General features: G+C 56.2%; 9 protein-coding genes across 53 annotated transcripts in view; 5 read left to right on the top strand and 4 right to left on the bottom strand.

The window, feature by feature from the left end:
* KIAA0232 (KIAA0232 ortholog) overlaps positions 1–71,814 on the top strand; it is an 84,444-nt gene extending 12,630 nt beyond the window's left edge. For 3 of the 14 annotated variants that reach the window (XM_044379411.3, XM_048211781.2, XM_026485828.4), the window contains exons 2-10: positions 22,316–22,815; positions 38,426–38,563; positions 49,873–49,939; positions 51,051–51,132; positions 53,175–56,469; positions 57,856–57,927; positions 62,439–62,547; positions 67,110–67,207; positions 69,324–71,814. In XM_044379411.3, coding sequence (XP_044235346.1) covers positions 22,585–22,815; positions 38,426–38,563; positions 49,873–49,939; positions 51,051–51,132; positions 53,175–56,469; positions 57,856–57,927; positions 62,439–62,547; positions 67,110–67,207; positions 69,324–69,503 — 4,272 coding nt within the window. In that variant the 5' untranslated portion in view covers positions 22,316–22,584 and the 3' untranslated portion in view covers positions 69,504–71,814. Of the gene's footprint in view, positions 1–9,872; positions 12,998–22,315; positions 22,816–38,425; positions 38,564–46,738; positions 48,634–49,872; positions 49,940–51,050; positions 51,133–53,174; positions 57,763–57,855; positions 57,928–62,438; positions 62,548–67,109; positions 67,208–69,323 lie in introns of those variants that run through there. The other 11 variants (XM_048211782.2, XM_044379412.3, XM_048211784.2 and 8 more) reach the window with 9 other exon arrangements.
* A 13,335-nt stretch (positions 71,815–85,149) lies between these two features.
* Positions 85,150–184,365, top strand: TBC1D14 (TBC1 domain family member 14). 6 transcript variants are annotated; one of them, XM_026486037.4, is made up of 14 exons: positions 85,150–85,240; positions 94,911–95,649; positions 128,334–128,454; positions 153,768–153,886; positions 155,844–155,926; positions 157,130–157,247; positions 159,203–159,309; positions 162,590–162,670; positions 163,531–163,625; positions 166,400–166,471; positions 167,126–167,254; positions 170,327–170,436; positions 178,329–178,587; positions 181,951–184,365. In XM_026486037.4, the coding sequence occupies exons 2-14, from the start codon at positions 94,928–94,930 to the stop codon at positions 182,014–182,016; spliced, it is 2,082 nt and encodes a 693-aa protein (XP_026341822.1). In that variant the 5' UTR covers positions 85,150–85,240; positions 94,911–94,927; the 3' UTR covers positions 182,017–184,365. The 6 variants fall into 6 exon arrangements, with proteins under 6 accessions (XP_026341822.1, XP_048067797.1, XP_026341827.1 ...); XM_026486042.4 differs by lacking the exon at positions 85,150–85,240 and adding an exon at positions 85,607–85,756; XM_048211840.2 differs by lacking the exon at positions 166,400–166,471.
* Positions 184,366–189,343: 4,978 nt separating this feature from the next.
* CCDC96 (coiled-coil domain containing 96) lies at positions 189,344–191,861 on the bottom strand. The gene is made up of 2 exons (XM_048211926.2): positions 191,467–191,861; positions 189,344–191,415 (listed from the first exon to the last, which is right to left on the bottom strand). The coding sequence occupies exons 1-2, from the start codon at positions 191,739–191,741 to the stop codon at positions 190,041–190,043; spliced, it is 1,650 nt and encodes a 549-aa protein (XP_048067883.1). The 5' UTR covers positions 191,742–191,861; the 3' UTR covers positions 189,344–190,040.
* A 427-nt stretch (positions 191,862–192,288) lies between these two features.
* On the top strand, positions 192,289–206,660 carry TADA2B (transcriptional adaptor 2B). Its single transcript, XM_026485946.4, has 2 exons — positions 192,289–192,595; positions 204,196–206,660. Exons 1-2 carry the CDS (start codon positions 192,326–192,328, stop codon positions 205,186–205,188), a joined length of 1,263 nt encoding a protein of 420 aa, XP_026341731.1. The 5' UTR covers positions 192,289–192,325; the 3' UTR covers positions 205,189–206,660.
* Positions 206,661–208,031: 1,371 nt separating this feature from the next.
* GRPEL1 (GrpE like 1, mitochondrial) lies at positions 208,032–216,508 on the bottom strand. The gene is made up of 4 exons (XM_026485948.4): positions 216,365–216,508; positions 213,623–213,785; positions 212,346–212,427; positions 208,032–209,716 (listed from the first exon to the last, which is right to left on the bottom strand). The coding sequence occupies exons 1-4, from the start codon at positions 216,463–216,465 to the stop codon at positions 209,370–209,372; spliced, it is 693 nt and encodes a 230-aa protein (XP_026341733.2). The 5' UTR covers positions 216,466–216,508; the 3' UTR covers positions 208,032–209,369.
* Positions 216,509–298,409: 81,901 nt separating this feature from the next.
* Positions 298,410–748,087, top strand: SORCS2 (sortilin related VPS10 domain containing receptor 2). Its single transcript, XM_048212026.2, has 27 exons — positions 298,410–298,880; positions 481,105–481,172; positions 574,300–574,399; positions 673,942–674,106; positions 683,838–683,911; positions 688,441–688,505; positions 690,678–690,796; positions 693,285–693,374; positions 701,219–701,398; positions 705,916–706,062; positions 711,560–711,662; positions 715,042–715,118; positions 719,027–719,118; positions 719,857–719,964; positions 724,087–724,207; positions 724,979–725,112; positions 725,777–725,905; positions 727,678–727,849; positions 732,899–733,085; positions 733,284–733,417; positions 734,322–734,445; positions 735,733–735,845; positions 736,824–736,949; positions 739,618–739,717; positions 740,320–740,422; positions 742,766–742,869; positions 745,571–748,087. The coding sequence occupies exons 1-27, from the start codon at positions 298,410–298,412 to the stop codon at positions 745,633–745,635; spliced, it is 3,471 nt and encodes a 1,156-aa protein (XP_048067983.1). The 3' UTR covers positions 745,636–748,087.
* Positions 748,088–757,584: 9,497 nt separating this feature from the next.
* AFAP1 (actin filament associated protein 1) lies at positions 757,585–907,107 on the bottom strand. Of its 6 annotated transcripts, XM_026485916.4 has the most exons (20): positions 906,888–907,094; positions 875,138–875,186; positions 845,989–846,176; positions 840,152–840,280; positions 838,636–838,733; positions 826,539–826,647; positions 817,786–817,997; positions 814,083–814,262; positions 801,443–801,538; positions 797,646–797,727; positions 793,075–793,224; positions 785,088–785,299; positions 782,562–782,707; positions 777,826–777,943; positions 774,033–774,287; positions 771,856–771,970; positions 768,291–768,455; positions 766,452–766,642; positions 763,357–763,518; positions 757,585–761,842 (listed from the first exon to the last, which is right to left on the bottom strand). In XM_026485916.4, the coding sequence occupies exons 4-20, from the start codon at positions 840,276–840,278 to the stop codon at positions 761,816–761,818; spliced, it is 2,445 nt and encodes an 814-aa protein (XP_026341701.1). In that variant the 5' UTR covers positions 840,279–840,280; positions 845,989–846,176; positions 875,138–875,186; positions 906,888–907,094; the 3' UTR covers positions 757,585–761,815. The 6 variants fall into 6 exon arrangements, with proteins under 6 accessions (XP_026341701.1, XP_026341698.1, XP_026341699.1 ...); XM_026485913.4 differs by lacking the exon at positions 774,033–774,287 and having other exon boundaries at positions 906,888–907,107; XM_026485914.4 differs by lacking the exons at positions 774,033–774,287; positions 875,138–875,186 and having other exon boundaries at positions 906,888–907,103.
* Positions 907,108–916,038: 8,931 nt separating this feature from the next.
* Positions 916,039–1,059,891, bottom strand: ABLIM2 (actin binding LIM protein family member 2). 20 transcript variants are annotated; one of them, XR_008958419.1, is made up of 23 exons: positions 1,059,759–1,059,891; positions 1,017,181–1,017,324; positions 1,009,744–1,009,927; positions 1,002,776–1,002,891; positions 997,156–997,282; positions 994,082–994,175; positions 983,931–984,018; positions 980,870–980,928; positions 976,824–976,883; positions 973,323–973,400; positions 966,349–966,495; positions 963,842–963,874; positions 962,117–962,237; positions 960,194–960,292; positions 953,527–953,628; positions 953,038–953,091; positions 947,786–947,905; positions 946,699–946,751; positions 945,877–946,015; positions 935,699–935,760; positions 930,347–930,401; positions 928,700–928,780; positions 917,777–917,882 (listed from the first exon to the last, which is right to left on the bottom strand). XR_008958419.1 is itself a non-coding variant. In XM_044379362.3 (22 exons), the coding sequence occupies exons 1-22, from the start codon at positions 1,033,999–1,034,001 to the stop codon at positions 917,769–917,771; spliced, it is 1,983 nt and encodes a 660-aa protein (XP_044235297.2). In that variant the 5' UTR covers positions 1,034,002–1,034,094; the 3' UTR covers positions 916,039–917,768. The 20 variants fall into 20 exon arrangements, 3 of the variants coding, with proteins under 3 accessions (XP_044235297.2, XP_057165693.1, XP_057165694.1); XR_008958418.1 differs by lacking the exon at positions 1,059,759–1,059,891 and adding an exon at positions 1,033,977–1,034,094; XM_044379362.3 differs by lacking the exons at positions 947,786–947,905; positions 976,824–976,883; positions 1,059,759–1,059,891 and adding exons at positions 928,990–928,997; positions 1,033,977–1,034,094 and having other exon boundaries at positions 916,039–917,882.
* An 18,716-nt stretch (positions 1,059,892–1,078,607) lies between these two features.
* Positions 1,078,608–1,127,012, top strand: SH3TC1 (SH3 domain and tetratricopeptide repeats 1). 3 transcript variants are annotated; one of them, XM_026485872.4, is made up of 18 exons: positions 1,078,608–1,078,677; positions 1,098,329–1,098,553; positions 1,100,272–1,100,346; positions 1,102,231–1,102,358; positions 1,103,563–1,103,668; positions 1,104,435–1,104,581; positions 1,105,189–1,105,399; positions 1,106,304–1,106,380; positions 1,107,069–1,107,264; positions 1,110,117–1,110,250; positions 1,112,686–1,112,727; positions 1,114,716–1,116,389; positions 1,118,447–1,118,627; positions 1,119,574–1,119,724; positions 1,120,870–1,120,992; positions 1,121,665–1,121,815; positions 1,122,696–1,122,892; positions 1,125,903–1,127,012. In XM_026485872.4, the coding sequence occupies exons 2-18, from the start codon at positions 1,098,376–1,098,378 to the stop codon at positions 1,126,158–1,126,160; spliced, it is 4,029 nt and encodes a 1,342-aa protein (XP_026341657.2). In that variant the 5' UTR covers positions 1,078,608–1,078,677; positions 1,098,329–1,098,375; the 3' UTR covers positions 1,126,161–1,127,012. The 3 variants fall into 3 exon arrangements, with proteins under 3 accessions (XP_026341657.2, XP_044235321.2, XP_026341658.2); XM_026485873.4 differs by lacking the exon at positions 1,078,608–1,078,677 and adding an exon at positions 1,093,133–1,093,360; XM_044379386.3 differs by lacking the exons at positions 1,078,608–1,078,677; positions 1,118,447–1,118,627; positions 1,122,696–1,122,892; positions 1,125,903–1,127,012 and adding an exon at positions 1,093,126–1,093,360 and having other exon boundaries at positions 1,121,665–1,121,798.
* The last annotated feature ends 1,297 nt before the right edge of the window (positions 1,127,013–1,128,309 follow it).

The following is a 1,128,309-nucleotide window of genomic DNA, read 5'->3' as shown; positions in this document are numbered from 1 at the left end:
CTGTTCAGTTAGCTAGCCACGAGCTACACGTGGCTTTTGAGCAATTGAATTGTGGCTAGTTTGACTTGAGATGTGCTGTAAGTGTTAAACATACACCAGATTTCCAAGACTCAGTGTGGGGAAAAAAGAATGTAAATTGTCAATGATCTTTTTACTTGATTATGTTTGGAGTGATAATATTTCGGATCTATTGAGTTAAATACAGTATATTACTAAAATTAATTTTACCCATTTTCTTTTGAATCTGGCTATGGGAAAATTTGAAATTGCATACTGGTGACTTGCATCTTGCTATTGGATGGTGCTAATGGAGGAAGCAGGTGTTGGTGGAGAAGTCTGAGGACGGCCTGGAGAGCCGGCAGAGGAGGGGAGCTGGAGAACAGAGAGGGGTGATAATAGTTGTGGCCTATGGGCAAGTGAGCCTCACTAAAATTTCTCTAGAACTTGTGGAAAAGAATCAGAGAGCAGCTAGGTCTGGCCACTGTGCAGTAGATGGGCTTGGCTCTTTAGACAGGAATGGATCTTGGAGACCGTCTGGAGGATCAGGATCTTTCCCTATAATTTCTTTTGTTTTTGGTTTTATTTTAAAGTGAGTTTCAGGGGCACCTGGGTGGCTCAGTCGTGTTAAGCGTCTGCCTTCGGCTCAGGGTGTGATCCCACGGTCCTGAGATTGAACCCCGCATCGGGCTCCCTGCTCTGGTGGGAGCCTGCTTCTTCCTCTCCCACTCCCCCTGCTTGTGTTCCCTCTCTCGCTGGCTGTCTCTCTCTCTGTGAAATAAATAAATAAAATCTTTAAAAAAAATAGAGTTTCATCAGGATGCGATGCAGCCTGCTGAGTGAGAGCTTTGATGTAACGTGGCCTTTGCAGAAGAACGGCAGTCGGAGAAAGAGCACACATAGGAGCTTTGACGCAATTAATGCAGGCAGCTAACTCTAGTGACCGCAAAACCTTGGTCTCAGGCTCTTTCCCGCCTTGCAACCTTTGCTTGATGCAACTTCCATAAGAACGTCTTACCTTCCTTCTAATTCTGAGCTCCGCAGAGGACTTCTTAACACTCCCTTAGGCCCCGGGAGTGGACTCAGCCACCCTGAGGGAGGGCTTTGTTGCCATCGGTCTTGTCATTCAGTTCCCTTAGCCCTCAGGACCTTGTGCCCAGGTCGCCCCTGCCCTGAGCGTCTCCCAGAGACCTGGAGCTGGGGCCGGGTGTAGGCCCTCCGCTGACCCCAGCTGGTCCGAGGACCTTGCAGGCGCCGCTGGCGGGCTGCTGCTTCCTGCACTGTGGCCATATTGCTCCAGTATCAGGCAAAGATTTCTTCCCTTACACGGAATACTTTTTCCCCTGCGTTTCATTCTCCCATTTCCAAACACACACATGCACATTTAGGAACAGTGTCTATAACCATTTTTCCCCTAGTCGTGGGGTAGAGACTGTCACGGAAATTGCAGCTCCTCGAGTAGACTTACCCGGGTGTTGCCAGGGCAGGCAAAGGAGTACCTTGAAAAGGATCGGGTAGCACCCTGCAGTCCGCCGTTGGCTAAAGTGGGGTCGGAGCTGCTCTCACTTTCCCTCTGGCTCAGGGTTCAGGTGTGTCAGCTTCTCAAAGCGTCTCTAGGTCTCTGCAGATGGTGAACAGTCATGGCCAAACCAAAAGCTTTGATGAAGAAGGATATGCTGAATGCAAAGTAAAAGGCTTTGCTTTGATCTTCAAAATTGGATGACAGCAAGGCTGCAAGTTGGATGAGGGGCGGACGGTGTGGTGGAAGCAGCCGCAGCTTCGCAGCTGGACCGCGGTGGCCCTGGTCTGCTCCCGCCGCAGGACCCTGGCGACGTTAAGTGTCTTAATCCGTAAAATGCAGAGGTTTGCTTTAGCTCGTGTTTTCCATGCTGCGAAAGCCGCATCGAACACAGAGCAGGTGCTCAAAGGGTTATTGACTGACAAATGAGTGAAAGAGTTCAGGCATGAGGCCGGGTGGGTGGGGAGATGGGAGTTGGGCAGTTCCCACGCTCCTCACCTGTGCCACCGTAACCTGTTTCAGGCGTAGTATTGGGGTTTGCCTCTGAGAAATGTTGGAACAGCCCTAGATTAGGGCATGTGTCTGAGTATAAAATCAGCACGCTCCTGACGCTGACACCTGCCCGTTCCTTTCTCCTCACGGTCACGTACCATATGCTTCTCAGGAGGTGGAAGCCGCAGAAGCGGAGGGGTGCCTTGGGCCGGGTGTGAGGTCGGAAGAGCTGCAGGAGCTTCCCAGGGCTGCTGTAAGGAAATGCCTCGGCCTGGGCGGAGGGCAGATTTATCCTTACAGGTCTGGAGGCTGCAAGTCTGAAAGGCAGGTGTCAGGAGGCTGGGTTCCATTTGGAGCTTCTGTCGAAGGACCTGTTCTGTGCCTCTCTCTCAGCTTCTGGGGTTCCTCAGCTTGTGTACACCTCACTCCCATCTCTGCCTCTGTCTGCGTGTGGCCTCCTCTGTGGGTCTCTGTCCCTGTTTCCCTCATCTTGTAAGGGCATCAGTCATTGGGCTGAGGGCTGAACAGAGCTGGATTGACCAGTGGTTATGAGAGGGTGGAAAGGAGCTACTAATTGGAAGTGACTGTGGTTCCTAGGACTTTGATTAGCGTATACATGTTCCTAAACCTGGAACATAGTGTTTCTACGGCGGGGAAATGTGACTTCTGGTTTATCTGCAGAGCAAATGGATGGCGTGGGCCATTGAGGATGATTTTTTCGAGCATGCGTTGAAATCACATTCTCCTAGCTTTAAAATTACTAGAGAACATGCCACCATTGCCCCCCAGATTAAGCTGCTTTGTCACCCCCACTGTGTCTTGTATATTCACCAAATGGTGGTGGTTTCTGATATTTAAATACAATTAAGGGTCACTTGAATCTGATGGGGCAGTCAGTTCCTCAGTGAGTGTCACAAGTTGGGGTCTTTGGGAAGTGGTTTCTCTGGAAAGCAGCTGAAGACAGTTCAGCATGCCGATGTTGATTAAGAAGTACCCATGGGGGCGGTGCCTGGGTGGTGCTGTCGGTAAGTGTCTGACTCTTGGTTTTGGCTGGGGTTGTGAGATTGAGCTCCATGTCGGGCTCTGTGCTTAAGACTCTCTCTCCTTCTGCCCCCCCCCCCCCCCATATTGTCTCTCTCTCTCAAAAAAGGTCCCTGGAACAATAGCTTGGTATTAAAATTTTGGGACCTATTTCATGTGAATTTAAAATTCTTGGTTCATTTAATCCTACCTTCTTTCCCCCTCTGTTTGAATTTGTCCTGCTTTGATGATTTGAAGGATCCTAAGGGGGAACCGTGGTCGAATGGGACTACCTGAGCAGAATGTAACTCCTGGACAGCTGGAGTTAGGTACAGACATTGCTGCTCAAGTCCCCCCCTTTCGGGCCAGAAGGACCCTTTGGGTAGGGGCAAGTTGTTACCAGACAGTCTGTAGCGGTGAGGAGCTTCACTCTGGAGTTAGCTTAGCCTGCTTTCAGATCCCCACTCTTCTCTTTTTTTGCTGTTTGGAGAAATGAAGTTTCTGTTCTGAGTTTCTGTGTCATCATCTGTACAAGGAATAATAATGGTGTCGGCCTCACGGGGTGTTGGAATGCAGTGAGCACGCATGTACAACCACTTTGGTGGTAAATTCCATCAACACAAGCTGCTTCTGCTGTCGCTGGAGGACAACCACATTTACGTTATAAGAAAGGAAGTACCTTCGTTCACTAGCTCTAGACATAGGTGACTGAGCCCCTATAGCTATGATCTTAGCAAACTGCAAGTAGAAGGAAATGTTTGTAGCCAGTAAAGGATGTCTACAGAAAACCTACAGAGAACATCAGTTTTAGTGAGGAAGTGTGGAAACATTTCCTGTATAGTCGGGTACAGGACAAAGGACCCCCTGCTGATGCCACTTCTCTTCATTGTCCTGCCAAAGGCCGCACACCCAGAGAACAGCATTGACCTGCTGAAGGATTGCAGTGCTAGAAACAGAAAATTGTCATCTGCAGATGATGATTCTGTATAAAACCTGGGAGAGTCTGTGACCTAGTATCTAGGAATAAATGTGTGTGCTGAGCATGAAAACTTATTTGAAAGATCTAGCCGGAGACCTAAATAAATGGAGAAATGGTCCTTGTTCATAAATGGGAAGACTGTATGGTGTAAAGTAGACTGTTTTCCTCAAATTGATCAATATATTTAATGCATCTCCCATTAAAATCCCAGCAGGGTTTCACACAGATGTGGTGGCTGATCCTAAAATTGTGAGAACGAACAAAAGGCCAAGCACAGGGAAGACCCTCCTGAGGAAAAATCTTGATACTTCGTGTGAAAGTCTGGTAGTTCAGCCAGCGTGGTGTTGGCGTGGGGATGAGTATGTTGAGCATGGAAAAGAGCCCCAGACAGACGTGTGGTTATGTGGAGCTTGGGTCCGGGAGAGAAGTGCAGTTACAGGTGGGGATAGAGGGCTGATCCATTCATGACACTGGCACAGCTAGTTTTCCGTGTAGAAAAACATGCAGTTAGGTGCCTGCTTCACTAATTCTAGATAGAGGTAACTCGTAAATGGATTAAGAACTTGAATGTTTTATTAGATTTTACAGGGTTGCACTGTAGTGACCAAACCCCTGAGTCTCAGTGGCTTAAGCACCAAACATTTCTTCGTGGCTCACATCAATACATTGGCGGCCACGAGTTTGTTGCTATGGTGCCCTTCCAGATGTCTTCTCATCCTGAGACCCATGCTGAGGAAGCGGTCCCATCTGGAACACGTTCTTCCTGTGATAGCAGAAGAGGTCTAATCACATGATCACTTTTAAAGCTGGTTGGACATGCGTAGGTCATGTCCACTGCGGTTCAGTGGCCACACCAGTCACAGGGGGCAGTGCAGGGACATGTCCTCAGCCTACAGGGAGGCACTGCCAGTCCGTCCCATGGTGACGACGGTGGGGACTTGCTGTGTAACGGGTTGTTTGAGGGGAAATGAAGGGCTGGATGGAAACTAACTCAGTTTGCTACAGTATGAGAAGAAAAACTTGAATACTTTTAGAAGAACAGACAAGCCTCTTTCTGACCTTAAGATAGGGAAAGAGGTCTAAGGACTGTGTTCTCAAACTTTAAAGTACATTTGGGGGCACCTGCCTGTCTCAGTCTGTACAGCATGTGACTCTTGTCGTCAGGGTGGTGAGTTCAAGCCCCGCTTTGGGCCTAGAGTTACTTAAAAAGGAAAAAAAAGTACGTTTGTCACCTGCGGAACTTGGTAAAATGGAGATTCTGCTTCAGTGGGTCTGAGTAAGCTCTGACATAAAAGCTGCCACCACAGCGACCATCTTCCCTCTTAAGCCCTCTCCTCACTTGCTCTTGTAGTAAAGGTCTCAGAGCCGGGGGGGGGGGGGGGAGAATTGGTTTGTAGGTAGTGACTTCTGCATAAATTACACAGGTCTTCGACCTTGTTTGTGAGGGGTTGAAACATGAATGTTCAGGGATCTATAACACAACTCGGGGCCCAAATCACTCCTGTAGTTCTGGTTACTGGCCGTTAGGTAACCCCTGAAAGAAGCATCTGGATAAGATTACCCTTATTTATCAAAGATTTCTAGGGATTATTATCTTTTTTTCCAGAGTTGTCTGATTTCATATTCATGGGAGTAGAATACTTATTACTAACCCCCAAATTAAATATTTCATGTGATGGAGAACTTGACCAGAATCTATAAGAAAAGCATAATCAACTTTATATTTAACAGGAGTCATTTAAAAGCTGGCTTTTATGTTCAGTGTTTGGATACTTAACTGATTTGTTAATATCCTTTTCCCAGTTATGTATGTATATTTTTGTTGTGTATGTGAGTGCCTATGTCTGCTACTTTTTACGTTTACCTTTGTAATATTTATCATTTGAGCATAGAAGTGAAATTTTAAAGAGTTTTGACCTCTATAGAGCTCTACAGATGGTCATGCCAGTCTATTTTTTGAGGAGAAGGTTTTTGTTTTTGTTTTTAAGATTTTAAAATTTTGGGGCGCCTGGGTGGCTCAGTTGGTTGAGGGTCTGCCTTCAGCTTGGGTCATAGTCCCAGGTCCTGGGATTGAACCCTGCTTCGGGCTTCCTGCTCAGTGAAGAGCCTGCTTCTCCCTCTCCCTCTGCTGCTCCCCCTGCTTGCGCTTTCTCTTGCTCCCTGTCAAATAAATGAATACAATCTAAAAAAAAAGATTTTAAAATTTTATTTATTTGGGGGAGGTTTGTGGAGAGAGACCAGCAGACTCCTCACTGAGCATGGAGCCCAGCATGGGGCTCAATCTCATGACCCTGAGATCATGACCTGAGCTGAAACCTTGAGTTGGATGCTTAACCGAATGAGCCACCCAGGTGCCCTCAGAAGAGTTTTTTTTTTTAAAGATTTATTTATTTCATCTGTGAGAAGGAGCGAGTGAACATGAGCCAGCACGAGTGGGAGGGGCAGAGGGAGAGGAGAGAATCCCAAGCGCACTCCCCACCGAGCGTGGAGCCTGAGGCTGGGCTTGATTCCACACCCCTGAGATCATCACCTGAGCTGAAAGCAAGAGTCAGACTTAACCGACTGCGCCACCCAGGCGCCCTGAGAAGGCTTTTATTTATTTATTTAATTTTTTATAAAGATTTTATTTATTTGAAAGAAAGAGAACACAAGCAGGCGGAGGGGCAGAGGGAGAGGGAGAAGCAGACTCACCACTGAGCAAGGAACCTGACTCGGGACTCAATCCCAGGACCCTGGGATCATGACCTGAGCCACCCAGGTGCCCTTGAGAAGGGTTTTAATTAGTGTAAAATTCCAATCCAAAATCTTTCACCTTTGTGTCATACTTTGCTGGGTATTTTATTTTATTTCATTTTTTGAAACTGTTTATTTTATTGTTAAGGAATCCATTTATATGACTGTCCTGAAGCCCAGACTGGGTTAACAGTCATGAGTCCTGGAGGTAACTACACCCGACTCTGAACTTTCTGGTTGTAAGCACTGTCTTCTCTAATTCATCTGAAACCCAGACTCATGAGGCCTCAATCCCTGCCTCCCTGTTCCTGGAAGATGCTAAAGCCAACTGTGTAGGAGTCTTTTTCGGAGAAGACAAACCCTCTCCTTGACTTTATGAGGCAGATAACAACCCCAAACCACGGGCAGGTTGGGACCTGTGCAGGCCGCTGGGTATTTTAAAGATTTTATTTGTTTATTTTTAGAGAGCTCGAGAGTGTGTGGGCATGGGGGAGGTGGGGAGGGACAGAGGGAGAGAGGGTCCCAAGCAGACTCTGCGCTGAGTCTGGGGTTCGATTTCACGGCCTCAAGATCATGACCTGAGTAGAAATCAAGATGTGGATACCTAACCAACTGTGCCCCCTGGGTATCCCGGCCTCTGGCTATTTTAAATACATTTTTGATAATATTGCTTTGTTAATATTGCATTGTCTTTAAAGTATTTATATTTCGGGTCTTGAGAGATACCACTGAGGTAGGGAGAATTCCATAGATAAACAGTCCTATTAATGCCACTCTACTTGGCCTCTAAGAGTAGTGGGGCTTCTCAGCATGTTTCCCAGATTCAGGGAAGCCTCAAAGTACACTTAAAATTGGTAGCATTTCTAAATCTTTTAGCAGCTGTACTATGACCCCAGCAAATGTTTATGAACTGCAGGCACTTGTCAGTTAGCTTGCCCTTCCAGCAGCCCCTGGATCATGCCCTCTGAGCGCCATACTTGGCCTTCCAGTGTTGTAGAGCTACTGGCCAGTTGAGTTCCCTCCTTGTGGCTCTGCCATTAGCATCCTATTAGATCTTTGTTTTTGGAGCCACTAAAAAACAGCTTGGTGGTATTGTGCAGTGAACATAAACCCAGGATCGCTTCAATGGCTGTAAGCACCTGCGTTGCTGCTGTGCCTGTAATGTGAGCTGGCAGGTAAGTGGTGCACGTTGAACGCAGGCACAGCTCCTGAAGTGTATGTGTTCCAAGATCATAAATGAGGCCTGAAGCATGCCTAGGGGAAAGGGGGAGATCTGGGAGTTTCTGACCCCATGTCAAAAGGAATTGTGATTGATTTACTGTATAGCACCATATGATTTATGCAGATTTTTCAAAGGAAAATAAAGGAGATGGTATCATCAGTTTAACCTTTCAACCCTTGGAAATTGAGGATATAAGGACCCTAGATGATCTAGGTCTTCGTTATAACTTGGCCCGTAGGGAAAATGTTAAGTCTTTCTTAAAAGGTTATATTTCGCAATGTTCTCAGGAACTTAAAAAGAGGTCTATAATTAAATAAGTATGGAAAATGCTATCTACTTTGTTTCCTTCCTGGAGGTTCCAGATGCACATTACCATATTAAAAGTTTTAAGATGTCCTAAAATAAATAAGCCTACTTTTGTTTCAGCTCTGGTATTTCCCTAATTTATGCAAGAGGAAGAATTTCTACAGCAAAAATAATAATTTTTTTTTTTTTAAAGATTTTATTTATCGACAGAGAGAGAGACAGCCAGCGAGAGAGGGAACACAAGCAAGGGGAGTGGGAGAGGAAGAAGCAGGCTCATAGTGGAAGAGCCTGATGTGGGACTGGATCCCACAACGCCGGGATCACACCCTGAGCCGAAGGCAGACGCTCAACTGTTGTGCCACCCAGGCGCCCCAAAAAATAATAAATTTTTATATCACCTGGAATAAATACACTTTAGGGGAACTGTAACAGGTTATACTTTAAATGATGATACCATTCATTTAAATAGCTTCCTAGGGACTCTTAACTACGTAGTTATCCTAAGAGTCACAGCTAAAGACTTGATTTGATCTTTGAAGCATATAATTAATGGATGAAAAATACACATACTTTGAACCTATTCTGAGTTCTCAAATGTTTATCTTTTTGCAAAGTCAAAAAGAGAATTTTATTCTGATCCTTTAAAGTTTCTAACTAGTAGGATATGTATCAGATAATCATATAAAATTTTTATATTGAATTAGGTATCTCTTATTGAGAGATACCAAATCTTATCAAAATCTCGCTCACTACCCAGTTTCATTTTGGAGAACTGTAATACGTAGCTTATGGCTTTATATTAGTGTTTTTAAAAATGGCACTGTTTTACCAATGAGCCTCAGAATTTCAGGCCATTTTTCCCCCACCTAGTGTAACTCAGAGGACAGATCACTTGGTAATTTTAAGGTCAGTAGTTGAAAGCTGTAGAATTTTTAAGAAATTTTTTTAGAGGGGCTCCTGGGTGGCTCGGCCTTAAGCATCTGCCTTCAGCTCAGGTCATGATCCCAGCGTTCTGGGCCTATATCGGGCTCCCTGCTCGGCGGGAAGCCTGCTTCTCCCTCTCCCACTCCACTCCCTCTGCTTGTGTTCCCTCTCTCACTCCCTCCCTCTCTGTCAAATAAATAAATAAAATCTTAAAAAAAAAATTTTTTTTTAGAGAGGGAGTGAGGAACCCGATGACACAGGGCTTGATCTCATGACTCTTGACATCAAGACTTGAAAGCTTAATTGACTGAGCCACCCAGGCACCCCGGAAGCTGTAGAACTTTTATGCACAGACATTGGACAAGCGACAGTATCACTTTGAAAAACTATTTTTATACACCATGATCTAGTATCTTATTTGATAAATGCTTTATCCATGATTAAATGGGTTTCATCATGTTAGAGGCTTTGCATTTTGAAAATTCTAAACATCTTCTTGTTTAAATTTTTTTTTTTCTAAATAAACTTGGTTAGTGTTTTTGAAAATTTTTCTTAGAGTTGAAGGTCCGTTTTGTTTCTCCTGGTAGAAGTTTTTAAATTTCTGAAATCTAGTTTCATCACTTTACAACAATTTTTCTAAAAGCTTTTAGGATTTCATAATAATAAACTTTGTTTTAATGTTTGGATTTTGTTTGGTAGCTGTTTCATTGTTTGCAGGAGGACTCTCTCAGATGTCAGTGTATACATTTAATGCCTTCCCTCTGACCCAGAGGGCTTTCCACATGGTTTTTCATCCTGTAAATGGCCTGACATGTGGTTTGCCCCTTCCAGGGAGAAAGGACATTTTTGTAAGTCTCCAATAAGGACTTTTTTGAAGGCATAAAAACTGACATTTTGTAGCCCTGCTAATGAATTCTGATGTCTAATAGCTCTAGGTGAATGATAAACACTGATTATTGTAATGTGATAACCTGCAAAGAGATTTCAGTCTGGGAAAATCAGCCTGGCTTTTTAAATCAGAAATATTAACAGATGAGAATGAATCATCAAATAACTGGCAATGGAGTAAAAGTTAGAAATACAACAATGTTACTTCGCATAAGCAGTTTATCTCCCTCTGGTTAGGCCCGTTACAGCTCTGAGAACTTAGAGGCTGACCTAGACTTTCGGTTCTGTAAGCACTCGCCCCCAGCACCCAGCAGGGGAGAATTTATCCAGGCCGGACTGAAAGCTCTTCCCTTTTGTTTAGTCTCATTACACACTTGATCTCGTTCCCATTTGTTTTTGCTCTAGGGGAGGTCTCTCCTGTACTTCTGATTCTCCGTAGAACCAGGTCCTTTCACCTGTCATCATGGTCTAGTTGGTTCTTCCTTTTCCTTGTCTTTTCAACTTAGAGATTAACCGGGTCTGTTATGTGTCTTCAGTTTAGTAAGACCTTAGCTAGTTCCTGTTACTGTCAAGTAATAACTCTTAAATCTATAAGAACGACCCTACACTCATGAAAAGAATTCATTTTAAGTGTTACTGGAGAATATACAGTAATCAGTTCATACAGTAAAAATGGAATTTAATCCTTAACGCAGTTCTTCTATTTTGGTGGAAGGCAGTCATGTCCATGCTAGTCTTACTGATTATATTGTCTTAAACAGAAGCCTTATTCATTTCCTAGGACTTCGCACGTTTCTAGATGGGGAAGCGACTGTAGGTCTGACTCTCCGTATCTAGATGGTTTTTCAGATACAGAGGTTAAACGGGTTTATGGGACCAGCTTTTAGCCTGCCGTTTCTTGAGTGATAAGAGTTCTCGTTTAGGCTGTAGATTCTCTATGGATTTTCTCTCCTGGCCTTAGATTCGCCCCGAAGGCATGCTGCCTACCACAGAACATGAGCCCTCCCTTACGTTCCAAATGCACTGAGATGATGTGTATGTGTGTAACTAGCTCGTTGGAAATGTGCACCCTCGGATTTGCCAGGCAGATATTTAGGATCTTTGTGAAAAGTAGTAGAATCTAAAAGCTAGAGTCTTAGTAGGTCAAACATTACCTTCTTTATTGTTTTTTTTTTTTTTCTATTTATATTTTGTATATCCTTTACCCTTCCCCTTCAAAGGCTTTTGTGTGTGTGTGAAAATTGTATTGATACTGAAATTGAGGAATTATGAAAAGACAGTTTCAGGTAATTCAGGCCTTGAATATTGAGGACTTGGTCATATTTATTGTGAAATTTGTAGTGAGGAAGACCAGGTAAAAATATGTAGTCATTGTGAAGGCATAAATTGCAAAAGTACCACACTAGAACAAAGGGAAGGTGAAAGCCAATGGGTTTGAGTAGGAAGAAGAAGTTGATTACCTAAGGGTGAAGCCCAAAGCCCATTAACGTAGGATGGTAAATACAGAAGGAACAAACCTGAAGGTCATTGAGTTTATATCGCTAACAGCATGCCCGGTGCCTGGCACACAGGAAGCCTCCAGCACGTGTGTGGGTGGTGGAAGAATGAGCTGGGGCTCCTAGGCTAGAGTTGTTCCCCACCTGGCGGCTGAGAACTTGACCGGGGCTCAGTGTTTTCCCACACACGCTAGTGTTATGAATATTGTATTTCCCAAGGCTGATTTTCAGAATTTCTTCCCCCATTTAGATTTGGAAAGTGTTAATTTGACACAGTTTTGCTCACCTGCCAAAGCCTAAGCATGGGGCTAATTAGCATGTGGAATATGTCACAGTTTGGCCTTGGAGAACTTTCAGCCTTGCTTGTGAAGGAGCCCACATGCAGGGGGCAGTTGGGAGAATAGTATGGATGCGTATCATTGAAAGCAGAGAGCGGGGAGGACAGTGAGTGCCCTCAGTGGTACAGGAAGAGAGCAGTGTGGCTGTAGGTAGTTAGGGATGGCTTCTTAGAGGAGCTGGAGGCATTGGCTCGTTGCTATTCAGGTGTTAATGTTTCAGCAGTGAAGCCTTCCTCAGCAAGTTACTTTAGTCTCTTTTTGTGGGTTTTTTGTTTTGTTTTGTGTTTGCAGTGTTTTAATTCATCTGCCTCGAATAGTCCACTCTAGTTGACCAGAATGCTGGTTTCAATAGTGTTAGACGTTAAGAGTTGTTTCCTATCAAGAGTCCCACATTTTGCCCCTTAGAGTAGTCCTTAGGGCTCTTGACACCTGTTCCTGCTCCTCCGTCTTCCTGGCATGGGAGAGGAGTGTTCCCCCCACCCCTACTTGGAGTGAGGCCATGAAACTTGCTTTGACTGGGGAGATGTGGGGCCACTTCCAGGAGGAAGTTTCTGAAGCGCTGGTGCATGCCTTGATGCAGATTTTCTTTGCCCCTGGTTCCTGGGCTAGTAGGGTTTAAGGTTGGCGACCATGCTGTCATGCTGTGTGCTGAGTCCCAGAGCGGTTGTGTGTGACTATGCTGAGCACTTCTGCCAGTCCGGGAGGGACATGGCTACTGGGATTTGGGGATTGTTGGTTTTTAAGCATAATCCACCCTATTTTGACTTAATAACTTTTCGTCCTGAATTTTGAACCTTGAAATTTGGCCCCCGTCCTGGTTATTCTGTTTTCTTTTTTGCTTTGTCAGTGAGCTTCAGGGTTCTCGCTGTTCTGTATACAGTTTGACGTTGTCACCGAACCTTCCATGATTACTTTCTACTGTAATGACATTTGACCTGATGAAATTTGAGACCTATCAAACACAAAGGCAGATGTTTTCCACTTCCCTCAGACCGGTCCTCTGGCACATTGTGCTGTCTCAGAATGGCTGTGCTTAGCATCCCATCTTCGGGTATGAGGAGGATTGTCTCGTATAGTCCACAGGTACGTGGAGGAGGGTACATGGATTCTATTGAGCCAGGGACTCTTTGTTTGGTCTAACATAGGAGAGAATCAAGCTGGTATTGTTCAGTAGAACTTCTGCAGTGACAGAAATGTCCTATATTTGTACAATAGCCACTAGCTGTATGTGGCTTTGAGCTCTTGAAATGTGGCTGGTGTGGCAGATTTTTAATTAAAATGTAAATAGCCACATTTGACTGGTGGCTGCCATATTGGACCCTAGCACAGCACTGGGAAGATATAATGTTAGGTGAAAAACAGAGTATGTATTATTTAACCTGTTGAAATAAAACATTTTAAGTTCTATACAAAAGGGAAAAAACACTGAAAATGACCACATAGAAATACTGTGAATTATATTAGGGTGGAGAAATTGTGTGTGGGTGTCCTTCTGTTTTCATATTTAGAAAAATACGTTAACAAGCTTTTGTAATGCAAGTAGATGTGGTCCAGTTGAGCAGAAAAGCAGAAGTGCTTGGAGAGTAAAAGAGTGGGTCTATGGCTTGAGCAGATTTCCCTCCACAAGATCCGCACTTTGCATTTTGCCCAGAGAAGTGCGCTTTGGAACTGTTGACCGTGCTCTTCATGATCAGTTGGGCTGTCGCACAAGACATCGAGAACATTCCACACATGAGAGCTATCTGTGCACCATGTCAGAAAGAGATGATGATTTTGAAATAATTTTTAGGTGTTTTCAGCAAATCTAAACATATATGCACTGTATTAAGAAGAAGGGAAACACTTGAACATTTAAATTCAGCTGGTCACTTGTCTGCTCTGCTTGAGCTCTAAAGAAACTGGACTGCAGAATGTCTGTTTCTTAGAGCTTACAGGAATCAGTGCTGCGTGCACCCTAGATGACTCTCTAGACACACAGACGGGGCCGTAATCGGACTGACTTCTAGGAATGTGTGTGGTGTTACAAAGAGTACAGAAAGACAGCATTATATTTCTTGGAACATTGTTACACAACGGGAGAAATTTTGGAAGATCAGTGAACCTCCTTCAAAGTGCCCCTTTATCCCACCGCAGAAAGAGTCTTCATTATTAAATTACTCATTTGAAACTTGTGGCCTTACCATTTCTCAATTACTTGTTGAAAAAGTACTCTTGTAATAACTTAAGTACTAGATCTGTTTTCTTTTTTCTTAGTGGACAGATCATTCGGGACTACTTATATGACTCTGAAAGCATATAGACTAGATAAATAATTAAATGCTTTTATTTTTGTTTTATTTTTAAATTAATATATAATGTATTATTTGTTTCAGGGGTACAAGTCTGTGATTCATCAGTCTTACACAACACCCAGTGCTCACCACAGCACATACCCTCCCAATGTCCATCACCCAGTCACCTATCCCCCCACCTTCTCCCCTCAATGCTTTTATTTTTATAATTTATTTTAAAATTTAAAATTTGTTATCCTAGTCCCACGTCTAATCCTAAATGTCCCAGGCCCCAGGGCCCTGACTCCTGGAGACCCAGGGTGGTATGAGACCTGGGGGTATCTTGAGAGTGAGCAGGGCATTAGGGGTATTCCCCCCAGCACTTTCACTTCCAGGCTTAGATTAATATTAGACCCTGGAGGCTTTGATCGATCCCCAGGCCTACACAGAGTTGCCCCAATCTTGGGGGAAGATTTTCATTTACCACCAGGGCTATTTTTAATCCTTGATTAGAAATAGAAATTTCTAGAAATTGTACCCGGGCCGCAGAAAAAGCCCAGGGTGTGCTGAGCTCCTCTGGGTGTGTGCTGTTTGGGGATAGTGTGGCTTCTCTGTGCAGAGACCACTCTGCAGGTGTGTACATTTCAAAACAAATAGAATACTGGGCAGCAAAGGGGACCATTGTATTTTTGTGTTCATCCTCTGCACCTTAACCATTTTGAGTTCTTTGCAGTGTCACATTTGAATTTGTAGCAGAGAACGAACATGTTAACAAGAGGAAAGGCTTTGATGTGACTAGAAACTAGGTTCTTATAAATGAAGGAAATTTCATAGCTTTTTGTTTTAAGGACAGTAAGGAAATAGAGTATTTTTTGTTCTGAAGGAGCAGTATATTTTACACAAATACTACTCTTCACGTTATCTGAATCAGTGAAGGCACGTGTGAGATGAAGCCGGTATAAACAATTTGAGGGGGTAATTTGTAACAGTACCTTCCATTGTGTGACAGTTTATGAAATGCAAAGGCCACAGAAACACAGATATACTTCTCCTTTGTTCATTGCAATAACCTTGTGAGAGATTGAGGTGTAGAGAGAGCGTGTATTTATTATTCTGTTTTACAGATGAGAAAACAAAGACCCCAAGCAGTTATGGGCACAAAACCAGCTATTAAGTAGCAGAGGTGATATTGAGTACAAAAACCTAGATGTTATGACTGCTAGGCTCATGTACTTTCCACTCTTCTGTGCTACCTTCAAGAATTAAAGAAGACATAAGTGGTACAGAAACTTCCATGGGCATTTAATTATAGCTATGTGTATTTTTTGCATCCATAAGGAAACCATTTAAAGTTTGATGTAAAAAAGACAAAAAGTCTAAAATAAGTATATTATTGTGGGACCTTTTTTTTTTCCCCCAAGATTTTATTAGAGAGTGAGTGCGTGAGTTGGGGGGGGCGGGCAGAGGAAGAGGGAGAAACCACCCCCACTGAGCAGGGAGCCTAACGTGGGCCTGGGTCCCACGACTCTGGGATCATGACCTAAGCCGAAGGCAGATGCTTAACCAACGGAGCCATCCAGGCACCCCTATTGTGGGACCTTTAAATGATCATTTATGCAGCCCAGTCTTTAGTAGCATGATTTGGGTTAGTTCTGCTTTGGAGAAAGATACTCAAGATGATCTGAAGGTCCTCTTTTCTCTGTAAACCTCTGGAGAATCAGATGTTGAAAAAATGAAGTGAAGCAAAACAAAAAGCCTTTGAGTTTATGCAGTGGTGCTTTGTCTTTAAAACGCTTTTGGAGGCATACCTGGGTGACCCAGTGAGTTAAGCATCTGACTTGGACTCAGGTCATGATCTCAGGGTGCTGAGATCGAGCCCCTCATCAGGCTCCCTGCCCACTGGGGAGCCTGCTTCTCCCTCTGCCCCTCTTCCCGCTTGTTGTCGTGTCTCTCTCTCTCTCAAATAAAAATTTAAAAATCTTAAACTTTTGGAGAACCTGGGTTTTTGGGGCACCTGGGTGGCTCAGTCAGTTAAACATCTGCCTTAAGTGTCTGCTTTCAGCTCAGGTCTTGATCCCAGAGTCCTGGGATCGAGCCCCACGTTGGGCTCCCCGCTTAGCAGGGAGCCTGCTTCTCCCTCTCCCCTTGCTGGCGCGCGCTGTCTCTCTCTTAAATAAAATAAATAAAACCTTTAAAAAAAAAAACTTTTGGAGAATTTAGTTAAACTGAAATGAAATCTAACTTGATACTGACGAAATTTCACATTTGGAATGAGCATAACAGTTTGAAATTCGGGGTGCTTGCCAGCTGTGTCCTTGAACTTGTCAGGTAGACATTAAATGGCTTTTGCCTAGGTTTGTCAGACTCTTCCACTGTTCTGACCATGTGATAGATCGTACCCAAAATAAGTTTTAATTAAAAATTGTGAACCAGCATACCTAAGAGACTCCTTTCGGTTCAGAACTGTAAATAGAGTCTCTCACCCGGTCAAATGTTCACCCCTCTATCGAAGTCTTGCTGCTTAGGGAGAAGCAGCTTAGTTATGGCCCAGTACTCCGTACCTGGGTCATCTGCTGACAGTTTGACATTCAAAATATGGAGACTGGACACTGGCTCCGAGAACATTTAGACCTGCCGTTACGGTACAGGAAGAGCCATCTTGTACTGTTCCTGTCTCAGACCCTGTTACTAGGATCCACTCAGTTACCGCACGGACAACTGCCAAGTAGTCTGAGGGTACCAGACTTCCCAGCCTCTGCTCTTTTCTGTGGTCCTCTGCAGTCTGAACTATAGAGTAAAAAAAAAGATCGTAACCGCTAGTGACTTCAGGGATATGGCCCGTTGTTTAAAAATGATAGGGCGTCAGCTCTTAAACAAGTTCGAGGAAGAGTTCTGTTAGGGGTAAAAATGCAAGGGCTGGTTTTAACCGCTTTGATGAGATCTTGGGAGTTCAGTATACTTTTGCTTTCTGGCTTTGTATGCTGATTTTTTTTCTCACCCACTTCTTGAATCCTCACACTTGGCTAAAGAAATGTGAATTCTCTTAATGACAACAGAGAATCCTATGGTTGGGTTGAAACTTTTTTTTTTTTTTTTTTTTTTTTTTTAAGAGAGAGAGAGATGGGGAGATGCAAGGGACAGAGGGAGAGAGAGAATCTCAAGCATGTTCCATGCCTATCATGGAGCCTGACACGGGGCTCGATCTCACAACCCTGAGATCATGACCTGAACCGAAATCAAGAGTTGGACGCTCAACTGACTGAGCCACCCAAGCGCCCCTGATTAGTTTATAATTTAGTTCCATGTGGTCAGAGAATATATTTTGTATGATTTGAATCCTTTTAAGTTTGTTGCAAACTTCTTTATAGCCCAGAATACAGTCTTCTGTCCGATTGATGATAATGTTGCTCTGGTTTTTAAATCCTTATTGATTTTCCGTTTACATCTTTCAGTGATTGAGAGAGAAATTTTGAAATCTAGTACAATCATGGATTTGTTTATTTCTCCTTGAAATTCTATCAGTTTCCACGTATTTGGAATCTCTGCTACCAGGTGTATGATAAATAGGACTGTCACATCCTCTTGGTAATGGACCCCTTTTTCATTATGAAATGACTTTTATCTCTGTTAACACCTTGTTCTGAAATCTGTCAGATATTAATGTAGACATTCCACCTTGTACTTTAAAAATTTTATTTATTTTAGAGAGAGGGATTGAGAGAGGGCGAGCAAGAGGAGGGGAGAGGAAGAGAGAATCCTCAAGCAGACACCCTCCTGAGTGTGTAGCCCATCACGGAGCCCAATCCCAGGACCCCAAGATCACAACCTGAGCCAAAATCAAGAGTCAGCTGCCCAACCGACTGAGCCACCCGGGGCCCCTCCATCTTGCTTTATGTTGGTGTTGGCATGGTGTATTGTTTCCCATTTTTTTGCTTTGAATCTATCTGTGCCTTTATATTTAATGTGGGTATTTTTCAATGGAATATTATTCAGCCATCAGAACGATTACCCAACATTTGCAGCAACATGGATGGGACTGGAGGAGATTATGCTAAGTGAAATAAGTCAAGCAGAGAAAGACAACTATCATATGGTTTCACTCATTTGTGGAACATAAGAAATAGCAGGGAGATCGGTAGGAGAAGGAAGGGAAGAATGAACCGGGGGGTAAACAGAAGGGGGAATTAACCACGAGAGACTAGGGACTATGGACAAACTGAGGGTTTCAGAGGGGAGGAGAGTGGGGGATTGGGCTAGGCTGGTGATTGGTATTAAGGAGGGCACGAATTGCATGGAGCACTTTGTGTTATAGGCAAACAATGAATCATGGAACACTACATCAAAAACTAATGATGTACTGTATGGTGACTAACATAATAAAAAATTAAAAAAAAAATAATGTGGGTATTTTTATAAGCAGCATGTATCTGGGTCTTGCAGTTTTAAAATCCAGTCTGACCATCTCTATTTTTTAATTGGTTGGTTTGATCGTTTACATTTATTATGATTATTAACAGCTGTCATATCACAGTCTGTGTCCAAATGGCATTCTACCATTGCAGGTAATATGGAAGGAGCACGTAGTAGTATTATATTTTCCCCCTCTGGCCTTGACTCTTTGTTGCCCTCCATTTTGCTTCTACGGATGTTGCCAACCTCACAATAAATTGTTACTGTTTTTGTTTCAGTAGTGGAATTATCTTTGAAAGATACTGAAATAATAAGAAAAATGTGGTTATACTGTTTCTGGTGCTCTTTGTTCCTTTGAGTGGATGGACCTTTTATTCTGGTGTCATTTTCCTTCTGCCTGGAAGAATTTGCTGTAATGTTTCTGACCGCCGTCTTCTGCTGGTGCTGGAATCTTCCAGCTTTTGCATTTCTGAAAAAGTCTTTGTTTCACTTTTGTTTTGAAAGAGTTTGTGATGAGTATAGAATTCTGCATTGATGGGTTTTTCTTCCAGTCCTTAAACGTTTTTGCCTGGTTATCTTATCCTTTGCATGTTTCGGACAAGAAACTTGGTGTTCTTATTCATCCTTTTCTCTGTTCTGCCTAATGTTCCTTTTCTCCCTGGTGGCTTTGAGCTTCCTCTCTTTGGATGGTTTTGTTGCAGGAAGCCTAGGTGTCAATTTCTTCCTATTTCTTGTGTTTAGAGTTCAGTGAACTTCTTGGATCTGTGCGTTTAGCTCTCATCAATTTTGGGAAAATGTTGGTCATTATTTCTTTGTCCCTTTCTCTTTCTCCTCCAACTAAACATATGTTAGATTTCTTAAAATTGTCACACGGCTTGCTGAAGCTGTGTCAATGTATTCCTTTCTCTCTGTGTTTCATTTTGTATGGTTTCTTTTGCAGTTTAAGACTCTGGAATCTTGGGGCGCCTGGGTAGCGCAGTCGTTAAAGCGTCTGCCTTCGGCTCAGGGCGTGATCCCGGTGTTCTGGGATCGAGTCCCACATCGGGCTCCTCCACTGGGAGCCTGCTTCTTCCCCTCTCACTCGCCTGCTGTGTTCCCTCTCTCGCTGGCTGTCTCTCTGTCACATAAATAAATAAAATCTTTAAAAAAAAAAAAAAAGACTCTGGAATCTTTCCTTCTGAGGTGGCCGACCTGCCATTATCCCATGCTGCCAGCTTTTCCTCTCTGACGTAGTTTTCATCTGTAGATGTTTGACTTTCAATCTTTATATTTTCTGTTCTCTACTCATCACATACATGGCCTTTCGTCATAATAACTGCTTCAGAGTCCTTTCTGCTAAATCTCACTTTTATATCAATTCTGAGTTGGTTTCAGTGAATTTATTTTTCTCTTAATTTTCTACTTCCTTTTTGCCTGCTTCTTTGCATGTTTGCTAATTTCTTATTAGGTGCCAACCATTGTAAATTTTACTTTTTTTAAAAAAAGATGTTGTTTATTTGAGAGAGAGAGCACGAGCAGGGAAAGGAGTAGAGGGGGAAGGAGAAGGAGGGGGAAAAAATCTCCGGTAGACTCCACGCTGAGCATGGAGCCCGATGTGGGGCTTGATCCCATAACCCTGATATCGGGACCTGAGCCAAAACCAAGAGGAGGATGCTCAACTGACTGAGCCATCCAGGCGCCCCTAAATTTTACTTTGTTAGGTGCTAGGTATTTTTTGTGTTCCTGTACATTTCTTGAGGTTTGTTCTGGGACCACAGTGAAATTAGAAATAGTTTGGTCCTTTCCTGTCTTCCTTTTAGGATGTGTTCTGTCTAGGGCTCGTTGCTTCCCCATACTAAGTCAGGAGCCTTCTCAGTACCCAGTGTCCCTGAATTAGGAGGTTTTCAGGTCTGGCTGGTGGGAAACAGCCCTGTTCCTGGCCCTGCTGAGCATCAGGTCCTGTTTCCTCCTGGTCTTCATGATGGTCCTTCCCTGCACTCCGGAGTTCCTCACATGCATGCCTGTTAATACTCTGCTGAATTCTTGAGGGCTACGTCTGCCCGTCTCTGATGCTGTTTGTTCTGAGCTCAGGCTGCCTTAGATCTTTTATCCAGCTCCTTCAGCTGTTGCTTTATCTGCTCTCTGTCTTGGTTGGTCTTCGTGGAATGAGCACCAGCTTGTCACCTTGCTTTAGCGGATATCCCCAGAATTCATTGTATTGTTTAATTGCTGATCTGTCTGGCATTCTAAGATCCAAACATACTAAAGAATTAATGAAAAATGTTTTAATTTTGAGAGTTAGCCGGAAAGTTTCATCAGGTTAAAATTATAGAAAAATGTTTGCTTTATCTGTTTTCCATGACTCAAACTTTTTTTTTTCCCCAAGGTTTTATTTATTTATAGGACAGAGCAAGCACAAGCAGGGGGAGTGACAGGCAAGGGAGAGGGAGAAACAGATTCCCCACTAAGCAAGGAGCCTGATGCAGGACATGATCCCAGGACCCTGTGATCATGACCTGAGCCAAAGGCAGACGCTTAATCGGCTGAGCCACCCAAGGTGTCTCCAAAATCACTTTTCAAAAAAAAGATAATTTATTTTTTTAGAGAGTGCATGAGCAGGGTGAGCAGCAGAGGGAAAGGGTAGGGATCTCAAGCAGACTCCCTGCTGAGCGGGGACCTGACATGGGGCTGAATCTCATGACCTTGAGACCATGACCTGAGCCCAAATCAGGAGTTGGATGCTTAACCGACTGAGCCACCCAGGCACCCCTAAAGTCACTTTTGGTAACCCTCTTATTGTCTGCTAAAATTCATTCAAAAGCTGAGCCGATACGATTTACCTGTTAATGTGGTAGATTTCATCTTCTGGTGGCATGAGTGATTTAATAAGGCCGTTAGATTAGTTTGACATATTGAAAGTAGGTTAACTTAAGGGAAAAAGCTATGAAGAGCATGGCATCTTTGACCCAAATAAGCAAACTGTCAACTGAGATGTAGGAGAATAAACCAGGTCTAACCCTCAGCCTGGCATAGCTATGAACCAAATCCATGTTTTACCTTAACTTTATGAAATAAGTATCGAGCGGCCATGCAAATCTTTTAGCCATACGAGATGATTGATTACCTTTATGAAACCTTCAATTTAAAGGACTGATTTTTTTTTTTAAGATTGTATTTATTTGACAGAGAGAGACAGCCAGCGAGAGAGGGAACAAAAGCAGGGGGAGTGGGAGAGGAGGAAGCAGGCTCCCCGCAGAGGAGCCTGATGGGAGACTCGATCCCAGAACACTGGGATCACGCCCTGAGCCGAAGGCAGATGCTTAACGACCGAGCCACCCAGGCGCCCCCTAAAGGACTGATTTTTAACCATTGTTTAATTGAAATTACTATTCAGCTGCTTCTGTTACACTCAAAAATGAACTAGTGATTTGTTACCACACAAATTCTTTCAGCGTTATGGATGGACAGAATTTTATTAGTCCAGTCTCTTGAGATAGCAAAATAAACATTGCTATGATTGAACACAAGCACAACAATGTAAATTTTGGAGTTTTCCTTTCTTTTAAATGATATTAAACTTAAAATTTTGAAATGTCACTTGTTTTAAAATGTCAAACATTACAGCAAAAAATCTGTGTTCTAAGACACCAAAGTTCAATAAACAGTTCATTTGGATTTTTTTTTTTTCAAAAGATCAGTAATTTATATAATGCGTACCTTTTTCTCTCTCTCATTTTTGTAGGTTCTGCCGGAGACTTCCATTTGGCCTCAATGTGAAAGTAAAGTAGAAAAATCACATCTACATGTGTGTTGCTATCAGGATGTTGATTCATTGGTCCTGCCTGAAGAGGGAAATTCTGTTCTAATGGCTGACTGCCAGCGAAAATAGATGCTTATCCTAGATGTCAAGCATCTCTCCTTTTTACTGGAGTGAAAATCCCCTCCAGATACCAACAGAACATCAAGTGCAGAAAATGCTTCGCATTTTAAGGATGTCAGCGACCTGAATTCATGCGCCCTGTCTGTACAGTTGCTGTGGGTGGTTTACCATCTGAAAGCTCCTCAGGCTCTTCTCCAGGCCCCATATCTGTTTCTGAAATGTCTCTGCTTCATGCTCTGGGCCCAGTGCAGACCTGGCTGGGGCAGGAGCTGGAGAAATGTGGCATCGATGCCATGATTTATACCCGCTACGTCCTCAGTCTTCTGCTGCACGACAGCTACGACTACGACCTGCAGGAACAGGTACCTCCCTCTTGTCATGTTTTGTGACAATTCCTGGTCGTGTCTGCGTGTTTGCATTTCTCTTCCTAGAGCGCCTTCTTGCTCCAGGATGGGCTTGTCGGTGCACCGGCCACACACTCCTAACCTGCTGGGCGGGGGTGGGTGAGGGAGCCGTCCCAGCACGGCGATTATTTCCGCTGCTTTCTCCATGCGGAGACTTTCTCCATGTGGACCGCACCCTGGCTCAGATCTGGGTGCTGTCGGGGAGGGTCTGGTGACTGCCGCCCTGAAGGAGCACTGCTTTCTGCCGTTGGGAGCCTCACACGTGACCGCCGGGCCTTATAATCATCGTGTCTGTGATGCTTCTTAACATCCCAGGGTTGAGTGTTTCATTTTCATGTTAAATTGCTGGTTAACCATAGTGTGTGTTGTTGTGCAAACCAGTGGGCTTAGAAACTGAGTAAAGCATGTAACGTTGCTATAAGTCATTGAAGGTCACCCCGTGTAAGCTGGCCGTTACACGTTTTTTTTGTTTTGGTGCTGAGTTGGAAGTGAGAAAGTAAGCAAATCTAGGTTCTTGAGGGAAAAGCCCCAGTTCTAGTCCCACCCTCCAAGAGGTGCTCCTGGAAGTGAGGCCTGCCAGAAGGGCAGCGCGGTCGCCACCAGGGACCACAGGGCTCTGGGGGACTTGTGTGCAGAGTTCACTTGAAACCGAGTGTTTGCGGCTGTTGTTGTTTTAAACCTTTGTCACTAACACGAAAGCAGGAATAAGGTTTCACTGACAGAACAAAGTGGCTTCACCCTTCTAAGCCACAGAAAAGCCTCCAAGTACTATAAATACCGCATTTCCCCACTGTGTTTAACGTTGGTCGCTCATCAGCTGTAGAGCGTGTGTTTTCTTACTGCTGGTGTTCCTTATCCTTTCTAGCCGGACACAGCTGTATTTGCCTTGCTTCCAGGTTGCTGACTGCCTTGGCTTCTGAGAATTAGGTTAGCATTTTCAGGGGGTTGAGTTAGAACCTAATAGTCAGAAAATGTGTCATGTTTAATCACTATTTTGTATCATTTCCTTACTAAGGCTGTGTTATTTTCTGTCATCTTCCCAGCAAATGTAAAATACATGTTTTTAGGGGCAAATAAAATGTTAAATCTACAAACATGGAAGAATTTTTATTTCCAGGAATGAGGAAGATACTTCTCTTAACTCAAAAATCGTGTACTCTTAGGATTGTGTGTTAACAGTGTCCACCCCGAATATTTTATCAACACAGGTAAGTTTATTAGCACCGGGTATTTATGTCCTGCGTGCTGTAGGGCACTGAGGAGGGGACAAAACACAGGCCTCCTCTCTGGATTGGAGTTGACACCTGTCTCATGAGACATGTCTGTGATTCTTCTGGTTCCTTTCTTAGGAGGGCCTAGGGGTCAGGGGCAAGGCAGCTCTCCGTGCCCAACTGCCCAGCTGGGTCCTCCTTCCAGAGTGCCACTTCATCTTTAGGAAGCAGCACAGAGAAAGGTTAGCGAAAGCAGAACATGTCTGGAGTTGCGAGGAGAATCCAAAGGGAAATAAAGGCTCCTAAAATACCCTTCCCCTCAGCCCAGTGCCAAGTCCCATGCCGATGGGGAAGGTCAAATCGAAAATAATACTTGTTTTAGTAAGAGGTGGCCTAGGAGGTCAGTTAGCCCCAGTGTTACTTTCCCATGACTCCGGGGGAGGATGCGCTCACTGTATCCCTGGAATGAGAGTTTGGGCGCAGAGCCGAGGGCAGTCTCCCTAGCAGGAGGAAGGGGAGTGAGGGCCCTTGCCCACCTTCTGTGATTCAGACGCTGGCTCACGGTCCTGCTTGCGGGTCAGTTGTAGTTCTTGATCCGTGGGTCAGATTGTGGTGGCCTAGCTCCTCAGCTGGAGGCCAGATGACTCCACTTTTGGGGGTCTGTTTCCTTGAGTCTTTGCGCACCCTCCGTCTGGGAGTAAGTGTGATCTTGAATTGAACGTCGCCAGGTTTAAGGCTATTGCTGCAGCTACGAGCCTTATCTGCCTCGTTTAATCCCTCATTTTTCCTAATCTTGGTTAAAATAAACCCACCAAGAGCTCCTGAGTTCTAAAAAACAGATTCTGCACAGGACTTTCATCTTGGCTGCCCAGGATGATTGGGTAGGAAGAAAGGCTGACCCGCCGCGGCCCCATGAGGCGGAATAACCAGCAGAGTTGAGCGCAGGCCTCTGCTTTGAGCAGGGTTATAAATGCAGCGGTGGCACTGCCGGGTTCCTGAGCGGCCCTGGAGAGCAGCAGCTCTGACGCATGGACGCTGGGGATGCCCCACAGTCACTGTGTCCGCGAATTCTTCTTTCTCTTTTGCCTTCCTCATGATTACCATGCTCAGGTAAGGACACTCTCAGCTACTCAGGAGCTCGCTACCTGTCACTCTCAGATGTTGGTGAACACCCTGGTTCTAACCTGCCCTGCAGAGCCCTGGTGGCTCCACCCTGCGAGTCCTCCTCAGTCGCCCCCCATGGACCCGCAGTGTCTGCTTACAAACTAGATGTTTCTGCTGGAGAGCTTTTCTTCACCATTATCGGAAGATATTATCCTTCCCAGTAGATGATAAGGTCTTTGAGCACAGAAATCAGATTTTCACCTTTTTTTTTTTTTTTTTCAAGATTCTATTTATTTGAGATAGAGAGCGGGGGAGGAGGGAGAGGGGCCTAGGGAGAGGGAGAAGCAGACTCCCTGCTGAGCAGAGAGCCTGGTGCGTGCAGGGCTGGATCCCAGGACCCTGAGATCATGATCTGAGCCGAAGCCAGGCGCTTCACCGACTGAGCCCCCCAGGTGCCCCCAGATACTCATCATCTTAAACATTTTTGACTTCTTGTGAAATAATTCCAAACATCAGAATGACAAGAACAGGATGAGGAACTCTTGTGTACTCTTTACTCAGTTACCTGTTGTTCGTATTTTCCTGCTTTTGCTTTATTTCTCTCCTCTTGTTTTGATCCTTACCCTAAGTAAATTGGCATGCTTCTTAAGATTGGACTTTCTCTTAGATAGCCGTGATAGTTATAAAATTCAGGAAAATTAACACTAGCGCATTAGTATGTAACATACATCAGTGTTCCTGTTTTGTCCACTGTCCCAGTAATATCCTGCATCACAGCTTTCCCTTTGTCCAGCATCCTGGTGGAGACCACGCACGGACTTCACTGGTTGCTCCTCTTGACTCCTTTAGTCTGGAATAGTTCCGTGCCTTTCCTTTGTGGCTCATGACGTTGACATTTTTGAAGATTACAGGCCAGCTGTTTTGCGGCATATCCTTTGACTTCCGGTTCTTCTGATGTTTGCTCCATTTAGAGTCAGCTTATGTGTGGATGGCAGTGACGTTCCCTTCTTTCCCCTGCACCACAGCAGACACCCACGACGTCAGTCTGCTTCATGGTGGCAGTGCTGGCTTTGGTGATGTCTGCCGGGTTCCTCCGGTGCAAAGCTGAGCACTCGTCTCTGTGTAATCATCAGGTGACCCATGCGGAGAGATTGGCACTTCTGCTGTGCCTAGATGATTCTGCCAGAATCACCTGTAACTCTGCTGGCTGCAAAGTGGGGATTTTTCTAGCTCCATTGTCCTTTCTGCATGTAGGAGTTGGCATTCTACTGTAATGCCTTTATCTTTTTTAGAATCAGTAGCCCAGTCATGTAGAGAGCACCACAGCACGCCCAGGGCCGCGCCAGGCCTGTGCGGTAGGGACTGAGTCAGCCTTCATACCGTACCTTGAAGGGGAGTATTGTTCTGTTTCCCTCATGTGGAAATGGACTTTCAGAGGTTTGGTGATCTGTGGAAGGCCACACAGTAACGAGTCAGGACGGAAACGGGTGTCTGTCAGACCCAAATCATGTGACCATTTTTATATTAGAGAGTTTTGTTGTTTCTGTTTGTTTTCATACATAACAAACTATAATTGAATGAAAACACTTTATTGTAAAGGCAAGCTTTAGAAACTGGGTGGAATTGGTTTAATGTTTTTTAATGTACTCGTGGTTTGTAGAGGTAGGGAAAAATTCATTTGTTTTAGTTCACATTTGAATTATGAGTTGAGTCCCTGCAAAATCAGAGTGAGTGCCGTGGCAGCAGGCATTGCCAGGAAACTCAGAGCATCAAGTCTCTAACTGTTAAAATAGATTTGAGTTAAGTTGTTTCCAATAAATAAATAAATAAATAAATAAATAAATAAATAAATAATAAAAAAATAAAAATAAATAAATAAATAAAAAAAAGTAGGCTCTACGCCCAGTGCGGAGCCCAATGCGAGCTTGAAGCCGTGACCCTTAGTTGAGGACCTGAGCTGAAACCCAGAGTTGCACGTCTAGCTGACTGAGCCATGCAGTTGGCCCTCAAAAATATTTTATAGTCTTACTTAAAATTGGCTAAAAGGGAAGCTTACAGTAAAACTGTAATTTAAATGTGGGAGTTTACTTTTCTTGCCATGAGGTTGTGCTAGGTTGATGGTCAACAGCAAGTTCCCCATAATCTTTCATGAATAGGAAGAGTTATTTTTGGAAGATAGGACTCCCTTTCACTACCCCATTCTTAGAACCCCACATGTTCTTAATTTTCTTCTATAAATTAGTAAATTCAAACTACCATGCAAGAGTTTATTAAAACATTTTTAATGTCTTTATATGTTAATGTTCTCAGCATCATGAAATCTGTATCAGCAGCGTGTGATGGTGGCGGAAAGCCCAGCTTGGTCTCGCTTACGCGAAGTGGTGGTAAAGTCAAGCACTCGCACACCACGCAGAGGGGGCCAGCCGCAGGTGCGCACTCACGCTCCCGGCCCCGTGCCTCGCCGGCAGCCTCGTGCTCCCCACCGCGTGGGTGAGGTTCACACACACACGGTGGCGAAGGTGCTTGCTTGGGATCGCACAGCCAGTTTGGGAGCCTTTATTGATTTAAAAGCTTGAAATGTCCCGGGGCGCCCAGCCGGCTCAGTCAGTGGAGCCTGCGACCCTTGATCTCAGGGTTGTAGGTTTGAGTCCCATGGTGGCTGTAGAGATTACTTAAAAAAACAAACAAACAAACAAACAAAAAAACCCCACAAAAACCTTGAAATATCCAGAGGCTAGGGGTGGCCTCAGTGGCAGCTTAACCCAGGGCCTTCCATAGAATCTTTGCCCCCCCCCCCAAGCTTGCCTTATCTATTGCCTTTACTCTCAAGCACATCCCTGCCCCCCCTAGCCCCGGACTCCACTCTCATTTGTACCAGTCCAGCAGTGAGAGCAGGGGCTCCTGGTTAGGGCAGCTTGGTCATGGCACGATTCCGACCCAACTCCTAGGATGAGGGGACTTTGGCTGCGCTACAAGCACCTGGAGCCATAGGAACTAAGAATTGGAGAAGATGGCGCCCACAGGTAGTCTGGGGTGATTAGGGTGCTGAGCTGTCAAAAAGCAGTCCTCCGGGTGCCTGGGTGGCACAGTCAGTTAAGTGTCCAGTTCTTGATTTCAGCTCAGGTCTTGATCTCAGGATTGTGAGTACCAAGCAGTACCTTTGTTAGCAAACCTGCACTGATACATAATCACCCGAAGTCCATAGCTTATGTTAGGATTCACTCTCTGTGTTGAGCATTCTCTGGATTTGGGCAGATGCAGGGGAATGACATGTATCCATCATCACGTTATCCTACAGAGTAGTTTCCCTACCCCAGACATCCTCCGTGCTCCACCTGTTCATCCCTCTCTCCTCCAAGCCCTGGCAGCCATTGATCTCGTTACTGCCTCCATAGCTTCGCCTTTTCCAGACTGTTACAGAATTGGGATCACACAGTATGTGGCTTTCTCAGACTGGCTTTTTTCACCTACTAATCTGCATTTAAGTTTCCTTCAGGTCTTTTTGTGGCTGGGTAGCTCATTGCTTTGTGACACTGAGTAATACTCCATCATCTGGATAAGTCACGGTTTGTGTACTGAAAGACATCGTTCATGTCGTAGCCTATGTCAGAATTTCCTCCCTTTGAAAGGCTGTATAATATTCCATTGTAGGAAAATGCCGCACATTTTGTGTATCCACCTGTCAGTGGACGCTTGGGTTTTTTCCATGTTGTAGCTATTGTGAATGACACTGCCATGAATATGAAACAGTATTTCTTTGAGACCCTGCTTTCAATTTTGGGGTGGGAGGGTGGTATGTACTCAGAAGTGGAATTGCTGGGTCATATGGTAACTGTGTAAACAACATTTTTTTTAAAGATTTAATTTATTTGAGAGAGAGAGAGAGCATGAGAGGGGGTAGGGGCAGAGGGAAAGGATGAAGTGCGCTCCTGCTGAGCAGGGAGCCTGACATGAGATCGTGACCTGAGCTGAAGGCAGACGCTTAACTGACTAAGCCACCCAAGTGCCCTCCTTTTTTAAATTTTTGGAGGAACCTCCAGCAGCTACACCATTTTACATTCCCACCAACCGTGCACAGGGGTCCAATTTCTCTGTAGAATCACTCACACTTTTGTTATTTTCTGGTTTTTGATAGTAGCTATCCTGATGGGTGTGAGGTGGTATCTCATTGTGGTTTGATTCACATTTTCCCTGACTGATGATCAGTGATGTTGAACATCTTTTCTTGTGCTCACTGGCCATCAGGGGGTCTTCTCTGGAAGACCGTCTGTTCTTGTCCTTTGCCCTTTTTTTTTTTTTTAAAGATTTTATTTATTTATTCGACAGGATAGAGACAGCCAGCAAGAGAGGGAACACAAGCAGGGGGAGTGGGAGAGGAAAAAGCAGGCTCATAGCGGAGGAGCCTGATGTGGAGCTTGATCCCATAACGCCGGGATCACGCCCTGAGCCGAAGGCAGACGCTTAACCGCTGTGCCACCCAGGCGCCCCGTCCTTTGCCCATTTTTGAATCAGGCTATTTCTTGGTGCTATTGAATGTTGGGAGTTCTCCATATGTTTTAGTGTTAACCCCCCATCAGAGACATGGTTGGAAATATTTTCTCCCATCCTGTGGGCTCTCTTTTTACTCTGTAGAGAGTGTCTTTGATGTACAAAATTTGAAAATTTTCATTAAGTCCAATTTGTCCATTTTTCTTCTGTTGCCTGTGCCTTTGGTGTGTCCAAGATATCACTGCCAAAACTAATGTTGTGAAGATTTACCCTATGTTTCTTCTCAGAGTTTTACATATCAGCCTTTGATCCACTTCCGGTTAAATTTTGTATATGGTGTGAGGTATGGATCTAATGTCATTCTTTTGCAGGTGGATATCCAGTCTTCCCAGCACCATTTGTTGAAAAGACTGTCCTTTTCCCGTGAGTGGTCGTGGCACCCTTGTTGAAAATCATTGGACCACATGCGCGAGGGTCTATTTCTGGTCTCTCTGTTCTATTCATTTGGACTAGTGTCTGTCTTTCTGCGAGTAGTGCACTGTTTTGATTAGTGTAGCTTTTGTTGCAGTTTCTTTAAATCTTGTAATTGAGTTGTATTTTCTAGCTCAGAGTCCATCATTCTAGAAGTGTAGTTGCATTATTGTATTATTTGTATTGCTGGAGGCTATGTAAGAATAATCCCAGTGCTGATTGCTGAGTGGGTCTGATGACTTCTGCACTGGGCACAGCTCATTTACTCCTGGAACTACTTGGTAACATGCTCTTGCAGTCTGTCACCATTTTTGAGTGTATCTCTACCTGGGGAAGCTGGCATCTGCAGGGTTCGCCTGTAAGATCATTGTCCTCTTTAACAATAACTACCACAAAATCTGACCTGTCCTGGGTTCCTCAGGTGTCTCACTGCATTTGCTGTATTTCAACATATATTTACTCAGTAGACCCTGATTAAGTAAACCTTACACATGGGGAATATGACAATACAGTCAGAGAAGGAGTTAGCACTGTGGATGGGCACACAAATTCATGTCCATAGACTCCCTAAGATACCATAATAAAAATGTGGGTTTTTTGGGAGGGGATAGAATCTTTAAATGGGATAGAGAAAAGGTTTTTAATCTAAATAATTGCATTTTTTAAAATAATTGCATTTTTTAAATGCTCATGTCTGCTTTTTTACTCACTACGTGGATGCCTATGACATGCCAGATGCTGTGACAGGCACCAGGAATACAGGTCCTCAAGAGACAGCCGCTAGTTTCAGGGTCTGTGAAACACTCCCACTGTAGAGCTGGGGACACTGTGGATGGGGGACAGTGGCAGTGGGAATGACAGAGGAGAGACCAGTTGAGCAGTTGGAGGAGGAAGGGAGAGTGCATGCGAGGTCACAGAGACAGGAAGGCCCTGTGTTGTGAGGCAGAGAAGAGCAGGGCAGTGGGTGGGAGTGGGGGGTGAGGCTGGGAGGGTGAGCAGACCGATTCTGACCCTGATGAACCTGGTGTGCTGTGTTGGGGGTTGCGCTTCAGCCCCGGGGACAGACCCGCTGCACTGCAGGATGGCATCTGTGCTGCTAGGTAGACGCAGTGGGCAGCTGAGGGCAGGGAGGCCCGTGAGGAATTGTCACTGTTGACTAACAGCCTAGCTGGAATTCACCTGAAACTGTGCTTGAGTTTTAGAGGCAAGACGCCATTCTTTTGAGCAATGAGAAGTGGATTTATTACTTAGGCCCTTCCTCAAATTGTGGCTATATCTTTTATTCACAGGCAACCAAAAATTTAGCCTAAATTGGCTTACGGGGGAAAAAGTCTCCCATAACTGAATTTCCAGAAGTAGGGCTGCCCCGAACCTGGTTCACTTCAGAGCTTTCCTGGTGTCATTAGAGTTTCTGCCCTGCCTCTCTGCCTGCCTCGCTTTGGCAGCTTGGTTTTGTAGCCAGTTCCCAGGGACATGGAGGGCCAATAAAAATGTGCACGGTTCTGGCAGCCAGAGGATGTGTCCCCCCCCCCCTTTCTTTTTTTGCTCATTTTCAAGTGCCCATGTCTGATTGGTCCCATGCCTGTGTGAGCCAATCTTTGTGACCGAAAGGGTAAAACACACTGATTTGTATTCAGCTAGTTAGGGTCTAAAGATGGGGTGGCACTAGTCCCATTCAGACACTTGATGGCTTTGGTTTTTCAGGGCGCTGTTAACAGGAAGGTGTGGGAGGCAGGGGTGGGTGCCGAGCAGCTAACAGCAGACGTCATTATCCCAGCTGTATTTCAGAATGGCGTGTTCTTCTTCTTCCTCCAGTTCCTAGCGTTTCCTTTTTGACAGAAGGCAGCAAGAGAAAGTCAATCAAAACTCTAGCCTTATGTCACCTCACAGTAGTGTCTGGAAAAGTACTTGGTAATAGATTTTCATGCTGAGAATGTTCTTTCGCCATATCTTCTTTTGGTACTTGGTAATTTTTTCTGTATTTAAGATTACGACTCTGAGAAATCATCCTTGATTTTACTGAGTTTATGGAGTAGATACTTGGCACATGGCCAGTATTTTTTGTTTGTGCCTAAGTGGACTTGTACTGAGTATAGCATAGGGGACTAAAAACATTATAAAAGAGAAGTCTCTTGAACCGTCTTTTTGTGCTGTGTTCTTTTAAAAGCTGATTATTAGCTCAGTGCTATTGTTTAAATAAGTCCTAATACATTCACACACTACATGAAACCAGACGAAAAAAAAGGGACCTCTCAAATACAGTAAGTGGAGAAACCAGAATGCACAGAAATGTATCTGCTATGGTTTGTTCATGTAGCTTTTGCTACACACTTGATAACGTTGCTGAATGAAGTCAGCCTAAAATTACAAGGCAAAACAGCACGTATCTGCAAAATTTATAAAGTCACCCTAACAGCTAACATTGTTTGACTGACAAATAATGGCAGGCTGCTTTGTACATTCTCATTCTGTCAGAAGTGAAAACAAGGGGCACTCTCCCTGCTCCGGCCCAGCTTGGTGGTGGGATGTTGTCCAGGGTCCCACTGTGGTGCCAGCTGTGGTTTCCCACTTGACACAGTGCAGAGCGATCGTCTGTATCTTCACATCTGTGTAACTGTTCAACTGAGAAGCTTCTACGTAACTTTCACTTGGGGGTGACTACTCTGCACAATAATGACATGTGAAAAGGCACACACTGAGAGAAGAATCTAACAGTTTTATAAATGTCCTCTAGACAAATAGCATGTTTAATTAAACTCATGCCTGTGGGTTAATACCAGTATTCGGCAGATCTGTTTGTGTGAAAAGACATTTTCAAAGACGAAATACACCAAGTCTTACTATAGATCAGCATTAACAGGCAGCTAGGTAAGGAAAAGAAAAGCCCTTCAACTTGGAAAGGAAGAACTACAGTATCTCTGGTTCGCAGATGACACAGTCTTGTATATAGAAAATCTTAGGAATGAAATTAAGGAAATTCCATTTACAACAGTATCAAAAAGGATAAAATACTTCGGAATAAATTTAATAATAAAAGAAGCGCAGAGGGCGCCTGGGTAGCGCAGTCGTTAAAGCGTCTGCCTTCGGCTCAGGGCGTGATCCCGGCGTTCCGGGATCGAGTCCCACATTGGGCTCCTCCGCTGGGAGCCTGCTTCTTCCTCTCTCACTCGCCTGCTGTGTTCCCTCTTTCGCTGGCTGTCTCTCTGTCACATAAATAAATAAAATCTTTAAAAAAAAAAAATAAATAAAAGAAGCGCAGGACTTGCACACTGAAAACGTCACCGAGAGAAATGAATGTAGACCTCATAAATGGAACGGCCTCCTATGTTCATGATCAGAAGACTCTGTGTCAGTAAGACAGCAGTGCCCTGCCCACTGATGTGCACACAGCGCGGCCCTGTCAGAGGCCCCACTGCCCGCGTTGGCAAGAAATTGGCAAGCTGATCCTAAAATCCATAGAGACCTTTAAAGGGGCTCAGAATAGCCGGAAAAAAAAAAAAAAAAGAAAGAAAAAGAAAAAAAATCTTGAAAGAAGAACAAAGTTGGAGGACTCACACTTCTCAATTTTGGGACTTACTACAAGGCTCCGGTAATCAAGACTGCTTGATACTGGCATACATATGCTATAGGAAATGAAACTGAGCGTTCAGAAATGAACCTGTATATTTATGGTGAGGACCCTGCTTCTCCCTCTGCCTGCTGCTCCCCCCAACTAGTGCTCTCTCTCTCTCTCTCTCTCTGACAACAAATATTTTAAAAATATAAATAGATAAAAAAACAAAACAAAATAAAATAAAACCTATTCATCACTCCCATTCAAGGGGGAGACCATTCAAGGGGGAAAGAATAGTCTTTTCAACAAAAGGTGCAGAGACAACAGAGTAGCCACCTGTAAAGGAAGTTGGACTCCTACTTCATGGCACAGGCAAATGTTAACTCCAGCTGGTTTCTAGACCTAAATGAAAGGAGCTAAACTATAAAGCTCTTGGAAGAAAATGTAGGAGTGAATCTTCATAGCTTGGAGGAGGCAGTGATTTCTTAGGACACCAAAAACAAGCAGCCAAAGACCTCAATAGATGAGACTTTATCACAATGAAAAACTTCGTCTCAGAGGACATCAGGAAAGTGAAAAAAACCTATAGAATTGGAGAAAATGTTTGCGAATCCTGTATTTAATGAGAGACGTGTGTTCAGAATAAATCATTTTAAAATGGGCCAAGTGTTCGAATAGGCCGTTCGTGTATCTTCTCTAGACAAACGACAGTGAGCACACGAAAGGATGCTACCCTTCGTTAGTCGTTAGGGAGATGAAGGGCGTGATGAGACTGCTCCTTGCGCTGGGATGGCTAAGATAAAACCCCGGCGAGGACGAGTGTCAGTGAGGACGTGGAGCCCTGCGACGTCGCTGGTGTGCTGGTGAGATACAGCTGCCCTGAAAGTAGCCTGTCAGCTCTTCAGAAGGTCGAACACGGAGATGCCGTGTGACCCAGCAGTTCTAATTCTAGGTGTATAATCGGGAGAACAGAAGATACACGACCATACCAAAGCTTGTATGTGAGTGTTCGTGACAGCCAACAGGTAAAACAGTCCAAATGCCCACTAACGCGTTCACAGAGGAAATGCGGTGGGATATTATTCAGTCAGAAAAGGGAGTGGAGCATGAAGACGGGCCATAACCTGTATGAAGGATGAGCCTTCAAAACCTCGCACTGAGGGTAAGAAGCCAGACACAAAAGGAAGTCTGTCATATCATTCCAGTTATATGAAGTTTCCAGAATAGGCAGATCCATAGAGACAGCAAGTCAGTGGTTTCCAGTGGCTTAGGAGAGAGCAAAGTAGTAATGGGAAGGGACTGCTAACGGTACAAGGTTTCATTTGGGAGTGATGAATAGGTTTTATTTTATTTTGTTTTGTTTTTGTATTTATTTATATTTTTAAAATATTTGTTGTCAGAGAGAGAGAGCACTAGTTGGGGGGAGCAGCAGGCAGAGGGGGAAGCAGGGTCCTCACTGAGCAGGGAGCACAATGCAGGACTCAATCCCAGGACCCTGAGATCATGACCTAAACCGAAGGCAGATGCCCAACTAACCGAGCCACCCAGGCACCCCTCTTCACTCTTTAAGACTCCACTTCAGTGACCCTTCCTTCTGTAGGAAGCCTTTGCTTACCAGCCAGGCCAAGAAAAGAATGTGCACCTTTTTAGGCTTCCTCAGTGCTTTCTATAGACCTTTCTAGTAGCAACAACCGTTCCCAGTTGTCTGCCTTCGTGCCTGTGTTTTGCATCACACTGTGCGCCTCTGGCAGGCGGGCCTCTGCTGCGCTCATTCTTAGTGCCCCGGAGAGGACACTCAGTCATTGCTGGAGGAATGGGTGAGTCTGCATTCACAGGTAAACCTAGGATGCCAAGTAGGAGGCGAGAAACCCCTGCCAGATACCTGTCCTGCGTGAAGAGCAGCAGGGGCTCTTTCGAGTTTCTCCGCTCTTGACAATTTTCCATCAAAAAACCGTAACAACAGCAACTTTTTTTTTTAAGATTTTATTTATTTGAGAGAGCAAGAGTGAGCGAGAGAGCACAAGCAGTGGGGTGGCAGAGGGAGAGGGAAGAGCAGACTGCCCACTGAGCAGGGAGCCTGATGCAGAGCCCAGTCCCAGGTTACTGGGATCATGTCCTGAGCCGAAGGCAGACGCTTCACCCACTGAGCCACCCAGGCGTCCCAGCAACTTTTGACTATTAAAGAATATGACCTGATTATAAGAAAAATCAGAAAATAAACTTAGTGTCCTTCTCCTGCTCACCAAGAGATAAGCTCCTCAGTGACCTCTTAGTTCATTTCTATGAGACCTTTTAGTGCATATTAATGTGTGTATGTGTGCGTGTGCACACGTGTTCACACAAAATGAGATTGTTCTGTTGGATAGACTGTTTCTCTTACGAATACTGTGGATGGCTTGCTTTGTCAATAAATATGCTTCATAATCTCCTCAATGGCTACAGTATCTCATGGCTTGGATGAAGTATACCTTATTTAGCCAAGTCTTCCTTACGTGGCGTTTAAGTTGTTCCTGCACGTTTGCCTTGGTTGACAGCACTGTGATCAACATCACAGTAGCGAAGTCTGTGCACACAGTGGTGATTATTTTGTTAGGATAAATTCTCAGAAATAGAATTATTAAATGGAAAGTATATGTCCATGGGGTGCCTGGGTGGCTCCGTCGTTAAGTGTCTGCCTTCAGCTCAGGGCGTGATCCCAGAGTTCTGGGATCGAGCCCCGCATCAGGCTCCTCCGCTGGGAGCCTGCTTCTTCCTCTCCCACTCCCCCTGCTTGTGTTCCCTCTCTCGCTGGCTGTCTCTCTGTCAAATAAATAAATAAAATCTAAAAAAAAAAAAAGTATATGCCCATGCTACTAGAAAGGTCTATAGAAAGCACTGAGGAAGCCTAAAAAGGTGCACATTCTTTTCTTGGCCTGGCTGGTAAGCAAAGGCTTCCTACAGAAGGAAGGGTCACTGAAGTGGAGTCTTAAAGAGTGAAGAGGGGTGCCTGGGTGGCTCGGTTGATATGTATTGTCACACTGCCTCCAGAAAGAGCACCTGTCCATGTGAACTGAGTTTTGAAAGTCCCTTCTGTCTGTATAGTAAAACTTCATTAGGACCTTTGAATGCGTGTTACCTCTGGTGAGCTATAATGTAGCTTCGGTGGAGAAACATGTTTCTAATCTCTGATGGGAGGGAGAGCCAGTCTCAGCAGCTCAAACAAAAAAGAGTCTTGTGTTCCATCATTACACAAATAACCTTTCTACTTCCTTTTATATACTATGAACAATAGAATTACAGCATTTCTTTCTGCCTTTGGAAGCTTCGGGTCTATGTTGTTATGGTTCTGTCCGCTGCTCCTGTTAGAGGACAAACCCTATCTCCAGAAGATATCACTGATAAGGAATGTCAGGTTTCAGGTGTAGTCCAGCCAAAACCGTCAGATAAGTGGAAATATACTGATAGTACTTACTTGGCCATTAAGTACATTTTCCCTTGGAAAATTGGAATTGGTACCATGTAGCCAGAAAATATGTTTTTCAGGTTCATGAGATCTGCAAACATGCCCAAGAAATTAAGAAAAAGTATCCTAATTATGATGGGTGTAGAGGGAGGGACTGTTCTCCCACTCTTGTCTGGTAGCGTAAAAGTAATTTTTATGTATTGGATCAAAGTAAAAATTGGGTTAGACAGTTGATGGTGTATGATTTGATCTTTTAAAATCTTTTGAGTTTCTTATTATGCTTTTCCTTCTTTATCTCTTCTTATTCATATATTCTTAACCATGTCCTGAGGGCCTGCCGTAGGCCACATCATCTTCTAGGTCATTTTTAAAATTTTGCCATTGTCTGTCTTTCTGATCTTTTTTTTTCTTATTGTCTGTCCACTGGTTTTAGTCATAATTTGTCAAATGGAAGACTTTTTATTTATTTTTAAGTGGTGGGCTTTTTAAAAGGAAAACAAAGTAGCAAAGCGATTAAAAATATTAAAGTCCAAGTTTAGGGAAATAGTATAAACTTGCATCTTAGAATATTCTATAACCAAAGAATTTATGGTAATGTCGAGGTGATGCTTACAATTTAGTAAGTTAAGTCAAATACAGTATTCTATAACTAGCATGAATTCAAATCTGTGAGTTTTAAAGCATACAGAAAAGACCACATGAAGCAGAACAAATTATTCTAGTTTTCACTGGGTGGTAGGATCATGGATGATTTTGCTTTCTTCCCACTTTTCACATTTTCTTCAGATTTTTATTATGGGCCCATGTAACCAAGGGGAAAAATAAACTTATAATGCCAACATAAAATATTTTATATCTGTTGTTTTTTAGATTACAAGGTAAAGAAATAGGGATTGAACCATTTAACTGTTAAATGTTAAAATCTGATAGTAATATAAACACTCATTATCCAAGAGTGAGAAGCACAGAAGACATTTGATTGTGTATGTAGTTTAGAATTTGCTTATTTATGAAGTTTTTGCATTTACATACAAATGTCTGAGTTTATTAGCATTTACTGAATGTCAGTGGATCATATTCCTTAAGGTCATAAATAAATCATAAATAATATAATGAGAATCTGGGTAATAGATACCTAACGAATGACTATTCCAAAGTGCTCAGGGTGACCATGTTCTGTGGTCTCTGAACTTATAGCGATGAATGTACTTGGGAATGTGTGTGAGCGTGTGGGAAGTAACAGTGTTGAAAACTTGCTGTTTAGTCTTGTTCACCGAACTCTGTCTAATCTTATTTTAGGAGAATGACATCTTCCTGGGCTGGGAAAAAGGAGCTTACAAGAAATGGGGAAAGAGTAAGAAAAAGTGCTCAGATCTGACTCTAGAAGAAATGAAAAAACAGGCTGCTGTCCAGTGTCTTCGCTCTGCTTCTGATGAAGTAGGTTCACATTTGATTTCTAATACTTAAGAGACGAAGAAAGAGGTGGGTTTTTTTTAAAAGTACACAAATAGAGCATCTTGACTGAAGAAACTTAGAAAAATAGCACTGTAATGTGAACAGTATCACTTTTTCCTCTAGGGCATCTTAATGCATAAATGAAGTTGTATTAAAAGATATTCCTTTAAAGTACTATTACAATTAGAGTACACACCAAATTATATATCCTTTCTTCCCCGTTAAACATGTTCCATCTTTTTATTACGTTATCTGTTCTTTGTAGCAGCTAAGTTCTGTTTCATCAGATAATATTCCAACAGCAATATAACACACTCTTTATTGCTGGATATTTACTTAGCTTTTTTTTTTTTTTTTTTAAATAGTAATGTCTGTGCTCAGACTCATGACTCCTGAGATCCAGAGTCACGTGCTCTACTGACTGAGCCGGCCAGGCCCCCCGTTCAGCTGGCTCTTTATTGTCTGTTACCCTCTCCAGTATGTTTGCATGTGTGGCTTTTCCATATTCTAGATTATTTCTTTTGGATCCATTCCTAGAAGTGGGATGATAGCGGTTTAGTATTTTAAGGCCACTACATTTGCTTATGATTCATAATTTTTTGTTTGTTTTTAGAATATAAGATATTTTTTTTAAAGTAAGTTCTTCACCCAACATGGGGCTTGAACTCATGACCCTGAAATCAAGAGTCGCATGCTGTACGGACTGAGCCAGCCAGGCACCCTGTATAAGATTATTTTATTATATTAATGTTTTAATACTTCATAAAAAAAGTATTTGTCATGTCCTTTAGTATCCTGAAAGAACAAAATGGTTTTAGAATATAATCATCCATTTAAATTAACACTATGCAATTCTTTTTTCTTTAAAGATTTTATTTATTTATTTGACAGCGAGAGAGCACAAGCAGGGGGTAGTGGCAGAGGCAGAGGGAGAAGCAGGCTCTCTGCTGAGCAGGGAGCCTGATGTGGGGTTGGGATCGTGACCTGAGCTGAAGGCAGATGCTTAACTGCCTGAGCCACCCAGGTGCCCCAATACTATGCAGTTCTTATTACTTACTGTAAGATATATGCTTGGAGATCCTGCTACTTAGAAAAAAAAATTTTTTTTGCTTTCACCAGTTATTTGAGATGATATGGTTTAAGTACCTTTTATAAAGCAGAGTTGAATTGAAAGAGATCTGTCCTCCAGAAACTTCTTAATTTAAATGGGTGATTATATTCTAAAACCATTTTCTTTCAGAATGCTAAGGGACATGACATATTTTATGTGAGTATGAGAAGATGAATAAACCAATCCTAGGAGTGTCTACTGGCTGATGTTGGGATAACCAGGTTTGCCACACTGGGTAATCTGTAGAGGTGTCTTCTTCATGACTCTCGCCGAGCACACCCGCCTCCTGAGGCTTGTGCAGTGCGCCCCGCTCAGCTCGGTCTTGTTCTGCTCCTGCATGCCTCACATCCTCCATTGCAGTTGTTCGTTTCTGTCTTCCCTCCGTGCCTGTGCTCCTTGGGGACCAAGACTGGGAGCTCCCTGTGTGCTCGTCTCCTGGTGCCTGACAGCATGAGTGCTGTCTTGGGGGAGGCGCCGACTTTCTCTTGAATGGAATTGTGCACTCAGGTGTCCAGGAGTCTTCCCTTGTCGCCCCGACCCTTCCTGTTCTCCCCCACTGGGTTCCTCTCCCCATCCCTTTGATTTTTGACTTTTGATCTCACAAAATTGCTGCATCCTAGACTGTGGGATAGGGATTTGGAAGTTAACGTTCATGTGGCTGTCTTCAGAACTGTTTCATTGCGAGTGGGAACATCAGGAACCTAGTTTAAGAAACAGTGGGAATAGACGTAGGGCTATCTCACTGAAACCAGGTCTGGAAATGCAGGGCGTGAAGAGTGGCCTCAACCGGGAACAAAGTGATTGGCAGCCAAAGTCGTTTTCTCCTATGATGCACAATCTCTCATTTGCTTCTGGGTCATTCTGCCTCTCTCTGAAGTCTGACTTTCTCTGCGTCAGCCAGCAGCCACCGTGGTGAGAAAACCACCCTGCCAGCCCCTGCCCAGCACCACTGCTGAAGGCTAGTATCCAGCACCCTTCAGCTAGGGAGAAATGTAGTTGGCTGGGCTTGGGCAGAAGTCCCCCTGATTGGGTGAGCTGCAAGGAGGGGCCCACGTTGCCTGGGGGTTCGCTCCTGGAGCAGGGGCGGTGCTGAGAGGAAGGGGGTGGTTGGATAGTTCGCAAAAGGTATTTTCTACCTGACATTGAAGGGAAAGTAATTTGGAGTTGAAAATGGCGGGTGGTTTTTTAAAGGAGAGGTCAGTTCAGGTAAATTCTTTGAGTAAAATCCAAAGAAGCTGCTGAGTCATGCTTGGAAGGAAAATGTAAGTCAGGAGTTTCAGCCTGGGAGAGGATCTTATTTCTGCTTTGGACCAAAGTTGCTGAGAAATGACTCTTGCCTTCGACTTAACGGTGAAGGGAAGTCGAATGGAAAATCAGGGCGCCCGACATGAGCCATGGAAGTGAGGTGTACAGGCACCTTCTCCTGACCTAACACAAGACCCTGCTCCCCTGCCTTGGGGTGCTCACGTCTGGGTCATCGTAGCTGAGCGTGATGGTGCCGGAAAGGACTTGGTGTGAAGGAGGGACAGTGCAGGTGAAGGAGAGTGGTTCTTTCCATTGTTGCTTTGGAAGAAATGCTTTCCTTTGCCGGGAAGTCAAAGGTGGGATTTTTGTTTTTAAGCCCAGTGAAGTCTTCTTGTCCAATTTATTCTTCTCATTTTACAAAAAAGTGTTGCATTTCTTTTTCTTAATGATGGCTTTTAATATTACCAAATGAAAATGAGCTGAGTAAGTGAATGAGCGAGGCACGTACCAGGAGCTGGGTTGCACTTGGGGAATGAAGGAAGAGGAAGTAGGAAGTGCTCAAGCCCCATTGCCTTTTTCAGAGCGCCTGCGGCTGCGTGCGCATCCACACACGGACTCCTGAAGCCGGCTCTCCAGATCTTGGGGAGTCAATGGAAAGAACTTGAAAAAAATCCCTCTTTCCTATGGCCTGTAACAATAGAAAGGAATCACCGTGGATGTTCATAAACTGTAGGCTGTATGTCCCCAGGCTTTTCTTTTTAGATTCTGTCTGGCAGCTTCAGTGCAAATACAGGTATGAAGAGGGTCTACATAGGAAATTAGAATGCAAAAGTTTTGTTTTCTGTATTGGCCACAGTGAACGTTCGCATATGGGTATGATGTTCATTTCCTAAATATTACGGATAGTAACATACGTGGTACTGTGCTTTGCTTTCCCACCCGGTCACTGGCAACTGACCAGAATCGACAGCCACGAACAAGTTTACAGTCCATTGAAAATGTTAATGACGTAACTGCAAGATAGCAACATAAATGAGGCTGTCATTACATTAGGTAGGTAGCTAGGGGTGATGTTACGCACTGCCCACAAATTCTTCCCTCGCGACTCTCGTGTGTGCGTGTGCGTGACTGTTACAGGCTCCGCGTTAGGTGTTCCTGTAAAAGCATCCATAGCGCCACTCTTCACTGCGTCGTGCTTTCAGGAGGATGGCAGACTTCCCCGACTCCACTTTTATATGCTTGTGAGGTGACGCTAGGTCTCCTCCCGCCCTGTTCCTGCAGCAAGTTGTACCCCACATTACAGCACATCTCTTTGACCTGCTTAGCCCAGTATTTTTCCTAAGAGACGTCACCAAAACAGTAGGAAACTCCGTTATGTCAGATTTAATTTTAGACATTGAAGGAAGTTTGGCAGCACCTGCAAAGACTTGGGGCAGTTGGTATTGATTCCCCCAGGTGGTCATGACCTTCGTGGGCTTTGCTGCTGGTGAAGTCCCGCTGAAGCTGCCGCTGCTGATTCCCTTCCTTTGCACCTGCAAGTGACTAGCGCTTCTCTGGGCTCTTTCTCTAGCATGTTTGCATCTGCTTTGGTTGCCGTCCTACCAGGGCCTGTAAAGGAGATGGTGCCCCTCATGCTGCCCCCAGATGGCTGGTTTCATTAAGGGACGCTCTCCTGAGCTATTTCTGTCATCAGCGGACATGGCATGTGCCTGATGTCAACTATATCCAGACCTCTTGCCCCATTTTAAAAACCATGAAACGGTGTTGGAGTTTGCCGGCTCTTATTTTTTGGAATCCTCGAGTTTCCTTGGTTCTGTTTTCTCAGTCCCCAGTGATGGAGCTTTTTATATTGTTTGTTTTTGTTTTCATGTTAATAATGAGTTATGTTTCTGTTTCTTTCCGTGGAGCTCCTGAACGGCATCAGAGCTAGTATTTTGCCACCCATTTTGGGCATCACTGGAAGATGAACCGCAGCGGGCCCTGTTTGGGGAGTAAGTCAGGCTCACAGTGATGACTCAGTGAGGTTTTGGAAGTAGTACTGCTGCTCACCCTGGGCAGCTGCTCGGCCTGAGCCCGTCGCGGGGCCTCACAGAGGGATTGGTGCCCCGGGTACTGCGGGGGCTTTTTGCAGTCACTCCTATTCCCACAGTGACCGAAGCCCGCCAGTAAAAGCACGTAGTGTGCATCTTCGTATTTGCGTATGTGTTGTTTATATGCTGTGCGGGGCTGCACGTACAAAAACTGTGTTTCGTGGCAGTCTGTTGTTGAAGTTAATTGTGACAATATATATCGCGTCTTTGCCCACTGACTTTTGAACGTATCTCATTCTGGATGATAATAAGAGCATCAAAACAATGAGAAGTAACATTTGTGGAACGCTTAAAATGTATGAGATTCTGAACATTGCAAGAGGTGAGGCTGTGCTCCTCCTGTAGGCCAGACCCCTGAGAAGCAAGTCAGTGGTCGCTAAAGCTGAGGAGGCTCACAGTGGCTGTGCAGCCAGCCCGGCCTCGGCCTCATCTCAGTGTCGATGGAGGGGAGGCAGTCAACGACATCTGTAGGCCTTTGGGGGGATTTTGGCTTTTCTTCTGGGAAGCAGTGAAGTGTTGCTAGTGTAACCTGACTTCAGTGGTGATAGGACCCTGCGGGCCACCGCTGCACTAAGATGGGACAGGATGGGGCAGGGGCAGGCTCTGAGAAAGTGGTGGTCCAGAAGGTAGAGTACAGTGAGAACTAGTGGGATTCAAATACATTTTGAGGGTAGAGCTGCTGACAGGACTCGATTTGGGGTGGAGAGAAGGGAGGAGATGGGGAGGACAGCTATGGTTTTTGATCTGAACAACTGCAACAATGCAGTTTTCGGGACGTCTGGGTGGGGTGGCTTTGTTGGTTGAGCATCTGACTCTTGATTTTGGCTCAGGTCATGATCTGAGGGTTATAACATCAAGCCCCGCCTCCGGCTCCACGCTTAGCGCAGAGTCTGCTTGGGATCCTCTCCCTGTGCTGCTCCCCCTGCTCACACTCTCTCTCGCAAATCCCTTTTTTTTTTTTTTTTTTAAGAGATTGAATTTATTTGTCAGAGAGTAAGCACACAAGCAGGGAGAGGGCAGTGGGAGAGGGAGAAGCTGAGCAGGGAGCCTGACACGGGGCTTGATCCCAGGACTCCGAGATCATGACCTGAGCCAAAGGCAGGCTCTTAACTGACTGAGCCACCCAGGTGCCCTTCAAATCTTTTTTAAAAAAAAATGCAGTTTTCATTTCTGAGGAAAGGAAATTAAGGAAGAAGCACTAATCTGTGGGTGGAGGTATGAATAGAGCTTTGAACGTGAGCCGCTGGGAAGAGGGCCACGTGGAGACTAGGAAAGGATGTCTGGGTGTGTCTGGGGGCTGTGTGGTTCTGGGACGAGGTGGGATAATAGACCATTGGCTTGTTTGTATATCTTGCCAAGACCCGGAGATCTCAGGTCTCCAGGGCCAGGGAGGAAGCTGACTAAGTACGATGGTAGGGAGCGGTGAGGCCTGCCAGGCACAGGCCCATCTCAGCGCTAGCTGGTCGTGGCCATGGCAGGTGCAGGCCTGGTTGGGGCCAGATCTTCTGATCTCTCTTTAGAAAAGGTGGGAAATTGTGGTTTTTACAAGAAATTCCTGAATATCAAATGTCGAGAAGTGAGGATACGAGAAAGGACAGAAACGGGAGCTGCTACTATGAAATCTGCAGTTGTGGGCGCAGGAGGGTGAACCAGCGGCCCGCGGGCGGGGGCTGTGCTGGGGGGTGGTGCGCCTCACCCCCTGCCACAGACCAGGCAGAGCACAGTTACCTTTTTCTAAGCCTTCGTTAATCACGTTATTTGATCATTACTTGTAATAGACGCTGACATCCTCTACTGTTTATGACAAATTATAATTGTTTTCTGTCCATCATTCTAAGAAGACATGGATCTTGTCTTCCCTGGCAAGTAGTAGGCATCCGATGGTATTTATCCAGTGGATATTTCTCTCCTCCTCTCTACCTTATTCTAGAGAGCAGGTATAAATAAGAGCTGAAGGCAGCCAGTGGGTAGATTTTTGTAGATCTTCCTGTGGTCGAGGATGGGAATCACGACCCTCATGCAGGCGCCTTGGCAGAAACTGCTTTTTGTTTGGATTTTTAATATTTTTTTTAATCTTTGAATGGCTGTAGGCCAGAGATATTTTGTTCTTTCTGCAGATCACGTGCTTCATCCTCCACTTCCTGTTGCATTGTAGCTGACCACATCACATATTTCTATTACTTCCCTGGCCACTGAAGGCATGAGCTTATGAACCCTGTTTTAGATTCTCAGTTGTCTCACTTGGTGCTCTTTTGTTTATTGGCTTAATGTTAACTTAGTTCTAAATTTTAAAAAGGCTTTTAAAATGGAAGTGATCCTTTATAGTTTATTGTCACCAGTAATCGCCCTCAGTATTTAGTTGGGCTACTTCCCACTAATTTTCCAACTCTGCTTTAGAAATTCAAGTCTGAGGGGTGCCTGGGTGGCTCAGTCAGTTAAGCGTCTAACTCCTGATTTCAGCTCAGGTCAAGATCTCTGGACCGTGAGACTGAGCTCTGCATCCGTCTCTGCTCTGGGCTCTGCTCTGGGTGTGGAGCCTCTTTAAAATTCTCCCTCTCCCTCTGCCCCCCCCCCCCCCAGCTTGTGAGTGCACTCTGTCACTGTCTCTCTAAAAAAATAAATAAATAAAAATAAAGATCTGAGATCTGAAAAATTGTAAAAGAGCTCCATCCGTTGCAGGGTAGGAGTATTTGGAAGTGTGTACCGTGCTTATTGCTGCATGACAAAGTACCCCCCAACTTCATCACTGACACCAGTAGCTGTTTTCATTTGCTCACAGTTGTGTGGGTCATGTAGGGCTCAGCTGGGAGGTTCTGCTGCTGGTCTTGTGTGGGGTCTCATGCTCTTGCAATCAGATGGCAACCAGGACTGGGAGATCCAGGATCGCTCTCCTCATTTGTCTCGTGTCTCTGCGGGGATTACTAGCTGTGACCTCCTCATGGCTAGTACAGGCCTCTGTACAGGCAGGTGGAGCCCGGAGGTAGCTTTCCAAGAGCACGTGCATCACATTTGCTGGTGTCTCTCTGTGGGTGGGGCCTATGCTGGGCTGAGTGCCAGGTGACATGGCTCGTCGGGGGCCCCAAAGTGCTTAGGCTTTCCCCATCCTGGTGGGTACTTCTGGAGCGATGGAACCAGGCAGGACACCAAGCACCCGAGATGGTATGGGATGCCTTAATGGAAATTGCAGGCGAAAAGTCAACAGATTGGTGAATGAATCCCTGTCCCTTTCTTCTGTCCTGCTGCCGTGGTGCTGAAGGTCAGGGCTGCCCTGAAGAAGAGACGTTCAGGGGACAAAATGATCTCTTCAGTTCTAAAGTAGTAGAAATGAAAAAGCTCAGCAGAAGGGTTGGAAGGAGGAGCGGAGGGACTCCCCCAGGAAGTAGAACAGGAGCACTGCAGGAGAGAAGTTGGGGGGCTGGTGTAGGAAGTGCAGCAGCCACCCGCAGGAGACACATCAGCCCTGGTGTCACCATTTTCGGGTGTGGAAAGCCAGGCGGTGATCCGTGAATGATTTAGGTTAGGTCACGTGGTAAGCCCTGGAATGACGTTCAAACCCAGGTCTTTTTGAATCCCGCATTGCTGCCTGTGAATGGAACGGGCAGTTTGGGGTCCTTGAATGTCCTATTGGTTAGTGACCACAGGGTTGGGGTGGGAGGGCAATCCAGCGGTTGGGGAGTGTCCAGTTCAAATGATCTCTGCATAGAAGATGAACCTTTGAGGTGGATAGAATAGCAACAGGAACCTTAGAACGTGGAGAGGAGAGTTGACGGGGGACTGAGTGCGATTGCCTTTGTTTCCCTTCCATTGAGAAGGATGGGCACTGTGGAGAGGGTGGAGGAGGACTAAACGTGTTGTGGGAAGGGAGCACATAAAACATTTCCTGAAAGCAGTGGGACAGAAGCTGCCGCATCTGCCGGAGGCTCGGGCTCCATGGGCACGTCTGTGTTTTCAGCTCCACCCGCAGCCTCGGCGAGAGAGCATGGCTGTGCCACGGACTCCAGGCAGAACCCAGGGGACTTGGGGTGATCTGGGTCAGGTTAATTATCTTTCTTACTCCTGCAACCTCTGACTCAAAGCAGAGCAGAATTTAAATGCATTTTAGAAGAGGTGAATCTATTAATGAGATTCTGGAAAATGGAAAACATACACAAAATCTAGAAACGGCACCAACATTTAGGTGACTGATGTGACAGGCACTCCGATGGCGCCTCACATGTGCGTCATCCTAGTTTGCCCTTGTGAATCTTGATGGGAAGTGTTCTCAGCGTCCTGCAGCCCGCTGTCCAGTGAGTATGTGGCAGGGTGGGGATTCAGATACATGCCCCTCGGCCATTTCCTCTGAGCAGCAGGCATTGTTACAGTGTCTACTGCAGGAGGACAGGGCCCTGTCTCTCCATGGGTCACGCCTGGCCCAGGGGTGCTCATGACCATTTGTTGACCGAGTGAGTGCTACACCAGTGAATGCTCATGCATTCAGAAACTGGCCAGTCTCCACGTGTGCTTCCCCAGTTTCCGGATTTGGAGGCAGTTGCTTGAATTGTACCGTGCTCTTACTATTTGGGGGGGCTGGCGGCATTTTTACATGTTATTTGACGCTGGGCAGTGACTGTAGGTGATACCGTTCAAAAAAGCAATTCATGAGTTCAGTTGTAAAATGGTAGCAAAATGTTAGCAGTATTTTCACCTATAGCATCTTCTCCCTTACAGTTGTCACTGTTACTGTATTCCTTTTTTATTTAAAAAATTTTATTTATGAGAGAGAGGAGCAGAGGGAGAGGGACAAGCAGACGCAGTGCTTGATCTCACGACCCTGAGATTACAATCCGAGCTGAAACCGAGAGTCAAATGCTTAACCGACGGAGCCGCCCAGATGCCCCTAATTTATTTTTTAAGATATGGTAGGCTCTCAGTATTCTTGAGTGTCCTCGGGATATGATATACTATGGAAATATGAAGCTAATAGTTTATATCATAATTGGGAAAGTCAATGGAATTTCTCATTAACAGCACCAAATTAACAGTGCAGAATGCCTGCTGGGAGATGACCGGGTACAGTGCTGCTTTGGGTACCCCTTTTTGTGTCTCAGTTTACAGTTACCACCCTGCAGTCTAATGATTATGTGTAATCTAAGTAGGATGCTGTGCGAGTCAGGGAAGGAAGATGGAAGCCTAGTGGGGAGAGCCTGCCCTTAGGTACAGAGCTAAGGAGTAAGCTCGCTGTTTCGTTGCCCTTTATATACGAGAGCAAATATGTATACTTCTCAGCTGCGTTACTGCCGAGAACAGCTCCACTGTACAGATGTGTGGACATAATATCCGAGGCAGAGCGTGAAACACAATACCTCATCCCTCGGTTCTCAGGCTTGTTCCCCGTAGACTGTGAAGTGGCCAGCCGCCGTAGGGTCCTGGCCGGAGTTGGACAGGCGAGCCCGAGAGGCTCGGGTTTGTGCACTGGAGCCTGGCACCGGGTTTAGAAGCACAGTGACATAGGCTTGCTGTACAGAACAGCACGCAGCAGGCAGTGTGTCAGCTGATACCAGTGTTAGGTTCGTGGTCTGGAGGAAATGCAATAAAACAGCCCCACCGAGCACCCCTTGAACGTTATGGTAAGCGGAGGCTTTCTGATGGGATTGTGGCGGCCGAGCAGTGTCTATGACTAACATTTGCTACAGGTTTTCCGAGTGGTTTCAAGGGAAGGACAGCTCTTTTGTGGCCTGTCTCCCTGTCGCCCTCGGGCCTGTCTGCCCACTAAAAGCTGTGATCTGCCGTGGATAGCGGGTGGATAGCGGGTAACTGTTGGTGTCTGCAGTTAACCATTTTCACTGTGCTCTGTTTCTTGCTGTTCAAACTGGAGCTGTGCGGTTTCTTGTTTAGGATATCTATAATACTTGTGCTGAGTCATTTTGAGTTCAGTGAATGGGGAAAAGTTCTATTTTTAGCCCCTCAAGGCCCCATGAGGGCAGCGGGTTGGGCAGAGTCACGCGCACCTGTCCGGGTCGGCCCCCCCAAGAGAGACTCACTTCTAACTTAAACAGGACTTTTGAGCACTGAATAAAGGTCCTCAGAAGTACGTTTGCTCTTCTCGTACCCTGTGAAGGATTTTTCTTTCTTCCCTGAGAAAGAGAAAATTGTTAAAGTTGAAAAGTCTACATGATGAAGGATTATTTGTGCCTGTTTCTAGCATTCTCCTTTAAACTTTGGCTCTTCTGGTTATCCTCCCTGTTTCAGGCTCCTGCATGTGCTGTCCTTAGCTGCCCCCCTCTGTGTGGAGCCTAATGCCCTGCTCGTGACCTTTCAGAAAAAACAAAGCTTCTGCACTCGCTCTCGGCCGGGGTGCCATGCACTGCTCTTTCTGTTGCCGTCATCAGTGTTCACTTCAAAAAAGAAAACACTGGCCTTCTTTTTTCTAGACTGTGAGCTCCTAGAGGAGCCACATGAGATTGTTGCGATTTTTTTTTCGCCCTCTGTTCTGAGTCTGGTACAAGACCTTGCTCACGTAGATATCAAATACTGTTTTCAATGGCGACTGACTTTTAGCCGCATGATGGGCTTGTAGGTGTGTCGGCTGCACCGCGAGTGAGATGCTACCCCCCTGGGAGGACTGGCCATCCTGGGAGGAGCATTAATATTTTCACATTTATCAGTGAGTGCCATTGACGGTACTGGATCGTAAATATGTGTGCTAGGTCAGGTCGGCAGACCTGCAGTGTTTCAGCTCTTGTGTGGTGTAAATATTGCTAACAAATTGCATTTGGAACATGGGAAATTGGTAAAAACCTTTATATTAAAATAAGAGTGTACAGGGGCCTGGCAGTAAACTAATGTGTATTTTTGTTCTTTCACAGAGCTCTGGGATCGAGACTTTAGTGGAGGAGCTCTGCTCCAGACTCAAAGACCTTCAGAGTAAGCAAGGTGTGTGCACAGCCTCCGGAAGACGGTCTGCGCACAGTGGGCTATGGGCGCCAAGGGATTTGACTCAGGAGACGCTAGACTTGGCCAGAGACAGACAACAAGAAGCAAGTCTTTGTGTTCAGTGTGTCGCCATGCCAGTATCATGCTGTGTCTTCAGCTGTTAGTGGCTTCTGGGTCACCCCTAGCAGTCACTTGTAGATAGATCCCTGCTCTTAAAGGAATAACTTAATTCACAGGTGCCCTCATGGGGGGGAGGGGTATGTTTTGTTTTCTCTTCACATCGAAGCACAGGGATCAGGAGCAATATTTTCTCTTTCCCATCCTTGCCCCCCCTGTCGGAATCTGCCTGTTGACACCAAGGCCTCCAAAAGTGTCAGCTCTATTTCAGGTTCGAAAGGGACTTCTGCCTTGACTCTCAGGTTTTTTGGAAAGGCAGTCTTGGGGTTCATTAACGTCCTTTTGACTCCTGAAGCCTCCCAGCTTTCTTGTGGTAACTTTTCTGCAAGCCCTTGCAGTGGAAGCTACATAGTAAGGTCAAGGGTCTTGGTTTCCTTGTCATCTTCATGGCCATTTTTGCTGCCCACCAAGCCTTGAGCCTTCCCGAAGAGTTTGTTTTTAACCGAACGCAGTCCCATGAGCTAAGCTGAGACTTCAGCCCTTCGCTTCTGTCTAGTTGACACCCAGCCCTTGCTCACCTGGATGTTGTAACAGAGAGCTGGTTGTAATGGGTTTTCTTTACAGATAGTATCCATCAAGATGGGTCAGGACAGAGTCCATCGGTGCAGGATTTTGTGAGGATCTCAACAGATGTTCTCTGCTGGTGAAATTAATAGAGGATTCCAGTCAATCAGGTGCCTCTACAGCACTTGATCAGAGATGAGGCAAACAGCGCTCCCCTCCCAGTCCACCGTTAGTGTGGTTAAGCTAGAGAATTCCCTCCGGGGCTGTGAAGAAAGAGATTGTTATTAAAAAGACAGATGGGTATAGAGTTCCTTTTAAGCCATAAAGCCTATATAAGTTCTGATTAAAGTAACTTGAGAAACTTTAAAAAACAGGAGCATTTATTAAGTAGATATAAGACCTATCTTTCTGAATTTTTGTTTCGTAACAGAAGAGAAGATTCACAAAAAGTTAGAGGGGTCTCCCTCTCCAGAGGCAGAATTATCCCCTACAGCAAAGGATCAAGTGGAAATGTATGTAAGATTGTATTCAGTAATGAAGTGTGCATTTGTTAAAATCAGACTAATTACTGCTATGTGGTTTACAGTTTTTGTTCATTGTATTTAGTTTCATATTTTATAATTCAGGAAACACTTGTTGAGCACTTACTGTGGAGTTTGACACAGAATTCAGACATGAATAAGATGGTCCTATCCTTATCCTACATACTGACTCAGTATTCGTGAAATGAATGAATGGAGCACGCAGGGTTATTATTTACAGTCTGTTCGCGTGCCGTCACACCGGTCCTTGGAGACAGCTGTGAGAAAGTATGCTCATCCTTGTTTTACTTCCAAGGAGACGAAGTTTCTCCTGCTGATTACAAAGAAATATGGACAAGTCATTGACCTTGGCAAGCTTGTTTCCTGAAGATGCTCTTTGTTCTTTCTTTGTAAATGGTTAGTAAAATCGGCTGCACCATAAGCGGAACTTTCTTATTATACATTTTATTTGAATCTTCTGAACTTCTTGAACTTAAGGTGAAAATAGCCTTCATTTGCTGGTGCGGACCTATGCCAGCCAGTGCGGTCTCCGTGAGCCGTGGGTGTGGCTCTCGAGCACTCGGCATGTGGCTACTTGAGATGTGCTGTAAACGTAAAGTTCTCACCAGATTTCAAAGACTTGGTATAAAAATATAAAATACTGCATTAATATTTTTAAATATCAATTACATGCTGAAATGATAATGTTATGGATGTATTTGGTTAAGTAAAATATATTATTGAATTCAGTTTCACTTTTTCTTCTTACACTTTTAATGTGACTCCTGGGACATTAAAAATTACCTGTGAGGCTCACCATGTGTTTCTGTTAGCTCTGGTAGAGGCTGAAAAGGAGAATCAAGGATAGGCCCTTTGAAAACATGGCCTTTTATACTTCATGTGTGACCTTGACTGTTGCCTCCAGAGGGACAGTCCCCTTGATAGGCAACCTGACTCGAGGTTCTTGCTTTGGCAATCTGTCTTGCTCTGAAATCTGCAATGGCTACCAGCTTCTGGGCAGATTGGAAACAACTTCTTGTTTTCAAGCCTTTTAAAGGCAGCCTCCCCGACTTTTCCTACCCTGCATTTCCCGCAGTCGCTGGTCTCGTCGGGTCTTGTGTCCGCGCACAGGTGCCCGTGCCTCACAAGTAGTGGTCCCTAAACTGCTCCGTTTCGAGAGCATCAAGGCTCTGCTGTGGTCCACTTGTTCTCATGGTTCTCGGCTGCACCAGCGTCCTCTTTTTTTGACCGCTCGAGCACCCTGCATAATCCCCGGTTTCCGAGGGCCTGCGTGGTGCCGGGCATTTCTCCTGAGAACGCGTGGTGACAACAACCACGTTGTGTCCTGACTCCTCTTGTACATTAATTCCTGTACTCCTCATAGCTCTGTGAGGCGGATAGTAGTATTCCCTGCATCTCGCAGGCCATGGAGAGGTCATGTCATGGGCCTGAGGTCACACAGCTGGTCAGGGCCAAGTCAGGGTTCACAGTCGGGGAGTGCTGCTTCAGAGCTCACGCTCTCTGCCTCTCAGCTCCCTGTTTCCCATTCCCCCGACGGCCTTGCGAGGTAAGTCCTGTCCTCACCAGCTTACAGCTGAGAGTGTGGACCAAGACATCAGATAATGAGCTGAAAGTCACATGCATAGTGACGTGAGCTGAGGTTCAAATGCAGATTTCTTCTCAAGATGATGTTCTTTCCACCATATTGTATTTGTCCTTTGTAACTCCTTAATTAAAATGACAACTTTAAAGATAAAAACCGTCCTCTTGCCTATTTGCTAAATATTTCTAAATGAGTGTTCACCTCAGTGCTGAACATAAAGATGCTTGATACATGGGACTAAACACAAAGCGTATTTCACTGTAGTATTCTTTTTTTTCTTTTTCTTTTTTTTTAAGTTTTAGTTCGTGGATGACGTAAATGTTGACCATTAAAGTGAGATACCCTGTCGCTCCACCTGGGGGGGAATGTCGTTTTGCTGTATCTCGCACATCTCAGTGCCTGCTTTTGAACTCTGTCCTCTGTTTTTCAGGTACTATGAAGCATTTCCCCCACTGTCTGAGAAACCAGTTTGCCTGCAGGAGATCATGACCGTGTGGAACAAGTCTAAAGTCTGTTCTTACTCTAGCTCTTCTTCGTCATCCACAGCCCCGCCAGCTAGCACAGACACATCCTCCCCCAAGGACTGCAACAGCGAAGGCGAAGTCATCAAGGAAAGAAGCAGCCAGGCGCCCACCACTGTACATGCGAAAACCCAGAGCAGAAGTAAAAGTGAGAAGGAGAACAAATTCAGTAACGGCACAATGGAAGAAAAGCCTGCTTCGTACAAAAAGCTGATCCGACATAAACCTGAAGGAAAGACTCGCCCTCGCTCGTGGTCTTCCGGCTCGAGTGAGGCAGGCTCCAGTTCAAGCGGTCATCAGGGAGAATTAAAAGCATCCGTGAAGTGTGTGAAAGTCAGACACAAGACAAGAGAAATTCGAAACAAGAAAGGGCGGAACGGGCCAAGCAGGCTCTCGCTGAAGCCCGGCGACAAGGCCGAGAGGGGTGTGCACGCGGGGGGCGGCAGCAGCAGCAGCAGCAGCGGGGGTGGGGGCGCCATCAAGCCACTGTGCCGGCGCGGGAAGAGGCCCTTGAAGGACCCGGGGAGAAGAGACGCTGGGAGCGCCGAGGGAAGAGACCTGTCCCTGGAGAGCAGAAACGACAGAGAATATAAAGAGGAACCACTGTGGTACACTGAACCGATTGCTGAGTATTTCGTTCCCTTGAGCAGAAAAAGTAAACTAGAGACCACATACCGAAACCAACAGGATACGAGCGATCTGACGTCAGAGGCAGTGGAAGAGTTGTCAGAATCCGTGCACGGTCTTTGTATCAGCAACAATAATATTCATAAAACATACCTCGCAGCAGGTACTTTCATTGATGGTCATTTTGTAGAAATGCCTGCGGTTATCAATGAGGATATTGACCTCACTGGGACCTCATTCTGTTCTCTCCCGGAGGACAAGTATCTGGATGATATTCATCTGTCAGAATTAACACACTTCTATGAAGTAGATATTGATCAATCCATGTTGGATCCTGGTGCCTCAGAAACAATGCAAGGAGAAAGTCGGATTTTGAATATGATTCGACAAAAAAGCAAAGAGAAAACAGATTTTGAGGCAGAATGTTGCATAGTGTTAGATGGAATGGAGTTGCAAGGGGAACGTGCAATATGGACAGAGTCCACCAGCTCTGTGGGTGCCGAGGGCTTCTTCCTGCAAGACCTGGGCAATCTGGCTCAGTTCTGGGAGTGCTGTTCATCCAGCTCGGGCGATGCCGACGGGGAGAGTTTCGGAGGAGATTCTCCAATTAGACTCTCTCCGATCTTGGACAGCACAGCGCTCAGTCCGCATTTGCTTGCTGGCAATCAGGAGCTCTTTTCAGATATTAATGAAGGATCTGGCATAAACTCGTGTTTTTCAGTGTTTGAAGTGCAATGCAGTAATTCTGTTCTACCATTTTCGTTTGAAACTCTCAACTTGGGAAATGAAAATACAGATTCTAGTGCTAATATGCTTGGGAAAACCCAGTCTAGATTGCTAATATGGACCAAAAATAGTGCCTTTGAAGAAAATGAACACTGTTCTAATCTTTCAACAAGAACTTGTAGCCCATGGTCCCATTCAGAAGAAACACGTTCAGACAATGAGACATTAAATATTCAGTTTGAAGAGTCCACGCAGTTTAATGCAGAAGATATTAATTATGTAGTTCCTAGAGTCTCGTCAAATTATGTAGATGAAGAACTTCTAGATTTTTTGCAAGATGAAACTTGCCAGCAAAACAGTAGAACGTTAGGAGAAATTCCCACCTTAGTTTTCAAAAAAAAATCAAAACTAGAATCTGTCTGTGGTATTCAGCTCGAACAAAAGACGGAACACAAAACCTTGGAAACTGCACGAGGGTGTGGCGACAACGGTGCACGTGGTGGCGGCTACAGCTCAGGGGTTATTAAAGACATTTGGACAAAGATGGCAGACGGGGGATCGGTAGCGACCGCAGACATCGAAAGAATCGATGAGGAGTTGTTCCCGACGGACGTCAGTAACTACTGCTGCTGCCTGGAGGCCGAGGCTGAGGCCGAGAGCCTCCGGGAGCCCCACAAGGCCGTGCAGAGGTCCGAGTACCGTCTGTGGGAGGGGCAGAAGGAGAGCCTGGAGAAGAGAACCTTCGTTTCTGGGGAGCTGTCGAAAGTGGACGGCGGCGACTATACTACGCCCTCCAAACCTTGGGATGTGGCCCAAGACAAAGAGAACACATTCATTCTCGGGGGAGTTTACGGAGAGCTCAAAACCTTCAGTAGCGACGGGGAGTGGGCAGTGGTGCCGCCCAGTCACACCAAGGGAAGTCTGCTACAGTGTGCGGCTTCCGACGTCGTGACCATAGCTGGTACGGACGTCTTCATGACCCCAGGAAACAGTTTCGCTCCCGGTCACAGGCAGTTATGGAAGCCCTTCATGTCATTCGAGCAGAACGATCAGCCGAGGAGTGGGGAAAATGGATTAAATAAGGGATTTTCTTTTATCTTCCATGAAGACTTACTAGGAGCTTGTGGTAACTTTCAGGTTGAAGATCCTGGGCTTGAATATTCCTTCTCTTCCTTTGACTTAAGCAATCCGTTCTCACAAGTTCTCCATGTAGAGTGTTCATTTGAACCCGAAGGGATTGCCTCTTTCAGTCCTAGTTTTAAACCGAAATCAATCCTCTGCTCTGATTCAGACAGCGAAGTTTTTCACCCCAGGATATGTGGTGTCGACCGAACACAATACCGGGCTATTCGGATCTCTCCTAGGACTCACTTCCGCCCAATTTCTGCATCCGAGCTGTCCCCAGGAGGGGGAAGTGAGTCGGAATTTGAGTCTGAGAAAGATGAAGCAAATATTCCCATTCCTTCTCAAGTTGATGCATTTGAAGACCCACAGGCAGATCTCCAACCACTGGAAGAAGATGCTGAGAAAGAAGGCCATTACTATGGAAAATCAGAGCTTGAGTCTGGAAAATTCCTTCCCAGATTAAAAAAATCTGGCATGGAAAAGAGTGCGCAGACATCGCTGGATTCTCAGGAGGAATCGGCTGGGGTTCTGCCAGTGGGGACACAGAGTCAGTGTTTAGAATGTAGCATGAATGAATCTCTGGAAATTGCTTTAGAAAGCTCAGAAGCAAATTGTAAAATAATGGCACAATGCGAGGAAGAGATTAATAATTTTTGCAGTTGCAAAGCAGGTTGTCAGTTCCCTGCTTACGAAGATAATCCAGTTTCTTCGGGACAGCTGGAAGAGGTAGGTGGTTGTCTGTGCGAGCTGGTGCTTGATAGAAGTTGTTGGTCGGACTTGAACACAGGAGCAGCTGAATCAGGCAGTGAAAGAGTGGGTGAAATTATTGGGAAATTAGCTTCAGCGTCTTGAAACTTACATCCTTATGATTTTACATAAGGACCTAAAATGGGTTTGATATTTATAAATTGGAAGTAGACCTAGACCTCTTCTGCAGAGAAAAGACATTTTAAAACCATGAGATAGACGGTTTTGTCTTAATACGCACGTACTGTGCTGCGAACCGGATACGCGGGCATTGTGGCCTTCGAAGCTGCTGGATCATGAAGTGGCTGTTCAATCCGCGGAAGGCCCCATGCTCTTTGGAAGCAGAAGCAGCGGGTCTCTTGAGGTAGCAAGGCAATCTCATGGTCCCCGAAACACTGATTGGTTTACAACGTAGGTTTTCCGTGTAGAGTTCTCTAAAACAGATGGTGGTACGTGTAAAAACCCACAATCCCAATGCAACAAAAGAGCTGCTACACAGCCTGCGTAGATGGACCTTGCTTTATACCAAGTGCGTATTCCTAAAGCTGTGTGACGTACACGCTAGAGTGAGGCTAATAGTAGTTTTGTGATTGGGAGTCATCGTACCCTTGGACTATTTCTAAGAAGTGCTTTGAGGTTAAATTGAGTGTGCAAGAAGTATCACTGAAGGTAATAACCTGTTTCACAGAAAAGCCCAGCGATCTGCCTATTTCTCAGCTGTCACTTGATCAGTGGTGCCTGGCCTTTGTCCAGAAGCAGCTTAGTAAAAAGACGGTTGGAGGTGCTCAGAAGTCATGCCACTTGTGGCCGGAGAACGGCTGAATGTCCTCCCTCCCCTCTGGCCCGGTGCACGCTGCACCCACCTCTGCTACCGCTAAATCCTGCCTAGACGGCGAGGCTCTCTTCAGACCCCCCGCCCTTTCTGACCCGTGTCCTAATTCCTCCTCTCTCCCTTTCCCCACCCCACCCACATCAGAACGAATGCCTCCCTTCTCTTTTCATGCACTGTGCCTCTTTTCCTGTTGCCGTTTCCACGTTTCATGAGTCATTATGTACTTTCTCTCGTTAGGTTATAAGCTCCTAATGGAAGTGGACTGTGCCTTCCTCGCTTACGGGGCCAGTGCCTGGAGGGATCTGAGTGCGTGTGGTGGGAGGAGGCCCCACTGCCCGCTCGAGGGTCACTTCTCTGAGTAGCCCGCCCAGAGACCCCACAGGAGGCATGCATTGAGTCCCACTGAAACACTGAAACCGAGCTGCCAAGAATGAAAGCCAGTAATGTTGTTAGCCTCTTTACCTGTTTGTTTATTGCCACACTTTTTGTCCTTGAATATTCCTTTATGTACTTCGTATTTCACCTGGTTCCAGATTGGGAAGAAAGAAAAAGAGGGAAGAAGCGAGATTCTGCGTCATACCACTGCCATGTTGCTTCGCTTTCTAGTATGTTGATGGATTTATGTGTTACCAGAATTCTGGGTTGTCTCAGAAGGTCTCAGCCACGAGTAGAGTCCTCAGGGACATTGTGGGGTTGTCTGCTAGCATCGGCATGGCCGCTCCGATCAGCCCCGATCAGCCCCAATGTCTGGGCGGCGGTGCTACGGTAGAGAGCCAGGGTGGAGCCCACGTCCTAGATGGATCTGAGGTATGGAAAGGTTGAGAGAGTGACCTGAAGGGACAGTGTGGGGGCCAGTCTGGGACTAGAGTATATGCCTTTCTACTCTCATGCTGCCTGGGCAGTCTAGGGGAACTCCTACAAGGGTCGTCTTCCCCCTTTTCCTGAGAGAGGGCAGTCTGGGAGCCCTGTTGTAAGGGCCACTATTGACAGGCCACCTGGTTCAGAGCAAGTGGACTAAACGGTGGGAATTCTAGGGGCACCTGGTGGGTTCAGTCTCCAGAGCATTGACTCTTGATTTCTGGGTTGTGAGTTCACAAGCCCCATGTTAGGCATAGAGTTTACTTGAAAAGAAAAGAAAACACTTAAAGTGTAGGGATTTTAGTAGAATTGGTGTCCAGAAGCATGGATTCTTTTCAAAAGCTTAGTCAGTTCAGCAGACATTTTTTGAATACCCATTACATGCCTATCACGAAGGTAGGTGTCCTGTATGAACAGGTCACCATCCTGGCACTGGAAGAAATCAGTCTAGTTACAAAGACCACTTTGGAAGTAGATAAGTTACTTTAACTGAAATAACGTCATTTATTCACATGGCTCAAATTCAGAAGTTACGAACGGGTGTGTTTATACAGCGAACGGGTGCTCCCAGCAGCAGCTGCGAACCTGCATCCTGCCGTGCCTTTCCAGGGTGTTCGTGCACGTAGAAGCGAGGACATGTTCACATGCGTTTCCTCTTCATTTTTCTCTTTTCACAGAAGTGGCACTTTATTATCATCACCCTTCCTTTTTGATTTCCTGCATCCTATTCCATTGTACGGACAGATGTACTATGATTTAGCTAGCCAGTTCCTTACGTTTTAGGGCATCCGGGCAAATATAATTGTAGGGAACGGGAGGTGGCGTGGTGGAGGTGAGTCCAGAGGAAGCCTTCCCTGCAGTGAGTTGAGGGAGTCTTTTTGCACACCTGAGCATCCCAAGGCGGAAGGGAGAGGAGGCGGAAGGGAGAGGAGGCGGGGCACTCGAGACAGAAGGAACAGCATCAGCAAAGGCGAGGAGGCAGCGGCCAGCAGTTAGTTCCTGGCTTCTGAAATATAAAATGGAAGGTGAGGAGCAGCAGAGCGTGCCTCGGGTGTCCATTTGTTGCATTAGTTTGTGGCGTAGGTGTTCTCCTCATCATTGACTTACTGCTGACCTAGTGTCGCGTGTCTGGAGCACAGAAGAGCAGCAGAGGCTTGGGCTGCCTTCAGGAGTTTGCGGTCCAGTCTGGAGAGGAGGCCGTTTTGCCCACAGTCGGTGTGCGGTGGCATCAGAATGCTCTGATGAGTGGAATGGGGGTGGGGGGCATCCTTGAGGTGTGGCACCTGCCCCCCCCCCCGTGCCAGGCGCTGTTCCCACTCTGCTGTGTCACTGTTATTCCACTGAATGCCCACAGTGACCTTCCGAGATGGATTTCCCTCCCCCTCCCCGTGACTGCGAAGGCCACATAGGCCCAGAGGGCTGGAGTCCCTGTTCCTGAGAGCCCAGCATCAGGGACAGAGCCTGAGTTCTTTCCGCTGCCGTGCCACGCAGGGTCTCTTGGTCTCAGTAGGCTCTGCAGCTTTTCATCTACACGGGCTTTCTTTTCCTTTTGTGACCCAGTTGGGTGGGAACTGACCATGGCTGAGGGCCACTTTTCTGCGCTCTTCCCAGAATACAACTCAAAGAGGAACACCAGTGACCTTTGTCTTCCCAAACCCGGGAGCACTTAGTAAGAGTTCGCGGAGGTGCCTCTACCCCAGCTTCTGGCTTCTAAAGACTTTCTGAGTATTCTATCTTTTGCTAAAAACACTTCTGGTCAGGCTTTCTGGCTTAAATTTATGTCTTCTCTGTTTTTTCACGGTTTCATTCGTTCTTCAAATATTGTTTGGGAGCCCGCTCTGTCTGGGCGCTGGTCTGGGTGCAGGGGACAGGCACAGAGCCCCGCCCCGGCCGGGTCACATTCACCAACGGCATGCGATCCATTATTCGGTATGCTGGTGTCCCGGCGCCATGGAGGGGGCGAAGAGCTGGCTCAGGGCTGCAGCACAACGGGGTGCTTGGAGGACTTGCTGCAAGAAGCAGGGGCTCGGTCAGGCTTCTCAGCGAAGGTGCCATCTGAAGACAGGCTTGCAGGTGAGAAAGCAAGCTGAACACCTGGGGGGTGGAGAGGGAGAGCCACGCTGTGGCAGAGGTGTCTGGCTCACCCACCATTGTGCCCTCGTTGGGTTTCCCACCCTCTGTTCTCCGTCAGCCAGAAGTTGAATCCGAGCATCCCACAGAGGTCACGTAAGCAAAGCTTGGTCATCTTTGCTGTGCAGCCTAGAAGTTGGAGATTGCGGAATGGAATGATGTCATGAGATAACGCAGGTTCATCCAGTGTGTAGCTTAGAACAGGACAAAGAATTCTCTGCCTGTGGACTGGACTTTCAAGGGGAGGATGCAGAAGAAATGCTAAAACCGTAGCAGAATCTGGCATGACTTCAGCGGTGTTAATTAAGCCTGAGGTGGGGGCGACGGGGTAGAGGATGGTAGGCCAGATAATCCTGGGACCTGTGCCGGAGCCTTCAGGCCAGCAGACAGCACGCATCCGCTTTGTGCAGGCCCTGTGCCCGGAGGTGCACAGATAAAGAAGACCTGGTTCCCGCCTGTAAGAAGCTTACTGCCTCTCCTGCTCCAGTCTCATCTAGACTCCTCTCTGTCCATGCCGACTCCTCCAGCCTGCTCTCCTGGCTGTTTCCCACCCTCCGTGCTGAGTTCTCTCTCCCTTCCTTTCTTACCCTTGCCCCACTTCCACGGTCTCGGGACAGGGTCACACAAATAAATGCTGATCGCTCACAACTGCCCAGGACGTTTTCTTTTGCAGGTAGAAACTTGCTGCCTCCAAATCCATCTGCCTTCAGTCGTGCCTTGGGGACAAGGGCAACTGTTCTGTCCAGGGAGCCTTCTTGTTCCTCCCAAATAGCACTAAATTGTCATCTCACAGTGTAGGTGCGCCTTGGAGAGAAGGAAAGGCCTTTCTGGAAAGGTCTAGGGGTTCTGTGAATTATGTGCCAGATGCAATTAATTCCCTTGAACTAGCTGTGGACCTTGGCTGTTGTGGCTTCATTTGCATGAAGCCGAGCCTTGTCCTGCTTATGTAACAGTGGGGTGCTGACTACTGTTGTTGGAGTAAGCTGGGGGAGAACATGGTGAAGGGTAACTGGCCACTCTGGGTACACAGTACAGTTTTCCTTCGTGTCTAATTTAAGAGTATTTCTTTCTGCAAAGTTATGTCAAGTGAAAAATGAAGGTTTGAGGTGTTTCCCATTAGTTAAATCATAAAAAACACATTATTGAATCAAACAGTCCTTGACCCATAAGAAATTTACATGTAGGAGAAGAACAAAGTCTGTCAGAGGATTGGCGGCTGCTGGTTGCCAAGACCGCTCAGGTTTGAAGCTTGAACACATGGTGAAATGTCTTCTGAAGCGGTGGGCGATGCAGTGTCCACAGGCCATATTTGGATTGAGTCCCAACGTCCCCTGGTTCTCAGCAAAGCACGTAGTTGAGTTAAAAAGACATGTAGGTTGGTAACCCTGCCTACACAGTTTTCCTTAGTCCCGTGCCATCGTTTTTCACTCCCTCGTGCCCGAGTGTGTGAAGGGGAAGAGGGTCCTCTCTCTTCTCTGGAGCGTCTCACACCCGTGGAGACTTAGGGCAACCCCGTTATTTCTCTGCACTTCCCGAATCTAGAAATTTGCCTTGCCTGGGCATATGAATGGGGGATATTTTGCCTTGTAAGGGTTTTGTTGTGTTTTTTAAAAACATCTTCATTCCACTTTAAATATAAGTCCTTTTTAAGAAAAACTTACTTTATATGTTATGAACACTTTGGCTTCTTTTTTCTTGTTAAGATTTTATTTGAGAGAGCGAGCGAGCAGGAGAGTGGGGTAGGGGCAGAGGGATAAGCAGACTCCCCACTGAGCAGGGACCCAGATGCAGGGCTCAATCCTAGGACTCTGGGATAGTGACCTGAGCCACCCAGGCATCCCAACACATTGGCTTTTTAAATTCACCTTGTTGGGGTGCCTGGCTGGCTCAGTGGAGCATGCGACTCTTGATCTCAGGGTTGTGAGTTTGAGCCCCACATTGGGATGTGGAGATTACTTAAAAGTAGCATCTTAAAAAAACAAAATAAATTCACCTGTCTAGAACAGTATTAAAAACAAAAAGTCATCAATTTAAAAATCCTGGATTTGTAGTTCCTAGTTAATAATGTTTGAATTTTCTTTATTCCGAAAGTTTGTAAACTTTTTCTGTATTTGTTTAACCTAAACAGTTTCCCATATTGAACACTGATGTTCAAGGAATGAACAGGAGTCAAGAAAAGCAGACCTGGTGGGAAAAAGCCTTGTACTCTCCTCTCTTTCCTGCGTCAGAGTGTGAAGGTAAGGAGCCTGTGTTAGGTCATTGGTTCATCCACTCATTCGGATTTCTGTTGCATTAGGAGCGGTACATTCTTTCACTATGAACAGCAGTCCAGAAAAGCATTTACCAAGAGGCTTTTGTGTAGCCAGCATTTGTCAGGCACTGGGGACACAGAGATGAGGGAGAACTGGAGCCCGCCCTGGAGGTGGGAGGAGGCATGGACATGCATAAAAGCAGGACCGGCCTTTGCCGAGACCTGTTCAGGGTCACGGGGGGTTGTGAGGGGAGTGGGGCTGCGCGTAATCGGCTGTGAGGGGGGATCTTCAGGAAGCTGCCTAGGCAGGGAAGGTGGGGAAGGGCAGACCCCGTGAAAGAAACTGCTTGCACAAGGGCAAGAGGGTCTCTGGCAAGTGGGCCCAGCTGGGTCGTAGCTAAGGCCAGAAAGGCAGACAGGGAAGAAGCCTAGCGGGAGGTTTGGAGCGCCACTGAGATAGGTCGAGTTTAACACACAGGAAGGGAAGGCCATTGAGAAGATGGAGAATTGGAGGGTGTCAGGTCCTGCGTGTGTTGTAGAACAGTTCTAGCAGCAGAGTGGAGAAGGGGTCGAATAGCTTGAGGGTACCAGCTGGGGTTCTGGGCCCCTGCTGCGGACTGTCTGGGAGACCCAGGGTCAAGGTCTGGCCTCAGGCCCTGCGGGGGGAGTACAGGAGAGAGCAGCACACAGAGGTCTCATAGAGGACGCTGGGGCCTCAGGAGTGGCTTTCCGTGAGGCAGCAGGAGGGGTTGAGGGGAACTGGCAGGGCGTAGACGGAGCAGTAGCACATTTGGTGATGGTGATTCAGGTCTGTGAGCCTCCCGGGAGGACATGCCCATCAGCTATAAAATCTCTGGAAGTCTGGGGAGGAGTGAGGGCTGCAGAAGACGTGGCGCCGGCTCCTGGGCTGCCGTGGGCTGTGGCATCTGACAGTCTCCGCCATTAGAGCCGGAAGGGGCACGTACACCACACGTTCACGTGTCTGTCTGTCTCCGGTTCGTTTGTAATGAACGTGGAGCCAGGGGTGCCGCTCGCCTCCCACCGCGCCTGGCACGCTCCAGTGCTCAGGACACCGGCCTCCCTCCGCAGCCCGGCCTTCACCGACTGGGGGGGACAGCGGGGCTGTTCGCTTCTCTCTCTGCCGTGAGCCTGAGAGCTCGCCTTCCTCCCTCCCAGAGGTTCGCTGGGTCAGAGAGAGCATAGAGCGGAGTCTCCACTTTTAGCGTCTTGGCTTAGTTCACCGCGTTTATTAAAGAGCTGTCATTCCACCGTTAGCTGATGTCTGGGTCGCCTTTTATTGTTACAGAGTGCTCCCAGTCTTTCCTCTTACATAGGCCCCATCGTAGCCTTATGAGATGTCAGCCTTAGTTTTCAGGTGAGGAAGCTCTAAGACTCAGGTTTGACAGTTTGTCCAGAGTCATGCATTAGCCATCAAGCTCAGGCTTGCGTCCAGGCTGTCTTCCTGGCTATCTTCCTGTGGTCCAGAAGCTTCACTCTCTACAGTAGCTGTCTGCACTTGGTGCCCAGGGAGGCACTGGGGTGAAGGGAGCACAAATCTGGCCTTGACATAGACCCATTCTGTGCACCGGTGAGTGTCCAGTCACCGGTGAGCTCACAGGAGTACCAGTAAGGGAGGCCGGGTGCTCCAGAGGGGTGCAGCCAGAGGGAGAGGAGGGATGTGGCAGCAGGCAGCACCGGGGGGTCAAGAAGATGGGTTTAGAATGATTTTCACATACTGAGTTCACGCTGCGTTAGTGTGTCAAGCGCCGTGTCGGCAGCCTTAGTCTAGTTTTCTACCATTAGTTAGTAAGGAGTCAGTCCCAACTCTTAGCTTGGGTCCTTGGTTATCTGTGCAGTCCCGGGTCGGTGCTATAAGGGATGGTTAGTGCGCGGTGCTTTGTTCTATTGTGAAGTGGCAGATAGAGAAATTCTCAGTGGGTAGATAATGGTAAACCGGGCTTTGGAATGACCGTCAACTCACAAGTGTGCATTAAATCCCTGCACGGTTGCCTTGTGATGGGGATGTGACGAGTGGGGGCGTGCAGTCTCAGGAGCAGGTTGGCCGGGAAAGTGGGTAGCCTCTTGCCCCCTCAGCAGGAGTGGCTGGAGTCTCCGGTCTCCACCGCGGAAACTCCCAGTGTGGCTGATGGTTAATAACACGCCATGCTGCTCCGAGTCAGGGGCTGACCTGGAAGCTTTTGGCCTCCCTGGGAAGGAGGAGGGCCGTCCCTTTTTGCAGTAAGGCAGGAGACGGAGGCTCAGAGTGAGGCGGCTTGGCCGGGCGCCCTGCAGCAGGGGAGCCCATCGGCCCGGAAGCCCCAGCCCCGCACTCTGCCACCTGCCGGCCTTGCTGTGCCTACGTAGACGCGGCTGCGAGCCAGGTGTTGCTTACGTTCCTGCCATGTGCCAGGCCCTCGGAACAGTCCTGATCAGCTGGTGTCCCAGCACAACCGGAGGGAGTGAAGACACAATCCCTGGGACAGCTGGGGCTACCTGCAGTGGGAGGTGCCCAAGCAGCAGCCCTGGCTGGTACGGGAGCAGGATGTGTTTGGTGTACCCCAGTGTGTTCGGCGAAGGGGAGCGGTGCGAGCCTGCGGTGGGGGCGAGGTCCGCCGGAAGCAAGCCGGAGCGCGAGGGCCTTGCACACCCCGTGCCACGACAGGTCTGTCCTGAGTGGCGGTCTCAGAGCTCACGAGCTGGATTCCGGACGTTTGGAAGGCTCATTCCTTCTAAGTGCGCGGGTGTTATTTTAGTCTTACGGAGAAAGCCCTGCAGGGAAACCGTAGAGATAACAGTTAAGGGCTCGGGACATAAAATGGAGCTGGAGTCTCGGGCCTCCGTTGCCAGCTGGTAGACCTGGGGCAGTGACCAGACCTCCTGTGTCTCCATTGTATTTGTAACAAGAGGCTGAGGTAGTGCCTCCCCGAGGGGTACTTACGACGAGCAGGTACGCAGGAGCTGCCCACGGGCGGATCACAGAGACTGTCGTCAGCAGTCACCCCTGCCTTCTCCTAATGCCTGTGGTGTCACAGACCCCTTTTGGACACAGAGACTCCTGAAAGCAGAACGGGAAAGTGCGGGAGTCAGGAGGAGGGCTGGATCCGGCTCCACACCGGGCCATGTCCTGATCCAGGAAGCAGTTACCGTGCCGTGGTATCTAGCTGGGGGGCGAGTGGGGCCCTGCGAGCTTGCTCAGGCCAGCTGAGCCGGAGGTGGCCGCCCCGAGTGGGGGAGTAGCAAGCGTGCCAGCGCTGTACTTGGGGCTGCCCGCACGGCAGCTCTTTTAACTTGCACGTGAGGGCAGATGGTGACCCTGTTTTCGAGATGGGGGAGCTGGGGCTCAGAGAGGGTCAGTCATCGGCCGAGTTACGTCACAGGTGAGTGGCAGAACCAGGGATCCACTCACATCCTTTCTTGAACCTGAGCTGGTAACTTCGAGGTCCTGGGACAGGCAGAGAGAGCTAAAGGTCCTGGAGAATATGGTGTGGCCAGCACCTGATGGTAAGAGGGCACAGCGGTCACTGAGCATCGGTCCTGTCCTCCCCGGTGTCGCACATGGGTAGTGTGTCATCTCACTGAACACCGCGTGTAACTGGACCGCAGGTGACGGGATACACATGCTCCGTTGGGGGCACACAGTGATTCAAAGCCCGGGTCCACATCGGGCCTCCTGGCCGTCTCCTCTCTGGGCGCTGTGTCCCCGCCGCTGCGTGGGGGCTGCTCTAGGAAGGCGGGTGGGGGCGGCCGTGGCTGTGCAGCAGGAGCCCCGGGGCGCTTTTCCGAGCGGCTGGCACCTGGACCCTGGCCCAGACCGGCTCAGGCGGGATCTCGCGTGGGGGCCTGGGCTCGCAGCCTTGGCTACAAGCTCCCAGGGCTGAGAACCTTTGCACTAAATGGTTTATTTGATTCCTTCTAATTCCAGCTTCCAGTTCCATCCCCCTCTGTGGGCTGCTTACCTACTCAAACCACTAGCCTCCTTTCTCTTCCCTGTTCTGCAGATGTGGGGAAAGATGTACTTTAGTGTGGTGCTGACTTGAGAGGGGACAAACAAGGTTGTTACCCTGTTTTGTCTTCCCCACTGCACTTCCTCCTGTCTGGAATCCCTTTGTCCATTTGTGAGATGAGCACACACACGGTGCGTCGTCTGTCTCCGTACTCCGTGTGCTCCTGAGAGCTTGGGCCTTTTTGGTCTCTGTCCTGTGTTCCCGGGGCTTACCCCACTACAGGCGTGAATATGTGTGTTGAATGAATGTCTCACGCTGGGATGACAGGCACGTCTGGTTCTGCCAGCCCGTTGTTTTAAAAACTCGATAAACAGTTTGTTAGAAGAATCTTTAAATTGGCGTAGCATTTTGCTCGTGCGTACCTGGCTGGCTGGTGGTGACCGTGTCTGCTTTTAGTGACTACTAAAACTCTCCAAAGGGTTGGTAGACCTAACTGATCTGACTTCAGCAAAAAAATGAAACAAAAATGTATGTTTCATAACCGTGTCTTAATGAAATTTCCCCCCCTTTCCCTCTTTTCCCTTCTCCATTCAAAATGATTAAGAATGTTATACAAATGCCAAGGGAGAGAATGGTATAGAAGAGTGTCCAGATGGTAAAGACATACCCAGTAACGAAGAGCGTCTGTTAGATTTTAATAGGGTAAGTGGACTGTCCTCCTCCTTACTAACTTACTAACAGCCACACACCCCCTTGCCACTCAGGCTGGAGCCTGGGAGCCCTGGGAGCTCCCCCCACCCACCATCCCAGGTCACCCAGCTCCGTGGCCTTCAGTCCCTGCCTGCATCACCTCCCACCTCGTCCGCTTACTACCAAAGCTGCCCTCACCCCCACCCTCGCTCCCCCCAAACTGTCCTTCCCAGTGCTGCCACAGGGAATTTCTGCATACCACTTGGACATCGTCACTCCCCCAGAAGCCCCTGGGTAGGCACCCCCAGGGAGCCCTTCCGGTGTGCTGCACGGACGGACCCCACCTTCCTGTGTCCTCACCACGCCCAGTGTGGCCCTCTGCTCCCAGCCCTGGTCCGCGGCTGCTTTCGGTTTCTGCACCACCGCCTCCCCACCAGGCCTGTGAGCTCCCATTAGGCAGGAAGGTGGATGAATCCAAGGAAACGTGTCTCTCTTCTCTGTGTCAGCTCAGGTCCTATGAGGACTTATCCTCCCGGAGCACCCTGGGGTGTTGGCACCCACGGTCCTGTGTTTCCCACCTCGGTGAATGTGCCCCCCGACAACCCCTGCTGCCATACCCACGCTTGGGAGCTGCTGTCTGGCCCCTGTCCCCTTCACACGCAGTCTGTCTGCCGGCCCTGACCGCCCCGCCTGTCAGCTGTCGTCCCTCCTCCCTCCTCCCGCACCTTGTCCAGGCTGAGCCTCCCCTCGCTGGTCCTCATAACGCCTGAGGGGTGCCATCACTGTCCAGTCTGCACAGACTCAGGACCTCCTGTCTGAGGCCGTATAGCCCCGCCGCAAAGTGCAGACCTGAGCCGTGAGCCTCAGCTGGGACTCAGCGACTCACGCTCCTAACCGTGACGGCCTTCTGTCACTATGCCTCGCCCGGAGGGGCCTGTGTGCTCTGCCCTCGCGTGCCTCTGGCCTCACATGCTGTCTTCTCCCCTCCTTCCTTGTGGCTGTCTTCTGCTTCTGACTCAGGGGTCCCAGCCAGGGACGGTGCTGCCATTTGGAAATGGGGGGTGGTGTTACTATGACCGGGGGGTGCTGGTTCCTCTGAGGATGGGGGGGTGTTCCTAGTTTCTATGATGGGGGTGTTGCAAGCTCCTGTGACTGGGGGGTGGGAGTGCTGCTAGTTACTATGACGGGGGGGGGGCGTTGCTAGTTACTGTGACTGGGGGTGTGCTGGTTACTATGGGGGGTGGGGACGTTGCTCATTACTGTGGCTGGGGGGGTGGGGAATGTCGCTGGTTACTATAACTGGCCGGTGGGGGTGGCATGTTTCTGGTCACTGTGAGGGAAGGGGGCTTTGCTGATCACTTCAGGGGCGGAGGGAGCATTATAGTTGCTATGGAGGGGGGAGGGTGGTGGTGCTACTCTGACTGGGTTCGGGGAGCAGGGATAGTTACTGTGACTAGGGAGGGGCTACCATTTGCATTCAGTGTCCTGGGGGACAGAGATGCTGACCATCTGGTGTGTGGGGGACAATCCCACACAATGAAGAGTTTTTAGAACTCCGGCTCCGAAGCCCGGCCCCCAGGCTCCCAGGCAAGCTCTGGCTGTTACTTGCCCAAGGCTTGCTTTTCAGCTTCAGGTGAGGACACTTCCCAGAACTGCCCTTGCCGCCGCAGCCATCTGAAGTGCGTGTCCCGTCTGCGTCTCCCCCGTCGGCCACATGGCCTGGTTTCCACCGCTGCGTGCAGCTGTGGGTCGGCCTGGTGTGGGCTCTCCCAGAAGGTGAGCCTGGGGACGACGTGGCCTTGCCGGCCTCCCGGTGGGTTCCCGGTGCTCATCCTGGTCCACAGCCGTGGCCGGCCGGCCCTCAGACATGGGTTTGGGGCCGCCCTCACACGTGGAACGTTTTGTCCCAGGGACTCAACATATGGAATGAGGGTTCTGGACCCTTTATGGATCATGGAGGAGAGGTTGTTGGTTTTACTTTGAAGCACTGCAGCTCTTCGTATCTTTCGCTCTCCCCGGAAAGCCAGCGATTTGCTGTCTGACCTCTGTATATCAGGAGTGTTTCACGTAGCCCTTTCGGAAAAAAGGGTGGCTTTTGATCTGTTGAAAACTGTTCCTTTAATCCCAGGTGTCTTCTGTTTATGAAGCAAGGTGTGCAGGAGAGAGAGATGCCGGCGCCAAATCCAGCAGCTTCCGCAGAAAGATCTACTCCAGCGCCAGCTCCGGCTCGGAGGGCTCCGGCTCGGAGGGCGGAGGCGAGTGGGCGGACCCTGGCGAAGAAGAGCTCTTTTCTCGAACTCATCTCTAATCCTGCAGAGTAGTACAGATTATTTTTTGAGAGCGATATGTGATGGCAAATTACCCTTTTGTGAGGCCTGTTAATCTAACGCAACAACTTAGGTTTCTTCTTCAATCAACTGATTCAGATCAGCGATTCTCTTTCTCTTCTTGCTTATTTTAGAGTTGAGGACAGCTATCCTGTTGAAGATTTTTTGTTTTCCAAGCTGTTGAATTCTTGGCTATTTGAAATAGACTAGATTGTGTTGTCGAATCAAGAATGGGTGTGCATGTGCTTGTCTAGAAGCATCCCTGCTTTCCGCATCTTGACTGCAGTTGCTGTCTGTCCTTCCAGCTGCAGCCCGGTCACTGTCACCTTAGCACCGCGGTGTCCGCAACCACTTCCGCTCTCCAGAGACTTGAGCTTTGGAGCCTTTAGGCTTTGTGCTCTCAGGACTGGGATATAAATATCTACCCCTGCAATGGACCGGGGCCTTTCTCAAGGCAGGAGGGAAGCATGGGTGACTCATCCACGGTCTTCATTCAGTCAGATCTCATGTACATTTGACGTAGGAACCACAAGGGTGTGCTTTTAGAGACTTACAAAATACTGTGTTTTCTCTCTTAGGATTCTCCCCCCTCAAGTATCATGGAAGATACTATGGTTTGTGACTTTCTTGCTAACTGGAGGAGCCAAGGCTTTGGGGTGTGGGGTAGCAGAGGAGGCAGAGTGGGGCCAGAGCGTACCCCCAGCCTGTTCTTACGTGTGGTTACTTTTCCGCCAGAACACCCGTTCAGGGTTAGTCGTTTGCAAATTAGGATTTTCTGGTGACCTCCATTGACTCGAAGCCTCCAGAACTCAAAATTACAAACATTTGCCATGCAGGAAAGGCCAGCTCGTCACCCCAAAGACGCCCTGGCCGCTGCAGCTGGCTGCTGTCGTGGCCGTGATCTAGTGGGGCTTAGATCTCAGTTTGTGTTTGAGAGAATGTTCTGGGCAAGTTCCGTGTGGTGGGTTGGGGGCGGGCAGAGACGTCATTTCTCCCAGACCTTTGTGATGGCTTCACGGGACTCGCTTCCCGCTTTCCGTGGGGGCCCAGCAGTCAGTCCGTCTCCTGCAAGTCCTGTCTGCTCAGGATGGCCGCCTCCTCGAGTTTTCACACCAGCGGGCAGCAGGTGAAGCTACGAGGAGCAGAGTTTGTAAAACCAAATTGTTTTTCTATTTAAAAACAAACAAAACCTAATATGTAAAAATCAGCGTAGCGTGTCTGTAACACCAGGAACGGCAGAGAAGTCTGACGTGGACGAGACGGCTTCACCAGGAAGCCTGGCAGGCAGTGTGCACGTACAGTTCGCTAGCTGGGAGCTGGAGTGGCTGAGAAATCTCTGGTTTGCTTCGAGCCCCGGGTGTGGTTGCCTGTCTCGTAACTGAGAACACAGACAACTCCAAGGCTGTGGAGTCGCCCCGGGTTCTGTGTGTCCTCACTGTGAGAAACCTGGTGGACGGCTGGCTTGGATCTCAGCCCATGTCAGGGTTGGTTCTTACACAGCACATCTGATGACACTTTAAAGTGTGTGTGTGTGTGCGCGTGTGTGTGTGTGCGTGTGTGCGTGCGTGTGTGGGCGCGTGTGTGCAGGTGAGTGTGTGTGTAGGGTTTTTGTTGCTGTTATTTATTTACAGACTTTATAAGGTTTTATGTATTTTTCTTTCTTCCGGAGCTTCCTAAAAAGTGATTAGCATCTGCACTGAAATATAATTTAACAGCAAAGGCAAAAAAGAATTGGAAGTTGTAAATTCCTAAAATCACTACAGTGACGATCATTCTAGAAATCGTTGCTTATGTAGCAGAGACCAAATAAATATATTTCAGATACAACTTTTAGCTCAGTTGATTTTGGACAGCTGCTTTTTATCAAGACAGGGCTCCAGGTGGCACAGGTGCCGACTTCCTCACGCACAGGCAGGAAGACATTGCACCTTCCACGGGGGAATGGGGATGGATTATAAATGGGCAAGGGGATTAACAGATTATGTATTTATTTGTTTTCATAGCTAAGTGGCTGAAGCCCAGAGGCTTTCAGCAACAGAGTTGAAAGTGTGGTTTTTAGTTTTGTGAATGGATGATCACAAAGAAAAAGCATTTTTTAAAAAGTTGGCAAAACGCTGAAACGCACTGTGGTATGAAGCGCATTGCATATCCATAGCACTGAAGTATCTGTTTTCCATTCCTGGGCTGAGATTTTTTTCCCCGTGGTTGTATTGTTCTGATTTCACGTACACCAGAGTAACTGATTTTTTGTTTTCTTGTGGAGTTAACACCAAATAAAAATTTTGAAAAGCAGTTGGTTGTCTTTGTTTATCATAGCAAAGAATCTCTTAGAAAGATCCCCAGCTTTGTCTTAATGACCTGGGTCAGGAGAAGATAGAAAGTGCCCAGGTCACATCATTCCAGAGGAAGGGGATTCAGGTTAAAATGCTGATGTGCTGCTTTGCTGGAAAAGGAGGAGGGGGGCCTCCTGGTAAACGAGTCACTCTCCCACCCCACTCCCACTCTTGTCCCAGCTCCTGCCTGAATCCCACGAAGAACACAGCATTTTCGTCCATAGGTGTAGTCAAAACTTCATCTTTTTGTTCTGGGGGGAAAAAGTTTCCATGTTAACACAATCACTGTTCATTGTAGAAGAAATCGGTGTGTTTTCTTAAAGTGTAGGGGAAAAGCCGGTAGCTGCTCCGTTGGCCGTGCTGGACGGTGGGGCGTCTGACTGGCAGGGTGCGTGCTGCGGCGCGCGGGGCTGTGCCTGCTCCGGGCTGTGCGGGGTGGCGGAAGCGGCTTCACGTGGCTGTGGTCGTAGGCGTACCTCAGGCTTTTTGTTTTGTTTTTAAGATCTATTTATTAGAGAGAGCACAAGTGGGGGTTAGAGGCAGACTCCTCGCTGAGCAGGGAGCCCGACGTGGGGCTCGAACCCAGAACGCTGGGATCGTGACCTGAGCGGAAGGCAGACGCTTCACTGACTGAGCCCCCCAGGCGCCCGTATTGCTCTGTTCTAGAGATTTAGTGGCTTCCTCACTGATGAGCATGTAGAATGTTCCTTTCCTGTGTACGCAGTATTCTGGTTGGCACCTCTGCGGACCCCTGTAAACATGGGAGTCCCTGTACAGTCGCTCCTGAGAGACTCTGGCCTGTGGGACGCCTGCTGCACCCGATGTCCCAGCATCACACGGACCAGGAGGTCCTTCGGGGCCTCCGCTGGAAGCCGGGCGGCCTTTCTCTCCCCGTCTGTACGCTGTGCCTCAGCTTGGGTTATTTGAGGCGAGTACTTTTTCTGGTTAGCTTTGTCTTTCTTTTTTTTTTTTTTTTTTTAAGATTTTTGTTTATTTGACAGAGATAGAGACAGCGAGAGAGGGAACACAAGCAGGGGGAGTGGGAGAGGAAGAAGCAGGCTCATAGCAGAAGAGCCTGACGTGGGGCTCGATCCCACAACGCCGGGATCACGCCCTGAGCCGAAGGCGGACGCTTAACCGCTGTGCCACCCAGGCGCCCCAGCTTTGTCTTTCATCTGGGGCAGAGGACAAGTGGATTCCATACAGAAGCATTTCAGTGTTGCTTTATTCTTTTTTTTTTTTTTTAATGCTTTCTGGGGTGTGTGGGCATGTTTTTAAATGCTTTCTTCACTTTAAAAGAATATAAAGCTATATTTCGTGTTTTTCTAGAACCCGTATGCTTTACGTAGAGTTGATTTTTTTTTTTTTTTTTAAGTAAGCTCTACACCAGTGTGGGCCTCGAACTCACGGCCCTGAGATCAAGAGTCCCCTGCTCGTCAGACTGAGCCAGCCAGATGCCCCTGTCGAGGTGGTCTTTGAAGCATGATATTATATACACGGAGTGAAGCTTAAGCATTCGGCCTCCCTTTTTACCAGCTAGGAGACCAGCTACCCCAACTCCGTTTGTTAAATCCCTGACTAGGTGTGGCCTGGTCCTCCTGGGTGCGGCGGCCGTGCCCGGTTGGACGGGAGGCTCCCCTCCCGCAAGCACCTGAGGCAGGTCTGGAGGGTGTTCGTACAGCGAGGTGGTCCTCCGTCCCAGTGCGATAGGTCATCCACGGGAGGTGTGCCCTGTGGCCACCTTTGACCGTGGTCAGCCTGCTTCCGCCGTGCCCACACCCCCAAGAACAGGGTGCGTGTCCGGGGCTAGACCGTTGCTCTGTTCACATGGTCACCTGGAGACTGGGCTCTGTCCCCAGGAATTGTGACTTCACAGGTAAGTGCTTCTCAACCAAAGGGGTATAAAGCCCTCCATTTTTTTTTTTTTTTAAGATTTCATTTCTTTATCTTGGGGAGGGGAAAACCAGAGGGGCACAATCTCCAGCAGACCCCCCTCCGAGCACAAAGCCCGACGTGGGGCTCCGTGTCCAACCTGAGATCGTGACCTGAGCCGGATGCTCAGCCCGCTGAGCCACCCAGATGCCCCTAAAGCCCTCTCTCTAAGTGAGAGTGTCCAGCCACTGCTGTCGTCAGGCTGCCCGGGGGCTGTGTCTGCACAGCCGTCCGGGAGCCGAAGGGAGGGCCCAGCCCCGGGTTTCTCTGGAAAGCAGCCGGTGGCCGGTTGGCATCACAGGTGGGGCACTGTTGCGAGCATGGAGGCCACGAAAGGCGCTCCTGCTTGAGAGCCCGCCACTGGCCTTGCGTCACTGGTGTGGGGAAAGAGGATCGCCGGGAACCGTTGCCTCACTTGACTGAACTAGCAGTGACTGGCAGTGACCTCACCACCTAACACTGGGGATGGCGTCCACGTGTCTGCTAGTAACAGGAACAGTGGACACGCTTCCAGGCATTAGGTCGTGTTAACGGACAACCCTGTGAGGTGGGTGCGTTTGCCCCATTTTACAGGTGAGAAGACTGAGGCACCTGAGGTCCCGCACCTGCTCCAAGGGGGAGCGAAGATGGGAAGTCCACGTAAGCGGGGATCCTAACACTACCTCCCGTAGGGTAGGTTTGTACAGACAAAATAGCACAGTCATGCGGCCAGAATGCAGAGTTAGACGTGGTCCCGTTCTGGGGGTGTCCTGGGGGTGTGACCAGGAAAAAAGCAAAGCGGAAGTGCAAAGGGGAAGCTGCTGCACCCCAGTCGGTAACTCTCAGAAGAAAATCACGTCTGCAGGCTGCCCCTTCCTTCCCTCTTCTCCCCCCACGGTGGGGGGTGCTAAAGGTGGGAGGGTAGCAAAGCCCTTCAAGGCCCTCGCTTCAGAGTCAGGCCCTGCAGAGGCCAGTGCTGCTGGGTGCTGACCACGGCCATGTGGCTGGCTCAGTCCTACCCTCACCTTGACGGGAGGTCACACTCTCCTCCTTCAGACCAGAAACCAGCTCCCCTGGCCGGCTCCAGCTCCAGCTCCAGGTGGTGTCTGAGCCGAGTCTGGGGTAAGGGGCACAGGCACGTGGCCTGCTGCAGCTCGGACACCGGGCCTGCCACTTCGTGTCACAGTCCAGGGGACCTCTCGGGCCCTGTTTGGGAGGTGGCCTGCCACCTGGCAGGTCCTGGCCTCCCCCAAACCCAGCCTGCAGTCACACATGGGGACGACAGCCCTCCGCTTCCAGACGAGGGGGGTTAGGTGAGCTGGTCATCAGGGATCCCACAGCCCTGTGACCCTGGGTGTGCATTTCAGGCCAGGAGGCTGGCAACAGGCAGGTAAAGCTTTCTCCTCACTGGCCCACGGACAAGCTCCAGAGCCCCCCTCCGGCTCCTCTCCCCCGGGCACGTGCTGCTCTCTGTCCCCAAACACCCCTGGTCCTGGGCCAGTCCTGGAGGCCAGGGCCAGACCCTGACGGGCTCCTGCTCTGACCCTGCTGCTGCCTCAGCCACGGCCCGCCATCTCAGGGCCCTTCCAAGCCATCCGGTCTTGTCCGTTGCCCCGGCTTGTGCCGAAGGTCCCAGGCCCCAGGCCAAGTCTGCTGCTGACTTGTCACTCCCAGGTCTGGGGCCCACCTTCCCACGATTGTGGCTTCTGCTCCCTCCTTCAGACCCCCAGCAGGGGGAAGAGCCCGCACAGGAACCTTGGCCCCGCTGTGGGTCTGGCCTGCTGCGAGAGGCCGCTGGCCCAGCCTGGCGCTAGCTTCATGGCATGTTCTCCCTTTGCTCAAGAGGACACAGCATTGAAGGAGCCCCAGCCTGAGAGCCCTAAACCCCAGGGCTCCCGGGGTCACTGAGGGCCTTGAGCAAGTCCTGGCTGCCTTCTGGGCTTGACTGTAGCTCTCCTCCCCGGCCTGGGGCCCCAATTCCTGCTGGTCACAAATGTCAAACATGCCCACGGCATCCTCCCACAAACCGCAAGCTGCAAGCCAGCGATAACGGACAGCCCAGCCCCCAGCCCAGCCCCGTGGCTCCCCTGCTAGGCCGCCTGCCATGCCTGAGCTCTCAGGCCTCACTCCAGCCCAGTGATCACCGACCTGGGAACCACTTGGAGACGTTAGGGGCCCCCAGCTGCCAGAGCTCAGCGGTGGCAGACCTGACCTGGCCCTTACCTCCGCTCGCTCTGCGCTCGTGCTACTGCTCCGTCCCCGACGCCCGTGCCTGTCTGGCCCCACCCTTGGAAGCTACATTTGCCCGGCAGGCAGCTCCCCCACCGCATAAGGCCCTAGCCAAGGCCCTAGCCAGGATGCCCAGCGAGCCTCTTCCCACTGGGCTCCTCCCTCCCCACCTCTCCAATGTGCCCAGACTCCCACCCCCCACCTGCGCTTCCCCTTCCTGAGTGGGGGAGGAAATGAGAGACCCGGGCCTCTGGGTGACTTCCTCATGCTGAACCTGGGTCCCCCACTCGCACATGCTTCCCCAGGCTTAACGCCACCTCGTGTGACACGGTTATCGGTTATCTGGACGAGGCTGGCTGGCAGGCAGCGGGGCCTCCCTGCCTCCTGATCTGCGATGCCTCGACCTTCCTGGGTCCTCACAGCGGAAATGGCGACTGCGAGTTGAGGTCTTTTTGGGGCTGGGGTATCTTCATGTTGGCATTAAGCTGCTAATAAGGAGGAAAAGACGTCTCTGGGCCTTGGTCATAAATAAGATTTGGAAACATTCATTCAACAGACAGGTGTCCACATGCTGCTGTGTGCAAGGCCCTAACCCTGAGGCTGGTAATAAGTTTTACTTTTCTAAATCAGCAAACCCGCAGCCCTGGCTCTCTGGTAAGAAAGCTCTCACGACGTCCTCTTTCATCTCCTAGATAAACTGAGAGGGTCTCCAGCCCGCCTGAGCCACGACCATTCTCGAGGGGTCTGAAGGAAGGCGTGAGGACGCCTCCACGTCCAGGCAGCCCTCTATGTCAGACACTGGGGCTACCGGAAGACCGAAGGCTAGGGGGGCAGGGTGACGCGGGTGAGGCCCTGCTCTGCCCTGACCAGCTGGGCGGCCTGGCCAAGGTCACGTGGCATCTGGGCAGGGCACGAAGAGGAGGGAGGCAGGGCACGGGGAGGAGGGAGGCACTGCCCTTGATTCCGCACACTCAGAGGGGGCGTGGCCCTTCCTGCAGAACAAGAAACACATTTCATCCCAGGGAGACCTCAGGACCTCCGTCTCCAGCCATCACTCTGCTCACAACAACGTGCTCCCTGGCTTTCCGGCCTGGCCGCAGATCCCAGGAAGCTGGGGAAGCCGCTGCCTGGGCACAGCCTCCCTGGGGCTGGGAACCGGTGGGAGTGTGCAGTGGGGAGGGTCGGCCTCCCAGCTCTAGGGAGGGAGGCTGCGTGGGGCGGCTGGGGGAGCCCAGGGCTGGGGCCGGGCCACCTGGCTCTGCAGGAGTCACGACTTCTGCCATGTGGCCTTCTGCCAGCCATTCACCCTCTCGAGCCTCCGTTTCCTCCTCTGAACAACTGGCAAAGTGAGGCCGACCGCCAGGCTGAGCAGGAATAATGTGCCCGCACGTATGGGGTGGTGGATAGGGGCTGATTCCCTCCGTGGTGGCCACCCAAGTCAACGGGTCAGACCGTCCCAGACTCTCGGCTTAGTTTGTCAGCATCTGACCGGCAGCGTCCTAGTGGGTATGGCCTGAGTGGGGACTGTCATTCCGGAAGAGAGGGAAGTAGGGAGGTGGGAGGCGTCAGCTTGTGAGGGCCTTGAAGGGCTCTCGAAACAGGTTCACCCTGGAGGTAGCAGGGAGCGTGGAGGGGTGTGAACAGGGGCACCACTTGTGTCGAGGGCACAGCAGTGGTCTCTGAGTTTGGGAAGGAATTTCAGAATCAGCTGACGCACCCTCTACTCTTCTAGAACTTTATAGCTTTTCAAAGAGGCTCGCCGTGGCATTTCCTCCCTTCCCTGGAGTTGGATGAGCTCAGCGTACTTCTGTGAATGGAGCTCCGGGCAGGTGGCCATGCCTGAGCTCGGCCAGGTGCTAATGCTGAGCTTGGGGTCTCAGGCATCCGACCCGTCTCCTCGTCTGGAGAAAGTCAGAGATCATGCAACCCTCCTCCCGCATGGCGGTGAATTTGGCTCGTCCACTCTGGGTGGAAGAGCCCTTTGTGAACCGTGTGTGGGGAAGAGTTAAAGTGATAACTGCATTACGCTAAACGTCACGGGTCTCACCGTCCTGCGGCCCCGACGGCGATACCGAGCCAGCAAGGTGACCCCGCTCAAGGTGAGGCGAGCTGTCCCCTCCTGATGGAACACGGAGGAAGTACACATTCGGACTCCGGGAGCCACACCGAGATGGGTCCCTGCCTCTAACCCCAACTCAGAGCTTCCTAAGGGACCCACTTCAGAGCACTTGGCCACGTGTCCCCTGGGGGCAAAATTGTCCTTGGCTGAGAACCACTGCTTGAGTTTACAGGGAATGGGGGGCAGGGAGGGGGGAGCTCGAGCAAGTGTGTGGCCTTTGGAACTTGGTTTGAACACGAGAAAAAGACGTTTTATTTTTTTTATTTTTTAAAGATTTTATCTTATTTTTGTTTGAGAGAGAGAGAGCGAGAGAGCAAGCGGTAGGGAGGGGCAGAGGGAGAGAGAGAGAGAGAAGCAGACTCCCCACGGAGCAGGGAGCCTGACATGGGCCTCCATCCCAGGACCCTGAGATCAGAACCTGAGCCAAAAGCAGACGCTTCACCGACTGAGCCGCCCAGGGGCCCCCGAAAGACATTTGTAAAGGTAATTGGGAAATACTGAGGAATTCTTGTTAACCGTGTCAGGTACGCCCACAGTATGGTACTTACGCTTCAGAAAAGATAGCGCGGTGACCCAGACAGGCCCAGCACGGCCCCCGAAGTGCTCCCTGTCCCTTCACTGGCCTCCCCCATTGTCTACGTAGGGACTGAAACAGAAAGCCCGGACGACTGCCGGAGATGGGCATGGGGCAGGCTGCGATGCGAGCTGCACTTGAAAGAATGCAGGACAAACGGACACAGCGGTGCGTGCGGGGAGCAGCAGGACCCTGGCCCCCGCCTCTCCCCTGTGCTCTACTTTGTGTAGATTTGACATTTTCCATCACTAAAATTGTTTGAAAGATGAGAGCCGATAAGCCAGAAGTGGGAAAAGTGAGGTTTTCGCTCAGCAGTGGAGCCTAATTCTGAAGAGCCCAGGTGGGGTCAGAAGGGACAGAGGCGGCAGACGGTGAGGCGCGCCTGCACCCCCCACCCCTGCCTGCACGGCCTGGCCCCTCGCCCTCCGCTGGGAGCGGCCCCCCTCTCCTAGCCGCAGACCCCGCGGACAGCCATCTGCCCTGGGGAGGGGCACCCGCAGCGTTCTCATCCCGCTGCTTCGGGCCATATGAAATCTCCGTCCCTCCGAGCTCTAGAACTCTACGCAGGTCGCCCCAGGCCTTGCTGAGCTTCGCTGCCCAGGGCAGGCAGATGCGGTGGAGACAGGGGTCTTCCCACCCCCTCAGACCTGGGACTTCCCACCAGACATGTTAAACGCACTGCCCCCATCACCACTCAGGTGCCGTGAGCTGCACACCTGGGATGGGGCCCAGGCCTTGGTCTCGGTCTCCTGGCTCCAAGCCCGGGCCCCTTTCGTCACCCTGTGTGGTCTCCCTGCATGAGCCCCGGCGGGGCTGGACGGGGCCTCTTGGGCTTCTTCTATGTTTTCGGTTCAGACATCCATTTGGAGCCCTGCTGGGGAGCTGAGGAAGCTGGGTGGCCTCTGTGTCCCCCAGAATACCGGCCTAAGTGCCTGCGCCCTGGAACCACCCACTCACCTCCTCTGAGTGATGCTGATGTGTCCCCTCCTACACGCACGCCCCCACCTGCTCCTTCCTGATCCCACTCAGCCCCCCTCTCTCCACGGGCCGCATCTCCCCAAGTCCTCCCAAGAGCCCAAGGACCTGGCGATCGATAGGCATCTCCATTTTACAGGTGAGCAAACTAAGGCTCAGAGGGGGGTGAGTCGTGTGGGTGGGGCCTCCCCCCCAGGGACAGGAGGGGACTCCACCATATGGTACAGTGGCCCAGAGCAGGGCTCTGGCACTAGAGGGCCTGGGTTCAAATCCTGCCTGTGTACTTAGCGGCAGTGGGGCCTTGGGCGGAAGGTCCCCCTCTCTGAGCCTCAGTTTCCTCTCTGCGACACCGACAGGTGCCAGGATGAAGGGAGTGGCCACATTGCAGGAGTCAGTAAGGCTTTGCTGTTTGCCCTCCTTGCTGTGGGTCCTGGGCTGCCTGCTAGGAACCCGAGGACTGTACAGAGACCCTACAAGGCAAAAGGGTATGTGGGAGGGTGGCCCAGGGATCAACGCAGGCATAAACGGGGTGGGGATGGTGTGGGTCGGGCAGCACCTGGGGTAATGTTGGGAGCCACTCGATGGAGGGACCAGGAATCCGAGCAAGAAGGGAGTCTGGGGGTTCCAGCTAGAGGGCAGAGCAGGGCAAAGGCTCATCTGTGAGGACAACCCCAGGTAGTCCTGTGGCCCAGGGACAGAGCCTCACATGTGGCCAGGAGGGTCCTCGTATGTGGGCAGGAGCTGCCCCTCTCCACCCCCCTCTGCCCTCTGCCCCTTCCTTGTGCAGCCGCCACGTGGGACCTGACCCCACAGCTTCTAAACCAGGCTTTGCTTTCCGATGGTGACAGCACAGGCAACTGGGTGATGCCTTTACAAAACAAGGCTATTTGGAAAATGGCACTGTGGTGTGCAGGGACGTGGAGCCCTGCCCCCAGGCACTCTGTTTCCTTCATACCTAGAGCCTTCAAGGCCTCCGGCCCCTCTTAAGATTCAGTAAGCCAGAGGCCACAGTCCCCTGGGTCTCCCCTCTCTGCCGGCAAGGCCATGCCTTCCCTAATTCGGAGGGTCTGTTGGTTTCATTATAACTCACTTTTTCCAGCCAGGGACTTGGCATGCTGTGGGAATGAATGACCTTTGATTTGGGGCCAGATCCACCTGGGTTCCAGTGTTCCCAGTGAAACGGGGCAACGGTAGAGCCTCCTAGGGTCACTAGGGCAGCTAGAGACGCTGTGACAGAGGGTGGGCCGCACAGACCGAAGTCACGTGGCTCTGTTGTGCGGCCTGGCTGTGCACGGACTCCCTAATGTCTTGGAGCACGAGCACGGAACGGTGCTTGCTTTGCTTAAAGGCTTTGGTAAGAGGGACGCCAGGCACGGAGCCCTCATCTGACAGTTTACCGTGCTTCTCGAAGTCTGCCGGTTACCCATCAGTGAGCATCCTAGCCCATCTGTATTATAAACGGAGCATATACTTGTCATGGGGAAATCCGAAAGTTTCAAAATATATAGGGACAGAAGACAATCAAGCATGTTCCGAGACTCATTTCAGCATTTCTACCTGTTCATGCCTGTGGATGGTGCATATTCCATATTCTTTGCTTACATTTTATTTAAAATTCTGAAGCATTTTTTCTGTGCTATAATAAACATTTCTTAATGTCTGCGTATAAGTCTCTCTGTTTAATGTCTCCTATGATCAGCCATCTACAGTATGTCCATTTCATTATTGCAAGTAACACCATGAACATCTTTTTACAATAGTCATTGCCTGAATTCTGGGGTAACATTCTAAGGATAGCTCCTTCCAAGGGTCTTGATAGACCGAAAAGATTCTGCGTGTTACACTTTTTTCTTTGGCTTCCTCCTCTGCTGGGGCCCCGCCTTCTCCCGTTCAGGAAAGTGTTCTCCTAGGAGATCTGCCTCCCTGCATTCAGCAAGTTCAACTGAGTGCAGGTAGGAAACAGGTAAGTGCACCTGTTAAAACTGGGAGTAGAATGCCAGCTGAGAGCTGCATCTTGCAGCCAAGTGCAGGGGCTTCTGAGGCTTCCTGGTTGTCCTGACCCTCTTCCATCTCTGTGTCTCTGGCTAGCTTCTCTGTGCTGAGGCTGTGGGAAGGCTGACCTCCAGCTCCCCCAGCTATCGCTGCCTGTGTTTGTATTTTCTTATTTTTTATTTTTATCATATCGCTCAATTTCCAGAAGCAACTAGAGAACCCGAATTCCAGGCATTGTTTCCAAAAAGTGAGCGCTCCCATGTCAGCGGTGAAGGGGTAAGCCTCCGAGGAGTGAAGGCAGAAAGGATAAGTTTTCTGATGGGTTTCTGAAAACGCTTGGGCTGATGGGACGCGCTTTTGAAATAAACGGGGGATGTGTGATCTGCCTCTGCCTTGCGGGGATGGTCTGGCCCTGGTGGGCTCTGAACAGAGGCTGCGGGCGAGGAGGGCGGGAGGGAGGATGGCGAGCGGAGAACACGCCATGAGCCCTGGACCGGGCAGCCTCGCTGCCCAGCGCCTGTCCCCTCACCTGCAAAATGTGAGTCACTGTGCAAGTGGGACAGCTTGTGGGGCTCGACTGTCGTCACGGGGTGTAGGAGCCAGGACGGCACAGGGCGCCTGGGACGGCTCCAGGTACAGGTGCAGCTATGAGCAAACTTGATTCATCCATTCAACAGACGTTCATGGGGAGCTCACACTGGGGGGCTGGGAATGAGTTGGGGGGCAAACCGTGTGTTTGGGAGACTAGATCCCCATATCTCCTGAGAGGAGATGCAAAGGGGTTTTGCAGGGCAAGCGGCCTCTGGCCTCATCCTGTGCCCACCTCCTCCCCCACCTGCCCTTTGGGCCTCAGTTTCCCCTCTGAGGGAGGGTGGGCTTGAGGATCTGTAAGGGTCCTGATGCTTGCTTATGACCCTTCTGGGGTCTGCATCGGGTCAGTGAATCATTTTCCTTGCAAGGAGGTGGGGCTGAATTTGTGAGGTGACATGTCCATCTGCCCCTCGAGACTGGGGATCTGCAAGGGTGGGACTCGTGGGCCGTCAGTCACTCGGTGTGGCCAGGGTCCAGCACGGGCTGGCATGGTTTCCATGGGCATCAGGCACCTGCTCCAGCTTAGTTAAGCCCAGGGAGGCTCGGAGGTCAGGCCCGAAGTCTGCGGGGGCCCACACCCCCTCACCTCGGCGGGTTGACCAACAAACACTCTCTTCGTCATATTGCTGGGGCGGTGCCAAGAGCTCCCCAAACACGCCAGACCCGGACCAAGCCAGACCGTTTTTGATATTTCACCGTCACTGCCACTCACTTTGTCTCTAATCCTCGCATAACGTGGGAGGGGGAGGCGCTAGGAGTCTTGTAGACGCGGAAAGGCTCCTGGACACGGCCAAGGACGGTCAGCCAGTCCTGGGCCCGGAACTGAGCCGAGGGAGCTGACGGCTCGTGCTTGTCTACCTCAAGCAACAGCTTTGCAGCCCTCGAAGGAACAACCGGGCTCAGAATCATTCTGGGGATCTCAGGGTTCGGTCTGCATGAGGCTGGATGGCTTTCCCACAGCATGCGACAGAGCTGGGGCCGGGCACGCACCGCCCTAACACGGTTGTCTCCATGTTACAGAGGGGCGCTGGGAGGCGCCGAGGGTCTCACAGGTGACAGGCGTGCAGACGCCCACATAGCTTTTCTCCGTCCTTGCATATTTAACTGTTAGGCTCACTGAGGGTGTAAGTGACTGATGGGCCCCAGGGAGGGGCTCTGGGCTGGGGCAGGGAGCTGGGGGGGGGGGGTGGCAGGATGGGGAGAGGGTGTGGAGAAGGCAGAGAGGGCGCCACTTGTACATCTGCGGGCCAGACTTTTTTTTTTTTTTTTTTTGGTTCTGGATTCAGAACAATGGTTCCTAGTCATTGTGGGGTTTTATTTTATTTTATTTATTTATTTTTAAAGATTTTATTTATTTATTCGACAGAGATAGAGACAGCCAGCGAGAGAGGGAACACAAGCAGGGGGAGTGGGAGAGGAAGAAGCAGGCTCATAGTGGAAGAGCCTGATGTGGGGCTCGATCCCATAATGCCGGGATCACACCCTGAGCCGAAGGCAGACGCTTAACCGCTGCGCCACCCAGGCGCCCCCATTGTGGGGTTTTAAAACCCTAAGCCTCAGAATGAGGGCGGGAGGGGATTTGGGGGAGTTGCAAGAAACACTGTAAAGGCGGACTTATTAATCCTATTTATTACATTGCTAATTAAGTCTGGCCCGAAGCAAGTCTGTACTTTTAGTGTTTTCTTAAAATAAGCAGGGGAAGGCGGGTTGGGGTTTGAAGGAGACCCAGCATTTTTCCTTAAAACCACCCAGAAATGGAAGCATTTGTAAAACTTCTGTTATGCACCAAGCACTGTAAGGGGTGTTAAAGTATTCTCATAAGAGATTGCCTTTTAAAAATTTCTCACCCCTCCTGCCGTCATAACTAATAGGTGCTAAGAGGTTTGGTGTTTTTTTTTTTTTAACATTTTATTTATTAATTTTTAAAGATTTTATTTATTTATTTAACAGACAGCACAAGTAGGGGGAGCAGGAGAAGGAGAAGCAGGCTCCCCACTGAGCACGGAGCCCAATGCAGAACTCCATCCCAGGACCCTGGGCAGACGTTTAAGGGACTGAACCACCCAGGCGCCCATGAGAGTTTTTAGACCTAGGACGCAGGCAGGAGAAACAAGCCAGGGGTTCCTTGCCCCAACACTAACGACCGTGGCTCGGGCAAATGCATCTTCCACTGCATGCTTCCAGATACTCCGTGAAGGAGACATTACCCTTCCGTCCCTGCCTGCTTTGCCAGTTCAAATCCTCCTTCAGATTCAGCTGATGTTTCCCTTCTGGTAATTCTGCCAGCGACAGCCCTGAGGGCGGACTCCAGGCCTCCTGGGTCCCAGCCACTGAAGTCTTCCCTCTGTTCTTGATAGCTCCAGAATTTAACAATTTCAGCAAATATGTAAGTGCCAACTACGTGCCAGGCCCAGGGAACACAGTAGTGCACAAGATAAACCCACTTTGGTCCCAGGAGCCTAGATCCTCGAAGGAGGGCTTCGCCTGGTCTTGGAGAGCGGTTCCAGGCGAAGCACCCGGCTTCCGACCCCTCTCTGCTCCGGTCCCGTGATGGGACCCGGGGCCAGCGACCTCATCTGCCACTCTGCATGACGGCTTTTACCACAGACCCGGCTCAAACTGTATCCCCCTCCAGAGGCCGGGATTTAATAGGCCTGGGAGTGGCAAGGGCGTCGGAATTTTCAAAATCCTCAGGGACACTAAAGCGCAGCCAAGTGTGGGAACTACGGCGCTCGGCACCGTGTAACAGCTCGACTAAGAAGAACTATCAGAATTGCCCGTTTTACAGATCAAGAGACTAAGGCCGGCCCGGGATGACGCCGAACCCATGTTCCCCGTGCACGCCCGTCCGCGCCGCACACCTGCCCAGGGCCAGGGGCGCCCATCGATGCGCTCCGCCGCTCGGCTCCCCAGGCCTGGTCCCTGCCCGCTTGTGCCCCTTCCCCCTCCCGGCCGCTTCCCACTTCCAAGATGGCCGCGGGTGGAGCCGACCAGGTACGGAGGCCACTGGCGGGTGTCCACGGGGGCTGGGCGGACTCGAAGATCCCCTCAGCCCGCCCCTCGCGGCTCCACTGGGCCCTCGGGAGAGAAAAGGGCCAGCGACGCCGCTCCGGGGCCCGAGCCCGGCGGGCGAGCGGCCGAGGAGTGGCAGCGGGGCGAGCGTCGAGCTCGAGGAGCCGCGGCGGCGCGGCGGGGGGCGGCAGCCGGGCGGAAGAGCGGCGGCGGCCGGCAGGGGGCGGGGCAAGGGCGCGCGGGGCGGGGCGGGCAGGGGGCGGGACAGGGGCGCGCGGGGCGGGGGCGGGGGCAGGGCGCGCGGGGCGGGGCGAGGGCGCGCGGGGCGGGGCGAGGGCGCGCGCCGCTGTTGGCCGCGGGCAGCTCGCGCGCACCTGCCTGCCCGGCCCACCGCCTGCGGCGCGCCCAGCGTCCTCGCCGCGCAAGTTGCGGGTCCCGGGGGGCCTGGGCTGCGGGCCCGCGGGCCCCGGGGATGGCGTCGGAGCCACGCTGACTCCGGTACTGAGGGCCTCCGGCGGGGGTCGGGCCGCGAGGAAGGGAGGGGGGTAGGGGCGCGCCGGGCCGCTGCCACCTGCTGCTGCGTCGGCGGGAGAAGGAGGCGGGCCGGGCCGGGGCGAGCGGGTTCGGCGCCGGCCTGGGCGCCCCCTCGCCGCGCGGCCGCCGCTTCCCCCCACACGGGGGGAGCGCGCGGGGCCCGGGTGACATCGCGGGGCCCGGCGGCGCCCGGCTCGTTCGCCCCTGAGAAAGACGCGCGCGCTGACACGCTTCTTTTCCGGAACTTGACGAAAAGTTTTGTCCCTCAGGAGCGCGGGGCTCCCCAGCCCGAGAGGAACTGGCTCGGCGGGCGCAGCTGGCCCTCCGGGGTCTCTGACCCACCTCCCCCGGGAGACCCCTCCGCTTTGGGGTCCCGGCCACCGGGACCCTCTCCACCCCGGGATCACCTCCATCTTGGCACCCCCCCCAAAGATTCCTGTCTATGTCGGGGCCTCTGACCCCTGGCCCCTCCTACCTCGGGAACCATGGAAACCCAGGACCCACCCTGTTGGGGGCCACCAGCGTTTGGGATCCCCGACTCCTGGGACTTCCCTCCACCGTGGAGCTCCACTGTCGCTAGACCGCAGGACCCCACATTCTCAGACCTCCTGTCTCGGGGCCAGGGACTCCGCTGGCCTCAGAGACTCCCTTTCCGGGGCCACAGACCGCCCTCTGTGCAGGAGAGACCGGGCCTGGGGATCCTTCTCGCTGGGCAGGCTGAGAGGCCGGAGCTGGTGTGTGTGTGGGGGCGTGCTCCACAGGCGGCCCTCCCTGGGCACGGAGCTGCCAGGAGGAAGCTTCGAGGGTGAGGCCGTGATGTGGAAGCCTCAGGAAACAGCAGGACTGGCCCCTCAGATTCCAGGCCTCGGCTGGAGTAGTGGGCATTTAGTGGCCAGAGCCCTACCGGGCCAAAAAACCGCCCCTTTTTTTGTTTTGAAATTGCACAGCACCGTGTTCTCTGGTTCAAAATTGGAAGCTTTGCTTTGGAAAGTTCTATGTGCAGGAGGCTCCTGGGCATCCACTTACTTTATTTCCTGAGGAGGAAATAAAGTTGAGGGTGGCATCTTTGGAACCCTATCAGTAGGATGTTAGCACTTCCTTGTTGTCTTGACATCTTTTATTTTCTAATTTTTTAAGATTTATTTATTTATTTATTTATTTGGAAGAGAGACAGAGGGAGATGGAGAGTGCGGGACAGAGCATGCTCATGGACCTGAGCAGGGGCTGGGCAGAGGGAGAGAGAGAATCTCAAGCGGACTCGCCACTGAGTGCGGAGCCAGGTGGGGCTCGATACCGGGACCCTGAGATCATGACCTGATCCGAAACTAAGAGTCAGGTGCTCAACCAGCTGAGCCACCCAGGCACCCCCCCCCCCCATCCCTCCCTTGGCTTCCTTTACAGATGGGTTGCGTCTGCACACTCTTAGGTGCTTTGCCTGGACCCAGCTAGTCTTACAGCAGTCTTGGAACACTGCCTCTTGCCCAGTTTATCTGGCCAGTACCAACCCATTCCCCAAGTGTGGGAATGACTTCTTCCTGACTTCTTAACCCCAAACCACCCAGGCTGTCTTCGTTGTCGTATATATTTGGTCCCTGTAGTTTGTGGGCACCACCTGATCCCCAGCCCTAATGAGAACGTGGCTCAGGGTTATTGAGTGAATATACCCTTTGGGAAACATTAAAGGAGGTAATGTAATTGGTCCAGGGTCACCCAGCTGGCAAGACGCACATGTGAGATTCAGACTGTGCCAGGTCACTAGGCCAGGTTCAGCTCACCTTAGTGTCCAACACGGTCCCGACAGGTCCTGCTCAGCCCTTTGCTTTGTGCTGAGCTGAGCTCACTTCCTCCTTGTGAAACAGTTTTCACAGTGTGCCCCCAGCCCACCCCCACATTCAGCCTCAGTGCTGCCTTGCCTGGCCTCTGTTGATTTCGCCATTCCTCTCCATTGCTTCGCCAGCCCTGCGGCCCACTGCCCCACTCCCCTCTGTCCAGTGGGCGAAATTCTGTCTTTTCGTGCCTGCACTTCCTCTCCTCTGTGCTCTGTTGAAGTCCTCTCTAACAGTGAGGACCTGCTTATCAGAGCAGCTTGTTTTAGAATCTGTCTCCCCTGTGGGTCAAAGCTTCTGACCATCACGTCCCCAGCCTCCACACAGGGGATGCCTGCCCAGCATATGTGGGTGCTCGTGGAGCTTGGGGACCTTGGGGAAGATTTGCCATCAAAATAGACATTTATACATAACATGTAGGGAAGATTTTAGGAAAATGAGTGGGTGTCATCTGTTAATGTTTGTTTTAGGACGGTTATGAAATTTCTAGGGCCTGAATTGTTAAAGAGTTCTAGATTGCCAAGCTGGAAGGACCTCAGGTAGATCGGCTGGGCTCATCACCTCATTTTACAGATGGGAAGTTGAGGCCCAGAGCTTAGGGCCACGGAGCAGGTGTGAGGAGAGATGTTAGTGACAGGGAGAAACCATACGGTGAGGCTTGCAGGCACAAAGTGGCTGAGTCTGGGCTTTGTTTATGCAAATGAATTGCTAAAATAGTGGGCCTGAGCCGGCTGGCCCTATCTAGTGCCCAGGAAGAAGTAACACCAGCCAACATCTTCTGAGGTTTAACTCGTGCCAGGCATGATTCTGAAGGCTTTATTTGCCTAAGAAGATAGGGTCTATTATTGTTCCCCTTTTACTACATGGAAATGTGGTCACAGGGGAGTTAAACTACTGCAAGGTCACACAGCTTGCACGTGGAGGAGTCAGGATTTGAACTCCAGGCAGTCTTCCTCCAGATCCTGCATTCTTTTTCCCCCTTGTGCATTTCATTTTTAAAAACCTTTCCCCTGACTTCTAACTACAGAGACGTGTAAAAATTGTTAAGCATTTAGTTTATTGATTATTACAAAGCTTAGGGTCTGTTTTCTTAAGCATTCCAGCAAGCTGGTGTGGGCTTTGATGTCAGACCTGGTTTGAATCCAGTTTCTGCTGCTCTGTGACCTTAGATGACTTAGCCTCTGTTTCTTCACTGAGCTCGGCAGGCTTGTGGTGAGTAGAGCATGGGATGGTACCTAGCAGGTTTGGTTCCTGGTGAATGTTTAATAAATGGTTTTCTCTTATTAATAATTAAGATTATAAGTTGTGCTGGTTTTGGTAAGCAGTCTGAATGTCCTCCTCAGCTGTCAGTTGCCTGTCAGTCACTTTATAGGTACTTATGATGAGTCACTTTGGTAAGTCACTATATGTAGCCGAAACATTTTGGGGTAGTGGGTCCCACCCCCACTGCCTGTGCATTGAAAGTCCTTAATTTAAAATGTCCCACCTGTGCCTTTTTTTTTTTTTTTATTTAACATAACCCCTTTTGGGCAGTGAAAGTTACATGTCTTTTCCTTAGGGTTGTGAATGAGCCTTTGGGGATCTTCACCAGCTTAAGCCTAATTTCTGCCTGGCTTGCTGATGGGCCAAAACTCATTTAAACAATATTCTGTTATGTTCAAGTCACCTGAAAGTTGCTGTTCATCTTTCAAAGGAGTATATTAGAACTTCTAAGAAATTCTTTTTTGGGATTGTTTTTATCCTGAAGAATAACCCATTTAAAAATCAAATTACTTTTATGGTTGACCTTTCATTCTTCATAATGCAAATTGACCCATTATTTTCTGCAGTGGGAAGAGTAAGCACGCGGGAGTCCTCCCCAGGCCGGCCCCACCTCTGGAGCCTCGTCTCCCTGTCTGTGAGGTGGTAATGAGGGCACCGGGAGCTCCGGGGGTTGTTGTGAAGGTTACGAAGATGGTGGGTGTGAACTTGGAACACCGGGCCCAACATAACGCACGCCTGGTGAGCAGAGGCAGCTGCTCACGTTAATTGTCAATGCCGAGGCCCCGAGTTCCGGAACACCCTGTGCCTTTCTTTCCAGGGTCCTTTTTGTCTAAGCCATGGCATTAAAAAGAGAAAGCAACTCAGAGTGGTTGGTGCTTGTGGAGCCCTCTACAAAGCAAGCTAACTCACGTGGGAGAAGCTATGTGGATCGGGGGTGGGGGGGTCTCCTGGGTGGTAGACCTCATTTCAGAGGCTTAACTAGCCTGTTTCTCCTGACTGGTCCTGCCCTTCAGGGTCAAGGTGAAGGCCTGGGGGGGGGGGGGGCACCAGTCCTACCAGAAGGCTGGTGTTTCACCAGAATTCTCCTCAGGAAGCATGAAGGACCCCAAGGGGCCTAGTGTGGAATGACGTGGGTGTTGGAGAGAGAAGAACAAGTGGGGCCTTGCCTGTACGATCACGGGCAGGTCACTGCATCTGGCTCAGCCCAGCTTTGTTCCCATCTGGGAAATGGCAGAAGACAGTCTGCTTTTTCACAGGAGGGATGAGGATTTAGGGAGGTTCTCAATGTCTGTGTTAGGGCTGCTTGAGTAGCAAAGCTCACCGAGGGGCCTTGGAGTCACGGACTTGGGTTCAAACCCCCACCGCTGCCACATAAAAGTGGAGCCATTGGGTAAGCCATGGGTCTCAGTGTCCTCCTCTGTGCAATGGGGATAACACCTAGTACATAGGGCTGTGCGGGCTGTAAAGCAGAATGGCATGTTAGGAGCTTAGAGCAGGGCCTGGTACTCATTAAATTGTAGTTTTATGGTGATTCAGCCTGGTGTTGGTGTTGCAGACCTGGTCCCGCCCTCTTGAAACTTTGGCTTTGTAACAGATGGGTTCTGAGGCCGTGGCTGACAGAAAGGAGCAGTGTCTGTCTTCTCTTAAGATTAAGGGTACGGGGAGCGGGGAGGGCACCTGGAGGCTCAGTTGTTGAAGCATCTGACTCTTGGTTTCAGTTCAGGTCGTGATCTCAGGGTCGTGGGATCAAGCCCCGCGTTGGGCTCCGTGCTCAGCCTGGAGTCGGCTTGAGAGTCTCTCCCTGCGTTTGCATGCATGCTCTCTCTGTCTCTGTCTCTAAAATAAATAAATCCGTGAAAAATGAAAACATGAGAAGATTAAGTGTACAGAAATCAGTGGTGGAGCCCGGCTGATGGGACCCTTGGCAGCAAAGGCAAGTATACCCTCCTTGGAGGATCCGGGAGAGCCGCGGTGTCCCTGGCGCTGATGGGGATGTGTGAGGAAGCAGCCCCTGCAGCATCCAGAGAGGAGCCCAGACGGGGAGGAAGTGCCCGTGGACAGGAAGCAGCCACAGGAAGATGAGGGCCAGAGGATGTCTGCATGGGTGGGCAGCAGCATTGCTCCCTGAAGCCGCCCATGAGTTTAGGTTTTCCTGCCGGGGACATAACTAAATCATTCGGGTTTGGCCTCATAAGCTGCTTGTTGATGAAACTTGGTCAAGACCTTGTCCCACTGCTTTTGAAAGAGAAGAAAATTAAACTGTTGTTCAAGATGGACTCGTTTTCCACAGGCTCATTCAGAGTCCCTAGCAGAGCTGCTGTGGGCTTTCTGACTTGTCTTGGAGGCCTAGCCCTGGCGGGGTGAGGGGTGTGCCGGTCTCTCGGGGCGCTTACCCTCTCCCCTCGCTGCAGAACACGGTTTCGTGACTGGTAAATGAAATGCAGATTGTCTTGCTTCCTGGAGTGAAAACAGCCGTCCTCTGATCTGTATTGACGTCTCGTGTTTTTCCCTTGTCTGGGAGGTGATGACTGGTCATCCTCAAACTTGTATGCATGCCTCGCATGGCTGACCATGTGGGCCTGGAGGAGGTGGAGGGCCTGTGAGGGCTGCCGTGGCCACTGCTGGGGGCGGGGGGTGGTTGTCTCAAGCTTCGGGAAGCAAGCGTAGAGGGGGGATGTCTCTTACTTTCCTGGACCCTCACGCATTGACCATTCCTCCCCAAGTAGTGCGGTGGCCGATGGGGCACAGGATGGTCAGCCCGGACTTGTTGCCGGGAACTCGAGGGGAGGGAGTTTCTTCCTCATCTCGTTATGTCCACGGCTCACCTTGTTCTTGAAGCAGAACCCACTCGCCGCACGTGTTTCTTGGTTGGACTGTCCCCGAAACCTGCCCTCTTAGAACCTAGTTGTTAGTAATAATTAACTCAACAAATAGATTTTTGAGTCTTTAATCCATGCCAGGCATTTGGCCAGGCAGGGGTATCTGGAACCTGTTAGCCCGTTGCCGTCCCATAGCTTAGGAACCAGCAGAGGGACGGGGGCAGCTGCGCAGACAGTTGTCTTAGAGGCGCGGCCAAAAGGAGCCTCAGAGGAAGGAGGACCTGCAGCTTCCCAGGAGAGTAGGGGAAGGCTTCTCAGAGGAGGTGGCCTTGGGACTGTGCTGTGTCTCCTTGTGGCACCTGCTGCCTGATCCCTAGGGGCTCTGGGTGCCCTGCTGGGGAGGACACCCAGGCCGTGGGGTTTGGAGAGAGGCGAGGGTGACAGCACGAGGCTGCTGAGGCCAGTAAGGCCGGGTCGGGAGGGCCCTGTGCCAGATCAGGGAATTTAAGCTGATCCTGTCTTTAGAAAACGTGTGACTTGGAGGCAGGCCATCTGCAGCTGGCCTCCTGGCCGGCTTCCAGCGTCCACCCTGCAGCCTCTTTCAGAAGCGAGCGCGTTGTGCCTGCAGCCTCCCCCTCCAGGGCACCGTCGGAAGGCAGGTGCTCTGGCGTGTGGCTTCTGGTTTCATGGGGCTGGTGGCCCCAGGCGGAAGGGTTTGAGGACAGGTGGCCTTGGCCCGTGTGGGGTTGGTGTGAGAGCATGTTGCAAGCAGAAGGACATTTTTGCTTTTAGGTTTATTTCCCCAAAGGCTGACAACCTTGTGTGTGAGGTTTAAGGAACTTCACTTGGACTCGGAGCCAGCAGAGGCATCAAAGGTCATTCGGCTCCCTAGAAGAGGCCCTTGTCCTGCTGGCCCGGCCCCCTCACAGAGGAAGGAGGCGTGGGGAAGAGGCCACGGCCAGGCGGCTTTGGACCCTGTCGGACCTGCTTCGCCGCCCTTGTGCTGTGACGGTGGCGATTCTGAGAAGGGTCCTTGTGTCCACTCGGTGCAGCCTTTGTGCTCTGTGTGTTTGAGTGTCAGCTGCAGTGCGAAGGCATTTTTTGCAGGTACTCAGCTCTTCGTGTGGCTGAAGTAGAGGAAGTTCACGTTGACTGGGCACGCACTGTGGTCAGACGGGGGGTGTGCCGGCACTCTCAGCGAGCCTTCTCCTTTCACGTATCCCCCGACCAGCCGTGACTTTGGTGGTGTGGCCCACTTTCCTGCTGGCCAGGGGGGAAGTTGAGGCTCAGGAAGGTTACACTTCTTCCCATGGTAAGCGGCGGAACCCGAATGTCAGCCGGGCAGGTCACTGGCTTTCAGCTCTGTTTGCCGTGAGGATGTCCTCTTGTATTTCTGGCTTTTTGCCAGTTTGACCTGTCAGACTATTGATGGTGTTTTGATAATTCTAATAACTCTTGACATTGCGAGAGATTAGCTCTTCACTATGTGCTAGAAATGTTTCTTGCTGTATTTTCCTTTTAATTAAAATAAATGTAGAAGTCTCAAGTTTATGTACATTGGAATCTCCGTGTGTCTTCCTGTTGTGAATCCTGTTGTTTCACGGCATGGCTGAGTTCAGGGATGTCCTGGGCAGGGGCTTTGACATAGTTGGCGGTGGCCTTGCCTGGAGGAGCTCAGGGCTGAGGACTCGGGGTGGGGGCTCCAGCCCAGGAAATCGAGGGCAGGATGGACTGTGGCCTGAAAGTGTGTTCATGGGGGCTGAGGTGCTGCCCACGTTGTTTGGAGGGTGAGCTGAGGTTTTGCTCAGTAGGTTAGAGAAGCACTTGATGGAATAGGTTTATAATTTTGTTTTTGTATTAGATCCTTATTTTGTGTTTTTGTTTTGGTGTAGTACAGTGTGGTTCCGCCTTCTAAGAAAAATCGTAAAACATCATGGTTGAATCAGTTAGTACAATATCATGATTAAATAATCCTTCCTCACTGGGTCGTATTCAAGTTTTTATATACAGTTCTGTCTATTTCTGAATTCTGCATTTTGATTCATTCCTTCATTTTTTTATTTTTTATTTTATTTATTTTATTTTATTTTTATTATTTATTTTTAAAAGATTTTATTTATGTATTTGTGAGAGAGAGAGGCCGAGAGAGGGCACAAGCAGGGGGAATGACAAGCAGAGGGAGAAGCAGGCTCCCTTCTGATCATGGAGCCCAGTGTGGAACTCGATCCCAGAACCCTGGGATCATGACCTGAGCAGAAGGCAGACGCCTAACCAACTGAGCCACCCAGGTGCCCCTTTATTTTTCCTTTATTGACTATCTGTTTTCCCTGACCCAGCCTTCTACCTGGGTCTTTATAACTGCACACCAAGCTATTCATCCACTAGGTATGGCCTATATTTTGGGGTCGGTCCCATAGATCCCAGCTGTACTGCCAAATAACGTTACGATCTTGGACCCATTTCTTAACCTGTCTACGCCTTGGTTTCCTCCATGGTAATGGGGATAACACGTCCTACCTTGTGGACATGTGGAGGGCCGTGGCTGACTTGGATGTACTGGAGTCCTCTCAAGGTGCACGGCATACACAGTGTAACTTGTTTCCTGTCTTGATGATGACATCTTGATTTTAAAGCTCTCTGGGAACAAGTAGAACTCCACTTATGTATGGGTTATGAATTCACGTACTTTTGACGGAGGTGTTCTGTTCATTTATTTTATTTTTTAAGTAGTCTCCACGCCCAGCACGGAGCCCAGTGTGGGACTCGAATTCACGACCATGAGATCAAGACCTGAGCTGAGATCAAGAGTTGGCCGCTCAACCGACTGGGCCACTCCGGCGCCCCTTCTGTTTATTATTTTTCAAAAAACATGAAAAACAAACAACCCTCTCTCTGCCTGGCCCTGTCCTCACACCTCTGAGCTGGCCTGAGGGTCAGACCTGTGACTGGTGGGGTGCCGGTGATGATGAGCAGGGGGATTGTTTAAGTAATTTTACCCCTGCTGTAACCTTTGTTCGGCTTATTTTATGTCGTGGTAATATGTGCTAAAACTCTAGCTTCTGCTTCTGAAGTAAAACTTGGATATATGGGACTTTTTTCAAGGATTTGTTCCTAAAAAGGGCATCAGAACATTTGAGCCGTACAGCAGAGGAGTGTGTCTTAGGCTTTTATAGCCACTGTCTTAATTTCCATTTTTGTGTTTTTTTCTAGTTTCTCCTTGGACCAAGATGACTGATGGAAACCTCTCCACCTCTACAAATGGCGTAGCCTTGATGGGCATTCTGGATGGTCGGCCGGGAAACCACATTCAGAACCTGCAGCACTTGAGTCTCAAGACACCCAGATCCCTCTCGTTGCAAGAGTATGGGCCCAAGCTGAAACTTGGTCCTTTAGAAGATCGGCACAGCCTTAAGTCCGTGGACTCGGGCATTCCTACCCTTGAGATCAGTAACCCGGAACCTGTCCCCTGCAGCGTGGTCCACGTGAAGAGGAAGCCGTCGGAGTCGGAGATCGTCCCCGAGCGAGCTTGCCAGAGCGCGTGCCCACTGCCGTCCTACACGCCCCCAGCTCCCAGCAGCGCCGAGTGGGAGCAGAGCGTGCGGAAGTCGTCCACATTCCCCAGGACGGGCTATGACTCGGTGAAGCTCTATAGCCCCACCTCCAAAGCCCTGAACCGCAGCGACGATGTCTCCGTTTGCAGCGTGTCCAGTCTCGGCACAGAGCTGTCAACCACACTGTCCGTCAGCAATGAGGACATCTTGGACCTCGTGGTCACGAGCAGCTCCAGTGCAATCGTGACCCTGGAGAGTGACGATGACCCACAGTTTACTGATGTCACCCTGAGCTCTGTCAAGGAGACTCGTGAGCTGCGCCAGCAGGACTGTGTGGATGGAACTGAGGACGGGAGTAAACTGAAAATTTGGGGACCACTTAGTAGCTTCGTCACCAGGTAACACCGTCTCTGTCTCTACGAGAGTTAGGTTATCTGGACCGGCTGCCCTATTCTCCTCCGAAATGTGCTTGTGCTTCCTGCCTTTCTAAGCAGGCCCTGAGTCATACAGGTGACTGTATCTTCTCCCCGTAGCCCGGAGTCCTGTGCAGTTGTGGGTAGGCCTGGTCCGGAGGTGATTCTGCTGTTCGAGCCCTCACCGCTCGCTGTCACCTCTGTGTCCTTCCCTGGCTCGCTCGCACACTTTGTTGTCATTTCCTGGCCTCCAGCCTGCTGTGGCAGACCCACAAGTGGCCACTGCTAACAGATCGGCAGCCTTACTTGGTCAGCTTTGTCCTCTGAAGGGCCCTTTATGCTCATCACTTGAGCTGCTTGGGCCAAGCAGAGGGTTAGGAACCCACGTTCCATCCCCGGCCCCCACTGGCATAATGCAGGGCTGGTGTTGCCAGGCAGCCCTGGCCCTGTGTTTCCGCAGGGCTGTGCACTGGACGCATGTTCCGACGCTGGCCCTGCGGCCGCTGCTTCCCCCTTAGGCTGGGACCAGGCCACTTGGTTGCCAAACCAGGGCCTGCGGGGCCCGTGTGTCTTCCCTCGAGCCCTGGAGGTACAGCTCCCACAGGACCTGCCTCTTACCTGTGCTCTAACGTTTTCATTCAGCAAGTGTGTGTGTCCCTGGCTCTGCTCTTGGCAGGGAGTACGGGAGTAGTATGACCATCAGAGTGTTACAGGTAATGACTTGGGTTGGGCTCACAGGCCGGGGGTGGTAGGTGGGGACAGATCAGTCAGTCATATAAGCAGTTGTGGACCTCTGGGCCGTGCAGTGCTGCGAGAAGCAGCACAAGGGCCGTGAGAGGGTGTGCAAGGGAATGGTGACCTGTCCCTAGCTGCTCGTCGGGGGACTCATTGCTGTGGTCGACTCAGTTTTCCCCTCATGTGTGTTGTAGCAAAGCCCATGTAAGGCACTTTGTGGTACTGGTGTCCCCTTCTTTCTTTTTACAGATTTATTTATTTGAGAGAGAGAGAGAGAGCAGAGGGGAGGGGAGGGGAGGGGCAGAGGGACGAGGAGAATCTCCAGCAGACTCCCTGTTGAGCGTGGAGCCAGGCCCGGGGTTCGAGCCCACAACCCTGAGCTGAAATCAAGAGTCAGACACGTAGCTGACTGAGCCAGCCAGACACCCCTGGGTGTCCCTTTGAGGTGGTGTGCCGTGCTGGCTAGGGTCAGCTGGAGACCTCTGTGGCTGTGGGCACGAAGGTTAACTCACCGCAGCCCCAGCTGCTTTGTCATCTGAATGTGGAGCTCGTCTCGAGTGAGCCCAAGACAGTTTTGAGTGAAAAGATGTGCGGTGCAGGCTGTGGCTTGTGGGCACCCCTCCTCTCTGATGTGCCGACAGCCAGGCGGCAAGCTGCTCTCGTCCCAGAACTCCCTAACCCAGGACCGCCGTCCACGGGAGGAGCCCAGGAGCTCTGGGGGAGACAGTCACTGTCCCTTCTGAGGCCATAGCCCCAAAATAGGTTGTTGCGGTTCCGATTTGTGTGGCCGAACTGTTCTCTTAGATCAGTGTTTTCAGCATTTCTTATGTGTACCTGTTACACACGGGGTCCTCAGGATCCATCCCGGAACCCCAGAATCATAATCTCAGGGTAAGGGCTTGGGAGCCAGGCTTTGGGAACCATGTGGGGGTTCTGGGCAAATTAGGAAATGTGATTCGGAATGGGGGAAGCAGCCTAGAGGAAAGAGCTGAGCTTTGAATTGAACAGACCTACACCTGCATCCTGGCTGTGTGACCTTGAAGAAGTTACTTCACCTCTCTGAGTTCATTTTCTCATCTCTGAAATTGCATTGAGTAAGTGCCCACCCAGCACAAGGTGCCTGTTATGTTGTTGATATACACGGTCCTCTTACAAGACCTACTTCGTGTGGTGGTCTCGGGGATGAAATGGGGTCACGTGTGTAAATCAGGATCGGCCCAGACAGAACAAGCTGTCAGGTCTCAGTCACTGTGACCATCATGGCAGCACCTTGCTCTGTCTGCTGCCTTGTCTCACCATGGGGGAGCCTCTTCCCCCTTTGAAAGGAAACACCACCAATTACTGTGCATCATTGCTAAAGCCACTGTTTTTTTAATTGAAGTGTAGTTGATGTACGCTCTTTTGGTAGTTTTCAGGTGTAAGACGGAGTGATTGAACTCTCAGGTCTGTGAGTAAACGATCTTCGAGGTGGATCTCAGCACCACCTGTCACCGTACAAAGTTGTTACCTGTTGTTGACTACTTTACATTCTCTGTGTTGTACGCCGTGATTTTTTGTCTTATTTATTTTATAACTGGAAGTTTGTACCTTTTAGTCCCCCTCTCCTACTTGGCCCAGGCTTCTCTTCCTTCCCACCAGGTTGCTCTTCATATCTCAGTCTGTTACTGTGTTGTTTTGTCTTTTAGAGTCTGCACATAAGTGAAATAGTAAAGCTGCTGTTTCTTGATAATCTTTCATAGCTTTGTGCCACAGAAATTAAATGTTTCCTCTTTGTTTTATTCTCTGGTTCTTGTCTCCTTACCCCTTTTATAAAACATTAAAATTAAAAAAAAATTTTTATGTATTTAAATAATCTCGGTACCCAACATGGGGCTCAAACTCCCGACCCTGAGGCTGACAGTCGCATGCTCCACTGACTGAGCCAGTGAGACACCCCCTCCCTTGCCTTCTAATGACAGCGACTTTATTGTGAGCCGTCATTAAGCAGTTTTGGAAAGCAGGTGGAATGTTAATGACAAACAGGTCAAAATATATGATCTCATGGGCTGAGTGTAGTGAGCTTTTTGTCCTAGAGTCTTAAAGTGTTAGAGGAGAGTTTCAGTCTAGCATTCCTTTGAGGGGGAAAAGGGTTCTGTGGCAAGAATGTTTGGAACCCACTACACATTTTACAGGTGAGTTACACAGCGGGCCTAGCTCACAGTAAGGCCTATATGAGTTTTGTCAAGGGCAGGGCTGGGGCTGGAGCTGGGCCTCTGGGGTTTCCAGCCCAGGCTTCTGAGTCCTCCTGTTTCTCTACTTTATCCCCTGCGCCCAGGTGTCTTCCTTTACCCTAGTGCCCATCTGTTCTCCTTGTCCTCACTGAGTCAATTTCTAGGAAATTGTAGGAGGAAGTGGGGGCAGTAGTGGAAGGCTGGTCTCGGAGAATGGGCCTCAGAGAAGGGGTTGGACACGGTCATGGACCTAACTTGTGGCCCGAGGGGGTGGACCGGTTGGTGGCCCTGACTGCTTGATGAGTGTAGCCTGGGTGAGACAGGAGCAGAGAAGTGAGAGGATGGCTGGCTGGGCCCGACCACTGCCCCCTGGAAGCTGCGGACCCAGCTCCTCTATCCCTTTGACCTGCTCTTCATCCGGGCTCTCAGAAGCCCTGTGGTGCGGATTCTACCCTGAGCCGAGAGGTAGTCCTGGTCCTTAAGGAGCTCACAGCTGGTGGGGGAGACAGAGCAGGCGTGGCACGGGTGGGGGGCATGAGTGCTGTCAGAGTGTGAGTGTGTGAGGGTGCTGATGCCAGGGCTGGGTTCAGTGTGAGCTCTCCTATTTAAAAGCTGTGTGACCTTGGGCAAGTTCTTTTGCTCTTCTCTAAGTGTTAAATGGGGCATAAAACTGCGTAAGGTTAGAGAGCAAATAGGTAAGCACACAAGTAGTAAGTAGTAGCTATATGTGATGCTAATATTAATGTTACCGCTTCTAAGAAATACATTGTTCTGAAGTTTTCTCTAGTTCTTGTCCTAATGCGGTGCTTACTCCGATCAAAAGTTATTACTGAAAAAGTTAATCAGGATTTCTGCACTATTGACATTTTGGGACGGATAAATGTTTGTGGTGGGGCTGTCCTGTGCCTTGAAGGCTGTCCAGCAGCCTCCCTGGCCTGTCCCCCCCAGATGGCGGGAGCCCTTCCCAGTGACAGTGCCAGGCATCACCTTCTGTCCTGGGCAGGGAGGGCTGGGCGGGCTAGGCAGAATCACCCAGCTTTTGAGAACCACCCTGCTGGCAGAGTGTAAATGTTGGTGTCTGTTCCCTGAAGGAAATTTACTAATGTAATGTAATTTGAGCAGGATCCTCCTGGTGTTTGGAGACAGGGACTGTGTTAAGGGATTCTGTTCCAGCCGTGTAGTTGAACAGTGTTCATGTAAACACTTGGGCAGCAAAGATGAGAGGAATCCAGTAACACACATGTTTTCCACAGGAGACGGCTTGTTTCTGTGATGCCAAGGGTTTCAGGCTGCTAATCTGCACGGGCCTGGAAGGTAATGATCAGCTTTGACCACCTACGGCTTCTTTTAGCGCCCGTCATGCTGCTCTCAGCAGAGATGGTCTGGGTGTCCCTGCCGAGGGGCGAGGCTTGAGCTGCAGTGGAAGCAGGGAAGGGCCTTGCGAAGGGGAGCTGCGGGGCGGCTGGGAGGCCTCTGGCTGTCTGCTGTGCTGATGCATTTCTCTGGTCTGCTTCCCCACCCGGCTGAGAGCCCCTGGGGCACAGTCTGTGTGGAGCTCACCCCAGCGGCCATGAGCTGTCACACAGCGAGGAGCGTGCCGGGGGAACTGGAGCTGCTCGGACCCAGGTTCGAACCTCGGCTCTGCCATTTTTGACCTGTGTGACCTCAAGAACCCTCCTTTCTGTCTGCGGTCCCCTGTGTGTACTGGGTGGCGGGGGTTCATTGCACCTCTTGGGAGGAGTGGATAGTCTTAAGGGAGACGGTGTGGAGGAGTTGTGGGCAGAGCACATCCCCAGTGGGCAGCTTGGCTTTCTGGCCCTGCTGTCTGCTTTTGTTGGGGATTCCCATAAGATTCCACAGTTTTTACGGGTCTCTATAAGGAAAAGTGTGAAACCACTGCTTTGAGAAAAACAGATCTTTAAGGCATTTGACTTGGTGTGGATGTGCTCAACTGCGGCTCGTAGGCTCTGGGGAGTCGGTAGCTTGGAAGGCGCCGTGAGCAGCGTGGAGGAAGGAGTGGGCTCCTTTCTTTCTCCTTTTCTCTTTTATTTATTATTTATTTATTTATTTATTTATTTTTTAAAAAGATTTTATTTATTTATTTGACAGAGACAGCCAGCGAGAGAGGGAACACAGCAGGGGGAGTGGGAGAGGAAGAAGCAGGCTCCCAGCAGAGGAGCCCGATGTGGGGCTCGATCCCAGAACGCTGGGATCACGCCCCGAGCCGAAGACAGACGCTTAAAGACTGCGCCACCCAGGCACCCCTCCTTTTCTCTTTTTTTAAGAAACTATTTTTTTTTAAGGGAGGGGGAGGGAGGGGGTGGGAGAAGGGGCAGAAGGAGGGAGAATCTTAAGCAGGCTCCATGCCCAGCAGATCCCGACCGAGCCAGCCGGGCGCCCCTGCACTGCCTCTGGGAACACGCGTGCTGTGATCGGATGGTGGGGGGGTGGGACCGGGAGAGCAAGAGGAGACGCGCCGTGGTCAGGGCAGGGTCTGCAGGCTGGAGCAGACGGGGGCACTGCGCACGGCTCTCCCTTGGGGCGCGGAAGTTCCTCAGTGGGCAGAGGGCATCGTGTGTGAGCAGCTGGAGAATGCTCTCCCCTCACACTGTTGGAGTTAGCCAAGCGCTCCCATGTGCGGGGTGAGGCTGCGGTCAGCTCGAGTCCGAGCCCATCCTGGGGTGGGGTAGGCGGAGCAGAATCAGCGGCAGGCCTGGGCGTCCAGGAGCGTGAGAGGCAGAGAAGAGTTTAGCCAGGAGCCTAGGAGGGCGGTTGCCGTTACGGTGACTGCACATCTGTGAGGTGTCTCAATTATTTAGGGTACTGTCCTTTGTGCGTGGAGGGTTTTCACTGGCACACAGTTAGCCTCGGTCCTCTGACCCTGTTTGGATCAGCCCGCTCCTGGGGTTTCCGTGCCTCTGTGGACTTCTCGTGCCAGGTAGGTCTTCGGCAGCTCAGCCCTGCGGCATGGAATGCCTACCTTTCTTTTCCGACCGCTGACAACGCTAAGCTGCTACCAACTCTTGTTTCAGCACCTGCAAGGTCCTCAGTGTCCTGACTCCAGCCGAATTCATTTCGAGGGGGTTCTTCCAGTGTGGGGAGGGTGCGGCGCATGGCGCGGGAGCCACAGGCGGCCGGTGTCTGTGCGGGGCCCGCGCTGCTGCAGGAACCGATCGGAGAGCCAGGCGGGCAGCGGCACAGCGTGCTCACCGAGAGCCGCCGAGCTTAGGGTGTGCTGCCTGCCCGTGCTTTGTTTGCTGTGCCTGGTTTGTTTCCTTCGGGCAGCAGACCACACACGCAGTTTCTTGAGTATCGGCACTGTGCTGTGCATTGTGCTAGGCCCTTAAATATGCTTCTCATCATGCATTTTATCAAGAAGCATTTACTGAGGGGCACCTGGGCGGCTCAGTTGGTGAAGCGTCTGCCTTTGGCTCGGGTCATGATCCCAGGGTGCTGGGATTGAGTCCTGCATTGGGCTCCCTGCTCAGTGGGGAGTCTGCTTCTCCCTCTGCCGGCTGCTCCCCCTGCTTGTGCACTTGCTCGCTCTCTCTTTCACAAATGAATAAATAATATTTTAAGAAAGGAAATATTTACCGAGCATCTGCCATTTGCCAAGGCACTGTGCTAGGTGCTTGAGATTCGTTTGTGGACGAGACAAAGACCCTTGTCCTTGAGGAGCTTCTATTCTAGTGGGAGGAGGCAGATGATACCCACAGTAAGTAAGTGGAGCACAGATGTCGGCGGTGATCGGTGCCGTGGGGAAAACGAGGCAGCAGAGGCAGGAGGAGAGACTGGCCAGGGCGGGCTGTAAAACAGGCTGGTCAGCGGGGCCCCCCAGGTGTACTTAAGCAGAGACGAAGGAGGTGGGAAAGTTGACCCCGCAGACAGCTGGCAGAGCAGAGACAGGCAGGGAAGGGCTGGGGTAGGCCTGGTGACTAGAGAAGAGGACAGAGGCCTGGGACGGACCGAGTGAGCCATGGGGGGGGTGGAGATGAGGTCAGTGGGACCAGGTCCTGTGGGGCCTGCGGGCCCTTGTAGGGCTGCTTTGAGCCACAATGGGGGGAGCAGCTGCAGAACTTAGAGCAGAGGAGTCGTACTAGTTGTCTACTAGTTTGCTACATGGCAGATGACGAGTAACCAAATAGCGGATTAAAACATCAGTGGCCCATCATCACATGGCTGGGTTCTCTCTCGGGGTCTTACGAGGATGAAACCCAGGTGCTGACCGGCTGAGAGGAAGGAGCTGTCGGCTTCCTGGCTCGGTCAGGTCATTGGCAGAGTTCAGTTCCCTGTGGTTTTAGGACTGAGTCTTTGGTTCCTTGATGGCCGTCTGCTGGGGGTGGCTTCTTGTTGCTAGATGCTTCTCCTGTTCCTTGCCATGTGTCCCCGCAGTGTTCAAAGCCAGCAGCAGAAAATCCGCCTTGTGTATAGTCCTTCTCACGCTTTGAATCTCTTTTGCCAGGGAGAGCCCCAGCTGGCTTTAAGGGCTCACTGATGAGGTTAGGCCAACCAAGAATAACCTGCCTTGAAACGATCTGTGCCATACGACACAACCTGAGCATGGGGACGACTGTCCCCACATAGTCATAGTTTATACCCACACTCAAGGGGCGCTGGGGAGGTGGGGGCAGTGTGGAGTGAGTTTGAGAAAGAGCAAGAGGAGGGAAGTTGCTATCAGCAAAGGCAGTTGGGAGCAAACAAATGGGGTGACAGCTGGAGGAAGAAGTGGTATGAGGTTTCTTTTTCCTAAGACTGGAGAAATAGGTGTTTTTGTTTACTGTTAAGAACAACCTAGTAAAAGAGCAAAAGCAGACATAACCAGAGAGAGGAGGACTTGCAGAGCCATGGCCTTCAGCGGCATCTGAAGGCGTGGGATCTGGGGCCCACGCGGACAAACCGGCTTTGGCTGCGTGGAATCCTCTAGATTGAGAAGCAGTAAAGCAGAGGATGTGGGCGCAGAGGCTGGAGGACAGACGTGGCCGTGGGGGTCTGTGGGAGTCCTCACTGTCTTTATTTAGTGTGAGTGGATTACTCTGTTGTTTTCAGTGCTGCGTCATTGTTTTTCTGTGTGTGAATATAGATTTTTAATTTCAGTATATTTCCTTTTTTAATAGACTTTTTTGGAGCAGTTTTATATGACAGCAAAATCACACAGAAAGTGCAGAGTTGGGGTGTGTTGCTGGCTCAGGCAGTGGGGCATGCAATTCTTGATCTCAGGGTCGAGAGTTCAAGCGCCAGGTTGGGCATGGAGCCTACTTAAGAAAAAGAGTGTGCAGAGTTCTTCCCATAGAATCCCCAGCTGCCAGTGGAGGCACAGCCTCCCGCGTATCAACATCCTGACCAGAGAGGTACCTCGTGTCAGTCAGTGGACCTGCGCGGACACATCGTCATCACCCTGAGTCCACAGTTTGCGGCAAGGTCATTGTCACTGTGCGTTCCGTGCAGAGTGACCCTATCCGTCGTTCTGCTGTCACACAAGGAGCTGCACTGCCCTACACAGCCTCCTCCACGCTCCACCTGCTCTCCTCCCTCCCCACACACCCCTGGCAAGCACCCATCTTCTTCCTCCATGGTTTTGTCTTTTCCAGACTGTCATGTAGCTAGAATCCTAACAGTGCGGCCTTTTCACACTGGCTTCTTGGCTTAGTAATGTGCATTTGAGGTTCCTCCCTGTCTTTTCATGCCTTGATGAAGCGCATTTCTTTTTAGCACTCAATAATATCTCATTGTCTGGAACGGACCATTTATTTTTTCATTCATCTACGGAAGGACATCTTGGTTGCGTCCAAGATTTAGCAGTTATGGATGAAGTGGCTGTAAAAATCTGTGCGGGTTTTTGTGTCGACATGAGTTTTCAACTCCTTTGGGTAAACACCAGGGAGCCTGATGCTGGATCGAATGTCAGAGTATGTTTAATTTCAGAAGAAGCTGCCAAACTGCCTTGTAGAGCAGCCATCCAGTTTTGCATGCCCACCCGCAGTGAGTGAGAGCCCCTGCAGGCTCTGGGACTGTGGTTTTCTTGTGAAGTAGGAAGCAGGGTCCTCTGCTGACAGCGAGACCCGGGGATGGGCCCCTGAGTGGAGGAGGTGGTGTGATGAAGGAAGAAGGTGCGAAAGTCATAATGGGGAGTGTGATTGCGGGCGGGGGGGTGCAGGATCTGGCTCTGTGGTTGGAGAGCAGGCAGTGTGCCTGTTGGGCGTACATGTGCTGGGCACAGGCGTGTGTGTGCGCGCATGTATGTGTGTGCGCACGCGTGCGTGCCATGGTTGTAACTGTGCTGAGTGAGTAGGGTGAAAGGAGAGACAGGCAGGATGGTGTAAGCTGGGTAAGGGCTGGGGAGGTCAGGAGGGTGAGCGGCTGCAGAAGGAGGAAGGACCAGTGGGGACCTTGGTGGGTGGAGGAATTGGAGGAGCCAGGCAGGACGATCCAGGCCTGAGGGTAGTGGGGGTACCTTCATGGTGTGGATAAACGGGCTTCGGTCGCACAGCTAGTTGGCCGTGGAGCTTGGAGGGGTCAGCCCCCACCTCGACCCCTGCCCTGGTCTGTCTGATGGTAAAGCTCTACCCTGAGCAATCACATGGTATTCCAGCCGCATCTGGTGAATCCTCCAGGGAGGGTTGAAGAAAGGAGGCAAAGCGCCTTCATTTGACCCCTTTCTGGTACTGGGTCGGGGGAGGGAGGCGGCAGTTCCATCCCAGGGGCATTGTCATTTCTGGGGCTGCTTCGGTGGGCTGGCCACGGGTACGAGAAACTCCCGTTGATGAACAGCACCTCGTCCTGAGGGAGAGGTTGGCATGGGGTGCCCTGCTCTGGGCACTGTGCCTTGGCGTGGACGCAACCTCATGTGATCCTCTGGAGTGGCCCAGGCCAGGATGGCAAGTGGGGAAGGAAATGCCAAGGGGAAATGTCCAGGAGGAACGTGGACCATCATCATGCAGGGCGTGGGCCGTCACTTCCTCTTCTTCAGTCCTTGGCCTTCTCCGGGGGACCCCATCCTCCTTCCAGCTGGCTGCTCGCGGCCCATGTTCCTTTGGCATTCCCCACCAGGCACCAGCCTGGACAGCCTCCCTGCCTGGGGCCACGGCTGCACACAGTGGGGCTCTCTCACTCAGGAACACCTTCTCCATGCTTCTCTGAGGATCTGCATCCTTGCATCGTTTCTGCAAATGCTTACGCACTGTCAGAAGGGTTCCCTACAGCCTCACGCGCCTCTGTGTGTCCCAGAGTGCCCTTGTTCCCACCAGAGGGGGCACAGAGAAGATGTTGGGTGTGGGTTTATGTGTGTCCCAGAAGCTGCCCAGGTGCTGTGGCTTTGGCTGCCGTCCTTCTGATGGGCCCGATTTCCCGGGTGTTCAGGTCCTTGGTCCCTCCTGCATCTGCACTCCCAGAGCGTTTGTTGGGACCAGAGCCCCTTGAGCCCCAGTGTGGGGTGCATGCAGGTGAAGACCTGGGTGCTCAGGGAGGTCCCAGCAGCTGCCGTTGCCCGGGCTGTCGTGGGCTGCAGCCCTGTGTGGGAAGGGCCGTGGAGGCCGCAGTGAAGCCTCCCAGATGTCACAGGGATGGATATCATCCCAGCTCTGCCACTTAACTCCCCCCGCACTGGCAGCAAGTTACTGTGTCCCACATGTCAAACGGAGAATGGGGCAGGTGGTCTTCTCCAGCAGGAGGAACCTTCCCGAATCAGCGGCTCATCTGCTTGCAGCACTCCTTTCCTCTTCCCCCAGGCTCGGCGACCCCCTTCTGGAGCAGGTTGCACTTCTGCCCCTCACTGCTGCCCACACTGCATGAGAGGAGCCCACTGAAGATTGCCCCAAGAGTGGAGTCCCTGGCTCCCAGCCCAAGCAGCCACCATTGTTCGGTGCCATCGGTGGGTCCCCTCCCAGCCTGGGTGCCCCTTGAGGGCCTGAGTTTTACCCATCCCGTGCGGGCACCTCGTTGGAACTCAGTAAACATTTGTCAGATGGTTGAGTTGAGATATCTTCCGTGTCCTCAGCAAACACCTCCCCAGGCTGCCGACAACCCCATTCCCCAAATGAAAGTAACAGGTGCCATTTGTAGTCCACTGCGGGTGCACGGTTACAAAGATGCTCCATGTCAGGTGTTAGGTGCCAGGGAGAAATAAGCCGCAGGGTGTCAGGAGAGGAACGAGGGATGGGGGCCCCAAGCTCGTTGAGAAGCAGAAACCAGCAGACTCAGGTCCCACGGTGCCTTTGCCTTGCGTGCCCTTCGGCCTCGCCTCTTTTGTCCTCTGGGGTCTTACGTTAGAGGCGGGTGCTGCCTGAGCTGTCCGGTATGTCAGCCACTAGGCACACGCAGCAGTTTAGACGATGAAAGTCAGCAGTCTGACTCCTCAGCTGCACAAGCCACATTCTGGGGCTCGGTGGACAGCCCACATTTGTGCTTTTCCGTCCCTGTGGGAAGCTCCATTGTTGGGCGCTAGTCTGGATGGTCTAGGTGCCGATCTGGGACTTCACCTTTAGCCTTTGTTCTCGTCGACGCAAAGAAAGCAGCACACGATGCGGTTGGGAAGGAAGCGAATCCGAATGGAGCTGAGGGAAGCCTGCAGAAAGCACCATTGGCTAGGACCCCCGGGGGAGGGCAGGAGGCTGAGGCAAGGTGGCCTGTTCTCTCCTCTGGCTGGGGGCAGCAGCTGCCTTGCACGGTGTTGAGAATCTCACTCGAGGTCCTGTCTTGACAGTGCCTCTGAGCTCTAGGGCACATTTTAGCATCCGGGGCGCTGCACACAGTGGAAGTGGAAAGGCTTGCACCCCTGAGGCGTCCCGTGGTGCCTCCATCCCGGAGACCAAGACCCCGCAGGGCATTCAGAGAGTGCAGTCGTAGAGCCGGAGGCGTGAGTTTCTGTTCTGCCCATCTGGTGGGTAGCTGGGCACCTGGCTCCGTTTCCCTGGACCTCGGTTTCTTATCTCCAAAATGGCAGTACCAAGGCCGAGCGTACAGAGTGCTTGGCACAGTGATCGCTGTGTTTGCGCCTCACCAGAATTTGTTAGGGATCTGTCTGCCTTATTACTTGAATGAATGAGTGAGTGAATGCTAGTAAGTGCCAACCTGCCCAGGAGAGGAGCAGCAGAAGAGGAGACGCGAGAAACAAAGGATTGAATCAGTCCTGAAGGCTGAACGGGATTGACTTCCTTTGCGTGTTTGATGACTTGGGTAAGAGCTGGCCACCAGCCCGGCTTTCCCGTGATCCCGCCAGTTCGCTGCTAGATGTTGAACTTAAGGGAACGAGAACATGTTCTGTGTCCCAGTGGGTCTGATGATCTGTTGTCCTTCCCTTGGGTGGGTTAGGAAACTTCTGTTTGAGGAAAGAAACCTTTAAAGTTCAGCCACTTTTCGTTGGGTGTGGACCTGGAAATTCCCATTTGTCTCCGGTGGGGCGGGCAGGCACCTGCTGTGGAGCGTTGGAGGCAGTCAGGAGGGGCGTGAGCCGAACCGAGAAGGAACTTCTTTGTCCTCCACGTCTGCTTACAAACGTCCCGTTCAGGAGCCAGATCGTGTTCCTGATAAACCTCGCAGGCTACACTGATTTCTCTGTAGTGTTTCTGCCCTGGCTTCTGGGAGCTGCGGATGTCCTTAGAAATCCCACACCCGTGAGGGGCCTGAATGGCGCCTTCGGTTAAGCGTCCGACTCAGGTCATGATCTCGGGGCTGTGAGTTCGAGCCTCATGTCAGGCTCTGTGCTTAGCACAGTCTGCTTGTCACTCACTCTCTCTCTCTCAAGTAAAATCTTTTTAAAAAAAGGAATTTCACACCTGTAAGCAAGATAGTTTTGGGGAGTGGGGGAAAGGAGAATGTATTTGTTTGGTGCAAGATTCATTCGGCCTTCTGAGTGTATGCACTCCGTGCACTGGCACTCTTGGGAAATCGTACACTGGGTCTTTATGGGAACTCCCAGATTTCTGTGTCTAGATACTTTGCCAGTCTGCCTTCTATCTGTCCCTGGTGAGGTTATGGCCAGCCTGGGAGGGGTGATGCAGTAGGAAGTTTAGGACACCGTGGGAGATTAGCAGTCTGTGAGGTTTGGAGAAACCCACAGGCCTCCCCATTCCTACAAAGCAGGTCTCTCGCCACTGGCTGCTTCCTGCACGCGCGTTGACCTCCCTTTGCCCAGTGGGTGTGGAATCTGTTCTACTTAGAAAACGTTCACTGAGTAACAGAACAATTAAAGCTATCTTGTTCTGTTTTCTACCTATCAGCGCCTGTTCTAAAGTGTTTATGGATATATTTTATTTGTAGGACACTGAATATTTGGCAGTGGGAACATGAAATTCTCCTGTGCCTTCTGTATTTTTCGTGTGCACACACAGATTGCCACATCAAATCCGCTCGTTCCTGTTGATGTGAAGTGAGCTGCGTTTGTAACCGAGAGTTGTTGTGATTTCAGTTTTGCTGATTCTTTGTTGTGAGTAGTTGTGGTTTATCTCAGGATTCCTGTAAGGTTCTGTAAATGGAAGAGTGATGAGTCATCCAGATTTGCCTAATAGCCGTTTGGGGCCTGCAACGGTCCAGTTTTCCTGTTAAGTCCCCTTTGCTTCCAGCCAGAGGCTTTTCCAGTCCAGGCTCTGTGTATACGGTGTTACGGGAATAGCACATGTCTGCAGGACTTGGGAAACTAGGTTTGGATCTCAGTCCTCATTTCTTTTAGGTTTCAGATTTGGGTGTGAGACCTATTTCCCACCAGGAGGGGAGATACGGGGAAAGTGGTGCAGAGGTGGAGGGGGCCTGGCCTGGGGAGGGAGAAGCGGCCGAGAGGCCCAGTGTACAGGGACACTGGCTGCTGGGTCAGCCCTCGTCCTAGCACCTGAGGAGTCTTTACCCCAGAATAAGCAGGTTTTATTCGTTTTAGAAGTTCCTTTGAAAACAGGTATTTTTATTTTTAAAGCAGAAGAAATTGAGTGGTGGTCAGAGTCCGTGGGGACGACACGAACGTGTGTTTACTTGTGCCGGTGTTAGCTGCGGTAACACACTTGAAGTCTCCGCGGCGGCACAGGCGCGATGCAAGTGTGTGTGCAGCTCCCACTCTCCCAAAGTCTTGCTGTCTCGTGGCTCTGGCGATTGCGCCCTGAGTTCCGCGGCTCCTCTGTATCAAGACACGAAGGGGAGCGCTCCGGTAGGGGTTGGGGGGGCGGATTCGGGGCCCAGCTGGCAGTTGGAACTTGGTCCCATGGCCAAGTCCACCTGGAAGGGAGGTTGGGAAATGGGACCAGTGCCCAGCACAGTGAGGAAGTGGGTTTGGCAACAGCTGGGAGCCTGGGCCACTTTCAGGATCTTTTTTTTTTTTCACCCCTGTTTACCTCTCTCCTTTTTCATGAGGATTAAATGCCTGGACTTGATGAGTTGAATGCATTGTTATTCTCTTGCCTAAACGGTAGTTCCCACCACTTGTGGGAGAAATTCCAAAGTACTTGGTGTGGCATAAGGACCACTCTGGACCCACCCCTGCCCACCTCTCAGACCTCTAGCTCCCATTTTGTGCTGTAGCCATACCTAGAGTTCTCTGAACCAGCTGTGTCTTGTCTCTGCACCCTGGCCCATTCTGTTCCCTCTGCCTGGCAAACTCCTGTTTGTCCTTTAGGATTCCACTTAAGTGACACCTCCTCTAGGAGGCCTTCTCTGATCGCCGCAACCCCTGCCAGGGCCTTCATTAGGATCCCACAGCCTCCGGACTTCTGCGACAGCATTGACACCCTTCCTACCCCCTCAGCCGTGAGCTTCTTGGAGGCAAGGGCCATCTTATTCCTTGTTTTCCTAGCCAGTGCAGACAGTAGATGTTCAGTAAATAATCTGAAGTGAATGATAGGGAGACAATACATTTAAGAAGTAGTAAATCTGGTATACTTCTTAAACCGAAATATCTTCCTTTTTGGTTTTATTATTGTTCTAGATACAGGGAGAAGAATCTCCCCAGCCATTTGGTCTCCCATGTCAAGTCAACGGCTTGTGTAGGTTGGATTAGCTCGCAGCATCCATACCTGTGGCATCTGCAAAGCTGGAAGGTTCTTCTGAGAGATTTTTGGTGTTTTGTTTTCTGGGTTTTTTTTTTTAAGGACTATAAACTTTTTTTTTTTTAGCATGTTTTCTTTTTCTTTTTTTTTTTTTTTTTAAAGATTTTCTTTATTTATTTGACAGAGAGAGAGACAGCCAGCGAGAGAGGGAACACAGGCAGGGGGAGTGGGAGAGGAAAAAGCAGGCTCTCAGCGGAACAGGGAGCCCGATGAGGGGCTCGATCTCAGGACCTTGGGATCAGGCCTGGAGCCGAAGGCAGACGCTTAAGGACTGAGCCACCCAGGCGCCCCTTAAGATGTTTTCTTAAAGCTTCTCTTTGTTTAGAAATACACAATACACAGGAAAATTCTGGTTTATGTTCATCATTCTATTTTTGCCCTTTCTACTTTTATACCTATTACCAATTTTTCCCTCCTAATGTATTTTCTTCTTTTTTTTTTTTTTTTAAAGATTTTATTTATTTATTTGACAGATACAGAGACAGCCAGCGAGAGAGGGAACACAAGCAGGGGGAGTGGGAGAGGAAGAAACAGGCTCATAGTGGAGGAGCCTGATGTGGGGCTCGATCCCATAACGCCAGGATCACGCCCTGAGCCGAAGGCAGACGCTTTAACCGCTGTGCCACCCAGGCACCCCCCTAATGTATTTTCTTAAAGACTTTTTATGAATCTTGAACCTAAAAATGTGTGCTGTTCTACAGTTTGGTTTCCTCCTTTTTAATTCTAGAAGACATTTCCCCATGTAATTAGAAATTGTTCACACATTTATTAATGTTTTTGTGGTATTGTGTCCTGTGAATCATTTACTGGTCCAACAATAAGGAAATGGATTTTGTTCCTGCTTTTGGATGATAAAATTACCTGTGTGCATGTCAGCGTGTGTTATCTGCTATTTCCATGATTTCCTGGGACAGAATCCCAGAAGTGCTCCCTGTTTCCATGACCACCGTCCCGACCCCTGGTCTGCCCTCTCCTGTGGTCATGGATGGTGAACCCCCTGGAGCTCTCTGACCATGGTGCAATTTTACTGGCAATGAAAATCCAGCCTCTGTTTTATGAATGAGGATGGTCTCAAAGAGGGCTGAGGGATGGTTAGAATCTGTCATGGCTCTGGCTGCAGGTCAATGTGAATTGGTGTTGGGGAAGATTTGTCCTCCTGGGGACTCCGGTCTACAGAATAAAGAGATGCCTATGGTTTTCTCCTCTCCTCCTCCTGCACCCTTGCTTGGGCTCATGAGACTGACCCTGAGCCCAGCACTGCTGGCCCACACTTACCTGCCTTTGCCTGAGATGCCTCCCTCCCCTCTGCCTCATGTTGTCTTGGCCCATTTCTGCACATGTTAAACGTCCGGTCTCACTGACGTCTCTTCTCTGAAGCCTTCCTGGCATCTCCAGGACAGAGGGCACCTCCTTCAGGGGCACGCTCTCTGGGCCTACTCTCCTGTGGCTCTGCTGTAGTCTAGTTTTGTATGTCTTGGGGTGACCGTGAGCCCCTCAAGGACAGAGTCTGAGTGTGAGTCATCCCTGATCCCCAGCTCATGCCCCGCTCGTGTTCCTGATCGGCACTGGAACATTAGCAGAACGTGGCATGGCTCTGTGCACTTGTGCGGTATGCACTCTTATTCTTGGACCCGCATGTAAGAGTCCACACGGGGAGGGCCTGCTTTGTGCCGTGCTCTGGGCTAGGCATTTTCCATATTTGAGGAGACAGGGATCTGCTGGCTTCTGGGAGCACGGCCTAGATTTGCTGCAGTGGAGGGAGAGGGCACACTCCTGGGTTAGGAATTTCCCCACTGCCTGGATCAGTGGAAAGAGGAGACTGGAAGATACTAGAAGAGCTCACACGGTGAGGCAGGTGCTCACAGTGTGGTTTTGCTTTAGTGAGTACGTACAATTGTTGGAGTAGTTTAAAGCAAAATCTAAAAGGTAGTAATTCACTGTTCACGGAAGCTGCCGGAAAGGAGTTAATCTCAAATTCGTACAGATTAAAGTAGCAACTAAAGAAACAAGGAAGGGAAACATTTATTAGTTAAAGAGCAAAGTTCTTGGCACTTTTTCTGCACAATATAATTGTCCTGAAAACTGAAAAAAGAAATTAGTGTCCAGGCCCCACCCTTGGAGATGAGTTTTAGTTTATTTGGGGGAAGACTTGGGCGTTAGGAATTTTTTAAAAGCTCCCCAGGTCGTTCTAGCGTGCAGCAGGGTTGAGAACCACCAGCGAAAGGTACAGATCTAAGGCCAAATCCGAGCCGTTTGATTTACCTTGTGATAGCTCTGAATTTCCCTGTCTTTAAGATAAGGAAAATCCTGTGTGAGCCCCTCGAGGACGAGGGCCTGTGTCTGGTCATCAGGGACAGCATTCCGTGTACTTGGTGCCCAGGACATAGTTGGTGCTCAATATGTATTTGTTGAATGAAAAAAATAGTGTGTATGAATGGGATTAGGATGAAATGAGGTGAGACACTTGGCTCTGTGCGGTGAATAAACTCCCCTTAGTGCATTAGTAAGTGCGCTGTCCGGTCCCAAACCCGGTAACCGAGGGGGGACCACTGAGCGGTGGTTCCTTTCTTACCCAAAGTCAGACAGCTTGCCATGGAGCTGCCCTTTGAGCCCTGGTCTGCCTGACACTAAATCCCACGAGTATCACCTGCACCTTAGGTCAGATCTTACTCCTTAAGGTTCCTAAAATGGAAAGGACGCAGCCGTTCATCCCATCTCTCAACCGTCTCAAGGTCCCAGGCGGCTCCTGTTTCGTGAGCTAACAGGCTGTCGTTAACTCGCAACTCTTTTTTCCTTCTTAAAACTAAATTTGTATTTTTCTCCCTATAGGCATTTTCACCCTGCCTTTTCTCTCCTAAGCTGATGTTAGAGAACACGTCCCCGTGTAACCGCGGCTTCTGTGTTTGACTGTCGGAGAGCCGTTGAAGGAGGTCTCAAGGAGGTCGCGGTGGCGCAGGAGAGCACCCGGTGTTGGTTTGGCCTCGGTGACTTAGCAGTGAGAGGCACACACTCGGGTGGCGGCCAGGATTAGTTAATGAGTTACCGGTGGGGCCTGCTATCCAGATTTTATGCCAGGCCCTGGGGATACAAAGGCCAAGGAGGCCGTGCCTTCCCCGCCACCCAGCCCAGTGGGAGGTGAATGACTAAAATAGGGTTCCCCAGTCCTCTGGCCAAGATGAGTGTAAGGGTGCTCTGGGAGCACAGAGGAGGGCTGCGGTGGGGAGGGGTGCGTCAGCCCACGAGGCCGGGAGGAGTGGTTGAGCGGAGCTGGTGGTGACCAAAGTGTACAAAGGAAGCACACTCACGCGCTGGTCCCTAGAGGGTCAAGCCACACCCCAGAAGTCTCTGTCCGGGCCTTCCCTGTCAGGACCTCACTCCCCAAGAGCGACCACTGTTCAAACTTCTGTCACCGTAGGTCAGTGTTTGTGTGTTTTAACTTGAGGTAGCTGGAGTCATACAGCATGTACTTTTGTGTCTGGCTGGCTTTGCTCACCTTCCGGGGACATTCACCTGGCTGGTCCTCGATGGCAGTGCTCATTTACTTTCATTGTACGTGTTTCGGGGGTACACATGCACCAGTCTATGTTCTCCACTGGGACACGTGACTTGTCTTGGTTCTGATGGCTCGGGAGAGCGCTGATCACACTACTCTTGCACGCGCGTTGTGGTGCACAGACCCCAGAGGGGGAGCGTTGCTTAGCCGGCTCTAGTCGACGCTGCCGGGTGGTTTCCGGGGCGCTCGGGCGACACAGGGGTTGTGCAGGGATTCTGCGTGCGGTTCGTCCTCTCCAAAATTCGTTAGCTTTTGTTTTTCTTTCTGCCATTCCGGTGATAGATAGGGTAAAGGGTATTTGGTTTTCGTTTGCATTTCCCTGATGACTAATGATTTGGTGCATTTTTTAAAAATTTTTTTGACCATTTGGAATCTGGTGGAGTATCCACGGTGGCCTCACTGACTCGTAGGCACACTTTGTTCAGGAGAAGAGACCTTTGTGAGGTGGACGTGTTGCAAATAGAGTCGCCACTGAGGCTTATCTTTTCATTGTCTTAATATTTTTGTTTCCTTACCGAACAGAAGTTCTTAATTGTAATGAATATTAGTTTTTTAGAATCTTTTCCTTTTTGTGGTTAGTGCCTTTTGTGTCCTGTTTAAGAAATTCTTCGTTCTCTTTTTCGGAACTTTGTTTTGCCAACTATATCCGTGATCCATCGGAATTAATTTTCTGTATAGTGTGAGGTAGTGGTTAATATTTATTTACTGTAAAGATCAGCCTGCTCACTGCATCTTTGAAATAAATCAGGTGACCATATATGTTCTATTTTTCACGAATCATAGTTTATATAATAGGTTTTGATATCTCATAGAGTAAGCCCTTCTACTTCTTTGTTCTTTAGGATTATTTTGACTATTCTAGGTACTTTTCATGTCCATATAAATTTTCAAATCAGCTTGGCAGTTACCACAAGAAAATCTGTGGTTTTTTGCAATTACATTGGCTCTGTTGATCATTTTTTATTATATGAAGACTTCTGATCTCTGAATATGGTATTTTCTTCCATTTATTTAGGTTTTCTTTAATTTCTCCCCAATACTTTATAGTTTCTTTATGTAAAGGTCTTCTGTGTTTTTCATTAAATTTATTCCAAGGTAATTGTTAATTTCTGATGGTTTTACAGATGCCATTCTATAAATGTTTGCTGGAAATGCAGTTAATTTTGTGTATAGAACTTGAATCCTGTGATCTTGCTAAATTCAGTTGTTCTAATTATCTGTGGATTCTTTTGGATTTTCTTTATAGAAGATATGTTGTCTGTGGATGAGCTTTACTTCTTCCAGTTCTTACACCTTTCATTTCGTTTTCTCGCCTTATTGCGTAGCCGGAAACTCCCAGACAAGGCTGCACTGAAGTGGTGTTGGCAGAAATCCTTGTCTGGGTCCCAGTCTCTGGGAGAGCTTGTACCGTTTCCTCATTGAGTGTGGTGTTTGCTGTGGGATCCCTCTTATGAGACACCTTACTTTTTATTAGATATCTTTTATCAGATTAAGAAATTTCCCTTTGATTCCTGGTTTTATGATTTAAAAATAATCATGACTGTGTTGCATTTTATCAAATGCTTTTTTTCCTGCATCTATTGATGATTATATGTGTTTTCTCTTTTATTTTGTGTAGTAAATAACACCGTATTTTTCTAATGTTAAGTAAGCAACTTTGTATTCTTGGAAAAACTCCCAACTCATTTGTGATATATCATCCTTTTAGACCTATTATTGGATTTGGTTTGTTAATATTTTATGAATTTTCTATCTGTATTCATAAGTGTGTGGCCTGTAATTTTCCTTCCTTTTAATGTCTTCATCAGGTTTTGGTATCAGGATTATGCTGGCTTTCTAAAATGGGTTGAGTGTTCTGCTTTCTGTTTCTCAAAGTTTCTATAAGATTTTTCTCTGGTGGTTGAATGAACCTACCAATATGTTACAACTTATAGAACTGTACACCAAATAACTCAATTTTATTGTATATGAATTTTATTTATTTATGTTTGTATTTTAAAAATTTTTTAAATTTTAAATCCATGCTGGGCATGGAGCCTAATGTGGGGCTCGAAATCACAACCCTGAGATCAAGACCTGAGCTGAGATCAAGAGTCAGACGCTTAACTGACTGAGCCACTCAGACTCCCCTATTGTGCATGAACCTTAAAAAATTATAAAAAAGGCTTCACAGGGGAATTTTTAAAATACAGACACACACACGCACACAATGTCAAATGATCCTTGTAGGGGCATCAAAAAGTCCTAGTTGAATACATATTTTCTTGGTGAATAATGCCTGTAAATGTTTTTATCAAATGACCTAATACATTTCCTTGGTTTGTTCTCTGAAAGTTTGTCTATTTCTTCCTTAAAGATTTGGAAGAATTCACCAGTGAGGCCATTTGGACCTGAGTATTCTTTGTGGGTTTTTAAAATATATTTTTGGATTTTTTTTGCTGAGGTATAATGGATAAAACCTGAATACTGCAGGTTGAGGAAGAATTTGGAGGGACGCAGGCACGTGAAGCTGCAAGTGGCCAGCACAGCGTGTCTGAGAGGGTGATGGTGAGGGGGGCGAGGGGTGGGACGGCCTGCCTGCTGCATCCCTGCAGCCGCTGCCTGCTGCCTGCGTGCTCAGGAACTCCGAGCCCCACTCCCCCGCTCGGAGCGCTGCTGTGTCAGATCAGGACTCTTCGGGCAGGAGGAACCGACAAGAAGTTTTAAGCCGGATAGCAGGAATTTAGAGTGCATACATCGGGTCGGTACAGGCCTTCTCTAAGCCGAGTGAACATCAGAGCCACCTGGAGGGCTCATTCAGAGCCTGCTGGCCTTACCCCTAGTTTGATTCAGTTGGTCTGGCCAGGGCTCAAGAATTTGTGTTTCTTGCCCCTTCCCAGGTGATGCAGCCTCTAGTCCAGATACCCCACTTTGGGATCCGTGGTGCCAGAGGACATTCATTAGTCAGCACCTGTCCGCCAGCAGCTGCGCTGGGGCCGGCCTGCTGTTCACCAGTCCCAGAGCCCGTTCCTGTGCTGTCTCTCATGTTTGTCTTTTTTTTCTTTTGGATTGCAGAAGTAATACATGCTCATTTGCTTTATTTTGTTTTGTTTTTTAGCAGTATGGAAATTTGTAAAGTAAAAGTAGAATTTCTCTCTTCGGCCCTCACCATCTCCTCCTGCCAGAGATGGCCACCTACTGACTTTCCGCACTCGGACGTTTCCTGTGCCGTTGTGAACACACAAACACACAGAGCACCCTGGCTTGGGCGTGTGGAGGATTGTTTTACCACAGGCTGATTGTTGACATGACTGAATGGTGCCCTAGTGACGCCCTAGGGAGAGCCGACCTAGAGGAATTTCTTGTGGGTTTACGTTAGGTCATTTTTGTTGAACTTGAAGTTGTTAGTTAGATCTTGTCCTTTTTTAATACTTAACGGTACTTGAAGTCATAAAGGTGGGAGAATCCTCGAGTGATGGTTCTAATGCAAGTTTTTGCCAGGGATTTATGTGACAGTGTTTGGGACTCACCTACATACCCGATTGCTTCTTCACACAGTGCGATGTCTGGCACACAGGAGGCGTGTGCCAGCTGGGATTTTCATTTATTCCTCAGTCAGGAGTGCCTGTAGGTTTCGTGGCTAGGTAGCCCACCCTGGCTGCCAAGGCATGGCTCAGGGTCCCTGCAGAGATGTGAGGGAAGAGCTGTGCTGGGAACCCGGGAACCCGGTCACACAGGTTTTGCCTCCCAGACTGCCCGCCCTCCTCCCTGCCTGTGACTAGTTAGGAGTCGGAACCCTGCCCGCCCCACCCCCTGCCTTTCCAGCTGGTCCGCCCTGTCCCGTGTGCCTTCACCTTCCAGACTGTGGAGCAGGGCCCCGAAGGGTGCCCATGGTGCCTCCCCGGGACTGTGGTCCCGGCTCCAGGAATGTGGCCCAGGGAGGGTCCGTGCTTCTGCGGCTGGCCTTTCAGAGCTGCGTGGCTGTGGTAGACACCATGGCGGTCTCCCCGGCGCTCCTGTTCATGGACAGGTTGGTGGTTGCAGTCTTGCCTTTGTTGCTTTAGTAATTGGAGGCCTACCTGGAGCTTGGTTTTTGCCGTGTGTGTAGGTTTTCGTATGATGTAGCCATCCCCCGTCCCCCTGGGGCAGAGTTGTTTCTTTGGGTACTGCTCAGTTTAAACGGGGTGTGGTCCCTTGTCTCCAGCGCGGGTCCTTGCGTGCCAGAGCATTCGGGGCCTGCGTGCGGTTACAGGTGGTGTCTGACGCTCACTGCACTCCCTTGTGCTGACTGTTACCTCTATTTTTAGGGATCGGGTTTTAAGCATCAGCTACTACTTGGGTAACATTTTCTGAAGGAAGAGAGACGCCAAGTGTTTCTAGCTCTTGGGTACTTTTAATTGTGTGTGGAGCTAGGAATTTTGAGCCCACTGTTTGTTCACAGCAGTAACACCTCAGTGTGTCTTACCTCCTGTTTCCTGCAGGGGAGGGGGTTTTGTCGCGCAGGAGGCTGGCTTTGTAGAATGCGGTTTTGTGTTTTGTGTTTCTGTGCCAGTTGAGTGGGCTGGCCTCTTCCCCTGGGGTTTTCAGAGCAGAGTCAGAGGCCCCGTGTATCGTATGTGGCAGTGGAGTGTGCCAGTTTTTGAGGGGTGGAGATCTGGAAGAAATACCTAAGAAATAGACCTTAGAGGAATCATTCAAGATTTTTGCCTTCTCTCCTCCCCAGAGGAGGGCCAGGATTTATATGTCCCTTCAGAGCAAATTCCTGGACCTTACCGAGACTCCGTTTCCCATCTCTGCCTTGTCGACTCTAATACCTCTCTGGCAGGGCTCACCCCTGGGTGTGCTTCCCTGTGACATGCCAGCAAGGGCTTCAGTGCTAAGTTCCACCTCTCACGTGGAGTACATGTGACGTGCCTGGTGTAGTACGAGGCCCCTGACAGTTGCTCTGTGAAAGGTCAGTGTGGCTCAGAAAATGGTGGAGAAGATGCCCATCTGTTCTCCTGGGAACTGAATGCTACATGTGTTAGAGTATTTCTGATGACTTTGAAATGGGTTTAGGAATGTCTCATTCGTCAGTGAGACAAAGGAGGGAAAGAACCAGAAGCCCCAGGGATTATTACTGAATTATAAGCAAGAGTTCAAATGTACAGTCTTGAAGGAGGAGGACGTTGGAGGTTTATTTTCCAAGATTCTGAGAGGAGTTTTGAGAAATCCGACGAGTGTCTGTGGCTTGTGGAACCTGCTCTGCTGGGTCAGGGAGGGCGGCGTCCTTCCACCCCAGCTCCCTCTGCCTTCTCGGCCGGTGCCGCCAGCTGCCAGGTAGCCTCGCATCCTCGGGTCCACATCTTGGTTCTGCGTTGCTTAGCTGTGTGTCTCTGGGCGGGACTCCCCAACCTCTCTGAATCCTGGCTTCCTCTATTTTAAATGGACAGGAATAATTCTTATGTGATAGTTCTGGAAATTCCTCCAAAAAACATGCATTCAATACATGTGTTTTCCTATATGCCAGGAACTGTTCTAGACCCTCGAGGTACTACAGTAAATAGAAGAGACAGAATTCACACGTCATGGGCTTTACATTCTGGTGATGAAGGCACAGAAAGTAACAAGTTGGTCATTTTCAACTTGAGTGCACTGGAGCGCGTGTGCTCTGTAGGGCGCTTGCTCTAAGTGCTTACCCTTGACATACACTGGTGCAGGGACCCAGACCCAGCACCTGATCATTTGTTGTCAGCGAGCATTTTAGATTGCGCCTGGAATCACCCTATTTTGACTTCAGTCATGTCTGGAAGTGAAGTTAGTGGGAGCGGGGCTGAAAGTAACAACCTCAACCCCACAGTGTCTAAGAAGAAAGGGGGCCCATCCTTGGACTCTACTGTCTCTTGTCGAAAGACGGAGAGATAGAACTTTGGGTGGAAGTCCTTGCTGGAGTGTCCTCACATGGAAGCACGTGGTTTGGTTTCAAAAGTCAAAACACGACTGTGTTGGAATTGTGATGTTAGTGATGCTTAGCCTTCAGGACTCCTTACTTGTGCTTAATTTTGTGTTCATAATTAAACGTTATTTTCTACTTTAAGAGGATTCCCCGGGGCGCCTGGGGGCTCAGTTGGTGAAGCGGCTGCCTTCGGCTCAGGTCATGATTTCGGGATCCTGGGATGGAGCCCCTCATCTGGCTCCCTGTTCAGCAGGAGCCTGCTTCTCCCTCTCCCTCTGCCTGCTGCTCACCCAGCTTGTGCTCTCTCGCTTGTGCTCTCAGTTGCAAATAAATAAATAAAGTCTTAAAAAAAAAAAAAGAGGATTCCCCAAAGTGAATAAGCTTCAAGGCCCCCTAAAACTCGGATCTGGCCGTGCAGCCAGCTGGGGGGCACGCTGCAGTGGCAGCTACACTGAAGCGGGGGCAGCGGAGGGACCAGGTGGAGCGTGGCCCACCCGGGAGCTGCGGCTTAGCTCCAGCTCGTGGTCGTGCAGGAGCACATGCCCATGGGGCCAGGTCTTGCCGCCCTTCAGGAGAAGCCAGAGAGCCAGGTTTCTCTGTGATTTCTGGATCAACACAAAATGTTGACAAATATTTCAAACTGGAAAACACTGTGTAGGCAGAAAACACAGGCTACCGGCGTGTCCTCTCTCCTGGTGGTTTTTGTGCCCTTTCGCGTCAGCCTCGCAGTAGCCCCAGGAAGATTGTCCTCTCCGTTGACAGATGAAGAACAGGAGGCCCAGGGCCGCGGCTGCTTCCGTGGGGGTGGGGGTGGGATGGGAAGCCCTGATCGGAACGCTGCAGGTTCAGATCGAGGGGCCGCTCACTAGGAAGACCGCCCTTCTGTCCTGCGTGAAGCTGCATGTGGCTATGGCACTGTGAGGGGACTGCAAGGAGCCTGGGGCCACTTGGTCATCGTTGCCTTTTTACCATTCTTTCATGCCCCCCCCCCCCCCCCCCCCGGTCCTTGCAGCCCTGCTCATAGGTGGTTTGGGAGGGGGCGGGAACATGTGTGCGCTGCCCGGTCAACCACAGTGCTGGCTCTTCTGGAGGCTGGCGGCCCACCGATCTCATCTGTCCAGGAGGAGGGGGCACTGCTGGGGAGGCCTGCAGGGGCCTGGGGTTGAGCCCCTGGTGGGCGATCTTGGGAACTTGCATAGCTTGTAGGCAATTTTCCTTGGCGCGCTGTCCCGGGTCTCACGCTCCTGCTGCCAGTTCAGTGGCCTGAAGCACCCTGTGGGTGGCCCTCTCCGCAGCAGAGCTGTTGTGGAAGCCACAGGGGGCTGAGCACCCGGATGCCTTCACAGGTGCGGCTTTCCATAGCTTTTCACTTCCTCTCTCCCAAGAGGTTTTATTTTTTTATACCAGTAGAGCTGAACATTTTCATTTTCTCTTCAGCTTTTTGCTTGTATAAGGCACTTTCCACCTGACACAGCAGAGATTCCTGGAGCTCGCCACCTAGCGTTGTTAGGGGCATCTAGAAAAGTCGGGCATTGTTTTGGGGTTTGATGAAGTCTTACACTGATTTGAAAGATGAGGGTGGGAGTGGTGCAGAAGCACTTTATTTATTTACTTGTAATTTATTTGAGAGAGCGGGAGCAGGGGAGGGACAGACAGGGAGAGAGACTCTGAAGCAGACTCTGCACTGAGCACGGACCCTGACGCAGGGCTCAGTCTCTCGATCCCGAGCTCATGACCTGAGCCAAAACCAAGAGTCAGATGCTCAACTGACTGTACCTCCCAGGCGTCCCAATTTATTTATTTTTTTAAGTAATCTCTACACCCAGAGTGGGACTCACACTCACAACCCTGAGATCAAAAGTCACACGCTCCACTGACTGAGCCTTCCGGGCACCCCTCACTTCATTTCTTATTGGCAGAAATTCCTAATTTAGCAATGGCTTTTTTGTTTATTAACTTTTTTCACTAGGTGATACAGTTGCATGGTACAAAATCCATAAAGTCCGATAGAGCATGTGGTGAGAAATTTCCTGTGCCCTGTGTCCCCTGGTAGCCTGTTGCGGAAGCAGTGCACACCGTTTCTGCCTTCTCCCAGGGGTAGTCTGTGCTTTATACTCTACGCGCCTCGCTTTTCTCCTTTAACAACAGGTAGCTCATAGTCTTTTGAGAAAGTGCCCGACCCGTCTTAATGCTACATATGGAGGTGTCATGAACCCTTGCATTGTTTTCAGTCTTTTTGTGACATTTTTTTAATTTTAATTTATATATTTCTTTTTTAAAGATGTATTTATTTATTTGAGAGAGAGTGAGAAAGAGAATATGAGTAGGGTGAGGGACAGAGGGAAAAGACTCCTACTGAGCAGGGAGCCTGACATGGGGCTTGATCCCAGGACCCTGAGTTCATGACCTGAGCCGAAGGCAGATGGCTAACCGACTGAGCCACCCAGGCGCCCCCTTTTGTGACATTTTGTTCCGGCTGGCATATTTGGGCAGGATGACGTGCACGTGTTTCGTGCGTTCAGCAGCACATGTGGCTGGTGGCCCCGTCCTGGGTGGCGCAGGCCTGACCCTTTTGTCCGAGGTGAGGGGTGTTGAGGTCTCCGGGTTGTATGTTTCCTCACTCCCTCAGCCCCACTTGGCCCCTTGTCAGCCTTCTCTGTATTTCCTGCCTATGGGGGTGCACTGGACAAGCCTGTGGCTTACAGTGTGGAGGAGGTGGGGGAAAGGGAGGTGGGGGAAAGGGAGCTGTGGTCAGGGTCGCAAACCCGTGCTCGACTATTCTTGGTGAGGACTGGGTCCTGAGGGCCATTTAGTCCGGTTAAATGTGTCCGTGCCTGATCTTGCTGCTGATTGTGATGAGGCACTTTACTTGTGGCCTGGCGCCCCACAGCTCGCGGGAGAGCTGGTGGGCAGAAATGAACATGCCATTATTTTTAGCATTACTTTGTCACTGGTGTCCCATATCTCTTCCTCTAAGTTGTTACCTATTGAAATGAAGAGAATTATTTTGCAAGCCAGGGGTAAGGGCCCCAGTGAAACCCTGACTCCCTTTTCCTGCCCGAGGGTCTTTGGCCCCCACAGGATGTGAGGATTATTCTTTATCCTTGTAGTTGGGTGTGGCTTAGTTCTCAGCCACCCCAAAGTGTATTTCCGGGGGCCTCTTCAGCATTGTTGTAAAATTCACCCAGATAGGCCTTATCAACAGATCCCTGATGGGGGCCAGCGCCTGCTGGGTCACCTTCCTTCAGCCCACCATTCCCATAAGCCTGACCTCTGCCCCCTAGGTCCCTCTGATGCCTTCAGGGTGCAGAGCGCCGGCTCAGCTGAAGGGGATTGAGTGGAGGACAGGGCTGTCAGTCCCCTAGTGGAGAAGCCCTCACATGGTGATGGGGACAACAGCGACTGTTCCGTGAACAGAGTGCGCACGTGAGGCAGCAGGGCAGGCCTGCGAGGTCCATCGCCTCCTTTGCTCCTCGAAACGTGCCTGTGATCAGGAGCACATTGTGGGTGGGGGACGGCACGTGTGGTGGTACCACAAACGGGGAAGCCATTGAAGGGATTTGGGGGACAGGGCTGGTGGGCTCCATCTGTGCTTTCAGAAGACGGTCCTGCCCGCTGTGTGGAGGAGATTTCTGGGGTGTCGTGGCAGATGCAGGGGAGTTCTGCAGGGGTCCAGGGCTTGATGGGTCATGGTCCTGTGCCTGAGGGACTCCTGAAGAAAGGTGGGGTAGGCACATGTGGGGTGGGACAAGCTGTCTGCAGGCCCGATGTGCGTAGGTCCCAAAAAGACACAAGGAAGAGGGCTGGGGAGTGAGGCCAGACCCTTGCCAAATCAGGTGAGAGCTTTGGAGCCAACCTGAGGAGAGATGGAAGGTTTCTGAGCAAATAAGACAGCCTCTTTTGTTGTTCCATATAGTCAAGGCCCTCAGAACAATTCCCTGGATGAATGTGACCTGGTGGGTTGTCGAGAGAGCCTCCTGCCTGTGGGGTGCTCCTGGGGGAAGGCTCATGAAGGATTGTAACGCCATCGTCCGCCTCTTAGGGGACGTCTTTGGAAGAGTCCTTAGGAGCTTCCCTTCATTACTAGCCCTGCCAGCTGCGGGAGGGTGGATCTGAGTGGGCATCACGGAAGGAGGGGGATAGGCAGGAGGAAAGCCATGCCCACTCCCAGGTGAGGTGCGTGTAGATCAGAGGTGCCAGGTGGCTTTGCTTGCTGGTGTGGCTGGGTGGGGCTGAAGTCCCGTACCGCCGCCTCATAGCTCTGCACCTGCGTCCCCTGCGAACACATGTGGTGGCTACTCCATTTGCCAGCAAACAGGTATGGAGCACCTGCTGCATGCTGGGTAGGATTCTGGGGATGCAGAGGGGACTCTGCTCTGCCCTCCTGGCAACCCCACCCCAAGGGAGAGGTGTACGGAGAGGAGAGGGGACAGTGTCCCTCCAACAAGCACAAACTAACACGGTGGGTGTTGTGGAAATAGCTGCTGTGGGAGCTGAGGCCCAGGGGTCGGCTGATGGCAGTCCGTCAGGGAAGGCTTTGCAGAACCAGGGCAGATGTGAGGACTTCCCGAAGCTGGTGGTGGGACAGGTGGATTTGAAATAGTTGATGAAGGGGCGCCTGGGTGGCTCAGTCGTTAAGCATCTGCCTTCGGCTCAGGGCATGATCTGGGATCGAGCCCCACATCGGGCTCCCTGCTCCGCTAGGAGTCTGCTTCTTCCTCTCCCACTCCCCCTGCTTGTGTTCCCTCTCTAGCGGGCTGTGGCTGTCTCTCTCTGTCAAATAAATAAATGAAATCTTAAAAAAAAAAAAAAAGTTGATGAAACAGGAAGCTTGAATCAAGCAATCCCCCTCTTCTGCCCCCTGGTGAAGTGTCACAGATGGTGGCGATGGCAGGGGTGTGCTAACTCGCTGGGGCCCAGGGCTCGTGAAGGGACATCCCGAGGGATCCATGGCTGTGTCTTCCCTCTGGGCTCTCCCGGACTGGGGAGAGCAGAACCACTGTGTGACTCTCATCCAGGATGACCCCAAGGGTGCCTCCTGGTCGGGAAGACAGCACAGGGGTTAAAGGGAGCAGTCAGGGCTCCTGGGCTCTCCCTGCCCCATCTATGCGCCTGGCCCGGGAATGGGGTTTGGGCACGTGACGGGCGGAGGCAGGTGCTTGGCTCCACCTGGCCTCCTGGGCTCAGCGGCCAGCTCCATGCCAGGCTTCCAATGACCCACCGACCTGAAAGGGAAGCCAGAGGCTGGAACCTTCTTCTGGCCGTCTCCATGTTCCCTGTGCTGATGACACAAAGAACTGAAGCTCAGGAGGGATTTCCTGCCCATTCAGAGCTCCTCGGCCTCTCATTCACAAGAAATAATACAACCAAGGAGACCTTTCATGAACCTTTCAGAAGTTGTGGCCTATCCGCCTGGGTGGCTCAGTGGTTAAGCGTCTGCCTGCGGCTCAGGGCGTGATCCCAGAGTTCTGGGATTGAGCCCCACATCAGGCTCCTCCGTTGGGAGCCTGCTTCTTCCTCTCCCGTTGTCCCTGCCTGTGTTCCCTCTCTCGCTGACTGTTTCTCTCTCTGTCAAATAAATAAATAAAATCCTTAAAAAAAAAAAAGTTGTGGCCTATCATGTATCATGATTTTTGATAAGTTCTCTCTGTACTACATTTGTACAGACTTACAGAGCCTTAGCAGGGGATGGAGAAAGCAAAGTTTCTGTTCCTCCTGCTGCTTCTCCTGCTGACCGTCTCTGCGACTAGCACCACAGTTCCAGTCCGTCTCCTGGATCACCCATCACCCAGTCGCTTCTGTGCAGTTCTCTACTCTGGTCCTTACTCCTCTAGACCCTCAGCGGCCCACCAGCATCTCTCCAGAATAGGGTCGGGGTGGATGCCTCACTCCTGGCCCCTCCCCTTCCAGGTGCATTTGGGTTCCTCACCTTTTGTCCCTTGTGCCTCGGTCTCTTCTCCAGAGGCAATGCCTCTTTAGCGAAATGCAGACCGTTAGTGAACCAAGTTCTGGCTGCTCAAGCTCTTAGTGCCCTTCTGGGCGCCTGGGGTTTTAGTTCGGTTTGAATTGCATGTCTTCCACCAATGGCTAAGCGTTAGATGTTAAACAGGTTGGGCCTGGGGACAACTCGGAGTTTATTTCTTACAAAGGTTAGTAAAGAATTGCCTTGGCCTGTGAAGTGCTTTCTGAAATAGGTTCTATCATAACCACAACAGAAAAGCAAGAAAGAGTACGTGAAACCGTTTGTTTCCTTTTTGGGAAGTTTTTATAACTTTATTTTGATATGATTTCAAATTTATTGAAAAGTTGCAAGAAAAACACAAGGAACTTCCATGTATCCTTTACCAAGATTCACTGTTCCTGTCTTACTTCATGTGTTGTTGTTGTTTTTCCTCAAGATTTTATTTATTTATTTGAGGGAGAGAGAGCATAAGCAGGGGGAGAGGGAGAAGCAGACTCCCCGCTGAGTAGGGAGCCCGACCCAGGGCTCGATCCCAGGACCCAGAGATCATAACCTGAGCCAAAGGCAGTTGCTTAACCAACCGAGCCACCCAGGTGTCGCTCATTTCCGGTGTTTTATCTGTTCTGTGACTGTGGTATATACGCCATATAAGCAGGTAAGTATTTTTTGGAAGCATTAGCAGAACCAGTTGGAGGTTCTAGTACATTCCTTAAGAACAAGGGCATTGTCTTATATAACCACTCTGCAGTTACCAAGATGAGGAAATTGAACATTAATCTTGGGCTGTTTCCTAGTCCATGGTCTGTATTCACATTTTGTCAGTTGTTTCAGGAATCTTCTCTGATCGTCCGTCCGTCGCCAACACTGGCAAGGTGGGCCGTTGTCAGCGCCCCAGGGCAGGAGGCACGTGCCGGCTTCTCTGTGCTGGGAACGTGGGCTCTGAGCACCTGCCCAAGGAGTTGCCTTTGTATGAACAAGGGATTTGCGGGAGATGCTTTCAAACTGGGTGGAAGCCCTCTTGCTCGTGCTGCTTTCGGCTGCCAGGCTGAGCGCCCACGGGTCCTTTCCCATCAGCGTGAGTCTCCCCATGTTTGTTAGGCTGCATTCTGAAGCTTTCCCTCCTCCTCCGCTTCTTGCTGTTTGCTCGAATCTATATGGGCTCCTGGATTTTTGTTTTATTCAGTGGATTATAATCCCTTGCCCTCATTTTTTATTTCAATGGTGAGATTGTTCCAGATTCAGCCAGTGGGAGTCCTTGTTTCAAGCTGGCTGCTGTTGGCTTTAGACGTGTCCCCGTATTTCTTGAGCACTTTCTTACTTTCTAGCACAGGAGGTGCTGCAAGCTCATGTTACACTTTCCCGTGAGCCCTGGAAACCACTGGTTTTTAGTGAAAGCACCAGCACGTGCATTCCAAAACGGAGTCTGTCGTGTATTACCGTCCGGAATTTGTGTTCTTTGGGACTTTTGTTCACATGTTGTTGGGAGGGAAGACCTCATGACTATGGCCTGAGTGGCTTTCTTTTCATGATACCTGGAGACTCTTTATAAACAGGTAATGCAGATTTACCTTAGAGATAACTGAGCTAGAGGTTGATTATTAAAGCAACTCTTATTTTTTTTTAAAAAAATTTATGTATTTATGTATTTATTTAAAGAGCACATGAGAGTGGGGAGAGGGGGAAAGGGAGAGAATCTCGAGCAGGCTCTACACTGTGCGCAAAGCCTGACGCGGGACTCGATCTCCCGACCCTGAGATCATGACCAGAGCCAGAACCAAGAGTCGGACGCTCAGCCAACAGAGCCCCTGGCGCCCAGCAGCTGTTATTTTTTAAGCACTGACTGTACCTGTCATTTTAATTCCTGCAAAGATCCTTGTTAAACACAAGGAAATGGAGGCTCAGAGAGGTGAATATACTGGTCAGAGTCACACAGCTAGTGAGTAGTTGGGTCAAGGTTTCAATTCAGTTCGGTCTGACTTTAAAGCTCACTTTTTCTGAAATATTTTGTTGTGATATAAGGTATTTCCTTACTCTGAATTGTAGAATTTATATATGTCACAGTTGAACAACAAAAAGCTTATTAGTGGTTTTAGGGGCTTTTTCCCTGCTGCATAATTCTGTGGCTGTGATGACAAGTCTGCAGAACTCAGCTTGTGGCTCGTCACGCTGTTCTCTCAGAGGAGCGTCGGCGTGCTTTCGTTAGACTGACTCGGCAGTCCTGGTGTTTCTGAATACCCAGAAGTTCCCTAACCCTCTTATTTTCTTCCTATAGGAATTTGCTTGCTAGAAAACAGAATGCAAGACTTGACAAACAAAATGACTTGGGATGGAAGTTATTTGGAAAAGTACCACTTCGAGAGAATGCTCAGAAAGATTCAAAGAAAATACAAAAGGTATACGAGATACAAAAACCCACACATATGCTGTGCAGCACATATCCATGAACCTTGCAGAAATGACCTTTCTGGAGGCTTTGAAACTGGAAAACTTTGTGTCGATCTGCGTTCCTCAAATTTAAGTCTGTCTTCAGAAAGGTGATGCCTCGAACCTTTTCCATTCCTTGTAGCTTACCGCATGCGTGCAGGAGAGAGCTGGCTTTCGCTCTTCATAACGTCACTTAATCGGTTTGGCCGGTAATAGTTGCAAATGTGTTTATTGTCAGATTTTATTAATTGTGTTCCTTATTAAAGCACTCGCCCTCTCCGGTCCCATGGGTTTCTTGGAGCTTAATCCTTCCAGTGCTGATTTGGCCAGGAATGCAGGGCCATTGTTCACCCCGACTATAGTCTGACCCCCTTCCCCTTGCTGGCTCGGGAGCTGCCCCCCTTGTCCGAGCAGGGGGGGAGGGCGTGGGGTTCCGGGGCCTGGCCAGGCCCGTGGTATCTCATCACCGGAATGCCAGCAGCCGGAGGCATGTGCTCATCTTTTCAAAGACGGCTCACGCACAGACTCCGTGAAGCCAGGGGTATCTGTGGCCGTGGAAGCCCTGCCTGTTGCCGTCTGCATCCTCCCCTGGGCTCTGAGTCCCAGCCATCCCCACAGACTACTGTTTGCCCAGTGCCGTGACACTGCCCCCCAGCAGGCTGACTCTTCCAACCTTAGTTTTGTATTCATTGACAATTGCTCAGTGAATACTTTTGAGGACCTGCTAAGCGCCAGGCCTCGTGTGTGGCGCTGGGCTTAGAGAACTGACCACAGCACCTTGCTCCAGAGTGCCCCTCTGGTAAGGAGAGGACTGCAGGGCAGGTGGGGAAAGGAGCACTACAGGTGTGTGTGTGGGCGGGGCATGGCCTGCTGGGCCAGGCTGCACACAGGGTTGTGTTCAAAGGTGTGGCAGGGTTAATAACATGGGGGATCCTGAAGCGAGTGATTACTCTGCGCTGGTTTCAGATGAGTCAGCACTTGGGTTTCTAGTTCATTTAAAGCTTGTACCAGCCTTCTGAAGAAGGTACTATTATTGTCCTTATTTATGAAAGAAGTACTTAAGACACAGGCTGAGGGACTTGTGCAGAGCTGGACCCTACCCCAAGGCCCTCACTGCCGGTCTGCAAGGAGAGGGCGGGAGAAAGTGGGGGCAGCCTGTACTGAGGGGCTTTGTGCGGCATGAGCCCAGGGAGCAGTGAGCGGGGCTGTCCCTGCGGCCTGTGCGATGTGCTGGGCCTGGAACCTGTCTCTGACCCGAAGGCTCGGGGGAGCCCCTGGAGGGTTTTACTTACCTAAGGAGTGATAGGTCCCCCTGGCAGGAATGTGGCTCTTGGACTAGTCCAGAGGAGTAAAGTGGGGTCTGGCCCGGTGCTGTGGGTGTTGCGGGTTGCAGGGGTGGCCCCTCTGAGTACCAAACATGTTGGGTAGAGGGGCGCAGCATGTGCGGGGAGGCGGTGAGCACATGCTGGGGCTCTGGCTTGAGCAGCATGGGGGATCTCCACGCATTTCCTGTGTTTCTGCCTCTGCAAACTGAAGGCATTCCGAACGTTGTCTGACACTCCCTGTAGCAGTTGTCTGGGGCCAGGACACTCACAAAGTGTGTTGGTGTTGGGATTCATTTTTATAGATTGTTATATTTTGAATTGGAATCGCTTATTGTGTGGGCTTAGTACGATAGCATACAATTAAAAGGTGATGCGTTTGTATGCAAAGCTCAGCTATAAATTTCTTAGAAACTAAATAGCCAAGCTGAATTTTTAAAGAAATCCACACTTTGAAAAAAGTAACCATTATACTTAAACAGATTTTCCCATGACTCTTAATAGCACTTGCATCGTGCTTGACTTTCTTTGTTATCTTTGTTGTACGTTTTTTTTTTTAAGGTGAATATGGATTATGTTCTTGAACCTGAAGGATTTTTGTGAACTGAGACGACTAGGTCCACTAATTATGTGGTAGCACAATACTGCAGAGAAGAGGACCATCTGGCTTCAACCATTAATAATAAAGCATGTAATTGTACCTGCCTGAGTCATACGATCCTGCCCACGTCCTGTTCGCTCATGCTTTGTGTCTCTGGCCCTCCATCCCATGCCTCCCTCCCTGGGCTGGCAAGGCCTCTGAGGGATCCAGGGCCAGGGACCTGACACTGTGAGGAAGCTCCTGGGCATCAGGCCGGAGCTGGCTGCGGCCACAGATCTCAGCTCACCCCCTTTAGAGAGCCCAGAGCCAGGGCTGACTGTCGGGGCCCGTGATCCAAATGGTGCCAACCACTCCAGCTACAGCTGAAGCATAAGGAAGGGTTTAGGAAACTAGTTCCTTTTCCCGTTCTCTTCGGAATTTTTTTTTTTTTATCACATAGTGATGTAAAAGCGTGGACTTTGGAGTCAGACTGCCAGAGTTTGTATCCCAGCTCTTCTGTAGCTCGGCTGTGTGGGCAAGTCACATGACCTTCCTGAGCTTCGTTTCCCTCCTCTCTAGAATTTTGAGAATCGAAGTACCAGCCTTGGAAGAGTGGGGATTAAATGTGCGAATGTACGTCATGTGCTCGGAACAGTGCTGAATGCCATAAGTGCCGGAAAGTGCTGTTATTATTGTCCCTTTCTTGTGACACAGAAGAAACAGAACGCAGTATGAGAGAATGAGCCTGAGGCCTCCACAAATCCCTTCCCTTGCATGTTCAACACACACCGCACCATGCTGAGGCCAGGCCTTGTGGTTGGGTCGGTACGCCTCAAGGAGCCCGTGGCGGAGCCCAGGGGACAGGTGCGCACCCCAGCCAAGGTCTTTGGACTTGCAGACTTGTATTTGATTTCCAGCTTCACCTTTCCTTATCTGTATAACCTTGGGCCAGTTACTCCTTGGCAAAAAGGGCATTATGAGTCCGACTTACTGGATTGTTATACATTAAGAGATCACTTATGTGAAATTTTTTTTTTTTTTTAAGATTTTATTTATTTATTCGACAGAGAGAGAGACAGCCAGTGAGAGAGGGAACACAAGCAGGGGGAGTGGGAGAGGAAGAAGCAAGCTCATAGCGGAGGAGCCTGATGTGGGGCTCGATCCCAGAACGCCGGGATCACGCCCTGAGCCGAAGGCAGACGCTTAACCGCTGTGCCACCCAGGCGCCCCTATGTGAAATATTTTTGTCCTGAGTTTAGCACAGCCTGTGGCCCAGAGTTAGTATTCAAGAAGGGGCAGTCATGACTTTTAATTAAGAAATAGCTTCAGCACGTGGCAGGTGCTACCTCTGGTTTGCCCAGGGCACCTTGGGCCCCATATGACATCCTTATAACTGGGCAGATTTTCTTCATTTGAGCCTTACGTGTACGTGGCCACCATTTTTAGGAAATGTTGCAATGTTACTTTCAGTTATCTTTTCAAATTTCATAAAAGCTTTGAAAAGTAATTTTCTCTTAGCTTACATTATTTCAGAGATTTTCTAAAGAGGGGAAACAAAAATGACTGAGGAGAGCTATGAGAATGACACTAAAGCAGTGGTTCTCAAAGTAGGGTCCCTGGACTAATCCTGTCGCCATCTGGGTGTTTGTTAGAAACACAGGTTCTCAGGCCTCACCTCAGGCCCACTGAAGAAGCTGTGGGGCTGGGGGCACCACAAGTTGTGTCCTAGCAAATGCTCCCGGTACCGGTCATGTGCGTTCACATTGCAGAAACACTGCTGTTGGAGAAGGGGGTGCTGGATATCGGGAGGCAAATAGCTGACTTTGCCCACAGCAGATTAAATAAGTGGTCCCAAGTACACCAGATACACGTTGTGGCAGTTGCTGGTGAACTGGAGAGGCCCCTGAGAATAAAGATGGAGAGAGCGTATGGGAAGACCTCTGTCTTCGGGGCTCTGTCATTGAGTTTGTACGGGGCGGGGCTCTGGCCGGATTGGGGGGTCAAGGCCGTGCCCCCTTTGCCTTGTGAAGAAAGAGGAACCTTCCTTCTTGGATTCCACTGTCCTTTGTTCCCACATTTGAGCCACTGTGGGGGTCCGTCCTGGTATTACAGTGAAGGACAAGACGTACATGGCCCCTGCCTTCGTTGGACCTTACCGTAGATCGGAGACAGACAGATTTAAGCACAGTAACTCTACCGGTAATCGCAGCTGTGATAAGCCTGGTGAAGGGAAGTGGCGTGCGGCCATCGTAGAGTCTCTGCACCACTGGTTTTTCAAGTGACCTCCGGTCCCAGGTCCAAGGGTCATTCCTCGGCCGTGTCTTATCAACCTCTCCTCTGCTCCTTGCGAGCCTTTCTGACCTTGACTTCCAGGTCACCACACTCTCCTCTGTGGGGTGCCCTCTAGATTTTAGAGTGCCCCTCAGGTGCTTCTCTGTTTGAGGTCACCCCCTAGGAGAACCTCAGCTGGACTTGAGGCTCCACTGGCCGCCCCCACATTGGTTCCTAGCCAGGACCTCATCCCTGAACCGTAGACTTCGGCTGGGGGCTCCCCTGGGTGTCCGCCAGCCACTTCCTGTCTGACTCTTACTTTCTTTTTTTCCGTACATTGGGCCTGTTCCCTTTGCCTCTTTCCCCATTTTGGAAAGCGCTAGACTTAGCCTTCTTTTTCAGGTCTGAAACTTGAAAGTTGTTCTTGACTTCTCACATCCGCCTTGCAGGCCGGCTGGCGTCTTGTTTATGTTTGCGGCTGTCCCTGACTTTGATATGCAGCCAGGTTTGAGAAGCAGTGACTCGCTGGGGAATTTCGATGCTCTGGTGGAGCTGTGTGGACGAAATCTTAGGAAAAGATCTCACTGCCGTCGCCTGGCGTGAGGCAGTTGTGGTTTACTGTCCCTCAGGTGCTCGGACTATTGGAAGCGGGGAGTGGATTTGTAAAGATAAATTAGCAGTACTTACTACCCCGGTTATATTAATTGGTAGGAGACGTACAAGACGTTAGCAAATTAAGAAAAAGAAAATGCCTGGTGTCTTACTGCCCCCAGATAACCGCTGTTTGCATTTTGGTATTGTTCCTTTCAATAATTTTCTCTTGCAGTGTCTTTTTATTTTTATTTTTTGAAGAAAAGACCACTTAAAAAGTAAGAGTTGATCTTTGTAATTTGAGGAGATGTCGGAGGAGCTCAGGGCTGCAGACATTCGGGGATGCTTCAGAGCAGTTTGTGACTCTTTTAGACATAACTCTGGGTGCATAGACTTGAGGGATTCAGGCAGCATCCTGTTTGAGCTCCAGGGCAGCTACTGATGAGCAGGGACCACCATAGGGAGTACGGGCTTGCGGGCTTCCGTGTCCAGGATAAAGCATGCCACGTGGGCAAAGAAGCTTTTGGGTTTGTATAACCTGGAACGTCTTGGACGGCCTTCTGGAATTTCCAGTCAGCTCTTAGATGTGAAAGAGAGAATCCCCGAAGAAGGCAAATCCAGAACAGCTTACAGTGGTATTTATCCTCCTCACCTCTGGGTTCTGTGAAGTCTGGGTAGTCCGAACAGCATAAATCATCGCAAACTGCCGAAAAGACAAGCCTGGATGGTCAGTGCACATGACTGGTGACGGGCCTGCAGGTAATTCTAAAACAACAATGAGAAAGTCTCCTTCATCTTCATCCCTTATGCCTTTGGAAAATAGGTGTGATCCAGTTTACAGAACAGAGCAGGTCCCCGTTCTGGGTAGGGGATAAGCATACCTGTCTCTCCTGATGAATACAGCTATAAAACGGAAACAGAATACATAGAGTAGCTTTTTGAGCATTCTGAAAAGGATACAATAGCAGGTGCACTGGGGGAAAAGATCACAATTCAAAATACCACTGAGTTGATGGACTTTACCATTTTTCCCCTCTGATATTCCCCAGGCCAAACTCAAGGTATCCTAAACCCCAGAGATGGGTGTTAGAGAGCACTAGGAAAGCCTTTCTAGTTCTGGATGAGGAGTGGTACTCATATTCAGAGAGAATGCAGAAACTCTCCTTTTCATTTTTTCTTGCCTCTGTTTTCTCACACCCCAGCCCCCATGCAGTCTCCCGGCAGTAGAAACAGGCTGGCAGGAGCCTGAAACTCTCAGGAAGGGGAACTGCTTGGGGAGGGGGGGTTGTTCCCAAGAAAGTGGGGCAGACCCCTGATGCCCTATTCTCTCTCCTCCTACCACTTGGCCCAAGGTTGTGGGAGGTGTGTGTCTGGCTAGAGAACCAGAAAAGGGATAACCCAGGGAATCTACAAGTTCTGGAGACATTGTGGAGGGGAGGAGCTCAGGAAAGTGACCTTTAAGGTTATTATGAACTCCTGGGCTACCTCTCAAGTTGTGGATACATGGATCTGACCTTAACTAGCAATGGTAGACTTGAGAACTGGACTCCGGACATAGCCCAGCACCCAGATCCTATGCTGGCCTCTGGGCGGCGCACATGGGGGTATAGTCAACAGGTGCTGGGAAGGCTTTGAAAAGTCAACTGACTTTGGAGCCATAACCCTCAGAAGGCTAGTTGGAATATGGGGCTGGAATCCAACCAAGTCAATTGCCTATTAAAATGAAAATACCAACATTCTCCAAAGGGTTTGGACAAGACCCTGAGTCTTGTAACACAACAGTCAAGATGTCTAGGATGCCATTCAGACATACTAGGAAAATCTCAACTCCCATGGGAAAAGGCAGTTAACAGACACCAATACCAAGATAACACAGGTGTTAGAATTATCCAGCAAAGACTCTAAAGCAGCCATCATAAAAATGCTCCAATAACTAAGGGAAACGTTCTTGAAATAGGAAGGTAGAAAGTATCAGTAAAGAATTAGAAAATATAAAGAGGAACTACATGACTACATGGAACTTTCTTTTTTCTTTTCTTTTTTTTTGAGAGGGAGAGAGAGAATCTTAAGCAGGCTCCACGCCCAGCCCAGAGCCCGATGCAGGACTTGATCTCACAACCCGGAGATCATGACCTGAGTTGAAATCAGGAGTCAGACACTTAACCAACTGAGCCACCCAGGTGCCCCTACACAGAACTTTTTAATGAAAAAAAGCAGTAACAATAAAAAGCTAACTGGATAGGCTCAGTAGCAAAATGAAGATGATAGCAGGAAAAGTATGTAAACTTTGACATAGGTCCGTAGAAACCATTCCATCTGAACAGTGCAGAGAAAAAAGATTGGAGAAAAAAATGAACAGAGCCTTAGGGACATGTGGGGCAGTACTAACAGGTTGAATATTTGTACTCTTGGGTTTTCAGAAGGAGAGGAGAAAGATGGGGTGCAGAAGAAAATACTGGACTAAATAACATCTGACTGCATCCTAAATCTTACAAAAGATCTAAACCTACAGATTTGGGGAGAGGGGGCTCAGTGAGCTCCAGATGGAGGAAGCCACAGAGGCCCATGCCCAGACACCTCATAATCCAACTGCTGAAAATAAAGACAAAAAGTATCTTACAAGCAGCCGGAGAAAACGCATTATCTATTGGGGGACAACAATTTGAATGACTGATTTTTCGCATCAGAAACCTATTTATAAAGTACTGGAAGAAAAGAACCATCAGTCCCAAATTCTGTGTCGGGCGCAAATACCCTGCAGGGGTGAAGGCGAAATACTGCGCCCTCGGATGAAGGAGAAGTCGGGGAGTTTGTTGCCGGCAGATCTAACTAAGTGAGTTGCTAAAGGAAGTTTTTCAGATGGAAGGGTCATTACACCTGAAGGAGACTTGGAACGTTTGGAAGGAAGAGGAGAACCGTGAGGGTCTAGTTAGGTACAATAGACCCCTATTCTCTTAGTGAGCTCTTTAAAACATGTTCAATTGATAGCAAAGACTGGAACGTCGTCTGGGTTTTCAGTGTCTGTAGATGTCACATAAAGGGATGGTGGTAAGAGTGTAAAAAAATTAAATATGCATTATAATCCCTAGACCAACTGCCAAATTATATAAAGAGAGAGTAAAACACAGCAAATCAAAACGAAATTCTAAGTTCAAAAAATGAAATCAAGGAAAGAAATAGAGGAAGGAAAAACATAAAACAGACAAGATAATAAACTGAAACATATCAGTAATTATATTAATATAAATGGTCTGAACACACCAGTTGTGTGTCTGAGTGTCTAATCCTGACAGATCATCAGAATGGGTGAAAAAATTAAAAAGACCCAAATATTTGTCATCTAAAAGAAGCTCACTTCATATGAAAATGTGTAGGTTGAAATGAAAGGATGGGAAAAGATATACCATGAAAACACTAATCAGAACAAAGATGGAGTAGATAGAGTAGCATAAGAAAAAGATTTCGGACCAAGGGACGTTCCCAGGAGTGAGGAGGGACGTTACCAATGAAGACAGAATGACTCTGAACGTGTGTGCACCCCCACACCCACAGGAGCTGCAGCATGCATGAGGCAGAGACAGGCAGAAACAGGTGTACGTACAGTTATTACCGGAATGTCGACTGTAGACAGTGAGCCATAGACCACTGACAGAATCAGCCAGGACACAGAAGGACTGACCATCGGCCGGCTGGACTGACTGGCGTTTGGAGAACACTCCGGGCTCCCATGAGAGCACAGCACGCATTCTTGACAACGTGCATGCCACATTTACCAAGATAGACCATAACCTGTGTTATAAAAGAAACCGTGAAGTTGAAAGGATTAAAATGCTACAAAATAGGTTCTCTGACCACAGTGGAATTAGATCATAAAGCCGTGACACAAAGATAGCAAGAACTTTCCCCAGAACTTGGAAATGAAATAAGTAACACACTTCTGAATAAATCATGGGACAATGAGGAGGTCACAAAGAAAGTTAGAAAATATTTTGGACTGAACGAAAATAGAACATACCGAAATTTGTGGGCTATAATGCTTAGAAGGAAATTTATAGCATTAAAATGCTTCTATTAGAAAAGAACAAAGGTCTCCAATCAATAATCTGATTTTCTACTTTACCATAAAAGAAGCAAATAAACCCAAAGCAAACCAAATGGGGGAAATAATAAACATAAGGGCAGAAATCAATGAAACTAAAAATGAAAAAATAATAGTGAAACCAAAAGCTAGTTCTTTGAAATGATGAAGAAAATTGATCAAACTCTAGCAAAACTGACAAAAAGAGAGACGAACCAAGTTATCAATAAGACGAGTGAAAAAGGGGTTACCACCACAGACCCTGCAGAAATTAAAATGATAATGAGGATGTCATGAATAACTCCACATTCATAAGTTTGATAATTTAGATGAAATGCTCCATTTCTTTGAAAATTACAAATCACCAAAACTCATCCAAGATGAATAGATGACCTGAATTATCCCCTAATTATTAAAGAAATGGAAATCTCCAAGCCCAGGGAGTGTCATTGGTGAGTTCTGCCAGTATTTAAAGAAAAATAACAGCAATTTTAGAGGAGACACTACCCCCTGACGCATTTTATGAGGCTTGTATTACCTCAATACCAAAACCAGACAAGTGCAGTACAAAAAAAAGCCAATCGCAGACCACTATCCCTTATGAAGACACACGTAATCCCCAATAGAGTATTAGCAAGTCGAATCCACTAGTACTTAAAAGAAAAAACAAGGCGATACACCACAACTAAGTGGCATTTTGGCCAGGAATGCAAGGCTGGTTTAGCATTTGAAAATCAGTTGGTGTAACCCCCCATGTTGAAAATCTTGGGTGAGTCTCAGGTATTATCTGAGTGTAGGAATCTAGTCTCAAAAAGTTGACAGGCTATACGATTCCATATATGTGACGCGCCGGAAAAGACAGAGCTGTAGTGCCAGGGATGGCGTAGGGTGTGAGGGGCAGGGAGGAGGTTTGGGGGGTGGGAGAACGGCTCTGCACCTTGGTTGTGATGGTGGTGGCTGGAAGAAGGTCGTAGAACTTTCTGTTCTGTGGTGAAGGTGGCTGTTAAAAGTCGTAGAACTATGTACATCAAAAAAGCTATTTTAATGTAAAAAAATAACAATGAATCCATCAGGGCACCTTTGACCCATGTTTCCATTTCTAGGGATTCATCCTAGAGATGAATCAGCATGTAAGTAAAATGATGGCTGCTAAGGGTATTGATTGCAGCACCGAAGGGTGGAAGCAAGCTAAATGCCTGGCAGTAGGGAGTTGGTTAAATCCCTAAGTGCAATAAAGTGCAGATCTTAAAAAAGCCAAGTGAATAACCATTCTGTGAGTGTGCTCTACACGTATAAAGATACATGCATATCTTTGTAGATGCAGAGACTCTATCTGGAAAGTCACTTACACAACTGATCATGATAGAATTGCTTGGGAGAGGGGGATGAACTGGGTATGTGGGAGATAGGGAGGAGGGCGACCTACTGTCCCTGTATACCCTTCCATACCTTTTAAATTTTGTTCTGTGTGCATGTCTACTCTAAAAAAGATATTTTTTGAAGATTTTATTTATTTATTTATTTATTTATTTATTTATTTATTTATGAGAGAGAGCACGCATGTGCACAGAAGCAGAGGGAGAAGCAGGCTCCCCACCGAGCAAGAGCCCGATGCGGGGCTCGATCCCAGGACCCCGGGATCATGACCCGAGCTGAAGGCAGATGCTCAACCAACTGAGCCACCCAGGCGTCCCAGTCTAAAAAATATTTAAAAAAATTTTTTTAAAAGATTTTATTTATTTATGTGACAGAGAGACAGCCAGCGAGAGAGGGAACACAGCAGGGGGAGTGGGAGAGGAAGAAGCAGGCTCCCAGCGGAGGAGCCTGATGTGGGACTCGATCCTGGAACGCCGGGATCACGCCCTGAGCTGAAGGCAGACGCTTAACGACTGCGCTACCCAGGCGCCCCCCAGTCTAAAAAATATTTTTAAAAACTGTGCACAGGGGCACCTGCCTGACTGGCTCTGTTGGTGGAGCAGGCAACTCTTGATCTTGAGGTTGTACGTTCGAGCCCTATGTTGGGTGTAGAGATTACTTAAAAATTTAAAAATCTTTTTAAAAAAAGAAACAGTTAAAACAATATAAAAAATGTGTGTGGAATGATAGAGAAACAATTTGAGGAGTTTGGGGCACAGGATAGCAAGATGAAGCCAAAGGTGAACGGATGTCCCAAAATACGACCCAGGAGGTCTCATGTAACTCCAGAGGCACACTACAGATTTGACACTGAGCTTCCCAGTGGCCAGAGCAAAGAGGGATACGTTAAACAGCTGTGGCAATCCCTTGTCGGAAGCTGAACCTGTTCTAGAAGTTTGGGCTTGTCGAAGTGCTAGGTGGCATGTTTGTACGCAACAGGGACCTTTTGGTGGAGTCTCAGGAGATGATCACACAGAGTGTCCAGTTCCCCTTAATTTGGGCTTTTGGAGAAGTGGTAGGTTAATTATTTGTCAAACTTGTACATGATGCCTTTCTGGACAAGAAGGGAGAGAGGAAGTGATGGGAAGTTTCTGTAGGGGAAATGGCAAGGTCATTGAATATGACCTCTGTGTTTATTCTTTGGGTAGATTGTCTCCCACTGTTGTGGTAATGGTTAATTTATTCTGAGAAGTATAGCTCTTGTACTTCAAGTGCCTTTCAATGATATAAACTGAAATTCCAGCACATAGTGCCTCTTATGGTTTGCTTATTTTTCCTAATGTGAAAGTGATAAATTCCCCGTCAGTCTGCCCATGTGGCTCCCAGGAAGAGAGAGGGATTTGGGAACAGGAGCCCATGTGTTAGTTCTCCTGCAGATCTTCCCGGGGGCCTCTCACAGGGCAGGGGTCAGAGGTCTGGGGTTTGGGAAGGCAGGGAGACCACGAGAGGACTCTGACTCAGGGGCCGAGTCTGGTCTTGGTTCTGCCGTCCACAGTCAGTTGTGTGGCCCTGGGCCAGCGACTGCCTGCCCGAACTTGTTCCCCACTCTGCAAAGATCACGTGCAGCTTGCCCGTGCTTGAGGGGCCAAGTAGGATGAAAGCACTCCCGGGGCAGTAGATGGTGTCCAGTGGGAGCTCAGTAAAGGTCAGTGGCTCCTCCTGTTCTGGTCTAAGCTCATGGCTACACCTTCGTTCTCATGGGTGGATTAAAAACAAACAAACAAAAAAACCCAGCTTTGCTGCAGGAATGTTCAGTGTGGTTTGGAAATTGCAGTTCACTAAATCGGCCTTGGATTCCATCTGAAATGGCTTAAAAGAAATTTTTTTTTTCCAAATTATAAAAATAACTCATGAAAAAAGACCCAAATGATCCATGTAGGTAGGGTAAGTCAGGAATGCCCTCTTCACCCCGGGACTTCCCAGCCCCTCCTGGTGGGAGTCTCTGACAGGTTAGTACCCACCCTCCCAGAGTACGTACATGCGCGTTTCATCCACGTAAGTACAGTTGTTACAGAATCACAGGCCGTGTGAGTTGTGCACGTTCTCTGTGGTATGCACACGCCAGGTCCTCAGGAAACTGGAACGAATAAACAGCAAAGTTGCGGTAGGCTGTGCTGAGCCAGAGAGCGCCGCCCGTGTTCTGAAGCCGGTTTCCCACCGACCGTGGGCTCTGGCAGTGGCGTCTGCCGTCTGGGGGCCCATCCTGTCCCTGGAACCAGGAAGATGCATTTCATGGTACCAGCTGAACAGAGGAGGCTTCCTAGGAAGACCCAGACGGATGGCCCTTGGGAGCTTTCAAGTGCTTTTGCCTTTCTCTGGACAGTTAGTGTGCCGACACGAAAACAGTGACAGCTGAAGAACATCGCTCTTCTGTTGATCTAATTCCCAGTGGAAGACAGATTTTCAAGTATTTTGTAATCTCTCAAACACTGTTGGAGCAGCTGGGGAGACACTTCCTTTGACTTCTTCCGGTGGCCTTGGGGCCCAGGTCTGGCTGGCTTGTCTTATGCGTCCAGGGTAGGGTGCAGGGCCCAGTGCACAGTAGGCCGCCCCAGGAGGCCTCAACCGCAGGCGCAGGGGCGGGAGGTTTTCCTTTGGCCCCTTCTAGGTTCTTTGGCCCGTCTAACAATGAAACAGACAGAAGACAGATTAACAGGAGAAAAACTGATTTTGTATGTATGGGAGACTCGAAGTGACCAAGCAGGCAGCTTCTATACCTTTTAGACAAAGAAACGGTAAAATTGTGAAGAATCGACAAGGTGAGGGGGTCTGGACTTGGGGGAGTAAATCAGTGACGACGTAGTAAGGTTTGCTTACACAGCCTTCTTGGCCCTGAATTCCCTGTGTCTGGTGGCAAGGACGCCTCTGTCCCTCCTGGTGCGGGAAGGGTACCTTTCACACGGGAGACTTATTCCTGCTTTCAGGGGGCAGAGGACGGTCACTGTGTCCTCGCACTTGCTGTCTGTCGAGAAACTCTAATTCAGAACGGTCCGTGTGCCAAAGTGGCGTGTTTGGGGCGGCGTATTCTGCGCTCCTTCATGGACGGCTGCGTAGGACTCTGAGAAACCTCAGATCGGAGGAGAGTGAGGCACCTTCCACACCTCCCTGTAAGTTACTGTCTGACTGGAACTCAGAGTGTTACTTTTAAAAAACATCTCGTCAGCGATGACGTGGAAGCACTTTGGATGGGGCCTTTGCATCGGCACTAGAACCTGCCAGTGGCGTTCCCGGAAGTAATCGGCAGGTGCCGCGCTTGTGCCGGGTCTCACGCCTGGGTCTGACTGTGACTGTGGCTTTAGGCCCGTGAAGGGAGTGCCGGTGAAGGGAACCGAATTCTTAGTTCAGAGGCAGCCCATCAGAGAAGTTGGCAGTTAAGAGGCTCTGGAGTCAGACGGCCTGGGTTCAGATCCTGCCCTGCCACCTACCATCTGCTGTTTATCCGAGGAGGCCACTCAGAGCCTCAGGTGCTGTGTTTGGGGACAAAGAAGTAGGGGAGGGGGCCTCAGGCATTGCCTGTGTTAGCGTCCCAGGGCCGCTGTAACAGCGCAACAAACTTGGGGGCTGAGAACAGCAGACATTTATTCTCCTGCAGCTTTGGAGGTCAGAAGTCCAAAATGCATCTTCCAGGCTACGATTGAGGTGTTGGCCAGGCTGGTCTTTCTAGAGGCTCTAGGGGGAAACTCTTCTTTCCCTTCCAGCTTCTGGAGGCCAGTGGCATTCTGTGGTGTGTGGCCGCCTTACTCCAACCTCTGTCTCCGTGGGCTTTCCCTTCCGTCCTCACATCCTCCTCTGTGTCCCCCTTTCAAGGATACCTGTGGTTATTTTGGGCCCACACGGATAATCCGGGACAGTCTCGCCATCTCAAGGTCCATAACCTTAATCATACCCGCAGAGCCCGTTCTGCCATAGCAGGTAGTGTTCAGAGGTGCTGGGGAGTCCAGCCCTGCTTTATGTGGGGGCCATAGCTCAGCCTAACACCGTCCCTACCTCGTTGATTGTTAGGACTGAAGGAGACTCACTGGGTCTCAGCTCAGTGCTCCCTCTGAGATGGTGTTCGGAGAGCTCTTCCCTGCCCTCCCTGTCTGAATGACCTCCCAGCACAACCCCTTCGGTCATCGCAGTCACAGGACTCTGCTGTGTCCCATCTTAAGTTCTTGCCCAGTTGTTCTTTGCTGCCTGCCTCTCAACCCCGGCTGGACTGCACACTCTGAGAGCAAGGTCTACTGCTCGTTTGCTCAACCCTTGCTTCGTCTCCAGGGCCTGGAGCAGTGCCAAGATTTAGTGGGTAGTTAATACATATCTGTTAAGTGGATGAATGAGTGTCAGAATTCAAAACATACCACTTTGTAGGCATTTTTCTTCCTATTTTTATGACAACATAGGCATTTTCCCATATCCTTAAATATTCTTCCACGATCTCATTTTTACTCACTAAGTAGTGGCCTCCTGCGTAAGGTGATTTACTTAACCAATCCCCAGGCCTGGGAAGTTGTTCCTTCGGTAACCTTTGATCCTTGCGAGATCCAGCAGTCTTGAGCAAGGTTGGGTTTGTCAGCGTCTCTGCTGCGATGCTGCATTGAACATAGGATCAGTCTTACCTCCTTGACCTCAAAGGGTGAAGTCAACGATGTTTTAGATTAATTAAATAAGCCAAGCCGCTGTGCTGGTGGAGATCCAGGAAGCCTGGGAATGAGCTCTGGTTAGCGCCGAAAACGTCGGGAGGAAGAGTTCTTGAGGTGGATGAAGGTGAATATGAGATCTGAAGCCACACTGAGATGGGGAAAAGGCTCTGTTAACCACAGATTTTTGCTTTAAGTTTCAAAATTTAGTAAAAGTTAACCTTTAAGTTAACCTAATCACATGGTATGATATATAGTTAAAACTTTGTAAGTGGTCCTCAATTCTAAAATAATGCACTAGAAACCTGTTAAAGTAACTTGCCGGCTCCAATCTGCCAGAAGAGATGTGTTTTGGTAAGCATATCTTAATGCATATTTAACACATGCTTAACACGTATCTCGCTCATCTTTAAATTTGGTGAGACTGTGGGCTGAGGTTGGCTGATTTCTAAAGTGTATGCGGCCCTAGGTGTTGTACAAGGCATGGAGAGCTGAGAACCCCCTCGTCTGTGAGAAAGGAGCTATACAGGTTTAGCCCCCTCTGGCTCCAGGAACTGCTTCCAGAAAGCCAGCAGTAAGTCTGCAGGCTGGTCAGCTGCCTCCTGGGGCTCTGGAAATCTGGGAGGTTTCTCGGGCGCCGCTGTAGTAGAGCAGTTGTCTGCTTGCTGGGCTCTGAGTGAGGCAGGGCAGGGACTGTGTCTGTCTTTGCTCCTCCTGCTGAGCACCAGAAGTGCATGGGTGGAGGGATGGATGACGGGAGGGAGGGAAGGGAAACGACTGATGACACAGGTGCTCCGTGTCTCCTCTGTACCATGTATTTTGTTTGCTTTCAGTGGTGAAGAGACCACCAGAGCCCCCGCTCTTAGAAGTTTTGTGGTCCCCTGAGGGAAATACATTATTTTTTTAAGGTTTTATTTATTTGAGACAGAGAGCACAAGCAGTGGGAGAGGCAGAGGCAGAGGGAGAGGGAGAAGCAGGCTCCTGCTGAGCTGGGACCGTGACATGGGGCTCGATCCCAGGACCTGGAGATCGTAACCTGAGCTGAAGGCAGATGCTTAACCATCTGAGGGACCCCGGCGCCCCTAGGGAAATACATCTGCAATAAACCTGTAATTACAAGTTTGATTAGTGCTGTGAGCACACGGAAGCTGATGCTGGAGAGGATGACGGGGCCTTGTTCTGGCTCCGGCAGGCAGGCAGGGGATGCTTCTGTGCCGGTGGCTGTTTATGACGAGATCTGAAGGATGTCACCAGCCATCACAGAGTCGCTGTCACTTGTGAAGACAAACTCAAGACCTACAGAAGGGTTCCAGGAATAATTCAGTAAGCACACCGTATATGCTGTGCTGAGATGGAACAATTGTTGACATTAAGATTGATTTTATCGTGCCTCTATTTTTTAAAAATGGAATCCTTTGAAAGTAAATTGCAGGTATCGTGACATCTTATCCCTAAATACGTCAGCATACAGGTCTTCAGAGTGGGCATTCTCGTACATCAGTGTGAGGCAGTTATCCCACCCCGGGGGAATGAATACCATTTGACCATGACCATGTTCACGATCAGACCACGTTCTGTTTCTCCCCAGTGGCACCAGACTGTTCTTTATGAACCAGAATGCAGTCAGGCTTGTGTATTGTCCTTAGTTATTTGTCCCTTTATTCTCTTGGTATAAAACAGTTATTCTGCCAGTTTTTTGTGACATTTACCTTTCCTTCCTTCCTCCCTTCCTCCCTTCCTTCCTTTCTCTCTTTCTTTCTCGGACCATGGGTCAAAGATTCATTTAACATATTGAGAAGTTGAGTGGGATGGTAAAATTGATTGTAAGGGCATTTGAGGAACTGGATAGGTATTTATTGGCATAAAAACAAGAAAAGAATTAGAATAAGATTGTTAGGTTAGATTTAAACCAACAGACTGGTGGGGACAAGAAAATACAACCTCTGGAGTTGTTTTTTTCCATTGGACATCAATGTACAAACTAGTGTGTCTATCACATTTTCTGGCCTCTAATAAAGTAATAAATAGCACGGACACATCCTCCTGGAGGACTGAATAAACTTCTGGTGGATGTGTTAAAAGGTATGAATTGAAAGGACACCCCACCCCTCAATGTTTTGTCTCCCAAATTCTGAGTAATTTCTCTAAAGGCTTTCCCTAGCCCTTCCATCCAGAATCAACCTCTCCTCCTTTATCCTTCTATTACTTTTTGAAACAGCTTTATTGAAGTATAATTACCATAAAATTCCTAATTTTCCATGTTCAGTGATTTTTAGGAAATTTATGCAGTTGTGCAACTATCAGCACACTCAAGTATTAGGATGCTTTCCTCACCCCAGAAAGTTCCCTAGGCCTGTTGGCAGTGGGTCTCCACTTCCTCCTCAAGCTCCAGGCAAACACTAATTTGCTTTCTCTCTAGAGATTTGCCTTTTAAATAAATTTCATGGAAACGGAGTCTTGCAGATTCTCTTTGGTGGGGGTCTTTCACTTCCGGTCATGTTTTGGGGTTCGCCTGCATAGTAGCTTGTGTCCACAGTGCCTTTCTATCCATCCGGTGTCTGCAGTTAATGTGCATTCACGTTATGAATATTTGCATCAAGTCTCTGCGGACAAACGTTTTATTTTTCTTGGGCAGGTTCCCAGGGTGTGGTCGGTTTAGTGACCTGTGTGTCGCACTGCCTTCAGAGCTGGCCGCACCTGCCAGAGGCCGATGGCAACTCCAGCTTCTGCACACACTCCCCCTTCCTCCTCCTCCTCCTCTGTCTTGGAGTACGGTCGGGTGGCTGGCATAGGCTTCTTCCAAGGGAAGAAGTTTCTGGAGGCGATTTGGGAATGCTGTTCTCCAGAAAATCAGCTGGGGAAAGCCTGGTCCTCCTGGTCCTCCTAGTCCTCCTATTCCGGGGACTTGGAATTTACATCCCGGGGGAGCCTTGCGTTGTCTCAGACTGAGTTTGCTCGGCCCTTGGACGTTGGACCCACGGGCTGCCCGGAGAGAATTTTGTCCCTGCGCAGATGTTAACGATTGGTGTAAATCGAGGTATACTTTACAAACAGTGGAATGCTCTCATCTGAAACGCACTGCGCGGTTGGCTTCGAGGAGGGCGTGCGGAGATGTCCGCGGTGTCACCGCACCCGCATTCTAGCGCCCCTTCCAGCCAGCCCCCCGGGAGCAGTCGTTAGGCCTCTGTCAGGGTGGGTTTGGGTGGAACGCATCTCACTGCCGAAGAAAGATGAGCAACCGTGTAGAGCATAAACATTGCTCACAGCCCGTGTCCCAGAGCTCAGTCGTGTGAACACTCTGTGTAGCTCCTTTGGTCATACGTGGTTCTCACTTAAAGAGCGCTACGGAGCAGAGCTTTGCCGCGAGTTGGGTGTCCCGCCGCTTGCTCTGTGGAGCGTGCATTTCCCAGCGCTGCTGCTGAGCCGGGGACGCGGCAGAAGCCGTTCCTCCGAGCGAGCCTCCCGGCGTGGGGCGTGCACCCGGTGGGGGGCGGAGGGAGCCGGGAGCCCGCCCCGCCCCTCCGCCCGCGAGCCAGGCCTGACGCGCCGACACGGAGCGCGCGATCGAATCGGCGGCGCGACATCTGCGCGCCACTGAGCGGTCTGCCGCCCCCGCCCCCGCCCGCCGAGCCGCCGCCGAGCCGCCGCCCGAGGTCCCCGGAGCCGCCCGCCGGAGCCCGCCCGGGCATGGAGCCGCCGGCCGCGCGCCCCTGAGCCCGGCGGCGTTCATGGTGAGTGCGGCCGGCCCGGGCGCCTGCATGGGTGCGTGTGTGTGTTGCACACGACTGCTCCAGTGAGCCAAAGCTTGCACGCGGCCGCTGTGCTCCCCGTGCGCCTCCCTGCAGGCTTTGTGTGTGCGGTTCGGCGAGATTTTCTCCCGGGAGTCGGCATCAGTGGGGGCAAGCCGTCGCGACCTCATTGTTGTCATCCCGCAGGGGACTGCAGTTCTGATCCGGGCCAGGCCCGGCACCCCTCTCCCGGGCCAGGGGGGCCTGGCCGGTGATCTGGGGGAGGCCTTTGTGCAGGGAGCAGGGGGGTGGGCCACCTGCACCCCGTTTGGTCAGATGGCAGCAGTGGTCAGGCTTGGTAGAACCCACAGTTCATCTTCAGCACATTGCATTCCCCAGACCGCCTATTAACTTCTGTGTTCTGCGTGTTTTGTGAGGAGCACCACAATTAGAAGAGGTTCCCGGCAGTTGCTTTCCCAAATGCCATTTCCGGTAAGGTGGAGAATGCTCTCTGGGAACAGCCCTGCCGGGGAGCAGCCTGGGAGGTTCTCAGGGGGCCTTCTTACTGTGAGGTCAGGCCGCGGTGACCACCAGGATGGTCTCCTGGAAGGCTGAGCACTTGGGAGACCTGGACAGGCCATTCTTCCCAGCCGAAAATGTCCAAACACACCAGAGCCCCTCTGCCCCAGAACTGCGTGTTACCGATGGTAAAGTGTGAAACCAGCTGTGGCCTTCCAGGCACTTCACTGTTGTGTGGTTTTCCCCATGGCCCTGTTGAGTACCCCTCCTAGTGGGAAATACTGAGAAGGGTAATTTTTTAGTAACATGACAATGGAAGTAATTCCCAGCCATTTTCTGGGTACCTGCAGTGGCTGCCTTACAGTCATCCATTCTCACTCACAGGAAGGGCGAGGGAATGCTGTCAAGGTCACGCTGCTGCTGGTCCTTGAGGAGGTTTGAGGTTGAGACCCAGGCCTGCTGCCGCCCTGGCGCTTCCCTGCAGGCTGCCTGGGCCTCTGCCTGTGCAGGTGTGGTGCAGTGCACAGTGGCTCAGGTGGGTCGTCTGGGGGCCACGTGTGATGACGCACCATGCTTTGTTGCCCACGTACCTCCGGCACTAGCTGTCTTGTCGGGAAAGGCTCATCTTGCCACTGTATACAGTTGAGTCAAGGACTGAAGCACAGGTCTTGGCTGATGGCCTATTCTCTGTTGACTGAGTCGTCCAGGAGTCTTCCAGGCATTTCCGGCCGCACTCTGCCAGCGCTGTGGCTAGCGTTGACGACCCCTCCTGCCATCCTGCCAGGAATGCTGTCTTTCCATTGTTTGAGAAGCTTGATCTTTTCTTTGGCCTTTTAAATGTCTGTCGAGGCCATCTTTTGTTTTTCCTTTTTAGTGGCAAGTTAGACACTTACTTCAGGAGTCTGTCACCCTTATCCTCGCCCTCAGCGCTGTTCACATCAGACACAGGATGTGGATCCTGCCATGGGGTGCATTTCACGGGCTCGCCATGCATCTCACAGTGTACTTTCCAGCTCTGCTCCAGGTTCAGCTCCGCTGTCTCGGGGCTTGTTCCAGCAGCTCAAGGCAGCTTGCTGTTGGGACTTTGATTCAGCGTCATTCCCCACGTAGCGCGCTCACCCTGACCCACACATGAGCCTGCTCGCGTGTGTCTCTTGGCTGCTGCTTGTGCCATCAGGATGCCACTCCTGCATCCTGCCCAGATCTTGCCTGTCCTCTGTCCACTGTTGGGGAACATTTTATGAGATGCTGTAGACATCCGGTCCTCAAGGCTTGCTCTCTTGTGGCATGTTTCATGATCTGCTCTCATGGGCTCTGCTGGCATCTTACTGCCCCTCCCAGAGCCCTTCAAGTCTCAGGTCTGGATCTCCTCAAGTGCCCTGTGTGGTCCCTTCACAGATGAGGTCCCTTGTCCTTTTTCTCCTGCCTGCTAAATGTGTTTTGCTCACGGTCCCTACGTGGAGTTGGGACCCTGCTCCGCTGTCCTGGCTTTTTCCCTGACCCTTTGCTGGGTCATCAGATCACCCCTCAGCTCAGCCCCTGGTTCGGTGGGGCAGGCTTGTTTGCTGCTCTTGCGGGTGTTGGTCTGGTTTTCCCAGCAGGATACGTGGTCAAGTCCTCAGGCCAGGGACTGTGAGCTACTATGCTGACAAATGAGTGGCCTGTAAACTTTTTTGACCCCCACCCCACCTTAGACAATTTAAGTTGAGACTCTGGTCGCAGATGTGACTAGGTATAGAACTGAAGGAAACTGTCCTTACTATGTGGACTCTGCATTTTCTAAAATTGTTTGATTTTGAAGAAAACGTTGCCATGACTGCTTAAACTGATTTATCGCTGGGACTTTGAGGAGCCCTTTTGTCCATCCCCTCTGGGGCTGGGCGGGATGGTTTGTACTGAGCGGCCTGCAGGCTTGTCGACACTTGACCCCGTAAGGGTCCCAAGAAGAGAAGAAACTCTGTGAGGATAGATTGGCCTGAGGCTGATCGTGGCACACAGAAGGGGCTTAGGTTTTGGTGGCAGCCCTGGAACGTGCCTCGCCTCACCTCCTCCCAGGAGGCTTCACAGTTGATGCCTTTCCAGAGATGAGGAAGCAGGCCGAGTGAGGAGCGAGAGGCCTTGCCCCCAGTCAGAGCCAGGCTTACAGCTCACTGTTTGCTTCCAGAGACCTGGCTCTTACCCCATCACATGTCACCCCTAACGCAGATAAGTCACGGCAGAAAGTCGTTTCTCCAGGGATGTTTTATTTGCAGCCCTCCCCCCTCATCCCCTCAAAGGATCCTTAGAGTGAACAGTTGTCTTTTTCTTCTTCTTCTTCTTTTTTTTTTCTGATTGAACATGATCTTATTGCTTGAGTGCGTAGACAAATTCATGCAACCAGGGCAGAGACTGTGGGTGACTCGTATTTCCAGCTGAGGGGAGGGGACTCGCTTGGTCTTATGAATATCGAGCCAACCAGTAAACAGGGTTCTGGGTCAGAATGAGCTGGAATTAGCATCCTTACCCTTTCTGTTCCTCTCAGGATGCTTTCAAACAGCAACAGCTTTCTTAATTAAATGGTAGGGATCCTCAGGAAGATGGGGGGCAAGTCCTTTGGACTTCAGAGTTCTCCCGGTTCTCTTTGCCTGTCACAGAACGCACTTGGGCAAGGCCACGTGAGCCCCCGGAATCACACCAGATCCTGAGGGAGTCAGGCCCTCCTCGGCCAGTGTGTACCTGTTCCTTCGTATCCTCAGCCAGGTGGGGACGCTGGGCAGTGAGGCAGGGCCGACGGGGTCGGGCCCTTCTCGTGAGCGGGCGTGCGGCCTGTGGTGGTGATGGTGGAAGAGGGAAGAGGGCTGTGAGTCCTTTATGGTTTCTAAAGTCGTTTTGTCTCATTGGGAAAATGAACTGTTGACACCTCCGTGTGAACGTCTGGAAGAACTAGGTGTGGAGCCAGGCCTGTGACTGTTTCCAAGGCCGTTTATACCTGCAGTGCTGTTGGAGTTCTGGAAAGGCTTTCCCTGCGATTTCAAGTTTGGGCAGGACAGGCCGCCTCTTTTTTTTCTTTTTAAATCATGCAGTGCTCTGTGTGATTAAAACAGGAGTATTTGCCTTACATCTGCCCTTAATTCAGTATTACAGGTTTCTGTCATGGTTGAAAGCTTTCTTTAGACAGAATGTGAATGAATTACTTCTGCATCCCATCTGTGAGCGGCTCTCATGCATTCTGGAGAGTGCTGGGAAGTGTGGCTGCAGAGCCCAGTGCTTGGCTTCTGATCCCCACTCCTGCGCTCCCCGCTGGGCCAGTCCCTGCCCTCTCTGGGCCTGTGACCTGTGACATGGGGACAGAGGCAGCTCCTGGCACAGAGGGCTGGCGGGAAGGGGAAGTTAGGCTGACTCGTGTGTGTCAAGTCCCCCGCCAGGCGTCGGGCTCGTTCGCGGCACTGTTTGCGCTTGTCGCAGACCTTCTGAGTGTTCACTGGAGAGATCTGATGTTTTTTGGTTATGAATCAAGGCATTTGGTTAATTTTACTCCTTTTTGTATTTGTGCTGTTTGCAGACTTTGCAGAGCTCCTTGATTATTTGGCCCTAGAGCTTGCATGCTTGCTTGCCTTTTTTCTTTATACGCTTGTTTCAGGTCTGACGGTAATGGCATTCGGCAACCAGGGCTACGCTTTATCAAGAACTTCCTGTGCACCGAGCCTCTCCCTGTTCCTTGGATGGTCCCCTCTGGTTGGTACGGCTTCCATTCCCCTTCTGCACATGTGGACATGAAGCTCAGGGATTCTAAGTACGTGTTTTGCTCGAGGTCACAGTTGGTTCTTGGTGGATCTGAATTTGCTCCCATACCCATCTGGCTCCAGGGGCCACACTTCACCCGTGTGGGACTGGGCCTCTTTTCCCTCTAAAACTGCACACCTGTTTGAGTGTATTCACAAAGAGATTGGCTGGTGCTGAGTGGCGGAGTGGCCAACCCCAGCCCCTTGCTGGCTGCGTACTTGGGGGTAAGTCACTTCACCCTGAGCTGCCCTATCTGTAAAATGGGGTGAGACTTGCCATGGAGATTGTTACGGAGATAGAAGGAGACGGTGTGTGTAAAGCACACGAAAGCAAATGGAAATGGGTGTCTGCATTCTGGGACATTTAGCTTGGGGCTCGTCCTCTCTGGCCTTGGCGTCTAGTTCCCTAGGCCAAGGGCAGCAGACGAGCAGCCCCTTACGGGGCATATTCATCCCTAATTCTTGTTCAAATGCAACATGCCTCAGAATCTTTCTCAACACACAGCTTTTGGCAGATTGTTTATAAAATCCAACACTTAGACATCCTGGTGCTAGATGTGAAGCTTCCGGTGGCTTGATGCCGTGTTAAGTCACAGCTGAGTGCCCAAAACAGTGTGTGCTCAGATGTTGACTCGATGACAAACAGAGGCTGTTTTCTCAGTTTAGGGTAAGTAGAAGTCATTTTAGTATTTTAATGGAACCGTTTTAAGTCCGCGTAGACCGCGACGGCGTCTAATCTCATACATCCAGATGCACAGAAACTGCCCCCCCCCACCTGCTTCTTGTGCACCCCTTCTCACAGCCTGTGTGAGGAAATAAATACGCCTTTCTTTTTAGAAGCTTCTATAGGCTCTTCTGGCTGAGAGAATAACTGCTGGCCAAATAATGTTACTAGTAACACTCCCCTGGCAGCGAGTGTCCACTAATTCATTTAGCAATTAATTGCTTTCCACTCATGGTATTGCTTCTGTTGTTATCTGGAATGGTTATTTAAATCTTGGGTTAACTATTCATTTGCTTGACCTGTCTCGCCAATTAGATTGTCTTCTCTTAAGCGGGAGGGTCCTGAGAGCCTCGTCTATAATAGGCAATAAGAAAGTATTGGTTCTTTTTTTCTTTTTGGCAGAGGGCTAACCGTGTGTACACACACACACACGCACACACACACGCACACACATGCTGTTTCAGAAGCTAGGCTCTTTGGTGCCAACTTGCTTGACTCTCCTGAACTCTTCTGGTCGGGCATTTGGAATGTGGGTCACCAGGTGTGACCAGGCTTTTGTGGCTGCAGTCCATGGGACACATTAGTTACCCAGTGCTAGTGAGGAGGCTCGGGGCACAAATATTTATGTAACAACTTGCAGTGATGGCTTCATACAAAGGTGTTAAAAAATTTTTTTTATGCTTCTCCTTTTAAGAATGAAATGGCATTTGCAACAAGTGGATGGACCTGGAGCCTGGAGTGTGTTCTGCTAAGTGAAATAAATCAGACCGAGAAAGGCAAATACCATCTGATTTCACATATATGTGGAATGTAAAAAACAAAGCAAAAGAATAAACAAAAAGCAGAATCAGACCCACAAATACAGAGAACACACTGATGGTTGCCAGAGGAGAGCTGGGGGCGAAGGGACTAAATGGGTGAAGGGTAGAGGGAGACACAGGCTTCCAGGTACAGACTAAGTCGTGGGAACAAAAGGCCTGGCACAGGGAACACCGTCAGTGATGGTGTAAGAGCGTTCACGGTGCCGGGTGGCAGCCACACTCGTGGTGGGCACAGGTCACACAGAGAAGCTGAGTCACTGTGTCCACACCTCAAACTAAGGTAACGTCGTGCCATCTGTACTTCAATAAAAAAAATATATCTATGAAAAGAAACTTTTAATCATCTCTGCAAAAACTGTTTAAACTTTTCCTCATTTCAGAAACTATTTGAAGGGCTAACAAAAATACATAAAATGCCATGACATAAAAGGAATAGAGTTTGAAATTTTGGTTGGAGGTGGGTATATGAGATGAAGCCCACTGGGTCAGATGAACGCTAGAGTGAGCCTCCCAGTGGCCCCTGCAATAACGAGTACAAGCCGACATTGTCCAGAAGCCAGAAAACACCTCTTATATAACTGGAGAACCACAGAAAGCCTGAGGTGGGGCTGCTGGGATGGTGGTCCTCAGTGACCCCCCTCCCCCGCCCCAGCAGCAGGGGAGGCCGCAGTCTTCACTGCAGAGCTCTGCAACCCCTTTAGTTGGCAGTGTTTCCTTCTGAAAAGGAAATAGTTTCAATGTGCTATCCTGACTTAAAAGACTTCATTACAAAACAGCTTTCTTGCACTCAGAGGGGCTTCATGATATCAGAACTGGGCAGGCCCAGAGTTATCCCTTGTTTCTTTGTCCCAGGAATATGAAGACAAGGCTGGACGACCTAGCAAGCCACCCTCTCCTAAGCAGAATGTGAGGAAGAATCTCGATTTCGAGCCACTGTCCACCACCGCACTCATCCTGGAAGACAGACCAGCGTGAGTCTTAAAAAGAATCTCTGGAAAGTTTGCTCAAGTAGATAAGTTCAATTTGCTGATGACCTTTGTGTTAGAAAAGAGCTCGGGTCACCAGAGGGAAGAAGAGTAAATCCTAGCACATGTTAAAATCCTCAGTTCCTCTTTATTCCCTATGTTAACATGTGTTCAATAATAGTAAAATAATAGTAATAATAAACTGATTTGCAAAACCATCCTTTAACACAGAAGTTTTGACCAAGGTTTTCCATTCAGGTGGTTTTTCATTTTAATTTAGCATTTAGAAATACTTAAGTAGCCACTGTAAATTATGGGCTGGTTCCTAACGGCAAGAAACACAGGCAAGTGTCCTGCAAAGGGGGTGTTGCGGGGGCATCACAGCCTCTTAGGGGACTGTCGGTGCGTGGGCTGAGTGATCTTACCAGGCCCGCCTCTCCCCGGACCCCTAGTGTCCATCGGTGGAGGAGATGGGCTTTGATGACTGGTTTACACATCATGTTTGGAGGCATCAGTGGGGTAAAGGGACTGCTGTGTTGTCCCAGGCCACGCATTGTTTCTCTCTGAGTATGGAGCTTCCATGAGCACTGTGTTTGAATAGAAAGATCCCACAGCTTTGAAAAGAGGGACAAAGAGAGCTTGTTAAAACAGTGGTTCCTTAGGTCCCTGCCCACCCTGAAATTTAAAACTGATGAAATGTAAAGAAGAGGGGCGCCTGGTTGGCTCAGTCATTAAGCGTCTGCCTTCAGCTTAGGTCATGATCCCAGCGTTCTGGGATCGAGCCCCTCATCGGGCTCCCTGCTAGGCGGGAAGCCAGCTTCTCTCTCTCCCACTCCCCCTGTTTGTGTTCCCTCTCTCGCTGCCTCTCTCTCTGTCACATAAATAAATTAAAAAAAAAAAAAATCTAAAGAAGAAATGGGTTGTCTTCCCTTTTTTTTTTTTTTAAGATTTTATTTCTTTATTTAGAGAGCGCACACATGTGAGTGGGGGAAGAGAAGGGGAGAGAGAATCCCAAGCAGACTCCATGCCAAGCGTGGAGCCCGATGTGGGGCTCGTTCTCATGACCCCAAGATCATGACCTTGAGCTGAAATCAAGAGTCGGACACCTAACTAACAGAGCCACCCAGAAATGGGTCTTCTGATGTGAATTCTTGGTCCTTGGGAATTGCGGGTGTGTGGTGAATGGGGAGAGAGTCCCTGCAGTGCAGGATTAAGAAGGTGGGTAGGGACTCCGAAAGAGCCCACTGGGGACCACCCTCCCAGCGCTGTCAGAAACAGGGCCTGTGGGAGGAGGCGCCGTGCCCTCCGGCAGAAAGGCAGGCGGTCATTCAGAAGATGCCAGAAGGGGGGCTGCGCCGTGTGAGGAGCTCAGCGGCCTGGCCTGCCGCCTCCCGGTTGTCGAGTGCCCGCAGACTCACCAGCACGCTTCGGAAAGAGCCTGTGCGTTTGAGGTTTTTACCCAGGGTTGAAGTTGCATACTCCATTTGGGGGCTCAGAGCTGTGATGCACATTTGTATATAAGAGAAACAAAACAGGTGAGCCGGTAGCTGAGACATGAAGCTCACGCCCTTGAGAAGCCGGCCGGGGAGCGGACGCTTGTCCTTGGGGTCCCTGCCCCACCGTAACTGGGACAGCTGTGCGTGTGCTGCGTCCGCTCCCCGTCGCTCTGGAGACTGAGGTGAGAGATACCAGAAGACGAAGTGTTTATGGAACTATGGGCAGTCGTTCCGTTCTTTCTACTAATCTTTGTACTTCAGATTTTTTTAAATAAGGAGCTTGTTTTACTTCTGTAGGCAAATATTTTTAGTTTATGAAATTGCTGTGTCTTGGGTCATCTTAACAAATGCAGTTTTTTGATATTTTGAGTTTTTCATTTTTTTTAGTAAATAATTCTTCAAGTTTTGTTTTTCAAAGACTTTTATTTGACGTTTATAATGGTGAAAATCCTCTATTTTCTATCAAGAAATCTCCCAGCGAAGCCAGCCGAAGAAGCCCAGAAGCACAGGCAGCAGTACGAAGAAATGGTGGTCCAGGCCAAGAAACGAGGTAACGCGGTGCGCACGTGTTGCGTCTGTAGGCCACCGCGGGATGCCGTGTCTTCCTGGAGATTTTCTTTGTACCTCTTTGGAGCCTTAGAACCTGAACTTGGCGAATGCCTAAATATTGTGAAATTTATAATTTTCCATCAAAAGCGTATGTTCCTACTATCTGTTGTTCCTGGTAGCTTTCTTCAAGGTGGTAACACTTCGAATTTACCCAAGAAAAGAGACCACTTAGGACAGAAGTGCTAGGCTGGGGAAATTGTCAGCCCGTGGTGATGGGCAAACTTCCTCCCCTCTCTGGGCCCCGCTTTCCTCATCTACAAGAAGATGTGACTGGATTTGAATTTGGTAAAATCTGTGCAGCACTTAAAATCCCTAGGACGCCAGCGTGTTTAGGAAGCATACGTAATAAACCCAGCGTGGCCCATCCCACTGTTAACTCCGCGTAAACAGGCAGGGCATTCTGACACCTGCTACAGCGTGGACAGACCTTGAGGGCATTTCGCTCAGCGAAATAAGCTACCCAGAGGACACACACCGTGTGATTTTACTGACATGAAGCCCCCAGAACAGTGAGGACTGTAGAGCTGGAGAGTAGGGTGGCGAGCCCCTTCAGTCGGGGAAGGTGAGAACGTTCTGGGTGGTGCTGACGGCTGCACAACTGTGTGAACACGTACTCGGTGCCACTGGTTGTGCCCTTAGAATGGTTAGCATGCCACGTTTTGTTTTAGGTGTCTTACCCCAGTGAAAAAGTACTGAAGGCCTGTGTAGATGAAGATGTGTGGTATTTCTCAGAGTTGCTCCTCACACGCTGGGACTTGTGCCTGAGCTGTGGGCGGTGAGGCTAGAGGTTCAGTTGGGAAGGGGACGGGCAGGGGGCACAGGGGGTGTCTGGTGGTTGGCAGTGTTCTGGGTTTGGCTGGGGGGTGGTTTCGTGGGTTTCTGTCTTGTGCTAGTTGAACCGTGTTCTTAACTGTGTACTCTGCTGTGCGTTCTGCTGAAAAGCTTGCCGAGAGGAGGACAAGGCCTAAGCATTCTGCGCCCCGTGAGGCCTGAAACGGGTGTTGGGAGGGAAGCTTCACGGCCCCACTTCGGTGGAGTTCTCTGGGTGGTTTTGCAGCATGACTCTGAGCAGAGTCACCCCACGTGAGAGCAGCGGGCGTCCGTTAACAGGCGCTCTCTCCTTGCTTGTGATCGTGGTGTGCAGAGCTGAAGGAGGCCCAGCGGAGGAGAAGGCAGCTGGAGGAGAGGTGCCGACTGGAGGAGAGCATTGGCAATGCCGTCCTTACCTGGAACAACGAGATTTTGCCTAACTGGGAAACAATGTAAGCTGTGGTGTGGTGGGCACTGCTGACAGCCAGGCGTTTCCCTCTAGAATCTACCGCTAGCAGTGGTGTTAACTGCAGCTCCCATCACAGCCTTGGGTGAATTTACCCCCTACGTTTACGTGGCGTGGGGTCTCCCTCCCCACCTCGGTTCAGCCCTGCCATTCCTTAACTGGACGCCGTGACAGCCCGCTTCAGACCCCCAGATTGTCTTTGCTCAGTAGCCTGAGGGATCTTCTAAAGCCCAGGTCTGTGTTCCCCCCAGTGTAGGATGCCCGTGGCTTCCTGCTACTCTGTATACGATTTGAATTACTTTGCTTAGCTGATGGGATCTTTTGTGAGATAACCCACCCCTTCCTCTCTGGGCTCACCTTCCAGCTCTCCTTCCTCGATGACCCCTCTCCTTATGGAGCCTCAGGACCTTTGCATGTTCCATCCCCTCTGCTTAGAAGTCTCTTGCCCTATAACCCCTCATCCAGCTAACTCTTCGTCCTTTAAAGCTCAGACTTCCTGGCGGAAGACTTTCCTGCCCAGGTGACTGTGGTACCCAGAGCCCTGGGTACACCCCACGCATCTGCTCCAGTGTATGTTGTTCTCTGTCTGAGGATGGGGATCAGGTCTTGGATAACACCCCCAATGGCCGGTACCCAGCAGAGTCTGGCAGCTGCTGTCGTCTTACAGCCAAGAGGCAGCTGTAGATCTTTTCTTCCTGTACGTTCAGATGGGGAAGGGAAGCGTGTGGACAGCTGTCCCAGTCCCAGGGCCACGCGCAGAGGCGGGTTGCTCCTTCTGGGCCTCAGCCTGTTCGCGGGCACTGCCAGGGAGCGTGGTTGCGAGTCTCCCTTCAGGCTTATCCCTTTCCACTTGAACCGGATGTCAGGATGTTGGGGACTTGCTTCTGGCACTTGCCTGGGTGTTACTCGCTCTCGCTCAGCCCTGCTGAGGCTGCCTGCTAGGAAAACAAGCTATTCCCCGAGCCCACTTTTCTAGGCAGTGTCTTTAATAGGCTGAACACTCTCAGGAAATACTTTTCTCAAAGGGGACCCAGTAACAGGATGGAGATGATGCTCAACCCCTGGGCTGTCTCCCTGTGTGGCTGCGGAACCCCCCCCCCCAGTGCCTCCTGCCCTTACTGGTGCTTGATAAGATCTCAACGCGTGCACTCACACAGCAGCCCCCATTTAGCGCACCTGCCGGGCGCCTCTCTGCTCTGTCCCACTTGACCTTCACAGTGCCCTTCCAGGGGAGGGTTTCAGCAGCTGGATGGCAGAGAGGAGAAGTAATCTGCCCTGGGTTCCGCGGGCAAGGGTGGAATCGGGATGCAGACCTGGTTTCTGTCGCAGCAGCCCACGGTCTACCCCCTGCGCTGCGTTGAGAAGCACCAGGGGACCCCTGGCACCTTTACGTTTGTCCCGGGTGTTGGCGGTGCGTGTGCATCGTGGCCCGCAGACCTCCACAACTGCGTGGTTCAGCATTCTGAGTTAGCCGCGTCTCCTCTGCCGCTGGGGCTGGGCAGCTCACTACCCGAGTGACTGGCCTGTGTGCGTAGTGCGGTGGCCGGCTGCTGGGCTCTCGGGGCTCACCGCAGCTCCGCAGCACTGCCCCCCTGGCACCCTGCGCCATGCCCAGCTGTCTGCGGTTCCTGCAGCGGCCCGGCTACTTCTTGTTCCGTGCCTTCTGCTCAGAAAGGCCTTCCCGTCCTTTACCTGCTTCAGCTGCTGCCGGTCACTCGGGATTCAGCTCCAGAACAGCGCCCTCCCTGCTCACGCATTGTCCCTGTCACAGTCGTTGTTGACCTCCTGGCCTCTGGAACGCTGGGCTGCAGCTCCCTGAGGGGAGGGGCTGTGCATGCGACTCTGTACCCCCGCTCTTCTGGTCCGGGGCTGGGCACCCAGGTGGCCGATGTTTCTTCATTGAGAACAAACTCGTAAATCCATGCTTCCGTTTTTGTCCAGGTGGTGCTCTAGAAAAGTTCGAGATCTGTGGTGGCAGGGAATCCCTCCCAGTGTGAGAGGCAAAGTCTGGAGCTTAGCCATCGGCAACGAGTTAAACATCACCCATGGTGAGTAACTTGCCTGATCCTAGGCCTGGAGAGCGTACCCTCTGCCCCGGCCACCTTCCACCCCCAGTCCTCTGGCTTCTCCTGTCCCCTTTGCCCCAAGAGGAAGAAAGGCAGCCATCGCCATGTCTTCTGAGAGGCCCGGTGACTGTGTCCTCCAGGAGGGAGAGACGGCAGGGAGGCCGGGTCACTCCTACGTGCTTCAGTGAGCTGGTGGTTCCGAGCAGATGCCTACCTTCTTCCTGATAACTGTCCTCTTCCCTGGCTAGACAAGGTGGCACGTACAGGTTTCAAAGCAGCGGCGGGCTGGGTTCTCTGAGTGCTGTGGGAAGCAAGCGTCGATGGGGGCGTGACAGTGGAAGGGAGGCGCGTGTTCTGTCCGCGGAGGCGCCCTGGGTGGGGTACTGTTGGGGTGTTTTTGCAGCATTTTGTCCCAGGCAGCTTATATATGAGTACCTTAGAAGGACAGCTGCCGTGCCAGGCCTGGGGTCCCTGAGTCCTGGTAGCCGAAGGCCAGAGGGGAGGTAGAGACGTGCACTCCGCTTTCTTCGGGCTCTTTGTCTCGCCGGATGCCCCTTGCGGCGTGCGGATGATCGTCCCCCAGCAGCCTGCGCCCCGAACTGGCTTCCTGCTCCGTGCCCAGCACCCCACGAGGCTGCGCGTCCAGAGGGAGGTGGACACTTTCCTCCCTGGCTGCAGGCTCGGCTCTGAGGCAGGAGCCTCTCCTGCTGTCCTTTGTGTTCGTGCCCAGCGAGTGCTTGTGCGGTTGATGGTGGCACTTTTCACCCCGTGGAGACATTCGAGTGGAAAACAAATTGATTTATATCTTCTCTATGTAGCTAGGGTTCATATTTTTTTTTATCTTAGAAGATTTGGATCGTATCCCACGGAGATAGCCTTGTCCAGGCAGGCGTTCTCCGTCTTGAGTGAGGTCAGCGGGCCGTGTGGATGGTTACTGGTTTCTGTTTCTAGTGACCTCCTCCAGGCTCCATTTCTGGCTCATTTTAGCTTTTTTACCTGAGAGGATCGTATGTAACGTTTAACTTGTAGGAATTGTTTGTAGAGGTTTGGAGAAATTGCTGAGTATTTACCTCAGTCCTTGTTCTTGAAAATTTTCTAAACTCTATCAACAGCTGAACATAGTGCAGAGTCCTCGTGTGTGTGTGTGTGTGTGTGTGTGTCTGTGTGTGTGTCTGTGTGTGTGTGTAACTGTGTGTGAGTGTGTGTGTGGTTCTCATTGATGCCTGGGTTGATTTTAGGGAAGTTAGAATCTTCTGTGGACCTTATCAGAGTAGATGGGGCTAAACAGCTAGTTAATCAATTATGTATCTTGAAAGTTTGTCTAAATGCTGATACTGGTTCATTTTGTTTCATTGCATCTTTCTCGCGATTGGCTGCCTGGTGTCCATTGCTGCCCCCAAACCACGTGCCCTGGATGCTGCGGTCCCACCTGTCCTGCTCTCCGCTCTGTCACCTGGGCCTGGCCCAGCTCTCTGCACATGGCAGGCTCTCAAGGAGTATTCGTTGAATGAATGCGTGCCACCTTCTTGGGTTCTCCTTAATCTCAGTGTTACTGAGTAGTTAAGCCAATTTAAGAACGCAGATAATCGTGAATTCTGGTTGTTGAGGCCTGGCATTGCACTCGGTTCTTTACTCACATATCTTCTCTAACATCGACAACCCTCCTGAGAAGGTTAGGGACCGTGTGGTGCGTGCTGGAGTCAGGATTCTCTTCTACCCCTGGCTGAGTCGGAACCCTGCGTTCCAACTTGGAAAGCCCTGGACATGTGCTCTTTAAAGTTGTGCTTGTGAGATTGGAAACTTCTAGGAAGTCAGTGTCGTACTATTATTAAACCTTCACTCTTAGGGAAGTCGGCTTTGGGCTTTGAACCTGGGTCTGGGAGGAAGGTGTGTTGCTGTCCCCCTCATCGCTGCAGACACGGCGGTAAAGCCACAGATGTACTTTTAGGGCTCCGACACTGACTCATTCTGCCCTGAGGCTGTGGGCGTCTGTGCTTGAACCGTCACATACCTCTTCTGGCACGTGGTTCCCAGGGGTCAGGGGCCATGCAGTGGTTTCCTTCCGTCTTCTGCTAAAATGATTAAAGCCAAGCCCACCTCCTGGAAAACCGCGAGCAGGCAGGTTCCCCAGACCCTCCCATCTGGGGATAATAGTGTGAAGTTACATTTCATAGTTGTACCCTCTTCTGCCCTGACCGACCAGCATGCAGTGAGTCAGATCGTTAACAAGGCCGGATACAGGTTATTAGTCAAGGTTTCACTTGCTGGGTCACAATACTGTTAATACAACTTGGCTTATATTTTAATAAACAGCACACACTGGAAGACAGAGGTGCTCTGCTTTGTTTTCCAAAACTAATGGTGGGAAAAATAAAGTGACAGAAATTCTCTGGGGAGCTGCAGTTAAAGTCTCAGTGATCCCCGGATGTGGATGAGGGACCCGGGGCTGGGGTGAGCGGCCCGGGGAGCCTGCGAGGCCTCTGCGGGTAGAGCCCTCACTTTGGTTCCTTCAGGAACGGGGCGTGGATATACCTGCAGAGGGCTGTCTGTGATAGCAAAATCTGTGAGCCCGAGATACTATTTCACTGTTCCTAAGCTGCTCAAAGAGCAGATTTACTGAAAAAGAAAGTTGTAAGGATGGGAAGATTTGGAGCCTGCCGTATGGGGGCTCATTCTGGGAATCGGCTGCCAGCAAGAGTCCTGGTGTCGCCAAGCCTCTGGCCATCGTGCTCGGCCCCTCCCCGCTTCCGCAGCGCGACGAGGAAGGCGGGGCCGTGGCGGTGGCAGCCACGTCTGGTCTTCAGCCGAAACCACATGGGTTTCTGCTGGTCTCTGCTTCCCTCCGTCGGTCAGATGTTCGTGGATTGTATTGATGGGTGTCAGTCCAGAGCCATGTGCTCTGGGCGCATAAGTGAGTGAGAGACCTTTGTGGTCTCACCCCTGACGAGCTCTCAGTCCAGTAGAGGCAGTAAACTCAGAAACAAGTCCGAACAGAAGCGTCGTAGGGGCGGGTTGTGTAATTTAAGTACATACCCAGCATTGTGGTAATATTTTGTGAATTCTTCCTTAATACCTGGTGATGTCTTTAGGCAGCAGGAGGACCTTCAGGCCGCGCTGGGGGGAATTGTGTGTGTGGGCCCCTAAGTGCGCGGTCTGAGGTTGAACTGTAAGTATTGGGATGAGGCGATCGTGTGCTCTCTGCGTCTTTTGAGGACACATACTCCCATGTGCCGTGATACTTACCCTGAGACTTTTCTTCCAGAGCTCTTTGACATCTGTCTTGCCCGAGCCAAGGAGAGGTGGCGGTCCTTTAGCACGGGAGGCTCTGAAGCAGAGAACGAAGGTATACACCGTGTGAAACGCGGGGGGCTGCTTGGGTCCGTCGTGTCGTTATTAACTACACAACCGACTTTCCTTAGCTGAAGTAGTGGTTAGTGCAAATTTATGAAAAGCCTCATGGGTAAAGGGATTTGGGCGGGGGTTAGAGCAAGCGAGTTGAAGAACACCAGTTCCTGAGACACGTTTGTGTGGAGACAGGAGGGCCGATCGTAACCGGTGTGGTTTCACTAGTCCCGGGATTGTAGCAGCCTGGCTCCCGGGACAGGTCGAGTGCTGGCTCAGACAGGAGTTTGGGAACGACTCCAGAGGGACAGGAACACCGCACATTTGCTAGATGATGCTTTTAGAATGCCCCACGGTGCGCAAGAATGATTCCTGCTGGTGCTCAAGGAGCGTCTCGTTTACCGATCTTTGTTTATCCTGTCTGTGTGGTATCGGAATTCAGAAATACAAAACCTGTTATTCGTAAATAGTTGTCAGAAGTAGTGCGCAGGAGTGGCCCCTGCAGTCAGGGCCACACATCCTGAGTTCACACCAGTGATGTTCTGGAGCCAAGGCGGGTGCGTTTTGGGTATATTCCCTTCCTTGTCCTTCCTTCCACTGACTGTTGTTGCCGTCAGGAAATATCAGGTGAAATATCAGGTGAGATTCTGATTCCGGACTCTGGGAAATCCCTAATGAGATCCAGCCTCAGCTGGTGCTGCGAGCTGTTGCTCGCCAGATGCTCACGGTGGACCGTGTTGGCTCCCGCCATAATCAGGCCCGAGAACAACGTCCCGTGTCCATCCCTGCCACCCTTCAGAGCCTGTGGTGATTGCACATGTCTGCCTCTGACACGTGTCATGATTCTTCGTCTTTTGATAGATGCCGGGTTTTCAGCCGCAGACAGAGAAGCCAGCTTGGAGCTGATTAAACTGGACATTTCTAGAACGTTTCCTAATCTCTGCATTTTCCAGCAAGTAGGTGGTGGTAATTTGTTGCTTTAAGTATGTTTTGTCTAAACGTCATAGATGCCAAACTGCACGTATTTGTAATCAAGTTTGAAAAGCACTAGGGGTTTGGGGGTAGGGTGGGGGAGGGCAGGCTATGTCATCACATTTAGACCTTTACAGATGAGGGTAACTCATCCTTCTGCTTTCAAAGGCAGCCCTGGCTCCTTTTATGATGCATGGACACAAGCCTTGGTAGGTCTGGCCCAGGAAGGGCCTCGTGTGCTGCTCCACCTGACAGAGCTTCCCTGGCCGTGGCTCGGTTTTCAGGGCTGCACGCACAGCACTCCCTCAGAAGACGGGCTGGGGAGCCTGGGGTGCCGGTGGGGGCGTGCGGAAGGCCTCGGCAGCTGTAGCTGTGGCGAGCGTGGGCTTCTAAGCAGATGGCCCAGGAGAGAACGGGGACTCCCCTGGGGGCAGAACCAGCCACGGAAGATGGGATGGAGTAGCCACTTTTGGATGGCAGTAAAGAGAAACGTGGCCTCTCCTGTGGGCCTCTGAGCTAGCCCAGGCCGGCAGTGGGTTTGGGAGTCATCGGGATGGAGGGGTGTGAAGAGCTCTTCTACTGACAGCAGACGTTTCCCTGGGGGTCTTGTTTGACCCCTCCCATATCCAGTATGTAATGGTTTTTGGCAGTTCCTGTTTCTCAGATGTCCTTGAATCTGTCCTTGCCTTGTTTCCGTCTTCTTGTGGATCGCTGTGCCAGCCTCCACACATGTCCCCAGCCTCCTCTTTGTGCTCACCTTGGCGCTTGCCAAGCAGCCTTGGAATCCCCGACCTTGGAATCAGGCCCGTGTTTCTGGTATCACGCCATGCACACATTGGATAACCAGTAAAGGGTAGTGGAATGAACCGGAACACAGAGTTCACCAGCCACGTGGAAGGAGCCAGGCATGCAGATGCACATGTTAGACACACATGGGCTCTGCGGAAATGCCGGTGTGCCCCAGCACAGAGGAGCTGCGGCCATTCTGCTGGGAGTCCCGCATGGGGGCAGGGGATGTCTGGAATGGGGTTGCGGAGGAAGGGGCCCTCAGGCTGCGCTTGGACTAGGTTTGAATGACAGTCTGAGCAGATGATGGGAAAGACATTCCAGGTGGAAGGACTAGAACAGAAGCATCAGAGGGTGGGGGGTGCAGGGGATCCCCGCCTTCCCTCTGGAGGAACGAACAGAGAGCGTGGAGTTTAGTGCAGTGGCCCCCCCTTACCAACTCACCACCATGGCCGCACCAGGAACCTGTGCGGTTTAGCCGTGCTCTGGAGGAAGGAGAGTGTCAGGGCCGTGTTGCCGACAAAGGGAGTCGGGGAACCAAAACGGGGCCCAAGAGGGTGCTGGCATCCTTCCGACGCTGAGGACCAACGTTCCTAGACCGGGGACCCAGAGTGATCTCTGTGCAGTATCTCATGGGGACTCCGCCTCGGTGACTTTGAGATTCACCGGGCAGTTATCCTGGTGCAGGGGGGTGTGTTCAGAAGAAGACGAGGGGCTTTTGGGGTCTCTTTTGGGTGCGGTTGGGGGTAGATGGCAGAGAACTTGGCTTTTCTCTCTTGCTCTGGGTTCCTTTGGGTGCGTCCTTCAGTCTGTGGCGCCCTGAGCTCTGAATTCGTAAGTGGGTATTACCAAAAAACAAAGTGCAGTGGGAAGGGAGAGTGTGGGGAGATGTCCAAAGCAAGGGCATGTGGAATGGGGGCTGCCATCCGCCAGCACTGTCTTTTCCTCAGAGAAAGGAGGGTGGCGGCTGTTCTTCAGAGAATAGCAGGGTGGAGAATCTTTTAAGTTAAAAGCATTTACCTTTAAGAGAAGTTCAGCATAGCTCTCTTGTCTTTCTCATTCGGTGACGGTCCACAGCAGTGTCCAGGTGGGCATTTGGCACTCTGCCCCTGAGCTCCCTGCCCGTCCCCCCTTCTCCTCCCCTCTTGGCACTGGATGCCGTCCGTTTTTACCTTCCCATTGTGGGCTTTCCTTCTTTGGTCCCTCTGATTTAGGAGTGTCCCTTCTTTGACCTAACTTCTCGTATATGCCAGAATGTGATGATCTGGGCCCTGGCGTCCTTTTGTCACCTGTGGAGTGACGTTCTCGTCACACACCCTGTACACTTTTTATTCCTGAAGTTGATGGTCGCTGCGTGGGAGCTGTGGACGGCCACTGTGGGATCTGGACCCAGCTGGTCCTTTCACAGTGTCTTCAGACACACTGACATTGCGGGAGGCACCTGTGTTTTCTTAGAAAACCGGAAATTCCAGCACAGGTCTCAGGGACGGCAGGCCTGGAGAATGTTAATCAAATGGTCGCTCTCAGGACTCGACGTTTGCAGGGTAGTTCTTAAACCTGCCATTGCTGAAACACACAAAAGAAACAGACGATGATTGTCGGGAGGGGAGGCAGGCGGGTCACCTGCTCTGAAGAGCCCTGGGGTAGTGGGCTTGCCTGTCGAGCTAGGGAGGGGAGACACAGTTACGCAACCAGAGCCAGACTAAGGATGCTTTCCTTCTGAGCGAGGTGTTCATGCCTGACCCATCAGCTTTTTTCCAAGCAGCTTTGTCAGTTGAGCTGCAGGCTGGTTAACCGTCCATTGGTCGCTAACTCGTTGAATCATGCAGGACGCATAGAGCTGCGAGCATAATGCTTGGCGACTAGTTCGTCCTCCGAGAGCAGCTGGTGTGACTGGCGGCGGCGGCAGATGGCATTCTGAGTACTAACCAGACTTACGCACGTGTTGTTTTTGGTGTGTTGATCCTTTTAGGGTGGTCCATATCATGACATGTTGCACAGTATTTTGGGCGCTTATACTTGTTACCGACCGGATGTGGGTTATGTAAGTGAACCTTTTCAATATTTTATAATGTTATCGTCTAAAAAGAAAGTCAGACTATTGCCCAGCACCACTTAGCTGCAGATGTCAGGTTGAGTGCCTTCAATTTTTTTTTTTGCCGTCGGGGGGGATGGAGAGCTTCGTGGTCAGTGAATTGCCTCCGCTTTCTTGTAAAGGGATTGAGCTGACACGGCCTCTCTGTGGCACTAATTACATAATTGGATTTGATTTTCATTTTTTGCATGTGATTTTTTTTTCTTAGCATTAAATCAGAAAAGCCGTTAAGCAGTAACCATTGACACACGGTGCTGCTCTTTCCGCGGCTCAGCAGCTGTGTGTGTGTGTGACGAGCTCTCAGGCAGTCAGACCCCCATTTCCACCGCACCGGACACTGTCCGTTCTGGAGGGCAGGCCGTCAAAGGCCAGATGCGTTTATGGTTTTCCACTGGCCGGAGGCGGAGGCTGAGGGAGCGCAGGCCGGGGCGGGGCGGGGGGGGGGCAGGTGGGAGCCGTGGAGGCGCTCGGTTCAGCGGTGGGGGGTGGGTGGCCATGTGGGACCTCCTAGCTCGAGGGCGTTTGGGCTCCTCTTTCTCCGCGAGAGAGCAGTTGCGACCGTGGTGGCCACCGTGAGTTTAATACCCTTCTGTCCTTCCTCAGGTACAGGGCATGTCCTTCATAGCGGCCGTGCTCATCCTGAACCTGGACTCTGCAGACGCCTTCATTGCTTTCTCTAATCTTTTGAATAAACCCTGTCAAATGGCGTTTTTCCGAGTGGACCATGGCCTTGTGAGTACCCCCAGTCCGTGTGTCCGCACACAGCCAGGACTGCTGATCATTCTGTCTTTTCAGAGGGAAAGAAATTTGTTTTCCAGACACACGGCTAATAGCCCTTTGTATGTATTTCTGAAAATACCTTCTCTAACTGAGAGAGGCGGGGCGGCTCCTGCCCGAATGTGCACACTTCGTGTCGCAGCTGCAGCTCAGGGGCGCACTCCTCATTTGGGTCCTTCAAGGAGAGCGTGGCATCGCTCGCCTCCATTGCTGCTTGCTGCCAGCCCGGGGCTCTGCTTCCTGCGGTGCGCCCCCCCACGGGACAGGGGACGCGGTGACGACCAGCGCCTTCACTGACGAAGGTAGTGGTGTGTTCAGTACGTGGTATAGACACAGAGCGGGTGGAAGGAGCTGACGGGTGCCCCGGGGAGGCCCCTCACGTGCTCCCGGAGGTGGGTCTTCTGCGGGGCGCAGATGAAGAGCCAAGGCCCAGAAATGACGTGACCCATCGAGGTACGCAGCTGGTGAGTGGAAGAGCTGGGAGCTGGACCGCTCTGCTTCCTAAGCCGGTGGGCTCTCTACAGCCCAGGAGAGCCACCCACGCAGGGCACCCGTTGGCTGGATTTGCTGATGATTTGCTGATAAGTGGCAGCAGTACTTTAAGACAATCTCGGGCATATTTCTTCTGGAATATCTCAAGGACTCTGGAGTATTTCGTGCTCAGGCAGTACTTAACATTTTGTAAAAAAGTAGTATTTCAACACTGCTGTGAAAGTGGAGGCTGTTAGGGGAGTTACAGATTGGCAGAGGCCTTTTGGAGGACAATCTGGTTTTAACTCTCAGTAGTGGTACATGGCACAGCTTTGTGATTCTGCTCATGCGAACCCACCGTACATTATGCAGAGAGATGGTGGTTACACAGTTATTCATAACTAATGATTTAAAATGGTTTTTCATCGTGAAAATGAAAACATTTTAAAATGCAGGTTTAGGGGGAGGCAGATGGTCACTAAAGATCTGGGAGTAGAAACAACAGATGTTGGCAGGATGCGGAGAAAGGGGACCCCTCTTACACTGCTGGTGGGAATGCGAGCTGGTGCGGCCGCTCTGGAAGACAGTGTGGAGGTGCCTCAAGGTACTGAAAGTAGAGCTACCCCGTGACCCAGGGATCGCACTACTGGGTGTCTACCCAGAGAATGCGACCGCACTGATTCCAAAGGATGTTCATGGCATCACCGTTTACAACCGCCGGATTGTGGAAGCAGCCCAAGTGTCCGTCCACTGATGAATGGATAAAGAAGATAACAGGGTGTATGTGTGTGTGTGTGTGTGTATGCGTGTACACACACACACGTACACACACACGTGCATACACACATGTACACACATACAGTGGAGTACTACTCAGCCATAATAAAGAGCGAAATCTTGCCATTTGCAACAACATGGACGGAGCTAAGGAGTGTTACGCTAAGTGAAATAAGTCAGTCAGAGAAAGACAAAGACCATATGATTTTTCTCCTGTGTGGACTTTAAGAGACGAACAAAGGGGGAAAAAGAGACAAATCAAAACACAGACTCCTAATTCTAGAGAATGAACCGGTGATTGCCCCGGGGGAGGTGGGCAGGGGGCTGGGGGAGCGGGTGGCGGGTTAGGAGCACACAACACTGAGCCATGTGTGGGACCGTCGAGTCACTCGCGGTATTGTACGTCTGAAAATCAGGTATCGCTGTATGTTAACATACTGCAGTTGAAATAAGAAAAAATAAGACCTGGCAGCATATCCGGTGCAGTATCGAGGTTTGCAGAGCATTTATTATGGAAAAGTAAGATTAAAATGATTTTTTTTCAAAAGCATCTGAGACACCATGAGCCATAATAGCTGCCATATTTAACGGTAGAAGGAAATGAACAGTATTTACGGACAATCTTTTGTTTCCGTACTTAAGTTTTCTACAGGGAACATTTACAGACTTGCAGTCAGGAAAATACTTGTATATAATAAAATGATTTGTATCTCAGTGTCTCTTAATTGTGAAGATAAGGCCCCACGTTTCTCTTTAGACACATATGATAAACTGTGCTTATGAATTCCCACGTATATTTTTAAGGAAGGATCATAGAATCGTAGTGTGGAACAGGACCTTCTTGACAGCAGGGACTCCCAGCGGTAGTGCTGAGGATGTGGGGGGCCGATAGCCGCAGAGGCGGCCAGCACCATCCCCGGCCTCTGTCCGTTGCATGCCAGGAGCACCTCCCCGCTAGCGTGTCAGTCAGAAATGTCCTCCGACATTGTCAGGTGTACCCCCGGGAGGCAGAGTCCTCCCCGCACTCTTGTCGGGACCCACTGGTTTATAGTACATCCCTTCGTTGAGTCAGAGAGTTGCCATTTGCCCACATGCATCCAGGTGGTGAATGGCCCAGAAGTGGGGCGCCGCTCAGACGCAGGTCATTGCCAGCCCCGCCCTAGCTGTTCTTCTGTTCCAGCAGCGCTCCCCTTCTCAGTGTGTGCTGTTTTCTTACAAACCCTCTAGGAGTTGAAAAGCATGTGCCAGTAAAATACAGGCTCTGACTGCTTGCTTTTCCTTAACGTTTTCTCCCTTTGCTGCATTAAAAGGGCTGTGTTGTTAAGCCAGAGTGGTTTTACCTGTGCCACACACGTCAATATTATGCTCCCTCGGGACGTGCCAGGGCTGGGCGCGAGGAGGCCATGCTTCCTCGGGTTCCTTTAGGCAGTTCATCCTTCCCGGTTCTTGGAGAAGAGCCAGCCCACAAACACCCAGCCTTTGCAGCGGGCCAGGCATGGTTCACGTCCAGCCTTGCCGCACACCAGCGGGCCTCTGCCGACTTCCGTGTGAGTTCAGGAAATACGGCAGTGGAGCTGGTGACGTTGTTGTGAAGAGTAGAAAAGGGGCTTAAGTAGAAACTGCCTGAGCCCAGCGAGGAGTGCCGGTCTAGACGTGTTAGCAACCGCGGAAGACGACCATTGTCCTGTCCTGAAAGTGTCCCTCTGTGGCCTTTCTTCTGTACAATGGAAACCTGTGCTGATAATTGGTTTATTGGTATATCTCACATTATCTCCCCAGATGTTGACCTATTTTGCTGCATTTGAGGTATTCTTTGAAGAAAATTTGCCGAAATTATTTGCTCATTTCAAGAAAAACAACTTAACTCCAGACATCTACCTAATTGATTGGTAAGACTGAATTTTCTATGTGTTTTCTCCTCTCCCTGCCTGTTTCTCGCCATCCTCACTGCTGGCTTCTTTCTGGGCTCGGCCGAACTCCCTCCCACGTGTGTTTTATCGTCTCGCCGCTGCCCTGCGTTTGAGGTGCCCTTGCCTTTCAGGCACCTGCATCTGCCGGGCTCTGTGAGGTCTGCCTTATTCCTGTCTGTGACTCTCCTGTCCTCGATTCCCTCAAGGACAGAAACGGTGTTGTGGACCTATTTGTTTTCGGCATGCCGTCTGTCCGTTCACTAAGCGCGATGTCACTGAGCACCAGGTCGGTGCTGGGCTGTCTGCCGAGAGCTCGTGATGAGCGGGGAGCAGGGCACGGTGCGTGCGTGTCCGGAGCTCTGTCCAGAGGGAAGAGCCGCGTCCACGGACAGCTCCGCAGCGTGTTGCACGTGTTGTCTCTTAGGAAGGGAAGATGGACAGAGCTCTGGACCCCGGTTCATGGGTCAGAGGACACAGAGGTGACCCGTGAGTTTGAGCCGAGGCATGACGTGAGCCTGTGGTGGCCCAGAATTAGCAGGGCTGTAGCGGTCGGTTGGGCAATGCTGGAGCCTAAGTGAAGGGGTGAGGGGTCGTGTGGGACTCAGGTCCCATGCCAGGGAGCTTGGGCAGGACTGCAGGGGCCAGAGGGAACAGTGCAGGCTTCTGCTCGGGGTGAGGAGGGAGGCGGGTTATCTCCAGAAGTGAGCTCTAGGTTCCTGGGGAGCCAGCGGAGCCTGGAGGCAGGGATGCATGGAGGCCACCGGACCAGGACTCGAACCGAGGCCCGGGGGCTGGTGGACAGCAGGAAGCTGAGAGGCCGAGGGAGAGGAAAGCTGCAGGTGTCTGAGGGAGTCTGCGGGTGTGTGAGGGAGTCCGAGAGTCGTCTGCACGCGTGTCCAGCTAGTGGGGCGCGCAGGGACCCCCAGCTGGGTCAGGTTTGGCAGCGTGCTTGATAGAGTTGGTTTCGGACGCTGATTTGGAGGCTCCTGCTGGACGTCTAAGTAGACCTACAGATAAGGGGCTCTAGAGAGTTCTGGGTGCAGCAGTAGGCCCTGCAAATCGTCGTGCAGAAGCGGATGTGGTCGCCTGAGGAAGGGGTGGGATGTCACCCCCGAGAACACCCGTGTTTGGGGGCAGATGTGTGGAACAATGGTGGGAGGACTGTGGTTCTGGAACCCTCAGGCCTGGTCCTGTCTCTCCTGCTACTTGCTTCGTGGCCTCGGTGATGGGCATTAACCCTCTCTAAGCACGTTTTCTCCTCTGTCACCTGCAGTGATGAACCTTGTAGGGCCTTACAAGGTGATGCCCCGGTCCCCGCCACCTGGCTTACAGAGGGGCTCTGCAGGAAAAAAGGTGTCACTGGGCTGGAAGGCCCGTTTGGGCTTCAACACAGTGCTGGCCGTGACTGCGCGGAGGGAGGGTGTTTGGAGAGGGTCAGACTGCACCAGTGTCTTCAGCTCCTGCCTCACCTGTGTTAGGCCTCCAACTCCGATTCTTAGGATTTCGGCCTAAAAATGAAGTTGGAAAACCCTATCTGGAATAGCATCTTTCAAACTCTTTCACCCCGACTCGAAAAAGGAAAGGAATTTTATGTCGTGATGTGATGTATGACCACATGTACAGAACCTTCCTCTGTGTACTGGACCGAAGCAAGCTTCAGACCATACCCAGCCCCTGCTTTGTGGTGAAGCATTCCAAAATTTCCCGTTCTGTTTACTTAAGAAAAACCGCTGGTGGTCATCGACCCTGATTTCACAGGGCAGTAACCTTGACTGGGTCACGAGGGGCAGCACCAACAGCACCATCCTCGAGGACCTGCACCAACAGCACCATCCTCGAGCACCTGCGCCAACAGCACCATCCTCGAGGACCTGCACCAACAGCACCATCCTCGAGGACCTGCGCCAACAGCACCATCCTCGAGGACCTGCGCCAACAGCACCATCCTCGAGGACCTGCGCCAACAGCACCATCCTCGAGGACCTGCGCCAACAGCACCATCCTCGAGCACCTGCGCCAACAGCACCATCCTCGAGCACCTGCGCCAACAGCACCATCCTCGAGCACCTGCGCCAACAGCACCATCCTCGAGGACCTGCTCGTCTTGTTCTCGTCTGGAGGCCATTACCATCCAGACAGGGGCAGAGGCCAAGAGCACCTGTGTTCACTGACTACAGTGCTGCTAACACAGGATCTCCCGTAACCTCAGAACACCGCCTGGAGTGAACTGTGACTCCTCTGTCTCATAGATGGGGAAACTGAGGCTCAGAGAGGCAGAGTGGCTTGCCCGAGGTCATGTGGCTAGCTGGATCTCACGTTCATGTTGGCTGCTTTAGACCTAGTGTGCTTTCCCACGGAGCCCTCCTGAGGGATTTGGTGGTGAGGCAGCATAACCTGAGAGCTGGGTCCCAGAGCTCGGGCTCTAGGGATCGCGTCTACACGCTGCTGATGCTCCTGGGAGTGGGAACCCCAGACCAGATTCGTCCATGTGAAAACCGAAGGAGAATCTGGGGTGTCTGCGTGAGAAGGAAGCTCCATGGTTTGTGATGGGTTGTGGCTGGCGCCTGCTGCCTCATCAGTGCTGCCCACCCTGCTTTGGGGAGGCCTGTGCTCTGCTGGTCTCTGGAGTGAGGACCGAGGAGAACGTTGTCTCTGTTTGCAGTTGCAGCGGAGGGCCGGCGAAGAGGTGGAGTCGGGCCCAGCAAAGCCGCGTGCCCTGACGCACTCCTTGCAGCCCATGTCTCTGAATGCTGTGGTTCTTGGGGGGTGCGCCCAAGGAACAGCTCCGGTGGGAAGCAGGATAGGCGGCGAGGAGGAAGCCAGGGAAAGAACAGGCCATGCTCAGGACTTGCCCCGGAAGCTGACCTCTCAGAGACACTCACAGCTGGTTTTGTCTTCACAGAGGAGGCCACCGAGGGCCCTGCGCAGTCACAGCCGGGGCGAGCAGCCTGGGCTGATCGGACACCAGAGCCTTTGCTTTATCACGGCGCGGCACCGGCTTCCCCGAAGCCACATCCACACCCTGAGCAGGGCTCCGCCTCGGAATGGCTGGCAGTGGGCGGGCCTGCACGGGCACGTGTTCAAGAGACACAGGAGATCCTAGGCTTCCGGTTACTAGCTGCCTGAGGACGAGACCTCTCACTCCTACCCCTGTCTGAGGGTTGACGGGCCCCTGTGGCTTGGCTGGCAGAGTGGCCCGGGTGAGCTGCGTGGGCACAAACACAATGATCTCTCCTTTCCTGCCATGCAGTCCACCCACTGAAGGCCGGCTGGGGATTGCTCCTGCTTCCTCCCAGCACAGTTCCTCTGCCCTGTGGAGTATGACAGGATAGCTTTATCGGCCCTTACCTAGCACCGCTGGGGAATGATTCCTGCAGAACACTCTCGGCCCTCCCCTCCACCCCTGCAGTGTATGTGTCCCTCCGTCACAGCACTGTGCCGCTCCGAGGGCATCTCTGTTTCTTGCGTTCCGCTCACAGACTGAGCTTTGTCAGGCACCTCTGTGTCCCTGGTGTCCCGCCCCGTGTGCGGCTCCGAGTCCTAGATCAGGGAACGTGTCTGTTCCCGAGGGGCCCCTTCCAGAACCCAGCCCGGGGCCTGCTCGGGTGCTTGGTCCTCTGTGCGGGCTGGGAACGTTGGTACAGAGACTTCACAGCAGAGAATCAGATTGACCTGCTGGTGCTGCCTTTCTGGAAACGGGGTCTTCCCTGGTGTGGCGTGTCACTCTTCCCTGTGCACGTGGAGACACGAGGGTCAGAGCATGGTCTCGCCAGTGGTGTACGTCTCCCTGCAGAGTTTCGAGGGTTCAGTCAGGTATGGTGTTTTGTGGGAGGATTGACACATAGTCATTGAACTGCTCGAACTTTTTCCGGCTGCTTCGAATGGTAGAATTATCTGGAGGTGTGAACGGGTTCTGTAGTAAATGGTCTTGGGTTAGTAAAAGAACCCAGCAGTACGTTCCGTCACAAAGAGTGTTTGTTGAAGTGATGTCTGGGGGTCCTTGGCCATCCCACGTTACGCTGAATCTCTGCCCTGAAGGAGAGGTTCGGGGTGAAGTTGTGGTTGGCAGCTTTCAGTTTCTGTTGCATCTGGATTGCTCTCATTTCATTTGTAGGTTTTAACGTTGGGGTGACAGGTCTGCCTGTGAGCTCCTCAGGAGCTCGGCCCGTCTTGCCGAGCTCCCAAGCGCCCGGGCTAGCGGCTGGTGTGCCCTGGGGCCGTCATCATGGTGGGGGGGGGGGGGGCGTTGCAGGCTCGCAGTGGAAACCCGCTCGCAGGAAGGGTCTGCTCGTTCGCCTGGCTGCACACGGCATCTACACGGCTGTGCCGGGACCCCGGCGCCGAACCTCCTGCAGGCTGGCCTGGCGAGAGGGTGCTCTGCGGGCAGGGGGGTCCGGCTGCTTCCAGGACTGGGGCAGGGGCTGGACTCGGTATCGGAGTCTTCAGTAACTACCTCCCAGTCTTTTTTGTTTGTTTGTTTAAAGATTTTATTTGAAGAGAGCGAGCAGGCACAAGTTGGGGACGGGGGCAGAGGCAGAGGGAGAAGCAGGCTGCCCGTGGAACAGGGAGCCCGACATGGGGCTCGGTCCCAGCACCTGAGATCAGGAGCTGAGCCGAAGGCAGACGCTTCACCGACCGAGCCCCCGGGCGCCCCACCACCTCCCGGTCTTCGGTGAACGCAGCTCGCGTTTGGCATTAATGTTCTCTGCAGGCCTCACGCAATCTAATCCTCTTACTTAGCGTCTGTTCTGACTGCTTGTCTCCGTTTGTTAGGAGCACGGGGAGCACGTGGTGAGGTGGGGGCCTCGGGGGCACTTCCTAAGCCAGCTCTGGGTGGGGGGGGCAGAGGCTCACAACCCTGGGACAATGTGGGCACGGCTGGGAGTCGATGGTGTCAGGCCTGAAAGGCCCAGTCTCTTTTCTGGCTTCTCCACGGGGGGCTGCAGGATGGTGCCCCCGCCTCAGGCTCGCACCCACTTCCGGCAGCCTCCCTTTGTCTGCAGTTTCCTGTCTGTAAAGTGGAGATGATTGGACGTCCTGTGGAGCTGCGGCGGGGAGAACTTGCGAGCCAGGTAGATGGTATAAAGCCGTGCTCAGCACGAAGCCAGCACTCCCCGTCAGCTCTGATACCTGCTCAGGGAGGGGATCAGGGAAGGGCTGGATTCTGAGAATGAGCCTTTGCCTCCGTGAAGACTTTGGGAGCCGTGGAACCCCCTTCTCCCCCTTCCTGTACCCTCTCACTTTCCCGCAAGCTCAGACAAGCAGTCGGAACAGACATTGCGGATCAGGATGCTTTCTGGCAGTTGGGAGGGCTTGGCAGGAGGAATCCAACCTGTTCCTGCCACACACGTCGTGGGGGAAGCTGCCTACAGGCGTGTTGGATGTCTTCTGTAAGCCCACAGCCACTTCTCACTTCTGCAACACAGAAATACAGTATTTGCATTCGTTGAATTTGTACCTGAAGTTACCATTTTTGACATAAAGTGCAATAACATGCAGCGGTCCAGGGAAGAAGCAGCTTTGAATTCTCTCTTGCTGCCACGGGGAGAAGCCTGCAGCATCCTGGGCACGCCTCGGACCCCTGCCTCTCCTGCACTCATGGGTCCGAGCCCGAGGAAGCCGAGTGCTCGGGGTGCGGTGGGGGCACTTGAAGGGCTGGAGTTGGGAGGGGCCAGGGGGCTGTGAGCAGACAGCTCCTCTCTTGCTGCTCTGGCGGGACTGTCCCCATCCCCGTCCCAGGGCTGCCACGGGGCCAGGGCAGAGCCCGGTGGCCGGGGAGCTGGTGCGCTCTTCAGCTGCGTGAGTGGTGCCCGAGTGAGCTCCTCCTGGGAGGAAATCCGGGCAAGAGAGGTTCAGTGTCCTCTTCAGAGTGGGGCTTTGACTCTAAGTGGGGTTTAAAACGCAGGCAAGCATCTGAAAGTGTGGACTCAGAAGTGGACTCCAGTGACGGGGGACGTGAGGAGGGGCACGAGGTCCCTCTCGGTGCGGTGCTGCTTGCAGGAGGGGTGGGAGGAGGGGGAGCGGACCCAGATGTCTGCCCCAGAGCAGGAGGGGACACAGCGATGTGACCCTTGGGGGGTGAGGGGCTGTGCCCCGGTTGCTGGAAGCCTGCGGAATCTACAGGCTCAGAGGGGACAGCGAGGAGGTGGAGGGCAGGGCCCCGGGCGGCCATCCCAGGGCTAAGTGTGCTGGACGGGCTGCCTTGTGCCGCGACTGTGCTATCTCAGGGACACCGCCTCCCACGGCGGTCCTGGCTGTGGAATCCGGTGTGCTCCCGGCGTGCCCGGAGGGTGGGGGGCGCAGAGCACATAGTAGGCCCTTAGTCAAAGCTCAGCTGTTTCTGTGACATAGGGGCTTCCTTGTGATGCTCGTCTCCCTATTTCATCGTCCGAATTGATCCGTGTGCCCTCCTGAAGTCTCTCATTAGACTTTGAAAGCCTTGTGTGGCTTGGGGTCTTAATTAGCACGCGTGTTCGGTCTGTGCCCTTGGCTGCATGACATGTCCCTCTGGGTCCCAGAGGCAAGCCTGTTGCTGGGGCAGAGATGCTGCCAGGTGAGAGTTTGGAGTTCAGGAAAGCCTGTGCGCGGAGCCTCAGGAGCACGTTGGCCAGGATGGCGTGGGCTCTCTGGCGGCATCTCCCCCAGGAGGCTGGGAGGCCTGCTGTTGAAGGCTAGATGACATTCCCCCTGACCAGGCCAGCCCCATAGTCGGGGTGCGGCACCTGAGTCCGGTGCCCGCACAGGGTCTCTGGAGCTGGGGCGGGCACGAAGGCAGTCGTGAAACTGTGAACTGTGAACTGTGAACTGTGATTTTCCAAGAGGGAGGGGGGTGTCCCCCGGCACCTGAGAGTCCCCACTTCTAGTGAGCACTGCCGCTGGTGAGGAGGTGGGAACCACCCACGTCTAGGACCCTGGAGCAGATGGGCAGTGCAGCCACCCGTGGGCTTTCTCAGCAGAGATGGCCAGGTGCTGTGCGGGGTGCTGAGGTGGAGGCCGTTGGTCAGGGTCCCTGCTCCTGGGCATCTCCGTGGGGAGAACCGAAGCAGACATGTGTTCCGATAAGCACCAGGGTCAGAGGGGGCATCTGGCCAGTCCTCGGGGTCAGCGGACACCCTGGGGATGGCACCCGGGCTGTGTCTCCGAGCCGAGGAAGGAGGCTGGGTTCGCAGAGAATCCGTTTGGCCTACGTCCCAACCCGGCTTCACCTCGCTTTATGACACAGGCACCTTCCAGAGTGCAAATGCTCACACTTGATAAGACAGCTGGTCACCCAAGACGGTGTGTGTTTGGTGCTTTGGATGGTGATCGTCACAGTAGTTTAAGATCGTGCGTGTCTGTGTTTTACTTGCCGTCTGGTTGTTGGCTTTAAGCAGAAGATCAGTTTTTTATCGTCTACACTCTGCTTCATTTGGAAAGCTTTGCTTTGTTCCTTGCAGACCCCGAGTGGGAGAAAAGTATACAGTGTTCTTCGGAAGTGGGGAGACATGTGTACATACACTGATTGTATTCTCTTGACTGTTTCTGCTCCCCTCAGACTCTAAGCTCGTCCACCTTATTAACCCTGTGTCCAGCCCTCCGACAGAGCAGGCGCGTACTGGATCGTCGGAAATATCTGTCGCGTGGGGATGCAATCGGCATCCGCGATCCAGAAATTGTACGGTGTTTGGGATTCTGCGTGAAAGCCGAGAATGCTTTCTTACGAAATTGTCCTTCAGAATGAATGCAGGCCTCGTGCCGCTCCCCGCCCCCCACCATGTGTCTTAAGTATGAAAGCGACTAACTCAGGGAGCATTTTTAGTGGATTAGACCTGAATTCAGAGCTGTTTCTTTGTGCCGTCCAAAACCTGAAAAACTCAAAACTTTTTCCCCAGGATCTTTACCTTGTATAGTAAATCTTTGCCCCTGGACCTGGCCTGTCGTATCTGGGATGTGTTCTGTCGTGACGGGGAAGGGTTCCTGTTCCGGACGGCCCTGGGCATCCTGAAGCTGTTCGAGGACATCCTGACGAAGATGGACTTCATTCACATAGCCCAGTTCCTGACGAGGCTCCCAGACGACCTGCCCTCGGAGGAAGTGTTTGCCTCCATAGCTACGATTCAGATGCAGAGTCGAAACAGGAAGTGGGCTCAGGTAAATGGTCTTTTGTTCTCTTTTTTCCTGCAGAGTAGCCTGGCTCAGTAGCCTGAGCGAAGAAGTCCTTGCTCCCAAGTGCCTGTCGAGCAAACGGCCCTCTCTAAATACAGTCCTTCTTGGACTGGACACCAGGAGCCTGGGTTTGCGGCTCGGCTCTGCCACGCGGGGTCTTGGACAGTCCTTCTGAGCGTCTGTTAGAGGGAGGGTGGGTAACAGAAGCCCCCCACCCATCCGGCGGTGACATCGGGAGGTCAGCATTTCTCGCCAGCACTGTGCTGACCACACCTTAGAAGGCATTTTGTAAACCAAGCACCCCTCCGCCGCGTGTGCCCCCGGGCAGGGTGGTGGGATTGTCCCCCATCACTGGTAAACAGAGGAGACCCACAGAGCTCACTGGAGGACAGGAGGGCTGAGGGATGGCTCCTCTGGGATGGGTCACGCTGGCCCCCTGGTGGCTGAGTCTTGGGAGCAGCTGATTGACGGTGTGGGAGCAAGTCCAGCCTGGGCCTCCTCCATCTACATTTCTCTCACCCCTTCTGGGTGTCCTGCCTGGGGCTTGGCCCCTGTGGGATTGGCCGGTGTTAGCTGGCTTCAAGTTTGTATGGTATGAGAAAGGAAAAATAAAGCCTTGCTTCTTGACCCTATATCGGCTCAAAGCTTGTCCGGGCAGCATGTCGTGGCTGGAGACTCTCTGTGGAGGCTTGTACTCTCCTGTGACCTTTGCTATTAGGGGGAGATTTCAAATACGTACTAAAATAGAGTCAGCTAGATAACGGGCCCCGTGTCCTTGTCAGCTCTCCGGGCGTTTTCCGGTTTCATACGGTCTCAGGTGTCAGCGGCTTCGTAGTCTGGGTAGGGTGACGCTGCCGCTAGTCGAAAGATCTTTTTAGTCCTTTTTTAATATATAGGTTACCCCACCTCTCCTCTTATCCCTTGTCCTCTGTTTACTGAAGAAATGAGCTCGTGTGTCCTGCAGCGTCTCCCAGAGTCTGGGTCTTGCTGGTTACGTCCTGGTGGTGGTGTTCAGCGTGGTCCCCAAACCCTGTGTTTCCTGTAAGGTGTCTGTTCGGTCTGAAGATTACTTCATGGGCCATCAGGCTGTATCTCTCTAGCAGCATGTTTATTTTTATAACAGTGACAGCTTTGTGGAGATGTAATTCACGTGCCATAAAATTCTCCCTTTTGAAAATGTACAGTTCAGTGCATTTATTAACCAGACAGAAGTTCCCTCTCACCTGGGCCCTTCATCCTGGCCCTTCCTGTCCCTCCTGTCCTGTTACATGCTGCCGTCGTTGGCTGGCGGGCTCCCTCTCTGTGCGGGTCTCTGGGGAAGAAGCACGGCTGCAGTGTGGGACCTTGGGTGATACTGGGAGGGAGGGCAGGGGCACTGTTTTGTGCTTGGGTGATATGATCTGCATTTCTGAAATATTAAATACGTTTTGTTGTAAAAAGGAATGACGTCCTTGCACACACAACAACACGCATGAACATCCCGTGAGAACATCCCGTGAAGGGACAGAGCTGGACACTAGAGACCACACGCTGTGTGATTCCGTTTGTAGGCAAGTGCAGAACAGCGTCCTCTGTGGAGACAGGAAGTCCGCGAGTAGTCGCCCGGCAGGGGCGGGGCGGGCAGGGTGGGAGCCGGAGGATGCGGGGTTCTTTGAAACGGACCGTGGTAATGTCGCACACATCGATGAATACACTAAAACTCTTGAACTGTACGCTCTAAATGGACACGTTATATGGTAAGGAATCACATCTCAGTAAAACTTAGCACGCTCCGCTCGTGTGTGCAGGACTGGCTGTATAGTTATCAGGGATCTGACGAGAGGGAGAAAGAGCCTTTCTCTGGTTAAGAAGTCAGTGGAAACCTGGGACCACTGGTCAGCATTGCTAAGAGTTTCAAGAAGGTGACCGCAGAGCGTGCAGCTGCGTAGGCCCCCGTGGGTAGAGACCCTGTGCGACGGCCTGGGTGGCGTGCCTGTGAAGCCGGCCTGTGCGGGACGGCGTGCTGTGGTCTCCGTGGTTCACTTGCTTGCACGGTTTCTGAAGTCGCTGCAGAAAACCAAGGCCTTTCCTGATGGCCTTTGTCCCACACGTAGCTCGGTCACTACCTGACTTTGCACATGCAGTCGCGGGTCTGCCGATCTGCTGCTCCTTGTCGCTGGTCTTCACGCCATGCGCGTCCCCCACGCAGGCACGCAGAGGGCAGGGGTAAACCCAGGTCTGTTTCCCTTTTCGTGTTTCAGGGACAAGGTAAAATGTTTGCTTAAAACTAGGTCAGCGGTTGTCAGATAGTAGGGCATTTTATAATCCCGGGATCACGATGGGAGTCAGCCTGGTGGTGGGGGTGGGGGGACATCATGGGATTTATTTCGTGTTAGGCTCCATGGGAATTGTGGTCTATACACATTCCACTTACATGCTCCGCTTTAGGTCAGGACCCTGGAGAGCTTTACAGACAAGTGAATGAGTGTGTGTGCCTGGCAGTCCCATCAACTTAGAGGTAGAGAGGGGGACTTCCTTCTGTGCAATTCATCTGAAACTACATAAAGTGTTTCTGCTTCACCCCTGGTCATTTGTGATTCGGTTAAACTGACATAGCGCCTGACCCGAGTCGATTAGCCCCTGGTTTTGAATTCCCGGCAATCTAGGTCCGATTGCATACGAGCTGTTTGAAGAGCCGCTCCTGCTCCTGTGAGTGTCTGTTGCTCAGGTGCCTGACCATGGGGCTTCAACTTTCCTGCCCTTGTTGTCTGACTAACAGCTGCTGCGCATGAGGTCCCCGGAGAGGTGCCCCACGTGGGCGGTCAGTAAACGGAGCCTCTGTTGGCGGCACTGCTGGTACTGAGTGGGCAGAGTGGGATGTAGTCTTTAAAAATGACGGTGGTAGGTAGGAGCCGGGCGAGCGCAGAGCTGGGAGTGCGGTCACTTTGGGAAAGCCCAGGAGGGCGTTAGCCTTGCAGGGGCACCTGGTTCGCTGGGGAAGAGGGAGGCAGGCAACAGAGGGGCTGCACGGAAAGGCTCAGGGGCACTTGTTAGCGTCCAGGACTGGAGAGCCTGGCTTGGGTGGTGGCGAGCGCCGGGCTCGAGCCACAGTTTAGCCGAGTCCTGACGGTGGTGCTGTGGCTGGGGGGACGTGGTTGGAGGACTTCAGGCCAGAGACGGCACAGTTGAGTTCTGCGTTAGGAGGAGGGCTCTGGCTGCGGGTGCAGGGGGTAGAACGGGAGTGGTGGAGGTGGGGGCAGGGGGCAGAGATACCAGCCGGGAGGCCGCGAGGCCTGTCGCCACACCTGGCAGGGCCTGTGTTCAGTGTGTTTGCAGATCACCCACGGACGTCTCCCCTGTGATTCCCAGGTGCTGACTGCCTTGCAGAAGGACAGCCGCGACACGGAGAAAGGAAGCCCGTCTCTCAGACACTGAGCGGCCGGCAGAATCGCGCTCGGCCCCCGAGCAGATCTCCCGGCGGCACCCGCGTTGTTTCAGACGGGCTCACTGACAGCCGAGAAGAACGGGCTCTTTCCGTGTTTGATCCTAACACTGACGTTGGCCTTAAAACAAACAACTTTTAAAGAACTAAACCGAGGCTTCGCCTTGAGTGGCGCAGTGGAGCGATGAGCTAGTGTCGGCCGCGGCCGGGACTGCGTGTTCCGCATGGCGTAACAATAAGGCAGGGGCCGACCCCCCACCTCATTTCACAAGAGTTCATTAAATTGGCATGCTTTTATGTCAGCTGATGAAAAGTACATCACGGTCTTCCTTAGCCAAGGCGCGTGACAAATGCTACTTAGGAGGCCTTGAGGCGTTACTGGCTCATTGACCTGCTTGAGCGAGGAAGGAGTTGTTGGTTCAGTTCACCACGAGAACCGTTCCAGGGCCGGGGTCCTGTTTTAAAGCCCACCTACCACAGATAGCATGAAAGGAAAGCTCGCCCAGCGTGCCCGTGGGCTCCCTGGGATTTGACCTGACGTTCAGGTTGGCCTTTCTCCACTGTCGGCTTGACAGAATCAGAGCGCGAGAGCTGAAAACGGCGGCTTGGGTTCCAGGGAACCCCTGCTGTCCCGAGATTGCTCCCCCCATCTCCTGAGCAGGAGGAGCTGCTCACACAGGAGGCCCGAGACGGGAGACAGGCTTCAGCCCCCCACACCTTCTGCGCGCAGAGGCTGGGGTGGCGGGGGGAGCCTGCGCCTTGCTCTCCCAGAATGCCGCTCTTTCGTCTGTCACCCGAGCGGCAGGATCGGTCCTGAGTAGCAGCGGTTCCCTCCTCGCGCCTTTGGTTTAAAGAGAGACCGTTGAGCGGGCGGAGGAGTGGCCGCACGCGGACGGCCTTGTCGGGGCTCCCAGCGTTTGTCCCGTCGGCCTCTCCCCGTTTAGCTGGGTTTCCCCCAAGTTCATCAGCAACTTTCTTGTTCAGACTTTTCCTTGACTGACTTTAAGCATTTTGTTACAAGCGCTGTGGTCATGCACATTCGAAGCCGTGAGCGGTTTTCACGCAGAGGAGCCCGGACGACGGGCAGGCCTGTGGAGACCGGTCCCCACGCGCTGATCCGGCCGATGTGCTCGGGCGACCCGGTCGGAGGGCGCTCTGCTGCCCCCTCAGCCACACTCCCCAGGGGGACGTCCCCCGGCTGCCCTCGGTGCTGACTTGGGGAGCGCCCCAGGCTCCGAGAGAGCCGGCTTTCCACGAGGCGGGGCAGGGGCGGTGGCCTCCCTGCGGCCTCGCTTTCCTGGGCCTTCTGCGGCGGCACAGGCAGGGGCAGGGGGCCACGCCGAGGCCGTGTGTCCCATTTCCTGGACTTGCTTTGTCCCCCTGTCTTCTTAACTGAATTCTCCGGGGAGGTTGGGGAGCATCTCGGACCCACTCTCTGCCTCAGCCTGGAAGTGCTGACCCGGCTGCCCTCTCGGAGGAGGCGTCCCATCTTCGCGAGGGCTCGCGCTTCCAGACGCAGCCAGCCCGCTGACCCCCGGGGCCCGGCCCTCTGCCCACACGTGCCGAGTGTCATTCCTGGACATGGGCTTTCTGTTCTGAAAGGTGTATGTATTTTCTTACTGCACATACAGATGTTCCTCAGCCGGGACGGGAAGGGCCGCTGCTGCAGGACGCGTCCGCGGCTCGTCCCGCGCGTTCGAACCCCAGCCCTTAACACTTCGTCGGGCAGTCTGACATCCGTCTCTTGGGACTTCCATCACCACGTATGCATTAAGTTTTTTAACGGGATTCCGTGCCGATCCGGAATACTTACCAAATCTCTAGCTCACAGGAGGTTTCCATGACCTGTTCAGGGACCGCCCGGGGTCTTGCCGGTTGGCTGTGTCCACCCCAGAGGCTGGGAGCTCGGGCCGCGTGGCCGCTTTCCGTGGGGTCGGGCTGCTCTGTCGGACCCCATCGTTTAGAAAAACGGGGGAGCCGATTGAAAGGCCACGCCCCTGCAAGTCTGCACTTTCGGGCCCCAAGCCGTGGGTTGTCCGGGTCTAAGACTTGGGCTTCGGGACCTTGTGCATCTGGCACTTTAGAGTCGAGAGCCGCATCCCCAGCAGTCCCTGAAAGCCCATCTAGAAACAATGTTCACTTTAAAAGGTACTTTTTAACTGCTCAGTTTTTGACTATTTTGAATAGTTTGCTGATAGAAATTTCCTGATAATACTTGCTACATATCATGTTTTAATTGCTTGTACAGTTAACCTTTAATTTTATTTAGTAAAGTCTATTGAATTAGGACTTTTCGAATTGTAAATATGTGGTTTTATTAAATAAAGTCATTAAAATTGTTACTTAGTTCACTGCAGTTGGTTTAAAATTGAAGCTCTCACCTCCAAGTACGGCGAAATTTGACCTTGAGCTTTGCATCATTGATTCTTTTTAAGATTTTTTTGCGAGAGAGCGCGTGCGAGAGAACACAAAGGGGGTGACAGGCGGAGCCCGATGCGGGGTGCGACCCCAGGACCCTGGGACCCTGGCCTGAGCCGAGGGCCGCCGCCTCACCGACCGAGCCGGCCCGGCGCCCGGCGTCGCGTTCGTTTAAAACCCACTTACTGTGCTCGGTTAGATAAAGGTGGTGGTTATGTTAATTTGGTCCAGGGGTGTGGGAGTTTAGTGTGCCCCTCTCAAGCCAAAGGGGCCCCTCAGACTCGCTGACCCTTTCCTGCCCCCGATCCCACAGCGAGCACGTGCTCACCCTGCGCCAGCGGCGGGGCTGCACACCCACCTGGGCTCCTGCTCAGAGCCTGGTCGGCCAGGTGCCGCCGTGCAACCCCCCACCAGCCCGCGGGTGACCGCGGTGCGCCTCCGTTCCCAGCTCCAGGGCGGAGGTCAGCCCTGCCGCCCCACCATGGGGCAGTGAGCGTGACACGGTCCGAGAGGTCACTTGGTGCCAGTCAGAGCAAGTGCTTACGTGTGCGCTCACGTATGTCACCCGTGCTTGTGGTGCCAGCTGTTCGGCCGAGGGCAGGAGGCCCAGCCAGAAGGTGGGGAACCCTCCCGGTCCCCCAGGAGAGTCCCTACGTGCCCTGCACAGCACGCCTGAGCAGACAGTGCTGCCCCTCCTGTGTCAGCGAGGCCGACGGCCCGTGCTGGGCCACTCCGTACCCTCCGCCCCGTCACTGGTCTCCCCACTTCTCTTCCGCAGAAACCGCACGGCTCCGGTCAGGGCGTTCGCTCCCGTGTCTTCGGCCCCCAGCACGAGGCTCCCATCTTTCTCACCAGAGGATCCGTGGCTGCTGTGGTCCACTGTTAACCTTTCCTGCCCCTGGCACAGGCCAGGGGCGGGGGGGTATTGTGGCCGAGGGTGGCCGTGCTGGACGGCAGTCGTGTCCCAGGGCTTGCTGTCTGCCGCACCTGCCCCGGGCCCCAGGCTGAGTTCTGTGAATGGCCTCGTTTCTCCGCAGCAGCTCTGTCACTGTCCCCATTCCAAAGGTGTGACGCAGAAAGCCGATCTGCTTGGGCTCCTGCAGCCAGTTAGCGGGGCTGGGGTTTAGACTCCGTCTCTGAGGCTCCTGAGCCCTTGCTTAACCTCCTCCCCAGCGAACAGGTTTGCGCTGGGGCCTTTGGAAGCCTTCCTCCTCTCGCTCTGGCCTCGACTCCAAGTGCGGGGTTTGGGGTGAGGCCTGGATTCACTCACCCGAATGCCTCCCGTGCGCAAGGAACCAGCCTGCTGGCAATGAGACAGCAACGCCTGACGGCCGGCTCGGGAACGACCTTGGGGATCCACCAGCCTTGGGGGTGAAAGTTGTGGACTGCTTTCCCAAGAGAAGCCGGGGGGCCGACCGTTTAAAAACCACCACCCAAAATGTGGAGCCTGCCACCAAGGCCCAGAGAGGGAGTGAGGTTCTGCACCAGTACAAAGATTGAGCTGGACCTTGAGAAGAGCCACTGGTTATCGGGAGGGGCGTGGCCAGCAGAGGGAAGCCTCAGAGCCAAGGCGAGTCCTTAGCCCCCCACGCAGGAGCTCACCGTCCCCGGGTACTTCTGAGAGGCCTGGAGCTCCGGGCTGGCTCGGGAGCTCAGGCTTCTCTGTGAGCCCCGCATCACCTGCAGCCAGCTGGCTCTAGAAGGTTCCTGCTCCATGGGACACGGCCATGCCAAGGCCCCTGCTCCCAGAATGCCTAAGCCTGTGGGAGGGGCAGTGGCCTTCTCCCCGGACAGCACAAGTTACCCCCGCTCCGGCCTGACCCCGGTCTCTCGGTTCCTAGACATTGTTCCTGCAGCTTCTTGACCCCACTCCCGAGCTCCTGGTAGAAGCTGATCCAGCCAAAAACAGCTCCCGTGTCAGGTGTTATTTAAGAGGTCAGAACAGGAGTATTTAGAGTCTCTGAGCCTCATGTTTCTTTTCTGTACCCAGAGCTTAAAAAGGGTGCCAGTATCCATCCGCTGGCTTGTGAGGGTGAAAATAGGATGCTGGATTAATTGTGTCATTTAAAGAAACATCACCAGAGAGAGCTCGAATCGTGCTCCTGACACACAAACTTTTAGTATCTGAACTCCTGGGGGAATTTAGGGATTTTAAAAATCAGTATTTTCCCCTTACTTATTAAAACTGCATGTTCATTGTACACAATTTGGAAATACAAGAAATAAAAATCCTAATTTCAGTACCTGGGGAGAGATACTTTTTTCATATAACGACTTATGTAATTTTACCCCGTTTTACAAGGGAGAGCGCTGAGGGTTAGAGAGGTGGAGTGTCTGTCCCAGGTCACGACCAGAAATCAGAATTCAGGCCAGCCTGAGTCCAAAGCCCTTATCTGCGCGTGTCCCTATTTGACCGTCTTCCTCCTAGACGCACTTTGTGCTCAGCCCTGGCGTCCTTTCGGTGAAATGTTAGAAGCTTGCATCAGGTAAAAAGCTGGGGCACGTGTAACTGTATTCATTCAAACCCCCACCTGTGTAGACAGGGTTCCGGCAGGCACGCGGACAAGCTAGAGGCGCGGACCAGGAGCGGTGCTCTGCCCGCGGCCCCTGCTCTCGCCAGCGGCTCAGCTCAGCCACAGGCCCCGGAGCCCTTCCCAGTCACGCCCCTTGCATGGCTCGTCCTTCTCACATGAACGTGGCCTCCACGTTATAACCCAAGTTGCAGATCGGGGTGCATTAACTCTGCTGCGGTTTTATCAGACAGGAATACCCGGCCAAGTGCAGAAGTCTACATTATGGCTGCAGACCCGCCTCCGAAGAAAAGAAAGCACGTCTCTCCATTACGTCATTTTAAAATCTCAAAAGCCGTAAGCCCCAGGAACGCCGCGCACCTCCCAATGAAGTGTTTCCTTTCCGATGCCTTGGGCTCTAGCAGGGAGTGCCCGAGCCCTCCTGCCCACCGCGCAAGCCGCCTGTGACACCGAAGGGGACACTTCCAACTCGGACCCATTTCAAAAGAAGTTGTGTTGTGTAACACCTCAGACTGTATTGTGCCTGCATTTTGCAGGCCCTCCTTTTTGCCAAGATCTTTGAAAAGCCTTTGATGTCAGACGTCTCTAGTCCAGCCGCCCTCCCTTCCCTTTATCTTCCTAGAGGGAGGCAGCCTCCCCGGAGGCGGTCCCTGCGGGAATGGGCCGTCATTTTCCTCATCGGTTCTACTTCTGGAAACCTCCTCTTGCTGCCTGTGCTTCTTTTCGAGTCTGATACAGGACTCAGCGCGTCTGCCTATCCTAGGCATTTGAGCAACACTTCTTGCCAGAAAACGAGAATGCCATGATGGTGACGTGTTAGTAACCCAACAACCCATAGAGCCTCGGTTATGGGCTAGGTGGGCATCGTGCTGTTTCCGAGGATGACGGTCCTTACCTCCCGGGCCTCTGTCTCCCTGGGGTCCAGAGAGCTAAGCACACAGTCACAGAGCAGGGGGTCAGAGGCTGGGATGGGGCCCGTCAGTGAGACTGGGGGGTCTGTGGCATTCTTCCTCAGAGGTGAGCTGAAGAAACACTTCGTGAATGGGTTGCTATTTCATGATCAAGAGCTCTCCCGTAATTGAATTAGAAGGAACCTCATTGTGAAGTAATCAACAGATTATTTCTCTTCTAATGAATTGTAACATCTCTAGCAGGAGAGAATGTAATTTGGTAACTTTGCAGCTGAAAGCAATGCCAGCTGCCTGTCTCTGTATCCCGCGCCCTCAAGAGGCCGGTCTGCCCGGTTCGGGGCTGATGGGGGAGTGCTCGGTGCGGCCAGCGGGTCCAAGTCCGCTGAAAATACCTCCTCAGCCGCTAGTGAGCCGGAGGGACAGACACTCTGGCAAGGACAGCTGCCTGCTTGGGGGAGGCACGGAGCATGGTGCCAGTTCACTCTGAACCACCAAAGACCCCAGTGGGCCTGTGCAGCTCTCAGCACGAGGCACAAAGAAAACCAGGTTCTGCTTGCTGCCATTTACTGCTTCTCTGTGGCCTCGGTGAGCGGGGTGGAGGGAAGATAGGTGTAGAGGCTAGAACGGAAGAGGAAACAGGAAGTCAATGCTTTTTACTCCCCTCATTGTTACCTTTGTGTGGTTTGAAACGTATGTTCCTATAAAAGAGTGTATCCAAGCTGTAAAAGTTAGAAAAGGAATTGTCATCAACCTTTATTGGCTTCAAAGGGAACACACCTTAGAAAACAATCGCACCCCCAAAAGTAAAGGTCATTGGGATCTTCTCACCACGAATGGAGTCATCTGCCTGGAGGGGGTTTCTACCTTTCTTTACAGGCATTCGGCACCCAAAACTAGCTCATCCTCACGACCTCCTTCAGTCTAGGGATGGGAGAGTACCCTGACCCCAAATCTGCACATCTCAAAATTCAATTTAAAAGGAAGAGGAGGTAAAACCAGGCCCCTAGCTCCAGAAGTGCCAAAAACTGGAAATGGAGTCACTGGTTCTGGATGAAAGAGCTAGACCCACCAGGCGTTTCTTACATCAGCACAAGGACTACTAGACACTTTAGTATGTGGTGCAGAGTAAAATCAGGTGCATGGTGACTGTCCTCTTGCCAAGATCCAAAAATATCTTGCTGAGAACAAAAGGCCACTCGCATATTTTGCACCTGGCCAAACAGCACTGTACAATCATTTTGTCTTCGCTGGAAAACAAAATTTCATGGTTTTGTATAGATAAATGCGGTTTTAAAAAAAGATTTTATTTATTCATTTGCGAGAGAGACACAGCACAAGCAGTGGGAGAGGCAAGAGCAGACTCCCTGCTGAGCCGGGAGCCGGATGTGGGGCTCGATCCCAGAACCCTGTGGGTCGTGACCCGGCCGGAAGGCAGATGCTTCACCATCTGAGCCGCCAGGCGCCCCAGTGCGTTTCTTTAGAGGGTCCCAGAAAATGTTTCGTTAGAATGTCAGACTGTTGAGCCAGAAGCAAACGTTAACGGTCTGACCGAGCCTTCTCTCATGGAAAAAGGAAAGAGGACAGAACCTCAGCCCCTTTTCCTCCTTATCATTTCTCCCGTTGCCCTCGGCTTGTTTACCGGCCAGACGGCAGTGCTACTTACTGACAAAACAAGTTTGGACTCACTGAAGGAAATGGGTGAGCTTTGAGTTGAGGATGTGACTCAGAACCACACAGTTGAATACGTTCAAAGGGGATTTAATAATGAGCTGAATGCACAGGACATTTCTTGGTCCCCCGCCCGTTTGTTGAACCCTCTGAGGTATGAAGAGGCTCAGTGTTCCTCAGGGTCGGGTCACTGAAATTATGGAATCGCTCAGATGCAACAAGGCTTCTGACGCCTCTAATCTATTAACCCGCCAGGGCTGTTTCTCTGGACCTATTTTACTTCGCCCCCTGTAGAACTGATGGCGAACCCAGTTCTGCTCAGGACTAATTCAGGAGCTGAAAATGATGAGGTTAATACAGAATATAGCTTCATCCCCGATATCGCAGGCCTTTTAAAGAACGGCCGCAAGTGGAGAATAAAAGTTAACGAAGGACACAAGTGGCTGAGGTTGAAGACGTTCCACTGCCCCTTCCCGTCGTGGGTGTTTGTTAGGACGGGAGGAAGGCTTTGGCTTCCCTGATCTTCTGCTTCACGCCTCTGCAGGACACGGTAAGCCCGGCGTGGTGGCGCCTCAGGGACTCTATGTGCTGCTTGAGCGCTTCCGTCCTGTCCACCTTCTCTTCCATGTCCCGAAGGAGTAGCTCCTTGCCTAGAAGCCCAGACCTCTGATTCAGCTTGACGTTGTCAGCCCGCAGTCTGTCCCGGGCCTGCTTAGTCCTGGTCAAGATGTCCCTCCTCAGGGCCACCTGAGCCTCAATTTCCAAAAGCCGGGTCTTTTTGCACACGTTTTCTATGTCCACAAAGTGTAACTTCTCCTTCACGTGGGTTATTATTTGCACGTTGTTGGTCACCTTGTTGTGCAGTTTTAAGAGTTTCTCGTTTCGCTCCTCCACTTTTTCATTGAAGGTCTGGTTCTCAATCTTCAGCTGTTCAAAGTCGATGAGCAGCAGCCCCTCCGTCAGGTCCTCCTGGGCCCTCATCCGAGTTTCAAAATGCACCAGGCTCTGCTTTAGTTGCACGTTCTCTAGCCTCACGGCGCTCATCTCCTTCTCCTTCTTATCCTCCAGCGCCTGGATCTGCTCCACCTCTCGCAGAGCGGCCTGGCGACCGCCGCGCATCCAACAGCTGCCCATGGCCTGCATCACCACCTGCTTCTTGAGTGCCTGGAAGTCTGCCCATTCCTTCTCCACCCGGGAGAGTACCTGCCGGCACTGCTTCTTGAGCTGCGCCAGCTCCTGGTGATACCAGTGCAGGTCGTCCGCCTCTTGCTTCCTCAGCTCCTCCAGCAAGGCCAGATGCTGGAGGTAGGCCTGCTCTTTCTCCGGGGCCTCGGGCTCCATGCCCCTGTCGGGCACGTCGGCGGCATCCAGGCCCTTCTTCTTGCGCAGCGCCTCTGAGATCTGGTGCTGCAGGTAGACGTTGTAGCGCTGGTAGGTACCGCGTTCTGCCACCAGTGCCCGGTGCTGTTCCAGGAGCTCAGCGCGCAGCTGCTGCTCCTGCAGCCTCTGCATCTCCTCGGTCCATTCGTCGTCCTCCTCGTCCAGTCTCTGACCTTCCTCCTTTTCCTTGCCTTTCACCGGGCTTCCTTGCACACCTCTCTCCTTGATTTCCTCGCTCTCCTTCTCCTCCTCCCCCTTCTCTTTCCCCTCTTCCCGCTCAGCTTCCCGGGCTGGCGCAGCCTCTTCCTGGCCGGTGGTGGACAGCCGCGCAGAGACCGCCGAGGGGGCTTCCTTCCTCCTCCGCTTGACCGCCGCTGCCGCGGCCTCCTCCTCCACCCTCTCCTCTTCCTCCCTCTCCTCCTCCTCCCTCTCCTCCTCCTCCTCCTCCCTCTCCTCCTCCGCCTCCTGCTCCTCCGCCTCCTTCCTCTCCTCCTCCGCCCTCTCCTCGGGTTCCGCGGACCCGCCTTCGGGCCACGGCTGGGCTGTCTCCTCAGGCGCGGCGTCGGCCGGCTCCCCGGGTCCCGCCTTGTCCACAGCCTCCGTGGCCGCCGGCGCTTCCGGGGGCTCGGCGGGCTCGTCCTCGGCGGAGCCTGCCTCCGAAGCCTCTACGGTCCCCGGCTCCGGCTCCGGCGGTTCGGCCGGGGAGTGGGGGCCAGAGATGGCCTTGATCCCAGACAGCTTGGAGGACAGGTTCGCCACATCTCCGTCTTCCCCCTCGGGGTCCCCACGGTGCTCGGAGCTGCCGTCCATCTCCCCCCACTCTGTGGGCGCGGCGGATCCCAGACGCTGGCTGTTGGGTTTCCAGGGGCAACCAGGGGCGCGCGCGGTGGGCCCGGCGATTGGCCAAGAGGCAGGCAGACGCCCGGCCCCTTCTCCCCGCCTCCGGAGAGAGAAGGCCAATGGGGAGCCGCGAGCGGGAGACGGGCGGCATTGATTGGACGGGGCCGCAGGCTCTCGCCGCGCGGCCTTCCCGCCCATTTCCCGGCGCCCGGCCTGGGGCGGGGTGGCGGGGAGGCGCTAGGAGGGGCGGGCGGCCGGCGCGAGGGACGCGCAGGCGCAGCGCGGCGGGCCGGGCCCCCGCGAGGTGGCGCGCGCGGAGCGCCTGCGCGGTGCGGCCGGCTGCGGCGGCGGCGGCGGCGGCAGCGGCGGCGGCCGGGCCGGGCCCGAGGGCGCCTGCGTGCTGAGGCGGGACGCGGCCCGGCTGGCCGGCTCCGGCGGCGCCTGGGCGGGGCGGCGCGGTGGCGGCGGGCGCGGGCGGCGGTTGCTCGAGCGCGGCGGCCGGCGCGGGCGGCGGCGCGCTGACGGCGGCGGGCGCGGGCGGCGGGCGGGGGAAGATGGCGGAGCTCGGTAAGAAGTACTGCGTGTACTGCCTGGCCGAGGTGAGCCCGCTGCGCTTCCGCTGCACCGAGTGCCAGGACATCGAGCTGTGCCCCGAGTGCTTCTCGGCGGGAGCCGAGATCGGCCACCACCGCCGCTACCACGGCTACCAGCTGGTGGACGGCGGGCGCTTCACGCTGTGGGGGCCCGAGGCCGAGGGCGGCTGGACCAGCCGCGAGGAGCAGCTGCTGCTGGATGCCATCGAGCAGTTCGGCTTCGGAAACTGGGTGAGCGGCCGGCACGACGCGCACCTGCTCGTTCCGTGCCCGCGCCGGCGGGGAGGCGGGCGCGGTCGGCGCGCCGGTTGGGCTCAGAGAGGTGGAGCGACATGCCCAAGGGCACACAGCCAGGAAGTAGTACCAAGGTGGGGGTTTGGGCTGTGGCTTTGCGACCGCAGGGCCCTGTTCCCGACCTTAGGACAGTTGCATGGGTGTTTGCCGAGTGCAGGCGCTTTGGGCAAGACCGCGCTGTACGGAGTCGCGTTGCTGGACGGGGAGAAGGTCCGCAGACTTGACAGAGCGGGAGGCGCCCTGAGGAAGGACTTGGTTCTGCCAGGAGCACAGTGGTGGTTGCAGGCCCCGCAGGCTTCACACACGCCCTCCGGCTGCTCTCCCGTCTCCGTGCACTTGCTTTGTACGCGGCCCGGTTGGCGCTGAGCTGTTGTCAGGGCGTGTGCCCTGGGTCCCCTGGCAGGGGCTTGTTTATCCTGGGGTCCCCGCAAGGCCCAGGACGCTGTGTGAGGAGTGCTCGGTAGGTACTGAACAAAGGAGCACAGACCCAGAGGCGTTTGTCCTGGGCTTTTGCTCTTATCAGAAGGGTTGTGTGGAGACTGCTGAGTGGAGCAGGTGGGAGCCGGGCTCCTTTCGGCGAGGGGGATATTGTCCTGGGCTGCTGCAGGGAGACATGGGTGCCCTTTTCTGGGCAGGCTCTGGGGCGCTCTCTTTCCAGTCAGGAACAGGAAGCTTTCATCTGTGTTAGGAAGGGAACATCTCTGGCTGGATTCCTGGCTGTTGCTGCCAAGAGCTTGTGTCCACCTGCAGGCATTATGAAAAGCAGGGGGGGGCATGACCCCAGCTCCCCCATCTTTCCAGACCCTTCCGCATGAGGTCCTCCTACTTCCCTGAACCAGTATTTCATCTTGCTGCCATTTCTCCATCAGTGCACCCCTCCTCCTGGGCTTCTCCCCTCATTCCCAAACCTGGCCTGCTTTCCTTCCCATGAAGTGGGCCAGCCTTCAGGGACTAACACCCATGCCGCATCCTGGGGAATCCTTATGTTTAGAGATGCACAGCTCCGCAGGGTCTCACCTAAGCGCCCACGTGGCGATCACCGTCGTCTGAAAATCTCATTTTGTTTTGAAGTGCATCGATGCGCACCGAGCCTCAGCTCTGCGCACCTTGTACGATGCTGAAGGACTCTGCAGGAAAGGAGGGCCTCGTCTCTGTCTTCAAGGGGCTTAAAGTATTCTCATCGTTTGAGCCCAGGCCAGGACCTCTTTCTTCCCTAAGTTCTAGCCTTCGACGGTGAGCTGCTGGTGGACCTCCTCGCTGCTTATCTCATGGACATCCTGAGCCTCTATGACCCAGATCTCTTACCACCTCACGCGGTTACAGCCCTCCTCAGGTCCTTCTGGTAGGCCCCGTCCGGCAGGAGCGCCGTCGCCAGCCTACTTTCAGAATCTCACCACTGGTCACAACCGTAGTCCAGGCTGGTGTTTATCTCTTGCCTTGACCGCTTCTGGGGCCTTCCAGCTGGTCTTCCCACTTCATTCTTGTGCCCTCCAGCCCATTCCCTGTGCCACAGAGTGATCTTTGAAGACATGCCGCGTCCCATCAGCCTTCGGTGGCTTCCAGGCCTACTTAGATTAAATTTCATGGCCCACAGGGATCTCAGCTGCTACCCCCTTCATCGTTTTTTATTTCTACTGTTTAGAGCGGTCTTCCTCCAGGTCATGGCTCGTGACTGGCCTTTCTGCTCCATATCAGTGCCTCCATGAGACTCCCCCCTCTCCACTCCATTCTCAGTCGCTTATCGCCACAGCCGTTGCTAAAAATAGCTGAGGTGGGCCCAGAGCTTTGCTGAGTGCCAGGCACTGTGCTGGGCAGTTTGTTTCTTGTGACCTCTTCCCAGCAGCCCTGTGCAGCAGGCTTTGAACTGAATAGTTTGGCGTCAGAATCTGTGCTTCCAGCTGCACTGCTCACCAGTCTCCACTGCCTTCTCTGCGACACTGTGGGGAACACACGAGGACTAGGCCACTTAGAGTGTATCGCAGGAAGCACGAGGCAGGAAGGGGGCCTTCTCTAAAGCAGTGCTTTTGGAACTGAGTGTGCCCAGGAATCACCTGGGGAGCTTGTTCAAATGCAGCCAGCAATCTCAGCTGTTAGAGGAGACAGAGCTGGAGGAGGAGGGGCTTGGGCCTGGGTGCTGAGGGTCCTCTTCCTGCTGAACCCGTGGGGGGTGCTGGGGGGGAGGGCAGAGACCAGAGATTCTGCATGCCAACCACGCCTGGAGCGCTGCCAGGCTGTGGGCGTTAGTAGCTCTCTAGCTGTGCGCTCTTGGGCCACCTGCTCTATCCACTAGACTTCCCCGTGCTTCACCCGAGGCTCTCGGCAGCCCTGAGACGTGCGGGTCCCTTCTCAGTGGATTTCCAGCTGCGTGCACGGAAGCGGTCTGCCCCACGCATGCCCCGTTTAGCCTGTGCCAGTTCTGAGTGGGGCTCCTTCCTACGTACCTCGTCTCGCGCTCTTCAGCACAGCGCTGGGGCTGGGTCTGTAGTTTACAGCTGCAGCACGGTGTGTCGGAGAAGTTAAAATGCTTGTCCAGGATGCCTTGGACTGATTCTAGCGTCTCGGTGTAAGAGCATTAACTGCTGCGGGTCAGAGGCTGGGAGCTTACTGCCGCAGCTAAAGGTGTGGCTGGCCTGGAAGGGCTTTTCAGGGGGCAGAGTCTTGACCTGCTTTAGGGGGAGTTCGGTCCGTGCCTGGGACAGGAAGGGGGGAGATGACCAGGGGAGGCGAGAGCTAGGTTTCGTGGGCTGGGGTGCAGTGTGGAGGAGGCCTCGCTCGAATCGATGGCAGTGACGTAGACGAAGGTGAGCCCGTTTGCTCTCATTTTTGAGATGACACACGTAACCTGTCACCCCTGGGTGGCACTGCTTTGTGTAGGATTCATGGGGTGGGTCGATTTCGGCAGACCTGGGCGAGAGGCTGCTGCTGAGGTCCGGCGCCATTTGCTCCCATTCGTCCTGGGGCTGAGGCCCAGGGACCGACGGGGCCGGGCATGGCTGAGGGATGCTCGCTGTGAGACCGGGAGGGTGTGGGGGCGAGCTGTGTAGCTAGGCTCTGACACCGTGCCCCTGCCTTTGAGGGTGGCTGGGGAGATGCCTGGGAGTAGGACAGCGGGGAAGGGTTGGCAGGTGGGCAGTGAGCCGGAGTCACGTCACCATGGGTATCGAGAGCCTCGAAGCAGCGGGTTTTGTGGTGGGTGCTACTCGTGTTTGGAGTTAGAAGATACAGATCTTGCTGGAAAGCGCTGTGGTTGGTGAAGGGACGTGGCAGAGCGGGAAGTTGACCCAGGTCCTCTGACTCCATGTCCAGAACCATCTGTCTCACTGGTTCACTGAGTGCAGGCAGAATCCCCGTCGCGGTCCTGGATTCCCAGGGGCCACCCGGATCTGCTGAGCTGGCATCTGTATGGGTGAGGTCTGGAAACAGGTGTTGATAGAGTTCCGGTACGGCCCATGGAACCATGTTTGGGAACCATGGGCATGTTCACTTCTCACCGAGGCAGAAGGCCCTTCTGTGTGTTGGTAGGAACGAGTAAGCCCATCCTTTGAGCATCCTGACAGGGGTTAATTGCCATTAAGGATGGGGGCCTGGGTGGAGAAAGCAGCTAGAAGTAGTAGGGTTCTGCAGGGCAGTGGTTTTCAAAGTGCGGCTGATTCAGAACACCCTGGAGGGCTTGTTAGAACACGCATCGTGCCCATCCCCCCGCCCGGCTCTGCATCAGTAAATCTGGTCTGGCTCTGCATGAGAATTTGCATTTCCAGGGACCCTACTTTCCGACCATCGATGTAGAGTAAGCCATGCCACTTTTTATCATAGTAAAATACACATAACATTTATCATTTTAACCATTTTTTTAAGTGAGCTCAGTGCCCAATGTGGGGCTTGAATTGATGACCCCGAGATCAAGAGTCACATGCTTTACCAACTGAGCCAGCCGGGCGCCCCCTGTTTTAGCCATTTTTAAGTGTCCAGCTCAGTGACATTAAGTATGTCCATACTGTTGGGCCACCGTCACCACCGTCCATCTCTAGAACTTTCTCATCATCACAGACAGACGCTGTACCTGTTACACAGCGTCTCCCCACTTCCCCGTCCCCAGCCCTGGGCACCCGCCATCCTGCTTTCTGTCTCTGTGAATCTGACTACTCTTGGGAGCTCCTGTAGAGAAATCCTCAATGTTTGCACTTTGGTGATGAGTTCATTTCACTCCGCTTAGCGCCCTCAAGGTTCATTCATGTAGTGGTGTCAGTGTCCTGCCTGTCAGGCTGAATACCGTCCCGCCGTTCGTCCGTCAGGCCGCTCCCACCTTTGGCTGTTGGCCTGCCGCAGCGAACTTCACTGTGCGAACGTGTGTTGGAGTCCGCGCTTGCTGGCCTTCTAGATCGATACCTAGAGGTGGCAGGGCAGGGTCACCTGGTTACTGTTCAGAGGCCGTGTCCTGCTGTTACGCATTTTGTGAAGCGCGCTCTCGGGTTTATTTGACCCGAAAGGCTTCCGTTCCCTTGGGCCAGTCACAGCTGTGTGAGCTGGTGAGTTCTACTGAGTTTAGAGAGGAGGACAGAGAACCTGGAACTGAGGCTTGCAGAACTTTCCATGTAAACAAATCCAATGAACAGGAGCAGTGGCCGAGGGAAATAGGGTTCCTGGAATGGCTGGTGACCTGTAAGGACAGATGACAAGCTGCTGTTAGTCCTCGGCCTGTGATGTGGGAGGTGGCACCCACCACCAGTGTGTCTGTGGAATAGGCTCTTGTGGGCTGGGGGCTGCACGGGGAGGGCAGGGTTCGCCCCAGACCAGCGGGGGCCCGGTCCTTCCACGAGGCAGGCGGCTGTTCCGTTCCCGCTGAGGATGACTGAACGAGGCTAGAGCGGGCAGGCCCGAGCCACATCTGAAGCCTTGTGGGGTCAGCTGGGAGAGGGGGCCCAGGTGACCAGGCCGGCGATTGGTCAGGCAACACTGGGCCCCGTGGGGGCATGTCCCCAGCTCAGGAGGGACTGGCAGGCGTCCCGCTGTGCTCCCCGCACAGACAGGCATGAGCGTGCTTCCCAGCCCAGAGTGTGGGAGTGCGGGAGGCCAGCCACCGGGCTCTGGGGCCGTTGCTGGATCTCCTGCTGCCATCGTCCCTCCTCTTTTCTCTGGGCCTGAGGTCACAGCACATTCCTCGGCTCTTTGTTCTTTCCTGGCCCGTGCAGCCCTTTGCTCTCTCCTGCTGCCTTGGGCGGGGTGTGTGTGTGTGTGTGTGTGTGTGTGTCTGCCCCCTTGTCCCCAGCTGCTCCCCGGGTCTCTGCTTCCAAGGCGGCTCTGCCCGGAGAACGTGCTCCCCTGGGGTGCCGCAGGTTTGCATGCTAGGCCTTCTGGCTGCTTCTGTCCCTTTGAAGCTCCTTGCCTTGAAGAAGAAGGAAGCCCCGCCTCCAAGTCTGGCTCCCAGGCACTGGGGAGGGAAGGCCGCCCCAGCCTCTGCCTGCCGCCTCCAGGGCAGGTGCTGCTGGTGGAGGAGGGGCCCAGGGGCCTCCGTGCTCTCCGGGAAGCTGAAGGTGGCCGGAGTTCTGGGGAAGGAGCTGGTTTGTACGTGAAGACTGAATGTCACTCTGCTCCAGAGGAGACGGCTAGCACAGCACCCCGTGTGCCCCAGAGGTTAGAGGTGGAGTGGCTGAGCGCCAGGCGTGGTGGTTCTGGGAGCGCGCAGGCCCCGTGGTCTGGCCTTGCTCTACATTTTTAAAGGACCAGGAAGCATTTGATTGCAGAGGTCTCCCTGCGGTGTGCACCGTGTCACTGCCCCCGAGGGCGCCGTGGTGACAGGCCCCCAGGTCCCCCTGCTCCGGAGCGAGACTGTCTGCTACGGAAGCCCTGGGGGGAGTGTCACCTGAGTTTTCGGACTGCTCACCCGAGCAGCGGGGGCGGGGACCACCGGCCCAGCCCGTGGGGCTCCTGGGGGACCAGGCCAGATGCTACATGCAGAAGCACGTACTGTCACTGCGATGAGTTTTATTTCATCCTGACAAAGCCCTGGAAGGCGAGGGATTACAGGCCCAGAAGCAGAAGGTGAGAGGTTAAGGATCACAGACCATAGGTGTTTGAGCCAGAACCTGCCCCCAGCCCCCCCAGGGGGGGTTACCACAGGCTTCGGGGGGCGGGGGTGACCTGGGCGTGGGGGGTGAAGAACGTGCCGTGGGAGTGACGCTCACAGCTTTCCCACAGTGGCGATCATGGGCGCGTGTCGCCTCTTCTGCTGTGACCGGTCACGGTGTAGGGAGTAGTAGCGCCTGCGTGGTTCAGATGAGCCGGAGGCACAGAGAGGTGAAGTCATTTGTCCGGGGTCCTCAGCCGCTAGGGGTAGAGCCGCGACTGGAGCCTAAGCCTGTGTGCACAGAGAAACGGCGTGTCCGGCAGGGGTTCTGGGGTGCCGGCCGGGGTTCTGGGGTGCCAGCCAGGTTCTGGGGCAACCCCGGGACGGGTCATGTGGGGCCCGGCGGGGATCTGAGAGGGCCGCAGAAAGCACACAGCGTCATGGACCCCGCAGGTTAGTTTCTCCCACACGCTCAGACTTCGGAGACTAGTGCTATTGAAAACAGTATTTCAAAGGCTCACACAGAGTTGCTAACTTGAGTCTGCCAAATGAGGATATTAAAAAAACAAAAGATCCAATTAATGATCTCTCACCATTTCACAGAAGGATTATCTCAGTACTGCCCAAGTAACAATGACGTCATCTGGGAATGAAGGGCTGTCCTTTAAGTGGAAAAGTTTAGCTCTGAGGGAAACCCTTACGTCGTCACTAGGTTTTAAGTTTCCCCTCGATGACGGGCCAGTCCAGTGTGAGCGGAAGTGGACTCGCTGATAGGCGCCTCCGACAGTTTATTGTCGGTGGTTGTGACCCCAAGGGGTTTGCACTTGTTGGGAGGACATGCGGGTAGAGCAGGGGGTGCGCAGACACTGCGGGGAAGGGGGAGGCAGCTGTGGGTGTGCGCACAGGCCCTGGCACCGAGGGTGGAGCTAGCCTACACATATGGCGGGCGACTTCTCTGGACTGTCCTCTCCTTTCTGTCCCTGCTCAGGTGCTGGAGGCCGCTCCAGTGAGCCATGAACAGGCCGGAAGGAGACCAGACCGGCTAGAGAAGCCCAGGGAGTCCTGACTCACGGGGATGCTTACTTCCTGTCCCGGAGAGCCAGCATCCTGGCGGGAGTCTAGCGACGTTGGCCAGTAGACCTGCCGCCCGTTCAGGGTCCTAGAGGCATGTTTGCCTTCATCTCTCAGAGGACTCTAAGGAAGCAGCATACCTATCCTTATCTTTTTCCAAGGGTGGGTGCTTTTTTTTTTTTTTTTTTTTTTTTTAGTGAGGATAAAGGACAGAACTTGGAATTCTGTTTCCGCAGACTGTGGTCTACTCACCCATGTGCTGCTCTGTGTTGGGGAAGACTAGCTGCGGGCTACAATTGTGTTCCTTGTTTAATTGTAGTTGTGCTTGAGTTGTCCTTGTCTCTCCAGATCTGTCCCCCCAAACCCACTTTTGTTGCTTCTGCCTGCCCACCCGTCTATCTGCCCATCCATGTGTCCGTCCATCCATCCATCATCTAGATTAAGCAGAAACTTTGCCCTTGAACACGTGCTGTGCTGCTGTTGTATGTGACACCGGGGCTGTGACAGGACACTTGTGCCCCTCGCGGGCGGTCGGCAGGTCTCGCGTGACTGCTGACGCGTGCAGATGGGAGAAGACAGTGGCAGGCAGGACGCAGGCGTGTGGTGGGGCACTGCAGCTCTCGCTATTTTTAATCATCTTTTAAAATCTGTTCCTCACTGTCATTTAGCGCCATTGAACCTGTCTGTTTTCTGAGCTGTGTTGTTGCTTTCGTTCACACCATTCCATGTGATCTTCCTCTTATTTCGAAGTCTGAAAAATTAGAATTTTGTGTGTTTTCCTGGGCCTTTCTCAATGGTCCTGAAACGAAGATGGTGGCCTGGGGGCAATTCTCTTTCCGCGGCAGCTGCCAGCCAGTGTCTGTCCTGGCTGTGGCCTTTCAGCCGTCACTGGGCAGCGGGTAGGGTTGATGGGTGACAGAGATTCCTGGGTTCCTGGCGATGAGGTGCTAGCCACTCTGATTTGATTTGTGGCTTCATAGATACTCATAAACTGGGTCCATTCAGAGCCAGAGTCCCCCTCTTTACGTGAAGAGGGTCTGGGCCACCAAAGTGCCAGCACACGCGCACGGCTGGCCTGCTCCCTGGCTGGGCGGGGGGCCCGGGCTGTGGGCATGCGGCGGGAGAGACGTCTCGGGGGCCAAGCCACGGTCACCAGTCAGCCTGCCTCCATGTGGCCCTGGAAGGGGGGATGTTTGCAGAGCAGGACATTGCCCTTGTCCCCTGCCTGTGACCCAGAGCTACACTGTACCCACCGTGGCCAGGGAGCTTTCCCATGGGGCGGAGGAGTCCTCTCGTGAGTACTCTGTATTTTCTTTTCCAGTATTTGAATGTAAATCTTAGACTCTAAGCAAAGCATTATGAGGCAGAATTTAACTTTACTTTTTAGGAGCGCCTAAGCGGGCTGTCGGTGAACTGTCCAGCTTTTGATTCCGGCTCAGGTTGTCGTTATCTCAGGGTCGTGAGATTGAGCCCCAGGTCGGGCTCTATACTCAGCGTGAAGTTATCTTGAGATTCTCTCTCTCTCCCCCTCTGCCCCTCCCCCACACCTGTCTCAAAAAAGAAGAATTTAACTTTAAAAAAAAAAAATAACTTTCATTTACCCAAAAAAGTGAAAAAATAGCATGCAGATTCCCATATATATTCATCTCACAAGCCTCCCGAAATGTTAGCATCTTGCATAGGTACAGTTGGTTCCAGAAAGCGGGATGTTGACATTGATTCAGAGCCATTCACTCATGCACAGACCGGCCTGGGGTCCCACCCAGGAAACCCCAGAGATGATGCTGACGCGTCTCTCCCAGTCACGGTTCTTTCCTTGTCTTGTGGCTGTGACGCGCTGGAGGGATGCTGGCTGGAGCTTCGTAGAATGTTCTGTAATTCAGGTTTGGCTGCCGTGCTCTGGTGCTGAGGCTGAGGCGCCCGGTCCTGGGCCCGCAGCCGTGAGCAGCATGGGACGGGGTCACTTTTCTGACACTTCCTCCCATTGCGGGATTCCTCCTCACGACTTAGAGTTGGACACGACATTCACGAGGATGTAAGCAGGTGTGCAGTGGAGCGGCCCCTCCCCGCTCAGCGCTGCCGCCCTGGGTGGCCTCTAGTGTCCTGATGTGGCACAAGCAGACCGTGTCTGCCTTCCGGCCCTTTGCACAACAGCAGCAGCGTGGACACACTCTTCTGTGGCGCTTCCAGCTTCCTGGGGTCCCGTGTGGCCCTGCTCTGGCCCAGGGCTGAGGCTCGCTGCGGTTTCCGTGCCCTGCTCTCGCTCCCACAGTATCAAAGTTGATGGCAAGAACCTCCAGCAAATGACACACCTTGGTTTGGTCAGATATGACTTGACTTTACTACTCAGAATCCTTCTGGTTTTCAGGATCTAAGTTTTCCCCAAAACGTGCTGCTCTGAGCATCCAGTAATTTCTGAAAGGCAGATTGCTGAGGTTCGGGTGAGCGGACTTGCCGGGGGCAGCTGGCGCTCCTGCACACTGGCTGGGTGCCGTGCTCTGCAGGTCTTCTCGTGGGGCTGGGGCCGGGGCGAGCCTGGACGTGCAGCCCAGCCCCCCGAGCCTCTGGTGAAGGGACACCCCAGGTCCCTCACCCGGGAGGCTCCTTGGATGCTTGACCTGACTCTGGTGGCTGCAGGCTTGTGCAGAAGCTGCGGTGAGGCGGGGAGAAGCCGCCGGGCAGGGCTTGGCCGTGCCTCTGGCTGCACGGCCGGGCCCTGGAAGCTCTGACCGGGCGCGTGTGGGTATTTCCGCTGACTGGACACCCTTGTGAGGATGTCCACTGCTCCTGGACGGGCACGTGTCAGGGGTGGTATTTTTCCAGGCTCGCTCATCAGGGTGAAGAATGCCCCCGGCCTGCTGGCCCCTCACGTGTGCGCCAAGCCTGTGCACGCTCTGTCAGTAGAGCTCGCAGCAAGCGTGGGCTGGGCGGCGGGCTGACTCCTGTCTCCTTACTGGTAAGAACCCGAGGCCCACAGATGGGAAGTGACCAGCTTGGGTCACACAGTGGCCGTAGATGCTGGGGATGGTTGTGACTTGGTTTTTTTGTTTTTTTGGGGGGTGGGGGGAGGTAAATGCTCCCTGGGAAAATATAATAGATTTGATGCAAATGGTAATGTTTTAAAGAAGTTAATCACCTACACAGTTCTTTCCCATACAACCAGAATCTGGTGTTTGCTCTAATCTTCCCTTTTGTCTTTGGTTCTCAGAGAGGGTCCTCCCCTGTTAGGCCCCTGCACTGCCCCGTCCCCTTGCACTGGAGCCCTGCCCTCAGCACTCAGTACCCCCTGGCAGGAGTGCCTGAGGCCAGGCCCCATGTAGGGTCTGTCCCCTCCCAGGAGCCTCGCTCCCATGGCCCCAGATGTGTCCTCAGTCCTCAGTCCTCGTGGATTGGCTGGTTTCTTGGAGTCCAGTTTGGCCTTGGGGGGTGCAGAAACCAACGCGATCTTGGGGGGGGGGGTGAGCGTATGAGAGCGCAGAGCGGCTGGTGTGGGGCCCTGGCGGCTGCCAGAGCCGCAGAGCTGAGCGCAGGGTGAGTGGGGGCTGGAGGCAGGGGCTGAGCGCTGCCGGTGAATGAGTGCGCACTTTGGGCAGCTACTTTGTGAAGTGGCTTTAGCGGTTGACTGAGGAAGAGGCCTCTTGGCAGAAGGAAAAGATTGGGGGAGTTGTATAATTTCCTCCCGTTAATAACCCTTGTGTTCATGGGTCACGTTCTGTAGGAGTGAGTGCTCGCAGCCGGTGGCAGACTTTGGCGACTTAACCATGGAGGCTGTCCTCAGTGACGGCCCCCACCCCTTTACAAGCCACACCTGGCCCCTGCACCATCACCTGGGAAGGGGACAAGCTGCCACCCCCTATGCCCCCAGGGCTCTGCCCCTTTCTGTTCCTAGAGGCAGGCAGCACCGTAGAACAGGGTCCCTTCTGTGTCAGGAGCCTAGATGGGGAGCCCTGGTAACCCTGGGAAGAGGCCGGGCAGCTGGGGTGCACCGTGGCCCCAGTCCCCCCCTCCCCCGCCCCCAGAGTGCAGGGTTTGTGCTGGGGCCACGCGGCCAGTACAGGTGGGCTCTGCCAGTCCTTTGTAAGGACCCAGGAGAGCAGAGTCCAGATGCGAAACGTGGGTTCGGGTGTCAGCGCCCCTTCTGACCCCGGCTGTGGGCCGGGGCAGGCGGTGCCTCCCGGGATCATCTCGGTGCACCTGTCGTCCCCGACAGCTCCCGTCTAGTGTCCACAACCGCATGGTGAGCCCAGCTCCAAAGAACACGCCGTCCAGCGCCCTTTGGGAGGGGGGATGACGTGCACTGGAAGCAGTCCAGGCAGACCTCGGCGAAATGGGCAGCGAGCCTCGCGCGCGCCCCGAGCGCGCCGCTGACTTTCGGAGTAACCTGTGACCCCTGTCGTTGTAGGAAGACATGGCCGCTCACGTGGGAGCTTCCCGCACGCCGCAGGAGGTGATGGAGCATTACGTAAGCATGTACATCCACGGAAACCTGGGGAGAGCCTGCATCCCCGACACCATCCCCAACCGGGTGACCGACCACACGTGCCCCGGCGGAGGGCCCCTGTCCCCCAGCCTCACCACCCCCTTGCCTCCCTTAGACATCTCGGTGGCCGAGCAGCAGCAGCTGGGCTACATGCCGCTGCGCGACGACTACGAGATCGAGTACGACCAGGACGCCGAGACGCTCATCAGCGGGCTCTCGGTCAACTACGACGACGAGGACGTGGAGATCGAGCTGAAGCGCGCGCACGTGGACATGTACGTGCGCAAGCTCAGGGAGAGGCAGCGGCGCAAGAACATCGCGCGCGACTACAACCTGGTGCCCGCCTTCCTGGGCAAGGACAGGAAGGACAAGGAGCGGCCAGCCAAGCGCAAGGTCACCAAGGAGGAGAAGGAGCTGCGGCTGAAGCTGCGGCCGCTCTACCAGTTCATGTCGTGCAAGGAGTTCGACGACCTGTTCGAGGGCATGCACAAGGAGAAGATGCTGCGGGCCAAGATCCGCGAGCTGCAGCGCTACCGGCGCAACGGCATCACCAAGCTGGAGGAGTCGGCCGAGTACGAGGCGGCGCGGCACAAGCGCGAGAAGCGGAAGGAGAACAAGAGCGCGGCCGGCGCCAAGAGGGGCAAGGAGGACGGCAAGGACGGCGAGTTCGCGGCCATCGAGCACCTGCCGGGCTTCGAGCTGCTGTCGGACCGCGAGAAGGTGCTCTGCAGCTCCTTGAACCTGAGCCCCGCGCGCTACGTGACCGTGAAGACCATCATCATCAAAGACCACCTCCAGAAACGGCAGGGCATCCCCTCCAAAAGTCGCCTTCCTAGTTACTTGGACAAAGTCCTAAAGAAAAGGATTTTAAATTTCCTCACGGAGAGTGGGTGGATATCCAGGGATGCGTCCTGAAGGCGCGGCTGTGCGCGGGCGGTGCTCACGGCGCTGGCGAGCCCGAAGGACCTGGGGTGAGGGCGGGGAGGAGCTCCTCCCCCTCCCCCCTCCGTTGTTGCTCTTTTTTAAGCAAATTGAGTTCCTTTCTTTTAGGCTATAAATTCTTTTCATGGTCCTCTGAAAGAAGCAATAGTAACGATTTTATGTCGGATCATGGGGGAAGCCGATCTGTGTATATTTTAACTTCGTCCTAAAGTCATACTTACGATGACGATTTGCCTTTACATGTTCAGTTTGGGGACTATTATGAGATTGGGTCATTTCCTTTTGTGTCTTCCCTTTGGTACGCAACTCTTGGGCTGTGGGTAAAAGGAGCAGCTTTCTGCTGGGCCCGCCAGCCGCCAGCCTGACCCTGTGACGTGACCTCTGGCTGGCTGCCGGGGAGCCCTTTGGGGGGGGCCCACTGCCACCCCCGCGGACACCCCAGCACAGCCCCAGCACGCGGCACTTTAGGTGGGGGCCAGGGTGGGGCAGGTGGGAGGGGAGGCGGGGGAACCCCAGGATGTTTTGTTGGGGGCTTCAGAGGAAGAGTCGGGTGGAACAGTGTCCAAATGAGCTTCCTCTGGACTCCTGGCAGTGCGGAGTCAGAGCTTGTGTTCCCGAGCCCGGGCACCTGCCCCTTGCCTCAGTTACCGGGGGACGGACGACCGCTGGGCGGGCTCCCTGGTGTGCGGAGGGGGCTCCCAGGGAGCTGGGAGGAACAGCATGGGTGCCAGAACTCAGCTTTCCAGGGGGCTGCTGCTTGCTGCTCGTCGTACTTGCAGCGCTAAGCACCCCATTTACTTGGAAGAACTTGTTTTAGAAAGTGGAGGGCTCTGAGTTCTGGACTCCACTTCCTCCAGGATTTTCATGGTGGTTGCAATAACCTTTTTACTGAAACTCTGACCTTGACCTTGCTAGCCTGGCTAAGCATCTTACTTCAGGTGGTGTCCAGTGCTCTGCATACCAGGCTGGACAGGGCTACTCCCACAGCAGGCTCCGGCAGAGCAGAGGGAGCCTTCGGGGTGAGGCCCTTCGTGGCTTCTCTGGGTCCCGGTCTTGGACCACTCCGCTCCTGCCCAGCCCTGCTGTCTCTGCAGGGGCCCCTCTCCCGTGGATGCACACGGTACCTTCCTTCTGGAACTTGAGTCATTTGTCTTCCTGCTGCTCAGGGTTGGTTCTCCTGTCTAAGGCCCTGCTTTAGAGTCCAGCACTCCATTCTTCCTGGAGCTTATCCTGCCCCTCCTGCCCCCATAGCTACCAAGAGACTGTTTACCTCCCAGAATGTTTGGGCTTGAAGTTACATTAAAGTGAAGTTATTTGAAAGACAAAAGAAAAAAAAGACCCTCATCATTTCCAAGGACTTAATTACGGTGCCTTCTCCTTTCTTTTTACATCCTTCTGTCCCCCAGGGTGAATTTTTCAGCATTAAATAAAACATTTCAAATACATTGTACGTGGCTTTGTCAAGTACGGTGCATGCTGGCAGAGCACGCTCCGTGAGCCAAGCCCAGGACTTTTGTGACCGCAGGAGGAGACAGGGAGCCGAGCAGGGCTGGTACTCACGAGGCCCCCTCCACATTGTCCCCCCTGCAGGCTCACTGCATGGGTCTGGTCTTCCACTGAGCAGGGATGGGGACGGTGCCTCTCACCTGCACTTCCTGGACCAGCAGCTTCTCTGCCCAGGGAACCATGTGGAACTGCAGACCTCAGGAGTGGGGCGCTGCAGCCATTAGCTGGGCCTCCCAAGTGGCCCGGCAGGACACAAGCTGGTTAGGCAGCGCTGGCTGCGGCGTCTCCCGTCTTTGGCATTCACTCATTTTCTGCATCTTCCTGGTTTGGTGAGGTTCTAGATTTGGTATTATTTTTATATGAAATGGTTGCCGACTGAAGCTGGAGAAGCAAAAGATCCCTGTCCATGTGTGGCCCAGGCCAACTGAGGGCTGTCCAATGAAAAATTCTGCGCTTAAGCACGTTTTCAGTATGTGTATCTTTTTTGGTGGTACGAAGAATTTATTTAAGGCTTGGCTGTTTTAAAACCGTGACTGTGTAACTTATGTTAAAGCAGTAGCAGGCTGTCCCACGGAAGAGGTCACTTTATTGTCGGTTGCCTCCTACCCCATCCCCGCCAGCTGTGCCGCCAGCTCAGGGCCCTTAAGCTTCTAGATGTAAAATTCGTCCCCCTCATCCCATGAAATCAGGGTTTTTCCAAATTTAAACCCACTTTGAGTTCAAAAGGTTAATTCAGCCATTCAAAATAACAGCGTGAGCATCCTTGCATGGTGAGGACGGGGACAGCAAGCCCGGGACACATTATCTGAGCTCAGCACTTCGGCGTCAAACCAGTTTTTCCTCCAAAGTAAAGGAGGAGTTAAACTGGCTGTTAAGCAGAAGCCCCCTCACACCTGCCCTCCTTCCCCGCCAGCGGCAGATCACCTGGGAAAGTGTGTTTTACACAAATCCCGGCCACGAAGGCCCCTTGTAAGCAGACAGCGTCGGGCCCACAGTCCCGCACACCCTCGGCCCTGGATGGGAACACTCAGCAGGTCAGTCACAGCCTGTCCCCGTGCCCCCCACCCCCCCCCCTACAGCCTCCCGGCGGCCCTGCCCCAGCTGATGAGGGAGGAGGGGCTGCACACGCATAGAAATTCCTTTGAAAATTACTTATGCAGCTTTTGGCTTAGGAGTTCCAGGAAGGTGAAGCGAGATCCTCGCAGAGCTCTGACCCCAGTGGGTTTTCTCAGGGCACTACACTGCCTGCGGTTCTGGGGCAAGTTTTTGACCAAGGAACTTAACATGCTTAATGGAAAAGAGGAAAATACTTTGAAATAGTATAAATTTTTAATTATGGGAATACTACCTACATCTTTCAAAATTACAAGCGAAGTAAACTGCCCCACCTTATGCGACAGATGAATTTAACAGCGTTGACCTTCAATCCTAGAAACACCTCTCCACAGCAGACCGCAAGGCTGGATGTCCTCTGGTTTGTAACAGATGCTCTCTTGACTCTGAATGAGGACTGGAGGGGCCTACGGTGCGGTGCAGACTGTGGGTGATCTTACTGCGGCTCTGAGTGCGTGCAGGCCCCTCCCTAGGGCTGTGGGCAGGGACATCTGTCCCCAGCAGAGGCGCGGTTCCTCCTCTCCCCTCCCACGGGGAAGCTGACATGTGTGCGCATGTGTAAGCGTGTAAGCGTCAAGCACACGGCTTCAGGATTTGAGCCGAGAACGGGAAAGCTAAGTCATGCTTAGTGTAGGTGGACCTCCTCCACCAAAGTACACAAAATAGTTTCCAGAAAGTAGGAAAATAAACATATTAGGGCTTTAATCCTCTTAAATAAAATTTAAAAATTAAACATTAACATTTAAAATGTACGAAGCATGCAATCCTTGGATTTTGAGCAAGTCCATCTTACTAGGAAAAATACCTTCAGGCCATCATCAGTAACTAGCTATTAGTGAGCTGAGCATTTCTACAAATAGATGAACAGGGCAAAAGTGATTGGTTTTTTGTCAAATTCAGTAACAGGGAAAACGAGGTGGTGAGACCTGGCCAGATGCATGTGCTCACTTCCCATCTCTGGAAGAAAGCCGGAAGTTGGGCGCTTTCGCAGCCAGATGGTAACGAATTATAAATGGACTCATGTATGCTCTTCAGCAAGGGCGCGGTGAAACCTACTCTGAGCAGGAGGGACACGCGTAAGCCCTCGCCCTCCCTTCACTGGACGAAGGGACGGGCTGAGCACGCAGGACCCCGTGTGCCACAGTGGGCCGCAGGACCCGGCGAGCCCGGGTGGCAGCCAGCCCAACAGTGGGGTTCCCGAAGACACCGGACTCATCTGTGGTACTTGGGCGTCGCCAGGCTTTGAGCACCTAGAGTGTGATTCGAGACTCTCTAGGGTCCAGTCGTGTCCCGCCGGCCTGTTCTCTAAGCGTGTGGAGCGATTAAGGTATATTAAAAATCAACGAACAGACTCCCGAATTAAAGTTCATTCACGCGTCAGCGCAACCGGCTTAATTTTCTGTTTAGCCACTGGTTACTAAAGCTTTCCAACAAGGACTGGGAAGGGTCAGAAGTAGTCAGAGAGCGGACGAACCAGCCTTTCAAGAGTTACAGCGAGTGATTACAGAGAACCCAGCGAAGCCCTTGCGAGGCCGCTAAGCCTCCTTCACCACCCCCACCAGGGCGGGCCTCAGGGTGCGCCCGTGCAGCTTGTACCCCACTTTGCTGACCAGCGCCACCGTGCCAGGCTCCTTCCCCTCCACTGGCGTGTGGAACAAGGCCTCATGCTCGTAGGGGTCGAACCTGGCCCCCACGGGGTTCAGCCGCAGCAAGCCGTGCTTCGTGAACACCTTCTGGATCTGGACCTCAGTCATTACGAGCCCCTCGTAGAGGTTCTTCAGGTGAGGGTTGTCATCTTTAACCTCCTCCTTTGGGACGCTCTGCGTCGCCTTCTCCAAGATGTCCGCGACCTCCAGCAAGTCCTTACAGAAGCCCTGGATGCCTGAACGGAGCGAAGGACACCATCATGTGCACCCCCAGCGCCGGCGGGACACCCGAGAGCTGTAACCCCGCCAGCCTCATGCACAGACTCCCGAACGAGAACCCTTCAAACCGTTCACGTGTCCTCAAGTTTCCATGGCGTGGTAAAAAAATGAAAAAAAAACCCCACAAAATCCAAAAAAACAACTTCTGGGTTTAGACAAGAGCCGGTTTGCTCCCAAGGTGCAGAACCACCTCCCCCTCGTTCCTGCCGCAGGCTAAGGAACCGTGCCGTCGCCACAGAACAGAACGCCTCACCCCCCAGAACGTTCTGCTGAGGGAGGGGCTGCCCCGCCAGCACGGTGGGGTCAAAGATGCCAAGACACACCCAAGCCTTAACCCTAATCTAACAAAATCACGTAGGAGAAAAGTCACTCTAAATTCGAGGCAGTATATTACATCAAATTGTGGTTTCAAGAAAATGCCTCAGATGCTGAATGGAAGTCAGGGGTGACTGGAGCACCCAGGTGGGCATCTGCTTCCACCCAGGCCCTGGACACAAAGGCACCAGCCCCACCCCCACCCCCTGCCGCCCCCGCCTTTGTAGGAGGTAGCGTCTGTGGGCGACTTTTGTCACAATACTTCTCCCTCCTGCTGGAAAAATGAAATGGAAAACTTTCTACCTTTCTGATAAAAACATGGGTGTCTATGACGGATAAAGCTTGTGCCAATTCCTGGGGGACAGTCTGCCCTCATGGAGAGTATGGTCTGAGACAGGCATCAAACAATCACCCGAGTGCAAACACGATTACAATCCCGCCTCCAGGAAGGCGCGCTCCTCAGAGCTGAGGAGAGATCACACTAAGGGACTGCATTTAGACAGGATAGTCAGAGGACAGGTCTGTGAACCACGGCCTGAAGAATCACCCAAACATTCGAGGACTGAAGGGCGGCCGATGCACAGGGAAGAGGCAGACCCAGAGAAGCTGAAGGTTCCAGATGGGGCAGCCCAACAGGCGGATGGCGTGGGCACACTGTGCGGGGCGCGGGGCGGAGACGCTGCGCTTCTAGCTGCAGACCACCCCGACAAGGCAAAGAGCTCAGTAAAGGGAGTCAAAGGAGTTTCTTGTTTTCTCAGTGCATATAAAAATTATGTTTGCACTGTAGTACGAAGCGTGCAGTAATATTATGTATAAAAAAAATATACCTTAAAAAAATACATTTTGCTAAAAAATGCTAACCATCCTTTGAGCTTTCAGCGAGGTGTGATCACAGCCCATAGCAAATACATTAATAATGAAGCGTTGGAACTACTGTGAAAATTGCCGAAATGTGACAGAGACACGAAGTGAGCAGATGCTGGTGAAAAAATATTTGCTCAATGCAGGATTTGCCAAACCTTCAATCAGTGAAAACTGCATCATCCGTGAAGCACAGTAAAGTGAGGAATGGCTGTATTTTAAAATCGCTTTGGCCTGGGGTGTGGCGGTGCGAGCGCCAAAGCTGGCTGGGATCAGGGGGAAGTGGACAGACGGGAGGCCAGCCGCTCAGCGCTCGCGAGACGGGGGCATGTGGGACAAGCGACAGGAAAAGAGAACTTCAGATTCCTGCCCCAAATAAGCACCGGGAAAGATCACAGTGTTAAGTTTTAAAATGAGGACGAACAGCACAGATAAAAGGGAAAATGTAAAACACCCGTGAGACATCCGGTGAAAAGGCTGGGTGAGCGACAGGACACATGGGACTGGACTCAGAAGAACTGAGCCACAAAGAACGTGTGTGCAGGCCCGCCGGAGGGCAAGTCTCCGGGGAGCATGTCGAGAGGAGGCCTAACCCCAATCCCTGAAGGACCCTGGAGACATCTGGAGGCCAGGCAGATCAGAAGCCAACCAAGAGCATTACCAGAAAGAGGCATAAGCACTATTTCAAGAGGAGACCTCTTATCCGCTGCGTGTGGCAGTACGAGACTGGCTCTTGGTTTCCACTTGGCTGTGGACCTGCCATCTGTCCCTTGGGCAAAGTACCTATTGTCTCACTGTGAGCCTGAGGTGGTTCTTCCAGAAGGTGGGGGGGATGGTGCTCGCGGGTCTGTACAGACGGTGCCGCTAGTACTCAGACCATACCCGCCGTGTCACGGACACCAGCACGGCCGCGGCATCGGGAGCACTGGCCTCCGCACGGCTACCGTGACTTCCCAGCTTTGTGATGAGTGGCAAGTCACTTAAGCCTCAATGATCTCAAATGTAAAATGGGAAGGACGGCGACAAAAATATCCAAATGCTGACAATGCAGACAGCGTCTTAGACCTTCTGCCCGTGTGACCGCTGAGGCAGCTACGGAACGCCCACCTGTGAGGCTGACCCCGGGAACTCCCTGCAGCCTCAGACGGCCTCAGGCTAACCGAGGTCTGCGTGGGGAAGAGCAACACACACTCTCCTCGCCGAAGGAGTCACCCCTGCAATTCTAAATGCAGGTCACAGCTGCCACTTTGGCTCCTTGCAGACTCCTCTCCACGGGAGGGAACACACCCAGCGGCCTCCCCACCTCCTCAGCCTGGGGCATCCTGCTGTTCCACACTCCCCGGGCGCCCCACCCACCTTCCCCTGCCCTGTATTTTTCTAGGATCAATATCAGATAGTGTCTAAAGTTACCATATAATTTTGCCTCCTCCACCAATTTTTGGCTCCTCTGCCTCAAGTTCTCGGTGTCTGCCAAAGCTCGCTTATATTTTTCCTAAAAAAAGGGTAAAGAGGAAATGTACATGAATAAAGCATGGAACGAATTCCTAAGAAAGCAAATCTGATGTGAACAAATTCCAAGTCAAGGTACGAGTAACATGTGTTATGATGTCTGCCGTCTTTGACCACATGCAGCGCAGCGTACTGAGCAGGAAGAAGTTACATCCGTGTCACTATTTCCAAGGAATAAGAGGTCAAGGGGTCACGTAGCCCCCAGTGACCAGCTGGACAAGGATGAGGGAAAACTTTCTCATGGTTCTGATGCTCTCAGTGCCCCTCAAGGACGGACCGCTCACTCCCACAGAATTTCCAACTTCAGGGAATCCTAGAAAGCTGGCTGGGGTGGACGCACTCAAAGCCCACAGCTCCAGGAGCGGCTTAGGAGAACCTCCAGCCCACTGAGGGGAGAAAACCCCATCCTCTGGTCTTTCAACTGCGATCCAGTGGCCCCATCCCAACACTGATTGGGTGACAATCACCAAATGCTGGTGACCTCTCCATTTCTCACCAATTTTCCTGTCATGCCACTCATCTCCTAAGCACTTCTAGCTCCGGGGCCACTGCCCTTCACCTTGTCCTCCAGTTACAGGTGATTCTAGTGCAGTGGTTTAGGGTTAAGACTCCCGAGGCTCAAACCCGGGCTCTGCCGCTCAGTAGCTAAGCCACCTGGGGAACGTAACCTGACCTTTCTGTTGAGGCTCTAACGGTTATTCACAGAGTATTGTGAGGATTAATGTAAGTAAGGTGGTTAGAACAGAGCCAACATACAGTGCTTGATACGATCATTTTTAAATCTTAACCTGATTTGTGCCACCTATGCCTCTTCCCGTAGAGTAATAATGTGTCCTCCTAACTAGTTCACTAAACTCCTCCCTCCCTCTGAGAGCACCACATAACCACACCCCTGGCCCCAGCCCTTGTCTTCCCGTCAGACCCAGCTGAAGTGCCACAGCGAGTGTTCTTCACTTGAAAGACCCCTCAAGTCTTAATTCAGCATAATCTGTGCAGCATGTGAAGATGATTCTCATGACAGAACCAGTGCCACAGAGGATTCCAGTTCTAGTCCCTTCCTCAGCAGGAATTTGCTGCAGGACCTGACTGTAGTTCTCAGACAAATGACCAAACTCATCTGGCCAGAGGTCCTGAGTTCAAGAGATCACATTTCCCCACAACAGCCTGGGTGACCTTACCACAGTCTCCTTCAGCTGCTCTTCCAGCTTGACCTTCTCGTCCAGGAGTATCTTCTCTGGAGAGGGAGTATCTGGCTTCTGTTCATTTTGACCCACGTCCTCTTCCAAGTTCTGGCCATTGTTCTTCTGTTTCGTAGCAGTGCACAGCAGCCGAGGAGATGGCCTAAACAAGTCCACAACACTGTGAGTGAAGACTGGGCTTTGTGCTTAAAAGTCAGATGTATAATTTTAGAAATCTGAGATCATTTAAAACTATTTGCTACTGACCTGTGAGGGAGAAAGAATTTATCTTCGATCTAATAAAGGCAAATGGTATATTACGTACAGAAGCTGCTAACTTACATAAAATCTTCTGTAACGTGTCTAAACTAGCACGTCAATGTACCAAGGCCACGGAACTAACCTCTTCTTTCCAGTCCAAACACCTCCTTCTGAGATATGGTCATCCAGACCCATCACATATTGATGGAGTAGCTACTATTAGAGGTGAGCTCCAGTACTGATGTTGATGACAAGGATGGACTAGGCAGAGATCCTGCCCTTAGGGTACTTACTGTCAAAAAAGGCATCTACAGACAAAGTACTATAATTTTGGGTTTAAAAGTGATAAAAGAGAAACTGTGCTTTAGGAGACTCAGAGTAGAACGTTTCTAGCTTTGGGGAAATGGAAGACCATGAAAAGCTTTGAACAGAGGGGCTCTGAAGGATAGATAAGAGTTATACATAAGGAGTCAGCACTGGAGGTAGGAAAGCAGGGGATATACAGAGGGACGAAGAGCTCCAGACCTAAAACTGGAAGTGACTCAAGACATTATCCAGTCTGATCCCCACATGAAAAAGGTTAAGTGATAAGCCCAAGGTCATAAAGTTATTAATGAATGACAGAATGGTCTTAAACTCAGGCTTCTTCACCAGGACCAATTTCTCCTCCAAGCTTAAAACTCAGATTTCTGGGGCGCCTGGGTGGCACAGCAGTTAAGCGTCTGCCTTCGGCTCAGGGTGTGATCCCGGCGTTATGGGATCGAGCCCCACATCAAGCTCCTCTGCTATGAGCCTGCTTCTTCCTCTCCCACTCCCCCTGCTTGTGTTCTGTCTCTCGCTGGCTGTCTCTATCTCTGTTGAATAAATAAATAAAATCTTAAAAAAAAAAACAAAACAAAACTCAGATTTCTTCTAAGAGCTCTTAATTGCATCACATTTCAATCTGAAAATAAACTACAGGCGATTTTCTTCCGAGATTAAAGGAAACTGCCTCGAAGAAGAGGAAGCTATCAGTACACAGAATATGTGTATAAGGATGTTTATGGCAGCACCGTACAGCAACAAGCGGGGGACACTGCTGAATACACTGTCACTTCCACAATCTGGAATAGTCTGGGGCTGCGAAAAAGAATGTCAAACTCTCACCTCTGGGATATACTACAGGTGTACTACGTGGTAAGAAATGCAATTTAGAGAAACAGGCAAAACATGAAGCCCTTTCTGTAAGGACAAACCAGAAATCCTGTGTATGTATACCTGTGTCTAAGGCCTGGAGAAGAGGGGAAGGATCCATTAGTCTGAGGAGTGCGGTAACCTTTCTATCATATTTTATTTCTGTGATTTAAAAAAGCTAACAGCCTAACAACTGAGTATGTTGTTGTGAGGCCTGTCTTATTTCTCAGCTGTGCTGATCCCTGGGTGTGATGGTCACAGCCTTTCCACAGACCTATTCCTGTGGCTCAGCCCACAGAGGGGCTGGGAGCAGTGTGGTAGGGGACACAACAGGGCGGAGTCAGAGAGGGAGACTGAATCGGAGAAGAATTATGACTGCGACTCAGCTCTGACTCCCCCCTAAGAGCCCCTTTCCACAATAAACTAGTTCTCAAGGGCTGAAATTAATGCTACCTTGGTAATCGCCTTCCTGGCAATTAATTCAGATAGAAAACCACAAGCTATGTGAGCAAAAAAAGAAAAAACCTTTTCCCTCAGGGAATCGGGTGGTCACTGCTCTTTGTTCCCATATTTCGTTTTATATAATTTACGAGACTAGCAATCACATCGTAATCGCCTCCCGTTGTAGGTGATCCTCGCCCCACCCGCCGGGTCTCCCCGTCCACGTGAGCAAGCTCCTTCAAGGAAAGTCCAGCTCTGGCTCCGCCCAGCTTCTATCCAATGTTTGGCCCAGAGCAGCTCCTCCAGTAAGTACTTTGGTTCTGAGCCGTTCCCTCAGCAAAGGAGATGCTAAAGACTTGCCAAATTACCTTATGAGCTAGGACCTTGCAACAGCAGAGGCCGCAGATTAACAAACGCGGTGAGGGCCCGGACTCCTGCGAGCCTCCCCGTGGACGCACTGCACTGGTCTACCTAAATCCCGCTCTCGCGGCGGGACGGGTTTCGCCGGCTTCGGACCTGACACGCGGGAAGGAACCGGGGCCGAGGGGAACGAGCCCGAGGGCCCCGCGGACCCGGCCTGGCGCTGCCCAGGCACGCGCGCCTGCTGCCGCGCGCGACCTGGCGGTAGACTGGCCGCCGGGTCCCGGGCGCGAGCGCGCGTGGGGCCAGTATGCGGGGCCGGTCAGCTCCGGCCGAGGGGCAGGCCCCGGGCGGGGGGTCCACGCGCCGCGTCGGCGAACCGCGGGCCCACGACGACCCTCTCCCCGGTCGGAGCCGCGAAGAGTCCGCGGTGCGGCCTCGGCCTGAATAGAAGCCGCACTGAGGACAGCGTCCTTCTTCAGCCACAGGCGGCCGGGCGCCCCTTACCTGAGAGACAGCGCCAAAGCCGGGAGGCTGTGCCGCACGAGCCTCACACACCTAGCCGCCATGACTACCGCCGCCGCCGGCACTGCACACGCACCGGGCATGCGCGGAGACAGCTGACCCGCCCCCCTCGGGGGCGTTGCCACTCGCGCAGACTCTGTGCCTCCTTCTCCGCCCAACCACTTCCCTTCAGCCAGTCCGTAACCGCTTCTCCTCTGATGGACAGACAATAGTAACCAATAATTGTGGGCCGCTTCAGAGCCCTCTCTCGCCACGCCCCCACCTCGCGCTTCCCCTCCTGGTGGGCGGGGTCTGAGGCCTCCGGAGGCTCAGAAGGTGAGGAGGTGAAAGGTGAAGGGAAACGTGGGAGGAGGAGCTCGCGGGCGGGGCGCGGTCCAGGGTAGAACCAATGGGGAAGAAGCGTAGGGGGGCGGGGCGCCGGAAGTGCGGCGCTCCTCCCGCGAGACTTGCGTCTGACCGATCCTTCCGCGCTTCCACCGCGGGTCGCTCTGGGAGTGGTTCGGCTAGCAGGTTGTTCGTCGTGGGGTGTTGCGGGCTCCCTGGACGCCCGGCGCTGTCGGACGCCGTTTGCCGGGCCTCGTCCACGGTGGGGACGGAGGGGGGGCCCCGGCGCTGTCCTGGAGCCCTGTTAGAGCAGGTGCCGGAATCCAGGGGTCAGATGTGTCCGCGTGGACGCTGGAGAATGGATGGAAACACGGGCGGATGCTGGCTTCTCAGCTTCACTTCTCTCAGAATAAAACACAAATCGTGACGATGAGAAGAGCACTTAGGATTATTTGGGGACACAGCTTAAGCTTATATATCCAAACGTTTTCATTAATCTGGCAAAGGCCATTGCTACTTTATCACCTGCCCTGAAGGCGAGGTGCTGGGAGGGGAGGTGCCGCTTTTCTTACGCCCCTGGCTGCTGTCCCTCCAGCCAGGGGCCTCCAGGAGCTCTGAAGTGGCTCCTGCTCCAGCACTCCTGGCCCGCAGTCCAGTCTGCCAAGAGGGGGAGGCTGGAGCCCGTGGTCTCCCTCACGGTGGAGGGCTGCCTGCACGTCACGTTTGTGAGGACCAAACCTCTATTCTTTGCTCTCATTGAAAGTACTGGTAATGTTGAACGAACATCTACACTGTCCCAGAGTCTGTGACACCTGCAGGGGGAGGCAAACAGCCAAATCCAGAATGTGGGGTGTTCTGTGGGAAAATGACCCAGTTTATTAATTAAGGGGCTGGAGGAAAAGAAAGGAAGTAGGACTATTTGACAATTAAAGCTTAAAAGACATAATTAAATGGATGTGGACCTTATTGGATCATGATAGAACAATCCAACTGTACAAAAGACGTTTGTGACACGGTGAGGGGAAATTTAATTATAAACAGTATTATTAAGGAGTTGTTGACACTCTAGGGAGAGTGAATGGCCTGGTGGTGGTTAGGTCAAAATGCCCCACTTGTTTAGAGATGCAAACAGAAGTATTTACATTGCCACAGTGTTTGGAATTTGCTTTATAAATACTCTTGTAAAAAAAAAAAAAAAAAGGATAGGAGAAACTCAGTGACAAAGTGTTGATAATGGTTAGGCTGGATGGTGAATACCATCCAAGTTACAATGCCTCTTTTGTATATTTGAAATTCTCTGTAATAAAATGTAACACAATGTCATGTTTCTCACTGGCTGTGACATTGGTCAAGCCACAATCCTTGATCTGCTCACCTGTAGAACAGGGATCATATATTTTTTTTAAAGGTTTTTTATTTTTTTATTTGAGAGAGAGCACACCCAAGCAGGGGGAGCGGCAGAGGGAGAGGGAGAAACAGGCTCCCTGCTGAGCAGGGAGCCCGATGTGAGGCAGGGCTCGATCCCAGGACCCTGGGATCATGACCTGAGCCAAAGGGAGACGCTTAACCAACTGAGCCGCCCAGGCGCCCAAAAACTGGGATCATATTTATTGTGAAGTTTAAAAAAAATATTCCCTAACTCCTTTGGGCTCAGAGGAGATCAGATGGGCATCCCAAATAGCTTACAGTGCAGTATGAGGACGAATAACAGAGAGTAATAGCCACTGGGTCACGAGACAGAGACAAGCATGGTTGTCACAATGCAGTGCCACACTAGGGGCACTGAACCTCCAGTTGGTCCAGGCTTGCCAGGAAGCCATACCCTGGATCTGTGTCCTACCCCTTGCAATCTCTCTGAGCAGGGATCTGCCTGTGCTGCCACCTAGTGGCAACCTTGGGACTGCTCCAAAAAACTGCTGGTGTGTCACATACCAAAGTGTCATTTTGCCACTGCTCTTGGGAGCCTGCTCAGGTGGTTGGTTAGTTCACTGAGGTCTTCATCAACTCAGTGCAAGTCTTCTCCACGTGAAGAGGAAGCTGCTTGTATGGGAAGGCTCCTGGATCAGCCCACAGCACTCGCTTTTAGCCAAGGGCATGGGTGGCCCAGGCAGGGATGCGGGAAAAGTAAGCTGAACAGCGCATGGTACCCCCAACAAGGAGGGGATGACATTTAAGAAGGTGTCCTCAGGTGACGGTTGTGCAGATGGCTCAACAGCATGTGGGCCATGTGCTGGTGGGTGCCAGGCTCTGGGCAGATGTCCTTTTGGATCAGCACTCAATACGGTGATGAAGGGACAGAGCCCAGCCAGGTTAGGTGACTTGTTCAAGGTTACGAAGGCAGAAGAAGGGAGACCTTTTGCATATTTTCCTCCACTGATCTCCACTTCCACGTGACGGTCAGAGGTGGAGCCAGAACATGAATCCGTCCACCCAGAGTGTTGTCTGCCGCCACAAACTGCATTGTTGTCATTATTATTGTTCCCTCAGCAGGGACATGGATTTTCCTCCTTTAATCCAACTCTGAAATAAGCCAATTAAAAAAATGGGAGGGGCACCTGGGTGGCTCAGTCAGTTAAACGTCTGACTCTTGATTTCAGCTCAGGTCATGATCTCAGGGTTGTGCGATCGTGCCCTGCATTGGCCTCCTCATGAGTGTGGAATCTGCTTAAGATTCTCTCTCTCCTTCTCCCTCTGCCCTTCTACTTTCTCTCTCCCTCTCCCTCTCTCCGAAAAAAAAAAAAAAAAAGGCATAATGGGTGTGGTAGACAGAATTCTAAAGATGGGCTCCAAGATACCCATCCAGTCCAACACAAAGCCCAGTGCTGCTCTGAAGGGAACTGGCCAAGCCAGTTGGCCTTCATGGAGATTTTCCGGTGGGCTTGACCTTGGTGAGTGGCATCAGAGAGCTTCAAAGTGTGAGAACATGTCGATGGCCACTGCTTCTTTGGAGATGGAAGGGTCGTCTGAAAGAGAATGCTGTGTGCGGCCTCTGGGAGAAGAGTGCGGCCCTCAGCTGATGGTCAGCAAGGAAATGAAGATCTCTGACCTGCTGTTGCCAGGAACTGGACTCCACCAGCAACCTGAAGGAGCCCGCCAGGAGCCCAGCCTTCTGGCACCTGCTGCTGTGAGGCCCAGAGGGCCCTAAGCCACCGGATAATCCCGAGAGGTGGGCATGCCTTTATTGGCTTTATTGGGTCGTGTTTTGGATCTGAGCACATGGAATGAATCAATCATAAGTCTTGCTCCCTTTCTCATCACCACCACTCATTCTTGGCCCACCTTTGTTTTGGTGGCTGACCCCTCCATCCAGAGGAAACCAGGGTTCCCAGGCTGAGAGACTTGCCTGGACGAGGGACCTGACATCGGGCAGCAAATCTCCTGCCACTCGTCCCTAGCATATTGGCTCCAAGCGGACAGAATGTTCTTGGAAAGAAATTGCCACCAGAAGGGGCCACAGAAGTTCCCGTTGAAATAACTTTCTGCAAAAAGAGCCCCATCAGTTGCATGGGGAGAAGTGAATGCAAGAGAAACTCACTGCATGTCCCCGAGAAAGTTGGAAAGAGAGCGGGTAGAACGGGCTGCTCCAGGTGCGGTCAAGGGCCTGCCGCAGGCACAGTCTTCTCTTCCCACAGAGGTGAGAAGAGGGTGGCCTTGGCTTGCCTGACGGACAGGGAGGGAGGGAGGAGGCCGTGAGCCCTTCAAATCCCAGTGGGAGTTTCTTACAGAGCCTGTGGACATGAGAGGCAATTTGAATCTAAGGCTGATTAAATTGTTCACCACGAGCCCCCCTGCATTTTGAACCCTCCTGTGTGTTGGTCGAATTCATCTTCAGCCAGAAAAAAGTCAGAACCATGAAAAGTGCTGTGGGTGAGGATTGGCAGAAGGAATGGTTTCTCATTAGAAAAATAATGCAGATTATTATAGAGGCGTTGGAGGGCGCAAACGGTAGGGTAGCCCGGGTGGGCACATCAGGCTTCCCCCACCTTCTGCGGCTCTCTCTCGTCCCCGTGAGGAAGCTGAGTGCCCGGGCTCGTTGTCTCCCCTTGACTCTACGCTTGGATTGGTCACAAGCCCAGAACTGGAGCCAGAGGCATCTTGAGGTGATGGCCGTGACCCCGTGGGACCACAGTGAGCAGGGGTGAAGTGGGTCTCTCCCCCGAATAATGAGGCTAAGGACTCTCGTGGCATCATGAGGAGCATGTGGCTTCGCCGCACATCCCCCAGACGATGACCTGTAGCGGTGACCGTGGCTGCCACCAGTAACGGGGCTCGGGGATGGGGTGTCACGTTGGTGACGGATGCTGGGTGTGGTGCCTTCTCAGGAGCACTGCTCGAGGGTGGAGGGGCTCGGGGAGCTAGTTCTGAAGCTGGGGTGTGTAAGAGCTTCATGACCCACCGTCCCTCCCCTGCCGCTGGCAGCGGGGGTGGATGTCAGGAAACACCTGCGCTGATACAGGGCCCACACGGGACAGCCACGGAAGCAGCGGGTGCCCCTGCCACCGCTCTCATTCCTAAGCCCTCCTGGGGTCTGGGAGCCAAACAACCGTCTCTGAAGCCAGAGACACTAATTTTCCTCCTATGCAAACGTCCAGGGGTGGGTAGTCCACGGCTCTCAGGGTGGCTCTGTGGCCCCATGTTATCAGGGGCCAGACTCCTTCCCGCTTGCTGCTCTGCCCTCCCCAAGGGCTGTCCCTCGCTCTCACGATGAGGATGGAGCTCCGGCCATCACAGCAGCATCCCCAACGGCAGACCCGCAGAGTTGGGGGAAGGGAAAGGCCACACTGTAGTGTTCTCCCAGGGAAGTTCTGCGCAGGGGGACTGTGAGCGGGTCAGCGGGGTGCTGTGTGTCCAGCCTGCCAGCTCATCCCTTCACCTTCTGTTCCTCCCTGGCCTTCCTGCATTCACCGATTGGACTGCTTTTCCCTTAGGTGTGAGAACTTGGAAAACACCTTCTCCAAAGGGAGTTTCCAAAACCGGAGATGTTCCTTCCAGAAACAAAGCCAGTGTGACCTGAGGCCACAGGAAAGCAAACTGGAGCTTGGGCAGCGCCGCCCCCGGGGAGACGCCTAGCCCCGCCCCCGCCGGGCGAACTCCGCCTCCTGCCGGCCCCGCCCATCTCCCCCGCACCCTGAGCCGCAGACAGCCTCCGAGGAGCCCCACGTGGTGCTACGGATGCCCGGCGCGGATGCCCGGCGCGGATGCCCGGCTTTGTTTCTGGATCATGCAAACACACTTCGGGTTTCAAAACATGCATAATGTTTTAAAGAGGGTTTTTCAGGGTGACTCGGTGGTGCTGGTGACGGCTGGGGGAGGGGAACTTCATTTGCCTGTCCTCTCTCAGGACCTCGGCTAGCGGATGCTGAGGACCTACTGTGTTCCAGAGGCTCTTCCAGGCTGTCACAAAGCTCCCTTAACATTGAATCCTGTAGCCACCGCGGGGGAGATGTTGTTTTGTGATTGTTTTGCTTTTTTTTGTCTGCACTGGCTGGAGTGTGTTTTGATGTGCTTCCTGGGACAGGCTGGGCCCCACCACCCCCAGCCTGAGGCTCTGCCTGTCACCTGGCCTCTTACAGAATCCTTTCCTTCCGCAGAAATGATCAGGCCAAGGACAGGGCATGTGACCCAGGCAGGGCCCATCAGATCCTTCCCTGGACGTGCTCAGGGGAAGCTGGGGGAGCAGGTCTCTCCCTGCCAGAGTCCCCATGCGGGGAGACGGGCGTCTGGAGCCCTGTGTCCCTGCCCACCATGCGGGGCGGGGGGGCCCGACCAGCAGAGACACATGGGGAGGGGAAGCTGGAGACACAGATCCCCATCCCAGAGCCTAAATCCTTCCCCCAGAAGCCCTTTCTTCACTCCTGAGGCACGTCAGCACCCGTCCCGGCGCGAGGAACCAAGTTCGGATTGGCTCCGTTTGCTTACATTGCTTTGTGTCGGTTTTCTGTCACTTACCGCTAGGGTTGTCACCACAGTGTCCCTTCACAGTATCGCTGTAACCCCAGTGTTCAGAGGAGGGAGCTGGCGGAGTCCAGGGTCCAGGTCCTACCCTCTTGTGCTCTGGACCTCTCACTCTTTCCAGCTCCTGCGGTTCATCTCTCAGTAAGTCCACCGTGGCCCCGCAGTGTGACTGTTTCACCATACCCTCCAGGACGAAGGCGGGGCCCACGCTTGAGTCAGAGCCCGTCTGTGTGTCTGCCGGTCTGTGTGCGTGTGTGTCTGTGCATACGTGTGTGTTCCAGCTCTGGGAACCTCAATCCCATGTTACTTCATTTTTGGTTACAACGGACATCTGACCCCCGCTGTGATTTTTGCTGCCACTTTCACCCCTGGGTCCTTTCCCCAACGCGCTCCTGACTCGCCACCTGCAGCTCTATCCCTGATAAAGCCTTCCACCTGCAGTCGTCCCTGAGCCCGTGGGCCTGCCGTGTGGAAACCCCCAGCCCGCCCCCAACCACGACCGCGTGGCTTGTGCATCAGGGGCTCCATCCCCCCTCCTGGTGGCTCCTTGGAGGCAGAGCGAGTGAAGCTGCACTGAGAAGCCCAGGACAAGGAGGCCTGACACCAGGCCTCGCCCTTCCCCCCAGACAACTGTTGAGTTTCCCGGGTCTCCCTCTAGAAATCCAGGGCGAAATGTTTTGGTTTCTACCAACTTATTAGACAATCAGATGAGATCCAAGTACATCGTCCTAAAGACTTTTGAAAGTCAGACGTATCTGGGATGAGAAAGGTCACCCCTGCGTATTCCCCCGAAAGGAATCGAGAGCAGGATCTCACAGACATTTGTATCCCCATGTCTGTGACAGTGCTGTTCCCAGGAGCCCAGAGGTCGGAAGTGGCCCCCAGGCCCTCGGATGGAGGGCCGGACCCACAGTGCGGCCCATCATCTCGATGGGATGTTATTCAGCCTTCCGAGGAAGAGGATTCTGACACCTGTCGCACCGCGGATGAAACTTGAAACCCTGGTGCTCAGTGAAATAAGGCAGAAAACCAAAGGACGAATATTGTGTGAGTCCGCCTGTAGGAAGAAGCCAGACTAGGCCACTCCTACAGACAGAGGTAGAGTAATGGTTTCGAGGGGCTGGGGACAGGACAGTGGGGAGCGAGCTTTTCGTGGGGCCGAGGTTCTGTTTGGGAAGTTTGGGGATGGAGGGAGTGATGACTACACAGTGAAGTAAAGCCACCGGCCTGTACGCTTAAAAATGGCTGAAATGGCAAATTTTATCTTGTATGTATTTTACCACAACTTAAAAAATTAATAATGTAAAAAAAAAGCTTGGGATGGTTTGGAAACGTTTTGCTGGGAGCAGGAATGGCTGTGCTTAGAGTGGCAGGAATGGAAGGACATTGAACCTCCTCGAGGCCCCTTGCTTTGGGCAGGTCTTAATTCCGTCTGCGTCGTAAAGCGAACAAGACCAACAGGTTAAATACTTCTCAGGAAAACAAGAGTGATACATTTTAGGGCCCATTTGCCTTGTAAATCGACAATTAGGATGAGAAAAACAAAACAAAACAGATCCAGAGCCTTGACCAGGTGTTATAAATTGTGTCCCCTCAAAATTTAAATGTTGAGCTCTTAACCCCCTGGGCCTCAGAATGTGACCGGATGTGGAGACAGAGTCTCTGCAGGGTAATTAAGTTAAAACGAAGTCATCAGGGTGGGCCTGGTCCACCATGACAGGTGTCCTCACAGAGAGGGGACGTTTGGACACACAGGTGCACAGGGAGAATGTCATGTGAAGACAGATGCAGAGATCCGCAAGGTGTCTGCAAGCCCAGGAGAGCGGAGGATGCCGGTAAACCCCGGAGGCCGGGGGGAGAGGCAGGGAATGATTCCCTCCCATGGCCCCGGGAGGAGCCAACCCTGCCGACACCTTGTTCTTGGGCCTCCAGCCTCCAGAACTATGACACTATAAATTCCTATTGTTTAAACCAGCCAGTTTGTGGTACTTTGTTACGTCTCTAGGAAACTCAGACGGGTGGCTTAAAACAACAGAAATGATTCTTGCTGCTACGTCTATGTTTAAATTTCCCTCTTCTTTGAAGGGCACCTGTCATACCAGAGTAGAGCCCCCTCGACTCCATTACGGCCTCAATGTAACTAATTACACCTGCAAAGACTTCATTCCCCAAAAGGTCGCATTGACAGGCACTGGGGTTTAGGACATCAACATGCCTTTCGAGGGGATACCATTTAACCCATAACAGTCTGCCCTCTGGCCCCCAAATGCATGCCCTTCCCCTGTGCACAGTACATTCACACTATCCCGATAGCTGCCCGAAGCCTTCAGCATTCCAGCATCGAAACGCCATCAGGTCGGACTCAGATCTCGACTGCTCTCCATGTCTGAGGCCTGCGCAGGGGACATGCTCAGGGAACGTTGGGTGGAGAATCCAGGAGCCGACTCCGTGCCTCTCTCTGCTCCGGTGCAAAGTAACACAACCGCCAACAAGCATGTACTGGCTCGCTGAGCGCTTACTGCCCCCCTGCGGGGGCTGCTCGCGGGGTCCTGCTGGGTGATGATCAGACGGAATCCCTGAGGCTGGAGGGAAGCCCAAGACAGAAACTCGAGAGCAGAATAAACTGTAATACTTGGCTTCTTCCATCAAGATGCTTATCACACTGTTCTGTGATCGTTTACCTACAACAACCTGAAAAACGCACGAGACTGCATTTTTGTGAAACAGAGTGAAACTCTTTCTCCTGATGTTTTGTTTCTTCTTGTGGAGACTTCACGGTCTCTCCCCCAGGACAATGCGGTCTTTCGTCTTTTCAGAGCTCATGGTGTTTGGTCTTCCGGCTGGGCCTCCCCATCTTCTCTCTCCCAATAGCTGGGCTCACTGGGGTGGCCCGCGAGGGTGGCCCCAAATCTCTTCTCCTTTATCATGTGCTGTGGATGCCAACACGAGGCCAGGCCACTTCTTTGGGGAACAACTAAGGGAACGGGCCGTTCAAGTGCAGGCCGCCATCCCAGATGGAAAGGAGGGAACAGAGAGAGAAGGTTCTGGAAGGAAGAGCATGCGATGCATGCAGGGGGGTTGCTGGGGAAGCCAGTGAGAAGACAGGATTGAGGGCGTGGATGTTTGTTTCTGCCTCTGCAGGATGTTCTCTGAAGGGGCGAAGGTCTCGGAGGAAGGAGGCAGGGCCACTGGTCTCCAAGGTGACATTCTCTCGATGCTCCGGGACCCAGTTTCCCCATCTGTGAAACAGGACGAGGAGAACCGCTGAGAGTCACACAGTTGCTGGTCATTTGGTCAAGCGCAGAGCCGTCCAGGGGCCAGGTGGGTATCACACGCAGGGACGTGCAGGGCAGTAGGAGGGACACAAGGCTCTCGATCCGTGGTGAATAGCTATAGTAATTGGCTGTCACTGTGCCTTTCGAGTCAAGCTTGCATCGTGAACCAGGGCCTGTGGGTAGAAGGGAGGGATTCGGGACCAACATAAAGAACGTGAGCACCAGAGGTAGTGAGCTTGCTGTCAGTGGAGGAAATCAGGCAGCTGCTGGCTGCCCTCACAGTTACAATCAAAGGTGATGTGGCACGTGGTAAGGATGTGGAGGAAAGGCCGAGCGAGTGAGAGGGCAAAGTGACAAAGGGGTCACCGGGATCGGACTTTAATTCTACCCCAAAGTAATGGGGATCTGGAAAGCCACTTGGGCAGACCTTCCGCTTCATCAGGATGGCAGGTAGGTTTTGCAGCAGAGGGAGGTCGTGGCGGCCTGCAGGGCCCCTGGAGGGAGAGGAGGCTGACTTCAGGCTGGGGGAAGGGAGCCCCGGTGGCCTGGTGATGCCTGCCGCGGTGGCTGAGACTGTTCCCAGAGGGAAAGACTAAACCGTGTGTTCCACTGGACTGTGGGGTCCTTGAAGGCAGGGACAGGGTCTTTTATTTTCGTTTCTATGTCCCCAACACCCAGCAAGGAGAGGGCTGGGCCCACGTGAGGCCTTCGGAACCAGCGGGGTGGCTGACCGCCTTGGGGCATGCGGTGTTTTGTGATAGAATCAGCGAGAACCTTGTGATGGTCAATTTTCTGTGTCAACTTGGCTGGGCTCAGGGACGCCACATAGGGGTGGAACATTCTGGGTGTGTCTGTGAGGTGTCTCTGGAAGAGATGAGTGTTGCAAGCAGGTGTGCACTCCCTGTGGGGGGCCCCACGCCGTCCACTGAGGGCCTGGATAGAGCACAGGGGTGTGGAAGGGCGAATTCGCTCTCTGTGCGCGAGCTGGCAGCCACCCCGCGCCCTGGCTGTGAGCACAAGTCCTCAGGGACAACTGCAGGTGGAAAGCGCTTCAGGGGATAGAGCTATGGGTGGGGAGTCCCGACCGTGTTCCCAGTTGGCCCTGTCTCTCACTCACTGTGTGACAAGAACAGCGTCTCTTTCTCTCGGGTCCTGAGTTTCCCATGCTCTCAAACACGGCCCTGGCTTACGTGGTAGCTGGAGCCCACTGTCGCTCTTGACAACGTACGAGTCCCAGGCACGGTGGGACAGACCCTGCCCTTACTTCCCTGGGGGGACCCTGGGCCTCCGTCCTCAGCCCAGCCTGCAGGCTCTGCCAGGACTTAGCAGCCAAAGCCACTCCGCCTAATGTGTCCTTCTCTTGGGGAGGGGCCTCCAGCCTCTACCCTGGCCAGCCTCCCTCCTCCTGCTCAGGGGAAGAGAGCTCATGGAGGAGGTCTGCTCGCAGGCACCCCACATTCTTCTCTGGGCCCCATGGTGAAGGCCTGCCCACACCAGGGAGGCTCAGGGCTCAGTGTTTGGAGACCCACCGGTCAGCAGATAGAAGCCACGTTCTCCAACATCAACTACCCCCACGGTAAAGGGAATATTCTGGTTTCCCATCTGCCGAGTGGTTTTCCTGATTTCTCCCCTTGTTCAGAACAGAGGAGCCATTGGCTGGGCCCCTGCAAACGTCCGATCAGGTAGTTCCTTTTTGCTGCCGCCAGGTGGCTCCCTGCGGCAGCCAGGATTGAGCCCACGAGCTTGGAAGGGCTGGTCCCAGGGACCCCTGCCCTCAGTCCCCAATCCCCCATCAGCACACTGAGCATCTCGCAGACCCTCTGTTCTCTAGAGTCTCAGCTGGAACATTCCTTCCTCTCCTGAACTCTCTGCCCCCAAGTCCTTTTGCCTGGCTAATAGCTATCTTTTGACTCAGGTCCTAACTTGGCTGTCACCTCCTCCAGGAAGCTTTTCTGGATTGCAGAAGCTACTTTATCCTTCCTCCATCAGGGCCCTGGTCATACTGGGAGGTCTTTGCTCTTGTCTGGGCTGAGGATGAGGGCTGGGCTTGACTGCTGTCAGGGCCATTGAGCAGGACAGAGTGACCAGAGTTAGCAGCTGCCCTGGGAAGTCTGAAGGCACTGTTTTCCTGTCCATCCTTCCCCCGTCACTGCTCCCTCCTCATCCCTTCCCTCCTCACTGGGTTCCTTTTGTCCTCCTTCACTCTCTGGATTCCCTCATGTGCCGGGATAGGGATAGCACTGCAAGGAGGCCTCCTTCCGGGCCCCTGACAGCCCCTCCTGGAGGCCAGCCTTCTCTGGGGGCCACCCCCCCTTCAGTTCCCTGTGTCAGCCTTGATTTACTGGACGCGTCAGGCCTGTTTGCCAGGTGTCTGGCCCCGTCTGGAAGTAAGCGTTTGCATGTTTGCTTCCAGGTGATAAACAGGGCTCAGCGGGGCTGGGCCCCCAGCCAGTGCTCCCGGGCCAGTCCCCCGCCGCCCTGCTGTTTTCCCCGACTCCACTGAGTTCAGCCAAGAGAAATGATTTAAATAAGTTGTCCCCAGTTTTTCTTTGTTCATTCCTGGAAATATCTTGCACACGCCATTTGTGTTTTGAAAAAATCAATGCGACAAATGGCGTTCAATATGGTCCATAGCTGGGAAGGATGGGATCCTTTCTGTCCCTGCATTTCTGGTCCTGCCAATAGGGAAGGCATCTGTGGCAGATAAATCCCCGCAGGAGAACGCTGGAGGCGTTGGGAATTTGTCTTCACAAAGCTGGGGAGGAGCGGGAGCTCCGATCGCCTCTTACAACCCCGGGAAATATCTGGGCGCCTGGGCTCGTGAGTGTTTTGAGTGAAAAATGTGAGCGTGTGTCCACAGGATTCCCCCTCCCCCAGGGCCCTGAGCTCAGGTGGGGCCAGGACAACCCCGTGCCACGAGTCCATCTCAGCAGGGATGCCCATCCGTGGCAGACACACAACAAACGCCACAAAGCACCTGCCCGACAGCCACGGAAAAGGGCTACACGTGCCCAGCGGCCCTGTGGGGGTGCGGTTGGGGGGACCTTCTACGTCAGACGGGTCACGCTGCAGGTCACGGTTTTCAAACAGGCAAAACATAAGACCGTTTATTTAGCAAAACTCGAACTATGTGGAAACTTGTGTGACGAGCTTTGCGAGCTGCTTGGGCGCTGAGCCGAGGGCTCCACCTGGAAGGCCCCGGGTCTCTGGCCGTTTCCTCCGGTGCCAGCCTGCCCCAGCTGTCCGCACCTGCGTCCCTTTGCCTGGCCCGCCCTCAGGCTTCCCGGCCCAGCTGTCCATGTGCACAGGGGCTGCGAGTGTGGGAATCAGCCCATGCCCTGGCGGCCCTGACCCAGAGCCCACACCCGTTCAGCAGGCGTGTGACCCGCCAGCTCTGTGCCCGGTGCTGCCGTGGGCACTGCTCCTGCCTTCACCGTGCTGACCATGCACGGGTGAGACCGTTAGAACCGGTTTATAAGGGAGAGGGCTTCCCCTGAAGACCTCCTCTCCAGAGTTACCCATCACGGGCAGGGCCAGCCCCCTTTGCGGGCTCATTTCCCAGCTGGCCTCATCTCCACGGAACCCTCTTTTCTCCACCCTCTCCCTTCCCACCCCTGCACCCGTGTCCTGACCTCCAGCCCCTGAAGACCAGCCTCCAATCCCTTCGTCGTTTACAGCGCTCTGGGTTTGCTGTCTGTGGGAAACACCCATTCCTTTTGCTTGGGTGCCTTACTCATCCTTTAAGATGTGGCTTTGGCACTACCCCCTCTGGGAAGCCCTCCTGGGCAACCCCTCTATGGGTCACGTGCCTCCTGGGCCTCCCCAGACCACAGTCCTTCTCTGGTCCGGCCCCATCAACCTTCATCAGTGCTGTCTTGTTGCATTTCTGTTTCTACCGGCCTACGCTTCTTGAGGATGGTGCTCAGCACGGAGCAGGTGCCTAGTAGTGAGCTCTTATGGAGACAGTGGAGGGGGATGGATGGGTGGACAGTGAATGGATAGATGATGGATGGTGGTTGGTGGATGGGTGGATGGATGGATGGACAGAGGGATGCATGGATGGATGCTTGGCTGGCTGGATGCATGGATGGATGGGTGGATGGCTGGATGAATGGATGGACGGACGGAAGGATGCTTGAAGCCAGCACATTTTTGAGCGGATATGCTCTCTTCAATCTCAAGTTTGCATCCTGTCTAGCTGAGCCATCCCGTACTTCCCCTACTTCAGCCTCCCTCTTCCTTCGAACACCCAAGTTGGGGTTTCCCGGGGGCTTTCCTGGACAGTGCAAGCCCTCTTCGCCGCCTGTCCCAGGAGGCTGTGTGGCTCTGCAGTACTGGAGTTTGCAGGGCGGGTGTGCAGACATGCTGGGGGGACTCCTGCTGTGCTATCAGCTCCTGCATTTGGTGACCCGCTGAGTCTGGGGGTGCGGTAGAGAGAGTGAGAAGGCTGGCTCAGCTCGTTTAATTTGAAACATGCTCTTTTTCTTCCTCATGTCAGCCCCAGGGTCTGGGGACAGGCACCTGAGTGGCATGGTTGTCACATCTGAGGGATGGAGGGAGCTGGTGGAACTAGGAGGAGGCCTAGAAGGAGGAAAGAAGGCAGCACCATGACGTGGACACAGGGAGGACCTCTCAGTCCCTGGGGAGACCAGACGGCACATGGACAATGGACGTTCAGTGGGGAAAGTCCTCTGCATCACCCAAGCCCTGGCCACGGCTTATAGACAAAGATCTGAAGTGTAGCCTGTAGCCCTGCCCGGCTGCCCGGGGCCAAGAGGTCGAATCGTCCAGACCCAGCTTTCAGGTGGTTACAGGGAACATCTCTGCTATCCCCCCTTACCCCCAGCCCCAGGCTTGTCCTTGACCCACAGCTGTGGGGATGAATCAGATCGAAGAGGGTCTTCAGAACACCTCCCCTCCCTCCTTTAAAGCTATGGGATATACTTAGAAAGCACCTTGAGAATTTCCAGGGCCTGCACGGGGTTGCCAAGAAAACTGCATGGCAATGATGGAAATGGAAAACAGATGGCAATGATCCTTCAGCCCAACCGAGGAGTGTCGAGGACAGAGTCACCCTCAGCCTCCTCGCTGACTCCCCACCAAAGACAGAACCCGGCCCCAGGAAGGTCCCAAGTAGGGGTGCCAAGGCTGTCCTCAGTGGGGTGCTCGTGTCTGAGGCTGGTGGCTCCCCAGCCCCAGGCAGCTGGGAAAGGCCACATTGCTCCGTGGGGAGGGATCACGAACACCAGAGGGAACTGTCATCCTTCCCAGTCCCTGGGCCCCAGGGTCTGATTGCAGGTAGACTGAGGGGCGGTCAGGAGGCGAGCAGAGGCCCCCAGGATGTCTGAGAGCCAGCTCACAGTGTGGACAGGAGTCGTGGGCTGAGGCCACAGCCCCTGCTGGTCCTTTAAGGCTGAGCGGGGACACCTTCCCCCTTCCCTCCTCCCTGCGGCACAGAGTGGGTGGTGGCTCTGGGGTGGGACAGCTCGGAGAGTCCCTCCTCATCTGCCACTTAGTTCCCTGGGCCCTATGTCCTCTTCTCCACACGGGATTATGTTCTTGGCGAAATGACGCTGCAGTGACGAAGGGCTGCCCAACCCCAGGGGCCTGAAGCAAAGGCTGATTTCTGTCCAAATCCCGTGCCCGTCACGGGCCAGCTGACAGCTATGCATGAAGTCTTTCATATCCCGTGTCTCAAGTCGGTTCCCCAAAAGTTGGCCTTGAGATAAAGCTTTCACCTTGGCAGTCACCTGCCTAAAGCCTTCCAGGCCTCTGCTCTGCCCCATGCCAGGCACGTGGGATGGACTTGGGCTCTGGACCCTCCCTGCTCTGACTCCCTGAGTCTATCTCAGCAGCCCCTCCCCGCCCCCTTCCCGCCAGGTGGGATCAGACCCCTCTGTGCGTGGCCCTGGCCAGTCCTGCATAAGCTGAGACTCGTGTGCTCCCATGGTGTGGCCAGAGCCCAGGAAGCATGTGCGGAAGAAGCAGGGGACTGTGTTGTCCTCAGTGCGGCTTCGCAGCTCGGCTGTCGCTGGAGGATAGACTCTCCCGCGACTGCACTGGGTTCATGTCCATTCTCCTGCCCCCGCCACGAACTAATACTTTTGATGACGACTTTATTTTGCCTTGAAGGACTAGCAATTCGTGATGGATGTAAAAGCCCCTGCTGGGTTCCCTGGCGCAGTCTCTCCTGGGTCAATCCCATGCTCATAACCTTCCCCCCATCTTGCCTCTCCCCCCTGCTTTGTCCCTCCTTCCCCACCCTTCCCTTCTTTCCCTATTTATTTAAGCTCTGGTTTTGGTGTTAGGTGCTCAGGGGTCCAGAGGGGAGGAACCACCTCCCTGCCCCGATGCTATGGTCGTCCGGGACAGTGAGTCATAGAGGTCATCCCCACCGGCTTCCAACGCAGGCACTGCGTGGGGTGACGGTGCAGGTGAGAGCCAACTGTGGAGGCGGGGAGGGGGAGAGGCGGCGGGGGCGAGGAGAGGCCTGGCTCTCGGAATTAGGAAGCGCTGGTGCTCAGGGGGTTCTGGGTTCTGCTTAATGTGGGTTGCAGACCCCGGCTTGTGCCAGATTCATCATGTTCTGGTTGGATGGTGACCTAAGTCTCATCGGCACTCCCTTTCCCGTCTCCTGTGTGCCTCTTGGGGTCATTCTGAAGGTCAAATAAACAGTGGCCATGTAAGGTCTCTCTAAATACAAAGGCCTGTACACATTTTTGATTTTTAGAATCCTACCTTCCCGTGTAAACAAAATTCTCTTGTTTAAACATGTTTTTAAGTATGAACTAAAACACGTGAGTGAATAAAACTTGAACCACATGTTGATGAAATGTGGAATGTGGACCGTGAAGGGTTTCCCTCGATTTCCAAGTTCACCACTGTGAACATTGCATATGCTGTAAACGCAGAAACATCTAGAAGGTGGGAAAGCTCCAGCTAGAGAGGCTGGGCTTGGCTCTGCCCTGCTACCACTCGCTGGCCCTGTGTTCCTGGCGGGTCCTAGAGCTCTTGGAACCTCCATTTCGCCAAGTTCACGTTGGGAGGAGAATCGACTCTACCTCCCTGTGCTGTGTGGGGATTAAATGGTTTTCACCAGGCCCAGCCTGGCCGCAGGCACTGTCCGCTGGGCCCGTGGCCACCGTCCAAAGCCAGGGCAAGCGTTCAGCGGAGCAGGCGTGAGCTGTGACTACGGCGTTGCAAACGCCAAAACCAGTCATGACTCCTGTCATGATTCCAAGAGCGATTTTCATGGCTGGTGAACAAGGTGTGTTGTCGGGCTCCCTGTTTGGTTTGCGGAAGCCCTTGAGCGTGTCCTGTTCAGCATAGGTCAAGTCACGCTTCCCGGGTTTTAAAAGACATGGTGGTAAAATCCACATAAGCTAAAACCATCTGAGCCAGCGGCACGGAGGGCACTCCGAGTCAAGTGTCCTGCAGCCGTCCCCACCCTCCCGCGGTCCCGGCAGCCGCCTGCCTCCCTGCCCCACCCGCTCCGGGACTCAGGACGGCTCCTTCAGACGGGCTCCGTCACCGGGCTCAGTGGTTCAGCCATGGGGTAGAGGGGGGCAGGGTCTCCTTCCTTTCCACCACTGCGGAATCTTCTGTCGTCTGGAGGGACCGCATTGCGTTTACCGGTCCACCGGCACCGAATTTGGGGCTGCCCCGCCCTTGGCTCTCGGGGTGCGCAGAGCCGGGCCAGCCCCCGCGCTCACTTCCATCGGACACCCACTGTCCGGGTTTCTCAGGCCCCTCTGGGCACCCGGCCTGGCGTCAGGTGTTGGGGGCAGGGAGGTGAGAGGGCGAGGGTCCTGTCGTAGGGACGGAACCGAGTAGGCCACGCCGGGGCGAGGAGGCGCCACGTGCAGCTCTGAACGACCTTTGGCTTTCGCAAGGCCTCACATCTGCTTCGTCCCTTACTCGTGGTGCCCTCACGGAGCTATCAGCTCCCTTTCTGGGGAGGCCGAGCTGTGGGGAGACACGGTGCCTTGAGGTCACCTGGGTGATGCCAGGACTCAGGTCTGCGGAGGCCTGTCCATCGAGCTGCTCCCGAGGCAATCCCGCACAGCTGGCTCGGACACTCCTGTCTGCTCCAGCCGAGAGGCAGCTGGGGGCTCCTGTAACCAGCAAGGCCGGGTGCCGTTGGCTGGGGGCCCTGCTGAATCTGGGGGCGAGGCTGTCCCTGCTTCTCTCCCCCACTTCCCCCCTCTGGCTTTCCTCAGGCCTTGGCTTCACTCTGCGGTCCTTCCCGGCAGCTAGGGAAGCTAAGTGCCCGAGACCCAGGCTTCTGTGTCCTCAGAACTCAGGTCCCAGGGCAAGAGGGAGCTCCCCCACCTGTCTGGGTCCCGGCAGCCAATCCACAGAGTCGTTCTCGGGCCCAGGGCTGGGCCAGGGAGACAGGGGTTGGGTCTGCAGGCTCAGTCCCATGCCGGACAGGGGGCCCAGAGGTCCCGGGAGCACAGGAGGAGAAGCAGGTGGGCAGGAAAGGCTCGGATGTCCTCACGGGGCCTGTCAGCTGGGCTTTGATGGCGGAGCCCAGACAAAATGGAAACCGAGTATAAAACACCAGACTGTGCTGTGGGCTGCAGAGGCCCACAGGCTTTTCATCTCGGGTGCACGTGCACCCACGCTGACGGCAGGCCGAGGCAGAAGGAGCCGCCATTCTGAGAGCCTGCTAAAGTTGACCGTCCAGAGAGATTTCTGTATGAAAACCTTTCATGTTTTGGGTACAATATTTTAATTTTGATTCTTCGGTGTGCAGATACGGACTTCTGCCAACTCTTCTCCGAGCAGAAGGGGCCTCCTACTTTCTTTACCGAGCGTCCCCGCGGGCTGTGCCGGCCACGCTCCTTCCAGCCAGTGTGCGGCCTGGGGCCCGGCTGGCGTCGGACCTGAGCCAGGCCTGGCGCCGGCTCCGCACCCAGGCTGGACGGTCGGCCTCTGACCTGGAGCTCCTGGTGAGCTGCCTGGGTGAGGTTTACTTGGACGCCAACGAGAACACTTTACAACCAGAAGACTGCGGGGGTGTGGAGACGTCAGATGGTGGTTCTCTCTCCCCTCTTCCAGTGGGAGTCCCCCTCCCCTCCAGGGGCTCATGCTTCTGCAAGCCCCCAGTCATTCGAGTGAGGAGAGGAGTTGGGGTGGTGGCAGGGACGCTGGGGGCGCGGATGGAGGGAGGTCTCATCTCATCCGGGGACCGTGTTAGGGGTGCTGTGGTTTAGATGAGCGGTGAGGCAGAACCTGGGGGCGGTGGTGCCTTGGCTGAGCCGTGTGGGGAAGGGGTGGGAAGCAGGTGCAGGGAAGGGAACAGACGCTTCTTTCCAAGCTGCACGTGCCAAGTTTTGACGCCTGTGGGAAGCCAAGGAGACCATCGGATCTCTGAGCTCCTCTGTTTGATTTCTGGGGCTTTCAGACATTTCTGGTCATTGCCCTGCTTCTTTTGGGAGGCTCAGGAACCCCCAATCTTCTTCATGCCCCAAATAGGTTTTAAGCTCGAAGTAGGTAGCAGGCCCATCATAGGTGCTGGGGATCCACCCGTGTGACCCCCGCTGTGTGGGGCGCCTGGTCCAGTGGGGAGAACGGACAGCAAACAGCACAGGACGTGAGTGAGCACATCACATCTACCGTCTGGGGGAAGACGTGGGACGTCTGTGCAGAAGGGAGCACGGAGCAAAGTGACGGCTGGGCTAATGGGAGGAGCTGGGACAGGCCCCCCTCTCCCCTTCCTGGGTGGGGGCCAAGAGGGAGCTAGAAAGCCTGGAGGAGGGGCAGGGTCTAGCCACGGGGCTGGCGGGGTGGGGGGAAGCTCAGGCTTCCCTGGGGCGGGCTGTGGGCCTGGCCAACGGAGGAGTGGGGGGGCCAGAGCACACAGCGCTTCCCAGGACTTCTGCCTTCCTCCCTCTGGGTGAAACAGGGACCATGGCATCCTTAAAACAATGAATAGCTTTATTGAGATATAATTCTCATGCTGTGTAACCCACCCACCTTATAGGTAAGTAAATGCATGTTAGCAGATTCACAGAGCCGTGCGCCATCACCACGGTCCATTTTCGAATATTTTCATCTTGTCGTAAAGAAACCTGGTACTTTCAGCTGTCACCCTTGTCTCTCCCGTTCCCCTGCCGCGACCCTAAGCAGCCACGAGTCTCCTTTCTGTGCCTCCTGATTTCCGTTCTGGATGTTTCGCACGGACGGAATCACACAGTGTGCGGTCTTTCGTGTCTGGTTGCTTCCAGCGAAGGTCATGTTCTCGGGGCTTGTCCAGCTGTGGCGCGTGTCAGGGCTCCGTCCCTTCCCAGGGCTGTGCAACGTGCCCCGTGTAGATGGACCACACGCTGCTCATGGGTCCGTGTGCTTGGCGACTGTTACTGGCGCTGCTCTGGACATGCGTGTGGAGATCGCCGTGTGGCCGTGTTTTCATCACGGCCTCGTTCTGACCGGGGGAGGGACACGTCGGTGGTTCTCATTCAGGTTCGTACTTTCATCACGTTGGTGAAGGAGAAAGAGAGTGTCGGCCCTAAATTCGAAAGCGGGAGTCAGGCGGCTGGCCTGGTGGGGAGCTCGGGCACCTGTGGACCTGTGCGCAGAGCTCCCTGGTTAACTTGGAAGTAGTTTAGGAGAGCTGAACATCGGCTTCCCCTAATGTTAACATCGAGTCTCGTCGAGTTACGTAAGTAACTCATGTACGTAGCACAAAATTCAGAATGCACAGAAGGTGTGCCCCGAGAGGCTGGCCTCCCTCTCAGCCTGCCCCCACCCCGGGCTCTCCCCGGGATTCTTCCCAGCGCGGGGGCACAGCCCGCCCCAGGTCTTCTGCTGACCCCGCACCCTTGCCCTTGCCTGGGAATAGGGTTGCCCGGTAAGACACAGGACGCCAAGTTACCTCTGAATTCCAGACAGTGCATACTTTTTAGGATATCTCAAATAACGTATGGGATATACTGATGCTAAAAATTATTTGTTGTTTAATCTGAAATCCACATTTAACTGGGTGTCCTCTATTTTTGTTTGCCACAACTGGCAAGCCTGCCGAGGAGGGACAGAGGCCCCCGAGAGAGCCGGCTTCGAGAATAAAACAAGTGGCCGCACGCAGAGCTGCTTCTGGACAGTGGTTGTGCTCCCGAGGAGTTATTTTAGTCACACCTAGCGGATTGTTTCTAAGTGTCTCATCTGGTTTTCCGCTTGTTCGTTCCTTTATTCAACCGAAGAACCTCCTGTGTGCTGGCCGTGGGAAAGGGGAGACAGCGAGCCCCACGCCTGCTCTTCCCCAGGGCCCAAGAGCGCCCCCCCCCCCCCCCGCCTGTCGGAAGAGCAGCGCTCCCTCCACTACTGGAAGCCCCTGTTACTTCCCCCAAAGTGTCAGCCCCTGAGACCCCGCCCCGTGTGCCCAGGCACGGCTGTAGGACCGCAGCCCGGAGCCCGGTCTAGGACCCAGCAAGCTGGCAATTGTATTCGTTAAGTGAGTCTGAAAATGTGCACCCAGCGTCAACAGGGTCAGGTGGCCCTCAGCACGGGGATGGGGGAATGCCCCTCCACGCAAAGCACCCTTTCTTGGGCAAGTTCGTAGGACACCGTGGCAGGGGGATGTGCTTCCGCCAGCTTGCCTGTCTCAGGGGTACAACAGCTCGGGTTCCCTTGTCATTTGATCCGTGAACGCGGTCTGCTGTGCCCGGGGGATTCCGCACTCTCTTCCAGGCACACCTGTCCTCGTGGGGCCCCCTGAAGGTGTTGTACCTCCTGGGTGGTCCCCACCCCTCCCTCCCGGGGGCAGCGGCCTCCATACGGGGTCCTGAAGGCAAGCCCTCGCCTCACATTTCCAGGTGCGTGGACCGTTAAGAAAGGCAGAGCAGGGAGCAGGTGCCAGAGTGACCTTTCTCCGCGTGTGCAGGGAGCGTGTGATTTGGGCGGGGATGCAGACAAGGGCAGGACACGAGACACGAACGGCCGGCACTGCCCGCTGCGTGAGGTCAGTGATTCTCCCGAGCAGGGCGCCCTTCCCGCGCTGGGTGCTCGGTCAGCCGCTGCGTTCTCGGCCGGAGCTCGGCCAACGGCACCTCTACCTTCGAGCGTGTGCGGGAGGCGAGCTCTTGGCGGAGGTGAGAATTTGGCAGGAACGGGGCCGAGGCGATTCTTATGGGGTGTGTCCCCTTCTGCAGGGCAGCAAGGCCCCTCCAGGCCCATTTCCCTCCGCCCTGTCCACACTTCCTTCCGCGCCTGGGTCCAGAGACCAGTCTCTCTGGAGACGGAAGACCAGGAGACGTGCAGCCAGCCGCCAGCCTGGGGCCATGGCGAGGGCTTTCATTGGAGAGGGGGTGCCTGTTGTTCTCTCACAAAAGTGGACGAGCTAAAGGGTGCTCACAGTCTCACTCTACAGGCAGAAGGCCCGTTAGCCCTGCGACCCCCACGCCAGGGAGACGGGCTCATCTGCTCCTGGTTTGTCTGCCCAGCATTCCTGACTTTTGGGAACGCCCACACCCTTTCACGTGACCCCAGTGGGGCTGTCAGTTGAGGGGCCTCGACTTCCTGGCCACAGGCAGGTCAATGTCCACAGTCCTGCGTGCAGTGACTGGGCCAAGGCTGAGCGCAGGACCAAAGCAGGGCCCAGTATCCCTGTCCTAAGAGATGAATATTGAGGCCCAGAGAGGTTAAGTGAGCTGCCTTAAGGCACACAGCTAGGTAAGAAGCAGGGAGGCCCCCAAGGCTGTGACATCTATAGGGGAAGAGCTGGAGGCTGAACCGGGCCCATGAGCAGGGAGGGAGCAATGGCAGCGTTCTGACTCTGACCTAAGGGCCCTGGAAGTGGGAGATGTGGGGGTGGTAAGTGGGACCCCAAACACAACCGGAACCTTCCATCAGAGGCTGAGGTAGCCCAACAGCTCCCACAGGCCAAGGAGGGTTTAGGCTGTGTGGGGGTTGCTGGCGCGGAGTTACTGTCTGGGGAGGCTGCTGGAGTCACTGGAGGGAACCCCGGTGCCTGTACAGGGAGAAGGGCCCACAAGGCGGCTCAGTGGGAGAGGAGTGCCCGGCCCGGCCCTGCCCCGCCCTGCCCTGCCCAGCCCGCAGGAGTTATCGGGAGAGAAATTGGCTGCTGGGTGTGGCCGCAGCAGGGCCACTGGGCCACCACCAGGACGCCCTGGTGGGGTGGAGATGGGGCGGGAGCGCGTGGGGAAGAGGGTGTGTGAGTACACGTGCACACGTGTGTGAGTTGTGTGTGAGCATGTGTCCTTCGGGGCTGGGCATGCAGAGGCACGGACACGGCGGGACTGCAGGGGAGATCCTGGAGGGGTAACAGTGGGCAGGACAGCGAGGGAAACTGAGGCAGGCTCAGACAAGTGCCCGTTAGGATGGTGGCACGGGAGGGGCGGTGAAGGGGGGGGAGTGGGGACAGGGCTCTGGACGGAGAAGACGGCTCAGCTCTGTCTCCTTGTGGGCGCAGCTGCCACCACCCCCCGGGGAAGACCACGGGGAGCGGGAGCCACCTTGGGGGCGGGGGGCGGCTGAGAATCTCTGAAACGGGGCAGCTCCTGAGGCAGAGGTCTTGGCACACGCCTGACCGGGATTTAAACCTGGGAGGAGATCAGAGAAACAGCCTGCTCACCGCAGCCCTCCAGCCCGAGGCTGCTCTAAACCCGGCCCGCAGCGAAGGGTGGGATTTCTGCCCAGGGAATGTTCCCCAGCACCCACCACAGGGCCCACTCCACCTTCCTGGCCCGTCCTGCTCAGCCCTCCCCCCTGGACCCCCCCTTCCAGCCCCGAGCCTGGGCTGGGCACCAGGACGGGGATGCCTGGGGACAAGCCGGGGAGGCTGAGGCACGGAGGACAGCGGACAGAGGGTGGCCCGGGGGAGGCGGCCATGGACGGGCCCGTGGCTCCTCAGGCCTGCTGCACAAGGTCTGGGGCTTTGGGGTGCCGGACTCCCCGGCCGGGGTGGGCACTTTGTCCAGCTTACTCCTCCCACGGACCAGGAGGCTGGTGGTCTCACTGTGTGGTGTACTGGCCTCTCCTGCCACCCAGGGGCTTTCTCGGCTCTCACCAGGGCCATTGTCCTGCCCCCTCCCAGCGCTCCTGCCTCCAGTCTGATCCTCCCATCCACCACCAAACAGCTGGAAGAGGATGAGTTGCCCACCCAATATTCCCTTGCCACTTTACATCAGCCAGAACCCTGACTTCGTGTTGGGGGGCACTGTGTCCTGATAAAGGACAGACTCCCAGGCTCACTTGCAGTTTGTGTGGCCCTTGAGATCTGAGTGGATTTCTGGGACGTACTTAGACTTTGCCTTCCTGCTTGGGTGGTGATGTGGTGCCTGGTGCTCTGGCAGCCATCTTGTGACTATAAGGAGGGAAACTATGTGCTGAGGATCCTAGAGCAAGAAGATAGGAAAAGCCTGGGTCCCAGAACAACTTCTGGAACTTCCCGATGAGCCCTGGACTGTTGCTATCTAGCCTGCTTATCGAAAGGGCAGTGGGAGAATCTTCTAGTGGAGGGAACAGCCGTGAAAAGGAATGGTGATCAGAACATAACTGGAGAGTCCGGGGGATGGGATGCATCCCCTTATTCTTTCTGGTTCTTTGAGTCATTCTGCTCTGTTCCCTCTGGCCCTTGCTGTCCGTGACGGATCTCTGTCTCTGCGCAACCGCTCCCCTCCTTTCCCTGCACCGCTGGCTTACACGCACCCTGGCTGTACCCTTGGCCCGGGGGCCTGTTCTTCCTGGTCTGGTCGGTCCCTCAGACCTTCTGGTCCCTTGTGTGGCCTTTGCACTTCTTCCAGAGCCTGTGTTGAGACCCGGCCTCATTCCCCAAGTGTTCACAACAGACAGCTTCCACCACATTTCTTGGGGTGCAAGTGATACATCTTGGTGTCCCAGGCTGGGCTTCCCAGGAAGCCAACTCCAAGGTGGATTGTAGCATGCCGGGGGTTTTAGGGAGCACCCTTGGGACCCAACTCCTGGGAGAGGAGGGGAAGGAAGCAGATTCAGCAGTGGAAGGCATCCAGCTGAGATGCACGTCCAAGGCCAGCCCTGCCCAGCCCTCTGGAGAGCTCCAGTCAAAATGGTCGGGTCCTTCTCCCCCGGGCTGGACCACATCTCAGATGCAGCTGCCCCTGGAAGGGCGTGGCCCAGGCGCAGAGCCTCCCAGCGGAGGCCATCCCTGAAGGGGGTGGGGATTGAAGGCCACCCACCCCGTCCTTGATGGCGAGTCTGGGAGGCGCATCTTCATTCCACCCCGTGGGTCAGTTCTCCAGGCATGGCTCTTGAAACCCCACCCTCTGGTGGGAGCCAAGGGCCCACACATCCCCCCAGTGCACTTCTAAGGGCTGTTGCTCCTCCCAAGGAGGGTCCCGAGGGCCTAGGGGTGTCCAGTGGGAGCAGAGGCCAGCACAGCGGAGGCCCGTTTGGGACAGGACCACGTGCTGTTGGGGTTGTAGCGTGAAGGGCGTGGAGGGAAAGGTTCCAAATATTGGCACATGCGGGTTCCTCGTAGAGAAGTCCCACAGGAGAGGGGTGAGCTGAGGCCAGACCCAGCCTGTCTCCGAAGACATGGAGTGAGAGGCCTGGCTGGCATCGCTGGTCACCAAGCATCCTGCCCCCTGGGGCTCTCCAGAGCTGACAGGGCCAGTGCTTTCCAACCCCACACGGATGTGAGCAGCGGTGCAGGGGCTGCTGCTGCTCCTTCTCCGGGGCCCGTGAGAAAACCCGCCAGTCACGGTCCAGTTGAGGAGGGAGGTGTTTCTCTCTGGAACTTGGTGTCTTTTTTTTTTTTCTTTTAAAGATTTTATTTATTTGACAGAGAGACAGCCAGTGAGAGAGGGAACACAAGCAGGGAGAGTGGGAGAGGAAGAAGCAGGCTCCCCGCAGAGGAGCCTGATGCGGGGCTGGATCCCAGGGACCTGGGATCACGCCCTGAGCCAAAGGCAGAGGCTTAACAACTGAGCCGCCCAGGCGCCCCTGGAACTTGGTGTCTTGAATTATCCCAGGACAAAGGTGACTGGGTCCGGACCAGGGCAGTGGGTGGGGCCTGGGGCAGGAGACGCTCAGAGTCTTCAGGCTTCGGGTCTGAGCTTAGACAGACTGTTGATGGTGGACGCATGCACATGGAAAGGACTGGAAGCTTTCTAGATTTTTGAGGGAATTAGATTGCTAAGAAGCTCTGGACCTGTCTTTTCAACCCCCAAGGCTGTCCCCAGCTCCCTGGGTGGACCAGGGGGAGGTGGGCCGTGAAGGCGGTGAAGGGGGCTGGCCCCCTAGGACTGAACAGCCTTCTCTCCAATGCCTAGCCCAGAGGTGAATATGGAGATTCGTGGGCCAGCAGGTTCCCCTCTCCACTGAGCACTGGTCCGGGGCCGTGGAGGACAGTGGACAAGGGCAGGTATCCCAGGCGCAGGACAGGGGTGGCCAGATTGGCTAACCGAGGAAGGATTACTGTGCTGGCCTGACAGTTGCCTCAGACCGTGTGGCTTTCCTGTTTGGCGTGCTCTAGCTGGGGCTGCTCCTGGGACCCCAGATCCCATGCCCCTGTGACACCTTGCAGTGCAAGTTCCCTTCTGAGCCCGTGCTCATCCCCGCCTTTGTTCCTTGCCTGTGGTTACTCCATCTGCCTGGAACAGCATCTGACTTTCTCTCATACTTGATGTCACCTCTTCCCAGAAGCCTTCTCTAACTCTTTAGGATTTCCTCTGAGCTCTGAGGATACCTCCAACCAAGCCGTTACTGGACCACGGTATCATTATGCATCAGTCAGCTATTGCTGCAATGATGCTGTGTAACAGTTCACCCCCACATTTGGTGGCTTGCTACAGGAAATATTATTGCGTCGCTCAGGGAGCTTTAGGAAGGCTGCAGCAAGTCTGCCTAAGGCTGTGGGCCAGCAGGGTCTGGCTCCAGGCCTTGGGTTGGTTTCAGGTCCACTCCACATGTCTTGTCCTGGTTGCTAAGCTCATGGTGTATCCCCAGAGCACGAGAGGCCAAGTCTCACAATGCAAGTGCATTTAAGGCCTCTGCCTGCACGACCACCTCTGACACGCCGCTGTCCCCAGCCAAGGTCCGTGCGGCAGAAGTAGCCCCCGGCTCGTGCTGTGTCTGCGTTAACTCCATTGGACTGTGGTCTGAGTGCCGGTGAAGAGTGGGTGCGCTCAGGGTCTGAGGAACACAGCCCACCTCCTGGGGCCACCTGCTTGCCGGCTGCTGCCCTCGCCAGTGCTGGGGCTGTTCACACGGGACCCCTTCCGCTGGGGAGGGCTTTCATTAAGTCCTGTCTCCTCTTCCCCATGCACCTGATTGCTCTGAGTCCTTCTGCCGGACTACCCCTTCTATCGAGGAAGGAAATTCATCCACCGAGGGGGGAAGGAGTCACAGAGGTTCAATTCCTGTATCCCAGCACACAGTGGCGTGGCACCCCCAGCAGTGCTGGCCCCTGACAGGCGGATGGGGCATGAAGTGTCATCGAGTTCAGGCAGGCCACTCGCGGGCAGTGCCTGGTGTGTGGGGGTAGCTGGCACCCGTGGCGGCACTCTCCTTCCCTCTGGTGGCGCCCCTCAGAGCAGAACCCTTCCCAGGTCCCCTTCCCCCGCTTCCTTCTCTGCTCCCACTGGCTGGCTCACCCCCGCCCTGGCCCTGGCCTCCTTCCTTGCTGGCGGCCGCAAGCCTTCCTTCTGAGTGCATCGCTTCCCCTGAATGCGGAGACTCGAGACTCGGGGAATGAGGTTGCCAAAAACACAAGCTGGAAACCAGAGATGTTTTTTTTTAAGAGGGAAGAGGACTTAAAAATCTTGGCCCAAGAGTTTTGTTCAAGGAGAAAGTGAATAGCATATCTTCCTTTGCAACTTAGCTTCTCTCCAGCTCCCCAGTTTGAGATGAGTTTAAAAGGGAGATTTGTCGGGGCCTTGAAGGGACTCTATTTTGACCTGCAGCTTTGCCCTCACCTCTGAGCCTTAGCTCATACTTTCCCCTTGCAGGGAAAGACCTTTCCCTGCTCTAAATGCCCCTGGCTCCTACTCACCCTTCAATGTGCGATGTAAACGCCTCCTCCTTCACGAAGCCTCCCTGATCACTTCAGCTTCTCTCTGTCCTCAGTGTTCACCAGTGAAGGGCAAGTGAGTGAACTTAGCACTGAGTTTAAGTCCAGGCTTTGCCAGCAGCGTGAGCTTCAGCAAGTCCCCCAGCATCCATGGGCCTCAGTTTCCCACCGGTACAACAATAAGGATCGTCAGAGCAGGCCTTCCCTTACGGCGTCACTGAAAAGAATCCAACCACACCTACCCCCAGAGCACCTGGCCGTGGCAGGTGGCAAACACTGTTGCTTCTCTGTCCCTGTCCCTGGGTTTCTGCAAAAGCCTCGTGCCTCTCACGCCCCGAGGAGGAGAGGCTTGCGGTGAGCCCACTGTGGGGCTGTCCTGCCAGTCTGCCTTTGCTGCAGCCACCTGCAGAAACAGAAGCTTCTGGACTCTGCCTCCCCAGCTGGGGTCTAAGGTCTACTCCCTGGTTTCCAAGACCCTGACAAAGTTTGACTTTTCTCCTTCCCCGCTCTTGCAGAGTGGTAAGATTTCCTCAGCTTACTTTGTTACACACACAGAGATTATCATCTGGCAAAGGCTTTATTTAAATTAACGTAGCATAAAAAGATGGAATGTCACTTATCAGCCTTGGCAGCCATGAGACAAGACAGTTTTATAGCTAGTGACCCGGTTGCTGGGTTTCAAGAATTACAGAAACATTTTGCTGGTTGGGGTAGGGGTCTCCCCCTGTCTGGAGCAGCATGGGTGGATCTGGGGGGTTAACACCTGGTGCTAACTCTCCTAACGCTTGGGGTGGCAGGATGCAGGGAGACAGCCCGGGTTTGGTGTCCCTCTGAATTCCTGCTGTGCTCCTGACCAGCTGGCGGCTGGGGCAGTCGCTTCCCTGAATCGTGCCTCAGGCCTCATCTGGAAAAAGAGCACTTTCTCCATCGGAGGGGAGCTCTGTGCACTGCCTGAGATGGTGCAGCCCTGGCAGGCTCACTCTGGAAACTTGGAGGATGCTGGGCCCCTCTCTGGGACCCCGGCTACTGCATCCAGGCAAACCCCCTAAAGTGCCAATTTCACTAGATGACTCTTTTGGTAAAATCTCGTGATGTTATTTATTTTTTATTTTTTTAAGTAGGCTCTACGGACTAGCATGGAGCCCAACACAGGGCTTGAACTCATGACCCTGAGATCAAGACCTGAGCTGAGATGTTCAACCTGAGTCAGATGTTCAACCAACTGAGCCACCGAGGTGCCCCCAAATCTTGTGACCCTTAAAAATACAGTCAACATTCTTCTCCTTGGCATTCAAGTCCCTCTGGGATCTGAGCCCCACGTGCTCCTGCTCTGTGACCTTGGTGTTCCCACACTCCAGAGGGTGGTTATGTCTTGGAGTCCCAGTCTCTGCTCCACCTTCTCTCTCATCTCTGTCTCCAAACACTCCCTCATTCCTGTCTTGGCCCCATTGCTTGTTGGCAGGCAGGCCTGAGTTCAGGCCCTCCTCTCCATCATCAGGAAAGGAGAGTCTGATGTAGGTAACGGAAACCAACTCTGGCTGGTTTTTTTTTTTTTTTAATTTTATTCATTTATTTGAGAAAGAGGAGAGAGAAAGAGAAAGAGTGAGCAAGCACGAGGGGGAAGAGGGGAAGGAGAAGCAGGATCCCTGCTGAACAGGGAGCCAGACATGGGGCTCAATCCTAGGACTCGGGGATCATGACCTGAGCAGATGTGAGACGCTTAACCCACTGAGCCACCCAGGCGCCCCTCAACTCTGGCTGATTTAAGCAGAAAATGAGTTTGCTAAAAAGGAGAGTGAGCCACCATAGAATTGCTGGAGAACTAGCTGGGAGGCGTTCCGGGCACATTTGGCTGAAAGCAACAGCAAGCCCAACTCAGAATGACTAAGACGGCAAGGAAATTCACAGTTCCGTAACAAGCTGCAGTCCGAGGACTGGGCAGCCCCACGGGTGGTTCGTTCAGGGGCTCTGTGATGGACACCCGGCGTCCAGGCTTTCCATCTCGCTGGCTGCTATGCCAGGCCTCCTGGTGGGCGCAGGGTGGCTGCAGCGTTGTGCGCAGACGCAGAGTGGAGCCCGTCAGTGCTGTGAGTCCGGGTTGGGGGTTAGGGATCAGGGCTGGGGCTAGTCAGTGCTGAATTTAGAGGAATTACCGGCATCCCCTGGACAGCTCTCTTCTCATTGGCCAGATGGGCATCACATGCTTGGGCATCGACCAATCATTGGCAGGATGTGGGCCAATCAGGAGGCTTGTGTGTAGCAGGTGCGATTGCAGCCAGGTGCAGCCCCTCTGGGAGCAGCTTCCGTGAGACCTCGTGGAGGTGGGCTTTGGCGGGTCTCACCTGGCGGCAGGAGCCGCGTGGCCGAGGGTCCCAGCAGCTCTTGGCTCAGTCGCAGAGCCTGGACGCCACCCCAGCGCCCCTCAGCGCCCCTCAGCAGCGGAGTGGAGGAGCCAGCTATGGATCGTGCATGGGCCAAATGCACCAGCGCGGCTCCGCGCCAGAGCCAGTGAACTCAACAACATGGTATTCAGAGGCAAGGTATGTTTAAAAGACCATAAAGTGCTGAAGCATGTTTACTTCTGAACACATCTAAAAACAAAATACGTACCTTTCGGCCGTGCCTGGGGACGACAGAAGTCTCCCTGTGAAGGAAAGCCAGGGAATGTTGCAGCCCGGGGTTGGGGTGGGGCGAACCCACCCTGCTGGCCTCCCTTTCCATGCTGCGAAATGGAGCAGCGCGCCCCCAGCATGGGGTGGGTGTGAGGATCCAGGGAGGCAGGGAGGCTGAGTCTGCCCGCCTGTGTGGTCTCTGTCCCCTGGGCCAGCGTCAGACTCTCAGAGCTCCCCTCCTGCATGGCTCTGGGGGCTCCCTCCTCCGGCCTGTGAGGGGTGGTTACTCCTGCTTGTCGCCTCTCCTCTGTGTGAAGCACCCTCCAGCCATGCAGGACCCCTCCCGGGAAGGGCCTCCCTCCCCTGGACAAGGCCCAGTTCAAAAGTCGTATTCTCTGTGAGCGATTTGTAAGAACCTGGCTTGCAATGGGAGGGTCTGGTCTGACTTTGGGTTTCCAGGGATCCTTTGGCTGCTGAGCGGAGAACAGACTGTTGGGCACTTAGGAGGTGAGGATGAGGGCAAGTCCTTGGCCTTGTGGCGGCTGGACCCCGCATTCCTCTCCAGCATCACCTCCTGCCCCGTTCCTCCTGTCCCTTAGCATCTTCGCACACGCAGTGACTCTGCCTTGGTGACAGCCACGTGGGTCGCTGTGTCTCTCTGTCCTTCCTGGTCTTAGTGACCTGGTGAACTTCAGCATTCGAGGTGGGGTGGATGCCCCTTCCCCAGTGAAGCCTCTCTTCGCTTCTGTGCCTCCTGATGGCATGCTCACCATTCCCTCCTCCCGGTGTTCCAGAACCTTCTGTGTCCCTCCACCACTGTGTACCATAGCAGCAGTGACCCTTGGCTGAGCATTTCCCACGACCAGGTCCCATTTGACTCCAAAAGAGTCACACAAGGTAGGTTCCTCCATGGTCCCCATTTCACATATGGGAGGACTGACACGATCACCTGCTGAGGGGCACACAGCCCACAGGTGGCCAAAGCCTCGGACCGCTGTGTGTGTTCCCTCGCCCAGGCTGGGGGCCCTGGGGCCCCGGGGGGGCAGGGACCTGGCCCCATTTATCTCTGGGTCCCGATGACAGCTGCTGGGGGCCGTCTCTGGCCTGCGTGGATGCCAAGGAGGCAGCCTGTCTTTGGGTCTCAGGGCTGGGAGCGTCCCCTCTGCGCTGAGCCTCATTCTTGCTATGCCAGGGCAGATGGGGCTGTGTTCTGGCTTCCTTGTGTGAACTCTTACCACGTAGCACCTTCTAGCAATCTATCCGTTTTACTTATTTGTCTTGTTTACTGTGTCTCCCCTGGAACAGGGCTTCTCCACCCTGGCACAGGGCTTCTCCACCGTGGCGCTGCTGGCTTCTGGGGCAGGATGACTCTCTGCTTGGGGCCATCCTGTATTTTAAAGGCTTTGGTGACATCCCTGCTTTCCACACACTGGGTGCCAGTAGCACCCTGACCCCCAGGGTTATGAAAATCGAAAATGTCTCCAGACATTGCCAAGTGTCCTCTGGGGCACAAACCGGCCCTGGGGGAGAACCACAGCTCTGGGACATCAGCTCCACTGGGGCAGGGACTCCGGTCTGTTTTGTTCACTGTGGTGTTCACCCCTGCCCACCCCCCCAGCCCCTACCCACTCCACTCCCCCCCCTCCAAGGACAGGGCCTGGAACATGGGGGGCGCTAAATGCTTGCCGAGTACTGCTGAGAGAATGGAATGCTTCTTAGGTCCCATGCAGGGCGGTGGGTACTGTGGTCCCATTTCCCAGGTGAGGGGACTGAGGCTCCGAGGGTGGAGCCTGCCGCAGGTGCGAGTGTGGGTAGGATGTGGCAGAAACAGGACACAGGTGACCGTGTCTTTGGAGCCTTCTATGAGCAGATGCCAGGCACAGAGGGGCCACGGCAGAAGGGGACCGTACGAAGGAGGGGATGACTGAGTGTCGTTCTTGCGCAGACGGTGTGGCGGGCTTCAGTTAACAGGAAAGAGGCCGCCTCCCGGTACTGCTCAGCCACCTGCAGCCGCACGGAAGGGCCTGGGCGCAGTGCCGGGACAAATTAGCCAGACAGAGCAAGACAGCCCTGCACAGTGTCACTTGTACAAGGAACCAGAAATAAAGTCAAACTCCTGGAAATGGAGCGGAAAGGTGGTTGCGGGGGGTGGGGTGGGGTGGGGGTAGGGGAGGGGAGGAGCTGGGGGCAGGGGAAAGGAGGACGGTGGGTCAGAGGGCACGAGCTCTGAGCTGTAAGATGACTAAGGCCTGAGGAGCTAATGTAAAAATGGGTGGTTGGAGCTGATGACTCCGTGTTGGGCCGCCTTGTTGTAGGATTGACCTTTGCCGAGAGTAGGACCTCAGGGTCCTCACGAGCACGCACGAGGTGAGATGATGGGTGTGCTGGCTGGTCCGCTGTGGGGCTGTGTCTCACATCTCACCACGGCGCACACTTCAGATAGCCTACATATGGTCTGTTTTCCCTCAACAAGGCTGAGCAAACCCCCATATCAAGGGGAGGTTTCTGGGGGAGTGCTGGTGTGTAAGTGTGTAAACCCCCCAGTCTGGAGGCTCTGGGCCCCTGGGAGAGAGCCGCCTGGCTGCCCGAGGGGCTGGTGGGCCGCGGGGGCCCCCTGCGCTCCTTGACGGGTTCCGGGAGACAGGCTGCCATCCATCCGAATCAACGTGGGGCCCGATTTGAAATTCAAATCCTGGCTAAACAGAACGTTAATATGAATTTCATATTCTGTTCTTCTTGCAGAACCAGCTGCGTTGTGCCAGGCTGGCCCGGGGCACAGCAGGCTCTCCACTGCGCAGGACCCCTGGCCGCCTCCCTGCCCTGCTGCGGCCCTGCGCCCCAGAGCTGAGGGCGCTGCAGGAGAACGGCTGCTCTTTCCGGATAGTTCTCCCACGGGGAAACAAAACAGAACAGGGAAATGACTGGGGCCAGCCTCCCCCCGGCAAAGGTAAAATGGGGACTTCTGGGATGGGGGGGTCCAGGGTGGCGTTGCCGATACTCCTGGCATTTCAGAGCTGCCCGAACGCCTGGCTTTGAACCTGGACAGGGGCTCTGGGGAACAGGGAGGAAGTGGCACAGGCTGGGCCTGGCAGGGGAGCTGGGTGATGCAGCAGGTCCGGGGGCCACCTGTCCTCATGAGGTCCTCTTGGACCCCTCACCATCTCAGGGTTGGCATGTCCGCCACCATTGCTGCAGAGCCCGAGCATGGCCTGGGCTTGTGGTCCCCTGTGCCTCTCCTTCCTGCAGTGGGACTGGGCTGTGCCCAGGCCTCCACCCCCAGCCTCATCCTCCACCCCGCCCCACACAGACAACCAGCCACTCCCACACTCCATAACCTCCCGTGGCTGCCTATTGCCTGGGTGGCATTAAGGCCTGGGCTTGGTGGTGGCGGGATGCAGGTGTCAGATCCTGGCTCAGTGTATTAGTCTACTGGCCTTGGACAAGTTTCTTAGCCTCTTTGTGCCTCAGTTTCCTCATCTGTGCAGGTGGATAAGAGTCCGCACCTCTCAGGGTTGTTGGAGGGTCAGTTGCCCCTGTGTGAAGCTCCAGGGCCCTGCTGGGCCTCACCTGGGGTCTGTCCACCTCCCCAGCATCCGCCCATGGCCCGCCTCCTCGCACTCTGCACAGTGCCGAGGACTTCTGGGCCCGCTCTTCCCTGTGCTCGGCTCCCCGCAGCTTTCCCACTGCTGCTCCCTCCGCCTGCCTTCTCCGGTCTGCCTCAGCCTGATGCATCCTTCCCGCGTCTGTCCCAGGAAGCGTCGGGTCCATGTCTGTCAGACTGAGGGCTCCTTGGAGACCGGGCTGGTCCATAGTCACCTTCACTGTCTCTGCATAAGCCTGGCCCTCTGTCGTCTGGTGAATCTCTCGACTTGTCCCTCCGAGCCCGGCTCAGCCTTGCTGATCTTCAGGGGGCCACCCACTGAGGGTGGGGTGTCTCTGAGCCTCCCGGAAGCCCACTGGCATTCCCAGTCCCCACAGCTGGGGGTTTGGGCCGGGAACCTAGGGCTAGGGCTCCTCCGCATTGGCCTTGCTTCCTGGGCCCAGCGGCAGAGGGCGGGCATCCTCTTGCCGTCCAGATGTGGCTCTGGGCTCCGTCCTGGGCTCCGCGGTGGGAGCTGCAGCCTTTCCCAGAGTTGACTGACTGTTGTCCTCGTTACCGTGGTTAGGCCACGTCGGTGCACGTGAGGAGGGCTGTATCTGGAGCGGCGTTTGTCAGTATGCTCCGTGAAGCAGGGTCCAGAGCCCAGTGGTCTCCGTCCCCACTGTGAGCCCAGCGCCAGACACACAGTAGGTGCTCACTGATAGATGGCTGAAGAAGTCAGTGCACTTTCCCCAGAAGCTGTCCTTGCTGAGTCTTACCCTTCCCGAGTGCCCCCCCGATGGCGTCTGGGCCGAGGGGGTGGGCACAGTTGGTGCCTGGCTGCCTTCCGAGCTGGAGTGCCTGGACCCTGGCCCGTGGGTACAAGGTCGACTCCGTCTGGCGCAGTGCCCTCTCCCTCAGTTGTGCCTCTGGGCTGGGGCTGCTGCCCTCAGGGCTGCTGACGCCTCTCAAGTACGTGACCCTGGACCTGCCTCCCTCGGGCTGGCCACCTGCTGCGGGTTGCCGGCTGCGGCCGCCAGGGGACAGCGAGGGGTGGCTGGCCATCTGCCGCTCACCGATCTCTGCCCCGCACCTCCTCCCGGGGGGGCCCCCGGGGGTTTATTTACAGCCGACTTGCGGGGCTCGCTAAATCCTTCCTGAGTCAGGCTGCATTCATCAGCCTCGTCAGATGGGGGCTGACCGGGGCCTCATCACTCTCCTGTCCTGGCTTCCCTCCTCCCTGCCTTCCTCCTTTCCAGGGAGGGAAGGGGAGCAGGAGGGGAGGGAAGGTTATTTTTGTTAGTGGCTAGGAGAGCAGTGACTTCTGGAGGGCTCACTGTGCACCTCTGTACGTCGTCTGTTTCCATCCCCGACGGTTCTACGAGGCGGCCGTAAGCATGGCCACCCTATTTACAGCACAGAAGCAGAGAGGTTGCCGGCCTCCCCGATGTCACACAGCAGGGAGTCAGGGGCTCCGAGATTTGAGCCCAGGTGGCCTGGTCTGTGGTCTGCTCTTCAGCCTCTGCCTCGTTAGCACACAGAGGCCGCACGAGGTGACGGCGGGCACAGTCCCTCCCCCGGGACAGTCACTCCGCAGGGGTCTCTGAGGCCCTGGGCACCGGAGACACAGAGATGATACCCGTCAGAAACATTTCACTTTCCATTCCATTAATCCCCTCAAGTAAAATACGTGTAAGTAAGGGGCTGTGACCAGCCCCCTTTTACCAACGAGGACAGAGGCACAGAGGCGTTTGGAGACTCGCTTAAGGTCACGCAGCAAGGAAATGGGAAGACAGGGCTTGGGCCCGGCTGTCTCCAGCCTTGGAGATGTTTGCCGTCTAGTTGGGAAGGGAGGAGTCTGGCCGTCAGCACCGTGCCGTAGGATCCCGAGAGAGCACCGAGGAATCTGAGCACAGATAGCCTGACTGGCCGGCCGGTGGAGGGACGGCCGTCCCGGGAGGGGAGCATGGCAAGTTCCCTGTGTGGAGGCCCGAGGGCGCCCACTCTCCACCAGTGACACACGCACCCTGCAGACATGCTTCGCCACTACCTCACTGGCCTCCGGGGACGCAGCGTGAGCGGGCTTGACCCTGGAGCTCTGGGGCTCTTCTGCGATCAGGGCAGCAGGAAGGGCAGTCCCGGCTGCTGGTGCTGAGGCCCGGGGGAGCACTGGGCCTGGAGTCCTCCATTCCCCTGAGGACTACCTGCTTCCCCTGTGGAGTGGGCTGGGAACCAGGTAGCCCTGCCTCTGGGGACCTGGATGTTTTGGGGGCAGTGCCCGGGACTGAGGCCAAGATGAGTGGCCAAGTCTTTGATGTTCCCACCCCAGCACCTCAGCTGGGCCCCGGGCTTTCCCATGGTTCCCATTTCTGCTCCCTCCAGCCAGTCTGGATTCACTACCTTGTGTTATTGTGTCTGACAGAATTCAGGTGTGCCACCGGAGGCCTTATTTCTCTGCCTGTTTAAAAGTCATTCTTCAGTGCTCATGTGACATCAGCCCTCCCCTGCCCTCCCTCATTACCCTCTGTACATGTCTTGGCTCTGGGCTGAAGAGAAAGACAGGGAAGAAGCGTTCGTGGTGGGGAGAAGGTGTTTGTGGAGGGGCAGAGGGTTTGGAACTTCTGCCACCCATGTGCTGTGTGACTCTGGACACATAACTTGACCTCTCTGTGCATCAGGGCCCTGGGTTGGAGAAACCTATGGATGTGGGGAAGGTTGTTGACCCCACTTACAAACACATCCTAACTTCTCTGTGCCTGAGAACCTGCGTTAGTTTTTATCCAGTAGGTTCACGTTAGTGTATTAGTAAAACATCTCTCATCTATCCTGGCCTCTGTGACCACTGGCCCTGCCCCCAGCTCAGCTCCTCATATGGGGTAGTGTTTTCCTGAGTATCATCCACATTCTACTGGATACACAGGAAGCTGGACCCAACATGACAGCTTCAGGGACACAGGGGAGCTACATGGGCTGATGGAAATGCTGTCTTGACTGTAGAGGTGGTTACCTGACCACACATATTTGTTAAGATTTGTACAACTGCACACGAAAAAGGGTGAGTTTAACTGTATGTGTATTATACCTCAGTTATAAATATTTTCCTATAAAAGTCTCATGCACATTTATTAGAGTTACTTCTAGGTAGTTAATACTTTTTGTTGATATTATGCATGGTCTCTTTTTAAAATTACATTTTCTGTTTGTTGTTGGTGTATAGAAATGTAATTGATTTTTTAATGTAGAGCCTAACTCCGAAAATAGTTTTGGATTCTTGTAGTACTTTTTTTTTTTTTTTTTAAGATTTTATTTATTTGAGAGCGAGAGAGTGAGTGAGCAGGCATGAGCAGGGGGGAGAGGCAGAAGGAGAAGCAGACTCCCTGCTGAGTAGGGAGCCTGATGCCGGGCTTGATCCCAGGACCCTGAGATCATGACCTGAGCCAAAGGCGGATGCTTAACAGAATGAGCCACCCAGGTGGCCCTCTCTTAGTACTTTTGGGTTTTCTATATAGATATGTTATTTGTGAATAACAAGAGTTTATTACTGTCTTATACTTTATTTCTTTTTCTTTCCTCGTTGCACTGGCTAGGATCTCTAGTACAACATAATAGAAGCAGTGAGTATCGACTTCTTGTTTTTGATACCTAGTAGAGTTTCTAGTTTTCAACCAGGAAGGATGACATTTGTTGTAGGCTTTTGGTAGATGTACTTTTTCAAGCTAAGAAACTGTCTTTCTGTTTCTGTTTGCTAAAATTGTTTATTTTGCTTTGTTTTGTTTCAAATCATCTTGTTGAATTTCATCCAATTTTCTTCTGCGTTATTGAGATGACCATGTTTCCTTTAACCTGACGGTATGGTGATGCATACGTAGGGTTTCTCTCATAAAATCATCTGTGCTTTCCCAGCATAAATCCATCGTGCTCATGATGCGGGCCCTGTGGGGCTTCCAGAGGCCCCAGAGGACGTGTGCTCTTGCTTTGTTTTGTGTTTTAATTTGGTTTAATGCAACAGTTAGGTAGGAGCAAGTTGCAGAATTAGGTTTTAGATCATTCACATACATTTTGAAAACATAAAACATTGTGAAAACACATTCTGTTTGAAAACACAAAATTCTCTCCTTTTTTTTTTTTAATGGACACGGAAGCAGTGAGAATGAAAACACAGGGCAGGCGTTACCAGCTTCTTGGTCACCGCCGCCCTGGGACAGGGAGGGAGGGAGGACAGGCCCTGGGAGGAGCTCGAGGGAGCCCCGGGTCTGCAGCGTTTTCTTTCTTTCTTTCTTTTTTTTTTTTTTTTAAAGATTTTATTTATTTGACAGAGATAGACAGCCAGCGAGAGAGGGAACACAAGCAGGGGGAGTGGGAGAGGAAGAAGCAGGCTCATAGCAAAGGAGCCTGATGTGGGGCTCGATCCCATAACGCCGGGATCACGCCCTGAGCCGAAGGCAGACGCCTAACCGCTGTGCCACCCAGGCGCCCCTGCAGCGTTTTCTTTCTTATAACAGGAAGATCTCAAGTCATGACAATGACAACTAAAAGAAACTGTAAGAATGTAAGAACTAGGAGGACTAGGAGAACTTTCTTAAACTGTAACATAAAACAACCGTTTTGAAATTTGGAACTCCGAGTACCGCGTGGGTGCCACCTGGCTCTGTAGGTGACCGGAAGTTGTCACGACCCTGGGTCAGTGGGAATGGGAGTGAAGGGAAAACAAAGATCAGAGCCAGAGACGAGCGCACAGAGTGGCCCCTGAGGTGCATCCAGTGGGCTCCTGGGTGGTGGTGGCTGTGGGCGTGGCCAGCACCCAGTTTCAGGCAACTGAGTTACTGCAAGATTTTGGGAAGTGACTTGTCCCAGTTTGTCAAGAGCCTTCCCAGTTGGCTCAGGAATTCCACGTTGGGGAATGGAGGCAAGAAAAAGAGTCTGGACAAAGAGATAAGTAGATGAGAAGATGTTTATCAGAATCGTTAGGAGAAAAAATATTTGGAGATAGAGGGCAATCAGTAAGTCCTGTATTTACATGTTAAAAGATTTTGTATCATCTTAACAAAAGTGATGGTGTTGAAAACGTTTAATAATAGAGTAAAATGCTTATGGTTACATTTTAAGTGAAAAAAAAAGAGCAAAAGGCAACATTATGCATACCACATGGTGTGTGTGTGTGTGTGGAAAAAATATGAATTAAAAACATCCAGAAGAAATAGACCAGAATGTTACCAGGCGAGTCTCCAGCTGGTGATACCACCGTTACTTCCCCAGATAGAGATTTTAGGTCTAATGCAGGAAGAGAAGAGCTGTGTCACGGGCAGGCTGCTGATGCAGGAGAGGTCGCTCATTTCCAGCGAGGTGAGTTCTAGGTGCTGGTGTGCGTTCGTCTTGCTTGAGCGACACGCCATCTCCCCAGGCTAGCACTGGTATCGTCCCATTTACAGATGAGGACACTGAGGCCCAGGGCAGCTCGGCGATTTGCCTGACGTCACACACCTAGTAAGTGACAGAGCTGGGGTCTAAACCCAGAGTCAGGGGAGAGAGCCATCAGGTGACCGGCCCCCACGCCCTTCTCCTGGACTGGCCCTTCCCCGCTGGGGCCCCCCGTAGCCTGTGTCCAAATCCCAGCCTCACCGTGGCTGTGACCCTGGGCGACTCAGCCTCTCCGCCTCGGTTTCCTTACCTGGGAAATGGGCATTGTGCTGCTGAGCGTGCTCGGGGAGCTGACTGTATGGGGATGCCGCCCGGCCTGGAGTGGCTCTGGTTCGTGCTCTTTAGGGTCTGTCCGTGTGCCCAGAGAGCGGGACCGCGCATGGGAGCCCGGCCGGCGGGGTGGGGGTGGGGGCCTGTGGCTGTTCGGGCCTCCCGTGGCGCTGGGAGTGAGTTTCGTTCCAAGGTCTCGTCACGCGTGCTTGGCGAGGTGTACCTCAACCCTGCAGCGGGCTCTCACTTGGTCCGGAGGGGCTGTCTGCCGATCCACACCCCGCGTAACGGCGGGGGCTCTGTGGGGCAGGGACCTGTTTTCTGCCACCCCGTCCCCTAGTCGGAGCCAGGCACATGGGGGGGGGCCCTAAGAACGAATGTGCCCCGACAGGGACCCACGATGGTCAATGGTGCAGCTGCTGGGCCACGGCACCCAGGTATTTGGTCAAATACCGGTCTAGATGTCACTCTGTTGATATTTTAAAAATGAATTAATATTTAAATCAGCAGACGTTCAGTAAAGCAGGTGACCCCTTCATAATGTAGGTGGGCCTCACCCAATCTGTTGATGGCTTTAAAAAAGAAGACAGACGTCCCTGGAGGAGGAGGGAATTCTGCCAACAGATGGCCTTGGGACTCAAACTGCAACAGCCACGCTTCTCCGGGTCTCTGTCCTGCCCTGCGGACCGCGGACTGTGGACATGCCGGCCCCCACAATCTCGTGAGCCAGTTCCTAGAACGAATCTGTCTCTCTCCACATGCACACGTACACCCTCCTGGCTTTGTGTCTCTGGAGAACCCCGACTGCTGCAGGCCTCTTCAAGGGCTGGGTCACAGAACCGCCTGTCACTTCCATTAGGACCTGTGTCCTGTGCCCCCCCCCCCCCCCGCCCCCTGGCTTCCCCCACCAGGAAAGTGCACGGCCAGTCCTTGTGTTGCTCCAACACCGGAACGTTGGAGAGAGGGCCACGGGTCTCTGCCTCATGTGCGAGAGTCCCTGTGACCCGGCAGGAGAGCCCGTCTCCTTCTTCCTTTCAAAGTGCATACTCATTTGTCAGCTTTTCTCCTGGTGTCACCCCAGAGATCAGCCCCCAATGGAGCTTCTGGGTCCTAGTGTCCCCCTGTGCCTCGGGCCCATTCTGACGCTTTCACCCCTCTGGCTCTCCAGATTCGGGTTTTTTTAATCTTTCCTCATAAATCAAAACCTCTGGCTGTTAATCACGTCTGTCTCCCAGAGCAATCCTTCCACCTGTCTCATGTGGGAGACGCTTACCCCCCTTCCCACCCCAAATGGAGATTGACGATCTTCATTCGCGTGCGGGGAGGCGAGAGCCACTGTGCTGCGTGCTCACGCGGGGCACGCGGGGTTTGGTGCGGGTCTGGCTGCCGTGTCCGTGGCCGGTAGTGACTGCGTACGGCAGAGCTGGAGCACTCCGCCGGGCCGAGGCTGTGCGTGCAGATGCCACGGATGGCGAAGGGTCACGCCAACGCGTCCACGTGCCCTCGGCCTCTCCGTGCCAACCTCCCTCTGTGCCTGCCGGGCCCGGTTCCCACCATCTCATACCGGGATCCCTCTCGCATCCCAGCTAGTCCTTCACACTTTAGCGAGAGCGATTCCACTCACAGGCAAATCTGACTTTGCCTCGTCTGTTCAAAACCCCGTTGCACTCAGAAGGGCCGCATCCTTCCCTGACTCTGATCGACTGTCTTCGTCACGCTCACCCGTGTGCCCCTGCTGCATCCGGATCCAGCCCCTGTGGTCTTGAGGGTGCTGCCCCTCTCTCTTGCCTCTGGGCCTTTGCACCTGATGCTTCTGTTCCTGGTCCAAGTTTGTACTTAGAATAATAGCAGTGACTACAGTGATGGCTGGGACTCACGGCCCTCCTCCCTGGGCCAGGGGCTGTGCCTGGTAAGCACTTTGTGGTCAGCTCCTTTGCCTCTCATATGACCCCACAGTTTTGGTGTGACTTTGGGCCCCGTTTTACAGGTGAGGAGACCGAGGCTCAGAGGGTTTAGTGAATTGCCCTGGGTCTCATCACTGGTTTAAGGAGAGCTGAGGTTTCTGACCGGGTCTGCCTGAATCTGGAGTCTGCCTTCTTGCCCAGCACATTTGGGGAGCTCCCCTGATGTGGGGGCCGGGTCGGGGCCCTTCCCGAGCTTCCCTTGGTCACGGCCCCCACCACACCCGTGCCTTTGCCTGTCCACCTGTCTCGTTTGCTGATCTGCGGGCCCCCTCAGCTGCAGAGCCTGGTGCGTCACCGGCCCCCAGGAAGCATCTGTTTGGAGAATGAGAGGAGATTTGGCCACGCTGTTGGACGGCTGTGCTTGAGGCCCGTGGTGTTGGAGCCCCGTCGGCGCTGCGGAGGGAATGGTCACTGAGCGAGTGTCTGGTCCGTGGGGGTAGGGGACAGCGTTCGGGTCAGCCGTGGGAGGATGTCTGCTGCAGCCCTCACATGCGTTGCCCGGCTGGGGATCCAGGCCCGCCGAGGCGGTTCTGGGCAGCACCATCATCCGGCCATCGTTCGAACCCCACCCAGGTGTGGCAGCAGACACGGCGTGTCCCTGTTGCAAAGGGAGGAGCCCCAGTGATTAAAGAGGGAGGCAGGGGTGGGACTGGGCCGCTGGGCAGCCCAGGCAGGAGCAGACCAGGGAGCCCAGGTGGGCGCAGTCATGTGAGGGGGACAGAGGTCTTTGTTGGGGCATACCTACACCTTCCCTTGTCCTGGGCTCCTCCCCAGAGGTGGAGGGACTCCGTGTGAGGGGACTGCCTCCCTTTGGTCCACACTTCTCGCTATGGAAGCCCCGGGGCCGGGGAGTCTTGGGCCTGCTCCCCCTCCTGCCCTGCCTGGAGTGGCCACCCAGGAAGGCAGAGCTACTCGGCAGACTCAGGCTTTTCCTAGCTGGCTGCCCCAGCCGCGTGCCCGTTGGCTCTCACCGCGCTTCCTTCTGACTCTGGCGTCATCCGTGATGGGCGATGGAGCTGATATTTGTTTCCCATCTGCCAACTCCTTTGTCTTCTTGGGTGGCTCAGAACCAGGGTGGGGAAGTGGGGTGCTGCTTACTGGATGCTCCAGCACCCCGGAGCCTCCCAGAATGTTCTCCGAGTCTTGCCTTGGCCCAGAGGCAAGGATCCAAGGAAGTCATCCAAGGATCCCCCCTCCCTACCCTGTGTTTTTATTCTGAAACATTTAAAACCTATAGAAAGAGGGAAAGAATAAAAAAAATGTAAATCTGGGTCCTTTTCCCTAGCATGATTGTGGAAGCTGACAAGTCCAGAATTTGTAGTGTAGGCTGCCATGCTGTGAACTTGGAAGAGTCATGGTGTGGATGAAGTCTGAAGGGTCTCACTGGAGAATTCCCTCTTGCTCAGGGAGACCAGTCTTATTGTTCTATCCAGGCCTTCAACTGATCGGACGTGGCCCACCCGCATTATTAAGGGCAATCTACTTTACCCAAAGTTCACAGATTTAAGTGTTCACCTTACCTGAAAACACTCTCCAAGTTGACACATAAAATTAACCATCACAGTAGGGATCACCTGAAGACACTGAACATTGATACAACATTATTATCTGAAGTAAATGTCCATTCAGATATCCGCAGTCAACTCAATAAAGCCAGGATCCAGTCAGGGGTCCTGTACTGCACTTAGTTGTCATGCCCCCGGACCTATAACCTAGAATAGCTCCCTGCCCCCTCCCCCTTTTTAAGAATTTATTTGAGAGAGAGAGTACGAGCAGGGGGAGGGGCTGAGGGAGAAGCAGGCTCCCCACTGAGCAGGGATCCCGACACTGGGCTGGATCCCAGGGCCCCGGGATCCTGACCTGAGCCGAAGGCAGATGCCGACTGAGCCCCGCAGGCGCCCCAGCCCTGCAGGTGCCACAGCCATTTTGAGAACCTTTATGACATCGGCCCTTCAGAAGAACTCCATGTCTTGCCGAGTGTCTCACCTCGGATTCGCGGATGGCTCCCTCACCAGGGGATCCGGTTAAATGTTTGCGGTGTCTTTCCTGGCACCTGATGCCAGGAAGCGTGTGAAGCTGCTTGTCCCTGTAGGTGAGGCGAGCTTTGGCGGCCTGATGGAGGAGGTCTCTGCCAGAAGGCCTCTCCCGTGACCATGGGGTTGTTGGTGGTCTGTCAGCAGGTCAGGCGGGGCTCCAGGGCCACGGGAGTGGCTTGCCCCCATCCGTCCATCACCCCCATCAGTCCGTCCCCCAGCGGTTCTGGCTTGTCCATCCCTGGGCCTTGCCTGAGTCAGGGAGCGCCCTGATGGTGGTCAGATGGTGATTTTCTAATGAGACTGACCGCCTCTCGTTAATACTGACCATTCTCCAGACGAGAGGAGCTCTCGCTCCCCCACCCCACACCCAACATACAGATTCCCTTCCCCCCACAACGTGCTTTCATCCGTCATTGTCATGGTTCATTTCAGCGGTAAAGTTCTCCCAGATTTGGCCAGTGGGAGCCCCGCTTGTTTTTCTGACATCTCCCCGTCATTTAAAGACTTTCTTCGTCAATTACTCCTCCTCCCCCATGAGATGCTGCAGACCCACACGGCACCGTGCTCGCCCTGTGCTCGCCCCGGATCTGGAATCCGCCTCTTCCCCAGCAGTTTGGCTCCTTGTAGACGATGGCTTTTTGAAACTGGGGTCTGGGTGTTAGGTGAGCTCATTTATCAAAAGATGTTAAGCTCCAGGGATGGATCTGGGACTGACGGATTCCTCCTGTCTCACAGTAGAGCGCCAGAATGAGAGCACTTGCTAGCCATTCCGACAGCTGTTTCTAGCCAGCTCCGGCCCCCGATGAAGCTTCCCCTCTCCCCAGGGATTCTTCCTAAAAAAGTAGGTTCCCCTCATCCTGGCAGTGACGTTGCTGGATTCAAGCCGTCTGTCTTTCATTGGGTTTCCCATCTGCTCTTTCTGGCTTCCCCAGCGAGTGGAGACGGTCCTTGGTTAGGCTCCAGCCACACTGGGGCCCCTGGATGGAGTCTGGAGGCTTCCGGGACTCCCAGGCCACCCAAGGCGGCCCCACCCCGTCTCCATCCCTGGGCAGGTCACCTCCTCCTTACTCGGGAAAGGAAGGAGGGGGTTTGTGTGAGCAGGTTTCTGGGAACTCTTGGAAGGAAGGGTGTCTCTCAGAGGTGGGTGGAAGCGTCCTGGGTCTGTGGTCGGCTCACCTGGACCAGGGCAAGCAAGCACACTGCAGCTGGGAGGGGCAGGATTTGAGATGGGGTAGCCCGGCTCCCCGCACGCTCTGGGTCGCCTCGCTTGAGCCGCTCGCCTGTGTGCTCCAGGCACAGGATAAGGATGCGTGAAGGCTTTGCAGTCAGAAGTGTTCGTGTTCAAAGCATTCCTCTGCTGCTCGCTGGCTGTGCAACCCCGGGCAGGCCGTCCACGCTCTCAGGGCCTCAGTTTCTCCATCTCATGGTGACGACGGCGGTCCTCACACTTCAGGGTTAGTGTGAACGTTAGAAGTGAGGATAATCAGGAAGGGGCTTGCCCAGAATCTGGTGTCTAGTTTGTCAATTATAACTAGTGGTTATAACTGTTACTGAATGGAACACTTCATAAAAATCCTGAAGTGCTCTATAATTACGAAGAGTCAATAATCTTAAAAACAAGGGTCAGGGGACCTGTAGGAGTCTGCTGTTGATAGGGCACGTGGAGAGCCCCACGCCAGCCCTCAGGGGGACCTTACCTGGGACCTGACCCCTGCCCACTGTCTGACCATCACAGAAAGAACATGACAAGCTTCTCTTCCCTAGGCGGAGAAACTAACCCTTTCACAAGGACAACTAGGAATACGCCACTAATAACAGTGCTTGTGGGTTTTAGAGAAGCAACAAGACAGTCAGGGAATGCTGGGCAAGATCTCAGAGCAGGGCAGCGGGGGCGGAGGAAGAGGCTCAGGCAGCAGAGCGAAGCATTTGGGGCCATGGTGATCTAAGCATGCTTTCCGAGATGCTGAGCGATGCCTCGACAGGTTCGGATGGCCAGGGGACAAGAGTCCAGGGCCGTGGTCGGCCCAACCACGGCCCCCAAGGATAGCAAGTGCTGATCCCGGAGCCTGTGCGTGTTTCCCTTCATCGCAAAGGGCCTTGGCAGGTATGATTAAAGATCTTAAGATGGGGAGATGATCCTGGATTAGCTACCTGGGCCCTAAACGTAATCCCAGAGGGAGACTGGGCACAGAAGATGAAGGCCTTGTGACCACTGACATATGATGCTGGACTTCTGGTTTTGGAGATGGAAGGAGGAGCCACAAGTCAAGGAACGTGGGTACCTCTAGCAGCTGGAAAAGACCCGGGTTCTCTCCTAGAGCCTCCAGAGGGAGGGCAGCCCAGCTGACCCCTTGACTTTGTCCCAGTAAAACTAATTTCAGACTTCTGGTCCCCAGGACTGTGAGAAAATCCGTGCGAGTTGTTTTCAGCCAGTGCATTCCTGGTAGTTTGTTGGAGCAGCTCCAGGGAACTAACCCAAGGACCTGCCCAGGGAACCTGTGCTGGCAAGCCTGCCTTGTTCTGAGTTAGACTGCAGAGGGCTGACCTTACACGCGAGGGTGAGCCAGAAGCAGAGAGACCCCATGGATACAGCACTTCAGCTCCACGTAATCAGAACCCCTGAAATTGTGGGGAGACCATTCGGGACTCCTGGTGCCCCAGACAGCTGGCAGACACAAATGTAAATCCTTTCTGGACAGGGGTGACATCATCCTAAACTTCTATGTTATAAATCTGGTGTTTGTGCACAGTAACAGATGACTAGGCATGCGAGGAGCCAGGGCATTGTGGAAGCTCAGTGGAAACAACAGACCGTAGACACAGACCCTCAGGAAATCCGGCAATGGAGTTACAGACAAGAACTCTGATGTGACTGTTTTCTGTGCTCAGAGAGATTACAAAACGGGATGGAGAGTTTCAGTGAAGAACTGGGAGCTGTAAAAGGCAGCGAAGTGGAAATTACAGAACTCGGAAGTACAGTAAGTGAAATTAGGAGCCCAGTGGGTGGGTTTAACAGCAGGTGACACAGCTGAAGAGAGAATCAGTGATTTGGAAGAAGGATCAAAAGGAAAAACCAGAATGAGGCTCAGGGTCAAAGAATAAAAAACACCAGAAAGAGGGTAAGAACCGTAGAAGGTGGGATCCAGTCAGATGTCTATCATACAGACAATCGGAGTTCCAGAAGAAAAGGCAGGGAAATGGGCCAGAAGCAATACTGAAGGGATAGTGGCTGGGATTTGCGGCGAGACTGCCTTCCTTTGCTGGGTCCATCGTAATAAAATCCCACAGCTGGCATGGTGCAAACAACAGAAATCTACTTTATCGTGGCTCTGAAGCCAGAAGTCTGAGATCCAGCCGTTGGCAGGTTTGCCCCCTCCTTGGCCTGCCGGTGGCGGCTTCTCGGTGCATCCTCACGTGGCCTCTGTGCACAAGCGTCCCTGGTATCTCTCTGTGCGTCCACATCTCCTCTTAGAAGGACATCAGGTTGGATCAGGGCCCGCCCCAAAGCCCCAATTTCACTTAATCACCCGTTTAAAGATACAACCTCCAGTCACATCCCGAGGTGCTGGGAGTTAGAGCTTCCACACGTGCCTTTTTGGGGACGTGGAGTGGGGGAAGGCACACAGTTCAGGGCATAGCAAAGACAGGAAGCCATGGATTCGGGAACGTCCAGGAATCCAGAGCGGGACAAGTAAAACAACACTGCACCTCTCCACCCCATGCCAACACGGCCAAATGCTAGATACACGAGGCCTTCCAAGCAGCCAGAAACAAAGGACGGTTCACCTCCAGGAGAGCGACTGCTAGAGCGTCAGTTGACTTCTCAGCCAAAACGACGGAAGCCAGGAGGTGGTGAACAGTATCCTTAATGAGTGGGAAGAAGGCAATGCCAGCCTGGACTCCTTCATCAAGGATGTCCTTCCAGCTTCAGGCCAGAGTCCGTGTAGCAGCCTGGGGTCCTGGTGGGTCCGACAGGAAGTGCTGTGTGAGGGACCTGTAAGCTCTGGTGAGTGGCTGTGATGTATAAGGGTTCTACATGGTACCCCGGGGCTGAGAGAGGAAAGACAAGCAGGAAGGAACCGGGGAGGGGCCTCCCGAGGTGGGTTTCAGACCTTCGTGGAGAAGGTGTGATCCAGCCCACCGGAGAGCAGAGAAGCTTGCTGGGTTTCCCAGACGGGAGCCAGTCTGGAGTCCTCGGGCAGGCGGCCACCTCCTATGGGCAGTCAGGGCCTAGTGATCAGCAATGGGGGGGGGTCTGTGGTGCAGGTGAGCTGCACGGGGGGCTTGTGGAGGGACGGTGACCCGGCGGGAACCCTCTATGGAAAGCAGATCAGTGACTTCCAGGGAGAAGAGGGGATCAGAAGGAGGGAGAGACACATATGTATACGGAGTCAGAACTTATCAAATTTTACACCTTGAATAAGGACGATTCCTTGCCTGTCAGTAATACAGCAATAATGTTGTTTAAGGAAAGCACAGTGTTTAAGGACTCAGGCTTGGTGGCAACTCTATGAAGAAGAGGATTCACATAAAAGTCAGGATAACGTGTTACCTTTGGGAGGGGTTGGACTGGGAGAGGGGCTGTGGCTTGGGGAGGGGGGTCCTGGAGCCCTTGGTAATGCCCTGGTTCTTGACCTGGATTGTGGTTTCGTGGGTGTTTAGTTTGTGATGGATTTTTGATCTTTGGAACCAGGAAAAAGTAGGGCCTGGTGTTGCAGAGAAGACGTGTGCTCAGGTCCCTTCCCAGCTGCTCCCTGAGGGCGGGCCTAGGGGGTGCAGCGAGGGACCCCTGCCGCATCTGCACCCCTCCCCTCCCACACAGCAGAACAGGCATCAGGGAGAGTGTGAGCTGAGAACAGAACGCGGTGGGGGCAGTGTGGATGGGCCTCTCCCACATGGAAGCATGGGTGTAAGCGGGAAGACAGGATCTCAGGGCCGTGGAGGGTCACGTGCAGCTGGGTGTCAGTAGTCCCCAGAGAAGGGTCATGGGCAAGACCCTGGACGGTCGGCGATGTCTCAGGTCGGGTATGAGGGTGGCCCTGGTGAGGGGGGATGACGGGAGGGGCGTGTGAGAAGGAAGCTGACCACCCAGTGTCATGGAACTTCTCTGAGTTTCAGTCCCCTTATCGTTAAAATGGGGACAATAAACATTGCAGCCTGAGCAGGTGACCAAATGTCCCGGCTGCCTGAGCCGGTCCCCGCTGATGCCTGAGCTCATGGCCTAGTTACTGATGGTGCTTGCTTTCATCTCAACGGCGTCCCTATTTGGTTTGGACGGGGAAGGTCGCAGTCGTCCCAATCACAGGGACGTTGTGGCAATCAGCAATGTGATGTATCCCAAGGGCCTCACTCACCACCCCGCACACGGTTCGTGCTCACCTAATGCGGGCTCTGAAGCAGCTGCCTCTGGGTCCATCCGCTGAGAGCCGTGAGGCTGACCAGTGACCTTTCCTGGACACTTGCCTTTTAAGAACATAGAGCATTTTAAACCTTCCAAGAGGAACTGCCCATTCGCCCATTCGTGTATCCACCAGACATCCGCGTATCTGGAAGGTGCCCACTCAGCCCAGCCTCCAGTCTACCAATAGCCATTTATGGTAACGCCTGTCCATTCAACCATCCATCCATCCATCCATCCATCCATCCATCCATCCATCCGTATCCATCCTTTCTAGCACCCATGCATCCATCTGTCTGTCCATGCACACGTCTATCCACAGATACCCATCCATTCTAGTGTCCGTCTTTCCAGCCACCCACCCACTCAGCCATCCCTCTATCCAATGCGTGTCCACTTACTTTAACATCTGTGCATCTGTTCATCGAAGAGTCCCCCAGCCCAGCCTCAGTGGATGGCCTTGCTTTTATTTTGTTGAGAAATGCGAAGTCAGAAGTCGTCCTCATTCTTTGGCCGGCACCTCTACGCACTTATCGGCATCTGTTCCCGTCACTCCTCCTTCCTTCTTGTTACAAGGATGGACACTCCCTTCTCTCCAAACTGGTGACTGACCCTCAGCTCCTGCCCCAATCCCATCCCTCCTGCCTGCCCCCAGCCTCTCCCTCCCTTCTGGATCATTCCAGTAGCATGCAAACCCGTGCCATTTATTCTTGCTATCTTCAGCTGTCTTCTTGTAAAACTCTCCTTGCCCCGGATCCTGCAGCACCAGCCCCTCTCCTGGTCTCTCGGTGTTGTAGCAACTCTTTGCCTGTGCCAGGCTCTTTCCCTCTTGGACCCCCGCAGTCAGGCGTGCACCCCCACTGCCCCAGGGAAGCTGGTGCCTCAGGCTCACAGTGGAGACCACATTGCTCAGTACCGAAGTGTGAGTTAGTCTTAATCCTTGCTTCACTCCTTGAACCTGCTGCCTTTGACTCTGTCCTTTGAAATAGTGTCCTCTTGCTTCCAGGCCACTGTGTGTCCCCGCCCCTAACCATACTGACCCTTCGCAGTCTCTCGTCTTTCCCGTGCTCCCTACTTGTGGGCTCTCACGTGCCCAGGAAGCCATCCCCAGTCTCTCCCCTCATTACGCGGTACTTGGCACCTTGTGGTCTCATCCAGTCTCAAGACATTGAGTACTTTCCACAAGCATGGACGCCCCCATGTCCCTCTGTATCCTGGGTCGCCCCCCTGGGCCGCAGTCTTGTGTGTCCATCTGTTTGTGTGACCTCCCCCTGGGGTGTGTGATGGGCACTCAAACTCACCGTGTGTGAGCGTGAACTTGTCCTTCCTCATGCTGCTCCGCTCTCTTCCCATCTTGTCGATGGCGACTCCATCTCTCTAGCTGCTCAGACCAGGCGTCTCAGTCACCCTTGAATCCGACCTTCCCGCTGCCCCAACTTCAGGATGTCAGCACAGCCTGCTCGCCTCCCCCCAAATACATCCCTCTCCTAACCTCTCCTTCTCTGCTGCATCCACCCTGGCTCAGGCCACCACCTGCTGAGATCGGATTACAGAAACAGCCTCCTGTCCAGTCTTCCGGCCTCCACTCTTGCTCCCTGCAGTCTGTTGTCAACTTAGCAGCCAGAGTCAGGCCATGTCACCCCCTGTCAGAGACCTCCAGTGGCTCCCAGGTCACTCAGATTTCACCCCCCACTCCGACCCTTCCTCCCTGGTAGCGTCTGCCACTCCTCTTCTCCTTGCTCACCTGTTCCTGCCCCACTGGCCTCCATGTTGTTCTTAGAAACCACCAGACTCCTCTACCTGGAAGGGCTCTTTCCCCAAATACCCACATGGCCTCTCCTCTCACCTCCTTGCAGTTTGTCAAGTGCCCTTTCTTAGTGCGGATGGTGCCCTGTGGAGTGTTTAAGATCGCATCTTGCCCCCTGGGAAGCAGAGCCCGAGGCTGGGATTGGTGGGAATGCGTGTCTTCGAGCTGCAAGCCCGGGGTGGTGAGCGCAAGGGGAGAGGGAGCCACTGCGCTGCCAGTTTCTCAGCGACCTGTGGTCACGTCCAGCAGCAAGTATGTGCTCAGCACACTGCGGCTCTCCAGAAGGTGCACGGGGGAGGGGGGACGTGTTTGGGGGGGAGTCTGCAGGCGACAGCACGGGGGGCATGTGTCTGCTCACCTCTCACCTCCTGCTTCTCATTGGTCGCGGTCCACGCCCGGAGAGCTGATTCACTCACAGCTCTGGCCTCTTCTTCTGGCCCCTGGCTGGCCATTCAGAAGTCAGCTCCACATGTGACGTCTTCTCCATGTCTGCAGGTGTGGGGCCGGGCACAGGTGCGCACCCACCAGGAGGGAGGGGCGGGGGACCAAGCCACGGCCACGGGCTGTGGGCTCACACCTTGCTCTCTTTCCTGCCTTCGTTTTTCCTTGGAGCCTAGTGTCTGACGTACTCCAGAGTTTTATTTATTTCTGTGTTTAGTGTCTCCCTCTCCACTTGAAAAGAAGCTCAAGATGGCAGGATTATTGCTGCATTCCCTGCTTATTCCTACCGCTTACAGCAGCGCCTGCTCCCTCCTAGGTACTCCGTAAATATTTGTGGAATGAAGGAATGAAAGGAGATTCTGTTTCATCGACCCAAAGAAGATTCTCTTTGGAGTAGTTGATTGAGTGCTGTAGGGTTACGTTTTTCCCTGAGCCTTATACTGCTTCTCAATCCTGTGCTGGGGATAGCGTTTGTTTAGTCACATTGTTACGACTGTGGGGTGCTGGATTCTGTGTTATAGAGCCTACCTGCAGACGAAGCGCCCGAGGCTTCGCTGGCCGGCGCAGGATGGGAGGGTTTAAACCGAGCCGAGCTGCCTGCGGTAAAATAAATAAGGCCGTGTGTGTGGTGGGGGCAGAGAGCGGGAAGGAGCAGTGCCCAGTTCACAGTGCTGGCTGGGGGGGGGGGGCAGCACTTACCTTGTTGCTTTCCGTACTTCTTTCTCTGTCTCTCAACTGTCAGGCTCTTTTTTTAACAAGCATGCATTCCTTCTATATTAAACGTTTTGTTTCTAAATTTTAAAAAAATGTCCAGTTGAGGATCTGGAAAAATGACCCTCAGTCCTGAGTCCAGGCGAGGCCCTTGGGGTCAGAGGCTGCACAGGAGCCCTGGGCAGAGGGGTCACGCCATCCTTTCTCAGACCCTGAGTGTCCCTGGAGAGGTCATCCCCCTGGGCGTCCCGGGGGAGGCCGCCTGGGGCCGGAGCTCTGGTTCCTTCTGGAAGGGGCATCTTGGAGGCCAGCTTGTTTTCCAGTTTGCAAGGCTGCTCGCCGGCAACCTCCCCACTCTGCCTGTTACTCCTGCTGGTTTTTTTGTTTTGTTTTGTTTTAAATATTTTATTTTTTTGAGAGAGAGAGTGAGCATGAGAAGGGAGAGGGTCAGAGGGAGAAGCAGACTCCCCGCTAGGCAGGAAGCCCAATGTAGGACTCGATCCTGGGACTCTGGGATCATGACCTGACTGAGCCGCCCAGGCGTCCCCATGTTGCTCCGCTGTTAACACAGGCTGGACCTTTGATGTGGACAGTCAGGACGCCTACTCAGGTGGAGCAGGGGTGACATCGGACAAGTCACCTGGCTCATTCCCTGCAGGTCTGCTTTGCACTGAGCCTGGTGTGTGATGATGAAGACGTGGCCATGGCCCTTAGGGAGCTCATAGGCTAGTGGGGGAGACAGACACACACCTGGGTTCACTCCATGCTCATCTCCCACAGGGTAGGCACTATGTAGGCACTGTCCTAGACGGGAGGGGTCTGGAGTCCCACAGGTGGGCTTCCTGGAGGAGGTGTTGCCTGAGCTGAGTCTCTGAGGCATAGCCAGGCAGATGGGGGGGGGGGAGGGAAGTTGGGCCAGAGGATCAGAGGTGTTACAGAGGCAGAAGGCAGGCAGTGAGTAAGGGGCCGCTTTATCCCCTGGTGGAAGGAGGTGGGGTTGAGGGTAAATAGACAACACATAGAAAGGGGGCCCAAGGTGGGGCTCAATATTCAGTATCCTATCCCCCTCTGGGGGTGGGGGAGTTGGGGCTGGGGCAGGGCCTCCAAACTTGAGCTTGCTCCTTGACAACCTTGATGAGATAGACCAGACACCTTTATCCACTGGGACAATTGACTGGTCACGAATCACAACTGGCTGCCGCGTAAATTGTGCCAGGTAAATCACCAAACCCTGCGAAGCAGTGTTATGTGTCCTTGGACCCTCGGGACTGCATCATACATAGTGCATTGCTCTAAGGGAAATCTAGGACTCAGATGAGGGTGAGGGCAGGAGGGGGGTCGCGTGAGTGGGGTGAGGGGCAGGAGGGAGACCTGGTGGCTGGACCATCTGGACAGAGGGACGGAGTGACCCTTGGCGACAGAGGGCAGAAACAAGTACCAGGAGACGCGTGGAGATTTTCTGAGTTCGGTCCAAATCCTTGGGTTTTTAAGTGTCAGTCCCACGTATCAGAACCAATTAAGAAGATTTTTAAAAATACTGAAAACATGCTGAACAATTCAGAAAATAACTAAAAAGCATCCATGAGGCCCCCCCCATTGACACTACTTACGGTTTTAGATTTCTTTCTAAAATAGGAGGCGGGGTTTTGCTGATGCCCCTCCCCCTCCCTCCGCCCCAGAAGTGACCGCTGCCCCCGAACTGGCGGTCCTCATTCCCATGAGGCTTCGTACTTACGCTGTGCTGTGACGGTACTCGGTTAAGGTGGCCAATATTTGTACCCCAGCATAAAGCTCTCACACATCACTGCTGAGCAAGGGGCCGTGCCTCAGTTTCCCGGGGCGGCTGTAACCACGGACACAAACCGGGGCTCACACACTGGGAATGTATTCTCTTGCAGTTTGGGGTCCAGAAGCTCCGAATCGAGGTGTGGGCAGGGCTGGTTTCCTTCGGAGGCTGTGAGGGACGGCCTGTCCCAGGCCTCTCCTGGCTCGTGGGGGTTTGGTGGCATCCTTGGTGCTCCTGGACTTGTGGAAGCATCTCCCCCTTCGCCGCCTTCGTCTTCACGGGGTCTTCTCCCTGTGTGCCTGTGTCCAGATGTCCCCTTTTTGTAAGGACACCAGTCATATTGGGTGACAGTCCCCCTGCTCCGGTATGACCTCAGCTTAATTAATTACTCCTACAATGGCTATTTCTAAATAAGGTCGTGTTCTGAGGTCTCAGGGGTTAGGACTTCAACCTATAATTTTTGAGAGGACACAAGACAGCCCATCTTGGCTGGTTATTACTGTTACTAACCTCACTGTTTCGCTGAATTCCCTCTCCATCACACCGCTCCCCCATGCAGACTGGAAAATGGGATGTCCCAGGTGCTGTGCCTGGAATGCTGGGATGAGTGAGGGAGCAGGGCAAGGTGGGGCCCCAGCTCTGGCCCTGCTGTTCACACTGCACCTGAGGCAGCTTGGCGTGACACCCCGTTTTCTCATCAAGTAAGACAGAGCCAAGCCCCGCTTCCTCTCCCCTGGGGTGGTCCTGCATGTCCCCTCCCTGCGAATGGGCTTTGTAACCCCAAGAGTGCTGCCTGTGGGTCACTCATCCTGGGTCAGAAGCCGCCAGAGCCTTGGGCATTGAGAAGGGGAGGCCCGCAGGGACAGGGACAGGCGTGGGGCGCTGAGGGCTTGAGCTGAAGACGCGTCTCGGGAGGATTCCATTTCGGATCCACCATCGTTGCACAGATCCGAAATGATGGTGTGACAAAGACCAGGAAGACAGTGAGCAAAGCCTGGCTCCTTCCCAGGAGTGAAGTCTCTGGGCTTTCTCTGGTGAGAGCAGCTCCTCAAAGGTTTCCGGGGGAGAGAGGAGTGGTCCATTTGCTAAGTAGACCAGAAACAACGTCCATCACTGCTGCTCTGTTAACTTGCTCGTGTCGCTGTCCGACGGGCTTTCTCAGGGCCTCATCTATAAGTCAGGAAACACAAAACATTTAAATTGCCCTGAGGTTTTAACACACTTGAGGCAGCTTGCTGGAATCAGAACACGGGTTCCCTGACGTCCAGCAGCTACTAGAGGGAGGGATCTGGGCTGGGGAGAATTGAGCGATCCCTCCGCTGTGTAGAGCCAGCCTGTCCCGTGCTACCCAGCATGACTGCTCCGTTCGCCCCTGCCATGAGCCTGTTAGATGTGAAAACTCCTCCTGTGGGCCGGCTTGCATTCCCTTCGCATTTAAACATGCACAGGGTTTAGGGGTGAACAGGCCAGAGTTCCAGTCTCAGATCTGTGTGTGACCTTGGACAGGTCACTTGACCCCTTCACCTGTCACCTGTGAAGCGTCTCACCTGTGAAAGGGGGGCACGTGGATGGCACCTTTCGGAGGGGAGGAGACGATGCTCAGTAAAGTGACAAATGCCTGGCACAGGGCTGGCGTCCAGAGATGGCCAGCCCTCTGGGGACACTGGGAGCCGTGCTCCTGCGAACAGAAGTCCAGCTTCTTCTGGGTGTTCGTTTCCATTCTGCCTGCAGTTTGCTTTGAGTCAGGGCCAACACTCAGGACAGGGCAGGGAGGCATGTGCAGGCCGTTCCCGCAGCCTGTCTGCAGTGGCCCCTGTGGGGACAGCCACGGATGTAAGCACCGCCGTGTCCACACCACAGGACCCTCCGGCAGTCTGTGGAGATGGGAAGCTGTGCCTGGCAACAGGGTGAGCCTTATGAATATGGTGTTGAGTTTGAGAAGGCAGACTCCAGGGTATGATTCCGTTTACGTGATGTTCAGCTGACAGGCCAGGATGGGCTCTGGGTTTGGACGTGCAGTGGGGGCGCACTACCCAGCCCAGCAAGGCCACCATGACACCAATGTCAGGATCCTGATGACGTCTGGCACTTACTATCAGGAAGGGCACAGGGGCCCCTGCGGGCCCACTGTGTTCTGTTTCTTGACGTTGGAGGAGGTCCCCAAGGTTATAACCGCAGTGAACTGGATGCCTCCATGTCACACGCTCCTGTGTGTGTGTCACAGTGTGTCGTGGATTCAGATGTGCCCCCCGCTAACTTGTGTGCGGGAGTCCTAATTCCCAAGACCTCAGAATGTGACCTTACTTGGACATGAGTCTTTACAGATGTTCAGGTTAAAGCGAGGCTGTTAGGGTGGGCCTGCTCCAGGGTGACTGGTGTCCTTACAAAAAGGAAAAGTTGGGGCCGGAGACAGACCTGCCCAGGAGTGCACCCCGTGCCGGTGAAGGCAGAGGTGTCCAGGCCCAGGGCGAAGGCCAGAGACGCCAGCAAACCCAGCCCCTCGAAGGGAGGTCTGGCGCGGATTCTCCCGCCGCCGGCAGAAGCCACCACGCTGCTGACGCCTTGATCCGGAACCTCCAGCTGCCAGGGCTATGGGACCATAAGGCCCTGTCATTGAGGGCCCTCAGGGGTGGCACTTTGTTAGGGCAGCCCTGGGAAACGAATAAACACCGTGGAATAGGAAAGGGGGAGAAAGCACCTTGCATTCAAGCATTGGGCCAGGGTACTTCTGATGTGGGTCACAGAGGACAAGGGACCTGTGCCCCCAACCCAGATCCCTGTGTCATTCTCTCTGCCCCTGTTTTGGGCAGCGAAGCCCTGAAGAGACCTTTGTTCCCCAGGAAAGGGCCACAGTTGGTTTAGAGAGGAGCCCTCAGGGGTGACTCCCGGGTCAGTGTCACCCAGTCACCCAGAATTCTGATCTAGGGGGTTAGAAGCTGCTGTCTCCACCCCACTCCCCATCCCCAGTGAAACGAGGGGCGTCTGCTTAGCATCACCCACGTCGTGAGCGGGTTTAGACATTGCTCCTAACAAGCTCCTCTTAGAGCATCTCGGGAATGAGACCTGGGCCTCCGGCGGAAGGAAGTACATCCGGCCCTGAACACAGGCCGTGGTGGTGACGGGCGCCTCTGGGTGCCGTTTATAACTGGTCATGGCTGGGGGCTGGGGGCATCGCTAGCTCCGCCCGGACGGCCCTCGGCCCCTCGGCAGGGGGAGACTGGCAGGTCCTGGAGGCAGGGAGACGTGGCTGCAGTCCCAGATCACCACCTGTCGCTGCGCCCCTTTTGGGGAGTTCCTCTGTCGTCGTTTGCCGGGACCCCCGTAACAAAGCACCCTGGGTGGGGGCTGACACAGCGGACATTTATTCTCTCCTGTTCTGGAGGCTGGAAGCCTGAGACCAAGGTGTGGGCAGCTCAGTTCTCCTGAAACCTCTCTCGTTGGCGTGAAGATGACCGTCTTCTCTCCGTGTCCTCACGTGGTCATCCTCTGTGCGTGTCTGTCCTGATCTCCTCTTCCAAGGGCACCTGCCATACTGGTGGGCCCACCCAGATGGTGTCACGACGACCGTGTGTGCTCCTCGTACTTCTGAGTGCCCAAGAAAGGGTGCGGGCCAGGCTTGGTGCCACCCCCAGACGCCCCTCACTGCCCTTCCTGGCCCTGCGCCGGCCCCAGAGGCCGCCCTCAGACTTGCTGCGGGGCCAGCCAGTGGGTGCACCAGCGGGAGCCTGGAGGGCACCCAGAGAGGGCAGGCCGAGTCCCCTTCATTCCTGCCTGCCTGGCCCTGGTTCTGGAGGTGGCTGTGCTCGCCTCCCGGGGCCACGGCTCCTGCCCGGTGGCCCCTCCCTTAGTGATGACCTTCGGTTTTCCCCAGGAGTCATGACCCTTCCTGCTGTGACCCTGGAGAAAAACACCTTCCCTGTGTGTTCCTCACACCCAGCCCGGGGCTGTGCAGGAGCCCCTTTCTGAACCCTCGTCGTTCCCCTCCGAGCCAGGGACCCATGAGTCCCGCGGCTCCTTCCCGAACGCCGTGATTCTGGAACCACCCCATGCCCCGCGTAGAGAGGAGGTGTTTAGGGAACGTTCCCTCAGTCAAATTAATGATTTTCAAAGGGCCAAAAGCCCTGGGATTAACGTGTTTTAAAAATGCAAAGTTATATGATGATTCATATATTATTCATCCGCGGAGTCTTAGAATTGCTGCCCGCAAGCTCCCCGGCTTTCTGGGGCCTGCGTTGTTTTCCGCAACGAGAGCGAGTGTCCTTTCATGTCCTGGTCTCGCTTGTCTTTGCCTGGGTTTTCTGTCTCACCCAACTGACTGAGGAGGGCGGGACAGAGGCTTTCTGAGCGTAAGAAACCCCACAAGGCTGAGGGAAGCAGGGAGTCCGGGTCTGGCCTATCAGGGGGTTGTGGTGGGCGTGATGTGGAGACTTCGTGGCGAGAAGAGGCACCCGCTCCTAATTCAAACAGTAAAGGCACAGAAACACCTCCCAGTCCGCCTGCCGGGCCGTCTCCAGCGTGCACTTTCAGCAGGGCGATAGGGCCGGGGCCCCCTCTTGTCTCAGGACCCCACAGTGACCCCCTCTTGCTTCTAGAGCGAGATCTGAGGCCTTCGGAACTGCGTGCCTGCTCACTGCTCCAGCCGCGGGCTGCTCTTCTCCTGCCAACCGCGTGCAGACCCCGCCCTGAGCTCTGCGCGGCTCCCTCAGTGCCTTCCGCCGGTCCACGCCTCTGCCCTGTGCTCTCAGCCCGGGATGCCGTCGCCGGAATCAGAACAGTCCCAGTACGAAGCAAGATGTCAAGTATGGAAAGAAGGAAAAGCTTATTGCTGCGTGAGTTAGTGAGACCTGCTGCAGGGAAGGCTCTGGTCCCAGGGCCCGAGTTCCAGAACCGTGGACAATGCCTGGCCCTCTCCGGCCGCGGGCCCCTCCCTCTCTGCCCACTGACTCGGCTGCCTTCATGGTGGTCCATACTCTAGGTGAGAACCTCTGGCTTTTGACTCAGACAGACATGGGATCCAGTCCCAGCCCTGCCCTGGCCCTTGCTAGCCATGGGGACCTGGCCAGGTCCCTCCTGGACCCTCAGTTTATTCCTCTGTGAAATGGGGTGAGGAGGCTGAGGGAGGGGACTCGGGAAGGCCTGGCCTGTGGGTGGCACATAGGACTCAATCCAGAAATGGCCCTCGCTGTTATTTTAGGGCTGGACTCTGATACCTGTGTTGGGATAGGACCTGTTTTCCGAAGTTGGGATAGTAGGGTTCTTGAATTGGAAGCTGGGCTGGGGGCCATAGTGAGCCACCGACTATGAATTTCAGGCCTGGGGGACGGTCGGTTTCCATCTGTTCCCAGAGCCTGTGATGGGGCTGGGCTTGCTGGCGGCGAGCAGCGGATGCCCGGACACAGCAGGGTGACTTGAAGGCTCTGCCCCGGCCAGCTTGCCCTCCAGTGGGGGAAGCTGACATGCACACAGACAGTGACAACATGGAGTGTGTGTGGGGGGGGTGCTGTGGGAGGATGGGGATCGCCACTCTCCTGAGGATGTGGGTGGTCAGGGCAGGCTTCTTGGAGGAGGTGATGGTGGATGAGCTTCAGTGAAGCAGGGGGGTAGGAACGAGTTAGCCAGGGCAGAGGGGCTGGGGAGTGTAAGCTAGGGAGTCACCTAAAAACTCAGGCAGGATGTACGGGGGTGCCGGGAGAGGGGCGGTGGGAACTTCCAGCTGCTTGGTGTCCAGCAAATCCCTTCCTTTGACCCATGCTACTTCCCAATGGACAAACCAGAAAGGGTGAGGCTCGCCGGGCGAGAGGGTAAGTGTCCCACGGCCCCGGGTGAGCACAGGACAGAAACCGGAGCCGTCCCTCCAGGTGGAGAAAGGGGGCTCTGGTGTCTCTCCCTCTCTAACAAGGGCACAGATCCCATCCCGGGGGGTGCCACGCACATGACCTCATAACCTGGTGACCTCTCAAAGGCCCTGCCTCCAAAAGGCCCCACTCTGCAGGGTAGGGCTTCTGTGTGTGAATTTTGGGGGCATAACTCCGTTCCGGACAGAGGGAAAGACCTGACTTCTGGCCCATTTGTCTCTAGGCTTCTCAGAGCACCATGAAATTCACTTTCTTGTATATTTGAAATTTGCTTATTTTACCAAACGTGATCAGCCACTAGGAAACTCATGCCCCCCCCCCCCCCGCCCCGCTCCCCCTCTTCCCTCGCTTGCTTGCTCGTCACCCTGCTGGTTTGCAGCACAGATGAGAGGAATTGTTCACCGAGGAAGTCCTGTGCTTCTAGAGGATAAAACACCCTCTAAATGCACATTATTGTTATTTTTATTACAAGCATCAGAGCAAAACCACCAGTTCAAAAGAGCTAATTTAGTTAGATCAGGCGTAAGTACTACTCCAGTGGAAAACTCATTCTCCTTTGCGGTATTTTCTTTCGGGTATAAATCAAGAGAAGGGCTTTAAAAATATTTTCAGTACAAATGTATTTCAATCATCTGGTCAGTCACCTCTTAGCGCGCTTACCTACCGGGCCGCCATGTGATTTCCCCAATTGACTGGCCCGGCAGCCCTGCAGTCCTCCCTCCTTTCCTACCGTATCTGATTTCGCCAGTTCCAAAAGCGAGTGGGGAAGAGCACCCACGACCGCAGGCAGACCCACCCCTTGTGGGCTTGGGGAGTGCTCTCCTAGTTTCACATGGGGGCGCCAGGAGCATTCCCTCTCCCCTCACGGGTGCCTAGCCAGAATGGCTCTCCTGGGCCACATGCAAGTCTCAGGTCCTCCTGTGGACGGCAGCACACCTTCCAGCAGGACCGTGCAGGAGCCTGAGCCCTGGGGCAAACGCTGCTCCTGCTCGTGGATCCGCCTCTACCTCCCGCTAAAGCCCCATCTCCAGCCAGCGCCATGCACGAGAGCCAGCCCGTGGTGCGTGGGAGTCACCGCGGCCCGAGCCCCTGATGGGCATGGAGACCGGAATGAGCAAGATGGGGAAATGCTGAAGGTGACGGTGGTAATCCATAACGTGTGGCAAAGAACACGTCATATAAAAATGACCATCGTAATGGTTTTTTGAGTTTATGGTTCAATAGCATCGAGTAATTTGCATCATGCCACTGTCTCCCCACCCAGCTCTGCGAGCTCTTCATATTGCATCTCCATTGTTGGGTGGGCCTTGGGAGTAACAGTGCTCGGTTTTGGTGCTGCTGCTTGGTCAGCGACCCAGACCTGCAGGATTCCAGACTTGCCAAGCCCTCTCCTCTTCTTGGGGCTCCTGCTGCTTGCTCTCCCCTAACTGCCTAGAGCTCCTTGCTCTTTATTGCTTTGACATGAATGCTCACACTGGCATGTGGGACTCTTGTCAATGCTGGGGTACTGTGCATGTCTCAGATTCAAGGCCCCTGTGGGACCCTCTTACTCTTGAATCCAAGTCTTGAGCTCAGGGCCCTTGTGGATGGCCCCTGGAGGAAAATATGCGTCTGGGGAAGCCAAGTCACGAGCTGTCTGCCTGTGCATCACTGGACAGCAGAAGCCACGGGCAGATCTGCATGGCTTTTGGGGTCCCTGGCTCACCTGCCCGTACCCTAACTGGGGGGCGGTGGCTAAGACGGGGCTGGACAGACGTGAGTCTCCCACAGTGGACATAGCAGGGAGCATGAGACTCACTGTTGAGAGAATGGGGTAGAGTTTCTGAGACATTCAGTGCCTCCTTCCAAGCCCCCCGGCGAATAGGAGATTGGTCAACAGTTGAATCTTTCAGTTGTAAACGTGGACAGCTTGTCCCTGACCAGGACGCAGAGCTGCAGGGCGTGGGTGGGTGGATGGCCGGAAGAGGGAGGAGGAGCGTCCTGACGGACATCAGTGGGCTCCAGACAGTTGGGGAGAGTAAGGAGTGAGGGGTGGCCAGGCGGGGGAGTGAAGGTCTCTGGGCAGAGCAGAATACCGGCCCCCGAAGATGTGGGACCATATTGCCTCATATGGCAGGGAGCTTTGCAGAAGTGAACAAGTCAGGGAGCTTGAGATGGAGAGGTTGTCCTGGATTCCAGGTGGGGCCAGCAAATCACAAGCGTCCTTACAAGAGGGAGATGTGAGGTCGCAAGCGGAGGTCAGAGACGGATGGGAAGATGCTGCCCTGCTGGCGGGGATGAGCGAGGGGGCCGGGGCCCTATGAGTGGGAGCAGACCAGGACTCTCCTCCAGACCCTCGGAAGGGACCCTCCCCGCCAACCCCTTAATTTTGGACTTCTGGCCTCGAAACGTGGGAGAGAATGAATTGTTTGAAGCCCCCCAGCTTGCGGGGTTTTGTTGGGGCTGCCCTGGAGTCCAGTACTACTGACGGCACACACGGTGGTCCCTAACCACCACCGTCCTGTCTGAACCTGGAGACCCCTCTCACTTGTCAGGGCAGCATTGGCTAGTGTCCCCTGGATGGCGGGACTCTTCCCGAATCGGGCAAACATGACGTAGACAGCGGGGGAAGCTGTGAGCAAAGGAGCAGAGTTTTGTGACGCTTGGCCGGTGGAGCCAGAGAGCCGCTGGGGTCACCAGCAGTCAGCCAGCCAGGCCTGTGGTGTCAGACAAGGAGCAGGTGAGCAACGGGGAATCGGCAAGGTGGGCACGAGGCAGGCTCCCCAAGAGAACGATCAGATGTGGTCGAGAAAGGCCCCTCCGTGGTGGCTCTATTAGCCGGGGTTCTCCAGAGAGACAGAGCCAACGGGGAGACACATCTAGGAAAACAGCCACGTGAGCCCAGTCCTCTTCGTAAATCTCGTTCTGGATGTTGGCTCACACGATGTGGGCAGCCAGGGGGCCTGAGCGGTGTGGTTCGAAGGCAGACCCGTGAGCTAGCGGTGTTTGCTCAGTCGGGTCTGCAGTGCCGAGCACGGGGAGACCGGTTGCAGGGATCAGTGTCTTGGCCCGAGCGCAGAGAGCGAATGTGCCCTTCCTCCACCTGTTTGTTTGGTCCGAGTCCCCCCTGGAGTGGACGAGGCCCACCCATCTGCTTTCCTCAGTCTGCCAATCCAGATGCCGGTCTCTTCCGGAAGGTCCCTTGCAGACACACTCGGAGAGATGTTTAACCAGCTTTCTGGGCATCCGGCGGCCAAGTCAAGGTGACACATAAAATTCAGCCTCTCAGGGGGACTGTCAAGAAAACACGACACGAGGGACATTGTATTGCGCTGTCACAGGACTTTGTTGGAAAAATCACCCCGGAAAACGCCCCTGTAAGCCTTGACTTCCATTGGGCTGGTCCTTAAAGTCAGCACTTTGTTCCGAGTGTATCTAAAGTTTTGTTGCGTTGGGCTGATGTAAGTTCGTGCTCAGAATTCCTGGCTCCACTTTTTGTGACACTAACACATACACGCTCGGAAGGGCACGTGTGGTGAGGACAGAGCTCTGTGCTTTCTCAGCCCGAACATACCTGTGTCCCCTGCACCCCGAGCATGAAGAATGTTCAGCTCTGAAAGCCCTCTTGTGTCTTTGTTTTTGCTCACTGTTGTTTCAAAGGCCTTTCCCATTTGTCCCTACTACTTACCAGGACGTTCGGTTTCTGATCCCCGGGGATTCGTTCTAAGTGGCCTCTCTCCTGTACAGGTTTTATAGGGATGACAGGAGTCTCTGGCTCTAAACACGGAGAGGTGCCCTCCGTAAAGAAGGGCAGATAGAGTCCTGCAGATGACTCCGGCAACCTCAGAGTTTCTAGAAAAGATAAAACCAGTCCTCACACAGCGTGTCAGGGAGGGGCTCCAGGTGACGAATCAGAGAGGCTAGGAGGTTTTGACCCAGACAGTCTGGTTCCTCCAGATGGGGCCAGCCCTGTGCTGGGACTGACGGTACGGTGAGCGGGGCATGGACCCTGTGTGAGTTTTGTTTTTGTTTTTGTCTGTTTTTAGAGTGAGAGAGTGTGTGAGGAGGGGGAGGGACAGAGGAGAAGGAGAGGGAAAATCTTAAGCAGGCTCCACGCTCAGCACAGAGCCCAGTGTGGGACTTGATCTCACGACCCTGAGATCGTGACCTGAACTGAAATCAAGAGTTAGTCACCCAATCGCCCAATAGACTGAGCCATCCAGGCGCACCCCTGCCCCCCGCACCGTGTGAGTTTTCTGCGGTTGCCATAACGAATGACCACAAACTGGGCTGCTTAAAACAACAGGAAGTTGTGGTCTCAGAGTTTTGGGGCCAGAGTCCAGAATCAAGGTGTTGGCAGGGTTGGCTCCTTTTGGAGGCTCTGAAGGGGGAATCTGTCCAGGTGTCTCCTGGCTTCTGGCGATTTCTGGCAATCCTTGGTGTTCCTTGGCTTGTAGACATGTCACCTGATCTCTGCCTGTGTCTTTACATGGTCTTCCCCTCTGTGACTTGTTTTATGTCTCTTATAAGGAGACACTGGATTTAGTGTGCATCCTAAATCCGGAAGGACTTCATCTCGAGATCCTTCACAAAGTCCATCTGTAAAGACCCTCTTGCCCAGTAAGTTGTATTCACAGGTTCTGGGAGTTAGGACTTGAACATGTCTTTTGGGGGGACATGAGTCAACCCATTACAGACTCCACTGCATAGATCAGCCCTCAAGGTCTGGTGGGGCAGGGAGGACAGGCACCCCAAGAATCAGGCCAAGGCACGAAGTTGTGCCCCTCTGAGCGGGAGCTGTGCTGTAGGGAAGGAGGGAGCGCAGGGGAGGAGGCTGTGAGAGTGGAAATCCTGGTGAGGGAGCCTGTGAGCAAAGGCACAAGGAATGGGGGCGGGGGGGGGGGGGCTGTCACCCAGTGGGAGGGTGGGGAGCTTGCAGGGTAGAGGCTTCTGGGCTGGCTCTGCAGTGACAAGCTGGGCCCAAGTAGGGGGGGAGGGGGAGGGAGTGTGGGCTGGGCTTGACCCTGACTGTTACCCCCTTACTTTACATAATAGGTACAACCTCTCTGAGCCTCAGTCTCTCCATCTGCACAATGGGGATGACGAGAGCAATGCCCACCTCACAGGGACGTTGTGGGGCTGATGAGCGTGACGAGGGCAAGGTGAGAAACACTCACCTCTCGGTCACTGGCCATTTCACCTTGTGCCAGCAGCTGCCACGAGCGGCAGAGCAAAGATGCTTAAGACGCGGTAGGTGAACGAATGAAGGGTGAAAAATCAAAGGCCCACGGAAACACATTTCTTTCTGTCTTAAAAACAGACTTATTGAGGGACACTTTATACATCATAAAATCCGCCCGTTGTAAGCCCCTCGGCGACTTTCAGTACACTTACAGATTTGTGCAGCCATCTCTCGACCCCTGGTCACCCAGCCTGTGCTCGATGGCGGCCACTCCCCACCCCCACCCTAGGCAGCCACCGATCTGCTCTTGGGTTCTATGCGTTCGTCTTTTCTGCACATTGCAAATAAATACAGTACGTAGACACACGATATGTGGTGCTTTGAGTCTGGCTCTCCTGTGCTTGGCGTGTGTTTGAGGTTCCTGCGTGTTGTGGCACGATCATTCATCCCTTTCTCAATAAAACAGTACTCGCTGCATCCGGCACAGTTTGTTTTTCCATTCCTCAGCTGTGGACAGTGGGATGGTTTCCAGGGTGGGGCTGGTACGAATGATGCTGCTGTGAGCAGCCACGGGCACGTCTTGTGTGGAGGTTCTGGGTCTCTTGGGTGGATGCTTAGAACAGAGTGGAGCGCTCTCACGTCCCCGTGAAGTGGGCACTGCTGTCATCAAGTCGATCTCACCGATGAGGAGAGCGAGGCTCCAAGATGTTGAGGGTTGCACAGAGCTCCTGTGAACTTTTTCAGAAACCATCAACTTGTTTCCAGAGTGGCGGTGTCACTGGACGTTCCGCATAGTGGTGTGCATGGTTCCGTCCTTCCCACCGGTCCTTCGTTGTGACCACCTGAGTGGGCGTGCAGTAGTCAGTCCCTGTGGTTTTGATTTGCATGTCCCCAGTGACTAACGATGTTGAACATCCTTGAATGTGCTTGACCATTTGTCTCTTCCTTGGTGGAATGTCTGTTCACTTCTTTTGTCCATTTTTCAATGGCTTTTTTTCCCCACCTCTCATCATTTTTTTTTTTTTTAAGATTTTGTTTATTTATTTGACAGAGAGAGAGAGCAAGTGAGCGAATGCACAAGCAGGGGAAGCTGCAGGCAGAGGGAGAGAGAGAAGCAGACTCCCCGCAGAGCAGGAAGCCCGATACGGGGCTCAATTCCAGGACCCAGGGATCATGACCTGAGCCAAAGGCTTAAAGCGACAGAGCCCGCCAGGCGCCCCAACCTCTCGTCTTCTTAAGTTTTAAGAGTTGTTTATATATTCTAGATCTAAGACTTTCCTCACCGCACTGAACTGTCTTGGCACCTTTGTCAACGATCCATTACCCTTAACTGTAAGGGTTTGTTCCTAGACTTTTCATTCTGTTCTATTGGCCTGTACATCCGTCTTCCCACGAATTCCTCCCTGTCTTGATTACTGAAGCTTCGCTGTAAGTTTGAGATCAGGTAGTGTAAGTCTTCCAACTTTGTTCTTCTTTTTAGATCTTAAAAAAAAAAAAAAGATTTTATCTATTTGTAAGAGAGAGAGAGAGTGCAGGGGGGAGGGGCAGAGGAAGAGGGAGAGAGAATCTCAAGCAGACTCTACGGGACTGGATCTTACAACCCTGAGATCATGAGCTGAGCTGAAATCAAGAGTCAGATGCTTAACCAACTGAGCCACCCAGGTGCCCCTGTTCTTTTTAAACACTGTTTTGGCAATTCTAGTTCTTTTGCATTTCCATATAAAATATAGGATCAGCTTACCGATTTCTACCTAAAAGCCCAATGAGATTTTTTTTTTTTAAAGATTTTATCCATTCATTCAACAGAGAGAGAGATAGCCAGCGAGAGAGGGAACACAGGCAGGGGGAGTGGGAGAGGAAAAAGCAGGCTCATAGCGGAGGAGCGTGATGTGGGGCTCGATCCCGGAACGCCGGGATCACGCCCTGAGCTGAAGGCAGACGCTTAACGACTGAGCCACCCAGGCGCCCCGCCCAATGAGATTTTGATGAGGAATACATTCAACCTATAGATCTATTTGTGGAGAACTGCCATTTTGACAATATTGAGTCTTCCAATCCATGAATATGGAATGTTTCCACATTTACTTACATCATCTTTAATTTCCCATGGTGACGTTGGTAGATTTCCATGTAGGTCATGCACCTCTTTCGTTTAATTTATTCCTAAGCATTTTACTATTTCTGATGCTATTGTGAATGGAATTGTTATCTTAATTTCATTTTTGGATTTTTGTTGCTAGTATATACAACTACAATTGATTTATGTTGTATCATGTGGTCTTGCTCAACTTTTTTATTGGTTCAATAGTGTGTTTATGCATCTCTGGGGATTTTCTATGTAAAGGATCATGTCATCTGTGAACAAAGATAGTTCCATGTCTTCATTTTGAATCCAGATGCTTTTGATGATTGACTTTGCCTTATTGCCCTGGTGAGAATCTGTGAATAAAAGTGGTAGGAGCAGCCATGCTTGCTTCTTTTTGATCTCAGGGGGGAAAGCATTCAGTTTGTCTGTTGTCACCGGCACGCACAATGGTAGCTGTAGCTGTGGATATTTGCATTGTCCTCTGCCGGTCTGAGGATGTGCCTTTCTTCTTCAAGTTTGTCAAGAATTTTTATCATCAACGTATACTGAACTTTTTCAAAGGCTTTTTCTGCAACATAATCATGTGATTTCCCCTTCTTCGTTCTATTAATATGGTGCATTACATTAATTAATATTTGGATGTTAAACCAACCTTGCTTTCCTGGGATAGATCCCATTGGGTCATGGTGTAGAATCATTTTTACATGTCGATGGATTCCATTTGCCGATATTTTATTAAGGATTTTTCTTTTAATTTAATAAGGAATAAATGAATTGGGAAGTGTTACCCCCCCTCCATTTTCTGGGAGAGTTTGTGAAGGCTTGGTATTCTTTCTTCTTTAAATGGTAGAATTCACCACTGAAGCCAAGTGGGTCTGAGCCTTTCTTGTGGGAAGATTTTAAATTCTTAACTCTGTTTCTTCTTTGCAGCTCTATTTAGATTTCATGTTTCATCTGAGTCAGCTTGGTAACTTGGGTATTTCTAGGAACATGTCCGTTTATCTGCATCGTGTGTTTTGTTGGTGTTGTTCGTGGTGTTCCTTTATAATCTCTAACTTCAGGGTGTTTGGTGATGATGCCGCCTTTGTCATGCTTGATTTCAGTAATTTGTGTGTCTCTATTGTTTTTTTCTAACTAAAAGCCTGTCAATTTTGTTATCTTTTTAAAGAACCAGCTTTTGGTTTCATTGATTTTCTCTCTCGCTTTTCTGTTTTCTATCTCACTGACGTATGGTCTCTTATTTATTTGCTTTCTTCTGCTTGCCTTGGGCTTAGTTTGCTCTTCGTTTTCTAGCTTCTTTAGGTGGAAGCTTTGATTACTTAAGACCATTATTTTTTCTGATGTAGACATTTGAAGTTACAAACGCCCTGCTAGGCATGGTGTCGACTGCATGCCAGGGATTTTTGTATATTGCAGGGATTTTCACCCACTTCAAAATATTTTCTAATTCACTTGTGATTTCTTCCTTGACCCTTGAGTTACTCAGAAGCGTGTTGTGCAATTTTGAAATATTTTGGGCTTTCATGGATCTTTCTGTTGTTAATATCTGATTGAATTCCACTGTGGTCAGAGATCATGCTTCTTGTGAATTCAGTCTTTTTACGTTTATTGAGGCTCATTTTATGGCCTGGCACATGATGTGTCCTGGACAATGTTCCCTGTGTGCTTGGAAAGAAGGCGTGTCTGAAAGTCACTGGGTCCACTAGACTGTATGAGTCGTAGTGTCCTCCAGTCCTCTGCATCTTTGCTAATTTTTAAAATCTAGTGGTCCTACCAGTCATCATGAATGGGGTATCAACACCTCTTCTGATGCTGTTGTCAAATGGTCTGTTTCTACTTTTAATTCTGTTTAGTTTTTGCTTCATATATTTTGAGGCTCTATTATGAGGGGTGTGTACATTTATGATTATTATATTTTCCCGATAGATTGGCTCCTCTATCGCTATGAAATATCCCTCTTTGCCTCTAGTAATATTTCTTGTCTTAATGTTTGTTGCATTTGATATCAAGGTGGTCACTCCCAGCTCTCCTATGGTGGTTGTTTTCACAGTTATCTTTGTTTCATACTTTTACTTTCAACCTGCTGGCTTGCATCTTTGAATCTAAGATTTGTCTCTTGTAGCTGGTGTACATTCATATCTTGCTTATTTATCCAGTCTGACAATCTCTGCCTTTTGATTCAAGTGTATAGACTATTTACATTTTAAAATTAATTAAATTAATTTACTTTAACTAATTAAATTAAAATTTCTATTACATGATATTGACATTTTCCATTGTGCTGTTTTCTCCATGTCTCCTGAGGTTTTTTTTTTTTTTTAATTGTTGTTGTCTTGTTCTTCTGATTCTCCTCTACTGCTTTCCTTTGTGCTAAAGAAATGTTTTTAGTGTCCCCTTTCAATTCCTTTTGTAAAAAACAGTATACCGTGGATGATTTTCTTAGTGCTTGTTTTAGGGACTGCAAAAATGCATTTTAGCTGTCTCAGTCCACTTCAGATTAACACTAGCTTCCTTCTGGTCAAATGTGGAAAGTGCACTCCACCCTTCCCCCTTCCTTGTGCTGTCATTGCTGTATATCTCATGTCTTTCAATGCTGTAAACCCAACAGTACAGCATTATAATTACTGCTTACGTCTTTTGTAGAATTTAAGAGAAAAATTAAGAAAAATGTATTTATAGAGTATTTTATATTGACTCTCATGTTTACCGTTTCTGCTGCTTTTTATTTCTTCTTGTGCATTTAAGTTACCATCTGGCACCAGTTCCTTTTAGCCTAATGGACTTCCCTTTAGTATTTCTTTGTTTATCTGAGAATGTCTTTATTTCACCTTCAGTTTTGGAGGATAGTTTTGCTGGATATAGAATTTTTTGTTCACAGTTTTCTGTTTTGTTTTTTGTTTTGCCTTTTAGCACTTTGAATGTATCATTCCACTGACTTCTGCTGTTGTTTTTTTTTTTTTTTTTTTTTTTTTTGTCTGATGAAAAGCCATCTGTTAATCATATTGTTCCCCAATACATGAAGAGTTGGTTTTCTCCTGTGCTTCTTTCATGGTTTTGTCTTTCAATGGTTTGATTATGGTACGTGTAGGTGTGTATCTCCTATGTGAGTACACATGGCCTTAGGGTCAGCTACGAATCTGTGGCTGGCTTGAGCCATTTAAGCTACTTGGGATTTGTTTAGTTTCTTAGGTGTTTGGTGCCGTTTTTCATCAATCTGGAAACATACTGGCCATTATTCCTCATGGTTTATATTTTTAGTCCCTTTCTATCTCTCTTGGGGCTCACATTACACATACAGTTGTGCTTGATGTTGTTCAGTGTGTAGGCTCTGTTTGTTTTTGCTCAATCATAGTTTTCTCTCTGTTCTTCGTAGTAGATAATTTTCATTATTCTGTCTTCAAGTTCATGGATTCTTCTGCTATGTCAAGTCTGCCACTGAGCCTCTCCAGTGAACTTTCCTCATTACTGCATTCTTCAACTCCAGACTTTCCGTTTGATACATTATTTCTTTTTCCTTTTTGAGAATCTATATTTATTGATTTATTATTGTCATACTTCCCTTTAATTCTTTGATTGTGTGTGTGTATAAAACAGCTGCTTTGAAGTCTTTCACTACCAAATCCTACTTCTGGGGACCCCTGAGGACAAAAGAATGTTTTTTTTTTTTTTTGTCCCCTCACCATAGGTCATATTTTCCTATATTTTTGCATTTCTTACTTTTTCTTTGGATAAAAACTGGATATTTTGCAATATATTGCATCAGCTCTGGATTTTTATTTTCTTCCAGAGGTTATTTCTGATTTTTGCTTGTTCATTTGTTTGTTTTTTGAAGAAACTTACCTGAGCTAAATCTTTGAAATCTATCTACCTTGCTGTGTATAGCTGCTGGTGCTGGTTTTTTTTTTCTTTTAATTTTTTAGTTTTTATTTGTTATTTATGGCTTTTGTACCCGTGTGTCTGCCTGGCTTAGAGATTAGCCAGTATTTGATCAGAGGTATTCTCGAATACTTCGAGTTAGTAACCCTTCTATCCTCTGTCAAAGACCTTTGTGTGGGAAGAGGAGCACATTCAGAATTTAGGCATTTTCAAAACTGCCTGGCTTTTGCTTTTCACTGGGCTGCTCGTGTTTCCTGTGTGGGTACACATGGCCTTAGGGTCAGCTAGGAATCTGTGGCTGGCTCGGGCCATTTCCAGAGGCACACAGTCTCAGCCATTCTATACAGTCTCCAAGACGATCATTTCCACCGGCACTGCTGCTAGGTATGGGTGCTGCCCGTTGATCCAAAATGAGTGAGTCCCTTCAGCCCTGGCATTGCAGCTGCTGTGCCCATGGCGACCCTTCCCTTCAGAGTCTCTGAGTCTCCCCAGCTGGGAGGGTGCTATGGGAGCAGCCTGGGGGCTGCAGACTCACTGCTTCTACCTGAAGTGCAGCAGTTTTCAAGCATGAATACTTCTTAGATGGTTGCATGCCCTTGGATGATTTCCAGCATGTGGAAATGGCTGCTTTTGTCAATTTGTGCAGTTTTATAATAGATTTTTGGAAAGAGCATTTGCCAACCTCCTCACTTGGCCACAAGTCAAAGTTCTGCCTCCCCAGAGTGCATTTGTGACTGGGAACATGGGGCAGAGCTGAGGGTGCTTGGAGGGATAGAGGAAGGGGAGAAGTGGCTGTATATGAAGCTGTAAGGGTTGGTTGGGGTAGATGAGACTTCATTTAGCAGAGGAGGAAAATGGCAGTGCCCACAGGGAAAGGAATTTTTCCCAAGTTCTTGAAGCTCAGTTAGTAGAGAGCTGACACTGGAACCCGGCCCTCCCGATTCCCAATCCAGTGCTCTTTCCCTTCTGCCAAATTTCTTCAACAATTGTTATTTAGAAGTCTGAATCCCTAGGAGTTTTCAGTGTGGCAGATCCATCCATCCATCCATCCATCCATCCATCCATCCATCCATCCATTATCCATCCATCCATTATCCTTCTTTCCAACCATCCATCCATCCATCTTCTTTCCATCCTTCCATCCATTATCCTTCCTTCCTTCCTTCCATCCATCCATCCATCTTCTTTCCATCCTTCCATCCATCCTTCCATCCATCCATTATCCATCCATCCATCCATCCATCCATCCATTATCCTTCCTTCTATCCATCTATCCATCTTCTTTCCATCCTTTCATCCATCCATACATTATCCTTCCATCCATCCATGATCCATCCTTCCTTCCTTCCTTCCTTCCTTCCTTCCATCCATCCATCCAAATTCTTTCCATCCATCCATCCATCCATCCATCCATCATCCTTCCTTCCATCCATCCATCCTTCTGTCCTTCTTTCAGTCCATCCATCCATCCATCCATCCATCCATCCATCCAATACTTATTAAGTACCTACTGTGTTCCCAGCACTGTGCTGTGCTCTGAGGCTAAGTAGAAAACAAAAACTGACACAGCCCCAGTGTCATGACCCTCATAGTCTCAAAGTGGGGCACTAGCCTCAGGAAAGGGCCTTGCAAGATCTGTGTTGAAGAAGTACCCCATGCTTCTCTGTTAGTCTTAATTAAGGCAATAGCCCCTTCAAGGGAAAACAATGAGTTTTAATCAATCTCTAAGCTGAAAACCCTCAAAACATGATTTCAATCAAATAAAATTTGTGGAAAATTTTATTTGTGAAAAAATTTAAGTGTGTAAAGTATTTAAATAGCAAAGTAAGTTGTCATATTTAATAATTTGGTAGCAAAAATTTTGATTTCTGAAATGAATCTTCTTTTTTTTTTTTTTAAAGATTTATTTATTTATTTATTTAACAGAGATAGAGACAGCCAGCGAGAGAGGGAACACAAGCAGGGGGAGTGGGAGAGGAAGAAGCAGGCTCACAGCAGAGGAGCCTGATGTGGGGCTCGAACCCAGAACGCTGGGATCATGCCCTGAGCCGAAGGCAGACGCTTAACTGCTGTGCCACCCAGGTGCCCCCTGAAATGAATCTTCTGAATGAAGGCAAGCATACTGTGAGTTCTCTTTCAAAGTATTTATTAAAATGGAAGGCTCTGAAAACTCCCCTTCCAGACAAATCTATAACCCCAAGGCCCTTGGCCTTACACAGAGGGAACGTTGCGGAACGGCATGGTACTTAGACACTTGCCAGCTGCTTGCGGCTGCCTGTGCTATGCCAAGGTGCCATATGGAAACTGAAAAATTCAGGAAAGAATCCGGATGCTTTGTCCACATGACAACAAATGGATATTTGGAAATGAGATTTTGGACTATATCTTGAGTCATCCTCTGGGAATTCCTAAATCCAACCTCAGAGGGATTAATGGAATTTTGTATCTCATCTTTCCCTCTTCCTTCTCTGTTACCCCCACTCCCCTCGGATGATCTCATTCCATAGTCACATCCAAATCTATCTCAAGTCCTGATTCTGTCCTGGGCACCAATTCCAAAGGCCTCTGGAGCCTCCCTGCCAGTGTGCCAGTGATGAGCAGGGCTCACCGAGTGTCCCTGTGCTCCTGCGTCTGCCAGACCCCCTGGCAGGTAGGTCAGGCCGTGAGCCTGGGCTCTGGCCGACGGGCTGTGAGTGATGGCAGGGTGCTCCCAGGTCCAACCCCACCAAATGTGCTGTGTGGTTCTCTGGCTTCTCTTCTGCCACAGTGACCTTGCAGGCTAGGTGTTCCAAATGGCGGAGCGACGAGCTGGAGGGGAGGTGCCTGACCTGCGTCAGACTCTGTGAATGAGTGCAGTGCACCTTTCTTGGGTTCTTTATGCCACTGAGACTTGGGGTTCATTTGTTACTGCAGCCCAGCCTGGCCTAGCCTGACTAACAGCTCCGAGATGTCCCACAGACACCTTGGAGACAACACGTCCAAAGCCGAGCATCCGCCTTCTTCGAATTTGTTCCGTAACTAACTCTGCAGTGCATCACTGCGGTCCCAGGTGCTTCTGAGTCTCTTCAGAGAGGCTTGCAGGGGAGGGGCCCACCTCCCTTTCCTCCTCCCCGCTGTGCTTGCTCACCTCGTCTTCTCTCACCTGGACCCATGCCGTGGCCCCTGCTGGCCTCCCTGTCTCTTTTCCAAGCTCTGGCTTTCGGGAGCTGCCAGAATTACCATTCTGAAGCACAAATCTGATCATGTCGTTCCTGTTCTTGAAAGCCCTGGAAGGTTCTCTTTCACCTTGGAAGAAGACACAAGCCTGGAGCTTCTGGGCCTGGCTTCCCCCCAAGTCTTATGGCCTTGCCCTGTGTGGCCAGGCTGCTTGCCCCTCCCTGTGTGGGTGGTGGACCTTTGTCCTTTGTCCCGTGCAGGTCCTACACTTTGTGTTTTATTTCATCTGGGTCCCGGCTCATCCTTCAAGACCTGCTCAAATGTATTTTTCTCTTTGCCAACAGCTCAGGCAGAATAAATTCTCCCTTCCTCCTTCCGCTGCTCTCAGCACACATTTCCATAATAGCCTGCATTCACCAGGCGCTTGTGCCGGTGAGCAGGAGGAAGGAACTACAGGGTCAAGAAGTTGGGGCGGAAACTGAATTAGTCAACGTCAAACAGATTGTTAAATCGCAGAACTTTCCTGTCCTTCTTATGCACGCCCCACATGAGTCGGTGAGAGGGGTAGCGAGCCAGCCGCAGGGCTTAGACCACAGATGTGCTTCTGGGGAGCACCTCACGGGGCTCATGTCTTGGGGATGTCATAATGTTGTCCTTCACCTCACTTTACAGATGGGGAAACTGAGGCCCAGAGATGGAGGAACATGCTTGCTGGGGCCTTTGTGCTGCTGGCAGAGGGTGGCCACCTGCCCCCAGCATTGGTGGGACTTGCTGCTCAGATCCCGGGCCTCGCCCTACGAATGAATACACTTGGGGGATGGTGGAAGACTTCCGAGGGGATGGTCATGGACCATCCCCAGTGATGGATGAGATGCGCGTCACACAGACCTACAGCGGGTTATTCTGTCGCGGTCCCATGTGATGACCTTCCATCAACGTGGTCCAGGTGCTCTGCTGAGCATTACACAGACAGTCCTTGCCCTGTGCGACAGCCTATGACCCAGGTGCCATGACTGTTCTCGATGGATGTGGGAGACTGAGGCACAAAGACACTCGGTGACTTACCCAGGGACCTGCAGGGTGGTACCTGCGTTCAGGCCTCAGCCTTGCTCCCAGCCCCCACTGTGAGCTCATCGCCCCCCAGCATGTACCCAGCACACACTGACCATGACAGGTGCTGGCAAACCCCGCCTCTGGGGCTGCACAGCCGCTTCTGAAACATGATCCGTGGCCCCTGTTCTACAGACCTGCCCTCGCTGTGTGCCCCAGCCCAGGTTATTTAGCCTCTCTGGGCCTCAGATGCTTTGCTTCTAAAATCAGAATAACTATGCACCAAAACGCTTGGCCCATGAAAAGTAATTGGCAAATACTGCCCTCCTGCCACCAATTCCAGTGATCCCTGGTGTATGGTGCCTGGGGGGATCTTGCTTTCAGCCTTGAGGATGAGTTGGAGGAGAAGTGGGGCCCACAAAGCTGACTGTATGCCTCCTTCCCCCCCTTTCATCCTGTCCCTCACAGATATTTACGGGGCTCCTATTGGGCCAGGGCCTGTGCATTCGGCTTCCTTGGAGAGACTCCTGGCCGCTGCCCTCTTTCCCAGCTCCCGGGAATCCCAGGGGTGGTGTCTGGCTGGTTGTAAGTTCCTCCTAAGTCTAGCCCTCCTCTCCTCTGCCCTGCCTACTGGAGTGACCAAAGTGGGCTCTGGCCCCTGCCGACTGATGGGGAATCCCTCTTCCCAGGGCCCATGGGGGCCACTTTCCAGGGCCTTCCCTGGTGCACATCAGATGACCAAGTACTGTAAGGCTCCAAGGAGCTGAGGGCCCACTTCTCAGCCACGCTGCCTCCCAGTAAGTGGGGGTGGTGCCTGCACTGGTCAGAGCTGGTCACTGCCCCACTCCCTGTCCCTGTAGTGCTTTATGTGTGTACACAGGTGGGGAGCAGTGGGGCTCGGGGCAGGCCCCCCTGCCTGTGCCTACCTGCCACGGGGGTTGGGTGGGCCACTGTCACTCGGGGAGCCCCGGTCTCAGTGAATGTCAGTGGAGTTGGTAATAGTCCCAGCCCCGTCCCAGCTTCACAGGGTTGGGGAGGGTCGATGCACATGGAAGGCAAGGCAGAGGGGCCTGGCAGAGAGGAGGGCGCCCAGGGCCTACCCCACTCCTTGCCGGGCTCTTCAGCCACATGCTTGGGGGCGCAGCCCGCCGCCACCCCTTGCTGCGGGCGGAGCCTTGGTGAGCCCCTCTGCCGTCTCGTGCTGAGCCGTCTCAAAAGGAGATGACGATGAAGCCCATCCCCCAGTCAACTCGGGGGGCCAGCAGGGTGACATTGCACAGTGCCCGGAATAGGGCGGGGCAGATGTAGGTGGAGCTGCCAGGGGGAAGGCAGGGGGAATGCTGATGTTGGGGAAGCATCACCAACTCCCCGGCCACACTGCATGTCCTTGACCTGTGTCCTTGAGCCACCTGCCCGCATCACTACGGCTGACCTCCCTGAGGCCAATCCCTTGTTCTGGTCGTCACCTGGACCCCAACACTACACTAGATGCTTGAGGGACCAGGCAGCCCCAGCTGTCGTTGCCCTGCACTCTGCCATCCTGAAGCCCTGTGTCCAGGTCCTTGCCTGTCCCCACACTGCCATCCCCCAGGTCATTACCTGCACTGGTCCTTCTGCCGGGAGCCCTCTTCCGCTCTCTCACCTGTTTACCCTTCCAGGGATTGGTTTGTTCCCCGCCGTCTCCCTGGGGCCTTGAGCGAGGCGCATGATAGGTGCTCCGTGAACACTCGGTGAATGGGTAAGGGACACCAACCTGCCGCACTGCGTCAGCTGTGCCGGGTCTACGATGGGCAGGAACGGTTGCCATCCTGGCCTCTGCCCGGTTCCGGCCTCCTGCTGGGCGGGCCTCTCACACATCCGGGTGCTTTAGGGAAAAGAAATCCCTGCCTCCACCAAGAAGTGACCACAACTGCCATCCCTGCCCCCTTTAGAATGTCCCATCCAGAGAAAGGCCACCGCCTTCTGCCCTGTCTCCCTCCCTCTACAGGTTGGAGCAGCCTGACCATTGTCTCACTGTGGGGCCTTTTCTTCCTTCTCCATCCGCACACATTTCCCTTCGGTCTCCTGATCACACTTCTGCTCCTGGCCCGAATGACTGTCCTGCCCAGCCCTCCCTGCCGCTTTGCTCCTTCCCCTTGACAACCTGATAATGAGATCGCTGGACTTGATCTTTCTCCTGAAAGCCGTCACCTCCAACCCCTTGTCATTTGCTGAAAGTCATTAGGAGACTTCTCCACAAGGCACCACAGCCCCCCCACCCCTCACCTGGCAGCTTCCCTACCCCTCCACCTGGCAGCTCCCCTGCCCTGCAGCTTACTCCTGCCCCTGGCTGCTTTCCCCCAACATCTGGCAGCACTCCCCCACAGCTCCCCCACACCTAGTAGCCCCCCCTTCCTAACCTGGCAGCTTTCTCCCTCCACCTGGCCGGTTCCCCAGCCCCCTCCCCCCCGCAGGTTCCTCTCCTCACTTGGCAGCTCCCACTACATCTGGCTGCCACCCCCCCCCCCCCACCTGGCAGTTTCCCCACCCCCCACCAAGCAGGTGCAGACTTCTTAGTTTTGCTGGAGGCCAGGCCAGGGGCACAGTGCAGGGGAGAGGCTCCCCTCTGTAGAGCCTGGCATCCTAACGGCCTGTCCCCTCAGTCTCCCTCCTGCTGGCTCCCCCAGCATCCCCGAGAGCACGGCTCATGGATTCCTTGACTGTCTCAGAATCAGGCCCGTGCGGGCAATTGTGAGAGCTGAGCTTTGTCACGTTTATAAAGATAAAATACTATCACTAGAGACCTTCAATAATTTAAAAAAGCCTGAGACTCCTAATGAGTAAGTGGTCTGATTAGAAGTTGGAGAGAAGAAGTACTTCTCCTCCTTTTTGGGTGGGGGACATTGCCGTGGGATGAGGAAGCCGGTCTGGATCTTGAAGCTAAAAGGTTTGGATTGGGGCTCAGTGGGGCCCCCACTCACCTCAGGGAAAGCTCCGTTTCGTGGGTCCCACCGCGTGCCAGGCGCTTGGCATCTAGTCTTCCAAGGATCCTCATAAAAAGCCATGCGACAGGGTCAGTGGCTCACACTGGCTGCTCATGGAACTGCCCAGCGAGTTTAGAGAGGGCTGAATAGTGGGCTGTAGGCACAGAGGTCAAGAGATCATTGGCATTTTTCTAAAGTTCTCCCTCGTGGTTCTCACATGGAGCCCAGGCCTAGAACCGCTGGGTTAGCACAGTGGCTCTCGAACTTGAGGCCACGTCAGAACCACCATGGGGCGCATTCACACACAGACCCCAGGGCTCCATCTCCGAGTTTTTGGTTCGGTGGGTCTGGGGTGGGGCCCGGAACCGGCATTTCTAACCAGTTCCCATTAATGCTGCTGCTGCTGGTCCAGGGACGACCTGCAGAGAAGCACCGAGTGGGGGCAGTGCTGGTGGGGCCGTTACAGAAACAGAGGACGTGTGTCCCGTAGGACGCCCAGCTGGCACATGGGGGAGTGTTCCTTAGATCCCTTTGGGTAAACTGCTGAGCCCCGGTGTGCCCTCGCCTTCATCTTCGAAGTGGGGGGTAGTGCCTCTCTGTGTAGGTAGGTGCTATGTCGCAGGTACTAGATGGCTGTGACGTTCAGTGAGGTCTTTCTTCTAGAACAATCCCTGGCCCAGAGTAAGCTCGACAAGGCCTAATCCCAATTGTTTTCGTCACTGCTTGAAGGATCAGGTGAAGGGTGTCCCCCTCTGAGCAGCCTTCTTTCCTCAGCCCCAGACAGGGGCTCCCCCTGCCGTAGGAGCCAAGCAGCTCTCTCTGAGCACCCACTTCCCTGATGGCACTGTTTGCCATCTGCCCCCCCCCCCCCCACCGTGGACTCTGCACGAACAGGGGCCAGGTGTGATGGGGTCTGGAGCCTAGTGCCCCATGTGGAGCCTGGAGCGAGGGGGCAGTGAGGGACGTGGCTGGGGCTGCTTTCCCCGGCTTAGGATGTTCCTGTTGTGAATGATTGGGGTTACAACCCCGGCACGTGTTTGATATTACCCCACGCCCCGGGAGCACGGATGCCGGACCCAAGCATCCGCACACACGGGGCCTCCGCCAGCACTCACGCCCTCGTGGCCCCAGGGGGCACCGCAGGTACTGCCCTGTGGTCTCCCCAGACTTCTCTCCATCGGGAAGCCTGACTGCCACCCGCTCTCCTTACTTTCTGCACCCAGGTCCCCTGAGTCCCTGACTTGGTCCCTAGTGAAGGTGGGCCCAGCAGGTGCTGGAAGTGGGCTTGCCTCCGTGCTCCCCAGGTCCCTCACTGCCTGCCCCGGCCCAGCCACCACGGCCTCTCTCGACCTGGACAGGAGTCTCCTAAGTGGTTTCCTGCCCCAGTCCTCACCGTGGTGGGAGAGACAGCTCTGAAATGTCACTGGTCTCGCTCTCCCCGCTTAAAGCCTCCAGCGACTTTGCACCAGCCTGTGCATACAAATCAAGCCCCGGGCCTGCCTTCCCTGAGCGCCTGCCCCGTCTTGGGCGGGGATGGTGGCTCGTGTGCTCCAGTCCCCCGGGGACGCTCTTCCCACTCCTCCTCTTCCATTGCCTCTCATTCTCAGCTCAAAGTTACCCAGCTCCTTGGTGACCCCTTCACCTCCATGTGGCGACTTCTTTCTTTCCTCCTAGGTCCTCACTCCTGTCTGAAATGAGCTTTTCTCAGGACCTGTCTGCACTAGGACGGGAGCTCCTCACCCTCACGGGGAACTCATCTGTCTCCTTCGTCACTGTGTCCCGTGTCCAGCAATGTTCAAGAGCCGAGTGACCTCGGGGAGTCACCATGCCTCTGAGCTTTGGATTCAGAGAAGGGACGAATCAGTCCTGCTGTTTTGCAAGCCCTGCAGCCTTATCAGGGCAGAGGCAGCCAGATGACTGTTCTGGAAAAAGCAGGGGTGAGGCATCTGCCACTCTGCCCGCATTCCAGGTCTGGACCCTCCCCCCAGTCAGTCGTGTACCTTCACCATATCACCAATAACGTGGGCCTCAGTGCAAGCCTGCTATGGTGGCGGTGATGTGTCCGTGGCGGAAAGATTCCATCTGAGCGGCCGAAGGGCAGTGTGCCCGTGAGCCCAGTGCGTGGACCACAGGTGATGTGGGGCGGTGGGAAGGATGCCGGCCACCTTGGGGCTAGAAAACCTGGGCTGGAGTCTGGTCTCTGACCCGCTCTGGCCTGGGGACCTCGGGCAGTCACTGCCTGGAGTCTGTTTCTTCAACTGTGGAAAGGGGACCATCACACGCACCCCACAGCCTGGTCATGATAATTACATACAATAACCTGCAAAGTCACCTGCTGCCCTTGAGAGCAGGGACCCTCCCCCTCCCCCTGGCGCCCCTGGGACCGTGTCCAGCACAGAGTACGTGCTCAGTCACTTGTCACAGTCAGTTTTTCTTGAGGACAATGCTTAGGGGCTCCCTTTTATTAAAACAAGCGAACAGACGGGGACAGAGCTCAGAGCCTGTGCGGCCCGCTGTCACTTTACAGCTGGGGAGGGGAGGTGGAGACTGGGGTGTCAGGAAGACCTGGTGGGGCACTGGGTCTAAGCTGGGACACGACCCACCTCTTTTCTGACTGCTGGCCCTGCCTTCCCCACCAGCCACAGTCTGCCACGTGCTTTGCTTGGAAGCTTCTTCCCGGGCCGCTTTTGCCCATCTCCCCAGCTTGCCTCCCTCAGTCCTGCACTGACCTGGTCCTGCTCCTTTCTGCTCTGCATGCCAGAACACGGGTTCCCACAGCTGATGGCTTCTGCTTCCCTTCCTGGCCCTGGGCCTGAGCTGGAGATTTCGAATTTGACAGGTTGGGAATTTACACCACGGAGGGGGAGGGCCAGGGCACATTCCAGGGAAGAGACTTCTTAGACATCTGGCCACCCCCGCATCCCAGCCCTCAGGGCTGGGCACAGACAGCAAGGGCCCCAGGGACACTCTCTGTTATTGGATATGACTTCCGGTTGAGCCTGGGGGGTGGGGTGAGCCAGCAGCAGAAGACAGGGTGCTGGGTGCTTCTACTCTTGGGGGCAGGAAGGAACCCACACTCTCCACCCTTCCCAGATGTTTTAAGGTTTTGCTCTTCTGCCCCATTAAGCTTGCTTTCTCTCTCTGGAGTGAGGATACCCAGCTGGGAGGCAGGTATGACAGAGACTCTGGGCCTGCCGATTTTTATCTAACACAGAGGCTCTGGGGGAAGGATGGAGGCAGGCTGCCCTCCCGCTCCCCCAGCGTGGCCTCTGTTGCAAAGCTGGTCTGGCCTCAGTGAGGCTCCCCCTCCCAAGCTGTTATTTTCCGTCAGGCCAATACGGAGCGCATGGTGGGAGCTCCACAAAGTTCTACTGAAATCTGCCCAAAGTAGTTCATGACCTTGGGCGGGGACTTCCTGAGCTCTGAGCCTCAGTTTCCTCGGCTCCGGCTCTTCGATGTGGCCTGTCGGGCTGTGCCCCAGATGGGACCTAGTCCCCACACCCCTCGAAATGCTTCCGCTTCCAGGTGTCTGTCCTCCTGTTCAGAGGCTGCCCGGTTGGTGGTCTCTGGTGCCGGAACCTAGGCTTGCACTGCCTGCAGATCCTGAAGCCTAGGGCGCAGGCGTGGCTGCCCACTAGTGAGTGGTGCTGGGGGAGCCTCAGGGCCTTTGCAGAGCTTAGAGAGTCCCCTAGGTGCTGTCTACACTGTCAGCTCTCAGGAGGCCCCTGCGGGAGAACACCTCCCCACTTCCACTCTGTCCTAGTTCTGGCTCTCTCGAGTTACTTTGTCCGTGAAGGTGTTTGCATGCGTGCAGTCTGTCTCCCTGGTCAGACTGTCAGCTCCAGGGCCTGGCACCTGGCTGTTTACCCCTGGGTCCCCAGTGCCTGGAACTGTGCCTGACGAGTAGGTGCTCAGTGAGTACAGAAGAAAGGGAGGGAGGAAGGGAAGAGGGCAGGGAGGAAGGAAGGCGCAGGGGAGGACCGAGGAAGGGAGGAAAGGGCTCTGTGGCTCGGTGCTCCTCAGGACCTCGGCCCAGGCCCTCGGCCCAGGCCCTGAGCGGGTTGGCGCTCGCTCGGCGGGCGCAGGGCTGGCCGGCAGGTGGCGGTGCGCCCTCGGCTGCGCGGGCGGCGGCGGCAGAGCCGCGAGTCCCCTCCTCCCGCCGGCTCCCTCCCCTCGCCGGCTCCTTTCTCTGCGCTCTCGCTCGCGCTCCCCAGCGCCCTCCCGCTCGCCCGGCCGCGGTCTCCCTCGCCCGCGCCGCCCCGCCGCCAGCCCCGTCGCCGCCCCTCGGCGACCATGGCGCACCGGGGGCCCCCGCGCGCCCCGAAGGGCCCCGGCCCCGCCGCCCGAGCTCCGAGCTCCGGGGCGCCGCCGCCGCCGCGCTCGCGGCCGCTCCTGCTGCTGCTGCTGCTGCTGCTGCTGGCCGCCTGCGGGGCGGCGGGGCGCTCCCCCGAGCCCGGGCGCCTGGGTCCCCGCGCGCTGCTGACCCGGGCGCCGCGGAGCCCGCTCCCGGGGCGCGCGCTGCCTGGCGGCGGCGAGGACAGCCAAGCGCGCGGCGCGGAGCCCGGCGCCCCGGGTCTCGGTCGCGTTCCGGGTCCCGGAGAGGACGGCGCCCCCGCCGCGGGTCAGGGGCGCCGGGCGCGGGCGGCGCCCGTTGCCGGAGCGGCTTCGCGGGCGCAGGTCTCGCTCATCAGCACGTCGTTCGTGCTCAAGGGAGACGCGACGCACAACCAGGCGATGGTGCACTGGACAGGCGAGAACAGCAGCGTAAGTGACCTCCGCGCGCCCCCCGCGGCCCCTGCCCCGGACACCTCGAGCCCCCCACTTCCGGACCGCCCCGCGGTCACCCCGGGCGTTCTCGCCGACTTGGGGACGCGAGTCACCTCGGCGGCGCCCCTACTGGACTCTGGCCACCGGTTTCTTGGGGAGAGGTCCTCAGATATGTGAGCACCCTGCCTCACAGGGTTCTGGGACCCCGAGCCACCTCGGAGGCGCCCCCACTGGCCTCCAGGTCCCAGGTTACGGGGTGGAGATGTCTCCCGAAGCTTCGGGACCCTGGTCACCTAGGGTGCCTCCAGGTCCTTTAGGACCACCCAAACTCGTGTTGCGCCCTGACCGCTCTCAGACTCCACCCGGTCTGCTCAGCGTTGTGTTCTGCGATTTTGGCTGCGGGACCCTGTCCACCCAGGTCTACCCGGGACCGCTAGTGGTTTACCCTGGAGCTCGCTCCACTGGCTCCAGGAATTCCCCGGTCAGCTCGGCGTCGGATTCTGGGACCCCTTCTCCGGATTCCCCTAGTGCGACCCCGGTCTGCACCTGGAAGCGCAGGGATCTGCGTACCCACGGAGTTACCCACGCCGTGCTCTCGACCCACGGCCGCAAACTCCCTGCCCTCCCTTCACCTTCCCCGCCGCTCTGGAAGTTGGGCTCCCCCACCCCGCCACATCTGTTAGGGTCTTACGCGCCTCCTTCCTCTCCGCGCTGCGCTGTGGTTCCTATCCTCCGGGTACCCGCCCATCTTTTTTTTTTTTTTTTTTTTTTTTTTTTGGTGGTGCCTGGGGGGTGGGTATGGGGATGCCCTCATATTCTTTCCTGGGGGGGCTGCCTCAGCCTCGTTTTTTCTGGGCAGATGACCAATGGTCAGGCGTGGGTCGCCTCCCAGCAGCCCTAGTGGGTCATCTCCAGTTTGGAAGAGTGCAGGGAGGTGGCAGCTGTCGGCGCCGGGAGGGGGGCTGTTGGGGGGGGGGGCTGTTGTGGGGGGAGTAGAGATGGAACTCTCTGCTTACTCCCTTACATCGTTGTTCACTCGGATCTCCCCCAGTGGCTGACCCCCCCCCCCCAGCTCTTCTGGACAAAGTTCTGAGGGGGCAGCATGGGGCCAGGACCCGTGCATGCTTTGGGAGTGGGGTGGGGTGGGGCTCTATGGGCTTCCCTAGCCAGGAAAGGGGTGTAACACGGGCTGGGGGCACTTTTACCCCCCTCCTCCGTCTAGCTGTGCTGGGCTAATGGGGTGAGGGTGGGGCGGATTCTGCGGGAGCAGGGAGGGGTGGGGAGATGAACGTGTTGGACTACCCTATCCCTTCTCCAGCCGAATCCAAGGGCGGCGCATCAGGGGCAGCACTGGCCGCACTTGATTGGTCCAGAGCCCAGGGCCCTGCCAGTCCCCCCCCCCCCCGGAGCCCCTGGGGGTGCACGGGTGCAGGCACCAGGTCTCTAGTCTGGGCATTTCTGCTACCTCTACTCAGACTAGTAGCGTTGGCTGGAGGGTGGGGGGCGGTTGAGTTGACTCCCTGGAGGCCAGCAGGGGGCGCTCAGGGAGCCAGGTGGAGTGGGGGTGGGGGAAAGGGGCCTGCCTGAAGGTAGCAGGCACCCCCTCCCTAGAAGAGCCCCAGGAGACCGTCCCTGTCTGCACCGTGAGAGAGGGGTTGGACCCCAGATGAACGGCTAGGCCCAGCCCTTCGTCACTCCCCGTGCTGGTGAGCAAACCCTGTCTGCTGGGCTGTGAGCTCTTAGGGACTGAAAGGTAACCCGGAAACCAACAGCTCGAGGAACACGTGAGCATTTCAGGTCATCCCTTGGGGCCAGACTGTCTCAACCAAGCCCCCCCCCCCCCCCCCCCCCCCCCCCCCCCGCTGAGGTGCTTGAATCAGCTGCTGATCATTTTCCCCTCGGTCCCTCGGCCATTTTCCCTTCATGGGGTGGGGGAGGTGGGGGTGGCAGAAGGGTGAGGGGGGCAGTCAGGGGTAGGATCAGCACCTTAAGGACTCAGTGGCTCCCAGCACCCACCCCAGCATGAGCGCAGAGCCAGAGGACTGTGCACCCTCCTTGGGGGGCATGAGGAGAGGGCTTGGGCTAGCGGGGCTGGAGCGCGGGGTGGGGGTGGGGAGCGTCAAATGAGCCTCCCTGGGTCTGCTCTCCCCCCGCCCCCCCACGGGTGCTGGCTCAGTTGAGTGACTGCTTTGTAAAGAGGTGGCTTGTATCCTGGCTGTTGTCAGGTGAACTCCTGGAGAGGGGGCTCGGGAGGGGAGGGGATCTGGCTTCCCTTTGGTGGTGGGGGGTGGGGGGCAAGAGGTCCAGAACAGGACAGGAGCTTTAAAGCCTGCATCTCTCTTCTGGCCCCCTGCAAAGGGGAGGGCAGGGATAGCGTGTGCAAAGCAGTGCACAGCCTGGCACTTAGCACACACTTTGGAGGCGGAAGCCAGAAGTACCTTATTACCCTCAGTGAGTGTTGTTGTTGGAGAGGTAAAGAGAAGGCAAGCAGCATCGAAATGTTGACCCAGCAGTGGGCTTAGGTACCTTCTCACTGCTGCTTCCCTCCTCCTGCTCACCCATCCTCTGGGATGGGATGTTGAGGCGGACGGAGTTCTCTCTGGAAAAGCAGGTCATCTTCTGGGCCTGGGGAGCAGCTGGTGCCTTGTGAGTTTCACCTTGCCAGCGGGAGGCTCAGGGGGAGGGAAAGCGGAATCAAGTGCTAAATGAAAATGTGTTTCTAATTGTTACTTGCTCAGTGCACAGGTGTGTGGTGCAGGCAAGGCGTTGTTTTCTGGGCCCGCAAAGCTCTTAGAAATGTACTTTGCTCCCTCTGTTCTCAGCGGGCAGCCACGGGGCCAAATATACTAGCCGGCATTCTGCCCTTGGTTTCACCTGCACTTGAAGGCACCATCTTTTAAGGCTACAACAGGGAAGAATCTAACTTGGGGCCAATTCGTGGTGCGGAGTCTTTCACAAATTTTATTTCACTTCATCTGTCCAGGTAGGCAGACCCTGGAAACTCTTCTTTGCAGGTGTGGTCCACAGGAGCAGAGAAAGTGTTTGCTTTACTGTGGCAGGTGTTGTCAAAATTAAAGCGTTTGGGGGTGCCTGGGTGGCACAGCGGTTAAGCGTCTGCCTTCAGCTCAGGGCGTGATCCTGGCGTTATGGATCGAGCCCCACATCAGGCTCCTCCGCTATGAGCCTGCTTCTTCCTCTCCCACTCCCCCTGCTTGTGTTCCCTCTCTCGCTGGCTGTCTCTATCTCTGTCGAATAAATAAACGAAACCTTAAAAAAAATAAATAAAGCGTTTGCTGAGAAGGATAGACTTTTTGAAATAGTGTTTTCGAGCATCTGCAAGAAGGAGTCACAGGATTGCAAGCGACAAGGCCTTGTCACCCAGTACTGGGAACACGTGTGCATTTTCCTTCCCACGGCCTGATTTCTTCCTGCTCCCATGGAGATAGGGAAGCGGACTTGCCTGCAAGTTCAAACACTGCCTTTCCGTCTGTTGAGCTGTAGAAACAAATTGTTATGTGTGAAATTAATGTTTCATCGAAACCACTGGGCATTGCCTTTGAGGAATCCAGGATGGGCTTTGCCCAGAGGCTCCAGGTTTTGCTTCTCTTGAGCTGCCCTCAAAGGCAGAGGTGTGATTTGAAGGTAGGAATCCTGTGCTTATTTTGTTTAAGTATAGCTCACCTGTGCGCCTTTGCTCACAGCACTTGAACTTCAACTTTGGTGCTTCCTTGTCACTTGAAGGTGACCTTGTTGTGGTCAGACCTAGTTGGTTCAGTGTTGTCACCGCTATCAATGTGAGCACCTCTCCCCATCCCCTTCCGTCCCCGTCCTCACCCCCGCCCCCATTTTCCACATTTGCTCCATGCTGTGTCTACAGGGTTGGGGTAATTCTGAGCTGGTTATCCACGTTCTCTGCTCCGGGGTCTAGAGGAACCCGATATTTGTGTATATGTTAGATCCAGGGAGCCCGGGCTCCAAATCAGACGTACAAAGCTTTCGAGGGTGTGAATTGGGTCACAACAGCTTGCCAGATGTCACGATCTTGGAGGGCAGGTGTGTGAGTGTGCTTGGGCTGCCGTATCAAAGCCCAGACCGGGCGGCTTCAACTACAGAAGTGTATTTCCTCCCAGGTCTGGAGGCTGGGAGTCTGAGATCCAGGTGTGGGCAGGTTGGTTCCCTCTGAGGCCTCTCCCCCTGGGGTGTAGACAGCCACCTTCTCCCTGTGTCCTCACTTGGCCATCCCTCTATGTGTGCTTGCCTCTTCTTATAAGGACCCCCGTCAGATTGGATCAGGGCCCACCCGAGTGGCCTCATGGTAACTTCATTCAAACCTCTTTAAAGACCCTCTTTCCAAAATACAGCCCCAGAGAGACTGGGGGTAAGGACTTCCACATAAGAAGTTTGCGGAAGGGGGCACAATTCAGCTCATAGCGGCAGGGAAGGGGTCTCTGTTACCTTTTCATTCCCCGAATGTAATGTGGTGGATCTCAGGGTGGTCCAGTGGGAGAGAAGGGGGGGACACCGAAGCTCGGGTACGAGGGGCGGGTGCCATCTTCCCTGGTGGGGAAATCGGGGAGGTTGCATGGAGGAGGTGGCATCAGAGTGGCCTGAAGAGTGAAAGGGGAAGCGTATGGGAGATGGAGAGGCACATTCAGTGGGGAGGAACAGCTCAAGCAAACTCTGGGAAGTGGGAGAATAAAGGTGTGTACCTGTCGTACGAAGAGACCGCGAATGCATCGTGCGTGGCGAGGGATCAGAGGTAAGAAGTTTGGGGAGAAACAGGCCGAGGTCGGCTCCTCACGGACCCTAAGAAGAGGCTGGAGAGCCCACGATGGCAGGATGAGGTGGTGGCTTTGTTTCGTTTTGTTTTGTTTGAAGGTTAAAAGCTCTTATGTCGAAAGGCTGAAATGATTGTATGCTAATTGGAGCCGCGAGGTTGTGCAAAAATGACTTGGAAATCCCCTTTTGCTATCCCTGAAGAGTTGGATTCCGTTACGTGTGCTTTATTCTTCCCGCAGACCTCCGACCTCAGGTGGAGTTGAGCAGAAATAGGGCTTAGGCTCCCTGCCATCGTCGCTGGGCTCAACAAGGCGCTGGACCCCTGAGCTTGTAAACAAGGAGGTTCCTGGGGAGGGTGCCCGGGAGAGGTCGAAGCTGCGTGTGATCCCAGTTCCTGCCGCACGGCCCCCTCTGCGCTGGTCTTCTTGCCTCTCGGGTGACCACGCGCTTTCCTGTGTAGTCACCGTGAACCGGTGGCGTTCATCGCAGACATGGTGGTGACGATGCACACGTGTGCCTCGGAGCCTGCTGGCCTGGGGCACCCCGGCCTCATCCTTCCCGGCTCAGAGATCTCGGCAAACTGACTAAATTGGGCCCTGCTGTCTTGGAGCTGGTGTGGAGGCTCGCAGTCTGGCTTTGCGCGGTAGGGAGGTGACCACGTCGTGCTCGGACAAGGGCCTGGCCCACAGCGAGTGCGCAGGAAGCGATGTTGGAGTCCTGTCTGAGCTCCTGCAAGCACCCGGGGGCGGCGTGCTGACGGGGCTGGTGAGGAGCCTCGCAGGGGAGGCTGCTGTGAGACAGAGGCCTGGGCCAGACCCTGGAGGGGCTGTGGGAGGGAATGGCACGTGAGAGAGCTCTCCGGGTGAGGATGGACGGGGTGGGGTGGCCCCCGGCGGCAGGCCTCTCTCTTTCCCAGGGCGGCGGGCTTCAGGGTTCTCGGCCGGCCTCCAGCGAGCAGAGACCATAAAGGCCTCCCAAAGCGCTTCTAGTTCTTGAGTGAACAGGTCCAAATCTGGTGACAGAGCTGACTTGCAGCCTCGTGTCTGATGCTGTGGTTTCTCCGAGGTGAGTTTGGTAGCTCCAGGGTGCAGGGTCTTACGTTCAAGCCTGCTGGATGTTCCATGTGATAGTTTGGAATTCCAGGCCACCACAGTGGGCCTCCCAGCATTTTGGGGTGGGGACTGGACTGGAGAGAGAAGTCTGGCCCAGGGAGGCTGAGCTGCGGCTGGTCAGCGTGTAGATGGTGGGCAGATGACGTGCCCACCCTTTACCAAGGGTGACCAGTGGCCACCTAGGGAGAGGCAGGCGGAGGTCAAGGGACACAGTGACCAGGGCTGAGTACCTGTCACATTTGCTGTCCTGATGAGGGCCATGCAAGCCCCTCGGGGACCGTGGGCCTGGTGGCTGGGCCGAGAACAGCGAGAGTAAGGGAAGCCTGTGTTAGGACAGGCGACAGTGGATGAAGGTGTGCACGTGGGACGCAGAGCCTGGGGAAATGCCGTATTTAAGGAGGTGCCTGCCCTTTGCCCAGGGTGACCCAGGGTGACTTAGGGTCTTCTGCATTCTCCCTGTGCCGGGAGAGACCCCACGAGTTTGAGAGCCCCAGGCGAAAAGAGGCTTCACGTTAGCTCTTACATCAGCTGCTTTCTCTGGAGGGTTATGTTCTGGGGATACAGTGATGAGCAAGATCAGACACGGCCCCTGCCCTGGTGAGATGTCTGGTCTGGATAGGAGTTCATCTTAGAGCATCCCGGTGCTGTGAGAACCTGCCCTGGGGAGGTCAGGGAGGACTTCCTGGAGGAAGTGGTCATGAAGCATCTCTGGAGGACCGGTGGAGTCCGTGTCACTTGGGCCGAGGAGCAGGTTGGAATGGAGAGTGTGAAGGCCCAAGGAGAGGCACGGGGGCCTGAAAAGCCTGGAGCTACTAGGACAGAGAAAGGACATCCGTCAATCAAGAAGCCTGGCTTGAAGGCGGAAAAACGGCCCTATTAATAAAGTTCCTGAACACGCACAAATCTACTTTTACTTTAATAAAGTGGCTATTTAATTTGTAGTTGCATGAGAGTTCCTGAGAGTATTTTAAAGAGGTCGTAAATTAACTCCATCCTTCCGCACGCCCCCTTCAGAGCAGAATGTGGCCCAGCGCTCAGGCCTTCTAGAGGGTTGCGGTTATTTTTAATTTTTATTTTATTATTATCTTTTGGGGCAGGCTCAGGCCCTGAAGCGGGGAGTACGGGGTTGGAGCGGTCGGGAAATACGCTGGACGGTGCTGAGCACCCCGTGCCTTTCTCGGCCCGGAGAGACCCGAGGCTGAGCTCGTGCATTGCCTTGGGCTTGGGGGCACCGTCTTGTTTCTCGACTCAGCCTCCAAAGGTGGAGTTATTTATAGATTCTTACAAATGGCCCATTTCACCCTAATCCCTCCTAAAGCCCAGCGTTTGTGGGGGTGCTTCGTGGAGCAGGGAGGCCAACGAGCCGAGATGCGGGCTGCCGCCGCTGCTCCTGGCCACCCTGTTCCCCCGGTTCAGAAGCCCCGGGCGCAGGGAAACCTGGCTCTTGAGGCTGGGACCACCAGGCCTCCATCCATGGCATTTAGAGGGTTGAAAGCAAGCCTGCTGATCTGTTCACAGTCTGCTCATGCTGCGGGAATCCTGTGAAAGCCTCGTGCTGGGCGGGAGCTTGGATTCTGCGTGTGGAGGAAATGCCATATGAACATGAAATGTGCCCAGGGCTGGCGTTCCCCTAAGTCAGACCTGCTGGCTTGCACGCCGAGTCTTCCTAGATCCATGGTCCTCCTGGTCCCAGGTCAGCAGGTCAGCGGGAAGCGGATGGTGGGGGTTGGGGATGCCCTGTGCGCTGGTCCACGGCAGGTGGCCACGGTGTATGTGGGCCCTGACCTGCTCCAGCTTCTGCGGGAGACGGAGGATTGTTTTCAGCCTCTTGGGGAGCTGGCGGTTGGCACAGGCCCACTGAGGGCAGCGGCAACATCTTTTCAACTTAAGCCCTGTGGCTCGGGGACCCTTTACACAACGTGTCTCGAGCTCATCTTCTTCCTCCGATTCAGTTGCGTTTGTCGGCTTAAAAAATTAATAGAGATCCTTGAACGTGAGCTCTCACAGGAGGGCTGAAGGAAAAATTAAACCTCGATGTACTTCGGAGGTAGGAAAGTTCCTCCTCGTTCTGCATCTCTGTAGCAGTCAGCTGCTGTGTTTGCACAGAACATTACAATCTTTTAATTAGTTTCTTCTCACACCACCTCGAAGATCTTAAAATAACACCACTCTCCTTCCTCAGTAATTTTCTTGCAAAAGCAGATAATTTCCTTGCAGTGCGGAGCTCGCCTTGACTTCAACAGGGCATGTCCCTTGCACGGCGTCGTTCCCCGATGCTTGGAGATAAATTCGGTTCAAATCAAAGTAAGAAAAGAGCCAGGCCGAGTGTGGCTGCTTCTGTTCAGATCAATTTTAATTCAGAAAGGGCTCTTTATGAGGCCGCTGTGGTGTGCGTACTTCCAAAGCGTCAGAAGTAGAGATAGCATCACGCAGGCCCCAGCCGGCATCCCTCGGCTGGAATCAGCTGAAACCTTCTGCGTCTGATGTAACTTTATCTTAGAAAAACAATTCCTCGTTATTGACATAGTGCCGATGAGCAATAATGAAGTCAGTAATCCTGGTCCCCATTGAGGGGTCCATTGCTGTGCCAGGCGCCTCACCTGCCTTCCCTCCGTTAGTCCTGCAAAGGTGACACGATTGTCATAGCCACGTTACGGGTGGGAAAAGTCAGGTTCACGGCAGCACGGGGCCTGCCCGAAGCCACACAGCTAGTAAGGGTCCAAGTCGAGATTTGAATTCTTGTCCTCCTAAGCCCGAGTGTTTTTTATTTTAGTGCAAGAAATCTATTTTCTTTTTTCTTTATTATTATTTCGGATTGTGGTAAATACAAGTACCATAAAATTTACCATCGTGACCACCGTGAGGGGTCCAGCTCAGGGACATTAAGTGCATTCGCACTGCGGGGCAGCCACCAGCGCCCTCCGACTCCAGAACTCACTCATTTTCTCAAACAGAGACTCTGTCCCCACGAAACACGAACTCCCCGTGTCCCCTGCCCCCAGCCCTTGGTGCCCGCCCGCTGTTCTGCTTTCTGTCTCTATGATTGACTCCTCTGGGGGACCTCACGTAAGTGGAAACGTACATACGTGTCTTTTTTGTGACTGGCTTGTTTGTGAGCACAATGTCCTCGAGGTTCATCCATGTGGTAGCAGGTGTCGGAATGTCCTTCCCTTCTTAAGGCTGAATAGTAGTCTGTTGTCTGGACGGACCACATCTTCTTCATCTGTCTGTCCGTCCGCCCACGGGTGCTGGGGCTGTGCCTGCCTCCGGCTGTTGTGAATCACACTGCTGTGGGCATGGGCGTACAGATGCCTGTGGAGGTCCCAAGTCCACTTCTCCTGGGTGTGTCCCCAGAAGCCGGATTGCTGAGTCATGTGGGAATCCCGTGCTAGGGTTTTGGTCGAGCCCGGGGTCTTACCTGCAGCAGAAACTGCTTGCGTCTGCCTTGAGTTCTGCCGGCCTGCCCGTTGGCTGCATGACTGCAACCCCCAAAGAAGACCACCGCCCTGTGTTTCTGGAGGAGGACTGTTGACCGTGTTGGAGGCAGTCCCAGGTCTGGAGAGGACCGGCAGCGAGACTGTGAGTGGGAGTGGCTTTTGCTTCTGCTTTCTTCCAATCATCCTGGATTCTGCCCGCGTGACCCGGGGGAGGGGCTGTTGAGCAGAGCCCGGGAAAACCAGCTCTGTCTGCTCTGCGAAGTCAGAAGGAGGCCGCTTGGTCCGCTGCCCTGCCAAGGAGGGGGAAGAGGCAGCCGTCTGGGAGATGCCGTCCTGGAGCTGCCGCCCTTTGAAGGTTGGTGGTGTGCATCTCAAGTTCCAGCTCCTTTCACTTCCTGCCTGCGTTTAGGAGCTTTTCCCTATTGACTGCCTCATTGACCAGCGAAATCATTCAATGTGCCCTCTGCAAAAATAAAGCACTCAATAAAAAATCTCAAGTTTTTCTCAATTTATTCCTATCAATACCGCTTAACCCCATCCAACTTCATTTTCTGACTTCTCCTTTGACCACTGGACGGGGCTCCTGCAGCAGCTCTCCTCCGTGGTTCGAGGGGCTGCTGTGTGCCCTGCTCAGTGTCAGGCACTGCGGGCCGCCCCCGGACGCACACTCAGGGGCTTCCTGGCTCCGGTGACCTGACACGGGCGTTCTGGGCTCTCTCTCTGCCGTGGACTTCCCCACCCCAGGTCTGGAGAAGACCATGGAACTTTGTCAGGATGTTGTTTTTATAATGAGCATACAATAAAATCTACAGGATTCAAAGGAAGCCAGTTCTGTGGCCATGTAATTAGCGAAATACTGAAATGAATTTCTTGACCAACAAAGCAGAAGGACCCAGAAGAAAGCAGAAACTTGTATGCATGTAGAAGTAACAGTGATGCAGGTAGGCCGTGGCCCGTGGAAAGACAGGGGACAGATGGACCCCATGGGATTGATTTCCCTTCCCTGCCACCCCCACACTCCAGCCCTGCTCCCCGGGTACCATGTCCCCCAGGCTCCAACCCCTCCTTGGCCTCCCAGGCCCCTGAGCCTCTGGGCTCGGGGAGAGTGGGGGCTTTTGTCTGCTTGTTCTCTGCTGTCCCCCAGTGCCCGGTGCCTAGTAGATGCTCAGTAAGCATTTGAGCAGGACAGGAGTGACCACTGGTCCTGAAGGCTGCCAGAGCTCAGAGGCCCAGCCCACTGCCCACTGCCTGCTTGGGTCTGGGAAAGGACAGAGCAGGGGCCTGCTGTCGGTCACACGGCCTGGGAGTGACAGAGCTAAGGCTCCCTGTCCAGCTGCCTGCTTTTTGAAGCACTGACTGCTCCCCACCCCTGAGTAGAGAGGCACATGTTGTCTTCTGGAGAGATGGAGAGGTGTTTCCTGCGCGAGATGAGGCCAAGAGGAGAGCTGTCCAGAAGCTTCTGAATCATGGCAGTGGCTGTGTGGCCAGGCCCCAGTGCCGCCACGCCTCGTGCTTTTGCCCTTTGGCCAGGAGCCAGGGCACTCTGGTGAGAAGGTACCTGCTCCAGAATTAGGGGCTTTAAATAGCGCCCCTGGTTCTAGCCTCATTTCACGCATGCAAGACAAAACGCCCGGGAGGTGGCTGTGCTCAGCTTCTGGACCAAGACAAACGACTGGGTGGGCTGGGGTGCTGCCTCTGGTGGAACTGTCCAGGACATGGCTTGTGGAGCAGCGGGAGCACCGGCTCTGGAGCGGCGGGAGCACTGATTCTTGGAGCAGCGGGAGCACGGGCTCTGGAGTGGCGGGAGCATCGGCTCCTGGTGGCCTGAGTGCCCTTCTCCAGTCTCTGTGGCCTGGCCATCCATCTGCCAGCGGCCTTGCACTGAGCGGTCCCTCAGGCCGGCCCCCTGGAGGAGTGGCTTCTTTCCCTGTCGCTCTCCTGTGTCATGTGTCCCTTTGAAGAAGGTGCCATCTTTGGAAGCCAGAGTGCTGGCAGCACCCGCCAACAGTGCCCCTTATGCTCCCCGATGTGCTGCACAGAGCTGCGGGAGCACGCACTGGCCCCTCTGGGGCCCAGGAGGAGAGCGCTGGTGTGTGCAGAAGCTGGGGTCGGAGGGCGACGCCGGAACCCACTGAGCAGACCGTGGGGGTGCCCGTCAGAGCCGGGGGTTCAATGTGGTTACGTTTTCCTGAACGGTTGGTTCAAGTACAGCCGAGCAGAGCCCAGCAGTATTCATGAAACATCGGGCTCTGAGAGTCTGCTGGTACAGAGAGCATTTCTTGTTGATGGCTGGGTTTTCACAAGTTTCTTGAAGTGAATTATTGCCTGGAATGCTCTCCTCTTACCATCAAGTCAGACTTTCTTTCCATCCTGTCCCAGGCAGCAGAGGCCTGGGCCGGCACAAGGAAATCCGAAACCTGCGGCTCTCGGGGCTGGTCTGGCTGGAGGGAGATTTGGGGCCGGCTTCCTTAAGATCCTTCTGCTTCCCCCCCCCCCCCCCGGCCCTGGACAGTTAGCAGCGTCCTCTCTGGCACAGAAGAAGCAAGAAAGATGAGCCCTGGACTCTGAGGCGGCCTTGTCCCCATCCGCCTGGCCTGACCGCCTTACTCCTCGAGGGAGTGGAGAAGGGGCACTTGGCACAGTTTGGTGCTGGCCACCTTGGCCTCTGAGCCGGGAGAAGGGGGGGTTGGGGGCCATCCGTGTGGCGTGTTGGGAAAGGAAGAAAATTCCCTTCACTTCTCCAGGCCATGGGGGAGACCTACCTTCCAGAGCATTTCCAAATGGCCTTTCAGTGCTCGCTGTCCACTGAAAAGTTCAGAAAATTATCATCAGGACAGGGCCTCGGTAGAACGGAGCTGGAGGCAGGGCCGGTCTTCTGCCCTCAGTCCCTCTTCTCTCTTCTGTGGACACATTTCCTGGGTTCCCTTCCTGTGGGCCAGGCTTCGTTCTAGGCATGCCAGCGATGGATGCCACTCTCCTGAGCCAGCCGTCGGAGGCTGACCGCTGGCCTCCAGGCTCAGCGGGCTCCATGGCCCTGGAGCCCATGGATCAGCCAGCTCCGCGGGCTCCTCCTGCAGGATGAGGCCAAGAGGAGAGCCATCCAGAAGCTTCTGACTCATGCAGTGGCTGTGTGGCCAGGCCCTGGAAGCCACAGGGAGCCCCAGGCTCTTCCACCAGGAAGACCCAGCACGCTGCTCACGCTGAGTGAGACACCTGTCTGTCACTTGACAGGGTCAGGAGCCCCACCTGACCGTGGCTTACAGAGCCCCTGCATGTGTCATTCCTTGAGTGCTCACGGCCGAGAGCAGGGCTCAGGATGGCTGCTTTAAGGATAAGAGGCCACAGCTCTGTCTCCTCCTCTCTCTGGGGCCCCGCAAGACCCCGGGGCTGGGCTTGATCTCATGCTGTGTCTCCCTCGGGGTCCCTGGAATTTTTGTGGGGATGAATCCCCCTGTCACGCTGCTGATTGGTGGCCTCTCCCTAGTCGCATAGATGAGCTTGTGGCCATGCCCAGGTCTGGGGTCTTGGGAGCACTGAGAGGGCTCTGAGAGGCTGATCGGCCATGTGAGCCCACCTGGCCCACCTGCCCTGGCTTGGAAGGGGCAGAGTAGAGGGTGGCCCCATTTGCCTCCCCATCTTTCCCCCAACACAGACAGTGTGGCCCCCACCTGCCCCACGGGTTCCCACCTGCCCCATGGCCCCCACCTGCCCCTGACCACACTCAGGCCCTGTTCACACCCACGGCCCTACACGGGGGTGTCCCCTCTGCTCTGTTGCCTCCCGGCTACGAGTGGCCCTGGCCAGCTGCTAACCTCGTGCAGTTTTGTCTTTCTCATCCTTAAGGAGTAATGAGACTGTCCATGACCTTGTGGATGGAAGGCATGTGTAAAGGCTGGGCTGGGTGCTGGGGTGCCCCACCTCACCCCTGCTGCTCAGGCTGCCCCTCCTCACCCCTGCCACGCTGCCCCATCCTTCAGGGACATGGTCCCTCACCCTGGGCCTCACTGCCTTCCTTCTCTGGGGCTCCTAATGCCTTCCCACCTCTGGGCTTGGCTGGCCCATCCTGGGGTGTTCTCTGGGGTGGGAGGTATCAGGCCAGAGGCCCCCCTGCCGGAAGGGAGCCCGCCAGAGAGTCAGAGTGGGGTCAGCTGTGAGGCTGGCTCGTGGTGCTTAAGCCCCAGGCTCGGCCCAGATCAGTTGTGTGTTTGGAGGTGTGGAGGGCAGAACCCCCCAAGAGCTGTGGCTGAGCCTCACCCCTGGCTGGCATGTGGGCACCGATCTGGGATTTTGGGGTCATTTCCAGTCTGGGGTTTGCTGGATTCCGAAGCTCCCCCCGATGCCGGCAGATCTTGTTTTCAGTGTGGCGGGAGGATGGCCGAATGCCAGGATGACACCCCCCCCCCCCCGCCAGTCAACGGCTCCCAGAGCTGTACTGACGCCCATGGGGCTTGGCCTGAGTTTGCACTTCCCTTACAGGGCGTTTGCGAGAGCGGGTTTGGAATGGTTCATTCGCTCATCCGACAGCGAGTTGTGGAGAGCCAGCTTCAGGCCGCACCGGCTGCCAGGAGGGCACCAGTGGTGACATGGCCGAACAAAGGGTGGTCCCTGCCCCGTGAGGGGACAGATGACGAGCTGCAGACACAGGGCAGGAGCGAGTGGGAGGGTTGCCGTGAAGTGACGCACAGATGTGCACGTGGGGTCTCTAACTGGGGTGGGGAAGCGAGGGCCTGAGTGAGTCAGTGGTCAGGGAGGGTGTCCTGGAGGAGGGGGCGGCATTTCCCTGGAGGTCTGTTGGGGGGCCGCAGCAGTGCTGTGTGGGCTGCAGGTGGCAGGCGCATGCTTAGGGTGCGTGTCCTGCTGGCCCGGCCTCCTCGGTGCTTATCCACTGACTCGCTGTGTTACTGGGGACCTGTGTCCTGCCCTGGACCTGGAAGGGGTGTTGGGGACGGTGGCTGGGCTGCTTGTGGCTGCCTGTCCTCTCCCAGGCAAGCCCCCCTGTAAAATGGGGGTACATAGTGCCCACCCCGTCACATCATTGTGGCCCCAGAGTTGAGACAGTTCATGTAAATACTGGTCACCGAGTCTGGCACCCAGGAAGGGGGCCCGGGGACCTGCTGTCCGCTGGCCATGTCAGTCACTCCCAGACCTACAACGAGAAAGGCACTAGGGGCAGGTGGGGGGGGTGGTCAGCTAGCCGCCAACACCTGGGGGCCCACAGAACTCTTCTAGGAGCTCCTGCTGCTCCTCAGATGCCCGGATGTTTATAGCAGAGCTGAGTCAGGGTGGCAGACTCACCTGCGTAAGAAATTTCTTGTGTCTGCAGTTTTTCCTTAAGTCAATAAATTCTGGGTCTCTGACCTCCTGCCGGGAGCAAAACTGGCCCCTGAGCCTCCACACCTGGAGAAATTTTGGAATGTTTCCCAGAGGTGGTGGTGGGGAAGGGAGTGGACGGAGGGAGCGCAGGCATCCAGGTGGTGGGAACGGCAGGGCAATGGAAGCGCCTAGAAGGGAGGGTCCACGGGTGGAGCCTGGGGCGGCCTCCCCGGCCTGTCACTTCCCTAGTGTTTGTTACGGCGCCTTCTTAAAGGTGTGGGTCTGTGGCCGGCCTCTTGAAATTCCACCAAGTGCATACACGTCCCACCCACCGGGCCATTAAGGAGGAAGCTGTGTGAGAGGTGGAGGGGCGTGGGCGGACGCCTGAGACTGTTGGCTAGTCCTTAATCCCTTTTCTTCTCGTTCTACCTGGATGAAAGTGTAATGGCATTTTTTCAGAGTGGTGCAAGGAGATAATGAAGGGTGTCTGTTTCTGCATAATTCCGTCAAGAATGTTCCTGGGTGGGTAAATCCTGGAGGGCCTGTCTCCCCGGACCTGCGCTTGGAGGCAGAAGGCAAAAAAGGGGGCAGAGTGCAGGGGGGTCTGGGGGCGAGAGCTTTCGGGTCTTTGCCTCCTCTCCCTTGGCCTTCCCGGGCTTCTCTTCCTACCCCGACTGGGATGGACTGTCCGCACTGTGGGGTCCCACTGACTGTTCTGGCCGACTGGTCAGACCTTCCTACCGAGGTTGAAGGGGCCGTGAGGGTGGGATGTGTGTTCCCATGTCCCCGCTTTCCCATAGCTCCTGTAACGCTGTGCAAGGGAGTGTGCTAAGCAGGGTTCTTGATGACAAGTCATAGAAACCTGACGCCAAAGAGCTTAAGTGAAAAGTAGAATCATCGGCTCACGGAACCAGGAAGCCCGGGGTGCTGACTTCAGGCGTGGCTGGCTCCAGGGGCCCTGACATTGGCACCAGGCCCAGGCCCTCTGTCTCCATGTCTGTGTCTGGGCTCTGCTCCCCGTGTGTTCACCTCCTTCTCTGACGGCCCACTCGGGTCGTGGCTCCGTGAGAAGCTGAGGCTAGCCCGCAAGTCCGGAACTCACACGCCTGGCCCAGACCCCGTGCCCAACCCTGGAGCCGCACACACTGAGGCTAAGAGGGAGTGGTTCTGGGGGGCACCCTACAGGGGGCACATGGGGAGCTGGAAGGGGGCCGGGCTGCGACCTCGGGCCTCCACTGGCTTTGTCGGCAGAGGGCCATCCTCCTACCTTGGGAGAGCACCCGGCCCCGTCGCACGATGCCCTTCCCCCTCCCCCAAAGCCCCGGCCTCCCAGGGCTGTCAGTGTGATTTCCACCTCTGTTCACGGGGCGAGGCCAGGAAGGCCTCCATCACCTCACTTTTTGTGGCTTGCTGTCTGTTGAAGCCCCAAACCATGTCGGCCAGGGCCCCTCGGCTCTGCTTGGGGCCGTGTCCACCTCCACAGAGCTCATGAGTAGAAGAGGGCCCCCCTTGCATCTGACCCCGGGTTGCTTGTGCTGCTTCTTGGCCGCTGTGCCCCATGGGTTCCCTGGGGCACGGCCGGTGGCTGGAGCTTTGCGGTGATAAGTCTCGGGGTGAAATGCAGGAAGAGGTGGACACCACCCCGCAGGGGCCGTCGAGCCACGGGCACAGGCCACAGACAGCCAAGCAGGGCTGGAGGCGGCCCTATTGGATGGTGTTGCAGGTTGAAGGCAGTCGGGGGAGGGGTCCCCTCGCAGCACGGCTGTCCCGGCCCGGAGACCCAGGCGCCCGTGGTCCGTCCCTTAGCGGTGATTTTAGTCTTTCAGTGCCTTTGAGCGTGCCGCCAAAAATCTCAGCCCAGAGAAGTCAAGAATCACTGAGTGGGGGCGCCTGGGTGGCACAGCGGTTAAGCGTCTGCCTTCGGCTCAGGGCGTGATCCCGGCGTTCTGGGATCGAGCCCCACATCAGGCTCCTCCACTATGAGCCTGCTTCTTCCTCTCCCACTCCCCCTGCTTGTGTTCCCTCTCTCGCTGGCTGTCTCTCTCTCTGTCAAATAAATAAAATCTTAAAAAAAAAAAAAAGGAATCACTGAGTGGAATCATCTCACGCAGGTATTGCGAGGGATCGTAGAGCCTGGCGGCCTCGTTCCACAGACCGGGAGGCCAAAGCCTGCAGGGTTGAGGGCTGGAACGGAGTCCCGGGCCGGGAGCGGGAGCAGGCTGCGGCCCCGGGCACCCGCCGAGCCCCCGCTCTACTTTCAGGAGTTGGGTGGCTGGAGCCGGCGTCTGGGGCTCTCATGTCACATCCTACCCCCGAGCTGTGAAGTTCCCTCGGGGAGTGAGCGCCGGGCCGCCCTCGCGTGCCTTCCCCCTGCTAGGGACTTGGCCGCGAGTCTTTGCTGTGGAGCCTTCGCCTCCAGCCTCTAGCCCCGGGTGTCTGACGGGAGCCGCAGGAGAAGGTGCGTCACAGATGGTCTCCTCTGCTCTTCCAGAAGGAAGCCAGCCCCTGCACGCGGTTCCTCTGCCGAGAGGACAGCTGTTGGCTGGGAAGACTCTCGTGTGGATTCACTCACCCATTCATGCATTCGTTCATTCACATGGCACCTACTGTATGCAGGATGGTTGCCGAGGAGGAGACCCAGGAGAGACTCACAGGGTCTCAGCATTTCCAGGGTGCTTGGGATCCCTCCAGCGACGGGAGGCTCACCCCTTGCTGAGATAGCACATTCCAGGGTGTCTGGTCTCTGCTGAGAGAGGCTGAGGTCAGCAGTGCGCTGGGCTTGCAGTGAGAAGACGCTGCCCCAGGCGGGGCGGGGTGTCTGGATGGATGAGAGGATGCCTGTCTTTGCTGGTTGGGTTTCTGGGCTGCGAGTCTGTTCGACTCAGGAGCGGGGGTAGCACCAAGTAAGTCCTGTGCGGGGGGGGGGGGGGGGGGGCAGCTTTGCCTCCATTTGACGGCAAACCCCGGAGGGCAGGGGGAGGGGAGGGAGTCTTTGTGAATGTGGAGCAGCGCCACCCAGCGGAAGCCGCCCAGCCCCAGCCGGGTCTGCCTGGTGGCCGGCGGTGGGGGGGGCAGGGGGCAGCTGGGGCCTTTCGCTCGAGGCCACGTCGCTCGTACAATCTCTCGGGGTTGCTGGGAACACAGAGGTATTTTCTTGGGTTCTGGGAGGTCAGAAGGCCAAGGTCAGTGTCACTGGCAATGGTCAGGGAGTCAGCAGGGCAGTCCTTCTGGAGGCTCCAAGAGAGGCTCAGATCCCTGGTGTTTCTCAGCTTCTGGAGGTGTCCACATTCCTTGGCGGGTGGCCCCTTCCTTCTCACACCCCCCCCCCCGCCTCTGCTTTGTGGTCACACCCCATGACTCTGACTGTCCTTGGCCCAGGGCTACCCTCCCTCCCCCAACCGAGCTCTGCTTTCCATCGCATGGCCTTCTGGGTCACATCTCTCTCTGCCTCCCTCTTGTAAGAACCTGTGATCCCACAGGGCCCATCCCAATCATCCAGGGTAACCGCCCATCTCAAGATTCTCAAAACCACCTGCCAAGTCCCAGGCAAGGTAACGTGTGTACAGCTTCTGGGTTCAAGGGCATCTTTTGGGGCTGGTATCAGCTGCCGCTGCCCTCTTCTCCCACCAGCCTCCCCTGGCCCTTACACAGCGCTCTGACCAACTGTTCTTGGGTCCCCCTTTCCCATCTGTCTCTGGCTTTTGCCAATGGGACCATCTCTACCTGGCCTGGAACCTTCCAGCAAGGCCTCCTAAGTAGGGGCCTCCCCTGCTTTGGCCTCACCATGGCCGGCACCGAAGACCATAATATTCTGCCCTCCGTCACCTTCCCAGGACACTGTGCCCCGCCTCAGGGCCTGGAGGACCCCGTAGCCTTGCTCAGGCCGTGGCCCTCAGATAGAGCGAGTCTCAGTGAACGTTGTGGGATGGATGGTGAATGGAAGCGTCCATACTTGAGTGGCAGATAAATGAGAGGAAGGCTAACTTTAAAGCACATTTAACCGGTTTGTCTGATGCTGCATCTCTTGGCCCGTCCTTCTGTCTGTAGGCCTGTTTGGGGACCCATGAGGCTGAATCTGCATGCTTTTCTTTAAGACAAAGGTTTTAAATCCGTTTGGAGGCAAAATTTGGCCAACTTCAAACGATATCAAATCAGCAAATACTTATTGAGCAGGTGGAAATGGAAGGCGGCTCCCCAGGGTGGGGTGGAGGGGTGTGGTCTGCACGCCCACAGCAAAATGGCCCACGGCCTGTGGCTTCTGCTCGCAAGTGGCTTATTATTTAGTTGTGCGTGGGAGTCTGTGACCATAGCGCATAAATGAACGAGGAGACATACCCAGCCGTTAAACCCTGTGCGGGAAAAGTAGCCATGAGGAAGGTTTGTTGGGTGGGTCATTCCTGCTGTGGGAGCCAGAGGACATAGGCAGGGCTCACGGGGTGGGGGTGGGGTGGGGGTGGGAACAGGGTTTTCAGTGGTCGCCTGTTGTTTTCGGATAGTGAGGGTTGAGTGATTTGGGGAGGGCTGAGAGCCCTGCAGAGGGGAGCGCTAAGCTGGGGTAGGGGTGAGCAGGGTCCCTGGCCTGCCCGTCCCTGCCCGGCCTGCTTAGCTGAGTTATGGCCGGCAGACCAGGGCACCTCTCCGAGGCCTGGCTTCTCCCCACGCACGGGCCGAGCCCCTGGACCAGCCGGGAGTCAGGAGGGGCCCTCCGGAAGCAGAAGTTCATCTTTGGGGGTTTGTGAGCCATTGGACTTGGCTGAAGCAGAAGGTCAGATGAAACAAGGAAGGAAATCCACGCAAGGAGATCCTGTGCCCCTAGTGGCGCTTGGCCTGTTCACCTCCCGCCCGGCCCACCCTTGCCTCCTCGTCGCGCTCTGTAAATGGATCCTAATAGCTTTCTTCTCCTCCGTCCCTCAAAGAATGGCCTCGGTAGCCAGAAAGGAAATTAGTTTCAGGTGGAGGCCTATTTTTACCGTGGTGGAGACCAAACTGTTAATTACCTAGAAATCACAAGAGGATTTTTAGCCTGAAAAAGTTTTTTTTTTTTTCCTTGGGTTCAACTTTTCATGGATATTAATTATAGATATCGGCTTCAGCCCGCTGAAATAATTCCTCTCTCAAGAGATCGGAAGACTTTTCAAATGCTGTCCCCTTGTTAAACACAATGCATATTCTTTTCTCTGTGTCTGCTCAGTGCCTGGGATGGAAATATGAGATTGGGGCATTTAAAAATGATTGGATATCTTTTCTGTATTTAACCGAAGGTTGATTCCGTACTCAGTGTGTGTTTCCAAATCTCTGAAGCCAGTGGGGACTCGGTGATAAAGGTCGAGAAGGCAAGCCTTTAATGTCGCGAATATTAATCCTGATAGAAATGGCGCGACTCTTCTCTGATACGGATGTGTCTGCCCCCATTCGTATCTGTGAAACATCATCCTGGGGCCTCCTGGGGCCCATGGGGGGCATGTCCCAGGCAGACCAAGACTCTGGTATCCCTTCAAATCAATTTTCTGGAAATATCTACTCAGCATCCACGTTCCAGCCATGGAGACTTTGTACAAGCTGCCCGTCCACCGTCCCAGAGTGGGCTGTAGGCCAAGCACTCGTCCTCCAGAAAACCCTTCCCAAGCCCAGCCTTCCCAGAAAGGGACCAGAAGGGATGGATTCCAGCAAAGGGGCCGGTTGCTGTCCGGCTCAGGGGGAGAGGGGTCGGTGGAGGCCCCCCGCCCAGTCTGGGGCGTCCCTGTGCTGACCCCCAGGTTACGTGCTCCGTGGCCCAGTCTCCAGCGCAGTTTCTGCACTCGGAGCACGGCCTCCCGGGCGCCCAGACGCCGCTCTGTTTTCAGGCTCCTTCCCAAGTGCACGTTTGGTTGCTGTGCAGTGGGAAGTGATTTAGGGGGTGGGTTGGCGTGAAATTTCCGACAAACCGTTTCAGCACACTGCACATTTAATTTCTTTTATGTTTCCAAGTTGCTATAGAAAGTAAATGATTAATTAAGCAGCACCCACACAGTTTTTTTTGAAAAAAGGAATGATTTTTCAAAACAGAGTAATGCCCCAGTGATTTGTCAGCGAGCGCGAGAGAAGGCTCTAATAAGCAGAATGCTGTTCAATAAATCATAATTACTTACGTGGGCAAATGCGTCAGCTCGAGCCAGGCGCCCAGTCACACTGACTTTCTCTTTCATGCTGCAGAGCTGGCGGCTACCCTGGGGTCGACCAGATGTCCCCAGGCCCTCTTGGGCAAAGGTTAGCACCTTTTTTGTTTTTCCCCTGAGTTGCTGAACTGATGTCCTTGAAGAGTTACTCCCAAACTTTGGTGTGTCTCAGACTCTCCTGGGGGAGTTTGGTACGAAGACAGAGGCTGGAACCCACCTCAGACGTCCCGAGTGGGAGTTAGCAGGGTGGGCCTGGCGTCTGCATCTTGAGTGAGCTCTCCAGGCGTGTGATCTGCACCTGGGGGAGAGGCCTCTCCCAGGCATTGTGGCCTCCTGTGTGGCTGGGGCAACCCCCATGGCCCTCCATTTCAAGGTGTGCAGGAGTGTGAATTACATTCAGGACAGGCGAGAATCAGCTGATTCTCTGTGTGTGTGGACCGTGAGAAGGTAGAGCCGTGTCAAGAGGGCTAGTCAGAGGCAGAACTCACTGGGCATCTGCTCCGTACCAGGCCCATGTGGGCAGGTGGGATGCAGAGAGAGATGCAAGCCCTGCCTTACAGAAGGCCCCAGTCCAGCAGGCAGACGGGTAGGTAAATACCCACCAAGGCTGCTGGAGCAGAGGAGCGGCAGCTCATTCTGTATAAGGATCAGGGTGGGCTTCCTGGAAGAGGAGGTATTTCACTGAGACTTGGGGAATTAAGCATCCTCTAAGTGGCTCGTGTGTGATGAAGTGACAAGTATGGGCATCACATAGGCCCTTCGGGGCCTCTCCTGGGAAGGGCTGGGCTTGGGTGGGCTTTTTGGGGGATGTGTGCTTGGCCCATGGCCCGCCCCTGCATGGTGGGGTGGGGCGATGCTAGTGTGAAGTCTCGACGGCTGGAATGTAGACACGTTCGTCTGGGGATGGCGAGGGAGCTGCGGGTGCAGAGCTGAGCAGCCCCCCGGGGATGGACGAGTGGGGAACCTCACATGGGCGTGGCTGGCAGGAGCTGGTCTCTGGTTCCTGCTGGCCTCGGACCTGCATACTTCCGTGAGTGGGCGAAGTGTTTGTTGGAGGCCGTTCTTTTGGGAAACGAGGCCAGCCCAGAGTGGTTTTCTGTGATCTCATAGCGGCCGCCCGCGTCGTTGCCAAAGTTTGACTGAAAGATTAGAAAAGAAATCCAGGGATCTTGGCTTAATTAAGGCTGTTTTACGTGTCCAGCGGCGCCCTCACGCTGTTTTGTCGGGTATCGTGGAGTGTTCTGAGCGTGCTGGTCAGTGAGGTGACGGGGCTGACTCAGGAGTGATCGCTTCCCAGGTCAGAGATCTGTGGGTCAGTGCCCGGTCCGGTGAGTGTCCTCATTGCAGAGGACGCCGGGTCACTGCCAGCGTGCCAGGCTTGGGCAGGCAGTGGTCACACGGTGTCCTGGGAGGACTGTGGTTCTCTGGGACCCAAGGCTTTCCCTGTGGGGCTCTCCGGTTTCCCTGGACAGCTCCATTCAACTTGACAGTTGGGAAGAGGTGGGCTTGAACACAGGGACCCCATAGCTGCTTGGGGGGCCGGAGGGGGGAGCAGGGAGGCAGTGGTGGCCTGGCGGTAGGCTGGGCTTCCCTGTGTGAGACTCTAGGTGTGACCTCTGGCAGGACAAGCTCTTTGACCACAGGCTGCTGCTTGAAAGGCTCGCTACAGCTCAGGTTTTGTCGATCCTCCCGGAATGGCCTTTGAGCAAGGAGCCGGGGATCCCACTGGAGGGTGCCGGAAGGTGGGGCGTCTGCCGGTGGAGGGATGTGAGGACATGCCCAGATCTGTGGGAGGGTGCCGAGGCAGGAGGCAGAGCAGGGCTCCAGGGGTGCTGGGGGCAGCAGAACAGGGCGCTCTCCTCCTCCGCCCCTGTATGCACTCACCCAGTGCTTTGTGGCTGCAGGCCTATGCTAGAGCTTTCCATGAACACACTGACTCCATCCTCGTGGCAGTCCTAGGGGGCAGGTACTGTTCTCACCCCACTTCCAGATGGGAGAGCCAAGGCACAGAGGGGTTAAATAACTTGCACCGGGTCACACAGCTCAGTGGCCACCCCTGGAATTGGAACCTGGCCACCTCACTCTGGAGTTGAAGTTCTTAAGTAGCATGTGAGGCGGGTAACTTCCCTGGGCCTCTGTTTTCTCATCTGTTCAATGGATCACTGAGGCCTACTAGGTACAGAGTAGGAACTCAATCGCTGTGTGACCTTGTTATGAATTGTTCCAGCAAATTAAGAAAGATGTGCAAAGAGAGTGTGGATGCCACAGGGGGCTGGTCGGGGAGGACTGCTGTGGCCTCCAGGCTCTGCCAGCAGGAAGCCTGCTGGGAGGCTGGACGGTCCTGTGAAGCCTGCTGGGAGGCTGGACGGTCCTGCTGGGAGGCTGGCCAGGCGGTCCCTCACCTCGCAGCATTCAGCCCTAGGGGTGGCCCTGGGAGCCTGGCTGAGCCAGCTGGGAAGGCAGGTCTGACGATGTTGAATTTTCTTCTCTGCACCTGCCAACTCGAGCCTTGTCGCGTGTGAAGGCAAACACACCATTAAGGCACCAAACAGGAATGTGGAATTGCTTTGAATAATTTGTGATGAGTGGGCGTGGGTGAGTGGGGTGGGCTGTGAGGAGGGACGCTTCCCAGCTTCCCCTTCAGGACGGTCCTGAGGCTGTGATCCTGTCCCGCCTGCTTGCTGGGGGCCGGGTGGGCAACCCCAGGACCCCGAGCTTCATCGCATGCGTCTTCATCAAGGACCTCTTCACCTCGGGCGAGACGTTTGACCTCTTTGCTTTGAGGTTTCCTCTAAATGAGGTGAACAGACCAGTCTTCCCTGCATCTCATGGGGAGTGATGTGCGGGTGCTGTGAGAGGGAGGCAGGGACGGAGGAGGAATACGATCCGATTACACAAACCGCGTTGGCAGACTCCTGTTCATTCTTCAAAACCCTCATAAGACATTGCCTCCTCTATGAAGCCCTTCCTGATTCCCCCGACAGAGTCGCTCATGCCGGCCGCTCACACTGGTACTTTGCTGTGCACACGTTTTCATCATGGGTGAGCCCCGTCCAGCTGTCCAGCCTAGCCCGTCAGACGAGGGAACTCTGGCCGGCGGGACCAAGGCCTCTTCGTCCTCGTGTGCCCCATACCCGGTGCTGCTCTTGGCTCAGAAGGGGCCACAGCTGCGGTCTGTGGAATCGGAAGGAATACAGACCACAGCACTGGGCCCCACACAGGTTGTGGCGGGGAGTTCGTGGCATTGTGTCCTTGAACCCCTCTTTGCTTCTCCTCTCTTGGCGGTTTGAACCGGCATGGCCCAGCCCGCATGGGACTTTGCGAGTACTGGGTCCTGTCCTGGGAGGGGGCAGAGACGGGGTGCACTGGCCCCTGTTGTGGTCCAGGAACCATGGGGTGGGGCGGCCAGTCGGGGGCAGGAGCTGGGCGGCTGGGGGCCATGCAGACACCTTTCTCTTGGTGGGCTCTCGGGCTTCTCCAGTGCTGCTTGGCCCTGGGCCTGCTCGAGCTCCTCCTGGCATATGGTGGCCTCAGTCGTGGGGAGTGCTTATGAGGCGGGCCTGGGCTCCAGCGCGGTTCCTGCTGGGGAGTGGTGGCCTTTCAGGACACAGCCTGGGGAGTCACGCCGCGTCATTTGTGCCAACAACCTGTCAGAAGCCTCTCCAGATTCAAGGGGAGGGGACCTCGGCCATCTAGTGGGACGATAGTGAGAAATCACGGCCTCGGTGGGCCTGAGCCCCCAGAGTAGCCTGCACCGCCCTGAGCCCCTGGCTCTTCCGCGGTGGCTCCATGGGGCCCAGAGGCTCAGGAGCTGTAACAGCACGGCTTCCGGATGCAGGCTGAAGCAGGTGCCGTGCGTGCAGGACCGTCTCTGCTCCGACCCTGTGAGATGGGCAGCCCTCACGTCCGTGTGGGAGAGGCGTGTGGCTGAGGTTGCAAAGCCCAAGGGCAGAATCCGGATTTGAACAGGGTCTGCTTGACCCCAGGCCTGGCTTTGCTTGGCCCGCACAGGTCCCCCCACAGATGGTCGGTGGAGGAGGGAAGGGAGCTGGGTTGTATGGAGCACGTGCCCCACAGCCCGGGCCAGTGGCGTCCTGTTTGCTGAAGGGTTAAGTCTGATTTCTGAGGGGCCCAGCAGGGGAAGCGTACTCAGGGATTTATTCCTCACAGGTGGAGTGTGTAGGGCCGTGGGTCTGCGAGATGCCATGCAAGATGAAGAGAAGCCCCGGCCCTTCCCCTGAGACGCACGAAGCCAGACTGCATCTGGCCCAGCCGGCACAGGCCACCTCCCGCCTGCAGGCACCGCCCAGGCTGACACGCTGTGGCCCACTGTGGGAGGGGGTCTCACCCGTCAAGAGTTCACGGCCAGGCCTTGCTCTGGTTCCTGGGGGGCCATACCAGCTCTGGGCCTTCGAGGACCCCCAGGAAGTGCTGGAGCGGGGGCTCTTCCTGTTTCTGGTTTCTCACGTCTGGGTCTCCTGTGGCCAAGCTCACAAAGCCTCCGAATTGGATGATAGGCTTTGTCTGTTCGCGGCTGCTTCACGGGCTCTCCGGCTGATACACACAGAGGACCCAGGAGAAGACACCTCCTACCCACCATGGAGGGAGGCCTCGTGGATGGCGCCGCGGTGACAGCCGGCTGGGATGAGTGTGCCCTTGCAGTTTGCACACACAACCCTCTGTCTGTGCACACACTCACATGCTTTCGGGCTCCGGGTCCGTGAGAGCCATCCTGGGACAGGAGCTGGGGGCCAGCTGGGGCTTTCTGCGTCCTGATATCTAGAGAAATGGGCTCACGCTGGCCACCCCAGCACCTTGCAGTCTGAAGATGGCTTGTGATTTCTGGGTACGTCCAGGGCCCTGGCCCCCTGGTCACTGCGGGCACTGGGGTCCCCCTTCTGTGTGCTCTGGCTTTGCTCCCCTCTGCACGCACTGGATGAGAAGCTCCACTTGGTCTCCATTGCTCTAGAAAACCACACGTTGAGGTGCCTTGAGAGAGAAGTGGGCCACTGGTGGGGATGTGGCAGAGGACACTTTGTGTCGCCTCCTGCAGACGTGCTGCGGCTGGGTGCCCCGTGTCCCTCTTGGCAGCATGACCACAGGTGCGGGACTCCCGTGGCCCTCCCCCCGGGCAGCTGGTTCCAGCCTCACAGTCCTGCTCCCCGTCCCCCGCTTTCTCCTCGGGTCCTGAGTCTCCCGGGGCCTCCGCGGCAGGACAGCAAGCCTGCTCACATCCCCATGCAGAGAGACTGAACTGCCCTTTTGTCGCTGTGGCGTCTTGCCCAGTCTTCCAGAACCTGCTGGTTCAGGGATTTGCTCAGGCTCCTGGAGGGACCCGCAGGCTCGATGGGCAGGGCGTGTGGGGGAGGGGGTGACAGTTTAGTTTTCTCCTTCTCTGGGGCCCCTGGTCCTATGGGGACGCAGGGAGACGGAGGGCATTGGAGACTGTCAGGAGGGGGGCAGGGAGGGGAGCTTGTTGGTTGATCCTTATTAGTTTACTGGGGCCGTTGTAACACCATGCCGTGGCCTGGGGCCTTCAGTCCTGGAGGCCGGAAGTCCGAGATCCAGGCGTGGGCAGGTGGGTTCCGCTGAGGCCTCCCTCCATGGTGTGTAGGCGGCGTCTTCTCCTGGGTCCTCTGTGTATATCTGTGTCCTGATCCCAGCTACCTGTAGGACACCAGTCAGATTGGGTCAGAACCCACCCTAATGACCCTCCTTTACCTGAATTACCACTTTAAAGGCCCCGTCTCCAGATGCAGTCCCATTCTGAGGTGCTGAGGTTATGGCTTCAAACATGAGTTTAGGGGGACACGCCGGGTACAAGTGCTGTGGGGAGCCCCTTGTGGCAGTGGCAGCCCAGAAGCAGCTCACATTCTCTCTGCCGTGTCACTGGTCCTGTAACTGTGGCCTGTGGCTTGCCTTCTCCCTCCTCTCATCTTCAGGGTGGGGTGACAGGGCTGTCACCGAGCTCTGTATGAAGACACATTGACAGTGCTGCCCTGTGTCATGCAAGGCATCGTGACCACCATGGCGTCTGGGCCAGGAGACGCCATCCGTCTCAAGCCCATGCCGCCACTACTCTGAGGCTTGTGGCTTTGGGCCATTTTGGCTGTGGCTGTGGTCATTTGGCTGTGTGGCTGGGTGCGTCGACCAGGGACCCTCCGCCACTGTGACCCAGGACCACCACCAGAACAAGCGAGGGCCCTGTGGTGTCCCTTGCATGAACTCAGCAGCCAGCCACTGCCCTTAGTGGACCCTGCTGGTCAGGTCAGGGCTGGAACGACCCGTGCCTGCACTCCAGGCTGCCTGTCCCTGCTGCTGAGTGGACCCCGAGGTGAGACCACCCCGAGTGGTCTTGCTGTGTCCTTGTCCATGTCAGAGGTCCTTAGGCCCTGTGGCTCCAATGGTTTTGTTCTTTTTGACTTCAGGCCCCTTGCCAGGTCTGCCTGTGGGATGTCGCTTCTGCTTTCTGGGTGTGTTGTCCTGCTCAGAGCCTCTCCTCCCAGGACGGCCCTGTTTTCTTCCTGCACTACTTTCTCTCTCCAGAATGTGCCTTTCTTCTCCTTATTCCCACACAGCAAAATCCTTCCCAACCTACAGTGCATGACTTTTTAATGAGTTCCCTGATACCCAGCTGGCAGGACCCCCCCAAACCTGGAAGTTTAGCCCCCCTGCCACCAGGTCTCAGAACAAAGAGGTCCTTGAGGCATCCATCCTCTTACTTTGTCCAAGTGGCTCTAGAACCTTTCTAGAAAGAGAGCTACCATCTTGTTAGAATTGGCCTTTCTTGGGGCGCCTGGGTGGCACAGCGGTTAAGCGTCTGCCTTCGGCTCAGGGTGTGATCCCGGCGTTATGGGATCGAGCCCCACATCAGGCTCTTCCACTGGGAGCCTGCTTCTTCCTCTCCCACTCCCCCTGCTTGTGTTCCCTCTCTCGCTGGCTGTCTCTATCTCTGTCGAATAAATAAATAAAATCTTTAAAAAAAAATACACATTAAAGAATTGGCCTTTCTTCCCAGAGAACGTCCCTAGTGAAAAGGGTCACCAGCTCCCAGCATTGATGTCTGTAAGTTCCTTTTCTGATAGCTTGCCCAGAATCCCTCCTGTCATAACCTAAACCAAACCTTACTTGGCTCATCTTCAGGGCACAGAGGGCAGCTGCTGGTGACTCAAAGGCTGAGAAATGTACTAAGAGCTTCTGTCAAGCCCGAGAACATTAAATTTACATGATGTTCTCATGGTCAAGTGTGTAAGGGCTTAGGGCAGAGTAGTGCCATCATGCTCATGTAGGAAAGAGACAGACACCTGCTTCAATCAACTATTCCTCTATCTACCCATCTATGCATCCCTGCCTCCTTCCCTCCCTCTCTCCTTCCCTCCCTCCATCTATTCAACATCCATCCATCCATCCTCTATCCAACACCCATCTGTCCATCTAGCCAACATCCATCCATCCATCCATCCATCCATCCATCTATCCATCCATCCATCCATCCATCCATCCATCCATTCTCTATCCAACACCCATCTGTCCATCTAGCCAACATCCATCCATCCATCCATCTATCCATCCATCCATCCATCCATCCATTCTCTATCCAACACCCATCTGTCCATCTAGCCAACATCCATCCATCCATCCATCCATCCATCCATCCATCCATCCATTATCCTATCTATCCATCTGTCTTCATGTTTATCCATTCATACATCCATCCACTCCTTTGTTCAGTCATTCAAGAAGCCTTTCTGGAACCCCTATACTGTATTGTACACTGGGGATATCCAGGTGACCAGGACAGCCTGATGAAGGAGAAAGGCCCAAAATGACAATGCAGATAGTGGACTGTCCTGCAAAAGTGGCCAGCCAGCATCTTGTGGGGACACAGAAGAGGGAGAGTATCATTCCTTCTAGTGGGAGAGGATCTGAAGGCTTCATGGTGGAGGTGGCCTTGCACCTTAAGAACGAGCATGACGCCCATAGTTTAGGAGTCATGAGAGTGAGGAGACACGTGTGGAGCACTGGGGAAGGGGAGAGACCTAGGCTGGCAGAGCTGGCGGAGCTCTTTCGGGGGGCGTGAGGCTGGAGAGGGGCTTGGGCTGGACCGTGGGCAGCTGAGGCCTGTGGGTCTGGTTTTGTGCAGCCCCACTACTCACAGGAGGTCCGTGTTAGCACTGTTAGAGATGGTGATGCCTGGTGCCTCCCGTCCTGCAGCTGACAAGGCCCCCGGGACTGGCAGCCATGTGAGTTTGAGAAGCCTTGCTCAGGGCGGCCTCTGGAGAGGGTGGGGCTGTAGCCTGGGGGGGGGCAGGGAGGAGGGCTCTCGGTGGCTAGTGAGCAGCGGGAGAGCCGGGTGGGGCAGCGGCTCTGGCAGTAGAGAGGAAGCGGGGACCCTGGGTGACGCCACGGCTTCTGCCTGGGGAGGCTGCTGGGGCCTAAGTGGTGCGGGGCCGTTCCCAGGTGAGCTCCTCTCCAGGTGCTGCCCGGGCCCCCGGGGCCCCGTGGCCTGGCGCCTGGACACCTGAGACCGCTGTTAGCAAGCAGGGCCTGGCGTGCCGGCCTCATTATGTCACTCCCCTCGGCAGCCCGGGATGGCGGATTTATTCTTTTCATCATCTCTACAGCCCCCCAGGGTTCTGGTCCCGAGCTCTTAATTTGCTTCCCTGCCAAGCCTCGTGGTCCGTGACCTTTAGACTCCCGCTCCGCTCCGACATTTCAATCCGAGCCCTCGGCAGTGGGGCTTTGCGTAATGGGGGGGCTGCCCGCACCAGCTGCTGCCATTTCCGTGGGAGGCCCCATGCTGTGCAGAAGCCTGCCTTCCCTTCATCCTGCCAGGGGGTCACTGTGGGCCCCCTTCCGGTGCCCCCCCATCTGTGGGCAGGGACGCTGTGGGTGAAACCAGGGCACTCAGCGCAATTCCACATAATGGAGGACTGTCGGCACCAGTGAGGGGCCGGGCACTGGGGGTCGGGGTCGGGGTTCACCTGTGGGGGACTGGGAGGGTAGATCTTGGCCCGAGGCTGCGTGTCTGGAGAACAGCGGGGCTGGGGTTGGATGCAGGAGCCTGATGTCGGACGGGCACACATCACCGCTGCTCCCTGGTGGAGGTGGACAGGCTGGAGACGCGTGTGGGCCCAGCCCCGGGGTGCGAGGGCAGGCTTTCCCAGCACCCTCAGGCGGCGATGCCCCCAGCCAGTCAACACGGCGTGAAGAAGGCCTGGAATGTGCTGGAGGAGGGAAAGCTGGAGGATGGGCCCAGGGGCCAGCTCTCCACTGAGGACTTGATCTGCAGAAGCCGCCAGGGGACAGGAGCCCCGTAAGCACGTTTGGGGTGACCATGGCCGGGTCTCCTGGCTGGTGCTGAGTGCTCACTCCATGGCAGAGGAGGCCTTCACTGTGTCACCCAGAGCCCCCACAGCAGTCCCGCCAGGTGGTGGGTTATATCACGGCTGCGGGCCAGGACTCTGGGCACAGGCAGGAGCACACTCACTGGTTTGGAGTGTAGACCGGCGCTGGCTGCTGGGGCGTGGGAGCCCAGAGAAGCCGCCGGTGCTGTGACCCCAGAATGTAGTGGATGGGAACCGCTCACCGGGAAGATTAGAGGGACGTGCTTGGGTAGCCAGGCCCCAGAGGACACAGCTTCCGGGGAGGGTGGTGACGAGCCCCTGGACGAGCTCCCAGTGCCATTAGGGTCCATTGTGGCTGCTTGCGTGGCTGCTTGCGAGGCCAGGCCCTGGCTGGGCGCGGGGGGGAGACTGTGCCCCTGGGGGTCCGTGAGTGCCGTGCTCGTGAGCACTCAGCAGGGGGGGACTCTGGGATCCGCTGCGAAGCTGAGAGGTCCATTGCGAGGGCAGCTGCTCGTGGCAGGCAGGCCTCGTGCCATCACGGGGCTGTGCTGGGGTGTGCGTCGCAGGCAGGTGCGAGCCCCAGGGATGCGTCGGCTGTAAGCATTGCCAAGCCTTGGGAGAGCCCGCACGACTTCCCACGTGTTTCCCTGGCATTTTGGTGTGCAGGCCCCGTTCTGGGGGCTGGTAATTAAAGCAGGGAACAAAATCGGCAGAGATCCCTTCTCCCCGGCATCCTCGTGGACAGGGCGTGCTGTGCACACACAGGTGAGCAGACACGTGCCTGTGGGCGTTCACACACCTCTACCTGTGAGACGGTGTGCAGTGGAGACGGTTGTGTGTTGGGGGAGGAAATGTCTGGAGATGGAGGTGGCTGCTGTTTTAGGGGAGTGACCAGAGGACAGACGTGACTTTTGAGAAGGTCTGTGAGGGAAGGAGGGACTGAGCCATGTGGGCATCTGGGGCCGGAGCAGCCCAGGGAGGAAGCAAGTGCAAAGGCCCTGAGGCAGGATGCGTGTCAGTCTGCGTGAGGCCCCACAGTCTGCTGGAGGGAGATGAGGCCGGGAGGCGGTTGGGCGGAGGCGCAGACGTGGGCAAGGGGTGTTGGAGCCCGTGTCCTTACAACAGTTGGTTTACGCGGTCTCACATCTCCCCGGAGTGAGAGGCAGTGGTGTTTTCTAGGTGGAGACCCCACGCCCAGGGGCAAGGGCAGGGGGGTTGGACAGCTCCCCGGGACGGGTTGGCTGGGCTTCGGTTCGGCCGTCCTGACCACGTAGGCCTCTGCGGCTGTCCCCTGGGTCAGGGCGGCTGCTCGTGGGCACTGGTGGGGGCGCAGGAGTCGGGGTCTCGAGTCCAGCCGAGACGGGGAACGGAGTGTGGAGTTTGACAAGCAGCAGGTAATGTGGGCAGTTTTCATCTACTCTGGGAAATCCAGCGTTCACAAAATTGATTGCAGTAAAGACAGCCGGCCTCTTCAGAGTGCGCGGTGAAAACTCATCGTCCAGCGGGAGTCCCGCTTACAACAGGTTTTCTCTTGTTATTGGAGGAAGTCCGCATTCTCCCCGCGGCCTTCCAGCCACGTGTACGGACCTCTCCTGCACAGGGGGTGCCTCTTGACGCTCGGGCGTCAGCAGCAACCCCCAGCGTCGCCAGTGAGGACCCCACCCGTCTGTCTCAACAGAGTCGCAGCCCGGGAGCAAGTGGCGTGACCCATGCACACTCGGGCTGGGGTCTGACGCCGGCATTTAATCGTTAACTCTTGCCACATATTCATTTATTTATTCAGCCTTTTTATTGAGCACCGACTGTATACCAGGTGCGGTGCTTGGTGCCTGAGTGAGGAGAGCGGGCACAACTCTGTGTCCGGGAGTGTTCAACCTTGTGTCTCATTCTCTCCGAGCCTCCGTTGTCCCATCTGTAAAGTGGGAGTAATAGTACCCGGCTCCAGGGGTGCTGGCAAGAGTCCACATCAGATCGTGCGTAAGACGGCTCTTTGGACCCGGGACCACGCGCGGCCCGAGGAAGGGGAGCTTCGTTCTCTTTTTCTTTTATGTGCTGCACTGTGGACATTTTGTAGAGGGGGATTTCTCTCCGATCTGCACCATGATCCATCTGAAATGTGAGTTTTTTTTGGGGGGGGTTTCTTTTGCTTCTCAATTAGAGAACTAGCGAGTGAAAGAGCATGGTGCCGAAACGCTCAGAAGTTGTAGAGATACTAATGGATTGTGGACCAAGGGTATTGTCGAACGTCTGTCATCTGAAACGTGAAGTGCATTTTCTTTTGGAAACAATGCTCTTTCGGACGCACTGGCAATAGAGAGACAAGGTTGTATTGAACTCACGGTGGGAACGGGGAGGCTGTGTTTGCAGAGGCGGAATGAAATTACTGTAATATGACTGTTCAGCAAGCCAGGCGTGCTCGAAAGAATAAACAACGATTTTATCAATTTTGGAAGCGGGTGCTTGAGGAAAAATCCGGATTTAATTAGAAGAGGCTGTGGGGGCAGGAGGAGGCTTTGCCAGGGGTCTGAAGGGGACCCCTGGGTGCCACAGAAGGCTTTAGATGTTGCCGCTGGTGTTCTTTGCTGTGGATAACACCAGATCCAGACGGAGTCCACCCTGTTTAAAAGTGTAAGGTACATGGCCCATGCTGCTGTTCGATTTCTCAGGCCCCAGGTGGGGAGAGAGCTGGGTTCGGAGAGGCCGCGGCTCTCACAGCCCTCCTGCTGGGCGTTGAGCGGCCCTGTGGGCCCGGAACAGCTTGGTTGCTCTCGGGAGTGAGTGTGTGCATGTGTCTGTGCGTATGCGTATGGGTGGGCGTGAGTGCATGCGTGCACGCACACCAGAGGGGTGGGGGACGGTGGAAGCTGGGCCTGGAACGGTCTCGAGCACGCGTTGTCATGTGTGTGTGAAGGAGCGCATGACGACGAGTGTGAGCCTGCCGTCCAGTGTGGGGTCTGTGTTTGAATTCAGCCCCTCCTTCCCCGAGCCCGGCTCTGTGCCTTCACCTCCCCGGCCCTGGCCCACAGCTCCCCGGGCTGCAGCTGAGCCTCTCGGTTCCCTCCTGGCCGTGTGGCCCCGTGTCCTCCTCCAGCTCCGCAGGCTCTGCTGCCAGCTGCGTCTCCCAGGCCTTCCCAGGGCGCCCGGGGCCTCACGCCCCGCTGTATCCGTGTTGGGCTCACCGTGGAGCCGGACACGCTTCCGTCCCTTCCTTGGCAGGATCCTTCTTGTCACCTTCTGCCCTTTGGTGGCCCTTTCTCTTGCTTACTGGAGAGTGTCTTGAACTCACGTCCCTCCGTTCCTCCTCCCTGCTCTGGTCCTCTGACCCCCACTTTCTGGGGGCCATTGCTTTGTACGCCGCCTGCTGTGGTCAGTTAAGGGGACTCTCCTCTTCCCCAGTTCAGGGACCCAGCATGGACACACGGCCAGCTCCTGGGCTTCTGCAGGGGCACAGAGGCTGGCAACACGGACCAGGGCAGGCCTGCGGCCACCGGGAGCTCCAGCCTCCTTTCGGCAAGGGCAGAACCCTCTGCTGAGAGCAGCTGCCCCGCGGAGGTGACATGCCTAATTGGAGCCCTCGGCCTGTAGCGAGCCACCCCCCTATGACTGGCACAAAATGGCACTTCTCTTTCTGTCTCTCTGCTGATTGTTTTCCTGGAGGGCTTCAGTTTTTTATTTTGAATATTCCTGACCTCCATGTCCTTGTCCAAATGCAAGTTGACCCCAGGCTGCTGTCCCCCTGTGGGCTGTCCTTCGAGACTTTCTTGGTCACAGCTTCAGACTCTGAGCGTGGGGTCTGGTCAAGGAACTTAAAGGGGACAGATTTGGCCATAATCTGTCATCAGGGCCTTTGAGGAGCTGGGCCCGGCCTGGCTGGTCTGCGGGCATGACCTAAACTTGGTAGTGGGTTAAGCCCTCTGGGTGCCGCATCCTTCCTGTGAAGTAGAAAGCAGAGAAGTCCTCAAAAGACCACTTTGCCCTTTCGGATGTTAGCAAAGGGAATAAAAAAGAAAAGAAACAACTCTTTGATTTCTTTGTCTTTGAAGATAAAAGCCTAAGAATTTGTCAAAGAGGGTTAAGGGCCCGATGCTGCCTTACATGTCGAACTGCTTTGGGAAGATGGATGCTCTCCCTGGGATCATTGGACTCAAGGCCGCCATATTGTTTCCACCTCTGTGGGCAGGATGGGCGTTGAGAAAGGAGCCTGGTCTCCACACCGTGGAAGTGCGTCCTGATTTGAGCTCTAGTCCCTCCAGGGTGTGGGGACTGGACACGTGGGCTGTGAAAAGGGTCCCCCAGTGCCATAGGGTCGTCATGAGCACTGCGGCAGGTGGTGTCGTGGGGAGCTCAATGCAAAGCCAAGAGCAAAGCACCATGTGTGGGGACTGGGTGCTCAGGTATCTCCGGGCATCGTTGTCCTTGGCGGGGCAGGAGGCCTCTGTGTCCCCAGGACCGGGCCCTGGACAGCAGCACGAACACTCCCCCTGCTCTGGAGGAAGGCAGAGGAAGAGAAGACCAGAGAGCATCCTTCTCATCGGGTTTTACTTCTGCAAAAATGTTTTACCAGCAGATTACTGTGAGGAGCCCTTCCTGGGGATTCATAATTTGTTTGATGCCTAATATGATGCCATCGAGGGTGTCAGCCGGAATGAAAGATATACTCTAATTTGCTGGGGAGCACAGAGGCTGGAGTGATGGTAATTACAAGCGATTATCTGCTCCTGATTCTGCCAAATCGCTGCTCCCTTCCTGGTTCTCGAGGTCAGAGCAGAGCAGAGGTTGGAAGCACTGAGCCCTGCTCTGAGGCTATGCCGCCCCACCAGCTCTGTCCTGCTGCCTTGTCTGGGGCTGGACCATGCTGCATCACGAGACACTGCCTTTTTAAGTGGCCTCACCTTCTTGGCTCTGGGTTCTCTTAGAACCCTGAAGGCAGGACTGATGAACTTCTCATGAAGAGGAAGCGAGACTGACCAGGATGGTAACCACGTGAGGTCCTCACACGGGGCTGTTTGGTAGGAGCCTCTGTGGACAGCGGCTGGCAGCGGGAGGCATGGCTGTTAGAGCTAGCTTGACCCTCAGTTGGGGTTGCCAGATAAAATACAGGGTGCTCAGTTAAACTTTGATTTCAAATAAACAGTGAATAATTTTTAGATATAAGTATATCCCATGTAACATTTGGGGTATACTTATAATAAAAATTATTTGTTATGTATTTGAACTTCAAATTCAAACGTTGCTTGGGACATACTTATACTGAGAAAGTATCCAAATAGTCTATTGTTTATCCAAAATCCAAATTTCACTGGGCATCTTGTATTCTCATTTGCTCAGTCTGCAGCCTGGGACCTTGGCTCTTTGCATAACGGCCCTAGGTCTGCGCTCTTCTTTGGTGTAGTGGGGATGGCAGTTCTGGCTGGGTTACTTCCCAGAGTGGCTGGAAGCAGTGAGGCGGAGTGACCCCACATGCCTCTCTGAATGCCCCCCTGTTCCCCCTTGCCCTCATGGGCCCTCGTCTGCCTCAAAGGTTTTTCCAGAGGTGTCCACTTCATGCCATGAGGTAGGTCGAGGGGGCCCGTGGGAGCTTGGCTGATGGGCCGAGGGCACCTACTTTTGTGACGTCCTAGCTTCTCCCCTCTGTCTAGGCCTTGTTCTTCCCCACGTCCCCTCTTGGACCCTGGCCAGCGCCATGGAGAAGGCAGCAGATTGTGGCCCATGAGTCTCAGCCCATTGGATTGTCATCTGGTCTACCACGAACTCTCCACGTGGTCCTGGATGGACCATGTTCATACTCAATTTCCTCGCCTCAATGTGAGAGCGAGGGGCTGGCCCCTGTGCCTCTTACGCACTCAGTGTTATAGTCAACACGTGTTTCTTGGGCCACTCTTCTATGTCACGCACCGTGACAGGCTCTGGGGCCGCAGTGGTAATCAGCCAGACGCCTCCTTCTCTGCCCTGCTGGTGTGAGTGGTCTGATCAGAGGAGGCGATGTGTCATGGGAACATGCCAGCGACTCCGAAAGTCACAGCCCTTGGTGCTACTTCCTCATCTTTCCCCACTCGCTGGGGTCTTATTTTATCTTCCATTTGCCATTTGGATGCGCCTGTCTGAGTACTCCAGAGCCCCTTGCAGAAAGTGCTGTGAGAGGTGGAGAGCTGGATGGGAATCTTTCAGAGAGTGTGGGCCACATCGGTTGGTTTGGGAGGCTCACCCTTCAGTTGATAGTGCTGAGTGTCTTCTCTGTACCAGGTGGCAGGGCTGCCAACGTGACCAGAGACTCTCCTGTTATAACCAAGTATGGCTTGACCGTAGTGGTGTGAGGGAGGGGCTGCCACTTTGGTTGATGAGGAAGTTACCAACTGGGGACGTCTCTCTTGGTTGTTACACCACCCGGTGGGCTTCAGCCTTCCAGGCGTTCCTGGCTGCCATATTGGTTCAGCTGGGCTCTCCACCCACCTTCTGTGGGGAGCCAACCAGGCTCGTCCTTGTGGACGTGGCTGAATGAGTGTTGTCTGGATGCCCCATTGCCTTCTGAATGGACCCCTGAGTCTTTAGCCCAATGCGCATTGACCTTACCTGCTGGCCCTGACTGGCCTTTCCTCGCCATCTTGGCCAGGCAACTGGGCTTTCACATCCTTTGTTTTCTCTCTCTGGAATGAATTTCTCCACCTCCATTCTGATTTCCAAAGCCTATTCATACTTTAAGACCCGGTGCAAATGTCTCCCCTCGTGTAAAGCTTTCCCTGGCTCCCTGGACATAATGCCTACTCCCCCAACCCAGATTCCACTGTTCATTATTTCCCCCAGGATTTGAGCTGGCACTTGGTTGACCTTGCCAGGTCAGACTTAGGTGTGAACATGTCTGTATTCTTGGCTAATTGTCACTCTGCACATCATGTGTCTGGGAAATGTTGGTCAAATGGGAGGCTCCCAGGGAGCCCAGCAGCAGGCTGACCGCAGCCCATGCTGATGGTTTCAGAGGGACGTTGGGCCTGGCCCTCTTTGGGGTTCCCAACCTCAAGTTTGGAGCTCTGGCCCTGATTCTGCTCTCTAAGGATTTCCTTTCTTGTTGGGGGGCCTGGGATCAGCCTTCCAGGGTCCCATCGCTTACTTGCCCTCCTGCCCAAATTCTGGGGAATTGCATTCTTGGTCATCATGTAGAATGTTCTGGTCTCACCAGCACTCAGGCTACTCCCTGAGCTATAGAAATTGGCAGACACTAGAGTTTGGATGTAGGCCTTGGACTTTGGGGTAAGGATGGGGCTAGGAATAAGGAAACCCTAGCCAACCTCACCCCTGCTAGGTAGCTGGGGAAGTGGTGTTCAGAGAAAGGGTTCCCAAGACCATTTCCAGGCTTGGTGGTTCCCTAGGGTGACTCACGGGCCTGGGCATATAGTCCTGCTCAGGATTTAGTGCAGTGAAGGACACAAAGCCAAGGGAAGAGGTGCGCGTTGGGAGTCTGGACAAAAGCAGATGAAGCTCCTAAGGGCCACCTCCTGGTACAGTCACGTCTGGTCATGACAACACATGAAGTGTCCACCAAGCAAGTGCATTGAGACTCGGTGCTCGGGGTTTTACCCGGGACCAGTCACATGGGTACCCTCTGTCTGGCCCTTTCCAGAATTTCCCACTTCAGGGGGAAAGCGGGTGTCAGCACAGAGCATGCTGTCTGCACAAAGAACTCAGGCCCTGTGAGCCGCTCTTGCCAGTCGGGGGGGGGGGGGCGGGAACCCTCTTGACATCGAGTTCACAGACACCATCCGGCGGGTGGGCCTCTCTCTACGGGCAGCAGGCAGCCTGCTGTGTTAGCACCCCCAAAGTGGCCGAGCCAGACCTCCCACCTGCTATTTCCTCTTCTGACGAGCTCCCCTTCCACGCGCACGCAGGAGGCGGACTGGGTGATGGGGCTCTGGGGGCCTGGGGTTGGCTGGGTGGGCGGGAGGGCCGTGACCGGGAGAAACACTCGTCTTTCTTCAGGGCTGGTTTGTCACCTCCCTGCCCTGCTGGGTCGCCTCCGCCCTCTTTGCCTCTGTCCCTGCTGGCTCCTGCCTTTCCCGCATGGAGCAGGAGGAGAGTCGACATTTCCAAGCACTCAGGAAGAGGGCGGCTCTGCCAGGAATGCGGGATCCCGCCCTCCGTGCCCTCCAGCACCTGCCCACCCCCCCACGACTCTTCACCGTGGCCGAGAACGCCCCAGCTTGGCTGAGACCCCAGCACCCACTGCAGAGGCTTCTCCACTTGGAGCGAGTTTGGGGGGATGAGTGTTTGTCTAAACTCGGGCGCTAACTAACCCACATGCTGATTCAGCCCCAAGATCATTCTTGATTCGGGTGCGAAGGCGTTAAGTGGCAGCCTCGTCTTTCCTTGCTGACGGCCCGCCTGGAAGACAACGGTGTTGTTCCTCTAGGAGTTGATGACATTCTGTCCTTGGCGTGCTGTCCCCGCTGTTCTTTGCCTGCCCCTCGGGCCTCCTGCTGCTGCGTGTGAAGTGCAGGTGCCCGGCGGGCCTGCCGAGGCCCTTTCCACAACTCGTGTGTTCTCGGGGGGATGGAAGGCACAAAGCCGGCACAGCCCAGGTCAGGCCTCGGCACTGCCTCCCTGGCTCTGGCACTCAGGGCCCCGCTGAGACCCCGGGGACCCGCCCACTCCCACCCGGTCCCTGCCTGCCTCCCCGAACTCCTGTTGAAACACTCAGGGGAAATCCTTTTTGGACAATTAGGAAATTGTCCAAGCAGGCTCCTTCAGCCAGTTTTGTTCTGCCGAGGGGAAGGTTTCCAGAAAGTGGGTGAGGGAACCCGTGTGCCTTAATATGCAAGTCAGCAAGACCAGGGATGCCGAGCCCAGCCAGGCCCTTGGCCTCCTCCTTGGCCGACTGGGTGGGAAGTCGGGGAGGGGAGGAGGCAGCCCTGGGAACCCACGGTGGATGCTGCCCTGGCCCCCAGGGACTCAGGCTCGAGCAGGTGTGGAGAGGGATGGAGGGCAGAGCCTCCCTGCACCCCTGTGCCCGGAGCAAGGCCCGGTGTGGGGCAGACGCTCAGGGCTGTGGGGCTGGCCCGTGCTGGGTGGAGACCTACGTCCCAGCCCGGGGGTTTGAGGCAGGACCACCGGCTTTACCGATGAGGGAACCGGTATTCAGAAGCAGCGAGTAAGTAGTTTGGGGTCACCGCACGGGGCTGCCCGTGCTGAGGACGGAGTGAGGAGGCGTGTGCATGGGCTGGCAGCGCTTGGCGCCCAGGCTGCGCGCTCGGCAGATGGTCCGTAAATCAAGAGCCGGAGGTGTCGTCGGTTATCACCACTGCGGCCGTGGGGCAGCTTCCGCGTTGGCTACCACAGAGGATGTGCGTGAGGTCACTTCGTCCAGGTCCCCAAAAAGCACTACTCAGAGACCGCTCAGGCTTTCCCCTCTCAAACAGGGCAAAGGGCGGCCTAGAATGGCCTCTTCTCGCCTTCTGGAAACCGTGTGCGGCCCCTGTCAGTTAGTTCAGCAGGAACCAACAGTCCATATCTGGCCTGCGCGTGGCTCGAGCATTTTTAACGCACAGGAGGGTGGGGGATAGTGGTCTCGTAGGTGGGACGGTCCGGGCCCCAGCCTGTGGGGCTGAGAGATGCCAGGGAGCCGTGTGGAGGCCAGAGGTCCAGCTCTGACCCAGGCAGCCATGCGGGGGCGCGTGGAAGGGGCAGGGGAGGAGGCCACGGGGCCAGGCCTGGGGCTAGGATTCCGAAGTGACCCATCTTTGATCTGGAGGATACTTTAGGGCCCTCTAGGAGCTCAGGGAGTTTTGGGCTGACCTCACCATCTGCCTGCAGCCCTGCAGACCCTGTGGTCCCCCAGACCCTCCTTTCTGAGGGTCTCCTCTAGTCCCAGGGACTAAAGAGCCCGCAGCTGCCCGGGATGGCATCCCTTGTGGATATTTTCCTTCAGTTTGGAAGGTGCATCCAAAGACCATCAGCTTATAGCTTTGACAGCAAAAAAAGACGAGATCCTGGCTTTTGCTGCCTCTGGGGGAACCCTGGAGCTTGGTGGGCCGAGGGGTCAGAGGCAGGTGGCATCCAGTCAGCTCCAGAAATGCACGACTGATTCTGGAAGGAGCAGAGAGGAGCAGTGCCCACTGAGCTCCCCGGCACAGGGCCCATCCCCATGTGGGACCCAATACAGGGACCCAGAACTACTACCGTTGAGAATAATCAGTTCAAGAGACTCTGATGTGTTTCTGGGCTGGAGACCTTGAACAGGGTAGCAGGGAGTAGATTGGCTGCTTCTGTCTAACTGGTACAGCCCTGGCTCCCAAGTCCCTGATGCCCAGCATGGGAACAGGGCCGGGAAGATGCTGAGCAGGGGCTCACGGCCCAGCCTTGAGCTCAGGCCCTGCTCTTCCCTTCCAGGCATGGTCGAGCCTCTTGGCTTTGGCCAAGACCAAGGACCTCACTGAGAGACTGATGCGGAGGTTACTGGGGGCTCAAGGGAGGGTGGGGGGCTTCAAGTCCCTCATTGTGAGCAGACTCTTTTAAAAAAGCGTTTTGGAAAGTCAACCAGGAAATGTGCTCTGATCCCTGGTCGTATGCTCAGCACAGGCCAGTAAACATTGACATAGGGTCCCATTTAGTCCTCGGGGTGCTATGGGGGAAGTGGTGTACCCCTTTTACTGATGAAGAAGCTGAGGCCCTGAGAGGCAAGGTCTCCAGTCAGGGTCACACAATACACATTACATGGATGTCAGGAGGGGCTGGGGCAATCAGGGAGGACTTCCTGGAGACGCCGAGGTGTGTGGCACAAAGAGCCTGCTCTGCCAGGGCATGCATCCCAGTGTGGTGTTACCACAAATACCAGATGGTCAGAGAATGCTTACCTGCTGCTTCCTCTATGCCAAGGCAAATGCAGGAGCCACGTAAGCATGAACTCATTTATTTTCACAGTAGCCTAGAGCGACAGGAACGAGTACTGTGCCCATTTTACAGACGTGGAAACTGAGGCTTGCTTGTCCAAACATGCATATGGTAAGCCATGGAGCCAGGATTTGAACTCAGGACATGATCAGGGGGTCTTCCCTGGCTTGGAAGATGGGCAGAGAATATAGAGGAACCTCCCTACCCCCCGAGCTATAGTTGCAAAGGGAAACCACCAGCAGCACATCATTCCCTGGCTCCTAAACGGCTGGGGCCTTTGTAGAGCACCTTACCTCCCTAAGAGAGATGCCCGCAGTGCGGTAATAGCCCGTCCCTCCCGTGTGGGCGTGTGGGGTTTGTACACCGAGCTGCCACGTGGTCACGAGAGTGAGCGTCTGGCACTCCTTCCCCGAGACCCTGCTGTTCCTTCCTGCCACCCCACCGTCTCCACAGGCAGGACCCTCCCATCCTTCCAGACTCTGCCCACTCGCTTCCTCCTCCAGGCAGCCCACTCTGATTGCCTCCTCTCCCTGTCTTCTCCGTGGGACACAGAGCAGGTGCTCAGGACGTGCGAGCCGAGTGAACACTGGCAAGGCCCTTGCTCTGAAAGCCAGGAGTATTTGGTAAGGGCAGCGGCGTGCCTGCCCTGACCCCTGGTTTGCACGCTCTCTGAGAGCACTGGTCATCTGTGAGAGCCCAGGCCAGCGGGTTTGAGCGGCGGAGTGCTGGGTGGCCTGCATGCAGAGGTAGCCAGGCTGTTTTGTGCGGGTTTTTCCCCACGGAGCCCGATGTGACTAAGAATTGCACACTGGTAACAGACTTCTCTGTCGTCAGTGCTCTTTGCGTTTATTGGAAGCTTTAATGTTTCTGGGTAATGAAATCCATTATCTGGTTTTCAGTGGACTACTTAGAAAACAAAATTATCGGAATGAATAAACAATGCAGTATCTGTACCCAAACATTCCTTTAAAAAGTAATGAAAAACATTTCTCCAACACTTGGAGCATTTCGGTTGCTTGGCCAGCCCTGCACGGCCTCCTAAAACAAGACGAAGAAGCAAACTTGCTGGTCTTCATAGAGACGCTTCCTATCGGTTTTCCTTGCAGGATTTGGGGCGCAAAGACAGGGAGCGTTAGAGGGGCTGGCGAGCTGTAGAAGTCGGAGGGGGAGCCGGGCCGAGGCCGGGCCTTGTCCTTACAGCCGGCCTTGGGGTCATGGCCAGCTTTCCTCCTTCGCTGGGCCTCACAGGCCTCATCTTAAAATTGGAGATGCCATTGATGTCCCGGGATCTCCCTCGAGGACTGTCGAAGGGTCGCGTAGGAGGTGCGTGGGAGAGTGCTCTGTAAGCCCTGTCGACGGCTCCTGTTCTCGGAACGAGAACCTGCCATATCCCAGGAGGACGCGCTTCCATCCTGTACCCCCCGCCCCAGCCTCCTAAAAAGCCAAGCGCTCAGTCCATGTGCTGCGCGAAGGGCCGTCCGGAGGAAGGGGCTGCCGTGCACGGTGCCGGGAGACCTGGGAGCTGAGCCCTGGCTCACGTGTAGTTGAAGAGCCGTCCGGAGGAAGGGGCTGCCGTGCACAGTGCCGGGAGACCTGGGAGCTGAGCCCTGGCTCGCGTGTAGTTGGGGGCTCCCGGCTCCGGGAGAGGGGGCGCCAGGCCTGAGCTCAGACGCCCGCTCAGCCGCTCACCACGTGTGGCTGCAGGCGTCGGGGCCCGGAGCCCGGGAGGCTGTGTGTCGTGCAGGCCACGGGCCGCGGTGGGGTGGATGGGGATGGCGCGAGGAGGAGGCTCTGGGGACTGTTGAGCTTGGAGCCGGGCCTCCTGTGGCTCAGATGCAGGCCAGAGTGGGCCAGCGGGACGGAGTCAGACCTCACGGTCACCGCACCGGGTGTGTGGCCCCGCGGTGGGACCCGGGGCAAGTTACTGAACCTCTCTGGGCCTTCCGTTCTGCACCTGTGGAAGAGGCCACCTTTCCTCCACGATTTCGTGTGGGGATTAAAGACGGCACTCTGGAGTGCCTGGCGTGCCGGTGGCATTTTGTAAATGGTGGCCATGGTCGGGGTCGCTCGCTGCGTGGCCTTGGGTGGGCACCTGGCTTGTCCTGTTCTGTTTTCTCACCTGTCGGAGGATGGGACTTGACCGGTTGATATTTAATGGTCCCTGTCCTTCAGGTCATTTGATCCCCCTTGCCAGGTGTGTGATCCTTCTGTGGCATGTGTCATATCTGAAGCTCTGCGCTTTGCTCAGAGTTTTGCAAAACCACTCGTCCCCTGCAGAGGTGGCATCCGTGACTGGGATGGAGCGCCCTGCTCACTGTCCGTGACAGGCCAGGCCGTGGGGCATAGCTCGGGCTGTTAGGTCCAGGCATCTGGAGGGATGGGGGCTTGGTGGCCGTTGCCCGGGGCAGCAGGGTTTTCGCCCCCCTCCCCAGACTTCTCAGGGCCCTCGAGATTTGCTGTAAGTCAGGTTTGCAGCGGCGTGTGTGATGGTGAGGGCTTCTATAGCAGGAGATCCAGGTAGTGCTGCAGTGACAAGCACCCCAAATCTCAGGGGCTCGAAACGGTCATTTATTATCACTGCTCGTGGCCTGGTGGGCGGACTCCCCCATCTGCACGGTTGTGGCTGGGCTCGGCTGCCGTCAGAGGCTGGTGGGGCTGCCGTGCTCTCAAGGCTCGCCTGGGCTGGACGTCCGGGACGGGGCAGCCGGACCCGCGTGGGGCCGATGGGGGACACTCTTTGCGCAGCCTCTGCGTGTGGTGTGGGCCTCCCCCCGGCGTGGCGGTCCCAAGAGCAGGCGTTCTCAAAGACAGACCGTGGCAGCCGCCGGCCTCCGGGGCCCGGACCAGACACCAGCACAGAGTCACCGCAGCTGCGTTCTATGGTCAGAGATGTCACGGACCGGCCCAGGGTCACCTCCTGGGGGGAGGGACGCCAGAGTTTGTGGCCATCCTTGATCTTCTGCAGCCACGATCCGCGAAAGCTTACCGTGTACCAGATGCTCCTCCACCGGCTTTTCACCCCATTGAAGCCCCAAAGGATCCTAGGAGGCAGATGCTACCATAGGCCCATTTTACAGGCGAGGAAGTAAAAGTGGAGAGGGCAGGTATCCTGCTGCAGGCCTCACGGGGCGTGCGGGGAGATCCAGACTGAACCCACGACTCCCCTCCCACCGCGGTAAGATGTGTGTGAGCCACAGCAAGACAGATGCTGGGACCTGCAGATTTGTCCTCTCCAGTAAGAGCTGAATGAGCCCGCTGATATTTATTCTGCACGTCCCCGAGCGGGGCCCCCGCGTGCAGGACCGCCCTCGGCAGGCTCAGGCAAGAACGAGTCTTATACAAGAAAGGGGGCGAAGGTCTGCTCCAACCCAGCAATTATCCCATCACCTGGGCCTCCTTAACTCGGAACATTTCTTTTCTGTAGGCTGCTCCATCCATAATTAAAAAACCCCCACAGATCCTGTTTAATGGGAAACACGCTGGCTCTTCTGGTGTGGTTTAAAGCAAGCCGGCTTATTCCAGAGAACTTTCGTTGTGAGTATTAATAAAAACAACCTGCATTTTTGTGTGTTTCCATAGAGACTTCCCGAGATTTATGTCCCTGAGACATATCTGTGGATCCTGTGGAATAATTATCTTGCACATGTCCCCTGATACTCCGCAGGTGTCCCCGGCCGCGAGGCGCATGTGGAGGACAGTTGCGTACGAGGCACAGACGGACTGGGCGCGGCGGGCCCGAAGTCTTTCGTGTGCTTGTGAAGCGAGGTGTCAGGGTGCCCAGAGGCGAGGCCAGGAAACATGCGGGCACAGTGTTGTTGCACCTGCGCGTGGGGCTGTTTGAAAGTCGATGTACGTCCGCCAAGACCAGCAGGTTCCCTTTGCTTTGCTGCCCAACAAGAGAAGTTGGGTCTCCCCCGGAGGCCAAAACACCGGGCCTTTTAATGTGCATTTGTTGCCTGAGCCACTGTGGTACTGAGGCAGGCTGGCTGCTCGGCCGAGAGCCAGCTGCCACAGGCGGTGTAGACGCGGGGACGGGGGGCAGGAGTGCAGGGTTCTTGTCCCTGTTTGGCCACCAAAAGACTAAGTGACTGGGGGTAAGACAGAGTTCTTTAGACCTGTTTCTTCATCTGTAAAATGGGTGCATTAAGCTAATATCCTGTCATTTGCAGATGACAGAAGCCCAGTTGGAACGAGCATGAGAAAAAAAAGAGGTTTATATGACTTTGTATAATGGAAAATTCCAGGGATAGAACTCGAGCTTCAGGTGTGGCTTGATCCAGGGGCTCAAATAATGTCTTCTGAATTCTGTCCTTTTCTCTGCGTCTATCTCTGGGCTCTGCCATGTGCAAGAATTTGTTCTGTGAGGAGTCATCCTTAAATTTTCCTAGGGAATTGAACAATTTTTTAAAATTTAAATAAATATGCACACCCACATTAACAGCATAGAGGGTGGGCTGGGGGACAAGGACTTGTTGCCTTGGCCCGTTGTTGGAGGATCTCCCCTTATGGTGTACAGAAGGCCTCACCCTAAGTCCGAACGTGCTGTCCTCGGGACTAAGGGTGAGCACAGTGCCACGGGGAAGAAAGTTCTGGACCAAGAGGACCAGCACGTTGAGCCCAGCTCTGTTATTTTCATGAATTCTATTTCTCCAGGTGGGAGCCCTCTCCTCCCTAAGCCTCAGTGCCCTCTTCCGTAACCGAGTGGAGGAGTGTCTGTTTTCCCTAACTGGGTAGAACACTGTCTCGGCTCTTGGGCAGGTGGTCATGAACGTCCAGAGAACAACGCACTGGGGTCTGGAATGTGGCGACTGCTCCCATGGTGTCTTCTCTCCCTGACGTCTGTGTCCTTGTCAGCTCTCTTGGTCCCTTTGGCATCATTTCCAGTTGCCTCTTGCCCATCTGATGGGAATTCGGTTCAGCCCCTCGCTGTGAGAATAGTTGGCCGGTGGTGGTTTAACTGGTGAAGCGTGTATTTGCCCCACACTAGAAGATGCCTGGGGTGAGCCAGCCAGTGCTGGAGGGCGCCTCCCGTCCGCGGCTCCTTCTGCCTTCCTGCTCTGCCGTCCTCCATGCGTGGCTTCATCCTCAGTTTACAAGGTGGCTGCCGTACCTCAAGACATCACATCTGTACTCCAGGCAGGAGGGAGGGGATAGAGAGGTGAGGAGTAAAAGGAAGCCTTTGGAGAGCCTGTTTTTTTTCTAAAAAGCCGTCCAAGGAGCCCCACCAGGGACTTTGTCTGTATCTCGCTATCAGAACTGGGTCAGCAGAAATGGCCACCTCTAGAGCCACGGAGTCTGGGAAGCTCAGCATTCCCACTGAGCACGTGACTCCCTGGGACAGAGTCGGGTTAGACCGGCAGGGAGGAGGGGGAGAGTGGGTACCGACTGGCCCACATTCTGGGGGCAGGTAATGTGTTTATCAGACATGTTCTACGGGCCAGGTGCTGTCTGAGCATATCATGCTCGTTATCTCGCCTGCGGGGATGGGAAAGGGCAGGAGAGGCCTTGAGTCGCCCCCCACGACATCTCCCTGCCCCATGTCACCCTCCTCGGCAGTGTACCCCCCGACTCCTTTCAGAGTGGAGACCCCTTGCTCCGTGATGTGTACGGGCGTTGGGGCCACAGGCAGGGCCAGCAGGCTGGCAATGATGGGCCCCCCCAGCAAGCGACGTCTCTGTGGTAGACCCTACGGGGTTGCAGCCATGAGGCCCCCTCACGCAGACCTTCCTCTGCCTCCCCAGGGAGGGAAAGTAGGCAGTCTGGGGTCAGGCAGTCCCTCCACACCCCGAGCTCTGCACGGCACTGGCTCTCTGAGTCCGAGCAAGTATCGTGAGGTGTTTGGGCCTCAGTTTCCCACCTGTGCAATGGGAAAGGACTGGGGCGTCTGTGCGGATTAGCCTGGTGCCAAGCCTTGGACGTGGGACCCTGAGGCCGTGCTTGCTCGGGCTCTAGTCTCGGGCACCGTAGAAGCCCCCGCCAGCCTGAACACATCCGAGAAGGTCCCATCGCTGGCTGCTTCACAGCCAGTCGCTGAGGGCAGCATGAGACTCCCTCCGAGGGAGCTTCGTCATACTTGGTGGGTGGAGCAGACGGGAGAGGTGGGAAAGAAGAAAGGAGAGCAGGAGCAGGACCGTACCCAGGAACGGGGGGCACTGGAGAGTTGAAGTGGGTGGGTGGGGGGTGCTTGCCCCAGAAGCCTCGGGGGGGGTCCCCCACAAGACTCCCGGCAGGAAGGACGAGGGGGCGGGGACGGGTGCCCCCCGAAGAGCTGGGTCCTCTGAGCCGACAGACAGATGGCACACGCAGCCAGGGTCACGGGCACACGGGGGCCTGTGAGGCCGAGAACGCCGTCCCCCTCCCTGTTGTCTGCAGCGGCAGGCTGGGGGGCCTGGCGGGAAGGGCCAGGAAGCCAAGGACACCCTTGGGGTTGAACCGGGGCAGGCCGTAGGGTGAGCCTTCCTTGCTGGGGGCCCCAAGTTCCCGTGCGAATTCACCAAAAGTGGGGGCTCCCTCTCGAGGGTCTGCACACCACGTCAGGGTCCATCAGTGAGCCTTCAGTGCCCAGCACTCCAGAGTGCGCCTGGTGTTAACGGTTTGTGTCCAGACCCCCCACGTATACTCAGACTGAACTTTTCAGCATAATGAAGTTCTTTTTTTCTAAGATTTTTTTTTTTTTTTTAAGTGATCTTGGCACCCAATGTGGGGCTTGAACCTACCACCCAGAGATCAAGAGTCACATGCTTTACCAACCGAGCCGGCCAGGTGCCCCCCGGGTAATGAAGTTTTTGAAAGCAGCACCGATAATTGGGCCAGTGACTAAATATACATACACAAGAATACTTCTCTTGTAATTGTTTTTAATGGTAAAAAGTGGGAATGGTGTTCTCCAGGGGATGGTTGAAAGGCGATGTCCGCCATACAGCCAAATACAGCATGGGCAGCTTTCTGCCCAGGGAACGTGGCTCGGGGCGTTGCTGGTGCATGGCAGCTGGGTAGACCGGTTCTTTTATGTAGAAGTGTGCTTCTGTATGTGTGAGCGTGTGTGAGTGTGTCAGCATGCATGTGAGTTGAATGTGTGCCGTAAGCCTTTCAAACAGAGGGTTCCTCAGGAGAAGAACCCTACAAGTTGCTCTTTGTAAAATGGGATCCTTGCTCACGCACGCGTGGGGATTGTGTCCTGTGGCCCCTTTGAGATGTGCAATGTCCCCTGGCCACTAAAGTCCCTGAAAAGGGCTGTAAAGTAACCACTTATTTCAACCTAACCCTCTGTCTCCCACACTCCTGTGAGGGCAGGACCCTTCCCATCACCCCTGGTTCATTTTTGTGGAACATGCTCATGGAACCTGGTCCACCCTGTAGATATTTACTGACTGACCCCCAGTGCTGGGCACTGTGCCTGGTCCTGGGAAGACCGGCAATGAGCGAGACAGACACAACCCGGACTGCACAGAGCTCTCGGGCCCTGCTGAGTTGTCACTGTGATCTGGTGTCAAGTGGAGAGGTGCGCAAGCCCTATCATGGGGCCTCCTTTGTTTTGGGATGGAGGTGGGGAGAGAGCCGGAAAGCTTTCTAGACCAGTGGTTCTCAAAGGGGGGTTGGCATCCCCTGGGAATGTGCTGGAAATGCGATTGTCTGAGACGTGATGGCTGTTTGAGAAGCACCCTCTGGGGGGAGGCCGGGGCTGGCCAGGTGGGGCCTGAGGCCAGAGGACGGAGGGGCAGGGGGCTTCCAGGCAAGGGTGCTGCTTCGCAAAATCCCCGAGGTAGGACAGCTGGGAAGTTCAAGGAGCTGGGAGACAGGAGGTAGGGCAGGAGGGCCTGGGTGGGGCAGGACCGGGCCCCCGGGTGCCGTGACCTGGGGGTGCTGTGGCCTGGGGCTGCCTGCGTCTATGGGAGCACGTCCCGCTTGGGTGGGGCTGGCTCAGGAGGGCATTGCTCAACCCCTTCTTCCTTTGTAAGATGTTCCTCTATTGGTGGAACTTGTATACTTTGAGAATGAAAAAAACCAATAAAAAAATTGATTTTTACTTTTAAAAAAGTAAACTCCAGGGCTCTAGACATCTCCCCACGTGACTTTGTCTCCAGACAGCTGCTCTTTCTCCGTCAGTCCCTCTGTTTACAAAGCCCAGAGTGACCGTGCGATGTACGGCTTGAGCTGGGACACTCCGGAGTAAGGATGGGGGGATTCACCCCTGCACCGGTGACAGGCATCAGTGGGGGTTCCCTGCGCGAATGGATGGTCCTCCCCCAACTTAAACCCCCAACATGCGGGGTTTCCAACATCTCCAGCCAGCCTGGCTCTTTAAGGCTGGCAATCCAAAATAGTTGGAGTAGTTCGTTTTGAAATGTTGGAAACAAACAGAAACCGCCCCGCCCCCCGCCCCCCCGCCGGCCCGAAGCAGATTCTGGGCCATTATCTGTTTCCCAGATGGAGTGTTGGGAGGCCCGTGGCTGGGCCCGCTTCAGCGCCCGCATTCTGGATAAAGACCCCAGCTCAGGGCCCCCTGCACTGCCTGGATTCAGCCAGCTGGGCTCAGACCCCCATGGCTGCGTTTCTTCCAGCCCGAGAGGCATCTGGAAGGCTAAGGGGGTCACAACTATAATTAAGCATTGGAATAGCAAAGCCCTTGGCCTTCCTGGGCCGTGAGCTTTCCTGAGCAGCTCTTACCACCCCCAAATCCAGTTGCCTGCCCCCAGGACCCTCCCTATAGGTTTGCTGCAGACACACATGGGCCTTGGGCTGGAGAGGGACCACAAGGCGGCTCTGGGGGTGAGGGCCCCAGGGGTCCACCTTGAATCTATGTTCCTCTGTCCTGTGTCCCTCTGGCCCCCTGGAAGTGGTGTGTTCTGTTGACGCTGAGCAGTGGGGCAGTCCGGTCCTTACCGGGGGTCTGTAGCGCCTCCCAGAGCAGGGCAGGGTGAACTCCAGCGGGGCCCCCTTTTCCTGCAGGAGCACCAGGCTGTGGGGCTCACAAAGACCGCCTTCCTTGCATCCCTTCGTTCCATGGGTGCGTGCTGAGCCCCACGGAATGCTGGAGGCTGGGCAGACCAGGCGGAGCAGCAGCAGCTCTTGCTTGGGGGGGACACCGGACACCACCCGCTCCCTCCCACATGACGTGACAGGTGCCACGGCAGGGCACGAATAGGGTCGGAGTGCATGGAGGGTGCTGGCTGTGACCGGAGGCCGTGCTGCCTGGTTTCTTTCTCCTGTGGCGGCCCTGGGGTACAGAGAGCCACTGTGAGTTGTCCTGTCCTCGTCACGTGTGATGCGGGGTCACTGGGCGGGGGCACGGTGGGTGGATGCTTGGTCAGGCTGGTCATCCTGAGGGATTCAGCTCATAAACACCCAGACCAGGGGAGTGGCAAACCTGCACGGAGAGCTCCCAGTGACTTACGTGGGCATGCCACCCTCAAGGAGAGCCCCCTGCCTCCGTCCCCAGGCGTGTGTGGTACATGGTGACCTGCCTGCTAAGGGCATGGAGTGGGAGGGCCGGGAGGGGGACTGTGTGCTGGAGAAGCCTGGCAAACCCCACCTCGGCCAGGGGGTCAAGGTTACCATCACAGAGACCGGTCACGTCGATGGCAGGTGCCCTTGACCTGATGGGACGGGAGGGCACTGCGCCCCTGGGGTCTTCCTCCCGAGAACCCACGATCCCCGTCTGAGCACGAGCAATAATCAGACCAGTCCTCACGGAGGGACGCCGCACAGAACACCTGCCCAGGACTCCTCACGACAATCATCGAAAACCAGGGAAGTCTGAGAAATTGTCTCAGCCCAGAGGGGCCTGCGAAGCTGGGAGGACATGTCCCATGATGACCGGATGGGATCCTGGGATGGGAGAGACATCAGGTGGACACTAAGGGAACCTGAGCCAAGTGTGGGCTTTAGTTAAGAATAAGGTCTGAGTCTTGCCTCAGTAGTGGGGGCGGATCGGCCCTACCAGTGTAACGTTCACAACGGGGATGCCGGGATCCGGTACACGCCAGTTCCCCGTGCTCTTCGCAGCTTTCCCCCGACACTGACGCTGAGCTAACACGAACGGTTTAAGGCAGAACACCCAGATCCGTCACTTCCATGCTCTTTGCGAGGGCAAAGCCAAGGCACTTCCGCATCACAGTCTCTCACGTCCCCACCGAGAGCCCCCCCGAAGGATGACTGCAGGATTCTGACTAGGCTTTTGAGAATGGAATTGTCGTCCTGCCTAATGTTCCCTCTCCGTTCCCCGGCTGTCCCCCAGTGGCACAGATGCACAGGTCGGTGTTTGGCTGTCACACCGGCCGTGAGGGCTCCCGGCATCCAGTGCGTGGAGGCCAGAGGTGCTGCTGAAGAATTATCCAGGGCAAAACGTCGGTGGGCGCCAAAGCCGAGTGTCCCTGTTCTAGGAGCAGGCCCCTCCCGTGGACTCCTGGTCCTGGCTGGGCACTGCCTACGTGTGGACATTCCGTACCAGCCACTGCACCTTTTTTTAAAAAGATTTATTCATTTATTTGGGAGCGAGAGTTGGGGGGGCCGAGGGAGAGGGAAAGAATGAATCTCAAGCAGACTCCCCACTGAGCACGGAGCCCGACGTGGGGCTCCATCTCACAACCCCAAGATCATGACCTGAGCCGAAAGCAAGAGTCAGCCACTCAACTGGCTGAGCCACCCCACGTGCCCCCAGCAACCGAATCTTTCTAGCAGAACTCTGCTTTGCTTGCAGTGATAAGAAGCTGAGGGACAAAAAGAGAGCACTGCTGGCCTACAGTCACTGAATGTTTCGTGTGGGCCAGGCCTCATGGCAAACGGGCTCACCTCGCCCTCACAGCGTCTCAATGGGGCAGGTGCTGTTAGTATGCTCACTGCACACATGGGGGAAACTGAGGCTCAGATAGGTCAACCGCCTTGCCTCAAGTCACACAGCTAGAAGTGGCCGAGCTGAGGTTCAAGCCCAGGCCGTCTGGTCCCAAGGCCCTGGTGGTGCCCAGTGTGCCAGGGGGCCCTCCCTGCAGGGGGCAGCGAGGCCTCCGAGGGGAGGCTCTGTGCCTGCGGCCTGGCGGGGAAGGATAAGGGCCCGGCCCCAGTGGTGTCCTCACCTGGGGGATGCCCCTCACCCTTGCTTGGTGCTACCCCTGATGGTGGCTCACGTGTCACGCTGTTGCTTGGCGTTCACTGGTGGAGCCCGGGCCCCCACCCCGGCCACTCGTTTCAGCGCCCTGCACACGTGGGCGTTGCCGGTGCCATGGAGACAGCTGGGTCTGTCACCCATCACGCGGTGTCACCATTAATTCACGGCTCCGGGGCATTTGCTGATTTCAGAAGCTCAGTGGGAACCTCTCCGTCCTTCTGGAACAGCGCGGGTTTTGGTATTTTAGCATCTGGGGCCTGTGGGGTGGGGTGGGGGCAGGGGATTATTAAATGTGCAGATCGTTGGCCACAGTCCCTCCAGGCGTCGGGGCGGGCAGCCGGCCAGGGCGCAGAGCTGTGCGCGTGTTCCTGCAGAGAAGTGATCGCCCTGTCCCCTCCCACGTGGCAGTAACCGAGCCCACGGCCTGATGTCAAGGTCAGGCTTGCACACCCTGGGCCTGGGGTGCCCACCCTACTCTCCAGGGGCTCAGCACTGTCTGGAGAGCAGCCCTTGGGGTCAGCGAGGCCCATGTGGTGTCCTGCCCTCTGCTGACAGGGAGGGAGTGTGTCCTTGGACCCATCTCTTAACCCCGACCTTCAGGTTGTCACCTGCAGAAGGAGGTGACGGTAGAGACCCAGGTGTGTTGGAGGCTCCCATGAGGTTTGGGGCATCTCTGCTTTATGGGAGTCCATGTCCTGCCCACCCCACACCTGCTCGCCCTCCTCTACCCTGCTCTGTGCCCTGGAGGGCGCGAGCCATGCTTGCTCACCTGCCCCCCTCACCCTGTTTCTGGCCAGGGGAGGGTGGGGGATGGGGTATATGTCCTACGGCCATCCTTGCTGCTCTGTGACTGTGTTCACTTGTCCCTCTGCCCACAGCCTCCCCCCATCCCACGTGGCCCTCTCCACAGACGCAGCTGATGCCCACCGGGGACCACTGCTTGGGCCTCTTTCCCTCAGTGTTGGGGTGTCCCGGCTGGCCGTTGGTGGGTGCTTCAGCACTCCTGGGGCAGCCCACACCTCCGTGAATCCTGCTTGCTTTACAGGCCTGTGGTTTCTTGTGTGGACCCGGTGGATGCCGACCTGTTATTTCATTAATCCTCAGGACCCCCCGCCCCCCACCAGTGCAAAAGCACCGTTGTTGTCCGTTTTATAGAAGTGGACCCCAAAGTCCAGGGAGCTACGTTCCTTGCCTGGGGAGTTTGAACGGAGGCTGCTAGGTCGGGACGTCCTCAGGGCCACGTTCACCCCACGGATGGCGTCATGGGGCTTTGGGGGTTTATGCTCATGAGGTCACAGCTGTAGGAGGTGCTCAGGAGACGACTGTGTGTTGTGTGCCCCTCTGTGGGAGCAATGGGTCTTGCTGCCCTTCCCCATGGGGCCCTGCACTCCTCTGCTGTCCCTTCCCAGAGCCCTTTTGCCCCTGGTGCCCCACCCAGGCCCATCCGTCCGTCCGTCCTATGAGGCTGAGCCCTCAGTCCCCGGGAGATGCTCCCGAGTGTCCAAGGAGGGGTTTGTGTGCGTGGCTGTCCCACAGCTCCTGGCACGTTCCCGGTGGTCCTCTCCTGCACTCTTCACTTGTATAGTTTCTTCTGCATTTTGCAGACGAGGACCCATGACTCCGAGGAGCAGTGAGGTCCTACATCGCTGAGCATGGAGCAGAGGTTTGCTCCTGTGTGGGGCTGACTTCCGAGCCTGTGGGGTCACCGTCGGGCTACCCAGACCGCTGGGCGGGACAAGGGTTTCCCTGAGGGCTGAGGCTGGAGCTGGCGGGGGTTGAGGGCTATGTGGGGGAAAAGCAGAGGGCCCCCCATCTGTGCTCACTCCTGCTGTCTCCTAGCTCCCTCCTGCCCCTCCCACAGAGTGGGGGAGATGTGCCGCCTCTCTGCATGCCCCAGGACCTCCCAGCCGACCGCTGCCCAGGAGCTTGGCTTTTCTCCTCCGTGCACTGCTCTAAGAGGGCTGTGTGAGGGTCTACCACCCCAGGGCCCAGGGGCTCCTCCATCTGTCCCAGCCCCCTCTCTGAGGCTCCAGGCCCCACTCTCCAGGATTATGAGGAACAAATTACCTTCATTGATCCATTGATGATTGATGGGCTGTTACAACCGTCACTCGACAAATACTCCACTTGCCTTGCTGACACCCTGAGGGCTGCCGGGAGGACCCCCACCTTCCTGGGCCCCACTGTCCCCTTCTGTGAAAAGGACCACAGATCCTGCCCTCGGGGTGAGGATGGAAGGAGCAAGGTGAGGAGTATGTGACCCCCCCCCCCCCCCCGCCTGCCCAGCTTTCATCACTGCGTCCCAGCGTCCCAGTGGGTTTTCAACAGGTGTTTGTGGAATGAGTGGATGGATGGAGGGATGGGTGGGCAGATGGATGGATGGGTGGTAGGATGGATAGATGGATGGGTGGATGGGTGGGGGGATGGGTGGATGAATAGATGGATGGACGGGTGGATGGATGGGTGGATGGATGGGTGGATGGGTGGATGGGTGGATGGATGGATGGGTGGATGGACGGGTGGATGGACGGGTGGATGGATGGGTGGATGGGTGGGTGGATGGACGGGTGGATGGACGGGTGGATGGACGGGTGGATGGACGGGTGGATGGACGGGTGGATGGACGGGTGGATGGGTGGGTGGATGGATGGATGGGTGGATGGATGGGTGGGTGGATGGATAGATGGGTGGAGAGTGGATGGACGGGTGGATGGATGGTTGGATGGACGGGTGGATGGATGGGTGGATGGATGGGTGGATGGATGGATGGGTGGATGGATGGATGGGTGGATGGATAGATGGATGGATGGGTGGATGGACGGGTGGATGGACGGTTGGATGGATGGGTGGATGGACGGTTGGATGGACGGGTGGATGGACGGGTGGATGGATGGGTGGATGGATGGGTGGGTGGATGGATGGATGGTGGATGAGTGGATGGATGGGTGGATGGATGGGTGGATGGGTGGATGGGTGGGTGGATGGATGGGTGGATGGATGGATGGGTGGGTGGATGGATAGATGGGTGGATGAGTGGATGGACGGGTGGATGGATGGTTGGATGGATGGGTGGGTGGACGGGTGGATGGATGGGTGGATGGATGGTTGGATGGATGGATGGATGGGTGGATGGATAGATGGGTGGATGGATAGATGGGTGGATGAGTGGATGGATGGGTGGTTGGATGGATGGATGGGTGGATGGATAGATGGGTGGATGAGTGGATGGATGGGTGGATGGATGGTTGGATGGGTGGGTGCTAGCGTGATCACTACGGGCTGTTCTGAGGCAGTGCACCAACATAGCAACCCCAAACCAGGCAGAAAGGCACTCTGCCCCCTCAGAGAGGCACAGAGAGCAAGTCAGGAGGGTTTAGGGGATGTCATTCTAGATCAGGGGGAGGAGCCCGGGTGTGGGGAGGGTGGGAGCAGGCAGAAGAGGGGGCATTTCAGGAGGGACTTGGTGGAGAAGTACTCCCCGTTAGGCACTGGGAAAGCAAGTGTGACGGGTGACAGATGGCTTGGTGTGGCTGGGGCTGTGTGCAGGGGACAGGTGGGGGCAGTGGGAACTGGGAAGGGGCCAAGGTTGGAGCAGAGCAGAGGGCTAAACCAGCTGATGTCTGCAAGCCTGTGCCTGGCTGCGCTCCCACCTCAGGGTCTGCAGTGCAAATAGGGGTACCGCGTACCAGGCCCCAGGGCCCCCCGTGTACTGGCGCAGGTTGCTCGTCTGGCAAAAAGCTCAAAGTGAGAGGATTTGCCCCCAAATTTCTGAGGACTGGCTTTGGTGTTCCTCTTGTGTCTCTTCAGCTGGGCCGTGGGTTCCTCACCTCTGCCCATGCCGTGGCGTCCGAGAAGCTTCCCTGGGTTATATACGTGGGTCAGGCCCCGCCTCTAGCCCTCCAGCTTCCGCAGCCTCTGTCTCTGCCTGCCTCCCCCATCCCAGCCCCGCTTACAGCTCTGTGAGTGTGGTCACCGCCTCTGACTTGTCCAGCACCCCCTAATACCAGGAATGCCATGGAGGAGGTCGTGGGGAGTCTTGTCACGGTGTTGGCCATGTCCGGCCCAGGCTGGCCCTGAGTGGGCCCCCTCGGTTGATCCAGAGCATGGCCTGCCCAGCAGAGGAGCCCTGGGCTGGCTGTGCATTTTTCAGGATTAGTGGCCGTGGGCCCGTCTCACCCTCCAGGAAGGCTGGCCTCCGTGTGACCCCCTCAGTTCACATCAGCTGTGTGCTGCTCAGACCTGCCCCAGGGCCCAGGGGGGATGGAGCTTCCTGGCTGGGCTTGGCCACGGGTGCCTTCCTCCTTGGAGACCTTGTGTGTGTTTGGGTTCCGTCAGTGCTGACTGCCCACCCAGCATCACCTCTGCTCTAAGCAGAAAGGAGAGGCCATCACAAATGGCAAGATGGGTCTTCAATGATTTCCAGCTTCCGTGGTGTGCCCTCAGCCGAGTTCCAGGGAGCAGTGGGCCTGGAGTCTTCTAATAGCTGTGTTCAGGGTTGGGGAAAGGAAGAGGAGAGGCTGGAGGAATGTCTTCTAGCCTCAGCTTGCCCAGCAGCATTTAAAGGTTCTGACAAGTTCTGTAGTAAAGAAATTGATTCACTTATTTGAGTGTTCCCAAACTTCTTTGATCATGGAACCCTGTTTTTGTGTGTTTGTTTTCCTCAGGGCATCTATTAACATCTGTTAACATCATATTTGGGGAAAGCTGATTTCCAGAATAGAGTCCTAACTTCACTGCCCACCTCTCTCTGTGTGTGTCAGGCACCATGACAGGTGCTGGGACCAGCGGGGGGTTCTCGTGCATTCTGTCCCCTTATCATCCCACTTCAGTGGTGAACGTGACCTGCTCTGTGGTCTAACATTGCACTTTACGGCCAGGCATTTGGTCCAGCGCGTGGAGGCCATGGGTCGTGGGTGCTAACATCCCCTGTGCAGATGACCACGGGTCGTGGGTGCTAACATCCCCTGTGCAGATGACCACGGGTCGTGGGTGCTAACATCCCCTGTGCAGATGACCACGGGTCGTGGGTGCTAACATCCCCTGTGCAGATGACCACGGGTCGTGGGTGCTAACATCCCCTGTGCAGATGACCATGGGTTGTGGGTGCTAACATCCCCTGTGCAGATGATTTACTGGTGGAACTTGGAGGCCTCGCGGAAGGAAGGAGCTGGCTCACAGCGGCTTAGCTGGGGCTCTGTGAGGGCCGTCCTGCACCACATCTAGCTTTGGCCCAAGCGAACTGTGTGCTTCTCTCATAAATGTGCCACCCCTCTGCTGTGGCCTCCACGGCCAAGGCACGGGAGTCTATTTACTGAATGCAAATCACGCCAGGAAAATTTATTTCCCTGTCTTGCTGCTCTCCCTCCTTTCCCTGCATCCCAGATTTATGAAACATATGGATCTTCTCTTTAAACAATCCCTCAAAAGCTCTGACTTGCAAATTAGTTCCTTGAATGATCAGCTGTATATAGCCTGCGTTTAATAAATTCAGTTATTAAGGAAGTAGCAATTGATTATTTAATTATAGCAGATCAGGAATCAGGCTCCTCGGCAAACGGCCTGAGACGCTGGGTGGAGAAGTAATAAATGGAGCAAACGCTCCTCGCACCTGCCTTGACGGTAGCATTTCCGGTGGAGACAAAGGGAGCCGAGGCTGGTCTGGGCCAGGGTCCCCGTGGACACCACCCTGCGCAAGTCCTGACGTGGCAAAGAAATGAATGAACCAGCCATCTGAGGTCCTTTCCATTTGATTTGTGTGGATTGGAGCATTTGCATTATGTATGAAATGCAATTTGCATTCCGTTCCAGGAAAAAACACAAACAATATTGATAAAAACATTTTATGTGTATACAAAATAGGTTTGAGCAAGATATAGGGGTCCCAGGAGTGGAGGTGTGTGTAAGGAAATTAGCTTTATAAAAACAGTGCTAATGCGGTGGGAAGGTGGTTGTGAAGACTCCAAAAGGCCCCAGGCTGAAATGCGGGATCTGACTGCTCCCCCCCCCACCCCCCGCCCCCAGTCTGCCTGTGCCCAGCACTCAGGGCTAGCTCCCAGCCACCTCCTCCAGGAAGCACTCTTCCTTTTGAAAACCTGCAGCACTCTGTTCTTGGTCTTTGCGGAGAGTGGTAGATGCTGATGCCACCTCCCCTTCCCTCCTTCCTCCTCCCCCTCTCCCCCTCTCTCCCCGTTCCCCCCTTCCCTCCCTCCCTCCTCCCTCTCCCTTCCTTCCCTCTCTCCCTCCTCCCTCTTCTCCTCTCTCCTCACTCTCTCCCTCTCCCCCTCCTCCCTCCCCCTCTTCCCCTCCTCCCTCCCCCTCTCCCCTCCTCCCTCCCTCTCCTCCCTCCCCCTCTCCCCCTCCGCCCTCCCCCTCCGCCCTCCCCCTCCTCCCTCCCCCTCCTCCCTCCCCCTCCTCCCTCCTCCTCCTCCCTCTCCCTCCTCCCTCTCCCTCCTCCTTCTTCTTGCCCTCCCTCCTCCCTCTTTCCCTCCCTCCTCCCTCTTTCCCTCCCTCCTCCTTCTCCCCCTCCTCCCTCCCCCTTCCCACCCTCCCTCTTCCCTCTCCCCTTTCCCTCCCTCCATTTTCACCCCTCCTTCCTCTCTCCCTCCTCTTCCTCTCTCCTTCCCTCCCTCCTTCCCATCTCCCTCCTCCTTTTCTCCCTCCCTCCCTTCCTTCCTTCTCTTCCATTCATTCATTCATTCATTCATTCATTCTTCTGTCCACCCATCTGCTGCTTGTAGGGGTCCTGCTCTATGCTGGGGTGTGGGGCTGGCAAGTTCTGTGGGGGACACCCACCTCCTAGTGTCCCCCAAATCAGGGCTGGACGAAGGGCCTCACTGTCAAGTTCCACCTGGCTGTGGTTGCGGGAGGTTTGCTGAGCCTGCTGGGCTGCCCCAGCCTTGTTCTGTCTCATTCCCATTGCTGGCTGGGGTTGTCAGTGGGTCGGCAGAGCACTTCATGTCCTCATGCATGCATTCATTCCTGAGGCCCTGGGACGTGCCGGCCTCATGCAGTGCCCTTGGGGATGCCAGGTCCCTGGGGGACAGTCTGGGAAACAGCCGACCCCGGGGCAGCATGCAGGGGGAAAGGGGCAGGCTGGAGGCTGGAGGACCTGGAGGAGGAGCCTGTAAGCCCCCTGCCCAGAAAGAGTTGCTGGGCATGACCTTCAAGACCGTACTGCTTTTAGTGAGCAGGTGTTTCTCCAGCAGAGAAAAAGATGGGGGACATACTGGTTTCCTGTGGTGCCCGTGGCCCGTGGCTCCTCTGTGCCTAGCAGCCCGGCTGGGAAGTGAGGGGTTTGGATGCATGGACCCTGTGGCCCCCCACCATGTGCTTGTCCAGAGCCATGGGCTGTGAGGGTTTGCAGGGGTGGGGGGCGGTGCCAGTCCTCCTGGCTGACCCTGGCCTCAGATGACCCCTGGAGCGCGATCTGCTGGCACTGTCACCTCGCCCCCTCTGTCTTCACCTCCGGCCCTTTGCCATGTCTCATGCTGCCCACTGGGCACAGAGGGCTTCCCTGGGAAGTGGGCACACTTGGTGTTTAAAAGGCACAATTCTTGGAAAGTGCTGTGTGATGGGCTTTGTTGGGGGCGTCGATCTCCTGTGATAGGAGACAGGCCACTGGGTCACCAGCACCGGGACATCGGGGCCGGGAGCAGACAAGGGCCATGGGGTCCCTGCCACCTGGAAACCTCAGCAAACTGGCAGTCTGCTTTCGCTATCTTCCCTCCGGTGCGCCCTCGGTGTGGTTCTGCCGGGCCCCGCTGCTGGCCGGGACAGGAGACCTGGGGCCCACAGGGGGAGCCCGACCACCTGGCGACGGCCCCTCCTGGTTTTGCTGGGGTCTTGCTCTCCTTCCTGTCAGGTCTGATTTGTTCCTCTCTCTGCTGCTGCTCGGCCTGGTGTGGCTCTCTCCAGTACCCCTGCCCCTGCTCCCCACCTTCCCTATGCCCCGAGGAGCGCGCTGGGCTTCTGGTTCTTTTGGGTGGTGTCTTCTGGCGGGGTGGGGTGCTGGAATATTTGCAACCGGAAATCAGGTGTGGGGGATGCGTGCCCCCTCTGAGGCCCCAGGGGAGGGTCCTTCCTGCCTCCCCCAGCTCCTGGACTCCACCACCCTAGTCAATGCCTCCGACTTTATGTGGCCTTCCTCTGTCTTCTCCTCTGCGTGTCTCCTATGAGGGCACTTGTCATTGGATTTAGGGTCCACCCACGTCATCCAGGATGACCTCACCTCGAGATCCTTAATCATTTCTGCAAATGCTCTTCCCAGATGAGGCTACATTGCAGGGTCCAGGTGCTGGGACGTGGACATTTGTTGTTTGGGGACCATTTGCCCTCCTCGGGGCCTCGCTCCCTACCCCAGGGTGGGGGCCAGTTCTGCTCTGACTTTGCACTTCTCCAGTTCAGCCCAGGACCAGGGCCAAGGCTGCAGTTGTGGAAACAGACCCCTCCTTGCCCCCACCCCCTTCTGCAGGCTGTGGTCCAGGGGGCCCCCCTGCCTGCCTTTCTCCCCTTTCCTGGAGCCCAGGGCTGCAGAGGAGCTGGGGGTTTGGCCTGGGGGGGCTGGCTGGCTCAGGGCTCCTCAGTGGGAGGCAGGGAGGGCTCTGGGCCCTGGGCTGAAGTGTCTGAGGGCCTTCCTGTCCAAGGTCTGGCCTCGATTTTGGGACCAGCTGTGAACGAACAGGGAGACAGACCGAGGCATCCCTCCCTCCTCCTACCGCTTCCTTCTTACAAGAACGCTTTGTCCCCCACCCTCAACGCCCTGTGCTCTGAGCTGTCTCACTACCCTTGCTGACCATCCCCTGGGCATGCCTGAAGACGTAGAAACAGGGTTCTTGCCCGAGGTATGTGGGGCTCTCCATCTTCTCTCCCTCTGCAGCCGGTCTGTTGTCTTCTTTCATTCACTCCACAAACACTCAGATGCCAGCTCCCCAGGGAGGCATCCCTTGATGGCCTGGGGCCCCTGGGAACGCCCCTTCCCGCTCTGCTGCTTGGGGTCTCTGTGAAGACCTCCTTCTGCCTCAGTTTCTCTGGTATCATTACTCTGGAGCCAGGCTGCCTGGTCGCAAGTCCCAGTCTGACCACTGGTGGCGGGGGCATCAGACAAGGTCTTGACATGCCCCCCCACCGCGCCTCCATTTCCCCCCGCAGACACTGTGGCCGGCTGGTGCGGGGTCCCAGGGGTTCCACGGGAGAAGGTGTGGCAGGCCCAGCCATGCATGGGAGTGCTGGAGAGTGCGGGTCGAGGGGGGGCATCCATGGTGGCCTGGAGCTGCCCCCACCCCGAAGTGCACCTGGTAGTTTCTCAGTAAGTGTGAACTGAATGAATGAAGGAGCTAACCAGGCGCCTCCCTCCTAATTCTGCTGGAAATTTATTACGCAGGGACGGACCAGAGGGCGTTGGAAACGGGTATGCGTTTCCTCCCCCTGAGCCTTTTAAATTTCCCTATTCTTCCAGTATTATTACAGCTGCTAGCTATCCGCCCCCCCCCCCGCCCCGCCTTTTACCTAAGAGCAGTGGATCCGATTCGTGGAGGTCTGTCTGCACGTCTTTGCACAAAACACCTGCTCGATGGAGGGCAGAGCAGGGTCCTTGGAGAAGCCCCCCGTGGTGGGGGAGCTAAGGCGCGTTCAGCTCTGAGGGGCAGGTTTGAGGAGGGGGGTCTGTCCCCCACCCCACCCTACAGCTGACTGGGGACAGGCTCCCGTGAGTGTCGTCCTGGCAGCGCCCCCCGCCCCCCCGCAACCCTAGCCCGTGACTGGCGCTGCTTGGCTAAAAGAGAGAAAGTTGGATGGACAGAACGATCGGCCTATCTTGGGCACTGGGGCTGCCAGAGCTTCGTCATTAAGGCAGGAGAAGAGTGGCTCTGGCTAGGGAAGGCTTGGCCATGCGGCAGCGCCACAGGGAGGTGACCTGTACGCTCCTGAGATGTTGCAAACCGCCTGCTGCGGTGGGAGGGGGGTGGAGCCGGCAGGTGCCAGCCGAGGGCAGAGGGCCCTTTCAGGAGGGATCTTGGTTTGTGCGCGGCATGGAACATGAACCGAGTTGTGGGCCTGCCCCATGGGGCACCCCAAAATAAGCCTCAGGCCCCTCAGGTCTTCTCCAGCCGTGGGCGGTCCGCGCGGAGGCCCCTCGATGGGCGTACGCTCTGTAGCAGGGGGCTCGCAGCTCTCGAGCAGAGGCCCTGTGGCTCCGCGGCGTTGTCCGAAGTTCTCTGTCTTACAGCCCCTTACTTCGTGGGGCTCCCAGGGGAGCTGTGTTTCCTGGGGTGGAGGCAGTCCTTTGTTCAGGTAGACCGCTCCTGTGCGTTGATCACTCCCCTTCCCACATGGCCATGAGGCCATGACGACCGATGTCACAGGCAGCCCGAAGTCAGGTGTTCTCATCCGTGACAACAGCATGGCCGGGGGGCCCAGGTCAGGCATGCCCTTGCTGCCCATCAGTGAGGCTGTGCGTGACTGAGGCCCAGTGCTGCCCCCAGGGTCTCCCCGATGACAGGACGCATGCTTGGTGAACCGGCTGCCAGCGAAGGAGGCTGAGCATGAAGGAGGGCCACCCGGTCTGGGGCTGGGGAAGGATCTAGGAGGACTTGCTGGAGGAGGTGATGTGGGGACTCTATCTTAAAGCTTGAGCAGCAGGTAGCAAGCCCGTGGGCCTCCCAGAGAGAGGGTCAGTGTGAGGAAGGGCCCATCGGAGACAGCAGCCTGGGGTGTGGGCATGGCAGGTAATCGCTGAGATGAAGGCCAGTGGGGGGTGAGGGGTGGAAATTCGGAAGTTAGGATGGAGGGGCATCAGTGAGCTGGAGGGAAGGTGAGGTGCCGGACTGAGGCTGGGATTCCGGGAGGGGTGAGTGCAGTTCCAGGGAGACAAGGAGGCCTGGGCTGGCAGGGAGAGTGCTGGAAGCAAAGGGGTTGGGAAGGACCTGGGGGTTGGTAGAGGGGAGGTGGAAGGAGCCAGGTTCAGGAGCTCGCTCCACAGCTGATGGGCATCTACCATAGGGAACAGGCCCCGAGAGAGCCCCAGGGCCGCTGGGAAAGGACTGGGGGACACCGGGATTCTGGTCGTGTCACTTTTTGAAGCAGTGGAGATCCTCAGGAGGTGACACAGACAGATAGCCAGCAGCAAGGGGAGATTCGGGGACTGTGCAAGGGGCCTGCACTCTGGGGGTGTGGGGGGGGCGACTGCCCAGTGTTGACCAGGGCCCGTGGTGTGCCAGCCTGATGGTGGGTGTCGTGGGTTGAATGGTGCCCCCAAAGAGATGGGTCCATATCCTAACCCCTGGTACCTCTGAATGTGAGCTGCTTTGGAAAGAGGGTCTTAGCTGAAGTGCTGAATTAAGGGTTTCAGAATGAGGTCCTCCTGGATTTCGAATGGCCCCGAATCCAGTGGCCCGTGTCATCATGTGAGACACGGATGCATGGAGGGGGAGGGCCATGTGAGGATGAGCAGAAATCGGATGCTTCCAGAAGCCGGGAAATGCTGAGATGGCTGGCAGCCCCCAGAAACAGATGTAGGGGCCAGGAATGGAGTCTCCCTCAGGGCCTCCAGAAGGACCCAACCCTGCCCACCCCTGATTTCAGCCCGGTGATCCTGATTTCAGACTTGCAGCCTCCAGGGCTGTGAAGAGCAGGAAATGGTGTTGTTCGCAGGCACCCAGTTTGGGGTAACTTGTATGGCAGCTGCAGGAGAGTAGAGGAGTGGGGATTTCAGTCTCATAGTCTCATCCACAAACATCTACCTGCCAGTGGGGAGGGGCGGGCAGAGCAGGCTGCAGGGGCCGGGAGCACACTGGCGTGGGCAGGAGCACTGCAGGAACGCCCTGTTCCAGAAATATCCTGTTCCCTTCTGCCGCATTCACCCCGAAGTTGGGCTGAGTGGGGTCAGTCACCTGTCCAGGCCCTTTGTCTGCAGCACGTGAGCCACGTGACTACACCATGGCCTGTTGTCCCGTCCCTCCCTGCCTCCCTCCTGCCCCAGGCTCAGTGGTCCTGCCCACGCACTCCTAGTCCCACCCCACAGCCCGGTGGAGTCGGATGTTTTCAGAGTCACATTCGGGAACTAATTGTTGCTAGGAAGATTGCTGCTCGGAACACTTAACCTAAAATTACCACGTGCCTTTCCACTAAAAAAAGATCCTTGGGAGATCTGACAGTTCTCCTGAAAGCCACTGTCAGGGAAGCGAAGACAAAACAGAGTTTTTTTTCTTTTTGTGAAGTGTATCACCAACTATAAGATGGGTGGAAAGGAATTTCGGGACAGGTAGGGCATCAAGGAATAAGAAACCGTGTTCTGGGTTAGAGCCACATACCCTGCTGGGGAATGAAGGGGATACTTGGAGACCCAAGACTGGTGGGCTTCCTGGGTGGGCACTCCAGTGCCCACTCACTCATTCATTCAATCATTCATTCATTCATGCCTGTGTCTGACACCGTGCTTCAGGCCGGGCAGACACAGGGAAGAGTTTAAGCACAGTTCTTGCTACAGGAACTGGGCGTTTCCATGACGACCGCAGGATGAACTCCAAATGATGGAGCTTCCTACGGTTGCCCCCTCGGCCTACTCTGCACTCAGCTGCCACAGGGATCCTGTGAAAACCCCATCTTGTGCTCCAAGGATGGCACTCCTCTGCTCTGAGCCCTCCCTGGACACCCCAGCATTCTCAGAGAGAGAGTCAATGATCCCAGCAGACCACAAGGCCCTACAGGATCCAGTCTCGAATTCTCTTTGGTCTCATCTCTTGCTCCTCTCCCTCCAGACCACACTGGCCTCCTCCCAACTTCTTGACTCTGCTGGGCATGATCTGGTCTCAGGCTTTTGGGCTTGCTGTTCCTGAGCCTGGAATGACCTTCCCCAGATGGCCACGTCACCTTCTCAGGGAGCCCTCCCCAGCCACTATGTCTAAAATGTCAACACCCCGACCCCTTCTTAGGCTTCTTCCCGATGGTTTTACCCCAGAGCCTAACCTAGTATTACATTATCCAGCACTATTTACTTAATCGTCCTGTTTATCTGTGGCTCCCTGCGTTAGAATGCAAGCCCGGGGAGGGCAGGACTCTCCCTGTTTTGTTTGCCGTGGCCTCCTCGGTGCCTGGGACAGGGTTGGCAAATGAGGAGTGCATGACCCGTAGCCCATAGTCTTGAAGGGTGAGCGTGAAGCCCCTGAGCTGGGCAGTGGGGCATGTGCAGAGGGCCTGGGGCTGGGAAGCATGTGCACTCAGGGAGCAGAGAGGGAAGGGTCTGGGTGGATGAGGGACTGAGGATGCAGAGGAGAGTGGGCTTTGTGTGCTCGCTGAGGGCTCGTGACCTCCCCCAGAGGCAATGGGGAGGCGTCTGGGGTATTAAGCACGTGGGAAGGAAGCACGTGTGTGCGCATGCGCGAGCAGGCGCGTGCCTGAGGACTCGGGGCGGGGGCTGGGGCAGGGCAGGCGCCTTGACTTATCAGCGCATCTCCGCTACCCTTTATTAACCATTAAGCACCGTTTCCTTATCTCCAGTGAAGTCCACTTGAAAGGACGACGCGCATTACCAGGAGATGCCATTAAGAGCCTGTGGTGAGTTGCTCTGACCCAGGAGAGGCAGGATGCCGGCAATAAACAGAGGCGTCGTCTTCGCCTGGCTGTTTGTAACAATTTCAGATACTGTATTTCATCCCACCGAAACTCTCTTAGATGCGCTCCACGTGGCCTCATTATTTTATTCACCGCGGAGGAATGTCATTGATTGTAAGCCGTATTCCAATTTCAAAGATGTTAACCTGTGAAGGAAAACGGCCGGTGTTAGAATCAGTGAAATACGGTAATAATGGAATGTACAGATATATGGGAAAGCGTGCCAGGTTCTTTTTGTAAATGCAGTCAAATATATGTTCTGGAGAACCCAACACAACAAGCTAGGACGTGCCATAAATCACTCAGCTCAGGTGTGCAAGCAGGCTTCCTTGGAGGCAAAACCTTCCAGCACATTCCAGAGAGCTGGCCTGGGAAGCGTCTCCCGCAGAGGAGCGGGGCAGCCCACCAGCGTGAAGTGGGGCTCAGGGGTTTCCAGGGGATGGGCGATTTAAGACACGGTGATACAGCCTGGGATAATCACGGTCAGATCCTGTGCTTCGGGGCGTAAGCGAACTCCCACGGAGGCGGAAAGGAATGTTTATTCAATAGAAGCCTGCAGAACTTTCCAGAGCCATTCTGCTCCACCCTCCCCTGCCAGCCCAGGCTGTCCAGGGTGGCAGAGTGCAGGTGTGGAGGGATGCCACGGGGAGCAGAGCCACGGGTGGGAGGCTGCGGGCTCCCATCCAGGGATGCAGGACTCGCTGTGTTCCCGGTGTTTCTTAACTGGTTTTTAGGACCTGAGCTTTCGGAGGTGGAGAGAGGACTTGTTTCAAATGGCATCTGGCCAGCAGCTTCCCGTGTCCTCTCCCGATATCCCTTTGGAATCTTTAGGGGGAAACACAACAGATGAGGGTGCACAACGTGGGAACAGAGTAACGGGCAACACTACCCGGATCGGGAGCCGTGGCCTCTCAGCGAAAGGCTGACAGGTGGACGGAGGGACGTGACCCCAGCATCCATCGCCTTCCTTTGTGAGCACGAAGGAAGCACGGCTTGTTTTCTGCCCTGCCCCTCCCCCACCTCACCCACCCAGCTGAACACCCCGTCTGTGCCCTTCTGGGTTTGGTTCCCCCAGAAACACCCTGAGACAAGGATTGTAGCGCGTATTGTTTGCGGGAAGGAGGAGCGAAGTGAAGGCCGCGCCAGCAGCGTGCACTGCCCAGCTGGGCTCCCTGTGGGCACTGGGGGCTCAGTCCCTCTGGGGACCTGGAGGCTTCAGGTGTGGCCAGGAAGCAGCCTGCAGCGTGTGGGGTGATGCTGGGGGAGCCAGCGGGATGCCTCGTGCTCAGTCCTTGCGTCTGTGCGTCTGTCCCGAGAGGTGTGTGGATGTGCGAACCGTGACAAGCACTGTGATAACTGATGGAGCCCTCCCCCTGGCCGCCTGGCCTCCCCCTTCCCTGTCCCTGAAATGGGAAGACTACATCCAGTATTGACCTTGACGGTGCTCTGTGAGGCGGGGAGGGCTTTTATGTACATGGTGGGGGCAGCAAGTGTGGAAAGGGGGTGCTAGCCCCTCAAAGGTACTCCTCTCGCCTCCCACGGTGTGCCAGCTGCTGGGCTGCAGGGAGGGGCCAGGAGCTCGCGCAAGTTGAGGGGCAAAGCGAGGGGGCGCTGCGAATCTCAGAAGCCACCCAGCGGGGCACAGGGGGTGGGGGTGGCTGAGTCATCCGGCCACAGGGTTCTCTCTGGCACCTGGATGAAAGTCAGGCTGTCCCTGGGTCTTTCGGGGTTTATTTCGTGGGCCGGGCAGGCAACAGGTGGCAGTTTATCAAAGGGTTAAGAATGTGGACATCTGGGGGGGACGAGGGGGGGGACCTGGCTGTGTCCTTTGAAAGCTGTGGGATGCTGGGCATGGCCCCAGCCTTTCTGAGCCTCCGTGCCCTGTCCGCGGAAGGAGTGCTGGCACAGTGCCCCCTTCCCAGGCTGGAGGGGAAGGTTGGATGTGTTCAGTGCCCCTGGGCACTTGGTCACTCGTGGGCTCCGTGCCTGGGGAGGGGAGTGGAGGGAGCGCCCTGGTCTACACTGCTCACAGGCCTGGCCAAGCACAGACCCCTCCCAGGCAGAAGAGAGCTCCTGCACCCACCCCCCTGTGTTTTCATGTCCTGCACTCTGAGTTTCCCATAAACGTTGGGCTTCCTCCGCTGCCCCGTGGCCTAGTTTTATTAACTGGACAGTCTTCCTTCCTGTGACCTTTCACCCCCTCTCCCCTCCCTTCCTGGCGTCCAGTTTTGCCCAGTCGGCCTTCAAACAGCTTCGTTCCTTGGTGTCCTTCCCCATAGGCTGTGGCTGTGAGGTGTGTGTTCCAGAGGGCCTGGGTTTGCGTTGTTGAAACAGGGCTTGGCTTCACTAACCTGTCGTGGGAGAGGGCGGGTGTGCTCGTTATTCATTCGTTCGTTCCAAAACCTGCGTGCGAGCTCCCTGTGGCTCTGCTGGGCACAAACCTGCGGTCCCTGGGGCGAGAGGGCCAGGTCGGCCCCACTCAAGGTTCCGCGCATGGCCTCCCGGTGGCGGCCGCCTCCCCTCTAAACCCAAGGGCGGCCCTCCTAGTGCCGATGTCTTTTCTTGTGGGTTTTTTTTTTTTTTTCAATGAGTTTTGATGAGAGTCTTGCCAAAATGCCAAAATGCCTCCTACAGTTTTCTGGAAATAATGGGACAGTTTTGTCGAGTGCCGAGTACGTCCTGCTTCGCCCACCAGGTGAATCACAGTTTCCTCGTCTGGAGAGCGGGGATCGGGTCTCCGTCTGTGGGCCGTGGTGAGCATTCAGCGGGCGGTGTAGCCGGGCGCCCAGCAGGTGCCCCAGAAACGAATCACAGTGGGTAAGATTGTGGTGTTTCTCTGTGGCTCGGGGTCGTTGTGACGAGCGAGAGGCTGGTCACGATGACGGGTTCTGCAGATGGTGCAGATCGAAGGGCACGTGCAGGTCCAATGTATCCCAAGAAAGCCGGACAGCGAGTTCCTCAGCAGCACTGTTTGCACAACTAGTGTGGGGGAGGCACAGTGCTGGGCACGGGCGGTGCCGAATCAGGGGTCTCTGCTGTGTGACGCTGTCAGGGTGACTGGGCCGGGGAGAGAGGCTCCTTTACAAATGGTCCAGGAGCCTGGACTGCTAAACTACTAGCGTTGTGAGCAAACTCGGAGTCAACAGGCTCTGAGGGAGGGACTGAAGGGGTTCTCATCAGCTTCGGCAGGAGATATTGTGGCATGTCCTGGGCAACACTGGGCTCCTCTCCAGGTCCGACTGCCCTGTCCTGTTTATTCACTCACTCACTCGCCGTCAGGCTCGCGTCGAGCTCCCCGGTGCAAGAATGCATGAGCGAGAGCCTCCAAGCAGAAGCACAAGCGACGGTTCGGAGAGTGTGAGGTGGCGGCTTGGAAACCTCTGCTTCTTCCGCACAACCGAGGGGGCTTCTGCCCGCGAGCTGAGCCGTGACCTTTTCCAGCTTCCTTCCAGCGGATGTTGCTCCCCAGAGACAAGTCCCACTGAGCCAGGCCAGTGGGTCATTTTCTGGAGTGCGGCTGAGCTGGCCTAGGGCGCTGGAAGGTCTGCTGCTGCCCTCCCTGGCTTTGGGGTGCGGGAGTACAGAAGGCCCTGGGGCCTCTCCACCAGGGAGCCCCACTGTCCACCCCGGGTGCTGGGCTGCGGGGCTAAGCCTGGCCATGCACCCACTCGGGTCCTGGTCTGCCAGCCGCTCTCTCGATGCCCGTCGGCCTCCTGGCACCTGTAAATAAATCCTGTCCTGGATGAGTTTGTTCTCTGAGATTCCTTTCTTTATAGAAGTTTGCTCTTTGATTTGGTGTGCCCTCCTTAGAGTCCGATAGGCTGCCTGAGCCCCACCCACCCTTAGGTTCTAGCACCCTCCCTATTTCCGGGGTGATGACATGGAGGCCTGGAGACTGACTTAAACAGCTTTGTGCAGGGTCACCAGGAAGCAAGTGTGAAGGGCAGGACATGACCGCAGGCCGCCTGACCTGTGGCCCAAAAGCTGGTCTAGAAACTTCCCTGAACTTACAAAGCACTTTACAAGTTTACTGTCATGCCCTGGGTCACATTCATTCTCACTGTGGCCTCTGGGATGGCCACACAGCCCCATTTCACAGGTGGGAAGACTGAGGCTCGCTCCGGGTGGCTCACCTTGAAGGTGGCAGGTGGCCTTGTCCAGCTCACAGTCCAGCTCTGTCCCCTGCAGACTTAGGGCCCTCACAGTCCTCGGCCCCCAGGCAGAGGTGCTGACTACCCGCGTGGTGACTGTGATGAGCCTCGCGGGGGGGACTGCGGCTGCCCCGGCTCCTGGGAGGTGCACACGTGTCCTCCTCGGGTCAGCCTGCAGCTGCACGCCCGTCCTGGGAAGCCCTGAGCTGGTGTCTCCACCCCACCAGGCTGCCGGCCGAGCGGCCCTGCGGTGGTTCCTGCGGGCCCGGCTCTCCCTGTCCTTGCACGCGGCTCTGGCCGGATGCGGGCTGAGAGCCTCCAGCTCCGAAGGTCCCGAGCGGGGCCGTGGGAGGCAGCGCCCCACTCGCCGGATGCAGCGTGCACAGGGGCGCGCAGGTGCTTCTCCGCACCCCTCGGGTGAGCGTGCTCGTCCTCATGCCTGTGGCGGACTGACGAGCCGCCGCCCAGCGAGGGTCAACAGTTCACTGAAGGTTGTGCAGAAACGGCACCCACCAGGATGCTGGGGGGCAGGCAGCCTGAGCCAGGGCTCTGCTGGGTGTGGGTCGCCTTCCCCTGCAGTCCCCGGCCCCCCCGCAGCAGCCCTGCCCCCCCGGGGCGACCTGGAGTCTGAGTGCTGTGCTGATACCGGTATTTATCTGGGGGGGCGGGAATTAACCCCCCGAACGTGATGCGGGGCCTTCATCGTCGTAAACTTCTCAGGCAGCACTCTGGTGTTCATCTATTTTTAGAGGGAGGGGGGTGGGGGCAGCACTGTAGCCGCCCTGAGCCAGCTGCGCGCAGGAAGGCCATTTTCATGTGGCGCCAACCACCCAGGGTCCACCGAGCCCTCCTTTCCTGCAGGTCTCGTCTGTCTGTTGGATAATGTTTTAAGCAGGGCGAGGAGTTGGTTTCCTGATGTTAGAGGTTCCAGAATACATCTGTTTCATAGATCCAGGGACGCCCCCCTCCCTGCTGCAACGGGCAGTGTTGATGTCTCCGCCAGCGGGCCGCACTTGTGTTTCTGGGGCGGCTCTCCTCACCAGGGACGGGGGCGGGGGCGGGGGACGGTCAAAGCACAGAGAGCAGTCTGGCATTTGCTCTGCCACCAAAGGCTTCTTCTTTTCAAACAAAATAGATCAGTCAGAATGCCGTTGCAGAGAAAGGACACCCCTCTAGCCGGCTTACGAGAAAGGGGATCTAACGGGAATTACCTGCTCTCAAGATCCGCAGAAAGGCTTGAATAGCAGCCTGAAGCTTGGATCTCCAAGGTGAAGCTTCTAGAAAACCCCCAGAGCTGGCTGGGGGCGAGCCACTTGTCTGGGCCATGGGCAGGAAGCCAGCAGGTGGCCAATCCCTATCTGCGAGCCACCCTTGCTGGCCACTGCCCACCCCTGCGGAATAGCGGCCTCCCACCCCATGTCGCCCCCACCTCACTCAGTTCTAAAGGTGGCTCGGAGCTTCCTAGCACCTGGAGTAAAGAGGGAAAGCTGAACAGATACAAACAGACCGGCTGTTCAGGAGAGCATCCCTGAACTGAATGCTGACGTCAGCGGAAGATATGGACGCCATATCCTCTCAGCCAGTGCAACGCTGGGTTCGTTCGGCTCTTACCTGGAACGGCTCGTGCACTTTGGTGGTTTAAACCCCAAACCCACTTCACTAGGGTGGCTCTGCCCTGAACCAGGACAGCCCGTTCAAGGGCGCCGTTCTCTGCATTGTCGAGGGGCGAGGAGGCATTCCACTCCACCCGCGCAGGAGGGGTAGGCGTCGGCTGTCGGGCCCCTGCGTCACGGGGAGACAGGTGGAGGGGAGGGCGGGAGGGATGCCGAGGGAGCCTGCGTCTGGGGATACGGACCTGCTGCGTTTGGAGACACAGACGAAGGGAGCATCGTGCGTGCTCAAAACCCTTAGTGGGGTGCCTGTGTTCACAGATAATAGGACAAACTCAAAAATTTGATTCAAAGATCTCTCTCTGGGTCCCTGACCCCACCCGATTAGTCCCCCATGTTGCCTTGTTGTAACCCCCGCTCCCGTGTGGAATCACCGTGGTGACATCGGCACGCCCAGCAGCCCTTCACCTGCACACCTCAGGCCTTTGTTTCTGAAAACGGGCTGGACCCAGGTCTGCCGAAGCTGCTGACACCTTCGGAACACCTCGTGCTGTGCGGTTTTGGGTCTGGAATTCAGGCGTCTCGCCTCTGTTTTTCGTGGTGTCTGCTGTCACTCATTTTCCCTAAGGGCAAAGATGTCAAATCAGGTAAAGGGAGGGGACGGGGCGCTGGCCTCCCCCTCTGCGTAATCTTAGGCTCCCACAGGAATATACGGGCTCGTCTTGCACAATGACATGTTTCCCAATTTCTGCCCCTTTAGGATGTGGGCCTATGACCCTGGCCTCTCAGGTGGTGAAAACACATCCTTTGTGTTTCCTTCCCCAGAGGTGAGCATGGGGGCACCAAAGCTGGCCTTTGGAAAATTCCAGGGTTCTGGAACTGTGGTTGGCATTCCCAGAGTGTATCTGAAAGAGTGACTTTTTTCTTAAACCGTGTCCGGGTGAACATCTGGGGACATCTTCTCCTTCACTTCTTAAAGCAGTCTAACACCCTCTTCCCTTCACGGTCTCTCTTGTGTCCTACGGGCCGGTCATCCTGGGAGGGCCAGTGTCGGGTACGGTCCTGGGACCTGGTTTGACGGGGCAGCGCCTGTGGAAGCATTTTAGAGTGTGTTAGAGGGCAGGTGCTATGATCCAGTCCCACCGGATGAAGTTACCCGCTTGATGCCTCAGTTTCCCCTTCTGGAAAACGCAGAGATGACAAGTACCGACAGCGTGCCGTGGTGATGAGCAATGAATGACTTAACCCAAATACGGCGCTCAGCCCTGCGTCTGGTGCGTGCACCGGCGTCGTAAATTAATTAACCTCTGACCAGCTAACGGGGGCCCTTTCTCCCTTGTCTCGGAGGGCCCGGTGCAAGGGCCTAATTAGTTCTGTGCGAACAGCACAGCCTGCCACACACAAATGCCAGTCGCCCACCGCAGCGGGCCCCATCCGGAGCCCCTGCAGACTCGGGACATGGCCCTGGAAAGGAGACACATGCCAGGAGGACGGAAGACGATGGGAGGCCGGCGGCGTTCTCCACGCTGCACAAAACGAGTTTTCCTTGTCAGTCAGGCTGATGGAATTGGAGCGTGGGGGTCACGCTCGGGACAGCCTGCGCCCTGCGCTTGAGATGGGACTGCTGTTTCGGCGAGAAATCATTCTGTTTTCGGGTGGAGGGGCCGCCTGTCTCCGCTTGTCAGCCAGGCGCTGGTGACATGTTTGCAAACCTCTCTAATTTCTGTGTAGCTCCTCGTTTGGGGTTTGGGCGGCATCTGGCACATGAGGGTCTGAATCTAGCAGCTGCCCCCTGGGGAGCGTCGTGCCTCTCCCCTGCCCCGTCCTTCTTCCCCTCAGCCTCCGCACACAAGGGACTTCTCTGGGCCCTTGGCCTCTGGGTGGGTGGCTCATGGGTCTGGTGGTCTTGCTGTCATTCTGGAGTCAGAGAAGAAACCTCTCCCTTCTGCAGACTTACCGCCCCACGCTCGTTTCACGCCATCTGTGTTTGCTCGCCCAGAGGACTTGAGCCCCCACTAAGCCACCTGCCTGGGCGGCGGGGTGGCCGGGCCTCGTTGGTCCCTGCTGGGTTATGGTGCTGGGAATGATCGTGGGGACTCCTCCCTCCTCTCCCCTGCCTCCTCGCGCCCCTCTCTGCTGGCCAGCACCCTCACACATGCTCCTCAGGTGGCCTCAGGTTGCAGTGCTGTCTGCTGCTGGGGGCGGGGACGTGTGGTTCCTTCTTACCCCTTTACCTGCCAGAGATCAAGGCAGGGGAGTTCCATCCTCGAGGACCCGTGACTTGGGGGCTGGCATCCCTGCCCCTGATGGCACCTCCTTGCCCAGAACAGGGACATCCGCTGTGCCCAAGGGCTCTTGTCAGGAGGGGGACCCGACTAGCCCCTCCTTTGCTCCACACTTGCTCTCATCAGAGTCTGGGTTCACTGCTCAGTGCCCCCATGTCACTCAGCCCCCAGGCCCTTCCTGGCGCCATGCCCAGGCTGGGGCGGGGGGATGGCCCACAGATGGACGGTGACGTTGCAGGGGGGCCATGTGGTTGCCGCAGGTTGCTGACACCTCCGTCTCTGGCCTGGGTTGCGGGGGGGCCTCTGACTCTCAGTCATGTTTAAATACGAACATACAGTGATTCAGGCCCTTCCTGGAGGGCTTAGAGCTTTGCCAGCACTGTGGACACATTTATGAAACAATCTCCCTCGCCACCTCTTTCAAAACTAGATCCTACTGTGATACTTGGGGGAACCTATCGAGGTTTGAAAGCGTCAGCCCATATAATGCCTTGTTATTCTGACCGCGAGGAGCTCGGGATCACGGGGTGTAAGTGAACGCGGTTTGTGTCGTTGGATTGTCTGCATCGTCCTCCTAAATGAGGATGTGGCTTTGGGTACCAGGATCACCAGGGCAGCCCGAGTCTGGGAATCCCTGCTCAGCGCCTCCGCTAATTGCGAGGCGAGCCCGGGCACGAGCTGGCGGTTAAGGGCAGGGGTGCCAGTCTGTGGGCAGTGCTCGTTCCATCGGTGGCTTAGCCCCCAGGTCGGAGGCGTTGTGGTCCCCAGGATACAGATGAGGAAACTGGGCAGAGAGAGGTGAGTCACCGTCCTCGGCAGCTCCCCCCGTGGCGGGTGGTGGTTTGGGATCACACCCAGGTGGGTCCATACTGGGCGATGAATGACACAAGGTCCTCGCCTCTGGGGCCTTTGTGCGCTGGTGGTGGTGGGGGGGTGACGGGCGGGGACGTGTACCGTGTGATGTAAGGAGCTGTGGGTTGTGAGGCGTCTGTCCAAGTGCGCTTGCCTGCTGGGAGTGGCTTGGGGAGGAAGTGGACTCGGGGGTGCAGACAGTTCACGGGGAGCAGAGCAGCTGTGAGTCGGAAGGGGGAGCGGGGGGACCTGCCTGGCACTCAGCGGGCCCTCAGTACACGTTTGTGCGTTGGTTGAATGAACGCAGGGCACCGTCCTAGTCTGTTGAGGTTGTGCGACAAATACCGCAGGCCGGTGGCCGGTCACAGCAGCCCTTCTCTCGAGGCTGTGGAGGCTGGGAGGCTGGGAGGCTGGGATTGTGGTGCCACGAAGTCAGGTTCTGGGGAGCAGCCCCTTCCGGCGTGCAGACAGCTGACTGCCTATCTCCTCCGTCCTGGAAAAGGCATGGGCTGGCCTTCTGGACTTTTCTTGGGGGGCACTATCCCCATCTGTGGGCACTCTGCCCTCATGACCTAAGTGCCTCCCAGAGGCCCACCTGCTGAGGCCATCACATTGGGCCTTCGGTTTCCACATAGAGTTTGGAAGACGCAAACACTGAGACCGTAACAGGCAGGATGAATGAATGAATGAATGGAGGGCACTCGGACGTTGTGCCGCTCGGGCTCAGTGTTGGAGTGGAGGTGACACGATGATGATTGAAGTTTCCCACATCCCGGGGAGGGTGGCTCTTGGACATTCGCTCCGGGGCAGGTGTCCCTTCTCTAGGCTCGTTTCCTTTGGGCTGCCGCCTGCGTTTTGCCGAGCGGCCTCTTGCCCTCTTTGCTGTGCCCACGCCTGTGGGTTGACGTTGGGTCAAAGGCAGCTTGGAAGCACAGGGGCTCAGGAGGGTGATGGACGCCCATCTGTCCCGAAGGCCGAATCTGAGGTCCGGAGAGGGCCACGCCTATGAGATCCCACAGTGTACGCATGGCAGCCACGGTTTTGGAGCCCAGGTCCTCTGGTTCCCAGCTGTGTGGGTTTATGAGGCTGTTGTGACAAATTATCACTACCGGGCGGCTTAAAACAGCAGAAGCTTTCTTCTCCCACCGTCTTGGAGGCCAGAAGCCAAATCAGGGTGTGGGTGGGGCTGCCCTCCGTCCGGAGGCTGCAGGGCAGACTACTTTCCACCTTTTCCAGCTCCTGGGGCTCCAGGCGCTCCTGTGGCTGCGTCCCTCCACCTGTCCTCTCTCTCCTCCTCTGTGTGTGTCTTATGAAGACACTTGTCACCGGGTTTAGGGTCCCCTGGAGAAGCCAGGTAAATCTCACCTCGAGATCCTTACCTAGCATGTGAACATCTGCAAAGATTTTTTTTGTCCAAAGAAGGTTACATGGCAGGCCCTGGGTGTTAGACAAGGACCCCTCTTTGTCCCATCTCACGCGGCCTGCAGGGGCTCCGCCGAGGGCCTGGCTGGAGGAGGGGGCTGGTTTCCAGGGAGCCCTCCCTGCCTTCCCGGTGCTCTGTGTGGGCTTTGCAGCCAGCCCTCTGAGTCCTGACAGCTGGCCAAGCGGGGGGAGGGGGCAAAGCAGCTGAGGCAAGGCGGGGTGCGGGGTGGGGGGTTGGGGGAGGTGGGGGCATCACCTGGGGCCTCCATCCTTCCTTCCTCACGGGAGGCCAGGCCTCCAGCAGAGCCTTCAGAATAAAATCCCTTTCTCTTTCGGTCTGGCTCAGGCTGCCGAGTCCCGAGGGAGCTAGGAGCACGTGGGCCACTGGCTGTTAAAGCAAAGCTGAGAGCAAATTAAAGATTCTCCCGCTGAGGCAGTGAATTTCTCAGATGTGTGGCGCAGCCCCGATTTAGGAGCCTGGGGGGTGTGGGTGGTGCTCCTAGGACCCAGAGCTGGGCGTCGTGGTGCTGGGACAAGCCCTGCCATTCATGGTCCCCCTGAGCAGGTGCCCCACTCGGTGCCTGCTGAGAGCCAGCTGCCCCTCCTGCTGTCCCAGTTCATCCTCCTGGCACTCCTCCTGGGAGGGGGGTCTTACCGTCCATCCATCCTTGCTGCCCCTCTCCCAGCAGATGAGCTTGTAAACAGTTTCCTGGTGTGACCAGCTGTGCCACCCAGACCCTCGGTCTTCTCTGTGGAGCGGGGCAGCAGACCCAGCCGGTGCCAGAGGCAGGGCCTGGCCAGGAAGGGGGGCCCTGCAGGGAACAGAGAGGAAGGAGGTGCAGGCGAAAAGATACGTCCGGGAGAGCAACACGAGAGGCCTGAGGTGTGAGCCGTCTGCCCGGTGGGTCTCTTTCTTCCTCCCGAGGTCCTGCTCATCCAGGCGGGACAGAGGGCGGCAGGCTGGCCTGGCCTGCAGCTGGGTCTGGTGCGTGGCTGCCCCCTGGTCCCGGGCCGGTGCCCACATTCTACTGGGGGAGGACTCGGGCCCAGAGGGGGCTTGCTCCCGGGGGTACAGCTCCCAGACAGAGGTGGGACTCAGTCTCTTGCCCTCTGCCCTGGAGCGTGTTCACAGGCCTCAGCTGACCGGAGCAGAGCAGGCCTGGGCAGAGCAGGTGATCACGGAGGCAGCCTGGAAGGGGCCATGGGTCCCAGACCACAGACACTGGGCCTTGTCGGCATCAGGAGCCGAGGAAGGCTGTGAGGGCAGAACGCTCTGAACAAGTTTTGGGAAGGCGAACTTGGAGGCTGGAAACAGGTCTGACTGAGGAGAGACTGGTCCCAGGGAGCACAGGGAGAGGATTTGGGGTCCTCAGGCTAAGCCTTCCTAGCTTGAGGCTGCTATGGCTCAGCCTGGGTGCCACCTCCTCCAGGAAGCCTTCCCTTCCTTCCTCTGGGTCTTTGGCTGCCTGTGCTTCCCTAGCTCTCAGCGTGGACTTAATCTGCACACTCCCTGAGGGCAGGAATTGGAGTCTTCTTGGGGGTCTCATGCTTTGCCCAGAGGTGGGCACAAAATCTCTTTAATGACTGACAACCTAGAAGAAGGGAAAATTCCAGATGAGAAGGACCAAGGACCCACTGGGAAGAAGAACAGGCTCCAGATGTAAGACCCCAGGCGGGGGACCTCAGGCCTCTGGTTGATTGGATCCCCCGGCTGGGGCAGGGAGCCAAAGACGGCGAGGCTCACGGCAGCTGAACCCCCACCTCCCTTTCCAGATACTTCTCTTGGTGAGCTCCTCAGGGGGTCCCGGGCCAGCATTCACTCCCCAAAAGGGACAAGTCAGGCATGAAAACCATTTCCTGGCTGGAAGGTGGTGCTCAGGAGGTAGGGGGCTGGGGGCGCACTGTCCTCGGACAGGCCGGGAGTCAGGGGTCGCTTCTCCTTCGGGTTGTCCTGCTGCTGTGAAAACACTTGAATCCAGCAGGTGCCAGCTTCCGGAGAGAAGGTCTAACTTTCCAGCTGTAGAGTTCATCCAGTAGGTTATTTGTCTCTTTTCTTTCTTTTTAAGAAAGATACTACAAAACTAGATTGACTGCTTCTAATTTGACACTTGACTGAGAGGCAGAAAAAAATCGCTTCTAAGGAATTCAGGAGTATCGATCTTGTGTTGTGGGCCGCGGCTGGTTTGTGGTCTTCCTGTCTCAGGGAATAAAAGAGCGAAGGACGCAGTAATTTATTTAAGGTGGTTTTCCCCTTGAAGATAAGGCCACTTCTTCCGCTGTTTTTAAGAACGGCTTCTTGTTTGGAGGAAAGTATTTAAACTGGCCGTGTGAAGGCCCGACCAGATCCCCCCCAGCCTCTCCTGACGGCTTTGTTCAGCTGCTCTGGACGTGTGGGAGGAGGAGAGGGGGCTGTTGGCTCGCGGATCCGGCTCAGGGAGGCGGGGGGCCTTTATGAAAACCAATTCATGCCGTTCGCCTCCATCTGATGATTTCAGACAGCGGTCCCCGGGGTTCTGACGTGGTGCTTCGAAATGCAGAAGGGCAGTGTACTAATTAACGAGTTAATCTGCGGAAGAGCTCGATGAATCAGCCAGAATCGTCACCCACGCTCTCAGGATGAGCACCTGGAGGAAGAGGCCACTGGACCGTGAGAACTCGAACCTTCCACCTCAGGCCGGGGGGCTGCCCCCTCCACGGCGCGCGGGGTTCTGTCCCCATTGTCCCTCATGGTTGCCCCTCACTCGAGAGACTCCTTTTGTCTTGGAGGCTTTGTGACAGAGCAGCACAGGCTGGTGGCTTATTTCTGACTCTCCGGGGGCTGGAAGTCCAAGATCGAGGTACCTGCCAGCCCTGTGGCTGGTGACGGCCCTCTTCCTGATTTGCAGACGGACCCCTGGCTGTGTGCTCTCGCGGCCGACAGGCATCTCTCTCTTCTTACACGGACCGTCCTACTGTCTCAGGCCGCACTCCACTGACCTCTTCCAACCTTATGACTTCATACAGTCGCACTGGGGGGGTCGGGCTTCCCCATATGAATTCTGGGGAGACACATTTCGGTCTGTAGCAGAGTTGTTAGCATGGGCCCTTCTTGCTCCATGTAGCTGCTGCCCAGCCCAAGTGCCGCCTCCTCCAGGAAGCCTTTCCTTTTCTCCTCTAGGTTTTCAGGGTACCATGTGCTGTCCTTGGGTCATGGACAATGAGAATTTTGCTCTCTTGGCTTGGTACTCAGATTAGACTTTGAGCAGCTAACAATGGGAAAATACCATCTGTCCAGTGTGGGAGACCAACCAGTGTCTCCCATCCAGGGAACCATTGGCGATTTGGGACATTTGGCGATTTCTGGACATTTGGGGTGGCTTCAGTATTGGTAATCAAACTAATCTGATTCTGTGATTCTCTGGGCACCTGTGAGGTTCCAGCCCTTCTAGCCTTTGCTGGGGCTGGTCTCCGCCTGGAATGTGCTTCTTCCCCTCTCTTTGGCCTACTTCTCCTTGGGATTCGGCCTGGTGTTTCCTCCTCCAGGAAGCCTTCCAAGTGTGCGGCTTGGAGCTTCCCTCTCTGTCTTCAGTGCCTCACGGACGGGGCCTGGCCCTCATCCCCATTGTTGCTCAGTGCCTACCATTGAGGGGAGCTTAGTAAATATTTGTCAGTGGGGCGAAGCCTGCCCCCCACACCTGGAACAGTGCCTGACACCTAGTGGGCACTCAGTAAATGTTTGATGAATTGAATTCATTGAAGTCAGCAACTCAGATCGGCAGCAACTGCCAAAAAGCCTGAGCCGCAGTTAATAAAGCCCCCCCAGACCTGGGACATTAGTAAAATATCACAATTTATGTAAAGCTTTTCATTATAACTCTGCGGGGAGTTTCCTCCAGCATTAGCATTTTTCTGACTCTCTTATCAGCAGCACTTCAAGGATAAAAGCCGGGGGCTGCAGGAGGCGGCCGCAGAGCGCAAACACAGCCTATTTGCACATCCCGGATAGAGATGGAGGACGGTGCACGGCCGTCCTCCCGAGATGCCGGGCCTGCCCGGCTCCTGCTTACACAGGACCTGAATGAACACATTCCGCATCTCCACGGTGGCTTGGAGCCGCCCTGACTGCCACGGGGAGGGGACAAGAGCCCCCTTCCACTTGCCAGGAAAGCAACCCTCGGAGTTGGCCCCGGGCGCTCCCGGGAGCATGGGGGAGGGCGGGGCACAGGGGTGGGGGAGGGTGGCTTGCACTGGGGCAGCTGCTGGCTGACCCCAGGGGTGGCAGGTCATCTCCGTGATGGCCCAGCATCGTAACCCTGGGGGTGTGGATTTGGTAGGAATTATGGGGAAGCCTGCCGTCGTGGGGAGCAAGATGAGCCAGACCACAGACCTGCCGCTCAGGGCGTGAACTGGAAGTCTTACCCCTCCCGCGACAGACAGTGTAAAAAGATGTCTCCTTTAATGCTGTCATCATAACAATCATAACAAACAAGGTAGTGACCAGTGACCTCTTCCATCGCGTGACTCCACCATCTTGTAGCCTTCACCTCAGCCTTTGGACGGGAGGGAATGAGCACAGATGGTCGCCTGGGATGCTCAGGGCTGTCGGCTGTCACCTGACCCAATGGCCCTGACAGGCTACTTGCCGGGGTCGCACTCCCCCTCTCACCAGTGAGAAAAGCAGTCAGGTCCAGACTTTCACGAGGACGCAGGCGATTACCTCTGGTCGCCATAGGCTGAGGCCACCCCTGTGGATACCTGGCATTTGCCTCCCTTCCAGGCCTTTCCTGTTTTGGGGTGGGGGATGAGGCATGAGACCTATTGCTGCCCAAGGAGTTTTGGCCCCAAACTTGGGCCAGACTTTTAGGTCATCGGACACTGGGGTGGTGAGGGGCTGCGGCTGACACCCACCTCGCAGGCGGTGGCTGGGCTGGAGGAGTCCACGCTCTGAGGCGACCCAGCACAGGGCTTGGCTCACGGCTGTGGCAGACGTTGGTGGCTTCAGAGCACAAGCAAGGCCTGCCGTCTGGGACCCAGCTCACTCCGTGCCGGCATTGGGGACAGCGTGAAGAGGCTCTGCTCTGTCCCACTGTGAACCTTATTCTCGTGAACCTGGATTCTACTCCAGAAAATATCTGTGTTTATTCTAATACCTTGAATACCAGCCCTTATTCCACCCAGCTGGTGGGGTAAGATGGACCCCTGAGGTTTGCCATGTGGCTTGGGATGAGCCCCCCAACCTCTCTGAGCCTCAGTTTCCCCATTGGTAAAGCAGAGATGATCGTCTCTCCATGATAGCGCTGTTGTGAGGGTCAAGCGTGGCCAGGCCTGCACAGCACAGTGCCTGGCGCGTGGAGGGCTCACAGGACCCGTCGCCGTCAGTGGCTGCTGTTTTGTTTTGTATTAGGACGTAGACACTGGCCACAGTCACAAACACCTCTCAGCGTGTGGACACAGTGACCACGTGCGTTGGGCAGTGACCAGTGACCTCTTCCGTCACGTGACTCCACCGTCTTGTAGCCTTCACCTCAGCCTTTGGACGGGAGGGAATGAGCACAGATGGTCGCCTGGGACGCTCAGGGCTGTCGGCTGTCACCTGACCCAATGGCCCTGACAGGCTACTTGCCGGGGTCGCACGCCCCCTTTCACCTGCAGGCAAACCTTGGCTCCTGTGCCGGGATATCGTTTTTCCTCTTCTTCACATGGGCCAGCAGAGTCCTCCCTTCATTCCCCCACCCCCCGATCTGTGTGACCTCTGACCCCACCCTTCCCATACGTCTGTCTCTGGACTCCTGTAGCCTGAGCCGGGGGTAAGGGGGGCAGAATGGCTCTGGCTAGAGAGCAAGACTCGGTTTCCTCATCTGCACAGCAGGGGTGTCGAGCAGCGCTCAGCTCATGGGGTCAGTGGCTCTCCTCACTAAGACGTGTCCACGGCGGACTGCGCAGCCGGCCCCCCTGCACCTCCTTCCTGTGGCCACTGTTGTGCTCCCAGCTCCTAGGGGCAGGGTGTGTCCTACTGTGTGTGCGTGTGTGCAGACATGTTAGCATTGCTGACGGGAGTCTACAGCTGGGAGGTCCTTCCGGGTCTGCTGGCCCCACATGCCCCTGGGCCAGATGGGGAAGTTGAGGCCATGCTGAGAACCGCAGTGACTCAGTGTAAAGGTGGAGGCTTGAGCCCAGGTCTGTGGGCTCCCCAGCCTGTGTTCCTCCCATGTTCTCATACACATGTGTGCACGTGTGTATGAGTGTGCTTACTCACTCATTCATCCGTTCCCTGGCTCACGGGGAGGGAAGGTCGTGGGCCTGCTCTGAGCCCGTGGGTGCACCAAGCATGTGCCATACCGTAGAATCACACAGGTGCTGGGGGACCATTTCACTTGGGGGCCGAGGACAGCCTCTCTGAGCAGAGATCCCAAGGACGGACACGAGGTGGCTGAGTGAAGGTGGGAGGAGGGATCCAGGCCGAGGGGCAGCATGTGCAAAGGTCCTGGAGTGGGAACAAGCCTCGCTGTTGAAGGCAGAGGCTCTGGAACATGAAGCAGGGCACATGCCCAGATGGGGCAGGAGAAAGGGCGGGCAGAGCACGGGGGCCATGTAGCCAGTGAGAGGGTTTTGAGCAGAAACAGAGGAAGCCGGGAGAGGGTTTAACAGTTGGATGGGCATACGATCAGCCTGGCTTTTCATAAGACCCCTCCGGCTGCAAGGTGCAGGACCGGTAAAGTGGAACCTGAGAGGAGGCTGGAGCCCTGGGTGGGAGGTGGCTGTGCTGTCCAGCCAGTGCTGGGCTTGGGGCCAGCCTGGAGGCTGGGGGTCTGCAGCAGAGTCCCTGGGACTGGTGATGGGCTGGAGTGCCAGGAGGGAGGAGGCTTCCAGAACAACTCCTGTGTTTTTGGCTGGATGCCGGGTACATGGTGGTGCCCTTCCTGGGAGAGAAAAATCATGTGGGGTTGAGGACCTGGGCTCCTAGGGACCCCGGCCCGCGTTCCTTCGGGGCAGTGGACTGCCTCAGTGTGAGCATGAGTGCTGGGGGAGGGGGGTCCAGGAGGGCGTAGGGACGGGGTCAGGGTGGTCATGGTAGTCTGCTGCAAGTCCAGTATCCCCGTCCCAAGCCCTTGCATGCGAATCTTCCCCCGAACCCAGAGAATGCCACGTTCAGTTCTGACTTCACAGCCCAGGGAGCCAATGTGCCGGGAGGAAGGCCATGTGGGTTTTCCGAGGTCTTATGACGGGAGAGGGACAAGCCACCCAACCTTAAGTGCCTACAGGGGCAGAGGAGAGTGGCAGGAGGTTGTGTGTGGGCACATAGCACTCACCACCGTGCCCGTGGTCTGGGGAGCACAGCCCTTGGGGCTGTCCCTGGACCGGGCCTTGCAGGGAAACCGGACCAGCCCTGCAGACCAGTGACGCCTGGCCCTCCCACCTCCTGCAGCGACAAGCTGGCTGACTCCTTCCTGACAGTAGGTGAACGAAGGCCGCCTCCCTCCAGCATCTCCTGTCACCCCAGCGCCTAGGTGACGATTCCAGAGGGTCAGATGTGAGGCCACAGTGACAGTCTCACCGGGACAGGCTGGGCCCGGGAGGGGGAACCCTTGTGTCTTCAGGATGCTCAGGAGAAAAAGTTGTGTTTGTTCGCGGTTCTCCTTAGTTACTTTCTCTCTTAATATCCGAAGCAGCTAGTAAAAGGGAGAGGCCGGTGGGCTGCTAGCTGTGACACGAGGTGTTGGGGACTCGGTCCCATTTGTCTGCTGCTGGCTGCGTCTGCTGGGCCGGCCAGGCTTGGGGAGGCCCGGGCGGGGGGCCTGGGTTGGCGATCTCCAGTTCTCCCTGGCGCTGTCAAGGAAGATGAGGTTGGTGCCGGGCCCACTCTCGGCTGTGAAATTGGGCCTTGTCCTGAATTTTTTTTTTTCCCGAAGACACTAATTAAAAAAGAAAAATAGTGCGTGCTTACTGGAAAATACAGAGAAGCAGAGGGGAGGAGGGTTGCCAAGGTGGGGCCACGCGGACGATCACCGTCCGGCCGTCCTTGGTGAATTTCCCTTTCGTCTTTTTTCCGTTCAGGAGTTTGTGGCGTCCGCTGGACAGTCAAGGCTTTCCTGACCACGCACATTTGAGCCTTGATGTATTTCTGACTTTGCTTTCTGTCACGTGGGGTCCGCTGTTCTCCCACAGCCCTGGGACATACTGTTTTTAAGGGTGGCCTAAACTTCCACCAGCAGATGTTCCGAAATTTATCCCACTGTTCCTTTGCAGTTGGTTATTTTCAGCTCTCCTCCAGCCGTTTTTGGAATTCAGGATTCTTCCCTTCGGAGCGGAACCTCTCGTCAAGGGGGTGAATGTGTTTGGATCTGCGCAAAGCCAGCCCCTTGCTTCCAGGGGCTCTGCTGGGGGGAGCCGGGGCCTCGCGCGAGCCGCCGGAGGGGTCTGCGGTTCAAGTTCCACGTCGGGGGTCAGCGAGTGGCTCTCGGAAGGAAGGCCTTCTGAGACTGCTTTCTTTGGCCGAGAAGGACAGGCAGGGCACCCCCATGTTGGCTCATTTCAAAGGAGCATCTCCCACCAGCGCTGGTGTTAACTTTCTGGTCAGGCCTCACCGGGCCGAGCCTTATCGAGGAGGTCACATTTGGAACAGCCTGGCCTGCTGGGATCTTTACTTCCTTCCAGAGGCGTTCTGCGTATCCTCATTATTCCTGCTAATTTGCCGTTTTGTTTTTGTTCCTGCTTTCTCGAACTCTCCAGGGCCTAGCACAGCCTTCTGCCTTCCCGTCAGGCCCGAGCCAAACACACGCAGGCGTGGAGGAGGATTGGCTGGGGTTAATTTAAATTCTCATGAACCGGAGAAGTTCTGAGCGTGACATACATGTGCGCATGCACGTCACCGGTGTGTGACAACTGAGACCCCGTGAAGTGCTGTGGGGTGCGGGGAGGGCCTGTTCTGGGAGCCGTGTGCGTGAGAAGGAGGTTGAGTGGGCAGAGATGGGGTGGGGGTTTCTTATCCAAGCAAGGGTCTCTGTGGGGGCGTGGGGCAGTGACAAGTGCGAGAACTGAGTGTCGCCTGGAGTAACTAGGACAGGGGCTGGGAGGCAAAGGGATGGAGGGAAGGAGAGGCCGGGGGTGGGGTAGGACCAGAGTCTGACAGTCCCTGATGCCAGGGCGGGGGTGAGATTGTATCCTGGAGGTGCTAGGGAGCCATCGATGGTTTCTGGACCGAGGGGGTCTCTGAATTCGACTGCAGGTATCAAAGAAGCTATCGGGGAGCCGTCTGGCCTGATTTCGATGCACTCCCCAGAAGTTCATTAAAAAAAAAACTCGACCCTTCCCGGTTTCTTTGTTATTTATCCTCTAAACACACTCGGGTTCTTTGGGCTTTCTGGCTGCCTTCCCTTCTTGGTGAATGGAAGTTGTTCTGGTTTTTCATCGTGAGCTGTCCTGGACCACGCTGTTTGCACACAAACCCTGCCAGGGCCAGAACCAGGTCTCCTGCCCCCCAGCCCCCCAGGACCGACACCCCGGGACGTACCACTGAGGCCTTCCAGGAGGGGGAGGAAGCGTGGCCTCTGACAGTTCAGGGGATACCTTTGTTGGGGAGCACCATTACCCCATCCTCAGGGGTGGGGGCCCAGCCAGCATGGGGTGGGGGTGGGGGGGGCCTCCTGGCTTGCTCCCCCCCTCTTCTTTTCCTCCCGCTTCTTCCCCATCCCACCCGTCCTCCTCCTCCTCCCTCGTCCTTACCTCTCTCCCCCTCCCCCTTGCTCCTTCTCCTCTCCCACCCCCTCCCTCCCCTCCTGCTTTGCCTCTCCCACCCCTTCCCTCCCCCTGCCCCCTCCCCCCTCCTTCGGAGACACCATTATGGCCACCCACACAATGAGGCGATTGTGAAGCCAGCCCCACTGAAGCTCAGGAACATGGCGGAGGCCTGATTTCCATGAATAATCAGACTCCCAGCCAGGTCCTCTGCGGGCAGCAACCTGAGCTGGGGCGGCCGGCCGGGCGGTTTGCTCTGGGGCTTTGTCTGGAGATGAAGAGCCCCTGGCTGGCTGCCCTGTTGCCTTGGCAGTGGGGGTGGGGCAGTCTAGGGCCAGATGCCCAGCCACGGGGTGGTCGGGGGGACTGGGAGCCCTTGTCAGGAATCTATGAGTGGGAAGTGTCATGGGGGGCTGGCCTGGGTGTCCCTCGAGTGAGAGTCTGCCTGCTCCGGCCGGGGGCACCCGGACAGCCGCCGTGGTCCATGCCTGCGGACAGGATGCTGTTGTCATCCTGCTCTGTTATTGTGACTGTGGGGGGTAGCATTAGGTGTCCCCCCACCCTCACCGTTCATATGAACACCGCCTGGGCCTGAGCCTCAGTTTCCTCACCTGTCAGATGGGCCTCCTAACACCTCCCCAGCTGGGTTATGGTAGGCCAGGCTGCGAGGATGGGGCAAGGTGCCCACCGTACAGCAGGTGCTCCGTTATGACCCTTGGAGGCCAAGATGCCAAGCCCTCTGTGGCCAGTGTGGTTCTCAGCTGGCAGGTGGAGAAACAAGTCCTGTGTGGGGTCCCTGAGGTTAGCAAGTCTGAGCCCCAAGGGGATGGCGCCTGTGGGGAATTGGAGCCCAGTGCCCAGCCCTACAGCTGCAGGCTGGCCCCACGCTGACCCCGCTGCCCTGCCTTCTTGGGGGTGCTCCTCCCACGTACCCCATCTCCCTGGCCACCCTGGAAAGGCCCGCTCAACCTCTGCTCTCACGGCCTCTAGGAGCCAGAAGTCTTTGCTCCTCTCGGGCAGGCACTGTTTCCATCTCGACGCCGTCACCGGTGAGCCTGTGTAAGGGGAGCACACTTGTATTAATAGTGGGGATTTATGAGCCAGGATGGGGCTCCCTGGCAGCCTCTTCTCCAAAGACCGGGCCCTGGGGACACGGCTGAATCCCAGGAGGGGCCCTGGAACCTAGAGTGGTCCCCTCTCTATTGCCTCTTGAGGACACTTTGCGCCAAAGAGTGTGGATCTCAGGCAGATGACCGCATCTCTCTGAGCCTTAGTTTGCCCACCTGTCAAATGGGAATCTGTGTCCCAGCCACTGGGCTGTGCGAGGGATGGAGAGTTAGTATTTGCAAACTGGAGTCGGGGGCCAGACCTGTTCCTGCAGGTCAGCGTGGAAAACAGCAAACTCTCAAAGAGGAGAGCCTGCCTGTCAGAGAGAGGCCCTCGTCTCGGCCCCCTGCTGGATAAGTCCACATGCCTGGCCTGGTGTCCCGGGTGCCCAGAACCAGACTGGCCACTCCTTAGCCAGATATCTGTGTCTTCAAGCCTCTGGATTCACATGGGCGGGTGACCATCTGGGTGCCCCCGCTCCACTGTTTTCTGCCTTTGATATCCTGCGGACCGCTCCTGCTCTGGGGTCTGGGGGGCTATCTCTACCTCCTTGGATGCCTGCGGGTCCCCTCTCTGGGTCTCTGGAGTTTCTGACACCTACTGCATCCCGGAGGGCAGAGGCCCAGAGTCACTGCATCCCGGAGGGCAGAGGCACAGAGTCCCCAGTGCCTGTCATGGGGTCCCATGGGGCACTCAGTGGCTGTAAGAAGCATCGGTGGATGGCTGCCCAGCCCAGGCTGGAGGGAGAGGCCAGGCCACCCTCTGTCCCTCTGCTGTCATCAGGCTCCCTGCATGAATGCCACTTTTGTGTTTGTTCTGCTGCTCCAGCCCCTCCCCGGGGATAGTGCTGGGTGGGAGCTCTGGCTCAGGAATGGGGAGTCTGGCTCTGTTCCTGCTGCCCACCGCAGCCCTGGGCAGGTCACTGACCCTTGCCGAGTGGTGGGTGGGGGTTGTGCTCCGTGACTCAAGGTCCCTGTGGCCCTGGCGTTCATGGGCATTCTCCCAGGCCCCCGCTGGAGGCTCCTGGAGGGTTAGAATCTGTGGCTAAGCTCAGTGACAGAAAAGCTGCCACAGAAGGGGAGTTGGACATATCCTATGGGACTCCAAGAGCAAGGCCTGCCCAGACTTAGGGCCAGGCTGGGGAGGTGCCCCCAGGACCCATAATGCTGCTTGAGGACGCTGCCCTGGCCCCACATGTCAGAGGGCCCAGCTGTGGCTTTCCTTCGGCGGTGACCCACTGTGAGGCCCAGAGAGTCTGTGGGGCGGAGAGCATGAGCCCCTGGAGGTGCCCCCCACCCCAGGCCATATTCCAGACACCTGGGACCCTGTAATTCTGTGCCCAAATGTCTCCAGCTTGCTTCCAGGGCCTGTGAAATCTCTTCTCCTGGTCTGTCCTCCTGGAGGGGGCCGTGCGGCCAGTGTGTGACCCCCGAAGCCGGAGGACTGATGGGGGGTGGGGATGGATCTTGGATGAGAGCACTGGCACCCACATACGTGTGTGCAAGGCCTCGGGGGGCCAGGATGGGCCTGGGGCAGGAAGAGAAAGGGGCACTTTGGGGATATCTATACGAATTCAAACCATGGGCTCTGCCCGTGCAGGAGACGGGGGTGAGTTCTGGTCACGGAGGGGCCCCAGCAGGGGTGAAAGAGGAAGGCGTTCACTACTGGAGAAGGTGTCATGGGAGGTGAGAGGGTCAGGCTGGTCTCCCCTGAGGTCTCAATCTGGCTTCTCGGGTGAGTTCCAAAGCCAGGGTGCTTTGCTTGAAGTTGTGGGCAGCTGTGCAGACTCTTCTGGGGAGGCCGGCCAGAGCCTTTTCCAGGTTCCTGACGGATCCCTGGCCTGGCCAGGACGCCTGGGCCGTCGTGGAGCTGGGTTCCTCGTGGGCTGTGTTTCTCGGAGCCATCGTGGTTACAAAGGCTGCAGGCCGCTCAGTCCCGCGGTGGACGGCGATGGCCAGCGTGGTCTCCAGCCTCAGCGCCCACTGCCCGCGTCACAGGCAGGGAGGAAGGGGGAAGGGGGCCAGCTCACTGGAGTGACAGGGAACGGGGACCCATGTCTTCGTTAACCATAGACCCAGCTGGGGCCAGAAGCAACCCGTTGTGAGCTGGAGCTGCCCAGGCCGTGGCCCTGGCCTCCCCGTGCAGTGTGAGCCCTCGCACGGCATCCGGAGCCCTGCGGTGAAGACTGGAGGAACCAGCTGGGATCCGGCTTCTGGAGCCCGCCTTCCTTCACGGGTTTGTTCCTCCTTTGGAAAGGGCCTCGTGGGAAGATTGCTGAACGTGACCCACACCGCGGGGTAGTGCAATGGTGGGATTAGTGGGGTGTTAGCGGGAGACCTCACAGAAGGGCCCCCCTGGCTCCTGCCGTCCCCTCCCCAGCCCCCGGCTCCCTGGCTGGGCCATAAACCCGGGTGGTGGTGGTGGTGACGCGTGTGGGGAAGGTGGGCAGATGAGACAAGAGAGTGGGAGGAGTCGGCGGTGCCCTGGGGAATTCACTCTCCCGGCGCTTGGCAGACAAAGTGGGCAGCCTGGCGCAGGCTGGGGGGCTGCTGGGGCTGCTGGAAGCCCGGCGAGTGGGGGCCGGGCCGTGCGGCTGAGCGGATGGCAGGCTGTGCCCTAATGAGACATCGCGGCTGCCAACTGGGCGTGGCCTGCCAAGCGGCAGCCCAGGGCCCCGGGTCCCGATCAGCGGGATGCGGCTTGTTTTCCCTCCGAGGACGGCTGTCCCTCTCTGCAACGCTAAGTGCCTTTCGGTATGGATTGCGCGGCCCTGAATAAATCTCTCTGAGACCATCTGGTCTGGAACATCAAAGAACAGCTGGAGATAACTTTTTCCCCTTCCTTTTAAAACAGGGCAAAAGCACCCACACGTCTGTCTGTGAAGTGAGTGCATGTTAGATCCCCGAGAATTTTCTACTCAGTTGATTTTTGTGGTTCTTTCTTCTTAAAGGTATAAGGGAAGAGAGTGGAGGGTCTTGGTTCTGAAAGCCCATGCTCTCCCTGGTTGTCATAGCCTCTGACACCTGGAGGGACAGGATGCCCTGGGCTAGGCTCCCGCCCCTCCCTCCAGCACTCTGGTCCTTCTCTGGCACATTTCTGCTGCCCGGAGCTCCAGGCACAGGCATCCCTGAGCTCCCTAGGGTCTCCTCCCACTGTCCAGGCAGGCACACATGCCAGAGAGCTGGCGTTGACCTTGACTTATCCTCCTCCCAGAGCCCCCAGACACCCGCCTTGCCTGACTTGGCCACCCTCTGAGCTGGAAGGGCAGGAGTCAGGGTCTGATGGAACCGACCTTTCTCGCTGGGGCTGAGAAGACAGCTATAGGCTGGCAGAATCAGGGCAAGAGAGACAACATGCCCTCCCCTGGGCCCACGGACCAAGACTCGGAACAGGCATTGCCCTGCCCTTGGAGCCACTGAGAAGTTGGTTGAGCACCAGCTGAGTGGATTCTTGTGGTGAGGGGCCAGTGAGGGCGTAGTCACTGCCCGGAGACCTTCCTGGAGGAGGGGACCCAGGAGTGGGAGCACTGAAGGGAGGACAGGGTCCTCTTCAAGCCATGCAGCAGGAAGCCTTCTGGGTGGAAAGTGGGGGCAGCTTTCCTGGGGACCCAGCAGAGTCTGAGAGCTGGGGGCTGGGAGTTGTAGCATGTGGAGAGAGCAAGGGAGGTTTCTCTGAATCCGCCACTCCTTCCTTCCTGCCTACCTCTTAGCACTCTCCCCTAAACCCTGCTGAGACCATCCTGGAAATAAGCCCCCCCCATCCCCGCCTCTGACTTCCAAGAATGAAATACTTCTGTCGGTGGCACCTCCGTGCTGAGGCGGGCGCTGTTCTAGCCGCTGTACGCATGCCGCCTCTGACCCCCTGGGTGGGTGCTGGCACCACGCTGATTGTGGGTGAGGACCCGGGGCACCGAGAAGGGAAATAACTCTCCAGCCTTTGAATCCAGGGGGTCCAGCATCCATGCCCTGGACCACCACGTGGAGTGCCTGGCCCAACCCCTCTCTGCCACCAGCACTGGCCTGGGGCCTCCACCCACTCACAGAGAAGACCCTCGGGCTAGTCAGTCTGGCCACTGGCCCCCGTGGCTTCTGCAAGATCCAGTGGCCTGAAGCCGCGTGCACCTGTGTGCCTCAGTGCCTTTGCATAAGTAGCTCCCTCTGCCCAGATGTCCTTCTCTGGCAGCATGCTCCCCACCCTTGCTGGGGAGCTGGCCTTTCCTCCTCTGCAGGACTCAGTTTAGCATCACCTTCCTGGGGAGCCTTCCCCAGCCGCTCAGGAGCAGCCAGGTGCCACCCTGGGCCCGTGTGGTCCCTCTGTTTTCCTCTGGCCAGCCCTCTGTCCTTCTGTCCATCCCTGGGGCAGGCATGGTCTGCTTCACCCCTGGGTCCCGCAGCACAGCCCAGAGCTTGGCATTCCCTGTCCTCTCGTGCACCTCATCCGTTCGTCCCACAGATGTCTGTTTTGCGTGCCTACATGTCGGGCGCTGTGTAGACACGGGAGAAACAGCAGTGATCGGGACTGAGAGGCCTGTGCCCGTAATGGAGCTGATATTTCGGTGGGGAGGGAGGGAGTGCATCCTCAGTCCGCACTCTTGGGGTAGATGAGCGCGGCGCCCGGCAGAGACAGGACCGCTAACGCTCCCGCCTGAACGAACAGACGAGTGAGTGAATGGGCCGTGGATCAGCATCACTCCGAGTTCTCAGCGGCTGGTCCGGGCTTGGGACTGGGTCTGGGACTTGGGGGGGCTAAACTGACACCTGGTCTGTGGTCGCATGCCATGACAGGGATGCATGCTGCCTTGGGGAGCCCCGTGCCTGGCATGTGCCGGTCCCTCCTCTCCAGGGGGCAAATCTAGGCTGGCCCTAGCTGCCGCCCGAGCTGCGGGCCCGGCAGAACCCCACCCCCCCAGCCACCTCTGCTGTCAGGCTGAGTGTTGGGGGCTGCACAGCCCCGGAGGAGGACACGTTTCCTGAAACCACCAGTCAGGTGACAATGGGCAGTTTCTGTTCTTTTTCCATTAGCTGGGCCCATCTCCCAAGTGGTCTGCCCCTCTGCACGTGTTTTCGGATTGCAGTCTTGCTGATGTGGAAGGAGGTGCTTAACGCCGAGAATTGTTTTTCCTGCCCATTCTTTCTCGGACAAATCCAGTAGGCAGGGCACCATGTAGGTGGCTGTGGTAGCCCTCCTCTCTTTCCGTTGCTCCCCCTCCCCTCTCCCCTGCAGTGGCTTCTGTGGTCCACCTGAGAGCCACAGGCAGCATGGAAAGGGGGCGGGCAGGCCCACCGTCTCCACCTGCACCGTCTACACCTGCAGCCCATCTTTCCCAGCTCAGCATCTAATTACACGGCATTTTGTTTTGTTTGCTATTTTTTCTTCTCTGGCCTCATCACATGGCCCAATGGCAGGCACCGTCTTGTGTCCCTGATGTTTATGGAGCAGGCTTGCAAGAATGCCAGATGCAGACGGGAGTCAGGTGTGCTGCCTGCCCTCAAAAAGCTTGTGTGTGGCTGGAGCAAAGACATGAACAACTAAATGCCGTGCAGTGGCTCCCATCTCACTCAGAGAAGCCGGGCTGCACTGCCCCTTCTCCCTGCCTCATCTCCTATTACAACTTGCTCCGGCACAACAGCCTCTTTGCTGAGTGCACCCCTGCCTCAGGGCCTTTGCACCTGCCATTTCACAAGTTGTCTGCTCTCTACCTCCCCCTTCAGGCTGTGCACAGCTATCACCTCCCAGCGAAGTTCCCCTGACCACCTTCTTTAAACAACCCTAGGCCCACCCCACACGCTCTGTGTCCCGACTTGTTTTTATTTTCCCCAGGTCATTGACCAAAGTCGGTTATAGCGTGTATCTTACCTTCTTGTTTACTGTCTGCCTCCCTGAGTAAACGTGAGCTATTTAGCCCACCTTATCCCAGCTTCTAGAATAGTATCTGGCATGTAGTAGGCAGTCAATAATTATGCTCGTGGTGTGTGCATGTATGTGCGTGTGGACGCCTGCCTCCTTTTAAACACTATAATGAGGATATCGAATAGCATTTTATGGTGTCAATAAACATGAGAATATCATCTGATTAGCACTTCAGAGTTTCCCCAGTCACACGTTAACAGTCGAGGTCTGTGAGCCCCCAGCTGCGTGAGGGCCCAGCAGAGCGGTGACTTCACCTTCCAGCCTCGCCGTCCAGGGTCGGAGCGCCTGGGGGCCGCGTTCACGAGCCGTGTTAAAGCGGCGGGAGCTCCGGGCTCCTCCGCGTGCGCAAAGCAGAGCTCAGACAGGGTCATAAAAAGCAAATCTAATTTGATTTTTCGGAATTAGTGCCCCCCCGAGGACCTTTTCCAAAAAGGAGAAGGCATGGGGTCAGGGGGAAGACAGTCACAGCGCGAGAGGCCAGTCCCCCGGGGACGCGCAATAGCCAAACCAATGAGGCGTCCCCAACTTCATTAAGCACCTTACGGCACCTTTTTAATTGTGTTGGGAGCTCAGGCTTCAAGGAGTTATTAATGGGTCATGTCTGCTGGTGACGAGGACGTCTCGTCCGTGCGCTTCCTCTGTGCGGCCTCGCTTCTCTCTCGTCTGGAAGAAAGCCGGGGCTCTGCACCTCTGTGGCCTCACGCTTCCAGTCCGCCGCGTCCGGGTCCCTCACGTGCGGCAGGTGTGAACGGGGGCCGTCCGAGATGCCATCAGATTCTGTGGGCCACTTCTTTTTATTCGTTGTTTTTTAAAATCTGAGCTGGCGTGATCTAATGTTACTGCCAAGTTTTTTTTTTTTAAGATTTTATTTATCCGAGAGAGAGAGAGAGAGAGAGAGAGATCGCTCACGGGCAGGGGGGAAGGGTAGAGGGAGAAGCAGACTCCCCGCTGAGCAGGGAGGCCGATGCAGGGCTCCATCCCAGGACCCTGAGATCATGACCTGAGCCGAAATCAAGAGTCAGACGCTCAAATGACTGAGCCACCCAGGCGCCCCCTGAGACTTTATGAAGGAAGAGTTCATCTTGGCGTTTGGGGTGGCCTCAGTAACCCCCAAACTCTTGGGAACTGAGGGTTTCTTGCCCGAGGGTCCCGCCAGTCTGCCCCGTTTCCCCGCCGTGGCCAGGGGCCAGCATGAGGAGGGCGCTCGGCCCTTAGTGCTGAGCCACGGATGAAGGCCGACACCGTCTCAGGCCAGCCAGCCTGCTGGGCACAGAGCTCAGCATCTAGGCGGGTGACAGGGGCCTTCGCTGGGGGACCTGTGGTGAGAGTGTCCTGGGCCGAGGAGGCCAGGGGCAGCAGGGCGAGGGAGGGCCGCGTGGCTGGGCGCCCCCGCCGAGTCAGCCCCGTGCCCGCGTGGCTTCCTGGGTGCTCCGAGAGCTCTAGCAGGAAGGAGCAGGTGTCAGCCTCTGTTTACGGATGGAAAATCAGCCATCAGTTCTTTTCCAAGACTTCACACAGCATGGGGGCCTCCTGTGTGCCCGGCGTGGTCCCGGCGCTGGAGACAGACTGCAGCCGGGAGCAGAAGACCAAACCTGGCCTCCATTCTTGTTAGGAGCGGGCAGGTGTGTTCGATGCTCAGGGGAGAGCTGTCCCTCCTCCTTCTCTCTCTCCCTCCCGCTCTCCACCTCCCCCCCCTTCCGCTCCCTCCTGTATGTTCGCAAACAGCTGTTTACCGTCTCTCCCAGTAGCTGGCAGGGGTGAGAGCTGGTGGAGAAGCAGTGGAGTGTGGGGGGCCGGGCCGCCTTTGTTTTTCCCATCCATCCAGCGTGCTCAGGGCTGGGTTGGAACAGGGCCTCACTGCTGCCCTCCAGGACCGTGGAAGCTGGTGGAGTTCGTGACACTCCAGGAGCGTCCCGTACAGGGTGGTCTCCTCTTAGCCTGCTTGTCTTCTTCCAAGAGCCGGGCCTTGGGCTGGGTAGAGAGTGCGAGCCTGGGAGGGCGCGTGTCTGGCACCCTGGAGCAGGGATGGGGGCAGCGGCAGGGCAGGGCTCGGCTCAGCCTGGTGGACACAGGGGACAGGGAGGCCCAGCCGTCAGCAGAGGCCTCCACCTGCAACACCAGCATGGCTTTCTTCTCGTTCCTTCTTCTTCAGAAGAACCACAGTGAAGCAGAATGTTTCAAACATCCAGCAGGTCAGAATGCAGCTGAAGCTTCCTACCCGGGGCTTCTGGGGCTCCTGCCCCTGGGAATGCTCCTGGCAGGGGTCCTTACTCAGGCTAACTTACTGGTCTTTCTTGCTCCCGTTTCTCCTTTGATCTTTTTTTCCTCAGCACATTCTTCTGATGGAATACAGTCTTGCTAAGGAGGAAGGCTTGGCCGGTTCCGAAAATAGAGATGGGGCCAGGTCCTCACCCATCTCTCCCACACAGCGTTCAGCTGCCTGGGGCTCTGGCTTCCTGCTTCCTGCTTCCCTTCCTGTGTTCCCCGCAGGCGCAGGGCAGGTGGTGGACCAGGGAGGGGGCCCTGCATTTGTTAGGGAACGCCGTAACACACCCCTGCTCTCAGGCTCCCAGGGGCCGAGCAGAGTAGAGGCCTCCTTCTGGCTCCTGTAAGTGGCCCAGAGCTGGTGTTTGGCTGGTGGCTTTCATAGGTGGTTGAGCGGCCCAGGCTCCGCCCACCCCGCAGGTCCCGGGGTCCCTCTCTGTGTGGGGTGGTGGTTGTAAAAGTGAGGTGTGCAGAACTGTGCAAAGGCGTCCATGGTCTGGGCCTGGAGAGACCCATATTCCATTGCCCCGACCTCAGCCCCACCCAATACTGAGCCCCTCACGATAACCGTGCACCTTGTGGGTGCTAGCCGCCTCTGCTTCCTGCTCCCTGCATCTCTGACCCGTCACTAGCCCATATTTCTGACTCATGATGGGAAAGGACTCGGGTCCAAGAGTCAGTAGGCAGGACGGCTGCTGGAGAGCAGTGTGGATGGACGGCAGGCTCTTATGGGTTGTGATGAGCTGAGCTGTGTCCCCTGTCCGCCACCCCCCCCCAATCACATGTGGAAGCCGTAATCTTCCATCCTCCAGAATTGTGAGGAAACAAATTTCTGTGGTTTCAGCTGCCCGGGCACACTAATACAGGGCCTTGCTTCTCTGCTGGCTGGTCCCACCTTCATCCTGGGGCGACAGGAGCCCCAGAATAATTTAAGCAGGGGCATGTCTTGATCAGATTTGTCCTTTGGGAAGGTCCTTTAGGCAGTAGCAAGGAAGGCGGACTCCAGGGCGCTGGGTGTGCACTTGTGGGGTGCAAAGATGGGTGGGGTGAGGCTCGAGGCAGGGAGTCCGATGGGAGGCTGCAGTGTGAATAATGAGGAGGAGGAAGGCCCCGTCACCCCATGTGCTCACGCGTGCCCCTAGTTACAGGGTGGCGGAGGGGCTGGCTGCACAGGGCTTCCAGGGACACTCTGGTCCCTCCCTGCTGGGGCCACTCCCCATGGTGACTCCCATTTCTGAGTTTTTTCCCTCTAGGTGGGATGCTGCTGGTAGCCGGGTCCCTGGCACCCAGCTCCAGCCCTGCTGCTCCCTGAGTTTTAGTCATGTTAGTCACCCCCCGGCTGGCTGGCTGCGGTGAGGCAGGGAGTGGAGCCTCGGGGGGCAAGGAAGAGTCACAGACACCGTGGACTGGCCTCTGCCCTCTGGGATCCTGCAGCTGGCCGGCAGGGTCAGGGCTGTGTGCTGGGGCGTGGGCCCTGGGGCAGGGGCACCCAATGCTGTCCTGTTAGTGAGTGCTGGTGGGGAGGTGCTGCGGAAGGCTTGTGCTCTGGACGTGGAGGGAGAGGGAGGCATCTCGAATAAAGGGCACCCTTCTGGCTTCCAGGGCAGGTGGCTGGGTGGTGGTGAGGCAACTCTAAGAGTGCTGTGAGCAGGGAAGGGGAGGGGGAGGAGGAAGGGTGGCCTTGGCCCTGCTGAGTCTCAGGGAGCAGGGACGTGCCATGACTGCTGTGTTCACTTCTGAAGATGATGTAGTTGGAGCCCAGCGGGGGTAGGGGTGCAGAACAGAGGGGCCGGATGGGGACATTTGACACTGTCACTTGAGAGCCCTCCAAGGACTGTAGTGCCCAGTCCACAGGAGGGGGGCTCCCAGGGGCTGGGGGTCCGAGGGGGAGTCGCTTTCAGTTCCCAAAGCTCACATGGGGGAAGGTGGGTAAGACGTGTCCTGTGCTGGCCTGGGCCAGCCGGGGGTCATCCTGCGGGTAGATCTCTGCTCCATGTATCGCGCCCGGCTTCTCGAAGGTCAAGGGTGGCGCTGACCCTGGAGGGGTGCAGACACCGTGGCCAGCAGCTAGTGACCACCAGCAGGAGAACTTGTAGGGAACCCCAAAGGTGGGGTGGGGGCTGGGCTGGGGGACCTTTCCAGCGCCCAGGAGTCGGCCCTTTGACAAAGAAGGGGGTCTATCTGACCGGCACCCCCCCCCGGGGGGGCTCAGAGCTATTTTGGTGCCTGGGAGAATGTGGAAAGTCACACTGTCCCACCCCTGGCTCTCTTGAGACAGTCCGGTTCTTGGGGGGCTTCTACGTTTGGGGGATATGGAGGTGGGTCAGGCTTAGTGCCTGAACACAGATTCCCAGAAAGGGGCAGAGAAGCCAGGCCAGCCAAGTCCCAGGCAGTGTCAACCCTGCAGCCCCCTTCTCTCCCCTCCCCTCCCCTCCCCAAACCACTTTCAGAGTCAGACAAAGGCAGCCCTGTGCCTGGGAAGGACGCTCACAGGCCCCGGGAGGGGATTCCGGAAGATTCCATGCATGACTCTTCTCCTTCACTTCTAGGCAGCCTGGAAGTTTTTTTTCCATAACTAATTCATCCAGAAAAGAAGAAAAGCAGCCACTTGGATATGCACAACTTCCTGTCCATTCTCTCCGACAACTCCCGTGCTAACCCGGGGTGGGGGCGGCCATCCCTCAGGCTATAGATGCAGAATTGGGGGAGGCAAGTGCCTGCCCCCGGCCACCCTGGGCTGGGACAGCCCTGGGCTTCTCCCTCAGTGCCGGTCTGTCGTTGCTGGTGGCTGGTCCTTGCAGGAAGCCGCCGAGGGTGGGTGCTGACAGCTGTTCTGTAGACACCAGGCGAGGGGGACGGCGTCAGCAAGGGGCGCAGGGCTGGGCGGGAAGCCTGGTGTGGGTGTGCACATGGGTGTGCGACTGCGTGCGTGTGCGCACGTGCCTGTGTGCACGTGTGTACTGGGGAGGGGGCTCGGCCGTTTTTCTTTACCCACAGCCACCTCTGGGTCCCCTTGGGCCCCTATGTTTATGCAGCTGGTGCAGTGAGGACATGGGGACCCCGCTCTGAGTCGGGGTGCTGTGGGAGCCTCCCCCACCCCCGCTCAGGGTTCTTCCTGGACTCTGGCCCAGCCTGTTCCAAGTCCTCGGGGGCTCCGTGCTCCCCACCCCAGGAGAGAGGCCAAGGCTTGGGACCCCTGGCCCCGCCTCACCTCTCCCCTTCTCTGCGCCAGCCTCACCTGGTGACCTTGGGCTCTGAGTGCTCCCCCTGCCCTTAGCACCTCCTGGTCTCCTTTAGGGGGCACCACGGGCAGCAGGGGCCCTTCTGACCCACAGACTCGGGTTAACAAGTTGAGCCCCGTCCACCTGAGGGTGTGGGAGCCCAAGCCAGGGGCGAGCCTGCGTTCTGCATTTGGGGTTTACCCCTCTCTTCTGTGCACCAGGCCGGCCCTCGTGGGAGCCCACTCTCTTCCTGGGTTCCAGCATGACGGCAGCCTGGCCTGTTCCCCAGGACGCTGGTGGATTTGGTGACCGACTGAAGAGCTTGGCATGGTTGGGGCTGACAGGACAGACACAGCTCGGCAGCTGGAGGCTTTCTACAGGAGGCCGTGCTGCCTGCCCCCGCAGCCTGCGCTCATCATTCCCTCCCCCAGCATGGCTCGTCCTCAGGCCCCGGCCCCCTGCCTCCTCTCTCTGCTTTTCCTTCTGCCTCTCTGGGAGAAACCCGCACACCCTGGCCTGGGTGCAGGGCAGCTCCGAGCGCACACGCCTGTGGCAGCGTACCCTCTATACCAAGGCCTCCCCTTCCCCAGACTCCTGAACCTAGGCCTGCCAGTCACGTGACAGTGCTCGCTCCCCCTTATGCAAGGCTCACCTGGCAGCCTTCTACTTTCTGGAGCTTCTCTAGAGCCCCTGGCAAAGCCTCCCTCCCTCCACCCTCTTCCACCTGGCCCTGCACACGGGATTGCGGGTGGGGCTGGCCTAGGGGGCCCTTGGTGGGGTCTAACGCACCACGTGCCCGTCCACGGTCTCCCTTGTTCTGTGGGTGCTTATCTCCTGCATGTGGATATGGAAGCAGTCCCAGAGAGGTCAAGTGACTTGCCTTAGATCACCCAGCAAACTGGAGGCACATAGTTGACTCATTTCCTGACAACGGGGGGTGGTGGGGGACTCGGATTCAGGGAGCTTTTAGTACACCTGAAAAACCACACAGGGACTTCAATCCTCCTGGCAGCCAAAGAAGGTCGGGCTCCCTGGAGGGGAGAGGGGCAGAGGCGGGGCGGGATTCCCCGGAGCACTGCCGGTGGCTCCGTGTGCTGGCTTGTTTCCTCTGGGCCTCGGCCCTGCAAGCCAGGGGATGTTGCCTCCTGAGTGCAGAGGAGGGACCGGCGCTCCCGCGCGGTGGCCAAGGTGGCCAAGGTGGCCAAGACCACAGTGCGAAGAAATGGTGGGATTCGAATTCAAAACGTACGGATTTCCCACCCTGTGACGTGGGGAATGCTTCTTAGAGAAGGCCGAAGGAGGGGTGGATTTGAGGAATTCAGAGCCGGGGAGAATGGCACTGGAGGCACAGGGAGCAGCACGGGGGACAGTGGGGGGTAGGGGGCCAGTGGCACCGAGGCACAAAGAGCGGCCAGCTCTCCCGCCCCACCCCGGCCTGGCCGGGCCTCTGCTTGGCAATATGGCTGTAGCCTCACGTGAATCTCAACGACTCATGGGAGTAGGTGCTGCCGTCAGCCCCATCTTAGGGATAAGGAAACTGAGTCACAGGGAGGTTTAATCCGTTGTCCGAGGTCACACACTCAGTAGCGGACTGAAATTTGAACCCTGGCCTCCTGGTTCCCGAGCGTGAAGGACGTGGGGGTCGGCTGGGCGTGAGGGCTTGGCTGTGGCAGGGGCCCCCGGTCCCCTTCTAAGGCCAGGTTCCCGGTCGTGCTGCCGGGACATCAGGCAGGTCCCTGGGGAGGCACACCCTTCCAGGCCTTCGCTGCCCATCGCAAAGTGGGGCATGCAGATAAAACGTGGGCTCTAAAGCCTGGTTTCTGGAGGGGACCTCAGGGGTGCCGCACACACTAGATACGAATTTCAGTTCAAAGTCATTGACTAAATGCTAATGACGAGAAGTCGCCGCTGACCCACTGGGGCCCGGACACCTTCCGTGGCTGGCAGGCTGCCTGGGTTTTTGCAGGGGCCATGGGAGAACTCCTCCTGTCATCGGTGTGCGTGTCTGAGCCCCTGCGAATGTGTCGCCCTGCAAACAATTACACTGCAGATTCCAAGCCTGTGTGGGTCTCTTGCGGGGGGGAGGGTGTGTTCTGCAAGTGAGGCCCCTTCCCTCCCTGGGTCAGGATTTCTCCCCAGTACAGCAGCAGCCCCCAATGTGGGGTGTTGCCCTGGATGTGGGGGTGCTGCGGGAGGGCCTCCGAGGACCTATTCATCAGGGCAGCCTCTTCTTCCCCCTTGATTGGCCTTGAACACGGGATTGACTAAGGAAACTTGCATCCTAATAAGGCACGCCTTCCATCCACCTTGCAGGTGGGCTTTTGCAAAGGGTTTCATTCTAAACGTGGTCTCTGACCCATCGGACAAGGACACTTGTTTGACCTGAGCGGACTTCAGTTCCAGAAATGCCAGGATGCGGCCCTCGGGGACCCTTGGGCCTCCTGCAGGCTCAGCCCAGCTTGGGGGCAAAGGGCAGACGCAGCGGGGTGGGCCTGGGAGCGGGGTCTTGCACGGCCTCGCACGGCCTCCGCCTTAGACCTAGGTTTGCCCTGCCCTGGTCTGTGAAGCTTCTAGGCTGCCAAGCTGGATTTTTAGCAGGAAGGCTTGGCAGATTTACAGAGAGCGACTGGCTCCTCTGAATTTGTAATGCCACACAGCATATCCCAGAGTAAACCGCCCGGCAGGAGCTAGAACCACACGCCAGCCTCAGGCCGTTTAAAAAAGGCTTTATTGGGTTATCTTTGATATGCAGTTAATTGTACATATTTCAAGTGTACAGTTTTGGTAAGTGTTGACCTGTATGCGCCCCCTGAGAAACCGTCACCCCCAGTCCTTCCTTGTGTCCCCTCGCTGTCCCTCCCCCCACAACCCCCCACCTGCTCCCCAGGTGACGGCTGCGGTTGTCACTGTGGACCCGTGACTTTCCCCGACTTTTGTGTGAGTGGCGTCACAGAGCACATCCTCTCCCGTCTGCGCTTGTACTCTGCAGGGCTGTTTTGAGATGAACCCATGTTGTCATGTGAGTCGGTCATGCCGCTATTTGGACAGACCACGATTTGTGGACCCACAGTGCTGGTGCACATTTGGTTTGGTTCTGCTTTGTGGCCATAACCATACAGCTGCCGGGACCGTTCCTGGACCAGTCCTGGGGGGACGTGCGCCGGGACAGTTCCTGGACCAGTCCTGGGGGGACGTGTGCCGGGTCCATTCCTGCACCAGTGCCGGGGGGACGTGCGCCGGGACCATTCCTGGACCAGTCCTGGGGGGACGTGCGCCGGGTCCATTCCTGCACCAGTGCCGGGGGGACGTGCGCCGGGACCATTCCTGGACAAGTTCTGGGCGGACATGCGCTGTCATTTCTCTTGGGCAAATACCTGGGAGTGGGATGGTCAAATCATGTTTAACTGCCAAAATACACCACTTTACATTTTTGTTAAAGATTTATTTATTTGTTTTAGAGAGAGGGAGCGAGCATGGGAGGCTGGGGCAGAGGGAGAGAGAGAGAGAGAATCCCAAGCATGTTCTGCATGGAGCATGGAGCCTGACTCAGGGCTCGATCTCACGACCCTGAGATTACCACCTGAGCTGAAACCAAAAGTCGGCCACTCAACCAACTGCGCCACCCAGGCGCCCCCACCATTTTGCATTTTCACCAGCGATGAAAGTGTATCTTGTCCCTGTCCCCCACCCCGCACCCCATCCTTGCCAGCCATTGATATAGCCTGTCTCTTTAATTCTAGCCGTTTTAACAGGTGTGTGGTGGTACCTCGCTATGGTTTGATTTGCCTTTCCCTGGTGACCCATGATGTCCCACATTTCCTTATCCTGATTTGCCGTCTCTTAATCTGCCTTCTTTGGTGAAGTGTCTATTAGAATCCTTTGTCCATTTTTTAAGTTGTTGCTTTTGTCGTTGTTGTGTTGTGAGAGTTCTTTATATATGCAGGACCTTCCTCATTTTTATGATTTGCAAGTGTTTTTTCCTAGCCTGTAGCCTGTCCTATCATCCTCTCCACAGTGTCATTTGAAGAGCAGAAGAATTTATATTGATGAAGTACAATTTGTCAGTTTTCTCTTTTACGCATCATGCTTTTGACAGCATAGTTAAGAAATCTTGTCCTCACGCTCAGGCTCTGAACAGTACTCAGCTGGGTACTGAGAAATTCCCAGTCTGGCCTCTGGACTTTGGGCCCATACCACCAGAGCCAGGGTGCCCGTGTGGATTTTCCCCGGGATAAGGAAGGACTACCCCTTGGACACCCTCTGACCCCTCTCTCCTTGGCTCCTTAAATCCTTGCTCCTCCTGCCTCCTCCTCCCTTCTGTACCTGCCTCAGATGTGAGCAAGACCCAGGCCTTCTCTCTCAGGTCTCATGGTCCCCTGTGTGGGGGGCCACTGTCCTGGGAGCTTGTGCTCTCGTCTGTGCTATGATGGAGGGTGTTTGTGGAGAGTAACCTTATGCAGAAAAGGTCCCCATCTGTCACCGCAGGAAGCCCCTCCCCTACCCCTTGACTTGGCGGACAGTGTCTTCCCGTTTTCATGCAGGAAGAACTTGCTGGAACTGGGCTTGCATATCCTGGATGAAGGGGCTCCCGAATTCCCCCCAAAGCCCCAGACCTGTTGGGGAGACTCCGGGCGGCTGCGGAAGGGCTGGCCAGAGGCCTCGGCTCAGAGGCCTCACAGAGCTGGCTCAGCCATGGTGACAAGGCGCAGTCTTCCAGGGAAAGTGACAGACGCCAGCAGCTTCCTCCCCTCCAGATGTCCCGAAAGTTCCAGATGCCGTGGGTGGACGTGGATGCTACCAAGAGTTGCTAGCTCTCCGTGGGAGCCTGTGGGACCTCTGGAAGGAGGCCTCTGGAGCTGAGCTCTGGGAGGGAACAGATGGAAAATCTTTGTGGGGAGCCCGTCAAGCATGACTGAAATGAGCTCACCGGCCACGGAGATGCTTCTGTTTTCCACATGAGCGGTCCAAAATGGAGCAGGGCGGTCTCGGCCCCATTCGCTGGGAAGTGAAAGGGTAACGTTTGTTCAGGGAAGCAAGTTGTAGGGGGAGAGGCAGTGTGGCTTTGGAGTCGGCCTGCACTGGGGTGAACAGTGTCCCCCCCAATTCTTGTCCACCTGGAACCTGTGACTGTGACCTCATTGAGAAATACGGCCTCCTGGATGTAATCCAGCGAAGAGGGGGCCATGCTGGTCAGGGTGGCCCTCCTCCAGTGATGGTGTCCTTAAATTAAAGGGGGTGTTGGACACAGACCCAGGGCCAAGGCCACATGAGGACAGAAGAGAGATGGAGTGGTGGGGCCACAAGCCCAGGGACACCTGGAGCCCGGGGAGCTGGAAGAGGCAGGAAGGAGCCCAGCCCTGTGAACGCCTTGGACTTCTGGTCTCCAGATGTCGAGAGAAGAAAACTCTGTTGCTGTAAGCCCATGGTCGGTGGTGCTCGGGCCCTACAACTGCAGGATAGGGATCCCATGCCTGAAGCCAGGCTCGCGGCAGCCTCCTCTTCCCTGCATGCCCTGGGCAGGTGGCTCTCTGTGTGTGAGCCTCAGTTTCCAGAAGCTGAGGTCATGATGCCAAGCCCATGTAGACGTTAGAAGAATCCCATGAGCTAAGCCCGCAGGGCATGGAGTTGGTGCTCAGTCCACACGGGGTGGCCCATCTGTGGCCTCTCCTGGGTCTGTTCCCCTAAGCAGATGACCTGGGGAGCAGACACCGACTGTGGGCAGGGCACGCCGCACTGCCTGGAGGCCCCCTGGAGCCCTGCAGGCTCTCGCCACAGGCCGTGGGAAGCTCTGAGCTGGCCTCTCTGCAGATCAGGAGCCTTTTCCATGACGTGAAGCGTGCTCGGGGTAATTGGGCGTTCTGAGACTCCCAGCACCTGCGAAAGGTCCACAGTGCCCAGGCCTCTGGGCCAAGCCACGCTCACCTGAGCCGTCAGTAGAGCTGGGCCCTGGGGCTGCCGACCCACCCTGGGCCCCGTAAATGGGATGTGCAGCTGGGTAGAGGCCTGCCTGCCAGGGCTCCGGGGGCTTCGGTGCTGCCTCCCCGGCTGCTGTGGTGATCAAGCCACTCTTTATTGGGGATCCCTACTGTGTGCAGGGCCTGGACTGTGGAAGGACAAGATGGTTAATTTCACTAAAGCGAAAGAGCGTCCTTGGTGATGGGTTACACTTCCCATGCCTCAATCTAGGGGGAAAGACAATGGGGAATAAAGGGGACAGATTCACGTAAATACACTACGTGGCACCATCTGCGTGGGATGTCCAGACACCATTCATTCAGGTGTGAGAAACTCAGCGCCTACTGTTGCCAGGCCCAGGGATACGAGGACAGTGAAGACACAGCCCTCCTCCTGCAGGGGGGAGACAGGCCCAAAGCAGGAGATGCAGACGCCAGGCTGCCTGGTTAGCCTTGCGTAAGGTGTGCTGGGGGGAGAAGACAGACTGGGGAGTGGATGTCCTGGGTGCACCTGCAGGGGACGGTGGGGGGACGGCGAGGTTAAGATGGGGAGGAAGGAGAAAGGAGTGAGCTGTGAAGACAAAAAGACTGCTGTGGCCCAAGCCAGGGGTCGTGGAAAGACAGCAGGTGAAACTGGCCTGACCTTGGCCTGTTTTCCGGAAACTTGGGTGCCCTTGTCCGTTCCTTTGGGGCAGCCTGCCGACTGTCTGCTGCCTCTAGTCTCCCTGACGTCCACGCTGTCCTGGAACGATGTTGGCAGGATGGGTCCCACGATGTCACTCCTTTGCTCCGTGGCTGTCTGTGCCTTCCCAGGGCCGTGGGATCGGGTCTGGGCCCCGTGCTGCTGTCAGGACGCCTCTCCTGAGCCCCTCCGCATTCCCAAGTGGTTGCCCCCGTGACTGCTCCCTCAGCCTGATGCCCTGGTCTTCCTCTTCAGGCCGGTGCACCTCAGCAGGGCTTCCCGACTCGCCTCCAGCAGTCCCTCCCCATGGGACGTCCTCCTCCTCCTAGCTGGGTCTTCACCGGGTCCCCAGTGATGGGTTCACACAGCTCTCTGTGCACCTGTCACAGAGGCCAGCTGTGGATCTCTGACTTGTCACCACTGCCTCTGGCCACACCTCTGTCGGGGACTCAGTGTTTGTGTCCCCCCAGTGCTCATGTGTAATGCATCCTGGTGAATGACGCCCAGCTCCCAGTGTGATGGCGTGAGAAGGCAGGGCCTCTGGGAGGTGCTTAGGTCACAAGGATGGAGCCCCATGCATGGGATCAGTGTCCCCATACCAGAGGCCCCAGAGAGCCCCCCGCCACCCCCACCACCATGGGAGGATGCGGTGGGATGAAGGCCCTCCATGAGGAATCAGGCCCTCGCTGGACGCTGGGTCTGCCGGAGCCCTAGTGATGGGCTACCTGCCTCTGAGGCCGTGAGAGGCAAGTGCTTATAGTGTGAGCTGCCCTCTCGAGGGTGGTTTTACTGTGATGGTTTGAATGGACCAGGACACCCCCTGGAGAGCAGGGATGGCAGCATCTTCCCTCCTCCAAGACCACCGGGTGGGCACTCAGGGAATGCAGGAGTGACCATTGGGGGACACATGGGTCACAGCGGGGATTTTAGCCAGGAAAATTCCAGAAACTCAAGTGGAAGCTAGGGAACTCAGAGCCCCTGTCCTTCCCCAGTGAGGCTTCTTTTTTTTTTTTTTTTTTTTTTTTTTTTTTTGGCCTGGTGTTGGACTCCTTCATGCAGCCACACTGCAGGGTGACGGGGTGACGGGTGCTGAGCTGGCCTGCTGGGGTGAGGGGAGGGGCCGGGCAGGGTGGCCTTGCCCCTTGCCCACCTCCTGGCATCACCCAGGTAAGGAATGAGGCGGCAGGACTCGATGCACAGCCCCTCCCCCGGAATCCTGAGAGAGTTATGGATTCTCCTAATGCATCTGGACGGGTCGTTAAGAAATGTTAAGTGGCGAGCAGGGCCCCCAAGATCTTGTAAATTGACTGCCATGCCATACAGGGACTGGCGTCAAGGCCACATGTGTGAGCGGGACCCGGGGTCTTACCACTGTACTTCTTATTCCTCTCCTGCCCTGAATGGAGAAGGTGGAGGCCTTCCAGCCAGCTGCCTGGGCTCCATGCTGGTCTCTGCCAGCCCCTGGCTGTGTGGCCCTGGGCACGTCAGTCTCCCCACTGTGACCATGACCAGGTAGTCCCCAGGGTTACCGAGCGCATGCATGGTGGGCATCTGGTGTGCAGCAGGTGCCAAATGTGTGCTCATTTCTACTCTCGTTCATGTTACTGCACTCTGGGCTCTGACCAAATGGGCACGCAGTGTGAGCTGAGTCGGTCAAAGCAGTAAGAACCCGGTACCCGTCCATCCTGGGTCAGGCCAGCGCTGGTGCTGCAGCAGGAGAGACGGGCATGTCTGGCCCTTGGCCTGCAGGAGCTCCCGGTCTCGGGAGGGAGCCAGGTGGGGTTAGTGACTCCCAGGTGGCACATTGATCGCCTCTCTCCCACCCTGTCACTTTGCTCACGCCCTCCTTCCTCCTGGGAGGACCCTTCCCTTGCTCTCCCATTCACAGGTCAGTCCCAGGAGCCTTTCCTTCTCCCCAGTGAGAGGGACTCTCTCTCCCTTCTGCACCACCCTCAGGCCCTTGGCTGCTTCTGTTCTCTGTTCCATCATTCATGTCCATAGCTTCTGTTCTCCATGACTTACTGCAGGCTTGTGTCTTCACAGCACTGTCTTCCGCAGCACTGAGGAGGGGGTCCCACCATCCTTCCATCCATCCATCCATCCATCCATCCGTCCGTCCCCTGTCCACCCATCCGTTGATCACTTCATCCATCTTTCCTTCCTTCCATCCATCCATCATCCACCCATTCCACCATCCTTCCATCCATCCATCCGTCCGTCCCCTGTCCACCCATCCGTTGATCACTTCATCCATCTTTCCTTCCATCCATCCTTCCATCATCCACCCATTCCACCATCCTTCCATCCATCCATCCATCCATCCATCCCCCATCCTTCCACTTATTCATCTGTGCAGCCATCATCTACCCACCCAAGCAAAGTTAAGTGTCTGGGATGCAGGAAAAAATACAGAGAGGACGATTCAGTAAGCTTTCGTTGAGCGCCTGCGACATGCTAGCGTAGCCCCAGCCCCGAGCACAACGTGTCTGGGATGAACGTGTGTAGCGGCTGAGGGCGGTGCCTAGTAACTGCTCTGGAGGGGTTGGCCTGGCTGGTTCTTGCAACGTGACCCTGGGCAAGTTATGCGACCTTCCTGAGTTTGTACATGGATTAAATGAGATAAGGAATTTAAAGTGCTTAGCTTAGAAAATGTTAACTCTTGTTATTAGCTGTTGAGCGTGACAGGGTGAATTATGGGCGAGTGCCGAATATTCTCTTCGTACAAGAAATAAATAGGCACCCAAAGACTGTGTTCTTGTACAGTTTCCAGCCATTCCGAAGCGGTTAGCGGGAGTCCCAGCCCCCTTTGGGGGAATCACAGCTGGGTGAGAGGGGCGTTCATCTCCCGTGGAAGAGAGGCGGGACCCCAGGGCCCTGTGAACCCCACCCCTCTGCCCCCCGCCAGACTCCTGAGGCCGTGAGTGAGGGCGTTTGGATCTCTCAAGGCTTCCCTTCTCGTCACTAGAACCGACTCCCCCGGAAGTAGACAGACTTCCACGAGCCCTCATGAGAGACCCCGGGTCGGGAGGGTGCACAGAGACCCTCGTCGCTCTCCCCAAGCAGCCATGGACTCAGAGCAAAGCGTCGGGAGTCCCCAGTGTCCTGGGGAAACAGTGTCACAGATCGACTTGCTCATTCAACAATATCAACACACCTACCACATGCCTGGCGTGGGGCTGGGGGCTGGGGACCCGGAAATGACCCAGCTGCTCGGGGCGATAGTGACACGCAGAGTGCCGGGTGCGTGCGGGCTGGGGGGGAGGGCTCTGAGGTCAGATGGATGGATGAGGAGTTGGCAGGGCCGGGTGGGCACAGGACAGTTTCCGTGGTGGTGGGGGGGTGCGGGGAGCAGCACGCTGGGAAGGCTGGGCTTAATTGCATAGCCGGTGTCTGTGCAGACACGTGTCTTAGTCCCAGCCTGCGTGGGACTGGTGCCGGGGGCGCGCCAGCAGCGTGTCTGCGCAGGCCCCCGTGCTGGCCGGGCCTGGCCCACAGCTCTGCCCAGCCCGCCTGCCGCTCCTTCCCCGGGCCTGGCGGCCCCTGTGCAGCCCCCTCGGCGTCAGCCCACCTCCTCCCCGAGCCCGGGTGGCTCTTTGCGTTGGACATACTATAGGGGTTGTGCGTCATCACCCCCATTTCTAAGGACGTTGGGGGCCCGAGTCTCCTGTTTGTCTTGACCCTGCGGGTTCCCAGGTGCGCTGTTCTGAAGGCAACGGAGGGCAGGACCTCCTTCCCCTTCTTAGGTGCTGTGAGGAGAACTTGGGTGAGGAGCGGAGGGCCCCAGCCCCGAGCGCGAGCCCAGACGCTGCGGCGGGTGCTCCGTGAAGCTGCTCCCCGGGTGCGTGGGAGCCCTCTTGGCTTCAGGACAGAGTTGCTGGCGCCCTGTGAACGTCCCAGGCGGATTCACACATCCCTGCCCATGGACGGCAGAGGCCCAGGCCCCGGCAGAGGAGGGGTTCCCTGACACACCCGATCTGTAACCCGCGTCTGCCCACCAACCCAGAGCGAGCTGTCTGGCTGGCGGTGGCAGGAGCTGCCTGGCGGAGCCTCACCTCCTGGCCTGGGGCGGGGGATCATTATATCTAAGTTCGCACACACGCGAGACTGCACGCGGCTCCCCTGTCTGGGGTAATTGACTCTGGAGGTGGTAGCGCTCAGGATGAAAGGTCATGGCCATCCAGCATGACTCGTGCGGTCCTGCGGCTTCTCTCCTGTCTCAGCCCTGATGGGGAATTAACCCTTCTGTCCCTGTCTGAGTCTTCCATGTTTTAGGGCCTTGAGATTCAAGTATTTGCAATTTTTGTGTCTGTACAAAGCTCAGAAGCCTCAGTTGGCATAAATGCCCCATCAAGGAGTCCAAAAACAGAAGTTGGAGGACAAGCTGTTTATGCAGCAAGTATGTATGGGACACCCTACTACGTGCCAGACCCTGCTAGGCTCTGGGGGGCTCAGTACTGAGTTAATCAGAAAAATCCCACGCTCGCAGAGCTGATGTTCTGGGGCTGGGGAGGCAGATAGTCAACAGATAAGCAGAATAAATATATAGTTAACTACATAAGTGCCTAGGAAGGGGGGGTGGAGTGAGGACAGGTGGGGACGGGAGGTGGAAGGCCAGGCGGGTCATGAGCCTGGTGGCCGGGAAAGTTCACATTGTTTTGTGCACGAGCGCTTTCCTTTCCCAGCGCCTTCATTCTGCAAGCAGCTCATCGCCTTGCACACAGGACAGAGCCTCCCAGAGACGGCCAGCGGCTGTGCTGGGCCCCCAGCTCGGGTGGCCGAGTCAGGATTCAAACCCGGATCTCCGGGGCCCTATCCAGCTCCCTTTCTTTTGCCCCAGAACTACCAGGGGCTGGTGGGGGGAGGGGTATCTCCTGTATGCACACAGTGAGAGACCTGACTGGGTTTCAGTGGCTGGCTGACTCTCCCTCCATGGCCTGCCTCCCAAGGCTCTAACCCCCACAGTGGGGACGGGTTTCATAGTCTTTGTGTGGGGTTTGAGGTTTCGAGGGTCCAAGCATGTATGTGGGATCCTGGTGTTTCTGGGGTAGGCAGCAAGGAGCCCTCCGTCAGGGTTTTGGAGCCCAGGGTTCATGTATGTGGGAGCCTGGTGGTTCTGGGGTAGGCAGCAAGGAGCCCTCCGTCAGGGTTTTGGAGCCCAGGGTTCATGTATGTGGGAGCCTGGTGGTTCTGGGGTAGGCAGCAAGGAGCCCTCCGTCAGGGTTTTGGAGCCCAGGGTTCACTGTCTGCGCACACAGTTGGATTGCTGGGTGTGAAGGGTAAGGTCACCTCCCACCCACAATGCTCCCCTTTCCCTTCCTTCGTGTTATTTGTGGAGCTGGATGCTGGCCGGGGAAGAAGGTTTGGTTTGAGCTCGCCTTGAAGTGTGCATTAAAGTAGGGAAGGCTGGTGGGGTGGCGTGCTGAGTGGAAGAAACTTCTAGCAAGGGCTTGGAGGCAGGAACAATGACTACGGGTTCAGAACAGGGTCCGTGCTAGATCTAATAGCAGCAACCGTAACCATGTTGACCAAGCACCTACGATGTGCCACAACTGGCTCTTCATGTTGGTTATACATTTTGTTTGGTCCTCAAGTAATACAGACAGGGAAACTGAGGCTCAGGGAGTTAGGTAGGCCACTGAATCCATCCAACTACCTAGGAGGTGGCTGAGCTGCATTCTGCCCCGTGGTCAGCTGGTCTCGAGGTGCTGGCACTAAGACGGGCTGTTTGGTGTGTGGCCGCTAATAGGATCAAGGCATTACTGGTGCCAGGGACCCGATGGGGAACCCGCCTGCCCCCAGGGGCTCACAGACCTCCCATCGCAGGGTCTAGGGCTTGGCGTTGGCTCCCCCTGAGCGCACACTGGGGTGTCAGACGTGCCTGGAAGGACCGAGCCGTCCCGCTCACTGCTGTGTGGGCTTGGGCAACCCCTCTTGTGTCTTCAGTGCCTGATTTGGTCTGTACAATGGTGATGGAATCTACCTTTGGGTTGTGAGGAGATAAGGTGAATCTTTAGGTTAGTAACTGGTGTGCGATTGGTACTTACTCGGTGCAATTATTATTATTGTTTTAAAGATCTTTTAAATTTATTTCAGAGAGAGCACGAGTGGGAGGGGCAGAGGAAGAGGGAGAGAGAATCTAAAGCAGACTCCATGCTGAACATGGAACCTGTCGTGGGGCTCAATCTTACAACCCTGAGATCATGACCTGAGCCAAAACCAAAAGTCAGATGCTTAACCTACCATACCACCCCGGTGCCCCTCAGTGGGTGCAGTTGTTAAGCTACTCCCCGTGGAGCCCCTCACCCATGGCCTGACCCTTCTTTTTTTCCCTCCGGTTTGTTGAGATAGAATATACATTCCTTACAGTGGACCCTTTTAGGTACGCAGTGCTGTGAATTTCAACACACATATATGGACATATCAGCTCCACTGCAGTCAAGACCTAGAACAATCTCTTGCCCCCAAATTCCCTTATGTCCCTTGGAGCCAGTCCTCTTCGTTACTGCAGCCCCTGACAACGACTGATTTGGTTTTGTCTCTCTAGTGTTGCCTTTTCCAGAAGGCCATGTGAGTGATTATGTGATTATATGCATGACCACGGTCGGTAACCTTTTGAGTCTGGCTCCTCAGCACAATGCATTGGAGATTCATCTGTGTGCTAGCAGGTATCAGTTGTCTGTTTTAGTCGCTGGGTGGTGTTCCATTTATGGGCAGACCACAGTCTGCGCTTTTGCCTTCACTGCTTGGGTTGATTTTAGTTGCTGTTGTTTCTAATGTGTCTTGTAATTTTTGATCGATTACTAGACAGTGTGTGAAGACGGGGGGGGGGGGGGTAAATGTATTGCACTGAGAAACAGACCTGCCTCCTCTTTAGTCAGTGTGGCTAGTGTGGAGGCGTCCGTCCTCCTAGTTATGAATTAAGCTGGGTTTGGGATTTACTGTGTCAAGAGCAAATCGGACCCTCTGACTTGTCTTAACTGGCTTACATGGCATTTTCCAACATTTAAACGGCATGAAATTTAATATAAAAATTTGAATGCTAGCTTCTCTTGAAAAATCAAAGTTTTGCTAACATTGGATTTGTGTTGCCACATGTCCCCATTCGGCTTGTGTGGAGTAGTGGCTGCCCCACCTTGGCGGAGGCGGGGGGCGCACTCTCGACTTGGCTGCAGGCCCCCTGATCCCTAAAGCTTCACCCCCACCATGCTTCCCCTTTATGTTATCCTCCTGGCTCTCACAGATGGTTGAGTTTGTGGCGTCAGGTACTGATTGCTAGTGTGCTCTTCTTGTGAAGACAGATACATAGATCTGATCACTCAACAGTGGATTTCCCCTCCCGGTGGTTAAACCAATAATCAAGCAGTTTTATGCTGGAGATTTTTAGGAAACTCTCTCCAGGGAGCCCTTCTTTCCATACTAGTGGTGGTTCAAGGAAAATCTCACCTCTCTTGAGTCCGTGTGGACCTGCTTGGCGTGTAGGGCAGGGGATCGTGTGCCCTCTGCCATCTGGAGCCGTGGTTTTAGGGGTGGACACAGGATCGCCATAGAAGAAAGAACTTTTTACTGACATTGGGAAACAATGAATATGGAAAAGGCCAGGTTTTTCACCTCCCCCTGAGGTGTGTGATATCACCTGCCGGGCGGATTCACGTCTGACAGTTTATTTAGAGGACGCGGCTTTCTGAGTCCGCTGCCAGATGGCCAGGGTGGCAGCGGACGCACGCCAGACGGCTCCTCATGGGGGATTTAGAAACGCAAACAGATCCGCACGTTTGGATGAGCCGCTGTTTCCGGATGGAAGGGCAAGGCCTCCTGACTCTCTGCTGATGTTGGCCAGAGTTACCCTGAGCACCACGGAGATGGGGCTGCTGTGCCCCTGTAACGTGCCCATGGAAGGCTGCGGAAGGTCAGACTGGACGGGACAGGTGAGCGCCAGCTGCTTGTGCTGCTCCGTTACTCAGGTCCACTCAGTTTATGGATTCCCTTAAACAAAGTGCCTGGTGCTTACCGTTCTTGCAAAATGCTGAACAAAACCAAGTCCCTGCTTTCGTGGTGCGGACGTTCCAACAGGGGAAAGAGACAGTAGGGAGTAGGCAAGTCTGTAAGCCAGGTAATTTCAGATGGATGTAAGTGCCAGAGAGATGGAGGAGCAGAGCCGGGAAGAACATTCCAGGCCAGGTGGGGGAACATGTATGTTCAGGGCCAGGGAGAGGGTTGGGGGCTGAGCCGGAGCGTGAGGAGGGCTCCGATCACCTGGGGCCTCATGGGGCTGGGAAGACACCGGACTTGACTTCAGGTGCGAGGGGAGGGTGTGGGGGAGTGGCAGTGATTTGATGCACATTTCACACCATGGCTCCGTTCACCTGTGTTCGCTCTCAGGTGAAGATGATACAGCGGTCGAGGCCACATGGCTCATTCCCGATGAGATTCCACCAAGAGGCAGACCGTTTCCTCCCGAGCCGTGAGGGGCGTACAGGGTGCGCGTGGCCAGATGGGCTGAGTGTAGAGCAGGCTGTGCACTGCGGGCTGGTCAGACCAGAGGGGGCGAGGTCTGATGGCCAGGGCTCTGGACGCCCGACACGTGTCCTTACGGCCAGAGATGGACCTGAGTGCACGGGTCCGGGAGTGGGAGCAGAGGGGGTGAGGAGGGTGAGTGAGGTGCCGTGAGGGATGCCAGGCAGTGGGCCAGACGGCAGCAGAGGAGAAGGAAGCCTGGAGCCCAGAAGGTGCTGGGCGTTGCAGAGGGGTCAGGGGAGCACATACCAGCTGGCTGTGGGACGAGCCCACGAGGCCAGGCCTTTCATAACCCGCCACAACGCGGAGTAATCCTGACCACATTGTTTGCTTCAAGCGTGGCTCTCTGTTGCAGACAGATAGAGCTGGTGTTCGGTGGAGCGGCCCGGCCAGCCCTGTCCCCGTGCCCCATCACAGCCTCCTGTCCTTGGCCCTGGCTCAGGCTGTTCCCTCTGGTAGAGACGTGTTCCCTTCCCTCCCTCTCTCCGCCTGGCTGCCCCGGGCTCTGTGCGGCCCCGCCCCTGCCATCCTCAATCTCCGGGCATCAGCGTCTGTGATGTGCCCGGCTCCCTGCGGCACCGTGGGCTTCTCCAGCGGAGGCTGGGTCTGGTTCAGCCCCGCTTTGCCATAGGCCTTACGTACGGGGCTGGAGTTGTGCCCAGGAGGGCTCACTGAATCAGTGTCACTGAAGGATTAACGTGGGGGAGGAAGCTGGACATGCAGGAGGAGGGGCGGGGATGTCCTGGGAGAGGCAGTGACCCCCCACCACGGCTGCTTGTCCAGCCCCTCAACAGTCACAGGAGCTCCCCAAGCCCTCTGAGGAGCTCTAACTTTGCAGACAATCTGGATTCAGATGCAGGAGGATCTGTTTTGATTTTCAAATAAGGTGTGGAAAGGAGCGGCTGGAATTCTGGTGTCCTCTGCGGAGAGTACCTCGGGCTTTGAGAGTGCCGGCAAGCAGCAGTCCGGTGCTTGCCTCCCATCCCCGCTCCACCCTCAAGGCCAAGGCTTCCGTTGCTTCTGAAATCTGCCATGTCCTTGAGGACCCCTCTTTTTTTACATATATATAATGTTCTGATAGTTCTAGTTCTCATAATTGCATTTGCCGGGTGTTGTACATTGTAGGAAAAGTCTGTAAATCTTGCATTATTACACAATGGTCACTTAGCAGTGATGTGGGATGTTATTTATGTATTCATAACTGCTATAGTCACACAAATGGCTTTACGTGAGTTCCTTAAAGTATACTTAACTAAAATCACTAATAGTTGAGGGATTTTATATGAAGGGCACATAATGGTAAGGAAGGAATAAAACCCAGTGTGAGACGATCATCCTAGCAGCCAAAAGGAAAAGGGAAAGTGGACCAGTTACGACAGTCCTGGGGTCAGTCAGCCCATCGATGAATCGGGGGGCTGCTCAGGAGAATCAGAGCTTTCTTTAGATATAGTGATTGAGTGAAAGGTAGCCTGTGGGCCTCCCGAAGGGGCCTTGGTGAAAGATTGCACTGTTGGCCTAAGGGATCGAGATGTAGTCCTGACTTTGAGGAGGCTGGTTCCGACTCCCACATGCCGGCTCTGGAACTGAAGTCAGGTGAGCAGGGCAGAGCGTCCGGCGGTGTGGGGAAGCGGCTTGGGGGGGGCCGTTGTGCCCAGGTCCATGGAGGAGAAACAGGCTGGTAAGAGCTCAGTCTTGGGTTGAGTGGCTGGGTGGGATCCCAGGTAGTCACGAGAAGGCCCGCTGCCCGCTGTCACTCCTGGTGTCAGTCCTGGTCTTGCTTCTTTCAGGTTTATTCACCCTCAGAGTTCCAGTCTTACCCTCTGAAAAATGGGAACACAGCTCCATTCTCATGGGGTGGCCCTGGGGCTGGGGAGCAATGTTTTCAAAGCTTGAGGAGCCTGGAAACTGTCATTTAGCTGAGGTTGTTGTTGGAAGGACAGCACTCTTGACATAGGTAGGCACCATGTACCCTGTGGGAGGGGACATTTGTGGAGGACCCACTGTGTGCCACATGCTCTGCCTGGGTCCTGTCGTAGCTCACACTCTCCTTGTGTGGGGTATCTTCCACGGGATGTAGGGGTACTCTGCCCCCAGAGGGGTGGGCACCCCGGACCCCACCACCAGCAGGTGGTGGGGCTGGGATTCAAACCCAGGCAGTCTGGCTCTAAAGCCCATTCTCTTTCCACTAAGCCAGGCTGCCTCGGCGGAGTCCCCGGCAAGATGGCTTTGGGTTTTGCTCTGCTCCTTCTCCCACCCCGGTGTCTGTGCAGCGATGGCCTGTCACGTGGTCGGGGTGAGGCAGGTGGCTTCGGGGAGGAATTCAGAAGGGCTGGAGCCTCCTGCAGTGGGTGAGAGGACTCAGAAACACTCCCGCGGGGCACACAGCGGTGCCTCCGCAGCTCAGACAGTGCTGGCCGGGTGGGGGCGGGAGGGCTGTCAGCCCGCGTCACCGTCACCAGCCCCGCCCAGCTGTCAGGAGAGGACGTCAGCTCCCAGCCGCAGGGCAAGCCCTTGACAAGTGGGATCTTGATTCATCGCTCCCTCTACTCCCTCTGCTCCCTCCTCCCTCTCTCAGAGCCCTCAGGATGGGGCTGCTCTCTGCCGGCCTGGGCCGTGGGGACCTGGCAGAGGCCCTCCTACCTGGGCCCCTCCCTCAGATGGAGGCCAGGGGAGGCACTGGGTAGGGGTGTGGGGTGGAGCGCGGGGGGGGGGGGATGGGCAGAGCAGGCACTTCAGGTGTGGCTCCAGCACCTACTAGCGGGCAGCCCATTTCACTTCCATGGGCCTCAGTGACTCCAACTGTAAAATGGGCCTTGTGGCCGGTCATTGTGAGGTTTCAATTAGATGATGTGGGCGGAGACCCTCTCTTGCTACCTGGACCCCAGGAAATGAAAGAACGGATGAATGAGTGAATGGGTGAATGAATGAATGAAAGCAGGCAGGAAGGAATTGCTGGAGAAAGAAGTTGGTTATCCGTATCTCAGAAAGGAGACTTTCTGGGAGTCCTGGTGGCCTCGCACACCTGCGGGGCTCCTGTAACGCCCCAAAAGCTGAGGTGGGCGAGGGGGACAGCTCCACTGAACAGGAATTTCAGTTTCGATTGTATGGCTGTGGACTAGGTGTTCCCAGAGAGAGTGAGCTCTCCGTCCCTGGGGGCATTCAAACAGTTCTGGAAGGCCATGTGGCAGGGCTTTCTCAGGCACCTTCCTTCTCAGGTTGAGGGATCAGATGGTGATTGCTCAGTCCCCCCCCCCCCAGCCGGAGCTCTGGGCTTCCCCCTGGACCTTCCCTGCTCATCAGTTGCAGAGGTGTGGGTGGGCCACTCGTTATCATTCTAGAAGCATCGACTGAGCAACTACTGCACGCTTGGTGCTGCCCTGCAGGGCTGAGGAGCCCCAACGCCCCCCAGTGGAGGGCATGAGAGTGACAGGCAGTGCTTCTCAGAGGAGGTTAGCCAAACAGATATCATGGGATGGGGAAACGGAAGGGTGTTCTAGAGAGAGGGATCAGCATTGGCAGAGGCTCAGAGGCTGGTGATGACAGGCGGTGTCCTAGGGCTTCTGGAGCAGAGTTTGACCGAATCATAAGATAAACAGTGGGGGCTGGGAGGCTCAGGAGCATTAGGGTCAGGTTATGAGGACCTGGGACAAGGGGCTCTCGCCTTGCAGACAGAGGGGTCTGTCACAGAGTGCTTCTTGAGCAGACCCTGGGCAGACCTCCCTGCTCAGTCTCCTCACCTGCAGAGTGGGCACAGCCGCGGCCCCCGTTGTCCTGAGGCTGCAGTGAGGCCCAGGGTCGATGGCCCTGCCACCGATGGCCCTTGATTTTCTTTCCCCTCCCGGCGCTGGAGCTTGGCATGTCACTGCTGCCAGAATGGCTGTGTAGACAGACCTTGGTGCAGGCCTTTGCTCGCGGGCAACCTTGTCATGCGCGCTGTTCACCGGCGTCTTTGTCCAGGTCGATTCAGAGCTGCTATCAGTCTCCTGAGGGACACCGAGGCTCAGAGGGACCCTCCCAGCCCAGCCCCAGGCTCCGCAGCTCTGAGACACGGTGCAGGTGAACTCAGGGGATGCTTCCACTCTGCCTCTAGTGAGGAGGTGGGGGGGCCCGAGTCACGGAGTGCAGGCTCCGTGCTGGGCCCTGGGGCTCGCGGAACTGCGTGCTCAGCATCCGAGGCTTCAGAGCCAGGGACCCCCCGTCACCCCTGTGTCCCTGTCCCTTTGGTCGCCCCTGGCTCCTCCCCAGGGTGTGAGGTGTCAGAGCTTTGCCAGACACGGGACTGGCCCCAAGTCGGGGGCCCCTATGCTCCTAGTGGCCAGGTTTGGGGCTCTCACGGCAGATGCCCTGTCCCAAACACAGACTCGTGGTTCTTAGCGCAGGCGTCCGCCTCCTGGACAGGGAAGGTCGGCTACATAGAGCTTCTGGAGCGGAAAGCCGGACGGGGCCATCAGCCTGTCCCTTCCACTCGGGCTTTATGAGTGGACACTGAGGCACGTGGAGGAAGGCCCTTCTGTGCTGGGGAGGAATTATCCTCCGCCGTCCACGGGGGACGAGACACGGGTCCAGGCCCCCTCGGCTGGGGGGACCCTTGCCTTCACATGCCGCACCCCTCTGCTTCTAATGCTTCCCGGTCGTGGCGTCCAGGCAGGCTGCCCAGGAGCCAGAAGCCCGCCGTGGTGACAGTCTGCTGTCCTTGTCACGCTCCCGTCACCCTTGCAAGCTCCGGCCAGGAGGGAGGCTGCAGCGCCACCGTCCACTGTACTGGCCAGAGGCCAGCCGAGCTTCCGCGGGCCCTGCGTCCGGCTGCAGGAAGCGCCGGCCTGCGGAGGTGGAGGGCAGGATGGCTCGGGTGCAGGGAGGGGCTGGCGCTGGGCCAGCGCACCCTCACTCTGAAGGGCCCCATTGAGAGGGTGGCGGGCGGTCAGGATGCGGTGGCCTTCCTGCTGTCCCCCGGGCGCCGTGGTCGAGGGGCCCGTGGCCTCTGCATGGCTCGCAGCTGTTTGGCAAGCACTGTGGCGGCTGCGTCACTGTGCCAGGGGGCCGGCACGTCCCTGTCCCCGTTCTCAGCTTGGCCACTTGAGGGCGGGGGGCCTGCGGAGTTGCTAGGGCCACATCACCAGGCGCCACAACGGAGGGCTCGAGACAGAGGATTCCTTCTCTCCTGCCTTCAGAGGCGGGAGATCTGAGAGGCAGGTGTCGGCAGCCTGCACGGCCTCTGAGGCTGGAGGAGAGAGTCCGTCCTTGTCTCCTGCAGCTTCTGGGGCATTCCTGGCCACACTTGGGGTGTGTACATAGGGTCTAGTGACATCCAGGCCTTCCTCCCTGTGTGTCCTTCTGTCCAAACCCCCTTTCCTTCATCTTATAAGACTCCGGGCGGTGGATCAGGGCCTGTAGTATGGCCTCATTCTACCTGATGACATCTGCAAAGGCCCTATTTCCGAGTAAGGTCACCGTCTGAGGTTCTGGGTGCACGTGAATTGTGGGGGCCGCTGGCCGCTGAGTACAGGTAGCCGCCCTCACTCCGCATCCTGGCCTGGGCACAGCTGCTCCTCCAGCCCCCAGGACGTGTCCTGCTCTGGAACCACTGTGTGCTCTCACCTCCTCCACGCCTCCATCTGTGCCTTCCTCCTGGGACGCCCTATCTCTCATGTTGGCCCCCTGGAGCCTGTCCTGTTCACCGAGGCCCAGCCTCCACGTGGCCTCCTCCATGGAGCCTCCTTTCTTCCCCAGGCACCCGAGGGCCCTGCCTGAGTGGGCTCATCTCCCTCTGGCTCCTGAGGTGGGGACCCTTCTCTTCCCCATCCTCAGGGGTTGAGTGCCTCCTCTGTGCCAGGCATTGGGCCAGGCTTTTGATGTGTGTTCCCCCCGAATCCTCTGGGCCACCCCAGAGGGCAGGTGCACTGCATTCCCATTTTACAGATGAAGAAGCCGAGGCTCTGAGCGGTTGAGTGGCTTGCCCAGTGGGATCGAGTACAGCTGGGATTGGGGCTCGGACTCCTTCGGGTCTGTTCAGGGAGTGGTCCTCAGGGGTTGTCCAAGGACGGGCCCTGGGCAAGGGTCTGGATTTGGTTCAGTCATCCGAAAATCGTGTTTTGAACACCTTCTCCGTGTTCTGCATTAGAGACCCTGTCCTGCCCTCACGGACTTCCGGTCTATGAGGACAGAAACACAAATGCCTGATCGCTGCTTCGAAGGGCACTGGGGACCTAGTCCTAGCTTTGCCACTGACCCCTCTATGACCTTGGCCAAAGGCAGTCCCTCTAGGGTCCTCCGTTTCCCCATGTGTAGGGGGAATCTCTGATCTCTATGGGCCCTTCCAGCCTGACAATGAGCATTCTGTGTCCGGGAGCCTGGCTGGCCGGGCACACCTGTCAGGTGGTTCAGGGCAGGACCTGGGAGTCCTGAATCCCAAGAGGCCCCGGATGGACCACCCTCGGCCAACAGCTGGGTTAGGTGGGATGCGTTCTCTCCAAGTCACGGGCAGGCTTGGAACCCTCATGCACGAAAGCCAAGTTGGAGCAAAAGTAGCTTTGCCTCTCTCTGGTCTTGGGTTCTGGCTCTGGAAAAGAATCGGGGGCCCTTTAGAAGTCCTGCGGCTCAGAGCCCTGGGGCAGGGGCACGAGGTCAAATGCTGCCACTGAATGGGGGCATTGAGAGGCCCACAAGGCTCCCCTGTGGGCGGGGCGAAGGTTCTAGAAGGCCGATCTGTCTAGCTGCCCCTGTAGGGAAAGCAAGAAGAGTTAATGCTTGGCTTACCTGGGAGACCCACTAGGGACCAGCTTCTGGGAGCCTGGAGGGGCTTCCGGCAGAGCCACATGTTGAAAGGAAAGCTCTCCCAGCCACAGAGGACGGCTGTCTCCAGCCACATGAGCCACGGGAGGAACCCTCAGTGTCTGCATTGCTGGTCATGCCTGCAGCTGAGGGGCCCCCTGCGCCCCTGGACACAGGACCCCTCCCCGGGCACGCAGCGGCCATCGCAAGTCCAGTGTGCGGGAGAGCCAGTTCATGCCGGGTTTGCTGGAGCGAAACCCTTCCGTCCAAATTCTCCTGCCAAACCCATTTCTGGAGAGCAACGTGAAGTGTCCCGTGGCCGCTCTAACAGATGACCGACCACAGATGCAGGGCTAAAAACAGCACGAATCTCTTCTCTTCCATTTCCGGAGGCGAGAGTGAGATGAGCCTTCCGGGGCTGGAATCGAGGGTTCACGTGCTGTCGTCCCCGCCTCCCCCACCGTAGACAAACCTCCCTCTGCCCACTGCTACGGGGACAGCTGTGGTTGCATTGAGGGCCCCCCTGGAAGACCCAGGACAGTCCCCCCACCGCGAGATCCTTAACCCGTCCCATCTGCACACTCGCTTTTGCCCCGTAAGGCCACCTGTGCACAGTGCGGGGGATTGATATGGATGTCTTTTGGGTGGCGTTTGTCAGCCAAACACACAGAGCCCCCTGGCCACTTCCAGTGCTCTCCTCGGGGGACGGGGCTTGGGTCGGCCACGGCTCCACCTGTCTGACACCCCTCACAGCCCGGCCTTGTGCCCAGGTGCCTGGTGTGGCACCCCTAGAAGTTAGAAATAGCACAAGAGTTTGGAACTAGAATGTAGAATTTGGATATGAAGAGAGATGCAGTTGCGGACCGTCTCCTGTGAGCACCCCTCCTCAGGCCTCACCCCTGCCCTGGGACATAGATTTCCCCTTGCCCAGATCATGGAGGAACGGAGACTCAGAGAGAAGGAAGGAAAGTTCTGGAGGCCTCCTGGCAAGTCCACGGCAAGCTGGGGTGCCTGCCCCGGCCCTGCTACCATGTTTATGCTGCAAGACTCAGAGGAGATGGCACCTGCGAAGGCCCAGGACAGACGGTGCTTGCTATGGTCTGGGACAGAGGGAGTCAGGGGGCCGGAATGCAGGGGAGAAGGTGGAGGAGGGGGCCCTTTGCCCGCATGGAGCCATCTGGGGCCCATTCTCCTTGGTCTGGAAACTGCCAGGGGTCAGCCTGGAACTTGGGTGACAGGAGCCCTATTACACTGCCTGGGGCCTTGGGCTTGAGAAGGTTCTTTGGGCAGGACGGGAGTGGGCCAGGGTCATGCTCCTGGAGGCCTAGCTGCCCGAGGCTCAGTCCTGGCAGCTCGGAGCCGTGGCTAGGAGCGTCCCAGGGGTGCCAGGCTGCTCGTTGGAACTGCGGTGTGTGCTTGTGTGAAGCTGGAGAGTGACAGGCCCCGCGGGAGAGGGGGTGGGGGCTGGGGGCTCCGTCCAACACAGGTGGGAGGAGTGGGCTTTGGAGTCAGAGCAGGTCCGGGATTGGGTTAAAAATCAAGCAAGCTGTGGGAGGGGAGGGCCCACCTTTAAGATCCTCTAAAGCAAATCTTCGCAGACTTTCACACGCCCACGGTCCCCGGGGACCTTGTTAAAACGCAGGTTCTGATTTAGGGGGTCCGGTGAAGTCGAGACTATTTCTAACAAGCTCCCAGGTGACCGGTGAAGCTGGTCCGGGCAGCTCTGTGCGTGAGAGAGGCCAAGGGTCAGCGGCTTTAATCCTTCGCTTGTGTCAACCTCCAGACCCCTGCGGGGGGGATGTCAGGAGCCCCGTGTGACCGAGGGGGACACAGGCTCCAGGAGGGGGAGTGAGTTGCCAGGATCTCGCAGGAAGGGCAGGGGCGTGGACACAGAGGCAGTGGTCACCCTCCACCGGGCCGTCCTGAGGGTGGGTCCTGCCCCAGTCGGGCAGCCCGTCTCTGTGGGGCCAGATAGGAAGCCCCCAGCAGAGGCCCTTCTTGGGGAGGGGAGCTTGGGGGATGCAACATCTTTGTGAATGACCGTCCACTGTGGCTCATGGGAGGAGGGAAGAGAGCCCGTGCACAATGAGCACCTACTAAGCGCCAGGCGCCCGGTGCTTTGCCCGATTCATCTTCGTTACAGGGACAGCAGCTTTCTCTTGGCTCCCTCAGCACTCGGCACACAGTAGGTACTTAGGAAAGATCTGGGCATGCGGCTTTGGGGCATCTCGAAGCCAGGCCTGGGATGACCAGAGCTCCTGCTGGGCGTGGCAGCAGCCCTGGGCACTCCGTCCCGATGTTTCGTGCCCCTCCCCATGCCGCAGCACCCCTCCCCATGACGGAGTACCGTGTGGGCGCCCACCGGCCCCTGCAGATGGCGGGTGGTTTCCAGGTGAAATGCTGTTGTCTACCAGCTCTCTCGCTCAACCTGCCTCCGCCTGGACGCAAGGGGAGAGCCTTGGAGTCTCAAGACCTTGGCTTCCCCACCTGCCCTCCGACCTGGGCCTGGGCCTCTAGAAAGCATGGTCTGTGATGTTGCAGCAGGATCTGGGCCGGCCCCTGGAAGGCAGATTCAGCCCACCAAGGGTCTGGAAAGATGGTGGGAGAGCCCATTTGAAGGACTTCAAACGGCCCACTCACGGGGCCTGACAAGACGGAGGGAGATGGAGTCAGACCATGGGTGGGGCTGGAGCTTCCAAGGGAGCACACGATCCCAGACATAGACCCGCTCTCTCCTGGAGGCCTGTGGACTCAGAACTCAGCCTTTGTTGGAGCACGGGCCTGGCCACTGGGGCTGAGAACTTTCAAATCTGATGCACCGGGTTCAAGTCCCAGCTCTGCTTTTTACTGGGTGGGAGGCACTTCCTGGATGACACAGGGCCTGGCACGTGGTGGGGGCTGAGCTTGGAGACCTCTTGGCCCAGAGGCCCAGAGAAGGACTGCGAGGTGGCAGGACCCCACATGCCCCAACCCCGCCTGGGGATGGATCGGGCACTTTCCCGAGACCCAGAATCAGTCCCCGCGTCAGCCCTGTCCTGCAGCCCAGGCTCTCCCCCAGACGGCTCCAAGCCCGCTCTTTCAAACCATCTGAAAGTAATAAGGAAGCCGCTTATGGATGAAATGCCTTCAACATGAAGTTGTATCTTGCGGTCAGTGTTTCTTGCTGTCAAAACATTTCTCCTCGCTGAGCTGGGCTGGAGGGAGGGCCAAGGAAACCCCGTGTCTCCACCAGACACTCACAGAGGAGCCAGCTCCGCACCTCAGGAGGCAGGCATGGCAGGATTGGTCTTTGTTTCCCTGCCTCCCATCTCTGCCCCTTTGGTCTGGCCTCTACACAGCCAGGGAGCGTCCTAAAACCACAGGTGACCGGACACGGTCCAGCTCCAGCACCTTCTTTGGCTCCCTACTGTCTTTGGACTGAAGTTTGAGACCCCCATTATCTTATTCCCACCCCTGCCCACCCCTAGCGCCTGCCCAGGCTGAGCCGCCAGGGCACAGAGTCTAAGCAGGCCCTCACTTGAATGGTGCCGGAGAGCGAAGCTCACGCCATGCCTGAGCCGCCCTGCTTTCCACACCCTAGACCCGGCCCTGCTCCCCTGGGGACCCTGCAGCAGCCAGCCTGGGGTTCCTCTCATGCTCAGCCTTGCTCTGTGAGGTGTGCTGGCTCCTTCACCTGGGACCCCTTCCTCCCCTTTCCCTTGGCCAATTATGACTCCTGCTCCTGATTCTGCAGACTCTACCAGGCTCCCGCAGTGGAGTCCCTGCACACCCTCATCACACCTCAGATACCTTATATGGTGTCCGTCAAATCGTTCAGACTGCGAGCTCTGTGAGGGCTGGGCCTCGGAAGTTGTGGTCATTGTGTCCTTGGGCCTAGCACAGGGCTCGGCACATCGTAGGTGCTCAAGAAACATCTGCTGGATGGATGGAAGGACAGGAGTGTGGGTGGATGGAAGGTTGGATAGAAGGAAGGATGGGTGGGTGGATGGATGGGTGGATGGGTGGATGGGTGGATGGGTGGGTAGATGGATGCAGGGATGGGTGGTAGATGGGTGAGTGAGTGACAGTCTCATGGCTGAACCTTTATTCGAGGATAATTTGAAGCCCTTAGCAGATGCACAGGAGTCCGGGGCTCAGCCGGGTAGCAAGAACTGGACCTCGGTGATTCTTACAGGAGGCCACGTGGCGCAGGGGCACAAACAAGGGATTCACAGCTGAGATGTGCCCAAGGCCCTGGGGACACAGAGCAGAGTTGGACGCGGTGCCTGCACTCTTGGAGCTCACCATCTGTTGTGGGAGGCGGGGCGGGAACAGACCCAGGGCAATCAGGCAGTGATGGTGGCAAGGACAAAGTGCCCTGGGGCACACAGCAGGAGGGACTTGTTCTTTAGGCTGCTCTGGGGAAGGCTTCATGGAAGAGGTGACGTGGAGCAGGCTTTATAGGATGAGTGGGTGTTGGCTGGGGGAGCAAGTGGGGGTGGGAATTCCTGGCAGAGAGAATAGCATGAGTTGGATTAACAGGCATTTTCTGGGAAGAGAGAGAAGTGCTCCGTGGCTGGGGGTTAGGAGCGGGGGGTGCTGAGCGAGGGGAATAGAGCTAAGGAGGTGACCTGGATGCAATCTGCCAGGCCAAGGGCTTTGAACTTGGTGCCGTGGCAACGGGGACAACGTGGAGGGTTTTACATGGAAAGCACCTCCAGCTGTTCGGCTCTGATTCTGTAGCACCCAGCCCAGGGCTGGCAAGTGGTGCCAAGGTCAGGTCCAAGTTCCTGCTCAAAATTCCAAAATTCCTGGAAATTCCTGTGCAGTGCCCCCCGCCCCGCCAGGCCTCATCTCCGTGGTCTTGGAGTTCTACCACTGAAGTCCCAATAGTGATCTTTGTACGGGTCTCTACTTAGTCTGGGGGAGAAAGAGAGAAAGAAACGTGTTTTTATTCTGCGTCTTCCCTGGGGAGGGACAGGAATTTAAAAGGGAGGGGGAGCCTTTGATAACCCAAATGTTTTGTAGAAAACCAGATCGTGAGGGAAATTCCTGCTCCAGACTCCCTCAGACCCCCGGCCTGCCGAGAGCTGCCCTTCCGTGGCGCCCCTGCCTCCCTGGGCCTCCCTGTGCCTCGCTTTTCTGCCTGCCTCCTGTTCTTACACGCGTGCTCATCTTCCCCACACGGGAGGCTGGTGGTTCAGGACAGCACCTGTGTGTTGCCCGAGGCAGGCCCAGGCAGAATTTCCAGAACGGTCCATCAGCAACCGTCATCCTGCCCACAACAGCCCCTGTGCCTTCCAAGCCCGGCCCGACTCCCGGGCTCACGTCTGCCGTGGGCCGGGTGGGCAGAGGGCTCTCCTGCTGCAGGGGGGATGCCTGGCGCGGTGCGGGGGCTCAGGGTGAGGCCCCAGCAGGCAGGTCTCGGTGACCTGGCTCCCGTCTCCGCTCTGCCCCCTGCTGCCGGGCTGGCGGCGCACCTGGCTTCCTCATGCCAAAGGCGGGGCCGTGAGGACCAGGGTCATCGGTAAGTCAGCATTCCCATGGCGCTGTGGGTCCACGTCTTACCCCAGCTGACAGTCGCCTGTTCCATGTCCTGACCTGTGACGTCATCTTGGGGTGCACAGCAGGCCTCTGAGGCAAAAGGTCCTCCGGTCCAGGAGGGGATGGACCCTCCCCCTCCAGGAAGAGACTGGAACAGCGTGAGGCCCCGCCCCCCTTTTTGTGACTTCCTTGCTCTGTAGAGAGAAGGGAGGTGACAGTGTCCCCGCAGGTGGTCTAGTGACATTCACTGGCACTGACTGGGTGGGGGGCTTTCCGGGGGGGGGGGGAGCGGAGGTAAGCCTACCTCATTGTGACTGCTGTGTGCGCCCCGAGGGGACTCCTCGTGCTTACAGTCCTCAGTCAGCACGGGGTGGGGAGACGGTTGGAGGGCCTCGTCCTGGGCCAAGAAGATCCAGACCAGCAGGTGGAATCATGACTCTTAGGGCATAGTGCAGTAGCAAGGATTTGTTGAGGTAGGGTCAGAGGGCTGGGCATACAGTAGGAGTTTAATAACAGGGAGACTGGCTTAGTTTGACAAGATGCAGTTCTACACATCGGCGCCCCCATCAGACCTTCCTTCCCAGCCTCAGGATTCCCCTAGGGCAGACCTTCCACCTTCGATCTCCGCACACTGGGAACAGAAGGACTTTAGAGCTAAGGAATTCATTCACTGGTGCATTTGTTCACTCATGAGGATGTCCTAAAGGCCTGCCCTGTGCTGGGCCTGTGGGAAGGGGCAGGAGGATAATTGGATGTTCAAACCAAGCCAGGAGGGGGCGTTCCAAGCAGCAGGAATTGCCGGTGCAAAGGCCCTGCGGTGGGAGGGAACGTGGCTCCTTGGAAGACTCAGCAGTTCAGGCAGCTGTTCAAGTGGGGCTTGGGTTTTGAGGACAGTGGGGAGCCCTGAAGGGCTCTCTACCTGTAGTGACAGGGCCAGCTTTGCACCCTGCCTGTGATGTGGAGACTGGTTGCCAGGGTCGCCGGGTAGAGGATCAGGGATCCCAGCGCCCTCAGCCAACGCTGAGCCGAAGTCCACGTTCCTTAGCAGGGTTTGCACGGCCGCCAGCGTGAGCTGGCCCTGCAGCCTCTCCTCCCGCCTTCCCGTCGGCCACCCTGGGCTCCTTCACGTTTCCAGAGTACGCATATCTGCATTTGGTCTTGCTGTTCCCCTGATGGAAGCACCTTTCCTACACCGGTGAGGTCAGGGCTCGCTTCCTGGCCCCGCCGCCCCTGCGTGGGATCATGTGTTCGCGTCTGCCTCTGCACTGCATCACCATGTAGCTGGGGCCTGTTGGGCTTCAGTTCACTAGCTTTGTTAGCACAGAGCCTGGCACCGGCTGGGACAGCGTACACTTAGGGTGAATGAATGAATAAATGAATGAACGAATGAATGAGGGAGGGAGTGAATAGCATGCCACGCTGTTAAACTATGCTGAGCAGAGCTCATGCACTAAGAGGTTGTCTGTTCCATGTCCCTCTGTACTGGTGGGGAAACTGAGGCCTGGGCACCAGCAGGGGCCAAGGTGGAGCCAGAGGAGAGGCTCTGGAACTCCTGGTCCGATGATTTCTCTGTAGCCCGCCCCCCAGCCCCCCTGCAGTCCCATCCCTCAGCTAGCACGTAAAATGTTAATGCCCTCATTTATTCTTTAAAAATTAATTTTAAAATATTTTATGTGCTGGCTCAATCACGGTTGGGAGCCATTTAATTAATCCCAAGTGGCAGGACACCAGACAGCTGCTGTAATTGCTTACAATTCCTCTGGCCCATGCGGCCTGTTTGGAGCCCAGGCGGGCACTAGGAGCTGTTTGTCTCCACGGTGAACACGCGGATTCCCTCCCGGCCAAACCCCCCCCCCCCAAGGCTTTCTGCAGGGCGGAGTCCGCCAGGGGTACCTGCAGCCCCTCGGCCAGCCCCCCAGGCGGGATGGGCTTCTGCAGCCTGTCTGGAAATTCACGGAGGCGCTGCCGGGAGGGGCCTCTCAGCAGATTTCACTTTTGTGCATTGGGTGCCTTGTGTGGGGACCTGGGGGCCATCTGTCATTTTGCTGTGGTCTGGATGTGGGTTGGGGCCGCGTGGGGCCGGGGGCTGGAGTGTTCCATCTACTGGGGAGAAAACCCAGGCCCATGCTGCCTGTTCCTTCCTGACGCTCTCTTTGGGAAGCTGCCATCCCATGGTTGGGGGGGTGTCACGACGGCGGACCAGGCAGCTGTCACATGGCCCAGGAACACTGACCCCGGACTGAAACGTGCCTGGGACGGATGAGTGCGCCAGGACGGCGTAACAGAGCACCACACGCTGGGTGGCTTAGACAACAGACGTGTACTGTCTCCTAGTTCTGGAGGCAGAAGTCCAAGGTCAGTGTCTTGGCGGGGCTGGTTCCTTCTGGGGCTGGGAGAAGCTGTCCCAGCCGCTCCCCACGCTGACGAGGGCTTGCTGGCAACCTTGGCCTTCTTTGGCTTGGAGACACATCTCCCATCTCCTCCTCCGTCTGCACGTGGTGTCCCCGTGTGTCTTTCTCCAAATCTCCCCTCTCGCGAGGACACCCGGCATGTGCGGGACCTGATTGCCTCGGTAAGACCCTGTCTCCACATAAGCTCACGTTCTGTGGTACCAGGGGGCGAGGACTCTAACAGGAATTTTGGGGGGGCGCAGTTGAACCCATAACAGGGAGAAATCAAGAACACGCTCAGACATTTCCATTTGCAAATCTGGGGGCTGGGAAGTCTTGAGATGAATGTCTTCCAAGGCCCAGGGGTCTAGAGCAAAGATTCTCAGGGAGGACCCACCCTGAGCAGAGGCCAAGCACCGGGCAGAAGCCATCGGGCCGGCGGTTGCTTCTCACTGTGACCCGCCAGAGAGGGATGGCTGTCCCCTTTCCACAGAGAGGCACCCTGAGGCCTGGAGGGGGAGGGCCTGGCCGGGGCCAGCACGGAGCGGCCTAGGACCAGTAACTAGAGACAGACCAGGGTGGTCAGGAGGAGACAGGAGGTGCCCTGTGTGTGAGGCCAGCACAGGGCTTGGGTGGGCCCCACTGGCCTGTGTGTGAGGCTGCCACTTATGAAGGGCCTGTGGGGCCCTGGGTACCGTGCCGGGCCTGCTGGACCCCAGCCCCAGGACCCACAAGGGCCTGTGAGATGGGTTTCCATGTGTTCATCGGACACATGTCCAAAGTTCACAAAGTGAACAGGAGCTGCTGAGCTGGGACCTGTCCCGTATGTGGGACTGTGAGCTGTGGTGGGGGCCACCACAGCTCACAGGGCTTCGTTAGCTCCTGCTGTATACCTGCCCCGCCCTGAGCATTGTTGGGGGACGGGGCTGGGCCACGTGGTTTCTGCCTTCGAGCTTTGAGTCCCATGGAACATGAAGTCCCAAGGAGGGGGGCATCGCACTCTGGCCGGAGGGGTGGACACTGGAGTCCCACCACCTATATGCTGGATGGCTTTGGGAAACCACTGGACTTCCCTCTCGCAGGGGTGCCCTTTGAAACAGCGAGGACGCCCCCACATTCCTCATGCAGAGGGCATGTCTACCACTGTCGGCTTCTCTTCCGGCTCTTGGGAACGCAGTGTGCTGGGTTCGTGGTCTGTGAGGCGGGTGTGTGCGTCCTTCATGTTTGGGGCTGGGCCCAGCAGCTCCGACATGGAATTGGGGTAGTAGGTGGCCCGGGGTGCCTGCATGACGGCCCAGCCTCCCAACAAGCGAGAGCCAGACCCAGCTCCTCCCAGGTGAGCCTGGGACCCGAGGAGGGCCCGGGAGTGGTGCGGACATGCGTGCATTTGGCTTACAGGCTGGGTCCTGTGTGCTTTGACCCCACAAAGCTGTGAGGCTCCAGGGCTGACCTGTCCCGTGTCACAGGCATGAGCCCTCGGCCAGGGTGAAGGCCCCCGCCCCTCCCATACGGTCTCAAGACCAAAGTCCAGAGCCCGTTGGCCGAAATGCCACCCCTGTCTTGGAAAGGAGCTGCTTTTGGAGCTAGAAAGCCAGTTTCAAACTAAAAAACAAAGCATGCACTGAGGGACCTCCTGGGGGTGTCCTGGCACCTCTAACATGGGCATCGGTCCCCTAGCTGGGATCCAGGAGGCCACACGCTGAGAACTGCTGGTCAGGGATTCCCAGTCATGGCCCAACAGGGGCAGGCTCCTGGCCTCCCCCGGTCCTCACGGGGCTCTCTCACTGCACCCTCCCACTGTACCCCCAAACAGCAGGGCAGGGGCGATCTTCGGTGGGGCCAGCAAGTGGCCTGGGAAGGACGACAAGCAGGAGGGCAGAGCTGGGCTCCTGGGCCCCAGGAGGGATGAGGAAGGGAGAAGGCAGTGTCCATGTGGCTGGTCTGGAGGGCCGCCTCTGTTCGTGGCCTGCACACGCGCTGCGGGCCAGGCCCGCCTCCTGCCGGGAGCAGAGGGCTCCTTGCTGTCGTGGGGCCGATGGCGTGATCGATGGGGAGTTGCCCCCTTCCTGTGTTGCTCTCTCCTGTCCTTCTGTCTGTGGGAGGCTTCCTTGGGGTCACCGACCGAGGGCTCTGCCTCGCCACAGGCCCCTCCTGTCTCTGTCCCACGGCTGAGCCTTGCTCATGATGATTTTCAATAGTGCTTTCTCAGGCCTGGGGATGGGCAGGGCCACTCACTTGCAAAGTGGGCCAAGGCACTGGGACCCAAAGCTTTTGCTCCAGGTGACCCAGCCTCGAGGGGCCGCTTCCTGATCCAGTGTTGGGGCTGCTCGTGGGGTGCTGACGGGGCCGTGGCATGGGGCCCTGAGCTCAGGGGGCCCCACATTTGCTTTACTGCTATTGTTGCCGTCTTGACTTTCTTTGAACCAGGAGCCCAGAATCTTCATTTTGCGTTGGCCTGGCAAATTCTGTAGCCGGCCCTCCGTGGATCCAGTGGGGAGGAGTGACCTCCATTTCTTCCGTTATTCAGCACACAAGAGCTGGGTGGTGTGTGTGGGCCTGTGCCGAGGGGCTGCCTTTCTGCCGGGAGGTGTCCCGCTGCCCTCGGGGGATCCGGGGGCCTACCTGCTCAGCCTCCCCGAGCCCAGCACCTGGAGCGGCCAGTGTGAGACTATATTCGCCCAGACCTCTCCCTCCGGGGTTTCTGGAGCCAGGGTAATGAAGTGTGCCCTATAAAATTTCTCATACACTAATCTGCCTTGAAGAATGGTTCCAAGTGGGGTAATCGGCCGCTGACGTGGGCAGTAATTGTAATGGTCGTTAACCCTCAGAGCTGTGAGCAGGGAGGCCGAGCTAATTTGGCATCTTCAGTTGTAAATTGCAGTTGCCAAGGTGGAAAGAAGACGCGGTTACCTTGGGGGGGGGCGGTGCCTCTTTCTGGGGGCCAGCCGAGGTCTCTGCCCAGCTGTGGGGCCCGTGGTGGCTCGGGGTGGACGCCGAGGGCGGGTGCGCAAAAGGGATGCTGGGGATGGGGACACAATGATGTCTTCTCAGTCATGTGACTCTGCCCTGAGGATGACACCATGACACGGAAACTGAGAGGAAGCCAAGGGTCTGGCTGGGGCTCACCCAGCTGGTATGACGGTCCCCGGCGTGAACCCGCATCTGACGGTGCCGTTGGCAGACACGCTCGGGTGCTGATAGGAGCTTTGAGGACTGGCTGATGGCAGTCGGGAGGGATTCCGAAGGCCTGCAGCTCCTGAGCGGTGGGCAGGGGGATGCCGTGGAAGGGCACCTGGGACTCTAAGTGGAGTGTGTGCGTTCGGCTCCCGGAGCGTCACTCGGCTAAGCCGTTGGACACTCCAGGAGAGAACCTCCAGCCGCTTAGCTTAGTGACACGGGGCAGAGCAGGTGACCCGTCTGAGCCTTGGCCACTGCATATGTAAGGTAGACACGGTGGTCCCAACACCTGGAACCAGGCAGGGGTCATGTGACATGGCCTCCACAGCCCAGTGCCTGGCGTGGGAAGGGTGTCCGTGAGTGAGTGTTTCCTTCCCTGCTCCTGGCTCCTTCTGCAGAAAGACCTGACCGACATAAGTGACAGGGGCAGAGCACAGTGATTGAGGGCTCAGGTTCCAGGGTCAAAGCCCAGAGTGGCTATTTCTATCTGTGGGGCTCTTCATGCATTTCTTAACCTGACAGCCTCAATTTCCCCATCTGGAAAATAGGGCTGTTATTCATAGTACCTACCTCTTCGGGTGGTCTGGAGGGTTCAGTGAGCTCATATGCGGCGTCAATGAAGTGTTCAGGGAAGGCTGCTCTCCACGTACGAAGCACCTGCCTTGTCCCATCTGTGTCCCACGAGGGGGCGGACTGGTCTCAGTGGCGGGGGGGGGGTGGGGATCCTGAGGTTTCCAGGTTCCGTGGAAGGTCCGAGGCCCACAGCTGGAAGTGGCAGTGCTGGAATCTTCCTAGTGGACCTCTGTAAAGTCCGGGCGTGGCGTGTCTTTGCCGGGCGGTGGTGGGATTTAACAAGCCTCTAGGGCAGCCATCCACACCTGTTCGTTTCCCTGGGCCTGTGAGTAGAGTGTTGGGGGTGGTGTGGTTTGCACGTCAGGTCCTCACACCCCCTTCCCTGCCCTGTCCCTGCATGTAAAGACAGCCGCACCTGTCTGCAGGCATGTGGACTTCACCGTGGGCCTGGGATCTGAGGTCTCCGGGAGCGCTCTCTGCTGAGTCCTGAGTCATCGGGCCCTCAAAGCAGATGCTGAGCATCCTCCAGGAGACATAGATGAGGAGAGCCATCGACCCCGGGGCTTGCTATCCCAGGGAACATTCTAGAAATGGAGGGAAACTGAGTGACCTGCCCAGCACCCCTGGGCTTTTACTGCCAGTGGTGGCTGGAAGGAAGAGGGTCAGGGTCAGTGTGCTATTCTGGGGCAGCAAGGAAGGGGAGGATGGCTGAGACAGGGTCTTCTAAGCAGAGTGGTTTAGGTGGTCCCTGCTACCCAGTGGAGGGGTAGGTGGTGAGGGAGTATGAGGCAAGGGGCAGAAATGCACTGTTGGCTAGCGAGTCTTCCAGATCAGGCAGTGGGTAAGGAGGAGGCACCATGCTGTATGAGAAGTTGGGTGAACAGGTTTAGGTTTGGAAATGAGGCCAAAATGGCAAAGCTAATAAAACCCCCTTCCACATATGCCTGGATCCCCCCACATCCTGACTCATCATTTATCCTCACAAACTGAGTCAGGATTCTTTTCATGAGGAGCCCAGTGGAATTGGAGGTGGGGCCCAGGATTCTGGGAGGCCGAAGGGTTTGGAAGCTGTGCCTTCCAACTCTGGGGGCCACCCAAGACCCCCCAACACGCCAACACTGTGGGAGGTGGATCGCATGCCGGCCCCCCTTTTCAGGGCCCTCCAAGCTACAATTAGCTCGTGGGGACCTGGGGAGACCCCGCTTGCCCTCCTTCGTGTCTCTGGCAGGGAGCGTGGGCTGTGCGCTGGGACTTTCCTTCAGGGATTTGGATGGATTCGGTGGGGATGGGCGGGGATTTTGTCCTGTGATAAAAATGTCACTCACACCACATTGGGGCCCAATTTTCAGGGAAATCTTGGAGCTGTAGAAACATGTTCCAAAGAGCAGAGGCTGTGGTATTTATTTCTGCTTGGCATCTGTTTTGAAAACATCACAATGTGCAGTGCAGGAAAGATTGACTTGTAGGGTCTTGTAAGACCAATATAAAGTCGAAAGAGCATAGATTAGATAGGACGTCAGGGCAGCAGACCCTTACCCGCTCTCTCTGTAGAACACGCATGCCTCTGTTGGAAGGCACTGTTTGGACGGAGCTTTGCCAGTAGCCCCATCAATTTATAGGGGTCTCCAGTGACAGGTGGTGATGGGGGGGGTCTCTCCTGGCCACCCCATCCATTGCTCTGTCCAGGACGATTGGATGGAACAGCTGAGCACTGTGCCAGCAATGCTGGTGGCCAGCTGCATGATCTTAGGCAGGTCCCGAGACCTCCCCAAGTCTCCAGGTCCCGTCTGTGAGCTGTAATGACCCTAAACCTCTGACTGGTATCTGTTTTCTGCTTAAAACTTTCAAATGATGGCTTGTTGCTCTAGAAGTGGAGCTCCAGCACACTGACAGATCACAAGACTTCGGTGTCTCTCGCCCAGTGGCAGAGCCAGCCTCTTCCCCCACCCCATGCCTCCATGTCCCCCATCCTCTCTTATCTCTGGGCTCTCACTGTGGTTGGTCCTTCTGCCTGGAACACTTTCTTTCTCCTTCTTCCTTCATCTTCATCCTGCTGTCTTTTCTCTGGCCAATTCTTTCTCTTTCTCCAAGTCAGTCCAGCTAAATGTGTATCATTTCTATTTATTTTCTCAAAGAACCAATTTTTGGTTTAATTGATTTTTCTCCATTATTTTTCTGTCATCTATTTTATTTATTTCTGCTCTTTTCTTTGTTATTGCCTTCCTTCTATTTATTTTGCATTTGATATGCTCTTCTTTTTCTAGCTTCTTGAGGTGGAGCTTTAGACGATTTTAGGTCTTTCTTCCTTTCTAATATAAGCAGTTAAAGCTATAAGTTTCCCTCTTCACACTGTTTTAGCTACATCCCATATGTTATGGTATGTTGTGTTTCATTTTCACTCAGTTCAAGTTCTTTTCTAATTTCCCTTGTGAGTTCTTTCTTTGATCCATGGGTTATTTAGAAATGCTTGTTTATTTTTCAAATATTTGAGGGTTTTCCAAATTTCTCACTGTTGTGATCTCTAATTTAGTTCTGTTGTGGTCAGAGAACATATTTTGTATGATTTCAACTCTTTTATAGTTGTTGAGACTTGTTTTACAGCCTAGGATGTGATCTATCCTGAAGAATGTTCCTTGCGCTCTGGAAAAGAATGTGTTTTCTGCAATTGTTGGGTGGAGGGTTCTATAAATGTCCATTAGGTCATTGACAATGCTGCTCAGGTCTTCTGTATCCTTACTGATCTTCTGTCTAGTTGTTCCAACCATTATTGAGAGTGGGGCATTGAAATCTCCAACTGTAATTGTGGAATTATCTTTTTCTACTTTCAGTTTTGTCAGTTTTGCTTTATGTATTTTGGGGCTGTGTTGTTAGGTGCATATACATTTGTACTTGTTATATCTTCCTGAAGGATTGACTCTCCTTCTCTTCCTTCAGCCTCACTTCAATGTCCCTTCTTCAGGGAGGTCTTCCCAGATCTCAGGTGGCGTTAGTTTCCCTTGTCATAAGTTCCTATGACTTCTTGTATTTTCCACATCATAACATTAATCAAAGTATATTATAACTGCTTGAAATTTCCATGAGCCCAGGGATCATGTCAGACCTCCTCAGCTCGTCATACCCAGCACCTAACACTGAGCTTGCACAGAGTACCAGGTGCTCTGTAAAGTAGTAGGTGCTCTGTTGTTTGAATGAATAAGATCATGTCTACGAGGAATATTATATTAATATTGGTTATTATTACTCCTGTCATGTAGCACTGTCTTTACCTACAAACATTTGAAAAAAATTTAGTGCTGGAGGACAGCTATGACCTGGCCCAGCTAGGTGGCCCATAAATGCTTCTAGAACAGAACTGAGTTAGGATAAGGCCTTTTTCCTGAGGGAAGTGTTAGGGCAGTTCCTGCAGATCTCCCCTGTTTGGGACCACTTGGGGTCACCTGTCTGAGGTGGCATCTGCCCACATTTCCCCCTCTCTTTGGATTTGATTTGGCATTGGCTTATCTGTTGGTGTTGTCCACCTGGCTCTTCACATGTGATGTCCTTGGCAACCCTGGATCCATTTACAGTGGACTTCCTACATGCCACACCTTGTGCCAGCTCTTGAGGATGTGATGGTGAATAAGAATAAAAAGCACCAACTATGTGCCAGGCATTCTCCTGGGCCATCTATATACCTGTTTCAGCCTCACAACAATCTAGTGAGGTAGGGGTTCTCATAGCCCTTTGCAGATGAGGAACTCAAGGACCAGGAGGGTTTAGACTTTTGCCCAAGGTCACACAGCGCATGGGTGCAGAGCTGAAAAATTCATCTGAGTGGTTTCAAATCCCACGGTTATTTCCACTCCTCCTTTCTCTCTTGAGAGGTGAGGAATGCCCCTTGGACTCTGTGGGTATGTGTGGACACTTTCCTCCCAGTTTAAAGCTCCATGTGTTTAAACCACAGCATCTAAAATGGAGATGAAAAATTATGTAGTAACTACATTTTAAGGCAAATTAACCTTGATAAGATCTTTAATGTCATGTATTAGACTATTTTCCCTTAGTAATGCATTAGAACTGTCAAACCTGATATGATCGTACAATTAATGAGATTACACACGATGTAAATTTCAATTCATTATTACAGTGTCTGTGCTAATAGGCTTGTGATCAACACCCAGAAACCATGCTAGTTCAAAAGGACAACTTTTCGTGAATCCCATGAAATGAACAGGCAGAGGCAGCCACAGTTCTCACAAGTGACGTGCGGATGGCTTGTGCAGCCGGCTAACGATTTACTCAGGTTAGCCACAGAGATGGAGTTAATTGACAGAGTCTTTTGTGTAGGGCCGGCAAGCCCGAGGAGCTGGTGCGAGACCAGCCGCCGCGTGGACGCCTCCCTGGCGCTCCTTGGGAATTCCTAGGGAAATGACTCACCATCAAGCACACGTCCTTCAGACACCTCATTTCTCCAGTGCCGCTCGCCGGCTTTCTCGCAGGAATTAGGAAGCTGGAGTTCCTTCAGAGAAAGCAAACTGTGGGAGGAAGTCTTCCGTGAACTTGAGGAATAATAAAAATGACTCGTATTTCTTGAGTTTCTACGACGTGTCAGGCACTGTCACTAGATGCCTGTCATGCGCTCATTTACTCAGCTCTCCTGACGGCCTGGCTTCCGCCGTCAACCCCACTTCACGGATGGTGACACCGAGGCTTCCAGATGCTGGGTGACTGGGCCAAGGCCACATGGCTTGCTGGGGGCAGATTTCAATCCTTTGTTTTCCCTGGTTGTCTCTTCCTTTTGCTACGAGCAAGTGAGCTCTCATACAAGGGGCCTCACGTTGTGGGAAACCCATCTGGAATCTCCCTAGTTCTGGAAGGATGGTATGGAGACACCCCACCCCCTACACGTCTGACACTTATCAGCTGCCCCGGAGGGGAAATCCGGTTTCGTGGAACAGCTGCCTCATGCGCCGATTCCTCAGCTGGTGCCCCAGACACAGTCCACACTTGGTTCTCCCCGCAAGCTTTCGAGCCTGCCAGTGCGCGAGGAGGCGGAGGCCAGGGGCAGTGCCGCTGCGTGGAGCTGCTGGCGTCCGGGCTCCAGCCTGTCTCCCTCCAGCGCTCTGACCACCCCCCCACCCCAGCCCTGTGCCAAGGGCCACCCCACCCCGGTGACTTCTGGACCAGCGCATGTCATCCCTGTGGGTGGCTCGGCATTTCCCCTTTAAATGTCTTGAATGGGGGCCTTTGCAAACCCACAGCAAGTCCTGCCTTCTCCATACGTATCTTCTAAACACCTCATTGTTTTCTCGGGTGCCCTGGCGGCTGCGTCTCCCGCATCTCTCCCTCCCTGCCTCTGTGAACATGACTTCTGCTGCTGGGCTCTGGGGCTGGGCTCCGGGACTCCAACCGCACTGGATAGGGGAGGGGAGGTAAAGCAGCAAAGGGTCTGGATGTGCAGGGCAGAGGCGTGGAGGGTGTGGGAGCACGCCAACAGAGGCAGACCCTCCTGGGTCAGGAGCGGGCTGGGGAGGGGCAGGCAAGACTTCATAATGCTGTAGGAGGGATGACAGGGGGGCTTGACCGTCAGGGAGCTGTGTCCGAGTGGACAGCAGGGTGCCGAGTCAAGGCGTTGGGCTTTCTGGGGACTGTGGCTGGTTCTGTGGGTCTGGGCGGGGCTGGGGGCTGACCCTGGGCTTCATTTCCTATCGACGTGGGGGGCAGGGGTACATGGTGGTAGGAGCATTCAGGTGGGAATCCACAGGCAGGCTCTTGTCCCAGGTGAGGGCTTGCACAAGTGAACGCCTCAGGCCAGATGGACGTGAGCATTACTCCGTGGGCGGCTTTTGAAACACGTCTATACCTGGGCCGGGCCTTTTGGTAGCATTCCTCCATGGTCCTCATATGTGGGCTAGAACTAGGGTTCCTCTGTGGTCCTCGTACGCGGGCTAGAACTAGTGTTCCTCTGTGGGACTTATAGGTGGGCTAGAACTAGTGTTCCTCCTGGTCCTCATACGTGGGCTAGAACTAGTGTTCCTCCATGGTCCTCGTACATAGGCTAGAACTAGTGTTCCTCCATGGTCCTCGTATGTGGGCTAGAACTAGGGTTCCTCCGTGGTCCTCGTATGTGGGCTAGAACTAGGGTTCCTCCGTGGTCCTCGTATGTGGGCTAGAACTAGGGTTCCTCCTGGTCCTCATACGTGGGCTAGAACTAGGGTTCCTCCGTGGTCCTCGTACGTGGGCTAGAACTAGGGTTTCTCTGTGGTCCTCATACGCGGGCTAGAACTAGGGTTCCTCCTGGTCTTCGTACGCCGGCTAGAACTAGTGTTCCTCCTGGTCCTCGTACGTGGGCTAGAACTAGGGTTCCTCTGTGGTCCTCGTACGTGGGCTAGAACTAGGGTTTCTCTGTGGTCCTCATACGCGGGCTAGAACTAGGGTTTCTCCTGGTCTTCGTACGCCGGCTAGAACTAGTGTTCCTCCTGGTCCTCGTACGCGGGCTAGAACTAGGGTTCCTCTGTGGTCCTCATACGCGGGCTAGAACTAGTGTTCCTCCTGGTCCTCGTACGCGGGCTAGAACTAGGGTTCCTCTGTGGTCCTCGTACGCGGGCTAGAACTAGTGTTCCTCCTGGTCCTCGTACGCGGGCTAGAACTAGGGTTCCTCTGTGGTCCTCATACGCGGGCTAGAACTAGGGTTCCTCCTGGTCCTCGTACGCGGGCTAGAACTAGGGTTCCTCTGTGGTCCTCATACGCGGGCTAGAACTAGGGTTCCTCCTGGTCCTCGTACGCGGGCTAGAACTAGGGTTCCTCCTGGTCCTCGTACGCGGGCTAGAACTAGGGTTCCTCTGTGGTCCTCGTACGTGGGCTAGAACTAGGGTTCCTCCTGGTCTTCGTACACCGGCTAGAACTAGTGTTCCTCCATGGTCCTCGTACGAGGGCTAGACCTACCAGGGTGGACTTTTCCTGGTGGTTCCTGCGAAGCTGTGAGTGAGCGTTGCTCTGAGGTCCGCAGCAGTAGACGCCCGACGTGTGCTTGCAGCAAGGTGAATGCCGCACTCCTGCTGACGTTCAGCCCCCCTGCGGGAGCTGCGATACTCCTTTACACTGGACGCGACCAAGAAATAGCTTGCAAATATTAAAAGCGGGGTGGTGAGCACACGAACCGGAGGTCATGTGTGACGCGAGCCAAAGTGCAAGGAAGAGGGCGTTTTCAGGGATGCCTGGATGGCTCAGTGGTGAAGCGTCACCTTCGGCTCAGATCACGATCCCAGGGTCCCGGATCGAGTCCCGTGTCAGGCTCCCTGCTGAGCATGGAGCCTGCTTCTCCCTCTGCCCCTCCCCCTGTGCTCCTCCCCTGGCTCGTGCTCATGCTAGCTCTGTGTCTCTCTCTCAAATAAATAAATTCAATCTTTGAAAGAAAAAGGGTATTTTCATGCATTTTTCCGCAGTGTCGTAAATGGACACAGTCTGTCTCATTTTAAGACGCGCACTTGCTCTGTGCCTTGAAGAATCCCACTCTGGGGATTTCTCTGAAGCCAGCGGATCATCCGGAGCCAGGAAAACACCGTGCTCGACGGTGTTGGTGGCAGTGTTCTTTATGGCGCAGTGATTAAGGGGCGTCACTGGCCCTCTGTGGGGCTGCCATCAGGCCAGCCAGGTGACTTCTCATTATGATCCATATGAAATCATTTAAAATGATCCTTTGGAAGACCGCACAATGAAGAGAAGTGCTTAATGATACACGGACAAGGAGGCGAGCCCTCAGGCGGGCTGGGAGGGTGTCAGATGCTGCAAAGCTTGGGAATTTTGACCCTGGGGGGTGGGTTGCCAGCCCCGATCCCTACTGGGCAGTGCAGTCCTGGGGGCGGCCTGGCTGGGTCAAGGTCCTGGTGGCCAGCTCAGCGTAGCACGGCCGGGCTCCGTGACCGCGTGGAGCTGGGGGGGTCGGAGGGCTGCCACGGCTCTCAGGTGGGGGCATTTCGGAAGGGGTGAGCTGGCTGCTGGGTGGACCCGGTGGATATTAGGTGGGCACCCGAAGGCGGGTCCCCAAAGAGGCAGGCGGGTGGGGGCTGTGCCTGGAGCGGCCCGGGCCACGGGGACGGCTAGGCTGAGATTTTCACCATGGCCACGTGGCAGCCCTTCTCTCCTGCCTTTCTAATCAAATACCGTTGGTCACAAGCGTGTTTTAACTTGGCTCTGGATAATTCACTGCTATTAATTGGTAGAGTAACGGCTCATCTCCTCGTTAGAGTCCGCCTCACTTTGGAACCTCTCCCAGGGGTCGGCTCCGTTCATCTGTGTTTGCTCTTTACAACTTCTGTTCCTTGCACTCCTCTCCACACCCGGGCCACGGGGGCACATGTTCCCTTGCTGCCGTGTCTGCGGGGTGCAGCGGGCAGCACTGATGGGGGGCTCTAGGGGCAGGGAGCAGGGCTGGAGGGCTCTGCGGCCGCCCATGGTCTGGGTGGGGGTGTCCCAGTCTGATGTTCACAGGTCGGGGTGCCCATGTTGTCTCACGGTGCTCACTGACCCCGTGGACCCCGCTGCCAGCAGTGGTGGGTGGGTGCTGACCATGCCGGTCCCCCCCGCATGGCTAGCACAGGCTGCCCCCCCTGCCCTCGGCCCCCCCTCAGCCCCTTGCCTGTCCTGACATCCACTGGGTGGGCCGTCCGCTGGGAGCCACCAACTGTCTGCTGCCGGTCACTGTGACTGCAGTGTCACTGTGAGCACGGGGTGTCTTTGCAGTTTCCTGTCGGGCCTTCGGACCACCGTGCGCCAGGGGCCGCTCAGCGTGTAGCCCAGTAATCAGCCGGCCGTTGTGGGTCATCATGGGGTCAGTCATGTCAGCCGTGGACTGCTTTCTCCGTCCCCGGAGAGAGAGTTGGCACGTTCCCCTCTGTCCTCCGTCACGCTGTCCCTCTGCCTCCCCTGCCCATCTCTCTCCTCCCTCGCATTCTTTCCCTGTCTTCTTTGCTTCAGTCTTGGGCTGATCAGTCTCTTTCCCCTGATCTCTGTCTGTCTCGTTAAGCGGTTTCTGGACACCAGTTCTCTGGGCCGGGCTGCGCGAGCTTGTGTGGGGGCCACAGGACAAGGGGCCGCTCACGCTCCTCTGAAAAGTGACAGAGTTCCCTGTCCACCCTTCCATCTGCTACATCCCATCTCTCCTCTGTCCCACCCACCCGTTCACCTACCCATCCACCTATCTACTTAGCCACCCATCCGACTCATACCTCCATCCTGTCACCCACCCATCCTCCTGCCCACCCTCCCACCCCTCCACCTGTCCACTCACCCACACATCCCCCCTCCATCCACCCCTCCACCCCTCCACCTGTCCACTCACCCACACATCCCCCCTCCATCCACCCCTCCACCCCGTCACCCACTCACCCACGCATCCCCCCTCCACCCACCCCTCCACCCCGTCACCCACTCACCCACGCATCACCCCTCCATCCACCCCTCCACCCCGTCACCCACTCACCCACGCATCCCCCCTCCATCCACCCCTCCACCCCGTCACCCGCTCACCCACGCATCCCCCCTCCATCCACCCCTCCACCCCGTCACCCGCTCACCCACGCATCCCCCCTCCATCCACCCCTCCACCCCGTCACCCGCTCACCCACGCATCCCCCCTCCATCCACCCCTCCATCCCGTCATCCACTCACCCACGCATCCCCCCTCCATCCACCCCTCCATCCCGTCATCCACTCACCCACGCATCCCCCCCATCTACCCCTTCACCTGTCCACTCACCCACGCATCCCCCCTCCACCCACCCCTCCACCCTGTCATCCACTCACCCACGCATCCCCCCTCCATCCACCCCTCTACCCTGTCATCCACTCACCCACACATCCCCCTTCCATCCACCCCTCCACCTGTCCACTCACCCACGCATCCCCCCTCCATCCACCCCTCTACCCTGTCATCCACTCACCCACGCATGCCCCTCCACCCACCCCTCCACCTGTCCACTCACCCACGCATCCCCCCTCCATCCACCCCTCTACCCTGTCATCCACTCACCCACGCATCCCCCCTCCATCCACCCCTCCACCCCGTCACCCACTCACCCACGCATCCCCCCTCCATCCACCCCTCTACCCTGTCATCCACTCACCCACGCATTCCCCCCTCCATCCACCCCTCCACCCCGTCACCCACTCACCCACGCATCCCCCCTCCATCCACCCCTCCACCCTGTCATCCACTCTCCTACGCACCCAGCCGCGCACCCAGTATTCACTGAGCTCGCCCTGCGTTAGGGCCGGCACACAGTGAAGGGTACACAGGTCAAGTGAAGTTGGTCGCTCCCTATTTTGGCTCTTGGAACCCTCCTGTGTATCCACATGTCACAGTCGGAACCACTCGGAACTCTGAAACGTTTTGTGCGGCTCTGTCGTCCTCCCAGACTGGGAATGCTCCTGGAGCCTGGGTCAGGTCTTATTTAAGTCCTTGCCCCCAGCACCGAGCACAGAGCTACCTGGCACATCACAGGCTCTCAGTGGCTTCTAGTTCGAACGAATGAAGTGATCTGGTCCGGTGGCTCAGTGTCGTAAGTGAGGCTGTCAGTGTGGGATGTCGTGAGCCTTCTCCAGGGCCTCAGAGCAGTTTTGGGGTGGGGCCGGGGCTCACCCTGGCTCCCTGAGTCCCATTCTGATGCTTTTGCTGCATCCTGCTGTCTCTCACGTTGTGAGCTGGGGAGGGGTTGTGGTTGAGGAGTCTTTGCTTGGGCCCAGTCTCTGGGGAGAAAGCCAGTGGGCTGGGCTCGCAACAGGTGTCTGGTGGGCTCTGGAGGGTGAGCAGGAGGGGGCACTGGCACGTGTGCGTGAGCATTTATGAGCTTGGGACAGGTGAGCTCTCAGGACTCACACCTGCCCATCCGAGTGACAAGAAGGCAAGTCTGAGGGATCTGGTGACATCCTTTCCCAGATTTGGAAACTGAGGCTCAGGGAGGCAGGAGGAGGGTCTCTTGCTCCAGTAGTTGTGTTGAAAGCCGTGTCTCCCTGATTCTGGAGTTCTAGACCCAGCTCACGATGGAAGGGCAGCTGCTGGGAGTGAGAGCCCCCGTCTGCAGTCGGGTGGAGAGGCCAGAGCCACTGGGAGTGGTGGGAGCCAGGAGCAAGGGGTCCAGAGGGTGGGTGCCACAGTCAGCAAGGTGGTCATCTGGGTCACGTGAGCAGGGAAGTTCCCACAGGGGTGTTGGAGGGGGGCGTTGGGCCGTGCCCGGGGTGACCACTGGCTAAGACGGCAAGGTGGGGAGTGTCTCAGGGCAGGCCCAAGGGGGGCTGCCAGCGTTTTCCCAGGGCCCAGAGGGAACTCCGGCACCAGCCTGGGCTCCAGTGTGACCTCTGAGAGCCTGGGCTGTAGATGCCTGTGCTCAGGATCTGGAGGGGCCTGGGAGAGGGGCGTGCTGGGGGTTCGGCCATGACCGTCCATCGCCTGGCACGGGACCCTGCTCAGTAGATTGTGCAGGATTCGGGTGCCCGTTCCACTCCAGGCTCCCTGTCTGGGCACCACCCGGAGATTTCCTCACCTGACAAGATCGTACTGGTGGGTCGGAGTCCCCGGGACAGCGTTGGCAGGCAGCCCTGCTGGGCCATTTTCTCTGTGGGTGAGGCTAGGGGGCCTGTGGGGCGGGCTAGCTGGGCGTGGCAGGGATGAGGCGGGCCTGCTGTGTCCTCTGCTTTGGGCAGTAAAGTCTGATCCCTTGTGTCGTTTTAGCAGAACTTTGGGTAATGAATTTTTTATTAGCAGAGAGGCCCAGTGGCTGGTGAGGGTCTCCATGGGGGAAGCTTAGTGATTTCAAAGATCCATATTTAAAACCCAGAGAAGCTGATCACAGTGGCAGGGAAGCTGCCACTCTCCCTACTGTGCACATAGGTCTTACCTGAACCCTGGCCCTCTCTGTCCACTTCTGGAATGTACAGCTTTGAGTGTCCACGCCTCCTCTTCCCAGCTGAAAACAGTTCTCAGCCCTGGCTTTGTGTCCCATCAGTGGTGTGAGTTGAGGCCCCACGTTCTGTTTTCTTCTGTGCACAGGCCCCGCACTGTGGTCGTGCAATGACCTTGGGCGAAGCCCTGATCCCATGCAGCCTGTCTGGTGTCCAGAGTCCCTGGGGCACCAGAGGGCAAAAACTGGCATGCTCCCTGCCCCAGGTCACAGTGGCCCAACCGGGCTGGGCAGCCGAGCAGGGAGACGGGAGGCGGCCAGAGGCCACACGCATGTCTTGATTGGAAGGTAAACCTTGGACATCCCCCCGTGATAAAGCAAGACCTGATTTCTAGTCATGTTACCTCTGCAGAGGCACCGAGGTCATTGTTACACCCGGAGCAGGGAGGAAACATACCATTAAATAAGAAAGTGGGCCTAACGTAGGTTGCAAAGAGAGTGAGCCTGTGGTGAAGGGCCTCAGGGGCAGACACGGCTGGGAAGCCCTGGGGCCGGGTCCCCACAGCCCGCGGAACCCGGGGCCGGTGTGGGAAAGCTCAGCTCCAAAGTCGGCGAGAACCAGATTCGACCTCACGAATCGGCCTGGCATCGATGTCCGCTGTTCGCGTGATAGTGGCGATATGTGGCGTGTCTCTGCGCTCCTCGAATGTGATGTGGCTTTTATCGATGCTTTGTTTACCCAGATCCCATCTTGTGTTTCCAAACAATATCAAGTGATCAGAAGAACACAGACACACACAGGAAACAACAACCCACACTTCACTGACAGCACTCAATCTGTTCTGTTTCTCCGTCCGGCTCATGCTTTTACTTGTTTGCATCATTCTGGAATTGGGGGGACCCTGGGCTCGGTTGGAGGAACCTGAGCTGGGGTCCAGGAGCTTGCCCCGAAAGACCCTCCTCACTTCTCCATCTCCTCCCCAGACCGACCCCCCCCCCCCCCGCCCCGCTTTATAGCGTCCCCAGCACCCGCTCGGCCCGACATCCCTGTGGCTTGGGCAGTCTTGGCGCGTCTTCGGATCAGTAACGGCTACACGATCTGTGTCGGCCAGAGCAGGCTCGCTGCTAGGACAAAAATCATCTCCCCCAAATCAGTGGCTTAACCCTGTGAGTGCTCATTTATTTGTTCACGTAGCAGCCAAAGTGGGTGGTTCTGGGGGGTTGGATCCATGGTGGGCCGGGACCCCGGGACCCAGGCGCCGGCACCTGGCGGCTCTGCTGCCTCCTCTGGCCGTGGGGTCCTTCGTGTCCCCTGCATGGGTGGGAAGTGGCCAGCACGGGCCCGTGAGGTTTGAAACAAGGGAGTGAAGGATCGAAGGGATGGCAGCTAGGAGACCCAGGGCCAGGCCCTCAGAGCGCAGGGCGCTTCAGGCTAAATGTTGAAAATAGGAACTCCAAAGCCCAGGAAAGCCACCATCCTGTCCTTTCTACCCCAGGGCTCAACTTGACTTCAAGGGAGACTGGAAGTGTCAAGGTCTCGGTGTCAGTCCAGGGGAAAAGGAAATGGCCTTTGGTGAACACCTAGCGTTTCTTTGCTCCCGGTCAGTTCTCGCCTGGCGGAGATCAGGAAACCCAGGGGTTTTGGGGCTTCCTGACTGAGGGGCTGGCCAGCCCGCAGGAAGCAAGGCGTCCTTCGCTGGGGTCCCTCCTTGCCCCACCCACTGCCTGACTGCACTTCCTCCCACCTTCCCCTGGTTTCTTGGCTCCAGCAACTTGGCCTTCTTTCTGTCCGTGAGATGCCCAAGCTTGTTGCTGCCTCAGGGCCTTTGCACTGACTTTCTTTTGCTGGGAACTAGTCTTCACAGGGCTGGCTCCTTCCTGCAGGCCTTGACTGTCACCTCTTCAGAGAATGTCTTTCTTATCAGACATCCCAAAGCGGGCCTGCCCTCGGGCCCTCAGGGTCACTCACCCAGCAGGACCCACTGCTTATTATATTTCCGCCCGTGGCTTATCGCCGTCTGACACAGGACACATTGCTCGTTTATTGGTTTGTTTTCTGTTAGGCCCCTGCCTCCGTCTGCTCCGGCGGCTGTAACGAAATGCGCACAGACCTGGGCTTAAACAACACACAGCTGTTTCTCACAGCGCTGGAGGCGGGAAGACGCGGGTGAAGGTGTTGGCAGATTTCCCTCCTCCAGGCTCGCAGGCAGCTACCTTCTGCTGCGTGCTCAGCGCTCATGTAGCCTTTGCGCATCCCGGGGAGACAGTTCTGTCCTCCTCTCTGAATAAGGACGCTCATCCCGGCCCCGGGCCGTGCCTTTATGACCTCATCTGAACTAGTCCCGTCCCAAAGGCCCCACAGTGGGGGGCAGGGCTTCGACATATGGATTGTGGGGGGACACGCACACTCAGTGCCTGGCAGCCCCCTCTCTGCACACTTCGATGACCAATCCACAAGGGGAGGGATGGGGTCTGCCCTGCTCAGAGCTCCATCGTCAGGGGCTGCATAAGTGAATGCGTTGGTGAATGAACGATCCCAAGATTTCTGAAGATGCCTCCAGATGGGTCTTGCTGATTGGCCCAGGTTCCTCCTGGAGGGGACGGGCCAGCCACCTGTTCCGCCCTGACACCCCAGGTGCCAGACGTTTTACGTCCTTCGCCTCATCCGACCTTCCCAGCAAGCTGAGAAGGCATTCTGAGCCCTGTCGCAGAGGTGAGGGGCCCTGGACCCCGTCCCTCCCTCCCTTTACTCCAGGCGCTGGGCTGGAGCAGCGGCCAGCCAGAGGTTGTGGCTGAGCTCCCTCTGTCCGTGACCTTGGGCATCCTCCTGTGTCCTCCACGGGGGCCTTGCCAGCTGTGTGTCTCTGACTGCCTGTCCCTGGGACTTGGGAAGGTGCCAGGTGCAACCTGATTCAGGGCTCAGCCTTTGCTCTTTTATTTGAAAAATATAATTAAAAACTATACAATATGATCTTATTGGCATGACGATTGGTTCCTAATCCCAGCTGTGAATATTTGGATTGTGTCACGAGGGGAGAGAACAGATAAGAGGCTCACATATCCTGGAAGTCTGTCTCAAACTTCAGCTGGTAGTTCCTTGGCTGAGAGAACCGTGAGCTGGTGTCAGAGCCGTCTGGCTCGTGCCAAACTCTGGGGGTGGGACATTGGCTGAGGACCTGAGTGTGGGGAGGTGCTAATTACACACCTTGAGTGCTAATAATCTCTCATCTCAACAGTGCTAATTGAGTGATAATTTCGTCCTTTCAAGGTGACTTAGCGGCTCAGAGGCTCAGGTTTTTAGGAAGATTACTTGAGATAGTACAGCTCTGTTGGGGGGAAAACAGAAATAAAAATCCTTTCTTGGTTTGGGAGGAGAGGTTTAATTTTGGCATGATGCCTGACGTAGTTGCTTAGCTCCAGGCCCGGCTGGGGGAGGGGTGGATGCCTCCTTGAAATCCCAGCGCCCGTGGGCTGTCTCCTGGGCCTGCCCGTCCTTTGCGGGTGGGGACGGGGCCTCCGCGTTCTGTGCTTTCTGCAAGCCTCGGCTTCCGGAGAAGACGGTGTGGGGGGCGATGTGTGCGGTTCCTCTGGTTGGGGGTCCTTTACAGGTGAGCCCCTTGTGATTCTGTTTGCTCCCACCCCCTGGGGCTCAGTGGGTTCTCCCAGTCCCTAGGAGGAGCGTGAGCAGGCTGGGATTCCCGGGGCGGGTCCAAGAGCAAATGCCCAGCGCTCACTGCAGCGGGATGTGTTGTCTCAGGAAGGGCTCCAGAGACGCGTTTTCCTAACAGGAGGGGTCAGGAGGCGAGTTGGTGTGACCTGGTTAAGGGGAGGGGGAGGGGTCCCTGACTGGCGTTTATGAAGCACTTGGTCCATCACACAGGCCCCTGATGTGCGGCATGTCCCATCCGTGTGGTAGCCCCTGGGTCGATACTTGTCTTACCCGTAACCCCATTTCGCAGATGAATCATGATTGTCGTTACGGTTCTGATCGGTCCCATTGCACAGATGAGAAGACTGAGGCACAGAACAATGGGTTGGCCAGGGTCCCCCGCCCCCAGTAAGTTCCTGAGGCTGTGTTCTGCCTCTTTTTGAGGTCGACCCTCATTTAAAGTTTTAACTGTTTGCTTTTAAGTGTTAAGACTTTCAGCCGGGCTGCGTGGGCTCGCACCCCCTTGGAGGCACCCGTGGCTGGCCGCCTGCGGAGGGGAGGGGCAGCTCGGGGACGGTGAGATGAGTTTTTCTAAAAGGAAATTTTGGAACGTACAGAGGTTTCTCATGGCCAAAAGTTTTGTGGTTGTCTGATGGGCTGTAGAAAAGATGGTTTATTTTGCTTTGAGTTACAAGTTAATGACGTGTTTTTAGTGATACCGTTTAGGTCTTTAGGGTTCTTCCGTATTTTCCTGTTTTTTCATGTGTCAAGAACTACAAGCAGGACGTTACAGGACACCCCTGCGAACGCGCTTCTGAATCTCCTCCCCTCGCTCGTAGTTTCTGGTTGATGCAAGGCGGGCTGCGTCGTTGGTGACGAAGTACTCCTAACCATTGTGCCCTCCCTGTGAACCACACGGCATCGCACGGTGCACTTACCAGGTAACATGCTAGGCGCCGGGCACGATGCGTCTCTTCCGGATGTCGGAGCGGTGCTGCCGTCTGCAGGTCGTCTGGGAAACGCCGAAGGTACATGGAACAAAGCATCTCTGTCGTGGCTTCGTTGTCACAGCCCCGGGAGGCGGGTGGCGTGGGTGTAGGTGCCTCCTTCCCTCGTGAGGGAGGATGATGCGTCTGGGATGCGGGGACCTGGAGTGGCCTTTCCAAACTCAGGGGCCAGGAGGTGGGTCTTTGGCAGGTTTGCAAGTTTCAGTACGGGGGGTTCCGGGGCTGGCGTGCCCAACGCGGGTGAGGCCCGGGCCAGGGCCTTGGCCTTGTTCTCCGGAAGTCTCCCCATCGCCCCCATAACGGGTAGCCCCATCATTAGTCTGGATCCCTAGTCCATGCAGGCGGGGGGGGAGGCTGCTCTGCGGTGGCCCACAGGCCGTGTCCAGGCCGCTGTGCTGCTGTTTGTCACCCCCAGAGCTTCGAATGTTCGCGAGGGAGAGACTTTGCCAGTTTGCCAGGGCGGCTGACACAACGGGAAGTAGTCTCTTCCAGTTCTGGGTGTGGGCAGGGTGATCCCCAGGAGCCACGACGGAAGGCGGGGCCCAGGCCTCTCCGCTGGCTTGCCAACGGCCGTCTTATCCCCGTGCACTTCCGCCCGGCCTTCCCTCTGGGCCCTTCTCTTTCTCCTCACATGCACACTGTTTGTAAGGACACCTGTCAGAGGGGGTCGGGGTCCACCCCACGCCTGTGTCCCCTCATCTGAACTAACAACAACTGCAGTGACCCTAGTGCCAAATGAGCTCACGAGCTGAGGTCGGTGGGGGGTTAGGGCATCAGCATATGAATTTTGGGGGGATGAAATTCAAATGTAATAGTCACCAACTTTTACAAAGTGTTGGAGACTCTCGAACACCCACAAAATCCTGGAAATTCCAGCCACACTGGGCACCATTGCAGAGCTGTCACTGGCCCCGCCAGGCATCACAGTGACCTCTGGGGCACTGGCTGAAGGCCCAGGCTCTGGGGTCCAGTGGATCCGGGTTCAGGTCCCCGCTGACCCATGTCACAACCGATGACTGCCAGCGAGTCCCAGGACCTCCTGGAGGCTCTTTGTCCACGGCTGGAATTCACATAACCCCCACTCATGGGTGGGGCTGGGGTCCCACGGGCCGGGGCTGGGTGAGCACCGAGCAGAAGAATGTGTCATCGACAACAGCAGCGTGCCCGGTGCCCGGGGTGGGGATGGAGAGCAGGGAGCCAGGTTCTCGGAGGACGCCCCACGGAAGAGTCTCCTTTTGCAAACACATGCGTGGAAGCTTCTCCCCCGAGATATTTTATCTGACGGTTGCCAGTGCGCACAGACTCCAGGCTCTGCCACGCCAGGTAATTTATTTTTAGGAAAACCCGCTCAGGCAGTGTGCTCGGGGCCGCCACTATTCGTTTAACTGCCTGTGTACGCAGGGGCCGAGGCCCTCCTCTGTGCTCCCGCTCCTCGCGGCCCGTGCCTGGGATCTCAGCAGCGGCCAGGGAGCGCGCTCCCTGTCCGACCTTCGCCGGCTGCCGTTAGAGCGTCGCTCTGTGCGAACGGGTTTGTTTTCCCGCCGAACGTGCTCCATTTGATGGCTGGGGGCATTAATGCAGCTGCGGTTAAAATCAGGTCCGCGGGATTGAGAATAAATAGCACTTTAACCTGAGGACTACACGGACAGGCCACCCAGGGCCCGCCTCCGCCAAGAGGTCAAGATGGTGTCCCCGAGTGACGGGGCTGCGGGAGGTGAGCGAGGGACAGGCGGGGGGGGGGCTGGCTGGGCCCGGAGGGGGGGTCTGCTGTCGTGGACGTGGCTGAGCACGAGGCCAGCAAGCGGAGCGCGAGTCGCGGTGGCTGTCATTCGGAGAGCTTACCCTGAACAGCCAGCGTATTAAAACCATTACGGGTGTTAGCTTGTAACTAATGCCCCATGGGGGGGTAATTACCGTTTTAATATTCTTACCGCTGATTGAACGTGAACTACCACGGACCTGCTGCCTGTTCGCCTGGCAGAATGCGAGGCATTGTTTTGTTTCCTTCTGTTTTGCATCATCGTTACCTGATTTCCACTTTGCGGATGAGGGGCCAGGCTCGGAGAGGTGAGGTGACGGGGTCCATGTTTCACAGCAGGACAGCAGCAGGGAAAGGATTCCAGCCCTTTCTCCTGGGTGGTCCCGTGCAGTGCCCCTTCCTCCGGGAGGCCGGTCTATCCCAGGGCGGCTCCCCCTTTCCGTTCCGGCTGGGCTGGGGAGTCCCGCAGAGCCACCTGTGTCCTTTCCCCAGGACAGCGTGCAGGCCAGCTGGCCTTGGGTGCCCCTCCCGGAGGGCATGCCCAGCCCTGAAGGGCCCCACGTGCAGTCGACCAGGCCCAGAGGAGCAGGCCTATTGCCTCCCTCCCTCCAGCACGGCCACGCCTTTGGGTGCATTGTTCCTCCGGGAGGCCCCAGGGAGTGACCTCAGACCGGCTGATGACTGACCTGTTCTCACATCCGCAACGAGGCCATGACATTGTGCCCTGGCCCTTGGCTGACACTGGGATCGGTTGGTAGCATCCTGGGGGATCAGCTGTGGCTCTAACCTGCCTGGATGGGTGGGCCTCTGAGGTTCCCTCTGAGATGCTGGGCACAGGCCCTCTGTGCGCTCCCGAGGCCTGATAGCCTGTGGCCTTTGGGGACAGCATGGGGCTCTGTGCTGTGAAGAGCTGTCCCATGTCCTAGAGGGCCCTTGTCTCTGGCGGGTGCAAGCTGCCACGTCGGAGGAATGCAGCAGCTGGTCCTTTGCTCCGGGAGCTGTCTGCAGCATGGTGGGGGGACTCCTGCTACTTGGCCATTGGGTGGAAGGTGTCAGACAACGGGACACCAGAGTGTGTCACATCACAGGTGTCGAGCGAGACTTTCAGCAAAGACTTTCCAGCCTCGTGTCTCAGGGCTGGGGGCAGGTCCCCATGGGGCTCTGTAGGTAGGTGGCCGTCAGGATCAGGACCCGACGTGGGGCCTGACACTCCTGTCTGGAACCTAACAGCCAGCCTGTGTTTCGCGACCTGTTTGTGGGTTATAAAAGCAACAAAAAGAAAAAGGAGATTAAAAACCTTCATGGGCCTAGAGCACTCCAGACTCCGTCCTAGGTGATGCTGCCATTGCCATTTGAAGATGAGGAATCTGAGGCTCAGAGAAGTTGAGTGGTTTCCCCAAGGTCGCCCCGCTCATGAGTGATGGATGGCTGAGTGAGCCAGCGAACGAGGCGAGGAAGCGGGCTGAGTGCAGGTGTGTGTGGCTTCCGGCCCTGCTGCTGAGTCACGGAGGCTGTGTTTAGTTTGGGTCCCGCCTCTGACTGCCACGTGGCAGCTACAGGGGTCCCCTGGGCCAGGTGGCCAGGAATCCGCGGTGAATACCACGGTGAATCCTTCTTGTTAATCTGCTGGCGTATCCTCCTGCCTCTTCCCTCAAAGGCAGCGCTGGGTTTGATGGGTTATTTGGGAGCTCGTCTTGGCCAGGCGCCACATGGCAGACAAAGATGGCAGAGACATGGGCACAGATCTGTGCTTCGGGGGCCACAGCTCAGGCCGCGTGCAGGTTCTGTAGACGTGGTTCCCAGGGCATCTGATGCCACAGGTGCTGACGGCCACTCAGCCCGTGGTCCCCTGACGTGCTTCAGAGGGCCCCGTTCTTGGCGAAGCCATACTGGTGCCCGCTGATTGCCTCCTGAACAGCTCAGAAGCTCTGCTTTCAACTCATTCTGTTATTTGGGAATTAATGCTAAGCTCAGGAGACTTTTTTCTGGATTCAGGTGTGTCCTCTTTGTTTTAAAAAATGGGGACATTTACCCTCTCTGGGCCTCTGGCAGCCCCCCAACCTCACTGGAAGGGTGTGGCCGCCCACAGGACCAGCCAGAGCCAGTAAGACTCCCAGAGCACCTGATTTTGGACCCAGAGCCCAGAGGATCAGTTTTTCCACCTGTGAAGTGGGTCCAACAGCACCTCCCTCAGGGTGAACGGTGAGCCTTCAGTGAGTCTGGGGAAGTGACGGCTCACAGATGTGTGTTCCTCCCCAGCAGCCCCATCCTCCCTTCCTGACGTGGCTCACCGTGGCTGTTCCACGCTGTCCTGGAGAGGTGGGGTGCATCCTCCGCCCTATAGGCCAAAGGTCCTCCAGAGTCCTTTCTTCCCGTTTCCTCTTCCTGCTGGAAGACCTTGGTGCCAGGCTGAGGTGGGGCACCCGGGAGCCATGCTGGCTCCCTGGTCCCTCCTGGTCCCTTCTTCACGCATCTTCTTACTCCCAGGGATGTTAAACGTCCTCTACTTTGGAGAAAGGCAGATCTTGGCCCCATCCCGGTTTCTGTTTCCCTGAGCTGTCTCCGGTGGTCCCGGCCTAGCGCTCTGTGCGTATCTTGCAGCCCCGAGCTCTTGGACAGCCCTCTTCCCTTCCTCCTTCGCGGTTTTATCAGACCCTTTGTGGGGCCCCAGCCCCTCCTGCTGTGCCCCGTGTTCCCCATCAGCAGCGTCATTATCTCAGTGCACACGATACCCACTTTGGAGGTAACTTCGTTAGGCCTGACTGCACCCCACGGATGCCACGCGGGTTTGTAAAATGCTGCTGGCCTGTGAGTTGCCCTCGCGGAGATGTGGCCAACACAATGACAGTAAATGAGCCTGTGGCTCTGGAGGCCGCTCCCCTGCCCATGCCGCCCCTCCCCCGAAGCAGGAGGCGAGGCGGTGGGGTCCGCTTCGGGGTGAGCGCCCGCCTACAGCCGTCGCCCAAATTAGCGCCTCCTCGGAGCACGGTGGCAGCTGAGCCGGGCGCAGCGGCGGGCAGAGTGAGGACCGCCGCCCGACGGCCCCAACGGCAGCCGCCCGCCTCTCGTATTATAATCCCGGGGACCCGGTGATTATGAATAACATTATTTTATAAAGGAAAAAAATGGAACCTGCTCGCCTGAGTGCAGAACAATAGGAGATGTCTCCGTGTGGAGGGGGGTGCCGGGGGCGTCCGGGGGTGCTGGGCTCCGCTGCTGGCAGCTGGACTGCTTTTATTAAACTGACCTTCACACAATGGCTAAGGAAGAAAGGAGGAACAGGTTGAATGCTAATGACGGCAGACTTGGCTTTAATGCTCAGGCCGACAGGGACTCCAGGGCCCTCCGGGGCCCAGAGGCGCTTCCGCAGGCAGCCCCGAGGGGCAGGCCCAGCGCAGCCAGTGGGAGAGAAGTGGGGGGTGTGGGGGAGTCAAGCATCTGTGGGATTTGGCAGTGACGGGGGCGTGGGGGTGGCTGGGGGTGGGTGGCTCTCAGAGGACCCCTAGGCTCTAGTTTGGGGCATCTGGGTGGATGGCGGTACAGCCGAGGCTGGTCTGGGACATCCATCCGGTGCCGTCAGGCGTTCCTTCATGGACGTGGGCGTCAGTGGCTTTGAGATGTTTTTGAGGCCCACGACCATTTCTTCAAAAAGGATCTCGGAGACCTGATTTATAAACCAGATGAGCAGGGTCCCCTGTCACAGCCCACCCCTGTGCATGGCGATGCGTGTGGGACCCAGGTCCCCGGGGGGACAGCGATCGGAAACCCCAGTGTGCGGATGGCCGCGTGCTGGCAGGAGCTCCACGTCCCTGCTCTTCACCGTCCCACCCGCAGCCCGGGCTGCACAGATAACCACAGCAGGTGGGCGGTTGTGCTGGATTCCCCAGGACAGGAGGCTGTCCCCTTCTTTGTAGAGTGTCAAGTAAGCTCACAGCCACCCCCGTCTGCCTTACTGGGCGGGAACCAGAGGTGCCACCACCAGGGCTGTCCCCCCCCCCCCCCCCCCATCAAACAGGCCCTGCGCTGTCAGCATGGCTCAGCTCTGTAGGTACAAGGAGCGGGCTCTCTGTCCCTTGTTTGTGTTTGTTGCAGTGACATTCATCAGCAGGGCACGTGAGTCTGTGCCCGAGATAGAGGCAGAAAGTAGGGCCCGGGTGGGGCGCCTCTGAGCATCCCCGCACCCTGCACCCCTCCTTCTCCTGGGCTGCTTCTGCCCTGTGGTGTGGAAAGAGAGGCGGGGACTTCCATTCCTTCTTTCTCTCCTTCTTCACTTCCTCTCTCCCCTCCCTCCTCCCTTGTCCTCCCTTCTCCCTTCCCCCTTCCCCTCCCCTCCCTCTCCTCCTCCTCCCCTCCCTCCCAGTCTCTGAGACACTGTCCACACCCCTCACGTAGGCACCATCCAGTTTGCCACCAGCGATGGGCTGTGTGCTCACCAGCTGTGCTTGTTGCCCGCCGGCCCCGAGCGGGCCAGCTCCCCAGGGGCAGAGAGCGGCTTTATTTCCTGCTGTGTCCCCAGCACAGGGCTGGGCACGTAGCCCATGCTCAGGATTTTGGTTTTGGACGAAAGCATGCCTTCATCCCTTCATTCGTGCCTTCTCCCAGCATTTACTGGCCGTGGTTGGGCACCACTCAGCGGAGCCCTGGAATCCGTTTGCCTGTACCTCCCACCATGGTCCCCCAATGACACTACCACCTCAGGCTGCATTCAGAGAGGTATAGGGTCTACAGCAAGGGAGGTGATAACCTGTTGAACTTCTCAGGGACCTGACCACACCTTGAATACTGTTCAGGTGAGGTCATACTTGAAAAGGGGTGGCCATGGTCTTCATCGTGTCCAGAACGCCGCGGCCAGAATGGAAAACTGGCAAATTCAGGGTCAAGCAGAGTGTTGAGGTGCAGAGTGTCGGACTCCAACAGGCTCGGTTTCTGCACTGCCTCTCGTGAGCTGTGTGACCTCGTACCTGTTCCAGACCCTCAAGTTCCCCTCTGTGAAATGGGAACGATCGGTGCCACGGGTTGCCGGGAGAATTGAATGATAACCCTTGCTGGGGTGGCCGTCACAGCGACAGTGGACAGGGCATGTTCTCAGGGAGCGCCCAGCTCCCCCTGGCTCAGGCCAAGCATCTGCGAGCCACCAGGTCGGGTTGGTGCCGGCTCTGACACTCACTAGGAAATTGCTCATTAAGGGGCCCTGAAAGCGTACATTGAATTCACGCAGTTTATTTTTACATAAATTTGGGGGAGTGGGAAAACAAAAAGAGACAATTTGAAAAGAGCATTCTCCAAGTATAATGAAGGCTTTGGCAGTGGCCCAAACCTGACCCCAAATCCCAGCTCCAGGGTGCAAGCTGGTGACAGACGCCCCGCCCGTCGCCTTCCCACAAAGCCCAGGCTGTGTGTCAGCTGCGTTTTCAGCTTTGCCTCTGAAGGGCTGAGCTGCCTTTGGCCCTTAATCCTGCGCTCTGGGCTGCGGGAAGACTTTCGGGGATGGCGAGGTGCTTAAATATTGCAGGAGCCTTCTTTCTACAGAGGGCTTGCGAGCTGGAGCCGTCACTCTGCCCGCCCCGGATTACATGCCCCGGCTCACATGGTTGGGGGGAAAGGGGGCCCTTTTCTAAAGCAGGGGCTCGGGCCTCCTGAGGACGTTTCAGACTCACCTTCAGGGCTCAGTCCGGCTCACACCCTTGGGTGCAGCCCCTAGGAAGGCTGCCCTGTTGAGGACCCCCGAGTTCTTAATGATGGGCCAAGCCATGTCCCTCAGGTGGTTTGAAGAATGCGACTCCGGGTTTCTGGAAGCAGCTCATAAGGGTGAAATTGGCCAAGTGCCTAGTGAAAAGCAATACTTAAGAACCCACCATGAGCTGTCTGTCCTAAGTCTGCCTCTGCTCCTCATAGTTGCCTCGGTTCACAGATGGGGAAACTGAGTCACAGAGAGCAGCATTTGTTTGCTGAACCCGAGAGGCTTACGGGGAGGAGGCGGGGTGTGCCTCCAAGGTCTGTTTAGGTGTTTTGGGGATGGAGAGTTTGGGTGAAGTGATGGGACCTTGGGACTCGGGCTCAGCCAGGGGAGGGGGGGTTGAGGGGCAGAGCCCGAGCTCTGCTGCTTCCCCTGCAGCGCCCCCTCCGCTGTGGCTTCTCAGCCGCTGGGCTGTCTGCCCTCTGCCTCCCATGTCTGGTTTGCTTTGTAGTTTCTGCCCCCTGGATCTTAGTGGCTCCCCTGCAACCTCCTGCCAGCGTCTGCTCTGCAGGGCGGCCCCCCAGCTTTCCACTTACATCAGCCCTTGCATACTTGGGGGGTTTGCACACGCTGCTTCTGGGCAGGAGCCCTGCACTGTCGCCCCTCCCCACAGTTCTGCACCCTCTGCTCTGCAAGGCAAGGAAGCATGGGAGCTGTGTGATCTTGGGTAAGTTAGCCCCCCTCTCTGAGCCGGTTTCCTCATCTTTGAAGTTGAGATAATCATAACAATACTGATAACGCACCGAAGCGTGGGGATAATGTGAGGAGAGTCTTAGCACACCCCACGTTCACAGTTCACTGCTCTGCTCGCACAAGTAGTGGCTGCTGTGTCGCCGGCCCATGCAGGCGCCCAGGACGTTCAGGGAGGGCAAGGCTCCTTTCAGGTCATCCCTTCAACCCCCGGGAAGGGCTGGGGGACATGGTGCCCGGGAGGGGTGCAGCTTCTAATGCGGAAGCTGGCCTGGGAGCCCCTGACCTCCAGCCAGAGCTGTGTTCACAGCACTCGAAGGGCCCGGAAACGCTCAGGATTCGGCAGGTGTATCTCGTATTTTGATGTCGGAGCCTAGGCAGAGGAAGAGGGGCGATGGGCCGCTGGGCTGCCTGCTCTGCGTGTGTGGGCTGGCGCGGTGTGCGGCCGGGGGGCCGACGACAGACCCGTCCACCTGGGATCTCCCTCGTTTCGGTTCTCGACAATTAGTTGTAACAAAGCTGAGAATACAGTAAACAACTTGAGTAAAACTATTTAAAATTAGGGTGCTTGGCAGTGTGACTAATTTATGATTGAAAAATAACACATCAGCACTAGCAAAGCTTTTCCAGTAGGAAAGAGGGTTGCCCGTCGTTGCCACGCCTCTGCGGGCCCTTCTGGCTGAAGCCTGGGGTTGCACCCTTTCCTCCACTCTTCCCATGGGCGAGTCCCTGCCTCGCACACCCTGGCCTGTCGCTTCCCTGCTCATCGTCTTGAGTTTTGTTCTTTCTTTCCCGGCCCACCTGCCCGGCACAGTCCCCACCGTGTTTCCTAAGCACTGCTGTTGCTGCTTGAAGGCTCTGGGGGCCTGGCCTGGATCCCGGTCTGACCGGGGGCCTCCGCTGGGCCTCCAGGCACGGGATCTGGTCCTGTCTTTCTCCCTCCTGGCTCTGAGGGCTCCTGCACAAGGAGGAGCCAGGTATCTGCTGAATGTTTGTGGGGTGTTTCATGCAGAGTCGGCCCGGGCTGTTTGTCCAGAGGTCTACGGTGTCCCCCTTGGACCCTTCACTGCATTTCTATGGAGGTTCTCAGGAGCCTGGATCCATGTGTGTGTCCCCCCCCCCCGCCCCCCCCACAGGGCCCCCCCATCCTGGGCTTGAAGGGGCTGCCTGCTTCCCCCCTCCAGTGAGGAGGTGCTGACCAGAAGCTGAGGTGGTCAGGGTCCCGTCCCGGCGGGCTGCCTGTGCCCTGTGCCCTGCGGATCACTCGCTGTTGCCATCGTGGAGCACATTGGAGTCCTCCTCGAGAGCCTCACCACACTTCCCTGGTTTCCACGGCGATGTCAGTTTCCCATTCCGCCTGCTCTTCAGAGGGATTGTAAATTCATTATTTCATACTTAGGTCTTGCACTCTGCCTTGTTCGGCTTCTAGATTCCTGTGTCTTGATAGGACTCTATTCATTTATTATCTGATGGGGGAAAAACGAATTGAGTTGCTGCCTGGATATTTCCTTATCCCCGGGGCCCGAGGACGGCCGTGCTCACAGAGCAGCCAGTGCACCCTGAGATGCTGGAGCTGGCTGTTTGGAATCCCCGTGGTGCGCCGTGGGCTCGGGGGCTGTAGACTTTAATCACTGTGGATAAACCGAGCTGCTTGGACCAGCCCCTGCACACAGACCCCAGGGCGGGGGGGGGGGGGGAGGCACGGGAAGTGGGTGGGTGTCTTCAGCTTGCTGCTGGTCCTGGTCCCGGCCAATCACTGGGTAGCTGCCTGCCCTTGGACAAGCGGTGGCAGCAGTGTCTGAGCCCCTCATCTTTAAAATAAAGTCGACTTTGCAGGGCTGGAGGCTGAGCAGGCAGAGCCCAGCACAGGGAGAGACACAGCATGTGACATCTGACAGCTGCTGAGTGAGCCATCCTACGCCCTAGCCGGGGGGTGGGGGAGGCTGGTGGTGGTTCTCAGTCTCGGCCATTACTGACATTTTGGACCTCATCATTTTGCCGCTGTTACTGTTGCAGGGGCCAGCCCATGCTTTGTAGGCTGTTCAGCATCTCCCTTGAGCTCTTCCCGCCAGAGGCCAATAGTGGCAATCAAAAAAATACCAGACGTCACTAACTGCCAAATGCCTCCTGTTTGAGAACCACCGCCCTGACCTCCGGGGTCCGGCCCATGAGAATGTCTGTACCAAATCTGCCCTCAGCGTCCTTCTGGCTTCTCCCGTCACCGTGACGACTTTGCATCCTGCATTCCAGCGATGCATGCTGCTCGGTGATGATCGGGTGTGTGCTATTTCCCCAGTGAAAGTGAATGTTGGTGTGCTGTCTTTGTGTGGACATGCATGTGTTTACGTTTCTCTTAGATCAGATGCTGAGGAGTGGGGTAGCTGCATCTTGTGATAGTGTATTTTAGCTTTATAAGCAAATCGTTTCCAAAGTAGCTTCCACCAAGGTGCCAGAGTTCCAGTTGCTCCACATCCTTGTCCACACTTGGTATTGTCAACTTTGAAATTTTAGCCATGCTTGTAAGAGTGCTGATCTATCTTATTGTGATTTAACTTGCATTTCCCCAATAACTAAGAATATTGAGCTTCTGTGCATCCATATCTTTTCTTTGGTAAAGCAAATGTTCGACATTTTTGGCTATTTTCTGTTGCACTGTTTGTATTATCAAATTGCTAGAGGCCTTTAAATGTCCTGGGTTCAGATCGTTCACTGGCTGTGTATTTTGCAAACATTTTCTCCCATCTAATATTTGTCTTTTCTGTTTCTTTTTTTTTTTTTTTTTAAAGATTTTGTTTATTTATTCGACACAGATAGAGACAGCCAGTGAGAGAGGGAACACAGGCAGGGGGAGTGGGAGAGGAAGAAGCAGGCTCATAGTGGAGGAGCCTGATGTGGGGCTCGATCCCACAACGTCGGGATCACGCCCTGAGCCAAAGGCAGACGCTTAACCGCTGTGCCACGCAGGCGCCCCTGTCTTTTCTGTTTCTTAACAGTGTCATTTGGGTGTAAATTTTTAATATTTGTGAAATCCAATTTATCCATTTATATATTTTTTATGCCCATGCTTTTGTGTCTTACCTAAGAATTTTGACCAGAAGTCAAAGAGATATTCTTTCCTGTTTTAGTCTAGAATTGTTACAGTTCTAGAGTTTACATTTGGGTCTAGGACCCATTGTGAGTTGGTTTTTCTCTATGGTGTGAGGTAAGGGTTGAGATTTGGGTTTTGTTTTGCTTTTTGTTTCTCTGCAGATATATGTCCTATTGACTCGACACCATTTGTTGAAAACACCATGATTAATGATTAATTGATTAATTAGTGATTAATTTTAAAGGAGTAGAAAGAGATAAGGGGACTTTCTTAGAAGAAGGATGGAATTAGTTCATTAAGACCCAGGGTGTGGAAATAATCTTAACCCAGCTGAGAAAGGAAGGAGGGAGAAAAGCAGAGGACAGCTGAGCCCTCACTGGCTCCAGGTGGCAAGCTCATTTCAGCCAGATTTCTCCCATTGCCATGGAAATTGGTTGCCACATAGGCAGCAGGAATGGGATGCCTCCCAGAGCCCTAGGTATTTATTTAGCAGATGGAGTGGCCCGACTTGCCCACTTTCTACCCCTCTATTCACACCCTCTGGCCAAATTTGCTCTGACCATGCATGACTCGGGGCCCAATGAGGCCAAGGCTGGATCGCGGTGGCTGTCAGGGGCTGAGTCCCCCAGTCACTGAGAAGCCCACATGTTTGCAGGGAGTATTCAGTGGTGGCCCATGCAGCTCCGTGTCATGTCCTGATGGGGACACAGGCTCAAGTCCTGCATGTCACCCTGACTCTGCAGTCACCTTATGCTCCTGCCTGCCTGCCTGTCTGCCTAGGTGGACAGCATGCAAGGGTGGGTAAGGCCTCGAACTGGGAAAACCCACCCTGAGCTCACCTTTATGGGGGGCCTTCTGTGTTTGGTTGGGATTTTGTTGCAGACAAATTAACAAATCCCCACTCTGGACTGGGAATGGAGTGATCCTCAAAAAGAAATGTCTGGCTAACCCCATCCATCATCAGGGCTCCGGGCAGAGTGATGAGGAAAGGCAACGTGTTGGCTAATTCATGGTGCGAGAGAGGAGTTGAGGGCCCTTGAGGCTTCCTTGTCCAGCTCTGGCTTACACGAATCCCCGGCAACATTCCAACCAGCTTCTCCCCCACTGCTTGCTCACCCCTGGTGATGAGGAGCTCACTACTCTGATCAAGGGGAAACTCCCGCTACAGATGGAATGACTGTCTTTTCTAACCCCTTGAGTCAAGATTGGGGATACAGAGTTATCAAATAAGCGTATTGGGCATTTATATCAGTATCTTGTTGAGATGATATATGGAAAATTCTGGGAACACCAAGGCCAGCACTGTGGGCCATTCTCTCTGGGCATGAAAACCCTCTCGTTCTTACCTCCTGTGTTGGGCCTTGAGGCCTCCTGGAGCCATCTGCAGGGCACTGCCCCTGGGTTTCTGAAGCAAGGGCTTGACTGGGCCAGCCAGTGGGAATCCTTGCCTCACACACGTCCAGTTCTTGTGCACAGCAGTGGTAAGCGTGAGTGGGAGGCCAAACCCCACTACCTGGGTTTGCACGGAGAAGCGTCTCGGGTCAGGCCGTGCTGCCCAGAACCAGGCTGGGCCAGCCTCGCGGGAGTGGGAGTAGCAGCCGGAGCAGAAGCGAACACAACACCACACAGCAGTTTGCATAGGCCGCGCTGCCGTGGACACCCGCCTTCCTGAGAACGCCTAGAGGTGACTGCGAGTCACAGGGTGTCCCCGGGGCGGGGGGCAGGAGCAGACGTGTCTGGTTTCAGTACACCTGGCTCCTCCACTGTCTTGGGCAAGCTCCTTCCCCATCACTGGCCGCCGATCAGCTGATGTGTGTGCAAGTGCCTTAACTTCCCTGAGGACCAGCTGGACGACGGGATTGCTCCGAATCACAGACTTGCCGTGGAGCTCAAACCAGGGGAAGGCTTGTAGCCTGGAAAGTTCCAGATAAGTGCTGTGATGTAAACATCTAAGCCAGGTGATGACGAGGTTCACACGAACACACAGAGGTACGTCTCGCACGTAGTAGGAGCTCCGTGGAGGATGGCTGACTGTGTGCGTTGGCGGCTTAAGAGCCCATCTCGATGGAGCTCTGTGCTGCGTGCGCTAGAATGAACACGACCTCTTTGGTTACAGAATTTCCCCCCGAGGCTGAAAATAGAAAGCCTTCTTATTATAGAAAACCTGGCAAGTGTGCAAAAGGGAAAAGAAAACCATCCCTGCACCCAGAGGCCGGCGTTTCTGCATTCAGACCTTTCCGTCTGGTTGGTTTCCTGCCCACGTGTCTGTGTATCTGTCTTTGTTCATATGTGCGTATAAACTTAACAGTCACAACGAAGAGACGATGGGAAACATGCCAAGTTAGTTTATCAGGTGTTTGCTGCTCCCCCACTGGACGTGGGCCCCGCCCCAGGCTGGGGTCCGAGGGTGGGTGTGAGTCATGGTCGCCGACTTCCAAAAACCCTGTGGTCTCGTGGAGGAAACAAAGACACACAGATTTTCAGTGTCATGTGGAAACGCAGGGAGGACCTGCTGTATATAGAATTTCAAGTATTTTTTCACGTAATATTGTATCATGAGTATCTTCTCAGATCCTTGTTTGTCTTTTCCCGTGCTTTGTGTTTGCTGATTGAGTTAAACGGCATTGCTACAGTTTATGGAAACTTTCGCTCAATAGGCACTGCTCCGGGCTTGCTATTGTAAGTAAACAGCGCCGAGGTGAGCTTTGAATGTTGACAAGCAGAGGTGTCAGCCCAGCCCCGGAACTGGGGACAGAGCGGGGGTGACAGATCGGATCTTCTGCCCTGGGTCTGATTCTGGAGGGAGAGAGAGTCTTGCAGAAAGCTGCACGGCTGTGGTCTCCGCTGGAGCCCAGCAGACATTTATCACTTCGGCGTCCCCCCGAAAGTTGGCACCGCATCGTGACGCCTGTCGAAATAGTTCTGCCAAATTTGCTCCATCATTAACTTTCCATCACTGTTAATTTTAGACAGGGCTCTTCATTCACGTTTCCTGTCTTTGTCAAGTTGAGGGAGATGGGTCTGCTTTCAGCCTGATGTGCTGGCGGCGGGGCACTCCTGCACCCAGGACGGTAGGGTGCCCTCCGCCACAGCTGGTCACGACATGATTTAGCTGCATCGGCTCTACCCGTCTGCTCGATAAATGCGTCCCTCCGGTGAAGGGAGCGTTCTGTCTGATGTACTTAAGTTACAGTTCGGCTGTGTGTTCTGGTCCCGGGAGATTCATGCCCATCCTTGTCCTTCGGAGGGAGATGCACTGCCTTCACCCCGAGGAGAGCATCTTTGCAGAGATTTCAAAAATGAAGCTCTTGTTTATGTCCACAAGTCCACCCCTCCTGTCATTTTCTTTTCTCCAACAAGTGACAAATGTACAGAATATATGTTTGTGTGTGTGTGTGTGAGTATATATATATTTATATATATATTTCTCCTCTGCTTTTAGCTAGACTTCCTTAGGCTACCCTGAAATATTTAGAGAAGCCAGGGTCATGTTTATTTATGACAGGTGTATTTATATCAGATACGAATGCGAGAAGATGGGGTCACTTCTCTCTTGGCTGACGTTTGCCCTTGCAGGGGTCTCTTTGGATGATTTAAAGCACCTGATGGGGTTGCCTCCCTCCCACCCGCTTGGAGAACACCTGTGCACCAGGCTTGGCTCACGGCATCTCCAAGCTGTCAGTCTCCACCACACTCTCCAGGCCCGCTGCCCGTTCAGATGGTTCCCTGGCGGCTGAGAATTAACCTGGGTCTGTCCAGCGCGAGCGTGGGCTTGTTCTGTGATGTTCTCAGAGGAAGGGTCACATGTCTCTTCTTGCCCCATTGTCCACCATGGACACAGCCTAATTCTTGGCATTTTGCAGCCCTTGGCTGGGATAGGCAGTAGAGGGGAGCCCCTTGGCCGCTTAGTTCTCCAGTAGCCCACACAGCCTGCTTTGTCTGACATGCTGCCATCAGTGGTCAGCCACACACATGTAAACTGAAGTGTGAGGCTTTCGTGGAATTCTGTTGCCCCCAGGGCCCTGTGCCTGGGAGGGTGGCTGAGGGTGCCGGGTCAGAGGGACAAATCCGAGAACAGGCAGCTCTCCACGTGCACTAGCTGTGAAACTAAGGATTCTTTCAGGAATTGCACGCAGGCTGTGGTTTACCCCCCTGCTTTATTGGTTTGTACAAGGTCAGCAGGAACTGGGTAATATGACCTTGGGCAGGGGAGAGGTTGTTGGGCTGCTGCAGGGTCTGCAGGGTGGCCGTGGGGAGCAGAGCAGCCTGCATGGTCCCACCAGGCAGAGCTGGGACCGACTCAGGGAGATAGGTTCAGCTAAACCTGCGGGGGGGGGCCTTTGGAAGGTGGGGAGCGCCCTGTTGTAGGAGCTATGCAAGCTGCAAGGCTGTGGGGCCGGGGTGCTGCAGGTCTCGTAGTGACGTCTGAACGAGGCTGTGCTGTCCACGGGTGAGACTTGCATGGCATCAGGGTCCCCGCTAAGCATTCTTCTTCCAGTGGGCGCGCGGGGTTACTGGTGTCCTATCTTACGGATGGGTGGCTTGCGAGGCCGGCTAGCTAGACTGGGGCAGGACGCCCCAGACCCTGAGGTCGTGGGACTCTTTCTAAGCAGGAGGCAAGGGACTCCCTGGGAATGTGTCGCTTTGTCCGATTTACACTAAGACCTCCAGGAAGGTCCCGAGGTCCCTTAGATAGGGGTGCGCTTAGAAAACATGGTGAGGACAGCTGTAGAAATCTTCTTAGAAATCACCAAATGTTATTTTAAAAGCGCTTTTCTTGAAGTGCTTCATCTCTGACATTCACAGCATGACTATGACGACAGGCCTCTTTCTCGGCCGGTCCCTCCCCAATCTGCCGGCGGCACCCTGCCTTCTGGCTGCCGGAGCCCGCCCACTGGGGACAGGCTTGGGGCACCGGGTACACCTGTCACAGGCCCCCGAAGATTTCTCCCAACAACCACTTCTAGAAAGGGTGCGAGCCTCGGCGGGTGATCAGGGAAACGGTTTCTGAAGTTGTCACCGGGAGAACCCATCCTGGGCGCGGTCTCCGCCAAGCCACAGCCGTCACGGCTGTTATGTGTCAGAAAGCCCGGATAAGGGCCTGCGGAGGCAACGGTCACGGTTCTCAAAGACAGCATAACACCCGCCTGGGATCCGGGGCTTCAGCTGAGCCCCGTGCAAGCCCCGCTCTATTTGAGGAGAATCGCTGCCCAAGTTTACGGCTCTTGCCTGTGAGCCCCCACGGCTTTGTGGCTTTACAGAAATAGCACCCACAGGGAGGGGCTGGGTTTTGTGGTCAGCCTGGTTTCGAACAGAAGCTGAAGTGGCTGAGAGCTTTCGACAATCTCCCTGATGCGTCCTGTCGTGTTGGAGCTGCGTTTGTGAGGTAGTGAGCTCCCCGTCACTAGATTCTTGCCTTGTTGTTGGGGCTTGGGGAGAAGCTGAGGAGGGGAGTTCTGCATTCAGAGAAGCTAGATGTTTTTCCAAGTCTTCTTTCAGGGAGGAGCCAGGACAGGAGCATCCAGTGACCCTCAGGGCCTGAAACGACCCCCTCATCTTGTTTCCATCCCTTTCCATGCTGACAATAAGGGCAGCAGCCTGACCAGGGGTGAGCACGCCTCTGACAGCTCTGTGGTTCCCTTCCCAGGCCCTGGCTGGCTTGTCCTCGGCAGACCACGTGCATGTGTGGTAGGAGGGAATGAAGTGTTTCCATCATCTAGCTTTCCACCGTGGAAACAATGTGAAGTTTTCTGTTTAAGAAGTGAATTGATTAAAATAAAACCTTAATAACATAGCCTCCTGATGGGTGATTCTGGTACAGATGGTACAGGTGGGCTCAGAGTGATGGACACTGGGTGTGGACCACTGGGCAGTGGTCCGTGGTCCCGTGCAGGTGGGGTGACCCCTGACCTGCCAGCCCAGCTGAGAGCGTCTGGCACAGGGGCTTCCAGATAGATGCATGGACCACGGCGCTGGGAGACGACTCCCCAGAGGAGCAGGCGATGCCCAAGGCTGCGTGGCCTCAGAGGCCAGCCTTTCCCAGCAGGTGACAGCAAAAGCACCCCCATGGCAGCTGCACCTAAAAGATCCCTTTCTGCAGGGAGCCCACTTTCCCAAAGCTGCCCTCCTCCGCCCTCCCTCCTCCCTCCCCTCCTCCTCTGCCGTCTTGCCCTGTCCAGAACTGCAGACACGTCTACTTCCAAGCCTCCCCAGATGTCCCTCAGGAGGGACAGGGTCATTCCCACCCACTTTTGCAGTGACGTGGACTCCGGTGCACAAATTCTGGCCACAGCCACATGCAGCCCGAGGGCGTACTGTGTGCCGGGTGCTGGGGAGGCACGACGAGCAAGTCCTTGTGCTCGGGAGCCCTCAGTGCAGGGGGCAGACCCCAACTGTGATGCGGGCGGCGGTGGTAATGGGGACGAGCCCGCTTCCCTGCACCAACTCTTCCCCATCCTGGCCCGGTGGGCGCCAGGCTCTGGCTGGCCCTTGAGGAGCCTCCAGGGGGAAACGGCGGGTGAACGGGTGAACGAGGAGTCAGGGGTACGAGGTCAGAGGACGCGGAGTCCTTGGGAGGTCTGAGATAGGAGGGACTCTGTATTCCCTGGGGGACCCTGAAGGGTGGGTGGGGTTGGGGGAGGAATTTTGGGGTGAGGAGTGGGGTGAGCAGGGCCCCAAAGCAGGGTAGAGCTGGAGGTGGCTGGAGCCGGCGGGGTGGATGATGGGCAGGTCTCGACTGCCAGCCAGGGCATCTGGGCAGCTGGAGAAGCCTTGGTGCCTGTGCCTGGGGTCGTCATCACGCTCATGTGCCCTTGGGTAGCTCTAGGGTAGCTGTGAGTGAGTTCCCAAGTGCCCTCTCCAGGCTCAGTCCAGACTGAACAGCCCCGCGAGGCCCAGAGAGCGGCCCCTCCAGAGAGGGCCCATGCCTGGCGGTTCCGCCGGGATGAGCCCCGCGTGGATGTCTTCCTGCCCTGCCAGGGGAACGGGAGGGGCTGACTGGCCCCGTACACTGGGTGGGTCCCAGGCTGGTCTGTAAACCCCGAAATGGCGTGGACACCTCTGCGGACGGGCCTGTCTATACATTTATGGGTTTCCTGGGATTCTTCACAGGGTCCCCTCCCGGAAGACGGGTCAGAGTCAGTGTTCTGGGTGAGGGGAGGGGGATCGTGACTCGTCTGCTTTGGTGAACAGCGTGCAAAGGGGGCTGTTGGAGGTCAGGCTGCAAGTCTGGTGTGCAGGGGGCAGGCGCTGTGGAGCGAGGCAGGGGAGAGGGGGCTGGACCGTGGTGGGCTGTGGGGAGGCCACGGGACCGTGTCTCCTGCAGACTCAGGGCTCCATGCCAGGGCCCACAGGACCTTTAGGCACCCACAAAAATGTTTTAATTTCCTTTAGCATCAGAAGAAGAAAAATAAATTCTTAGGTCAAGGAAATGTTTTGATATATAATACGAATATATTCTTTTTTCTGCCAGTGCAGCCATAAAATATAATTGTTCGTATTTTTTTTTTTATGGAGGAAGTAGCCCACGAAATCCTGAAGTGCCTCAGGCCCCCAGAAGTCATCTTGTTCCCCAGATGGCTAAGAGGGGCGGATTCCAGAAACGGGGACTGGATTTCATTGTGGGTCTCTCCCACTGGCTTTCTCGAGAAGATAAATTAGTCTTTGCAGAGCTCAGATGGGCCCCAAGTGGCTTCTCTCCAAGCTGGTATCTGGCCCACCAGGCCCCCTGCTTTCCTGAGAGACAGGCCTTTGGGGGTGAGCAGCCTGTCTGGACTCCTTAAAGCCACGGGACATTTTCAGGGGCTGCTGTGGTCGATACCTCAGGCCCTCCCAGTTGAAGGCAGGGAAGGGCTCCCCTCCCATCACCTGCCTTTCCTTTGTTCTGGGCCCCTCTGCCGGCACCATTTGCAAAGAGAAATTCTTGGAAGTGGAGAACATATGGTTCTCTGGCTGGGGGCTGGCGGGGAGGAGGGGCTGGGCTTTGGAGCCCGGGGAGGGATTTCTGTTTTAACAACAGGACCAGCAGTTCCCACCCTACTGCAGGAGACGCCCCAGGCACTTTCTAAGTTGAGGGAAGATCCACCCACGTGACCGTGTTTCCTGTGACCTTTTATGGCCACAAACAGGTCTGAGAAATGCCACCTCGGCCAGGTAGGCAGGCACGAGCATTGTTCCGAGTAGCTGTTGAGCAGCTATGAATGCACGAATGAGTGAACGAGTAAGAATCTTGCAATTTCTCTAATAATTTTCCTACGGCGACTTGGGAAGGAGTGACAGGTGGGATACAGGCCAGTTGGGTTGTTGGAAATGGAGAGTAAATAGTATTTTCAAAGCGTAGCCAGGGTGGGAGAGTCTCCCAAGACCCATCTATTAACATACACATCATCCCTTAAACAGCTTGGATGTAAAATGCCGCTTTCCACAGAGGGGTAACGGTCTCCATTTATTTTCTGCTGACCGATTTTGATTTATAGGAGTCCTTTCAAAGCTTACTTCTCGACTCCCTTTTTTTAAACGTTAGGTTTGGTGCCCGTGAAGGGTGCCTGATGGACGGGAGCTGGGCTCTCACCTGCTCGCTATGCGGGCACACGCGGCCAGGCCGGGAGCCCGGTTGCCCCGGGAGCCTTCCCGGTTCCTTCCTCCCGTCTGCGGCAGTGGGAAAGGCACCCGACTGTGGAGTCAGGCGGGGGCCCCGGTGGAGACCGTGGCCCTGCCAGTTCCCAGCTGTGTCCCCCGCAGCAGGCTGAGCCTCTGTGTCCTCATCTAGAGAATGGGTGTGTGCCTAGGTCGGTGTCCGTGGGCTGCCATACGCATCACCACGCACTGCGTGCTTACACGGCAGGAATTCATCACCTCCCGGCTCTGCTGGAAGCCCAGGGGCGAGACGTGGGCAGGGTGGGTTCCTCCGAGGGCCCAGAGGGAGAAGTTTCCCAGCTCTGTCCCAGCGTCTAGCGGCTTCAGGCATTCCCTGGCTGTGGACAGGCGTCTTCTCCCTCAGTCTTCGCTCTGTGTCCAAATGGCCCTTTTTTTTGTGAGGACACCAGTCATAGTGGAATAGGAGCCCCTCCCCCATGATCTTTGGTAATTCCTCTATTTCTAAACGAGGTCACACTCCCAGGTTCCAGGGGTTAGGACCTTCTGGGGGGACGTAATTCAACCTACAACCTGGTCTCCGAGGTGCCACCAGGGGCGGGCCTGGGGAGGACACCTCACTCAGCACCCCCCCCCCCCAGCCACCGCTTCTCCGTCTGTCCTGCGTGGGGACTAGAGACAGAGCGACACCCGTGGCCCTGCCCTCCGGAGGCTGCTGTCTCCGGGAGGAAAAAACAGGACATGCCGCTGAGCGCGTTTGTGGGAGATGCAGTGTGTTTGCCTCCTGGGGGGGGGGGGCGCTACAAAGCACCCCACGCTGGGGATGGAAGCAGCAGGGGCTTGTTCTCTGCCTGCTCTGGGTCCGGGAGTCCCAGATCAGGGCTCACGGGCAGGGCTGCCCCAGGCCTCTCGCCTGGCGTCTGGGAGTTTGCTGGCGATCCTTGGCGTTCCTGGACTTGGAGACGCGTCACTCCATCTCTGCCTCTGTCTTCATGTGGCCTCCTCCCCGAGGACCATCTCTTTTCTTCGTAAGGACACTTGTCACTGGATTTCGGCTACTCCAGGACGATCTCATCTTGAGATTTTTTTAAAAGATTTTATTTATTTATGTGACAGAGAGAGAGAGAACACAAGCAAGGGGAGCGGCAGAGGGAGAGGGAGAAACAGACCCCCCTCTGAGCAGGGAGCCCGATGCGGGGATCGATCCCAGGACCCTGTGATCATGACCTGAGCCAAAGGCAGACGCTTCACTGACTGCGCCACCCAGGTGGCCCTCATCTCGAACGATTTTATTACATCCTAAAGGCCCCTTTCCCAAATAAGGTCACATTCAGAGGTTCCAGGTGGACATACTTTGGGGGGTCGCAATCAACTCACCATATCCAGGCTCTGTGGAGACCCAAAAGGGGCCCCGCCTCAACTGGAGGTGGGCAGAGGGTTCCGGAGTCATCCCAGCCAGACGTGCCTGAGGCGAGACCCTCGAGAAGTGCGGATGTGCGCAGTGAGGAGGGGTGGGGAGGCCAGGGCTGGCAGGGGACCTGCAAGCTGAGTGGAGGGGGAGCAGGGGCGAGGTGAAGAACACGGAGGGAGTGGATGGGGCCTGTTCAAGGCACGCGGCTGTCCATCCTGCCTGGTGGGAGCGTCCTGTCCTCGCCCGCGTTCCTTCCTTCCTTCTCCGAACCCTTCCAAGTGTGGCTGCAGAGGCGAGGATGGCCCCCGGCCCCCGGCCTGGACGCTCCTGGGGGGTGGTCAGTTTCTGTGGCGGTCTGAGGCCTGGCGAATAAATCCTTCTTCATGTGGCGTTTGGGTTGGACGAGGGCTCTCGGAGGAGTGGTGACAGACGGCCAGGCCGCGCTCTGAAATTGGAGCTGTAAAACATCCCGTGCAAAGCCTGACGGAAGGCCTCGTGGGGACGGCACCCGCTGTGAGCTCCCAGCCGGCGAGGGGCTGCTGCAGACCGTCAAGTCCAAGGACAGCCCCTGCCGGCCCACCGTAGGGGAGGCAGCTTCCGGCATCTCTGGAGGCCAGAGTTGGGACGGGAGTCTGGCTTCAGAGGAGGCACGCTTTGCTGCTACCTGTCCCCACGCTGTCCTGCTAAACTGGGGCGCACGGGGTGAAGGCCTTCTTTCTCGCGGAAGGTCTCCTGAGGCCCACGGCTGAGCTCCATGCCCAGCCCTGTGGCGTCTCAGCTGTGACCTGGGGCAGATAACCTCCCTCTCTGTGTCTCAATGTCCTCATCTGCAAAAGGGGGACGGGCTGATTCCCGGTGACCAGGGTCATGGGGAGGATTACAGATCACGTCCGTAAAGCTCTTAGTGCGAGGCTGGGACGGAGTGACTCAGTGCTACTGTAATGAACGGAGGTGACGAAGGGGAGGTTTTCATGAAGCAGGACCATGGGTGACGCACAGGGCTCCTGCCACGTTCTGTGGGTTCTGGGGGCCAGAACTGAGCCTCAAAGTCACACCTTCCAGGGGAGGCCGAGGCCAGCCCTGTCTCCAGAATGGGGAGGAATGGGGCTTTGATGACATGTCCCTGCGGACGTCTATACTTCAGCTGCTCTGGGTAACAAGGGTCCCACCAGTGTGGACACTGCAGGGACCAAGAGAATGCCCCTGACCCGACCCTGCAGATACCGCACCTTATTGGCCTCTCCCAGGGAGAGAGGGCCGTGGCTCCTAGCGGGCAGGGTCATGGGTTCAAGGCTGTGGCTCATGTGAAATGTTCTTTCTTGCTTTTGTCCTCTTTCGGTTCTTATATCCCTGCCCATTTCTGGTCTCCCAGTACTTGGGACACCGGGCAGGGCCTCCCTGTCACGTGGTGGGAGCCCACCATCGCTGCCATCCTTACGTGTGTGTGATGGGCCTTGGTCTCAGTCCATGGGGATGGCTGGGGAGTGGGCTTGAGTGTGGTCGCAGGCCCAGCCCTGTCTCTGGGAACTCTCTGGGAGGAACGTCCGGGGTCCCCGGGGTGGGAGGGGCGAGGCTTTGCTTTGTTTTCTCTTGTTTGCATCTGGGTGACCTGTGTCTCAAGTTTCTCTCTTTCTTATTATAACATTTTATTTGAAAATAACAGCAAGGAGTCACAGAGATAGCGTGGAGAGCTGGGTGTGCCCCCCTCCCCCGCCACGCGGCCAGAGCCAGGACACTGGTGCAGACCCCTGCGTAGAGAAGGCTCATTTGGGCTAAAGCTGGGGCTCCTGTCCAGGATGCCCCGCCTGCCTTGTTCGGCCACATCCTTTATGTACATTCTCCTTCATTCTTCCTGGAGGGCAGGGGTTCGAGGGTCCTCCCACCCCAGACCCTTCTCGGAGACCCTCCTGCTGTCTCTGTAGGCCACCAGAGTGCTGTCCCGGGACCCCCTGGTTGTCTGGTCAGAGCTTCTGCCCCAAGGGGCCTTTCTCGAGTGGCCTCACGCCTTCTGCTTTTCCAGAGAGCATTAGATGTCTTCCTTCCCAGACCCTCCCAGACCCTCCCCTGCCCCCGGGGGCGGCAGCCTCTCCCTCTTGCCTTTCCTAGGCACGGCAGGAGGCAGGGAGGAGGTGGTACGGGCTCCGCCAGCGAGACGAAGTCAGGTCCAGCTCTGGGTTTGTGGGGCAGCCCCTAACCTCCGTTCCTGCACTTGGGCAGCTGCAGGGCCCTGGCAGCCGGGGTGACTCAGAGCGTGACACGGCGTCACTGAGGGCGGCCAGGCCCATCTCTCACCCTGGTGAGGCCCGGGCGGTCGTTTGTCAGGCCCTGGTCAGTGTCAGGCAGGGGACCGGGCCCTTTGAGCATGCTAGCACGCTCAGGATCCTGGCCTCTCGGGGATGTGTGGCCCTTATCCGCCAGTGTTGCAGACAGAGAGGTGACACCAGAGCGAAGGGGGACGCCACACAGCACGTGAGGGTTCATACTCAGGCCCGGCCAGCTCCAAGGCTGTGCGCCTTCCCCTGCGATGGGCCTCATCCTGGTGCTGGGCATCGGGGTGCAGCAGGTGGTGAGGGGAAGGGGCCAGTCCAGAAGATGTAATGCTTGAGCTCATGCCTGCTGTGGGAAAGTGTGTGTGCCTGGAGACATCCTGGAAGGCTTTCTGGTGGAGGCGGCATCTCTGCTGAGCCTGTAGGAGGGACCACCAGCTGAGTGGTGGAGAGGTGCAGGGGTCTGCCCGAGGAGAAAGGGGGACCAGCACAGAGGTGGGCACGTGTGTCTGAGCTGGGGAGTCGGCAGGTGGAACACTCTTCTGGGCACTTCCGTGTACACAGCGGCTCACCGAGACTGCCTCACACGCGTGACTAACACGTCCTCCCCAAACCACCACCCTAACCCCAGTGCTGTGCTCGCCGTGGGCACACCGAACTCCTGTCTGTTCAGCTCTGGAAGGCTGCATCCTCATCCCCGTGTCCTAGGTGAGCCTGAGCTGCCCGGGGGCCCGAGGAATACACGGCTCCTACGTGGTAGAGCCAGGATCCAGACAAGACCCTCCGCCCCCAGGAACGTACCGTGAAGTCCCTCCTGCACAGGAGCCTGGAGCCAGGGGACTGGGGTGCTGCATCAGGAGGAGGGGGCTGGCAAGTGGTGGGAACCAGGCCGTCTGCTGTGCAGAAGATTCTGTTGGAGGGAGACGCCTCATGCTAGCCCCAGCTTTGACGAGTAGGCCCACCTGGGAGTGAGGCCCTCGGGGAGCTCCTGGGGCCTGTGGGCTCCCACCAGCTTAGAGAATCACAGAGGCTTCGTGGAGTGGGGGGGGGTGAGGCTCCTGGGGTGGGGGGCAGGCATGAATGACGGCGGGCCGGTGGCCCGAGCCAGCGGCCCGGGGTGTCTGCAGGCGGCAGTGGGACTGACCACGGCCTGACCCTTGCAGAACGGGCACCTGCGCGTGGCTTTCTGAGCCCGGCGGGTTCCCTCCCTCCCCCGTGAGGTCTCAGGCAGAGAGAGAGGACTCCTCTCCCTGGTAGGTAAATGCACACTCAGTTCCCTTAAAGGGAGTCGATTTCTTCACGGAAGAGGCCTCTCGGGTGAAGGTGTGCAGAGCCGAGCCCTGCTGCCTTCCTGGGGCTGCGGGGTGCGGGCCAGCGCCGCCTGCGGCTTGAAGGGAAGGCCGGCGTGGTGGGTCAGCAGGCAGCCCCTCCTCTTTCGCTCAGGCTGGGGAGAGCTCCACAGGGTGCTGTTCTAGAAAGAGCACGGTCTTGGCGTCAGACCAGCCTGAGTCCAGCTCCGCTGTCTCTCGAGCGCACCCATGGGGTCGCCGTTGCCCCACCCGCAGCTCCGCTGCTAACCCAGGCCGGGGGAACGATGGTGCCGAGCTGCGGGGCTGTAGGGACAAGCAAAGGAGGGGAATATGCGTTCCCTCTCCCGTGCTGCTCCAGGTCTGCGAGCATCTGGACAAGGCCCCTGTGCTGCATGGGGTGGAGGTGGGGGTTCCGACACCCGGGTCTCGTCAGGGTGACCCTGCCTGACTGCATTGTCACCCGGCCCAACACCTCCTGTGTCCCTTCACAGCCCAGGCATCCCCGGCTCAGGATCGGGTTTCTTGAGTGGCCTTCACTGGGGAGAGAGGAAGTGGACATTTATTGAGTGCCAACTGAATGCGTTCATCACGGTCTAGCCTTTGCCCTGCCATGGGGACCGGTCCCCCAGGCATGAAAATGAGCATCTCTATCATGTTTTGAGGGCAGGAGGGAGAAGGACTCCCCGACGTGAGGGCTGGGGAGCGTCAGCTACCTGGGGTGACTGCACACCGGGGCAGCTGTGTGGCCCCAGGGCGTGCACATGCACACCGAGGTGTGAACACGCAGTGGGTGACTCAGCCCAAGGCCCCGTGTTAGCAGCAGTAAACGGTCTCTGGAGAACCCGCTGCTCCTTCTCGTGCCCCCTCCGCCTACCGAGGGTAGCCCTGTTTCTGTCCCGCGCGTTGTCAAGTGGCTTCAAGGGGACACAACTACAGACCCTACCCTTGTTCATTTTTTTCAGGTGAGATAATATTCGAGTGACCTAAAATTCACCATTTTAACCCTTTCAAAGTGTGCAGTGGCCCGGTGGTTTTTATGTCTCCCGTGTGTTAGCACAACGTGGTGGCACCAGCTGTTCTCCACGTGGTCCCTTCACCGAGCCCGCCATGCTGGAGACCCGTCCACACCGTCCGTGGCGCTTCCTCTTTCCTCTGTATGGATACGTGGTGCTCCCGAGGGTGGCCGGGCTGCAGGCCATCTATCCTGGCCCGTTTCCGATCTCTGACTATTACGGTGTCACAGGAAATGACTTCGGACATCCATCATTCCGTATGCACAAGGATGTCTACAGAATAGCTCCCCAGGAATGGCATCGCCAGGCCACGGGGTCCACGGACTGCAGTTTTGTGAGCTGTTAGGCGTTCACTGTGGGTGTGTCTTTATACCCCCACTGACGGGAAGTCGAAGGTCCTAGAAAGAGGCTCCTTTGCAAGCCGCTTCTATCTGCCCTGGACTGGCATCCTTCCAAGTATAGGTGGAGAGTGACCCCAGGGCTCCAGGGGGCTTATCTAGTGGGAGGTCTTCATCCTCAAATTGTGGCCCCCTAAGAGCAGTTTGGCTGTTGGGTGTGAAGTCTGCCAGTCCTCCATCATCCCCCGGGGGATGAGGACGCTGGGGCTCAGGGCAGGAAGGCTGCCCACGGGCCCCACACAAAGGCCAGCCAGCAAGCTGCTGTCTCACAATCGTGCCCTGGCCGGCCTGGGGTCACCAGCCTGGGGAGCCTCCGGGAGGGACTGCTGGTGCTGAATTGCCCAGGAGGGAGGCAGTCCTGATGTCCCTGACCTTCCATCACCTTCCCTCCCTGCCAGTTACAGATCAGCCTCCTCGGCCAGCGTGGGATGTTTGTGTGGCCGACGAGTCTGTGCTGAGAATCACGTCCCATCCGGAGGGCCGAGTCATGGGCCTCATTCCATGTAATTACTCTGTGTCCTGTCCCTCTGGGGCCCCCGGGGTGGGGGGAGTCAGCATCTCCGGAGAACAGGTGCAGCCTCAGAGCGCTTCTGCTCTCAGAAGACAAACTGGTCAGGTTCCCCAATCGCTGGGAATGTTTGGGTGGGTTCTCTCTCAAGCAACGGAATGGAAGTGATTCCCTCCAATGACTTTGATAATCAGCCCTGTCCCCCGGGAGAACAGTTGACAGTTTTTAAAGTCTTTTGATCCCCATTTTCCAATGCTCCTTCACCTCCCAGTGAGGTTGGGAAGGCTGGAGCAGGGACTGTTTCTCATTTTTTTAGACAAGTGCCGGGGCATGAATAGCAGTGGGTGGGTGAAGCCAGCCGCTGTCCACAGCCAGGGGCGCCCTCCTGCTGGGGCCCAGCGACAGCCCATGGCCTCTCGGAGAATCTCATCTGTTTTGGAACAGGTTGTAAGGGGCTGTGGCTGGATCAGGCCTCCACAAATGCACCCCCAGGAGGGCGCCTTAGCTCACAGCTCGGGACAGAAAGCATCCCTGAGTGTGGGCAGCCTTCCACCCTTTCTGTGCGTGAACGTTTGTTTACGATCGCGAAACACACCTTGGTGCGCTCTTCTGAGTGTCCTGGAAGCCTGAGTGTGGAGGGAATGTCATCATTGATGGGTCCACGGGACAGGGGGTGCCTGCGGCTGCTGGGACCCTGGCTGCTCCTTCTCTGTGGGTCCTCATGCCCGCCATAGTCAGCGATAAGACTGTTTGTTGAATGAATACTTGAAGTCACCATAAAACATCTCATCCTCTGCCTTCTCTTTTGACCTCCCTTTTCTCAACACTTCATGCCGTGTTTATTCTACGTGTTCCCATGTTCGATGCTAGCTGTGTGATCTCGGGGCCGTTGTCTTACGTCTGTTCCTCAGCAGGTTCATCTGTGTAACGGGGACAGTGGTGCATGGTGGAAGACCCTGACCTCCTTCCCATCTTCAGCATCTCTCCTATGGGGCTCAGGGCATCATGGTGCAGAGAGCCGAGAGTGGGGTTTTGCAGGGACCCCCAGTCTGGACCCCTCCCTCTCTGGGCCTCAGTCCTAGGTGGGCTCCTAAACCCACGTGTTCTGGTGTTCTGAGAGGATGGAATGTTGTCACATTCTGGCATCAACTTCTACAACTGTGAAAGGGGACAGGTGGGGTGGGGGTGGGGGAGGCCATACCAGGAGTCATTCCTGGCTTTTTGGAGCTGGTTTCCTGCTGATGAATTCACTGAGCAGTTATTTATCAGATGCTCACTATGTGCTGGCACTTGGCTGGGCTCGGGAGAAAGTGCTGATTGACCGGACTTGGTTTTTGCCCTCCTGGGGCTCACAGCCTGTGGCTGGGAAGGCTTCAGGAGGAAGTGGTTTGAAGAATGAGCAGGAGGGAGGCAGAGCAGAGGGGCAGGAGGAGGGCAGTAAGCACAGGGACCAGCATGTGCAAAGGCCCTGGGGTGACTGAGAGGGCAGTGGGTGTGTGCCTAAGGGTGGTGTGTGTTTTTTGTTGGTCAGCGGGGACAGGTCAGCTGCATGAGGATGGAGAGGATGGGGCCGACTTGAGTGATAGGAAGCTATTCCAGCTTCTGATGGGGGTGAGCAGATGGGGACCCAGGCCTTTTTTGGGTGCAAGGATATGCCAGTACAGTTTCTTAAACACAGATTCTGAGTCAGCAGGTCGGGGTGGGGCCTCATCCAAGGTCTGCATTTCTAGGAGCTCTGGGGAAGCGTGGCTGGTCACAGACCCTGTTATGAGCAGTGAGGACCTTACCTCACTATGCCACATCTGGTCCTGTCCCGATTGGCGGGGGGAGGGGGGAGAAGACACATCAGCATGTAGGGGGGCCTTCTGGGCCCTCACAGGCCTGCCCCACGTGGGCCACCTCTGCATTTTCCCATTTTCGGATGGGAAGTCCATTTTCAGAGTTCACAGTTGAGCCCGAATTCTTGCTGCCACACGTATGTGCGTGCACGTGCGTGTGTGTGTCTCTGTGTGTGTATGCAGTGAGCTCATTGATGGACAGCTGAATTGAGCCTGAGTATCTGTTACTTTTCTTGGATTATTCTTGAGCCCTTGGAAGGCACAGGACTCAGCGGTCTGCCTGCGCGAGGGACTTGTGTCTCCGCTCATGACTGCGCTGCCGAATGGATGCTGGCCGCGGGCGGAGGCCCAGTGTTTCACGGTGAGCTGCAGGACCTCTGGTCAGTGCCGCTGTGGCCACTCCCTGCCCAGGATACAGAAATGGCTGACAAACACGTGCCAGTGGCCGCGCAGGGGGAGAGCCTGGGCCCCGGGGCATCTGTGCTCTGATTCCTGGTATAAGCCCGTGTGGTTGGACATCACCCTCCCAGCAGCCTTGTGAGGTCCTACCGAGTCTGCTCCGATGCGCGGCTAAGGAAACCGAGGCTCAGAGGGCCAGGCTTGTCCCCATGTGCCGCACCCTCCTTGTGGGTTTTATCCCGTCGGAGACGTGGTGCCAGCCGAGCCGGGGCACCTGACAAAGGTGGATGCCGTTTGCAGGTGGGGATGTTCATTCCTGTGCTGCCGGCCTCCGCAGCCCTGGGCCCCGGCACTCCCCCCGAGCCAGGCTCCTCTCACACTGGCAGATCTGCTAATGCCACTTAAGGGTTCCCTGCTGGTTGGCGACCCTGCGGTTCCTTCAAACGCAGGGCTGTTTTTAGGAGCCCCTCGCGGGAGCTTTGAGGGACAGACCTGCCGCCCTTTTCCTTGTGCACTGTATAGGCTCTTTGCAGAGCAGGGGAGTGAGGGGCGTGTCGGGTGTCCTGGGGGCAGGACACCGTCTGGATCTGGAGTTGGGGGCTCCATGACCTGCAGAGGGTCTCTGCGTGAGTTAGGGTTTCTTTCCTTCTTGGGGAGAGAGCCCTGGGCTGCGTCTTGAGGAGGAGCGGGCTGGTGAGGCCCCCGGCTCCTGTCCCTGGAAGCTACCCCTGGGCCCCGGGTGGGGCTCTTGAAGGACCAGGGCCTGTCCTTGCTGAGCACCCTTCCCTTCTCTGATTCTATTTCTCCATTTCTAAAGGCAGGAACTGGGTGAAGCCTCCCAAGTTCCCCTGGGTTCCGGCGTTAAATCTGATGCCTTCTTCCAGCCCCCACCTTGGCCTCTCCTCTGCTTCCCTGACTGGCGAGATGAGATTCAACAGGTTCGGTAGACAGACACTCTCTCCAACACCTCGAGGGGCTGGAGGGGGATTCAGACTGGGGAACGTCAGGCCCAGCGAGGCTATTCACAGGATTCAATGCATAGTGAAAACATAGGGCCCTTTGTTCAAACATTTTAAAGAATTTCAAGATGAGGACAGCAAAGTGCAGGCCCTTCTGAGTGGGGGACCCTCGGCGTGGGGGGCTGCTTGCGTCACACACCAGCCCCTTGATCCTGGCTGCCTGGGACACTCCGGCTGGCAACGCCTCATGTGCTGTGCCTGGGAAGGGGGTGGGCTCCCCCACCAGGGTTCTTGAGATCCTCCCCTGAGGCTGGGGCAGGCATCGCTGTGAACGAGCTGGGGGCCTCGAGAACGGGGAGAGTTCTGGTCCCTTGGGCAGGGTTTGCTAGCATCAGAAGGAGAGGGTGGTCCAGGCGTATGGGCTCTGGTGGGAGCCCCCCAGCAGCAGGGGGTGGTGGGGTCAGCTGGGGTTGGCTGTGGCCACGGCCTGAAAGACAGACTCTGTCTCCTCCCTGGATCTGCTTCCGGGCAGGGATATTCATTCATCCACTCAACGAATATTGGTGAACTCTTGCTCTGTGCTAAGCCCTGGGAATTCGGGCGGAACGAAGTGGATCACGTCCCCTCCTTGATGGAGCCCACAGCCTAGCAGCCTCAAGGACGAGCAGGGCTGGGAAGTCCAGAGAGCTCGGCTTCTCTCCCTGGGGTCACGGGTTGGCTGGACCTGGGGGACGGGGCGTCTGGGGCAGCACTCCCACCATGATCCCACCCACCTCCTGGGCCGGGGGGGCTGGAAGGGAAGAGAGGAGACAGAGGGGTGACGTGGGACCCGAGGGGCCTGCTCTCCCTCCACAGGGGAGTTCTCAATCCTGGTCGCCTCCTTGGGCATTCCTGACTGTCCGGGGTGGGGGGGGAGTCGTGTGGGCGGGGGTGGGCTCAGGCTGCCTCGGGGATGGGATGAGACCTTGGCCACGGCTGGGACACAGAAGCCCCACTCCCCTTCCAGATTTTTCTTCCACCCGGATCGAAGCACCCCAGAACTGTGGGAACAGGCCAGCCAGCAGAAAATGGTTCCTGGGAGATTTCATTTCCAAAGCTGTTAGAGGACCCGCCAAAGGGCAGGCCATACTTTTTAGTTCTTTGAAACAACTTTCAGAAAGTAATGAACACACGGGGCCCTTGTTCAAACACTTGGGGGGATTTCAGGACGGTGTCCGCAGCGCAGATGGTGGAGACGCGGCCTTAGCCTGGTGGCGGCTGAGCCCGATGCCGAGGACGCGTCGCCGGGGCTCCCGTGCCTGCTCGGGGGCTCGCGGGCTGTGCGCACGGTGCTGACGCTCTCTCTGCGTTGGTTCCTTCGTCTGTCGGTGGGGGTGATGACCGGAGCCGCCCCGTGCGTCCTGGCTGTAAAGAGGGTTGGTGTGTGTGAACTGTCGCCCGGTGCCCTGCGTGGGTCGGGGCGGAGCTGACGCCCGTGAGTGTGAGCGAACGCGGCCCCTGCTGGGTGGCTGCTGGTGCCGGCATCCTCACCATCACAGAGGGAGCTGGGTGTTCCTTCCTCGCGGCAGGGAGGGAAACTGAGGTACACCGGGCTTGGAGGGGCCGACTCTGAAGCAGAGGGCTCCTTCTGCCACCAGCTGCAGAGTCAGGGGCACCTGCCAGGCTCCCCCAGGGCTGACCCCTCTTGGGTGGCTTCTTGTCTCAGCCCCGGGCGAGGACGGCCCCCGTCCCTGGCCTCCGGCGGCCAAACTCTCTTTCAGCTTCATGGGTTGTGGAGGGGCCAGCAGAGTGATTCTGTCCCCTGCACAAGAGTGGACGGTGCATACTCTTGATGGCAGAGGGGGACTTGTGAGTGGACGGCCAGAGCAGGGGGACGGGGCCCTTGCCCAGGCCACTCGCCTCTCCTGGCTCCATTGCCTTCTTCATGTCAGCAGGAGCCGTGCCCAGCGCTGGGACATGAAGCAAGACACAGTCCCCTCCCCCAAAGGGCTCATTACCAAGTGGTGGGAACAGGCCCCAGGAGTGGTCCAGAGGGGAGAGCACAGGGTCTGGGGGAGTGTGGGGGGCACTGAACCAGGGGAGGGGTCTGGGAGTCTTCCTGGAGGGGCTGTCAGTTAGACTGAGGTCTGAGAGTCGAGGAGGAATTACCCAAGGAGTTCGGGGTGGCGGCGGGAAGAGGGTCCCAATGGCCTGGGAGTGTTGGTGCTCCGAGTGAAGGGGGTGGGCCTAAGGGGAGAGCCCCGCCCAGAAGGGGGTAGGGGGCACTAGCCCTGCCCGGAGATGGACCGCAGGGCAGGACTAATCCCAGCAGCAGAAACCACTGGACAAGGAGCTCTGCCCACAGAAGGGCCCGAGCCCCTTGTTAGGGGGTGAGCTCCCCACCCCTCGAAGTGCGTGGGCAAGGCTGAAATGGCTGCGGCTTGAGAAGGATGTTGGGTTGAGGATTTCACCCTGGAGGGGCTGGATTAAACCAACTTTGAGGTCCCTTCCAGCTGTCACACTCTGGCTCCTCAAAATCCCCTCTGGGAACAGCGAGACCATAAAATATAAATCAATAGGTTACAAATACGCTTGTCTCCGGCACGTCCAGGCCCTGTCACTCTGCCTGCCTCCCTCGGTCTCCAGAGGATCTGCGCTCGGCTCGGCCGCCCGAGAGCCTGGCAGGAGAAAGTCGCTTTGTTCCCCAGCAAGGCCGGGCCGATCGCGGCTCCGCAGACGAGGCGTCGAGTTTGTTTCTGATCACTGCTGCCTCCAGGACGCACGCTGTCCGGCTGCGGCTGGCGTCCCCTCCTCCTGCCTTCCCTGCTTTCATCACTGGGGAAAGGAAGATCAGCCAGGCTGTGTCTGGGGGCAGCCGCGCCCCCAGACCCGAGAGTGAAGGAGGTCGTGCTGGTGTCAGGAAACCAAATGGGGGACGGCCGGTGTGGTGACCCCAAATTAACCGGGCTAACGGCTCTGCTGGCAGCAGGGGGGTGTTCCCAGTTACCTCCCAGGGTTCCCATGGCAATGGAAGTGTTAGGAGCAGCTAATAGGGATTGGCAGCGAGTGAAATGAAATTTGATGTACGAGAAAATGCATCGGCCGGTGAAGTAATTGGGGAGAAGGTGCTTTCCCCGCCGGGCAGGCAAATCCTCGCTTCCTTTCTGTTGTTCTTGCTTCTTCGTGAGTCCGCGAGAACTTTCGGGGGCTCTTAAACCCGGGCGTTTTCATCAGTACGCGCAGTTGCCTCTTCTGCGGGGCTGTGGGTGGGACAGGCTTGGTCACGCGGGGCCCAGTGCGTGTGATGAATCGTTCACCAGCCTCGAAACAGCGTGTGTGCCTTCAATGGCGTGCGGCCCCCCGCCGGCCCGCTGGGCTGTCCTCGGGCCTTCCACACCCTGTCGCTGGCTCCACCGTCAGCCAGCGCTCGGATGGGAGTTACCACAGCCCGTGCCCCGTGGCCTCCGTTTGTCTTGAGTGTAGCCCCGGCGGCTGTTCTCGGCTGTTCTCCGAGTCCCCATCTTCGGAAGCCTTGTCCAGTGCGTTCTCTGCCCAGCGTGCGGCCACCCCCTTGGCTGCCCCTTTGGTCCCAGCTTGAGATGGTTCAGGGCTGGGTTTGAATGTTTCCTGGAGCTGCCGGGGGACACTCGCGGGATTGGGATGTTCCCAAAGTCACTGTGAAGAGTGGAGTGACGTTTCAGAGCAGACGTCCTTGTGTCTAGGCGCTCTGCTGCAGGGTGGCTGGAGCCCCCGGGAAAGCCCGACAGAGAGGCCCAGGCAGCTGATGCTGGACACAACACCCCAAATCCTGGCTGTGGGGCGCCCGTCCTTAGATCCTTCCGTCAGAGCCTCCAAACCCACTGACTTCTGTCTCTCTGTTGCCACCACAGGTGATCCTAATCCTGACGAAGTATTACCATGCAGACATGGGGAAGGTTCTGGAAAGTTCTCTGTGGCGGTAAGTCACCCCCAGGGTGGGCCTTTCTCCTTATGCACCTGCACATCTCCCTGGGCTGAGGGCCGAGACCCCCACGCCCTGTGAGTTGACGGTCTCCCAACTTCGTTTTGGCTACACAATGTGTGTAGGAGACATGGAGGGCGATTGAGGGTTTCGTTGGTGGGCACACCCGGCCCTGGAGAAGACACAGCCCTTTAGAAAGCGTCTTCTCTGGCTTTTCACTCTGGGTTCCCACCCTCCTTTCTTCTCTCCTCCGTGGAGGAAGAGGGTTTGCACTGTGAATTCGGGTCCGTGCACAAATGGCCCCCGCCCGTGCCCCGGACTTCAGACACGGCTCCCGGAGTGACTTCAGACACGGCTCCCGGAGTGCACCAAGTGCGCTGATTACCCTCATTGTTCGGACGTGGTTCTTTCTTCCTGGCTCAGCTGAGAGCTTGGTAAATAAATGACCCACCGGCGACGGGGGATGTCTCTTTATACGTGAGATGTGGATTCGGCCCAAGAACATTAAGCAGCGCCTTTGATGTTTTAAACGAGGTGGGAGAGAAGGTTTGGGAAATCATTTCGGTTATTCTCGTCTTCGATATTTGCACCTGCTCACCCAGGAAGGGGGACGGGAAGCTCCCAGCGTCCTGCGCTGTCCTTTCAAAGCTTTCCTCCGGCGTGGATTCTGTTTCCTGCAAGCACCATTTGCCGCTCCCACGTTCTCTGGGTGTTGAGCCGTTTTGGTTTTCAAGATGTGTTTCTCAAGCAATAATTAATTCATTTTTCTATCTGAAATCTGTAAAGAAACACCCAAACCTGCTCATCAGGACTCCGTAGCGTGTGTGCGGCCCCCTCGCGTTGGTTTACTTTGGGCTTTTGGCTCTCCTTCCAGGGCAGGAACGTGATGATTGATTCTGTTGTTCTTGTTGGGGAAGTTCCACGATGCTTTGGGGGTGTTGAAATGGCACCTCGAGCTGGGTCCTTTCCTTGCTGTATAAGGGTTGCTGTCACCTTGGGGCCAGCTGGCATGGTCACTGGCGGTCCTGATGGCGCCCAGTCTGGGGAGTAAGCCCGCGTGCTGCCCTGCGTTTTTTCTTACCCCTCCAGCCTGAGCACCTTTGCTAGTCGGCACCTCTTGGCCGGGTGCGCCCCGCGGATGCCCCAGCCTGCCCCCACTTTCCCCCACCAGCCTCGGGGAAAGGAGTCCACGTCCTGTGAGGAGGACAGGTGTTGTCCTGCCCGCCCCCCATGACCTCATGTGTCGGTGGATTTTCAACTTGTGCCTCGAAGCAGCTCACCCACCAAGAAGACGTAGGAGGGTTGCTTTCAAAATGCTGTTCAGTGTCGGGGGAGGCGCTCGGCATTTGGGATGAGAGCAGAAAATGGCCCGAACACTTGAGGGTTTGTGTTCTAGGACTGCTTTCGGGGCGAGGCCCCCAGGAAGGGCTGGCCCATGGAGGGCCTTCCCCTGGCTAGGTGGATGGTCCAAGAATGGGTGCCCGGGCTACACAGTGAACAGAGGCGCCTGAGTCTTCTCTTCCCCCAGGCAGAATTCTGTAGTCCCCTCGTCGGCCCCACCTGCTGTAAGCCGGCCAAGTCCTAAAGGGGTGGGCTCTTCCTTCCTCAGCACCTGCTGGCCGTCCCTTGCACTGGGGGTCCTCCGCTCTCGGCAGCATCTCCGCAGGCCCCACACGGAGGAAACGGGGGTGTTGTAAATGTCGTTTTGACAGCAAACAGTCCTCCCCAGTGTGATCCATGCCCACGGGACAGAGCTGCCCATGCTCGTGGGGGACACGGTGGGAATGGTGGCTTTGGGCCAGTCCCATGGCGTGGGGGCCAGGCCTTCTTGCTTACGGGCTCCAGACTCAGATTCTTCAGACGCAAGTAGAGAAGCCGAGAGAGAGGCCAGCCACCCACCTCGGGACTGCTCCGACAGGGGCTCGCTCTGCTCTGCCCCGAGCCTCAGGGCCTGACCTGTCCTTGCCTGAGAGAGTGTGCATGCCCAGCGAGCTGACCTGGGACGTCCCTGCAACGGTACATGGTCTTGATGGAGTTTTTCTCCAAAGCAAATCAGCCGACTTTAATTCTCTGTGTTCTCATCACGGTGCACAGACATTTTCTCTCCTTTATTAAAAATACGTGCAAAGGCATTAGTCATGTCAGGATCACCCCCTCCCCGTTCAGGGCCATTCCTTCTTCTGTTTATCTTTCTCACGCGGACGTATTTATAAAGTCAGACGTGGATAAACTTTCGCATTCTCCTTTCTTCATGCATCTGTTTCCAGTGGGTCCCGTTGGCCCGCGTCCGCATCAGCGCGCTCCGGGGCCGCGAACTCGCGCCGGAGTGGGTTTCTTCGGACGCTAAGCCACGCCGCTGCTGTAAAACACGGAGACGTGTGGTTTTCCTCCTCCTTTTGTTCCCTGGGCAGAATCTCGGGGAGCAGTGACCGAGCCGGAGAGCGAGCCCGAGGGTGAGCGGTTCCCGGCGGGCTGGCCTGCACCTGCTGGGCCCCGCGGCGCATGGCCGCTCTCCTTTGTGTCCCGGGGTTCCTGGCGAGGGCCAGCAGCTTCTGCGTTTAACTGCCACTCACACTTGGCCTTGCGAGGATGGTCGGCTCGTGTCCTCTCCATTTTGGGACTCGGGTGAGCATCTTTAGAAGTGGAAGGATTGCCACTGCTCTTCGTGGGGGCGCCACGCCTCTGCCGTCTGCCGCTCAAAGCCCGCGTGGATGGGGGCTGGCAGAGCCCGTGCCTGGAGCGAATGTATTGAAGCCCCCTCAGGGGACGCGCCCCCTGACCCCCCAAGGAGTCTCTTCTGAGGTCGCCATCAATACATTTTTAATGACAGGAATGGTATTAACATTCTGGAAATAGCTCCCCGAAATCTAAGCTGAGTGCATCTGTAATTGTCCCGCATTTCATGGGCCACACGTCAGCAGCATCTCCCTCACTCCCCGAGCTGGCTTCGCTGATCCAACAGCCTGCCCCTTACTTCGGGGTGGGGCCGCAGCGAGCCCCTCCCTGGGAGAGCCACAGGTTGGCTTCAGAGCTGGTCCCCCACCAGCACCTTCTGTCCTGGAGCCCCAGGGCAGTTAGCAACAGGAGGAGGAGGGGCACTCTCGCTCAGACCAGCCAGCCGGGCACTCACCTGATGTCCAGTCTGTGGGAAGGTCCTGGGGCCGCTGGAGCAAAGGATGACAGCAACAGGAATTTGTTCTCTCCCAGCCCCAGAGGCCAGAGCCTAGAGGGAGGTGTGGGCGGGGCTGGGTTGCCCCTGGGACTCCAGAGCAGGGTCCTTCCTGCCTCTTCCAGCTCCTGGGGCTGCAGGCACTGCAGGCCCTGTCCCCGCGGCCTCTCTGTGTGTCCATCTCTGCGTGTGCCTTATGAGGACACTTACTGTTGGATTGAGGGCCCACCTGGGTGATCCGGGGTGATCTCCTCTCAAGAGCTCTAACTCAATTACATCCACAGCCACCGCTTTTCCAAATGAGGCTGTGCACTGTCCCTGGAGGTCGGTCATGGACACATGGGTTTGGCTCCGCCATTCCGCTCCCTGCACGGTCATCTCCTCTCTGGCCACACCGCCCAGATCTGACTTCCTAAATGACTCTTGCACCTGCGTCTGGTTCTCCACCCTCAGCCGTGCTCCCTTTCTACCGCTTCATCCTTGGTGGGATTCTGTAGCCCGTCCCAGCTCCTCCCCCTCTCCCCCTGCTGCCCCTCTAGCCCCTCCAGCCTCTCCCCTTCCAAGGCTCCAGGGACTTGAGATGCACGCTCGCCCGCAGTCTGGTCCTGCTCACTTGTCCCTGGTGGCTTCCCAAGGCTGACAGCTGTGTGTCCCGGCTGGTCCTGTCCCAGCGCGGGGAGTTCGCGGGCAGAGCCGGAAGCTCCAGCGGCAGGTGTGGGAGAGCACGGGTGCTCTCGGTCCGGCAGAGTGGACGTGCACTTCGTGTCCGCTCCGTGGTAGAGCCGTAGCGGTGTCCAGGTGAAGAGAAATAGTGTTTGGAATACGAAACTAACAACGACCTGATCTGTGAAGGCTCCCATGCCCCCATACCCACCCGCCAGAGGATGTCGCTCGGTTCTTCTCCTGGTTCGGGGCTGTCCCCCAGATGCTGGCAGACATCGGGTGGCCAACGGGAACTGAGGGGGTTCCCAGGACGCTGGGCCAGCAGCTTGACAACTGAGACTATTCCTGGGCAAAGAAACGAGGGGCACCTCTGAAACAGTGGAGGCCGAGTCCCCAGCCGAGCCTGCCCGGGCCCACAGCCTGGAGCAGGGGTTGGCCACTGCCTGCTTGACCGGCCTCTGCAGGAAGCCGTTGAGACCTTGCTCTCCTGGATGATGCCCCACCCACAAAGGTCTTCCTGTTCGAGTTCTATATGGGACCTGGGCCTTGTACGTAAGAACGTAAGATTTTTCACACCATTCCAGACCGGTTTTTGCCCCCTTAAGGGTGATCTCATCCCCAGCAAAGTCTGTCTCCTGAAGAGGGGTGGCGTTCTCATTCCCAGGACCGTGGGAGTCACGTGGTGGTCCCGTTAAAGTTCAGGTTCTGGTTCCTGGGTCAGGGCTGGGGCCCGGGGCTCTGCGCTGCCTGCAGGTTCTGGGTGATGCAGTGTTGCCGGCCCACGGGGCACACTGGGGGGAGCAGGACCCTCCCGGTTTTGGGGTCACCTGGGAGGCTTAGCGATGCCGGGGTGCCCCACGTGGGCCACACTGGGCGCGGTCAGGTCTATGGCAGGGCAGACGGTCGGGAGCTCCCGCGTGGTGCTGTTGTCCAGCCCGGGCTGGATCTGGAGAGGCCCGTTTGGTGTCACCTCAGCTGAATCCCAAATGGCCAGTGAGGCTCATCGATGCTCTCGGGAAGGTGGCTGCAAGCCACGGAGGTTTGAGCGAATTACAACGTGTAGATAACGGGGTTCTCAGTGGGAGGCATAAGGGTCACTTAGAAAGCTCTCACAGACTGCTGCCACTCGGGCCGAGCCTTGGACGATGCAGACTCAGTGTGGAGACTCCCCGGAAGCTCCCAGGTGGGAGCTGCCCCAGGCCGGGTGGACTTAGCACATTTCCTTTCAGGCTTCGCTGGGCACTCAGGTGTCCCGGTCTGCGTCCGTAACAGGTGCCCACACGCTGCCGTGGGTGCTGGGCCAGAGACCACACTGAGTCGCCTGGGGTTCCACTGCTTGGGAGTGAGGCTTAGCTTCCTGCAGTGGCTTCCCCAGGCACTGGGATAAGCCACGTCCCCTGGCTCCTACCCACTCCCCATCCTGGCTCCTCCCGCGAGGGGCAGTGCCTGTTGGGGCTGCCTGCCTGGCGTGCACTTGGCACTGACCCTCAGGTACTGGCCCCTCGTGGACATTTAGTCTCAGTCTGAGCCTCTTTTCTTCGAAGAGACCACCCACCACTCAGGGTAGAGTGGCCCCAGGCATTCCTCATCACATCTCTCCTTGAACGTGGGAGTTCTTGGGTCTGGTTTGTCCCCTCTCCCTGCACCCAGAACGTATGCTGACTGAGGACAGAGACCCGTTGGGTCCACCTTTTTTTTTAAAGATTTTATTTATTTATTTGACAGAGAGACAGCCAGCGAGAGAGGAAACACAAGCAGGGGGAGTGGGAGAGGAAGAAGCAGGCTCCCAGCGGAGCAGGGAGCCCGATGTGGGGCTCGATCCCAGGACCCTGGGATCACACCCTGAGCTGAAAGCAGACGCTTAACGACTGAGCCACCCAGGCGCCCCCAGTTGGGTCCACTTTGATGATCACTGGATGCCCTGCATTTTTCACAGATCTGCTATAGGCCGGGCATCGGGTGCATGGACGGACTGATGGATGATAGGTGGACAGATGGCCATGCGAATGGATGGATGGATGAATGGATGGGTGGAGGTATGGTGATATGGTTCTTGGGAAATACTCATGTGATCTAGGGAACGCTTTACGTCTGTGGGGCCATCCTAGGGGACGGTGTAGGGGCCAGGAGCACCGAGTTGGCTCTGATGGAGGGGACTGGGAGCGTCCTGAGTCAGGGAGCTTCTAAGAACCATCCCTCTTATGAGTGTTTTTCTTTGCTGTGTTATTTGTTGTGTGCAGTTCTTAGAAGAGTATTTCTGTGGGGTGGTGTATTAGTCAGCTATGGTGCAACAGTGCTGCGTAACAAGTCACCCCAAACTCAGTGGCATGTGCCGTGTACTTATCCTCACACCCCTGGGTTGACTGGTTTGGCCGCCTTGCTCAGGGCACGGATGGGCAGCTCTACTTCTGGCCGCGGGCTGGCGGGCATGGCCTGCTCCCTCTGTGTTTGTTCTGGGACCCGAGCCGACGGGACGGAGGCTGGGAGGACACATTCTTCCCACGTACCACGCTGCAACTCAAGAACCAAGCCAACCACACAAGCGCATTCGTGGCTTCTGCCCACGTCACATTTGCTAGAATTCCATTGACCAAAGCAACTCACAGGGTCCAACCCAACACCAACGGGGGAGGGGAGAGGAGCAAAGTCAGTGTTTGCTGAATGACAATGTGAAGTCTCACATAGGTCATAGGTGTTTCCAGAAAATGCATGCTTTGTGGTCCTGTAAGTTTGGTAAACATTCTTAGGTTGAAAACCAACCAGGTTTCTTTGTAGTAGGACCTTGGGAGGGTCTGACACACCGATGTACATTGTACGTCTCCAGAAGGAGCTGGGGAGGCGTTTTCCCATCTCAGCTGAGACCATCATCTTTCATCTTGATTTTATTTAAATGTCATTTCATTTTAAATTTAAATTAAATCAAATTAATTTTAATTTTATTTTATGTATGCATTTTAATATTTATGTATTGTTTTATTTTGGTTCTGCTGAGCATGTCCCGGGACTGGTTCTCCTTGGCTCACACTTTGGGAAGCTCTGTTTCAGATCCTGCGTTCTGGTGGAGCTGGTGTTGGAGATTTTCTGATCACTTCTGTTCACATTTCATGTTACTGCATTGTTACCGCATCCTACCTAAAATCAGATTTGGTTCTGTGGTCCTGCGATGTCTCCCTCGCTCTCCATCTTTAATATGTAGAATTTTAGCATTCCATGTTGTGAACACAGGGTCTGGGGAGGTTGAGCAGTGACCCCAGCCGTCCGAGGGCCTCGCGACGTGTGCTAACACAAAGCAGCATCAAGGTCCTTCCCTGCAGACAGGATGACGGTCAGGGTGGGGATATCCGCGTGGCTCAATGTCCCAGGGTGAGGTGGACAGAGACGGTGCGCAGCGTGCTTCCCGAGCCGACGACAGTCCCTCGGGCCCCGAGCATCAGGGCGAACAAGGACCCATGTGCCAATAGAGGCCTTGTCGGAAGGTGGTGCTGGGGGCAGGTCTGCAGCCACAGCCTCCAGCGGGTGAATTATAAAGACAGGATGTACTTTGCCCTTTGGTGGCCCGGAAAGCGTGGGGATTTTGGAGAGGCAGTCTTAGACCTCAAGGGGCTTCCCCCCGAGGCTAACCTTGGGCCTGGCTGCTGCGTGGTCCGTGCCCCGCACACGTCAATCATGCTTCTGTTCGGGCTCCGAGACTTCCCTGCCTCGCATCCTCTCCCGTCCAACCTGAGCCAGAGGTGGCAACGGTGCAGGCCTCCAGGCTGCGACAGCAAGGACGGCAGCTAATGCGTGGACGCTTGGCACTCAGTGGGTGTCCTTCCTCCCCGGGGGGCTTTCCTCCCTCCCCGCCGGCCTCTCCGGGGGACGGCTTCAGCATCACCATGCAGGTCTGAGTTTGATTTAATCAAGACCCAGAGGAGATAGGGATCAAGGCAGGTGCTGACTTAAAAGCTTTCAGGGTTTGAGTCTATTCAATAAATAATTCGATTTGAATCAACAGTTTGATGAGGTCAGGCTCTGAGGCCTTGAGGTGCCTGTAAAATATTCTGGAACAAGATTCGGAGTGGCTGGAAGGTCACAGGACGTTTAAAGAAATCCTTGAGTATCCCCAGCCCCCAAGCCTCTTCTCCCTCCCTCTGCTCTCGCTCAGATACTGGCTCCCCCTGCTCCAGGCCCCCTGAGGACCCCTCCCAGCCGGTGATGACTGGCTTCTCTGCCTGCTGTCCATCCTCCTCCTTCCTCCCCTCCGCCAACCACTTCCCTTGCTTCCTTCACCTCTCCCCACCATCACCCACTCATCCATCCATCCCCCTTCTATCTGTCTATCCTTCATCCATTGATCTATCCATCTCCTGCGTATCCAACCCCTGTCCACCCACCAGTGCCCCACACCCATCTATCCATCTGTTCATCCATCCCTCCATCCATCCATCATCCATCCACCCACCCTGTATCCATCCCATGTCCACCCGCCAACCCCCCACACCCATCTATTCATCCTTTCACCCATCCTCCACCCCGTGTGTCTGTCCCCTGTCCACCCACCAACACCCTACACCTGTCTGTCCATCTATCCATCTATCCATCCATCCATCCATCCATTCATCCATCCATCTATCCTCCACCCACCCTGTATTCATCCTCTATCCACCCATCAACCCCCCAGACCCATCCTTTCATCCCCTATCCACCCACCAACCTCCATCCGTACATCCATCCATCCTTCTATCCCCCCTTATCCATCCCCTGCCCACCCACCAACCCCCCCACCCATTCTTCCGCCCATCCATCTTCCATCCCCCATGTATCTGTCCCTTACCCACCAGCTTCCCCATTCTCTCATCCAACCATCCAGGTTCTGGGTTTGAGTAAGGCATGGTAAAGAACCCCTAAGACCCAGTTTAATAAAGGGTACAAACAAGCAAATGACCCGGGGTGATGACATATAATCTGCACCATGATGAAGCTGAGAGAACCAGGGAGCACTAGCTGCCCGCACTTAGTTGGTTAGAGGGAGTGGTGGCCAAGGAGGACTTCCTGGAGGAAGGTCCCATCCTGGGGCACCTGTACTGTGTCCCTGTTCTTCCAGGCAGCTCTCCCTGCACGGTGCCTCCGCGTGGCTGTGTCCACTACTGGCCTCACGTGTGCTCACCCTCAGCAGCCCCAGCCCGTGTCCCCCCAGCTCTGCCAGCCCGGGCAGTGCGCCCCAGCAGTCCTTCAGTGACCCAAGGCTGCCTTAAGGAAGTATGGCTGCTGGCCTTGGCAGGTGACAGGAACATGCCGGTCCTCTCCAGCCTGGTCAAGCCTGAGTCCAGCTTCCTGGGTGGAGCCTGCCCTCGGGGAGCCACATGCCATCTGGGCTTGCCTCTCGTCCTTCCTGTGGTTTCGTCCCTCCCGCTCTCTCCTGCGTCCCACTTCTGCGACCCCATTCCTGCAGGCTGGGAAGGCCAGCCCCAGGCTCTGGAAGAGTCCAGGGAAGATGTAGATGTGAGCAGACAGCACACAGGCCCCCAGCTTCTTCGGGACGGCCCTATGCCACCTGCCCCGGGCAAGACATTTGTTCTGAGTGGAGCTCTTGCAGCGGTGGTGACGGACAGCCACGCCGTGAAGGCCACCCTGTGCATGTGAGCCCACAGCACGGCCTCCCAATCCCTAGGATCCTTCCAGAGAAATGGGGGACAGGGGCTCAGTGGGGAAGGGCAGCCTGTGAATTTGGGGTCCTGATCTGATTGTTGGGCCTGCATTTAGCCGAGGGCCGTCTCTTTGGTCCTCAGGACCCTCACAGGTTCTCCCTCTAGAGCACACCCCCAGCCCCACCTGCAAAGGGCCTCCGTGGCCTCTGCCCTGCCTGGCCTCCCTGGGGACAGCCTCCATAAGAACTCTACCCTGCTTCCCGGCCCTGTCCCTGCTGTGTGCAAATGTCCCCTCCCCAGCTGGGCCAGACACCTCCCCTGGGCTCTCCCAGACCCTCTCCCACGCCCACTGCTCATCTCCTCTTGGGGTCAGGGTTCCTGTGTTCTCCACCTGGTGGACGCTCTGGAACGGACTCAGGCCCCGGGTTTACTGAGAGGGATCAGCATCTGCGAAACTCTGCACGTGGCAGTAACTTCGCATTCCCTCAACCGGGAGGCTGCGTGCCGCCATCCACCCTGAAAGATGTTCTTGAGGGAGACCTGGGTGTCTCAGTCGGTGAAGCGTCTGCCTTCAGCTCAGGTCATGATCTTGGGGTCCTGGGATCGAGTCACCCATCAGGGCTCCTTGCTTAGTGGGGAGTCTGCTGCTCCCTCTCCCTCTACCCCTCTTCCCTGCTTGTGCTCTCTTGCTCTCTCTCTAAAAAAAAAGTCTTTTTAAAAAAGAAGTTCTTGATAAGGATGTTGCTAAATGCTTCTCCAAAAATTCTCCCTAAAAAAATCTTATTTTAAAAAATTATAATCTACGATTATCATAGAAATTTTGGAAACCATAACACACACGAGGCATAAAAACAATCCCGCGTTAACCCACCTTAAGAGATCACAGCTGCTAATATTTGAGATGAATGTTCTCACTAGTCTTTTTCAGATGCAAATGTATACGTTTTTCTAAATCTTAGATCCCAATTTAATGTTATGTCTTAAACATTTTCCTGTGCTCCTGCGTATTTTCCAACTGCTGTTTTTAGTGGCCCCATAATAAACTCTCAGCAGAAGGAGGTATTATTTATTTAACCAAATCCTTGTTTTCAGACATCGGTATCATTTTCAGTTTCCAGCCGTGTAAAGACGTATAAAGCAGACCGCGGTGACGCCCTCCGCGCATTGTCCCCACGTCTCTGAGGACTTCTGTAGGCTCCACTCCCGAGCACGGGCTTCCTCTCGTGCTGTCGGATCACAGGGTGCTGGGACCTCCGCGTGCGTTTGAGCCTGGAGGTTTGTTTTGGAGGCTGTTATTGGTGCCTGGGGGGGGCGGGGAGGCCGGGGAGAAATACAGCACCATTTAGGCAGGAGGTGATGAGATTGTGCCGGGAGAGCTGCCTGCTGTCCTGGCGCAAATACTCCGCCAGCTAAGGAAAGCCGAGGCGGCAAGCCCAGGGTGCGCTGTCGTCCTGTGCACCCCATGAGTGGGTGGAGGCCTCTGACCTTGACCGGCCGGAGCCCCATCACTTCCCAGGTGCTTCTTGAGGTCCTGCGATGTGTCAGGCACTGTTCTAGGCATCAGAGACTAAGAACGAATGGAACACAGGTGTCTGCCATCTGGACGTCACCGAGCCGTGGGAGAACAGGGGATCCGGGGTGGGGTCCCCTGGTATGTGAAATACTGTGAGGCCTGGCTGAGCCTCAGGGGCTGTGGTGTCCTGGCTTGCTGGAGGTGTGGGGACAGCGTCCCATAAAAGAGACCTTGGAAATGGGTTCTGAAGGATGAATAGAAGTTCGCCTGGCAGAAAGGGGAGGTGAAGCAGGGGACAGGAATCAAGGCAGGAGGAGAGGCAGGCAGTGGCGGCGTAGAGACGGGGGATGCCCAGGGTTGGGGAGAGTCCCCCGAAAGTAGCCAGGCTGGCGCATTCATACATTCATTTTCTTTTGCTGCTGCAACGAATTATCACACACCTAGTGGCTTCAAACAACCCAGATTCATTACCATGTAGTTCTGGAGGCCACGAACGGGAAATGGGCCCCACTGGCTAAAACCAAGCGTTCCTTCCTGAGACGTTAGGGGAGAATCTGGATGCTGGCGTTTTTGCAGCCACAAGAGGCCCTGTGCTTGAGTTGGCTCGTGGCCCCTCCTCCGCCCTCCCTGCCCAGCATGGCCTCTCTCTGGCTCCTCTTTTATTTCCTGTCTTTCTCTGACCATAGTTTGGGCAGGTCCTCGCTTTCAAGGAGCCATGTAACTAGATCGGGCTCACTGGGAGAGTCCAAGAAGATGCCCCGTCTCAAAGTTCTCAATTTAATCGCATCAGCAAAGCCCGTTTTGCCCATAAGGTGGCATTTGCTCAAGGATGTGGACGTGTTTGGGGGTCTGTTTTTCTGTTCAGCACAGTGGGCGTGAAGGCATCCAGAGATGGTGGCCCTTCGGTTGTCTCTGGGTCTCTGGTCTTTTGAAAGCCTGACTGGGCCACCCTCATGAACACAAAATATTAAGACACATTTTCAGATAATTAAATACTATAAATGTTTCTTGAGCATCCTCTTGGTGCCGGCACGTTGCCATGCCTTCGGACTGGCCATGAATGAGACAGCAGCCTTGTTAGGGAGGAAGCGACTGATGGCGGGACCCACATCTGCTGTGGAGCCACCTGCAGGAGAGGGCAACTGGCCATTTCGGAGGAGGTGATATCTGAACTGGGCTTGGAAGGATGAATAGGAGTTTTCTAGGCAGACATGCAGGGGAAAGGCATTCTAGATAGAGGGAACATTTCCTGTGGAAACACGGAGGCACGGGCCAGCCCGGTGGGAGGAATCCTAAGAAGTTTGGAGGGGCTAAACTGTGAGGTGGTCAGAGAATGATGGGAGACAAGGTTGGGGGGCCAGTGAGGGTTGGGGCTCCAGTGAGGCCAGGAGCCCCGTATGCATGAACAGGAGGGTCGGACTCTGTCCTGTAGGCGGTGGGGAGCGAGGCACGGGGTTGTGGTTTGGATCAAGCACATGGCTGCAGCATTGGTGGGGACGGTGGGGGAGCAATCGCGTGGTGTGGGGAGGCCCACTGGCAGAGTGGAATATGGAGAGGGGGAGACCATGAGGCCTCATCCCTCCTCGCCCCTCCAGGACCCAGTTGAGCGCAGAGCTCCAGTTCCTTGGATGGGCAGAGTCTGGGGCGGGCACCGAGTGTGCCATTCTTTCCCCCACTCTTATCCCACACCCCTTCCTCCCCCTGCCCGGCCCCGCCCCTGCCTTTCCCTGCGGTCTACAGAAGAGCAGAGCTGGATCCCCTGCCCTTTGCATTAAAATCGCACTCTGCCCTGGAGATTTATTGCATTTTAATAAAACTCCCTGAGTGGGAAACATATGAAAACACTATCTTTGTTTTCTATTATGTAATAAACCTTGCTTGAGTGCGCTTTGAAGGATGGGGCCATAAACCTGTTTACAGAGCGAACAGCGTCCAGGGGACGTGCTGGTGGACGAGGGGCATCCCGGGGTTCTCCAGCTCTGCCGTCATTAGCTGGGGCCAGGACAGTTAGTCCGTTTCTCTGAGCCCTGGCTTCCTCGTCCACGAAGAAGGAGCTGCGGGGTCAAGCACGATACTCTTGGTAAAGTTCGCTGACACGAGGGCCCAAGGTTTAGCTGTTTTTATTTTGCTGTGACTGTTCTTTGGCTCAGAGGTGAACACTAACATTTGTTATATTTGGGAGCACTACGGGCACCCCAATTCTGGATGTCCCAGCTCTGCCATTCACAAGTGGACCTGGGCAAGTCACTCGCTTGTCTGAACCCATTCGCCCACTTGTAAAATGGGTCTGTTTCCTCCCAGAGCTCTGCTGAGGAGGGTGGCAGTTACTGCGGGCACCTTGCAAGGGGCCCGCTCTTCCTGGGAATGACCTGTGACCTCTGTTACAACTCCTGATGTATGTTCCCTGCGGTCCCTGTCGTCAGACTGATGCCAGGCCTGGAGGAGAAGGAATAGCATCTTTCCGTTCCATGGGGAATGAGCTGAAGGGTGGCCCCTGAGCCAGCCTTGGGTGAGGAAGGGTTGGCAGAGGCTCCCCAGGGCCGGTGGGAGAGGACTGGGGGGAGAGGCCTCTCAAGGGCCCTGGTGCTCAGCGCGTCTTCAGCTGATGGCGCGGGAATGTACAGGAGTAAGTAAGTGGACAGGGGAAGGTCCTAGAAGCTGAGTTTCAGGACTGGTGTCACATAATCAGACATGAGTTGGTGCCATCAGCTGGAACCCTTACTGATCTGAAACATTGTCACTCCTCCCTCCTGTCCCCTCCTCCCTCCTGTCCCCTCCTCCCTCCTGTCCCCTCCCTCCCTTGTCCCCTCCCTCCTGTCCCCTCCTCCCTCCTGTTCTCTCCCTCCTGTCCCTTCTCTCCCTCCTGTCCCCTCTCTCCCTCCTGTCCTCTTCCTCTTGTCCCTTCCATCCCTCCTGTCCCCTCCCTCCCTCCCTTCTGTCCTCTCCCCTCTGTCCCCTCCCTCCTGTCCGCTCCTCCCTCCCCCCCTTTCCTCCCTCTCTTCAGTGAGCTTTTCGGAGCACTGAGCACATTCTGGACGCACCCCTTGGCTCTGGGAACTGAGAACTGAATGAGAGTCTCGCGGCCTCTGCCCCACGGGCTCCTGTGCTCCTGCACTTCCTCTCTTCTCCTGGAGATAGCATGACAGGTGGCCGAGAACACAGGCTGTTCAGAGTGATGACTAGTCCCTCCTGGCTCTGTCTTATTAGCGGTGCGGCCTTGGGGAAGTCCCTCCCCCTCTCTGAGCCCAGGTTAGCTCCGCATGGGTCAGGCGGGATAACAGCATCTCCTGGGTCGGCCTCCTCGTCAGAGCCATCGTCCTGACAGCCTTGTGTCACCAGCCCTACGTGTTAGGTGCAGTTTCTCTGTGGTGTTGATCATAGTCTCTCAGGATCTAAGTGCAGTATTTGTAATGCTGTTATTTTAATCAAGTTCTCATTTCCAAACCTTGGTGGTGTTTCTTCCTGTATGGCGCGTCTGTGCCGGGCACAGGCGGGAGGGAGCCGTGTCCTTGCCTGGGCTCGGCTCTTGCCGGAGGGCCTAGAACAGTGCCTGGTGCACAGGAGCTCTCTGTCCATGTAGTTGAAAGCAGAGACTGGACATTTGGTTTGGCTGGTCTGCGAGCTGCTCTGGGCGGTCGGGGGGCAGGTCTCTTTCCTGCTGGGGACCAGACTGGGACCAGAGCCCACCCTCGCCCAGCGCCTGGTGTGTCTCCAGGCAGAGTCCGTGCTCGGGAGACTCAAGCCGCCTTCTCAGGGGTGTGAGCTTTAGGAGCAGTGGGGTGCTGGCAAATGTTTCACAACGAGCACCCCAGGAAAGAACCCTAGCGTGTCGTGCTGATCAGCGTCCACGGGGCAGACTCCCCCCCACGGCCGTGCTCCAGCTGTAATGCGGTTTGGAGATGTACGTCACTGGCTCTAGCTAGCGGGGTGAGCTGATGTGAGTTGGTGTTGGCTAGAGGGAGCCGGTGTGAGCTGGTGTGAGCTGATGTGAGCCGGTGTGAGCCAGAGTGAGCCAGGGGGTGCTGGTGTGAGCAGGTGTGAGCCAGAGTGAGCTGGCATGAGCTGGTGTCAGCACGCCATTGTTCAGGAAGATTCCCGGGTCCTCCAGCCTTCCGGGGTTGGGCAGGTCTATGAGCAGCTGGCTGGAAGGACGCTGCTGGCCCCGCAGAACAGCTGGCATGGTGCCGGCTTCTCCCCGGAAACTTGGCCGCCGGTAACCCTGGCACCTCGCGCTTTTCCTGGCCGCGTGTCAGGAGGAGGTGACGGGGCCTGAGATGTCGGACAGTTCTGTGTTCCTCTTCCAAACAGCGGGATAGTAATCTCAGCTCGCAGCACAGCCTCAGAAGCCGAAGCGCCAGGGCGGAAAGGCAGGAGGGCCTGGGAGGTCCCGGCCTGAGCACCGTGTGCCCCCGAGGTGTCTGTGCTTTGCCTCTTGGCTTCACTGTCTTTGCCCAGTGTGGACGCTGAGCCCTGCCTGCTGGCTGTGAAATCCGGGTCTGCACGGCCCTCTGAGTCAGCGGGGGAAGCGGAGTCTTAGACAGATCCGGCGGCTTGCCCAGAGCGGCCCATCATGTTGGTGGCACCCCCTCGTGATGGCAGGAGTGGGGTCCCGGTGGGTCTGGCTTTTCCCAGGAGGGTCTCAGCAGGAGCAGGATGAGGGACTGACGAGGGACCGTTGCTTCATGGTCACTATAGGGTGCGGGGCGCCGGGAGGGCCGTTGTGTCCGCAAGTCCCGTTAAGTCGGCTTAGCACGCTGTCACACGGATGGGCGTCCACTCGGCCCCAGAAGGTCACCTGGTCAGGCCAGGGTGTGTGGGAGCCAGCACTGAAGTCGGGGTGGGGGGACGTCAAATCCCGCGGCCCGCACTCCCTGAGGCTGCCATGCTAACCCCCTCCTGATGGGGCCGGCCCTCTGTCCTGGGAGAGCTGCCAGGGGTGAGGTTCCCCTCACCGGGTGTGGCTGGGAGCCTGGGGGCCACGTGGGCAGGTGAAGTGTCCATCCCCCCCCCCCCCCCCCGGCACGGGCCTGGATTCCGGAGGCTTGCAAGTGACCCTCGGGTGCTCTCTGCATTCCTGCACGTTCCCGGCTGTCGGATTCTTCCACACTGAGGGCGAGTGTAGCCGGCGCAGCGACGTGAGAGGCTTGTGTTTTCAGTTTAGCGGGATGCCCCCAAGCCCTTTCCCTTGCTGTCTGCGGAGTCCCGCAGGACAGGCCCGACTGGCCATCTCCTGCGCCAAAGCGCGCAGGAAGCCCCCCGTCCGAGGCGCTGGTGACGTTTAAGCAGGAGAGCCTGTCCCAGGCACCGTCTGCTTTCTGCGGGTGGTTTAGCCTCCGAGCGCCTCCCCTGGGGGGCCCGGCCTGGAAGCTGGTGTGGGACGGGGATCAGGCCACTGCTTCGGGAACCGAATACAGAGCGGGTCCAGTGCCCCCGGGCTGGGTGAGGAGACAGGAGGCTTGCAGAGGCCACATGCTGGTGGCCTACGGGCAGGCGACCCTTCAGCTGTGTTTCGTTTCCCAGAAGAAGACCTGAAGAGAGTGTTATTGAGCTGTGAGCACTGAAGGATTTTGGGACATCCCAGGAGCAGCCTAGGGTTCTGACCTCAGGAGCAAGGAGAGGGAGGGGAGGCGGGGGCCGCCGCGCTGTCTGCCAGGAGGGCCCAGGTTCGGTCATCATCGTGCCTGACCCTGAGCTCTGGGGCGTTGGTGCTGGACCCCATCGAGCCCACCCACTTCGGTTACAGGAGGGAAGCAGGTGCGCAGGGGAGGCGGCAGGGGCTGCAGAGCCGGGCCTGGGCCTCTGGGGGGAAACCCCTTGGCCTCCCCCTGCAGGATTTTTCCATCCCCCATCCTCCACCCACACCCCCCCCGCTGCGCTACCCATCGCAGGGTCTTCCCGGAGCAATCCCACTTCGGACTCCCGGGCGGTGGCAGCGGCGTTGGGCCACAGACGTGCCAGGACAGCCCGGGAGCTGTGGCGGTGTGCCAGCGCCCGTGTTTATCTTGGGAAGTCCTTGCGCCCAGGCCCGCCACGCCTGACACAACTTTCCCACCATCAGTGAGCACGGAGTTGGCTGCTGGGCCGGTGGCCCCGAGCCAGGTGGAGAAGCCAGGATGGCTGGGCCGGCCTCACCAGCCAGGGCTTTGCGTCCGGCTCTGGAACAACCTTCCCAGCCCACGCCGCTGACCCGAGGGCGGCCCTTGGGGTCAGTTATTAAGCACCATGTTTTCCAAGTGTTGTGGGTGCCAGTTTCTGGAGGGAAAACCCAGAACGGCTTCAAACAGAGAAGGGAAGATCCCTTCTCTGCGTCTCTCTTCTTCCCCCTACCCCCGCCCCACGTCTCTCAGAGTCTCCCCCTCAGAGTATGGATCTGAGTAAGCAGGCAGGTGCTTACGAGTCACCTGGCCATAGGCTCTTTCAGACCCATCTGGTGAATTCAGGCCCTTAAGGGCTCCCTCTGGGCGGTGGGCCTTGGGCCAAGTTTCCAGGCTTCTCTGAGCTACAGAAAGCTGCGGACGGTCAGCTCAGGACGGGGTTGGTGTCCTCAGATGGACAGGCTAACACAGGTAATCTGCTGTTGTGTGCGCCTGGCATGGGGCAGGCTTGGACATGGTCACCTCGCTTAGTCCTCGGACAGAGTCCTTTGTTATCCACGGCATCCTCACAGGGGAACGGAAGCTCCGAGTTGTGAAGTAACTCGGTCAAGGCCACGCAGCTGCTAGTGGCACAGCCTGGCTCGGATGTGCCCGTGGGCAAAGCCTATGCTTTCTGCTCTGCTGTGTGGTTCCGGGACGCCCCATCTATTCCAGAAAGGGCCCAGGAGCGGAGCCAGGCTTGGCCCCTGTTAATAGTAGGGGCTCGGTGAATCTGGGATGTTTCAGAGCAATGGGGTGATGAGGGCCGCCTTCCTGGGGGAGGCCATGGAAGCTGGGCCGTGTAGACCAGGAGGTGGCGGTGGTGGCAGGAGCTGGGCAGGGGCCGTTTCTGGGCCTGCAGTGATGGGTGCAGTGAGTGTCTGACACGGGCAGCCGCCAGGGTAGGGCATCTGGGCTAGAGCCTGGGTTTGGGGACTTCTGGGTGTCCCGAGGAGAATTCTGGCACAGTTAGAGTCTCGAGGGCAGCACTGTTTTGGGGGCCTCTTGCTAAGGGAAGGGCTCATGCCCCTGCATGGCTCTGAGTGGCCACACGTGGGTGGCTGCTTCTCACCCCACCCCTTGCTTTGGAGCCAGACCCTCAATGCAGTCTAAGCTGGGGCTTGGGGCTTCAGGCAAGACGCTGTCCGTCTCTGGCCGCAGAGCTCTGGCACGTCCTGGGCTGCTGGGCTGCGCATCTCCCGCATCCCGTCCTGACCAGTGTTTGGTGCCCCGGCTGGGAGTGAAGTGGAAAGAGCCGTCCTGGCCTCCTGCCCCCAGGATGCCGCTGCTCGTGCGGCCCTGGATGGGCCAGAGCGCCTGAGTGGGGACAGAAGTGGGGTGCGGTGGGTGTGCCCCTGACTCGGGAACGGGTGTGACACTGCCTTGGACAGCTGACCACCACCAAGGTGCGGCAGAGTCCAGGGCTCACAGGGAGGGCAATGGAGCCCTTGTCCGGGGTCTGCTCGCACGGCTGTCTGGGAGGCCGTGGATGCCTTGCGCAGCCAGGCCCAGGCCAGCTGTGAGCTGTGGGCCCTCGGGGGCAGCCCGTCTGGCCGTGGCTTTGCCGTGGCCCTGACGGATACTCGTTTGCACAGCATCGCAGGGAAGGTAGTTGGAACTAAGCAGAGCCAATTCGCTTTGATTTATTGAGGGATGGAGCACCCATATGGTATTCCGGGGAGGTCTGGCCGCGGCTCAGGAACAGCTGACCCCACGGAGCTGTCCGGGCCTGGTGGTCCCTGCCGACGAGCCTGAGGGAGGTTTCGGCTGAAGATGGTGTCACACAGAGCCGGCGTTCGTGACTGCATCCCACACACACTCACGGGGCCCTGTTCGAAGCCAGCTCCGAGCTAGGAGTCAGGAACAGTGGGGATGCCTGCGGCAGAATCTCTGCCCGGAGTCAGTTTCTGATGCTCGGGGGAGAGGACCACAGATGCCAGTAAGAAGTGGCATCAGTAGTGGGCTCTGTAGTGGTAGCGGCTGAGGGAGGAGGGAGCCAGGAGCAGGGCGGGGAGGTCGGGGCAAGGCCCTCACTGGGAGGTGACACTGGATGAGTGCTGCAGGAGGGAGGGGCTGCCCCTCAGAGAGGGTGGGATGAGGACGGACTGGGAGGGCTGGAGGAGGCAGGACCAGGGAGGCGCCTGCTGAGCTGGGCACTGCAGTGAGCCCAGGGCCTGTAGGAAGGGCTTCTACTTCCAGAAGTTGTGGGTTGCTGGGGCCCTTTGGCAGCCGAGACGGAGGGAGAAGGGAGAGTGGCAGGGCTGGCCCCGTTCACTGCACCGGGCTGGGCTGGAGCTGGGATGGGGGCAACCCTGGCCTTCGGCTTTGCACAGGAGCCTCCCTGCAGATGCGAGTGTGTGCACACACAGTGACACACTGCATGGAGGTTTGGGGGAAGCGAGGGGCATGTCCGCTGAGCGAGCAGCTCCCCGATGCCTCCACTCGCCCGCGGAGGCCCGGCAGGGGAGGGTGGCCCTGCTCTCCCAGGGGCTCGGCTCCAGGAGCCAGCTAGCAGATCAGCCCCAGCTTGCCAATCTGGAAGGAATTTGGGGAGGTGACTTGGGGAGGGAAGCACTAAACAGCAGAGCAGTTAAAGCTAGTTCATCAGCCACGTAGGCCCCAGAAATCACCGTGTGTCTCACGAGGAGGATATGCAAAAACCAAACCAAACCTTGAAAACGTGTTCGAGGAGGCAGGCTGGAGACGCAGAAGGAAAGATGTCGGATGGGGGAGGGTTTTGGAAGGCCCCTCACTGACGGTGTGCGTACTGAGCTGTGCCCTCCACACAGGTCATGAATCCTGCTGCGGACGCAGTGAGGTAGGGATCATCCCATTTCAGTGGGGAGGTTGGGGCAGAGACACGGAGCAGGGGACTCAGAACTTGAACTCTGACCTCGGCTGCGGCGGGTGGGAGGGTCAGGAGCGCAGACCCTGGAACCCGCTCTTGCCTGGACTGGACTCCTGGCTCCATTGCCGGCTGGCTGTGTAACCATGGGCCAGTTACTGAACCTCTCTGGTCTCTGAAATGGAATGAGAATGGTGCCTGCCTGTTGGTGGTCATGGAGTGTAGGGAGTGATGCCAAGCAGAGCTCTTGGGGCAGGTGGGAAGCCCTTGGGGGGTGACCGGTGGCCACTGTCCTAGTTCCCAGGGCATGCTGTATACTCAGGTGTGCTTGGGAAGCTTTCCTAGGCTTCCTTCCCAGCACAGGGGAGATTATTTCATGCCTGGAGGTCAAAGCGAAAGTTAAGGAAGAAGGAAAGATTGTGCCACGTGGGGCTCTCCCACGCGTGCCTTGCCTGGGCTCAGGCGCCCGCTTCCTGCTACGGGCAGGTGGCTGTCCGCCACGACTACTCTTCTGCATTTTCTAGTCCCAGATTTGTGTACGTGAAGTCTTTGCAAAAGAGGGGCCCCCACTGGGTATATCAACATCTGGTGCAAAGTTTCTACCAATAAATCACTTTTCTCAAACGAGAAACAACCAAACATACTTCTTCCTCCAAGCCCTTTCTCAGCCTGATGGGGATGGGGAAGCCTGAGGGTCACCCTCTGCGGGTTTTCCTCTAACTTCGGATGATGCGGGAGGATGGCCAGCACCCGCCTGGTGGAGTCCCCGAGGAAGGGTCTGGTGCATCCCGGAAGGACGCCGCCTCGGGGCGGGGCAGGTGCTCATATGGGCGTGCCGCGGTGGTTCGGTTTGGTCTTCGGTTCCTCTGATTTTTTTGTTAATGACATTTCTTATAGACATACCTCGTTTTATTGCCGTGCCCAGACGCAGCGTGTCTCATGGATTGCTGGGCTGCGGCAACCGTGCTCAGAGCAGGGCTGTCCGCGCCACTCCCGGCCGCATTGGCTTCCTTTGTGTCTCCGGCCCCGTCTTGGGAATTCTTGCGCTATTTCAAACTTTTCCACTCTCCTTCTATGAGGTATGGTCATCTGTGATCAGTGATTCCCACCCGCTGAACGTTCTGATGATGGTTGGCATTTTTTAGTAATGAAGTGTTTTTTGGTTAGGGGGTGCACATTGTCCTTTTTGACACATGCACACATGGTCGACCACGGTGTAGCGTGCACGGAACTTTTCTCTGCACTGGAAAACCAAAATGCTTGTTTGACTTGCTTTGCTGCGATGTTCGCTTCATCGCGGAGGCCTGGAATGGGGCACACGGTATCTCCAGGTAGGGGTGTATAGGACAGTGGAGGCAGCGAGTGGAGCCCCCGTGCCAGCAGGAGGCCCGGAGCTTGGAACCAGGCCTCCATCCAGCTGGAGCTGAAGCTGGAAGCTGCAGGGTCATCACCATCTGGGCTCCGGGGCACGTGGGTCACGGACGACCATCCGTGTGGAGGGCACCGGCTGGGCCCACGCACAGTCCCAGCCATACAGTGGGTCCGTGGGAGCAGATGGTCCCCAGGCCCAGGAGTGGGGGCGAGCAGAGGGAAGGGGCATTGAGAGAGCCCACCGTGCCTGCCTGCTGTGGGTAGCTGTGCACTGGGGGAAGGTGGGCGAGCTCGGGGCTGGAGGATCTGGGAAGCATCTCAGCTCTGCATGGCTGGGTCACCGTGTGGCACTGAGCCCCTCCTGGGCTCTGGAAGGCCGGCTGTGTGCGACCAGTGATGTCTCAGGTAGCTGTCAGCAGGTGTACCCTTAGACGGGCCAGAGGAAGGGCCGAGGCTCTATCCTGTCCTGGAGGGGTAAGTCTTCGTCCGTTGTGGGGACACCAACAGGCCGACATTCTGTAGGGCCATTCCTGGAGACGGTAGTCATGCCCAGTCCAGTCATTTGCAAGTCCACCCACCCCGAGGGGTCTGTTTCCAAATCCAGTGTGGATTGCCTTCCCGTGGCCATATCCGGCCCTCAGATGGGTGGTCCCTTTGCTGTGCGCACCTTAGACAGGGCTGACCTGGGGGCCCAGGCCTGCCAGCCAACAAGTGCCAGTGTTGAGGGGTATGGAGACTCAGGCTAAGCATGCCTGTCTCCCTGGGGCAATGGCTACGGCCCCAGATGTCTACTTAAGGGCTCAGGTATGGTATCTTGGAGAAGAGAACCCACTCAGATCTGGGCCCTTCTCTTGTTCCAGGGGGAGTCGTCTGAAGGCAGCTGCTGGGCTTTACCTGGCCAGGCCTTCCATGACACACGCCGCCTGTATGTGTGTCCCACAAATGTTCGAACACCTACTGTATGCCAGCCCTGTGCCGGGCGCCAGACATAGCAGGGATCATGTCACGTCTGTCCCCCAGGGGCTTGGGGTACCAGGGAGACCACAGTGACAATGCAGCATGAGAGGAAAACACAGCGGATGCCCAGACTGCACTGAGGGCATCAGGGACGGCTTCCCGTGGGAGGGGACACCTGGGGGAGGCCAGAAGGAGGGCAGGTGTGGTGGCAGCTCCCGGACCGGAACTTCCATGAGAATAAAAACAGCACAGAGCGTTTGGGGAATGCTTCTGCACAGCTAGAGTCCTCTGGGAGCCCTGAGCGGGGCGTTGCTGGTCCCAGCAGACCGATTGTGCTCTGCGGGGGAAGAAGCTCACGGGCGTCTCCTTGAATGGTCTTCACATCCCTGTGAGACAGGTGTGGTCACCCTTACTGTACGGATTAAGAAACCAAGGCTCTGGCAGATGAAGGGCCTTGTTTGCCACTGCGGGCAGCTGTTGGCTGGTGCTGCTGCATGGCCCCCAGAGGTTGCGCCAGACTCTGCACTGTCCCCGTGGGCTCTTACCCAGCAACCCCCCTGGCTCTCCTCATACGGGTTTGTGTCTGGCTGTTTTTAGGGAGGCTGCGAGTCTGGGGCGCAGGGAGAAGATCCCCGGGGCCGGCAGAGGCCTGGGAAGGACTGCTCTGAAGCCAGCCACCTCTTGGAGATGTGGTCAAAGCCCCAGGCTCCTCCCCAGAAAGGTTACAGACACTCACACCTCACGTGCCTCTTCGGGGCCACCTCCGGGGACCCCAGGTCGAGAAGCTCTGGCCTGAGCAAGTGATGGAGACTCTGGTTGGGACCAGGCCCCTGCGCCCAAGCTGTGTGATAAGAGGGATGGGCCTGTGCCCGTGATGCCTTTTGCCCTCGCCACTGCTCACTCCAGCCAGAACCCCCACCCCCCGGCTCACAGCTGGGGTGTTCATCCGCGAGGTGGAGGGGGCACTAACTGCCCTCCGCAGGCGCCAGCGTCCAGGGGTCCAGAGCCTCAGGCTAAGCATGCCTGTGTTCCAGCAGCAGTGTCGTGACCGTGGAGGCGACAGGCCGGGGCTGGAGCAGGGCACGCTCGTCACCTGTTGGAGATGCGTATGAGGGCGGAGCCGCACGGCGGGGCTGTTGGGACAGAGCTCTGCAGGATCTGGATCTCAGTTCTGCGCCCTCCCAGCCAGAGTCTCAGTGTCCTGTCTGGGAAATGGGGATGGGGGAGCACCCACCTCGTAGGGACCCTGGGGCTTCAAGGAGTCAGGGCCTCCCAGGCGGGCGCTCGCAGGCCCTGGATCGCTGGAGGTCACGGTCCCGGGTGCCTTCCGGTGTGGGAGGCTGCGGCTGTGGCAGAGCCCCAGGGCCACACGCCGGGGCGGACTCCTGGCTCTTCCCCAGAAGCTTGGGCCCGTGGCACAACGGCCAGTGCCCAGCAGCTCGGCGTGGCGGGCACGGATCATGCCGCACGGGGCCCCGGGCTCCATCGTGCCCACAAGGGTGTTGACGAGCTTGGGCTCGAGCTCGGTCACGAGGTACTGGAGGGTCATGGGCAGGAGAGAGCAGGTGGTGTTGAAGATGGCGGGATGCTGTCCGCCGTGCCGTGGGTCCCCAGGTTGTCGGTGACGTGGCTGACCAGACGCTTGCACACCTGGCAGGATACACCGCCTTCTGCCCCCAAGGACAGCGTGGCTGCAAGGGCCTCACCAGCTTCCTGGGTCCCCCTGGGGTCGCCGCACACCTCAAGGGTCTTACACTTCCTTTCTGGGGTGACTGCATGAGGTGCTCCAAGGACACGCTGTAGGTGTCTGCCAAGGGGAAGCCCTTCTGGGTGATGGAGGCGGACAGGACTGAACACACATGCTCCAGTGTTGTCCTTGAGGACCTCTGGGCTCCTGGATTCCAGCGGCTCGTCCAGCTCCTGGATCACCTGCAGACACACTGCGCGGGTCATGGCCTGACTCTTCATCCTTGGTGACACCGGTTTCGGGCGCTGGACCCTGTCCACACCAGCGGCGGGAGCGGGGCGAGTGGATCTCTTCAGCTCCTCCAGAAGCCCGCCCTCCCACAGATCTCCAGGGGTGCGGCCAGCATCAGTATTTGCTCAGCAGGGGAGAGAAAGTGGAGGATTTGCCGAGGTGACCCCCGGAGCCCCCCAGGGACTCACAGTGCTCCTTCGTGGTCACATCTGCCAAGTTAGGTTGGACCCAACCAGACCGACACAGTCCGGCGTATGGGGCCCCCAGGGATTGGCAGGGGCCAGGAGCGGAGGGACTCGGCGACCTCGAAGGAGGGCACCCCTTTGGAGGTGTCGTCCCTGGAGGGTGGCGCCTGGGCGGCCGGTGCGGCGGCGGGGCCGGCAGTGGGTGAGTGTGGCACACAGGGGTGCGGGGCCCTGCCCAGCCTGCGGGACGGTGCCTGGCGTGCAGCCCAGCGAGCTCAGGATGGCCGAGCCCTGGCTGCCCACTATCCTTTCGCATTCGGCTGCAGACTTCTGGCTGGGAAGCCACTCACGGGATGTCTCACCAGAGCCAGAACCTCCGTCTCTGTGGCATTGGTGTTCAGCCCGTTGCTGGCCTCTGCTATCAGCTCCAGGCATGGGTGGCAGGTCAGGGACTTGGTGGTGGGCTGGCTCCAGATGGTCTGCAGGCAGTGCTCCACGGCCCCGCACCTCATGCTGTCTGCAGGTCCCCACACCACACGGCAGAGCCCTCCGCATGCTGCTGGGGGCAGTGATGGGGCTTGCCAGGGCTCCGAGGAGGCTGGGCAGGAGAAGCAGGGCACAGAGCATGCTGGATGGGGAGTCTGCAGCCTCCACGGCCCCCGTCAGCCCAGCTGTGGCTTATAAACCCTGCGCTCCCCCTGGGCGCCCCTGCCCGGTGGCCTTAGCCACCTGCCACAGCCTGACCCCTGACTATCCCCCCCTCCCCCCCGCTACCCGGCACGTGCAAGTGTCTTCTACTTTGCCTCTGGGCTTCCGTGCCCTTTGCCTGGGACCCCTTTACCTTCTTCCCTCCCCGGGGTTGAACTCTGACTTGTCTTTCAAAATTCAGTTTATGTTTCAGTGGAGCGTGTCTCTTAAGATCCCCTTCCAGGGAAGCCCTCCTGGCCCCTTCTCGTCATTCCCTGTGCCCTTCTGACCTGTGTGCCTGGCTGGGCCCCTCCTGCCAGGTGAGCCCCACCCCCAGGGGAAGCTCTGCCCCTCTCTGAGAGGTACATAAAAGGCAATTCTACACCCCCCCCCTTTTTTTGCCAGAAGATTAAGTGAGCCTAAAGGCTGGCCAACTACCAAAGCTGCTATTCCCTACCTTTGGCCCTAAAATGGTGTGCCTGGCCCAGTTCTTTCCTGGGCTCTCAGCAGTTATGCCACTGGGGGGAGGTGATCTAGGGAAACTTCTCGAACTCTGAAATTGAGATCGCCCGTCCGCCTCTCAGGCCCAGTCGGCTACCTCCTTCTGGAAGCCCGGCCAAGCGCGGACTGACCTACAGACACAGAGATGTCAGTTGCAAGTGCACACACATTGACCTTAGTTTTTTCTTCCTTGGTTTTGGAAAGTGTTCTGAAGCAAGAGAGTGAGCGCTGGGAGAGTCATGTTCAACTAAGTAGAGAAATCCAGAGCCAGCCTGCCTGTGCCCTGATGTCCACTCGTTGGACCACTGGGCCCTCTCTGGAGTGGCTGCACTGGGGGCCCGATGGTAGGGGCTCCCCAGGTGTATGTCAGCCCCTTGTGTGGCACCCTCACTCAGATTCTGGGGTTCAGAGGGCGCCGTGGGCACAGGGTTGGCCGCAGTCTCGGTGGAGGAACGCGGGCAGGGCTGTCGACAGGGGGCTCTCTCGGCTGGAGGGCGGCCGCTGGCGGCTGGACTCCATGCGCAGAGGTGGGCCTGGACACATCGGTTGTCCTTGTCTAGAGGCGCCCGGGGCAGGCAGGTGTCTGTCCATGTCACTTCTCATGTGCCTGCCCGTCATTCGGTGATTCGCCCGATGCCGCGGAGCCCCCAGCGCCCATGCCACAGGGATCGCGAGTGCAGGGCTGGGGGAGCAGAGGGCCTTGCCCGCCGTGGGATCGGCCTGTGCCAGCTGCTCTCCGGCTCAGCCTCACAGTCCGGCCCACAGTGCCGCCTCGCCCTCCTTCCCTGCATGCTGCACTTCCCGGAGGCCTAGAACGTTCTCCTCCTCTTTGCATGCACAGTGCCCTGCTGATGGAATACTGAATTAGTTTTTTTACTTTTAATTTTTAAAAAGATTGTTTATTTAAGACAGAGAAAGAAAGAGAGAGAGAGAGCACAGGCAGGGGGAGCAGGAGAGGGAGAAGCAGACTCCTCACAGAGCAGGAAGCCCAATGTGGGACTCGATCCCAGGACCCCAGGATCATGACCTGAGCCAAGGGCAGACGCTCAATTCTGAGACACCCAGACGTCCCTGTTTTTGTTTTTTTCTTTTTCAAAGCATTTAGAAGCCTTTTCTTTTGGACTTCCTAATTTTTTTTGAAGATTCCATTTATTTGTCAGAGAGCACGTGAGCACAAGCTGGGGGGAGGGGCAGAGGGAGGGGGAGAGGCAGTCTTCCTGCTGAGCAGGGAGCCTGATGCGGGCGGGACTCCATCGCAGGATCCCAGGATCATGACCTGAGCCGAAGGCAGATGCTTCACTGACTGAGCCACCCGGGTGCCCCAATTTTGCTGTAATTTTAAACTTAGAGCAGGTGTGAAAATAGCGCGGGGAATGCCCGTCTGCCTTTACCCTCAGAAGCCGGTGCGCGTTGCTTCGTGGCCCTGCTCCTCTCCTCTGTCCGTCCATCTGCACGCTAGATACTCACAGACACTTCTTTCTGGCTATATTGAGAGTCGGTTGGCAATGCCGAGTCCCTTTACACCCGGTTTCCTGAGGACGGGGCTAGTGTGTGAGATCATCACACCCGTTTATCTACATCGAGCACAGCAGTCTTGCTACCACCCTGCTGTTCTAACCCGCAGCCCGTGTTGAGACTTTACGGCAGCCCCGGGGCTGCTGTGTGTCTAGACGCCACTTCCCAGACCCAGCTCTGGGCCAGTCCGGGACCTCCCACGGTATGTGCATCGCTCCCAGCCGCCTTCCTCCGTCTTTGCAAACCGCCGTGTGCGGGCCGGTTATTCGGAGGATGCTGTCCCCCTAGGTCCATCTGGGTTTGCTCGTTGTGAGATGCCGTGGCGTGTTTCTGGCAGCAGTCCCGCTGGGGTGCCCGGTGTCCTCAGTGTACTGTACCAGGGCGCGTGGGCTGGGCCAGCCTGGTGTTGCTGGCCTCCAATGACTTACTGGCAGACCTCTGTAAAGTGACTGTCTTCTCCTTGTGATCAGTAAGTAATATTTAGAAAGGGACTCTGAGAATAGGTCAGTATTCCAAAGTTCTCATCAGGGGTTTACCCGTTCCTCTTAAACCATCTACTGACCATTTTCTTTCTTTCTTTTTTTTTTTTTAAAGATTTTATTTATTTATTTGACAGAGGTAGAGACAGCCAGCGAGAGAGGGAACACAAGCAGGGGGAGTGGGAGAGGAAGAAGCAGGCTCATAGCAGAGGAGCCTGATGTGGGGCTCGATCCCATAACGCCGGGATCACGCCCTGAGCCGAAGGCAGATGCTTAACCGCTATGCCACTCAGGCGCCCCTTTACTGACCATTTTCTAAGCCCTCCCTTTCTGAATTTATTAGTTGGCCATTCTTCTGTTAAAAAGAGCTTTTCCTTTCCCTCCCTCTCTTCTCTTTCTTCCTTTCTCTTCCTTTCTTTCTCTCTTTCAACAACGTGGACTCCTCAGTTTTTAGTTTATTTAATAGGCTGTAATACACTGCTACCCATTGTTTTCATGCCTGAATGACTCCAGAGTTGGCCCGCGGGAGCCCCTGTGAGGGGCCTTGTGTGTCTTTGACTTGTGCCCGTCATGCTTGGAGCCCTTCCGTACTTTCTAGCACAAGAACCGTTCCAGGCTCCTCCTCTGCTTTGCTTGAAGCAGGTCTGGAATCAGCCTGCTCGCCAAGGGAAATGGTGTTTAGAAATCAAAACGCAGACCCTAGAGGTGCCCATTGTTACTGTGACATCATTACTTCTAGGCTATCCTGGTGAACAGGGCAGTGAAACCTTAGCTCTTATTGGCGGGGATAAGGGAGGCAGGAGGGAGGAAGGATGTGTACGTAAGAGAAGTAGAAGGCAGGTGGTCACGGAGAAACACACACGTGTACACATGCAGACACGTATGTGCACGTAACCCTCATATCCATCCATCCACACGTCTTTATAAGACTGAGTCCCTACGGATGCTTCCAGCACCTTGGAGCCCAGTCAGGTGTTCTCCCTTCCCATATTTATGACTGTCCTGCTCAACAGGGAGGAGCCTGGCTTCCGTTGTCCTAAATGTATCCACTCATTTTCTCAACCCTCAAATGTGAAAAAAGTCATTTCAGAAATGCTGACCTCTATTCCTGTGAAGAGCAAGACCCACCAGCTTGACTTCTGTACTTGTGTGTATTTCTCTGGTCCTACTGGGAGAAGAGGTACAGGATCCACACACCTTAACTGCAGTTCACTGAGTTTTGGCAGACACGCCCACTGTGCACACCGCGTCCCAGCATGAGGCAGAACGTTCCCGAACCTCTTCCTAGGTGCTCTTCAACCAGAGCAAGCGCTTTTCTGATTGTCCTCACCGCCGACTCGGCTCACCTGTCTTGGATCTGATATCGGGGGGACGCAGCGGGGTGCTGTCCCGTGTGTCTGCTGCTTTCATGCACCCATGTGAGATCCGTCTGCACCGTCCCTGCAGCCGTCCCGTGTCTTCACTGCTGGGCCACGTGCCATCGTGTGACTGTACCACCATCTATTTTCCCCCGTGGGTTGGCATCGGATAGTTATCACGAATGCTCTGTACCTTCTGGGTGACATCGTATGGTGGACGGAATGCGTGTTTTGGTTGGGTGGGTAACTGGGGGGGATGGTTGGGGCATGGAGCTTCTGTGTGCTGAGCAGATGTCCCCAAAGACTTCTTGAAGTGGTGACACCGGGTGCAGTCACCCCACCAGCGTTGTTCCACGCTGCTGTGGTTTCAGCCCCAAGAAGATGCAGGGAAGGTATGGTGACCATGCTCAGGATCCTGCTGGTGCCTGAGCAAATGGTGGCGCTCGCTGCACTGTTTGTAGATTCCATTTGTTTAAGAAAGTTCTCTGGAAGGTGTTTGCTGTTTCTTCCCAAGCAAAGATAAGCCTGGTCACAACAAGATGAAGGGGTGCGTGTGTGTGAGGGTGTGGCGTGTGGGTGGTACCCTTATCTGGAGCCTGGTGTCGGGGGAGCAAAACAGCTGGGGAGCAAAACAGCTGGGGCGGAGGAAGTCCAAGAGCGAGTCGGGAGGGTTTTGATGCCAAGCGGAGAACACCACCGACTTCTGAGCACTTTGCTGGTGCTCTCCCACCACTCGCTACTGCTCACCCTGCTTCTAGGGAGCTGCCCCTACGGACACAGGTCTGTCTGCCCGCACGGAGTGTCCGCCTCCAGCGCCAGCCCAGTGGGGCTTCCCCACCTGTCTTCCAGAATGTCCCATCACAGAAACACTGGCATTTCTGTTCTTCCACTGACCCTTCCACTGTGGTCACGCCTGACATTCCCTTACCCCTGCTCCTGGGACTGCCTCTCTCTTCCCCTCTGCCCTTTTTCTGGGGGATGCTCCTGTCCCCTGCCCAGGACCCACCTGCACCGCCTGGCTATGTTGGGACCCAAGGGTGGATTCACACAATTGCTCATTTCCACACTGAGTGTTGTGTGGAGACGGGGGCTGCTTCCCCAACCGGAGTGGGACTCGGCCCATGGGAGGTGCCCTGGTATTGATGCTGACAGTGCCAGGCGTCCTGTGTGGGGACCCCCGGGACGTCACACATGCAGACTGTGGGCCGGTCCGGGACGCGGAGATCAGGTCCTGTGCCCTTCCTAGAGAAGCCACCAGGCCAGGTCGAGGGCTTGGGGAAACTGAGGCGTGGCCCGGGCCGTAGCAACTAATTGCAGTCTGAGGTTTCTCTAAGCTTCAGCTGGGCTGTCTCTGTGGCTGGCCCCTCCTCCCTGCCGAGCTGGGGGCTGCTGGGGCAGGCCCTGCAGCATGAAGCAGCTGGGTGAAGCCGTCTTACCTTTACCGACACTCTCAGTGGGAAAAGAGAGTTCTAGAAGGACCCCCCCCCCCCACAAGGGGCTTCGGTTCATCTGAAACAACTGTTAAGCATCATGCCCATAGGTTTCTTCAGAGAGGTCACCAGGATACACAAGTGGCCCCGTGTCGGAGCTGGGTGGTCTAACTTCTGTGCCCGTTCTTTGCCTCATCTGAAGGGGGATCCTGCTGGTGCCTACTGAGCACTTGCATAAGTCCCCGGCACATGGTGAGCCCTCGACATCGTCCCCATTTTACAGATGGGGACACTGAGGCTTAGGGAAGTTTCGATCAGGATTTAGTCCCAGCTCAGCTGACCTTGGACCCTGGCCCCCTACCCACAGCCTGGTCCCCTGCATCACACGGCTGCCTTTCATTCCTGGCGGGCTGGTGTTTTAGACCTCATCTTCCGCATGCTGACTGTCCCACTTACCCCTGTGAAGTGCTGTGTAGACCGTTGAGTGTTAGACGAAGGAGGCAGGGGTTGCTATTATTCACAGACCTGGGGGACCCCATCCCAGTGCTAGATTCTGTCACCTTGGAGTGAGAGCGTGCCTTGGTTCCAGCGAGACCTTTGTGTCGTGAGCGGTCATGGAAACTGGGGAACCAGAAGGAGAGGGGAGACTCAGTGCCGCCGTCCAGAGAGGGCCGTCTTGCCGCCTTGGAGCGCGTCCTTCCCACCTTTGCAGACCGTTTCCTTCGGCGGCTCCTGGGTCCCGTTCCCATCTGTGCGATTTCACCTGCTCGTCGGGTGCCGGCGGCGAACTGACTGCCCTAGTTGCTGGTGGCCTGTCCCAGAGGCCAGGGCCTGAGCCCCTCAATGGGTTGTGTTGCTCAGTCTGGGGGTGCTGGGCCTGTGCCCAGGCTGCCCGTGGGGCGTGGTGTGGCACCTGGCCGGCCCACCCCTCTCCGAGAAGGGCGGTGCGACGGGTGGCCGGGCAGGCTGGACAGCTGCGGCACCTGGGGGTTCATCCACCCCAGGGACAGCCAGACAGGCCCCGGGTCTGACAGCATCTTGATTTTTCCTGTCCCCAGCCACAGGCTTGTCCTCGTGACGGAGGCCATTCCCCCCACCCGTGTTTCAGCTCCGCCTCTCACTGCCACAGCTCATGCCAACAACTGCCAAGGTGCCGCCCTGCCCACGGGTGTGCAGAGGGTCTACCCGTGCCAGACACTGTGCCAGGCCGTCCAGGTGCGCCCATGTGCACTCCTCGCCACAGCCTGGAGGGGGCACTGTGCTCTCCTGTTTCTAGGGGAGCACCTGCTGCCCATCACAGAGCTAGTGACACCCGGGGCCGGGGTTTAAACCAGGCATCTGCCCTCTGAGTCCCCATGCCCTGCGGCATTGGCTGTCCGGGGATGCTTTGTCCTCATGTCTGTCCACACCTGGGTTGTCTGGATCCTGTGGCAGCTTGGGGGGCGGGCAGGGAATATGGTATCCTGGTTCTGCCGATGAGGAAATCCAGCTGAATGCTCTCAGGCCTGGGCCCCACCTTTTCCATCCAGATCATGTTTTCCTCCTCCCTCCCTCCTTCCCTCCCTCCCTCCCTCCCGAAGGACTTGGAACAGCACTGGGGCCTCTTACGAGGCAGAATCATGATGTCCATTCCCAGTCAATCTACAGATGGGGAAACTGAGGCTCAGAGAGTTCAGACCACTGTCCCCACGGGAAGCCAGTGCACGCGCAGCATCACCTTAGAGCCTGTACTTCCGTTTGCTGGCTGATCCCATCCTGGAAAATGTCCTATTTTCTGTGGAGATAGATATAAATCAGTCCACATATCGGGAATGCGGACTTGAAAACATGGCAATCAGAGCGAGCATCTGGGGTCCTCCAGGCTCCCCAGCGGGGGTGGTGGCGGGCTCAGGACAGGAACCCTGGCTCCTGCCACCCGCCCCCCGGCTCCGGCTGCTGCCCAGCAAAGATGAATCCTAATGGCTAAAAGGTTGCAATTGCGAAACTATTTAAATGGGGGAAACAACGTAACTGATCCCTAGCCGCCCATGGATATTAGACAGATGTGGACATTTGGCATATGTGTGTGAGATTTTTGGAAGAAGTGAAACATTACAGATACAGCAGAGAAGCTTCCTCTCTCGCTCCCCACGCTCCCCTGACGTGACCTCCGCACGCACACGGACGTATCCCGTTCTCCCGCGTGTTTGCACGATGTCGGCCCATCTGTCTGTGTCCGTAAACGGTGCGTGCCGTTGTGTCGTGTGCTTTACACCTACATGGCTGGTTCCATGATGGACGTCTCTGCCCGCGGCTTGCTCTCCCCCCTCAACGTTGTGTTTATAAAACGGATCCCTAACGACGGGGGTTCCACTGTAAGAATAACCCACGTTCATGCATTTTCCTTCGGAGGGGCACTTTGTGTTTTGTCCCCCACCTTTTTGCCGGTCTAGCCAGTCCCACGGCCAGCATCCTGGTGAAGTCTCCCACGGCATGGGCTCGAGTGAGGGGGGTGTTTCCGGGGAGACCCAGCTGGGATCTTGGCGCGGCTCCTGTGTCACCAGGTGTGGCCAGGGTGTGCTCTGGTGCCCCGTGCCAGCTGGGCAGAGCAGAAGAGTGGCTCTCACGTGTCTGCGTTCAGAGGGAGGCTTTTGCCTGCCTGTCTTCCTCCCTTCCCTCCCTTCCCGCCTGCCCTCCTCCCCTCCCCCTCCCAGGCACCTTTGCAATAGCACGGGCTGTGGCTACTGTGACCTGGAGTTTTGCTCCACAGGTGATGCGTGTGACACCACGTTCTGTAAGCGTTGGATGTTGTCATTTGTTCATTGAATCATGCCGTCGATCTGTAGACAAAGCCTCTAGCGGTCATGTGGGCAGGCTCTGTGCTAGGCCCGCTGGAGCCTCCCCCACCCTCCTCCTCCATGCCCCCTTCCCCAGCTGCCCTGGCCGTCAGACTTCTCAGAGGTGGCTTCTGTATTGTCTCACGCAGTCTTTGGCCTGGAAAATCCCTCCAGGTTTCCTGGAATCCAGCAGCCTCCTCCCCATGGTCCTTCACCAGCCAGACATTCCATCACACCCAGGGCCCCCATGGGAGCCACCCCCTCGCCCCCAGAGGTGAGCTGGTTGGAAAGGAACCTGGGGTCAGGCAAGAGGGAGGGGTAGGAGCTGGGGAAACAACCAGAAATTCTTGATCCTTGAAACTAAATACCGTTCACTCTCCCTCTTACCCCTTAAATAACCCAAAGAATGGGGCCCATGGGACACAGGGACATGGCATCTTCTGTTCATGGTAAGGGTCTCAAGTGACGGAGGGCCCTGAGGTGCATGTGGGCAGAGCCTGGGTGCGGTCAGACCAGCTGTGACTTCAGGCCTGTCTGCCCCTCTCTGCGCCTCAGTTTCCTTGTGTGCGTCTGGTTGGAGTTGAGGGAGGGTCTTCTCTGACTCATGAGGGAAGTCTGCCTGGAGATACCGAGACCCCAGGGACACAGTAGGGGGTGTCACCCTCCGCCCACGGGGAGGGACAGGGGAAACCAGAGAAACCGCGTCTGCCACCGCTGGACTGGTGGGCCCTGCCTCAGGCACCCCCCCCCCCCCCGGCCCTTCCGGGGACCCCGCGGCTCCAGTAGCGGTCGGCCTTCATGAACGAGCCTTCGGGTGAGACTGCTGCCTCTTCACGCTGCCTCAGGAGCGGGCTGGTCCACTGGGCCTGCCCATCGACGCCTCCCGCACCAGGTCAGAGCCCCCAGCCCCACAACCGCCAGCTCCGTGGCCTGAAGGCATCCCCCCCCCCCCCCCCCCGCTCTGTTGTGCTCAGCACAGCTCCAGGTTCGCTTAGTGATCCAACGAGATGGGCTGCTTCTCCCGCAGTCGATGTGCCCCGGGCACTCAGGGCTCTCCTGACTAGTGCTCAGCATCGGGGGGGGGGGGGGGGGGAGGGCCCGGCACGTGGGAGGTGTTCATCCTCCAGAGCGCCCCCCCATCCCCACGGCGCCTGCTTCCCAGCCCAGCAGTGGGTGGCTGGGGAGAAGATCGTTGGGCAGCAAGTTCTCAGGCATGTGCGCGGGCGGCACCACCGACCTCACAGCCCTCACGCCCCAGGGGTGCTGGTAATCCCGTGTTACAGACGAGCCGACCCCACCCGGCCTTCAGTCGGCCTCCTGACTTGGGGTTACTGCCTGTCGGTAAAGAGCAGGCGTGGGTCACCCTCCCTCCTCCCGCCCTCTGTTCGGAGCGGCCCGATGGGCTTGAATCAAGGGCCTCTGTCACTCTGGGCCTCACTTCGCTCACCTGTAAATGGGGCCTGTAGTGCACAGGCGATCCGAGCCCTTGGAGCTGCTCTGCTGGGGCCGGAGTCCGGTCCGCCACCCCGCTGGCTTGGATTTTGTGTTTGGCTAGACCAGTTCCTCTTGTGGCTGCAGTTGTCAGAGTCCTAGGAATCGGGACCTGGGGTGGGGGGGGTTCCCAGGAGCACAGACTCCAGAGGGACAGAACCGGGAAATGCCGCATGTCCTGGTCGGCACTGGGGCACACAGCATTTAAAAGGACCTCCCCTCAGAAAGCTGCCCAGTGCTGTCCAGCTGGGAGGGCCTTGCCCTCATCTCAGGGTGCCACCTTGGACACCTAGGTGGCCTCACCCACAGACAGGCCATCGGTCTGGGTTCCTCTCTGCCCAGGTCCCTGCTCCCTCAGATCTGCATGTGCTGCCGTCCCCTTGTGCTCTCCCCGAGGAGCCAGTAGCATGGCAGCAGGGATCGAAGGGCGGGGAGGTTCACCGGAGGCGGACCCGTTCTTCCCCATAGGGCCAAGAACATTCCAAGCCTGGAGGTGGGGGTTGAGGCAGGATATCGGGGAGGGAAGAGTCCCAGGTCCCAGAGATACCCAAGTGGGGCAGTGCAGATGGTGGGGGGCCCCTGGGGGTCTGACCTTCCTTAGGAGAGAAAGGCTCATCTAGGCAGCAGTGAGAAGGCCCTGCCACCAAATGCTGTGTGACCTCCTGCAGGTGACTTGGCCTCTCTGAGCCTCCCATTCCTCAACCTAGAGGAGCTGGTGGAAGGAGCTCCTTGCAAGGTCCCATCAGCTCTGACAGCCTGCTCTACTCTCCAGAGCCCCCTCTCCTCCTCCTCCCTCTGCATTGATCGTGAGGCCAGGGTGGAGCCCAGGAGCCCCTGGGTAGCCCCTTGCCCTCCCCTCCCCTCCCCTCCAATCCATCTGTCATGAAGCCTGTCATTCCTGCTCAACTCCAACCCCTTGTACCCACCTCTTCCTCCTGCCTGGGACATGGCAGCACCTTCCTTCTCGCCGACAAGAGTCAGTCTCCTGAGGTTCTTGGGTGAGCGCACACTTGGCCGAAGCATTGAAGGCCCTTCTCACTTGACGCCAAGATTTTATTTTTTGGGTTCCTTCCTGCATCTTTCCCTCAATGCATCACACATGCAGTACTGCTGAGCCTTAGCTCCTGCTGTGCCTCCATCTGGAAGGTTCTCCACTCCTCCCTCCTGTCTGTCAAGAGCTAAAATGTGTTTGCTGGCTCAGCCCAAACAGGGGCCCCCACCCCTGCAGTCTCTGACCTCATCCCCGAGCCCTTGCCGGGAGTTTGTTCAGTGTGGACTCCTGGACCGCATGTGAGGTTCTCCAGGGCGGGGGCAACGTCATGGCCGTCTATTTATCCCCAGTTCCTACCATGTGATTTACCTGCTCTGTGCCTTAGTTTCCACTTCTGCAAAATGGGTTAATTACAGGACCTATCTCCTAGGATTGCCAGGAAGACGAAATGAGCTAACACAGGGCAAGCAGCCCGAGCAGCGCCTGCCGCGTAAGTGCTCAGACGCCGTGTCATCCGGCGATGTGTTAGTGTCCTGGGGCTGCCGTAACAGAGCTCGCAGGCCGCATGGCCCAGAGACGATCACCTGGCAGATCTGCAGGCTGGGAGCCCGAGACCAAGGTGTCGGCAGGGTTGGTTCCTTCAGAGGCCTCTCTCCTTGGCGTGTGGCTGGCCGTCTCTCTCTGTGTCCTCCCTGTGTCCCTCTGTGTGTATCTGTGTCCGAATCTCCTCTTACAAGGACACCAGTCATTACTGATCCAGGCCACCCAACCACCTTGTGCACTTACTCACCTCTCCAGAGACCCCGCCTCTACTTACAGGCGCATTCTGAGTGCTCAGCATACGGGTCGTGGGGGAGCCCAGTGTAGCCTGTAGCGGGTACTCACGGGTATCTGTGAGGTGAATGAACGAGTGAACGATGGAGTTAGGCAGATGGGACGCTTCCTTTCTGCTCAGGAAATCTCACATGCAAGGGGTCACGCAGACGACTTGGGGGTCCTCGGAGCTGCTCCACAGAAATGTTCAGTGCCCGTAACAAGGGGCACACAAGGCTGCCCCTGTGTGGAAGCTTACAGTTTATAAATGTCTCCTGCCCACTCTCCGGTTTTGGCTCGACGGCCGTCTTTGGTGGGAACAGTACCCTTGGGAGCCCACCACTCGATTCCAGGGGCTGTTCTCAGAGCCTTCACACCACCGACCTGGTGCACGAGGACAACGGCAGTCGCTCTTGCTGCGCCCGAGTCAGGCCCACTTGTCAGTGGGCCTCCGGTCCTGTTCATTCCACACTCACGCCTTCATTCAGCAAACATCTACTGCGGGCCTACTGTGTAGCAGGCCCTGTGCTGGGCACCGGAGCCAATAGGACACACGGTTATCATCCCCATTTCGCAGAGGGGAAGCTGAGGCTCAGAGAGGCTCCCTCGTGCAGGAAGCTGGAAGGAAGGGCCTCTCTGGGCCATGCCCAGTTGTGTGAATGCCCCCTCCGAAAGCCTGCCCCTCCTCCTCCGGTCCGTCTACCTGGGGGGCTGTGCCCTCCTCGGGGCTCTGACAGCTGGGTGGGTGGTGACACCACCCTGGATCATCCTTGTCTTGGGGGCCTGCTTCCCCCTCAGCCAGTGGGTCTGATACGTCTTGGGCCGCCAGACAGGGTGAGGGATGGTCCAGGTGTCCCATGGCACCCAGTGCGCTAAGATCCGCTCCAGTGGACCCCCCTGACGCCAACCAGCAGACCCCAGGTTGTGGCCAGCAGTACCAAGGTCCCCATGCACACGTCTGAGGATCGGACGTGTGGGTGCCAGCCCCACCTTGGGCGCGCTCCCCCGGTAGACAGGCGGCCGCGGGTACAGCGTGGAGTGACCCGTAAAGGCTGTGATATCAAAGGCGTTCTTCCCTTTGGCTTTACTGATCCCCGTTGGCCCCAGGACCCGGAGCCACTTGGCGGCAGCCTGGGCAGCTCAGGCCGCCGGTGCCCTCCTGCATCCGTGGGGTCAACCGAGCTCTTGCTGGAATTAGCTGTGGAGAGCTGTGGAGTCGGGATTCGGCAAGATGAGTGTCCCGTACGTGGGGGTGTGGAGGAAAGTGTAAGACTTGGTGGGTGCTCAGGTCTGGGGAGTAACCGATGTGCCGTTCCCCAGCCGTGGCTCAGCCTTGCGTGGCCTTTCCACATCTGTGGCTGCGACCCGAAGGCTGAGGGTGCGTGTTCCGTACACAGGCTGAATTGGTTATTTGTGTTTTTCATGGTTCCGCACTTGAGAAAAGGCACTGCGTTCCATTAGGGGTTTTGCCCCCCCCCCCCACTTTTCCACACTCTTCTCCCTTCCCGCCACCTCCCACCTCCCACAGGGAGAGTCAAGAATGCCCAGGCCGAAGGCCCAGCTCAAGTTTGCTGGAAACTTCCTCAAGATGCCCGCCCCTTCAGAGATGTCAAACGAAAGGAGAGAATTTGGTGTCAGGCCTGAGGGAGTGACAGTTCTGTCGGCGTGCAGACCTCTCCCCAGATTAACTGGTTCCCCATTTCTGCTCCTGTAAGAAATAGTCACCGCCTTTGTCTGCGACCGGGGGAGGGCAGGCTCTGTGTCTGAGGGGGAAAGCCGTGGAGGGCCCTAGCCCGAGAACTAGACCCCACCCACCCACCCACGGGGTCTCGCCCACCGCCCGCAGTGACTGAGCGTCCTGTGGCCTCCGTGCCAGTCTGGTCACGCCAGTGCTCGTCGGCACGGTGGCCGCAGACTGTGGGATTGGGGGGCTTCTGAGCGCTGGCTGGGCTGTCCATCCAGCCCCACAGCCTGCCCCTCCAAGTCCCCTCCAATTACAAGCCAGGCCTCTCTGGAAGCTTCTGTGAGGGGTGGCGAGCCCCTCATGCAGGGGTCACCCTTCTGCAAGCCCCCGTCCCTTGCTCCACTGTCCAGGCCTTACAGCCTGTCCCCCTACTCCCTGGGGCTTCGTGACAGTGGGACCATGATGCTGTGGCCAGGAGCTGCCCCAGGTAAATGCACCATGACGGGACCGACCAGCATTCATGGGCGCCTTCTTACCGGGTGGGCCCTGGGCTTGCCCTGATGCTCAAGGTCTCTCTCATTCGGTCCTCTCGATGCCCTCGGCTTGGCCTGCTCTTAGCTCTGTACCTGCAGGCTGAGTGACAGCTCAAGGCCTCGGGGCTGGCAAATGGCAGAGGGGAAACCCACCCACCGTCCGGGACGATGTTTGGGTCCCAAGCCCTTAACCATGGCCCGCTCTGCCGCCCGCGTGCTGAGGCGCTCTGACGCGCACCTCTGTTCCCTCACAGAGGCTTTCCACTGTCTGGTTTTCGGAGGTTCGGTCTGAGTGCAGCAGGGGCTTCCGTCCTGGGGAGCCCACTGCTTGTCTGCACGGCAGTGGTGTCCTGAGAAGGGGTAACCAGACCAACGCAGGTCCTGAGTTCACAGAGGCCACCCCAAGCCCCCAGGACAAGGACGCCAATGTCACCACTGCTCCGTTTCTTGCTTTTCCTGCTTGGCCTGGGGAACCCGTGATCCTGAGACTTCCCTGGGGGCTCAGGAGCTTCAAGTATATTTGCTCTCTGCTGCCTTACCCCCTTCCTTGGGAGTCGGGTGCAGAGTGGCCTCTGTGGGAGACACTGTACCGGTCAGTGGGAGACCTGGGCTCCAGACTCAGATGGCTGGGCTCAGTGGTGGCCTTGGCCACGAACTAGCCCAGGCCTTCCAACACAGGGCCCAACTTCCGGGTGAGCACAGGGACTGGAACCGCTTCTGCACATGACATGGGCTCATGGCTGGGGGGACGCAGAGGTTCCTGGAGATTAGTGATCCCCGAGCCGGGTCTCTGCTTCTCCTCACACAGTAACCCTCACACCAACGGGCATGGGTTTCCCATCATCACTGTGTGGATGAGGACGCTGGGCAGTGAGTGCTGGCGGTGACCTTTTGAGTCCGGGGGAGAGACAGGCAGCAAAGGCGGGCTTGGGGACGCCACAGGCTGGCTTCAGTTGGCCCACCCCCAGGGTCCCTCTTTCTCCCTCGGTCTTCAAATTGACCTACCTGGGAGGAAGGAAGAGATGGAGCAGCCACTCGGGGCTAAGGCCTGTGAGCATCTGTCCTCTGTGTTCCAGAACCTTCTTTCTGGCTCTTGTCAGTGCCCCGGTGAGGGGAGGTTGCTTCCTGGCCGGCCTGGATGAGCGAGGGGCCCCTGAGTGTTCCGTGCCATGCTTGGAAGTTCCCGTGGAAGCAGAGAAGTCAAGGGGCCCACCTCCCGCTAGCCCTTACCGGGTGGGACCCCATCTCCTTGACCTTCTTCAGACCCCCTCATTGCCTCCCCAGTAATGATGACTCAGTCTCAAGGACACCAGTGCCCAGACCTTTTCCGCAGGGACTTGCGCCGGAGGTGAGGGTCGTGTGGCGTTGTGGTTTCGAGTTGCATTTCCCTGATCGCGATGACACTGAGCATCTTTCCGTCTGTCTGTTGGCCATTGGTATGTCTCCCTTCGAGAAATGTCAAGTCCTTTGCCCTTTTTTGAACTGGATATTTTTGTTTTTTTCTGGTGTTGGGGCCCTGCACTTATAAAAGGCCACCTACACCCTCAACTTACTTGCACGGGAGAGCGGGCAGGAGGTCCTGGCTCCCCTTTCACAGGGGAGGGCGGGGAGCCAGGGTGAAGTGGTCACACACCCGGCTGAGTGGCGGGGCTCTGAGCCCAGCGCGCCTTCCTCACACGTGCTGTGCCCGGCTCGCCCTCCCCCGCTGAGTGGGAGCTGACGGGTTAGCCTGGGGTCCTTTTTCGGAAGGCGAGGACGTCACCTGGCACAGCCGGCTGAGGGGTGAGTGGGACTTTGCGCGGCTGGTAGGTGTGAAGAGTTTCCCTGATCCTTACAGGTTGGCCAACCAGACCGCCAACACCACCAAACACGTCCTCCTAGGCCGAGGGGCCCCTGACGTACAGGGAACCAGATGAAAATCAGGGAACACTCGTACTCCCTAAACGTTTGTGTGCGTGGGGTGGACATCCTGGCTCTGCCTTCCTGGTGCTCAGGGCCTCACCGTAGTGGCCGCGCACATCGCCAGCACGTGTTGGCTGTGGTCTGTCCCGCAGTGGCCTTCTCCACGGGTGGAGCTCACACCTCAGGATCCAGTGCTGGGTCTGGCACAGAGGAGGCGTGAATGAACGCCCGGAGGCCCGCTGGGGGTGGCGGCCACTCCGTGTGGAACACGGAAGGTGCCCAGTGAGGAGCTGCGTGCGGGCTATGTGCCTGGGTTCTCCCCACGGGCTGGGCTATCTTGTAACTGCTCTTCTTATGACAGCCCTTCCAGGGGGGTCTTATGGTCCTTCTCCTCACTGTCCAGGTGAGGAAACCGGGTCCCCTGCAGTATGTCACCCGGGGAGCACGGGGCAGAGGCAGGGTGCCGGCCCAGCGAGTCTGGCCCCGAAGCCCCACTCTGCCCACCATGCTGGGGAGCCTTCCTGCGTGATGCCTGCAGGAATGAATGGGGCCTCTCATGCCTTCAGTCCCAGTTAGCAGCACTGGCTGGTAGCCTGTCAGCAAAGAGAAAACGGGGCTCTGATGTCAAGAGACCGATTTTGAATCCTACACATATTCCAGCTCTTTGCGTGGTGGCGGTGACACTGTTTACTTGGCTTTCTCAGAGCTCAACTCAACATTTTTGAAAAGGGGGCTTTAAAAGAAGACAGCAGCACATAGCGGGTGCTTCATAAATGTTCCTTCCCTGAGTGGAGGTGTGTCCTGGATGGTGGGGGGCGCCTGGCTCCAGGGCCCCTGCGGACAAGCTGGGTCCACTTGTCAGAGGCCTTGTGTGCCGTTCTCCACGTCCTGTTAGAACAACAGACACTGGAAAGTGGCAAAGCAATTTGTTGTTTAACTCTGGGAAAGAATTAGATGAGTGTTTTGTGCTGATTGAATTTGGAAATCGGGGAGGAAAGTGGAGCAGATCTGGGGGGCCCGCGGAGCCGCGGCTCCGGAGCACAGGGCAACGCATACAAATGGCCCCGATGAATGTTTCAGCAGGGACTCCGCGGTCTGCATACCAATGTGCACCAGACTGGCGTGAAACTGGTTTCCCAGCTGTCACACTGGGAGCCTCACTATGGCGGCCGGTGATCTCAAACAGGCCGCGCTGAGCCCCCACGGTGGTGGACCGTGGGAGGCAGAATCGAGAAGGGATGAGAGTGCCTTGTTTATTGGGCTTGTGGAGACAACTGTGAGCCACAGTATTCATTCATTCAGTCATTCACTCGGAAAGCGCACGCTGAGCCTCCTCTCTGGGCCAGGAGCGAGCAAAGAGCTGAGGCGGCCATGGCCGGCGGCACCCAGCCCTACAGTCCAGAGCTTTCCAGTCTAGAGGAGCAAAACAGTCCCTAACAGCTTCTCTATCGTGACATATCGTACTGCGGGGATCCAAGTTGCAGAGCCTGCCCGGCCCCCGGTGAGCTGTGCAGTAGCTGGGGGAGTCGGGCGAGGTTCCCTGGGAGTCGGGCAGCCGGGTTCTTTCATACTGGGTGTTGAGGGATGCATAGGAGTTTGTGGGGGTGGGGGCAGAAGGGCCCTCTAAGAGAGGGCACAGCCTGAGCTCAGGGTCCCCTGGGAGGCTGTGGGCTATTGAGGGAAATGGGAGAAGCATGTGGGCACAGTTGTTGGGATCGGTGGTGGGAGAAAGGAGTAGGGAGCAAAGGCCTGGAATGTGGTGCTGACTAGCCTGGGCGAGTCCTGCGGGAGGGGAGCCGCGGGAGGGATTAAAGCAGAGGGGAGCCGCTGTCCGATCTGTCTTCTAGGAAGGCCTGGGCTGCCTCAAGAATGGCTAATTTTAGGGTGCGTGTTTGTCCCCATTCAGCAGTGGTGAGGGCAGGACTGGGGGACCCACACTCTGGAAGCCCCCAAAAAATTGAGATCAGTGAGAAATGGGAAACAGAATGAAAGCCCATGCTAAATTTACTCTGTAAGCTGGACTTTCTGGAATCCCAGCACACTCAGATGTGGGCGTGTGTCATGCCCCAGGAGCAGGGCCTGGCCCTGAGGGAGGAGGAGCCCGAGGAACGTGCATGGGGAAGGGGGGAGGTTGGCAGATGCTCCCCCCGCCCCATCTAAAGGTTGCTGGGTCTCACTGGCTCCTGCTTGCTTCGGGCTGAGGTCCCGGGAGCCCTGTGGGGGTGTGGCCCCAGGCTCTGGGTGTCCTGGCCGGGTTACTTGACCTCACTGTGAAGGGGGCCTGAAAGTTCCCCCTCACAGGACTTTGGAAGGTCTGACGAGGCTAGTTACTAGCTTTTCTGGGGAGGCCAACAGTCCCCGTGCTGATGTCAAGTGAGAGGACAGACCGTCTGTGGATCCCGGGTTGGCGGGCGGCCCTGTGTTGGAGGCTCTTCTGCTCAGCAGACGTGTTCTCCTATGTTTCGCCCTGAAGAGACCCCAAGGCATAAATATTTAATCATAGTGGATACGATTTAGTCTTGTGCTGCTATCACTCTTTCCCTTTTTAACTCAGCAGAACAGCGCGAGTCTTGCAGGCTTCTTCACCAGGTGCGGTGTGTGACGTTCTGGCTGCACTCAGGAGCTGTGTGGGGCCGGGGTCCCATGGAGGGGAGACAGGAGGCAGGAGACTCCACACGGGGCACGGGACCCGGGTGAGGCTGGGTCTCATCTCTGCTGATTTGGATATTTATGGGGACACGTCTGCCCCCTCCGGGGAGCTGTGCTGGAGACGTGAATGCACTGCTCCTGCCGCTGGTGTTTTCTCCTCTATGAAAGCATGGGGTCGTTACAGAAAATGTGGAAGAGGAAAGGACTCATGGGATCCTACGCACAAGGCTTCATTCCTGTTAGCAAGGCAGTCTGAAGTAGGGTTAATAATCAGAAAACAAATCAGGCAGAAAGCTTACGTAGTCCATGGTCTCAGGCTCCTGGTACCATAATCCTGAGGGGCAGGTTCTCCGAGCCCTCCCATTTTGCAGATGAGGAGACTGAGGCTCAGACAGCCCAAGCAGCACGTACCAGAGCAGCAGGCCAGTGGGCGGGCGAGGACGGGAGCACAGCCAGTAAACTGCAGGCACCAGCTCGGTAGAAATTTTTAAAAAATAGCCCCAGATCTTACAACCGGAAGACCCCCGTTGTCAACATGGGGTGCCTTCCTGCAGGCGAAGGGACAGGAATCCAGACATTCTCTTGGGACGGTTCCCTGCTCTCGTGAGCAGCACCAGCCCTAGAGGGGGCTCCCTGGCCCCGCCACAGTCTGCCATGGCCTGTGGGGTGAGGGGAGTGTCAGGCTCTTCCCTTGCCCTGCAGGTGTTCAGGGGTCCAGGCTCCCTCTTTGTGGGGGGCTCTGCCCTCCTCAGGTCCTCCCAGTTCTAGGGGGAGGAAGATGAGGGGTTACACCTGAGAGGGTTCTGTGGGCCGGAGTGGGGGGGACACACATCTCTGTGGCCCATGTTCCATCGGCCCGGACTCCAGCACGTGACCGCTCTCACGCAGGGGAGGCTGGGAAATGTAGTCTGGTAGTGTCTGGGGGGAGCGAGATGAGCAGACCAGGGAAATTACATTTTCTGTGACACACCCACCCCCCGTTTCCAGACGTTGAATCATGCGTGTAAGATCGCTGTGGCTGTGGTGGACGACAGCTTGGAGGGCTCAGTATAGAAGCACAGGGTTTTTCAGGAGGCTGTCAGCACAGGGGTTGGGTGCTGGTGAGGCCTGAACGGGGAGCAGGGGACAGGGGAGGGGGAGATTCCTGACCTGTTTGGGAGGCAGAACCAGTGGACCACCGACCCATGAGTTACGGGGTGAGGGAGAAGGAGACCCCAGGTGAACTCCTCATTCCTGGTCTGGGTGATTACTGAGACGTGGCCTGGGGTGGGGGTGCTCTGTGGGTTCCCGGGAGGACCCCGGACCCTGGCCAGACACCGTTGCCCAACTTCGGTTTGCGCTGTGCCTGGACACGTCTCCGACAGGGAAGGATCTGAACAGCGAGGGAAGTACACGGTTGCCTTTCCCTTTTGAGGCTCAATGGGCTTGGGTGTGTGGACGTCAGTGGCTTCGTGGTGGAGCAAGCAGCCCATGTGGGACAGTGTCTGGAGGGAGGGCGTGGAGGCTTGGCTGAGTTTCCCCACCACATCTGGAGGCCCTGCCCCTGGCCAGCCTGGCTCGTGTCCAGGTGCTTGGCAGCTGTGGTTCTCCTGGCCACAGCAGGTCACACGCTGTCCCCAGTGTCTTCGAGGCAATCTGGACATTGACCAGGCCTGTGAGCTGCTGTTAGAAGCTGCCAAATGTGACTGAGTGTTGTGTCACCCATGCCTCCCCCATTGCCACCTTAGTCCACATGGACCCTTGCCAGGGATGGTGGTAGTGGAATAGACTGGAATTTTCCGCATTCGTTTGAGGCCTTTTTTTCTCAGGACTCTGGGATGAGGAGACCATAATACCCTGGCTGCAGTGGCCTTGGAGCATGACCATCCTTCTGCGGGGTCCCTGGGTAACTTCCCACCACCCAGTGCTCAAGCCCAGTGGCCCCCCCATCACTGGAGATGGCTACTGGGTTGGTTAGGTGTGGGCTCCTGTCTCAGGGGTTGGTTCTATCCTCTTGGCTGTTCTCTGACATTTAGCAGTGTGGGTCTAGATATTATGTTTGCTCTTCCCTTCCTATGAAAAGCACTGAATCTAATGTCAGACAGACCTGCGTGGGAATCTCCACCTCACCATGGTGGCTGGGTGACCTTGGGCAAGTCGTTTCATGGCTCTGAACTAGAATGTGCTCATTTGGAAAATAGGGAAAATAAACTGCTGTACTCTGAAAAGTTTTTGTGAGTGCCAGACGTCAGTAGCCCTCTTAAAGCACTTAGCACAGAGTTTGACAGTGAATGTTAGATGTGGCAGAGATATTGATGGTGGTGATGCTGATGGTGGTGATGATGATGGTGGTGGTAGTGGTGGTAATGATGGTGGTGATGATGGTGATGGTGATGATAGTGGTGATGGTAATGATGGTGATGATGATGGGGGTGATGGTGATGATAGTGGTGATGGTAATGATGGTGATGGTGATGGTGGTGATGATGTTGCTGCTGGTGGTGGTGGTGATGATGATGGTGGTGGTGATGGTGGTGGTAGTGGTGGTAATGATGGTGGAGATGATGGTGATGGTGATGATAGTGGTGATGGTAATGATGGTGATGATGATGGTGGTGATGGTGATGATAGTGGTGATGGTAATGATGGTGATGATGGTGGTGGTGATGGTGATGATAGTGGTGGTGGTGATGATGGTGATGATGATGGTGGTGGTGATGATGATGGTGATGATGGTGATGATGATGGTGGTGGTGATGATGGTGATGATAGTGGTGATGATGATGGTGGTGGTGATGATTGTGATGATAGTGGTGATGATGATGGTGGTGATGATGGTGATGATGATGGTGGTGATGATGATGGTGGTGATGATGATGGTGATGGTGGTGATGATGGTGATGATGGTGGTGATGGTGATGATGGTGATGATGATGGTGATGATGATGGTGGTGATGATGGTGATGATGGTGATGATGATGGTGATGATGGTGATGATGGTGATGGTGATGGTGATGATGCTGGTGATGATAGTGGTGATGATGGTGGTGATGATGATGGTGATGGTGATGATGGTGGTGATGATGGTGGTGGTGGTGATAATGGTGGATGGTGGTGATGGTGATGGTAATGAAGATCATAGAAGGGACTGAAAATAAAATGACAGACACAGAGATCACATGATTAATCTTATAGACAGCTACTTGTTTCTCCAAGAAATTCAGTGCCCTGAGAGCCCACAGTTGACCTGGTGCAGACTCTGATTCTAAGCCGTGTTGTTCATTTTTCTCCCTTGTGCTCCCAGGCTGACTGAGAACAGGAGGTGATGGATCAGAACCGCCAAAGGGAATCCTGTTTTTCCAGAAAGATCCTGCCCTGGCAATGTCCGCGGAGTCTGTAGCTTTTTCCCAACCGCTGAGTGCTTCTAAGTCTCTAGCTGGCTCCTCCCCAGTCCTGGCGGCACATGAGTCTCTTGGAGGGCTGTGAAAATCATGAGTCTGGACCCCACCCCAGAGATTCTGATTACACTGGATTTCAGTGGGGCCCCTGTGTCGATTGAAAAGCTCCCCAGGTGATTCCAATTTGCAGCCAAGGCTCAGAACCCCGCAGGGGATTTCATTCTTTCTCATTACAGGACTATTTAAAAACAATCTCCCACCCGGCATCTCACGGGGAGGTGAGATTAGTAGCACCGCTGGAATTTGTCACCAGAAGGAGGGAGGCGTCTGTTACCAGACAGTGGGTTCTCATGGTCAGCCATATTGAAAAGCAAAAAGAGGCAGTCAGGTCACAAAGGAGGCAGACGCATGTACTGGAGTCACGGGACCAGCGAGTCCAGTCTTCCCCAGGCAGGTTCGTGGCCAAGGAAGAAACATTCCTTCTGCTCCTTGGGCCTTATGTCCTCTTTCCCCCAGAAGAGTAAATGGGGCTCAGATTGGCTAAAAGACCTGCTCAAGGTCACACAGTAGATTACTGTGTCTGTCTATCTACCATCTGTTTATCTGTCCACCCACCTACCCATCCCCCGCCTTCCCACCCCAGCCTTGTTATAGGAGAAAATAAAGAAGAGCTCTAGCATAGGTAGGAGGCCCCGTGTTCTGGCCCCCTTAGGGCACCCTATTCATTGACTCATGTGCTCTGTCCTGGCCCCTGGACTGCACAGTTTGGGGTTTAAAAGGAGTCTAAGACAGGGTGTAGCCCTCAAGGGACTGATATCTGTGGCGGGGGAAGGGCCGACACCGGTAGATGGGCATAGAGGGGGTGTGATCAGGGCTGTTGGAGAGATGCCGAGTGAGAGGCATCCAGGCAGGGAGCCGGGCAGGGCGTGAGGCTAGGAGCACACAGCCTGCAGGATTGTAGCTCTCCAGTCAGGGCTGTGTGGCTCTGGCCACAGGCCCTGACCTCTCTGGGCCTACGTGAGGCTGCAGAGCCATCCCTGGGAAATTCAGGGCAGCTGTGATTATTTTAGGTGCGTGGGTCACAGAGGTTTCCATTGGTAGGTAGCATTTGAGCTAAGTCTGGCTAGGTTTGCAGGAAGGGGATCCCAGGTGGAAGGAACAGCAGGAGGACCAGCAAGAAGGCAGGAGTGTTGAGGGCCGTCTGGAGTCCTGAGGCAGTGGGAGCAGAAGGGCAGGTGAGGTGAGGCTGGACAGGTGCACGGGGACTCCCTGGGGCCCGTGGCTGCTAAGGGGAGGTTGGCTCTGCCCTGGGGCTGAGGGCAGCCATAAGCTGCTTCAGGAGGGAGACCCTGGTAGCTGTTGTCATGGTCTGGAGACTATGATTGGGGACACCCTGGGGAGCCTGAGGTTGGGGAGGGACCCGTGGAAGAACTGTCGGGACTGCGCATGTGAACACAAAGCCCCTGCCACGCGGAGCTCGTGTCCCCATGGGAGACAGACCAGCACAACAGGGAAGACTTGATGCAGATCAAGCAGGGTGGCCCTGCTTTGTTCCCAGAGCCCAGGACAGTGTGCGCACCTCGTGGGGTCTCCGAAAACACTTCACGCGTGGAGCAAGGCCAGGTCAGAGGGAGGAGAATGAGGAAGCAGGTGGTGGAGGGAATGGACATGCTGTTTTAGGTGGTGGGCCGGGCGGCTCTCTGAGGAGGCCCCGTATGAGCTGAGCCCGACCGAGAGTGGATGCCAGGCCTGGGGGAGTCAAGGGGAAGAGATTTCTAGGCAGAGGCATAGCTGGGGACATTGTTTTGTAGCGCCAGGCTGGGGTCCACAGGGCAGACAAGCTTGGAAGAGAAAGGTGACCAGTCCCCCCCCCCCCCCCCGCCGCACCATGCCTCCTCAAGCCTCCCTTTCCGCCGCCCCCACCCTCATGCCCTGCACCTGCTGGTCTGTCTTCGGGATTCATAGAACTTCAGATTCCAAGAGCAATCGGGGATTGCTTCTCCTTCATAAAGAGAGAGACTTTGTGCTCCCTTGTGGTTGTCTTTTCAGTGAACTCCCCCACACAGTCGGGGCTCCGTTACGAATTCATAACAAACACCCTCAGATCCCAGGCTGCCGTCTGGGCCCCAGTTTGTGGTAAATGGCACTCGCGAATGGAACGAGGTGGGCCAGCTCCCGGGGAGGCCCGGAGCTGGCCTGCACCCCACCATCACCCGGCAGGCTGACCGGGAACTCGGGGAGGGACAGGTGGAGTGGGTCCTGCATTAGGCTCCTGGCAGAGGCTGTCCCAGAGCGGCGGGCATGCGTAGACCAGGCGGGTCCTCGGCGCTGTTCCCCTCGGTTGGCAACCCGGCGGCTTTCTCCGGGTCTGGAAACATATCTCATTTCGCTGGTGACGTTTGTGAAAGGTGCCATTACGTGTGCCGGGAGGATGGCCCTGATGGGTGGTCTTTGCACAGGCTTCGCTGACAGCAGTTATGCCAGGGAGGGTCCGAGGGTTCACAGCTCTGTCCCGCCTGCAGAACGGGAAGGGCCTGGGGCTGGCTGCACAGTGAGACCTCCCTCGCTGGCTGGGTTGGGGAAGGTTCAGGGAAGATGTTGGGAGGTGGTGGTGGCCGAGTGGGACTTCGCTGGGTGGGGAAGGGAGAGGAGCTGGGGGGCGAGCTAGGTGGGCTCCCCACCTCAGGGGGATGAGGGGACGTGGAGCTTCCGGAGAGCCCACCCCTGGCTGGGGGAGAGGCGGCACGGAGGGAGGCCCGATCAAGCAAGACCTCGAGCGTCCACGCCGCCAAGCTCAAGTGCTTGTTCGCTGCCCTCCCGGAGGGGCCTGTGGGGGAGGCTGAGGGGTGGGCAGAAACCTTCTCCCTCCCCTCGTTTCCTCCACGCCCGCCACGGGATGCGGGAGCCCAGACCGGCCGTGGGGCGCGGGGTCCGAGGCTGCAGCCACAGCTCCCTGTCGGCCCCATTAACGAAGCCTCCCTGGAACTGGTCGTGGGATGGGGCTTCTTCAGGTCTGCCGTTAACATCCCACTGGGAGGCTCCCACCCTCTGGATTTGATGGGGGGGGGCAGATTAACTGAACAAATCTCCATCAGCTCAGACCGTGAAGAGGAAAGCACCCCTGAGTGGGGCCAGCGTGTTAATGAGAAAAACAATCCTTAGCCCTTGAGACGAGTGTTATCGGTTGTGTATTTTATTTTGTTGGTTCCTTGAACAAAACTGGCACAAGCCCCCGGCGTGTGCAGTTTGGTAAGCTAGATGCGGTAGAATTTGCTGGACTAAGACCTTTAGTGCCAGCCAGCCTTCATTCTGGGCTTTGATGATTAATTTTTTGATATTGAAGTATCAAAACTGGGAACTCATTAGGAATGTGAGTGCTACTCAAACTTGAAACCCTCCCAGAGCACGTCCCGCCAACGACACGTCAGCAAACAGGCGTTCGCGAAGTCGAACGTGAGGGATGGGTCAGCGGTCTACAGTCTGGGGTGACTGCCACGTGCTGGAGGTGCTGAGATGCAAAGGACAGCGTGTGTCCCCACGTGGCCCAGAGGCCAGGGGGTGACCCAGATACGGACAGGGACCACATGTGCCACGCAGGATGGATGTGTCAGGGAGGTATGTGGAGGAGAGCCTGTCTCAGCCCGACATGGCTCCAGAAAATGGCCAACTCTTGGGGTCAGGTAGGGCTGGAGTGACAGGTGCTCCAGGCAGAGGCAGCAGCAGGTGCGAGGATTCAGAGGCAGGATGCCATGGAGCCTTCTAGAAGCTTAGTAGGTAGAAGTCGAAGGGTCATAGGATAGAGATCCTGTGGGATGAGACTGGAAACCCAAGGTGAGATCAGGCCACAAAGGGTCCTGAATGTCCACACACATGTGCATACACACACACTCACACTGACCCTCCTCATTGATGCTGGGGCTGTGGTTCAGGGTCTGGCCTGGGCGTTTGGAAAAACAGCTTGACCATAACTCTTCTCACACCATCGGACAGCAGGTCAGGCAAGGGCCTGGCATCTGATAGCCCTCATGGGAAGGACACACCAGATCCCCGGCCTGGGAGCCACCACCATCTCGGTGTCCTTGTCCCTCCCTCAGGCAGGTCTGACAGAGAACCCCAGTCTGTGGCTGTCTGTGAGTGTGAACCAGGTCCTGCAGAAGGGCCCGTGGCCTACGCCAGTAGGAGGGCAGGTAGGGGCTGGGGGCACGCTCTGATGAACGTCCAACAGTCCCCGTGGGGGTGTCAGCCAGGGCTCTTCGGAGGAGCCAGACCAGCAGGAGGCAGGCGGTGTAGACAGAGGAGTAGACACGGATCAATAGATTTGTTTTAGGGTCTCGGCCCGTGCAACTGTGGCGTTAGCGGGTCAGAATCGGGAGGGCAGTCCTGGCCTAGACGCTCAGGCAGCGGGGGTGCTCATGGTCCCGAGGCAGAAGTTCTTCTCTGGGAAACTTCAGCTTTTGCCCTTCAGGCCTGTGGTGGATTGGCTGAGGTCCTCCCCTCCCCGTGATGGAGGGTCGCCTCCCTCGCTCAACGTCAGCTGATCGTAGACGGGACCACAGCTACCAGGCACCTTCGCGGCAAGACCTGTGTGAGTGTTGGATCGAGTCCCTGGGGGGCTACGGCCAGGCTTAGTTGGCAGGACTGTCCCAGTGACCTGCCACCTTTCCCTGCCACCCAAGCAGTGGGACAGGGACCCGAAGGAAGAGTGAAGTGGAGAATGTCCCAGAGAAGCCAAATGCTGGCTGGCAGCATGCAAGTCCCCGAGGCTGGCTTGTCCTGGGACCTGGCGTCTCTCCCTCCCTCTACTGCGCGGGTCCTCCCAGCGGGACTCCATCGAGCACCTACTCTGTGCTCTCGCGGTGCTTCCGTGTTCCCCTAGACCCTGGTCATGGTTTCACACCCTGTCCTGGTGTTAGCCTCTTGTCCTCTATCCATACCAGAAACTCAAATTCCTCAAAGAGCCCGCTCCGGAAGTCAGGGAAATGTACCACTAAGCTCTCTTGGTGCCCCAGAAAATTCCCTAAGATGTTGTGAAATTGTCTCTTTTGAGCCACCCGGTGCCCAGGGCCCAGCTGGGGGCATAGCTGGGGCTCTGACACCCCTGCCCTGAGGTCTTGCCACCATCAGTGACCGTGACGGAGTGGAAATGACCGTCAGGGTCCCCTTTGGGCCCTGGGAGGGGTTCCAGCCAGGAGGGTCTTGAGCAAGATGGTGCTGACCGCCCACCAGCGCCAGGCCGCAGACCCCGGTGTGAGGGCAGACAGTGCGGCCCTCTCGGCCCACTTTTCCTCAGTGACACCCACCAAGCCCTGTCTGTGCTGGGAAGTCAGGGAGGTCACCTGCTGAGAAGGTGCCAGAGGGAGTGGTCAGTGTGCCTGCATGGGCGCCGGGGAAGGGGCTGCTCTGCTTACACGGTTAGAGGGTGGGAGACGTGTGCCAGGACTGGTCACATCACGTGGGGGACATTGGTACCACTGTACTGGCAGGCCCCGTTGGCACCTGGCCTCTGTGAGGAGGGTTCAGAAGTGGGTTGGCTTAGTGGGAACCTATTGTTTGATATCCTTGGGGGCTGGGTCTGACCTGCATCATGTTAGATAAAAAACACCCATCGCGGGGCGCCTGGGTGGCTCAGTCGTTAAGCGTCGGGGCGTGATCCCAGGATCCTGGGATCGAGCCCCACATTGGGCTCCCTGCTTTGCTGCGAGCCTGCTTCTTCCTCTCCCACTCCCCCTGCTTGTGTTCCCTCTCTCACTGGCTGTCTCTCTCTCTGTCAAATAAATAAATAAAATCTTAAAAAAACAAAAAAAACCCCACCCATCGCCTTTGCCGTGAATTGGATCATACAGCATTTGGGCAGGGTCAGTGGAGGGAGCAGCTGGCTAACTCCTACCAGGGGTGAGGCAGGTGCCAGGGGGGCGGTGGGCAGGGAGGCGCCCCCTACACCAGCGCTCTGCCCTGGGAAAGGCGTGCTGGACCCCAGCTGTGGGCTTTGGGCCTCATCTTCTCCTCCCACGGATGCTTTCCTGGAATCCTGGAGGTAGGCAGCTGATGCAGTGATCGTATCAGCTCATTTGAAACCAGCCCTGGGATAGCACAACTCCTGGTTATCGGTGAGGGCGGGAGCACGCAGAGCAATTTAATTTAGTTCAGACGGTACTTTCGGAGGACCTACAGCACCCCAGGGCCTGTTAGGTCTGAAAACCCTAACACGGACGTGAGACTTACCCTCTGCTCTCCAGGGGTTCCCAGTCTACTGAGGGGATGTCGAGAAATCGTGCAACATCGCCGTGCTTTATGGTAAACTGTAGACTGGACGAAAGAGCAATGGCTGTTGGCTGGCTGGGGTCACGTGCTGGGGAGCCTCAGAGAGGGCCACCAGGAGGAAGTGACATTTGAGAAGGGTTTTGGAGGATGTGTAGGAGTTTTCCAGGCCAACATGGAAGCTGTGGCCTTTGAAGACAGGAGAGAAAACGTGAGCAAGCACATGGAGGCTGGAAATGCGGGGCCAGTGGTTGTTGAGGCCTCTGGTGTGTTGTTTGGGCTGGCGGTGTGGCAGCCGCTAGTTGACTGAAGTCAGGAGAGATTTGTTACAGGAAGTCAGAGCTGCTCCTGAACCCGAGAGCACAAGGCCCTGGTGGATGAGCATAATGAAGTGGGGAACCGGGGAGCTTGGATGTCCGGGCTGGACCACTCCGTTCTCTCTCTCTCCCTCTCCCTTCCTGCTTCCCTTTGGGGAGTTAGCTCTTCTACACCCACAGGCGCCCCATCCAATATGGCAGCCTTGGACCATGAGTCCATAGCATGGTGTAGTTCAGCGTCCTGCTCAGCCAGCTTCTCCAGACCTGTTTCCGAGTTCCCGGGAAAGAGGATGTGATGAGCGAACCCAGGGTCAGTGCCTGGGCCTGGCCCTGAAGCTTCTGCGCCCTCCGCTGGAGCCCTCAGGAGGGGGAAGGGGCTGGGGAAGATCACTTACGTCTCTGCTGGGCTTCGGCATGAGTGTTAAGAGCTCTGAGCCTCAGTTTCTTTGCTGTGATGCCCAGGGGATAGGGACTTGGACCTCTGCCTGGGAGAAATGAAATATTCTGTTAGGCCCCCACCAGCAGGAAAGCACTTCAGCCCCCTGCAGTTTTGAGCCTGTTCTCTGGCCCTGTCCTCCTCATGGCTGCTGTCGCAGCAGGAATACAAGCACGGGGACTCCGGTGGGGATAGCCCAGCTTGGTCCCCCCACTGAGCTGGTCTTGGGGCAGCTTGCTAAGTCCCCAGGGCTGCTGGTGCATCTGGGAATGAGGTGTTAGCGGCCCTGCTGGCTTCACAGCGTTGCGAGAAAGGTCCTGTGCGAAAAAGGATTGAGAGGCGCCAGACATGTGGTAGGTCCTTGTCCACGTGTATCCTGTTAATAAGTGGGTGATTGAGCGTGAAGACCTTTCTGGCCATGTTCTCAACTCAGGTAGACACGGAATAACTGGAGACCAAGCTGAAGTGGGTTTTCCCGCCTCGGTTCTTGGGGTCCGGGGGCTTCGAGATCATCTAACCCCGGATCCCCATTTGGGGGGGGGGGCTACGGGAAGAGGGAGGGAAGCGCACTGAGCATGGGCCAGGTGCAGCCTGCGGTGGTCCGTAGGCCTTCTCTTCTAAGGGGTGATGCCTGCCCCTGGGGTGACACTACCGAGTCCCCACGCTGTCTTGGAAAACTGAAGCCCGAAGACGTGAAGCCATGTGTATTTAGTAACATCTCTGGAATTCCCAAACCCAGGCCGGTCCAGACCTACACATGCTGTTTCCCGACTTAGCGTTTCAAGCGTTTAAGGGTTTTTATGTTTCTTTGCTTTCCCCCTGTGTCCTAGAAAACACAGAGCAGTAAAAACCAACACGTGCTGAGAGGTGTCTTAGCGTCCGTCCTCCCAGAGGCCTCCGCGACCTGCCCGCAAACCTGGCACAGTGCCCGTGGGCAGGTGGCTGTGCGTCTAACGTGTTCTCCGAGGGGGTCGATTGAGGTCCGTTGAGAACTGCACCCCTCTCTCCCCAGGAGGGGCCACTGCCTCTGCCATCTGGCTACACATTTCCGTGTTTCTCCAGAACTGAAGTGACTGCCAGGCATCGGGTCTGTCTCCCTTGTATCCGGCGGAGCTCAGCGGGGGTGGCAGGATGGGGTGAAGGGGGTGCGTGTGGAGGAGGCTGTCGCAGGGGAGGTGAGCTTCAGCAGGATCTGTGGGCCAGCGGAGCATGGCCCCACGAGGATGTATGTGGCGTTGGCCGGAAAGTGCTGTGGGGCGTTACTGGAACCGTGTCCTCCTCATGGTCACTTCCTGCAGGGTTTCCCTCCACCTTCTTCCTCCTCCACTCGGAGCTTATTTAAAAGCAAAAGCAACACAGTCCGATATTTAAATGAGAGAATTCTGAGCTGGAAGGGACGTTACAGATTAAATGTCATTGGTGTCACCACCCAAGAGCTGCCTTCACCGCGCCCAGCCCCGCCTCGCGCTGGCGCTTCCCAGAGGCCAGAGTGTGCACACGTGTGTGCGTGAGTGTGTATACGTGTGCGCGTGAGTATGTCACCTGCCACCCCTCCTCGAAGGGGAGCCCCTCCCAGAGTGCTGGGACCTGGCCGGCTTGTTTCCATCTGGGCGTTTGTTGAGTGACTGAGTGAGTGAGTGAGGAACAGCTCTGGCCGTGGGTCTGACCTTCCTGTGGGCACAGACTCCTCTGACAGGCCTGTCAGAAACCTGTGCTCACCCCCACGGTGTTCATTCACACCCAGCACCCCCAGCACCCCTGAGGCTGCCTGCAGATCACCGTGGACGGGCTGTGTGCGGAGCGCCTGGGTCACCCCAGCCCAGAGACCGGAGGCTGCCCCCTCCGCTTCTCCGTCACCCCGGGGCCTGGCTTAGGATCGGTGGAGATGGCTTCATCCTCAGCAGGCTGGCCCTGCCGGCCTCCCCCACCGCCGGCCTCCGCCGCCCCGCACAAGGCCCGGCTGTCACGCCCTCCAGGGCGCCTGTGGCTGAAAGGTCCATCCCGGCCCATCCGAGGAGCCCCTGCCGACTTGGAGCCCTGTGTCCCTGTCCCTGGACACTTGCGCTCACACAGGTGAGCACAAACTGGGGGCTTCGAGGGGCCCGTTCCATCTCTCACTGTCTGGAGGCCACAAGTCTGAAATTGAGGTGCTGTCAGGCTGCGCTCCCTCTGGGGGCTCTGGAGGGGTTCCCGCCTCGCTTCTTCCAGCTTCCGGGGTTCCAGGCGCCCCTGGGCTTGGGGCCGTGTCCCTCTGCCATATCAGAGAAGGCTCTCCCATCGCACACCTTCTCTCCATGTCTGTCTGTGTCCCCTCTTCTGCGTCTTAGAAGGACACTTGTCATTATCAGGATTTGAGGCCCATGGATGACCCAGGGATGGTCCTGTCTGCAGACTCTTTCCTTACTGATGTCTGCAAAGCCCCTTTTCCCAAACAGTTAGCATCCGCAGGCTCTGGGGATCAGGATGTGGACATACCTTCCTGAGAGTCCCTATCTAACCCACGACAAACCCCAAAGGATGGGGCCCGGACAGCCTGTGATGTGCCCAGGACTCCCCCTGGGGAGCGGCAGAGCATGGTCCTGAGCCCGGGACCCCTGCCCCTGGTCGAGGCTCCCTGACGCATCACCTCCCACGTCGATGCCTGGGCGGTGCTTGTGGGCCACAGTCTAAACTGAGTGGAAAAACATGGCAACGAAGCTGCCTACGTTCTCTCTCACTGCCTGTGCCGGGGAGCCCAAGCTGTGTGCCGTGGTCTGCGCTCCCGCTGCCGGGATTACCCGCCTGCAGGGAGGCTGCCGCTACACTCACGAAGCCGTGAGGGGCCAGAGCTCAGAGCCACCCGGGTGGGGGCTCAGCTCCACCTCCCCCCGCCGCTGCCGGGCGTCTACTTCTCAATTAAGCCCCAGCGGCTACGGCACCGGGGTTCTGGCTGTGCGCTCTCTGCACCTTAATTAGGGGTCATGGCGAATGGTATTATTTCCCAGGCTTGCCGTGATTCTATTAAAATTTCTCTTTGTAGACTTCAGGCAAGGCCCGATTCCACCCACAGACAAAGGAGACAGAAATCCAGGGCAGAGCGGCTCTCTCATCAGCAAGCCATGCTTCCTTCTTGGGCTGCCTCTGGCCGCTTAGCGCGGAGACGGTCAGTAGCTTTGGCATTCAGGGTCCTTCAGCTCTTCTGGCACTTGGACTCTGTGCTCTGACATTAAGATGGTCCCAGCAGTACAGAGGGTGGTGATTAATTAGTAATGTCTGCCGCGGACTCCGGAGGGGGCGGAGGGGTCGTGTGCCGTCTGCTTGCCTTGCCCAGCTGAGTCCTTCAGGTCTGGCCAGCCGGGTTCGCTGTCCCCAAGGGTCACCCGCGGTGGTAGCCACGGCCATGCAGTCTCTGAGAGGGTTCCACCACTGGCAAAGGCAGGGACCTGAAGCGCGTCGGGGGGTCCTCACTGGGGCCTATGGCCAGCTTTAGCCTCGCAGTTTGAGAAACTGGGCTGGAAGAAGGAGCAGTGGTCCTCGTGTGTCCTGTTTTGTGACCTCACCCTGCCCCGTATGGTATAGAAGCCCCCACAGCAGACCCCCCCCAACCCTACTCTGGTATAGACCTTGACTCCTGTAGACTGTCGACCCCATGTTCCTGGAAACCCCGTCCTTTACCCCGTGCTTTGCCAGACTTCCCTGACTTGGTCCCTACAGGGAGCCCAGGCGACTCACCAGGATGGGAATAGCTGCGTTGTCTACAGATTAGGAAACTGAGGCTCGGTGTGGAGAAGCCACCCAAAGTGGCCAAGCCGAGACATGGGCGCATGTGTCACCTGGCCACCAGACGGCAAAGTGTCAGTGCCCCGTTGTGCAGGAGCCTGATCTGAGGGGCACATACTTGCTTTGCTGTGAATGGCCACTGGCTTCCTTCACGTGTCCCTGCATTTCCTGTTTGTTCCTTCAGTAATTACTTAGCGCTTCCCGCCATCCAGGGCTGGGGGACCTCACGGATGGCAGTCTAGCTGGAGAGATGATGTGCACCACGTAATTGCACAGACACGCAGTGGGGTGGAGCCAGAGATGGTCTTTCTGGCCCCCCTCCAGCTCCTGGCCCCCCTGCCACCATCAGCGGGGAGGGGGCCTGGCGGGGGGCCTTGGGTCACCCCTGCACTCTCCTCCCCAAATGCCCGGCACCCTCTCACATGCGGCCATCCCCGAGCACCCTACATTGACTTCATAATTTCCAGCAGCCGAATCCCCCAGTGCCTTCTCGAAACCACGTCCCACTGCCGGTCTCGTGTTTGGAGCTTGTCCAGGGCCGGCCATTGCTGCTGTCCGGGCAGTGTTACGGGTTTCAAAGGTCTCACAAGTGGGTGAATCCTATCTCAAGACAGTGCCTTCCCCTTGGTGGTCAATAGTCCACACCATGGGTCTCCGGCCGCATGGACCCCGCGGGTGTTACCCTGTGGTCGACGTTGGTGTTTGGAATCATCACCAGCCGGTGCTCCAGGCCCACAAGGCAATGAGGAGTGTGTTATTTCAGGTGTGAAAATCCCATCTGTGAATGAAAATCGAGGCCCTTGAATCAAAATAATGGCCCATAATTCAGGCGAACCCTCCATTTCTGCTCACAGAAGTGTTCTGGAAAACACCAATGTGTGCTCAAACCGCCGTCAAAAACCTTCTTCATCAGGAAACCACTTGTGAGCTAATGGTCCCTCATTCCAGGGTGCTCGAGTTCTGGGAAGTGCTGGCCACTGAGTGAGTGGATGGGACAGGCATCGTTGCGAGAGGCGTCGAGTGGAGGGAGCGGCCTGTGTTATGGGGTGGTGGTGGGGGACACTGGGGCTGTGAACCAGGCTTACAGTGAAGACCCCCCCCCCCCGGGTCTGTAGGCGCCCTGGCAGCAGGAGAAGCGTGGCACAAGGCAGCAGGATGGGAGGGAGGTCGGAGGGAGCGTGCCGGCCAAGACCCCAAGGGCCACACCAGGCAGCAGGGGTGTGGAGGGAGGGGCCGTGACCCCAGGGGAGCAGCGGCCATGGTGGGGAAGTGCTGCTGACCTGCAGCGAGCTCTGTAGGAAGATCCAGGCACCTCCTGGCTGGCTTATGTATTCCCTTCTGGGCTCTTCTCTTGTTTCCCTTCCGACTGTGTGGGGACCCAGACTCTGCTCAGGGCCAGGTGGGACCCCAGGAGTGTGTCCTTCTGCCCGGCATGGCAGTGCCAGCCCCGTCTGGGGGGGAGGCTTCATGCAGCTCTCCCCGTGGGGCAGGTAGATCCCAGGGGGGCATGCAAGGAGGCCCCAGAGCTTGCCCATGGGAATGCTTCCCATGTTGGTCTTTTAAAGCAATCATGTTGGGGGCTCAGGGTTGCCACGGAAGAGGGGACCAGCCTCAAAGGCCACGATGGCTGGAAGAACCCAGCTCAGAGATTGCCTTTCCCTGCTGGAGGCGGGGGGATGACCAGCAGGGGCGAGGTCCGCAAACACACAGGCGAAGACAGCTCCACAGGCATCACCACGCTCAGGGCTTGACTGCTTCCATACCCCCTGGGCCCTGCCCTGGTCAGGATCCAGTGATGGGGACAGGTTGCTGGCCTTGCTCTCACCAGCATTCCAGCTGCTCACCCTGCCTCTTCAGTCCATCCTCACCATGCTCTGCTACTCTGGATGCTCTCGTTGGTTTTCCTTTGCCCTCCTGTGGCTATAAACCAAATCTTCTCCTGCAAACTCTAGCTGTTTCCTTTTTCTCTATCCCCTAATTCTGAGTTCTTCCCACTCTGAACCTCCTTGACATCCTCTGAGCACACAATGCTTGTTTTCCCTTCCAGGCTTTGGCACATGCTGTTCCCTGTATCCTCTTACCTGAGTAAGCTGTACCCATGCTCCAGTCCTTCATGTACATATCCCATCCTCCAGAGGCTATCTGTGGCTCTAGGTGGCCCCGAGGCTATGTTGGGGTGGGGCACCCTCACCTCTGCTCTCATGGCAGCTCTGCACGGAGTCACAGGGTTCCTGTGCCGTGGACCATCCCCAGGTCCCTAAGCAAGCACATCCCCCCTGAGAGCATGGGTAGCAGTTTTCATGCTGGTCTCCTGGATACCCAGGTGCTAGCACAGGGGATGGCATACAGTAGGTGCTCATTTCATGTTTGCTGATTGAATAAATGCAGAGGGACTGCCTTGATTAAGATCTGGCTTTGACTCCTCCTGATATTAACTGTGTGACCTTGGGCACATCACTTAACCTCTCTGAGCTTCCATGTTCTCATCTGTAAAAGGACGGCAGTGACAGTAACAGCTGGCATCTATCAAACGTTTATGAAGCCCACGGGCCACGCGCTCCTGTGAGCCCTTCCTCCCACCAGCGCATCCGCTCCTCACAAGCCCCGTTTCGGGCGGCACTATTGCTATTATCCTGTTTGTCCTTGAGGGCTGGGGTTCCTGCAGGTCAGCGGCCAGCTGGCTGGGGCCTCGCTCCGTTGCCGTGGTCAGGCCCAGAGCAGGGAGTGCCCGGGACTTCTGAGCGGGGTGCCGTGCTCTGGGCGACACGTGATAGGCGCCGGCTGGTCAGTTGGGTGAGAACAGCCCCGCGTGCCTGGCTTTGGGTCTGCCTCGCGGCCGGCAGAGGGAGCGGGGATTCCTACCTTGCTCCGGGACTCTTGGACTGGGCCAGGTTCGGCAAGCGGAGGTGAGACAGAGAGAGAGCCAGGCCCGGCAGTCTCGAAGTGGAGCTGGTGTGGACACGGCGGGGGCTTTTGGATGGAACGCCAGCCTCGGCACCGTGACCTTGCTGGCCCTGGATGATGCACCGGGCCGGGCGGAGACCGCTGGGACTCTGTCCCCCGGGCATACATCGATCAGACCCCCAGAGCTCTTGGGCCCAGCTTGGAGTAGAGGAGGCTGCGGCAGAGAGCAGTGGCGTGACCATGTCTCACTTCCCTGAGACTCAGTCTGTCGTCTCTAGAATGGGCACAGTCACGGCTTGCTTGCACAGATGTTTACATGCCAGTGCAGACGTATAACACACAGCCTGGGTCGGTGCATGTTACGTCTTACCCCTTCACACAAACACATGGACCCTATACTCACTTCCACCCAAGTCCAGGATGGGGCTGGCAGTCAGCTGAGACCTGGGGGGAGGCGGGGTTCCAAGCACCATCAGCCTCTTATGACCTATTTCCTAGCGGGGCCGGCGTAGTGGGCCTGGGCCAGGTCTGGGGTGCTGTGGCCTCCTCCAGCATTCTCTGAGGCTGCCCGCTTCAGAGACCCTTTCCTCCATCCTGGTGCTGACCCCACTCCAGCTGTCGCTGGGAATGTGCTCACTGACCCTGGATGGCGCAGCATGGTGTTTGGAGGGCCCCAGACCCATGTTTAAGCCCTGCTGTAGCCCTGACCAGCTGGGGGCCTGGCTGGGCAAGTCACTGCCCCTCCTGGGACCTCAGAATCTTCATCGGTATATAGGAATGGTGAGGCTGGCCCTGCCTGTTTCATAGGAGAGGTGGTGTCTGTGGACACGTCCTGTGGATTGGAAAGAGGGGCCTGGTGACCCCAGTGATGCATCTACCTCTCCCGGGGCCTCCTACCTCTGGGACCCACAAAGGAAATACCAGTTTTAGAAGAATGGTGGATGCCACGGCCATAGCGTCACTGAGCCCGTCATCTGTGCTGCATGAGGTCATGTTTTAACCCTTGCGGAGCCAGGGAAGGGAACTCTCACATGCTGAGAACCTAGGGCATGCCGCACCCTGAAATGTCCCAGCCCTTCAGCCCCGACGCGGTCTCGTGAGTCCTTCAGGGGGAACTGAGGCTCAGAGAGGGCGGGTGCCTTGCCCAAGGCCCCACTGCTGGCTGGGGGCAGAAATGGGACTCAAGCCGCACTGAGTCTGACCTGGGCGCTGGTGCTGGTCCCGGGACCCCGGGCTGCCCGCTCCGTTGGGCCTGTTAATGGTGGAAGACGGCCCACTTCCTTCAAGACTCCTGAGTGCAGTGAGCCAGCAGGCACAGCAGCTCGGCGTCCATAACTCACTGAGGAGAGAGGAGGCTGCCCTCCCTGAGCTGGGAGTGTGGAGAGCTGGGGCCCGCCGGGCCTCACAGCAGCCCACAGCAGTCCAGGAAGGCTCTCCCCTCACAGAAATCATACCGTCACGCGGGGCGAAGCCGACAGGCCTGAGCGGACAAGTGCAGAAAATGAGAGGCATGTGCTGGGGTGTCAGGAGGATGTGGCCGGCGGCAGGTGCGGGGCCTTTCAAACATCTCACTTACTCTATTCGAGGAAGGCCTGGGGCACATCTCTGCCCCCAACCAGCGGCCTGTCCTTTGGCAGCTCACCATTTTCTCTGGGCCTCAGTTTCTTCATCCACTATGTGGGAACAGCTACTCTCACCCAGACGGTTGCTGTGAGGTCAAGGGCTCTGAACTGAGTGCTGCCCTGATTAGCGGGGCCTCCCAGGGAAAGCATCTAGGTGAGGAGTGCTGAGCCCAGGGCGGGAGCACTCCGTGGGGCCCTGTCAGGGCTGACGGTGATGCGAGAGGTCAGGCCTTGTTCTTGAGAATCTGGGAGCCGAGGTTGTGGCTGTTGGCCGGCTGGAGGTGGGGGTGAGGGGTGGGGAGGACCTGACCAGGAGTATCTGATGTCACAGAGCGCCTTGGACCCACGTTCAGCCAGGACAAGAGCCGGGCTAGGGCCTAAGTTACTGAAGGGTTAGCGGTAGGTGGGTTGCCAGAAGGGTCTCTAGGAGGAGGGTGACCTTGAGCTGACCTTGAAAGAGGTGGAGGATGGGACTTGAGGCAGAGGAGAGGAGCATGGGCCAGCAAAGGGGGTTGGTTGGTACCCCTTGTAGGTCAGGGCTTTGTGACTTTCTGGGCACCCCCTTGTTTTCCCCACACTTATGTCTGTCTGTTCCTGTGTCCTTAGCACCAGCCCGGGACCTGGCAGCATCCGGTGAACATGGCCTGAGCGAGGGAGGAAAAGGGGACCCATGGGCAGAGGGAGGCATCAGGCCTGGCCACAGAGGGAGCGGACCCAGACTCCGAGGGGCTTGGGAGGTATAGTCAATGCCAAAGTTGTAGGGCTGAGTGGACGGGGGAGGGAATTTGGAACTTTCTGGAGTGTTCTGGAAAGTTCTTCTAGTGCCTTACCCTGTTCATTGCAGGAAGGAAGGGGGGGAGGCAGAAGCAATGGGACCCACTTTGTGCCAGCATCACTGCCCCTCTGTGTATGCTCACGCCACACCACAAAACCGTCCAGGACACTGCAGAGAATGTCTTCCCTGTTGCTCAGGTGAGAGACCTGGAGCCCAGAGAAGGAGACATTGGCCCAGGGGGCCGCCCAGGGAGCAAGGGAGTGAGGCTTCCCACCAGGGTCTGACTCTAAGGCCCCTTCCCATCACACCACCCGACCCCCGGAATTAGAATTTTCTGGAAATCTCCTGTGGCCCTCGACCCCTTCCCTGACCCCACACTCAGGGCAGCGAGCCAGTGGCACTCTGTACGGAGGCTATAAAATTAGCAACTTGAATTTAGTTGTCAGGAAATCAGTTGAGGGAAAAATGTATTTTCAAGGGATTAGTTTTCTTACAAACCAGCATGATAAAAATAAAGAAAAAGGCCAAGTTGTAGGACTCAAGGACGTTTTCTAAATTTGTAACAGGGATCCATTATTCATGGGCCACATTTGAAAAGGCTGCAGCTCCAGAAGGGAACTAGGATTGAGTGGAAAGGGCCCTGGATGGGAGGGGCCTTACCAGGGAGCCACCACTGGAATGCACCTGCTGATGGGGGGGGGATGCACCTGCTGATCGGGGGAAATGGACATGCTGATCAGGGGGGGACGCACCTGCTGATTGGGGGACACACCTGCTGATTGGGGGATGCACCTGCTGATCGGGGGGATGCACCTGCTGATCAGGGGTGGGAGCAAGGGCGTCCCGTGGTGGCGAGCACAACTCAGCTCCGTCAGGGAGGCCAGAGCTGCCTGTCCATGCGACGCAGGGCTGTGCAGTGTAGTTTATACAGGTGCCTGCATACAGTAGGAGGGCAAAACGAAACTGAGCTGGGGGACCTTATCATTATGTGTGGGTCCTAATTTACCCTAAACAGCAATGCTGTGAATGGATATTGGCCATTCTGCAGAAGAAGACACTGAGGGTCAGAGTGGTGGAGAGAAAAAGCAGCATCGCATGGCTGGTTTCAGTGGCTGAGACCTCAGGTTTGGGGAGTCCACACCCCACTGTCTTTCCTCACCCCGCTATCTCTGCCCTTTTCCTTTGGTCTCTTGGGGACAGTAAGGAATAGAGATAAAGGGCACTCCTGGAAGGCCCACTGTGTGCCTCTCACAGGCCTGAGCCCCATGAGGAGGGACCCATTCAGCCTTACCCTGGCCCGCTGGGGTTGCTTGTCAGATCAGGAGACGGAGGCTCTGGGAGGTCTGGGGACTGGCTTGGGCTCTGCAACTCATGAGCAGGGCTCCTCCCTTTGCCAGCTCCTGGCACCCCCGGGTGAAGGACAAAGCTGTCTTGATTCTGGGACCATCCCAACTCAGCACGACGGACCCCGCTGAGATGCCTCGCCTGGCTGGGTCCCGGCCAAGACTCATAAAGTCCTATGTCCACAGACTCACACAGTTCAGATTTCTCCCTTCGTTATAATCTCTGCCGCATGCGAGAGCTAGCTCTGTGCTGGGCCCTCACTGAGGCGCTGTCACCCAAGGTGGCAGGTGCCTGCATGATCCCCTGGCACAGATGGGGAAATGAGGATCACAGGGTAAATGACTTGCCCTGTGTCACAACCTAGTGGGAGAGCCAGGTCCAAGACCCCAGCCCAGGTTCTTTCTAGAAAATTCATTGCCATGAAGTGCAGAAGCCAGAGGGCTGCCAGGCACTTTGTAAAAAAGGCAGGTGAATGTACGTAGGAGGAACAGTTTCAGGAGGCGATTTTCCACTATGGCTCATCTCCCGTGGTTTGACCCAGCTTCAGTTTGGGGCCCCTTTGCCCTCATTTCAAATGGCTGCACTTCTGGGGGGTGGGTGGATGTGTCTGGGATTGCAGAGATGAAGGGTGGGGGCTCCCTGCCGGCTCAGCGTGCCGACGTATATGGGACCTGCCACCTCCCCGTGGACGCAGTGACCCAGGTGCCAACGTATGTGGGACCTGCCACCTCCCCGTGGACGCAGTGACCCAGGTGCCAACGTATGTGGGACCTGCCACCTCCCCGTGGACGCAGTGACCCAGGCCCTTACCTTGACTGATGTGTCACTGTGCACATCTCCACCCTGTGTCACTGTGATGGGAGGGCCCAGGTACTCTGTCCACTGCCGGGCTCTGTAGGTGGGTGCTGGGGACATACCGTATCTGCTTCCTGATAAAATTGGGAGCCACCGGGCAGAGATCCCACTGATTCCCTGCTTTTGGGAGATGCGTCCACCGCACAGACAGAGCTGCAGAGAACATGCTCCCTGGGTCCCACCTACTGGCCGCTGGGCTGGAGCCTTGCCTCGGGGGACTCGGTCCTGAATGGGAAGGCGGCCGGCTGCAAGTGCGGGCTGCCTGTCCAGTTGTTCTGGGCCTCATCCCCTCATGTCTAAAGGAGAAGAACAAACAGCTGAGCTCCAGGGTTGTTGCGGGCCGGAGATGCAGTGTCATGGACGGAATGTTACCAGGGCACAGTAGGGCCTGAGTTCGCGTGGCGCTCCCAGCCTGGGTCAACACAAAGCAGCACATGTGATCAGACCCTGGTCCTGCCTCCGTGGCATTCTTGGAGTGCGGCACGGCTGCAGTGGGACGAGTGTCTGGGAGCGGGAGGCAGAGCCCTGTGAGTGCTGAGCAGGGACAGTGGGCGGCAGGGCTTGGACTGGTCCCCTCGCTCAGCCTGCACAGGGGCAGTAGGCAGTGCTGGGGATGGGCCTGAGAAGCCCCCCAGGCCCCAGCCTCCTGGCTTGCGGCGTGCTCTGTGTTACCTCTCGGGACCCCGCAGGGCGGAGCCACTCTGCCCGCAGCCAGGACTCTTCCTGACTGCTTCCCCGCGCCCTCCCTCCCTGCTTTTCCAGAGGCGCCTCCTGGGATCCCCTTGTGGGGAAACTTCCCATTCCCGCATCCGCTTCTGGGGACACCGCCTCAGACTCGTGGGGAGTACAGGCCGGGCTGGGGCATGAGGGTGGGACAGGGAGGGGCAAGCCCGGGGGATCCTGAGGAAGGACATCTGATCCACACAGGGTCCTTGCTTGTCTCAGCAGCTAACTCAGGGAAGACCCTGGCACTGGGGGGCAGTGATGGAGGGGAGGGGGTCCCTAGGGACGGGGCAGAACCCCAGTACCTCCCACATACCACCCAGGGCCTCTGTTTGAGGCTGGAGTGGAGGGTGCCACATGGCGGCCCAAGCGGAAGGAAACCCATGGCCAAACCTCAGGGCCCGTCAGTCCCAACTCCTGCCCTGGGCCCGGGGCTTTGGTCTCGCCAGAACTCAGCCGGCTTAGCCAGCCCGGACCCTCCCTCCCCGCGGCACTCTGGAGGGGGCCCGGCCTCCTTCTCTGGGGCGCTGAGATTTGTGCCGCTGTGGGTGGGCCCTTCCCTCCGGACCACCTGCTGCGCAGGCTGGGGCTTCACGGGTACCACCTGATGTCACACGGTGTCACCAGCAGGGCTCCTGCACCCTGACCGTGGTCCCGCGCAGGCCCGACACGGCACACAGCACCTTCCCCGGCTCTGTCCTGGTTCCTTAGTTACTGTGCCCCTTCATCTTTACATCACTGTCTTTTGGGGGCATCAAAGCAGGGACACCTCCGTGATGATGTTATGGTCATTCATGTCGGTCTGGTTCCCTCCAAGTTGGCATCCCCGCCTGCTGGCGGAAGCGAGGCCGGGGCGCCCAAGGAGCGGGATTTGCGTGCCGCATGCTGCGTGCTGAGCAGGCTTCCTGGCGAAGGCGCTGGGCTGGCGCGAGGGGCCAGGCTGAGATCGAGCCTCCTGGGTTTCCTCCGCGCCAAGACTGCTCAGACTGGGCCCAGGGCAGCATTCTTTTCCACACCCCGGTGTCCCTGCCTACGCGGGGGACGGACGCCTTTCCACTGCTGGCTGTTTTGCTGGTCGTACTGTGTCTCTGTGCCATGGAGGAATCCGGACGTGTAGCTTCCCTTCTTCCTCTCTTCTAAAGTATGTCCTGACCAGGGAGATCCTCCCCCACTAAGACACAATGAAGTTTCCCAAATTAATTATGCACCTGACAGCAGCGTTGGTGATTTTCTTAATTTCCACTGTAATTACATTGCGGGAACAGTCACCCCTGCTCTCCCAGGAAGGAGGCGTGGGCTCCAGGAGGGAGCGCCGTGTCTGCGGAGCCGCACTCAAACTCCCAGTTGTGGACCCGAGATGGATGCTTGGTCCAAGTGCACTGAGCATGTCCTTGCTCCGTCCCTTGTGGTCCCATCGAAACAAAGAATGTGTGCAGCTGGAACCGAAGGGCTTACCAGGGAAAATGTTTTAGGAGGTTGAAGCCAGGCCTCACGGGGCTCCGCACCACTGTCTGGGATTGACTTCTCCCAGGTGGGGAAGAAGAGTCCGCAGGCATGGTGGTCCCCGTGGGGCTGACGATTCTGAACCCTGGGCTGGGATCTCTGTTCCTCACAGCGTTAGTTTGTGTGAATGCAGAGGAAGGCCATCGCAAGGTGGAGACGGGGTATTCAGGAGCGTGATCAGAAGGCCATTGCTGTTATGAAAAGGAGCTGCCGTGGACTCCGCCGGTCCATTTGCAGACACCGCGCCCAGGCAGGCCGTGTCGCTTCTCTTGTCCCGGCTCCCACAATCACTGTGTTCCTCCCCATGGCTGCCACTTACAGTCTATCTGTCTTCTGGCCTGTGACGCCTTCGGGACAAGGGGTACTCGTAGGGTGCAGAGAGTGGAAGCTCCATGCCAGGGCGTCAGGGCTGGGAGAGCTGCAGCCGGGGTTGAAAAGCGGCTCTCCTGCTCTCCGCTCCACGTGACCTTTGTGCTCGTCACCTGCTGGCGGGGAGACGGCAGCCGGCCTTTCCCTCCGAGGCGTGCCCGTGGACACGCATCACTAGAAGATTCACGTCTTCAGCCTCAGCCGTTGGGGGAGAAAAGAATATTCTAAAACCAGGAGGGTGTCAGGGACCCGTGGGCAGTGGGACCTGTGTAAATGGTAGCTCGTGGTTTTCGAGAACGCGGCTGCTCCTTCCTCTCTCAGTGCATTTATCGGACAGGTCTCACCCCATCCCACATGTTCAAATGAGACCGCCGCGCCGAGCGGTCCGGCAACAATAACAGGCCACCGTTTAGATCAGAGGCGCCTCTCCCTGCGAGCCCAGGCTCATCGGAGGGGTTGGGAGATCAAAAATAAGAACAGATTAAATATGTATTCTGTACCCGACATCTCTGTCATCTTTTCAGAAGCCCCGGTAGGAAAGTTCTTAATTTGTAGAGCAGGGAAAATCCAAACTCAGAAGAAGAAACCCCGCACACAGACATCAGCCATATTCATGGCCCTGGGGTGCCGGGCTTTTTGCAGAGTGGTGAGATCACCTGCATGGAAACAAGGGAACTGGGTGTTTTGTACAAAATTTATTATCTCCTAGAAATACAAAATCGGCATTGACCTTGACTCAAATCTAGACTGCAGGTTCCTCAGCCCCAACCACGTGGAGATGAGAGGACCTAGAGATAGAGAGGGATAGACAGCTGGGGGCAGGGGTGCCGTGGAGGCAGGTGGACGTAGAGACAGCTGGGGGCAGGGGTGCCATGGAGGCAGGTGGACGTAGAGACAGCTGGGGGCAGGGGTGCCGTGGAGGTGGGTGGACGTAGAGACAGCTGGGAGCAGGGGTGCCGTGGAGGCAGGTGGACGTAGAGACAGCTGGGGGCAGGCATGCCGTGGAGGTGGGTGGACGTAGAGACAGCTGGGGGCAGGGGTGCCGTGGAGGGGATGGACGGAGGGACAGCTGGGGGCAGGGGTGCTGTGGTGGTGGAAATGATGGTACAGGGGCAGATGTCCCTCCCTGAGCAATAGCAGGGGGAGGTGGGTAAGACTGAGACCCAGGGACAGGCACAGTTCAGACAGAGGTGGAGGCAGAGGGGCCAGAGATCCAGGCAGGAGGAACCACGTGTGCCCCAGTGGCCGGGCGCAGGCCCAGACCTGGGATGGATGGTCATACACAGTGTGTGGATCTAAGCAGACTGGCTTAGCCCCCTGGCCTGCTGGATACCATATTTTAGGATTTCTCATTTTAAATGTCACCAAGGACCACAGGCTGGAGGCCAGGTGTGAGCATCGGGGGACCTCCCTTTGCCAGCCCCTCCCTCTCTGACTCTGCTGTGTGACTTGTCCTCTGGCCATGGGCAGAGGGGGAGGAGCTGGCCCTGAACCCTCCCAGGCTGCACCCTGGGCCTTGCTAGGTGCTCTCCCTGCTCTCCACGTGCAGGGGTGGGAGGGGACGGCTGCGTTCCAGTGTACCTGTCATGGCGCGGCCTGAAGTCCGCCTGAAGCCCTGACAATCAGAGGGGTTGGCAATGCCACGTGGGGGCTTCGGGCTCCCGTTTGAGGCTCTTCCTACCGCAGGCGCCGTTGAAGTGGGTGCTCAGGTGTTCGCTCATCAACGTAGGTCAAACCTGAATGTCTCTGTGGGAAGAGCCCAGAGCATTTTCAGGTGGATTTGGCGCTCTGCTCAGTGCGTCTCCGGCTTCCCTGACTCGGCCAGGGCGCAGAGTGAAGGGGGGGATGTATTAGGTAGCCCCTGGGTGCAGGGTGTCCCACGAGCTCCTCTGATTCTGTTCCATAACTCTTAAGTACTGTTCATTTTAGAAACTAGGAAGCCAAACCCAGAGAGGCGAGGAAACTGCTGACATCATTCAGTTAATAAGTGGGGGTGCCTGGGGGCACGGTCGCTTGAGCATCCGACTCTGGGTTTCAGCTCAGGTCATGATCCTGGGGTCCTGAGATCGAGCCCCGTGTGGCGCTCCCTGCTCAGCGGGGAGTCTGCTTGAAGACTCTCTCCCTCTTCCCCTCCCCCTGCTCGCTCTCTCTCTCAAATAAATAAATATATCTTTAAAAAAATAAGTGGTGAGACACCTGGGTGGCTTACACGTCTGCCTTCTGCTCAGGTCATGATCTCAGGGTCCTGGGATCGAGCCCCATGTTGGGTTCCCTGCTCGCTCATCACTCATCGTGGAGTCTGCTTCTCCCTCTCCCTCTGCCCCCTCCTCCGTGCTCACACTCGTTCTCTCTCTCTTTCAAATAAATAAATAAAATCCTTAAAAAAAAATAAGTGGCTGGTGCTGGGATTTGAACCCGCATCCACCTGGCTCCTGGCCCCAGCAGAGCTGGTCCCTCATGCAGCAGGGTTCTGTCCTCGATAAGTGATCTCCTGTCACCGTCGTGGAATTCCTACTAAGTTTTGAACAAGGGGTCAGCATTTTCATTTTTCCCTGGGCCTTGAACCTGTGATGTTTCTGTCACGACTTGCCCCCTGCCTGCTCTGGTCTGGCTGGGGCCCGGCCGCCAGGGACGGTGAGAGGTGGGTGTGAGAAGGACGCTCGGGCTGTCTGATGGCTGTGGCTGTTTCTTCTGCAGACCTGTTGTGCTCAGCTCCTTCTTGAAGTGGAAAAATTCCACCCCAGAGACGATCCACGGCCTGAGCCCCATGCCCCTCACTTATAAAGCAAACAGGGTTTGAAAAGAAGTCTGGAGTAAAGGAGGGGATGCGAACCAGACTGTGAATCCCATGACAGGAACAGGACGAAATCAAATGTGCTGCGAAAGACTAATATCCTGGAGGGGAGGGGAGGGAAGGAGGGGAGAGGGATCGGTGATCGGGTTTCCTTTTGTGGAGATTTACTTAAAGATAAGGCATGACAGCCCCAGTGGGAAATGCTACTTTATTTTAAAGGAGTGTTGCTGGGGGCACCTGGGTGCTGCCGCCGGTTAAGCGTCCGACTCATGATTTCAGCTCAGGCTGTGATCTCAGGGTCGTGGAATCGAGCCCATTGTCGGGCTCCATGCTCAGCAGGGAGTCTGCTTGGGATTCTCTTCCTCTCTCTCCCTCTGCTCCCCCCCTCAAATAAATAAACAAATCTTTAAAACAAGAGAGCGAGAGTTGCTGTTGTATGTAGGCTATCCAATCCAATCCAATCCAATGGCAGCAGGGGTGGTCCTTGGAGGGAAAAGGAGGTGAGAGCTGCCACTTCTCTCTCACCTGCTGGGTGTCCGGTACTGGCTAGTGCCTGTCTACTGAAAGTCTCATTGAATTGTCTCATCAGCCCCATGAAACCGGGCTTGTCAACCCCATGTGCCCGGGAGACAGCTTGGCCCACCCTGCCCTGCTGGACCCTGGCCTAGCCTCTTCTTTTCAGGAGTCCCAGCCTCTCCCTGCCCCCCTAGTGGCTCAGGCCGTGTAGGCACCACTGTCCTAGACGCTCCCCTGCCACCTGGGGCTTGTTCCCAAAGGCAGCCCTGGCCCCAACAGGCTTCTAGGCCTGCTATTGTCCTCTCACACTTGACGCCTGGGTGGACCAGCCCCGTGACACTTGAATGGTGCAGGTCGACCAGCCCGCCTTGCTGGGACACATTCGATGTAGAATGTAACTGCGTGTGCGGTGAAATGCTGCAGACCCAATCAGTAGATAGCGGGGTTGACCGCAAATGGCTCACGTCGGACGAGGGCAGGATTACTGTGCAGTGACCGCCTCTGCTGTGTTTCTGGACAGCTCTTGCAGATTGGGGGCAGCAGGAGGCAAGAGTGGAAGGGTTGGGGAGTTGGGTGGACGTTCAGAGCAGCCCCTGCACCTGTTAACTGGTGAGACGATGCTCAGCCCCGAGGAGGCAGAGCGAGGAGGGGGCCACTGGCTCTCAGCCCGCGGTGATGCGTAGGCAAGACGGAGAGTGAGTCTCTTCTCCGTGAGCCTCGGGAGCGGGAGTGAGCGGGCCTGCAGGTGGCCCACGCATTCCTGGTGCGGAGCCAGCCGGCAACAGCCACCGAGGGCAGTAGACACGGGCCCTTCACTGCCACACCTGCTGGCTCCCCCAGAGCAGCCAGCGGCAGGATTGAAGCCTCCACGGATGGGTTGTTTCTTACAGCCCGATCGGGACAAAAACAAGCTGGGCAACAGGGAGCAGAGCAAGTACCTGTGGACAGGGCACCGTGCCGAGTGCATCCGTGCCAGGGACCCAGGGCACTCGTGAGAGGATGCTGGCGGTCAGCCTGGAGCAGTGGCCATTTGGATTGTCTTGTAAATTTAATTTACTTAGACTAAAAACAAAACAAAACAATTCACCCACTTTTCCTATGGCCCCACCCAGGGCAGCCGGCCTCCCTCCCTCCCTCCTTTCCTTCTCCCTCCTTCCCTCCTTCTTTCTTTCCTTCCTTCCTTCTTCCCTCCCTCCCTCCCTCCTCTCTTCCTCCCTGCCTCCCTCTTTCCTTCCCTCCTTCCCTCCCTTCCTTCCTTCCTTCCTTCCTTCCTTCCTTCCTTCCTTCCTTCCTTCTCTTCCTTCTCCTCCTTCTCTTCCTTCCTTCCTTCCTGATTCATGTATACGTGAGATCATAGTGTATTTGTACTTCTCTGTCTGACTTGTATCACTTAGCATAATGCCCTCAAGGTCCATCCATGTTGTCAGGAATCACAAGATTTCCTTTTTTCTTATGGCTGAGTAGTATTTCTGTGTGTGTGTGTGTGTGTGTGTGTGTGTGTGTGTGTGTGTGTATTTGTGTCCATTCATCCATCGATGGACGCTCAGGTTGCTTCCAGGTCTCGGCTCTTGTGGATAATGCTGCCGTGATATCTTTTCAAGTTAGTGTTTTTCCTTCCTTTGGATCAATACCCATAAGTGGAATTGCTGGATCGTGTGGTATTTCTATTCTGAATTTTCTGAAGAACCTTCATGCTTTCTCGTGGCTACACCAATTTACATTCTACCGGTAGTGTCAAGGATTCCCTTTCCTCCACATCCTCGCCAACACTTGTTATTTCTTGTCTTTTTGATACTAGCCATTCTGACAGGTGTGAGGCGATTTCCCGTTGTGGATTTGATTGGCATTCGCCTGATGATGAAGGATGGGGACCATCTCTTCACGCACCTGTTGGGCATCTGTACGTCTTCTTTGGATCAATGTCTGTTCAGATCCTCTGCTCATTTTCTAGTTGGATTGTTTGGGATTTTTTTTTCTGTTGAATTGTTTGAGTTCTTCAGATATTTTGGATATTAGCCCCCTATCAGGTGTAGCATTTGCAAGGTTTTTTTTTGTTTTGTTTTGTTTTTTTACCATTCCTTGGGTTGCCTTTTCCTTTTGGTGATGGTGTCCTTTGGTTTGATGTAGTCCCACTTGTTGATTTTTGCTTTTGTTGCTTTTACTTTGGTGTCAGATTCAAAAAGTCATCACCAAGATCTATGTCAAGAAGATTACTGACTATGTTATCTTCTAGGAATTTTATACTGTTGGGTCTTACGTTCAGGCTTTAATCAATTTTGAGTGAGTTTGTGTGTGTGGTATAAGATAGTGGTCCAGTTTCATAATTTTGCATGTGACCGTCCAGTTTTCCCAACACCATTTATTGAGGAGACTGTCCCTTCCCCAGGGTATATTCTTGGCTCCTTTGTTGCAAATTAACTGACCATATATGCATGGGTTTATTTCTGGGTTCTCTGTTCTGTCCCATTGATCCATATGTCTGTTTTTGTGCTGATACTATATTGTTTTAATTATTGTAGCTTTGTAATATAGTCTGAAATCAAGGAGCGCGATGCCTCCAGATTGTTCTTCTTTCTCAAGTTTGCTTCAGCGATTTGGGGTCTTTTGTGGTTCCACACAAATTTTAAGATTGTTTACTATATATTTTTTTTAAATGTCATTGGAATTTTGATAGGCATTGCATTAAACCTGTAGATTGCTTTGGGTCGTATGGACATTTGAACAATACTAATTCTTCTAATCCATGAGCATGGTATATCTTTCCATTTATTTGTGTCTTCCTCAACTTCTTTCTTTAACATCTTGTAGTTTTTAATAAGCAGGACTGTACACCACCTTGGTTGAATTTATTCCTAGTCGTTTTTATCTTTTGGGCAGAATTGTAAATGGGAATGTTTTCTTAATTTCTGTGATAGTTCATTATTGTTTTAGAAATGCAACAAGTTCTTGGGTATTTATTTTGTATCCTGCAACTCTACTGAATTCTCTTATTGGATTTAGCAGGGTTTTTTTTTTTTTTTTTGATTCAGTCTTTAGGGTTTTCTACATATAATATCATGTCATCTGTAGATAGTGAAAGATTTACTTCTTTCCCAACTTGGATGCCTTTAATTTCTTTATCTTGCCTAATTGCTCTGGCTAGGATTGCCAATACTGAAGTTGAATAAAAGTGTCGAGACTGGGCATCCTCGTTTTGTTCCTGATCTTAGAGGAAACGCTTTCAGCATTTCACCATGGAGGGTGGTATCAACTATGGACTTGTCCTATATGGCCTTTGTTATGTTGAGGTACGTTCCTTCTATACCCACTTTGTTGAGATACATTGTAGTAAGTGAGAAAAGCAAGAGAGAGGGTGGGAGATAATGTCATCTTGCTTAATACGAAACAAAACCAACCAACAGCAAAACAAGCCTTCCGTATGGAGCTGTGTGTTTGTGCGTGCAAGTATGTGAGCTCAGAGAAGGATCGGAGTGGGTTCTCCTTTGGACATTTAGTTGGGTTTGCTTGTCTGGATGTGGATGGAGGGGAGCTTTTGGGCGGAGGCAGAGGGGGTGATCGAATTTTATAGAACTTGTAGAAAGGGACTGGGGTGGAGGAGGGAGGGGAGCATAAGGAGGTCACCAGTCGCACCGCCCTTCACCAACTCACCTACAATAGTCGGTACATCAGGCTGGGGGGATTCACACCGTTTACGCTTCTGTTATATATGTAGGCGTCGCTCTGTGTAGGTTTCTACAGTGCACAAGTGTGATTTATATAATCAGAAATAAAACAACAACGTGAGGAAAACAGCAGTACTGTGCATTTGAGCTCTGAGGAGAAGCCCAAAGGATTGATATTTAAAAAAAAAAAAGGATAGAGAACATTGTAGAAAGAAGACAAAATGGAAAGGACAAAAAGGCTACCGTCCGTGGGGCCTGCGAGAAGGAATCATCAGGAAGCTGCATCCTGGGGAAGAGCATCGCGTGGACAGTGTGTCCTGTACTGTGAGCAGGACAGTGAAGGACCCCGGGACCGTGCTGGGCACACGCAACACACACGATGGCACATTGTGGGTCACTGCGAATTCCTCTGGGCACCACCCGTGTCAAAGCCCCAGCAGGAAATCAGCACAGTGGGAAGTACGCAGCACGGAGACAGGTGAGGCCGAGGGGCTCGCTGCCACCTCTCGGGAAGGGGGGTGAAGGGAGATGGTGGCTGTCCTGCGGCGGGGTCCAGGCCCCCCGGCAGGAGCCAGAAGCGGGCTGGGTCTGCAGGCAGGAGCTGGAGGCAGGGAGGAGGCCCGGCCTCGGCTGGAGACGTTACCGGAAGCAGAAGGGAGTAGGTTCTATGGGCTTCTACCTCCCTGCCTGATGCGTGTGTCCCAGGACCCAGGGCTCAGGGTGCGTCCTGGGTCTCGGGGCTCAGGGACAGACTCAGGAGGGAGCTGCCCGTGTGAGGAGGGAGCTGAACTGCCCTTCCAAACCACCGCCCTTGGCTTGGCAGTGGCCGTCCCTGCTTCAGGGACTGCGAAATTACGTCTCTCTAAATGTTCCTTTCTTTCTTTCTTTTTTTTTAAATTGCCATGACTGGAATAATCCCAGTTTATCTCCTCTTTCACCCTTGACGGTGAATTTAATTTAATAGGCTGTAACTGCGCTGCCTCTGATCTTTAAACGCCGTGTTTATTTGCCTTATTAGCGTGGACGCGATGTTGAGGGAAGTGCACAGATGTCTCGCAGCGTGGGGTTTCACCCAGAGGCCGGTCGTTGAGTGGCCTTGCCACGTCCACAGCCCCAGACCGAAACTGATGTGGACAGAAAGGCCTTCTGTTCCCCTGGGGCCGCAGGAGCCCGCCAAACTGTGGGAATGACAGGGGAGGTTGAGCAGATGGAAGGAGGCCAAGGCTGTCCCTACAGAATGTTCCAGAGCCCTGTCTGGGGGAGTTCTGCTAGAGGCCCCAAGACAGGACAGGTGCCCCTACCCGCCCCAGCTGTCAGCAGCTCGTGTGCATGTGTGGCGTCCTCCTGCTGCCCTCCCCCAGGAAGGCCTCTGGCCCTGTCCGTCACCAAGTTGGCGAGACCAGAAGTTGAAATCTGAAGTGTCCCAGCTTCACGACACAGTCCAGTTCCAGACCCCTGGAAGCCAGTACCCTAAGCAAGGAAGCCAGGGAGGAGCCATGTCAGGTTCTACGATCATCTGGCCCAGGAAAGGCTGCTGGGGTATCCTGCCTCAGGGCCTTTGCAGGTGCTCTTCTCGTTCTCAGACACCCACGTGGACTGACTCCTCAGTGCACTCCCGTCTCTGTTCCAGCGTCACCTCGGTGGGAGGACACCCTGTGCCACTCTGGAATAGCAGCCCCTTCCTCTGCCCCGTGTTCAGCGACTCCTAGCAAGCACCGCCTGACAAGAGACGTTTGTTGTGCTCACTTATTATCTGACCGCCCCCTACAGCATCGGCTCCCGGGGATCAGGAGCCCTGGCATCTGGTCACCCCCTCAGGAAGGGGGGGAGCCAGAACCAGTGTCCTGCTTTCCCCGTGGCCCCACAAATGGCCACACATTGTGCCTAGGCCATTCTGTCATGGGATGTCTCCTCTTGAGATGCTCTTGGGAGAAAGGGAATGGGAAAGGTGAAAGGGGAGAATGAAGGAGAAAATGGCTCCCACAGAAAATCAGAGACACGTGGAGAGAGAGAGACAGACCAAGAGACCTAAGGACTGAGCTGCCCTGTGGGAGACTCCCAGAGACAGAGAGAGATGGAGAAAGAATGCACGCAGAGATACCAACACGGAGAGACAGAGACAGAATCTGAGGTGCAGAAGAGGCCAGAGATCCATGCCCAGAGAGAGAGCGGGCCCCAGGCGCTGGGGCTGCAGACCCCGGCTGGGAGCGTCGGCCGGTGCCTCTGGCGGCTGGGCGCCGCCGGAACAGCCCGTTTCTTCATGTTGCTGAAACCCGAGCTCTTCTCCTTCACTCTGTCTGGAATCCCAGCGTCAGCTCTCTGCCGCTGCCCCAGATGCTCAGACGAAGAAAGTTCAGACGAGCTTCTGGCTGGCCCATTTCCAGTTAAGACTCTGTCCTCAGGAATAAAAATATCCCCTTCATGGAGAGGGAAAGAGAGAACTGACATCACCCTGGGGCCTGAATCGTCCATGCCGGCTGCGAGCAGGTCCCCGCGAGGTGGTGCGCTGCTGTCCAAGACACACAGCCTCCCCCGTGCGGGCAGCTCTGCGGGCCCCGCGGGCTCATCTGCACGCTTCCCGTGAAGAACGGCACAATGACATCCCAGTGTTTTTAAAATAGAAGTTGAGTCACATTCTGGAATCAAGCCAGTAACGGGCCCTGGGATCTAGGAGACGCAGTGATGGCATCAACAGGCAGTGGAGAGCATCTTCAAGGCTCACTCAGTCACTCATCAAACGTCTCCTGGGCTCCTGGTGGCAGAGCCTCCCCAGAGCATCTCTGTGTTCCCCTCTCAAAGCCCAGCCCAGGTCCAGACACGCAGCAGGTACCCGGGAATGTGTGGGGTAGGAGTTGGACGGATGGAAGGAAAGAGGGAAGAATGGGTGGCTGGATGGCAGACAGGTGGACGGTGGATTGGAGAATGGATGGATGGATGGACAGACAGACGGGCGGGTGGTGGATGGAAGAATGGATGGACGGACAGGTGGGTGGTGGATGGAAGAATGGTTGGATGGATGGATGGATGGATGGATGGATGGATAGTCACTGAGGGAAGCAGATGGGAAGTGTCAACCAGAAACAAGCCCAGAATACCACAAGGCACCACTCACTGGTCTATAGTGGGGACCCACAGGCTTGCCCCTTCCGTCACCCAGAACTCAGCTCCCTCAGACCCCATCATTACTGACATCGTCATACCCACCCCCTGGCTTTCCAAGGGCAGGACCTCTCCTCCTCCTCTCCCTTCCCTCCGAGACCCACTCAGGCCCGTGGTCACCATCCTCGTGCACGTTCCCGTGGAGGTGCAGCCCCTCCCCTGCTGATGGGCACTCACGCAGGTGTGAGCGGCAGCCACATCTCTATAAGGACAGGACCCCAGCTGCGGGGGGGCTCTTCTTCCAGCATCAGAACCTGTCCCATAGGCCCTGGCCCCTCAGTGATCGTGGGGCCTTGGTGGGGCCAGTTCAGGAGCTAGAGCCTCAAATTCTTCCTTTTCCTTGGTGGCTTCTCTGGCCCCCCGGCCGGCTGCGGTGAGGTGGGAGTGTGGGGAGAGCCTGTGGCGCCGTTCCTGGACCCAGGAGCCCCTCCGAGGACGAGAACCACCGCTTTCTCTGCAGGTAGATGGGGGAGGTCGTGGGCTGTGGGATCTGACACCTGCCTCTCCGCCTGTTTGCTGTGGGATTCTCAGCAAGTCACTGAACCTCTCTGAGCCTCGGCTTCCTCGTGTCTGCGACGGGGCCCTGTGTTCCCAGTGCGAGGGCACTTGGAGAAGTGGGACCTGCACTATAGTGCAAGTTGCATGACTTCTAAAAATGCTTTTGGTGGGGACGCAAGGAGGTTCTGGCTACCGCCTCCTAGCCAGTGCCTGACCAGAGTCCCATGCCCCAGCTCGCTGAGGTGGCTCCATGGGCAAACGCACCCCCAGAAGTTAGGCCACGGCCTCAGCTTGATTCTAGGAGTGACGTGCGCACAGAGGGTTGGTCTTCCTTCACGTGGCCCGGAGGTCAGGGTGTCCACTTGCCGCCCAGCCAAGTGTCCTGGGGCTGGTTCGACGCAGGGACCAGCAACACTGTCTGCCTGATGCTGGGAGAGGTCCTGCCTGTGGGGTGAGAGTCTCCGGCCCCCCGAGACCCCCACATGCTCCCGAGGAGACACGGATGGCAGTCTGGCCCGGCGCTCTGCTGTGCCCCCCACCCCGCCCCCGCCTCTCCCAGCACCTCGGACCTGCGGTCGGAAGAGTCAGTCCCGCGTGCTTGCTGAACGATGCTCCTTTGCGGAGAAGGGCTTGACTCATAATTTTCATGTGCTTAAAGGCATCTTGTCACTGTTGAACTCTCAAATGGGAATCTTAAGAATTGGGAGAAATATGTTCTGCCAATTTCCACCCGCTTTAGTTCTCTTGCCTGGAGAGCAAGGTGCACGAGGTTATTACGGGGTGCCCGTGGGTGGAGGCAGAGTGACAGGGCCTGTGCAGAGACCACATCAGCGGGGCGGGCGGGGGGGGGGGGCGGTTCTTGGCCGCATTTTCACTGTTGTTTGTGCCGTTTTGGAAATTGTTTGGGCATCATTCAGTTATTTCAGCAAATGTTCACCAACCGGCTGCAGGGGCTGGGAGCAGGGGACGCAGGAGTGGGGCCATGCCTTGAGGCTTCCACAGTGCTGCAGGGGCTTGGGACAGCCCAGGTGCACAGACCCGGCCACCATGATGTGCGCTTGACTTGTGACCCAGGTTACTGCAGCGGGCGTGGGGGAAGGGGGGCTCCCAGCAGGTGGGGCAGGCACTAGTGGGCGTCCCGCAGGGAGTGTGGAAGTTGAGCCTGGCTCACGCCTAACACAGAACTGCACGAGATCGTCAGCTATGGGGTCTTCGGGGCAGGGGTGGCTTCCCAGCATGGAGGGTAGCCAGACGCCAGTACTCTCCTCCCAGGAGCTGGTGTTCTAGACAGCGCATTCACAAGACACGTGTATATGTCAGGTGGCAATGTGTGCTATGGATAAGAGTCCCGCGGAAACGGGGCAGAGTCATGGGAGAGTGGCCTAGGACACCGTCCTCAGGGAGGGACATCTGAACCGAGCCTGGAGCACAGCGGGGAGTCAGTCCCTGTGCGTATCTGGGAAGGAGAACAGCATGTGCAAAGGCCCAAGACGGACCCCACACCCAGGCATCTCGTGGGCCACGGGGACAGGGCTTAAAACTCTTCACACATCCCAAATACTGCCAGCCAGGGTGCCTCACCTGAGCCCTGGGTCCAGCGTTTTTATTGCGGTTGGTCACGTAGCCCTGTGGCTGACTTCAGTCTCCCGCCCCTCCAGAAGTAAGGGATCCCAGCTGACCCAAGACCCTACTGCAGATCTCACTGTCCGCAGGCACTGGAGGGCTAGCTGGGGGCCTCCGGTGAGCAAAGGCACGCTTAACAGGTGGGACCTGCCAAGGGTTTAGAGGTGACCTTCCAGGTGCCAGTCAAGGGTCTAACCTTTCTTTGAAGTGTGCAGAGTTCACACAAGCCAGAACCACTGAGTTGACTTACTGCGCAGCTGCTGAACACCTTCTGCTCGGAGGAGGAGGAAGAGGGGGAGGGGAGAAGGAGGTGGAGGAGGAGGAGGGGGGGGGAGGAGGAGGAGGAGGAGGAGGGGGTGGGGAGAAGGAGGGGGAGGGGAAGGAGGAGGAGGGGGAAGGGGTAGGGAGGAGGGGGAGGGGAAGGAGGAGGAGGGGGAGGGGGTAGGGAGGAGGAGGGGGAGGGGGGTAGGGAGGGGGAGGGGGAGGGGAAGGAGGAGGAGGAGGAGGGGGTGGGGAGAAGGAGGAGGAGGAGGGGGGTGGGGAGGAGGAGGAGGAGAAGGAAGGTGCTCCCTGTATTCTGGGCCAGTTGCTGTGCTGGGAGGTTTATGTCTATCATTTCATTTAACACTTGCGATGACCCTGGGTGGAAGGTGTATCCCCATCGTACAGAAGGTCAATAAGTCAAGTGACCAGCTCAAGGTCACACAGCCTGTGGTCTCACCTGCCGCCTGAGGGTGATGTGGGCCATGGCTGCAGGCCACACTCTTTGGAATGATGCTTTAAGCCTGGGGGTGTCTCGTAGGAGATTGGCTGGGAGAAGTTGTGGCCCTTGTTGGGGCTGGCCACCTGCTTGGCCTAGCAGGGGCTCTGGAGGAGGCTGAGAGAGCTCTGCAGGGTCCGCTGGGCACCCTCGGAGAGCCACACCCTTGTCAGAGCTGAAGCCTCGGCCCCCAGCGCCCTCTCCCCTGGACACCTGGTGCGGTGGGCTGGGTAGGTTGACCAGGTGGCCCTGGAGCTGCCTCCTCTGGCAGCTGAAAGACGGGTGTGTGCGTGGCTGTCTGTCTGTCCTGTCGTTCCCCACAGGCTGCAGGCAGATGCCGCCGCTGCTGCAGACAGCCTGTGCTCTGCAGACATGGCCTTTATTGTTTGTTTGTTTTCAGTCTCCAGAAACATTCACCTGACGTCTTTGGCACTGGCTTGTTCTGAGGGCTTTGGTTCTGTTTCATCTTGATGGTGGGTTGGAGTGAGGAGTGATGGTGACCTATGCCCTCCAGCTGTCCGCTGAAGACAACCTGGAGTATTCTGGACACAGAAGCTCTGCTTGGGGCCAGGAGTCCTCAGTCAAAGTCATGCCTTGGGCTGCTAGGCTGCTGTGTGACTTTGAGCCAGTGACTGCCCTTTTCTGGGCCTGTGTCCTTTCCATCAAAGGGGTGTGGGGGAGCCTGGAGGTCTCGGGCCCACGTGGCTCTCACAGTGGCCTGCGGCAGGCTCTGGAGGACCAGCTTGTGGGCTCCTTTGTGCGGTCCTTCCATGACATTCACTGACCCTTGCTTCCTGCTGGGCCTTGGGTGAGGGGCTGGCCAGAGAGCTGGTCAGACAGTCCTGGCCTGGAGGGCCCCTCAGGGGGATCAGGGGAACAGGGGTCACAGGCAGCCGTGGGCGGGCAGCAGAGCAGCAAGGAGACTGCGTGGTGGGTTGGGGGTGGGGAGTCAGCAGTGCTGTGCCTCCTGTCTTCACCCTGCGAGGCTCTGCCCTGAGCGAGCCAGGCTCTCGTCTCAGCCCCGCCTCCCTCCCACGCAGGTGGGTTGCTGACAACACCCCTCCCTGTGTGCCTTCCTTGGCCTGCCCGCCGGCCCACTCTTGTCAGGGCCTCTGCGTTGAAACTGAAGGTGTTGGGGACCCACTGGAAGTGGTTCTGAGAGAGCTTCGCATCATTTGGGAGAAGCAGAACCTCGCTTAGGTTGAAGGAGCAGAGAACTTGGGTCTCTGGCCAGCACCAGCTGCAGGCTCTCTTAGCTGGAAAAGGCAGGTGACCTGGTGCCCTGATCCTTGGTGGAGGCCCCTTCCTGTGTGCAGGTGAGTTTCAGGGCCCCGCAGGATGCATGAGCGTGGAAGAGGCTGCTTCCCCAGCAAGGAACTGGGGCACACACCCCCGCCCTCAGCTGCACCCTGAAGGGAAAGTTCCCGACTCACAGGAGACCTCCATCTTCTCCGGGTGGGCCTGGCTCCCTCTGCGCCCCCACCCCCTGCCAGAGTTGTGGGCGCAGGTGGGAGACGGCTCTCCTCTCACACCGTCCCGTCTGGGAAGTGGCTGATGGCAAGGCGCGGGGTCGCACGTGCCGGGGCAGAGCTCACAGGTGGGGGCCAGGCTGCCGCGGCCACCTCAGCTCTTGTGCTCCAGGCCTCAGTCTCCTGCTCTGGAAAATGGGATGGTGCTACTCGTCCCCACGTGTTGGGAGGATTAACTGAGCTCGTACGTGCAAAGTACTTTGTTAGCATGGAACCTGACATGTGGGGAAATACCAATGATGTGTTCTTGTCACCAGTGCTATTATTGCCCCTGCCATCACAGACAAGTTCAGTCTCAGAGATAAGGACCGACTCAGCCAAGGTCCAAAATTGGGAAAGGATGCAGGGGTCTGCAAGCCCAGACCGCTCAACCTCAGCCCAGAGACTGTGTCTTTAGGGACACAGTTTGGAAATGGAAGTCTCTAGGCCGTTGGCTTAACTATTCAGTTTTGTCATTGCCATCAACCTTTGTTTCTATTCCAGGAACTTTTTGCCATAAAAAAGATTTTTTTCAATCACATATCCCCAGTTTTATGCCTTAAAAAGTTCTTTGACGTTTACTGAGATGGAGAGCTGTTTGTGTTGTGTCTTATTTCTTACTTAATTTCTGTACTTTGGATTAAAATATTCCTTGTAACATTTAAAAATAGAATTCCCTCCCAGCTCGCCCGGATCTCATCTGCTAATGTCTCTTCGCATTCATTCTTCTTTAAGATGCTTAATATATCATTCGGGCTGCCTCTGGCAGAAACTGAGTGTAGCCAACAGTCATTCAAAAAATCAATTTAGAGCGTCAGATTCTATAATCTGACGCATTGGCATAGGAAAGTGTTACCATTTTGTGCCAGGACCCCCTAAGAATAAATGAGGCCCCTCGTTCTTAAGATATCAAGTTGTAAGATTTTTCTCAGATCTGAAGACACATTTTTTAAATACCACATGGAAGCTTCGAGCTTCACAGAGGAGCCCCGCTCCTGGGACATCACCCTCGGGAATAATCCGGGATGTGTTCAAGTAATGAAGACGTTGTTGATGATGGGCAGAGGGGCTCGGAGTAGCAATCCGTGGAAAAAAGTGAATTTCCAAAGCGCTCGGCATGTAGGAGGTACTCGGTGTTTGTGGAACTGCCTGGCATAGTTCGGCCTGAGGAATGGCCCATCAGTAATGCCACAGGGCCTGGATGGAGTGCCACGTGGCCTGGATGGAGTGCCACGTGGCCTGGTTGGGGCGTTGTGCAGCCAACAGGAAATGCCGACCATCCTTAGAACGGAATTTTGTGTCCGTGGTGTTGCCCCACGACTGGTGTGATCACATTTGGACGAGGGCTGGACGGGCAGGATAAAGGGGCCCCGTCAATGGTTCAAGCAGAAGGTTCTTTTCTTGCTACTGTTGTAGCCACTTCCTGTTATTTTTATCCTATTATCTTTAAGTGATTCCAAGAAGAGTGGAGGATGTCTTGGCATATCGAGAAAGGAAATTTCATTGTCAGTGAATTGGTAAACTTCTGGAATTTTCCTAGGGATAGATTCCAGGTCCCAAGGGGAGCCTAAGCTGGCACAGCCCCCAGAGCCAAGCCCGGACCCTCTGACGTGGCAGCTCACAGCCCCCGCCGCACCGAGATACTTCATGCCGTGGCGTCGCTGACCCTCTTCCTTGATGAGGCGGTGGCCAGGTTGGACAGCTTTTCAGAGCCGCGTTATCTGGCCGGCAGCAAGTCTTTGTGTGTTATGATTTGTCCTATTCTATTTGGATGTTTTCTATTTGAAATGACATTTCTGGGCTTCAGCCGGGCTTGGCATTCTCCCAAGTCAGTTGGTTCCCTGGGAGAATGCCTGCGTCAGCGAGCTTCACCCTGGGCCCTGGCAGAGGGAGGTTGGCCGTGGGCAGGGCCTGGTCCTGGCCAGTGACTGCCCGCCCCGTTCCTAGCAGGTGCTCCTATGTCATTCCCGACAGAGTCCGGGTGCCCCATGCTGCCTGCCCGGCCCCTCCACACACCCACCACGTCGGGATCATCAGAGAATCACCTCTTCTGGGCATAAACCCAGCCCCTCCTGTCCCTCCCACCAGGTACAACTTCCTCAGTTAACCCAGAAGACACAGTGATGTCCTTTCTGGTCCCTGGCTTGCTTCTCAGGAAACCACACCTGGTTACCAGTCCCAGCGGCGGCCTGTCACCTGCAGCCTTTGGGACGAAGGACACCTCCCCTCCCCACACCTGCCGCTGCTATGGCCCCGCCTGCTCCCAGCCTGTGGCCTGGGTTGGGGGTGGCTTGGTCACCTGCCTTGGCCGCTGGAAGCGTGCCCAGCTGAGGGCTTGCAGAACGGCTGTAAAAGCAGGAACATCTGCGGGAGGTTGATGGGGTCTCATGTGCCAAGATAAGCAGCAGGCAGCCCTGCCCCTGTCAGGTGACCATGGGGCCCTTCCAGGGACACAGGCCTCATTTAGCCCTGATGGTTAGAAACCAGTTCTAAAGACTCCCCCGCCCCCCTCAGTTGGAAAGAGAGCTATTGCAGAGGTCCTACCTTGTGCCATGCTAAAACCTCCAGAAATAAAACCAGCCTGAGCCATGGTGTCCCACGTCCCCTTCCTTTCCATGGAGCCGGAAGCCGGTCGAAGGTGTGTGCGTGATTGAGACCTGGGGTCGCCTAGAGCCTGGCTTCGTCCTTGATGAGCCCCAGCAAATGACCACCTCTTTGACTCTGTTTCCTTGTTTGCACTGAGAGTCACTGGCCGGAAGGAGATTAGATAAAGGGGGAGCCACCAAGTGTCTTCACCTGGGGGCGCATGGCCTGGCCGGGACGGAGGCTGCAGCGTGTTACCTCTGTCTCCTCTGGAGTCCTCTGTCTGAGGCTGTAGGCCTCAGCCACTGTCGCCTCTGCCTGGAATTTGGGCCTTGATTCCTTCCCTGTCACTGCACCGGGCACCCAGCTCCCCTGACCAGTGCTCAGGGCCGACGGCCAGGGGGTTCTCCCTGAAATGCCTGCTCCCCTTTGTCTGGGGCCCTCTTCCTCCTCCTCCCCCTCTCAGCTCCCCCAGATTCTCTGTGCAGCCCCCCAGACCCCACAGGCACTCTTACAGACTTCCTCAGGCTTCTGTAAGAGCACACACACCTACCTTTTCAGAGCTCTGTGCAGGCTTCTAGCACTTTCTCTGGGCTCCATGGGAGCAGCCAACACTCCAGGCTCTGAGAATTCGTAGAAGCTACTCTAGGCCTGAGAAGTTCATCTTCAGGCTGCATTTCTGTGGTCCTTTGGCTCGTACTTCAGCCCCCCACCCTGGATATTGGTCCCCAAAGGCAGCACCATGTCTGTTCTACAGAGATGTGTCAGGGGCATCGCTCATTCAGAGTGGATGGGGTACAGCACAGAACAGGGTCTTAGAGCCCCCCCCCACCCCCTTAACTCCTTTGCTGCTGGCCTGTGAGGAGGTCTTAGGAGGGTTGGCATGCAGGACGAGGGGCCCAGGAAGCAGGGGGGCGCTCCTGGGGTCGGGGGCAGTGCCTGGTCACTAACTGGTGCGGAATCATTGCAAGATCTGAGCAGCTGGTACAGCCCGGCTGCTAGAGGCTGGCTAGTAGCTGGCACTGCCCGCTGCCGAAGCCCCCAGCACCCGCGTCTCATGCCACGCCTAGCACAGAGCCTGCATGCAGCAGGTGCTCAGGAAACGTTTGTTGAGAGGACCTCTTGAACTGAGGCCATTCACTTGCTTTTTTTGTAAAGATTTTATTTGCAAGAGAGTGAGCGAGAGAGCGCGTGCAAGACAGGGAGAGAGAGCACAGGAGCAGAGGGGAGGAGCAGAGGGAGAGGGAGAAGCAGGCTCCCTGCTGAGCTGATGCGGGACTCGATTCCAGGACCCTGGGACCATGACCTGAGCCAGAGGCAGACACTTGAGGACTGAGCCGCCCAGGGCGCCTGAGGGCATTCACTTATGTCAGGAACTTTAGAGGATAACACGGGGCTTCCCTGGAAAGGACGTGATCCTCATTATGGAGAAACGAACGCAGGTGGCCAGGATCCAGCCTGAGCAGAAGGTCCTGTGAGCTGCCTTGGTAATCTCCCAGGCCACGCACCAATGCCCATCCCTAAGGTGTTGGGGGAGCTGCCTGGCCCAGCTTCGTTCTGGAGAGTTCCGCCAGTGAGCGTCACAACAGCTGACACATGTGGGAGCAGAGGATCAGCAGTGCCGGGGTGGGGAGGGGGGACCACACGTGGAAGGGCTGGGTGGGAGATCCGGCTCGTGGGACAGTCTGCGAGAGGTGGGCTCCGGCACCGTGTGGCCGTGGGGACACCAGCCCTCCTGGCCTGCTGGGAGCACAGACGGGCAGGCGTAAAGCGGCAATGAGTTGAAAGTACAGTGAGAACCGGAGATCACAGTGGCCCCCCGACTGGGACGGGCTGCCGTCCGTGTCCAACCGCTGACCGTTAGCGAGCGCCGCCCACCAGGCTCCACCAGAGAAATGGAGTCAGAAAGTCCAGCCACGTTGGGGGGGGGGGGGAGGCGCCATGCCACATGAACACCTCGGGGGACATCACTGCACCGCTCAGGGGACAGCCTGGGTTTTCTGTAGTTGCTGTGTGATTAAGTACAAAGAAGTCACTTCCTACTCCCTGAGCCTCGGTCTCCTCATCTGTAAAATGGGAAGGCAGGCTCGTGTTTGAATGTGGTCTTCCTGTGTCAGTGAGTCTGGCGTCTTTCCTGAGCGTGGCGTCCAGCGCGTGGTGAGCATGTTGTTTCACTAACCGCCCCCTCCCCCGGGGCCTTTCACGTCCGAGGGGCCCACTCTCCAGAGCCCACCCAGCGGCTGCAGCGGAATGGGGTGACCTCCGCCCCACAATGCTGTGCTCCCCCTTCACATTCAAAATCTCAAGCCACATTCTGGAATTTTCTTGAATGACTTGAGCAGCCTGAGGAGCGCCCCACGCTGCTCCAGTTCTCTTCCGCTGATCCCGAGTCCGTGCATGAACAGACCCGGGAAGGGCATCAGAGCCTACCGTCAGTGGGTCCCACGAGCGGTCAGTGCCCGAGGACCAGAACGGCGGCTCCGTGTCTGTTCCTTCTCAGCGCACAGCCAGATGCCGTGCGCGGCTGGAATCCCGCCAAAGCTCAGACCCACGTCAGCTGGTCTGTGCCTCTCATGTGTCACCTTGTCTGGTGGGGGAGCCCACAGTGGGTGCCTGGGTCCCCGTACAACTCTGGACAAGTCCCTTTCCTGGCCAGGCCTCAGTTTCCCCATGGGTCAAGTGCAGGTGGTCATTCGGACCCTCTGGACTGGCTACGGGGGTCTCCTTGACATGCCCGGCTAACCGTCAGCGTCCTCAGCGTCTGGGCAGCCGCGCCCCGCAGACTCTCAGCCCGGGGCGCGTGGTGGCCTGGTGAGGCCGGAGAAGGACCCGGAGGCAGCGATCGAGACATGGGTTTACCGGGGGAGCTGACGTACAGGGAGTCTGGGAGTGGCTGACCGGACAGAGCTTCCGCCGCTGGGGTCGCGCAGCACCCCAGGGCAGCTTAAGCCAGCCAGCGTCAGCGGCCTTTCCCTCCTTGTGCGGCCGGCATTTCCAGGGAGATTGGGGCCTGCCACCTGGACGCGCTCTGGTATTAGGGAGATGCTCTGGGTTGGCACCCCTGGAGCCCCCAACCTTGAACACTGAACGACACAGTTCATGGCATATGCCGCGGGGTGGGACTCTGGAGGGACGGCAGGATCCCTCCGTTCTCAAGACGGCGACCGGCGGGCACGTGGGCTGTGCTCGCACACACTTGCCGTCCAGCCTCATGCTCTCGGAGCACGCAGCCGTGTCCACGCATACCTGCACCTTCCACCAGAGCAGGCTCCATGTGGGGTGGCTGTGACAGCTTCCGCCAGGTGACAGAGAGGCAGGGACTGCCCCTGCCATGGCCGCGAGCCTACCTCGTGCTCTCTTTCCTCACACTCTCTAATCCCACGCAGGTGTGTGACATCAGTGTCATCAGCCCCTTTTACGGATAAAGCGCATGTCACAGAGTCCGGGCCTCCCCCGGGGCCGTGCACCTGTGGGAGCACCAGCCACACAGGTGGGCTCCCCCTTTCACACCTGCAGTGGTTTTCCAAGCCAGCAGAGTAGGGGGAGATGGGTGGAAGGTAGGGGTTCATCTGCACGACGGGGAGGGGCAGGAGCGGAACATATGGCCCTGCCAATGAAATAATTACAGAGCATGAAAATGGCTCAATTAAATCATTTTTAAAAAATCGAATATGTACAAACACTCAGCAATTAAGCAGCCGATTTGCAAAGAGCGACTTTCCAACTGAGCTTGCCTTTCCTGTTTCTGTGTGCCCAGTTTTAGAGCCTGGTTTTTTATTTTTAATTTGAATAAATGCAGATTGAAATAATCACTCTCTGTGCTTCCAGATGCCCTTAAGGAGAACTTGGAGGTGGTAGGGGTGCAGAGCGCGCTGGGGAAGGTCACCCCGGGGGAGGGCCAGCTTGGAGGGGCTCAGGGGTCGCTGGCGCAGCTCGGGAGGGGCATGCGGGGGTAGAGTCACTGAGGCTGCTGCTGCCAGTGCCCAGCCACGATCGCATCCAATCCCCACATTTTTGATGGGACACTGTTGTTGCCCAGAGAGGGAAACCAGCTCACCTGAGGTCACACAGCCTGCCAGTCTGATAGCATAGCACCTCCATAGGAACCCGGTAAGCATTTATTGAGCACTAACTGTGTGCCTGGCCTGTGGTTTCTTGCATGATCCTGGTGACCACCGTCCTCACTACAGACTTCAGGAAGAGGCAGCGTCAAGTTCAGAGTTGGTGGGAGGTGACCAGCCCTTGCTGACCAGCTGGGCGCTGAAGCCAGTCAGCCTGTATTTCCTGGACTTAGTCACGGTGATAAATTCCATTCTTGTCCCCCGCCTGCACTGGGGGTCCACCAAGAGACAGGCCGGGGCCCCGCAGTCAGAGAGGTGGGGATCCGGCGGGAGCCAGGCCAGCCCATCGCGAGGCGAGCCAGTCAGGCCATTGACTGTTGGCCTTGGCGGTCGGCATTCTTGCACGCGGAGTGTCAGGAGCCCAACTGCTGCATCCAGGCACCTGGCATGAAGCTGGCAGCTGGCGGACATTCAGCCAGCGTGGGGAGCGATCAGAGGGACATGGACGGGGACGGATACCCATCACTAGGGTCACGCTCAGCACCTCAATCTCCCCTGTGCTCTCGTCCCGTTTCCCACAGTCTGAAGAAACTTTGCCCTGAAGCCTGTGCCCCTGAGTCCCAGCCACGCCCCAAACTCTTCCTGGGTGCACAGTGAAGGGAGGGGGCTGACTCCAGAGGAAGGGGGCGTGACAGTGGATGGGAGGTGGGGGGTGCCCTTTGAAGCTGGAAGAGGGGCCGCCAGCCAAGGAGAGTGGGCCCCTCTAGAAGCCAGGAAGGTGAAGATAGGGGCTTCCCTAGAGCTCCCAGGTGGGGCAGATGCCTCGATTTGAGCCATAAGACCTATTTTGAACTTTCAGCCTCCCAAACGGCAAGATAATGGATCTGTCCTGTGTTAAGCCACTCAGTTTGGGGTGATGTGCCCACCAGTCCTCGGCAAAGCCCGCCGGCCTCTCCCAGCCTCCCCCTCCTCGTTGTGGACGGCTGGGAGATGGACAGGGATGGCGAGGGGGGCATGCTGGCACCGAACACGAACGATCCTGCAGGAAGAGTTGGCAGGGTGGGGTCGATGGTTAGATGGGCAGTGGGGACAGCTGGGGGCAGGGGAGTTGAGGGTGGCCCTGAGTCGACGTCCCCCTGAGAGTCTCCCAAGTTTCTCTGGACATGTTCATCAGCATCACTGCTTACCTGAACCACGGGTCTGCTCTCTCTATGTCTCACCAGCCAGCCTGTCGTCCCCCTGGGGCAGGACAGACAGGAGGAAGTGACCGGCACACAGTGGGTATCCCATAAACACACGTGCCATGAACAAACTTGACCCAGGGAAGACATTTGAATTCCCACTTGGAGCATGGAGCTGGAAACTTGAAGGGGCTAAACAAATATTGGACGAAGGAGTGAGTGAATGAGTGAGTGAACTGAGGGCCCCAGCCTCCAGCAAGAGGCCTGGAATTTGGGGCTTATGGCTAATTGGGGAATTGGATTTGCATCGTCCTGCAGGGTGAGGAGTTCCTGATGCCTCAGTAGCTGGTAGCAGTGACAGACTGGTTCAGACAGATCTCTCCTTCCCTGTCCCAGGAGGAGGAGGGAGAGCTAGCCTGTCCTCAGGGCCTTCACACCTGCTGTTCCTTCTACCTGGAAGGTTGTGTTAGTTTCCTAGGGTCACTGTGACAAAGTACCACACACTGGCTAGCCTGAAACGATGTAAATTTATTGTCCGTAGTCTGGAGGCTGGAAGTCCAGGGTGAAGGTGTTGGCAGGTTGGTTTCTTCTGGAGGCTCTTGGGGAGAGTCTGTCCTGGGCCTGTCTCCCAGCCTTTGGCTGTGGCCGGCCATCCTTGGCATCCCTTGTCTGCCTGCACCTTCACGTGGCACTCTCCCTGTCTGTCTTTGTGTCCCTGGGTCCAAATTCCCCTCCTCTTATGACACCAGTCATTGGATCAGGGCCTGCCCTACTCCAGTATGACCTCCTCATAACTTAAATTACATCCGCAAAGCCCCTGTTTGCAAATAAGGTCACATTCACAGATTCTGGATGGACACAAATTTTGGGGGGACATTACTTAGCCAGGTACAAATGCCTTTCCCCCAGCTAGGCACATACTCTCTTCCTTACTGTCTCTGCCGAAACATCACTGTGTCCGAGGGGCCTTACCTGCCTCTCTGAGACGCAGTCCCACCGACCCCTCCAGCCCAGCCCTGATCACACCTGATGCTGTTATATTTTATCGCTTTCACCCCCCCACCCAGACCTGCTCCACCTGCAGGCCCACACTAGCAGGAGCCCTGGAGTGAGCAGCTGTGAGCAGGCCCCTATGACCGGGAGGGGGGATGGGGGGGAAGGGAGGCCGGATCCTGGGGCAGCACCCAGGCTGAGGCAGGTAGGTGTCAGGGATAGAAGGAACAGCTGGATGGTAAAGTATCTGGGAGACAGAATCCACGGGCAGGTCTTAGACTCAGCTTGCTGGGTGGAGGTAGGGACAGCAGAGGGGCCAAGAGGCTCAGAGGACCTTCCATACATCAAGCTCGGAAACACAGCCATTGGTTTCCTAGGAGACTCGAATTCCCTTGGTCTCTGCATCACTCCTCTGCTAATGGGCGTCTGGCTCCCTCCTTCCCAAAGCAAATCAATTCTCTAAGGTTTGGAGACTAAGTGCATCCCTCATCATCCCTCCAGGACAGCCTTCTTGGTTCGCTGGAGCAGGGCCTCCCTGGGGAGGCCAAGGGCAGTCAAGGACCCACCTCGGGGAGGGAGCTGGCCCCCACCTGACCCCCCTGGGAGTCAGGGGGCAGGGATGACTCTCTGTCCTGGTCTGGGAAGGGTCTTATGGCTCTGAGGCTGGTGAGGGACCTGGCCTCCGGGGACAGTTGGACAGGTGGACCTGTCCACCGGGCGCCCAAGACAATGAACACAGCCCCTCTTCTCGGAGCTTCAGTTTCTCTTGAAGATTTGGGGAGGAAGTGTATGTGTGCGGAAAGCAGTAAAGGTGTGTTGTCAAAGGCAATGGACACGTGCCAGTGGGGTAGGCATGCATGCCGCGCAGCCCCAGGCTGGCGCCCAGGCCCCGACAACACCGGGCCAGCCGAGAAACACCTGCCTCGCCCAGCCCCCAGAGGGGGAAGGTGCTGCTGGCGCCTGAGGACAGGGTTCCAGCTGACTGCCCCCACCCCGTGTGAGCTGGAACTCCCACCCACGGCCCTGGGGCTTGGCTCCTGCAGGCAGCTCTCGGCTGTGACGACACAGAAGGTGGTCACAGGGAGGCCCAGGCCCGAGGGGTTCCCGCTGCTGGCCCTGTGCCCTCAGTGGGTTGACTCTCCTGACCGTCAGAAGATGGGGACGCTCAGGGACAGCCCTGACACCCAACATCCTGGAGTCCCGCCCTCGGGCTCGCAGCCAGCCTGGCTCTGCAGTCACAGCCCTGTTAATGGGGTGATAATAAGGAGCATTGATTTCAGGGTCACAGAGTTTTTAAGCTTCAACGTGGAATTAATTCCATGTCCCGCTGTATCAGTTGCTTCCAAACCACAGATGTGAAATCGCCCTGATGACCTCTCCCTCTCTCGCTGTGGCGGGCTGGGGGTTTAGAGCCCGAGATCCCGTCCTGCACCCCTCATGCTACAGCCAGGAGAGTGGGCCCATGGGTGAGGAGGGGCCAGCCCCCGGCGTGGAGCCGGCGCTCAAGGGGCTCCTCGGCAGACCCAGGGCTGGGGCCTGGTTTCCGGCAGCACCCGGAGCTCGGTCCTCCTGCCGTCCCCTGGTGTCCTCCAGCCCCGTGTGGTCGAGGGGGAGGGTGCGGCTCCCCAGAGCTGCTCAGGGTCTGGGGAGGGAAATGGAGAAGCAGACAGGCCACTGTGAGGCCTCAGCACGGTGAGCACCGTTCTCCAGAGCGAACAGGGTGTCAGCTGTGAGTGGCACGGGCCAGCTCGCGCCTCCTGAGTCAGCCGCTGGTCGGCGGAGTGGTCCCAGGCAGGAACCTACCTGCTCTGAGCCTCCCCCTCGTCCTCGGGGCCTCTGCAAAGGAGACATAGTGATCTCGTCTTTAAGGGTTCTCGAGGAGTCGAGAAGATGGAAGGACGGAGAAGTGCCTGGCGCACGAGGGGCTCTTCCCAAACAGACACACGTGTAGCACGCAGGTGAAGACACACTTAGGGATGGGGCAGAACACGGTGGAAGGCCGAGGAGGGGGTGACCCGGTGGGAAGACTGGCTGGCATTCACTGACTCCACACCCCGCCCTGGACCTGAGCGAGCGCTTGGAGACTCAGGGGCCCCGTCTCCTCCCTGTTGCCTGGGGCGTGCTCTCCCGGGAGAGGTGGTCTGGGGCTGCTGTGCGCACACTGGTGTGAGGCCCGTGCCAGCTGTCGTGTGGGCTGGACACATCTGCACCTGGAGGGACACCTTGCTGACACCTGTCGTCCTGTCCCCCCAGGTCCTCAGACTTTGGGACGTCCTACACCAAGCTCACCCTCCAGCCCGGGGTCACCACGGTCATCGACAACTTCTACATCTGCCCAACGAACAAGAGAAAGGTAAGTGGCACGCCAGGGCAGCTGCCCCTCCGCACAGCCGGGCTCCGGCACCGGGCCCTGGCCCTGGTGTGTCCCGTGACTGCCTTTCCGGCTCCGCCGTGGTCCGTCCTGGTGACCGTGTTTCAGTGGCCTGCTGGGCCGGCGCCGGAAGGCTGTGTGCTTGCGCGGCAGCGTCCATCTTCTCCCGGCCCTGCGGCCAGCGGCCAGGGCACAGCAACCAGGGTGGGCGCCCCCAGGGGGGTGCTAGGGACAGAGGAAGAACCTCTGCTGGGTTTGGGTCCTCGGAAGGTGGTCGGGGGCGGCCGTCATCTTCGGCAGCTCTTCTGTTTGGTCTTGATCTGGCTTCAAGTTTTCATCTGAGGTGTACTTTCTGTGTTCTTGGTCTGAGCGTGTCTCCTGGCTGCTCTTTGCCTGCTGTGGAATCGGGACCCTTGCTGTCCCTGGGCGGCCACCGCCAGCCAGGTTCTGAGAGAAGACCCATTTGCAAACCCGAGCTTGCTTCCTGGCCACCTAGGACCCCAGCACAAGGGCAGAGAGGCCTTGTGGGCTTGGCTGCCTCTGGGGGAGCAGCTCAGTGTCACGGGAAGGGACTTACTTGGACGGATCAGGTGCCTCGCGGGAAAGGGAAGGTGACCCCGTCTGGTACAGAGAATCGTGACATCGGGGATCGGAACCCGCAGCCTGTGCTGCTCAGCGTGAGCCTGGCCCATGGCACTGACTTTTGACCAAAGGTCTGAGTGCCACAGAGCCCATGACATTCTCTGTCACCAGCCAGGAGGGCCCTCAGGGACCCGGGAAGGTGTCAGGGCCGGCCCCGCAGGCTGTGCCGGCCTTAGGAAGTGAGAAGTTCGGGAGCAATGAGGGAAGGTGTGGAACGGGGTTTCTGAGGCCATGAGGTCAGGGAGTCCTTCACATGGAGGCCGGGCGGGGTGGTGGTGACAACAGCCAGGGACGTGGCTCCTCTGAGCCTCTGTTTCCTGGCCTGTAGAGGGGGTGGACAGGAAGGTTAGTGAGATGATGCATGTTATGGGTGGGGGCGCAGCGAAGGGGCTAGGGCCTTTGGGGCAGGCCCCAGGTGACATCTATGTGGGCACCCGGGAGATGCGTGGAGCCCTTAGGGTGGGGGTGGCCAGCAGAGCCTCCTCTGTGGGCAGTACAGGGACAGGGAGGCAGGCCGGGTGACAGCGGCATCTCTAACACAGACGGGACCACCTGGCTCAGCGAAGCCCGTGAGAGCTTACCCGAGAACTTGCATGTTTGCCTGGAAATATCAATGGGGTGAAGGCCACGTCTGGTGGGGGCCTGTGGCAGCCCCGGGGCTCAGCCAACATTGAAAGAATGGAATGAGTGAATGCGTGAGCATGGTAAACGGCAGCAGGTCCTGCTGAATGAGTGACCCCTAGAGTTCCCCTGCACCTGTGAGAGCCACCCCCCAACCACCTGCTGAGGGCCTGTGTGTGAGGAGCCCAGGGCTCCTTCCTAGGGTTGCTGTGGTCACCTTGCGTTTGCAGACAGACCTGGGGGATGGTGCCTGGGCTGGTGTGTCTTCAAACTCAGTCCAGCTGTGCCATGTCCCCTAGTAAGGGGGGTACAGCTCCCTGAGTTCCCCTCACTTCTCTGAGTCCAGGCGTCTCATCCGTGAATGGGGCAGCGATTGAGGAGCTATCTGACTGCTCGTAATTGTCACTGCGGGGGGCGGGGGCTGCACAGTACGTCCCAAAGGTGTCCTCTTCCCAGTCCTGGAACCGGGGACTGCCACCTTACATGGCAAAAGAGACTTGACAAATGCGGTTAAGGATGTCGAGCGGTTGTCCTGGATTCTCCAGTTGTGCCCCTGTCATCACAGCATCCGCATCACAGGGAGGCAGGAGGTCAGAGTCAGGTGTGAGGGCAGAGGCAGAGGCTGGGGACAGAGGAGGGATGCCTCTAGAAGCTGGAAAAGGCCAGGAAGGCGTTCCCCCTCAGAGCCTCTGGACAGGAGCACAGCCGGCCGACATCTTGGTTTGATCCTTCTGGCCTCCAGACCATGAGGGAATCCATTTCTGTTGTTTTAAGCCACTCGGTTGTGGTAACGTGTTATGGCAGCCGCAGGAACTCACGCAGCATCCGTTTGGAGGGTGGACTGTGGGGAGGCCAGCCCCCCTTCTCCCCTTCCCAGTGCATTTCCCTGCCCACCCACATCCCCTCTGGATGGAATTAGCCTCCCCAGCCCCCTCCCTGTGGCCCCCAAGGGAAGCCCACGGGCCCTCCTCCTTCTAGAGCGTGGACCTTGCTTCCTGCTGGACCCCAGATAGGGAAGCCAGATCACGGATGCAGGCAGGGTCCACATACAGACGGCTCCGGCCTCTGTCCTGTCTCTGACCTCTCACACAGCAGCCCCTCACCCCACACACCTCAGGACTGAGCTGACCCTCCCTCTGGTGGGGTTGAAAGTGCTGATAGGCCCACTGAGGCAGGCACTAGCCCACGGGATGGGCGTCTGTCTTGGAGGCAGGCAGGGACAGCAGTGAGCGCAGGTGCCTTCCTCTGGGTTGTGTGAGCTGGGCAGTGTGGGGGTTCCGAGCAGGGCAGACTGGGAATGCTGGGATCCGGAAGGAAGTCAGGGCACGTGTGAGCTGGGCGGGAAGGCAGCCTGGAGACTGACTCCTCTCTTTCTCGTGCTGGAGTGTCGGGGCTGGGCCTGGGTGTGGGTCCAGCTCCATAGCCCACCAGCTCCGTGACCTTGCCCAAGTTCTGAACCTCCCGATTCCCCATTTTTCCTCGGTGGAACGGGGGCAATAGTAGCGTCTACACTGTTGGGTTGATGGGATTAAATGAGGTGCTACTTGTCAAGTGCTCAGAACAGGGCCTGGCTTAAGCAAGCCCCCCCCCCCCCCAGTGTTCCTAGGACTGTTATCCTTAGAAAGAAATGCAGGAGGCCCTCTCCTTAACCACCCACCTGAGACTATGGGGCTATGAACTGGTTCTGGGGTGATTCATACTCACACGGGGTGGTAGCTGTCAGCTGTGTCTGTCAGGGAACAAGACCTGGCTCGGGAAATGAGGGCACTGTCAGGTGTCTGTGACAGGTGTCAGGAGGGGCACTGCCTTCTCCCCACACCTCCTTGTGTTGAGAGAACAAGTTAGTCATTCGTCTGGGGAACAACATGGCCCGAGTCTCGGAGTCTAGAGAAGGAAGTGCCAGCTTCTCTGAGGAGGTGGGACTGGTGTCGAGTGGGGCTGGGGACAGATCTCGCTGTCTGGAAGGGCATGGCCCACTGGAGGCTCCAGGTGACTGCGGGGTGGGAGACGGCCAGCAGGGGCCGAGCTCCGGGCAGCAGACTGCACCGCTCACCAGCAGGGCAACTATGGGCGCTTCCGTCCACTGTCCCTTCTGCGTCCCCAAGCTGTCACGTGGGGTCTAACAGCCGAGCGAGGATTGCATGAGTAGATACCTGGCAGCTACTTAGATGGTGGCCGGGGACACAGTGGCACTGGGCCCCCGGAGCTGCCCTGCAGGCGAGGGGCTCCATGTGATGTGGATTTGAATGCACTGAGGAACAGAGAAGTCCCACGTGGGGAACAGGGAAGCCGCGGTGGCTGGGGGAGGTAGAGGGAAGAATTGGGGGCCACGGGCTGGTCTGGGAACTTCTGAAGGAGCATTGTAGGGAACAGGGGCAGCCTGGGCAGACCACTTGGTGGAGACTGGATTGTATTCACCTCCAGGTCTTTTTTTTTTTTTTAAGATTTTATTTATTTATTCAACAGAGATAGAGACAGCCAGCGAGAGAGGGAACACAAGCAGGGGGAGTGGGAGAGGAAGAAGCAGGCTCATAGCAGAGGAGCCTGATGTGGGGCTCGATCCCATAACGCCGGGATCATGCCCTGAGCCAAAGGCAGACGCTTAACTGCTGTGCCACCCAGGTGCCCCTCACCTCCGGGTCTTAACTGGGCACAGCCCCGAGCGCTCAGCCAGGACTCAGGAAATACAGATGCCATGGGCTGGGCTGGGGCTGGGGATGGGCTGCTGCCCTTCAGACGAAGAGATTTCTACTTCCCACGAAGCAAAGTTTTCCTTTCCTCACTGCACTGCCTGATTCATTCATTCCTGGTTTCTTGATTCTTCAACCAACCCCGTGGTATCGGTCACAGTGTGCCTGGCCCTGGGTCAGAAGCAGATGTCAATCATATTCATTTATTCGTGGGGAGGTGGGGCACGACTGGGGCGTTGACATCCTCACCTGCACCACCCAGATGAGAAAACAGGCTCGGGGAAGCTGGACATTGGTCCAAGCTCATCCAGCGGGTAGGTAGCAAAGCGTTCGCCATTCACCGATGCAATAAATATATTGAGTGTCTCTCTGTGCCTGGGTGCGCTGGATGTGGGGGCATCCTGTGTCTTACCCTGAGCCCCCAGGTACCCCTCAGTGAAGTTCTGGGGAGCAGAGGGGATCCCCCAGGTCAATGCAAGCACAGTCTGGCCCGCTTTGCTGGAGGCTGGCAGTTGGCAGCTCCTTCATGGACTGTGGCTGGACTGGGCCTGGTCTGATCGTGGTGGAGCCGTGAGACTCTGGGCAGATCCTATTTCTGCTCCAGGCCTGTTTCGCCATCTATAAGATGAGGAGGTTGAACTGGAGATTCTCCAAAGCCCTTTCCAGCTCGGACGCTCTGGACTCCTCTGCTCTCCTCCCAGCGGGAGAGTGGCAGCTGGGGAAGGAGGCGCACGTGAGCGGAACCCCAGCTCCGCTTTGTTCACCCCGTGCCTCAGCCGGGTCCCCAGGCTGCCTCTCGACACCAGCCCCATCCACGCAGCGGATGTGGGTCCAGCCCTACGATGTGGCGGGCTGTGTGCTTGCTGCTGGGGCGAGAGGACCCTTCGTCCAATCTTGCAGAAAACAAATTCGGATTACGTACCTCCTAACGCACTGGAGCCCTCGCTGGGCACTGGGCTGCAGAGGCAAGCGGGACAGACAGCGCTAACCTTCTAGAACCTTCAGGGTCTGGGAGAGCGCTGAGAAATGAACCTCTCCTGCTGAGTTTTGTGGGAGGAAAAGAAAGGGGGCTCAAGTCAGCCTCCAGCAGAGAGGGTTTGTCCTGGGGTGAGTCTGATCTGAGAGAAGATCAGGCCTTTATTTGCAGGGGCGCCTGCTGGGGGAGCCTCCCTCTTCTGTTAGGATAATGGATAGACTTTGCAGGAGGATGCGAATACTATTAGGAGGCCATTTAGCAACAATTACAGACCAAGCGGCACCTTATAGCTTCGTAAGAGACCACTTTGTAACCTGTCTTACAAAATGAACCCCCTTACAGTTTTGTCTCTCCTGCAGTAAAATCAGAGCTCCGGCCTCGCTGTCCATGGGTAGGGCCCTCTACTATCGTCATGGCTTGACCTCAGGCTCTGGGGGCCCTGACAACCCCCAAACCTTCCCTGTGGGTCTTCCGTGCTGTCCGCAGTCCCCACCTTAGCTCTGAATAGCTGCTTATTTCTAACTTGGCCACAGACACCACGGCCCACGGGGCTAAGGCATGAAGGCATGGCCTGCGGGCGCTGGCTGGGCCATGGGATTGCTTTCAAGTGTCGTGCTTTATATTAGAAATTCATATGAATGTTCATTTTACTCCATGATACGTCAGTGTTGGTGTGAATACTAAAATCACACACCACACACACACACACACACACACACACACACACACACACGGTTTTCGACAGAAAGTCTTTGTCAACCTGATGACCCAGGACAATGCTTCCATTTTAAGCCCCGGGACCCCCTGGCCCGGCCAGCACCTTCCGCCCTCGCCCCCCGCCCCATCCTGGGGGGCACATAACTTCTAGTTTGAGAAGCACTGGGTTGGGACAAGATGTCCATTAATACGTCCATGGGCTCATTCTGCTCACTCACCTGAGATGCTTTGAGGAGCCGCGATGTGCCACGCACTCAGGGTGGAGAGATGAATCAAAACAAAATCTTGCCTTCAAGAAGCTCCAAGTGTCTCTGAGAGGCAGAAATCCACTCAGCAGAGGCAGTACCCATAGTGATAAAGAATGCCCGAGTTTCTGAAGGCCCTTCACAGGTCAGCTGTGGTATAAGGAGCTTCTCGTGCGTTCTCTTGAATTCTTGCAACAGCTCTGCCAGGTAAAGCTTTGTGCATCACGCAGGGGAAGGGAAGCGAGGACCAGACGAGTACGGTGGCCTCCCACACCACCCAGCGGTGGGTCGCCAAGTCAGGATTTGCCCCCAGGCCCAGGCGACCCTTTCCACCTTCTGCTGCCCTGCGCAGCCCGTGAGCAGCCTGTCCTGGGGGCCAACAAGGCTGCCCCCTCCAGTGGAAGGGAAACCTAAGGGAGAGGGTGCAGGCGTGGGAGCCGGGTCAAATCCTGGTGCTGCCAAGCTCTCTGAACTCAGAGCTCTCACTAGGAAGACAGGGCAGCGCTGCCTCTGGCCCTCGTGTCCCACCTGGGCACCTGCGTCCTGTGGCCAAGGTGAGGCCCAGGCTCCGGCATTGTTCCACACCTGTGTCTTATCTGGTCCCCCGGCCAATCACAGTGTGTGAAAGGACAAAAGTCACACTGTGTTCTGCTCTTTGCAGCTGGGTGTCTTTTCTGGTTTACTTGCATAGGTCAGCCTTTCTTGCTCTGATCTCAAATTTAGCTCCAGGAACTCTCTTGGTGTCCCTCTGTCTCCCCCTCTGTCTCTGTCTCCGCCCTCCACTCAGTTTGCCTGCTAGCCTATAAACCGCCTCTGCAGCTCTGGGGTGCAACTCCTGTGGAAGCGCCGCCCCCTGCTGTGGTGGCCCCGCCCCCTGCCGTGGAGCCCCACCCCTCCCTGGTATGGAAGTCCCACCCCTCCATAGCGTGGAGGTCCCGCCCCCTGGTGTGGAGGCCCCACCCTCCCTGGGCTGGTGGCTCCATCCCTGGTGTGTTGGCCCCGCCCCCTGGTGTGGAGGCCCCACTCCTCCCTGCCGTGGAAGTCCCACCCCTCCGTGGTGTAGAAGCCCCTCCTGATGTGGAAGCTCCACCCCGGTCCAGCAGCGGACCACTTGGCCCACCCCTGCCTGTTTTGTCATTTGGGGCCCTGGCAGGGGGCAGTGGTGGTTGGTGCTCAGGAGGGAGGTGAGGTTAGCCCAGGTCCTGTGGACGTGGCCCCTGCAAAGCCTCTTCTGTGCTCACAGAGCGCCTGGGTGGGTGATCTCTGGCTGATCGGCCCGGGTTGGAGAGCAGCAGTCCTGTGTCCGTGTCACTGCGGGCTGTATGCCGTGGAGCTCAGATGCCCACACCCGGGGTCTGTTCATCTGTCTAGTGTCCTAAGCAGCAAGGAGTTAGCTCCCTGTTCCCTGGGCCCACCCACGTCAAAGAATGTGTCAGGAGGAAGGGGCCCGGGCACAGAGTGGGGGGACCCAGGGTCCCCCTCTGCGGCCCGCCTCACTGGGTGTGAACTGGGATTATAACATTGCCCCGTGATGCGGCTGGGTTGGAGGTTAGATGGTGTGGTGCGGGACACAGCCCAGCCCCTGGCCCCACGGCAGAGATGAAGTGTCGGTGTTCTAGAGTGTTGAAGGGGGGCGGAAGTGCCCCTGCCCCACTGAGCCAGGCCCAGGGCATGTGACATCCAGGGCACAATGCCTGGCACACAACTGGACCCGGAAAGGACTGCATCTGCCCCTCGCGCATCTCTCCCTGGATGCACTGTGGGGTGTGCGCCTGGCCCCATGATCTGGAAGTAACCCATCCTTTGTTGGCTGCGTGGCCCTGACACCTGTGGAGTGACATCCGGGTGAGAGATACTGAGTCTGAACCTGGGTGTGCGGGGATATCATGATAGGGGGCAGGGACAGGGTCCGAAGACAGTTTGGGATTAGGTGGTGCCCCTAGCCTTCCGGTATGAGCCGTGGGTGAATGGGGTGCCATTGCCTGAGACAGGGGACCCTGGGGAGGCGGCAGACCTGGGGGAGCGTGAAGGCCCAGGTTGGGGCACACTATGTACACCAGCCTGGGGAGACACCCAGGAGTTCCCCCGGGAGCCAGGACAGTGTGGGAGGCTGTGGTCAGCACTGGCAGTACAAAGGGGCCACGTGTGCCCACTACCCTTCCGATTCCATGGGGTGGGCTCTCCGCAGGTGCTCCCCTGAGCCTGGGACAGGCCTCCCAGGGCTCTTCCGTGTTCTGAGGCTCCCTGCCCACTCGGCACACAAGAGGGGGCAAATGGGGAGGGGTAATGATCCCCAGTGTTCCCAGCTCTCTTAGAGCAAAACGGGGGTCCCTGGAGCACCCCTGCTGTCCCTGGGCCTCACCCCCACCCTCAGCCCAGCACTCAGGATGAGCTGGATCCTTCCAGGTCTGTGACTTATGAGGGGAGGGTTGGAGCCCCTGCCTGGTGGGGAGACAGGCCAGAGAGTGGAGTCCTGCCGGGAGCTGGGAGGTGGGCACGGGGCTAAATGGGCCTTTTGTTCCAATCACCGATGCTCTCCATTTCCCTTGAGAGCCAGGCATCCTCCCCTGTCCAGAAGAAAAATGGCCCAACTGGGCCTGTTGATGTACGGAGGCTTTTGTCTCAAAAATAGAGTGAACCCCTTGAAAGCTCAGCTAATGCGTGGAAAATGACTCCCTCTTAAAGCCCATAGGTTGTTGTGGGAAAGGGGAGAGAAAGGGGCCTCACTTCTTGGAAAGCCAGTCTCCTGGGCCTCAGGCCTCTGGAACTGATAAAACACAGAGGGAGAGAGACACCGGATTCCCTCTCTCTTTTGAAGATTGTGCAGAATCTAACACTCCAGGGACCACAGCCCCAAGCGAGTGTGTCATCTCACACAGCAAAGGGGCCCACAAAGGTGAGATTACATGGAGAACGTGAACATGGGCAACTGTCCTGGGTTGTCCAGTGAGCCCAGTATAGTCACGGCAGGCTTGTAGGAGGGAGGCAGGAGGGTTAGAGCAGGGGATGTGCCTCTGGAAGCAGGGGGTGGGGCGTGAAGGTGGGGGGAGGGAGGGAGGGATGGAAGGAGGTAAGGAGACAGGAAGATACCCTGCTGCCGCTGTGACAGTGGAAGGTGCTGGAAGCCATGGGATGCAGCTGTTCTCTAGATACTGACAAACACAAGGGATGCTGGAACCTTCAGCCATGTGAACACCTTGACTGCAGCCCAGGGAGACTGATCTTGGGCTCAGACCTCCATCCCCACGAGAGGATGCATGCGTGTTGTTTAAACCATGCAGTGTGTGTACTTCGCCACGGCAACCACAGGAGACTTGTGCACAGCCAGGATCCCGGGGCCCCAGAGCTCGGGGACCGGAGAACAGCACGCTGTCTGTGGCCCCTGGAGAGCCGGCCACCACTGGGTTCCACGGGGCTGGGTCGCCTCTCGGTTCTTTGGTTCCATTACCATCCAGAGCCAGAGGAACATGCACAGGGTTGCAGGGCTTCTCTGGGGAATGGAAGGAGCTTAGCAACACGGGGGCCTGGGCGGAGCGCAGTGGGGCCCGCGTGTGCTGGCCGGCGGTGGCCCTGTGTTAGTAGTGCTGGCTCAGGCAGCAGGCATCGCCGGTGGCCCCGGGGAGTGGAAGTGGGGCTCACAGCACGGCCTCGGGCTCCCGCTCCCGTACATCACAGGGAAGATGCAGGTCCCAGAACAAGACAGGACTGAGACTCAGGAGATTTCCTGAGCTGCTCTGAGCCTTGTCTGTAAAGGTCGAGTGAGATGTGCTGTCCGTGCATGAATTCGGGCACTGAGCCATTGCCGACTCGGTGACCGATGATGACGTTGGTGATGTCATTGATCGTCATCCCTCCGAGCCCACAGAGCAGCTCGGGGCCACAGGTGTCCTCGTCTCACAGGTGAGCTGCCTGCGGCTCAGAGATGACGCAGCTCCCAGGGTCAGGGTGGTGCGGGAGGTGGGGCTGGGCCCCCATACAGGTGAGGGTTTTTACCCACCTGCTGCCCTGGCTCTTTGGAGGGTTTGGGGAAAACAGAGTGAGACACAGGGAAGCCACCAAAAGTCCTTTGTATATACATTCTTAGAATCGATTTGTCAGTAAACTTTGGCGGTTGTGTTCTTTAATTTAAAAAGGTGCTGACCATGCCCCCTCCTCCCCTCCTATACGAATACCCTGATATCCAGGAATTTGGCAAGTCGTATGGCTTCTCCAAAGATATGGCTGCCCATACCAGGAGAAATTGTCAGGTACGGGGGAAGGCACAATCAAGGGACTGTAGTGTCTCGGGTACTCCCGTGGGTTAGTGGGGAGGCTGGGACAAGCCGCCTCACCTTCCTCTGAGTTAGTCTGGTTGGAAGTGGGTTTATCACATCTACCTATTCCAGCAGTTGGTCTTCACTCCATGGAGGTCAAGGGAAGGACGTGGGGGCCGTGTTAGTTCAGTGGGAAAGAATGGTCTGATTGATCTGTGCTGTTGATCTTGGTGTCAGAGGGACAGGGAGGCAGCGCCCGTGTCACATAGCAGCTGTCCATCCTCATGTGGGCTTTGAGGGGCCTTCCATTTCTAGTGTTCTCTGTTCTAGTTGTCTACCATTGACAAACCAGCCACCGCGTTAATATGCACCCTAACACCCCATGCTATGTTAGCCAGGACTCCGTGGATTACAGATTACGTAGACCACTCCGACAAAGAGAGGCACATATTGGCTTATGTCACTGTGATGATTGGGGTAAGCATGGCTTCAGGCACGGCTTGATCCAGGGCCTCTACTGGCGACGTGGGACATAGTCTCTCTCCTCCCATCTTTCAGCCAGGCTCTCCTATGTCTTGGCTTCGGTCTTAGGCACATTTTTGCTGTTGGGCTGGAATGATGAGCTGGGAATCCCAGACACACCTGATCCTCAGCACCAGGATCTTAGAAGGGACGGGGTCCTTTCCCCAATAGGTGCCACACACAGATCCCTGCGAGGGCTCCTGATGTCTGGACGGGTCGGTGTCCCTTTACCCGAAGCAGTCAGTGTGGCCGGAGGGAGCTGATGCTCTGGCCAGGCCTGGTCCCGTGTCATCTGGGGGCGGGGTCAGCCCACCCTAGTGGAACCCAGTGAGGGGAGGCTGGTTCCCCAAACCAGGCGGAGAGAGTCCTGGATTAAGGGCAGGTAAAAGCAAAAGCAGCCCATGCGCCCACGTCCACCAGCATCTGGAGACATGCCGCCAACTGATGCCGCGGTTGAGTTTCTTCTAAGTTTGTTGTGAGAAGAAAATCATTCCTTATTTAAGGCATTTGTTTTGAATCTCAGACTCCCTCTTCCTGCTTCTTTCCACTTAGCCGCCAGTGTCTATTTTTAGCTTGAGAGAAGGACCTCACAGCTGGCCTGCTTTCATGTGGAAGTGCCCCGCCTCGACAGTGGGGGTGTGGGGAGCTCCAGGAGTGGGGAGGGGGGAGTGGAGTGTGGGCGTACCAGGAGCCCTGAATCCGGCCAGAACCGGACACCGAAAACCCGCCAGTACTGGGCACTGCGCTCCGCTGATGGACACAGACCCTGTGTCCCCATGAGACGGATGCTGTCTGCGACAGTGCTCACGAAGGGCCGGCATTGGGCCGAGTGTGTAGTCGGTGTGCAGTTCATGCTGGGTCCTTTCTGTGCCCGCACAGAGCTCGTCTGTGTGCGTGGGACTCCGGGTGAGTGGGGCTCTAGCACCACATCGTATCCGGCTTTGTCCCCCGGGGCACATCCAGCCACCTGGGGGTGACTAGCACGAACCACACGCTCATAGCGCCGTGGGGCTTGTGGAAGCCATCCCGGGCTGGTGGGATGGGGTCGGGGAGAGGAAGACCAGCTCTCGTGTTTGCTCCTGGAGACTGGAATGAATCCTACGTGCCTAAAGCACGAATCCACGGTGGACAGTTTCGGCAGGGCTGGGGGAGGGCTTCAGGCAACGGGAAATAGCAGCTCTTCTTTGTACCCACGGGGAGTCAGCATATTTTTGCTTCTCATGTGTGTATGTTTGCATTTCAAGCAGCAGAGGCTGAAAATGTTTGTTCCCCAACCACAGTGACTCCCTCACTGTGAGCAGCTGTGGACTGTGTTGGGGGGACTGAAGGTGAGCGTGCCTGGGGGAGGTGGGGACCTGCATTCTGGGCCAGCCCCTGCCCTGCCCTGCCCTGCCGGGGGGCTGTCTGCAGAAGACGGCACTTCTCTGGGGCTTGGGGAGGTGGGCTCCTGCAAGTCCAAGCTTCTCAGCACCACTGCTTTATGTGGCTGTGGGTAAAGTAGGGTAGACAGCAGCCACAGGTATTTGGTGGCCATCAGCAGAAGCCACGGCAGGCCAGCAGCCACAGAAGGGGTCTACACTGGAAACCCGTGAGGTAGAATCGGGACCGAGAAGGTGGCCAGCAAAGGGCAGGAAGCAGGGAGCCCGCAGGGACTTTGCTATCTACACAGCTGCTGTGACAGGAACCCCGGCGACACCCTCCCTTGTGTCCTTGGTAGATCATGAAATTGCCCTTTTGAAGCCAGGAAACTTTTTATTTTTGTTTTTTTGAGAGAGAGAAAAAGAGAGAGCACGAGTGGTGGGGAGGGACTGAGGCAAAGAGAGAAAGGATCTTAAGCAGGGTCCACGCCCAGCGTGGAGCTGGACGTGGGCCTCGATCTCACAACCCTGGGATCATGACCTGAGCGGAAACCAAAAGTCAGACGCTCACTCGACTGAGTCACCCAGGTGCCCCGGAAGGCAGGAGGCTTGATGGGTATTTCCAACAGGACTGTCTGCCCAAGGGGATTGGATATTCTGCAAGAGGGAGGTGGATAATCTCATGAAATAAAGGGGGAGTGGGTGCCGAGTGACCACACACCCATTAGCAGAAAGGGGAAGCAAAACGTCCACGTGTCTATGCCCCTTTGTCCATCTGTCTGACGGAAAGGTGGGGAATGGTGAATTGGACAAGGTTTGGGAGGCATGGGGGTCCTAAGTTCAAATCCAGCACTCTGGCTTATTAGGCAGTGTGTCCCTGAGCCTGTCGTGTGACCTCTCTGGGCCTTCAGCTTCCCTCTGTGAACTGTGGTGGATGGTGCAGGCTCGGGTGTTTGGGCGCTGGGTTCGCTGTCACGCACTGTGGCGGGCTGAGGACCCCTCCTCCCCGGGGGCGTCCGCACCCTTTCCCCGGGAACCTATGAGTGTTACCCGTGCGGGGGAGACTAAGTGAGGGACCCTGAGATGGGGAGCTTGTCCTGGGTTGTACGCATGGGCCTGGTGTGAGCACAAGGCTGATTTTAATAGAGAGGCGGAGAATCCACGGGAGAGAGAAGTGGAAGACGCTGCTTTGCTGGCTCTGGAGATGGCAGGAGGGGCCTCGAGCCAAGGTGTGCAGGTGCCTCTAGAAGCCGGAGAACGCAAGGGAACAGATTCCCCCCTAGAGCTTCTAGAAGGTTCCAGCTCTGCTGACATGTTGATTTTAGGCCCATAAGGGTCGTTTCAGACTCTGACTTCCAGAACAGCAAGGTAGGATGTCAGGGCTGTTTTAAGCCAGCAAATTTGTGGCAATTTGTTGCAGTGGCCGTAGGAAACCAACCCACACCCGTGACGCTTGCTGTCACCTCCCTAGCCCTTCAGAGACTGTCCAGGCACCGTGGTGGGAAGAGGGACCCCACAGCAGGGTCCCAACCATGTCACCTCCCTCCACCCCTTCTCCCTAGGAAGCTTTGAGGGTCTGCTGCCACAGCGGGCTCCGCTGAGAAGCAAAGGCTGTGGGTCTGAGGCCCCCCCCCACCCCCCAGGCTGGGGTGTTAATTCAGCTGCTGGTGTCTCGGCCTTTGCTTTCTACTCAGGCCATGACTGCGCTTTGCGTTCTCCCTGCGTCGGCTCTGTCTGGAGCATCTCGCTCCAGGTTGTGATTTTCTGATGGCACTCACAGTCACGCTGACAGCCAGGGACAGGGCCTCCCCAGCTACTTTGTTCCTGAAGTTCTGGTCACCCCATTGATGGCTTTTAGCTTGCTTTGTAAGATACGCTGGGTGGAGCTGTAAGAAACGGGATTGCTGTTCTCAAGGGAAAGTAACTTTGGTGTCGCTGGTCCGGCTCGCCCGTCACATCCTCCTCCTCTTCCCACCCCGACTCTGTATTTGGGATTCTCTGGCCAGGTCTCCATGGGGCCTGTCCTTCCAGCCTCGTTTGGCAGGTACATGGAGCCCCTCCTCTGGCTTGGCATCCACCCCTTTGTGCTACCGATAGAAATAAGACCCTCGAGCGTCCCACCACGGTGAGAAGCAAAGTCCAGAAGGGGAGACAGACAAGAAAACAGCTGGTCCTGACACAGGATGGGTCATGCTGTTGGGGCCCCAGGCGGCTGAGGGCTGTGGCCTGCGGAGAGGCCCCAAGGGGAGGCCACTGGCCACACAGCATGGCAGCAGCGAGCCCACCGAGTGGGGATGGCTCCTGCGGCAGCCTCACGACCGGGCTGGGTGGGCTTGCCGTCACCACCTTGGTGTCAGGGGTGAATTCCCAGCAGCCTCACCCAGACCTTGGCCATCTCTCCATGTGGCACTGAATGCAGGCAGCCTGGTACCCGAGCTTTTCATCAGATGACTTTTATGTTAGTTTCAAAAAAAGAAATGGATGCACGCTTCCTGGCCGGGCCCCAGTTTGTGAAAGACTGTGATTAGGTATATGAATAAATAGTAATACACAGATAATACCTCCGTGTAATTACTCGGGTATAAGAGAGTAATTACACGGGTAATTATGCTCCGTAATTGTCAGTGTTCTTAATGGTTGCGGCACTGCAACTGGGCTCCGTGCGCCCCGTAAAAACACACCTAAGGACGGGCCCGCGATGCGGGTTCTAACTGTCATGTAATTAGAGAACAATTAAAATGTTATTTGTTCCATCTAAATCAGCCATTATGTGTCCTCCAAAGTCCTGCTATACTTTTTAATAAAATGTGGCCGTCTCCTCACTAGCAAGGCACATAAATACCTTTTCTCCCCGAGAGCGAGGGCCCGCTTGAGACGGGGCAGGTAGCGTCCTAAGGGTCCTCTGCAGCTCAGCGTTTTTGTGCCGTTGCATGGAAGACGACGATCCCCAGGACGGCGTCTCTGCCCGCTGGGGACCCGCACTTTTCCCGAGGCACAGGGTGATCCTGCTCCTGAGACCAGGACCCAGAGAGCGAGGGCTGCGGGCAGGGCGCCTCTGTGCGACACAGCACGGTCAGCCCCGGCCCCATGCCGCCTGGAGTCCCCGTGGCAGTACTGTGAACACAGAGCCTAGATAAGCTGCCAGATCAGGGCCCATGCCAGGAACCGACACTTTCTGCAAGCGGGAAGCTCGTGAGACTGCAGGCCTACCCGCTTGCAAGAGCTGGAATGACTGTCCGTCAGATGCCCAGTCGGGTGGGCATCTCCGCGAAGGCACCCTGCTCCCCGGGGCCACAAGCAGGCTTTTCCTTCGCACTATCCCACCTCCCCACTTGAGCCCCCCCAAACCCCTGCCTCCGCACAGTCTGTAGGGAGGGCCGTGAGGCTTGCGGTCCCCTAGCGGCACCGTTGGTGTGGGTGAAGGACGGAGGTGAGGAGGCAGGACAGCTCCCCGAGAGAAAGGGAGAAGCGGCGGGGCTGGTGGGACCGAAGCTCGGATGCGCAGCCCAGGAATGTCAACGGTGGGACTGAAGGCCATGTGGGAGCAGGAGAGAGCAGAGGGCCAGGAAAAGCGCATCCTCCGTGTGACGCTGAACCTAGGGCGTTCTCGCAAACGGGGTGGGGCCTCGAGACCCAGGGATGAAGGTAAGAAGGAAGGTGCCAGCCAGAGACGGAGGGGGAGGGAGAGCGCACTGGGGGACCCCAGCGTTTCCGAACCAGAATCCGGGCAGGCGAGCGGGAGCAGGTGTCAAGACGGGCCCGCTCCTCAGGAGGCAGACGAGCCTCTGGGAAGCCGAACGCACATCCTGAATTTTCCTTCTTTACTCCTGCTGGGAAGAGGAACTTGTAATACTTCTCTGAAAAGAAAAATGATCTGTAAGAGGGAAGAATCAGGCCAGTACAGATATGTTTCCGGTATTAAATTTCAAAATAATAAGACGGACTCCGGTGTCTGCACACGAGCGTGGGAAAGACAGGCTCTCCGGGTCTGACACCCGATGCAGCTCTCGTGCGTGGTTTTAAGGAGTGCGGGGGCATCTTCAGAGAGCAGAACGTCCTAAATGACACGGCCAGGCTCCTGTCTGGAAGGAGATGCTTCTGAGAAGATGCTGTGGCGGCAGAGAAACGGATCTCGCTCGGTGCCGGGGCGGCGGGGAAGGCCGGGCCTGTTTGCTGACGGGGAGACCGCGGGCAGGAGCGCTTGTTGGAAAATGGATAGAAACCAAATGCACGTGTCAAAAATAACTTTTTGGAAAGAAAGCTTCTCATGCAAATGTGGGTTGGTGTTACTAAAGACCGTGATGTCGGGAGGGGGAGGACACAGATGAAGGTGGGGGAGAAGCTTCTGGACTCTCCTCCACGTACAGGGAAGTCAGAAGATGCCACTTTGTTCCTCACTTTGGCGGTCAGAAAAAATATACATTGAAGAACACTTTTAGGAAACTGAATAATCTTTAGTTAAATGCAGTTGGGTTCATTGCCCGTGTGCTGGAGAAGGTAAACTAGCCATACAGCCAAGCCCACAAGCTCACGACACAGCAAGGAAGTGTAGAGAACACGGGGACAAATATTAGACACAGACCACTCGTGACCTAAAGTCGAAGCTGACTTCTTGCCCTTGATGTCCTGGGGGCCGCACCTGAAATCCTAGTGAGGAGGGAGCAGGGCAATGGGCGCCAAACAGGGACTGACCCTTTTGAAAAAGTATCCTGGAGGTTCTCACCTGTTGTGCACCTGATGCCGGAGGGCTGAACGCTGGGAACTCAAGGTGCTTTGCACAACATGAAGTATGAGGCTGTTCATCACCGCGAGTGGAGAGGGCAGCAGTGCAGAGCACACGAGCGAGACACAGTGTGCTCTATTCGAGGGGTTGGGAGGGGGACCCCCCCACACATACATCATGTCCTCTCCACGCTGACCCACCCCAGCCCCACCCCACTCGCCAAGAATGTTTTTCCTAGGAGGCGGCTCTGGTGCCAGTTAGCCCACCGGGAAGGTCTCACGTCCCAAAGTAAATTTAGCGAACACCTTCGAAGCAGTTAGAGGTAGGGTATTTGGAGTATGTAGACACAGGAAGAGGAAAAAAATATCTGTCTTGTCCTCGGGGCACTTTTTAAAATAAAATGGTTAAATGTTACTGAGACGTGTTTAAGGAGATGCCAGTGAACGGAGGATATACTGTTACTGAGTGGGGAAGAAGTCCGTTCTTTCCAAGTTTACCTGCAGACAATGTCATTCCAAATTAAATGCCAATAGCTTTGGGGCGGTTTTGTTTGAACTGAACGAGCTGATTTGAAAGTGTTTATCAAAGAGCGGGGATCGAGAATAGCTGAAAACACTCCTGACGAACAGCGTGGTGTCTTGCTTCACCAGAAACACATCAAGAATTACTACCCGTGTGGCGTCCTTTGGAAAGACAGATTGACCAGAGGAACCAAATCAAGTGCCTGGAGACAGGCCCAGATGCATGCGGGGACTTTAGGCACCTCAGGTCGCGGGGAAAGGGGTGGACTGTTTTAAGTGGTGACGCACTTGAAAATAAATGAGGGGGACCCCTGTCCCCACCAGGTGGACTCAAACCTTGTATGTGAAAGGCTAACCCACAAACCTTTCCGAAGACAAAGCAGAATATTTTATGACCTTTTATAAGGAAGGATTTCTTCAATAAGATAAAGATCAAATTTTGATGAGAAGATGGAACAACTTGAATTAATTATATACAGACACACACATATGGCTTGTGGATACCTCAGGGCACTTTGGATACCTGGCAGAGACAAGAGGATTTTCAGTTAAATGCTGATGTAGAGATTTGCAGAGAACTGGGGACCACAGAGCCCAGAGGAAGGACATCACACTAAGAGAAACACTGGGCTGAGCCGGCCATGCAAAGGGAAGCAGGAGAGGCAGGTGGTAGGGGAGGGGTGCTCGAGAAGAGCTTGGGGACATAAAATGTACTGGTGTCCTCACACCAGTACGAGGGAGTGGTGTGTAGGGACTGGTGTGAGGGGCTGGTGTGAGGGACTGGTGTGAAGGGACAGGTGTGGAGAAACTGGTGTGGAGGAACTGAGTGAGGAACTGGTATGAGGGACTGGATGAGGAACAGTTGTGAGGGACTGGTGTGAAGGGACTGGGTGAGGAACAGTTGTGAGGGACTGGTGTGAAGGGACTAGGTGAGGGACAAGTGTGGAGGGACAGGTGTGGAGAAACTGGTGTGGAGGAACTGGGTGAGGAACTGGTATGAGGGACTGGGTGAGGAACTGGGTGAGGGACAGGTGTGGAGGGACTGGGTGACGGACTGGGTAAGGGACTGGTGTGTAAGGACTGGTAGGAGAGACACTAGCTGGGATCTTGGGGAGCCGCGGTGTGAGGCCCAGGTGAAAGAGCACAGAAGTCATCACCGCCTTTGACTCCCTGGCGTCCGTTCCTCAGACGGACATTTTGCTGGCTCAGTGCTCACGGATGCGGAGAAGCACCGTCCAGGTGGGTGTGCTTGTTTGGGTCTCTCCTGGAAACTGGAGTTCAGATCTCATATACGCAGATGACCTCCAAGGACCTCTTCAGGGTAAACACCCCCTGTGTATGAAAGTGATGGTAATTGCTTGAGACGGATCATTCCAGAACCTCCGGCTGTGTGAGTGGGTTGCTATTAAACTGTCTCATTTTAACGGCCACTTTCCCAAGGAGCGGTTTGGTGCAATCCCCCTCGAAATTATCTGCGAATGACTTACCGGGGCGGCATTCTGATGGCACTTCCCGGGGGGGCCCTTCGCCCTGCCACAGCCCCCTGCCCGCCCGCGGGAGCCGCCAGGGCCCAGGACGGCGCCCGACACCCCCGCCGGCCATGAGGAGCGTCTGCGGTGCAGGCTGTTTGTCGGCGCCCGGGCTGATCGCCACCTGGTGTCAACATTTGGGGAGAAGCACCCAGTTTTCTCTCACCCAAGCAACTCTTTAGTGTTGGAGATGGAGAGGGAAGGAAACAGATGCCATCCACGCTCTCGTTCCCTGAGGGAAAGTGGCCTTGCACCAAACATGCGTGGGATCAGAAGCCCGCGTGGGTGGAGGAAACGTGCTCAGCGTTAGGAGAATGTGTGGTTTAAAAGTCACTCTGGAAGAGGGTCGTGGGGGGTTTTCCCTACAGAAGGGGCACTTGTGCCTAAGTCTGAAGGCAGGAGTTGTATAGGTGAGAAGGTTGGGGGAAACAGCAGGTGCAAAGGTCCAGGGGCCAGAGACGTGTGGGGGGAAGCCAGCGTGCTGGCAGGCCGCTGAGGCAGAGCCCTCGGGGCGACTACGGCAGGAGTAGATGAGGAAGTTTTGTGTCAGCATGGCAAGTGCCCGCTAGTGAAGGGTGCATCTGAGGTGGGTCAGGGGCCTGGGCACAGCCTGTGTATTACACACCCCACTGACATCTTCTCACTTGGCACCTGAGGGAGGGGTATGGGAAGCTAGCAAAGCTTCCAACCCAGGATGAACACTGGGGTTGTATTTCAGAAGGTTATACGGCGGGGTAGGAGGAGGCCCAGCCGGGGGCCCCTGCTGCCCAGGTGAGGGGTGACAGAGGTCTGGACTGTGGTGGTCAGGCTTCAGCAATGGGGAGAGTGGGGTTATCCATCTGGAGGGGGAGGCGATGGGGGCAGGGTGCGTTTGTGGTACGGAGTCCCCTGAGACATCCAGGTGGGGTGCAGGCATGTGGGCGTGTGAGTGGGGAGCCCAGACAAGGGGCCAGGCTGCACCCACTCCTGCAGCCCTTGTCTGTTAGAGCCTGGGGACAGAGGACTTCTCCTTGAGGGGACGTGGAAGTAGGAAGAGAAGGGGACGGTGGTCCCATCACTGATGGAAGCTGAACTAGACACTGTGCAGAGGCAGAGGGCATAGGCCCAGTCCCAGCTGGTGGGAAATCTTCACAAAGTCCAGTCCTCAAGAGGAGACTCTAGATATGATCTAGAACATGTAGTCCACTAGGCTTCAGAATCTGCTGTCTATCCATCCATCCGTCCGTCCATCCGTCCGTCCGTCCACCCGTTCACCCATCCACCCATCCATCCATTCCATCCACCCATCCATCCATCCATCCATTCCATCCACCCATCCATCCATCCATCCATCCATCCACCCATCCACCCGTCCACCCATCCATCCATCCACCCATCCATCCACCCATCCATCCATCCACCCATCCATCCATCCACCCATCCATCCACCCATCCATCCATCCACCCATCCATCCATCCACCCATCCATCCACCCATCCATCCATCCACCCATCCATCCATCCACCCATCCATCCACCCATCCATCTGTCCTCCCTTCTTCCCTTCCTTCCGTCCACCCTTTCTCCCACTTCACCTGTGCCAGGGACACCACCAAGTCACCCTCTGCTCAGTGGGGAGACAAGCGTGCAAACTTCACAAATAAGGAGGGCAGTTGTCACAATGCGCACGCTTCCTGTGGGGACAGAGGAGGGGGCAGTTTAGTCTACCTTGTCTGTGTGGAAAGGGATTGGGTAAGAGGCTTCCCAGGTAAAGGACGACTCATCAGCAGCGTGACGGACCCGTGGGAGGCGGTGCTCAGTATCTCCTGGGCGAGGTGTGATTCCCAGCGTGGGTCTGGCTCATCGTGGCAGGGTTAACCACAAGCAGAGAACAGTCTGGCATGAATTTACCAGTTGTTCATACATAAGTAAATTGGTGCTTCAACATACTAGCAAGGACTTGAAAGTGTCTGTATATTAAAGTTCTCATTTATATCCTTACAGCCGTTCATTCTTTTAGTTCATCCCACCAACCGACCAACCAATCAATCTTTAATCTATCATTCTTTCTAGAAAGTGCCTGAGGCCATTCCATCTTCCTCTTACAAGGATCTTAGATTCATTGCCCCGTTGGCAGGGGTGGGGGGATGGGGGAGAGGTGCGCAGTTCACATCATTTCTGCCTCTGAGCCTCAATTACTTCATCTGTGAATTGGGGTTGGTGACACTATTGTGGCTTCTGGCTGTTGTGAGCACCCAACGACAAAGAGAGGAGAAGGCTGTGAAGAGCATCTGTGCTTTGCAGGCGGTGCAGGATTCCTTGCTCTGTATCACACTTATTAAGTAGATGGAGATTAATCACCGAGCACGGAGACTGAATTGGATTAACTGCTCTGGGCTAGATTCTGTTATCATAAGGATAATCATTTGTTCATCCAATGAATATTTACCAAGTGCTTTTCCTGTGTCAAGCACCTTTAAGAAGGGTCTGTCCTCCTCCCTACGAGCCATTGGAAGCATTTTGCTTTCCAGATGTCTCAGGGGAACGCATGGAGGGCCGGGCAGATCCCCTGCTGGACCTGGTGGTGGGGGCTGAGGCAGCCTGTGTGGTGCCCCCCCCCCTTGTGATAACCTCGCTGGGTGGGGGGGGGATGGAGCTGGGAGCAGAGGCTGGAATCCAGGTGAAGAGCCCCTGCCCTCTGCCTCAGTCTAGCTCTCAGTGCTTTGTATCCATCAGCGCATCTCATAGTACCGCACCCATTTCGCAGACGAGGAAAACGAGGCTCACAGAGGTGGGGGGATTTTCCTGGAGACTCAGAGGAGATAGGAGATGGAGCTGGCTCCAGCCAGATCAGCTCCGCAGTGAAGCCTACGAGGTCTCTGAGTATAGATATGCTTGGGAACATGCAGGCTCCAGATATGGCCTCCTTCCACCATCCTTCCACCCCAGGTACCCACCCACACAGCAGTGGGTGTTGGGGAAGGAGGGGAGCTGCCCACCACCTCCCCAGGGCTGTCTGGGTGCTGCGATCCCTGTCTTTTCAGCCGGCCGAGGTGACAGGAACACTTAAACAGGAGAGGGATGGACAAACACGTGGCATTTGGGAAACATTTCTTAAGACCAGCCTTTCCCCACCATGACGCTATGGACATTTGGGCTGGATAATTCTGTGTCCTGGGGAGGGGGCTGTCCTGTGCACTGTAGGCTGGTTAGCAGCGTCCCCACTAGATGCCAGCAGCACCCCTCCCCCCAGCTGTGACAACCCAAAATGTGTCCAACATTGCCAGTGCCCCTGGGAGCGAAATCATCCCCAGTTAGAGCCAGCGCTTTAGACTGAGGGAGACCCGGCTGCATTGTCCCCTCCCTGTCAATAGGGGAAGGGTCCTCTGAGAGCCACAGGGAAATCCCAGCTCCCCAGGTGTGGTGCCATGACCTGGGGCATTTGACAATGCTATCAGTGCGAGCTGATGCAAGGCTGGCGTCCAGCCCCTGTCTACACTGCCAGCCGGGCAGCTTAGGCCGGCCTGTACCCGCTTGGATCCCCCAGCCGGATGCCTGTGCTGGGGCCTCTGGCTCCCCCCTGAGCCCACCCCCTGAGGTCCCCGGGCTGCCTGTCCCGGCCCCTCCACATGGCCTAATCCCAAGGGCCCATGTTGCTCTGACCCACCTTGCCCACAGCCTCGACCCAGCACATGTGACTCCCCCTCAGCTCCTGACGTCAGTTTTCCTGGCCTCTGTACATTTCGAACCACATCTCCCTCTGTGTCTTTCGCTTTCCCAGTAGTGCCATGGGGAAGGGGGTCTCTGGGCAGCTCTGCCCTCGGCCCTCACTCTCCTAGGCAGGCACTCCCTCTGTCTGGAAGGACCTCTTCCCTTCTCCCCTTGCTGAACTCTGCTCTGCCCTCAAATCCCAGCTTGCACGACACTCTCCAGGAGGGCTTGTGGTCCCTGTGCTCACACAGCGCCCCAGGCTCCTGTGGTCTGTGGACAGGACCCCTCCTGCTGCCCCGGAAGTGCCCCATAGACCTGGCTGGGCCTGGCTCGTCTCTGGCCCCGGTGAGCTATTCAGGGCCTGGCCTGGCTCTGGAGCTGGATTGAAGTGGAGTCATGCTGTGGATGGTCTGGGGGACAACCTGCACCGCTGTCCTGCCCAGTGGTGACGTGGGCATCTCGAGAGGGACAGACAGAGGACAGGGCACACCCAGAAGATGCTGGAGCCTTCACAGCTGAGGACCCACGCAGGACTTCTTGGCAGCCAGGCCCGAGTGGTGGGATGGGCACTCTTGGACAGGCAAAGGCCCCGAGGATGGCATCAGTGGGGGCCTGGGTCGGGTGATCACCCCACACCGGGCACCCCGGTGCCTGAGCACTGCCCCAGCTGGAGCTGAGGGGCTGCAGGAGGTGGGCAGTATGAGGGTCCTGGGTTGGAACCTGCTGTGCCATCTTGGACAGTTCCTGTCCCTCCCTGGGCCTCAGTGTCTTCGTGTATAAATGGGGAGGCCCTAGTACCCTCCCTTCTGGTGGTCAGGGGAGGTGGAGACGCTGCCACACAGGCGCTCAGCACAGCAGCTTGACCCCAGTGCCCACTGCTGCATCTCCTTCTCTCCTTCACCAGTGCTGGTTGGGGGTCCGGCCCCCCGCCCCCCCGCCCCAGCCTGTGCTGCCCAGGGCCCGGGGCAGGGGCTGTGGAGGCGGGGCTTAATTACAAGCCTGGCTGGAACCGTCCTTTAGATGGATGTTGGTGACGTGCCTGCTGGACAGAAGGCAGGGAGGCTGCCGCGGAGGCGGTGGCCCGAGTCCCAGGGCCATGCAAGTCTGACAGATGCTCCCATCCTTGCAGCTTTGAGCAGGAGAAATGCCGGCCACCGAGCCACCAGAACGGCTTGTAATTACCTTCATTGATCTGTTTGTTCTGTTTCACTCATCCCTGTCTGCGGTGGCCGCGGCTGGGGAGCTTCAGGCAGACTGTCCGGGGTTCAAAGTCTTTATTTACTCCCCTTGGGCAAGGAGCCGCGGAGAACACACCATATTCAGGGAGTGGGGGTGGAGAGAGTGATGAATTGATTTTCTCCTGAAAGGTAATTTCTGGGGAATTCTTTGGCTGGAGGCAGGGTGGTGGGTGGGAAGACAGAAGACTGACTTCGCTGTTGTCAGATGGGGCTGTCTCCTCTTCCCGGTGGCCTGGCCGGGAGGCCCTGTCGCCCAACTGGGGTGCTTATTCCCTGGGCCATTGGGAAGAGTGGCAGAGAGAATGCAGGGACAGGGCTCTCCCCACCACGCCCCGGGCACAGCCAGGTGCAAAGGAAGGTGAGGAAGCCACGGGGGCTCCAGGCACGTGTCACCTGCCTGCGGCAGCCCCTCCATCCCCGAGACCCTCCCCATCATCTTCCTCATGCCTGCTGCAGAGCGGAGAAGTGTTTGTGCGTGTCACTCTTCTCTGGAGCTTGGTCCTTCTAAGACTGCATGATGGGGTCCATTAGCATGTGGACAATCTCCGAGAGGTAGACCCTATTTCCCCACCACGGGGCCGGCGTGCTGCTTTGATTTGTGCTCTGCCAAGCAAGACGCAAGTGGAGAATTCTAGTTAGTGGCTTCAAAAAAGCGAGACGGAATTCGCTTGGGGGATGGTAATTAATGGGTGGTGGCAGTTGGGGGGTACCTAGACTTGAACACGGACTCTTTCTGCGGAAGAAGCCTTCTTCCCTGCCCAGCCCAGGAGCTATTTGAATGTCCCCTCGTCCTCAAAGCCTTCCCGATGGCCTCAGGCAGGTTCAGCTGCATCGCCCACCTGGCCCAGGTGTCTCCCCAGTGAACAGCCAGTGTCCAGTTACCCCTCCTCTGGGCTTCCACGGCGGCTTCTCCTGGTGAGGCCCTGGGCCAGAGTGGGGGCCTCATGCCCCTTTGTGCAAACCCACCCTGTTTTTGATACAGTCACATAGGGCCACCGGGGCCCAGAGCTGGAGCACCCCATGAATCTGAGGCCAGGCGGGTCCCCAGCCCAGGTAGGAACCCAGGGCTAGAACTACACACACAGAGCTCCTGAAATTAGGTTCATTCATTCATTCACTCATTCGTCCAACAACTATTTCTGCAGGACTTTACTGAAGGGCACGAGGCACTGTGGTGGGTCCTGTGACTTAGCCCCTAGCCCATGGAATCGACAACCCAGGTGGGAGCAGGCATTGAGGGAACAATCACTTGGTTGATCGCAGATAACTATTGATTCTTGTTAATTATCACCAGCGGTTCATTGTACTTGATTACCCCTGTGATGGTGTTGGAGAGGACATCAGGCTGCCTGGGTGAAGGCTCTGGGTAGGGGGGAGAGTCTCCCCGCCTCTTCTGGTTGTGCCAGCAAAGCCTTGGCTTGTGGCCCCATCTCTCCAGGCTCTGCCTCGGCCATCACACGGCCATCACACGGCCTTCTTGTCTGTGTGTGTCTTGGTCCAAAATTGCCCGTTCTTCTAAGGACACAGCATTGAATGAGGGCCACCTGTTCCAGTGTGACCACATCTTCACTAGTCACGTCTGCAAAGACCCTGTTTCCACAGAAGATCACATCTTGAGGTTGCAGAAAGGACATGAATTTTAGGGGGCGCTACCAACCCAGTACATAATCCTTTAAAAAGAATTCGTAGTTCCCAGCCAAAACAGGACCCGGGCAAGATCCAACCTGCAGATGGCAGTGTGCCGGCCTCTGGTCTAGAGTCACAGGACTCTCTGGATGGGAGGGGAGGGATGAGACTGCAGGGTGGGGAGGTGGGGGGGGGGGGGGAACCCGTGCAGGGCAGGCTTAGATGTGCAGGTCTCCTTCTCGTCTCTATTCGAGGATGATACCAACAGGTGCTGTGCCCCGTAGGTCAGAACTTGGGCCCTTCCTACCAGATGGGCATTCCTTCCGACAGAGGAGAAGCGTGCCCCCGGAACTCCAGCGTGTGGAAGGGAGACTGACGCCATCTGCCTCTCATTACTTACTCCCACTAGTGGGGGGCTTACTGCCTCAAATGCAGAACTTGGCCGGGGAGCTCAGTACCACGAGTTCTAGCTAATACAGAGCATGTTTATTCCCTCTCCCCACAGGCCACAGCCCCAGAGATAAACTGGGCTTGTTTGCCTCGGTGCACTGATGTGTCCCAGGATCCAAAATGCTCTGGTCATTTATGTAATTTCATCAATAAAGTAGGCCTGTTGCTTTTGACTATCGCTAAGCAACGCAAGTGGGAACAATTTGGCTGAAATGGAAACAACCTAATTCCAGTGAAATGGCACTTGTTAGAAATCACTTTATGAAACATAAAGTGTCAGGTTAATTTATTTGATAACACGTTTCTCTTTTGCTTTTTCCCCCAAGCTGGGTGTTTTTGCAGTTAGCACAAAGTAACCTGCCAGGAGAGCTGGGAGGATGCTTATTGGTGGGGATTGAGAGATGCTTGTTCCCAGCTCCTCTGAGACCTTGGCGGCTGGGTTCTGTCCAGTTGCGGCGTGGGCCATGGGGCTGCAGGCCCGGCCTCCGTCTCTGCCCTTCGAATGTCTGGCTGAGGCCAGGGCGGGGGCCAGGCACACAGCGGAGGCCCTTTGCCCACCTATGAGACCAAGATGGTTCTGTCTCCCACTCTGGGCGGCTCGAGGCTGAAAGGAGATGAGACTTTGTAAAATCACATGGTATGACTCCTTAAACAGAGTCTGCGCTCGGCAAATGCTCTCGCTAAATGTTTTTGGTTTTGTGTTAGCAGATTATTAGCTTTTGAGTGGTAGGAACAATCATGATTTCATTGCTGTGCCTGGGGGACGGGGCCGTCCTCAGCATGAAGGGGGCCTCCAGTCAGTACCTGGTGAGTGAATGGACACCTCCTTCCCCAGAGAGTTGTGGGAAAACCAGGGCCATCGTGACCATAGCATTGCCTCGGAGATCAGACCTGCCACATCTCAGGCTGGGCACGGGAAGGAGCCCGGGAGGGGAGCACGGACGGCCAGGCCATTTCCTCCTCAGGATGCCCCACCCCTTCCTTACCTGCCTGCTTCTGAGCTGACGCCCGTGACAATGAGCCAGGTGCCACTCGCAGAGCCCTCGCTGGGGTCCTCCTGGGGAAGAGCGCCGCACTTTCTCTCCCTGTGACATGCGTGTCCCCACTGCTCAGAGCAGGAAGCCGAGACTCAGAGAATGAGGTCAGCTCAAGCGGACTCAGTGGGTCCATGGAGGTCAGACTCAAAAAGGCCTTGTTGGTCACCAAGAGAAGTGGGGACGTCCCAGAACGGCAGCTCTGCGAGGGGTCCGGTGGTAACGAAGTGAGGGTGCAAGTGGAGCTGTGTTCACACAAGCCTCAGAGAAAGGGCCCCCCAGACAGGAGTAGGGAAAGCCCACTGGGCAGAGCCACATGGGGAGCGTGGAAGAAGGAGCAGGTGTGGGACGGGCGGGGCAGCGGGGAGCAGCCTGGGCCGGGCAGGCGTGTTCATGGGCATTCGTGTGCGGGGGCGGGGGGGAGCTTTGCAGCCCTGTCACCCACGGAGAGTGCCCGCTCCACCTGGCTCCCTCCACACCCAGCCCACCATGCCTGTCCCTACAGGCCTCCTCCCTCTGCCTGGCCCTGTACCCCAGGGCAGGGTCTCAGGGACCTGGGGCCCAGACTCCTGGACCCTGTCACCCTCAATCCCATTTCAAGACAAAATCTTCCATGTCTCTTCCCTGAGCCTGAGACGGCCCAGCCTTCCAGCAAAGGCCCCGTTTTTGTTTTTCGGTTCCCAGACCCCTTCCCGTCTTTCTCATCCACCTCCCCTAGGGGGACTGACTGTCTGTGGGGGGCGGGGGCAGAGCCGCCTCCTGCCTGCGAGCCCCTGCCCGCAGCCGCCTCTCACAGCTCCCAGCCACTGCTGTGCAGGGGGATGCCACTCCTGTCCCCAGAGTGGTCTCCTTCCCTGGGCCCCTGCAGACAGGAGAGGGCCTCGCTCTGTGGAAGGTTCTGTTCTCCACTGCGGCTGGAGGGCGATGAATCCAGGAGACTGTGCCTGGGCCTCCTGTTTTCTCTCCCCACGCTCGGGTTTGGCGCTGGTCCTGGGAATCTTTCTCTGGCTCCCTGATGGTCACCAGAAGATGTCCGAGACTAGCCCGGGGCTCCTCACTCACCTCATCCAGGAGGCCTCACTCTGCCAGGGCTCTTGGGACTCTGGGCCAGCTGTCCATCTGCCGGGCTGCCTCCCTAGTTCTGTCCCTCGAGGAGGGTGTCATCTCTTCCCAGGGGAGGCAGGTGGGACGGTTTTCGATGTACCGCCAGACAACCAAGCACTTCTTCTGTCTGTTGTATTCCGAGGTACCCGTCCCTGCAGCCTTGCCAGCACACAGCAGAGCTCCAGAAATCTCCCTGCTGCAGTGAACAAGACAGGAAGGAGGAGAACGCAGGGGGAGGGAGGCCAGGACAGAAGGAAGGGGGCAGAGCCGGCCGGTGGTCACTGCTGGAAGTGGGTCCTGGGGTCCTGGGGTCCCGGGGTCCTGGGGCTGCCACAACACACCCCACCGACTAGAGGTTTAAGCAGCAGGAATTTGCTCTCTCCCAGTTCTCAGCCAGAAGTCCAAGGTTGAGGTGTCAGCAGGACTATGCTCCCCTTGAAGCTGTAGGGGAGGGTCCTTCCCCGCATCTCCCCTGAGCTTTTGCGCTTTGCCGGCATCCTTGGCGCTCCCGCCCTTGTAGGCGTGTCCCCTGGTCTCCGCTTTTGCCTCCCCTAGCACTCTCCCTCCATGTCTGTGTCCACGTGTCCCCTTCTCATAAGGACACCTGTCCTGTTGTATCCGGGCCCACCCCTGATGACCCCACGTTAGGCTGATCACCTCTGCAAAGACCCTGTCCACATCAGGTCGCATTCTGAGGTAGCGGGGGTCAGGACTGCACGTGAATTTGGGCGCACGACTTGTGGTGCCGTAGCTCCTGGCTGGCGGCTCTCGCTTCGTGTCTGAGAACCCCGGGCTACCTAGGGGAGTGAGGAGGCGTGTCTGAGTTCCCCGGGGGGAGTGGCTGCTGAGCCGAGGTGTGCACCCTGCCTTCGTCCCGCACCTGTCCCCACGGAGCAGGCCCCACGAAGCTCTTTGTAGAGGGAGCCCCGTAACACGGTCCCTATTACAGTGAGTATCGCAGATATCGGATTCTAGGGAAGAAGCAGCAGACGGTCCCAACAGTGAAGAGGAAAGACCCCAACTTCCTGGCAGTGGTCTGGCCTGCTCAGGGCGGGTGCCTCTTGCTTGCATTCCCGGCATCCGTGGGCTCCCGTGACCCCGCTCTTCATCACGGGGCCTGAGCTGCCACGGGGCCGGCCGGCTTCGGAAATTCATCTCCCCTCCTCTGACGTTGCTCCTTGCGTCACTCCGATGGCTCGTTCGTTAGCGGCCGTGCGCCGGGAGGGAGGGGGCCGGACCGCCTGGCCGCTCTGGATTCTGTGGGGACGCCCCCTTGCTCTGTGCGTTTGTTTCTCCTGCCTGAAGATCGACGAGACGTGATGTTAAAAATAAATAACTAGTTCTGAAGAATGACCGTTTTATTTGATTTATTTTTGAGAGACAGATAGAAAGAGCACGTGAGCATCTGAGCAGGGAGAGGGGAGAGGCGGAGGGTGAGAGAGAATCTCAAGCAGACTCCCTGCCGAATGTGGAGCCCGAAGCAGGGCTTGATCTCACGACCCTGAGATCACATCCTGAGCTGAATTCAAGAGTCAACGCTTAGCCAACTGAGCCACCCAGGTGACCCAGAAGAACTGTTTTAAAACAGATTCCTGGACTACCCTGGATGGGACCCTCCTCCAGGGCTGATGGGCAGGGGACAGGCTTGCCCTGCCCTCGGGGTCAGGCTGTGGGCCCCATCGCATCAGGAGGCGGTGGTGGTGGTGAGGGAGAGGACAGTGCTGGGATGATGACGATGAAGATGAGGGCTCGTTCATCACACCGCAAGGGGGCGTTTCTCCCTCGGGAAGCCCAGGGGCTGTCGGTGGCTCCCCTCTGTCTTGGGGGAGGCACTCGGTTCTTTGCTCCTTTGTCAGGAGGTGACATGCCTGCTTTCACTCGGTCAGGGGGCTACAGCCAGTCACTTGGGAGCCTGGGAGTGAGGGGCACGCGGGTGTTTAGTGGGCGCTAACTTCTCCACCACCCAAACTTCAATTTGGACACGGATCTGCGGACTTCAACTCCCACATTTATTTCTCAAGTGTGTTGTTTCTTAGAGTTCTAAATTTTGTAGCAGTTTTAGATTTCCAGAAAAATTGTAAAGATAGCGCAGAGAGCCCCTACATACGTCACACCCAGTTTCCCATTATTAATTTGGGACCTTGGTCACAAATAAGGAACCGATTCTGATGCATTATTATTAACTACACTCTATTCTGTATTCCGATTTCCTCCGTATTTCCCCGGTGCCCACATTCTGTCCCAGGACCGCATCCAGAAGCCCCCAGGACACTCCCCCAGGGTGTCGCGGTCTCGGACTTTCCTGACTGTAGATGACCTTGACGTGTCTGAAGACGTGGGTCAGGTGTTTTTTAGAGTGTTTCTCTTTCTGTCTGATGTTTTCTCTGTGATAAGACTGAGGCCCGGTTGTGGGGAGAGAAAGACCCCAGAGGTGAAGTGCTCTTCTCGTCGTGTCATTTGTGAATGTGACCTGTCACCATGGCGTTGACCTTGGTCTCCTGGCCTAGGTGGTGTTTGCGAGGGTTCTCGCAAAGTTCCGTCTTATTCCCCCTTCGCACGCTGTGCTCTGTGGCAGGAAGTCATTGGGGCAGCCCCCGGCTCAGGGACGGGGGAGTGGGGGCCCCTTCCTGGAGGCAGCGTGTCCACACCAAGTATTTAGAATTCTTCTTCCTGAGAGGTTTGTGTCGTCCGCTGCCCTCGTGTATTTATTTATTCCATCGTTTCTTTAGATGGGGATGATGCATGAATATTTATTTTATGCTTTGGGTTATAATCCAGCCCTTCTGTGTTTATTCTGTGGCTTAGATGGTCCCAGCTTTGGCCCCTGGGAGCTCATTCAGTTGGATCCTGTCCCACTGGCACACTCCCGTCGTTGTGATTTTTATTCTGTTTTTAGCACTTCCTCACTTTCTGGTGACGCCCCAGGCTCACCGTCCATGTTTCCCACCAGTCCCAGAATCAGGTCCTTCCCACCGAGTCTTGGCTCCTCTGTTGAAGGCTGACCGTAGAAGCCAAGGTCGGAGTGCCTCCCCCCAGCACGGGCTCCCAGAGCTCCGCCCCTCACGGGGCCCCTGTGTCTCCGTGGATTCTGCACCCGCACGAGCAGAACTGAACGAAGTCTACAAGGTCTATTTATCTAGCAGTCCCACACAACGTAGTAAGTAAGCGTGTCCTGACAACATTGCAATCCTCTTTAAAAATACATATAACCCGAAGGACTATATTTTTGTTTCGTTCTTCACCGTGACTTGTTGATGGGATGCGCACCTGTCGGACTCCGTGCTCCTTCTGGTGCCCTGGGGTCTCAGCCCCGTCACACATCGGCACCCTCATTTCCTCTTCTTTTTTGTCGTAGCACCCGCCAGAAACCCGACTTGGCAAAGGTAGGATGTCATCGAGAGGGATGTGGTATGATCTCATGTTGAAACTATGAACAGCCCGAGCTGGAAGTCGGTGCAAAATCCAGAAGATGTTGAACCTCACTGCGTTTTTCTCAAAAACAAACAAACAAAAAAACCCACTGCGTCCCTGTGAGCTCACTATGGCACCCGCAGGTGCCTTGGCCCACAGTTTGGGAACCATGGCACTGAATGGCAGCTATCTCCTGCCATGACAGGGTGGCAGGGGGACATGGGGCCAGAGGTCGCTCATCTAGGCCCACAGGGGTCACGAAGGAGCATACGTCAGGTGTCGCAAACCTTCGCTCGGCACGTTTAGCGTGCTCCCCGGGCGTCGTATGGGAATGGCTGAGAGCTCAGCCGCATGTCGGATCTGGGGGGACCGTGGCACCCCGCCACCCTGCAGGGTCTTACCTTCCTCGTCAGCATCTGCAGCTGCGTGGTGAGCAGACGAGCCCAGGAGCCTGCCCAGCTCCCAGTATTTTCAAGGACAACACTGTCCCCTGCTTCCCGTACTCGCAAGCCACCTGCAAGTGGCACTGAGGATGAGAAGAGGTGAAAGGTCAGGAGGCATGTGTCCCGGGCTGTGCTCAGGCTCAGTGTGGGTGCCCCGTGCTGACCCCTTTGCATAAGCCCCTGAGCATCCATCTGGGAGAGGAGCAGGCCGGGTACAGGCGAGGGGCACAGCTCGCATGGCCTTTCGCGGTGTGCCCACCGTGGCCGGGCTGATAGCCAGTCAGGGCGAAGGCCAGCCTCCAGGGGATTCTTCGCTGTCCCCAGAACTGGCATCTGGGAGACACAGCGGCGGGAGGAAGAAACGGGAAGACCGGCCTCCCAGGAGCTTTCTGGCCTGGATTCTACTTGCCCACTTTCCAGCAGGTGTGACTCTCTCTTTTGGGGTCCGGGGGGTCGGCATCCAGACTCTCCTGCCTACCTCTCCCTTCATGTGGTGCTTCCAGATCAAGCCCTGGGGTGGCGGCAGAACTGGGGCCACCGAGGGAAGTGAGCAGCCACTGAATGGGACCAGCAGCTGGGCGAGGGGCAAGCTGGCGTCCTCGGTTAGGGCTGGGCTCTGCCACTTTCTGACTGTAGGACCTTGGCCACAGGTCCCTCTGAGCCTCAGCTTACTTCTCTGCAAAATGGGTGGAGTATGGGAGACATTATACATATATTCAACCCACAGGAACTCAAGTGTGTGCCCATGGGGAAAAGGGGTGTGACGGCAAGCGTGGCACAGCGTGGGTTCTGTCCACCCCCCATGTGGGGGAGATGCTGCAGGGTGTGGCTGGTGGGACACCTGAGTCTGCGCTCAGAGCCCCCCGGTGACGGTCAGGCTGGGCGCCTCCACCTGCTGAGTGCGAGGCTGGAGCTTGGAGAACCCACGTGGTCTGGTGCTGGTTCACGAAGTATTGGTATTTTTACGTCCGCCCTGCATACATCACCTGTGTGTGCGTGCCCGCGGAGACGGTGTTCGACCTATCTCGCGTGGACACGTGCGCTCGATGTAACGCACCGTCTGTGAAAGGCTTGTGTCTCACACACAACACGGCGCTCTGCATGTTGTGGAGAATTTCAGGGCTCTTTAAGGTCTTTCCGACTTTCTCAAGCCCCCCGTGGGGGACAGAAGGCTCCAAACTGCCCCTGATCTATGGCTGGGCGAGCAGGGGATACATGAGGGAGAGGGTCTTAAAACCGCGAGGTGTCCTTTAAGTACTCTCAGCCTCGGTAAATGGTCCTTTCTGAGCCGCTGGATGGATGTGTCCGCGCTGGGCCCTCCTGCTCCCCCCCAACAGATGCAGCCTTTAAAGACAGCCTGTTAGAGGGGAACAAGGTGCTTTGTCTCCAGGCCTGCTGGGCACAGACAAGGCCAAGCAGCCCATTCCTGCTGCTGCAGGATGAGACCAGGGACCCCAATTCTGGCCCCGGCTCTAGATGCTAACTGCCGGGTCTAAGGTGTTATTGATAAAGGCGGCCAGAGGGAGTGGGTAATTCATTATTTTGGGTTGTGATGTCCGTGGAGGGGATGGCAGTGAGTAATGATTGGAAACCCGTCTTCCTGCTGTGTAGTCCCGATTTAGGGGCCCGTGAAGCAGCGGCCGGTGGAGCCCGGGGACAGGCAGGCACTGAACGTGTGTCTCCATGATGTGCGGGAGCGCTGGACCCTCTCCGGGCACTGCAGGTGCATTCTGAGCCTTGAACCTTCCACAGCCACGGCTGGAGGCAGCTGGAGGGCTCTGCTTGTCACATCAATGCCTACGCATGGTCCCCTCCTCAGACACCCACCCTCCTGTGCAGGCCAAGCCCACCGGGTGGGCCCTTCCATGTCCCTCACATTTTACGGTTTTCAGAGGGAAGTGGATTTGTTCCCATGAGCCTCCCCCCCACCCTGTGGGTCAGCCACCCCTTCCCGAGGACCCGGAGGGAGGTGGGGCCCCAGGGAGGCAGGGGGTGGATATCGCACTCAGGCACCCAGCTTGGAGAGTTTCCTGGCATGCACTTAGCCCTTCCTTCCATGCCAGACTGCATCTGCCGTGCCTTGGCACCAAACCTCTTGGTCTCCAGCTTTCTTCCAGAAGGGAGGTTTTCATGGGTGTAGGAAGCCACACTCCATCCAGCAGTGAAATATGGGCGGGCCGGGGATGGTGGTGGTGTGTGGCTCAGTGATCTGGAAACAGAATTCCTGACGGGTGTTACTCTGGGAAAACAATTCAGTGAGTTTATCTGCCGTGTGGTTGCACTGTTGGGAGGAGGGGCGGCGTCCCCGGCTGTAGGCCACCCCCTTTTCTGTCCTGTGTCAGCCCAGAGAGATTTCAGAGGCAAGGCGGGCCCTGCTCTCCACGGGGGTCTGTGTTTGCAGCTTGAATGACAGTCTTGCCATTCTGGTCCCATCTTCCTGGTGGGGGCATCCTGTATTTATTAAACTAATGAATCCTGGGGCGCCTGGGCTGCTCGGTCGGTTGAGCATCTGACTCCTGATTTCAGCTCCGCTTGTGATGTCAGGGTCATGAGATCGAGCCCCGCGGCTGGCTCTGTGCACTGTGGGGAGTCTGCTTGGGATTCTCTCTCTCCCTCTCCCTCTGCCCACCCCACCCCCAACACACGTGCTCTTGCTCTCTCTCTCTCAAATAAATAAATCTTTAAAAAAATAAAAACGAAACTAAGCTAAAATAACGAATCCTGATGGGCAGCCCCCAGCCCCAGATAGCCCTTACTGTCAGTGTTTATTCCAGAAGCCGATAGAATGGCAAGGAGCGTCTGCGTATTTGCTTGTTGGGTTTTTCGGCAGATGCTCTCCTTGCATCGCTGCCGGGCCTCGGACTGGGGCTGCAGACAGAGAGGGGCCAGACGTAGCCCCAGATTCAGGAGAGGCAGACAAGAGGTCTTTGCTGGCTGGAGAGGCCTTGAAGCTTGACGGTGAGTGGGGGGGCCAGGCAGGGGACTAAGGGAAAGGCATCCCTGGTGGCCAGCCTGGCAGGGGCAGAGGCACAAAGGTGGGACACTGAACGGCAGGTCCCGGGATGAGCCCAGGCTGGGAGTCTCCGCTCACCCCCATGTTTGCTGATCGAAGCCAGGCCTGTGCGTGCGGCTGGGCTTGGCCCCAGACTGGCGAGGCAGGAGACACTGGGGCCCACCAGTGAGTCCGGTGTGATCTGGAAGGGGAGGGGGAGGTGACAGGGACTGGGAAGCGATGGTCAGAGTGAGGAAGGGGAGGAGCTCCGTGGCTGGGGGTCTGTGCCAGCAGGACATGTCAGGAGGGAAAGGGCCCCTGAGGCAAGCTGCTTCGGAGCCTCGGCCCCAGAGCGTCACGGCATTAAATTATGAACATTACTCAGTGTTAATAATGGTGATTATCATCAGTAATGGAAAGGGACAGATGTATCCTATTAACAAGACCAGCTAGTTGGCTTCCTGGGACCCGCCAGCCCCCGCGTGGTGATGGAGCCTGCACTTAATTGCTCTTCGGAGAGAGACGATTTCTGGGCACGTTCACTGGGCGCAGGGAGGACGTGCTGGGAGCCGCCCGCCTGCTGCCGGGGGGGTGCTGGGCACCACGCGGGTGCCAGCGGGAGGGACTCGGCTGTGTGCATCTCACATGTTCAGGTCTGACGGCATGTCACTCGGGGCTGGAAGCGCCGCAATGCTCCCCACTGCCCCCAGAACCAACCTCAGGCCCCTCCAACTCAAAGCCTCGTCCTGCCCCCCCCATCCCCGTCCTTGGGGCTCCTGACCTACCCAGCCTGTGTGTGTGGGGGGGTGGTTAGGAGCCATGTCCCTCCCCTCTCTTAGCTCCTCCCTACACAGCCTGATATCCTCTCAGAACCAGCTGCCTCCTCCAGGCAGTTTTCTGGGCCCAACCAGGCCTGCTCTCCTTTCAGGGCCCTACATACTCCTTCACGGGCCGACGTGGTCTTTCCTCTCTTGATGGGACAACGAGACTCTTCTCTGTGTCCTCCTCCAGCCCGTTTGTTCCCGAGGGCAGGGCCTGCGTTGGTCTGGTTCATGGCCGGTCCCCATTGCTTGCCAGTGCCTGGAAGCTGCGTGGCTCAGGACCTGTGTGTCTGGAAGAGTGCGCGGCACAGGGGACGGGGCAGCCTCCCTCACCGCTGGCACGCGGCAGCAACGGGAAGGGCAGCGGTCCTCCAGGGAGGGACAGCCTGAGGGGTGCTCCCCCTCACCCCACCCGGACAGCCCCCCATCCCTCTGCACAGCAAACTCACCGAGAGGTGCTGCATTTTTCATATGTTTAACAAATGGACCCAAAAACATACTGAACCCCTTTAGAAGATCTCAAAACAAGCCAGAAGTTTTTGTTTTCCCGAATTTATGGTATGCGTGTTTGAGAGATTTCGTAAGCGATGCACATTTCCTAGCACTGGAAAGACTGCCGAACACCCATTTTCAGAGTACGCCCTCCAGAACCGACATCTCTTTGGAAAGGAAGGATTTTCTCACTTATTATTAGAGCAGCTCTCGATCGGAGGGGACAAGCTGCGTGTGTTGATGCTCTGTGAAAACACGAGCTGAGTAGCATTCGAGTGATAACAGCCTGCCTTCGGTTCCCATTTGGAACTTGTGTCTTTTGGTAAAAGAAACATGCATAATTCATCTTCCAGCTCCACGGCGCTTGGAGGCACCTTGTTTCCGAGACGTGCCCCTTCAGCAGGGTCGCGGCATCTCCGTGGCCATGCCGCTTGTGACAGATGTCTCCTGTGGAGGGTGTTGTCTTTATGAAGGCAGCCACCCCCCGGGCAGGGGAATGTCGCCAGGTCACGGTGGCCGGACCTCGGTCGCTGCAGGCGTCAGGGTAGGTGAAGCGGGGTGCCCACACCAGTCTTGCTGAGTAGGTGAAACCAGTTTGCTCCCCATCTTTCAGATGGAATAGAAGCGCACGTTACGTGGTGCACATCGTGCTCCCGGGGCTCAGCTGCGAGGGGTTGGAGGGACAAAGGCAAGCCTCCCACGGAGTGCCCACAGGAGGCCGTGTGTCAGAGCCCTTGGCCTCCACCAGGCTGCAAGGTTCTTGGCCCCTTTATGGTAACTCACACGTAGGGTGGATTTCAAATGGCTGTCCTGGCCCCCGGGGCCGTGCTCCGCATGCACTCGGAGTCCCACCGGCCTCCTGGCTGTTCCTGGGAGGCACCAGCCTTTCTCTTGCTGCCCCAGCCCATCCGCCCAGGGCCCTCTGTCCCAGAGATTCCCCCAGGCCTCCCTCCGTGGCCAAGCTGTCCAAACTGGCACGCCTCCTCTCCCCCAGGTCTTCTCGTTTCTCTTGCTTACTTTTCTTCACAGCACCTGTCCCCTTTGGAGCTCACCTACATGCGCGAGCCCCGGAGCAGGCTCTGTCCCATGTTCTGCCTCGGTGGCAGGACGCCCCCGCACAGCCCCCCCTTCTCCCCACGGGGACCTTGATGAGCTGCCTCCCCATCCGCAGAGGTGGGCTAGGGAGAGGGCCCCTCCCTGGGAAGGACCGCGTGAGCTTGCGTGTTCAGAGCCAAACGCGTGTCTTCACTTAGAGAACAGTGAGTTCTTGGTGTTTGGGTCTTTAAGAGTGAGATGAGATTCTGTTCCCCGCACCTCCCTCCCGCACCCCATGATTGCTCCTCTGAAAGTTCCCCGATTTCTGACACATGCATGTTATGCAGAATGCCAGGGCAGGGCAGCGGGTGGGGCCGTTCTCCTTAGAGGGGAGGGGGAGGGGGAGAGAGACAGGGAGAGGGAAGGGGGAGGGAGGGGGCGGGGAAGATGAGGAGAGGGAAGCCGGCCACTCACCAAGGAAGCAGAGTGGTCCTTCTCCCCCAGGGCAGGACTTTTAAAGGTCAGTGCAGGTCTGCCGCAGACCCTGTAGCTTCCTTGACGGAGTCCGTGGAGATGGCCCTGTTGGCGTGGGAGATGAGTTGCGCCATGCTGCTATCGGCTGTCCTCAGCCATGTCATGAGTGAGTGTGACAGTCCTGGAAGGCTTTCCCGTCTGCGGGCTCGGCTCATGTTACCATCGCCTCCTTGTCCAGTGGAGAAACTGGACACCTACTGACCTGACTGTGGGTGGCTCTTTTCCTGTCCTGGGCCTACTGCCTTGGACATTCCAGAAGCTTCAGGTCCTGTGGTCTGACCTTCAAGTGAAGGTGACAGTGAGAGAGAAGATGAGGGTTCCCAGTTGTGATGTCAACAGTAAAGGTCCAGGGGCTGGAGGCAGGAGACCATAGCAGGGGGCGTCCATGGGAGAGGGTGACCATGAGGCAGGGCAACCACAGGAGAGGGCCGTGGTCCCTGAGTCTGCCGCAGTCACCCTCTTGTGAAAGGAAGAGTCCGTGAGAAGATCTCATGCAGCTTTCCCCCTGAGTTCTAGGCTGGCTCAGTGCATAGAAATACTATGCGAGCACATATATAATTTCAAGGTTTCTAAAAGCCACATTCAAAGATTAAGGAGAAAAATTCAAAAAATTAAACAGGTGCTTTCAACAGTATATTTTACTTAATGCAATATTATGTTGTAGGAGACGAGAAATTTTCCTCTATAGATTCTTCTGGCTGGTCTGAGACTTACGTTGACATGAGACAGATTGACAGAAGAAAATCAAATTTAATTTCATTCATTCGGGAACCCCCCCCCCAAACATGAGAGGCTCCAAGTCCGAAAGGCACAATCCGGTATCGGTGTCATCCTGAGCTAGGGAATGGATGGGGGCCTGGGGCTTCAAAGGGGAGGGGCACTCCCAGGCAGTCAGGAGCAGGGGTCTGGTGATTTCCGTGTTTGCCTGCCCCACGGTTGGGTCTCTCAGATAGATTTATCTCTGTACTAACTCTCGTCCTGGGGAAGATCTCCCGGGTAGTTAAGCGAGGGGCGAAAACTTTCCTGGAGCCTACAGGGTCTCGATTGCCTTCACGTGAAAATAGTCCACATGCTAACATGGCATGTGTGGTGGGGAGACCGGCTCTGAACCCCTTCAGCTGAGCTTTTGAAACTCGGAAGAAGTTCCGTGGTCCAGAAGCTGAGTGGGTGGGTTGCTCCGCGTCGTGTTAAGAGCCTCAGTCCTGAGCCTAGGTCAGGTCAGTTAAACTGGTGAGACCCGTTTCACGACATGGTCTTGCAGGTGGGCTCCCAAAGTTAGGCCTCGGTTGTGCAAGCAATCGGGTAATTAGTAAGAGGTATTTCTGTGGAAACGAAAGAAAACACTGGTTAGTGGAGTGAGTTGCAAGCCCGTGTCTGAGTGCCGTCGGTGGGATTTCTGGACGTCAGGCTGAAAGCACCCGCAGATGGAGAGAGGGCAGGTGGTGGCAGCCTGCTGGAGTGTCGTGGTTTGCGTTTGGCTGTTGCTGGAGGCCCTGCTGAGTGGCCCACGTAGCAGCAGGCAGGAAGGCTGTCTGAACAGGGCTGCTGCAAGGATTCCTCTCAAGTTTGCATCAAGCTGCCGGGTGTGCAGGGACCCGGGCGGGGGGAGGGGCTGTTCTCATTCTCCGTGACTTGGAGTCAAAAGGATGGGAGAGGATTGGAAGTGTTTGTTTGGAGTCATAGGCAGATATTTGAGGACATCGGAAGAATTCAGGATCTCATCCAGTTCAGAGGCAAATAGCAACCCGTCAAAGACCGTTCATCAGAACTAGAACTATGTTGCGGAGGCGTGATTCTTCTCTCTAGAACCACCCTCGTTTCCACCAAAAATGGCCAAATGAAGACTGACTTGTGTGCAAAGTAAGTCTGGTTTCAAGCAGACTTGGCCCGATGGCTTGTGAAAGTGCAGCGAGAATGGTGATGGGCCACATAGGCTCTTTTTAAATCTGCATTGCTGGAACTTTCCATAAGGAGTCTTCAGACTGAACATGCAACAGCCTCTCGAGAGAAAACCAAACTGTGACCTTGAGCCAAGTGCAGTTTTGGTGTTAAAGCTCGCTGACTTGATTAAATGCAACCCTCTCTGAGCCAGTCCTGACCATGCATGAAATCCCTTCCAAGGAGTCCTTTCCCACAAGCCTTCTACAACTTTCTTTTTAACATTCAGACCCTGTTCTGTGTTTTTCCTTTTTAAATCACCAGACACACTTTAGGACAAAATTACTTTCTTTTCCTCCAACTGAAAAAAAAAAAAAAAAAATCATTTCCATTCCTCATCCTGTTTCTTACAGGAAGCATACATCTCAGTCTTCGCATTTGGAGATGTTTCCCTTATTATTTCTGGTAGTTTAAATTCTTTTTTAGCAATTAATGTTTCTGTATTTTCTCTTATTTGGAATCCATCTGGATCTTCAATGCATTTAACTTCACTCATCACTTAAAAGCAAAATTTGAAATTTCAGGTTATTACCAAAAAGCTTTCAGGAAACCATTTTAGAGATGTGCATCTATTCAACTTACGGGTCCTTAACAATTGTGTTTTGATCAGTCGTGAAAATTTTACAAAGCATTAAACAGCTAACCGCTGTGCTTATGTTGTGTTTCCTACTGACAAGGCCTCTAACGGACATGACAGGAGCTGATTTTACTTATAGAAAAGCTAAGTAGCACAAAAGGATTGTCTTTAATGCTGAGGACTCGAAAGGCATGCTGATTTCATTACACCAGCACACTTCAACTAGCTTTTATTTATTAGAGATTGATCCTAGATCACGCGGACTGGAAGAACATTTGGGTTTGTTTTTAGAATTTCTCAGAGTTTTAGAACAGCTAAGCCTTATAAGCTCGTGTCTCAAGACAACTATATAGAGTTCTTTTACAAATTAACTTCGGCAGTGCTGTCCAGAGGTAGGAGACTAGCACACACCCACAACACTCGGGCCTGGACACACGTGAACAGTGCAAACAGAGATCTTACACTTTCTAATTGTATGTGCTCGTTTGCCCCATTTCCAAAGACTTCCCCTTTCCCTCTGTCTGTTTCTCTTTTCTTTTCTTTTTTTTTTTTTTTAAGATTTTATTTATTTATTTGACAGAGATAGAGACAGCCAGCCAGAGAGGAAACACAAGCAGGGGGAGTGGGAGAGGAAGAAGCAGGCTCATAGCAGAGGAGCCTGATGTGGGGCTCGATCCCACAACGCCGGGATCACGCCCTGAGCTGAAGGCAGACGCCTAACCGCTGTGCCACCCAGGCGCCCCCTGTTTCTCTTTTCTGATAAGAAATCTCTCTCTAAAGTTTGTATTTCAAAGAATGGCTCTTGGGTCCTAGAGAAGATATGGGTAGAAAATCTCTATCACAAAGACACTAAGTTTCTCTAAGAAGGACTTTGGATTCCTAAGGACAATACTTACAAGGCTTTTCAGATCAAGAGGAAGGGTTTTGCGATTGATAAAAAGGACAGGTTAAACGACTTTGAATTATTTCTGAGGCTGTGTTTCTACAGTTTTGCAAAGATTTGTAAGATAAGGACAGTTGCCTTCAATCCCTTAAGAAATCCCTCCAACTGCATGCCCTAAATGGCATGGCATGTTGATCTCCCCACCCAATTATCTTCAAGTTGCTTCTTTGCCTTTGGGTACATAGCTCTCATTTTAACTTAGGGGAGAAGGTCTTAAAAAATTCCAATCACGTTCTGAATATCAGCTTCCAATAGGGCCAACTTTTAACTACAGGGCTACTTAAAAAAATATATTCTAAATATCTTGCCAGTTTTCAGCCGGGACAAAAAGCAAATATTTTGGAAGTGTTGAATAACCCTTCCCTTCCCCTTGGGTGTAAGAGGGGTCCCCAAAGAGGGTGCAAAGGATACCACCTTCCCAAGATCCAGAGTCACTCCCAAAGGTCGCCAAAAGAAAGAGCCAGCAACCTACATGTTTAAGGCAGGCATGGCCCAAGCTGGGTTCTCAGGATGCAGAGTGAGACCATTAACAGGGCCATAGCTGTCCCTGGGAGAGAGGGTCAGTAACAGATGGGTCTGGAATTGAAAAGAAAGGGCATTGTTAAATCTCATTTTCCTCTTCTGCCAGTTTCTGAGCATTGCCTGGTCGTGTGTAAGAGGGCCTAGGAGAAATTCTGGTCATGCGTTACCTTTGGGGGGAAGGTGGGGGATTAGCGAGCAGTTACCAATCTTCTTTTCTTTTTTTTTTTCCCTTTAGTTTCAGGAGTAGAGTTCAGTGATTCATCAGTTGCATGTAATACCCAGTGCTCAGTCCATCACGTGCTCTTCCTAATGCCCACTGGTCAGTTACCCCATCCCCGCACCCCTGCCCCTCCAGGAACCCTCAGTTTGTTCCCTAGAGTTAAGGGTCTCTCGTGGTGTATCTTCCTCTCTGACTTCCTCTGATTTTATTCTTCCATCCCTTCCCCTGTGATCCTCTGTCTTGTTCCTTAACTTCCACATGAGTGAAATCATATGATTATTATCTTTCCCTGATTGACTTATTTCACTTATCATAATACCCTTTAATTCCACCCACGTGGTTGTAAGTGGTACAATGTCACTCTTTCTGATGGCTGAGTAGTATTCCATCGTATAGACACCACATCTCTCTATCCATTCACCTGTCGATGGGCATCTGGGCTCTTCCCATAGTTTGGCTATTGTGGACATTGCTGCTGTGAACATTGGGGTGCAGGTGTCCCTTCGGATCACTGTGTTTGTATCCTTTGGGTGAATACCTAGTCGTACAGTTGCTACCGATTTTCTAATTCTTCTCCAAATTTGGTAGAATCTCCTGAGAAAGATCTGCTGCTGGCCAGGGGACATTTATTCTTCCAGTGGGGGGTCTAGGATATATCCACGAAGGACCTTGCCTAGGCAGGCCAGAAGCTGGCGGAGCCTGATGACAGAGCCCAGCGCGGTGAGCCCGTCCCACGGCCTCCACTAAGCCCCCCTCCTGGATTCCGCTCGTGCATGAGTAACCGTGGACGCCAGGCCGGAGATGAGGCTGCCGCGCTCTCTGTAAGACTCCTAAAGGGAAAAAAAGAAAAAAGAAAAAAAAGGAAGCTGAAACCAGCAGATGGGGCCGGATTTTGAGAAAGGGACTTAATGTTGAATTTAATTTTTGTTCAAAGTCAGATTTCTCTTCTTTCATCGTGTTAAGGGAGTCCCCAAGAGTAGTCGATGTATTTCCTCGTGTCCTCTTTTAATTTGGTCTCTCCGCAGCTGCCGGTGAATTGTTTAGGATGAGAGCTCTCTCAATTTCTTTTCTTCGCTCAAATACAGCCGGTTCAGAGGCTCTGTCATCTGACCATTGATGAGTAGTATCTGTAATAGTGACTCAAACCAATAAGCCTTTTCATGGAACGACCTGGAGGTAACTTTCCAGACTCAGAATAAATCTTTATTTACCGTGGATGCAAGTGGCGTCCTTGCAGTGGGTGCAGGTGATGTAGCCCCGTGATCCCAAAATTCCTTCTCAAAGCCAGTCTCAGAAAGCAAAGGCCTTTGGGGCACCTGGGTGGTTCAGTTGGTTAAGCGTCTGCCTTTGGCTCAGGTCATGATCCCGGGGTCCTGGGATTGAGTCCCGCATCGGGCTCCCTGCTCAGCGGGGAGTCTCCTCCCTCTGCCCCTCCCCCTGCTTGTGCTCTCGTTCTCTCCAATAAATAAATGAATAAATGAATAAATAAATAAATAAAATCTTTAAAAAAAAGGAAAAAGAAAGCAAAGGCCTTTGTCCCACAGGTGGTAAGGGTTCTCCAGTCTCCCATGAAAATGGGATGTCTCCAGTCTCAAACCCGATGATCTGTGACAGTGGGCAGGTGCTCCTGGGATGGGATTTTTCTAGCACTACCAATGAAGGTCAAGACAACAACAGCTTCTCCTGACCGGGATTGCTGATGACAAGCCCTCCTGAGAGCTGACACGGTCAAGCCTGCAGACCCACAGCCTGCCAGGCTGCCCACCGGATGCGTGCCCGTACCCATTCTCCGACCGGCACGCCAGAGATGGCGTTCTCACCGGCCGGAATGCCAAGCGCTCAGGACACAGAGCAACACAGCAGACAGAAATAATGGCCATTTCTGGGAGGAAAAGGACAGATAAAAACCTCGAGTACTCATCCCAAATACTAGAGTTACCAAGCCCAAGGAGCTAGTTCCCCCAACATTTTCAGCTTCTCTGAATTTTAGAAAATGGTCAAAAGGACTCTGCTTCCTCTGGACGCACAGGTAGAGACCCAGGATCTGCTGTGGGAGTTCCGACTTTGGCAGCCGTCAGGGAGTCAACGTATTTCTACCGTAGCCGCCGAGGGGTGAGCCATGCTCAGCAGGCTGGGCTCACCAGAACCGTAGGGGAGGAAGAATTTTATTCATCCCCTCAAAGGTTCTTCTGGCTGGTCTAGGAATCGAGTTGACATGAGACAGGTTAATAGAAGGATATCAAATTTAATTTCATACATTCAGGACCCCCCGTACATGAGAGGCTCCAAGTCAGAAAGGCGTAATTCGGTATCGGTGCCATCCGATGGGAATGGGATGGGGGCCTGGGGCCTCAAAGGGGAGGGGGCATTCACAGGCAGTCAGGAGCAGGTCTGGTGATTTTTTGTTTGCCTGCCCCACAGATGGGTCCCTCGGATAGGTTTATCTCTGTAATAACTCTAGTACTGGGGAAGATCCTCCATTTAAATTTTTCCAGGTAGTTAAGGGAGTGGGGAAAGTTTCCCTGGAGCCCACAGGGTCTCAATTGCCTTCAGGTGAAAATAGTCCACGTGCTAACGTGGCATGTGTTGGGGACACATGTCGACAAATAATTGATGTAAAATTACCAGTGAGATCCTTTCCACTCTATTTTCATACTAAGTCTTTGAATTCTAGTTTCTCTTCTGGTCTTACAGCACATCTCAATTTCTTCAACCACTACAATTTCTTTGGGAGTACTTGATGGGTATTTAGAGCTATAAAATTTACAGTTGGAAAAGTGGACCCACGTGCCCGAGTTGTTCCAAAGATACTTAAATTTTCCAATAAGTGAATCGAAATAGTTTTTAAAATTAAAATTAACTTAATTATAATTAAATTAACATTGCAGTTCCTCATTCGCATTATGCATTTCAAGTACTCAGAGAAGGCACCCCCAGATCGGCCGGTGTTCTTCTCGCTCCTCGGTCATCCAGGGCCTCAGAATTCACTCGTGTGTTTATACATTGCAATTGGGAAGGTGAATCCACATGGCCCTGTGTTTCCTGCTCTAAGGGGAATCAAGCAGAAGTCCGTGTTTGATGGGTGAGGTGTTAATCGAGGGATGAGGAATGGAAATTATTTGATGTTTCTGTTTCTATTCAGTAATTTGACAAATGAATGATCTGAGTTCATAATTAAGAAATTAGTTTTTTGAAAAGCTCCATTGGCTCGTGAATTGATGAAGTTAAGACTGTCACATTTCCGGTTGTGTGTGTTGGGGGGAGTCACATCTCAATGAACAAACAAGATTTTAATGACTGGTCCACAGCTGTGTGTGAGGAGGTGGCAAGTTGAAAGGTCAGGGAGGAGCTCCAGCATCAGGAAATCCTCCCCGAAAGCAGGATTAACGGCCCCAGAGAGTTTCAGTCCAGCAGCATTCCCCTTCTGACCAAAGCCACCCATTCAGCCGAAATGCGGTTGTAGCAAAGAAAAAAACCTGGTCTTCTGGCCCCGTGGATCATGGGGAGGAATTGGTTGCCTACATACAGTAATAAGCCAGTAGAGACCTATTAGTGAGTCATTTCAGTCTAAAAATATGAGCTTACTCTCAGTAATCATTTTTTAAAGATCTTTTTACAAGACAAGTTGGCATCTCCTTGGGTTTAGCAAAAGAAAGCAGTAAGAAAGGACCAGTCAGATAAGAATGGCCATTGGGTGCCTATTGGGTGCCAAGCACTGTGTAAGTGAGGAGGAGTCGAACTCAGCCTTTTGTCTTACTACAGAGGTGACTTTTGTGCTGGGCATTGAGGGATGAATAGGAGTTGGTTGGAAAAAAGAGATTGAAAGAACGTGTGTTGAAAGAGTTTCTTATTTGGAAACTGGTGACAGGTGTAAGGCGTGGAGGTGGAGGGTGGAGAGAAAGAGCAGGATCTGGAAAATGCAGCTACTGTCAGAGAGGAAGTTCCCAGAGCACCAAGGCAAGGGCTTGAGACTGTCATGGAGAGCTAGAGGCTGCAGGGGTGGGGCGGGGGATGCAGGTGAATGGAGCCAGCTCAGCTGTGGTGCGGGCCAACAACATGGCAGGGGCACGTGCCCCACCAGAGAGCTGGCAGCTCCTCAACTCCGTTCATGGATGGGGCTTGTTGCCCCAGTCTTTTGAGAATTGTGGGTATTCATATGAAATGCCACAATTGTCAAAACCTTGTGAGGGCAGATGTGGTCTTCTGGGAGCCCGTTTGCCATGTCTGTCAGAGTCCAGAAAGGAGAGGCCGAGGCGGGGTCCCAGCAGAGTTGGGCTCTGGCTTGGAGAGACCCCAACCAGTGTGGCAAAAGACGAAGTAGAGGGCGTGGACTTCCGGTGGTTCCAGGTAGAAGATTGTGGTGTTTGTCCAGAGCAGAAAAGGGAGAGACGAGGTGACAGGTATAAGTAAGGAAGACAGGGTGTCTCAAAGATAGCACCTTACAACTTCTGGCATCAGCTTTCTGGTGGGCAGGTGGGGAAGGCCGGTGCACAGACAGGGAAGGCCGGTGGACAGACAAGTGAAGGCAGGTTCATGGACAAGTGAGGCACGTGGGCAGACAGGTATGGCGGGTGGACAGACAAGGTAAGAGCTAAAGTACTAAAGTACTTTTCAAAGGACTATGATCTGAAGTCCTTTCAAAGTTTTTCTACTAAACTGCAGCTCGTGTCTGCCTCTGTGAATTACGACCAAATTATGCATCACGATTACGTCCAGTTAATTTGTCCTGCTAAGCCTGAGCTGGTTGATGAATTTTCTTAATTTCGATTATACGTTCAAGGGAGTATTTAGTTCCTGTACATCTGAAGTGTGTCTGAAGGCAAACAAAGGTGACAATGAGTGCCGGGCACCTCAGAAGCCACCCGGGCTCCAGTGCCAAATCCTGGGCTAAAGACCTTGGTTGAGACCTGTAAGTACTCTGGGACTCAGTTTCCCCATCTATAAAATGGAAGAAGTGGAGTACCTGGGCTCAAAGTTTCCCCCAGTCCTGGAATCCTATTCAATTTCCTAGTTTCTGTGAAATGTTCATGATTTAACCCTGACATCTCTGTTTACTGGATACAAGCTCACCTCACCCCTCAGTTAACCCCTTGCTGACTCTAAAATCTGGCTCAGGGCAATGTCAGGGCTCTTTGGGACTGACTTGCTGCCATTCCATCTGCATACAAGTCTCTGTATCTCTCCCGTGGTGAAATGAATGAATGAGTGAGTGAATGAATGAATGAATGAATGAGTCAGTAATTGTGATTTCAGTGCCTGAAGCATGCCCTTATGTCCCAACAGCACACCAGCCCCCCAATCCTAGACTCTATCATGTGGGTTTGCATCCCTCAGTGAGGAGCTCCCTTTCCCCATCCATGAGTGGTGACACATGGGTGCTTTTAATGTTTACTTGTATTATGATTTTTAAAAAATGTTTATAGCAGTGGCCATTCACTGAGTACCTAGAAAATTCCATGCACTTAGATAGGCCACCTTCAGCCCCACACGCATACGTGTATGTAATTCCATGACATTCTCACAACATTTGGAAGTGGGCATTGTTATCTCCATGATATAGCTGGGGAAACTGAGGCCCAGAGAACTTATTTTGCATACATAACTAATCTTTAGAGGAGTAAGAATTAGGACACTGGTCTTGATTCTTTTGACCTCCCCAGACTGCCCTCTTGGATCCCACTTATCTTTAAGGACTGCCTCAAGTGTCCCCAGGGTCCCGGGACCAGTAAGACATGGGCTGTGTTTCTCCAAATGTCTTCGATGTCATGTTGGCTCTCAATGGAATGCACTTTTGATGAGCACTTGTCCTTCCTGGTCCTTTATGAAGCACTGAGTAGGAGGTGAATGAGGCCTGGCCTGTCTTCAGGAGCTCATCTCCTAGTGGGGGAGACAAACCAGGGCATGTCTGGGTCTTCCAGAACACAGAGACACAGAGTGCCAGGAGATTGTACATAAAGATCCCTTCTACCTCTAAGGATGCAGGAGGGCTTCCTGGAAGAGGAGGCAGCTGTGCTTATTGTTAAGAGCTAGGTGTGATTTGTCCATGCCAGAGCAAAGTGGTGTGATTCCAGACAGAGGGGAGAGGGTGAACAGAGGCAAGGAGGAGTGAACATGCAATTAGATGTGTGTGCTCATGCAGGTGTGTATATAAATGGCTATTCAGTTAAACCAGTTCACCTGGTCAGCTGTGCAGCCAAAACCCAGACTTCATGCAAACCCTTCCAACTCATGGCACATTAACTTGTCATTTTCTACACAAATAGACAATAAATACTTTTTTTTTTAAGCTGGTAGAAATTGCTTTGCATTTTGTAAAGAAATAACCTACTTCTTTACAAAATTATTTCTTTTTCAAAAAAAGATTTTATTTGACCGAAAGAGAGAGCACAAGCAGGGGGGAGCGGGAGAGGGAGAAGCAGACTCCCCGCTGAGCAGGGAACCTGATGTGGGGCTCGATCCCGGGACCTTGGAATCATGACCTGAGCCGAAGGCAGTCGCTTAACCAACTGAGCCACCCAGGTGCCCCACAAAATTATTTCTTGATCTTTAAAATTTTCCCTATAGAAAGTCTCAAGGAGAAACTGAGAGTCTTTACTGTCTGCCTGCTTAGGAGCTATTTGGGACAACGGTGGATGCCCTTACATAGCAGTGGAGCTTGGGGAGATGTGGGAAGAGTTGGGACAGCATCTGGAGCAGGGAGCCAAGCCTGCCAAGGGTATGAATCCTGAATCCTGAGTGGGGAGAACTTTCTGCATCATGCAAAAGTTAGAGACCTGTTGGCCTGAGCATTGATCTCAATTTTAGGAGGTACGGAACAATGGGAGACCACTCCCAGGTTACAGTAATAACTGTGCGCTGAGTTGTAGTCTTCATTTTATACTAAAATTCTTAACAACAGCCTTACAAGGAAGACCCATCACCATTTTACAGGTGAGGAACCTGCATCTCAGAGAAAAGAAGTTGTTGCCCAAGTACATGGAGCTAGAGAGGGCAGACTTGAGGATCAAACCCAGATCGGTCTAGCACAAAGCATTCCAGCCTTCATATGTCCTTAATTAAAAAAAAAAAAGTTACGAGAAGAATTTTTTAAGGGAAAAAGGAAAAAGTCATTTAAAAGGCAACACACAGAAAAATAGCAAATTCTAATACAAATTTTAATAAGCATATGAAAAGATGGTCAGTCTCAATGTAAAAGCAAACCAAACAACTAGATACCCGTTTTACTCTTTATGTTGGAAAAAAACTAAGATCAGAACGGTAATGACACCCAGTTTGACCAGGTTGGGAGGGAGTAGAAATTCTGGCAGTATGTGCTCTGTTCACCTGACTGCCTATGTTACTGTTACTTTGTTAGAACAAAGTCAGTGCCCTTTCAATGAAACACTACAGCAGATCCCTTCCTAAAGAAACAACAAGACATCTGCTATCATCTTGGCTGGTGTGACATCCAGTGCAGCGGGAATGCGGGACCCTGCCTAATAGTAGCCGGACCTGGTCTTATGTGACCCCCAAAACCCTACAGGACAGGAGCCCCCATGCAGACCAGGGCTGAGCGCTGTCCATGGTGCTGATCCAGCTGAGTCTCTCTGGCCAGTGTGTGGGTGCCCTTGGGAGCTCCAGCCAGGCCCTCCTGAGCCCAGCGTGGACTCCTGCTGCCAGAAACCTGCCCAGAATCCGAGCCCTGGATCCCCCCTCTAGAGTAGTACTTGTTCACTATAGAGAGCTCGAACACTGAAAAACAGAGCTCCCTGTAAATCTGCCGTCTAGAGACTGTCTCTTGTAATGTTCTGATGTATTTCCTTCTTGTCTTTTTTCTATGAATCTTGATTATATAGTTGAGATACTTTTATACTCTTAAGTTTCATCATGGAAATATTCTCCCACATTATTCAGAATGCTTTGTGAGCACAAATTTAATGGCTTCAAATAATCTTGTGATTCAGTTAATGATAATGTAGACATTTTTGTAGTTAGCTACCGTTTATTTGAGATACCGTTTATTCTTAGCATAATACTAAAGTATTTACAGACACAACTTCTCATATGCAAACAGACTTTGAGATGAAGGTGTTATTATCCCCAATTTTGCAGATGTTGAAATTGAAGTTCAGAGAGGCTAAGCAACTTGCCCAAGATCACACAGTTCAGCAAGGGGCAGAGATGGTTTTGAATCGATGAATATCTGATGGCAAAGGCTTTGATCTTGTCATTGCACCACACTGCCTCCCACAGTTTTTACATAAAATGGTTAAAAAAAACCCATGTATCTATCACAATTTAATATCCATCCCCAGATAGCTGGACATCTAGATGGCTTTGCACTGTCAAATAGGAGGTTGTTAAAGAGGAAAGGATCACAGAAGATTGAGACTGGGATACCCTCAGGCAATATTGATGCATTCCAGCCCCCTCCTTGGGCTGCCACATCCTGCAAGAAAATGTGCAGCCTCTACTTGAATGCCTCCTTGCACTGAAAACTCACTACCTGGGCCAGACAGTTGTATTAACAACAACAGTCATGGTTTCAGTCAAGAAGCAGTCCGGCCCAGCTGATGGCAGGTCCCCATTCACTCTGGGCTCATTGTTGAGCATGGATGAGCTGTGGCTTCAGGACCTGTCGCATAGCAGGTGCTTGATACACATGTGTTGACATGAAGATGATTGGCTCCAGGTTCTGAGGACCTTGGCAAACTTACCAATTCCAGCATTTGTCTGGAAATGGCTCTGCCCAGATCAGCCTTGGGTGCAGCTGCCTCTGTGGGGAGGTACAGGGCTTGCAGAAGGCCCCAGCACACCTGTCCCTCATCATTCTGACCCCAGCTTAGGTGCTTTCTTTTCCCATGACCTGAGGGGTGCTGCCAGAGAGGATGCCTTAGAGGGAGGGCAGGCATGACCGGCGGCTTGCTCTGGATAATGCACTGAGGGCCATGCATCCCAGTGCCCCTCCATTCCCTGAGACTCAGTCTGCCCAAGCCACCTCTCCACATAACAACAAAGTGGGGCTACGACCCGGCCTCATTCTCAGGTCAGGGCTCTTTGCACCCAGAAGCTCCAGGGTGGTTGATCTTGCCCTGAGCCTCAGCACAGCACAGAGAGCCCGGGCTCTGGGGCCAGAGGACCTGGATTGGGCCCCTGCTGTGCTGTGTCTCATGTGCAACGCTTCCCCTTGTTATCTTAGCTTCTTCATCCATAAATAGGATTCAGAAGACCCGCTCCAGAGGCTAGATGCTCAGGACTGAGATAGTATCTGTGGCCGTGCTCCACAGGCTGTAACCTGAGGGTGTTTTGTGTTCTGGCAGCATTGCTGTCTTCGTCACCTCCCGTGTGCTGCATCCTAACATCGTGTCTGTCACGTAGCAGGTGTTCCCTACATGCCGGCTGAACCAACTGTTGTTATTAATAGTAACCAGTAAGTGTCACCATTCCTTCTTCCCAGTGACAAACGAATGGGCGGGAATGGGAATGCCGCTAGTCTCCAATTCCAGGCACAGAGGGGGTGTGGATAGAATGGAGAGTTAGGGATCTTGGAGGTGTGGTCTCTGGACACTATAGCTGTGTCTGTGTCCCGCAGGGCCCATGCTTTGGAAGCTGAAAGGTGCTTCTGAAAAGTGCTGCAAGGAGAAGAACAAGGTGCTTCGGCACCATGGTGGGCCGAAGAAGACAGAAGGGAGCTCAGACACTCTCTGGAGGAACCAGAGTGGGCTGGGCTCTGGGGAGTAAATCTGCATCTGGGTAGGTTCGCAGGCGGAGCTCCAAGAGCATCATAATTCCGCAGCCTGCAACAGACTGGGTGAGATTTCCAGCGTGGAGTAAATGCTGCCATTACCCAGTTGAACTGAGAAAATCGATGTCATTAGCCTAATTACATGGGCTCTGTTTATAGACTCTGATGCTAGGCGCTAGGGGTGTCAAAATAAGGACAGCACATTGCAAAACACGGAGGGAGGTGGGTGTAAATACCCTGTTGCGATCCTTGGTGCCACTTGGTTTCTCAGTGTGCCCACACCCACAGGGAAAGGGATGACATCATTCTGGTCTGATATGTAATAGGTCTTCAAAACTGCTCTGTTGGACGGACGAGAAGAAGAGGGAGGGAGGAAAGGAAAGATCTGAGACAACCGTATAAACCCGGAGATTATAATTTCCCCTTTGGGGCCATGTGATCTTCAGCAGGAAATGGACATAATGGGCATGAGGTCTCTTGCATCTGCATGTGGGGGCCTGGGCTCCCCTGGGAAGAATGGGGCTTGGGCTGAATTGTCACCCCTTATGCGGTCTGTAATTCTGCCCCACAGTGCCACCAGACTTCAAAGGAATGGTCTGGGCCGGCATGTGGGAGGGGAGATGGGTAGGATGGATAGCAGCCGGAGGAGGAACGTCGGCCTGGCCACCCCTCTGGGCCCGGAGACAAAGGGGAGCCTTCCCCTCTGCATCAGGCGCTCATTTCTCTGGGCTTCTGCCGACCTCTGGAGCCGACAGCACAAAGTCGGCCGAACGGGTCCTGTGTGTCCTACCTCCTATGGGTTCTATAGACACAATTCACAGACTGTGATCTTTATAGAACTACTTTCTTATCCTGGATCTCTGTGCTCGAGAGGGAGCTGCAGCACGTTCAGTGTTTAGAACCCCATTTGCTGAGACCGTGAGCCTTACACGTGAGCTCACTGCTGTTTGATGCATCCGTCCCCCTCTGGGTTAGTAATTGTGGTTCCCCCGTCCGTCGGCTAGCAGACATCTTCAAATGCTGTTGCTGAGCATGCGTGAGGGGAGTACCATGAAAGCTTCAATGGCAGAAATGGGGACAAGGTCAGGTTTCTCTGCCCCGGGTGTTGGTCTCGCATCCTGGGATTCTTCTTTGACTCCAGTGTGGTTGGGTGACGGCCTCACTGGGTATAGAATTTCTGTCATCCTGCTTCCTGTCAAGCTTCTGGAGGGGGTGCTCTGGTTGCCTAGTATTTAACATTAGAGAGGTGTCTTCTGCTGATCTGATTGTTCATTCATTTTTGCCTGATTTTCTCTCTCCTTGTAGTTAATCTCCCCCCCCCCCCAGGTGGGTCTGCGGGCCCAAGTCCCCTCGGGACTTGGTTGGGGACATGCTGAGCTGCTTCCTACGCAGACTTTCCGTGTCTCTGACCATCGCCCTGTTCCATCTGTGGCGTCTTCCTTGGGGACGCTTACAATTGTGAGGGTAGATCCCTGTGCTCTAATCTCCGAGGACACGTTTTTTTCCTCCTATTAATTTTATTTCTTTGTCTTCTTCTGCTACCTTCTGGGAACATTCCACAAGGATTTCTGCCCTGTCCCTGATTCCTTTTCCACACGTAAACTCTGCCTTTCATGCCCCTCCCCCAGCTCTGACCATTTTAGTTCTGCTCTTACCCTGAGATTTTCCTTTCACATTTCTCTCTCTCTCTGAAAGCCCGAGGGTGCCAGCCACGAGTTTCCTTACATTTTCTTCAAGTTTCAGGGGTACGTCCTTTTCAGAGAATTCTTTTCTCTGAATCTTGAGGGTAACGTTCCTTTCAACTGGGCTGTCGTATCCCTTCACAAGCGCCATGCTGGCGTTTTCTTCTGTTTTTCTGTTTGCCCGTCTTTGACAAAGAACGTCGCCCACAGAAGGAGGTGTGGATCGTCTCAGCTCCCCCACCGTCTGCTTGGGCTCTGACGCCCCCCACCCCATGGCCCTGGCAGGACAGTCCACGCACTTGGAGCACTGTCATGGGGTGTCCGCAGTGCCGCTGGACCAGCTCAGATCTTCTCCTTGATGAGTCCCTCCCTCTCTGGTGTTAGAGAAGTGATGCAGAGTCACAGACCCGCACGCCCTGTCCCTAGGGCACCACTCGCCTCCGGTCAGGATGCAGTGGTCCCCTTACCAGACCCCCAGCCCCTGTCACATGTGCACAGAGAGCTTTGGTGCCTGAAGAGAATGCCCAAGAGAGAGGCTGACGGAAGGGTCCTGGAGCAGGGCTTGGGTCATGTCAGAGCAGCCCCCACCGTGGCAGTGGCCATGCCGCCCAGTGGTCCCGGCTGGAGTCCCAGTGGTCCCGGCTCGGGTCCCAGTGGCAGACGGTGGGTAGGACAGGGCTTCCCTCTGCTTGATGGGCCAGAGCCGTCCATTCAGGTTACATGGGAGCTGCCCCAGTGGCTCCTTGATCCAACTCTCACAGCATCGCGGTTCGTGGGCATTTCTCTGGTGTTTCGGCTGTGGATGGGCCGTCTTCAAGGTTGCTGTCCTTAACGGAATTCGTTATTTTCTGTGCCGGTGTGAGTGCCTCTGAGGGATGCCCATCTGCGGGCCAGGTGCGGCTCTAACACGGGAGGCGGGGGCAGAGGTCTGCACACAAAACTTTGTGCGCGTCGGATCAGCGCGCTCAGAGCGGCAGGCTGCCTCGGGGACGAGCCATCGCGCAGAGAGAGGCTGCTGGAACAGGGAGAAGCCAGCTCCCCACTGCGGGAAGAGGTGGACCCAGGCCCAGGGCACGGATGCTCGAGGGAGAGTGGGCTTCTTGGCGGGAGGCTCCCCCTGTCTGAGACCCGCGCACACCAGCTCTGGGCCCCCCGCTGGGGTGTGAAGGTGAAGGAAAACGGGCTTGCTCTCTCCAGAAGTTAATAATCCAATCAGGACGGCTTGTCCTCAGAGACAAAACCCTCGAATCTGAAAGCGTTTTAGGGTGTTCTGGGGCCCTGTGCGTGCCCAGGCTCTGAAAAACCCCTCAGCCCGGCAGCCACGCCTGGGACACCGGCAGTGATGCCAGACTGGCTCGGGCCAATGCTGTGCCCAGTGTGTCACCACAGGAAGTGATATTTTCATGGCTGTGACAGCCCCCGGAGCTGCCAGGACAGGGTGTCTTCCGGTCTCCATTTCTCCATGAAGACACAGAGACTCAGAGACACTCAGGGACAGCGAGGTGAGTGGCCAACCTGGGGCTGAAAGTCAAGAGTGTCCCATTCTTAGTTCTCGCTCTTTTCCCTGCAAAGAAAGGAGGAAAAATCAGATCAGCATGTCTCCTGTTGGCCTCGCGTGCTTACTGTTTTGTGCCGTTCGGATACCTGCTGGGGATCAGAAAATCGCCAGGCCCTTCCACCACACATGACATCACCCTCCCCATCACAAACTGAGGCCAAGGAGGACTGTGGGCAGGAGCCATAAAGCTTATCTGTCAGTATTTGAGTGCAAGCGGTGTTCCAGATGCAACAGTTGGCTCATTTTCTGTGGACTTAATGCTAGGATTCCCCACGGTGAGGACGCTGCCCTGCAGCGCCGTGGCTTCCTCTGAACTTACTGCTGTGTGACCTCAGGCAGGTCACTTCACCTCTCTGGGCCTTCATCTCTCTATAAAACGAGCATGATGGTTTCTACCTCCCAGGGCTGTGGTGGTGATTAAATCAGCTAGTCCCGTAGAACGAAGCAGGAACACCTCCGGGTACAAAACCAGTACAGTGTTATCGGGAGAAAATTGCTCCTTACAGCCCAACGTGGGGGCAGAGCCCCTCCCTGCGCCACATAGTAGGGCCTCCTTCACCCCCCCTACATGCCCCTACATTGTCACAGTGGAAGAGCTGGGGTGCACACCCACCCCACCCCTCTTTTGGCTGCTCTCCTCGTGTCCCCAAAGCCGGCCAGGGCATCCTTAAGCTAGGATAACCACAACGGCTAGTGACACTCAGCCGGGCCGTTCCAGTCCTTGGACACAAGAGGGGCTCGGAGTCAGGCCTCGCTCCTTCCCCCAGATCTCAGAGGGACAGGAGGTCCAATGGAAGGCAGGTGAGCGGCTCTCCTGGAGTCCCCAGTGCACGTGTTTACGTACCTCTCTCAGAAGAGCCTCCTCGACTGTGAAGAGGAACCCAGCTCGCTTGGCAGACGCAGGTCCCCACTGCCTGCTCCTGCTCCTGGGAACCTGGCCCCGCATGCTTCCCACCCTGGGGAGGAGTTCAGGTTTGGGGGGAATGCAGAACACAGAGGGGAGGGACTGACTCCAGGAGGCCTTATTTCCTCCCCGTCCCGCCTTCCTGACCATCCTCTCCACCTGCTTCCCTCCCTTCCACCTGCCTCCACCCCCCCACCTGCTTCCATCCCCCCACCTGCCTCCATCCCCCCCACCTGCCTCCATCCCCCCCACCTGCCTCCATCCCCCACACCTGCCTCCATCCCCCCACCTGCCTCCATCCCCCACACCTGCCTCTGTCCCCCCCACATGCCTCTGTCCCCTCCACCTGCCTCCCTCCCTTCCACCTGCCTCCATCCCACCCACCTGCCTCCTTCCCCCCCACCTGCCTCCGTCCCCCCCACCTGCCTCCATCCCCTCCAGACCCCCACGCCCTCTCCTTGGAGCCCACCATCCCCCTTGGCCTCCGACTACTTGTTCCTGAGGTTTTCCCGGCCAGCACTTTGTCCCTCCCTCCTCTGTAGTTCACCCTGTGGGTGACAAAGTGGCTTGTGTCCTGTGTAGGCAGAGAGGGCGTGGGCACCAGGGACTCCCGCATGGAAGGGCCTTTGTCAGGTTCTGGCCGCAAAGCAGCTGTGGAGGTAAACACAGGTCGCGTTCGATCGTGCGTGGTGCGTCCACATGAGGGTAAAGTACTCAGATGCTTAAAAGCGTGATTTCAAAGAACATTAAAGAATTACAGGAATATACTCGCATGAAAAGCTGGTCACCAAAAATACGCACGTCAATCTCCTAATTTTCTAAAAGTAAAACGTATGTGCAAAGAATACGTCTCATTTTTTAAAATTTTCTTCTTTACATTTTCCTATACTGTCACTAACCAACACGTATTTGTTCTACTTGGAGAGAAAGGACTAGACTTATGTCGATGTTGCCCTCCCTATGCAGTAGCCATTTTTTTTAAATTGAGGTGAAATTCACATAACATTAAAGTCACCATTCGAAGGTGAACAATTCAGTGGCATTTGGCACATTCCCAGTGTTGTGGACCCACCGCCTCCATTCAGTACCAGAACATTCTCCTCTCCACCGAGCCACCCCCCCAGCCCGCCTCCCGCCAGCCTGGCTGCCCTCTGGATCCTTCCTCTCGTGGATCTGCCTGTTCTGGACGTGGCACGTAAATGCGATCTCTGCGTCTGGCTTCCTTACGCGCCACGGTGTCCTACGGCTCACTCGCGCTGCAGCCCAACGTCATTTGGCTTTATGACGGGATGATGTCCCACGGGGTGGACATGCCAGAGTTTGCTTACTCGTTCACCAATGGGTGGACATTTGGGTGGTTTGCGCCTGTTAGCTGTCGCGAACGGTGCTGCTGTGAACGCGCGGGGCCATTGTCCGTTGGAGTATTTGTTTTCTGTTTTGGGGGATGTACATCACGGGCATCCATTATTCTTAAGAACCCGGAGGCCTTCCCTGGAGGAAAGGAAGGAACGTCAGATAACAGGGCCTCTGCGAGGGATGCCGGCCCAGCTCTAAGCACCTACGGGAATGTGTCCCATCCCCGGGATGGCCAGGCAGGGACCCTGATCATCCCCATCCCGACATGAGGTCGCCGAGGCCCCGGGGATTTTAGCTAACTCCCCGAACCTCAGTCACCCAGTGAATGGCAGCGGCAGATTCGGACCGGGCGTGCTGGCTCGTTGATGAGGGCCTAGACGGTGGCCTGTGGGGTTTCCATGGAGACCCACCCTGGCAGGAGTCACCTGTACTGGGCGCCCCACGTGGGTGCTCACAGCGGGGAGGACAGGGGTGCAGCTGCAGGCTGGGCTCTGTTGTGTTTGCCCATCCCCCCATCACCTGGCAAATACGAACTGGCAAGTCGGGGACAATCTGTCCTACCGCCCCCCTTCCTGCGGAGGGGCCTGTCCAACGGCTTTGGCTTCGTGGCTGGGGTCTCTTGGAGCAGAGCTGGCCTGTGCCGAGAGCACTTCTGGCACCCTCCCTGGAGCACGGGGTTCTTACCAGCAGGACAATCCTCGAAGAGCCCGTGTCGGGATATTTTTTTTAAAGAATCCATTTGTCATCTCAGTAGCAACAACGAAGTAAAGATGGATTGCTTTTCTGGAACAACAGAACACTTTATCGGGCCTTTAAAACCAATTTCTTTAACTCTAAACAGTGGCCCCACAGGACTTGTCAGAGCGCCTGGGGACAGAGCTTTCCTGTCTGTCTGACAGCCAGCAGCATCCTTTGTCCTCTGTCCCAGGGTCCCCAGAGAGGGGCGGAGCAGGCATGACAGCGGGAACTGCCGCCCAGCGCCTGGCGGCGTCTCCCTGACTTGTCGCCGAGAACATCTTCTGTGGCCTGAAAACCGTGTCTTCTCTTCCAGCGGCCGACCTGAACTGTGGCCCTATTCCCTAAGTGGCACCCCGGAGCCGGCTGTGGGCTGTGAAATGTCCCGTGCCAGGCTGGCCTTGGGATTCTTCAGGTGGCTAGAGCATGTGGCCTCTGGGTTGTGTTGTTGTTGTTGTTATTATTATTATTGGAAGGAAAGGCTATATTTTAACTTAGACCCCGAGCACGTGGAAATCTATGTCTCCCGGGTTGTTGGGCTCAGAGCCCGGGGTCCACTCTGGTCCCTGCCCGCTTGAGGCACCCCCCAGGAACTGGCTTTCCAGAGCATTTAGGGTCTATTTGGTGCCAGGGGAGCGAGAGCCTGAAACCCAGTTTGGAATGCGCTGAGCAGCACTGAGAATCGAGGCTTCGTCTGTGGCCGGGGACACCTTTCTGGGGATTTGCCGGGGCCTCGCCTGCTCCGTAGACTCACGATAGTCTCTGGGGTACGGAGTCCTTGTGGGGGCCTTTTGTTTTCCCTCGTGGAAAACCGGGGTCAGACGCGCCTTCAGTGAAGAACTAGTCTGGGCTCCAGCCCCAGAGGAGGGAGGGGGCTGGCGGGAGAGACTGACTCGTGTTAGTCATTCGTTCGTTCGTTCGTTCACTCACTGTGCGGTGTGGTGAATGCTCGAACAACAGTGTGGCCAAGACTTCTGTGTTGTTTTGCGTTTTGGCTTCTTTGTTCTGTTTTTTTTTTTTTTTTTACTCCAAGCACAGAGGGATATGGCTACTAACTCAGGCCAGGTCAGGACACTTCACCGAGGATGTGGAAATCGAGCTGGTTCTCGGGCCCCCTGGGTGGCTCAGTTGGTCCTGCGTCGTTCTCTAGACTCTTGGCTTTAGCTCAGGTCATGATCTCAGGGTCATGGGATGGAGGCCCGCGTCGGACCCTGTGCTCAGTGCGGAGTCTGCTTCTCCCTCTCCCTCCGCTCCTCCAACCCCCACTCGTTCTCTTTCTCTCTCTCAAATAAATAATAAATAAATCTTAAAAAAGAAAGAAATCAAGTGGGTTCTCTAGGGGCCATTGGCAATTCAGAGCAAAGAGGATAAGCATCGTGGGCTCAGGAAACAGAGGGCGAGGAGTGTGGCCTGTTGGGGAGAGGGTGAGCCTCTCAGTGTGCCTGCCGCGTGGGGTGTGTGGGTAAGTGGGATCATGGGGGCCCCTGAGTGCCGCGGCACAGAGGTTGGGCTCCCCCTGGCAGGAACCCGCGCATCCCATCGGTGGGGGGGTGGGGGCAGTGAGAAAACCGTTGCAGGAGCGGGCCGTTAGTGCAGCCGGAGAGTGAGGACGGGGAGGCTGGTGCTGGAGGCTGTCTGTGTTGGTAATGGGAACAGCAGTGGCATGTTTATGGGGGCGCCCTTGCCATAAGCACACTTCTAAGCTCCGTGCTGAAGTGCCACCCACGGCGACCTCTGCTGATGGGGGGCTGAGGGTCGGGGGGCCAAGGAAGGTCGCACAGCTGGGAAGCGGCAGAGTGACATTTGAACCCGGACCGTCTAGACCCCCACAACTGTGCAGATTCGGGGGATCTGGGCGTGAACTGGGCGGAGGGATGATGTCACCGCAGGGGCCGGGGTGGGGGTGGGGGCATCTGTCCGAGAAAGCGGGAGTGGGGATGGTGTTCGCTGCTGTCCCGGGGGCTGGCCTTCAGCATGAGTAGAAGAACAGAAAGAAACATGTTACTGGAGCATGTGTACCCCGCCAGGGAGTCAGCCTCGCTTATTAAGAAAAAAACATGGAACCGAAAACATGACCTTCTCCAGTGATTTGTCCCAACATTAAATAATGACTAATTTGAATTTAAATATGTGGCAGAAAATTATGCTCCGATCCCTTCTTCTGGAAAGGATTCGGGGTGTTTGATTGCTGAATGAGTCATGCATATTCATGACTGCACTTTAATCTTGCCAGTTGGACTCCCCGTGTTATTTGCTAACTTGGACAGAAAGGCCCGTGGAAGCTCAGTGCAGGGAGATGAGAATCGGGGGTGTGAGCTGGCAGTCCTGCAGGACCAGTGAGAGCACTGACCCCGGAGTCCGGGGACTGGCTTCTCCTCTCAGGAGCTGCGGTGGGGGCCCACGGGGTACCTTGTGGTATGCTTGGGTCCCTCACGTGCTTGGTCATGTTCCTCTGCACAAAACCCTGTGGACGAGGGAGCTGGATAAATGTACCCATTCTTGAGACGTGGAGACTGAGGCACAGAGGGAACCCGGCAAGGTCAAACCTCTAATAGGGAACAGGGCTGGGCTCGGTGCAGCCTCATCTGTGGTCGCTTGCCTGCCCCTGGAGACCTCCATTCATTCCTACAATTCATAGAGATCCCTGAGCTCCTACGGGTGCTCAGCACAGGGACGGTGGTCGCCTAACCGTGTCCTCGGCGCAGTGGCCTCAGCCTGCAGTGGAGGTGAGCTGGGCGGCTTCTAATTAGGCTCTAAGCCTCATTTTCCCATTGTCGGGGAGAGGGTGGCCAGACGAGCTGTTTGCCGCGCCCGTCTCCATCCAACAGTGTGTGGGCAGGTGGTCCGCCTTCGGCAAGAGCTGCTTGGCATCGACTTCATATTAATACACCGCGGGTAGAGCCCCTCGGTGTGGTCCGGGCCCTAATCCCGGGACCTGGTGTTACCTGACAGAGCGGAAGGACGATCCCAGGGGATCCCGGTGGCCCAGGGCAATCGCGTGGGTCCCTAAACACGGAGACCCTTTCCAGGCTCTGGTGAGAGGGAGCCTTGGCTGTGGATGAAGGGCAGAGTGTGCGACTTGGCCGGCTCTGCGGGTGGAGGAGGGGCCCAAGTGCAGCCGGGCCCATTAAATGCAGGCTTGACCTCCTGGGCCTGGGGGCCAGCTGTGGGGCTGACCCGCACCCTTGGGACCCTCGCCCCCTCTCAGGCTCTTGCCAGCAGCCCCTTGGGAAGTCTGGCTCTTGAGGATTAAAGGTGATGCTGGGTGGGTTCGGAGGAAATCCTTCCGCATCCCGTGGGGCCCTCGGGAGCAGTCTCATGGCACCGATAGATGCCTGCGGGGACCTCTGGGCCACGGGTCTGTCGTTGGGGTGGCCGCTGCCACCGCTGGGACCGATGGGTCCGTCCTTCGCGGCCTGGCTGTTTATCTGGGGCACTTGTGAGCAGTGATTACGCTTCCCTGTGCTGTCAACCCCCAGGGCACGTGTGAGGCGCCTCAAAGGAGGATATGGGCCCATTTCAGAAGACCCCAGTGGGCCGCGGCAGAGGGAAAAAAGCCCCTTTCAACAGGCAAATCAGCCAGGCAGGCGGCGTGGCTTTCATGTGGCCTTGAGCTTCTCCCCTTTCTAGTTTAGAGAGATCAGCCTCCGGTTTCCTCCGCTCCACAAAGCTCCTTTCATTTTCTCCAGGGCTCTGCTGTTTACAGAGTCCTTTCCTCTTCGTTATCTTTGTGGGTTTTACCAGTAGGCCACTTGCGTCACGCTGTGGCTACTCTCGTTATTATTAAGGAAAAAAAAAAGCAGGGCACCTGGTTGGCTCAGTCAGTTCAGCATCTGCCTTCGGCTCATGTCATGATTAGCTCGTCCTGGGATCGAGCCCTGAGTTGGGCTCCCTGCTCAGTGGGGAGCCTGCTTCTCTCTCTGCCCCTCCCCCTGCTCATGCTTGCTCACTTTCACTCTCTCTCTCTCAAATAAATAAATAAAATCTTAAAAAAAAAAAAAGGCGCAGGCTGTCCTGGGATAGGCTGGTATATTTGGAGCCAAATGGGTCAGTTCCACTGCTGACTTACCAGCCCTGTGACTGCAGCAGTGAGCCGAGTCTCCTCCAGCCTGGGCTCACCCACATCCAGGTCCTCTTCCCCTGTGATTACGTGGGCAAGCGCCATCCCTGGCACCCTTACAGCAGGCGTGGCCACGTGGGAGAGAAAGGGGTGAGGGTTACTTCCAGCCCAGGACCGTGAGAAGCTTCACTCTGTCCCCATCTCGACAGCTGAGAAGGCCAAGTGTTGCAGAGAGCAGAGCCTGTGTTAGCCTGGATCCTGAGGGGCCGTGTGGATCTGAGCCTTGGCCGGCGTACCGCAGACACAGAGCATGACGGAGTCGGGATCTGCTGACGTGTCCAGGTGCCAGGGCGGCAGCGGAATTTGTACAAGACCTAGCCTATCCTTCCTAAAATAGAACCCCTATTTCATAATATGGTGAGGATTTGTTGAATGAATGAATAAATGTGACGTATACCAGCAAATACAATGTCTGGCTTCTGGGAGGGGTACGGCAAATGCTGGTACTTTCCCTGCTTGGAAGTAAATACCAGTGGAGTGCTGCTCTGGTCTTGCGTTACTGCATAATGAAGCACCCCAAACCTTAACTCCCCCTCCGTCACGACCTCCGTGGTCCCGTGCGTTGACCGGGCTCGTCTGGAGGATCTCACGCACGGTCGCAGTCAGATGTGGGCTGCGTGTGACCATCATCTGGAGACATGACGGGGCTGGATGTCCAGGGTGGTCACTCAGTTGATGCTGGCAGTTGGCTGGGGGCCCAGCAGGGTCTCCACTGGAGCACCTCAACGCCTCTGTGTGGCCTCTGTGTGTGACACGGGAGTCCTGGTGGCTGGGTTCTAAGAGGGAGCGTTTCTGGGCGTCCTGGGAGGCCCGAGTAGAAGTGCCAGGCTTCTTACGATCAAGTCTCAGAAGTCCTGGGACATCACTTCTGCTGTATTCCTTTGGCCACCGAAGCCATCAAGACCAGCCCCGATCCAGGGCAGGGGAGGTGGGCTCTGCCACCCTGTGGGGGGCGCCACCAGGTCGCACTACAGAAGGGCAGGCGGGCTGAGACACTGGCTCCAGTCATGGGTGGAAAATGCAGTTTGCGTCATGTGCCTGCAGTCGAGGTGCAGAAACACCTGCTAAATCATAGCAAATGGACTCCTCATCTGGGGGGGACGCAGAGAACCCAGGAGTCCTAGTCCCCTTCCGGGGACGTCCAGGGGTTGGTTCTGCCATCCTCACACCTGGCCAGGCCTCAGCAGCCCCGGGACAGTTCAGGTGGTGCTGCTGCTGCTTGGAGTCCTGGCCAAACCGTGGGCCCAGTGAGGTGGCCCCAGGCGGACCGTGGACAGCAAGAGCAGAGGCCGGCCGTGACCGGCAGGGCTGTCATCGCCAGTTAGTTGCAGAGCGCTGGAGCGTGGCAGTTGCTAACTTATTCTATGGAAATTGCCCATTTTAAGTGGGGGATATTGTGATGACGGTAGGACCCCCTCCCGTGTTCCCTGCCCCTCCTGGGAGCCGGCACGGACCAACGGGCCGTGCGGGACGCCCTGCTCGTAAATCAAGGTGCTCTTGTTGCGGGAAGCAAATGGGTATTTCCTGAAATCCTTCCTGACATTCTCCCCTCGGAGGCAGTTTTTAGTTCATTCTCCAGCATCTCCTGAGCGTGTCTGTCTGCTGGGGCCGAGCGAGGTCCAGTGATCAAACAAAGACCCTCGGTTCCTGCCTTCAAAATGTCTCCGGTCTCTGGAGAAATGAAACAGGAGCGAGATGGGCTGGATTATCAAGAACGAGGGTGCCGGTCCCCATCCCATTGCTGCCCTCCCGCCTGTGTGCGGCAGCCCCCAAGCCTCAGTTTCCCTCCTGTGGTTACGATAAGGATGCTTGTCTCCCTGGAGGCTATAAGGCCCACAATTGTATATGTTCATCTCCTCATGCTGAGTCCTGGTAGACAGCGTCAGCACTGAGCGGAGCTGGCAGGTGTGCCCCGGGGTCGGCGCTGAGACGCGGGGTTGCGGGAGACGGCACACACCTGCCGTCACCCCTGTCGATCCGGGGCAGTCCACACACCATCTTCCGTCCTCAGAACCGCTCAGCGAAGCTGCTGCTGTTACCGTCCTGGTTTTACAGGTGAGAACAGTGAGACAGGGAGGCCGCATCCCCTGCCCAGGGATACGCGGCAGGTGAGCGAGCGACAGACCACGGGCACACGCTCTCACACACTCGGAACTCCGCCTCAGACCCCCACGCAGGGTCCGGAGGAGGGAAAGGAGGAGGGAGAGGAGCCCCTGTTGTGTGGTTCTGCCCTGCCTGCTTCCAGGAGGGGCTTCGGGGTGGACAAGAGATCAGAGATCAGTAGGTGGGATGGAACTGACCTCCACCGGCAGGAAATGGACCTGCCTAGGATGGCATGCTGGGTCTACCATTTAGAGACTATGCAATGTCTTCCAGCAGGCTCCTCTCCGTCCTCCTCTCCCGCCTCCTCTTCCTCCTCCTCTCCCGCCTCCTCTTCCTCCTCTCCCTCCTTCTCCCTCCTCTCCCTCCTCCTCTCCCTCCTCCTTCTCTCCCTCTTTCTCTTTCTCCTCTTCTCCCTCCTCCTCTTCCTCCTCTTCTCCCTTTTCTTCCTCCTCCCTTTGCCTCCTCCTCTCCCTCCTCCCCCTCTCCTTCCACCCTCTCCTCCTTGTGGGACCCTCCTCCCCTCCTCCCCCCTCCTCCCCTCTCCCTTCCGTGCTTGACTGTCAGCGTGCAGAGTACTCGCTGTGGGTCAGGTGCCAAAGCTGCAGAGGTGAGGACGGTAAGACATATCCGACCCCCAGAGCATACACCACACAGAGGAAGGCGGACCTGTGGAGCTCAGCAATGGCCATGAGAGGCCGGGGACTAGCCTCACTTGGGGTTTCGGGGGGCTTCCTCCTCAGCACGGGACCTGCGTGGGGGTCTGAGGCGGAGTTGCGAGTGTGTGAGAGCGTGTGCCCGTGGTCTGTCGCTCGCTCACCTGCCGCGTATCCCTGCGCAGGGGATGCCGCCTCCCTGTCTCACTGTTCTCACCTGTAAAACCAGGACGGTAACAGCAGCGGCTTCGCTGAGCGGTTCTGAGGACGGAAGGAGATGGTGTGTGGACTGCCCCGGATCGACAGTGGTGATGGCAGGTGCGTGCCGTCTCCCGCAGCCCCACGTCTCAGCGCCGACCCCGGGGCACACCTGCCAGCTCCGCTCAGTGCTGACGCTGTCTACCAGGACTCAGCATCCGGCCCTGCAGGCTAAGGGCTCAGGCCCACACGACTGCCCCCTAGCGAAGCCAGTCAGTTACCACCTGTGCTTCTAACAGAGGGGCTATAAATTTGGGAGGGGGCTCTCACAACCCCTTCCCCTGGTTTGGTAACTTGCTAGAACAACGCACTCAAATAGACAGCTTTAGTTACTGTTCCTGGGTTCTTTGCTGAAGGATACAACTCAGGAACAGCCAGACGGAGGAGACGCACGGGGTGAGGTGAGGGGCGTGCAGAGCTTCCTCTGCGGGCACACCCCCCTCCTGGCACCTCGGTGTGTTCACCAACCGAAAGGCCCTGGAGCCCCATGGTTTCGGGGGTCTTACGGAGGTTCCCTTGCATGGTTGTAATTGATTCGATCGTTGGCCACTGGTGACGAACATCAAGGTCCAGCCCCCTCCCCTCCTGGCGGTCAGGGTGTGGGGCGGACAGCCCTGCCAGCCTTGGTCTTTCTGACCACCAGCCCCATCCTGCAGCTCCGGGGCCTGCAGCCCCCCATCCTCCCGTAGCACAGAAGACGTTCCTATCGCTCCAGAGATGCTGAGTGCTTTAGCTGCAGTGTGCCAGGAGCAAGGGACGAAGACCAGATGGATACTTCCTGTGATGCCACAGAACACGGATGCCTTGGCACAGGGCCTGGCACTGGCTAAGTGTTCCATCCTGGTTTGCTGCCACAATTCCGTGACATCCTATCTGTCGGTCCTTCTACATGGTGGGAGGTGGTTCTGTTTATCCTTGAATCCATGCACCTGCGTGTGTCTATCGAGCACCTACCAGATGCCCCCACTGTGCCTTACCTGATGCAAGATGCAGCAGCCAGCCCGTCTCTGCCCTGGGAGGGGTCCTAGCCTGGCATCTGCGTTCCCCCCCCGGCCCCGTGGCGCGGCCTGAAAACGCCCCGCAGCTGCCCTTCCCCATGATGCGGTGTGCTGCAGACAACGGCAGGTACTCACGAGGGCCGCACAACTACAAGGGAGGTTTTAATTGGCACGAGGTAGTGCTCGCCTCTTGCAAACGGGACCCGGCAGCATGCTGCGGTGTTTGGCGGGCTGTCTGCTGCTCTCGGAAGACACAAAACAAATCCACTTCGCATGAAGCAGAAATAAGACTGTGAAAGAGTGGGTTTGTAGCCTGGTGCGTGCGCCTACAGGACGGCTTCGTGCTAGGGAAGGGGCTTCTTGCGGGTTCTGGTGAGCTGTCTGCCTGCCAGCTTGGTCGGCGAGGCGGCGGCCCGGTGACCGTGTCCTCTCTGCGAGGAGAGCCTCGGCTTCCGGTTGGTGTGCAGACAAGCTGCTAGCGACTGAGGCTGCTTTTTCTAGGGACTCGCCAGACCCGTGTGTCACACTCTGTCTGCAGAGCGCCCTTCGGGTGCCAAGACTCGGCTCTTTGACTCGGGGAAAATGCTGCCTAATTAGCCGGCTCAAAAAGACACCCAATTAGGAGGGAAATTGGGCTGGAAGAACCTGTTTTTTCAAATTTTCTCTCCTTCTGTGCTGAAACCCATTCCATCCCTCTAAGACCAGCTTGTTAATTATTTAATGTAATTTTAAGTGGTTGTTCTAGGAGGAATGTGCATTCTTTGGGAAACTGGCTGAGAGCCGCGTGCTCGCTTCAGCACCTCACGGCTCACCGGGGATGGTGGTGTCTCCATCAGGGTCTCTCCGCTCTGCTGGCGTTTGCTGAGCGCCTGCCAGGACCCGGTGCTGGGCTAGGGTCTCAGCCGCCTGCTCCCACGTGGTCCAGTGTTCCAGAAAACTGTCTAATGCTGCTGGGCCCCTCTGTGGCACCTCCTGCCTCCACTGAGCTCTCACAGTGCAGGAAAGGTGGAAGGAGGGCTCCCTTGGGCTGGAGCAAGGCGCGTCACCTTCTCAGAAGGTCCCCAGGGAGGGGACTACTGCCTCCACCCTCATGGAAAGAGCCTCACGGTCATGGTCCCTCTCCCTCGGTCTACCAGGGGCCAGCTGCTATCATGCTCATCCCAGGCAGCTGCGTAGAGAGGTGTGGTGGCCCGAGAGGCCAGTGCAGCACTGCACATGGTGGACTGGTGGGGACTCACCCATCCAGGGAAGAGACCCCCAAACCCACCATACTCAGGTGGTGAGGGGCTCACAAGACACCCTGGGAGTTTTAGAAGAGGAGGGGCTCAGCTCTTTGACTCTGGAAAAATCCCAGCAGGAGAGGCCAAGGACCCTGACACGGTGTCACATAGAGAAAGAGGCACTGCCTGCCCTGCGCCTGGGGCTGATTCCTCTGTCTCATACAAAGCAAGCTGCTCTTGGGGCGCCTGGGGGGCTCAGGTGGTCGAGCGTCCAACTCCTGATCTCAGCTCAGGTAGTGATCTCAGCGTCGTGAGATCGAGCCCCAGGTTGGGCTCCACATGGAGCATGGAATCTACTAGAGATTGTCTCTTAGTCTTTCTGCTCCTCCCCCACACCCCTCCCCACCCCACCCCTTCTTATACATGTGCACACACTCTCTCTCTCTCAAAAAAAAATAGTAAGTCTGAATGAGGGAAGGAAAGACTTGATTTGAAGACTTTTGCAATGGGTGAGGGGCTCTCACAATGGGGGTGGGGCTATCACATCAGGAGGAGGGGTTATTCCAATAGGGAAGACCTCTGCTGTACCATTTAGAACACCTCCAAGGTGAGGAGAAAGGTGTTTCCTTTGGGGAAGAGCACAGGGACAGGGCAGTGAGGGGCTGGACGGCACGAGCAGGTGGCCGTCTGCTTTGCATCCACTGGTTCTCAGGAGGGCTGTGCGGTGGGCTCATTCTGTGCCCCGGGGCTGGCCCACCACGGGGCCGGGCGTAGTCGGACCTGTTGTGGAGAGAGAGGCCTGACTGAGGTCCGTCCAGCTCGCTACCAGCGTTTTGTCCAGGGTGGTCAGTGGGGCCACTGTCTGGCCAATCTTCTACGAGCAGAGAGGGGAAACTTGGGGGTCCATGTCTGGCCTCATCACAAGTAAACAGGGGGCACTTACACGACTGGTCTAAGTCCATGGAGTGGGGGTTCTTGCCCTAGCTGTCTTCTGGAGCCCACGGTGGGGGGGACCTACCCTCTGGCATGTCTGAGAGCACGGGGCTCAGGGAAAGTGCTACACTGTCAATGCAGCGCAGGCCAGAGCCACTACTGTCCTGACTCGGATCAGGAGGGTTCCTTGGGGTCCAGAGGAAGAGCTGTGCATTCTCCCTGGAGGCCACCACAGAGCCAGCCCAGCAGACCGCAGTGGGGGCACCGTATTGAGCCCCCCTCTGCATCGGCAGCTCCCCAGATCGGTCTGGGGATCGGTTTGCTCTCCAGGCTCTGTTGTGATCCTGTCTCAGGCTGGATTGAACCAGGCCCAGTGCAAACCAGGTGAGCAGAAGATGCGGGGCGCCGGTTAGGTCTGCCAGGGGAGCCCTGCTGCATGCAAGACGCAGGCCGGCTGTTGGAGGGTGGGACGCCGCGTGCTGGAAAGCGAGAGGCAGCCAGAATGCTAATTTCCCTCGTTTCTGCTTTTCTGACACTGAAACATTCTTCCTGCCAAGCTCGCTTAAGCTCTCTTCACGAAAACCTCATGCAATGGTTTCTTCTACTATATGTGACAGTCTTCGCTTCTCGGAAGCGACGTGTGGAAGCCACAGCCTGGCCGCCCAGACTGTGACTGTGTTGGGAGGGGGCGGTGGTGGCGTCCTCCCCGGGCCAAGTTAACGTTGAGCTGCACGGTGCCCCATGGTGACGGTCATTGCCGTGGCCCACGGAGCCCCTGTGATGTGGGGGGCCCTGGGCTTCTTGTTGGTCTTGATGTGCTTGGCATCGGTGCTCTTGCAGGCAGCGAGACTGAAGTGAGGGCCCCCAGAAAGGGCGCGGAGAGGCTGCCTCTGTAAGCGGGGCCTTGTGGAGTCCTGCCCTCCAGGAGCAAGATCTGCTTCTTTCTGCAGAGTAATGCTCACATGCCCTGGAGACAAGGAGCCTGGCTCGACCCGGGGCCTCACAGCTCGGGACTCCCCAAGGAGTGTCAGCTCACTCCAGACGGCAACAGAGAGGATCTAAGCAAGGCACCGGGCATGGATGGCTCTCTGGCAGCCTCAGGAATGGCCCCATCCTCAACCCCGCCTCCCAGCCTCCACTTGGAAGTGGATCTTGGGGGGTGGTCTCAATGGAGGGGGTGCCATGAGGCACCAGGGAGACAAGTGTGCTGATGGAAAATTAGATAACCCCAGGCCTCACACCATCCACCACGAAGCTCCCCTGGCCATGGATTCCTTTGCTACTCTTGCCGCCATCCCCAGGCTGGCCCCCCAGATTGCACACATCTCCTCCATACACGATTCTGTTTGGCACCTCTGGCTGTGTTTGCAGTACAACCCAGGAGCAGAGCAACCCTGAGGAGGATGAGGGGGTGGGCGGGGCCGATCTCAGAGCCCTGGGGAGAGCCGGGGGAGGTATCCTGACTGTTTAAATGTAGGCGGTTTTTGTGCGGCCTTTCTTTCATTAGCCTCTAACCTGATTGCCTGTTGTACTAGCTTCCGGCTGCTGCTGCGACGAGTTAATACTAAGTTGGTGGCTTGGAAGAACAAGAGTCTGTTCTCTTACGGTTCTGGGGTCAGCAGTCTGAAATGGGTCTCACCGGGCTGGAATCAAGGCCTCTGCGGGGCTGCTCCCTCCTCTGCAGAGCCTGTTCCGGTGACTCTGGGCCTCTGCTCGCCGGGCCACACCCCCCGCCACACTCTGACCTTCCCGCCTCCCTCTTGTAAGGACCCTGGGATTACGGGAGGCCCACCAGGTAATCCAGGATCATTTCCCACCCCAGGAGCTTGACTTCATCACGTCTGCAAAATCCCTTTGGCCGTGGGAGGTGAGATATTCGCAGGTCCTGAGGATTAGCGCGTGGACGTCTTTGCGGGGGGCATTACTCTGCCAGCTACGCGGGTGGGCAACGACGGTGGCCTGATGAGGCCTTTAAATCCGTAGAAACGGGCTCTCTGACAGAGCACACGGTATTATCCCGAGTATTCCTGAAGCACCTGGAAAAGCTGTGTGTTCTCCAGCTCTCTGCTGGTTAGAACGCTGCAGGAGTAGCCTTGGACCGAGCTCCGGTCTCCTAGATTCTTACTGGCTTTTGTCTGCTTAATCAGTGTCAGGAAAGGTGGTTAGGATTTCTACACTGATGCGGGTTTGTGAATTTTTTGCTTGAAGTTCTCTCGACTTTTGGGTTATTTGTTTTAAGGCCTATTCTCTTACAAGATGAGAACATTAAAGTATTGTATCTTTCTTGTAGATTGAACGTTTTATCATCAAATTAGTGAACTTTCATCCATCTGACAATGATTTTGCTCTGTGTGTGTGTGTGTGTGTGCGCGCTTTTCTCCTCTTCCCAGGGACAAGGTAAAGATGGGCTGTTTTCCTTCCACACTGTGGATTTGTCTCCACTTCACACTTGTACCAACCATGTAGGTCTCTGAGCCCCAGCTTTAGGCAGAAGTCTTCTTATTATTAACTTCCTTTCTTGGCTTTGTCCCCTGACCCCCAGGCCTCATGCAGCCATCAAAACAGAGGATCCAAGAGCTCTTGTCGTATTAGGGTCCACTTTAGCCACGAGTAACATAAAAACCCAAACCGGAGTGGCTTAGTTAAGTCAGAAATTTATTAGCTTATTTCTTTCTTATGGGCCACAAGTCTGAGGTAGTCAGTGCAGGGCTGAGGGCTCTTCTTTATGCTGCAGTCAGCATGGCTTCCATTTCCAGGGGCCTCACAGTCCAGAATGGCTGCTGCAGTACCAGGCCTTGTGTGCATGGTCCAGTTATTGAGAACAATGAAAGGGGTAAAGAATAGCGTGCTGGCATTTCCAGGACACTTCCCTGGTGCTTCACGCAGTACTTCTGCTCACGTTCTTGGGCCAAACTTAGTTACATGGTCACCCCACGTTTGAGGGGAGTCTGGGAATATAGACTGTATTCTGTAGGGTCACCTGTCCAGCTGAAAGTTGAGGGTTCTATTATTAGGACGGAGAGGGGGATGGCCCCTGGGGGACCCCGGGGAGCCTGCCACTGCTGGCTTGAACCTCGCTCCTTGCTCTCCATCCCCATGACCTCTTTGGGTTTTGACCCCGAAAGATTCCTCTTTCCTTAACAGCCCAACAATGCACGTTCAAATATTTTAAGGTACATTTAACCAAGCTTTACTGTGGTTTCCGTGGGAAGGGTTTCAATATCATTGAGGGTGCCATCTTGCCGGTAAAAGGGAGTCTCCCCAGGCGGACTTTTCTGGATGCGGTGCTATTTCACAGCTGCCTCCGTCCTCCCACTCAGTTCCAGTCCTCGTGCATCTGGCAGCACACGTGCTGCTCGGCGGTGGTCCTGGGGGGGCCTACGTCAGGGTGGGGGCAGGGCGGGGGGTGCTCCGCTGGGGGGGGAGGGAGGCTGCTGCTCCTGGAAGGTCAAGCCCACGTACAGTCCTCCGGGCAGTGGTCTCAGTGGGGATGGTCTGGGGACCAGCAGGGCCACGGGTGCAGAAAGGACACGCGTGGGGCCCCCGGGCTGGACAGAAGGATCTGCTAGCTCAGGCAAGCTGCGGGAGTGACCCCCGTGAGGTGCTCCTTCACACGGCGGAACAAGCTGTTCTTTATGACCTGAGAGGAGCAAGTCCGTGTAGCCGGGGGTAATAGCCATTCAAACTCATTAGGCTGTGGATTGCTCTCTGAAATATTTATTAAGCGATGGTCTCTGTGGCCTTGAGACTCCGGTGATTGTAATTCAAGCATCGAAAGGGTCCCCTAGCTTCCTGGCATCTCGCGCTGACCCCTCGCTCTTGGCTTTTTGCTGGGACTGGCTGCTTCCCAGACCTGGAAGATTCATTTCCTGGGGGGAATTTTCCAGAAGTCCTCTTTGGCAGCAGACTTCCAAGAAGGGGCAGCTTCTGCACCTTCTTGAGAACAGGGCTCTGTGTCCTTTATCTTCGGGGCCACCTCCTCAGGTTCTGCTGGGCCTGGCCCTTTCGTGTCCACCCCTCCTGCCTCCTGCACAGGGTCACAGTACGTGGCGGTGTCACTAGGAAGGCAAGGGCAAGGGTGTTGGTGATGACTTCCCGTGTGGCATTCGCTGGCGTGTGTCTGCAGTCACACTGTCCGCTAAATGTTATGGGGGCCCCTGGGGCTGTTGGGGATCCCCTGACTGCGTTCCTGAACAACCGCGGTGGTGCTGCTGCTGCTTCTGCTGTTAGGCTCCTCGTGAATCCCACACTTCCTGCGGCGCTTTTCCTTTGAAACAGTGTTGAGCTTAGGGGCACCTGGGTGGCGCAGTCGTTAAGCGTCTGCCTTCGGCTCAGGGCGTGATCCCGGCGTTCTGGGATCGAGCCCCACATCAGGCTCCTCCGCTGGGAGCCTGCTGCTTCCTCTCCCACTCCCCCTGCTTGTGTTCCCTCTCTCGTTGGCTGTCTCTCTGTCAAATAAATAAATAAAATCCTTAAAAAAAGTGTTGAGCTTAGAGCCCCAGATCCGAAGACCAGAATCAAAGCCCTGCCGCGAGCGTCCGACTTCGGCATTTTAATCGATGGCGTGGGGCTGCCGCAGAGCTCCACTTCACCAGACGCGGGCTGCCGTCCTCAAAAGCCCACTCTCCGTGTTCCTGGGGTGGTTGGGTCCTCTGTTGACTTTTCCATCATGGAAAGAAGAATTGCGTCCAGGGTTTGAACACTTGGGTTGCAGGCAGAGCCTCCCTGTGTGCCTTTATGGACACGTGCTCTGATCTGGTGGCGGGGGGCCCCTTGGTGAGGTGGAGGGGACACCTGGAGGAAGTCTGTCCTTCCTTCCCGCTCAGCCCATGTCACTCGTCCTCCACAAAGCCCTCCATGAACCGCGCCTCCTTCCTCCTGCTCCTCCGGCCTTGGTACTGAGCACTTCCCGGACGCCTGGCTGGCGTCATCCTTAAGGACAGCTGCGTGTGCCAAGAATTCCTAGCCCCGTCTCACAGACACAACTGGGGCTTGGAGAAGGAAGTGACTTCTCCCCCAGGCCACCACATCGCAGGTGGATGTGAGATTTCCTCCAAGTCTCTTTGGCTCTGCTCTGGGCCACCCTGTGTCACCAGGATTTGGGAGCAGATGGGATTTCAAGGCAATGTAGGTCCCCATGCTCCATGAGGGGTTAGGACTCAAGCCCTCCCACTCCTGGGCACAGACAGAGATGACCAGGAAGGAGCCCTTGCCCCCTTGGCCAGCAGCTGGGGCCCTAATCCAGCCTCTAGTGTCAGCCCTGCTCCAGGACCAGACCTGACCACGTCCCCACCGTGCCTCAAGCCCAGTGGACTTGCCCCTTCTCAGCTTCCCCCTTCGCCCCACACCTGGGCAGGAGCTGGCCTCTGAGGTCCACCAGTCGCCTCTCCCAAGACAATCTATCCTTTATCTGAAGGTGGCTCCTTCCTACTTTGGGGGTACTAAAGTGTCCTTTCTTGGGGTGCTTGGATGGCTCAGTCGGTTAAGCATCTGACTCTTGGTTTTGGCTCAGGTCATGGTCTCGGGTTTGTGAGATCAAGCCCCGCATCAGGCTCCACAATCAGTGGGGAGCTGGTTTGAGATTCTCTCTCCCTCTCCCTTTCCCTCTCCCCGTGCTCTCACGCATGCGTGAGTGTGTGTGCTCTCTAAAATAAAATAAAATAAAATAAAATAAAATAAAATAAAATAAAATAAAATAAAATAAAATGTCCTTTCTTCTATGAATTGGTGGTTGAGGACAGTTTTCTTTTGATAACATCCCTTGGAAAAATAAAAGGCTACAGCCCAGTGGGCCCCACTTTGATGCTCTTGTAAATTGTGGTGGTCGGCCCGTGGAGGCTGGAAGGGGACAGGGCTCCTTCAGCCTTCCAGCCCTGCGTGTGTGCCATCCCCCTGGCAGGCCACCCATCTCACCCGCGGGGCCTGCCCACGCCGCCGTCTCCCCTGCTCCCCCCGGGGAGGTCTTCCACATTCCGCTCAGCTGTCACCACCTCCAGAAGGCCTGTCTGATAACACCCTGCAGACTCAGATTCTCCTCCTCCGGGCTCTGCCCCGCAGCCCCTGTGGCTGCTTCTCCACATCCTTTCCCCACCTCATCATCAAGCGCTTCTCCGCTTCTGTACCCCGAGCTTCTGGAGGGCAGGGACCGTGTCCTACTGTGTGTCCTTGGTCCGGGGCGGCATATAAAGGGCCAGCATGGAGGAGGACCAGAGCGGTGCTGAGAATGGGCATGGGCCCCGGAGCATGGGCTGGGGGCTGGTCAAGTCACCCCCCACCCCCATCCACTCGGGACAAGCGTTGGGAGGTAGATGAGGCCTAGCTGGCATGAGGGGCTCTGCCGGTCACCCTCTGGCTGACCGTGTCTTCTCCGCATCGCTGGCCGGTGCCCTCCCCGCCCCACCAGCCTGTTTGGGCAGACGCCCCCAGCTCTGAGCACGAATGCTATCTGCCTCTCGCTTTGTGTCTTATTTTTGGCTAATGCAACTTGGCATCTTATTTTCCTTCGTTATTTGGCAGTTGTGCTCCAGGCGAACGGCTCCAGTAAATTCGTGACCATAATCTTCTGCGGGCCTGTTTTTCAATCCGAGGCCAATGATTAGCCCACTCACGCCCTCTCCCCGGCTGCGTCCTCGGGGCCCCGGACTAATTACGGCAAGACGTGCTAAGTGAAGTTCACTGTTGGGACTGTTCTGGAAATCCTTCCAGCTCTGAAATTGCAGATGCGTTCAGAAGAGGCAGTGAGCTGTGGTCGGTGGGGATTGTTGGAGAAGGGGCCTCAGAGGTCAAGGACACTCCCCCACCCGGCCCCAGCCCTGCATGTGTGTGGTGTGTGTGTGTGTGTGTGTGTGTGTTACGTGGTGTCTAATGTGTGTGTGTGTGTGTTACGTGGTGTCTAGTGTGTGTGTGTGTGTGTGCGCGCGTATGTGTTACGTGGTGTCTAGTGTGTGTGTGTGCGTGTGTGTTACGTGGTGTCTAGTGTGTGTGTGTGTGTGTGTTACGTGGTGTCTAGTGTGTGTGTGTGCGTGTGTGTTACGTGGTGTCTAGTGTGTGTGTATGTGTGTGTTACGTGGTGTCTAGTGTGTATGTGTGCGTGTGTGTTACGGGGTGTCTAGTGTGTGTGTGTGTGTGTGTTACGTGGTGTCTAGTGTGTGTGTGTGCGTGTGTGTTACGTGGTGTCTAGTGTGTGTGTGTGTGTGTTACGTGGTGTCTAGTGTGTGTGTATGTGTGTGTGTTACGTGGTGTCTAGTGTGTGTGTATGTGTGTGTGTTACGTGGTGTCTAGTGTGTGTGTGTGTTACGTGGTGTCTAGTGTGTGTGTGTTACGTGGTGTCTAGTGTGTGTGTATGTGTGTGTTACGTGGTGTCTAGTGTGTGTGTGTGTTACGTGGTGTCTAGTGTGTGTGTGTGTGTTACGTGGTGTCTAGTGTGTGTGTATGTGTGTGTTACGTGGTGTCTAGTGTGTGTGTGTGTGTTACGTGGTGTCTAGTGTGTGTGTGTTACGTGGTGTCTAGTGTGTGTGTGTGTTACGTGGTGTCTAGTGTGTGTGCGTGTGTTACGTGGTGTCTAGTGTGTGTGCGTGTGTGTTACGTGGTGTCGTGTGTGTGTGTGTGTTACGTGGTGTCTAGTGTGTGTGCGTGTGTTACGTGGTGTCTAGTGTGTGTGCGTGTGTGTTACGTGGTGTCGTGTGTGTGTGCGTGTGTGTGTTACGTGGTGTCTAGTGTGTGTGTATGTGTGTGTGTTACGTGGTGTCTAGTGTGTGTGCGTGTGTTACGTGGTGTCTAGTGTGTGTGCGTGTGTGTTACGTGGTGTCGTGTGCGTGTGCGTGTGTGTTACGTGGTGTCTAGTGTGCGTGTGCGTGTGTGTTACGTGGTGTCGTGTGTGCGTGTGTTACGTGGTGTCTAGTGTGTGTGTGTTACGTGGTGTCTAGTGTGTGTGTGTTACGTGGTGTCGTGTGTGCGTGTGTTACGTGGTGTCTAGTGTGTGTGTGTGTTACGTGGTGTCTAGTGTGTGTGCGTGTGTTACGTGTCTAGTGTGTGTGCGTGTGTGTTACATGGTGTCTAGTGTGTGTGTGTGTTACGTGGTGTCTAGTGTGTGTGTGTGTTACATGGTGTCTAGTGTGTGTGTGTGTTACGTGGTGTCTAGTGTGTGTGCGTGTGTGTTACGTGGTGTCTGTGTGTGTGTTACGTGGTGTCGTGTGTGTGTTACATGGTGTCTAGCGTGTGTGTGTTTATGTGTGTTACATGGTGTCTAGCATGTGTGTGTGCATGTGTGTTACGTGGTGTCTTGTGTGTGTGTGTGTGTGTTACGTGGTGTCTAGTGTGTGTGTGTGTTACGTGGTGTTGTGTGTGTGTGTTACATGGTGTCTAGCGTGTGTGTGTGTGCATGTGTGTTACGTGGTGTCTTGTGTGTGTGTGTGTGTGTGTGTGTGTGTTACGTGGTGTCTAGTGTGTGGGGGGGGGTGCGGTGTGTGTAGCGGCACATGCGGTGCTCACTTTTCCCAGGCAGCCAACCCCGTGCTCCTAGGAGCCTCTGAGTGCTCAGACCCTAGCAGGGTCCGGCATCACTGGTCTAACAAAGGGTACCCAGTGAAGAGATACTATGTTCGGGAGGTGATTGGTGCTGGGATTGGTAAAGCCCCGGGAAGAGAGCACCTGCCTGGTCCTGAGGGAGGGGTGCGGGGAGCAGGAAGGCGGGGAGGGGTGTGAGCAGCTTGGTGCCAGTCGGCGGGGGAGGGGGCTGGATATGCTCCTTTGTTTCTGTTACTGGCGTTCATAAAGATTTCTAGGCACCCGCCCACAGGCCCCGCCCCCCATACCTGTGCACACACCTGGATGCCGGAGAGACGGGAGTGGTGGGCCCACCGGCACCCACAATGAGGTAAGACAGCATGCACTCGGCATTTAGCACCTAGCAGCAGTAAGGGCCCACTGCGGGCAGCAGTCCCACATAGAGACCGTGAACTCCTTGGCACCCTGTCGTGGGCACCTGCCATGGCACCTGCCGTGGCACCTGCCGTGGTACCTGCCATGGAGCTGGTGCTCCCTGGCATTGGGTGGACCACTGCATGAAGCCAGAAGCTCAGAAGCCAGCAAAGCCTGGAGACACTTGGGCCTCAGAGTGTCTCCCGCAGCAGGTGGGGTGGGTGCCCTTGGTGGTCCCGGGACCCGCCTGCATGGAGGTCCCTTGCCGCTGCCGGGTCCCTCCGGAAATCCGACATGAGTGCCCAGCTGTGCCTGCCTAGGGGCGTGTGGGACGTTTTCTCCCCTGCCCTGCACCGTTCCCGACTCACACGTTCACATGCACATTGGGTCAGAGACGCCACCACATTGACCATTCAGCTCGAGTACACACGCGAGGCTTCACACGCGTGTGCTGCAGCCGTTTGTCTACAAGCTGCCGTGGCCGCTCTTGGCTCCATGGCAGAGTGCGCGGCTCGTGGCCTGCAGGCTAACAGGTTGACTGCTCTTTCCAGAGTGAGGTTGCCGAGCCTGGTCCCCGGAGGAGGCAGGCGAGGCGGGAGCAGGGGTCCCACTTGGCGCAGGCTCTGGGCTCTGCTTTTTTTTTTTTTTTTTTTAAGATTTATTCATTTATTTAAGTGAGAGAGAGAGTGCGTGAGTAGGGAGAGGGGCAGAGGGAGAGGGAGAGCGAATCTCAAGCAGACTCCCAGCTGAGTATGGAGCCCAACGTGGGGCTTGATCCCATAACCTGAGATCACCCCCAGGCGCCCCCGGGCTCTGCTCTTGGTTCAGCCCTTCATTTGTCACGCCAGGAGCACGAGCAGAACAGAAGGGGACGTGGGGATGTGATGTGCTTGGCTTTGCACCAGCGTTTGCAGGAGCCCGGGGTGTGGGGGTGTGGGGGTGTGGAGGTGTGGGGTGCTGGCGCTGGAGGGCTGCCGGACTGCTGTCCAGAGCCCAGGAGAAGGCTGGCTGGAGGAGCGCTGGCTGCATTGTTGGAGTTTTATTATAACACAATGAGGTCACCCGGACAGGACAGAACAGGGATCCAAGCTGGTTTCCTAGAGGCCTTGGGGTGAAGGTAGGGTGGCTCAGGCCTGGGAGGGAGGAGAGGGCGTGGAGACAGGGATTGGGCAGGGGTGAGATGCCCCTCCTCCTGCATATCCCCAGGGTCCCAGATCCATGTCTTCCCACTGCCCTGTCCCCTGTCCGAGGCCAGTGTGGGGGCGGGGGGAGCTGGCTGGCCCATGTCCATCTCGCCAAGGCAAGGCCTCTGCCTGAGCCCCTCCGTGTCCCCAGCAGGTGCTTGCGGGTGGGGAGGAGGTCATCATCTGCAGCCCATGGGACGTCCTAAGAGCCAGGCCTGCTGCGCTGTCCTCGTCCTCCCTCCCGTAATTGGGCGGAGTGTTCAGGTCGCTGCAGGAACCCTCCCCCTGCCCCCTGCCGCCGACCCACACCTCAGCTCTCCATCAAGGGCCTGGTGTGCTGGAAGAAAGCGCTATCAGTAATAACCCTTCACATCGCTACAGCGATTTCCAATTTGCCGTGTACTTTCACATCCATTATGCCATTTAATCCTGCCCCACGGGTAGCTGCCGGGACGAGGGAGATAATACAAGCTAAGCTCTGGTACAGGGCCTGCCCCACAGTCGGCACCTGCAAGAAAACACAGCTATAACTCGAGGGGTGGGGAGAGGGAGGGGAGGCCGGGGAGTAGGGAGCTGTTCTCCAAGCTGGGCTAGGACCAAAGCCAGCAGCACCGGCTCTCAGGCCAGTGCTCCCTGCACCTGAAGGCTGGGCCCTTCCTCCCCACCCCCCACCCCTGGAAAGCCGCCACAGGTCCCAGCGCCAGCCAGCTTGCAAACACTGGGGTCGCTACGCTCCGAGGGGGAGCCTAACGTTGAGGGCAGAAGGAGTGTTTGTCAAATACGTGAACAAGCACTGGGGATCCCAGGCATGGTCAGCTGCCTGAAAAATAGATCTATATTCCATGTGAAGGATTGTATTAATTGGTGCCCCATCTCTGCAAGTGCATGTGCGTGCACACACACACATACACACACAGACACACACAATGAAAGGGGACATCTAAGATGACCTAAATAACCCGATGAGTAAGACAGAGCAGAAAGGATTGAGAACAAAGGAGGCGGTGGACAGCCGCTCAGTGGGGCTATTGAGTCCAGTCATCTCTGTGCTGTCCCTTGGAGGCAATATGTCCCCACTCACAGGAGGATGGGAAGTCACACCCACCAACTAAGGGACAGTCTAGCCCCAATATACATATAAGTCTGAGGTTAGTCTCAAAGAAGAGGGCCCGCTAAAGACACAGGAGCACAGACATCCTATACAATTTGCCAGATACGACCCTTAGGAAACTGCTCGTGGAAATATCCCAGGTCCTGGAAAATGGGCATCCCTCCCATTCCAACCCTGTTCCTTGATTTCCTAGTGCAAGCCGCTGCTGAGCACCTAGACGTGAGGCCCCGGATGGTGGGTCTGCACCCTGCCATCCCGAAACTTGCAACTCACCCATCCACTCCACCACTCATCCCTCCGTCCATCCATCCATCCATCCATCCATCCATCACCCACCCATCCTTCTCTCTGTCCGTCCATGTATCCATCCATCCATCCGTCCGTCCGTCCGTCCATCCATCCGTCCGTCTGTCTATCCATCTACTCCCCCCCCCCATACTGATTTATCAGAGATTTATCCAACATTGCCATAGCTTCTGGGTATACATCAGTGAGCAAGAGAGACAAGGATCCACCCATGTGGGGCTTAAAATCAGGGCCACCACACATCATTGGGCAGGCTGTGCACTGCACAAGGGCACTTCGCTGTGAGTGAATGGGGCTGAAATCTACTTGCCAGGCTATGAACTCTGAAGTGCTCTGCCTTGGCTTGGAGGAAGGGGAATATTTTTCCTGGTATAAAGAGGCCAACTATTCCTCAAGGAATATTCCCGGGGTCTACTTCAACCTTTTAAAATGTGCATGAAGTCCTTGGTCCAGCAATAGCCGCCATATTGCATCCTGGGCAATCTCAGAGGGAGGGTGTTATAGCCCCCTGCCCCTCTCAGTTCCAGCGCCCCCCAATCCTAACATACCAGTCAGGTGTCCTTGTGCCCCCCCAATGTTACTTTTCCAGCACCTGAAATAGCTTTCTCCTGAAATAATGTTCCCCAATTAACTCCTTCTTCCTTCAAGGACTCCTCCTCCAGGAAGTCCTCCTTAACTACGCTAGGGAGGCTCAATGACTCCTCTGAGCTGCCACAGATCCAAAGAATTATCCTCTATCTTGGTGCTTCCCACTCACTCTAGGCAACAAAGGCCTCTGCGGGCCTCAGGGCTGGCCAGAGGTGAGCAGCAGGCCTGTATCCTCCACTCCAGTGGCTCGAGTCCTTCACAGGGTTGCCAGATTGAGCAAAAACGAAAATGAAAGCAAAGCACACTTAGTTTAATTTAAATTTCATATAAACAATAAATTATTTTCAGTGTATCACAAATATGGCATACTTATACTAAAAATATGCAACATGGGGGAAATACTTATACTAAAAGCTTATTTATTTATCATAAATTTGAATTTAAACAGGCACCCTGTGTTTCCTGTCACCCTTCACTCTGAGCTGGACTCCTGCCTCCAGGAGAAGGCCTGGAGCAGAATGAGGTCAGACGTGCTGGATGACCCCAGGACCACTGCCCACAGCCCCAGCTAGAGAATAGCCTTCATCCGGATGCTTCCTTGACTCTCCCCATCCAGGCTGGGCAGGATGCCTCCTCTTAGTCCCCCCTGCACACCTACTTGCACACACGGACATGCGCACGTGCACACTCACACGCGGCCCATGCCTCTGGCCATCCCTCCAACCCAGCCGGGCTGTCCCGCGCAGTGTCCGTCACCCTCCGCACCATGAACCCCAACAAGACCCCTGCCTGGCTCAGGTCCCGAGGAAGCCCCATCTCTGTGAGTTGGTTAGGTCCCACCAGGCCAAAAAATGAGTTCGAGAAAGTAGCCTCAGCCTGGCTAGATTTTTTTTCTGCCTAATTATAAAATCCATTGCAATAGAAATCACAAAACAGAACAACTTGGCTATTATAGGGACATGCTTTATACTCATAACTTAAAGAGCTTGTTTTAAAAACTGACTGTAAAACCACTTAATTACTTGGTTTTAAAGCCAGCCATGTGGAAATTATGTCCCCTCGATGTACGTTTCGGAGGTGATTTCTGGCAAAGGGAGCTTCATTGTGGTGCCTATCGTGCCAAACTCCCAGGGGCTGCCTGACGTGTCCGCAGCCCCGTGCGCTCCCGGAGCTGCTCTCACGGCCACTCTGAGCCTCTCAGAGTCCCAGCGGAGAGACAGCCGGTCACCCCTGAAGATGAGGAGCCCAGGGCCCAGCCATAGGGGCCTTGTGGTGCCTGCCAGGCAGCTCGTAAGAGTGAGGGCAGGACCAAGTTCTGAATGTTTTGACTACAAATCTTATTGTCTTTCCACCATGCCTACTTGCCATCCATCTATCCACCCACCCACCCAAGGGCCATTTATCTGTTTATTCAGTTGTCTGTTAATTGTCCCATCCATACATACACCTGCCTACCCACCCACATATCCTTCCTTCCTTCCTCCCTCCCTCCCTCCCTCCCTTCCTTCCTTCCATCCATCCTTCCATCCTTCCATCCTTCCTTCCATTCAACAAGCCTTGTAGAGCTCCTTATAGGTCAAGTTTCTGGGCAAGCAGGGAGGTGGGGTAGGAATAGAACACATTCCCTGACCTCGAGGAGCTCACAGCCCACTTAGATCACAAACCACTCTGAAGGTGGAGGGGATTCTGAAGTGGATTCTGGAGGTGTGTATAAGCTTCCATGGAACTGTGATGGGGGACTGGTCACCATAATGCAGCAGGGAGTGTTTCGTAGAAGAGGGAACATTTGGGTTGGCCTTTGAAGGATGTTGACCTTGTGTAAGAGGGAAGGGTATTCCAAGCAACTCTTCTGGTTCTGAAGTTCAAGGTCAAGAACCTTGACCCCACCCTCCCTGGCTGTGTTCCTGGGGATTAGTCTTTTGAGCTCAGTTTCCTTACCTGTAAGAGGGGGAGAAACGTGCTTACCCTGTGTCGCCCACTGTCCTTCTGTTCTTCCTCACTTTCTCAGCTGGGACTTCCCCTCTGGGGTTCACAGCGTGAGGGTGGGGTGTTCACCAATCCCCTGGTTCTCCCCCTCTCCTCATGACCCTACCCGGTCCCACGGCTTCACGTACCATGGGCACACCCTAGTTAACCTGCCAGCCGTGCTGTCACCCTCAACTCCACACTTGGGTCTCCTGCTGTCCCCGCAACACCTGGAGGTCATTACTAATGGGCATCTCAGATGCGTCATGCTGTACTCAGAACTCTCCGGAGGAAGGCGCCACCCCCAGGCAGGCTGAAAGCCTAGAGGTCACCCTTGACCCCACATCAAGGGCATCAGCAAGTCCTGTGCTGCTGCGCCCCAACCACACCACCCTTGTGGCCGATCAGCACCCTGGTCCTGCCATCCCACGTCCTCATGCCACATCCCAGCAGGTACTTCTCTTCAAATGGCCTCAAAGCCTTCTGGCCAGCAAAACCTCCCGCGGACTGGCCACCTCTTCGTGTCCAGGGACAGGAGGGGAAGTCTCCTGTGGGGAGGGTCTCCCGTCCTGGCGTCAGCTTAGGCAGTCCGGGGTGTGGACTGTGGAGAGGTGGCTCTCCCTCCTTGGCCGCTAATGTCCCTGCCAGTAAAGTAAGGCATTTGGACGAGGTGATTGCCCTCTCTGCTCCAAGTCCTGACAGAGAGCCATCTGGTGCGGTTTCCCTGCCTGCTCTCCTAAGGGGCGTCTAGAGGCTCTGCCACGAACAAGTGTCAGGGCGCTCTCATGTCTCATAATGCGCTTGTGTTAGGGGCTGCTTTTAGGAACGTAACTGCGTGTGTGCGCACATACGTGTAGACGTGTGTGCATCTGTGTGTACGTGTGTGTGATTTAAAGCACATCAGGGTGTTGCACCATGAGAAGGGCTCTTGGCCCAGACTTTGTCAGCCCCCCCTCCCAACACCACGCCCAGACACTTCGTTTCCTCCCACTTTGGAAGCAGAGCTCCACCTGTAGGAATCTCTCGCCAGCTCCTGGCCCTCTTCCTCCTCTTCTGTGTCCTGGGCTGGAGAAACACTGGCATTTCTCAACCCCGGTACCTCTTTTGCTGCTGCAAGTTTTGCTTCTGCTGAAGAAGAACAGTACTGGGTCACCTGCTTGCCCAGATCAGCCCCCTCCCACAACATCACTCTCAATTGTTTTCCTTGGTCTCAAAAATATGAGACAAATGGCCCTTGTTTTTGCTGAGAACAGAGTTTGGCTCTATTGCGTGGCATGCCTCATCGTGTGGCTGCTAGTCTCCAGTGGACCCCGGAGTTCACCGTCAGTCCTCATCCATTCCCAGAGCACACACTGTGACTCCGACCTGCCATGTACCGGACCCTGGGGACACGGAGTGGCTGAGACAGCCAGAGCCCCTGCCACCTGGGGAGATGGCCGCTTTGAGCAGATGAAGCAGCCTGATGTCAGGCTCCCCAGAAGCAGAGCCTGGGGCAGGGGTTTGGTGCAGCTGATGTTTGGAGGGTAAGCACTCAGGAGGACCCCGAGGGGAGAAGCAGCTGAGGCAGGATGTGCGCTCAGGCAGAGTCAGACCTAGGCCTGATCACAAACCAGAGTTGCCCCCTTTAAGGGAGGGAGTCCAGCCCCCCCCCACTGTCTGTGGACCCCCGGGGGAGGGTATAACTTCCAGGTGAGGGGCTCCTGTCAGCTGAGGGTGGTTTTCTGGGAAAGGGGTTGGCTGTGAGATGTTGGTGGCTGGTCCTGGTGTAGGGGGCTGGTTCTCTCCGCGGTGTCAGCCATGACACAGAGGCATCCGCCAGCCTGGCATCTGTCACGGGTGCTTGATGCCGCTGACAGAGCTGGGCTGGTCTTGGCTTCTGTAGGTTGGCCTGCAGATCGGCGGAGCAGGGGTTAGTCACTCTCTTCTTACAGATTAGACACGGCAGTGCAGGCCTGGGGGTCGGTAAGCAGAAGGACGGGACTGAGGGTCCCATGGCAGGGGTCTCTTCCCCCCTGCTTTGCTGCTGTCTCCCACCTGGGCAGGCAGGTGGGTCAGTCTCCCCGGTTTTCCTGCTTCTCACCCCTGGGGATTCCAGACTGCCCTGAGGGGCCCACCTCCAGCCGTCCCTCTCCTGTCTGCCTGTCTGCCACTCCCGTTGTAAATTCACCACCAAGAGGCAGTAGCCGGCAGGGGGGGCGGTGCCTGGCTATGAAAAAGACGGGCACATAGATCAGGGTCTCGTCCAGCTCTGGCTGCCTGAGGAGGGGCTCCTGGGTCCTCAGTAAACCTCAGGCACCTCCCCTATCAGGTGGGGTTCTGTCTGCCCCGGGCAGTGTGGCCAGGCCTGGAGCGGGTGTGGGCCGGCTGCCCAGCCCAGACCCAGCCCGTGGGCTGCACTCGGTTAACAGGAGTGACAGAAGCAGGGACATCTTCTCCTTGGGTCTCCAGAAGCCTTCTTTGACCCTCTTGCTTCTTGTTTGCAAAATGCAGGGTGGCACGCACGTGCCTCTGTGTGTGTGTGTGTGTGTGTGTGTGTGTGTGGAGGGGGTTGGTGATTGGATAAATCAAAGGTGGTGAAATATGTTTTTAACATCAAATCCTTTTGCCAAACAGAATCTTCTATAGAAACTCAGTCAATACATCAGATCAGGAAGGACAGCTCCAGAGCCTCCCTGTCACCTGCTTGGCCTCCTAAGAGCTGACGGACCTCTGGGCAGGGTGCTCACTCTCAGGAAAGGGGGGGGTAACAACAGAGTAGCCTCTCGGGAGGAGCCAGCGGGTGAACACGCGCAGAGCACTCAGAGCAGCGTCTGCCCCTGTGAGTGCCCCCCCACGCTATTCCTATTACTGTTATTTCTGTGCTCGTTGTTGTTACTGCCGCGATCAGTGTCGTTGCCGTGGTGGCCGGCTGGCTTGGTGAGTTCTGCACATGCTCACATCTGCAGGTGGTCCCAGCAATCTGAGCGTTCCTAATCAGTAAATCAGGAACGGTGTGGGATTTAATGGCATTCTGGTCTGAGTAGCGCCCCATGTCCTGTTCCAGGGTGCAGCCCCTCACCCAGGTTGGCTCCCGCGGGGGACAGAGCTGCCAGCAAGGAAAGCCAAGGACCACCGTGCTCCTCGCCACGCTGCAGGGGCTGCCTCAAACTGAGGCTTGGTAGAAGAGAGGCCAGAGAGGGGAGCAAGGAGGGTGGACGGTGCCCCCACTCCTTCTCCAAGGGTGGGATCCAGGCTCCCGGGACCACCGACTGACTCAAGCTCACACTGCTGTATGCGCATGGCCAGAAGTCCGCGGAGGTCTGCTGGATTCCAAAGCCCTTTTTTCTGTGCATTGCAGAGTTGAGCTTGTTATAAAGAAAAACACTGATGCCGTCCATGAGGTAGGGAGCCGCTCATCACAGGAGGTATGCAAGGGAGGGGGCAGGGACACTGTTGTAGCAATGCCAGCATCAGAAGTGTGCTGGTCTGGCTGGCACCACAGCCCCACTGAGGCTCTGCAACTTGGCCTGCCGCCTATTTCTGGGTGTCACTGTCTTGAGTGACAGGAGGTGGCTGGACCTGCCCCGCTCCACCTCCCCACCCCACCTTCTCCTTGGTCTGTGCCTGTGGGTGGGGGGAACGGCCAGGCCTCCACTCTGAGTGCTGTGGGGTCGGGTCCAGGGAGCCTGCATGCCGGGCGCTTGTCCATACTTCTCTATCTGGAAACATCCACGCTGGCTGATGGTCCTCACCAGAAACCAGAGCCTTGGTTCACATCGGTCTCCATGTGACCGCAGAGAGCCCACGGGAAATCTACTCCAGAGAAGGATGAGAAGGAATTGACAGAGGAGACCACTCATTTCTCCAGTTATCGCTGTGTGTGTTCAGTTCCCCACCGCTTAGGAGGCATCCGTGCTGGCCCCTGGGCCACTCCCTGACCCTAAGGAGTGGAAGCCACAGGACTCACTGGTGACTGATGGCACATGGCTAAGACGGAAAGAAGGGATGGAAGATGGCACCATCCCTCACGCCATCCTTCCCCAGGACACCACTGCTCACCTTTGATGATCGGTGATGCCCGGGGACACCAGTCCCCCACCTTTGACGATCGGTGATGTCCTGGGACACCAGAGCCCACCTTTGACGATCGGTGATGCCCGGGGACACCAGTCCCCCACCTTTGACGATCGGTGATGTCCGGGGACACCAGAGCCCACCTTTGACGATTGGTGATGCCCGGGGACACCAGTCCCCCACCTTTGATGATCAGTGATGCTGGGGGACACTGGTCCCCCACCTTTGACAATTAGTAGCACAGACACTGGCCTGCGGCTTCCCTGGCAATGTTCTCTCTGGTCCTCACCTCACCTTCCTGCTCACTCCTCAGTCTCCTCAGGCTCTTCTCCAGCACCAGGAGGCACTGAGCCCACCAGTTCACTGCTTTCCTCCCAGTGCTGCAGGCAAGAAACAGAGACTCTTCCAGACTCCCAGCTGCCTCATCCAGTCCTGCTACCTCCACCCTCTTTTCAGCTGCAACCCTCCCACCACCCCCCATGACGTCCTCATGCTCCTGCTGGACCTGGCCCGTCTCACTCTCTCTTTGGTCTTACCGGTGCCCTCCTAGACAGTGCCCCTGTTGTTAAGTGGTTCGGCCCTCGTTAGAGTCCATAATCGTCCATTTATGTGCATCTTTGGTCATTGTCTCACCACGAGACTGTGGGATCCATGAAGCCGCGGACAACGAGGCTGCCCCCACTCTGTCCCCATCATGAGCTGATGTCGGTTCTGTGGACACCTGAGTAAACAGTGATGGGAAGACCTCTCTGCATTCCTTGCCCATCTCTGCAGGAGCAAGGAAGAGTGTGGAGCCTGTCTCCAGCTCGCCACCCGTGTGTGTTACTGCCCTCCCTGGGCACTCTTGCTTCATCCATCAAAAGGGGTAATGATACTAACTACCTCATTGGAGGGCCGTCCAACTATTGAGAGAGCATTCACTGTAGTGCCTGGTATACAGTAAGTGCTCACTACCTGCATGTACAAGCATGTTATGACCCGTGCTGTTATCTACTCTATGTAACGCAGAAGCGTTTCAATCAGGTGAGCTGTGGTTCAAGGTGATGTCAGCTACGAGACCTTGCTGGGGCTTGCCCAGGTGAGGGTTTGGGTTCCTCACCCCAGTGAGGCCTTTCCACTCTGTCCTTACTTGATTCTGTGACCACGGAATGTCAACAGTCCTCACACTGATGACTGTGGCCTTGACCACCGGGTGTAGACGTGGGTTCCTGTCAGACCCTCACCTCCAGGGAAGGTGATGAGAGTGGCGGCTAGTTGACTCTAATGTGAGGTTTTCACCCACCTGACTGGCGCTGGAAATACCCTCTTGGTCTCTGTTCTCAAAATGCTCCAAGAGGAAGCCTTCACATCCCACAGTTCCTTCCGAAAGCTGCCGTCTTTCCCCGGGACGCTGCCGGGTGGCCGCTGAAGGGGCGTGGCAGGTACTGACCTACGTCCTCTGGCTTGCTGCTGTTCAGTTAGGGGCAGAGGCGTGAACAAATTGTTCACAGATCTAATCATACGTAGTTAATACAGCTGTCCTGATAAAAGATAATCTTCCAGAACCAGTCACTCCGGAGAATTAGCCGTCCGCCACACTCCGCCCCAGCAAGCAGGCTTTTAGCTTTGTCTGCAAAATACCTTCAGACAGCCAAACAAAACACAGTTAAACCGTGTTCACTCCAAAGGTGCGGTGTAAGCCCCTGTAGAGAACAGAGAGCATCAATAATTAGGGGGGAGGGGCTGCGGGGGCTTCTCGTTTCACAAATGCGGCAGACGAGAGTATTAATAAATCAAGGCTATAAAATAGTGGCGATGAGCTATTTTTTATGGCCTGAAATATGTTTGCCTTATCTAGTTACTATCGATCAGGCACAAACTATTCCAAGTCAGCCTCTGGCCAAAGGGAAAGGTTGGCCTCTCTGTTAAGTCTACAGACGTTCTCGGGGATGTTTGCAGACATGTGAGTGATTGTCAGGCCAGTCATTAAGCCCGAGCCAGCCCTTTCCTGACAATCCATGCCATAATTGTGTTTGCGTGGACGTCTTCCTAGATTGTGCTGGGTGCTCGTCGGCTCGAGTGTTGACACAGAGGCAGGGGGAGGCGGTTAGCACCAGCCAGAGTGGGGTCTCGGGCCAGTGTCACGGCTCCCGGACTGTGTGGGCCAGAGCAGGTCCTTTCCCCCTTTGCTTCTAGGTGTTGTCTGTAAAATAGAGACAAAAACATCCCTCACCTCGTCGCTGTTGTGACAAAACGAGAACCCATGTGCCGGGTCCAAGTTCAGAGCCGCTTTGGGGTCTTAGCAAAACCCCTGGATGCTGATAGGTGAGGGCTGGGAAATCCCAAGACGTGGGCTGGAGCTAGCTGAACGAACTTTCTGATGAGACAGTGGCTGGAGGCCTGCCGTGGGCTGGTCTGAGAAGAAGGAACCGAGGTCAGCTCCTTGTTTCGGGTAGAATAGTTCAGATACTTCCGCGGGTCAGAGCTGGTCCGGAAGGCTGAACAGGGACCTGGAGGCTGACGGCTGTTGGGGGCTGCGGGTGGGGTCAGAAGGCTCACTCCCGGGGCGCCTGGGTGGCACAGTGGTTAAGCGTCTGCCTTCGGCTCAGGGCATGATCCCAGCGTTATTGGATCGAGCCCCGCATCGGGCTCTTCCGCTATGAGCCTGCTTCTTCCTCTCCCACTCCCCCTGCTTGTGTTCCCTCTCTCGCTGGCTGTCTCTATCTCTGTCGAATAAATAAATAAAATCTTAAAAAAAAAAAAAAAAAAAAAAGAAGGCTCACTCCCAGGAGGCGGGGTGGGCGGGGGGGTCAGAAGGGCTGCTATCAGCACACACACCACACCTCCCTCCCTCACTTGTTAAACATTTTCCAGAAATGAGACTTCAGTATATTTAGTTGGCTGAGGACCTGCCAGGTGCCGGGTGGGGGCTCGGGATTCCGCAGTGAGCAAGAGGGATGTGGTCCTGACAGCATGGTCTTGCAGGGGGGAGGGGGGTGGACAGTAACGGCGGTTGCGGGGGGGACACAGAATGGAAAGGAGGGCATGCGGAGCTGGTTGGGGAGCATGGAAAAGCTCTGGGACCCATGGCGGACGACACCTGACTGTGTCTAATGCCACAAAACTCTATGCTCAAAATGGTTAAAATGGTAAGTTTTATGTGACGTATCTTTGCCACAATTTAAAAAATAATAATGTAAATGGATGTTTTCAGAGAGTGTTAGTGATTGTTTTTAAGACCATAGAGAACATCGGCGTCAGGGCCTGTTTCGGTGTGTGCTCAGGAAGGACCCCTCCAGAAGGTGGTCTCTGAGCTGAGGGGCCGCCCTGCGGTCAGGAAAGTGTCCCCCAGAGTGGCAGTCCCAGAAGGAAGGGCCTGGGGCCAGCAGGGCCGAGTGAGGGAGGGCGGGGGGCCTGGGTCTGGGCTGCACACCCACGGGAGGTGGGCAGAGAGAGGTGCTGGGGAGGGTTGGGAGGGGACCCCTGTCGGCCTGCAGGCGTGTTTCTCTCCCGCTGCCCCCCCCCCCGCCGTGGGCTCCTCTTGGCGGGGCTCTCTGTCCCCACCCCAGCTCAGCACTTGTGTCACTCTTACAATCCACAGGTGGGCTCCTCCACTCCCAGGACCCCCAGCCCATGTGACTTACAAATTCCTGCCCCCCAGTGCAGATTTCCAGGGAGCCGAGCTCACCCCGGATGTCCAGCCCCGGAGCCCCTTCCTCCGCCCGGTGCCCTCGGAACGGCCGCCCCAGCGTGAGGCTTCCACGGGCCACACCTCTGTTTGCCCTAAGCCAGCTCTTCTCCCGTGCCCTCCTCTCCGTCAGCTGGGCCAGAAGCTTGGGCGAGTTCCCACATTTCCCCATTCTGTTCATTCCATTCCGAACCCGCTAAACTCTGCAGTGTGCTGGACCTGCCCTCTCCTCTGCAGCATCCCGGGGCTGCCTCACCCGGATGACCTCCATGGCCTCCACGTCAGCCTCTGGTCAGCCCCAGGCCTCAGCCTTCACTGCAGTGGGAGGGAAGATGGCCAAGGGCATCTGGCAAAGTGTGAAGCATTGTAAAGCTGAGCGTGAGCGTGCTGGAGGCCGTCCAGGACGGCAGGACCTCAGGCCATGTGATGGTGAGGTCAGCACGGTGAGGTCGTGGGACAGGGTTGTGAATGCCACCCCCAGGAGCGACCCTGAAGGGTTTCCAGCAGGGGCATGATACTGTGGGCTTGCGTTTGTATAAATTCAGATTATCCTTGACTTTTCCAATAATAGATCTTTCTGGTTTAAGAAAGCACAAAAATAATGATGAGGCCTTGGGTATTTCTCCAACACTTTCAAATATTGTACTTAATTTGGGATCTCTGCAGAGAAGAGATTACCGTCTCCAATTTAAGGTGGAGGAGAGTGACTCGCCCAAGGTCACGGAGTGCAGAGATGGCAGAGCCACTGCGCGGTCAGACTGTGTGTCCCGTGGCCTGTCCTGTGGCCCTGGTTACCCACACCGAAACCATCGTATGCCGTGATGAGCTCCGCGACTCCGGGTAGCTGACCGAGTGTGCTGCATATCCCAGCAGGACGCATCCAGCCATGAGAGGGAGGCTCTGGGGGGGAGAGCTATTTTTGCTCATCATGACTCACACAGGCGTGTATGAGAGGCTCTGCACCGCTTCTAATTTCAGACCCGAGCGTGGATGCCGCCGTGTTTGTTTGTCTCTGCTGTCTGCCTCTCCTGGTGTCAAAGCCAAGTTTTCCGTGTCCCTAGCTGGGCGCATCTGTCTGGCCAGGAATAGACCGGGTGACCGGGTTTTAAATAGGTAACTGCAGATGACACGGATCCCGGGGGCCGGGTGGGGACCCTTTGAGGGATAAACTTGGTGAAGGGCGGACTAAAATAAAAGATCCTCTCCTTGTTGGCTTTCTGAATGGAAACCAGAGATCTGTTGCACATTCAAAAGGAGCTCTGGCAGGGGTGAGAAATACTTTCTAGATGCGGTTTGTTTCCCTTTTTAAACGCGGAGCTTTGAGAGCTGTGATGTTCGCTGTGAGGCAGGCAGGGCGGTTGGCACCACCTGGAGGAGAGGGGCCGGCAGCCCTGCGGGCGGGGAGTCTTGGCCCAGGGAGGGCGACCTGGCGGCCTGTGCGGGGCAGGGCCACACGGGTTCCCACGGGCGGGGGCGATCAAGCAGGCAGGCCCAAGCCGGAGTCCAGTCCGAGCCAGTGGGGACGTGAGCCGGCCTGGAGGCATAGGCTCCCGTGGGAGGGTCAGAGAAGGGCGTCTGGGCCCCGGGTCCAGGCAGCTCTCCCAACCCGGTGGAGAGGGAGACGGGAGCCCCGTGTCAGGATGGCGCACAGTCTGCCCTGTCTCCTTGGAGCGTCTTTCTGCACGTGACCAATTCCGACCCATCCCCAGCAAGAGCCTGCTGTGCATCTCCTGTAGAAACTTCCAGAAGGCCTTTTATCTACTCCAGCCTGGCTCCCTGCCTCCGGGGTCACCTGCTTCGGTGGACTGCTCACACCATTAAACACCTCCCGCTGTCTTCTGTGAGCTCCCCCGTGGCACGGGTCCTGGGGGACTTATTTCCCTGCTGGGGTCTGATGTGCAGCTCAGTGAGTCAGTTAATGTTTTGTAAGTATAAGACCAAGACCATGGGCCAAAGGGAAGAAGGAATGGATGAGGAGGAACAGAAAGCCGCCCTGCGCCTCCCTTCATGTGGCCAGAAGTCCGTCCCCAAGGTCTGGACGGACCTGCAGGCCTCTGGAAGCCGTTCCTGGTAGCCCTTGAAGGTGGGAGGCCTCTCTAGACCTCCCAAGTGCATTCCCGCAGGGACCCTAGCGTCTAGACCTCCCAAGTGCATTCCCGCAGGGACCCTAGTGTCTAGACATCCCAAGTGCATTCTGCAGGGACCCTATCGTCTAGACCTCCCAAGTGCATTCCGCAGGAACCCTAGCGTCTAGACCTCCCAAGTGCATTCCACAGGAACCCTAGTGTCTAGACCTCCCAAGTGCATTCCCGCAGGACCCTAGCGTCTAGACCTTCCAAGTGCATTCCATAGGGACCCTAGCGTCTAGACCTCCCAAGTGCATTCCGCAGGAACCCTAGCGTCTAGACCTCCCAAGTGCATTCCGCAGGAACCCTAGCGTCTAGACCTCCCAAGTGCATTCCGCAGGAACCCTAGCATCTAGACCTCCCAAGTGCATTCCGCAGGAACCCTAGCGTCTAGACCTCCCAAGTGCATTCCGCAGGAACCCAGTGTTTGCCGCTACTCCCTGGGCAGAGGCCGTCAGGTCACGGGCCATGATGCATGCTAGCGGTGCGGGTGGGTGATGTCGGGAGGGAAGAGGCCGTGGACCCTGGCTGGCAGTGTGACCTTCCACAAGGCACATGGCCTCTCTGACCGTGGCCCCAGCCCATGCCCCAGAGAGAGAAGGGTCATTCCCCCGGGGACAGCTTCTCTGCTCCCTGCCCCGTCTGTCTCGGGATCTCACAGTGCAGGGAGCCATACGCTTCCCGTCCCTCTCACCACCACCTGTGACCGGCGTCAACAACGTGACCCTGACTCACAGGAGTGCTTGATGAACTGCTGGACAATCAACCGAGTTGTCCTGTATGGCATGCTCCCACGTGTTCGGGAAGCTTGCTGTGTCCCAGGTACTGGGCTAAGTCTGCTACACACTGTGCATTGACTCTTCTGGTTGCCTCTGCAGTGGGGATTCCCCTCTTGATTTATAGAGGAGGAAACAGCAGCCCAGAGAGGTGAAGTAACTTTCCCAAGGCTGCACAGCTCACAGCTCAGTGGCGCAACTGAGGCCTGAGGCCCAGCTCCGCGTGCCTCCAGAGCAGACGCTGTCCCCTGCCCCCCTGTGCTTGTGTTGTGGCCTCGCCGGACTCCTGATGCTGTCTTCAGTATTCTACCCACCCTGCGGAGCATTGTCAGAGTGGCTGCGAGTGGGGCCGCGAGCCACAGAATCCCAGGGAAGGTCGTGGCATGGGATGTGCGTGGCTTATGTCGTGGTCACTCGGTCGGGAGCAGAGCAGGGTCAGCCAGCGTGCTCAGAAGCAGACAGCTAGTGGGCTCAGAGCTGAGAACCAGCAGGAGCTACGGTGAAAGCAGGCATCCGGCGGCAGGGTGCTCAGGGCTCACCAGGGACTTTGAGAGAGTGCAGATTTCGATCCGGGTGGGGAGGAGACACCACGCTTCTAGCGGCCTCCGTGATGCTGGGGCTGCGGGTCCCAGAGTTTATTAGCTAAATCGCTTTGGGGCGGTGGGGGCGGGCTTCAGGGCGGTGTGACCTGGACCTAGCGGTTGCTCTGATGGTTGCCTGCCGCATCTTGAAGTTCTTAATTCTTTTTGAGCAAGGAGCCCGCTTTTGGGGCCCCGCAGATTACAGAGCCAGTCCTGGGACTCATGCTCAAATGGGCTGGCCACTAGTCCCCTGGACCTGTCCCATATTTCTCTCCAACATGTGGCCTCTGATTTCAAAACCTCCAGCCTCGTGGGCCCCCGGAACCGAGTGCAGGTACCATATGCTGGCCCGGAATAGCAGGCAGTAAAAATACTCCGTTGGAAGTAGTCTGGTTCCCAATTTGGAGGAACAATCTGCCAGCCTCCCCTCTGCTCCATGCTAATTGATTTGTTTTCTTTGCTCCAGTAATCCTTTCCTTGTCAGCACTTTCTCTTCCCCCGTCTTTCCTGGCTTACTTGTCCCACTCTGAGGCCCAAAATAGCCCCCAATCCAGCCGGAACGACTTCCTCGGGTTCCTGTTTCTCCACCGTGGTGCCACCGCGGGCGGGGCCTTGGCTGCCACAGAGGGCTGTGATGGAGAGGCGACCCCGTACCCGGAGCCCTAATTCTGTGTGGGACTAGCACCAACACCAGTTTATTGGGATGTGGTGCCGGTCGGTGCCAGGCCCTTGCTGTGGGCTGGAGGCATGGCTGTGACAAAGACACAGATCTTGCGTAGATGGGGAGGCCGACTCCCAAAGAGAACTCTAAGGATGTTGGGCAGGAGCAGATGAATGCACAAGATGCTGGAGGAAGGGGCAGAGGAGGGATTAGAATAACTCTGTGGGAAAGGCATGTATCACGGAGGGCTTCCTGGAGGAGGTGACATTTGACATGAGCCTCCATGGATGAGGAAGTATTTGACAAACAGGTAAAAAGGAGAAGGGCATCCCATCCTAAAAACAGCTAAACTCACGCTGGAGGCACCTGCAAAATTAAATGAGAAATATTCAGCGTTGTGGAAGCAGCCCAGAATTGGGGGCTCTGATTTGAAATTTGAAATTGTATTCGAATTCAGTTTGAAATCATAAAATCTGATTCCGAATTATCTGCGGTGAGGTTGGGGCTGTCTTGGTCCCACTGCGCGTTCTAGCCAGAGGGAACAGTGCACGAAAATGTGGTCAAAATACGAACAGTCTTGGCGAACTGGAGAAACAGGCCAGGGCTCTATGTGGCTGACTCCTGGAGCCTGAGGCGGGGGCGAGAGGCAGGGCAGGGACCCCCACCCTCCTGCTGTCCTCTCTGACCCAAACATCCTCCCCTGGGTCTGCCAATCGAATTTCCATCCATTTTTCAAGGCTCATCTGGGGGTCACCTCCTCTAGGAAGCCCTCCTTTTGGCCCTATATCTGGATTCTCCTTTTCCCCCTGCTCTGCTGCCACAAAGCCCTGTGCACACCTAAATCTTTGCTTGACTCTGGTTTTAGCACCTACGGAAGAATGAATGAATGAATGAATGAGTCTTCATTGCTGTGTAAAGCTCTGAGTAATGCAGAGAAGTGGATGAGATTTGTTAGGCTGTCCAGACTCCAGGCTTCTTAAATATCCCCACGAATGTTCTCCTCCCCAAGGAGAAGGAGCGAACAAACAATTCCTTTCAGACTCACATATCGAGACGGACTTACTCATCCATGCGGCGTGCATTCAGTCGGTGTCCGTCAGGCAGGGGTTAGCCGACAGCGCCACGGCGAGCCTGAGCTGTGTACTGGCGGAACAAAACAGGAGTGAAGTCGCTATCCCTGCGCTCAAGGGGCACATCTGCGGGGGGACGTGGGTGAGTCAATAGTTGCATCGTAAGAACATTCAGAAATCATCATCGTGAGAAAGCGTTTCAATAAGTGACTTTTGGGCTTCCCTGGCCGGATAGCCCTGAGGAGCCAGGCGCGGGGGCCGCTGCCCCGGGGTGGGGCACAGAGTCTGGCCCGCGTATTGGGCGGATGTTGAGTGAACCGGGCTGGCTCCAGTACGGTGTGTGAGAAATCTGGGTGGTTTGTTTCGTGCCTCCTGATTATCCGGGGAGGCCAGGTGCAGCGCAGAACAACGCTGAGAAGTAGAAGCAGGGTGTTATGGGAAGGAGAACGCAGGAGCCAAAAAGAGCCCCCAGTAGCCAGAGCTGGAGCATTTGCACAAGGAAATAACAGAACTGCCTTGAATTACAACTCAAAGTCTAACATAAATATTCATGAGTTCACAGTGACGTAAATAAATGATTGAGTCAGTAAGTGCGGGAGAAGAGACCGTCTCCCACGCAGAATTCACAAGAATGCTCGTAGCTGCTCTGCCCTCAAGGAGGGGAGCTGCCCTCCCCACCGCAGGTGTGGGCTGTGCATGGGGCCGTCCTCCGTGCGGACAGTGTGGACGCGGGAAGGAAAGGAGTGCCATTCCAGTGGGGAGCCCTGAGCGGCACCACGCGGCCGGCGAGGCCAGCGCCGTGGCTGTGGGCTCCCCTCGATGGCGTGCGCTCTGGGCCCACTGCAGTGAGGAGGGTCCTCACCTCCATGCCCTTCCTCCCCCGAACCCGTGACCCCAGTGTCACCATAAGGAAAGTGTAGATAAGCCGAAATCCAGAGGCAGTCTACACAATATGCAACCAGAACTCCTCAACGCGGTCAAGGTAAAGGAAAACAAGGCTCGTCTGAGAAAGTCACAACCCCGAGGAGCCTCAGGAGACGTGACACCTGAATGTCACGTGGGGTCCTGGATGGGGTCCCAGACCAGGAAAAGCCACTCGTGGAACGTAGTGCATGGTTCAGACCATACGCACGTGCGGGTGCTGGCTCCTTGGCTGTACAAATGTCCGACACTGGCGTGAGCTGTCCTCGCAGAGGAAACCACGCCGGGGCTTGTGGAACTCTCTGTACTATCTTTGCAACTTTTCTGTAAATTAAAAACTGTTCTAAACTACATTTATTTAAAATAAAAAAATAAATTCCTTCTAACTCCACCACTTTAAACCAATCACTATTAACATCCTCCGTGTCTCCTTCCGTTCGTTTTTTCAAAATTGAGGTGTAATTGACATATTACCATAGTTAATATACAAATGTAAATATATAAGCCTTAGAGGGTGTACAATATCATGATTCGGTAGTTACGGTGAAATGGTCGCTGCCGTACGTCTGGTTACCATCTGCCACCACACGCCGGTAGGACGATGCTTTCTCGTGATGAGACCACTCAGGATCGCCTCTCTCAGCAACGTTCGGCCATGCAGTCCGGTGTTGCTGCGTCTCCACGCCGGGCACACCGCAGCCCGTGACTCGCTCACTTGGTAACGGGCAGTTTGTGCCTTCTGACCGCCTTCACCTCTCGCCCACCCGCCACCGGCACCGCCCATCTGTTCCCTGTATCTGTGAGCTCGGCTTCGGGCTTCGCTTCTGTTTTGAAGATTGCAAGTGTGATCGCAGGTATTTGTCTTTCTCTGTCTTCTCTCACTGGGCGTGACGCCCTCAAGGTCCGTCCCTGGTGTTGCAAGTGGCGGGTTTCCTTTTATCTTACAGCTGAATAGTCACCCCTCCACTGTCATTTCTGTGACACGATCACACTTTATACAGTAACCATAGACAAACTTATCCTGTGCTGTCTTACATTTTGCCCACGGGGATACATAGTTGCTCAAAGTCTCCACTGGCTTCGCTTCGTGAGTGCGTCGGCTCCCTTGTCATTAAACATTGCGGGGGGATGTTCCCACGAAGCGGGCTCCCTGGCCGTTCTTGGCCCCTCCACTGCCCCCGCGTGGAAACCGCACCCGACGGACGCCTCTCGCACAGCCTCCTCCGGGGAGCACGGCCCCCGAGGGTCGGGCTCCGGGAGTGCCCTGCCCTTCTCCTTCAGACCCGTGGCCGGCTGGCGCGGGCGGGATCTGTGCGGGAGACAGTTCACCTGCTTGCAGAGCTCCTAGGCTTCCCTGGAAAGAGCGCATCGGACTCTCCCTTGTGAAGACAGGAGCTTGTGAAGCTCACAGATTTAGGTCCCGTGTGCTTTATCGTCTTCTAGAGGACGCATTGGGGCGTCCACACGAAGGGGGCTCAGTGCCCCACAGCCTCTCCCCGGGAAAGCCGGGCTCATCTCAGGCCAGGCTGGTCCCACCCCCACCCCTGCCAGCACCCCACCCTGCATAGACTCCCCCTCAGAGCCTGACCCCGGCTCTGTCCTGCCTGGTGTGTGACCTCAGGCAATTTGCTTCCCTTGCCTCAGTTTCCTCATCAGCCAACCAGAGGTCATTATTGCCCCATAGAGCTCCAATGAGGATCTGATCTCTAACACTCATGTTAGACTCATTGCGGCTCGCCTGATGCCAGGCGCCATATTATTTCCCCCATTTTACAGACAAAGAAACTGAGGCAGAGAATGGTCAGCCAGCTTGCCTGAGGTCACACAGACATGGAATTTGAACTGGGCTATGTGAGATTGAGTGTGCCCTGGCCCCCTACTCTATCGGCACATGGTGTCTTTCATTCATTCATTCATTCAACAAGTGTGTGGAGTCCCCAGGCTCTGCAGGGGTGGGGATGGGGAGGGGGACAGCTGGGAACTCCACAGACCTGGCCCTGGCCCCAGGGGGGCCACAGTCCTGGGGGAAGAGGCTACCTCCATAAAAGGTGGTGAGCTTTTGATGGGCAAATACCAGGTCCCCTGTGGCCCTGAAGCAGGGGGCTCCACCAGGCCCGGGGTGAGGGGGAAACAGAGGGGACAGGTGTTGGGGGAGGGGGCTACATGTGCGTAGAGCACCCTGGCCATGGCCAGTGCACAAGCAGGAGGCAGGGAGGGAGGCCAGTCCAGGAGGAGACTGCAGACCCTGCCACAGAGGTCAATGTCTCCTTGGGGCTGTGAGGAGCCCAGAAGTTTCTGTGAGGTCTGTGGGTAGGAAGAACACCCCCAGTTTCTTTGTGGGGACTGGATCTCCCAGAAGAGGGTGGAGGTAGAGACTGGGCCCACCCATGCTGCAGGGGGCTGGCCACATGGCCTGGGGGTGGGCGTATCGCTCCCAGTGCCAGGCGCCCACATCACTTCCCAGCCCTCCAGGCTGCCCGACCCTCTCTGGCCTTGGGGGAAGGAGGGAAGCCTCTCCCTCTGCCCCTTTTCTCTGCCGCCAAGGGTCCCTTTCGTCCCCTGTGTGTAGCTAGCAGGGCCAACCTGTTCTGACCCGTGGCTGGCCTTTCCTGACCTTTTTGGAAGATCTGGGCCACCCTGCAGCCCCGGAGGGCTTGTACCCATGCACTTACCTGAGCAGGAAAGTGGACAAACCCAGAAAGGGCCACAGGCCGGCTTCCCAAGCAGAATGTACCCCAGGGGGCTGGGGCTTCCTTGACCCTCCAGGTGGAGCCAAGAGAGGCCTTGTGGGACCCCTACCTGTGGGAGCCTTCTGCAGAGGGGGATGTGGGTGGCGGGGCTGTCCCCCGTCCTCTCCATGGGCGCCTTGTCTGCCAGTTTCCAGGAGGACCTCATCCTGGGATGGTTAACTTGATCCCATCTGTGAAGACCCTATTTCTAAGTGAGGTCACCTTCACGGGTACCAGGGTGAGGACGTGGGGACATGGTGTGTCTCCGCGGGATCCCATTCCACCCCCCACAGTGGCCTCTAAGGCCTCACAGAACTGGACATGCTGCTACTTCTCCAGTCCCGCCCCCCCTCGGCCACCTCACACCTGAGTTCCCGTCCGGCGCCCGCTGTCCTGGGTCGTCCCCCTCCTGGTCCAGTGCTCTGCTTCTGCACTCATGTTAGACTTGAGCCCCCACCCTGGCCTCCCCCTGCCCTGCTTTGTCTCCATGGGCCGCCGGTCAGCCACACGATGGTGGACGCGCTGACTTTTCTCGTGCTGCCCCCGCAGATAGCATCATTCACAGCAGAGAAACCGGCTCATGGTCGGGCCCTGCCCTGTGGGCGGTGCCCAGCATGGGGAAATGGCTGTGGAGCGAGGGAATGAGTGACTGATTCGCACGAATGGGCGGGGGCAGGGGGCAGCCCCGCAGTTCCTGCCGCCCCCTCTGCTGCCCTGTGCAGAGCGGAGGCTCACATCTCCACCCTTTGTGTTTCAGATCGTCCTGGTGAGCTCCTCGCTCAGCGACCGGGACCAGAGTCTGTTCCTCAGCACGGACGAGGGGGCCACTTTCCAGAAGCAGCTCATCCCCTTCTCGGTGGAAACGCTGATTTTCCACCCCAAAGAGGAGGACAAGGTCCTGGCCTACACCAAGGAGAGCAAGGTAAGCAGGCCCGGGGCTGGTGTCTGGGCCGAGGGTGCCCGCCACTGCTCCTTTGGGTGGGGTCACGGGGAATTGCAGGCTGCTCATCGCGGGGTCCCAGGAGCCCTTCTCCCCGAGGCTCGGGGGTCTGGGTGCTTCCATCAGGGGCGGCCCGCTTGGCCGCATGCTGTGGGAACCCAGTGGGTGGAGGCGAGAGGCGCACTTGGCACAAATAAGCACAGGAGACAGGATTGAAAAGCAGAGGTGATTATTAGGGCTGTTCCCCTTGGCCCCTCTCTGGTTGCACCAGCCATAAGGCCTTCTTCCACTTCCAGAATATTCCAGACACCCTCCCACGCCAGGCCTTCCAGGCCTTTCTGCCAGCCTGAGATGCTTTTCCACCTTCACTAGGAGTGACTTGTCCTTCAGATCCCATATCCGTGTCCTCTCCTCTGGGGGCTATGTCACCAGGGCCCCACAGGAGCCCAAGGGCCCCTCCACGGAGTGATGGAGAGAACGTGGTGGAGGGTTCTCTCTAGGCCCGGGAGGGAGGAGAGCCCGGGGCTGGCGCCGGCAGGTGCTAAGGGCTGAGGAGGAGGGCGCTGCAGGGCACGGAGAGCGCCGGAGGACGAGGGGCCGCCCTAGCTGCCGCGGAGGCCGGGACGGCTCCCTGTAGCGGTCTAGCCAGTCAGCACGCGCTCGCTGGCTGCCAGCTCCGGAAGCGTGTTCTTCCACAGTCTGCGAGAGAAGAAGTCTAAAATCAGTTTCGCTGGCTCAGAGTTGAGGTGTCTGCAGAGGACACACTCCCTCTGGAGGCTCCGGGGGGGGGGGGCATGACCTTTTCCAGCTTCTGGCATTGGGCGACTTGTGAAAGAGCCACCCCAGTAGGCAAAGCCCGTGTCCTCCTCTGCGTCTCTGCTCCGTGCTCACAGTGTGTGTGTATGTGTGCGTGAAATCGGAAAATTCACCTGCTCCCCTGGGGAGCCCAGGGTCATCTTCCATCTAAAGATCTTCGTGAGTCCCACCTGCCTTTGCCCTATGCGATCATTTGCCCAGGTGTGGGCCTGGGGCATGGCTGCCTTTTGGGGGCCGTGTTTCCACCTACCGACATGCCCGAGAGGAGGTGTGGCCCCTGGAGTCTCCAGAAGGGCCCAGGAGGAGGCCTGGCCTGTGATGGGGAACCCAGCCAAAGCCGGGTTGGGCAGCGGATGCCATCCTCACGGGCCACCTCCCAGGGCGGAGGAGGGCAGGGTGCAGTCTGGAGGCAAATGGAAGCTGTCTGCTTCAGGATCTCCCTCTGCGCTCCCTGCTCGGGCCCCGCTGTTCCACAGTCCTCCACATCCCAGTGCCTCTCTCTCCCAGAGCTGATCCCAGTGTGCTTATGTATCTGTGACATTAATGTCTGCTCCCCGCACACGCACTCTGGGTGAGCTCCACGAGGGCAGGGACTGTTCCTGGTTTCTACAGCATTTCATCTCCAGTTCCTGTCTGGCAATATCTGTGGATGGATGGACGTGGAATTGAGGATGGGGGGGGGGTGGGGGGGTGATGGATGGGGGAGGTGGACGGATAGATGGATGGGGGAGGTGGACGGATAGATGGATGAGGGAGGTGGATGGATGGATGGGGGAGGTGGATAGATGGATGGGGGAGGTGGATGGATGGATGGGGGAGGTGGACGGATAGATGGATGGGGGAGGTGGACGGATAGATGGATGGGGGAGGTGGATGGATAGATGGATGGGGGAGGTGGACGGATAGATGGATGGGGGAGGTGGATGGATAGATGGATGCGTGCCCGTCAGTTGGATCAGTTGGGGAGTGGGTGGTGGATTTCTCCCGCGAGGGATCACCCAGGTCAAGGGCCTGCAAATGCAGACCTCCGGTGGGTCTGAGCCGTGGCTCGCTGCAGGACCTGGCCTCCTGGCCAAGGTCTGGTCCTCGCTGACTGGCGTCCCTGGGTTCCCCCGGCCCCGTGGGCCGCCTCTTTGCTCCCGGTGCCTTCCCTTAGGACAGCATGGGCTTCTGGGTATTAATAGCACTACTTAGCCTTCCATGTAATTAGACTAAAGCACAATCACGGAGACTTATTTTCCTGCAGAAATTGACTGCGTTGCAATTGCTCTTTAATTTATGGCGCCCTGAAAAATTAATGGAGCTGAAATCTTGGTTATTTTCCTTGGTTCTTTTCTGTGACTCTACGGAAAGGAATAAAGGGAGAAAAAATGGCTTCGTTGTAGTTATAAAAGGAATGAAGAATTTGAGGAAATTAGTAACAGTGACAATAGGGCCTTGGGGTATTTTTTTTTTAAGGGTTTTACGGTTTTCAAAGCTCTCTAACTTCGAAGACATGGGATGGCGTGGTGGTACCACGCTGGCTCTCGGTTCCGACAGACCTGGTGTATTAGACAGCCATCTGCTAATCTGAGTGGCACACAGCCCCAGGCCTCAGGGGCACCGGCAGCAAACGGTATTGCTTGTTCCCGGGTCTATGAGTTGGCTGGCGTTCTGCCAGGTGCTGCTGGGACGGGCTATGCATGGTTCCTGGCCAATGTAGGGTTCAGGTCTCCACACCGCTCTTGTTCGGGAACCCGAGGTCCCCTGGGGACAGGCTGTTCTCATGATGGAGGGGGGAGGGCAGGGAAAACCGTCCCGATAGCATTGGCATGTCTGCTTTGACCTGGAATACATCACATCCCCTCACACACTGTCGGCCAAAGCAAGTCACATGCCAAAGTCCGAGCCAGCAGGATGGACACCAATATTCCGTTGTCCAGGACTCAGAGGCTGGTACAAAGGCAGATGCTCCCTTTGCTTTCCTCCCAGGGGCCTGCCCCTTCCTCCAGCAAACACACTGTCCTCCCACCTGCAGACCACCCTGTCCCCCTGCTTTCACTTCCCCCCTTCACCGGGACATTGTAGCATGGGGTGCTCTGCAACCTCCTATTCCCAGCACGGTGAGAAATTAATCTGAGCCTGGGACTGGCTACCAGAAACTTAGTAGGGAAGAAAAGACACCTTGGAGGACCAATCTGGGAAGCCTTCCTAGAGGAGGGGGTTTGAAGGGAGGCGTAGAGAATGGATCGGGAAGTATGTTTATTTCTTAATACAGCTTCAGAACAGCAGAGCTGATTGCACAAGCGCTTAGGGAAAACCGAACACCTGCAATCCTCCAGCCTACGTAAAACTGTGTTTGCATTTATCCACGGTGAAGCAAAGTAGAGTGGCTGTCAAGGCGGGGGGGTGGGCAAGGGTCCCCTAAGAAGGGGCAGAGGTGTGGGTTCACTGTGGCTGCCGTGAATGTCAGTCTGCAGCTGAGCGGTCCTGCAGGGCTCCAGGCATCAGTGCCCCGTCTCCTCCCTGACCTCAGACTTCAGAACTGGGCAGAAATCAGGCTTCTCTGAGTAACAGAACAATCTCGTGAGCCAGGAGAATCTGACACCTCAGTGCGTGTCCTGTTTGCTCCGATCCCTTGTCTGACGGAGCTCGGGGCAGGAACGAGACACCACGCTGGATAACTGAAGCAGAAGGAGGATTAGCCTGGGGAATTGGGTGTTCTTGTTGGGCGCCTAGGGGAGGGGCTTCAGGCTGGAGCCCCAAGGATCCCTCCCGGGAGCCTCTACCTCCCATGTCAGGAGGAGAGGGACCGGGAGCCCCACTGGACTTGCCAAGGTCAGGGACACGAGCCGATGTTGAGACCCAGGCATCTGCCTGGCAATGTTCATGGAGCCAATGACCGGGCAGAGGAATGCAGGGTCCAGCTGCTGTCTCCGCCACAGCGGCCCCCCCGCCCCCACAGCTGAGGATGGACGCCACGGCAAGTCCCCATGACCTTGCTGGCCGGCAGGCACGGCCCCAGCTGGCAAGAAAATGCCTCCGTGCCGCCTTCACCTTCCAAACCTCCCATGAGTGCACCTCTGACCCAGAATGCTAGCTGCAAGGGAGTCTGAGCGATACTGGATTTCCAGTTTCCAGCCTGTGCTCAACGAGCTGCCCTGGGGGGGTGGGGGGAGGATGCTGGGAGCCGACAGCCAGGCTCAGCACACCACTGGGAGCCTGGGCCGTTGTAAGAGGACGGCGCCTCTAATGATTGTGTAAGACCTATCGGCACGCATGTCAGCGAATGACCTTCCTCTGACCTCATCCTGCTCCTTCACCTTCATTTCTCCCTTGCTCTGACTTTCGAGCACTTCGTCTCTGTGTCAGAGTAGCTCTGGTAGGGCCACCTCCGCTCCTTTCCTGGACAAGCGACCTGGAGTCAGTCAGCCCTTGCACAGGACACCAGTGTGCGGGGCCCTCGCAGCAGCTAGGATGTGCCCTATATGTTTATTCTTGCATGTCTGCCGGTGTTTGTCTTTCATTAAGTGGAAATGTTCTATTTCTGCAACAGTTGATGGTGCATTAATAAAACCACCTCCCACGAGAGCAAATTGGAAAGGCTCCATCACAACCGGGGCCGGCGTCCTCAACGCAAGTGCTTCGGCGGGGCTGGCAGCCATAATGCGGTGCGGTAACGCGGAGGCTCCCGTAAGCTGATGGCTGCACACCCTTTTTTACTGCTTACTGTTTGAGGAGAGGAGCGGTTCTCCCCCGATCTGTAGATGGGTAGATTAAGACATGAGGTGGAAGGGGCCCTGGCCTGTCACTCAGATGGCCCAGAGAGAGGACTAGAGGTGACCTGGCATCCTTCCCGGGGGACCCCTCAGCCACTGGGGTGTCACACTCAGGTCCACAGGCAAACACTGTGTGGCAGCTTGCTTACCTCTCGGAGCTCCCATTCCCTCATCAGTAAAGGGGCAATGGCTCATCTCACGGTGCGCATGGATGAAGTGAGCGGCGTTTGACAAGCTCTTAGCTCGGTACCTGGCTCCATGGAAGGCCATACCTGCTGCCAGGCTCTCCCGCTGAGGCCCTTCCAGAAATTCAGTGCTGCCAGCCGCTCAGGCCACGGCTCTTTATTGAGCACCCACTGCATACGTGCCAGGCACGAGTCCACGTGCTTAGTAAGACGGATGAGTTCCTTGTGCTTCTGAATCTTACATCCCAGGGGAGGAAAGCTTTCCAAAAAGCCCTTTTTAAACATTAAAGTGATAATTTCATACCGTGTGCCCTGGAGCAGGGGTCAGCACACGATGGCCTGGCACCCGTTTCGTAAATAAAGTGTCGTCGGCACACGGGCAAGCCCATCCGTTTCCATATTGTCTCTGGCTGCTTGCCTGTTCCAGGGGCAGAGATGAGGAGTTACAACAGAGACCACACAGCCTGGAAAGCCAAAGATATTCACTGTCTGGCCCTTTCCCGAAAAGCTTGCCGGCCCCTGCCCTAGAATCAAATTTGTCCATTCGTTCAGCACACCCAGCGGCGATCAGTCTGGGGCTAAGCCTGGGGAGAGGTGAGCCGCCTAAGCTTGGGCCGAGGAGCCGGAAACAAAACCGCCAAGATAGGGAAGAAACTGAGCAAACAGTTCTGGGTTTCGGGGGGCAGGGTTTCTCTCAGCAAGCGTGAGGCTGGGGGTCAGGAGACACTCCCAGAGGCGCACGCAGCAGAGCTGGTCCTGTGGCAGGGCAGGAGGGGGGCCTCTGGGATGGGCTGTGTTGTGTCCCCCAAATCTATATATGAAAGTCCTTACCATCCCCCAGCATCTCAGATGTAACCATATTTGGAGATGGGGCTCTGAAAGGGGTATTTAAGTTAAAATGGGTCATCTGGGCGGGACCTGATCCACTATGACAGGTGTCCTTACAAGAGGAGGAGATCAGGACACAGACACGTACAGAGGGTCGCCCACATGAGGACACAGGGAGGGCATGGCCGTCCACATACCAAAGAGGGAGGCGTCAGAGGGAACGAAGCCTGCCCACACCTTGGTCTCAGACCCTCAGGCGCCAGGATGGGGAGAGAATAAGGCTCTGCTGCTTAGGCCCCATCCATGGTGCTTGGCTCTAGTGGCCCCGGCATCCCCAACGCTCATAGCTGCTCAGCCTCCTTGTGGAGCAAATGATAGTGCTTAACAGAGGAAACCCCCACATTTGTTAAGAACAGGGACAACACTCACTGTTACCATGGGCTTACGAACTCCGGAGTCACAGCCATGCAATACGACTCTCTCCAGGGGCTGTGGTTGAGTGTCTGGCAGGGACACCTATCCTGAGATGGGGAGTCTTCTCATGGGACACAGTGGTTAGCACGCCATGGTTAGGACGCCATGTTTAGGATGCCGTGGTTAGGATGCCGTGGTTAGGATGCTGCAGTTAGGACAAGGAGCCCTCACTGAGGTGGGATCCACCAGGTCTTCTTTCTGCAGCTGCAGAGAAGAAGGAGCCATGAAGGGGTGTCAGTCAGGGGCGGTGGAAGAATCCAGAATGTGGGACTTGAAACTGTCGCCTCAGAGGTAGTGTGTCCACTAGAAGCCAGGTGGCAAGGAGGAGGCCCCACGTGGAAGTGGAAGGGGGCTCAGGGGCGCGGGAGGGTCCTGGTGACGAGGAGCGGAAGTGCCAGGGCCCTCGGTGCCAGGTGGGTGACAGCACAAGGGGGCATGCCCTGGGGCACCCCTCCTCCAGGCCAGAGTGGGGTGTACTATAAAGGGAAGGCGCTGCAGGCCAGTTATCTCTGGGTGCTGGGCCCTGAGCCCTGACAGAGGCTTCTCAACCCAGTGGACTGGGTTCTGAGCCTGGCTCTGCAATACCAGGGCCTCTGAGCATTGACTTCGGCCAAATCCTGACCGAGAGGTGCCTTTAGATGGAGTCTTGAACACTGAATGAAGACAGGGAAGGGCATTCCAGCCAGACTGAACGGCAGGTGCAGATGCCCAGAGGACCCCCTGAGGCACGTTAGCACCACGGTCACACAGGAGCCCAGAGCTGGGTGTGACGGGGTGTGGGAGGTATGGGGGATATTTGGGCCGGGCAGCCCAGGGGCCCTGAGTGCCCATATAAGGAGTGTGGGCTTTATCCCAAGGAAGGTCTTATGGCATCTCCTGGAAGGTCTGACACGGGAGAGTGACGTGGTCAGGTGTGTGTTCTAGAAAGATCCTGGTGGCTGTCTCATGGAGTAAGGGCTGGATGGGAGGGCTGAGGGCTGCAGGCAGGAGGCCCAGAGGAGGGGTGCAGGAAGCCAGAGAGACGCGGGTGGCTCGATGGGGCCTCAGGGTGGAGAGGAGGCCAGGGTACAGCAGCTGTGTAGGTGAAGGACGTTAGCACATTCGGAGCCGGTGACTTACTGGGTGTGGCAATGGGGTGGTGAGGACAGGCCGGGCTCCTGGTGGGTGATAGGCACTAGGCAGGGCTGGGGCGGGCTTCTGGGATGGGGTTACATCTGCCCACGGCGAAGGCCAGGACGGCACAGGGCTGACGCTTGAGGAGCCCCAGTTTCCCTCTGAGATGCCACAAACCCCTCCTTCGTGAACGACAGCAGGAACAACACTGTGACCTCACTTGCTTGTCATCACTTGGGGCCCGGATGGGGACAGGCTGGGTCAGATGAGGAGCACATGTCGTGCCAGCCCCGAAGGCCAGCAGATGTGGGCTCTGATCCCAGTGTCTGTGTCATGGTTATTAGACCCATTTCACAGATGGAAACACTGAGGTCCAATGGCCGGCTTCAGCCTTCCTTCATTTTGAGGCCTGGCCGTGAAATTGCTCTGCTCAACGGACTTATTCTAGACATGTCTTGAGTGCAGAGGAGTAAGGAAGGGGCATCCACATCGCAGAGAATCCAGGTCCAGCCTCTGCCAGTGAACAGCCCCGGGCGATCACGCCACTGCTCTTAGCTGCCATTCTCGATCTGCAACACAGGTGGATAAAAGCATCGTAGTCACAGAGATGCCGCGAGACGGTCCGAGAGGGGCGTGCTCGGCTCGCGCTCATGCAGTCGGCGCTCAGCAGCCGCGGGGGGTTGATGTTATCCCTACGTGACGCCGATGCGATTCGTGGGTCACATAATTAGTGCAACCGCTTTGCAGCAGTGTCTCTGGGATAAGCCCACATGTCCCCGGAAGGCCGGGATCTGGATCCCTGTTTTAGGAAAGTGGGCAGCTGAGGTTTAGGGAGCTTTGGGGGGCACACAACTGTGTACTGTGGAGTCTGTTGGGAGCCCGGGCTACGGGACCCCACGATCTCTCAAGTCACAGACTCACCCCTGCAAAACATACCATCTTATAGAAGGGGAAACCGAGGCAGACACTGCAACCGTGAGACAGGGCTCAGAGGAACCAGGTCTCCTCTGCCCCCAAGCACAGCCTCTCAGCTGGGGAGTAGCCGCGGAGTGTCCCCGCCCAGCCCTGCCTTTGCAACAGAACGCTTGGGTCTCTGTGTTGCGCGTCCTGCTTCACGGGTCCAGAGATCCCTTAACACCCTCACGGCCCACGCCTCTCTCAGGAAGGGAGGGGACGCTTCAGGGTTTCCTAAACACCCCACCCTCTGACCGGGGAGGCTGGTAAAGAAAACTTGGCAAAATCACAAATGAAAGATGTCTCGGGACCTCGATTGTAGACCAGCCCACATCCCAGCTAGGGGTGGCGTGAGTTCTTCCCCCAGGCTGACTCGCTTCCCCCAGGGCCGGTGGGAGCGGCGGAAGGGACAGACAGGGCTCCTGGGTTCCAGGACCCCCCCCCACAAGTGCCTCATCTTACCAGCCGCACGCCTACAGCCTGGGGGGCTCCGCGGGGCCGGATGTGTGCCCTGCAGGGTCCAGTGCATGAGACATGTTTGAAGTCAGGATAGCCTTCCTCCTGCAGTCTCTCTCCCCCTGGCGTGGTGGGCTTCTTTTCTCGCCAGAGTGACACACAACGCTGCGTTACTTTCCGGCGTCCAGCATAGTGATTGGACAAGTCTGCGTTACGCTGTGCTCCCTGCGAGCGTACTCCCACCTGTCACCATGCGACAGTACCCCAGTTCCCCGACTGTGTTCCGTAGGCTGTGCCTTTCTCCCCCCGCCCCGCACCAAAGTGGGCGCCAGTGGGGAGGGGTGGGAAGCAGGCTTCGTGGTGCTTTACATCGCACTGCCCTGTGCCCGGGGACACTGGTGCAGCGAGTGCAGACCCTCCCAGGCTCCCACGACCCTGCCTCGGGACTCAGTCCACGGGGGGCTGACCCCGATCCTCCCTGGCCCAGGCGCCCCCAGAGTCTAACCCAGGAGGTGGCAGGAGACAGGACCTCGCAGGAACCCAGGCTCTGAGCTCCCCTCACAAGCTCCCTGTTTCATCGGGCTTCACTTACGAAACTCAGATGCAAAGACACATTATTAGGAAGTTCAAGTCGGTGGCCACAGAGCGTTGACCCCAGCACAGGGCCCTTGTGAGCAGAGGCCCCGTGCTCCTGCAGTGACCGCAGACCCCAGGCACCGAGGGCTCTGCTGTTCCTGCGTGGATGTGCTCTCACACTGCCTGCCCTTTGCAGACCCTGCTCCCTTCTTCCCAACACATGCCCGGCCTCCCAGCCCGCCACCCCCTCCCGTTACCACCCCCCGACCCCCGCAGCGTGTAGTCAGGTCCCTCCGGACAGCGGACAGCGGCACTCAGGTGCACCTCCTCCAGGGGGTCTGCCCGGCTGGTGTCCCTCAGTTCCTACCAGCTGGCCTGGGGGCGAGAATGGCTCTTTTGGAGCCCCTATGCCTGACCCTCGGCCTCTCGGAGGTTGGTCTGTACCCCCCTGGGAGTGCCTGGGGCATACTCGCCGGGAGATCACCCCCGACTCCGGGGAGGCTCATCCTCACCGCACGGCCAGACTTCTGTCTCTCTCCTCTCTGCCCTGCAGCTCTATGTGTCATCGGACCTGGGAAAGAAGTGGACGCTTCTGCGGGAGCGAGTGACCAAAGACCACATGTTCTGGTGAGAGCCCCCCCCCCCCACTGGGGACCCCCACGCCCTGAGGGCCGGGGCTCCCCTTTCATCCCCGCAGCCCCCAGCACAGGGCTCCCCACCTTCTCCTGCCTCTGACCCCAGCCGTGGACTCCTCATCCCAGGGGACCTCCAGAGTGCTCTTTCCGCACCTGTAGGACATGGTGGAGAGTTGGGGCTTGCTGTCCCTCAGGTCACTTGTGCACCTGACACGGGCGCTGGTTCCTCTCTGAGCCCCCGCCTCCGCCACAATACGAACAGGTGCTAAGTACATCAGGCTGGCTCCCCTACCCACCTCCCCTGCCTCCCCCTCCTCAATACCCCTTCCTCCCCCTCCTTACCACCCCTCTCCTCTCCCCTCCCCTCCCCATCTCCCTACTCCCCTCTCCCCTCCCTCCTCCAAACCTCTCCTCCCTCCCTCCTTCCTACCCCTCCCCCTTCCTCTCCCCCACCTCCCCTTCCTCCCCACTCCTGCCCCAGCTCCTAACTCAGCCCCTGACTAGCTGCCGCCCTCCCAAGCAGCCTCCCCTGCCCCATGGCTTCCTCCACCCCTGCATGCCTTGGCCCCGCTCTCTTGCACCATCCAGGGCCTGGGCTCCCCTCCCACACTCGTGTTATCTCCTGGGAGCCACTCAGTGGTGCATCTGAGAGCTGAGAGCCGTGTTCTAGCCTCGCTGGGGCGGTGAGCCAGCTCTGGTGCTCAAGGAACATCAACGGGCTGCGTGAGTGAGGCCCCTGGGGGTGAGCGCTGGATGAGTACTTGCTGGCGGGCTCGCAGGCGCCCGAGGGGTGGAAGCTGGGAGTGCCGCTGGCTCAGGGCCCACGTGTGCCGTCCACCAGCCATGGCCACGGCCCCTTCTTCTGCCTAAACTGCCTCTGGAGAGACGTGGCTTACACACGTGTTCTTCCGACCAAACGGCTCTGTCTTGCACTCGTGCACACACACGTGTGTGTGCATACACACTCCTAGCCTTTCCCTTTCTTACCTCGTTTGTACGACGCACTACAGACAGGCCTTCTCCCTGGGCCACAGGCCTGTCTCCCCAGCAGAGGAGCCCCTGGAAGTAGCTCTCCGTTCCCTCCCTTGCTCCGGGCCTCGCTAACCTCACAAGGAGCTCGTTTCTGGGCTTATGGCTGGAGGGAAGCCCGTGTCGCTAAGTCTGCAGTATTGGCTGCTGGCCTCTGTGCCTTCGCGGGTGGGGAGAGGGGCTGGCTCCTGCCACGTGGCCGCCCACGGGAGGACCGGGTTCCTTCCTTGGAAACCCAAGTGCCGCACCCATTCCTGGCCTTGTCATTGATGTGAGCTGTCGGCCCCCAGGACCCCCAGGAGGTGGGGCGGGCCACGGAGGTGGGATTTGCGAACAGTGAGGGCCTGAGAAATTGGCGGAGTGGCCGAGCGCCGTGGGGCGTCGGGTCCAGGCCAGGCCGGGTGCCCCGGGTATCTCTCGCACCGGAGGGCCGACCTGCCCGCAGATGCTGCGAGGTGAACTGGCACTAATTCAAACATGTTATTATCTCGGGCAAACCAAATTATTTCTCCCCCAAGTTTCTCAAATTGCCCTGAGTTGTTATATGTGAGAGATAATCAGGCCAGACACTTGGCCCCTGGGGCCCGGGAACCTCTCCTGGAATGTGGTGACAGGCAGCCATGGGCCCCCCTCTTGTAAGCACTGAATAATGCTGTTTTGACAGCGTTTCAAGTTCTTTGTCCTTGAACTGACAGCAGGAACTGCCAAAGCCCACGTTCTGTCTGAGGCTCGGACCCCTTCATGCTTCAGGAGGCTGAACAGCAAGCGAGCTCATTAGCGCGGCCTTGGGGGCCCCCAGGAGGGGCAGTCCTGGGGTGGGAGGCCCGCTGCCTTCTGGGACCACCAGGGGACCTGCTCACTGCCCTCCCCGTGCTATCTCAGTGGCCCTGGAACAAAACCACACCAGCACCCCCGGGAGCTGCCGCGTTGTAGACGCTGACTGTCTGCCAGGCACCAGCTGGGGTCTGCATGCGTCGTCTTCCCGTCATGTGACGGCAGGGGAGACTGAGGCCCAGGGAGGCCAGGGCACGTGTCTGTGCCATGTTGCCTGTCAGCAGCAGCCCGGGGCCGTGCGTGGGGCCGGGGCCGCTTGCCGATGGCCACTGTGCCGGGCGGTCTGCTCGCCCGCTTTCTGCAGCCACGTCCGTGTCCGCTTCTCCGTTCACGCCCGAGCTGACCCACAGAGCCTCAGCCTTCCTCTTCTGTCCGCTCGGCTCCCGCCCAGCTGTGGGACAAGCGGCGGTGGCAGCTGGGCGGGGAGGCAGCTCATACCCTTCCAGGCCGGGTGCTGAGTGTTTGGAGGCTTATGCGAGCTTCCCGCGGCATCCAACAGGGCTGAGAGCTGACTCCCCGCATCCCCAAAGCACTGCGTGCGCTCCAGAGAGCTGCCTGCCCAGCGTCATCTCACACGCCTGCTGTTTCTAAGCACTAGACCAGGGACCTTCCCCACAGGCCACCTTCAGGGACCCTGACCAACATGAAGGCCCAGGCCCCAACACGTGACCCTCCCTGCAGGAAGCTGGGCTGTATTTGTGGGGCTGGACACGCAGCCTTGAATGGTCTCCAGAACCCATGACCAAGGGGGTCTGGGCAGGGACCCCAACCTGCTGAGCCCCTGCCTGGTCCAGGGCCTGGCGTGGGCTACTGGGGCTTGGTTGTGGGGTGCTCCAGTGGGAAAGCCAGAGAGTCAGGGGGATGAGAGCACTGCTCAGTGGGGGGGCAGGTGCAGACTGGGCGAGTGAGTCTGTGCAAGGGTGAGCGGGTGAGTGAGTAAATGAGTGAGTGAGGGAGTGAATGAATGAGGGAGGGAATGAGGGAGTGAATGAATGAGGGAGGGAATGAGGGAGTGAATGAATGAGGGAGTGAGGGAGTGAATGAATGAGGGAGGGAGTGAGGGAGTGAATGAATGAGGGAGGGAATGAATGAGGGAGTGAGGGAGTGAATGAATGAGGGAGTGAATGAATGAGGGAGGGAATGAATGAGGGAGTGAGGGAGTGAATGAGTGTGAGAGTGAGGGAGAGAGGGAGGCAGTCAGTGAATTAATTAGTGAGGGCGGGAGTCAGTGTATTATGAGTGAGTGAGGGAGGGAATGAATGAATGGGTGAGGGAATGAATGAATTAGGGAGTAAAAAATCAAGGGAGAGAGTGAGTCAGTGAGTGAATGCGGGAGGGAATGAATGAATGAATGAATGAGGGCGTGAGGGAGTGAATGAATGAGGGAGTGAGGGAATGAATGAACAAAGGAGGGAATGAATGAGGGAGTGAGGGAGTGAGTCAGTGAATGAACGAGGGAAGGAGTAAGGGAGGGAATGAATGAATGAGAGAGGAAGGGAATTAATGAATTTGTGAGGAAGGGAATGAATGAATGAGGGAGGGTGTCAGTGAGTGAATGAATAAGTGAGGGAATTAATGAATGAGGGAGGAGAGAATGAATGAAGGAAGGAGGGAGGGAATGAGTGAGGGAGGGAGCGAGTCAGTGTCACTGCCACACTCTGCAGATGCCCGGTGGTCATGCTAAAATCCCACCGGCCAGCTGAGGACCAGTCAGCGCCCCTGCTAACGGGAACAATGTCACTGTGTTCAGGAAAGAGAGAAAAATGTCAGGCAGGAGCCCTCGTTCCTCGGAGCGCACGGGTGTTCCGCGCACAAAAGCCTGAATCAAACCTCACCTTGAAGCAGAGACTTGGGGGCAGAGCGGCTGGTGCCCGAGCCCTGGTTTGGAACCTCAGTGGACTGCGGGGCCGCCCCACCTCTGAAGTTCCTCTCAGCCGGCGAGTGTGCCCTTGACCTCCCGGCGCCAGGCCCAGTGCTGGGGGGGTGCGGGGTGGGCCCCGAGGCCGTCGGTCCCAGGCCTGCCTCCCCCAGAGGACGCTGGCCCTGAGCTGCGACCCTAGGACACACCTCCATCTGTTCTTCTCGGGGCTCGTTGAAGGCTCCGTGGCAGCCACAGTCCTGCTGCGTTGCGGGGGTTCCGTGAGCCCTGGCCCATGTCGGCGAGGGAGGAGCCAGTGCTGTGGCGGGTGGCGGGGTGGGGAGCAGCGGGGTGAAGGAGAAGGAACCTGGTGCGAATCCTGACTCCGCGCTGAAAGCTGCACATCCCAGGGCAGGGTTGGGGTCGTTTTGCTCCTCTGAGCCTCGGTTTCCTGATTTGCAAGATCAGGGTGATATTCCCAAGGCCCGCCTAGACTCCTCGGAGTATTTCGATCACCAACAAAACAAAAACAGCAATAAAGGTGCGAGGAATGTGAAGGTCTTTGGTAAAGGAGGGTCGTCTATAAAGAGTACCGTAAAAGGAATACCAAGTGAACCCTGAGTTCTGGCTACCTCCCCAGGAGCAGGTGGGGAGGACTGTGCCCTCTGACCCGTGGAGCAAGGGTGGCCGCAGCCCCGGGAGGCCTCGTGGCTACCTGGGGCTCAGGGGCTGACACATGCACTGGGAGAGGGGCTTGGGGACTCGGGTCCCCGTGCCGACCCCTATGCGCTGTCTTCCAGGGCTGTGTCTGGGGTGGATGCCGACCCTGACTTGGTCCACATGGAAGCCCAGGACCTCGGAGGAGGTAAGCCGGGAGGGGTGCGTGCACCCAGTGTCCCCTTGTGTCCTTACGTGCCCTTGTTCCGTTCCTCAGCTGGCCCTGCACAGCCGACCTCGCTATGTTACGATGTGGCATAACTTTCAAATGTGCTTGTTTTCCAGCTGGGGATAAATTGAAGTCAGGGAGCTCCGCTCCAGGGGAAAAGTCCATTAAGAGGGTGATTTCTTCTGGCCTCTGAGCCTTGAGTGTTTCCTGCTCCCTCTGAGTGTGGAAGCCAGGTGGGGGCCTCTGATGGGGCAGCGTCCTGGCCACTCCAACCCAGCTGGCTTCATGCCAGAATGCACCCAGGGTCCTTGCATGCTATGAGAAAGATCCTCTGTGCTCCTGACGGAGGAGCACCAGCTCTAGAACTATGGAATATTCTAGAACCATGGGTTCTAAACATCAGAGCCGAGAGGACTGTTATTCAACAAGTACTTGTTGAGTCCCCTGTGGACCAGGCCCAGTGCTGACCCTGCTGGGGACACAGGTGAACAAAACACAGCCCTGCCCTTTGCCTGGTTGGGGACCGCACAGGTGCCGTCCACACTGTAGAAGCCACAGGACCGAGTATAGCAAGGAGGGGAGGGGCGCGGAGCTGGCGCCAGCCTGGTGCTGTCACTGCTCTGACCGCAGGACCCTATAGGTGCTGGGGCCGTTAAGCCTCCCCCTGCTGGGTTATCTTCGAGTGGAGACCTCTGTAGGTTCACATTTACCAAACGGAGGGCGTTGACAAGTGCCAAGCAGTAGAGCTCCTTGGATGGACATACTAGGTGGAGGGCAGGTTCAGGGTCAGGCCCGGGGGAGGCCCAGCTGAGGACAGAAGCACCGGCTTTGGCTCCCAGCCTGCCACGTGCCAGCTTCATGACCCTGGGGAAGTCACCTGCTCCTCGGTGTCCTCAGCTGTGAAATGGGTCAGTGCACACGTGCTCAGTGCAGGGACGTCATGGGTGAGTGCTTGGTGGTCGTGGAGGAAAGCTGCTGCTGGGTCCCTTAACCTTTTCCAAGCCCTCAGCTCGCACTGTGCACACCGTCCAACCACCCAGGGCCGTGGGCACGACGTGCCCCAAGGGCGCTGATGACCCAGAGCGCCTTTGTGGGCTCCCTTTGGTGCCCGTGGTTAAACCCTGCCGCTGCCCCACAGGCTGGGAGAAAGAGCTCCCTTCGGTGTGTAGGCTCGCCCCCTGCCTTGCACAACTTCACTGGATCCCCCAAACCCTGGGAAAACAGGGCTTGACGTAAAAACAGTGGGTACCTGCAAAGTGTGCTTTCCGTTTTGCCTGACTAAACATTTGCAAAGGGATGAAAACATTCCCCTAAAGTTAGGGCAAGAAAGGACACGAGTCCCACTCACACCCGCCTCTGTTTAGGTCGGAGAGACTCTGGGGGGCAGGAGGGGTCCCGTGCTATGATGGACGTTGCAGGTGCCCACCGTGGCCCTGTGCTGTCCGTTCCGTGGGCGACTGCACATGCCCAGCATAGGTCACTTGGCTGGTGTGGGGTGTCCCGCCCACAGTCCATCTGGGTCCATCGGAGGTCCCTCTCCCAGCGAGGCAGGGCCCGAGTGTGTCACCTAAGATGAGAGCGAGGTGTGGCGTGGAGCCGTGGGCAGAAGGTGGATAAAGACCTCCGCTCACGTCCCGGCTCTCACCTGCATGACTTTTGCTCAGGGTCAGCAGACCTTCCCCGTCAAGGGTCAGCTACGGGGTGCTTCCAGCGTGGCGGCCCTAGGGTCTGTGCCGCAGCGGCCTCTGCTGTTGTCATAGGAGAAGCAGCTGTCCCACCCCCAGAGGAGCAGGCACGGCTGTGTGCCCGTCAATCTCTTTACAAGAGGCCGGCGGCTGGCCAGGTGACCCTGCTTTAGACACGTTACCTGACCTCTCTTGGCCTTAGTTTCACCATCCAAAGGATGGGAGCACGGTAGGACTGTCCCGAGGATGCGCCTGGCACATCGCCGCCACCGCTCAGTGACAGATGCAATCACAGGGCAGGCCTTTAGAGCCCCAGCCCCATAGACAAACCTGACGCAGCAGTGTCCCGCGGAGCCCAGAGCCGGCCGGCATCCCCAGCGTCTGAGGCTGAGCCTGGCTCCTCCCGCGGCTGGAGTCGCAGTGTGCGAGATTCCAGGCGCCAAGCACTGGCTCTTCTCTCCCGCAGGGTTTCGGTATGTCACCTGCCAGATCCACAACTGCTCGGAGAAGACACCGACGGCTCCGTTCCCGGGCCCCATTGACCATAGTTCTCTGACTGTGCAGGATGATTACATCTTCTTTAAGGTAAGGGTGCTTCTGGGCGTCTCGGCGGCGGGCAGCTGGCAACGGGAGCACAGCCGTGCTGGGGAAGGCGGAATCGCTCAGACAGGAGGCAACAGACCGGCTCTTTGACTTTCAAGGGCTACTCCATTCGTACTTCCCCCCTCATCCTGGGTTTGGGGTTTGCTCCTGTGTTCAGGCAGGGCTGCCGTGTCTCCATCCTCGTGGTCACAGTGTCCTGGTCTGACCTGGGGCAGGCATGCCCCGCTCCATGAGCACTGGCCGCCCCCAGCACCTGCTCGAGCTGTCAGGGGCCACGGGTCTCCGTCAGGCTCCTGTCCTGACTTGGTCCCCATCTTTCTCAACAAGTGCCCAGGAAAGCTGTTCCTGACCCTCAACTCAGAGGTTTCCCAGGGGCTGCTCCCCTCAGACTCTTATCTTGGGGGTGTTCCCTGCAGGGAGCCCACAGTAGGCACTGGGAGGTGGTCCTGACTCCACCTGCCCTCCTCCCTCGCCCTCCGTCCTGGTCCTCAGAGGATCCCGGCCCAGTGCCCGCCGGCCCCTCCTGCCGCTCCTCCCCACCAGCAAAGTGTGCCATGAACCCGAAGGTCCACTTCCCGGGCCCCCAGTCAAGGCGCCGAGCCGCTCATGGTGCTGGTTTCTTTACTGAAGCCATGCTGTGGGCCGGTGATGGGACCTCACCGTCCAGGAAGAAGGGTCTGGGCCTGGGGGGACAGTGGGACACTAGTGGGGGTCTGAATCTAATGGTGCCACCACGTGGCTTTGGGAAGAGCTATCGTTCCACCTCTGAGCCTCAATTTGCTGAGCTATAAAATGGGCATGACAAGTCCCGGCCACCCAGAGGCCTGGACAGACACCGGCTGCGTTCACGGCTGGGGGAGGCCCTGCAGGGTCTGGCAGAGGCCCCGCCATTCCGGGAAGATGCACCACGGTTCAGCCTTCTCCGCCTGCTCTTACCCGTCAGCGGCTCAGCCACGGCCGGAGGGGCCAGGCTGGTGGTTCTCAGGCGGTGACGGCCGCGCAGGCAAACTCCCCGTGAAGGATGTTGCTGTGTTCAGCACGATCTGAACACAAAAGGGCAAAGTCACATTTGCGTCTCAGGGTTGGTGGCCTTTCTGCCCGCCCTGCAGCCTCAGGCCTGAACCACAAGCCCCCTCGTCGCGTGGCCTTCCCTTCACTAGGCTGGCCCTTTAGGAAAGGCTTGCAGGCCTCCTTCCTTGTGTGCCACCAGCTGCCTTCACCCCCAGGTCCTGGCAGGAATGGGCCTGGGCTGCCCTGACTGGCTGAGCATCCGCCCAGGGCTCCCCAGAGAGGGTGATCTTCTTGAGGCTGAGGCCCCGAGGGCTGCCGAGCCAGGCCCCACCTTCCGCACCATCCCTGGAGCTCAGCAGCTGGCAGACAGGACTCTGAGAAGGGACAGTGACTTCTCTCGGCCGCTCTCTCCAGCGTCCTCCCTGACCTGCTAAGCAGGTCTGTTTCTGGGCTGCGTGGCTCTTCCTTCTGAGGAAGCAGGGTGCCCCCTCCTCCAGGAAGTCTGCCTGGACTCTCCCACCCCTGGATGCTCTCTCTGAGCTTCCAGGACCCCCGTGCTTCCCCCATCCCAACACTGCCTGCTCAGGAAGCCCTGAGCGCCAAACCACCACAGACCTCACAGTCCCTGCCCTCGGGATGGAATTGTCTAGAGAAATCTGGTCGGCCTTGTAATCGCAATGCTTTGCACACTGTGGGCCTGTTGTAGTTTGTTGATTTGTAATAACAACAATTCTTAGGCCACGTGCTGCCCCACGTGCTGCCCCAACGCTAATTCCCACAACTGCCCCGTCACTCTGCTTCTGACTCTGTCCTCCCCATTTACAGGGGGGAAACTGAGGCTCAGAAAACTCTCCCAAGGCCACGTGGCTCCTGGTGGAGGAGCTGGAATCTGAGCCCAGGCAGTGACATGTCTCAAGCACGCCACTGCGTTGCCACGCACACACGTGTACACACACACACGTATGAACACACGCGTAGGACTCGTGCTCATACACCCGTGCGTAGAATTCACGCCCAGGTGCCTGCACGTAGTGGACACACACCATGGACCATCTCAGCACGGGTCGCCTCCTGTTTCGATCCTCATGCCTCGTGACTTGATGGTTGTTTTTGGTCAAGCTTACCTTTGGCCGGTCTCTTCGTCCACCCAGAAATCTCCCTAAGAAAAGTTCTGGGGAGGAGGACTTCCCCACCTTGTTCTGTAAGTTGGATGTAGGGACACCAGTGCTGAGAAAGCGTGGGGAGAGAGGTTGGTTCTGACAGAGAGATGTGGAAGGGGAGGGGCATTTGGTGTGGGGCTTTGAAGAATGAGTAAGAGTCTGTCCATTTCAGGCAGAGCAGGTCTAAGCAAAGTAAAAGTGCGTTCTCACCAGCTGAAGTACAGTTTCTAGTTTTTCATTCATGAGGACCTGGCTTGACTGGAAACTAGCTTCTGAAAAATGTGTCTTCCTGCTGCTAGGCAACCTCAGCAAACCGGACCAAATACTACATCTCTTATCGTCGCGGTGAGTTCGTCCTGATGAAGCTGCCAAAGTACGCACTGCCAAAGGTACGAGTCGTTTCCCCGTCCCACCTGACCTGTGGCCAGGTCCCGAGCCTGCCCCGACGCGTGCCCAGCTCCATCCGGTTGTAGGGCCTCGGCCGCACTCTTCCCTTGGCCCGGTCTGCCTTTCCCCCAAACTCCCGCACGTGTAATGTTTCAGACAAGTGTCTCTTCCAAGGGCCTCTCCGGGCCGGTCCCGGCCTTGGTTTCCCTCTTGCACCCCCATCCTCCTCCTTCCTGACACTCGGGGTGCTGGTGGACCCCTGTATCCATCTTTGGCTTTCATCTGGAGTTCGCAGGTGTGGGGTAGTTTCTGTTTTATTCTCCTCTGCATTCCAACTGCCTGGTATGGCCACGGATGCATAGTACGTGTTCAGTTGATGCTCCTTCCTCCTCCTTTGCTGGGCAGGCGAAGAAGGGGGTCGTAGGGGCTGCCCGGACCCTGCCCCAGCCCCGCCTCAGGACCAAACTCCACAGTGCCCTCCCTGCTGATGTTGTTCCCAGGTCCCAAAGCAGGTGATGGACATTCAGAGAGGCTGAGTAACCTGTCTGAGGTCACACAGCTAGTAAGGAGCCAAAGCTGGTCTGAGACCAGCCTCGTGCCACATCTCCCTCCGGAGGACCTTGGATGACCCACTTCACAGACCTCCATCCCATGTGCTTGTGATTGAGAAGCACAGAGGGGAGCAGCCCCTCCCCCTGCATATTTATGGAGCATCAAACACAAGCTTTCTGATGCTACAGTTGTGGGTCAGGTACCCCAGTTCCTGCTGTTGGAGAGTTTTCAGCAAGGAAACAGGCAGAAGCATGAAATGATCTCAGGTTGTGCTTTGCCCTGTGAGGGCTGGAGAGGCAGAGGCCGAGGGTGGCGGGGTTCGGGGACAACCCCGAGGGGACATTTCCTCTGAAGTCTTAAGGTTGTGGGAAAGCTGTGCAGGTGGAGGTCTGGGCTTGTGCAAAGGGCCTGGGACAGGAGGGAGCCTGGCTGTAAAGCAGCAGGTGGGGGCAGGGAGAGATCTTTGCTTTGGGCCCTGCAAGGCCGGGGGCTGTGCATTGTTGTAAAGCACCCCCACCCGCACCTGTGCTGGGCTGCGCCGGGCACTGGCACACCTCTCCTGAGCCAGGAACGAGGCGAGTACTTGAGGTTTTCTTTCGAAGTTTAAGAGAACTTTTAAAAACTTCTCCTTAAGAAAAGGAAAGGGGGGGGGCGCCTGGGTGGCGCAGTCATTAAGCGTCTGCCTTCGGCTCAGGGCGTGATCCCGGCGTTATGGGATCGAGCCCCACATCAGGCTTCTCCGCTATGAGCCTGCTTCTTCCTCTCCCACTCCCCCTGCTTGTGTTCCCTCTCTCGCTGGCTGTCTCTCTGTCAAATAAATAAATAAAAATCTATAAAAAAAAAAAAAGGGAGAGGGGATACAATGGAAAGAAAAAGAGCAAGTTGCGGAGATTAATTCCAGGCTTGGCTGAGCTAGGAAATGAAAAACTAATGGTTTCATGTAGGGCAAATGCACTGGCGTCCCCGGGGGTGAGGGGCCCTTTCAGCTTGTGGGGCTTTGCCTTGCCCCCCAACCCCGGGGAGCCGCAGCATCAGAAGCACCCTGGGTCCTGGAGTTGGGGAGGGGGACACCTGACTCAGGGACGGCTGGGTCAGCAGCCAGGCCATTTCTGAAGGAGCTCTAAGGAGCCGGTGGCCGCAAGTCATGACCTCTGTGGCCTAGAGCGCTGGCCTCAGCACCCTGGACCTCAGCCTCCTCGCCTGCAGAGGGGATGAGGTGACAGTGTGTGTTTCGTCGTCAGTGGGTTTGCAGGAAGCACCTGCGTGTGTCCCGCTGCAGGCCCTTGATGGTAGTGCCACCTGCCAGCTTCCTTTGTCCCCATCTCTGGGGGAAAAGGGGGTCATTGAAAAGAATCTTGAGGCTATGTTAGAAGACCCAGCCTTCGCATCATCAGTGGGTGGCAGGAAGGAGACACATACCAGTCCCCGTGTCATCGGCTTCAAGGGAAGGCCCGCACCCATTCGGATTGTGGTATTTGCACGGGCCCTGAGTGCACTCGCCTGGGGCCTAGCCCGGGACCCAGTGACAAGCAGCTGTGGATGATGAGCGGGCTGGGCTGCTCTCGGGAGCGCTCCCCACCCCGGAGACCATGTACCATCTTGCTGAGCACTTTGCCCAGCCACACAGCCGGTGTGCTTCCTCCTCGCCAAAGTCAGAGGAGCGGCCAGGCCGCAGGGTTTCCCTCCGACAACCTGTGGAACTGGCTAGCTGAATTTCCTAATCAGATTTTTTGTTCTTTGGTGAATGTAAATGTTTGTATAGCTTGGCGCCTTCTAAACCGGTCCCACCAAGCCGCTGGCCAAGTTAGAACAGAGCGGTGTCGACAGGGCTTTGCCAGATTTCGTGTTGGATCAGTTCTTTCGCCATTCCTTCCACTTCAAAGGGCATAATTGGTACCATTCTACTGTTTTCCTGTCTGTGGAAATTAGAAAAGGCGAGCAGGTTTTATTCTATTCGCCAGCACCCTTTGCTTGACTTACTTACTTGTGATGATTCTTTAAAAAAACCACCTTCCTTAACAGAGAAAAAATAGGCAAAGGCTATAAACAGACAAGAGGGGGAAAAATCCAAACAAAAAAAAAAAATCAGTTATATGAAACCATTCATAAGCATAAAGTAAATGCAAATTTACCTTAAAGTAAAATATTCCTTATTTGTAATAACCTTTATATGATAAAATGAAGGAGGAAGGGGCGCCGGGGTGGTTCAGTCGGTTGAGCGTCTGACTCTTGGCATTGGCTCAGGTCGTGGTCTCACGGATCGTGGGCTTGGGCCCTGTATCGGGCCCCCCACGCAGTAGGGAGTATGCTTGGGGGACTCTCCCTCTGCCCCTCCCATGTGCTCTCTCTCTCTCTCAAATAAATAAATCTTAAAAAAATAAAAAGGAACGAATGAAGGAGGATGGGACAGCACAGATGGTGGTGCCAGCCATCATCTTCTCACTTAGGCAACAGTAGCTGCTGGAGAATCTCCCCAGTGCACCTGTTTTAGAACTCTGGAGTCTATTCGAGGGCTTATGGAAATTAATTTCCATAATTCTAGCTCTTCCCATGATAGCAGCAGCCCCCACCCCCTCCCCAGCCTTGTGGCAGGCAGCTGTGCTCATGGGTCCAGAGCAGTATGCACACTGCTTGCGGGAGCCAGGGAGGCCATGGGGACCTTGTTCTCTGAATACTGGGGGTCTGCGTTGGGGGTTGGTTGCCGCTTCTGGTCATGGAGCTGCAGACATCCCGGGGGCAGCCATCGCTGCAACCAGCACCAGCCGAAACAGCTTCTGAGGGATCTAAAGGACCAGAGCCTGTTTCCAACCCCCACCCCCTTGGACATTTAGGGACTATGACATTCAAAAGCCACCAGATGTATGTTGGAATTTAAAAACTCACTGTGCATGCCCGGGAAAAAGCTCAGGCTCATTTAAGCTTCTAGCTCCGACTGATCCCTGGTACAGAAACAAAAAACAACACATCCTAGGAAGGGAGAGCCCCTGATTTCCAGAGTACCACATTATTAGATTACAGCGTCCAGTTTTCAACAACAACAACAACAAATTACAAGGCATAACAAGAAATATGATCCAATCGAAGGAGCAAAAGCAACAGAAACTGTCCCTCAGAAGCCCAGTTGGCAAACCTACCAGACAAAGACTTTACTACAACTGTCCTCCTGATGCTCAGAGTTAACTAAAGGGAGCCACGAAGCAAGTCATGATAACAATGTACAAAGGAACAAAATAGAAATAACGAAGAAATCGATTGGGAACATAAAAAAGAACACAAAATAAATTCTGTAGCTAAAACGAACAATAATCAAAATGCAAGATTCACAAGGTGGATTGAAGAGCAGGTTTGAGCAGACAGGAGAAGGACTCAGAGAACCTGAAGGTGGGACCATTGACGTTATGGAGTCTGAGGGACAGAAAGCAAAAAGGACCGAAGAAAAGTGAGCACCATCCGAGGGGCCAGTAGGACACCAGCAAGTGAACCAACACATGCATTGTGGGCATCCCAGAAGGAGAGGAGAGAGAGGTGGGGGCAGGGGGATTATTTAAAGAAGCAATAGGGGGCTTCTGGGTGGCTCAGTCGGTTAAGCGTCCGACTCTTGACTTTGGCTCCGGTCACGATCTCATGGGTCGTAGGATTGAGCCCTGCGTCGGGCTCCGCGCTCAGGGCAGAGTCTGCTTCACTTTCCTTCTCCTTTTCCCTCTGCCCTTCCTCTCTCTCTCTCAAATAAACATAATCTTTCTTTTAAAAAAGCAGCAATGGCCCAAAGTCTCTGAAATTAGTGAAATACATGAATATAAATGTCTGAAAAAGCCCGATGAACTCCAAGTAGTGAAACACAGTGAGTTCCACACAAGCATTGTAATCAAACCACTGAAAGACGGAGAGAATCTTGAAAGCAGCAGGAGAAAAGCAGCTCGTCGTGTCTGAGGACCCTCAGTGAGGTAACCGGCAGATTTCCCGCAGGAGCCTCGGAGGCTGGAAGGCGGTGAGTTGCCATACGCACGGTGCTCACGGAATGTCATCAACACGCTGGTTCATTATCAGGCTGTTCCATGCGTTTTATGTACAAGTCTGCAGGGGAATTTCCCTCATCGTGCCTACTACAAGTGTTTCTACGCTTTCCAAAATCACTTCTTTAAAATGTGTTCACTGCAACTAGTGGGATATTACAGGTGTAAATACTGTTTCTACCTGCTTGCATCCTCGTTCCTCAAGGTAATGGTCATAAAACTCGTAGAGACTTCTCAATATCCGTTTTCCCCCTGTGTCTTTGCTTTAACATACCCCCCACTCTTACTGGTATTTGCTTCCCAGGCCAAGACCACATTTCCCAGCTCCCCTTGCAGGCGTTTCTAACATCTGGCAGACACATATGGAAGTGGAGGTCTCTCACATCTGGCCGGCACGTATGGAAGTGGAGTCGCCATGGGAGACTTCTCAAGGCCTCCTTTATTTTATTTTATTTTATTTTTTTTTTAAAGATTTTATTTATTTATTTGACAGGGATAGAGACAGCCAGCAAGAGAGGGAACACAAGCAGGGGGAGTGGGAGAGGAAGAAGCAGGCTCATAGTGGAGGAGCCTGATGTGGGGCTCGATCCCATAACGCCGGGATCACACCCTGAGCCGAAGGCAGATGCTTAACCGCTGTGCCACCCAGGCGCCCCTCAAGGCCTCCTTTAAAGACAACCCTTTGTCTCCCTCTTCCCTTTGCTTGCAAGTCAACGTGGCTGCAGCTCTAAACATCGTCTTGAACCATGAGGACAAGGGCCATGCCATGGGGCAGCGGAATGATGACCCAGAAGGAGCCTCTGTTCCCGGTGGCTTAGTAGAGCTTCCGTGCCAGACTGTCCACCTTTAGACGTCTTTTACCTGTGGGAGGAAGGAGCTATCGTGTTTGAATCATTTTCTTCAGTTTCTGTTACTAGCAACCAAACCTAATTCTACCTGCTAACACATATTGGCAATGTTGGTATTCCCTTCCACGTATCTCTCCCGGCCATGCAAATATATATATATACAGACACATATCCACGTATCTACAAATACATATACAAACATCTGACTGTGTTTCGTGTCTTTTGTTTAAAACTGGAGTCGACGCACGTCTCTGTCTTCTAGTTTTCCTTTTTAGAGATAGGATAACATAAATTCAAATGTAAGCCAGCACTGCATGTTATTCCTCTCCTCTCTATTATCTATTATCATTATTCTCTAGTCAGCAAGGATTTTTGAAAGACCGTTCTCACTGTTGGTGCGCAGGAAGTGAAATGCACTCCCTCTAGCCCTGCTGGTGGGGAAAGAATGAACGCGAACTCTTGGCATGGTCATTCAACAACATAAGCAGAGCTCTAAACACGCTCATAGTCTCCCACGCAGCAATTTCCCTTAGACTTTATGTCCAGGACGTGATCTGAGAGGCAGAGACCTACGTCTAGGAACGTTCGTGACTGTTTTGCACGTAACGTTGGAGACGCTAGGGGCTCACCAGTGGGGAACGCATTCAAAGCAATGTGGTACGTCCACAAAGTGGAATAGCATGCACTCCTTAAAAATGGTGTCTATGCATAATTCTCGTGATGAAAGAACACGCTCCCCGTGTAATGTGAGAGAGCAGGCTGCAAACTGTGCGTGGAAAACACGTAGGAATCATGCTTGGGAAAAGGCCCAGAGGTAAACATTCTTAGATGTTGGAATTAATGCCGTAACGGTAAATGTTGGTTGCGTGCTGTGTGTGCGCACTTGTCTGAGCTGGGAACCGCAGCCTGGGCCTCTGGAGCTCCTTCCCTGCTGAGGCAGCAGAATGGCCAAGCCCCGACAGGCACAGTGCCGTTTGCTCTGTGGCCGAGAGCAGAGAAACGGGAGGGGAGGCGGGAGAGAAGAGCAGCGATAAGCTTGCTTCTCTGCCAGGTTCCACATGCATCCCTGGGACTCCCTACCACCCTCTGCTCCCCTGTCATGGATGCGAACTGCCAAACCCTGTGCCCCCGACCTCAACACTCTTTCCTGGTGACAAGCTTCTTGGTTCCAGTCATTTCTGTGTGTTGGATTTAAGTCATAGACAAAGGGCCCCAGCTCGTGCTGCCAGGGGCCCTCCCTGACTGGGAGGCACATGGTCGGAGCTTTACAATACCGCTCCCTCTTCTGCAAAGCTCCTTCTTTTGGCCGTCTAGTGCAGGGGCTGGGTGGGGAGGGCCGGTGGGAGCCATCAGCACTGCGTCCCACCCAGGCAGCCAGTGCTTCCCTCCACCGGAGGCCACACCCCACTGGACAGACTAGAGGCTTCGTTGTGTTATTAGAGAAACAAGCTTACCTGTCCATGCCTGGCCTAATGCCAGATGGGAGGACGTGGGGAGAAGCACCACGAGGTGCACCAGCACTGCGGGGGGGGGGCGGTGGAGGGGCCCACCTCTCCTCTGCAGGTGCTGGCTGGCCTGCCCTGGCCTCATGCGTCCCGCCTCAGCACCTGTATCTTGGAGGCTGTGTTGCCAGGAGGGCAATTAAAGCTTCAGGGTGGTGGAAGGGAAGTAACAGACGCTGCAGAGGAAAAGCTTGTTGATGCTTTGAAATGGGCCTGTTCACGGGCTCCCACGCAGCACTGGGCCCTGGCAGGGAGAGAAAATGAAAATGGAGCAAGGATGGCCCTGGGTTCCATTTCTTCCTTTTTACGTGATTGGGTTTTGTTCTGCTTCTGAATCATAAATCTGGAACCGAGTCTCGAGCCTCGAGAGGCCTGCCCAGTGACTTAATCCACCCCCGCCCCCCGCCGGGTATGTTCCAGGGACAGAGCCCGCCTGTGGCTCCCCACTGAGCCCTAGTGCCTGGTACAGTGCCTGGCACACAGTAGGTGCCTAATGAATGCATGCTGAGTGAAGGAACCAACAGGTGACTCGCCTGATCCTCAGGATGGGACTGCAGGGGAGACCCGTCCCCTGCCTCCCAGAGGTGACCACGGGGGGTGCGTGGAGGAAGCAGTCCTCCACACACGCAGGGACAGACGGGCAGATGGTCTGACATGGGGCTGGGAGTAGGAGGGCCATACCTCCCACAACCCAGTATGAGGGCCGGAAGGTCACCCCCATGTTGGAGGTGGGAAAACGGGAGATCAAGGGACGTGTCCCCGGTCCCAAGGCTGAGGCAGGAGCAGGATGAAAATCTAGGTCAGCCTGACTCCCGGAGAGCCGTGACCAGCGCCCCTCGGCCTGAGCCCTGCCCCATCCCCCCCGGGGCGCAGTCTCCCACCCCCACCTCCCGCCCTCCGCTGACCCTGCGTTCTCCCGCCGTGTCCGCAGGACCTGCAGGTCATCAGCACGGACGAGAGCCAGGTGTTCGTGGCGGTGCAGGAGTGGTACCAGACCGACACCTACAACCTGTACCAGTCGGACTCGCACGGCGTGCGCTATGCGCTGGTGCTGGAGGACGTGCGCAGCTCCCGGCAGGCAGAGGAGAGCGTGCTCATTGACATCCTCGAGGTGAGGTGGGCGCCATGGAGAGATCGGGGGCCGCGCCCCCGCACGGTGCTAGGCGTCGGGTGTGGGGCCCGGCCTCACCCCGTCCTCGCTCTGTCCTCTCCGCCCTCCCCCCCATCCCTGGCGCTGTCTCTCGGGCCTGCGATATTTCGGGAAAGCGTCGCAGATCTGGGCTTTGCAGGCCGAGAGGGTCCTGTGCAGGTGCTGTCAGAGCAAGAGAGAAAAACTCGTCTTTCCGACCAAATTTCAGGTTTCATGCTGTAGTAGGGTTCTCTGTAACACAGATCTACTCTGGGAAGAAGGAGTCTTTGGGGAGTACTGGTTTGCTGAATTGGGGGTCCGTGCTAGCGGTCCTCCTCGTAGACGCGCTCGCAGGCCACCCTCTGTAGAGCTGTTCCCAGCTCACGCTCCGCCCAGAAGCGGGCATGGTGGGGTTTGGCCTGAGGGACAGAGGCGGCGGCTCCGAGCGACCCTGCCTCTCTGCCTCTCCCCCTGCGCTTTCCCTGGAGCCCTGCCTCAGTTGTGTCCCGCGGAAGCCCGCACTTGCTCTCCTTGGATATGAAGGCCCGATCAGAGGTTCGGAACCGGGTTCCCGGCTCCTAGGCCAGGTGCCCCCTGCACCATCTCGCTCTGTACTTGGATTCCATGGACATCCATGACACTGGGTCCCTCCTGCACTGGGCTCTCACGGTCACCTCCTCTCTTCCAGTCCACACCAGAGCCAGGGAGGGGCCGCTCGGCCCATTTCCAGGTCAGGGCCCTGCAGCTCAGAGAAGGTAAGCGACCTGCCTGCCCAGAGCCTGGAAACCAAGCAAGGAAACCAGAACCAGGCCAGGCCTGTCCGCCCCGAGCTTGGCTGTCTGTCACCCAGCGCCCCGGCTCCGTCCTTCACCCCCCGCCCGTGGCAGCATTGGCAAGTGCCCTAACCATAGTAAGTGCCGCGTGTCTATGGGGCGAGCAGAGCCCGGGGCAGACAGTGGGGTTCATCCATGTGAGAGACCCAGGGCTCCAGCTCTGGGTGCTGTTAACCAGCAGCAAGGAACCATTTTCCCCAAGAAAGTAATGGACGTAATCATTCGTTTACAACAAGAGCCCATTGGTCCGGGCTCACGTCCCCGCTGGAGGACCCAGAGGAACGCAGCCTTCGAGCCCTGCCGTTTGCTGGAGGTGGCCTCATCCTACCTGAGGCAGCCCCCCGCCCCGGGCCCTGACCTGCAGAACCTCCAGGGAGGCCACCGGGCCCGTCCCAGACCCGGCTCTACGACGTGTCGGCTCCTGCACCACACAGCGCTGGGGACAGGAAGCAGGGGACGGCGGCAGGGCAGCAGTGACCAGAACGAGGGGGCCGCACAGGGGGGCGCGTTCCGTGGCCCATTCTGTGCGCACATGTCTGTGGTGCTTGTACCACACCAGGCTCCGGGCCTCTCCCTAGCGACAGGGAGGAACAGACCACCCCTCACAGACCTGCCGGGCTCTGGGAGACCAGCTCCCACCAGTGGCTCCGATCCCGTGTGCCAGCGCCCAGGGGACACAGTGGGAGGCGATCGCCCAGCCCAGGGCGGGAGTCAGGGAGTGCTTCCTGGAGGAGGGGGTGCAGCCCAAGTCAAGGCAGAGCAGAGATTATCCAGCTGGGGAGCCAGGGAACGTCTGTGGACAAAGACCACGAAGTAAGAGGACACGAGGAAGCAGAGGCGGTTCACAGCGGCAAAGGTGCGGCCTGCTGCCTGCAGGCTGTCCTCACAGGGGACTCACTTCTCTGAAATCCGGCTCACGGGGGACATGGGTGGTAGCTACAGGCACAGCTCTGGAGCGGCACTGCCTGTGTTCAAATCCCAGTTCTGGTATGTGTTTACTATGTGACCTTGGGCAGGTGACTTCTCAGTGCCTCAGTTTCCCCGTTGAGAAGTGGCAGTAATGTCTTCGTCATAGGATAGCTGTGCAGTTTCAAGGACTTAGTCCTCCTCAGACGCAGAGACCAGCGTCTGGTGCCAAGTTAGTGCTCAGCGGGCTCCCCGCCGCTTACCCGGTTCCTGGAGACTTGAGCTAATGCGCAGGAAGGACCTGGCCCCATGTCCGGCTTGTGAGGTCCTCCACGTGAGCTGGTTATTGTCATGGTTATTGTTCCTCCGATGACGTGTCCAGAAAAACGCTTAGTCCCAGCCGTCCCAGCACGTACTGCCCCAGAAGGTCCGGGCTCTCAGGGGCCCCTGAGCTGGCTCCTCAGCGCGGGAGGCCCCGGCTTCAAGGCAGGACAGTAGCCCTCCCCTGAGTGCCTCTGTGCTGGAACCTGGGCTAGGAATGGGGTTCAGGGGACCCCAGGCTTGCCCCTGCCCCTGAAGAGCCCTGGCCACAGTTTGGGAGGCAGCCATTGTCATGGGCTGAGTGGGGACCCCCAAAATATATGGCCATGTCCGTCCCTGGACCCTGTGAGGGGACCTTATCTGGAAAAAGGGTCTTTGCAGCTGTCATTAAGTGAAGGACCATGAGATGAGACCACGGCAGATTGTCCAGCAGGGCCACAGATCCAATGACAAGTGTCCTTCGGGTTCAGAAGAGGAGACATGAGTACGGGAGGCGGCCACGTGAAGATGGGGGAGAGGTTGGAGAGATGCGGACACAAGCCCGGGCTCCTGGAGCCGCCAGAAGCTGGGAGAGATAAGAGAGGGTCCTCCCTGGGGACGTCCGGAGCGAGCGCAGCTCCATCTGCACCTCTGTTGGAGACCCCGGCCTCTAGACTGTGACGCGAGGTTTCTGGTTTGCCCCCGCTGGGGGTGCCTTGCTACAGCAGCCGCGGGCGCGAATACCGCCCCGAGGAGGGCCCGCGGGTGAGACGCTGGTGTTGGGAGCTGGCGCACCCCGGCTCAGACCACCTGGGGTGGGCACGGCCCGCACCTGCCACCTGCCAGCGCCGCCCCGAGGCCTCCGCGCTGTGGACTGCTGGGTGTGTTCCGGAGATCAGCAGGGTAAGAAGTAGCAATTGCGGAATTCAGCAAGTCCGCGCTGGGCAAATCCACACCCGACCTGCCCTCAGGATGTCGGGGAGCCCCCTCCAGCCAGGGCCGGGCCCCAGGGGAGCACGAGGCAGAGCGACGTCACCATGTGCGGGAGAAGGGGCCGCAGTCCTCCATGCCCTGGCCTGTCACCACAGGAGGACGAGCCCCAGCTTCATTGGCGGATCGGGCCTGGGCGCCCTTCCCACCCAGAGCGCATCCTGTGCAGACGTGCATGGCATGGGGCGATTAGGGTTGGCGGGGCCCGCTGTGATCACGAGGGGCCCTGAAAGGGGGGCAGACGAGGAGGGTCAGAGAGACACGTGTCATCACGGCTGGCAGGCCAGAGGGACGCCGCCCCACCGGCTCCAGAGGCAAAGCCGGGACCTCCAGAAGCTGGAAAAGGCCAGGACACGATTCTTGATTCTCACCTGGATCGTCCAAGACGAGCGGGCCCTGTGACCCCAGGGACACCGTGCGGGACTTCTGGTCTCCGGAACTATAACCATATTACTGTTATGGCAGCTGCTAGAAGTACGTCCACCCTCCACTCATCCATCTGTCCTTCTGTCGCCCATGCTGTCCCCAAGGGGGCACGTGGCGGGCCTGTGTGCTGAGCGTGGGGGAGCGCCGGCCCCTGGAGTTGGGGGAGCTCGTAGATGGCCCGCCACAGAGAAGGCGCTTGGGAACCATGCATCGTGACCTTGACCTAAGCAGATTCCTTGGCCTGGGACCTGGGGTAAATTCCGTGGCTCCTTGAGGCTCCGTTTCCTCAGGCTCACCTTGAGAAGTCGTGACATGCTATCCACGGGGGCGCAGACCCAGCCACAGGCGCATGGGAGGCCACACGGACGGGGCTCCATGGCTGCGGCCCGAGGCCTCCTGCGTGTGTCAGGAACTTGGGGGAGAGGCCGCCTCTGTGGGATCAGGACCCTGACCTGCAAGCATTTGCTGATATTTTGACCTTTCTTATGGGCCCACTCGGTAGCCGACTGTTGGCTGTGTGGGACACTGCATGGGCGCTTGGGAAACTCTGGGAAAGGGGACAAGGTAAACCTGCGCCCCTGGCCAGGGTGGGGTGGGGGTTCCTCACTACCTGGCATTTCCTTGCGGAGGGCTGAGCTGAGCGAGTTTGGGAGGGCCTGCAGCAATGGCCCAGGCTCTGTGGGTCCCGTGGAGGGAGGCCAGGGCTCAGGGGCTGTGGATGGGGAGCTCTGGGGTAGAGACAGGGCAACCGTGACACAGAGGCCGGGCAGAACCAGGGCTCTGCACACGTCTGATGGCCAGTGTCTGGGCCTGGGATGGCAGCTCTGTGTCACGCGAACACCCAGGGTTTGGGGGCCACAGTCGGGGATCCCTTGCCCCCCCAAGCTCCACTCACCTCCAGAGTGTACAGTCAGCCTCAGCTCTGGGCTCTTGCCAGGGTGAAGGCAGCCCTGTGGGCAGAGCTCTGAGCAAGCGGCTGGCACGCGGCGGCAGTCAGCGGGCTCCGGGCACGTGTTTACGACACGTCTTGGGTTGTTGTCCCAGGTCCGAGGGGTGAAAGGAGTCTTCCTGGCAAACCAGAAAACCAACGGGAAGGTAGTGACACTTATAACCTACAACAAGGGCCGCGACTGGGATCACCTGAGGCCGCCAAGCACAGACATGAATGGAAAACCCACCAACTGTGAGCCGGTAGGTGCCTCTCCCATCCCGACCTTCCCTGGGGCGGCTCAGGGAGGAACGTCTGAGAAAGGCCATCTGAGAGCCAGGGGCCACAGACGTCTCTGGACGCAGCAGAGAGGCTCCCGTGAAACCCCTTGCTTTATGGAAGGGTTACCGGGCGGTCAGAGAGGGAAAGTGCATCAGTCAGTGCGGCCACAAGGTTGCTATGTAACAAACCACCTCCAGCAATCCCGTGTTCTGCAGATCTGGGCTCAGCCGGGCACTCTGCTCATCTGGGTAGGGCTCGTCACAAATGTGGGGGTCTGCAAGATTTCAAAGGGGGTCTGCTCCTGTGTCCGGCCTGCTCCCCCTCCACCTGGGACCAGCGTGGGCTCCCTGTCGTGGTGATGGCCAAGGTGCAGGAGCCTCTGTTACACCTGCTAATCCATGGACCACGCAGAGGACCGGGAAGTGCGCCCTGCCTGCGTGTGTGGTGGGGGGACAGGGGTCAGCGGCCAGGCTGGGCCACAGCCCCAGTGTTCTGAGCTCCAGGCCGGTCCCACTGTTCCCAGGGGGCCTCTCACACGAACACCAGTGTAGACTGCCCCAGTCCGTTGACTGCCCTGGGGCAGGAGGCCGGGTGTCCCTCTGGCCCTTGCTTGGCCACTGGGAGGTGTGGGTGGCAGACAGGCCTGTGTCTGCGAGGATAGGAAGATGGAGCGCTACGGGGCCCTGGCTGGAGGCTGCTCAGCTCCCCGTGGACCGGCCTCTCCTTGCTCCACGGGGAGCTCACCACCAGCACCAGCACCAGAGCCTGGCCTTCCCCAGCAGGAGACCGCTCCGAGGGGGATGGAGGTGGGGTCCGGAGTTAGAGCTGCATAGAGCAAGCAGACAGGGCAGAGCACATCCCTTCCCATTTGGACTGACCCCCTTCCCATGCTGTCCTGTGTCCTTTTTCTTCGGCCAGCAAACTCCTATTGGCACCTGAAAACCTTGCCCAGATAGCCCCTCCACTGAGAAGCCTCTGCTGTGCACACCTGCTTCTCTGTTTTCCACTGGCCTTGACTATAAGTTCCTTGCAGGTAGGGACCGTGCCCTAGGGACGCCTGAGCCCATCCATCTCTCTGTCTTTCTCTACACAGAAAGGACGACAGTGTCTGTTTTACAGGGATATTCGTTCCACAAAGATATACAGGTAGCTAATATGTGTGGGGCGCTGCTCTGAGTGTTTGGAATACATCAGCACACCTAACCTTGCCCTCCTGGGATCCTGCTGGATCTCTCTGCAGGGCCTCTGAATATGGTAGGCCCCCGTTCCACCGGCCACGGTGTGGAAACGATCCACGCAGAATCTGTGCCTCCCTCTTCCTCAGGGACGCTGACCCCCAAGGGCCCCAGGGCAGCAGCCCCAGCCTGGCAGGGACGGCCCTTGCTCAGTGAGCCCAGGCCTGGGCTGCCCCTTCCCCGCCCCCCCCCGGGGCCTGTGCCCTGCCTCGGAGCAAGGCCCTCCCACCGAAACCAGCGGAGAGCGCGGAGAAGTAATTCCCCGCCACTTGTACAGTCTTCGGAGAACAGCAGTGCTGCGAAGGGCTCACTTGTGTATCATCATCAGCAAAGTTGAGCCATATTAATCTGTCAAAGCAAGTTTTTTCTAAGAATAGATTCTTGTCTGCAATTATGCAGCTCAGTGAGGAGATAACGTGCATGAGATTCATGTCCTCGCTTTAAAATAACACAAGTGGGAGCAGGCTGGTGGAGAGTGTGGCCCCAGCAGCCCGCAGAGAAACCGGTGACCTCCAGGCAAGAGAGAACAAGGTCCAGGCCTGGGTTTCTTGTCTGTGTCCTCCACTCGGCCGTGCATCCTCTGCACGAACAGAGGGTTCACTTCCCGCCAGAGGGGTTCCCTCTTATCGCAGAATACGGAAATGTATAAACAGGGAGAGAAGGTACAGCCGTCACCGGGTCACCCAGAAATAACAGTAATCGGGCATTTTCCTGACAATCTTTTAGCTTCTGTGCAGTGAAAGAGTCATCGCGGGGACCCTGACACATGTGATGTGTCTTCTTTCCCTCCACTCTGGGTCACCAGCCCCTTTCTGGGCCACAGCCTGGCTCTCTGGGGCGGATTTCCTTCCAGGAACTGGGGACTCGCGACAGATGAGTGTCGGGATCAGACCTGTTCCAGGAGGATAAATCCTCTTTGGAAGTGGTTTGAATCTGTTTACGTTTTAATTCAGAATGAAAACCCATTCACTCTGCAGCCCTTCTCAGACCTGGGCTGCGTCAGGAAGGGGGTGCTGGGGGCTTGGCGCCCCCAGATCTGTCTCACCCTGTCCCCAGCCCTCCATCAGCTCAGTGCAGACGTGGCTGGGGGCGATCACAAGGCCTTGTGTCAAGCTATCAGACACCAGCAGACTAACCCCCAGCAGCTCCAGGACCGGCTGGAAGACACTTGTCAGCAGGCCCTCCGTGGCTCCGAAGGGGACCCCAGCTCTGCCTGCACCTGCCAGCGTCCTATGGGCCACAACTGACCACACAGAACCCTGAGGAGGTTCCACCTGTGGCCCAAACAAGTAGCTGGCAGCCGGGACCGCCCCCCAGCAGGCGGGGAGGGGGAGGCGGCCAGGCTCTACGAGGCAGGACGCTCTGTCGTGCTCTGCTCACCATGCACACAGTGACACCGTGTGCACAGCGCGTCAGGGGACATGGAAAGCCTGGTGGCAGCTCAGGGAGGTCATCCTGGGCGCGCAGGGTGCTGCAGGCCCCACCTGGCCCGCCAGGAAACCAGGGGCAGCGAAGCAGGGCTGTGCCACCTCCCGTCTCTGCCTTGTCCCTGGCGAGGCTCCTTTATCTTCTGACTTAGAGCCCCCTTGGACCCCCGGGAACCGGTCCTGCCCACAGAGGTCATAGGAATCTCCCTGCCCGGTAGTGTCTGATCACTGGGTGGGGAGGGGGAGAGAACTGAACGGTCTCACCGAAGATACTCATTCACCAAATCTGCTTTTCAGTCGTAAGTCAGGAGAAAACCGGAACAGGCCAATTCTTACCCCACGGGTTTGCGGGGAGGCTTCGTCCTGTTGGATCCAAGGGCTCCAGGACTGGGCACGGGGCTCTCCACTGAGTCAGGGACTCTGTTCTCATCTGCAGCAGGGGCTCCTCTAACCCACACCCTCACCACGCCCCCCACCCCACGCCCCCACACCCGACACCCACCCACGACCCCACCCCATGACCCCCATCCCCCCATCTTCTGACACCACACCTCACAACCAGCCCCCCCACCCCCACGCCACACCCCCCACCCCACGACACCACACCCCATGCCCCCCACCCCATGACCCCCCCACCCCACGCCCAGACACTCCATGACCCTCACCCCACACCCCTCCACCCCACACCCCACATCGCCCACCCCATGGCCCCCACCCAATGCCCAGCCACCCCCACACTCCCCACGACCCCCCCCCCACACCCCCCACACCCCATGCCCAACCCCCAGCTGGCACTGGTTGGCTTCCTATCTCCGCAGAGACTAGACCAGGCCCTGAGGCCGCCACCTAGTGCCCTCTGACCCAGGTCAATGTCTGTTTACAAAACAGTTTCACTTTTCCCTCAGCACCATCCCAAATGTGCTCTACGGGCCAGAAGAGAGACCGTGAGATATAAGAGGAGGGGCAGAGGCCTCCCGCAGGTAGACGTCAGCAGATGGTAGAGCATGGTCCCGACAGTGGTGTGTGCGGGTCGCCCCCGCGCCCTAGGAGGCGTGCGCAGCAGCACCACGGCCTTCACAGCGCTGCGGGACACCGAGGCCTGGAGGTGCTCAGAAAGTGAGGGGCGCCTCCTGCGTTCAAAGCTGGCTCTCTGGGGGCTCGATGCCATGGTATTTCAAACTGGAGATTCTTCCAGGAAATAAAAAAGAGGGCAAAAGAAATTATTCCTTTTCTTATAAGGAAGCCATGAAGCAAAACCTTGTCTGGGGTGGGCTGGACCCCGACGTCTCTCCAAAGGCCGTGCTGGGTTAATTCAGTAATCCTGCGAAGTGGAGAAAGAAACAGAGACTCAGAGACGCTAAGCCCTTTTTCCAGAGTCACACAGTTTTCAGGGGCTACAAGGATTCAAAACCCAGCCCTTTCTATGGCCCCACATATTCCAGGCCTGGGGAGTTCCCAGACGGGGGCCTCCAGAAAGGCGGACAACTCTGGGGTCAAGAACCCAAGAACCCCTTTGAGGTCAGGTGTGTGGTGGGGTCTCTGGTGGCCCTCCTGCTCCCTTTCCTGTGTTATCAAGGTGGGCTCGGCCAGTCGGACCCCAGACCCCACCTCCCTGGCTTCAGGAGGGACGAGGGAAGAAGCAGGAGCTGGGGCGCTCTGTGCGGGCAGCCCCTGGGGCATGGCTGACAGGTCCCTGCCCCGTACACCCTGAGGCGCTGTGTAGAGACCTGGGGCCTGGTCCCATGGTTCTGTAGTCTGTCGTGGGGGTGCCAGAGGGTGTGGGCAAGATGGCGGCCTCGAGGCCCTGAAGTCTGGGGAGACTCAGGGAGGCCGCAGTCCACAGGACACGTCCTTCTCAGCTCGTCTGTTCTCCCTGGACCCCCAGTCCCACCCGGGGGCGAGCTGGGGTGCAGGCTGCCAGGAGATAGGGAGGGTGAGGGGGTCTGTTCCTGCCAAGCCGCCAGACAGGAAACTGCTCCTGCCTCCTCCTTCTGGGAGGCTCCTGGCCCACTTTGGCTTGGAAGTACGTCCCCTGCCGGAGAGACACCCGCAGGCTCAGAGTGTGGACCCTGGACCCAGGCAGCCTGGGCTGTAGCCCCAGCTCCACCACTGCCCTTGGGCAGGTTGCTTAGATGTTCCCTGCCTCAGTTTCCCCACCAGTGACACAGGGATGGCGGCGGGGATGTGGAGAGCATCAGTGACGTCTAGTGCTTAGCTCAGCTCTGGCACAGAGGCTGCTGTCCGTCCATGTGAATCACCACTGAGATGATTATTACAACTGGTTTTCCTGCCCCTCCCACCAGGGCACCACCACCACCCCCACCCCCGCCAGCGCTGTCCTCGGGGCACACATGTTGCTTGCCAGTGGGCTCTTCACTGAAGGTGTGGGGCTGCTGGGGTGTCCTACAGCTGTTCCCTGGTGCCTGGGCTACCGTGGCCACTGGGAGACCCCCGGGAAAGGTTCTGGATGGATGGACGGGCGGACAGATGTGGCCGCAGGCTGTGCAGGCCCCAGGAGTTACATTCCGTGACTGGGCACCACCCGTGGGAACGTCCACTGTATGCTGGGCGTGCTGTCTCGTGCTGGGAGAACCCTCCCTTGGAGAAGCCCAACTGGCTTCATCCACAACCAGTCCCCCTGGACCCGATGACCTCCCCACTGTGGTCAGCTCCAAAGCCTCCTTCCCGCCCTCCATCCCCTCCTCCGAGGTGCTCCTGGCCCTGCCTTCCCACCCAAAATGCCTCAGTCTTACCTTTCCTGGGAACATGTCTCCCACCCGAATGCTGACCTTGGCCCCCTTTCCCCCGCCCTGCAGCCGGACTGCCACCTGCATCTGCACCTACGATGGGCAGACAACCCCTACGTGTCGGGCACCGTGCACACCAAAGACACTGCCCCGGGCCTCATCATGGGCGCAGGTAGGAGGCTGCCATTGCTGCCTGCGGGGAGCTCCATCCTCAAGGGTAAAACTGGATGGCCATGGGCCTGGGGCCTTGCTGTGTCTGTTCGGGGGCAGGGGTGCAACGTCTCCAGGGAGCTCAGCAATCATGGCACACCCTGAGGGACAAATGCGTGGCCCAGAGTGACCACATGATACATGTTGCTGTGTGGGAAGATGGAGGGAGGGAGGGAGGGATGGATGGATGGATGGATGGATGGATGGATAGATGGATGGTTGGCCAACTGAACGATGGGACAGGGGTGAATGGTGAAGCACAGATGAAGGGATGGGCGGGCGGGTAGAAGAGTGGACAGTGGGATGGCCAGATGGAGGGACGGATCACAGAATGGTGAATGGATCAAACAAAGGATAGGTGGATGGATGGATGGATGGATGGGAGAATGATTTGAGTCATGGCTGATAGGAATTGATTCCCGAAGAAGGCTCTAGTTTAGTCAAGGAGAGAGACACATACAACTAACATGAGGAAAAAAAAAAAAAATCAAAGCAAAGTCATGCCCGTGGCTGTCAACGTGGTTAAACTAGAGCCTTCTTTGGGGGTGAGTACATGTGCGTGGATGGGACACGAGCTAAAATAAGGTTTATTTGACGTGGGAGAATCTTTCAAAATTAAAAGCATGTGTTTTGAAAGCGCATTGCCAGGCAGCGGCTGGCATCGTACTTTCCTTGTCGTGTTCAGGGTTACGGGCCGTCCTGCACCCAGCGCTGTGACAGCCCCCCAGCCCCCGCCTGTTCCCGCTGCCTCAGTGCGGGTAGGAGCCCTCAGGCCACTGATGGGAGGAAAGGGAGGACGAGCCATCGTGGCCGGGCCTTTCCTCCATCCAGGTGCTGAGCTCCTAATCACTGCACCAGCCCCGAGAGCTTTACCCCCGTCTTCACAGGAGAGCAGGCGGGAGCTCGGGGAGGGGGATTACCTGCCCCACCTGCAAGGTGTCACTCAGGAAGCCCGAAACCCAACCCAGCCTCCTGGGGGAGGGGACACCCACAGGGCGCTCCTGCCTCTCAGCCCCTCAAAGGCACTGTCCTGATGGGCTGAATCCCCAGATTCTTGACCAAAATACCAAAGGCATGGGCTTCAATGTTTCCGTGGCCCAAAGACCTCACAGAGCCAGGATGAGCTTGCTGTCCGCCCGAGCACGCCGCGTGGATCTGGAGATGCGCCACGCACAGCATCAGTCTCACGGAGACCGCGGAGCCCAGCCGACCCCCGGGCCTGCAGAGAGAGGGCGTGCCCACGGCAGCCTCCCTGCCTCTCCCTTAGTCACGTCCCCTGGGCCTCAGTTTCCCCACCTGTAAAATGAGGGCACCGCCTCCGTGTTTCTCAGGCCCTTCTGCTCTGACAGCCTGGGGACACATTCTGTGACTTTCCCTTTATTTTCCCCAGTGCCTGTCGGGTGACTGGCAGCCTGACAGCTCTGGTAGACAGAGCAAGGAAAACAGATAGCGTCCCTTAGAAGACAGACGTCTGCGCCGCGAAATCACAGACAGGGAGCTCGCCTGCCGCGTCTTGCTGACACCGCAGCAGTCGCCGCGCGTCTCCGCCTGCTGTGCGTGCTCCCAGCGTGTCTGCTGGCGTCTGCAATGCTGCGGAGATAAAGGCGGCCCTCCTTCCTTCCTGCCCCAGTCATTCCTTTCATTCATTCAAGTCGCTCCTTTCATGCATTCACGGCCATCTCTCAGCACCGTGTGTTTGCCGGGCGGGGAGAAGGGACCCCGTCCAGCACCTGCCCCTCCGTGCCTCCCTCCGCTGCGCCTTCTCACCTCCATGCCAGTAACTGGCCGTTCCCTCCACCTGGCCTGCCCTTTCCTTCTCCCTTGGCCAGCGTGCACTTGTCTCTCCAGGAGCAGCTTGGAGGTCACTCCCTGCGGGAGTCTTCTCTTGATGGCCTTCCTTCTCAGGCCCATCGGCTGTCCCCTGTCTGCTCTCACGATTCCTTGAGCTTCCAGATAATCTGGCTCTGTGTGCAGTGGCATGGCACACTTCTTCCCCAGCTGGCTCGAGAGCTCTCTGGGAGCCCGGGCTGTGGTTTATTCTGCTCAGACCCCCCCCCCCCCCCCCGCCACGGCTCACACAGGGGCTGGACAGAGCTGGTGTTCAGCATTTGCTGTTGAGTAAGGGCAGGAATGGGCGAGTGGGTGGGATTGATGAAGAAGAGAAATGTGGGGATGGAGGGGTGATAGGTGGGTGGATGGACGCATAAACTAATGAGGGATGCATCGATGGATGATGGATGCTTGGAGAGATGGGTGGTAGATGGATAAATTGAGGGAGGGAGGGATGGATGGATGGATGGATGGATGGATGGACACACTGGTGCTTGGTTGGACCTCAACAAAGATGACAGGCACACAAACCGTCTGCCACTCTGCTTAGAGCTCACATTCACTCACCTATTTGAGGACAGTCCATATCCTTTGGAATTTGCCAAAAACATCTGACCTTGACTCTGGGTAAGATACTCCTGAGACCGCCCCATAAATAATGCTGCAAATGGCCAGTGATGTACCTGTCGCCCAGGGCAGGGGCCTCTGGGGCTCTAGGCTAGAGTCCAGAAGGGCTTCAGGGTCCTCATCTGTAGGCTGGGGTTGGCTTGGACTCCGAGCTGGGCGTCTTCCCAGTCTGGCACCACCCCAGGATTTAAGTCTGAGTCTAGAGAGTGGCCTTGAGGGTTGTGACCCATCAGGCAGCCTGGTGCTGGGCTTAAGTGAACCACATAAGGACCTCCTGGCTATCCAGGTGGTTTGGTGCCCACCCGCCTTACATTCCTCCCAGCACCCCCTGAACACATTCAATGAGCGCCTGCTGGGTGCTTAGCCTGCCTCTCCCCTGTACTTCCCGTGCTGCCCTGGACCTCCGGTCTCCCCTGCCCCAACTCGGGGAGCTGGCTCCAAATGGAAACCCAGCCGTATCCTGCCCCAGTGTAAAGCCTGTCAGGGGCCGCCACGTCCCCACACCAGCCCACCTGGCGCATGTCCTCTCCCCCAGTCCCTGATCAGCCCTCCATGGTTGTTCTCAAACCGTTCATTCCCGTGGACCCCTCAAGCGCCGGCCCCTGCCAGCATCCTGGCCCTCTGGAACTGCCTGACACTGGCTTTCCCTGGGCAACGTGAATCCTCTCCCACACAGACTGGGCCCCAGGGCCCCAGCCCCATGGTTCCATAGGCCGGTCAGTACATGGACAATGCGGGGGGGCATGCGCATGGGCGGCTCTGGCGTGGGGGACACAGACCTAGGGCCCACGTGACTCATGTGGCCATTTGTCTGGGCACAGACCTCGGTAAGGCCACAAGCTGGCTGATCCTAAGAGCCACCCTGCCCTGTTCTTCCCGACCAGGTAACCTGGGCTCACAGCTGGTGGAGTATAAAGAAGAAATGTACATCACGTCAGACTGCGGCCATACCTGGCGGCAGGTAAGGAGGCTGGGGACCTGGCGCCCGCCCACACCCATTCTGCCGAGACTCCTCGCTGCTGCGTCGATTCTGTGGTGCCCTCCCCTCCCAGACGCGTCCCGAGACCCAGGTGGTCACCCTGCAGCCAGCCCGCCTGGCTGGACACGGAGCTCCCTGCAGCAGGTGTTCGTGCCTCTGGCACAAGCCATTGCTGGGGAGTTAGAGATCTGACACACACCTTCTCCCGCTCAGACCCGTGGCGTGGGGGTCTAAGCAATGGGAGTAAATGCCCGGGCCGGGGCTGGAGGTGCTGTCCCTGCAGGAAGCCACATGGGGCCTCGGAGGCTGGGGCTGAGCTCTTCTGGGAGCCCAGAGGCCAGGAGACGGGGACCATGGGTGATGCCCAGGTTCCCAGCAGGGGCAGCTGTTGGGAGAGAGGGCAGAGACGTGGGAAAAGAAGGAGAACACGGGGGAGGGGCCGGCTCGGGGGAGCCTTGCTGAGTCTGGGTTGGGGGGGCCTGGGAGGCGTCCAGGGGAGATGATTCGAGGTCGCAGTGGGGCCCAAGAAGAGAAAGAAAGCAGGGAAGAGTTTCTGTAGGAGATGGTTGGACGTGCCAGGGTTCCTCTCTGCCGGGCCCACGTGGAGCTGACGTTCCCGGTTGTGGGCCCGGTGTCCCCAGGCAGGGGTCCCAGGGCAGTGGTCGCGGGAGCAGTCCCAGGCTCTGCCCCGCCCTGGAGTGACAGTCCCTGCTTTTAACACTTCAGAAAATGCACTAACCTTTGGTGTGCATCTCCCCTTCCAGTGTCGGGAGCTCTGCCTCGGGGCAGGTTATACTTGCCCGAGGACCCACTTGCAGCCCCTCCCCCAGCTCACGCTCTGGACAAATACGTTAGCCCTGAAGGCACCCTGTTTACCCACAGCCTGGGTGTAAGGCCCTGACATTTTTAATAATATGCAAGAAACAAGGAATTTTGAAAAGGGCAAAAGAGACTTACTATGTTAGAATGTGTCTATTTCACTAAAACCCGTGAAACATGCCTTAACTTCCCGAAAGGTCACCATCTGTCCATTTATTAAAGGGACGTGCCCCCCATTAGATTAAGTAGGCCAGGGTGAAACAGACGAAGTGTTCTAATTTTCTAGAAACCGACCGTAAGATATTCACAGAGGCCCCTGTTGTCCAGCAATTTGCTGGGCTTCCACACTTGGGAATGTCGGCAATGGCTGGGGGAGTATTGGTGCCCGTGTGGAGCGGGGGCCTGGCCTCGGTGGGGAGGCAGTGGGGGTGCCGGAGCCGGGGCAGGAGATGAGGGGCCCTGCGTGCCTGTGTGGGAGGAGGAGAGGCGCTCCACGGGGTTTGGACTGGGGGGGAAGTGGAGGGGGCAGAGGACAGGCTGGGACAGTCACCCAAGGCAGGGCTGTCTACAGAGCGCAGGCAGATTGTCAAGGATGTAATCACGTGTCTGAGGGGCGAGCTCTCGGAATACGAATTACCGAGCGTGTCTGCTGCTTAATGGACGTAACCTTTTAAAAACATGAGTTTCCTAAGATAATAAAAAAAACAAACCAGTAAACATTTAAGGAGTCCCCTTGGAGCCTGGGGTGTGGGGAGGCAGTAGGGGGGAGATGGGAGGGGGAGGCCACCTGCCTCTGGGCCCTGCTGCCTGGGGGCTGATCAAGCCACAGAAGGACCCTGTTGGTGGGGGTCAGACCCCGGCGTCCCCGCTTGCAGCGTCCCAGGCTAATGGGAGTGGAGTCGCTCTGGGGGTGCCCTGCGGTGGCCGGGAGGCACCCCATCTTTGGGATGATGGTCAGCGCCCCCGTCTGTCCTCCGGGGAGCAGCCCCCAGCCTCGTGAGCACACAGCTGCACCGGCAGGCGGGAGGCACGGGCCCGGGGTGGACGCACTCTTGCTCTGGGATGACCGGGCTCTGAGAACCCACACCCACCGCTCCACGGCCTGATCACCCCGGAAGGTGGAGTAGGCCCCCAGAGGGGCAGCAATGAGAGTCCCCACGGTGCGGGCAGGGGCGTCTGCAAGTTCAAAGGAAGAGAACCAGCGTCCACGGGGAGACAGATGGGTTTGCTGCGAGGCGCCCCCAGCACAGCACGAGGACCCAGCGTGGTTCAGCCACCGTGCCCGGCAGCCCAGGGGTCCCGGAGAGGAGGCTAGCTTCTCCTTGAATATTTCCTGGGACAGGGAGCTTCCTCTTTCCTGGAGGAGAAGCCCGGCTGCTTGGGAATTCATTTTCCTTGGGTGGGCCTCTGCCCTTCTGGTGTGTCGGCCCCCCAGCACCCTGGGATTCCTGGACCCCGACTTTCATCTCTCCCTCTGGACTCCAGCACCAAACAGAGAGGACCTGGAGCACTGGGTCTGTTGGCTGAGTGAATAGTTGGGGAGGAAAATTATGAACCTTTCTTCCCCACAGTGTCCTAAAATCTGCAGACTGTCACCTCCCTCATCCAGGAAACTCTACCTCTGTTCATGTAGCCTCCAGAGCAGATGGGTCCCCAAGTCTGGGGAGTGAGGACTGCAGGGGCATATCTGGGGAGCACCCAAGTTAGTGCTGTGAGCCCCCACTCCAACCTGCAGCCTCATCACAGCCAAAACACAGCCCGTCCTCCCCCTGGGTGTGTCCTGCTCATGGAGTCAGGCGGCTCATGGAGTCAGGCGGCCCATGGACGAAGAGTCAAGGTGGAAGGATGGGGGCTGGGTCTGAGACTGGGGTCTACCCTGGCTCTGCCAGTTGCCAGCTACGGGGCCTTGGACAAGTCACTGTGTGTCTCTGAACCTCTCTTTGGAAAATGCGAAGAGAACGTCTGAGCGTGGTTGCCATTAACAGGACCCTGTGCATGAGGCAGAGGCCACCATGCCGACCACCCAGCCCCTTCCTCCTTGTCCCCTCCAGCGCCCCACCTGCCGACATGTTTGAAAACACAGTTCACAGATTTCCAGACCCCGATCTGGGATCTCCTGGAGAAGCTGGCTCTTGGAGCCTGGCCCTGCACCTGGCCCACCCCACTTGTGCACGGCGCCTGCGGGTGTCCTGCAGGGGCTCAGCCATGCTTGGTCCTCTGGCTTCCCCTTCCCTGGGTGGAGACCCGAGCTCACTGTTTAGCTCTCTGTGCTCACGGACAATCTGGGGGAGGCCCCCTGCGTCCTGGCGTGACTTAGGAATCATCGCGGGCGGGCTCTGCTGCCTGCCCGCTGCGAGGCCCTGGCATATGCCACCCCACCCCAGCCTTGGCTTCCTCATCTGTAAATAGGACCTGATCCCAGGGCCACCAGAGCTGTCTCCTCCTGTGCGAGCCCCGTCCTGTCCGGGCCGTACGAGCTTTTGTCACCTGGAGACTTAGTGGTGATTCATTCATTCACTCCCTTACTCATTCATTCACTCATCCCCACACATGCTCCCTGAGCATGGGCACCCTCAGCTCTGAGCTGAGCCACACTGGGCCACAAAGAGGACTCAGAGGCAGGCCCTGCCTGGAGGAAACAATGACAAAGAGGTCTCAGAGCCATTCTCCACCCAGCCTGGCTTCAGGGAGGGCTTCCTGGAGGAAGCGGCATATCTGCTAGGTATTACTGTCAAATAGAGGTTTTCTGACTTCCGTGATTTCTTTCTCACCTTGACGTCGTCCGCAGTATTGGTGTGTGAGCTTTTCCTGTGCGGGGGGCTGCCTGCGGCGTTTATTCACAACCTTCTCACGTCAGTGGTCTACAAACTGCCATGCTCATTCAATCAGCCCACGTGCTCTGAGTCTGGGTGGCGGGGGAGAGCATGGGGAGGGCCTGGGGGACACGGGGAGCCCTCAGGCTGGCCCTATCTCAGGGAGCTGGCCTCTGCTGGTGGCCCCGAGCCTGTGTGTTGACAGTTCTTCCCCCAGAGAGTGACCTGCCCTCAGAGTGTCACCCGCCCCCTCTGCAGGTGTTCGAGGAAGAGCACCACGTCCTCTACCTGGACCACGGCGGCGTGATCGCAGCTATCAAGGACACCTCCATCCCCTTGAAGATCCTCAAGTAATGTCATGGAGCCCAGCACAGGGTGGGGGTGGGGCGGGGGGGGAGCTGCTCCACCTGCGAGCTGCTCCGGGCCAGGCACGGGGACGCAGGGAATCAGGGCATAACAGCACAGCATGGGCAGGGGGCTGGAGGGAGGGCTTCCCAGAGGAGGCGACATTCAAGCATGAACAAGAGTTAGTCAAGTGGAGGAGGTAGGGCCAGGCAAGGAAGCCAGCAGCATGTGCCCAGGTGAGAGCGTGTTTGATCCGCTTCACACGTCTGAAGGGTGGTTGTGGGGAAGTGAGGGCAGGCGTGAACTCTGGACTCAGAAGGCAGAGCTGGGGGAGCTGCCAGAAAGCCACTATCACTTTAGTCTGAGAGAGCTTTACGCACTGCAAGCTGGTGACACCATGATACGATGCACTGGGAGGCAGGAAGCTTCTGTCCGTGGCCTGGCAACCCCTGGGCTGGGCTCAGGCATTGGGTGGGGCTGAGCTGGATGTTGCAAGGCCCAGATAACTGCAATCCGGGGGCTTTGCGGTCCCCAGACAGCACGCCCAGAACTCCTTGGCTGTAGTGGTGCTAAGGAGATGGGAAGGCTGCTTGGCATCGGCGGGGGGCTGCTGCGGCCTCCCAGCCCCCTCAGCTGGGCAGCGCCGGCCCCGGCTCGGGCAGGGCTGGATTTAGGAGGGCAGCGGGTCCGGGATACGGGCCGTGCTCCCGCCTGCCTGCGGTGGTGACGCCCCTTCTCGGCAGGTTCAGCGTGGACGAGGGCGTCACCTGGAGCACGCACAACTTCACCAGCACGTCCGTGTTTGTGGACGGGCTGCTGAGTGAGCCGGGGGACGAGACGCTGGTCATGACGTGAGTGCCCACGGGAGGAGCGCGGGCAGGTGGCCTTGCTGCTCCGAGCGCGCTCAGCACTGCCTCCTCGCCTCCCTCCCCGTCCTCCTCACGCCCCTCTCCAACCTCATGCCTGCCTCCTCGTGTCTTCTGTCCACTGTCCCCTGTCTCCCCCGGGGATGTCCATCACCTGCCCGGGATCGCCTCCGAGCGAGCCCTCCGAGCTCTCATCATCATCACCGTTATACGATGAGCTCCTGGCGCCTGGAAGGGCTCCCAGGCCCGCTGCACAGGGAGGGCCCATGCGGGCAGAGCCAGGCTGTGGCCCGGGGCAGGCTGGGCTCTGAGGCTGCAGCCCTGGGCCCCTGAGGCCGAGACCTTTGGCCAACCTGCAGGGGGGCCAGGCTTCACTCCGGGCCAAACACTGCCCTGGGCGCAGTGAGGGGAGGGCATCCCTGTTCGGATCTGAGGGACGGGAGTTGAAACGGTGCACAGGGCTTGACTGCGCTCGCCGCCCCTCCGACACCAGGGAAAGGGGTCCAGCTGTGGAAGCCTCCTTCCCGGGTGATCTGCCCTCCGAGGGGCTTGTTCAGGGCGGGCCCCGAGACTCTGCATTTCTAACCGCTCCCCGGATTCTCTGTATGCCTGGCCACGCGTGGTGCAACTTGCCTTTTGCGATGATGCCTGTACTGGGGAGACCAGGTTCCCCAAAATGTACATCTACCCAGAATCCGTGACTTTAATTGGAAGCAGGGTCTTTGCAGATGTGATCCATCAGGATGAGGTCACGCTGCCGTGGGGGGGGCCCTAATCCAACGTCCTTATAAGAAGGGGAGGGATGCAGACAGCACACGGGGAGAGAGTGACCCGAGGCGGAAACTGGGGCTGGGGCCGTCAGATTTGGTTCAGCTTAGTGACCCCCCCAGGGGGGCCTTCCCTGCCTCTGCCCTCCCTGCTTCTTCAGCAATGTGACCGCTCGGACAAGGGCTCCGGGGACGCCTTGCTAAGCTCCTGCTGTATGTTATGGGTCCATTTTTATATGTCATCTCGTTTTGTCCTCGTAAGAAATGTCCACAAAAGGACGTGTTGCCCCCCTTCCAGAGGTGCTAAAATCTCAATGGTTCTGCACCGAGGGAGTGGTGGGCAAGGGGCTGCTGTCACCTCAGTTCTGTGTGGTCTCGGGAGCCGGAGAGGGAGGGGACCCCGTGATGCCGTCCTAGAGACCCTGGCTGGGGCACTTCCCCTGGACACCCAGTCCCTGCTGTCCCCCTGCCCGGGGACGTGTTACGTCCTGAATGGCTCCACGTATCTGTGCGTCCCTCATGCTGTCACAGACTCGGGTCTGGGATAGGAGGACCGTTTCCTTCTGGGGCCGCAGCAGGGTGTCAGCCTCTGTGGGCAGGGGAGGGAGGACCCCGCACTGGGGTCTGAGGCAGGGCTCTCTGTCTGGGGGGTGGCGTGCAGGCTACTGTCCGCCGCGTAGAAACGCCAGCACCGAGGGCGGCGAGCCTGCCAGTCTGGAGGCCTCAGCTTCCCCAGCTGAGAAATGGGTACACTTTCTACCCCAGAGCATTGGGCGAGCGTGTCACAGCCCCAGGGCTGAGTTTGGCCCCAGAAACAGTCTGATTTTCATCTCTCAGCAGCAGACAGGGCATTTGATCCCCAGAACGCCAATGGCCAAATTCACAGGCAGGTGCCACAAACTTTTAAGGTTTTAAAGGAGGACAGTTCCTCCTTCACGGAGCGGAGTCTCCGCACAGGGAGATTTCCATCCACACTGGGATTTCCAAGTCCCAGCTGACGCGGGAGCCAGTCATACAGCACAAGAGGGAACACACGGGCACCTTAGAGCGAGACGCGGATGTCTCTGGGCCGCGGGCGCGTCCTCCCTGGCACCCGGCATGTCCTTTCCCGCTCCTTCCCTCTGCTCCTTCCTCTCTCCCTCTCTGTGTCTCTCTCTCCCTCTCTGTGTCTCTCTCTCCCTCTCCGTGTCTCTGTCTCTGTCTCTCTCTTGCTATCCTGTTTCCTGCAGTTGTGAACTTTTTCTCAGGTGATTTTTTACCCAAATCTACCCGAAGGTGATGGCCCAGCTGACCGCTGCCCCCTTTCGGGACGTGACCCCAGGCTGCCTCACCGTTGCCCGCCCTTCCCTCCCACTCCTCGCCCAGGGTCGGGGGGCTGTTTACAGGGCGGGAGCTCCTGGCCCACCCTGCCCCTCCTGGCCCCTTCTCTCCTATCAGCTCTGAGGTGATCCGCGGGCTGCCTCTGACAGATTCTTCCTAAAACTCAGAATGAGCCAGGTGACCGGTATGTCCTCGTTCTAGGCTTTAGGAAGCCTGGTGGGATTATTCAGAGCCACCCAACCAGCCTCCCGTGGCTCCAGGCAGGAGCGAGTCAGTGTGTGTCCAGCGCACACCTGCTGTTCTCAGGATAACGTGGTTTCCGGGAGGGGGGCGGGCCTGCTCTGTGTGGGGCCCGTAAGTTCTCCCTGAAGAACCGCCCTATCGAGAGAAGACCCTCACACTCTGTGTCTGTAACCAACCTAGAGGCTTCGTCTGGGAGGCAGGAGACAAGGCTGACCACAGGGGAAGGTCCAGGCTGAGACAGAGGGAGGCTCAGGGGCCCCGAGGACCAGAGGAGGTCCGTGGCCAGCCTGCAAGAGGCGGGGGATTTCATCTGCAAAATCAAGCTAACAGGGTCTACGTCGTGGGACTGTTTGGGGAGCGAGGGATTGTTGCGTGTGCATGTGTGCAAAGCCCCTACTGTGTGCTGGTACCCACACAAACCACTGCTAAGCCGCCATCAGTCCTGCAAGGCCAGAGCTATCGTCCCCCTTTTAGAGCCAAGGAAACTGGGGTACCCAGAGGGAGTGAAGCTGCCCAAGGTCACAGACATAGGAAACGGGGCATCAGCCAGGCTTGCCTGGCTCAGAGCTGCTGTGCGGAAGCAGAGCTCCTCAGACATCAGCCTCAGACATCCAGAGCCAGCCATCGTGTCCCCAAGAAAACACTCAAGACCCTTCTCACCTACCACCTAGAATGGGGTTAGGGTCCTTTCAGATCATGATTGCCCTTCCCCAAGTATCCTGTCCCTTTCAACATGCTTGGAAGGGGGTCACGTACACAGGGTGTATCACCTCCCCCACCCAGATGCTCAGCCTCTGGCGATATGTCCCGAATGCTGCAGGTTGGACTAGGGAAAGACCAAGGAAGTGCAGGCTGGTCCCCTCTTCTGTGGTGCTCTTTGGAGCCCCTGAAATAGCGGTGCTTGAAGAGAGGGGGAGATCTGGGTACATGGTAGGTGCTCAGCAACTGACTGCTGCTGGCTGAGGGAGAGGAAATGGCCCAAACAAGCTGTGTGACCTGGGGCAAGTTACCCAACCTCTCTGGGCCTCAGTCTTCCTTTCTGTAAAATAGGGGTGGACTTGTCTCACGAGGCTGTGGTGGGGATTAGACCAGACAGTGTAGATGGAGCCCCCAGCACATCATGGGTGCCCCGTACATGGCTGGCCTTTCACGAGCACCCGTGGTGCTCCATTCCCCTGCTTCCTCCACTCGGCAGGGCTGGGGCCACAGGGTGAGCCGGAGGTGAGCACGAGCTGAGGCCTTTCCCACCCTGCCCTGCGAACCAATATGATGACTCCTTACTTCTCCTCGGATTGCTGGTTGTGCCTGGAAAAACAGCCCGTGGCCCAGCTCTGCGGGTCAGGGCCCGGCACAGTGAGGCTGGCCTGGGTGTCCACGGCACAGGTCCCCGGGGCAGTGATGCTGACAGAGGGGAGAAGCACCCCGCAGCCAGCTGACCCCTGTCCTTTTGCAGGACAGAAGCAGGGACAGTGGCAGCTGGGGGGCCTGGGCTCCTGACACGACTGTGCCCACTTCCTCATCCACTGAGGGGGGCCGTGGGGGGTGACCCCACCCGTGCCATCCGTGAGCTGCAGACAGTGTGCGATCATTGTGGGGACACCACGGCCAGGACCACATGCCTGCAGCCGGCTGGGCCCGGTGCGGGGGGCCGGGACTCTAGCCCTGAGCGCGGTCGCTGGGCCCGTGAGCAGGGGTGCTGAGGCCCCGAGGGGAAGTGGTTCGCGCCCTGACGTGGGCAGGCTAAGGTAATTCCCCTTCTGTCCTCGTCCCTCCCCAGCGTCTTTGGCCACATCAGCTTCCGCTCCGACTGGGAGCTGGTCAAGGTGGACTTCCGGCCCTCGTTCTCCAGGCAGTGCAGCGAGGAGGACTACGGCTCCTGGGACCTCACCGACCTGAAGGTGGGCCGGGGCACAGAGCAGGGCGGGCAGGGCAGCCTCCTCTGCTGTGCATCCCCCGTCCCGTGCGGCACAGGAGCCTCACCTCCAGCAGGGCTTCCCAGAGCCCCGGGGGCCTGAGACATCCGGTCCTCCTGCTGGATTTTCTGGCCCCTCCTTGGGGCCTGAACCGCTCTGGGCTTGGGTCTGCCGCCACGCTCAGGGGCACAGGGCCGCAGGCCCTGACCCCACTGTGCGGTCCCGTGTATTTGGGGTCCAGGGCTTGTGACAGGGTAGGCGGGTAGCACGGAGCCTGCGTCATAGGGGCAGCCCTGCCCCGTAACCTCAAACACATAGATGTTTCTAGAACAAAAGGCAGAATAGTTACACGCTGAGGACCTGCTGTGTGTCCACATGCGTCCCATGGGCCGTGGCTCCTCCAAGCTCCTGCACGGGGCGTCCGCCCTGAGGACGAGGAGAAACATAACAGGGACCTGGGTTCCAGCAGCACTGTGACCCCTCAGGCCCAGGGGTAGCGTTTACACAGTGGGTGCTCAATGGATCCTTATGGGTCGGGATGGGAGGGAGGTTGCCCCAGCTTGACCTCAGGCACACCACTTCGTCTTCTGGGCCTCGGTTTCCCCATCTGGGAAAGGGGACTCAGCCCCTGTCCCACACGGCTGCCTGGGGATTGAGAATCGGCTCTTTTCGGGGGGTGGGCAAGGCAGCAGTCCAAGGCACCGGAGGGCAGTCAACCCTTCTTGGCCAGCTCCTCACCCCACGTTCCCGCCGCAGGGCGACCGCTGCATCATGGGCCAGCAGAGAAGTTTCCGGAAGAGAAAGTCCACGTCCTGGTGCATCAAGGGGCGGAGCTTCACGTCGGCGCTCGAGTCCCGCGTGTGCAGGTGCCGGGAGTCGGACTTCCTCTGGTGAGGACCACGCCGGCCACGGGTGCTCTGAGCAGCTTCACGACCCAGCAGCCGCCGCCCAGCGCGGCTCTCAGACTCGGTCCTCCTGCCGCCGTATTCTGTGTGTTAGAGCCGGGCAGGATCCCAGCTGTGCTCCCCGGAGGAGCGTCAGGGAGCTCAAGGGCATGTGGGCTCAACGACCACAGTGGCCTCCCCCTCCTTGGGGAGGGTGCCTTGGGGGCAAGCGGTGCCCACCCAGTCCTCCGAGATCCAGAGCCCAGTTCACAAAGCCTCTGGCCCGCCGCCTGCCTCCCTAGCCTTCCTCAATCCTCGCCCTCCTGCTCCCGCTTCCGTGCCAGCCACCTCCACCAGCACCTCCCTGCACCAGCGTTGAAGGGGCCCTTTGTGCAGTGTTCCTCGCCTCTCTTCCCCTGGCTGTCCACTGCACTTCCTTTGAGATTCAGTGCGCCTCGTCCAGGCAGCCCTCCAGGATACCCAGGCTGGGCTCAGTTCCCAGAATTACCTCTGCAACCCTTCTCACCTGGAATGTGAGAAACCCTAATTTTCAGGCTGGACAGGGCTGTGTGGCCTTCCTGTGTGTCCCCACAAATGGGTGCATCGCAGGCCCTTGCTGTGAGGCCCCCGCCCAAGCCTGTCTCCTGACTGCTGTTTCCCCCTCCTCCAGCGACTACGGATTTGAGCGCTCTCCCTCCTCGGAGTCTGATGCCAACAAGTGCTTTGCGGACTTCTGGTTTAACCCCCTCTCCCCGCCCGACGACTGTGTCCTGGGCCAGACCTACACCAGCAGCCTCGGGTGAGTGCGGCACAGGCCCCCTCGCGTCACTCCAGGGGCAGAGCCACGGAGAGAGAAGTCGGCTGAGGATGGCCTGCTCGCTGGGCTCCCGAGAGTCACCCCGGGCAGCGACCCCGCAGGGTCTGAGCCCACGTGGGGCAGCGTCAGGGAGAGAACGTGCTTTGAGCAGGGTCTGAACAAAGAGCGAAAGCGTTGGGTGCACGTGAACCCGCAGCTTCAGGAGGTCCCGAGACTCTATCTTAAGGTCTCTGTTTCCCTTTGAGGCAGTTTTGAGAGGGAAGAAAACGTCAGCGGACTTATTAGAAAATCCCCATGACTTCCCCTGGGGAAAGGGCAGGGATAGAATTGAGGGAGCAGGACCAGATGTTGCAGGTTTTGGTCTCAGCAGCATAAATGCCATTCCACCATCCATCCCTCCCACCGTCCATCCCTCCCTCCATCCCTCCATCCCTCCTTCATCCTTCCACCATTCACCCATCATCCATCCATCCATCCATCCATCCATCCATCCATCCCTCCCTCCATCCCTCCTTCATCCTTCCACCATTCACCCATCATCCATCCCTCCCACCGTCCATCCCTCCCACCGTCCATCCCTCCCTCCATCCCTCCATCCCTCCATCCCTCTTCCATCCGTCATTCACCCATCATCCCTCCCAGCCGGCAACCACAGCAGCTCTCTGGTGCACCCACTAGGGCTTGGCATGCAGGGACTCTCGTCAGAAGTGTCCGGGCCAGAGCCCACGTCATGGGTGAAGGGTCGCACATCATACCATGGGCATGCTCTGGGCACCAAGGTGCCGTGGGGGGTGTTTTGCATGATAAACCCCTGAATGTGTGTCTCAGTGGCTGAGCTATGGGGACAGGAGGGGGTACCAGGCTCAGGGAGGTGGGCAGCACCAGGCTCTTTGGCAGTGACACTAGTTCTGTGGACCCAGGGTCCTGGCATAGCCTGAGGGAGCTTCGCAATTGGCAAGTCAGATACCACCCAGCCGTGGTTTGCCCAGGGTCTCCTACAAGGTTCATGAGAGCCCACGGTCTCTGCCCCCCAACCCCTGTCCAGCCTCCTCCCAGCCCCACTCCCCACTCTGGCTCCAGCCACCCACCACAGGACCTTTGCTCGTGCTGGTCCTGCTGCCTGGGTGCCCGTCCCTCTCCTGCTTGCCCTTCTGACTTCAGTGGAAAGCCACACTCTCAGGGACCGATTCCCAGAGCTTGTCGGTGGTGATTTTACCTTGATGTGGGAGGTCTGTCTCCCCTACTGGGCGGTCTGCCTGGCAAGGCAGGGGCTATATGGTCAGCCTGTCCCCCAGCAGATACATGGTGTGAAGGAGCCCCTGGATCAGGTGTCCTCTAGTTGGGTGGTGAGGCAGGGAGCCCCGAGGGGGCACGGCAAGGCCACGGCTGAGCCCAGCCCCTCTTGGGCACGTTCCTCGGCAAGGCCCCAGCGTTCGGATGCGCCCAGTCACACCCTCGGCCACAAGAACAGCGGGTGTTAGGGTTGTCCTAAGTCCTGTGACCGCAGAGAGAGGAGGCCGGCGACAGAGCCGACCCTGCCATCACCAGCCACCCGCCACCTCGCCTGGCCTCTCAGCTCCGACATGGGTCAGCGATGGCTCTCAGTGGGGCTGGGAGGAGGCTGGAGGAGCCCGGGCGTCGGTGTGGAGGCCGCCAGCCAAGAGCCACACCTCACCACGAGCGAGACCCCTGGCCGCGGGGTCCGTGCCCTCCGCCGCCGTCGGTGCGGACCCTGACCCGCCGTCTGGCCGCAGGTACCGAAAGGTGGTGTCCAATGTGTGCGAGGGCGGCGTGGACCCGCGGCAGAGCCCCACGCAGCTGCAGTGCCCGCTCACGCCGCCCCGGGGCCTGCAGGTCAGCGTCCGCGGCGAGGCAGTGGCCGTGCGGCCCGGAGAGGACGTCCTGTTCGTGGTGCGGCAGGAGCAGGTGAGCATGGCGTGCCGTCCCCGCGGGGTCACTCCCGCTGGACCAGCAGGGGACGGGGTGTGTGGGTGTCCCCTCCGCCTGCAGGGGGTTTGCAGCAGTCATCCAGGCGGGCGTTTTCCGAGCTGAGGGTTAAGAGTGGCTGGAAGCCCCTCCCCGGGCCCCGAGCAGCATTGAGAGGAGGATGGTGGAGTATGGGGGGTCACCGTGCGGCCGGCACACGCAGTGGGGGCCCTCTGTGCCCGGCCGAGGGTGTTTACCAGACTACGCTTCCAGGATTTATTCATTCTTCTGCGTGGCAATTTGTTTAACCTCTAATTATATCGATTTAGTTCATCTGGAATCTTAAGAAAAGCAGAAAATTAAAAAAAAAAACCACTATTACTTATAATCCTAGAACCAAAGATAAGTTCTGTAGGTAGATGAGAGACGGATATGGGTTTAATTCTCCATAATGTATTCGAACATGTAAGTTCCCCCCAGTCTCCTACTTCCTCTCTTTTTCTCATTAGTACGAGTGTTCCGTATTCTTCTGACTTAAAAAAGAATGTATACTCGTGGTAGAACATTTGAAAAACACCTAAAATGTCAAGCATATAAATATCACTGAAATCCCTGTTCCCCCCCAAGGTAACAACTGCGAGGTTTTGTATTTTCTTCTGGTCTTTCTAAAATTAATATACAGCGTGCTTATTTTTCTGATTATAGAAGTAGCAAACTCCCTGCAGAGCGTCCAAAAACAGAGATCAGGAAAACTTACCGACTTGCAGGAAATTCAAAGCCACAGAATCGCACAGAGGCGAAGCCGGCTCCCGCCCGGAGGGAGACCTGCCGCGGGACCCCGGTCATCTGCGCCCGCGGCTCCGCTGGGCGCTCGGATCTGTGGTTAACAGATACGCTGGATGAAGGGAGTTCAGCTGTATAACTCCGTGTGTGTTATTTAGCCCATGTCCTTCAAAATACGGTGCCCAGATGATGACAGAGGTCTTTGGTGTCTGCTCTCATGCAGTCAGGGAAACTGAGGCCAGAGGACACGGAGCTGTATGTGTGAGCGCCCGTTGGCCAGCCTCACAGTCGTGCTTCTGTCTCCTGATCTGTAGCTGGGGAAGCCCTGGCTCAGAGCAGTGCCATGACTCGCCCAGGGCCACACAGGAACAGGGGACAGAGCTCTGCAGGGACAGCGCCTGGTCTGTGGTCCCCAGACTTGGGCCCCAGGTCCCGCCTGCTTCCAGGCCCTGTGTGGATGAGCCTGGCCCTGAGATTAATGCTTGGGGCCTCAGAGGGGCCCCGGGGTGGGGGTCGGTATCTGTCACAGCAGCATCTTGGCGTGGTGGGAGGACGATGCCCCCTCCCTGGGTGGGGCCTGTGGACCCACCTGCTGCCCAAGTTCTGGCACAGACTTCCAGGAAAAATGGCCGTCTGCTGCCCCCTAGAGCCTTCCATCTGGGCGACTTGGGCACATCTGCTGATTCCCCAGCTGGAGCCGAGACGGGACAGGCCAGTGGTCCCCGGCCTTGTTGCACGGGGTCACTGGAGTGACCGAGAGATGCCCTTGCAAGAGAGGTCTCCCAGCACACGCCGCTGTCCAGAAGGGCCGCTGGCTTCCTCAAGGAGGGGGAGGGGAGAGTGGGAGCTCGGCAGGTGTGGACACACACTCATGCATGCTCACACACACTCACACTCTCACACGCTGACCACAGGAACACGGACACGCCCTCACCACGTGTTCACACACTCGTAACCACTGACGCGGACACGTCTCCACACTGACACACAAGTCACACACACCCGCCCTCGCGCACAGGCCAAGCTGCGGAACTAGCTGCATCTGGGGTGGGGGCCAAGTCTGTAAGCCTCCCGGAATGAAAAGTAAGAGCTGATAGAGAGCCCAGAAATAGACCCACACAGAAACGCGCAGCTGATTTTGACACAGGAGCGAAAGCATCTCAGGGGAGGGAGGACGGTCCTCAGCACCGAACCGCCAGTAAAATGAGCCTCGGCTGGAACCTTGGCCCTGATACCGGCTCAGCTCGGAATGGACCACAGAGGCCAACAGAAAGCTGGCAACTAGCCAGCCTTTGGGGGAAAGGTAGAAAATATGCAGATCCTGGCCCAGGCCAAGCGTTCACAGAGTGGACCCCAAAAGCATCATCCCTAAAGGAAATCTGGGGAGTTGGACTCTGAGTGAGATGCCCGTGTGCTGAGGAAGAGCCGCAGAGAAGGTGAGAATCCAGCTACGGAGAAGGTATTTACCCAGCACAGATCCAGCGAGCCTGGGACCTCGGACACACAAGGAGCGGGAAGAAAACAACACTCTGGTTAGAAAATGGGCCAAGGACGCAGAGGGGGACGGTTCATCGCAGACGACGAGCAGGTGACCAGTGAGCCCACCAAAGTCGTCCAGCCTCACTGGCTGTTAGGGAATGCGAGTCCAACCCCAAGGATGTATCCCTGCACACCCACGAGAGTGGCCAGATTAAACAGCAACACCACCAAGTGCTGGCAAGGCTGCGGAGAAGCCGAACCGCTCACACGTGGCTGCTGGGAGTATAGGATGGGACCACCACACTGGAAAACAGTGGGGCAGTTTCTTAAAAAACTAAACTTGCAACCACCCCGTGACTCAGCACGTGCGCTCCTGGGCGTGTATCTCGGAGAAGCGAAGACTTGTGTCCACACAGAACCCTGCATGCGAGCGTTCACGGCAGCGCTCTTGCAGAAGAGCCGGAAACTGGGGACACCCAGATGTCCTCCGAGGGTTGTCTGCCTGAACAGTGGCACAGCCACCACGTGGGACATGACTCCGCAGTGAGAAGGAACAGATTACTGACCGGTGCCCGACCCGGGCGAGTCCCCAGAGAGTTAAACTGAGTGAGAAAAAGGCAACCCCAGGGACTCTGTGCTGTGGGATTCCTTTTATAGGGTGTTCTCCAGATGACAAAACTGCAGAAATGGAGGACAGATGAGTCCAGGGTGTGACGGTGGGACTGGTGGTGGCTCGGCAGCCCCGCACCCCAGCTGTGCCCGTGTCCATGTCCTAGCTATGACACTCTGGTTTCGGCAGGCCTTAGCCCCGGGCGTGCAGGACGGGGCACATGGGATCTGTCTTGATCCCTACAAACTACGTGCAGACTGGCGGTTGTCTCAGAATATGACATTCATGTCTTCTTGACGTGCACGAGACACAGCGGGGCACCGGCGTGGGGTTACGGGGACGGCTCTCCTCACCCGCGTGTTTGCTGTCTGTCGCCGTGGCTGCTGGACTGTGTTCTGATCACGGGAAAAAGGACAAGTTATTTTAACCAAGTAAAATGTTTCAGTGGTCACGGGCATCCGTCAGTGGCCCACAGGCAGGAACACGGGGTCCCGAGGTGCACAGCGGCGCCCCACTCACTCGGGGCCTTCCAACACAGGGCTTCCCAGGTGTGTCCGGATTGCAGGCGGCGGGCACAAAGCCCCTGCCCCCCGTCAAGAGCGAGGCGGGCTTGAGACCCCACTCCCTGGTCCCCGTGAGGCCACGTGTCCACAGGAGCCCTGGACAGTGAGCCGGCCTGCCCTGCGCTTCTAGCCCAGCACACGGGGACAGTCGAACACCATGTAAGCTGTTGTCCCAAGTGACCACGAGCAGCCAGCAGGAAACAGCACTGCTTCTTTCCCGGGTTCGGAGGCGGGGAGTCCAAGATTAAGCATCAGTAGAGCCCGGCTCCTGCCGAAGTCTCTGGGGAGGGATTCTTCACTGTCTTGTCAGTTTCTGGGGCACTGGTGTCCCTTGGCTTGTGCTTGTGTCGTTGTGGTCTCCGCCCCGTCACCACGTGGCCGTCTCTTCTGTGTCCCAAGCTCCTGCCTCTCCTTGTAAAGACGCGGCCACTGGCTGGGAGCCCGTCCTACTCCAGCATGACCTCATCTTTACTAATCACTTCTGCAAAGACCCTGTTTCCGAATAAGGCCACATTCTGAGTTCCAGGGGGACGTGGATTTGAGGGCACAGACACTGTTCAACCAGCCACCATATTTGTGCAGAAAGTTAAGTGAACGTAATTTATGGGAAAGGACTCTGTCACGTTTTTTTTTTTTTTAAAGATTTACTCATTTGAGAGAGAGAAGTGAGCGAGAGACAGCACGAGTCGGGGGGGGGGGTTAGAGGGAGAAGCAGACTCCCCGCCGAGAAGGGAGCCCGATGCGGGGCTCGATTCCAGGATGCTGGGATCAGGACCTGAGCTGAAGGCAGACACTTAACCGACTGTGTTAAGACTCTGCACACATAGAATGAATCCTGTGTCATTCTGGGTCACCAGGAAATGATTTTCGGGGTGTTCCTGCAGGGATGGGGTAGCAGGAAGGGGCGATGGGGCAGGGGAGAGGGGGAGCATGAGAACATTTTCTTGCTGTGAAGTGGAGAAAGATACTGTTCTCCTGTTTCCTTCCCTCGATTTCCCACGCCTCGGTGAGGAAACGGTGGCTTTGTTGGGGGGCTGGTGCCCCAGGAGGGGAGCTTGAGGCCTTCAGCCCCATGCTGCTCAAACCCAGGGGAGGGGCAGCAGGTGCGGGGAGCACGGCACTGCATAAACCCTGCGTGTCCGAGTGGCACCCCAGCTCCGCAGAGAACTGGATCAAAGAAACAGGAAGCAGGAAGCATCCGAGGAGGGGAAATAATGTTTTCCCAGTTGGCTGGGAAACCCCCTAGGAGGCTTCCCGTGTGCGATCTTTCTGGCCATGTTCCCGACACCCTCCAGCCTGTGTGGGGGGCTCCCTCCCTCCGGCTCCTGGCTCAGGCCTCAGTGGCTGTCCCCGCCCACCGGCCCGCAGCCCTGACTGTCGGTCTCTCAGCCGGGCACACCTGGCCCCGGGCCCTGCTCCCACTCTCCTGCGTCTCTGCGGCTCCCAGGCCCACATGACCGGCTGGCCGCCCCAAGGGCAGGGCGGGTTTGGTTCCTGGCGGCCTGGGGCCCTCGCTCTTCGAGGGGAGGAGTGAAGGGATGAAGAGTACGCGAGCCAAGGCTGGCCCCTCCGCTTTGCCATCTCTCCTAAGTGGCCTCGCGGGATTTCCTGCAGGGAGATGTCCTGACCACCAAGTACCAGGTGGACCTGGGGGACGGCTTCAAGGCCGTGTACGTGAACCTCACGCTGACCGAGGAGCCCATCCGGCACCGCTACGAGAGCCCCGGCGTCTACCGCGTGTCCGTCAGGGCGGAGAACGCGGCCGGGCACGACGAGGCGGTGCTCTTTGTCCAGGTCAACTGTAAGTCCGTCGCCCCTGTGAGGCCCAGAGCCCGCGGGCGGGGAGCAGGCAGGCAGGCTCACGTCCACGCCCCAGGCGGTGTGTGCGGCGGTGGGTGGGTGGTGATGCGGGGGGATGTGCCGAAGTTGACCGAGAAGCCCCCTCTGCCACGGCCAGTGCCTGATGTCCCCTCGCCCCGGCTTTTCCTGCCACCCGCAGCCCCCCTGCAGGCCCTTCACCTTGAAGTGGTTCCCGTGGTCGGTGTCAACCAGGAGGTGAACCTCACGGCCGTGCTGCTGCCCCTGAACCCCAACCTCACGGTCTTCTACTGGTGGACTGGCCGTAGCCTGCAGGTGTGCGGCCCTGGCTGAGGGGGGGGGCGGGGTGCTGCCGGGGGCTGGGCGGGAGGACACAGGGTATGACAGTGTGGAGTTGAGGCGAGCACACACCAGCCTTTCTTCCGGAGCCTCTGCTCTGGTCCGCCTGTGTCTGAGTCTGGCGGACGCAGAAGAAAGACTGGACCCTGCCTTTTCCTGGGGAAGGAGATGTGAACAAAGCAGGTGACCTGAGTTGTGATAAGTGTCACAGGAAGGGGACGGGTGAGGTGTCGTGAGCTCCAGGGAAGATCAGGCCGTTTCTAGTCTGGCTCTTGGGTGTGGTCAGGGAGGGCTTCATGGAGCTTGGAAACACTGGGGCTGGACCCGACGTCAGAAGCCTCACCCAGAGCCCTGCATTGTACCCTGTAAGCAGCAGGGGGCACAGACGGTGGCTGGTAGGAGGGCTGGAGGGTCCCTGTGGGCAGGGCTGCCCGTCCTTAGCCTGCAGGCCCTCAAGAGTCACAGGAGCCATTCTACCCTCATTCGGTGGGCTGCAGCCCTGTGCCCCAAGCAGAAAGACAGCAACAGCGGCTGAAGGCCCAGACACAGAGGCCCCAGGTTGTGTTTCTCTGGAATGCGGAGGGCTGAGGAAGGTGCTTGGCTCTGGGTTCGAATCACAACTCAGCTACCTCCAGCCCAGCAATTTGGGCAGGTCTGGAAGGAAGGGACACTGGGACACTCCGTCCAGGCTGCCTTGGCTTAGAGCGAGTGGCTCAGGGGGGTGGGGGGCCCTCCCCGTGCTGCCCCCATGTCCTGACCAGAGCAGGGGAGAGTGAGCGTTCTCAGTGAGGGCCTGGGCAGCGGGTGGGCTGCGGGGCTGACTGTCCCTGTGCGGCTGCCCGCCACCCCCAGCCCTGACCCCCAGTCGTGTCCCCTGCAGCCCTTGCTCTCCTTGGAGAACTCCGTGACCACGCGGTTTGCAGACACAGGGGACGTGCGTGTGACGGTGCAGGCGGCCTGTGGAAATTCGGTGCTGCAGGACTCCAAGGTGGTCCGCGTGCTGGGTGAGTCCTCCTCCCCGGAATGGGCGGCGCGTCTCGTCCTTTGCAGGAGCTCCGGGTTCGGGTGACATGGGGAGTGTAAGCCGCAGACACCCTGGTTATGCCGGGCAGCCACAGGCTAGGGAGAGGAACCAATGAACACGGCTCTGACGCTCCCCGGCTTCTCGGGCCTCAGTTTCCCATCTGTAAAATGAACATGGATATGTCTCTGTGTCCGTGGCCCTCGTGGGCCTCACACAGCACAGATGAGGGCGCGGCTGAGTGACTTGTCAAGGTCACTCAGTGATGCTTCCCAGGAGCCTGACCTCTCCCGCCACCTGTCCTCTGAGACCCGTAACACAGCCTTTGTTGAGACTCAATTCTGAATCCGCACACCATTTGCTGGTGCTCACGGGGGCCCCCAAGGCCCTCACGGGAGACATTTACCATAGGAAATTCATCCTAACGATGGAAGAGACCCCGCCCCCACCCACTGTGGTGTTGCCCTTGTCATCCCACCAATGAAACCTCATTTTGCTTTGAGAACAGCCTCTCTGTGGCCAGCAGCCATCAGTTAAATATTTAGCGGGCCTGCCTTTGGCTGTCCCTTCCTTCACAAACACGTGTGCACGGGGTCCTGAGCCCAGAGCTCGGAAATAGCCACCACTTTCCCCGCATGACATGCTGGGTTCTCTGTTCACAATGCACGTGTCCCTCAGGCCACTCATCCCTGCAAAGCCTCCTCCCGTTCCCAAGTGAGAAACCCAGGGCTCAGGAGGGACACGGAGAGAGTACAGTGAGCCCTGAGGCTGCGGGTGCAAGCCAGCTCTCCACCACGGCCCGTGGCTCTGGCGTGGGCCTCTGACTGAGGACCCCGGGGCACGTGAGGGAAAGGGAAGGTGGGGCCTCTGCCATCGTGGGACTCTTATTCTGGTGGGGGAACCAGCCCAGTGAAGTCCCTGGATCCCAGGGATGGAAGCCCAGCCTCCTGGGGTGTGCATGTTCTCGAGAGTGAAAGGGCAGAGCTCACGGTGCACGTTCCAGGCCCTCCCTCCCTCCCTCCCCGGCGGGCTCCGGTGTGCTCCTCGCCATCGTTGCCGTCCGCGCTGCCACGATCACTACCTGGTGCTGGTCGGTGAGGTGGGCCTTGCCTGGGGCAGCTGCCGGCACACGGAGGACTCTTGTTTTCCAAAAGCGGGCATGGGGTCTGACCGTGGGCAGTCCTGAGCAATCCGGGTGGGTGGCCTCCTGTGGGGGGCAGAGCCCCGCTGCCCAGGACTGACCAGCTCGCCCGTCTCTGCCTCTTTTCAGACCAATTCCAGGTGGTGCCTCTGAGGTTTTCCAGGGACCTGGATGCGCACAACCCCAACACCCCCGAGTGGAGAGAGGACGTCGGCCTGGTGGTGACCCGGCTGCTCTCCAAGGTGCCTCCCAGCCCCTGCGGGTGCCCCAGAGAAGCAGGGGCGCCCGGGCCCCCCAGGGTGGGATGGGGGGCTGCCCTCAGGGTGACCTGACCTCGGTCTGGCTGCCCTGGGAGTTGGAGGACAGCTCGGGCCTGCTGCCCTGGCTCTAGGGGACTTGCAGCTGGAGCACCACCTTGCAGGGGAGGGACAGGCTGGTGTCCTCCATGTGCATTGAGTGAGCACCAGCTGTTTGCCCAGGACCCAGTCACTGTCCTCTGATGGCCTAGAAGCTCCTGAATGTGATTTTCATTTATTCACGGAGTCTCTCTTCTGGGCCGGACACTGGAGACAAAGAGGAATCAGTGTGCTTGCTCCCTCTGGGGAGCTCACAGAGAGCAGAGAGAGGCCTCGGGGTGGGCAGAGGGCACTTGGGGCCCTTGGTCCCCCAGCGAGAGAAAAACCAGCTCCCTACAGTCATCCGTGTCTGCCACAGGCTGAGGCCTGCTGTGGCCGCGACTCCCCTCAGTCTGTTAATAATGCTGGTGATACTGTCCTGGGCATCGAAGGGTGAATAGGAGTTTGCCGGCTGGAAGTGTGTGGAGTGGGGTTCTCAGGATGCAGAAGCTGAGCTCTGTGGGTTGAAGGGTTTGTATGGTCAGGAGCCCTGACATCTGGGAGGACATTAGCCAGAGAGGGGCCTTCTCACTGTGACCCTGGCCACCGTGTGAGGAATGGACTAGAGGCGGCAGGCCTGGCCTGGGGGAGGCCGGTGTCGGGGGTGAAGGGCAGAGGGACCAGGAGAGCTGCAGGAGGTGGAACGTGGTGGCACGGGGTGCTGGGGCCGTCCGCGTGTGTGCAGGGGTCAGGAATAGCTCGCAGGACAGACGGCCAGGACTTGGACAGGCCAAGAGGGGAGAGAGGGTATTCCTGGGGGCCTCGGAGTGCAGCAGGGGACAGAGAAGGCAGGCGGGTCAGAGTGGCTCCTCTGTGTCCCCACAGGAGACCAGTGTCCCCGAGGAGCTGCTGGTGACCGTTGTAAAGCCAGGACTGCCCACCGTGGCCGACCTGCACGTGCTCGTGCCCCCTCCCAGGCCCACAGGGAAGAGGAGCCTGACCGGTGACAAGGTATCTCCTGTGACCGCGGGACCCAGGTTCTCGCGGCACCGCCCGGGCTTCGCGGCCTCGTGCCGGGGGCTTGGGGGTCAGTCCCCACCAGCACACGAGTCTCACGGAAAGGCCCATTTCTCCCCAGTCGCTGCCCGACACAGGCGGCTGGCCCTCCTCCATCTGTGGCGACCCCACTCGGAATTCTGGTGGCCTCCAAGGTCACTGTGTTGGGGGTTGGGGAGGCACAAGGGCCCCGGGGCCAGACACCCCATGGGGAGACATGTGCCACCTCCTTTCCCATTCTGCTGCCTGGCGCTGGTCACCCCGGCCCGTGCTGACTGTGAGGGCCATGGGCTCCCGTGGTGTGGGGCTCAGGACAGAGCAGAACTCGGCGCCCATGCAGTCAGCAGACAACTTCACTGCACAGCACAGCTTCCAAAGAATAGCCCACATCGGGAGGGGTGCAGGACCCGCTGTGTGGCAGGCGTGGGATGGACCCAAAGATAAGTCGGAGCGGCTTCGCGCCCCCCCCGGGGTGGCTTCACTCTTCCCGAAACAGACAGCAACCTGGGTCGTGTGCAGAAACAGGACCCCTCCTGGCTGCTGAGCCCAACCGTCGGCAGCTCCCCGGAAGGGCAGGCAGGGTTAGCGGACGACGCGGCAGCTCGGCCCCGGGGCGCGGACGCGGGAACACTGTGGCTGTTTGTCCACACACATGTGCACACGGAGGGTCCCAGCAGCCCAGACGGCCACGCGCGCCTCGACAGGGGTGGGCGGACAAGATGCGTCCAGCGCACGACGGAATCTCACTGAGCCATAAGAGGAAGGGAGCTCTGACACCTGCTGCCATTTGGACGAACCCCGTGAACGGGATGCCGAGGAGGGAAGCCGGTCACGGAGGCCACCTGCTGCAGGACCGCGTGGATGGGCAATGTCCACCAACAGGCCAATGCCCGGGCCGGGGGGCGGAGGTGGTTGCCAGGGGCGGGAGGGGCAGGACTGCCGGCGGGCATGGGGTTTCTGGAAGGAAGGATGAAAATGTTCTGGAAACGGTGGTGATAGTCGCACAGCCGCACGTGTACTGAACACCGTGGAATTGTGCACTGGACGGAAGTACATGTTATCTCCAGAGAAGACGAGTCAGCAGCTCCGCTGGCCCCGGACCAGTCGTGAGACACGCCCACGGAGGCCGTCTGGAACACGGACCGGCGCCGAGGGGGTGCAGCACAGGCTCGCGGCACCCCGGGGCTGGGTGGTTGCGTCTCGTTCTACAGGCGAGAGAAGTGAGGCTCTGGGGGGGGGGGTGCATCAGGAAGGACGGAGACAACACGGAGCCCCACGGTCTTTCTGGCTGCGGCCCCACCATGCCGGGGCTGCCTACTGGTCAACACGTGACTGTCTGGATCTGACGCCCGGCACTTCCCAGAGGGCATCTGTATCCGCACCTGGGGGCGCCCAGGCCCGCCGAGCCCCCAGCCCCTGCCCATGCAGCATCTCTGGGTGTGGGATGGCAGAGGCTGGAGAGTGACCATACCCATTTCTCAGACGGGGAGCTGACCGCAGAGGCTCGGCACAGCTTGGGGAAGGCACGGTGGGGCTCGGGGACCTCCCTCGCTCTTGCCCCCCGAGTCGGCGAGCAGATGAGCTAATTCTGCAGTAGTCAGGTGTGGGTGCCTAAGAGAGATTTGGAAGGAGGCAGAGGAGGGACAGAGGGGCGCCCCCACCCCCGTTGTCCTGAACGCTGAGAGTAAGCCGCAGGCCCGAGGTTGGTGAAAACTCACAGGGGCTTGTCCTGGCCGTGGACAGCACGGCAGCCACCCAGCCCCTGCTGGGCACGGGGCGCAGGGCTAGAGGCATCGCACGACCTGGAAACAGAGAGCTCTGGGTGCCGTGCCTTCTCCAGGCCACAGAGAGCGGCACACAGCCATGTGCCTTCCTGACCCTTCAAATCCTTGTCGTTGTCCCCGTCCCTGATGCGGACCCCTCATTCCCAGGGAACGCCAGGTGCTAAAACGCTGTGCGTGGAGCCTGCGTTTGGCCCCCGGGAATGTCCCACCCAAGGTACCTGGGGGGGGGGCCTCCGGGACCGCCATCCCTCTGGAGGCCCCCTTCCCCAACGCCTCTACACGTGCCTGTGCGGAGGCATGACCCCTGAGCACCCACAAGGGCCAGTCGGTTCCCTTCTGAGCACCAGGAAAGCGCCCCCTCGTGAAACGGCGAGCCAGCCCCATCTCCCACCCCATGCTCCGGCCACATCACCTGATGGGATGGCTCTCCCTCACGTGTGGGGTCACTGTCTTGCCTGCATCACCTGTCCTGTCCCCATCTCATTCTCTTCTTGGTCTTCCTCCTATGAGATGCCTTCCCTGACCACTGGCCTGAGGGCCTCCTGGAGCACCCCTGGGTTCCCCAGCTTCACGACACTCTGTGGTCCCGACCAAAACAAGAGCTCTGAGGTCCTGGCTGGGCCGCCTTTGTGCCCCATTGTAGGTTCTCGGTGAAAGCTGGCTGGTGGGGCTGGTGGGCAAGTATTACATGTTACAGATGAGGAGACTGAGGCCCGAGGAGCCCGAGTGCCCCCCCCAACCCCTTGGCCCTGGAGACTCAGAGCGGACATCTGCCCAGCTCCCTGCTCCCTCCGGTGGGTTCCAGAAGACCCTCCTCACTCTCCCCCTCCTGCTTTCAGAGACTCACGGCCATCCAGCAGGTGCTGAAGGCTCAGAAGATCAGCTTCCTTCTGCGGGGCGGGGTCCGGGTCCTGGTGGCCATGCGGGACACGGACACAGGTGAGGGGCCAGGCGCTTCCCCCGCCTGGCCCGGGCTCCCCCTGCAGGGTGGGGTGGGCGAGCATCCCGGCCTCACAGGTGACACCATTACTGGGGGCGCTGGGGGCCGAGGGCTCCTCCTGAATGGGTGGTCGCCCCCAGTGACGACCGGGTCAGACCCGAGGGCCTCGCTCTCTGTGCAGGCAGCATGGAGCCCCAGCTTTCACTTACGCAGACATTCGGGGTCTCGATGACCTTGGCCCCCCGCCCCCACTGTGGGACTGTCCTCTCCTGTCACACGTGCGACCTTTCCTGGCTTGGGCAAGAATGTTTGCAGAAGCCGAGGCACTTCCCTCCGCTCTGGAGAGACCTGGTGCCCATGGGGACACGTGGCAGCCTCGCCGCACGCCCGCGGGAGTGTGCACAGAGGCATTCTGTCCACCTTCCAGAAGGCAGCCCCGGGGCCCGCGTGTACGCAGTGGGAGTCCAGGGGACCCAGGGGCCGGGGTTCCCCCCAGACTTGCCCGGGCCGCTCAGCCACCCCAGAGAACCGGCCTGACACCCTCTGTCCGAGGAGCCCGGGCCGGGGGCGCCCTGCCCACCACCAGCTGCTCGGCTTGCAGGTTCGCAGAGGCTGGGAGGCGCCGGTGGCTACTGGGCAGTGGCGGTCCTCTTGGTCATCGGACTCTTCGCGGTGGGCGCATTCATCCTCTACAAGTTCAAAAGGCAAGGCCGCCTGGCGGGCTGGGCGCGAGGTCGGGCCTTGGGCGGCGGCCGCAGGGGGCGGGCGCTCGTGCAGCCCCGCTCTGGCTTCTGAACGGCCCAGCCCTGGCGGGCGGGGGGGACACAGCTGCTCACCACCCCCGAGTGTCTTCCAACCCCAGCTTCCCCTCTGCCAGCGTCCCAGCCTCATCTCCCTCAGCTCCACCCCGCCTTGGAGGGAGGCCCTCCGAAAGTGGGATTTGTCACGGCCGGGAGGTGGCATCTGACGCCAGGATTTCTGGTGCTGAGGCCAAGGCCCGTCCCAACCCCGAGAGTGTCAGGTTCAAGCCGCGGGACTGTAACGGCAGGTGCCGGCTCTGCTGCTGCCTTCCGGCCGGGCAGAGGAGCTCCCTTGCTGGCCAGGCCCCTTCCGGGCCCCCCGAGCAGCCGGGTCTTCAGAAGGATGAAAGATGCACTTGGCCCTTCGAGAGTCCGCCCCCACGGCCTCTCTGGGTCACGTCTGCATGGGCCAGGAGTGCTGCCGACTTGATTGTCACTGACGCAGGGAGTCCCCGTGATCTCCATTTATTTGAAGAGTCTGCTCTCCTGTTCCTGATGTGCGTGGTGCCGGCCGCAGCCCTGCCATCCGCACGGGTATCGGGCTGAGCCCCACGCACCGGGCAGCCCCCCCTCCACCCCCCAGTGAAGGGGCGTCCCTGCTGGCCACCCCACTCCCTTATTGCTCCACACTGTTCCAGCGCTCAGGTTCCCTCAGAGACAGGCCACGGGGGTGTGGCCTTGCCAGGTGGGACTTGTGTCAGAGCCTGGGTTTTCTGCACTGTGGAATGGGCACGTGGGTTCTCCAGGGGATGTTAAGGGCAAGCATCCGGCCAGCCCCTCCCCCTACCGTGCAAGTGTGTGTGGGAGCCTGGTGTCCTGTGTATTTGCAGACATTCAACAAAAAAGGAGAGGTTCCCAGCCGTATGTGCCCCGTCAGGGTCTCTGTCCCAGGGTGCCATTTACCGAGGGCAGGGCCCCATCCAGACGGCGGGAGGGCCCAGCACAGCGCCCGGGCCCGGCTCCTGCCCTGCCGCCCAGCTCTGCAGCTTCCCTTCCCCGGGCCTCAGCTTCCTCATCTGTAATAGGGGCTAAGAAGGAAGGAGGGGTTGGGAAAAGGGAAGGAGGAAAAGAACAGAAGGAGAGGGAGGAGGAGGATGGGGAGGATGCTGAGTGGGCCCAGAAGGTGCCCCGAGCAGGGGTGAGGGTGTGTGTGCTGGTCTGCTTGGCACAGTGAGTGTTGTTAGTGAACGATCGTTCTCCCTCGGTGGGAGGGGTCGCCATGGAAACAGTGGTGCAGTTAAAGGGGCGAGCGTTCACCCCCAGAGTGCCGGCTCACACAGCAGACGGGTGCCGGGTCGCAGAGAAATGTCCCGCTGGTCCCGAGGCTCTAGGGTCTGACGTGGCCTGTGGGGCCCCGGGAGCTGGCTCAGGGTTCGGTGGTGTGGCCGTCCGCGTGGGCTGGGCTCGGCTGCCGTAACAAACAGCCCGAGGGTCTCCGAGGCTCACAGCCACCAAAGGCTGACTTCTCACTCATGCTGTCCCCTGGAGCCAGCAGGGGCTAGCCTCTCATCAGCCCTCGGGGGCAGGGCCTTTCTGGGGTGCAGGGGCCACAGCAGAGGGACGTGAGTTCTGGGAGGAATGAGTTGTCCTGTAAGGGTTCCAGCCTGGAGATGACACGTGTCCCGTTGGGTCGCCCTCAGCGGTCTGCCCCCTGCGCTCCTGCGGGACTGGCCGGGCCTGGTGAGCGGCGTCGGAGGAATCCTGCTCCTTCTCGGGAACCGTGGGCTCTTTCCGGTTGCAGACTAACTAGGCATTGGATGTGAAGGAGCCTGGCCCGGGGACCCCGAGCCCAGTCCCAGCGTAGGCAGAGGGGGCTATGCCCACGGTCCCCTCTCCCTCTGGTCCTGGAGGGACAGGAGATTGAGACCGCACAGCCCCAGGACCTGGGTGGGACTCAGCAAGGTCCTCTCAGAGCCAGGTGGGCGTCGCATTTGCCGTGGGAATGTCCCACCCACCCCGTCAGTGCCCAGCACACTGCTCTCCCATAGATGCTGGATGACAGGGGACTAAGAGACAGTAAAACACCCTTCCTGCAATATGACCTCCTCCCTGGGGGAGCCAGACAATGCGCACCTGTGCACCGGGGCCGAGGGAAACCCAGGGCTGCGGGAGCTCACAGGAGGGAGGGCTTCCTGGAGGAGGTGATGGGGCAGGAGAGGAGATCCAGGAGCACTGTCTGCACCACGCACAGGAGTGGTCTGGGGCCAGCGGCCCGGGCAGCACCCTGAGCCCCACCTCGGCCCACAGGAAACGCCCCGGGAGGACGGTGTACGCCCAGATGCACAATGAGAAGGAGCAGGAAATGACGAGCCCCGTGAGCCACGGCCAGGGCGTCCAGAGCACCATCCAGGGTGAGGGGTTTATAGATGATGATCTCGACTCGCAGACTCTAGGTAACGCCCGCCCCGAAAACCCCCTCCCCACCCTCCCACCGGCCCCGCCGGCCGCCCCGGGCCAGCTAAGTGCGCAGGACCCAGGCCCGGGCGGACGGTGGCGGTGTGTCCCCTCCATCTGACGAGGGCACGACCGGAGCTTAAATCGGGGCCTGGGGACATGGGGCACCACGTCCAGCCCCCTGGGGAAGCTGACTGTTCTCGGGATGTGGGCACTCTCTCCCCAGTGCCCTCAGCGCCCCCAGCCGTCCTGGTCACTGGACGTGACGATTTGTGAGCACGCGGGCACTGCCCCTTACCGCTGACACAGTGCTCTGTGGTCTCACCGCGCGGCCCCACGCTTCTCCCCGGGGCTTCCTAGCTCAGCCTGGGCCGTTGACTCAGCGGTCAGCTGTGCCCTCCACAGGGGCTGTCCCCGTGAATGCCTGCCGTGGTCTCTCCATGTGGCCTGGGCTCCCGCACAGTGTGGCGGCCACGTCCTCAGAGCACCTAGAGAGCCAGCCAACAGGTGGCAGCCACATCACCCTTCATGACCGTCACCCCTGTCCCTTGCGTCTTGCTCTGTCGGTCGAGGCAACCGCAGGGTCTGTCCATCTTCGAGGAGGGGCACGGTCTCCACCCTCCATGGGGAGAGCCTGGAGCCACACTGTCTGAGGGGCATGACACGTCCCCAGAGGGGAAACTGAGGCTCCAGGAGCCGCCAGGACCTCCAAGGTCTCTTGGAGCCTGAGCTGCCGGGGCCGTGGCCCTGCTTAGCTTCGGGGGGTGAGCATCTCATGGGTCGTGCCACGTCAGCAAGGTGGGAGGCGGGCTCCTTTCCAGAGGTGAGGACACCAGGGTGCGGGGAGATGAGCTGCCTGGACCCGAGGTCGCCCAGCTGGTGGGGCGGTGCTGGCACTGGGACCCCCGAGCCCACACGCTCCATCTGACCCTCCCAGTTCCCGCCTGTGCCCCGTCTCTTGGCGACCAGTCCCCACCTCTCCAAGGCCAGCAGCCAGAGCCTAGGCACTGTGAGAGTCAGTACTGGGAGTCCCACATCAGTACTGGGAGTACTGTGCCTCCTGTGTCAGTACTGTGTCCTCCTGCTCGCTGTGTCGGGCGTGACCTCCGATCAGACTCCACACTTGGTCAGTGGTTGGAGGCGAAGCTCAGAGATGTGAAGTTGTTCACCCCGGGCGGCACAGCCCCCAGGTGGCTGAGCTTGAACCCAAACCCAGGCCGGCCAGACCCCGAAGCCTGTGTCCTTCCCTTTTCCCTCGGATGGCTGGGGAGAGGACCCCCACCCTTTCTCCAGCCCCCAGCCTCGGGGGTGGTCCCTGACTCTTGGCACAATGGCCCGTCGTCTCCCACACCTGCCAGCCCCGCCGTGTTCCCTGGGGGCGGTGTGTCTGCCCCTTCCGGGGACATGGCGACAGCTCTGCCGTCCTGAGCCCCGGCTCCATGCTGGGCCCTGGGTGGAGGGGTTGCCGTGAGCCATTTGCCAGATGAGAAGTCTGGGGTTCAGAGTGGACCCTCACCCCGCCCAAGTCACTTAGCTGGTAAGAGCCGGATTCAAGCCCAGCTCTGCGGCTCCAAATCCTGTCCCCCCACCCCGCCCGGCACTGCAGCCCTCAGGCTCGCGGTGCAAGCCCTGTGAACCCCCAAAGGTCCCCTCCACCAGTCTCTCCCCTGCTTGGGGCTCCACACTGCCCCCCACATCGTCGCCCTGTCCCCACCTTCACGCAGGTGGTGTCACAACCGCACGACCGGCCGCAGAGGCTCTGACGGCCCCAGGGCTTCCCCAGCTCGGATGGAGGGTGAGGGTGTCCCAGGGAGACCCGAGCTCTGCTCTCCAGCCTGTGGCACCTGTTTGCTGCCACGCTCCTGAACACCAATAAGAGCATAACAGTAACAGGTTATTTTAATCGAGCACTTAGTATGCGCCAGGTGCATTCCCCATGTAATCCCCACGTGGTCCCTGAAGGGCAGCACCGTGACGCCCACGTTCCAGATGGCAAAACCAAGGCCACAAGGAGATGGACCTTGACGAGGGTCTCACCCAGCAGGTCGGGCTCTCGAGCCCCTCACCCCGCAGCCTGGCAGGTGCCACAGAACCACCGGCCGCTCTCTCCCGGTGCCCGTGGGGTGGCGGGAGGCAGCGCTGGCGGGCGGCACTCCAGGCCAGCCCCCTCCCCTCTCCCAGCCGTCCAGGCCTCTGTCCCCTGGCCTCCTGCTGCAGCCTGCACTCTGCCCCCACCCCCAGCTACGGCCTGCGTTTCTGATGTCACCGAGACCCTTCTGTCTCCTGCCGCTCGGGCCTCCCCACGCCGTGCCCTGCCGCACGCACTGCCAGCGGGGGCCGCAGCCCCTCCCACAGCCCCTCCCGCCACCCCGGCCACCCCGGCGCAGGTCAGTGGGTGCGGCAGCGCCTGGTGGCTGGCCTTGGCCTCACCTCCAGCGGCCCGCCGGGTCCACTGCTTGCGACGGCACCGGGAGAACCCACCCGCCACGCACCCAGGAGATGGAGACGCCCACCACACCGCGCTTGGGCACCACCTGCTCGGCGGAAGGAACCGCAGGATGCCCCCCAACGTTGGCTCCTGGCGCTGCGGAGGCCACCCTGTCCCCGGCCCCTCTGTGGCGGGGGGCGTGCTCACGGGCGGGCGTGTCTGTCTCCTAGGGAACCACTCCGGCGTGGTCCTGAGTATCAACTCCCGGGAGATGCACAGTTACCTGGTGAGCTGATGGCCCCGACGCCCGCGCCCGGGACACTCTCCTCCGCGCCGTCGCATCCCTGGAGGGCACCGGTGCTGGACCCGCCGCCCTCAGAGACCTGCGGAAGTGGCACCTCCTCCAGCCGTCCCCACGCACAGTGACGGACGTCCCCTCTCTCAGCTCATGCCCGCCAGCCCACGAGACGCACGGGGTGGGGGCTGTGGCCCCTCCCCTGACCCCCTGGACACCAGGCCCACGGCGCCACCCGCCGCCCCACCCCAGCTCTGGGCACGTCTGTGCCCCGGCCCCCCGGGTGGCTGTCCCGGCTGCTCGCACCCCGTCGCCCCAGCCCCGGCCCCCCTGGAGACGGGGAGGTGAGCCTGCCCGGGCTGCCCGTCACTGCACCGTGGGCCCTGTCCCCGCACCTGGGCGCTGGAGTCCTGCTTTCTTCCTCATCACCCCCAGGAGGGCGGCTCCTACCCGCATGGCCTCCTCCTTCGGGCGCCTTCCGGAATCCGGACAGCCTCTGCCCCAGGCCCCACCCCTGCCCCAGGCCCTCCCAACACAGCCCTCTGTGCCTCCCGCTGCCCGCTTTTCAACCCGCAGATGATGTAAATACCTCCCTAGGCAGCTGTTGGCGTTTTGGGGGGTTTGCTCCCCTTTCTAGTCTCACGTCCGGGCACTAGCCCTCCACTTTGCTTTCTCAGAGCCCTGTTCTCGGGAACCTTTCTCGAGTGCCTGGCACTGGTCCTCTGCCTCTCCTGGCTCCGTTCCTTCCCTGGGGCCCAGAGGGGCCCACGCTCTCCCAGCTTTGCCCCCCACACCCCCCCCTGGGGCCCTCGCACCCCAGGGATCCAGTGTCTGCAGGTCTACACGCAGGCAGCGCGCTCCCTGGGCTCCCCACCCACCTGCCGGGGTCTTCTCCAGCAGGCATGGTGGGACCCCAACACTCCCCCAGGTGCGCCAATGGTCCTATGCTTCCTAGTAGTTTGAGGAACCTGGGTAGGAACCCAGGGACTGGCCAAGGTTTCGGATGGCAGACGGGAAGGGCCACCCAGGAAGGGCCCCATTCTGAAGATGGAGAAACCGAGGCCCAGAGAGGGGGTGGACTTTCCCCAAGCCACACAGCAAGACCGTAGCAGAGGTGCCCCAGGGACCAGCCCTCTGCCCTCCCTGGTGCAGCGATTCTGCTCACTCCCAGATGCCTAGAACCAGGGACGCTAGCCTCAGTCTACACATGTGAATATAGCGGGGTGGGGGGGGGATGTTCACCTTTTGCCTTGAAACCAGAAGTCAGTATTCCCCTCCCTCCCCCCACCCCTCTGCCTCTCCCTGCCCCTCTCCCCTCCTTGCCCTCCCTCTACCCCTCTGCCTCTCCCCTCCCAGGCAGGGCTCTCCCTGGCCCAGTCTTTCCCTAGGAGATGGGGGCACCAGAGCCCGGGCTAGGCGCTCCCTGGCTGATGGTGGGTCCGGAATGAAGCCTAGCAGGGTATTAACCCACATCCCCTAGAAGAGGACCACAGCCCGCAGGGAGGGACCCCCAGGACGCAGCCTCACCCCCACAACAGCCCCCGCACGCAGGAGCCCCCCAATCTGTGTGTGTCACAAATAGGGACTCTGAGACCATGGGAAGGAAGGGGTCATGGCCCGTCACATGCCAGGGGGAGGAGGCCATTTGCTCACCAGCTGGGGCTCCTGGGCCCCACTCCAGAGATAGCCCTCTAAGTTGTTCTCAAGACTGTCCTTGGGGAAGGCCTGGGGCCCGAGGACCCAGGGACATGTTGCTGGTGTGGTCGGTGTGGGAAGAGGCCGGGATTCTCCGGACCTTTGCCACCATGTCTCTCCAGCCCGTTTGCAGTCTCCAAGGACAATTTAGGGAGCCCTGTGTCCTGCCGCCTGCCCCCACCCAGCCTGCCCCGTGAGCATCAGACACACAGGGTTAGACACCTGTCAGCACCATCCAGGTCCAAGGTCAAGGTCAGCATGGAGTCCCCTAGACACAGTCCCCCACCCCCAGCTCACCAGTGCCTGCGGGTGACAACCCTTTGACCTTCCTTGACCACTCGACTTCATTCTCTCTGCTGTTTGGGTAGGGTTATTGTTGGTGGGGTTTTTTTTCTCCCTTAGTTATTTGTGTTTTTCTTGTATTTTATTATTTCTGTTAAGACTGTTTTGAGTGTGTGGACCTAAGAGCCCAGGAACCAGGTGGCCTCTGACATAACCTGATACTTGTCCGTCCCCATAACCATCTAGACCAACGTGTGGGTCTGTGGGCGCTCTGGGTGCACACCGGAGCTTCTGCACGTTCCCCGGCAGCGGTGCCCAGGCTCCGGGGCCGCGGCGCGGTCTGCGCTGGGCAGCTGGCGCAAAGCCACTGGACCGGCCACGCCCGTCCTTGGTGTATGCACATAACAAAGATGTGGAAATTCTCTTATTTTTCCTTTTTAAAAACCAATAAACCATTTGTGATGCTTTTAACAAAGATTAAATGAATATAATCAGCTTTACCTTATTGCGAAGCCGCTTTCCACGTTTACCTAAACACACACACACGGGCCCCTAGAGCTGCGGTCCCAGGGACGCGGGAGAGGGACCGGGGCCGCTCCTGACGCTGGGGGCAGGTGGCAGTGACGTTAGCCTTCTCCGTCCCCGGCTCGGAGACGTGTCACCTGTCAAGCAACAACACTCCTGTCAGCTCTCCAAGTCCTTAACGCACAGGCCGGCGCAGCTCCTGCTCTCAGGGCCAGCGGAAGGGCCCGGAAGCGTCAGCCCATTTGCTGGATGGGGCGCAGAGCCCTGGGGGTGGAGGGCCAGGGGATGGACAGCCCCACATAGCGCACCCCGGGGCCAACGGTCTCTCGATCTCCAAAGAACCATACGGCCCATCTTTGATGAGCCAGGGGCCAGACTCCCCCACCCTGGCCAAGGCTCTGGCCTCGAAACTGCACCTCCCTGGCCATGGGGGCTGGGCGTCCACCGCTGCCCGGGGACTTCGGCTACGAGCGCGCGTCAAGAAAACCCTTCGTTCCCGCTCTCGTCCGTGTCAGAGACCTGGAAACGCGCCCCAGCGCACCGTGCAGTCGCGTGCACGTTCCCCGCGTGGCCGGCAGGAGCGAGGTCGACGCGGGGTCGTGGGGGGCAGAGCACGAGGGCCAGTGGGGCTCCGACCCCCCGACGCTCATGATACAGACGGCTTTGCCCTGGAGCAGGTGCCGCAAACCTCGCAAGCTCGAGCTCTCAGAGGCGGGGCTCCTCCCCACATGATGGCGATGCCACGGTTCCGTGGTTCTGTTTCTAGCCTTGGGTCTGGGCTCCTGCGCGTCAGGGGAGGGTGCTTGGCAGCCCCCAGGTGTGGTCAGATGCACCGCCTTTGCACACAGGGGGCCACAAGGGTCAAGACAGAGCCGAGCGCACACCGCAGCCCCGTCTGAGTACAGACAGGACAAACCCCAGAAATGACCAAGCACCCTGTCCCCGCCACACAGAGCGAGGGCCGCTTCCTATCCCTCCTCGCCTGAGGCCTCGCCGCGGCCCACGCGACAATTGTGCCTCTGAGCCGCCCCCAACTCCGCGGTGCGTGCCCTCCCGTGCCGCCCGGAGGACTGCCCTAATCCGTCCGGTCCCGGCATGGCCCTGGGGTCAGGTGACCTGCTCGGCCGCCCTGCCTGAGGAGGCATCCCCGCCCCCGGAGCTCAGGTCCCAGGTCGCTGCCGGCTTCTGTGCTGGGGGAGGGGCCCTGGCAGCTGCACCCCCGCCCCTGCGTGTCCAGACGGTGTTAGACGTGCAGCCGCCCCACGGGCCTCAGGTGGCTGGGATGACCGCCAAGCGTTGCCGGTTCCCACAGGCTGGCGGGGACGGCCCGATCCCGATGACTGCCCGCACAGCCTCCAGCTGTCCTGGGCCGTGGCCCATGGGCTTCCCGGGAGCCCGCCGCCTGCGAGGCTTGGTGGTGTTTGCAGCCCAGTGAGCTCCGACTTGCCAGTTGCAGGCGCTAAGGAGGCTGGCCCAGGCGTTTCTGGAACGCTTGCCCGGAGCCCGCTGGCACCCGTGTAGCATCGTAATTGGATTGTTAATCACAGACAGTTCCCGGGCTCGGCAGCCGGGCTCCACACTCATTCTAGAACGTGCCCTGGCTCGGTGCTGGGAAAACAGGATCGTTCGTGCCGTTTGCAGCTTCCGTGATTACGGCGCAAATGTTCAGCGGTGTGGACGATCCCACGGTCTCCTGGCTGAGGAGGTGGCGGAGGGGCTGCGCCTGCAGCACGCACAGATGACAGGCCCGCGTCATCTGCCCTGTGCCACGTGCAGTGCCACCACAGCTCTGCAAACCCCGCAGCCAGCACGCCCACAGAACAGGTGCCCTGCCCCTGTCCCACAGCCCAGGGCCACACGGTGCACAGAAACCACGTCAGTGAACGTCCCTGAGTGTCGCCAGCCCCCTCCCTGCCCCCGTGACTGCTGAGCTCCCACCGGAGAGGGATGCCACAGAGTGGAGGTGGGGGGCTGCTCCGGGGGCTGTGGAGAGGGTGAGCAGGTGAGGGCGGAACTGGCCAGACGTAGGTCCACGTGCGGGACGTGCCTACCAGGAACGGGCCGAGGACATCATGGAAGGCAAGGAAGTAGACAGTGTCCATGGTAACGTTTCTAGAATTTTCCTGGGACTCAGCAGAGAACTGGGACAGTGGCCGTGTGGGAGCAAGGTTGGGGGCAGCTTCCTGATGAAGTGTGGCTGGGAATGCGCGAGGAGAGGAGGGGAGACGGAGGGCATGCCCCAGAGCCAGTCCCTGGGGTGAGCAGTGGGCCTGCGCCGGGCGGGAACGGGAGGACACAGCAGCGCCTGGGTCGGAAGCATCTCTCCAACTGCTGTGTGTTCTCAGGGAAGTAACAAGCGAAGCAGAGAAGGGGGCCAGGGAAACAGAAGGTGTGGAAGTGTCCTTCAGGAGTGTGAGGAAGATAGTGCAGGGACTAGCAGTGACGAGGCTCCGCTGGGGATTTGAGTCCCAGAGTTATACAGAGAGCGTCTGGCGTGGCTCCGTGGCTCCCGGCCACAGTCCACTGCTCAGGAGCAGCGGCACATCATTGTCCTTAGGTCACAGAATGGCTGCAGTAGCTCCAGACTTAGCATCTTCATCTCATAAAGTCTGGAGGCCCTGCTCAGATCCCAAGGCCATCCCAGAAGAAATCCTTATAGTTCACTGTCTTCGTCTTGACTCACACGCTCCCACACTCTTGCCCTAAGCCAGAGGCAGGGCCACTGTCCCTACACCGGGGACAGCGAGCAAAACCAGCTGGCTGATGATGATGCAGAAGTAAGTGCTCGTCCTGCAGTCTTCGCATCGGAGCGTGGGATCGGGCACCCCGCGTCCATTCTGGGGGTGCATACGTGGCGACGGCTTGATTTATCTGGCCTCTAGGAAAGCGGTGACGGGGGGCCGGGACTCCGGTCATGACCCAGAAAACGCGGGGTGTGGAGGGAGCACGCCTCACTCAAGGATCAGGAAGTGGAAGGAGAGGTGGCCACAGCACCGTGGGGCCGGGCCGACGACCCCACCGGCCGAGGCAGCGGGAAGGGTGCCCTGTGGATTCACAGCAAAGGCAGATTTTCCCGGATGCGTGTGTAAAGGAAGCCAGAGGAAATTTTAGAAACCGCACTCTTCGTGCCTTAATGTCACATCCGAGAAAATACTCCCTGTTTGAAACGAGACGGCAGACGTGTGCAGGCCGAGCAGAAAGGGGGTCGCTGTGGCAAGACTGCAAGCCAGGTGCAAACCCATGAGCAGGATTTATGTCTGCGCTGAAGACGGCGGAGATTTTCAGGGCGGCCTCCCTGCTGCGGGAGCCCCTGCTTCCCTCCGTGGAACCCCTCCCACGCGGATGGCCCAGAGCGGCTCCGTCTCCCTGATCCGGCCTAACGCAGTGCTCGGGATCTGGCACATTCAAGTCGTGGCGACGCTCCTGGAGGAGCCTCTGCTTTCTGCTCAGGGGCCCGATCAGGCCGCGGCGGATGCTCTGTGACGCACACTGGCCTCCCTGCAGACAGAGAGTGGACGGTGTACTGGCCGTGGGGACACCCGGGCAGGGGCGCTGCCGTCCCGCCAGGTGGGAGCGCATGCTGGCGGATGCTCCGCTGGCAGGTAGAGAATGGAAGGACGCTTGGCGGGTCGTGGGCACCCCAGGCGCTGGGGGCGGTGCCCGCTCCCAGAAGCCACGGAGCCTGGACGAGCGGCTGCAGGCGCCCCCTCCTCCCCAGGCCCACGCCCTACCTGCCGTTCCCAGGAGAGCAAGGAAGGGATGCCGGTGTGATTGCAGTCTTGCGCCCTGCATCCCCCAGGTCCGCGTGGGGGCACATGGCACCAATGTCTGCAGTTCTTGCAGCGATGGGAGATGGCCATTGTCCACAATCTGAATAAGGAGGGGACTTCTCAGGGGGCCCTTCCTCCCACGGTGACCACTGGCGCTAGAGACCAAGGAGGGTTGGTTCTTCGGTTGCTAAGGACGGCTTCCACCGATGTTCAGAACCGAGGGAGGCTTTGCGGGGTGGGCTCAGTGATACACCAGACCTCAGTGACATGGGCTGGGGCCAGACCTCCACCAACCCCCACACACTCTGCCTGGGCCGGTGGCCTCGCTGGCACTGGGGTCCCCGGGAATCTGCCCCGGGTGAGAGCCGTGTCTGCGAACGCCCCAGAGCAAGGTTTCCCTCTGCCTAGCGCTCGTCTGTGCTGTAAGTACCACTACGGTAGTGACGCGGGCACCCTGGCCCCCGCGACCGCCAGATCTGGAGTGTGCTTGCTTTGTGGGGCAGAGTCGTGACTTCAGTGGGCGGTCCACCTAGTTAGTCCTGGGGATGCCGAGATCAGCTAGTTAGCCCCCATGATCACTGCTGAAACTGCACTTCCCACCCCCCGCACCAGGCCCATGTGTCTCTGGAAGGTTCCAGCTGCCCTCCAGACTCTGCTGCTCGGGGTCCCACATCCCCATGGAATTCAGGGACCCAGGCTCTGTGGTGACAGCCCTATTCTCAGCTCCGACCTGCAGAAAGCAGCACTCCACGTTTATCCAGAATGCTCCCTGGACCAACAACTCTCTTCTGCGTCGCTGGTGAAGGGAGCGTCCCCTGGACGCCCTGGGTTCGAGATGATGGGGTAGGAGGAGTCACCCACCTAAGTCCTAGCTCAGGTTTTTCCCTGCGGAGCATGGTTCCACGGTCCTAGCACGCCGCAACCAGAGGGCGGCGTCATTCCTGACGGCTCCCACAGTCTCTGGTTGCACGTGTATTAGCGGGGTCGCCTGCTTCAAGTCCATCCCCAGCACCCTGTGGCTGCAGCGAGTTCTTACCGCGTGGTCCTCGTGTGTCTGCAAAGTCCCCCACACAGTGGGTGTCCAACAAATATGTCCAAATGGAGAAATGAATGAAGGATAGTTGAGCAAACGGGGTATCCATCCTGCAGAGGAGACGCCCCACAGCGAGGGGGGTTTCAGCTCCATTGATGCCCCACGGGGACGGCAGGGGAACGTGTGGACCAGCGGCCTGCCCTTGGTGCGCACCAGGCCGATGTTGAAAAGCCCGGGGCGAGTGTGGCGGTCATTGTCACGTTGGCGGTGGTGTTGGCGTTGCTGTTGTCACACTGGTGCCTCTGAACGGCTTCTCCAGGTGGCAAAGCGGCAGAGCCAAGCAGCCCGGGGCTCCCAGCCTCGAGAAACATGGAATGTGTTTAAAACCAACTCTAACAGAGCAGAAAGGCACAAGGGCGTCGGGGTTCCCGCTCTTCCTGGCGGATGCTTCCAGGAGGAGGGGGCAAAAGGCAGGTGCATATCGCGTGTGTCAGCAGCACACCGGGGCAGGGCACGCAATCCCCGGATCGTCATGGGGATGTGGATTCTTAGTTGACGAGAAAGCCAGGGGACAAACGGGAGGCACGGCAGCAGCGAGGGACATTTCCTCGTCCTTCCTGCCAGTGGTGACCGACCTGTCTTATGGCAGCTTGCGGAGGGCTCCGGGACAGGGCGGGCTGGAGGAGGGAGCCCGGTGCGGGGTGCTGGGGCAGAAGGCGGTAACCCCCAGGCGGGCGGGCAGGCGGCTGGGCGTGAGGCACTGCCGGTCAGGCTCTTTCTAGGGTTCCATTGACGGCGGTGGTCACTGGGGTTGGCCCTCCCCCAGGCGCCGCTCCTTGTGGGGGATGAGGAGGCCAAAGGTCGCATAGGGAAAAAGGAGTCACGTGCCCACCAGCATAAATGGGAACCAGACAGTTTCTCAGAAGACCCCGATTTGTGATGCTCGGGAACATTCCTGGAATGTCTGGATTGGCTTGACCGACGTGGACAGGTGCAGATGGAGGAGAAGGAGGAAGAAAGCTGAGCCGGCTGCCGGCCTGCTGTTCCCGCTCCGTGTGCCCTCTCCGCCTCCCGCTCTCCGCACCACGGCCCGGGCCCCGGGCGCCCTGGCCGCCCCTCGCTGCCTTCCCTGGCTAGCGACCCACGGCTGCTCCGGTTCCCAAGTGACTTTGCTGGGTCCCATGGCATGCAGCTCACACAGGGCAGCCCCGGGGCTGGGGTGTCCGGCCCGTGGGTGGGGGCGAGGGCCGCGTGGGGAAGGCCCATCGCCAGGGGCGTGCAGGCCAGGAGGGGCTGGCGCGAGGCTGGACGCCGGCGTGGCTGTGCCTGCCTCCCGTGGCCACTTCTGCACGGGGGCCTCAGGGCTTGGAAACCTGCAGAGAAGCTCATGCCGCTTCCCTGCCTGGACCCTTCCGGGGCTCCCAGTGCCCAGCAGAGCGACCTGAGAAGGTGCTCTGGAGAGTTTGTGAAACGAAAACTATCTTTAGGATCACGTCGGCGGCTGGAACCGTCGTGCCAGGTGCTGTGCTTGCTGGCCCAGCCCACCGTCCGTGGCAGGTCAGCCGCCCGGAGGTACGGGACCCCCAGCGCCACTGCGGCTCGGTCCCTGTGGGTGGGAGACGCACAGCGACGTCGCGCTCTGGGCATCAGACTCCCGCATCCTTCGCGGCAGCCGCGGCAGCCTGCCCTTTGCCGAGCGCTGCTCCCCCGTCCAGGGAGGCGGCAGTCTGGGCCCCTTCTCCCCGAGCCTCGCCTTCCCCATCTGAAGCTCAAGGGAAGCCGGTCATCGTGGTGGGGGAGCCACCCTCGTGGCCCCCGGGGTGGTGGGGGAGGGGCCCGGGAGGCCCCCAGGCGGGGGGCGGGGGCGGACGCCATGTTGCACCTGCCAGGGCCCGAGCGTGCCCGCGGTTTACATGCCTCAGCCCACGGACTTCTCAGAGTGGGCCAGCGGGAGGGGCGCTCCTCGCCTACTCCGTGGGGGAGGGAAAGCAGAGCACGTGCCACAATTCCAACTGGAGACCGGCCGACTTCGGAGTCCCTGCCCTTGGCATAGTACTGGGGTGTCTTAGAATGTAGGTTTTATTGTGATTCAGAATAGAGGGTCCAGCAGATCAGGGGAGGACTGCCACAGATCAGCCAAGTGTGTCGTACTCACAGTTCTCAGGAGGACGGCCGTGCCACACCACCTGTGGGCCACGTGGGGGGAGGGGGCAGGGATGGGAAAGCGTGACCCGAAGCCTTTATTGCAGGTTCATGGGAAGGAGCAGGTGGGCAGCGCAAACAGGCCGGGGATTGGCTAGTGTGAGAATTTCAGCGGGCTCTGGGCCAGAGGGGCTGACCCGGGCCGTCTGGCACCTCGCCCTGCGGGGATTAGGGAAGGGGTGGTGGCCCAGAGCGTGGGGCCCCACTCTGGAGGTGGTTGGGGGGTGCGCTCCAGTGCAGTTGGTCCGCACATGCAGACATGCTTGTGGGAGAGCCCTCAGCATCTCTGGGAACTGGCCGGCCCTGGGAGGGCAGTCTGTCTGTCCAGGGGTGAGGCTGGCCACCCCTGTGGATAGCTCTGGGACAGACCAGCCCTCTCGGGGGTCAGGACCTGCTGGAACCAGCTCCCCGGGTCAAGAGGTGAGCGTACCGGACCCACTGGGTCAGCCTTCCTCCGTGTTTCCCACCCCCCTTCTTGACTAACTGGTCTCTTTGTATGAAAAGATAACCATTTTTAACAGCATCATAAGATTGGTGAAGCTTCCATCATAAAATTTCTGGATCACACACATCAGCGAATGTTTTCCCTGCTTCCCATCAAGGAAGCTCCTGATTTATGCTGGGGAGGCTTCGTGTCGCCTGCCCCCAGCACCGTAACATACACGATGAATAGCCCCGAGTCAACCCTGTGGTTTTAAAAAGCAAAGGCAGGAGCTCCGGCGTCTTCCAGCTAAGTTTGAAAAGAAATCAAAGACGTCCTGTTCCTTCGGCAGCCCACCAGGACGTGACCGGTGTCCTGGCCCCAGGAAGGCGCATCAGCTAACACAGGCTTAATAAACCTCCTCAGGGGGGCGCCTGGGTGGCACAGCGGTTAAGCGTCTGCCTTCGGCTCAGGGCATGATCCCGGCGTTATGGGATCGAGCCCCGCATCAGGCTCCTCCGCTATGAGCCTGCTTCTTCCTCTCCCACTCCCCCTGCTTGTGTTCCCTCTCTCGCTGGCTGTCTCTATCTGTTAAATAAATAAAATCTTTAAAAAAAAAAAAAAAAAAAACCTCCCTGGGAGATGGGAGCGCCCTCATCGAACAGCTGCGGTTGGGGCCAGGAAGACTCTGCCCCTGGCTTCTGTGCCCCTAAGTGCACGGGGTGTGCTAAGACCCTCTCTTCCTCTAAGACGGATGGAGAAGGTCCCTGCCTCCTGCTGGCAGTGAAAGGGGCCCTTCACCATCTGTGATGTCTCCAGCATCCCCCCACACCACAGGGAGACGGAATTCGGGGTGAAGAGGTCCCCCGGGGCCATCTGGCCCTAGACCCTGGAAGCTGGGTCTGGGTGGGCACTTGGTCACCTGGACATCCCTGGGTCCCCCACAGACACACGTGGGCTGGACGCCAGCTCACAGCTTCCCTGGGATCAGACCGGGCCTTTCCTGCTCGTTGGCCAGGGCGTCCTGCAGACTCTGGTCCAGCGGTCCCACACCGATCTTCCCACCCACGCAGCACTCGCCATCGGCCGCTCCCCTGCATGTTCCCTCTGACGCCATGCCAGCCCCGATGCTCGGGCCGAACCCCGCCTGTGCGAGCTCCTTTGGCCGGGCTGGGCCCAGGAGAGCTCGGTAGGCTTCATCGGTCGGCTCAGACTGGGCGTGCGCACCTGCGGGCGGCATTTCTGCCTCTCTAGCACCCGCAAGCGTGGATGCACGGGCCTGCCACGGCTGTCACTCTGACCCATTCTGGTCCCGGTCGGCAGCGGTCTTCCCCAAACCAGAGCTCGGCCATCCCACCCACACAAGGAGCCTCAGACGCAGGCATTCCGGTCTGACTCCAGACACTCGTCCAGACCCACCTTCCACCTCCAACCTGCCCCTGCCCCCCCGCCACGGGTGTTCTGGCAGCACACGGCGGCAGCCCTCGCCCTCCCTCTGCACCCCTCTGCTTCTACCTGCTGCCCCCACGCAACGTCTTTCCCTTGCCCCGCTCCCTGCTGAACTCCTGTTCAAACACCATGACCTAGCTCCGGTACCCCACTCCTGCACACCCCGCCCACCCGTCCGGAGGGTGGCTGCATCTTCCCCCGACTGTGGACGTCTCCATGCAGGCCTGTGCCCCCGGGGGCACCGAGCTGGCTGTTCAAGTGACGGACTCCGGAGCGAGCCCTGTCTGATTCGCTCTTGCCTCCAGCACCTGGCCCGGAGCCTGGCCCTCAGCAGGTGCATGAACGTTTCTTAAATTGACTGTTCGGGTCTGAGGACTAACAGCTGCGGGAAAACACAGTAGCTGAAGCTCTCTGGTGAGAGAAGAGCCGTGCTCAGAGAGACAACGCGCGGCCCCCACCTTCGCCCTCACCCGCTCCTTCTTACCCTCCCCTCCCTCCTGGCAGGGGACCGTCAACAACGTGCCCCATTCAGCAGAAAGTAAGGCCGGAGGGAGCAAGACACGGAGCCCGGCTGGAAGCACACAGCTTTATTGATAACACAGAAACGAGGCACGCCGGAGGGCGCCAGTCCGCGGGCTACACCGTGTGAAACAGAAGAAAAATCAGTTAGTAAAGCAGAAAATTCAGGTGAGGTGCCTATAACATGGAGCAAATGGCCTGAAAACTGGTATTTCTGTTGGAAATTTCCTTTAATAAAAGTTTTTTATGAATTAAATACATTGAGAAACACAGTGAAAATATATTTACAGTCCTTTAAAACGGGCACTGCCAACGTATTTAATTAAAAAAAATCTTTGCGGTTTCTTGTTTCTTTCAAAGAGAATTTTAAATATGACTTTAGTTTTTAAAAAATACAGTAAGGAAATAATTACAATCTTAATATGAAAACATTTTACAACTTAGAGCCATGGTCAATGAATGCTAAATACCTATAATTTAAAAGTTGGTGTTAAAATTTAAAGTCACTGTTTCTTGTTAGAAAACCAAATACAAAGATTATCTTATTAAAAACACCTTTGGTCCCTAAGAATCATGATCTGGTGCTCCCGTGTCGAAAACGCCACAACCAGGAACACCTGGGGACACCTGCCCGCGGCGGGGAGGGGCCTCTGCCGGAGGGAGGCAGCCCACACCCCTCAGGGAACAGGGGCCACAGGAAACCTGGGAGCCAGCACAGCGGGGCCTTCGCAGAGACGAGCTGCCTGCAGGGTGCGCTCGTGGGAGAGGCTGCGCCCACCGCGGGGCACGGGGTACAGTTTACCTTCGTGTATTCACAGTATCAACCCAGCCCGTCATGGGGATAGTGATGAGCCAGTGACAACAGGAACAAAATAAGAGTAAGAATTACTCTCTTTAAAACAATGCCATAGATTTGAAAAATTTCTTGTTAAAAAATTATTTTAGAAAAAACAAGACGAGGAAGGCAACAGTTTAACATCTGAGTGATGCCCCTTGCTGAGCCAGGGGCGGTGGGGACGGTGGCCGTCCCGGGAGAGGCCGCCCAGAAGGCACGTGAGGGCTGGCTTCGGGGGTCTTGGCTGGCGCCAGGGACCCCACTCTGGGCACCCACCCCGCTGCCCACCCTCGGGAGGTCCCGTCACGACTGGGCGAGCAAACCCAGAGCACCGCCTGCTGTGAGGCCTGTCCCCTCCCGAGAGCGTGCCGGCAGCCCCCTGACTCATGCCTGTCCCCGTGCAAACCTGCACACACGTCCCGATCGTTGCCTCCGTGAAAACGGGGCTGATTCTCCTTCCTGGGGGTGGCCCTCGGGGCTGAGCGCACACACTGTTTGAAACGGACTTCGCAGAAGGTGGCCCATCTCCAACCTGAGTGGTCTGGGGTTTCTGGAACTCGGACAGTTGAAGTGAATGAGGAGGACGATTAGGTTTGGTAACACCAAGGTGTGCGAAAAGGGGGAGAGGATGGGTTTACGCCACGGCATTTGCATGGTCACCCAGGGAAGACTCTGGAAAGATCCATGTCCATCTGGGCCCTTCCGCAGACCCACACTGGTTACCAGGCGGTGGAACCAACCAGAAGCCCAGTGAGGGCGGGGCTGGCTGCTCTGACGCCCACCTCCCACCCCCTACTGACTCAAGAGGGGAAACGTGATTGCTTCCACCTGTCCCGTGCCACAGGTGACAAAGCAAGCCCGTCACCATCACTTTGTTTCTGTGTGAGTGGTTGGTGAGTGACTCTAAAACACGATAAACACTCAACGCTGAGGAGATTTTGAAGGTTGCTGACACCTGACCGAAACAGCCGGAGCAGAGCCCCAAGGCTGACGGTGGGGCTGCAGGTGGAAGGGAAGCGGCCGCGACCCGCAGACGTGGCCCCATGTGCGCGGCCACCACGCTCCTCCACTTTGGGTCAGGATCCTGTCACAGTCTGGCCAGCGCTCGGCGAACAGGGGACACCTCAAAGGGAATGGGACGTCTACCAGTGGGGTGAGCCCCCCCGGGCCAGCCTGCTCCGCGCCTCAGCCTGCGGCCACTGGGCGGGGCTTGGGGACGGCCGTAAAATGACATCGCTGCCCGAACCCGACGTCTCGTGTGTCTAATATGTACAGATATAAATTAAAAACTATCGAACATATACAAATAAATAACTTATTTGGAAGCAAATCCTTTCACCTAACTTTCTGATCAAATCTAAAGACACCGAGGGGAACACACATCACAGGGGCCCCCAGGTGGCAGCCTCGCCCTCCACGCAACCCGCTGCCCACAGCTCGCGGACCCAGCGGGATCCGCCCCAGCCCGCCAGCCTCTTTAAAGGGCTGATGCTGATGAAGGCGAACGTGAAACCAGGTTGTTTAGACACGGAACGCGTACGCCAGGAGTCCGAGGACCAGGGTCCAAATCCCAGAGCTGGCGGGCCGTGTCCTTGGGCAAACGCATGGGGTCAGGGTCCCCGTGCTGCCTGGGGTCTCCCTGGCCGTGCGGGGCCACAGTCAGGGCCATGGGCTGCTCACGTTTTCCCTCCTAACGGTCGGAACCTGACAGCTGCTTGGGCCGAGGTGGCTGTCAAGCAGGGTGGCCCAAGTGCCTTACTTTGAGAAACCCTATTTGACCAGAAGGCAGCAAAGGCCTATGGTGGATCAAACCTTTTCCTTTTACAGAAAATCAGCTTTGTAGAGTGCGAGGCTGCCCAGCTTCCCACGCAGACAGACAACAGGACAGGGCTCCTCCCGACAGCACTGGGAAGATGGGCCCGGAGGCTTTGGGGGGCACCCCCCTCGATTTCCTGGAGGTGCTAACGTGGGAGGGGGGCCTGCGTCTCTGCCGGGCTCACTCCCGTCCCCGCTCCCCGTTGGAAACTGTCTCCTGCCTGGGAAGCTGCTCGCCCGCTCTACACCCCAAATCGTACACGGCCACATGGGGCCCAGGGACGCTGGCGTTGGTCTGACTTCAAGCCTGAGGACGGCCTGCAGGAGAGTGGCTGAGCCCAGGAGGGGCTCTGGGGGCGTGCCGGGGGGAAGCACAGAGACCGATTCTTGCCTTCTATCCCTCTAGTTGGTAGGGAAGACGTTCTGGATGAAAGGCTTGCCCCACTGGGCTCCTGCATCTCAGCAGGGAGTGCTCCCCCACGGTGTGACTTGTGCCCCGAATGTGTCTGCAGAGGGATCCTGGCGTGACCAACTCTCCTGTCGTCAGCGGCTGCACCTCCCCACAGCCGAGGATGCCTGAGAGGCCCCTCTGGGGGCCCAGCAGAGTTAGGCGGTTCTCAGAAATGCCACACGGGTGCAGAGACCCGGCCCCCTGGCCTGCGGGCCTGGGCGCAGCCCTGGTTCACCTGCTCTTCCGGCCTGGGTGTGCCGGCAGGGGTGGGGGGAGGGGCTGGAAGTGCTCATCCTGCTCAGGATGCTACGTTCTAAGGCCGAGAGGCTTCCAGAACCTGCTTCCCTCTCAAGGGATGGGCCCATCCTGTGACTGGAAGTCCCACCGTCATCCGGTGAGGCCGCCCGTGCTCTGTAGCGCGGGTCACCTGCAGGCTCTGGGGGACACTCTCAGGGTTGGGGACACTGGGGGAAGGGGAGGTGGGGACACACAATAGTGAAGCAGCAGAGACACCCTGCTGCCTTTCAAAAGCAGTACAAATAATTCATAAAATATGATACAGACTCTGGAAACTCTTGGAGCTAAGTGCAACACGCGATAAAAAGAAATTTTTAAAAAGTTTAAAAAGAATGGCAGCTTTTCATGTCATGGTTTTTGACAAAAGCATTTGTCCAGAGAAAAGACAGTTAAAAGGTAACAGACGCTTCACAGCACGGGGTTCTCACGCGCCCGCCTCTAGTGACAAGGGGGACAGGCACGAGGGGAGGGGACACCGAGACACAGGAGGGCGTGCCATTCGAGACCCCGTCCCCTCGGCAGACTGCGGGGCGGTCCCAGGGCCCACGCGCTGCGCTCCCCTTCGAGGGGCCTCCGGCGGGGCGCTAGCAGGTCACCTGCAGTCCGGGCGCGGGGGACACCGGGGAAAGCACTCGCTGAGCTCGGTAAAAAGACGCAGCTTCTCACCTGCCGTGGGACTCCTCTACCTCCCTTCTACTCCTCGGCAGGGAGAGGTGGAAACCGAAGGGTTACAAGTGACTTTCGTGAGAGGGGACAAGTACAGTAGCAAGAGGACGCGCGGGCGAGTCTGGGCGCTGGCGGCGGGGTCAGCCACACACCCGGGCGTCCAGCGGCGGCCGCATGGGCGGAGCGTCCTGCGGTGGCGGCGGGGCGTCCTGCCGTCCCTCTACGTCCCGTTCTTCAGCTCCCATTCCTGCGTGTGGCGAGAGGAAGGGCACAGGTCAAAGGGGCAAGGCGCCAGGAGACAGGGCTGCACCGTGGACGCTGGCCGCCTACGGTGTGGAAACCGGTACAGCGGCCGCTCACAAGTTCGGGAATCGCTGTTTGAGGCGCGAATCAGATCAACGAGGGGACGGCTGTTCCAGAGCCGAGAGGCCAAGCCCCACCCCTGCCCCCAGCCGTGAGCCCCTGGTCACTGTTCTCAGGAGTCGCTTCCTGAGGCTGCGGGCACGGTTTCTGGACCTGTGAGCGCGGACGGCTAGGTCCCCCTGGGAGTGTGGCCGGCCTCGGTGTCGCCGTGCATGAACCTGCCAAGACCGGGCGCCCCGCGTTTATCAGAGCAGTGGCAGCAGCTGCAGTCCCCACGCGGGGCCACCGAGCACCCTCAGGACACCCAGCTCGTGAAGGGGCTGCAGCGGCTCAGTCGCAGATCCGACGTGACAGTGAAGAGACCAAATAAGTGAGGCGCTTTCCCCGCACTTCTCACCTGCAAACAGGGGGCTGCACTAGACAGCTCCGTCCTAAGACCCCTCGGGCAATACGCGCCCCCTTAACGTGCGCTAACAGGTACAGACCCAGAATGCCCCACACCTGCTAAGCAAGGAACAGAAACACGCGGCTGCCCTTCCTTCCCCAGACTCGGCAATACTCCCGGGCTTCGAACGCTGCCAGGGAGGCCACGAGGTCTCAGACGTGTCTGCAGCCACGGCCACCAGGGCCGCCCCGCGAGCACGCCAGGGCCCCGGGGGGGGGGGTGCCGCTCGCCTTCCTCCCCGACACAGGCCTGCCTCTCCGAAAAGCACAGACTTCTAGCCAGTTTGGACCAGGTTCTGAAGGGGCCCGGGAACCAAGGTCCTGACAGTACTGCAGGGCCCAGCGGCAGCGGAGGGAGGCCGCCCGCCTCCATTCCCATCAGAGCAAATTACATTCATCTGAAGGATTAACGTAATTATTCCAAGTATGACTTTTCTGTAGGACACACCTGCAGTTGGCACCGTCAAGAACCGCGTGCTCTGATACCCTACAAGTGGTTTCTAAGTTTTCTGAGCGTTCAGTTCAGCATCAAAGCTTGTCAGGGCCGATCCCACGGGGAGACCAGAGACTGCAGTGGGCCCGGGGGTTTAGCATGTGCCGCGGACACCACCGACAAGGCGGCGGCGGGGGGGGGGTTGGGGGGGCGGGGCGGCAAGTGCTGGAGGAGAGTCTAGGCCTGGACTCTGTGTGAAGAACCCCTGGGGTCACCTGGTCCAGTCTGCACTGCAGCAAGGAGAACCCAGGCATGCCCAGAGCCACTGCTGGTCCTGCCACCAGCTGGGACGTGCCTGGCAGTGAGGTTCTGGGCTTTCTGCCTTTGCAAAGGAGGCCCCTGAAGGAGGCTGGGACAGTGGGGACTCGGGGGACAGTCAGGACATGGATTCTCCCCCGTCCCTCCCACGGCGGCTGGCACGCCTCGGGGCAGGTGTCCCCACTGCGGGAGGGCAAGCTCACCTTGGCCTTCCGTAGCACGTGCCCCCGGCAGGGGGAGCCGCCCGCCGGCTGGCTCTTCCTCAGCACGGCCGCGCTGTTCACCGGCACGGGGCCCTCGGCATCGCTGGTCTCACAGCTGGACATGGGTGAGCTCTCCAGAGTCCGATGCCTAAAAACTGGAGACTGTCAATGCAGACAGAAGACCCCGCGTGAGGTGAGGCCTCCAGACCCGCAGCACGTCCCAGCGGGTGACTGCTTGTTTTAAAGACACACGGGTTTGGGAAACAGGCAAGAACGGTAACCATGACCCCATGGGGTCAGCACCGGCTCTAGGACCACCTTCTACTCATCCGTGGCCGACGGGCCGGCTGGGGGCGCTGGGAGGCAGGCAGGGGCCCCGCCCTGTCCCCCTGCACCGTCTGCGCACTGCCTGCAAAGAGCTCTACGTCAGTCACAGGGCCCGTGGCCGGCGGCAGCGTGGACCCAGCCCCGCCCGATGATCCTGGGGCTCCCAACTGTCTACAGCACACACGGTCCACAGAGGCCAAAGGAAGGTGTTTTCTGAAGACAACATGGAGTGAAAAGCGCCCCCCCCCACCCCAGGAAGGTACAGGCCGCTCAGGGAAGAGCGCTGGCAGGGAGCCGGGCCTGCCCGGATGTGGCCCCAGGACCACACTCCCCCCGGTCACTGACGCGCAGCGTGTGACCCGGAGACGCTGGTCGGGTCGTACAGCACGCTGTTGAGCAGAACGATAAGGTGGGTCACTTAGGGTCCCCACTGGGTGCTGCTGACCCCACACACCAGGCGGCCAGCTTTACCCGTGTTCTGGTTTATGGGGAAATGCTTTTAAAAGCCATGCTGTCTGGGAGGGAGTGGGGGCGGGAGTGGCTGGCAGAAAGGAGAGACATCATCCTCCCTTTCGGGCAGAGGCCACACTGGGTCTGCGAGGCAGCCCGTGACGCTCCTCTGGGACATCCGTCCGATGACACACGTTCTGGGGATGAGGTCTAGGCAGGAAGTGCAGGGAGCTGCCAATCCCAGTGCAGATGATGGCAACGCAAGTGCCAGGAGAGGAAGCCACCAGGCCCCACGGTCCGGGTGGGGAGGTTCCAATAGACCCGTCCTGAGCCTTTGGAAGGACAAGCTTGGCTATTTGAGCCAAAAGAGAGAAAACCTGACAAGTGGGGGCCAAGATGGGGACCCCTGGGGGATACAGAGTCACCACTGGAAAGAGGGGACCCCTGGGGGGTGATGCAGAGTCACCACTGGAGAGGGGGACCTATGAGGAACGCAGAGTTGCTACTAGAGAAAGGAGACGTGGGGGGATGCGGGGTCTCCCTACAGAGAGGGGACCCCCGGGGGAACACAGCATCACTGCAAAAGAGAGAGGACATGTGGGGAGGTAATGCAAGGTCACCATTACAAAGAGGGGACCCCCGGGGGGATGTGAGGTCACCCCTAGAGAGAGGGGACCCCTGGGGGGATGTAGGGTCACCACATGAAGAAAGTAGCCAGCTTGGAGAGATGCCTGGAATTTGGAGGCAGGGGTGAGGTCGGGGATTTGTAGTTTGGAGGTGACCTTAGGGAAAGCAGGTTCAGAGAGTGGAGAGAGCAGGTGAACAGGACACTGTGGGAACTGACAACTATTTCCAGAAGTTTAATTTGGAAGGGGAGGGGTGAAAGGAGGGTGGCTGCAGGGGAGTGGGGGTGGGGCCAGAGCCCAGAAAATGTGTGAGGGCTCCGAAGGAAGGGAGTGGGGAGGAGAGCCTGGGACAGCAGGAGAGACCCCCAGGGGGTGGTGCGGCCACCCCTGCAGGAGGCCAGGGCCCGTGGGGTCCACAAGCCGAGTGTCTCAGTATGACGCCCACCTCTAGTTACAGCTGACCTCACTGTGCCCGGTCCTGTTCAAGCAGGATGCGGAGACACCAGGGTCCCAGCCCTTGCATGCCAGCTCCCAGCACACCTGCCCTCCCTGCGCCTTGATCTCACGGCAGGAATCCACCTGGACGTACACGTAACCTGCGGCCTCCTCCCTTGCCGGAACAAAGGCTCCATGGGGTGCCCTGTGCCCGGAGAGCGCCCGGCACCCCGCAGGTGCACAGCCTGGGTATGTATTCATAATTTGTTGAGCAATGAACGAATGAATACCCAAACCAACAAACACATAATGAGCCCACACTGTCTGTGGCCAGGCACTGCGCCATGAGCTCTTACAGATGCGGCAATGTCATCCCCATTTTGCGGGTGACAAGGCAAGGCCTCGAGAAGGGAGGTGACCCCAAGCCCTGCCTCTCTGACCCCCGAGCCTGTTTTCCTACAAGCTGCGGCTGGAGGAAGAGGTGCGTGGTTGGGGTTCCGGTTCTGGCGCTGAGAGCACCTGCCTTGCTTGCTGGACCCAGCTCTGCCAGGCCAGGGCCAACTTCTCAACGTCCAGGGGTGGCTGGCGGACAGGGGCGGGGACTGGAGTTTCAGGGAGGGACAGGTGTAAGGTGGGCGGTGGGATTTTGGGGAGGTGGGGGTGGGGAGCTGCAGGCCTCCGAGACGGAGCCTGTGACCAGGGCTGCCCAGGAGGCTGCCTGAGCCTGGGCAGCTTCACGTCACTTCTCTGGGCCTCTGCTGCCTGGTTTGTGAGATGGAAGCGATGACATGTGACTCCCCAGGGACCCGATGGCATTGCCAGGAGAAAAGGACAGCAGTATCCTCCCAGTGACCGTCAGTCTAACGAGAGTGAACGGTAAGTCGCCGAACATGGTAATTCGTTTTGGAACGTGATTCGCACTCGTTCCGTGAGAAGTGAGGGGGAGGCCGTGTTTCCTGCCTGTGCCTCCCGGCACCTGGCAGGGTTCCCGAGACGTGCTGCATGTCTCCATAAAACCAGCTACATCGGAGTAAGGTCTCTAACTAATGAACTGGAATCGAATTAGGACACGGTTCAAAAGAGATAAGAGCTGAGCCTCTGATCATCGGATGGGAGGAGGGAAGGGAAACGGGCTCGTGTGCCCAGCATCTTTCCACGGAGAGAAGCAAACACGGCGTCGGCGGCTCGGAACACAGCCGAGAACGCGTCCGAGGCCGATGCGCGGCTGTGTGTGTGCCGGGCGGGTGCAGACCTTACCTGCGGGCTGGACGTCCCCGACCTGGGCTCGATGGCCAGCCCCAGGGTGACCCCGCCGGCCAGGGCCTTCTTCAGGCTCTCCGTGACGTCCGTCAGCTCCAGCTCCAGGTTGACGCGCTCCGCCTCCTTCAGCTTACACTCCTCCTCCAGGCTCTTTAGCTTGTCTTCCAGAACCACCCGGGTCTTCCTGCCTGAAACCCCACAGACACACTGTCGCTACAGCCACGGGCGAGGGGCCCAGGGGACGGAGGACACGCACTGGGCCCCTCACAGGACCCCTGTGGACTCTCTGGCCTGAGTGGCCCTGAGCTGAGCCCTTCTACAGAACTCAAGTTCGGCCGTTCTGCAAAAGAGCCGAGGCCGTTTCTGACCACTCCGCTGTCCCGCAGCTGGAAGACCGACCTGGAAGCCGGAGCTCTTGATTCTCATAAATCCCAGACTTCAAGGCCCGGGGCTCAGCAGGCTCCGCAGGGGCCTACAGAGGTGCCGCGGACTCGGGAAGTCTGGCTGCTTTCCTGTTCTGGGGGTTCTGCCTGCTATCCTGCGTCCTCTCTCCTGCCTGTGGGGTCGACTACTGTAAGCCTGACCTCCTCAGACCAGGCACCCGAGGCTTCACGGTGCACTCGCTCGATTCCTTTATCTGACACGTGTTTGGGTGACGCAAGGAGGCAGTTCGCGTACCCACTGCACAAGCAGGAAAGCGGATTCCAAGGGGTCGCCTGACTTTGGTGCGTGGCCCCGGCCTCCAACGCTCGCGGCGTGGGAGCCGGTCTCGTGGCTCTGCACCATGGCTCTCCTGCAGACCTGAAGCAGCAGAAGGAAGAAACCCTCCTTCTGCCTTGTTGGCCTGGGAGCTCCTCCCAGGGTCTCTGACCCAGCATTTGGTCCCCCTCCCCCGCAGGTGGCCGGAGGCCACGTCCTGTCCCTCCTACGGGTTCTCTCCCACCCGCTCAGCCTGTACCTAACCACCCAGACTTCAAACTGCGAGAGCGCCTCCTGTCATAGAAGTCACTGAGGCCCTGGGTCCGGAGGGCTGCAAGCGCTGACAGCCTGTTCCGGTGCGGGTGTGCCAACTCCTGCCTGCAGGAGAGCCGCAGGAGAGCAGGGCTCTCCCCTCTGGACCTTCCTGGTCCTCTGCGCCCCTCGAGGCCGCCTAGTCCAAGCCTGAAGAGCGGGTCTCGCCCCAGGATGAGAGCCAGTCTTGAGCCGAGGTGACGATGTTAGCAGGTCCATCCCCAGAACCAGGAGCCACACCCCAGCTCCCGCCAGCAAGAACTAACACCTGAGTCAGAGACGCCCTCCGGTCCCGACTCGGCTCTCCGGTGGCTGCCTTGGGTCCGACTTCCCCTTGGAGAGTGTCTCTGCTAACCTGGCCTGTGTCCCCACTCCCATCCAAGAATTCAGACACTGTCCCTTCTCGGGACACGGAGGGCCCCTTCCATCGCTGCAGAGACCTCTTACCTGGGCTCCTGCATCTTACGGTCCCTGTGGAATGTTCCCCTGCAACAACCCCCAGCTGCTTCATCAGACACATGACCAGACGCTCCTGAGCATCTGTGCGCCAACACCCGAGGCAGGGATGGCTCCCAGCACCGCCGGCCCCCATGAGCAGGCAGGCTGAGGGGCCGTCCCAGCCTCCTCTTGCCTGTTCCACGGTCTCCCCTCTGCAGCACCTGCCTCGGGCTTACCCCCAGTGCTTCCAAACGACAAGCAGCACCGCACGGGGAGGTACGGTCTTACTAAGGTGAGACCCCGTGGGCAGAACGGGAGGAAATCGAGGCTCTAACCCAAGGAGGTGCCCAGGCCAGCTGGAACCGCAGACCCCCTCGCCCCCCATACCAGCGTTCACTTCGATGGCGGCCCTCAGGTCTCTCCTCTCTTTCCGGAGCTGGGCCAGCCTGTTCCGTAGGGTCTCCTTCCGCTTCAGCAGCTCCTCTTCTTTGCTCTGCAACCGCTTGGCATCGGCTTCGACCCGGTTTTTGCCATATTTGTACTGGTCAGCATCTTACAGAAAAAAAAAAAGCAGCAAAAGAAAATTAGGTTTAACCAAACGGATAACAGGGTAATTCATAAAACCTGTTTAAAATCAGCCAACACAGGAAAAGAAACTCTAATCTGGTTATTTCGCTAGTTTGGTAAGAAAAAGAATGGGACCAGTTTGAACGAAGTAGAAAGGTGAGTAGTTCAAATTTCCCAATACAGGTAAGAAAATGAGAATAGAGTATGAGGACGTCCCTTGCCTCCCTGTCCTTGGAGGCGGTAAGGCTGGGAAGAGCACCCTGTCATGACATCGAGGGTCACCCCTGGGTTTGTGCACTTCTCTGTTATTGTTCAGAACCCCTGAGCCCGGCGCCTGTGCTGTCTGGCCGTCTGGTGACCGGATGGCAGCTCTGTCCCCTGGGCCGCGGTCGGTGCCCGGCCTGGAGCGAGCGTGCGGGCCTCCGCTGAGTGAGCGAGTGAAGAACGGAGACTCAGGGAGTCCTTGCAGAGTGGCGTCCGGGCCCGACCGGCTGGTTAGAGCCCCAGCTCGCCGCATCGGCCGCGTGACCCGCAGCAAGGCCCCTCGCCTCTCTGTGCCTCAGTTCCCTCGTCTGTGACGTGGTCATTCTCAGGGCGTTTACAAGGGTCAACATAATGTTTACGAAGCACTCGGAACAGGCAAGATGGGCACGACGCCAGTGCTCATTAAATAACAGAATGAGTGAAGAATAAAGAGGGAACAAGTCTTCGGGAAACCGTCTGAGATTTGGCCAGTGTCACACTACTAATTAATGTCCTTAAAATGCCTACCCCAAGCTCCTCTCCTCTAATTATGTTGGCCTTTTGATAATACTAAGTCAGAAGGCCCCTCTCTGGACAAATACCGTGAGGAGATGATGATGTCACAGGCGTGATGGAGGGCCACCAACTTCGGAGCTCCCACTGCCTCCCACACCTGGTTACCCCTTGGGGGCCTCCTGCACGTCACCCTCCCCCACAGCTTCACGCCCCACAGCACACCCCACAGCACTGCCGTCGCTGGCCTGCGTCTGTGCTGCTCCACTGGACACGCAGTGACTTCTGGGCAGCAGCGTGGGGTGACGGTTCCCAGCGGAGGCGTGGGCCAGAGAGGTAGCTGTGATGCTGGGCCGTCAGCTGACCTCCCTGAGCCTCAGCTTCACCCTCTATAAAGCAGAAGTGGGAAGGCCTACCTTGGGGTTTAAAAAAAACGTGATATTTGTACCTAAAACCCATCTCACGAAAGCCTGTGATGCCTGGGGCAGGGTGGACACTCCCTGGCAGCTCTAGTAATTGTCAGGGACAGCTGAGTCCCCGGAGCCCTGTCCACGCAGAGACCATGCCAACCACCTCTGGCACCTGTCCTAGGTGCTGAAGTCACTGAATCCCACAGCACAAACGGTCACGATCGCGATGCCACTCTGTGTTTCCGACGGCAGGTGCAAAATCGTCCGTCCCCAGTACACTTCCCCGAAAAGCAAATAGGAAATGCACACACAGATATGATATTAAAAAATGCCAGCACGTGGATAACAAAAGCAACAATCTGAAACAAAAGCACTGCTGTTCGTGGCCAGGGTAAGAGTATGTTCCACAAAGTCCAAAACCTGCTCACTTCTTTCTGATGGGAGATGCTTTCCCACAAACCTGTATGTAATAACCTATAAATACCCACATCTTTTGGTCCCCACGCAGCAAAGCCCATCCAGTCTACAAGGCAACTGGCTGTATTCAGCAGAAACACAGAATGCAATTATTTTTCTCTTTTGTCACGATTAGATGTCACCAAAGTTAATAAAGATTCCCCACAGAAGGTCTCATAAAATAAAGGAATAAATCACCTAGGAAATGAAATGAGCACAGGCACTGGGAGAAGAGCTATCGAGACGAGATCCCACGAGGCTCGGGCTCTGCACAGGAGAGCTTTCGGGCACAAGCTATTCCCTTCCCCCAACCGCCCCTCCCCGAATGCACCGCACTAAAATTTTAAGTGACTATCAATATACCCAACTGCATTAGAGAAATAAGATTTGCCAGAAAGATAAGGTCAAAATAAGTCAGCATAATAAAACTGTGACCCAGCTGGCTCCTGACCTGTCTGCTTGAAATGCACGTTTGAGGACGAGGGAAGTGTAGACAAGCGGAGGGACAGAATGCAAGTTCCCTCGGAGCAGAAGCCCAAGGCTCGTCCGTGCACGTGGCCGAAGAAAAGGCCGGCCTCTCCCTCCCCATGTGCTCTCAAACTCTGGACGCCCATAACGGTGCCAGCGGGTCAGGAAGTCAGAGATGGTGACTTCAGTGCGGCCAGCTGGCCGGCCTCATCTTCACTGACACAGACACTGGTCGACTAGTGAGCGGAGCCAGATTCAGAAAGTGTAGACACGACCTCCCAAGCGATCCTGTCAAACCCATCACTGGTGTCTAACTCACGTCCTCCTCCCAACCCGCTTCAGAGCTCCCGAGCCTCGTAAACGCCTGCCGATCTGCCTGTGCACTTCCCCGCGAGCCCAAAGCAGCCGGATGCCAACTGCCCCAGCGGCAAGCAGAGGGCCACATGGAAGCTAAGTGCCGCCCAGCTGGCCGAATGACCGGGGCCACCACCACCAGGGCTGAAGCCAACACGTCTACACACGCAGTGTCGTCCCTTCAGACAGATCCATCTGCAGGGGAGGGAGGGCACGGGGCACTCGCTCGGGTGGGCCGAGTCCCTCCCTTGCATCCTGCTGCTTCTCTGCTCAGATTTGGGGCGTGAAGCCTGGTCATCGCTCTGGTTTTGTCACCGGCCAGCTGTGAGGCGTTGGGGGGGGCCCCTTGGTCTCAGAGAGGATTTCTGCCCTTGCACAAGGGGCCAGGGTAACACCTACCTGATGATGAGGCTGGGAGAAGGAACGGGAGACTGTCCACATCAGCTCGCAGACCGCAAGGCGCAGCAGGAATGCGCACCCCTTATCGGTCCTTACGTTGCTCTCCTGCTTGGGAGCCCGTGTGGCACCTCGATTCCTTCAGTCCCAGAAACCACAGCAGCCACTTGTCTACATCTCCCACACAGGGAGCTGAGCTTAGAGTGTTTACACGGCTTGACCGAAGTCACTAAGTCACCAACAGATCGGGGACACAAGCCGAGGTCTCCTGCACCTACGACCGCCTCCTCCTTAAACACGTGTAACCACTGCCACACTTAGCAGACCAGCTTTATACAAGGGGCCTAAAAGCTGGGTTAAAAACCATCACCGTTCTTCCATCCGGCAAGGAGGGAGGGTGACAATGAAGAGAGTCTCTTCTCGCCAGCTGAACCCCACACCTGGCATCTCTACCTGCACAGGTGAGGAGAAAGCATGGCTCTGACGGCCCCAATTCTGCAAACCGCACCTGGAACTAGAACCAAGAAACTGAACGATGAACTTACTTGAGGATGTCCGCTTCACGCTGGCTGTGGAATCTGCCTTTTTCTGCTGGCTACTTACAGTCTTCCCTTTTCCCGTAACCCCACTGGAGGCTACTGGCGGCTTTTTACTCTTCAGCTGTTGAAATAAACACGTAAGAACATTTTAAAAACCAACAATAATTAAAAAAAAACCAAACCCTTTCTTTTTCTCAGTAAATTGTCTCAGTCCCTGAATCTTTCATATAACCTAGCACACACAGGAAAAATGAAGGGAGTAGAACACCCTTCTGGTGTCCAAACACTGAGCTGCCGTGCTTCTCCTGCGCTGGCTAAGCGGCTCTGGAACTGAGGTCCATGGCAAGTGAGGAACTTGGACGTCTCCCGTCGGGATGCAGTAAAGGTCACAGAGATTTCTATCGGGAGATCATAAATGCCCGTCAAGAAACTGGCACAGGCAGTTGGGTATCCAAGGAGCATTTGGTTGAGATTAGTAAAAGTCTATGTTTTTAAACACAAACAGCTTTTCTTTCCAGGGGATGCTCTTTAGGGAGCGGCACGGCTGAGTACCAGATTCCGGCTTGAGCGGCTCTGCCGCTGACCGGCGTCCTCACGGGACAGCTAACCACCTTCTGACTCACTGATGGCTCAGAGGATGGAGGCAAGGGGAGCACACAGGACCAGGATGGACCTGAAGTGGCCACAGGTTCTTTAAACACATGCGACAGCCCCTGGCCTCCGCCCCTCTGCCCCCCGCCGCAAGCCGCCAACTGCGCTGTGCACCCTGGCTGGGCCATCAGTCTGCTCGGGGGCGGATGCTGGTTGCTGCTGCTGTACGCCTCGCTCTGGGGAGACGACCTCGCTTCGGATTCTGGCTCCATGATTTGGACACGCTGAGCAAGTTGTTAAAACTTTCTGAGCTTCATTTGCTCATTAAAAAAATAAATAAAGATAACTGAATCCTCCCTAGAACATTCCTAAAAGAGGTCAGGTGACACGCCAGGCAGGTGCACAGCACGTGGCATACTGTAGGTGCTCAATAATTGGAAGCTGTCTCTATTAAACAACAGCTGGCCTATCAGAATGACCAAGCGAGCACAGGAAACGAAGGGCACTAAAATTCAACGTACAAACATGCTCCTACTGGCAATAGTAACAGTGAATAAGAACAAGCACATGGAAATGACGCATCAGGTCATTTCAGACTAATCTGGGGACAACCCGAGCACGAGGCGGTGTACTTCATCCCGCGGTTTCTACCCCACAGAACCTCACTGCCAACGAAACAGTAAGTATGTACACAGATACATGTCCACTCGGTGACTCTTCAGAGAGCTGAGCTGCTGGGGTTAAAAATCAGAAAAACACAAATCCTGCACAGATTTGGTGGCGTTGATGCATTGGGGAGAGCTGCCCTAAGCCACCTCTGCGTGAAAGGCCAGGACCCTACCAGCACTTGGTGTTTCCTAAAATCACCCAAGAAATGGGTCGAGTGCACCCGTCTGCTTCTGTTTGCAGAGTATTCTCTTGCTGTGGCGCCTGGATCTGTGTGCAAAGCACACTACCTTCGGGGGGAATGCGTGAACACGCAAGATTAGCATTGGCACCGCAACGTCATTGTTTGCCGTAACTGGGGGTACGGAGCAGACGGCAGCTCAACGCCAAGGGTCTTTATCATCAGTCGTAATCCCAAATCCTCATTACCATACACTCGGTTTTAGGCATTCCACTTCCAGACTCATTACAGAAAAACCCTGTTGTACCCTGAAAATCCTGCTTAGCGTTTCAAGATCGAAAGCAATTACTACCTGGAGTCCAGCGTTCCTCGTATACCTGTGATGGAAACATTAAAAATGCTTGCAGTGCAAGAATCTTCTGGAAAGTCTTACTGTCCCTGTCCTTTTAAAGATCTTTGGCTTCAGTCAACGTAATGCACAAAACTCACTGGGGAATTTTGCAAGAATAGAAAGAGAGCCAGATTTAGGCCAAGAAATACGGTGCCTTAGCGACGAGCTAGTTAGGAGCCCTCCATCAGCTCTGGGGCAGCCCAACGTTGATTGCATTTGCAAATTCTATTCTGGCTGAGGCCCAAATCCCACCTCACCCTTGATGAGTCTCATCTGCTGCGGGCTGGAGACTACCCCCTGCGGGAGGACCGTGATTCAGACAATTCTAGAACAGGATGGAAGGAGATGCTGTACCTGAGAGCTGAGCCCGAGAGACGCCCTCCCCAGAGAAGAGGGGTTAGTGGGAGGCAGACTGCAGGAGGAAGGGTATTTGTAATGGTTACAGGACAGTTTGTCGGGAGACGGCCTAGAAGCCTTTCTGTCAGCAGGCGGGTAGCGCGCAAAGATTTTCGGAGACGGCAAGTTATCGTACAGGACCGCGTTATCGTAAAGCACCTCTTCTCCCAGGCCCCGGGCACAGGAAGCAGGAGGGCCGTCTTCGGGGTCCCACTGCAACACACAGCTTTGTCGTTAGTGCCCTTGGCCACAGAAAGCATAGCAGAGATTTTAGCATAGTGAGACATTAGTAGTACCCCCAGAACACAGACACGTACCCCACACGGTTACCGATAGAACACACACACGTGAGTGGACAACATTTCTACTTCGAGAGACATCAGGAAAGGTTTCTTTTTTCCTTGAATCATTCCAAGGGTAACTGGCTTATGAAATTTTTTTGTTCTGTTTTTTTAATGCAGAGAAAAAAGAATAACTGGTTTGACATTTTGTTCTTTAAAGAACCAGATTTTGGAAGTTCTAATCCCGAGAGCAGAGGCCTGCCAGCCTGGGGGCCCCAAGACCTGGAGCTCTGGCTGTCCCCAGAAAGGACCTTGCGATCCCAGCAAAGCACTTTCATTCATAGTCATGACTACGCCCTGGACGTTGTTTAAAGCACTTCACAGTTGTTGACCCATAGAATTCCCACGGGAATCTCAAGACGCAGGAGGAAACTGAGGCAGAGCAGGGCTCCTAACCTCCCGGCTGTAGCCTCCCCCAGGGAGAAAGTGCCTCCTGACCCTCCCATCCATCATGCAGGCACCGGGGACTTAGGTGGCACGGGTGGCTGTCAGCCTGCACCCGGGGCCACGCTCTTATGCCTGAAGAAACACAGTGACCAAAACACAGCCTGTTGAAAGAAAGAAATGCAATCATCGTAAAAAAGGGGATGTTTCGGCATATAACTGATATAATGGCATCGTCTCAGCAGACAACCTTTTCACAAAGGACTAAAATAGCTACAAGCCACTTCGCAACATGGACATTAAAGCGTAAATGAAAACCTAAACTTAACAACCACAGCCAGAGCCCTTTCCATTTTAAAGGTCTTTATAAATTGCTTTGCATTTACAAAAAAAAGAGAGAAATATTAATTCCTATGTTATGCTCATTTTACCCTATTTTTATATCCTTCTGGCAGCGTCTCCTTCTGCCAGACTGTAATTACAGCCTTTTGTTACAAAAATAGGAGCAGTCTGAAATCTCACGTGAGGAGCACTTCCGTCCCTTTGCAGCAACTTTGAGGTGTCTATTTTTGTGATGCGGGGACCCTCGTGCCATCTAAACACAGAGGCCCACGTGCACAAGCCCAGACGGGATGGCTCCACGAGGATGGCCTGCAACAGCTGTCCAGGGTGGTTTAAGTGCCCAGGATGGACAAAAACCTCCCAGATACCAGAGGACCAAGCCACATGGAGCACTTAGAAAACATAGAGGTTTCTAGATTAAGAGCACATCAGGAGGTCCTCTGGGAGACTCACTTCAATCTGGTGCGGGCATTGGGGGGTCCCTGGGGATGACTGAAGTCGATACGCTGCTGAAATGTCAGGTGTGGGCTCAGAAAGTACCAGCTTCATGACACCAAGAAAGGAGGCCTGGCAAAGGAGGAGCTGCCTGGTGATGGAGCCCGGTGTGCACGGGCCCAGTGGAAGGAGAGCCTGAGCTTCAAGGAAGCCCCCACTAAGCCAGCAGGCCGCAAACACTGTGCATAGGACCTCGCTTGTTCCACGCCGCCATCCATGTACAGGAACAATTGCTAACAATTGCTAAATGCAAAGCCCTTCCAGAATGGCGGAGTTTTATCTCTGAGACAGGGGACGCTGTGCGTGCACTGAAGAAGCTCATTCCGGGGGACAGCCTGAACCCGCATGACCCACACCTAAGGGCACGGCGGCGGGGGGGCGGGGGGTAGCGCCCGTGCAGGTCCGGGGCTTGTCCAGGCGCTCAGCCCGCCCTGCGGCTTGTGTGTGGAAGCTAAGGAAGGAGGGAGAAAACCCTTTCAGGAAAAGGGGCATACGGGGCCTTCAGGTAGGAAGGTCCGGACACAGGTTTGTGTGTTGTCTGTCCAGTGCGGTTGGCGGCCGAGGCCGAGGGCCCAGAGCAGCAGACCGCTCCGTGGGGATGAGTTTGGTGGCTGGGCCTACAATGAGGGCGCCTGCTCCAGAGGAGCTGGTGGTCGCCCAGAACCAACAGCAGCCAGGACAGCCAGGGACCACCTGGATGGGCTCACTCCTGGGAGGACGCACAGAGACGACTCGAGATCCCACTCTCACGGAGGTCACCATGCGGCCTTCCGTAAGTGGGTGTGCTCAGGGGAGGAGGGCTGGGGCTATCATGGCACGGGAGCCCCTCAGACTCTGGAGACCCTGGTGGGAAGGGTGGAGGTGCGGATGGGGGCCAGGAGCTCGCGTTTTCTCACTGGGGCAGGACTCATCCCCAGCCCTGACCACCTCGGCCACAGACAGGAGACCATCTGGGGGACTTGTAGCCAGGGCAGGGCTGTGCAGTGGCTCTGCTCCTACCCCACACCCACATCCCAGCACGGCCCCTAATGTTCATGTGAGCCTGCCAGGTCCGGTCCTCACTCTGCTCTACCTCCCCTCCCCCCGCACTTGCAGCCCTGCTGGACCAGAAGGCCATTATCCCTAGTGCAGAGCCCGGGTGCTGGGGGATGTGCAGAAAATCGGGAAGGAGGGAGAGAGGGTAGGCAGGCCTCTAGCAAGGAGCCTGTGAACAAATCCCTGCAGGAACCCCAGGGCAGGCCCAAGGGGGTGGAAGGAGAAGGATACCCATGACAAGATGTCCAAGACCCTGGGGACACATGACATACAGTATGTGGTAACTGGCTGGCCACCTCTGACCCAGACCACAGAAACCTTTTCAGTCTGCTTCTATTTCTGACTCCGGGAGTCCTTGCTTGACCCCCACACTTCCCTCAAGAAGGCCGTGGTCCCCCGGTTCCTGCCTCGGGCAGGTGTGGATTTTATGACCACGGAAAACAGGGAGCTGATTGGGGACATCCATCAAAGTACTGAGAAAAGAATGGGTGAGCAAAACAGCAAGAAAAAAAATCTAACATACTTTCCAAGTTTGAAAAAAAAAAACCCAACAATCACCACATTCTCTGCCAACCTTTGAAACAGATCTTGACAGATGCCCACTTTAAGCCCACCTAATACCGGGGGACCAATGGGAGGCTGGTTTCTTGAGTGCCTCTCCGTGAGCCTGTGGACTCTGTGGGCCTCACGCCTGGTGGCCCAGGACACGGTACGGGGCCTGGCCCAGGGAGCCTGCAGTACAGCCAGGGCTGTGGCAACACCTCCTTTGTGATGCGAGTTCTCGGAGCTCTTCTCCAAGCACCGACTGCTGAGCGATAACCTCTCTTGTGCTCTCTTTTGATGTATCGAGTTACAGACGCTAACGCGCTACCCTCCGCTTGGTATTCTGGGCCGTGCGGAGATACTAAAGTGATGATGAGGACACTGAATGACGGGGTCCCGGCGTCCGGTTACCGGCTTGTGCAGATGCCAATGAACAGCTGGTCAAAACCAAGCGGAGGACGGACGGGGCGCAGTCTGCCTCCTACCCCAGAGCACGGCAGACAGCCCTCGGCTCCTGGCCGCAAGTCAGGGCTCCCGGGTTACAGGCGTCCTCCCAGCGCCCCACTTCGAACGCACCGGAGCCCAGACCCTCGTCAGAAGGGCACACTCACCGCGCCGTTAATGCACGGGACGTCATCGTAGTGCAGTGCCGTGCCGCTGGGGTGTGCGTAGCCGTTCGTGGTGCTCCCCAGGTACGGGTTGGCTGAGATCCCACGTCTGTTCATGAAACTGCGGGAGAAGAAGTGGGTTAGTCGCCCCCAAGCAACCCCCTCTTCCCTGAGTCCCGCTACACGCTCAGGGCCCGGCTGGAGGTGACGGGGCCGGAAGCACCAGCGGCACCCCAGCAGCAGTGGGGTGTCCGGAGAGTGCCGAAGACAGTGCAGAGAGCAGCCGCCCCGCAGGACGGTGGCAAGGACGGTGGTAATGCACGCTGGACACGAAGCACCGCACCTCCATGCCACTCACCTCCCGCCCCTGAACCTGGGGAGGCTGACAGTGGCCAGTGTGTGTCTCCAGGAGACCAGCCAGAGGGGTCACCCTCCGCTCACAGCGCACTGGCGTCCGCGGCGCTCCCAGAGCAGTCAGCCCTGCGTGGCCTGCAGGGCTCTGCGGCCACCCACTGCCCCACGGTCCCCTCTGCCCAGCAGCTCTCCTCCTGAGCCCCTGTGGTTCTTCCAGCCCCGGTGGGGATTCACTTCCCCGTGAGAGCCCCCCCAAGTCCCCACAGTAGGCAGCATCCCCCCCACCCCATGCCCTGGAGTCACTGTCCTGCCATTCCTTGTGTGCACTGCTCATCGCCACCTGACATGTCCTGTGATTAGCACGTCCCCCAGAATGTCAGCCTCAGGAGAGTACAGCCGTGGTCACTCCTGCTCGTTCTGGACCTCATGTTTCAGGCCCAGGAGGCTCTCGGCCAATGCGTGCTGGATGCACGGACCTGCCAGTGGCTGACTCGTGAAGTTATGTTTGTTAGAAGTGGGAGATGTCAGTGCCCAGGGAAGACAGAACCCAGAGAGCACTTCCTATAAACTAAAATAATTAAATAACTAAACTAAAATACTCTGGAATTATATATATAAAACTTTTTTTTTTTAATGTAGGCTCCACACCCAGCGTGGAGCCTAGTGAGGGGCTCAAACTCACAGCCCTGAGATTAAGACCTGAGCTTCAATCAAGAGTTGGATGCTTAACCAACTGAGCCACCCACGTGCCCCCCAAAATAATATTTTTTAAAAATCGTGTTTCTTTGCACGATCTTACATTTCTGTGATAACTAGATGCATAAAAATGGGAGGAAATGAAACTGGTGAGGGCAAGACAGGGAAGGAGGAGGTCTTGGGGCGAGGCCAGCCCCCCCGGTTCCCTGGAGAAGCAGAGGAGCCTAAGGTCCAGGGGGCCCCTCCCCGCCGTTCCACGTGCAGGCACGCCCTCTGCTGGGCAAAGGCAGGCACGGCAATTCAGCCTCACACAGGCTCTTTAATGTGTGCAGCAAGGGACAAAAACCTATAGGATTATTCTGTACTTAAAATACAGATAATTATGTATAGGAAAAGGAAATGTGTAGAAAAGGAACATGTAAGAAGGAAAGAGAAAAATTTAAGTATGTAAGTCTTCTGCCACAACAGAGGATTTTTTGTTTCAAAATATATATTTAAGTTTTTCTAATGTAAACGTCTCATTTGAGGGGATTTGGGGGTGAGGCACCATGTGCACGGCTGACGCACACCCCACTCGGTGGTCACTGACCGGGCGTCCAGAGCCCCGGCAGCGGGGACCGTCACAGGCTGGCTGTGTGGCACTGTGCACACGGAGCAGGGACACCAGGATGGAGCGGGGAGCACCGGGGCAGGACAGAGCTCAGACTGGACACCAGCAGGGCGCTGCGAGTCACGGGGCGTGGGAATGAGCGAGGTCACAGACGCACAGGCTGTCCAGCGGGAAGAGGCTTGGGCCTTCTGCGGAGGGACCTGCACCCCAACACAGGTGTCTGGGCCCTAGGTAGCAGGTGCACCTCCGTCTGGGGACCAGGCCCCCATCCTCTGCTGGGTGCAACAGAGGTTTTAACCACATATAAAAGTGGAAACGAGGTAAGAGAGTCCACGCCACTTGTTAAAAATGTAAGCCTCTCAGAGGAAGTGCACGTACTGTGCGAAAACACAGCGTAAGGTCTACCGTCTTTCACGGCTAAGTGGACGGTTCTGGGGCAGTAAGTGCATTGAGGTGGCCGGGCAGCCAGCACCACCCTCCACGCCCAGCGCTTCCCCACCCCCGGCCCGCATCTGCCTCCCGCCTCCCGCCTCTGTGGATCAGCCACAGGAGTGCATCCGACAGAACGCGTCCTCCTGCCTCTGTCTTGTTCACCCAGCACAACACTCTCGAGGTTCATCCCTGTTTTAAGGGGTTCCCGTGAGATGGCGACTCAGGTTAATGGGTCCCTCCCAGTCTGTGCACTGCCCTCTCTCTGCCGCACTGATCCACGGCCTTCTAGCTCCACCACTCTGACTATAGATCACTCACAGGTCTCCAACGGGGCGTCGCTTGAAAACAGTTTCAGGAAAAAAATTCAGAATGTTTCCCTTGTGTCATATAATCTATGCATCTCATTTAAAAATAGGCTAGGCCTTGGGAAAATAGATTCCAACTGTTTACTGTTACTGATATTCCTAAATACACCACTTCTCTCAGGAGAATTGAAATGACTGTTTTTTCTTTTACTGCCTTCTTCCCAAAATATACCATTGTCCTCTCCCCCTCAGACATATCCAGTGCACAGACACTCCCCTTGACGACCTTGAAAGGATTCATTAACTGGCTGCCAATTTGCATAAAAGCAAAAATTAATTTAATCTCAGGACATTTATTACCCTGGCAAGCTGCCATATTTTATATTTTGAACATCATTTACTTGTTAAATTTCTTCTCTCAAGTTTTATATGCATGTTTAGCTAGAGAACTGAAAAACAAGAATGACTTCTATTGCTAACTAACATTTATAAAGATTTTAATGAGGTAGCCAAAATTCTTGTAGCCATAAACTTCTTATGCACATATTTTCAACAAATAATTTTTCAATATTGCAATCTACGTTCCTTTCTCAAAACCAGGACCTTCCCACATTTGGTTTCGATTAATATTCCACTCCTCTGGAAAGCAGAGGCTGTTTTGTTCTGGGGGAAATACTGTTACTCGGGCTGCTCTGATGTGGGGTTCTTCGCTGGCTGATTACAGCTGAAGACACACGTGCACGAGGAGCGGCTCCGTGATCTAATAAATTCCAAGGAAGCAGTTAAAAACCACAAACTCCTTTCTTTCATGTCGCTCCAGATGGGGAGATTTTGCAAAACCCGGTTTATGGACATTACATTTCTTAAAAAGCCGCTTGATTAAATGTGCTCGTCTGCTGCATATGCTGAATGATTAGGGGGTTCACTGTAATCCATGTGCATGTGGCCAACGGGACAGGGTGTGTTTATGGAAGAATAATGAATAGGAACAGAAGAGTCAGTACTTGACTCTGTCACCCTGATTTGACACAAAGGACGGTCCATAAGAACGGGGAGTCTAGACTTCAGGAAACCTCTACTGTCACTGGAGATTTTCTGGAAGAGTCGTACAGAAATTAATCCGTGTGCTCAAGGCTATCACCCCGGTTCGGGTGTAACATGGGGCTCGATCCCTCCTAGGAGCCCACGCTGCCTCTCCTGGCCTGGAGCATTCCAGCCAAGCACTAAATGTTCCTGCTACAGCAGCACCCGAGAGGCACTGGAGACTGCTCGAGCTCCCCGCACACCGCACGCGCCTTCAGACTGGACGGTGGAGCTCAGGGTAGGCAAGCCAGTGTCGCTGCGGACACGGGGTCTCTCCATCGCAGAGCTCCGGTGGGCCTGCCCACAGCGGCTGGTATGCTCATGGTCACAGGCAGACGGTACAACTCCAACCCCTGCTTTGTTTCGAGCCACCTGTCTTCGGCCTCCAATACAAACTCTACCAACGAGGGAAGCAGACGCAGGGGTCCGGGACTGGACACACGAGGCCAGAGGAAGCTCCAGATGTTGCCCCGGACACCGCCTCCCCTCACCTGGTCTCTACAAAGGGGGCTGAGGCACTGAGATGTTACAGAGCCCTTGTCCAGACTTCCTACTTAATACCACGCAGGCCCAGAGCCCAAGTTCCCTCCCCCTCGTCTAGTGCCCCTCCCCCTCACAGCCCCAGGGCATAGGCCTCAGCCCAGTACTATTAGGAAGCCAGTTTTGGCCTTTTGGGCTGCCTGAGTCTCCAGTGCCCTCGGGGTCTGTGGACCTAACCTTGAGAATTGCGTCCAATTATCTTCCTCGTCAACGTTTTCATACATACAAGCCTTTTTTAAAAATAAAACCACAACTTAAGTTTTAAAAGCACATGACTGATGACCTTGAAAATTCAGCCCTCCTTACAGCAGATGTAAATCATTCGTTGCAGAAGTGTCCCCTTACTCCACGGGTCAGCGATCTAAGGCCATGGGCCACATCCAGTCCCCTGCCTGTTTTTGCAAATAAAGTTTTATCGGAACACAGCACACCTGTTTGCTCACCCACGGTCTGCGGCTGTGATGGCAGAGTGGGTAGTTTCAACAGGAAACGTTTGGCCCCCGAAGCCAACAATACTTACTGTCTTGAACTTTACAGAGAAAGTTCTCCACCCCTGCTCCAAGAGAAAACACGGAGGGAGGAAATGACAGATATTTCAGCAGAGTTTGGATCAATATAATATGAAAGCAAGAGTCTTTAGTTGTTTTCTTCTCCGAGTCTACACACACAAAACATTAAAAAACTAGTGACAGAAAAGGGCCACTTCGCACAGATCTTACCAGAAGGTCTGCTTGGCTGTCTGGATGACGTTTGCAGACGTCTCCACGTCGATATAGTCGTAGTGCAGGGCCCCGGGATCTGTGGAGGACCCCGTCTCGGCCAGCAAAATCCCAATCCATCGGCCCATGTCCTCAGAAGAGGAGGCCTGGGGGGGAGAAGGGAGAAGCGGGCAGGTGCTTAAGTAATGGCTGCTTCAGGTGCACGTCATCAGTGGACAGTGACATTAGCAGGTGCAGCTGTGGGTGATAACAGGACACTTACACAGACGGTCTCAGAGTACCTTCCCACATGATGCTTTTAAAGACAAAAGGAAAGCCCAGGAAGTGTGCAGCGGGGAGCTGTGCAGACACCCTGCCCAAGGGGGCGAAGTTAACACCACTGGCTGTGGGGCAGGTGACGGGTGCGCCTGCCGGCGGGGCATGCTGTAACACCCACCACTGCCTTCACGGGCTCCGGCCGGGGAGCCCACCTGGAGCCCAACAGCAGATGCACCCAGATCGAGGGGCCTCTACACAGGAAGTGGTCTGTACCCTCTGCACGTCTCCGCGCCATGAAACCAGCCAGCCGGAGAAAGACACCACGGCTGAGGCGACACATGGCCCAGGGTTTCCTCCTGCCTGCAAGGGACACTGTCCAGCTCGGGAAAGCCGATGCAGATCTATGACCCAGATCACAGAGGTGTGTGAATGTTAATTTCCTGATTTTGGTAATTATATTCCGGTTTTGGTAAGGGAACGCTTTTGTTTTCAGCAAATTCGCAATGAGGTATTGAGGGATAAAAGGGCAACACGGCTATAAAAGGTTCTCAGAAACTTCACACAGAAGGAGAGACATGGGGGAGGGGGAGCACAAGAGACCCCTCACACAGGAAAACACTGCTGTTGGGGGTGGGGATGGAGGGTGCGCGGAAATTATTTCTACTATTATCACGACTTTCCTGAAATGCTGAAATTATCTCAAAGTAGAAGTTAAAATGACCTTAGAAAACATGCAGATTAAATTTACTGGCTGGTGCACCGCATTTCATGACTGACCGGGGCAGGGCTGCCTGTGTGTGTCAGGCGTCGTGTGGCTCTGCGTGTGTGTGTGTGCACGCACACGTCTGTGTGTGCGTGTATCTGTGTGTGCATGTGTGTGTGCGTGTGTCTGCGTGTGTGATTGATGACCCGGACATGGAGGAAGGGGCTGCCCTCCCTCGCAAGGACTGGGGGCCTGTCCTTCTGCCGGCTGCAGGTGCACAATGGTGCCTTCCTCACCAGGCCGCCCTGGGGTCTTCCCTCTGTCCCCTCTGGGATCAGGCGCGGGCCAACTCAGACCTCCCCCCCCTCGCTCCCCCTCCCAGGTCTGCCGAAGCTCGCACAGACTCTGGCCCAACACTCATGTTTTACAGGTGAATCAAAGAGCTGAGAGAGACAAAAAGATATGGTGTGATGCCAGTGTGGGCAGAAGGAGGACTAGGGCCCAGATGTGCAGACCCCAGGCGGTCCTAGCACCATAAGTCCGCAGCCGGCCACCGTCCATCCTGGCCATCCAGCCTCGCAGGCTACCAGCCCGTGGGATGAAGAACTCCAGTGCCAGTCTTTTCCTGCCCCCCCCAAAAATAGTCATTTCTGTGAAAAGAGTCTCTGAAAGGAACTCCTACCTGCTAGCAAGACCTTCCAGACGGCCTCACAGGCCACCCTGACCTTGGCCCCAAGCCCCAGGCTTGCTGCTGTCCATCTATCCCCACAGTCCATTAGAATCCGGCCCCACACCTGAGTAATGGGGTGCCCAGCCTGTGCAGCAAACCTAACACAGCCCCGTTTCTGCCACCGACGTAGCCCACGTCCGCGAACTCTGGAAGTTCACACCCCTGGCACTTGTGCACAGGTGCGTGTGTGTGCAAGTCTTCGCGTCTGAGTCATGATAACAAAAAGATAAAGAAAAGGGGGTCTGAGGTAATAGTGGGCAGAAAATAAACTGTGTAATAGATGGAAAGTAACATTGGCAGTCTCAGCAGACAGCTAAGAAACCGGTTTCAGTTGCTTTTCTGCTTTAGTGAAGAATTCGTTCCAGTAAAGCAGGCAGGCACAGAACGAATGCACGCAAAGCGGAGGACTCCTCAGAATTAAAGGTGTTCTTTCGGTTTCTATGGGAATGGCACACAAGCCAGTCTGTAAGGTTGTCTAAAAACACCTGTTTCGTCTCTAAAGAACATTCCAAAAGGCAAGTTAAAGAAATACCCTTGTTTCACAGGTGCACCATAGTTAGGGGAAAAACGAGTTATTTTTCTGCTGCTTTTAAAAAGCAGTGCGCTGTATGGGGTCGCCTATTTCTTCTCCACAAAGAGGCACGCAGAGGAAAGGAAGCCAGGTGGTGGGCCGGCGCAGGGCGGCCTGTACCGTGTGGTAAGAACGGGCACCGGCACAGGGAGGAGTTGACAGAAAAGGCCGGCAGAGGCCACCACGGTGGGCACGAAGGCCACAGCCGGAAGCCACGGTAGCCCGGGGAAGGATGTCTGAGTGTGGCCGCGGGCAGCACCTTACCTCCAGCACGGCCACCTCCTGTCCGTTGCGAAGCAGTCGGAACGTCAGGGGGTGTCTGGAGTCCAAGCCCGGGATCACGTCACAGCCGCGGAGAGGAATAGAAACGATGTGGGTCTTGAGATCGGTCCTGTCCTTGTGGAAGATGAGCTTGTTATCCTTGACTCGGCACCAGCGCTCCCGCCAGCGGCTGTTGGACAGCACGTTGAGATAGCCTGCGAGGGGACCGACGGCACACGGTCAGTGCACGGAAACCAACCCCCCCGCCCCATGGCCTGGCCGCTACCTTCAGCCAGCTTTGCGGGCTCCTCGTCAGGCAGACAGCCCACCCCAGAAGCCCCTGAGCTCCGCAGTTTGAGGACTTTGTTGGACGGGTGAAGCCCACCCAGATCGAAAGGCTTGGGTCTGAAAACATGTTTCTGACCCTGAACGGCACCTTCGCCGCTCTGGGGAGATCTGTGTACCCCTGTACGTGGGATCGAACTATAAGAACAATGATCCTCACTTCTAAAAAGGGAAATCTCCAATATGAGAACCTGATAGCTCTCGTTTGTCACAAACAAATGAGCAGACAAACATACAAAATGTGAACTAACGAGGCTGGGGAGCTGCTTTCACAGGGCGGCTGCTCCTGGCGCCCACTCCACAACGCGAGGGGAAGACTGCCCCCTGCCTTCGAGACGGAGGAAGGCAGTGACACGACACAGAAAACTCAGGTCAAGAGGGAAGAAATAAAACCAGGATGTCTGGAGTCATCCAGCCGCCTTTTCAGTTCCCGCAGGCGGACCCGCGTGCATGCACACCCACGCTCACCGCTCAAAAACAAAACACAAAGCATCCTCCCCAGTTCTGATTTTTATAATGCCTTTCAAAGGGTTTGGGAGGATTTGTTTTGCTTCTCTCTGCGTCTCTAACACAGTTTCTGCGTCTTACACACGTCATTAGCAGTGGGTACGTGCTATGCAATCCCATAAAACAAAACCCCGAACACGCAGCTAAGTTACAGGGCTTCACGATGCTTTCTACACAACCGATAAATATTTGCTCAATGAATTCCCGAGTTGAACACATGAAGTGGAAGCTTTCCTTTGGCTTTTGGGACATCCATTCTACTGATAACCCCTAAATGCAAGGTACGCGGTGTCTCCTGGGGCTAAAGCTTTATGTGGGGCCTACGTTGCTGTGTTTGTAAAATCAGAGAAAAAGGGGAGAAGCCAGCCCATCGGTTCAAGTGCCTGGGACCCAAGCTCCTTGTATTTTATGCATTTAGGAGAGTGTAGGGAGGAGAAGAGAGGCTGGGATCCAATCAGGGTCTGAGAGGGCTCCTCTGTGAAGGGGAGGGTCACTCCTGATCTGTGACTGGTGCCACCCAGCAAAACCTGACCTGAGGCTATTTTATTTTATTTTTTAAAGATTTTATTTATTTGTCAGAGAGAGAGAGAGCGCGCACACAAGCAGGGAGAATGGCAGAGGGAGAAGCAGACTCCCCGCTGAGCAGGGAGCCCGATGCAGGGCTAGATCCGAGGACCCCGGGATCATGACCTGAGCTGAAGGCAGACGCTTTACTGACTGACCCACCCAGGCGACCCCCTGAAACTCTTTAAAAAAAATGAAAATGGCAGAGAGAGACTAGTTATTGTCACTCCGTAAAATACCATTTGTAAATGGTGTCATTCTCATACATTCAGTCTAAAAAAAAAAAAGTTCTACTTAAAAACAGTCAATGACAGCACCTGAGCCACATAGTGGCCGTCAGACCAGGGACACCTGTGCTCACAGAACCACCTGTCAGTACCGAAGCACAAGGAAAGCCCTCTTTGATGTTTACGAGAGGACTGCCAGCTGTATCCATCATGTGTACGCCGAGCGTGACTAACACGCAGGGCCTAGAGCCAGACGTGATGGCGTATCTAAGAGGAACTGGGCTGCACACAGCTGATCTCCAGGAACTGAGGTCACATGGGTGGGCGAGGTTCACAAGGATGTGCTGGGCTCCAGGACATGGCCAGACCTTGTGCCTGGGGCTGGCGGGAGGGAGACCCACCCATGCCCGTGTGGTTCAGGGACAGGGCGCCCTCACCAAGGTGCAAGGACTTCTATGGGCCTGGAGGAGAAGGAGCACGAGAAACGAAGGCTTGAAACATCCAATGACCGGATGATAGGAGTCTTGGAAACTACTGTAGGAGCCTGGCCTTAATGTACGAGGAGATGGGGAAGGGAGATGCTCAGACATTTACTGAGGACTTTGGGCAATAAGGCCTAAGAGCATAGATGACTTCTTGATAACAATGACCAGGTTCCTTTTAAGCTTGCACGGGACTTTCTATCGTAGAAGTCGGCACTGGGGGACACTCTGGCTCAGGTGTACCCCTTTGCAGTGTGGAGGGAGCAGTTCCCGAGCATGCTCTACTAGTCAAGGGGATGGTAATCTCTGGAACAGGTCAAGACACTCTCAGGATCTTTTCTTCCCTGACCGCACCAGACCCAAAGTCACCAATGCTATGAATTTCTTGACGTTTGAGTCACAAAAAGAATGATTATATTGGACAAACCCTCGTTTTATTTAGAGCATGACATCATAGGGAATTACCATATTTTAATGCCTTTTTCAGATTAATTTTCAGTTCCCAAAAGGGAAAAGCAAAAAGAAAATCACAGTGGCTGAGAGGCCTGTTTCTACAAACAGGAAAACCCATGGTAACGGGCCTCCACTGCCAGGCTCACTGCCCCTTGCTCTTCTCTGAAAGGGGGGGCCTAAAATTCCCATCTTCTGGGTTGGGAGCACAGGGAAATGGCAGCCAGCCCAACTAAGGCGCCTGGAGTCACGGGGTGGGTTCCCATGCCCCTGGACACGGGGGCAGAGCGGGTGGGCCTCATGCATAGTTCAGCTCAAGCACACACACACCACCAGGTGGTGCCAGAGTGCAGCCAGGCTGGCGGACTTCGGGGACAGAAGACTGCAGGGACAGCGGGGTCCTCCAGGTCCAGGGCTCCTCCAGGGAGGACCGCACCCCCACCCCAAGCTCACCAACCCGCCTGGGGCAGTCCCACAAACCGCGTGAGGCAATTTCAATGCAATGTGATTTCTTTTTAGACCCACCCATCCCGTGAGGTGGGATGTTGCCGCATCTTTGCAGTTTGGGAAAGTCAGCTTGATGTTTGAGATGATTCTTGCTCTGAATTCTAAGATTTCTCGCCAAACCATGGCAGGAGGCTCAAGGTTTTCAAGGTTTCATTAGAGCTGGAAAAGTAAGTTTATAGGCCCGAGATTAAACAAACACCAGGACAGAGCGGGTAGCAGACACAAACACTCGCACATTCAGCTGTCTGGAGCTCTGGCGTCGCGGGCCTCAGCCCCAGCAGCTCTCAAGTTCAAGCAGCTGCAGACCAACAGGCGGGAGTAGGGCTAAGCGTCCACCGAGTTCCCCTCAGTGGGGCGGGAAACGTGCTGTCTGCCTGCCAGGCTCTGGTCCCGCTCTCGAGAGGCGTCTTATTCCAGTGTGACGGCTGGATTCACTTGGCAGGCCTCGGTTTATAATCAGCTGGGAGGAGACATCCCAGGGGGGCCACGGATACCAAAGGTCACGATGCTGCCAATGGCCGAACCCTGTCCCCCCCGGGCACCCAAACCCCACCTGGCCATCTTAGGGGCCTGTCCTCCAACAGGCGCATGTGCCCAAGAACAAGGACGCTGACGTCCCGGCGCGGTGACTTATACCAAGAATGCTTTCCGCCCCCTGATTGAAGATTGCCTGATTTTTGCGGGGTAGATTGTGATAGAAAGTCAGAGGTATAGAACTTCCCTGTAGGTCCCCTAAAGAACCCTATTGCTGAAAACTTCACAAAGTCAAGAGCAGCCGAGCTAGGAGGGGCCCTGCAGCTAGCTCAGCTAATGCTGCCTCATGCAGACCTCCGCCGGAGCCCCGGGACTGCTCCTTCCACCCCGCTCCTGTATTTCTTACGACCCACGCCACGCACCGGCACTGCCCTCAAGCTGCCTTGAATACGTGTGCATGCTCAGGTTTTTAAAAATAAGTACGTCAGGTGAACCAACGAGTCATCACAGCAACATTTACTGAGCATAAATTATGACTTAATTATTAAGCACTGAGCTTAGTGTTCACAATTTTATCTTTAGCTTCCTTAGGAAAACCAGGTGAGTACGAGCCCGTTTCATGGAGGAAGAACCCGAGGCTCTGGGAGGTAGTGCATTTTGCTTATGGTGATTCCGTCAGCGAGCCGGCTGAGCTGCCCTGCCTGCCAGGCTCAGTGCTGGGCACTGGGGCACGGCTGGGGTGCAAGGTAGTTCTGAGTCTCATCCTGGATACGGGAGAGAAGGCTGCAGAATTGGGCTGAGAAAGACTGTCAGAGGCTCTGAACCGAGCCGCAGAGACTCGGGTTTCAGCACAGGACCCTGCTTTTGCAGGTCGCACCTGGTGGCCTGGAGGGTGCCAAGGAGGGGGCCGGTCAGGAGGCTAGTGCGCTGGTCCAGCAAGGGACAGACACAGCAGAGAGGAAGAGGACATGCGTTTCCCGAGTCTACAGAGAAACTCGTAAGCACCAGACAAGGGCCAACAGAAGATCCTCCACTGCTCAGGGGTCTGGCGCGCGTCTCAGACCACGGCATGCGCGTGGCTGTGTGCAGCGCTGACCCAGCTGACGCCCCCCATCACTGCCAGGCCTCAGGGCTGGAAGGAGCAGGGTTGGAAGTCAGCTGGCCGGGGGACCCACTGCCCCGTCCCCACTCCCTGTGGGAATGCCTGCAGAAACCATCTCCTACCCCTGACAGGATTTGTATTATGCGTCTGGAGGCCCACATGCCCAGCTACATTTCATGGAAGAGCTGGATTTGAACCCAGGTCTCAGTCACTCCCGAGAGCTCTCTTCTGCCTGCATAGCAGCATGGCCCCTCCGGCCGGGCCCACTCGGCTCTGCTCACAGCCCAGGGGCTGCGGCCGCATGGCCCCAGCTTGGGACGGCGGGTGTCTCGGGCCTTTATCCGCTGACATTTTCTGCCTACAACTTTGCAGCTGTACCAGAATCACTGAGAACAGTCATCCCCCTTCCTGTCTCTACAGGCCCTTCTCTGGCCCCGGGACCCAGCGAAGATCTAGATGACAACCTTAAAATCTTGTGGACATTGAAAGTTCTCTTGATAGAGGCAAAAGCTGTCCCCTGAGCTATTCGGTAGAAACGTACACGTGTGCAGCTACGGGCTCCAGATTCCCCCTCCTGCCCTCGGGGCAGCCACCTGTGTTTCCACGCAAGTGCCAGCAACTGCATTTCCTGCAGGGCCTGCTCACCAGCACAGCAAGGCTGTCTATGAGGGGTCATGCGCGGGCGGATGCAGAAGGCGGGGGCAGAGCTGGGTCAGTTTGGCACCCCCGCCCCCCCGCAGTGTGGCCCCGAGCAGGCCACGGCCTTGGGGGGCTCAGTGTTCTGGTTTGTAATGAAGGTCTGGACCCCAGTGTCTACCTGGCCTTCCACGTTAATGTTGCTTTTCATGAAAGCATTTCTACTTCCTCTCCTGACCTAGAGCAGTCTAAACGACAAAAACGAGGGGCTCCTGGGTGGCTCAGTGGTTAAGTGTCTGACACTTGGTTTTCGGCTCAGATTGAGCCCCCCGTCAGCCCCACACTCCACAGGGAGTCTGCTGGAGATTCTCTTTCCCCCTCCCTCTGCCCGTCTCCTGCTCACGTGTGCACTCTCTCTCTCTCTCAAATAAATAAACCTAAAAAAAAAAAAAAAAAAAGCCAAAAATGAAGCTAAAAAAGCAGTTCCCTTTGTTGGATAATTCCCTCTTTCCATTTTTAATCCCTAACTCCCCTGCGGGGCCAACCCAAAAGGAGAAACAGTCCCACACCACCAAGTGCTTCTCGCTGCATCAAGAAAGGCAGAGGCAGACAGGAAATAGCACCCAGCATCAACAAATTCATGTCTGTCCTTCTGCCCCTCGGCGCTAGGCCCTGTCCCGTCTGCTGTCCTTCTGCCCCTCGGCGCTGGAGCCGTCCCGTCTGCTGTCCTACTGCCCCTCGGCGCTAGGCCCCGTCCCGTCTGCTGTCCTTCTGCCCCTCGGCGCTGGAGCCCTGTCCCGTCTGCTGTCCTTCTGCCCCTCGGCGCTAGGCCCTGTCCCGTCTGCTGTCCTTCTGCCCCTCGGCGCTGGAGCCGTCCCGTCTGCTGTCCTACTGCCCCTCGGCGCTAGGCCCCGTCCCGTCTGCTGTCCTTCTGCCCCTCGGCGCTGGAGCCCTGTCCCGTCTGCTGTCCTTCTGCCCCTCGGCGCTGGAGCCCTGTCCCGTCTGCTGTCCTTCTGCCCCTCGGCGCTGGAGCCCTGTCCCGTCTGCTGTCCTTCTGCCCCTCGGCGCTAGGCCCTGTCCCGTCTGCTGTCCTTCTGCCCCTCGGCGCTGGAGCCCTGTCCCGTCTGCTGTCCTTCTGCCCCTCGGCGCTAGGCCCTGTCCCGTCTGCTGTCCTTCTGCCCCTCGGCGCTAGGCCCCGTCCCGTCTGCTGTCCTTCTGCCCCTCGGCGCTGGAGCCCTGTCCCGTCTGCTGTCCTTCTGCCCCTCGGCGCTGGAGCCCTGTCCCGTCTGCTGTCCTTCTGCCCCTCGGCGCTGGAGCCCTGTCCCGTCTGCTGTCCTTCTGCCCCTCGGCGCTGGAGCCCTGTCCCGTCTGCTGTCCTTCTGCCCCTCGGCGCTGGAGCCCTGTCCCGTCTGCTGTCCTTCTGCCCCTCGGCGCTGGAGCCATCCCGTCTGCTGTCCTTCTGCCCCTCGGCGCTGGAGCCCTGTCCCGTCTGCTGTCCTTCTGCCCCTTGGCGCTGGAGCCCTGTCCCGTCTGCTGTCCTTCTGCCCCTCAGTGCACCACCAGCCAGGGTGGCCAAGGCTTGACGAAGGACGTGACTCTACTGGGCCCACTGAAGCCTCACGCGTGCAGGTTCCCGGAACCACAACCGTCAAGGCCAGAGGGAGCGGGGAGCTCCCCCAGACCTGCCCTCGGGGTGCAGCACACGCCCGGCTCCAGCACGCTCTGGCGCCCACCCCTCCACCGCAGTGCCAACTCTTCCTGCCGTCCTGGTGCAGCTCACACCCTGGGGCGTGACGGCTGTTGCATTACTTTACCTTCGTCTGTATGGCCCACCTGGGACTTGGGGCAGCGTATCCCCCAGAAAGGGCCCCATGCCCTGGGCAGATGGATGCTCACCGTGACACAGGGGTGAGTGTCGCTGGGGTATCCGGGCACCTACCCGCAATTCCTAACAGAGGCAGAAGCCCCGTTGCCCAGCTTCTGGGGCTGTTCTGTGAAGGGCTGCACGGTGGCCGAGGAAACGGGACGCCTATACAACTTCACCGCCCTGCCCGCGCCTCCACCTCATTCGGGTCCTTGGGAGACACTCCCGTTGCCCTGGTTTCCCTCCTCTTCGTCACCGGGTCACACTGCACGTCTCTCCCCGCAACCCCTCATTCAGACCCGTCTCTGCCAGGAGAATGAGGACCCTGGGAGGGCCGGGGCCGTGTCGCGGTGCTCAACCTGTCCTCGGGTGGGGGGCCAGCCGCTCAGAAAGGACTCCAGGTGACCGGCTGATGACGAGGTCGCCCAGCGGGCTGCACCTGAAACTGAGGTCTGAGACACGCTGCGCTGCCACGATGCTTGGTTTACCGCGTTAGCCCAGGGGAGAGCGCCAACCGTAACCCCCATGCTCCACGCTCCCTCCTTCGCTCGCCAAGGCACGTGCCTGTGCCCCAGCTTAGAAACGGTGAAGAGGAATTTGGAAAACTTCATGGGATCAAAGAAAGAATTTGTTTTTCATCTTGAAAGAACCTCAAAGATCATCTCCAACCCCTGCAAGATCTTTTATTAATAAGCAGTAAAAATGGAGTACATCTCCCGCCATTCTGAGGATCACCAGCCTGACTCGAGCGAGCCCGCGGGAAGCAGAGGCCATTCCAGCAGAGGCCACGTGCGGGGTGAGCACCGCTCACGGCCGGGCACCTCCGTCTTACCGCAGGTGGGGACGTCCTCCTCCGCGGACGACGTCTGCTCATCCGTCGAGGGCTTTTTCTTCCCCAGGCCGATGATCTTGGTGATCTTCTTCCCCGTGACTTTGGACACGGTTCCCTTAGCCTCTGATTTGGAACTTTTTTTCCTCTTAACTGTCAAGAGCAACGATGAAAATAAGAAAGTGTGTTTCAATTGTAGACTTTAACTGAGAAAAAATAAAAATAAAGCATAAATCATAGTCAATTTTATTTTCCTCATTTTTCACTCATTGAGCACTGCTCTGTGCCGGCTGCTGGAGTTGACACAGAAGAGAGCAGAAAATGGGTGCTCTGAGGGAGCTCATGTTCCAGAGCAGGCCGGGAACATGCCCGTGTGTGCACACACGTGTACGCAGGCACATGCTCACATGCACACACGGGTGAGGTGGATGGCGGCCAGGCCCGTGCCGAGATCCACAGTGGGGTGACGCGGCAGGATGCTGGGTGGCCGGGGAAGCCTGCCAGGGAGGGCGACTGAGCCAGGAGCTAGGTGACAGGGAGCCGCCGTGCAGAACCCAAGGAAGAACCTTCTGGGCAGGGAGAGCATCAATCAACACAAAGGCCGTGAGCCTGGAAGGAGCTGGATGGGTCTCAGGAATAGAAAGAGGCAGTGTGACCACACCTTGGCCAGCTCAGGGAGGGGTTGAGGGAGGGAAAGGTGGACATGGGTCTTCCCCAGTCCCGGGAAGCCCTCCAGCAGCCTCGCCCATCCCTGAGACACGCACGCAGCTCTACGCTCTCCAGAATTCTCAGCCCATTATGGTCTGCTTTTGCTTGCAGGGCATTAAATTATAAAGTCATGCCCACTATATCAAATTCACAAACACTGTGCCTCATGATGACTTCTGGCTTCCTTTGGGGAACTGGAAGATCTGGCAACTCCGGATCCCCATCTGGGATCTCGCGGCGATCAGAAGGTGTGCAAGACAGTGCACCCAGGACTGGGAGGCAAGATCCTTCCTCCCACCACTCTGCAAAGGGACATGTCACTCATCCCCATCATCGGAGGGCCATCATGTGCCTGGTCCTGGAGCCAAGGGGAAAAGGCAACTTTCTAGACCACACAGGACACGGGGCGCTGGGAGGGTCAAGTGTAGCTTCACAGTGGAGTGAGTTGGGCTGGGAGAGGGGCTCCACAGCCCCCAACAACCGTCCTGGTGTCTCCATCTCCAGGGTGACTCCCCCCTCCCAGTCTATAACCCACAGGGTAACAACCCCTTTAGAAAATGTCACAAGGCAGGAATTCCTTCCCCTCCTGCTCAGTCCATGACCATAAGCACACACCATAAATAGCCATAGGATAATTTCGGAAAGAGGGGACTCGGGAGGTGGGATTACAACCCTAGGTCTCATTCCTAAAGCCCCCTGTAATACAGGTGACTCGCTCTCTCTTGGGGGGCAGGGAAGTTCTCTCTTCCAGTCCCACTCTGCCACCACCAGCGGGATACCAGGTGCAGGCCCACATCCCCACGCCCTCCCTCGTCTGCTCTCACGCTCCCTGAGCCCATAGACTCAGTGCCACCCCAAGCTCCATCACCTGGTTTTCACCCTTATTGCCTCTCTAGAAATGACAGCTGAAAGAAGAGAAGCCATGCTAAATTTCTGGGTAAACACAGTGTTTGTTCCAGACTGAATGAGGTGCCCCCAGAATCCCTACGTTGAAGCCCTAACCCCAGTATGGCTGTATTGGTGATGGGGTCACAGCAGGTCATTAAGGGTGGGGCCCTGATCCAGCAGGATTAGTATCCTTTTTAAGAGACCGAACACAGAAGAAAGGCCACCGACGTGAGGACACGGGGGGAGGCAGCCATCTCCAGGCCAGGAAGAGGCCTCCCTGGCAACCAGCTCAGATGGCGGCACCCTCCGGGGCTCCCAGCCTGCAGAACCATGAGAAATAAACATGTGTTGTTTAAGTGCCCAGACTGGTGTCTTGGGAAGGTCTCGTGTGATACAGAAGTGTGCAACGCAGGAAAGCCAGTCCTAGCCCTCCTTACACTCTTCCAGGGCCTTCCACTCCCTCTTTTCAAAGAAAGCACCAAGAACCTGTTGTAATCTTCATGGGAAGGCCCCTTCCCCCCAGTTATACCAGTCATGGGGGTCTGCAGCATGGCCACAGCCGTGGATGACCCCTCTTAGCTGCTCCGAAAGAGCCGCGAGACCATCTGCGACCACAGTCCCGTGCTTTGCAAGGGGGGCTTTCCCATAGGGCCCTGAAGGCCCCCTTTCGCAGAGCTCAGGGAGTGCGCAGAGTCCTTCCTCGTGGCCCAAAGCAAAGAGGTTACATTTACTTCCAATTCTACTAGCATTTGCTCCTGTTGGGAAAGTACCCGCTGGACCCTGACTACAAAGAAAAGAGATCATACTTTTAATTCCTTGAAGGACCCCTGATTAATTTTTTGCAAAAGCAGAAGTAAGGGACTCCATGGAAGAAAAAGCCAACGTAGGGAGGAACGTGAGAATACGTGGCTGCTGTTCACTACGCGAAGGCCGAATTCAGCACATGTAATAGCATTATGAAGAAACCCCCAAAACTCAGAACTCTGAGCTGAAGTCAGAGCGCAGGGAAGTCCCAGGGCTCCAAACGGCACACACTGCGAGTGCACGGCGGGCAGGGAGGGACGGGCCACCGAGGCAGAGCTAGCTGCCAGCGCTTGTGAAGCCATAACTGTCATCGGTGCAGACGCGCGGACACTATCACGCAGCCTGCGGAAAATCGGAGTCATGACATGCCTGGGACAAGGGAAGCCGTGCTGAAATCTCTCCCCTGCAAACAGCTCAAGGGTGAGCAGCAAGAATAGAAGCTAAGGCCAAAGTCAGAACATACTTAAACTATCCACTTCCCTCAGCAACTGGGGTCACCGTCCTTGTGAAAAGGGGGCAGGGGAATTTTAGGTACAGATGCATTCTCTGAGACATACATCCAGACATCTGTATCATTCTGTGACCTGGGAGCCAGGGAAGAAATGGCCGAAGAGGAAAGAGACCAACCAAGGCCATGTCTGCTGTGCCCCACGTCTGAGCAGGGACCTGAGATTGTAGGTTATTCTCTTTCAGGGCAACACTTAAAGACAGCTTTCCTGGCTTTGATTACACACCATGTGCCCACAGAAGACACAGATGACGCCCTCCCCTGAGTAACTTCCGATGCAGAGAGCTGAAATTACACTCTAACTCGACCACGTTAGGGAATCACCCGGGCAAAGGCAGAGATCGTGACCTCTCGGCGTGAACCTTGTCGTATCACAAGAGTCCAGCTTACTTGGATTTCAAGATTCTTAGTGGCCTGGCTTGCTGTGTGGTGGAAGGGGACTTCATTTCAGAGCTGGGGGTGTCTATTCCATTCTAGTGAGAGAGCGCAGATGAGCTGGGTGTGCAGACCACTCCCCCAGGAAGCCGAGGTCCCGGGGCCATGAGCACACAGGCTGTTGGCTTTGCTCAAAGAAAACTTCCCCATGACCTGCAAATCTTACCCTTCTCTTGGCCCACACCCTGGGAAAGAAAGTGAAAGTCAAGCCACAGACTGGGAGAAGCTACATGCAAAAATACATTGATAAAGGACTTGTATTTGAAACATATAAAGAGCTCTCAGAAGTCAGTAAATATGAACAAAATCCAATAAAAATATGGGCAAAAATTTGGATGGACATTTCATCAGATACATGGTTGGCAAAAAAGCACATTAAAAAAGGTTCAACAGTGTTAGTCTTTAGGGAAATGCACGTTAAAGCCACAATTGCAGAGCACTATATACCCATTAAAATGGCCATAATTTATGCTTGGAAAGCTGACTTAGAAAAAAATAATCCAGGGGCGCCTGGGTGGCACAGCGGTTAAGCGTCTGCCTTCGGCTCAGGGAGTGATCCCGGCGATCTGGGATCGAGCCCCACATCAGGCTCTTCCGCTATGAGCCTGCTTCTTCCTCTCCCACTCCCCCTGCTTGTGTTCCCTCTCTCACTGGCTGTCTCTATCTCTGTCGAATAAATAAATAAAATCTTTAAAAAAAAAAAAAAAAAAGAAAGAAAAAAAGAAAAAAATAATCCAAAATCCGAATACCCACGTTCCCAGTGGCATCATTCACAATGGCCAGAATGTGGAGAACCCAAGGGTCCACAGATGGATGGACAGATAAACACAATGTGGTCCATCCAGAGGATAGAATGTTACTCAGCCTTAAAAGGAAGCACGTTCTGACACCTGCTACCACGTGACAGCCAGCTGGCCGGGCTGCAAATTCCTTTCAGCCACAGATCAGGTAAGGAAATGAGTTGCCAGGAGCCCAGGAGTTGATATATACAGTGCACCCCCACCCGGGCCAGGGTTCACTAGGACGGCGGGTGAAGATGTGTGGGGCTCCGAGCAACCAAAGGGGTTTCTCTGCGCTTCCCACGAGCGACCCAGGCCATGCTGTCTATGTCACTGAACTTCCAAGGAGACTTGTCACACAGAGCCCACAGAGCTGGCCACAGCTGATGTTTTGTTGTTTACTCTTGTTTTTTTGTTTCGGTGTTTGTGGTTTTGGCATGAGTAGAACTCACCTTGTTCTTTTCCATCACACACAGCGATTCCATTCTCCGTGACGCCCTCCCCGTCCGAGCTGGGTCTCTCTGAAGACAGCTTCTGTGAGGGTAAAAAGGATTACATTACTCTCACCATGGTTCACACTGGCCACGTGATGTCTCATGGATCAGTCCATGGCGATCCCCACAGTGGAAGGAAGCGTGGCCAAGTCCACGGCAGCGCAGAGGCCAGGACTTGGGTACAGATGGGCTGCCAGCCGGCTCGCTGCTAAAGCTTCAGAGACGGCAGAGGAACGAACAAACTCACCGAGGTGCTACTAACACACACTCTGGTACCAGCCCCACCGCGTCCAAATCCTTTCACTTGCAAGTAATCTCGAAAAAACATTGAGATTACAAAAAATATGCCCCTCACCAAGTCATGTTATCCTTCCAGAAGTAGAGAGCCCATCATCTGCTCAATTTCCTCCTGTTGCCAACCAATAACTGGGTGAGGTCAGACGTCTGCCCGTAACAGACACCCTCTGAGTGCATGCGCAGAGACAAGCTACGGTCGAAACCGTCCACGGGCACACCTGAGCACTGCAAGTATTTGAGCCCTGATATCTGGATGTAAGGAGCGTGATTAGGACGCTGAGCTGGCACCTGAAGAAGCAATGTTGCTTAGAGCTGCAATCGTCCATTCTGGTGGGAGGACTGTGGCATCGGAGTGGAGGAAGTGGGCTTGAACCCACCTCTCCTGGTCCTAAGCATCATAGCCCAGCGCCACAGAGCCTGGCCAGCCGGAGACAAACAGAACGTCTGGATGATACAAGGGCAACAGGGAACACGACGCTCAGCTGCTCATGAGGGGTCCAGCAGTGGTGCCCAAGGATGGCAGGTGGGTGTTTGCGGGCCCATGGCAGTGCTAGGAAGAGCCGCAGGGAGGGAATGATGGCATTTAGTGGGTGCCTGTCTTGTGCCGAGTCCCAGCAACAGGATGACCGAAAGCCAGCACAGTCCCAGGCTTCAGGCCAGGAAGCTGCCCTGGGGCCCAGGTTGGCAGGTCTGGCCAGGCGCTAGCAGGATGGCCTTAGAGGCCAGAGGTCAGAACAGCCAGTGCCCATGGGGAACGGGAGCCCTGCTGCACTGCCTATAGCAAAGGGGAATGGGAGTAGCCTGTCTGGAAAGCCGTATGCTTAGCAACATGAGTCAAAATTGAAAGATGTATTTCCATCATTTGGTCCAGTAAGCCAGGTTCTGGGAGTCTCTTCTCAGGTAACAGACACAGCGAAGACTTGTGTGCGAGATGCCAAGGACCACACTGTTTAAAACTGTCTGAAGAAGGGTACTATAAGGTGGGGGATACTATACGAACAATAGCAGAGGTGCACGGATCTGGTGTTATGCACCTGGTGAAAATGCAGAAGGGCTTGCTGCTTATTACCAGTTTTCCAAAAACCTGGAACGCTGCTAAGAGCATACAGGTAAGGGAGGGAAAAGCAGTGTAAGAAATTTTATGCATCAGACCACCCAGCTGGTTAAACCTATGCAGAGTGTTGTGAGGGGCTGCCTCTTCTGTGTGGCAGACTCACCAGGGACTTCTTCCTCCTCTTTCTGTTTCTCTGGACTTGCTGGATTTCTCTAGCGAGCAGGCATTGGTTTTGTCATCAGGAGAAAACCAAACAGGCCTGCTGCATCGCAACGTCTGGGTGAGGCTTGGGAGGCTAATTTAATGTGTCCACTTGGAGGGGGCTGGTGATGAGACACACTGAAATCAGTGACTGCAAGGAAGCAGGCTGCCCACTACAATGCAGGTGGGCCTCACCAAATCAGGTGAACGCCCAAACAGAACAAAAAGACCTGCCTTCCCCAGCAAGAGAGGATTCTCCAGAAGACTGCCTGCAATTAAAAAGTTAAAAATTGAGCTACCCTATGATCCAACAATTGCACTACTGGGTATTTACCCCAAAGATACAGACGTAGTGAAGAGGAGGGCCATATGTACCCCAATGTTCATAGCAGCATTGTCCACAATAGCTCAATTGTGGAAGGAGCCAAGATGCCCTTCAATAGATGACTGGATTAAGAAGATGTGGTCCATGTATACAGTGGAATATACTCAGCCATCAAAAAGAACAATTTCTCAACATTTGCTACAACATGGACGGCACTGGAGGAGATAATGCTAAGTGAAATAAGTCAAGCAGAGAAAGACAATTATCATGTGGCTCCTCTCATCTATGGAACATAAGAAGTAGGAAGATCTGTAGGAGAAGGAAGGGAAGAAGGAAGGGGGGTAAAAAGAATGGGTAATGAAGCATGAGAGACTGTGGACTCTGGGAAACAAACTGAGGGCTTCAGAGGGGAGGGGGGTGGGGGAATGGGATAGGCTGGTGGTGGGTATTAAGGGGGGCACGTATTGCATGGTGCACTGGGTGTTATACACAACTAATGAATCATGGAACTTTACATCAGAAACTAGGGATGTACTGTATGGTGACTAACATAATAAATACTATTATTAAAAAAAAAAAAAAGACTGCCTGCAGACTTCATCTACACTGTAGATTCTGGACTTGCCAGCCCCATCACCACATAAGCCAATTCCTTATAATAAATCTCTTCAGGGGCAACTGGGGGTCTCAGTCAGTTAAGTGCCTTCAGCTCAGGTCATGATCCCAGAGTCCCGGGATCAAGCCCTGTTTCAGGCTCCCTGCTCAGTGGGGAGTCTACTTGTCCTGCTGCCCCTCACCCCTCTCCTGCTTGCTCTCTCTAATAAATAAATAAAATCTTAAAAAACATAAATTTCGGGGCACCTAGGTGGCTCGGTCTGCCTTCAGTTCAGGTCATGATCCCAGGACCTTAGGATCAAGCCCCGCATCGGGCTCCCTGCTCAGTGGGGAGCTTGCTTCTGCCTTTGCCAATCCCCCTGCTTGTGTTCTCTCTCTCATTCACTATCTCTCAAATAAATAAATAAAATCTTTTTAAAATAAATAAATAAATAAATCTCTTCGTATGTATATACGTATGTACTTGTGTCTATCTATATACATACTTACATAATTTTGCAATATATTTAACATCTTACATATAAATTTCATATGTACTTGATAACACACACACACACACACACACACACACACACACACACACCCCTATCAGTTCTGCTTCTTGGAGAACTCGGACTCAAACAAGAACAGACAAAAAAGGGACCTGTTCGCTGGTGGCAGGGGCTAGCCAGGGAGGACTCAGAAGGTTCCAGGGGTACAGGCTACCCCCAGACCACCACCTGGCCTCCACAGAAATGAGACGTGTGCGTGTACAGACACAGAGGGCATGGCCAGAGAGGGCCGGGATGGGTTCACACATTTCTGGCAAGAAAGGCCAACCCCTCACCCCCACTGCTGGGCTCTCATTGCACCTTCCAACAAATCAAATGAATACCGAGCAGAAAGGGCCAGGGAATGCCTCCTGGTCTGCTGGGAATGAACCTTTGGGAAGGCACACTCTCGCAGTGCTGCTGTATTCCAGAGCACGCAGACCAGCACGCAGAGTTCCACGTGATAGTGAGGTAACCTTGAACCCTGGAAATCCTTAGGACTTTTAAACCCATTTCTGCACCTGCAGCTGGGGATGACCACACCAACCACGCAGACTGTAAAGTGACTACCTCATGCTTCATACAGAAGTAGACACCTGAAACGCAGAGGCAGCAGGATTGCACTGTTTCCGAAGTCTAAGTGCTAAATTCTCTCAGAGAATGTCATCAAAACATTGAGGGAGGCCTACATCAACCACAAGGGCACTACTCCTGGGAAGAAAGAGGTCCTTACCTTCTCCAGCTCCGTCTTGTGCACGGGGGAGCTCGACGGGGGAGGACCTTCTGAATCCGCTGGACCGCTGCAGCCGCTGTAGACGTCTCGGATCACCTGCAAGAAGTGCAGACATGCTTGAGCGCTCTCGGAGGTCGAAGCTGGCACGAACAGGCAGTGGCATACGGGGTGGAGGGAAAATCTCTGGGCTCGAAAGCACCCGGTTCTAAGTCCCGAGATGCCAGGTGCTCATTCATTCACTCGTTCACTCACCAAATGTCTCTCTGATGCCGGTACTGACACAGGCTTTAGGATACAGGCAGAACGCAATGCCTTGCTTTCATGGGACTTGCATTCCAGTGTAAGTTAGGTATCATGGTGAACAGTGAGCATCACCCAAGCACAAAGATAAAGTAAGACAGCAGTAAGTGCTACAGAGACTGGAAGGTGGTGTTTAACAAAAAGGGAATGGCTAATTGACAAGACCAAGAGGCCTCACTGGGATGACAGGTAGGCTGGGAGCCAAATGCCCAGAAGGATGCAGCCACATGAGGAACCAGTGGAAAAAGCTTCCAGGCAGAGGGGCCAGCTGGTGCAAAGGCCCTGTGGTGGACGTGAAGTGTTTAAGGATACCACCTGGTGCCATGTGGCACGAGATGGGGGCAGGCCACCAGGAGGGTCACGCAGTCGTTCAGGCCAGTGAGGAGGTTGGGTTTGAGTAGCTTGAGCCCTGGAGCAATAAGAGTGACTTTCTGGGAGGTGGTATAGCGCAGAGGCCAAGAGCACTGGCCGCAGAGCTCGACTGCCTGTGTTTTCAACATGGCCTTCAACTTGGGCAAATTTAATTAGCTGTTCTCCTGCGCTCCAGTGCTCCCACCTGCTGCACAGATGCAGTGGTCCTACCTGTGGACCATACATGGCCTGAGACAGTGCCTGAGACGAAGGGGCATACCATTGTCAGAAGTCGCAGACAGCACTGGCACTGCTGATGGAGGATAGCGGACGAGAACTAAGAAGGAAATGAGTCAGGCCATCCAGTAGTGTCCGGGGGATGGGGGGGGGGGGCACTGCAGGCTGGGGCAATGGCGGGAGGGAGTGAACCAGTGGCTTGCGGAGGATTCCAGAGAAGAACCAGCAGGCCCTGAGGGTGGGTTAGCTGGAGCAGGAGGGAAGCACGAGGCAGCCGGGTGCTCCATTCAGATACGGGAGGCGGAGAGAAGCACAGGGTAGGGGAGAAGCGAGGCGGGTGAGTGCGGAGCAAAGGCAAGCTTCCAGGCAGAGCTGGAACTAAACTAGGCATTCAGGGGAGAAAAGGCTCTGCTCACAGCCCAGGAGGGGTCAGTCACCAGAGGGAGGACAGACAGCAGAACGCAGGTCCAGGACAAGGACCAGAGCCGGTCGGTGCACGGAGCAGAGCCAAAGCGGAGAGGCCAGTGAAGAATGAGCTGGAACAGCCAGGGAAGCGGGGGCGAACCAGGAGGGTGCAACTCCCAGGAGCAGGGAGGAGGAGAGAGAGGCAGCCCAACGGTGCAGAGGCACCTCTGAGAAGCCCCTCTGCTGCGGGGGAGGGATGGGGGCCGGGGGTGATTGGAGGGGCTCCCGGAGACGGAGGGGAGATGAGCGGAGGAGGAATTTCCAGAGGCGGCAGAGGGTGGGATCTGGGGAAGGCCAGTGTAACTGGTGGCGGGAGTTTGTGGATGCTCCTGTCTGGCCGGTTCTGTCTTCCTGGTGAAAAGCGAGGCCAGAACATCAGCCAATGGTTCAAAGCCCCAACCTTGCTGAGCCACCGTTTCCTCACCGGCAAAGGAAGGAGTGTCCAGATGACCTGTCCTGCTGTCAGAACAGTGACATCCAGAGAAAATGAGACCCTCTATGCTAAGTGCCTAAGCCAGCACCTGGCACGTGGCGGCCTCTCTGCTCACCAACACCATCACTCCTGAGAGCATCCCCACCACGGACGCCGAGGGCTTAGAAAGGATCCCGCCCTAGACTGACAGGCATGAGGGTCTGCCGCATGGAGGTAGTGATCCTTGGCCCTGTTGAAGCCCCCAAGGTCACCCACTGTCCCTGCTGTCACTACTGCGCTCCTGCCATGAGTTGGGCGTGGTTCTGATCACTGGGGATGTGTAGTGAACAGGCCAGAGTACCATCCTGGGTTGGCAGAATTTGCATGCTGGCAAGGGAGAAGTTAGGCAGTTCCTTCAAAATGTCTTCCGTTCTTTTCAGAATGAAGCTGCAATTTGAGTCCGACCCATGCGTCTTCGGGGCAGAATTAAAATGCCTAAGTCCCAGATATCTGGTAGTAGTTTTGCAATACGATCTCAGCAGACATGCCCAGATTGGCTGGCTTGCGCTGGTGTTGGGATTAGTGCCACACTGGCGGGAGCCCAGGACGGTGTCTGCAGCCATCCTGCTGCTCCACAGTTTCATGAAAAAGCTACAGGGCAAAGTCCACATTTGAGACTAAAACAGGACAAAGGAAAAAGAAAGAGAAGCCCAGAGATCCTGCTGCCACATTTTTCTCCCTGTGGATTCTGAGGACTGAAAGCGTCGTCCAAGTGACATCCACCCAGTGACCCGGGCCTTCTGGATGCCTGAGTCTCTGTCCACACCAACCGCTCCTGCTGCTCTGTGTGGGGCCTCTATTCCCATGCCTGCCCCAAGGGCGCTACCAGATCTTTAGTTGACAAGACAAATTCATATTTGATTGAAGGACAAGGGTTTGTCTTTCTCTAGGGAAAGAGTACAAGGCAGTGGAATCTCCTGGGCTCTTGTGTGGAAACAGAAATGGGGTTTCAACCCTAATTCTACGGCCTCCTCCACACGTGAGGTCTAGCGATGCAGACTCGGGCCTGACGTCCTTGTCCAGAACATGCACAGACAAGGCCTCTGGGCCACCGTGGAAAGCAGGATCATAAAACATGAGGTGTCCAGCCCAGAGCAGGACAAAGCACACGTGAGCCCCTTTCCGTGACGACAGCCTTAAACAGGACGCATCACACGACAATTACGCAAACTAACCGGAAACTTACAAGCCCCTCTTCTCGCACCAGAAGGCTGACCCTCATAAAACATAACCTGCAGAAACCTCTCTCTGGGGGCGCCTGGGTGGCTCAGTAGTTAAGCGTCTGCCTTCAGCTCAGGGCGTGATCCCAGGGTCCTGGGATCGACCCCCACATCAGGCTTCTCCGCTGGGAGCCTGCTTCTTCCTCTCCCACTCCCCCTGCTTGTGTTCCCTCTCTCGCTGGCTGTCTCTCTGTCAAATAAATAAATAAAATCTTAAAAAAAAAAAAAAAAAGAAACCTCTCTCTGGCAAAAGCTTTTCTTCCAAAAGTAGCTGTCCTCTTTCCTTCTTTCTTTTTTCAAGGGGGGAGGGTCCACAACGTGCGTCACCACTGCTCCAGGACCCCCCCTGGCCTTGTGGGTGAGTCATGTGCACTGCACCTTCAGGGATGGCCGGGCTCACTGGATCGGGCTTGTCCTGTAAGACTCAGCCTCTGTCTCGTGTGCCCTGGAAGCAGACTCTGCCCCCTACGGGGTGCATGGCTCGGCTCCCCCTGCCCTCGGGCCACAGTTGGCCATATGTTCTTCACACTGACACCACTCATGTGCCCTGTACGCCCACGGGTCTCTTTCTTCTCTTCCGCTGGGCTTGCTTTCAGAGATGGGGCTATGCCTTGCTTACGTGGGCATTCCCAAAGCCTAGCACATAACAGCAACCTAAAAAGTGTGATTAAAGAAGAAACGAAAGGAACAAGGAGCCAAACTGAACTTGACATTTTCTCCAGTAAAGAAAGATGAATGAAGGAATGAAATCCAGAGGAAAAGAAACCAAGCCATTACGTCCAATAAGTAAACCCTCAGGACAACATTTCCCCAGTTCTCTGCTTCGATATCTGAAATCCTCGGAGGAGAAAAGTGATAAAAGGAAAAGAGCACGCAGCTAAGAGCCATGCCGCATCACCCAGGAGAACTTCCTCGCGCTCTCCTGGGCACTGGAATAGCTCCTTCCCTCTCCCCTGTTCCACGTCAGGGCCGTTCTGCCCACAAAGAGCGGTTCAAGGAAGGGCAGACTCACCGCAGTGGCCAGATGAGGTGACCTGGCCATCGAAACGAAGCAGTGTCCTCAACTTCCCTGAGAAGCCTTCCCTAAAACACCCAATACATGTATCTGTACACTTAGAATTCTGTACACAGATAAAGGACACACTTTTGTTCTCTGCTGACGTCCCTGCGCCTGACCTTCAAGTCCTTACGCCGAGCGCAGCGCCTCCCACGGCGCTTAGGAAAGAGACGGGCATTCGGTAGCCCACAGAGACCCAGACACACCTGGGGCCAGGCCGGGGCTTATCCCTGTCATCCCTGAGACGGGAGACGACTTCTCGTTCCCCAGACTAAGCCCTAATGACACCCCGGGCGCAGAGAAGGGCGCTGTTGAGAACATTGAGGAGCGTAAAGCCCGTCTTTACTTCCATGGTTTCATCACCAGCCTGTTGGATTATTGCAGGTGACTTCCACGAAACTGTCTTCCTCCCCTGACCCCTATTCATTGCCAAATTGCTCCCACAGAGTTAATTCAGAAGTATTCAATAAAGGGGTTATCACCCAAATTCTTTGAATAGCTGCAAATGAAGATGCTGTGTGTGTGTATTTTTTTTAAGAGCCATGTTCTGTGAGAAGTTCAACAATATGTATTTAAGAGAACTGGATCCAAATTCAGAATCACAAATCCTTCAAAAACAAATTGTTATATGTTCTGTGGTATTTTTGTTTGCTTTTAACTTGAGCCCTCATTGCCAGAAACACAATCTCTGCACATTTTTTAAGGAAACCTGACCACTCAGTTTCTGGGAATATTGGCTGTTGTCTTCCGACTGACCCCTACAAAACAGCTCATGTTTTCAGCATCTGTACACACACACACACACACACACACACACACACACACACACACACGGAGTCAGTAAATTTTGGCAAGAGCTGCTGGTAATGGAAGTTGCAGACCGAAGGAAGAGAAACAAGTTTGGCCGTGATCTTGAAGAAGCGTGGCTCCGGTCAGGTGCTGGCCACGCACAGCCCTCCTGCTCTCCACACCTGACAAAGGCTGTGTGTGACTCACTTTAGAGACTGTCAGCCGCTACATTAAAGCCACATGTCACAACACCAAAAGCCTGGATAATAAGTTGGGACAACATGGGATAACAACAGTTTATATTAACAAAGTCTTGGCCCCTGTTCTGTAAAACAGTTCATGTTGTATAGTCGTTCTAGAGTTTTTACAAAAGGAATCCTACGGGGCAATACTAATAAACCACTGATATTCCAACAGTTTATTTAGTTCTAAAAGCGCATTTGTGTAACTTTTTCATTCTGCCTTTTTGATCATTCTGATCGGTACTATTTCCATTAAGTAAGTGGGAAAGACTTTGCTGACCCCAAACACCCTGATGAGTTAGAGGCCTTCCGGGACTGTAGTCCAGATTCCAGACCCTTCATTCACTCTCCATCACTCCATGCTATCGTCAAGATAAATAAGGGCTGTGCCTCGGATTACAGTTGTTCCTTAATTTGGAAAAAAAAAATCTACTTCAGTCATAAAGATGTGGGCTTGACAGGATGACATAACAGGCCATGATGACAGCATTGACTTAGTTTACAGAAAACTGTCATTTCAAAGTTTTAAATCATTTGGGAAAAAAATAGAACAGAGTTAGAAGGCAGAGCCTAGCTGATTTCAAGACTCTCTGTATAGTTTCAGCCATCAAGGCAATGTGGCATTGGCACGACCACGCAGATGCAGACTAATGAAGCAGACAGGGGCCCAGAGATGGACCCAAATGTGTTCGATCAATGGATTTCCAATCAAGGCAATTCAGGTCATCAATAGGACTGAAACAATTGACTACCCTTATGGAAGAAAATCCATTTTGACCCCTACATTCCATCTTCTACAGGAAACCAACTGTATGAATCAGAGACCTGTCCATAAAGGCAGAGTCATAAAGATCTGGAAGAAGACACAAGTACTATCTTGGTGAATGGACTATGCTAAGATTTTATGGACAGAAGGCAAAACGCACTGACTATAAAAGCAAAGGCTGATGTAATGGATCTCAGAATTAACAATTTCTGCTCATCAAAAGGCACTCTGAAGGAAGATAATTCATCTGTAGATTAATCAGAGTCATTCTTGGAGGCAAGAAACACTGACATAAACAGGCACATTTCATATTCTTGAAAGGGTTTCAAATACCAGTGAGGTATCGCCATTTAAACTCTCTATGCAACCAATAACATAGCCTCAAAACAAATTACGCAAGAACTGACGGAAGTAGAAAGACAAATAGATAAATCCATAAACAACGAGGTAGATGTGACCACATCTCTCCCTTTGATTAGCTGACAAAACGAATTAGGAGAGGATCTGAAGATGACAGTTAATAACTGTGATCTGACAAACCCGTGTAGACCTGTGCACCCAGCAACTGCAAAATGGTGCCCCTCAGTATAGACAGAAGCATTTACCCACCCGGCCCTTCAGTATGGACACGAGCATTTACCCACCCTGCCCCTCAGTATGGACACGAGCATTTACCCACCCGGCCCCTCAGTATAGACACGAGCATTTACCCACCCGGCCCCTCAGTATAGACACGAGCATTTACCCACCCTGCCCCTCAGTATGGACACGAGCACTTACCCACCCTGCCCCTCAGTATGGACACGAGCATTTACCCACCCGGCCCCTCAGTATAGACACGAGCACTTACCCACCCTGCCCCTCAGTATGGACACGAGCACTTACCCACCCTGCCCCTCAGTATGGACACGAGCACTTACTCACCCTGCCCCTCAGTATGGACACGAGCACTTACCCACCCGGCCCCTCAGTATGGACACGAGCATTTACCCACCCTGCCCCTCAGTATGGACACGAGCACTTACCCACCCTGCCCCTCAGTATGGACACGAGCACTTACCCACCCTGCCCCTCAGTATGGACACGAGCACTTACTCACCCTGCCCCTCAGTATGGACACGAGCACTTACCCACCCGGCCCCTCAGTATGGACACGAGCATTTACCCACCCTGCCCCTCAGTATAGACACGAGCACTTACCCACCCTGCCCCTCAGTATGGACACGAGCATTTACCCACCCTGCCCCTCAGTATGGACACGAGCACTTACCCACCCGGCCCCTCAGTATGGACACGAGCATTTACCCACCCTGCCCCTCAGTATAGACACGAGCACTTACTCACCCGGCCCCTCAGTATGGACACGAGCACTTACCCACCCGGCCCCTCAGTATGGACACGAGCATTTACCCACCCTGCCCCTCAGTATGGACACGAGCATTTACCCACCCTGCCCCTCAGTATAGACACGAGCACTTACCCACCCTGCCCCTCAGTATGGACACGAGCATTTACCCACCCTGACTATAGGTTGAGCAAGTCTACAAATCTCTATGATGCAAAATCATATCAAGTTCTGACTACGATGAATTTAAGTAGAAACTAAAAGCAAATAGCTTATTTTTAAAAACCTGAATATTTAGAAAGTGAGCAAGATAGCCCCAGATGAACCATTAGTCAAAAAAGGAATTGCTACAGATTCTAGGAAGTATTTTGAACTGAATAAAAACACAAACCTCAGAACTTACAGGAGATAGCTAAGACCATGCTCAGGGAGCAATGGACAGCTTTGAATGAATGCATTTATGTAAGAAAAGGGCTAAGAATCAATTATCTAAGCATAAACTTCAAGAAGTTGGCATAATTACAACAAATTAAGCCAAAAGAAAGTGGGAGGGAAGAAGAGAACTGAAAATAGAACACGATAGTACAACTGAGAAAAACCAAGAGCCCAAATTCAGCTTTTTTGGGAGAACTGGTACAGTGGGTGTACGCCTGGCAGGACCGCCGACGAAGTTAAGAAGGAACAGGTGTCTCCATTCGGGTTGCCGTACAGAGAGGCACCCAAGACCTCCACTGTCCCCTTGACAGATAAGACGAGGGGGATATGTTTAAAAATCAGAGCAGTCTTTCACTCATCGGAGGGTGAGGATACGAAGAAACCTGGACCCACTAAGTCCTCACAAGGGAAGAGCCCTTCACAGGAAAGAAGGGACAAGGCTGCTCCTGGCTGGCAGGGTGGCGGGAGGCGGGGTGCCCACTGCAGAGGGTGGGGAACAAACCAGCCACATCCCAGGGGCCGTATGCACCTGGCGTAATGGTTGAAACTTCAAGGAGCCTCAGTGACACCACGAGCCTACGCCCACCCACCCTTACTGGGTGTGTGGGAACAACACGAAGGCTGCGGGCAAGGAAGCCGAGTTCGGGGATGTCCTCCTGGGGCACACAGGGGCGTCCTTGTGGTCCTGGGCGAAGGAGAGGGGAGGCCGTGATGTGGACACCCCAAGCTCTGGCCCCTCATGCATCCCACTATCATCCTGATTTTCAAACTGTTTTCAGCCGGAGCTTATGAGTTTATTGAGACCTAGAAGCAGGAGCGTAGCGATAACAAGAACCAAACTACAGTAGAGAAGCAGCTTACGCTTACATATGTGCTCACTGCACGCTAGGTGCTCTTCTAATTGTTTCTATCTGATTATCTTACCCTCATAACAAGTCAGAGAGGCAGGCACCATTATGACCCTCCCTCCCATTGCACAGAGATTCAACCGAGGCACAGACGAGCTAAGCAGCTCATTCAAGGCCACAGGAAGCAAAATGCAGATTCGACTAGAGGAGATCCGCCCTCCCCCATCACACTGCTTGCTGAGGCAGGCGGGCGAGGCTGTGGGGGAAAGGCACTCTGACACGTTGCTGGTGGGAGGCTGAGCTGGCAGACCTCCCATGCAGAGTGACGTGGCTGTGTATCAAAACCAGGAGCGCCTACAACCTTTCTGCAAGCAAACAGCCTCTCTGGGAAGTCAGGCCACACACTAGCAAGAGTGTGAGATGATATGTGCACAGGGTCGATTATTACAGAGTTGTCTGCAAACAACCCAATATCCATGAATCAGAGAATATTTTTTTAAATTATGGTCTATTTAAACAATGAAATGGTATGTACTGTTAAAAAAAAAAAGGAAAGGCTCCATTCTCTAAATTGAAAAAATCTGCAAGACACTTTGTTTAGGTGTAAAAAGCAAGAGGCAGAACACCACATCTTGTCTATGGGGGTGGGAATTAAAATCTGCATTTCTCCTTGCCTACACATATATATATATAAAGAACCTGGGAAAGGACACGTACAAAATGCTCGTCTCGTATGTTGCTGGCAGACATGTAATGGCACAAGCAAACCTGGAAGCCATTTGTCAAGATCTAGTGGTGTTGAAAATGCGCCCGTCCTAAAGTCAGCCACGCCAGCGCAGGCAGCCTTCCCGGGGAAGCCATGACACGCGAGACCAAGGGCCACGCACGAGAACGCTCCCCGGAGCGCCCCAGGACAGGGACGGGGGATGGGCATCGACACCAGAGCAGACAGAAAACAGTGAGCGGAAAACGTGAGGGTACGTGTAGTTTGAAGCCATGTACATGGACGTTTTTAAACATAAAAGAAAAGTCACTTCGGATTTATAAGTACATACGTAATGCATACCTCGATGATAATAGTCAGGATAAAAGTCACCTTCGAGGAGGGACAGAGAGTTAGGAGAGGAGGCCTGCTCCAGTTCTGGCTGCCGCATTTGCGGTCTTGAACAAGGAGATACAGGGTGAAAAGAAAAAGACTCTTAAAAGCTTCATGAGTCTGAGTCACTGCGAGTCTATGTTTCTTGTGTTTCTAGGCGATACCGATAAGACAGCCCATCTAATAACAGTACTGAGAAAACAGGACACCAGAGCCTCACCGGTCTCTGCTGGTTTGAAAGAAAGAAAATGACTGACTGAAACTAGTTTTGTCTCTGACTGTCATTTCTAATCAAGACTTCTTAGCTTCTCACACTGACACACGTAACAGGAGCAAAGCACAAACATTAAACCGAGAAAGTAATCAACTCAAACTCTTTAGAACACGGTAACTTACCATGTATTATTTACTTCCCTTTTAAGAAATATCAGCAGATGCTAAAAAAAAAAAGAATCCTTGCAATTAAGCTCCCACTGACAAATAGAGTCATCACCGTGTAATTAGCTGAGCGCCTCTGATGTGCATCTCACATCTGGCGAAACAGGATGTAAGACTATTCCCCTCCACCAATGCCTGACATCTTGGAAATGTTTTCTCTCTAAGTCCCTACTTGTGAGCTGCACGGTCAGCTCAGTGCCACGTCCCAGGGAGACAGGAGAAGCTGGCGAGGCTTCCGGCAGCTTCATGTGGAGCGAGTCACGAAGAAGGGACAGAGGAAAGAAGAAAGCCCAGGGTTCAGGGTGGCCCTTCTTACAGCAGGAAGGAGCTATTATTGAGGTAAGGAATGACTGGGCCACAATGCAGAGGAAGAAGGAAATGTGGCGAGGTAGGCTGGCAGCGGGGATGGCCTTGGCCACCCGGGACGAGGCAGCCGGGAGAGCAGGCAGCCCCTCTGCAGCTCCAGGGGCTGGGGTCAGAGGCTGGAGTCCATGGCATGCCAAAGACGGTCTCTGGCAACCCCCCCCCCCCAGGTTGGTTGGGGAGCCCAAGGAACAGATCTTGGAGTCACAGTGCGATGAGTACAAACCTGCCCTTGAATGAACCGCAGGCTGACTTCAAGTTACCTGGGTGGCTCTGAAAACAATCTCAAGCCCCGAAGTTATAAACTGATTTTGGAGAGCTAATGCCCTCCCCGCGCATGGCAGAGGCAAATGACAATGCTCTCCGATAGAAGAAAGCATAGGGTCAAGAATCAAATTATTTCTACAGGGACAACTGGATCCCTGCAAGAAAAAGAATGAAACTGGACCCCTATCTCATGCTACATGCAACGATGAAAGCAGACAGGATCATAGACGAAACTTGAGGCCTGACACTATAAAGCGATCAGAAGAAAACATGAGTGTACACCTTTAGGACTCTGGACTAAGCAGTGGTTTCTTAGATATGGCCCGAAAGTGATAAAAAGTAAGGAGGTAGTGATACATATTACAACACGGATGAACCTGGGAAACATTATGCCAAATCAGAGCGGCCGTCACAGAAGGACACAGCATGTTTAGATGAAATGTTGAACACAGGCAACTCTATAGGAACAGAAAGCAAAGTAGCGGTTGCCCGAGGCTGGGGCTGGGAGTGAGGCTGGGGCTGGGGGCGAGGCTGGGCTGGGGGTGAGGGTGGGGCTGAGGGTGGGGGCAGGGCTGGGGGTGAGGGTGGGGCTGAGGGTGAGGGGCGGGGCTGGGGGTGAGGCTGGTCTGGGGCTGAGGGTGGGGCTGAGGGTGGGGCGGGGCTGGGGGTGAGGCTGGGCTGGGGGTGAGGGTGGGGGCGGGGCTGGGGGTGAGGGGCGGCGCTGGGGGTGAGGGGCGGGGCTGGGGGTGAGGGGCGGGGCTGCTCCTGTGGTGAGTATGGTGTTTCTCTCTGGGGAGATGAGGATGCTCTTAAAGTGGGTTATGGTGAATAGACTCACAGCCACTGAATTGTACTTTGAAAGGCTGAACTGTACGGTATGTGAATGTTACTTCAATAAAGTTGTTATATAAAAATTAGTGAATTAATTTTTCTTCCCACTTGAAGGAGCATCATGATCATGAGCGAGCTCGGCACGCGGGAAGGACAAAATGACAGGAACAAGTACACCAACAGATGAGGTGGCCAGGTCCCCATGCCACCCAAACCGCTGTCCAACAACCAAGCCTGTTAGCTGCTTGTTGTGGAGATGAGCGACAAACATTTCTACAGGGAATTTAACTGTAGAAACTGGTATTCCCAGGTCGAAAAAGAAGCCACTAGAAATACTAGAAATCCATAACCAACATTCAGAACCCAGTGAATGGGGACAAATTTAACTGCAGATCCAGCTTTTAAGAGAAAGAGTGAGCCAAAAATTAACAAGAAACTAGATTAAGGAGAAAAAAGGACATTAAGATATAAAGAGAAGATAAATAGAATATAGTGAAAATGCCTAACATATATTTAAACATAGTCGGAGGGGAGGATGAGACAAAGTTCTATTTTTTTTTTAAGATTTTACTTATTTATTTGACAGAGATAGAGACAGCCAGCGAGAGAGGGAACACAAGCAGGGGGAGTGGGAGAGGAAGAAGCAGGCTCCCAGCAGAGGAGCCTGATGTGGGGCTCGATCCCATAACGCCGGGATCACGCCCTGAGCTGAAGGCAGACGCCCAACCGCTGTGCCACCCAGGCGCCCCCAAAGTTCTATTTTTAAGAGAAATGGCTAAAAATTTGTTTTCTAAAACCTAGAAAGATGACAATCCACAGATTTAGAATCCCAGGGAACTCCAAGCAGAATAAATAGAAAAGAATCTACCTCCAGACACATAAAAAGAAAAAAAAAATCAAAGGCAATCAAAGGAAAAGAGAAAGTCATAGAACAGCTGCAGTGTGAGGCCGACCGCCTTCTGAAGACCAGGGCTGGAGTGACTGGCCGCAAAGAGATCAGAACACTCTGCTAACAAAGACAAAACGGCTCGGGTTCACCCAGTTTTACGTACGCCTGAGAAACAGACAAGCTGAACTGAACGCGGGTCTGGGGGAGAGAAGCCAAGCGACCGCCTCACCTTCAGCCACTGCTCGGCCTGCTCCTTGCTCTGGACTGCAAGGACTAGCGGGTCCGTGCCTTGCTGGGTGATTTTCAGCTCGTGCTTCTTCTTCTTGCTGTCCTTCGGGGTGTAGGTGATGTTGCAGCCTTGGAGGGGCAGTTCCATCTGGGGCTGCTGGTCCTTGGAGCTTTTGTAGCACTGCATTGAACGAGAAAGCAGAGTTAGCTTGAAGAGGGTTCCAGGAGAAACACGATACAGCTCTGGCAGGATGGGAAGGCCAGTGCCTGCAAGGCATCTGAGGGCTCTCTAAGACCCTGGAGGGTGGTCTGCAGATGCCCACACATCACCCACGCGGGGCATGCTGCACATGACGCGTCACTCCCACATACGTGAAAATACGTCTACTCTTCAGTTCGGCAAAGTTTACTGAGCAACGATGACATAACTCGGCGGGAACCAGAAGCTCCCTCCTCTGATGGACATCACGGACCAGAGAACTTCCTCACTAAGTCACATGAACATGATACATTAGATTTGCCGAATAGCACAGCCCTACTGTGGGCAATCATTTGGAAGCTTTCTTCTATAACCTATGTCACTGGGTATCTGCCGGTCTCATCTCTATCCCCTTTCTGAGACACAGATGAGGGACTTCCAGTACACAGAGCAACACGTCCTAGGCAACATGGCTGCCAAGATTTGCTTTCCGGTTGAGTAAGGGATCCGAAACTCACGCCGCTCCATTTACACAGCAGACGTCCCCTCTAAAGAGTTCAGTGCCGTGGCGAACACTGAGATTTAGTTCACATCGCTAGTGCTTCATCTGGATCTGTGGAACCTAGGATCAGATCCTGTCCAAAGGCTTCCCCTCTCTCCTTGGGTCTAATCCTATGACTTGAGACCAAAAGCACATGCCTTCATGGAAATGGAAACGGACAGTCCGAGAGTGCAGACATCTGGGTCCTGGCTCTGCTCCTAATATAATCTAGCTCCTGGGAAGTCTCTCAGCTTTCTAAGCCTGTTTCCTCATTTGTAAAATGAACTATTGCTGTGATCATTGTGATTTTATTGAGTCACACTAAATGATTAATGACAGTAACATCTGCTACCAAGAACAAAGTGTCACCATCCCGCGAGGTGTTTCACCCTTTTACACTCGATTGCCAGAGTTGTCCATTTTGCAGATGAGGAAACTGAGGCTTGCCCAAAGTCAGACGCGTGAAAAGAGGTCAACCCCAGCCCCAAATGGCGTGAGCGCATAGCCGACTCTCTCCACTGGGTGATGTCTATGGAGGAGGGAGGGGAGGAAGAGACACCAGTTTTCAGAAGTGACTTCCAGAGTCTTCTCCTATTTTAAAGTTCCAAACCTCGGCTCCTGAGTGCCACACGTCTGGAATATACCCACGTTTTACAGAAAACCAAGGGATGGTTGCCCTGTCTGAAACGGAAGGAAAAAAAATACACCAAAACCAACCAACCCCAGATTGCTATGAACTTTCACCGTTCGGCAGTTTTTTGTACTCTCAGTGAGTGCAAGAAAAAAACAGAACAGCAAAAAGGAAACTAACAATAGAGTGGATGGAGTTAAACAGGAAATGCCTCAGAATGGGTCTGTCACCAGCCCTTCGTTAAAGTGCAAGCTGGACATCCTTGCCGTCGGACCCCCAGGGGAGCAGACTCTCAAACAGAGGGGGCAGCGTACGCCCTGAGAACCAAGCCCGCGGGAGAGAGGACATGAAGAAGCCCAGTGGCCGGCCTGGGTGGAGCCCATGCATCTTTGGAACTGGAAGGCACCCGCAGGGTTGTCCTGATGCAGACCCGGGGCTGAGGGGGAGCATGACCTGGGTGAACTGTCCTGATGGGGGTTCTGGCCCATCACAGTGTACACCGCAGGTCCGCACAGATGCCAGACGCCTACCCAAAAAGCCACGGATGGTGGTGCCCACGGGAAGACAGGCTGGGAACACATAGGGAAGAGTCTGGCTTTTGGTTTTCCGTTTAGTTTTCTGTGCTGTTCAAACTTGGAAAGCATTTGCCGTGATCACTGTTAATCCTTTTTTTGCAGTGTCAACAGGGGTCATCTGGGCAGTTGGATCATTGGGGATTTTTTTTTTTAAAGATTTTATTTATTTATTTGACAGAGAGAGAGAGACAGCCAGTGAGAGAGGGAACACAAGCAGGGGGAGTGGGAGAGGAAGAAGCAGGCTTCCAGCGGAGGAGCCTGATGTGGGGCTCGATCCCATAACGCCAGGATCACGCCCTGAGCTGAAGGCAGACGCTTAATGACTGAGCCACCCAGGCGCCCCAGATCATTGGGGATTTTTGAAAGAAAAAAAAAAGCTTCATAATAAAAATAATTAACTTTGAATCTGCATTTTATCAAGGACATGTTTTCACATGGTTTTCCATTAATTTCTTCTGAAATGTTTACCACTACTCTGAATGGTATAGGTGTTTTCATCTAGGTTTTAAAGACAGAAATCCGGAAGGAGATGGAAGGAATGAGAGGGGAGGGGCGGGGAGGGTGTGGAGGAGCAGGGCTGTTGTGGGGGTGGGGGAGGGACACGCTGACCCTGCCACACACCCACAGGCTTTCTGCCCTGGTCCAGAACTCCTCTTGTACCTGAGAGCCCACTGCAGGTTGTTACAGAATTTCCATAACGTCTTGCAGCCATTATGTCAGACTGTAAATGAGGACCACATTAATCCTTTTCATCTTTTTTTTTTTTCCTCATTCTTCACTTTAAAATTCCCCCCATGGCATCATTTTTGGCATATTCTAAATTTGGGAGAAATTTAGGCCACACATGTGGAAAAAATATGTATTCTCACTGTTTAAAAAATTTTCTGAAAACCATTAATTTAAAAATATACAACATCCTAAGACTCTAGTAAAAGAACACTCCCACAATTCACAGATGAAACTATAAAGAATAGTCCCCTGAAGAGGGGTACACGGAATCATAAATTCTCCTGGGTTCCGTTTTAATGATATAATTCTGTGATTTTCACCCCAAAGTTAGCTTGAAGGAAAAACAACATGCAGAAATGTACTCTGAAATTCGTCATCGCTATAACCAAGCACGGTTTCTAAAGCTGGCAGGACTGAAGGAGGGAGGAGGGCGCATCACACGCGCTCAAGGCCCCCGGCTTCCTTACGGGGTCCCTCGTGGGAAGGACACCAGAGCAGAAGGTCACCGTGGCCCTGCACCCACCCCTCGGCTACTCAGTCCATCTTCCTATTCAGCCCCTTGGGTTAAACAAAAAAACAATCTGCCTCTAGCTTTCCAAAAGAATTTCCTTTCCTGGACACTGTCCTCCCAGACCGCGGCTGGCCCGCCCGCCCCACTCAATGACCTGGCTTTGAGGAATTCACTGACTCACTACACATGAGAAAATCCATCTTGCGACTTCTGGCAAGTTAAAGCCTGTGCATTTCCACCAGCATCCACGGCAGACACTGGCCCGGGATGGGAAGGACGCTGCCTGCTGGTGGGTCGCTGCAGGGACTGAGACCAAGGGCACTAAAGGCTCAGCAGCCGCCGGCACTCACTGCCCGGGCGCCTGATGGCAGGGAGCTCTGCGTACGGCGGCTCTGAGGCCAGAGGGCCTCCCCGTCCTGCCAGCTGCTGCCAGCCCTGCCCGAGTGTTGGTCCCGTCCAGCGAGGCCACCAGCGGACCCCAGTGGCCGCAGGGCCACAGCCCGCCCGCCGCGCGTTACCAGCAGCTTGGTGTCCTTGACGACGCAGAGCAGCTTGCTCCACTGCCCGAAGCGCTTCTTCCTCAGCAGGAAGGCGCAGATCTTGGCGTCCTTCACCAGGTCCATGGAGGCCTCCTCGGACGGCCACTGGTGCCGCGTCTTCTTGCCCTTCCCGTCCTCCTCCTCCTCATCGTACGACTCGTAAGAGCTACTCATTGCATCCGAGTCATAATCTGTCAGAAGTAAGGGAAGAAGGAAAGGTAAAGGGCCTGCCTACAAACCCCTCACCGGGAGCCTACGCATGGGCTCAGGAGCACGTCTGTTGTACCAGTAAACGAGGAAGGGCTCTGCGTCCGGCGAGCCAGCCACAGTAATTAGTAAAAACTGGGGAAAAACAGCCACGATGGGCAGTGCAAAGTAGCACAGCTTTAAACTGAAGCGTCTTAGAATTCTCTCTGTGAGAACCAGTCCTGGCCTGTTCAGCGAGGGCTGGGCTGCCTGCAGACCCTGCGTCCTCGGATCCTGGCCACGCCGCTGCCAGGCGAGGGGACCCGAGCCAACGGGCTGCCCCCTGCAGGGTGCAGCTCTTCCACGCCACACCTCTAGGTCAGGGTCCTCCAGTCTGCGAGGTCCTGCCTGCGCACATCACCGCTAGACGCCCTCGCTAACATTCCAGCCCAAGGCCTCCCTCCCCTCGGGGCTTCCAGAGAGATGTACACACACGCCTCTCCTTCTTACTCTGCGGGGTAGGAACACTTCCCATCAGATTATGTCCAGTTTCCGAATGCGGCACATTCTCTCTCTCTGCTGGGGCTCTGCTCACGCCATCCTCTCACATAGGCTTCTGGCTCAGCCACTCAACCTCCTGCCTTTAGCTGAATAAGTGCTCTTGCCTTTCAGGGTTCAACTATGGACACTGCCTCCAGGATGCCCTCCTCAAATCACCACAGCTGGTGGTGGTGGACTTGTGTCCCCCTAATTCACCTGAGTAAGACTATATTTGGAGACGGGACTTCTAGGAGGTAACGATGGTTAAGTGGGGTTATATGAGTGGGGTCCTAATTCAATAGGACCAGTGTCTTTATGGGAAGAGGGAGAGAGGGATGTTGCTCTTGTCCACCACGCAAGGACACATGGAGAAGGGGGCTGTCTATGGGCCAGGAAGAGGCCACAGCCCGTGGACGTCCAACCTCCAGAACGGTAAGGAAGGGTCAGGTGTTTTGTCACCAATCTGTGGTGTCTTGCTACGGCGGCCTGAGCTGAGGCATGGGATGAAATGCCACTCATCTCTGCTTCCACACCACCCAACACAGCCTGCCCCCCTGTGCTGTCATGGCTGTGTGCCTGTCTGCCTCCCACATCCGACCATGAGCCCCCTCAGGGAAGGGGGACCACCCTGTAGGGTGGGGCCATCCCAGCCCATAACAATGTACCCGGCGCAGGGCAAGAGCAAAGACCTGCAGCAGGGCGGGCTGCTCGGTGAACCTCAGCTCTACCTGCGAAGTGCTCGGGCCGGTGGCCGGCACAGCCAGGAGGCGTCATCAGCACCAGCGGCTGCCCGTCATACTCACTTCTGCCCTGCTGGATGATACGCTCCTGGAGACAGTGTCTGAATCCTCTCTGCATCCTCAACCCCAGACGCATTGGCAGGACACCCACTTCTCAACACGGCTGAGCGAGGAACGCCTCCGTGCTGCGTGACTGATGCGGGGAAACTGTGGCTGAAGCCGCCGGCTACACAACCGAGTAGAGACGCCGCAACAGCAGACCTCACGCAGAGCAGAACTCACCTTTCTCCCTTCCCGGGAACTAGAGTACGGTCTGTACTCGGTGTCACGCCAACATTTCAAAGCCCTCACGAAGACTCATTACTAAGGGAGGGACAGAGGCCTGGGGGCTCAGGTTGAGTTTTCAAACATGATAAAGGAGTCAGGGACAGGTTTCCAGCAAGAGCCTAAGCGGACAGGACTGCGAGCAGGTGGAGCCCTGGGGGAGCAGGCTGGCAGCCCCAAGGTCCCTGCAGAGTGCTGCCCAGGATGTGCCCAGGGGACCATGCAGGGGGTGGGGGGGCAACTCTAGGCCCGGACTGCTGTGGACAGTGCATGAGGACCATCGTTCCTGCGTGTGCATGACACACAGCCGACCACCCGCAGTCGGGCCTTCCTCCTGAGCCCACATCTCCCCGCCCGCACACGCACACCCCACCACCACCCAGTTTCACGTGCTAGCCACAGGTGGCTACTTAAATTCAGTTCTAATTCAAGTCAGATAAAATGGTCTGTTTAGTTCCCTGATGGCAGGAACCACATCTCCAGCACTCAGTGCTCACTGGTGGCTAAGTGGATGTGACGCCGAGAGCACAGGCAGGGAACCTCTCCGCCACTGGGGAAGCTCTCGCGGCCTGTGCTGGAGGAACCGAGACCTATCCGGGAGGGCGGTATAGGCTGTGGGAGATGGGCTGCGGGGACAGCACACGTGGGACAGGGAACACTACGGATAACACTCGATCTAGATCGTTCATGAGGCATTGCCAACCAGACCGAAAAGTCTAGAAGGAACACAATAAGCAAAAGCATTGAAAAATATCATTTAAAGAACAGAGGGGATCTTTTCATTTTCCAGTAGCATTGAGGTGCTTGCCACGATGCCAAGCTAGTGGTTCCATTTGTGGGGAGGGGGCCGTGACGAGGAAGGGGCCCTCGGGGGGGTTCCAGGGCCGACGTGTTCTATTCCTGACCTGGTGGTGCTTGCACAGATATTCCACATCATAAGTCAGTAAGTCTATATTCATATTTTGAGTACTTTTTGGTAAATACTTTATGTTTCAGAATAAAAGTGTTTTAAAAAGTTTAGTATGGCTAGAATGTAGTTCACACGGTGGGAGTGGCGGGTGGCCAGACTCCGAGAGCTCATGCCGCTCGGCGACCCAGCGCAATCTAAGGTCTCAGGTGGGCGATGTGCAAACTCAGATTTTCATTTAGGAAGGGTATACTCACAATGGTTTGAAGGACCACGAGTCCCTCGGGGCTCAGCTCGTTTTCTAGAACATCGAATCCAGTGATCATTGAATGAACAGATGAGCAAAAGCATTAATGAATAGCTGTAAATGGGAGAAATACCCTTGATCTCATTCATTCAGCATGTATGTACTGAGGGCTTACCATGTTCCACGCAATCTTTCTCACGCTTACGCAGCTGGCCTTGAACACAGGTCTGAACTGCCGGGGTCCACTTAGAAGCAGATTTTTTTCAGTAAATACAGGACAGTATTTAACTGCCTTAATAACGTTTTCGTTTCTCTGGCTTTTTCACTGGAAGAATACAGTGTGGGATGCACGGGACATAGAAAGTACATGTCAACAGACTGTGTCATCAGCAAGCCTCCAGTCGACAGGAGGCGATAGTAGCTAGGATTTTGCACAGTCCAAGTGACACACGGATTTTCGACTGTGCAGGGTGTCAGTGCCCCTGACCCTGTGGTGTTCACGGGCCAGCTGTACTTCGATGCCAGGTGCCACAGATAAAGCCGTGAAAAGACCAGGCCTGCCTCACCTTCACAAAGGCCTTTCACTCTGCACTCTCGCGGGTCCTCTCAGCCACCCAGAGACGAGCGTGCATCTGTACGGTGGTCCCGCCTGACCTACAGTCTATTTCTGCTGTTTCAGTTACTCGCGGTCAACGGGTGTCCAGAGTCAGGTGACCCTCCTAACGTAACATCAGGAGGTCAGCAGTGGCCTCATGCTGCGTCACATGCCCACGCCACTCAGCTCCTGCGTCTCCTCACGCAGGCACTTTACCACCTCATGTCACGGCAGGAAGAAGGGTGAGCATGGGACAGTAAGACGTTCTGACACGGTGCGACTGCCACTGCGTCCCTGAACGCGGCCACTTTTATGGTAGTGTATTGTTATACTTGTTCTACTGCGGTCCCCCTCCTACTGCACCTAATTCACAAATTACACGTTATCACACGGCGTGTGAATAGGGAGAAACACGGCACATACGGGGTTGGGGACTGTGCACAACTGGCACCCTCTGGGGGTCCTGGCACGTCTCCCCCGAGGAGGAGGGGCACGGCTGACAGAGCCCCCGGCACATCCTAGAATCCCGTGTAGATGTCTACACTTCTTATAGAATACGGAGGCAGATCAAAGAGCCAGCAAGAGATCTGTGTGGATCTGTGTGTTTACGGGATGTTGCTGGTTAGGAAACGTTCTTCACACCAGACACTTTTTCACAGGCAGTTCTGACGGAACTGAAGAACATTCCAAAAAATGGTGACTTCCAACTATAAAACGTTAAAATGTGTATTTTAGACACATACCCATCCCCCACGAAATCACAACTGGCATTTCAACCACTTGCCCTGGAGGAGGGAGAGGATGAGGAGGAGAGAGGGCAACCAGAAAACTGAAAATAGGTCTGAACCCCAAACCCAACAAGACCTGTAGTGATGGTGCCGCTGACCCAGCCTGACTGGAGCCAGCTCCCCAGAATTCCCTGGTCGGTATGGCCGGTGGGGTCAGCACCAGGGAGCGCCACTGGGAGAGACTGCACAGCTGCAGCCCCACACCCCGAATGTCGCTGCAGGGCGCCAGGTGCTGCTGGGGCCCAGGCATGTGTGGTGGTATGTCGCCCGCCCTGCTGCTGGGCCCCCTCCTTGGGCGGTGCAGATCTCTCCAGGCACCTGCAGCACAGCTGAGCATGCCAGCCTCTTCTGTGTCGCTGTGTGTGTGTGTGTGTAAGGGGGTCACGGACAAACGGGGTGCAGTTTGTCCGTGCGGACTTCAGTGTGTCCTGAGCTCCGCACCTCAAGCCCGGCTGCTCTTCGGGACGACTGGGCCGCCCAGATGCACCAGCAGCCGCTCCCGTGGCCTCCGGTGGCTGCCATGATTGTGTGAGGTCCAGCCCCTAGAACAAATCTGTTCCACGCCACAGTGGCTCTGCGTCTCTGATCACACCCTGTTCTCAACCGTAACAGAAGCCCGATGGCGGCAGGCTCCTCGGGTGAAGCTCAGCCCACGCCCTCAGGATTTCAGAGCACGGCTACATCAACCTCTGGAAACAGTGATTTTCCCTTTGGAAACTGATTTTGGCTCTCTGACACCCAGCCCCGTCTAAATGCTTGGTCGTGGGCGCCTCAGCCGCCCACAGTGGGCTCTCAGTCACCCGTCCCACCGCACAGCACCCGACCAGTCTGCATCACCGGGCCCAGACGCTGTGAGTGACAGGAGTGAGCCTGTAGCTGCAGTGTGCGTGCCCTGTGCCTGCTGCACGGGCTCCTTCTCCCAGCACGCCCTCCTCGGCGTGGCCGAATGCTGTGGTTGGATGGTCAAGACTGGGGGGACTGGCAGCAAGCAGGGACTGCAGAAGGGACTGTGAACGGACCTCCCAGACGGGCTGAGAAAGTGAAGATTTACACACCAGGTGAGCACTTAGCAAAGCCTCAGCAGAAGATTTTCACAGTCGGGTACTAACACGGCCCACTACACAGATGTCCGGCAGCCTCTTTCCCCAGATTTCCCGTCCAGATGGACTCCGTACAAGTGGCTGTGGGGCAGAGGTGGACCTCCACTCGGCAGGGTTGTCTGACTCCTGGCCCTTCTGAGTGGCCTGCCTGCACATGACACTGACCCCTGGGGTGTCAGCCAGCCACCTAGTAACTGGATGACCTCCATTGTGGAAGGGGCAGCAGGGCGTTCTCACTGGAAAGATCACTGAAGAAAATTTGCCTTCCCTGCCACATTGCTCCCTCGAAAGCACCCCCAGTCTTGCAGAATGCCCTATTCCCCAGCATGGGATCCCACAGCATTGCTCCTGATCAGAGAACTCATGTCACCGCAAATGAAGCCCACGCTATGGGTCTGTGCATGCGACTCACAGGTCTTGCCGTGTCCCCATCACCTGAAGCAGCTGACCCAACAGACCAGTGGAATGCCTTTCGAATATTCAGTTCCAGGATCTGCTTGACTGGCCACCCCTAGGGGACTGGAGATGCTATCTTCCAGAACACTTTCTAGCAGCATCTGCTCTACCCCAGTGGGGCTCTTTCCTCCAGATCCGGGGCTCACAGGTCTGGGAACTCAGGGCTGAAAATGGTAGTGGCTCCTCTCACTGTTACCCTAGGGACCCACTGACAAAATTTCTGCCTCAAGCCCCCAGGTCTTAGTTTCTAAGGGGGCAACATTCCCTCCAAAGGACATGGTCATCGCTCTATCAACCTGGAAGTGGGGTCAACAGACAAAGGGGGGGTTAACGGCAGTGGCTGCGGGGACCAGTCACGGCCACACCAGTGAGGAGGAGGAGGTCCCTGGGGTGACCCTAAGTACTCCCATGCCCCACGAGTGAACCATCCAATGGAGCCAAACCTTTCAGGAAGGAAAGATGAGTCATCCTACCAGGTGATCGCCCAAGGTGCTTGCCGAGGGCAATGGGAACATGAAGGAAGTTGTAAATACACAGTATGACCATTGACTGGTTGTAGAAGTGAGGACAGGACTAGTTACGCACCAGTCTTTTTGTCCTGACCCTGATATCTGTGTATGTATGAACAAGTTCTCTTCTTCCCCTCTCCCATTCCCTACCATCCAGCAGCAGCTGGCCATTGAAGCTACAGGCTCTCCAAGGGGAGAGGAGGACTCCACTGGAAGAGAATGGGTGTTACCCCAAAGTCGATAAAGGGACTTTGTATCCCCTGGGGCAGTTAGGGAGTTTTCCATGATGCAGGCGATAGTGGAATCACGTTAACCTGCACTGTGATTCTGCTCTTGTCTTTACTTGGAAATTCAATGTGGTTAAGAGAGGCGTGCTCAGACGCCAAATGGACACAGGAGAAATGGCGGTGGTTTTACACCGTATCAACTCGGCACGGCTGGAATGCCATTTCCCCAGATTCCCTTCCTGGGATGGTTCTGGGTTAGGGCTGGCCACAAGATCTGGAAGGAGGGAGGGGAGCAGCCAGCAGTACGTGCCGAAGGCTGGTGCGCTTGCCGGGGGCTGCTGCAGCTCACGCCCACCGTTGCTGGCCGGCCGGCCCTCTGCTGGGCCCGCAGCCCCTGCATGGCCTCTCCCTTGCCATCTAGGCCCAGCCAGAAGAGAGGAGCTCTGCCAAGTCTCCGCGTTCCCTCCGACGGCCAGCCCTGCCGTTCCACGGCTGCGTCAGGTCCTCCTGTCAGGGACCCTTCCTTCCTCTGCGAGAACCACAGCTGATACAGGGTTCGACAGAGCTGCCGTCACGTCGCCGAGTAACCCATCTGGAGGTCAGGTCCCCGTGTTGTTCCTCGGGAGGGAGGCGAGGCCCTCACCACCCGCGGCTCACCCACAGACGCCTGATGAGGGAGCCTGGGCGCGCCGTCCCCGCTGACTCGCTGCCCCGAGCCTGTGTCCTTCTGCACTCGGTTCCACGAAAGCTGCCCACCCGTTGGCAACTACGGGATGGCTTCTCAGAGAACAGGACAGAACACATCACTGAGGTGGGGCTTCTCAGACTGAAAAGGGCCTCTGGCCCCCAAGTCAAAGGAAAGAACTCAGTTTCCAGCCCCGCAAGTATGTGGGGAGGGGGAAGGACGGCGGGAGCAGACTGGAGCCAGAGAGCACCGGCGCTAGGAAATGCCCTCATGGAAAAGCCTGTTTTCCCAGTGAGGGTCTGAATGACAGCGGGCCACTTCAGGTCCTGTGCTTTCTGATTAACCTCCTGACTTCTGAAATGGTGGCCACTTAGAAATCACCTGAGTGCATTTTCCACAGAAGGCTTTTAACAGAGAACTAAAACATTTGACTTCGAGACCTCAAAACCCAGCACGTCCTAACCCCCATGCCAGAACCGCCCCTTTCCCTCTCCAAATGTGACTGCTCAGGGAGCTGAGCAAACAGGCCTCTGTCCTCCAGGGGCCCCCGTCCAGCTCGCGTGCAGAAAGCACGTCCAGGGAGGCCCTCTAGGGACACTCCAGGGACACCGTGCTGCAGCATCTCTGCCTGTCAGCTGCCAGGGAAGACAGAGGCAGAGACGTCAGGCCACAGGAGGACAGCCCTGGGACCGGGTATGCGTTTCTGTCAGGAGACAGATGACGGGCCACCACGTGCCACGAGTATTAATGTTCCCAAAGCCTGGTGACTAAAATGAGCAAAACCCCAACTTTCTGCTTAATTTTTTACAAGAAAAGCAAGGTTCCCTGGTCCACAGGGACTCAGACACTCTCCCTCCACGGCATTCGGCGACACAGCTCCCTGCCTGATGGAGCATCGAGGGAGGAATGAAGCCAGTGACCCCAAACCAAACTGCAGGGGTGCTTGTGAGGGCAGACCAGCGCCAGGCCAGGACAACTCTAGCTCGGCAGGAAGGTTCTATTAGAGCCCCTATGAAAGCTAGAAGAGGCAGACGGGCCAGTTTTATACCCAGGCTCCTTCCGCTCCCTCGGCACAAGGAAAGCAGCCTCAGGGGCCACACCCCAGGCAAGGGGCACCACAAACACACGCCATGCGAGTCTCTGCCTTGTGACCAAAGGGGACACAGTTCACTGAGACCCACGACCCACAGCAACAAGGTCTCACCTGGCGTGAGTCAGAGAAAGACAACCATCTGAGTTTCCAAAGGCACTGCGGACTTTCGAAGCCCTTTCTCTGGTTACCCCTCCGGGGTCAGCACTGCCCGAGCTCCACACGTCCCCGGTGTTTGGCACCGCCCCGACTCCCCTCCACATTCAGGCAGCGGGCCACGCTCCCCACAGTCCCACACATCAAGAGGCCAGCGGGGGCCAGGCAGAGCCCACACTCACTCGACGTGATGTATTCTGGAGCTTTCCCGGGGCTCAGTGGCACGGCTTCCTCGTAGTAACCTTCCGGGAGAGAGGACGTCGGTAGCGGTGGTGGCCCACTGTCAGGTGGCTGAGAAGAAGCAGGAAGAAAGACCACAGAGGTCAGAGCCATGACTAGAAAATTCTATAATGTGGACTAGCAGGTGCTGACCGGCATTATCCATTCTCCTTCGTAAAGTCCATGGAAAAGGAGAGCACGGACCCAAGGAGAGGTGTGGAGTTCTGTTCCTGACTGGTCTCCCCTGCTTCCTTGCCCATGTCCACCCACATCCCGGCCTTGGCCGCGCGCCTCTCAGTCCACACCGGCTCTCCAGTGCCAGCAGCCCCGAGCACCCCGGCACGGTCTGCTTTGGGGGCAGGGGCTAACTCACAGCCCTCTCTCGGGCCCCGCCCAGAACTGACCCTCCTGCATCCTCTGGAGCCACACCCCTGCATGGGGGCCCCAGGGTACGGGAACTGTCCAGATCCCCCGCTGCTCATCACCACATCGCACCACGGGAGCAGCGGCTGGATGAAGGAATGTGGCTTGCCCCCGATCTCACCATACTCCCAACACGGGCCAGGGAAACTTTTCAAAACTTATAAAGAAAATCCCCTCTGAATTACTCTCTTAGAAACTTCTGTTGAGAAGGAATCTGCTTGTGGCGAAAACCAATCGCATGAGTTTCCTGTCAGACTCTGGGACTGAGGCACTCGGGTTTTGAACCCATGACTGAGAACACAGAAGAGTCAGCAGGACTGTCCAATGGGAAGCCCCCTCTCCTCACACATAATACTGATGACAGTGCATGCTGCTCCCTCTTCCTATGGACACCTAGGAGCCTGCTGCTTCTATCGCTCGCTGGCCCTCATGCCAACCGCAGGTTAGAAGGGAAGGGCGAGGAAAGTCAGCATTTGCCAAACCCCGGCGACCTGCCTGGCGCTGTACTGAGCGCTGCTGCACTGGCCACAGGTGGCGTCAGGCACCGCACTCAGGAACCCTGCGCAGTAGGAATCACCTTACCTTACAGTCACAGACACAGGGCGTGAGGCTTGGGGTCTACAACAGCCTCCTCGAAATCAGGGGCTAAGAAAGGACAGAGCTGGCTTCCCCAACACCAGGTCTGTCCTGGTGCTGACCGGCCAGACTAAAGCCCTCTTTATGTCCATATTCGCCCCCTTCCTTTTGTAATTAGCTCACACACCTATATTCTACACCCGAGTTAGAAGGCATCACTGAGAACGGAACAGAACAGCAACCCCAAACGGAAGATCTACCAAGTTGAGTTTCCAAGTAGAACACTGTTCCGAAGAAATCAGAAGGATTTATACCCATATAAACTCTCTAGGATGTGCAACAACTCAGCTCTGAATCCAAGAAGCCCTTTGTGAACGACTAATCACCCTCTGTGCACCCAACCCACTCCCTCCTCCTGCCAGATGAAGGATCATTGACACAATTTTCCTCCATCTGCTGGAGCCCAGTTATCTCCCCTCCACCCCCAGGCCTGTGCCCCAGGCTAAATAACCCCCGGCCCCCCCCGCACGCCTTCCACAAGGCTGCCTTCCCAACTGTCGTCATTCTGTGGTCGTGCGCTGGATGGGACCCAGCTCCTTCATACCCTCCCGAAGAGGCAGTGCTTACAACGGAACCCGATACGCGGCGCTCAGCCCCAGGCAAGGTCTGAATAGGAGCCTGTGCCCGGGTTAAAATCTCTGCTTGTTGCTTTTGGAAAAGAGCTGCTCGATTCACTGAGTGTCTTTATTCATGAAACAGAGAGTGTGTCAACTTCCTCTTGGTGTGTTGAAACAGTCAAATTATTCATGCCCTGGGAAAGCATTACGAATAGCTGAATCAGACAAATGTTTGCGAATAGCACCGCCTCCCTTGCTAGGGCTACGAGAAATGCAAAGGTGCACAGGGCAAGACGTCTGCTCCCTAGCTGACGCGCCCTCTCAGCTCTCGGACCCTGCTGGCGGCCGTGTGTTTGGGACAGCTTTTCAACGGGTATGCCCTTAGATCCAGTAAGTCTACTTCTGGAAACACACGCCGAGAGGTCAACTGGTCAGGTGAGCAAACATGTACAAAGATGTTCAATAACAGATTGTTTAGCAAAATCTAAAAATGATCTAAATCTTCACCAAGAGAAGGACACCTCCACGTGCAGACATTGGAAAGGACAGTGCTTACGCATGGTAGTCATTTGTGTGGAAACCCTCCACCAGACACGGTTAAGTGAGAGAAAACAGGCACACTCGGAGCCGTTGATATAACTGTGCGTGTTTAGGCTCAAAAACAGGAGGGCATCCACCAAAATGTTAACAAGTGGTTGCATATCTTTATGGCTTGGCTCTCCTGCAAATACTGTCATTTTTAAAATTTAAAAATTAATCATTTTTAAAATCAGAAAAAAGTTAAACTATTTTTGCTTTGAAGTAATACCCTTCAAAAATGAATTGTTTTTAAGATTTTATTTTTATTTATTTGCCAGAGAGAGAGAGTGTGTGTGTGTGTGTCTGTGTGCACACAAACAAGGGGAACTGCAGAGGGAGAAGCAGGCTCCCCGCTGAGCAAGGAGCCTGATGTGGGGCTGGATCCCAGGACTTTAGGATCATGACCTGAGCCAAAAGCAGATGCTTAATTGACTGAGCTACCCAGGCATCCCTCAAAAAAGAATTCTTTTTTTTTTTTTTAAGATTTTATTTATTTGACAGAGAGAGAGCACAAGCAGGGGGAGCAGCAGGCAGAGGGAGAGGGAGAAGCAGGCTCCCTGCTGAGCAAGAGCCCCATGTGGGGCTCGATCCCAGGACTCCAGGATCATGACCTGAGCCGAAGGCAGCTGCTTAACCAACTCAGCCACTCAGGCACCCCTCAAAAAAGAAGAATTCTTACAGAGGAACACCTCCTCTCTCCAAGAGGGACCCACACTCCACTTGCAAATATCACTTACCCTTGAAATTCTGGGTTTCAGACATTCAAGCAGAGGCATCATGGCTTCCTAAATGCAAGTGGGGGGGCAGGCTAAAAAAAGGTCCCCGAACTGTTAGTACCATTTCTTTCAGAGGAGAAACTTCTTTCAGAGCCTTTCCAATAGGTAAGAATTCACTGAAATCACCATTAACAGGAATTTTTAAAACTACAAAACACGGAAGACAGATTTCCCAAAGGGATCATGGAAAACCAGAGAAAGGAGAGGACGGGCAGAAAGCAAGAATGTAGCATGAAGAGGCGAAGCCCGAGTCCCTGCATGCGCTACATGTGGGGCCAGCGCCGTCCTGGGGCCGAACGACCTCCCTGTAACTCTGGGCCCCGATGTCCTCACTGGTGACTGAGGCCTCCGCTGATGTCCATCCCAGCTCTGAGAGTCTCATGCCGCTGTTCGTATCAAGTTGCAGGTCAGCAGGCTACAAGGCCAACTCGACCCGTCTCAAGACCTCAGCGAGAGCTGATGTTGGGGTCTCGTTAAATGGTAATGACGTGATCGCCTCTGGCCAGGGCATGCACTGGGGTGTTCCTTCTACCGATGACACCGCACATCAGCGTGACACCACTCCCGCCGGATTGTGCGACTCCCCCTCAATACCAGAAGAGACCGAGTCTGCGCATGGAGCCTGACCGCTGTCCTGCTCCTGTCACCCGTGTCCTGCACTGGCTCCCACAAAACACTCCAACCACCACAGCCTCTGAGGAGACTTGAGAAGAAATGTCCGAGGAAGGACTGCTGGGGGCTCGGCTGTGCTCTGGACATAAAGGATGGGAATGGCACAGCGTCAGTCACCAGACAAGGTCAAGTGCACCGAAACACTTCTCCCGCAGACTAGCCAGCCAGTGGAAGTGACTCTAGTTTAGGGACTCTAACCCGCCCTAAGGGAAGCTTCTCCTCCCAGGGGTCCGTGCCTCACTAGAGAAGCCTGCATCTACGACTGGGTAGGAATACAACCTACAGGCTGGCTTGGCTATAACTGAATTCCCATCTTTTTGGAAAGAAAAGCCCATTAGTTTTGCCTTTGCCAATTTAAGAAGCCTGACAGAAACTTATTTTCCTGTTGATAATAATAAATGTTATGTTTATGTAATTATATGGTAGAAACATAATTATCATTGTTACTATGACTATTTCAGCACTACAACAACGATACCTAACGTTTACTGTTGGCCTGCGTGTGGCAGACACCGCTCTGGGATACTTCACAGAGAGTTTTCTCCTGTTCAGAAATTAACACTAAGATGTTGGCATTTTGACTGATTTTACAAAGGAGGAAAATGAGGCCCAGGAGGTGAGAGGGCCCAACAGGGTCACATGTGTGCAGAGCTGACTGGTGGAGGAGCTGGAAGTCTGCCAGAGTGGCCCAGGCACTGAGCTGGAGGCCGGGGAACAGCACACACTGCATTTCTGTGTCACAACTATATCCCGCTGCACCTGCTGCTGTATCTGCTGCCCCTGCCGCACCTACTGCTGTGTCTGTTACAGCGTCTGCTGCCCCTGCTGTTGTGTCTGCTACAGCGTCTGCTGCCCCTGCTGCTGTATCTGCTGCACCTGCTGTCCCTGCTGTTGTGTCTGCTACAGCGTCTGCTGCACCTGCTGTCCCTGCTGTTATGTCTGCTACAGCGTCTGCTGCGTCTGCTGCCCCTGCTGCCCCTGCTGCTGCACCTGCTGCATTTGCTGCTGTCCCTGCTGTTGTGTCTGCTACAGTGTCTGCTGCATCTGCTATGGCATTTGCTGCATCTGTTGTCCCTGCTGCTGCACCTGCTGCTGTGTCTGTTGCACCTGCTGCTGTGTCTGTTGCACCTGCTGCTGAGCCCACTGTCCCTGCTGCTGCCCCTGTTGCTGCACCTGCCACAGGAAGGAGCCAACCAGCCCACTGAGCCCACTGGGTCCAACCCAAGCGCTTGCAGGTCACCCACCATCATTCCCTCCTTCTCTTCAGGAAAGCGGTCATTCCTCATGCCCTGTGCTTTTCAGGGCTCCCTCTCTGTCACCACGGGCGTCTGTTCCTCCACCCTCCCCTTCTCCCCAACCCATCATTCAGCCTCTGCACCAGAATCACCAATAAACTAAGAGCCCTGATGCCAGCAGAGGAAAATATCAGCCCAGAATCAAATCACTTTCTGACTTGAATTCTATCTATCTATCTATCTATCTATCTATCTATCTGGTGGGCATCCGGACTGTGGTTCTGTTTACAGTGACTAAACTCTAGTAAGAATAACATAATCCGAACTCAGAAAATCAGAGTTCAGATACAAGTACTTTAGAAGCATGGCAGGGCACCCACATGGGAATCCAAATCTCCTACACGGCGGGGCATTTTAGGATGATGTCCACACCACTGAGCAAGCCTGAGGAGTGGGGAACAGAATGTTATAGTCTCAGCTGCAAAAAGGGCTCAATCCTAACAGCATGGATTCTGAGTACTTTTCCTGGCAAAATAAAAATTTTTGGCCAAATTACACCCTGCTCCATTCTGCTCACTACTGAACTTGCGTTCCACATAGCACAGGAGTAAACAGCAGGCATCTGAGCCGCTGTGAAGCTCCCTCTGGCTTCATTCATGCATGCAGAGAGTGGAAGCCTAGTGGGGGCCGGGTCACTGCCCTGCCTCCACCAGCAGGAAGGCACCGCAGGGAAGGCCAACGGTCCAATGGGAGTGTAGACAGGATACGTATCTGGGGAGCAGCCACAGATTAAATTTTTAAAAGATGCCACAGGAATTACACATGAGACCGAACTCCTCAGAAAGACAAGAGGGAAAAAAAAGAACACATGATTCATGTTCGCTCCAAGGATCACATCTGATTTCACCAGGAAACAAACAGTTTTCTTGTTTAAAATCTTGGGCTTTTGTCTCAACTCTGCAACTGGAAAAACACTTAATTTTGTCATAAAATCTCGAAGAGCCTCACGATCTCATCTGTCCGACAGATCGCAGTTGCCGTGGAAGTACTTTAGGGGGCCTCAGTGCAGGCAGCGGGGGGGGGGGGGGGACCGCATGTTCACAGTTCTGGAGACAGAGTGGGAAGCAGAGGGGGTGTGGGCGGGGTGGGGGCTAGTGCTCATGGGAACGGAGTTCCAGTTGGGGAAGATGGAAACATTCTGGAGACGGGGGGTGGGGGGGGGGCGGGGGGGCTGCACAATACACTGACTGCCGCCCACCTGGACACCTGGCAGTGGTTAAAATGGCAACGCTTACGTTATGAATATCTTACCACAATTTAAAAAACCCTTCATTATTATCTGCTGACATAGTAAGTGCTCGCATTTATATAAACTCTGGCCCTAAAATATCAAATAGTTTAGTTGCGCTCCCACACCCCATCCAAACACCATATAACGCCCTGCCATTAAATGACCAAATAAAAATACTTCTAAATGCCTCGACTGGGTAGCATAGAAATGCAGAGTCCCAGAAGGAGTGCAGCTTGCTTCTTCTCTCAACCGTAGAGATCTGAGAGACCCCTGGCCTGGGCTCAGTGCTGCTCTGAGAAGAGGTGGAAGAAGGAGGCGTGACAGGTGCCGTCAGCATCTGGCCCCCCGGGAAACGGCATGGGTGCTGGACGGCCACAATGTCCACACAGACGGGACCCGTTTCCTAGGGAGGCGGCCGCTGCTCACACACGCTCTACACCCGCGTTCCACACGGAGTACAACAGCGGGACAGCTACATACTCTTGGCGTGAAACAAAACAAACCTCTCCCCAGACAGGCTTTGACTAAACACACGCATATCTGGGCCTATCCCGGTCTCCTGTCGGAAAGCGAGGGAGCTCAACCAGATGGTCAAACACTTTGTGTATCACGCTTGCCATTTCCAGGATTCAGGAGAAGTTCTGCACGCACACACGGCATACACCCCCACACTCTCATGAGCACTTGAAAAGGTCTGCTGGCCACGCTGAAGGGCCACCGGGTCTCATGGGACACCCTCGGCTGTCACCATGTTTACTCCAAGGCCCGGACAGAGAAGAAACATTCCAACATGCCCTCCGTGCATGGAGGCATCATCAACATTACAGGGCCGACGTTTGGACGTGCTCCCCGTCCTTGACCAGCCGTCGGCATTTCCCACTGCACAACTCGAGGAACACAAAGAAGCATAGAAACAAACACCATCTCCAACAGGTGAACATTTAGTTGAATTAAAAGAACGTTAAAATGAGGCCCTCCTGTTAGGTCAGTGGGTGTAAAGTCTCAGTTACCAAGATGAACAAATCTCAGCATTCCCCCGGGGAGGAGGATGGCAGGAGATGGTTAGTGGTAGTTGCATGAAGCCCTGCTGGGCACTAGGAGGATAAAAAGGCCAAAGAAAACTCATCTGCTGGAGTCTGCAACACCAATCGGGTAAGAAGAGGCAGCCCACATTCTATCACATGCCACAGAAGAGGCAACGGGAAGAGCGGTTCAATGGAGAAGACCTGGTGGGAGTGTCACTGATCTTACACTGAAACACGTCCTTCAGCCATTCTCAGCGGTGTTGATGGGAGTTCCCTAGGGCCCCTCATGTCTGGCCCCTGCAGCATGGCAGCCTCACTGGCAGACCCTGCCCAAATCCCATTCCCCAGCACAGAGAGCCGCGTGCCTAGCCACCTGTATCTTCCTTCATGTGCCCTCCCCTGTGGCACAGCCACCTGGCCATGCCATCTCCGGCCCAGATGTGAATTCTCCTGAAAGTCAACCTGCCCACAGCAAATGACCAACCGGCCACAAGCTAATTCATCAGAAGCAGAGTGAATCCACCGAATGACCGCCTTTCTTGCTGAATAATGAATTCACTGAAAACTATCAGAAAAATACAGTAGAGCCATTGTAACCAGTCTCTGCTTCCCGACTTGCTGAAGTGACACCTGTTCTTCGTTCTCTCTGCAAAATGCCCCAACGATATCTGCAAAATGCTAAATATTCATGGTCAATGACAGGCTCCCCTCCAGAGAGCCCTGCAGAGTCCCCTCAGCTGAGCCGCACATTTACAAAGAGTCAGCCTTGTTCTGTAAATGCTTATACTTATTACCATATCGATGTTAACTTGCTTCGCTATTACATCAATAAACCAGCGAAATAATGAGTGCAAAAGGAGAGGTGATGACTCTCTGAGATGATTCTTTTTAGAAAGCTTCAGTCAAGGGACACCTGGCTGGCTCAGTCTGTAAAGTGTGTGACTCTTCCTCTCGGGGTTATGAGTTCAAGCCCCATGTTGAGTATAGAAATTATGTAAAAATAAAATGTTTTTTAAAAAAAAGAGAAGAGGGGCACCTGGGTGGCTCAGTTGGTTAAGCATCTGCCTTCGGCTCAGGTCATGATCCCAGGGTGCTGGGATCGAGTCCCATGTCTGGCTCCCTGCTCAGCGGGGAGTCTGCTTCTCCCTCTCCCTCAGCCCCTCCCCTGTTCATGCTCTCTTGTGCACGTGTGTGCTCTCTCTCTCTCTCAAATAAATACGTAAAATCTTAAAAAAAAAAAAAAACAACAAAGAAAGCTTTGGTCAAGACAAACCACGAAAGAAGGAAAGAAAACCATCCTATCAGGGTGGGCACGTTGACGAGGAAAGAACAGCACAGCACTCGAAGCCCCGGCGGCTCCAAACTCAGGCTGGCTCCTGAGTGTCTACATTTTACTCCACTTTAAGGAAACAAAACCTGGAAATCACTAACTGCCACAGGTATATGCAGAGAAGAAAAGCAGCCTACAGTGCGGGGCCCCATACTCAAGGAACGTAGCCCCTGGCCCCACATCAAAACCCCAGGGGTTTCGGAGGCAGAGAAGCTCTCTACATACCCATGTGTTAGGCACCAGTCGGGAGATATTACCTACTGGTCAGAATCCTACCCAAAAATTCCTTGTTTAAACTTTACTATTTAACGCCTATGTATACCTTTCTTAAAACTTCTCCCTTAAACCAGGACACTCTGCCATGTTGCGGCCAAAGGCAGCGTTGGAGTATAAGCCAGGCACAGCGAGCGGCGAGGACAGGAGAGAGAGAAAGAGCACACACAAGTGAGGGAACAGCAAACTATCTGAGGAAAAATCAGTGGAAATGGATTGATTATCCAGGGGTCAAAAACGGCAGAAAACGTTGACGATTTGATGAGTATGCTTCTTCTGAAATCGGCACTGAGAGTGACAGTCCCTCCACCTGGCCCGGACCATACGGGACGTGTGTCTCAGTCCAGGGGAGGTACATGGCATGTCACACAGAAGCCTCCTGCTCTGGTGGGAGGGGGGCTGCAGCCTGGAAACCCCTTTCCCGATCTGCACTACGGGCGGCAGCACCTTGAGAGGGTGCGAGGGCCACGGGCTCAGACGAGCTGAGGGGAGAAAGCCCAGGTGAGTCCAAAGACAACACCTAGACATGAATGAACTGCTGCCCGCTCAGCCAGTTCTACCTCTTTCAGGCAGATGAGGTCCGTGAGGATCAGTGTTGTGCACAAACATTCTGGCCTACAGTTTTGCATTCTATCTAAAACAACGGGGCCGGCGTTTATTTATTTGAGAGAGAGAGACAGCACGAACAAGAGGGAGGAGCAGAGGGAGAGGGAGAAGCAGGCTCCCCGCTGAGCAGGGAGCCCTATGCGGGACTCGATCCCAGGATCTTGGGATCGTGACCTGAGCCGAAGGCAGACGCTTCAATGATCTAAAAATTTTTTTAAATCATAATAAAACAACAAATAACACATGAAAAAAATGAAAGCCAATCAAGTCAGTTTCTATAACAAACAGGATGAGTTGGAAAAAAAGGGAAAATAATTAAAAAGAAGCTTATAAAGAGGGAAAATACATAACAATGTTAAAAAGATAAAAACAGCATCTAAAAATCATACATTCAATATACTCTCAATGGCAGAAAGATTCAATGTATAAAACAACAGATAAATAGTGAAACTACACATGCAATTTAAAACAGAGAAAAAGTGAGCCACACAGGTAATTTAAATTTTCCTAGTGGCCACAGAAATTGATGAAATTGATTTGGTTGCTGTTGTCTCTAACTCGCTAGCTCATCATGCTAGGAATGCGATAATTACCAAGGAGACGTGCACATCCTTGCCTCATCCCCAGCCCTGTGAACCCAGGGAGCACGCGGCACTCACACTCACGGCGACTCTCCGTGGACTGAGGCCCGTGGTCCTGCTCCCGACGGCACAGGGGAAGGAAGTTGGCGGCTCTCCCAGGAAGAGGGAAATGCAGGTGACTCTTACTTACTCTTAGGGCTTTCCCCCCAATTTTCTACAGTGATCTTACTGGAAACGCAGCACTTACAGCTGCATGCAGACCTAGCAGACTGGAAGGTTCGTTTTCACAAGATCTCCAGGGGTTCAGAGACCGTGAAGGTTGGGGAAGCGCTGCTCTCTGTAGTAGCAGCAAGCTCTCGTGCAGGGCACAGATCCGCCAGGTCCCTGCTCTAAGCGCTCGAGGTCTTCACGGCTCTCTTGGAGCATGGCAGCACCGTGACAGCCTTTCAGACACGTGAGTGTCTGCGGCACGGCGACGCGACGGTCAGCGAGCACACTCAGACAAGGACGTGGCAGGCGGGTCCTGCAGCGGCCGTGCTCTGTGTTCTGCCGCCTCCCCAGGCCCCCGCTTGGGAGCAGCCTTCGGTTCCTGACACAACCTCTCTATTCCGCGCTGTGGGCCTGCCTTGGCTTTGCGGCCACACCGCTGAAGTAGCGACGCCCAGAAAAGACCGCACTCGAACCCAAAGAACCTGTTACGACTTTTGCCTTTTCCTGCCTGTTGTGTGATCTTGAGCACATCATGTACAGTCACTGACCCTGAATTTCCTCGTCTGGAAACTGGGTCTGCGTGCTCTTCACGTGCGGGGCTCTCTGAGTTCAAGCTGTGAGGACTAAATGAAATTACATGTGAGAAAGTGAGAAGTGTGGTGTGTGATACACGGTAGGGACCCAGGGAGTGCTAATGTCTTCCGTCCCCCTCTAAAATGATAATTAACGGGCATCTACTGGACACCAGCCACCAGGCTGGGGCGCAGGCAGAGCTGGAGGTAAATGGGACACGGCCCAGCTCTCCTGCAGTCCTCGTCCTGGTGGTGAGATGAAGAAATGACTCATGCAGGGGGCGCCTGGATGGCTCAGTCAGTTAGCATCTGGCTTTGGCTCAGGTCATGATCTCGGGGTCCTGGGACTGAGCCCCATGTCAGGCTTCCTGCTCAGCAGGGAGCCTGCTTCTCCCTCTCACCCTGCCCCTATGCTTGCTCTCTCTCTCTCTCTCTCTCTCTCGTGTGGTACTCTCCCTCTCTAATAAATAAATAAAATCTTCCAAAAAAATGCCCCATACAGAAAGCACACATTACAAAGAGAATTGCCAAGTCACTGAGTTTGCTCTGATTTTGAATGAAAGTCAAATTGTCCTGAGTAAGCAAATGAGCCAACAGCAAAAGACAGAAAAAGCTAAATGGCAGGGAGCCTGGGTGGCTCAGTCGTGTAAAGCGTCTGCCTTCGGCTCAGGGTGTGATCCCAGGGTCCTGGGATCGAGCCCCGCATCGGGCTCCCTGCTCTGCTGGGAGCCTGCTTCTTCCTCTCCCACTCCCCCTACTTGTGTTCCCTCTCTCGCTGGCTGGCTGTCTCTCTGTCAAAAAAATAAATAAAATCTTTAAAAAAAAAAAAAAGCTAAATGGCACGTGTGAGCATTCCAAGACCGCAAAGGTGGCGAAAGAACTCCAAAACACATTCTGAATGCACATCACGTAAAATACGCATTCGTGGAATGTGTACGTACGTTTTATCCCAGTAAAAGCATAATAATGAATATGAAAGGTGCAGACTACGGTATTCAAATCCAGAGTTAGTTAGAGAGGGTCAAGTCCCCAGGCTCTATGCCATTGCTGTGCCTGCTAAAGCCTCTGATTGAAAAAGAAAAAAATCTGACTTAACAGATTTCCATGGACCTCTAGCTCCACCAGTTTTCAAGCAGACACCAGCCTCCCGCTTGTCTATCACCAGCAGCCCTGGAAACCCACTAGCAAGAGAAGGCCTCCTTTCCTCCAGATCTGGGCTGTTATCACCTGCCCGGAGCCTCGAGTGGCCCAGGGGCCCAGCAGCTCTGCTGCGACGGTAGGAACACGCACTCACCAGCCACGGCTGAGGGATCTCCGGCAAAGGCATCTGGGGCGGAGCCGGCAGGCTGTTGGGGGTCTCCTGCCTCTGAGCACGGTCCTTCACTTCGAAACCTGAAAGCATCCACCAGACCACAGAACTGGGTGAGGAGGGGGAGGAGGGTGTGGCCGGTACGGCCAGCAGCTGTCTCTCCCTCAGCCCCATCACGAACGCCTGGCCAATATCTGCTCCCTCTAAGCCTGTAGAACAATCCTGCTATTCTTCTCCAGGTGGGGAATCTATGGCTGGGGAATAAAAAGAGGTTACAGAACTAATCGAAACATTAGCAGGTGGAAAGGCTGGAGCCGGCAGCGAAGCCTACGTTCCTCCAACGTCACACGCAGCCTCATAGAGGTGAGCTGCTTTGGCCGAACTTCCACTCAGGTCAGTATCACCCACGGACTCAGGGGCGGGTGTGGCCCGGGAAGCAGTTCGTTTGTATCAGATGCCCTCTTACAGACACTGGAACACAGGGGCGCCCTGCGTGTGCAGCTGACTTAAGCTCGAGCCCTCGGCGCCCCCGTACTCAAGTTGGGAAGACAAGTCTATACGCAAGCACCTTAGGAAACATGATGATCACTGTGCCAGCAAAGGCAGGAAAGGAAGGAACCAGCTTTAATCTGGGCGCAGGACTATTTCCAGGCCAGAGCAGCCCCCCCCCCCCCGGGAAGACCCGCAGAAGAACCGTGCAACAACAGTCGTCTGACTGGGTCACGCATGATGCGCAGGCAGGGAGAGGGCTGTGAAGACACAGCGCCTGACCGCCAGGAGTGCGGCGGAGAATTCTGGCAAAGAACGGGGAACAGTAAAAAAGGGAACACAGAAAAAGAACAAATGGGAATTCTACCACTAAAAACAATCAAGCAGACGGGCCCAAGGCTAACTAAAGAGCTCAGGGGAGAACGAGCGAGTTGGAAAGCATCAGAAAGCACGTACGGAGAGACAGAGGGTAGGAACCCATCGGGCAGAGGAAGAGGAAAGGGCATCAGGGAAAGCCAACAGCAGCTCCCGAGGCCAGAGGCCCAAGCGCCGCGGTGCGTCCACACCCGCAGTGGGGAACGGCCAAGCAAAGGGAACGGGCAGAGGGCCTGAGGCTGGGAAGGAGGGCCACCTCTGCTAACAGGAGCAACAGGAGAAAGTCACAGCCCTGGTGACTGCGGGTTTACCGCGGGTCAGGCACTGTTTGGAGGCATTTTAGGTCAACTCCTCTGACCCCCACGACGTTCCTCCCAGGCGGAAACTGCAGGAGAGGAGCGGACAGAGATGATGGAACTGGAGCACCATCACCCACTGTTCCATCAGCTCCTTACAGGCTCTCGTCTGGAAACTGCCTCCCTGCGCCTGGAGACGCAGCACTGGCACGCGGGGAGGCCCTCGGGGACAGCGCAATGAATCGATATGTTCACGAGCAAATGAATGTGTCTTAGCAAGGTGGTGGATGAAGGGCGGCTCAGAGACCGCAGGAGGCTGGAGGAGGAAGGAGCAGACGCACCTCTGGACGACTGTATCCTCAGCAGGATGTCGGCGATCACTGCCTTCTTCTCCCTGACGGTTGACGTTAGGTATTCATGGTCCAGGAGTTCGAGAAAGAGACGAAGTTCAACTATCAACTCCTCCATTGCTGCAAAGGAGAGGGAAGGGGACTGTTAGACCCAGTGGGGTGCAAACGTCACAATACAAATGCGTACAGCTCAGGCATCATCTTCTGGACAGACGCACTGCTCCTTCACTTTTGCTCCGAGGCAGGAATTTTCATCTAGGAGAAGCTCCAGAGCCATGCTGCCAACAGATGGAGTCAAGACCCAAAAGCCTGACATCATCAGGGTGTCAACTGCATGCTATTAAATTTCAATGTTGAGAAGGAGATGGGAGTTGAAAATGCCAAATAGTTTTCAAATAACCACCAGGACGTGGTTTCAGAAACTCAACACCCAACTCTGCCTTGCAGGCCTGGCTCCCTCCCCAGGAGGGCTGTGAGCGTGTTTGTGGAGTTACGACAAAGGCGCCGGATGCCGAGGAGGACCTGGGTGCGGACTCTTGACAGTGTCTTTTCCTTCTAGGCTCACAGCGGACTCAAGATCCGAGGACGCAGCTGGTGTCAGCAATTTACAGATCACCGTGTGAAGCTCTTAGGGGTCCCCCAAGCCCTTTTAGGGCGTGCAGGAGGCCCAGGTACTTTCATAATACTGAAGTGTTATTCTTCTTTTCCTGCGTCAGTGGTGCAAAGGCAAGGGGCTCATGCTGCCAGCCTCTTAGCACGCGTCAGAGCAGGGACACCAGACTAAACTAGAGGTCACCGTGTTCCTCACCACACACTTGCAGTAAAAGTGAAAACGTCACTGTCACGTCAGAGTGTGTGTGGTGGAGCGGCACAAATCGCTGCTTTTATTAAATCCCAGCCTGGAGGATGCACCTTTCTGGGGATCCCATGTGATGAAATGGTTAGTATGCGAACAGCCCCTCTCCTGATGACCCAAGGACAACGGCTGTCAGAGGAAAAGCAAGTGCGCGCTGTCTGAGGCACACGTCACACTAGGCTGCTTTTCGCGTGCGCACCAACGAAGAAATGATACACACACTACAAGGACACACACTGAGCGTCTGACTAACATCTTCCCAACTGGGAACAAAGCGACCTTACCACGTCAAGGTAAACAATGACAGCATTGGTTGCCAATGATAAAATTTGAGTTTCCAAATGGAAGTGAGAATTTCGAACCCTTGTACCCACCAACGTGAGCACGACAGCTTCTCAGCAGAGACCTTCCTGATCAGATGGGGACAGACACTGGCCAATGCACTTTTCTGACCTGGTATAACACGGTACGTCAGCATTCAGAAGATCTGAACTGTTCCGTGAACAGTGAGGTCGAATATCACACAGGAGCAAGGATCCATCCAGTGTATGAGATAAGGGCAAACATTCTAACGTAACGGAGGAAGAAGCGTCCTGTGACTCAGCTTCGGATCCCACGTTGCAACGAGTCTTTAAGGAGCTAGCCCTTGCCCGTGTTTGGTGTAGTGTCAAAGAAGAGCGCCGACGGGTTTCTGAACTATTCTGCTCGGACTAGGTATCTGTGCGGCCAGATTTTCTTTATGTGCTTCCCCTAAAACAACGCCCACAACCATCCGAGTGCAGGAGCAGATCCGAGAACCCGGCAATCTTTATCAGACCAGATATGGGAGATGCCTGCAGAAATATAAAACGTGCTATTCTCTCACAAATTAGCTTGTTTTGGTAAATGCTGTTACTTTTCATAAATATATTTTTAATGAATTAATAAATACCTGAAAAATCTGCCACTTTTTGATTTGAATATGATAAATATATACAGATAACCCAGATAAATAAAAGCTCTTTTGAATGTTCAATATATATTTTGAGACCAAAAAGTCCTAAGCAAAAAAGTTCGGTCCATGGGATTCTTTCCAAGTCTACAACGCTCTTCAGGACTAAAGATCCTACCTGAGGCCACGCTGCTGTCATTACCAAAGCTCTCACAATTTTAGGTAAGTCTAGGACAGAGAGATGGCAAGTGAGTCCAAAGGAGGCATGGTGTGTCCCTGGGCTGTTCACTTGTCTGAATGGAAAGAGCTTCCCTCTAGGAAATGAAGAAGTTAGATTAAGTCTTTAAGGTCCTTTTCATTAGTAAAACAACTTCTTGATGATGCTGAGGGGAAAACCATCTCATCTATAATTTAAGAATGAAGGACTGCTAGCATTATTCATAACAGACCGAAGTGGACACCACGCACACATCCGCTGATGGATGACTAGATAGAGCGATGTGGTCTCTACGCACAATGGGGTTCTGTCAGCCTTAAAAAGGAAGGGCATTCTGACACCTGCTACAACACGGGTGAACCTGGAGGACGTCGGGCTGCGTGAAGTAAGCCAGTCACAAAAGGACAGACGCTGTATGATTCCATTTATACGAGGTACTTAGAGTCATCGAAATCATTGAGACAGAAAGTAGGGTGGTGTCTGCCAGGGGCCGGGAGGGAGAATGGGGGGTTAGTGTTCAATGGGGGGTTTCAGTTTGGGGAGATAAGTTACAGCTGGGGACGATGAAGCAGCCCTGGGACGGACGGTGGTGACGGCTACATGCCAATGTTCACGTGCTGAGTGACACTGAATTGTACACTCAAAAAGGGTGAAAATGGCAAACTTTATGATACATACATTGTACCACAATAAAAAATATCAACCTTGTCCAAAAATCGATGGGCAGCTATCAGCAAAAATGTTGAAAATGCTTATGGGCCTATGTGAAACTCACAGCAGCCCAACTTCATACACATATTTTCTTATCAAAAATGCCTCTCTTGCATGTAGCCAAATCACCTTTATCCTGTAAGGTTTCACTTAGGTGCCAGCTCGCAGCATCAAAATGTCTGAAGAGGACCTTGGACTGAGTCTGTCCTGTCTCTGCCCTGAGCTCCTTGACAGAGTTCCCGTGGAGGACTGACGCAGACCCCTCCCTGCTGGGAGTTTGCCGTATCCATGGTGGGGACACCTGCCCAGCCGTGCTCCACGGCTCAGAGAGCAGCGCCTTCTGCCACAGGCGGCCTCTGGGCAGCCACAGCTACACTACGGGGCCTGCAGCCACCTCCTGCTCCCAGGTTATAACTCTCTGGGCTGCCCTAACCCAAGCCGGCCAGCCCGAGTCTCCTTCCTGAGTTTGCCTGGGTCTAGGAACCTGTGGGCAGTGGGATCTCCGGAGCTAAAGACACGGAGACGCCCCGTTAAAGTACATACACGCCGGAGGGAGGAGCCAGTGCCAGAGGAGGAAAGGATCCAGACAGCAGCACACGGGGGAGCACAGGCAGATATGCTCAGACGCCAGAGACCAGGTGAGGAGAGAGGAAGACACACAGACGGCCTCTGACAGGCTTCCCGAGACCCCGCCTGGTGAGACGGCACGGTCATTTTTTAAGAGCGGTAACATGGTCAGTTACAATTAAGAAAACACATCCTTGAAAAACTTAGGAGGGAGATGCATTTCACCAGAGCCCTATAGAGTATTATAGCTACGTACTGAGCCGCCTACCTCCCCCACTGGACTGCCTGTCCTGGTGGGCAGGGACAGAGCCGCCTACCTCCCCCACTGGACTGCCTGTCCTGGTGGGCAGGGACAGAGTCCCATACATCGTTGGGTTCCTTCTGGTGCCCATGCACTTGGCAAATGCACATTGAAGGTAGGAGTATGACTTCCCATAGCTCCCAGACATGCCACCGAGGCAAGGGAGGGATGAGAAGTTCCTGTACCCAGGTGCCTGGGGGGCTCAGCCGGGGAAGCATCTGCCTTCTGCTCAGGGCATGATCCCAGGGTCCTGAGCAGGGAGCCTGCTTCTCTCTCTCCCTCTGCCTGTCGCTACCCCTGCTTGTGCAGGCATTCTGTCTCTCTCAAACAGATAGGTAGGTAGATAGATAGATAGATAGATAGATAGATAGATAGATAGATAGAAGGTCCTGCACCCAATTTTCAGTTTAAAATTCTTAATACGAACATGGCTTTCCTGTAAGTCTAAGTAGAGTCGAGCAGCAGGGGGAACACGTACGCCCACGCAGGGGTGGGGGGGGCACCGCGTGACCCCGGTCTGCAGGACGCCCAGGAGGCAGGAGGAGCCCGCATCTGGCTGTGCCCTACAGTGCTGCCATGCTGTCTCTGAGCCACTCTCGTAGGACAGGCACAGTGATCCAGCGTCCAGGGATTCAGGTGAGGTTTTCAGAGACGCTTCCTGACTGCCCTTCTCCACGCAGCACCCAGGACATAGCTTCCCGATATCCAGCTTTTCCACTGCCTGACACTTACTCCCTCCCGCATCTCCCAGGTCAGGAAAGACTCACAGGTGCCTCCTGACCTTCTCCGGTACTCCCGGCCCAAGTCCTCCTTACGATACAGGCCTATTCCACCCCACAAAGTATCATCGCTCCCTAGAGACGTCGCATAGAGAATGATATATGCCACCAAGCGCAGACCACGTGCCAGGCAATACGCCAAGTGCTTCATGCACATCACGGCTGATCCTCACACTAGCCCTTTGAGACGGGACTCAGTTTCACCATTTTACAGATGGAGAAAGCTTATGTTCTTGCCCAAGGTTACGCTGTTCAGAATAAGGGGCAGGATGGGAGTCAGTACCAAGTCTGCTTGGCTTTCGTGCCTCCGCTCGCAACACCACCACACGATACGTTTTGCTCGTGGTGGGCGAGGACGTTCACTCCTCTTAGGTTATGTTCCTCGGTGTTCAAGCTCAAGTGACCTCTTTCCCACGCGTGGAGCAGGCTCTCTACACAATCACATCCTTCAAGGACGTTGCTCAAATTGCACCTGACACAGCTATTTTAGCCAGTGCTTCTTGTATTAAAAAAACAGCATCTTACTCCCTCAACCTCCTGATGAAGAAAAGAAGGCTCAGAGAATTGGAGACTCACCGAGGGCATGGTCTGCTCCACTGCTCCCACCTGTACGCCCGGAACAGGCCGAAGGGCTTGGCATTCAGAATAACAGCTAGTTCTATTCTATCATATAAATACTCTCAGTGTATTTTATCCCTTGATCCTCACAATCCCGATATCTTCAAACTATCACAGATGGCAGAGATAAAATGAAAGGTGACGAGCCTGATCCAGGACAGGAAGCAAAGTGGGGACACATCCACCCTAGAACCAGGGCTCCTGCCTCCTTTGTTCGACCCCCTAACCCTCCCACCCGTTATCCTCCTCTGGGCAGAATGGGAGTCACTGAACACAGACTGGGATCAGGACATAGATGTAAATCAGTGATCTTCAGGAAAAAAACACAATTCTTTCCCCAAATGCCCACACCACACAAAAGATCTGGCTACAGAATTTACGATTCCTGAGGCAACCGGGAAATCACCTGGAGGCATTTCAGGATATATTCTATGCATCTGAAAAGCAGCGCTCCCTCCTCCCTAGCCAAAGGATGTTTGCACTAAATCAAGTGACTCGCCTCTCTCTTATGTGGTCAGTGTCTTCCACGGTCCTGAAAAGGGAAAGTGTGAGTAAAGGCTAGACAGCTCGGCAGACCAATAATTCAGCCCAGCAACATGCTTCCTCTGCAAAGCAACCCCTCTACTCTTGAAAGCAAACCTCTAGCTCAGGTCTGGCAGTGGGTTCATTTATTTGAACAATATGAAAGAAACGGGCTATTGTTTGTGGGACCCAAAAGCCACTTTAAAGGAATTTGATTCACCTTACTGCCTAAATCACAGAATCTGAAAGCCAGAAGGGCCCATGGGGTCTAGCGTCTTTAACTCACATGGGAGGAAGTCGGGGCCCAGAGAAGGAAAGGGACCTACCTGCTAGGGTCACACAGGATTTGGTAAAAAGGCTGGAACCAGGAGCCAGGAGGCCTGATGGCCAGGCAGGAGTGTCCTGGTCTGCACGGAACGGTCTTCCTCACACGCCTCCTCCGGGGGTGAGGAAGGAGCGCCCAGGGTCCACCCGCAGTTTCTCAGGAAACCAAACCGCTCTTTGGGAGCAAATCCTGCAAACAAGGAGAAGAAATGCCTGCTATGACCGGCTCTAGGAAGACACAGTTCACTGTCCAGAACTTCCTGCTGCTTGGTAAGAAAAGGCAAGGCAAGGCTCATAGATTCCTGCCACTCCATGTTCACGGGTGACAGACTACACGCATTGCCATGTCCATGTTCTCCTCAGTCTGCAAACTGACGAGGGAAGAGACCTAGTGCTGTCTGCAACCTCAGCTCTAGTCAGCGTCTCCAGACAACCAGGAAGGTGGCGGGATGTCTTTTCAACACTACGTATTCATCTGAGATCCGTTCCAGGCAGCTTTTCCCTTCGGAGTCCTAACCTAGTGCAAAGAAACTAGATGTGGGTAACTTCCCTCACCTAGTCTCAGCTGAAAATGAGTACATGCTTCCCCCTAATTCCCCAGTGCCCCTGGCTCTCCCCCTCCCAGCCACACCCCCCATCCCTAGCTGGTGCCCTGAACTGCCAGCCTCCACGTGCCCTTCTCACTGTGTGATCCTCTGCAGTCCCTGCCCACCGTAGCCAGGGTTACCTCCTGCTGCCATCACCCGGCTGACTCTCTTCCCTTCCCCTCCAAATGCTGCCAGTCCTCTCGAGTGGGGTGCATGTCTAGAGACGAGTGGTCCTTCCATCCATCCCGATCCCTCCTTCCCAGAATCTCTCTATATCTCTACTTGGTCCCTCCTCATCTGTGGCTTCTCAGAAGGACCCCAGCCTTTGCAGTCACACAAATCAGATCCAAATCCCAGTTCTGAGTCTTCCTAGTTGTATGACCTTGGGTAAGTGAATAATTCCCCCAAATTATCTCATGCTTAAAACGAGATGCTGATTATGCATCTCAGTATTGTAATGAGGATTAAATGAGCTGCTCTACACACAGAGCCAAGTACTTCACAAATGGTAGCTGTTATCATTATGATTAGCATATGCTCATCTTACTAGAACTTCACTGTAACTTGGGATCAATGAACACAGTAAGTGAACACTGCCCACACACTTCTTATCTTCTCAACTATGGCACCCTTAAATATCTGCCCCCCTCTCTTAAGAAAAGTCAGGAAACACTATTCTGTACAACTCTGTGAAAATATATTTGAAACTAGGGGAAATACATAATTTCACAGAAAATAATACAATTTACCAAATTGTTTTAGAAAGTGTACACAGGAGCGCCTGGGTGGCACAGCGGTTAGGCGTCTGCCTTCGGCTCAGGACGTGATCCCGGCGTTCTGGGATCGAGCGCCACATCAGGCTCCTCCGCTATGAGCCTGCTTCTTCCTCTCCCACTCCCCCTGCTTGTGTTCCCTCTCTTGCTGGCTGTCTCTATCTCTGTCAAATAAATAAATAAAATCTAAAAAAAAAAAAAGAAAGAAAGAAAGAAAGCGTACACAGATCGATTTTTCCATAGAAGAAGTAGGGAAAGTTGTCAAAGAATTAGCCTCACAAATAAAAGCCCCAGGCCCAGATGGTTTTACAGGGGGATTCTATCAAACCTTAAACACCAAACCTTACTACAAAAGCTATTCCAGAGGGTAGATACAGAACATTTTCAAATACTTTCTTTTTTAGAAGTAGGTTACAAAAGTGATGCCTAAACCTGATAGAGACAGCACAAAAAAAGAAAACCAAAGACTAATGTCACTTATAAATATCAATGCAAAAACCCTAAATAAAATATCAGCAAACAGAAATCAATACAATCCATTAATAGCATACCATGACCAAAGAGGGTTCATTCCAGGAATGCACAGATGACTCACGATTCAAAAATCTATGAATACAACTCATCATATTAATAGACCTTATGAGAGAATCATGATCTTCTCATAAGGTCTATTAATCTGTAGGTCATGAAAAAGCTTTCAACAAAATGCAATACTCATTAATGATTTTTTTTAAAAGTCCATAAATGGGAATTGATATCTACTTTCTTAGCTTGATAAAATACACGCACTAACTGTTATAGGCTGAATGTCTGTGTCCCCCCAAAATTCATATGTTGAAGCCCAATGTGATGATATCAGGAGGTGGGGCCGTTGGGAGGTAATGAGGTCATGAGGGTGGAGCTTTCACAGAGAAGTCTTGTGCCCTTGCCCCTCCCACCCGTGAGGATGAAAAGGAGGCTGTCTACAACCCGGAAGAAGGCCTTCATCAGAACCTGTCCATGCTGGAACCATGATCTCAGACACCCAGCCTCCAGAACTGGGAGAAACAAATTTCTGTTCTTCACAAGCCACCCAGTCTATGGTATTTCATTAGAGCAGTCTGAAAGGATTAAGACACTAAGAGACAAACAAAAACAAGAACACCATCCTACTCGGGGAGAAAGACTTCAGGCATTTCAGGTAAGGTCAGGGACAAGTCAAGGACACCATCTGCTCCACCGCCTTTAACACTACATTGGAAGTGTTAGCCAATGCAATGAGAAACAAGCAGGCTCTTAGAAACTTAAGGACGGAAAAGAAAAAATAAAATGATCTCTGTTTGCAGCTGATGGGAAATCCCAAAGTAATCAATCGTAAAACTACTACAAACAAAAACCTTAAGTACAGTAGAATATGCAGAAACTTTTGCTTTTCACATATTAATTTTATACCAAACAATAAATACTAGAAGACAGAATGAAAGAAAAGATCTCATTTAAAAGCAATTTTAAAAAGTAAAACACTTAAATTTAAAAAGAAATGTGCAAAACTTCCATACAGAAAAGTTAAAACATTCCTGAAAGACAAAGAAGTAAATCTGAACAAACAGAAAAGTGTCCGTTGCCTATGGAGAGGACAACATCAGAAAGATGTCAATTCTCTCCACGTTCACAAATAAATTGACTATACCAGCCGGCATGCAAGGATATTTAAGAACAATGAAGAGGGACTGGCCCTATCCGCTATCAAAATATAAAGTTTCTATCATTAAAAAGGTGCGAGGGGCGCCTGGGTGGCTCAGCTGGTCGAGCGTCAGACTCGATTTTGCCTCAGGCTGTGATCTCAGGGTCCTGGGATCCAACCCTGAGTAAGGCTCTGCGCTCAGGAGGGAGTCTGCTTGAGATTCTCTCCCCCTGCTCCTCCCCCAGCTCGTGCATGCTCCCTCTTTCTCTCTCTAAAATAACTAACTAAATAAATAAAAGCTTAAAAAATAACTGGGACACTGGCACATAAATTCCCAGTTGGGTCACTTCTACAGAAGAGAAAGTCAACAAAGGGGCCCGTATACATGTAGACATGTGGCCCCTGATAAAGGCAGCGTCTCAAACCCAATGCGGAAGAGACGGACCTCTTAATTGGAGTTAGGACAACTGCTCGTCACTTGGGGAAAGAAGAAAGATAAATTTAATTACTTAACGTCATACACTAGAAAAAACTCCAAAGATACTTGAGAATCAAAATATAAAAAGTGAGACCATTCAAATCCTCTAAGAAATAGAAGATGAGTTCTTCTCTAACCCTGGTGCGGGAAAAGATTTTCTCACTAGGACTCCAAATCAGGCGTCACAAGAGAACATGGAGCCGGGGGGCGGGGGTGGGGGGACTACACTGTGCAGCCCCCAGCCGCCTCCCGCCAGCACCTGCCGCCTGGCCTGCACACCTCTCTTCAAGCTGCCCATCTCCAGAGGCTCAGTCGCTGCACAGCTGGGGAGCTAGTTCCACGAAAGTCCCCCTCCCCCTCCCTCAGGTCCACTGTGCTGGATTTGAGACTCCAGTTAGGAAGCAGTTTGTAAACCACGGCTGGTCCCAAGATCAACCTGCTTCTCAGAAAATGCCCATCCCCCCTACCTTCTTCTTTTCAGTGACTTTTCCTGATGTTGTATCAGAATCTTAACTAGCCTCTGCTTATTCTTCCAGACTCCTCTCTTTCCAGTCCCACGCTGTGTTTCACACTGCAGTGAACGGCGAGCTCTCACACACGCATCAGGCTCGCTGGAGCCCGTGGACCGAGGCATGCACGGCTGCATTCTGCAGTGGGCCTCACCCTGGTGCGCCCGGCTCGCCCTCGCACACCCACTGCCACACCTCTTACCCGGGCTGCCTCTTACCTTCCAGCCCCGGGAAGCAGCTCCGTCCCCACCAGGCAGGCCTGCCTCCATCACAGCCCCCGGCTCCTGCCGGAATTACGGGTAAATCTGTCTGTCCCTGCCAGCAGGCAGGGGCATCTGAAGTCCGGGACCGCTGCCTCCTCTCTGTGCCTAGGGCACCCAGCAGAGCGCCCGACCCGGGAGCCAGCACTCAACTGACACTCGCAGTGTGTTTGGTGAATTCATTCACTCGTTTGTTTCTACGTCTCCATAACAGACAAAATTCCTGAGATTTGTTTGGAAGAGAAAGTTGCAGAGGAAAATACCCTGGATTGTCCTCTCATAGCAACCATGTCTTCTGTGATATTCTTAGAACACACGCATCAAAAGTGGCAAAAGGAGGGTTCTGACAAGGTCACTGCCTCGGACAGGCTGACCACCGTGGGGTCGGGGCCGTTCTCTGTGAGCAGAGACACCGAGGAGAACATTCGGGGTGCGCTCAGGACAGACAGGACTTGCGTGGCTCTGAAGCGAAGGAGCTGATACTCGAGCACAGCACTTGCATATTTTCCCTTATAGGGTCACAGGGACGACTCCTCATGCAGCCTCTTGCACATATTTCCACAGGCCCCTGCAGATCATCTCAATGGGCTGCCGCAAGGTTGGGCTGAGAGAGCTCAGGAAAAGCAGCATAGCTTTAGACGCTGTCTGGTTAGAAAGTTTCCCTCAGCTAGACCACGTCTAAAATTCCCCAAGACTCAGATGACCATGATTTGAATGACCAGATGGAGGGCTCTGAGCACAAGCCACCAAACTCCTTGGACTCCCACTGCCCTGTCTACACCACAGGGATAATAACAGCTATGTGCCTCGCAAGACTGCCGGAGATCCAGGGAAGGCTATAAATAAAAGCCTGGGACTTTAGGGGCATTCCAATAAGGCTGGTTCAATTTGACTCTGAAAAGTTACAGTAAAGAAGGTTTCTCCTTGTCACTCTCTGGTGTCTGGGCCTACGACAGTGATGGCTAGTTCTAGGACCGACTGAAAACTGGATCTTTGAGATATTTATCAATGTCCCAGAGGAAAGCCTGCATTTTTACAAGAGTATGTGTATATATGCACATTCTAAGTCCCGAGAATCTTCCTTTCTGGATTATAGAGAGCCAGCAAAAAGGACCCAAAGGAATTAATGTAAAAATCTGCAGAACATATTCCTTCCGAAAATCATCGTGATTCACAAAAAATCAGATTAACACATGGATAGAAAAAGCAAGCCCTAAAGGAAAGATCCTTCTATTATTTCAGAGAAAGCAAAAGAGGAACAAAACCTGAATCAAGCAACGTCTTCTATAATCCTAATAATATATGCAACCTGACTTCCTGGATCCTGAAGCTTCATTCCTAAGCTGGTAGAAGAGACTCTGGATAAAAATCAAGCTGGTTGTGAACAAAGTTTTCAGCGTGATATTGAGAGCACAGTATTTCTATTCCATTCGCGCCAGTTCACTTTAATTCAGGAGTAAGCTGTGACGCTCCAACGTGCTCAAGACACTGGTCAAAGCTGAAAGCAAGCCCGAAGCCCAAGGGTTCACGATCGAGAGCGGCAGATACACATTAGGACCCCCGATCCATTAGTCTGTGAAAGGGAGAGTCACAGAGCGTCTTCAAAAAGGTGGCATCGGTGAGTCTCGGTCTCTGCAAAGGTGATTGTGACGGTGGCACTCAGGAGGACCTGGCGTAGAGGGGCTGGCGCAGGAAGAGGCACACCGGGCAGGGGAATGGTACAACGATAGCCATAGGAGGAGGGAAAAGGAAAACGCAAGTCTGCCTGTGCATGAACTAGATTTTAAGTATTTGCTAAAAACCACCTCTGTGCCCAGTACTTGGGTATCTAAGTGTGGGGGGTACAATAAAGAAAACCGACATGATCTCTTACACTCACGTTAGAGAGACAAACAAACAGCTTGCAAGTAAATAAAAGCAGCCAGAGAGGAGGATAGACGCTATGAAGGAAGCATCTAGTCAACCATTTTATGTCAAATTTTCTAGCTCCAAACCCCTACTTCATTTCCGAGGTCCTCTACCCTTAGGAATGGGTCTATGTAACTGGAATCTGAAGTTTTGGGAAAAAAAAAAAAAGAAGAAGAACGCTTCTGTATTCACAATGGTCAGAAGATGGAAACCACCCCAGTGTCCGTGGATGGACGAGCAGATGGACAAAGTGTGGTCCGTTCATACAACAGAACACTCTCAGCCCCACAAAGGAACGAAACCCTGACACACACATAGCTCGGTGACACTATGCTAAGTAAAGTGAGCCAGGACCAAAGGACACCTCGACAAGGTCTTCAGGGTAGTCGGATCCCTAGACACAGAGTGTAGATGGTGGGAGCCAGGGGCTGGGGGACGGACGAAAGGGGAGTTAGTGTTTAATGGGTGCAGGGCTTCAGTTTAGGAAGATGGGAAAGTTCTGGGGATGGAGGGTAGTGACGTGCAACAGTGTGAATGTGCTTAATGCCACTGAATTCTATACTTAAAAATGGTTAAAATGGTAAATTTTATTGCAATTTTTAAAATTTATTGAGGTGCAATATTACATATGTTATATATATATATATAATATTAAAATTATTATTTTATTTTCAGGTCTACTACACAGTTTGTAAATGAATGAATGAGTGAGGAAGAATGGCTCCACGTCCCGTGCTCATAAAGCATCCGAGCGCCCCCCGAGTGGAGTGCAGCCATGTCCGGCAGTGAACCCCTGTGAGTGAGGCCTCAGCGTCCTCACAGAGGCACCACCTTCCACACCCCGCCTGTGTTTCTGGGCCGCCCAATCCAGCCGCTGCTCCTCCTTTTCAGAACATTCCCGCGTTCCTGCCTCCAGCTTGGCTCAAGTGTTCTGAAAGAGGCCTGCCTTAGCGCTCAACTTCTCTGCCAACCGAGATTTCTGTGGGTAAAACCAAGTGCCACCTCCCTCTGCAAACCCTCCTAGACCAACTCAGAGGAGGGTGGACGCCCTGGTCTGTTTCCCCTGCCAGTTTCTCTACAAAATCATCAGCTTCTCACTAGCAATGAACAATTGAAAAGTGAAAGAACAAGAAAAACTAGTTCCATGTGTAATGGCATTAAAATACATGAAATACCCACCGAGTTTAACAAAATACATGAAAGATCTATACACTGACACCTATGATATGTTGCTGAGAACATGTATGAAGATCCAAATAAAAGGAGAGATGCCATATTCACAGATTGGAAGATTCTGGACTGTCAATATACTCATTGTCCCCCCAAATTATTCTAGAGACTCAACATAATCCATTCAAGGATTTCCATTCAATCTATTCCCAGCAGTGGTTTTTGCAAAAAGAAAAATAAAAAAAGGTTGATTCTAAAATATATGAGAATGAAACAAACAAGAATAGATGCACGGGGAGAGAAAAGGCAACGTTGGGGGACCTCGCCGAGCTTCAAGACTTAGTAGAAGGCTACAACAACCAATCCCAGGCAGCACGGGCGTTAGGACGGGTAGTGAAACAGAGCTGAGTCCAGAAATAAGCCCCCACACAAATGGCCAACTGAGTTTTGACAAAGATGCCAAGACACCTCAACGGAGTCTTCTTTGTCTGAGGGCGCTGAGCAAGTGGGTAGGGAAAAGTGAACTTGACCCCTTGCACCACACCATATACAAAAATGAACTCAAACGGATCAGAGACCTGAATATAACAAGACCACCAAACATCTAGAAGAAAATGTGGGAGCGATTATTTGTGACTTTGGAGTAGCCCAAGGTTTCTTAGGATAGCACGAAGTACCAATGTAACATTTAAAAATTAATAAACTGGGCTTTTTGAAAGAACTCACTAGGAAAATATTCGCAATGCACACGTCTGACGAAGCACTTACATCTATACGATGAACACTGAGGACGTACAAACGACCTCACCAAAAAACCAAGCAAAGGACTCAGACACTTCGCACGTAGGAAAAGACACAAATGGCCGAGACGCACAGAACGACGTGCTGGTGTCATTAGTCATCAGGGTTAAGCAGCTTGAAATCATGAGGAGACACGCCTCTACCTGCCGCACAATGACCAGATTTTAAGGCTGATAACATCAGGCTCTGATGAAACCGCAAGCAAGCAGTGCCCTCCTACCTTCCCAGTGGGGGGGAGCCTCCGTGGCACCAGCCACCTCGGAGAACAGTCTGACTCCTTCTTGTAAAGTGAAATGCACATTTACCACGTGGTCCAGTAACTCCACTCCCGGGTATTTAACCAGGAGAAATCACTGCACGTTTGTGTCCGCACAAACACGTCAGCAGCTTCACTCGCAACAGCCAGAAACTGCACACAACCTAAAGGACCTCTAGCAAATACGGGATATACAAATTATGATGTAGTCACACAATGGGATATCTCCTCCCAATAACAAGAAACAAACCACCCACATGCGTAACTTGTGCAAGCAGCATAAAATGGCACACTGTATGATCCCGTTTTTATGAAATTCCAGAACCAGCAAAGCTAATGTACAGTGAGAGAGCGCAGATGGGGGGTGCCCTGGTCTGAGCAGGCAATGGACATGTCCCGTTGGATTCGCAGGACTCGGATTCTGGGGGCCGAAGCTGACCACGTTAGAGGCAGACAGTTCAAGGTCAGGGAGAAAACCCTACCTAGTCAAGTCAAAGTCGAGTCGAACAGGAGACACTCTGTATATTGTATCTGATAAGGCCAGACAATGCCATTTTGAGAAAATCTAGGTAAACAGGATTTTTTAAATGTTTTTTTATTATATTATGTTAGTCACCATACAGTACATCCCTGGTTTCTGATGTAAAGTTCGATGATTCATTAGTTGCTTATAACACCCAGTGCACCATGCAGTACGTGCCCTCCTTACTACCCATCACCAGTCTATCCCATTCCCCCACCCCCCTCCCCTCTGAGGCCCTCAGTTTGTTTCTCAGAGTCCATAGTCTCTCATGCTTCATTCCCCCTTCTGATTACCCCCCCTTTCTTTATCCCTTTCTTCCCCTACCGATCTTCCTAGTTCTTATGTTCCATAGATGAGAGAAGTCATATGATAATTGTCTTTCTCTGCTTGACTTATTTCACTTAGCATTATCTCCTCCAGTGCCCTCCATGTTGCAGCAAATGTTGATTTTAAGAAAAGATTTTGCCACATCACAGCAGACGGGATAAGAACATTCGACTGGCTTGGCACATCAGGGGCTAATTCTGCTTTTATAAGGAAGAAAGCGGGGTTCCTAAATCACAGGCACAGAGAATCAGAAAGCTCCAGGGAATGAGCGCTCTTCATTACCATAAAGCGGCACTGCATTTTTATTCATGAATGGGTTCTTATTCTCATCAAAGGAAGGAATAAAAACAAACAAAAGGGGAAAGAAAGGCAGACTGAACTTGTAAACTGGGTCTCATTCAAACAACCAGAGGCTACGCTGAAGCCAATGGAGTTGGGAGGGGCTCATGGCCCACAAGGCTGGAGAGGACAGGAGCAAACTGCACCCGGACCAGCTCTGCCCTCTCCCAGGGTGGACAGGATCCCGCTGAAGCACAAAGCCTTCCAGCGGGCTAGGTCAAGGCTCGGGGAAAAGCACCGCAGAGCTAGCTGACGCCCTCTCCACCAAGCACGAAGAGGCCGCGTGTGGCCCTGGTCCCCACGGCCCAGCAGGGGAGGAAGGGAGGGCCAGGACAGGTGCATGGGGCTGGGCGCCTGCCTCCCACTCCAGCTGCTGCCTCCTCACCGGGCCCTAAGGAGCACAGCCCACCCTCTCAGGGCACATCCGTCTTCCTGCTGACCGAGTTCTCTCTTCATGAGGGAGGCTCCCAAGTCGAGGCAATCTAGAGCAGTCTAACAGCTAACACTAGATTTCATGAACGCAGACCCTGAAGCTCAGGGAGGAACGGGACCTTCGGACCAAGGCCACAGAAAGGGCTAACAGGCAAGTCTGCGTGCCCAGAAGGTGCTTTCTCCAGCCCGACACCGCCTCTAAAACCCTCGGGGACAGTGCTAATTCAGGGCACGAGAGAGGCCCTGGCACCGTCTCCGAATGGAGAAACATCGCTTTAAAAGAAACACCGAGGCCTCTCAGCACAGAATGAAAGATGAGCCGGCAGCCTGCGCAGCGGCCCCCAGCTGCCGGGTGGGAGAGCCGAGAGCTCTGCAGATGTCCACAGTCACTGCTGGGACAGCAGCTTTGTGGGGGAGGAAGCAGTGAGCGATTCCAGAGTGGGAAAGCTGCTCACAGACTCAACTCCCATGGGAGAGGGAGGCCCATGGCCATTAGGATACGCCCCCCATGGTACGATACCCCGTTTCCAGTAACTGAGACAATGGATGTTCTCTATTACACTCCCAGCGCCATTATATGCACCTATGCAGCCTGAGTCATTGGAGACGGCGGCTTGGGGTCGGGGGGATGGAGGGAGGCAGGGCCCTCAGACTTCAGACTTGCCCAGTGGGCGAAGCTCGCTCACCTCCGACAAACTCAGAAGTGGCCCTCCCCACATCTGAGCTTTTCCTCACGTTGGTTCTGAAGATCCAGAAAGACAGTGCATTTCAGGTTACTCCCGCGGCCCAGCCAGCTGTGCCCAAACCCCAGACCTCAGCCAGAAGCGGAAAGGGAGGAAGGGTCACACATGACTAAGGGGAAGGAAAGCAGCCTCCTTGAGATGGCAGGGGCAGGAGGACAGCATCAAGGCACATGGCCTGACAAAGATCAAACAGAATCCAGTAACCAGTGAGAGCTTTAAACCCACGCCGTCATCCCTGCCTCTCCTATCGTGCTGGGGAGACTGAGGCACAAGACAGCAAGGCAGTGCGCCCAGTCACTCTCCGAGGGGGCAGAAACTTCTGCTCGTATTTTTTTAGCTAGTCTACAACTTCTGACGCCACTCCCCATGAGTGGGCCGGACAGCCCCTTTCTGTCAGGAAGACAGCACTCGGTGACGAGTCTACAAGATGCCCATCAAAGCACAGCTGTATTCTCAGCAATCAAGCTCTGTCATTATACTTTGTTAAACAGCTGCAGAGAAAAGCATTTTCCAAGTGCTTCCTCTCTGTCCTCCAGACCAGAACCCCCCGTATCAGAGCATCTGAAACTTCCAGGGGAATATTCCTGGGGGGTGCTTATTAAAATGCGGATTCTGAATCAGCAGGTAAGGGGCCCTGAGGGTCTGCCTTCCTAACAAGCTCCCAGGGGATGTGATGCTGCTGGTCCCCGGAGCCCTGACCCACAGAGTCTGACAGACCAAGTGGACGGGCTGACTGGCAACAAGGCTCCTTGAAGAAACAGTGACCGTCCTGCTCGCCATGAAGCACCCTCCCACCCACAGCACACAACCTCGGGGGTCCCCAGGGACCTTTCAGTGCAAGCTGGGTCCAGACCACCAGTGAGGTCGTCAGGAGAGGGGACAGATGAATAATAACGTTGTCCCCAAAGACATGCTTGGCCTCTGGCTAATGTTCTCCAAACAGGTTTAACCAGATCTAAAAGGTCTTGGTACCAGGCTTCAAACTGGTGTCTCATCCATCTCAGTGGGAGGCGAAGGACAGCGGTGGCCCCATCTGGCCCGAAGCCTAGGTCTGGAAGCATGGTTTTGGTGGCACGCAGGCACGCCCATTCACTGGCTGGCCACAGCGCTTTCGTGCTCCAGCAGTGGACTAGAATACCTACCACAGAAGCCGAAAGCTTAAGATCTTCGCCACCTCGTAAGTTTGCTCGCCTCTATTCTGGGGGTCCAGGGAAACAAAGTCTAGAAAGGCAAGCCTGAAGGCCAAGAGCCAGCATCCAATGCCAACAGAGGCAGTCGGGACAGGCCCAGGTCTTGGAAGGCAAGTCTGCTAAAAGCTGAAGCGCAGTTAGAAACGGGAGGCCAAACCCGCTCCTCGGGCTCACCATCCTCCGACTCGTATGGACCCGGCCTTACAGGGACACAGAGTGCGCATGGCCCGAGCCGCCCCCCCACTGCTGCTCGGCATGTACATGAGTCTGCACGGACTCCGGAGGGGAGGGCCCACCAGCGGAGCAGCTGACAGTAGGCCTCGGGTGTCACGGTGGAGTGCCACGGCCGGGGCTCCGCTTCCATCCAGGGCCTCCTGAGAGCGGAACAAGAAGCGTCTCTGGGGTTCCTGATAGCAGGCACAGAACCGGGGCTCAGACGGCACAGGGAGCGTGGGGCTGACGGGCTTGTCTCCGGGGAAGGCAGGCTGAAAGGCCTTCTGTCGCTCTGCCCCCGCTGCCCCCCTCCGGCAGATGGGGCCCCCACCATGCCCATGTGGACGGGGAGGGCCGGTGGGCACCGAGGGCTGAGTAACATATGTCCGTGTGTCAGTGGAAGCCAATTAAAGAGGATGGCTGGCCTCCCGTTAGCTTCTCAGGGCTTAGAGCGTCCACGCTCACAGAACAGACGAGACTCGGCTTCCCCAAAGAATGTGATGATGGACTTGTGCTCAGACATCGAACGGGCACAGACTCTGGAGCTGAAGCAACTGGGTTGAAATCCTGTCCCTGTACTTCCTAGCTGGGGCCTCGAGGACACAGCCAGGTCACTACCCTCTCTCCGGAAAAGGACAATGACAGAGCTCATCAACATGTTTCTTCTTAAATGTCCTCATGTGAGGAACTTAGCACAGGATACATCCTCAATAGATGGTGAGGTTACCCTCATCGTCATCAGTATAATTCTTCGTAGAAAACTTTCTGTCTAGTATAATCTCTGCTTTAAAGAGTAGTTACAGGGCGCCTGGGTGGCTCAGTCGTTAAGCATCTGCCTTCGGCTCAGGGCCTGATCCTGGCGTTCTGGGATCGACCCCCACATCAGGCTCCTCCGCTGGGAGCCTGCTTCTTCCTCTCCCACTCCCCTGCTTGTGTTCCCTCTCTCGTTGGCTGTCTCTCTCTCTGTCAAATAAATAAAATCTTTTAAAAAAATTAAAGAAAAATAATAAAGAGTAGTTACAAGGATTAAATGATACGTAACTTGCTAGAACAGAGCATCATCTCACAAAGTGGGGCCCTTGGTTTGGAGAAACCAAACCAAATCTCTCCTGTATATTTCATGAGACACCCCCCCAAACCTGGCGAGAACCCGTCTTCCAAACAAGTCACTAACATTATTTGAATACCGATGTAATCTGCAGAAGAGATGCTATCATTTCAGAGGAGAAAATGAGCCCCCTGCCGAAGGGTGACTCCCTCCCTCAAAGACAAAAGGCTCCCACGTGACAGGCCAGTGTCTTCTCAGTAACAACAGGTACCTGGCAGGAATGCCAGCTAGCCATTTTAGCAAGCACCAGCTCAAGAGTCCGTGCTTCAAGAAAGCAGAAAACTATTCTGTCACTTCATCATTTCTGGGTGAAAGTGTGTGTCCCTCTCAGAAGTACTTCTTGATCCAGAGGGCCCTATTTCCATAGAGAAAATGTCCCTTGTAATGTCCAAAATACAGCATGAGCCACAACAAAGAGATTTTTAATACATATTTAGTTTCCCAGCTAAAGGGTGTTAATCTGCTCCCCCGGATAAGGATCCAGAGGTGACGAAATAAACTAAGTACTGCTCACACCGTCATGACGAACCATCTAGAACAAACCTAACTTCATCAGCCAGCTCCCTCCAAAGAGAGGTCTACACCATCCCCCAAATCCCTTCCTTCCCACTCAGTCAGGCTCCCTCATCACGTTGCCCCCTCCTCTGACCGGCTCCTGTACCGTCAGTGACATCTGCCCTCACTTCACCGATGGGGCAGCATCTGACCATACCCCCATCATGCGCCCCTCTGGACACAGTTTCTCCGCATGCCTCCCATTCCTCTTCCTTCCCTCTGCTGTTCCCGCTCATCTTCTTGGACCCAGGGCTTTTTCCTCCTAATTACACTCATCCCTGGGAGATTTCCTCCAGCTCCATGACTCCCCCACCATTTATACAGTAATCTCCCCTAAATTCCCATCTGCAGTTGAGACCCCATCCACACTTCCAGCTGCCCTCTGTGGGAAAACAGAGTGAATCTAGTCTTCCTGAGGAATGCTGGAGAGATGGAGAGATGGGGTCCCATGTGGGAGACACCCCGGGGGCAGGCGACAGGGCTGGTGACAAAGAGCTGTGAAAGCAAAGGCCAGGGGACACAGATGGCACATTACGAGAAACAGGACGTGGGGGTGAGCTCCGTGCGCCTACAGATGAAAGCCAGCTGCTTCCACCAACGCTGCAGACTGTGTAACACAGGCAGGCGCAGCCCCGTGCACACGAGCTGGAGACACCTTACACCTTTGCGGCTCTTTCCTTACGAATAGAATCGGCTAATTCTAGCTCTCTGAATTACTCACGTTCTTTCAGGTCTTGCAGTTTGCTCTTTCCCCTCAACGCTCCAGGGCCTCTGTGCTTGGGCCTCAGTCTTATCCCTACAACCGGCTTTTGATTCCCTCTGCCAAAACCCACTCCTCCCGGTCTTCCCCATCTCTGTAATGGCATCGCTAGTCTTCCAGCCACTCAGGCCAAAATCCCTGAAGCCTGTTATCCAACCTGTCAGCAAATCTTACAGGGTCTCCTTTCGAAACACAGCAGTCGGACCACTTCTCACCTCTCTTATCATTTCCCACCAGGCCCAACCACTGTGTTCTCCAGCCCCGACTGCTGTGAGGGCGCCCAACCAACCTCTCCTCTGCCACTTCTTCACCTCAGCCCTGCAATCCAGCCTCCACTCCCAACAGTTTGGTAATGAATGAACGAATGAATGAATGAGTGAATGAATAAACACACACACGTACACACACAGTGAGAGACAGGGAGGGAGAGTGGAAGTACTGATGTTGTAAAATGTTTGGGGAATCAGTGAAGGGCGTACAGGAGTTCTTTGTACTACTTTTGCGACATTTCCCTATGTCTGTGTGATTTCAAATGAAAGTTGAGGAACAAAACACACTCCCTCCCTCTGTGAGTCCATTCTGTCTCCCCCCCATGCCCCCAGCCATGGGGACTCCTCCTTCAGCCCATCTAGTTTCCATGAAAGGTAGAGAGTCCTTGTGCATCTTTTATCTTACGGTGCTGGGGAATGGGAATGTCAAAATAATGGGTACACAGCCCGTGGCATGTCCTTCGAGACCTCTCCATTAAATGGGAAGGACAGACATACAAAGCATCGTGACGAGTGCTCTGGCAGGGGCGCAGAGCTAGGGGAACAAGCTGCTCGGGGAGGAGGCACAGGAGCTCAGCCTTGCACCCTGCAGGCACCCCAGTACAGCACTCCCAAACTCTGCTAGTTCAGCACCCCCGTCTGCCGCAGGCCATCCTGGGGGATGGCTCCCCTAGGGGCTGGTCCCAGGGGCCGGTGGAGCAGCTGGTATAGCACACTGTCAACCGTGGCTGAGCGAATGAGGAGCTCAAGAACAGCTTGTCCCTCAACACTCAAGAATACAAAACGAGATGACATGCAAATCGTGCTTTTCTTGTTGCAAGCGAGGCCAGGTTCACAAACCATCCTTCGCTAAGAAGGCGGAAGTCAAGCATTCTTTACCGCTAAGCACAATGAACATTGCCAGTGCCGGAGAAAATCCCACCGTCATCATATACACGCACAGCTCATAAGCCTCAGCCTCTCCGCCATCCCCGGGTCCTGATAAAACAAGGTTTGGAAAACCCTGGAATTTGTGATGGTGGCTTCCAACCCCAGGAGCCTCCAAAGCAGGAATGAGGAAGGCAGGCCCACTGGGGACAACTGGTAACTGGGAGGTAAATAGGAAGGGGCAGTGGGCTGGGAAAGTGCTGGAAGCAAACATGGCAAATAGGGACCAGCCTGGTAGTGGCCGCCTGGGGGGATGGGGCTTTGGAAAGAAAACGTGTGTAGGGATGGGTGCGAAGGGGCGTGTTAGGGGTGGCGCGCGCGCGCAGGAGGGCTCAAGGAAACATCACCAAGAGTCTGCCTGGGAGGTGGAACAGTGACTAATACACAACGTGGCCGACAGCACCTGGCTGTGTTCCGCTTACTCGTGGTTTAAGCGGATGCAAACGCACATCACTCGCTCACGCCCGAACCACAGCAAACACCTCCAGCAGCCCTGCCGGGAGAACGGCTCACCTACACCCTGGCCAGGAGCGAAACGGCCGCTATCCAGTGGACACGGAGTGAATCCTGACTGCCTGCAGCCCACAAGAACGCCATCCCTGGCGCTTCCAGTGATCCCCGAAGCCCCCAGAAACCTGTAATGCTGCCAGGAGGGCCCATAAAGGCGGCGCCACACCCTGGAGCGCCTCCCATGCTGCCCGTGCAAACCATCTCCGTTCCAGGTTACTTAGCAAACTGTCCTTCTAGTGTCTCTCTGGGCCAGACTTGGACACTCTTTTCCACAGCCTCGACTCTAAAACAAGGACCTCAGGAGAGCCGCGTGCTGCTGGCCACGTGCGGATGCTGGAAAGCCAGCACACCCCCGAACAAGCCGGAGTGTGCGCTGGTGGCGGCAGGACTCCGTCTCTGCCCGTGAGGCCCTGCCCCTGTCCCCCACCCTCCTGCTTCCTCTACGTGGCCTCCAACCAAGCTAGCCTTGCAAAATAAACACACGGCAATACACCGCATGGAATTTGCTTCCGAAAGCGTCTCGCAACCCACAAGAAACTGTAAGAATGACTTTTAAAACGGCACAAGTGAAAACCTCAAAAATGTGGACACGTGGTCACGTGTGGATTCAGGGGCGCCACGACAGAGTGACAGCGCAGTGATTCACCGACACCAGAAGAGAAGGATGGAACAAATCTCAGCAGGCATCAGAGGAAGCAGGAGCTCCAGGTCAGAGGCAGAGGTCAAGAAAGGGCATGGTTGGGAAGCTGTGGTGAAGGGGTGGCCTCGTCCCTGGGCTGTGACTTCCCTACCCCAGACTGCGCCGACAGCACCCTGTACCGGCAAGAACACTTCCGTGGCGCATGCGGCTCGAGGACTATGCTACCAGGGACAACATCATCACGGAAGAGGAGGAACATCATGGTGGGAGTTGGAACATGATTACAAGACAAGTTCATAAGCAAAACATGGGAGGCAGCCCCGCGTCCGCCGGCGCCTAGCAGGGAGACGGACAGCATGTCTGTTACACCCTCACCTCCCTGCTCCGCTGTCACTCCACATCAAGTCCCTGACTTCCCTCTGACCCCAAATTTTAGGAATCACATATTTTTCCATGGCTTTCCACCCATGATTAAAATACACAGAGCTCCCGGTGTGCTCACTGGATCCAGACTGAGACCGGGAGCTTCCGGAGCGCGCAGGGCGGCTGGCGGCTGGCAGCATTAGAAACACAAAGGACAGAGACGCGCTGGCCCTGGAAGTGAGGGCAGGGACGCCGGGTGTGGGGCGCACATCCCGGGACGCTGCAGGGTTGAGCAGCACCAACAGTAACAGAGTTAAAGCGGCCAGAACATCAGTGGAGAACGGGCCGCAATCCCTCTGTTCTGTGACAGAGGCTGAAATTCAGCCGCTGCTACTCTGACTCTCAGAAGAGGCACAGCAAACCGCCAGGGAAAGCCACCAGAGAACAAAAGCCTGGAAAGACCGGCTCACAGGGTGCCCATCCCCATCCCCCCTCGCAGGGGACACGGAGACTCTACCCAAACAGGGTTGCCTGAGTATCGGCGCGGCAGGCCCCTCCCCCAGAACACAGAAGGCAGGCTGAAAAATCAAGAAGCCCACAACCCAGGCGCCTGGGTGGCGCAGTCATTGAGCGCCTGTCTCTGGCTTAGGGCGTGATCCCGGCGTTCCGGAAAGGAGTCCCTCATCGGGCTCCTCTGCTGGGAGCCTGCTTCTTCCTCTCCTACTCCCCTGCTTCTGTTCCCGTTCTTGCTGACTCTCTCTCTCTCTCTCTCTCAGATAAATAAATAAATAAATATAATCTTTAAAGAAGAAGCCCACATCCCTAAGATCCCTATAAAACAAGGGGCACGGCCTGGGACCCAGTCAATAATTTGGGCTCTGGACAACCCCGCAACCTCTCCTCATCAGAATGACAAGAAGGAGAAGCCCCCCCCCCCCCAGCAAAGAAAAGACAGTGAGTCTGTGGCCTCTGCCACAGAAATAATGGATATGGATGTAACCAAAGTATCAGAAATGGAATTCAGAGTAACGATGGTCAAAATGATGAGTAGAATTGAAAAAACTATTAACGAAAAGGTTACTGAGAATATAGAATCCCTAAGGACAGAAATGAGAGCGAATCTGACAGAAATTAAAAATTCTATGAGCCAAATGCAGGTAAAACTAGAGGCTCTGACAGCCAGGGTCACAGAAGCAGAGGAACGGGTTAGTGAATTGGAGGATGGGTTAATAGAGGAAAAAAACAAAATAGAAGCTGCTCTTAAAAAAATCCAAGCCCACGAATGTAGGTTACGGGACATTACTGACTCAATGAAACAATCCAATGTTAGAATCATCGGCATCCCCGAGGGGGTGGAGAAAAACAGAGGTCTAGAAGAAATATCTGAACAAATTGTAGCTGAAACTTCCCTAATCTAGCGAGGGAAACAAACATTCGTGTCCAAGAGGCAGAGAGGACCCCTCCCAAGCTCAACCACGACAAACCTACGCCACGTCACGTCATAGTGCATTTCGCAAATATTAGATCCAAGGATACAGTATTGAAAGCGGCCAGGGCAAAGAAATTTCTCACGTACCAAGGCAAAGGCATCAGAATTACGTCAGACCTGTCTACACAGACCTGGAATGAGAGAAAGGGTTGGGGGAGCATATTTAAAGCTCTTTCAGAGAAAAACATGCAGCCAAGGATCCTTTATCCAGCAAGGCTGTCATTCAGAATTGATGGAGAAATAAAGACATTTCAGAATCGCCAGTCACTAACCAATTTTGTAACCACGAAACCAGCCCTACAGGAGATATTACGGGGGGTTCTATAAAAGTAAAAAGGCCCCAAGAGTGATACAGAACAGAAAGTCACAGCCAATACAAACAAATACTTTACTGGCAACATGGCATTATTAAAATCATATCTCTCAGTAATCAGTCTTAATGTAAATGGTTTGAACCATCCCATAAAACGCCACAGGGTTGCAGATTGGATAAAAAGAAATGACCCATCTATTTGCTGTCTACAAGAGACTCACTTCGAACCCAAAGATGCATTCAGACTGAGAGTAAGGGGATGGAGTACCATCTTTCACGCAAATGGACCTCAAAAGAAAGCTGGGGTAGCAATTCTCATATCAGATAAATTGGATTTTAAACTACAGACTATAGTTAGAGACGCAGAAGGGCACTATATTATTCTTAAAGGAAGTATTCAACAAGTGGATATGACAATTATAAATATATATGCCCCCAACAGGGGAGCAGCAAGATACACAAGCCAACTCTTATCCAGAATAAAGAGACATATAAATGAAAATACATTAATAGTAGGAGACCTCAACACTCCACTATCAGAAATAGACAGAACACCTTGGCAAAAACTAAGCAAAGAATCAAAGGCTTTGAATGCCATGCTCGACGAGTTGGACCTCATAGATATATATAGAACACTACACCCCAGAACCAAAGAATACTCATTCTATTCTAATGCCCATGGAACATTCTCAAGAATAGACCATGTTCTGGGACACAAAACAGGTCTCAACCGATACCAAAAGATTGAAATTATCCCCTGCATATTCTCAGACCACAACGCTCTGAAATTGGAACTCAACCACAAGGAAAAATTTGGAAGAAACTCAAACACTTGGAGACTAAGAACCATCCTGCTCAGGAATGACTCGATTAACCAGGAAATCAAAAATCAAATTAAACAATTTATGGAGACAATTGAGAATGAAAATACAACAGTCCAAAACCTATGGGATACTGCAAAGGCGATCCTAAGGGGGAAATACATAGCCATCCAAGCCTCACTCAAAAGAACAGAAAAATCTAAAATGCAGTTTTTATATTCTCACCTCAAGAAGCTGGAACAGCAACAGAGGGACAGGTCTAATCCACGCACGAGGAAGCAGTTGACCAAAATTAGAGCTGAAATCAATCAAGCAGAAACCAGAAGTACACTAGAGCAGATCAACAGGACTAGAAGCTGGTTCTTTGAGAGAATCAATAAAATTGACAGACCACTGGCAAGACTTATCCAAAAGAAAAGAGAAAGGACCCAGATTATTAAAATTATGAATGAAAAAGGAGAGGTCATGACGAACACCATTGAAATTGGAAGGATTATTAGAAATTTTTATCAACAGCTATATGCCAATAAACTAAGCAATCTGGAAGAGATGGAATCCTTCCTGGAAACCTATAAACTACCAAGATTGAAACAGGAAGAAATTGATTTCTTAAACAGGACTATTAATTATGAAGAAATTGAGTCAGTGATAAACAACCTTCCAAATAACAAAACTCCAGGCCCGGGCAGTTTTCCTGGGGAATTCTACCAAACATTCAAAGAAGAAATAATACCTATTCTCCTAAAGCTATTTCAAAAAATAGAAACAGAAGGAAAGCTACCAAACTCATTCTATGAGGCCAATATTACCTTGATCCCCAAACCAGGCAAAGACCCCCTCAAAAAGGAGAATTACAGACCGATCTCCCTAATGAATATGGACGCCAAAATCCTCAACAAGATACTTGCTAATAGAATCCAACAGTACATTAAAAGGATTATCCATCACGATCAAGTGGGATTCATACCTGGGATGCAAGCGTAGTTCAATATTCGCAAATCAATCAGCGTGATACATCATATCAACAAGAAAAGACTCAGGAACCATATGATCCTCTCAATCGATGCCAAAAAAGCATTTGACAAAATACAGCATCCTTTCCTGATTAAAACCCTTCAGAGTGTAGGAATAGAAGGTACATTTCTCAATCTCATAAAAGCCATCTATGAAAAGCCTACTGCAAATATTATTCTCAATGGGGAAAAGCTGGAAGCCTTTCCCTTAAGATCAGGAACTCGACAAGGATGCCCACTCTCGCCACTATTATTCAACATAGTACTAGAAGTCCTTGCAACAGCAATCAGACGACAAAAAGGGATCAAAGGTATTCAAATCGGCAAAGAAGAAGTCAAAACGTCTCTCTTCGCAGACGACATGATACTCTATATGAAAAACCCAAAAGAAGCCACTCCCAAACTATTAGAAGTTATAAAGCAATTCAGTAACGTGGCGGGATACAAAATCAATGCTCAGAAATCAGTTGCATTTCTATACACGAATAACGAGACCGAAGAAAGAGAAATTAGGGAATCCATCCCATTTACAATAGCACCAAAAACCTTACGTTACCTTGGAATTAACTTAACCAGAGACGTAAAGGACCTATATTCTAGAAACTATAAATCACTCTTGAAAGACATTGAGGAAGACATAAAAAGATGGAAAGATATTCCATGCTCATGGATCGGAAGAATTAACATAGTTAAAATGTCCGTGCTACCCAGAGCAATCTACACTTTCAATGCTATCCCGATCAAAATACCGAGGACATTTTTCAAAGAACTGGAACAAATAGTCCTTAAATTTGTATGGAAACAGAAAAGGCCCCGAATCTCCAAGGAACTGTTGAAAAGGAAAAACAAAGCTGGGGGCATCACAATGCCGGATTTCGAGCTGTACTACAAAGCTGTGATCACAAAGACAGCATGGTACTGGCACAAAAACAGACACAGACCAATGGAACAGAATGGAGAGCCCAGAAATGGACCCTCGGCTCTTTGGGCAACTAATATTTGATAAAGCAGGAAAAAACATCCGGTGGGAAAAAGACAGTCTCTTCAATAAATGGTGCTGGGAAAATTGGACAGCTACATGCAAAAGAATGAAACTTGACCACTATCTCACACCATACACAAAAATAAACTCCAAATGGATGAAAGACCTCGATGTGAGACAGGAATCCATCAAAATTCTAGAGGAGAACATAGGCAGCAACCTCTACAACATCGGTCAAAGCAACCTTTTTCATGACACATCCCCAAAGGCAAGAGAAACAAAAGATAAAATGAATTTATGGGACTTCATCAAGATTAAAAGTTTCTGCACAGCCAAGGAAACAGTCAGAAAAACTAAGAGGCAGCCCACGGAATGGGAGAAGATATTTGCAAATGACACTACAGATAAAGGACTGGTATCCAAGATCTACAAAGAACTTCTCAAACTCAATACATGAGAAACAAATAAACAAATCAAGAAATGGGCAGAAGATATGAACAGACACTTTTCCAATGAAGACATACAAATGGCTAACAGACACATGAAAAAATGTTCAAAATCATTAGCCATCAAGGAAATTCAAATCAAAACCACACTGAGATACCACCTTACGCCAGTTAGAATGGCAAAAATAGATAAGGCAAGAAACAACAATTGTTGGAGAGGATGTGGACAAAGGGGATCCCTCCTACATTGCTGGTGGGAATGCAAGTTGGTACAGTCACTCTGGAAAACAGTGTGGAGGTCCCTTAAAAAGTTAAAAATTGAGCTACCCTATGATCCAGCCATTGCACTACTGGGTGTTTACCCCAAAGATACAGACGTAGTGAAGAGAAGGGCCATATGCACCCCAATGTTCATAGCAGCAGTGTCCACAATAGCTAAATCGTGGAAGGAGCCGAGATGCCCTTCAACAGATGACTGGATTAAGAAGTTGTGGTCCATATATACAATGGAATATTACTCAGCTATCAGAAAGAACGAGTTCTCAACATTTGCTACAACATGGACGGGACTGGAGGAGATAATGCTAAGTGAAATAAGTCAAGCAGAGAAAGACAACTATCATATGATTTCTCTCATCTATGGAACATAAGAACTAGGATGATCGGTAGGGGAAGAAAGGGATAAAGAAGGGGGGGGTAATCAGAAGGGGGAATGAAACATGAGAGACTATGGACTATGAGAAACAAACTGAGGGCCTCAGAGGGGAGGGGGGTGGGGGAATGGGATAGACCGGTGATGGGTAGTAAGGAGGGCACGTACTGCACGGTGCACTGGGTGTTATACACAACTAATGAATCATCGAGCCTTACATTGGAAACCGGGGATGTACTGTATGGTGACTAACATAATATAATAAAAAATCATAAAAAAATTTAAAAAAATAAAATACACAGAGCATCCTGACAGAGAGCTCTGTCCTGCCGTCACTTTGACCTCCGGTTTTGCAGAACGACACGCTTTTGGTACTGCTCAACGACCAGACCGCAGCACTGGCAAGGTTAACCCTCCATGGGACAGCAGGTAGCGACCCCCCTCTTCTGCCCACGGTCCCATGCAGCCTTGGGAAAGCTTTGGCGGGGGCCACTCCCTCTGCAGAGAGCCCAGAGGAGGGGGGACAGGTAGGGAAGGTAGGCAGGAGGACAGGTGTGCAGACTGTGAGGGGAAAGGCAGGGAGCATGCCCTCCCTGGAAGTACCTTCGGATTTTATAAAGGGAGGAGAGAGGGGCTGGGCCAGTTCTATGGCTGCATTTCTATACGGATGTAAAATCTGAATTCAGACAAAATAAAAGTGTATCTCTTTACATAAGTGTACACTCCGGGCTCAGTGTCACTCATTTAGAAAATCAGTTAGAAAGAATTCACATTTAGATCATGCAGAAGATGAGGCTGTGTCCTAAGGCCCACAGCCTTGTGCAAACGAAGTGCCGGGGCCTGTGCCGTGGGACACACCTCTTCTGCACATCCGTGAATAATATACTAAATTACCTGCTGAAGAAGACCTTAATTAGCTCATGTAGCCTCGAGATACAGGTTTGAAAGACCTGAAATACAAAGAGAAGACAGCCTTCCGATAGCTCTGCTTCAGAATCATGGATGGTGCGAATAGCCCGTCAGGATTTCAGAACCACCCTCGGTCCGTCCTCACTGACTGCAGGAGAGCAATCCTCTGGCACCCAGCGCGAGAGCGAGCCCAGCTGGCGAGGGGACAGAGCACCGTCAGTTCTCTGTGGGCTCAGCCAGTCCCGGGTCCCGACGTAATGTGCGGAAGCAAAGAGCTGTCTGTGACCAAACATCTGAACACTTACCCCACCTCGCCATCTGCTGCTCCTGTCATTTGAATTTAAAATTAATGAGACCACCATTAGAGGGGAGAGCTGGGGCCTGCATCTGCTCTTCTAAAGTAATGGGTACTGACTGGCCACGTGACAGTTAAAGCTGTAGCGTGGGTAGGAGTCCAAAGTGCTTCAATTCTAGGCTGAGAATAAAGTAAAAAATTGCAATTCTCTATGTGACTTCCCCCTTCTTCTAAAGTCACCATTCCCCAAACTCCTTCGATTGTCTTGTTTTATAAAACTTATGAGAAAACGTAAGGCACTGTGAAACTTAAAGCTATTGTAAAAATCACCACTTGCTCTTGGTATAAGACTGGGTTTAAGCTGCTGGGTTTTTTCTCTGCGCCTGTGGCACTGGGTACATTTTCTCCCCCATGCCTGCATATTCCGAGTCAAGGAAGACAGTGTGAGCAGGAGAGGGTGGTGAGGTGAGCAGTTGAAAGGCTCTGGGAATGACACAGGTAGGCTCTGGTCCCGCTCTATCCAGGTGATGCTGGGCAGCTCGCTTTCTTGGGCCTCAGGCTGTATATTCTATCTGCAGCAGGATAAAAGCCCGTGGCACGTGTGCATGCACACAGACACACAGACACACACCTGGGACAGTGTGAAACGCTGTGACCACCTACTAATCTCCCAAGGAAGTGGTCTGTACATTGCAACTCAAGACCCACACCTTCTTCCAGATTAAGTATTTGGGCTGACGAGACATCCCACAGCGACCCGTGTGGCTTCACTGCCTACAGTCCCCCACTCCCGCTCACTCGACTTCTCCCACAGGCATTTTTCTTGACACGGCAGAGGGGGGAAGAGCAGCCGTCTCACCCCGCCTGTTCACTCAACAAATTCTAATCGTGCCGGGGTTGAGGGTAGAGCGGTGACTCGAGACAATAACCTGGCCTCCTGGGAGCCCACGTGTGTGTCAGTGTGAACAGACAAACCGAAACACACACTAGGGACTGACAGATGCTAGAGAACCGTGCCGCAGAGAAGAGGAGAAAGAACGTCTCCACCAGACCTGTGGTGAGCTAACGTTGTGACAGGTCAACAGGGAATAGGACAGACGGTGACAAAAGCCTCTGTAAAGTGACACTGTCCTCCCTCCATTCTTCTCTCCTCATAATGGAAAAAGAAGCGGGGGAGGGGGGGCATAAAACTGTTTTAAGATGGTTTCAGATTTCAGATGTCTGGCCATCAATCCCTGCATTGCAAGGAAAAGTCGATGAACCATATGGCCGACGGTTGACTGTTTTTAAGAGCGACTCTTAAATATGGGCCAATGTGTTTGTTTATGTGACCACTTGGGGCCCGCGCACGTGCAAACCGTACTCACGGAACTGTCCATATTTTGCCGGATTTGCCAGCTTGCCACAAACAGCCTTCCACGCCTTTTCTGTTTATAAATAGCAGAAACACCCAGATATGCAAATCAAGGCAAGCTGTGCCTGCCGTCTGCTGCTGCTGCCGCGACAACGGGCCAAATCAACACAGCGCACGGCACACCGGCACACCGGGGCTGTCAGGCTGTCCCACGGGTGGATTCCTCGACCGGCCTGCTTTCTTGAAGGTGGCAAGGAACAGAGGAGGAGCCCACTCTCCGCACAGGACAGACCACGCTGGGTTCTCTGGATGCGTTCTGCTTCACGCATGCACCTGCCCCTCACCGTAGCCCCACGGCTTTCCTGTTGCTGCGTGCCTGGGAAGGCTCCCCTGGCCCTGCAACAGGAACGTGCTACGGCTCCCACCACACACGGGAGGAACAAGGAGCTGCCAGGACTGCACGCTAATCACACAGCCCCATTCACAGTCGGAGTCTCCTGATGCCCAAAATAATGCTCTTCCACACACTGTTGAGCCAGAGCTGAATTCAAGTTCTTTCTACTAAGACAACGGCCCGGAGGTATTTATACAACAGACACCATGATGGCCTGTAAGCATTCTCTTTCTACTAAAACGTTGAAGTAATAACATTTATTATGCACTCGGGAGGTGCCGGGCTCTGAGTTTTCTCTCACTGAACCCTCGTGATAAGCCTATAAAATTGGTACCGTCCCACTCCCCAGCCGAGGCGCGGAAAGGCTGAATCGCTAGTCCACGGTCACGGGTTATTTCACACTTTTTTCAAACTTTCAAAAGTAAATATTGCTTTCATTACAAATGTTATTAAAGCATACACATAATTAAGATGTACTCAACAATAAAATAGCAAAAATTAAAATTCAGATTTATGCAAAAACAGTGAAATTCTCCCTCCACTCTAACCTCCGATCCCAGCCCCTCCTCTGGGGCAACCCGCGCTACTGGCATGTTAGCGGCCTCCAGAGCGCTGCCACGCGTGCGGAAACAAGTGCGCCATACACACAGGGGAGATACCAGACATCGCCCCAGGGACTCGAAGGCGCAGCGACTGCACCCCCATCCTCCATGACTCACCTTCCCTACCACCTCCTATAAACAGTCAAGGTGAAGGGTCAGCTTGTCACACAAGCACAGCTCCGGCCGCCAGCTCCCCTTCCCCACCCCGTCACTGTGGCCGCACGTGCACTGCCATATTTTCTGCCAGTGGCCGGAAAGACCTGGCAGTAGCCGTGGTAGACACAAACGTGCCACGTGGTCGAGTCCTCGCCGAGGAGGGACTCAGCACACAGGGACAGAGTCCTTCCGTGCCTCTGTGCCCCTGCTACCACCTCATGTGGCTTCTGCAATCACAGGGGCTTAGTTGGCTCAGTAAGGTTTGCACATTCTGAGTCTTTTTACAGTTCATGAGAAATACATGGACACATCCGGGTGGAGATATTCACACCCTTACTGCTAGTGATAAACAGATAGAGGCCCCTCATTGCCACTCTCCCCCACAGAACAGCTGCTGCTGTCCCCGTCATCCGCAGGATGTCGCAGCATCCTTCCCACGGCCAGTATCAATTCCAGTGCCCACATCGGGGCCTTCCTTTAAGGATGCACCTCGTCGATGGGCAACAGCAGTCATGCTTCCCGTGTAAGGAAAGCCCACTTCTTCAGCGCATACCATGCCAGAGGCCGGGGGTGGGTACGGTGGAGTGAGGATACAAGGGTTTTCCCTGGGAGGTCACTATCCCAGCCCAGAACAGTCACAAAATATCTGGGCAAAGGACGGAAACTCTCAATCTAAAAGACATTAATAGGCAGGTCAGAAAAGAAAATTAATCATTCAAACCTCACTAATAACTGAAAATGCAAATTAAGGGGCGCCTGGGTGGTTCAGTTGGTTAAGCGTCTACCTTCAGCTCAGGTCATGATCCTGGGGTCCTGGGATTGAGCCCCATGTTGGGGTCCCTGCTTAGCAGGGAGCCTGCTTCTCCCTCTGCCCCTCCCCCACCCTGCTCGTGCTCTCTCTCAAATAAATAAATAAATCTTTTTAAAAAATGCAACTTAAAATGATCTATTATTTATCCAATTGAAGAACTGCCTTGACTGGTAATAGTTAGGATTGCTGAGGACTCGGTGAGGCGGCTGAACCGTGCCAGCGGACACCCCCTCTCTGAAGAAGAGTTGAACGGCGTCTGCCACGATCACCCACAGCACCCTGCCCTCTCTCACGCCCCCTCCCCCAAGAACTACCTGCGCTGAGATGCACACTGAGTTCTGCAAACAAGGGTTTCGTTACCTACAATAGCACCGTAAACTGTAAAACCCAAACACCCGACATTACAGAAAACACGTAAGGTGTAACTGAAGTAGAAATTGTGTTTTGAAAGAATATTTCATGATGCGACAAAATGCTCATTTATATTTGTGGGATAAAAAAAGAGATCTCAGACAGATGCAATACCTATTTAATTTTTTTTTTAATTTTTATGCTTAGAAAAAGAAAAGGAATAGGCCTTAGTCAAGGGTCTCCGAGACCTGCCCCCCTAGCCCCGAGGCTCGATGACTGGCCAGGAGGACCCAGCGCACAGGCATACTCATAGCTAGACTTATCACGGCGAGAAGACGCAAAGCACGGTCAGCAACAGGGGAAGGCGTGAGGTGCAGATGACACTGGGTGGGAGTCTCCGGGGTCCTCTCCCTCAGAGTTACACAGGATAGAGCACCCGTGAAGTGCTGTCGCCAGGAAGCTCTTAGAGACCCAGCAACAGGGGTTCCACTGGGGGCTGGGCACACAGGCCCTCTTGGCCTGGCGTGTACCAAGGTTCCAGACTCCTGGGAGGAGAGCAGGTCTGCAGGCACAAACTTGCTGTTTGCACAACGAGCTCAGGCTCAGTGAGCCACTCTTATCAGTCAGGGTGGTGGGAACCGTCCCGACATCAAAGTTCCAGACACCAGCCAAGGGCCAAGCTTGCAAGCAGGCCTCCCAGAGGACAGCAGTCTCTGGTCTGCTGTGATAATGCTTTTCTGCACAAGGCCCAAACGTTCATAGTGCTGATGTGAGACTTACTTTCTTCTTTATCGTCTCTTACTTCCAAACACTTCCCAATGAACATGTATTTCCTTTACGAGCGGGGAGTGTGTTACACGCTTTTAAAAGCTCTGTTTGGCTTGTTTTGCCTACATGACGTCAATTTTCAGATTACATACAGGGGAATTCTGATATTCATAAATGCCATTAAGAAGGCACATGCCAGGGAGAGAGCAGAGCGGGGCTGGCGAGGACGTGGGAGAGCCACCGTGGGATGGGCGGTCCTGGGTGAAGAGCAGGGACCCAAACTGCACCTGTGTCCTCAGGATTTCCAGCTTTACCCCCAACCAAACAAGCCAGATAGGCAGACTTCACATCTGACGTGGTTATGAGCAGGCACTATCTGGGTTTTAACGCCTAGATCTCTATTCTAAGCACCCCCAGCAGACAGCGCCATGGCTCTTGTCAACACAGTTTAATCTTTAATGCCACTGAATTAGAAGATCATGAAATCTTACCTGTGCTTCCTTCTGATGACCCTCACCAAAGAAAGAATTTCAGAAGAATCTGAAAGTTAAAACAACAACAACACGTATGAACTGAAGATATGTAACCCAGGACTCAATCCCTGACTCTACGACCTCATTTCCTTATGCGGAAAAGGGGAGGGAAACACTGCCCGCCTCACAATTGTAAGGGTTAGGTGAGAAAACAGATGTATGAGAATTTTAATGATAAGAGGCTAATATCAGAAACCCTTTCATATAATCATTCCACAAATTTGCCTACTATATGCCAGCTATCGGGTCGGGCCTGGGGAATACAGTGGTAAATAAAACAGACAGCCCGACAGAGCTCAGAGGGCGCACAGCTCACTGGAGGAAGAAACTGTGAGTGAGGTATGGGGATGACAGGAGGTAGCCTTTAAGCGGGGGCTCAGAGATGGCCTCTGGGACTGAGGCTTGGCTTGCAACCCCAAAACTACTGCACGAGAGCTCTGTGACCTCAGGCAAGCCGCTTCAGTTTCCCTGGGCCTCAGTTTCCTTATCTGTAAGATAAGGATCCAAATCGTAGGACTACAATCCTCCTGGGGCTGTAACGAGAATTTTAATGAGTTCACATCTGTGACATTCTCAGAACCATGCCTGGCCACAGAAAACACTTCAACTGCAGAGACAATTTTTATAAGACAAATACATAAATTTTAGGGACTTTGAGAAGATGTAAACGAGACCCTAATCTGTACATGGCGAGATGAGCCAAATTCTCCCTGACCAAATGCTCCTCTCTTCCCCTCAGCAAGTCTAGTGAACTTATTCCCAAGAAATTAAGGCCTACGTGCTACATCCCGGCGGCATTAAAAGTGTGCCAAATGCATACATGACTAAGTTAAACATGTTTCCCAAATAATTACGTATGTTTCCAAAAACATGTATAGGCTTGACATTTTCCAAAATTTAAAAGCACAAAGCACTTTCACATACACTACCTCACTGACTCTGGCAAAAACCCCTTGACAGAAGCCTAACAGGGCAGGGCATTCAGCGGCCCTGTGTGGCCTGTCCACAGTCCGAGAGCCAGTCAGCGGGAAGAAAACAGACCGAAGCAGAGTCTCTGCTTGTTAACACGGTTCTTTTCCCTCCGCACCGTAACGTGTACATACCCGCTTAGCTCCTAAAACTTTACAGAAATCCCAATGTAGACACTTGACATAGCATTTGAGAATTTCCATGATGCACACACGCATCTTGTTCTCTGGCTTTGAGAATGCTTTGCGGCCCTTCGGCCGAGGAGGCAGGAACCGGACTGCGTTCCCCCAGCCGAAAGCGGAGTGTTTGCTTCTCAGCAGGGAATCTTTGGGGTTAAACGAACAGGAGATCATTCCACAAAATTACTGTTACACTTCTCAAAAAGGAAGTGTGACTTTCATATAAAAATCTATTCTATTTGGGAGAAAGGTCCACAAAAGCCACAAAAGGATAATACAGTCATACAACAACAATTAAATTCATCTGTCACACAGAGAAACCCCAAAGCTCTCGGGCACACAGCTGCTTTCTGAGCTGAAATTAAACTCCAACTGAGAAACAGGTCAACTCTCTAAAATATTCTTTTGCAAACATCTTAAGAAAAAATTCCTTTAGCTTGCTCGTCATTTTCCAGATGCAATACCTCTCTGCTGGCCTTACTTGAATTTCGGCAGCCGTTCACCACGGCCCAGACACCAAGCCAGCCATTGTGGTGACAAGACAGATGGATATGACATGGCCATACCCTCGAAGGAGCTCACACCGGGGAAATGAAGGCCGTGCAATCACAGTCTTAAAACAGCACACTGATTGCTATCACCTATTTCAGCTTTGGCTCTAACTAGCTTGAATTAAAAAAGAAAAAAGAACCCAGCACACACAGCACATCCCATTTCTAGAAGGAAGCAATCAGATCTGAACATTAAGTGGAGCTGAGAGTGTGGGGGACAGGCAGGGGAGGTCCCTGTAGTGCGAGAGCTCGTTCACAGGGGTTAACACATGTACCGCATGGAGGCAGAGAAGGCCCCCAAGCACAGGGACAGCCTGGAGGCTTCAGCAATGCCCGGGCATTTGGAGAAAGTAACAGAGGGCAAGGAATCTAAAGGCTCCAAATTGAACAGAAATGCCCCACAAGCTCCTCTCCAAATGGGTGAGGGGTTTATAGGAGGCTGAACGTAGCACTGTCCGAATCAGAGCATGGAGCCCTAGTGGGGCGTCGAGGAAGACACAGGGCCACTAGGGCCCCTAACTCCTTGGTTATGCCTCTTCTTTATTTTTTATTTTTTTAATTGAGGTGTAATTGACACATCGCATTATGAGAGTTTCGGGTATACAGCATAATGATCTGATATTTGTATATATGGCCAGTGATCACCACATTAAATCTAGTCAACTTCCCTTACCGCACAGTCACAAGATTTCCTTTCCTTGTGATGAGATGTTCTAAGATCTATTCTCTTAGCAGCTCTCAAACATGCAAAACAGTATCATTAACTAAGGTCACCATGCCTGAGAGCCCTTGGTTAAGTCCCTGATCTTCTGTGAGCCCCAGTAAAATCACCAGAGAAACAAGAGATGTGAAAACCCACCCGCCTTTTGCACAGAACTGCTGAGAGGATAAAATGACATAATGGATTTTAAACTTCTTCATGAACCATGAAGCAAAACACAAATGTAAGAAGTCACTACCACCATTGATAACAACCATGTAAAACTGAGTTTTATAACACACCTTCCTCCCACCTTGTCCCGACCAAGAGCACCGTGACTGCAGACAATCTAGCTGGGCAACCCCACAGTCCAGGGGCTCAGGACAGCTCAGGATCTGAGTTGTATCATTCCTCCAAGGGGTCGGGAAGCTCTCTGAGAGAGAGAACCAAACCAACGTACAAGACCACACTTTCTCGGATGGGTCTGAGGTCATCCAAACTCTCAGCACAGCTAAGCCACCCGGGTGTTGTCCCCTGCTAAACTCAGGAGCTGGGGTCTGTACATTACCACAGCAGAGGCTAAAGGGCATTCAATGTCACATGATGATAGTAAATATCCTGGGCCTAAACCACAGAAATCACACGAAGCTGGAATCCCTGAGAAATGCATATACAGAAGGGATTCAGTGAATTCTGCCTCAAATGCACCCACCATCACCTGTTGGGCTCAGTCCTCCGCCTCCTTCCGGCTGACTCCACTGAAGCTCTGACCTTACCCAGGCTTTCACTCACACCACGGAAAACGAATACGCCTGCGTGCCCCTCACAGCAGAGCACGAGACCGACCACCAACACTTCTCCCAGGGCATTCCCCAAAATCAGGCTACAAAGTCCCAGGAAATGTAGTTAATGACTCCCCAACTGCCACATTCTTTCTCCACTCCCCAGGGCGATGGGTTGAGATGATGAGTCTTGAAGTCAGAGCTGAAAGAGGCCATAAGCATCATCTAACCCAACCCTCCTGCCACAGCACAGCACCCCAACACCCAGATAATGGCAGAGCAGGAGAGCCGAAGTCAAAACTCACTGGCCCATCCTCGGGTCCAGAACTCCTGCAGCAATGCTGCTCTGGATTTTCTTTTTCCTAATGAAGGAAGATAAAGCAAGGCCCAAGCAAAGCCATTTGATCCATACCAAGGCCATTCAAGAGTTTACGAAGCACCTACATAGGCACTTCCCACCAATTGTACAAGCACGAACGTGTAGAGTCATTCCAGCTGTGTTTCGACTTGCTACCTGTGTTCATAAAGCACCAACTGCTCTGTGGTCCAAGCGCACACAGCAGACCCCCTTCATCATAATACTCACCCTATTTATCTTGCAGCCACCTGTCTGTCCACCGCCCTAGACCACACATCCATGAGAGCAGGGATCAGCTATACTCACCTCTCTCCCCAATGCCAGCCTACAAGACACTCAATAAGTGATGAATGAACTAAGGTAACGACTCAAACATTTTAAACTTGCATTAAAAAAACTGATTTACCAAGTTCTGTAGATGCAGATTTCGTAGCACACAGCTTAAACCTTAACGTGTGGATTTACCCTGTTCTCCCAGATTTCATTTGCTAAGTATTTAGTGAGCGCCTAATACGTGTTGGACATTGCCGAGTGCAGGTGGCCTCGCAGTGCCAGGAACCAGAGTCCTTGATCAGATAGAGCTTGGAGTCAGACAGGAAGCAGAGGAAGATGAGAGGTTTGGTGGGAGAGCTGAGAAGAATGAGCCCCGGCCACTGAGGGACGTACTCACTTTGTCCAGCTGGCATGCAGAAAACAGACGCTTCCTACAGCGTGCCATCATGTCCCCTCGGCGGCCTATGAAGCCACAATGTGATGAACCCCTGCGTGCCAGATGTCACCACAGAGCCGGGTTCAGAAGAAACCAAAGAAACAAATTAAACTCCAGGACTATGCGTGAATACAGACTGAAACCAGCTTTTTAGGGGCAATGTTCCAATTAGGAAATCCCCTGGCTATGCTAGTTTGAAATCCAAGGTACTCTCAAGGCCAATATTCAAGTGGTGAATTAACCCTACCAGTTAAAACCGAAGAAATCTTTGGTTCAAGGGCTAAAAATGAATTATCTCTGGCAAATTTATTAGCTCTGAGTATTTCCATCAAGAAAATTATAAGCCCTTACCATGTGCTAGGAACAGGCATCAAGCTACACACTTTATAGACATACTTGTATTTAAACTTCAGAACAAGTCTGGGAGGTGACAATGGCTCCTATCATCCCATTTCATAGATGAAGAAAGCGAGGTTTACCCAAGTTTTAATACTTATGCCAAATTACACAGTTGGCAAAACCCAGGCAGCCCGCCTGCACAGCCCTGCACGAAGAGGTGGTACTTACAAGCTGCCCGGCAGAGAGCCGGCACCACCGGCGACAAGAAACACCAACAGAGCCCTTCACACCCAAGATCGTTTTGCACCAGTCAAACCAGACTTGCTGTAGTTCTGCACAACTAACCACCAAATGATTCCATGAAGAAAAAGAAGAATGGGTAGACACTGGAATAAACTGAAAAACAGGTAGACATTCGCAGGATGCGGCATATCGGCGCGATACTCTTTACTCCCCCGCAGCACCCAAAGCCAGTGTGAGCTCGTGAAAGCAGGAGGTTCTCAGGCTGCCGGGAACCCCCACTTGCCTCGGACTCGGGTTCGCAACCTTCACCGTCCATCAGAATCACCTGGGCAGCTTCTTAAACCTACAGATGCCCAGGCTCCATTCCTGGAGATCCTATTTGAACTGGTGTGGAGTGAGCATGCACGCTTTCCCCAGAGCCCCCACCCGGCCCTGGACACAGCCAGGGTGGGGAACCACTGCTTCCAGATGCTCACACCCTTCAGCTCAGTTGGCCAAACACTCGCTGGGACTCTAAGCAGTAGGGATCCAGTTTGGGTAAGAGGAGTCACCGCCTACCCCTCAAAAAAGTATTTATAGCTTTCTCTGCTTTTAGGATAAAGAAACTAAGGTCAGAGATTTATTCCAGTTCAAACTAAATAAACTCCCAGTGAAAAATGTTCTTATATAAGTTTACATACAAACAACTCCCTTTATTCTCCCTGTCAGTAGCTGGGGGATTAACTCTGAGCCACGAGAAGTCTGCAGAAATGAGAAATTCAGGTCTTGGCCATTTGCCACACTCCATGTGCACCCTCCCCCAGAAGGAGGGCTCAGCTCCGTGGTAGATTTACCACTTGATCAAGAACGGAAACAGAAAAGGTCTGCTGACCAGCGGATGAGAGGTAAAGCACAATATGAGGGTGTCACTGTGGGGTCCACCAGATGGACCAGGTACAGAACACAAGTGACAGCCGAGGGGACAGGATCAGGAGTGCCACGGACGGTGGCTCTCCCATCCACGCACTCACGCATTCGTTCCACAGACACCTGAAGCCTTACCTTCCGTGCTACCCACCCCACCAATTTCCAGCTTCCATTGACTGCGGCCCCCCAGGTGCCACATTCATCACGTCTAACCATCACCGACCCGTTTGCTGTCGGCCACCATGTCACAGATGAAGCTGACTGCGGCACAGACAGGCCTCACTCCCCCCTCGGTAATGGCTCCCACATGGGAGCACCGGGAAAGGTGCTTCCCGCCCCTGGCGGACCCGGCCCTCCGCAAACGGCCGTCCTATCCTGGCAGCTGTCGCGGGCTGTTCTGAGGCCCTGAAGGCCACAAATGCACAGGGCTAATGCGGTCCATCTGTCTCTAGCAGATCTTGTGCTTGTCCTGCTGGTCACTTCTGTGGGCAGATGGGTTAGGACGGGCTTTGGCAAGTTACCACGGAGTGACTCGCCTCACTTCCTCCCCCAGGAGTGCAGACTGGCTAGTTAGCAGCGAGGACAGCTTTCTTCTCCATGTCTCACTGCGCATTCCCGTCCCTAAGGCACTCAGGCCACGCCACCAAATGTAGACAGGAAAGAGCCTCCTCTCTCTAGGCCAATGCGTGGGGGGTGTCCCCCGGGGCATCTCTAACTCGCAATGAAACAGAACACTCCCCCACCCCGCCATGACACAGGATGTACAACACACGTGCTCACTGGTATCACGAGCCAGAATCACAGATGTGCTTTAAAGAGTTTCATTCAATTATTCTCTAAGTGCTGCTCACACAGCATCACTATCCGTGTCCATGCTTTACAGACGGCAAAGCACCTGCATCGTGCACTGTGTCTGCACCTCTCAGCAACCTTGTGTGATAGGTTGAGTATGTTTCATTACACCCGCCGTCTAGATGGTGACACCAAAACCCACAGCAACTCAAAGTGACTTTCCCAAGGATGCCCAGCTTGTGTTAGACCCGGGGCACGAGGCCTCTTGATTCCAGAGCTGATCTTGTTGCCAACATCCCACACGGTCCCTCTGGGGACGCTCGCTGGCTCTCAGGAGTGCAGAAAGCAGGTCTGTCCTCCAGAGCCCTCACAATGCCGGGGACAAGGGGGGGATCAGCTTCCGACGGGGAGCACACGCTTACTCGAGAAGGTCACACAGGACAACACAGTCCATCTGCGCTTTGGAAGGAGGCTTCTAATGGCAGTGTGAAGAAGGACGTGCACGAGGTGCTCTCTGACCCGGCAGAGGGAACCAAATGGGCTCCTGTAACTGCTCAGAGGCAGCAGGGCCGAGGCGCTGAGCCAGGGCTGTAAGGGTGAGACGGACGGAGCAGACATGCCCTAGACAGCAATGAGTGTGAAGTCCGGTTAGGCAGCCAGAGGCAGGGAGAGGAACGAGCAGGGGCTTCTAGTCCGAAGGACGGCCGAGTAAGGATGTCGTTACCCACATAAAAACAGGGCAGGGGAAGCAGGCTTGGAAGAGAAATGCGCGTATGTTTGAGGAGCGTGAGCAACCCAAGGCGAGGACCGCCGCACCATCCTGGATTCCCGGAGTCCCGCACAGACGGCACATGTGGGGGACATCTGTGGAAGAGACCACAGGAGGAGGAAAAGTAAAGGACGCTGGGCGGCAATGACCGCTGGGTCACTGGTGTCTGGATCCGGGAGGCGGGGACAGAAACCAGGTAGTCACCCACAACTGTCCTCCATTCATGGGCTCGTTTAGCTGGTCAACAGATGCTCGGCCAGACGCTGCAGGGCCCTGCTGAACACCCCGGGGCTCCAAGTGAACAGGGCCGGCACGTGACGCAAATGAGCCGGCAATCCGTGCATCAAGACAGACATGAGGGCCGCGGGAAGCAGCAGACGCAGCGGCTGACGCGCACGTGCATTTCCTAGTTTTCAAGGTGCCCCATCCATGGCTCAGGCACCACCGTGACGGCACAGCACCTTCCATCCTCCAGGGCATCGTAAGAATCATGAGGAGGGCTTCCCAAACAAGAAATGCTGATTCCAAAGGTGGGGGCGTGACAATGTGCGTTTCCAACAAGTTCCCAGGTGACAGGGGTCAGAGTGGCCAGAGGACCACGTTGGGGGACTAGGGAGAGGACAGAGGCAGGGCAGGCCCCAGGCAAGGTATTAACAATGCCTGGGGGTTGGGGCTGGTTCTGGACACTAATTGGGCACCTGACCTTGATCAAGACACCCCAATTCACCAACCTCTGGATTCCTGACACCAAAATGAGGACAAACACTGCTATGATAGTCTTTGGAAGGAAAGAACAAATTAATGTGTGGCGAAGGAAATACCACTGTATTTTATTTTATATTTTATTTTATTTTATTTTATTATTTTATTTATTTGACAGAAAGAGAGCACAAGCAGGGGGAGCATAGGCAGAGGGAGAGGGAGAAGCAGGCTCTTCACCAAGCAGGGAGCCCAATGCGGGACTGGATCCTAGGACCCTGGGATCATGACCTGAGCTGAAGGCAGATGCTTAACTGACTGAGCCACCCAGGTGCCCCAATACTACCGTAGTTTTAAAATTTACCTTTATGGTAATTTTCGAAGGGTGAGTTTTGGGTGATTTTTTCAAAAATATTTATCTGTGCGTTTTTCTGCATCATTTGATTTCTTTACTATGTGCATATAACATTTTTTTACAAGAACATGAATAATTTTTTTAAAGAGCAAAAAAAGTTCACACTTAAATTCTCTAGAAGTTTTCCAATGGAAAATGAAATCAACCAAATGCTTTGCAACCAGCATCTTTTTCATGATTAAACTTTTTATTCGAAATGACTGTAGATTTACTGCAGTTGTGAGAACGGTCATGTACTGTTTACCCGATCTCTCCCAGTGGTAACGTCCTGCAAAACCACAGTGCAGTGTCGCACCAGGATCCTCGCACTGACGCAGGCAAGATACAGAACACTCTGCCACCACGGGGACCCTTCCCGTGGCCCCTTTACGGTCACGCCCCCCCCCCCGCATCCCCCCTGCCTCATCCCTGCCTCCTACGCCTTGACCTTACTCTGTCCTCCATTTCTGCAGTTTTGTCATCTGGAGAACACCCTATAAAAGGAATCCCACAGCACAGAGTCCCTGGGGTTGCCTTTTTCTCACTCAGTTTAACTCTTTGGGGACTCGCCCAGGTCGGGGCACCGGTCAGTAATCTGTTCCTTCTCACTGCGGAGTCATGTCCCACATGGTGGCTGTGCCACTGTTCAGGCAGACAACCCTCGGAGGACGTCTGGGTGTCCCTAGTTTCCGGCTCTTCTGCAAGAGCGCTGCCGTGAACGCTCGCATGCAGGGTTCTGTGTGGACACAAGTCTTCGCTTCTCCGAGATACACGCCCAGGAGCGCACGTGCTGAGTCACGGAGTGGTTGCAAGTTTAGTTTTTTAAGAAACTGCCCCACTGTTTTCCAGTGTGGTGGTCCCATCCTATACTTCCAGCAGCCGCGTGTGAGCGGTTCGGCTTCTCTGCAGCCTTGCCAGCACTTGGTGGTGTTGCTGTTTAATCTGGCCACTCTCGTGGGTGTGCAGGGATACATCCTTGGGGTTGGACTCGCATTCCCTAACAGCCAGTGAGGCTGGACGACTTTCGTGGGCTCACTGGTCACCTGCTCGTCGTCTGCGATGAACCGTCCCCCTCTGCGTCCTTTACCCATTTTCTAATTGCATTGTTTGTGTGACTGCTTTTGCGAGTTTTTTACACATTCTGGACACAGGCCTTTTATCATATACATGGTTTATAATATCTCCTCCTGGCCTGCAGCTTGTCTTTAGGACAACAGCAGCTTTTGATGTTGATGAAGCCAATGAACCAGCCCTTCCTTCTGCAGACCGCGCGTCAGCGTGCAGTACGAGGAAGGGCTCTTTACAAGCCCCGCATCTCAAAGGTTTCTGTGTTCTTCTTCTCAAAGTTTTATAGCCTTACATCTTACATTACGTCCATGATCGACTTTGAATCGATTTTTGTTTAGGGTGAGACTTCAGGCTGGCTTACTTTGTTACCCATGGAGGTCCGGGTGCCCAGACAACGAGCTCCACTTAGTAACGCAGAGAGAAGCAGGCCAGCACAGCCTCCCACCTCAGGAAAGTCTTGTTTTGTGAAACTTTAATTCCAGTTAGATACTGGGCAACGTAAAATGTCGTTTGAAAGTTTGAAAAAACACAGCTCTGAGTATTCTTACCTTAAAATCTGATTTCCGCCTATGATATCAGATACTCTGGTCACGAATACCACAAATAAAGCCTAAACAACAAGCTCAAACATATAATAAGAAAAACAATTAGCATGTGTGTCTGCTGGTGAGGACTTTATTTCCCATCTATCGGGGGAAAGCAAGGTCTTCCCTGCAGACCCTGTGGCTGGATGGTAAACGTGCTGGAGCAAACCTGCAGCGTACTTCCCTCTACTGCCAAACAGTAGGGCTGAAATCGAGACATTAAATCGTCAAACACTTCGTATTCATTGAAGGCAGGATCGTTTAGTTCAAACTAGCATCTAGGGTCATGACAAAGACATGAAGAGGCAGCCACTTCATGGCCATTCCAGCCGACGTTCGGCTTTCTGACCTCCGAGAGTAGAGCCCATGGAATCGGGACGTCTGTCTGACTCAGATACTCTGTGCTTGGGTCTGCTTTGCCACTCTACAGCTATGTGACTCTGGGAGGCTCCCTCAACCGCTTGGAGCTCACCACCCTCATCATTGATGGGGGATAAACACCAGCTCTCTGAGCCGGTTAACTGGAAAGCGAATGTGTGCCAAGCTGCCAACCAGTGCCCGGCACGCGGTAAGCCCCTCATTAGAGGGGCTAGCCTCATCATCCAAGGGAAGTAAACACTTTCTTTTTCACTTTCCCAGCCTCACCCCACATGCCATCAGCAGAGAACAGCAAAAGAAAGAAACAAAAACACTTGCTCAATTTTTAATAAGAAATGTTTAAAACAAAACACAGCGGGGGAGGAGAGGGAAGAGAGGGAGGCCAGGCAGGGAGAGATGCTCGGACATCCCTCATCACCCACCCGTTCCTCTCAGGCGACCATCAGAACCCACAGCTGGGGGGGAGCACCTCCTTTGCTCAAAGTGGCCTCTCCCCAGGTGTTCAGAAATCGCCAACACCTTGAGATGGACTGGCGGTGTGGTTGGGGTAGGAGAGTTACAACTTCCTTAAAGAAACCACAGCACAAAAAGTGACCCACAGAGGAGGTACCGACCGCTATAAATACTTGGTGGCAACAGCTGATGTCATGCCTTCTCTACCGGAGACACCCAAATAAACTTGCCAAAACAGCAGAGCAAGCATACAGCAGGAGCCCCGCGCTGTGGCCACAAGTCTGACGGTGCTCTGCCCCAGAAGCCTTTACGACCAGCCACGGTGACCGCCAGGACCTGTCCCAGCGCTCTGTGCTCTCCCACATCTCACGAAGCTCTCTCACTGCGCTGGTGTAACACGTGTACCAACCACCACATGCCAGAGCACTGCTGCTCTAACCCCCAGCCCCTCAGCAAAACTCAGGGACGAGGGAAACGTCTCCTTCCAAGCGGGAAAGAGCAGGACAGTGTGATCCACCTCGGCCAGCATCAAACCCACTCAGCTGCCCGTCAGCGAACACTCTAGTCCCGGGTGACTCCCCTCCCCACACGGTTGGGAGTGACAGCTCGCCAGCTAGAGGGGCGTCAGCTCTGACCTTGACTCAGGTGGTTTGGAATAAGGGCCATTCAGAGTCAGGTGAGCCATCATAAAAACCAAAACTGAATGTCTGAAAAGTGTACAAGAGCAGGACAGAATGTAGCTAAAGGGCTGTCTCAAGGGCCCCAGCGACCTCCTCTCTGCCCCTTCTCCCCGACAGGGCCCGTCCCTCCCTGCACTGGCAGGGCCCAGCGCCCGTGGCGGTCTCTCCTCTAGCCCTGTCCCAAACATGCTTTCAGGAAAAGCTCCTCCGATGGTGCCCCCCTCCCCAGAATGTAGGCAATAAACGCTTCCCGCAGTAAGTAAATGCCCATCGCTGTAACTTCACAGGAATCCTTTTGAATGTGTCATCCCTCTTGGAAATCACGCCACGAGCTGGAGCAGGAGGCTTCTCTCTACTACAGTTTTCTCATTTGTAAAATGATAAATGCTAACGATAACCACACTCGCCCATAGGGTTGTTCTGAAAAATCATGTGACCCAGTGTGGGAAACGCTCTCAGCACACAGGAGCAGCCACATTCCAACGCTCGGTAAAGGTCATTACCATGAGCCATGATCACCTAGCACTCCGCGGGCAGAAGAGCCGGTTAGACCCACGTATCATCACAGGAGGATGTCTCTGTATACTACCGGGGGGGAGGCATGAACAGTGTGCATCAAATACTATTCGTTTTAAAAAATTACCTCCAAAATATACATTTATATTTGTAGATACACTGGAAACGATCTGGAAGGAAACACACCAATATTAATAGCGCTTACCCCAAAGACACCGAGAAAGAGTCAGTTCACCTTTTGCTTTTCGTCTCTCTTAACTACCTGACTTATTCTCAGGGAGCATCTTCCTATTCCTCCGGTAAAGTTTTTCAAAGGAACTCATCGCCACTCTCCCGGAGAAGCAAGTGGCATCAGGAGGGTAAAGAGAAGATGAACCGGATGAACCAAAGGGTCAAGTCCAGGCTTGGCGTCCATGTGTGCGCCAGACTCCTGCAGACACAGAACACCGTCCCTCCGCCTTCTCTCCTGTGGGCTAATCCAAGACTTGGAGATTGAGATTGTTCTCACCAACCTCACGCTTTCTGCATGTGTCTTCCTCAGAGCAGTCAGGAGGGTCTGGGCCCATCAGCCACCCTGAGGGACTTGGCACCACCCTTCCAAACTCCTCCCGTGGGCGCACCCGCCCAGCGCCGCTAGCTTGCCCCTTTTCTGAAATGGGATTGCAATTCCACATGGCCACAAAGGCACCTGACATTAGCTTGTCATTCCCACCACGCTCTGCACAGTGCAGACAACAGAACAGCGAATAACTATGCTGGAAGGCACCTTAGAACACCAGTCATCACCATTCTACTTACAAACACACGGATCCAGGAAGGGACATGACATGGCTTTGGGAACATGCTACTGCTTGAAGCAGGGCAGAGCCAGGTGTCCTGACTCCCAGAAGAGTGCTGGTGTGCAGTCCCATAACAACTATTCGTGTGTTTTGCTGGCCCTGAAAGTCCTCACTGCTATACAGGGTAAGCACGATTTCTCTGGGACTGCTCAGCCCAGAGTCCTGAACGCCCGTTGCTGGAAAACCAGTAAAGCCCCATCACTTATTAAGATGATCCATCAGAAAGAGAATGTAGCTAACACGGAAGGGAATTCACACAGATTGTAATTAGCTCAGTAACCCAAACAAACAAACAAAACAAAACAATCGACCTGAGTAGAAAACGTAAGTCTGATGAGCAAATTCAAGACAGATCCACAACACGGGAAGTATGATCGCTAAAACACAGAGCAATCAGAGAACTGTGTATACCTGAGTATAGATCAAATTGCCATACTTTTGGAACAGGAAGGCTATCTGGAATTTGTCAGAAAGGCCCTTTTAAACAGTATTATTTGATTCCTACCATAAAAATAAATAAACGTACATTTATATACACATACACACACAATTCATATATGAATTATATTGTTCAGTTCGTATATTGGGAAGACGGACAATATCAAAATTGTTAGGCACAATTGTGTTAGACTAATTTCATAGCATGGTATGTGATGGTCCGTATTTCGGGGGGAGAGGGGTCACCCTTCTCTGGATGACAACAAAACCCAGGGGCTTTATAGGCAGATTTTATGCTGTCACTAGACTGGATAAAGGAAAAAAGGAAAGAGAATTGAATTATCAAGGGAGCAAATTTAATTGCTCAACTGTACTTGCTTCCCAAAACAATCTTGTCAGTCACATGGAAAAAATAATTTACTGAACACAGACAGCTGCTACAGATTGAAAGTGTTCCTAACAAGGTTCCCTTTCTCTTACCAAGAAGCTGGAATTCCTCAGACACAAATGGCCTACACTTCGCCCTTAGAATCAATCTGTATCAAAAGGTTTGAGGAGTCAAGACAATTTATTTTTTTAAAGAATTTGAGAGGGGACCTGGCTGGCTCAGTTGGGTAAGCGACTGCCTTCGGCTCAGGTCATGATACCAGGGTCCTGGGACTGAGTCCCACATCGGGCTCCCTGCTCAGTGGGGAGCCTGCTTCTCCTTCTGACCCTCCCCCCTCTCATGCTCTCTCTCTCAAAAAAAAAAAAAAGAAAGAAAGAATTTATTTGAGAGAGAGAAAGAGCCAGAGAGCAAGAGAGCACAAGGTGGGTGAAGGGCAGAGGAAAAGGGAGAGGGAGAAGCAGACTCCCGGATGGAAAGGGAGCCCGATGCGGGACTCAATCCCAAGACCCTGGGATGGAGACCTGGGCCAAAGGCAGATGCTTAGCCAACTGAGCCATCCAGGCGCCCCGAGAAGTCAAGACAATTTAGATATGTTTTGAGATTTAAAAGCGAACTTACTAACATTATTTTACCATCTGAACTGCCTTTTGAGGACTATCCTAGACTCGGTAAAAATTCTCTTACTCTGAAAATTCCCTCTGCACACAGGCACATGTGCACACACACACACTCACATGCACGGCCTATAATTCCAGGAGAAGGAATTAACAGTACATAATTATTAACTTGTCAAAGCCAATGTATATTTTATGTCAGTTTGCCTCCAAAGAAAACAAATTTTGAAATTTAGAAGGCTAAATTCAGGTCATGGCTTACCCATCTTTAGGAAACCAGGCAAATTCCCTAAACTCTCTTAGCTTCAGTCCCCTACTCTTTAAAATAGGCGCAATGTTTTTAAACCTAGCTTTAAGACTGTCAAAGAACAAAACACGTGAGGACATACTGTGTTGTCAAGGGGAGGGAAAACGGGTGACTTAAACGCTGACGGGGAGAGGATTAAATCGTCGAACCCTGATGAACCGGAACCTGGCACCAGCCAGCCAGAATTTCAGGTGTGCACACCCTTTGACCCAGCGACCCCACTTCTAGAACCACCTCACGGACATACTCGTGCACCTGCACAGGGGTTACGCACCACACAGCCCCGCCTCTTATTCTGAAAGACTGGGAACAACCTCAACACAGAATTGTAGCGTTCCTCCTACACCCACATCTGTGATTTTTGAAGAAGACACAATTCTCCACGAGTGCTTGATCGTGCTCATATAGCCTCAAGGATGCAAACGTAGCTGGTCACATGGTTACGGGAGACAGACCAGGGACCGGAGTGGGGCCCCCTTCCACTCTCTAACACGCTTTAAATGTTGCGCCACTGCTCATGTCCCATGGTCAAAACACAGGACTGAAGCCAGCATTTCTGACCCGACTATGAAAAAGAAGGTAACTCGTAATAGCTGCCTCACAGACCAGTGTGTTAATTAAATAAGGAACAAAACGTCAGCGTTCTAAGGGTGGCGGTGCAATTTTAATCGGGGTGTCGGAGAGGGGGTCGTGGAAAAGGAGTACTTCACACCTCAAAGGATGGGAAAGGTAGGAAGAGGCAGCAGTGAACAGAGGAAGAGGGGGGAGAGCATAAACTGTACGTGTGGCTCTTACCCTGGGCTTCAGAAAAGGGCCCACGGGACTAGCTGGAGTGCAAGGCTGGTGATGTAAGAGAGGAAGAAACCCCAACCTGTAGATGGCACTTAGATCACGAAGGCCTTGAATGCCAAGTCAAGGAATCTGCCTTCCGTCTTAACAACGGAAAACCGCAAAAGGGGCTTGTACGGACGTGGAATATTAAGCGCAGGGCACCATATGACCCCATTGATTCCTGACATGGGTGCGGTGGAGACAGGTAAGGGAGCTCTCATAATACAGACAAGACGCCATTGGGAGGACACGAGCAAGGGTACCAGCCCGGGATCATGGCGCTGTCTCCAAATACAAAGTGCCATGCGTTTATTTTTATAGCACTGCCAACTTAGGCTCAGACTGCAGTATTCTAGAACCGTGTCTGCATTAATCGCCTCGGGCCACAGACCGCAGACTGGGAGCATAAACAACAGAAGCTGATTCCTCACAGTTCAGGAGGCCAGAAGTCCAAGATCTCAGCGCCTGCCGACGCGGTTCCTGGGTGCAGCGCTCCCCCGGCTTGCAGACGGCCACCTTCCCGCAGTGCACCCACGCCGTGGAGACGGCACGCAAGCTCTCTGCTATCTCTTCTTACAAGGAGCCTGCTGTCATTGGACCAGACCTTCACGACCTCACCTAACCCAGTGTACCTGCCAGACTCCACTCCGGTACCATCACATGGAGGTGAGGGCTTCACCACATGAACCTGTGGGGCCCACAACAGTGTCCTGTCAATCATGTTGAATCAAATAATGAATGAACAGGAAAAAGGGTAAACTGTATGTCAACAAGTCAATACTGTTTACATTTATGGTAACATGTAAAGGCCAACTTAAAATTTCTGTGCTAATAAGAATGAGAAGCAGAGATCAATGAAAATCAGTTATAAAAATATTTCACTTTGGGCCACACATTTAGCCTTCCTGTGGCAGGTACATGGCTTTTACTCCCGGCTTTGCCACCAAAAACACTAGAGCATTTCCCTGCATCCCAGTTAGTCCCTGTGATCAGTGGGCTGACCCACAGTTCAATACTCCAGTCCCGATAAAGGTGACAAAACTCAATGTCACGGACCAGATGGACAAGCAAAGACCAACGATGACATGCACAAGAGATGAGACACTCAGGGCTTCGGATCAACCACAAAGTGGGCGACAAAGAGCCAGGAGTGGAAAAAAGCAGATGTTTGTAACGATCCATGAAACATGTGACCACACCGAGGGGACGAGATGTTACTGAAGCCTTTCCATTTTAAATCTTGGAGGTAATGGCCCCACAGTTTACAGTCACTCTGCTGTAAATGTCAGTGTGAAAAACTTCTTCCAGGGGCCATATGATAGCCACAAAATTCCTGACATATTTGTCCTTTAATATAGTTACCAATAAGAGAAAGATGAGAGACTGAATATACAAAAAGACAATGACTAGACCATGTATAGAAACAACTCTGACCCCCAGCCCATGGCAACTCCCACGGGGAGCTGCCCCTTCCCCACAGCAACCCTCCCAGGGAACCAGCCCCTTGCCCAGAGCCACCCACTTAGGGAACTGGCCCCTTACCCATGGTGACCTGCCACGGAGCCGGCCTGCTCTTAGTCAGATCTGCAGAAGACAGACTGCTATCTCTAAGAACAATCCAGGAACGCAACAATAACCCCTGGGACCATCAGCCAGGACAGGACGGATAACTGACACCTCTGATTTCTGTCCTGCTTTGGACTCAGGACCAACCCAAGAAACCCAAACCCACTCCCCTAATCAGCCACGTGGGACGCCCCCTTCCAGCCTCCCCAAGCCTCCAGCCCCCATCGGGCTCACTCAAGAGCCCCCTTTCCTCCTCTGGGAAGCCCCCCCCCCCCCGCCCCGCTCTCCCTGCCTCTGGGTCTCTGCCCAGTGCAGGCAGCCGACCCCTGCTCCAGCCAGCACCCGGTACACAGCTTTGCCTTTCTCATATGTTTGCTCTTCATCTATTTCCACAAAGTCTCAAACCAGGGGCTTTTCTCCAGATGGTCATTCTGTAACTCAGAAGCATGACGCAGCATGTTGCAAGTCTGGAGACATCATCACATCCCCCAGGCCCTTTCCACAAAGCCCCATGTATTGGGGCTCTTAGTCCCTCCCCCACTGCCAGGGAAGTGACCGTGTGTTAAGGAAAGTTCAAGGGCTTTGGGGTCAAACTCGAGTTCGTCAGCATCTCACTTTTCCACTTACAACCGTGTGATGTTGAGCAACTCCCTAAAACCACTAAGCCTCTGTCTCCATCTTTAATAAAAATAGTGTTTACTGCTCAGCTTGTATTGGACGGGACACTGTACGTAAAGTGGTTCATATACACTCCCAGCTGTGGACACCCTTGTCCCAGCTCCCCTCCTGCAGGAAGAACAGCAAGATGCCTCAGGATGAGGCTGACAGGCCCTCACCCAGACCCCTCACCTGGGCCCCTTTCAGTCAATGACACCCAGACTCAAAAGGTCACCAGAAGACAACATTTGTTTCCATGTTTCAACTTAGGTATGGGTCGTTCTAACTCACACCCAATGATCCATAATTAGGAAGTGATTTTTCCACGCTGCCCTTCACCTCCATTTTTAGCAGACTCAGATGTGCCCTATTAACTCACTCTTAAATCCAATTCAGAATCAAAAACAAAACTTCAATCGCTCACACCGTTCCGAGTGCCTTCCCCACGGAGCTAGAACCCGGACACCGTGCCGGGCAGCCCAAGCTCCGTCACACAGCACGGACACACTGTCCCACCAGCAGCTGCGGGAGGCTGCACCATCCCATGCCAGCACAGCCCTGGAGCTCAGCCGCACCTGACCCAGGCGGTCCTGAGACCCAGCGGGCAGGTGGCTGCAAACCGACCATGCAAACTTGACTGCCGGACGGTAACAGATTCCGCATCTCTGCCGCCACTCGCTACTCATGTCAGAGGCTCCCACGCTCACCCCTGCGCTGCCGCTGCAAGTACCCCAGGGTGGGTGATGTTCTTCACTGGGGCGCTCCTGAGACAGAGCTGTAACTACTACCGGTAATGCCAGTCGTGCCATTACACTCAGCGCTCGCCGCACGCCTCGCACACACAAAGCACTTCACGTTCATTATCTCGCACACCTGCTCCCCTTACAAAGCAGGCAGTTTTTCCACTTTGTCTAAGTGGCTCACAGAAGTTACTGACCAGCCCAAGATTTCACACTGCTAATCAATGAGTGGCACAGCCAGAATGCCAGCCCAGGCCTGGGGGGGCCTGTATCTCCGCCATCACCCCTGGTTGCTCTCCCCAAGCTCCATGGGCAGCCGACAGACTGCCAGTATCCAGAGGCTTCAGAAATGCCCTCCACTATGGTACAAGGGCTAGTTCAGTGTCAAGAAGGCAGGAAAGAGGGGTGGGGGAATGGGATAGGCTGGTGATGGGTAGTAAGGAGGGCACGTATTGCATGGTGCACTGGGTGTTGTACACAACTAATGAATCATGGAACTTAACATCAAAAACCAGGGATGTACTGTATGGTGACTAACATAATATAATAAAAAAATATTATTATAGGGGGCCTGGGTGGCTCAGTCATTAAGCGTCTGCCTTCAGATCAGGGCATGATCCCAGGGTCCTGGGATCGAGCCCCACATCAGGCTCCTCAGCTGGGAGCCTGCTTCTTCCTCTCCCACTCCCCCTACTTGTGTTCCCTCTCTCGCTGCCTGTCTCTCTCTGTCAAACAAATAAATAAAATCTTTAAAAAATATATACATATATTATTATAATAAAAAAAAAAAAAAAGAAGGCAGGGTGTGGGTCAGTAAGAACCCTTTTGTTCTCTGAGGTTATCTCGCCCAGAGGACGGGCTAAGCAGTCTGTGGAATGGTCCTCACACACAGTACGGCAGCTTCCTCTGTACTCCCCAAATCCAGGTGCAGCTGGCATGCGGGGTCCAGGCGTGATGACACCCCTCTGGGCCTCGCCTGACAGGTGTCCGACCAGGTGGAGGCCCAGGCTCTTTTCTCACGGCCCAGGCTGGCCCAATCTGCTACACATCGAAGACTTAACACATTCACGACAGACAGACGGCTCCTTTGCTGTGGTCACTTCCTGCCCTGCACTAAAAATACCGTGAATTCGGGAAAAGCCATCCAAGTGGGACCAGCCACCTGGAATCTTCAAAGGGCCGAGGAAGCCTCAGCTGCTCAGTTCCACCCTAGAAACAGTACTCCTCCTCCATAGTCCACCTCCAAACCACATCTTCTGTGGCACCATGCCCCCCACCCCTGCTAATGTCCCAGAGCCTCTCGTTCTCACCTCTGCCAGCATTTGTCACAAGCCCAAACAGCCAACCAACCCATGTCTGCCCCTCTCCCCCCGCAGCTATAAGGGCCAGCTGGGCCGGGACTCCTGCTCCCAGACGAGGCGCTCTAACTGCCGCGTGGCTGGCGGAATGAGTGCACGGGGCATGGGGCACGGACACTGAAGACCTGCCCGCACCACAAGGAGCGCCTTACAGGTCAAAGGCAGCAAGAGCCACCGGGCTGCCAAGCGGGAGTCGCTGGCACTGTGAAAAACTCCATTATGACAGTTCCTGGGCACACCTGTCAGCTCAGTGTCGAGATACCAAGAAGTCCAAGCAGATAAAGAGGCCAGGGTAGCAAGGAGTCAGGAGCCCAGGCTTCGGTCTTAGTATTGGAATCCCACTTACCATGTGATCTTGAGCAAGTGAGTCAATGTCTCCTGCTCTCTGATTTTTTTTTTTTACTATAAACTACAAATTTTACTTAGATTTCACCAATTTTTCCACTAATGTCCTTTTTCTGTTCCAGAATCATACATTACATTTAATAGTCATATGTCTATAGTCTCCTTCAACCTGTGGAAAGGTTTTTGAAACTTTCGAAGAGTACTGCTCAGGTATTATATATAATAGATCATTCATTTTTTGTTTATATTATATTTTCTCAGGTCTGAGCTTATTTGTTTGGCAAGAATGCCACTGAGGTGATTATGGTGCTTTCCCCAGTGAATCATATCAAGAGACATATGATACTGATATGTCCCATTGCTGGTGATTGTGATGTCGGTTATGGGGATTTTGTTGTACTGCTCTACTTTAAAGTTAATAATTTTTTCTTCTTAATAATTACCCTGAGGAGTGCTGGTTTTAGTCTATGCCAATATTTTGTTTTTCCTTAATCTTTTGCTCCCTGATTTTAGCATTCATTGGTGGATCTTGATCTTCCCTGAAACAATTATTACTGTAGTCTAATGGTGATTTTTTAAAATTTCCCTCATTTCTTTTGCATTAATTGGTATTCTTCTACAATAAAGAGCTGTCTTTTCTCTCCCTCCTATATTTATTTATTCCATTATTTAAATTATATCAATCTGGACTTATCTATTCTGTGGGTTCCGGTCCAGTATTATTTTTATTATTTTATTGCCCAGTTTGTTCCACCTTTGGTTATTGTGGACTCTTCTTTTTCTTTTTTTTTCTTTTTTTTTAATATTTTTTTATTATATGTTAGTCACCATACAGTACATCCCTAGTTTTTGATGTAAAGTTCCATGATTCATTACTTGCGTATAACACCCAGCGCACCAGTCTATCCCAGTCCCCCACCCCCTCCCCTCTGAAGCCCTCAGTTTGTTTCCCAGAGTCAGCGGTCTCTGTGGTGTGTTTAAAAGTTCTCATCACGAGAAGAAAAACTGATCATGCTTTACAAATGATGAAGTGATGATCCAGGTGAACTCGACTCACCGTGGTCATCACCTCGCAGTGTGCACACGTATCAAATCCTGACGTTGCACACCTGAAACCAATCCATCGTGGTACGTCCGTTGCATCTCGGTTTAAAAATCAGAGAGCATAGTCTCTCATGGGAATGAACCATGAGCATAGTCTCTCGTGATGAGAACTTTTAAACACACCACACGGACTGCTAACTCCAGTCCCCAGGAGTCTCATCTCGTTCTGTCACCTGCAAAATGAGGACATCACCCACCCCACAGAGTGGCTGCAAAGAGGAAGCGAGGTGCGGATGTAAAGTGCTTGGCACAGTGCTCGGGCGCAGTAAGCACTCAACCAAGCGAGGCAGTAGAGATGGTGGAGGTGATACAGGACCCCGAGCTCCTCAGAAGGTCCACAGACCGAATGTTGGGGTTCCCTCAGAATTCCTGGTTGTAACTGAACCCCCAAAGGGATGGTCTTAGGAGGTAGGGCCCTCAGGAGGCCCTTGGGTCATGAAGGTGGAGCCCCCTGAATGGGAGTAGTACCCTTATATAAGGGGCCCCAGAGAGCCCCATTTTCCTTCTACCACATGAGCACTCCGCAAGAAGACGTCATCCGTGAGCCAGCATGGGCCAACACCTTGATCTTGGACTTCTGGCCCCCACGACTCCAAATATAAAGTTCTGGTATTTACAAGCCCCCTGGTCTTTGCTTTCTGCTACAGCAGCCTGAACAGACTACTAACACAGACAGTCGCTCCTCAAGCCCAGGAAAACTGAACTAACCCATCCGGAGGAAAAAAATCAAAGAACTTATGTATGACCTCCCAACATACAAATCTGAATTAATTGGGAAGAGGGGATTTTCACAAGAAACTATGAAGCCACATGTCCTCAAGATTCATTCGGATTGTCACTTTCACTTTTGCTTCCACATCAGACAGTTCATGTAACCGAGAATTGCATGCTGTAAATGTTCCGGAAAACCCTTTACTTTTCAAGAGCCATTCACCATGTAGGGTTCCATGCGTTCTCCTTTCCTCTTTGGACATCTGTCACACATGTCTTCATTAAACAACCCCCAGGAGGCCTGTGTCTTGCTCCCAAGAAGCCATTTCTGTACACTACTTCTGCTAGAAAGTTCCAGACTAGCTGACAGCCCCAAACCTAGCTCCACCCACCATGGCTAAAAATACCACTAGTATGTGGCACCATTACCTCGTGTCCAGAACAAGATTCCATCATTACTACTACTTCTTTTTCCTTTTCTTAATATTTTTATGATAAAAAAATGAACCCAAAAGCAGCTTTCTCAATGCTGCCTGCCCCCAGCAGTGCTGCATACCACACATATGTGCACGATCAGTAGGAGTGAGCCAGGTCAAGTAAAAGGAAATGAGGATTTCCAAACTCTGAACTCACTGATGGCAGCCGCACACAGAGCACCGAATGGACACTCTTAGATTTACAAGGTGGAGGCAAAATTTAGTTGTGACATGCATGGATGGAAAAGAAATGTGTTTGAAGAGGATGTTTGGAAATATACAACCCTATGTCTAATGCCTGCAAGGACTGAAAAGCAGCCCTTTTTTTCCATATTGAAAAACAGATAATGGGCTGAAAGGTAATTTTTCTCTCAGACTGCAGCAGTGTCACGGAACTACTATCAAATGTTTCAGGCTTTGTTAGATAATCAAACTGAGAAGCCATGTAAAAATAAACCATTCCTCCAGGATGTGGAGGGCAATAAAACCACATCTGACCACATTCTCAAAACCAGAAAGGATGGTACTTTAAAAATATGTATTTTCAATGACTATAATGGAGTTTCTAATATCAAACATATATATACGTATATATATATATATATATAATATATACACATATATACATATCAATAAAAAAATTCACAGAAGGGTTTAGAAAAAGGCCGGAGAAATCTTCCAAAAATGAAAACAGAGACAGAGAAGCAGGTAAATAGAAAAGCGCAGAGGACCCATAGGGGAATGTGTGCTCAGAATAAAGGAGAGGTGTCCATGGATGGGGCAGGCCCACCAAGTGACCGACACAAGGAATGAAAACAAGACCCACATCATGACATGACCATCACAAAATTTCCAAACACCAGCAACAACAAGGGCCTAAAAGATTATGCAAAGGAAAGTGTGGGTTACCAACAAAGAAAAGGCTTTGGACACCTCGACTTCACGTTAGAACTTGGAATTCTGAGCAGTGTCTTCAAAATTCTGCAGGAAAATTATTTCTAGCCCAGAATTCTATACTCAAATGGTCAATTACATGTGAGAATAAAATATTCCAACATTATACAAGATCTCAAAAAAAATATATATATACACATATATTTCTTCAACAGCTACTGTGTATATGCTCCCCCAAAGTAAGAGAAAAAACTAAGAAGGAGGGGGGCGCCTGGGTGGCACAGCGGTTAAGCGGCTGCCTTCGGCTCAGGGCGTGATCCTGGCGTTATGGGATCGAGCCCCACATCAGGCTCCTCTGCTATGAGCCTGCTTCTTCCTCTCCCACTCCCCCTGCTTGTGTTCCCTCTCTCGCTGGCTGTCTCTATCTCTGTCAAATAAATAAATAAAATCTTTAAAAAAAAAAAAAAACTAAGAAGGAGGATTCTTAACCCAAGAGAGAGTGAAAGAAACTCTCAGGGTGATAGGGAAGATCTGAGGAGGACAGTCGCAACAGGCCTAGCCAGAGAGCACTGGAGAGGAAAGACAGCAGGATGGGAAGTTCAGAATTATTACCTGGTGGGGGTGGATGTACTGAGAGGAGACTGACTCTTCTGGGGTGAGGGGTGAATAAAGGACAGATACAATGAAAACTAAGCAAAACAAACTCTAAGAAAAAGAAAGTTAATGTAATCAAAATAGACCAAACATCTCAGCTGGGAATAACATCTCCACAGTTGTCCTAAGTGCTGCTGAATTCTTCAGCAAACCTTTAACGTAATCACACAGAGAGAACAGGGCGGAAAGAGGTGGCGGTGGGAGGAGGCAGTAGGATAAGGCACCTAAACCGGCTTCTAAATAGCAGGATGTTTCACACACTCGAAATCTGGAGGAAAGAGCTGAAACGCGAAAATGATGGCCTCTGAGGAGCAGGAATCAGGGTGGAGAAGGGCGGGGTAGGTGATTGCTGTGTTTTTGTTCTAAGTCTCACAGAACTTTTGACTCTTAAAACTATGTGCCTGTAGAACTTTGTTCAAAATGAGTATTACATTTTTAAACAAAATCTGATACTTGACCAGCAGGAAGATCACACTGAGTGTTGTGTTAAACCTTCTGGAACCCAGTCCCGTTGAAAACGAATGGCAAGCTGGAACTCGTCTCCCCACTAAACACACACACGGGCACAGACACACAAAATGGTTTGCCCAGGATCACAGGCAGTTCATAAATTCCCAAAGGCCAGCTGAAAAGCCTTAGAATTCTAGATTCTATTTTCTTACAGGAAGTTTATTTCAAATCAGAGCTTGTCATTTACTGTAAAGGAAAAAAAAATCCTTACGAAAAGCTATTAAAAACACCTACATCAAACGAGGCCACACTTGGTCTCAAATACTTGGTCATCACCAGTTGTTTCCTTGACCACAAAACGCACTTCATTCCTAATTATCAGTGAAAGTGGAAATTTTGTTTATTGGGCTTTGCTCAACCTTGAAACAGACTCTCTAAAACTCCGGAATGAGAATCCCCGTTGGGTTGACTTGGCTGTTTCCATTCTAGAAATGGACGTGGAATCCTGCACCTCTGCCCCATGAGGACAGAGTTCTTCGTGTAAACCTTGAAAATGCAAGGCCCTAAAAGCCCCCCCACCATGGCTGGTTTTTCTGATGGAGGAATTCCTCTAATGACTTCTTGGCAAAACTCCTCTAATCAAGAGCGCACCAGTTAAGAAGCCCAAAGTACAAAACACGGAAGTTACTCTGCTTTTGACTGACCTGCGTCTCTCTGGCTGTAAACCCCACCCACAGCTCAACAGTGAATCAGAACTGTCTTGTCACTTAATAGGGATCTTAATGGTCTTGCCCATTGGCTTAAAATGTCGGTGGTTCATTAACATATATATCAATGAGGGTAACAGTCAAAGCTTCATTGGCTGCTGTCATAAATGGATCGGCTAATTGTGGAAGGCAGAATAATGGTCCCCAAAGACGTCCATGCTCCAATCCCTGGAACCCATGACTATGTCACATTACATGGCAAAGGGACTTTGCCATCGGCCTTAGATGGGGAAGTTACCCTGGGTTATCTAGGTGGGCCACATCTAATCACATGGGCCCCTAAAAGCCAAGAACTTTCTCCAGGTAGAAGAGATATGGCAGAAGGGGAAGTCGGAGAGCTGCAGCAGGCTTCAGTGGTCCCTGCCGGTTCTGGGCTAAGGGGGTTGTGTGCAAGGACCAGAAAGAGGCCTCTAGGAGCCGTGGGCGGCCTTCCGGCTGACAGCCAGAAAGGAAACAGGGGCCTCATTCCAACAACTGCAGGAACTATATTCGGCTGATAATCTGAACGAGCTTGGAAGCAATTCTCCCCCAGATTCTCCAGGAAGGAACGCAGCCCTGCCCACACCTTGTTTTTTGCCCGGTGAGGCCAGAGTCAGACTTTTAACCTAGAGAACCATGAGATAACAAATCTGTGTTGTTTTAAAGCCACGAAGTGTGTGGCAATTTGTTACAGCAGCCACAGGAAACCCATACAGGGGTAGATGGGCAAATGCCAGGAGCACGCCTGTCACTTTGTGGACATGTGAAAAGAATAAACTGACTGAAGCCAACAGACAGCGATGGCCATCTACACAGTAGAGATTTGTTCTGACAAACGCAGATTTGGGGAATTACAAAGCGCCCAGAACATTCTACGAATTTTAGGTGTTGGGTAATTCACTGCCCTTCAACTTAGAAACCTGCGGATCCGGGTCTTGCCCAATAAACTCTAAGTAGCATGCAGGGGAATAAATGCTGGATTGTACACACCAACCCGGCCCCCAAATTGTCCTACGGACCTATGGCAGCACTTACAACATGGTCACGCAATCATACCGAGGTCTGCCTCTCCCGCTGGGCCGTGGAGCCCCCTGCTCTTCATGCAGGAGTCACGGCATCCCACCTCGCATGTCCACATCTACCATGGCACTTGGGTGCGCCGCAGGTGACCTGTATAAAGGTTTGTTGAGCTGTGTGACAGCATAATTTAATATCTGTGTATAAAAGGTAGATTCTTTGAGGACAAATGCTGTGTTTTATTAGCCAATGTATCCGTCCCACTGGGTGATGGGGGGTGCTCAGAGGCACTGAGCAGTACATAGAGAGGAAGAAAAGGCAGGAGGAAGAGAAAGAGACACCAGGAAGTACTGCGCAGTCTCCGGAGCAGGCTGGCCTGTGGAGGGGAAGGCCCGAGAAACCCTGGAGCTGAAAGCAGGTCCGCACTGATGCCCGCTGCTCACTTGTGCTGCGTAGTTCCGTTGTGAGCCGGCAAGTGCTTGCTGACCTCGACCTCAGACTGCCTATTGCCTGTTCCCAACTCAAGACAGGTCGCTCAGGAAGCGAAAGGTCAAGAAAGTGTGTTTTGTTAAAGGACCATCCATGGGATCGCACAAACCTGGAGGTTAGTATGCTACACATGCGCCATCGTCTTGCTTACAAAGGATTAGTGGTGACTCGACATGATCTTTCCCCACAGTGCTGGAGTACCAAACAGCACTGGCCAATTAAAGGTAAAAAACAATCCGGAACGAAGTTGCCTGACATAGCTCACACTAAGGACCATCTGTACGCTAAACATCCAGAGATCTGAAGAACAACCTGGGTTCATTAAATTGTGCAGCATTTTTTGGAAAATCCTGGGCACCATATTTGGCAACATACAAATCGCACTACAGCCCCGATTCCATCTCATGCTCAGAACCACGTCTTGAGCTACAGGGAAGAGGCATGACTGACAGCTAAATCCGTTCTACAGCTGAGGGAGCTGCAGCCCAAAGAAGCACTTGGGCTTCACGAAAGCCTTACTAGGCCCCAGTCTCTATCTAGTTCATGTCTCCTGTCCAAGAGAACCGAAGGACGTGGTCTGCACTGTACCACTTGTATTTACATCCTGCCAGCATCCAAAAAGATCTTGAGTGAGGTAGCCTGAGATAACAGGCACACACGGTGAGGACTTCAAAATTAAAAGGAGAGAAGAAAATCCATGTGGTGGGTGATATGAGGTATAGGGTAGAGGTTAGACTTGAACACTAAAGACTGACTTTGAGGCAAATAATACGTAAAAGAAAAAGGTTATTTACAGAACATCACAATATTAAAAAAAAAAAAAAAGGAAACACCATCGGTCCTTGAAAGTGGGGTGAATGAGGCTTTGTGTTTGGGTCCCTGGCTGAGAGTGAGGGGTCCTCTCTTCCTTCAGTAAAGAACAGGAGAGGACAGCTTTGAAATGCAGAGTCCCAACTCCACCATCTCTATCCGCAGGCATTCCAATCCATGGGAGACACCTTTTCACTGGATCCATATAAAGACCCAGCCGACTATGAATGAAGTGGTAATCTCGAAACAGAAAGAGCATTAACTAGCTAAGTTTCAGGGAGACTATCAATACATCCTAAGAAAACCACAAAGAAGATCCAGATGAGTTTCTGAGGGCCCCTCCTAAAATAAAATTGCGAACAAAACAAACCACACACAGCATGTAACAAAGCACTTTTTTTTTTTTTAATTAGGAAAGGATGCAAACCAAAAAGAGGACAAAACTCCTACTGGGTTAAGTGAAAATCCTAATTCAGTGGCATCGCTACCAGACATCTTTTCCTATTTTTAATCCCTGTAATCATCCAAATAAGAATAGCACAGAACGGGGCGCCTGGGTGGCACAGCGGTTGGGCGTCTGCCTTCGGCTCAGGGCGTGATCCCAGCGTTCTGGGATCGAGCCCCACATCAGACTCCTCCGCTATGAGCCTGCTTCTTCCTCTCCCACTCCCCTGCTTGGGTTCCCTCTCTCGCTGGCTGTCTCTCTCTCTGTCAAATAAATAAATAAAATCTTTAAAAAAAAAAAGAATAGCACAGAAAAATATGTATCCTTTCTACAGACAGACATGTGACTTTCAGGAAATCAAGCACACCAAATTCCCATCTTACTAGACAGATCAACTGGAGAGGAGATTAATAGTTTAAAGGATTAATTACTATATTCCCTAGAATTGGAGTTCCCTAATAGGCCATTTAACATAGGAAGTAAATTTTTTGCAAGCCACAATTTTAAACTGTGCTTTAAGCCATTATATAAAGTCACACACACCTACTCAAGGCCCTCTCCACATTCCACTTATTTCGGACTCCCCAAATTAAAATCTCTGTGAGAGACTGGGATATACAGAAGCCCACAGTTGGCTGCCTTCATATGACACTCAAAAGATCAACGAAATGCTCCAGACAAGAGTTCTTTTCTTTTTTTTTTTAAGATTTTTTATTTATTTATTCGACAGAGATAGAGACAGCCAGTGAGTGAGGGAACACAAGCAGGGGGAGTGGGAGAGGAAGAAGCAGGCTCATAGCGGAGGAGCCTGATGTGGGGCTCGATCCCATAACGCCGGGATCATGCCCTGAGCCAAAGGCAGACGCTTAACCGCTGCGCCACCCAGGCGTCCCCAGACAAGAGTTCTGCACCCAACGACTTCATTAAGAAGAAGAGCAAACCAATCTGATAAGGTGCAGATGTTGCAAGGACAACATAATTATAAAGAATATGCAAGACAATATCAAAATGTTGCTTCAGTTTCCATCACAGACTCCTGCCTTAAATCTGAGACAAAGTATACACCCATGCAACCAAACTTTTTGAAGAAAAAGAAAAGAACTTCCACTTTTGAATCTATATTTTCAAAGATCTCCATTATTTACACACTCGTGCTAAGAGAGCTTTCCTCTGCTCCATTTGGTTAAAGGAATTAAAGGTTCAGGCCTAAGAAGATTCTTCCCCAGTTTAAGACTCTCAAAGGTGAAGAAAGTGAAGTCCAGAAGGGGTATCTTTGCAGGAACAAACAGGAACTTAATTGTGGCACCAGAACTGGACCGAGTGAATGCTAATCAAGTGACCCTGCACTCACTTGTGTGGCAAACACTAGGAAGGACCAACAAATATTATTCTAAGAACCCTTTGGAGAGTTGAAGAATTACAGAATGGTGAAGAAATAAATCACATGAAATATCTGGAACCATGGTATAGAAAAAAAAAAAAACCCTCTCATTTAAATATGCCTCTTCTCAGCTCTGGATACAAACTGTGCCCATCTCTGTCAGAGCATTTAACACTATACCACAGCTAGCCACTCTGTCCTCGAAGACCATACACAGCTCGAGAGGGCAGGACAAAAGATTTCAGAGAAGGCTTCCAAGAGGAGGAGTCACCTAAACTGACAGGTAAGAATGGGTAAGAGGAGCTGGAAGGACAGCAGCTGCAGGTGGGGGAGATGGGAAGAGCTGAACACAGAGAAGGGTCTGCATGCTAAGTTTGGACTGTATAAAAGCAACAACTGCATTATTACATTTTCATCTGGTACGCCTGTGATTTATACACCATCTTGTTCACCAGCAATTTCAGTTTGGATATTAGAACTACTTCCGCCTATGCCTCAGTCTTCTTAGACCAGAACAAAACACTCCTCAAAGGAAAAGACTGTCTTGTTCAACTTTGCATTCCCCAGGGAGGAGAATCATCCCTGGGATATTATAAGTGTTTCCACTTATATTTAAGTGGCTGAAAGATAGAGACCCTGCAAGGTAGCATCAAGTCTTGACATCAGGCTGAAATCGGAGTTTCTCCATCCATAACCTCAACCCCCCCCCCCAATCCCTTTGTCAACTTGACCTCTAACTCTAACTGCCTTGGCCTCATTCCGTGGGTGTGGATTCTCCTCCTTCAAATGCATTTTCCAGCCCGCCAAATTCTTAGGAGAGTTTCTGGCTTTGAAGATTTTTTTCCCCCAATCCTAACGGAAGAAATCAAGAAGCGCAGGGCAGAGGGGCTCGGCTCCCTCCAATCAGAGCCTGCTCTCCTGCTGGAGCAGGAAATGGGGCGGCCTGACGCGCGGTCCGGGCGCGGTGACAGCCCCAGGCTCTCCCGGGACCCAGGGCCACGGAGAGGGGTGGGTTCCCAGAGAAGGGCAGCCCTGAGATACCGCTCCCCTTTCTGCTCATTTGGCAAAAAACAAAACAAAACAAAAAACAATAAAAGAGCAAGTCAGCTGTCCTACCCAGGCCAACTGTGCCCCCGCACCACCCGCTACACCCTGCCAGGCTCCAGTAACCGCACAAGGACCCCCTCACCACACAGACCACCATACACGCGCGCACGCGCGGTGCTGGGATCACACCCCTAGAAGCCCCAAGGCAGAGGAGGGACAGGGGCAGAGTCTCTCAACTTGCAGGGTGGCTAGGACACCACGAGCCCGGGTCCACGCAGGGCCATGGTTGGCAACGCATTCATTTAACCAGTCATGGGGATGGGGAGAGAAAGAAAGAGCCTCTCACTCTCAGGGTGACGAGGACCCCCACCATCGGAGTCCATGCAGTCATCCTCAATGAGACACAGTACCTGGTCACGCCATAGGGGTAGGGAAGACAGAACAGTCTCTCCGACTCGCAGGCTGTCTGGGATTCCCCACGCGCAACGGCCCACGCAGAGCTACCCTCACTGACACACTAAATCAGCCACACCATTGGGGGAGCGCGGACCGAGACAGTGCCCCTACTCTGAATGATCAGAAGCCCGCGCGCGCATTGACTCGCGGGTCCACGGAGGGTCGCAGCAGGCGCGGAGCCCCCTCGGTGCCCCCCAAGGCGGACACAATGCCCCGGCGCCTGGATGCGAGACGGCCCGGTCAGTCCTGGTTCCCATCCTACTAGCGCTCAGGGCGGCGGCCGCCACCTCGGGCAGCGACCCCCTTGGTGGCCCCGCTTGGACTTGCCACACCCGGCCCGGGGACCCCCGCCGCCCCGGGATCCCTGCCGCCTGGGACCTCCACCGACCCAGGACCCTCCACCAGCCCCGGGACCCCTGCCGCCTGTGACTCCGTCCGACCCCTGGACCTCCACCTAGCCCCGAAACCCTGGTCCGGTCCGCGGACCCCCACCGGACCGAGAACCTCGCCCAACTCGGGACCCCCGCCGGGCCCGGGACTCCTGCCACCTGGGACCTCCGCCAGGCCCAGACCGGCCGCTCGGCTCTGGGACCCCCGTCCAGCTTCTGGACCCCCACTAGCCCTGGCTCCTCGCCAGGCCCCGAACCCTGCCAGCCCCGGACCCCGGTCCAGCCCCTGGACCCCGTCTGGCCCCGGGACCCCAGTCCAGCCTCTGGACCCACACAGGTGCTGGCCCCTCCCCCAGCCCCGGACCCCGTCCGACCCCGAGACCCCAGTCTAGTCCCTGGACCCACACCAGCCCTAGCCCCTCGCCCGACCCCGGAACACTGTCCGTCCCGGACTCGGTCCGGCCCGGCCCCGCCGCCGCCGCCTCACCTCAGGCCACCGCCTCGGCAGCACTCGCTCCGGGCCGAACGAAACAGAGCCGAGCCGCGGGCGGAGCGGCGGCCGCCGCAACAATGGAGCCCCGGGGCGGGGCCGCCTCCGCCGCCGCCTCAGCCGGACTCCGGCTCGGGATCGGACTTGAGCTCGGGCTCCGCGCGGAGTAGCAGCCGGCGCCAGGCTGCGGCCGGGCTGGAGCACCGCGCAGGCGCATACGCCCCGCCCGCGCCCCTTCGCCCCGCCCCCGGCGGCGCCCGGCGTTCGGGTCCCGCCCCCCGACCAATGGGGAGGGAGCCGCGCTCAGGGGGCGGGGCCGGGGAAACAAAGGAGGGGGCGGGGCCGCGCCGGGGCGGGGCTGCAGGACAGCTAGCGCCGGAGTCCGCGGCCCAAACCCGGAGGGCCGAGCGTATTGTCCGCTCGGAATCCGCTCAGCAGGCTATGCTCACCCCAAACCCCAAACTCAGGTTTGTAGGGCTGGCCTGCATTACAGAAAGGGTAACCGAGGCCCAAGGAGCGAGATCAACTGCCGCCCCAAGTCACACAGTCTCCCTGTTCACTCATCCATCTTTTATTCATTCGACATTTTCACAGCACAGAGGATATGCTTTGGCGTAGAGGCAAACCTGGCCCTCCCCCGCAGGACCAGAGATTTGTCAGGGTCACTTTAACGCCTGATAAAAGAGCCAGGAGCCAAGCTGCTGTCCTTTCCCACCTCAAAGCCTCTGTGGTTTTGCTCTTTTGCACCTGAAGTGCCCTCCTTTTCCCTCTGTCATCCCTGTGTATTCAAGAGCGGATCATCTTGAAAACCTCTGTCCTCCTTGTATTTGATCTTTCAGCATCATCTGACACACATTCTGGGTTTCTCTCTATGTCAGGAGCTACTCCTCAGGTCTCCAGGACCCATCCCCTGCTCTGCCCAGCCTCTACCTCTTGGGGTACCAGGGTAGCCCATGGCTGGGGCCAGATGCCCTTCTATCCGTCATGGACTCTCTTACCAGGGGATCTCGTGCTCTTCCAGGCTACATACTATGGTGATCGCCAGGTCTCTGTCTCCAGCCCTGCCTGACCTCTCCCAGATCCCCAGCTGGTTGCCCACGGGGCATCTCAATCTTCTCGTGGCCAACACAAGTGCTTTATTCAACACCCCCCGGCCGGTCCTCTGCATTCTTCTTGTGCTCAGTAAATGGCCTTCATCCACACAGTTGCTCAGGCTAAAATCTGAAATCCATCCTTGGGTGCTTTATGTCCCTTGCTCCCTGATGCAATCCGTCTCTGCATTCCCACCTCCTTCACATCACCAGCGGGAATTTCCTGTCTCAGTGGCTCCCCCCACCACCACTCAGTGAGAAGTGTGACCTCTCCAGGACAAGGCAGGACTCTGACTCATTTCTGTGCACAGAGCAGAGCTTGGTGCTCTTAAGGTTCTCGGGATGGTGAGAGAATAGACAGATAAATGGATAAGGTCCCATTTCCCTGCACATGCAGACACACACACACACACACACACACACACACACACACACACACCACTGAAAGCCCGACTTTCAAACTGATTTGCCAAATAAATTCCTCCATGAATATAAGAAGCTTCCCTACTCCTCTCCAGTCAGGGCCCCACTGTGGTTTGGGGATGACATCAGAGAATAGGAAAATACCATCCCAGGGAGTAAAGTAGTTACTACAAAGGGTGGTCACTCCAGGCCGCAGACCTTTGCACATACTGCCCTCTGCCTGACACACTTTCTCCCTGTACAAGCCAACTCCTCCTGACCCTTCTGGCCTCTCCCTAAATGTCACTTTCCCCGGGAAGGCTTTGTAGCCACCCCGACACCAAGCACAACTGTGACAGACACGCCATCGAAAAGTCAGGCCCCCTATCATGCAGGCCCACAGATACAAATTCAGGCGTCAACCTGAAGAAGCTTGGGAGTGGATTCTTCCCGAGCAAAGCCTCCAAGGGAGGGCGCAGCCTGGCCAACAGGTTGAGTGAAGCCCAAGCAGAGGACCCAGCTAAAATGTACCCCAGAAACTGTTGAGACGTGCGAGCGTCATGTTAAGCTGCTACGTCTGTGGTTATTTCTCCTGAAACAATAAAAAACTAATACCAGGTCCCCTCCCCAGTACACACATTCAGAGCACCCTGTACGTCCTGCTGGCCTGCATCACAATCACGCATATTTGTTTAAAGCCTCTCTCTTGCCACTAGCCCTGAAAGCCCCAAGAGAATAGGAATGGGACCGTCTTGCTCACCCTGTGCTCCAAATCTCAGCACAGTTCTGTTCCAGGGCAGTTGGTTGGAGACAGACCGATCAGTCAGCTTGTTGGCTGGCCCTACCGTCCTTTTCCAGCCCCTGCTCCCTGGCCATATTCCATCCTATAGACCTGAATTGTGTCTTGTCTTCCCAGCCTCCCTCACAGCCTGAGGTGGACATGTGACACCGTCCTGGCGAGTGAGACGCAGTGGAAGTTGGCTGAAAGGTTTCTAACAGTGGTGCCCTCGAGCCAATTTGGACCGGACCTTGAGAGCTGATTGTTCATTGTGTAAGAATTTTGCAAAGTCACTTCTGAAACACAGTCATCACTTAAAAATTAAATGATATAAACTTATAATTAAAAATTATATTAAAAACAAAAATAAATATTCAAAATTCATTATTTCCTAGTTTTTTTTTTTACTAGAGTTTACAGTTATCTATACTATTGAGGATTTTACATTCTCTGTAACTGTATGATAGAAATACCATACAGTTTTGGGTTCCTGGCATCTCTTCCCGTAGCCGCAGCCAGCAACGCCCTGTTGGTAGCTTGAAATTCGATGTGGTAGGAGAATTCATAGCACAGAAATTGGTAACGACTCTAGATCGGGACTTTCTTCCTTGCTCCCATCCCCCAGAAAGCCAGGAATTGAGAATTTACCAGCACACCTGAATTTCCAGGGAAGGCTTTCCTCTTCAGGAAGAGGAGTCAACACAGCTGATGCTGGCTTTTCTCGGCGGCAGAGATCATTACTTTTGGATGCACATGTGATATCCGGATCCATAGCAGCCACTTTACAACCAGGGGCAAAGTCAGAATCAGAGAGATTCTGACCCTTGCACCCTTGAGCCACTGAATCAAGACAAGGAATCACCTACCTCCAGATTCTCTGTGAGGTAGGAAAAAGCAAATCCCTTGTTGTGTAAGCCAGTGTTAGTCAATTTTTCTGTTACAGACAGAATTCCTAACGGACATGTAGAGGCATTCAACGAATGTCTGTCCCATGGAGAAACTCACCTTGACTCTCTTTCCTCATCAGTGGCCATGCTATTTGGGCTCCACGTTCACTGACACACCACCAGCCACCACCCAGTTCAGGTGGGCTGCGCAGCTCTGACCAGTAGAAAGGTTTTTCCCTTATGAAAATCAATGTTGGGACCTCTTGGCACCTCAAAAAATGAGCCCCGCCCCTGTTTGCCCCACAGTCCTCCTGATGTAAAGAGAGCATTCATTCAATAGGAAAATAAATCAGGGTTCATTGACCCCAAAGGGACCAACACTCTTTGCAGAAACTCCTGACCTGGTTTGATACTGTGAAGGGCTCCTTGGTGGGGTTTGTGACCTGAGACCTCTTTCCAGACTCTTCCAGTGACATGTCTTTCGAGGAAAAACGCAATTACAAACTACTTATACGCCACTGTAAGCTGCATTTCCATGACGCCTCTAACTCAGTCTTCCTAGATTTGGGGCCGAGAGGGACAAAGAGCATTCGTGGCAGCGGGGCCCTGTTTCGGAGGTGATGTCAGTTCAGCAAAGCCTTGAAAGCTGACAGCCAGCTGCTCCAGCCACCTGTGGCCATGTAACAGGTTACCCCCAAGCCCAGCAGCTTAAAACAATGGCCATGTGTCATCTCTTGTTCTGTAGGGGGCAGCCACCCATCACAGCTGGACTGGGTGCCTCCGCCTCCAGGTGACCCACAAGGCTGCCATCCAGCTGTTGGCCGGGGCCATGGTCTCACGGGAAGGCTTGGCCGGGGATGTTCTGTCTCCAAGCTCACTCGTACAGCTGTTCGCGCCCCCCCCCCCCAACGGCAACTTGCATGGCGGCTGACTTTTCTCAGAGCAAGGGAATGTTTTGTACTCAAATGTTTTGTACCCAATACCACATCTGCTGAAAACCAATGATCTTAAAAATAAAATCTTAAAAGCAGACATAGAGGGGTACCTGGGGGGCTCAGTGGGTGAAGCATCTGCCTTCTGCTCAGGTCATGATCTCAGGGTCCTGGGATCCAGCCCTGCGTTGGGCTCCCTGCTCAGCGAGGAGACTGCTTCTGCCTCTGCCCTCTGCTCCTTCTCTCTCTCTCACTCACTCCCTCTCTCTAATAAAGTCTTTTTAAAAATTTAAAAAATGATTTTTTAAAAAGCCGCCATATAAAGCAAACATCATATTCTGGTGAATAACAATAAGAATGAGAGATGACTTCTTACCAGAAATAAGTGAAGTTGAAAGACGGTGAGACCATCTTATAATGTTGAAAGAAAAAGGAAAAAAAACCTGTCAATCCATCTCTTCCAAAACCTACCAGCACTTCCGTGCACTGGCCGCGGTCCGCACCCACTGCCGGCTGCCTCCGCCCCACGCAGCTTGGTCTCACCCGACCGCATCTCACCTCACCCTCTGCTCTGTTAGTGACCCTCTCTCCTCTCGAAGCCTCAGCTCCACCACACCCTCCTGGCTCCCCTCCCTGTTGTGCCGCCCTCCTCGGTCGCCTCTGTCCTCCGTTCTTCCTCTGCCAGATGCAGGAAGGCCAAGTGCTCAGAACGCCAGTGTCCCCCTGGGTCTGCCCTACTACTTCTGCACTGTCCCTAGGGACAGCTCATATTCTGCTGAAACCGGAAACATCCTGCCGGGCGCCTCCCCCTGGGCAGCACATGGGCACCCCATCCATGACAGGCAGCAGCTCGACCCTGCCTTCCACACCCCACACCCGCTGTTCCTCTTAGGTTTCGTCACTCATGAGTGGCTCCAGCATCTGTCCCAATGCCTGCCAGGGAGCAGGGTCCCTCCCTCTCCCCCATCCCCCACCCCCAGCTGCCAGGTCCTGCTGGCTCTCTTTCTGGAATCCACCGCCCCCCTCCCCGCCGGCCTTTGCAGCTGTCACCAGAATTATGGTGAAAGCATCCCTATTAGTCTCCGTCTCCCAGGCCTGGCCCCTCCAACCCCTCCTCCATGGGATAGCCCATGGCAAAGAAGCTTTGAGAGCAAACCTCACAATTCCTTTCCCAGAGAAAAGCACATGGGTTGGTCTGGGAAGCCACTGGAAGGGAAGGTTACAGGCGGCTATAGGCCCTGGGTGGATGGGCTGAGGCAGAGAAACAGCTATCTTGCTCTGAACAAGAATGGACTGGCAGGTGTGTTGGGAGCACCCAGAGAAGGGGGTGACCCAGTGCCCAGAAGCTGACCCCTTGATTGTAAGACAACTAATGCTGCCCGGTAGCAGAGCTGGGTGAAGCCATAGCTGGTCAGCATTGAATGAGAAGAAGATACAGATGGAATGGCCTTACCCCCCAAAAGTGATGGGAGATACCTCCCCACTCCTCATGGTGCTAGGGGCTCTCTTTGGTCTATGGGAGAATATCCGAGCCCAGAGAGTGACCATAAACCCCAACTGAAAGGCTGCCCCTTTAGCTTCTTCTCTAGAGCAGAAAAACTCTTGGAGACATTTGAAGGACCACCAAGCGCTTAGTGCAGGGAAGGTAAGATAGCATTCAGGCAGGTGAGAGGCACCCCTCGACCGGCAGCCTTGTCTCCAAAGCCTCATAGGACTTGTAGGGAGCGTCTGAACCAGAGGGCAATACTGGGGGGCAGCAAAGTGGGTTCCTGGCAGCCCTCACATGCCTGAGTCCTTGACATGCTGAGGGCCAGGACTGCAGGCAGGCAGACCACGGGGTCTGTGCATGCTCAGAATTGCTGGTGTCAGGGGTCCTGTCAGGAGCCAGCCTGGAGCTGGTGACCCAGGGCAGCTGGAAAAAGACCCCCTCGAGGAAGGGTGGGCCAGATGGAGCCCAAGGCAGAAGGACAATGGCAGCAGCGATTGCAGACAGGATGGAGGGTGTGGCCACTTTTCCCCCAGTTCAGGGTCCCTCTCTCCTGCCAGGGGGTCTCAGGAGAGAGCTGCAGGTCCCCGCAGACCAGCAGCTTCCTGTGGGCACTCCAGACAAATCCATCATGAGATGCAGAAAGTGTTTTCCGTAGGCTAGAGAGAGCAAGAGCCTATCCCAATGCTTCTAGGATAGACAGCGGGGCTTCGACCATGGGGTAGGGCTCCTGCCTTATCGCAGGAGCAGCGGTGGTGATCACCCATCCACCTTCCACGGCCCCGGAGGCTTATGTCAGACAGTTGTGTTTGCTCCTGGGCTGGCTGTAAGAGTAACACCTTTCTACCTGCCGTAGGTTAGGCTGGAGTGTGGGGTGGAAAGAGGGGCATCCCCAGAAGTAGACTCAGAAATCAGGACTGAGGACAAGCCACTTAAGTGGAAGGAGATGCCAGGAAGCACCGGGGCAGAGGAAGGAAGGTCGGGGAGAGAAGGGAAGGAGCCCAGGGAAGTGTGTCGGTGAGCAAGTGGCCGTGGTGAGTAGCAGGGGCTCAATCCCAGGGGAGGTGAGCTCGGAGTTGTCCCAGTCAGTGCGGGAAGACCTGGGAAGGCTCCCTGGTTGAGAGCTGCTCCCAGAGCTGCATTTACTCCCTGGCGTTCTGGTCCTGCCCCTCACGCAGGCAGAGCAGATCCCGCGGCCGGAGACGCAGATGTTTGCACACAAGGTCGACGTGTTATACAGAAATGGTGTGTGCCAAGCAGCTCGAGGCAGGGCATGGCAGCATTTCCCCAACGGAGGGTACAGGTAGTTATGAGCTGATGGGGAAAGTGTCCTAACCCAGGTAGAACCAGGCTACTGCGGAGCACAGAGAAGGGAACGCGCCCCACCCCAGCCACACCAGGCAGCTCCTGGAGGCAGCAGACAGCTTCCTGTCCTCTCACCTTGACGTGAGCTGTGTCCTCGGCCTGCAATGCTCCTTCCATCTTTCTCACTCTGACTCCCGCTCACCCTTCTGGACTCAGCCCTAGTGGCGCTCGGTGTAGAAAGCCTTCCCCGCCACCCCACCTGCTCCCGGCTAGGCTCCTGCCCACACTCTCCCAGAGCTCACCGCCCGCACTGCCATGGCCTGGTCCTTGACCGTCTTGTATCAGTCAGATGCACTGTTACAAAATACCACGGACTGAGGGCTTAAACAACGATAATTTATCCCTCACAGTTCCGGAACCTGGGAAGTCAGAGATCATCTGCCAGCAAATTCGGTTTCTAGTGAGAGCTCTCTTCTTGGCTTGTAGATGCCCACCTTCTCGCTGTTTCCTCACATGGCCTTTTAGGAAACTTTCTTCCTCTTCTTATAAGGCACCTGCCCTATCAGATCAGGGCCCCACCTTATGACTTCATTTAACCATAATTACCTCCTTCCAGACCCCATCTCTAAATGTAGTCACACTGGGGGTTAGGGCTTCATTGGGTGGGCTTGTGAGGAACACAATTCACAGTACATTTCCCCCATGGGTGTGCGATCCATTCTTGAGGTCAGGGACAGTGTCTTTTTCATCTCTGTTTTGTTATGCATGCCCAGCTCAGTAAATATTTGTGGATGAACTAGGCTATCTGGATGGAAAGAAGAGTGCTAACAGGTTGGGGAGAGGGTCATATCATGGAAGTCTTTGGAGAAGATGCTCCACTGGGTATTGAAGGGTGAGTAGGAGGGGGCATTGCTGGCCGGGGCATTCCAGGCGGAGGAAAGAGCCTTTGGAAAGGGTGACCGTGTGTGGGAGGAAAGTGGGAGGTGCTGCTTAAGAAACAAGAGAAAGCGGGGAAGAGGAAGGAAGAGACTGTGGAGGGAGTCGGTGGCCAGGTGATACCCGTGAAGGAGGCAGGGAGCAGCCACGGAGGTCTCCCCCAGGGAGGTCTTCCAGGCAGGGGCTGGCGTGGGCAAGTGTGTGCTACGGATACATTGCCGTGGGCTCTTGAGCACAGAATGGACCAGGGTGAATGATGGGGCACATTTTGTTAGAATAGAGAGATGTTTGGGGAACAGAGGCGGGAAGAGCTGTCAGCAGGCAGGGCTGCTAAAGGGAGCTCTCAGGAATGACGTTCAGCTGAGGAAGGCTCCTTGGACCTCGGGATTCAGGCAGAAGAAAAGGGAACCTCTATTATTCATGAAAGCTAATTCAGTAATAGCCAGGCAGCTCTGGGGGCCACCAGGGCAGTGCTGATGTCCTTTCTTGTTAAATTTGCAGGAAGTGTGCTGGCTAGGGCTGCGCTCCTCCCAGGAAGGGCTGTGCTGGGTCGCAACCACAGGTGGGGTCGGGGAGGGGGAGACAAGGGCAATGGGAACTAGTTCTGCAACAATCTGGCTTTCACTTATGGGGTAGATGGCTTTCGCCTCTGGAGGGCAGCCCAGAAACTAAGGACCAGTCTGCTGTCAGCACAGTGTCCAGTCGGGCCCCCGTCTCATTACCAAATATCCCGACCTCATCCCCTGGTTGCAGAGCACGGTTCAGCCCTCGAGGCTTTACAGGTGGTGGAGGAAAGAGTCACTAGACCGAGGCCAGTGTGGGGACGGCAGGTGGGCGCCGTGAATCCTGGCATAGGCAGGGTGCAGATTTCCTAAAGAGCCAGGGAGGGGCTTGTCTGGCGTGGGAACGTCTGAGCTGAACGGAGAAGAGAGAGAGGGGCGTCGCCTGGGAGGGAGGAGAGCACGTGCAAAGGCTTGAGACTTGCTGCCTTAGGGAACTCAGAGATAGTGCTCGTGGCTGTGACATACGGGACAGACCCCAAGACCTGGTGCGGAGCGGGCTGCTGCGTGGGGGCCCTGGCTGTCGGCTGGGAATGGCCTGCCTGGGAGCTGTGGTGTCCGTCCAGGGAGGGGTGAGGGCGGACTCAGTGTGGTCAGGGTGACCCCGTGCCCTGGTCTGCCTGGGACGGGCCAGGGGCACACCTGTGTCCCAGAGCCACCCCGGTCAGAGTACCAGCTTTGGGTATGCTTTCTGCAGACGCCCTCCCCAGGCGCCACCAGCAGAAGGGGTCCGTGCGCTGAGAAATGACACACATCGATGAGAAGTGGCTTTCACCTTCACACGTTAGGATACACTACCCTTTATTTTTCCAGGTTCCCCTGGGAGCTGGCAGGACATTGCACTAATGAGAAAACGGGGGTTTCCAGTTGCTTGGGCCTCAGACTGCGAAGGGGAAGGAAGCGCAGTAGGTGCTGGAAACACGCCTCCCCACCCAAGCCGGGCTGGCGGGAAGCCGGTGCGTGATGGGGTGCGTGGCGGGGCCGGAAGCATCTGAGTCACACCGACTCACAGACGGGACGGCCAGGACACACAGAAAGACACAGCTCCATAGAAGACAGGGAACCAGACTTCAGTGACAGCTTCCCAGTGTTTTGTAAACCTCTCAGCCCACGTTACAAGCATCCTGTGACAGGCACCAGCCCTACCTGCACCTAACAACAGACAGGGACACCTTTCAGTGGGGGCCCAGCCTTCTGCTGCGGGACCCTGTGCTGACCTTGCAGGCCAGAGGAGGGTGGCAGCTCCCTCCTCCTTCCCCAGCAGCCAGGTGCCTGTCTCAGGACCACACACGCATGCACGAGGCTTCACCCGGGGGGCCTATGTTTCACCGCGGGAAAGACGGACTCACCAAGGGCTACGGTGGGTATTAGGCTGGGTGCGTGGAAATCCTTTATTCTGGGGCTTTGGCCATCAGAAGGGGATGTTCTCCCTCCAAGATGTGGAGAGTAACAGTGAGGCAGACAGTGGTGGCTACATGTCACACATACTTACGAAGAGCATTACATGGGCATTACATGGGCGTTACGTGGGCGAGGGCTGCCCTTAAGGACACCCGTGTGACAGGTGAAAAAGGAAAAAAAATGGAAAGAAAGATGACAAGGAGCCCTTGGTGTTAGGAGCACACCAAGGAGCAAAAACACACAGATCCAAACAGTGGAGAATAACGCTGGAGGCTCTCCCCTTCCGTGGAACCATAAAATGGAATTCTATATATGTCATCTTATGTTTAAGTAGGCTATGCTCTTTAATAAAATAAAAACTTCTGTGTTACTTTAAAGATATCATTTAGGCATCTAGGGGATGATTTGGAAGAAAAATGCAGTGCACGGAGGACCCTGGCTGAAGGTACCCTGTCAGGCGGACGTTTGTCCCTAAACACAGACTCGTCAAAAGCACTGCAAGAATCATGCACCCGCATTTGCCTTCGTGCAGCCCGGGGTGTTGTTCGGCACTCGCCCTGGCCTGGCCTCTCTGTGCGTGAGACCGTGCCTGCCCAGGGCCGAGCAAGGGGGTAGGGGTGAGCAGCCACTGGGAGCCAGGTGCCCATCCCCCCACGATCGTGTCAGCGACTGTCATTGACCAACCTCCCCAACTCCCAAGTCAAGGCCCCTCTGCACCCCCAGGGCCTAGTGCGGGGAGCCGGGCACTGCACAGGGGTCGGGAAGGTGGGCTGCATGTCGTGGAAATGTTCCTTGATCTCCTGGGACAGCTACTTCGCAGAATCTCCCTGATGCCAAGCAACAGCGGGGAAGGAGCAGTGCAAAGCAAGGCTCTGGGCTCTGGGCTCTGAACCGGGGGCAGGAGAGTCGCAGGCAGAAACAGCTCTGGGACCGCCTCCTGCCCCAGCCTCCAGCCCACCCCTCTCCAGGGGCCCACCACCCGCCCCCCCGAGGACACAGAGAAGCCAGAGCCAGGTGCAGTAGGAGGGGTTTTCGTGGTTCTCGCCAGGCGTCTCGTGCTCAGCTGCTGGCACGCGCGTGGTCACACACACGGGTGGCCATCAAAACAATAGGGCTTTCTTCTTGAGGTCATTCCTCTTCCAGAGGGCCAGGCGGTCAAACTCTTCCACGCTCATCCCAAACACTTCCTGGAAGTCCTCGGGCGACAGGTGCCTCTGCAAACAAACAAGAACCCAGAGAGGAGCAGTGAGGAGCTCTGCAGCGCGCGCCGCCGGGCCAGCTCCGGGCTACTGGGCTGTCCAGACGCCCAGGAGGCCGTGGGCTCCCCTGCGTGCCCGGGGCCTTCCAGATCCTGGTGTTCCCTCTGCATCCCTGCAGTTCCCACATTGCAGCACATATCACCGAACCTGGAGAAGGAGCCTCGGTTAGGGGCCCGACTGAACGGGGCTCCAGAACGTACCCGCACGCCCCTGGGCACACCGGCGTGATTCACAGCGGCCAAAACAGGGAAACGACCAGCCGCCCACGCGCAGACGAAGCGCGGTGGAGTGTCGCCCAGCCGCGAGAAGGAGGAAGGCCTGACGTGCGCAGCAGCTCGGACGTGGCGTGCGACAGAAGGGCCCGTGACGGAGGCCAGACTCAAAAGGCCACAGAGCGTGTGATTCCGTTTCTGCGGAGCTTCCAGAAGGGGCAAAGCCACAGGCACCGGGAGCAGAGAAGCGGCTGCCAGGGCTGGGGATGGACGGAAGGGGGCACCGACTGCTCGATGGGACAGCATTTCCTTTCGGGGGCGTGAAAATGTTCCAGAACTCAACCGAGGAGGTGGTCGCACAACGTGGGCTAAAGGCCACAGGCTTCTCAACGGGAAAGTGGCCCACAGGGTGGGTTTGATGGGAACTCGACGATCAAGGAAAACAATTCTTGCCCCCAAAATGTGGTTTCTTTGACTGTAAAAACTACGCATAGTAAAGGTCGTGGTGGTCCAGAGATACGGAGGTGAAGACACAGGTGAGCCACAAAAAGCTTAGACACCCATCGTCACCGTTCATGCATTCACAGAGATCCCCAAATCCGTGTGGCAGGCGGTGGGTTCTGGAGCCCGGTTGTTGGCATGACCCGGAGGAGGGAACGCAGGACACCCTCACTCTCGTGTGCACCACTGAAGGCTCCTAGTTGAACCTGGGCCCAGAGTACTCAGCATGTGCGTGTGTGCACACACATGGCCACACATATATACGGACACACACAGACGCCGACACAGAGACACACACATATACACGGACACAACAGACACAGATACAGAGACACACACACATAGACATGGACACACACATGCACAGACACACAGAGACACACACACACTGACACAGGGACACACACACATACACACACACACACACGCAAACACCCCGTCCAGCGAGTCTCCGCCAGGAATGGGCCGCCAGCTGCCATCTTGTGCTTGCTTGCACATGGGGAGAGATCCCGGCGCTCACCAGAAATGAACCATCAGTGCGGCGTGGATGCCGACGTGCCGAGGAGTCCACGGCCAGTCCACGGAGACACGGAATTGTCATCGGACAATAGCACCCCACTTCCAGGTACCAAATCACAACCTTCCCAATCACTGTGGGGCAATCGAGATGTGAAGACAGGAAGATAAGAGGAAAACTGTTTCCACTGCTCTCAGCACCGACTGGCGGCCTGGCTGCGCCGGGGGCACAGGCCCCTGGGAGACTGAACGGACATGCAGTGGATCCAGGGACCGTCCAGAGCCCGAAGCCGGCGCGGGGGCAGGCGTCCTGCCTTCTCCATGCTGTCCTCAGCGGACAAGCATGGGAGGTCTGAGGTGACCTGAAAGGCAACCACAGGTGTTCCTACAGAGCAGACAGGGATCCCCACGCTGAGCGGTTTAAGGGGGTAGCCACCTTGGGGATACGAAGGAGGGAGACAAGGGGAGAGCCATGGTATCCCAGAGGTGGGGAGGACGGTACCGAGGGGTGACTATACGTTCAAGCCGGGGAGTCCCCCCAGCCAGGGCAAGGGGGCCGGTGGCAGCTGGGAGCCCTGCCAGGGGAGCCGGGGGGGGGGGGCACTTGAGGAGCCGCAGAGCCCTGTCACTGCAGGTCCCACACAGCCCACCTGCACTCTTGGGACCAAGATGCTGCCACCAGAAGCCCACTCCAGGGCAGGGAAGACAGGGGTGGGATTAGAAGAGAGAGGGAAGGATGCTACCTGGGGTCCCAGCTGAGTTCCCAGCCCCACAGGCCTTGCCAATTACCTGGGGCGCTTGTCAGAGCTGACAATGCTGGGCCCACAGAGACCGGCCAAGGTGGGGTTAGCGCGCACGCCTCCCAGAGCCGATGATGGTAGCTAGGTCTGGGAATGCTTGGGGTAAGGGGAAGTCCTAGAGGCTAGCAGGGACTGCCAACCTCATCTGCAGAGCAAGAAGAGAATTTAGCCGCCTGAGGACTCTGGAGGGCCAGGCAAGTGTCAGATGAGGAATGCCGGCAGGGCATCTCTTCACCACCCCCCTCTCCCCACCCCGGCTCTAGCTGCGTGATCTGAAGTGTCAGAGCTCGTCCCGATGGGTCTCCACTGCCACCTAGTTGAGAAGGAGCTGGGGGCCCTGTTCAGGTTGGCATTCAAGATAAACTCGTTCAAGGTCATGTGTAGACTCAGGAGCCCTCCTTCAGCCTGTGCCCCGTAGCAGGTGGGGCACGTGGGGTACAGCTGACCCCAGTCGCTGCAGCCAGCTTTCTGACCCGGGGCCTATTCCCTGGCCCTGGCTCCTGAGGCTCCCCAGGAGGCGGGGCATCCTGACCCCCAGAAGCCTGTCAAGGTCAGGCAGCCGACCTCCTTCCTGAGCCGGCAGGGAGGAAGCCCAGGCTGTGGCGCCTTGTAGAGGGTGGGTTGGCCTCATTCGGGCACAGCCTCACTCCTGGGGTGTGCTGGGCTCCCCAAGAAGTGCCCCTGGGGAGGAGGCCACTTCTGCAGCATGGCAGGGACCTACATGCTTTGCCGGGGGTGTGCTCACATACGACCTCCCAGAGCAGCATGCAAAGACCTCCGGGCCTACCGGGCTTCCGGCCGCGGCTCCAGCCCGGTCCTGCTGTGCTGCGTGACCTGACCTCAGTTATGATTCTGGAAAGTGGGAATAAGCACGTCTCTGCCTGCATCCGCTCTTCTACCCTCAGAACGCCAGCCCCTCTTCGTGTGTCCAGGCAGCTCCTGCTCACTGCTCAGACCTGGCCGTGGATCTCGGCTCCTCCAGGAAGCCTCTCTTGACTGCACCCTCACTGCAGGCTCCCAGAGCCCCCAGGCCTCTTTCTCACACCAGCCCCAGTCTCAAGCTGCCAACGCGAGGTCACCGAGGGCAGAGCTGGGCAGAAGGCCTAGTAGCACACGGCCCCAGAACGCTCCCCCTGTACAGGTGCGGTCGGCATTCGCAACCTCGACAGCGTGGATGGTCGTAACCGTAGTAGAGGAGTTAGGGCCGACTGAGTAGTCAGTACCTTTGCTTTGAATATAACTTATGTCATTGAAAGTTTACTTAATTTTCAGCAGTGGCTGGGTTTAATGACCAGCATGCAAAACTCCGGAAATGTAGCAGGAGGAGCAGCCCTACAGCCGCTGAGAGGCCTGAGCTGTGGTTCCCGAGGTCACGGGCACCCTGGGCAGGGACAGGGGACTCCTACGCCTGTGCCCCGGAACCAGCGCGGGGCACTCGCAGGCGCTAGTGGGCTGCAGGACTGCCGGCGCTGGCCGTGTGGAGGCTGAGCTCGGCCCCTGCTCTCTGCCTCTCCTCTAGTCACTGCGGGGGGCGAGGGGGTGCTGGGACACAGGACTAAACCTGATCCGGCTGCCCTCACCCCACGGAGATGTCACTCAGGTGGGGTGGCAGCTCAGAAAGCACTTTGGTCCCTGTGAGGGCTGCGGGACCAGGAATGATGCAGGAGGACCTCGTCAAGGGGACACTGGTGACCCAGAAGCCTCATTGCCTTATAAAGCATGAACGATCTTTCTACCAGCATCTTAAGGCCAGAAGGTTGTTCTCTAAGGGAAATGAATCTCTGACTTCACGCTGCGATAGGACCCATCGGTGGAAGCTTCCTGAACGTGTGACTCATAAGGACTGGCCACCAGCTCGCGCAGGAGCTCATCGGAGGAGCCGCCCCGACCCCCGACGTGCACACTCCTTCTCCCGTTGGGCTCACACGGAGAGGAGGGCAGTGAGTGGTCGGTGTGTGAGGCACAGGGCACTCCCACAGTCAGCTCCTTCGTGCAACGCTGCAGACCCAGCTGCAGACATGGGACACCCCGGTATGACGCAGCCCACAAAGAGCACATTGGAACCCCAGACTCTGCCTGGGGGCCCAGGGAGCTTCCTAAGGAGCCAGACCTGCTGCGTGCCCCTACAGCGTTCCCAGACCCTTGTGCGGGCAGGTGCACAGAGCTTCCCTTGCAAGAAGGGCTCAACGCAGGCCTGCTGGCCCTGAGGCCTGGCCATCCATGTATCCCTTTGGTGGCAGAAATCCCGAACTTTATCTGGGTGACACTGGTGAAGTGGCCCATCCTGATAGAAACACATCATTCATACAGTCTTGGTGCCCAGTGTCAGGGAGCTCCGTGGACATTGTGAGGCCCACGTCAGGGTCCCGGTTAGGGATGTAAACCCCACAATTCTCCTGCACCGACTGAGGACCACGGGCCAGGCTGGGATGAGAGCCTTCGCCGCATCTGTCACCATCCTCACATCCTGAGATCCTCCTCATTTTATGGCCCCAGGAAACCCTGGCTCATAGACGTCATGGGTCTCACCCAAGGTCACACAGCCAAGAAGACACAGAGCCAGACCAGGAAGCCTGGAGAAGCCTGGAGGGGCCCAGTGGCCGGAGAGCCCCCTCGGGGCCATGCTGCCTCTGCACCAGGCTGGGACCAGCCTGTCCCTCCCCCGGCCTTCACCCTGCAGGGCACTTCCAACAGCCCCTCACTTCTCCAAGCTCAGTTGTGCTCCTGGGAGGGACCCTCACCTGCTCCTTCCACCCAGCCCACTAGGCACTGCTGGGTCCTGTACCGGTGTGGGATGTGCCAGGGTGGGGCTCAGGCCCAGGCCTGCTCAGCCTGCCTCTCCTGGGCCAGCGAGGGGCCACTTTTCTCTGGAGGACTGGGCTCCACGGTGCAGCCCTACTCGCTCACACGGCCTAGCCTGCGAGAAGAGGGGGCCTGCTGCAGAGCAAGTCCCACTGAGTGGGGCCACACTCTGAAGCTTCAGCCCCTTAGCCCGAGGCCCCTGCTAATGACATCATCGTATCATGGCATCACCGTCACTACGACATCACTGTCATCACGACATCACCGTCATCACGACATCATCACATTATGGTATCATCATCATCACCACATCATCGTCATCAAGATATCACCAATACAACGTTATCATCATCACAACGACGTCATCATCAGCATGGCATCATTATCGTTGCATCATGGCATCGTGGTGCCCACAACATCACTGTCACAATGACATCACTGTCAACATGACAATGGCCACTGCCATTTGTGGAGTGTTGGCCTGTGCCTGGGGAGAGCTGGGAGCACTCCGCATGCAGTCACGTGACCTCTCCCAGAGCCCGTGTGGTAAGGAGGGGACGCAGGCTGTGCCAGATGGAGTGACGTGGCCGTCAGGTGCTTTGAGGCCCTGCATCACCATCATGTGTCCTTGCCCACCTCTCCTGCCACGACTCTGCTCTGTGGTGGGTTCTAGAACATGCCAGGCTCTTTGCCACCCCAAGGCCTGCAATGTTCTTTCACTTCGCACATGGCTTTTCCTCATCCTCTATGTCCCAGCTCAAATGCCCCTCCTCCAGGGGACCCTCTTGGGTTGCCTTGGCCAATCAGGCCCCTGCTGACCTGGTCATTGCTGACCTCATCCAGCTCCCAGCTCCATGAGGGTGGGCACAGGCCTGCCAGTTCAGCCTGGTCTCCCACCCTCCTCCAGGGACAATCTCTGTTGGCCATGTGTACCCCGGAATTCAAATCTCTGTTCCCATGTCCCTGTCATACTGCCTTCCAGCTTCCCCCCTCTCCATGTGGTCTGCTTCTGTCTGTCTACCTTCCTCTCCCCTGTGGTTCCTTCCTCCCTCCCATCCTCCACCCTGAAATCCCTGCCACTTGGCCTGGCCTGGGAGGACTGCTCATGCTCAGACCTGGAAGCCCCCGAAGTGCTGGATTCTCTGCGGCCCCGTCTCTCAGAGGCTCCCAGACCCTTGCACTGGGCACACACTGGGCCGCTGTCATCAGTCTATCAGATTCTCACCAGACCAGTTGGATGAGTTTAAACAAAGGACATATTCTTAACTACAGGATCCTTTTTTTTTTTTCAGGCACATTCTGACTTGGGTTCTTACTGTTGGAGCAAACTCAGGGGTGCATTTAGCCTCAAGGTCTGGTGGGGACAGTCCAGAAGCCACAAGACGCCTCTGCAAGGGGCTGCTCCCTGAGCTGTGCAGACCTGAGCACTTGCAAACCCTGGATGTGTCGGGTCTGGAGGGCCCTCCAGGGACTCCCTGGGCCAGGCCCCCAGGCCCCTTTTGTTCTCATTCACTCGTTTGCTTCCCATGGTGGCCGCCCTTTCTGTGCCAGCCTCGCCAGGTGTGGTACCCAGCTGTGTGGCCAAACACTAGTCTAGGGGCTGCTAGACTTCTGTAGATGGGGTTCCCGTTAGTAAAGCTTAGTCTCGGTACCGAAGGGGCCTCACCAATCTGCGGGAGGCCTTATGAGCAAAACCGGCCGCTTCCCGGGAAAAATTCTTCTTCGAAGCATCAGCTCCGGCCTGGGTCTCCAGCCCGCCAGCCTGCCCGCCAGGTTTCAGACCTGCCTGCCCCCACAGCAACGGGATCCAATTCCTGAAAATATGTCCATGTCTGTGTTGTCTGCCTGTTCACCTGTTTATCTCCTACTGGCTCTGTCTCTCCGGAGGCTTGGCTGGGACAGCGTCCTAGCTACAGAGCAGAATGTCCCTGGGTGTGCACTGACGAGCCGGGGCACAGCAGACGGTCATCCTGAACAATGTGTGACCCCCCCGCATCAGGATGCCGCCCTCGCACGGCGGGACTGATGCATGGGCGGCATGGTGATGTCTTCCGGCAAGGGCCGCGCAGAGATGTGCCGGGAGTGGCCTCAGGATATCTGATTCTGCCCAGCAACAGTCAAGACTCCTTCTGCTCCTGGAAGCAGACCCTTGGAGGGTAACCATCAAATGCAGCAAGGGCCTGAGACCTTCCAACGCATGAGGCCCTCAGGTCCTGTGGCCAGGAGCCAGGGCCCACACCCTCTAGGACAGAGAGCCCTGGATCTCAGGAACGGCACTCAGCCAGGCCCCCGATGGCTCTCCCAGAAAGTCTGCCTGCCCACTGGGGTCACATGCTTCATCTGACCGTACTTCCCTGTGACCACACTTCCAGAGCTGCCAAGGACTGCCATTCCTCCTCCACATGTCGCCAACATTTACGGAGCACCTACTATGTGCTACGGGCCCCTATCAGGAACCTTTCATTTCACCAGGCTAAGCACCCTGAATCTCCCTGGCCAACCCCATCGCATCCATCATCGTCACGGTCCCAGCTCATCCTTCTCCACGCAGGGGCCACCACCACACCCACCCCATCCCGCCGCCCTGGAGTGACACCAGACAAGTCCCTGCCACTCACCACTCTGCACACTCCATGACCCAGTCCTGCCACCTTGACCTCCCAAATAGTGCCCAAACCCCAGATCCGCCCACTTCTCGCCCCGGCACCACCCCCACCCCACCGTCCGAGATGCCAGCGTCTCTTGCCTGGATGACTCAATTGCCTCCCAGTCTCCTGTATCCACATGGCCAATCTGGGCCTCACAGTGCAGCCTCGTTGTTATTTTGAATTACAAACCTAACAGGGAGTCCCTCAACTTAAAAGCCATTGTCCTTAAGACTAAAATCCACACTGCTTAACATGGCCCAGGGCCCTGTAAGGCCTGGCCCCATTCTTAACCTTCACCCTGCTCAAGTACAGACAGGTTAGCCTCCTTAAAGTTCTTCCTCAAACAGCCCCTGCTTCTTCCTGCCCCAGGGCCTTTGCACATGCAGTCTGTGCTTCCTGGAATTCTCTTCCTGTGGGCCTCCCTCGCCTTACACACATGGACGTATGTGCACACATACACACACACACACACACGCAAACACAACACTTACTACACCCAGTCAACTTCTACCCATTTTTAATGGCCCATGTTCCTCCCCTTTGAGCCCTTCTCTTGGTATATAATTACACATACTCATTTGGGGCATCCCCTGATGGGTTCTGTCTCCCCCATCACACTGAGTCTGGGAGGGCAGAGCTCATGTGGTTTTTGCTCATCACTCATCCCAGGACCCAGCTCAGTGCCTGGCACAAACTCAGCAAATGAATGAGAGTCAGCAAAGCATTCTGGGAGCCAGGGTAGAGAACTTGACAGTTCTCCTTCCAGAGACTGACCCTACAGAGATGAGCTGGGCTCATCAGCTGTCCGCCAAATCCATCCTCTCCTCTTGCTGGCCACGCAACACGGACAGGCTGCCTCGCATGGAGCTTTGCCGTGGGATTGAGCTCCAGCCGGTGGGGCGCAAGCAGAAGCCCCATCTGCCGCTCCACAGCCTGGCCTTTTGGACCCTCCCCAGTGTGGACGTGGGACCACCACACAGCCATTTACGAGGATGAGCAGATCCCTATTAACTGGCATGGAAAAATGTTCACGTCAAACACAAGAGAAAAAAAAGCTGATATCAGGGGCACCTGGGGGGTCAGTCGGTGAAGCATCTGCCTTCGTTCAGCCCAGGCCATGATCCCAGGGTCCTGGGATCCAGCCCCACATCGGGCTCCCTGCTCAGCGGGGAGCCTGCTTCTCCCTCTGCCTCTGCTACTCCCCACCCCCACTCGTGTTCTCTCTCTGTCAAATAAATAAATAAAATCCTTTTTAAAAAGCTGATATTGAACTACATAAACAGCGTGAACCTACTTATCAAAAACTGGATTCAGTGATTTTGGGTATTTGTACAAAAAGAAATTTCTGGAATCCTGTCCACCGCGGTGCTAACAGGAATTGTAACTCGGTGGGGGAATTCCGTGTGATGTTTGTGTTCTTCTTTGCATTTTTCTGGAGCTCTACAAGAGTTATAAATTGTTTTTATATTAAAAATAAAGCTCTCTCCCCTGAAATAAAAACATCAGGGGCCCTCCTGTCCCGCTGGGATGCGGCCCCTCCTACGCCAGTCCTGGCTCACCTCCCGGCTCTGAGCCCCGAAGAATGTGGGACGTGCCCCACTGCTGGTAACATTTCCAGCTTCCTTCCCCGCTCCGCGACGATGAGAGGAGAGCGATTACCGAGACGCACCCTTGGGTGTGTTCTTGGAGAATGGGTGATTAGCCCATTACCCAGTCCTCAGAGTTTGCTCAAAGCAAGTATTTAGAGGTACTAACCACTATCTTGCACCTCTCATTCAGTATTTAGCAAAAAGAAAAGGGGGTTTCATTTAAAGCTTACCCCAGTCCCAAGAGGGAAACAGCTAGTCCTAATGGGCTCCTGGCCCCGGGGCCACCGCTGTGCAGGGAGTCCCGGGCACCTTGTTCTGGGCTCAGCTCTCGGGATGAGAGCAACCAGCCCACAGGGCTTGGCCCTTTAAGGAACAAAGGCACCCAGCAAATAGGCGCCCTCCAGTCTGCGGAGATGACCACAGATCAACAAAGACTCCACCCAGCAGGAGCCAAAGAGCACAGCCCCTGCAGAGAAAGTGGGGACTGTCATACCTGAGCCCCACACAGAGGACGCCTAGGACCCTGTCTTCCCCGCGGCAGGTACCTGCAAAGTGTGAGGCGGCCCTCGTGGGTTCCTGGCTGCTGTGCGCACACGTGCTCTCTGGCCACCTCCACGTCCCAGAGCTGAACCTGGGCCTGAGCCCCAGGACCCCCTGCTCCCCTGGACTCACATACCTGCTTCCCGCCTTGCCGGCCCCGGCCTCCCCTGACCCGTGCTTATCCCAACAGTTCAGAACGTCTCAAGGATCTTTCCTTTTCTGTGGGGTAAGATCCAAATGTCCTGCTAAACGGACAGCCTCCTGAGCGAGGAGCTGCTGTGTCCTCCACCTTTGTGGTGGTTTGCCTGGCATGATGCCCTCGTGTCCTAGACGACAGTGGGATCTGGTGGGCTCACGGCACCGTCTGACTGTGGCATCCGTGGGCTCACTGGGCCATGCTGCCCCCTCCTCCCCAGCCACCTCCCTTTAGCGGGACACCTGCTGCCTGCATGGCCCACCACCCTCCCGTGGGTGCTGGGTCCAAGGGCTCCGAGCTGTCTCCTGGCTCTGGGGTGCCTGTAACCATGCCCTGGGCCACGGACAGAGCCTTCGGGACTGCCCAGCAAGACAGTCATCAACAGGCAGCGAAGCCCCGTGACAGGGCTCAGAGGTGAAATCTAGCGCACGGACACTGATTACTCAGTAGGACGATTGCGGGGATTAAGTCCTGCAGATCAGCCACGGGCCCACGGCTCATGGCAAGTGCTCAGCAAAGTCCTTTCGGTCAACAAGTATCATCCAAATACCTACTCTGAGCTGACGTCCTGTTGGCCTTTTAAGCCTACATTTGCTCTCCAGAGATGAGTTTATTATTCTCGCTTGGTTCAAATATGGCCCAATGAGAGCCCACGGACTGTGACCACTTTCTCAACGTCAGTCCCGGGGGAAAGACGAGCACCACTGACTAGCACGGTCATGGAGCCTTCCCTGGCCGGATGCACACAGCAGAGCCCTCTGCAAAGCCATCTGTGTTGGGGTCCGCTCCCATGTTCTCCCGCCCTTGGAACAACGCGGGGCCTTGGCTCCGAGCCCGCCGCGGGCCTTGTGCTGCCCCCCCCCACCCCGCAGGAACACGCAGGGGTGCTGAGTGCTGACACCAGGGACAGGCATCTGTGGAGGACGCCCAGCTGGACTGCGCACCCTCCCCCCCAGACGCCCTCCTACCTCCAGCCGTGTCCGGTCCACATCCTTGGGCAGTTTGACGCGAATTCGGTTGGTGACAATGAGGGCGTCATAAGGATAGATCTGTGGGGAGAAGAAACTGCAGGTTCACCCCAGGAAGCAGGCGTGTGCCGGGACCAAAGGGCTGAGCCGAAGGCCAACAGAGAGGTACATACTTGCGCTGGCATCGGACACACACATTTCATAGGAAACCACAACAAAAGGAACTTTTAACCTGGGCAGGTGCGTGGTGGCGGGAAGAGGTCGGAGTGGCAGTGGGCGGCCCCTCTTACCTTGTATTCTGTAAGAGAGAGAGCAGAAGCCACGCGTGGCGGTTTAGAAAGCGCGGAACGCGGCCCAATGGCAGAAGCGGTCTCGTCCTGGGGACCTCACCCCCACCCCCACCCCCACCCCCACCCCCGGCGGCCTGCATGGGGGTGTTAGTCCTCGGAGAGCAGATTCTCCAGAGGGAAGCTGAGAGCGGGAGGCATGGTCAGGAGGCTGGAGGCCAGACTGGGAGCCGGACGCAGCACTGTGTCCCTCAGGCGTGACGCAGGCGTGACTCCCTGGTGGTCCGGGCCGCCCTCAGAAAGCGGCCTGCCTCAGTTTACCCACCTGTGGAGTGGACATCCCAGGGCAGTTTTGGGGGCACAGCAGACACTGACAGTCGCTCAGGGTCTGACACCTCGGCCTCTTACTCTTTCCTTCTTGACCCCATAACTCCTCCTTGACATTACTGAGCCCCACACGCTTGCTTTTTAAAAGGCTTTTCTGCCAGACTAAAATCGTCATGTCAGAAAATAGACCCGTATGGATCAGAGCACATAGAACCCTCAGAAAGCAGTACCCCTAGGACTTGGGTCACAAGCTGGTCTTGGGAAGGAGACCCTGACAAGGGGCCTGGGCAACAGGGGCCGGTCCCCGAATGTCCCAGCGGGCCACAAGACACCCTGACGGGTCAGCTCTGAGCCTGGGGACTTGGAGAGCCACGTGGAGGGAGCCGGCTGCGAGCCCCCAATGCTCTGCTGCCCAGCGTGAGCCATCCCGGGGTGACAGGGGTGAGAGAGCTTGGCCCCGCGCAGGAGGGGCTCAGAGCTAACACAGCCCCTGGTCAGGCACCTGCCATGAGACCCGGGCCATGCCAGAAACACCAGCCTCCTGGCAAGCAACCTTCCTTGTTCGAAGCCCAGGAGGCCCCCATGGCGGAGCGGGTGGGGGTGGGGGGTGGGGGGTTGGAGGCAGGATGGGACCCGAACTCATTCGACTCAGACCCCAGGGGCGTTTTGTTGTGATGCTTCTTCTGTTATTGCCATGAAATGTAACGGTGGGTGATTAGGTTGGCCTCAGTCCCGGTACAGGCTGGCTATCCCAACACACATCTCTCTCCCCAGTGACCAGAGTGACCACAAATCAGGACAGGGCCAGCCATACTCAAGGATGAAGAGAAGGGAAGGGAGCACCTCAGGAACAAAGAATGGAGGTAACCGGCTCCTCGAGTGGAAACGAACACCCCCATGCTCCCACCACTGCACGATGCTCAGAGCCTTTGCCAGCTGGCCCTGGAGGGGCCCGTTCAGAATGAGACTTGTGGAAACGTGTAAGTGACCCCTGCCCCAGCCAGAGACCCACAGGGGTCCCCGCGTCTTGTACCTCGCGTGCCCCAGCTGGCATCCGGGTCTGCTCCACAAGGGGCCAGATTGGCATTCTGGAAGAGAAAGAGAGAGGGCGGCAGGAGGCAGGCTGCTCTGGTGGGTGGTCGCGCCTTGGTGCTGCCCAGCCCAGGGGGGGGGCTCCCCAGAGTCCCCGGCGCCTCGGCTCTGGAAGGGCCGTGCTGGGGCTCACTTGGTGGGTCCGCTCGCACGCCTCTCCCTGCCTTCCAGGCAGCCATGGACCCTGACTGGCCCAGCTCTCCCGCTTGCCTTTCGAGCCGCTGCCACGTGCCTGCTCCCTGCGGCCCCCTAGGGGCGCGGCCCAGCTGGCATGGAGGCCGGCCCGTGGGGACCTCTGCTCCCCTCCAGACCCGGTGGGCCCCAGGCGCCCAGAAGGCCCAGTCCGTACAGCCCCTGGATAGAGCCCTGCGTGCTCCGAGCAGCTGTGACAGAGGACGGCACTCAGGTGGGGACACTCCGAGGGAGCAGGTGCCTGCCTCGTTCACGGCATTCGTCAGCAGACTGCCATTTCCGTGCGTCTCCACCACCCATGCCAGGAATTCTCTTCCCTTCTGCCCGCCTGAAAAAATCACCCCACAAACCACTAAAAGCAGGTGCTGAGCCCCTGTGTCTCTACCCCCAGCTCCCGTGCCTGGCATGTACGGTGCGAGGCAAGTGCTGCCACGGCCCGCAGTCCACGGAGCTGCTGGGAGAACACGGTCCCCACACGCCCAGCCCCTGCTGCCGGGTCTCGCACCGGCTCGGTGCTCTGGGCCAGCACTCCTGGGATCGCGTGTGGGGTTTCAAGGCAGCCCTGCAGTCCCAGGGGAGAGTCGCGTGTCGCCCTGGACGGGGCGACCGGGAAAGCGTGGTGGGCACCACTTCTTAGGGTAGAGGAGTGACACGCGAGCAGGAATAATCCCGTGGAGTGTGCAGGCAGGGGACGAACCCAGAGAGCCCCGAGCCCAAAGTCCTCATTCCAAACAGGGGACACAAGGGTGGTGAGTTGGGCGAGCACGGAAGTGGACGGCTGGTGCCAGTTTCTAGTCAAAGATCTGGTGTTTTGTTCATCACAAATTTTCTTGCATTAACTTGGATTTTTAAAAAAACATTGCCTTAGAACATTATTTACTTTGATTACTGAGAATTCGGGCAAGTGCCTCACCCGCCTTACCTAGTCTCAGCCCTGGGACCCCGAGCCAGGCGCCCTCACCCCCACCCCCTCTCACGACCATCACAGAATAATTCTCCGTAGGGGTTTGCAAGACCAATTTCTGAGGCATTTTCTCAGGATGCCAAGAAGCACCCCCAGGCGCACCTGTCTGGTCTGGGAACCTCTTCCCGAGAAAGGCAGCAAACCTGCCCTCTGCTTGCCTTCTCCCGCCTGGCCATCCGTGATGCAGAAGAGAGATGCCTCCCCCTAGTGCCCACTGCCCTGCATCACAGGCCACGAACTCTCAGGCTACCACGGCCGCCTCGGGCAGTTAGAGACCGCTTTCCTAGCAGCAAAACCAGCTTCCTCTGGTCCACCAGGCTCTGAGGCCGGACAGAGACTCCCGGGAGAGGGGGTAGGGCATCTTCCAGGTGGAGGGCGGCACCGGATCAGTGGAGAGCAGGACAAGAGCAGCCTACCCTTGGCCCACCAAGTGCCTGGGACCTTCAAGACCTCTCTGGGGCAAGGGAGCCTTGGGGTCACTCCTTAACACGTGGGGTGGCCAGGGGAGCTCCACAGGCCCACCCCTTGCTGATTCCCTTGCAGTTCTCAACAGAGGCCCTGGAGACTTTAAAAGCAACAGATTATTCACCTCTCCCATTGGTTTGGAGTTTTCTAGGCGCCAGCTACCCTCCAGACACATTCTACAACCTTGGCTGCGAGCCTAGGAGTGGGCATCATCATCACGGTCTTATAGACGAGGCTTGGAGAGGTTAAGGAACGAGCCCCAGATCATACAGCAAATACACAGAACTGCAAACATCTTCACCCCTGCGTTTTGCTTCTCAAAAATGATGCTGGAATTGTTAGTAGGAGGAATGAAACTGCGGCCATGCACGGCTCATTGCTACTGTCTTGCTAGGACTCATGTTGGAATATGTCACCTAGTGGCCACCGGTGTGGAAGTTGGAAGGGGTAGGAACTTGCTTTAATAACAGTCACTCTTGTGGGAGCCACGCTGTTGAGCTTACGAGAAGCTTTCACGTTTTGACTGTTATTTGTCCTCCCCATGATCTTAAGAGGTAAGGATAATTCTTTTAAAGACAGGAGGTAGAGACTCGGGGAACATAAGTGACTTGCCCAAATACATACACCCGCTGGTGGCAGAGCTGGGTTGTGAACTCGGGGCTCAGTGGGACACGTGGTCCTTCCAGCGCTACCGTTGGAAAACATCGGACATCTTCATTTTAAGGTTTTCCTTGTACACGGGCATTTTTGCAAACGCTTTATGGACATGTGAAAACCTGATTCAAAAGGTACAGATTTTTCTCATATACCGAGCAGATGGTTTGCCGTGTGCACTATTCAATTGCTCCCTATGCCTTTTATTATTTTTTTGTCCACTAGATCCGCATGTCTGATTCAAAATGCCATACTCAAATTGCCTCCCACCTTGTATTTTATGAGGGTCCCCGGCACCGCTGCGCTGCTTGGCGCACTTCAATGTACAAATGCTACATCTGCTGGAGGACGTGTGTCGTCACAAACACGTGTCCCCTCTTTATGTCACTACTATAATCTGGCAGCCTCTGTCTTCCAGCAGGAGGATTCCGTCTGTTCATATTTGCCATCAGGGTTTTTCTGTTGGTGGCCAGTGGTTGTTCTCTTAATAAGAGACCAGGGGGCACACGTTGGGAGCCACGCCACCTCATCCACAGGAACGCCTGTGGCAGGGGGCTACTGTCTTACTTATTCCACAGAGAAGAGAGCATCTACCATGACTAGGCTCTCTGGCAGGCTGGTTAGCAGGACATTTTAACAAGCTCTGGGACTCAGGGTGGTGGCCCCTTGTGACAAATCCCTCTCAAAGCAAGAACTAGAAGCCTCTGTCTCCCCCGATGAACTGATCTCCTTCCTTCCATTGGATGAGAACTACACAGCCAGTCATGTTTGCCTTTTTGCCCTGCCTACCAGGAGGCTCAGACCTAAGCTTCAGTGCTTTGGCTCGTATAATGTTCTTTTGTTTCTGATATAGTTCTGATACATAATTTCTTTTAGAGCTTCCTCCTCCACTCCTTTGTGATTTGGGGTTTATGGGTGTCCAGGCTCAGTGCACCTCTGTTTTTACTTAGGGCCACCTAGAATCCTTTCCGGAAGTAGAGACACACCAAAAACAAACTAACAAGTGGCCACAGACAGTAGTGGGTGACCACATCCAGGTGCTGAGCCTGGCAATGCCGTAAAAGGCTGGTCATTCAAAAGCTCAATTATCTGGTCTTCCCACTGAGAAATAGGCATGAAATTACATACAAGTCTGAGAAAGTCTGAAAAAACAGGAAAGAACCTTTGCAGGGAAAAAGAACCCCCAAGCAAAGTCGCCAACGCTAGTCACCAATCTCCCACATAAGCCATGTGAAAAGCTGAAGATCTTCCCGCAAGGATGCACCCACCTTTATCAACCCCCACATCTGCGGGACGCACAGGCTCCCCCTCCTTCGAGGCCAGCAGGAGAAACACTCACAGAGGCTTAGCTCTCGACTCGGTAAAGCTCCAGCCTCTGGTCTCACTAGTTGGGGGAGAGGGAGTGAAGTCCGCGTCCATGCTGGAATGTCTGGATCAGCTGTTCCCAGCTCTTTCGGGGGTGGGGCATGTGGAGACTGTGGCCCTCTCTGCAGGTGCCAGGGGCATCGAGCCAAGTCATTCCAGCATGAACCAAGGAGGGCATCTCCCCAGAGGATGTGTGGTCCGGGCACCAATGATGCAAGGCTAGACATGCCGAGCATTCCTTCTTTAATTTCCTTCTACATATTGAGGGACAGGCCCAGGACTTGGCTGGAGGGGTGGAACACCACCGCCCTCGTGGGCCGCTGAGTCACAGAACAGCTGTTCCAGGTGTGCAGAGAACATTCTGGATGGTTTCCCCACCACCCTCAGGAGCCCTAACCCTGAGACCAAGGATTGACATTTCCTGGTGCTGTGGGGGTCCTCCGCCCCCCACCTGTCCCCCCGTGCCTGCCCCGATGTCCACTGAAGATGAAGGGTGGAGAAACCCTTAGGAGACAATCGAGAGAAGCATGTGGCATGCGCGCCCTGACTTGTCCCGTTCCAGAGCGTGAAGTGCGGTTAGTGGGAAGGGGGCTTTGCTAGAGAAAACCATGCAGAGGTGCCGGGGCCCAGGCTGGACACTGCAGTGGGTCGGACAGGGCCCGAGGAAGACACAGATGGCCAAGAAAACGCCTGCATCGTCCCTGTTCTTGGATGTGTCCCTGCGGCCAGGGCCCTGGGTGCGAGGTGTGCCCTGGGGGCCGGAGGAGGCTGTCCCGGGCGTTCCACGCTTATGCCGAGACCTCTGCCGTGCAACACGCGGGGACTCGACTGCTGAGCGCCTGCTCTGGTGGAATGACTCGCCCCGGTTTTGGACAAATGCCCTCAGACAGCGGAGAGGCTGCGGAGACGGGGTGTCCCGGGACTGTGTGTGTTGGGGGGTCCTCTGGTGCCATCACACACGCCCCACCCCAGGGGTCCTCACTGGGGACTCATGAAGCTGTGGGAACAGCGACAAAAAGGAACCCAGCCCCTCCATGGGGACAAGCCAGGCCCCAAACTCTCCAGGCTCCCAGTCCAATGTCCCGGATGGGAAGACGGGAAGGGGAAGGCCCCCCAGTCTTTAGCTGGGAGCAGCCAGGGAAACCAGCTACGGAGTGTGGGATCCGGGAATAATTACAGGTGCAAACGGCAGCATCAGGGGCGACGGTAACAGTCACAGATGTTAAAGGCACCACTCGTGGTGACAGTCGTGAGGGCCGTGACAGGGAGGGGCTGATGCAGTCCAGGAAAGAAGCGAACCGTGGTGCCCCTTGCTCGCCAGCTAGCTGACCCCTTAAGCCCCTTATTAGGCTCCAGGTCACAGAAGAAGGATGTGGCTCAGGAGGGGCCTCAGGGGTTCAGAATATTCTGCGTGGGCCCTGTCTCCCTCTCCGCACCGCACTGAGGTCTCCTTGGGAGCCGGGGGCCGGGGTTAGATGGGAGGAAGGGAGGGGGTCCCTGTTCTGGCCTGGCCCTGGTCCGCAGGGCAGCAGGCAGAGGCGGTGGGTGAGCGGGGTCCCCGGGCCCCTCCTTCCGGCCGTGTGGGCACCACGCTCAGGCTCACAGCACGTGATGGTTAGTATACGATGAGCCAGGGAGGGGTCGAGTACCTACCCGGTGGTCCAAGCCATTCTTTCCGTGTCCTGGGAGAGGGTCAGATTTGGAATAGGGGAATCCTGAAACAGACACAGCACAGCTCTGTCACGCACGCACGGAGGCCGGGTCCCGGCCAGAGGGGCTGGGCTCGTGACACCCAGAAGGGCCCCCGAATCACGCCCTGCCTCCATCATGACCTCCATCCCCAGGGTGCTGGCTGAGGAAGAAGCCGGCAAGGGCGTGATGTCCCTGAGTCCGCTTAGGACACCAGGAACACCGCGGCACCCTCTTGCCAACCCTGGCCCGGTGGGCACCTGTGTTCTCTGACAGCCTGAGGCCTTGGCATCGTCTGTCACCCAGGCCGAGCCCCTCATCCGGCAGCCAGGAGAGCTGGGGACAGGGGCGGGAGGGAATCCCCGTGGGGGGTGGGGCTGTGCCATCCTGAACCAGGGGCAGCACACGGGGGCTGCCACCAAGCAAAGGCCGCGTGGGAACTATTTTATTTTTTTTAAAAGATCTTGAGCTATTTGCCGTTGGGGGATTTCACATTAAAATCCTAATTTCCGGCTTCTCTTGAAACAAAAAAGGGCTGGTCTGAGACCCTGGGAATCCCACAGCTGAGCCAGCTGTCCCGCTCACGCCGCTGTCTGCCCCGCGTGGGCCCCAGGCTTGGACTCTCCGTTAACCTCTGTGACGTGTCCAGGGACAGGGGTGCGGAGGCACTCCGCTACGTCCTTCTGGCTCAGGGGGAGGACACACGGCAGAGCCCAGCCCCCTGGAGGAGAAGGACCCCCCCACCCTGGGGGGAGCTCCGGGGGTCCTTGCTCCCAGCACTGGGCTGGCCCCCAGCGGCTCAGGCGCCGCCACCCCGAGCCAAATGCCAGCGCCCACCACGGGAGCCACGGGGCTGCTAGTCAGGGCGCAGCGGGCGGTGGTCACGTGTCCTGGTGTTCACAAGGCCGCGTGTGTCCGTGGGACCAAGGACAGAGTCTCCATGTGGGCGGGTGCACAGAACTGTCTGCCCCCCACTCCAGGAGGGCCTTGCTTCTGAGCAAAGGATGCCCATCCAGATACCTCTCATCTCAGGGGTCCTCACGAACTCTGGGGACGGAGAAGACGCTCTGCACCGCTCATGTGTGGACCCGGGAAAGCCTGTCGGTGATGTCTCAGCCCGGGAACCTATCCTGGGCACTTGTTTGCCCCCACGTGGCCTGTCGGAAGGTCCCGGATGTGGGCCAGAAAGGGCCTTTTGCCACATCGAGGTCAGGGTTCTCAAACTTCTTTTAACAAAGGCACCCTCTTGCCGCGTGAGATGTTATGCGAACTCCGATGTACGGAACGGGGGGCAGTGGAGCTGGACAGAAGAGGGGCGAGGGGCCAGACCAGCCACCCCTGTTCCTCCCAGCCTCGCCCATGCCTCCTCCAGGTCAACGACTAGCCTCCCACTCTGCAGAGGGGGAGTCGAGGCCCGGAGTCGGGCGGCCTGCCCAAGGTCACCCAGCCCCAGGGTGCCAGACGAGGCCCCCTGACTCACAGTCCTGCGGTCCCTCCTAATTTACACACAGAGCCAGGCACAGTCGGGGACGTGAGGCTGTGGGGTCGAGGATCTGAGGAACCCTCCGCAGAGACACAGGAGCTCCTGCTCGACCAAAGGTGCTGCAGCACGGGTTCTCAAAGTGGGGTCCCTGGCTGGCGGCACCCGCTCATCGGGAGCTGGTCGGAGAGGCAGATTCTCGGGCCCGCCCTGACCTGCTGCATCGGAATCCCGGGCTGGGCTCCAGTGAGCCGTGGTATGCAAATCCTGCAGGGCAGTCTGATGCACGCGAAGGGTTGGGGCCTCGAGCACAGCAGTGCCCTCACCTGTGTCCTGCGCCTGGAGGCCCTGCTGGCGCCCGGACAGCTGTCACAGGGCCCCGGGCTCAGGCTGCCACCTGTGGTCTCCGCATCTGACCGCTTCGCACGAAGTGCACAGACCCTGCTCCACGAAGGTCACCCTGTTCTCCTGACTTTCCAACGACAGTGGTCCTGTCTCTCTTCTACCTACCTTGAGCGCCCACATCGCATAATGTCACAGATTCTTCTTCAGCCGTCAGACAGGATTTCAGAACCTCGTGGAAAGAAGAGTCGATGATAATCACATTGTTTTTACCTCTTCGGATGGCCTCTCTGCTCCGAGGCCCCTAGTCTTCTCTTACCATGCCCTTTCTGCTTGGACACCTGCCTCCCACGATTCTTTAAACTTCTGCTCGTGAAAAATGCTTAGTGTTGAGAATTTCTTCCTTTCCCATTCATTCCCGTAGGACAGGCTCCCCCAGTGCAGAATTCGCATTGACGGCAACCATGCCTCGGCACACGGAAAGCACCCCCTTCCCGCTGGCCCCGTGGTTTCTGCGGAGAAACCCGCTGTCTACAGGGAGGCCGTCTTCTGTTGCAGCTGCTTTCAAGGTCCGCCATCCCCTGTCTTCAGATTTTCACAGTTCAATTATCATCATAACTGGTTTTAACGTGAACTCCTTTGGACTTGTCCTGTTTGGGGTTCTCGCAGTTTCCTGGACCTGTAGGTGTAGGACTCAGGCCACCTTTGGGAAGTGTCACCCGTACCTTTGAGTGCTTGGTCCAGCCCACTCTGTTCTCTGCTTCCGGAACTCCAACGCGACAGATGTTGTCCCACCGATTTCCGAGGCTCCGTTCATCTTTTTCCCGCTGTTTTCTCTCTGTGGCTCGGACTGGGTCATTTCTGCGGCCCCAGCTACGAGATCGCCGACTCTGCCGTGTTCTGCTACGCTGTTTCTGGATCCATCTGGTGAATTTTTTTTTTTTAAGATTTTATTTATTTATGTGACAGAGACAGCCAGCGAGAGAGGGAACACAGCAGGGGAGTGGGAGAGGAAGAAGCAGGCTCCCAGCAGAGGAGCCCGATGTGGGACTCGATCCCGGAATGCCGGGATCACGCCCTGAGCCAAAGGCAGACGCTTAACCACTGAGCCATCCAGGCGCCCCCCCCCCCCCCCGGTCTGGTGAATTTTTAATTTTGGTTATTTTATCTTTCAGGTCTGTAGTTTCCATTTGACTCTCTTTTTTGGGGGTAATGTGCATTTCTTTGGTGAGACTTCCTTTCTTCATTTTTGGGTATTTGTTTGCTGAAGCATTTTTTGGGTGGCTGCCCTAAGCATCCTTGTCCAGGAACGCCGACATCTGGTTCTTGTCAGTGTTGTATCTGTTGCTTGTCTTTGCCGATTCAAATTGGTATCTTCACGGCTCTCTGTTGTCTCCCGGACATTTTGGACGTGACATGGGGGGCAGCAGACCCTGGTGGAGCCTTCCATCGAAGCGGCTGCGGCTTGCTCGGGTGCGGCGGGTGCATGGGGCCTGGTGTGCACGGCCCACGGTCTGACGACAGGCTGGTTTTCAGAACGCTCGCCACCGTGCTCTTCTGGGCTGCCAAGTCCAGCTGGGGCTCCTGGGACCACCTGTGGGGCTGAAACGAGCTTCCCCGGTTGCTCTGTGCCCCGAGGTGGGGGTGGGAGACACCGGCTGCCGTGGAGAGGGTCTCCTGGGCCCACCCTCCAGGTGGCCAGGTCCCAGCGGGCTTCCTGCTTCCTATCTGCTGGTACGGAAGATGCCTACCCGGCCGCCTGGTGCACTGCATGGGAGGTGGGAGACGGGGTCCTGTGTCTTCCCTCAAGTCCTGGGCTCCCTAGCCAGCCCACTTCCTCTTTCCACCCGGGAGATTTCTGCGATTTGTCTGCTGTATTGTTTCGGGGGTGGGGTTATACTTAGTGGGGATGAGCAAGGAGAGAAGAGGCTCCACACTCTCCCCTCCCCTCCCCCCGGCTGCCAAGCTGACCCATCAAACTTGGCCTCTCTGGGGCTGGGATGAGCCATCAGATTTTAAAGGTCCCAGTGACCCCCTGTGCAGCTAGGGTTGAGAGCCACTGGCTTAAAAATCCCTTTGCACACTCAGAGACCCTAGCTGACCCTCGTAGGCCTGTGCATTACACAAGACCTCCTTCTACAGGTAAGGAAGCCGAGGCCCGTGAGAGGAATGGCCCCCACAAGGTCAATGCCTGCTCAGGAAGAGGATAAAACGAGAGCCCAGGACGTCTGGCTTCCGGAACCAGGGATCCCACCTATGCCGGCAGCTCCGTGCCCATGTGGGTTCGCAGGTGCGGGCGTCTTCTGGGCACCTGTGTGTCAGGCGGCCGTGAGAGTGTGTGCTGCGCGTGCATGAGAGAGAAGGCAGGTCTGCTGGGCCTGGGACGAGGCGGCAGCTGGGTAATCGTGAGTCTCCTTAGCCCTGTACGTGCTGCACACCCAGCCACCCCCATGTCCGTACTCGGTGCACACCGGCTCCCCTGCCACCTCCTCTCAGAAGCCCACCGGTGGCAGCCTTGTGCTCGGCATTCTGAGCGCAGTCTCCTTGGGTCTGTACCTCTTCTGGGCTGGCTCGTCAGAGGTCAGGGTAGCTGCTGGATGTACAAGCTGAGGCCCAGATGCAGCTAGAGACCAGCAGCTCGTCCCCGCCTCCAGGGATGCTCTGTGCACAGCTGATCAGCAGGGCCCTTCCCTGGGCAGATCGTCCACCAGCGCCCGGATAGGGAATTTCGCAGCCACATGGCCCTGCAGAGGATTGGGTCCAGGAGGGGCCGGAACTGCCTTCAGCCCCAAGTGACTACGAGAAGGATGCTCTCGGGTGACCCAAGCTCCAGGCTTCTGGAAGTAAGCGAGACGGGCTCACCGCAGCCAGGCCCGTGGACTGCCGTGCTCTGCCGCGACATCCCTCAAGGCTCAGGAGATAGGATGCCCAAGTGCTCGCAGAAAGAACTGGCTGGCCACGCCCTCCCCAGGAGTCCCTGCACCAGGTGACCTAACCACCTGCTGAATGCCGGGGTGCCCCCCTCACCTTGGCCCACTCCCCTAGCCCTGGCTCTCTCCCTCCCTGGTGGCTCCTCTGGGTTCCCTCCTGCCCCAACAAGACAGCACCTTGCCCACCTGCTTGCCCACCTGCTCGCTCTTTCCCCTTTCCTCCAGAGTTTGGCAGAGACTGGAAACAGGAGGAAGAGGACCCAGAGTGAGCTGGGAATGGACCCGGAGAATCACACCTTCTTTGGGCCTCAGACGCTTTGAAGAAAGTAATGCAAGCTCAGGAACATGTTTATCAGGCAGAAAGTCCCGGGTCTCAGTTACCCACTCGCATCTGGGAGCTGAGGACCTGCAGGGACCCTGCTCCTCGCCTGTCAGTCCAGCTGCGGGCAGCTCAGCCTGGATGTCCAGTCTCCCACTCCACGTGAAGACCCAGCCTGTACTCTCCTTATCTCTGAATGAAGCTGCCTCCATCTACCTGAGCCGAACTACCCCCATGCCATTCCTGATTCTGGCCCCCCCATTCCCCTCCATCTGCTCACACGTGGTCGTGCCATTCAGACCACTCAAGGGGTCTCCTCGCCACTTAGGTGGACGCCCCAATCCCTTGTGCTTAGCCCAGCAGCCTCCAGTCCATCCTTGGTGAAGCTGCCCATCCTTCTTTTAAAATATGCAGAACGGATCACCTCACCTGCCCGCTCACAGCCCTACATCGCTGACCTGCCGCCCAGCAGACAGAGTGGCATCGTAGCATCATATGCCGACCAGCTGGGTCCGGGCGAGTCCCTCTTCTGCCACCCCACTGGCTTCCTGTTTCCCAAATGGCCACACTGCTTCTTGCCTTGGCATGCCTGGACATGCTGTTTGTGCTGCTTAGAACATCTCCCGAGGGGAGCCTGGGTGGCACAGCGGTTAAGCGTCTGCCTTCGGCTCAGGGCGTGATCCCGGCATTATGGGATCGAGTCCCACATCAGGCTCCTCCGCTATGAGCCTGCTTCTTTCTCTCCCACTCCCCCTGCTGTGTTCCCTCTCTCGCTGGCTGTCTCTATCTCTGTCAAATAAATAAAATCTTTAAAAAAAAAAACCAAAACATCTCCCGAGGACACCTCCCCCTAGCAGCCCCCTAGGATGCCCCCCAAGGACGACCCCTAGGACACCCTTCCAAGACACTGTCCCCCATCCTGGATGATAGCAATCGCTTCCTATGGTCTTTCGTGCCCCCACTCAGGCCTGTCGAAACCTACATCAGATGAGGTCAGGGCTCTGCCGGGATCCCTCCATTCAGAAGCCAGGCTGGAGTCCTCCCCAGGTGACCGAGTCCTCCATGACCCTGTGCATCGTCACCTTCACCCCTACCGCGCAGCCCCTCGCCATCCTGCACCCCCACCAGGCTTCCCCTGAGCAGCCTCAGTGTTCGAGCCTACACCCCCGTCAAGTCTTGCTCAGATCCAGTCTCCCTGCCCTGACCGTACTGAACACTGCCCCCAGCACCTCCTGGGCTCCTTACCTGAGGGGCATTGACGCACACTTCCTAACTTTGTTGTGATCTCAGCCCCCACCCCACTAGCCTGCCGGCCCCTCCGGGCAGGGATGTCGTCCCCTGCTCAACCCCGGCACCCGCAACAGTGCGGTAACACAGCAGGCGCTCGGGGAGTATCTGGTGAGTGTGGGGCCTTGTCCTGCCTGTCGCGAACGAGGAGATGGCACTGACGTGCTGCTTCAGTCCTGGTGTCTGTGGGTTCTACCCCTCGGGGCCACGGGGCAGACCTAAGCCAGGCGCGCGGCCGACACCGGGTATTCTCAAGAGATCGGCACACAGCCAATCACGGTGCCTCGTTCTTTCACTCGTGGACTAGGAAATGTGGGAATGATTTTTGTCACCCCCCCGAGGACTGACAAGGGACGGGCCGTTTGTGACCAAGCCTCAGGCCCCGCGAGCGCTGGGAGGGAGCTAGGGCCGCAATCCCGAGCCTGGCCCTGGGCCAGACCCCCAGCAGTGGTGGGCAGCAGGTGGAGACAAGCATGTCCCATCAAACACAAGACTCCACAGGGAGGGACACAGAAGGTGACGCAAAAGCCAAAGCCATGGGACCACCATCTGTGCTGCCTCAGTTTCCAGCCCTCCGCCAGCCCTCTCATGTGCTGGAGCCTGAGGAATGCCCTGCATCTTTGGAAGCCCTGGGCTTTTTCTAGGGGTCACTGAGTCCTCTGGGCAGGGTCCCCAGCCAGCTGGACCTTTGTCTTCTGGGGGAGGGGCCCTACATCACCTCGTGTTCTTGTGGGGACAGTGAGTCTCATCCTGGGAGGCTCAGACCCTCTCTGCATAACAAAAACTCAAGGTCACCCCTTCCCTGTGCAGAAATCAGGCTTGCTGGTCACTGAGCACGTTACGCACAGTCCTAATAAGGCGCGAGTGCGGGCCAAAGAGAGTCACAGTCGTCCGATCCGACGTGCGTGTCAGTGAGGCCCTCTTCGGAGGACGATGTCACCACAGCGGCTCATGGCTGCTGCTCAATCATCTGCCCGTCCGCTGGGGCAGGGGGACTGGGCCACACTCACCTCTGGCTCTCCGCTGCCTAGCACTGTGCCAGGCACATAGTAGGTGCTCAATATATGTGTGGTGGAGGGATGGATGAATGACCGAATGATGAGCCCAGGCCCGCGTGAGATGTGCCGATGGGGTCATGAACGGGATGAGTCGCGCCCCCGCCCCATCGGCCCACGGAGGCCCCGGGCGGGCGGTGGTGGGCTGCACGGTGCTTGCTCCTGTTGGTGTCTCTGCCTCTCTCAGCTCCCTGCACGCTTCTCCAGGGGCAGGGGCGGCTCTTGTCTTCTCGGCGCCCCCTTGGCGCCCCACACAGCGTCTGGCACAGAGTGGGCGCTCAATAAATACCCGTTGAATTTAATGCATCTCAATTCAACAAACATTTATTGAGCGCCCACTGTGTGCAGTGTCACAGTCCTACCCTCCTTGGGCGCGCTACAGATGGTGTCCCGGGGTGCAGGTGGGGGAGTGCCTTGCCGCGTGCAAATGCTCTGCTCAGTAGCAGTCGTTTCCAAATGGAACTGGTGTGCGTGGGCACACGGTGGGAGCTCCTCGGGGAGAGTGAAAGGAGCCCCGAGGAAAGAGGGTGCGTAACCCTCAGTTTAGGAGCCCTGCCCGTCCCGCCCCGGGTTCTCGACAGGCCAGCACGCAGCAAGGCACGCGTGATGTAGGCGTGAGCAGTAGCTGGGTCCCGGCTGCTAGTCCCACGCACGCGGGTGCACCAGGCAAGGTCTTCAGGACAGAGGCAACGACACAGCGGCAATGGCTGCACGGTGGGTTCCCCCTCAGAGGAACCAACATGGGAACAGCGTAGAAAGCGGAGGAATGACAGGACTGTCATAATCGTCATAAGCAAGCTCCGTGAAGGGGAAGGCCGCATGCGCACATGCACACACACGCACACACACGCACACACGTGTGTGCGCACACGCTCGTTTGCACTATGGAGGAATCTCCCCCGTTAGAATGTGGATTCTGGCAAGTGAGGCGTTTCTTGCCAGACAGGTGCGCCCTGGGGAGAAGCACCGGGACCCCCACTGTGGCTGCGCGTGCCGCTAGTGACAGGGAGACAACAGCGAGGGCGAGGGGACGGAGCCGAAACAAGACCTTGCAGGTGTGTGACTGGCCAGTCAAAACAGCACGCACAGCCTGGGGGCCTCGTGGGGGGTCTCCCGCCTACGGGGCTCCTGGGATGGCCCTGGGCACCTGGTCCCAGCACGTGCAGGCGAGGAGGCTGTGCACTGGGGCAAAGACAGCACACACAGGCGACAGGGCAGGTCAGCGGCACGGAGGGGGCCCGCGGCCAGGCTTCTCCCCACGTGGTGCCCCCCCACAGGTGGGCTGCAGATATAAGTAGGGATCCCTGGGTCAGCGGGAGGTGGGGGGGCCTAGCACCACCCAGCAAGGGGAGGACGGGAAGCCATAAAAGGCCACCCTGAGGTCCTCAGACACTCTCTTCCTGAGAGTTCCTGGGCCCCATGGGTAACATGACGATGCCCCAGGTCCGGGACAGCTGCCAGGGAGCTGCCTGGCAGGTCCGCCTGTGACCAGTCCTGGACCCGCACCCGCCTGCATCCTCCCCGCACCTGCCGCAGGAGGGGTGCTGCACCGTGGACGAGTCACTCGGGGGACTGTTCTGGCGGGGTCTTCCTGCAGTGGCACCCACCCCGTGTGCCAGCCCAGAGAGCCCCACGTTCAGAGTGCTGCTCCCCCGGCGGGGCCGAGGCACAGGGGCTCACGAAGTCGGCTTGCAAACATTGAACATGAAACAGCGCCCCTCTGCTTTGCTCCAAGCTCTTCTTCACCAACGGCAAGGCCCGGCCGCCCCTCCTCTTCCCACCGAGCGCGCCCGTGTGTGCAACCGGTTCCAGTTCTTAGTCGCGAGCATGAGGGTGACAATGGTCGTCTGTTTGCTGAGCACCTACTATGGGCAGGCAGAGTGCTGGCCGCACACACGTGTCACCGCCTCTGTCTCTACGGACCCGGCTGGGCGGACTGGCGGAGCTGAGGCCTGCCGGCGGGACGCGTCCCATCGGGGTGAGCCCGGATTTGAGCTCGGGCCTGTCTCACGGCCACACCAGCCTCTGCGCTCCGCCTTCTCGCACCCCTGTCCGCCCTCCACGTCCCAGCTCAGCCTCACGCGTGCCCACAGGAAACCACCTGCTGGGACCCAAAGACGATGTCCGGGTCTCCTGAGGGCATCACACCGTTGCGGGCTGTGCTTTTCCCCTATAATGTGCAATTCTAAGCACTATGTGGAGCATTGCCCTACATCTGAAAATCCCTCCTAATTCAGCCCTTCTGACCCCCAGAGTCAGGCAGCGGTCCCTTGTCCCCATACTCCCTGTGGACGGGATGTCCCCGCTCCCCGGAGCCTGGCCCAGGCTGAGTGCCGGGTGGCTGTGCCTGTCATCGACTCCCAGTCTGGACTCACCCGCCTGGACCATGCTTACATCTGCTCTGGAGGGAAACGGGCCCCCCGCTTTCCAGCCTGGCAGCCCGGGAGACCTTCTTTGCAATAGAACCCAGGAGCCCTATTTGGCTTTCTGGGCTCTCGGCAGCTCTGGAGCATTCTGGGTGACACATTGGCATGCCCACGAGTAGCACTCGAGCTAACCACATCCGGGGGAACTCAAACAGAAAGGGTCCGCTCTCCTACCTGTTTGCTCCTTAGATTTCTTAACAAGCAAGGCTGGGGTCTGGGGGATGGGTTCCAGATTGTGGGGCCCCCTTGCTGCGAGGCCTCTCATGCCACAGTTACAGCTCCTTGCTCAAAAGAACCACTCACGTGAGTAAAAGCTGTCCCCTTGCATTGTTTGGAGAGTGTCTCTATCGGTCCCACTACTGTGGGACAAAGACTGGCTGTCTAGGTCTGGAGAGTTTGTTCTAGTGTCTGCATCCCCCTTGAGAATCAGCCAGCTGGTCTTCTGCCGAGAGAGAAAAAAAAGCCACGTGAACACTGAGACCATCAGCAACGGGGCTGTCCTGCGCTACAGATGAGGAGACAGGGTCGGGGGAGGTCAGGGACCCAAACGGCTTCTCCTGGGGGCGCACGGGGGAGCCAGGCATGGGCTCTCCCTGCACACACCTTCCTGCCTTCAAGACAAGCCAGGGGCCCTTGCCCTCCCTCAAGCCAGGGCGGGACACTCTGGGGGCCAAACTCTGCCCATAGAGGCGCACCCCTGCCTCCACACATTGCCTCTGGCTGCTTTCCCAGCAGAGCCGCCCGGCCCCCAGAGCCTCACTCTTTACCCTCGGACCCTTTACTGGAAGCCTCTGCGCCGCCTGATCCGAGCCAGCACCCGGATGCCCCTGGAATGCACTCGGACTCATTTTCCTTTCTTTTCACAGACATCGCCCTGGTGATGGAGGGTAACCGGGTTATAGGGGCGTGGAACGAGGACGGTGGCAGGAGGCGTGCTAGTCCCAGGTGGGAGGAGGCAGCTGGCGGGGCCACCTCTGAAATCTGGTCCCTACTGCGTGCGGCCTCGTGGGGCCCATCCATAGCAGAACGCGAGAGAGGGAGCCTGAGCTTTCGGCTGGGGAACCCCCACAGAACCAGACTGGCTCTGGGCAAGGCTGCGCTCCACCAGACCTGCCCGTGCATTACCTTCCTGTTATCCTGCTCGAAAATTCCGTCCTCTCCATCCGGTCGCCTGACGGCTAGAAGGGAAGAGGCGGCTTGTCAAGGAGATAGACCATCTCTTCTGGGCATTCCCGCCACGGTTCCCACTTCACCTCGTGCTCAGAAACAGAAAGGAATCAAGCCAAGGTGCACAGTACGAGAGCCTTTGCAGGGCCGGGGGCAGGACACACTGGAGAAGCCCACGGGAGGCCCACAGGCCGTGGCCATGCACCCTCCCTCGTGACGGTTCTTCGAACCAAGAGCAGGTGTGCGAAGAGACACGGTCTTAAAACTCCGGCCAGCCCACCCCCCGCACCCTGAGATCGCACCGTGTGTTCAGACGCAGCCACTTGGCATTTTCTAGAACACACTCTCTACTTCCCCAGTTTAGCCCTAAAGGAACAGGAGGGTCTGGCCCACCAGGGCCTGCCGTGTCCGACTCAGCCGGGTGCTTCACAGGCACTCCTGCGTATCCCCATGCCACCCCGTTCACAGATCGGGAGACTGAGGCTCAGAAACATGACACGTCTTGCTCAAGACCAGGCACAGGGGGTGGCAGAGGCTGACACGGGAACCCACGTGGTCTGTCTCCAAAGCCCCCCCCCCCCCCCCCCCCCGCCGTTGGTCCCCTCACTGCCTGCCGCCCACAAAACACAGAACATCAGTGAGTTCTGCCACGGAGAAAGTCCGTGAAGAGAGGTAAAGGAGGTCTGACCTACAGCCAGAGGTGACCGCAGTGGACCGGGAGGGGCAAAAGCTCACTTCGCCGCAGCGTGTCCACCACGAACGCTAGCTGGGGCTGAGCGGTCAGGTGTCTATATTCTCCACTGGCCTTTTTGTTTTGGTGGTGGGGGTGGGGTGGTCACCCCACGGGGCTGACGGTATCTCCAAGCACGTAAGGTCAAGTACATCACATGAGGGCATCCGGCAGTGCTCCACGCCCAGCTGAGGGCTTCCCGTACTAAGCCACGGGCCCCATGCACGGAACAATGAAAGGAAAACCCAGGCTCCTTCCCCACCCACCACGGAGACCGAGGCCACAGTAAGGACACGCCAAGGGTGGGCTCCTTACCTGCAGCCTGCAGAGGGCTTGGACCTTCGAGCCTTTTGGAGCACCCTGCCTTGTGCACCACCAAGGACAAGACTGACATCAGGCCCGAGAGCTTGGAAATTGGGGATTGGGCTACAGGACCTTGACAAGATAAGGTCACAGTTGAAGAGCGGTCTGGATACACTGATGTTTTGTTACTCCCGACGGCTGTTTCTCCTTCTTCCAGGAGAGACAGTGATTTAAAATAAAATGAAAATAAAACCCTGATCTCTCCACGGGCGGAGCCTGCGTGAGAGGCGTCGTGATGGACAGAGGCAGGGGACAGGACGGCTGCATGCCCACCGTCCAGGGCTCGCCTGTGGCCTAGACAACAGCGGTCGCCAGGAAGCAGAGCCCTGAGGGTCTGGCCACACATCCGCCGTGACTCTAGGCGGCCACCCAGCAAGCTCTGGGGACGATCAGGCCAGCGGGGACTTGGAGCTCCAGAGCACAGCCACTGTCCCACCCAGAGAAGGCCGCCAGGGCCAGGTCCACTGGTGACCGTCAGGGAGCGTACCCCTGACAAGCCCTGGGTGGCCCCCAAATGGACCACTAGAGCGGAGGTAATTTGCAAGTACAAAGACAACAAAGGGCTCTTTGGGATATGAAATCCCAGCCCTTGGAATTCAGGCCGTGGGGCCCAAAGGCCTCCCTGGGTTTGAGGACTTCACACAGCTGAGGGCGACCGGTTGGGCCAGACCTGTTCTGGCTGTGGAGCCACCTCGGGGCTCAAGAAATGCCCCGCCCCCTGACGGGGAAGCTATCCCACCAGGACTGAGCAAGTTTCCTCTGCTCTACCAGGAGCGTACGACTCAGCCACATTCAATCACCAAGGGCTTTCCAAAGGCCAAACGTGCCAGCCCACGCCACACACGACAGAGGCCCAGACGTGGGAGCAGGGGTGGGAAAATACAGCATCTGGCACTTTGTATTATATGCAGCCTGCTTCCTGAACAGCTCCGAGCCTCAGTTTCCTGATCTGTGAAATGGGCAAATGACGCCCACCCCCAGGTTGTGAGGACCCCACGAGGTAATGCGTGTAGACGCTGTAACACGCCAGGAGCCCGGGTCCGCAAATGAGGAATGAGCAAGAGAATAGCCCTGAGTCGAGTGGGCAGCATGGTGTCTCAGTGTCAGGAGAAGAAAGATCAATGCAGGACGACCCAGGAAATCGGCTCGAGTGTGTCTGTCCCAGCAAACAAGGCAGTGCCCTCCGAGCCTGGATGCATCTGCCATGAGCAGCCCTCCGGGGAGAGCCCCGGGCCCCTCTGTCGGAGGCATCACCAGGAGACTGGCGGGCCTCTAATGTTCTTTCTAGACTCACAGCCCACCGGCCTTCCCTTTCCTCCCGTCCCAAGACAGGACCCCAAAACCAAAATGAGACTTGACCCTACCACAGAGGAATCTCAGGGAGACACGGGAGTTTTATACCAGGGACCAGAGGAGCAGCGTGCGTGCCCCACGGGGCCCCGTCTGCTGACTGGTTTGCGGGGGAGGATGGAGCGAGCTCCCCTCCGCTAGCGGACAGCGGCAGGTGCGGGGTGAGCTGTCATCTCCTGCTTCCGGGCCCGGGCATCCACTGCCACGGCTGTCGCAGAGCTGTCCTTTGCTTACAGGTGACACAGCTAGCCCTGTCCCTGCATCTGGACACTCTGCTTCCTGGGGGGTGTGGGGGGAGGTGTTCTGTGTTTCCCTGGAATTCACTTTGAGATGTCTAAAACGTAGCACAGCGTCGCTCCGGCGAGGGGCTCCTACCACTGGAACGCTCCTGCTCCACGCCCACATCAGCAGGGCTCACCCAACGCCCACAAAGCCCGAGAGCGAGGCAGCCTCGAACCCACTCTCGGGGTGGAGATGGGGAGCGGCCATGTCGGGAACCACGCCTGCCTCACCAAAGTCAGGGGCCCCCCCACCGCGAGCGCCTGCAGACATCTGGGTCCTCTCTGCACTCCATGTCCCGCCGCTCCCCGCCTGTCCCATGTCGGTCCCCAACTATGCAGGAAAGGGCTCTTCCGCTCCTGTCCTGTCCTGCCCCCCTCTGTTTTCAATTTTCCACTCACTTCCTTTTGCTTCCTTTCTTCTATTTTTTTCTTACTATTTTTTTAAAAAGTCATTAAATCATAACCAAGTAGAGCTGGAACTCATATAGTACAAAACGTGCTGTTGGGACCTAAATACTGCACAGCGAGAGCAGAAGGGTCAGGCGCCGGAGGTCAGGCAGACCGGGGCGTGACACCAGCTGGGCCCTAGAGCAGCCACTTGTCGGCCCCAGTCTCAGGCTCCTTGCCTGAGTGGTGCCAACCTCAGAACGGGCCAGCGGGTGACGTGCTGGCAGCTGTGGGGCGCCCGCACAGAACGGGGATGCCCTCGCGACAGCTGCTCAAGCGTGAGCCCCCCTTGTCCTCAACACCAGCGCCCCACTGCAGGGCCGGCAGGAGGCCACATCAGCGCTGGAGGTCGCGTCCCCAAAACAGGAAGGGGACACGAGCACCAGAAAAGAGTGATGCTGATTAAGAAAACTTTCCATGGGTTGGAGAGAAGGCACCAAGAAGCAAATGCATTAATTAAAAACTATGCTTTTTAAACTGGTTGGACATATGATCTTAAACTAGTTAAATGGCCCAGTAATGAAACATCAACGTCCATTGTCTCGAGACAGGTGGAGATCAACATAGTGGCTTCTCAAGTGTCTCCCCCGAGGGACAACTGGGGGGTGACTCTGCTGAGTGCGTGCAGGTGCACATGCACATGCCTGCTCACACAGGCGTGCTCTCACACTCACACGCTCACACTCATGCTGTCTCACACACGTTCACACATGATCTCACACACATGCTCTCATACATGCTCACACACATGCATGACCTCACACGCTCACACACATGCGCACATGCTCACACATGGTCGTACACACATGCTCGCACACTCACACAGGCATGACCTCACACGCTCACACACATGCGCACACGCTAACATGCTCACACATGCATGCTCACACATGGTTGTACACACATGCTCTCACACAATGCTCTCACACATGCTCGCACATGCATGCTCACATGCACGTGTGTACACACACACACGCACACACACTTCTGACAGGATGTGCTCCACCTGGGATAGAGGAAATCTTATAAAATCAAAACATCTCAAATATAGCAGGAACCAACAAACAACCTAACACAGACGTTATTTTTGGAGCGTTCCCTAAGGAAACCTGGTAAAGGACGGAGCACACACTCGCCGAGCCCCCGTCCACAGCCCATTTCCATTCACAAAGGACAGGCTGTATTCACGTTTACCCCTCGAACGTGGCCGGATGCAGGTGGAGAGTAGGTACTCTACAAGGTCTACTCGCTAAAAGAATCAGTATGCCAGATTTCTGAAACGATAAATGGGCTTCAGTCATTGCTCAGCGTTCAGCCATACAGGACCTCCCTTGCCTTTGGATAGGAGAGGACTTCATATCCAGTTTAAAAACAACGCAAGGGGGGCGCCTGGGTGGCGCAGTCGTTAAGCATCTGCCTTCGGCTCAGGGTGTGATCCCAGGGTCCTGGGATCGAGCCCCACATCAGGTTTCTCCGCTGGGAGCCTGCTTCTTCCTCTCCCACTCCCCCTGCTTGTGTTCCCTCTCTCGCTGGCTGTCTCTCTCTGTCAAATAAATAAATAAAATCTTAAAAAAAACACACAAGGATTCACGCTGATGACAGTAAAATAAAATGTCTCCATTGAACAATTTAGTCAAAGGACTTAGGGCTGGAAGCTCTTTGTCTTAGATCGGGCTTGTTCAGAAGGTGCTGAACAATTTCATAATCTGATTTACTGCATCCTCTGCTTTCTAAGAGGCCGGCCCCTCTTACAGCACAGGCGTTAATTACATGTCTGAGGTTCATAAAAGGCCAAGACAGCCAAGGCCACTTGTGACAAGCACAGAACACACATCTTTCCATGCAGGCGTGAACACGGGCACCCTGATGGTAAGATAGCACTCAACATGGCTGCTCCTTCCTTCGCCTGGGTTTCAGTCTCCCCACTTGAAGCAACAAGGGGCTGGTCTGGACAATCTCTAAGAGCTGTAGGGTCTAACTGGCCCATCCCTCTCTGATCCCTCCAGAACATCTGTGCTCCAAGCTTCCCTAGCTGAGAGGGTAGAGTCACTGCCTCCTGGGTCCCCGAGAGCTTAATCCATCCCTTTCTTTCTTGGGAAGAGGAAGAAATGCACAAAGCACAGGGCCTATTGCACTCAAGGAAAAATCAGAAATTGTGTTTGTATAATCAGACCACTGATTAATCAGTAAGTCACAGAAAGCGTGCTTTTGTAGGATTCCTAACAGCGACGTGGTTGTGGACGGGGGACGTGGCTGTTTTCTTTGGGGGCATCTGGACCAGGACTTTAAGTATGGGAATTTCTCTTCCCGTCTCCCCATCAGGTGCACAGCACTTCACAGTTTAGAACATATTTCCACATTCGTTACTCCACCTGGTCTCATAACCAGCCTGTGAAGAGGGCAAAGTGGACGGATTGGTCCCATTTTGCAGATGAGGAAACAGAGGCTCAGGATGGTGAAGCCACATGCCCCAAATCACCCAGAAATTCCATCAGGAAGCACAGGAAGACCTGGAGCCTTCTGCTTCCTGCTCCATGGCTCCAGCCACCTGCAGCCCATGCACCTGTCCCAGGCCGACTCAGAGCAGAGGTGGGCGGTCACCTCGGAGAGGGAAACCAGGGGCTGAGAGCCCCCCTCACTGCTAGGCCTGTTAGCCCCTATTTGCTGATGCAACAAAACTCTCTGGCTGAAGGCTAGCTCTTCACTCTCTCCTCAGAAATTCCTAAAACACAGGAATGAATGACTAAATCTGGTTTGTTCTGTTTTCCAAAATTCCAGCTGGGTCGGGTTGGGGTCCAGGAAGCCTTTGTCCCTGAGCATGTCGGCTGACGTCAGTCTGGCTGTGTCCCTCAACGTGGCATAACTGAAGCCCCGGAAATCCGCCGTCGGTGATGAATTCCCACCCCAGGCCCACCGATGAGAGTGTTAGCCTCGGCTTTGAGCACACAGCCGTGTCCTGACTCAGATGTGCCCTCGTGGTCTTTGCTGCCGAGGCCCTGGGAGCCCACTAGTGAATCTGCCCTTTCTCCCCATCCCCGATCGGAACACAGCAAAAGGAAGCATCCAGAAGCAAAGGGGTGCAACAGGCATGCAGGGAACACAGCAGCAGAAGAGATCCGACTGTACCATGCTGTTTGTAGATAGGGGGTTTCCTATAGATGTTATCTTTTACGCCAGTGTCTGGGAAAGAAGAGAGAGAAGAGGAGAAGAGCGAGGTGAGCGAACACACTGGCTTCTAACCCGCTGCTTCTCCAAAGCAGCCATTGGCCACCAGATTCCAAGTGACCAGATAGGCTCACAAGCGACTGATGCCTGGGACCCACACCTCAGACAAGCATCACCCAGCCCAAAGCCAGAACCTAGTTCAGGGGGCGCAGGGAGGGAGGCAGCTAGAGTGGGCAGCCGGCCGGACAGCACCTTCTCTCCAACACATTCCTGGGAGGGCAAAAATGTCTCCCTGGTGTTTGTGTGGCTTTGGGGGAAACTCCAGTGCACGCCAGCGGGGGGTGTGCAAACCCTCAGAATTGGGGGGGCTGCCGAGAGGGTCGGGAATCAGCAGTTCCGTGCAATCAGACGCTCGGCGTGGCAAGCCCAATCACGCGTCTGGGTTCCTACCTGGGACGTGGAAGTGGCGAGGCGCCTGCTGGTAGGTGCAGGGGGGAGGCTTGCTGTCTGAGAGCACCGAGAGGCTGGGGGTGCTCCGGCCACTTTCACTGCCTCCAGACGGAAGAGCAAAGACAGGTAGAAGAGAGGAAGGGGAAGGCAAAGGAGAGTACGTCAAGTAGGAATGCTGGTTCCCAGTGAGCACCTCTCCCCTGGCTGGTGGAGCCCCGCAACGCTCTGCCCAGGGAAGGGAGGGTGCCCCCCACTGACACTTCCAGACTGGGCCCCGTGGCTTGTTAATCCAACCTCGAGTGGACCTCTTCCAATGGCCCCATTGCAAGGAGCAGTAGTTCCAAGGGCAAAGGGCTTGCGAGTTGCTAGTTCGTGGGAAGGTCGGCTTGGCTCGGCTGACCCCACTCTCCTCGGGGTGCACAGCTGGACTGCCATTTAGCCCCGGCCAGTGCTTGAACCCAGAAAATTGCAAATTCACCAAAACTGAAGCCTCCCTCCCTCCGTACCCTTGTGTAAAAAGATGCCACTTTCTTGGAGAAGCCACAAATCAGTCAGTCAGAACAGGGTTACAAAATTGGTCCCCAAAAGCCCCTGAGTAGGATTTTACCAGCTACGGGAGAATGACAGCGAGTTGGGATTAATCAGCTACCACGTTCCTAAATAAAGCTACTTCTGGCAAATTTAATGAAAAGATTTCTCCAATTCTGGCTCCAATTTCTCATCCCATCTGGATTTGTAATCTCTGTGTTCTGATCAAGGTTGGATTATCAAGTCACAAATTTAGACGGCCATAGTTTCCCGGGTGACCCCCCCCCCCACGCACCTATTTAAAGAATGACACGATAGACAGAATGCAATGGCATCGAACACTTTGGATGATGGGGTTTACAGCTCATTTTAGCAAGACACTCCTAAGGCACCCCTCATTTCCTCTCCCGGTAGCCCCAGGAACCCTTCTGCTGGCAAAGGGAGGGGCCCTCCTGACTAGGAAGGAGCCCCTGCGAGTTGCAGCTGCTCAAAGCAGCAGCGCCCTGATTGACCCGGCAGGGAAACCGCCCTCCCACGGGGCTAGATGCGGACTGGAGGGCGCAGCAGGCGTGGGCTCAGAGCGCGCTGTTGCCTGGGTTGGGCGCACCGGGAACCCAGGAGGCCACGGAGGGGCAGGGGTGGGCACTCAGCCTGAGCAGGCCACCACCCGCAGCCCAAACCGGGCTCAGACCACAAAAGAGCTGCTGACCACAGCCCGGAGCATCCAGCCTCCTGAGCCTGGGAGCCAATTTTGCCCGTCAGCGCTGGTAGAACTTCAAGCCTATGACTGTCCCCCTGTCGCCGTGTGAACCCTGCCCGCCCCGAGCCACACCCCCTGTGCCGCACACACCCAGTCCAGGCTCCTTTCTGCAGCTCCCTGGGGAGCGGCAGCTTTCGGGCTCTTTCTGGGGGAAATCGTCGCATGTGCACATAAAGGAAACCACAGATGGCCAATCGGCTCTACCAGCAGCGGCTGTGACGGGATCCATCCCCAAGGGCAAAGAAACACGGCAGAGGTGCAGGCTTTAAAATATCTCCTTGCACAGGCTCTGGAACAGCCGAGGACGGCCCACTGCGGGTGTCACCACTAAGCCTGGTGTGCTCCGGGCTCGGCCCGGCGAATCCGGGAGGCTTCGTTCGAACAGCTCACTTCCTTCTGCCAGACGTCACGCGCCCTCGTCCACCCAGCTCCTGCCCAGGTGGCTGCAGACGATGGGACGTGTGGCAGGGCTCCTGTCCCCCCAGTCCCCAAGCTTACAGTGCAGTGTCCTCCTACAGCCCAAGCAACAGCCTGTGTGTGTGTGTGTGTGTGTGTGTGTGTGTGTGTGTGTGTGTGTGTGTGTTGGTCTCTGGGGAGCACCCACAGTGCTCGGCAGGTCCTCATGGGGCCTGAGACCCAGGGGCAGCTGGGGACGCAGACGCAGAAGCAGGGTCCACGACGCCCAGCCACACCTGCCGTCCAGGACCACAGAGATCACCGAACTCTGGCCCCCTGCTCCCAGGCTGAGACGTCTCTCCTCGCATCCCCTCCTCCCAGCCTCCCTACCCCTCCCCACCCCCAACAGAATCTCCTTTGCAATCCTCCCCACTTGTCAAGACCCTTCCTGGGTCAAGGCCCTGGTGCAAAGCCTCCCTGAGAGACCCAGGCACCGCTGACCCTTCCCCTGTCTGGACTCACTGGGTCACCTCATCGTGATAAAACACACGGGTAACATCAACCCCCCGCAGGGCCCCTTGTGGTGCTTTGCTCACATGAGCTCACGGAAATGCCCACAGCAGCCCCGCAGGACTCACGGCACCCTGGCCGCCTGCTGCAGGAGGGATGGGGCTGGGATGGGCCGGGGTCCCGGTGAGGCCCAGCTCCGGCCTGCTCGCTGTGCCACCCGCAAGGCTCCAGTCACTGCCCCGGGGCCAGCTTCCTCCCTGGGCCTCAGCAGCGAAACCCCAAACCACCGATGTCGCCACGGATGCGGGGAAACCAGAGGAGAGACTGGCTGTGTGGTGACGTTGAAAAGAAGCCCCTGCTGACCAGGCTCTCGGGGCTCTGGGGGCAGTTCGGGAAGGAGGTCGGATTCTGACCTCCACGGCTGGTGGGGGGAGGGGCTTCTTCTCCCTAAAGCTGAAGCAGGTGGTTACTGTGCAGCGGGTCAGGCAGTCCCGGGCGTGCAGCCGTCTCCCCGTGGGTAACCGCTCCGTCACCGCCGTGCGTCGTCACCTTGGTGTGGGCTAAAGGCCACCCTTCAGATTCTGCATCCCCTCCCCCGTCCCAGGATCCCATCCGGTCATCATGGGACATGTCCTCCCAGCTTCGCAGGCCCCTCTGGGCTGAGACAATTTCTCAGACTTCCCTGGTTTTCGATGATTGTCGTGAGGAGTCCTGGGCAGGTGTTCTGTGCGGCGTCCCTCCGTGAGGACTGGTCTGATTATTGCTCGTGCTCAGACGGGGATTGTGGGTTCTCGGGAGGAAGACCCCAGGGCCGCAGTGCCCTCCCGTCCCATCAGGTCAAGGGCACCTGCCATCGACGTGACCGGTCTCTGTGATGGTAACCTTGACCCCCTGGCCGAGGTGGGGTCTGCCAGGCTTCCCCAGCGCACAGTCCCCCTCCCGGCCCTCCCACTCCATGCCCTTAGCAGACAGGTCACCGTGTACCACGCACACCTGGGGACTGGGTGGGGGGCACTCATTGAGGGTGACATGTCCACGTAAGTCACTGGGAGCTCTCCTGCTCTGGAGACTGTCCCTCCTCCCTCATTTATTCACTTGCTCATTTCTTTATATATGTCAGCATGGACTCGCGGGCCCTCGTCTCACTCACTGGGTGACAATCCAATGCCCATTATTCATTCTGCTCTTCAATCGTCCCAGCTTTGCCCTGGGTCGGCTCCTGTCGCATCTGCTCAAGGTGGCCAAGAAGAAAAGCCAGCTCCCATCCGCGTGCAAGGTCGTGTTAAGGACGATGAGCAAGACGTGTGTGGGTTCTCACGTGTGCAGCGTACCACCACGGGCCGTCCGAGCCTTGACCACAACCACCCAGTAAGGTGGACGGCCCAGGGACTGGGGCCAGATAAAGAGGTGTCTCTGGGGCACAGCGAGTGAGTGGGAAGCAGACCCTCACCTGAGACTCTGCGCCAGCAGCCCCTTCCCTCCCCTCCCCTCCCGCCACGTCGGGGGAGTCTCGCTGGTCAGTAAGCAGCCCAGTGAAGAGGTCCTGGCAGCACCGCCACCGCTTGACCTTCCACACCTGCCTGCTCCTTAACAGGGGAGAGGCCGGGCTTAAGCCTTACACTGCCTCAGAAGACATACAGGGGTCTGAAATTCATACTAAAGTGCTAATGACTGCCGCCAACACTGATGCTGCCTGCCGGTTTTGGTAGGGGGTGGCCTTGGGCATTGAGACACGGGGGGAGGAAGGTGTGTCTGGGATGGGGGTCCAGCAAGGAGGGAGAAGGAAAGCAAGGGGCCCCTGTCCGCATCTAGCTGGGTCAGGGCAGGTATCGGCTGGGGCGAGGGTACGGCTCTCCTTGGGGAGCCCTCCACCCACGCTGGCTTTCGGAGGGTAATCTCCACCTAGAGGAGCCGAAGATGCTAAGGGTGCCACAAGGAGCGGCCAGGAAAGGCTTTCCCGGGGAGGGTGGGGGACCCCGGGGCCGTGACCACTGGGAGGAGGACAGGCCTTTGACACAGCGGCCGCTGAACACCCCTGGGCTGGATGCGCTAGGGCGTGCGGTCGATTGGGAACCTCACGCAGAGCACAGGCTCCGTCCGCGCGGCTGAGGGTGATTCAGGCCCCATGGGCGACACGGCTGGTGAGCGAGGGCCAACTCGGCTCTGCCCCACGGGGCTTTGGGATCTCAGGCCAGCATCATCGTCTGAGCCTTCGTCTCCTCTGGGGGGAGTCCTGTAAACGGGCTGGGCACTCCCCAGGTCCCAGATGGCCCTGGAAGTTGGGTGTGGGGCAGAGCTGTGGGGTCAGGGCTCCCCTGCATCTGACCCAGACAGGAGGGCAGGGGCTTTGTCTGACTCCTGACAAAGGGAATGGGCGGCCAACGCAGCCAGGAGGGAACGCGGGCAGACACTGCATCCAAGGCCGCAGGACCCACACAGGGCCGGGGACTGTGCTCCTGCCCCTGGGAGAGGCCCTAGGCCAGGCTCCGAATGGTTTCTGAATCATATTTTGGTGGGCAGGGGGTAGAGCCTGTCTGCATGATGTCCCCCACCATGGGGTGGAAGAAGGGCCGTCCCTGCTCCTGCCTGAGGGCAACCGGCTGTCTCTCCCTCTGCCCCTCCCTGGCCTTCCCTACAAGGCTGAGGAGGGGGTGCTGGTCCCCCTGACATGCCTGGAGCGGGCATGCTGCAGGTCTAAGTCACCGCCCTGGGGCCCGCCCTTGGCTGAGGGTCCATGCTGGCTTTCCTTACCCTGGAGGGGTAAGAACTTGAGGGACAGGGTTGCAGGGTCTGCTCTGGCCCCAGACCCCAGCCTAGACTCGTCTCGGCCAAAGGGGTTCCCCTTGTGGTCCGGCCAGCACCCAGGGGCCACTGGAACAGCAAGGCAACCGCGGCACAGACGGCAAGTGTCCTGTGGCCGGGCCTCGTCTCCGGGCCACCCCTCTTCCAGAGCCCCCAGGGGAACAGCCACACCCAAAGCAGAGCCATGGGGGGTCGGGGGAAAGCTGTGTGTCCAGGGGCCTTTGGACCCGTGAGCCAACGAAGAAGAGGCATCTCCTTGGTGACCTGCCATGACCCGTCTACTAGCCAAACTCCCCCTGGTTTGCATGGAGTGCTCTGTCGGCTCACAGGACACGCACAGGCCCCACGGATGCTTGTGGCAGGGCCGTGCTGGCTGCTTTCCTGCTCAGGGGACGCACCATGTCCAGCTTTGCTGCTTCTCAAGAGAAACGGTACATCCAGAAGAGTCAGACTCTGAGCTGTCCGGACAGGTCCCGATGCTCGGGGGCTCTGCTCTCCATAGACCGAGGCGGGGGGCGGGTGGGGGGCACGTAAAGCAACCAATGGTGACATATGTAAGGGAACGTGCAAGTTCTACGAGCCCCGTCTGAGACCATCAGACGGGAGCATGGGCCAGCTGTGCTTGGCTCGCCTCCCGGTCCCATCGGGAGGGACATGCCCCACTCTGCAGCTGTCCAGAATGGGGGGCTCAATGCCCCTCCGGGGGACATCAGTGAGAACATCGCTGCTGCTTCCTCTAACGCCCGGAGCGTCCTGCTACAGTGTCTCGGGCCACTAGGGCTGCATAACGAAGCGCCAGACATGGATTTCTTAGAGCTCGGCGGCTGTAAGTCCCAGATGGAAGTGTGGCAGGGCTTGGTTTCCAGTGGGAGCCCTCCTCCTGGCTGGCAGACGGCCACCCTATCCTCACATGACCGTGAGGCCCTTCCTCTGAGCACACGCAGAGATTCCAGTGTCTTTTCCTCTTCTCGTAAGGCCCCCGATCTCACTGGATCAGGGCCTCCCCTTAGTGACTTCATGCAAACCTAACGGCCTCCTGAGCCCATCTCCAGATGCAGTCATGTGGGTGGTTAGGGCTTTACCATACGGATCTTGGGGACACAATCAGTCTGTACCCTATCGGAAACGAGCTTGGCCATTTTCCTGGTATGACCGGTGTACAATGTCTGTGCAGGGATGTGGAGGGCAGGTGGGTCTGTGCCCCGGGAGGAGGCAGGAGCTGGAGCCCTGCAGGGTGTGCGTCCAGCCCCGGCCACCATGAGCCCCGAGGCCCCAGACAAATCACAGCCTCCTCTGCTTTTGCCCCTGATAACGGCTGCGAGCGGTCCCTGTGCCCCGCGGAGCTGACGTGGGAAATCAAAGGGGGTAACGGGAGAAGGCTCTGGGAACAAGGCCCCAGGCTTGGCGCAGGGGAGGGAGCTCCTAGCCTCCTGACCCTCTCACTGGGCTCCTCACTACTCACTCCTTCCCACAGCAAGCTCCCTCTGTCCTCGTCCCAGGAACATTGACACAGCAACAGAAACAGGGCTGGACCCACGAGACACACAGCGGGGAGCACGGGCAGAGACACAGGGCTCGGGGAAGCCATGCGGCGGACACAGGACAGCAAGACACAGACACGTGGCCGGACGCCCTGCGAGTGCCCGCGGCCCACAGCACTGAGCACCTTACCTCGGAAGTAGGGGATGTAATGATGTCTGAACACGGAGGTAGGGCTTGGGTGTTGGGACAGGGACAGGCAGCTACTGGTACCAACACTCACAGTACCAGCTGCGGGCAACAGAGAGCAAGTCAGTGTCCACCCCGGGCTCGCTGGCCGCAAAGCCACAAAAGATTCCTAGGCCCCACCGCGCTAGGAACGTTTGTCCTTCCTCTCCCGAGGAAGGCACCCCTTTCTGAGGCACCTGAGGGGGAGCCACCAAATAGGCTTTAGACCAGTCTGCTCCAGGTTCCGAGGGAGGAAGCCCGGCCCTCTGAGGGACAGGGTGGCAGCCCTGGCCCCGGAGCCCAGCCTGTCCCTCCACGCGGGGGCTCCTTGGCCTCAAAGACAGGTGGAGAGCAGCTGGCCAGACCAGGGCGAGCGTGCACCTGACGGGCACCTGGCCTCGTCCCGCTGAGACACATCGTGGCTCTCTGAGGTGAGCACCTGGCCAGGCACAGCCAACAAGCCCAGATGACCCGCGATACGGTGGTCGGGGGTCAGGAGAGGGGCCCTCGGAGCGGGCGCTGGAGGAGGCTGACTGCCCCTCACCCCTCACTCACCTGCTCACCTGCTCGCTCGTCAGTCACTCATTCACTCACTCACTGGCTCTCTTTCACTCACTCACTCTCACTCACACACTCACTCACACACTCACACACTCACACACTCACTCACACACTCATTCATTCACTGGTTCACTCATATGCTCAGTCACTCACACAGTCGCTTGCCCACTCACTCATTCACTCACACACTCATTCATTCAGTCATTCATACACTCATTGGCTCACTCATTCACTCACTCACTCACTCATTCACACACTCATTCATTCATTCACTCACACACTCACTGGCTCACACACTCATGCACTCATTCATTCACTGGCTCACTCACTCACTCACTCGCACACTCGCACACTCACTGGCTCACTCACACACTCGCTCACTCGCGCACTCACGCACTCACTGGCTCACTCACTCATGCACTCATTCATTCACACACTCACGGACTTGCTCACTCACATACTCCCTGGCTCGCTCACTCATTCATCCACTTTCCACTTACTGAGCAGGACGTTCCAAGAACATTGCAGGGAGTCAATGAAAATAACTTTGCAAATGAATGAGTTGATTTTTCCACGAGGCTGCGGAACTTAGAGCGGTAGCCTGTGGCCGTGGAAATGGAGTCATGCAGCGGCTGGCCAAGGAGGAAGAAGCTTGGGAAATCCCTCACAAAGGCAGTGTGTGCATGGAGTGTCCCTGGGGCTGTGACACACCGAGGGCAACGATGAGTTTTCGAAGCTCAGGGTGAACAGTACACAGCTGGGCGCCAGGCAGGGAAGGAGGCGGGCTGGGGGTAGAGGGCACCTGCCCCGGGCGTCTCCCTCCCGGGAGGGGGCGGTAAACCTCACCAATGTTCCCACAGGGATGGCTGTCTTCAGGGCCACCAACCCGGCTACAGGGGAAGAGTGTCATCAGATATTCTATTTGTTGGCCATCGGTACTGCCCTCACAGCTCAAACCCTCCCAGACCCCGAGAGCCCGGGACTAATGGACCTCTGGGCTCCCACATTTATGCTCCTTTAGCTTCCTGACGTCTCTTGCGACCGAAACATCAGCTAGATTCTAAGCGCTCGCTGCTGCCTGTGTGTCTCACCGGCCGGCTCCTCTAACCAGCAGGGTAACCGGCTGCCTCTGCAGCGGTCCTCTCCTCCCAACACGAGGGGCCAACCTTCGTGGACACGTGACCTGGCCAGGTTCTCCCATCACTCGCTGGCCATCCCACACCCGGCCTGTCGTTTTTCCAGTTGTGTAAAGGAAGAGAGTCAGAAGAGGGAAAGCAACAAGAAGTATGGCTTCGACCGGGGCAAAGAAGCCATGGGGCTAAGTACCTGGGCGGCTGTGGTGCTGGGGCGACCGTGAGGTCGGGGTGTAGCGCCCGAGGCTGACCGACCCGGTGGAGCTTGGGCTGGAGGTCCGGCACTGCTTGTACGAGCGGTCATCCTGGTCCCCCTGGGAGGGAAGACAGCCTGGTAAACAGCAGAGTGGAGGGCATTGCCCGCCCCCTCAACACACATATGCACCCTCCTCCCGACATTCGCCCTCTGGACCAGAGAGGCTGACTCAACGTGGCCCCAGGACGAAATCTTCTGCTCCTGCCAGGGCCCCCCTAAAGAGCCAGGTAGGGGCCTGGCCTTGTGCCAACACTCTCTGTGGCCTGAGCACGGCCCCAGCACCCCCCGATCCCAGAGGGCAGAGTCTCCAACAGGCCTTCCCTATGGCTGGACTCCCGAGGAGGTGATGAAGGCACCTGGCTCCCCCTGTGCCCCTCAGTGCCCCTCCTGCCCCACCCTTCCCAGCACCCAAGGTCCTTTTTGAGATCTTTGAGAACCGTGAGATTCTGCATTCTCCCACACAATGGGGGCTCCCAGGTATGGGAAGTAGGAAGGCACCCCTCCCAGGCCCGGAGGCCCGGTTGAGTCAGACCCACAAACATAGGCCCACAAGACTCCATTCAAGTGAGATGAGCAATAGTTTGGAACGGTCAGAGCAGGAGGCAGGTGGCGTGAGATGGCATGACATGGCAGTGTGGGGGAAGTGCAGGCTGCTGGGCCCGCCACGGCTGGGTACGCTGGCCAGAGTCCTGAGATAGCCGAGCCCGGCAGCCCACCGTGGGGTGGACGCTGCTGATTTGCCCTGGAGGCCAGCACAGAGATGAGCACAGGAGAGGGGAGAGTCTGGGTCTGGCGCTCATGGCTCTCATGCTTTCTGAGCCAACCTTCTGTCTCCTAAAGCCTGTCCTTCCACAAACCCAGCCGAGCACTGTCCTCAACGCCTGCCCATGCTCCCACCTCCACACTTTGCTCAGGCCAGCCCTCATGCTGGGATCGCACCCGCCAGCCATCACCTGGCTTCACCCTGAGCCCACCTGGCCCGTCCCACCCATGGCAATGGGCACTCTGTCCCCGGGAGTGGTGGCATGTCTGGGCACCCTCCGCACAGCCCCATGGGCCAGCTTCCACCCCACGGCATCCTGCCTCCTCACTTAGCCTGGCCGGGGGGCTGGCCGGCCACATGTGGTTTTCGAAACTCGGCACTGATGGCCACTTGCCCGGTCTGGTTGGCACATTCCTGGATCTGAAGTTTCAATGCCCATGCAGACTGGAGTCTGATTGGCACCTGCCCATACCACTGAGTGGCTCTGAGAAACAGGAAGACAGAGCTGCAGGCTATAAATGCCACTTGATAGAGAAATGCTTTCGGAATATTCACCTGCGAGGATCTGGGCACTCTGTATGTCCCACTCAGAGGAGCACGAGGTGGGCCCAGGCTAACCCAGGCTCCTGGGTGTTTGCTCTACAGGAGGCCAGGAGCCAGACCTCGAGAGGGCCATGTCCCACGTGTCGCCACGGCAGGGCCGACAGGTGCACCATGGAAGCATGCAGATGAGACGTGATTATAAAAATAACCAACCCAGGACGGCACTTCAGGCCACCGAGGACCATGGGCCCAGAGCCACAGAGGCCCTCCTAGGGGTGCCGTGGGCGGCTATGTTTATAACCCGGGCGGCAGAAGCATGAGCAAGAGGGGGTGTTGGCTGGGGGTCAGGCAGTTACCTCCGTCGGCGTTGGCGAGAGTACCTGCGGGGACTGTGGATACAACACAGAGAGCGGCCTGTTAGGTCACTTGGGGGGGGGAGTACAGCACAGGGCACAGACATGTCCTCACGCCCAGACCCTCCTCCAAACGGGAAAGGAACCCCATGAGACACGACGCAGGATTCCAGAACTTTCTTTTTGGAGAAATACAGTCTATGGCATCCCAAGACAGGGGTCCCCAGGACACTTCTTTAGGCCAACCCTGGAGTGTGCCTCCACGACAGCCCACCCTGACGTCCACTGCTCTCACACGAGGTTATATTTTCCAAAAGGAAGACCATCAGTTCGGGGTGTGGGGTGGCGACATCCTCTGAGCCCGGCAGCCTTGGTTTTCTCCAGAAAGGAGAGACGAGGGGCCCACAGAAAGGAGGGCCATTCGGGGCCTCAGGGTTTGAGGCTCCCCTTCCCTGCAGAATGGAAAGGGAAGGAGTCCCCTAATTTTCCCTTTTCACTAAAGGGGAGACTGAGGCTCAGAGAAGTGACAGCAGGTCCCCAAGCATCCAGCCTGCTGTTCTTTTCCCCGCTGCACCCCTGCACTGGTGGCCAGTTGCCGGAAGGCTGACATCCCAGAGGAGGGGGCAGAGCCGTCCAGGCCTGAGGCCAGCGTCTGCTCAGCTCAGTGCCTGACCCTCCTTCTGGGGCTTCCATGTCCCCACTCCATCATTTGCCCACAGAAGGGTCCCCATGGAGACCACCACACAGGCTCCAGCCAGCGTGTGGCAAGGCCGGGAGAGGGGTGAGCACTCGAGGCCCTGAGACTGGGGAGCGAGGGGACTCTGACACCCCCGGGGGATGCAGGAGCCAGTGTGGAGGCCACAGTGACCAGGGCTGCCCCGGCCCAAGTCCCACCTCTGCCTTGGTGAGCCACCCGGCCCAGCATGTCTATCCCCTGAGCCTCGTGCCCTCATCTGCAACCCAGGACACTTGCTGCTACGGTGCCGGGCCACGAGCCACGGATACACAGGAAAGTCCAGTGTCCACACAGAGTGAGCAGGCCTGAGGGGTGGGTGACGACCCGCACGGTGGTGACCCACTCAGCTGTGGCAGTGTGACCCGCCAGGGGACGGAGGGACGCACCCGTGGTTCACAGACAGCGCACCACTGGGTGGGGGGGGCATCAGAGACTGTGTGGCTCAGAGTCGGCATGTGCCACACAATGCTGGGCTCTGTGTGTTTGCTGACACTCATGGAACCCTGGGAGCAGGACTGAGGGTGACAACGCCCCACACCCACGTGCATGTGTGGCGCCCCCTGGCCCCAGGGCTCCAGGGCACTCGCAGCGGCACTACACGTGGCTGAGGGCGCCGTGAGCCAGTCTGCACAGGAAACTCAGGCTCCAGCCGGGGGTGGGGGGGTGGCCCAGGGCTGCCAACGCGGGGACGGGAACTTGAACCCAGGCCTCTAGCTCTGGCTCCCGTGGCTTAGAGGAAGCCTGAGGGGCAGTTACGGAAACAGACAGCAGGTGATCTTTGGGGCAAAGAGGCCTGGACTTGTCTCGACTCTGCCGCTGACCATTTGGGGGAGCTTGGCCAAGCCAGCGGACCTCTCCGACCCTTGTGCGGTGCTGTCCACCGGCGCTCAGACCAGACGCCAGATGATAAAGCCCCACGCACAGCTCGGGCACGTGGTAGGTCGGGGCAGGTTGGGACCCATCCTTGTCCCGCCTCTTAAGGGGGCTCGTCGCCCAGATCCTCTGGGTCCCAGGTGACCCCTGTGGCAGGAGGCAGCCAGGAGGGGCGCCTGCTGGCTGCTGAGCAAGGGAAGTGGGGTCCTTGTCACCTCCTGCCCTGCCTCGGGGTCTGCGGCAGGGCCCAGCCTCTGTGACAGCAGCCCACGGAGCATGGCGCCCTGAGACTCAGCCCCATTTCCGGAGAAGCAGACAGGAAGGCCCGGGGACACATGTGTATGAAGGTCCTGGGTTTTCCTGCCCTGGGGGTGCGCCTGTGCTGGGCCACCCACACGTGGACGGCACACGGGCTCAGGCCACCAGCTGGCAAATTGCACGTCCTATCTATCCCAGGTACCCACAGCCACACTCGAGTCTCAACACCACCAAAGAGCAGGGAACATCAGGATCGGACTCCACGTGAGCTGGAGGGGAGCCGTGAGAACGGAGTCACTGGGGAGGGACACGCCCGTGGAACACTAGGGAATCCGTCGTGTGTGGTCCAAACAGGTGGTCAACGCACGGGACTCACGAGACAGGGGGGCAGGCCAGCTTCTGAGGGTGGCAGCTCTCCTCCACCCTGCGTATTTCCTAACCCCTCCCCCATTGAAGGAGACCCTGCAGACTCACCCCTTCAGGGGCCACCTGTGCCCGCAAGGGTGGGGGCAGAGCCCTTGGAGCCTCTTGAAAGGGGATGCACAGAGGCCATCAGACGGGATTACAGGAGGCTGAGGGTCAGAGGGGGCGGAAGCAGACGGGGCCCTTGCCGTGGGCACACTGCCCGCCACGGGGGCCATACCTCATGACAGCTCTGCCTGCCCGCCACCGAGTGGCTGATGTACGGCGAGTAGGAGATCATGTCGGGGCGGTCGATGTTGTAGATGGCCTTGCTTTTAGGAAGAGCAGCCAAGTCCCTGTAGTCGAGAATCTCATCGCCCAGCTTCGCCTGGTAGAGAGAGCAGAGGGCACTGTAGACTCCCAGACCAGGGGCAGCAGGTGCTCCGGCAGCCCTGTGGACAGCGGGGCCCAGCCCAGGAGCCACGCTCTGTGAAATGGGGTGAAGAGGCAAAGGCACACGGCGGGGGGCCTCATGGTCACATGGGCCTGGGTCCCTCAGCCCCACCATGGAAGACCACACACTCCTAAGGAAGTGTGTTCTCTAAGCCTCTACTTGTCTCCCTGCAGAGTGGGACAGATGGTTGCACAGGACAGCCCCAGGGTCAAAGAGGTAGAGCCTGTCACCTTCCTGGCACAGAGCCCAGCAGACAGCGAGACTCAGCCCATGGCCTAAACATACCTACATGCATCTATGCGTGCACACACACAAACACGTGCAAACATGCACAGATGCGAATGCACACGTGTGTATACGTGCACGTGGATACATGGATGCATACATATCGGCACATACAACATGCATATGCATGTGCACACAGAGACCCATGTGTGGATACATGCAGTTGGCACATGAAAACACATGCATACACAAGCACACGTGCACACACATGCCTGCATACATAAAACATGTGCATACACAAATGGCACATGTAGGCACTGAAAGTCGCAAGCACATACACACGTGCCTGCACGCAAACACACATGTTCACGCATGTGCACACATAAGACAGATGCACACACATGACATGCACATGTGGGCATGCACTTAAATATGTCCCTAGCGAGTGCATGTCTGTACACACACATGCAAGCACCATGTATACACTGGTGCACACGTATGCACACGCACATAGACGACGTGCCTACGACAGAGCTACTCTCCCCACTCACTCACTCCCGCTGCCGAACACTAGCACACGCACTTGCACAACTTGTATATGTCCATACCCTCTCACACACCCACACTCGCATAGACACCACACACTCCCTCTCTCACCCACCACTGCACACCAGCACATATGCTCACACACACTCCCACACCAATCCACATTCACACCCCTCATGCCCACACACTTGCTCGTACACACAGAGTCACACACCGGCACATATATTCACACCCCCAAACTCACACCCATACATGCACACAATTCCCGTGTAATAGCACACACTTGCACACATAATCACACTCACCCAAACCACTACACACCTACACACATACCCGCACTCACACGCGGTTGCACACACACTCGGCAATTTTGACCACTTGAGATATGGCAGCAAAAGGCCTGGCACCTGACGGGCTGGCTGGGGTAGGTCTTCAGGTGGGGCTAGGACCACATACAGCCCACGGCAGGTGCTCACGGCTGACGCACACAGAGCCACTGCATTTGCTCAGGTGAGGGCCCCCCAACCGCTTACTCTCCTGTGACTTGGCCTTCCTCTGCATCGCCCCACTGCTCTGAGCTGCTGCCCCCACGTGCCGCTCCTCCCTGGCTGCAGGGGCGGCTGGGGGCACGTGGCAGGCTGAAACATGGCCCCGAGCTGGGCAGGACAACACGCACAACCCTCAGCTGTCACAGCAGGGGTGACCATCCGTGTCAGTTCCCGTGCTCCTGTTGTGGGTGCCAACGTTCCCATCTATCCGGGAGTGGACATGCGTGGTCACCTCCTCCCACCATGCCCCCCTCAGGATTAAGCTCAGCCTGGCCTTGCCGGCCGTAGGCAAAGCTGGCAGTCACGCTGCCCCCACCAGCTTGGCTCTACCTGGATCCCGACAGAACCTTCTGCACAACCCCAGGCCCCGCAGTGACCGGGCCAGGGCCAGCATGGGCCCACACTCCTCTCTGTTGTGGGACGAGCTGTCTCTTTCCAGCCCAGGTGGCTCTGGTCCAGGCCCTCACTGCTCACACCGACACCCGGCAAGAGCCTCCGGGGGCATCCCTGCCACACCTGCGCTGCTCACACATCGCCCACAGAGGCTGCTCTGGATCCCCAGCTACAGCACAGCGTCCTCCAGCTCGAATCTTCCAGCAGCCTCTCCAGGGGGGTGATGCAAGCCCTCGCTGCGCTCCCCAAATGCAGGGTTGACATTCCCGGCCTGCTCCCCCTGCGGTATCTCCTCCCTGTGCCCCCAGCATGCCCGGCTCAGCCCCAGGTTCAGTAGCCCCAGCCCACCTCCCCTAGGAAGCCTCTCCTGACCACCAGACTCCAAGGCTCTTATGAGCTGGTGGGTGCTCTTGGGGTGAACGCTGCCATTTGAGACGCTGCCATTTGAGAGAGGGAACGTCTGATGTCTCAGACCTCTGACTCGGCCTTGTGGAGCCCTGGGCACGATTCAGCACACTTGAGTTCCAATCCGAAGTCCGTCGTTTGTAGTCAGGATGGGCCCCGATCAGAATTTCTGAGCTCTTCCTCGGGGGCCCTTGTGCACCTGCTTAACCTAGAGACTCACTCCTCTGCCCATGCTGCCTACCCAGCCGAGCTCCCTACAGCTCCCCGGCCACCTGCAGCCCGCAGGCTTGCCTCCGGCTGCTCTCCCTCTCAGGCCTCTTTGCCCACTCACCCTCTGGTTCTTCCAGACTCAGCCTAGGCCTCCTTCTCTGAGAGACCGGCCCTGCTCCCCTCCACCATTTGGCTTGGATGTTTGTCTCCATTAAGTAAAGGTGCTGATGTGGGTTGGCACATAAGTCTCCCATTCTCTGGAACGAGTGGTTCCTGGGGGTCCATGACTCTGGTTTATTACAGAGTCTCTCCCTAACCCCATGCCTGGCACGGCAAGTCCCTTGGGGCGTGCTTGCCAAACTGAAATAAAATCCGTGGGGCATTTGGTAAAATCAGGTGGATTCTCTGGGCCGTTTTACAAGACGAGAACACCACCCAGGTCTTGTCCACCCTCTGGATTTCACGATCATCAAATGCTGACAGTGGAATGAGGGGCTGGGTGAGGCCTGCGTTCACGGTCCCTGTGCAGGTGGACTCCCTTCCCTGCCCCGGACCCTGTGGCTGTCAGCCCCACTATGCGCGGTTGGCGAGGTGGGTCCTGACCTGGGTTAGCCCCTGCTGATCCCTGAACAGCAGGGATCAGAAAGGCGGCTCGAGGGCACCGATACTGCCCGCCCCCACCCTGGACAAGGGCTCAGCTCCTGGCTCCCCAGCATCTGTCCTGCTCGGGAGGCACACAGATCCACTTCCTCCCATTGCCGGCCTTGGGGTGGTTGCCGTGACAACGGGCTAGGCTCTCTAATTGGCAGAAGGCCACTGGGACGTCTACATGTTCTTGTGATTTCTCTTCCCTATTTTCTCTCCCATACTCCGTCCAGCATGATACACAATAATAATACACGGCCATCGACACCTAGTTACAGTAAGTGTCACTAATAATACACCGTAGTGGAATAATGCTCATTTTCTGCTACGCCTCATTACTGATTTACTGCCGTGCTGCAGAAAGGTTAAATATGTGCAGCATGACCTCATTTGGAAAAAAAATACACACAGCGCAGAGAGACCTACGGGGTGCACGGCACGGTAGCAGCAGGGCTACTCCGGCGGGTTGAATAGCGTATGGTGTCCACGTCCTCCCGCACCACCGGGCTGCCGGGCCGCTGGCACCCTTGCAAGCCACAACGGGGAGGAGGGCCACCCTCCCGAGGCCCCGCACAGAGCACGGGGTCAGGCGCGCAGTGGGCCAACCACAGATCGCAGCAGAGAGACGAAAGAAAAAGCAGGGCAGAGCCTTGAGAGAGGAAGGGCTTGTCCGCCAGACTCACGCCTCCTCGGTGCAGGAGTTCCGGGGATGTGCGCCGACTGGGTGCTCACCCCACCCTGATTTGGGGGGGGACAGCCAGGTGCTCTGGCCTGTGGCCTGCCTGGTGCCCAGGAGGGCAGACGTGTCCAGGCTGGGTTCTGGCCACAGCGCCTGGAGCCCACGTGTTGCCATGGGACGTGTGTGCTCTTGGGTGGGGCTCCGAGGCTTCGCGGCTGTAATGCAGACAGATTTCCGCGGGTCTCTGAGCGGCATCTGAGAAGCGGGTGCAGCGACCCTGGGAGGAAGGAGGAGGGGGAGGTAGAGGAGGAGTGCGGGGAGCACTCATGTACCTCCATCGTGTCATGCGAAGAACTGGTGGTTCAGACTGGGGAGACTGGACGAAAGTAGCTTGCTCGGGGCCTTCTGTGTAAAACTGGAATCCAGGGCACCCATATGGGCCGAATGGGAAGTTTATCTAAGCTCAGACCATCCGCCTCGGACGAACGCACACCCGTAAGCGGCACTATGGACGGTCACGGGGCCTCTCAAGTAGCCGTGACCACCGTGGCCAGCGTCACTGCTCATCGCACGGTCACGGCAGTACCTCAGTCCTTGACAAATGCCAGTTCGTTTAAAAGAGGAGCTCTCACCTAGTGAGCGGTCAGCACAGGCTAGCGGCCACGGATGCCGGGTCCCCCACTGCGCGCTCCACAGACCTTATCTCGCTGAAGTAACAGGAAACATAACTAAGATCTTTCATGACAGTGACGGCTCCATGGGCTGAATCAGGTCCTGCCACAACCGTATTTTGAAGCCCTAACCCCTGGGACCTCAGGTGGGACTGTGTTTGGAGATGGGGTCTTTACAGAGGTGAGTAAGGTAAAATGAGGTCACGAGGGCAGACCCCGATCCAATCTGACGGGTGTCTTTATAAGAAGAGATTAGGACAGAGACATGCACAGAGGGACGGCGACGTGAGGACCCAGGAGAAGACTACAAGCCAAGGAGGGAGGCCTCAGGAGAGCCAGACCCGCCCGCACCTGGCTCTCAGGCTCCCAGCCTCCCGGATGGGTAGAGAATCCTGTTCTGTGGTTGGAGCCACCGGGTTACGGGACTTATTTGCTGTGGTGGCTGAGCTATGAGCACAGATGTCATACAGATCATCGCAGCGAGCGTTTGCGAAGTCCTCCCGTGGGCCCAGGGCTGTCCTCAGGGTTCCCACGCTGTCCTCAGCGGTCCCTGGACAGCAGGTACTGTGGGTCTCTTTTGGTACAGATGAGCTCTCAGAGGCTCAGAGAGGTTCATTGCTCAGCTAAGGGCACACAGCGGGTCTGATGACTTCAGGCTGCCTTTCTGTGCCTGAGTGCACATTCACAAAGGGCCACACTGCGATTCAGCCTCGGGGCTCATGACGGTCACGTTCCCCCAAGGAGTAAAGTACTTGGAATTGTTACCCGTCAGAAGTAGAGTCAGGAATGAGTCTGCATCCAGCTAGCATGAGATTCAGGGCTGAAAACGTGTCAGGAAGAGCAAATCCAGCCCCCACTGTGTGGGAGGAAACAGAGGTCCTGGCCGGGTGGGAAAGGGATGGGAGAAGCGACGTGCCCCAAGTCACCTGCTGTTTCTCGCAGTAGCGGAGCCAGGCCCAGACGCCCAGTCCAGGGCTTGCCCCTCCCCCATCCTGCTGCTCGAGGCTCCGGGCTCTTCCCCAGACAATGAAGTTCGGTACTTACAGGTAAATTAGCAAAAGTACCAACCTGCCACTGCTGATCCTGCCACCCAGAGGTAGTTGCTATTACAGAGCTCCCGGTCATTTTCATACTTGTGTGTGCACACATATGCACCCATACACACGCACCCCCATATGCACACACACCCATACACACAGGTACATACACACCCAGATGCACACATACACACACATCCCCGTATGCACACGTACACACCTGCACACACACACGTGCACACACAGCCATACACGCAGGTACACACACACCCAGATGCACACACCACACACACACACATCCCCGTATGCACACGTACACACCTGCACACACACACGTGCACACACAGCCATACACGCAGGTACACACACACCCAGATGCACACACCACACACACACACATCCCCGTATGCACACGTACACACCTGCACACACACACGTGCACACACACCCATACACAGAGGTACATACACACCCAGATGCACACACCACACACACACACATCCCCGTATGCACACGTACACACCTGCACACACACACGTGCACACACACCCATACACAGAGGTACATACACACCCAGATGCACACACCACACACACACATCCCCGTATGCACACGTACACACCTGCACACACACACGTGCACACACACCCATACACACAGGTACATACACACCCAGATGCACACACCACACACACACATTCCCGTATGCACACGTACACACCTGCACACACACACGTGCACACACACCCATACACACAGGTACATACACACCCAGATGCACACACCACACACACACCCATACCCCTATGCACACGTACACACCTGCATACACACACGTGCACACACACCCATACACACAGGTACATACACACCCAGATGCACACACCACACACACACCCATACACACACACACCTGTACACACACATACCCCTATGCACACACACACACATATACACATGTACTCTTTAATGAAAATGGGATCACACAACATATCTTCAACATGCTTCTCGTAGGAACACGTGAGAAACACTTCCCAGGGTAACAGGTGCAGATCTGTACCGCCATTTGCAGCGCCTGCCCAGTCCTACGTGTGCCCAAGTATTACTTATTCAGGCAAGCCTTAAGCTGTGGGACAGGGACACAACATTGATCTGACACCCCATGGACAACAGTTGCGAGCACATCTCTTTGGGCAGCATCGCCGTGTAACCAGGGAGTCCCCGGGTGGCACGACAGTCCTCGCTCAAGGCTCTGAGTCTGCACCGGCATGTGCCCCATGGCAGGGGCGTGAGTGCCGGCCCCGCACCCTGACACCTGAGGACGCCCCAGCCCCCAAGGGCACCGCAGCAATGACCCAGGCCCGGACCATCTCATCACCGGCCTCCCTGCTCTCCAACTCACATAGATCACGCGGCTTGGAGACCCCGAGGTGCTGGAAGCAGGTGCAGAAATGATGCTCTCAGAGGAGCTTCTGGTTTCCTGGAAAGGAGACAGGAGGAGACTGAAAGCAGAATATGTTGATGCTAGAACCTTCCAGATGCAATTATCACAGGTCACACTCCAACTAAAATGCCAGTAATGAGATTTTTTTTTTCAGGTTGAAAGAATTCTTAAAATAAACATGCGGACTTGAATGAGCAGCTGGAAAGCTATAATCAGACAGACGCAGCAGGTGACGGGGCGGCAAGCGCGGCAGCGAGCTCTATGCACAGCTGGAAACGCCCCGATGATCACCCGCCTTGCACGCACAGAAATTATCTGTGTTTCAGAGGACAGGAGCGAGTGATGCATTTTCAAGGGATTCTGCGCGCTCCGATGGCCAAGGCCATCCCTTCTACCCAGAATGTTGCTGCTCAGAGATGTGATTTTCCACCTATATTATGGGGGTGGGGGGTGATCGCTCATTCTATCAGTCCGGTCATCCGCTGTCGGACTCTATGGCCACCACATCTGTGACCTGCTCCTTGAACGTCCACCCCATCCCTCCTCCCTCCCAGACCACATCTGCTCCCCCCGAGGGGACGGTTTCTCTGGCCTCTCCTCTGTCCCCTGCATCAGGGCTGCCCAATCCTGCATGGACACCCTCCTTCTCCAGCTCTCAACCCACTCACTATGCCTACCTCTCTCTCCACCTGTAGGGCATGACCTGGCGGCTACCCACTCCTCCTGGTCCACCCTCTACCCCTGCCTGGACCGCACACCGCCTGGCTTTCCCAGGCCTCCCCAGCCAAGAAGGCGGGCCTGCCTCCCCACCCTGAGGACGGCTCCCCCTGGCTGCCTCCTCTCTGGCTGCCATCCCTCTAGGTGGCCCACACCCACTGCAGTGGTGTCAGCAGCCTGGGAAGGGCCACGGTATAGGCTGAATTAATTATGTCTCCCAAAACTCGTATGTTGAAGCCCTCTCTCCTAGCACCCCAGAATGGGACCCTGTTTGGAGAGAAGGCATTTAAAGACGTAATTGAGGTAAGATGAGGTCATCTGGGTGGGCCCTAATTCAATCTGATGGGTGTCCTTATAAGAAGAGATCAGGACACAGACACGTGCAGAGGGACAGCCACGAGAGGACGTCTACATGCCACAGAAGGAGGCCTCAGAGGGAATCGACCCGTCTCCACATTGAGTCACGACACTCAGGCTCCAGGACGGGGAGAGAATACATTTCTGCTGGTTGAGTGACCAGCCTGCAGCATTTTATGCAGTGGCCCCAGGACACTATCACGGGCCGTGGAGCCCTGCCCTCCCAGCTGGAGGACCGCCGGCTGCCCCTACCCTCAGCAGGACAGCAGCAAGGACAGGACAACATCAGGAGCAGATGGGAGGCCTGTAAGGCATGGGGGTGGCACCCGGGGGAATCTGATTACAGCCCTGGTTGTGCATCTGGGGAGGAATGAGAAGATGGAGAGGGTGTGATGCTAGGGGCCCACACCTCCGTGCTGGTCTGTCCCTGCCGCCCACACTCCTGGTTATTGCCAGCTTCCTCCAGGACCGGGCATGGGGCTGCCCCCTTCCGTCGGTGCCTGCCCTGCCTCCCAGGGCCCCGGCTGTGCCCCTGTGCTGGACGGGGCACTCACCCAGGGCTTCTGAGGGCCAGCGGGGCTCAGCTCGACCCCACGTTCAGTCTCGAGGCCTCGGCCTCCCCCAGGTCAGACAAAGCATCACATGCTGTCTGCGGAGAAGACCCCGAGCAGCTAACAGGTGTGTGTCTCTCCCTGGCCCTGTGCGCAGGCGGCCCATCTCACTGGCCCCAAATGAGGGCTGTACCCCTTTATACACATGGAAAAAACCCTTTGAGTCTCTGCTCCTTCTCTATAAGAGGGAAAAGCCCTCCTAAAAGGCACTTCCTCTTCTGAGGATCCCGCCAGAGAAGCGACGTGCTGGGGGCTCAGTGCTGGCCAGTTATCTTTGCTGTCACTTCGGCTCAGCTTGGGCTCAGGACAGGAAGCCCCTTGTTTGTAAAGCAGACTCACTGCGGGGGTTTTAAAGGAAAGGGAGCCTAAGCGGCCTGGCCCAAGGACTGCCCAGTGCTCCAGGAGCGCCTGCCTGCACGGGGGCGCCACCAGCATGAGCGGGGTGCTGGGGCTGCCTCAGTGATATGCTCCAGCACCACAAGACATCCCCAGGGGCAGCGCCTCCCTCTGTCCCTCTGTGCCCTGTCCCCAGATGGGAGGGAGCTGGGTCCTGGGCTCTCTCTCACTTTCCATCAGGACTCCCACACGCCCAAAGAGCCTCACAGTTAATCAATACCCACTGTGTTCTCGGGGGTGTGTTCATACCCGGGAGACAGACGGGCCTGTCTACTCACCCAGCACCGTCCCCACCACTCAGCCTGGCCTGGGCAGGCACCGTCCTGTAACAGCGACTAGGGCGCCTGGTTCTCACAGGGTCACATACCAGTCAACTGACACGGTGCGAGGGGTCCAATTCCTGCTCGCCCCCGTTAGAGCTGAGGGCTGAGGCTCAGAGAGGGCTGGCGGTCTGCCCGAGGTCACACAGCCGGGCAGAGGCAGAGCCGGGCTGCAGCCCCAAGGATTACTCTACTGCTCTTGGCTGCCACGGAGAATTCCATGGTCACTCACGTTTGGCCAGGCTGTCCTTGCACTTGGGCCTCTCCAGGTCCCACCACGGCGGGGAGCTCAGACCTCTGTGTATAGGGTGGAGTGGGGCGGGGCGGGTACTGCCTCTTGAGCCTGCAGCCCCGGTCCTCCCAGCCTGCAGGATCAGCCAGGCCAGCCCAGGCTCCCTCCCTCCCACCACGTCAGACCCCCGACCCCAGCCAGAGCAGAAGCCCACCTAACCCATCCCCCGCCGCCCTCACCTTCAGCGTGCATGGAGCTCCCCCACCCCGGCCACCTGCCAGGCTGGGGCCGCCCCTGCCACGACGCTGAAATAATCCCTCAGCGCACTGCAGATCGCTGGCTCCTCTGGCCCAGGCCCCAAGCCACTATGGGCCGAGCCCTGTGACCCTACTCTGGCACCATTTGCCAAGGCTCGGCTCCAGGAAGACATCCTCTCTCCTCACCCTGCCCCCCGGGCCCCACCCAGCTGCTCTCCCCACCCTGTTGCCCCTGAAACACCTGTACCCCGGAGCCTGCCCATCCCACGAGACATCAGGGAAATCTGCGAGGGGCAGGGGCCGCTCTGTCTCACTCATCTCTGCGCTCCACCAGCAGCCCGATGGTACTCAGTAGGAGCTCAGCGGCCAGCTGCGTGTGGAATGATCACATAACCAAATGACCAAGGACACACAGGGATGGGCAATCAGGGCCACCCTAGTGGACCCTCTGCAGACACCGAGAAGCCATCCTTGTCCTGGGGCGTGGCCACGCCCTGGAGGGATGCAGGCAGGGATGACAGAGGTCCCACCCTTGCCTCGCCTGTCCTCTCAGGGATCCCCGCACTTGCCTCTCTTCCTGGAGAGCAACTCCGAGGCACGGACCGAGCTGCTCCTACAGGTTCTGGAGCCTGGCAAGGAGGGCACTTGTTAAATGACTGATTACTGGTCAGTTAGTGGTGAGTTAGCTGTTGTCTGGATTACCAGGTTGCTGTGGGACCATCTCCACCGTGGGGGCTGCTCTCAGAGAGAGTTAGTGAAGCCCGCACCACCCCTGCTGCGTTTCCCAGGGGCCGGGTCCGCTGAGCTGACCCGCGGCTGACCGAGGCCGGCTGTTTCACGCTCCCTCACTGGCTTGCACGGAATGAACGATACAGGAAAGTACAGCTCTGTCTTCCCGTCTCGCAGGCCAGGAGCAGCCAGCCCAGCGGGGAGAAGGATCTGCAAGGGGACCCGTGTGCCGGCCCCGCCCCGGGTCTGTTCTCCCTTCTCAGGCGAGACAGAGCAGCTCTCAGGGGCCGGAGGGAGGGAGGGTGAAATGCGGGACAAGCAGGGCATGACCGGGGCCTGGATCCTGTCCCGGGACACAGAGGGAGGGCCCCGCGCGCCAGCCCCGGGCACAGCACCGAGGGGACAGCTGTTCTCAAGGGACAGCCTTGGCACCAGAAGTTCCGGGGCGTCTGCAGAGACACAGCCCAGGAAGCCAGGCCTGGCTGTGCAATGACCCTTCCCTTCTTCCCTGTCCGGCAGTCAGGGGACCTCCCTTCCTCTGGGCCAGTAGCTGCGGTCACTGAGGGCTGACCTCTGGGCTGAGAGCAGAGGGGGCTGCTGCTGCCAGGCCTGGCCAGGCCGGGCTCCCTGCAGGCCCCGAGGCCAGCTGCACAGCCGGCTCCAGAATCCAGGAGCAGGGCTGGGCATCCCGACCTGTCCTTGAGTGGGCTGGCCGCAGGCCTGAGTCCCCCTTTCTAACCCGGTCACTCTCAGGAGACAGGCCTGGAGGCTTCTCAGCATGTGGGCTCCCTCCAAGTCCCCCTGGCAGGCCTTCGGGTTGGGATTTGGGGAGGGGTCCCACAGACAAAGGTCAGGACCCTGTGGTCACTTCAAGGTCAAGGAGCTGCCTGGTTCGTCTCTGAGGCCCAGAGTGGCCCAGGGGCAGGTTTTAGAGAAGATTGTGAACTCTATCAGCCACAGTGCCCCTGCCACTGACTATGACCCGAGTCAGGTACGTGACAAACTGGGCACAGCCTGTCCCCTGCGAGCATGCCCAGGCCTGTGAATGTATTACCATGTGCGACCAAAGGGACCCTGAGCCTGATGTGACTAAGGAGCCTGAGGTGGGAGGTGGCTCCGGATGACGTGGGTGGGCTCCCTGGGATCTCAGGGTCAGGGCACAGGTGGTGACAGAGGCGGGGTCAGGAGCAGACGCAAAGCCTCCAGAGCGAGCACGGCCCCGCCCACCCATCCTCAACTTCTGGCCTCCGGAAGTCAGGGGACACATCTGTGGTTCTTCAAGCCACTGAATGCGTGGTCCTTCATTACAGCAGCCACAGGGACAAATACAGTCACCAGCTTCCACCTGCCGTCTCCACGCTCTGCATCCCTGGAGCCGGGAGCTCACGTGGGTCTGCCTCCATCCTCACGCTCACACAGCCGCCCAGCGCTGAACCTGGGGACGGCCCCATCCTGCATGTGCTCAGTGCGAGTGCCCTGGCCCCCTGGCAGTGGGGGACCCCGGGGCCCAGCCAAGGGGCAGCAATCGCGGTCCCGGAGATGGAGGGGCAGGGGGCAGGAAGATGGCTGGGCTCTCAGCCCAAATCCCAGTGTTCTAGAATTCAGGCCATAGTTCTGGAAATTCAGCCAAACTGGTGACCGGTGCCATCTGTGTGCCCGGGAGCAGTGGGCCTGGCCACCGAGTCCCCCGAGGTCCCTCCCCAGGCTGCGGGGCTTCCTGTGCCCTTTGCTTCCTTCTGCACGGTCCGAGAGGACACTCGGGGTGACAAAGGAGCAGACACAGGAAGTGGCCCAACTCAGGGTCCAGGGGCCACGGTCTGCCCTAGGGCCCCTCACCCCTGCACTCCAGCTTCTGCTGCTCCCTGTACCCTGGGGCTGGGACCTCTGGGGCTCTAGCCCTCGGGGGCCCTTCCCTGTCTGCACCCCCAGGCCCGAGGCTTGAGCAGCAGTCAGCTGGAGGTCTGTGCCCACCAGGGCTAACGCAGGGGCTCTCGAGGCCCAGCAGGCCTCCTGTCTGTGGGCATCAAAGGTGACCCTCTGAGCCTGAATTAAACCAGAGGCCTGTGTAGACACTTGCAGGATTCTGAGAAAACCAACCAGCACCCCTTGAGAAACAAGGTCACAGATGAAGGGCAGGGTTGGCCCTGGAGAGGAGAGCCCCAGGGTGCAGTCCCTGCCTCCGCCTCCGGGCCCAGCCTGGCTTCCACGGAAAGGGGCTGAGCAATGGCTAAGTTTGTCTCGGGTGAGGGGAGGCCTGGGGGACACAGAGGAGGAGCCTCTCCTCCACAGAGCCCTCCTGCCCCAGCCCAGGGCCCCCTGTGCTCCGTCCCCATGGCTGTCAGACGCGATGTGCACGTGTGCCCCCCCCCCACGCCCCCTCTGCCTAGAGGATGTCGGGGCAGGACTCCGTCACCTCTGTGTCCCGGGCCAAGAGCAGGGCCTGGCACAGCCAGACGCTTGGTGAAGCTCTGCTGAATGACGGAGGGCACCCGTGAGTGATGCATGGGAAGCGGGGGTTCCAAACCCCCTGCAAGCAATTTCTAAGGCAAATGGGGGAACGTCCCTCTGCTGGCTTCCTTCCGCGCAGGCTTATCGAGCGTTTGCTGAACTGGGTTGGGGCCCACCCCTCCTGCGGGGGCTGCTATGGGGAGCGTTTCCTCCACCTGCCAACATCCCTGTGAAGCTCATAAGCTGCAGTGCCTGGGGTCTCCATCCAGCCCCACGAGAATTTCCCAAAACCTGCTGGTTCTGGGGGGACCGGCTTGGGCTTGCCAATAGGGCTGTGCCCACGCTGTGGAGCTAAGGGTGAGGGGACTCTGTCCGCCCTGCCCAGAGCACCCTGCCCGGAGCTCCTTGCCCCCAGGGGCTGCCCAGACCCATCCTGCAGGCTTAGCTCCGATTCCAGTTCCTTTGGAGGCCTTCCCTAACCATGTGTCCTGCCTCCCTCCTCCTCTCCCCTGGCGCCCTCGGTCTCCCACCACCAGCCTTTGGTGCAAGTTTGCTTGTGTGGGAGTCAATTTCTGTCTCTCCCTGGAATGTCAGTCCCAAGAGGACAAGCCTGTGCCTACCTCCCTCCTCACCTGTGCCTGGTGCCCAGCTGGGCCTCTGAGCGGTGGAGAAATTGGTCTCGCCCAGAGAGAGGTCTGGCCTGCTCCCTTGACCCTGGGGGGTGATCTGTGTCCACTGCCAGAGTGTCCATTCAGGGAGGGGTTTATCCACACCTAACAGTCCTAGGGCGGGGCCGGCCACCTGGAGAGACTGACCATGTGATCTGGGGTGCTCTGGGGTCTTGCCACCTGGACAGTGAAATCAACCCTGGGGCAATCAATCAATCAGGCAATGGAGCCCCAGCAAGATCTCCGGACACAAAGCTCCCCGGCTTGGCAACACTCTGGGCATGCGGTCCCACATGGGCTGGCAGGTCCCGCGTCCCGTCTCCAGGGCAGAGGACCAGCTCTGTGTCTGGACATGCCAGACCCTGCGCCACACGCCTCTTTCTTTGGCTCATTCCACGCGTATCCTCTCCTGTAATAAACCCCAACTGTGACTATCAGAGTTTTCAGGGAGTCTGTGAGTCCTTCCCACGAAGGACTGAGACTGAGAGCAATTTGGGGTCCCTCAACCTTGCAGTTGATGTCCCAAGCGTGGACGGTCTGTCACAGCTGTCCCCAAACTTTTGTAGCCCTCATGCCCTGTGGACCCATGGACAGGTCAGCGGGCCAGGACAGGGAGGCCCTGAGATGCCCCCGGCCCAGCTCGCACCGTCCTCAGCACCCCCAGGCCTCATGCCACCTGGCCCGTGCAACTGGCCTGCGAGCCGACAGCCGCGGGTGGCCGCACACGGGCGCCGAAGAACACACTGGAGCAAGTAGTAAGTTCCACCAACCTTGTTTCTGTCTTCAGTCCTGGCGGCTTGTCGGCACGCTGGGTGCCAGATGGAGGAGCCTGCAGACAGATTCCCAAGAGGGAGGGCTCAGTGTTACTTCCCACGACGCAGGGGCTGCGCAGGCAGTCAGAAGCGGGGGGCTGGCAGTCCGCACGTGGGCGCTCTGTGCTGGAGTGGGTGCTGGGCCCGGGGCAAGCTGATCGCCGCCAGGCACCAGGGGCTCACAGCCCAGTTTGGGGGGCGGGGGTGTACAGAGCACGGGAAACACTTCACGTGAGCCAACTGCCCCATGGGGCCTGCACGGGGTCCCGGGGCACCGGGGTGTCCCGAGGAGGCTTCTCAGAAGAGGGGTGTCAGGCGGCTTCTCATTCAGAGGCGGGGGAGAGAGGACAGGCTGCCCACGGGTGTGGGGGCAGCAGCCAGGCCCAACCACGCACACACTGGCGCTGGGGCTGGGGCCGGAGCTGGGGTGGGAACCAGCCTCGGGAGCAACAGCTGTGGGGCGAGAGCTCTCGCCCGGGAGGCAGGAGGGGGAACCTCAGGTGGGAACCGGGCTGTGGGATGAAGAGCAGGGCCGGGGGGCCGGGGGCCAGGCATGAGCCTCCCGCACTGAGCCCGACCCTGTCACTGACTCCCTGGGTCCCGACCCCTATGCTGCCTCGGTTTCTTCAGCAGCCAGCACGGCCCCACCACCCACGCCCACATCCAGCACCAGCAAGATAACAAGGGCACCGAGGGCCCCACGTGCCCGCCTTTTCCTAATTCACACTCAAGCGCTCCAGGTGTCGGATTTTTCCCATCTGCAAACAGGGCCGAGAACGTCCCCGCTCCTCAGGCCGGCGGGAGAACCCAGTGAGGTTAAACCGGGGTAGTAACACGCCGGAACGGGGCCTGGTGCGTCGCGGCTTGCGCGTTAGCTGCTTACCGCGGTGTGTCTAGCGGGGGTGGGCTCCGCGCAGGTCAGCCCTCCCTGAGCCCCACCTTTCCGGGCCCTGCTCTCCCTCCGGGGCCTCCCTGCATCTCAGCCTGGCCTCCTCGCCCCCTCAGCCGCCGCGGCTCTGTGCCTAGGTCCGTGCCCCATCGAGAAGCGGCCATGTCTGTTCTGCGCCCGCACCCCCGCCAACAAGCCATGCAGGGCCTGGCACATGAGGGGCACTAAAGAGTGTGTGAGGGAAAGAGTGACGTCCTATTTCTTGCTTGCCAAGCCCTCACGGTCACACGAACTAACGCCCAGAAGGGGACTTTATTACTGCCCCGTTCCGGCAAACTGTCTGCATCACCTGGAGCTCCTGGGAGACCATGATTAAGGGGTGTGTGTGTGTGTGTGTGTGTAAAACATGCATTTTAGACAACTCTGATTACTGAAGTAATAGGTACATCACTGATATTCCTTACTAAAAATTAAAGGCACCCAACAAAGTGTAAATAAGAAAATTAAAACCACTGCTAACCTCCTAGCCACTCTGCTCGGGCCGCTTTCCAGCGATCCGTGCATTTTTCAGAGAATGTGGATAAGGTTGTACAAACCTCGTTTGATGTCCTACGAGTTTTGTTCAAAGTGTCTAGAACATTTCCCCCACACAATTAAATACCAGAAGCACAGCCGTGAGGGCTGGGTCCCATCGCCCCGCATGCAGGGAGGGGGATTTACCCGTCCCTCGCCTGCTGGCTGTGGCGTTCCATTTCTGGAGTCACGCTGGGGTTCCGGGGCACACAAGTCCTAGCACACCCCGCTCACTGAAGGACTTCCTAGAAATGGAGTCTTGGCTCCAAGGGCGCGGGCATTTTCAAGGCTCTCGATGCACACCGGTAATTTCCCAGTTTTTGCCACACCGGTCAGGGAAGAGGCCCATTTCCTTGATTCCTCACAAAGGGGATGCGACCTTCCCTTTAGTCCTTGTCAACCCCATGGGGGAAAGAAGACTTTCATCTGGGTCTCCCTGATCATGACGAGCAGTCACAGCTCCTCCCCTGTATTTACTGGAAGGTGTGCCCCATGGTTGGTGGTGCTGGTGGTAGTGGGGAGGGGGCTGCCCCACGTCCTCGAAGGCCGTGAGGCTCACTGGGACCCCTGCTCTTCAGAGCTTCAGCTGTATGGGATTCGCCTGTCGACACCTCCACGGAGTCCCAGCATCCAGGTGGACCAGGCAGGTCTCAGGGTGTCCAGGCCGGGCGGGGCCAGACCCCCCACCCCCGAAGCCCTGGGCAGTGCTCCACGGTGCGGAGTTGAAAACCTCCGACCCGGGTCCACCCCTTGGCATATCGGCTGGGAAATCTGAGGCTGGGAGAGGGGATGAGACTGGCTTCCATATTCCACAGAAAGTCACCGCAGGACCTGCTTAGAAACGGGGTGCCAGCCACAGCCCAGAGCCATGAAGAACATCTTTGTTCCCAGAGACTGGGTCTCCCTTGATGGCGGGTTCCTGTCCCCATGCTGCGGCTCTAGCGCCATTGTGCAGGGAGTCAGAAAGGCTTGAAAGCACTATTTACAGTGGGGGTGATGCCATGGGGGGCCCCCTCCCACCCAGACATCCCAGCGACAGAAGGAGGGGTGCAAAGGACTCCTTTCATGGGCTCTCGAGCAGAGACTCAAGGAACAAGAAGGGACACCGGGGACAAGGCCGGCCTAGCTGATGTCACCCCACGAGGCTGGGCTCAGAAAGGCAGGCCTGTGTGACACACAGCCCCAAGACGACTGTGCCATGAGGTCATGAAACAGCCGGTGTGTGGCTCTCCCATCTGCTAGCCCTGCTCGGCCCGCCTCCGGCTCCCTGCACACAGACGGCTCATTGAATAGAACAGTGGCTGAAGAGATGGGGGCTCTATACCCAACCCCTCGTCTTGGGGGGGTGCCGAGCGGCCCTGGGCCCACCTCCATGTCCAGGCCGTCACCAGGTCCCATGACTCTGTGTCCCACGTGCTGCCACGGGGCTGGGTGGGGGGCTTCCCAACGAGCGAGGTGACACAGGCCACCCACCAGGTCCCACCCAGCATGTGGGACAGGCCCAGGGGATGTCCCTGTCTTGCCCGAGGGGACTGGGCAGTGGCATTTTGTCCTTACCTTGAAGATACATCTCCTCGCCTTCCGCAAACATCCGGCCGCAGCGGACGCATAGCGCACACAGCGGGTGGTAGTGTTTTTCTCCTGCCTGTGAAGACAGCAAAGCAGAGGTGTTGCTGCCAAAGCTAAAGGGGCCACGGAAGCAGCCACACTTGGCCGGCGGGCACAGCACACCCACATGCGGGGTTCTCGGGGGATACTGAGTGTGTGCCACGTCCCGTATCCATCAGGGGCTCGGACAGCACCCGAGAGAGCCTGCGTCCGCTGGGTGCTCCCAGACTGCCCAGGGTACTGGTTGTGGAAGCGGGCCACATGTGCCGGGGCCATGTGTGCTGGGGCCACGTGCGCCGGGGGCCACATCTGGGAGCAGAGACGCAGAAGCACCGCACGACCTCCGGGCGAGCAGGGGTGTCACCCAGCTCCTCCACTCAGTGGTTGATGGGTCTGCTCCCTCACGGGGCAGGGGGCCGGGTCCCGTCTGTCTCTGAACCAGGGAGCGGGGGCAGCAGGGAGGGCAGAAGGAGGCCAAAGCTAACCTGATCTCCCCAGGTGAGGCACCGGAGGGATGGGCCGTCTTACACATCTCCGTATTGCTCAGATTTCTCAATTAGCATTTACTGTTTTTAGAATCCTTAGCATTTGTTAAATTAGGCGCAAAGACTAACACGGACGTTACGTGAACTAATGCCACTGGCTGGTGTGGTGCAGTTCTGGGCGGCACAGAAGAACCTCGCAGAACTACCGCACTCAGCACCGTCCATGCCACTACTGTCAGCCTCGGGGTAAGGTGGCGGCGGCTGGCGTTCACTCTTCCCGGAAATGGGAAGATCCGACCCCCGCTTCCCGAGCGTGTTAGTACCGCCACGTCCCGGATGAGCACAAGTGGGGGCAAAATGCACACACGCCTCTCACGATCCTCCCCTCACCACCGAGCCATCGGTGAACACCTGCCCCCAGGTGACCCCGTGGTGGGGAGGGGGGATCCCAAACACGCTCCCGTCCCGCGTGATGTGCCCCGTGGCATGGCCACAATGCATCCGGACGAAGGGATTCTTCCCGGGGAGCGCGAGGATGCTATGTCTGCAGTCCTCCCGCCTGCTCCAGAGGCCCTCCTCCCGTTCCCTCCGCCGGGAGCACCTGCCCCGCTCCGTCTGCCCGGGGCCTCCACGTTCTCTATCACAGCTCAAATGCCGCCTCCTCCGGAAAGCCTCCCGGGCACACGTCCCTCATCTGGGCTCCTCACTGGACAGGGAGGCTCTCGGGGGCCGGGCCTAGCTGGGGCCACTTCAGGAACCGCTAGTTGTGGGGATCTCCCCGGTAGCAGGTTACAGGGCAGTGCCGGCCCAGGCAGAAGGAGGGCAAAGTGGTCATTTCGGCGACTTTAAACATTGCAACTTCTGACCTGTCCTTGTGCATGCCTCACCCAGGCCCCCTTCCCACTGGTGGGGGACACCCCCACGACTCAAACAGCAGGAGTTCTGGGACAGCCACTTGGAGGAGAAAGCACGCCCTGAGGGAACACAGACCCTGGCGTCTACACGGGGTGTCTACACCTGAGTAGGAGGAGAGAGAAAACCGTGGGGATGGTTTCTAAGACAACAGGCTTGAAATCCCAACCACATGGAGGAGAATTAACACAGAGGGAAGATGCAGCCCCAGGCCGCTGGGAGGGGCCGGCCCTGCGTCCTCGGTCTGCCGCCATCGGGGAACCACTCCCACCCAGACCTGGCAAATGCCCGGAGCCCCCCAAGGAAACGGCAACTCCACCACCATTTCCGCAGCTCGAGCCAAGGCCCTTTCACATGCCACCCTGTCTTCAGCCTCCAGAGGCCCTACGAGCTACATTAGTACCCTCATGTTCCACACGGTGCACAGAAAGGTGGAGGGAGCTGAGAAAGGTCACACAGCACAGGCTGGCGGAGCAGGACTGGAGCCCAGGAGTGTGGCCCTTGGTGGCCTCCCAGCCCCGGGCCTGGTGGTCCCGGCTCCAGGGTGCTGTCCCCAGCCTCCCCGTGCCCCAGCCCAGGCCCCAGACCACCCATGGGGAGACCCCGAGACACCCAGGAGGGAGGAAAGAGGCAGACCCCGGAGAGCACAGATTCCATTCGCACAAAGTGCAGAGCCAAGCAGACGCGTCCCCTTCACTGGAGTCAGGGGGGGCGGGGGGGGGTGTCCCGGGGGCTGGGCACGTTCTCTGTCTTGATCTGAGTGCTGGTTGCACAAGCCTGTCCGTGTTGTGGACACTGACCACACTGCACACGTAGGATTTGTGCACGCCTCTGTGTGTGTGACAAGCCAGCAAGACCCACAAAGCGGATTGATGACAAAAAGTACGAGCTGAAACTTTGAATCTCTTAGGAGAAAGCGCGGGCTGCATCCACCAGCCCAGGTTTGGCAGCGCGTTCCCGGTTGGGACACCAAAAGCAGGAACAGCAGAAACAAAAATAAAAGTGGGAAGACAGCCTGGAGAGCGGGAGCAGACATGTGAAATCCTAGACCCAACCAGGGCTTAGCATCCAGAGCATAGAGAGAATTCTTACCGCTCAACAACAGAGACAAACAGTCCACCTAGAAAGTGGGCAAAGAACTCGAATAGACATTTTTCCAAAGAAGATACACAAGGGGTCAAGGAGCACATACGAGATGCCAGACGTCACCGTCACAGAGGAAGGGCAAGTCCAAACCGCCATGAGACGCCCCTCCATGCCCATTAGGGTGGCCGTAATCAAAGCAAGACCCAAGGGACAGTGCATGTCGGCGAGGACGTGGGGAAAGCAGGCCCCTGTGCACCTGCTGGAGGGAATGCGGGCGTGGCCACCAGCACCTGGGAAAGAGACGCAGTTACAACCGGACCCAGCGGTTCCACTCCTGGCTGGGAAACAAATGGAGACAAGAGCCCGGCAAAAACAGCGGTCTGCACAACTGGGACGTGAGTGTCCAAGTCAGCCATTTTCACAGTGGCTCCAGGGTGCAAACGGCCCCAAATGGCCCCCAGGGGATGAGCGGGTAAACAAACTGTGGTCCGGCCACACAGCGGACTATCCTTCAGCCTTAGAAAGGACTGGAGTCCTGACACGTGGGGCCCTGGGAAGTCCTATAAGGACGTCAGTGTCCTGTAAGATGGGCCACCAGAGCTCTGTCTCCGCCACGACGGACACAGGGAGAAGGTGGACATCTGCGGTGCAGGCAGCAGGCCCTCGCCAGGAACTGAAGGGGCCGGGCCGGCACCTGGATGGCGAACTTGCAGACCCTAGCACAGGAAGGACGCTACCTGGGGCTTCACACGCAGGGCCCAGAATGGCTGCAGCGGCTCCAGCACACTAAGACCCACTATAGAGTCCAAAGTCAAAGCACCCTCGCTCCTTATATCGGGCCCCATGGTCACTCCCGCCCTCTCTCCCGGTGGCCACAGCGACCGGACATTCCACGTCATCCAAAGGCTGCTGCAGCCCCTGCCCTTTCAGAGCCTCTCCTCCCCATCCCCATGCACTACAAGCCTGGAGCATCAGCAGCTGGGGTGTGGTCTGTGCAGCCCCCCAGCACCCCCCCCCCCGGGCAGATGGCCCAGCCCCGCACCAGGTGGGTCTCAAGATGGCTCAGATTTCTAGAGAATATTAAAAGCTCATGAGCTTCTGCAGTGCGTGGTTTTAAAAAGATGTCTGTGCCTCTGACAAGTGGCTGTCGTCTTTAGTAAGACAGAACAGGCTCATTAAGAACGCAGGGACGCGGGCTCCAGGCACCTAGAGCAAGGGCTGCGCCTTATTCAGGACCAAGTCAGCGCGGACAGACTGGAGCACGTCGCACCACTGACACGCAGGGCGCAGCCAGCACCAGGGACTTGGGGCAGGGTGTCCGGGCTCCAGAAACTCCCACCCCCCCCCCCACCCCGTACCCGGCCATGGGCAGCACAGAGGGACATGCCCGGCACATGGGAGGCAGGCGTCCCCTCATCTGGGGTCCCTTCTGCTCCCTGGACAACAGGCTGTGTCCCCCGCTGCTTTCCATGTGCTCCGCTGGACGCCAGGCTGTGGAGGGCTGGGCAAGTGCCACTGCCGCAGCCCCCCGCCCAGGCCGGCCAGCTCCTGGGGGCCGCTCACGTGCCTCCACCGGCCCCGATCAAAGCTTAGTTTCCCTGTTGAATCCAGATCCGAAAAGACCTCATCACCAGCACGCGCCGAGATGATGACACGTACCCTGCAGCTGACCAGAGCCTTCAGCGGGAGCTGTGCCGCTGCCGCGGGGAGCGTCTGCTGCCGCGGCCTACGACCCCCTGGAGAGGAGCAGGGCCCTGCAGGCGAAGCACTGTGCGATCGGCAGCCCCCTCCCCAGAGCCCCTGACCTCAGCCCTGCCGCTGTCCCCATTGCTGACCCCATGTGTTCACTCTCGGCGTGGGGTCTCTGCCGTGTTGCCAGGCTGGCAGGCGCTCTCTCTCTCTCTCCCCTTCTCCCACCATTGAGCTCTCTCTAGGGCGTGTCGCCTCGTCCTCCCCGGTCCCCCAGGTCCCAGAGCAGACCCCACACGGAAATGCTGTCCTATGTTCCTAAGTGGTCCCTAGAGCACATGATGTCGCTAAGAAGCCCCCGCAGCAAAGACGACTGCTCCATGCCCTTGTCCCAGCCCCTCAAACCCAGAAGACCAGGGACCGCGGCTCGCCAGTGTAGACGCTGTTACAGACCAATGGGAAGGGTCAGGACCCAGGCTCTGATTCGTTGTCAGATGCACAAGCAGGGCATGGCGTCAGGCTGACAGCACGTCCGTGCACTCCTGTGTCTGTGTGTCTGTGTGTCTGTGTGTCTATGTGTATCCATGTGTGTGTATGTACGTGTGTATATCTGTGTCTGTGTGTGTCTGTATCTGTGTGTCCGTGTGTGCCTGTGTGTGTAGGTATGTGTATGTGTATATGTCTGTGTGTCCATATCCGTATGTATATGTGTATATCTGTGTCTATGTCTGTGTGTCTGTATCTGTGTGTCCGTGTGTATCCGTGTGTGTATGTGGGCGTGTGTATCTGTGTGTGTGTGCGTGTGTGTTTATCTGTGCACGTGTACACACAATCTAAAACGGTGAATTCTAAATCCTAACAATAGTTAGTCTGGGTGATGGCGTTCATTATGGATGCTTTTTCAGTTTATTTTATGATAAACAGGTATTCCTTCCGAATATGTTTTTTTAAATAAAGACATTCATCAAATCACAAAAAGAGAGAGAGAGAAGTTGGGGCCTTGGCAAGTTGACCTGTTTCTGTCCTGAGGAAATGCCTTTATTTCTTCAGAACATGTGGTTTATTGTCTCCCAGCGATAAAAGTCATATCCGCTAAAGAGGGTAAAATGGAGCGCCCAAAGGAAGACCGATGTCCTGTAGCCCTAGGGGATGGTTTATTTGAAATGGAGACATGTTTAGGGGCTGCCTGACCCAGGGTGGAAGCTGCCTCCGTGGTCCCCCTCCCACCAGGGCTCCTGGGTGGTGGGGGGTTCAAGCAGGGAGCCCAGCCACCACCAGCCCGGGACAGGGCACACAGTGAGTGTTCAGAGGGTCTGTAGGTGAGGGGTGGGTTAAGGAAGAGAGAAGAGAAGGCAGGCAGGGGAGGGAGAGAGGGAGGAATTAATTAGTGGTCCCAGAGGGACCCTGGGCTTCTCGTTACCATGGAGACAGCTGGGCTGCACCAGGCAGGTGGGGCTCCTACAGCAGCACTGCAAGGGTTAAGGAGGGCAGGGCCCATCCCCGCCCCCGCCACTCCCACTCCCACCAGTGTAGGGAAGCACTCCTGCTAGCAGAGAATAAGGCAAGGGTGGGGTGAGTGTGAGCACTGAGCCAGGGACTCCCCCTCTCGCCCTTGCTCAGCACCCCCTTGTCAAACTCTGGGTCTAGTTGGTCTGGTTACACCGCTGTCCCTGGCAGACAACCGCATAGCCACCTTTCAGCTCTCTCCGTGGGGCATTTCCAGCCATGGAGCCCGCCATGCAGAGGACCGCCCCAGGCCCCCCACCTCTGCCCCCATCTCCCAGGCTTCCATCCCTCTCGGCAATGTGGGGGTGCAGACAGCCCCTCCTCAGTGCCCAGCAGACCCATGAGACTCTTCCACCTGCACCCCAGCATGGAGCAGGGTCCCCGAGACAGACACCCGAGACATGCAGGATCGGGGAAGACACCGAGAAGACGATATTTAGGAGTAACTAAAGAAGGGGGAGGAAAGGCTCCACCGTCACCACGGAACACATTTCATGGGCGGACAGGCAGGCGCTGCTGGCGGCCGGCATCAAGATGGCACTGTGCCCGCCACACACAGACGCAGCACAGCCTGATGGCTCCTGCTGGCGGGGGAAGGGGGCCTGAGCCGCTCTCCTGCGCGGGATCCGAGGAGAGGGAAGCTCGGAGTGGGACAAGCATCTGGTGGGGGACAAAGCTTGGGGGGGTGACGGGTGCCTCAGGGAGTCTCACCTGGCCAATCTTTCCCAGCTCCCTGCAAGCCCACCCACCTGCAACCCAGCATGGCCCCTGCAGCCTCCCCATCGGCCCTCCGAAGAGCCTGGCCAGGCTTCCTACCTGCACGGGGTCCTCGCCACAGAGCTCAGTCCGATCGGCCAGCCCCCACAGCCCTTCTCCAGTGCCTGCTCCCCAGACAGGTCAGCTGGAACGGGCAGTGTAACCGTGAGGATGGGCACCCTCAGCCTTCAGCCAGAGGTCTGGATCCTGTTCCTTCTTTTTCAGGTCCTGCCATCTGCCACCTGCTGCCCCCAAGAGCCCACTGCCGGCCCAGCGGGGCGCCGGCACGCTCCGGGCCAAGTTCAGGTGGTGGCGCGGCGACGGCGGCTCCCCTCTGAGGAGTCGGGCTCAGCTCTGCCCGCCCGCAGCTGCCGCCTCGCGAGGGGGATGCTCAGAGCTTTGCAGAGCCCGCCGACTCCGCCACGCCAGGGAACTCGCCGAGGAGGCGAAAACAAAAGCATTAATCTTCCTGGGAGGCTCTTTATCCTCCACCACTGACGAGGAGGAAAATCCAGCCCCGTTTTTCTCCTGTTCTTCATAATTACTCGGTCCCTTCCTGGTGATAAAGTGGAGCGCACTGCAGGGGCTCCATTCACGGGCACCAAACCCCCACATGCCGTATTTGGTCCAGCGTCAACTATCAGGAGCACACGGGGCACATGGGGTCACCATCCGGGGGAGCCCGCTGATCACCTGGTGACAATAACGAAGCCCCCAGCCCCCAGTATTTACCACGGGGCCAGCCCTGAGCTGGGGGACACTTCACAGACGATGTCTCACTGAGTCCCTGACGTACTGGAATGTTCTCTTGCTCGGCACAGTGCGTGCTGAGGGCAGGCAGCAGGGTTGGGGTCAGGTCTCCCCCTCCGGCCCCCCAGGGTGCAGGGGTGATGCCGCGGTGGCCAGGAAGCAGGTCAGGCTAGGTCCACACACCTGCAGCAGCAACAGCTCAGCCCACCGGAGCCTGAGATGCACCCCACTTTCGGCCATCAGGTATCACATGGGGCACAGTGCTAAAACAGCACACACACTGACGTCCACACTCTGGGAGAGGCTGACGCTGGGGAAGGAACAGGCGCCAGGAACCCGGGCAGCCCGGGTCCGAGTCTGGCTCTGCCACCTGCTAGGGGTGGCCAATGGCCCAGCACACATGTGTGGGGAGCCCAGGAGAGGGTAGAAGATCTGGAATAACCTTGCGGGAAACACGGACAAGTGGTTTGAACCACTGGCAGTGGGTCAGGTGGGGCCCTGTCCCTAATATTTATAGCGCCACAGGGTCCCGAAGAGTGTCATAGTCTCCGTCCACATATTCAGAGGATGTGGGTATCAATAATACGATCACCACCCAAGACAATATGTACAAGATGCCCGCAGACTAAATGCCAACAGCTTCATCATGGGACCCATACGCACAGATGGAGCTGAAGACCATGAAGACCCCACCCCATGAAGACCCCACCCGCGTGTAAGCAGGCAGCGCGTGGGAAGTAACTAACGCAGGCGCTGCGGTCCACTCAACTGTCAGAAGGACCGGCATCAAGGGCGAAGGGAGTCACGGGAGCGAGTGAGGCCCCACGTTCTCAGCTGCAGACCAGCACGGAGTTCATAAAGACTACACTCCCAGTGGGGCGGGGGCACCGTGCTCTGCGGGTAAGAGTGGAAATTAGGGTGACCTTTCCAGAAAGCACCTTGTAAGTGTCAAGACTCTTAAAAGGTTTATACTTGTTGACTGAGCATGCACATTTCAATGAAGAAATCTTAAGAAAAACTAGAAATGCAAAAAAAAAAAAAAAGATGTTCATCACTGTGTTGTTTATTGTAGTACAAAACTAGAAAGCGGTGCTCTGTCCAACAATAATCAGCTTACTAAGTACTGGAACAGTCCTGCGACGGAATGTAATGCAAGACGGGCCACGCTGACACACGAGCAGCCTTGGAAACCCCACCCAGGCTGTCGGACCCCATTCACGTGCGCTGTGCGGAGAAGGGAAGTCCATGGAGACAGGAGGGGGACCCGAGGGGCCGGGGCTGGGGCAGCATCCAGGGCACCCGGCTCTTGCTGAGGTGTTGGAAATGCTCTAGAGTGGACGTGTGAGGTGCACGTGTCTACGCGGATACCGGCTGCCGCTGAGCGGCCCATGCTAAGGGCTGGACTGTGCGGTATGTGAGCTATGTTCCAATACAGCTGTTTAACAGAAAGTCCCATCGTATGGAAAACACACAAAAAACAAAAACAGGGAAACTTGCTAAACCAGAAGCGTGAACTGGACAACCTCAGAATATAATGTTGTACCGACAGTCTGGCCTCCACTAGAATTACGTGGGGACGGAAAAAACTGGAAGGAAACCAGCCAAACAGTTCAGCTCCCTATGATCGCATTACCTCCCTCCCATGTGTGTTCTGCACACTCTCGCGGTCATCAGTGAGCGTGTGTTACACCCACCCTCAGGCCCCGCCGCAGAGCCTGGGCCCTCCCACTGGGCACTGGCCTGAGGGGGGTTCCCGCCCTGGGGATGAGGGGAGAGGCGGCCCTGCCCTGTGGGGTGGCTGTGACACCCCTACCCCTCTCCCCTTCCCACTGCCGGGGTAGAGGGCCGAGAGAGCTGAGAGGTGGGCCTGAGGCCCCCGGGCAGCTCTGTCCCCGCTGCTTGGAGGGACATCAAGGGTAACTTCGAGCGAAGCAGCCCAGCGCTCAGCGTACAATTCCGCCGAGGCACCGCGGGTGCCGATGATGTGCTGGGTACTAGCTGTGGGTGCAGGCAGGGCAGCAATCCTTGGGGATTCCAGGGGCACCCCCACGCGTCCCACTGTCCCCAGACTCCAGCCTCCAGCCTGGGCAGCAGCCCCACGCTCTTTGAAATGCCAAAATGACCCAGGCATTCCCGGGCTCAGAAGCCTTGGTCAGGGATGGGGGTGGGGGCCTGACAGCAGCATCCCCCAACCTATCCTCCCACCCCCAGAGGCCCCCCTGTGACCTGGTGGGAAAGGCTCCCAAGCCCTTTGCCGGGGTCAGGGCCCCCCTCCATTCCCTGAGTCACCTGTGCCTTCCCCAGGGTCATGGGCAGGCTCCAGCACAGAGCCAAGGAGGGGCTGAAGAATGGGGGGAGGGACGGGCTGGGTGTGACACCGGGCCCTCCCACGGGATTTATCTTACTGAACAGCTGTACCAAAGGGCACGCTGCATGTGATTCCACAGAGACAGAGCCAGGTAACTCCTACCGCGACCAAAAGACATGCTGTCGGCACCCCCCAGAAAGCCTGCCTACCCCGTGATTGCTGTGTGACTGGGCCTGCCAGGTGACCACTCTGGGCCTCCTTTGGGCACATGGTCCTGCCGACTGGACTCACTTTCACTCCTCCAGGCCTGACCCCCATCTAGACATGGGAGGGCTGGACCCAGGATGTCAAACCCTCACCTCTCTAACTCAATTAGCTTGCAGAGGGTGCAGGAGAGACAGTGTCCGGGGAAGGCTTCCTGGAGGAGGTGGCCCTCACCGAGCAGGCTCTGGAAGGGTGAGGAAGCTGTCCCCCAGCAGAGCTGGGAGGAAGGGGGAGGCAAAGACTCAGGGGCACGCATTCTTGCACAAACACACACGAACATCGGACACCCCGAGAGGCACGCGAGCAGGACCTGGCTCAGAGAGGGTGCCCGGCAGCCCACTCACCTCCAGCACGTGCCCCGTGATGTACTTCTCACAGCCGTCACAGCGGATGCCGAACTTGGTGTGGTAGTCGGCCTCGCAGTAGGGCAGCCCGTCCCTGCAACAAGACAGGCCATCAGGACGTGTAGGGGGTTCACCTGGGTGCCCAGCGGCTGAACGGTTTTCTCATCGGGAAACCGAAGATGTTCCCACCGACGACATGGCCCTTCCTTCCAGTTCATTCCGTCCCACGTGGGGCATGCGGGTGGGAAATGGCCTATTTACTCACCAGGGGTTGCTGAGTAAATAGACTCCCCCTGGAAGGAGTCTGGAGCTCCCTACAAAATCATGAGCCACAGGTGTGTGTGACAAAGGTGTTCACGCCAGGGACCAGGTCTGAGGATGACGCAATGTCACGTGGCATAGGTGGTGGGTGGCGACGGGGCCTCTCTGTCCCCGGGGGTGGCGGCAGAGGCATCCGGCCATGCGGGAGTGGTCAGGACGGCAGCAGGTGACGTGTCCACTCTGCACACACATTTACAGCATGCCCGCCACACGCCGGGCGCCGATCGAGGCGTGGGGAAGCAGTGACGAGCGACACACGGTTTTGGGTGCTGCTCCGAGGATCTGGGCAGCCTGGGGCGAGTGGCTTCGACGTTGAGCCTGCCCTGAATGCCCCGAGAGGGAGGCAGCGGGTTTTCAGGGGTGCCGCCAGGAAGACAGTGCACGCACCCCGCCAGGCACAGCACCCGGCACGTGGCAGAGCCGATTTGCAAGGGACTGTACTTATTATTACAACAGGACGTGGGGGGCAGTGTGGGGACGGAGGGAAGGCCTGGCGGTGGAGCCAAGCTTCCTGGGTTGGTAGCCATGCTCCGTGTGGGCAGGGGCTGACGGGCAGTGGCGAAGTGGATGGGCTAGCGCTCCCATGCCACCACGCCCCAGCTGTGTGCCCCGGGAAGTCGTGTAACCTCGCTGCGCCTCGGCTTCCCCAGCCATAAAATGGGAGAAATTATAGTAAGTTCTAAAGACGAGAAGGTGTGGCCAGAGTCTAGCACATGGCAGGCACTTGCCAATTGGTGGCCGAGGCCTTTGTCATTGCTAACCAGGCCGCCCCTCGGCCCGGCCGGGCCCAGCAGGAGTTGGGTGTAGAGGCCACTGGCAGGCAGGGGCGCCCGCTGCCCACACACATCTCCCCTCCCCCGCACCGTGGAAGTTGCCCCGCTGCTCCCGTTGGGTTCTGGTTCTTATGTAGCTGCAAACAGAAGGTAAGAGTTCTCGACTTTTCCGAGACCAGAGCTAACGCCGCCCTCAGGACCTTCTGTAGGAATGCCGCTGACCCCGGGGCCCCTATTATTCTCCACCATGGGTGTCTGTGCCCCAAACCCAGGGGCTCAAAGATAACGTCTCCATGGCAACACCAACGCACCATCCCTGTCAATTCTGGGCCATTCTGGAGGCTGCTGAGTGACAGGCGAGCCGTGTGGGTGAGCTACCACGGCAGCGAGCACCCTGGGGGCTGGGCACACTTTTTTATTTTATTTTATTTTATTTTATTTTATTTTATTGTATTGTATTGTATTGTATTGTATTGTATTGTATTGTATTGTATTTTAGTGCTCTGTCTCCTGGGGCTGCCTTCAGGGGAGTCACCCCCCGCCTTTCCTTTACTCCTTTACTATGACAGAGGAGCGGCCAGTGCCTTCCCCCGCCTGATCCAGCCTGGACAGAGGCTTGTCTTGGCCTGGGGACTTTAACTGAAAACGTTTTGTTTTGAGATGAGTATGGACTCACATGGGGTTGTAGGACACAGACAGAGAGACCCCACTCTGTTCACCCCGTTTCCCACCTGAGTGGTCTCATGCACAGGGAGGGTATGAGAGGAGCCAGGAGATGGACGGGGCACATCGGTGACCTGATCTGGATGCCCTGGAAGTGATGTGTACTCATGCATGTGTGTGTGCACGTGTGTATGAGTGTGTCTCTGTGTGTGTGCATGTGAATGTGTGTACATGCATGTGTACTCATGCATGTGTGTGAGTGTGTATGAGTGTGTCTGTGTGTGCACGTGCACATGTGTGAATGTGTGTACATGCATGTGTACTCGTGCATGTGTGTATGAGTGTGTCTGTGTGTGAGTGCGTGCATGTGAATGTGTGTACATGCATGTGTACTCATGCATGTGTGTGAGTGTGTGCACATGCGTGAATGTGCATGCACATGTGTGCATGAGCATGCATGTGTGTACTGTGTGTACTTGTATGTGCGCGCACATGTGCATGTGTGTATGAGTGTGTCCGTGTGTATGAGTGTGCGCATGTGTGCATGTGTGTGAATGTGTGTGTGCACGCACACAGGTTTCATTCTGTGCAGCTCTATTGCACAGCCAGGCCCTGGGACGGTTCCGCTCCCTCCGGCACCAAGAACCAGCAGGCTCTCCCACATTAGCGGCCCACAGAGCCCCCCACCTTGCAGGAAGGAGCCCACTCTGCACATTTCAGTCCACCCCCTAACTCTGGGCCATAGGAGGCTTCCCTGACGCAGTCCCCCCATCCCAGGGACTGAAATGCACCCCTTCCCGGCAACCCAGCTTCTCCCGCTCGGGGCTGTGAACTCCCAGAGGCTGCGTCTGCACTGCCTTCTGATGAGATGTGCGCTCCGACCCCCACCCAAACCAGCCATCAGCACATCCTGGCTGCACGTCTGGGGTCTGGGGACACGAGGTCGGCCAGGGGGAGCGGCCGGCTGGCCAAGCCCTGCAGGACTTGGAGCTGGGGCTGAGTCATCACCGCTGTGACAGCTGAGATGGGTCAGCCCTCTTCCCCTCACTCCTGCTGCTGGGGTCAGTGGGCACCCACCGTGCATTCTGCAGGTGACCCAGGCACCACGGGAGGGTGCCCCCAGGGACGGGCAAAGAGGGGGGCTCGGTCTCTGTTTCGAGCCACAGAAATGGAGCTGAGGTCCCTGCAGACCACCTAGGGAAACAAGGCTGCTGGGAGGAGGCACCGGGCAGGGGGACAAACACGCAGGCCCTGCGTCTGCACGGGGGACAGGACAGGAGTGACCACAGGAGGGACACAGGAGGAGCCGCCACTCACTTGCTGATGTACTCCGCGTCCAGCTGCTTCCCGCACGTCTCACACTTAAAACAGCCCAAATGCCAGTGTTTGTCCAAAGCCACCAGGGACTGGCCGTTTTTTATTTCTGTGCCGCAGCCCCCACAACCTGAAAGAAAGAACAGGACACAGACATCATCACCGTGGGCCAGGAGGTGTGGGGCCCATACTGCTGGGTCTCCGGACACAGAAGCGCCTAGAGCCGGCCTGCGGGAGTGGACAGAGAGGACGGTCCAGCTGGGTGTGCTGGAGGGACCCTGCTACACGCCAGCCGGTGTGAACACGTAGAAAACAAATCACAAAGTTCATCCCTGCACGCATTGAGCGCTGACTGCATGCAGCCTGGGCTGGGAGCTGACAGAGACAACACCCGCCGGAGGACGGGCGACAGGCCCGGGCAGCAGGTGTGTCCTTGAATGAGAGGGCCCTGCAGGGCGGGGGCTGCCTGGAGGGGAGGCGGCAGGTCTGGGGGCCCCATCTGTCCTCCTCTGTTGACAAGTAGACTATGAACTGAAGTGACCTGACCAACGTGCCCCCCCAAGGAGATGTGGCCTCCTGCCACTCCTTTCTCCGGGCACTCCCCTGCCTGGATGCCCCTCCCAGGAAGCCCTCCTGGCCCATTCTCATCTGGACCTCCTTCTGTGGTTGTATGTGCTGCATCCCAGACACAGACAGCCCAGCCCCCCGCCCGTGTTCCTGCTCCGAGTCTCAGCCCAAGGCCGAGCTGAGCCCCAGGCAGGCAGCCTTGGGGATTCCTCCTTTGGAAGTTGCCCCCAGGTGATGTGGCCCCCACCTGCTCTGGAACCCTGACTGGCATCCCCACACTTCCTCTGCTCGAAGATCGGACCCACACTCCGAGATCCAGGGCCGTGAGAGAAGAGGGCAGCTTGTTCACCTGAGGACCCTCGGGGCCCAGCGTGGGCTGGTAGCTCGAGCGCTTGCCGAATGCATGCACGCATGAATGAATGAATGCGGACCAAGACGATGCCCTCCCCACTCAAGTTCAGGAAGCATCCAGACCCCATCCCCAACCCGCTACCTCCATCGGTCCCCCAGCAGCACAGAGACCATGCAACTCGCCCGTTCCAGATAAGAGCAGGCTGGCTTTGAGCGCGGGCTCGCTCCGTAAGCTCCAGGTCACCGCCTTGCAACCAAGGACAACTGTGCTCCCCAGGGGACACTTGGCAATGTCCAGAGACGCTTTGGATGGCCACAGCTGGAGGGGGCACGCTCCAGGCACCTGGGGGCCAAGGCCAGGGATGCTGCTCGGCGCCTCCAGCGGACGGGACGGTCCCACAGCGGAGGACTGTCTGCCCAAACTGTCAACGGTACCAGGTCGGGAAACCCAGCTCGGAGTCTGAGTGTGCTTCTCTGTAGCAGGGCCAGGTGAAGGAGCACGCCACCCCGCATTGCGCCAACAGGTGGCGGGGAGGCAGGGTGCGTGTGGTGAGAAACATGGCCCTCGGAACCAGACTGCCCTCCCTAGCTGTGTGACTGTGGGCAAGTCACGCCACGTCTCTGTGCTCAGCACAACGGGGATGCATTTTACGGGGATAATAATGGTCCAGGCTCACGCACTTGTTACGAGGCTGAGGAGAGCTAACAGCTACAAGCCCACAGGTGTGTCTGAAACCCCACTCTATTCACGTGAGGTTGGACGCTGTGATTCGTGCTGCTGCTGTCACGACGGGAAGACCCGGTGGCCCAATGCCCCGTGGTAGCCATCTGAGGATGCCTCGGACAGGACACTCTGCCTCCTGCCAGGCTCCAGGGGAGGGCCAAGAGGCTCCAGGTCAGCATGCCAGCTGTGGCTGCAGGGCTGCAGGGGGACGTGGGCCTGACACCCAGCCCCAGCCCCTCACTCATCCTGGCGAACTGGGGGCAGAGTCTCACCAACAGCAAGCCCTGAACTCGGAGGTAAGAGCAACATGCACGTAGGATTGTTGTCATGGAAACAGCAATCCGCACTTTCTAAATACAACTGGAGCTCAGGGTCGCTTTGCAGGGCTTTGCAAATGACAGCACAGAGTCTTGTGATGAGTCCTGACGACAACAGTCATCAGCAGAGGGGATGTCCTCGAGGGAGTGTCCCCACTGCCTGGGGCAGAGGTCGCCAGGAAGGCGGCCCACTCACCCACACACCCTGGCCTGGTTCATCACAGCAACGGGGATGCGCCTGGGCCACTACCCCAGCATGACCCTTCTAGAAAGTTCCAAACAAAGTGCTCCCTCCTCTAGCAGATGTTTCACGGGATCTCCAGCTCTGCCACTAACTTGTGTGGGACACGGGATGTGTGAGGAAGCCTCTCTGAGCCCCAGCCGTGAACTGGGGAGGGTCGGACCCACCCTCACCCCTGTCCCCCAGGTCAAACCAGGTTAGGAAGCAGGGAGGGGCTCCAAGTTGAATCTGAGATTCACTTTGGACAGCATGGAGCCCACTGAGGCCCAAAACGTGAAAATGTTGACATGTTATAAGAGGGGCCTGTCATTTCTCTGAAAGCCCCAAACTGAGTGAAGAGCTGGAAGCAGCAACTGGGAGAGAGAAAGCGCATTCGAGCGCGCCCCACGCACTGGGGCTCTGAGCCAGACGGGTGACACCCGCCCCTGGCAACGCGAGGGCGTGAGGTACTCGGCCGGAAGGCGGCCAGGAGTGGGTGTTGGGTGCTGGGGGCTGCAGCACCCCACAGGGCAGGTGCACCCGACGAGGCAGTCACTGAACCCCACAAGGCATACCACCTCACAGCCTCACTGCCCCATTTCCCAGGCAGGAGCGGGTCAGCGAGGGGGCTGGGGCTCCAGGGCAGCCTCTCTCGGGGAAGAAGACACAGAAGCTCCAAGGGCCATAGACCAGATGGTCTCGGAGGGAAGGGCTGTGCACCCTCGCCCCTGCCCTCCTTCCTGCTGACTCTGGAGGGGCCTCCAGGCCCCAGCTCCTTCGCGGGCCCGGGTTCTGGGTGTGAATCCACGTATTCTGAGGGCTGAGCCCCAGCCGCTGAAGCACGGACCCGGGGTGGGTGCGGAATGGGTGGCCAAGCCCAAGAACAGGCCCCCGCCCCCCCCCCCCAGCTTGGAGAGCCCCCCCTCCTGCCCGCTGTGCCACAGACCCCTGCCCACGCGCGCTTCTGACCCTGCGCCCAGTCCCAAGGCCGAGAGAGTGGACACAGCTTGCCCAGGGCATGCAGGGGTGAGAAAGAGGGTTCACCTGGGGCAGTCAGGCCCAGAGCTACCCCCGATGCCCCTGGGAGGGCTGCCCTGTGACAGCGAGACCGAGACTGAGACCCAGACCGGCAACAGAGCTGGAGGCTGGGGGAGCCCAGCGAAGGGGAGCCCGGAGGTGAAGCGACAAGCACGACAAGCACTCCTGGGGAGGAGACACTCCTCTGGGCCGTGGGGGAGGCGGCCCAGGGCAGATGCTGTTGTGCAAGGCTTAGAAGGAGGGGTGTGCACGTCCAGGGAGGGAATGGCGTGGGCGTCCAATGTGAAGCGCTTACCCTGTTTCTAAGCAACAGGCTCAGGGCCAGAAAGCGGAAGAGGGAAGCTGAGGGACGCTCGGGGCCCAGGACTCCAGCTGGACTCCTACCTCCACAGCTGCCCCTGAAAGGGCAGCTTTCCCCCTTTCCACCCAACCGCAGGGGGCCACAGCCCCTCCCCCAGCCCCACAACCTGCAGGCAAACCACACTGCTCAGGCTCCTCCCAGCAGCCTCACTCAACAGCCATCTATGGCTCCCTGCTGCCTCCGGGACGCACTTGGTACTCCTTGGCATGGGTTTTCCCTCTGGTTTCCATCTCTCCTGCTTCTTTCTGTTCCCTGTCCCCACACGCCAGCCCCCCTTGTCCACTCACAAGGGTCTGGTGGTTGCCCATGGCACTTTTCACTTTCTCCCTGTTCTATAGTGCCTTCCCTTCAACGCACACCTCCCTGAACTTGTGTGTCATTTCGGAACAAGACCACCTCCTCCCTAAGCATCTGGTCACAGCAGGGTGAGCTCCCCAGCTTTGGAGTTTGAAGGCCTTGGCTCAAGCCTCAGGTGCACCACTCCCCAGCTGGCCACGGGGCGCCTGGCGCACACCCACCTCCCCACCAGACTCAGGCACTTCTGCACCTACAGAGGGGAGGGGGGAAGAGGCTTCCCGCCTGGCAGGGCTGCTCTGTGCACAGAGGAAGCAGGAATTCGGAAGATTCGGCAGATACCCACAGAGCAACCAAGAGCTGGTGATGAATATTTAACACTTTCTAGGCACAAAAAAGGGTCTAAGCTGGAGAGCTTCACTGTGGACTGGAAAAAGGGGCAGGTTACGTTATTAGACCATCTGAGGGTCAGTGGAGCGTTGGTTCTCTGGACAGGTAAATTTGGTATTTTAAAATAAATTTACATTTGGAAAGGGCAGAGCCTTTTAAAACTCTCAAAAAATTCTCAATGAGTCCGGGTTCAGGCATATTTTCCTTTTTACTCTGGCTCCTGGGGAGCTCTGGACAAACTGTTCAAACAAACTCACCCCCTTTTAAAATTTTGCTTGTTAGAGTTTTTGATTACTATTTCAGATTTAATTATAACAGTATTGGTTGCGAAGAAAATTCTCAGAAGTCAAGCAATCCTGTCCTCAGTGGGAGAGAAAGTTTTGTACGGAGGACTGTCCTAGCAAGCCCCACAGCCACAGCCTCACCAGCTGTCACAGCTGCTAGCTTGCCTCCCCAGGGGATGAAGGCTCCACCTCCTTCACAGAGTAAAACTACTGGCAGCCCCCCCCCCCCCCAGGCCAGCCCTGAGCTTCTAGAAGGCTGCAGCTGCAGTCTCCTCTGGAGAGACTTAGAACGCGGCAGCCAAGGCAGGCGGGCAAGAAGAAGGTGCTTCACAGGGACAGGGAATGAGCTAGGAGCGAGGGGCTGGCTCTGGAAGTCCGCAGAAAGCCCTGTCTGCCGAGGGACACGCAGCCCCAGAACTGGGGGCACCGCCATGACCACGGCATGCAGAGTGGGCACTGAAACTCCCTTTCTGCCCAGGGAGCCCAGGCGGCAGCAGGCCCTGGAGCGCCGGGCCCCCATCCACATCCCCACACACCACGTCTGGCCCAGAAGAGCTGCGGAAGCTGCGGAAAGCCGGCTCCTGCCTGCCCACCTTGCTTTCTCACAGTCCTGCACCCTCAGGGACACTCCAGCGCACGTTTATTTCGTGACAGTCTGCTTCTGCATCCAGCAAGCATCTATTGAGTACCCACTGCATACAAACCCTGGCCTTGTTCCTGGGGCGTGTAGCAGTTAACCCAGGAGCTCCTGACCTCAGGAGCCCAGAGTTCAGTGCTCTTCTAATGGCTCCCCCAAAGGGCTTCTGCAAGGTCTGGAATTATCTGTGGAGCTGAATGTGTGTGTGGAGGGGCGGGGAGATGACCAGGGGAGGCCAGGAGGCTTCCTGGAGGAGGCAGGCTGGAGGGAACAGCCCCCTAGAGACTTCTGTCCCTTGTTTCTTCCTGTGTCTGTCCACAGTCACCCTTCAATCCCACCGCTTCTGCTTTGGGTCCGTGGGGTCAGCCCCTCCCCGCGCACTGCGGAGGCCAGCCCCCCATCCCCTACCCCCACCCCCACGCCGCTGGGCGCCCACTTACTCCAGAGGCCCTGGGACAGGTGCACGCTGCTGCCCGCTGTCTTGGGCAGGGAGCACTTCTGACACATGCATTCCTTCCCATTGAAGGTCACTCGGTCCCCCGGCGGGAAGGGCAACCTGAAACAAGAAAGCGCATGACCAGCCAAGATCGCCTCCGGATCTTCTCCTGGGTGGGGGTAGGGGTGGGGAGACACCCTCCCCCAATATACCACCACCTCCCCGGGGCCTCACGGAGACAGGAGCCACAGGCTGAGGACGCAGGACCTCCCCATCCAGGCCCCCCTGCGTCCCTGCCGTGTGAGCCCCAGCTCGACACCCACACCTGAGCCTTGGTCCTTGTCCGCACAAACAGGCAGGATGGCAGGGCCCAGGTGAGGAGCAGCGAGGCTGGGGCTTGGCACGTGGCAACCAACTGGGCAGCCTCAACCGCCCCCTCCTCCATTCACCCCTGCCTCCCCTGACCACCCAGGATGCTTTGTCCATATCAGTTCAACAACAATGGTGACTGCTAGCATTTATTGAGCGCCTACTGTGTGCCAGGTACGACAAATCAGGACAGATACCTCAATGCATGCCTCATGTAATAACTTGGGGACATTTGTCCAAGCTGTAATTTCCTTCATTTTTTTCTCTATAGGTGAGAAAACTGAAGTTCAGAGAGGATAGTTAACTCTTCCAAGGACACACAGCTGACTCATGTCAGAACCAGAGTCAAACCAAGACCTGTTCAGGCTCCAAAGCCCCAGGACTTATCTCCCTCCTTGCGCCTCTAAGAAGTCAGTGCCTCGTGCAAGCCCGCCCTGCAGACACCGAGGTACTGTCGTTACAGCCAGCTCTGTCTAGGTTTGGCGTTTTGCTTATTATGGATGTTTGTGTACTAATTTTTAATTTTTAATATCACATTAAAATATCATTTACCTTGATTGCTGAGTTTGGGGGCACTCGCTGAAATTCTGCCTCCAGAGAGAGTCCCAGCCCCGGTGCAGGCTGGGCGGAGGCAGCAGATAGTCGCTTCGCCTCCCTGCACCAAGGACGTCCCCCTGGTGCCTGAGAAACAGGTAAGGTGGCTGCTCTCTGGAGAGCGAGGGACAGGCCACCTGCAGTCAGGGGCTAGAAGACCGACTTCAGGGTCCTGCCCGTGTCCATCCCAGCCACCTGCTGCCACTGAGCTCCCGGCAGCCGCGGGGCCACGTTCCTTCCCCAACTCAGCCTGGCCAGAGAACCTGAGCTCTGGGGCAGTAGCCTGCAGAATCCTCTGGACCAGGACATGCCCTTTCCTCAGGTTAAGCTTCATTTCTCGCCTCTGCCTTCTCAGGGCTGGACAATCCCTGGCACATCGGGGCACTCAATAGGTACTTGCTAACGAGTGAATGAGTGAGTGAACGAGTGACTGACTGAAGGCCTCCGGGGGGCCCAACTCAGCACCCCCTTCTGCCTGGCCACCCCATGCAGCCTGCCAAGTCATAGCAGCCCCAGGCCAGCCCCAAGCCTGCACCATGCTTCCCCCCCAGTATAGGAGCCTCCCCTAGCCCCCACCTGTAGGCTGGCGTTCATCCAGCAGGTGTGTTCTGAGGCCCCCATGGGGCCAGTCCCTGTTCTTGAGGACCCAGGACAAATATAGGCTGAGCTGGCCCACCTCCCCAGGCTCGTGAGACAGCCCCATAGACCCAGCTCCTCGGGGCCCGGACCCTTTGCAGCTGTGTCATCTGCAGCCAGTGCTGTGCTCTGTTGCTCTCTCCTAGAGCCTTGCTGCTGGCCTGGTAGGTGGGATGTTGGGTGTTGTGTGTTGGGATAGGGTGAGCATGTGCTCTGACAGGGTCTCCAGCTATGTAACCCAGAGAAGGTGACTTACCCCGTCTGAGTCCTGTTTCTCACTTGGAAAGTGGGACTGATAACACCTGTTTCATGGGGTTGTTAGTCATTCCTCCCTCCCCCCATCTAGCCATCCATCCATGCATCCATCCACCCATCCATCCATCCATGCATCCATCCACCCATCCATCCATCCATGTATCCAGCTATCCATCCATCTATCCATCCATCCATGCATCCAGCCAGCCATCCTTTCATCCATGCAGCATCCATCTATTCATCCTTCCCTCCCTCCCTCCATCCATGCATCCATCCTTTCACCCACCCATCCATCCATCCCTCCTTCCATCCATCAATCCATCCATCCATCCATCCATCCATCCATCCATTCCTCTCTCCATCCATCCATCCATTCATCCATCGGACAAATTGCATGGAAAGCTCTAGCATATTGCCTGGGACCAGGAGGGGCTGAATAAACGATAGCTATTATTTTATTAGTTCAACTTTATTGAAATATACTTTGATAAATGCACCCATTCATGTTATCAATACCACAGTCATGATATGGGACATTCTGTCCACTGCAAGAAGTCCCCTGTGACTGTCTATGATCACACCCCCACCACCACTCCTGACCCCAGGCAACCATGATGGGGATTCTGTCCGTGGATTGGCTGTGTCTTTTCTGGGACTGCATACACATGGAATCACACAGAACATGGTCTTTAATGTCTGGTTCAGCGTCCTGCCCGACGTTCACTCACACGGCCGTGTGCATCAGTAGCTTGCCCCTCGTTACTGTGGGGTGCTGCTCCACTGGAGAGATGAGGGGCAACATGATTCCACTCACTGCCAAACGATATTTGGGTTCTTTCCAGTTGGGGGCTGTTACAAATAAAACAGCTAAGAACGTTTGGTGACAATCCTTTCCATGGACATGTGCTTCCACTTCTCTTGGATATAAACCTCGGAGTGGAATCACTGGGTCATACGCTAACTCTGTGCTTAACTTTTTAACAAACTGCCAAACTGATTTCCAGACAGGCTGTACCACTTTGCATTCACCCCAGCAATATATGAGCGCTCCTTCAGCTTCATATCCTTCATACCCTTGCCAACACTTGTCATTGCCCACCTTTTTAGCTTTAGCCACTCTGGTGGATGGTTGAGGGTATCCCACCATTTTAATCTGCACTGTCGTGTGTGCATATAGTGATTCGTGTCTATTCTTCTGTGGAGTGTCTGTTAAATTCTTCTGCCCATTTTTTATAGGGTTTTTGTTTATCTTCTTATTGCTGACTTGTAGAAGTTCTTTATATATTTTGGATGCCAGTCCCTCATCAGATATATCTTATCTACCAGCTGACGGGCTTGCTTCTGCACTTTACCGTTGTCTTTTGACATCATTTTTCTTCTTCTAACTTTACTGTCATGTAGGTGTGCTGGCAACAAGTTCTCTTAGATTTTCTGTGCCTACAGAAGTCTTTATTTTGCCTTCATATTTTATTTTGTAGGGGGGACACATTTATTCATGTTATTTTAATCACATACATCTTGGAGATACTTGAGGTTCAATTAGAGACCACTGCAATAAAGCAAGTCAGATGGATCTTCTGGTTTCCCGGTGCATAGAAAAGTGATGTTTACACCACAGTCTATTAAATGTGCAATAGCATTAAGTCTAAAAAACAAGGTACATATCTTAATAAAAAATACTTTATTACTAAAGAATGCTAACCATCATCTGAACTTTCAGCAAGTTGTAATCACTGATCGCAGACCAGCATGACAAATAAGATCATACAAAAGTTTAGCATATTGCAAGAATTACCAAAAGGTGACAGAGAGACATGAAGTGAGCAAATACTGTCAGAAAATGCCACTGACATACTTGCTTGATGCAGGGTTGCCATGAACCTTCAATTGGAAAAAAAAAAAAGGAGTTTCTGCAAAGCACAGTAAGGTGAAGTGCACCAAAATGAGGTGTGCCTGTGCAAACATCCATACCAGTCAATGTGTGTGACTCAACAGTTTCTAGTGCTCTCAGACTTGTGCACGTGTCCCCAGGATCAATTTGAGGATTTTTCATCACCCAAAAAAGAAACCCCATACTCTTTAGGGGTCTTGCCTTCATTTTCTGAAAGTCTTTTTCTTTTTCTTTTCTTTTCTTTTTTTTTTTGACTTGGTATGGAATTGATTTTTTTCCCCTTATAACTCTCTAAAGATGCCATTCCATTATCTTCTAGGATGCATAGTTTAGGTAAGAAGTCTACAGTCATTCTTTCATTCCACTGTATATGAGGTGCGTCTTCTCTCTTGCTCCTTGTTGGATTTCTTTTTTTTTTTTTTAAGATTTTATTTATTTATTTGACAGAGATAGACAGCCAGCGAGAGAGGGAACACAAGCAGGGGGAGTGGGAGAGGAAGAAGCAGGCTCATAGCGGAGGAACCTGATGTGGGGCTCGATCCCAGAACGCCGGGATCACGCCCTGAGCCGAAGGCAGATGCTTAACGACTGCGCCACCCAGGCGCCCCTCCTTGTTGGATTTCTTACTACTATTTTTCAGAAATTTGATTATGATGGACTTAGTAGGTTTCTGTCATGTTTTTTTCTGCTTGGGGTTTATCAAGATTCCTGGATCCATGGGTTTATAGTTTTCATCAAAATTGGAAACTTTTCAGCCATTATTTCTTCAATTATTTGTTCTTCCCCTACCTCCAGGGTCTCCCCCTCCCAACCCGGACAGGCAGAAAGATCCATTATCCTTAGATCCCTGAATGTTTTAATGTCTTCCAGTCTCTTCTGTCTCTTTGCTTTAGTTTGTATAGTTTCTATTGTTATGTCTTCAGGTTCACCAAGCCTTTCCTCTGCAATACCTAACCTCCTGCTAATTCCTTTGAAGGGATTTGTCATCCCAGAAATTGTCATTTTCATTTCCAGAATTTCCATTTGGCTTCTTTTTATTCCTTCCGTAAGACTTCTACTTCCATTCACATTTTCCTTTAAATACCTAAGCATATTTTCAATACTGTTTCAAAGCCACCATCTGCTGGTTTCACGTCACTCTCATTTGTGGGTCTATGGATATTGACTGGTTCTTCTTCTGGCTTTGGGTCTCATTTCCCAGATTCTATGACTAGTAATATCTGACTGGATGTTGGGCACTGTCAATGCTATGTTGCTGAGGGCTGGATTTCCTGTCTTCCTATGAAGAGTGCTGGCAGGCAGTTAGCTCATTTGCAGATCAGTGCAAGGTTTTGGGGGTTTATTCCTGTACTATGTTTCAGCAGGTGCTTGTGGCTTTTGCTCTAGGGCTATCTTAGTCCCACTAATAAGGCACGACTTTTTTGGCATCCCCACTGCATACCTGGGTGTCTAACAACCTGGTCACAACTCGAATGTTTCCCAGACCAGGGAACCATTCAGCTTACAGCAATCCAGCCATTCTTCGTCCACCTTGTGAATTGTCCTCTATGCCTACATGGCTTTGTGTTCAGTGAAAGGCTCAAAGGTGCCCCCACATTGCTCTCTGTGCTTGCTCTGTGTGGCTCCCTCCCCTATGGGGCATAGCCCCTGCTGCTCGTATCACCACCTCCTGACTCAGTCTCCTCTCCTTGCAGTGTGGCTCCAGGAAGTGCCTCCAGGCACAAAGCTGGGTGGTTGCAGGGTCTGTTCCCTTTGTGGCCCTGGTCTTAGTCCCACACAGACTGCGCCCCAATGCCCCCACACAGTTGTTTCATGTAGAGTTTTGCAGCTGTGTACAGAGGCTGGTAAGTAGAGCCCAGTTATTCCAGCGTGACAGAGCTCGCTGCTGTTATTTTAAAAACAGATTATCCAGAGGTGATCTTTCAAACTTATTCTGATCATGTCCTTTTGTCTCTAAGAAATCAAACATTGGATCATCCTTGCAGGAACTCTGAGACCCACACATGCTGCAACAGCACAGTGACTGTCATTAGAAATAGTCCCTGTCATTGCTCCCTCCTCTCTGCAAGGCCCTGACGAAAACATCCATTTCTGTCCCGCACACATGCCACACCCACAGACAACAGCTTTGGGAACAACACTCAAAAAGTCCCCTTGAAACTGGGTGTGGTGAGACAGAGAAAACAGAGCAGAAAATAAACTCTGTGTTCTTTTTATTCTTTGTTTCTTACACATAGAACATCTCCCTGGGAGCAGTGTGTCTAGGACAGGGCGTGGGGTGCAGGAGGAAGCTGTTCACATGGGAAAGCTCCTCCTGGCCTCCCTCCTAAGTCCCCAGAGGTATGAGGCAGACTGGGGAGCTGGCTGCAGCCCTGCTGCGAGGGTCAGGCTCTTGTCTAACTCCAGTGATCCTCTGTCTCCTCCCTGCTCTGGGCCCTTCTCATGGATGCCAGGGGGCAGCGGGGAGGAGGGCCACACAGAGGGGAGGCAGGGACCCCAGTGTGGAGGCTGTGGCAGGACCCCAAGCACGCACACTTTGACATCTGAGTGGGGGTAGTGGCTGGGCAGATTCTAGAAAGGGAGGGACTCTTCCCCACATCTGGAAGACACTCATGCTTGCGGGTCATGCACCCGGGGGTTGGGTGAGAGGCCACCCACAGATCAAGGACTATGGACAGCTGAAGGGTGGTGGTGGATGGGCAAGGAGGGGCTGAACTGTGGACCCAGCAGGCACCAATATGAAAGAAGAAACGTGTGGAGGATGCTGGTAGGAGAGAAGCTCACCAAGGGGGCCGAGGATGGTGGGGAGGGAGCTCCTTCCCAGAAGCCCAAGGAGGCCTCGTGTTGACAGCATCAGAACCTGTTGGACCCTGTGCCCCATGGAAAGAGGGCCTGGTCCTATACTTCAGGCAGGGGGTAGAGGCCTGCGAGGTCTGGGGTTGGACAAAGGTGTGCCTTGGGGCATAGCTGCCCCGTGTCCACCTGCCACCCCTGGACTGGGCCCTGTCTCCCCTCCCAGCTGTGGCCCAACAGAAGGGAGGAGGGAGGGGAGGAGGAAGAGGAGGAGGGAGGGAAGAGGAAGGGGAGAGGGAGGAGGAAAGGAGGAAGGGGGAGAGAAGAGAGGAGGATGGAGGGAGAGAGGATGGAGGAGGGAGGGGAGAGGGAGGGGGGAGGGAGGAGGGAGGAGGATCAGGGCGGGAGCAGGGAGTCTCGCGGGCCTGACTCACCGGCACACGGCGCACACGAAGCAGTCGGGGTGGTAGGTCTTGCCCAGCGCCGACACCACCTCGCCCTCGATGAACTGGTCGCAGCTGAAGCAGCGGGTCCCGTACAGCCGCTGGTAGTCCAGCGTGCAGATGTACTCACCCTGCCGCACGAAGAAGCCGCCCTCGGCCAGGTCACAGCCGCATGCTGGGGGGAGCCGCAGCGTCAGCGGGGAGCTGACCGTCTGCCAGGTCCCGCCACACACAGCTCCCCCCTGACACAGGTCCCAGTGCAGATCTGGGGTGACTCGCCGAGCCCCTGGGGGGGCCAGGCTCCAGGCACAGACCCCAGCTCTGGCCCCTCAGCCTGGTGCTGAGTGGACAAAAGCTTCCAGAAAAGTAGCACCGACCCGGGACGAGAGTCAGGCTACGCTAAGGGGCCAGCCCCTGTGACCCCAGCAGGGGTGGGGTGTGATGCCTGTGAGCCCCTCCACGACTCCAAGCGGGCTGCGCCCAGCGTGGGATACAACAGGCCGGGAAGGCGCTCTGCTCTGGGCGGGAGGATCCGGTGTGGCGGAGGACAGATGACGTGGCCCGCGGTTGCCCCCGGGGCCACAGGGAAACTCCCTAACCGCCTCCCCGACTCCTGCCCGTTTCCACATCCCGATGTCTGTCTCCCACAGTGCGGACAAGGCCAGACCTCCCGCAGGAGGGAGAGAGACCATGAACACTTTTTGGCACTTTGCCAGGTGGGGAATGGGGCGACTTTCTCAGGACAGCCGGCCAGTCTGAGTCCAGGACACCCACGCGTTCACCCCACACACTCCCCCTCCAGCCCAGGGGCACGTGGGAGCCACGCATGGTTCCAGAGGGAGCCGCCTATGCCCACCCCGGCTGGCCCAGCCCCTCCCTGCGAGAGGCAAGGAGGACACCCTGCCGCTCCGGCCCTGCCAGCCAGGTCCGTCCTGGGTCCTCGTGGGTCCCAGCCCCCAAGCACAGTCTCGAAACTATGTCCTTCCTGCCTGCCTGCCTTCTTCCTTCACCATGTTTTTGAATCAACACTGAAAATACTTCATCAACACATCAACTGATTGCAAAGGATGCTGTTTCTGGAGAATTCCGAGTACTGGCATCTTGAAATTTAACTCGCGGCATCTTTTTGAGCACATCCGTGGAAGGCAGACGCCAAAGCAAGACCACCGACATCTACTTGCAACACCCGTAGCCAACGCCCAGGAAGAGCAGGGGCCTCACCCCCCCTTCTGCCTGGAGGGCCTGTGCCCACGCCACTTCCCCAGAGCACCGTAAGCAAATGCAACACACCCGATGTCCACAGCAGCCAAACCGCGGGAAGAGCCCGATGCCCAGCAACAGAGGAACGGGTAGAGAAGATGCGGGGTCTGTACAATGGGACACTACTCAGCCGTCAGAAAGGATGACATCGTACCATTTGCAATGATGTGGCTGGAACGGGAGGGTATCATGCTGGGAGAAATACGTCAGTCAGAGAAAGACTATTATCACGTGATTTCACTCACAGGTGGAATTTAAGAGACAAAACAGAGGATCATAGCGGAAGGGAGGGAAAAATAAAATAAGAGGAAATCTGAGAGGGAGACAAACCATAAAAGACCCTTAACTCTAGAGAACAAACCGAGGGCTGCTGGAGGGGAGGGGGTGGGGGATGGGGGAACTGGGTGACGGGCATTAAGGAGGGCACGTGATGGGATGAGCACTGGTGTTATATAAGACTGATGAATGAACTCTACCTCTGAAACTAATAAAAAAATAATAACTAGTGAAAAAAAAAAGCCTGGAAGTAAGTGCCACACCGTGCTCTCTGCAACAAAAGTTCCAGAGTCAACGTGGACATTGATTTATTAGGAATTTCTCGTGGTCACAAGGTTCTAAACATTTAATAAGCTATTCTGGGTTGGGTTATTTTTTTACAAAGATTAGTAGAAAGCTACCAAAATAACACATGCATTATAAATGTTGGTAAATCAGTTTAGACACATAAAGGAAAACTTTCCTGCATCAGCCTTTGGTGCCACGGACGGTGGTGAGCGAGGGGAGCCCCCAGTGTCTGGTCAAGGGAGCCCCGGCCGTGCAACCGCGCCTCAGCTTGGTGCCCAGGAGTCCGGGAGGCGAGGGAAGCCTGGCAGCCTCCCCGACCCCAGGTGCCTTCTCAGGCAGACAAGCTTCAGAAGAGCACCTGCGGAAGTTTGGAGTCTGGAGATGGAATCTCCAGGGAGTCGGGGTCCCCTGGGGCCCGGAAGCCCAGCCTGGTCAGTGGGGGGCCCCCCTCAGCTCATGCCTCACTACTCACTGCCCGCCACCTGTTCTCGCACCTGCCACCTGGGGACCCAGGCAGCCCTGCGGGGAGAGGTGTCCCTCAGCTCAGCGCCCATCCCCCACACAAGGTGAGGCAGTGGGCCTCTCCGGGGTCCCCTGTCCCCTCACCAGGGCCACAGGGCGGCACATGCTGCACACCAGTTATGGACAACAGAGCAGTGCTCCGCGGAGATGTTAGCTCTGCAGACAAAGCAAGACAGAAGCTGGGCAGCTGAAAGCCCAGATGTGGGAGCAGCCTGGCTCTGGATCCCGGCTTCACCTGCACACTTGGCTGTGTGCCCTGGGCAAGTTCCTGAACCTCTCTGGGCGTCTGCAGCCCCATCTGGAACACAGCCCACTTCCAAGGTAAAAGCAGCAGCACAGAGAAGCATCCTCTTAGCCCCGAGTTACGCAGGGCCCCATCAAGGCTGCAGCTGCACCGACATCCCTCATCCCTGGAGACAGAGGCCGTGGCCAGGCCCGAACCCTCCACACCTAGCAGGAGCATGTAAACCCCTGGAGTTGTCCTGCACCACAGTGCACGCCCAGTTGGCGTACCCCGACCTGGGAAAAACAGCCTACTGGGGCCTTGCTAGGAGACTTTTTCTGCAAAAGACAGCCGTGGAGCCAGGATGGCCCCAGGGTCCCCGGGTGCTGGCGTCTGACTGCCTTCCTGATCTTTACAAGGACATGCTGACATATCCTGGATGTAGGAGAAAAATGTGCTGACACACGTAGCGCCCACCGAAACCTCGTGAGTCAGCTTCACGGGCCCCGGGAGAGCTGATGCAGCCGCTTTCCAGCCACACCTGTCCCTGCTGGTCATCCCGGCTCCTGGCCGGCCTGCAGCCACCCCAAGCACATAGGTCAGAGTCCAAACCCCGACCTCCGTCCACTAAAAATAAAAACTCCAAATTCATTAGTAACCTAAAAAATCCTAATCGGGACAATCCTGACATTCTATCTTGCCTATCGAATTAGCCAACACTGAAACAGGGGAGCGGAGTAGCTGTGGGTGACCCCGAGTGTCGGTCCCCCGCTTCCCTGTGGTCACTCAGGAGCAGCTCTCAGGAGTGCGGGAAGCAGTGGGGAGATGCTTTCTGGAATACCGTTCGGCTCTGACTCTAAAGTACGTGAAAACTGCTCCTACCCTTTGACCCATCGATCACTTTTCGGGGACTTTATCCCCGGGAAATGACCAGGAACACCCCCAGAAGTATTGCCACAGCATTTCACACCCTGGTCCCCGCTGTGGTCAGAGTCAGACAGCCTGGGTTTGAATTCTCGCTGCCGCTGCTTCCCTGCTGTGTGACCCTGGGCAAGCCACGTAACCTCTCTGAACCTCTGAGTCCTCATCTGTAAACTAGCGTTAAGCACACCCATATCCTGCATGGTTGTCTTTGGAAATCAGTGAGATGGGGTGCAGGAGGCCATGTGGCTCCGTGCCAGGCTGGAATGGACATCGGCATCCAACAGCAGAGGGACGGCCAAGCTCAGCCACGTGTCTGAAGCTTTCCTTTGGTTCTGGAAGCCCTTGGTCGGTTTCTCATACATGCCCCGGGAATGCCTCAAAAGGAGAGAATGCGGCATTTTGCACCGTTCCCTTGTCACCCGCAGGTGCGCAGAGTGGCTCTCCAGTGGCTACTTATAGACCCAGATAGATGTGTCCTTGCTGTAAACACTGCAGCTGCCACCAAGCTACCTGCAGAGCTGGGGGGCTCACCACCCCATCACACCCCATTCCCTCCCTGCCGGGCTCTTTCCGCAATCGGGGTTCTGCTCAGTCCCACGGCTTCTCGGATCAGGAACGCCCGCTTTCTGGGGGTCATAGGTGGAGGTGGCCGCCCATGCTCAGCATTTCAGAGCGGGGCCGTGTTTCCAGGGCATTACCAGCAGGTGCAGAAGACCAGTCAAACCCCTCTTCCAACAGCACAGGTCTCACCGCACATACACAGTCAAGAGGGCTTTCAAGGCAAATTTCAAGTTGTTTGTAAAAATGGCAACACTTCGTTTTTTCTTGAGAACCTACTATGTGCTGGGTGTTTGACACATTTCTACCCTATTTTGCAGCATGAGAGTAGAGCCGGCCAGATTTCAACTCCCAGCGAGAATCACACGTCCTCACGGGGTGGACACCATGGGCTCTGGCCCCTGAACCCTTCCCCCCACACCCGCTGCGCCCCCGCATGGCACTGCCACAGTGGTCTATGGAAACAAAGGCGGACCAGAGCCCTCTTCTGTCCCTCGTCCCTGGGCGTCAGAGCCACGGGCCTCACAAGGATCCCCTTCCCATCACTCATTCTGCTCCGGCCTGTCCCCGAGTCCACCAGGCACACACCCTGCTTTCCTGTCTTTGTCCCAGATGCTCACCCTGGCTGCAAGGCTCTTCCCAAATATCCCTCAAGTCTTCACTCAGGTCGCCTCCTCCAGGAGGCCCACCCTGACTACCCAACTGAAAATAGCAACTCCCCTGCACTCCCATGCCTGCCTTTCCTGAGCCCCTCTTCCTTCCTCCCTGTACGGCACCTTCTAGCCCATGGTAAAACCTATTTATCCTATCCGGTGTTTATGGTCTGTCCCCCGCACTAGAACTCAATCTCCCCGAGGACAAGCACATCTGTTTTGTTCATGATGCATCTCAAGCCCCAGAACACTGCTAGCACAGAGTAGGTGCCCAAGAAAGCATTGTTGCATGAACCCCAAGGTTAAGATAGATGTCGCAGGGGGGTGGCGGGGGTGGGATTTGCACCCAGACCTCCAGGCATCGAAGCCCAAGACTGCAGCATCCATGAAGGAGAGTATAATTCCATAATCGTTTCGTGGATTTTCCCAGGTAAACTGAGGCACATCCAACAGTGCTAAGCTAATACACACTGCTTCGGTTCGCCTGGCAACATGCCCACCCAGGGACAGACGTGACTGGTCTCAGTGAGTCAGCGCCCTCCTTTCTGGTCCTCTGTGCCGGTACAGGTGGGCCTGGGACCCAGTTCTAGCCAATGAATCAGATTTGAAGTCTTTGGGGGACCTTGGGGAAAGGGTTCTCCCTGGTCAAAGGGAGGATCATGTGAGGAGGGAGCCCTTTGCCTGTGCATATCCCCCCAACCCCTTCCCGGGTTGGATGCTACCCTGTGAGGATGTGAAGCTTGGAGCTACAGCAGCCACCTTGAGACCATGAGGAGAGGCACTGCTGCCAGGCACAGGATGAGGGAGGGGGAGAGGGGACAGTAGGGGTGGGGAATAGAAAAAGAACCCAGGTCTTCAATGACTTGTTAAGCTGTTAAGTTAACCAGCTCTGAGGGTACAGGGGCCACCTCCAGACTTCAGGTTAAGACGGTAAGTACCCATGTGTTTAAGACACTATGAGTTGGGGATGGATTTTGATTCATCCAAAAGTACCCTCAATGATTCACAAGCTTTGTAGTTTCATGAGAACCTGGATAGAAGGCCAGTCTGAGACCGTGGGATCTTCATGCTCAAACAAACACAGTGTCTTCTGGCTAGCAGGGTGTCTTGGCCGCCCCACGTCATTCCTGAGCAGGTGAAGCACTGATGCCCCCCCAAGGGCAGGGCCCACGCTGATCCGCATGGCCGGGGGACAGCTGCCTGGCACGGGGTGAGGCTCTATAACTGGCCTTGAAACGGGGCCTGCGTGCCCACAGGTCATGCCACCAATGCCACTATTGCAGCAACCACGGGGGGGGCGGGCAGCCGCCGTCACACAAGGCCAGTCCCAGGAGCCGCCAGTTTGGCTCGCCGCAAGGAAGGGGCCACAGTTATTCCTATGTCTGCTCAGGAGCTAAAGCTTAGAGGACAAAGTGATCTGGCCCCGGTGACACTGCACGGGGGTGGAGGGCAGGGGCTCCCGGGGCAGTCCCCCCTCCCCCCGAACCCCGTGGGTCAAACCAGGACTTGATTCTGGAGTCTCATGCCTTTTATTGCATTGCTAAGGTCTGCGCTTACAGACAATCCTTTTAAACATGGTGGCCGCTTCCCCTGTGTCTTTTAAAATAACCTTTTAAAAAGAGCATTTTAATGGATTTTGCTTTTCAGACACAGCAAATTTATCTTTTGGAAAGTAGAGAAAATTAAACCAGACAAATCCCACAGTGGTCCGGCAAGCTCTGATGAAAAGGAAGAGATGTTTCAGGCGGGGTGAGGGCACTGACCAGGATGAGGGCACTGACCGGGGGGGGGGGGGCACTGACCAGGGTGGGGGCGGGGCACTGACCACAGCAGGGATGCAGCCTGATGGACAAAGGCAGTGTTTACAGGATGCCAAAGGCTTGCTATTCTCACACCCCCACCTAGGGCTGCTCCATCCTTTCCCAGAAAACAGGCCCCTCCAGGCTGTTCCCCTCTGAGGGGCGGGGTCGGGGTCACCCTCAGACTGAGGGTCCCAGGGCACACCCACCCCTGCCAGAGACGGTGCCACCCCAGAGGTCCCTGGGTGGGGACACTCGGGACACTCAGGTCTCCCCTGGGTCACTGGCTCCCCCAGGGCTCCCATGTCCCCCACGGCACTCTGCCCTCCTCCAGGGCCGGGGGCTTCAGGGCCATTTCTTGGGGTGCCCCCCATCACAACAGAAGAGTCCCAGCCAGTGGTTCTCAAGTTTTCTTTCCAAACAACAGGACTCAACAGCAGTCTTCACAGAGGGCCTGAGGCCATGGTGTGGCAACGGTGCAGAGCTCCTCTGGGGTGCGGGGCTCACCTGCGGCCTCACACCCCAACACACAGGAGGTGCCTCCATGGAAATCTCCAAGGGACTCAGCCGGGCCACACCCAGGCCTGGAATCCAGCCCCAGACAGGCTCCCCCAGCAGCCCCCTCAGCTAACAGTCTCACGTTGCTCCCAGGGCCACTGGCACGGGGAGGAGGCTGGGCCCCCAGTCTCGTCCCCCTCCCCCCACCTCCGCTCTGCAGCACTTAGTGGTCAAACCGCAGACGCGTCCACACGGCACACACCTGCCCCTGCCACCTGGATTGGCCCAGACCCCCTCCCCCCGCCCGATTCCTCCTTACTCCAAGTTAGAGCCCAAACACCTCCTCCTCTGCGAAGCCCTCTCTGGAACCTTCCGGAACCTTCCTTGTGGCCCACCCCCAGTGAGGACAAAGACCAGAGATGCTCACCTTTGCAGACGAAGCACTTGATGTGGAAATACTTGTTCTGCACCCTCAGCACCTCCCCCTTGCACACATTTCCGCAGGTGTTACACAGGATCGCGGTGCTGGGCGGCTTCTCCAGGGGGCTGTGCGCGGCCTGGGGCTCCGACACTGCCAGGGAGGGCACAAGGAGCCACGTTAAAGGGGCGACACACGCCAGGCACAGCGGAGCAAAGCAGCGGCAGCGTGAGGCCTTGGGGGCCCCGCCCCAGCTCAAGCCCCATAGGGTGTCAGGGGACAGACACATCTTCTTTGCTGGGGGACCAGATGGAACCTGGGTAATGTGAGAGGCCATCTGGTCAACCCCCAGTGGGGGGGGGGGGGCTCCTCTGTATGGAAGCCCCACCCAGTGGGCCATCTGTCCCCCATCCAGGTGGGCACACCTGCAGTGGTGGGGACATCACAACCCCTCCCAATGGGCAGCCTGTTCTCTTGCTACCTTGACCTGGCAGGACCGTGGCCAGCAGGGCCTCAGAAGCAAGGCCCCCCACCATGAGCTTGGCAGCCCTTCTGCAGCCAGGAGACCCGGAGCCCTCCCTTCTGCACGTACAATAACCACAGTCCTCCTTTGAGCTTGCTTCAGATTCCGTGTGTTCTGGGGCCATTGACCTGCATATTGCTGCTGTCCTCCGTAGAGCCAGCCATGGCCTGGGACGTTTATGGAAGCGCTGGAAACCCACTGAGGCCCAGGTCAGGTGGACAGTTAAAGGGCCTGGCCGTGGGGCTCTTGGGGTCTGGGCGGGGCCATACGCTCCTCACCCACATCCTCCAAAAACACTGACAGAGGCCTGTGTGCAGGACGCAGGGGCCCGTGGCCGGTCTGCCCCCCGAGGAGCTCCAGGCGGACGGAGGAGACAGCCCACGGGGCAGAGCTGGGGCTGGGGGAGGCCCAGGGGCCGGGGACCAACAGAGTCACTTGAAGCACAAGGAGGAGCTGGTTGGATGCTGGAGTTGGAGGCTGGCACAGAGGCCTGCCGGGCAGAGAGCACGGCCCACGCAGGGACCTGAACAGGCGGGATCCTTCCGACTCATGACCAACCCAAGAAAGCCAAACCCACTCCCCTCACCAGCCACATGGATGCCCCCTTCCAGCCTCCCCAGACCCCCAGCCGCTGTTGGGCTCACCCGAGTCCCCTTCCATCCTCTAGGAAGCTCCTCCCTCTACCCCCACTCTGTCTGCCTCTGGGTCTCTGCCAATCACAAGTACGGCCGGCTGACCCCCGGCTTCAATTCGCATCAAGTAGACCACTTTGCTTTTCTCGTGGGGGGGGGGTGTCTTTGCTCATTTCCACATCTTTCAACGGCACCCTTCTTTTTTGGTCTGGGGCCCCTGACTGAGGCTGAGACAAGGACGGGCTGCAGGTGTGTATCTGGGGCCAGCCGTGGGCAGGAAGGAGCGAGGGGACCTGAGGCCAGAAGTCTGCAGGTGCAGGTGAGCATCCACCTGGCTGCAGCTGAAACCCCAGGTGGGCCAGGGGGTGTGGGCTGGCCAGGAAGCACCTGCCATGCTTCGTTGGAGGGTTAAGCTATTTGTACACACACACATACACACATACACACACATTTACACAACCGTCGAACACTAGCTTTGAGCAATCACCAGACCTCAGGGTCTCCTCATCCCCGCTGTAAACATCAAGGAGGTCACTCCAGACAGAGGAGGACTTTCTCCACCCAATTTCCCACTGTCCCCCGCCCCAGCACCCTGCGTCCCAGCAGCCCCCGATCTGCCAGAGATGGGCTCCGCTCTGCTGCGGTTCCTGCCCGAGGTGCGGAGTTCAAGAGTGGGCTGCACAAAGTGGGGCTGGGCCATGCTGGGGACAGCGAGCTGTCCGAGCAGGATGCTGTGAACACCCCAAGGGTAGCAGGGTGCCAGCTGTCTGGGGATGAGAAGCAGGTGCAGGAAAGGCGGTGAGCGGCATGAAAATTATTCGGCGTTGCCCTGGGCACCCCAGAACCAGAGTCAACGCCTGCCTCTCGTTTCCAGAGGAGTCAGGATCCAAACAGCAGACAGGAGGGTGCAGAGCTGGAGGGGCCCTGTGAGCTCTGTCTGCCCTCCTGCGGCCATGGTGACATTCCCCACTCTAGCTTAAATGCCAACAGTAGGCTTTCCCTTTGCTTCTTTTTCCTGTAGAAAAAGTGCAGAAATTGCCTTATCTATTACTTAATAAAACTGGTGGGAGGCCACAGAGAGCAGGATTTCCTGGGGCTTGAATTTAAGATTCTCCTGGCAGAATGAGCCCCTGGAATCCAGGTTTGAAACCTGTGAACAGCCCGGGGCCTGGTGGGCTCCAAGGCTCGGTGGAGATTGTGGGGAGTGGGGGGGGGGGCAGAGATCGTCCACACTGTTATCTTCTCATCTGTCAGGCAGACAAAGAACAATAGCCTATCATCTGTCCACGAGCAGACAAGCAAGTTTTTATACTATTAGAATCTGGCTCAAGTCCAGCATGAGGGAAGGTCAAACCAGCCACCCTGGGGGTCACTGTGAGCCTTGGGGGAGCACAGGCTGTGGGGCAGACGGCCTGGGTGCAGCCCCAGCTTCACCTCCTGCGTGCTGTGACCCGGAACGCCCAGCCTTCCGTGCGTCTGTCCATCCACCCATCTGCCCTCTGCTCACATCACCTGCCCTGGGAAGGGGGGCGTTGCTAGGATGATGGGCTCAATACACAAAAGCTATTGTCATTTGCAAAAACACACAGCCTGACACCACCAGTTTCCTGGCTACCGGACAGCTATCTAGCATTGGGGGAGAGTTGCTATAAGACAGGTTTTGCTGGCGGGGGGCCAACTCTGCCCACCTAGAGCATTGTCTAAAGCCTCCCGGCGTCTGGGCACGAGAGCCATGTGCTGCCCTCTGGTGGTGGGAAGCAGACACTGCGCCGTGGGGATGGGTGCGGGCCTTCTGCGCAGGTGCCCGCCTGGCCCCGGGAACCCATCTGTCAATCCCGTGCCTTTCTGGCGGGAGCATCTCACCTCCCAAGGTGGACTCATTCCCCACACCCCGCAGAGGCCCAGTTGCAAGAAATCCCTGTATGTGGACTCTGATGGGGTGTGTCCCCTTCGGGAGCTGTTGTCCCTGCCGCTGAGGGAGCAGAGGCCCGGAGAGGAGGCCCAGGACCCGCAGGGGGCAACACCCGGGGTTTTCTCCAGGCGGCCCCAGGACAGGGATGGGTTGCTCCGGCCAGGCCTGCTGTCTGGTGTGTAGGTCTTACATAAGAAAGGAGAATTATCAAGAAACCAGGTATTAAGCCACAGATCGACGTGGAGGACACTCAGAGCCGTGTAACCGAGGGACACAAGCCGGGCCGCAGAGGCTGCTCGCTGTGCAAGTCCATGTTCAGGAAAAGGCAAGACCATGGAAACAGTTGCCAGGGCTTGGGGGAGGGGCGGTGAGCAGGTGGAACACGGGGTGTTTAGGGCAGAGAAGCCGCTCGCGTGGGACACTCGTGTGGATACGAGTCACTGCACGCTTGTCAGGACCCACAGCAGCTTCAACACCGGGAGGGAACCCTGATGGGAACTTTGGTTCGTAACAATGTATCAGACTGGGTTCATCACCTGTAACAACGCGCATATCGTAGGGGCAAGTTTGGGAAGTGGGGTCTATGGGAACTCTACTTTCTGCTCAGTTTCGCTGTGGACTCAAAACCACACTAAGAACTAAAGTCTGTGGAAAATGTGAAAAGGAAGAGAAACAGAGTGAGAACACCGGCCTCCAGAGGCCTGACCACAAACGCACCAGGCTCGTCGGGCCACAGTTGCAAGATGGGCTCCGCCTTGGGTTCCACGAGGCCCCCACCGTGATAACAACTTAACACAGAAACCCAAGTGGTGAGACTCGATCCAGGGGCTGTGACTATTTGACCCCCTGAAAAGGAAATCCCCACGGCGGGGAGCCTCGCTGGGAACAGGAATTACTCCTGAGACCCTCAGCCTGACCGGGGGCCGGCCCCACCGGCCCCGTGAATCCCTGGAGTCCCTCCGGGCTGCAGCCCTGCTCTTTCTCCAGGAGGCAGGTGCCCCGTGCTGCCGCACCTGCGGGGGGAGCCAGCGGGGCTGGGTGTGGGCCCGCATGCACACCAGGCAGCTGTGTGACCTTGGAGAGCTGACCCAACCCCAAGAAGCCTCGGGTATCACATCTATGAGCCAGAGCTGCGTCTTGTGAGGATTTTGTGAGACTCTATTAAAAGTAGAAAAAGCTCCCAGTGCAATGCCTGACAGTGCCTCGGACCCCAGCTGCTGGCCTGGTCATCCCCAGGTCCTCAGATCTCAGGGTCGCCCCGCACCTGGGGGTGGGGACGGGAGGCGGCTATCAGGAAGGAGGCAGGAGCTCCCCGGGGGCTGTGCCTGTGTTTACACGCCCGTCTAATCAGTATATCATCCTAGATTTGCCTCCATGCTTTGACCACCAAGCAACATGGCAGGGTAGGCAATGAGGAGAGGGACAGCCGTCCTGATCCCAGCGACGCCCCTCCCTGGCTATGTCACCTTGGGCAGGTCACATGCCCTCTGGAGCCTATTTTCTCCCCTATGAAATGAGGACAAGTATTCCCAAATGTGGGACCCTCATGTGGATCAGACCGGACGACTTGTGGGTAGCCAGTGACTCAGCTAAGCACCTGCTGGGGGGGTGCAGGAGGCAGTGACTTCGATGGGGGCCACAGCTAAGCACCTGCTGGGGGGGTGCAGGAGGCAGTGACTTCGATGGCGGCCACAGATGGCACCTGCTGGGGGGGGTGCAAGAGGCAGTGACTTCGATGGGGGCCACAGACGGCACCTGCTGGGGGGGGTGCAGGAGGCAGTGACTTCGATGGGGGCCACAGACGGCACCTGATGGGGGGGTGCAGGAGGCAGTGACTTCAATGGGGGCCACAGATAAGCACCTGCTGGGGGGGGTGCAGGAGGCAGTGACTTCAATGGGGGCCACAGACGGCACCGTTGGTGACCTCAAGCAGGTGGGGCTCCTAACATCGGCCTGAGCACCCAGCGGTGCCCAGAGCTGAGTCCGTGAGCAGGGCCAACCCAGAAGAGCAGCGGGCATCGCTGGCCCTTGGCTTGGGGAGCGGGGACAGTGGCTGAACCCCACCCCTGCCACTGTTAATATCAGTGCCAAGCTCAGCTCTCTCGCCCGCGTGGCTCACAGCAGGCCTCCCTGGCACTGGGCAAGTGGGCTTCTTTACCCTGATGAGCTGGGAACAGGCCTCTGGCCTCTTCACCCACGAAACCCTCCGGTTCTCCTCCTCCCTCTGTCGGCTCCGGCCCGACTGGAGCCACTTCCCACTTTGTTCATAGAAATTCATCAACCGGACATCACTCTAGATGCCCCAGCTGAATGCCCCATGTTTGTTGCTGTCATCAAAGCCAGAGGCCCGCGGTGATGCCCTTGGAACACATGCCCTGTGAGGTCTCCCTTCTCCCACGGGATCTTCACCAGGGCAGGGGCTGCCTCAGTGCTCAGGGCCTCCTCCGGCCCCGCAGCATCTGCCCTGAGCCTTCCCGGCGCCCTGACCCCTGCAGACCACCGCGAGTCAAAGCGCTTCATTGTGACAGCAGAGCTGCAGGTGCTCAGCCAGGGCACTCTCGACTCCAAGACCGCAGAGCACTGTTACTGAGTCCTGACTCACTCAGTCATCTGACAAACGCCTGAGGACCTACTAGGTGCCCGGGTTCCACAGGAACCAAACCGGCCCAGCCCTGGCCCCCACCTGCAGGGATGGGCTGTCACCCCCACTTACAGATGACGACCCCCAGACTTAGAGAAGGTGGGGCTTTCCCAAAGCCCCCCATCTAGAGGAGGGACTCAGCTGGGCCCCAGCTCAGGTGGGCGTGATGCCCGCCCATCCCCATAGCCACAGCTGTTCTGCACGTCCCGGTCGGGGGCACCCTCGTTCAGCAAACAGGGGAACAGAGGAGTTTGTGGGTGTCGGGGGGCCAGGGGTACACACTGGCTGGCCCACCAGGTGGCAGGAGGCAGGAGAGGGGACACGCTGGGCCGAGGGGACACGGCGGTGAGGAAATAAGGGGGAAGCAAGACGCCTGTCTTGTTCCAGCAATGTATCTCTCGTGCATGTCTCGCTTCCCAGACAGCAAGGCACACGTCATTCGTCATCCTCAGGGACATTTCCAACTGTTTCTTCTGCCCTTTCTCAGTGGCTAGGCACGTCCTGTCCTCCTCCGAGGGCCCAGTCCGTGCTGGAGCCCAAGCCAGTGTGTCTGACGTGGCCAAAGACCACGTTCCCTGGTCACCTCATCGTCCAGGACTTGCACTGGAGGTACCTGCCCCTCAGGACAGCACGTGGGAGCCCTGTGCGCTCGGCTCTGACTGGTCCCCTCGCCCCGTCAGCTGTGGTGGCTCTGCTGCGCTCCCCACCCTGCTGTTCGGCTCACGCAAACCACCGGCTGGGGCTCCAGATGGCACGACACTGCTCTAACATTGAATAAGACATATAAACTGTGCGGACCCACCCAGTCCCGAGACTCCGATACACCCAAGGTGGGTCCCAGGCACACAGTTCCCGTCCTCCCCCAGGCCTTCACCTCTAACCATGACAACGAGCAGAGAGCCACAGAGTGAGGCATAGCAGGGAGATGAACCTGTGTGCAATCAAGGAGGACTTCTAGGAGGAGGTGACATGAGGCAGACAGGTGTCTTCTGGGCCTTCAGCAAGTACCCGTCACCATGCTCATCTCTACCTCAGTATTGACCACACTGAGTGGCCCTTGTCCATCGGTCTGTGTGCCTGCCTTGCCTGGCTTGGAAGCCCCCCCAGGCCCAGAAGCCGGGTCTGTGAAGTGTGTGTCCCGAGGGCTGGGTTTAGAAGAGACGGCCCTCACACACCACGTGGCCAGAAGCATCCTTGTGGCTGGTGCGTCCCGCAGCACAGGTGTTCCTGGGAGCTGGTTTTCAGTGTGGACTTGAGGGCCCACCCAGCCCCAGGCCCCGAGCGTCTGCCTCCCCTCGGAGCACACTGTTCTGCAGGCTGTGTCTCAGGTGGGGAACAGGGTCCACGCACTCCCGCTGCCCTCCCCAGGACTGCGTGTTGGAAAATCACACCAAATCACACGAGAGCACTCCCTCCCCTAACCTACTTACGGGGCCGACTGCTAATTATAATCACGAACCGGGATCGGCTCTCTGGAGCGGCCATTCTCGCCACGGCCGTCGGCAGCCCGGGCCCAGCAAGCAGGCTCTCCACTCGGCCACAGAGGCGACCCCTCTGACTCTTCAAGTGTGCCGTCCGTCCAGGACCTCCACCCAGCGGAGATGCGGTGGGCTCCCACTCCCTGCCGAGCCCGGGGCTGGCTCGGGGCTCAGGCAGAGAGATTAGTCCCGGCCCCCAGGAGCTTGCATTCAAGAGATGGGGGACAGAAGCAGCCCCCACGGAAGCTCATTGCCCCAGACACCTGAAGTCCCAGCACCCACCCCCACGCCCGTTTCCATAGTTACATCATCAAACTGCAGGGACCGCACCGGGATGCTGAGTGTGCTCATCCGAGCCCCTGACCTGGCCAGGGCCAGACGGCGGTTAATTGTCCACGATCCACTCCACTCCGCTCCGCCGGAATTCTAAGCAGTGGACATGGGCTTTGAGCACAAATGTTTGCAGACAGAACAGGTTATGTGAAAATGCTTCATATTCCCAAACTGGCCACCTGTACCTCGCAGCTTCTCCATCGCCCTGGGCCAGGACATCCGGGGGGCCGACCCACCAATGGTCCTCTGTGCCCTGCTCAGGGCCGTCCCAGGGCACCGCAGTGAATGTCTGCTGGGTGGATGTGAGCCGCCCCCCTCTCCTGTTCACCTCACTGCACTGAAGGCCTTTCTGACGTCCTCTCCTCTGAAGGGTGTAGGCTCCACGCCTGCCTGGCTCACCCATGCAGGCCCCGCACCCAGCCCAGCGCCTGGCACCTGGCAGGTGCTCAGTAAATGGGACGAACCAATACCCATCACACTGAACGGCAACATTTGGGGCACTTGCTCGTCTCCCCCTGAGCACAGCACGCCTCAGCATCTGGCCATGCAACCACCACTCCTCGAGGTCTCCGCACACTCATCCCTCTGAGCTCGCCTGCGGGCTTCGAGGCAGACTCCCATCCCACGAGCTCTTCTCCACTGTGGCTCTAACACGTCTCCCACTAAGCAGCAGGGCCTGAGGACGCCCCCACCCCCCCAGGAACACGGGCGGGCTTTTAGGACTGGCTCGGCCAACAGATGTGATGGGAGCGACACCATGTGACTTCCAAGCTAGAGAAAATGCCACAAACTGTCTTGCCTTTAACGACGCTCATGCTTGGAGCCTGGCGGCCATGCAGTGAGGAAGCCCAACCTCCCCGAACACCGAGCGACTGCACACGGGGGACGCGTGGATCCATTCTCCAGAGGTTCCCATCGTCCCCAGCACTCGGGTCACCCCAGCCTGCAGGTGACATCGTGGATAGGACAGAAAACCTCCCTGCCATGCCGTTCTGAATTTCTGACCCTCAGAGCCCGTGACTATAACAGATGGACGTTTGGTGCCCGAGGTTTGGGGCAGTTTGTTATGCAGCCACAGAAAACCGAACACTGCCAAACCAACCCCAGGAACCCTCCCCCAAGTCCTGACACAGTGTCCTCCCAACTTCTGCACACAGCCTGCCTGAGGCCTGGGACCTCTCCGGAGACAGGAAAGTCCCTCCCTCCACAACCAGAGACCCATGAGAAGGTGCTGGCTGCTTTGACCAGGGAAAGGAGGTGCCCAGAGTCTGGGCTGACCTGGCCTGGAGTCTTCCCTGCCACCCTGAGATAGGTACTCTTGCACCCATTTGGCAAGAGCTAGAAACCAGGCTCAGAGAGGTACACTAACCAGCCCAATGCTGCACAGCCAGGAGAGGCAGAGGCAAGATTCAACCTCGGGGTTGTCCTCCTACCCTGGCTCCAAAGTCCAAGTGTCTGAGTAGGTCCCCACTTTGACCCAGTGGGAAAGTGTCCCCTTGAACCCAGCGAGCTCATCACAAGGGAACAGCCAGGACAATGGAGGCCCCAGGACAAGCTCTCCCAGCTGACAAGGGCCAGGATCAGGGAGGGTGGCCTTGAGCACAGCCACCCTTTGCTTGGGTCCCTACCCTGCTCAATTACCTTCTATGGCTCCCCACAGCCACCAGAACTCAGCTCAGCCCCCAGAGGGACCCCCACGCCTCCAAGCCCCACGTCCAGCTGGTTCCCTGACTTACCTCCCACTGTTCCCTGCCCCGGACTCTTTCCCAGAGTTGTCGATGATGGCCCCAGCACGGGCCCTGGCTCGCACCATCCCCTCTCCTGGGAGGGCTGTTCACGTCCCCCTCCACCTGGGAAAACAGCTTCTCCAAGGCCCATGTCCAGTGCCCCCTCTGTCCAACAGCGCACTCCCAGGGAGCCCCGCGTGCTAAGCCTGTGCTGGAGGCTCTGAGCACCTGGCCTCTCAATGCCACAGCATCCTCGAAGAACACTGTACCTCCTTGACAGACCTGGAAACAGGTGCGGGGGGCTTGCCCGGTGTCCCCCTGGGCCACGGACTGCCACCTTGAACGAGTCACGTCACCTCTCCCCCAACGGCCAGTGCCCCTCTGGCCCCTCAGCTGGAGACCCCACTAGAAGCTCCTGGGTGCTCTCCAGGGTCCCCTAAATGCCAGTGCGGGGCTGGGGTAACACAGGACCCAGGTCACCTGAGAGCACCTGGGTCATGCTCACTGTCCCAGCGAGATCAGCCTCCGAGGTGCCTCAATGGGTCACCCCACACTGAGGTGGGGGCCAGGTCGGGGGGTTTCACAGGGTTACACCCCACTAGACCCAGGGAGGCCAGGGACTCAGAGGTTGGTCTCCAACTAAGTGACAACACCTTGGCCTCTGGGTCCCAGCGGACCAAGCACAGACCCCCAGGGCCCCATGGTTCCTCCTGCTCCGAGACGGGAGTGCATTCTGACAAAGTCACTCTCAGCCACACACAGGGCTGTGGGGCCAGCAGGCAGCCCCACAGGACCCGGGATGAGCCTCCAACTTGATGGGGGGAGGCAGGAGAAGGAAAACCCGCCCGGCCGGCCGAATCTCCCTTCCTCCAGACGGAGTGTGTGAGCCATCCAAGGGGGTCCCAGGAGGCCACAGAAAGAGCCCGTCTGTGACGGCTGAATTGTGTCCCCCCAGATTCATAGGTCACCCCTAAGCCCCTGCACTTCAGACTATGACCTGATTTGGAGACAAGGTCTTTGCAGAGGCGGTCGGCCTAAAGCGAGGTCGTCACGACTGTCCTTACACACAGGGGACGTTAGGAGGGACATTAGGACACAGAGACAGACACACAGGGCGACCAGGTGCAGACACAGGGAGAGGCCCACTGTCTGCCAGCCAAGGACAGATCTTCCGTCACGGCCGCCAAAGCAACCGCCCTGCGACACCTGGATCTCGGGCTTTCAGCCTCCGGGATGCAAGCAGGGGTCTGCTGGGTAAGCTCCGGTGTGTAGTGCTTTGTTACCGTGACCCCAGGAGACAAGTCCGCCACCCCCGCGGGTGGGAAGAGCAGGAAGCCAGGCCTGGGATGTGCTGGCATCCCTCCTCCAGGTCTGTTTTCCATCCGCAGGGGGGACAGTGATGTGACCCCACGCAGGGCTTTCGGAGGATGGTGACGGGGCAGGGCTGGCTCGTGGTGGGGGCTGGGCGTGATGGGGGTGGGGGTCCCCGTCCGGAGGCAGAGCTGGCAGCAAGGCGATGACAAGCTGGAAGCTCAGGCTGGCCACCGGGCTCAGCAGACTCCAGCTCCAGCTTCTGGCAAGTCCCATCGCACGTCATGCCTCCAGCAGCTGGTGCGGGCGGCCTGGCTACCCACGGCCCCTAGGGTGTTATTTCACGGCCGGAAGAGCGGCTCTTCCTGACCGCGGAGGCATCCGAGGAGCACATGGGTGGCATTCCGGAAGGTCAGGGCGCAGTGGGCATCTGGGCCTATCCTCTCCCCACACTTGCCCCGGGGAAACGGCCAATGGCAGAGAGGGGCGGACCCCGCCCAGGTCGCACACAAAGTCTGGCCAGGCCGGGCACCGGGCTCGGGGCTCCAGGTCCCCAGGCCAGTCCCTTGTCCTTCCCGTCACACCACCATGGGCCAGGGCAGCCACCACGGCAGCAGTAAGTGACCTTGTCTGGGTCAGGGCCCACGACCCGGCAGATGCCAAAGATGTTCCTTAAATCGCATGGCAACAGGACACATGTTTGACAAGTCGAAGCTGCGCCTGGCGCATCAGCACGGTGACAGCAGTGTGTGTGATAACATCATCTTGCAGTCCCCGTGGCCGGGCTAAGGGCCAGGCGCTGCACTTGGCAATTTCCATCAACGACCAGCACAGAGGGGACGGGCAAGGAGCAAGGCTGGGGCTCGAACCCAGGCCGCCCCGTCTCAAGCCCCAGCTGCGGACTCCCACCGAGGGGGTCCGTGAGGGCCCCGTTCATCCTGCCAGGCCCTCACTCAGCAGGCCGGCTCCCGTGAGACCCCGCCAGTGTGGGGCCCATGGCCGGAGGCCTGCCAGGACGCCCCCAGTGCACACTGACCAGTCAGGATCACCGGCAGCCCCCCTCCTGCCCAGGCCTCTGAGGACGGGGCTGCAGTGTGACCTGCAGACACTGCCTGGACGGGGGCCCCGCTGCCCCACTGTACATTAGTCCGGTTCCTGCAAGGATGGCCACCGGGGTCTGAGAGGTCACCGCCCCCCTGACCTCTCCTCCCGGCTTGCTGCCCAGCAGGACGCCACCCACAGTCCAGATCCTGCTAAGCCCCCCTCACCTCTACTCCAATCATCCTTCTTGTCCCGCAAAATTGGGAACTGGCCACTGTTGACAACTTCGCCGACGGGCAGACAGAGGTTCCCAGGCCAGGACTGGACCCTTGTCTCCCCAGCCCTTGCTCTCCCCACTGCGCCGCGCTGGGTGGGAGGGAGGGAGTCAGCTCTGGGGAGGTGAGGCCCTCCCGGACCTGATAGGTGTGTGCGGTCTTCCAACAAGACAGCTTCACCTGCCTCCACCCGGCCCCTTCTCCAAAGACCTCCCTCCCAGTGGCACTGCCTTTACTGCTTGGAGCAGCCTGGGGACGGGGCAGCTCACCGCACTGGGCACAAGCGCCCGTTTAACCTCAGGACCTGGCTCTGGTTCCCAGTGCAGCTAGAAGGACCCTCCTTTGCCCAAGGGGGATTCAGGCCCCCCGCTTTCTTCCATGTCAGCTGGCAGCCTTTCCTTGGAGACTTTAATTCCTGTCTGACCCTCCCCAATGCCTGGTCTGGTCATCCCCTTACTCCCGGTCCCCCAGGTGCTTGCATGGCGCATGGAGACCCTGATCCCCCGGATCTAAAAGCAGCTACTTATGCCTGAGCCTCTAAAACCTACAGCAAATTGCTGGGCGCACCCCAAAGCTCAAGTTAAAATCCCCCTAACCTGCTCCTTCAGGCTCAATGCCGTGTCTCCTCCGTCTACCCAGGATGGAGTCTGCAGAGGGGTGGGGAGCCTGCGGGATGTCTGGCTGGGGCTTCCAGGCCCCTGTTCCCCCTTCCTCTGTGGGATCACCAGGGCTTGGCGAGGGCAGCACCAGCTGCCAGGCGCACAGGGCTGGCCTGTGGCTTCGTCGGAAGGCCTCGGGCAGAGTCCGATCCCAGTGCCCACCCAGGAATCCCCACACTTCCCTCCTCTGTGCGGCCTGTGTGCCCCACATGCCGGCACCCACCTTCCATTTCTGAACCCCACACCTGCCGTGTCCATGGGCAGAACACATCTGGGAACATGCATGGCCACGATGGGGCCACACGATGTAGCCCTACTTCGTCTGTCACAGTGGGGCCCCCAGCACGCGCCAGGCCTCCAGCAGCATCGCTGGGCGCCAACGGGCACGTCCCCCAAAGGCAAACATACGTGAGCTTCCCGTACAAAGATCTGTCTTGATCTTGAGACACAGGTGGCCCCACCCAGCTCGGCGGGCGTCTGGGAGTGAGGTTGGGAGTCGCTGTGCCTCCTGGAGGGCTGGGGGGGACGGTCTGCAGAGCTGAGCTGGAATGGGCAGACGTTGCTGCTGGGAAAGAGGCACACTCGAGCCCCTATAATTTGGTGGCTCTGTGAGTATACAAGCAAACGCTGGCCGTACAACGCAGGCACGTTCAGGGTGGATGTGACCATGCCCCCCATCCGTGCGGGCACGGTGTAGACACAGCTCCAGGCCTGCCAGCAGCCGGCACGTGAGCCAGGACCACCCCACACAGCAGAGAAGGAGCCTTCGGCCCAGGGACGCTCAGTAGGTGGTGAGATCACAGCCTGGAAGCGGTGGGGACCGGTTTGTCTCTCCAGGCCTTTCCCCCCAAGCACAATTGGTCTCCTCTTGTGCTGGCCTCCCACTCGCTGGTCCACGGAAGGCTGGTGGCAGGGGGCATGTCCTGAGTGTCTAATTAAAACTGGGCGTCCAGAGTGTTGGCCCAGGGCCCAGGGAAAACTGAGACGTGCAGGGCCTCTGTTCAACGTGCACGCCACACTCCCACTCTTTCCGCCAACCCCGGGTCCCCAGGGGCATTTTACTTGTACCAACGGGACCCCCGCGCACAAACCAACGTCTGTGGGGCCATCTGGTCTTGGAACTCGGGAGGACTGGGGTTCGTTTACGCCTGGTCGCACAGCCCGTGCCCGGCGACGGGCCCCCTGCTCCGCCTGGACAGTCCCGGAGGTGTGGCCTCCGGATGTCACCCAGCGCTGCGTGGGAGCCCAGCCCCCGCCTCCCCAGACAACAGTTCCTTAGGTTTCAACAACACAAGTAGCTGCTTTTTGGTGACAGAAGTAATACGATTCGTTGCCACAAACCCAAACAGCACACAGAAGTCAGGAAAGAATTAAAATCCCCTGCTCATCTTCAACCCTGAGAATAACCACCGTTCAGCTCGGTGGCCATTCCAGGTGGCAACTGTGTGCCACAAACGACACGTGACACGTGTGCATTTACACACACAGACACGCGCCTAGGACATGTGACGCCATGGGATCCACGATACGACATAATAGAAGAACATGGTCTTTTCAGGGGGCAGAGCCTTGTCCTCACATCCTGGATACGCTCTCCTCAGTCTCCTAAATTCCCACGTGGAACCCACCCCGCGCGGCAGGAGGGGCTCAGTGCACACTTAGAAAAGTTTATCGAGATGTAATTCACAGACCGTACAATCCCCCTATTTAAAACGCACAATTGTATGACTTTGAGTGTAAAGTTGACCCCTGAACCACATGGGGGGTCCACATGTCAGTGGACCCACTCAGCTCAAACCCGTGTTGTTCACGGCCCCCTGTACTCAGAGTGGTGTACCGGTCAGCACAATCAATTTTCAAACATTTTCAGGGTCCCGAAAAGAAACCCCTTGCCCATTGATCTCTGTCCCTCTCCATGCCCCCTCCCCCAGCCCCTGGTGACCCATGATTTACTTTCTGTCTCTATGGATCTGCTCCTTCCGGACATTCGTATACACGGACCCGTACGGAGGGCAGTCGTCTGGCTTTGGAGGAAAGCAGAGCACTTCCGAGCCTCATGCAGGTCGTAGCGCGAGTCGGGCTCTCCATGACCACTAACACGCCGTCACAGGAAACGCCCCACGTTCCATTCACCGGGTGAAGGGCTCTGGGGTTGTTTCCACCTGCTGGCTGTTTGGATAAGCTGCTAGAACGACTCAGGCACAACCCAAGTGGGGACATGGGCGCCCGCGTCTCTCAGGGCCTCCCAGGGGTGAACTGGGCCTTGGCCATTCATATGGTGACTGTGTTTCAGCATCGGAGGACCCGCCAGAACTGTTCCTAAGTGGCTATGCTGTCAGCCCTTCCCACCAGCCGTGGCGGGTGAGGGTCCCGCGTCCCCATATCCGTGTCTTTCTGACCGCGGCCTTGGAGCGGGTGCGTGGTGGCGGCCCACGCGGTCTCGATTCACACCCGTGACGACCCGTGATGCTCATTCGTGCTCATGTGTCTCCTTCAGAGAATCGTCTGCTCAGACCCTTGGTCCGCGTCCTGTGGCCGTCTCCGTACAGCGACGGAGCTGAGTCCTAAGGGGTGTTTACATGTTCCAGACGCGGGTCCCTCGTCACATACGAGATCGGCAACACAGTCTCCCGCTCTGCCAGCTGCTCTGTCTTCCTCATGACGGAGATCGGCAACACCGTCTCCTGCTCTGCCAGCTGCTTCTGTCTTCCTCATGACGTTCTTTGCAGCAGAGGAATGCTCAGTTTTGATGCAATCTAATTTATTTGTGTTTTCTTTCACTGCTCATGTCCTTGGGGTCGTGACTAAGAAACTTCTGCTTAACCTGAGGGCCCAGAGCTTTCCGCTGACGTCGTCTGCTCTGAGCTCCAGAGCGAGCTGTTTTCAATTTTACAATAATTTCACATAAGCGGAATCACACTTCCTTTGCTGCCGTTTCTTATCTGAGGCGGGAACAGTGGTGCTTGGTGCACGGGGTTGGTGCCACTTTTGATGACTGCTGTTTGCCCTTTGCCGTCGGCGTCACCGCCCACTGTCTGGTGGAAGGACATGGTGTGCCCAGCTGAGAGCTGCCCGCCGCCGGCACGGAACCTCCGCTGCAGACACGGACGTCGTGCTCACAGGCCGCAGCTCCCGGGACCGCTGGTGGTATCGAACAATCCGGCACGCCCAGCAGCCCAGCCAGTTACCGGCCCCCAGCCAGCCAGTGCGCCAAGGCCGGGGAGGAGAGCCCTGCTCGGGTCTGTGTCTGGCCAGCAGGGGGGGGTGGGGGGTGGCTACAGCTTCGGGGAAACAGGTGTCTGCTATGCTCCCTCACGACATCCAAGAAGAGGGCCTACCATCAACACGGGGTTACAGAGGGGGCCCCTGAGGCCCCCAGGAGTGGTGAAGTGCCCTGCTCAGGGCACAGCGAGGCCAGGCTGGAGATGCTCTCAGCTCGCTGGTCAGCTTCCAGGCAGCCCCCGCACACCCTGGCTCTTAGAGGCTCTCCCAGTGCACTCTGGCCTTCCTCTGCTCCTGCGGTCCAGGCTCCCTCGCTGAACTCACTCCTCCTTCCCCAAGGGTCTCCCCGACCCCCTCTCAGCTCCTCCTCCCATCACCCGTGCTGTTGGCCCCTTGCCGAGTCCTGAGTTTGAGTGGACGAGGAGATCCCTGTTTGTTCTCCAAACGGTGACAGCCCCAGCAGAACTGGGGTTCTGAGACCGTCCCTTCAAGCAGGTTGCCCAGCCTGGGCTCACCTGACATTCTCGGTTGGACAAGTCTTTGCTGTGGGGACCGTCCTGGGTTGGCAGCACCCTTCCCCCACATGTGACAAACAAAGCTGCCTCCAGACATGGCCAGACGTCCCTGGGGACCGCAGAATCAGCCCCGGCTGCAAGCACAGCCTTACAGGAGAAAGGAAGGAAGGGCAGGCAGGCGTGGGGAGGCAGAGGGGCTGTGGGCCCAGTGACTCTGGCCCAGAAGGTGCGGTCTGGGTGGTGTCGGCCCAGAGTCTCCCTTTTCCCGGGTCTTAGCTTGCTTATCTATAAAATGGCTCATTCCACAGGGCTGTCATCGAGACGCCATAAGACAGAGCCCCCAAAGCCTGGCAAACAGTTGGCGCTCACAAGTGCTGGCCCTCACCACATGCGTAAACAGCAGCCCTCAATCAGACTGCCTCCCTTTGCGTCAGACCCCCAAAGCTTATCTGCGGGACTCAAGGCTTCTAGGTGGAAACGCAAGCCTTCCCCTCCAGCCCGATGGTCCCAGCCACGCGGGCGGTGGTGAGCTTTACCTGTCTCTCCTCCTGGCATCCCCATGGAGCACGGCCTCCGCACGAAGGACCAGAGCCTGTGGAGGCTGCAAGCAGCAGCTGAACCGTGGGAGAGCCTCTGCGGCCGGCACGACCCCAGATGGACCCGCCAGACGGTCACGTGGCAGCTGCCACCGTCACGCCCCAGGAAGGGAGGGCCAACCCCTTCCCGGCACACTGAAATAGACTCCCCCACCCTCCAAGATGCACCTGTTTCCCAGCCCTCCGGGAAAGGGACTTTGGAAAGACACGTGGGGTGGGCGGGGGTGGAGGCCCGGGAGGGCCAGGCCCGTGGCCAGGTCTGGGTGGCAGGCGCGAGCCCACGTGGCCCTCACCACGCCCTGATGTGGTGGGAGCCACGGCCTGCGCCCACGGCCCGGGCCTGCCTAACAGAGCCCCACACACTGGGGGCTTCACAAGCGACATATGCCTCGCGGCTCTGGAGGCCAGGAGCCCCACATCGAGGTGTCCCCAGGACCGCACGGGCTCCCTCCGGAGGCTCCCGGGGAGGCTCCTTCCCCGCATCTTCCAGCTCCCGGGGCTCCAGGCGCTCTCGGGCTTGTGGTCATGTCACAACCCCCTCCGCTTCTTTCTTTACGTGGCTTCTCCCTGTGCGTCCGTGTGTCCTTTCCTGTCTCTGGCAAGGACACCAGTCACTGGATGGATGACCTCATCGCCATCTCTACCTTAATCTCATCAGCAAAGACCCTTACTCCAAATAAGGTCACATGCCAAGGCTCTGGGTGGACATGATGGGGGGGGACCTTTTCAGCCCACTACACAGCCCCAACATGCCAGGGGGGAGACCGGGGCTGGGGAAGCTCCGGCGGCACACGGAAGGCCGCTGGCCAAGAAAGGCAGCGTTGGGGCCCCGCCAGGTCCGGCTGACCGCGTGGTCCCCGAGCCGTCCGGCGTCCGTGGTGTCCCTCTGCTAGCTTCGGCTTTAAGTTCCCGGAGTTAGACCCCCCCCCAACCGTGTACACAGAAGTGCTGCTTGGACCCAGAGTGCAGCCGCAGAGAACGCACGGGCGTGTGCACCGCGGGCTTGGTAACCTGCACCCAATGCCACAGTCGAGGGGCTCTGGGGCGACACCAAAGCACAGCTCACACCTCACACCCGGCCTGCGGCTCAGCGCAACTCCTGTGGAGGCCCCCAGCAGAAAACACCTAGTCCCACCAGCTCTGAAGAGTGGGGAGCAGGTGCTGGGGCCGTGGTGGGGCTTTCCTCACCTCATCGGACTGTCATCGGTCACGATGGTGTGACACGCCTACTCCGCCACCCAGTGAACGCGGCTGGTGACCCGCACACCGCTGCACGAAGCCCCCGGGACTGTCTGGAGCGTGAGAACCGGGGCCCGGGGCCCACAAATGGGTACAAATCTTGCATCCCAGGCACAGAATTACATCCTCTGTTGCTTATCAATGAGAGGAGATTCCGAGATCCATGCCCTGCGTCCGATGCCCAGCTCGGGGCAGAAGCCAAGATGGTAACATGACATCAGCTCCCCTCTGAGCACTCAGCAAGTTCCATATGCTGCCCCATACCCAAGGCAGGAGCCATCCCATCCCTACTGTCCCTAGGAGGAAACCGAGGCAGAGAGACAGGTGGGGTGCAGCCAGCTCTGGTGAACAACAGGGGGTTGTGGGCTTTGAGCCCTGAGGGTCTGGCAGGCCCTCTGTGTGTGGCCAGCGCCCTAGAGGATGCCCTGGGGGAAGGGACCGGAGGACATGCAGAGGCTAGGGACAGGTAGCCACTGGACCCTGGGAAGGTTACCAGTCAGGGGAACAGTCTGCGTTAGGTTGGAGAGGAGACTGTCCCGGCAGGCTGCTCAGTGGGGTGGGAAGGCTCAAAGGGACCAGGACATCCTAGGCCCTCTAAGAGTGGGCTTTCCCTGGGGACCAGGAGTGGCGATGAAGGGTTTTGCTCAGGTGGCAGAAAGAGAAATGCCCTGGGAGAGACTGTGGGTAACAGCTTTTCCCTCCCACAAGCAACGCCCCCACCCCACATGCAGCAAGGAGCTGGCGGGGGGCAGGGGTCCCCGGTGAGTTGGAAACTGGGCCTCCCAGCCTGAAGACACAGCGGGAATGAACCTGCCCACTGACTCCCCCCTGGGAGAGGGTCCAGCAGCGGCCAGCCCTCCACCTCCTGCCCACCCAGAGCCTCCCAGCCCAGGGCCACACCCTTCCCAAGGTCCCTGCCCTCCCCACCAGGGTTCTCAAGGCCTGAACCTTCAGTCCATCTCTGCTGGAGGCCAGAACACCCATGTGCAGGGAGGGACATCTGCCCTAAGGCTGTCAGATGAGCCTCCTGGGAGGGAGGGGCTGCATCACAGTGGGGGGCTTCTTGGACTCTGGGACCTTCGGGCAGAAATCACAGTGCAGGCTGGCCCCGGGTGCCTTCCTGGGCTCCGTTCTTCTCCAGATGTCTATCCCAGCCCCCAGTTGCCTGGTCCCTGGCACCAACACCCCCACAGAGCCCCAGCCCCCCTGCACCATGCTCCCCCCTCTGCAGTGGCTGTCAGGTCCCTAGAAGGCCACCCCTGGTTCATGGGGACACTGAGGGTGGAGGCATCCCTTACCCACAGAGGTCCAGGGGACAGAGACTCATGGCCTCCTCTTCCATAGCCTCAGGCAGTTCCAGGGTCAAGGGGTGGAGGGGGGCCTGCACCCTGAGCCCATGGGGGAGGAAAGGTTGTGGATTCCCAGCTTCATGGGGGATTCCCAGCTCTTGGCCTGGGCCTCAGCCTTCAGCCTCCGGGGTCACCAATGTGGTCTGAAGGCCAAGGCCAAATTTGCAATTTGCATATCCCTTCCTGGAGCTGTGATCCCTGGGGCTTTGGGGGAGGAATCCTCTCCCTTCCCCAGACCCTGTGGGAGGAGCCCCTCTTTTCCTCTGAAGGTGTGGGGTGAGCAGGTGAGTTTCCTGCCCCACCTGGAAACTTCGGGGCAGACGCTCAGGAGAGAGGCAGAGCCGGCACCGTGAACACCCATGGGCCTCAGGGCCAAGGGCACAGGAAGCACCGGGCCGGGCGAGGGCTTGCTAACTGTTGCCATGGCAGCGCCTGGAAAGGGACGTGCCCATCAGACAGCGGCCCCGTGGGGACAGTGAGCACACCTGTGGGAGGACGGGGTGTACAGCCCCCTCACCCTTGCCAGAGTCTGTCTCGGGAACAGAGCAGCCTCCTGCCCCATAACTTCCTGTTTGCTCTCATGGCGGGTTATGGCCAGTGACACTTCTGTGGAAGTGACCACGTGCCACAATGCGCCTCACGCGTCTCTGCCTGCCCTATCGAGATGGAGCGGAGCCACCACGCTGAGCCCGGCCTCATCCGCCGAGCCCCAGCCAACCCGCGGGCTCCGATTTACACCTCTGAGTGCTGGGCTGTTTGTCCCGCGGCGTGTAAGTCTCCCGGGTCTGCTGCAACAAACCCCTGGATCGGGTGGCTTCCCATGGTTCCAGGGGCCACAGTCCAAGACCAGCGCCGCTGGGCTGAGATCAAGGTGCCTGCAGGGCTGTCTCCTCCAGAGGCCCCGGGAGATCCTGTTCCCTGCCTCCTCCTGCTTCTAGGGGCGGCTGGCACTCCTGGGCTGTGGCCACGTCACCCCATCTCTGCCTCCGTGGCCACGCGGCCTTGTTTTCTGGGTGCCTGTCCCTAACCTCCCTCTGCCTCCTCTTCTAAGAATAATCGTGATTGCATTCAGGGCTCATGCGGGTAATCCAGGATGATCTCCCCATCGCCACGTCCTTAACTTAATCCCATCTGCAAAAACCCTGTTTTCCAAGTAAGCCGCACTCACAGGTCGCAGGGATGAGGACCTGGTATGTTTTGGAGGAGGTCATTCTCCGGCTGCCACGAGCAGCGACGGTTTGTACAGCAAGTAAATATGGAACAATCCTTTTCGCCAAACCAAACCCACTCTCCTTACTCACGACGTGCTCTGCGGCTTTTCCACTCAGTTCCACGTCTTACATAACCAACTCAGCTCTGACCCACTAAACTGATTCCGTGCCTACAAATGGGTCGTCATCTGCCGTGTAGAAAGTTCTATCCCAACTTCCACACCTGCCAGGGTGGGGGACCCGGGCAAAACGGAGTGATTTAAAGAGAGAAATGTGTTCTTTCTGCACAGTGAGGGTGGGCAGGCTGACAGGTGCCCAGAAGGATACCCCCCCACACACACACACACTCAAGGACGTGGTCCCAGCCACCCTGCCTCATGGACGGTCCTCCCCCGGCCACCCACGCAGCAGCCGGCACCCCAGCAGCAGTGGGGCTCACTGGGTGGCTTGGGAAGGGGCTCTGATCAAGAGGAAAGGAGTGAGCGGTCCCAGGCGGCCCCAGCCTCTCCACCCTCGAGGACCCGCTACTGCTCCCTCGCCCTCCTCCTGGCACGCCCCTGCCCCTGCCCCGGCCCACACTCCAGCACAATCCTTCTCTCCCTGACAGCCCCACGCTCTTTCTACCAGTCACCACTCTGCCGGTGCACTCACTCACATCTTTACCAACACTGTGAAAAGATGAGAAACAAGTGAGATCAGGGCCTGGAACTCTCCGACAGACGGTACAGATTTTCAAGGTCACTTTAAAGCAAGGTAGACACCAACACTTTTTCAGGGGCACAAAAACTTAGGTCTGGAGGGATCTGCGACATCGTCCAGGCCCCGGGCAGGGATTCCTAAGGCCCAGCCATGGCCTCTGCTGAGCACTCAGCCCCTCAAGCCAGCTGCATGCTGGACGCCTCTGCCTGGAAGCCCCCCATGCAATTCATGGTGGGAAAGGGACTGCTTTGCCATTTGCATGTGTTCCCACGCACCACTACACTCAGCTCTCCTTTAGCTCAGGCGGAGAGATTTGCAACCATCGCTCAGCGGCTGGGTGACCTTGACCCAGAGACTTAACCTCTCTGAGTCTCAGTGTCCTTGTCTGTAAAATGGGATGCCTACCTATTGGGCTGCAGGGCCAGGTCCCAGGGTTAGGACTTCAGTATATCGCTTTGGGGACCTTGTTCGACCCAGAACACCGGCACTCCCATTTTCAGCAAAATCATCCACGGTCTCGGAGAGGCCGGCACAAAGTGTGGACATCCCCCGTCGTGTTTCTCCCCTGTACCGCAGAGGGCATCCCTTCTCTCTGCCTCCTGCAGCCCTGTCCACCCCCATGTCTCTTCTGGTAGAGACCCTGCCCCACCGTCATTGGTCCTCCCCTCCCTGGTGGTCTTCCCTCCCTGCCAGACCCCCAGGGCCCCAGCACCAAGTGCCAACTCTGGGGGCTCCCCTGGCCTCCCAGACGCAGACCAAATTCCTTGCTCCAGCGCTGGACGCTGGCCCGGCTGGGACCTCTCCAGACGCGGCAGCTCGTGCCTTCCCTCCCTCTTCCTCTCTGCACAACTTCTGGGCACTGCCACTCTCAGTGTTCACGCGTGCTTGGGCCTTCGCCACAGGACCCAAGGGTCTACAGGACCATCTCCAGTGTGCATACCCTGAGAAAGCGCTTCCAGGGCCGCCACGGCATCAGCCAGGAGCTGGCTGTGGTGGGAGCCCCCCGGACGTCCCAGGGTCAGGCTCGGGGGGAGACAGATGTCCCATCGGTGCTAAGGAGCAAAGAGTGCGTCTACGCCAGTGGTGAGGGCCTGCCGGGCCCGCAGTACCGCATGAGGGTGAGACGCTGGGGACTCGTCGGCGTGCAGCTGGCAGGCTAGCAGGGCGACAAATGTAGACAGGGGAACACTGAACGTGCAGGTCCGACGTGTGATTGGTGTAATAGCTGAGGAACACGGGCAGCAGCCTCGGCCATGGCTGTGCATGGGGTGCGAAAGGCGGCTGCTGTGTTCGGGGGGGCCGGGGGGCCTCCCCGAGGTGACACAGAAACTAAACTCTGCTGGCTTCAGAACAAGACAGAAAAAGCTTCAGAACTGGTTGGGGGGTGAAGGGAGGGTTGCCCAGCACAGGGATCATCAGCTGTGAGGACCTTGAGGCCAGGAGGAGTGCAGAGCAACAGGAGGCTGCCGGAAACCCAAGGGACGGCCCTAGCGGCAGGGCAGGCACCTCAGCGGCCCCCAGAGCTGCCAGCAGGGCACACCAGCCAGCGAGAAGGGTGGGCTGGGGGTGACTCCGTGTCTGCCACCCCCGCAGCTGCACCCCTCTCAGAGCACTCGCCCTCCCCGGCCCGTGGGGAGGCCATCCTGCACTGAGCTCAACAGTGATTCATGTCCCTGCCTGACAAAACGCGGCCACACACCCATCTCCGTCCCGAGTCAATAAAGACAGACAAGCAAGCGATAGAAAAATAAGAAAGGAGGGAACAGAAAATCTGCGGAAAGACAAGTGGCCCGGAAATGCAGAGAATGCTCTCAGCACCCCAGTCCCGGGGGAGGCGGCTCAAAGCTGGGAGGAGCCCCTTCCCATACGCTTGGCAAATGTGAGCAGATGGACACCATCCTGCCCCGGGCTGGAGGGGACGGGGACAAGGGACTCACATGCCCCCTTCAGTAAAGGTATGAGTGGGACAGCCTCTGGGGAGAGTGGTCTGCCAGAAGGTATCCCCATTTAGCAACTGCACTCCCAGTCCATCTCCCACAGGTCTGCCCGCGGGCACACAAAGGCGCACAGGTAAGCATCCTCACTGCCGCCAGGTGCATGGGGCGGAGCCTGCTGCAGAGCTGATCACACATGCGGCCAAGGGGCCTGCGTGCCTCCAACGCGGTCACGGGGCTTGCCGAAACACTCAGCCCAAACCCCCTTGCCACTCACCTGTCCTTCCCTCTGTGTGAGTCAGGACAGGGCCCCGTGCACCCTGTTTGGCCAGCCCAGCACAGGACGGAGATAGACCCACTCGGGGCTCAATTAGCAAACCATCAAGGAAGAGAATGGATGAACACAGGCCACTGGCTGCTCTCCAGGAAATGTGGTGACATGGGTGCCACACGTGCCAGGTCCTCCACCCAGCACCCAGGAGCTCGCTGGCCTCAGTTTCTCATCTGTGCACTGAGGACGCACGCACTGAGGACACGAAGAGCACCCAGCTAGAGCAGGGCTGGGGGAGGGATGGGTCAAACCCACAGACAGAACGAGATGGTGGGGACCAGGGGCCAGGGAGGGGTGGGGAGCTAGTGTCTCCTGGGGACAGGCTCCGTCTGGACAGACGACAAAGTTTCGGGGACGGTTGGGGGTGCTGGGGCAACAGCATGAAGGCGTAAATGCCACTGAGCTGGACACGTAGAAATGGTTAAAATGGTAAATTTTGTGCTGTGTATGTTCTCCCATAATTAAAACAAAACGTGCCAATAGATGCTTTCTGTGCCCGAGGCGGTGAAACTGCAAAGCCCAAGGGAGGGCAGGCCCTGGCTGCGCCCAGCTTGGAGGGGCCTCGCCTACTGCCCTCGCCCACCAGAATCCCCATGTCCCAGACAACAGGGTGGTCCGAGCGGGGCTTACGACAGGGGCCACCCTCTGAGTCATGCTCACCGGGACAAAGGGAAGTGGAAGAAGGAAAGCGAGCATAGTTTCCAGTTCAGCGAGGCTAAGTTTACACCTCAGTGCCCAGAGCCGCATCCTGGACCATACAACTTTCCCAAGTACGGCTGTGTTTCCCAGCTGAAGCCTCAGGGAACCCCAGGCTGCCCAGGTCTCATGTGGACGCTTTACCAGGTCCTGGGAGCCGTGCCCATCACAGCTCAGGCCTTTAGGGGAGAGCAGGTGCATGCTGGTCCTGAGGATTCCGAGGCGGAGGGGTGAGGGGCCATGAAGGCAGCGGATAGGGGCGGCAGGCATCAGGGGAGATGAAGGGCCTTCTGTGGAGTCCCTGGTCGAGGGAAGTGGACAGAAAGGGCACAGAGATGCCCACACAAGGGGACAAGCACGTGCATCAGCAGGGGGAGGCGGTCAGGGAGAGCTGGCTGGAGGTCACCCACGGAGCAGATGCTGGCTGACCGAGGGGGGCAGGTGCAGTGGAACATGGCCCCGCCGAAGCAAAGTTGTGGGGGCGGGAGGAGGAACCCCAGGAGCTTCAGCACGGCCTGGGCACAGCGCTCATGGGGAGGTGGTGGGCAGTGAGGTGAGGAGAGCCCAGGTCTCAGCCCCTCGGCCAAGCCCAGGAGTCCGCCCCTAGATCCGGCGACCCCAGCTCTGGATTGCACCCAAAGGAAGGGAAAGCAAACAGATCTGTGCGCCCCCGCGTTCACAGCCGTAGATTCACAACAGCCCAAAGCAGGCGAGTGTCCGTGAACAGATGGACAGATACACACAGCACGTCCACCCAGAGGGACGCTCCTCCGCCTTGAAAGGAAGGACAGTCCGACACCGGCCACCGCCTGGGGGAACCTTGAGGACACCGTGCGCCGTGAAGTAAGGCAGCCCCGGAGACCACACTGTGTGACGTCACTCACACGAGGTCCCCAGAGCAGTCAGATGCAGGAGGAGACAGTGGGATGGAGGCTGCCAGGCGCTGGGGCGGGGTGGATGGGAGTCACGGGGCGGATGGGGAAGATCCGGAGTGGATGGTGGGGAGGGCCTCACAAGAATGCGAGTGTACGGAACACCACTGAACTGTCCAACTGGGGTTTAAATGGTAGGTTTTACACTGTGTACATTTCACCACAATGGAAAAAAATGTAAATACAAAAAACCAAACAGAAAACACTCTCCACCTGGTGATGGCAAGAGACACTGGGTCCGCCAAGCACAGAAACCCAGCTCGGAGCCTCCGCAGGCAACGTCAGAGGCAGACTCCAGGGCGGCTGCGGGGAGGAGGGTGTGGCGCCCCACCCGAGGGTCCACGCAGAGGGGAGAACCCAGAGAAGAGACAACAGTGGCGCCCGCGGTCGGTCCTGGGCGCTGGGAGCCACAGACTGCCCCTTTCCTGCTCACCCATCGGCTTTTGCAAAACTGCACATGTGTCGTTTGTGATACTCTCGCCCTGCGGCTGCCCGTACTCCCAGGGGGACTGGAGATAATAAATGGACTCTGAGAAACACCAGTGAGGCGGACACTCCCGCAAGAGCTTGGGGCCCCTCGGTGAGGTCCTTGCTGGCCAGGGTGGCCCCCAGATGCGTGCGGGAGGCAGGAGAGAGCAAGTGGCGGAGGTTAGCAGAGACAGAGGCTCTGGCTGGTCAGTTAGTGGGGGTCAGAGAGCTGCCGTGACCACCAGGACGCTTCAAATCTGTGCAGATGGGGCCTGGCTGTGCGAATGTGTCCTTTAAAGCCTCTTTTCTCACTGACATGGTCGGTGACGGCTGATGCAGGACGGACACTGCTCCTCCAAGGGGATTCCACCTGGCCTGGAGCTCAGCTGACTGTCACCCCACCCTGCCACCTTCTACACATCCCCGTGCTCCTAGGAGCCATCTGGGGACAGGAGGCAGGGGCAGGGGCAGGGGTGGGGATGGGGGCGGGGCCCGGGGCTGGGGACAGGCAGCCACGTGACCTCGGCTTCCTGCCTCTCCTCCACCCCAGAACCCAGAGTATTTCCGAGGATTCTGTGAAAACTAACAGTGTCACGAACACCCCAGACCCACGTGGCCCCACCGTCCGGGCCCCAGACGTGCCCTGCTGCTAATTACCAGCCTCTAGTCCTCCTTCGAGAGACCATTGCCACACGGGGCCAGTTCAGGGCGTCCCCCTGCAATTCATTTCCCTTCGCCAGCAGCTCGTGGGCACCCAGGGAAACGGCCTTTGCCAAACACTAATGCGATTCGGGTCTATTTGTTCAGAGTCATCGATATCTGAGTAACTCGGCTCCACAGGGAAGCCGCGGGGAGAGCGGGTCGGATGTGTTCAGTATCCTGAGCGGGTCCCCTTGCAGGTCTGTGCACAGGAGAGCTATTTGCGAGGGTGATTCTGAGCGCTAAGTGAAAGGACACTTGTCAGTAACGCGCTCACGGTACTGGCTGGCTGCGCCGTCCCCAGGGTGCCACATCACACTCCTCTCTTCCACACGCTCAGCCCAAGCCTTCCAAATCTCCAAATGTTTGGCCTGAGCGCCAAGGGGCTCTGTCACCTTGGACAGATAACAGACAAATGTGTGAGCAAGAGCTCCAGCTCACTGGCTCCCAGCAGGAAGTGACTCGAACATCCCGGCACATTCCACGGAGCTCCCCCACCGCCCCTGCTCAGGGGGAGGACGGAGGCCCCCAGCTCCGCCGCAGTGCTGGGGAGGAAGCCATGTTGGCGCAGGGGGCTCTGTCGCCTGCCAACGCTGTCCTGTTGCTGCCACGGTGGCCAGTGACTGTCCCCACCTCCCGCAAGCCACAGATCCGGGCAGCTAGAGGCATTCCTCTCCAAATTGCTGTGGCCCCACAGTCAGGCATGCTGTGGGAAATAAGAGGTTCTATTCCTGGCCTAACCCTCTTTCCCAGAACTGGGACAGCCAGGGCCCGGCTGTCGCCAGGGTCTCAGGACTGGCCTGAGACCCGTCCCTGGGTCCCTGGGTCTTGCTAGTCTCTGTGGCCCCGAAGCCCTGCCCCTGCGCCTGTCTGCTCCCCCGCCAGCCTTCCCAACAGGACAGCACTCCCAGGGGGTAGGGATCCCATAGGCCTCGTGCAGCTGCCCCACCAGCCCCCAGCCAGGTCCGGGCACTAAGGCCCTAGCAGCCCAGGCCGAGCACTGCTGCCGTTGCCGTGGCTCTCCAGCTCCGACACAACGGGCGCACATCCCCGTCACCTGGCTGCACAGATCGCACACACCGCCCCAAGACCTGCAGAGTCACAGATTCAACAAGATGTGTAAAGCCTGAAAAGAGGCCACTTCTGCTATTCTTAGGTGCACTGACGAGGACAGAAGGGCTGTGGCTAGGCTGCGGTGGGAGTCCTGCTGCTCCAGAGGGAGGGGCCCAGGCTTCCAAAGCGGGGGCTCACCTGCACCCTAGCCTCTCTCCTGCCCAGCCGGAGGCAGGTGCCACTTCCCGCCGAGGACAGCTCCCCGTGCCTGAGCAAGCTTCAAGGGGTCCCTGGGCCCTTAGAGGACGTTGAACCCACATGGCTCTCAAGGAACCCCAGTCTGGGGGGGGGCGAAAGGGCCAAGGAAGACAGCTTAGCAGCAGGAGGGAAGGACAGGGCCAGGGCCTCGGCACTGGGTCCCCTCTGCTGCTTCCACCTTCCTCGCTCACCCACAGGGAGTTGCAAGCCCTCCCTGACCCAGGCCACATCAGCTCTCGGGCTTTTACTCTCTTGCAAGGGTTGTGACTCCAACAGCCCCCAAACCTGGCCTGGAATCCGGAATCACCAGCCATATCAGAACAGCCAGGAGTCTGTACTTTGCAGAACCCGAGTCCCCGTGTTCCCTCTCCTCCTCCTCCTCTCCTCTCTGAGCCATCAGCTCCTCACACAGTCACTGAGCACCAAGTGCCACCCAGGTGCCATGCAAGGTGCAGGACGACCATGGCGCATAAGAGGCAGACGGGGCTGGGGGGCCAGCTGTTTGCCCAGCACCTTACCCAGGGCCTAACCTGGGGCACGGGCACAAATGAAGTTTCTCCAGCGTGCCCTCCACTCACTCCTCTAGGGCTCTGTACCTGCCTCTGGATGCCCTTTTCCCACTGCTTTTTCTGGCTAACTCCTCCTTGGTTAAAGGTACCTCTTTCAGGAAGCCTGCCAGGGTTTCTCTCTCATAGCAGGTTCACCAACCACCTCCTCTCTGTCCCCAGAGCCTCCCCAAGAAGTGCTTTCTCATGGTGCATTTTCATGACGCACTGTCTGCCCTTCTTGGTAGGCCTGGGGGAAGAACAGAGTCAGGGTCTCCTCCAGCACCTGGCCAGCAGATGGATACACACGAGCGAAACCACTCTGCCACCCGCCTCCCCCCACGGATGTCGGGTTGGTTGGCTGCATGTTAGAAGGTGTCGCTGTCCATGGGACCCAGGGGCAGAGGGAAGGGTCCTCTGTGAAGGGGGTGTCCTTTCTGATGTCAGTCCCCCCCAGGGAGAAGCAGGTCCTCACAGAGGGAAGTGGAAGTTGGAAGGGGAGGTCCTGGGAGAAGCCCCCCTCCTTCTTGCTGGGGAGAGCTGCGGCTGGGAGGCAGGCTGAGGCTGGGTCCGTGCCACCACCTGCCCCCAAATCCAAAGCAAAGCCCTGCTGAGATCCCCACTGGGCCGCAGAGGCACCCCACAGAGAGAGGAGGAAGGCGGACATCCAAGCCCGGAGCAGGGCATCAGTGGGGGAGCAGTTCCCCAGCCCCTGGGGCCCCCGGAGGCACAAGTGGCCCTCAGGACCCCAGCTTCCAGCAAGATGTTCCTTCCAAGGTACCCAGCTTGGAGGCTGTGGGTCATAGTTTAAGTAAGAAAAACAATGATTTCTAGGTAAGACCCTCTCAGAAGGCTTCCCGCCCCCACTGCACGGCTCCAGGTGGTGACAGCAGCCCAGGGAGCCCCAGCTCAGGGGCCAGAGCCACAGAAGCCCCGCCCTCTGCCCTCTGCAAGCGGAGCTGTGGAGGAAAACCCCACGCGTGCACACACACACACACACACACACACAACCTTGCACCGAGCGCAGAGGAGAGTCGCAGAGGGTCACAGAAGCCCTGGGGTACCAGAAGCTGACCCCCCTTTAGTGCAGATCACAGGAGGAGGCAGGTCCCTGTTCAGCAGAAGCCCACAGTCTCGAAAGAGAATGCCTGAGTTCAGATGCCGGCTCTACTTGGCCCGCTGGGTACCCGGGGCAGCCTTCTCCCCTCACCGGGCTCCGTGCCCCCATCTGGAAAGGGCAGTGGCAACAGCCACCCCGCAGTGCCCAGGGCGCTCAGTGGCCAATACGTGCCCCGATTGGCTGGTGCCGCTACCGTCATGCTCGGCCACCTGCGAGCACCGTTTAGGAGAAGACCACCTGAAGAACCCGGGAGACATGCACCTGGGACAGGTGGGGGGGGGGCTCTCCCAGAGCCAGGCGGGCCCATCTGTCCCCGCCTCCCGCCCTTAGCAGCCTTGTGACCTTGGGCACGGTGGCCTCCCGCATGGGGGGTGCCCCATGTCTGGACTGGGAGCCACAGCCCCCTCCCCGCTGGCACGCGCGGCACTGGAGACCAGCCGGGACAACTTCTGCGGTGCGCCCCGAGCTCCCAGATGCTCGGTGCATGGCAGACATCGATGTTTATTAGAGGCATCGGTGCCTCCCTGGAGCTCTGGTCCCGGCCGCCGGTGGGGGTGGGGAGCGCGCTGCCAGCACACACCCAGGATATATTTAGCTCCCGCGGCAGCGCCGGGTGCAGGCATTCCAGCCGAGGACGCGCAATCTTAGCGCGGCTCTCCGGAGGCCACCCCAGGACCCTGCAGGCGGCCCCAGCGCTGCACGGCCGCGCGGCGGTAGCCGGGGCCTGTGTGACCCTGAGTACACACGCGCGCACGCCACCCACCGCCCTAGTTCCATGGTGGGAACGCGCCTCCCAAAATAGAGAACGCGTCCCTGGAGCCAGAGCCAGGGCGCCAGGCAGCTGCTCTCCAAGCAAGCCTCCTCGAGCGAGATCCTGTCTCTGGCAGACCCGGAAAGTGAATCAGCAGGAAAAAATAAAACAGCACAGCATGAGAAGTAAAGGCAAAAGGGCCCATAACCCTATTGCACTTGGACGTGTTTTCTTTTAGTGGGTTTTTTTCTGCGTATTTTCTAGTAACGGTGTATAAATTCTATTTACCATGTTCTTCATTCCCGGGCCGCGGCGGCGCCTGCGGCTCACTGATCCCTCACGAGCATCTCAATGGCCGCGTACTATTCTGCCTTTATCAGCAGCTCTCCAAGTGTGGTCTGGGGCCCCTGGGAGTCCCCAAGCCCCTCTCAGGCGGTCAGCAGGGTCCGAGCCATTTCTGTAATAAGACTGAGATGTCATTCCCCCTCTCCACTTGCACCTGCTCCCGAGAGGAACGTTCTGCCGAGGCTGGTGACGGGTGGCATCACGACTGATTGAACGCAGGCCGGAAGCGAGCACCCAGCTGTCCCCTATTAGGCCGGACATTAATGAGATTTGCAAAGCTGCAGAGCAATGCCTCTCCGGTCACTAAAATACATTCACAGAGGGCTATGATCCAGCAAATCGGCGAAGATCTTAGAATTTCCTCCGCTTTAATTTCTAACTCAGTCAACATCGATAAATACTGTGCACTCAGGTCTTTGGGGCCCTCGGGATTGTTGAGTCGAGGCCCTCAGGTCTGGCACCGCCGCTGTGGACGGACAGTGATCCACGTGCCCGGCATCCCGGGGCCGGACGACCGCGGGCAGACCGCGCCAGCCCTCCGGTGAGCGAGGCCCTGCGTCCAAATCTGTGTCTGTGTTCCAGAGCCTTTGCAGAAAGATTCCCAGCAGCAGCAGCTCCTCCGTCAAAAGGCGGGAGAGTATTTCAGGCCCAAAGCCGGTGCCTAACTGCTCCCCTAACGGACGCCCCAGTCAGCAGCCTGTGGCAGCCTCAAGCCCACGGGGTCTGGGGATGTTTAAATTGAGCCGAGTTAACAGTAACATTTGTTTCCTGGGAGAGGTCACTCTCTCAAACCCTCGGCCAGTCTGGAGACCCCACAGGGAGAGGTGAAGGCATGGGTCCCAGAAGCAGGGTGCTCGGGAGGCTGCCTGCGGATGCTGGGGGTGCCCTCCCATCACAGGTGGTATCAGGTGCAGGGTCGGGAGATGGGGAACATCTCAGACGGTCCGGGCGGCCCCAATGCGGTCACAAGCGTCCCCGTGGGCTGCAGGCAGAGGGAGGATGGACACACACAGAGGGGAGGTCCGGGGGAGATGGGCAGGGGAGGGATGCGGGGTCACTGCCCCAGAGGCTGGAGGAGGCAAGGAGGGCATTCTCCCCGGAGGGTCCAGAGCAGGTGGTCCTCGGGCCAAGAGGGAGTTGGGGTGGCAAGAGATGGGGGCTGAGGCAGGAAGGGGAGAGGCGGCATGGGCGGCAGGACAAAGCCTTGTGGGGCTTCAGAGGGGCCTGCCTTGGCCAGAAGGGAACTAGAGGGCCTGCGGGGAAGGGCAATCAAGGCAGCACTGGGTCCCAGGAAGACCTGCCTGAGGATCCCAGGGGTGCCTGCAGACTGTTGGCGGTGGCACCCTGTCCCTCAGCACCTGTGCTGTGCCCCGGGCCCACAACGTGCCCCGCCCCCCTCCCTCCCCCCCCCCCCCCCCCCCCGCCCAAAGACAGGCAAGGAGGCACCCAGCTGGATGTGGGATTTCTTGCGGACGTATCACGTTTCCTGACCTCTGCAGCACACGGGATGTGTGCAGGGGAGCTGAGCATGTAATTCTGCACCCCACAACCACTCCCTGAGCACTTGGCAGGCCAGGCCTGGTTTCAGAGCTGCAGGGGAACCACTGGATCAGAACCACAGATGAGAAGCTGGATCACAGGGCCCTGAAGGCCCGTGAGTGAGTCTGGGCTTGGACAGAGGAGCACGGGGGCTGCAGCGGGGCGGCAGGCCCACCGCTAGCATTCACATCTGGTCACCCACGCTGACTTCACTTCCTCGCTGCCCGGCCCGGCTCCTCCTGTGCGGCTCACCCACTCCAGCCACACCGGACAGTCTGCCGATCCTGGTATGCCCTTGTCGCCCACCTCCCTGCCTTTGTGCTGAGCTTTCTGCCTCCCTGTGACCACCCACGTGCTGGTCTCAGGACTCAACTCCATGTCCTCTCCTCCAGGAAGCCTTCCCTGATGCCACGTGGAAGAGATTCCTCTTGTCCCATCCCCATTCCGCCCCCTGCCAGGTTCTGATAGCACATGTCCCCTGTCTGGGTTATGACCTATACGGGGAAGTGTCCCTGCTATACTGGTGTCCTCAGCACCCTCCGTGTGCCCCGCACAGGGTCGTGCACCCAGAACCATTTCTGACCCCTCAGTCGGATGGACCACCTGAGGCAGGTGGGAGGGAGGTGCACGGGGCAGGGACCCAGAGAGGCGAACACTGCCCGTGATGTCTCATGGAAAAGAGCTGCAGCTATCACAGGGGCAGTGGGAAGGGCACTCAGAGATGCTGGGGGCCCCCGTGCTCCAGTTAGGAATGTGGGTTCGGGGGTTGGCATTTGGCTTGCCGGCTGGATGACCTCAGGCAAGTGACTTGATTCCTTGAGCTTGGTTTGCTCATGTGAGGAGGGAATCTGTTAAGGGTCATGGCATGTGGTGGCCCCGGGCCCTCAGACAGCGCTGGGACCCCCAGGTGGGAAACACCGCAAGCCACTGCCCTGTCCGGGGGCATGGCGGGGGGTCTGCTTGCCTAACAGCAAACGCCAGTCCCGAGGCATCCACACTCAGGCACAGGGTTGGCAGGACCCAGAAGACAAGTGTACGTGAGGCAGTGAAGGCTCAGAGGGTGGAGGGGTGGGGCTGGGGGTGCATGGCCAGAGCTAGAACCCCCTCTCCTGGCTCTCCGCTGGACCACCTACATCTTCCCACCAACCCCGGAGCTGCTCAAAACCACCCGAAGACCCAGGCTCACCCAGGACGAGTGAAAATCAGATTGTGTGAGACACCCCCCCCAACCTGCCCCACTCACCAGAGGACAGTCAGACTTGCCAGACCCCTCCCCACGCACCAGGGGGCCGTCAGACTGTGCTGGACCCTCTCCCCACCCACCAGGGGGACGAGCAGACTGTGCCGGACCCTCTCCCCACCCACCAGGGGGACGAGCAGACTGTGCCGGGCCCTCTCCCCACCCACCAGGGGGACGAGCAGACTGTACCCCCTAGAGCTGGAGAAATGCAGACCCTGCAGATGTGGGCCATTTAAAACTGCACAGAGGTTGGGATTCAAGTGGGACAATGACCAGGAGAGGAAGGCTAAGGGAAGTCCAAGAGGGTGATGTGAGCAGGGATGATGTGGGTTTGGAACCAGGAGCTTACCAGGCTCGAATCCTGGCTGGCGAGTTACTGGACACAGCACACGTGTGCAGCCCCAGCTTCCTGAATAACCAGGAGTCACATTCGGAACGTGTGCCCCTCGTGCCGGCCCCAGCCACCCAGTGTGCTGTGCACCCTGCCGGACATCCAGAGCCTGGGGCACGACCCCCCCTGCCCGGACAGAGAGGCCCACGGGAGCTGGAGTGCGAGCCTGGAGGTTCTCAGTAAACACTGACCCCTCCTTGCCCCTCCTCCCTCAAAGGGCAGTCCTCCCTGGTTCCTTATTCATGAAGGTGCTCCCGGAACCCCTCCAGCAGCAGGAGGTCCTGGCGGTGTGCGTGCACGACACAGCCCCACACCACTGAGGAGGTCTGGAACAATCCCCACTTTGCAAAATGCTACCGCCCTCCTCTCCCTGGGCCTCCAGACCCAGCAGTGGGGAAGGCAGGGAAGGCGGGCCATCTGTCTGAGTGTCAGGCAGCTGCTGTGACAAATGGTCACAGACGTACAGGCTTAAAGCAGACGTAATCCCTGACAGGTCTGGGGGACAGAGTCTGGACTGGGCCTGCGGAGCTGGGTCCTCCTGGAGCCTCCGGAGAAGCCCTTGCTGGCCCTTTCCAGCCTCGGGAGGCACCCTGGCTCCGAGTTCGGGGCCCTCCTCTGTCCTCTCTCCCCTGACCTCTGCCTCCTCCCCACTGCCTCCCTCGGCTCAGGGTCCCTGATCACGAGAGGCCCACCGGGTAGTCTCCCCAGGGCGAGGCCTCTAACGGAATCACATCTGTGAAAGTCTCTCTCCAGCAGATGCTGGTTCCGGGGATCAGGACAGGGACATCTCCTGGGGGCCATTACTCAGCTCCCCCCAGCCCCTCAGAGGGGCAGCGCCTGGCCCTGGGCCACACCACTGCCAAGCCAGACCAAGTCCTCAACAGGAAACCCCAGCTCCGGCCACTGTCCCCAGCTCTGTCCACTGCCCCCAGCTCTGGCCACTGCCCCCAGCCCTGGCCACTGCCCCCAGCTCTGGCCACTGCCCCCAGCCCTGGCCACTGCCCCCAGCTCCGGCCACTGCCCCCAGCTCTGTCCACTGCCCCCAGCTCTGCCCACTGCCCCCAGCCCTGGCCACTGCCCTCAGCCCTGGCCACTGCCCTCAGCTCCGAGGAGGGCGGGCTGCGTCACAGACAGTTGGGAGCTCTGGTTGAAGCCGGGAAGATTGAGGAGGAGGAATCCCAGGGTGGGGGGCAGGGAGGCAGGCAGGTAAAGCAGCAGGAAAAGCGCAAGCAAGGTTGTTTGGGCATCAGGAGCGAGGACAGCACGTTGCACACAGTAGGTGCTCAATAAATAGTTGCCAAAAGACTCAAGGAGCATTCTGGAATGGCTTTGAGCCCTTGAGGGCTGCTGAGAGCTGGGAACAGAGGTGGCCCCGACCCGGGCTGAGGCGGGACTGTACCCAGGCCCCCGTGGGAGCCACCGTGGGAGTGGCAGCAGAGGTGACACCTGTCCTCGTCCCACCGCTAGGTCTCCTGTGGCAGATGGGGACAGGTGCTCACTGACCCCTCCGCACCGCAAGCCCATACGTCTGTCATTTTGCTTTGCAGCCCGAGGCCTCCAAGCCCGGTGGACACTTGCTCACTCCGCGCAGGGGAGGGCGGCACTGTGCTCGCCCAGGACCGGCCCTCCACCCTGGAGGTTAAAGACCCCAGCATCCCACTCCCCACCCAAGGGACGGTTCTGAGGAGCAGGCCCACCACGGCTGCCCACCCATGCAAACGCCCCTCCTCTCCCCTCCTCTCCCGTCTCAGCCCTTGCCCTCTTTATTTGTGCTTGCTGGGGGCATTTCCCCGGCAATCCACCTGCATCCATGTCCTTGTCACCAGGGGAAGCTGAACCCAGGCTGTGGCAAGGCACAGGGGTGGGGTCATACTGAAGCATCTGAAATTGAAGTGGGGGCCATGGGGACAGTCCTGGCCATTCCTGCTCCTTGAATTTCATGCCCAATTGTGGCACCAATGGGGACTTGGAGACGTCGTGTCTCAGTAAGATGCTGGGGCCACCGAAGCCCGAGGAGAAGCAGAGGGTCAGAGAGAGGCCTGGCTGGGAGCCCTTGGCCCAGGACGACGGTGAACACTGGGGAGGCTGAGCACGAAGAGGGGCCCCGAGGTCCATCGTCCATTCATCCCTTCCCTGGCCAGACGCTCAGGAAACACCTGTCACGGGCAGCCTGTGGGGGCCCTCCGGGCGAGCATCTTGAGCATCTTGAGGGCCCCCTGAGCTTTGCAGGGTGTGGACAGCTGGGACAGAGACCGCTTCACCTGCTTCCTGGTGCGCTGCACGCCCAACGCCCTCGAGCAATCAGAAAGAGCAGGAGGTGGCATCTCCCCTCTGCAGGTGGGGAAACTGAGGCAAAGAGCAACGACACAATGCAGTCGCTGGGTCACAACTAGCAAGTGACGAATGGGACCGGAGCCCAGGTGAGCCTGACCCCAAAGCCATCAACCATACTTTCCAAGCTGTCAAGACGGCCTCCCTGGTAACTTAGAAATCTTCAGGCAAGGCAAACGGCATAGGACAGAACCTCTTTCGTACAGGCCTGGCTCGCCACCAGCCTAGAAGCCCACCAGGGGCAGAAGGCGCCCAGGACCAGCCGCGCACCTAGTGGGGCTTGTTGACGGTGGCATCTAGGGGAAAGTGAGTGCCACAGGATCCCGGCACACCTTCCACGTTCCCCAGTCCTGCCCACGGACGAGGAGGACTCGGGTCTCCCGGCTCAGGCACCAGACAGACACTCACAGACGTGGCTTCCCTGGCAGGCTGCAGAGAAACCCCTTATATCAGGAAGCCTCCAAGTAAAGGGCAAGTGCTTCCTGCCACGAAATTGTCAGACAAGGTCTATGTGGCAGAAAAGGATGACGGGGGCCCATGGTTCCCTGAAAATGCTGGCTTAGCCTCGAACCCAGACAAATCGCTCTGGGAACAGTGTAGGAGACAGGGTTGTCAGAAGCGGGTCACAGCCCTGAGGATGGTGGTAGCCCCCATCTTTACAGATGGGGACCCTGAGGCCCAGAGAGGGAAGACAGCCTGCCTGAGGTCACACAGCGTCCGGGTGAGTGGGGCCGGGACTCCCAGGAGCTCAGGCACCAGCAGTGGGGCTGGGCCGGGAGCTGCAGCCTTGGCACAGGACGGCCGTGGCTGTTGCCTTGCAGCGGGCACGGGCAGCTCTAGAAGGCCTCGAGGACCTGCCGGAAGGGAGAGCTGGGGCCAGAGGGTCAAGGTTACAGACAGGCACGTGGGCTTGACATGGTGAAATGTCCTTCATGCTCTGCGCTTCTGGAAGTGGCCCCTGGGCTGTGCCAGGCCCCAGGCGGGAGCCCCTGGAGAAGGCAGAGGAAAGAGCATGCCCTCGAGGCAGACAGAGCAGGTGTCAGTCTGGCTCCGGGCAGGCAGGTGCCACAGCAGGAAGATGCAAATATGGTTCACGGCCCAGCTGAGAAGATGGGCCCTCTAAACCCCCTGTCGGGACGAAACACTATCACGATGTCCCAAATGGTCAAGCCTTATCCATCCCACTCAGCCCCACACCACAAGGGGGCTGTAAATCGCCCAGGGAAGCCGGCTCTCGCAGGCATGGGGGCGGGGTGGGGGCAGACAGACAGAGCCCACCCGGTCGGAAAGATGAGCGTCTGGGCACACCGGGGTTCACGTCCAGCTCTGCTGTTCATAGGTGGTGTGGCGTGCTGCCAGGCAACGGACAGCCCCTGCTGGGCATCTGCTCCCCCACCTGTGAGCAGGGACGCCCCAGCCCTTGAAGCTGTGAGAGGGTGTAAGAGCATCAGGCCAGGCGTGGGGCCCGAGGGAGCGTCCCCGGAGCCGCGGCTGCCGTGACACTGAAGTAGGGTGCTGCCCGACACCCTAGAGACCTCAGGGATGGAAACATCCCCAAGTAAACAAAGACGCTCCGCTCAGGTTGCCGGGCCCCGCGCCCTCGCAGCCTCGAGGCCTGCTGTTCTCAGCCCATCCGGGCTGGCCAGTCCCTCAGCAGCTCGCAACGCGGTCATCATCCAGAAACGGGCTGCTATCTGAACACCGCCCGTGCTCTCCTGTTGCAACTACTTTAACTGCCCTTGCCAGCCTCTCCCACGTGTCAGGACCTGCACCGTCGGTCCCTACCGAGACCCCGGGGAAGGGAGCCTCAGAAGCGCAGAGAGGGCTGATGATCTATAATGCTAGTGGGGGCAGAGCTGCAACGAGCCCGACAGGCCCGATTCAGGGGAGGCCGTACCGCGTCCTGCAGGGCAGGAGCAGAACCAGGGGTGCGAGGAAGCCCCGTGTCAGGGCAGAGGAGGGGCCCACGTCCTGGCAGCTGCTGCCATCAGCAACCGTGGCCAGTGCCAGGACAGACACCACCGGCCGGACCCCTTCCCACCCTCTCCTTTCGTCACCCGGATGTGCCCGTTTTCTCCGGCCAGCTCGCAGCTCTCCCGCACTCCAGAGGACGCTCTGGAGGGTCAGGGCGTTAGACAGGTGACTTCTCCATGACCAAAGGTCACGCTCCCTTTTCTGGGACAGTAAGACCCGACTCGCCAAAAGTTCACCAAAGTCAGAGCAGATTCTAGAAGACATGCCAACGACCCCCAAACTACCTCATTGACAGAAACCGTAAAGAATCAAAGGGGCTCGGGTGGCGGGTGAGGGAGCAACTCTGTACATCAGAGGAAAGAGATCGGAGCTGAGCCAGGGAGCGCCAGCTGGGTCTTGGGCAACAACTGTCCTGTTCAGATGCAATTTCGGACTTTCTGGGTCAGGGTGATTTGTCTTCGGCTGCATCTAATTCAGATGGAGTCGCTCAGGGGGCCGGGCACCAGCCCCTGCCTGTGGGAAGCTCCTGAGTCCCGTCCACCTCCACTCCGAGCCAAAGGACAGCAGCGCCTGCGGCACAGAATGGTCTGGGCCTCCCACCGAGTCATGGACTTTCCACGCGCCCTCTTTAGACCTGGCAGCACTGCTCCCTCATTTTCACTGGATTTTTAATTGCAAAAGAGAAGCACACATCACCATGAAAAGTTCAGAAAGTCGCAGAAAGTATAAAGACGCAGATGTGGGAAATACCTCTTTCCCCTCTTTACGCTAGAGAGGGAGACCACTGTGAACGTCTGGACGTGCGTCCTTCCAGATTTTCCCCCTTTACTGTGCTTGCAGACTCGAGATCACAGTGGGACGTACGATTCTGCCATCCGCTGCTTTCAGAGTTAAACTGGTTTGCTTGAGCACCGCTCCTCACATTAAAATCTCCTCACACACTGTTGGCTAGAATGCGCCCCCCACTCCCCCCGAGCGTGAGCAGCTTTGGCGGGAGGTGGACTGTGTCTGCTCCTGCTGGGCCCACGGTGCGTGGGCGGGAAGCCTTTGGCCACTGAATGAGGGACCGCACAGCTGGCTGATATCCGTTGCTCCCCTCCACATTTGGGCAGCCTCTGACTTTCCGTCGTAGTGACGTGAACATCTTTGTGGTGATGTCCTTGTCCACACTTGGGTTAGGTGAAGAGACGGGTCTCTGTTTCAGAGACCCAGGGCTGTGCCAACCAGAGTAGGGGACTGGGGCTCGGGGACTGGGGCTCAGGTCCTGGCTCTGTCACACTCTCTCCTGGAGCCTGGACAGTGGCTTTTCCTTCTCTGGGCCTCAGTTTCCCCTCTGTGCATGGGAGTGGGTTTGGATGGCAGCATCTTCTAGGTCCCTTCCAGCTCCGGAATCCTAACCTGGCAGCCGTGAGCACAAGACGGCTGAGCCAGCCCCCCGGGCTCTCCACCTGGTCCTGCCCCCGTTATGGGCTGAATTACGTCCCGCTGAAGTCCTAACCGCTAGGACCTCAGAATGTGACTGTATTTGGATAGGGGGACTTCACAGAGTAAGTAAGGTAAAACGAGGCCAGGCAGGTGGTCCTAATTAAATATGACTGGTGTCCTTACAAGAGGAGGAAATTTGGACACGCATATACTTAAGGAAAGCCCTGTGGACACAGAGAGAAGACAGCCATCTACGAGTCAAGAAGGAAGGTGGCAGGGGCGCCTGGGTGGCTCAATCATTGGGCGTCTTCCTTCGGCTCAGGGCCTGATTCCAGGGTCCTAGGATCGAGCCCCACATCAGGCTCCTCCGCTGGGAACCTGCTTCTTCCTCCCCCACTCCCCCTGCCTGTGTTCCCTCCCTCACTGGCTGTCTCTCTCTCTCTGTCAAATAAATAAATAAAATCTTAAAAAAAAAGAAGAAGGAAGGCGGCAGCGGGAACCAACCCAGCCCACACCTTGAACTTGGACTTCGGCCTCCAGCAGTGAGAGAATAAACGTCTGTGGTTTAAGCCATCCTGCCCGTGGTGCTTTCTTACCCGACCCTGGCCGACCAGCACAGCCCGCCGGGAGCCTCTGACCACCTGGAGGGCTCCCATCTGCCAGGGTGCAGCCACCGGGGATGGCATCTAGGCCCAGAGAGAACATGGGGCTTGCTCAAGGACCTGGCACCAATGGGGGCAGAACTGGCCCTGGAGCCCCTCCCAGCTCAGGTCCCCTCTTCGGCCCCACCTTGCCTGTTGTGACTCCAGGGGTTGTCACGTTATGAGGCCACCGCCACAGACCTCATCTACTAGGTCCCATACGCATGGGCCAGGGCTGCAGGCAGAGAGCTAAGGGCATTCCCTCCATACGGTGGGGAAACTGAGGCACAGGGAACCCATAGGGAGTGCACTGGATTTGGATCTAGGCCTGACACAGAATGCCACTTCTGACAATTTCCCTGGCCGCCCGAAATCAATGAGCCACAAAACAAGTAGGCAAATACGTGAGGCCCTGAGGCCACACCAGGCCGTCTCAAAGGCGCCATGGGTCACCTGACTGAAGGAAGCCATGGCTCAGCCTGGCAGCATGAAGGAGAGGGGAGCCTCCAACCCGGGGAGGTTTACAGGTTGCCTCAGGCTTTGACCCGAGGGCCCATGTGGGCAGCTGGACACTGGACCAGATGATGCCCGCCCACACCGGCTGGCACCAAGTTCCCAGACAGTGTGAGTCTTCTTGGCGGGAGCGTCAGGGGACCCGCCCTCCTTGATGACAGAAGCCCCTGGCCCGCCAGACATGCCCAATGGCCAGACGCGAGAGCCGGGAGCCGGGCACTGGGGCCACGCTCTCCCCCACTGCGGGGTAGCCTGGGGACGCATCGGGGCAGGAGCTGCAGGAAGACGGGGAGCAGGCTAACTGGCAGTTCCGAAGGGCTGAGCTAACTCACGGAGACTGAGGGGAGCATGACCCTCCGGCAGGGACCATCACAAGCCACTGAGGACCTACTATGTGTGCAGTTTCCCACTCGAATCTCACCGTCCACAGCACTGCTTTCACACGTCAGGAAGCCGAGCTCAGGAAGTTGCCACCATTTGCCAGATCGCAATTTGCCACCAGGCAGACAGTATGGTGCAAACCCCAGGCCCCTTGCTCGTTCGAATCAGGCCACTACCCCAACAGACCCCAGTGCCCACATAGCCCTTCTCCCAGGACAACCACAAATGCCAGTGCTCCTTCCAGGGCTCCCCCTGATTACAGGGGCGACCAGAGGTAACAATTATGATCACAGAAAGCCTAGAATTACCCTGTGTGCACCCTGCCATTATCCCCACCTGCCATTAGATAAACGTGTCTGGAGGTTCTGCCAGGTCTCAGGGTGCCCTGCTCCCCAGCCACCTCCAGATAAGAGGCTGGCCATTTCAGAAATCCTTTTCTAGAGAATTCTGCCTCCCGCTGCCTGCCATTTGCTCTCAGCCACTCTCCCAACGCCCACGGCCAGTGTGGTCCCTCCTTCCCAGGTTGGGGGGGAGGGGACGATTTCCCCGGTGAGATGGGTCCCTGGAAACAGCCCCCCTAAACCCAGAGCAGGGAGCAAGCACTCACCAAATGCACACTACCCCCCACCCCAGTCCGATTTTCCCCCAGCTTGTCCAGACTTTTTTCTGCACCATGGCCAAGGGCCATACTGCAGTCTGTGGCCAGACAGGCTCAGAGGAAAGATCACAGGAGTCAGGGAGCACCAGGTTCAAATCCCCACCCCGCTGCATGAGCTGAGCAAGTGACTCAAGCCTGGTGAGCCTTGGTAGCACCCTGAAAAATGGGGTGTCAGCCCCTCCCTGACGGGGAATGTAGGGACTAACCCTCGGCTCAGTGCGGGGCCACAGGAGACTCTCAAAACCGGGCTCCTCCGGCCGGTCGCGCATCAGACTTTTCATGCCAAGGCCTCCCTGCTGTTGGTCTCAGTTTCCCCAAGCGCAATAGGCGCGGCTGGCTTGTGACGCCGTGGGATTTTCCAGGGCCCGCACAGAGGCTGTCAGATCCGGTGGGTGCGGCGGGAGGCAGCAGTGGGGATGCGCGGGGGAGGGGGGAGGCGGAGAGATGCTGACTGGAGGGAGATGGGGCGGGCCGCACACACCTGCGGGCTCTGCGCCCCCAAATCTACAGCAGGCGAACCCAGGGCGCCAGGGGTTGGCCTGACGCCGCCCCCCCCCCCCCGCTCAGGCGGAGCGAGAGCCGCGCAAGGGCGGAGCCCCCTGCAGCAAAGCCCCCCGTGTGATCACACCTCTCCGTAGCAGGGTCTATGGCGGCCCTGCGCCCCTCACCCATACCGGTCGCCTTCTGCGACCTGCAGCGACCCGGGACTCGTGAGAAGCAAAAAAAGTGGCGCCTTCCAGACAGCCAAGCGCAGCCATCCTGGCCGACGCGGTGGGAAGGGGGTCCCCAGCCCGCGCTGCAGAACTGCACGCACCCCGGGCGCAGGGGCAGAGGGCTGCGGACAGGCCCCTAGGGTTTGCAAGACCCTGGGGTAAAAGTTGGGTACAGCACTGGGTGACTTCCCTTGCGCTGCAGGTGCAGCCCCAGAATGCCTCTACAGCTCTTGCTGCGCGGCGATCCAGCTCAGGGACGTGCCGGTCCCTCGGTCCCCACACTCACCTGCACTCATCTCAGCGGTAGCTGGGAGGCGGGCGGTCCGGCGCTGCTGCAGCCGGACGCTCCTGTCCGCAGGTGCCGCACCCGCGCGATCGCCAGCCGGCCCGCCGGTCGGCCGGCCCTGGGCAAGGTCCGCGCCCGCCCGCAGCGCCGCCGCAGCCCCCCGGCGAGCCGGCCCCGCCCCGCCGGCCCCGCCCCCGCCGGCCCCGCCCCTAAGCGCAGCTCCGCCCGCCCCGCCCCGCCCCCGCCGCACCGCGGGCGGGACGCACCCTGGGAAGTGTAGGCGTAGCACCCCTGCCGCTCCGCCTTCGTCGCTCAGCTGCCGCATGGATGGACTACAAGTCCCGGCAGGCAGCGCGCCCCACGCACGCGCAGGCAGGCGACGCCGCTGCCTCCTCCCGCAGCCGCTTGATTTGTCTCTTCAGGGCTGCCTTCGCGGCCTGGCTGGCGTTCTGGCTGGCAGCGGCTTTCGGGATCCCGGGAGTGGCGCGGAGGGAGACCCAGGGACGGAAGCTTGGTGTAGCTCTTCTTGTGTCGTGGAGCTGCAAGGGGCCCGAAGACCGTCTGGACCACCCCCCCACCTTCCCTAGTTTGCAGACAGGGAAACTGAGGCTGGGCGAGGCGCGGGCTGGGATTTTGGCGCTGGGCTCCTGACTCCCAGTCTAGAACACCAGGTCGCCGGCTCCCGGCGCGCTGCACTGTCTGGCGCCCGAGGACGGGGGTGCGTCCTACCCCATGGCAGTCCTGGGGCCCCAGCGCCCTGCTGTCACCTGCTGCCCTCTGTGATGTCAGGCGCCCAGCACAGGGCGGGGTCTTGGTACAGGAGAGGGAAAGACTAGGGTTGGGCGTCAGGAAATCAGGGGGAGCAGGTGGAACCCGCTGGTGCGTGGTAGTGACAAAAGGGGACTTTGGGGTTCAGGCTGGACTGGGGCTAGCATTCAGGAGGGACCTGGTGTGGCGGGCCGAGGTGGCAGGAGGACATTTGGCTTGGGCCAAGGCTCTTGAGAGATGCTGACCGCTGGAAATACGGACTCTAAATGGAATACCGATGCAGGAGCCGATATTCTAACCTGCCCTCAGCGGCATCCACCTACCCCAGACGGGGGCTCAGGGAACAGCCCAATCCCGCAGAATCAGCCATAGGCCAGGCCAGTCAGTGCCCGCCGCACACACCCTAGCCTGGCAGGGTGGCTAGGTCTGCAGCAACAGGCTCTAATCCCTGCCCACCCGGGACTTTCTCCCAGAACACAAGTGCACTGTGATGGAAGGAGCACTAGAAAGGATCCGGTGTCTTCTTCCTGACCCAGCTTGCCCTGTCAGTGCGACCTGGAGCAAGACCCTTCCCCTATGTGGGCATCAGGGCGGAAGCTGAGTGGAGGAGCTACCAGGGGCTGAGAGCATTACATTTGGGTTGTTGGTCTTGGTTACGGCAGCTGCAGGCCAGCAGGGGTGGAGGCCCGGGGGGGCTGCCCACCTGGTGGGGAGCCTGGCTTCACCTGCTGGTGCAAGGTGCCTAACTCTGCCTGTGTTCAGCATCCAGCTGGACAGCGTTCCCACCTTTTTAGGGCAGTTGTGAGGATGACACTGGTTTGAGCATGTCGTGCGCTGCTCAGAGTGGAGATCAGTAAACGTCTTTGACATTATCCTGCCTTTATTAGTAAGATTCTCAGTGCCTCGCACGTGGCCTTTTACGATGGGCACTCTGCACACACCTGTCGAATGAAGGGAGAGAAGGATGGAGGAAGGAGAGAGGGTGGGAGCATGCCTGCCACCGCTCACCCTCCTCAGGGAGCTCTCTGCCAAGTCCCCCAGTCCTGCTTCTTCCCTGGCAGAAGCATCAGCCTCGTCCCACCCTCCCCACCCCTGCCCCTGTGTCTCTAAAGGCTCCTAAGAGCCTCCTGGAAGCGTATGATTTCCCCCACAGAGCCTGGTCAGGATGGCAGGGAGGCCACCATCGCACCAGTTGGCTGTGGGAAAAACCACAGTGTGGATAGGCACTTGCTCCCGTGAGTCAGAGGGTGGACATGCGTGGCCCGGCTCCTGGCTGGTCCTAGAGCTCAGCCTGCTGTGTGGCCACCCCAGGCCTCCCCATGGAGCTGGCCTCCCCTCTCTGAGCAGCCGCTGTCCAACAGAGCAGCAACAGGGGAGTCACAGCAGTTCTCAACCTGGAAGGACCTCAGGGTCCTGTGATTCTGGCACATTGTTTCATGAGGGCAGAGCCTAAGGCTCAAAGTGGTCCTTCCCAGAGTCACCCAGCAAGTTAGCAATACAGGGAGGGGGCTTGACCTAGGTCCTGTAGCTATGCCACCAACTCTCTGCCCTCGCTGAGCGGGTCCCTGAGCAAGGGGAGCTCTCCCTGGGGCAGGCCTGCTCGTGTGTCCCTTTCCTCCTGCACAGCACCCGCGGACGCTGGTTGACCCAGACTTTGGTTCTCATCCCCAGTGCTGTGAACCAGGTGTGACCTCAGGCAATTTGCCTGCCCTCTCTGTGCTTCATTTTCCTTATCCTTCAAAGCAGTCTCAACCCAAGTAGGACTTGTTAAAGGGTAACGGAGTAATACACGTGCCTGGCAAAAAGCCAGGGCTCCATAAATGATTGTCGTTATCGTTATTGTTAGTAAAACAGACCTGGGAGAGGTTCGTGCCCTCACTTCCCCCCAAAGACTGTTTTCTTTTTTCATGTGTATTTCTTATATCCATCCATCCGTTCACCATCCATCATCCATCTACCTGTCCGTCCATCTATCCATTCACATTTTTTACAAAGATTTTATTCATTCGTTTGAGTCAGAGAGAGAGAGCATGAGGAGCAGGGGAAGAGGGAGAGAGAGAAGCAGACCCCCTGCTGAACCAGGAGCCTGACATGCGGCTTGATCCTAGGACACGGAGATGACGACCTGAGCCGAAGGCAGACGCTTCACCATCTGAGTCCCCCAGGCGCCCCGTCCATCCACACTGATTGGACACCTTTAGTGTACTGAGCACTGTTCTAGTGAAGAAAACAAGAATTTGTTTCTCAAGTCACGTGATTCACTGTAGAAAATGCTGCCACCTGAGGCCCTGAGGGAGGGGGTGTCAGAGGGCCTCCAAGGGGCTCCTCGACACAAGGAGGTCCCAGACAGACTAACAGTCAAACCAAGACCCTCTGCTACGTATTAAAAGTATGTACATTCAGGGACAGCTGGGCCTGGGTGGGTGTGGATGCAGAAGGAGCCATAAAGTGGTGGGAGCTGGCCCTCCTCCCCCAACCCTCCTCCTGCCAGGCTCACACCGCCCGCAGACAGAGGGATGCCTTCCTGCCCCCACCCTCGGCAGGCAATGTAGGGGCCTCACGTGCTCCTTGGGGGCCCTTCCCACCTCAACATTTCATTGGGGGGGATCCCTTCAAACCCCTCAGAGGAGGGCGCCCCAGGCAGTGGCCCTAGGCACTGCCTCCCTGCCCAGCTCCATGCCCACTCTTGCCAAGGACGCCTTTGCCCCATCAGTCCCACCTCGGAACTCACACGGTCCATTTGGTTTAATCCTTCCATGACCCTTGAAGCAGGGCTGTGGTCTTCTACCCTAGAGGCTTGGAAAGGGGACAGAGTCTGGCCAGGCCTCACACGGGAAGTGCAGAAAGGGTTCAACTTTCCAGGACCCCTGTGGACGAGGTCTGGGAGGTGGGCGCTGGGCGCTGCCACGGCCGCCCTGGGGTCGGGAGGCTCTTGGGTGTGGATGCTGCTTTGTGGTGGCGCTCGAAGGGGGATGGCGGTGTCATTGGGCTAAGATGACCAAGCCAGGCAGGTGCCAGGTTGCACGGGGGCCAGGAGGGGATGGTAAGAGCCTCTGGGGAAGGGGTCTTTTCTTTTCATGATAAATGCTCCCGGGACAAGCATGGGCACCTGTCACTATTCCACGGGCCTACAGGTTGCTTCAAAATTAGAGGCATTTGTCCTGAGAATGTGTATTGCCTTTTTGTGAAGCACGAAGGCCTTGGGAAGTACAGAACGTTGCGCGGTGGGGCGGGTCTGGCACGGCCAGGTGGCAGTGCTGACCTCAGCAGACTGGGTCAGGTAGAGCTTTTGGTTGCGTTTCTTGACGCCAGCCCAGGAGGGGCTGGGAGGGAGAGGGGCCAGCAACCCATGGGCCAGGGGGCTACTCCTATCGAGCAGAAGAGCCCGGATGGAGGGGTTTTGTCTCACCCCCAGGGGGCCGGCCTTATGCTCAGGTGCTGGGAGCCAAAGGTCAGTGGAAACTGCCCCTGGAGAATGCCCAGGGCCAAGCCAGGTGGGTGAGCAGTCAGGACCTGGGACAGCTCAGTGCCAGCGAACCCATCATCATCCCCATTTTGTAGACAGGGAAGCTGAGGCTTTAGATTACCTGACTGCCAACTATTCCCAAGTGGAAGAGCTGGGATGCACATCCAGGCCCTTTTGAGGAGGCTGTGGGCTCTGGCGCCGTGCCCCGGGTCTGGCATCACAGCTAAGAGGCACTGGGGAGGCCAAGTGACCAGGCTGAGCACCGTGGGCCAAGGATGGGGTGCACGGCCAGAGGGACCTACCCCTCCGGATCCGAGCCGTGCCAGGCCCGTTGTCCCCAGGGCTGCTGGGAATGCTCCCACCCTCACCTGGATAGCACAGCCTCACCCTCCAGACTTCAGTGGAAATTCCCTCCTTGGAGGAGGCCCCTGACTAAGCCAGGGGCCACTTCTGCTCCCATGGCCTTGCCGGTCACTGCCACATCACTCCCCAGTCTTGCCATGTGGTTCCTATCTGGCTCCTGAACCAGACATCAGGCCTGCCAGGCGAGACTAGGTCATCCTGGGGTGTCCAGCACATCCCAGGGTCTCCAGAGCAACCTGGGGTGTCCTGAGCATTTCAAGGTCTACAGAACATCCTGGGGTCTTCAGCACAGAGGAGAATAGCCACTGACCTATGGAATCAACATATTCCCCACGTGGTCCCCTAGCCACCTCTCACTCAACATATGGGAAGGAAAAGAGGTCATATTCCCCTGAGACCCCGCCCAACACACCCGAGCTCGCCCTGGGTCTGCTCAGGCTTCCCACAAGTTGCTTCCGCAGAGAGCAGCATGAGGTGGCCGGGCTCCCCAGGGGCCTGGTCTAGAAAGGTGTTACCCTGAAAACCCAACTGTGCAGAAACCCCCCAGTCAAAGTCACAAGCCGTGGGAGAGGACCACGTCCGGTGGCCATGGATGACCATGGGGCCCCTCCAGCCATGCTCGCGCCAACACTGTAGGGTTCTCTGTCCTTCCTCCACCTCCAAATACAGCCCGAAAATTGATTTCCTTCACAGCCAAGTGGGGAAACAAATGAAATATGATTTCATTGTGGGCTCTTTCTGACCACTCAATAATTTAAAAGCATGCCATTTGAAACCCAGAGTAAAAATACCATGTGACTCACATCCTGGTGCCTTGCTCTCTCTAATGCACATCCACACACCTGGACCGGCCAGCCCGACCCCGCCATTGCACACCTGCAGCTCACCTGAGTCCCCTGGGCAGGTGGCAAGGGGACGTGTGCTGGGGTGGGTCACAGGCACCCTGCCCGTCCACAGCGGCACGTCATCCCACACTTCCATCTGCCCCGTTCACTCTGAGTGTTTTGGTGGCCTGGGCAGTGTTCAGCTGTCATGGAACAGTCTCGAGCTGGCTGGTCGTGGTGATGGACAGAAGTAGGAGACATGGGCCTGATTCTGGAAATGACTCCGTGCAAGACCTGCCAGTCAAAAAGCCCTTCTTTTAGTTAAATCGTGTGCTCATGCAGCAGACACAGACGAGGAGAGCCAGGAGAGAGGGAGAGGGAGAGAGAGAAGAGCGAGCTCAGAGGCAGGGGGTCCTGTGCTGGGGAAGAGCCGGCTGGTTTGCAGACAGAAAGCGCCGACCCTGTGGCTGTGTAACAAAGCACCACAAAGTAGCCATTTCAACAACAGAAATTTCGGGGTGCTGGGCGGCTCAGTCGGTGAAGCATCCAACTCGTGATCTCAGCTCAGGTCGTGATCTTGGGGTCCTAAGATCAAGCCCCAGGTCAGGCTCCGAGCTCAGCTGGGAGGGAGTCTGCTTGAGATTCTCTCCCTCTGCCCCTCCCCCTAGTCATGTGTGTGCACCCTCCTCGCTCCCCCTGAAATAAATAAATGAATCTTTAAAAAAAAATAAATAAACAACAGAGATTTGTCCTCCCAGGGTCCTGGAGGCCAGATGTCTGAGGGGCTCTCCACTCCCAGGGAGGGTCCTTCCTTTGGTTTTCCCAATTCCTGGGGGCTCCCAGTGATCCTTGGCACCCCTGGGCTGTGGCTGCCCCACTCCAGTCTCACCTCCCTGTGTGCCCCTCCTCTTCCTGTAAGGACCCTAGTACTTGGGTTTAGGGCCCAACTCCAGCACGGCCTCCTCTAGTCACACCCATGAAGACTGTCTTCCCTAACAAGCTCTCCTCGAGGCTCCTGAGGGTTGAGACTTGAGCATTTCTTTGGGGGGTTCCCTCTAGCCCCACGTCAAGCCCCATGAGCACCTGGGAGGAGAGCTTCGGGTCTAAGGCCTCCTAGTGGGAGACGAGAAAACTGGGACTCAGAGGAACGAGGTCACCCTGGGAGCCATGTCCCAGCGGGCCAGCGTCCGCTGCGTTCCCAGCTTGCTGATGCCAAGGTGGGCACCTGGACACGCAGGGGATGCCGGGGCAGCCCTCCCAGACAGGAGACCAGCTCTCGTTCTGGGCCATGGAAGGCTCCATTCTGAAGCCTCACGCAACACCTCCAAGCCTCTGGTCCCACATCACCGCTGAGTCCCAGGCCCATCAAACCAGACACTCATCGGCTCTTAACGCTGGAGCGCGGGCTTTGAAAGGGCGGGTTTGAGGCAGACTAGTCATTGCCTCACCTCCTGCAGGGTTACCGAGTGCTTTGCCCTCACCGCCTCTGGCCCCAGCAGCCCTTTCCAGCCTCGACACTGAGCACTACGCAGTGTTACACGCGAGGGGCCTTGGGTCGCCAAGGCTAAGCGATGTGCAGAAGTCACCCACGAGGACAGGCCTGGCTGAGCCCAGATGCGGATCCCTCCAATGACCAGCACAGGACACTCGCCACTAGAATTTTTGGGGGGCTCTGACCAAGCTGCTGCGAGCAGACACAGGACTGGTTCGATGGCAATGCCAAACGCCACCGGCTGGAGGAATACTGAAAGATGCACGTTCTGATATCTTCATAGTACACACCAAAGCGAAACAGTGCCCCCACACTAACCTTCCTGTCACCACATCATCCTCCTAGTCATGTTTCTCAGAAGAAGCGTCTATACTCGCTGTCCGCACTGCCTCACCTCCCGTTCACTCAAAAACCACCTCCCACCCCCACCCAGCCAGTCTCAGCCACACACCGAGGATCCCCCTGGGGCTCTGTCCAGTGGACAAGTCACTGCTGCTAGCGGATCTGCTATGTCTGCAGGTCCCACACCAGCCACCTTTCCTGAACACTCCATTGTCTCCTGCTCTCGCTCCTCCCAGTCCCCATCACTGGCTTCTCCCTCCCTGACCCCCTCTTGGAGGGACTCAGGACACCCCCTCCTCCCTGTGCCCTTCGTCCCTCCCCAGGCAAATGCACACACACCCACTTCTGTGATGGTCAGTTTCATGAGTCAACTCAGCCAAGCTGTGGTCCCTAGTACCATCCTTCTACTGACCCATCCATCTGTCCATCCATCCACCCACCCATCTGTCCATCCATCCATCCATCCATCCATCCTACAACCCATTCATCCATCCATCCATCATCCATCTGTCCACCCACCCATCTGTTCATCCATCCATCCATCCATCCATCCATCCATCTATCCATCATCCATCCATCCACCCACCCACCCATCCATCCATTCATCCTTCCATCCATCCATCATCCATCCATCCATCCATCCATCCATCCATCATCCATCCATCCCAGCATCCATCCATTGACCCATCCATCCATCCATCCATCCATCCATCTCCATTCGTTCAGTCTTTCTGGAGAACCCTGACTGATACAACCTCTGACTCTGTGATAGCCCTGGAGCCCCAAGTACCTCAACTACAGGCTCCAAACTGACCTTGGTCCTCAGCATCTCCCACCTCCTCCCAGCTCCAGAAATCGTGCCTCCAGCTATGCCATTGCTCTCTTTCTCTGACACCCGTGAATCCTTCTGAGGGCCTCCCTCCCTGGCCTTTCACATATCTGTCCTGCTTCCAAATCCTTCCACTTATACCCAGCTCCTTGTGGGGCCCTGGCCTAAGCGCCCCCTCACCTGGACAGTCACAGCCATCTGCTCCCTTCCTTGGACTGTCTGGCCTCATCCTTCACCTGGCAGTGCCCTGTTCTTGCAGATCTCAGCTCACTGCTGCTTTCCCCAGAGAAGCTCTGCAGGACTGCCCACCCCCATCATAATCTCTCCTCATGCCCTCACCCTTCCTGACCCCGCTGACCACACATACCTTCGTGTGTGCATTTGCGCATGTGTGTGCGTGTGCACACGCATGTGTAACCCCTGCTCCTCCACCAGACTGCAAGCTCTGTGAGGAGAGGGACGTGTATCCTCTTTGTTGCATTTATAGCCCCCAAAACAATGCTTGGCATATAGTTGGTGCTCATTAAATACTTTCTGAGGGATCCAGGAGCAAGGGTGTGGTGGAGGAGCTGTGACAGCTCGGGGTGTCACCAGGGCATGCTAGTCACAGGGAAATGACATTTGTCACCATCATGGAGGGCAGGGAGGGAAAGGGCTGGCTGTATTCCTGAGGAGCAGCATAACTAATTCCCCTGGGGGGCAACCCCTTTGCCTCGGGCCTCAGTGTCATGGCTCTCCAAATGTTGCCTCCTCATCCCCTTCACCTGCCAGTCCTGTTTCCACCCCACTGCCTCCCACCTCAGGACACAGGTCCCATCGCTCCACTGAAAGGCTTCCCTCTCCTCTGTCTGGTCAACTCTTATCAGTCCATAAGAATCAGTCCAGGCATCACCTCCAGGAAGCCCTCTCTGACCACTGAGCTGAGCTGGGTACTCCTCTGGGTTCCCACAGGTGCTGGGGCTGCCTGATTACAGGTCTGGTCACACGAGATTGCTGATGAGTGTCCTTGTGTCCCACACAAGACGGTGAGCTTTGGATGCCCTGAGATCCTCAGAAAATCTGGGATCTCAAGGACCAAGAAGGACAGGTAAAGGATGGGGCTGGACAGTGCAGGTAGGGGACTGTGTTTGATTTGTTTAACTCCAGTTCCTGGGGCCCTAACTTCTTTTGGAGAGTACTTGGGGTGTCTTTCAGGGAAAACCTTAATAGAGAAAGGTTTGAAAACAGTGAGTAAGAAAGTGGGGTTAAGGGAAACTAGGCAGAGAAGAATAGAAGGAACTTAGAGCTGAGGTCCCGCCCCTGACCCCTGTCCTGGGTGGGGACACCAGCTGAGGGCAGCCCCACCTGAGCCCCAGCAGAGAGAGGAACCGGTCAGTTCCATGACGCTCTGTGTCCACAGGATTAAAAACAGTTTCTGAGAAGAGGTGTGGCTCTCCTGTCCTTCCAGGTCCCATGGGGTGAGAAGCCTGGCTTCACCCACACCCCACAGCGAACTACACCATCCCTTCCTTCCTGTCCCCTTGTGGGGCAGGCCACAGAGGCCCGGGCGGGACCATGGGGCCCAGCGCAGAGGGCCTGGTACGTGGTGGGGGCTGAGCACGTGTTTCCCAGAAGGAACCCAGCCGTGTTCATGGGGAGGCGTATCTTGTAACAGAAAAGTGACACATAATTTCATGGGAAAAAATGGCTACTGAAAACCTTAAAAAAATGAAACTGCCGGTTATTTTACCAGGAAAAATGGGTTTATTTGGGAAAAGCAAATAATTGCAACTGAGAAACAACAAGGAAGGACAAAACTATACTCAGTCTAGCGGACAAAGGAGGGGAAGCTCTTTTATGGAGGAAAAGGGGGGCCAAGGGGACTGTTGTAAACAGAAAGTCCATTGGATGAAACTGGGAGTTCAAAGCATAGTGGTTTCTCATTGGCTGGGCTGTGGCAGTGTCTCACTGGCTGGGCTGTGATGGTCTCTCATTGGCTGGGCTGTGGCAGTGTCTCATTGGCTGGGCTGTGGCAGTCTCTCATTGGTTGGGGCTGTGGTAATGTCTCATTGGCTGGGCTGTGACAGTCTCTCATTGGCTGGGCTGTGGTAGTGTCTCATCGGCTGGGCTGTGACAGCCTCTCATTGGCTGGGCTGTGGCAGTCTGTCATTGGTTGGGGCTGTGGTAGTGTCTCATTGGCTGGACTGTTGCTGGGGGAGGAGGAAACCTTCCTGGGACAAGGTGCACCTCTTCCTGTTGGGTCTGCAATTGCCCAGGAGTGGTAGGGCTGCAAGCTCCTGGTTCAGGGCTCCCAAACCCGTTGTAAAGGAGGTTTCCTTTTATTAATTTTCACCCTAGCATCCACCTCCAAGGATACTGTTCTGGGGGAAACCTTACTGTTTCAAGGCCCATCAGTCTCTTTGCTCACTCCCCTGCTTCCCCCGTGGGAGAGTCCTCGAATTGCAGGCACACCAGCAAGGAGCCCTGAATTCCTGTGCTCTCAGCTTTTCCTCCAGCCCACAGAGGGGGACAGACAATGCCCCAGCCAGGAGCACCCAGGAGGCTTCAGCCTCCAGCCAACACGAAGGGACAGAAAGGAAGGGGCAATTTCACGCAAGGTCTTTGACCATACCCCACCCCTTCCTGATAGCTGAGGTCCTGAGTTCAGAGGCTGGACAGTTCGTGATCGTGATCTGATGAAGCCTGTGCATGTGCAGAGAGTGCCGCAGTCCGTCGGGAGCTGCTTCCGCTCTGTTTGCTGACTGCTATTTATCTAACTCCTGTTTCCCTTGCTGCCCCGCTCTCACCATGCCCGGATTTCAGAACAGAGGCCGCCATTCCTCCCCCACGCAGCCCATGGACTCCCCAGCAGCTGGCCCCCACTCAGAAGGTTCTGATGAGTCTAAGATTGACAAAGATCAGACCCACCAATCAGCACCCAGCGCTCCCCGGACACTGTGCTTTCTCCAGGAGTGGCACATGGCCCAGACCAGACCACTGGCAGTGCCTTGCCGAGGAATGGTGGAAAAGTTGTTCCTGACCTGAAGGACAGAGCTCCAGAGGACCCCTCTCTCCTGGTCTGGATGCTGTGGTGGTAGATGTACACCAGTGGTGACAGCTGCTGCAATTTTGCCCCCACACAGGAAGTCAGCCCAAGGCGGTTGTGGAGAAGTGGGGCCAGAGTTCCTGGATCAAGCCAATCCTGAGGCCCACCTCCCTCTGGATGTCCTGGTCCAAGAGCCAAGGAAGACCTTTTCGTTTGAGCCACTTGGATTTGAGTTTATTGTTGTTGTTGTTGTTGTTGTTTATAATACCTCCAAGCCCCTAAATCATCAGCGTTTGTGACATCACCAAAGTAAACAGGTTTAGAATGGTGACAGGATCGCCCTCCAGATGGGACAGTGTTTGGATCGCTTCTGACTTAAGCTGCAGAATCGTCCAGGAGGCCCTCACCTGCCCTCTGGTCTGGCTGCCATGCTTGGGGAATTCCGGAGAGCCTCTCTCGGGCTTACCTGACCCCTTGTCGGAACTGGAAAGAAAAGCGACACCTCTCGACTCTACTCCAGACAAGACTCGGGGAGAAAAGGCTATCTCCTGTCTGTCAGGGAAACCCCTTAGAACCAAACCCACTGAGAAATGAAAGGAGATACGTGCCACATGGGTGCTCCCTGGGTCCCCAATTCTCCACCCAGCAGGGTGGGTAGAAAATCACACAGACCAGAGTCAGCGTTCAATTTATGAATATGGACCACATAGCCTATACAGGCTGACCTCAGACCAAGGGTCCCATTTTGCAGCAAGGAAGGTGCGACATTGAACCCTAGGCCATGGGATCCACTCGTGCTGCCGCTAACTGCATCTCGGGGAGGCTGCAGTTGACAGAATGGCCCATCCAAGGCTCGGTGCAGGACCGTCCACTGTGCTCCCCCTTTTCCAGGATACGGTATATGCCCCGAACTGACAGGCAGTGCATGGGGCCCGAGACCAAGGGCAGAGGCGTGACTGGCCCCTGCCCCTCCTTCTTGGCCCCCTGCATGTGGAGTGTGTGCTGCCAGCTCCGCGATCTCGGCTCTGCTGGCGGTCCTGGTCCAGGGCGGGCGGAGGGGATGGTGATGCTTCCACGGGGATCAGAGCCAAAGGCCTGTTGAAGTTGAAGTGGACTTGCTAGTAGGACCTCACAGGAATGGACCAGAAGGCAGACAGTTCCTGTCGTGGGAGTGGGAGCAGGGGTTGTCATGGCTCCTGGTCCTGAGGAGCCGGGGATGACCTATGAGGTCGGGCAGGAGGGTAAGGATGGCATCTCTGGGCGTCTCGTGGTTCTCCTGTGCCCAGGGATGGCGGTGACTGGGGCAGGCAATAGGGCTGCAGGGGAGTCTGGGCCGCCCTCCCCACCTGGCCGAGAGGCGGCGGGTGTGTGGAACCTCGTGGATTGCTGCTCTGTGGATGTTTGAATTCTGCATCTCGACCATCTCTGCTTCTTGTTCCCGGCCCCCCCGCCCCGGGCTGTCGGGAGGGAGAAATGGGAGGAGTGGGAGAGGCTCCGGAACTGCTGATGGTGAGCAACCCGACCTACCCTCTAAAGGGCAAGCTGTCTGCTTTCCTGCATTCGGTTAGTGGGAGAGAGATGAAGAGAGAGAGAGAGAGAAGCACAGAGAGACACGGAGTGAGAGACACAGAGAAAGACGGAGACAGTGAGAGACAGAGACAGACACAAAGAGAGACAGACAGTACAGAGAGAGATAGACACAGAGAGACAGAGACAGAGGGGCAGAGAGACAGAGAGAGAGAGAGACAGTGAGAGAGGGCAGCACTGGGCTCAGGTCTGAGGAGCGGGGCTTCTGCAGAGAGCGCTTACTGAGGGCAGACATGGGAGGTAGGGGGTTGTGGGCAGAGGGACCCTGACAGGATCCTTGCTGGAGGCAGGTCCGGGGCAGACATCACCTGGGGGCCGGGAGGACGAGGAATTTGACTGACTTAGCGGGGCTTCTGCTGCAGAGCTTACCTGCCGGGACCGGAGCCGCCCACAGCTGCCCAGAGCCCAGGTGACCGTGCCTGCCCCCTCGGAACTTAGGGCGAAGAGCAGAGGTCCCAGGGGGCCTGGCAAAGGTGGCCCAGGAATTCGGACCAGAACAAGGGAGAGCGGCCAGCATGCCCCGGGGAGTCTTCTCCTTCCCCGTGCCTTTCTCGGGGTAACCTGGGCCCCGGCCTCACCTGTGGCCTTGCTGGGCTGGGTTTCTTGAGTCCCTGGAAGAGGCAGCGCTCGGGAGCGCCAGAGAGCTGGGCTCAGCCCCCCAGGGCCCCAGCTGTGCTGCGTGACCCAGACGAGCCTCCTGGTCCTTCGGAGCCTCAGTTTACTCATCCATAAAACGGGGATGATAGGAGTGCCTTTGAGGGGGAATAGAGGAAGGGAAAGCTGCAGGAGGCTGAGCGATCAGGCAGGACCTGCCCTAATGAGCAGGACCTACAGGTTTTATGTAATTGATTGATTGATTTAAAAAGTCTGGGACTCAGATGAACAGGCAGATGAGGGGACCTGAAGGCTCCCAGATGGACTTGCAGGGGCAGGTGGAGGTGGGGAGGAGGGAGCTAGGGCACAGCTGGGACACCCAGGCTCAGAGGGGGTGAGCACCCTGCCTGAGGTCACACACCCAGCCATCAGCAGAGCCGGGAACACCACCAAGATCAAGGGATTTCTAGTCCCAGGTGGTTTTTTAGTGGATTGTAAGAACCCAGGAGGCCTGCCGGAGCATTTATGAAATCACTCTCTTCCTCGTCCTTCCAGAAAATCAGGTCCCATTTCTCATTTGCTCTGCCCCAGTGCAAACAGACCTGCAGCAGTCCTGTGCTTCTTCCTTCAGAGGAGGAACTGACTTTTTGGGGCAGCGAGGGGAAGGGAGTGGGTGGTGACGGGGCCCCAGAGCAGCGTGCGCCCCCTCATCGTGGGCACTGCCAGCGCCCTGCCCCCTTCAGCCCTGTCGGCAGCCCTCAGGTTGCTGGCTCCAATTTGCAGATGAGAAAACCAAGGCTCGGGGAGGGTGTGCCCTTCCCCGGGGCCACTGGAAGCCAGCACACCGCAGTCAATAGAGGCACGGACCCCAGGTGTGCTCGGCGCCCCCGCCATGGTCTGAGTCACCTCCTGTGTCTTCCCGCATTTAAACACCCTTCCAGGGTATGCGGGAGGGGGCTGTGAGTTTTAGTGGCTTACAAAACACACATTTATCACACGTTTCTGTGCCTCAAAGACTCCTGTGGGGCTGCACTCAGGATGTCACTGGGGCTGTGGTCCCCTCCGAGGCTCGCCAGGGGAGACCGCTTCTGAGCTGGCTCACGCACGAGCCCCATTTTTGTGATAAAAAACAGCAGCTTAGTGGGGTTAAGGATCTGACTCGAGAAAATACAGCCTAAAGGGTCAGAGGCAGGTGCGTTCTCCTCTTTCCAGCCCCCACTCTGCTCCTCCGCAAGGGGGGGCAGCCTGGGGGCAGCTCGTGCCTATCCGGGTGGGAAGGACACCTGGCCTGTCTCTGAGGGCGGGTGCCTCCACTCCATAGACGTTGCTCTGCTCAGTCCTGGTACGGCCTGGCGTGGCCAGTTCCTGCCCTGACTTCACACATGTCCCTTAGGCCAGGAGGGGACATCGGCCTGGCATCTGATGCTGGCGGGACTCGAGCCAGATCTGCCAGCTGAAAGCCCTACTCTCTCTTCTCCGCACTCCCCGCCTGTCCCAGCAGCTGAGAGCTAGTGCAGGGCCAGGGCCTTCATCTTGATGCAGTCAGCTGATGACCCTGTCATCCCAAAAAGCACACCACGGGCACAAGTCCCTTGTGGCTGGCCCCAAGTCCTGCCGGTGGGGCCAGAGCCCCTGGCCGTCTGGGTGCTGGCCCCACTCGCCAGCTGTGCAAGCTGGGGCTCACTGCACCCCTCTCTGCTCCCCACTCTTAGGAGGGGGAGGCCGGAAGTCCACCTCCAGGGGGGCTGTGTGGTCAGCTGAGGTGACCCATGTGAGCGGTGACTACAGTGGGTGCAGGCTGGGGATAACGCCAGGTCACTGCTCGCGAGCTGTATCCTCATCCGTCAAGTTAGTCATGCCGTTGCACGATTGCGTTGGGGATCCAGCGTGGAGAGAGCGTGGAGAGAGCCAGGCGAACCCCAGCTCACCACTTGTTGGGTGAGCCATGGCTCTCATCTATGGAAGGGTGATTGTAACAGCAGGGCCTCGGGCACCCCCCTGCGGGGAGGCCCACAGGGGACCCGGAGCCGGTGATCAAGGTGGCCTTTGTGCTCGGGCTTCTGGTTTTCCACTAGAGGGCAGTGGTGGACAGGAGCCGCCCCTCCAGGTTTGGACCTGCAGGGAGCTGGCCTGATGCCTCCGTCTTGATGGGGGAAACCAAGGCCCAGGGTGGGGGGGCTTGCTCAAAGCCACAGAAGGAGAGAACCAACCCCCCCAGGCTCCCTGGGTTCATACATGGGCTTGTTCATAATAGGAGCTTGTGGCCAGACACACCCCAGGCAGGTGACACGTTAAGGAACCAAAATCTGGGGGGAGGGGGTGTCAGGGGGCCTCGAGCCTGGGACTGCTGGGGCCGTCAGTTCCAGGAGCTTGAATTTCAAGGGCCTGCTGCCCATCCTCAGGCTCCTAGACTTGCTCAGAAAAGCCTTTGTTCATAAACTTGCATCCAAACATGGTTTTTATGACCGCACTGACGGCATTTTTTCTGATTACAGAAACATCAGCTTCGGGTTATGAAAGGGATCCACACCGAACCCACGGTTCGTCCCTGACCCCGTCACGTTGATGACCACAGTGAACCTTCTTTCCCCCGTTTGATTTTGCTTCTCTAAAGAACTTTTTCAAAAGCAGACACGGGCTCCAGTCCGTGGTGTGTGGAACCCCCGCCCCCCGCAGAGGACATGTTGAGAATATCTTCACGTGCTCAGTCATGGTCCTGTTACCACCCAGCATCTCCCACCAGCCCCACACTGGGGCCACTGGGCCCTGGAGGGAGTCCTGGCCTCCTCACAGGGGTGTGGTGAGGACAGTCCCGAGGCCCAGCTAGAGAAGCAAGCTCAAGTCCGTGGCCTCGGGGCGTGCATGACCCCCTTTCACGAGCAGAGCTGGGATGGCAGCTGCTGGGGGCACCTGGTCCCCAGCCTGTTCACGTCTTGCTTCGGCCACTGGCCGTGCTGTGTACCCCAGAGGGAAACAGACCATATGGTCCTTTCTCCACACGCACGCTCGTGTTCTGGGATCTCCTAGCCTCTGGGTCCTCTTCACTCGGACATGGCCGTGCGTGCCCTCGGGGCTCCCCCACGCTGCACGAACCTTGTCTTGAAGCGGCCCGGTCCAGTCGTGTCCCCTTGGGTGACGGGTGGCGAGGCCAGCCCTTTCGGGTCACGGCTGCTGAATGAAGGTGCACTTGGCTTTATTTTTTTTAAGGAAGATTTTGAATATGGTCTCTGAAAGATGAAGACATTTAGGACCCAGGTGCCTTGTTTTTAGGTGAATTCTGGGCTCCATGGCGAGACCATTTCCCAGCGCATCCACGTCGAGGAGCCGTGGTGCTTCTTGCACTGATTCCTCGCCCATCAGCAGCAGGTCGGACACGGCGGTGCAGGAGCGCTGTACCACTGACAGAATCCTCAGGACCCTGTGTGGGCATCCGCGGTCTGGCAACTGGGAGAGCCGCGGCTCCATAACCGTGACCCACAGAGCTGCCAGCGTGCCACTTCTGGCTCGCACACTGGGAAACTGAGGCCCTGAGACAGGCGTGCACTGTCTGCAATGGAGCTGGGATTAGAACATGGGGGCCCTGACCCAGCTCAATCCCATGAGAGAAGCTGCCAGGCTGGGGGAGCAGAGCTTCTAGACCCCAGGGCTCCAGCGGTGGGAAATCCCACAGTCGGACCTCAGCCTGGGGACTCTTAGGATCAGACTGTGTCCACAATGCTGTGGGGCCTGGGGCCTTTGTCGTCCTACCTGGGAGCAGGGCCACTGCAGACCTGGCCGGCTGGTCAAAGCCTTTGAAATCAAAGATGCAGGGGAAGCCTGAGTGCGCTGGCCCCTTGCAGGCCCCCCACCTAACCACCTCCAAGCCCCAGGCTGGGGACCAGCACACACCCTTGGGCGCGGGGCGGCGCCCTGCAGGTCAGCCCGGGCCTGCGGCACTGTCCAAGACCTTGGAGAGTCCCCGGGAGCCCCAGGACGCCGGACAGGTTCCTGGGACTGAGCCACGGGGCTTGGCAACTGGACCCCCAGTGGGCCCCGGGGAAACAGGGTCACAGCTCTGTCCCTGCAGGGTGCCCACTAGTGAGACCAAGGAGCCGGCGGTGTAGCCATGGGCATCGGAGAGCTCCCCACCCCGAAGTGGGCCCGGTGGGAATGCTGCCCCATGTAGCCAGGCTCCTGGATTTTCCAGAAGAGCCAGATGTCTGGCTTGGTTGTGGAATCTCTACGCCTTGAATCGTTGAAAGGAATTCAGGAGAGTCTCTAAGCTGCGTGTGCTGAGGGCAGCTGGAGGGGGGTGACGCTCAGAGCAGGGGAATGGGAGCTCTGAGGCCCGCCGGCCTCCCGCCTGGAAGAAGCCAGTCCTGGAACAGCATGTGAGGCTCCGCGGAAAGCCAGCCCTGGTCTCTAGATGGAGGGATGGTGTCGGGGCTGCTCCGCCCGCGCTGTGGGCAATCCGCCAGCCCCGCAATGCAGAAGCACATCCCCTCCCCCCCCAAGGGGAGCTGGGCGCCCAGCCCCGAGGTGGGCATGTCCCGCCTCCTGACTGGGCCAGCAGTACCCTCCACCCAGCACAAATCACCCCCTGTGGCTGAGAGTCAGTCACCAGGATGCCTGGTAAAAATACACACCGGGGGTGTTAGCAGGCACTGGCTTGCCACCCCCCCCCCCCCCCGCCCTGCTAACTCGCTCATCCTCAGGAACACTGATGAGCTGGGGCATGCGTGTGCCTCCTTCTGTCTCAAAGACAGGGCATGGGAGGCACAGAGAAGTCAAGAAACCTTCCGGTTGAGGAGGCAGTGGCCCTGGTGGGGGCTGGGAGGTGACTCTGCCCACCTGCCTGATTATCTGAAGGTAGACATGCCCTCTAGGACCTGGGTTCTGCTCAGACTCCCTGAGGACCAAGGTTGCTTGGGAACTTGTCAAAAACCCAGATTTCTGGGCCCGACCTGGGAGATCTGACACGGTGGGTTTGGAGTCTAGAATCTAATTTTAAGGACAGCCCAGGTGGCTTATCATGAGCAAATATGGGTCACGGGAGACCCTGCCGTCTTCACTGACCCACTGCCGGCGTCACACTGGGCCCGGCACACAGTAGGCACTCAGTAAGTGTTTGCTGAGTTCCCCAGCCAGTTGCCCTCAGGGCCAGCTACGGAAACCAGGCCCCAGGGAGTGGGCAGCTCCCCTGGGCTCAGCGAAGGGGTGACCCTGCCAGCCTCCCTCCTCCCAGAGGCGCCCCAAAGCGCTGCACCCCAGCGGGGGTCTGGGAGCCTCAGGATCCTGCATTCCCCCATTTCCCCGCAGGCAGCTCCTCCCCTCCCAGCTCCGGAATGCTGACCTGGGACTTCCGATACAGATAAGGAGGAGGAAGGTCAGGGAGGAGACTGGGCCCCTTCCAGGCAGGGCGGGCCGCCACTGTGGGCGCGACCAATGACCTGGGCGGACTGCTCGGGCCACCTGACTGGAGCCTGGAGGGCCTGGCTGGCTGGAAGCGTGCGCCTTCCTGTCCCGGCTGGCGCCGAGTGGTGGACCTTCCTGAGAGGCCGGACAGCGCGTTGTTGGTGGGGTGGCAGCCACAGGTGAGGGGCCCCAGGGAGCCTCCCTCCCTCCCTTGGCCGGTCTGCTCCCTGGCAGGGTAAGTTCTAGGCCCCTGGGCTGAATCCCCACCAGGAGGAGCCGGCCCTACACCGCAACCCCCAGCCCCAGGCTTAGGGTCACCACAGGTGGGCCCGGGGAGGGTGTGCATGGGGGGGTGCACCCCGAAAGTGGCCTGGTGAGGCTGGGATTCAGGTGGCCCGAGGAGGGCCAGCCTGGTGTTCTAGAAGGGGGCGGAGAGCCGGGCAGGTGAAGCTGGATGTTGTCACGGTGGCCGTTGTGAGGTGGGGCCTGCCTTCCCACAGGTGGGGGCCTCTGGAGGGCTCAGGCAGTGGCCCCAGGGGTTCTGATCCTGCCCGAGCACTTGGGAGCAAGTGATTCTGCCCCCTCTGCACCTCAGTTTCCCTGTCTGTAAGGTGAGAGCGTCCCAGGGGCCCAGCACGGGTCCACACTTGGTCAGCAGCCGGTCTCCAGTGCTGATGACCGTGGAGTGGAGCGGGAGCCCTGGGCTGGCGGCGGGGGCCAAGGTCCTGGCTTTCCCTCGCCTCGATGCTGCCCTGCCCCTCTGTGGACTTCCACACCGGGCTCTCTGCTCCCCTCTTCCTCCAGTCCCCATTCCAGCCCCCGGGGGCCAAAGTCCCTGCAGCCCCAGGGACGGCCGCTCCTTCCTTCAGGGAACAGAGAAGGGACAGCAGGAGAGGGACGGGGCCTGACCTGGAAAGGACAGAGGAGAGGCTCTGCCCCCATGGTCCCTTGGCCCCATGGGGGACTTTGCACAGGCTGACAGGGGTCAGGGGCCTGTGAGTCCAGGCCGGGTGCTGCCCCTCTCCGCACCTCCATTCCTGCACGTGCACAAGGAGCCTCATGACTGCCCCCCTCCACAGTGCTTGCAGGACTCTCAGGGGACCCGTGGGGGGGGGGGGTCCTTGTCCTTGATTCACAGAGAGGCCCAAGGCTGTGGGTGGCACAACCTGCCTGAGGGTAGCCACTGGACTAGAATGCTCTTCCCAAGGCCTGCCTCACTGGTCCCGGTTTGGCTCTGCCCCACGCGTCCCCCTAGCCCAGCTGAGGGAGGCTCTGGGGCTGGCCCAAGGCCACAGCCAGTAGACCTGGGACTTCGCCCTGGGGAATGGGCTCTGGGCCTGGCTGCACCTGCCGAGTCTTCGGGCCATAATGGTTCTCTCTCCACACACTTTGTGTGTGTTCCAGCTTACTGGGACTTTTTGATTTTTTAGGACAGTTTTAGATTTACAAGACAATTGCCAAGATAGCACAGAGTTCTCATAACTCCTCCTACCCGGTCTCCCTGACTACTGACATCTTGCATTAGATGGGTACATTTGTCATAACTGAGGAACCAGTACTGATCCATTATTCTCAAGTAAAGCCCACACTTGGCTCAGGTTCCCTTAGTGTCCACCCGATGTCCCTCCCCCGTCCCAGGATCCCATCCGGTCATCATGTGACATGTCCTCCCAGCTTCCCAGGCCCCTCTGGGCTGCGACAGTTTCTCAGACTTCCCTGGTTTTCGATGATTGTCGTGAGGAGTCCCTCCGTAAGGACTGGTCTGATTATTGCTCGTGCTCAGATGGGGATCGTGGGTTCTCGGGAGGAAGACCCCAGGGCCGCAGTGCCCTCCCGTCCCATCAGGTCAAGGGCACCTGCCATCGACGTGACCGGTCTCTGTGATGGTAACCTTGACCCCCTGGCCGAGGTGGGGTTTGCCAGGCCTCCCCAGCGCACAGTCCCCCTCCCAGCCCTCCCACGCCGTGCCGTTAGTGGGGAGGTCACTGTGTACTGCACATGCCTGGGGACTGGGCGGGGGGCTCCCCTCCTCGAGGGTGGTGCGTCCACGTAAGTCACTGGGAGCTGTCCTGCTCAGGAGATTGTCCGTCCTCCCGTACCTTTGCCGGCGTAGGCCTGGGATCTGCCATTTCTCCAAGGGTCCTGGTTCCTTCCATCGGAGAATGGTCTTAGCAAGATCTGTCTGCACTCCGAGCGTGCTTGCTGCTGCCTGGGTCTTTGGGGTGCAGATCTGCACGTGTGAGCACACGAACCCGTGTGTGTGTGTAGGTTAGTGCATGCATCCATCTGACCTGGGTGCGCACGGGTCTAAGTACTTCTGTAGGTCAAGTGCGTCTCCATTAACTGAGACCCGATGTCCCCACCTCTCATCCATCCCCACGGGGACGTCGGGCCCCTCCCCTTCATTCACGCCCCCGGGCGAGAAACCTGGCTTTCACCAGCTACCAGTCCTCGGCCCTGCCTGTTCAAAGCCCCGCTGCGCAGCACGAGTGCAGAAATAGAAGAATTTGTCCCCCTGCCCCGTGGGGAGCGGCGTGCCCGGCCGGAGCGCAGTGCACACGTGTGGTTCCTTTTGGCTTCGGTCTGGAGCGCCCACCGCCACTTTCTCTGAGGTTGGTGCGTGCGGGTAACACGGTCCCTGTTGTGTCACACTGCCTCCACCCCGGCGTCCCCCACCCTCCTCCTGCACCGTCCTTACCTGCACCCACGAAGCTTCATGCGGACTGCCGCGCACTGTCGTGTTCCTCGACAAACGTGTGATGTCATGTCGGGGCCGCCACGGTGCCGGTGAAGGGCTCACCACCCTGCAAAACGCCCATGCTTCACGGGCTCAGCCCCTGCTCGTGCACGGCCCTTCACGAAGGTCAGCCAATGTGGATGGCTTCCCGCCCCTTCAGAGTACGAGGCACGGCATGCCACGTGTCCCCGCATCCCACGTTTTCCCCGCTCACTGTGTTGGGGATCTTCCCTCGGTGGCCACGGGGAACCCCCTTGTTCAGTACCGCAGCCGCGCGCCCCTGGGTGCTGCTGGAGCCTGATGACCGCGGGCTTCCTCTCCAGGTGCTGCTGTGAGAGGAGCTCGGATCCCTTGCAGGGTGGGCGGTCTGAGCTCCGGAGGCGGGGCTACGGGTCAAGGATGTGGTTTCCAAGGTGCTGGCGGCTTGGCTGCACTCAGGTCGGCCCCTGCCCCTGCATGGCCCTGCCCGCGATGTGTGTGCTGACAGACGCAGGATGTTGCTGACCCGGGAGCCGATGGAGGCCCTGAGGATCCTTCTGCACTTCCGGCTGGGGTCTAGAGAGCAGGATTTCACCTCTTTCAAGACGTCAGGCAGATAGGAGCTGCCTGCTCTGGGTCCTTCCTCCTCTGTACGGTGCTGGGTCCTGGCCTCTGGCACGGACTAGGGCCAGCGTTGACTGGGGCCAGCTTCTCAGGGGCCGTTCCGCTAAAAACAGCCGTGGGGTGGGGACCCAGGCCCCAGCCCAACTCTGAGCCAAAACCAGCAGCACATTCTGTTTGTTGAAAATGAGAAGGAAAAGGGGCTGGAGAAAACACCAGACAAATCCCGACTAAAGAACGTTCTCCAAACCTGGCCAGTCCTCCTCAAAAGTAAGGTCCTGAAAAACCAGGAACATCAAATGGGGTGGTGTCCTCTGTGGCTCGGGGATAGGCAGGACCCCAGGGGAGCACGGACGCACTTGCACAAAGCGTGGACCTTGCCGAATGTGGTGTTGGCGCACCGGGTGTGACAGACGTGACGCACTCATCCCCTCGCTTGCCACCCCGGCCGCCCTCCCCAGCCCGTTACACACTCAGTTTGTGTTTGTCTGATGCCTTTCTCGTGCTGACACTGGGTTTTAGTTCGGGGAGGAAGAACGCAGGGGGACACACTGTCCTATTGCATCCCAGCAAGGACAGGGCCTGTCCCTGCTGCCGTGGGCCTTGATCGCCAGGCTGAGGAGGTGTTTGTCAGGCCCCACGGAGAACGGTGCTTTCCCTGCATTTCCGCATGGCGCTCCCGTGGGTGGGGGACTTGCTCCCCGCCACAGGACGGAGCGGAGCGGCTACACGCATTAGCTGGAAGTCTTCTGCAGGGAATATCCGTCTCTTCTCCACTTACTGAAGTATCCGTCACTTCCTCATATTCGTGTGGTCTTCTGGGTATGTCTTCTGTATTTCAGGTTATAACCTAACACTGCTTTATCTTGGTGCCCTGAGGGTCTAGCTTTGGCAGTTGGGAGCTCTTCCCTGGCTCCTGTGTCCCTTTGACAAAGTCCCGTCATTGTGGGTCTCTGTCCATCTCTCTGTCACTTACCCTCCCTCTCCTCCCCCCTACCTCCTATGAGAGGGTGATACAAGGTGCTCTGGGCTTGGTGTTTATCCCAGAGGGGGGTGTACTTCACATGCCAGGGCCTGGCTTGGAGACCCTCCTCCAGGAACTCTCCCAGCTGTCTCCCGGCAGGATCTGGGTTGTCGGGTGGCCCCGGGCTCTCTGCGCCTCCTGTCACTCTGGCTCCCGCTGTGCTATCTGGTTTCCATCCGTTTCCTGGGCTGTGGTCCCCAGAAGGCTGAGCGCTCTGCAGGCAGGGCCGTCTGACACATCGGTGCCCTGGTGCCCAGCACAGGCCGGGCGCAGAGCGGGGTTGGCAAGTTTGGGTTGGGAGCGCTGCCACCCGCACCCCTGCCCTCACTGAACGGTTATGACCGCAGTGGCTCTCTTTTGTGCAACCCCGTCTGCACGCCAGGAGAGGTTGGAGAGCCCGAATTACGCTCTTCAGCACCCCTGCACCGTAGCATGCGCTCGCAGGGCCAGCGGGACCGATGCGCGGGGCGGCTGGACCCCAGAGCTGCCCTCTGGAGGCAGGAAGGCTCTGCCAGGGAGAGGGAGGCGGGGGACCTGCCCATGCCACAGCGAGTGAGGGGGACCCCAGGGTTGGCACCCGGACTGCTGACAGCGGCCTGTGAATCCTCGAAGTTGGGCAGCTGGTGTGGGAAGGGAGCAGGTGTGGACATCAGCGGCCGAGGGACAGCAGCTCCGAGCCCGGGGTGGGGACGCTGTGGGCAGGTGGCTGTGACCCTGACCCTGCCTCTCTGACATGGGTCAAAGGGCAGGAGTGCTGTGGCCCCAGCCCTGCCAGGTGACTTCACACATGCATCAGGTCTCAGCAGCCGAGGCACCCACGCCTCGCTCGAGGTCTGCGTGCTTCCCTCCGGGCCCGCAGCCTCCCCCTGAGAAGGCCAGCCACTGGAGGGTGGGCAGCCGGAAAGGGTCGGCATCTGCCCGACTTACCGAGTCAGAGATGTGTTGGTCAGGGGTCTGCTCCTTCTGTGTGTCTAGACAGGCGGCCCTATCGGACTGGTGTTCAGTGTCCTGCAGGACTTGGGCCCGCCCCTTGCCCCCTTTGCTGGCGCCGTGTCTCTGTCCTTTAACACAACGCGTGTAGGGCCCATCCGTGCCTTGAGGCGCTCCCATTGTGGGTCTCTGTGCTAACCAAGTGACAGTATATTCAGAGACCCCAGTTACGGTGCCCACGGGCTCAGGGCACTCTGGGGCTGGGGAAGGGCAGGTTTGTGTGACTCGGTGGGGACGCTAGAAGGAGGCAGTGCCTGAGGGAGACTGTGGGGAGTGGGGGTCAGAGCCTGGCGGAGCAGGTGACCAGGAAAAGGGACGTGCAAATGCGGCCGAGGCTGGAGGCTCCATTGTCAACAGGAAGAGGGGGGCTAGTGGTGCTGGTGCCTGTGGCTGGGGGGAAGGTGAGGAGGCGAAGGGGAATGCCCTGGGACTCCAGCTCCGCTCCCAGGTCTGAGATAGATGGCATGCTGGGCTGGTGTGTGAGACGGAATGTTCTAGAAGTCCTGACCCGCGGGAGCTCATGGGGCTGGCGTAGACGGAGAAGTGTAGCAAGTGTGGCAAGAGGAACACCAGGAGGTGGGAGGAGGTGTTCAGAAGGGGCCTGTGTTCAGGCAGGAGAGAGGGCCGCTGGGGGCACGACACGAGGGAGCTGGTGGTGTGGACGAGGCTGGTTTCGAGAGATGGTGGGTGAGGCCAGGCTGAGGAGGGATGAGGAGGTGTTGCCGGGAAGGGAGCAGAGAGGTATAGGAAGCAGCCAAACCCATACAGCCCTTGAACACCCTTAGTGACCTAGGGGCCGAGAGCAGCCGGGAGTCCTGTGGAAATTCCCACCTCAGCCCCCCCGCCTCCCGACCTGGGCCTGGTTTCCAGGGAGATGGGTCTTGGCTGGGAGGACTTCCACGCCCCGAGAGGCCGGGCTTGGTTAATGTTTGCATGAGCCTGGTTCCAGATGAACCCCTGGTGACTGGGCTGCGGAGCATGTCCAGAATCCCAGCCTAGGATTCCAGCGGGGGCCCACCCACAGTCAGGAATGTTGGTGCTCTGGGGAGTGAGGCTCGGCGGGATCGGGGTGTCCCTGGGGTCTCATCTGTGAGCTGGGGTGCCTGAACCTCTCTACCCCTGTCTCCTCTGTGCTGCCCCCTCGGGGTCACCCCGTGGCTCACAGCCAAACGGTCCAGGGGGGTGGATGTGCCTGTCCCACAAAGGGAGAGACCAGGGTGCTCCTGAGACGGGCCACTCCCAGCTGTGTGGCCCCTTGGGACCCCATGTGTCCTTAGTAGAGGAGGGGGCTCCTTAGAGCTGGCAGGCCCTGCGGGACCCTGCACGTGATAGGAGCGCACGCCGCAGGCAGGCCCTGCGGGACCCTGCACGTGATAGGAGCACACGCCGCAGGGCCTCGCTCCCTAGGCGTCCGCGGAAGCAGCCTTTATGCACTTCTGACCGGCTTCCCCTGAGGACCCAAGATGCCTTATTTGGGGTGCTGAGAAAGGGCACCCCTCTTCTGAAAGCTCTGTGTCTGGCCAGGTCAGACGAAGGAGCACAGCTTGGAGGACTGCCTGGCATATACGCCCAGGCACCTGGCCAGCTCGCGGGCCAGCCCTGCCCGGCAAGGAGGAGCTGCTGGACCGCCGAGTCAGCGGGTCCCCGGCTTGAGGGCGCCGCCCGCCCTGACAGGGCCGGATGACCGTGACCCAGGCCGCGGCGGGGGTGTGGGCGTCTTGAGTCCCGGCCGAGCTCGGGAACTGCTGACAGCTTCCTGCAGCCCTGTGACCCGGCCCGGGGTGGCCGTCAGTCATCATAAGCCTGTTTGGTCCCAATATCCTTGTTTTGCAAACAGCAGTTCCTGAAATCTCGGGGACTAGAGCTTTGCTCATCTTTGATTGGGGTGGTTTCAGCTGCTAAGGCCAAGAATAACAAACACAGGCCGAGCCTTGCTGAGCACGGCCCTGTTCTAGCCCCTTCCGTGTGTCCCAGGGCAGCTGGGTGCCAGGCTCTGGGCTGGTGGCGTCTGTCTCTGTCCCCCAGATGCATCTGTCCTCACACCCGGGTGTGCTGAAGACAGGCATCTCCAGCCCCACCTTCCCGGCTCCACAGACCCAGGCGGGGCTCAGGAAAGTGCGCCTGTGCCGTGGAAGTCTGCGGTGTCCTTCATGCATTGCCCTGTCTGGGAAATGGCACTGGGCTGGGTTGAATCTGCATCTTACAGATGTGGAAACAGAAACGGGGACAGACGATGGGGTGTTGCTTAGCGTGGACCATGCGAACAGTGGGGACTCTGTCCTGTGACCCTGGGGGAGGGGCCTTCCCTTCCCGAGTCTTGGTTCCCGTTTCCCCACCCCTCAGCCTGTTACCCAATCACCTGTCTTTATGTGGCGCTCCTCTCCTGCACTCTAAGCGCTGGGTCTTGCTTATCCGTGACAGGTAACTATCTGCGCGTGCAGTGACCGTCTAACCAGGGACGGGGGGGAGGTAGGACGCGGCTCTGAGCCGTTGCCGTCCCCGGCGCCAGGGCTGGCCTCCACCCTCCCCCGCCTGAACCTTTGTATATCTCAATCCCAGTGCGGCAGGGAGCGCCTTTGGGCGGACTCCTTCCTGCTCTGGGGGGGAATCCTGAGATGCTTTTCCACGAATCCCTGCCCCACCCATTCTCTAGAGCAGGACCCACTCAAGGGCCGAATCCAGCCCCTGTGTTGCGAATAAGGTTTTAGCAGCACACCGAACACCTGCTTTTTGACCATTTATGTGGCCGCGGCCTACTTGGTATCACCTGCTCACGGTCCCCGGCCCGGACCCACCCACTGGCCCTTGGCAGGAAGCATTGCCACCTAGGCTCTAGATTGCCTGTGTGGTCTGGCTTGTCTTGTTTCTACTGCCCGGGCGCCCGGACAGTGGGGAGTAGTCACACACCCTACCCCCACCCACCCCGGGGACCTGCACATTCCTGAGACTCAGCTTTTTGGCCTCTGGTGGATTAACCCTCAGGGCAAGAGTGTGACCCAGCCTCTCCTTCCGTAGAGTTGCATGCCTGGAACAGGGTTGTCTAGGTGGAGGCTGGGTTTAAGTGCTCCTCTGTCTGGCCCTGGCCCTGGCCCTGGCCCTGGGAAGACCTCTACACCCTTTCTTTGCCTAGGCCCTCTTCCTCTGAGACTCGGCCCAGAAACCTCCACCTCCAGGAAGCCTTCCTTGATTTCATCCTCCTCTCCTTTCCATCTCGGGCTTCCCTTTGCCACTGCAAGGATCGTGTTACATCATCCCAGTCCATTTCCAAGTCTGTCTCCCCAGCTTGTCTGTGAGCCCTGCATGGGTGGGAACTGGAAGGCAGAGTTGAGACGGTGGGACCAAGATCTCGGGTGGCAGGGGGAGCTCCGAACCCCAGAGAGCAGAGCTATCTCAGGGTGGACTATGGGGTCCACCAAGAAGCTGAGCCATGTACCAGGGAGCTGTCGGGGATGCCAGCTGGGTGAGGGGGAGGCCTGGGTCATCGCAGTCCCAGAGAATCGGGGATGCTTTAAGCCGACGCGACAAATTCAGAATCGCCTTTTGTCTTCATTTGACTCCAGTGGTTGCTATCTGTCCCCTGAGCTAAACAATAACAAATAAGCAGAGGGTGGAGGGCACCCCTCAGCCCCTGCCTCCCGCCTCTGGATCATAGCTTGGGGCTGTGTCCCCACTGAGCTGGGGTCAGGGTCTGAGCTGGGGTCAGGGTCCGAGGCGGGGTCTGGGGCCCGAGCCAGGTCGGGGTCAGGGTCTGTGCCAGGTCAGGGTCTGAGCTGGAGTCTGGGGTCCGGGTCTGAGCCGGGGTCCGGGTCTGAGCCGGGGTAAGGGTCCGAGCCAGGGTCTGGGTCCGAGCCGGTGTCTGGGTCCGTGTCTATGGTTCTAGGGTCTGGCAGGAGCTGCCTCAGGGCTCCGAGGAAGGGAATCTCAGCCTGTCAGGGACTGGATTTAGGGAGAAAGAGGGGTCCCCCATGAACCCTGGGAGAATGCCCTAGAAGTTGCAGCTGAAGGCTTGGCTGTGGGGTGTCAGGGCTGCAGCTGGGTCCCCTCTGGAAGTGCAGACTTTCTCAAGGGAGGGACACAGAACTGGTTTGGGGACTTCCCCGAGCTACCTGCGGCAACATTCATCTTTTCTTAATTTTTTTTTTTAATGTTCAGTGATTCATTAGTTACATATAATACCCAGTGCTCATCACCACACGTGCCCTCTTCAATACCCATCACCCTGTTACCACCTCCTGCCCCCAACCCCCTACCCTCTGAAACCCACAGTTTGTTTCCTGGGGTCCATAGTCTCTCATGGTTTGTCTCCCTCTCTGATTCCCCCTCTTCATTTTTCCCTTCCTTCTTCTAATGTCCTCCATGCTGTTCCTTGTGTTCCACATAGGAGTGAAACCATATGATAATTGTCTTTCTCTGCTTGACTTATTTCACTTACCATCATCCCCTCCAGTTCCATCTATGTCAGTGCAAATAGTGGGTAATCATCCTTTCTGATGGCTGAGTAATGTTCCATGTGTATATGGACCACATTGATGGGGGAACAGAAGGCAAGCCGAGGGCAAAGTAATAGCTGACACCCCGCAAACACCGACCTCCACCGACCTCCACGGGATGTCCTGGCTGAAGGAAAAAACAAATAGTTAACTTAGGGAGCTCACAATCCTGCAGGACTGAGTCTCCCTCAGTTTTACAAGTGTCTTAGCAATTTACAAGAACAAAGCTATCGATAACCTAGTTTTACTGATATCCCACAACCTCATCAGTGATGTTGAGCATTTTTTCATGTGTCTGTTAGTTATTTGTATGTCTTCTTTGGAGAAGTATCTGTTCATGTCTTCTGCCCATTTTTTGACTGGGTTGTTTGTTTTTTGAATGTTGAGTTTGGGAAATTCTTTATAGATCTTGGATACCAGCCCTTTGTCTGTAATGTCATTTGCAAATATCTTCTCCCATTCTGTGGGTTGCCTCTTAGTTTTGTTGAGTTCTTCCTTTGCTGTGCAGAAGCTTTTATCTTGATGAAGTCCCAAAAGTTCACTTTTGCTTGTTTCCCTTGCCTTTGGAGACATTCATCGTGAAGGAAACCGTTGACTGTCTTCCATGCAAAGGACGCTGGGGAGACAGGGACGCGGAGCGGCAGCGCGTGTCTAAGGGGGTGTGGAGTGCCAGGCCCCCTTGAGGAGGCCCTGCCAGGGGATCCTTGTCCCTGTCACTCTCAAAACCTCCGTTTCCTTGCCTGACTGCATGACTCCCTGAGGCCACAGGGAGGACACCGGCCAGGCCAGCCTCCCTGCTGCCCCCCAGTGTGGGCTCTAGCTCCCGGGACGCAGCAGTCAGCCCCTGGCCCTCTGCAGACACGCGTGCTTTCCCAGTGACGGTAGCCGTGCCCACGGAGTCCACACTGGCTAGAAAATATGTCCTTGCATTTGTCCTGAGAAGCCATCCCTCCCCCCCAAATGTGACGGCCCCTCTACCAGGGAGAGCTCCTCCCTCCCGTGGTTTGGTCGGCTTCCTCTGCGGCGCCCTGGGGCGGGAAGGGCCAGCCCAAGCGGTGGGCGTGAAGGGAGAGCTCTGAGGACGCTGAGCCTGGCTGTGGACAGCGGGCGGGGCAGCACCACACGTGCCTGCCACACCTCACAGTTCAGTGAAACGTCGCGGGTCCCTGTGATGGAAAAGGGACAGAGCCGAGTTCTGGCTGAGTTGCTACCTAAAAGAACTAAAATCAGGGTTTGGGGCTAGAAGACAAGGCTCTGATTCCTGAGAAAACCCCAGACAGGGGTTGGGGCAGGACGTGCTCTCCGGAGCTCCTGGGAATCGGGCTGTGGTTTCTCTGCTTGTCTCACGCCTTAGAGAGTCGGGCGGACCTGAGACCCTAGCTGGCGGCACCGCCCTCGGGCTGGGTGACCCTGGATAGGTGCCACCACCAAGCCCGTCTGCCTCTTGGCCCAGCGAATAACAGTGCTATTCACGCCAGGAGGGCTGTAACCCCTGGCCTAGCATCGCCTGGGCAGGTGACGATTGGAATTTATTACAGCAGCTGTGTCAGGAACCAGAGCTGTCGCAGGTGTCGCACTTAGAGGCCTCCAAATCCGACTCCACCATCTGCATGGGGGAGAGCGAGGCCCAGGAAGTGGCAGGCTCTCCCGGAGGGACTCAGGACTGGGCTGTGTGGGCCCGCCCCATGACCACCCTGCAGGAGGGACCCTTGTTTGGAAAGTCCCCTGACCTAGAAAGCTTGTGTTGTTCCTCTGGAAGGCTCTTGGGGTGCACTAGCAGAATTGGGGTACACTCCGGAGTTGGGGTGCACTGTGCAGAATTGGGCAGTTGGGATAGAGGTGTGTTCTGTGGAGTCAGGGTGCTCTGTGCAGAGTCAGAGTGCTGGGCACAGTCGGGGAAGCCCTTGGAAACTACCCCTGGCCTTGGGCCAAGAGCACAGCTGCAGAGACAAACAGGATACAGGGTCCCGGGCCACGGTGGGGGACAATGGCCAGGAGAGGAAATGTGTCCAGACCCTTTCATGGATGTGGAGCCCATCTGGGGCCTCTTCCAGTACAATTTCCAGAAAAACAAAGGGAGAAGAAGCCAAGCACCTCATATTCTGCATATGGTGGTGTTCTGGAACGTGGGCTGAAGGGTTCGGGGTCCCAGCTCACACACATGAGACGGAGGCCAAGAGGAGCAGGGCCCCCTCCCTCCTGCAGTGGGTTGGAGAGGGGGGGCTCAGTGCCCATGCCTGGCTTCCAACTGTGGCCCCCGGGCCTCCCCGAGCTGCAGCACAGGCCACCCCGGGCTGCATGGGGCGTGCTCCAGGGCAGGCGGCATGGCCGGGGAGGGCGCTGCTGGAGGTGCTGACCTTCGGACACATTCCTCTTTCTCCATTTGCCTGGTAGCTCTGTCCCCTGCTCTCGTGGGCCTCGGCCAGGGGAGAGGCCGGGACACTCAGCGTTTGTAAAACGAACAAACATTGAAGTGTCACTGTGGCAACGGGCTGCAGGTGGCCTGCTAGAGACTTCTGCCTCTAGTTCAGTCCTCATGATGACTCAGAGCAAAACCACCGAAGAGCATCTGAGCCCCCCTGGGGCTTCTCTGAGAAACCGAAACACCAAGGTAGTGTGGCCCGCACAGCAGAGCTGATCTGCAAGCTGCCGTCGTTGGACACAGGTGCCCCTCCTACCCCGTGCGGCAGCCTGAGCTCCCTGTGCCTCTGCCTTCACAGCCCTGGAGCCGGGGATGCCCTGCCCCTCGCAAAGGGCCTGCTCTACCCCAGCAGTTGGATCCCTTGCACCTTCTCTGTAGGGTGGCTGTGTCCCGCTGCAGCCACCCTCCTGGGCGAGCCTGCCTCCCCCATCCAGACACAGGCCCCCAAGCCGCCCTTGCACTGGCACCTGGGACCTGTGGTTGCCCGCAGCTGGGCCCACAGCCTCCCCCAGCCCCCACCGTGCTCCTCTGGCCTGCCCCGGGCCCTGGAAGCTGGACGAGGCGGGGAGGACCCTCCTGGAGCCTCCAGAGGGAGCGTGGCCCTGCTCACACCTTGACTTAGATTTCTGGCCTCCAGACTGGGAGGGACTAGACCTCGGTCACTTCATGGCACCCAGTCCATGGAGCTGTCCCTGCAGCCCCAGGACATTGGCGCAGTGACCGTTGCAGCTATCCTTCCAGAGAGACAACTACTTCTACTCCGAGGAGGGGACAGCCAGGCTTGCAGTGGCCACACCTCCCGGGGGCAGGAGGAGCTGCCTGTGGAAGCTGCTGCCCGGCTGCTGCGAGGTCTCCCAGTCCCCTGGGACCCACCCAATAGCTTTGGATTTGCCCTGTTACTCGGCCTGCAGTCATGGGGACGGTGAAGAAGTCCTCCCCGACCCCTGGCTCCCTCAGTGCGGTCTCCGTGCAGTGGGACCTGGCCGGGCTGAGCGTGTTGGGGGCCCCAGTGTCGGCCCTGGCTCTGCCAGTGACCTGTGGCCCCCCTGCCCCATCCCCCCCCAGGTGAGCGGCTTGCCTGCTCTTGGCCTTCATGGCCCGCTCTGCCCAGTGAGGCGCCTGGGCCTCATGCTCTGGCCCCGTGGGGAGGGAGGGGTCTTTGTGACCTTGGGGTGGCAGAGCACGACCCCAGGACGGGAGAGAGTTGTGTCACCTGGAGGCAGCTGGGCCTGGAGCAGCGTTTTGGCTCAACGTTGCCCCCCAGGTGACTCATGTCTGGAGGGGTGTTTGGTTGTCACGGCTGGAGTCTGGGGGGCAGCTGGGGGTACTGGCATCTAACAGACCGAGGCCTCGGATGCAGCTGGAATCCCAAGTATGCATGGCAGCCCCTCCCCGTGACAAAGAGCCATCACCCATGTGTGGACCCTTAGTACCCTGGCCTGGTACCTGTCAGACCCCGGTTCTGGGCTCTTCTAGTCGGCACTGGCCTTGGGCATATCCCATGACCTCTCTGACCTCAGTTTCACTGTCTGTAAAACAGTCACATGACCACTGAGTTAGCGCTTTTTCCTGGTGTTAATCCCGGCTGTGCGTGCACGCTGGCCTGTCCCACACAGGACAGAGGAGAAGGCTGCTGTCCTGCTCCTAATCCCTGGGGCTGGACTGGGCTGGGGCCAGGGACAGAGCCATGCCTCCACCTCAGGGAGGCTGGGCTGCGGGCTGACCCCCGTCCATTCCCTGCTTGTCCCAGCTCCCGGGAGTCGCAGGTGGGTCCCAGAGCCTGTGGGGAGTCAGCAAAGGGGGGGCCTGTGGTCTGAGCCCCGTCTGTCCCTGGGGGCAGCACCTGGCGAAGAGAAGGGGGTGCACACGGGTCTGTGCGTGTGTGTGCACGCGTATGTGTTGCGTGTGAGTGTGCGTGTATCGTGTGTTGTGTGTGAGTTTGCGTGTATGTGCATACCGTGTGTGTACATATGCGTGTCCTGTATGAGTGTTGTGCACACGTGCAAGTGTGCATGTAAGTGTATCGTGTGTGCGAGTGTGCATATATGTGTATGTGTGTGATATAGGAATGGGTGTGTGCACACGTGCGTGTCTGTGGCATGTGTACACGTGTGTGTCATGTATGAGTGTTGTGTGTACGTGTGAGTGCTGTGTGAACGTTGTGTGTGTGTGTGCGCGTGTGCATGTGCGTGCAGCTGGTGGAAGAGGAACAGAGCAGAGCTGAGGCTGGTGGGGCCATGGGCCAGGCGGCTGGTGCACTTCCCCAATCCTGGGGGCCGGGGCGGGAGCCTGGGTGTTCCCTGGCCTCCATCTCAGTGCCGGGGGCGGGGGGGGGGGGGGCGGCGGTGTTTGCTGGACAGTGGCCAAGCGGGACCGGGCCTGGAGCCCGGCCAGGGAGGAGCTAACGATCAACGCGGGGCGCACTGGGCCTGCCTCTCTCCACCAGCCCCGCAGCGCAGGGAGGAAGTGTGGCAGGAAGCAGCGGGTGGTGGCGGCCGCTGTGCAGTCGGCCCGGCCGTGGGCGGCCGCCGCCTGTTCTGGCTGGCTGAGACGGTCCATAGGGCCAGCCAACGAGGGGCCGGGAGCGGCCACGTGGGGCCTGCCATCCTGCTGCCCCCGCCGGGCCGGGAGCCACCTCTGAGGAGTGGGACGCAGGTATGGGGGGCGCCAGGGCGGGCGGGACGAGCACTGGCCCAGCAGGCATGGGCCGCGGAGCTGGGGCTTGCCGCGCGCGGTGCGATCTGAGCCTAGTCTGACAGGTTTCACTTTCTTGAAGACTCGTCTGGCATCTTGGGACGGTGGGGAGCAGAGCTGAAGTCTGGGGAGTCGGGAAGGCTGTGGGTGCCCGTGAGGACGCCGCAGCCAGCCCATGAAGCCCCTTGCTTCTGGGATCTTGCTTGACCCCACCTTCCTGCGGGTGCTCAGCGAGCGTGGGCCAGGGCCCGGACAAGGCTTGGAGCCTAGCCAGCAAGAAGGGAGTCCAAGTATCGGGGTTTCAAGTGAGGGAGTCCAAGTATCGGGGTTTCAAGTGGGCTCCTGCCCTGGGGAGGGGGTGCCACAAGACACCCCAGGGTGGCTCTGCAGGTCTGACCTGGCCACTCTGAGGTCACCATCCCTGGGCCTCATTTCCGTCCACTGGATGGGGATGCAGGGGCATCAGCCAGACAGCTGTAGGGGAGGATGTGGACCTAGGACTTGGCGATGCCAGGCCCTGCACTGGGTCTGTGCTCCCAGCACACCACTGAGACCCTTTCCTGGATTCCAGGGACCCCTCAGGAGCCCCAGGCCCCCCAGCTCTGTCTGTGGCAAAGCAGTGTTGGAGGGAGTTCATGGAGCTGGCTGCTGCTGGGGGCTGTGGCCGACCCCTTGGTGGGACGCAGGGTGCAGGCCGGTTAAGGACAGGTGCTCCAGGGCTGGACTCGGGCCCTCTGGGTTCGAATCCTGTCCGTGCTCCTGGCCGGGCCGAGTCCCTGCAGCAGCTTGCTGAGCCTGTGAAATGGGCACCGTGGCGCCCCCTCCCCCAGGTCATCAGGAAGACTAGATGGGCGTGCTTGGTTAGCCCCGCACCTTGGCTGTTCACGGGTGGTCAGCACCGCTCTCGGTGATAAGGACACATCCTGTAAGGGACATTACGTGCTCCCAATTGTCACAAAATACCGTGATGTGGGTGAGGTCGACCCTGCCTCCCAGCAGAGAAGGAGAAGGCATGGCAGTTAGAGGTGACCCAGTGTCCCGCGGCTCGGCACACTGGGGGGCTCACGACGATGGGAATTGGCTGCAGGGGAGGGTCCTTCCTGCCTCTTCCAGCTCCTGGGGCTCCAGGCACTCCCCGGCTCCTGGCTGCATCCCTCCGTCTGGCCTCTGTGGTCACGTGGCGCCCCGTCTGCATCCCTCCTCCTATGAGACACCGTCGCTGGATTAGGGTCCCCCATGCGGCGTGACCTCATCCTAACGGGTCAGAGCTGCGAAGACCCCATTTCCAAGTAAGGTCCCCTTCCGAGGTGCCAGGTGCATACGGGTCTGTTCTGGGGGGCACCGTTGACCCCAGTGCAGGGGTGACCAGACAACTCTCTGGAGGTGCTTCTTGGTGAAGTGGACAAGGTCTCCACGGGCCCACAAGGTATTGGTTCTGGACGAGCCCCGTGAGCACTGCGACCAGACCCCCAAACCTCTTCAGGGCGGGAGTGGTACCGCCGCCTCCTTTGTGGAGCCCGCGTTTATGAAGTGCCGGCTCGAGTCCTGGTGCACCGTCGGTTACTCCTTCAACCGCCTGGCGGGGCAGGCATGTTTGCTCTCACCCTTCCGGGGCACAGCGGGAGGCGTGGAGGGCTCTCCCGGCCCACTGACCCCACGGCTCTGTGCCCTGGCGCCAGGCCCCCTCCCCTGGGCCGGGTGCTGACCAGGCGCCCCCTGAGTTCATCCTAGATACGCTGAGCAAGGAGGGTGCAGGCTGGAAGCAAGGGTCTCCTCTTGACGGTGAGCGGCGAGCAGCCCCTCAGGAGCCGGCCCAGCTGCGGGGGCTGCAGGGGCTGCGGGGGCTGCGGGGGCTGCGGGGTCCGGGAGCGGCGTCCGAGGCCGGAACTGGGCCTGGTTACAGGAGCTGTGCGCACAGACTGGCCCACTTCCTCATCTCCTGCTGGGATAAGGAAGCCCCACACAGGATAGTCCCTGACGCCCGCCTGCTCCGGCACAGCTGTCACTGGGCGGGGGGAGGGTCTTTGAGCCCAGGAAGCCTTTCCTTTCCTCCGGAAGCTGTCCCTGAGGCAGCAGGGAGCAGGCCCGTGGGGGCCCGGGACGCAGGCACGGATGGGCCAGTCCCAACCCCGGAGGGCGGAGGCGGGCAGGGCGAGAAGGTGCCACCGCACCCGGACCCGGGAGGGTCCTGCGAGATGCCCGGCTGCAGGGGCCCCTGCTGCACCTAGGCTGGGGGGAACGTGACCTGGCCAGGTGGGGTGGGAGGCTCGGACCCCTGTGTGGGCTTCAGAAGGGAAGACAAGAGAGATGGCAGGCTGGCCTCACAGCCGTTGAGCATCCTGGTCCTGACACCCAGCTGTGGCCGGCAGAGTGTGGGAGCTGCGAGGGCGGGGATCCATGGGGGAAGCCAGGAGGGAAAGCATCATCGGGCTGGGGCTCGGCTGGGGGCCGGGGAGGGCCGCCAGCACACGGAGCTGTGTCCGAAAGATGGTGGGGGTCTTCATGCTTTACGAGGATGGGGACGGCACAGGGACCAGGGAGCAGGGCGTGTGGGGCTCCAGGGCCTGAATGACATGTAAGCCATGTGACCAGGAGAAGGTTCTGGACATCTGCAGTTCACACTCGGCTTCTTGACCTAGAACAGGGAGCAGCCCCTGCCTGCCCGCTCCTCCTCGGGCCGGGCGGCTCCGCTGGAGAGGAGAGGGGCTGCCTAGCCGAGCCGCGTGCGGGGTACCCTTCGTGCTCCTTGGGGTCAGGTGCCTCCTTCCCCCCACCCGCCAGGCTGTGCCCCTGACCCTCAGGGGAGGTTCCAGGTGGGACTCGGGTCCCAGTTGGGGGTGGGGGGTTAGGGGCTCCTGGAGACATCACTTCTGCAAGCCTTGTCGGCCTTGGGCTGCTGGCGGCTTGTGGGTCCCTCTGGAGGGGCAGACAGCCCACTTCGCCCCCGTTTCTCTGTAGTGAGGGGCTGTCTGGCACCAAGGCCACGGGAGGGGCACCAGAGTAATTCCTGCCAGAAACACGGGGGGCTGCTTCTGCAGCTCCCAGGGCCGCTCCCGCCTTTCTTTCTCTGTCTTGTCTTTTTCATTTGGATTGTAGAAGCAGTCCTGGCTTGCGATGGGCTGAAAAGCAGGCCTTGCCAATCCCCGGAAGTGATGACTCTAGACATTTAAAGGGAGGGTCTGAGGGCGCAGCAGCTGGGCGAAGCCCCTTGGCCCGAGGTTCCCCTGAGCCCCTGTCCAGGGAAACTGGGAGGTGAACTGGCTGCCTGTACCACAGGCTGAGCGGTGCCCCTGGGACGCCTGCTGGGGTCCAGTGCACGGAGGCTTTGGGGACCGGAGGACAGAGGTGACCTTGGCGTCTGGCTTCTCTGGCTCTGCCCCACCGTGCTGTTGGCAATGTGTATGGCCACCTGTCAGCCCCTCTGCACACAGCACACACTGCCCCAGGGGCCTGCTGACTGCCCAGCCCCTTCCCCTCTCCTCCAGTGTTGCTCGTCAGGGAACTCGCCCTGGGACTAGCAGCGGTGCATGTAGGTGGTGTGTCTGAGGCTCTCTGGGGACCTGGGTCCGTGGGAACAGCACCAGGGGCTGGTGGGGCCGTCCGGGCTCCGAGCTCCACATGGCTGCCCCTGAGCTCTGTCTGCCGTGGACTCCCTGCTCCCCAGCACCCACCAGGAAAGGGGGTGGGCCTGGAGGAAGCCTGGCTTGCTTCTTGGTTGGCACTGTTGTCCGGAGAGGGGGCAAGGGGGGGTGACTTCCTGTCTCTGTGTGCTCCGTGCAGAGGGAATTCCCACCGGCCTGTTCTGGGATTGGTTTGAAATCTCAGAGCTCAGGATCAGGGCTCAGGGAGGTCCGAAATGAGGGCGTTCCTTTGCTCGTGCGAGCTGGCAACGCTCTTGGAAGCTTTCTGTGTGAGCCCGGCCATTCGTCGTCCCCTCTGTTTCCTGAGGCTGGTCCCATTCCTGTGGCCACAGCAGGGGGTCTGCCCCCTCGGCCCGCCCCTCCTGCCACCCCATGTGTCCCATCTGAAAGGGGGACTCTGTGTTCTTCTGTGTCCTGATTGGTGACAAAGCCACAAGCCCAGGAGCACGGTCTGTCCATCTGTAACGGCCTCTCGTCTCTGACCCCAGGAAGGAGTGAGGCATAATGACCGCTCTTGGCCCGAGGGCACCCCAGCCTGGGGAGCCGTCTCCCGTTCCGCTTCGTTCTGCCTCTGCCACTTCCTCCTTCCCCGCCGTCCACCACCTGCTTCCTTCCCTCCCTGGGCGGCCTGGAACCCAGCCCACTTCCTGACCCATGGGATGGGACGGCATTCCGGGGGTCCTGCTGGAGCCCCGGCCTCTTCCGGTGGGCAAGGCAGAGCCCCCTGAACCAGCCCAAGCCTGATGGGGTGTTACAGGGAGCAACAGGATCTCCTGGGAACCCGAGACCAGATCACAGCGAGCTGGCACTTGTGGGAAACGGAACTAGATGGGTGTCTCCAGGAGGCTCTGTTCCGGCCCTAGCTGGACGGGACGTGTGGTGGGCTTGCTCACATCCAAGGCGCCAGGGTGTCCCCCGAGGACTTCTACTCTGCTCCCCACATTTGTCCGGTGTTGGCAGGAATGTTCGCGTAGCCACGATGCGTCAGGCTCTGAGCTGCTTCCTAGGGGTCCTAGGTGGGAATCCCACCTGCCCGCACGGCTTCCAGCCCATGTCACTGGGTCAGCGCTGGCCCAGAGCTTGGGGAGAGCTTGTGGCAGGGGCTCGACGTAGCGGGAGAAGCGGTGGCAGACTGACTCAGGAGCAGAGCTCTGGACGATGTGCAGAGGCCTGGCTGGCAAAGGGGAGGCAATCCCTCCTCCTGACCCACCCCCTGTGCCAGTGTTCTCAGGCGCTGTGTTCCCAGGGAGGCCTCACTGCTGACCAGCACCCTGTCCTCTTCCCACAGCGCCCAGCGGGCATGCGGAGCCCCCGGCGCTGAGGCTGCTGCCGGGCATGGAGGGCCCAGCGGAGGCGGCCACGGAGGTGCCGGCCCCAAAGGGGAGAGGGCCCACGGCAGCGCCCTCTGGAGGCGGCGGTGGAGGCGGCCACAAGGTCCAGAGAGTGGCCGTGAGCTCATCGGTCGTCTGGGAGCGAGCAGGGCCCGAGGAGGCCACGGCTCTGGTCGGAGGCGGTGAGTACAAACAGCGCCGTCCACCCCGTTGTCCAGCCGCCCACGGACGGTGTGGTGTCTGTGCGGTCAGAGGGTGTGTGGAAACTGAATCCTGTGCCCAGTGAGTCGGTGTGAGAGACCAGGGCCCCACCCGTGTGTCCACAGGAGCACACGTGTGTCAGTGATGAGGAAACCGGCAGCATGGCGAAGGGGGAGGGTCCGGGAAGTTCTGGAATGCCTGCCCCCACCCTTTAGGGCTCTGTTACAAACCCTTGAAGGCCCACAGTCCTGCTTCGTCCTCAGGACAGAAGCCCCTGGGATTGCTCAGAAGGGGGCATCCCTCGCTCCTCTGAGGAGACAAAAGAAGGCCACCGGGAGGGCACCAGTGACCAGCCAAGACCAGGCCAGGGCCTCTTCCTGGGGGGAGGAGGAGGAGCCCAGAGCCGTGGGCACTCGAGGCTGAGCCGGAAGCAAGGCTGGGGTCCCGTCGGAGACTTGGTGGATTCCCGATTGTCATGGCCAGTGCTTGACGGGGGCCTCAGTTTCCCCACTTGGAAACCTGAGGGGTGGCCTGCGTGATCTCATGGACCCCTCTCCCTACGTCTTTGGTCCCCTCCCTGTGCCCAGGACGGCCTGTGGCTCCTGCCTGTCCCCAGGCTCCCCTGGCCTCACAGGTCTGCCCTCCTCCGGGTCACCTGTGGGGTCTGGGGCGTGGACGCAGGAGATGCTCGGCAGACACTTGAATGACCAGTGAGCTATGGAGGCATTGGGGGGATGGAAACAGAGCCTCAGAAGGTCCATGGGGGGAGCTAGAGCACATTCATGCCTGTTGCCTTGGGCCTTCTGGGTGTGAGGGAGATGGGGAAGGCCGGGGGCCCCAGGGGTGTCGACTCACGATGGGCGGTGGTTCTGCAGTCAGACGACTGCCTGGCCAGTGGAGGCCTGAGCTGCCACTCAGTTCCAAAGCCTGTCGTCCGTGCCGGCCCCCGTGGGCGTCCCCTCCTCTGGCCCCTGCACTCTGGGGTGTCTCGATAATCCGGCCAGGCTGTGAGCTGCACCCGAGCCAGCTCCCGAGGCCGAGCGGGCACGTGTCCCCCTTGGTGAGCGGTGCAGATGGACCAGGAGGCTGCCCTGTCTGCCCCAGCCCCAGGGTTCCTTCTGGGCTGCCCCCTTCCCTCTGTGGTCAGCAGGACTATGGCCCCCAAGCACGTCCACGTCCTCGTCCCCAGACATGTAGCAGAAGTGATTTTGCAGATGGGTTCAGTGGGAATCCTAAGACGGGAAGACAAGCCCAGGGTCAGAATCGGAGACATTGAAGTTGCCTGGCTCTTGGCTCAGAAGGTGGAGAAAGAGCTGCTGGCCGAGGCCGCGGGCGGGTGCGGGCAGGCGCCTCTGGGAGCTGGAGACAGACTACCCCGCGGAGCCTCCTGGAGGTTCAAGCTCTGCTGACGCCTTGGTTTTAGCAGCGAGATCTTTCCAGACTCAGCCCAGCAACGCAGTAGCCGGTGCTGTTTTCAGACGCCTCGAAGCTTGGGGCCGTCTTGTTAGGGCACAGGGAGAACCTCGCGCCCCCTCTGCCCTCCTTGGGCTTTTGTGACCTGGAGGCAGGGAACGCGGGGGGTCAGTGGTTTATAGGGGCGTAGACACACCTCTTTTCTTCCAGAAATATGGGGGCTTTGTGCCCGCACAGCCGAGAGTTGCCCGTTCTAACCTCGATCCCCAACCCTGCTCTGTTGCAGATGCCACGCCTCCCCCTGGCAGCTCCGCGCCGGGCGCTGGGAGCCCTCCCGGCCGGATGGGCACATACCCCACAGGTAGACAGCCGCGGGCGCCACAGGGTGCGGCCGGGTTCAGGGAATGTGGGGTCCCTGGACGTGCCCCCTTTCTTCCAGCCTCAGCCGACCCATGGCCTGCGGGTTCAGGAATATCTCGCCCCCAGACTTCCCGCTTGGGGATTGCTGTGGGGGTGGGGAGGGTGCTGAAGTGCAGACGGCCAGGTCCCGCGCCCAGGCTCTGATTCGGCCCCGCTGGGGTATAGGGCCCAGGACTCTGCATTTCCACGTGGGGCCTGAAGGCTGGAGTTGACTGCCCCAGAGGCTGGGCCACGTGCAGGGAAGTGAGACTCTGGGGAGGGGTCACAGGTGGGACATGGTAAAACCAGACCAACCAGCCCACCATGTTGTGGGGGCGCAGAGGCAGGGGCAGGGCCCTTGGGAGAGGCGGCCGGGATCTGTGTCTGGAGAGGGTCTCCAAGGATTAGGGGACTCTGCAGGGCTCAGAGGAGGGGAGGAAGCCCTGGATGGCAGAGGGAGACGGGGCGGTGAGAAGCCCCCGACCCCTGAGACCCCACTCCCGGCCCCCAGCGGTGGCGGCACAGAAACCCCGGTGTTGTTGGCAGTTCACTTTGTGCTGACACCCGCCTGTCCTCCGACGTTCCTTCCGGGGGGCCGGCGCTGCCTGTGGTCACTCACGGTGACCAGGGGGTGTTGAGCAAGCGGCAGATTATTTGAGGTCTGAAAATGCCACCCGGCCTCTTATGGGCGTAGGAGGCGTTACATCTCAGAACCAGTTGTGAAATGTTGGGCATGCTTCCTGCTGGGGGAGTGAGCCTGATGTCAGATTCCAGAGGTCCCCATGCTGCCCTCCTCTGCCCTCCCCAATCTGGTGCTTCCCTCCCCCTCTCCCTTCTTCTCTTTCTTCCTCCCCCTTCCCCCTCTCCCTCCTCCTGCTTCCTCCCCCTTCTCCCATGTCCCCTCCACCCCTCTGGAGCAGCTCATGCTCTGGGGCTCTCAGGAGCACTGTTGGGAGGCCTCTTAGTGGGGCAGGGGTGGGGGCCGACAGGGGGCATTTAAGTGGAGATCTGAATTATAAGGCAGCCTGTCAGGCAGGCCAGGATTTGGTCTGGGAGAGAGTGCTCCGGGGGGAGGATGTGGTGAGTGCAAAGGCCCTGGGGCAGGGTTTGGGCATGCTTTGATGTGCTGGGGCAGCAGAGAGGCCCCAGGCTAGAGGGGAGGGAGAGAAGAGGTGATGGGCGGGGAGCAGGGCCAGAGGCTCCCGGCTGTGCTGGTGGGAAGGTGCAAAGGGCTTGCATCTTACTCTCCCTGAGGAGGAAAAGCCTGCAGTCGCGCTGTCCAATACGGGAGCCACACAATTTATGTGTACATTGAACTTAGATAAATTGAAAAATCTGGTTGCCACAGTGACACTGGCCACATTTCCAGAGCTCAAGGGCTCCATGTGGCTGGAGGCGACCTGGGAGGGTTGAGAGCGGGGCGTGCAGCCAGCCGGAGCTCACTGTAAGGGGACCCCCTGGCTCTCTGCAGACGGGAGGACTGCCTGGAGGGAGGGCCCGGGGCCGGACAGCTGCCCCGGGGAGACCTATGGGACCGGGGCCACCGGGAGGAGGGGCACGGTGGGTTTGGCCTGGTTTTGCAGTTCACCGGTGGACCGGGGGCTGTGTGGCGCAGGGAGGTGTCCTCGGTCTGAGCCGGGAGCGGGCTGGGGGCCCTTTGGGAAATGGGAACGAGGGGGAGGGGTCGGTTTAGGGGACAGGATGGTGAGTCCTGGGACGCCTGTGGGTGTCTGTGGGAGCTTGAATGCCCCTGTCTGGAGCTCGGGCGGGGGGGAGGGGTCGGGGCAGGAGGTTGCGGTAACTCTGGTGACTTTGCTGAGTGCTGGCTCCGTGCTGTCCCTCCCAGACCTGACCTTGCAGCTACTGGCCGTGCGGAGGAAGACGGGGCTGCCGGACCCCAGCCTGCAGCAGACCGTGAGAAGCCAGCTCCGCCTGCTGGAAAATGACAGCCGGGAGGTGGCCCGTGCACTGGGGGTGAGCCTGGCTTCTCGGGGGGCCCAGGGAGGTGGGTGTAACCAGCCTATCTGAGCAAAGGTACAGGGGCTCCAAGCCTGAGAACAGGGACAGAGGACAGGGGTGGACCTAGGAGGAAGGCCCTTGGTGCCCAGGCCTCTGTCCCTGAGGGGCCAAGGCCACAAGAGGGGAGGACGTCCCTGGAACTCACCGTGTGGTGGCACTGTGTCTTGTCCCTGTCTCTTCTCCTGGATGTCTGGGTCAGGGAGCCACCGGTCACACCGGCAGTCCAGCCACACGTGGCCCACGGTGTCCCAGTGTCCCATCCCTTTCTCCGTGCTGCCCACCCTGCCGAGATTCTTAGTCTGTGTCATGGCAGTGGGAGGGACCGGTGGGTGCTGATCTTGTTCTTACAACGGAGCCGGGCCCCTGGTGCCCTCTGCACAGTGGACGCTACGGCAGGACGGTGGCCGAAGAGGGGGCTGGGCAGGGTGATCTCTCCATGACAGAGGTCCTGGGGCTTAGGGCTGGGCAGCCACTAGGTGACCTTGCAGTCAGCCCACCTGACCTTCGCCTCTGCGAACCCAGCTCCCTCAGCCACCTGTCGGGGTGCTTACTTGTCACCCCACAGACCCAAGGTGTGGATCCTGCAAATGGCACGGGAGTGCCCGCCGGTGCTCCGCCGTGGGGTCGCCCTGGGTGAAGCAGGCAAGGGGCTGAATCCCAGCCGTGCCACGTACTGAGGGTCAGACCCCGGATAAGAAACGTGGCCTCAGTTTTCAGTCTGCCCAGCGGAGCCTAGAGGAGCACCCCTTCCCCAGCTCACGTACCCCGTGCCGTACAAGTGCTGGTGTTCCGGTCATGCCCGATCCCCATGCGGAGCGTTCATGGGATGGGAGAGGAGAGGGGGTGCCGCAGTTAGCACAGATACCTGCTGCGGGAAGGGCTGGGAGGCAAGGTTGGGCTGCGCAGGGCTGAGAGCCCCGCCTGGGCGGGGACCTGCTGCCGCAGCGGGTGGGGCCAAAGCATGGAGCCCGCGGGGGCTCTGGGAGGAGGCAGGGCTTCGCGCTGGCACTGGGGAGCCACGGCTTGACAGCCCCAGCCTCGGGCTGTAAGGCATCAGCTCTGTGCTTCCTTCCCTGCCTGGGTCACTTGTGCACAATGTTTCTGTCGTGCAGCGGTCAGAGGCCTAATCACCCTGCCCCGGACTGTTTCGTCCGTACAGGAGCTGTCGGCCAGGCTGCTGTCTATCCACAGTGACCAGGATCGGATCGTGGTGACCTTTAAGACTTTCGAGGAAATCTGGAAGTTCTCCACCTACCATGCTCTTGGTAAAGCGTCTGTCCCAGAGCTGGTTGTGGGCACTCCCCTTACAGGACACTTGCCCACACCGAGCACTTAATGTCATAAATCAGACTTCAGAGCAGGACCGCCCACAGGCCCCGGTGCAGCAGAACTCGGCAGTTAGTGCCCATCCGCTCTCAGGGAGAGACAGTGTGACGGGGGCACAGAGGCGCAGGGTCTGTGCCGAGACGCAGGCCGCCTTCCGCGTTCCTTCCCGCGCCATGCTGCATGTGGAGCTTTGCGCGGCCAGACCCCGAGGGAGGCTGAGCGCAGACCGGCTTATTTCCAGCCCCAACAGAGAGCTCCCTTTGTAAAGCACCCCCATCCATTGGGAGGCGTCTGTGGGGTCCGGCGGCGTCCTCTGGGGAGCCGTGCTCTGTCACCTGGGTCTGAGGGCTGAGAGAGTGGGAAACAACAGTGACGGTGTCTTGAGCCTCCTATGGGGGCCTGTGCCAGCCCCAGCGCACGTGCTCTCCTTGAATGCTCTTGTCCCGTCTCCTGGATGAGGAGACTGAGGGTCATTCAAGTGACTTGTCCTCGTCCAAACTCGCCAGGGCACAGGGAAGTCCAGGGTGTTGCCCGTGGTCATGGCCGGTCCACGCGTAGCCTAGGCCGTTAGCCCTGGGGCCTGTCTGGGTTGTAGACGGGGCCGCAAGTCCCTGAGGCAGGACAGGGCTCCCCCAGTGCCGGGCCGTGAAGGCATCCCTGCCTCCCTTTGGAGCCCATTGGTGACCCGGCCTGTCTGGCCCCCAGGCTTCACTCATCACTGCCTGGAAAACCTGCTCGTGGACCAGGCCTTCTGGCTGCTCTCGCCCAGCGAGGACGAGGAGACAGCCGTTCAAGTCCACGTGGACCAGCAGGCCTTGATGCTGACGCACGAGAGCCTTCTCGCCCAGGAAGGTGAGCGCTGCGTGGTGATGGTGACATCGGCCAGCTCCACGCTGTGCTGGGGACAGGTGGGGGAGGAGGGCCCTGGAGGCTCTGGCATGCGTGGTGAGACTGACAGGGGCCTCACGCAGGGAGGAGTACTTGGGGGGACCCTGGCCGTGAAATGCCCGGGCCCTGTCACTTTGCTCTTACGACCTGGTCGGGCCCCCAAGAAATAACCATGAAGGGGTTCTGCAAGCAGCACCCCACCCCGAGGTCCTGACGTGATACTGCTCTGAGTGCCAAGGTGGCCTCATCACCGCGTGCGAGTCTGCAGCAAATGGAACCCACAGCTGCCTTTCTTACCCTGGCCTCAGAGCAGAGGAGAGGAGGCCAGGCTCCCCAGGGTGGTCCCAGCAGACAGGAGCCCTGGGATCACAGGTTGGGCCCCTCAGACAGGGAAACTGAGGCCCTGAGGGCCTGAGGCTGAGTGAGGCGCACAGAGCGGTTCTGAGCAGAGCCTGGGGCCACAGAGACCCTGCAGGACTGCCTTCACACACGTCACCTGGCAGGCCGGGGCGGGGGGGTCCCCCGGCAGAGCATCCAGCCACACTGAAGGACACTCTCGGTCACTTTAAAGGTCCTTTCTTCGTCCTGTGTCCTGACCACCGTGTGCGAGTGAAGAGCAGCCCCCGGGGTGCAGCGAGCGGCCCCCAGGCCCTCAGGCGTGCCTCGGGGGTCCCCCAGGGAGAGGCAGCCCCGGCAGTGGGCTCTTCTGCTCCTGGCCCCGGCACGTTGTCCGAGGAGGTGGCAGCAGCGGCCGCTCCAGAAACTTTGATTCCATTTCATCAGTAGGTACCGACCTTTGTTTCTCTGCTTCCTGCCCGTCCCACGTGTTGTCAGGCCTCTCAGAGACCCCCCAGGCCCTGGCCCACCTGCAGGGCAGAGGAGGTGGACGGGGCCCCTGACGGACCCGCGCGTGACCCTGTTCTGCTGCTTCCAATGTGCGGCGGTGGCAGGTCAGGCCAGCTTGGAGCTGCGTCTGCAAGAGGATGCTGACGTTGCCCGGCAGGGCTGCCCGGGCAGGGGTGCGGCGTCGAGCTCCTGCTTCATGTTCTGGCTCCTTACTACTCTAAGTAGGAAGCTCCGTGCCCAGCGTGGAGCCCAGCGCAGGCTTGATCTTATGACCCTGAGATCAAGAGTCAGCCACTTAACCAATGGAGCCCCCCCAGGCGCCCCTACTCTGGCTTGTTCTGGAAAGCTTTTGAGGGAGCTAGCTGCATAATGTGTACCCACAGTAAGGAGGCACAAGGCAGATAAAGCCTGCGGAAGGCGAGGGCGGGTTGCATGTAAGTTCCTGCTCATGTGCTGAATGTGGGGTGTTAACTGGGCTTAGAGCTTCCTGGCAGCCAAAGCAAAGAGAGAAGCTTGATGACCTTCAGAATCTGTGAACTAACAGGCAGTGGATTAGCTTCTGTCCTGGGCAAATGGAGGGAGATCTCCCGGAATGCCAGCCTGGGGCAGGGCAGGAGGCACCTGGGCTGAGCAGCATGGGGCTCCCTATGGGCTGTGCCACATGCCAGGCCTGAAGGCCACCCCCGTGTGTGCGTGTGTGTGTTTGTGTGTGTGTGTGTGTGTGTGTGTGGAGTCAGGCAGGTGGTGGAATTTGCTTGGGTTCCTGGGGGCTGGTGACCTGTCTAGTTGACTCAGTTTGAACTTGCCCCACACCTGAAATCCTCTCTCATTCCACTCCAGGTGGGCTCTTCGGGTCCCCTGGGACCCCATCGACGACTCCGTGAGTGGACCTGTGACGTCGGACATCCCACTGATGGGTAAATACTTCCACTGGCCTTTCTTCCCTAGAAAAGAGGTGGGCAAAGTGGGGTGGGCACCAGCATTCTGGAAGCTTCTGTGCTCACCCTGAATCCTCCCCGAGCCAGAGGAGGTAGCTAGAATCCTCTCCACTTCCTGCTGCGATAGCCAAGGCACAGCCCAAGTGTTGCCCTCACAGACCGTCCATCAAGCAAGGCTTTCTCTGGCCACACAGTCAGTGCGCCGCGGGGCCCTTGCGGGGGGGCTAGGCACTAATGGAGGCTCTTGAGGCTTAGTTCTTAGGTCTTCTCTTGAAAAGACAGCATGAGCCTTTGGCTTGGGCTCCTGGATCAGTGCTCTCTGCTCTGCCCCGAGCTGGTTGCTGCAGGGATGGCCTCGTGCACCTGCTCAGTGAATATAAGGCCCCATGGGAAGGACCTGTGTTTACAGCTGCGTCTGCCCTGGGCGGGCCCCAGCCTGGCCTTGCCAGGGTGGGACAGAGGAGAGATCCCTGGCCGTGGAGGTGGACGGCCCTGGGCCTCAGTTTCTCCTCCTCAGTGCCAGGTTAAGTGCCCCTCAGGGCACCACGAAAGGCCCAGCCTCTTGGGTGCATTGGCCACACTTCATTGCAACCCTGACCACCTGTTCCTGGCGGAGGGTCCCCCTGGGTCTGCCCCCAGCGTTGACCGTCTGACCTCCCTTCTGTAGCCACAGGCCTGGCCACGGCGGTGGCAGACTACCAGGGATCCGGGCCTGAAGAGATGACGTTCCGAAGCGGCGATGTCATCGAGATCCTGGGCGCCCAGGTGCCCGGCCTGCCCTGGTGCCTGGGCCGGCACACGGCCTCGGGCCAGGTCGGGTTTGTGCGGACGAGTCTCGTCAGTGTGCAGGGCCAAGTGTCTGAGTGAGTGGCTGAGGCCCTGTCCTGTCCCAAGCCTGCCCTTCCACCCCATGGGGAGCCTGGCACCCTCGACCTTGGCTGATGCCCCGGTGACAAGCCTGGCTGTGGTTCTGGACGGTGCTCTTTTCCCTGCCCCTCCCCCTGGCCACTGTCCGGGCCTGGTTCCCTCATCCCCGGAGGCTGGCGTCAGCTTCCTGTCTGGACCCCCGTGTTCTTCACCACGTGCAGCCGGGCAGGGGCTGTTCCCTGAAATCCAGTGTGGTCCGGGGACTGATGTGACAAAGCGCCACCCGCCAGGGACTGAGAAGAGCAGGGGGGCATTTCTGTCCCAGTTCTCGAGGCCACAAGTCCCAGATCATGCGTCACGGAGCCACACTTTCCAGGAGGTGCCAGCAGAGGGGTGTTCCTGGGCTTGGGGCCGCGTCACCCCAGTCTCTGCTCTGTCCTCATGTGCCCCCCCACCCCTGTCCCCTTGGGTCCGTGGGTCCCTCTTCCTAGAAGGACACCAGTCATTGGATTAGGGCCCACCTACTCCAGTGTGACTTCGTCCTAACTAATTACATCTGCAAAGACCCTTTATTGAATAAGGTCACCTGAGGTTCTAGGAGGACCTTGGATGAATTTGAGGGACACCATTCACCCCTGCGCACCATGCCACTCCCTTTCACAAAGCGCTTCGCAGACCCTGGGCCTGGCCTTCAAGGCCCCCCCATGACCCAGACTCTGGAGACTGCCCATGTCAGAGGCCGCGCCACTTGCCGTCAGAGCACCTCGGGTCCAGCCGTGCAGGTCTGTTCTCCTTCAGGAACGACTCTGTGGACATGTGCACCCCTGCGTGAGACATCGCCCCATCCTGGCCCTCCCATTTTCCTGGGGGCTCTCACTGGCCCCCAAGTCCCATATCCAATGGCTCGTCCTTGGGTGTGCTTCTCTCCCTGTGGGACCCCGTAGACCTGCTGATGACATGCCCGCCCCATCTGGGGAATTCGGAGCATCCCCACTGTGTGGCCCCGGGAGGCAGCAGGGTGTCCCGGGAGAGCGGTCTGCGGGCACAGCTGTGCGCATCCTTTGGGGCCTTTCTGTTCTGGCCTTGAGCTTCCGTTGTGAAGACCTCAGTGAGGGAGCCCGGAGAAGGTGGGTGTATGGAAAGGCCTTCTCTGGGTCAGTCCCTGGGCCCCTGGGCCTGGCCTCCCACACACGTCTGCAGGGAACCCCCTGGCCCTGACATCCCGGGTCATTCACAGACCAGCACCTCCCAGACTGAGTCTCCGAGGCCGCTTTGGCGTTGCGAGTTTAAAGTCTGTTGCGCCTGCTGTCAGGAGTGGCCGGGAGCTGGCTGGCCGGGAGCTGACCAGCGTTTCCCAAAGTGTGTTCCCTCCCAGTGTTCTGTCACCAAATCGGCAGAGCTCCCGCGAGGTGGGGACGCCCCCCACATGCCTGACCGGCGGTCCGCGGGGATGCCCCCCACCAGGAGGGTGCTGAGAAGCCTGACCTTCTTTCCCTGTTTGAACGTGTTTCTGCCCTGACTTCACCTTCAGGACCCTCTCTCAGCCCTAGCAGCTGGTGTTCCTGGAACGCTGTCTGGGGACCCTCAGTCTAGACGCTTCCCGTCACGTCCAGGGCAGACCACAACTTCTGCATAGACGGCTGGGGTCTGTGTGACTTAAACCCACCCTGACCTTGCCCAGGGTCTGAGCTGGGATGGCTGTTGGATGAGCTCGTCCGTCCCCTCCCTGCCACCAGGGTGACGGGGCGGGTGGAGAAGGCCTAACGACCTTGCTCGCTCAGCACGTGTTGACTGGACATCCGTCCTATTCCAGACCCTGCGTTCTCATCCTTTGCTTAACGAACAACCCGGTGGCCACGAGTCTCTCCCCCTTTTATGGGCACGATTTCAGACTTAGGGAGAAGTTGCGAGGAGAGCATAGAATTGCTGTCGTCTCTTCACCCACATCGCCCAGATGTGAGCGTGTTGTGACCCTTGTTTCCCCCTTTCTCCTCGCGTATGAACCCCCGTGCGAGTTGGCTGTAACATGCTGCCCCCTTCCCGGTGAGCGGCGGGCGCGTCCCCGACACCGGGGCCCCCCCCTGCGTCCCCTCGAGCAGGACACGACCCTGCTGCCAAACCGCGCTCTGCAGACCACACTCGGATCTTGCCGGTGTCCCAGTCATGCCCTCTAAACCCAGAGAAAATTCCAGACCACGTGGCACCGGCCTCGCTTCCTGAATCAGAGACAGTTCCTCTCCTTGCCCTTCGGGACGCCGCGTCCCTGAGGAGCACGGTCCTGTTGTTCCCGATGCCGTCTGAGCTTTTCTAACTTCTCAGAACAGCTCCTTCCGGTTTCGAGTGCCTTTCAGAGCTTCCTATTGTGCTGCTGATCTAGTCCTTTAGCCGCAGATCGCCTGTTCCTTCTCTCCCTGCTCTGCCTCCAGTTTCTCATCTCCCTGACTTGGCGCAGACCGTGCCGGTGTCAGTGGGGGGCACTGCAGGGAGCACCCGTGCAGGCTGAAAGAGGAGCCGCGGGGGCTCAGGACGCGAAGGGACTGATTCTGCCTGCAGTTGTCACCACCTGCCTTGCAGGGGAAGGGACATTTGAAGTGGGGCTTTGCAGGCTGTCTAGGAGCTCACCTTCCCAGGCTGCCGTGGCCCGCTGGGTCCGCAGCAGCCTCTCCAGCCCCTGGGCATCTGTCTCCAGCCGGCTGAGGCTGCCTTGAGGGCAGGATCTATTTTGTTTCTGTCCTTTGTCTTTGTCACCAGGCACAGAGCAGGTGTGAGGGGCCTGTTTGTCACATGAGAGAGTGGGTCTTCCTTAGGAAACGTGCTGTCTTAAATAAAGCACCTTCTTTTTTTCTAGGCTGGAAAATGTGATTTTTCTCAATGAGGAAGAAAGGTCATTCTTCAGCAATGAAGGACGCTTTTCTGAGGAGGACGCCAGGCAGCTCCTGAGCAGGGCGTCTGGCGCGGACGTCTGCACCGTGTACAGCCTGGGTAGGTGTGGGGGTGCCGGCGGTGGGCGCTGCTCCTCCTGTGCCTCCCACGGGCTGTGGGGACGTCACAGGACCTGCAGCTGGCCGCCCCCTCCAGCTGGGTGCTCAGGACGGTTTTTGTGGGCAGATTGCCAGACGGACGGGAGGGCTTGGAGCCCGACCGCTTTCCCATGGGGCCGCACCGACTGGTGGCCACCAGTCCTGGGAGGCCCTGGGCTCTAGCTCGCCAGAGCCAGGCCTAGACGTGCTGCTGTTCCCTCGGTGGAGCGTGATGGTTCTGGCTTCCGTGCTGCTCACAGCAACCCCTGCCCGCCGTTTCCCTCCCAGCAGGCCCGGCTTCCTCCGTCAGGCCACAGAGTGAATGGATGCCAACCCCTGGGCACTTATAAGGGACCAGCAGATGCTGTGGCTGCCTCCGGGACTTCTAGGGGCAGCAGATGGGCCAGACTCAAAGAGGGGACAGAGTAAGGGGCAGGGAGATGCCCTCAAATGGCCCCGAGGCTCCCTGATACCTGAGGAGCGCTGGCCTAAGACCCTGTGGCCTGGGGCGGGGGTGGCGTTCAGGCCTGGGGCTGGCCCGCTGCCCACGTGCCGCCTCTCCCACAGTCTGTGTGTGACTGTTCTCCCGCCACAAGATGCGGGGCCTGGCCGGGTGGCCTGACCAGTGGGGACGGGCTGGACCCCAAGGCTGCCGCCCCCTAAAGACAGTGCTGCTCCCTTTTGCCACATCGCCCGGTCCTCAGGGAAGACAGTGGCACGGGGGAGGTGCGGGGCGCGTCAGCGACAGAGGGAATGGCGCAGACCTGCTGGTTGCCTGCCGTGGGCGCGCCATGATAGCCCGTTCCTTCAGCCCGGGAGTGGAGGGGAATACACGTGTGTACACATGCACACACGTGCATGCACACACCACGCATGACACATGTGCACACCTACACATCACACGTGTACACGTGCGCACATCACACGCACACATACGCACACATGCACACACTTGCGCAATACCTACACATCGCATGTACACACCTATGCATCACACGTGCACACACATGCGCGCATACATACACACCACATGTATACACATGTGCACACCTGCACATGCACACACATCACACGTGCACACATGTGCACACCTACACTGCACACGTGCACACGTGCACACACATCACACGTGCACACACGTACACAGCACACGTGCACACATGTGCACACCTACACATCACACGTGCACATGCACATGCACACACATCACACATGCACACACATCACACGTGCACACAAGTGCACACCTACACATCACACGTGCACACACATCACATGTGCACACATCACATGTGCACACATGTGCACACCTACACATCACACATGCACACGCCTACACAGCACACGTGCACATGTGCACAGCTACACATCACACGTGCACATGCCTATACATCACACATGCACACACATCACACGTGCACACACATCACATGTGCACACATGTGCACACCTACACACCACACATGCACACACATCACACATGCACACACATCACATGTGCACGCCTACACATCACACGTGCACACACCTACACATCACACATGCACACACATCACACGTGCACACACATCACACGTGCACACACGTGCACACCTACACATCACACATGCACACACATGCACACACATCACATGTGCACACACGTGCACACGCCTACACATCACGTGTACACACGTGCGCACACACCTACACGTCACGCACACACACACTTGCGTGCACACTGCTCGCGGCCTGTGTGCTGACACACGCTGCGGGAGCTTCTCACCGACAGTGGAGTTAAGTATTCTCGGGTCCCACATACTGGTTTCTCTTCCCAAACAGGCAAACTTAGATTTCAGCTTAGCGTATAAGGCTTAAGCCAGCCCGGCGGGGGATGTCTTCTTTTTTAGGAAGGCTGTCGGCACCTCTCAGTGTGTGGGGGGGAGCGTCCGGGGGTCCTCTTCCTCCGGGAGCCCCGGCGCTTCCCGCGAGCCCTCGCCTTTGTCATACCTGACTTCACAGCTCATACAACGTTTCCCAGCCAACTGCTAGCGTCAGCCCATTTTCAGGAGGTGGAAAGTGAGGCTTAGGGAAGGCCCAGCCCTGGCATGAGGAAGGTGGGGGCGCAGGTGGAGTTTCCCCTGTTCCCCGGGAGAGCCCGTGAGACGGAGGGCTGCCCCTGGTGTGGAGCGCACTCCTGTTCCCAGAGCGGTGGTGGCAGAAGCCCGCGGCCTCTGGGGAGGGTAGGAGCAGGGCAGAGCCTGCAAGATGGGGATCCTCAGCCCCTTGACCGGAGGATCCCCAGCCCCACTGCCACTCAGGCTGCTGGAATGTTCCTGTCCTGGCGCCACCCCTCCTGACATGGCCCCTCCCAGAAGTGCTGGCCGAGGGTGACACTTCTCTTCTCTCCAATTTCAGACAGATTAGAAGAAGCTGAGTTTGAACAGCTTGAAGAACAAGGTAGGTGCTTCCCACAGGGCAGAGTTCCTGTGGGGACGGGGCAGGGCCTCAGGGGATGATGCCAGGCAGGGGCTGCAGAGCTGGGTACAGATGGGTGCTGGGCGGGGACCTCACACCTCCGTGGGGGAGGGGAGGTGGGTAGGGCGTCCTGCCCTGCAGGGAAGGTGGATGGGGTAAAGGTGACGCTACCCCCTGCTGGTGTGGTGGGTCCCCCGTGAACACGCCAGCCCTCCAGCAAAGTGGGGCATCTCCTCCATTGTCTGAGCCATGCCTGGCCCTCCTGCCCTGTCCCCAGCAAAGTGGGGTGTCTCTGCCATTGTCCGAGCCATGCCTGGCCCCCCTGCTCTGTCTCCAGCAAAGTGGGGCATCTCCTCCATTGTCTGAGCCATGCCTGGCCCTCCTGCCCTGTCCCCAGCAAAGTGGGGTGTCTCCGCCATTTTCCGAGCCATGCCTCGCCCCCCTGCTCTGTCCCCAGCAAAGTGGGGCGTCTCCTCCATTGTCCGAGACATGCCTGGCCCCCTGCCCTGTCTCCAGCAAAGTGGGGCATCTCTTCCATTGTCTGAGCCATGCCTGGCCCCCCTTTCTGTCCCCAGCAAAGTGGGGTGTCTCCTCCATTGTCCGAGCCATGCCTGACCATGGGTTCCTCTCTTGAAACCTAGACTAGCTGAAATTCTCTGCTTTGAGAGGGTAAAGGAGGTGCAGAGCCTGTATTTGGGGCTTTGTGCTGACAAAGGACCTGCCTCTTCTTCCCCTGGGAGCTGGTTAAGGGAGACCCCCTCCTCCCTCCACACCACCATCTCATCCCCCCACAGAGGGTCTACGTCAGGGAGATCCTGGGGACTTGAATGCCTGAAGCCCCTTTGGGGTTCCCTGGGAATGGGGTCCACCTAGATGCAAATAGGGAAGGGCCACGTAGGGTACTGAACAAGGAAGGTTCCAGATATTCCAGGGCTATTCCTGGGCCCTCCCTGCAGCCCAGGGCTTGCTGAGTGAGGGGAGGCAGGACCTGCCGGGTTCGGTGGGGGGGGGGGGGGAGGGGGCATTCCCACCCGCACATTAGGTAGTCGGGTCAGACATTTTCCCCTGAACCACACTGAATTCTTTTTTATTCCTAGCCTTTACAGACTGATAAAGAGAGTTCTGACCATATTTTTTGCAAGTGAACTCGAAACAGAAGAGTCTTTAGATCCTGGTTCTTTCCTTCCAAACATTCCCTTTTAAGCTCGTGTTTTCCCAGCAGGAAGCATAGCTGTGTGCTCCTCGGCCCTGGATGTGCCCTCGGGCACTGACTCCATCCAAAGCCAGCAGTCCAGTGGGCGGGCGCTTTGGGGCAGCGGGTGTCCCCAGATTCCCCATCACCTCGTCCCTTTAGTAGCTGTGGGCCTCGGATGCTCAAACCAGCCGGGGGGAAGGTGGACACCCTGGGAGCCATTCCTCATCTTTCCTGCCAGACGTGGTCCCAGGCGCGAGCGGGACGGAGGGACACAGACCTCGCTGGCCTCCAGCAGTGCGGGTTTCCTCTGCTCTGTGGACGGCTTGTGAGCACGAGCTGACCCATAGCTCTGATTGGCTCGTAATGATTTCACAGGGGTCCTGCACCTGACAGGAGACCCCCAAGCCCTGGGAAATCCCACGGAGGCGGCTGGAGCCGGGAACGTGGACAAGTCTGTCCATTAAGTGGCTTTAATTCTTTCTGGAGGGAAAGGGACTGAATAATCGCTGAGTGGTGCTTTCAAACGAGAAGCATAGGAAGGGGTTACTGGGTGAGAAGCTTGGCCAGACGGATCCCTGTTGTTGTAGCCATGCCTGTGTTCCCACCGAGTGCTGGGTGCCGGGCTCTGGGCTCAGCATTTCACGCAGATCTCAATGCTCAGGTCGGGGAGGCTCAGCCAGTACCTGACGGGGACACTGAGGCTCTGAGGGGTGTCCCTACCCCAGCCTGGACCCCGATCAGACTCTAACCCATCTGGGGGTTTTGGTGCTTTCAGAAATGCCTCTGCCTTGCCTGCACCCAGAGCCACGCGAGACCCTACAGAAGGTGAAGAATGTTCTAGAACAATGCAAGTCCGGCCAGGCCTGCCCTGAGGAGCCGGTGTCCTGGGGTCTGTGCACGGCGTCCAGTGGTACAAGCTCACCGGACAGCGAGGAGCCCTCCTTCTGCTTGGACTCGGGGGCTGACTGGGCCCACCCAGAGGCCCTGGGCTCGCTGCTGCTGTTCCTGGACGCGCCTGGGTACAAGGCCTGCTTCCGTGGCCTGTATGACCCTGCCCTGCCAGGGCTGAGCACCTTGTTCTGTGGCTTCACCGACGAGGAAGAGCTGGCCGAGCTCCTGGCTCAGGCCCGGGGGGTGGCCAAGAAGGCTGGCTTCCCCATGGCCCTCGCCAGGCTCTGCTTCCTCCTGGGGCGGCTCTGTGCGCGCAGGCTGAAGCTGTCCCAGGCCCGCGTGTACTTCGAGGAGGCTCTGGGGGCGCTGGGGGGCCACTTTGGCGACCTCTTCCTGGTGGTGGCTGTGTACGCCAACCTGGCCACCGTTCACCTGAAGCAGAAGAACAGGGACAGGTGCGTGCAGGTGGTGCCCAAGGCCTCGGCCCTGCTCCTGGGGACGCCCGGCCATGTCTGCAGCACCGAGGCCGAGTCGGAGCTCCTGAGGCTCGCCCTGCGGTGGGCCATCCTCGGCCGGAGCCCCCACGCCGAGGCCCGGGCCTGCTTCCTGCTGGCCCAGCACCACGCTCGCCTCAAGCAGCCGGAGGAGGCCCTGCCCTTCCTGGAAAGGCTGCTGCTGCTGCATGGGGCCTGGGGCTCGCCAGAGGCCTCGTGGCCGGCGGCCGGATACCTGCTGCTGGCTGACATCTATAGCCGCCGCTGCCTGCCACACCTGGCGCTCGGCTGCGTCCGGGTGGCCTCGCTGCGGGCCCGGGGCTCACCGGGCAGCACGCTGCGCAGCGTGGACCTGGTCCTCCAGAACTCTCCCCGGATGCACCGGCCGCCCTCCCAGACGGCACACTACCTCAGGCAGGCGCTGGCCTCGCTGGCCTCGTGGGCCCCGGGCGCGGGGCAGGCGCTGCGCGGCCCCCTCTGTGCCAGCCTGGCCCAGCTGCACAGCCGCCACGGGCAGCAGGCCCGGGCCATCTCCTTCATGATGCAGGCTGTGGAAGCGGCCGCGGGGGCCGGCGGCCGCCTGGCCGTGGACTACGTGGTGGCGCTGGCCTGGCTGTACGTGCTTCACGGCCAGAGCCCGGTGGCCCTGGACATTCTCGAGTCCGTCCTGGATGTGGCCGTGGCCAGTGTGGACCAAGAGGGCGTGGTCGCCAACATGGCGGCCGTGGCCCTGAAGAGGATGGGTAGGACCCGGCAGGCGGCCGAGGGCTACTACCGCGCCCTGCGTGTGGCCAGGACCCGGGGCCAGATGAGGAACCAGGCAGTGGCCCTGGCCAATTTCGGGGCCCTGTGCCTGCAGGCGGGCGCGGAGGGCCTGGCACAGCACTACCTCCTGCAGGCCGTGAGGCTCTTCTCGCGGCTGCCCAGCAGGGAGTGCGGCCAGGACTTCACCTGGGTGCTCCTGCGCCTGGGCCACCTGTACACCCGCAGGGCCCTTGCCCGGCAGGGCAAGTGCTACTATGAATGGGCCTTTCTGGTCGCCGTGGAGACCGACCACTTGGAGGGTAAGCATCGGCCACGCCCGGTTCCCGCCCCGCTCGTCCCTGGGTTTGGGTGGCGCACGCCGGGTTCCTGAAAGAAAACGTGTTCTCTTTCCATTTCTGCCCAGAGCACGCCCGGGGTTTGCGACCCCGAGACAAGTGGTGGTTTTTCCACCATGGAGAGTGTTGAATGGCGGAAGCCTGCAGAGACTTGCAGGTGCCTTGGAGGCTGGGTGGGCGCGGCTGTTGGGGGAGTGCGCCAGGCCCTGTGCCGGCTCCGCCGTAGACGGCACCCGCATGGGCTGGTGGACAAGTGCGGGAAATAGATGCCCAGGTCACAAGAGGCACACGGGGTGGTGCTCGTGATGACTGGAGGCTCCTGGCCCCGACTCATGGGACCTGAGGGTTGAGGAGGGTTTGGCCAAGTATGGGATGGAGGGCAGGCAGGAGGTGCAGCCCATGCAAAAGCTCTGGGGTGAGTAGGCTGGGCCCTGCAGGGAGATGCGAGTTTGGGAGGGGTGCATTGGGTGGTGGGTGGTGAGAACCTTGGCTTGGGGGTTGGTTAGGCAGGGGCCAGGGAACCCAGGCTGTGGCCTGGCATTTTCCCTGAGAGCACTGGGGAGCCATTGAGGGATATAGGACACGCACTGAGCCTGGAAGGGGACCCTCTGGACCTGTAGGAGGAATGAAGAGCGGGGTCCCCGGATGCACCCCGCAGCCTCGGGCAGGTTCTGGCTGTGCTCACAAGGCCTGCATCCCCTTCTCCCGTGCTGACCCTCGGGGACACCAAGGGTCGCTCTGCCTCCTCTCTGAGCTGGTTTGTAGTGTGCGTCTCCCTGGGTTTGCCTGTTGTATCAGGGTTGACCTTTGTTGGCATAAATGGTTCATCTCTTCTGCGACCCTTTCATTTCTGTCGGGTTGGTGCTGGTGTCCCCTCTGCTACTGCTGATTCTGACCAGTCACACCTTTCTTCTGCTCTGGCTACGGAGGACTCCGTTTGTCCATCTTCCCAAGCATCCGTCATTCGGCTTCATTCATTTTCTCTCTTGGCTTTTCTATTCTCGAGGTTACTATTTTATCTTGGCTCTTGAATCTTGTTCCTTCTGTTCCTTCTTTTGCTTGTTCTGGGTGTACTTACCTCCTCTTTTTTTTGTGCCTTAGGTAGAAATTTAAACTTTTTATCTGAAATTTGTCTTCTTTTTCCACGTAGGCATTTCCAGCTCTAAGTTTCCTCTAAACCCTGCTGTCCTGTAGGTGTGGGTACATGGTGCTTGTGTCTCCACTCGAAGTGCCTTCTTGTTCCCATTGTGATGTCTTCCGCGAGCCGCGGGCCGTTGGGAGCGTGTTCTTTGCACCCGCGTATTGGTGAATTTCCCGAACTTCCTTCCTGCTGATTTCTGGTCTTATTCCGTGCTTTGTGAGACGTCCGTCCCCTCACATGTACTGAGAGTTGCTCTGGGATTTGGTATGGGGACTGTCCCGGAGAGCAGGACGTGTGAGGTAGCATGGGTTACAGGGTTCTGATGGCCTGTGTCCTCGTTGATGTCTGGATCCGTCTAGTGGGGAAAGCGCTTGACCCTTCTCAGCCCCCTGGTTCAGGCAAGGCAAGTAAGGCTGGGCGTGGAGCCCGGCCTCGTGAAGGAGCTGGAAGCCGGGTCTGCATCCCAGCCCCATCGTGCACTGTGTGCTCCAGACTCGGGACTCGGCTTCAGACTCCACGTACCTGCCTGCAGCACAGGAAGCCAGTGCTCCCTGCCCGGTCAGCATGCTCTGAATGCCAGGAGGGATTTGGGGAAGCAGAGGCAGGCAGCCTGGTGTGGTGGGAGAGGCTGACCAGGAGCCCCAGGCCTGGGAATTATGGAAATGGTCAGCACCGTGTCTGTGACCAGCTCATCACGGTGCGCCCCTCAGCTGTGCAACCTTGAGCAGGTGGCCTAGCAGGTCTGGACTCGGTTTCCCCATCTCCCATGACCCCACCTGGAGGCACAGAAAAGGCAGACACACAGCAGGGGCCTCTGAGCCCTGCAAACGTGATTGCTGTGCCCGACGTTGGTGTCCCCCCACCCCGTCTCCCCGCGCAGGCCAGCTGCGAGCCGTCCAGCGGCTCTGTCACTTCTATAGCACCGTCATGCGCAGCGAGGCCCAGTGTGTCGTCTACCACGAGTTCCAGCTCTCGCTGGCCCGCAGGGTGGCCGACAAGGTGCTGGAGGGGCAGCTCCTGGGGACCATCAGCCAGCTCTACCTGTCACTGGGCACCGAGCGGTGAGGACACCAGCCCTGATCCCGGGGCAGCCTCTCCTCCGGGACCGTTTCACCCCTAGTGTCAGACAGCTCTGAGCCGGCAGGCCCGGGGGTCATCCTGACCGGGGCTCGAGGCTCCCAGGACAGGTGTCCTCCGCCCACATACCTCCCGACCTCCTGGTGGAGGCAGCCTGTGTATTTCTGGGCCGTTCTTCCTGTCCTGGTGGCTTTTGAAGCTGGCCTCTGCCTGCCCTGAGTCTCCTCCGGCCAGCCCAGCTCTGGGCCAGGCATCCTGTCCCCAGCTGTCCCCTCCGATGTAAGGACAGTGGCCACGTGAACCTGAAGGATTGTCATCGACCAAGAGGTAGCTGTTTGGCCCACCTGCTTCCCCGGGCAGAGTTTCAGGGTCACCTGTCCATGGTGACAGATCAGATGGGGCAACAGACGGCCCAGGAAGATCACTGATTACCCCTCCCCCAGCTGGGGACTCACTGAGGGGCAGGGAAGGATGCACCCCGTAGCCTTGGGCCTCAGTTTCACAGCAGGACTAAGGGACGGTGACCTTGAGCAATGTGTCTCAAACTGGGGTCCCCGGATCAGCAGCACCCACATCACCTGGGAGCCTCCTGGGAATGCACGTTCTCAGCACCCCTCCCCCACCCCGACCTGCTGAGTCCGAAGCTCTGGGAGCAGGGCCGTACAGTCACACCCGAGTTCGAGAGCCACTGGCCTAGGTGATCTCTGAATCTCTGCCCAGCGCGGGTGTTCCCTGCTGTGGCTGGAGGGGTCGCATGCCCGTGTCTGGGGAGTGGGGGCAGAGACAGGGTGGCCCCCTCCTCCCTGTTCCCTCCAGACAGCCTCCTTCAGTTTTGCCCGAGGCGTGGGAGTCACCGGACGGGCACTGGGAAGAGCCCGCTGCGGGGGGGGGGGGGGGGGTTGCTGGCTGACCGTCCGGCTCTCATCGCAGGGCCTACAAGTCCGCCCTGGACTACACCAAGCGCAGTCTGGGGATCTTCATCGACCTGCAGGAGAAGGAGAAGGAGGCGCACGCCTGGCTGCAGGCCGGGAGGATCTACTACATCCTCCGGCAGAACGAGCTGGTGGATCTGTACATCCAGGTGCGAGGGCGGGGCGCGCGTGCACACCCCCCCGGTGCTCGCTCCCCCATCCCCAGACCGCCACGGGCATCTGCTGCCTCCGACCCCCACTGCCCGGCGTCTTCCACAACAATCCCGGCCCCCGGGGCCAGAGGCCTGTGCCGCTCTCCGTGCCCACCACTGTGTTGGTACACAGCAGGTGCTCAATAAATGTGCAGATGATGTGTTCGCTTGACTGACACACGGAAGAACTTGCTTCAGCAGCACATGGCCTGTCTCCTTAAAAACACATTCATCTCAGGAGCTCCATTTCCAGTTGCATCCCCAACATAACATGATTTGGAGTAAATTGAGAGACTCGTGAGGCTCATGAGTGTTTCCATTTTTGAGCACCTGCTGTGTACTTCCCTGGGCCAGGGGCTGAGCATCCCAGATGGGGAGCTGATGGCTGAGAGGGGGCAGGCAATTCTGACCATGCTGACTCGGGGCTGCGGGCAGGGGTGTGGTGTGCAGACAGGAGCCACCAGGAGGGTGAGCAGAGGCTGCTCTGAGTAGCAAGGGTGAGTGGGGCCACCTGGGAGGAGGGGCTCCCGGCAGAAGGGTTCTCGGGCAAAGACCAGAGGTGCATGGGAGCGCGGCAGGTTCTGGCTTGCCCGCGGGGGCTGGTCCACTCTCATCCACTCCTGGTGTTAGCTGAGCACCTGTTAGGCACCAGGCATCTTGCTGGATGCAGCCGAGAAGCGACAGTCTTAGCCGCCCAGTGGGAGAGAGGGGCAGGGTGCTGGCGGGTGTTGCCAAGGGCCACGGAGGGAAAGTAGAAGGGAAGCCAGAGGAGAGAATGCCAGGGCCTGGGAGCGGCCGGCGGGACTCCGAGGCCCCCTCTGAGCTCGGTCCCGGACTCCTCAGCAGCCCACACCTGCCGACTCCCGGGGCCCCTGCTGGATGGGGCTCCCCTGGGACGTAGTGGAAGCTGATGTCCCCAGCTGCACAGGGACTGGAACCAGGCCAGTCCCTGCTGAGGGACGGAGGTGTGGGACAGGAAACACACACCCAGTGCTCATGTTGTGCGTCCTCAGGGCAGGCTCGAGGCTCTGGGGGCGGCTGGGAAGGCTGTGAGCTCCCTCCAGAGCACTGTGGGTCTCATGAGAGTTTCTGCACGCCCACAGGTGGCGCAGAATGCGGCCCTGTACACGGGGGACCCCAATCTGGGGCTGGAGCTGTTTGAGGCGGCTGGGGACATCTTCTTCAACGGGACCTGGGAGCGGGAGAAAGCCGTGTCCTTCTACCGGGTGAGCTGGGTGATGAGGGTGGGCCTCAGGGGTGGGGGCACAGGAGTGGGGCTCAGAGGCCTCCCACCTGGACGAGGGCCACCCCATGCACTTGCTTTGTTTCTGGGTGGTTTTGCCTGGGGTGATCTTGACCCTCACCCCCAACCTGGGAGGGACAGAGGAAGGAGGGACCGTTTGAGAGACAGAAGACCTCAAACAGCTTCGGTCTTGCAGATGAGGAAGTGGAGGCTCAGAGGGGCACAGGACAGGGACAGTACGTCAGTGGGGGGACCGGCACCAGGGCCCAGGACTGCAGGACCCTCCCAAAGAGGCCAGCTTCTCCCCGCCTGCCCAGTTCGCGGAGCGCAGCCCTGCCCTGGGGTACAGAGAAACACGTATTTTTAGAGCTCGGAGGGGTGTTGGACCCTCCTGCTTGGGCTCTTATCGCCCGGGGGATGGGGACCTGGTCTGAGGTTACTGAGATGGGCCGCAGGTCACACCCAGCTTGCTCACGGCCCAGTGGCCCTGGGGCTATCAGGGCCTCTCCAAGCTGACCTTCCCCTCGGGGGCCAGAGCTGAATAAAGACACAGCGGGAAAATGGGGTGGAACCTCCCTGCATGTCTGGGGCTCTGGCGGGTCCTGGGCTGGGCGGCCGCTGCAGGTGAAGCCTGACCTGCCTGCCCGTGTGGCAGGACCGGGCACTGCCGCTGGCCGTGACCACGGGGAACCAGGAGGCCGAGCTGCGTCTGTGCAACAAGCTGGTGGCACTGCTGGCTGGACTGGAGTCGCTGCACGAAGGCCTGGAGTTCGCCCACGTGGCCCTGGCTCTCAGCATCACCCGGGGTGAGCCCTGTACCCTGCCCCAGCGGGGCCTCCGCTTCCAAAAGCTACGGGGTGGGCAAGGAAGGGGACAGCCCGGGATGCCCGTGGGGCTGCTGGGAGCTGCTGGGGGCCACTGTCACCCCTGCCGGGGGGCAGGGCTAAGCAGGCCCCAAATCTACCCCAGGGGATGGTTCGGGCCTCTCAGGACATGTCCCACTCGCTGCGTAGCTGGGCTTTCCTTGTGGGCTCTGTGGCGTCCTCCGCCTGTCTGCTGGTTGACCGAGAGGCTGGCCGGTGTGCCTTGCATTCTGGACTCCCCGGGCTTCTCTCCAGTCCCTGCATACATGCCGTGCCATATCAGTGTCCGTCACCACACTCAGCCAGCCCGTGTTCTCTGGTGGGCGGATCCCGGTCCCCTCAGTGCCGGGCACCCTCTGTCCCAGCACCCCAGAGAGAGGCACACAGTCGGTGCGCAGCAGGGTCTGTGTGCAGACCCACAGTGCTCGGTTGGAAAGGGGAGGGACCTGAAGACAGTGGGGTCTGGCCACGCCCCAAGGGTGGGCGGAGGGCGGGCTGCTAATACACCAGGAAGGGTCCCTGTCGTGTCTGCAGATTGGCTGGAGTCCCAGTGCTTGCGTTGCACAGACTGTCTGACTTTGGGGCCTGCGTCACCCCCTCCAGGCGGCCATGTGCAGGCACAGAGCTGGGACATCTACCTTTCTGACATGGACAGGGAGCAAGCAATATTAGGCCCACCGTGCAGATGGGAAAACTGAGTCTTGGGACCAGAAGTGACCGGCTGGAGCTTTGAGATGGTGTGGGCATGGGGCTGCAGCTGGCCTGTGCCCCCCCAACCCCCGCAGCCGTAACCTCACTCGCACCCCCTTCCCTGTGTCCCTAGGAGACCGGCTGAATGAGCGAGTGGCCTACCACCGGCTGGCCGCCCTGCACCAGCAGCTGGGCCACGGCGAGCTGGCGGAGCACTTCTACCTCAAGGCTCTGTCGCTCTGTAGCTCGCCCCTGCAGTTCGATGAGGAGACCCTGTACTACGTGAAAGTGTACCTGGTGCTTGGCGACATCATCTTCTACGACCTGAAGGTGGGTGGGGGCAGGAGGGGGGCAGGGCTCGGGGCACTTGGGGCCCACTTGTCGTGGGATCGCACGCAGAACCCCCGGCCGGAGCCCCGCCCTCCCCCAGCCTGGTCCCGCAACTCCCCGGAGCCCTAGGCCGGGCCGTGAGGAGAAGGCACGGTCAGCAGACATGGTCCCAGCTCCCACACAGGCCAGCCCTGCCCTCCAGAGCTCAGCGTCCCCGGGGAGGCTGACGTGTGAGCAGACATGGGTCTCCATGGGGTGAAAACAAACAGAAAGGCATGTAGTCAGGGGAGCTTCCTGGAGGATGTAACTGCAAAACTGAGTTTTAGCAAATCAAGTGGGAGTTAGCCCCCCAAAGTAGGAGGGGGACAAGGATATCCCGGGGCTGGGGGAGGAGTCACCACTGTCCCGAGACCCACATTGTAAGGTGCTGCCCAAATGCTGGCACCTCCTCCAGGAAGCCTGCCCCTGTGGGTAGAGTGATTCCTTCCTGGAATCCCAAGTCACAGAGAGGGAAACGGGCTCGGGATGGGGTGCGACCTGCCCGGGGTTTGTAGCAAGGACACCACTGCAGCAGCCTGGCTTAGTTCCCGCCCTGTCGGAGCTGGAGGAGCCGGAGCTGGGGCCTCTCTCCTATCTGCTCCCAGCCCCACAGTGGACACAGACCAGAGCCTGGAGATGTCTCCATCGCTCGCCTATGCAGGCAGATGCCCCCATCGCCCCACCCTGGGTATAGCATTGCGCTGCACAGCGTACCTGCTCCGTGTTGGCTGAAGGGGGGGGCGCTCCAGCCTCACCTCCCCCGAATGGCATCTAGGAGCTGGAGGGGGCCACTGGAAGACCCCCACCCAGTTGGTGGCCCACAACTCCCTGCCTGGGGCAGCCTTGGCTGTGCACTAGTGACACCTGGTGGTTAGAGGTGGTCACTGCGGCCCCCTTCTATGTCAGAGCCAGACAGTTCTTGGGGGAGCCTGTGGGCAGTGATGGGTACTGCGACTTAACCTCACTGAATTCCAGTCTCTGTGATCCAGGCTCTGTGTGATCCAGGCTCAGTGCCATCCAGGCTCTGTGTGATCCAGGCCCAGGGCATCCAGGCTTAGCGCCATCCAGGCTCTGTGTGATCCAGGCTCAGTGCCATTCAGGCTCTGTCTGATCCAGTCTCAGTGCCATCCAGGCTCTGTGTGATCCAGGCTCTGTGTGATCCAGTCTCAGTGCCATCCAGGCTTAGTGCCATCCAGGCTCTGTGCGATCCAGGTTCAGTGCCATCCAGGCTCTGTGTGATCTAGGCTCAGTGCCATCCAGGCTCTGTGTGATCCAGGCTCTGTGTGATCTAGGCTCTGTGCCATCCAGGCTCTGTGTGATCTAGGCTCAGTGCCATCCAGGCTCTGTGTGATCTAGGCTCAGTGCCATCCAGGCTCTGTGTGATCCAGGCTCAGTGCCATCCAGGCCCAGTGCCATCCAGGCTCAGTGCCATCCAGGCTCTGTGTGATCCAGGTTCTGCAATCCAGGCTGTATGTGACCCGGCCTCTGTGTGACGCCAGCTCTGTGTGGTTGGCTCTTCACATGCTTTACTGTTCTAGAGGAGTGGTGCCCCACAGGACAGGGCAGAGACTGGGGCCGGGCGTGGCCAGTTAATCAGAGTATGATTGGGAGCAGCATGGTGGGGATCCAGGTCCTGGGACCCTGGAACCCATGCTGTCTGACTCAGTGACCCTGCATGCTCCCGGTCTGTATCTGCTGTCCCAAGCTAGGCTCCGGGCTTGGCCCTCCCCCATTTAGGGGCCACGGAGGCTGGTGTCGGGCAGGACTGTGGCCCACCTCAGCTGCACTCCTTATGCCCAGAGCCCTAGGTCATCTGTGACATGAGCTCCTGACCCCTGGGCCATCTGAGGATGGGGCCACATAGAGCTTAGAACCCCAAGTTCTGTGTGATTGATTACTAAGCAGCTCTGCACAAGAAGGGGAAACTGAGGCTGGGGGGTGAACAAACTTGTACAAGACGGGAGTCAGGGAGCTGGGCCCAAAGGTACCTGACCTGATGCCCAGGCTCTGGGGACAGGGCCTTATCTCTCCGTGGTCTCACGGGGCAGGAAGGAAGGGTCCCCGGGCCCAGGAGGTTGGGTCAGGGGGCTGCACAGCTGTGCCAGGAGCACCGTCAGCACACGTCGTCATTCACCAGGAGGTCTTGGAATTCCGTTAGGGGCCATGAGCCGACTTCATCCCCTCGGGCACATGCCCAGGAGGGAGAGAGGCTCCTTCGTGCCCCCCATATGGACAGGCGTGCACACACGTAACACAGATTCACACCACCCCCCAACCACCCACTGTGGCCAGTTGCTTAGTTGGGATGTCCCCTCCTCCTGGAAGCCTCCCATTCCACCTCGGGCTGGCTCAGGTGTCAGCTGGGGCTCCCACAGCCTGCTGGTCACCCCTGTGGTCAATGTGGGCCCCAGAATCAGCTGTGCTCCAGCCTCGCATGGGGTCCGGTGCCCAGTAGGGGCTCGGGAGTGTGTGTTGAACTGCTATGCGTATCTGCTTTTATTTTCTCCCGAATCCTTGCTCTGTGTGGGGCAGTGAGGAGCCAGGGCTGCCGACTTTGGGCTTGTCCTCTGTTTCGGGAGCTGTCTCGAGCACCGGAGGGAAGGCCGGGTCTGGGTTTTATTTTATTTTTTTATTTTATCTTTTTTTAAAGATTTTATTTATTTATTTATTTATTTATTTATTTATTTATTTGACAGAGAGCACACGTAGGCAGAATGACAGGCAGAGAGAGAGGGAGAAGCAGGCTCTCCGTTAAGCGGGGAGCCTGAGGTGGGACTCGATCCCAGGACCCTGGGATCATGATCTGAGCCGTAGGCAGCTGCTCAAGGGACTGAGCCACCCAGGCACCCCCGGGTCTGGGTTTTAGAGTGCTCCCTCGGGAGGAGCTGGGTGGACAGCACGGGGAGGCCGGGCACGGGTTCACAAGCCCCTGCCCACACCCCGACTTTGCCTGACGCCCTCTCTCCATCAGGACCCCTTCGACGCGGCCGGCTACTACCAGCTGGCGCTGGCGGCGGCTGTGGACCTGGGCAACAAGAAGGCCCAGATGAAGATCTACGCGCGCCTGGCCACCATCTACCACAACTTCCTCCTGGACCGCGAGAAGTCCCTCTTCTTCTACCAGAAGGCCAGGACCTTTGCCACCGAGCTCAACATCCGCAGGGTCAACCTGGTCCCGGAGCGGGGCTGGGGGCGGGCGCCCTGGCTGGCCCCTGGCTCCCTGCCCTGAGGACCCCTGTCCCCACGGGAGTGGGCTCCCCGCCTCTCCTAGTGTCTCTGCGAGGCTCAGTTTCTGAGAAACGGAGACACGGAGGTGGGGGCACATAGCAATATGTGATCTCGCAGGAGCCCACAAGGCCCCTCCCCTGCTCTGCCTCCAGGGGCGTGTCCAGGGACTGGGCCCCGTCCCCGGGGACCCGCCCTGCTGCTGCACCTCGTCCAGTGAGATGAGCTGGAAGGACTGACCTGGGCCAGGCCCCCTGCTGGCCCCTCAGATCCCAGTTCCCCCAAGTCAAAGTGAAGACAGTGGCGGGATTCCCTGGGCATCTTCTCTTTGCCGGTGCCCTTGCTGTGTGTCCGGCTTGAGCTCTGCCTCTGGTCCTCAAACTGACCTCACCGGGCTTGCGCGGTTGGGACTGTTCCTGTCTCCATTTCCAGTGGAGGGGACAGAGGCACAGAGAGGGTCGGTGCCTGGCCCACTGTCACACAGCAGGTTGTACCACCTGCCTGCCTGCCTCAAGGGATGCGTCTGCCATCCGACCCAAGGGCGGGTCCAAGAAGAGGGTGTTAGAATGTCAGTGTCCCTCCCGAGGGCAACAGAAACAGGGCTAGGGAGGGTGGCCCAGTGCCCCCGACCTGAGTGGCCTCTGGCCCAGCCCCGTGCGGGCTCTGCTGCTGAGCGTGTTTAAGGCTCATCTGGGCCTCCAGGCGCCAGGAATCCTCCATTTACAGGCAGGGAAACTGAGGCTCGTCTCCCGGCTGGCTCTCACCCACTCGGTATTCTTTCAGTCTCCTCTTTTTCTTTAATTTATTTTGTTAAATAAGGTGAAACTCACGTAAAATTAACCATTTAGGTGGACAATTCGGTGGCGTTTTGTGTATTCACAGTGACGTGCAGCCGCTCCTCCCCTAGTTGGAAAACATCTTCATCTCCCCGTGGAAACCTGTGCCCCAAAAAGGTCACTTCCCGTTCCCCCTTCTCTAAGACCCTCCTTTAGCAGAAGGGGAAACTGAGGCCGCCAGAGGGACTGGCCGTTGGAGTAGAGCTCTGGGTTTGGCTCTGTGCCCAGGAGAGGCGGCAGACCCTGGAAGGCCCCGGGGAACGGGTCCAGGGAATCTCCACCAGCCTGCCTGCCCCTGGAGTTTCGGGGAGACCCCAGTCCCTGCTGGTCTCGGAGGTGGCCTGCAGGCCCTATCCAGTCTGCTCCCGCCAGGGGGCAGCAGAGAGCCTTCCAGAAGCTGGAGCAGAGAGGCTGCCAGCGGAACCTTCCAACCTTGACCCCAAATTGCCTTCTCACGGGTGTGGAAAGCGGGAGGAGGCCGCGCTGTAATTGAAAACAGGACGCCCTGCTGACCCGCGCTGGTGCAGCGGGCAGCGGCCGGCACAGTAACCCCAGCACAGATCTCCGAGGTCACTGACCGCTGGGCAGCCCCTGGGCCTGGGCCTGCGCTTGCAGCCACCCCACAACAGGTGGGACCCGCCGGCTGGGTCACTTGGGGCCCACCACCTGCCTGAGAACCCACGCCTTCCCTGACCTTCCTTGAGCTGTTGCCCCCACCCCTCCTATCCAGGGTCCCAGCCCCCTACCCCTACCCACCAGGACCTCAAGGCCCCAGGGCGGCAGACCTGGTGGTCCCAAGGGAGCTTTGGTTGTCCAACCCCTCTGTTCCCATCCCAGCCCCCACTTAGAAGCTGGGGATTTGGGGTGAGTTCATTTCTCTGAGCCCCAGTTTGGTCAAAGCTAAAATGAGGCTGCTGACCCTGGTGTGGGGAGTCGAGTGAGGATTCGCGGAGCAGAGGGCTCCGAGCCAGATCCAGGGCTGAGAGTCGCCTGGTTGCTTTTCATGACACTTAATACTGCGGGACGAGCGCCAACAACCACAGGCTATGGAACTCTGAACCGAGGGCTGAGTCATCTGGTCAAGTTTCTCAGCTTCTCAGACCCTCAGTCTCTTCATCTGTAACCAGAAACAAACCCTACCTCAGGGACCTGAGAAGAAAGAGCGAAATCACGCCAGGCACAGAGGGGCTCGCAGAACTGGGCAGCTGATCCCTTCTTGTCGGTGGAGGCAAGGAAGGGGTGGGCAGAGCCCCAGGCAGCAGCCCCCCGAGCCCTCTGTCAGCAGAGTGAGTGCGGAATGGGTCTGTGCCTGGCACT

This window comes from Ursus arctos, unplaced genomic scaffold, assembly GCF_023065955.2.
Source record: "Ursus arctos isolate Adak ecotype North America unplaced genomic scaffold, UrsArc2.0 scaffold_9, whole genome shotgun sequence".
NCBI lineage: Eukaryota > Metazoa > Chordata > Mammalia > Carnivora > Ursidae > Ursus > Ursus arctos.
This window is presented reverse-complemented; position numbering and strand designations above follow the sequence as displayed.

What these genes read in the sequence shown, in the direction of transcription:
- TBC1D14 (XM_026486037.4), top strand. Translation starts at nt 94,928, where the DNA reads ATGACTGATGGAAACCTCTCCACCTCTACAAATGGCGTAGCCTTGATG. An exon ending in CTTAGTAGCTTCGTCACCAG is followed by an intron (nt 95,650 to 128,333) that starts GTAACACCGTCT and finishes TTCTTCCTATAG; the next exon opens with GAATTTGCTTGCTAGAAAAC. An exon ending in TCCGAGTGGACCATGGCCTT is followed by an intron (nt 167,255 to 170,326) that starts GTGAGTACCCCC and finishes TTATCTCCCCAG; the next exon opens with ATGTTGACCTATTTTGCTGC.
- AFAP1 (XM_026485916.4), bottom strand. Translation starts at nt 840,278, where the DNA reads ATGGAGGAGTTGATAGTTGAACTTCGTCTCTTTCTCGAACTCCTGGAC. An exon ending in TCAAGGACACCAAGCTGCTG is followed by an intron (nt 814,263 to 817,785) that starts GTAACGCGCGGC and finishes CGTTCAATGCAG; the next exon opens with TGCTACAAAAGCTCCAAGGA. An exon ending in CTCTCGGGCTCAGCTCTCAG is followed by an intron (nt 771,971 to 774,032) that starts GTACAGCATCTC and finishes TTATTTCAACAG; the next exon opens with CTGAAGAGTAAAAAGCCGCC.
- SH3TC1 (XM_026485872.4), top strand. Translation starts at nt 1,098,376, where the DNA reads ATGGAGGGCCCAGCGGAGGCGGCCACGGAGGTGCCGGCCCCAAAGGGG. An exon ending in GATGGGCACATACCCCACAG is followed by an intron (nt 1,100,347 to 1,102,230) that starts GTAGACAGCCGC and finishes TGTCCCTCCCAG; the next exon opens with ACCTGACCTTGCAGCTACTG. An exon ending in GGAGACCGACCACTTGGAGG is followed by an intron (nt 1,116,390 to 1,118,446) that starts GTAAGCATCGGC and finishes CTCCCCGCGCAG; the next exon opens with GCCAGCTGCGAGCCGTCCAG.
- TADA2B (XM_026485946.4), top strand. Translation starts at nt 192,326, where the DNA reads ATGGCGGAGCTCGGTAAGAAGTACTGCGTGTACTGCCTGGCCGAGGTG. An exon ending in AGTTCGGCTTCGGAAACTGG is followed by an intron (nt 192,596 to 204,195) that starts GTGAGCGGCCGG and finishes CTGTCGTTGTAG; the next exon opens with GAAGACATGGCCGCTCACGT.
- GRPEL1 (XM_026485948.4), bottom strand. Translation starts at nt 216,465, where the DNA reads ATGCCCGGTGCGTGTGCAGTGCCGGCGGCGGCGGTAGTCATGGCGGCT. An exon ending in AGCAGCTGAAGGAGACTGTG is followed by an intron (nt 212,428 to 213,622) that starts GTAAGGTCACCC and finishes CCCTTTTTTTAG; the next exon opens with GAAAAATATAAGCGAGCTTT. An exon ending in GGAGGAGGCAAAATTATATG is followed by an intron (nt 209,717 to 212,345) that starts GTAACTTTAGAC and finishes CGCTCCGTTCAG; the next exon opens with GCATCCAGGGCTTCTGTAAG.
- SORCS2 (XM_048212026.2), top strand. Translation starts at nt 298,410, where the DNA reads ATGGCGCACCGGGGGCCCCCGCGCGCCCCGAAGGGCCCCGGCCCCGCC. An exon ending in GGACAGGCGAGAACAGCAGC is followed by an intron (nt 298,881 to 481,104) that starts GTAAGTGACCTC and finishes TTGCCACCACAG; the next exon opens with GTGATCCTAATCCTGACGAA. An exon ending in GCTCTTTGTCCAGGTCAACT is followed by an intron (nt 733,086 to 733,283) that starts GTAAGTCCGTCG and finishes TGCCACCCGCAG; the next exon opens with CCCCCCTGCAGGCCCTTCAC.
- CCDC96 (XM_048211926.2), bottom strand. Translation starts at nt 191,741, where the DNA reads ATGGACGGCAGCTCCGAGCACCGTGGGGACCCCGAGGGGGAAGACGGA. An exon ending in CCTGAGGAGACAGCCCAGCC is followed by an intron (nt 191,416 to 191,466) that starts GTGGCCCGAAGG and finishes GGAGGAGGAGAG; the next exon opens with GAAGGAGGCGGAGGAGCAGG.
- ABLIM2 (XM_044379362.3), bottom strand. Translation starts at nt 1,034,001, where the DNA reads ATGGGGATGCCAGGAGGAGAGACAG. An exon ending in CCTGTCCCAGGGCCTCTGGA is followed by an intron (nt 997,283 to 1,002,775) that starts GTAAGTGGGCGC and finishes TCTTTCTTTCAG; the next exon opens with GTTGTGGGGGCTGCGGCACA. An exon ending in TTACATCCCCTACTTCCGAG is followed by an intron (nt 953,629 to 960,193) that starts GTAAGGTGCTCA and finishes TTCCGTCTGGAG; the next exon opens with GCAGTGAAAGTGGCCGGAGC.